This window comes from Pyrgilauda ruficollis, unplaced genomic scaffold (genome assembly GCF_017590135.1).
Source record: "Pyrgilauda ruficollis isolate IOZ18807 unplaced genomic scaffold, ASM1759013v1 scaffold50, whole genome shotgun sequence".
NCBI classification, from domain to species: domain Eukaryota; kingdom Metazoa; phylum Chordata; class Aves; order Passeriformes; family Passeridae; genus Pyrgilauda; species Pyrgilauda ruficollis.
Genome location: NW_024526600.1, coordinates 4,648,159 through 5,801,591, shown reverse-complemented (window position 1 = coordinate 5,801,591; position 1,153,433 = coordinate 4,648,159). Strand labels below are relative to the sequence as shown.

Sequence of the window (1,153,433 nt, the reverse complement as noted above, 5' to 3'; positions counted from 1 at the left end):
GTCACATTTGTTACATGACTTCTTAAATCGCCAGCACAGTTACCACTGTTACTCATACTTAGCCTTGGAGGTGACTAGCCAAAATTTCAACTCCTAAACCTAGACATATCAAAGAAACAAGTTACCCCATCTCATACTCCGTTGCTTAAATATCACAAATTTTTCTTGGCTACAATGAAAGAAAGAAACCCCAACCCATATTTGCAATAATTTTATCTATGTCAAATCATCATGTTAAGCATAAATTGTTTCACTTGCATCTCTAAAAATTCACAAATATCAATAATTATAATGCTAACAAAAAAAAAAAAAAAAATTAAATACCTACGGACAGCACCTTTGTGGGGAAGCCAAACCCAACAAAAGCCATGTGTATTTGAGGAGAGCTCCCAGACCATAAACATGACCAGCATTAAATCTGGGTGAGACAACACTGTCTCTGTTTCTGCATTTGTTAATATATCTGATGTGCAGAGGAAAAAAATGGCCACAGATGACAGCGCTATTGTCCTGTCTTATTTCTCAGATCCTTGTGCTTGGGGAAGAAGAAAGCACAGAAAACACTGTTTACAGTTCCATTGCATAATGCTGAAAATGCTGTCCCTAGCTTTTCTGCAATCACTTTTGCCTTTAAACATGTGATTTAGCTACAAATTATCACCCTGACCACAAGCACTTCCTCCATAAACTCACTGAAAAGCAAATTAACCTTTTCTCTCTAGAATGAACTCTCTTATTAATATGAAAATCAATTCAGTGCTTTTTGCTTTGGTTACCCCAGCCTGTTTGCACTTCCCAAGCTGAATAGTGACTGCCCAGTTAGTCGCTTAAGCAGAACTCATTTTAAGAGCCAATTAAAAAACCCAACCCAATAATACAGTAAGTGATCTTCTGGAAAGCTTTTCATTACTGTGTGGCTTCTAATTGAAAAACAGGATGTCTAATTATTGCCCTGATTCTTCCTTCCTGACCTTGGAGCAGCTCCACAGGTGGTGAACACCAGTGCAGTTCAGCACAGCAGCACAGTTTAATAGCAGCCCATGGCACCCACACTCTTTTCAGCTCTGGCTGCAGATCCAACACATTCCTGGGCACATGTCTGAGGTCATTTGTCCACTGGATGACTTTATCAGGATCAAACTTTCCTTTTCATGTCGCAATTATTATTTAGCACCTGTTCTGAAGTGGCGTGCATAAAATCTTACTCGTAGAAACACGTGGGCTGTTTATTACCCAAGGAAAAAAAATCATTCAAAGAACAGAAATCCACCAAGATCAAAGAAACAAAGCCTTCCCACAGTGAAGACAGAGCTGCAACAGAATCCAAGTGCTGGATGGCTGCGGACACACAGAGCAACGGGAAAGGATACACAGGGTTTTCCTTTGTTCTCCCTATCCTACAGTCACGGCAGATGTTAAGGACTACTTTCTCCTCTGCTTGTCAGGATATCATCTCTCTCACCAAAGTCCAAATAGGGTTAGTGGAAAGATAGTTCTGCTTTCTTTGCTCTCTCTTTTTTTTTCCTAGACTCAGTGACACAGCCTTGGTTTTCACCTCCCCACCACCATCAATGTATTCCTCTTTTGCAGGGAAGAATGCAGAGCAAGATGCAGCCATACCCAGTCTCACTCAAGAATGGGCTCTGAAAAGTTAATGTGTTCAGACTTCTGATTGCAGCAAAATAATTAAATCTGCAGTAAAACACTGACTCATGTGGTACCTTAGCAAAATGTCAGATTTCATGGTGGCACAGCATCACTTCTGTCCCCAGGCTCTCAGGAGTGCTGTTTTAAACTCTTTGATGACTCAAAGGAGATTAAAAGCATATGTTTTTAGGACGCTTTCAGAAACATAAGAGGCAAAAAGAAAAAAGCTGAGATTCTGTGGCAAAGGCTGAAGGTTCCTGCAGTGAGAAACGCTGACAAGAGCTCCCACACAGCTCCTGCCTACGTGCAAGCTTAGGGACACGATCCAAACCCACATCCCCCTGGAGCAAACCCACTGAGCAGCATCCTAATTCTGGCCCTGCCCAAACACCACTGGCAACTTTCTCACGTCTCTGTAGGTATATAAAGAAATGCTGCATTTCTCAAAGGCTGAAAGCAGAGCTGGTGTCAGCTGGGGCCTAGAAACAAAGCCTCCCTCCAAATGAGGACTGATCCGTGGGTTTTTGGAGGGCATGTAGAGGATACAGAGGGAACAGGTGGTTTTCTTTTAAAAGATGGCCAAAGGAGAAGGTGGGCCCCCCTTTCACACAGCAGCCTCGTTGTGTGGGCAGACACCCAACAGACAAGAAAATGGGAGCTGCTCCCAGGACTGCAGCAGTGTTTTCTGTGCTTTGGAATAAGCCAGCATTGGATAAACACCCTTGGAAATGAGGGACCTTCTCTTTCTTTTCTGGCCCACTGCACCTTGGGTTAATTTAAGAGAAATGCAACACATTTGCTTTGTGTCTGTGACCCAGCAAATATTTAACTATTTCTCACCAAGGGAAACATGAGGTCTCTTCCATTTCTCTGGGAATAATTGCCACATTGCAAACCCAGCCAAATCCTGAAGACTGCAAAGAAGAAAAAGGGAATTGTGAGAGCTCTCCTGGCTCCTGGGGGATAATTGAAGACCCCAGTACTCACGTGGGCTCTCGCTGGCTGCCACCACAAGTTCTTGCTGCCAAGGACATGAAACACTGCATGCATGTAGGTCTGGACCAATTTACTTGGTGGTTGGAAAAGAAGAGGGAATCTGGGTACAGAATGGAAAAGTTAACAAAGAGGCAGGGAGGGACAAAGTAAGAATGAGTTTTCCTGCCATTGCACATCCACATGCTGCAGAATTTTGGGCACAAATGCTACTAAAAATGTCCTTGTTTTAGTTGTCTCCTGAAAAAAAAAAAAATAAAAAAAATCAGCCCATCAATGCGCTGCTCAGAAATTAATCTTTACCTTTTTGCCAGTGTCTACATTTGAGAAGGGAACACAAAATACTCTCCAGAAGTATAATGTTAGTATCTGTAAATGTATTGCTGACCTCTTTATCTTCTTGTTCTACCACTTGTCATGTGCCCCAGGCCAGTGTTGCTCTAACAGCTCTATTGAGTAGTACAAGCTGAGCTGAAGCTTTGAGGTAATTTTTTTTGTCTGTTCACTTGTTAAATTTGTGCTCTGCTTTTTCTAATGGTGTTAAACTCCCTGGATTAAGCAGTTAATACAGGTCAAAATTAGTCCTTCAGGGATAGGCCAGCCTTGGCTTGTTACTTCTCTCACCTGCAGGGACAGGCTGTGGTGTTTGTCTCCCCATGCAATTTTGTGGTGTTGCTGGGTACTTCCCAGTAATTTCAAATACTGGTGGCTTTGCTAAACTCATCTGTCGATAAAGCTCCTTTTTAATAAGATGCTGCTTCTTTTCTGACTTTTTTTTAATGCTGATTCAGACCTACTTTGTTAAGGAATGCCTACATATTGCTTTTGCCCTCATGAATAGAAATGCCTCCTCAGAGCTTTCAAAGTACTTAGCTGCCCTGCACAGTGTGGTGAAGAGGGTGAAATAGAATATATTATGAAATGTCATAGGTAATTCCAATCAGATGAGCAATTAAGCGAATGAATAATAATTTTGCAGCACTGTTTCTTCAGAAACCTTTAATTTCAACATCAATAGGCATCATACATATCAGTGTGAAATAACAACTTTATAGCTTAGGTGAGTCCTGATGATAGCAGTGCTTAGCAAACAAAATAGAGGCATCTATGACACTGTTAATGGAATGATTAAAGCTGCAGATGAAGATGCACAGGAGAAGAAATGTTCCATTAGCTAATTTGCTTTGTACTTTTATAGTGTCTCCTGTGGGAGAATGTGGAATTCTAGGCATGGCTGCACAAATCCAGAATGACTGCTTGCTGCACTCTAGTTGTGCTGGTCTCTCTAGGCTGCCTCTGTAGTCAGAGAAGAGGCAGAAGCCTCGTGTTGCCACTCAGAGCTGCTCTGTCTCATTAGGCAGAGTTTTGTGAATTAACCCTACTTGTTCTAGGTTAAAGTTATTACAGCTCATCCTCACTGTTTCAATTCCTGATAGCTGAAACTGAAAAGCCTTGTTTTGCACTAACATCACCTCTTTGAACTCCTTTGTTTTCTTTTGAAATCAAGAGAAAGGGGACTTTGTCCAAGTTTAAAGGCTTTAAAGTTTAAGTTTAGCTTTACAGCCCTCAGTACAGGATCCATCATTAAAATTAAGCATGTACTTAACTGGTTTCCTGAATACAGCTGGATTTAAGCACATGCTTAAATGCCTTGCTCACTTGAGGCCCTAATGGACCATGCAAATTTAAAAGTTCACTTCTCATTGAGATAAATGGAGTGGATAACCATAGATTTATCAGGACAGAAGCTGCTGCTCACTGTGTGTGTTGGCAGCATCTCTCAGTATTGTCTTCTCCCTCTGCCCGGGACATCTAGAACTTGTTGAAGTAGAGAAGTACCAACAGAATAAGAAATGGTTTTCTTCACTCAGAACAGATCACAAATACAGAATTTGATGGTAAGATATCAGTGCATCTGCCACAGAGAAAATAAATGTTTTCCAATATGAAATCTCATAATTAAATAATTAGTGGAAATTAGGTGGAAGCAAAAACCCCAAGGAAACAGAAGGGATACTTATGACTGAAAAATCCACCAGATACTTCATGGCTTTGCACTGTCTTTCCTAGCAATTTTTTTTCCACCTGGATAAGAGTTGTTGCAATGGTTAGCCCTGAGCACTGCCCAGCCATCCATTAACTGGCCAGTAAGATGCTCCCTGAGAAGCAGCCCAGCAAAGACCAGAGAGATGCAGATTTGTGCCTGTTTTTTTCTTGTATTTGATGGGATTATCTTGTGTTTTATAAGCATTAAACCCATGTTTCCTCAGTAAGAAATCAGTAGTTCTGGGATGAGTTGCCCTGTTCTGAAATAGATGAAGTATGGGAAATAGTCCAAAAACTTTGTGGAAGGAAGAGGAAACAGATCAAAACAATGTATTCATAGAGATACCATGATTTCAAATGCCATTATTTAGGAAATAAGAGTATGAATTTTCATTAAATCTAATTGTGGTGGACACGTGCTGGATAATCCATTGATGGGCTCTGGGTATTTGCTTCTTTTTAAAGTACAGTGCACAGAATAGTCTCACCAGTTGTTGCCTTTGCTTATATAAAGCTCAGCCCCTATCAGCTTTTTTCATTTCTTTATATGTTACAATTTCTAGGTTTGTTTTTAGACATTTTGGATCACAGAATAAAAAATACTAGAATCTAAAATAGCAAGAAATACTGTCTAGAAAGGTGACAACCAGGAAATTTAGCATCTTGTCCCTTATGATACATTTCACCAAGCTATGCATGTTATATTATATTACTATTTTGTTATCACCATCATTTTACTGAAGATCACAAACCAAAACAAAGTATTTATGAGAATTGTAGAACTACTTAGGGGGTAAAATTAATGTTTTACAATTAGAAGCATAAAGAAGATAAACCTGCTTCACTTCTTTAAGAAAAGTGAAAAGATATTATGTAAGAACATGCTGTCATTATATTGATCTGTAATACTGCATTGCTGTGGCCATAAACTTTGCACTGAGTCTGCAAAGTGTCAGGACTTGCTCTGTCTGAACTTCTCTTGACCTGCCTGCAGCCTTTTCTCAGTTGGTTTGGTTGTGATGGCAATTTCTGCAACTCTTCAGGACTTTCTGACCGATTTACTTTACTTTTGTTTATTTTTTTGTGGTGCCACCATGGTTTCACCAGTTCTGGTAAATGTGGGCCAGGCAGGATCAGAGAGACACAGAGCTCAGTGTGGAGGGACAGAGACCTGGGATGATGGAATATGGAACACAAACTTGACACCAAAGGCCCCACAGCTAAAGAAATGCAGGCCTGGAGCTGGTACTCTGCTTTTTAGAATAAGCAAGCAAACAAAGAATTAGCATTCAGCACATGTAAATCCACCTTTAAAAATGGCTGTAACTCAGAGGTGCAGATCAGTGAAGTAAATCCTGACTGTAAAAGCATGTTAGCAGACGTATAAAAGTGATCCCAAAAGAATCCAACACAGAGAAAGAGATAAACTTCAAAGTGAACTTTGTATTGCTCCTGGCAAAGGACTTTGGGTGCTGACAACTCGCTGGGAACACAGCCACCATGAGAAAGAAACCCCCAAGCCAAGGGGTAAGAGGAACACCAGAAGGGTGAGCAGAACACCATGAAAAGAGGTAGAAACTAAGTGCATATGCAAAAATTTAACTGCAGTATTATTTTCATTAGTGAATATTTTCTTGATGTATTGTTTCTCTTTCCAAAACAATTATATGTGGAATAATAACAGTTTTTGGATGAGACTCTTAGGATTTCAATTGTACTAATGATAAATTTTGACTTTATGTATAAGGTATGTTCCTCTTTGCCTGTAAACAACATTTTTAACTACTTAGGGAAGAAATTTTGAAATCATGCAGCACTTTTACACGAGCAGAAAACAATGTACGGAGATCCAGTGGTCAGAACTTCATATAATGAAATAATGAAATAATTTTTTTCTGCTGCCAGCAATAATAAATACATACTAAAACAAAAAGCAAACTGTGCAAAACAGGAAAATGGTCTCAGTAGGGAAATGTTAAACAGGAATGTGCACACTGTTTTGGCTTTGTCCTTTTGCCAATGGCAAGCTTTAGGCAAGAAGGAAATAATACTGTAGTTCATGAAAATAATCTGCCCTCCCTTGTACAGTTGCTGGGGTGTTTCTGCACTGGCTGCCTGCTCTGTCAGGATCCCTGTTTGTGCTCCCATGAGCTCTTCAGTAGAAGTGTGGTTTGCTCAGGCTCGTGGAGGTTTTCCATCAGGAGAGCGGAGCGGGATATCGGCTCCGCGCTTCTGAACACTCAAGCTTAGGGGAAGAAAAAGAAAAAAGCTCCTTGCAGTCCTCACTGAGAGACCTTGGCTTTTCAGGGGCTTGGAAAGATGTACATAGAATAAATGTTTACTGCCAAAATGGATCTTATTATTTGGAGTGGTTTAGGCTACATTTGTACAACGCAGCACGTAACTGTTCTTTGGAGAGCTGTGGCGAGGTTTTATAAGAACATGGAATGGAAGCAAAGAGGTCGCATTAATTTGTGCTTTCATAATGTTGGGACTGTAAGGAAATATATTTTAAATAAGAATTGACATAGGAGACCTTCATGATAACAGCTTATATTGAAGGAAATCATTCTTATACAAAATATTTCTCGAGGCTCATAAAAGATAGCAATAACAAACACCATTATGCAGTATCTGGGAAATTCTATTTACTTAAAATGCTTTCTGCTTTTATTATTATTCAGGCTTGTTCCTTCAGTGGAAGCTCTGATTGAAGCTTGAGCAATGTGTATGATCTCATTACACCAGGGCTGCATTAGAAAATCTGATAGTGATAGTTCCAACAATGGCACCTCTCACTTATTATCTGTCACTTGGCTACAACAAGAGCCGTGCAAATTTCCTGCCGTCAAACTCTGGCAGGTGGCTGGAAACCAATACAATATTCCACATGTACCCTGTTGCACTCAGGGGGGAAAAAATTGCGTGTTCAATATCCTGAGTGTGGCTGGTTTGGAGGCCAGGCTGCCCCACAGGCAGTGTTGGGTCACAAGCAGGTTTCTGCTTTGCCGGGGAGGCTGCAAAAGGCCACCATGTAATATGGATACACACCAACAGGAATCTTTTCACTGTATACCTTCAAGTAAGTCACAGGCAGATTTAGGGCTGTCATTCATTGATTTCTAGCAACTGATTCCTTGTCTCCTCATTGTCAGTTTTCTACTGCATGCACATGCACAGCTAGAGCTACATTTTTGTCTTTGAAAGATGCAAGAGGCTAGGCAGCGTCACTTAGCTACACATCTGCTTATAAGCACATATCTGCTTGCAGATTTTAGAGAGAAAGGGAGGAAGTTTCCTCTCCTTGGCCCTGTGCAGCCCTCCTAAAGTAATTCAAAATTATTCTTTACCTATCCTCTGCTTTTGTGGGGTTTGTCAGTACTGACAGCTACAACTGGTGCTGTAGGGTTACCTGCTCACAGGAACTGCATCACTAGGGCCCTGAAATAAAAAGAAAACCTTTCTCACTAATCTGAAGTTAATAGTTCTGTAACCTTTTAATTTAGGATTAATTAGGGGGGAAAAATTCTGAACACATCACACAGAGCAAAGCAAGATAGCAGGCTAAGCAGGAAAAATTCAGAATCGAAAATGGGAGGAATAAAATGTATGAAGGACTGGAAAACAAATATCCCTCTTGAGAAGGATGGGTCCTTTTCTCCAGGATTTCTTTCAAATTTTTAGCAACTCTCAGTGCTTTTGTGTTTGGGATAAAGTGTCCCCTCCCCTGACTTCTCTTTGGAGTCCTCAAGGCCAATTTCTGCCATTTCTGAGGCTTCCTGTACATCTGCCCTCCTCTGCAGTAGCCTCTTGCTCCCTTCAGAAATTCTCCAGTACCCACTCCTCCCACCACTTGTCCTGCCCTTCCCTCCAGAGGAACTGGGAGTCTGGCTTGTTTGGATGCTCTAATGGAAGGTGTAGCTCCCCTTCCTCTCTTATTTCTAGGGTGTTCCTCTCCAAACCACAGCACAGGCACCAGCGCCAGCTTTTGTCTCTGCTCTCCCTTGTCACAGCATTCCTGTAATGCTATCTCATGAAATAAATTCCACGTGCCATCGTGTCAGTGCCTGCTGAGGAATTAAAGCCACGTTAACCAGCCTGGCCTGCTCTAAAATCTGTTTTTGTGGCAAAGGGCAGCACAAATCCCTGGCTGAAATGGGCACATTGTCTCCTCCCCTTCTCCTTTCTTACCTTTTCCTGGTTCCATAATGCGGGGTTTTTCTGACTCATTTGTTGATAAATCTTGGTGGAAGCCTCATGCTGTCCGTTTTGAAGACATTTTCTGACGATCTGGCAGGCAGGCTTGCTGAAACAGAAAATTTACATATTGAGAATGTTACTTTTTCTTTTCTTTTTTTTTTTCCCTGAAGGAGAAAAAGTATCAGAGCAAAGTTGTTAAAGAAAAGCTATTGCTTTCCCTTTGTTTATAAGTGTACATCTTGATGAAATTCTATGACTAGTTAGCTGCCAAAAACATTTAACATTATGAATTAATAAACCCATGAATTTTGTATAAGATGTTTTCTGAATTGCCTTTCTTGCTGCTGATTGCCATCCTTCTTAGCAGAATAAAACCTCCTGCTTGGGGTTGTTGCTGACACCTCAAAGTGGCTCATTTATCCAGGCAGTAAAACAGATTTAATGAACCATGGGATACACATGATTTTTCAGAAATGACCATAATGACAATGGTTGGTGGATAATAACAGGCTATTTACCTGTGCCTGAGTTGCTTCAAATTTATTTTCTTCGGACAATTTCCTAACCCTGGCTACAGCGACAATGTGATAGAGCTGTAGGTGTACAAGCAATTTGTTAATTAAAATTAATGCTGCTTTATTGAGCTGTTGCATTAAGCAGTTAGGTCTTCTGAAGACAGCATGATCAGCTAACCAAGCAAATCTGTGGGTCTGACCAGTTTAAGAGATGAAGGATTTCTCTCACAAACTGCCTACAGCCTTCCTGGTGGCTGTGAGCACTTATAATCAGCATACCCTTAGGATTATTGATTCTCCCCTGTAAAATGTAAAGCTTCTTTCTCTTGATGTCCAGGCCATTGGGCTGATGTGTTTACCAAAGGGAGTAAGAAACCCCTTTACATTCTTATGTGAGCTAATCAGATTTATATATAATCGGGTTGAGGATGATGGATTATTTGGGTGGTTGATTACTGGAGATGGAATCAACACTTTTATGCATGACAAATGTTTCCCATCCAGAGTTACTGAACTCGAGGAGTGAAGAGAAATTAGGAGTTTGGTCTCACCTTTATCAAAATTTGATTTGCCACATCAGCAGTTATAGGGTTAAAATGCACACGTGTAAGGAATATAAATATATATATATAAGTAATCAGGAAAAAACAGTAGGAAACAAAATCAATTCAGCAGAGGCAGCTAGATTTCCTGGGTAGGTTTTATGTGAGATTTAGACATTGAATCCAAAACCACAATTCACAAAACCCTTTCTTAACCTTGCTGGCATCCAAAAGGATAAAGATATTTGGATGCTCACCAGAAAGTTCCCTGGTGTTCCTATCTTCCTGCTCAGAAGTGACAAAAAGCAATCTCTCTCCTGATATTCCCTTCTGGATGAGGATTCTCCTTGCTTTGAAGACTGTTTTGTAGTTTCATTTAACTGTCACAAATTCAAGACACGGACCTCACTGGGCTGGAGGACTGTGCTCCATTTTCTGCCCCTTCTCTTTGTCACCAAAATCAAATTCCTTTGTAACAAAATAGGAAGAAATTGTCCATCTATAGATGGCAGATTTAGGTACCTAAATCTTTGAGACTACTTGGGTGCTAAGATCCTTTGATCTTCACAGACCTTGGCGGGCTCCTGTGTCAGTGGCTTTCATTGGGCATTTCAAGGATTTAAACTTGGGGATCACTTAAGTGCTTGGCTAGTTCCTTTCTTAGATCTAATCATGGACCTGAGTTTGGATTTATTTCATGTTAATATTTTTATGTAGCATAAACACATGCATCACACAGGTTTCTCAGACAAGCTTGCATTCCAAAATAAACTCCAGCATCTACATGACAGAAGATGAATTCTAAGCATTTTTAAGAGACAATTTTGGCACTTGCGTAAAGAAAAAGAGAGGCAGAGAGAAGAGTTGCAGTGATAATTTCCAAGGAGTAATCTTGATACTTTTTTCACGTGCATCCCACACCTTCAAAAGGATACATTCAGCCTCTTCTGTGAGTGGAGAGTTTTGAGATGTGCAACATTTCCTGTGTAACAACATATCAGTTTCAGGTTGTGATGAGAAAAAAATTGCTTTCAAATATCACAAGTTCAAAAGTGCAGCTGAAATTTGAAAGTATTAGTTTCATATTCTGCTTAAGAAAAACTGTGAAAAGAGAAGCAGAGAGGAGACTGAGGATAAAATTCCAATAAAAACAAGATATCTATATCTAGCCAGACAGTTGGTATTATATATATCTATATAATACTGTGTGCATGACAAATATGGTAACAGAGCATTAAAGCTGCATGGTTAGGCAGTCAAAAGTTTGGAAACAGCCCAGTTAAGGTTGCTTGCTGTGCTGCTCTTCTCTCTCATATTGTGAACATATTATGACTTTTTTTTTTTTGAAACTCCAATACTTCTCTGCATAGTCTTTTTCAGATAGAATAAATATTTCTTTTATATAACCCCAGGAAACTTGAAATGTTGTTTATTCCTCTAAGCATGTGTGGATTTTCATTATCATAGTGGTGCAGAGAGCAACACAGATGCTCAGGCTGTTTTTTAGCCTTTTGTACCCTTCAGATGGCACAGAAGGGCCATAAACCAGACACCACCAACCCACCTCTCCACCCTCCTCCCATATTTCCTTCTGTTGTGTCTGATATAGACGCTTTTCTTCTGCCTCCCTCCTTCTGCCACTTTTGTATTAAGTAAAATGAAACACAGCAGCACAGCTTTCCCCTCAAATGAGGGGAAAAAAGCTGGCAAGAGCCTTCTTCCATCACCGCTCCTGTGTATTAAAAAAAGGTGCAAGGCAGCATCTCCTGCAAGCCTCCATGTGATTTGTCCTTGTCTATCTCTCAGGCTGGCTGGAGACCTGGGGGAATCTAGGTCTAACTCATGTTTCACAGCAGTCATGACTGCGTTTTAACTCTCCCATCCTCCTCCCAGACACATGGTGTCCTCTGTTTGGAAGGACTCCTGAGCCTGCAGAGAGCAGCTTTTTCCCACCTGACTTCTGAGGTGTTCCCAGCTCATTGCTGTCACTCAACAGAAAAGCTCCCCAGCTTCTGTACAGCTTGGAGTCAGCCCACCTACAAATTCATCTCCTTGATAAACACACGAGCTGCTGCTCTCTGGATATTTTTCATGGCACAGAACTGGACCTCTGAATTTTATTCCTTTAATTTTCACACTGGTGGCTTGCGTGCATTCTCACCTCTCAATCTTGAACCAGAGCACAGCATTGTAAACCTCATATCCACAGGAAAGGGGACAAGCCTCGTGTCTCCTAAAAAAGCCCTGATCAATGGTCTCACAGCTGAGTTGTGCTGATGAAAACCTGAACTATGAATTTCAATGGCCATCTTATTCTGAGGGTCCAAATATTTGCCAGAGCATCTGATGGAGAGGAGAGAATATTTGTGATAAATGTAGAAATATCCAGTGCATTTGTGTTCTACAATGTCAGACAGTCTAGAGAGCAAAATCACAGCTACCTGTATGCCCCTTCCCTTTCCAGGTAGGAGTGGGCAAACACCCAGTGTTGGATGTGGTTAATAACTTTACTGCTTCCAGATGATTACCAACACCCAGCTGGTAGAGATCACTCCTGAAACTGAAGAACATGAACCTTCATTCATTTTTGGATAAAATCTGCAAGGTTATTTTACATCACCCCCACCACCAGTTTAAGCTAAGGTAGGGATATCTAGAGGAGGAGTAGCCACTTTGTACCAGCACTCTGTCTGTGGGTAATGACCAGTCGAAGAGAAGGGAAAAATGAGGAGGGGAGCGCAGGCTTGCAGAGCAAAGGCATTTGTATGCCTTTATGGTATCTGCTGAAGGCTTCTTATTCCTATATTTATTTACCCAGAGCTGAGGCTTCAGCATTGCCCTGACTCTTACATGCTCTCTGTAATGAGAGTGCAGGGGATTCAAACCCATTTTACTGCATGGCTGACTAAGAGACTAAAGCAAAAGGGGCAAAATATAAACTGTCAGCATGAGGTGGAAGCAACACATAAAAAAATTTTGTACTGTATCTTTTCAGCTTCTATTTCATTTTGGAAGATAGCATAAAATTCTTACCTGAAGTGATGTTTTTAAAGCTTAAGGAACACAATGTGATTCTGTTATGTGACTTCATGATCTTTTATAAACCTGTGCTTAGGTTAATATATTTCTATTCTAAAGTTATGACAGGACAAAAAGAAAATAGAATGTGTTGAAAACTCAGAGCAAGATCAGCAAGCTGTATAAAAGAAAGAAAAAAAATGTTTAACTGGGAAAGCCATCAACTCTTCAGCGATTTTATTATAAATAACTCAATTATATTGTATAATTCCCATGATTGCCAGAGACCTCATTGATTAGTCACAATGGTACTGCATTAGGTTGCTCTTAATGAGATGTTTATTTTAATAACTATTTTCTATGTGGATGTACTAGTTTGCAGAAGCACTGGGTTAAGGATACTTCAGTTAAGTGACTCCAGAATGAATTTAACATAATAAGAAGGACAGATGGATGGGTTTTCAACTCCACAGCAACAGAAAAGAAGACATCAATGCAGCACAGATCCTTTCATGCTGTTCTTTTTGCAAATAAAATCTACTGACATTGGCTATTTCTGCTTAGGCTGGTTATATCATATGAAGAACTTAGGATCATAATCAATAAAGGCTCAACACTTCTGACACTTGTGTTATGCAGCAGTTTAGCCTGGGAAGAACAATTGTCCATGTTTCTTTGACACATACTGTAATATATGGAATTGCACTGGGAACAAGGTAATGGGTACCTTCAGCAATGGGTGCAGATCCTGGCCTATAATTAATGATGAAAATAATGGGGTTTGAGTTTTACTAGAACTTCTATGAGAAAATAGAATCATTTTACCTGCTCTTGTTTCTAATCCCCATTTTGCAGGCAAATCTGGGTTCTCTTTGCTGCTTCCCTAGCACCTCTTTGGTCAGCACATTTCCATAGGTGAGCTATTACCCTGTGTAGAAAGCTCTCCTGGGAATCCAGCTGCAAGTCCATTTCTGTGCTCAAAGTCATTATCACTCTGGCATGATCCAAAGGCATTCACAATACCTACAAACAATCAGGGAGCAACTAAAGACGCAGTCTCAGCAACTGGAATTTAAAAATCCATTTCAAACACAGAGGTACTGTAATCTGTACAAAATTATTAGATTTCACACAACTACTGAGCTATTTTGACAATTTAGTCCTCAAAAATCTGTGCCAATAACTATATTGCAAAATACAGAGGCATCGGCACAGCGTGATGCGAGTCTCTGATCTCAAGTTAATCTTCAACAATAAAATGACCTAGAAAGAATTTATTTTTGTTTCTTATGTGGCTGAGGGGTTTGAGCTACACTCTGCAGACAGGAGAGTCCTGGAGAAGATTTCATTTGATACTTCTTTTTGTCATTTCTGTTAAACCTCCACTTACCCTCATTAATCTCACAGCAGACTCTGCCCAGCACCTTCCCGTGTAAGCACGACTTCCCTGTTGGGAAGGCTGAGCAGATGCTTGGTAAAACTTTCAAGATTTGGGCCAGCACATCATATATTATAGATGAAAATGTCTCTGGGCAGGTTTCAGAGGGGTAGCTGCAGCCACACGCTCCCACTGAGGGCGTGCCAAAGCCTTTTGGAGAGAGTGCCCAGTCTCCTGTAATCCCTGCTGGATCTGCACTGGGGATGGAGGAAACTTCAGACTTTCCCTGCCCAGCACTTCAAGATCCAACAGCAGAATGGTGCTCTCTTCTTTCTGTTTGATGCACTGGTGTGTGGGTGCACCCAAAGAGAAGCTCTGAAAGGATTGTCCCAAGAGTCTCATTCCATATTAATCAGTCTTATCCACAAAAACTCCCTCTTAGACAATACAACCCCATCCCTACTCTGGATAGATCTGTTTATTATCAGAAGTAATATTAGTTCCCAGCAGAAAAACAAATTCATTGAAAGATACACAGGTAAAATGTTGGGCAGGATGGAAGAAAGGCCTTTTGAAGAAAAATGTGATGTGTGTTCCTGCATGTGTATGGCTGTGGTTATATAGAGAAAGAAATTAGAGGAGGTGCTGCTTTTATAAACTCTTCTGTCTGACAAAGTAACTGCCACATTTATGCCTCTCCTTTTCATGGAAAAAGGGTTATAGGGATTCTCTTCAGATTGTTACAATCTGTTATGATTTCACATTAAAAAAATTACACCTAACATATAATGGAAGTATTTTAGTGGATCTTGGTCACTTTAAACCCACTTGAATCCATAATGCTTTGCAAACACAAGCTGCAGTAGAGGGAAATGTTATCAGCTTTTCTCCAGAAAAGTTAAAGGAGCATTAAACCAAAGTTTGTGACAGTTCATCTTCTTACACAAAGGAATTAAACTGTAGAAGGACCATTTCAGGTTCATGATATGTGTTTTAACAACCATGATCAAGGCTGAAATTTCAGTCAGTTTTTTATTTTGAGTCTTGAAGTTTAAGAGGTTCCCTGCCCCATTTTAACATGCATTGTAGAATATAAAATATATACATGTATATATAAAATGATCACTAACTAAAACTAATTGTCTGTGTCTAAAATTTTCCCTTCCTTTTGTATTAGATAAAAGCATTAACTCTATTTGCTATATAATTCCTTTTAATCTCATCTGGGTTTTACTTTCTAAGATTGAGAATCCCGTGGGGAGACTGGAACTCTCTGTTTTAATCCATACACAGATTTGTCTTTTTCCATACTCTAATTGCTCTCTCATTTGCCAGAAGACAATTTTCAGGCAAAAGCACTGCATGAAAAATAAGGCTGGTTTTCAGACAAGTTTAAAGGATAAGACAACACTTGTAGTATTTATTTAAAAATATTTTTAAAAAAACAGGTAAGCCCAAATACAATTAAAAATAGCACAAGCACCTGAAGAAAAGAAAATTCATCACTATTTTGCTTAATTCCACATTTAAGCCTTTTGTCATGTTTCTACACAAATTTAAACGGGTTAGATATCTCTCTCATGTCTGCCTTCATTTTTCGCAGCTTTAGATCCCTTAGCAGTGAAATGAGAACCACAACACTTCTCTGCTTCACCAGCCAGTCCAATTATTAATTACTAAGGGACAGAAAAAGACTTTCTAACTTTATGCCCAGTACAATGGGTAAGCATTTCTTCCCTGAAATTCTTCTTCACCTGAATAAGGTGAGTAAAGTTCCTTGAATGTTTTCATCAACCCTTCTATTCTTTCCTCTTTTTTTTATGGTCTCCACAGCCAGCATTTTAACAAACACTTGAACATAGAAAATTCATCCTCCATGGCCATAAATATGTTTTAAAAAAAGGTGAATTAAATCTGTACTTGCTTCCCATCCTGCTTTCTGTACTCAGCAAGTGTGTGACAGGGATGAGTGTGTGCAAGCAAAACTGCAAAATGAAATGGCTCTTGAAAAGGAGGAAAAGAAGCTGCTTGGTGTTCACACAGTATCAGAAAGCTAAAAGCAAATTTGCCCTTGAAGAAAAGAATGGAAAAGAGAAAGATACTGGAAGAGATTTAAGCAGCTGAGTCCAAGTTTTCTTTTATGTTTCAACTTTGTCTGAAACAGAGTTTGACTCTCAGTGCTGCTGACACTGCATAAAGCGAACCCACCAGTGAGGTTTAGACGAAACCCATGTAAACAGCAGCAGATTTCATGCTGTTCTAATACAGACCCCTGTGAAAGCACAACTGTTCAGAAAAATATGTAATATACTTCGAGCGTGTGGACCTACAAACCTCAAGAGGCACCACTGCAATGGTTCTGGCCGAATGACTTCTAATTTGACACTGAAGAGGCAACCTACCAAGTAATAACTGTGAAAACTGCACAGGGACAATAATTCAGCTACCATAGCTGTGTTTTAAGCACAAGGAGTTCTTGCTATATATTAGTGCTAGCCTCAACACAAAGCTTACCTTGCCATCAGATTATTCCTCTGTGTTTTAATATGTCATCCAAGCCAAAAAACCAAAAATCATAGAACCTGCTGCAGAACACACACAGACATGTTTACTTGGCATGTTGCATACATTGGTAGAGGTATTTGCAGTGGAAGAAATAACATGAAAAATAGAATAATTATCCATCTGAGACAACTGGCAAACTACCCAGGATTTCACTGGACAGGGCTGATAGTCTCACCTTAGCCAAGAATCATTACTGAAACCATGTTACATTACAGCCACAAACCTTTCTTCCCATTTAGCACTTCTACTCTCAAAAATCTTCCTGGGCAGTACCTGGTCAGCATAACAGTTCAATGATAAATGCAAGTATTGTGTCCATTTCCCAGAGGCACAATGGAGTTCAGCAGTACCAATCCAGGCCTGAGCAGGAATTAAAAATCAGGAGTTCTGGCCCAGCAGTAGTTGCTTGTAGTCCCTCTGAATCTAAAAGTAAACATTTTGGAGGAGAATAGTCATTTATTGATGCTGTTCTGCACTAGCGTGCATAAGATGCATGCTTAATTCCCAACCCTGTGCTCTGCAGAGACCATGAGCACTTAAACCAGAATGTCTCATCACTTCAGTAATGACACCTCCAGGGATCTCCAGCGCAGGGCAGATGGGCTGCAAAATCTGAGAAAGTGACTGATGCTGTCTTTCGTGGTGCGAACGCTGACTCCCTAAAATAGGAGCACAAGAAGCTGCTGCAACGTGAAATGAGTGTTTATGAAAGAATATGTGAGATTCATTAATCACCTAGACCACTCTGCTTTTGAGAAATCCTTTTTTTTTTAAAAAAAAAAGTGAGACATGGGTGTGAAAAATTAAGATGCATAAAATAAAATAGAATAAAGTCGTATGCTCCGCATAGAGAAAGTGCAAGCCATAGAGCACAGAACCACACCACAGAGAGACAGCAAAACCCACAGATTCTTCTCTGCACAAGCACTTTGCTAGCCCAGCCGTCAGGACTAATGGGCGCTGTCCCTTTTTTTGGCACGGAGCCCCGAAATGTGGGTCAGCCGAGCGCTCCGGGCCCGGCCGGGCGGCACTGCCGGCGCCCGCCGCTCCGAGGAGCCACAAGGCAGCAAAAGCGCCGCGGGAACGGGGAAAATCCAACCGGCAGCCACGGACATTTCGCCTCTAACGCAATCTCCGGGAGCGCTAGGAAACTTCGGAAAAGCTTAGCGCCTTTTGGGAGTCAGGCAAGAGCCTGTTTGTGTCGGACCTGTGTGGGAAAAGTCGGACCTGTCCTGAATGCAGGTAGGAAATAATTTAAAAGCCCGCTTGAAACATCGGGGAGCTGTTTGAGATCTGCGAGCATCCTTCGGCGAGGCAGCAGCCCCAGCCCCAGCCCTGGCTGCGGAAACCCCCGTGGTTTTTGTGCTCCTGCCTCTCAAGCTGAGGCTGAGGAGGCCACAAGGGCCAGCTGAGCAAGCAGACATTTCTAAAAGGAGGGGGGAGCAGGGATCAGCTCTGCCAGCTCATTCCCAGCACTGCTGTCAGGCCACCTGGTGCTCGAGGGCACTGGAGCAGATCAAAAATAAAAATATGTGCCTTTGTATTCACCACCTGTGACCCTAAACCAAGGGATGGAGGCAGCGCTGTGGGCCCTCTCCTCAAGGAAATGATAGGATGGGACCAATCCCTCCACTGACTCTTGTGTCACAATCCAGGTGGTGGCCGTGGATCTCTTAGAAACAGCCTTTTGTCTGAAGAAGTTTCGTGCAGCTTCTATCAAAGACTTCGAAGATTTTCCCAGCACTCTGAGAATTTGAGCTCTGCCACAGCTCTGGTCCTCTCAGAGGTGTCAGGTCTGCGCTGTGGCCACGGGCCAGGCGGGCACGGAGGTGCTCAGGGCTTCTGTGGTTGTGCCAGGCAGCTCTGCTTGCCCAGCCTGAGCCTTCCAGACCACGTTTGCTGGATGTGCTGAGAGTGAGCTCAGGGTGTGATCCATCCCTGGAATGTTATCTTTGCTGTTTGTGCACAGAACAAGGGTTTGGCACGTAGCTACACGCTTCTGCCTGGGAAATCCCTTGCAGATATAGATGTGTGGAAAACAGAGAGAGCAAGCAGGATAGCAGATGTAGCAGGGAAAACAAAGCTTTGAAAGCAATTTGCCCCAGAAGGATGACTCAAGTGTGATGACTTCCTCATGTTTTCACAGATACTGCGCATAAAGACACAAACTTGGGCATTGGAGTGCAGGCCCCTCTCCCACAGACACCTACATGTCTTCAACACCACGTACTTCCTATTATAAGTAATGACAACACCTTGCTTTTGAGGCAGAATTGAAAATAAAATCTCTTCTAAAATCAGCCAGCACTTGCAGACAGCTTCAGCCCCTGCAATCAATAGTTTATGGATAAGTTGATGCATACACTCTGAAGAAAATGAAACGAAATGTTTCGTGTCAGTTTACATAGTCCAAGAACCCATAGCCTTCGTTTTCTGAACCACCAAAACGAAGATCTAAAATAAAGAGATTTGGAGACTGGAGTTTAATCTCTGCATGTTTTGCATACTTTCTTTTTTTCCCAAAAATGTCTCAAAACCTTTTTGGGGGAAGAAACAACTTAAAGTGTCAGAGTGTTTTGGATATAGGCTGAGAAAATGATGTAAGTTGGGAAAAATGCTGCATAAACACCTTTCTTTCTGTGTCATGCTGACTGCCTGACAGATAAGTCAGAGAAAGGCAAAAGCTTTCAGGATCCATCATCTGAGTTTGCCTCAGGAATTCAGTTTTCAGCTTTATTTAGGTTCCTGTAGCACCCAGAAAGAATGGGAGGGGAATCCTCCGGGGTTGTGGACAACAAGAGCCAGGCCCACCCTGGAAGAGTGTGGTCTCACAATACCCTGCTCTCTTTGCCTCTGTGGCTACTGCTTGTACCTGTGCAACTGTAAAATGTTTTGATCAGGAGAGCTCTTCATGTTTAAGCACCATGATTTCCACAGGCAGGTGATGGCTTCCATGAATCCTGTCATCTTCAGGCTCTCATTATTCATCTGAACATGCACACAGGCACTCTTTTGTGTAGGGCTGGATGCATAAAAAATTGATGGCTGGGTTGGAAACTATTGTATTAAAGATGAAAAAACTCCTTGTTTATGTTTTTCATCTATTGTTTGAAATAAATTTCTCTCAAGGGTCAGTTTCCTCCCATGGAATGATTTCAGACAGTTACTCTGATAATGATTTATCAGATGTATGTATGCAACAGAGATCACTGGCAGCTACATGAAAAATAACTTAAAAAGGTATTTCCTATTAATTGTAACAAATATCATGGCAACTGTCATATGAATAGTTGTTTAAAAAGCATGAGACACAACAATTTCATTATTTTCAAGGAAACAAAAACCACAACAAAACAAGCCAGATGAGAACTTCCAGAAGAAAAGAAGAAGCATGTTGTCTTCTTTGCAGACACTCATTCCTTTGTTGGAATATTTACATATATACCTTTACATTTGCAGTTTTTCACATTTACTTTTTGCATTCCTGCACAGCTCTGCCAATTGCCACAATTTTACAAGGCAAAATGAAAAATGTAAAAGATAAGGATAGAGCAAACATTACAAAATCCCTTGGCTTGAACACCGATACAACTGATTATTGTTTTAATCTAGTGCTTCTTGGGCAGTATTTACTTACCATTTAATATTTTTTATTTAATATTTAATATTTGGTTTCATTTAACCAGGTAAGGCCTCAAGAGAATGGATGCTGACTAATCTCTTTCTAGCCCTGGGCATCAACCAGGTTATCATAAAGCCCCTAAGTTGTCTGCAGTGTGCTGTAGAAACCCCTCCCTGTTGAGTGCACTCTAAAGAGATGGATGTCACTATTTGGGGACCTTGTGGCAAGGGCAGAGGACCTGCCAGGACAGCAAAGTCAGAGTCTGCACGGAAGGCCCACCTTTCAACTCCATGGAACCAAGGTCTGAGGAAGAAGGAAGTGTTTCAATGTAAATGGAAATATCAAAACTGACAAGGAAAAGTCAAACAGAGCCCTCTGAAGCAATCAGTGTAGCACCAATTACTCAAGAACAGAATCTGCTGCTGGGTGCTGGTCAGGGAGATAATACATGCACTGTCTGTCCTGTTTTCATCTCCCCTGACAGCTTGGCCCTCTGAGTTATTTCTGTACTACTCTGTCTCCTTACTTCAGTCTTCATTCTTGGATTTTCATCACAGTGTCTCCCTAGAGCCTTTTCTTCATCCTGGGCTACTAATCTGTGGGCTGATAAACCCAGGAGACAAAGCTTTTTGTGCAGTAAGCTACATTTTGGGTTTTTTTGTTCTTGCTCTGTCTGTTCTGCCATTCTTACTGATCTCTGAAACACATGGGACAGAGGACAGTAAAGAAGCACAGAGAGAGAGAGAAGTGTAAGTGAAGTTATTGCCCGATGCAGAAGAAGGCTCAAGTTACAACATCTTCAGATGGAAAAACTATCAGAAGTAAGGTTTTAGAAGACGAAATGTCTTCCCTGCTGACAGCACCGTAAGGAATAGCTGCAGGGCAGAATTTTAAAAACAGAGGTTGTCTTGACCTCTCTCCAGCCTTGCATGGTGCTCAGCATGATAGATCAGGGGAAAAAAATATTATAGTGGGTCAGATAAAAAGACACATCACATTGTAACAGAGATGCAACAGCACCCCTGATTTTTCCATGGCTGTGGATGACATGAACTAGGATACTGCATTTAATGTGACTACAAGAAAGGTTTGGAAAGACAGAGTTCAGAAAAGAGCAACAAAATAATTAAGGGACTAGAGGGATTTACCTATGAGGAAGATTAAAAGAACTAAATAAATATGTCTAGTTTGGCTAAGTGATAACTACGGAGAGGTATTCCAACGATCTACAAATATTTGACTGACACAGACACTAGGGAAGGAAAGGAATTACTTAGCAGGAAACAAGCATGTATATCAGGGAGTAATGGGATGAAATTAAGAAATAGAGGATTGAGAAATCTAAGGCAAATCCTCCTGACAATGAGTTCTAATAGTCTGCAGAAAACATACCAGCATATATGCAAGAGGGAGCAACCTTGCATTGGTAAGGGGGATTTAAGTGACTTGCTGGGCCTTTCCAATCTCAAATATTTATGATTCTATAATTAAGAATTATTGAATTTAATGACATGTGCCAGTTTTTTTTCAGCAAGTTCTGACTGTTGCCTTAGGTCATAAGCGTGCAATTATTTCCTCACTAAAGGTCTTACATTTTGACTCATGAATCCTTGTGAAATTAACTAGGTTGGTCTCTCTCTCTTATTTTTATTTTTTCCTTTTTTTTTATTTTTAACTTAAATTGAATTTCTATTAATGCATTTTCTCTTATTTCCAACTAGCAGCTATCTCCCCCTGCTCACAACTCATAATTCCCTCTTTATGCAAGGCGAGCCTGCACACTTAAAGCTTCGTGGCTCAGTGCCTGAACCTGCTCAGCCTCAGGTTGAATGCCTGCTGTTTTCAGGGGAGTTGCTGTTCCCAAGCCCAGATGAGCACAGGGGCTCTTCTTCCTCTGAGGATGAACTGCGTGCAACAAAGAGTAAAAAAAAAAAAGCTACATGATATTTTCAGCTGAGAGCTGTTTGCAGAGCTTTGAAAGCAGATCACGGCCATATGAAAAGCCTCATGTCGCCGCTCACCCCGGTGTCACAGCACCACTCAGCAAATGAAAACAGGTGTTCGTGTGCTACTGCCCAAGCTCCTGGCCAGGATCACAGCTGGTGGGTAGCAAGTTTCCTCTCTTTCTCTTTGGCAAATTCCTTGGTTTTGATGTGTATGTTTGCTTGTGCATCCAACATATACTCAGAACATTCCCTGAAATGGGTACAAACCCAGGGAGTGGTCAGAAGGTTGTGGTCTCAAGTGAGAAGTCATTTTGGGGATCCAAGTGGTTTGTTCTACTCTGTCTCAGACAGCACGTGCTGCCTGGGGTAGTTGCACAGCTTTGGCTGATATTTTACCATTGGCTGTGTTACATGCACGGTCCCTCAAGAGAGTCCATACAGTCTAATTCTTTGTGAATTATTATCTAAATATATCTTCTGTCCAGGTAAGAGTGCAGCTCACCTCCCACTGTGAAAGGCAATCTGTGATGCCTGTTGCTTTTGTGATGCTTTCTTTTGGTCTCCCCCTGCAGTGCAGCTGCAGACTGGGCACCCTGTGTCATCAATATCTGACACTCACCCTCCCTTCATTCTTGGCTACTTGCTTAAAGCTCCTTCCTGTTATGTGTGCTGGACTCCAGCCTCAGCCGAGGCAGTCAATGACAGTAGAGTTTCATCAGGATGTGGTGACAGCAGTGCCTGCAAACACTCTGGTGCAGCCCAGAGGAGATGGGTCTGCCCCCAGCCCCGGCAGACACAGGGTGCCCTCTTTGCTACCTGATCCTGAGCCCAGAGATCCTGTCTGCCAGCACGTGTGAGGAGATCAGAGGATGTGAGAGCCTGGCTATTTCATCCCAGAGTGAGTAAATCCTCAGTGAAAGATGCTGGGTGCTGGCATTACAATATTCTGAACATTAATTACCAGGAATCTAGTTCCCAAATCTTTTCACTGTCAAGATAACACACCGGCAATCAGGCTGAAGTGGGATAATTAAACAAAGCACTGTCTCCTCTCCCCTCCTCCCCCAGTCACTCTGCAGCCCTGTCTGTCATTTCCCAGCACGGAATGGCTGAGATGCCTGATAGGAAAACTCAGTTGCTGTGTGCATTTTACAGGAGGTGTGGCTTCAGCTCAGCTTCCTCACTAGGAAAGAGCCACAAGAAGCCCTGGCTGCTCCTGTGGATGGTTTATCACTGAGCTGAGTCCAGCCAGAAGTAGCTGAAAAAGATGTAGGCAAAGAAAAGGAGGAAGGAATGAGAATATTTTCCCCTTTTCCCAAAGCAAGAACAGGCAAAATCTCTCTTTTTGAAACCCACTGATTGTGAATCCAGTTTTGGCAGCTGTGATAAATGTCCTGAAGCATCTAAATACATCTAAACACAGGATTACTGCCTGTCAGAACTTGTCTATCTTTTGAATGTTCTGCCCAAAGCAGCAAAAGATTGAGTAATAACCTGGTACTGACAGCTCTTCATTAAGGTACAGCAACTTCAGCCATTGCCTTAGTCCACAGTCTTTTCTCTGTCTCCACAGCTTACTAAAACAACTTTAAATGTTGCAGTTTTGGTCTTAAAACCAAAACTGGTTTGGTATCCTTGTCCAGATTTGAACTTTTCAGGAACATATATTACATACAGCTTTTATATATACATATATATTTATATATATATACACACACATATATCTATCTCTTTCCCATTTGAGCAAGTCTTGTAGAGTATGTGATACAGTGAATGCCTGTTTAACCCATGTATTGCTGGATAAGTGGAAAATAAATTTCTGGTTTTAGATTAAAAATCTAAAGCCAAGACCTGTGGCTTCTGAATTCTTCAGGGCTTTGTATGGAATTTTAGTTTATGTGCATTTTTACATTCAATAGCTAGGGTTTTTTTACTTCCCTAGCAGTTTTCAGTTACAAAATGCTTTCCTGTAGAACTGTCCACTCGACAGTCTACATTTTCACCCTTATTTTAGGCCATTTTTGCTTCTTGCACATGTCCAGTCTCTGGGAAAACAAAACTCCCAAGTCACATATTTTTGCATCATTCTGCTTATCACTCACAGAAAATAAAGAAGGGAAAAACCACTTACCATTTCCCATGTATTTTCTCCAGGCTGTTTGCTAAACATTTTCATCAGTTAGATTTTTCTGAACTTCCCTGTGGTGGCTATTGTTGCTTGTCTCTTTGGTTTGTTGATTCCTTCCATAGCTCTCAGCATAGACACTGTTCTGAAAAAACAAACAAACAAACAAAACCCAACCCAAACTCTAAATGCAAAACAAAGAGCATTTTTTCTCAGCCTTCTGAACTGTAGGTGAGGCACTCTGCATAGTTACTTTACAGAGGTAGGGGTAGTTCATATATTTGCTTTCACTCATCTCTAATGACTCAGTGAAAGAATATCACAGCTATGTCCAAATTCCATTTCAGTTCTATGGAGCAGAATATGATGTGCTAGGAAATAAATATTCATGTTTCCCTTCTAAAATAAGTCAATTGATTGAGAATTGTGTCACAGGATTTTGAGACTCTGAAGTGAATATGTTGATATTAAGTTAGTGGTGGCATCTTTACAACATTTGTTAAACTATCCTTTGTATCACTGTCTCTAATGACTCAGTGAAAGAATATCACAGCTATGTCCAAATTCCATTTCAGTTCTATGGAAGCAGAATATTATGTGCTAGGAAATAAATATTCAAGTTTCCCTTCTAAAATAAATCAATTGATTGAGAATTATATCACAGGACTTTGAAACTTTGAAGTAAATATGTTGATATTTAGTTAGTGGTGACTTAAAAGCATTTTTTAAACTATCCTTTGTATTAGGCTTTAAATGGTCTCACAAAACTCTGGACTAGAAGCTGTTACACATATTCTTTGAAATCATTGTAAGTTTCAGTTTTAAATAGGATAAGGAATTTAGATTTATATGGTGTGCCATTGCTTCCCTGGGTTACAGAATTTGTATAGCTGTATCCAGTGTGAACATGGGAAATATTGCCACCAGAAGGTAAAAATGCTTCAACAGGACATAGGCTTACTATGACAACATAAAAATGGATGCCAGATATGCTCAGGGAAAAAAAAAAAGATTCCATAACTTATGAGTGATAAAATTTGCATTTGCAGATCTGACTGGATGCCTCAGTTCTTTGACAAAGGTGCCTTCCACTGAGGTTGTTATCATATTACTCAGTATTTTAAATTGGGGCAAACATTTCTCATGGAATGTCCTGTCTGCTAAAAAAAAAAAAAAAAATGTCAAGGAAAATGTCAAGGAAAATCAAAATCAGGCTATGCTTAAACAACATTATGTTAGGTAAAAAACTTTTACAGACAGTTTTCCAAAAGTATTCTACAACTCCAGGCACAGGGAGGCAACAGACTGGAATAGTAATTACAGCTGATCTCAGCCACATTTGAGAAATAGTTTCTTGCACATAGCCAAGAGGAAATAAAAATTCCTCAAATCATACCAGCCAAAAAAGAGTATAATTCAGTCTCCTATGTGGTAGAATCCAAATAGTAATATTTAAAGGCAATGTTATTATCCTATTTCTAGGAACAGAATAATTTCTAGAGTTCATTAGAACATGATGAATTTCACTATATTGAAAATCGTTTTGAATTTAAACTGCAAACTAATTCTCAATACAAAGATAAAACCTAAAGAGGAAAAATAAATCTTACAGAATCCTCCTAGAATTAATATTGGATTCTCCGAGTTCAAATTACAATAATACCATCATCAAGAGGGTCCTCAATTAACCTCATCTGACATTCCAAGCAGAATATTTTAAGGGTTGTGAAGCATGCAAATAGAAACTTCAATTAAAGACAGACTTCATACATTGGACAGCCTGTGAGAATAATGTGAAACATTATGTAACCAACCTGGTGCTTTGGTAAACACCCACGGATGATGGAGAGGAGACTGGAAAAATGGAGGATCAGCTCCTAAATCCTTTCTCAGGGGGAGACTAGAAAGATTAAGAACTTGTTTACCCAGGGGAGCAGGGACTCCCTTCACATTCTTTTCCATTTTAGTTTCTGCACGTCCGGATGACCTGCATTCACACAGCACAAATCTCAGCATGCATTAACTGCTGAGAGAAAATATATTCTCTGCTTCTTTTGGAACCCTGGCAGATTCAGAGTGTATTAAGTGAAAGCATGCTAATATTCCTTGGGTGCAGCTGGGCCACAGGCAGCTCCTGCCTGTGTCTTCCCAGCAGGAGCTGCTCCCTCTGGAATGCTGGAAAGAGCCCTTGGTGGGGGGAAACACAACCCAGGGGTCACCTTGGTGACACCCCCAGCTCATATGACTGCTTTGGCACAAGGGCATGGCCTGCCTGCAGTGGGACAGCCGCCCCAGAGGAGAAAAGGTGAAGGTTCAGGCTGCTGGGTGAGGAAACGTGGCTGCAAGGCTCTCTCTTCAGGTGGCTGATTTGCTGAGGGGTCAGTGCAGGGTTTTTTCTGCTCTTCTGCACTCAAGTGAGAGCCCAGCATGAATCTTTTTACACCACTGGTATAAAACCTGTCATCACTTTGCATAGGCAGCTTGTTACCAAGAAACTGAGCTGGACTTGTGGCAATTTTATTCCTTTATTTTTCTTACTTTCAACTTTCCTTATGCTTCTATTAGTTGCAGCAAATATTAGATATTTTGACACACCTCCAGGACCTGTTTTCCCATGTATCTGCTGGAGACTTGTAGCTGTTTGAAGTTTTAACCTTTCCTCAGTGACTGTGGCAGAGAAAACACTACTTAGCCTTGCTGCTGGTTGTGTGCATTTAAAATTTCCTGCTCCCACTCTGACTATCAAATGGGTGTTTGTATGGATTTTCACAAGCCCTATTTTATTTCATTCACGATGATAACCCTTTCCCCAAAATGTTCAAAAGGGTGTTTTCCCTGTTCAAACCCAGAAATACTGGTCAAAAAAGATTGTGAGGATGTAGTAGTTCACTGTATCTCAGCTATCCATCCCTCAACTGATCTGTTCCCCTCTTCTGCCATCTGACATATATTTTCTCCTTCCACTCATTTGCCTTCTCCCGGCAGGAAATCTTCTCTTACCAGAGCAGTTTTAAAATGTGACTGCTGGCTCCTGCTTTTTCATGCTTTAAAAAAAAAAAAAAAAAAAAAGATAAACACTGCCTCCCTACCCCCCAAAAACTATTAATAGAAGTGTACTTACTGTGCACAGTTCAAACTAAGAATAGTGTTAAGTACTATATCCTAATTAGCAGAGTACAGTAATGCTCTCATTTTAATCAATGGGTTTTGAAGTTCCAGCTTTCATGGGATGCAATGAAGAACATTTCAGAATGCAGCACCATCGAGCTCTATGGCATATTTCAGAGGCATTTTCCTCCCCAATTACAAAGGGCAGAATTGCTGTAGCAGAAACATATTTTTGAGGCTTTTTCCCAGGATAAAACTTAGCAGTGCAGCTGCAAATCAGCTCTGCATAAGAAATGCACAGACTTAGGGAGCAGCGAGGCAGGAGGCTCTGGGCATCATTAACCCCTGGTGTTCTGACAGTTATTCCAAAGCACAGTTGCTCTGTGTCCTTTGTGCCTGTCCTTGAGAGGTGTGACACGAACTGTGTTGGACAGCAAATCCAAGGCGAGAAGGAGAAGAGTTCATGGCAACAGGAGGAGTAAAGGCTGCACCTTTTTTCTCTTTTCTTTGTGAACTGATCATTTTGAAATGTAGCACTGTTATGGCCCCCTGTGATCCTTTCTTACCTTCAGTGGTTTCCTTTGGAAAGGAGGCTCATACAAGGAAATTTTCTTTCCACCTTCATGTTTGTCTTTCCTCCTTCCCTTTCCACAGTCTTTGAACTGACAGTAGCATTGCAGCCAAATCTGACAAAGAACATGAGGTTTCATAAATGCAGAAACTTTGGGAAAATGCAGAGCTGGTGGAAGACTGAAACATGCTGAAGGACAGGGTGGCTCAACCCACAGCCTTTGTGCACAGATCTTTGGGAAACCCAGCCTCATTTCTACCCATGGATATGGAACAACACTGTGGTTGCAACCTGTGTAATTTGCAGTTTCTTGAAGCAGCTATATCTTCTAAATAGTTATGTCTTCCTAATTGTGTTTTGCAAAAATAAATATTTTGTTAAGTCATCTGAGATTTGTCTTTTTATGAGGCTCATAATAGCAGCTACATAAAAGAAAATGTACGTTTCTCATACTCTGAATTTTTTCATGGTCCAATAGGCTAATATTAAAACAAAATGGGACAACAGTGGGAACATAACCACATCACACACAATGAAAACAGTATTCCCCCACTTTAAAAGGTCTTTTTTCAATACCCCTGCACCTTCACAAAACAGCCTGTGAAATCCTTAAGAAATAATCTACTAAAGTATGATCAAATGCAGAAGAAAATACTACACACCAAAAGAAAATAAAAAGAAAAGGAGGGGAAATCATATAGCTCTGAGTTTTTTATCATCCTCCATATAGACCACAGGAGTCTTCTCTGATTAAGTGTCCAGGGAAAATATTATTTTAAGGAAAGAGTTTCTCTTCATTTCTCTGCTTTCTTAGCTGTTTACTGGACAGCTTTTTATTCAAAATAGCTTGCAAAGCCACCAAATTGTCAAATGGGCAGATCTAGGAATGGATATGTGTGAATTTGGTCCCAGAATTGCAGTTGCAGAGAGGAGGATTCACAGCACACCAAAGAAAGAACAAAAAATCACAATGCTTATCGCCTACACACAAAAAATAGATCTGAGTGGGTGGGGAGGTAGAAGCAAGTGCACTGAGACAGATATAGTGGAGAACTGAATATGCAACTGCTAAAGGGGTCACACTCTTGTGCAAACCAAGCAGGTCACGTAGGCAGGCCTGAGAGAAGCTATTTCTGCTGGTATTCAAAGCCAACTGTCCCTTTCTGGGCATTATTCTCTTGCTCTTCCTTATACCCATTTGCACAGTGACTCTTCTCCCTTATTTTGTACTTGTAACTGTTTATTTGATATAATCTGCTACTCACTAGAAATAATAATTGAATGCATTGATTAAAAAAAATCCAGAGTCTAAAATTTGCCAATTTAAATTAGGTTAAGAAGAAGTGTTCAAGATAAAGCAAATTAGACAAAAACCAAGATGAAATCTCTGCCCGAGATTGCTTCTACACACCAGAGAAACAAGAGCCAACTCTCTTCCCCAAATGAGGAATCGGCTCTTATGCAGTGGCCAATATCACAGAACTTTTTATTTTTTCTGTCTAGTTCTTAGGAAGATCCTCACTGCATCCCACCAGGCACAGATGTAATCAGACAAGTTTTAATCTTTTCTTGTAAGCCAGTCCCCTCAGCAATCACCAGCATTGCATTTTTTTTTTTAAATTTCCTTCCCAACTGCTCTGCAACATCAAGGTGAGGGCTTGCCCAGCCCCATACTCTGTGTTCTCCCTTCTGCATCACAGGGACCCAAGGGCATTTAGTAGGAAACATTAAACATCTTGCAGAATCAACCAAGATTTTCCATTTCACCATTCTTGAACAGAACAGAGATATTGTCCTTCCTCAGTAGGAGCATGATGGTTCTTCGCAGGCAGACTGTAAAAATAAAAATCAAATAAAATGCAAAAATGGCTGTTTTTCTGTGATGCTGCATTGCAGATTCACATCTAATTTCTGCCAATGTTATCCACTCAGTCTTTTTCAACATCACTGTTTTCCAAATTTTTCCTCCCACTGAATCTGTATGTTTGATTAATGTTTTCCCAGATGTCTGAACCTGGGGAAAAAGACACTTTTGGTCTCATTTTGTTAAGTGTTAGGAATCACTTTGATGATCCATAACTAATTTTACTGTGTTTGTCACAAAGCAGATGTGTGGCAATAGTCCCCTAAGCAAGCTGCATTCAGTCGTTACAAACTCCAGAGTTCCCCTTTCTATTTCTTCCCCTTTTTTGTGCTTATTTTTTTCATTAGTAATTATCCTTCACAGTACATCATATTCTCTTTCAATGGCTTATTGAACACATTTGACACAGGAGTTATACTTTTGATCCAAACACATTTTATCCTCTCTTTTTAGTTTCATCCCTTTGAAGAATGTCAGATTAGGATGCAGTTTGAGGAACACAATTTTTCATTTTGGCTGTTTTGTCTCAATCATTTATCACATTAACTCTCCCTATTTCTAATTTACCTGGAAGATTTTTGCTTTCAAAGGATGGAGAGTCTTGAAACATTAAGAACTATTAACATGAAAGATTGTAAATAACTCCCACTTAAAGAAGGTGTACTCTGTTATCTCTAACTCAGCTTCCATAATTTGCAACAGCTTCACAGCTAATCTTTATTTCAGCCCTCTCTCCTGGAAAGGTAGAAATCACCTCTGAATTGTCCCTCTTATTTCTGATAAGCTCAGCTATCACAACAGCAGAGAGATGACTGATGCTATTGAATCTGACAACGGGAGGAATTTATGCAACAACCTAAAAAGAAACTACCCCTTTGTGGCTGTACAGAAAACACAACTATTTAGATGCACAGAGTAGCTGAGGCTGGAAGGCATCTCTGGAAACTGTCAAGTCCAACCCTGTGTTCAAAGCTGTGTCACCTACAGACACTTTGCTTGGGGTCATGCCCAGTTGGGGTTTGAATATCTCCAATGACAGAGACTGAACAGCCTCTGTCTCTGTTTTATCTGGGCAGCCTGTGACAGAGCTCAAGCACTCTCACAGAGGGGAGAAAAAACCCACCCAGAAGTGACTTTCTTTTTCTTTTGTTTAAAAAGAATGTTTTATATTTCAATTTGTGCCCATTTACTACTTTTGAAAGTCACATCTCATTACACTCACAAAACAGATTTCTTGCCAAGGTATATTCTGCAGGGAAAATAAAACAGCTACAAAAAGTGCACCTGTTTTTCCTCAGAAGGTGACAAAGTGCACTTGTCACATCAACCTAGATATGTGTACTACAGGACATATCAAAATCCTTATGAAATAAAAATAATGTCTTATTCACTTCAATGTATATGACAAATACATCATCTATACACATAAATAAAGGAATTATTTGCCAGTGAAGGTTGGAATAAAAGCCATAGAATAATTTATATCATAGTGAATATTAAGAGAGAAATTATAGTATTGTTCTTGTGCCTTCTTCTAAAACTTTAGGAGAATTTGCTTGTTTGTTTCCTACTCTTAGATTCCTTTTCAGTGAGAGGTGCAGATGCATATGTGTATAGTTGTATGCACATTAGGTCTCTGAAAAAAACATAGGTGAAACTTAGAATAATTTTGTATGTCAGTCTCAAAACTGAACATGGGAGAACCCAGGAGGAATCTCTGGTACAGCATTTGAACAGCAGCATTGTGTCAACTACCAAAAGATTATCACACTCAAATAATTGCAAAACTAAAACTTGGTGAATTCCATGCTTTTACATCTTCCTCAGAAAGTCCTTAGGGCCCAGCTGACCATTTACCTGGTATTCAAGGGGTTCTTCTTCCTTTAACTTGTATTCAAAGGGGTTCTCCTTCCTTTAATGAAGATGAAATACAAAATACTGACCACCTGTCTAATGAAGCGAATTGTACCTGAATTTTTATCAAGGGTCATTCTGTTTAACTTCAGCAGGTGGATTGCATTGGGCAGATCTTTTGCAATAAAGGCCCAGAGATCCTGCTTGGTCAGAAGGTAAAGTTGGTTTTTATGTTTAAGGTGCACAACATAACAATTCACTGGCCTCCCTGGGACTGAACACTGATGATATTTTGCTTCCATTGTCTACAAAACTTTCCTTACTCTGACTTGTAAAGCTCCAGGGGAGCACTGCAGCCTTTCCAGCCCTTGGGGCTGACTAATCCAAGCCCCTCATTTGGGTAATCCAACAGCCCCATCCTCTACACACAGTGACGTTTTGTAGGAAAGGAGCCAAGGAATACTGGCTGGGTTTCCCATCTGGATGACCAGGCAGGAGCTGGATCTGAAATATGCTAACATGTACACCACCTTCCCCTCAGCCCAGACACAGCACATAGCTGGAAATGAGTAATTGGTGTAATGGGCAATTTAATTTTGGCAACCAAAGTTGGTGCTCTGACCGGGACCAAGGTACCACCTTCACTTTTGAAGGTCAGTCAGGTGCAGGATGAAATTTGTGTTCCAAAAAGGAGAGGCAAGCCCACAAAAATGCAAGAGGCTGGCTAATAGATGCTACCTTTTGCCAGAGAGGCACTTGATTTTTACCCTGCTGATATAAAATGTGGTTCTTCATGATATTTCAGAGAGTATGGTCCTCACTGGTGCTCTGAACCTTTTGGACAAAAGAAACCTTGAGAGGACATGTAGAAGCAGGAAGTGTTAGCAGTTTTTGCTGGTTTTCTTGGTTTTTTTTTTCCTGTGGAGTTTGTTTTGTTTTGATTTTTGGCTGTTTTTTCAGTGGATTTGACAGTGGGTGGAAAAAGGTGACTGAGACATTGTCACAATGTTGAAACTCATCTGTCTGGAAGGGTGTAGCACCATGTGCTGTGGGAGAAGGAGATGGCATGAGGGAGGGGAGAGGAGAGAATGAGGTGCCATTTCTTGGATTAGAGCTCTTACAAGCTTCCAGAAGAGAGGAAATTCAGATGTTTAGCTGGCAGTAGCTGGTGATGAGGGAAGAGCCCTGGCTCAGTTCCTTGTTGGGCTCAGGGAGCAGTTTCCCTCCATCTGTTAGGAGCTTCTGATTAGATGAGGTAGGTTAAATCTTTTTTTCCTCCGCTCTCCCTTCCCAATGGCTGGGAAATCACTTATTTGTGCTGCTGGGAGCAAAGAGAAGTGAAATTAAACCACCAAGCCAGTGCAGGGCTTTTTAAACTCTTTGCAGGTTGGAGAGGCTGGAAAGAGATGATTAGACTGATTGAAGATTGATGGAAGTGATAAGATTGGTGAAAGGGCTCAGAAAGGAGCAAGGAAAGATGTGTTTGCTTAATGGGATATCCATCTTAAGTTTCTCTGTTAGGCTCCTTATTTGCAATCTGTTTAATATTTGCTCTTATCTTCTAAAAATGGTGGCTTATTGTACATTTTCTGAAACTGTTTTCAGAAAGGGCAATCTTATACCTCCAAATGTGTGTGAATTGGTGCAGAGAAAGGGGAGTTACTACACACATTCCATGTGCCAGTGTGGCTTGTCTCAAGGCCATGCTGAAGTAAAATCAACTGCATCATGTTACAGTGATGTTTTCCACCTACAGGCACTTCTGAGCTGACTGCCATAGTGATTAAACTGAGATTGTACAGGATTGGAAATAGAGGCCAGTACAAGCTCTTCGGGCAGCAATGTTCTGACATCAAGTTCTGGCAGGTTTTAGAGCAATAAAGCAGACACACGATTACAAAAATTAAAAAAAAAAAAAAACCCAAACAAACAAAAAAAGACACGGGCAAAAGCCCTCCAGCAAATCCCAAATATATACAAGCACACAGGCCAAATGGAAAAGACAAAAAAAAAAAAATAGGAATAAAATTATTTCTGAAGGAAAGGAGGAACCTTTCTTCATTCCTCTTCTAGCCTCTTCTCCCTTTTCACCTTCTGTGACTATTCTTGGATTCCTTACCTCTCCTGTTATCATATTGATCCATCTCCTTTTAGGGCATTAAATCCCACAATACAACAGGCTGCTCTGTTTGTGAGGCAGCCCCTTGTAAATTCTCCAATACTTGTCTGGCCTGGCACAAAATAGTAAAAGAAAAGACAGCCACAAGCATCCATCCCACAGCCCTGGGCAGCCTCCTTTCCCCAGGAGTTCCTCACTGCCTCCCTCTGCTTGCCAGCCCAGCAGTTTGCATTGCTGACTCTGCCTGCCTCACCCAGGGGTCATCTCAGGAGCAGAAGTGGCAGCAGCCTCTTTTCTGTGAGAAGGAAAATGAATTTTGTGATGTGGATTCTGCACCACTAAACCAGCTTTCCCGCTGGGGGCTGACCAGAAATTAGGCTGAGATTGTGCAAGGCCCAGTTAAAGTTGGTTGCTTTTTTCAATTCAAATTTGTTATTAGGTTATTACAGTCACAAGTTTCCTTTAATGGAAATAAATATGTAGGGTTTTTTTTTTTCTGTCTTAATCAGTGGAAACAGGCAACTATGAAAAGCCAAACATTTCTTTCTTACTATCGTAGAATCAAAGAAAGTTTGAGGTTAGAGTAAGCCTTAGAGAGTATTCAGTTAGAGGGTATTCAGTTCTTACCTCCCTGCCATGGAACCACTAGATCAGGCTAGATAATATCTTATCTAACTCTACCTATTTCAATTTAAACCTGCTACCTCTTTTCCTATCAGTAGATTTCCTGATAAACCATCCTTCTCCATCTTTCCTGGAAGCCCCTGTTAAGTAGTGGAAGGCCACCATAAGGCCTCATGAGGTTCTCTAAGTTAAATACTCCTCTACATACATCTCGGAAAACCAAGATGGCCAAGAAAGCTCCCATCAAGCATTTTTCTAACATGCTCATTTATAACCCAAACCAGCTGATTTACATCTCAATTTACATATATCCCACAGTGCTTCATTCCATTGATTAGACATCAGAGCATTTACATTTCCATCACTTCCACATAACAGCAGTGGTAGGTCACAGTGACCTTACAAATATCTTGTCAAAGCCTTTTGTGTCAAAACAGCACAACCTCAGGAATGCACTATCAAAACATCCCCATCACCCAACGTCAAAACAGCTTCATCACGGAGCCTAAGCACATTCACATCCAACAAATTAACATATCAAGGCTTTATGGCACTAATACCCAAGTAAAAAACAAAAACCTAATGTCTTCCCTGTGAAAAGAAAATTGTTTTTACTCCCATTTCCCACTGCTAATTAACAATGTTCCTATCTACTGGGGTGTCTCTGGAGTGACTTTTTTTTTTTCCCTGACAGTGCCACTAAAGTGACCGACATTTTCATGCAGTCAGACTTGCAAAAAGTCTCTGGAACAGGTTTCTGGGAACTTGGCCTCAGTGATTTTCAAGGCAGTAACATTCCTGCCTAGGTGCAAGACTATTCAACAAAATGAACATCACAACAGAAAAAGTTTTGCAAACAAAGCCAGTACACAGTTGTGGACCATCTCCTGTTGCATTTAAATCATCTCATTGTTCAATTTTCAGGCCAGACCTACCTTAGTGCTTGGTTTCGCTGCATGTGACTAAGTAAATTGGGAAAGGAATAGCACACACTACTTTTTTTTTTTTTTTGGTAATTTTAAGGAAGTCAGATAAACCCCAAAGATTAAATCTAACTGTTTAAAAATCACAGTCTCAGTGCTTCCCTCGCCCTCCTGCCCATCTGCATATAGGGCAGAAAAAGTATGCATAACTACACAGTTTCACACCAGTGTGACTGAATCCATGTGTATCCCATAATTTGAATTTTAAAGCCTCTCAGTCTCTGCTTTGTTTATGAGGGAGGTTTTTAGGAACTCATCCCAACACTGGACAGTATGCTTAAATGTAAACATAAGTAGCATCCAAACATATGGGCAGTCAGGACAGCATTGCTTGGTGTATTCTTGAATTAGGACATGCATAGACAATCCACTGAAAATGCAATATTGCACTCAGCTAACCTGGTGTGTCAGCACTGCAAATATTCGTGTTCGAGCAGCACTCACAATTTCAGGCAATGACTTTCTTAATCGGTAAAACATTCCAATACAGAATAAATAAATATAAATCAGCTGGTTACATCCTTTTCATTCTTTTTTCTTCAGGACATTAGCTAACAACCAAAGCAATTAAATTTACAAGCAAGAGGAGGGTTAGAGGCACTCAGCTCTTAACTGACTGACCTTGTAGTGGAGACACCATGTCACAGCCATTAGCACTGGGGCAGGATCTGTTGCGTTTTGCTCTGTTTCCAGGAGTCACCTCTGGCAGCACAGGGTGAAACCATGAATTCAGATTGATTATATCAAGGCAGAACAAATCAGAAGCAGCAGTTGCAAATTTGTAGAAACAGACCTGACTGGTGCATTATTGTATCCCCAAGAAAAGCAACTGGGGGCATGAACACATACCTTGATCTTGTATAAACACCTTTTATTTAATTTTTCAGATTTGGCTAATTCCAAAAGTCATTATTTTGAAATATGTGGGGTTTTTTTCATTATAGATGTACAGCAGTTCCCATGTAAGCTCTGTCCTTAAAAACAATGTCTCAGTATATACGAGATATTCCCTCTATTTTAAATGAGAAGACTTCTTCAGAATTCATGAACTTCTTGAGTGTGACAGATGTGATGAGACAGAAAAAACAATTCACTCTGCTATAATTGTGGCCTTTAGTTTGTACTTAACTGTGCTTTGATGGATTGCTACATTCATTCATACTTTACTTTCATTTTCTAAAGAGTAAAATAGTCTGTAGTCTGAAGACTAATCTCAGGATTTCTATGACCAGTACCACAGCAGTAAAACCTCTTAACGTTAACACTTCTTATTTTCATCTGCTTGTCCAAGTTCTTCACTGAAAACAAGACATGCAAAACCAATTTAAAGTCAAGGGGGGAAGTTCTTCAGATCTCTCTTGCAGAAGCTTCTGCTGCCTGAGAGTTGGAAAGGGAACAGGAGCTGTTTTCATAGATCAACATGACCCAAGAGAGTCAGATGAAGTGACACACACGTGTAAAAATTTATGTTGAGGAAGAAGAGTACTGTGGGGTGATACAATTACAGAAAGGAGTAAAAAAAAAAGAAGTGAAGTGGTTGGGTGAGGAGTCAGAAGAGAGACGTATGTATGAAGGAATAACAGGACCTCAGGAAATATAAAGCAGGGCAAATTTGTTCCTATAGAACTTTGATTCTACTCGATTTTTGCTATCCAAAGAAGGATGGCTGAGAGACCTGAGCTAGCTTGGCAGGAGGGATGAGAGGAGGACACAGGGCTGCATTCCCAGGACTTCCAAGGAAGCAGGCTGAAATGGCTGCTAATGGTGAAATGGTGAAAAGCTGCTGATATCATGGGGGATCCCAGAGAAATACTGAGAGAAAAGCTGCCTCAACTGGACAAAAACTCCATTATTAATAGATCAGAAAGAGTATCAGGGACAGCAGAGGAAGAAATATATTTAAAATGTACTTGATTACCTAAATTCTCAGCAAATATAGAGCAGGAGCACCAGTACCCCTCTGTGGCTGAATCACTTGGACCCAAGGTTTCAGCACTGTGGGAGTCACTCTGTCATAGCTCTGAGGCTGCTGCAGAAACATCAGCTACTCACAGTGATGTGCCAGAGTGCAGAATGAGTCGTTGACATAATAAATCCTCTTGGCAGCAAGGAACCTGGTAAATTGAAGAGATATTTTCAGCATTCTTGCAATTTGTGGCACAAATTACTTCTACCAGAGCTCATTCCAAGCAGCTGAAGGGCTCCGTATACAGGGCACCTGTGTGTGGCCCAGGGTGAACATCAATGCTGCCACTGAGCACTTTGGGATGCACTCTCCAAAGTGGGCAGCTGCCCCTGTGACATAATCACCAGGACCAGAAAGTGGGAAGTGACTCTCAGAATAAATGAACTATCAGTTTGGGTATGTTGGTGCAAGCTACAATGGCTCCTTGATTTGATCATTAAACTGGAAGAACTGAGAAACTTGGTGTCACCTCTCTGACCATGCCATGGGAATTATTCCAATGGAATACAAAGCCAAGCAGAACTCCAGATGGCTGGCCTTCTGGTGGTAAAACACAGTCCTCTTGTTTAAAGGTGTGCAATGAGCTGTTTGCTGTGGCCACCAGTTGGAAGCAGCAGTGGCATGATGACATTTCCACGTGGCAATCCCCAGCATGGGGAGCTGTGCTCATGGGTGCCACCCTTGGAGAGCAAACCTCACAAAGACACTTCACAGAGCCAGAAAGTCCCAAAATACTGGCAATGGCGGCAGGGGGACAGGGATAAAGTCTTTGGACTGTGGTAAAAAATGGGAAAAAATCCACAAAAACTTAAATCCTGAACATATTCCAATGTCATTCCACCATTATAGCTGTTGAAGGCAATTTCTCCTCTGGTTTGATATTTTAGCTCAGCCTGCTTAAGTCTTCAGAGGCTGCACTGACAAGCAAAAAGTCTAATTACCATGTTTAGTTTGCTCCTTTTAGCATGCTCTGCAGGCTCTGTCATCATTTCACTGTGACAAGAAGTTGGGTGGTTTTTTCCTTGTAGCAAATTCTTCACTATTCTTGTTAAAGAAATACTGCACCACAGATTCCTTTGATGGTTTGGTTATGTTTAACTTGCCATTAATGCTGTTCTCCTTTGAAACTTCTTCCTCTGTGTTTACTTTCATACATCTGGCGGAGAAATATATTTGCTTTTTTTGGTTTGTTTGTTTATTGTCACACAGAAGATAAGCATACATAAATCAAATGCTTTGTCCCTTGGGCTTTACTTGTCTTGTCTTGCTCTATCAAAAATTTCAATAAAATAGTTAAGTAATAATCCTATAAAGACATGAAAGTGCAATGTGGCACAGTGACGAATTGCTAGGAGCTGTATATAAACCAATCTTTTGGAAAAAGAGATGAATTCTCATTTTAGGTAATTTCTTCCTTCTTTATTTATTTTTCCAACTCGAAGTTTAAATAATTTTGATTCACAGAACCATAATGAAGAATCATGGTGAAGCAAAATCTCTGGAACCACGGTAAAGATGGATAAAACTCGTAAGGAATATAAGAGACCCAGTTGTATCTAACATGTCTTCATTTTGAATCTGATTTCAGTTATTTCTTCTTATTGTTACAAAAGATATAGCTTAACAAACATGAATGCTTGCAGTGGCAGTGGACAAAAAGCATCATAAGACAGATATCTTACTACCAAAAAAAGGGAGTAAAAGATCACCTAATTGTATATTAGTGCAGATTGCACGTCAGTGGGGCACAGAACTGCAGTATGCAGAGTCTTGTTAATGGAGAAAGGTATGATAAAGAAGGGAAGGAAGCAAAACAATCCTAAACTTGTAAAGATATGAAGTGACTGAGGTGGGAAATGAGAAGCACTGAAATAACTTTGCATTTTCTGCTGTGAAATCAAAAGACCAAAAGCCTAATCACCTTGTCAGTCAGTAACCAGTCTAGTGCAACAGGGGAAAAAAAGCAGAGATGAGAATGGAAACTTTAACAATGGCACAATATCTTCTAATTTTTTTGGATCCTTTCAATTCATCCAACTTTTACCTGGCTGTGCTCCTTCTAGTGTCTCTCTTTTTTGGGGGGTGTGTTTTTTTGTTTGTATATATGGCTTTATGTCATCTTGAGCATTTTTGGCTGAAAGGTGACATGGCTTTTCTATCCCTCTGTTCTCTTCTCCATCCACTGCCTGAATCCTGTCTGCACAACTCCAAACCAAATCCGTTCCCACTTTCATGCAGCACTGTGGCCACGGCTGAGTGTGACTGAATATTAACAGAGCAGATGTGGCAATAGTGACACCAGTGCTGGCTTTTGGGATAACAGCAATAAACCTTGCAGAGCTCCTAGAGATAAAACCAGCCTCTTTTCTGTGATATAAAAACCAGAGTTGATCATCTTGTTCCTCTTTGTTTTTGTGTTCAGAGATTAAGAACTGATACAAAGACATTAAACCCTATACTGGATATTATGGGAACACTGGCTTCTTATCACTTCAGCCATGCCTTTGATCAAAACACTTATATTTGCCTCATTGTAGAGCTTATTATAAACACCACATCTATTGCTTTACTGCCATGCTATACTCTTTGAAAAAAGGACTCAGCCTACCAAAAAAAGGAAGCTTTGTATGAAAATGTCTTGCATTAAATACATAAACGATCCAAATGCAAAAAGAAGTTCTAAGGAAAGTCACAGCACTGAGTAATCAGCACCCATGGCCAAAGAGTTCTTACAAAATTTCACTCAGTTACAGTATCGAGTTTTCACTGCTTTATGTATCCTTTTTTCTTCTCAACAGCAGGTAGGGGATGTCTTTTTGGGTTTTTGTTTGTTTGTTTTTAAACTACTGGAGATGTCTGCAGAGAACTCCCAAGTCCTCTCTGCCCTGCTTGACACAGTTATTTATGAATTTGCTGTTTTGGATGTTTGTGCTTGGAGCGCTTGGTTGGCCATCCAGTTGTCACCAACAATGCAGTAGGAATAAAGTGTCAAATTCTCAGAAAGATTCGTGTGTGTGTGTATATTTTTAAATGCCTGAAATCTTATTTTTAAGCTTTCAACTTCAAAGATCCACTTACCATTCAATGGTTGCATTCATATAAGCTGTTTTAAGCAGAAGGGCTCATTCCTTATTTTGATGTAGGATCAGTCCTGCTGTTTCATCTAAACCTTATCCCCTGTCATGTAGTAGAGCTGACAGGATGACAAAAATAAAGGCTTTAGTGCTAACAAACTTTGTTTGTTCTTCCTCTTGACTTCCCAAGTGCCACTGCTATTTATTTAAAAGGAGAAGAGATCAAGCACATATAGGATATTTAAAAATAACAAGCCACAAAGAAAAATAAAACATACAAATAAACCAACCAAACAAAACTCCAGCAAAAGTGCTATTTACAGCACTGCTAAAGAACAGGGATTCAGTTGGGCTGATCCTGTGCTGCTTGCAAACATCTTCACCCCATGAACAAAGGACAGCAAATGATAATGTGCAGTGATGGTGATGTGTATGAAAGAAATCAATCCCTATTTCACATCAACACTGCAGACTGGGGGGTACTTTTGGGAGCATTTCCTTTATTCTGTCCTAGGCTGGTTCAGGCTGTGCAGGCAGGCAGTTCAAAAGCAGTTTTAACAGAAGGAAAACATCACATCCTTTGTAATGCTACCTGTGATCTTAGGCACAGCTTCCAAATGGGAAGGTTGATGGCAGGAGCTGATGGATGCAAGAAACTGCCCTTAAAGGGGAATGGAGCAGCTGGCCTTTTGTGTCTGGGTGGTGCAGATATTTCTCAGGCCCCATTTTTCTGTACTTCACAGTATTTGTAAAGAGAATATTCTAAAGTTAACAGAAGTTTTGCCATTGACTTCAATGGGACCAAGACTTCATAAATATATTTGTTTCTTCTGTTGACTAAATTGCTATTATTGCTTTCAGCATGGCGTCTTAAGATTGATGCCTACCCCTCATAAGATTAAATTTGCCTCTGCATTGTAGAGACTACAACTTCTCCTTGCTAGCCACTCTGGTCTCTCACATCAGTGATCAGAGGAGCAAGTCCTGCTGTAGGAAGTTATTTTGCCCAGAATAACTTGGCAGGATCTTATGAGAGAGGGGATGTGTTTTATTGCGGGAAGTGTTGTAGCAAAAAAAGTGATCAGATTTTTGAAGTGCATGAGCTCTCCTGCTCTGATGAGAGCAGGCACTTTTCATCTCCTTAGACAAAGATCACAAGTATTTACAAAATCACAGCATAGAGGACTACACTCAGGATGGAGATGGTCCTATTAAAAAGTCCTGTAGTCAAATCACTTCAGAGCTGTTGGAAGAATAAAGGGGGTAAAGGAGGGTTAGGATTGTGGAATGGCCTTGCAGTCAGAGAAGTCTTAGGCTTAAATCTGTGAGCTGAATTTGGAGATCATCTTAAAGAGAGGCAATAGATAAGGCAGATTAACCCTTAAATTGTTGCTTGCTGTGAGGAGCAGATCAAAGACTTCAAGTCACTGGAGAAGTTTCTTTCACCAACAGCCAGAGACTGAGACAGAGGTGAGCTGGTACTAGCCCTAGTTAGCTCCAATTCCCCAAGAAAATTGCTCAGTCCTAAGGACTGAGAAGTACTTGGCAGCAGCAATCAATATGATGCAGTGGTTCTTTGATTGCCAGACAAAAGTTCAACGACTAAACTTTAATGCAGAATCTCAAAGCAAATGTTTTAGAAATTCCAGTTGTGTTAAAGAGGATTAACTAGAAACATTGCCTTAAATTTTAAAAGCACAGGTATATAGTGGTCGGCTGGAATGTAGCTAAGTCAATGTTATTAAAGCTGCACTTACAGGCCCCTCATTTATTTGAAAATACTTTTGTGGTGGGACTATGTCTTAAGACAGAATTTAATTACTAAGCCACAATAGAAGTGTTCAATTTGCTTTTCTCTGCTATTACTCATATTATGTATAGAACACAAATTGATTTGGCTTTAGTATCAATTCCTGGAAAGGCTCAGATTCCCAATGCAGTCAGATTTGTTTAGCAGACAATTTATTACTTTACCTATACTAAACATTAATATTGTATTTGCACCTCTGTGTCTACCAAAGGAAGTCCTATCTTTTCTTCCTTCTACTTACTGGGGTCTCAATTATTATAATGTACATTCTTTACTTTTAATAAATCAAAGAGAATTGTCTACAACCACTAAACTCAGAACAAATTGATCAACTTGGCCATTTCACCACCCATGTTGCAAATTTCAACTCTGTTCACTTCACATTTGTTTCCATTCTCCCATTAGAGGAATCACAAATTTCAAGGAAATAATAAAGTAATAATTTATCAATAGTAAAAATTAAAATTTCCATCTGTGGCACTGTGCATGTCACGAAGTATTTTAATGCCCCATAGTATAATCTGATTATATTTTAAAGTAATTATGCTTAAAATTTTTCATCTTTTTTTACCATCCTGATGTGCTGCTGCTATCTATTCTCCTCATAGCATGGAATATATAATGGCAGAAATGATTTCAGCTTTAACTGATAATGATGCCAGCATCAAAATCAAACAGGACTTTGTGCAAATCCAGGCTGAAATTCATAGCTGGATCAGTGTAAATGTTTCAGCTGAAAGTTGATAGGAACTCCTTACAAAATAGTATCCAAGAGCAGATTTTAGCCCTGGTATCAGTAGCTGTGCTGTTCTCACTATCTAGATTCTAATTAAAAGTTCTGCTTTTAGTTTTAGCCAATCTTAAAACTGCACAACACTTCTCATTTTTGGATGTTGTCATCGTCCTTTCACTTAAAATGAAACTTTCCAAACTGCTTGTGTCTCCTTTGGACCAAGTTTTCACGTGGATTTACATCTTTGGGATAAGGGAGAGGGGATTTTCAGACAAATTGTTTGAGCTGTTTTGAGGGGCAGGATAAGGCTTTCCCATTGTTGGGTTGAAAAGCTCTAAGTTTTATTTGCTCTGCAGAAACTTGGCAAGGTGACAGCAGTAGCAGATGCTACAGAGTGGGACAAGAGAGACAGTCGCCTTTGTGTAATGGACACTTCAATGTTATTCCATGAAAAAGAGTCACAACCAGACAAGTCTGAACTTCTGAAAAATCTCATTTTCATATGCTAGATGAGCAATTTTTGAGGGGAGACAAGGAAAAGAAGGCAGCAATAGAGACAGAAAGCAGAAAAGACCTTCAGAGGAGACAGCAGTTGTTGGCTAAAGCAGAAGACAGTGACAGAGGCTGACAGCATGATGTCAGCACAGCAAAGGAGCACATAAACTCTCTGAGGATCATCTAACAGTTTCCTTTAAAAGAATGAGAAAACCAGGGAGGTGAAGCATGAGAATTTCTGCTGGGTGAACTGTCTGATGAAGGAAGCTGTGGATAAGATCATTTTTTACAGCCACATCCCTTTTGTCCATGACTGATAAACTAAGCGGTGCAGAAGTTCTCAGCATGGGAAAAAGCAATGCTCCTGAAACACCTTATCAAAACCCAAATTTTCTTGTCTGAGTGGGAGGGAGATGTCCTCTGGAGTGTTTCAGTGCCTGATGGCTCTCCTCAGCACACTTGATAAATCCCCATGCCCACTGTACCTCTCCTTGAAGCAAGAACCCATTTTTACTCCAGGCAGAAGGACTGTTCAAATACCTCACTTTTTGGGCTGTGAACTTCTGTCCAGAGTGCTCCTTCAGGAGCCCACACATCTTAACAGGGTTCAACACTCTCAGGCAAGAGGTCTGACCTCTTTGGCCAAAAACATTGGAAAGGCTCCAGAAAGGTTTTCCCAGCTCCTACAAGCGATGTAAGCTCTTTGTCCTGTGTTAACAAAAGTGGCAGTGTAGGGACTAACCTTGTCAGCTTGGTAATGTGCTGTACAGCACTAGAGGACCAAATGTTGCCTGGGAGAACAGAGCAGCTCCCATCAGCCTCTGATCAGCTCCTCCCCACGGTGTTTGCAGTGCTGGAAACCTCTGAAAGACACAGGCAGCAATGCAGGGCTTTTTCTACTTCATTTCCCTCAGTTCCTTATAAGACATCCTAGGATGTTCTCAGATGCATAGGTACCTGTCTCTCCCTCAGAAATCTTGCTGAAGACACAGATGTAGCACCATGAGATCCAAATGGCAGAGGTGCCTGAAGTCAGACCAAAGGTTCTCCTGGAGCTCCTGCTCTTGAAGTCAAAATTGATCATCTGCTGGCAGGAGTACTTGGTGTGCACTCATTTTTGTACTATCAGGAAGTACACAATAACATTTGGTTATTTTCTATTAGCTGTTGATGTGAGGGATTTTGATTACACAAACGACTATCATTGTGCTGAAACCAGATATCGGACTAAATCAAATAAAATGGTCTTTCTGTTGTCTCTTGAAGTGCAGGTTTTCCCTTGCTAATTTTTGCCATTTCTTTCCTCTGCTATTTTAATTTCCCCAAAAGCCAGTTTCTTGTAAGTGTAGTTCTTTCTGGTTATTAAAGTGGGACTCACCATTTGCAAATATTACTGTTCCTCACAATAATATTTTTCAATATTATGGCTATCACAGAGATTCAAGTACACTGAAATGGCTCCAAAACAGTCTAATTTACTTCCAAAAGAAGTTTAAAGTATGTTTTAAAAGAATAGGCTGTGATTTTGTTTGCAGAATAAAGCAATAAAACCATGAAAAGAAGACACAATCACAAAGCAGTCTACGTTAAACTAAAACAGTTTTTAAGATCAACACAGTGAATTTCTTCCTGACTTTGAGTCCCAAACATGTCTCAGTGTTATAACTTTGATAACTCCTATCCATGATTTGACAGTCATTCTTTGATAAAATGTTAGTGTTGTACTGTCATTACACCTCTGTGGCAAGGAATCACAAGTTGAAAAAGAGAGAAAAATGACATTATCAGGAGCCACTATCGCAGAATCTGTTTCAAATTTGTATACAAAGCCATTATGACACCCTGCTCTGGCTGGTGCAGTAATGTTTTACAGCACAATTCCATCTGCAGATGTTGCCAAAGGACAATATTCTGCTACATTGACTAATGCATTTCCCTGTAAATAACCCTCTGATTTTTGTGGGAGCTGATGCTGCCTCAGATGCCATTCAGCATGAATAGAGGTGTCAGAATATGGCCTGGAGTTATTATCTGTATAACCTAAACCTTAGTAAAGCAATGAGATACCCAGATTAATGGCTAATGCCTGGGATGATATTCCTATCTTAACCCTTGCTGTCTGACCAAAGTGAATAATAACATGCTCATGGTATATCATCAGCCTCTGAAATGCAGTTGCAAGAGTATGAAATTTCAGAATAAATATCTGCCTTCATTCTTTTTTATTCCCCTTGTGGATTTAAGTCAGTTCCCTAAAATATTGTTTAATATGATTTTAGAGATTTAATAGCATCTATTGACCAAGAGAGGACAAAAGTCAGTTCTCTCCCCAGCTTTTTCTCTGTAGGATAAATTTGTTTGAGAGTGCTTTGTCTTTTTGGTCTTCTGTTAAGAAACTTCTCAATTATCTTTGAAGCCATCAAACAGCTTTTCCTAGTTAATGGAAGGTCTTTAATGATACCTAACAACAACATATTCTATATACTACTTTGGGATGACTTGAACACAAAAAGCATTAAACAAGTTGGATTCTACTTTTATTCAGTCTTCTATAATTTTACGCACCAGCTGAATTACAAATAACAGCAAAGTCTAGTTCACATATACACACCATGAAGAAAAGAAATAATAATAACTGATAATTATGTTATTATACAATTTTAAATGGTATAGGGACATAAAATAAGCATTATTTAATTATTCCATAAAGTACTCCAGAATATTTCTGAATATTCTAGTAGAAAAGAGAATGAAATTAACTTTCATTCCTCTGGTACTTTGAGGTCTTTCACCATTGTCTCTATGGCTATTTTTTCATGCTTGCATAATTATTTAATACAGCCCAGTCAAGTCTGGCAGAAATGATGGCCACATCCATAGTTCAGCAATCTGGGTTTCTGATTGCATTTACAGTGAATGTGTGCAAATAAAAGGCCAGAGCAAGCTAGTGCCAAATTCTGTGCTCATAATTCAGCGTAGGACCAGAATTCTCTCCTAAGTGAACAAAGACAGTGAGACTTCCAACTAACAGGGAGATTCACAACACCCCAAACAGCACAAGTGCTCCCAAAAGAAATGTGTATTTGAAATGTTGATCCAGGGCTATAGTATTATAATCTGTATAGGAAATGCATTCCTGCATGTGGAATTCACACAAAGTGAATTTTTGAGGAGGATGACTTGGTTTTAGGACAATAAAATAACAATGCAACTTGTTATTGCTACCCTACAATTATGCCAAGATAAAATTACCTGAGAGTAAAAGTACAATTCTTGATCTTCCTTGGTCACCAGTAGTGTAAGTTCATAGCTTTGCCCTTCCTGTGTGATGCTCTATGCAGAGAGGTGCTCACTGGTCTGAGGCAAAGAAACACTGTGTTGCCACCATACTACAAAAATATCCAAGATTCAGAGGGCCAAACAGACAATAAAGGGGAAATGAAGACAACTGTGATTCTAATTATTAATGAGGATGATTATCTGGTAGGAAAGCAATATAAAGTGATATTTAAGATAGGAAGTCTTTCCTTTCCTAGGCAGGAGATATGTTAAGTTGCTCAAAAATTAGAGACTGACGTAATTTCCTCTGGTTACAGTTTTGAAGTGCCTGTCACTGCTGCAATTGCAAAGGCAGTACTCTGAATTTGCCCAGTAGAACAAACTTCTCAAAGCGTAGAAAATGGTCCTAGGGCATGAAATTGTTGCCATTAGCTCAGGTGTGATGGCTGTGCTGCTGGGTATTCACAGAACTCAAACAGCTTAGAAGATAAAAGCTTGGATGCCAAGGGGGTCTCCAGACTGAAATGGACATTTGGGGACTTATGGCTCAGCTTACAAGTGTTCTCCTGTGGCATTTGAGGCTGTCCAGCAGGGTACATGGCCAAAGCCAAAAGAACATTAAAAAAATTGTGAAGAACTCGAAGAGAAAAAATGAATTCACCTTTGAAGAAATGCACATGTTGACACCTTTTCTTCTGCCACAAGCTTATCACAGGAGTGTAGACCATGCAGATGCACTGGGATGTTTCCTTTATACTTGCTTAAAACCTGGGAGAGCTGCACTCAAGGACTGAGGGGTTCTTCTTTAAATGTGACAAAATATGCTGCAATAGGTTAAGCAAAGTTATATAGCTAATAAAGAGGCGTGTTGGAAGTAGAATTGCAAACCTTACAGATAAATAAATATACTCCATAATTACAAAACAACTTCCTTGAAGAAAAAGAGCCTAAAACTTGCTGAATGCTTTTGATGTTGACAACAAACACTTGAAATCGCTCTTCAATTGAACACTACAGTAGGAAAAAAAAAAATGCTCTTACATTGCAGATTTTAGCTACATCTGATAAGATCTGTAAAGCCTAAGGTGTATTGACAACTCAATACCCTTAATTTGGTGGGAAAGTAACTCAAGGCAGTCTTCATTGACTTTTGCTCTAACACATTAATCACAGAAAGGAATATTTGGGGTGTCTGGGATCAATTTTTATGACTCCTTCAACTAGCTGGGATTACTGATTTGTTAAGGAATATTTCAAGTTTTTGGCTCCTTCTCGTTATGGATTTTGACTTGTTGTTTTGTTGTTTGTTTTTTCTTTAATTGACTGACTGTTTGACAAGATAGACTATTTCTTGCAACTGAGATACGGAATGAGCTTTTGACATGCAGAACTCTGAGGTCTTGTTTTAAAGTAATTATTTGGCTTTTCCTTGAATGACACTCTGTGAGGGATTATGGAAGAAAATCATTATAAGGTTGCACATCAGTCAGGATACTTTTCTGCCCCTTCTCTTTGATTTAGACATACACTGCCAAACAAATCAAAGATTACACTTGGGAGCTGCATGCTGCTGTGATGGATCTCTGGAGAGGAAGAGAGAAAAATGAAGTTAAAAAAAAAAGGTGAAAGGAAACGTGAGGAATGAAAAAAGTTTCAGCAAATGTTGGCTCTGCTGTCAGTCAAATGAAAGAGAAGGGACAACTTGATCTATTGCAAGATCATAGCCAAGGATAAAAAAGTAGAAGTTCTCCTTGATAGAAACAAACACACACACATTCATTTTGATTCACTCAATTTTTGAGTTTCATTGTTCTTTGATAGACAAGAGCTTTTTCCCGTTCTAGTGACATGCCAATGCACAGTACAGCCTCTTGAAGACATAATGCACACATTCCATGACACCAAATTATATCCTGATATTGGTAAAGCTGAGAAATTAGAAGCAAAAAGAATGTTTTTCATTAATTTCAGAGCTATTAAAGAATATAATCTCTTAATGCCTCAAAAGACTTGACTATTGAACTTTAAGTACCACTAATTAGAGGTCTGCAATGCCTCATATGTCTTCAGAGAGAAATAAAAAAAAGTAAATTTCACAAACCAGCTCGTTAAAACTGCGATGCTGGCTCACTGCAAACAGCTGTCAGGATGGGTAATTTGGGAGTGCATGTGAGATGAGAAGAATGAAAAGGAATGAGAGAAGAAAAGCTGATGTAAATGCAATCCAAAGCAGGGCATGCATCAAAGCAAGCTCAGTGATTTACAAGAGGGTGAGTTTGTGAAACTTCCATAGGTGGAAATAAAGAAAGTAGACAAGACTCCTTGTATCAGGAGTCACCTCTGATAATCCCATGACATTTTCCCCTTGGGTACAGTTTTCTACAGTGACAGGACAAGCATTACTCCAAGTTGTGCTCTCACAATTAGCTGACTTAATTGCATTAAAACTGTTTTTACCTGTGAATGTACACAGCCTACCTTGTACAAGCCTCACCATTAAATGTTTTTTACTGGAGTGAAAGGGCTGAGGGACAAATGCAATGTCATTACAGTCATTACAGCAGAGTGTAGACTGAAAGCAAAGTTTTCTTCAAGGTATCTAAAGAACCTTTACAAGATCAAAAACTTTCATTAAATTGCATCCCAAAACCAATGCAAAAAAAACCCCTAAATGTTGCTAAAAAAAAAACCCTCTAAAAGTTTACTTTGCCCAAGTAGAGTTTGATGTTACAACATGTTCAGATTTATGGTGGAAGCATCTCAATTTAATTTTTAACAGGCTGCCTTATGTAAATCTCTAAGTGAGAGAACTCATTAAAAATTGTAGCAGAGAAAACTGTGGAATTAATCTATGAACTTTTATTCATGACTATCTGGCCCTAGAAAATTATTTGACATTGCATATGGATGTCAAATACTTGCAGACTGAACTCTGCTGGCTACAACTCTTACTCCCAGCTTGCAGCAATGACAGGCTTACACTTGAACTTAACTAGTTCATTACATTTGTTCCTACATCTTATATCCCTGAAAAGTGATACATGCTCAAAAATATGCATCTATTATAAAACTCTACCTGTAAGTGCTCTCCTCACCTTGGAGATTTCACTCTTTTAGGTGAGCTCTGTAGGATCCCTGCACATGAGTCTGCAGGATTTTGTCCCAACAAAAGCTAGAAAATAGGAAAGGATAAAATCATTGGTGCTTATGAGACATTCTGGATTTCTTGTGCTCCTGTTTCTTAGGGAGCCTCCTACCAGCTGCAGTCTCTGAAGAGTAGTGAGATCTCCTGATGTCATACATCCTCTGAAATGATGCATGAAGTGAATTCTGTCTTGAATTAAGTGGCTTGATGGCCACTTAAATTTAACCAGAATTTACTTTCTTGAACACAGAAAGTATATTTCTTCTTTTAAAATGAAAGTGAAAACAAATTTTAAAAGTTTACCTTAAAAAATATCAACTTGCAGCTGTTTCTCACCCCTCCCTTTTTTCTACCTTAAAAAGTGAAGATTTCAAGAAGAATTTACGAACTTAGATAATGTGCATTCTAATCTGAAGAAAAAAAATAACCTCCTTTTCCTCAAACCTAGTCTGCATTCCTTGTCTCCTCAGAGGCATTACATTGCACAGATTTACTTTCTTTTGAATTTGCAATGACTTTTACAAAACTCAAATCAGGGTGGTAGGAGCCTTCTAGGAACTTGACTGGGATTTTAAAATGAGTTTGTATTATTAAGTGGCTGGTGTTTTGTTTTAATTTTTTGAAAGCAGATGGGGAAATACAATCTTACTATTTCTCCTGCATCTAGAAACATAAAGCTTTTACATATACGTGGACTTAGCATTCTATTTGCTCGAACTAATGTCAGTAATGTGCAGGTCTGAAAAAAACAATTTTACATATTTATATACATACAGTCCCATCTCTTAAAATGAATTTTACTGTGAATTAACAGCATTTTCATTTTTAATCTAGTCTGCATGGAACAAAAAAGAACATTAGCTATTGATAAACAGACATTCAATCACATAAACATTTTCTCTAAAAAAACAGACAATTGGGAGCATTTTATTTACCAAATAACCCTATATGGCTTCATCCACAAAAGAAAATATTTTTCTGAAGATATCTGCATTGATTTTAATTAGATCAGATCAGCATAAACCAGTTCATTTTCAATAGATACTGACATTCCAATATTCCACATCATATTGATTCAAAATTGTTTTTTGAGAGTTATAACGAGAAAAGAAAATGCAACAGAGGCTTGCAATACAGCCTGCTCCATGGAACCAGGTAAATCACACTTTGTAAAATCATTTTCCCCTCTAATAGAGTCAAAAAATGGTTATTGTTCTTTAGGGTTGCTGCACTTTAATTTATTCTTCAATTCCCAACTGCCTAAGCAGTTTTTCAGATGTTGCACAGTCCATCATGAGTTGCATCTATTTTCTGTTTGAGAGAAATTGTCTTGATTTCCATAACAAAATAATACTTTGTGCTATTGTGATAACAATACTGCAACAATCTGAGATATCCACTAACATTTCCATCTCTGCCTTTGTGCCCAATAAACTGAGATTTCATCAGCACCATCCTAATCCAGTAAACTCAGATTTGGCTGACGCACTGGTCAAGTAGCTTTTTACACATTAGCTATGATATTAATAAAATAATAATGCTTCTGTACAGAAATATCTCTTTCCTATTTGTACCAATAATATTTTAGGTCAGAAAGATGTGACAACTGATTTAAAATAATAATGCTTCTGTACAGAAATATCTCTTTCCTATTTGCACCAATAATGTGACAACTGATTCGTAGAATGTGGCTACTGCTCACCAGCCTAGAATAGTCTGGAGAAATTGTTCAGGCAGAATCTCCAGTTGTTATTCCCACTATTGCAAGGACCCTGTACCATTAGCTGTCAGCAAAGTATTTTTCTGAGTTTGGTGTTGCATCAAAGCTTTGAGTTTGCATTGGGAGCTGTAATTCCTGAAGTGGCCATCTCTGTCTCCCTAGGCAGACCTCTCCTTTGTACTCTGCCAGCCAGAATTTTTCCCTCTTCTACTTAATTCTGCTAAAACCTCCAGCTTCCAAAACTCCAGTACCTTCTTAGGAACATCAAGTCACTTGGCAGGCTAATTGCTTTTCTGCTCGAAGAAGTTATCAAGTGAGTACACTATTTTCTCTAGTAATTACAGAGTGACCCCGGGGCAGACTGTGTACAACAACAAACCTCAGTAAGGAGGCAGATCTTTGCTATTGTAAGTGGATAAAACTCCTCTAGTGTCAATGGGGTTGTATCTATTTCTATGGGCAGATAATTTGGCTTGCAATAGTTGGCTGTTGGTTGACTTCTTTTGTCTTTTTAGGAACTATTTCTGTATGAACTCCACCTATAATTGCAGGAAAGCAATTACACCTCTTTTACCTCCAAGGTTATGATGACCAATACTGTCTTAGAACCCAGAGTAGCAAATTTAATTCAAATCATTCTCTCCTTTGCCAACACATGGATCAGGCTGCTCACTTCATTTTAGAATATTTCAAAGTGCTGCTCGATAAAATCCCCAGATGGCAGAGCATTTAGCTTTCCTTCCCCAGTCAATAACAAATGTATGCTCCTTTCATTGTCTCTATTAAAGAGCTCAGGTGCAATTACATCATGGAAAATTTGATTCTCTTTTCCACAAATTCAGTTAAAGATGAAACTTCTCTGTGTCCATTGCTATAAGGACTTTAAGGATAAGGACTACAAGGAATGGATCAGTCTGCTACTTATTCAGACTTCACTGCTTGTACCAGTGAGAAGCAGTAGCTGGTCATGAATATAGAAGGAATTAAAAAAAAAATAAAGGAAGAAGCTAGAGAGAAATATTTTAAACAATTAGCCACGAGCTCACAGCAGGACATGTATCTGAAGACAAAGCAGGAAACAAGGTCTCAGTTGTTTCACAGCTATTACCTGCTATGTATCATGCCTTGTTTAAAGATGCTTGTTTAATCATCTTGTTCTTAGCTTCACTGTTTTTTTCCTTGCAGTTATTATTTCCTTACAGGAAAAACACTGGTGAGTTTTATGAAGGCTGCCATTAACCCTGTCAGCCCCGAGAGACAGCAGCAACTGCAAACAGTAACTTAAATTCAGAGTTGTTAAGCTGATTATGGCAAGGGGTTTAACGCATAAACTCATCTTCACAGCCAGGGATGAAGGCCACAGGGATAAAGGAGATTGCTGGTAGTCAGATGCCTGAGTGAGATACCTTGGAATAAACACTGTGGGAAGTCAAACATACAGTTAACCCTGGCCCGGTTCTATTTTTTAAATTCTTAGGAAAAAAGCATCACCTGGCAAGATAATGATAACAAAGTTGGATCTCAAAACCTCAAAGTCATAATAATCAAATTAACTTTGTCATAACAAATAATCAAATGAGCTTACATATATGTGTCCAGTTTATCTGGAAACTGGGGAGTGTTTGAAAATCCCATGAGTAAAAACAGAGGAAGATCTGCTGTGTGAGCTCCTAGGCCTATAAGCCGTCAAATCACCTCCCTGAAGAAATAGTAGCCAAGGTTCTTAAAGGGAATCTGTGTTGACTAAGAGATCTGAAGTGGCAGTATTATCACATCTTTTTTGGCAAGCATTTTTACAAAGATGCAACACTGCCAAGACAGGTCCTTGCATTCACCATCAGAACTCTGACACATTCACATTTTGATGCTTTTTTCCCTAAGTAATAAAGGCACAAAATAATTGCAAGGAAGACCCATGACCTTATGTGAGGGTTAAACCAAGAGGAAAAAGAATCTTGGCTATTTGTATTAAAAGAAATATTAAAACTTCACTTGTACATGTTCACATCCATGTTCTTCCAAATTCTAGATTCCATAGTGTAACACTCACTGTTAAAATAAAAGTTAAAAATTTCCCATGTGTTAAAGAAAAGGAAAAATATTATTCCTGGGTGCTTGTCATTATATCCCAATATTGAAAAAAAAAAAAAGCAATTGTTTCTAATTATCAAGAGTAATGATTCTAAGCATTGCTTCTGAATTAATTTGTTGTAGTCAGCTGTCTGCCTTTCTGCTCCTCTAAAAATAGGCCAAAAATAATCCTGTCAGATTCATTTGTTTATGTTCAAACAAGGTTTCTTTTCTGTTCCACAAGTCAGGTGATGCTTTGTTAGTTTTATCTGCAGCATATGTGATCCAATACCTCAAGTATACTATGTCTGTTTCCTTTTCATTTTTAATTGGAATTTTTCAGTGGCAATGCATTTTTATGCTATGCTTGGGTTTTTTAAAGGTTCTCATGTCATTTCATCTACTCTAATGTGGTTTTGCTCAAAGAAAGCTGGCATTTATTTGGAAAGAAATGAGTCACTGTCAGCTACCCGGAAGACAAGTAAATCTGCCATCACTCTGACCAGACTTATTTGCTTATTTGTTTACTTGTTTACCCTTCACATTCCATCAGAAGTTCTAGATAAGTTTACAGTAAAAGCTGTGGTCACCAGGAGTGACAGGGTTTTAACAAGCACAAGAGAGCACCAACAGCAAACTTGAGACTTGAGAAAAAGAGGTGAGGAGAGAGACCTGGCAGGTTACTCAGAGAGTCAATTCCATACAGTAGGAAAATTCAGACTGGTAGCTCTTGAGCTGTCATTGGCAATGCCTGGTTTCTTCCCTTGGGAAGATAAATACATTTACCTCAGCATTCCAGCTGCCTGTAAAGTTAAAATCTGGGGAATGATTTGGTTGTCCACGCCAAAGATTACAGCAGAAAATGAAGCCAAAAAATGTGCTTACTGGAAATCCTGGTGAGCCATCTTCAGAAGTGTGTTTCCACCACTTTTACACCTCCTTGACAATGAAGTTTATAACATCTTGATCGAGTCCATCTAGCCAGCATGCACATGCGTTCATCGTTCATTATCCTGAGATCACCTCCTCATCTGCAGGTCCTTCACAGTTCTGTCTATCCTGCAACGATGAGATGTTTTGAAGGAAAGACAGCAGAGTATTTACCATTTTAGTTTGGATTTGCTAAGTGAATTTATCCATAAATAATAACCATTTTGTCTAAGGTATAAATACATGGCTAATAAAACCAATGATGAAGCAAGGAAAGGACTTCCAACTTTCCAATCATCTTGCAAGTTTTTAAGCATCCTCTGTAGGAGTATCCTCAGATATTTTACACTGTGGAGCATGTCTTTAAGCAGTACCTGAATTCCTAAGCAAAGTGTTTTTCCTTCCCCAGGGTACTGAAGTTTCACTTCAGAGCAGCAATAAGTCCTTTAATCTTAATAAACAAAATAATAATAAAAAAGAATGGTCTAAATGGTTTCCTGCTATTTACACTAACCTTTGAAAAGGTCTTCTGTTTTCTATATTACTCAATACAATTTTTGCCATTTATCTGAAAAATTCAGATTGATACTAAAAGCTGCATGTTTCCAAAAAAGCACTGCTCCTCATAAATTATCCTTTTCCAACCATACAGCTCTTTTAAGGGAACTGAAATTGCAGGAACCTTGCCATTTACACATACCCCCAAAAAACATTAAAAGAAAAAAGAATTTGAGACACTGTGGTTACCAATATGTATATATCATGCCATTATAAATTACTCTTTGTCTCACCATCTACATTTAGATACAAAAGTTCCTAACAAAAATGCATTTGGGCAATAGTTTCTTTTAGACTCCTGGGTTTAAAACGTGTCTGAGAGCAGATATTCCAGCAGATGGATGTAAAATTCAATTCAGTGTAGTCTACCATTTTGGAACCACAAAAGCAATAAAATGCTTTTGAAGACTTTATCCATATTTTTTGTTTCCACACTGGCCCTTATTCTGGGTCCATGTTTTTTTCATAGGTCTTCTTTCATACAGTTCTTTCTTGTCATATACATTCTTTCTTTTTATTATATTCTTCCTGTTTTGTGTGGTCAGATTCAGTTTTCAGTAGAGGCTTTAGAAAATTCTCCTTTGAGTAACAGAGACAAAAGAATGTGGCCTTAGTCACTTCATATATTCATACAAATATATACATATATATATATTTATACATATGTTTGTAAAAGGATGTTCCAGTACAACAAGTACATGAATTAATTAACATTGCCTCATTATTGATTAGCCTAACTGCTTGTGAGATACTGGACTCCTGACTTATCAAAACCTTGTAAAGAATTTAATCTGTATTCTAGTGCTTTCCCTACATGTCTAGAAGAAATTTCAGCTTTTCCCTCTTATATCAAGAAGGAAACTTGAGCCAGGAAGTGAAAAGTGTTCAGAGTAAAAGCCATTACATTCAACACCACTTTAAAAACATTACACATGCAGTGAAAATGAAGCTTGGAGAGAGAATGCATGCTTTGAGCAATTATAGGTGAGAGAATTTTTTTTCAGATTGCACTTTATTTGTGATGTCTCATTAACCTGACAGTTTCTTAGAGAGGGGAGAGTAATTTGAATTAATATAGTATGCATTACATATATATTGCCATATGGATACTGCAATTCCTTAATGAAATAGAATTTAAAATGTAAGATATTTGTAAGCATACCCAAAAGTGATACTCCAAATATATGTATATGTATATGTATATATAGCAAATCCCTATAAATTTATGAGATATCAGTGTAGGTGTCTGCAAGTAAGAAAACACGTTACCAGTAATAGGAAATATTTTGGCCCACTAGTAATTAATTAAATATTTTCATAAATTTCTAAATGTCTAATGTGAAAGTTCAAGCATCAAAGTGAAATTTCAGTAATTAACTTGTTTGTTTTAAGAATGAAAGTAGCTTATGCAGCCACCACTAAACTGAAGTATTTAGGAATATCTTCCAAAATGTGATAAGTTAGTTAATTCCTTCTTAATTTCTTTGTCTGAATATACAAACTTCAGAAAAAAAGTGTTATACATCATGCTTATGCCCTTATTTCTTAATTTTTTATTAATTGTAAGCCTTTCCCTTCTGTAATAAACTTTTGTGCAGTGCAATAAATTCCTGCAAAAAAGAAAGTTCATTGTTACTTTAACTAAAATGTTACATGATTTCAGAGGGCGTGTATCTCTCAGGATTCAAATTACACACTTTTAATTAGAAAAATCCCAGTAGTAGCAGACATTATGGGCTAGAGGAAGAAGTTTATATTTTACCAGGATGGATTCACTAAATCTGTTGGAATACAAGGATGGAATATGCTTTTTTTTTTTTTTTTTTTTTTTTTTTTTTTTTTTACTTATTAATATGTTTTAAAGCAACTTTGACCTTCAGAAATAAAAGTTTAGGAAAAGGTCCAGAGAATCACAAAATGATCATGGTGTTTTGAAAAAACCTGTGTTTAAGTTGTCTTTTAGTCTCAAAAATTCAAGGGTTAAGCTGAGATGAATGAACACCTATAAAGAAGATCAGCCATGTTCCTGCCCTCTCCTTAGAGGGAAATATTTTTAATGTCTCTGGAGAAGTCTACTATCTTTTTTAGAGGGGAAAGTTAATTGGTGTTTTTTCCTTTGTCAATCACACTAGTTTTGCCAATGTTCTTTTTTACAAGAGAGATTCCTCAGTAGAACATTGTAATTGCCGAGCAGGCCCTGCACACCCAGAAACTGTATGGAAGGTTTTGGAGAAGATCTTTCCCTTCTTAAAAAACATTATTTTCCCCATCCAGCCGCAAGCAAACTAAATACTTTCACTGTTTTCACTTTGTCTCCTCTGTTCCTTTCCCTTCCATTCTTACATCTCATTTTTCAGTGCTGTGACTCCACTTTCTGTACTTCCCTCTCTACTCACGTTCTTTATTACTCCCTCTTCCAGTTTATTCCAAACCAAGGCAGGGGCTACGTAACCCCCCAGGAGCACATTTCTCTATTCATCTATTTCTAATAGAGGTTTCTATCAATTCCTTATTTCTGTGCCAGACTTTCCCCAGGTCAGCACTGAGTTTAGTGCAGCCACACACCCAAGAAAAGTCACTAAAAAAAGGTTTTGAAGCATTTGCTGGATGCGAACCTGCAAGCAAACAGAGCATTTTTGTGGAAACACTCAGCATATGTTCCAATCACTGCTTAAATATCCGGAGAGCCCACCCCAAAAGAGGGTTTGCTGGGCTGAAGTGATGCACAGACCTGTCCCAGGCCCTCTCTCCTTACTAAGGAAAATGGCAGGAATTGTGGAGCTCTTAACTGTGCTTGGTCATGTTGGAGTGAAAGCGATGACGACTCAAACATTCTTGGGCAAAATTTGTGAAGATTAATTCAGGACATTGAACACTCATTCATTAAAATGATAAAAAGTATCAAAAATTACAGAAGTATCTGGTATTTCTCTTTCTGTGCACTTCTGACACATAGCATTATAGCAGAAAAGGGAAAAAGAAAGGGATATGTTTTGCCCTTGAGAGCAATAATATGATTACAAGAAGACAGTTTCAGATCTATTGAATATTTCAAAACATACATTTTAATGTGTGTTTCATTAACTTTGGGGTGGCAATGAAAAGGAGGCTCCTTCATGTTTTTTTTTCATACTGTTCCACTTCATTATTAAGCAATGATGCCAAGCTGTTCACCAGGATTGCTGCTAGCAGGCTTGAACAGCTTCTGCCAAGTGTGATTAATGCAGATCAAACAGAGTTTATTCAGTGGAAGAGATTGGCAGATAACATTTATCATCTCTTAAGAAAGTTGGGATTTCCAGACTGATGTCAGGCTGAAGAGGTTGAAGGATGTTTGACCAACTGGTTTTGCATATCCTTTAGAAAAAAGTTGAATTCCACTTTGATTAGATTTGAAACCTGAAGAGAAACTCATTTACATGCAAAGCCTCCTCCACTGGTTAACTTTGTTGTTGAAAGGACAAGGCATATCGAGAGGCTTATCAGTGACTGTACTTTTTTTCAAAAGTATAAAGACTATGTGTCACTCACTAATACAGAGTAGCCTGGTTCTGGCCAAATCAGCATCCTCAGGCTGCATGTAGGGAGGGGGAGTAATGCAGCCTGGATTTAATTCCTGCTTTGTTAGCTGGAGCAAGCAGTTCCTTCCTTTTTTTTGTTCTTTCTGTCTGCCTAACAGTATAAACTTTTCAGAGGCCCAAGTTCAGAGGAAGTCTAAAGTACAAAACAGTATTTTGCTGTCTTAGGCGAATATCTTTCTAAATAATGAGAAGATTTTAATGAGAAAACCGAAAGTTATTTAGTCTTTACCTTTCTCAAAAGCCATTATCCTTAGGTTGTTTTCCTGGCTGCTGAGCAACACAAAAGCTGTGTTGAGAAACTCATTCAGTTTCTAAGATCTATTGCTTGGCCTTGAACCTCTAACACAGACCTCTGCACAAAGATCTTCTTAGAATAACAGTTTTCCACTTCTTCCACCTTCCTCAACCAAACACAGCCCTAATGGCAGTCAGCATAATAAAAAGTCTCCAGCACGAGAAAGCAAGTTCCTAACAGTAGTCAGCTAATCTCTGAGACACCCTGTGTTCTCTCAGGTGTTTGGAGGCAGCAGAAAGCTCATTAGCACCAGATAAATCACGTCCCCAGGCTCAGCCAGCTCATCAAGGGAAGGTTATTGCCCATATAAAACTGTCTTGGGTACAAAGACCTTTGCTTCCCTCCCATTTTGCCTTACACTGACATAACCTCTTCTGCCTGAGCAAGAATTTCTCTGCAATGACAAAAGTCCCTTTTTGATATCACTGTGACCTACCTGAGGTCTCTGTTTGCCAGCACCAATTTCCATAGATGACTTCTTTGGAACGTGCTGTAGTTCCCAAGGCGCCAAATTAGAAAGTTTACTTGGTTTATCTTCTTACAGAAAAGATACTTCATAAAAATAAGAATAATTGTTTTTATAACAAGCAGTTTTTTCTCTATGCAAGAAAAGTAAACAGAGAGACTACTTTAAAAATCTCACTCTGTAGCTACTTTTAACAATTGCAGGTAGTATTTTTTGGCATGGTGGTTTCCTCAATATGGCTGAAGCCATAGCTCAGATTTTGCATTCCTCACCAAAAGCCTTTTAAAGGTGCCCTTTTATTTATTTGTTTATTTTCTGAAGCATTCTGACCACCTTTGTACTTAGAAAAATCTGCTATGGCTAACTCGCTTTCATATTGATAACACAAGTTTGGAAATATATTCTTTCAGAGACCCTGTGCTAGACATAATTACTTCATCTGGATCTTCACCCTCAACATTCTTTGGCAAAGATTCGTGGCTTTATATGAGACCAAACAGCAATTTTAAAAGAAAATAGCAACAAAACCCAACAGCCCAACACATATAATCTGAGGCTGCAGCTTATGCCACGGCTCATCTGGCAGATGTTCTGAAGCGAGTGCCTCTGACTCTCAGAGCTCTGGTTTCTGTTCTGTTTGCAAATGATCATTTCTGCTTTCAGTGGTGGTTCCATGCCAGATCCCTGAGGCCAGTGGCAATATGTTCCACTTAATTTCAGCTTTCACTAGACCAATATATTTTTAAAGTAATAGTAATTCAGAGTTATGACCAGAGTAATAAGGCTGTGCCCAATCTATCCTTGGGGTTGTTTGCAGACAGCTTAGTCTTGTGCTCACTGCTGGAGAACGTTGGCTCTAAGGCCTCCTTTGCATCTTCCTTCAAGCCAAACTGGAGGATTTTCAAGTCTTGTCCTTTGCCTGCCCTGCACAGCAGCAGCTTCAGGTTGCTGGCTCAGGCAGCACCAAAGTTACTCACGTTGCTGTGCAAATTTCATCACTCTGCTTTACTTCAGATATGCTCCAGAGGCAGGAGGTGTGACACTGGGCTGCCTCAGGAGCTCAGAGTAGAGCAATGCCAGCCTCCCCCAGCAAAAAACATCTACTTCTGCCTCACTTGGTGAGGTCCTTTCACAGCTTCCACTTTGAATTTGCTTCTCATTAGCTCTCTGCAACACCACTCTGAGAATAGCTGCATCTCCTCTCTCCTCTGGCAAGTGCCCAAAGCTCCACAGTCCCCCTGTATCACTGTCAGCTGCAGTAAAGCAGCCCAAGGATCTTCTGTTTACATCTCAAGATACAACTGGAACCAATCCAGTTCAAGGCTTTCCAGCAGTACAGGCAAAGTCACTTTTGTCACCTGAGGAGTGAGTGACACGAGGTACATGAGGCAGCTCCTGCTCTTGGTAAGGACAACTCATAAGGCTTGGGCAGGGAGCGGGTGTTTGTGCCCCTGTTATCTCCAGGGCTTGGGGAATACTGGCCCCAGTCACCACCCCCAGCCTGCCCACCACACCTCTGCTGGAGCAACACCCTCCTCAAAGGAGGGCGCTGAGACCATGGACAAGCATTTGCCCCTTCCCTGCTCACGCCCACCCTGGGAAAAGGCCTGGTTCCTGTGGCAACAGCCATGCCAAAGAACGAGCACCTCACTTCCATCACTAAACCCGCCCTCAGCCAGGAATGCCTGCGGTCCCTCCTAATGATAAACCTGCACTGAAAGGCAATTTGAACACCCATAATCTCCTATATCAGGCTCTCATGCCATTAATGCCACCAGTGCTGTGACCTTTAGCAAGATATCAGGTACTAGCAACAGGCTCAGAACTGCAAACTTTAATTAAAAACTGTATTTTAAAATAAAACTCGGTTTAGATGCACTGATAAGTGGTTTTCACTATGTGAAATTTCAGAGTTGCTATCCTGAGGGAAAAAAAAAAAGTCATTGCAAGCTTCCTATTAATTTCTGGCTAGCTGGGTTTCAAGGACAATTTTATTAAAAATGAGCAGAGCCTTCTGTAATAAAACCTTTGCAGTTGTTATGACCACCTGTGCTACCTCCCACCTTGATCCACCACATGACATAGCACAGCCAATTTTCCCACATCCTAGCAAGGAAATTGAGCTGTTACAATTTCAGATGATGGGGCTCACATTCACATATTTTAGACTTCATTATTTTTCTGTTTGACACGTCTGAAGGTGGCAGAGGTTGCCTAAACAGCTTTAAGATCTCTTTCTCTATGCAGCATGGTATAAAAGTTCAGATAAAATCATTAAAGTTTCTGAATTGGTGCAAAACAAGAAACAAGAGGAAAATAAACCTGGGTTCCTCATTGAAGTGCAGAGCACTGACTGTACAGGAAAGGTCTCAAAGGAGATGATCTTAATGGATTACTGTTAATAAACATTACAGTTTATTAAACAGTTTATAAAACAAACAACAGGGTGGCACTCATCTGAACTGAAACAAACAGGGAAATTATGGCTCTTGAGGCTTACTCACCACAGATATATTGCTTCCTGCTCTCTCCTCAGCCCTAGGTCTAAGTTTTATGAAAGCACTAATTGTTCCCCACTGTCACTCTTAACCACCGATGACTCAGTGAAAAAGCAAAACAAAACAAAACAAAAACAACAAAAAACCACACATGCCAGCCTGATTGGATCCCCACAGGCCAGCCTTTTTTGGCTGTGCCCATCTCCTTTTAATTTCAGGGAGCAAAACCTCCTAATCTTAGCCACAAAGGAAGGGCAGGAGAATTCATTTTGGGGAGAGAGAGTTGGCAAGCTGAAAAATGGAAAGCAGGGGAGGAGATTATAATTAATGCATATGGGTAGTTTACATGCTGTCTCCTCTCCATGGTGAGAATGTAGCAAGCTGTCTAATTGGAGCCTGGTTTTTGGCTCCATTTAAATTCCTCAGAAAGCACTGCACTCCACAGGCTGCATAGTTAGATTTTGTAGGTTTTGGCCACAGCAGAAGCCTAATAAAAAATACTGGGATGAAGAGGGCAAGCTATTTCAGGCATAACATTCTGGAGCAACGCAAAGAGGTCACAACTGGTGAGAATCTGCATGAAATTGCATTAGGCACAGATGAAGTGTCCGATCATCTTTCTGCCCAAATTCATAAATATATTAGCACACACAATCATCAGAGTCACATCTTGTTTTTATATCCAGCAACCATCCTCTTCACTGGTCTCTGACAATTCTGATAAATTGCTACTGCCCTTCAAAAGAACTTTTGATTTCCATTTCAAATCCTGCCCTGGGTGTTGCCAGCATATATGTGTTTAAAAGAGTGCAGTGACACTCTGGAAAGAGAATGGATGCAGGTCTTTCTTGCATTTGCTCAGAGCCTTTGCAAGCCCTATAAGCAAAAGCTTTACTACCTAAACATTTTTGTTCACAGTTATTAAGCTCTTCTGTTTTAAAAAGTCCTTAAAAATTTAATTCCCATTATGCAAAAATGAATGTTAAACAGCAACAATGCCTCCTGGTTTAGCCAAATAAAGTGGGTAGCTATTAAATTATACAGCAAATTGCAAGCTATGTGAGTAAGATCTTAAAGGTGCAAGTCTGGAAGCCCCAAAAGTTTCATAGCTGACATTCAGGAGAGTGAATTCATTGAGTGAGGACAATAGAGACAGCTGGCAGGGAAATGGAAACACTAGTCTAGAGTGGGACATCAGCCCTAGCCTCATGAGCCTATACCTAGGTGCTCCTGTGGCCTGTAACCAGTGAATAAGAAGAATTTAAGTAAAATATAGACTAAATGAAAACTTAATATTTCAGTAAAATGCAGTTAGATTTTTATTTCAACTCCAAATGGATGCTTTAGTTAAGTGATGTGGGTTACCACTTTTGAATGAAGTTAGAAAGCAATTTCTAATGAGGTTTAAGGAAAGACAATTTAAAATTGCAGAAGGGCAAAGCTACAGCTTCTAACACTTATCTGGAAGCGTGTGTACTCAGAAACTGTTTACTGAAGTCACAACACTTATTAACTGCATCCCATTCTTCCTAAAAAACAAAATTCAACTATAAATTATTTGGAAAGGCCAGACTCCCTACATTACTTTACTGAGGCTTTCATCCTTCTGCACAGTGGTGTATTTTTAATACTGCTCAAAAGATATCAAGTACCTTCTTTCCAACCTATTCACCAGCTCTAAATGGGATTTGACATTACGAGGTCAGCTTTGCTTTGCCTCTTAGATGACTTACAAATTTGCAGAGACATAGGTTCACTGTTCTCACATGGATCAATGTTCAACAGACCACTGGTTTGGATGGCAAACATTTAACTTTCAACCATTAAGTAGAAGAGGAAATTCAGGTTGTAACAAATTACCTGGCATCTAAACAATGTTAAAGTTGTCCATTAGGAGTGCCTGTAGACAGTGCAACAGCACATTAGTTTTAAATTGCAAAGTTCAGTCAATGGAGTGATAGAGTTCAGATCTGAAACGTTTTACTGAGCTACTTAAAGGCCTGAGCAGTGGAATGTATTTAAAGTGAACAAGACTAGAATGGAAATACTTTTCGATGATCAGAAGAAGATTGCAATCCCCCCTCAGAAGAGTAAAAAAAAAAATACTGAAAAACACTGTAAAACATAATGGTAGTTATAGGTGATTTTTGTATCAAATTGCTATTTACTGATTTCATTGTGTTTTAAACTGTGTGGACACCCTGAACAGAAGATATTTTTTAGCATTATATTACACTTTGTTTTTCTTACCTGCTACAGCTCTTTCCTCCTGTACAGTCATGTGAAATGTCTGTTCACATCAGCTTCCCTGTTAGGAGTGTTTTCCACCTTGGATAGGACTGGAAATCTAAATAAAGCAGAGGAACAAAAAGAAGGAATATATGAAAGAGAAAGACAGATTGTGGTACTGTTTGGGACAGTGGTGTAGAAATGAGATATTTTAACCCTTCTTAGTGTAAAAATTTTTCATTGGAAACTATTTTGGACTATGTGTCGAGCTCTACTTCCCAGCTGCTTTTTGCTGCATTACGGATGAGGAAGCACAAGAAGCATTTTCCTCGTGAAAGGTTGGTGCGAAAAAAGTTAAAGATGCTGGTGAGAACCTGCTCCCATTCCAGATGGAATTATGTGTTAGTGAACTATCTGGAAATGCAGCCACAGGCATGATGCAGGGAACTCTCAAACATCTCAGTCAGACCATTTATGGGGTTTTGGTTGGTTCTTGGTGTTTGCCTCCTCAGCCTGACTCCCTGCTTTGAATTTCTCTACTCTATACTTTCTTGCCCCTCCACAGAAATGTTTTGTGTTTATCTCCACTTTTAACCTGGATTGCAGTTCCTTGAATAGTCACATTCTTCTGCTGTGCCAGGGATCCTAAAAGGAAGCAGACGTGTGTGGAGATGAATCTGAGGGGTTAAAAAACATAAATGGCAATGTGAAAATGGAACTCATATAGCCTGCAGAGACAGTGACAGTAAATTAATTCTATTTCTCAATGTATACATTGAGAGCGTGTGCCCTGAAAAAATGATGGTTAAACACAGGAAGGCTGTCCTTGGAGGAAACCTGAGAGATGCAAAGGAGAAGAGAGACTGGTGGAGAAAGCCATAAATAAATGTAAGTAAAAAAAGAAAAAAGGAATGAACCTCAAGGAACTGGAAGGAGAGGGGCAGCAGGAAGGGGAAACAGATTAAAGAAATCTGTGCAATTATTTATTTTATACTGCTTATTTTGTCAGCCCATCCAAATTATTTTTAAATTATTTCATTTTGCTCACAGTGATATCTGCAAATTAACCAAAATACCTAGGCAATATTTGGCCTAATAGGGCAGATTACAGAGTTTTTTTGTAATAACCACCAGACATGTTAGCTGTAAATGTATGAGACAACCTCTATGCATTTTCAATACTCAGGAAAACTGCATAATTTAAAATATATTTCATTCAGTCATGAGTGTATGGATAAACAAATATCAGGCAGAAAATTCTGTCAGCCTGGAAGACCAGGGGAACTCTGCCTACACAACCACTGCTGCTTGCTGAGACTGTTACTTCTCAAGAGTGCAGGCAGATATTGTTATCTGGAACTCAGGGGAGAAATTTATTCATCTTCACGAGTCTAAAAGCCAAAGGAAATGAGTACCACTAATACAATATCTTAATTTACAGACCTCATGATCAATTTCTGCGATTGTCATGGCAATCAATGCATTAATACTGAAGACATGTTATCATCACTCTAGATATCCAACATAAACGTTCATCTTTTGGGAAATCAACTGAAAGAAGCTGCATAAGAAAAAAGAAATTTCTTAGAAAATGAGAAGCCAAATGAGCAAACTCCAAGTCTCCGAATGAGCAAACTCCAACCCAAAACATGAAAATTGGGCACCTTTGTAACACCTTTCAAAATGAGTCAAAATAAATCCAAAAATATCAAAAAGCTGTAGCTATTAAGTCACTGTGCTTGCTTGATATATTATCTTGGAGCATGAAACATTTCACAAAGGATGTTCATAAAAATGTATACCTACAGTAAGAGTTCTGGCTCCTCACTGTTTGTGTGAGAATTATTGTGACAGACAGTTCTGCTCTTTTCTTGTACCTACTGAGGCAGTCAGTGCTGTTGAATTAGAGCTCTTATTTTTATGGGGAAAAAAATTGTTGAATTTTTTTTCAGGACTGAGGACACAATTTCAAATTTAGTCTCTGTTAGTGCTGACCTCCAACTAACAAAGTAGAAGAAAAGGAAAATATACATCCTGATATGACGAAGCTTCATTGCTATACATGAAGTCATTATTATTTATACTTAGTTTTTGACATTAAAAGATGATTAAGACATTAAGATTATTCTGTGCAATTAAAACAAAACACATCTAACCTGAACAAGGCCCTTCAAAGATTTTAGAATTATTAGTAAAATAATGCCTAGAGTAAATAATAATCATATCATGGACCAAATCAATGATCTGTTTTTGTTTTCTGTATATCAAGTATTTTAAATAAAGTCATAATTTTTTTTCCTCTCTTGAAGCATGAAGTCAGAGAGTCTTCATAAGAATTTATGCGGCTATAAGCAGAAAACAACAATATGCCATCTAAATGGAGAACTGCCTGTATCTTTTTATGCTTGCTTCTACATCAATATCTCTCTGTTTATTCAACCTGTGGCAATGAAAACCAAGGTCAGTTTGGCACTATGATAAAAAAAAAAAAAAACAAACCCTGAACATGTATAATTTTTTAAAATTTTTATCTTGTCATTCAACTTTGTGTGACTTTGTTTATTCCCCAATGAATTTAATATTTTCTATAGCTGTTTTTTAACAGGCAGCGGGTAAACTACACAGTGTTTGAGGTGAATCACTAGCATTCACTAAGGGCATAAATCACTTTTTTTTGCTTAACCAGATCTGTTTTCCTTTCCATACTTCCTAAGCCTTCTTATGATTGAGCTGTTCAGAGGAGCACTGAGGTCTTTTGCTCAAGTGGCTGCAGGGGAACAAGAAAGCTTAAAAGATTCGGGGCCACATTAGGATGTTCAGCAAAGAACTGATGAAAATTTGGCCAGACCTGCAGAACAACTGTTTCACCTGTCAATGTCAGGTCTTCAGTACCCTAATATTCAGTGTCTTATTGTTAACACTTTAAGCTATACTTCTGCTTTAACGTACTAGATAATGACACCACTTTCTCAAGAAATACTCCAGCAAAGAATGGGAGAACACTCACTGCTTTTCAGATTTTTTTTTCTCCATGTCTCCTTACTCTGCAAATGGAATTGGCATCAGTTCTGTGCAAAAGGTGGGAGCACTGAAGTTGTGGACTGTGTTTTCACAGGTGATATCAGTGATGAAGGAGAATGATGGTAACAGATGTGTCAGGGAGCTATTTTTCCACCATACCTCACAAAGGTTGCATAAATTAGAGTTGTTTGACAGTGTGTTGTGTTGGGACTGGGTAACTGACAGCCTGAGTGCTGGTTCAGTTGTAAAATTTTAAGTTCAGTCTACTGGAAAATGTTGCCCTAGCACTTGAGATATCACAGTTGATATAGGATTAAAAAAAATCCAACAACAACATCAAAACAAACACTCCTAGTGTACAATAAAAATGAGGGGGAAAAAAGACATCAGTCAAAATTAATCAACCAGCAGCCAACAGTTGGGTTAAAGAAATAGCATATTTTCAACAGTACCTCAAGAAAATCTTATTTTTTGCAAAGGCAGGGATGTCTCACCTGGAAACGCATCCCATTGCAAAAGTATCACCAGCCAGGCTCAAAAGAAACGTGTTAAACTTGCCTTTAGTGACCTTGTTATTTGCATTTTGAAAAGAAAAGTTGTCTTATATAAGAAACCCATTTTGTTCCTTCTCTTAAACTTTACTTCCCCACTGGAAGCATTATACCATAACCCACTTTGACAAAATTTTCCACAGATATTTCAGCAAAATATCAAACATCAGGATATTTTGGTGAAAAGTGGCAAGGCATCAGTTTGCAAAAGCCAAGGCACAAGCAACTTACTGAATAACATTAGCAAAACTCAAATCCCTCCATGACCCCAGGAAAGATGCCTGTACTTGAATTTCTTTGTAAGATTTCTCATTTAAGCTAACTGTTAATAGATTTCATGTGAGTCGGAGTGGGTTTTGTGCAGTGCTAACTTTTACACATAACATGAGGCCATATGTCAACTGTTGTGACAGCCCAGTGGGAAACACAACTTTTAAGAATCCTTCTCTATAATACTTGCATTTCCCACAAATTTAGAGTCAAGCAGCTAAAATAAAGGAGTGTAATTTACTGCAGAGGCCTTTAGAGGTCAAAACTGACATTATTAATTGTATTACCAAATAACTCAAGCACAAGTAGCATAACCCAAGCATAAGTAGCATAAACACCACCAAGCACTAAGTAGTAAAGAATGAGTACAGCCAATGTCTATTCATCATGCATCATCTTGAGAGGACAGGTGATACTTCCAGGAAAGCCTGCCAGGCTGTCACCTGTGTTTATAACACTCTTGGTTTCCTCACATATGCACTTTAGCATGGTGCATTATAGTTTTGCTGCTCAGCTTCAGAGAAATTCATCTAGTACACAGTGGTGCTGTCTCATCTGAGTTGAAGCCATATGGTGCTTCCTTACAGATAATATGTTGTACTGTCAGGAAGACAAGCCTATGTAAAGTAGCAATGCACCTCCATTCCATGAAATCTCTTAAAACTTACTTGGATATCAATTTAAACCCGCCGGGTTAAAACATCTGTGAGAAATTACAGCGGTAATCGATTGTCTTGGCTAACGTGCTGCTGTCATGAAATCCTATTGCTCCTTTCCAGTGGAGTAATGCTTCCCAAAGAGAAGCAGAAGGGTGTAATGAATGACGTGACAAAACTATCAATGTTAAAAAACCGAAGCCGGCAAATAATGGTTTTTGGATTCCTCGAGTAGAAATGCGGTAAGTTAAACCTGGATAATGCCAATATACTGGGAGAATATGTACAAAAGGAGCATTTGACATGGATAACTAATATTTAAACAGCATGCATTTTTGTCCTTCTGAAAAATGTGTGTGTTCAGAGATACAGAATAGTTATATTTGTATCCAATGTTAATCCAATCAAAGATGTCAGGAAAAAGTATAGTCTGCCTCTCATTCTTTAAACCAGGACCTATACCTCAGTGTGAAGTCAGCTGCAGTTTTAAATTCAATCCATAAAATAATGCATCTCCAAGCCTGAAATTTTTTCAGCTTCTGAATAAGTGTTTGAATAAATAACTCCTTAAGCTGATTAGGTAGCTTGTCTAAGAAACACAAATGCAGGCATTTTTATGTCAACTACCATTCATGTTTGTATGCTGATATATTTGCAGGGCTTGAGATGCAATAGTGTAAAAATAATTTCTAGAAAACACTTAGATGAAATGTCCTGTTTTGACCTGTAATAAAATAAATATTTTTTCCATAATGTCTCTCAGGTTAGGGAGAAAACTAGGCTGGGTATCATATCTTTCCTTTTCCCTGAAGGAGATGCCTAAGGAATGTGAAATGACACTGGAAAATGGTCTCAGTAACCCCTTAGGTTGTCGTACCTTTGGCAGCACAAGACTAACAGCTCTTTGTAAAGCATCTGTCTCAGCAACACTCCTGCAGCCCAAAGGCTCAGATCACAAACTTTTTAAGGGAAAAGTGATAAAGGTTCACTAATGTTGATAAGCCACATTTTAGTCCAGAAGCAAGCCACAGAACTCATTAGCAGGTAGAATTATAGAGATAATGGATGAGGACTCCTGCAGCTTGGTAAAATGTAAGCCTGAAGTATTTAAGTTCATTTTGCTTTATTACAGGTTTTATGGTCGTTTGCAGTCATGGTTTGCAGTTTTCCTCTCAATGCTGTTTCTCTGCAAAGAAACTAAAGAGAGGCACAAAGCGACAGAGGATTTATTTGAGCTCTCTAAGTTTAAAGCAGGAGTGACCATTCTATGTCTCACACACCACAAGGGATGCTATACGTGCTCAGCTGTGACAGAGCTCATGCCTCAAAGAGAGAATTAAAAACCAATGTGGCACTCCCAGAAAACAAACCTGTGAAACAATAGAATTCAAGTAGAGAAATGAAACCAAAAATTACCAATTTGCAGTCAGGAAGACACCCAGTGATGAAAAGTTCTGCATGTAGTCACAGCAGCAGAAATCCTTAGCAGCTGCCTGCAGAGTGCAAGGTTCACCTCATCTGTGACTGATGATGCTGTAGAAAATCATAAAAGGCAAAAAGCCCTTGGAGAATGCAGCCAGAGTCTCACCTTCCTAAGTACATGAAATAAGTCTAAAAATTACTTCAAATTTTGTTGGAAGTGTCTGTATTGTAATCACGAACAGAAAGACCAAAACATCACCAAAATTAAAAAAAAAGAAAGGATGATGTCACAGCAAAGAGAAAAATTAGTACAGTGTGTGAAAGCCATGTCTTATTTACAGTGTTTTTCAGCCTGTTTGGTTTGTAAGAATACACTCACAAAGAGGTTAAATACAGGCAAGCCTTTCACAGAACCCACAAAGAAATTATTCCACAGCATCTTGGCAAATGTGTTATGTGATCATCCCTCATGCCAGAAAGAACAACAACCACACCATGAAACATTAATTTCAGGTTCATTCCTTCTGTACACACAGACACACACACAGATTCTCTCTCTCTGTATACATACTTTTACACACACACATGTATGTGGATGTAGAAATATAATGCATAGGATACATACACACAAAGACATACCTGAACGTATCAAGTATGAGAAAATAAGATGCAATATATGATGAAGATGACATGAATGATGCACATTGCAGTGACCAAGAAAAAGCAGATAACAATTAATGGGACTGTACTTTCACATAATGGTGAAAAGAATTTCATGAGGTGCCAAATGATACATCAAATCAAATTACTTTTCAAGCAACTGTATATAAATAATTTTCCCTTACATGTTATGAGATTTGTAAATCTATTGTTACCATAGAGCTGCATGCATGGAAACTTTACTTCAATTGAAGAACTGGCCAGAATTTTTTCAAAGAGTTGAAAAAATATCTTAGAAGTCTGACAGCTATTGGAAGTGTTAGGCTTGATTTGGCAGTGTATGCTCAAATGGGGCACCTGCCTTCACTGTTGTGCTGTCATGCTAGAACATGCAAGGACGAATATTGGACCTGCCAGGGAAAGTTTTTCAGATATTATTCACCTAAAAACCCCGAGTCAAGGACTTGACACCATTTTTCCATGATAAAAATTCAGCTCATCACTGTCTCAACCAGGTTGGTGCTCCTTAAGTTACTAAAGCTCTCATAAGTGCTTCAGTGTAGAAGTATGAGGCAATATTTTATTAAAGTGCTCATTGGCTGCAACAGAGTAAAGCCTTTCAGAGATTTGGAGTGTATCAGGCTGAAGTGTTTGTATGAGATTTGTGAAGACTTGTTCATTAACACTGCAATTAATTCAAAGACAAGGACTGCCTAAGCTTTTCTTACAAAGTCATCTCAGCAGACTTACACAGCTATTGCAGCTTGGATATCACCACAAACGCAAAAAAAACTGTACTCTATTGATTTCTCTATACTGTAAAATCTTAGGTGAAGAAGCCCTGAATTGTTCTTACTTTTTCTTCTATCTAATTTTTCTTCCATAGCATTATCATGTCTTTGGAAGATTCATTGCCTTTCTTTCCTTCACTGTATTTTTTGGAGTAAATTATGTTCACACCTTAGTCTTTTTTTGACAGTATTAAAGAAAAGAAAAGAAAAGAAAAGAAAAGAAAAGAAAAGAAAAGAAAAGAAAAGAAAAGAAAAACCTCAAATCAATACATCTTTCCTTCCCTAAAAGGAGGCATGGCTGGACATTGTAAAACAAAAAAAGATGGAAAATAATTGGAGCATTTTGGAAGTAATTCCGGAACTGTGTCATGGGTTACCTCTCATACATAGAAGTTAGACTATATTCTGACTTGAAACCAGACTGCTGAAAGGTGAAATTGTCCAAACTGCTCTCCAGGCTAAGGGTGATTTTGAGTAAATTTTACAGAATGTGTTACAAAAGCATTTTGGTTCAGGCCAGCAATTAAATCTTGGCAGTCGCTATTCACCGTGCCTTGGTCTGCATACCAAAGCAGACTCAGCGAGCACATTTCTGCATTCTGGATCAGATTAACTAAAGCATTGTGAGCTCTCCTTACATGCCTCAGCCACGGTGTTCAGTCCATGGGATCAGTCTGGAGCCAGACCAAAGGCAAACACAAGTATGCTGAGTCTTCAGCTACATCTGCTTTTCTACACTGAGCTTCTCCATTGTGTAACTTATCCTGATCAGATACACACAACTTGGGGGAGGACTGTAATTTTCTGCTTTGCCTAAATGTATCTGCAGAGAAATAGGACCAGCTCTCAGCTGCAGCTTGAATGCAATCCAGACTATGACTACAAATCAGTGGGACAGCACTGGTTAGAATGGTTCAGGATCATCAAGGAAAAAGATGAAATTATAGACTTGATTCCGAAATATTGTTTGATTCTGAAATAATCAGGGGATTAAATAAGGACATCACAATGAAATAAATGGAGTTAAAGTTGACTATGCCATCTGTGAAGTTGGCTCACAGACTCATATTGCTGGTTGATGTTGGAAATAAAATTGCAATGTACTAATTACCTGCTTCTTAGGATCCCCATAAATACACTGAATTTAGCTACAATATGTTTAAGCACTTAGTCCATAGATAATATCAAGATAAACTATTTTCAGTCAGCTCTGGCCCATTATGGGTGTAAAATAGTTGTCAGCCCTGACAACCACACAACATTTAAAATTTATGCCAAGTGCATGTGTTTTAACCGTGCACAAAAATTCTGGATTTAACCTTTTTCAGATTATTAGTATTTTCCATAATCTTTTCAGAGGATCTAATAAAACTATTTAGTCATTAAAGTCAGCAGTCATGATTTTTTTTCCCTGTGTACACTTAATTTGCAAACTTGGCAATTCTAACTCACATTTTAATAATTTAAATTCTAAAGCATGGCAGATTAGGTTTTGTCAAAAAGTTCCAAGTTTGAGAACGGTAGAGTTAAAAACAAATCCTGTCACTTATTTTATTGCCAACAAACAGAGAGTACAGACAAAATCATGCTGTGGTTCCCGTTACATTTGCAATGCCTTTAAAAAATAATTAGTGTTACTATAGAATTTAAGGAATCCCAGACCGTTGAAGTAACAGGGATTGTTTGCATTGAAAAATGAAGAGGTTTGAGTCTAACCCTGCACGGCAGAAGGGTCTCGCATTATCTTGTGGATCCAGCCAGCTCTTTCCTCCCTTCCTAATGTATTTCAATCCCGAAAGCTCACAGCCTTCTCCATATTTGGTCTCCAAACCTTTAGAGTGATGCTGGTGTTTCAAATGCATAATATCCATTCCATGGGGCCAAGGTTGCTCTGCCAGACTGAAGGGCCAGGGTAAACATGTTTCCAATTTCAAAGCTGTTTGTTTTGGTAATTCGAGATAGAGAGGTTCTGAAATTGGTATACACTCATTTTTGTGTTTACCAGAGGCTGTTTCAGATCAGAATTGTTCCCACAGCCCTCAACTTGCCAGAGCCCACATGTGTAGCATAATGTCATAATGTCTAACAAAGAACCAAATTCAGGGACTCCAAATATTTACTAAAAAAAAATAAAATCCCTGAGAAAAATAGTGCTACAAATCCACAAACTTCATCCCGCTTAAGAAATAGCTCTTGCTGTAAAATCATTTAATAGGAGTGAGGGGTAAAGTGTTGTCTCACAGGTAATTTCCACAAGAAAACTGAGAGGAAAAGGAGCTTTTAAGCTCTACAGAATGGTGATGGCTTTGACTATATTTTACATGAGGAGAGCCCTCCAGCTGAAGGGCGTTTGAGAGACACAGCGCTTTCACATTGCTGTGGTAAACTAAACCACAATCAAGAAGGCACCTTGGGTTAGATATTTTGGTTACAAATTTGCAGGGCCTTGTCACAAGTTCTCTGAGGTTATTAATGTCATTATTAACTTACCTGTGTAAGAGTGGTGCCTTGAAGACTCTGATGAGATCGAATCTGCTGTAGGCGTTTTACGAGTGCTCTTGTACTCGCTGTCACATAAATACCAATGAAATGGGATGAATGATCAAAAAGGAAGAAAAGTGACAAAGAATTGGAGAATTAGTTGCTGTGGGTCCAAGAGCAAATCTGTTCTGCAGAGCAGGCTTGGGCAGGCTGTACTCCTCTGCCCCCCATGCGCTGTCAGGACACAGCCTACACCCATGGCAAGAAGCGGCACAATTTGAGCAAGTGGTCAAGGCTTCCCTCTCACCAAGCTCTAGGACACCAGCAAGGTCTGCAGCTTGAAATGGGCTTCTGTCCAAAAACCCTTGGATTTGAATATCTTCTAGGTCAACCATCTATTTCTGGGAGAACAGCCAGAATGAATAAACCCAGATCCCTCTCAGCCCAATAAGCAACCATCCAGAGCACATTTTTCCCCCCAATAAATATATAATCCACAGAAATTATTATCATAGCTCAATAACTTCACCATTATAAAGGAGTGAATTAACTCCCCTTCCAACATTTTTACATTATCATAAGCTCATGCGAGCAGTTGTATTTTAGTGCTAGCAATATGAAATCTTCAGTGGGACCACTATCTTTATAAAAGTTATATACAATAGAAGAAAGTTTCATTCTCCAGGTAATTCATGTGTGACTTACAGTTTTTATCATCTCTTGGTAATTCTTTTCCCTCATCAGGTTAATTTTCACTGGGTATATCATGTATCATCTTTTAAATAACAGATTTTAATGCATGATATCCAATACCATATTCATTATTCTTAGTAAGGCTAGGGAATCTAAAACAATAGAAAGTCTTATTTACATCTGACTTGAACACAGCTCTTTTTAGATGTGAAAAGCCTCATCTGGTCTGTGAGGGCACATATAGGATTACTCATCTTTGCATGATGTGCAAAACTACATTCAATAATTGTGTAAAAATATTCAGCTTTTCTGAGGGTACCCAGTTCAGCCAATACATACATTTGCTATCAGCTGTGATCAACACATAATATACAATTTGAAGATGTTGCCTTCCAGAATCCTAGATCATTGTCTGAAATATTTTATCTATCTTAGATAATAATCCAGCCACAATCCAGTATTGTCTGCAATACTTATCTCCATTACTGGAATTTACCTCCTTGTCTTTTAGTGTGGACATCCATTAAGAAAAGTCATTTTTGCTTGCTGTTCATAGTATGTGAAGTAGAGCTGTACAAGACATTTTGTGAGCTGCTTTCAAAATCCTCTTCTACCAGAAGATGAAAAGTCGAACACTACTTCCAAAAGCATCTGAGAGGTATCCAAGTTCTGTATGAAGGAGGAAAAAGTGAGCTCACTTCCTTTTGGATGAAAGGCACAAGATCAACTCAGCCACCTGTAAGACCATAAATTCCAGCCTTAGGCTGAATTTCCAAATTTAGATTCTTTGCTGTGTACTGCAATCCCTTGCCCAGGGTGAGGAGTACATGCAGGACATTGGAAGAAATTGGTGTAAATATATGGATTTCACCAACCTCAGTTTGTTGAAGGAGTCACCTAAGCCTCCCAAAACACACATTTATGGTTTTCCAAGACATGCATGTGCATTATAATTAGATTCAGAGAGGTATCTCTCTGGGATTAAGACTCTTTCCCTCATTTTGGAATTACAGGTGTCAAGATCTGCTGTTTGTCACAAGGTTGAGGCTGTGGTAATGGCTGCTCTGTATTTAATGATTACATTTCTCTGCCAAAGTCCACCACATCATCTGTCAGAGTCTTACACATATTTAACTCCTTGCACATGCAAAGTGAGGTTTTTGGCATGCCCAGAATATTTTTCCTTTTGAGTCAAACTACTCAAGGTTTTTTTTCAGAGAAATTATCTTTCCATCCGACAGAACATGAGGATTTTGGACATCTGAGCAATAAGTCTGGATGCCCCAAAGTGCCAGACAAATGCCACTGTAGATTCAGGATCAACTCAGAGCAAATGTGCTCTGAGTTCACTTAGACATGCTGGATACCACACAGATTAAATCTGACACATTCTGGGATTGCTGGGCTCAGCAGATGCACAGCCTGGTGGGTCTGCAGACATTTTCAAGTTTATAAACAGAAATAGGGGAATGCCATTTAAGATTGTTTGAACCTGTATTCTCAAGTTTCAAGGAAGGTGTTCTAGTAGTGAGTGACAGGTATTCAGGAGTGATCAGAGGAGCTCACTTTCAGTGCTAGAAATAGTTCAGTTTGTATTGAATAAATAACTGGTAACTGGGTCTGAAAAAGGGAGGGAGAGAGGAAACCTGAGAGGATGTTACTTTTTAGCCTGATAGTAAGGGAAAACAAAAAAGGAATAGTATGTCTGCCATGATCTGCCATCTTTTGTGTAAGAAGTCTTCATGCAGATTTGCTTTGACACACAGTGGATTTGGCCACTAAGGCAAGAGATGGAGAAACATTTCTTTGTTGATCACAACACAGCTGATCAGAACTAAATCCTCATCAGGATTAGGCTCTGTGAGGCAAACTTTTAATAGTCTAGACATTCAATGAGCTATTCAATGCTTTCTGAAGGGCTCTCCATGCACTTTGCTCTTACAAAAACAAATATGAATACAGAGATGAATAAATCCCCGTGACTCTTCTCATTCACCTGAAAGAACAGAAAATTTCTACAGCTGGGACAGAGCACTGAGCTCTTTTTGAATGCCAAAAAAGCCATTAAACAAGAGAACTGAATCATCTGGATCATCTCTAGCTTTGCAGATGGAGAAATAAACTCCAGAAACAAACAAGAACAATTCAGATGACATGGAAAAAATACTTTTAAAATCACATGATTTACATAAAGTGACAGCTATCTTAAAATGTCCATATTCCCTGCAGATATACTTCGAGCATTTAAAGAAAAAATCAATTGGAATTAGGTGCTTATCATGATCTTGATCTCTGATCCATGGAAGTATTTATTTTATCATAGACTTAAGTATTTTTGTAATTACTTTGTAATTGTATTGAATGAAGATATTTTCCTAGAACAGGATATTTTTTTCCCAGGGACACTTTGAAGCCAGCCAAAACTTCCAACTGTATTTGTTTGTATAGACTTTTTGGTCTTTTCAGTTGTACTCTATACCAGGCAAAAGATGCCGTTTTAAGAAATATTAGGGGTAGCAATGTGAGAAAAAAGGAAAATCAAAGAGAATAACCTTAGGCCAGTTATCCTTCCAGTTTTCCACAGCCATGTGACAGCAGGCATTTATAGTAGCTGCCCACCATACTCCGCATATTTAGCAAAAGCAGACCCACCCCAAGCCCTAAATCCAAGGGAAGAAATATAACAAGGGTGAAGGGCATTTTTATTCCCTTTCATCTGTCACATTTCTTCTCCAGTGAACTCACAAAAAATTTCTTCCACGATAAAAAAAATAAAAGTGAAGATTTGGTTCTATACCATATGTCAGTGTCCTGATGAGATATCTCTGTAATTAGAATAGGTGAGTAGATTTTAGCAAGGAGATTTAACACATTATTCTTATTCTTTTGGCTTTGAGCTATTAGCTGTGATATCCGAATTTTATTCCATGCCCCACTTAAGACTTCTCCGTGAAACTTATTTCACATATGAATCACTAAAAGCTGGATTTTGAATCTTTTTCTTCCCTCAGCCTCTTTTACAGATGGGAAAGCTCAAGGCTTCTTAGCTACAAATTCAGCTTTGTCCTTCCAAAGATCCTTCAAGCAAATTCAATTCAGCAGCAGAAGTGACAGGATTTGAAGGAGTCACCTGCTGACAGGTGTGTGTGTGTTGTGGTGAAGGGCAGGGTTTGGAGGGCCAGGAAGGGCAAAAGGAGGGAGAAAATGATATCTGTGTGGTAACAGGAATGCAATAAAATTTGAGTCTCTCCATGTGGCAGAAAAGACTACAGGTGAGTGAGAGAGAGTTGTAGTGTATTGGATAAAGGAGAGGCATGGAAAGATGGAAAAGGGAGATTTGGGGATCTGCGTGGAGAAGAGTGAATAGAGTAGGAAAGAAACGGAGGGTTGTTAGTAGAAGAACCAGAGAAGTGAGGGAAGAAGAAAGATCAGCTTGGGAATTTCACCTTCAGCTTCTGTTGTTCTCCCTTCTGTTATGTTGTTTTTACTCTCACAATCCCTTGCTTACTGCTCCTGTTGCCTCTGGGCCAGTGAGGAGGTGCAGAGCAGAGGCTCCAGGGCAGTAAAGCACAAACTGCCCTCAAACCTTGAGGAAATTGGTGCCACCAGAGCCTGAGACTGTAGAATCACATCCTCCAGGACAGTCAGAACAGCCTTTTCCTGCTCCAGCCTGCCTCCCCAAACTGGTGCCTGATTCCTGTGCCTTTGCTGCCTCTGCTTCCAGGTGTAAGCTCCAGCATCCACAAATAGACCCTCTGCAATCAGTGAGACTGCTCATGTGAGTAATGGCTCACAGCTGGATGCAAACAGAGTCATGAGCTCCCTACATTTTTAGTTTTTGAATGTTAGTATTTTTCTAGTGCTTTTTTCCCCCCTGAGAAATTGGATAAGGAAATTGCTTTTCCTAAAAGCTTCTACATTTAGGATCACAGTGATCAGCGCAGCTAGACAAGTAAAAAGGAATCTTAAGTGAAGTTATTGCAAAGCTCCTGCAACTCATAGCTTTTTGTTGTTGTTCTATAAAGCTCTTTTGCTGATATGGTTTTTAAAAGCAATGAACAACTCTTCTGTGATTTCAAATCATCCCCAATTGTTATAAATCCAGTTGTGGTGGTCAGCGCCTATCAGTTCAGATGACTTTTGTGAGATCATGCTGAATTTACTTTTTACCGGGTATCCATCCCATTTCTGGTAGGATGTGGTTTTGGGTATGAAACAATAATCTCTAGCGATAGTGTTATTGCCTGAAGTCACTGGGCAAAATAAATAAAATTTCCTTAGGTTCTTCTATTTTAATAAATATGAAGGAAATAAAAGACAAAAATCTCAGGAGAAAAGGAGGAGATTTTTTGGCAAGGAGCTGATTTTTAGATGGTGTGACTACTGTAGGACACACTTTCAAAACCTGTTCAGTGTCCAACCATTACATCTGTAAAAAATGATGAATTTGAAAGAATTCAAACAGCGTGCTATTGGCTACTGTATTGATGCCTTAAAACCTTTCAGATTCTCTTGAGACCTTGATTGTAAATAGGAAAACTATCTTCTAAAAAACCTTGTACTTCCTAGCAAATGTCATAACACTCCTCGCTTGGAAGGATGGTGCAAGAAACTTCCTTGTTCATCCTCAAAATAAAGCAAATATGTAAAGTAATTCTATCCGATCTGAAATATATCTGGAAATGTATTTTAAAAAACTTCATTCTTTACTGAATTCCTCCCTAAATTCTTTATACAGACATATTGCTTTGTGAGTTACTTCTCTGTAATTATCTCTCCTTCTTCCTCCCCCTGTAGCTACCTCTGCAGCCTCCTCTGCCCAGCAGCTCCCTCTGGCTCTGGGTTGTACAGCTGATTATTCATCACTATTCCTATTGCTAAGCCAGCTCTTCATTATGCAATGGCTGCAACTCCTCGTCCCACTTTCCCTGCTCCTCTTCTCTCCCTGCCTCCAGGACAAGTTCTTCTTCCTTTCTTGCTGTGCCTATAGCAAGGTCACAACCCTTTTCCCATGCTCTTCCTCTCACCTGTCCAGCTCATAAGCTCTGACCTCACATCTCTATAAAGCTCTTCCTCTGTCCAGACTTCACCTCTTCTTTCCTTCTAGTCTCTTACTACACTTGAAGTTCAGCGAAGGACAAAGAAAGCCACAAAGGCTGCATGGGACAGTCCCACACTGATTTTCAACCCCATTTTTGCTGGCATCTCCTATTTCAATGACTCCCTAATTCTGTCCAAAATTTGTTTGTGTCATGAGAAATTTTATTAGTAAAATTTTTATCTTGGAAGCCCGCATGAACAATTGTATTTGAAATTTGGTTTACGCCAATAAATCGATAAAACCCAAAAAGCATCTCTTGATAGATTTCTGAGCAAATGAACTTTCTGGCAAAATATATGATGATGGCTTTTAGATTGATCAGGCAGAAAGATGACCATGTGAAAGTCTTGTGCCTGTCTGAAGAGGGAACATGTTTGAGGAGAGGATGTCCATCCAGCTGGAGGCAGAGTAGCAGTGTACTATAAATTCATATTTAGAGCAGCCTGCCACATAAAAAATAGGTAAGGGTAGGCATATTGGCAGGATAACAGCTGCCTTCTTTCAGAATTTGCCTGTAGATATCAGGACTGTATTTTTGATGAAGTGATAAGGAAGCACAAGCTGCAAAGTTCTGCCCACTGCCTCAGTTGAAATAACTTCATCTTACCAATGCTTGGAGAACTTCAAAAAGCACCCTAAAAGTATTAACACATGTAAAGATCAGTTGTACTTATAAACTTAAGTAATTTTCTCTAGACTGTTGGGTTTATTCTTATTTTTTGTTCAGGCACAGCAAATAGATGTGTCAGCTTTTTGTTGGTTCAGTAACAGAAAAATCTCCTGAATCCGATTATCCCTATTCATATATAGTCTTCAGTTATTTAAAAATAAGTAGTTTGGAGATTTAGTTTTGCTTCAGAAGGTAAAGTAATCTTATTGTTCCCTAATAAGTGCAGCATGAGTCACTTCACTGCAATAGTCCCTCCACATTCCAGTCTTTATTGTCTCCAAATTAAGGAAACTGTTAGATGCATCTTACTGTGAGGAAATGAATATTTCTGATCCCTGCTGCTAAATAACATGGCAGAAAATTCCTCTGAATGTACACCAGATATGTTTGCTAATATGAAAACTGTCCCTTGAATGCATTATTCAGTAATTTTTAATTTTAGCAATTATTTATAATTTGTTAAAACTGTGGCTAATATCACAGACAAAAAGTGAATGTTACTTCTTTATCAAGAGGGGTCCCCATGAGCTCCCAGCCTTTCTTAGTTCTTGACAGAAACTTGATTGTGATAATGAAGCATTATAGCCACAGGTCTGTTAAAAGCCCTGCTTTTGTTTTCAAAAGGAGTTGTGACAACTGCCTCCCATTTGAATCAATTTTACACAATCCCCACAACAAAGTTTTACTCCGTGATCATTTATTTCGCATTATTACCCGAGTGCTCGGTGACTCCCAGCGCTGCGGAGGACTCGCCCTGCTGAGAGCACCAGACAAATTGATGGGCAAGCAGCCTCTGCCCCTAAACATCCTCGGCTGAGGCTCTGGAGTGTGTGTGGTGGGGAGAGAGGTGCTCCACCACCCCGCACAGCAACCAGGGGACAGCAGGGCCGTGGGTGTGGCAGTGCCAGGTGCTCTGGTGCTGATGCAGAGGAGCACAGAGGCAGGGATGCTTACACTGAGCACCAAAGGAGCCCCTTTACACCTCCCACTAATAATTAGAGAAGGAAGGCGAGCCTAGCAAGGGTAATTCACTGCACTGGGAGCAGGACCTCCACCCCACACCAGCGTAAAATCAGACTCGGATGCACAAAGACTTTCACTTGTTTCAGTGGTGCAGGAGGGAGATCTAGATCTTTATGTAAATCCTTCTGCTTGTTTCAAAGAACCCTGCTTTTTGACAGATTTTAAAGAAGAGACATGTTTTTTCTTACATTAATGCAGTTTCCACCTCAGCAAAGCAATGTAGTTTAGGAAATGTCTTATTAAAAACAGGTTCTGTCTTTAAATATCTAAGAAATCCTGCCTAACAAAGCTGTGCACTTTCTTGTTTTCTTAGCTTATTCTGCATTATCTAACCTACCAAATATTTCAGAAAGATTCTTTTTATGTAAAACCTGGCAACAAAAATCAATGCATAAGTAGTAGAAAAGTAATTTTGACTAGTGCCTGCATTACCTCCAACACATGAAATTTAACCAGCAGAGCTTGAATTCAATGAAAAACATACATATTAAAAATTAAAAATAGCAAGTACAGAAAATTGAATTGAATCAGGATTCTCCTATCACTTGGGAAAACATATGGAAAATGTTTTATTGCACAGGAGAGTCCAGACAATATTGACCAAGCCCCTCTTGACTTTCTCTAAAACATTTTTTGCATTAAAAACAACCAGCAAGAACAGTGATTTATTTCTAAATTCCCTGTGTGTGCAGAGAGGCACAAAGGTCCTAAAACTGCTGACTAAGATAAATTGCAGGTTGGAATGTATTTAACAAATGATAATGCAAAATGCAGAAAAATATACAGAGGAACAGGAGATAGCAGTGGAATGGAGTACATGACCTGCCTGAGAAGTTACTACACACAGCCAAAGAGCAGATCCAACTGCAGATAAATTCCCCCAGCTATCAATACCTACAGAATTAATCTGCTATTAAGAGAACACAGTGAATCCTTCAGCTGCTTAGCAAAGATGACTGGAAAACTGGTGTTACAGTAGGAGAATCAAACCCTTTTTTGAGGCAAAATTAGGAGAAAAGAATGTGCTGAAATTAAATGATTGAGTTAGAGAGGAGAAGTAGAAAAAGAGAAGAAGCAGAAGAAAGATTAAACAGGTGAGTATTAATAGTGACACCTCCTGCCAGCATGGCTGCCTGCTGCACTGTGCCTTGTTCCACACTTTGGAGCATCTGGTGTTGGCTGGGATTTGAGGCTGGACACGGGAGGCAATGGACCAGTGGTCTCACAGGGCAGGGAAATTCCTGCCATCCTCTTTTGTACACAGGTGCAGCCAGCCCTGGGTTTGCTAGGTTTGTTTGCTTTTTAATGCTCCTCTCCCTGCTTCTCTCTGCAGGTGATGGCTGCAGGAGCATCTCATCAAGCTGTCCCTGCAAGGCTCTGGCAGAGCAGGTCCTACCCTGGGCCAGGGCTCAGCAGCAGCTACAGAGACGTGAGAGCAGCTCATGGAGCAGAGCAGGTGAGAGAAAACAGAACCTGCCACCCCCCTGCACGCACCTGCCTTCAGGATTTTCACTTTCCCTGCTTCCAGGCACTCCAGACATGAAAGAGATGCACAGAAAAATTCCTCTGTCCACTTAAGAAAGAGCTAATATCAGAAAAGTCCGGTCCAATATCAGAAAATTGACATAGAGAATTAAGAGGGGTTATTAAAGGGGAACTTGTCTTTGCTGGATAAGAAATAAATTTAATAAAATCTTCATGCTTATAAATTAATCATCTCCTACTGTGACTCCTTCACAGGCTTAATGTTGTATTGTTTGTATGACACTACCACAGTGTGGTGCACAAACACTGGAGATGGAAATAAGTCCACAGAGAATTGAAGGAATTTTTCTGGAGTGCAGACCTTAATTCACCACCACAGAATCCATGGTAAAGTAGGACTAACACCATTTTAAAAAACAATTAAAAAAAGAAACAGAAATATAATTTTATCTCCATGTGGGAACTGGCTTTACCATCTGGGCTGAAAAGAAAGGGAAGACACAACTTGCTCCATGATGAGCAGATCCTTCTGGAGACAGGTTTCAGTATCCCTCTGTTACCAGCATACTCCTAATTCTGCATATGACCTGAACCCCTATTCCCTGTGTCAACAGGGCCCTATTATTTTCTTTCCCTCTAAAGTCAGCCTTAGCACTTCTCCTAAGCCCTGGATTTACTTTGAGAAGAGGCCACCAGGCCAATCAGCTATTGACCTGGTGCTGTGAATTTTCCTCCACAGAAGCAAAGACTCCAGTTTTTCTCCTGAATGAGTTTTCACAAAATAGGACTCTCATCTTTGAGATCCTCTAATCCATCTAAGTCTTGGCTGAACTGGGTAGCAGTTTCAGAAATAAGTGCAAGCAACACTGAGACAGAACAGGATCATATACTGTTGCTTGCCTGGAAAAGCAGCACTGAATTATGTGACTCTAAGAAAAATATATATTCTGAAATGAAACTATTTAGCCAAATATAACTGTATTGATTTCTTCATTCATTTTTCTATTTTTTTCTAACTATAACAATATATATATAATTGTTTTCCTACCCTGGGAATGTGTGCTTTTTCCAAGAAAATCAGATGAGGAAAGGCTTTCTGAAATTTCATCAAGGAAAAAATAACCAAAGCAAAACCAATCCTCTATACCTAGCTGGATATTGTCACTGGCTCATAGGAATGTGTTCCATTAATCCTCCTCTCTTTTTTTTTTTTTTTTTTTTTGTATTGTGGTAAAAGAACTAATATTTTTAGCTAATTAAATCCCCTATTTAGATGGGTCTATCATCAGATGGGAACATTCACTCCCACCTCACGATTTATATTTGCCAGGCTCTTCACACACCCACCCAGCAGACTTCCAGCCCTGCAGCTTGCCACAAATACACAGATCACAATTTCTGACTTGTTCTGTTCTGCAATGACCCACCACTCTCCTGAAACAGAGCAACCACAGGAACTCTGCTGGTACCCACCCCAAACCTGCTCTAATCCTGTGGCAGGCGAGCACACAGAAATATCAAAGGCCAAGCTTTAGATTTGTCTTGGTTCTGGTGCACAGCTGTATTTGGAAGAGCATTCAATCATTTAAATCCTGTTTATCTTTCTGCACTGAATGACTTGTGGTATACACCCCTCATATTACCCTGCTTAAGCTGGGTTAACATCAGCAGTTTTACCTTGGTAGCCAAAAGGGCATCCAGTGGTGACATTAAGCTTTGCTTTTTTTGGGACAGCACTAACAGGGATTTCCACTAACTCTTGGCTGTGCACAGTGGTGATGCTGTAGCCCACCTGCATCCTCAGGATGCCTGGCAAACACAGCAGACACAAGCTGATGTAGGATGGGGAAAGAGAGAAACATTTGCAAGGATGCAATGGACTTGATGATCTCAAAGGGCTTTTCCAACTTAGTTTCTGTCTGATTTCAGCCCTCAGGTTCTTCCAGGGCTGCCACTTGATGAGTCCTTTTGCAAGGGAGAGGATGGGGTGGGGGTGGTGTGTGAAAATTTTGTGTTTCAAAACATGTCTCTGTTTTGGAAGAGGCAGAGACCAGGTTGCTCATTGTTACACAAGACAACTACCAGAGCTCTGCATTGTCAGATGTAACACACAGAAAAGCAGCTGGCCTGCTAAAGGTGGGACACCTGAGAGTAACAGAATGAAGAAAAACAACTCCAAAACTCCAGAAAATTCTGAGCTGCAAGAAAAAAAAAAAAAAAAAAAAAAAAAAAAAAAAAAAAAAAAAAAAAAAAAAAAAAAAAAAAAAAAAAAGAGAGGTCTGGTGAGATTGCTCCCGATATTTTTATGTTTTTAATTTGAGCTGTACAGACAAGCAGTTTTCCCCACTACCTGTGTTGTTTATAGATGAATCATCTTTGTGCTGCCACTGCTCTCAGCTCCTTCCTTCCCCATCTGGGGCATTTCTTCCATCCATGGTAATATCTACTATTATAAATGTTATTATACTACTATGTCTGAGCAGTCCCAGCAGCTGATCAAATAACAGATTATGAAAAATAATCTATAACCAAAGATTACAGATGCTAAAAATTGCCTTGGTTTTACTGTTCCCTCCTCATTTCTCCAAGCCTGTTTGCCTAACTCATGCACCAAGGCTTCCAGTGGTTTTTGTAAAAGACCAGATCCTGGCTGCCTTTGGCAACATGCTAAAGAAACACTCATTATTTATTGGATATGACATAGCTTTTCCTACATCCCTGACTCATTCTTTGATCTCTCCTGACAATTTATTTTAAAGAATTTTGCTATCTTAAAGGATTATAACTGGTACATGGTGTCCTTTCAAAAGGATTAAAAAAAAGGGGAAAAAAAGAGAAAAAAAGCCTGAAACATCATTTATGTTTTTTCTACTTTTAGAAGTTTGCTAAGTTCACATTCACCAGTTAAGAACTGTTTTCATTTGTTTCCTTTCCTTTCAGAAGCAAACCACCACTGTCTCACCACACCATTATGACAGCATTTGTGTGTGAATTTGTCCTTTCATTTCTTTGATCATGAAGCAGCAGAGACCCTTGGTGTGTCACCTTGGGGTGCACTGCATGCACTCTAAGCAAGGCCAGTATTTCCATTTTTCTGCACAAAGTCAGAAGGAAACAGCTTCCTGAAGTGTAATGCAGTGTGAGATAGGACCCATATCCTAATGAGATTTTTTTCCCCCTATGACTACATAAACAGGAGAGCTGTTAATTTTATTCAGTTATGTAAGCACCTGTCTCAAGTGGGAACATTTCACTGAATCTCTGTGCTGGCTGGCCAAAATTGGTGCATAACATCACCTTTACATCCTTAGAAACATAAGTCATTTTCAGAAGATGCAAGTGAGGATCTTTTTTTCTTTTTTTTAAGCTCTCCACATTTCCTGAATTTCAATATCAAGGGCAATTTTAGTCTTTGCTTCTCTCATTTTGGGCCCACAAAAGAGATATCTGAGTAATACCACAAAGATTCAAAGATTTGGGAACTTCAAATCAGATCAATTTTAATATATTTTTAGCTTTCTGAATGGATATTTTAATGTGTCTTGAGTCAGACTGATATTAGCAAAGTTAATGTTTCTGATTGCTATGTACAGTGTAGTGAATCATCTCTGTAAGCTGAGGTGACTATTAGCAGCAGAGGTTAAAAGTTCATTAAAATTAGAATATTTTCTTGCTAATTTTCAACATCCAGATACAAGAGCATTCATGAACGTTTACCAAGAGTCTGCTCAAATCAGAGAGGCCCTACAAGATCTTAACAGTACTGAATTGCCCACTTTTTTACAGTGTGATGGCCAGAATATTACCATTAATTGCCATATAAACAAATTATATCAAGAGTCTGGGTGCTGTTTGAGCACCTACAATTCTGCTAATATGTTTCTTAATAAATCTAGATATTTCATTGAAGGCAAGCATTAGAGGAGGAAGTGAGGCAAGCATTCCACAACAAACAGGAGAAATGCAATATATTCTGCAGACAGTCATTCATGACCTCACTGAAGAGAGCACCGTGCTTGTCCAGCACCATTTAGGGATACAGGGAATGTCAGTTTTCCTGATTTTTCACTGCCATCCATTAGAAATAGAGAAGGATGATGGACATGTGTATATCTGTCATAGTAGGGGTAGTACCAAAAAATCACCCCAAAAAAATTGGTGAGATAAGGGCTTTAGCTGATTTTAGCCCACAATAATTTGCAGTACTTTGATCCAGAACTTAAGAATTCAACATTATTTTTGTTCTTTGCCATTCTTCCCTCTCAGGCCAGCAAAAGCCTTTTCCTAAGCAGCCTCTGGCTCTTGGTGAGCCCACCAGAAAATAGGGGAGTTATTCCTTGCCAGCCCAACCTGGCAGAGAAAACACAAATTTTCAGATTTCTGTGGAAAGGAAGCAAGCCCTAAAGTATTTTCTGAGAAATTATTTGAGGAGGAAGGGTTTCATGGAATGTACCCCAGGAGCCTGTCAGGTCAGAGCAATCCCGCAGGAAGGCCAAGCGTGCAGAGAAAAAGGAAACTTCTCAAGGGGGCTCTGGTTATGGGGGGGACAGAAGAGAGGATGTCACTAAATCACTCCAGACGTGCTGATTTGGGCTGACATATTGCTCTGAAGGATGAAAAAGGGCTGAGGAAGGCACAAGGGCCTCACTTTGACTCAGTTATTTGTGTGAAGGCCCAGAGGAGCCAAGGGAAGGATGCAGGAAGAGAGCTGATCAGGATGATGAAAAGAAAACCTTTCTTCCCAGAAACCTTCAGGAAGGGCTTTTGAGCTGTTCCTGGAAAATGATGATTTTTAACATGAAGCGTAAAAATGGCATCTCTGTACACAGGAGCACAGCTATCTCCCAAAGAAAGATGCGTTGTCCTTGGCATGTAACACCAGAAGGCAACAAAGCAGAAGGCACGTGTCAGGTACACTGATATTACAACTGCTCCCTTACTCCTGCGAAAGTATAGTGCAGGTGGGAGATGTTTGAAACTGGCAAAATTGCATTTCTACATGGGGCTACACCTTTCTGCACTTTTACATTTTCTGTGTTTGACCGGTTTATGAGAACTATTCTTAAAAGTTGGGACTCAGACTGAATTGTCACTGCTGTTTGTGAAGCATGTCTTGATACAGCCTGTTTTATTTTCATTACCTAGATCTGTAGATTTGTCTTTGTTGTCACGACCTTCATTTTCTGATGTTGTGGCTTTATGACAGCTGAAATTCTATCACTGATATTAAGAGGTAGTGCATAACTAATGGCTCTAATATTCTCCTCCTTTATTGCTAGGCCTTTAAATGAAAAAGTTATTTTCAAAAACTATCCCAATACCTTTGTTCACAAAGTGAATACCATCTTTTGAAAAGTGTTTCCAATATTTTTTTGCTTGGAGAAATACTCAAATGCTTTATTTCTACATTACCTTCTTCCTTTATTGGCCTTTTTCTGGCTTCCCTGTGCCTGATCCTGCTAAATTTCAGAGCGCTGCATGTGCCTAAGAGATCCATTGCATATATCCATTTTCCTGGTCTCTGGTGAAGTTACCTTTTTGTGGTACATTGGTGCTTTTATAGCTATGTCCAAGGGAAAGCATGTTCCTCCTTTTGCACGTGCAAATAAATGGAGAGTTATATGTAACTTGTGGAAACTCCCTTGTTCACCTCTTTATTTATATTTTAATATATATATTTGGTAGGGCTACCAGACACCTTTCACTTTAACTTGCTGCTACACCTCACGTCTCTCATGGCCCTTGACTGCTGTCTCTGCAATGCCATTGACCTGAATATTCCTGTTTTCATTTCTGCCTTGTGGAAACATCTGCTCATCGCCTTAAGCCATGCAGGGAGTCTGGCTTCATTCAGGTGTCAGAAAGGCAGTGGGATTAAACCACTTCAATGGGCGCATGCAAGCACTGACAACCTTTAGTAGAATAGAATAGGGAACAGGAATTAGTGCTTGGATCATAATGCTTTCTGTGCAGGCAACCACAGACCTCACTACCAAAGGAAAAGTATTTGATATCGGGCACCAACTGTGCATTCAAAATAGAAAAGGCAGCAGGCCTTCTCTTGATGAGTTTAAGCGTTCAGGGACACATTCTGTCTCCTTTTGTGCTCACTCTGATTAGTCTCTCACTCCCTTTATATTCCTGATGTAACTGGGAGGGCAGAATGTGAGTTATACAGTAGTGACATGGATGGCAGAATGCAGTCTACAATAAGCTACAAAAAGTACAATACCCCAAAAGAAAACAAAATTACTAGTATGGCAGTGAAGAACACTGACACTGTGTAATTAAATGGCAGGATATTGGTTAAAAAAAAAAAAGCCAATATTAAGTTACTATATTTATCCTTTATTTGCACTCCATTATTTTGCTGCACCTCCCTGACATATTTTATTTCTTACAATTTTTGGTTGAAAGTGTAGATAAATAATCTCAATTTTATCACTAGAGACACTATTATCACAATAATAGAGACCTGAATACCCTTTTCTTGTCTTCAGTGGGTGGCACAGACTGTTTCCAAATCTCATCTTTTCCACTGTGTCCAGTGCTTTTTCAATGCTAAGTCTTTTGTTTTAAGCACACAGAGCTGCATTGCCCAACTCCTGCACTGTGTGACTTAATGTGCTTTAGGTCTTATGAAAAAAGAATTCTCCAGACTTACTTAAGTTGAAAAGACACTTGCCTGAGTCTTCCCCAAATCTGTTACGACATCATTATATCAAAATGGATTAATGTGACAAGAATGTGAATATTCAGGTCAGGGGGTGAGTTCAAATAATTTTTAAAGCTCACTCCAATTCAAAATTGTGTGAAAGTAGGTTACTCTTACAGTGACTAAAGCTAGGAAATACTGCTGTCTTTTTAAGCATCACAGGGGATGGATGCCAGCAAGGCATTCCAAGGAATGGTAAATTCTTAATGTGAGGAATTGGATAATACATCACCTCCAGAGGTTGGGGGAGCGATATGAAAGATTGAAAAGCCTTAAAGGACACAGCTGAAGGCTGGCTGCTGCATATCCTTGAGATGTTCATGCAAGGGCTCTGTGATGTACAATGCTAAAAGAAGTGGCAACTGTGGGGTCTGTGGAGACAAGGTACCTCTGTCAGTGCTAATAAGATGTGAGGTTATCTCACCGCTATGTTTGGGTCAGAAAAACACTGAAGTTTCTCAGAAGACACATGGCTAAAAAGGTAATGAAAGAGCTGAAGAGCTACCGCTTTTCACGTAGCCTTTCCTCAGTGTGAGAAGATTAATGGTAGACTGATATCACTCTGGAAGCTATGCTAAGGCACATGGAAAATAAGGAAGGGACTGGTAACTGCCAACATGGTTTCACTAAGGGCCTAAATCATATCTGCCAAATTTAGTGGCCTAAAACAGCATTGGGGGTAAAGGAAGAACAAGAAGTGTCATTTACCTGGAGCTGTGCAGAGCATTTGACATTGTCCTGTGTGACATGTTTGTCTATAAACTGTGGAGGCCTGGATTTGATTAATGGACCACCCAGTGGAGAAGGAATTGGCTGGATGGTTGCACCTAAAATTGTGGTCAACAGCTCAACATCTTTGGAGGGAAGAACTCATTGTGGCCTTCCAGTGCCTTAAGGAAGCCTACAAGAAATATGGGGAGGTTCTTTTCCCACCAGCATGCAGATTTAGATTAGCTGTTTGAAAGAAATTCTTTACTGTGAGGGTGGTGAGGCACTGGAACAGGCTGCCCAAAAAAGCTGTGGATGCCCCATCCCTGGAAGTATTCAAGGATGGGTTGGATGGAGGTCTGAGCAGCCTGGTCTAGTGAAAGGTGCCCCTGCCCATGGCAGAAAGGTTTGGAAATAGATGTTTATGGTCCCTTCCAACCAAATCATTCTACAACTTCATAGTTTTGTGACAAATGGCATCTTCATCTCAAGAAAGTGACAAGTTCTCTTTTCTATTTCCCCTTTTCCTTTCCCTGTCTTACTCGCTTAGAATTCAGCCATTGTTTTAGGAGACTGTAGAGCTTTCTTGATCTCAGCAAGAACAAAATCTTTATGGATATGTGCAGCGTCCAGGCACTTTAAGGTGATGCTGTTTTTAAAAATCTAAGAAAGAACAACCCATCCCAAAACCTACATGGCTAGAGGGCTGAATTATAATTTATTCAGGACTGAGGTTTCTGTTTGGGTCAGACCTAGTCTCCATAAAAAGCACAGGCTGATGGCTCCATGTGTTTTATTATTATGTTTTTACCCATCCTTACCTGGCTTGACAGTGATATTTTTTTTTTCTTTGAGCCATGGAAACAGCACCATGGGACACAGAACAGTGTCACATTGCCAAACTGATACTTGGATGATCAATAGCTGAATAGTAAAAAAGAGTGCCTTCCCCTTACAAAAGAAAGATGGTAATGAAGAAATCTCACCAGAGAAAGAGAGAGCTTCTTGCTGCAACCACAGCCCAAATTCTCTTACTCACCATCCCGGCCGAAGTCCATGATGGATATAGAAAGTGCATCCCCTGCTCCCTCTTCCATCTCTCCTCCCAACTTTTATCTTTAACCTCTCTTCTCTCCAGCCAACCAAAGAGTCAGAAACGTTTTGTTGCATCAGTCAGATACCGTTTTACTTTTTGAGGTTTTTTTTTGGTTTTGTTTATCCCTCATATTTTTCTGTTTTGCTTTGACAGTGCAACCTGAGGTTTTGTTTTCACCTCCTGAGTTTGGTATTTGCTCTAATCCAAGCCAAGACACAGATCATGATTTTTGGGCGGGGTACAAACTAAAGATGACATTTGCCTGGTCCTCTATTTCTGCCCACTGGGACTGGCCTTTCTCTCAGGGGATGTCTACAAAGCAGAACAAAGGTGCAACTGTAGTAAGTGCCAACATACATACCTTTGTGCAGTGACTACTTTTTTCAATAGGAAGTAAAAGTTGCCAGAGACTGGTCTAGTCCCTCCTGAGTGTCTTCAAGCTCCTAAAACTTCAAAAGCAGCACATTAATTCCTTGTCTTTTAAAACAGGGAGATGTTCAAAACAAGTCTCCACATAAACCTTTCATGTTTGTAATATAGCAATGCTCCTTCCTCAGCTGAATTTCTTCTTCCTCTATAAATAGTCTGCCCTTCATTTTTCAGGTTTTTCTGGTTAATTTGACCTAACGGATTGTTCCTTGTCACATTTTCCCTTCTGTCACATTCCAAATTGCCAATACCCATATTCTACACATCAGCAGAACTTATCTGGAACTTTTATACACCTGGGAAGGATGGAGATTAACCATCCCACCTTCTTACTTGATTGCCAGTGGCATTATGCTATCTTTTGCCTGATAAGACAAACAATTTCTAATCCTCATTTACACAGTCAATAAACTTCTGAACACTTCCCTTTCTCAGAGTCCTCCTTAAATTTCTGCATCTTCCAATAAATTGTACTTACTCTGCTATGGCTGTAGCTCACTACAGACTGTGAGTTTTAGTCCATAAGCAGGGAGAAGAGATAAATTTTTCCTTCATTCCAGAAATTTTTGTAGTTTTAAAAAACACTATGTGCTCCCTCTATTTTCCTTTTTTTTTTTTATTTTGGCTATGCAAGTTCAGTCTGGTCTCTGATCTCAGATGGCAGTTTCTAGGAATCTAATCATTCTTGGAACTTCCTGTTAAAATGTCTCCATCTAATCCAGATCTTTCTTTAAGCAAGTGCCCCAAATTCAGTATAACCCTTTAGCCTTGAGGCCCAGGGATCTTTATCAAAGTTGAGCAGAATGGAAACAGCCCCTCAAGTGCCCTGCTGCCTCCCAGTATGGCATTTGGATTCACCAGAGCAGTGTGACATTTTTAACTCATGACTCAGATGTATTTGCTGGTGGTTCAGCACAACCCCTGACCCTTTTCTGTATAACAGCTTCCCAGCCAGCTGCTCCTCATACTTTATTTATGCAGTTGACTCAGCTTGCCTACGTGAAGGATCATGCACTTCCCCCTCTTCCATTTCAGCTGACATTCCCCAGGTTGCAAAGATCATTTCGAATTCTGCTCTCGCTGCCCAGTGCACGCAGCTTCCTTTCTCCCAACTTGCCCACACCTTGAGGGTGGGGATCATTAGTGAACAACCAGAAGCACAGGGCAGCTCCAACACCACTCTTTTGATGGGAAAGCTGATAATTGCCTTCTGTGTAGAAGTTTCAAACAATTTTACACACACACACACACACACACACCCCCTGTCACAGATCTCTGCAGACTGTGCTTTCTTCACTTTTGAGGATACCGGGAGAGACAGGGTCAGAAGACTTCCCAAAGTCAAGACACAAGGAATTCATTACTTCTTCCCTGGTGTGATGTAGAAGCAAAGTAGGTTGGTTGAAACTATTGTTTCCCCCAAAAAAGTCCATTATTTAAATGCAACTTTGGTCTAACATCTTTCAAAAAACTTTTTTTTTCATTGGCTCCTTCAGTTCTCAAAATAGGGATCTTGGTGTCCTTCATGATAACAACCATCTTTGATAACACCACACTGATCTCATTTCTACAAGTGGATTCAGATCTTGATGTGTATCCACTAAGAGAGAGGTTATTGGTGACATCACCTCAAATTATTTAGGGAAACAATATATACAAGTCAAAATTACAATTCTGACCTGAAATGGAAACGGTGGGAAAAATCTTGCTTCCATATTCCTTGATTAAAAATATTTTTAATAAAAAATCCCTCAATTTCAGCTATATAAATCATCTCAATTTTTTAGTTAGCCACAAATCCATTATTATTATCTTTGTTGAAAAACAGAGTTTTTTAAAGTCTACCTTTAAGAAAAGAAAAAAAAAAAAAAGGGTGCCACTTTTATTCTACCCTGCCTAGTCTCAGCACACATATAACTTAATTCAGCATGGATCCCCAGTACATTCCAGACCCATCAAGACAACTTTGCTCATAATGTGATTTTCAGTGTTTGTGAGAGTAGGTTATTGGTTAAACAGATGGGGGAAGAAGGGAGCGAGGAGAGCTTTTGAAGTTATGAGATCATAGAAAATTTATTCTGATGGTCGAATCAAGGGACTTGAAAACTGGTGATAAAAAAAAGGATTTTGCAATTTCTCATGTCTAGTTAAATTTGTATCTACTCTGGGCATTGCCCTTATACTGCAGCTGAAAACCCTGTAAGACATCCAAGGTTATACTGCAGCAGGGCACCTTCCCTGGCTTCTAATAAATTTAAATTAAGAGAGCCCTGAGTTATTGAGACAAAAGCTGAAATAGTCTTCTGTCTGACAGGCTCAGGAAAAGCAAATGATCCCACCTGAAAGAATGTATTTTGCTGAATGGGCACTCTGGAGTCACTCTGCTAAAATACACTTAAAGTGATGTCAAGATAAATATCCTTATTTGTGTTTGCAATTATAATTTATACTCAATATATAGCACCAGATAGAACAGAAGAAAAATGACCTTTATAACGTGAGGCATTCAGAAAGCAGCACCAGAGGATAACTAAAAGGTTCCCATCAGTTAGCAGACAGCTCCAAAGAAAGACATTTCTTGGATTTTGACTCAGCTCTGTGGCAATGAGGATTTTCTGGGGCTATCCCAGCTCCTTGCATCTAAAAGCCTTTGCAGGGGTCAGCCCCACGGTGTCCTGGCAAAGGCCAAATTCCCAGAGCAAGGGACATGGGCATCACCCCCTGCCCCCAAGGTGCTTCTGTTTCAGCTCTCCCCCTGCCTGGCTGCCCACCAGAACCTACAGCTCTCTGACCCTGTAAGATGTCCTTTCTGCCTCAAAAGCTGCAGGGACAGATAAATTGCCTTGCCTCTCATTTCAAGGATTTCTCTTCCTCCCCTGGCACACAGAACATAATTTCTATCATTCTGCATCTGCAGGAATTCTCATTAAAACTTCTGGAGCACTGTCCTTGTGATTATCCTGTTTTTCTAAAATTGAGGGCACACTTAGGGGAAAACCAAGAGTGTTCATGACTTTCTCAGAGCAATATAATACATATGCAAATAAACAGATAAAACTCCCTCAGTTTCTTAGAGAATTTCCACAGCCCAAATTGGTAAAATTCTGCTTGCTTACCTCCCTTTTTTCACAAGTTCAGTCTTCTGTTGTCATGACTGCTACCTGGAAATAGACATACTGAAAAACAAGTTGCAGTTTCAAAACCACTGGTATATGCCAATAAATTTGTGTGTCAAAAGGAACAAGAAAAGGTCTTTATAAGAGCTACAGAAGTTTAGTATTCAAATGCTGCTCTAGATATTTGAAAAACTAAACGAGGAAATACACTTTTATCACTTTAACAATTTTGATGTCAACTGTTTCACCCCACTTCAAAACCCAGACTTGCAAATTTATTTGGCCTCACAAGCCACCTAGCCCAATGAACAGCATCATGGACAAGACTTGCAGGTTGGGCAGGCACCCTAAACCAAACCTAGAGATAAAACTCCTGCTTCTGTCCAAGGGGGTCACACTTCTCTCAAGCTACTGGGCTGGAGTTTTTTTTAGACAAAGAATTCTCTCTTGAATCCACAGCTTCACTAGGCCACACTAACAGTAAAATAACAATAATAATGATAAAATTCAGCAAAGCATAAAAACTTGTAGGACAGTAATAGTGATGCTTCTGCCATTTTTATGGGGCACTAATCTGGTTGCCTCATAAGGAAGCAGATTATGGGCTCGTAAAACAGCACAACAGATCTGTGGTGTAATGACTTTAGTAGGTACAGCAGCAGCTTTACTACAGCTCCCCTCTTGACAAGCTGTATGATGTAGGATGAGAAGTATAAATATAAAATCAATCTAAATTTTATTTCATTGTGATTTCCTGCTTATCAGGACAGAAAGAGATCGAAGGAGAGCACAAAGTAGCAGAGACAAATGCAAAAGCCTGACCTATAATAAAAGGAAAGCTGATGCTCTCAGCTGCCTAACTGTAAAAATATTTCTGCAGATGCATGGAACACTAAAACTATTCACACAATTCATACAAATTAGCAGGTTTAAAAGCAAGCCATCAAAGCAAGCTATACAATAGGAAAGAGTAAAAAAAAGAGACAGAATTAAGTAAATTGAGGTATCCCTCCAGAAGCTGTCATTTGAGTTACATCAGCTCATTTCATTTGTATGGAAGAATATCAAAACTATACCTCTAAAAATGACAAAATTAGGCATTTTATGCCAGCCTAGGAAAAAAAGGTAAAATGACAATTTTGCTTGATTGTATATTTTTCTTCTCTGTTTACAAAGGAGTAATTATACATATTTCATTTTACACATTCATACAAAATGGATACTAACAGCATAAGACTCACTATAGCAACTACAAAGACTGATAAACAAGATAGAGTGGCTGTGTGTATCCAAGGCTCAAAAAGTCTACTGAACATCTTTTTGCATCAGCTACCAATATAATATCATAGTATTGCTCTATTTCTTTGTGTCATTTTGAATTTAAAGATGAGACAAGGACCTGTTTTTATTTTAGTTGCTATTATTTAGTGTGTGGCAGCATGAAATCCAGATCTGCAATTGTAGTACCTAGATTCTAAACACCACTGCACTTTTAAATAAAACCTGAATTCTCTGACCATCCATGATAGGGCTGTGAAAATTGAAGATACTCCCATAATTTTCTAAAAAAAAAAACCTTGTTATTGGACTTACAGTTCTGCTTCAGAGCAGTTTGGAGGGATTGTAACAGAAAAGTTCTTATTGTGCTGTACTTCAATAGCAATGCAATGTTTGGCAGAGCCTTATGATGTACAGTCTGGAGGTATTTGAATAAAGTTGCAAATTCAGCCCTACCTGGTTCCATTTAAATGCTGCGTGAAGTTTTGGATTCTCCTGCTGCTTCCCTCAAGCATGTCCCAGGGTTGTGTGGAAGGCACTCATAGAAGATGTAATCAAGACGACCTCTCCACTCCTCCACACTGCTAAATTACTGCTGGTGTTCCAGAATTAAGACCTTCAGGCACCAGGAGAACAAATAACAGTCACTACCTGTTCTGAGGAGTCTGTAAACAGAAACCTAAGTTGTGCAAATGTACAATGTTCTCTCAAACCTCTGAAAGTGCTGCAAACTTACTCTCCCACATATTCTCTTCCAAATCATCAGCCCAGAAACCCCATGAGTTGTCTGTTACCTTGTCTGCTTTCAGGTACACAAATAAAAAACATTCACCATTTTCTCCTCATATTGCCTGATTCTGTCTTCAGCCACAGGAATTTTTTTTAATAGCAGCATGAAATTTGCCTAATAAATTAATTGAAACAGCAATCCAGCAAGTTCTTTAGATTACAGATGTTTGCAAGCCTTGCCTCCAAGACTGTTTCCACAACAAACACAGGAACATGGGAAGGAACTTTTCAGATATTTTGAGAGTTTTATACTGAGCAGAAAGCAATGTTTCTGGTGAGATTGGGGTAATAAAATACTTCTGGGTTGCAAGTGGGCTCAGTTGTACATGCAGAAGACCCGGTGGGACATTATAAAATGCATCATGAATGTAAGGGCCAAACACGTAGGATGTTGAAATGCACATGCCCACCAGAATCAGAGAAGTAATTAAAGGGATCTGTTAGCAAATAGTAATCCAGTTAAATATATGTCATAAACAAATAAAAGAGTACCTAAAGATCTTTGAGTTTCAGCTGCTGGATCATCTCTGCCCCTCAACCCTGCCTTTCAGTGTCCTTCTCTCCTACATAATCAGAAGTTAGGCTGTGTGGCCTGGGCAGCACAACGTTATTGCAGTGGTTTGCATCAACCAAGGAGCTGTCTAGCAGCAGGATAAACTGCCAGAAAAGCAAAGTTATCTTACTTTTATGTAAATTCCATCTTTGACCTGCATGCAGCTGACGGTGCATATTTTATTGTGTTCGCTGGGTTTTCATTAGACTCCTTGTCATTTGCTGAGAGGTTTTTTGACTTCATTTAAATCTCCTTGTGCCTCAAAAATGTCAATAAATGTCATTGTTATCATCAGTTTTGTCCTGGGTTGACTTTTCTGAGTTTTCTGTCTCTGGATTTGATTAAAATTGGGAAATAAATAGCGAATAACATATTGATTGCAGGCTGGGAAAGGTTGCAGATAATTTATTATCTGTGAGCATGATATCAAGGTTTTTTGTACCAGAATCTTCAGACTAAGAAAATTCGTTCTGATGGAAAAGTGGGGTTTATAGCTATTCTTTAGTGCAAAGTAGTTTTTCAAGTCTTTGCTTGGTCATCTATAGACCATAAATCAAGCTAAGATCAATGGTAGTTACCTCATACTGTTAGTTTAGCAGACCTTAAAAAGGAAGCTATTAGAGATTATTAAACTTGAAATCACAATGCCTTGCTTACAGGGGAAACAGGAGAAAATAAACAAGGGGGGGAAAAAAAAGGAGAAAAAAACCCCAACAGACATTTCCTGTGAACATTAATCTAAACCATAATTCACTGTATTAGCAGTAATTTCATTATATTGCTTTATCCAGACGTACAGAAGAGTAATTATTTGGAGCTATATGTCCTAAACTGACATTTTTACAATCTCCAATACTGCATCACTAGCCAAGAGAATGAAAACTTAACTCACCAGCATATGCTTCTGCACTTTTCATCATACCAATGAACCCTCAAGAATGTTCCTTTTTTCAAATCTTCCCATGCTGGGAAAAATCTCAGCATAACAATGGCAGTGATTTAGAGACAGCAAAATGAGGCAAAACCAGATAAGACATCAATCAGGCCCTTCAGTCTTTGCTGTTTACCTCTCAAAGAGTACCTGATCTAATGCCCATTTAGTCTAGAGGAGCTCATTTACAATTTCAGTTGTAATTACAGTCAGAGCCTTTGCCTCTGACTGCTGTCACAAGAGGAGACTGCTGGTATTACAGCAAACTGAATTAATAATCAGAAAACATATTAATGTGTCTGGTGGGCTGAAGAATCACCGTTATATTTTATTCCCCTGAAATATCAACAGCATTGCTGTTTTTTAAGGACAGCTCAGCAACTGTTCTACCACACACCAGGAAAGGATGGCAGAATGTCCAGAACTCCAGAAAACCTACAAGGAGCGCTTCTAGGAGCGCTCTTGGTGGAAACTGGACCCCAACAACAAACCCTGTCCCCACCTTTGGCCTGTCAGAACCACAATCACTGCTCTGTGGCTCAAGTGGACTTGGACAGACTGGATGCCAATGAATGCTACTAATGCTAATTCCCAGTAGCACAGAAAAAAAAATGCATTACATTTTTCCAGAACCATCTGAGACACCTCATTTCCATCATCCCTAAACCCCTGACAATCTTTAATCTGCTCATTCTCACTCCACAGGTTGCCTCAGATGGGATCACTTGCTAAGCAGGTTAAAACTGGTGTTGTGATTACTGTAGCATCAAATTCAGAGGACCCTGAGCTATTCCAGCAGTTCTCTAGACTGAACACACCTGGCTCCCTGTATGGCAAGTGCAGAGCACCAGCTACACATAAGCAACCAAATTATTAAAGGGCACCACCTCAGGCATGTTAGTCCTAAGGTTACAGAAAACAGGAATACAGACTGGATACATTAATCATTCCGTTTAAGGGACAAAAATGAACATTTCTCAGCAATACTTATGTGATATCCATACAATAACTTACATAAAATAATCCACACACCTGCCCCCAGATTCAGATCAGTTTTTCATGTATGCCCACAGTAAGGAAATCTGCACTCTTAAGTGACACTGTCAGTCAAACAATGTATTAACAGATGATTGCTATTAATACAACATAAACCATTCTAGTAGTATTGAAAAGCCAGCATTTAGTACCTCTGGAGCATTTAGGACAAAACAAAACAAAACAAAAAAAAAACCAAAAAAAAACCAAACAAGTGGTACAATATGAGAGGTTTAAACTTAATATTATCTTCTGGGCATTTTTAAAGAATAAATTTGTTTTTTACCACAATCATTGTGAGCAGTTGGAGGACAGTTACCATTTATTACAGAGAAGGACTCTTGTAAAGAGAGAATGAGGCAGAAGAACTGTCTCAACAATAACAGAGATAGAAATGAACTGTCTAGAGACAAGATGCCTCGTGTAAAGTATTGAACTACACACAGTTTGTTCTGTGTCTTATTCATTTGTAATATCAGGGGTCATGGTGCATTTACTGAGGGCCCAGATGATTGTATTGCTCGAGCTATTGCTTTCTTACTAATGTGAAAACAGAAATATGAAGCATGCAGGAAAAATAGCCCAGGTTTGGAGGTGAGCAAAATGGCAAACAGAGCAGAGAGTCATCCCTGTGCTTCCATTTCAAGCTGAACCCTGGCATTAGCCTGTGAACCTTGCTTCCCAGCCACATTCCCTCTGTACCCAGGACCTCTCTTCCACCAGTGGACTCCTAATGGTGTTGCTGTAACACAAGAAACAGACTCTACATCATTTACAGTCCTATGGGGACAGATCCTGTGAAAGTAAATTAAAAATAAACATTACTGAAGTTATTCTGCTTCTTGCCCCAAATTATTCAGACAGTGTCAACCACCCAAGCAACAAAAGTCTACTCATTGTCAGTTGCAATAAATATGAAAAGGTAGACTCTGCAGAGTTATTTTGCATAGAAACATACCTGATGTTTCGTCTTTCAATATTTTTAATTAAGCTAGAGATGGATTTTCAAGAATTTCTAAGAGATTTCAGCAACACAAATTCTACTGAAATGAATGGGATTTTTTCTCCTGGTTGCTTTCCACTCTCCTCATTAAGTCTAAGATATTATTTTCACCTAAGATATTAGTTTCTGTACCTCGATTACAAATATCTGCAGCATTTCCCTAAATTAGACTTGGTAGTTTCCTACACTGCCCAAATATTAATAACATCTAGAAACTTGGGAAGATTAAGTCCAGCTGCAGCAGTTTCATGCCCTGCACACTAAGCTGCCCTCAAGCAATTGTCCATGGGGGAGGGATATGGCAATGCCTACGAGAATGAAACTTCCCTGGGACAGCCAATACACCTGGCTCATAAAAATACAGAACATGACCAGTGGAACCTCATTTCCATGAAGCTCACCCATATCTTGAACTGCTGAAAGTTTGTGTAGGACGTCTAATTGAAAAGATATGCAAAGAAAAATCTTGGAATAAAGACTTTTTTTAATGTGTTATTATTCTTTTTCCACTGCAGCTTCTTTTCATCATCATGTTTCAGGCAATGACAAACCCTTTCACCTCAGAAACAATCAATGGGGTGTTTGAAGTGGTATGGGGGGCAGAGGGAAGCACATATACAACTTTTTTTCTGATTTCCCTAGTCAGCCACTTACCAGTGATTCCATGACACCCCATCTACACACTGGGCTGCATCTGTTTTTTAAGCTGCAACACTGCATCCCTTCAAAGCTGGAATGGAATGCTCCCTACACTCAGGATTCTGTGCTAATGCCTGCTGCTGACAAAGAGGCAATGCCCAATCAACTGCCTGAGCAAAGTGTTGACAGACCCCAGAGATGCTTCTCTGCCCCTGCCGTGATGAGAGGGCAAAAGGAGAAGGAACAGAGTCCATTAACAACTTGAGGGAGATGTCAAGGGATTAAATATTGTTCTGAGTTTAGTATGAGCTGTGGAATGACTCACAGCTCCTGCTGATCCACTGGGAAGGGAGGAGCAGGCTGCAGAGACAGATAGCGAGGAAGAGGCTGCAGAGGGAAGGTGGACAAAGGATGCTGCAGAGAAAGAGCACAAATTTAGCCCAAACTTTGAGGTACAACCTCTGCTGAGAAGAAATATATAGCTGTGTTGTCTCACACACACTCTCTCCTGAGGCCTTTGAAGGGTACAATTTACACTCTTGCAGTTGTCCCTGAGCCCAGCATCAGAGAAGGGATTGATCAGGGCTATCAGTTTCTCTTGGTTTCCCCTTTGTCTGCTGCCAGTGGAAATACCCAGAGCATGGAAGGGCAACACCTGCACTGTAAGTAAAAGCAGAATCCATCTGGAACTAAGTTATGGCACAAAGTCATAACTTAGTTCCTTGTGACCAGCTGAAGTGTGATGTTCATCTCAAAAAAGGGATCTGAAAAGCCCCTCATCAGGACATTCCAAGGTCCAGGTGTGACAGTGAGCAGAAGAACTTTCCTTACACATTTTATTACAGTTAAATATCTGGTTCTTAGCCCTTCTCTGCCTCCCAGACCCCTGCATCTTTTCATTGTTCATTTCACTAAAACACCTTCTTTCTTTAGATAAGTCACAGTTCAGAAAACCCTCATGTAATTCTGAGCATTGTAAAGTTTGCTGAAATGAATCCAATGCATTACTTGAGCAGAGAAAAACACATCATTCCTGTGCTGTTCTAGTGAATGTCACAGAGAGTGTAACAAAAGAAATGTTTAATTACACTGCCACTAAGGCTTACTGAGACCCCCACCATCCTCCTCATCCCAGTACAATAGCAATAATCAAGCTAATCAGGAAGCTGGTGTTTATAAATCAATTAATACATCAATTAATGCGCTGCTTAATGTGCTGCCTAGAGCAGCTATTACTGGCAGTACATGTCAGTTAATTGCTTCCTTCCTACTCCGCTGGCTCAGTGGGAATCTGTTGGCAAAAGGCACCTCTGGTGTTCATTTTACTGATATTGAGCAAGATGCTGGACCCTCACATTTGTGGGTTGTGACATGCAGTAACCTGGGTGCCTCTCTGTTCCACTGCCTCAAGAAAAAAACCTTCCTCCCAGAGGTAGAGGGTGAAACACATGGCTTTGCAACAGGAGATGTGTAATCAAGGGCACTGCATTCCTCTGCATCACACCCAGCCCCTTCTCCCCTTGATCCTGCACCATCAAGGCCCTCAGAGGGATTGCATAAATCACAGAACCAGCCTAAAAATTGATGCTGTAGGATGTATGTGACACATCAGCAGGGACCCTACACCTTTCAAGAACTGTTAAATGAGTATTTCATGGAGTAGCTGTGAATAATTGCAACCTGTTTTGCCTCGACACAGCGGCACACCGCAGATCAGAAATTAGCTTCAGAGGTGTAGTCACAGAAGTCACGAAGAATTTGATGCTACAGTGAGGTAAAGGTCCTTGTGTCCATCAGTCCCCTGCTTTAGCCCTGGTCTTTTCCTGAGGTTCACTTCCTTCAAAAGTCAGTACATAAAACACAGACTTGCCAATAAAGAGCAAGCGTGATTGCTGCTGAAACTTGAAAACATACCTTGGAAAAATCTGTCCCTGGTATTTCCCAGCCTTTTCCTTCCTCTGGCACAAAGTACAACGATAACATGTAGTTTTAAGCACAATGACAACAGGCTTTGCACAATACATTTTTCACACCACCACACACTTGATTCTTCAGCCTGAGTTAGGAGAACTGTCAGTACCTATTAAGTACAGCCTTGCATTAAAATGGCACATAACATGAATTACCCACTCAGGTTACAGCTAAGGTTTTTGGATTTGGTTGCGTCTTGGGCTTCAACTAGAATATTGGGGGAAAAAAAAACCCCAATTTTTCATTTTTGGACTTTGTTAGGAAGGATTTTTTGTTTGGATTTTTTTTGGTTTGGATTTTGTTTGGATTTTTTGAGGGTTTATGGTTGGTTTTGGGAGGTGATATTGTGATTTTGTTTGTTTTGGTTTTATCTATCCATGTAAACAGAGAAAGTAAACAGCACTGGATAAAAACAGATTTCTTGAGTTCAAATCTCCATCTTCCTTTCATTTTTTCCTCTTCTGCTTTTCCTCCCTGAAGTGTGAAGAAACCATCTTTACTTTCATTATTGCTTAAAAAAGGATAAATAAGAGATTTTTCTGTTATGAGAGGTTATTATAGACTAGCAATCACGTTCTAATTCTACTTAGCTGCATAATTGTTGTAGTTAAATTGTATTACTTTGAGTGTATGACATATCAATTCATTGGCTTTCTATACAATTAGGCTGCAATAAATCAAAGTAATTTGCTGCCATATTACATGCAGACATTTATATGAGATCTCGTTATCCTCAATCTGCCACAAAAGGTTTTGTATCTTTGTGCATGCAAAAAAAAAAAAAAAAAAAAGGAAATAATTTGTTGAACTTTAAATTCTGAGACACATCAGATATCTGCACAAACCTTAAAAGAGTTTATGTCTTTAGAGATAGCTGTTCAATAAAACCCAGCAAGTCAGAGACAAACATAAAACAGAGTAGAAATGATATATTAATACTGAATGTTCTCCACAGAAAACCAAAGAAAATACCTCAAAGAAAGGACCTCTAAACCAAAAAATGCAAAGCAGATGGTGAAGTAAAACAAATCAGGCCAGGAACTCCTCAGGTGTGGAGAAATTGACTCTAGTCATCATCAGATAAGATGCTAAGTCTGAACATCTTTATTAAATAAGACAACAAAGAAGATAGAGACACACCACAATGTAGGGGAAAAAAAAACAAAAGGGAAAAGGAGATATTCTGGAGCTGTGAAATGGGTGGTAAATTTGGAATGGATGATGCTTTCAAAGGCACTGTATTGACTGAGCACTGCTTCAAGTGAATGGAAAAGAGCTCTCAGCAGCTGAGGGAGCTGAGCTAGTTCAGTGCTCTGTGACTTTGAAAAGTTCTCTGTGTAACATGCATTTCCCAGCAGCTTTCAAAGCTGCAACACACTCATTACATAAACTTCCACTATCCACAGGGCTGGGGTTTCAGTACTGGTGCACTTTGCAGCAACACTCATGTTTTTAGTGAGATACCTGCTAAAGAATAATTTTTTGTCTCTGGTTAGCCATGTAAATACAAAACGTTTTGAAAACTCAGCAGCCTATGCAACCTCAGCACTGCAAACAGGGGTAATAGTTCAAAACTGAAGGATCATGCCATTCCCCAGTTGGCTTGTTGGCCAGCTGATAGCTGGCTTCAGATTACAATATTAGAAAATAGCTATAAACCCCCAACACCCACTCCACAATGGGGAGAACTCCCTCTCCAGGAATTTTTTTCCCTCTGGCCACAAAAACACAAGGTTTTTTTAATCTAAAATAAAACTTTTTCACCATAATGGACTGGTTAGTGTCATGTATTTTACTTTGCAATTTCCAAGGGATTTAAAAATGGGGGAAAAAATGCATCACCTTTTGGAAATACACAAGACATTTAAACAATATAAAAGCATCCCTCTGTAGAAAACAAGTAGTAGCTATCTACTGCTTAGAGATTCAGAGTTACACTACCTGCTGTACAGTATTTCTAATTCAGTTGAAGTATATGTGAAGAAATAACATTACATAGCCTTAGATTTCTTGACCCTCTGACCACATCTAAAAAAGAGTTCACTGCTTTAAGTCTGTGATTCAGCACAGAAATACAATCCTCTGGAGCACAAGAGAATACACAACCAGAAACCTCCTGCTCCTCTGTGAACTTTTCCTTAAAGGACTTCATGGAATAGAATTTGCCAAGTCTGGTCATGTCACTGATACTCAAATGCACCAAAGATTTATAGGCAGAGGTTCTGGCATGATTCACTGTTTGCCTCTGAACTAAGATGCAGAAGGCACATTTCTGGACAGCAATGTGAAATAGTGCTAGCCAGGTAGTGATGAAGGAGAGCAAGCAGAGGAGAAAAGGAATTTCCATGTATAATTTTTAGGATGAGAAGCTAGAAAAGGGCAGAAAAAAAAAAAAAAGACAAGGAGAAAGAAAACTAGATCCAGCAAATGGTGAAAGAGACAACAATAATCAAGTTAAGGAAAGAAACAAAGAATTGCCACATATACCATGACTATGGGCACCTCTTAGTACCTCTGCCAGGAAGAGAAATGAAGGGAGCAGCAGCTTACATTTTGTCACTCTGGGGTTAAAATTGACACATAATGCAATCAAGGAGTTATTCATGCAGATTTTGAGATTTTGGTCCTAAAAATACTAGCCAATGTTCATAATTTTATAAATTAGAAAGTAGTAAGAGATAGGGTATGCAGTAAAAAAAGCAGACTCACTTCTGTGCTCCACTGAGAAAGCCTCTCAGTGCCTAGGACAAGAGAAGAAATCACCAGACTGAAAATGGATGTGCCACACAGTTCCACACAGGACAGATTTTCAGTCATGGACCATTACAGTGCCTTCTATGAAGAGAAGCTGAGGTAACACTTTCTTATCAAGAAGAAAATGTACTACTCTCCTCACTGAACCAATACATTATTTCTGAACAGCTCCAGATCTTGCTTCAAATCTACCACATCCTTCTTACCAAGCAGCTCCAAATCCATCACAAGTTACCACTAAAACATGAAACCACACGAGAAGTTTGTTGGTAGAACCCAGAAGAGAGAAAAGAAGAAAAGAGTGAGAAACTGAACTTTCAATTCACAAGAACCAGTCAACATGTTTTTATAAATGACTAATCAGACATGAGTGAAAAAATACTTCTTCTGGTAAAATGGATCAAGATAATCATACAAGGTTATGAGATTGCAATATTGCAAGGAGAAAAAAAAACCACCAAAACACCAAACCATAAAAAAAATAAAACACAACAGAAATAACTTGTATTAACACTATCCAAAAGATCCATGAGGAGTTAAAACCACTTTTATTAATACAGATTGTTCAGTATTTAGTGATTTGAACTTTTAAAGAACTTTATAAAAAGTAAGAATAGATGACTGGTTGCTCTTTCTATGACACCACTCTTTTCTCCATTCATAGCTTTGCCTAAACATTGGCTATACAAAATGAGGTGTTTTTTTTCCTCCCACTCTCTCCTCTTACACAGGTAATTATGTAGACATGGTCTTCAAAAGTAACATCACCATGTCGACAAAATGTCTATTTAGTATGTTGAAATTACTAAACACTCACAACTACAATTGCCCAGGGGAAAAAAATCTATTTTTTTTTTTCTAGTCATTCTTATTACTTTTAATTCTTGAAGTATTTCTTCATATGGAGAAAGATACAAATGGGAACTCTCTCTGTACTTTTTATTATCTGCTGTTGTAACAAGTGCTGTGAGGATGTAAATTAAAGACTTTGTAATGCCTCCTGTCCCTGACCAAGGTCATTGACCCAGCAGAACACACATTATCTTCTGTGTCTCAGAACTCCATTTTGTGAAGTTTAAAATAAAACCCTTAAAAGATCCTTGAACAGGGCTGCCTTTGACATCTTAATGCAATCTCTACTGTTAAGCCTCCTGGCTGATTTCCTATGCAATATGTGCAAGATTTTTATGCAGTTCCAAGCTTGTTTCCTACAATATATAAATGACAGAATATCTCAAGTGCTATGTCTGCTCCATGTAAGCCACAAAGTGTTTTTCAAGTAATCATGGAATCTAAAGTGGGTTGCTTACCATGACTGAGTAATGTATTTCAGAGATAGAAGTGCTTTTGTATATATAACATTATGATTTTCCCTTTGATCTCAGCTACCACATTCAGAAACATCCTAATCTTGGAGTTTTATAGCTCCTTTTGAAAGTTTATCAAACAAAGCTTTCACGAAACATACACATATCCTTGGGTATACCACATATTCTGATTTCTTCCTTTTGGTAGTCATGAGCCTACTCCTCTCCATGATATTTTTGAGCAAAGGTCACACCTCTTAACTGTGCTTCAGATAGCCCATTTTAAAAACAGTCACTATCTCCTTACACTGTTGTGAATTTTTTGAGTTTATTGAAGGTAATTAGCCAATAGGAATAGATAAAAGTCACCCCAAAAATATTACACATTTTGCAATAAAACGTGTGCCTCTATAGAAAACAAGATATTTGCAACAGTTTCAAAATTAAATCAGCTCCAGCAAAAACAGATTAATTGTTTTTAATGAACAAAGCCAATGTCAAAAACATGATAAATTCAGAGTAGCAGAATCCACGTTTCAAACTTTTCTCTCTACTTCTTTCTTTAATGATAATGAGTTGATTGACATCCTCCCCAGAGGGGCAGACTTCTGAACACTGATAATATCACAAGCAGCTGAGCAGATTCTTTCACTAACCATTTGAAATTGCTGGGTATTGTAAGGTATTCCTCTGCTAGTGCTGACAGTAATGAATACCTAGTTTTGCACAGCTTCAACCACATGGGGGAATCACATTTTACTGTCTTCAATTTTCAGCTGGTAATCTCATACACCAGCATATTTAATACCCTTCTGATTTATAACAGAACACCCACTAATATCTTCTCAAGCACACATTTTCAAATCCTTGTACTTGAGGACTTCACAGGCAGGGGTAAATTGCAAGGATTTGCCTTCTAAAGGTTTATCAGAAGTGCTGTTACCCCCTACCTGTGTGCCCCTCTGTCCCTGCCATATTATAGACCCAGAATTACAGAATCCACCATAAATCTTAATTTTCTGGGCTTCCTCATGGGAACAGATCTTGCATCTGGAATTGAACACACAGCTCCCTGCAAGAAATGAACATCTTTTCCTTCCCACCGCTGCCCTACATGTGTGTGTCCCCAGAGAAACAAAACAATTAAAGCTCACAATATCTAGGTGTTTAGCCACTCTCAAGTATTCACTGCTGTTACCAACGAGCTGCCAGTCCAGGGCTGGAGACTTTCTGTGACATTAATATATTTCAGTGATATTAATATATATATTAATATATATAATGTCCCCAGGACTTTGGGAATTCCTTTGTCCCAAAGAACTGTGATGATGGGCTCTGGGATCTAGGTGACACTTTCAACTCCTGTCAAATCACCCTCACAGAAGTCATGGGGTTTTATCCATTTCTCCAGATCTGTTTTGACAGCACTAATGGCTGATTGTTGCTCTAACTATGCACATAGCATGTCATAACTCTGTTAGAACATCTGTTATTAATTTACATTGCTAAAGAGCCAGCAGGAGCTGCTTTGTTTGTTTTCCAGCAGTTCTTGCTGTGTGGATGCTTCGGAGAAATGATGCAAACACCATTCACCTGGTGCACACCCAGGCCTTTTTCAGTGACTGAGCTGAGCCTGTAAAGCATCTAATAGGAGAGGACAGCTCTGCTTCTTTAATTGCAGTCAACACGTGAACCCCACTAGCTGTGGAAGCAGATGGGTTCTGACAATAATTTTTCAAATCTTGCTGAAATGCCACACTAGTCAACACGAGTGAGGTTGTGATCATTCAGCTATCAGAACAATCTGACTCGTTCAACTCTCTCTTTTGCAGCACAAAGTCCTGGTCTGATGTTAGCTTTGTTTGAAATAATTTTTATTGTCACTCAAGACACCGTGGCTCTAGAAGTTATGAAAGATACATCAGAAGCTTCTGATGTGCTTTTGGCCTTTGATTTCTATCCAGCCTTATAAAAACATTTTCAAATGGTTCCTCTTGGGAGTGCAGCACTCGGACTGAATTTTATATAGAAGCATGTAATGCTTTCTTTCCACAGATGAACAGAGAAGAAAACACAACCAAGGGTTTGTCATCTTTGTGATAAACTTCAGAGTTCAGCCCTGAGTTCTGGTACCCTGCTTGTCCAAACTGAACACAAATCAATTCAACTCTAGGTTCTTGAAGTCAGCCAACCAATTTCCACCAAAACAAAACTGAGTTGTTTAAAATATTTTACTCCAGGAACAGTTACCTACATTTTGTTTTTGTGGATAAGACTGTGCTGCTTTGGTTCTTCTCACTATGTGTAATCCTCCAATACTATATCACAGTATCCAGTGCATCCTAAAATGTGCCCTTCCTGCTGTGATCCAAAGCACACAGTGCAGACTTTTGGCTCGCACGCTAGGAAAAAGCCAAACAAACTTCATTTATAGTCTTTAACAATATTCCAGACATTCTGAATTAGGCAAGAAGCCACTCACATACAAATAACCTTGTTTAAGGTGCAGCTGTGGGACCCAGGGGAGGTCTGGATCTACTTCCAAGCAGTGCTGAGACACTTGCCTTCCAGAGCAATTCCACATTTTTCTTTTCAGAGGCATCATTACTGCACTGCTGGCTTTTGAACTCATGTTGCCATAGCAAACACTGTGCATTGTCTCGTTATTATTTATGCTTTGAAGGCTTCTGTAGGCAATTATTTCAAAACAGAGGTATTTGCATTCTTGAAATTGAAATGATGCTGTGGATCTTGGAATTCATATCCCAGCGTGTGTCAGCTAAATCAGTGCTTGCATTTGGCCACTGCAGGGTTATGCAGCTTGCCTGGGATGCTGCTGTTGGCAAGATACTGGAGGGTCTTTTCCAGATAGGAGAGATGATGGGAACTGGGGCCTCACAGGACACTTTTGACAAAGAACAAGGAAGGAGCTTTTGTCACTTCTGAGTGACAGCAGGAAACCTTGGGATACGGAACTTAGTAAAAATGACTAAAACACAAAACAAAGGTACCCAGTTCAGCGTGCACACAAGTCAACCCTCCTTAACTCAGCAAGAGCCAATGAATTTAACAGGAGGTCACATATAATCAAGTGCATTATTATCTGCTGAATAAACTGTGATCAGTGAAAAGTTTATCTGAAGCTCGTAAAGCTGCATAGATTTTAATGGCAGGAAACAAAAGGGGGAAAAGGGGGCTGTGCTTTAGGCTTCCCTAACTTTCTAACTTGTACTGTCTAGAAAATGACTACATTATCTTGTAGAGAGCCTCAGGATCTGCAAATTCACTGTAACAAAAACATGGAAATGTCTAAATATCGAGTATTTTTACTATCAGTGTGTTCCTCTCCCCAAAACAGCTCTAATGCTATTAATTTTTCCAGTTACTCAATACATGCTGTATGTACCACAGAGCAAGTAAAGTGGTCTCCATATATGAAAGAGGGCATAAACCCCACCTGTGTTTTGTTCCTGTAAATTGTGCTGTATTGAGTAGGAAAAAACTTGGATCATAACACTTACATGCTATTTTCCAGAGCCAGACAATACCTTAGAGAGGAACACAAGGCTGGGAAGCAACGTTTTTTCCCCAGTTCAGTGGTTCTGAATGTGGTGTGACACTAACATCAGATTTAAATACCAACAGTAAATTCTCCAAGAAGTAAAAATGAAATCCTATCAGCCTGAGTTTACACCATGCATCACAGCAAAATCCTTTAGATGCCCTTCATTCTTTTTCGGTTTATTTCCAAATTTTACCGGGGTGATTTTTCTACACAAATTGAAGTACAAACCCTATTTTTCATGACTGGATGTGGTTTATGAGATATTGTGATGTTAAAGAGCATCTTGCATTTCATCTTAAGTTGTTCAGCTGATGTTCCTGGCTATTTCTGGAGGGATATTTGTTACACAGCTTTGCAAGTGACCCATAAGCATGTGTGTGTTTATCAGGATGTGACATGGCCAGAAAAAATTGCATTGACAGCTACATACAAACACATTTTTTTTGCCTAAGAATGGGTATATAAATGCCTGGGAGAGATCCTTAGTTTCATATTTATTAAAATAGTCTAAATTCTTGAAGAATTCCTGTGGGACACAAAAAAAAGCTTCCACTTACAATCACTTATCAGATTTCTGCACAAGTGAGAATTAGATTTCTTTTGTTATTGCATATAATTTCTTGTTAATATTGCAATTTTGAATAAAGATACATTGCAGTAGAAACACAGTTGCTGGGGTTTTTCAAGTCCTGGAAAGGCTTTGATGGCACTGTGATTACTTGAGTAGCCATAGAAAAATGGACAAATTGAAGGCTGGTAAGCAACAGGAATAATCAAAGATGAACAAAATAAATAACTCCTTAGCACTGACAGACTATTTGTTGGCAAAAGAGAAAGCAAGGATATGGAGGGAAAATACAATTTTAATGGGAGGTTACCTGAGTGCACTGCAGCAAGGAATTTGAGTGCAATGCAAAATTGCATATTGTTTTGCTTGGCTTCCACATGCTTTCCTGCCATGCTAATGAGGAAAATGTCTTTAAAAGATCAACAAAGAAATATGAGTTTGTACCAGAGAATTAGATTTGGACGCAAGGTCATAAAATTTAGGTCACACAGTCCAGTGCACAGAGCAGTGCTGATAAATTCTGACAGAGGTGGTAATCAGTTAGGATGAAAGGAAAATAAAGAATTAAGGAAAACAACAGTTTTCACACGGCTGTAGTGCACTAAACAATTTCTATACTCAGATGCAATACAAATAGCTTGAAAGAAAAGGCAACCTGTAGTGTGATAGCCATTTAGCCAAAAGCTCTGAAAGCTGAAGGGCAAGGCCCAAACCCTTTCTGTTTTAATAATAACACTGGTATGAAACCTGGGACAAAGAAGATGTCCAGATGAGAGCCATACAGCTTAAAACAAAGAGCTCAGATATAAATCAAGTCATGACTTTTCAGACTGTAGAGTTTTCAGAATTTAGGGGTGCCATTTTCCAGTGTCATGCCAGAGTCAAACTAAGACTGCCAATCACCAGAAAGTACATCTGAATTAAAATCCAGGGTAGAATCTAATACAACCCACGTCCTTCTAATATTTTCCTTCCTTCTATGAGTCTTCCTCTGTCTGTTAGTCTTATGGCCTGGGCTATACAAAAAAACACAATGTATAATAAGAATATGACGCAGCATTGCCTAAAGCTGATGAAATTCTTTTCTGCAAATAAGGATTCTGTGAAAGAGCATGGCCTCAACCAAAACAAATATTAAAACCACATCATTTTCAGAATGGAATAACCACATATTCAAGTAATTCTAGTATTTTATGGTAATTCTTACTAAAAATCCTTAGGAATAATTGTTTCATGTTAACAAAAAAGGTGTCAGTGTGGAACCACTTTTTTTCTTTTTTATGTCACATAATGTAAGAAACTGTTGAGCGCTCACCATTGGCCTGGTGGCAGTGCATAGAAGCAGAGAGGCTGTGCTAAAGGCAGAAGAGCAGCATATTGGTTAAATCCTGAAGTGATGTGAATAGAAAACTCATCATTTTGATAGGGCTTAGTAAGACAAACAACAAATGCTCTCAGCCAGGAGCTTGCTCATTTTAGAACTGGAATAAAGCATTGCCTCAGTTTTCCTCCTTGCCAAAACAAGTTGAATTGGCAGGTTGTATTAAATGTCTCTTTGAAATGCCTTTTTCCCTAAAAAGATCAGTCATTTTTTTATTTAATAGGCTTGGATGGAATTACTTACTATTTCCAGGATCTAATTTGTTTATACAAAATAGTAGCTTATTTCAAAGTCAACACCATTCGGTGTCTATCCCTATTTTCATCAATATCTAATTCCCCCAAGGGTTGAATAGCTCCTGTAGTCTTTACCAATCTTTCACAATCCTTTGGGAACCCTTTTCAAAAACCTGTTACAAATGCTTCACTCAGAGGAAAAAGAAAAACTCTGTGTAGTTTGGTTTTGATTTTATTTCACTGTGACCCTTCCAATTTTCCTGTGAGGTTGGTGTCTTCTCTAACCCAAGGATCTCTGATTGTGCCTCTTAGTGATTAAGATAGTCAGTTTGTCTTATATGTACCCATAGGCACTCTGCCAGCACCATGAAATCCTCTTCCCCCAGACATTCACATATTCCAGTGTCTCTTTCTCTCACAGAACTGCAGCTTGAAACAGCCTGGCTGGTTTTCAGCTTCCACTATTCCCAGAATGGACAGCATGCTCATTAATAACATTCAAATAGCACTGCTTTTTGTAGCAATAATTTTGTGAACGTGCCACAGCTCAAGCTGCTAAAAAAACTCCATAATAGAAAAAAAAATATGTATATATATATTACTGTCCCCATGTAAAACACTCTGAAGTGAGTTAAATATAAGACATTCCCAGAGCCTGGTAACTGGGAAACAGAGGGCAAAAGTTTGAAGGTGTGTTGTGACAGGCAGTCAGCACTGGCCACAGATACAGCCAGACTGCTGCCTTATTCTGCCTTCCTTCTTGCTCAGGGGGTAATTTCTGACAGAAGCTGTGACTCACTGCAGAAGGTGCTATTTATCATAACGATGTAGGAGACTGAGGATCCAGTTTGAATAAAAAGTCTGCTTTGCATCTTTAATGTATGATAGTTTATACTTTAAGTTATTAATGAGTATGCTGATCTGAAGAAAGAAATTTGCTAAATATTTAATGTTAAACAAGCTTTGCTTAAACAAACTGGAACAGAAGAAACTTCTAAGCTGCAATCGCAGCATTTCCAAGCCACGAGTTTATCAATATTCAAACACTTATAGAAGATGTTTGGGAATCTAAAACCACATAACAATCTCCCATTTTTATAACACCTTTAAATCAAAAGCATGTCAAAGTGTTTAACAAACTGCAGGCAAGGATCATTTCACCTGCAATTAAAACACAGACATGGCTGCAGTGAGCTTTGGAAGTAGTTCAGCAGCACAGGGGATCACAGCACAACAATACAGGAGAAGAATGAAGCTGCTGCAACTTCAGAGACTCAGCATCAATAGGGATTTAATCCTCAAGGTTTATGAATTCATATCAGCATGTCTGCAAAGTTAGGTCCCCACACAATTAAAGAAAATAAAATCCATAATAAATTAAGCAGATTGAAAACAACTAATCAAATACACAGAATATTGTGGCTACCCAACAAGAGTATTTTGAGAAACAGGATGAGACTGAGCTCAATATTATTTTTATTGAAATACAGCTTTTTCTGTCTTTCTGTCTGCTCAGAGACAGCATCTCGGTAACAAACATATTCTGTGGTTCTGGTCATGGTGTAAGGTAAATACTAACCCCCCAAAACAATTATGTTTATCAATCATCAACAGCTGGTCTCTCAATCTTCCTTTCCCCACAAAAAAAAAAAAAAAAAAAAAAAAAAAAAGAAAAAAAGAAAAGAAAAAAGAAAAAAGAAAAAAGAAAAAAAAAAATTGGCTCTTTAGATCACAAGTCCTGATGGAACAATGTCCCTTGCACAACAGTGCATAAATGGTGCATTGCTAAGTGGCCCCCTGGCCCGGAAGTGCTGCAGCACAGTCCTTACAGTCAGCTGGAAAAACGGGACAGAAAGGGCAAAGCCAGGATGAATTCACAAACCATTGCTCAGAATGGTTTTGGATTTGGCTCAGTATCTAATTTGGTTTGTCCTTTTGCTGTTTGAGGTATTTTTGATCTTCACTGACTGGCACTACAGCTCTATCTTTAAGGCTATGTGGATTCCTGTTTAAAACCACAAAAAACAAACCAGCAGCAGTGATGAGGTAAAAGCACCCACTTCTTCAACCCTTGCCTCAAGGAACCCTGATGGGAAACTAAGAGAAGGCAATCCATCATAACACACCCCCCCCTCTTCAGTTTTGATTTTGGTCAGCCTATTTTTAACCTCATTTAAAATAGGTTCAAGCAGAGCTATCCCTGCTTCTCAGCACTGCAATTGGACCAGTTCATGCATTTCACTCAAAGATGCTCAATTTGAGAAATTCTGGTGCAGTCCCCTGGGCACAGAACACAGTCTCAAACAGACTTCTGAGAGAGATCAGTCATCACCAGGTTGGAATGTCAGGTCACTGTTTTCTCAATATCTCTCCCTAGAATCCTGAATCTTTCACTCTGTGGTGCATCCTATGTCCCCTGCCACAGGAGAACCGAGTCCATGCTCCTGTCTCAGCCTAGCTGCCCAAGTGCTGCCTTTGTGGCACTCCCAGGAGAGCTAGATTGGTGAAAAATCAGCCTCTTCAGGCTGAATTTCCCAGAGAAGAGCTCTGAACATAACATTTCTGCATAAAAGGCAGCCCTAACAGCAATCTGTCCATCTGCACATAGTCACTGCCTGGTTCTCAGCTCCAGCCAGTGAAATGCACCAAAAAGGATGTTCCACACTAAAATTTTGTGAAGTTAACTGTGGTAGAGAATAAGCTCAGACACCGTAGCAGGTAAAGAGATCTAAGTGGTTGTTCTTTCTTAACTGTCCACCTTCCCATTCCAACCGGTAATACTCAAAAAGTATAATCCATGAGAATGGCAGAGAAAGTGGCTACAAAACTGGAAATAGGCAGCCCCCATCCTGCCCTGTATGATTTTATAATGAGTTGGCACTTTGGGCAGCCAGCTGAAGATGAGTCAGTGCTGTTCCTTAAACATGACCTCGTAGGAAGCCAGAGTGAAGCAGCCTGATGCAGTTTACAATTCAGACAACATAGATAAGAGTGATTCAGCCTTTTACTCTGCCCTGCTGGGAAAGAGTAAAACCAAAAAACAACCTACCAGAGAGTCAAAATGGAAAATTCCTTTCCAGCTGCACACATGACTTTAGTTTTGGCCTTTATACAAGAAGAAGGGCCACGTTCAAGTGCATAATTCCATGTGTTGTTTCCAGGTGGCAAAGGCCAGGTCTTTCCTTGTGTGGAGATTTTTCAAGTGTGTGTGTATGTGCAGCCACATGTGCACAAATGAACATTTCAAGGTGCTAGAGTGGCATTCATTATTAAAACTCTCAAAGGAGACAAGTATATTAAAGGGTCCACTTAGCCAGCCACCACTGAAATTTCACTGGAGGGCTTCTTTTTAATGAAATTAAGGTCTCTGATGGTGATAGATATTGGCTGTGCTGTTTGTAGGGTTTTTACAGCTTTTAATTAGCCAGGTTGCTTTATAGGAACTATTTGATATCAATCGTCTTCAATGATTCTGTAAAGTACCTATTAAAATTAAAAATTAATAAGTAAAGCAATCAGACCTGAAAAGACCAACATATTTCCAATTGTTATCTCAATAGATTTCTGGCTGTAATTTTGAAAATCACTATCTAACATAACAGGCTGATCACACACAGGTCCTCTTCTCCCAGTCGAAAGTATGTGACTTTAAAAAGTGCTTACTGATGTTGGAACTTGCTCTTTCAGCAACATTTTTCCCGCATGTCAGTGATATGGCACAATTAGTTCCTCATCAAAAAGAAATACGGCATCTCAGACTTCCAATTTTGGTATTGCAAGGGTTTGATTGAACATCCTGAATACCTAAACACTGCCAGGCAGCTGGGAGAGAATGGGATGCATTGAGATCTATCCTTTTTATTAAAAGCATATTATACCTTAAGGGAAGTATGTTTTTCTATAGGGACTGCTCCAAAATTTAATTACAGCAGACTATCCTCTCATTTTATGAGATTCATCAGAGCTCAGGAAGCAGACTATGATTTGTATCAGCACATCCTGCCCTGTCAGACTGGAATGGGTAGTTATGCTCTGTTCAGAAAAATAGTATGGTTGGCAAAAATTCTCTGGACAAACTGCAGAAATGACAGTACACTGTTGCCTCCACAAAGGAACATACATCATCCCACTAACAAACTATTACCCACTAGAAACATCTCAGAAACATGTGCTGGCTGAGGGAATACAGCACCTCACTATATCTTTTTTTTTTTTTTTTCTCCCCTATACCAGTCAGGCAACTGCTCTAAATTTCCAAAGTGGCATTTCATTTTTTTTTTGGATTTTCTGGGAGGATTATATTTTACAGAAACAGAAATGCTGAAGATACCCTCAGGAGAAAAAACCATGCATTTTGTATATTCAATATGTTTCTTGGTCTTGAATTTCTTTAAACCCTTTAGTTGTGTAACACAATATTCTCATTTTCACACAGACATGCACAAAGAGGGTTTAAATACTGCTGGATAAACCAACACTTAGGAAAAACTACTGTAGTCCTCAACTAAGGACAGAAAATAGACTATTTACTCTCAGAAGTGCAGTGAAATCTGGATCAAAGTTTGTCACTGCAGAAAATGTGCTTCTGCTCATCATGGCATCCCCATCTTATGAAAGGGAACTGACTACATACTTATGTAAGTCTCAAGCTCATTAAGTAGAGTGAGGAAAAAGGGACTGGCTGAGAGTGGTAAGAAAGATTTTGTTAGTGACACGCTATTTCAAACACTTGCTAACTAAAAAAATGTCATTCTTCCTTTACTGCTGGGCAACAATTTCACTAATACAGCTAAAGTTTCCAGAAATATAAACTGAGGGAACTCAGGCAAGTCTGACAATCTTGGAGACTTGGTAGTCTCATGGAGTCCTGATAGTTCTGTTCCTTTTGGTTGGTTTTGTTTTTATTCCTCCAAGTAATGCTCAGTGCCAGCATTATCAGAATGTGTGAATATGTCAGCTATGTTCTTTTCTCTTTAAGACCAATTTCCAGCTGACACATTTTTGAGAACAAGAGTAAAATACAATTATCATGCAAACTAACAACAAAGAAATAAAGAGGAAAAAAAACCCCAGGAAAACAAAAAAACCAAACCAAACCTCAAAGTATTATTTTTAAAGTATCACTCATGCTTCATGGTATCTCCATATTTGTTAATGCTTGGGATGTGTAAAATTGCTCATTTATTATCTGCCTTGTCCTATTGTCAGCTCTTTTTACTGTCAAGTCTGGTAGTCATGTGCCAAGGAAGACTCATAAGTCCTTGCTCAAGCATATCACAGCTGGCAGGTGCTGCTGTCTTCCCAGCAATGGCACACAAGGAAATGCTCTCCCATCCTTGCTTTCCTCACATCATGCTGCAGGATTGCAGGAAGGACTGCCTCTGCATTGTCTTCCTTTTCCACACTGAGCACCTCAGACAGCATTTTATGGAGGAATTAAAAGGAGGAAGGGGAAATGCGAGTTCCTCAGAAGCTGGTCTTCTGAAAGAACAGAGGATGCAGGAGGTTCCTCTATGGGTAGTGTTGGCATTGACAATAAACAAGTGAAGAATATCCACAGTGGGCTGAGAGAAAACCCTGCTTATCCAGAATGCATAAAGGGCATGAACAATCCCAGTGTCCTTTGGCAGGGGGACACAGGGTGGATGGAGGAATTATTAAGCTCAGAGGTTGTGACTGCCCTGACTTGGACAACATATCAGGTTAACATTACTTTCACGTTTGCTTCCCTCAAAGGATATAGATAATGCCCAAAGGCAGTCTAACAAACTTTAAAAGGGATCCTAAAGAAGAGTAATTCCTCCTAAGAACCTCCCATGATTTCTTTCCTTGCAGTAATATTTTTCCATGAGGGCTATCTGATCTGGAATCAGGTCTCCAAACAATTAACTGACAGAGGAATAAATGATGAGGAAATTGTCCACACCAAGAAAGGGAAATCTTGTATCTGAGCAGCTGTGTTGGCAGCATAGGTGTTGAGCCACAGGCTACTTTTAGAGAGGCCTGTGACAGGGGATTTCTCTGGGCAAAGACCATGAAATGATTTATAATTTAAACATGCATTATTAAAAAGCAGCTCTAGATAGTTGTGTCTGTCAGTCGTTCTCTTGATTTTACAAGGTACTGGCCTAGTTGGAGGCCAAGTTATTAAAAAATAATCTTCTTTGTTGTTGTAGTTATTGAACTGATGCTATCAAAATGACTCTGATTTATAGCATGTGTCTCTATGGAGGCTTTAGTCCTTTTTTTTTTTTTTCCCCTCCTCTTGATATACATTTAAATTTGCCACTCAGTAAGATTCCATTTCTCTCTTTCCCTGTGGGAGTGCAAATTTTTAGGCTACTCTACCATTCACCCTATTCTCAAGCAAAGATGAGTTTAGGCTGTGGTACATCTTCCTTTCCTGTCTGGAATTTTCTAAGATCATTTTCACAATCACCACTTTGGCCACAACACTTCGCCCTGGAAACACTGCATGGCTGGTTACACGACATTCTGTGCCTGCTGAAGCTCTGGAAGCAATTTTTGAATGCTCCTGGAAGTTACTGTGCCTTGTTCCCCTTTGCCACTTACTGTGGGAAGGTCACAGCCCGCTGTGCTGGCACTGACTGCTGCAGGGTCTGCAGCTGGAAACAGAATGACAAATCCTGCTGGAGCTGGAGAAATTTATTAGTCAGAGTGCCTGTTACAGCCCTTTGGGTTTTGGGATCCTAATTAATACTTTTGTATGGCTTTTTAAATCTTGCTCAGGATGTGCAGTGCAAGGCTGTTGAGATGTCCAAAGAACCTCAAACACACACGCTGTATGCCCTCAGCCTCAGCCACAGAAGAAACTCAACCTTTTGCAACCAAACCTCAGTCTGCACTTGAGAGCACAGCAGGACTTGAAGTCAGATCAGGACCTAAAACACCTGCAGCTTCAGCTCTTGCACACCTCCACTTTGTTCAACACACACCAAGTAGAGAGGCACTGGGTACATGCTTAAAAAGAAAACAAACAAAAAGTTTAAACTTTTCCGGGAGCGCTGCACTTTGAGGAGGAGAGGAACATGTGCAGAAACTCCTAGAGAGTTGCTGTCTCACACAGACACAGGCAGATAAGAGTTAGGGGCCTCCTGGGCTTCTCTGGGCACAGCAAAGAGGCTGCCCAGAGAGCTGGTGATTAACAGCATTTTACTCTGCAAGACACAGCCCCTCCTGGCTCCCGGTTTCTGATGAGTTCCTGTACCTGGGGAGCTGTTGCCTTTCCTGATAAAAGCTGGCACATGCTCCTGTGCTCCTGAGGTTCTTGTTAAACTGGTAATTATGCCCTTTCTCCTTCCCCCTGACTGGAAGCACAGATATTTGGCAATGGAGTACACCCTGATACAGGTCTATGTGGACATGGAATATTCACACTCAGTACAGAGAAACATTTACTTCCAGGCAGTGGCTCCTCTGATCCACTTTCTGTCACTTAGAATGAGTCAAATAACTTCTTATACTGACATTTCTCTCCCCTGATGATAAGTGGGGTCTAGAAAACTAGCACAGATCTAGATACTGTAGAAATCTGCAATTTGATGAGGTAAAACCTTAATCCTCCCAAGCTTCCTACATAAAGCAGTAGAAAAAGTCATGCATCTTAAAAGAGTCTCTAAGTTAGGCTCATACACTGCCAAGCACAGCTAAATATTTCTATGGGAGGAAATCCAAGCCAAAGGAAAAAGAAAGTGAAAATAATCTTTTTGGAAGGAAAACAGAAAATAGTACTACAGAAAGAAGTATTATAGAAAGAACTATATAAGAAAAAAAAATCACTGCAAAACTAGCAGAACACTGTTAGTTCTGAGCCTTAGGAAGTTCCCCAGAAAACACTTCTCAAAGAATTCTTGTGCCTTTGCCCTAGCCCCCTATCTTTTCAAGTGTTACTGACTTAAAGACAAGCACAAGAAATCAGCATGAAAAGAAATCTCAGCAGCTCTTGACACATCAACAATTAACCCTGTAAACTATTGGGTTCAGAATTTCAAGATCAATTATCTTGACTAGAAATAACTGACTCATTCTGAAGATTTGTTTTTTAATCTATTTTACGGTATTTGGAAATGTAAGTGACACTATGTGAAGCAGGGACCAAAACTTTTATCTCTTTTCTGTCATGAAATGCCCAACAAATAGTCTGTACATGTCATTCGCTTCTTCTGTGTGGTCTAAGAAAGTTTACAGTGCTTTCTGAAAATTGGAACAGCCTCACCATGAAGAGTGTAGTGTGATATTTTTTTTTTTCTCCAGAACAGCCTGTAATTGACTCTCCTCAAGGAGATGGGAAATACAGAATTGAGTTTGTTCAGCCTGAAACAGAATTGAAATTCTTCTACAACATGGAGGCTTTAGTCCTTTCCCAGCTCAGAAAGAGGTTTCCCAGCTTTCTTTGCTTGCGTATCACTGGCTGCAGCATGTTTCCCCACCACTGGCAGTGCTCACCCCCAGCTCTGTGTAGATGTGCAAAAAGGCAAAGAGGAGACCTTTGTTGCCTCCTTCTCTTTTCCCTGCCTCACTTCTTTACACTTCCTGCTAGGATATCCCTCTCCCTCCTATTACACCCCAGACTGTGGCCCCAAGCTCACACTACCTCCAGCAGCTCAACTTAATTTTATCCTGCGGAGAGGGATCCCAGGAGCTGGACTTCCATGATCCCCATGGGTCCCTTCCAGCTCAGGATGTTCCACAATTCTGTGATTGTGAGCCATCACAGGAGAAGCCACAGAGTGAGGTGATGCTGCAGCATCACAGCAGCAGGCAACTAGAAAACAAGAAAAGTTCCACACAGATTCAGCTGCTCTCTGGAGCAGCCTTCTCTCCATAACACAGAGGAGAGGCTGCACAATGTGCCTATGCAACAGGGATATTTCAGGCACAAGGGAGGTTTCTGCATCCAGGCAGGTGCTTCCACAGTCCCCAGCCCAGCACAGACAAAAAGCTTCTCAATAATGCCTACAGCTCTGAAAAGAAAATATTACAGTAAAGGTAGGAGGCTGAGAATGAAAGCCCTACAAAAACCAGGTTTTGGCTTCATCAGTGAGAATCAACCCTCTTATCTGCTCAGTTAAATGAGCCCTGAGAGAGCTTCCATCTGTGGGGGTGGGTAAGGATGTGGAGAGTGGGGGCTGGCGAGGGTGGGAAGGTGAATGCTGCTGTCCTCCCGCTGCGCTTTCTTCCACCCCATTCAAACTCGAGGAAACGCTTCCATTTCTGTGTGCCCACAGAAGTTACTGCAGGAAGAGAGCCAGACTGCTCCTCAGCAGGAACTGTCTTTAACAAAGGGACATCATCTCCTTACAATGCTTTCGCTTCAGGGTTATTTTAATCTGAAGCTTAGGAGAATATAGAAGCTGTTTTGGTTAAAAAGCCTCAATGGACTAAAAGCATGACAAAGGACCTGTGAAAGATTTTTTGTATCTTTGCTTCATCTAAAAACTCTTAAGCCTGCTTTTTCTTTCAATATATGTTTTAGATACCAATGTCTGTATCTGAGCTATTAATAGTTGATGGGTTTGGGCTGGGTCCAAAACCTATATTCCTTCTCCTTGCCTAAGGGCAACAAGAATTCCTCTTACAGATTACTCCACAGCAACAACTTCAACAAGCTGATGTTAAGCTCTAATCAATTTAAATTATTAAAATGCCAATTCAACAAAACCTAACAGAGTCTGTTAAACATTCTTAGAAAATTCAGAAGTTGTTCAAAGAGAACATGGACAAAAGGCTGCTTGCATCATAAAAATGATTTGTTATGCCTAAACACGTTGTTTGTTATCTGACATTGTAGAACTTGCAAAGCAAAACCAAATCTCATCTGAGTTCTTCTTTGTTTTAGGGCTTCCCCAGTGACCTCTCTAAAGTAATGGTTGTAAATGAGGTAAGCACCACCACTCCTTTCCCAAATAATTCTTAAGTTTCATTTCTATCTGAATTACAAATCCATTCACTACTGTGTAAATACATTTCCTCACCTTGACATTCATGACAGCAGACAGAAATCACAAGGTCAGCACCCACCCCAAACCATTATAATTCATTGTTTACGAGGAACATTCTGATTTCTCTGCCTTCATTCTCTGTGTGAGCATGGCTGAGTGCCAGCTGAACCACAACGATGCCCAAGACCCAGAGAGATTATGTGGGTAAAGCACGTACTGCAGCTGTGATGATATTCAGGAAGGGGCTGGATCATGCTGAGAGTCACTTCTGCCACACAGTAAATCAGCAGAATAAACAAGTACCCTTTATCCTAAACTCTGTAAACCCACTGCTTTCACAGAGATTAGGGAATGGTTCTTTGGTTGTATGAGGTGGGGAGGGAAATCAGTTCATTTAAAAGGCCTGTCTGCATCATTTCTGGAAATATTTTTAGCTTGCAACAAAGAAGCTGTGCATTATCAGCACAAATCTACAAAGCTTTTTCCTACAATCATTGTATTTTTTTCAGGTTTAAAAGTTTCTGATTTTTCCACTAACACCTTCAGCAATGCATTGTCACTCTGAGCAGGTGGTTGCTACTCCTGTGGGTTTGTGAGCAGGAGAGGTGAGGGTTGCCCCTGAGAACGCATCCATTACATCACAGCTAATAAATGAAAGCAGAAGAGCTCCAAATAGAGTAGCTACAGCACACAGAGGGGCTGAAATGTAGGTTATCTGAGTACAGTGCCACATTTCCAGTGGCTACAGGTGGCTGCTGGCACTGGTGAGGCAGCAGACCAGCAGGAAGCTCTCTGCAGAGCAGCTACAGCATCCTTCATCACTACAAGACACACCCACTAGCATCCAGGCTGAAGAAAAGACCATAAATGGAAAAGATGTTACATTATAACATTCATAAAAACTGGGACTAAATTCAGAGTAACCATTCACCATTCATTTTGAAGGAAACAAAGAATCTGAACAAAGCTGGGATGTTGTAAGACTTATGTACTAATGAAATGCCTAGTCATGAAAGATTCAGTCTAATTTAACTGTAATTAACACTTATTTTGAAACAAAAATGATGCAAGATAAATAATTGAAAACCCAATTAGACAAATACTTTTGAAATGTATAATACATTAAAAAGTCACCCAGAAAGAAACTTAATATTGGATGAAATTGCCAAAATATCTATATCTATATCATCTATATCTATCTTTTCACTAAGATTTGAGGAATTACTCATCAGTGAGCTCGACTGAGGGGGCATCTCAGTAGCCACATTCTTGTAAAACACAAACATAGGGAATATTTCAATTAATAATAAATATGTATTCTTTTGGAGAAGGACCTTACCTCACCTTCAGATCTATGTTTTGAAGCTCTCTGTTACACCCAACTTTGAACATTTGGAAGAAATAATATAGTGTACTGGGATACAGGATTCCTACGTTACAATAAAAAATTAAATAGCTACACTTTTAAAATATTATAAGCATCCATGCTAATTATTGGACAAGGGCATAAACACTAGAATCTGCAGAGCACAGAAGGATTAATGGGTAACAATGAGATGCAGCAGAGTATTAAAGAGTGAAATGTAGCTCTTGGTTAAACAATAGTCATCCATTTGTGTATATTTAAGTCAGCCAAAAATTCAGAGTAATACCCAGATATGTGTATTGCAGGCTGAGGTTTAAACATCTGGGGATCACAGCCATGAAAAAAATGACTCAGTTGAAGATGAGGTCAGAGAATGCCTCTTCATCAGCTGTGAACACAATATTACTGTTAAAAGCCCTAATGAAGTCCTTGGAGACAGGAGAAGATGAGTGGTCCCAGCATGGATGAGAGAGCTGTTGGAATTCATGCACCTAGCTCCAGTACATACTTCATGGCAGATACAGGAATGCTGGAGATCTCAAAATGAAGATGTGTGGCTTGTGTGACAACCTTTCAAATTTGGCTGATGTCCTTCAAAAAGATTAATTCTTGAAATTTCTATGAAAACAAGGAGGCAAGGAATGCAATCCTTCTGATGGTCCTGCTGAAAGGCTGAATTCTGGGTTCAAGCCACAGCATCTTACAAGAATTCATATCTCAGGACTCCCTTATTATACAAGTAGTTAAACCAGTGAAGTCAAAGAATATGTGGGTGGTCAGAACAGGTGATAAAAAGGGGTCTTGACTTCTAGTGCAGACACTGAAGAAGAAAGTTCCAGTGAAGCTGAACAAACCGTTTGCTATCCGAATCTCTCCTCTGCTAAATTAATTAACTTTCTGGAAATTTACAACTTTCTACTCACACCTCAAAGATTTGCTACAGAGTTCTGACATGACTGATATATCTGACAGAGATAAAAATGTCTTGGAACTACAGGCCGTCTTGAACTGCAATTAAAGATAAAATAAAAGCTTTCCTTATTCTCTGTTCAGCCAGAAAGTACCTGCTGCAGTGTTAGTGCTTCTCCACTGCCTTTTTATTTCACCACAAACAAAAGATTGCTGCCCCAATAACAATAGTACCAGTAGTGATAATATTTATAGTCCATTAAGTTTCAGTTCTCAGGATGATAGATACTTTTTAATAATTGCAAAGATAAGATTTTGCTCCTCGCTATTATCTACAGCAGCACAACATCGCTTAAAGCTTTTTCCTTACCAATTTGGCTTCTCATATTGGATGCACACAGTGTTTGTTCGTTACAAGAGAGCTGCTCATTAGTGCTGAACTGTTGGCAATGATCACTGGAGCATTTGTGTTTTTACCAAAATAAATAATTAGCAACTGTGCGGAAGATATTGGATGTAGAGGAAAATGGAACAAAGAAGGATCAATATGTTAAATTTTTGAGACGCTCATAGGCTGATGAATGACCTCAGTGGTACAACACCATTAATTGCCTTATAATACAGTTTACACAGATGGGGATTTATTTATTTGTTCATGAAGAGAAGGAGCTTTTTAGGAGGGAGGAGCCCATACAAAGTCATGGACAAGTCCCCTTTAGCATTAGACATGCCATTAATCAGACAGTGCTTATTTCTGTCATAAATATGTATGTCCTGTTTTCAGAGATGACAGCAGTGGTTTGAAATACTGTTTTTAAGATTAGCAAAACAAATCTCTTGGATTCATTTTCCAGCCAAATGTGTGAGATATGAGCTGAAATCAGTGCTGAGCCATAGCACTGCTATACCCCAATCTATTTTTTTAGATCTATGCGTGCAGAATCACAAAACAGTTTGGATTGGGACAGCAAAGATCATCCAGTTCCAATCCCTCTGCCATGGGCAGGATCACCTTCCACTAGATAAGGTTGCTCAGGGCCCTGTCCAGCCTGGCCTTGAACTCTTCCAGGGATGGAGCAGCCAACAACTTTTCTCCGCAACCTGTGCCAGGCCCTCACCACCTCTGAGAAAATAATTTCTTCCCAACATCTAATCTAAACTGCCCTCTGTCAGTTTAAAACCATTACAACCACTATCTGTCTGTTTAAAAGGCCCTTCTCCTTGCATTTTATAAGAGCCCTTTAGGTTGAAGATGATTTTCTAGAAATGTAGAAATCTAGTGTCTTTTCCTCGTTCAAGCCTAGGCACTCCAATCTCTTATCCTTCTCTTTGCAACTGATAAGAAACAGAGTTCTCTAATCATATTCCAATCATCACAGTGATTCTCATCCACACCTCACTTAAAGGAAGCTTAGAAGATTATTACTCAATGATTGTGTGTGCAATCTCCACATGAAAAGGAATGGCAATATTTTGGGGCTAATCCAACCATGTCCAGTGATCCTTTTAGAAGGGGGAAGAGGAGAGCAAGTAAAAAATATCATATACTGAGGCAAAGAGGGCAAATTAAAGTCCTCTTAACGAAGCAGAGAAAAACAAAGAAAAGGCAAAGTGCCTACAAGGCAACTTTTTAATCCTTTATTCAATGGAAACCCAGCATTTGGAAGCAAGTGAATCCCTTTAGTTTTCTTAAAATAAGATTCTAGTATGTTATGAGGAGCAGTATTCACAGGACCCATATAGCAGGTACACTAATCTTAGTAAGGTTAAATGCAGAAAAGTTCAAAACAAGACAAGCCAAGGCACTCTTTTGATCCTGTATGAAAAGAAGCATTTTCTAACTCAAATTTGACACTGAAGATGCAAAAAAATTGCAGGGAGAGAGAGAATTTAAAGTGAAATATAATTACACAAGGTTTTAATCAACTCATCCTCCAGAAGAGACCAGTGAGGCTTCTTGGCTATGATTAGTCTATCAGTCTTTCCTTATCAACATCCATGTGAAGGTGACATGAGAACTTCCACCCCTTTTCCTCTGCCACATCTCCAAAAATTTACATTAGCATGAACAAGAAATTTCCTTTTTTTTTGCTGGAGGAGTCAGTAAGCAGCTTCCTCTGAAGCCTATCAAGAAGCTGGGCAGGTGCCCACTTTTGAGCCAGTGAAGCCTCAGAACTTCATTTTCATCGTGGCAGGTCATCCCAAAAGCACGTGCATCCTGCCAGGCATGGGAGCAAGAGACCCAGGGCCATGCTTCAGCTGGGCAGCCCTTCTCCACCACAGCAGTGCTGCCTGCCAAGCAGCAGTGCCAGCAGAGAGCCCTTTGCAGAGGAGCTGTGGTGTTATCCCTGCGAGCTGCCAATTCTCTGAATTCCTCATTATCTACGCATGAAACCCAATGGGTGCCTGATGCCAGCTTAAACCACAAATCAACACAGCACCAGCAACAGGGTAAGTAGGTGCCCTCAATGTATGCAAACACAGCACTGTAGGCAGGCATCTGTTGGCGCTATTGCACTTTTATTACTCTTTTGCAGTTAGCTCTCTTATTTGTAAAAAAAAGTTGGAAAATTCAGAGAAAACTCCTTTTCCGAGTAGAAAACTGACAGCCTGCCTGCTGCTGCCCCTGCAAAAGTTGCACTATTTGTCTTCCAGACAGAAGCACCTCTCCCTAGTATATTAATTAATTTTATGCTTCATATTCTTCAGGAGATTTTGGAGTGCTCTGTTAACTTGAATAAATGTGGAATGACCTCGTTCTTTAACATAACCTTGCGAGAGGACTTTCCATTGAAATGGGACTTGTTCTTGCTCCTGTACATAAAGTTCCAAGGCACGTTACTCCCCTGGGTCTCTCTCCAAGTTGAATTTCAGCTCTTATCTCTTGAATAGCAGAGGAGTGAGAATTATTCTCTATGAAATATATATATTGCTTCTGACTTTACAGTCCATACATGCTCCCATATGTCTTAAAAATACATGTCCCCAAGATTAACCTGCAGAAATGTAGTATACACACATACACAAGGCTTCCTTTTACCAATAAAATAAAATCAATGAAATGCTGTATCTTGTTCCATGTTAGCACTTAACTAGTGTTCACTGACTTCACTGACTGCCTTGGGAATGATTTTGCTTGTCTCTGCTTGCCTTGCTTTCCTCATTTTACCTCATTTGAATTTTCAGAAATCATAGAATCGTTACACTTGTAAAAAACCTTTAAGATCATCAAGTCCAATTATTTAGCTTGCACTGCCAAGTTGCCACTAAACCATGTCCCCAGGTGCCATGTCCACTCATTTCTTGAACACTTTCAGGTTGGTGACTCAACCACTTCCTTGGACAGCCTGTTCCAATGCCTGACTACCCTTTTAGTGAAGAATTTTCTTTTTCCCAATGTCCAATACAAACCTTCCCCAGGGCAACTTAAGGGTATTTCCTCTTATCCTTCCTTGTTACCTGGGAGAAGAGATCAACCCCCACCCCACCACATCCTCCTTTCAGGGAGTTGTAGAGTATAAGATCCTCCCTGAGCCCACTTTTTCCAGATCCTTCAGCCTCCCATCAGACTTGTGCTCCAGTTCCATTCCCTTCTCTGGATCACTCCAACCCCTCAATGCCTTTCTCAAAGTGAGGAGCCCAAAACTGAGCACAGGATTTGAGGTGTGGCCTCACCAATTCCGAGTACAGAGGGACAATCCCTGCCCTGCTCCTGCTGGTCACTCCATTGCTGCTCCAGGCCAGGATGCCATTGGCCTCCCTGGCCCCCCGGGCACACCTGGCTCAGTTCAGTCGCTGTCAAGCAGCACCCCAGGCCTTTTTCCACTGGACAGCTTTCTAGCCACCCTAACCCAAGCCTGTAGCAGTGCATGGGGTTGTTGTTACCCAAGGTATACCCCCAGTTTTCTCACTCGTGTTTCTGTGGGTTTTTTTTTACTAGAAAACTTTGCTACTTCTTAACACTTCTACTATTTAGGTTTCTAAATAATAATATTGCAAATGGAGAAACTGAGGAATGATACTGGGAGAGAGAAATTAATAACCTTGTGACCTTAAGCAACAAATATCTATGCTTTTTAGGTCTTTTTTCATGTTAATTTCCAAGTTTGATACTAACACTTCTTAGCTTTTCTTCAGAGAGAAGGGAAAAAATGTCCTGATAGGAATTGATTTTGATGTAGCTAGGGCTAATTAAAGCCTCTATAGCTCCATTTGCCAAACCCATAACACTTATGAGTGTTACTACACACAAAAGTACCCTCACAAAATCAAACCAGAGATAAAAATGAAGCATCATGGCACTTAAGTATTCCTCACCTGGGAGCTGCATTAATGACCTTTAGCCTTCTCCCATGTTGCAGAGGGAACACAGCAACCATTGACAATATTCAACATGGGAATCTAACTTACTGCATGCCTAAAAATAAAACAATTATGTCTATTTTTAAAGGTGACATTTCATTACAAGGGCAGACCTGCTCATCCTCATGCCACAGTCAAGATTTTTTCATACTTGGGGGCTCAATAATCAAGCTAATTCAAAAACGAGTAATTGATGCAAGTGTTCATTCTGTAGAATTTTAGGCATTCACTTCTCATTGAGTAATGTCCCTGTTCACAGGCTTGTGAGGTACCTTTATTCTGTTTAAGAGAACAAGTCAAGTAAATGAGCAAACTAAGCAAATCTCAGTTTGTGGTAGTGGAAGCATTTGTATCTGGATTGAAAGAGACCCTCTGGATTTAAGATTTATCCATTCAGATTAGGCAAGACTCATTAATTTGACGTGAGGGCTAAGAAGTCTGAACAACCAGCTCCTCTTTGAAGTGCTTTTCTGAGAGATGGCTGCAGATAACACGGGGTGGGTGCTGTTACCACATCCACTCTCATCCCTCTCCTCATTAGCCGTGCTGCTTTCAGGACTCTTGGCCCAGTTCTCTGTCTCTCTTTCCCCAGAGGGGATAGGAAACTTTTCCTTTCCATCTCAATTTTCTCTTAGCCCATCCCCTACACAAGAGCTTTTCCCAATCCTTTGTTCCCACAGCCTTGGACTCCAGGACTGCTTCCCTTCCCCTCTCTTGGAATCAAAATCAAAAAACAATCCTATTTGCATTCCTGAGAAATCATGAATAATTTCTGTAAACGACAGCATAATGTGAAATTCCAATTGGAAGTAGCCTCCCAAAACAGAAAGGCTGCCCACGCTATGACCTCATTACACATCACATACCTTACAAAAAACAATATTGTGTGGAGCTGCCAGAGGTGTTCAATAATTTTTCAGTTGTGACAAGACAGGAATTTAACCTTGACAATGTTTATCTTCTTTTCTTTTTTTTTTTAAGTTGCAATGAGATGGGTAAGCAACAGAGGAAAAAAATAAATAGCATCTTGACTCTACTGAATTCTTACAGAACCTGCACAATGTTCAGGTTTCCATACATTATCTCCTGTGGAGGACCCCATCTGGAATCCCTCATGTTTACAGCAATCATAGAAGTCTCTGTGGGTCTCCCTCGCTGAATAATTTCCATATCCCTTTTCATTTAAAGTTTGTTTATATACTGATTCAAATTAACAAGAAATCACCTGATTAGAATTCTAGATACTCCTCACTAGCTCTACTACAATTGGATTAATTTGAAAAAATACATAAACGCCACTTACAGGCTGCTCTATATATCTGATGAAAGAATTAACTGCTTGTGCAGATTTTGTCACAGATTACTCAACAGTCTTGGCAACTGTATTTCAAACAAACTGAACATCCCAGCAAATACATAAAGTTTTCTGGAACACATATAAACCCTCTTAAAAAAAACATGTCTAAAAGAGCAGGAGGAAGGCAGTGGAGCTTGAGATAAGACTTCCACTGAACAGGCTGAGCCATGTTAATGAAAACACATATACTCACACAAGTCAAAGTGACAGACTCAATATAAACATGCAACAATAATTAATAATAAATCCTTCCTCCAGCAGGGACATGAAATGAACAAAATGACTGTATGACCAATTAATGATAAGGCAACAAAAAGTATACTCAATGAAGGTGCAAACAGAGAAGCCAAATTAATTTTTAACACTGCTGTTAAGCTGGAAAACACCCCAGACCACCATGGCCAAGTCCTTTTGACTGTGAGACTTGTCAGAGGGTCCATATGAAATTGAAATCATTGCAGGAAAAGTCAAGACACAAATGGACAACATGAGCAGTAGGGGCTCACCTGGACCAGATGGTGTCCACCCAGGAGTTTCCAGGGAACCTGAGGATGAAGCAGACAAACAGCAGGTTATAAATTGTTATAAAACTGTGCTAATATGTGAAGATAAAAATAGGGTGTCATTAGAAAATAAAATAAAATTAAGGCAAAGAAAATAAGTTAAAGGAATAAGATGGAAGTCTGATGCCTGCACATGTCCAATTAGTAAAAGCCTTAATAAAAGGCAGGATTAATAGAAACCTGAACAAGCATGATCTACTTGGCAATGTGTCTTTTCAAAGAGGCAGTGCCTTAAAGACCTTTTAAGGTTCTCTTTGTTGGATTTCAGCAGAAATCAGGATAAAGACCATATATGACCTATTTAGCCTTTCAAAAATTTTTCAACAAAGTCTTTAAAAAAATTTTTTTTTGAGAACTAGATGGACACATGCAAGGGAAGAATTCCTGGCTCGATAATAGGCATAATGATGGGATGAAGAAGATGTAATAGGGCTGGGTCTCAAGCAGTGAAAGAAAATCATCAGTGAAATTTCCCTGGGACCCCTGCTGTTCTATATGGCCATAAATATAGCCTCCCAAAGGGGGCCAGTGGTGAGCTGACAAAGTTTGCTGACAATACTGAGTTATTAAAGTAAGAAGGACAAGACTCATGAAAAATTGCAGGAGGATATTATGAGACTGAGCTGAGAAGAGGCTGAGCAATAAAATGTCAGATGCTGTTCAATATAGGTAAAAGTACAGTTAGTCAGACAGGAGAAAAATAATCTCAACTCCACATTTAAAGTGATGGCTGCTGAGCTGAGCATTGCAGCTTCAGAGTGTGATCTTTCAATTGTGATAGACAATGCCCTGAAAATGCCTGGTCAGTGCTCAATAGTAGTTGAAAAAGATAAATCATAGTTACAAACTATTTCAAAATGAAGAGAAAAAGAAATGGTGAAATCCATTATTTCATTGTATAAACCCATGGTATCCCCATATCTTGAATGTTGGCTATTCCTTAACCTCAGAAAAAATACAGTAATATAAAATAAGTGGAGAAAAAAACCCCAAACTACAAAAAAATCAAAGGTGTAGGTCAGCTTTTGTATAGGGCACAATTAAGCTAAGAATCTCTGTCATGGAAACTAAGTGACTGAGCAATATGAGAAAAATTTACATTATCCTTGCTGGTAAGAAAAGAGCAGCCAGGAATAAACTGTTGAATTTTTCTCAACTGGATCAGAACTAGGGGCACAAAATTAAGGTAGCAGGAGATTCCTCACGCATGCTGTGGGATGCAAAATCTGGGTTCAAGAGGAGACAGACCCTAGAAGACAAATCCACTGACAGCTACTAAGCAGGAGGAGATAGACTTGGCATACAGAGTTTTCTGACTGAAAACAATTCAATCAGAAATAGTGAATGAAAACATTCCCCATCTTGACTCTGGTTTTACTCTTCCCTAAACATTCCCTTATAGGCTCCTACAGGGTCGGACTGCAGAACTTTTGGTCTGATCCACTGTGTTTGTCTTTATGTCTTTGTGGCTTTAGGGTACAAGACATGGAACCTGAAACACATTAATATTTCCCCCTGTGTATTAAATATATTACAAGTGAAGAATGACAAGTTATTTGTAACTCCCTGCCACTCGATACTGGGGGTTTGTCCCATGCCCAGTGCTCTGAAGGAACACTGATCTCTTCTGCTTTATGCTATATAATCTGCTATATTTCTGTCACCTATAGCTCAGAAAACTTAATAACACAACTCTCTCCATTTCTACTAGCAGCAGGAAAAATATATACTTAATCTTTTATTTTTGCATGGAGTAGTCAGAATATTTCCATTTGATTTTTTAGATAGTGTAATGGTTGTTTAGTACACTGCAAGGAAAGAAAATGCTAGAGATTATGGCCAAACTAGTTTTAAAAAACATTTGGACAAATAAAATATTTACGTTGAATAGATTTCACATTGCAATGCCTGGGATTTGGCAACAAACATTACAAATCATGAGCAATATAGAGAATACAGAATTTAATTAACTAAGCTAAAGATGGAAAAGAAAGCACACTGATATATGGAATGTGGCTCTCAGCTTCAATATTCAGCAATAACATAACAAGTCAATGCCTATAAACCAATCTGAAAAGAGTGAAAAACAGAAGCAACATAGTTGGAAGGTTATATTTCAAAATGCAATTAGTGTCAGAATATTTCAGAACTACTAAAAGCAAATAAGTCACCAAGTTCAATACAAAGGGAAACACACATGACAAAGAAGCAATTTAGGGAGGGAAACAACCCATTATTTTTATTATTTAAATCTAATCATCATTAGATTAATTTAGAGGAAATTAAATGAAAGCAAAATACTACATCTTCATATTGCCAAATAATTGGTGTCAAAGAAATTTTAATTTACTGGAAACAATCCCTTCTGTGCAATTAAAGGGGGAAAAAAATCTTATTATGTACGTTAAATAGCAGCTTTCACTGTAAAATATAGCTCTCCAAAGATTAACCATGGTTTAAATGAAGGACTACAGAACAGGATTTCCTACATTCTATCTTCATGAAATTAAAAAGGACTGTGAAAAAAGGCCTACATGCATATATTCAATAAGTATACCAAACTTTATCTATTAATGTATTTTAAGGGATCTTTTGGACAAAACCAGTATTTTATTGTGCAAAAGACTGAGATGCACTTTCAGGAAACACATGTTCCAGCACAACTGCCAGGTGGCTGCTCACTTTAAATCAGAATCCAAACATTTCCACGGCGCCCCCACAAAGCCACAGCGCTGAGCATCGCCAAAATGTCATTTACATGACTGAGCAAGAGGCTCCACCTCCCCTTGGCGGTGACATGCAAAGGGCCTTGCGCATCCTGAGCACGATCAGAAAGCACTGGCAAGGGTCCACCTGGAAATTTTCAGTGCTCCAGCCCTGACCAACCTCCTGTACAGAAAATTCACAGACACTTCAAAAGGAAACCTATCAGAGGTAGGGACTTTTCTCTTAACTGCTACAGGTTGAATACAATAGAAATGGGCAAATGTTAATGTTTTTTGATGAGTTCAGAGAGTTCAGAGGAATATCTAGAAACATGTCTGGTGACAGAGAGACCAAGGGACCTCTTTCTTTCCAGTCAGCCAAGAAATGTGCCATCCTTCCAGTGTCTTTCAGTTGTTTTGCTGCAGCCAGGAACTACAGAAAAAACAACAATGTGTAAGAATGAAAATAATAATAAAAGCTTTGTATTGCTTTGAGCCTTCCAAGTTCAGGCACAGCTGGAGGTCTGTGTGCAGTCAGACCAGTTGCTGTTTTATCCAAACTAGTTCATCCATCTCTTATCAAGATGCTAGCAACCAGCTGCATTGTCCTCTTGTATTTGCACAGCATTTCTGTGATGCCTGTGAAGGCTGACCCAGAACAGAGACTGGACAGAGCTAAAGAATAAAGTAGGTATTTATTAGAAAGCCTCAATGGATCCACCTTGGGCATCACAAGAGCTCAGCCAGGGCTGCACCCAAGATAAACCCAAAATGGTCACAAAATGATGACTGGTCCATGGTGACCAGTCACAGGGTCTCACACTTTTATAAGCTGTGGTCCATTTACATATTGGAGTTAATGGGCCAATTATAGCTTTAACTTATGAAATCACATCCTTCTTGTTTTTCTCTCTTCAGTCCACCATTGTTTATGCTCCTAAGCCTGAAATTTACATCATTTATCCTTAATCCCCAACTAGACAAATGTTTTTTGTCTACTCAGTGAAGAGAGCTTACCATCCCCTGATATAAACTTGTTAAGTATACATTAATGCAGTCCAGAATCTGAAAAAAAAAAAGTATAAAAACTAAAACCTGAGGCACCGTCTGTGCTCCGCAGAAAAAGATCTGACTTGAGCTCAGCCAAGAGGGTTTTTCCATCAGGAATCCACAGGAGTGAGCTCTTTGGCTCTGGCTGATGGTGTATCCCTTGGATGAGCACTCAGACCTGTGCAGTGCTGACAATCAGCACTGTGTGCAGCACAGAGCAGGAGCAAACTCACCCAATGAGCCCCTCATGCTGTAATGACACCTCCCAAAGAACTGCTCCCTCCTTGGGGCTCAGCCTCCAGTCTTCCTCCCAGGGGTAAAGGAGGGATATTTTCCCACTCCAAAAGAGTCATTGCACCCTCCTCTCCTTGGGTGTCTCTCTTCCTGATCCCCCTGGGAAGCTTTCCAGGGTAATTGAGTGACACTTGCTGCTCCAAGGCTCCAGACAACTTAAATAAAGGAAATGTGTGAGAAGCTGGAAAGAAGAGGAGAATCCAGCACCACAGCGTGTTCCAGTGTCTGGGGGATTTGTCATATGGGTGAGAACCTGAGCAGAGCACGCTGTGCCTGCCATTGGCTCCAGATACCCACCTTTCTGTACTGTAAATCAGTATTCAGAAGAGCACTGCACACAGAGCCACAACAAGGAGAATGGAGAATGTCCTCTCCCCCTCACCCTTGATTCAGGCTGAGCTGAGAAGTCTGGTTTCAATCAACTACCTGGCTACACCTCACAGTGGAAATCCAGCATGGATTCCCAGTCCCTTTGGAGGAGGGATCAGGGTTTACTTTGCTCTTGCATGCATTCAGTCCTCTGCAGAAAAGGAAAAGAAACAGTCCTTAAACCAGCTCTAGAAGGATTCTTTTAGAGTTGCTGTCAGGAGGTACAGCAGAGAAAAAGGTGACTGTGGCCTCAGCACCCTTTCAGCTACAAAAACAAACAAAATGTTTTGTTGCCAGGCCTTAACAGGAAGCCATGCCACAGAAATGAAGAACTTGTTTTGCATATTTACACTGCTACAGAATTTGCTAAAATAAGCACATTTCTTAGCACCTATTAAGAAAATGTGATTATCAAAATGGTAATTGACACAAAACAAACAGGGGCAGTGGCCATGAGCATATCTATGCTGTACATTTTGTGATGGGCACATATAATACAGGCAGAATTACCAAACAACCGTGGATTAATTTTTTTCTTAAAACATTTAAAACCAGAGAAGCTTGTCTGGGAAATTTGCTGATGAAGGAGGTTCCCAGAGCTCTCACTGCACGGTGGGCTCCTTATGATAGCTCCAGCAAAAGGATGCATTACTTTAGTGCAGGGAAGGTAGAAAGAATGAAAAACCAGGAAACCACAAGGCTACTTTGGAGCTACAGACTCTCTGAAAGTAAAACACCGCTGCATTTTCTTTTCTGCTGCAGAGCCCAGTGTGGTTCTCCAGTTGTGTTTAAATTACCTGACTTCATTTAGATGTCACAAGGAGTCACTTGCCCTCGAAGAGAGGCCGTGTGACACACAGGACTGACAGCTTCCATGGGCTGTCTGAAACACATTTTGGAGCTCAGGCTCCTCCAGCAATTACACTGTGATAAGAAATCATCTCCTGTAAACTTCAGCCCCAAGTAGCTGCTCATAGTCTGTTTGTGACAGTGTTTGTTTTCCCTGCTGTAATTTTTCAGACACTGTCATGCTCTATTTACTCACATTGCTGTGGCTTTTGGAAGATTTAATTGTAATTGATATTTGATTGTTCTAAGGTAATGCTACACCATTATTCAAATAATATATGTGCACACATTTCTGTTATAAATATATTGTCAGATACACGTGTTATAATATTGACTCTTCTCAAATTAAGTTTTAGATATTTTTAATGGCAAGGAAACTACTAATTTATATTTATGGATAGAAAGGTGTAGAGCAACCTCCACCCCTCTAAAATAAATAATTATTTGTTCCTTAAAACCATCATTCTCCAAAATTTCTGTTTAATTCAATCACTCAGTGCCCATGCTCTGGGGATACATGTATTTCTTTCATTTGATTGAGTAAGCTCTGAGACCTCAGTCAGTTTAGCACAATACCAGTAGGTGGAGTAATGGTAAAGCAAATATCTGCTTCAGCTATTTATATTTATAAACAGCCATTTTTAATATCTTTTGCCGAGATTTGCATGAACTGGTTGTACATATATATATATCTGCCAGAAACATCTATACATAAATATATTACTTACATGCACGTATTTAAAAACATATAGATTAAAAGAAAATACCTAAGCGATGAAGCACTTCTTTGTCTTAAATCTAGCATTCTGTGCAGTTTTCTTCAATTTCTCTGTACTGGGTAATACATTTTGTGAATTGTGCTAAGAAACCCTGCATTCCCACACACTTAGAGAGAATGATCTGCGCCTGAAGGGAGCAAGGACTCGCTGCAAGTTCCACTCTGGTGTTGAGGTCAGTTGAGATGTGAGAGACAGCTTTGGTTAATAGTGTCACGTCCTTGCCAACCTGCAGTTGTGCAGCGTGCCCAAAGCCTTCAGTGGCCTGGATAGGAGCATCATTAGCAAGACCTTTGTCCCGAGTCAGGGTGGAGGGTGCCTGTCATGGGTGAATGCCCTTATGTGAAGTAAAAGTTTCTGTGGATGCAGCTGCTGTTTTTTCCTCCTCTCCATCGCATAAAATCCTCCCAGCTATTCACCAGGACTTCAAATAAACACTAGCAACTCCCAAGATTTCAGGTAGGCAACAGAGCAGAGCCTCAGCAAAAGCTTAAGAGCTCAACAATCAGTGCAGCACCTTGGTCTCCTAAAGGAGTAATTTTAAGCCTCAAATTAAAGCCACTCCCATAAGCGCTATCAAAATATAGATACTTCAGAAAATGAAAACAATGTGCGCTGAAAGAAATAGTCTCATTTGGACTGCAACATGTAGTTTTTGCTCAGGCAAAATTCCTTCCAGTCTGATGCAGGTTGTTGGTTTTTTTTCCTTTCTGATAAAACAAGCAGGCACAAGTCCCTCAGTCAGTATAAAAAGAAAACTTCTCAGTTATTATTAATGTCTTTTCTGAGTCACCACATTCAGATAAGAAGTGCAGTACACTTCTGTACAGCTATCTCAGAATGATGTCTGAACCATAATAAAGAGAATACATTCCCTAATATCAGTATTCATTTTATAAGTAAAATGACTGAAAGTGAGTTTTGATTACATGTAAAAATTAAAAACTTGGTCAGATTATCTCCATCCTTCTTCAGTTAGGAGATTCACAAGAAAAACTTATGTGCAGGAGTCTAATTTTGCTCTTAGTGATCGTAATAAATTGCAAATACCAACACAAAAGGAAAAAAAAGGATGAGATTTCCTCTGTAAAATTAATATAGGTCTAAAGAACTGTAAATATCAGTCTCTTTATATGCACTACTGAGTATTGGTAAGGTTATTTCCCCTATCACCATTTGCTTTATGGAGCTATGTGGGGATTATTAATATTAAAGCATCTCCTCCTCCCCACCAAATCCACAAGTTCAAGAAAACATTTTCTCACATTAATTTTAAAATACTGAATCCATCTGTGCTACCTTCTCTAGGATTGCTCAAGCTCATTATAATTTTACTCCGATTCTGTTTGTAAATTACTTATGATTCATCTGAGGGTTTTTTATCCATCCTGTATGCAGTATTCAGTAAACCAAGAGTACCTGTACTCTTGCCCCTGCTAATGCAAGCACTGCGGTACAATCATCTCCTACCTCCCTATTTTTCTCAGGGAGAAAAGGGGGATGTTCAGAATTACAGATATTTCAAACTAACCACCCATTTTCTGTCAGACAAAATATAGTCATACCCCTGAAAACAAACATAACCTCAACTTATACCAGGGAAAGAAAGTGAGCAAAATATGAGGGTAAAATATACCACAATCATTCAATAAAAAGAGCTGGAATATTAAGGGAGTCATGAATTAGCATGTTCTCAAGAGATCACGCTCAAAATATCTGACATGTTTTGACATGTATGAAAAGAGTAAATGAGCTTGAAAGTTAAAGTAGAAAGGGAGGTTTTGCAGAGCTGTTGCCTCATTTAGGGCTGTATTCTCCAAGCTCCTGTGCCCCTCTGGCAGCTCCTGCAGCCTTGCCAGTGGAAGGAGTCATCCAGGGCACACCCTGCACAGGAGAGGGGGTGGCCTCCAGGATCGGCCCCCTTTGGCAGCCCAAAAAAGCAGAAGAAAAGCTCCCCCCAAGATCCAAGGCAGCACAGGCAGGTGGAAGGCAGCGAGGATGGGGCCAGGGTAGAGGTGGATGTGCTGCACAGGGTTGTTGTGGCCTTTTCTCAAAAGGTAACCCCAGGTTCACCCTCTGCACTGCTCCTTGCTGGCTGCTACATCGGCTCTTCATTTCTTCTTGCTTTGAAGCAGCAAAAGGTAGGAATGTCTGGGAAAGAAAACCCCACCTTTTTTTTAGCAGCTGAGTGCATGAAATTCTGTTCACATCATTTGGAAAAAGGGAGTGCAAGGGGGTAAGCTCATATCACACACTGGCACTTATTCTTTTGCTGCCTCACATCCCATACACCTGGCAGAATAGGACCTACTACCTGAATTTCAGGCTTGTTTTTACAAAAGAGACAAAAATGTCTTTCTTCTTCTTCTCCCTGTGTTTCCATCTTAATTGAGACCAAAATTGTTTTCTGCAGAGGCTTTTATTCTCATCTCAGGAGGATTTAGACTGAACAGGAATTCCCCCAATTTTGAAAATGATCACCTACTGTTACTCCAAGGTTACAAGCTGAGAGCTCAAAAGCCAGAGCTATTTTAAGAAAAATCATACTATCTGCACTAATTTTATAATCAATCCATGTACTTGTCCCCATTCCATTTTTTTATCCCCCCCTTTCTTTTTCAGGTAGTCATGTTCATAGATTGTCTGTGAGAAGGGCATTGACCCTACTGTAGTCTCCTATCTTCTCCCAAGGAATCCTGTCCATAAGGAAAAAACAAAACCAAAAAAATCCTGTGGCATTTATGGCAAGGGCCTTCTCCACTTATGACAGAAAAGATGGTTGTTGGTTGCACTTCTCCTTAATCTCCTTAATCTGACTACAGAGTTTTCAGGTTAGCTTCTATCTTGCCATTCATAGTTATACACAGCGTAAGATTGGGAGGTCTGATGTGAGGGATTAGGGGATGATTTAGTGCCTGTATTTGCCCTTTTGATTTGTTTCTTGATGTCACCAAGTCCAGAGAGCTCTTTTGCTTAAATCTTATCTGATGCTGCCCAGAAAGGTAAGCCCACAATAGAGCAGTCCCTTCTGCTGGTGCTGTTCCATTGCGAGGGGCTGGGTCTCTGTGTCATGGTTTTCAGCATTTCATACGTGGCTCCCTGGGCTCAGAGCCATGGAGAAAAGAGAATTTAGAAACCAGAAGGGAAGTGGGTCTTAGTCAGGTTTGCTATGAGGCAGAAATCAAGGGCAAGTCTGGGAGCTCTTGGCAGAAAATGAGACGAGACAAAGGGAAGTGGGGGCAGAGGGGCATGAGTACAAAACAGACCTCTTCTGAGAACTTGAATATACTGCAGGTGAAATCCAATATTTAGCAGAAATATTCTTCTTTCCTAAAAGAACTGTAAAAAACTAACAGAGACCTGCATGTAAATCTTAGGCTTATAGATTAATTCAGGTTGGAAGTGACCTTGGGAGGTCATCTGCTCCAACCTCTGGCTCAAAGCACAGTCAGAGCTGAATCCATTCCCACCCTGCATTTGTGAACAGGCATGTAATGAATACCATATCCTCAAGCAAGTGTCCTGGTCCAAGAAAAAAAAAAAAATCACATCCTAAAGTAACCTGACATATGCAAGGTACAGGATGCATCCAACAGTAGCTAACATAGGTATTCATTGCACTGTCACTTCAAAGCACAGCTTTCACATGTTAGCAGCAGCCTTCTTACAGCTTTGCCTTATCTGCACTAGCACAAAATCTCAGGTAACATGCAGAAAAATGAGCTACAGCAGTGCTTCAGTGGGTAGGGGGATCAGAGGAAACCTCAAGAAAGATGTGAGGGAAATGTCCTTAGAGTCCTCCTAAATTTTCTATATAGAACTGCAAAATATGCTATAGCAAGAAACAAGATTCCCCACAGAGTTCATGTAAATGAGAGCTCTAAAAACGTGTGCTAGATACCAGAGGATTTGTTCATTATTAAACTTATATTGTGTTTACCTGTGTAGTGAAGATTGAGGAAGACTTAATTGCATGCTATGTCCTTGCCCTCTGACCTTCATGTTAATTACATTTTGCTGTAGTGAGAATAGATGCACCATTTTCTCTTATTTCCCTAGGACTGAGACAGTTATTAATTCCTAATAAGATAGCTTTTTCCATCTGCAGAAGGCTATATTTTCTTTTCATTGCATGCACAGTACTCCCAGAAGCTTTTCATTTGCATATATTGGAGATCACTTCACCCATTTAACACTTCCAAAGTAAACTTGCTTAGAGCCACCGTGTGGCTGTGCTCTGGGGTTTAATCTCTTCCTGGTCTGTAATTATAACACCCACAGAAATCAGCAAGATGAGGAGGTGTGTATATATATATATATCCTCACACATATAAGTGTGCATGAGAAGCATGGCTGCCTGGTGTCTTCACTGAGGTTCATTTTTTTGAAGTGTTAAATGTAAAGACTGATCTTTAGCATGCTTCCCACTCTTCCTGTGGAGCTGTTATTGCCATGTCCTGTGGCTTAGCTTCCAACAAAGATGAGACTCTGTTCTGCATAAGTAAAGATTTCCTTTTTTTTTTCTTAAATCTTTAAGAATGTTCTTTTTATTTCAGATGGGATATTAATTGAAATTATATTCTACTCCCATCTTCACCTACTAGCTTAATAGTCATCACATTGCACAAATTATTTTTAATACCTTGAAAAATTCATTAAGTGAACAAAAGATCCTGCCATAAGTCATAAGATTTTTTTTTTTTTTCCTCAAATGTGAAGTTAATAAAAAAGGACTCTAGAATATTAAGGTCTACTTCTTAAGCCAACTTTCTTCCCATTTTAAAGAAGGGTCTTTCTGCTTATTTCCAGCGAATTTAGACACTAAGCTCTGACCAAAGATATTATTAAACCAGAGGATTTTAACACGTGTGGACCTTCCAGCAAAAAGGGAGCTTTTCAGAATAAAACTTGTTTTCTTTGTTAAGAGACTGGGCACAGAAAGCAGCAGTTAAGCTCCTTCTTAGATTTCAAGCAGGGGGAAAGCTGCCATTCACAAGAGGACTTCAGTCCTCAGAAAAGTCTCTGCCACACAGGCAAATACAATTGGATGGAGAGGAAAAGAGAAAGCAAAGCCTGTGTGGTGCCAGTGGAAGCATCATGCCCTGCTGGAGCCTCTAGAGGTGCTGAAAATCAGTTGTTGTCACCAGCACAGCTCATTTTCTCTGAACTGTCAAGCACGAAGAACATATCCTTGTCTTCCTCTAAGTTCAAGACAGTTCTCCAGTGCTGGTGTACTCAGGTGGGGTTATGTCCACATGTGCTCTGACTCTGCACCCCAATGAACCAGAACTATCATCAGGCTTCCCTGATGATAACGAAAAAAACAAATAAAACAACAACAACAAAAAAACCAACCAACCAAACAAACAAACAAAAAACCCCAAAAAACAAACAAAAAAAAAAAAACCCCAAAAAACCCCAAAAAACAAACAAAAAAAAAAAAACCCCAAAAAACCCCAAAAAACAAACAAAAAAAAAAAAACCCCAAAAAACCCCAAAAAACCAAGAAACAACCAACCAATAAACAAAACAAAAAAAACTGCTAACAAAACACCAAACCCAAAAAACTTCCTGCCTTTTTTTTTATCCCTATTTCTCTTGCCTTACAACTCCAGCAAGATTTGGCATTTGAAGGAATCGATCCAGTGAAAGCCTGCAATAACATGGATTCAGGATGGGAGGCAATTTGTGTTTTGTGATAATAATTGAGAAAAAAGCAGCAAGGTAATGGACAGATCCATCTATCCTCCCACAAACCTATTTTTTCCAAGTCTTCCCCAGCCCAGAAAGCTATTTTAACATAATTTCCCACTGCCTGGTCAGTGAGAATTCAGCTTGCCTTGCCAGGAGCTGTAGGACAGGACTGGTGAGGGAAGGAGCACACCCCTGTGCCTGGCATTCTCACACTCCCTGCACTGCTCAAGGCCATTGTGAAAATACCAACAACAGGGATTTAGTCCCTGTTAACACTTAAAAGACTTGCCATAGCAAAAAAAAAAAAAAAAAATTACCTTTTTTAACAAAAAGCTCTTTCTTTTTACTGTTAAATCTGGTTTTGCATAGAGTGTAAATTTCTAAACCTGTGTTTAGGTGTGTTTACGTACCAAGCATTGGTTTTTTTCCTACCAATTTGGGATTTTCAAAGATGACTAGATTAGTCAGAAATCAATAGAAATCCCTGCAGATGGGCATGAGTAACTCATTATGTCATATCTTATATTGTTTTTTCTCAAGTTGCTCTATATTCATCCATTCTATTTGACTGTGCAAAATTATCCTTTCCAGGGAGTCAGGGGGCAACTTCAAGAGAAAACTGGTCACTCTTCCCAGGCTTGACTTGAAATCCAGTGGGACTGAGCACATGTCTAAGTGCTGTTTCATGTGAACTGGCACCCTTCATGGCTCTTAAAGGTTCATGAGCATGCATTTGTCTGACTGCGCAGAGCAAAAGTGGTGGGAAGGTTAAATAAACCAAACAGATCTGAAACTTTTCCCTTGTTGCATTTCACTGCAACAAAAAAATGCCTCCACTTACATGCAACCAAGCCTTTCATAAAAAAAAAAATTTAAAAAATCACTGGTTGACTGACTCTGATACAGCTGGGAAAATACTTGTACAGTTCATTTGAGTAAAGGGCCCTCAATAGTTGAGGTATTTATCCAGCTTTGCTAAACACCCCATCTTAACAGCAGTGGTTGATTAATCAAAACCGTTTGTAGCACAGTAACACCCCAGACAGGCAGTAGAGGGTAACATATAACACACTGCAAAATAATTCTCCCCATCCCTTTAAAATATATGACACACGTCCAGGGCTTTTAAACTCTATTTGACTGCCAGATCCATATTTCATATTGTAGAGGAGCATCTAGCAACCTAATGTGGTAGGATCATGAAAATTAATTAAAACCTTGGTCTTTCTACTCTGATTTCCAATTACTGTCCATTGTAATGATCATATTCTCATATATGGCTGAGGTAATTCACTATTTTTTTTTCCACTAAAACAAATTTCTGCATTGCTAATCAAACAAGGTACACTAATAGCAGTTTGTTTGAGTTAGCCTGAAGTCCGTAAGATCTCTGAAAGGTTAGATTCAAAAAAATTCTAATAGTCCACATTGTTTCACCAAGGAAAATTAGGCTAAAGCTACCAGTTCAAGGAGGCAAGAGAAAACCACCAAGTTTGACATTTGATACTGCAGCAGAAAAAGTAATGAACATATGACACACTACTACCTTTCTCGTCTAAGATTTCAACATTTTCTCTTGGTTTGGAATTGATCTTCTTTTTAAATTCATTCATGGATGGCATCATAAACTTTGCAGCTGCAGGCCTCAGCATCAGGTTAAGAATTGCATAATGATGCCAAAAGTGTTTCCACTTTTATCATTTAGCGCACATAGTCTTAAATCCAAACAAGGTTGTTAAAGATTAAAAGCAAAATAAATGGTCTTAAAAAGCCAGATAAGTTAAATTGTTACAGATTATACACGTCTCAGTTCAAAATCATTAATGGGTCTCAGAGTACGAGATTAAAAGACAAAAATAACCTAATTAGAAAAGATTTACAGTGGGGAGTTGAATTATTTGTGCTCAGAGCAAGGCAGGATTTGATCTGAAGCACACGACCATGCATTGGCAGTGATGAGGATGACCAGGAATGTTAACTAGCACAGCTCTGCCCTAAACCAATCAAAATTGTGTGAAGAATAGCTGAAAACAGTTTGGACATGGCATCTTGCATATAATGTCTGAGAACTTCGCTCACTTTGCATTGTCTGAACAAAAGGAATGTTTAATTATGAGCTTTCAGAGATTTCTTTCACTATACCTGTAGTATGCAAAGCAGTGAATTTCAACAGCAATTTTCAACAAAAGCATGTATATTTATAAGCAACTCTTATGCTATATTTGTGAAGGGAATTCTGAATAAAAGGTAGCTATACTACTGGAGTTGGATGATTTCTTAGCCATCAGCAGGGAAGCTGCAAAATAATTTTGACTGAACTGAGCACTCAAGGGTAAATTCAGATTTCAGTTACCCGTGTGTAATGCCAGTGATTTGCATTCAAGAAGCTGTGGGTAGAATCTGGCCTCAAGGAAATAGCTTGTGTTAGTGCCATAACCTTTGTTTTACAGGGACTACAACATTTGGCCCAGAAGAAAAATACATCTCTTGTAAACCAGGTAAGCAAATGGGCACAAACCTGCTCAAGACATCACCAGCATAAATCAGACAAAATCTCATTTCCATTTAAAAAGAAACTAACACTGTATGAAAGAGAAGTCTTCGTGGTTGTTCTGATTTTGGTATTAGAGAGGGATTTTGGATTGGACTCCTTGGATGGGTGACTAAGGTCTGCCTTTTTCATGCTATTTCATTTGTAATTTACCCATTAGATGCTGATGGTTGGAATCTAAAGAATTTATTTCTAGATTTCTTTAGCTATTAAGTTTTCCTGTAATCAGCTTCACCCATTCATGGCTACAGCAACACTGCTCAATGCTCATATCATCAAGATCTCTGCCTTGGTTAAATATCTCAGAGTGGGGCCAGAACTTTTTGCTTTCCAACTCTCCTCAAAAATACCAAATTGTGACACTCTCAAATAGAAAACACTCAGGGAGTAGATAGTCTTATCCTTAAGAACAATGTATTAAATTAACAGATGTATTTTTAAGTTCTTTTTCAGTGCAAGATTGCTTACATTTCTGGTAGTGTTCATGCTTTTACCATTATCCTAATCTGCGTTTTCATATGTTCAGTGGGTCACTTTTCAGACCAGCTTCTGTCCACTGCATCAATGGTGAGAAAAGCCTGAAGACAAAGGCTGAAGAATTTCAGTGTACTTTTTGCTCCTGCCAGTGGCCAACTTGCTGGTCAGAGGACAGCCAAACTGCATTAAATCTATTATGTGTTTTTATTGCTGGTTCTGGCCAGGAGGCACTGCATGAAGATGACACCCACTGCCTTTCCTTAGCCAAGCTCCATTAGGAATGAGTAACAGAAATATCCCTGTGGGCACATTTCCCCTTGCTAGCATGCTGCCTAAAATTCCAACTCAAAATTTAGCTGGTATCACTGTGTTTATCGCTGTTAACTACAAGTGAAATGCTTATCTAATTATGCTAGCACTTTTCCCTTATTTCCTGTGGTTTAATCACCTGTAAAAAGAAGTTAAAAAATAATTTGCTTATCATTTTCTAGTTTATTTTTAACACTGCTAATCCGTGCAAGCATATGACTTAACTGCCACAAGGATTTTATGCAGCCCTAAACACTGCTGTGAATATTTGTCTTCTTTCCCAACTCCAACCTGATCTATAGGTAAAGCTTCAGGTACTAACACAAGGAATAATTTGGTAACCCATTTTAAACACAAAGAGGATTGTAAATTTTTCAAAGATGTGTTATATTCAAACCAGTATAAAAAGAATGAAAATAAATCTACAAATACCATAATTATTTTGTTTTAGAAAAATCTTTGGACAGCAAATAAATGGACACTCTATATTTATAGAGATGAGCAGCCATAACATAAGGAAAAATAAAACCACAGGGATTTTTTTTTATTGGTCTCTCTGGACTTGCTACTGCATTAAAAATAAACCAAAACTAAAAAGCAAAAACAAACCCAGCAAACAAAATATTCCCAGCCAACTAACCAACAACAACAACAAAAAAAAAAAAACCCTAAAAAACCCAAACCCCAAAACCCCACAAAAACAAAAAATAAAAAAAAAAAATCTCCAAACCAAGAAAACCCTTAAACAAAACTTCAGTCCTTCTACTACCATGCTAGATAGAAAAACAACAGGGCATTTTCAAGTCACATTAAAAAAGACCCCAAACTCTCTCTGTTTCCATAGCTTTAGTACTTGTATCAATATGACCATGAATGACTGAACTTAGGGTAAACAGAAATGAAGTCTGCATTTCAAAAATCAAAACTAAAGCACAAAACAAATTTTGCATAAAATTTCAGCCTCAGAAGCTAAGTAAATGCATGCTCTCCTGCTAAGTTTCATTCCTGAGCCAAGGACACATCTTGCTTTCAAACTTAAAGTACAAATAAGAAATGTTTTTAATGCATTCAAATCATAACCATCCAGTCCCTGAGGACAGGGGAAGAATCAGTTTTGTCTGCTTTAGTCTATTACAAAGTCATATTATTCCCATTTGAAGGAGATGCATCATCTGTGAGGACTCCATCTAGTTCATCCTTCCAGAACATGAGCATCTTTCCATTTTCACTAAGTTGCACAGTTTCTCACGTATGGCATGTAATACATTTCCGTGGGGGGGAAAAAAATAGATGTCTACCACCAAGAATCCTGTCCTACTGAGATGGTCATCGTGCTCCACAAACGAGAGATCTTTGTACTTCCAGAGGTACATAATTCAGCAGGTTTTTCTTTTGTGTACCTACCCAAATCCCACATGCTTCACAAGCAAACAGAGCCTGTGGAAAACACTGTTTCAGCTGACAAGAGGGCTCCAGCTCACCAGGCTGACTGGTCCCATCAGCACACAGCACTGATCCCTGGGTAACTAAACATGAGTTTGGCTGCAGAAATTTCTCCGTGTGCGAGGAGGCAAAAGCACGCACTCGCTTTTTCCAGAGGGTCAGGAGCTAAATTAAATATTTAGTGCTCAGCTCCTGCCTGGAGAGCCCAGCATGGGGATGGGCAGCTGCTGCCTGTGATGGCAGTGAGGGCACACCTCAGCTCACCTCCTTCCTTGCTCTGCTGAGCCCTGGAAAATTGCAGGAACCAGAGCTGGGTAACCTAAAGGCAGCAGCGTACCTGTGCAACCCACCCAGAAATCTGTGGTTTTCTTCGTGGCTGTTCTTTCTCCATCCTGGTCATTGATAGTTTAGTGATAATTAAGCATGAGACAAATCACTTCAAGACCAGAAAGGAAAGCTGTATATCACTTTTATCCAATACAGTAAATACAATTAAAAGGAACTATTGCTGTCTCTCTTAGTTTTCCTCCATATATATCAGCTGTCATTCCTTGAGCTTTAAAGTGCTTGAATAATAAACCTGCATGGAATTGAATTACTTCTGTAGCAAGTTGATTAGTTCCCACATCCAATAAAATGTCTGCGGTGTCTCATATATTTGGCATTTAATGTTGTAATTAATAAGTCTTGATCATGTGCTTCTTACAGCCACAGGTCAGTGACAACAGTGACATTCCCCTTCTCAGCAGGAAATTGAGCCTCCAAGACATTTTCCTAAGACACTTTCAATTATGATAAATTGTCAGATTTGCTTCAGTCATTTTGAGAACTACTTGAAGTATCTCATTCCAGGTAAAAGCAGTACAAAGATATAAAGCAGAGCTGGTTGGAGCTTGTGCAAAGCACATTTTGGGGTGTATTTCAGCTTTTTTAGGATCATTATAGATTCCCAAGTGAAAGGTGTGCTTTTTCAAGTATGTGGCTTTCCAACTTAATCTAGCATTTCCAATAGAGTGCCAGATACCAAATTGCTTTAAACCTGTGTAGCTCCATTGATTTCAATGGTACATGTTCAATTTATTCCACACAGGGATTTGTCCCTTTAATTTAATATGTTTTAAAGGCAATGTGGAAAGTCATTTATACTCCTTTTCTTTTTAATGATGTATGCAAGCGATCATTATTTTTTTAACATTATTTTGTTAAATATCAGTATGTTATTTGCTCTATTTTTTTCAATTATGTTGACAGCATGACCATAAAAATACTAGTGGATGTACAAGGATAGAGGTATTTTTCTGAGTTATCATCTAAAACATGCGAGATCCAGACCAGACAGAAGGCTGGGGAAAAAAAAAAAAGAAAAAACAAAAAGCAATGCTGGCTATGAAACCAACATTACTACAGCTACTTGTACTACCCACAGTAAAGATACACTAGTTAACTATTTGCAAGGTTACCCAGGTCACATAGATGCAGTTTTAAAATAGTGCTCAGCACATGAAAAAATTTAAATACTGAAGGCAAAATAAGCCTATAAATTTCTAATTGCTAGTAAGAATGAAAAGTTGCATAAAAAAAGCAGAGAAAACATTGCACTTAAGGCCTCTGATACAATATGCCAAAGGGATAGGCAGAGGAAGAGGAGGGTGAAAAAGCATCCTTTCTGTTGCTTCCCTTTCCTGGATCTGTGTTCAGTTACACTCTCTGATCAAGAAATGTTTCCTCTGAATTGAAGACAAATTGCTGAGAACTCTCTAATTATCAGCCTGGCTGCACATACTTAACATTTACAGTCCCACCTTGCTGTTCATGTTTGTAATGCTGCCAGACCTGACACACAGACACACACACACACAGCTTAGACTCCCAATGTATTACTGATTTTAAGAAGGAACAGAGTTTGTGTCCTCTTACTTTTTGTGTAGTCTTTTTTTAAGTCTTCAGGGAGAGACTTTATCAAGGTTTCTCTTTCCTGACAATCAGAAGAGCTAGAAACTTATTTCAGCTAAAGCTGAATTTTTTATACAGCCATGTGTCTGGGATGTTAAGAGAAAAAGGAATTTGAAATATCATGAGACCCGGTGCTACTGCAATAAACAGTAAGAACTTACAAGATGGTATAATACAACATAAAATAGTGATACTTTCCTCAAAAAGAAGAATCCCCCAAGCTTCAGGAAGCATGTTATTAGTCCTCTAAGTTTGCAAGGCTGAAACCTCAGGACAACAAGCTCACTGCTTTGCCCAAAATCATGGAGTCAATTAAAAAAAAAAACCCAACAAAATATAAAAAACCAAAACCCAGTGGAATCAAAGAACTTTAGCTTTATCACCTGCTGAGTGGGAGTGAAAATGCTGCATCTTGCTTTAGACCTGCAGGGGATATTCCCTGAGGAAACTGTGTTTCTTGCTTTAGGAGGCAACTCTAGGTGCTGGAAATGGCAATAGAAATCCTTTCTAGCAGAGACCGAGCTCCTGCCCCTCTGCAGAGTTCTGAAGGACCTTCACACCCTTCTCCTGTGAGCATCCCCCAGCAAGGTGTGGTGTGAAGACCTTGGAGGTGTCACCTGCTGGTGGCCGTAACCCCAGGTGGCCAAGCCAGGCTGGACACACCAGCTCAGGCTCGGTGGCCATGGATTACTGCCCCAGGCGCTGTGCCCAGGGGACAGAGCTGCTCTGCTCCGGGCACTGGACAGCACACACAGTCCTCCCCATCTCCTGGGACTTTGGAGCTCATTTGTGACAGGGCAGGCATGTCCTCAGGCTCGTGTCTCAGAGGACACTAACATTTCACTCAGCAGCACCTGTATCACAACCAGGGCTTATGCACCACTGAATAGAAAACAAAAGCTTAGTTTAGACTGAAGAGTGTCACCACAATTTCCTCACGTGCTCAGTACATGCAAATCATATTTTTTTCTGCTCTAAAGTCCTTCTCTCTATTTAAAACACTACACAGTGGAATTTGTTTTGATGCTGCGCTCTAGCAAACAAATTTACCAGTTCTGAGAGAGTTTAAAGATGACCTCTTTTCTCCTCCAGATTCCTCAGTATATTCACCCTTACTTCAGAGAGGTTGTCAAGGCACTTTATAAATGTGAACAGTAATTTATTTTGCAAATTAAAAAAAAAATAAATAGTCTCATGAAACACTTTAAAAATAATTATGTTTGTATTACAAATTAGTAAGAAAAATCCAGAAAATTTGCAGGAGACTGAAACTAATTGTCTCCTTGGAAACAACCAGTAAAGAACATGGACCAACATTAAACGATTCCAAAGAAATTAAAACAACAACAAGAATATTTAGAAGGACAATTGTTCAAATAATTAAAAAGGAAATGAGATAAATACCTCAGAATGAATACAATGCAGAAAGAATAAAGAGATGAAACTTAAATAAGGGGAAAATAATGCAAAACCCATTTGCGGTAATAGCAGAAAAACATGAAGCACCAGTGAAACCCTGATTCTCATAGGTAAACAGCCTGACTGATAAGATCCTGCTTTTCTTAACTGTAGGAATTGCACCCAAAGGTGCAATCAAAGGATTTCCTATCCTCTGGGTTTGTAATGTGCTACTTCCTAATTTGTAAGATTTTTATTAAATTCAGATGATAATTTGACCTTTTAATAGTTTCTCTGTAATACACAGAACCTGGGAAACAATTTGTTCATGTAACTAATAGGGTCTTCATCAACTATCTGTAAATATACTGGCTGTCTTTTGTTTAAAATTTTTAAAAATCACCCACAAATTAAATGCTTTCTCGAAAACAAGAAAAGCCTTTATCTTAAAATTCACGTGGTTCAAGATAAGTGTGGGAAAGAGCTACTGAAAAATGTGAGGAGTCAAAATCTTCCCTGGCTGTTCACAAGGACTGTCCTTTCTTATGCAAAAGAAAGGTTCCTGGAATCTCTTTGACAGACATCCCTCTCAGAAGCTTTATCTACATAAAGTCATTTCAACACCCATTTCACCCACACCAGAGGTACCTTCATCACATCAATCTTCACTCACTGCTGTGTCATAAAACCCCTAACTCACCCCTATTCACCACACTTGTCTGACCCACTGACTAGCAGGAACTGGGAATTTTACAGTGACAAATCTATTCAGTGGAAGTTGGAGTGTCCTGCCTAACGCAGATGCTTTCTATGGGAAAATGGTTATGTCAATGTTTTATGTTTTCTATTTCAGGATGGAAGAAAGGAGGACTTTGGAGACAATTTGATCTGAAAAAAAACACTGCTGTGTTTTTAAACCAAAAATGCCCCTTCATTTTGGATTCACCAATATTCTATTTCCCAGAGCTGCCAGGACACCTCACCAGAGAAATTTGCTCGTTCTAGAGCTCACCTTTTCACTGTAGGTACCTTTACTGAGCTCCAGCTACATTTGCACACCACAGCAAGCCCTCCAATTAAACTCTTAAACACATTGTCTGACTCATAAGACTTTAATGCCTGAAAGAGATGTAGTTTGAGCCCAAATCTGAGCCAAAGTGGAAAAGGAGCTCAGTTTTACTTTTCATAAGGTGCTGGCCCTGCTCAGGCAGGACAGTGTAACACCCAGCCTAAAAACTTTTGAAAGCTCAGGTTTTTTTGGGTTTTTCACTATAAGAATAATTTTATTTTCCTCTTAATCCAGGAAAAAAACAAGATTTTGAAATCAGTTTTCAAACTCCTTCACATCACTTTGGGTACCATCCAACTTTTATGCCCCTATGACCATTCACCATGTCACCCATCCTTTAACATGCCCATTCTTTTCCATCCCTTGGTCCTCCCCAAATGCACCCATTGTCACTTCTCCCATCATCCCATCATCTCTCCCATCCCTGCAGGAGCTCCTGGGGCTTCAAGCAGCCATGGGCAGCAACTAGAATTGCACCTCAGCCTGAGTTAGGTCTCTAAGTCAAAAACAGAGGTACAAATCTTGGTCCCAGCCTGCTGGGAGAGATGGAAAAGCTGTTCCCCCCCTGCAGATTTGGGAAGATGAGCAGAAAGAAGGAGCTGGAGTATGAGGCAAACTCTTAGGGGGACTCACTCAGCAGGGAAGCAGATGTGCTTTGGGCTGAACCTCAGCTGGGTGCAGCACGAAGAGAAACCAGCATAAAGAAGAGGCAGGAAGGATGAAGTAATTGCTGATCTTTACAAGCCCTATGTAAAATACCATTGATAATGGTGATGATAGTCACTTTCTGCAGACAGGCACAAAGGGCTTTTTCTTCCATGGCACTCTGACAGTTTAGGCAGGAAGAGAGAGGTGGCTAGTGGAAGCAAATTGTCAGTGATCTGTCACCGAAGAGCAGATTGCTTTTCCCCTCCTGAATTTTCCCTCCTGAGTTGAGATTAGTCTCTATTGAAACCCAGGGTTCTGTTCATCACTGGCCAGCACCCACAGAGATGAAATTTCTTTATCAGATCTCTCTAAATAACTAGTTGAAGCTCAAATCACTCTGACCTTAGGAAGAGGAGGAATGGTCATTGCTAAATTCCAAAGAACAAAGCACGATGCAAAATAAAGCTCCAAAACAAAAAACCATTAAAGCTACTCTTCTGCACGCAGGCTGCTGTAGCACAAATTCAACCCAATGTAATCACAAGGGAATTAAGGAAAATAAAATTATTGTAAATAAATTACTACTCTTAAAACTGCTTCAATTATTCTATATTTAGCCACATGTACAACAACAGAAATTAATCTGAGAAGAAAAGATTCAGTTACACATGAAATGCTGCTGCAGAGTACCAGGAGTTTCTGAAAGCAAGGGAAATTCTCCTTTGTTTTATTTGACTTTGTTTTGATAATCACTTTGCTGTTTACCCAGGTATAATGTCATCTTCTTTGCAGAATACTAAGATCCATGTGGAAAACAGGAATGTCTCCTAATTATTTCCTTCTAAAAGCAAACAAGAGAATTTCATATCTTGTGTAATTGAATTTGAAAAATGCCAAGAAAGTTTGCTCTCTTTATAGCCAAAGTTAGAACAAATTACTTTGGTGAGGGCTGAAATAGGGGGTGGGAGGAACACAAGTTTCCATTTAATTTCCAGGTGCACACACACTTTGTCTTTAGCTGTCAAAAGGCAGCCTTTCCATGAGAGGCTACAACAAACAGATGAAATAAAAGCAAAGCCTCTGTCACAGGGGCTCTGCCTTTCTTCTGTGTTTGTGCAATGCCCAGAACACTGAAGCTCTGGCTTCGAAGCCAGATATAAATAATCATGGAAGGAAATGAAAGAATAACACGAAAGAAATCAAATACATGGGCAACTTGAAAGAAGGGATAAAAGTGTATTTATGCTGTTTAACCCTTACTTATCTAGCTCGTGATGCTGCCTTAGGGAAAGAAGGTATTTCACAACAAGTCAGCAATATTTACAATAGTCTTCTTTGCAGCATGTCAAAGGTAGCACCAATGGAACATTAAACTCATATATATTTATATAGCAGTCGCACTCTGTAGCAAAACAGCTCAGTTTCTCCCTGTGGAGCATGGCCCACTTTCACACAGAGGAACCCACGAGAGCCCCGATTAATACATAAATCAATATATTGAAATTATCCAAGTATTGACAAAGGGACCACGGCAGCCTTTGATATTTATAGATGGGATTCAGAAGCCCAAAATATCTCCTTGATCTCTAGGATGAGAACAAGAGCAAGGTGCCAGCCCACCTGCAGGTCGGGTCCCTGTTGGTGGCTGATGAGCTGCTGCTCAGCGAGCCCAGCCTGTTAAATGTTGTGCCTCAGTGCCAGGACCCTGCAAAGCGGGATCAGAATGTTCTAGCACAGCACAACAGGGGATATCTTTCTCCCAAAAGTTACAGTTCTTATCCCTTTCAACAGGACCACAACAGGCACCAAAGAAAATGTCAGCAATTTTCCTGGATTGATAAATCTTCAACAGCAGGAGCAGTGTTATCTTGGAATTGATCCCCCATCCATGGAAACAAGACAGCATTTGAACTTGCCTCGGTGTCTTCTGTGCAGAGGCATTTGAATGGTGCATAACAACGTGTAGCAATTAGATACAGCACTTAAGTACAGATCTGTGCATCCTGCTCACCACCATGTGTGGTGATGAGGGAAGGGAAAAGGTGCTCCAAGTACACTCACTTCCCAGTGTACAGGGAACATCATAAACTGAACGTGTGAGATGGATAAACTTGTAGTAGATTTTGTATTTATTAAATTGTCACATCTCAGTTGGAAATAGCAGAAAGAGTTAATGGGATAGCCACAGTGTTCTGCATACTTTGTACCACAGTATCTCAAGCAGCACCTTCAGATCTCGCTGCTCTTTTGCGGCTTTGCAGAAAAAATAACATGAAAAGGTAGGCAAGAGAATGAAAGCTGGCTGCCTTCAGAGGGGTGTGTAGACATCTTCTTGAAAGTATAGCAGGAAAACTTTGCCAGGCAATTGTACCAATATTGCTCAGAGCAGAGCTACAGAGAAAAAATATTTCAGTATTGTGATTTTACAATGTCATGTTTCCTGACTGAGAAACGCATTCATAACAACATGCAGAAGAGACAGAAAGAGACACAGTAATATCTCTGATTTCACCAGATGACTGAAAAACTACAGAAAGCAAAGGTTAAAATGTCACAGTGGGTCTATTTTTTTTTTTCCCCTGCAGAGGAGCCTGGCAGAGGCACCTTTTGCTGTTGGTACAATTGCTGATCTACAACTGACATGAGGTTCCAATGGAGTTATTCCCAAATCATCCATGTGCGAAGAAAGCATCTGTGCTCTGTTTCCACCAGACCACGGTGCTAGCAAGCGGGACGCCAAAGGAAGGAAACGCTACAGCATCATCACTCTGCACTGAAGACAACAAGGCCATTTCAGCAAGCCTGATATTAGTTCATCTTATAATCAAAACAAATCAAGCATGGACAATTTGGATCACCTCACCAGGCTTTAGACACGCAGGAGGAAAATTCGGTGGTAGCCAGTGGTAATATGATTCTGATGTGCTGTGCTGAATGGCTACATTTGTCATTTAGCATTCAGAGTTCCCAGACTCAAATTCTGCAATGTCCTCTGACTGCTGATTGTTTCTGGAGAAGTAGTCAACAACTTAGCTAAACAAATCATAATACATTGGCTTTTCAGTCTACAGTTTGTATTGGATTTCAAGCATTTGAGATGGAAATACCAACCTGCTTGCAGCTGCTGCACTTGTTGAACAGCAGAGATCAACAAAGAATCAACACTGGCACTTGTAACCACACAGTAGCAACACAAAAGTGAAGACCTACATTCAAGTGTTACATTAAAAAAAAAAAAAAAAAAAACTTGCAGAAATAAAAAAAGCCTAAAAATCCTGAATCACAAAACAGTGCGACATGAATGGCTACATGAACACAGCCACAAAATCTGTTATATAGGAGAAAAAAACATGACAGGTATAAAACGTATGTCTCTGCATTGATCCCAGATAAACACAAAGAGAATTAGATAAATATTTTTTTGACCTATGGCTAAAGCATAAGAGTATAACTAATCACAACAAAATAATCTATGCAAGAAAAATAAATGGAACCAAAGAGAGAAATGAAGACAGGCACATAATAGATGAGAGAAGAGGGTGATAAATGAAAGAAAGGGTAAATCAAAAACCCTCACACAGATCATAATGCTCAGCAAATTTAATGAACATCTATCTTGGAGTTTTCTAAATTTACCAAAGAAGCGCTGCTGAACATCTGAGTTGGAAAATCTAAGCTGAGCATAAGAAGTATAACACAGGCCTAAAGAGCTTGAAGGAAATAGTGGAGAAAGCCAACAAAAATTCAACAAAATGCAAACTGAGGAGCTGCTAAACGGAGCTGGAAGCTTGATGAGATGGCTGCAGCACAAGGGCCTTAATCCATATTTGCTGATGCAAGTCTTGAATTCTGAGTGGTGGAGTGTCAGATTGTTTGTCTGGCTCTTCTGAAATTCCCCCTGCCAGTCTGTGAGCCTCTGGTCAGGCAGGGAATGGCATTTTTCTCACTGAATCACTAAGCCAAAGACCCATCATCCTGTCAGGGGCTGGGAGGGGCTGCTGCTGATGGGAGACGTGTTTGGATTAAGAAACCCAGCAATCTCCCCTCTAAATAGATACATTGGCCCAAGTGCTCCAGCTAAGTGCGAGTTCCCCTGCGCTCTTCCTACCACGATTTTCCCTGTGGTTTTAATTGAAAGCTGTATTGCTTGCTGTCCATCCTAAAATATTGACTGATTCTGCTGTGCCTTGCTGGACAGCTGCTGTGTTACGGCCCAGAGGTAATTGATGGAGAGATGCCCCTGTTCCCCACGCTGCCTGTTCCACTGGGGAACAGAACGTCTTGCTTAATGCCTGCAGAGCACTCGGAGATCCTTAAATGAAAGGCATAAGAGCACAAAATACCATCATCATTAGCTGTAAGGGCCACTGCAGAGCAATGGAAAAATAGTCCTTTTCCCTGCCCATCTGGGGTTTTGCACACTGCCTAAGCAGTGCTCCCATCCCCTGCCAGCTCAGAGAGCAAGAGATCAAATCTGTGCCTCTGGCATAACAGTGCAGAGCGCTAATTACAGAACTACCATAAAGCATCTGCTGCAATGCATAACCGTAATTCCTTGGCATGCACAAATACAGCACCTCTGTGCTCAGAAAACAGTGCTGCAAGCAAATCCTGGGGCCCAGAGCATGAGTGGCCCTCGAGAGAGTGTCCTGGGGTGCAGGTGAAGGGAGGCAGAGGAGCAGGGAAAGGCACCAGCCCCTGCTGCATTCCCTTTGTGCAAAAGAGTCACAAGGGCAGGCTCTGCACTCACAGAAACACAGCAGCAAAGCCCTTGGAGCTGCCACCTCTCCCTTCCCAGAGCAAGGCCATCTACCCAAAAGGGAAGTAGGGCTCTGCTGAGGAATGTTCAGAAAAGAAACCTCCTTTCCACAGCCCAGGGTCACCCAGAATTAATTGTGTGTGGGACACTGTGGAGCCTCATCCTGCCAGGGGGCATCTCAGAGAGGTTTGGTATGAATTAGTATTCCCCAAGGCACAACCTTTCCAAGGGACCACCACTGCCAGGCATTCCTTGTTGCCACTGCACAGATGTGTTTAAATAGGGTGTCTTTACACCAAAAATAATACTGGCATAAGCAAAGTGCACATTAAGAATTAAAACAAATCTTCTGTTCATATTTGCTTGGAAAGGAATACTTCTCATTCATGCAGTTACTGACTGCAGGGACCAAGAGTACTCAAACACCAAATATGATGTTTTCTTGGTTTTATGATTGGAGGAATGTAGATGTCATCCTTCCCACCTGAGTAGCCCTGTGAGTAAATTCTGTGAAAAATGCAAAAGTGCACCATGCTGTTCTGCTAATATCTTTACAGTAAAAACAAGTGTAGGCACTTATCTATGCACAATGACACAAGGAAATGAATATGAAAACTCTTCAGCCTGAAACGGATAAATGGAGATGAAACACTGCTTTTGATGCAAGGTGAATCAGAGAAATTGGAGGCTTTTGTGTCCTGAGTTTCCTGGAATTGTTTTGTCTGCATAGAAACACCTTTAGGAATTCAATATTAAATTAAGAACCTTCCTCACTGCCAAAATGAGTATCAAGCAAGACTGGCACTCAGTGGGTGTTTGAGCACTGGAAGAGGCTCCCCAGGGCAGTGGTCACAGCACCAAGACTCAGAGTTCAAGAAGTGTTTGGACACTGCTCTCAGGCACATGATGTGACCCTTGGAGTGTCCTGTGCAGGGCCAGGGCTGGACTCGATGACCCTGATGGGTCCCATCCAACTCAATTTCTTATAATATGTTCTAATATCTCTGCTGGCTGAGTTGCATCTGAAAAGTGTGACTAGAAAAATTCTTCCTACAAAAGGGAGGAGCACACCAGACCCTTATAATTGCATTACAGCATCAGTGCATTTAGAAGGGAGGCTTTGTAGGAAAATTTCAGTGATAGCGTGAAACTGTGAATAAAGTAAAAGTAAATAAAGTAAAAATTAGCTTTTTCTGGTTGCTACAGAATTGTTTCTCATTTTCATTCTTGTCCCAAATTTATTTTCACTTGAGAAACGTTAGGTTCTCTTTGTACAAAGCAAAAAAAAATATTTAAGAGGAGATCTTTATCAATATGGAAATGTGGCTGTATTATATATTTCTACCATTCAAAACAAAAGTATCTAGAACAGACACCATATTCATTAGGGAAAAAAAAAGCTGTAGCATTAATGAATCAAAGTCAGTAACAAGCATAGGAAGAAAATAGTAAAACACAAATTTTTCTGCTTTTCTCAGAGAGGGTTACTGATGCTTCCTGAACACTCCTCAGTTTATTCTGCTGACACAAAGGTCCTTCCCTTCCATCTTTTAATATTAGATTTTAGGAAATTCAATTGACCATAGTGCTCCATTGCCTAAATCAGTCAGCAACATGGCATGAAAGAAGTCAAGAGAAAAAAATGTATTTTAAAAGGTGTTGCTTCCATGAAATCCAGAGATAAAGAATTTATTACTTCTGTCCTCGTCACTGACCCAATTCTGCTGAAGACTGCTTATGATGGTACATGTGTGTACATGAGAACAAAGAAAGTTAAAAGATCTTGTCTTAGAAAAATATATGTGGGAAATGCATCTGGAAATTGTCTTTGGGATTGCCTAGATTTAGAGATGCTACTGTGTTACTTACTCTTTTTAAAATTAATCAGTAATACAAAGTTTTTCCAAACAGGCTGGGGAGAGAACTGATTGAGAGCAGCCCTGACTGGGGGTGTGGGTTGGTGAGGACCTCACAGGGGCTGGCAGTGTGTGCTCACAGCTCAGAAAGCCAAAAACATCCTGGGCCTGCATCCAAAGCAGCGTGGCCAGCACTTGAGGGAGGGGATTCTGCCCTCCTGCTCTTCCATGAATCCCTACCTGCAGTGCTGCATCCAGCTCTGGGATCCTCACCACAGGAAAGTGGAGCTGCTGTGGAGGACACAGAAGTGATCTGGGGACTGGAGCATCTCTGCTCTGAAAACAGGCTCAGAGAGTTGGGGCTGCTCAGCCTGGAGAAGAGAAGGCTCCATGGAGACCTCACTGCAGCCTTTCAGTGCCTAAAGAGGATTTACAGCAAAGCTGGAGAGGAGCTTTTCCCAAGGGCAGGTAGGGATTGGACAAGGGAGGGATGGCCTTAAGCTAAAAGAGAGTAGATTTAGATTACATAATAAGAAAAAATTCTTTCCCATAAGGGTAGTGAGGCAAAGGAGTTTGCCCAGAGAAGCTGTGGATGCCCCATCCCTGGAAATATTTCTAGGCCAGGCTGGATGGAGCTTTGAAAACACTGCTCCAGTGGGAGCTGTCTCTGCCCACAGCAGCAGAGTTGGAAGTCAATAACCTTTAGGGTCCCTTCAAACCCAAACCATTCTGGGATTCCATGGTATGAAAAAAAAAAAAAAACACACAGAGGAGAAACAAGAACAGCACATTAGATAGCTAAAATGGAAAAAAAAAAATACAATTGTTTAAAGTATCTCATAGGATCTCTGCTTGGCAACATGATGTCAAACCCTTAAGGCCACAGACCATATTTTGCTTCAGGTCTTAGTATTCTTCCAGACACAAGGAATTTATCAAAGCCTGCAAAAACTGTATAAGCAGCTTGACACTGAATCCTGTGAGCTGCTGAGTATTAAGGGAGATCAGTACACTCCTTAAAGTTACTTTTGAGAATTCTTGATTTTCTTTACAGAAAAGTTGAGTGATTTAAATACAATTCTATCCAGCAAGGAAAAAAAAAAAAAAACCCAGATAAATAATTTGGGACTGAAAATTGAAAAATTAACTGCTATTAGAAGCATAGGTTTTGAGAAGGACAAAAAAAATTAACATTGTAAATTTGATAAAGAAGGGTAAAATACTCAGAGAACTAGTAGATCATACAATCACAAGGATGAGATAAGCCTCAAGAAATTCTGGAGAGCTAAAAATTCCTAAAAGAAATAACAAAAGCACAAAACCAAACTAACCCAGTATAAAGGAGGGATGGAAAACTTAATTAGACCCCTGTTGTGTAAATCAAAAGTTCTTCATTGACTTCATTTTAGAGGAAGCTACACAAGATTACTAAAGATGGTAGTAAAAGAAGAGCTTTAATACACAGGGGGAATGTAAGGCAGAGATTACTAGGCAAAGAACGTAAAAGATAACAAGAAATCATCCTAGAATGCACTAATGTAAGGTTAAAAACAATAAAAATATTGCCCTTTCATAGTGAGAGAATGCCCACAGAGCTGAGGTACTGCCTGCTTTCTTGGCTGTCAGTCTTCACTAGAAAAAATGATGCACAATTGAAGTAGGCAGCAAAAAGCTAGAAAAGGGAATAAACAGATCAGAGAGACTTATGATTTGTTTTCAGATTTCATAAGCCTAATAAACTTTATTTTGGGGAATTTAAAACATCTGAAGTTGGAAGAACTTTCCCATCAATAGCTGTTCTTTCAGGAGCTCTGGGAAATGGCACAACTCTAGAAAGCTAGAAGAGATCAAATATAAAATGTATTTCTGAGATGGAAAAGAAAAATGGTAGAAGTCATACACCAGTCACCTTAACCTACTACCTGAAAACCTTTCAGTACACTCAAACAACTTTTAAGATCTAGGAAAGAAACAAGGACAAGAGAAATTGGGAAGAACAATTCTTATCAAATCTATCCAGTATCTTTATCTGGTGATACAACAGATCTTCTGACCTTAAGATTTCTGTGACAGAGACTGATAAACCATGCACTGAGTCTGTGCTGCTTTTGGGAAAGTCACAGGAAACCCCAAGAAGATATTTTGCATATACATATATATACACACACATATATACAAGGGCCTTCTTTGTCCCCCTAGAGAATGGCTTTTTACACAGACAGCTATAGTTCAAAAAAAGTAAAATAAAAAGATTGCACAAGCTCAGCCTGGAGAGCAACCTGCTAAAAGCCAGACAAATACGTGGTATTACAGTGGATCACAGGAGGAACATGAATCAACAATGGCCTTCACTAGCAAAAAAAGGTGGACATAGAAGGAGGATTAGGGACAACAGCATAAACTGCACTGCTCCTGTCTTCCCCAGCTTTCACAGTTTTGCTGGAGCAGTGGGTTCAGCTTTGGGTATCACCCAACCATAAAAGTGTGGGTTGCTCGCAGAGATCCCTGAGGATCAGAGGTCTAAGACACAAAACCTACAAGGAAATGCCAAACAAATCGGGGTTGCTAACTGAAAAAGTCTTCAAGTAAATTACAGGCTGTTGCAGAGACAGAAAGAAAAATTTATCCTCTGTGTCCAGCAAGGAAAAAAACAAACAACAGGTTGAAACTGCAGCCATGGAAATCCACTTTCCTTCACCATGTTTTTTTAAGAACAGGCAAGAGAAGCATTTTTCAGGAAATGCAGACAAACTCTGTCTTGTAATTTTCTGCACTGTCTTCCCTCAGGGCATTCTGAAATCCCTTTAAAACCTATAATCTATTATTTGAAGTCAGTTCCCTGCCCATTCAAAGAATTTACTAAGTCACAATATTTCCTTTTGCTACCCTGAAAAAAATGTGATGGAAACATTTTTTAAAAGGCTATATTTTTTGGTAACTGCTCCAATTAGTATGACTGTCAGATATGAGTAAGACAGGATTTGCTGAAGTGATTTGGGTCATGGTCTGTTTCCACTTCTACTGTGACATTTCCTAGCTGAGAAAAAAAAACTTGAAAAAAATAATACTAATAGAAAGAAAAGTTTTTAAAAAGTAACATTTTTCAAGCATTGACAATATTGGCCTCTGAATTATTTCTGTTTCTTACAAAAGCAAAAGACAAAGTCATCTGTTGCAGGGAATAGTTTATAATCAATGAAATCCCTTATTTTTCTTATTATTTAGGTGATTAAAATCTCCTGTATCCTACCTTGAGGTAATCACCACACAGTCTTGAATATTTCACGCAGTCACAGAGCTATTGCCTAAATGGGAGCATATTTTCTCTTTCCTGTGTCACTTAGGCTAAACCAATACCAAAGTGTTGGGTTTTGATTTTGTTTGGTTGGTTTTTTAAAGCCATTTATACACAGAATTCTAAGACAGGACCACCCAGAATACACCACTACTGGCTATCAAGAGATCTGGAAAACGAAATTAAATAAAACTTAAAAGGAATGGAAAAAAGTAAGATACACCATGCCAAAGAGTTTACTAAATTACCACATTTTCTTGTTTGAAATGCTTCATTCATAGCTTCTAAATATTCTAAATTTCCTCCACCCTCCCCGGAGGTTGTCTCATTGCACAATTTGTAAACATCTCAAAACATATATCCAAAATAATTTTTACCTGAAAGAAAAATAACTTAAAGAGTTGGCTCTCTACACAACAAGGAGTAACTTTCATACAAGAGCATGTACTGTGTTCACGCTTTTAAAGAATTCCTGAATTTAAAGGTTTGGGAGAAATTTCTCACATTTGATTATAGAATCAGTAACATCAGCATGAAACTCTTCCCAAGTACCTCCTTCCCTAAATGTTATAGAAAGATGACCCTTCCAGTTTACCTACAAATACACAACATTCCTAAAAACATATTGTACTAATCTGTGCACAAAATTTGCTTGAAACCATATCATTCCAAAACCCTTCACAAGTACTTAAACAAAACCAAAAAATCCCATTTAACGGTAACAAAATATTTTGTCCAATGGAAATGAAATGTATTCTGATGATGCTGCCAGTTACATGTCAGCTATACAAGATGACTCCATGACGGTGCTAGCTTCTGGGAAATTTCTTACCCCCCCACTGCTGAAATACAGGTTTTTGGGGAAGAGATCCTGAAAATGGTGCACTCCTAAGAATCCCCACTCCTTGTAACTAACTCTGCAGCTGGTCATGCCTACCACAGCAAAAGGACCACCAGGATTCAGAGATTGTGCCTCCTGCCCATCAGCTCCCACTGAAGTACTGCACTGGGGATGTCTCTCTCAAAAAAAACCCCAATAACCCAACTCCATTCTTCTGCCTCATTGTATCCTATGGCACAGAATGCAAAGACCAGAAAGATCAGCAGGACTGCAAAAAGGTGCTGACAGCTGGACTGGGATGAGATAATGTGAAAATTTGTGAAACCACTGAGTGAGATGTGGTGGAAAAACACTGGAAAATTCTGACAGAAGAATATATTATCTGCAAGAGTGTGCTTGTTGAAACAGTGAGTGACAGGACTGCCAAGGAGAATTACATGGCTGGGTCACTGACCAAGCCAAGGGAAAGTTTCATGGTGATAAGATTACACATGACTAATGTGGGGATGGGAATGGAATTTGCTCAAGAGGAACAGTGTAAAACTAGCAGGAAATTATGGAAAACAGCAATGGCACACACCTGTTCAAGTTGCAGGCTCAGAAAAACACCAACCATTTGCTACTTGTTTAGTTAGAAGATGAAGCCAAATAATAACCCAGAGACACTCAGATTAAAATCAATTTGCAATGAGTGTCTAGTCTCAAGAAACTGTAGATGACAAGGAGATGAAGATTAATCTGACTGCTTCAAGAATGTAAAAGTGTTAAACAGAAAAGGGAGATCAAGAAATATCAGACTGAAATAGCCTACATCCATATTTAGCACAAACCATTACCAGTTGTGCCAGTCCCAGAACATTTACTGGCTGTGGGGCTCCACTGACTCCTGTAAGGATTCCATCACTGAGAATCTCCTGTTGGAAGCTTGGTGTGAGAAAGAAGCAGAGGTCCTAGTTTAGCTGCAAAAATTAGGCATATAAGAAATAGCAAGTACTCAAAGATCCTGTGCTGGTGCTAAAGGTGGTTTGCTTTCTTAGCCCCTCTATGATGGAAATGGTGGGTGATAGCAGGGAAAAAAAAAAGTTGAAGCAGCTCAAGAAAAGATGAATAGAAACTAGAATTAAAATGAAATGTGACAGGGGAGATAGAAGAAAAAGGAAAAAAAGAGGTGAGGAGAAGATGCAAATAGGAACTGACAGCAAAGAGCTGTTTGGGATCATAAATGAGCTTCTTGGAAAGCAATGTGGCACTCACTGGGCTGGAGCCACTGAATTACAGGATTATACCCCAGAACTCAGCACCACAGAATCCTCTCTCAGCTACCCAAGCAGCTCTAAATTTATTACCCTCTACAGCTTCCTGCCTTTCTTAGCTTGTCCTTGTAGAAGCATTGAAGTCAATGCTGAATGGAAAATTAACCAAACTCTCCCTCATCTTTTCTTTTCATTTCTCATTAAATTAGAGAGAAAATGTAAATGTTATTTTCTCTCTCACTTCACCAGTTATTGACAAGTCAGGATCTAACAGTGAGAAGACTTCATTCAAGCTTTGTGCTCTTGCCTCTGATGCCAGCAACTTTACAGGTGCTACTGGGAACAATTCAAATTGCAGCCCCTTTTCATTCAACAAGTGCTGCAACCCATGCCCAACAAACACAAAGGAAAAACTAAAAATGAAAGGCAAGAGGGTGCGTTCTGACAGCATTTTTTCCCAGAGTTTCTATGCTAAATTCATACAAGGGCAAACCTTTCTTACAACCATTTTGAGAACTTCAACATGGAAACTTTGGAAATAGAAAATTGGCAAGGTTGTACATGAAGTTATCCCAACATAATTCAAGAAAAACCTTGGTGAATGCTTTAAGGTGGTGAGAACAGGGTTTGGCTTACTCAGCCTTCAATAGGTTTCTTTATTTCACTTTTTGTTACTGAGTGTGACTAAAAGTACTAAAACTGCTCAAATACAGAAGGCAGATGGTTCTAGGTCCAGTTATTGAACAGAAGAGGTACAGGAGAGCTGCAATTTGTGGAACACAAAGACCATGCTCATCTTTGCTTCAACTTGTTTCTTTCTGTATTTCATCAGGTCTTTTGTTACAGAAATAAAAGAAACAGACAGCACCTGTGCAGTTCTTCTATTTCTGTATGTTTTTGAGGGAGGAAAAATAAATGGTATGAGACAGAATATTTCATTCAGCTAGCTACCTCCATTTTCACAGAGGTGGGATCATACATTTAGGCATGTAATTTCAGACCAAGCCTTCTCATATCCATTTATCGTTTTAAGGAGCCCAGGATTTATTCAATGTCATTACTCTCAGCCTCAGGACTGAGGTTTGCATGATGCCCTTACTCTCCCTCCTCCTTCCCTCAAAGAATCACACACTACAGAATGTTTTAACAGAGGTGAAAAACTCATCCTTCCCAAAGCAAAATTAAACTCTTACAAAAAATGCCAGATTTGATTTATTGGAGTGCAGCCTGAGCCAACCACAGGGCACAGATTTCCGCAGCAGGCTGAATTTTAACAGATATGCTGCTTGGCTCTGCTGTTGTCTCTCTTTCACTGTGCAGTGCTTGAAGTAGTGCATACAGCTGTGGCAAATTACACTCTTTTTTTTAATAAGTTTTCTGTTTAAACAAACCCACTCAGAATTCAGCAGGAACAGGTCAGATCCATCACCTCTCACTGTCTCACACCAAGGATCTTGGTCCCAGGTGAGATTCCTGATCCTTCACCATCATGACCCAACTCATCACTGTTTCTGTGAAACACCTCCCTTGGCAAAACACTCCCAGGGTAAACTTGTTTTATGTTAGAACTCTGAGTCTGCCTTGCCCAGCGTATGGATGTTACTCTTACATCTATGAGGAAGCTGAAAAAAGTCACCTGGAAGAGTCTAAATCCTCCTGATCCTATTGCCAGCAGGGAACTTCCCAAAGTGATGGAGCTGGGAATACCTGGGTGTCAACTCTGTGCTGGGCAAGCCCCCTCAGAATGGTTCCTGACCTTGACTAGAAACTAGGGTGTCTTTTTCTCTCTTCCCCCTGGAGAAATCTCTATTTCTCTCCAGAGCTCTGGAAGGTCTGCTCCTGTGAGGAAGCACATGGAGTGACATTCTGCTACCATGAAAGTCAACAGCAAAACTCTCAGTGGTTAATTAGAATTGGCACTTAGTTTAACATTTTTAGTAGAGAGTAGCACTCTAGTTCTCCAAGGATAGGGAGAGCAGGGAGCAGAAAACTCCACGTTACAGATACTTACACTATCTACATACTGCACAGTTTGGCAACAAGCAAGACTTACCTCCTATTTTCCTTCATTTTACGTTCCATCATTCCCTTCAAATGTATTTAATCTTTTGCTGCTTTGGGGGTTGGGCTTGTTTTCTGTTGCCTTTTTTTTTCTTTTTTCAGAATGCCAAACCACTTTAAAACAATCATAAAGGCTCTTAAACAATGAGGCCCTTTGTCTTTGCACAGAATTAATACAGCACAGGTTCCTTTCCTGTGCAGCTGGAGGCACCCACTTGTAAGGGAAAGAGTGGCTCATTCCCCTCAGCCAGCCAGTTCTCAGCCAAGAATCTAACAAAGGGAAATAATTTTGGTGTTTGTCTGAAGTGTTATGCCCCATGTTGCATCATATATTCATGTTACTGCATAAGACCAATAGAGGACAAACCAAACCCTGGGGAAGTAAAAAAAATGTTTTTACTGTTCTTCACCTCATTCCTCTCCCCGGGAATTGCACACTGATTATTACAGAAAAACATATTAAGAACCTAAATATTACAACAGGCAGTCAAGTGGAGGAAAAACATTTTTTCCTTTGCCCACACACCCTTTTCTGCTTCAGGGGCATGAATACCTACTTCTGCTGGCTGGGGAGAGAAAAGAAGGGAAGGTGTGGGAAGGAAATAGAAGCTGTGGGATGAACCAGCAACTCTCTCTTCCCACTTGAGCTACTGAAGTGATGCTACACTCAAGAGATGCGAGGGAGTCACAGAGAGCCCTGCAGGTCCCTGCTCCCCCTCTCCCTTCACCTCTGAGCTCTCACACAACTCCTTGTGGGGGCTGATGCCTGCACATCCTCAGGCCATCATCCACGTGGGAAATGGGGGAGTCAATCTGCAATGAGCAAGAGGAAAACCCCAAGGGAAAGAAAAGGTGAAAAAGAAATTGATGGCAGGGGAAGGACTGTGAGTGGAAAGAACACTGAGACTTGTGAGATAAGGAGCAAAGGATAGACTGAGTGAGAATAAGGGGAAAACATGGGTGGGAATAAAGCTTTTGAAGAAAAAAGGGGGAGACTTGGGAGAAGAAAATGGAGAATGCCAACAGATCATGAAAATGTTTCAGAATGTCAAGGACTGCTCGTTTTAACACTTTTTTCTGATTCTAACAAAATTATTACTAGAGGAAAAAGAAAACATTTGGGAGACTGAGTGGGAACAAACTAAACAATACAACATATTAAATTGAAAAAAAAATAGGAAGGGACAAAATACACCTTTTTTTTAAGCAGATAGTGAAAAATAAACTGGTGGAGTGTACCCGTGGTCCAGGACTCTTTGTAACCTTTCTTTTCAGTAGCTATAAGCATTTAGGCTCAAAATGACTCCACTGCTATGAAGCGGTTTGTGTGACAGCAGATGCTACCTGCACACTAAGGCCAAGAACACAAACACCAGCTCCCAGCTGCAACCATGCAATGGAGAGGAATTTGCATGGTTCAAGCAGTGACTTGAAAATGTTGAAAGTACTGTGATGGATATCTTTATACTCCATTTCCTAGAGGCTAAGCAGCAGTGTATAGATGCAGAAGGGAAATTTTCTTTAACTGAGGGGAAAAAAAAAAACAACAAACCCTGAACCCAACAAACAAAATCAGTAGGAAAAAGATAATCCACTGTGCATTTTCAGCTCTGCTTGTTTTTGGAAAAAGCAGAGTAAATAATTTCTGTTCTTGAGAACAGCTTTAGTCAGACTCAATTCTGTCTCAGGTTGTACAGTCACACAAGGGAAATCAACCTCAAGCTACCTGGCTTATCAGCATGTTTTAGAAGAGAAAAGAGCACTTGCTGACTGCCCCCCTTGCATCTCCTCCAACTCACTGATGAAAGCAGCTGAGCAAAGAAGAGTTGGGAAAAAAAGTTTGCAATTTATCTCACTAGGGTAAAAGTAAATTCTTACCCCCTCCAAACAAGCAGGATGAGCAATGATTCAGAGAATTGTCTAGATCACAGTGACTTCTGGACTTTCTTAGTCATACAGTATTTCAAGCTACCCCTAAAATGTTGCTATTTTTTGCTCAGCATCAAGATCAACTCCATTGCTGCTGTCTCGAGCTGAGATGGACAGACATGTTCGATTTCTTGACCCAGGCTATTATTATAGGGAATACAATAATTTCTTTCATTTCTTGACCTAGGCTATTATTATAGGGAATACAATAATTTCTTTCATTTCTTGACCTGGGCTATTGTTTTGTATGAGGAAACACTATATCCCTCAAGCTGTGAATCTGAGGCCATTACTGAGCTGCCAAAAGGAGTTTCAGAGATTATTGAACATGTATCTTTGCCTTATTTTTTAAAAAAGTAAACAATTTTCTTAAAATTATTTACACAGTGAGGGGAAAGAAATGTCAAATGCAGTAGCAAGTTTTAGCCCTGCTAAAAAAAACTCAAAAACAACCACTTTTTCCTCATTTGTTCTAGCTGTGATTAAGATTTCTGTCTCAAATTCTTGCTATTTTGTCTTGAATAAGTTTTTTATCTGTTGTATTACATAACATATACTGTTATAAGTCACCTCTACAGGTAGATGTCCTTTCAAACAACAAAACAAGAGAAATCAACAATCAACTACAATTAGAAATATTAACTAAATTTAAAGTAATGAGTCTTCACAGACAGTTAATGCATGCCCTGATGACTTTTTGACAATCTTTTTAGTATGCAGTACAATAGGTTGCTAATGTTGAGTGATAATTTTAAATGTGAAAATGTATATTGAGATGACAGATAAAAGTGCTACATGATGTTTGCCCTTGGATTAAAGGTTCCTTATTTGTTTGCAGTGACATGAGAAATGATAATGGCTTTGGAAAAACTGATATTGTTTGTCATGTCACAGGTCCTCTGAGATCTTCCTCTTTTCTGTTACTTTTAATACAAAGGGAGGCCTAACATTGCATTAAGTCAAATCTTAGAGGCTTAGCTTAAACCTTAACATCAGAATAGCTGACATAATTCTTGATAAGTCTTTAGATGTGGGCAGAGCAATTCATAATAAGCAACAGTTTTGGAGCTTGTATCCAGCTTACAAATGACTTCAAGGTACAGTCCCACAGAGCACGTTAACATTTAACCTTCAGGTAAAAAAAAAAAAGGCATGAAGACTTATTATTCAAAATCAGCTCCAAGAGCAAACATGGCAGATGTCATCTCACCAGGCAAAAAAGAGAAAAATTGGTACATTTGGCATGCAGGATTCTCCCCTTCCTAATCAGTAGAAATACATGCTTGAATTTCTATTCACCTTTCCATGCTGGGAAAGAATGCCCCAGTTACATTAATGCTGCCAGAAAAGCCTGGCAGTGTCTCACCTGAAAGACCTACAAGCTACAAAATACCAGTCAGGCATTTTATTTTGCAGAGGAATAAGACCCCTTTGCCAGTTCCATTCTGCCCCCAAAACAACAAGCTAAGCCCAATCACACAGCCATGCTAACGATAGCAAGGGTTTGTCCCTCAACCCCTGGAAAGAGAGGTTAGGGTAGAAGCATAAAAACGTTCTTGCTTTTTGCACAGCCATGGCATATAATCTTTAAAAACAATCAATAAGTCACAGTTGGCTGGAGTCAATGTCAGACCTCCATCGCTGGCACTTTGCTTGGGGGTCCCTTCCAAGCCAAGCCCTTCTATGATTCCATGAAATCAGAGAGAAAAGAGATGTGCTGAAAGACCAACCATATCGCTAACAGTTGATAAAGAAAAAAAAAAACAAACTGACTACAAGAGACCAATTTTTTTGAAACATTGAAATGAAATTGTACCTCTTTTAACAGTATAAATATCAATAATCAGAAAATCCTATGAAAGCAAAAACAAAAAAAAAAAGAAAGTAAACCTATGCAACAACAGTAGCAGGGTTATTTCCATTGTTTTCTGTGAAACTTTTAATGAAACCAGGCACAGAATTCAACAAGAAAAGTCCCACCTGCTTTGACCATATTGGAGATAGTCAGACCTTGGTTAAATACGAGCATGCATGCACTAATCTGAACCACCTCTGCACAACTAGAAAAAAACTGTAGCATAAAAGTCAATCTGGAAATGAATTATAGTTAAAGTAATATCTATTGCAGGAAAAAAAAAGGTATTAAAAAATATATATATGTTACTAATTGCAGTTGGATGAAAAGCCTAGAAGCACGAGTTCCCTAACCCATACTTCCACCAAAAAAATAAACCTGTCAAAATATATTTTTCTATCCTCTATATTATGTTACACACTATAACAAAAAATACCCAAACCCAACTGAAATAAAAATTTCTTTGGCAAGGTGGATAAAAGTCATCTGTAGTTTAAAATTTATTTTTGATTGCATAAACATTCTGGAGGTTCACTACTCTTGTAATTATGATTCAGGTTGGTGACCTCAGTTTGTGAAAAAGCATCTGCAATTAAGTGTATTGTTACAATTCCAAAAGTTAAATTTTTAGGTTTAAAAGAGATGAAATCAAGTCCTAGAACTTGGGGAGAGTAAGGGAGGGAAAAAAAATGCAAACCAGAAAATCCAGCAAAAAATCTAAAGAAAAGAATCCTCAGAGATACAAACAATACCAAAAGTCACTTTTTTATTATTATTGCCTTAATTTTTTTATGTTATTGCCTGAGTATGAATTACATCACAGTTGTAGACATTTTAGGTATTTAAGAGATCTTTCTAAAACAGAAGGAACAACTAAGGGGAGAAAAACAAAACACAGAGTGATGAGCGCTTCTTTATCACTCTAACCTGAGATGTTACTTTCATATGCTCTCCCTTCCTTGTTGAGGGTTGGTGGGAACAGTCCTGGTTTGTGCCCAAAATGTCAATAACCCCAAGCAGATTTTTGATAACTGATAACAGCAATAATACATTAACAGAGCAACCCAGTCATCTTCCCTGCTGGGGATGCAGAGGAATGGTGATGTAAAACTTTGGTGCCACGTCACCTGCGCAGCACAGAACAACTTACTCCATGCATTGATCTCAAACAAAAACAAAAAGCAGAAACAACAAAAAAGAAGCAAACTAGGAGGGGAGGTACAGAAGGGATAATGGGGAAAGAAAATTAAAGAATTATTCATTCAGACCCATAAAGTCCAGGAAGAGACTTGAGGAGAAAAAAAGTTTGTTGAAATTAGTGCTTGATTGCTTTGGGGTTTTAAGTACAAGACACAAAAAGTTTCCCTGCCTAAGCAGTAAAATAGACTCAAGTAATGGGACAGGCTCTTTGCTCAGGTATTACCCATCTGAGCAGCTGTTTGTTTTCTAGGAAGGTTCTTCACAGGTTTGCTTTCAGAGCCAGCTGGCAAGGACCCTTCTGCCATCCTTTCATCTTTGCTGACTTCTGAGGTGACAGTGTTAAATATTCCCACCTGGAATATATATATATATATATATATAATATTTTATAGCTGGATAACAGGGGGACTAGCCAACAGCAAAACTCAGGGAGTTTAACAAGGACATAAGGAAACTTCTGCTCCTGGAAGAAAATAACTTCAGGCAGCAGCAAAGCCTGGGGACCGACAAGTGAAAAGTGGCTGAGCAGTAGAGGCAACTTACATTATTTACATCATAGCAAGTGCCTCTTCCACCTACTATCAGTTAAAAAGCAGGGCTACTTCACACAGTGGCCTCAACTTTTTATTCAATTTCCCAGGCTAAGAATAAGTTGCAGTAATCTCATAAGGTGTCAGAAAGAAAATGAATATCAGAAAGAAAATCTGTCACAATACAGAACAGAAGCGACTAGAGCAATACATATCCTTGATTTTTTTGTGTCTCTTGAATTCCAAGCCTGGTCATCTGAGCTAGTCAGAGAGGGGGACAAAAAGCAACAACCCAAGAAGAAAAACAACAAAAAAAAATCCAATGATTCATGATGACCAGATACGGTGAACAAGATGCGAATGAAACATTCATCAGATGCCAAGTAGCAGACATGCCATATACTTACTTCAAAACAGCACCTTATCCCACTTTATTCTGTTGAAACCATCACTCTAATAACTTATCATTTCTATTAGACATCCCTCTATATTTGCCTTTTACTTCTCATCTCAGAATATTTAATCAACATTGATATTTAGAGATAAGACTGGCTGACCACTTTGCAGTTCATAAGTTCTACTAGGTTTCAGTAGAAACATTATACAAATTTATAGATATATCACACTCAATTTTGCATGCTAGACAGATTGAGCTCATGTTCTGCAAGTTTTCCAAAAAAGCAGAACTAACATCAAAGTAAAAAGTGCCCAGCTTCCTGTTCACTTTGTAGTAGGTTTGCATTTTCAAACACAGTGCATAATCATAAGTGAAAAAAATGGATGGAGTCAGCCAGAATTACTTTTGTAAAACAGCAATTTATACACAGAATTTCCATTATAAGGAGAGAGGGAAAAAACGGAACAGTAAGCGGGGGGGGAGGGGGGGGGAAGGAGAGGGTCTCCTTATTTTTGAAAAATATGAAAAAAAAACCACAGCAGAAGACTTCTTAAAATTCATCTCTATGAGATTTTAGGGTAACTATGGTTATTTTTACAAAATACATCCTATCAAAAATAAACAGATTTTGAAGTGCTGGGAAACTACAGACAAAACAAACGGCTAAAATGCAAAGCAGAGGTTCTTGCAATTAAAATTAATTTTAAATGTTCCCCACTGTAAGTACCGGGGCTTTCCAATTGTTTACAAGCCTAGTAATTTGGAACTTGGACACTATCTACATCTCATGGAGTTCATCTGCCCAGATAAACTAGCACAGCTCTAATAAAGTAGTAGAGCCAAATGAGTTTAGAGCCACTGGGGACTTCGCCTTGTGCTGTGACAATCAGGGAAAAATGTGGTGGTTTTTTCCCCCCAGTTGCCTTTGGAGGCTTGACCATACCACCCTTATGAATATTTTTCCAGCACTGGTTGGTGACCTTTTTTGTTCAGGTAAAGGCTGCACCAGGGCCTGGCAAACCCTGGCCCCAGAGAGGCTTTGGGCAGTGGGGTTGGCAGAGGGATCTCTCCCAGCTTCCCTGACAGCAGCCAGCAGGGCAGGGAGCAATGTTTGCCCACAGGCTCTGCAGGTGCCCATGGAGGAGAGCAGAGAGGCGAGAGCTGACAGCTTCTGTCAGGCATGACCGGCCATTCCCTCCCTTCCCTCCCTCTCTCTCCTGTGGGCAGGGGCTGTCTGGCCTTTCACGTCCCACGTGCAGCTCCTGGAGGCAGAGGTGGGAAAGGAGGGAAAGAACAAGTTGATTTAATGTGGCACAGTCACTCTAATCAGCCAAGCCTGAAGCATGAGCATTCCCCTTTCCAGTTTTCCCATGCAGTTAACTGGGAGCAATCAGCCCCCAGTGCAACCTGCTGCAGATTCAGCTCCCAGGGCTCAAGAGGCAGACATCTGGCCATAAGCTGCTCTTGTCTTGAGCATCAGCCACAGAATTCAGGAATTTCCCCTGAGTAAACCCAGCGGGTTTATTCCTTTTATCATAGGGCTTTGCAGCTCCTCAGTCTGGCTCTCATCTTTAGCTTAGGTAGAGAAAAACAATATGTTTTTCCTTTTTTGGCAAAATGTAGACTATCTGAAACTTTTAAATGCAGTCATACACATTTATCACACTAAAGCAGATGTAGGTCTATAGAAACCTTTCGTATGACTCCTAAAAACAGAAGTTATATGCAGGTGAAGACAGGCTTTTGTAGCACAAAGTTGATGGGCAGCACTACCAGCTCTCCTCAGAAGTCCCATCCCTTTCAGCTTACTTCTATTTCATTTCACATGTGTTGGGCCAAGCCACATTACTTTAAACTTCAATCACCCATGTCAATCCCTATTCGCACAGCTGAACAGTCCTTTTAACAAAAGAAAGCTTTGCGTGCCCAGACACACGCTGAATGTTTAGGAATCAGAACCAGGGGTGGGCAAATGTTTAGGAATCAGAACCAGGGGTGGGCAAACCTCTGTAAGCACTTGAGGAAGCACAGCAATCCCCTCGCTGTGTGGCCAGAACAGGAATTTATAGAACAACAGCCAGAAGTGCTCCCCAAGCGCCGCGGCCACGAGTGAGCGCTTAAGGCAGCAAAGAACTGATGCCACCTGTGCAAGCCCTGCTGGAACCACAGGAGGTCAAGTGTCTCTTTGGTCTGTGTACCTCCCAGCCCTCAGAGACTGTCAGAAGCCAAGACACCCCTCTGGGTGCCCCTGGCAGGGGGCTGGGGAGTCCTGGCAGGAAGCCAAAGACACTTGGGATTTCGATCTTAACCCATGGAAAAAATTACCAACCTTGTATGAAGAATCACAAGTCGCAAAAGTTTAAGTACAGTGATAATGAATTAATCACAGGGTGAAAAGTGGAATTTTGGGGATTTTTAGTATAAGAGTCTAGAAGGCAAGATGGAGGGATTTGGGCGTTGTCCTATTCTTCATCCTAGCCTCCATCTTCTTAGTGATGTTGGCACATTTGGATTGGTTTAGAATAGAAATACAGTCAAACATAGGTGACAAGTATTAGAAAATAATGATAAAGTACACATAATTCATAGTATAAAATGTAGACACCAGCCCAGGGGTGGGCAGTGTGCCCTTGACAGACCTGCAAGACAGAACTCTGCAGGTCTGAAAAAGAATGTTTTAAATAATCAACAATAAACCTTGTAAACCAGAGCTGAAGTATTCCAACTCTTTCTTCAACCATCAAACTGAGAAAAAAGAGACTCTTGAGGTCATCCTGAACACAGAGAAACTGAGAAGAGACCCTGCTTCTAAGGCCCAGGTCTACACAGCCCAAGTCATGTTTACTGTAAGACATCTTGGCTGCTCTTGCCTCAGGCCTGTTTATCTCCACTCCTTTTCTCACCGAGGCATTCAGATTCCTTTTCTCAGTAATGGGACTTTGGAGAGCTTGCTTTCAAGCAACTAATAAAATTCAAAACAAGGCTTCCTGATTTGTTTCTTTGGTACTGTATTCCCTGTTCAGCTCCTGCCAAAGCTCCCCTCCCAAGGCAGGCAAAAGTTTCTTCCAAACCATCTTCCTCCCACATATTAATTAAGCATTACTCCCAGGTCTTGCAGCAGGCTTGCTTTTCGCTGACCATGAGGTAATTTTAGACAGATTTCCAGCCAAGCCTCGTTGCTGGTTTAGTTTGTTTCCTCCACTTAGGGAGTTCAAATTCACAGAGGTTGTGCTGTGCCTACTACATTATAATACAAGCAGTGCACTACAAATATTCTGCTGAAACTTCAGCACCATTAACATATATAATTAGGAAACCCTCATATTACCATGTTGTAGAATCAGCAAACAACATGTAATCCAAGGATTTTGGGTTTTGTCTGGTCCTTTTTGCCCTCTAGGTGTTGCAATTAATTATACCACTGCTTTTTGTTTTGCAAGTATTATTATAGTTAATGATGATTAGTGTAGATAATTTTGTTAGGTTGCTGTTTTCTAGCTTAGGGGTATCACTTTCATTCTAAAGTGTTGATTGTTTCTTATCTAACTTTGAAAATGAGATTAGATGTTTCTTGTATTGTCAAACTATGTAGATTTATATGGTAATTTAAAATCTGATAAGCTATGAGTGGCATAGGATTGTGTAATAAAGCAATCACAGCAGTTGACACTTCAGAGGGAATTAAATTGAGTCTTGCTTTAAAAGAGAAAGACAAAAAAAACCCCAAAAAACTACTGCATGCGGGGGACCAAAGCACTGGGGGATGCATTTAGGGTGAGAGAATCATTACTTAACTTACAAGCAGTGACCTCATTTTCTCTGCATGACTGGGCAGGTGCATCCATTATGTGTTATTTCAGGAGGAAGAATAAAGGAAATAAATGGCCAAATACCAGGAGCTGCCTAGAACGAGACAGACTCGCTGAAGATTTCCGTGATGGGACTTGGATTACAGGCTTCTCCTAATGCAGCTCTCCTTACATGCTTTTGCAGAGATATGGATGGGAGAATAATAAGGCAGGAGTGACCCCAATCCAGTGGACATAGTTTTTTTCTAGAGGAAATTTAAATTCTCCTTGTAGGTGGAGCAAAGAAAAAGTAACCCTTTTGCCTTCAGATTTAAAGGCAGCTTCTTAACCAACTCTGTAAATTGAATTATGCATAAGAACTCTGCACAGAAATACCCTTTTCAGTATCTATGAAAGTGAAACAAGAAGTGAAAGAAGTCAAAAGGATGTTTTTAGGAAAAGATGATGCCCCTGGGGACTGTTAGGGAGGCACATGATTTTGCAGGATGGGAGGCTGCCTGCTGATTTCCTTCTCACAAGAAGTCACCCCAGTGCACATTCTTAGGCTTGTGACTCAGGGCTGTCATGCTGCAGCCAAAATGTGGCAGGACAGAAGAGGCTGCAAGAACAGTCCAGAACATGCCAGGAGAAATGTCTGTTTGAATATGGCTCCTGCACATGGCAAACATGACCTTGGAGCCTCCAAAGGCTGCCTTAAACAGGCCAGGGCAGTGCAGTGACACCGGGCCATCTTCCTCCCCCAGTGAAGGACACAGATCCCTCTCCTTATCAGAAGATCTCCTCATCCCTTCACCAGAAGGAGCTGGCACCAGTAACGAGCCCCATCATGAGTTTCCCTATGGCACAGCCAAAAGATGGCATTAGGAGAGCAGACTGCTGACTGGAGAAGACACAGCCACATTTCAGGACCTCCCCAGAATGCATATTAGGAGAAGTTACAAGTTGGCATTAAGATGGTGGAGGAAGGGATGGGCTGTGTCTTATAAAAGTCATGTCATTTCTATCAAGAAAGAAAAAGAAATGCAGATACTTATGTCAAGCCACTGTGCATTTAAGAGTAGCTGAGTCTCAGACTGAACAGCAGAGCTGTGATCTACTTGTTTCAGTTATGCAATCCATATTTTATGACCAAATTGTGATCAAACAGTGTTATAGCTATTGTTCTTGCAGATTTTACATCTGAATAGTAGACACTGCTGTATCATCAGACAGCTGACACATCTCTTTCCTGGCTGCACAGCACGAGTGGCTATCTGAAACAAGGAGGATACAAGCCCTGGGTCAAAGATGATGGTGGGGATCCTTTATTCTGGAATATTATCATTCTGAGTTAACAAGCCAAGAATGGGGACCAAGAGGCAAAATTCACCTTTGCTTTTAGAAGAAAATTTTATGGCACTTCCCACTCTCCTTTTCACTCTTTAAGTCTTACGCATATCTTGAATAATTTGGAAATGACCTGGAAAATGTACCTGAGATAAGGAGTGCTCCAAGTGCTCTCTATTTGCTTTAACTCAAACAAAAATTAATATACTATCATAAATGTGTCAAGAGATAAACAAAGAAAAAAAAAAGTCTTTTCTCTGCCTGAAAGAGCTTAAATGCTGCAGTGCTGCTATCCTCAGTTAACAGTCTTGAGGTATGAAAGATTCCCCTTAACAGCAAGTGCTAACAGAGTGTCTTATCAGAGCAAGCACTACCTCTCACAGCTCAGATCTGCCAGTGAGAGACTGATTAGCAAAAAAAATTCATTTCTGACTTCTCCTGCACTCTACATCCTCTTGGGCTAGGCTGCTGGCACAACTGTGTTTCTGCTGCCCTAACTAATATCCTTGTCTTTATTCTGCTTTCTTCCTCTAGCCACCTCTTGCTCTGCCCCCTCCATGGTCCATCTGCTGCTCACTGCAGTGAAACCAGCCTCCCACCCTCCCTCCAAAATCCACACTGGTGACAACAAACCCCTTCCCAGAACAAAAAAAAAGAGTGAGCAAAGTAAAAACCATATCCTCCGTCACAGTACCAAATAAGTCACAAGCATTCAAAAAATAAAAGACTTCTAGCAGAAACCCCGGAGTAAAGAAGTAAATGCTACTCAGAAAGAGATAAGCCTGAACTCTTAAATCACTTAATGCCTTCCCTGAAGTCACAGATCTACTGTGGACCAGGGAAGTCAAATCTTGTCTGCTCCAAGGGATGAAGGGGCACTACAAGCAGGACTCAACTTCCTATCCTGCCCTTTCATCTTCAGCAATCCTTGTTTCTCATCTGACACATCTGTGCTATAGACTGCAGTGACTTTAATACCAGAGATTCATGGAGGATTTTTTATTGTCAAACCCACAGCAATGAACAATTCTAACCATTTCTGGAAAACCTTTTTCCATCCCCCCTCCACGCCTGTCAAACTATCTTAACAGTATTGGTTAAGTAAAGCTGCATAAACCCAGTATAAATCAGCCGGTTTGCTCTAATTCAGGCCTGTAACTCTTTAACATTATCGTGCTTTCATACTGCTCTAATTCAGCCAAGCAGCAAGAAGTATCTGCTAGTAAAAAGGCTTTATCTGTGAGGTGCCCCTGGAACATCTCTGCATAACCAAGAGCAAAAACAATTTCATCCCTTCTTCTGACAAACAAGCAGCCAGGCAAAATCCTCAGCCTAACAAGGAGTGTACACTAATACCACGTGCTCAAGAATATTCATAATAATGCAAATATTTTTGCCCCATTGACTGAGTCTCTGCAAGTGAACAATTAGTTTCTCCTCTATAAATTTTAATAAGCATAGGGCAAACCAGCTATGCTGTAGCTGTTAGCTTTCTCCTCATCTCATTACAACAGAAGAATCCATTTGGCATTTGTCAGCTTTCTCTGTACGTCTTCAGGAGAAAAATCATACTTGGTATTCAGCAGCTTCCTTTTTTAATACATTGTCATGAACAAAAGCACTCATTCATTGCTTCTCGGATCTCTCTACAGGACTCAAGAAGAGAAAGTTTTGTTTGTCAGTTGTCATACTTCAGGATATTTTTCATAAGCAAATCACTCACCATTCATCAGCTTTATGTGGTTCTACTAAAAAAAGGAAGTGCTTGCTCCACTTTTCAACACACAGATGCAACCTCATTATAGGTCCAAGGATGAGCAACTCTAGATGCATAAACTCATAACCAATTAGCATTATGGGGAGATCTTCAGTACTTTGAAACAAATTTTTTGCAAGTAGCTAGGGAAAACTTCCCTGTGGTTATTAATTAGAGTGGATAATTAAGACTATTAATCTTACTGACTTTTTTCTTTCTAATTCATAGCAATTTAGTTAGGAATAAATAACTGATCTTTCAGACAATTCTTCCAGCCACAAACAAATTATTCTTTTCAGAAGGACAGCTAAGCATGGAAAGTGCATTCTCTACAACCACTACAAACCACAAGTAGCAGAGGAGAACAAAGCCCAGTTTGAAAATTTGCATCAAAGGCTGCTGAGTTCATTTAAACTGCACCACAGGTCAACAAAACCTCCTCACTGCCCTCACATGCATACTTCTCTTATCCCAGGCTAGACAAAAATGACAGGTAACAGGGCAAAAAGAGGAATTCCCTAATTTTGTTGGGGCAGGGAATAATCTGGCACATAAGCACACTACACTATCTTTCTATCCTGTAGGTCTGCAACAGCTGCACAGGCAGGGGTTCCTGGTGTTATGGCAGTGATTGCCACTGAGCCCTGCTACCAATTTTCCAAGAGGCTTACCACTGGCTTGGTTTATGTGTCTAAAGGAATATTGCAAGAGCCAAATGCAAAACTCATTTTGCCTTCTCCGTTTAGTAAAACATCTGATTTGTTATTTTTTTTCCCCCATACAATCCTTGCTCTTCTGTAATGCTTAGCACCTTTCAGAAGCACACAAAGCACGGTCTGTCACAGCCAGCTGTTTCCTTTCTACACCTTCCCAAGACAGCCCTGAATGGGAATTTCATTAGCTGGCTCCAAATGCAATAGGCCAGGTGTGGAGAGTGTATGACAGCAGACACTCACTAAGTGCTTTACTCAGTAACGCAGAGAAAAAAATAAAAATCCTACAATAATGCAGACTTCTGAATAGAACTTTATTGCTGTTACTGTACAGGCAGGGGGGTGGCACAAAGAGACACAGCTGTGGCTGTCATTCTGCAAAAAAGGACAAGGAAACAAGTTTGGGCACAGGACCCTGATCATGCAAACTGGCTCTTTTCTATCTGGTTTGGCTATTTTAACTCTACACATCCATCACACTGCCCACATACATCCAGGGATGGAGCCCACTCCAGAGGTGACAAAGATGGCATTCCACAGAACTTGGATTCTTTTCTCTACACAGTTATTTATTAGTGAGAAAGCTCATGACAAAGAAAACCAGTTTTCCAGGCAGCTACAACTGGATGTGATAGGAAATGTTTCAGACTGAGAAAGCCACACAAACTATTTTGTAGCAAATCAGTCCTGGGGTCCCAGAGGAATCCCAGGTCCTAGGACCACCTAAGTACAGATTTGTCTAATCTGCTCATGCAGTCTGGACATGAACAAGGGGATGCCACACAGCCCTGGGGTGAGAGACCAAACCCTCCTAGAGATTTAGATGCTCATACACCACCAGGGTGGATGACAATTGTTCACTGCAGATGTTCTCGGTGCCATTTCTAAGGCTTTACACTCCGAAAAGCATTTAAAGTTTTGAAACACAATCCAAATAGGCTTGAGGCAGCCTAATTTTCCTTTCAAGGAGTTATGAATTTATACTTAGGCTCCTTCTTAACAGACCATTTTTGACCCAATGGCCCATGATCTCCTTCAAATCGAGCTCCAGCCTATCAGTCAACTTCTGTTTAGTTCACAGATCATCAGTGCAATGGAACTTAACAGCTGCTCAGGAGCTATTATAGTCTTTCATGTCAATCTGATTGCCAAGGGTGTAAAACAAGTGTCAAAAATCTTCAAGAATAATTTTAATTGATATTTACTGACCATACACAAGAAGTAAGCCTTTATGCCCTAGAGTTTTTTCTCCAAAGGGTAAAGCCAAAATACCTTATGACCAGGGAATTAGAGCTGCCAGAACAAATTGGCCAACACAGTAAACATCAGATGCATTTTTAAGCTGTAGGAGCTTAACAGCACATTTACTCAATAAATCCCTGCTCTTCCTTTCATTCCTATAAACTAAAACCAGCTAAACTTCAAAAAGAAATTTGAAAGGGAATATTTTTTTATTAAGACTTCACATAGGGCTTACTGTAGGCTTTTTTTTGCACTTAAAACGCAATCCTCAAAACATCACGAATATATGAAGGTTTCAGAATGGAAAAAAAAAAAGTTGTATTACACAGAGGAATAGTCTTTATAAGGCAGAAAAAAACCCCAGTTTGAGGTCAGATATATCTTTCAAAGCATGAAATAAACACATACATAAACTAATTACTGGGAAAGAGAAAGCCCCGATGAGCCAACTGAACATAAAAATCCAAACAGAAAACCTCAAGCTGTAAGCATGAAATTCAGCCTTGAGAAATCATCTAAAGCATTAGTTTTCATTTTCTTTGGTAAAAAAGAGGTGGAGGGAGAGAGAGAGCAAGAGAGGCATTAAGCCAGTGGCTAAAACATTTAAAGGATTCCACACCTTTTCGAAAACACAACCCAAAACACCTCCAAAACTTGGAGTCAAGGGGAAGAAGCTACAAATAAGCAGTCTTCTGTAAGTTCAAGGATGAACTCACACATGTGAGCAAGGGGAAGCCCATCTGTGCTCCTTAGCAGAGGGAGAGGAAGGTGATGAATGATTTGTCTCTTTCAATAATTCCTCACAAGAGTTCTATACATCACATAATACACCTCAAAGAGCAAGCAGCTGCTGACCACAAGCCTCAGTTCTTCCACTTCCAGGAAACATTTTCACACAGAGTGACAAAGTTTTTTTCTTCTGCTTTCCCTGTCCCAAAGGATTTTTGGAGGTGTGTGAAAATGAATTGGAAAAGGAGAGCAGTTACTAAACAGCATTCAGGTAAAAGGTAAGTAGCTATTTTCATTCCCTCAGGCAGAGGATGAGAGTACATTCTAAATTACCAGATAATAGAGAGTGATACCCTCCACCTCCTCCACACCTCTTCCAGTAGATGCCTATTAAAGAGCAGCCTTAGTCCAGAGCTGTGAACTAAAGGTCTTAGGAAATGGGACTTGGTGGTTTGCATTGAAATCATCACTTTTGCTCCACATGTCATAGGAGAGTTGATCACATCCTCCGAGGTTTCCATTTGCTAGCAAAAGGCAGCTGGATGCCCAGCATGACAATTTTAAGTGGCTATAAAATGCACACCTTGCTCTTTCACACCTTCTTGAAAGAAGGCAACCCTGCCTGTGCACCCATCACGGAGTTCTAGATTATAAACTCAGAGTTGAGGAGAGAACATGCTTAATTCTCAGGTATATCAGTTATTTGTTTGGCCTAACCCTCATTTTCTTTGTGAATAAAAAGGAGTATTAAAAATTAGAGTCATTGCTGGGACACAGCATCCCTTGCAGGGAAAGTGAAGACTACTTCGGTAGCAAGGCAAATTCATTAGGAGGGAATTGCAAACTCAGTCAGCGTTCTCCAAGAGGACAACTTAGAAGAATAAAATTAATTTGTATCAAAAGAAGATAAAGGAAAGGGAAAAAAATTACAGATTAGAAAGGCAACATACAGCAAGGCATTATATGTATATTTATGCAAATAAATAACTGATACGCAGAAATAAAAATAAACTTTTAAAGGCAATGCTTTTGCTGGTTTCAAGGTCAGAGTAGATTTTCCATCATATTCAGAGGCAAAACTAGGATGACACATTTAAAGCCATTTAGGCCTAGGAAAGAACATCAACTCACTTAGAAACTTGTCAACCAAAAGCAACAAAATGTTAACTATTAAAAAATTTGTGTGTTTCTAGTAAAAGTTTTCAAAATGTTTATTCTAGTTCAATTGCCACACATGCACACCACAGAACTGGTGATCTAGATTAATTGTCCTGTTCCCTTTGAAAATGTAAAAAAGGGGGAAGTTCTACACACCATTTTTTTTCCTCTGCTGTGTTGTTGCATTCAATCCAGGAGGCAAGAGAATACTCCTGCTTTAAACCTTTTGACTGCTTTTCAAGCTTATTCTTGCATAAAACTTCACCCATATCTGAAACAGCTCTGCTCAGAAATAGAGATCTTCTGAAATGCAGAAATGAATGAAGCAGATTGATCTTTTCAGTGTCAAATCATGAGGAGAAATAAATAAGAAATAAACAGCTGAAGACTGAGTAAAAGCTCAGCATTTGCACACCTGTGCACAGGTGGATTGAAGCACTGAGCACCAGGCTGTTATTAAATCAGCGTAATCAGGGAGACACATTCACAGAAATCACTGTAAGAAAGATGCAATGTGTTTTCTGCTTTCAGCTCTGTGAAATGTGGGTCTTCAAAACTAGCTGAGCTCCTTCTTTTCGGCTTGATAGTATTTTGAGAGAGGAACTTGCCTACAGAAAACTCTGTATCCCTACAGAATTAACAGGATCCTCTCATTGTCCCATGTTTACATCCCCTAAAGGAACAACTGCCTGGGCAGAATTGAGGGGTTTTGTGCCAGCCATTTGTTCCACACTGGCCACTACACTTGTCAGGCAGGAAGCAGCCTTGATTAAGTTATTTGTATTCCTAAGAGGTTTCCTGCTGCCTGGGCTCACTCTGCAGTCCTCTAACCCTGACCAGGAACAGCTGAACAAGTGACAATAGTTCTGGCTGGCTTATGCCATTAAGACATAATGCCTGTCTCACCAGCACAGAACACCAGCACACATTTAACTGGTGAAGCCAAAGTTTTGCTGCTCTTTTCATTACACCACTGTACCAGAAAGAGCCAAGCAGGTTTGCAGAGACAGGTCTGGTGCACCATCAGAAATCCTCAACGTGATTTTGGATCCTAAACTCCCGCAGGTCACATGTGTCTGCTGTTCCCTCATAACTCGCTCTTGGCTTTCCGAGGTGCCTCCCAGCTGAAAACATTTCACTAGGGGTTATAGCATGAATTTGTACCCAAATGCATAAAACTTGAGCTGGAGGAGACACAGCATCAGAGAATAGAAGTTTCTCTCTGAACAAATGGAGGCACGGCCAGGTATCACAAAGGCAGAATGAGACAAAGTGTTTGCACAGCTGCCTAGGACTGACTGTGGCTTCTAAAGCTGACTCTCCAGAATCCACCCTTCTCTCACTCTTCAGAGTTCCCTGTCCAACTCAACCAGGTTAAAAATACTTCTAGCTCACCCCATTTCTCTTTTCTGCATCATTGTGGCCAAGAACTGCAGCTGAGGAAGGGTCTTTAAAAGTAAAGAAGCAAAGAACTGCTCAGTGTTCTGATACAAAAACATAATACAAATGTATTTTTCTCTCTCATTACTCAATTTAGGGCCCACCCTGAAAATTTAAATTTAAGCAGAAAAACAAGCAAATATAGTGATTTGATGAAGTAGATGAATAAGCACATGACACTTTTATGCAATCCTGTGTTTAACTACTTTGAAAATACAAATCTAGAATAGTTTCCAAAATGCCTTGACTTTTTCCTTTGTCATTCCCTTCTTAAAAAGGGAAAATAATGAAGGAATATTATTTAGACTCCAAATACATTCAGAGCAATAGCTGATTCTGTAACCCATTAAAGGAAACTCTGAGGCAGAGAGTTGGATTTAGCAAGTGCTAACCATTAGAAACATATTTTTAAGTTTCCCTGCAATACTTTTCAAAAGAATTTTCAAATATGCAATTAAGCTCATTATTTCTTAGACATTACAGATATTAGCATCATCATAATACCACCATTCATACATCTTCCTTTTTTCTGTCTATTCCTCTTCTAAACTTGCTGTCCTCTTCAAAGCAAAGTTCTTTTACTTAAAAAAACACCCTTCTCCCTTGCCAGCAAAGCACACTCATTTTCTTCCTTCAAATCCCTCCATATAACCTACATTTCACTGAGATTGACAGTCGTGCTCTAAATGCTGTCAGTATCACACCCTATCTTACAGTTTCACTCTTATCCTGTGTATCATATTCTTCTAAAAATCAGATTCTAAATTGCTTGGGGCATAAAGTCGCCTTTCTACTTTTCTTTATCTTAAATCATTCCAAAGAGCCAAGCTCTTCCCACCCTGACTGGTTAATTTGCAGGAGCTTTGTGGCAGCCAGAAGTAGAGCCAACATTACTCCACCCATGAACTAGGAGCCAGCTGAGCACATATTATTGCAGCTCCATGTTTTCCACATCGATGCACACTATCACCAACATAAAAACAGGCTGCATGGCATTTGGAATGTACAGGGAGGTCAGCTGGTGCTGCTCATTTTCAGGAATGTCTTGACAGAGCTGTGAATTTCTTTTAATTAATTTAAATGTTCATAAGATAGCATTAAAAAATCAGATGATTTTAAATTATTTTCCACATTATTATGTTCTTAAAATCATAGAATGAGGTGAAAAGTATACATGATAATCATGAAATCCCAACCCCAAATCATCTGAGGCAAGTGAACTGGGATTGTGGAAAACAAAATGTTCTCTGATAAATTGAGGGTGCACATTAATATTACAGCTGCAGAGGACTACACATTCAATAGTCTAAATATAATGTGGATATCATCAGAAAAAAAATCCATCTTCTTGTTACAGGTGATAGAATGTTAATCTTTTTAATAAAGGAGAAAACCCTTTTTTCATGATAATTATATGGATTTAATGGAAACTCTCCCTGTCAAAATATTAAACCAAACTCACCCCAGGAGTCCTGACCATCTAAAACATACATCTTTCTCTACTCCTTTTGAAGTAGCAGCATAAACCAGTGAGCTTTCTAATTGACTTTTTTCGAAATATAGAAAGCCTTCATAAACATAAAATGAGCCAATCTAAAACATTGATGGTCTTTGTACTGAAGTGCTGATGAGATAAAAAGCATATCTGAATTACAGAAAGCACAGGCTTTTAGAAAAAGTACCTCTAAGAAATTATTAAAATAAGAAATTATTAAAATAATTTTTGCTCAGTGATTTTCTAAGCCAAGGAGAGAAAAGCCATTTTACACAGGCTTATTTCCTCCATCAGCCAAGGTATCACAAGGTCCTTGGTCTGCTTTTGGAGCTGGGGCACAGGAGCAAGAGCAGCTTTTGAACACTGCAGTCTTATCATCATTACAATGTGGGACATTCTGGCTCATTGCAAGTGGCAAGAGCAATGTGGCTCCCAAAATATCCTGCTGGGGGAATGGCAGAGCCCTGTGATGCAGGGATGGAGCTCCTTTCTTTTGTCCTGTTCCTAACCCAGTGCCTCCCACAGGGAAGGGAGACCAAAGCCCCCTCAGTGCTGCTGGGGGTTGGTGTCTAAGCCAGGCCAGAGAGGTGAGGATTGCAGGATGCTGAGGTGGCACAGGTCAAACAGGAATCAAAATCTGTTTTTTAGGTTTCATAAATTGGAACCGACAGCAAAGACTTCATTGTTTGGCATCAAAGGAAAAATACACGTCTAAGTACAAATTAAAAAATGCAGGCGATCATTTCTTTCAGTTGAAAGACACAGCAGAGGTGATAAAAAATAGAAATATAACAGGAGCATGCTGTTTGAGAGAGAGAGAATAGCTGGAATGCTGTGCAGTGCAGTGAGCACGGATGCCTCAAAACAACTGGGCACTACAGAGTCCCAGAAGCCCATTGCAGGACCAGCTGAGCATGCACTGGCCAGTTCTGGCTCTGTGTTAAACTCAGACTCACAGGAGATTTAAAGCCCTGACCCTCAAAGAAGTGCAGGCTCTGAATCCCCAATTTATCTACAGCCACACAGATTATCAGCCCTGTTGTGGCAGAGTGTGCGCTGGAAAACCTCAAGTGTGGGAATACTGGGGGATCTTGGAAGCTCGCCCAAAAATACAAACCTACTACACTTTTCCTACAGAATCCAGCTGCTGTGAAAGATGCCTTATGAAGTGTCCAAAGTATGGATTGTCTGAAGCTCGATAGGGCTTTGTGATTATCTTGCTTTCCTGTACTCATCTGCTCTTTTTAATCACATACTCCAAGCAAAGCTTCACTTCTACAGCACAGAGCCTTCAGCCACTTGCATTATTGGGGAGTTATGAAGCTGCAAAGTCATTTTAATAGGAATACTGTAGCACAGAATAGATGCAAGAAAAAAAGCTAATCAAGACACGAAATCTGAGATGAAAAGTTACTGCTTTCTCCTAAAAGTTACTTTCTCTTTTAGGAGAAACTAGTAAGCCAGGAGTTACTCTTTAGCATTCTCTTTGATCTGTGTATGAATTCTTCATTTAATTTGCTTAAGCTTAAAAAAGGTGGACAAGGAAGAGAAGAATTTTTTATGAGAAAAATGGTTTCACAGCAAACCAGCTTCATTTGAGACTTCTGAAAATGCATTAACTTATGTATTATAAATCCATATTCTAGACCTTTCCCACAGTTCAACATAAAGTAAAAAAAAAAAAAAATTTAAATCATCACATTGTACAGGAAATGTGTTTCACTAAAGGTGGAAACCTTTTGAATAAGATAACAAATTTAGACCTTATAACTGAAAAAATTGCATTCAACATTTGCTATGTTTATATGATTTTTGAAACAAGCAGGCAATGGATATGAGATATGGAACAAAAATAATGTGGACTCCTTGAGAGATACTGAAAAATGCTGTATAATAGGTCTGGATAGTGCATAATGCTGTCCAGAGGATTTTCAATGCCACATTGAGACGGCAGCTCCACAAACAGCCTGCAGGTCAGGGGATTTGGATGTCTGCCTAGGAAGCCACTGGGGTGACCCCATTTTATTGCCTGCACCCAAGCCTGTGCCACACAGCTTTGGGATTGATAAAGGGATTTAAAAGTGATGAGGTCCCTCCAGCTCTCTCACACCCCCTGACAACACCACGTTCCTCACTGTGTCACCACCGGCCCTGGACACGGTCAGCATCACAAGGGAGGTTGGCCTTCTGCTCCAAGTCTCCACAGAGTGTTTGCGCTTCCTCCTGCCCAGCTTCCTTCAACTTGGCTGAAGGAAATTTCTCTCAGGTGGGAGCACTGAGGTGTGGTGAGGAATGGGCTGCCCACAGTGGGGCAGGCCACTGACACTGTCCCAGCATCGTGCATCATCTACCCCCAGTGCATGGCAGAAGCATTGACTGCCTGCGCCTGGGGTGCTCAGCTCTCTTTCACTGCACATCTGTACAAAGGAAATGACCAACCAACCCCATCGTGTCAACTGTTTCACCAAATATCCCTTCTGTGGCCTAATGCCAGCACAAATGCTGCAAGGAACATTAGAGAGGGATAATTTAATCCTCAGAGCCCCTTGATCCATTTCCCTCCTTCAGCCTTGCAGATAAAGAGTGCATCCTGAGGTGCATTGTGTGCAGTTTTATCAGAGGAGGCAGTAAAAGCTGGTCCCATGGTCACATTAAATGTCCCTGGGTACCTCTTGTTACAAGAGAATAAGGACTTTTTTGTGCTTTCTTCAGCCAGCTCTCCTCCCAGGGTGATGTACTAAGTACCTGCCAGCTGTTTTACATTTGGCAGAGGGAGCTGAATGCCTTTTTTTTTTTTTTGAAGGCCACTACATACATGTAAGCTATTAATTCAAACAGGCACTTCTTTGATGGAGAGATGTGAGTCTGTGAGGCAGAGATGGGTTAATAAATGTGAAAATGAATCCTATAAGGATAATGTGCCACTGTCAAATAGCAAAACAGCTGAAGCTCTGTTCTGACATCTCCTCAGGACACATGATATTCCCATAAAACGTGGGCAGGGGAGAGACTTTTGATGTCTGGCCCTACCATTTATATTTTTAGAAGGCTATACAAAAATACTCTGACACCCTGAGGTATCTAATGGTTCAACAGTCCTGTACAGTAGGTTCTGCCTCCTTTCTAAGGCACACAAATCCATAAACCTTCACTGACCTGTAGTGTCAGTATGTTCCTGCCTGCAGCCCTTTTTTTCTGCTGTGTTAGAAAGCCTGATGAGACTGCTTATTGAATTTCTTCCTTTCAACATCAAAGATACTAGTCATGCTCTCCAATTATTTAATAGATTCTGCTACAGTGGAGATCACTGATTCATTCTTGCCAGAGATATCCAGTCATTGTAAAGAGCAATTATATATAATAACACCCTAGCTGTTCTCAAACATTCTTTTATCAAACACATAGTCCAGTGATTACTAAGATGGGCAATGATCTGATATTGATAATAAAATTTAATGTCTTTGGTGTTAGTTTTACCAAACTATCAATGCCTTTGCTCTGCAGACCCCAGCACTCAAAATGCAGCAGCAATGTTTGGACTGCCTTCTGCTTTAACTGTTAAATATTTATTTCACGGTCATGCTCTTTAAGCCTCACAGAAAGGTGCCTCTGATTCAGCTTTTTGCTGCTTCACAGTGCTGTCTGGGGGAATGACACAGGGAGACAGGAGATGCTGACTTCTAAAGCCAGTTCTGTTGCTGGGCAGCCTGAAGATGCTTTGTCTCAGTCTCCCCAGCTGTAAAATATTCTTACTTAGCTGTGCACAGGGGCTGAAGATCAATTTGTTAATGGCTGTGCATTAGCGCTGTGCCCAGCTCTTTGAACATATCAAATGTCCTAAAAATACTAACCCTTTTTGCCCTCATTCACAGATGACTTTCCAGACCAACAGATTAAAGTATTCCTTTTCCAAAATGTTCCCTGAAATAAAAACCTCGGTGGTAGCTGCTTACTGAGCCTTGTCTCTCAGTACCTCTGTGGTGGCAAGGCCTCCACTTGAAGTAAAAAATTTTTCTAACCCTTCCTGTTACAACTGTGATAAAACCAGAAGCAAAATTAGAACAGTGAGGTTCACAGCGCTCAGTTGACCTCGAAGCATAAATTGTGAAGAACAAAATGAGAGCATGCACCTTCTCCAGACTCATTCTGAATCCAACCAGCTGACAAAGGCTGCAGTGATGAAGATACTCACTGTCTTGAGCAGATGGATGGCAGAGGCAAGTGTAAAGTTCCCTGCCCTAGAAAGCTATTATGTCCCACAGGCAGTTCTCATGCATTTCAAAAAAATCCATATTCTAGCTAGACAACATGATCCTCTATCTTTCATGTCTTATCCTTTCTCACTTGTAGGGCTACACTAGACAACTTTCCCTTGGCATGTTCTCTTTTTCTGCCTTACAAATCACCTTCAGGCCAGCTGTGGCCATTTGCCTGTTAGGCAGGACACAAGCACACTGCTCCTGCTGGAGCAGGGACTGCAGCTACCACAGAGCCTGCCCACAGCAAATCCTGGGGGCCACACAGCACAAAGATGACAGGGTTATGCATGGAATAAATTTACATACGGCACTTCAACTGCCTAAAGCACGTTTCATTCATTCCACCCCCTGGATATGAGAACTGCTGGACATCTCTTTTCAGAATTTACCAGGCTGAAGCCTTAAAGAGATGAGTTGACTGAAAGGCAGCAAAGACACAGAGGTGCATGTTGGCAGAGGGTGAAGAACCAGCACTGTCCTGGATGGGCAGGTGGGTGCAATTCTTCTGCCACAGGAGCTCAGATCTTGCACCCAGACCAGAGCCCCACACAGTCTGCATGCCAAGTTATTCTCTGGCTTTAGGCTGAAGCAGATCCAACACATCAGGAAGCCACAGCAGGGAGGGGCTAACTCATCCTTTTCTGCCTCTAAAATCTCCAAGAGTTTGGGGGTATTCAAAAGCACAGTGTGGCTGTGCAATTTTGTTTACAGAATTGAGTCCCACAAACCAAGGAAACTATAGGTGTGAACATCAAACACCAATCCCTTTGTGGGGACATTTTGTGGGGTCAGGGACTCTGCAGTGCCCCAGGAGAAGCACTCCTCAGCTCCATCACCCCGAGTTTCAGCAAAATAGCCTAGTTTGCCTCTTACTATCAGCTGTTCCAGCTCTCACTTATAATTGGAATTCATACCCTGCAAAAGCTAGAGCCTGCAGCTAACAGACACAGCAAATTATTCAGCATTAACCAGCATCATCTGCACTGGTTTTCATGCTGCCTCTTTCCCACTCCTCCCCAGTCACTCTGTGGGTACAGAGGAGCACATGTGGAACAGCCATAGCAGCTGGGAAGGAATTTCTTGTGCACATGGCCTCTCTACTTCTTATTCCAATGCCACATCCATTCTTTTTCCACACCAGGCAGCTCTGAGACTTTGTTAATATAACACCTAAAATCTATTTTCATCTAGCATTCAAAACATGACTGTAAATGGTTTATTATTGTCATACTCTTAGATTACTTTAACTTTAGGAGCAGTGCATTTCTGCTCTTCATTTTTCCTGGCAATGCACAGTGCTTCTCTTCCCTGTAAGGTGAAAGATCTATAAACTGCTAGTTGTCAGTGCTTGCAAGTAGCCATTTAAAAGCAGATATTTTTTGTCAGCGTTTTTATTTGAGAAGCTTCTGTGACAGATTTGGAAATTGAAACCCTTGATTTATCTCCAGGCTGAAAACTAGACAGGGGGAAGGACATCATGAGCCTTAGGAATGAAATTACAAACATGTCATTACCTTCTTTAATCTGCTCTTGTTTCTGTGAAATTGCACCAGACAACCCCAAAAATCCACGTGCTTTTACAATTAAAAAAAGTCCTCATTTCAGGCTATATTCCTCCCATATTATTTTGGACCTCTCACTCTTAACTTGTGTAAAAACAAAATCTAGTAAATATACTTCTTTTTAACTTGCATAGGAGCTAACTCAACAGACCCAACCAACATACAAAACAGTCATGTCTAAAATCACCATTCCCCTCCCTCTTTTTTTTTTTCTTGAGGTTTTTTTTGTTTGTCTGGGTTTTTTTTTCACATATTTATTAAATCTTGTTTGTCTCACAGGAGAAAATGGTTTGATGGTGAGTCAGCTCAGGCTACACTTGGCATAACATAACATCACATCTGGCACCCTGAAACCATGACTGACAGTCTGACCAAGACACACGTGATGGGAGTAGCAGGGTTATTGCAAAGCAGGAGTGAGAGGCATGGGAGGAACTAGAGTGAGAAAGTGGCAAAAAGCCCAGCTCCCATTTGTCTGCTTAAGCATTTCTATTAGCTCTTGTTTTCTCACTGTACTGTAGGCCCACACAGAAATCAAAAGCATTAGTTTGTGCTGTTACCCATGTGACAGCATCCATGGGTGACTGAAAAGCCTCTGCTGTGATGAGAAGGGCCTGAGTGAGGGTGCAGAGGGGTGTACAAAGTAAAGCCCCTTTCCTGAGCCAGTCCCCAGGTCGGTGCTGGCACTCATGGCAAATCCCAAGAGGGCAGTGCCAAGTGGAAAATTGCAGCTTGCCTCAGCTGAGTGTATAAAACTCCCTCCTGGGCTGACTGATGTGTTTCCCATGTGAGAAAAACTCTGGTCATCCTTAAACTATTCACAACCGAGACAGATGGCAAGAGAATGATGGCCTTGTCCTTTGTACATTTTAATGTGGGGGAGAACAATTGTCAGGTCTTATTAGGTCTCAGAAATCAGACAAAAAGCAGCAGCAACAGTGCCTTCACACCTTACATAGCTCTAAGGGGGTAAAGAAGTCATCTGCTATGAAAAAGGTCTCATTTTGCTTCAGAAAAGATCTGGGAGAAGGCCACTCTGCCTGGGGTAATTCCAGCCTGCATCTTCAAGCTCCTGCACCACCACCACAGAGCTGAAACAAAGCTGTGCTGGCAAAGAGCAGGAATGTGATCTTCCCCTTCTTTCTTGGGTGATGTGACTTTGCAAAAGAGTGAATTAGGTCCCTAGCTGTTAACCTTAAGAGTTATTCTTATCATCATTGACCCAGTAAAGATGTAATCTTATTCTTCTGAGAGTGGTGACAAACAAACCCTGAAGCAAACATGGACACCTCTGCAGCCCTATCACTTCACAGAAGAGCACTCATGCCAGAGCTGAAAACACTGACACCAGGGACCACACGACCCCATTACCCCTCCTGGTAAGCCTGCTGTTTGACCTGGTTTCTGGAAGAAGTTCAGGCAACAGCTTCCAGTACTGAGCCCAAAAGAATAGCTGATTTATTATACACTCAGCTAACTTGGCAAAGCCTCAGAAAAAGGTGAAAGTTCAGAAATAGCCCTTTTGCAAGCATCTCATGCCATCCAACTCTCCACAACTATTTTAAATGCATCCCTTTTCAGTGGGCTAAGCAGCTACATCTTAGACACCCAGATCCATGCCCTAGGCATCCACACAGATTTAAAACAGAGCTCTGGACTCTGCTATGGCAGAGAGACACTAAAGGTTAGATATCAAAACACACAATTTCAAACCTTAAACCCCTTTACCAATCCACTTCTTTGTTCTGAGATTCCTCTCTGTGACATGAAACCACAACCCAACCTTTATCACAGGTGTCTTGGGAGAATTAAAGCAGCAATCTCATAGAAAATTTGGATGCTGTACTGAGTAAAGGTTATTGGTACTCACTGCCATGCTGCTGTTGTCTGCCTTCAGAAAGAGGAGCTAGAAGCTGTGGGGAACAGCATTTGAGCAAGAGCGGGCTGTGGGTACAGGTAAGAAATAGGCAATTTGATTTTTTTCTTTCCTCCCACACCCACTAAATGGCCACATTTAGTGAAATGGCTGCAGCTGAGGCCAGTGATAGCCAGGTGCCAGGCATCACCAGGGCAAAGCCAAAACAGTGTGTCCTGAGCAGAGAGGAAAATCAGCCCTGTCAGAAAGTGATGAGCAAAACCTGTGTGCAGGAGACAGCGAGCTGGCCCTTAGCAGAAAAGAGAAATGGTGTCTCTCTTCTTTAAAAAATAGCACTGCTGTCATTAGATCAAGCTTCTTTTGGGAATTCAATCAGTGATGGAATCACCAGAGGAAAATAAAGTAATATTTAATCATCAAGGGTTAACAAAAGCCATGTTGTCATTAGCCACGAGCCACCTTAATTATGATTCCTATTGTTAGGTGCTCAGGCTATAAATTGCCTTCCCACATAACTTCTGTCATTGTGATATCTTTGTGATGAATGTAAAAATTTCCTTCATAACTTGACCATAATAAAGCATAATTCTAGCTTTAAATTACTGTTTACGTCTCTCACTTATGGCATAAATACTCTTTATGCACAATATAAATAATTTTCCACATTGATTATGTAATGGCATTTTTCTACTGGCACATAATTTCATCACTTCTATGGCATTTCACATTATTTGGGGACAGGTAAATTTGAAACACTTTGTTGCATAATCTCCATTTTGGAGGAGATCTTTTGAGATAAACACATCAGACATCAGTGCTTGGTGCTAAAATTAAATCTTCATCTGCTTAAATGTGTGGGTTATGAGTGCAGCAGAACCATTTACATGTCAGTGAGATGAGAATCAATTCCGCAGAATGGAAAGATTACTTAATCTGAGATATATTTTCTTGTTTTAGAACTTGTGATTGACAGACTACCTTATTACTCTTCCTTTTTTTCTTAACTTTAAGAATATCTAATGAAATTAATCACAGCCTGGAGGAGACAGTTTGAAACCTGCTAAGAATTATATATGTCAGAGCAAGCTTTACAACTCACTTGGACTAATTTGCTGCTGGCAAATATATCATTGTCACACACTTCTGTAAACTTTGCATTTGCAATCTTTTGAACTAACCACACAGGCTGAAACACTACTTTTCAAGTTTTAAGAGTGTGATAGAAGTGTTGATGCAGGATTTCTAACTTGGCAATAGCTCAAATAAGGATGTATTGTTATAATCCCATGTTTTCTAATAAGTTGTTTAGTCCATATCAGTAAGAGTACTGACAGAATAGAAAACAACGATTTTGTGATTTTTAAATAAAGCACAGAACAATGTTGTAGAGCTAAAGTCAAAAACCGGAGAAATTTGTCTGTACAGGAACTTTATGCAATCAGGTTGTACCTTAGTGTCAGATAATATCTTTGAATAATTAATATTATTATTAATAATTAACTCACACAATAATTTATCTTTCTTGAATGGACAAAGAGGGTTGCATTACCCTATACCCAGGCTATGCAAACATTTTATAGAAGCAGCAAAAGTCAGAGCGAGGTCTCCAGTAGGTTTTGTCTCTTCAATTCCTGTCACTACTGTCAGTTCCCTGTAAGTTGCTGATTTCTGTTTGAAACAAATACCAGGGAAAATATCTATGCTATTAAAACTCCTGCACTAAGGCAAAACCTTAATTACAACCTCCTATTCTCTTGAGTCGATTACTGACACATCTGACTGTCACACAGCCCATCTGTTTCCAAAGTTGTTTTGCTCCGCGCTGCTGCAGACGTGGAAGGCGCGGCAGAGGGAGCCGAGCTGTCCTGGGGAGAACGCTCTCCTCCAGTGTCAGCAGTCTGGGATGCCTGCTCATTTCCAGACTAGAGGCTGCCATTCCAGCTCTGACAGGCATCTGAGCTGGGTTTATTAGCAAATTTAGTGGATGCTGCTGAATTCAGTTTCTTTCTACATCAGTGGCTGGCACAGACGTTTGCTCCCCTGAGACCACCTAAGTGAAAATCTAATGGGATTTCTAATACATGTTAAACTAACATATTAGTGAGAGGCAAAGGCTAATTTTTGACATCACAATCTTTAAAGGGTTTTAAAAATGTGCCTTAAATATTAACATCATTTCACACATGGAAGACATGGAATGGATACGAGACTTGCTCAAAAGGCAGTACAGCCTAGGTAACCTGATATTGATTTCTCTCCTGTCAGCTAAAGGGATTTGGGGAAGAGAAAACCCCCTAAAGTAATTCCTCCTGACCCAAACATGTTGACAACATAATAGATTTGTACTGACACGGAGAGAGTCAGGGACAAAAGGTGCCTAGGGATATTGAATAAATGTAGAGATATCAGCATATATATATATCAAATCTATTTGGAGATCAGATCAGATGCAGATCTGTACTCTTTAGCCACATTTTTGGTTAAAAAGAGGCACAGGCACACTGTAAGAGAGGCAAGCCTTGGCCTCACTCATCACAGATCAAGTAACATCTGAAATGCTGGTTTGCAAGATGTGTTGCAACTTTCTAATTCATTACAGTAGGAAGCAGTAAGAAACCCAGGTACTTCCAGACTGTGTTTAAAAACCAAACAAATAAAGCAAAACTTTGAATACTATTTAAACCTTTCTTTCTTACCCCTTTTTCTTGGTTTCTTTTTTCTCCTCTCTTTTGATTATCAGAACTTTGCTAAAGAATGTTACCTGGTACAAATAAATTTAGGAAGCAATAGGCAAGTTCAAGAAACTAAGGCATCACCTCAATAATGTTTTGAAAATTTTTATTAGTATGTTTTGGTCAATTAATGAGCAAAGGCAAATCTTCTGGTGAGAAATGATTTGCAAAGGGACTTTTCACGCAGCAGTCTTACAGAGACACTTCTGCTTTTGATTTAAAGCCCAGATCTCCACTGAGGAAATGCTGCTCTAATCCTGTACCAGCCAGATGAAACTGCTGGATCGGCCCCACAAAAAAACCAAACTAAAACAAAATTTTAGCTGGTTCTTGGTGCCAGCTCTGTACCAGCAGAGGGGGTGGTTTTTCACAGCAAGCTGAGCACTAGAGTGAGTGTTTGGCCAGCAAGGAACAAGGGGATGTGGGTTAGTCACACTCTACCAGGGGCTCTGCTTCTTTAGAAATCAGTCATTTGCATTTCTTGCAGCTTAGCACAGCCGCTGAAAGCAGCTGTGCCCAGAGGATTTTATGAGGACATTTAATTCCCAGGCCTTTCCCTGCAGGCCCACATTTCACTCACATAACAACTTCTTAGGAATATCTGCTCATGGTTTTCCCTTATCATGTTTGACAATTCCTCCTGTAGCCTTTCACCAAAAAAAAAAACAAACCCAAAAAACACCCTGCATTCCCATGACTACTAGTAAATATATAGGCCTTCAGAGAAAACAAAGAGAAGTAAATACTGAGTCTCTCCATTCTTTTCAGATTTTTTTTTTCTGTCCAGCTGTAATTGCACATTTTCTAACTTGATACATGGGCAATTCACTACCAGTATATGGCTGTGCCAGACACTGATCCTTCCCAATATCCTCCCACTCCAATTTCTATGCATTAGCTCAGAAACAAGCTGTAGACTTGTCCCTGCTTCTTGGGAGAGGTCAGTGCATTAACATGCATTTTTACAGAGGCTAGATGAGGTTTGAGTCAGTACTGTAACACTTCATGCAGTTTTTTTTTACATCTCTGATGCTGCCTAATGAGAACTTTGGCATAAAAAGTAATTCAAAGGAAAAAAAAAAAAAAAAAAAAAAAACAATGAGGAAAGAATAAAAAAAAAAAGTCTGAAAAAAGCCTTTCTTCAGTCCTTGCCCCAGCATGACACTACATTCAACACTTTGGAAAAACAATAATTGGGTTTTATGCTGAATTACATCCAAATGAATCAGGAGTCATTTTACAGAGGTCTGAGGGAGTTAGGCTGATTTTAAACTGAACTAGCTTTGGTATAACTCAGCCTTATTTCTATGTTTCTCAGTTTCACCTTGTTTCATACATAGGTGATGTCTGCCAAATCACTATTGGTCATTAGAAAAACTAAACCCATAAATTAGCTGGCTCGTTAGGGATATAGGGCAGCAAGGGCTTTCCTTTATATTCTTTTATAATGATCCCTGCTTCTACAGAGTGCTTGATTTCCATTTGCAAGAGAATTTCATGGCTTGTACAATGAACTCTGCAGCTCATGAAACCTTGACAATGGTCTTCACTCCTTTCTTTTGGTTAATTGTAACAAATTTCCTTGGCTGGTTATAAAGGAGATTATTTCTGGGAAGGAAATTCCTGCCTGAGGTATATAAGGAGGTGAGAGATTTCCAAGTTTTGCCTCTTGAGCTTATTAATAGTGCATCAAGGTTTAACCTCTTTCAGTATGAATTTAACAGAGGGGTTTTAGAGTTCCTTTTAGCCGTGGAGGAGTGAGAATGCCACTGCCATTGTCAGGGAGTAACTGTCTGTCATTCTTTTTTGCAAGGACCCGAGTAAGTGGGTGGCAGCTGGTGACAAAGGCTGTGACTGCACTTGCCATTTTCCTGTGATAGCTGGAGCAGAGCTTTGGCCTTGAGCGGTTGCTGCTGACTTTCTTGTGTCTCCAGTAGAGCTTTGAGAGAGGAGTTATGAAGATGTAAATATTTATATCAAATATCCCCGTTCCAATTGAAGCTGCTGGTGTATTTTTACCCCAAAAGAGTAGGGAATGCTTTAGACCACATTATCATTTCCCATCAGTTATGGGGAGAGGGCTTCTGGTGGCTACAGGAGCCTCAAGCTCTTCCCTTTTACCTTATTGTCTCTAACAGATTTTATTCTCAAGGTGTTGCCTGTAGGCAATCTGCTCTCTCTTGGGCTCCTGAGTTCAGTGTGGGTTTTTAGCAGTACCCTTTGATCAGCTCCAAGGCTGCCTGTGAGTGACAGTGGAAGTCCTTTCTGTTGGGAATCTGACGTGATGCCTCCTCAGTCCCAGCTCTGGGGACTTCAGGGCATCCCAGCAGTGTCAAAGTGGCACTCTCAGTCTGCCATCGTCCTTTTCCAGAGGCCTTTTTCTCTCTTGGGCTTTTCTTTGAAATTTCTTTCATTCCCTCCCTGAACCCTTAACAGTTTTTGCTGTTGTATCTGAATCTTTAGCTATGCAAACCTCCTTTAACTGTGAACCTCACACTCACAATTTAACTGTGAGACTTTCAGTGCTGGAAGAGGTATTGCAGCATTTCCTCCTGCCAACACCTTTCTTTTTCTCACTTTTGTTGTATTTCTCATTCCTCTTCACCCCACACAGCCTATATAATTCTCTTCCCCCTCTTCCTAGTTCCTTACAAGTACTGTATTAGCTTTGAGCATTAAAGGGAAATGCCACTTCGTCTGGTTTTGCCCTACAAAAGGGCACGATGATCATGATTCATTTCCTGAATGAAAACATAGATTCAATGCCACAGGGGCATTGAAAAAAGCTTTGCTATTTCCCTCCCACTTTGAAGGAAATAGCAAATGGTGTTGGCAGAGAAAAATGTGTGATTTGGTGGTCATATAATGCCCTGATCTGGTGCTTCTGCTGACACACACATTCTGCCAAACAGCAGTACAGCCAAAAACAGCCACACACCAGCTTCCTTCCCATCCTTGGTTTAGCTACCAGCACCTTCAGGAGCTGATGCTGAATCTCTCTCCCACTTCAGTGGATACTGCCTAGCTGTACTGAGTATAGTGGGAAAATCCATAATATTTTCCACTATTGCCTTTTTCCCAACCTGGAAACGAAACTCGAGATAATTTTAGTAAAGACATTTTTATAGGTTTTAGGAAATTAGCATAATTGATAAAAAGCACCAGTTAGGAGGACAAGTAGCGATGCAATTCCCCCCAGGTCAAGCCCCTTCTCTGGAGCCCCCATTCAGCACTGGCTGTGCTTTTTCCATGAGAATGTATCCCAAAGAGTTGTTCTCAGCCTTGGCTCCCAGAAAGAGCCAAGATAGCACAGAGCCTTGAACCTCCTGGGGTTTGGAGCTCTGGAATTTGTTTTGTCTTTCTGCCTAGGGAAAAACCATGGAAAATTACTGGGAAAACTATTCCCTAATACTATAGGTGACAGAGTTACAAATATATGTGTGAACAATACAGAGAACATGCAAATGAAAAAAGGCAAATCCAAACGGTATCACCACCACCCTCTTTTTATATATTATGTCTTCCCTTAGAAAGGCTCAGTATGCACCCTGCTGAAAAACTTACAGCCAAACCTGTTGATCAATGAGTAAACTTAGTTTGTCTGTAGCACACAAAGCATCACTAGCAGCCAGGCAGATATAAAACAAATAGGAAAAAGAGGAAGCTGTGTCCTAAGAGACTATGGTAGTTACAAAATCATGAACTGGGAGGAGCAGAGAATGTAGAAATTGTCTACCAGGACAAGAAAAAGGCATAGAAAAATATAGGAAGTGTTGTGCTTGTGTGTGTGTGCCCATTTCTGTGCAGCTGTGCCTGTTGTTTATGAGCTCAACTTGAAAAATAAACCCCCTAACTTAGAGCCCACCACTAATTTCATGCAGAACCTTGTATTTGTATTTCAGTAATTGAATCTGTTCTGTTCTATGGGATAACCCTTTCATACACCATCTTCAGCTTCCTGTGCAGACAAGGCTTGGTCAGAGGCACTGCAATCCTGTGCTACCTGCATGAAGAGGGTACCAGCCTCACCTGTGTCCAGGTAAATAAAATTTAGGAATCAGTCTGCTCCCAGAGAATGCCAAAACTAGCCCCAAACTGACACAGAGACGTCGCTACACTCCCAACAGGAGGATTGCTACCCTCCTCTCCAGCAGCTTGTCACCATGACTTGTCACCAACTTCAGGCAATAAATTAATGTGAAGCTGGTGGCAGCAATTCATCTGTGTCACCTCTCAGGTGGGTGAGAGCCGTGCAGGATGGCTGGCCATGAGGAATGTCCTCATTCACCATCAAAGGCATGGAAAACTTGGATGCATTTTCTCCTTAATAAACAAGCTACTCCTGCTTCCCACAGCCTACATCAGCTTCTCAGAATTCATTCCAAGGTCCTGGACTTTACTTTAAAGGTTGGATTTGAGTAGAGTTAAACATCTTGCTAGAGATCATAAATGTAGACCATCATCAAGAACATTATTCCTCTATCCTGCTGAAGGCTTTACAGGGAGAATTTGCTAAAACTGGAGCATTGAATCTCACAGGAAGAAGGAACAATCACAAACTGCATTGGTTTAATCTTCAAGTACAAAGTGCTTTTAAAAATATAAAGTTCTTACATAAACATTGGGGAAATATGAAAATATATAAATAAACAAAAAACTAAACCACAATGCTCCATTGCACACATATTCCTTCATGGGGTGTGGATGAGGAAATAGATATGACAGCTCTTAGTCATGTTGCTTACTTCTGTTCTGGAGGGTAATCTCATCCCATGTGAGTAAGCGCAATATAATGATGTACTTTAACTGGATCACATGATGGTATATGTGCTTTTGTCTCTGAGGTTACCATTAGATGCTCCAGAAAAAAAGAAAATGCACGGGAAAAATTACAGAATTATATAAATTATTTTATTTATCCTGAGATGGGGCTAGCTAATGCCTTGATACAGGACTAAAAGCCCTTGCAAATGGTATTATTTTCTTTTCTGTTCCTTGTGCTTTCTGTCCAACCTTATCTGTCAAGGTTCCAATTCTGATTTTCATCCCTCTTCTCCTTTTCTTTGTCTTTTGTAAATTCCCACCTGTATCTAAGTTCAATCAACTCAAAGTCCTTGAAGTGGGAAGCACTTCTTTCTTGCCGGTGATGGCATCATCATTTGAGAGTTTCTTGCTGTTCAATGGCTTTGCAAATCTCCTGGTTGGATCAGTCTCTTTTTGCACCTCTAGCCATGAATACAGCCCAAAAAGAAAAGCCACAGGCTCCCCCTTTGGTCCTACTACTAGAGAGAGACAAACCTGTCTCCCATGTTCCTGGCATGTGCAATTTTCCTCCTCTCTCTGCTCCCTCTCCCCTCCACCCAGCTGGCACAGCCCAGAGGATGTCCTCCCCCTCAGCACTCCAAGCAGGGATGGTTGCTACCCTCACCAGCTGACATCAGTGCTAATTTCCTGTAAGTTGCCACAGAATAAAGGAGAGGCCTCTTTCTAAAAAATCTTTCCGGCTTGCTTAAAAACACTCTCTTGTCTTCTTCTCTTCCTGTGTGCAGCTTGAAGAATCAATAAGGCCCCAGCTCTTAGCCCTGAGCAGCAGAGAAGCTATTGCTGCAAACTCAGCAGGAGGAAGAGCTAGGGCAAGCAAGGAGCCCAGAGATAATCAAAAGTGCCCTCCCATGGCTCAGGATGTTGCCAAGTGCTTGGAGCAGGACCAGAAGGCAGCACACTATGACTCTTTGTCAAGCAAGGAATCATCTTCATTATCCCCACTTAATTAGCTGTGAATTTCACTAATTGCACTTACCTTTACCTTACACTTACCAAAGGGGCTGGGCCAAGTGTTCCTCTGTAACATTACTTTTGAAAAACTCTGTGTATCCTCATGCAGGTGCCTGATGACTGTTAAAAGGGGCAAGGAGCCCCTCTTACACATCAGTGTTTAATGTGTATAATGCCATGACAGGCTGGTACAGAGACTCTGCGTTCAATGAAATTATTCTCAGTATTCAGTGTAATTTCTGGCAGTCTTTGTAGTTTAAAAGAAAGCCTGTTTGTTCTCTCTTTTGAAAAGAGACAAACAAACAAAACCCCACAAAACTCCAAACTAAGAACCAACAAAACCAAATCAAACCAAATCAAACCAAAATCCCATGGAAAAAGGGACTCTCGTTTATTACAACAGAAGATGGGAAAGAGGGCTGGGATTTGTTGGCTGTTGAAGAAAAGAATCTGTTAGCAGCATTTACAGATTTAGGACGTTTTTTTAAGGCAACCATGTGAGGGACATACCAGGTTGGAGTGATAATTGTAAGAATCTACTCTCAACCAGGGAAAGGCAGAGAGCAAAACCTCTGGGTAAATTTTTGGGTGGTGACACAAACAAGAAGAGTGCTAAAATTGCAGCTTGAATGCAGAAAATCCAGGATCCAGAGGTGGATTTCATTGTTTGCTGGACTGTATAATTTTTTGGATTGTGTCATTTTGCTTGGGTATACTGCAGACTTCCAGCATGCTTTGTCCTAAAAATCATGGGCATGTGACTGAGGAAAAAAGGAAAATCTGTATTGTTGCTATATTTAAAAAGCTTCTTATTGCACTTTAAAAACTGGTGAAGAGGACATATTTTGGTTTAGTGAAAAGATGCAATAAAGATAAGAACAAATCCACTGAATCCAACAGGAATCTACATTTGTCAAATGTGTGCTTAGTTCAGGTCACAGGAAAACTGAGATGTACAAGAGCACTGTAAACCCTCTGCACAGGGGTACCAATCTGGGACTGACTTCTTTTTCAGAAACACAGACACACTCAGGATTTCCTCTTCCCTCTGACATTTGTCCCTCTCCCTTTGAGACTGGTGGCCTTCTTGCCCTTTACACCATCAACTCAAACATGGCAAGTGGTGCAGACAACCTTGCATGAATTCCATAGCTCCTTCAAGAGGGCTAATCTACCATTTATGTCCCACAGGTTTAAATGCTTTTCATCACTTGACCTCTTCACAAGGATGAATTTCCCCTACAGTGAGGATGGCATCTGACAGTTGTTACTTTGTCAGTCAGATGAAACTATAAAGCAATACACAACAAATAGTATATAAACATCAAATCAAAGAATAGAATTTGTAATTCTGTCTCACAGATTATGTATTTGGATTACTGTTTAAAATATCAGAATTAATATTTCAGTAAGAATATGATTGCAACAATGCTACTGGAAACAGCAAAATCTGCTCAGTGAACAGTCTGTGTGTACAGCCACTGGTCTAAATCAACTCCACTGCCAAACTGGCAAGCACCAGGTAATATATAAAATGAATAGACAATTCAGGAATGTCCAACAGATAACTAAAATTGAAATTTTATTTTTTTTTCAATAATATTCATCAGACAATTTTCTGACAAGACTTTTCTGAAAGATGAAGTGCAAATGGGAACCCTGTAAGAATGTTTAGAAGAATTGTACATGACATTTTTAAGCGCCACCAAGTACACATTGAATACTTTGTAAGTATATAGGCATAGCAACATGCAAGTGTCATGTACCCAACATTACAATATGCATTTTGTCTGTTTAAAGTTTTTAATGAGGAAATAAAATGAAATTGATGTGTCTCATCATCAGTGCAATATGTTTAATTCCCATGGATTTTATTTTTACAGGTTAGTGGTTGTATTTCTGAACCATTCAAATATATCCTCAGGGCCGTAAATTGCCAGTGTAAAAGCAAAGTATACCAGAATTCTTAGGAGAATACACTTACACTGACCATGAATAGATGAATTTGTTATAGTCTTTTCACAAATTATGCCTTATTATTTATTCTAGGAAACTTCCTGGTGAACTGAAGGGGTTTTGTAGTTATAAAATATCTAGGCTAAAAGTAAAGGATGCACAAGGATTGCTTTATAATTCTTTTGAAAAAGAGCTAAATAGCAATTCAAACATGTGCATTAAGGACTTGAGCCTTGTTCTTTTGAGATCAATAGGCGTACTGTACTCAATTTTGATGGAAGCAGGACATATATGAATCCAGTAATCCATGATTTCCCTCTCTTGGCTCACTGTTTTGGCAGAAGCAGATGACTGTAGGTTATATTTGCATATTTCTATGAAAGCTATATAGGGGTATAAGCAAATTTGCATTCACTGAAAAAGGACAACGTGCAACTGCATATTTACTAACATTAATCAATATGCATAGAAAGGAGAGAAAGAGGAAATGATAAAGAAATCAGCCCAGCAATTAAAGACTATCCTCCTCTTTATAATCGACATAAAGAGTTGATGATCATCCTTACAATCTTATTTACAAGCTATTACTTTAAACTCCCGCCCTTTACACCTATTATAAAAACCCTTCAATATTTCATCTTAGAACAAGACTGAGAAAATGATTATGTTTAGAAGAAAATAGCATTGGTGATTTTCAGCACTATGCATAAGGGCAGGCTAAGGCTGTCTGTAGTTTGTGCTGAAACATGAGATCAGAGCTCACACATGAAACACTGCTGGCTTGACCCTGAACACAGGGAAAGTGCTAAAGTGCTGACCCCAACAGGCTTGGCTTTGCACCTGAAATCTTAAAAAAAGGGAAGAAACAAAAACCCTTGAACTTTTCTTTAATAGTAGCACAGACTGCTCCTTTCAGAGGAGATACTTTTCCTTCCTCCTTTCCAATTAGACCGCTGCTTTTAGCCCAGCAGAGAATAAATTACTTAAGACACAGAATGTGGAGGGCAGACCTACAGTAAACACAGAAGCCATGAAGAATGTATTTATTTTTTTTTATTTTTTCCCCATCTACTGCAAGGCTCTGGAAGCCCCTAGAACTGCAGACTCATTCAAATTGGCTTCACACCTTCTGGTTGTGAGTAGATTAAACATTGCTGAAGAAAATGAACACTGCTCAGCAACAGGATGATTCCTAGATGTTGGAAGAATTCTCTTAAGGGCTGCTGGAAGCGCACGAGGCTTGGAGCATCCTGAGGATGTGGAGTGATACAGAAGTGTGCTGTTCAACCATGTTTGTACCCTTATTTTCTCCTGAGTTAAAAGAAGTGCAGAGTGCTGGGTAGGATTCCTCAACAGCAAGAAGGAACTGTGCTAGCTTCTCTTAATGCCAAGTAAACAACTTTCACATGTTTTAGAGGACTTAGGTCCACCCTGAAAAACCCTGTAGGAAGTCCTACTCTCAAAAGAGTTTCTACTCTGTTCTGTTGACATCAAAGGCTTCTCTATTAATTTAATTTTCTCCTGCTGTTTGCAATAGTCCTTCTCTGCTCCCCATGCATTGAGTGTTTTTAATGTAAACATGCCCTGGCAATATTATGTTTAAATAAGTGAGAGACAAGTCAGGATATCTCAACAGTGTTAATATTGCATATTTAATTCAAAAGCTTGCATGTGCTTTTTAAAGTTTCTCTTCATACGTGCATGTCTTACTTGGAAGAATTGTGTTGCAGTTGGATTGCAAATCATTATCTAGAGCTGACTAAATATTGATGTGTTATAGCAGTTTATTTTTAAGCTGTTTGGGATGAATCCCCAGCCAGCGTAAATTGGCCCACATTTAAGGCAACAGAGTGAAGCTGATTTATACCAGCTGAGGCTGTGTCCTTATGCCCTGTTAAAAAGCTAAAACTATACCAAAATTAATAAGAACAGGGCAAGAATTATGAACCCAGAAAATATTTTTACCTGTTTTTAACAGAAAAAAATAATAATACAGTGATTTCATTTCAAGACTAAAGCAAAGATTCAATAGTATTTAAAATGTATACAAACATCTCATAGCTAAGATAACATCTCATTTAGACTAAGAGGTAGATGTCATATTCTAGGAATAGTATAGTGTGGAATGATGCTAATGGTAGTTGCTAAATACATTTATTTTCCTGTTACACAGGACACAAAGGAGGGTGATAGCAATGACAATCACAAGAAGGTTTACAAAAAAATTTCTTGTCTTCTTTTGCTATTCTACGTTATCTATCTTTTGGTGCATTTCTTCTGGAAGGGCATGACGGAAAAGTGTCAAGAAGGAAAAAGATCTACAATACAAAACTTCACGTTTACAAAAACATTAGCTTTATCATTTAGGGCATCCTCTGTACTGTAATGGAAGCATTTTGTACTTACAATTTAAGATTACCTGGCATTACTGAGCAAGCAGTGGAAATTCCAGGTGAAGTGATTCAGCAAAAGAGGGGTTAGAAGAATGCAGCTCTCTCTCTTTTTTCTCTGTTGTTCATGCTAAAAATACCAGGGCATATGGCAGCATATTTCAGCATCTTAACATACTAGGCTCCCTTGAGGACAGAAAAAAAGATGAAACTTGTGCTGTTGAGCCAGCAATAAGGTTACAGAACATGTTGCCAGGCATTCAGAGTGCTGGCAGCAAAGCCATTAGAGGAGTCAGTGTCTTACTTTGCCTAAAGGTGTTTCAGTGGTATTTAATGGTGCTCCAAGAAACGGAAAGCAAAGCTGGTGAGAATGAGGAGCAGTATTTTTTATAAACTAGTTGCAACTAGAGGAATTACACATATTGCATTAGGATATCCACTGCTTGTAGATGTACCTTCCACTTTTTCCGTGTGACTGTTGGGGGTCACCCCTTGCTTGAAATAATCAAAATGCATATTATAATTACATGGTTTTCCAATATCCATACACAGCAAGTACAAGATACTTACATGTAAGTACACTGTATTTACCTATATTTTTGCATAGTTTTTAGTGTGTACTTTGTGCCACTTAATAAAAAGCATTACTCATCATTTTTGCTGTTGCTGTTTTTCTTTATTAGACAGCTCGTTCAATTAAAGTTGGAGTAGCTGGGATTTTTGGTATGTTCATCACAGATTACCAGTCCCTAGGAGTGTAGAGATTAGACATTTGGAGGAGTCTGGGTAAGCCATGGGGGGAAGCTGCAGTGTGAACATGAAAGTTTTAAATCACCTCCTTAATTAAGAAACGCAATATCAGATTTAATGATGCTAATTTAATAAACTTACCTTTAATTGGAACGGAATTCTAAAGGTAAGAAGTCCGTTTTCCTTTTGGTAACACTTTACAATAAGTGGCACTAAATTACACTAGAACTGCTATGTTACAGGGAATTACATGTAACTACACTGTAACTGTTGAAAGAGCTACTGTACATGTGCGTACATGGTAACTTCAGTGCTGTTACAATCATGAATTACATAATTACAGATGATTCTGTCCTTTCTTTTCATTGGAATAGCTATATATATATATATATATTTATATATATATTATACTGCAATGAAAACACACAAGATGTTAACTTTCATGTCTCACTTAGAAAAGTTGGTTTTCTTCACGTGTTCCTTTAGAGAGGGAGTCTCAGTGCAAGACGAACCATCCTTAAGTAATGTGGAAACTTTTTGAGATGTTCTAACTTAAACTCTGAGCCTCAAGTTAAACATCAGGTTCCTTAAACTGTCTCTTGGTTTGTCAGATGACACTAAAAGAGTGGGATGATGCACCCCTTGTCTTCTGATGCACCGCTTCCTTGTTCAAATCATGAGAATGTTCTTGAAGCATTAAAAAAAAACAAAACAAAAAAAAAAAAAAAACCACCAAAACCAAAAACAAAACAACAAGAAGAAAAAAATAAAGTCTACATCAAAAAAGTTTAAAAATAATCAGCAATTGACACTGTAAACAGTACACTGGCAGAAACTAGCTACCTGGTCTAGAGAAAACTACTCTGCAAGTGAGTGAGAGAGAGGATGTCACATACATTTTAGTGAAGGTGGTTCCCATTCAGACCCTCCATTTTACACACTCGCTGGTGCCTCACACCATCATAAAAACATTTTTTTCTTCTTTTCAGAATGGGAACTCGGGCGAAAGGAATGGACAACTGGCTTTTAGCCTACTTAACGTCATTAGTGTTGAGCCATGACTCTGCTTACAGAAAAGAGGGATGCCTCGTTACACCCAGTGCAGTAATCCGAACCCGTGAAGACCAGACAGGCCTGCAAAGTGCTATCCAGGTAGAACGCTCTGTGTGGGGCTTTTCACACCCGCTGAGCACAGCTGCAAGGGACATCACTAGGTGCAAGACAATGGAAGATCAAATGGGTTACAAATGAGCACGTGTGAGCAGTTTTAATTGAAAGCCAATGAAAAAAAAAAAAAAAAGCAAACAAACCGGTCTTAACAGTACAGTTTATATCTGGGTTTTTTTTGCCAAGTTGAAATGGTGTTTGTATGCCACTGGAGAATATGGTTTGAAATGGTTACCACAAGGCCAATCCTGCTTTTGAAGGCCCTGCCTGACCTTGGCTGGGTAATGGTTCAAGTAACAACCCTACTATTCAAGCAAGCTGGAGTTAGGAAGGATGAAGAAAGGCGTAAACACCACGCTGGTGGGGAATTCCACTGGAGCAAATAAGGCCCTCATCCAGGGAAGCACTTCGTTTTTAAGCATATGAACAGTGCCTTATACTCCAAGGGAACTCCTCTGACACCTGAAGCTATGTGCTTAAAAGCTTTGTTGAACTGGGCCCCAGGTCCTGAAATAAAACTTTGATACTGTACTACAGCTAATGTAACTTACTGCTGTGACAAGAACCCATATTTTTGGTATTAAACTGAATGACTTCCTTTGCCAGCCTTTTACATGTTTATGTTTTGAAAGACATGAATATCTTGTAAACCTATACTAGTTTTCAATGTGTCTAGTAGCACCTACCTGGTTCTCTCAAACTACCATATTATATTAACATATTATTGCATTTTTCCACAGATGGGTATGGAGTGAACTGTAAAAACAAGCATGCAATCACATCAATGCAGACTTATTTCTTTAAAATGTCATACTGTATATGATTTATTATGTTAACACTCAACCACATCATATTATTTATGTCTGTATATTTTGAAAAAAAGTGCTGCTTTGATTGACGTCACCCTTTTTTCTTAGAAATCAACAAGATAAATGCTTCAACAAAAACAATTAAAATACTCTAATATTGTCCTTAAAAGGTTTATATTCTTCTGATAAATAATCTGTCACAGCACCTTTATCTTCCATTTTACCATACCACATGATGTCGTATTCCAAATTCTCCCTTCCCCACACAAAAATAAAATCCCAGGAGAAAGTCCTTTACAGCAGACCATCATGCTTTTACGCTTCACATACACATCAACCAGAGAGAAATACTTTTGTCAAAGGTGCAAATCACAGGAGCAAAGCGAGCTCCAACTAGACTTAACTTGCATTCTCCAGTGTAGAATCATTTCCAAGACCTGTTATGGCAACCTTTTCTTTTCATTGGAAGAGGAAATAAGCCGATGGGCTTACAGTGTTTTGTTGTCATATTTAAGAGCATGTGATTTTTCAGCTGTCAATTACACAAAAAAAAAAAAATTAAAATTCAGAAATAATCCAAACAGAGACCTTCACTGTGGAGCTAAAAGCATGGCAGGAATTCTCTATCATTCACGGTGACATAAGTTTGTACCTCACAAAATGCATAGACAGGAATTTAATATAAAGAATTAGTCCATTTACTGTATACACAAAACATATATCTTTTGTTTTAACACTTCTATTTTTACTTTTTTTCTTTTTTTTTTTTTTTTTTTTTTTTTTGGTTTTTTTTTTTTTTTTTTTTTTTTTTTTTTTGGCAAACCAACATAGAGAAGCAGCTCTGGAACTGCCAAATTAAAATTGAGAATTTTAGCAACTCAATAGTACTTTTTAAGGATAGTAATCAAATGTGGTTGTAATTTAAAACCTGAGGCTGTGCACTGGTTGTTAGCTTAAAACTACCTTTCCATATAACATTGTGCTTCCATTGTATAACAAAGAAAAAATTAACAAGAACTAGAAAAGTTTGCTGCTGAACAGTGCTAGGACATACAGACAAAAAAATACTAACACATGTTATCTACTCAGAATATTGATTTTGAGTCATATCTAAAGGGATATAATGGACATTAGAAAATGCTTACTTGTGACTGACTCAGCTACTGCCAAAAAAGTTGAATATGTATCAAATAATGTTTAATTGAATTTATTATATGCACTATATACAGATACTAAAATGCCTTGCAATTGTGCCCCATGAACACATCAAATTTGAGTAGGCAGGTGAGTTCATGTTTAGCAAATAAATTATAAAAACATAAATTACTCAGAAAGTTCTCTAATCTTTGTGATACCAAAAGCCAGTAAAAGGGTAGGACAAATTGTTTCAAAAGAAGCTCTATTAACCTAACTTTGTAGAATCTGTATATCTATTCAGCATGTTTTCATCACTGAAACATGGCACTGTTGTCAAGGTACCATTTAAATCATAACAAAACAAAGCAAAACACCCCGAAAAATTCACTGGACTGATCTTTTTTCCCACCAAATCCAAAGAAATGAGAAACTATACTAAACAGAGTTCAATTTGTGTTTCCAAGGGCGTATGTTTCAAAAACAAGTTGCTTTTTGAACTATAGATAGACCGATATAAATGATTCTTTGTAAACCTCTAATCTTAGACTTAACATTTTCTGTAAGTAAATTAGGACCTTACCTAATAGTACTTGTTATGAATTTTGTTCTATGACATACTAGTAGGGACATGATAAAAGAAAACCGGAAAAGAAAGCTGCGTAACACTTAAAGATGTAGAAAACGTGGATTAAGATGATGATTAACATTGTTAAGGCTGTATATTCAAGCACTGTATGTTAAGAGAGCAGTGGATATGATTTTTAGGCAATAAGAAATGTCCTGTTTTATGCATGATACTGTAATTATAGAATGATGATGTCAACAGCTGATTGTTGGCATAAACTGGCTACTTATAGCAGGTATGCGAGTTAATAAAGATAGCAGAAGATGGCAGAAATGAATTCTAAGAAATGATAGCCAGTTTTCCCCAGCAGCCAGCCTGATAAGTAAAACTCCAAGATTCTAGCTCTGCATCTAAATGAAATACTCTTTTTTCTCCTCTGCATTGACTTGGCTGCCTTCTGCATTGATAATGGCTGTGTCGGCATCAGGTGCATCTTCAGCTCCTTTTGCTTCATTTGTTAAATATGTTCCTGTAGGGATCAGTACAAGAGAAAAGAAAAGGAGAAAGATTAGGTTTGTGTGTTTTTTTTTTTTTTTTTTTTTTTTTTTTTTTTTTTTTTTTTTTTTTTTTTTTTTTTTTTTTTTTTTTTTTTTTTTTTTTTTTTTACACTGCATTTTAGGAAGTATATTTCAAACAATGTACTCCAATTTTTTCATTAATGAAAAATATTTTTGCACAGTTTTTAGTATACATCATAATGATGTGCTCAGCTTTCTAATTTGCTTAAGAAATATTTACACAGATATTTACACTGGTAAAGGCATATATGCAAACTCTAGTACATCCACAACAAATTAAGGAAATATTTTAATAAAACTCCACTTTATCCAACTGCAGTAATATGCAACATATTTTTAAAATATAGAATAAGTGATAAAATCTTGGTTATTTCATGAAATAGTTATCCATAAAAAACAAAACAATTTTGAAGACTTAGAGATTCATAAAAGTGCTTTTTTTCTCTTTAATGGCCACTGATCATTTGTATTTCTGTTTTTCTTGATCACATCTATGCTTTATTTTTACAGAATTGTATCATAGTAGGTTCCAAGAGTTACAAAATTGTGGCAGTTTTACTAACTGAACCAACTCATATTATATTATCACAGCTATTTTTATACTCTGGAAATGAAAGAAAAGAAGAAATGTGTACAATAATAAAATTTTCCTTTGTGAAAATCATTATTTGTGCTGGCATAAGATGTACAACTGTTCATTCAGGAAAGTAAAACAAAAGAGACACACTTTCACTGGCTCATTAAAAAAAATTCTGATTTTCTCCCAGGTAGAATAATCAAATTCTAAAAATATTTTTTATCCATTTATGTTTGTTAGGTGTATGATTGTCCTACCTAAAAGGAGAGTTACTGAATTAATACCAGCCCTCATTCTCTACTTTTTTTTTTTTTTTTTTTTTTTTTGAGGGGTGTGGAAAGGGAATCAGCTGAGTTTTAGCAATAGGCCTGCAAGCTGTATAAAGGCTAAATCTCGAGGCATGATTTTGGAACTAACTAGGTCAAAATCAAATCACAGAGAAGTCAGAAGTCAGTGTCACTCCATTCCTGTTATCTTTATAGAGGCAGAGAGGATTGAAAATGAAGGGACCAGAATTATCAAGGTAAAACCACAGAATAAACTAAAGCTAGCCCCAGGAATGAACCCCTTATTCCAGCAGGATCATTGATAAACTGATTTGAAAACTCACTACTGGCTTCTAATATTATCTTTTAAACATATACTTGAAATACTAGCAAAATCCATTAAAATGTAAATTTTGTTCACTCAACGCATATATATTCTGCTGAACTGATACGGTAGTTAAAACTGTGAGAACATGATGAGAACATGTAATCAAGTATCAGGAGTTAAGATGCAAAACCAAGGGGCAATCTTACTCCTCGGTCTCTCTAAATCCCTGATTTTTAAGATGACCTTGGGCATGCACTAACTCCATGTCCTTTGCCTTGGCCAGCCCACTGGAAACCTGGTTAAAATTCACAGGGACTTCACTTGTGACTGGACTGAGAACTATTTTTTCTTCCAATCATTCAGCAGAGGGGGGGAAGTTGAAAGGCAATGGCACTCCCAGGTGAAATCATGTCTTGCTTTCAAGAGTGACTGAACTTCCATCAAATGTGTCCTACCTTTATGTCTTGCCAGGTACCGACCAAGGAGAATTATAGAACATAGTGTTACAAAGACAACTACAGCCACTATTCCTCCTATAAGAGCGTGATCAGGTCCGGTCTGTCCAGCCAAAGCATTTGGATCTAGAGGGAGAGACAAAAAAGCAAAAGTGGTCCCACACAGAGAAAAAAAAAAAAAATTACAGGAAAATTCACAATACCAAGTTTTATACTGATCATCCTGAAAATAGGGCATTTCCCTCTTTAATATTCAGCACCGTTATTCCCACTTTTACTCCCAGTATCTTATCAACAGCACAGTGCTGCTTGTATTCCCAGATTGTCAAAACCCTGAGGACATCACAGTTATGAAAAATATTACCCTATTCTTCTTTGGCAGAGGTTATTAAATGAAAAAGGTCCCTAGCTTTGTCCTAGTCATTTTACAACTGAAAACCTGGCCCCAGCTATTTATAGAAGGAAAAACAAGGAAGTGAGAATTGGGGATCGGATAGCATCAGCAGAATAGTGTCTGCATAATAAATAATTTATAGAATTGATTCTCAGTGGGGAACCCTTATATGTTCTCTTCCTCTCATTCCTACCCTCTTGCACCAGAAATGAAAAGGCAGATAAAGTGCAGCTGTGCCAAGTTCCTCTGCACATGGCTGAGTCTGCATGGATTTGGTTAGATAAAGGTATCAGGCAAACTGAAACTCAGCATTCAGACACAAGCATCAGTTTGTGAATTTCCTACAAATGCTCAATTAACACCCAGTGTGTGATATCTATTACACCAAGCTGTAATAGATATCACAGAATCATAGAGTCAGCTGGGATGGAAAATACCTTTGAGATCGTCAAGCCCAACCAATAAAGCGACACGACCTTGTCAAGCAGTCCATGGCACTGAGTGCCACATCCAGTCAAACATCTCCTGGGATGGTGACTCCACCAACTCCCTAGCCAGCCCAATCACTCTTTCTGTGAAGAACTTCTTCCCAATGTCCAAATTAAGCCTCCTCTGGCACAGCTTGCACTTTGGTGTTGTTAGACCTCATGCTGTTGTATTCAGCCCATCGACCAGCCTGTCCAGGTCCCTCTGCAGAGCCCTCCTACCCTCCAAGAGATCAACACTCCCCCACAACTTGGTGTCATCTACACATTTGCTATTGGCAGAGTGAATCAGCAGGTTCCTTTTTCCAGCTCAGAGCACTGGGAATACTGTCAGATTCAAGTGTTCTGTGCTGGTCATTTGCCTGTTCTGTTTGCCCGATGCGTCACAAAAGTTGCTAAGAGACAATCATGGGAAATGGCACTGCTTTGGGGTGAGTAATTCTTCAAAGTTTTTAACAACAAACCAGTAACCTGCGACTGTTGACTCAACAGATAAATGCAGAAGGTAAAGTTTTAATCTGAGGTTCATGACATGGTTCCTATTATAATGAAAATGCCTCTGCTATGAAGTAATAGTAATTCTCTGAAGATGTTATTAGCATGTACTGTATGCTGCAATCATTCCACTCACTTCTGCAAGGGAATTTCCTTTGTAGGAGCTGTTTATATTCTTCAAATAGTTTGCAAACAACTTCTTTGCTTTGCAAAAGGGAAAGGCAGGAACAATATTTACACATAAAAGAGGGTAACTCTGTGAAGATGATATGAAGGCCTCTGATAATACTGAGGAGGTGTGATTCCATAATACCACGATTACATTCTGCTGACCAGGATTGCTACATGGCAGTAGGATGTGTGGATACATCTGATATGGGAGTCTCACGAGGTGTAACAAGGCTAAGTGCTGGTGCTGCACCCAGGTCAGGGCAAATCTTGTTCTGGGGGATGAACAGATCCAGAGCAGTCTGGCTGAGAAGGACTTGGGGGTGCTGGTGGGTGAGCTGCCCTTGTGCTCTTGCAGCCCAGAAAGCCAAATGTGTCCTGGGCTGCATCCAAAGCACTGTGGGCAGCAGGGCCAGGGAGGGGATTCTGGGATTCTGTCCCTCTGAGCCACTCTTCTGAGACCCCATCTGGAGAACTGCATCCAGTTCTGGGGTTTCCAGCACAGGAAGGACATGGAGTGAATCCAGAGGAGACCACCAAGCTGATGTGAGGGATTGGGCATCTCTCCTATGAGAAAAGGCTGAGAGCATTGGGATTGTTCAGCCTGGAGAAAACATGGCTTTCTGGTGACCTAATTGTGGCCTTCCAGTACCTGAAGGGAGCCTGCAAGAAAGATGGAGAGACACTATTTACAAGGGTTTGTAGTGATAGGACAAGGAGAAATAGCTTCAAACTAAGAGCAGGTTTAGAGTAGATTTTCGTAAGAAATTTTTTACTGTGGGGACGGTGAGGTGCTGGCACAGGTTTCCCAGAGAAGGTGTGGCTGCCCCATCCCTGGAAGTGTTTTAGACCAGGATGGATGGAGCTCTGAGTAACCTGGTCTAGTGGAAGGTGTCCCTGCCTATGGAACTAGATGATCTTTAAGGTCCCTTCCAACTCAAGCCATTCTATGATCTACAAACGCACATGTATATAAATATAATTTTGCACAGATGAAAGAAAAGAATCCTGTTTTCCCTTCCTTTTGCAAACTGTGAAGCATTCTGCAAATACATTCTCTGGCCTGCAGGAGCACAGAGTGGTGTAGCCACTGGTACAGATTCAGTTCTGCTCTTAACAGTCACTGGACTTGTTAGGCAGGACTTTGTTGCTTATCACTGGCTTTCTGAGCTCCCACGCCTTTCTCTTCTGGCTGCCACAAGGATTTTGGGGAAACTGGTCATAGAACTTCTGTGGATATGATGGCAAAAAATAGGTATTTGGCCTCAAAAAAGCTAGAAACACTTTATAAAGTGTCTGCTGTTATAAAGTGTCTCCTGCATCCTCTTCCACCTCCACATCCTCCTGGCATGGTGCTGCTGGTGGTGGCACCACACTGAGTACACATCACCCGTCCAGCAGGACATAGGTTCCATTTTGGTCATTAAATCTGATCCCAAATCCTGTGCACCAGCAGACTCACAGGGGAAAGCAAGAGACCTGGAGCATTGCCTTCCCAAAGCAGGAGCTTGGAGCATTCAGCCTTCCTCTCCCTTGCCTTGCAGGGGCTTTGTTTTTCAAGCAGAGCAAGGAGGAGGTGGCTGCTTGCTTGAGAAGATGGAAGGTGACAGCTTGCTGCAGGAGTGTCAGCTTGAGCCATCTAGAAGATTCCTCCTTTTGTGCTGCCCGTGGCAATGCTGAGTAAAGCTCCTCCCTGCAGCAAAAGGACAGGACCCATTTGGACTCTGAGGACCACCCATGTCCCCAGGCCCTGCAGTGTGTGACCTGCAGGAGATGCTCTTTGGCAGCACTGGGGCAGGAGCAGCATGAACATGTTTTCCCACTAAAAACTGGCTCCTGCTGGTGTGCTGCCAGTAACACTGAAAAATAGAAGGAGATCTTTTAAGGGATAATGTACTTCCTGATGCAGAGCATAATCCAGAGAAGGGTTAGCACAGAACTTTATCTACAGGCATTTTTGCAAAGCTGATTGAAGCGCACAGCCTTAGCTCAATACCCAGACTTACAACGCATGTCCTGTGTGAGCTGTAATAAACATTACAGATAAAAATCCTCACAATGCACTGAGATAAATACATCTCTGTGTTTTTATCCTCTGGTGTTTCCAACTCAGAGTGACTCACTCCTCCTCTGACACACCTGCTGTGACTACAGGAGGTGACCCAAAGCCAGCCTAAACACAAGGCTTCCACCTATTAGTGTGGATTAATGAGATTCCAATACTGCCATAGGCTGAATTTTTTTAACATTAAAATTAATGTAGGTATTCATTGGACTACAAAAGTAGCAGCATATTTTTTAATTTCAACCTTGCTACCAAAGCCAGATTAGATTGGTTGGTATTGATGGAGAAGTTTGTCCAGAGAAAACCCCAAAAAAGTTATACATAACCTATTACTACTATATTACCAGCGAACAATTCCTTTGTTAAAAAGGACAAAGGAAAGGAAGAAGAGAAAGGAAAAGATGGAAGCAAAGGAAATAAAGATTCTTAAAAGCAGCCAACATTTTCTTTGGAAACAAACCTTTTTTCCATCTCAAAATGAAAATCTACACAACATAAACAATATTCTGAACAGGAAGCATACCTCATGAATAGTCTCCTCATAGAAAAATAATGCTAGCTTTAAATATAAACATGCTCTACATTATGCATACAGAGTAATGCACCATACTTTTGCCTTTCATGAAGCAACCTAAGCCCCATGAGTGAATTATAGATTTGGGGCTCTCTATCATGGTATAAATAATTACTATTTCAAAATGTGCCCAAGCAGTATCTGAAAGACAGAAATACAGGGATTTGGAAGCTACGCTTTTTTGTATTTTAGGTATTTATACAGTGAACATGCATAATCATTCAAGTGTTCTGGGCACGAGTCTTAGCAACTGCCAATAAAGTTCCTGAAACCACTGACCACTCCACAGTGTGCTTTCCAAAAAGCAGAATACTATTCAGATTATTTTTAAATTCACATTTTAAACTTCATGGAATTTACCAAGTAAATCCTACCCTGCCATACACACAACTCCAGCAAATGAAATCTTAGGTATGCAACTGTGCAAGAAATACTTATAATTCAGCTGTTTCCATTAAATAATAATAATAAAAAAGATTACACTGTTACTGTTTTAATACATACTGTTTTTTACTGCATGAGCACAGGCAGCTACAGTACCTATGGCCTGAAACAGTGGAATTACAATTTTGCAATCAGACTGTATCTTCAGAGATCAGTTATTTTTTCTGCTTATTTCGTCCTTTGATGAAACTAAGAAACTAAAAAAAAAAGTGACACAAAACCTCACAATTCTCTTTTATTTGCTCTTCCCCCCCTCCTCCCCCCCAAATTTAGAAACTGTCTTCAAAGTACTGATTGCCAGTGCTGCAAAAATTTCCCCATTTTCAGCTTCTGGGGTTTCCCTGTTCCTGTTTGTTCACAAACTGTGAATACACTTAAATTAAATAACACACACTAAAATAACACTCTTAAAATGACTAAGAGGGGAAGAACCCCTCATTTTTTAAGAGATGAAACACATCAGATAAACCTTAGGCCTAATAAACAAGGAGATATGTGCTTTTTATGACCTGCTGACAAAGTTTCAATGTAGAATATTTTAATATGAACTCACACTTTAGTTATGCAGAGAAATTTTGGAATAGTTTTTCATGCTTTTGCATAAAGTGTATGTTAATTATTCACCTAATTTCAGTTTCTTCATGCATAAGTTTCCTTCTTATTTATGCAGAGTTGACTTGACTGAGCAGGCTGCAGGAATGGGTCAGATAACCCTTTCCTGAGCAAAGGCAAAACAAGCACATTTGTCAATGCTGAAATGGCATATTTTGGGGAATATGTGCTCAAGGAGGCCTCTCTTTTGCAGAACTTTATCAATATGTATTTTTGGCTCATATGCGGAAGTTTTAAAAAAGTCACTCTGAGCATGAGATGACCTAGGTTTTGAGGAATCCAAAATAACAATTTGTTTTGACCATTTCTACTATACAAAAAATTGGAAATAGCCTAATTTGCTGTGGAGCTTAAACAACATTCACAAAGTGAAGAATTATTAAGTATATGTATATATATATAAATAAATATATAATAATTCATAAATTACTGTTCCTTGAGGCTGGGAAAAGAAAGGGCTGTCCCATTTCTCACAGAAGTAATGAAACCACCAGCCTACAGTCACTTCTACTGATTTCATGAATAATCAAATGCTGTTGCAAAGCAGAATTGCTCCAATAAGGGATCCTTTGGCATAGCTCTGTGTTACAATTCATATGGCAGAAAAATCTCTTAAAATGACTCCTGATTCCTTTTTATTCAGGGACTTGTTATAACCCTCAGTACAACTCACTAATATTTTTGCAAAAAGGTATTGTTTTAAGTGCTTTGCCCAAATCCGATCAGTAAAGCAATGTGCATTTTAGGGTGGGAAACCCCAAAAAGTGCAAAAATTAAATAAATAGCTCTGTCTTATTTGAAAGGCTGTTGAAACAGTGCAAGTAAGTGTGCAAATGAGTGGTGGTAGACTGTGAAGATTTCTGGAGAAAATCTATCAAGGAGCTTCAAATCATGAGATATCTAAACCTGCACTGCTTTGAAGTGTCTTAACCAGCAGAGACCAAACTGCAACAACTATGGGGGAAGAGTAGTTACAGGATTTATGGAGTCCATCAGTGAATGTAAATTACATTAGAAATATTCCCCAGTCAATTTTTTTCTTCATATCAGCTTAATTTCCCAAGGAAAGGAGAGCTTGTGTGATTATTCTCTTTCACTCTGTTCAAATTACTTATGAACCATGGTTCCATTACAAGTTTTAAGAAACAGTAAAGAACTTAAGAGTCTTGTTTTCTTGTAGCTAACCTGAGAGGACAGGTTGCAGCAGGGGCTCAGAGCTTATTAGATATCAGACGATGTGTAGGAAGGGTGCCTTTATAAAAGCCCTAATAGAGACAAAAGCTTCCGTGAAAATCTCTGCCCAAGAATCAATTTTTCATTAGAGGTTTCTCTCCATTGCAAATACTTTGGTGTCCAGTGGCACAGATCCTGTTTGAAGTTTTCACATGGCTAGGTGGCATTTATAACCTCTGAGCCCTTGCTTCCTCACCTTTTTCTCCTTTCCCCAAAGCCCACCCTTCGTGCTTCTCTTGCTTCTCATCTCAGCTCACACTGCAGTATTTCCATAATTCAGTTAAAAAGGCACGAGCCACAATCTCATGGAAACCAGAGAAGATTTCTTTCTGCAGCTTATGGCACAAACTTGGGTACTGAAATGTATTCAGACTAATGTCATTGCCAAGATTTAGCCACAGGGTTCATAAAATATTTAATTGTCCCACCAATGCAAGTTTGGGGGGGAAAAAAGGTAAAACATAAAAAAAAATCAAAACAAACAAGCTAAAAACCTCCAAACAAAAAACCTTGAAACAAAACCCTCAAAACAGAACCTCAAAGATCTGGTTTTACATCAGTAGGAAAAAAGACTAAAGTAGGAATTGTATCACATTATGGATAGAAGGTTAGACTGAAGTGATAGCTGACAAGGTATTTGCCTTAGGAAAAGTGGCAGTAGTGCTGTCTGTGATAAATGTTAGTAAGTAGAATTTACTCGTTTTAGCATCTTAATTTGGGCACCCCAGAGTTCAATTTCTCTTGCATGTCCTGGAAGGCTGAAACAGGTGTTTTTAATCTCTTTTTGTAATATACTACTAACCACTAAAGTACATGTACGCCAAACTTGTGAAACTATTGTTAAGAGGGAAAAGAAACTTTCTGCACCTTCATTTGAATTGCAAAGAGTAGCTGCCCAAAGCGGCTGGTTGTGAAATTTGTTGAAAATGCGTTTTGTTATTAACCAATTCCGAACTTAAAATATGTGACACGCTTCTTTATCCTTCAGTGCCTGAAGCAAAGAAGAACAAAACATTGCACTAATATACAGCACATATAAACTGCTATTTTAATAGTAGAACATCATCAACCATAGCAAAGACAGGCAGAAAAAAATACTTCTAAACCTCCAAAAGAATTGCTAGCCTTTTCTTCCCATGCTACTGCAGTAGCACATTTGGCCCATTTTGCCTCTAAGTGGGGTGTTTTGTTTTTTTTCACAGTACTGAATTTTATATACATTCCTATTAAGAAGAGCCTACGTCCCAGAAAGATAAAAGTCCCACACTAATATTTCAGCAGCTGAAACCACAGCTCCTTTTGAACAGCTCCTGTTGTTCTCATGAAGCCAAGACTTCTTTCAGTGGAGAGAAAAATGCAAATGTGTCCTGATATATATTTGTGAGCAGGTAGCCCTTGTCAAAGTGAATAAAAGCATTACCCATACCTATTTATTTTGCAAATGTATTTTATTTTAATGCTTAGAAGAGAGCTGTATACCTACAACATTAAGATGAATAGTTTAACAATATTTTTCAGGGTCCTTAGAGCCTTCTTCCCTATTTTGTGCCTGTGTTATTTTTTTGTAAGATTTTTTTCCTTTCTCTTCTTTTTTTCCTTAATGCCGCTGTAGCAGCTCCAGTTTCCTGAAGGGAACAGTTCCTCTAATTAGAGCACATAAAAGACTTTTCTTATTGACAACATTATATTTTTGGCTGTCAATAAACTAATTAATTGCTTCAGACTTTGTCTTAGGAAAAAAAAGAACTGAAATCTGCAATATTTTGCCTTCCTCTTATTTTCTGTAGAGGATAATTAAGTCAGTTCTGGGTTTGAAGAAATACTTGTCCATCCAGCTATAACTTCTGTAGGCTGTAGGAAAAGACACAACTGGCACAAATGACATGAAAATTTCCCTGTTAAGTTGAATGAGTCAACTGTTCCAGCATTTTAATTTTCATCTTGTGAAGCTCCAGAATGCTCAGTGCCTTCATTGCAGTAAAAAAAGATTGAACTTTGGAAACATCCACCTATTAGGTACTAGTAAAAAAACCTAAACAACAAAAAAACCCCAAAAACAAACAAACAAAAAGAAAAAAAAAAAAAACAAAAAAAACCCCACAAACTCCAAAAACCAAAGAAGAACCTCTATCTAGAAAAATGAGAATCATGACTTCCTACTTTGGGAGAAAAAAACCACATTTTGGAAGTGTCATCTTTCTTTTGATGACTTTCCATCAATTAATACAGGAAAATCCCTGCTCTTCGTTTTCTTTGTCAAAAAAGACCAGAGACCAGATGGAGTTAGTGTGCACACAGCTCCTTTTCCTGTCACCAGAAGTTAATTATTTATGTAAATAATAAATCATTCTCTCATTAATACAGAAACTGGAGATGCCACTTTCTTCTCCCTTTCTTAGAGCATCTTTAATCTGTGGCTTTTGGTCGCTTCCCACAGACCTTGATTTGCTGGAGCAAACATGACCAGGACGGCTGGGAAGGGAGCAGGCTGAGCGTGGGCATCTGCTGCTGGCTGCCATCCCAGGGGCTGGGGCCAGACTCAGATGGTCCCTGGCAGTCTCAGCATTCACATTTCAGGGAAAAGCAACTGGTTATCACCATAATGCACATTAGGAATTACAAGGAGATTGCTAAGAGAGTGATCACTCAAAGCACTAAAGGAATCGCTCAAAGCTTCCCCTGCTAACTGAAGGAAGCCCCAGGAGCTAAAACCCACTGGAAAGTGGCATAAATATTTCCACTGTGGCTTCTTTGCCACCTTGCTTTCCATGCTAACTGTTACAGGAACTCCCTCACTCTTCTCAGAGCTAATCAGTACCACCGCAGAGCTCAAATAATAAACACCACCACAAGTACGCAGTGGGAGAATGACACACTTTCAGTCATGAAACAAATGGATGGGGAGGATCAGGAGAGAGAGTGAGAGACAAAGCTGGTCCTGATGGCAGAAGCTGGGGAGGAGAAGTTTTGTCAAAGTAAGGCAGAGCCACCCATGTAAAGTTAGTTGAGAACAGGTAAGGATGGGTAAAGATCAGAGAGGCAGCAACAGACTCACAGTTGTACAAGGTACATTGTACGGAATATGTTCATGAGAGGTTTAAAACCAAGAAGGGCAGATTTAATTTAACTGAAGAACAGCTCTAATTAAAACTTAGTTCTGTGGTGGAAGAAAACATATTGTTCAAATGAATTCTTTATGCTTGTCATACTAATTTTTTTCTTACCAAATCAGATTAGACTAATTATAAGCCTATAATGACATCAAAACACCCCAGTAAACAAGCCACTTACAGCCAGAATCTGACACCTTATTCAGGCTGAACAGCAATTTAATCTGTCATGGGACTACTCAGTGAGAGTAACTGTAATAGAAGAGCCTCTTTGGCAGTCAATAGTATATTTTATCTGTCAATGGATCTCCAGATTAGCCATGCATGCTTGTGGTTAGGGTAGTAACTGATCCAAAAGAGGATGTTGACTGATCCAGCTCATCTCAGAAAGAGAGATGTGAGAGACATTAGCAGAGATAGCCTGCTGTAATGCACAGAGCAACAGAAATGAGGGGTAAATTATTTATTTAAGGTCAGCACCACCATTAATATATGAGGCATCTTCTATAGCTGCTCTAATTAGGGCACAAAATCTTATAAAATTCTTTGTGACAATGGCAAATCCATTTGTGAAGTTCCTGCCCAATACATAAATCCACCTTCGTTTGATTTTTTTCCTTGTGGTTTAATCGAATGCTATCTGTTCTTTATATGCCAACCCTGTACTAATGGAAACAACAATATTTTCCCCTTTTAATAATGACATGCTTGATGGAATTCAATATCTTAACCAAATTCTCCTCTGGGAACATTAAGCCTGTTGTTTTCAGATGCCTTTAAGTTAAATACCATCCAGCTATTAGTAAGAGATTGTTTGCTCTTAAAGCCATCGATTGGTAATGGGTTTGCTAAGAGTAACACTGGTCTTTGCTTTCCTAAAGGCTTTCTGTATTCATTAAAAAATAAAGTCCTGCCGTCTTTGGTTTATGGGCCTCTTTTTTTTTCTTTTTTCTTTTTTTTTTTAACTTGGCAACATGCAATAATTTCCAGCAGCATGATCTCCACTGTCAGCACCACTAGCTGTAACACACCCAGATTCTACCAAGGGGGTCACATCCCCAGCAGCCTGCAGCTGACAGATTCATTTCCTACCTTCTCCTGAGACAGCGATGAGGACCGAGAATCCAGAGGTCCACTGTAATTACTATGTATATTTCAGATTAAATAAATATGATAAAAGCCTCCATCTGGCTGTTGATCAAATGTGCAGAGGCAGGCTGATTTTCAGTGACATATTACAATATGTCTCTTGTAACAGTCCCTAATGCCAGCCTGTAAATTACTTACATTTGGGATTACTTGACTACGGCAGACAGAAATATTACTCACTGTTAAAGTGCTGCCTACTGGGAGCATGGGGGACGTGGTCTAATCTTAAAGCTGTTAAGCAAGGCATTAAGAAATAATGGGGCCATGTTTATTTTACTAAATGCTGATTGTGCTCACAATGTTTGAAGATGGCAGACCCAGTTTAATAGCAGCCTGAGCTTGTTCCAGATGCTGGAAAGCTGTAGAAAGTCTAACACTGGGGAAATAAGTATCAGTAAAGTTCTAGAGGAGAACTTTAAAAATGAGAAAAATCCTACAAAATATGTCAATAGTTTCAAATTATATACTGTCTGCAGAAAAGAAAATAAAAATTCCATAGTTCAGGGAAATTCAGGTAGTTCATTTAAGAAAAATCCCAACCAGAAACCTCAAAAACACAATAACACAAATTTCAAGGAAAAAATAGACAATGATGCTGCTGCTTCATTATTTATTTTACAGCTCTCCTTGCAATGGTGGCTGCAACATGTAGACAATCAAAATTTAGTACATTACTGAACGTCTTTTAAAAACTTAAGAAAGAAAGGTTGGGGGAAAAATATCTGGAGGATATTCACAGAGCAGCTAATTGTTTTGAAGGGCTTTTCTTATGATTTACAGTCTCTTGAGCTTTATAGCTCACAGATCAACAACAAAATTAATTCAAAATTGAGAATATAAGGCTTATTAAAAAAAGAAAAAGTCAAATATTATCTCCTAGTCAAAGGATGGATATTTCTGGTCTACCCTATTACATTGTCATGGTTCTTATTGCACATTCATTCTGCCCAGAAACTGTAGAAGGACACTGTATAAATCAAGGAGAGTTTTGGCCTTGTAAATTCTTGCTCTAAAGCTGAGCAATACACGCTTACTGTTGTACAGCTCTTAAAAGAACAGAATTTTTGTACTGCAGTGGTTAAATTTTTTTTCCACCTAGACATATGTCTGGAAAAAAGTTCTTGGAATCATTATGAGCCTAAGAAAAATCTAGAAATATTCTTCTCATCTCCTATATGATCATTCCAACAACTTTTCCTTTCTTTCCCTACTCAGTTCTTATTCTAACTGCATGAGATTTGCTATATAAACCCTTCACCTTAAATTGTCTCATTAGTCTGCCTCACTTAGCATCCACTCTTACTTAACTGAAGTGGTTCATTAAATGACATTTCCTTTTTAAAAGACCTCTAAAAACTTAGTCCTCCCTTTAGGAAGTCAAGAAGACAAATTGTGAAAGTAGAAAATAATGTTCTAAACAAATCTGGAACTAACATAACTTTTCCTAATGCCACTGCTGAGAAATTTTTCTTCTTTCCTTCTTCCCTTCTTCCCTAATAAGTCTGTTGCCTTTACATTACAGACGTGTAAGGGACATGATATTTCTCCCTGAAGTATTCTGAATGCTGAAACTGATTAAAAATAAAGATGCCCTTCAAAAACATGATGACACCCTCTTTGATGCAGAAGCTTTTGCTAGTCAGTGAAATTTTGGATATGACTATCTAACCAACATTTCTAATAATACCGTTACCGACATGCAAGTAGCAGACATTACATTCTGCTGAAAACCAGAAATTGTTTCTGAGAGCTGTGAAGCCAAGTGTGGGTATTTCAAGGGTGTTACAGCCCTTAATGCAGTAAAACATGTAAGCAGGTTTTGAGACTTAAGACATGATTTAGTGCTTTTGTTGACTTGAAACTGGGCTGTTAAACCCCAGCTCCAGTTTACAAGACACTGGCTAGAGGAGACACAGGCACATTAAAGAAACAGCTAGGAATCTTTGAGCTCTGAGAAGCAGTGTTTTTTGCCTTCCTTGCCTTCTGGAAAGCTTTAGCAGGCTGCTCCTCCTCCCGTGGAGTTGAGATTCATGAATTCAGAGCCCACTGTGACAGCTTTTCTCTGACACCAGCACGTCTGGGTCCGGTGCCAGCGGCAGCAGCGAGCCCGTGGCGCTGGGCAGAGCAAAATCACAGAGTTCCCCTCGCTGGGAGCAGCCTCTCATCAAAGCCCTGCTCCTGTCACCTGGGCCAAGGAGGCAGCACGGGGTCTGTTCCTTCAACATCCATTTCGATACTTAAAGTGGAAAGGGGTTTTTTGCACCTCACGGCTGAGCAAAATCAGGAAACCTTGCGCTTGCTCTGCTTGGTCTGCGGACAGCAGCACGTAAGGCTCAGAGGGTGGGGAGGTGCTCCTCCAGGACATCATGCTGGTGGCACCCCTTGGGAGCAAGGTGTTTTTCAGGGAATAAGCATGGAAAATCAGATTGAAATCCTTGCCATTCAACAAATGCCTTGAAGTGCACTTTGGCAAAGTGTTCTGCTTTTTATCTGAGCCTCAGTTGCTCTGAAACAAAGTGAGGCTCAGGAACAATGTGTTACCTTGACTCACAGAAGGAATTGTAAAAGAATAATTTTAGATACCACAGTAGTATTGGTAAGGCAGGCATATCATCTGCCTTTACACAAAATATTCTATATAATAGTATTTTAAAACATTTGAAATTTACTTATGTGGGTTTAATTTTTATTAAGCTTTTTGTTGGTGATATATATATATATATATCTTTTCTTTCTTGTATAAACAAAACTGAGTATCTATTATTATGATTTTTCATAATGAAGAAATAAAAATCTAAATGCTTTTGTTTCAGAGAGGTGAGACTGAACAAGACAGGCTCATGCAGTTATGCCACTGGAAGTAATTCACACCAGATAACTGATAAAGATAAAAATAAACAGAAATATGGGACTAAGCCAGAAATAGGCTGACTCTACTTCCGATTATGGAAACATAGAGAAGTATTAGGGATGCTGTTAAACATTGATAAACAGGTCAACATGAACCCTTGGGTTCATAAACCGTCTTGAATTGAATAAGAAAGGATGTTCCATTTTAATAATAGAATCATTGAAGATGTATGTCAGCTGATACAAGAAGGTACCATAGGATTAATATTTAAAACAAAGAACAGCTATACTCTCCTGGCTTCAGTTTTCTTTTTCACCCTAGTAATGTCTACTTTCCCACAACTGCTAATAATTTATGCATTACAATTAAACTTAGAAAATTATTATTAAAACGTCCTTATATTTAGTTACACAAAGTTACCTAAAATCTCAGGGGAGCAATCAAATATTAAATGCTTTATTTGTATGCTAATCAAATGCAACAACACAGTTTGGAACTTTAAAATTACATGAAGCAATCAAAACCTTCATCTAGTGGTCAAGGTTTCAGGGAACAATAAGGTATTCTTATAATTTTTGTTCACCACTGAGTAACAAAAGCGACCATAGCAGTGACAAAAAAAGAGCCATAAAATGTTAATGTTTTAGAATAATATGTGTACAGGTAGAGTGACTTCTCTTAATAAGTAACCATTCTGGCATGAACAAGTTAGGTATTTATAGAGACCATTGTGCCTTTCATTGCTGCCACATGGTTAAATCTTCATCAACTGCTATTGTTCCAAAACCTACCATGACTCTACAGCTATAAGCCATAATACAATATATTTCACACAATGAATGAGGAGATGCTGGGAGAATTACATGCTGAAGGAGAGAGAGTTGAAGGAGGATGCACTCTTGCCATCTTCGACTACAGGGGAAGGAGAAGAGATGGTGGAACCAGGCTTTTGTTAGAGGTGTGCAAAGAAGAGAGGCAGTAGACACAAGCTGGGACATAAAAAGCTCAAACTAGCTGTCAAGAACGTCTTATTCACCACAAGGATGCTCAAACACTGGAACAAGTTAGCCAGAAATGCTGGGTTTTCCATGCATGGACATATGAAAACATCCACCTGATTGAGGCCCTGAGCAATCTGATGGATCACAACCCTGCTCTAAGCTGGGCTTGGACCAGCCGATCTCCAGAGGTCTGTTAAAACTTCTATCATTCTACAGTTCTAGGAAATAGGCCATAAGCACCAAAATGAAGAATACATGCCAAAAAAAAAGAAAAATTTTCCAGTTTTCTGCATCTTAAAATGAGCAGTTAATAAACCAGCATCCAGGAGGATGCCAAGATCCTGCTACTGCTTTAGTTCATGATGTTCTTTCTGTGTTGTCTTACATTTCTACCATCACTCTTCTATCCATACTGCAAAAAATACAAAAGGCTCCACAATTACTTTTCTCCTATCTTCTAGTGGTGGACATACAAGAATCAGGGAGGAGGAGTTCACATAAAACCTTAGAAATTATAGCACAGAAAGCAGGTGTTTGTTAGTAGAGGAAAACTCTACGTGATCTAAAGGGTCTTTTCTTCCTGTCACAATTTTGTAATCAAAATAATTTGGTTTTAATCTCACAAACAGGGTCTCAGAATTCTAGGGAAAAAAAAAAAAACCCAAACAAAACAAAACAAAACAAAACAAAAAAAAAAAGCAAAAAAAAAAAAGTAAAAAAACCCAAAACAAACAAAAAAAAAAACCAAACCCAAACAAACTGTAAATTCTACACCAGATTATTTCAGAGAATGCTTTACACAGCATTATACATAATGAGAATGTCAGAGATCAGCAAATTGTTCCAATGGACTTTCCATCAAATTATGTTTACAATTACTGAGAGGTTAGATTTGCAAAGAAATGAGCTGACATTTCAGCATTCTGTGGCAATTGCAGTATTTTCAGTCAGGATTTCAGTTTTATGGCCAGCTTGACAAAACTAGTGTAATTCTGTTTTCCTCAGGTATAGCTAGGTTTATTTATAGTGAGGTCAACTCATTTGAAATATCTTGTATCGCTTTACTCAGTAGAGAAATTGTCATGCAAGTAAAACCCTGGATGGTGGTGTCTCTCTGTAATAGTAGGGAGTAAGAGCCAGCAACCACAGAAATTGCTTCTCTGACTGTCAGAGTTGATATTCAATGCACAAAACATTTTGTAGATAAAAATATACTGAATCTTATCTCCGTGTAATAACAGTAAGCATGCGTTTTTCAAAGTACATTGCAGACCCCAAACACAGCAGGGGCTCTGATGGAACCACCACATGGAAGCCCTCATCTAACAATCTGACAACTAAATACATTGTCCAAATCTTCTCCCCAACCCTGAGGAGATAAAAATCCTGCTGCAAAAATTCTGGCCTGAAATTTCTCTCTCCCCTGAGTTTCCTGTGGGAAAACATTCTGGAGAGCATCAGCCATCTCTCTTTTCCTTCCATATCTTTCCCATATCCCTTCCTCTCTGGTGACATAAGTTGACTTCAAGGAGAGGAAAATTTCTCAGAACATCTGTTGATGATACTGTGTCACAACTCTATCTAGGAGTGTGCTTACACACAGTTTTCTGTGTCTCCTGCCTTCCACAGCTCTCTCTCACCATCCTTTTCCTCTGCTACTTTTCCATGAAAGATGCTCGTACAGCTTCAGCAATGCTGTCATTTAAAATGACTTCACCAATGTCACAAGCATCTCCACAAATCCTGTTATTGCCTTATTATTTTGTTTCTGTTACTTTCTGCTACTGTTTTGGAAGTGAAGAACCTTTCCTGGTCCCACAAAAGTAGGCTCCAGGAGACCTCTGGCAAATTTTTTCTATTCAATGTGAATGCCTACTCAAAATGAGAGCCAAATGAATATTTAAGTATCTTTAGTACATCTTCAGGCAAATTTGACCAGCAGTCATGAAGAGTGTTCACAGAAGAGTGGCTTAAGCCATTTAAAGGACAGCAAGACAAATGCATCCCTGAAAATACATCCTTGGATAACTGATATGCTGTACTGCACGTGCCTAGAGGCAGCATGCCTCTTTTTTTTCTACCTGTGGACCTGCCTGCCCCAAAAAGTTGCTTTAAATTCACAAAGTAGGTGTTTCTAGCCCTAGGTTGCCTGAGGGCCCAAGCAATTTGCTTTACCTCAAGAGTGTTAAATACACACTTGAAAACACTGAATTAAAACAAAATGTCCTAACCACAGTTATTTTATTCAAGATGCAACATGAAGGGGAACAGAATCATTATGTTTCGCTAGGGATGTAGAAGTTAACAAAAATATTAAAATAAATACAATTCCTCCATGCACAAAAGAGGGTGAAACCCCCTGAAATATTAAGGTAAATACCACAACAAAATTACATGTCAATTACACTGATATTGCATGACTACCTTTGCACTAACAGACAGAAATGAAGTGCCCAGAAGTGGACAGCGGTGTTTTGGAAGAAGTAGGACTTTGTGACTTTAATTTAAAAAAAACACCCCTTTAGAGTAGAACTGTCTTGGAGAATTGGATAAACACAGGAAAGTTGGTGCCTTGAGAGACTAGACAGAGTTAAAGGAATAAAGTAGGTATTTATTAAAAAGGCCTTTAAAGGATACACCTTGGACAGTGCAAGAGCCTGGCCAAGGCTACACCAAAGATGGATGATGGGTCATGAGTTTTCACACTTTTATAAGTTTTGGTCCATTTGCAGATTGGAGTTAATTGTCCAGTTTCAGCTTCAGGTTATGAAGTCCCAACCTCCCAGATTGCTCTCCTCAATTCACTGTTGTTTTCACTTTTTGGGCCTTTTTGACACCTGCAACGGTGTCCTTGGTTCTTAGGCTGGAAAAGGATTGTTTTGTGTGACTGAACTGTGGAGAAAACTTGCTAACTCTTTATATGAAGTTCAGAGTCACACACTAATGCAGTACAGAGTCTGAAAATATGAACGCTTAAGGCATCACTGTACCCAAAGGCCTCTTTGAAATGCCTCATTCAGCACTAACCTCCCCTTCCTTAGCTGGCTGCCTAGCGTCAGGCTCTGAATGTCTCCTTGGCTTTGTCCTCGTTTGACTGGTTGTACATAGGGAGGCAAATTCCTCCTGGGAAAATAACCCAGAAGATGGATCCGCTATCTCATCTCCCTTTCGTGCATGAGCAAGTGCACACTGACCAGCAATGGCGTGATTTAGTCCTGCCCATGATCAAAATGTTCCAGAACTCTTAACAAGAAATAAACTACAGCCAGCAGAGTGGTTCCTTAACCACAGCTCACATGTGAATGAAGTGGAACATGGAACTCTGCATTTGAAGATATCCCATGCGAAGCACATGGCACCATCAATATATTCCTCTCCTTTCTGTAATGATTAGTTTGATGCCTCACTGTGCATTCAGGAGAATACCTTCAGTTAAAAGACTCCCTCTCTCTCCATCCTACATCTCTTCAGGGGTGTGCATTTCTGTCACAGCTGTTGATTTAAAACATGATGTTTGAAGCACATGTACATTTAGTTGATAGGGTATATCAATCATTTGCATTCACCACTATTTAGTTTAAACAATTCCCTTTTAGCATCTTATGACAGGAATTTATAGTTAATTGACTAATTTTCTATACTATTAACATCTTAACACTTTTATGAGAACACAGAAGAAAGCAGTGTATGTGAAACCTTGGAAGGTTTTCTTCTAAGCACTGCTTTTCCACAGAATTTATCTTCCAGTTATTAATAGGCAATCTGCAGAAGCCATGATGCACAGTTAAATGTAAATCACATTGTCTAGTGTTGCTTAAATTTGTTCTTTGAAACATCTGCTTTTCAAGCTGTATTTACCTGTCTGCTGAGAGTCAGACAAATTACAGCAAGATTTTTTTGCCTGAAGAGATGTCTGTCATTTCACAGAACAGATGCAATGAAAAGAAATTGACTTCCCTTTTTCTGAAATATGCTGGAGAAAAAAAAAAAATCCCAAAAAACCTTACCCAAACAAAACAAAAAGTTTCTCTTTTCTCCACATCCAAAAGGAACTGCACCAGCCAACCCTTTAAACAAATACTATTATGACTGAGTATTTGAGTCCCTCATCAGAGGCTTAGCACTGAACAGTTTAACATTGTGTTTGCTTCATGCTTGCTTTGCTTTCAGTATCTAAGGATGCAGTCTTGTCCCATCTGACTCAATATAAATTTCAAGCTTTTAAATATTTAAAACATCTTAAAACTACCACTAAGAGCTGTTGGCTGACAGAGATGGTTTTCATCCAATCCAAACTACTTCTGGGACCTTCTTAGTGTGAAGTGCTCAGAGATGTGTTTCTTTGTATGGAGAATACAAATCCCATTCTGCAAAGCACTGAAAAGGTATTTTTCTTGTGCACATATTGATGTGATGGCCTGGCATGTCTATAAACACAGTGTCACTGGGAAGGCTTCTTGAACCAGATTTGTAATCTTTAATGGAAGCCTGTCTTGTTAGAGAACAAACTCTTGAATTGTCTCCAGCCTGGTGGCAAAGTACCACCTTGTGCTGGTAAACCCCCAGGTCTAAGCAGTGAAACTTCAGGAGAGATCATATTGATCATTTCAAATCACATATTTTGCTATAACTCCGTTTTGGAGAGGAGTGTTTTTTTTTTTTTTTTTAGGGACAAGCTTTATAATCACTTGTTGCAGAAGTCCTTGTTGAAAATGCTGACACGCAATATAAATTTTAAAGGAAATAATAAATTTTTAGTCCATAGACTAACACAGAGAAACAAATACTGAGGGAAGTGACAGATAAAATCCCTCCTCTTCATTATCAGTTCCCAGAATGTGCCTTTAAATTATTCCATCTCTTCACGTGCCAGCAGGCTGGATAGGGTTACTGGAGGACTAAAAGAACTCCAGAGTATGGTCCTTTAAAGGAGCAACAGTGTGTAGAGGATCCATGACACTACAAAGTACATGTTCAGTGGGTTGCTTAAAGAGAAAAAAGTGTTGTGAAGCACTCCAATATAACACTTTGAAATGTCTCGTATGTGCCTTCTGAGGAAACACAAAAAATGGTGTCTGGGATTGCTTTTTTGTAACTGACAACAGCATTTGATATCAGATCTGGCTTTTTGAGGCAGGACCTGTGTGAAACAAGCAGCTGTGCATCAAAAGCAAAATGTTCTTCCAAGGAGCTACAAGAAAGGCCCAAGACATAAAAGGACTGATAATTATAACAGCACAAACATAATGAGCTCTGAGAGTAATTGATGGTGAGTTGAACTGTTCTTTCAAATAAAAAAAAAAAAGCCAAACCATCAAACCATTTTTAACATGTTTAGGGAGAGTTATTCTACTGCTAACATTTTAATAGTGTTTTTACACCTATATTGCACAGGAACCTTTTATTCCAAGAACACCCTGAAAACTGGATGACTCTCTTCAATATGCTACGCCTTGTGAAACATTTTAAACAAACTTGAAAATCAATTATAACAAAAGAAATGTTGCACTGGTTGTGGAAATTTGGAAAAAGCAAAGTAATGTTTTCTTCCCAGTATTTTGTGCTTATTAACTTTTTTTTTACACAAGAACATAAACAGAATATTTTAAGATATTTTTAAGAAACAGAAGAGATGGGAAAGACTATGAAAGGGGCAAAAGAATCTGCCCTTAGAATGCAAACCTCTTCCTGCCTATTTTTCTTCAGTTCATAAACATTGTTGAGTCACAGTGATGTAACCATGACTTTTGGTGCTTCTTACATGACAGAATGCACTAAAATTCAGCAGAAAGACTCACTGTACCTTTGTGGGTGAAACCAACCAGGACCAAGAAAAAGTACTGGGTATATTTGTTCTCTCTGTTTGGCAGAGGTGGGGAAAGGCAGATTTTCAGAGCTTCTTAGAATAATGAATTAAAATCAGCATGCCCTTCTGTTAGTTACTGCTGTTGGTATTAGCAGCAGGAGTACCAGTTTTATTTAACATATATAGCTCTCTTTACCATTTGGGAAAATTAGAATTAGTGTTATAAACTGGCCTTGTGCTTGCTTCCTCCAAATGCTGCCCCTTTGGCCACCATTTAAAATAAACTATGAGGGGCTCTTTAAATAGGGACAGGAAATAAAATACATATCTTTCCTTGGTTTTCACTACTGCCCCTTTCTATCCTTAATGCATTTAAAGACAGAAGAATACCAAAAAAGAAATAAAATACAGGGAAGAACAGAGCCTCTGCTTTGGATTTGCTGCGTGTGCCCAAGTATTTGTTATTATCAGTGAGAAGGTGCTGAAACATGGAATGACATCCTCTCTGTGAAGAGTGAGGATGGGACTAGCTCCAATGGTCAGCCCCTATTAGGCCAGCAAGAAATTTTGACCAGCAAAAACAGATTTTAAGGCTGAATACCAGTCAATGCTCTAGTCACTATTGCATGATTAGCAAAAAACAGGTGGACAACAATACAAATTTTTGCATGCTTTCCCTTTTTTTCTTCTATTTTTCCCCCAATTAGCTGGTTGCTTTGCTGTTGCTAAATTCCTTTTGTTTTCAAAGAATTTCATTTTCTGTCCACTGAAGCAGAACTGAAGAAAAGAAGAGAGAAAATGATGGGGCAACTAGGCAGGTAAAATCCTTGTAAATCCTACTCCAAACTGCTTAATATTCTGAATCCCTACTTCAGGGAGATAAAAAGCCCTGTTGGCATAGTCTGAGTTGCACTGATGTCTGAGTAGGAAGAGTTTACTGTAGATTTGGAAGCTTTGCTTCTGAAAAAAAAGGAAAGAAAAAGCAAGAAATTAAGATTCTTCTGTTATGCTGGGGTTTTCTAAAACACAAGCCCCAGCGATAAAGAGAAATATAAACAAACAGAAATTAGAAGCATTAGAAGTGGTCACAGACTGCTGAAGGTCTCCATTTAATTAGCATTCAAACTGATAGCGAACCATCTAGCTCATTTTGATTCATTATGAAACACTACTGGAGAAACAGAAAAATAACATAATTCCTAATGATTAAGACTGCCATTATGTATATTTGTATAGGCATCAGACTCTTTTCAAGTTGCTGGGACCAAGCCAGGATTGCAATTTTTGCCTGAAGCAGGCAAGAGACTGCTGAAATGAAACGTTAACATCCCTACTGCAAACAAAAGCGTGCCTTGGAGAGTGTGTGCTCAGTTCAATTGCCTGAATACACACACAGGGGCAGAGCCTTCTCTGCATCACCCAGTGGAGAAGTGCTGATAAATGCCTGCTGTATATCCTTTAACATACCTCAAGCACCCTGTGTATTAGTACAGATGTAGCACTGCATTAAGCTGAGGTATCACAGGTTTTTTTTCCTTAGCACCAGGAGATACAACTGGGACACATTTAATGGATGGCCACAAAATCAGCTCAATACCTTCTTCACCCACCCACCCTAACCCCCTCAAACTGTCCAATCCTGAATATTCCCTTCGTATAGTCAGTGCAACATGCACAATTTTACACATGGAATATTTTATGCATGGATTTACTGGGTTAGACTCACAGGGCTGCAGCCCTCTAAGCCACTGTTCTTTAACAGCCTTCGCTGATGTGTAGAAGCTAAGAGCCTGTTCAGGGTATGTAAAACCAAATAACTTGGATGAAAATGTCAAGTTATGCCACAGATTATGAACTTCTACCCATTGACACCTCTCAGGCTGTTTCCTGCCATTTTTCTCTCACTCATAAATGGGTGAGCATTGACAAAAAACAAGAGTAAAATCCACACGCTTTTACATTGTCAGGGCTAAAACTGAGCATTTCTGATTCATGACTGGCTATGCCTTCTCCTGCCTCTGTACCAGAGGGAGACTGACAGGGATGTGTATCCTCTTGGCAGCCAGAGTTCCACACCAGGCATTTCAGGAAATGCAGGGTCAGAAGTGACATTCTGCTAAGGAAAGAACCACAGCAACATCCCAGCTGGTCTCCAGCAGAGGTACCTGCAGAGCAGCAGGTTCTCCTTTCTCTGTACAAGAACCAGAGCACATCTTCATATCTGCTCCATGACCTTCCTGAACATGAAAAGCAGCTTGAATTTTATATGGAAAAAAATACCAAAAAAAGGTCTCTAATGGCACAGCATATTTTCCCAAAGAAAAATCAAAACCAAAATCTAAACTCAATGAAAACTCACAGTATCGTTTCCTTTAACCCACCCACTATACAAATTCCTTATTTTTAAGGCTCCATTCATGTATTTTGTAACTTCTGAATATTGAAAAATGCATATATATAAATTATTCACAATGTTCTTTGTGATCATATAAATCTTCCTCTATTGAGGTCATATAAATCTTCCTTCATTGGTACTAGGCTTAAATTTAGGTTTGTCTAATAGCCACCTACTTAATCTGATTCTGTAAAAACTGTACCAAATTTTTTACCTGTATTTGCTGCGGTAAATGAGCGGTGACTTACCCAGCAGCATGTTTACTTGGTTTGTACATCAGGAGGATTCTAGCAGTAAATTATACTGCTAGAAGATTTAGGTTAACAATGTTGGATTAAGGTAGAGCATTGTCGCAGTTTTGATTTAATCATCATGCAATATTCCATATTTTTATCTGTGGTTATAAAATCTGAATTTGTATTACCCCTCTCTCTGCTTTATGTTCCTTATTCCTGCCATTATTGTAACAGATGCTCTTTGGGCTTCCCCTATCACTTTTGTAATTGTGGAGCCATTACTGCTATTACAACCTTGAGCCACCCAGACAGTATTTCTTTGCACACACCACCAGTGCAATTGCCAAATAGTTTGATAATCATTTAACCACTCAACTCACACAGTAGCCAGCCATAGAGAGAAATTATTTTTTCCTTTATAGCAATAAGACTCAGATTTGATGAGCATTCTCATCAGATGCTATCTTTTTTTTTCCCCTGATAAAGTGAATTATATTGTAAGATGAGTAAATGCCTTTTTCATCTGTAATTTTTATTTTCATTTATTTGGAAGGAGGAAAATTCATAACTTGGTTTTATGGTTCTACAATGTCTTTGAAGCTGAGTGACTTGGTGATAAAGAGTCCAAATTAGTAATTCATTTTGTTAAGATGTGTTACATCACTATTATTTATGGCAATAATGGGGGGATTAAGCTGCACTCTCAAGCATCTCTGTCTCCTCCACAACCATTAGACTTTTATTTAGCTTACAAATGCAATCTTAAATTTAGAGGGAAAACTTACAAATTCTGTAACAGCAAAAGAAAACATACTTTATTCAAAAACATCCTTTAGGAAAGCACGAAAGACTTTTATACTACATGCATAATCAGTTGCCTGTGTACTTTTATATTTTCAGGGTTGAGGCCTAATTAAAATACAACATAGTACCTTTGAGAAATGATTCTCTGTGACAAAAAGTTCCAGCATTTCCTATTTTTCAAGCCTAGCCATGTCCTAGTCTTTACATCTTACACAAACAAATAAATGTAACTTTGTAAAAATAACCTTTCACAATAATGCAGACTACTTAAACAACCTAGCTTTATAACAAGACAGCCTCCAATTGAGACTGAAACATTTTTTTCCTTTTTACCAGACAATTAGGAGAGAAATTGTTTTAGTTTAGAGTTCCAAACAATGTACTGAGACCACGTTTTCCAGGTAGTGCTGGAGACAGGGTGGACAGGGTGACAAAAATGTTCACATGTTGCACGAAGACGTTTCTCTAGCATCTCGCCCTGCTAAACCTCACTTTGCAAAAAAATGCTGGAAGCCTTTTAAAAAAATATCCTAAGCCAACAGAAATTTCTAAAGGGCAAGTTCATAAGAAAAAGGGGGTACACAATGGTGTTAAAAAATTCTGATGATTTGTGTAATGATTACTGCCTTGGTCTGATTTTTTTAAGACCTGTATCAAATGGTTTTTACCTACATTTGCTGTGGTATGTGAACTCTGCTATGGATAGCAGCATATTTATATTGCCTGTACACCAAAAATGCTTTAATAATAAATTATACTGTTACAAGATTTATTTTAAGTAGACTGGATGAATGGAGAGGTATATTACAGTTGGGATTTAGTCATCTTGCACTTTAAAGTATTTTACCTGTGGTTATAAAATTAGTAGATTTAAATTTGTTTTTAAAAACATTGCAACAAAAATAACCTTGTAATCTAATTATTTTAGTCAACTTTTGGAAAAGCACGTTTTGATTTAACAATTTTATTGTTTTGAGTAGTAATTAAAGCTATGATTTTAGCTTGTTATGTTTTTCTTCATTTAAACCATGACAAATAGGACATTTAAAATTTTTTTCCTGTGCAGACAAATCTGAGAAAATAGAAATGTCTGTACTAGGTGGGAAAACATCACCATCTAGTCCAATTTAATTTACAACCAAATGAAAAATGGAATACTTAAAGTTTCCCTTGCTCACCCATTTTTTGACTCCAGAGTCTAGAAACTTTCTGCATTGGTGGCTGTATTCACATCATTCACTTTTTTCATGTCATTTCTAATTTAATTTAACTGCTGCCACCTCTCTCTCCAGCTCTTCTCCAAGGTGAAGAGGGCTGCTGAGTTTAATCTCTCTTAGCACAGACACCATTTTCAAAGATCAGCCATCCTTCTCACTTTTTTTTTCCCCCCTCATTTCGATCACTTTTTTTTTTTTTTTTTTTTTGCTGCTGGATGAGCAGAACTCCACGCTGCATTTCCAAAGCAGAGGTGCAGTATTTCCAAAGCATGGAAGGCACACCCTAAGGGGCACTCCTTAAGATCCACCCCACATTTATGAAGTGACAAAGCAACGATTTCTGTTTGGGTTTCTGCCCCTCTCCTTGCTTGAAAATCATCCTTTCTCTCCAGCAAAAGATGAGAGTGCTGCAGGGTCAGGTGACACCAGAGGGCTCTATCACTTCTTTCCTGGTAGTGAAATAATTAATACCACTTCAGGTACCAAATGAAAGATTTTTGTGCTCTTCACAGTCTTGAAATATCTCAAGGCATTTTACAAGTGGCTTGTGAAAATAGCCCTACTGGGCAGGAGGGATAAGGGGGGATCCCCTTTATAATGTGAAGGAAAAATATGCATACTCTCTCAGAGATTTTTATACATACTTTGACACTGAAATTATGAACCTTTCTGAATTTAATCATAAAAGTGATTTCAAATGTTACATGAACTGCAAGGTGACCATTCCTTTCTGCTAAATACTCTCACTACATTAAAAAAAAAATCTGTGGAATAGAAAAGGGGAATGTTCAGCATATGAGTAAATAGTTTTAATTTGTTTTAAATTTCTGTCTTAAAAATGTAGCTGCACAACTGCTTTCTAGCAGCAGTAATATGTAGCATTATCTACTATGGTACTGCAGATGTTCAGATAAGTATTTGGAAAATGAGTAAAAATTTGAAGTCCAATTACTTTTTCTTTCTTTGAAGCAGGTTCTGCAGACACTTCAGACAGAAATTGGGTCTTATCTTAATATTCACACCTTATCAAAGTTGTGAAGTGCTACATAAAATGAGCAAATAGAGTAAATGCTTGATAAGTACATAACAATATAAATGCTTTAAGCTTATCATGAAAAAATTATTTATCTATAATAACACAGACTGGGTGCCAAGAAAAAAGAACAAACCAAAACCCCTCATTTTTGTTCTACTTTTCTCAGTATGCAATGGGTAAGTGGAAAAAAAAAAAAAAAGGCAAATTAATGGGCTATTTGGGTGTGATTACACCACGGTGCCTTCAAGACAACCTTCCAAATAAACTTTCTGAAGAAAAGTTCAAAGAATGGGGTTTACCCCTAATGTCAAAAAGGGTCCTAATGTCCCACAGACACACATGCATTTGAATTAAAAACCAGATGTAGCTTCCCTGATTTCCATGGGATTGCTGATACAGCACAACGTGGGTGAGTTTGCAGGATCAGGGCAGTATCTGCAGCCTGACTACTGCCCCTTGTCCAGAAGACAAGAAATCAGGTCATGGGAAGGCATCTAGAAAAGTGTTAATGTTAAGAATATTTTGCATTTTTATGTTGTCACAAACAAATTCAATTAATATGTAATCCTAATGGATGTTGACTGTCATGTGAAGCTGACAAAAAGTTCTTAAATTTTGGCACAGGCCTGACAAAATGTAAAGTTCAGGCTGAGTAACACTCTGCTGGACTGCAGGTCCCATCTTTTGCCATGCTCTTGCCCTGCTATGTATGTAAGGGGTGCTGCCAATGCAGCACAGCTCTGCTGCTGATACATCATTTTCCTTTTGATTGCTGAAAGAAAAGCTGTGGAATGCAGACAGGATTAGTTCACATTCCTACAACAGTGAGTGGGCATCACGTGTTTTTCTGGGACTTAATACATTACAGTCTTAAAAAAACACTTTTTTCAGTCCTATATACTTTCATTTTTAGGTTTTTACCTGTATTTTTCTTTCACTACAATACAGGCAATGCAAAACCATTAATTAATGAAAATTAAATATCAGCAGATAAAACTGAGATCTTAAGAGATAACATATTGATGGAAAGAATAAATTTATTGACATGGGCCAATCAATTAAAAAAAAAAAAGCATAGGTGCTTTTTGGCAGAAAAAGTGTACATTCCATTTGGAAAATTCCATTTACTACATTTGCTAATAAATACCTAATCCACAGCAATTTTTGACCTAGATCTCATGTCTGAAGTTAAGCTTCAGTTGATGTTCAGGGCTAATGAAGCTGATTCTTGGAACTCTCAACTGACCAAGACTCTGAGATTATTTGACTGCCATTTTCCTTTTTCCCTTTTTCAGCAGCCATCCTGTTAACATCCTTTTAATATTGCAATATGGCTAAAATAACTGCCCTTTTCCAACACTGATCTTTTGAACACAGTACAAAAGATCCTCTTCTAACCCTTATAAAGAGAATTAAAATAGCTTTTCCAAGCATTAAAAAGCCATTTATTGAAGGGATCTAGCAACAGATGGGGAAACGTATGATTGTAACTCTTCTAAACGTTTATGTGCCTTTTAAAAATTACATTATTCCACAACTTGAACCCTTTGATTATAATTTATTTGGAAGGGAAGACGACCTAAATTTTCACGTGTGATATCAAATGCAAAGCTTAGATCTTTCCAGGAATCTCTCTCCATTGGAGGCTTGTGTGTTCCAGTGCAACCTTAGGCATCTGCTGCAGCTGCTATGATATAAATGCTAGGGATGAATAGAATACAATGGAACAAAATAGAACAGAAAAGCCATGGTGAAAGGGACCCACAGTGATCATCCAGCCCAACTGTCTGATTGCTTCAGGCCTGACTCTCAGCTTGATTGATGGCATTGTCCAAAGCCTCCTAAACTCTGACAGGGACGGGGCATCTACCAACGCTCTCTCCAGGAAGGCTTTTTCAGTGCTTGACCACTCTCTTGCTAGAGAAATATTTCTTAATGTCCACTCAAAATCTCTCCTGGTGCAGCTCTGAACCATTCCTGGCACTGGATGCCAAGGAAGACATCTGCACTTCCCTCTCCACTTTCCTTCCTCAGGATCAGCCTCTTTTTCTCCAGATTAGACAAGCCCAGAGTTCAATTCAGTGGATTAATGCCAATTCTGACTCCGAATGAGGAAGGCAATTGAAATATGGCATGTCCACAATATTACCCTGAGTACATTCCTTTTTAAAATCAGTTAATCAATAATAAAAGTGAGATAAATAAAAAGTGAGTGATAATAAGAAAAAGTGTGATAGAGAAATATGAGGTTAAAATGGGCAACAATAGGGAAATTGAAGAGGTTACCATGCACAGAAGAAACAACTAATTTTCTTTTATCCAGCTTTGTTTTTCCTATTGCTTCCTCAACCATCTTGGCCAATGACAGACCCATTGAAATTTAGACACTTGTGACTTTAAATGCTCATTAAGAGTTTACCCTGGATTCTTTACTGAAGTTTGTGAAAGCATAAAGAATTAGCAGCCTCATTCTGTAGCCAACAAAAGACAGAGAAAGGTTTAAAACATGTCCAATCCTACAAAACCAAAATCAGATGACCACAAAAGGAATGAAGACTGTTGTATATGATCTCTGTTTAAATGCTAGGTGTTGAGTATGTTTAATTTCATTTACATGGAGAAACAAAATTGTAATATAGGGTTGTTTGAATACTGAACTAGACTCAAATACTGCCATGTATCAACCAACCATAGATCAAAAATTCTTCACAAAATGGTTTAATATGGTAGGATTTTGAAAGTTGTTCTGTCTAGAAACCAGGAGAGTTACTAATAGATTTAGAAGTCTATAAAAAAAGAAAACACATTGTCAACAGTAAAAAAAAATTTTAAAAACCCTTCTTAATGTATTTAAGCAGCATTAACTTCCAAAGCCCTTGAATCTGCTCCATGTGTTCTGTCTTCAGAATGCAGCTTAACAGTTCATCACTTTTTTAATAAAACACCCATATTTGAGAATGTGTTTTAGACTGACCCATGTGTTGTTCATATTATGAGCATTATTTTTCTGTTATTATATAAAAGTGCATGCAGGCAGTGCCTATATAAAAACTGAAACAAAGCACAAACCCAGAAAAAAAATTCTCCTGCCCTTGAACTTTCCCGCTGTTCTTAATTTCTCCATAACACTGCAAATATAACAGGAGCAAGATGTTTCAGACTGCATAAAAGCCATCTATTTTATTATAGGGTTGAAGACAAGCCCACACTACTGCAAATTTCTGTTGTTATGAATTATTCCCCTGAAAGTTTATTTGGTTGAGAACTATGCAGAAATCCTATAGTCCACTCACATTTCTTAATATAAAGAAGCACATTCTGCATGGGAAAACAAGACTGAAATCTCTGAGTGTCATAGTAGTAATTTGAAGTAAATTTTTCACAGAAATCATTTGTCAAGAATTAGTGAATACTATTCAAAAGCCCCCAAAAGTAAAAAGGTGAAAATTTTCATCAGCCAAAAACAATTAACACACTTCCCCACAGTCACGCTATAATACAGGGACTTACAATAAAAAACAAAAACAACAAAAAAATCCCATAGGGACTGGGAATCCATAAAACCACTCACAGATTACTTGGCACAAGGTCCTGAGGTGGAGGAGAGCCAACCTGAATGCAATATAAGTCTAATTTCTTCTGAGTGTTACTAACTCCAGAAATATTGGGAACAGATGCTTCTGAGATAAACTGGACGGGGTAGGGCTCTGGAATTAGGCAATCCTTAAAAACTTAAATGACCCAGGGCTGCTATTGTTTTCAAAACCACACAAAGTTTAGCCCAAAACCCCACAACAACAGTCTGACATATGGATGTCCACACAGACAATGGCAACTCGGCATTCACACTAACAAAACTGCATTGTAGGTGATAAAGGAGTTCAGGATTGATGGCAGTAATTGTGCCAAAGGATCTCAAAGTGTGCCCAATATTTGCAAGTCAGCCCAGTAACAGAGTGGATTCCTGCACTGGATGCAGTAACTGAGTGAAACTCAAAGCTAAACATCTGAAATGTTCCTCTGTACAGAAAACTGCACCAAAAAAAAAAAAAAAAAAAAAAAAAAAGATTTACATATTCATTTTCTGTGATATTCCCATTGTCTAACAAATAGTTTTAAAAGCCAGCTTCTGTCAAGTATGTCCAGGGACCTGGTCCAAAGTCAATGCTAAAAGTCCATTATAGCACTTTGAATTCATTAAAATGAAACTTGTCTCTTCTCTGTTGGGTGCTGAATGCACTTCATGACCTGATGTGTATACAGTAGAGACTTGTTAGCCACAAGAAAAGAAGCATACAAAAGAAATAAAATGTATTCCTCAAATTGCCAATCTGGGGGATTTTTCTATATATTTTTCCCCTTTTTTGATATATTCCCATAAAGATTTATATTCTGGCCTTTGTTGTCTGGGATACTTGTCTCTTACCCTTTATGCCAGAAAAGGAAATTGTACATTAAGGTAAATTGCTACTCCTGATACTTCTTTCCCTTGACTGATGGTTTTCTATTACAGGCTTGCAAGAATTCAGACTGGAACGAAACCCAAGCATCTTGATTGAAAAGATTTGATACATTCTTTTCAAATTCATGCTATCTAAATCACAGCAGGATGACTTGTAATCAAAGTTTTTCAAAAAGAACATAAATTTGGGGAAAAGGAAAAGGCCATTCAGCCCATTGCAAGTCATCGTGGTTAACACAGTTCTTCCAGAATAGTATCTCCCTTCTTCTTTAATGATCCCAGTGCCTCCAATTCCAAACTTGGCTCAGTAGGCTATTGAAAAATTGTATTTCTTTTTGAGTGAAAAGTACTTCCTTGTGTTGGTTCTGAATTTCATTTTTTCAGTCAGTTCCAGTTCTGCTTCCCTGTTCGGTCTTTTATAGTCAGCCAAACAGTGAGTCAAGTGTTATTGAATAAGGTTTTCCACCCTGTATTTCTCAGAGTAGATGAGTTTGTAATTCTCTCTTTTTCTCAATTTTGCAGTGACAAAAAATGAACTCAGCTGTGATTACGAGACCGTGGACTTCAAACCAGGCTTCTCTTCCACTCCTTTCCTTTAAAGGTGTGTTTGAAGCTAATCTTTTAAAACACTGGCATTTGATTTTTGTTCACCTGTTTGCCTTTGTTGACTGCTGACACACACACACGTGCCAGCCCCTCCAAGCACTGTGGCACCCCCTTTTCTCCACAGTGCACTCGCTGAATCTGACACAGAAAAGACATCTCAGATGACTAACACAGAAAAAAAATAACCAGGCATGTCATACAGCAACTTATTTCAATGCTCTGAAAAATGCTAAAAAAAAAAAAAATTACCTTAAGAATACCCTTTTTTGTATTCACAGTCTGAATAACTTCACATGCAAAAAATTAATAGGTCGGGTTAAATAATCTCCAAAGTCACTCTCTGTAGATTTTGCTTTTATTTTTTTTTTTTTTTGTTCTGGGAATGCTATAGCTTCAAGTTTCACCAAGGTCATCTTTCATCCAAAAAACTTAATATAATTAGTATCAATTCTGCATTTTGTGAGGCTCACACTGGAAGTTATTAACTGCGTTTCAAGTGGAGTGTCAGAGAAACGAAGGGCAGAGAGAGTAATCTTTTCAGCTTCAAAGGCACAGTTGATGACTTTAGTTCACTGGCTAGTGAGAAAGACGTGCATTTTTTATTAAAGGTGTTAGCAATACATTTGAAACTATAAGCATTTTTTTCTCTTTTTTCTTTTCTTTCCTCATTTCTAGAACTTGGCACCACTTCAGTCTTTTTTTTAACATCCCACATGGCACTGGAACAATTGCTCTAGATGTCCTTGTTGTTAGCTATAACAATATCTAGTTGTATACTTTTGCTTGTAACAGTGAAACACTTTATCAATACCCTGACACCACAGAACTTGCCAAAATCTGCCTTACCCAGTAATAAATATAAAAAAAAGAGATATCAGTTTTTGAGGGTAGTGCCTTTAAAATAGCACAAACGCCTCTCTAAATAAAGTAAAACTAAGCTTTGTGATCCCATATAAATACAGCAAGAGTGAAGGACATTCAACAGCAACCATTTGCTTAATCTTTCTCCCTGCTGTAAGAAATCCAATATATTGCCCTTAAAACTCATCATTAAAGATGTGCTTGACAACACCTTTAAAACAAACCAAATCAAAATCTTAATAAGATCCTAGAGATCATAGATTCAATTCTTTCAAATGAAATTCAAGAATCAATTTCAAAGCATATTTACAGAATCTCCTTTACAATAAATATTCACTTTTGAGAAGAAAATGCATATGGAATGTGAAGCCTTCAAGAATCAATCTATGGTTGTTAACCTCAAAGAAACTGAAGGCAGAAGCAAGGCTCAAGATTGAAACAGTGAGGATAACTAAGTGCTGAAGAGAAACACCAAGAGGAATTGCAGATTTTCTGTTTCCTTAGGTCCTAAATTAAGTCTACATATGTTCTGATGCATGCTCTTTAATAAAACAAGGGTTTCTGTGTCTCATTGTAAATCTGTGAGACAGGAAACTATACAACAATTTAGACTAACTGACCCAGCAGGTCCCTCCAGATGAGCAGATCACAGATTTTATCCATGAATAACACACCAAAACTACATACAGTCCCACTGAAAATTAATGAGCTTATCTATACGTAAAGTTTTACTTGGAAGAAAGGAAAGTACAGCCTATTTTTCTGTGGAAGAAATACTTTGGATGTCTGCAAGCCATTGTCAAGCTTATGGGACAGCATTGATAATACACTAAAAATTGCCTGTCTCTCTTTAGACTGGAAAATCCAGATACATTCACTTCAGAGGTACCTGCAAGTGAGATGGGATAAACTCTTTTAACCAAACTGCTTGTAGATATGCAAATACTAGGTCACCAAAATCTCTTGAAATCAATAGAATTCTGGCTTTTAAAGCAGGAGGTACAGAAACCTGTTTTTTTAAAATTTTGAAAATGACATTTTAAGCCTGCAGAGAGCAGGAAGTTAGTATGAATAATATAGTTTTCATATCTTGTTTACACAGGAATGTTGAAAACCACTAACTTGAGGTCAGCACCCAACCAGAGGTCAGATGGAAATGGTCAGTGTGACATCAGTACACGCTGGCTCTGGTGCAGCAGTTTACATAGAGATGGTGACACTGATCACTTCAGCCCTTCTTCCCAGGGACTTTTTTGGAAATGCCTGTGCTCCCCTGCTAGCTGCACATGGGGGCTGAGCAGAAGGAGAGCTGACACCTTACAGCCTGTGGCACCTGAGGCGAGGTCTGAGGCTGAACTCAGAGCAAAGGATGCTCTTGGCAGGCAGGAAAATTGCTTCCAGCAGAAGGGACTCTTAATTTGGAGAACCTCCTGCACTGCCAGTTTACAATAGAGACTGCCAGACTGCATAATTCATATGCAGTAAAAAAAAAAAAAAAAAGAAAAAAAAAAAAAAAAAAAAAAAAAAAAACCAAAAAAGCCCCCAGTGTGATCAAAGCTTAGGCTGGGAATGTTTGAATTCCTGATGCATTGCTGAAGCTTCTCCTGAGCTCAGCTATATAATGGAATCTTTATCAGACCATCAACCAATTGTGATACTTATCTCCACAGCCTTGCATTTTGGGTTAAGTGATAATCCATCAAGGCTGGAAATCATTGTGTACTTTTTAAGTTGCCTACTTCATTACTGCAAGCTGACAGCTGGATGGATTTGTTAGCACTAGAAATATTTGTCCCAGACACAAAGAGCAGGTTCCTAATATATGGTATTATGATATTTTCTTTTATGTATTCAGCATGCCTGTAGCTTAATCTATGTCTCATTTATGATATTCATTTGCTTGGCAAACTATTCAGATCATGAAATCTATCTTTATTTGTTCCAGAATGCAACAGCCTCATTTCATGAATAATATGACCAAATAATGCGTAATAATGACTACGGTCTTCATCTTACATCATAATGGCTGTTAAGCACAGAAAACTGCCATTTTATAAATGGCACAGGTCTCTGCTTTAGTTTGTCAAGGTAAAAATTGCAAAGCACAAGTACTTTTCATGGCAATGGAGGTAACTAGCCTCAGGTGGGTCATGTTGCCAGAATTCTTTTTGGTGGCTAGGCTGCATAAATTATGTACATGTTGCCTTGAGGATTACTCTTGGATTGATATTGCAACTATAAAACATCTTTTAAAAGTATCTGAGAACTGGAAATTCCTCGCAGAAGCATTTGGGTTGGATTTTGGTCTGCTCACAACAGACATCAGGGTATTTCCTCTTCCATTTTTCAGCATGTAACGATAATGCAGTTTTATATTTATTTTCACACTGCATGAAAAATTTCCTCCTTCCATAACCACATTCTGCTGCTACTTACTGCCCTGTTGCCTCTGAGACACAAGTAGATATCTCATGTGGATGCACCAATACCCCAAATTCCTAGCCTTAAATTAAAAAAAAAAAAAATCAAAATGTTATTTTCATACTACGTTTGTACAACCTCTTGCTTGGAGCTGGCATGGTTTTAGTCTGTGATCACCATGCATGTAAACACATAATGTTTGCTATTATTCTAATTCTATGGGGACACAGAAATCTGTAGGAATCTAGCCAAAAAAATATAAAACTGTTTGAGAATATTTGTGGGGTTTTATGGCTTTTTGTTGTTGTTGTTTTTTGGAGGGAGGGGTGATGAAGGGAGGAGTTTAATTTTCCCTTTTTTTTTTTTTCTTTTCCAGATTATGCTATAAGAAGGTTTTCCTGGCTCTGTATCTATCAGCCCTGAAAACCAAAGAGCTCTTTGAGTTAGAACAGATGCTACAAGCTCTTCTGTTGATCTTAAATCTGTGAGCTTTGAGAATTCACAGCACTAATTGCACCACTAAGCCTGACTAGTGGAACGAAACCCTAATTAAATGGTGCTTCAGAAAAGGAACAAAACTGTGCAACCCCTAAAACAGGCACTGTGGATGACTAAGCCTCATGAAAATATTGCTGTAGAACTTAAGAAACTCCAAGTCCTGTTCACAACAGTTATATTTTGATATTAAAATATCCAACAGTTTGGTCTACCAGGTGGTTGCAGATGCTAGGGAAAGTTTTCCAGCCATCACTCAGCTGTAGCTTGTGGATGTTTCTCCTGGGTAACAGCTCCGACCAAGACAGTCCTGTTCAGAGATTTTGAAAAAGAGGGCTGGAAAATAAGTTTGAGATCTCATCATGGTCTAACATAGGTTTATAGTGATTTTTTAACACACCATCTATACATCTGAGGAACAAGTAGATTGCAAAAATAATGGTAATGAAAGAAATCAGTATAAAATCAAGAGATTGCAGTTATTGAAAGATGGATGATGAAGACTTGAATGGCTAATGGAAAAAAAAAACAACAAAAAAAACCAACAAAGGCACTGTTGTTTGAATCTCAAATTGTTCATCTTTCTGATAAATCTAGACCTTGGGTAAGCCACTAGGAGACTAGTGTAAAAGTAGGGAGAAAAAATAGAGAGTTCTAATTTTCCTATACAGTTTGAATAAACCCAGCCACAAATTAGGTTTTATGTTACTGCTACAGCTATAAAGTAGTATATAAATGAACTGGCTTTTAGCTGGCTGTCATAGGAAACTGCTCCTAACATTAGACAATGATCATTTTTACTATCAGTGCTGACTGCAAGTAAGCACGTACAACTATATTTAAAGTGTAAGTCTACCCTTATCTCCTTTGCCCCTCACATATTCTATAGCTTTTCCTTGCTTTGTTGTTTCTTTCTTTGTCAATATCTCAGCCTGCCAAGTTTTATTAATCAGATTATGAGAAAGAAAAATAAAATCACAAGGAAAGAACTGGTAATGTTTAGCATTTTTTGATAGGAAAAAGTATGAGGACTACAAGTACTGTTCTAGTAGTTTTTTCTATTTAAGCTGCCTATAATGACACAGTTATTCTATTAGAGTTGGTTTAGTTTGTTTTTTTTTTTGGTTTTTTTTTTTTTTTTTTTGTTTTGGTTTGGTTTTGTGGTGTTTTGTTTGGTTTTTTTTTTGTTTTGTTTTTTAATAGAGACTTCAAGGTAAAACTAGGAAAAAAAGTAACTTAATTTTTTAGCTGGGATGGTTGTCATTTTTGCTATTAAACAGAAATATTCACACTTAAAGTCACAATATTTTTCAAAATCATCACAACCTCAAACCCCTCCTTCTGCCACTGTAAACTCCTAATTTCAGCTCCACAGATTTCCTTTAAGAAATCTTTATTTTATATCAAAGCTAAACCCAACAAAAGCAAAGTGGATTATAATAAGGCAGGGGTTTCACTGATATATGTGTGCATTTTTTTGGCTTTGTGGTCACCCTGACAAATAAACTCTTGATCTCCCCAGTGCTGCTGCCTGGGAGCAGCATCACGTCTGTGCTGCACACAACAACTTCTGGAGATGTTTTCAGGCGTTGCTATATAAAGCTTTGAACATTCTGGTACAGTCACCATCCAAGTGAGTCAGCTGAGCCTGAATCACTCTGAGACGTGCCATCAAACTGAAAAGATCTGTCTTTTGAGATTGGGTTTGACATTCTTAAATTTCCACCTGTTTGGGTGGTGGAGGTGAGGTTTCAGTCTTCGGTAATAAGTAAAAATAAGCAAGTTTTATAACCCCTTTGACTTTTTTTTGTTCCTTGATAGAAATAGGATTTAAACAAAACAAAACAAATTATCTGTTTGTGTGTGTGTGTGTGTGAGATTAACATAACGACAGCCCATGGGAAGGCTTTATGTACATTTGTGTGCACAGGCTTTTTCCCTCTGTGAATATAGAAACACAGTTCTGTTCTGACTTGAGGTGGCTTCTCCTAGACTGTTAATCACACCCCCTCACCCCTACAGGACTTGGAAAGGTTGGCACAGCACCACCTAACTTCACTTTACACTAACAAAGAATTTCTTCAATGGCAGCATCCCTTGTTTCACTGTTGGGGCAAATCCACAATCCTCTTGTGCCTCTTCCCAATCATAAAAGGGAAAAATTGCATGGATCCATGCACAGCTTTCACAAATAACATTACATAAATCTGATAGAAAGACTGATGTACATACTCACACAGTGTATAATTATTCTTTCAGTAGTCCTCCAGATTTGTTTCTTCTCATACATTTTATTCTCATTTTGTTGTACATTTCTCATCACGGTTATTAGGCTTTAAGATACCCTTGACAAATATATAAAGGGTAATATTCCTCACTGGCATCAAATTACGTTTAGGGTTTTTTGAGTTAGTAGGTAATGTACCAGTAAAAGAATAATTAATTCCTGAAGGACTGAGCACAAAAACAAGCATACGTTTTCTGAGAAAGTGAAAACTTTTACTAAACAGAAAGTTTATGAATTATCATGCTGTCATCCAACTGGATCAGTAGCCTTTTTCATGTTGTTTACTAAATGCCAGGCAAATTAGGACAGCAATGAATCACATGGTTCCAGAATTAACTGATGACTTTGGAGAATCTTCTTTCCCATGAGTTAAGGCTTTTGGCAAAGAGGAGGTACAATAATCAGAATGCCAAATGCCTTGGATTCACACATTCCATTAGTTTTTTACACCCTGTATCTTATGCCTGCAAAGACATTCCCTGAGACTGAATGTGAAGAAATGCATACTCAAATTGGACTATGTAAAAGTCATGCAGAACAGAGGAATGTCTTGTAAAACTTACCAGAGGAGATTCTTAAGTATTAAGCACTAATTTCAGAACACAATCAGTAAAATCTGTTTAGGAAGTTAATTATGCCAGCTATGGGAAACCTAGTTCAAAAATACTATCAAATAGCATACACTACTATGATCTGTGGAAAACATGTTTCCTTAAGACATGATCCAACAAAATGAGACAAAGAAAAAAAAACAAAACAAAACAAAAAAGTTTTTATGTTTGAGAATATATGGATAGTTTCTCAACTTAATGTCCTTATTTATTCTTTCATGTCAAAAATCTTGTTGTAATATGAAGCAGAGGTGTCAAAGGAAAATATGTTTATGTGGTACTTTTTGCTCAGCTAGCAGCAGATAGCACTGAAAAACCTGATCTCTGCAATGGCTCTTATGTCATTTGTACTTCTATGGGGTGGAGTGGACATTGGAGATGAGGTTCAGTCTTGTATTTCAGGATGGCAGAACTCCACATCAGGCACTGAAAGTCTGTGAACATTATTTGTTTACGGATCCAAGACAGATAGGGGATGAGGAGACCCAAGGAGGTGCACCTTGTCCAGTTCCCTTCGCCATGGGAATAAAGCATTTTGAAAGAAAGTCAGGATGAAGAAAGTCATAGAACTTGAATAGCTGAATATCTGAAGTCACTGTCTTCCATGCATTTACAAAGTGACTGTGCTAAATGTCTTTGCCACTAATACAGGGAATAATTTTTCCCATTGAACTTGGAAAATTACTCTTCATCAGGGTCATATTGACTTCTGTTTTTAAAGCAAAACCAAACAAGCTTGTGCCTTCAGCTTCTTTGCAGAGAATATCTATGTTTCTGTCCTTGTTCTTTGATCTGTCTCCATTTGTGGTCATTTTTCACTGTGACATCCCCTCCTACCCCGCATTAGAAACAGCACTCCTGTTGTCTTCCACTGTTGGCTAAAACACCAATTACTTCAGCCTTTTCCTCATTATTCACGATTAATTTATTTTTGTTATTCATCTAGTGTATTTCTACACACTTTTGTTTTGTTAAATGTCTCACAACTTGCCCAATTTCATTTTGCACTTGTTTTCATGCCCGTTTTCATGTTTCTTTCACATTGATATCTTCCATGATTTATGTTTATAGTAACCTTGTTTTTCTGTCTTAGTGAGGTTTGATATATTAGACTGTTAAAAAACCCAACTTCATTAGTTTATTACATATATGGTATTTTCTCTCTGCATTGGGATAAACTATCACTTTCCTTTCAATACAAGATTTTGAGGAATCGGACTTCCCACACTCATTTGTCCCTTTGATTATCTCCCCAACAGACTCTATCTACCACTTCCTTGAGATTGAAATGGTCTCATCTTTTCAGCCATTTTGCTGCATTCACTTCTTTCTTTCTGGGGAAAGTGAGTGCTCATGTTTCAGCAATTGATCACCCAATTTCCTTTCTTTTACTTTTTATTAAAGCAGCACCTCTGTAAGCGTAGCATCAAATTGCATGCATTCCCATGTGTTAGAGCTGAAACACATGAAGAGTTCCCATTCTTTGATGCTGGACACACAAACAGTGAAAATGAACACCCCACAAGAAAGAAAATGAGGTTGAAAACCACACTTAGGAGGTGAGACAATGCATTAAAAACATCAGCACAATCATAACGATGACATAGTTATGGCCACATAACAAGCAGAAGAAAACAATTCATGAAGGGCAGCAAACTTCAGCACAGCACACCAAGAACATCGTCCTTCCAGGATGTGAGCCCTCAGAAACTTGGAAGCTTCTGTGCTTTACACAAACCACTCTTTTATAAAGACATGTCAATTCCTGTCATTCTGCTCCTTTTCAGGAAATGTTCCTCCTGCAACCTCTTAAACCCATGAACACTGGCCTGTTTTCCATGGTCTAGCTTTCTCTTTCTGAAGGAAAAGGACTACCACATACAACACTTCCTCTCTTAAAATAATGGCAATTTCACATTAAAAGACATATTAAAGATTAGAAAATGTAATTTAAGGTCTGATGTCAGTTTATCACATGAAGGCCACATTATTAAAATATCTGTGTCCTGTGGAGGAATAATTTAGGTGATCTGATGCGATGACAATTTTTACTCTTGCAAGTTAGGCAGGCCCCTACAACTGACTAATAACAACACATCCAGAAAGAAAAGATGTCATAACTGTCTTAACTTTCCTGGCCTAACTGCACCTCATCATGTCAATTCTTGCAGTGTGGTAAAATAATATAATTTCCTCTCTTCTTGTGCAAGGAAAGCTTTCAAGAGACCACATAGGAACCTTCTGCCATTTCATTTACCACGAGAGATTTGTAGCTACCCAGAAGATGATAATCTGCAAAACCTTCTGCACACATCTTCCCTATTTAACAGTTATCTGATCAGCCACTGAATAAAAGAGTAAAATAACCTTTATATTTTGCTCATAAAGAAATGAAGCATTACTAGAAACATTTGAAAAGCTGTAACAGAAAAAAACCCAACAGATGGGGGTCAGGGAGGGGAGAGAGAACTTTTAGCTCATTTACTCTAGCTCTGGTGAGATAACAACACCCCTAAATTAGGAATGCCTTAAACTGTAAAAGGCTAACAAGGGTGATGCATCTTTGTTATCAAGCAAGATTTCATCAACAGAAATTCCAGTGCTGAGACACCTAGCTTGTTTTAAATGGTAGCACCCAAAATAACCAGTCTTAAAAAGGTCACGTTTATTTAAAAATAGCTTGCTTGCATTTTACATTAAAGTTAATTTACTAACCTTAAAAAATTAAATGCAAATGTATACAAATAATTTAAGCATCCTGTCAAAGTTCACATACACACTGCTAGAGCAATGGCAACATTCAAGGTCATGCAAGATCTTTCTTCCCCCACCTATCACCCTTTGGATTATTCTGTTAAATATATGCTGAACTGAACGCTTGCACCCTCACTTTAGCAACTTGTATCCTTGTTAAAAAAAAAAAAATCAAAGTCAAAGCTCTAATTTCCTATTTAGCATGTGTTTCCCAGGCCATAACAAAGAAGGATACTGTACCTCTGATGCTGGTGGCTGTTGCCGATGTGGTTGTGCTGGCTGTTAAGGCTACATTGGTTGTGACTGTTGCAGTGGTAAGGGAGGGGATGACAGTAGTGGGAAGCAAAGTGCTGAAAACATCTGGTGAGTGGAAAAAAAAATATAAAATAAAATCATATCATGCAAACAAAGGAGAACAATAATAGTGGTTTAATTTGTAAATACAAGTATGTTGAAAATGACTAAATTAAAACATGATTAACATAAATTATTACAGGTACAACAGGGTACCTTTAAATTCTTGACATTTATCACTCTCAAATTTTATAGTCAATCTTTGAGTACACAGAATTTAAAACTCTGTTAAAACGACCACATTTCCACAGAATGAGAGAGTGACAGTTTAAGTGACAAGAATCCATTTCTTCGCTGAGCCATTTTAAATGTCTCACACAGTAGAAACCATATACAGATGAAACATGCTGTGTCAGAGTGGGAGATGAAAAAAACAACACCATCATGCTAAAATAAACACACACATGTTAACGAGAAATGGCTGTATGTTAAAACACCCACTTTCAGACAGACTCAATGGAGGGAAAAAGGGGAGAAAATTCTACTAACTATAAGAGCTGCTTTTTCCGGATTGCTTTTCTTCTTCCCACACATTTGCTTAAGACACAGTTGTCTGCTAAGATCCAGAGCAGAGTATATTTCAAAATCTTTACCCTAAATTTGCAGGCACAGTCATCTTTCAGTCATCCTTAATGCTTACAAATTTATTGTTAGTATACATCAGTATTTTTCTAAAACACCTTCAAACTAAAAATCAGAAATGATAATAATATTACTGATAAAAAAGCCATGCATGCAAGTCAGAAAAAAATCATACAAAAAATGATGCCAGCATCCCATAACATCCTTCAAGCTTTGCTCAAGAAAGTGCAGGAATGCCAACATTAGGAGCATGACTGCTTCTCTGCAGAGGAGCCAACACCTGATGCAGAATGCTCCAGCACAGAGCACAACGTAACCAGATGTACACATAGAAAATACTTTGCTCACATTTCCAAAAGCAATAAAGACCAATAGGACTTTGCCTATAAGGTGATTGCAGGTTTTAAAGGACAAAAAACACAAAAGCTTTGAAGAGAAGTAGAGAAAAGCACTTCTGAGAAGACATGAGCATCTGACGCTTTTCAGATTATTTATATCTCAGGTTTGAAAGGGAAGGACTCATTTCTCAGCAGCTGATGGTGAGTGACCCATTCCATACTGATTTCACTGAAAATATTTCTGAAGGGTGCTATTCAGTGCAATAAAAGAGCAAAAGTCTGACCCACAATCTGTCTTCCCTTGCTTTGGAAAGAAATGCAATTGGTCCCTGAGTACCATCAATTCAGACTGAAATCAATGGAAGCTGAAGTAGCTCAGAGCTTTTCAGTATTGGGCCCTACAGAACACACTTCAGACACAGAATCCCTGAATTCAGCATTGCATAATTATTCTCTTAAGGTTTCAAAGCAGCATGCTTACCTTATTTCCATGCTGGATGACAGATTATTTTCCAAAATTAAAAGTCTCCTTGTTAGTTACTCTATAAGTCATCTATTATTTTCTCTATTCCTCTAGTTTTGATAAAAAACACCACTATGCTCTCTAGAATCTATACCTGTGTGATGTTTTACTTCTGAAGCCATGAGAAAAGATCCATCTTTCATCTGTACACTGATTTTTAATCTAATGTACACTGATTTTTAATATAATTCCCAGTATAAAATATTCTCAAGACAGAAAAATTAGAACAGTCTTTTAAAAATCCTCACAGTTGTAGCCATATTCATCACCAAGAATAATGATAGTAATACCTGGAGTGTGAGTACCACAATAATGAAATAGAACTGAGTATAACAAGCATTAGAAATAAATTAACATGTTAAAAAGATACATGCCACATGTACTGATCTGTGCAATTTCTTCTCATAAAGGGAAACTCCTTCCCTGATAAGTATTTGTTAAAAATTAAATCAAAGAGAAAAAAAATCCACCTACTTCATAAGGAGAGCAAAACCTTGCTTATTAGGAAAGCTGTATACATCATTCTTGTACGTAAAAGTAATTAGTGTGACTCATGGTTCCATTCATTATCTTTCTTAAATACCAATTACTTAAGACTGCAATGACAAGTGATGGTTTTATGACAGCGCTATCCAATCTGCAAGCATGCTGTTTACCTATTTTACCAAATAGCTTACATGAATCACTGGTTAACTTAGAACTTTCTGGTTTCTCTTCAGATTAAAGCATTTCAAACAAGATCTCTTCTTTTAAATTAAAGGCTACCTAGGAAGCATTCTAGCTAACATGAACTAGGCTATGTCAGTGTTTTATCTCATCAGATTAAGATGTGATCTCATCAGATTAAGAATAATGAAAACTTGTGCAGATATTCATTTCCTGATGAAAGTCACAAATTCTGATGCCAAACATCAAAATGGAAGCCTGGCAGAAGACTCAAAGAAAATGTGTCTTCTCAAAAGGGATGCAAAAACAAGGAATAGCATTTGGTTTCTTTGCAGAGTGTGGTGAATTTCGCCATGCAAATGACTGCAGTCTGTCTGCTTTGCTCACAGCAACACCAGGACTTCCTCCTAAAGACCCCAGCACATGAGAGAAATCAGGAATCAGCAGCCTGAGGAGCATCACATTGCCCAGGCAATGAAATATAAGTCTGTTTTGGATCCAGAAAGTAAACTCCATGTAAACTGGTAAAATCCATGTAAACTGGTTTGTACCAGTTTACATTCAAGGCTCTGTCCAGTGGAATACTCCATTAATAATATGAGAGTCTGCAACGGGAATGTGCAAAGTAACCAAATAACTCAGAGCTCTCCAGACAATGCTTTTTGGAATGCCTGGATCATACCTCATCCTTAAATCCTTCTCTGGACCAGATCCAGAGAAGATCTGGATCCAGATCCAAGAATTCTGAAATGATCCTTACATTGAAAAGACCTGTGTGTATGGTGCCTGCTTAGTCTTACAGAATGATTCCTATCAGTTCTTCGGAGATTTATGGATTATGAAAACTTTGCCTTGAAAAGGCTTTTGTATAAGAGAATACAGAATATGCAGCTCAAGAAATAAACTGGAAGCAATGTCTAATGTTCCTCATTCTCTCATCATGCATTGCAGGTGTAGGATGGGATTGGAATGGGTTTGGAAGTTCCCAAATGCACACAGACTATGGATAAAAAAAAATATACTTAACAGCACAGGCTTCTGTTTAAGCCATATGGATCACTGTGCTTCATAGAAGGTGTGCTGCTCCATTTCATGCCAGAAAAGAGAATTACAATTTGACCTGTTTTGATTCCTGCAGGACTTTTGGTCATTTCTTTTTTTAGTGCAAGGTAAACCTATCTTATTTCACTAGCGAGGCACACGTTGTCACTCAGAGCTCCCTGCTGGCAGCTGCTCAGAACATGCTATCATAGGGACAATGCAGATTTGTCCTCTTGAGCTTTCTGTCAGGGAGGATCTTAACAGAATAGATTTGCAGATTTCTGCCCAAGAAATCTGTGCTGCAGTGAAACTAAACTCCACTTCCTTGTCTTGCAATTTATGAACCTAGTTGTACACAATGTTCAGCTGAAAATGAATTTTCTTTATGCCTCTCATGCCACTAAATACCAAGGATCATTATGACCAAGAGACCTTGCAGAGCAGAACTTTTTAATTCAAGTAGCCATACCCAAATCACTGTGCCAGATTGCTATTTCAGTAATACTAAGGTATTAATCCTTAGCCTCCTGTGAAGCAGAAAATAGCTATATTTTGCAGATGGGGACCCAAAGAAGATAGAAAAGCCATGCTCAGGAGATCTAGAAGTCAAGCAATAATTGTCTCCATTAATTTTGAAACCTCACTTCTAAACTGGATGTTTGTTGACAGACAGATATTCAGTCAAAAATCCAATAATGTAATTAAGTTGGTATTAACTTCATCATCTTGCTAGCTCTGAAATGCAAACAACTCATGGAGAACTAATTGTTTCCATAAAAGCTGTTGGAAATAGAAAAGGGGTTGACCTTCATGCCGAGGGACTCCCATGGACTCTTTGTCACTTCTGTTGCACAGGTTATCGAGGTGAGGCTGGAACTGGACATCCAGTAGGAGAGATGGGCTCCTGCCCCCTCTCTGGTGGCACAGGGAACCAAGAACCCTCATGTCAGTGAGGACCTGACATAAAGTCAGCAGCTCGGTGCTGCAAGAGAGCAGACTGAGCAAAGCTCTGGAAAGGCGTTCCTCGTGGCACTGCTGCCCGCTGACATGCCAGGGGCAGGAGCCAGGGGAGAGCTGAAGGCTGATTCCCAGGGGATGGGGGAAAAAAGAGGAGCAGGCAAACTGGCCGGGTGTGGAAGCTGCTCTTCAGCAGAGGCACGGATGCAAACTGCTTAGGAGTGGTAGGGCAGTGTTGGACCAGATCAGCTCCAAGCAGTGTCGAGTCCCACCTGTCCAAAATTTCCTTCTCCTTGCTTGAATTGATTCTGCCTTCTCCTTGCTAAGGCAGAAGACATCCATCCATTTAAGTGCAGGGAGCCTGGATAATTTACTCTCCCTGCCAATTTGGCCCTGAGCATTTTTACTCTCCATTTCCAAAGAAATGAGAAATGGTTCTGTTTGGTTTAGTGGGCTTATGTGAAAGATAGATCTGACCTATTGAAAATATTTGACTTTTTTGGTAAAAACACAACCGATATTTTGACATGACTGAGTACAAATCAGACAACAATAGCTGCAGCTGATAAAAATGTAAAGGCTTTTGTTTCAAGCCTGACAAAGGCTGACAGAAAAATTAAAGGACAGAGTGATAATGATGGATGGTCCTTGCTGTATTTTGACTGAGAATGAAAGAAATTTTAAGTGGTAAACTGAACTGAGTGATGACCTACCTGGGAAACAATCTCACTACTCTGTGAAAAATTTAATCAGTCTGTGATATGTAGCACTAAATAATTTAGCAAGGTTTTAAATTCAAAGGGAGCTGCATTTACCTTGCTTCAAGAAAATGGGATTGAACAAAAGGATCACTCAGCTTGAACATCATGTGCCAATAGCTCCTTAGCACTTAGACTGAATGATCATGAATGCTCATGGACACGAGGTCAAGGGGTTCTTTTTACTAATTGATTCAGATTTATGAAACTCTGAAATGGCAATTATGTGCTTGACATTTTTGCTAGCAAATCAGATGTCATTAAAAATATCCAAACCCTTTTAACAAAAGCTCCATGTAGATCTATATCTTTAGTTATACCAATAAAATCTTCAAGTGGATGAGTTCATATTGCAAGACATAAAGTTGGACTAACTGGAAAGAACAAATCAGAAACTGGAAAGGACAATAGTTTTCTTATAGAAAGTTTTGTAGCTTGCGGGCTCATTTGTGTTTTTTTTTTTTTTTTTTAGGTTTTTTTTCCCTTATTTCAAAAGCAGTATGTTTCAGTTGAAGGAGGATGAGGCATTAAAAATTACAGAAAAAAAAAAAAAAGCCTGTTTCCTTCTGCTCTCAAAGACCCAAGCAAAAACTTGGAATCTGCACATCCCTGGCCCAAATTCTGCCCTTAGAAAGTTAAGTATATAACTCAGAAGACCAAAGCACATTTCAATATTTGTATTTAGTACTGGTAGTATGGTGTCATCCCAAATCACTTAAAATGAGGGTCTGATATCACACTGTGGCACCTTTTACAACACACGCTCTGACCAGAATTGCTTATGACAAAATAAAAAATGTGATGAATTTGAAAAAACAAGGTGTAGTAGCAAGTTATTTCTGATTATGCCATCTCATTTGACACTGAAATATGAAGAAGTTAGCTGCCCTAAATTGTCTAGAAAGAACTCCTGTAGCGAATATCTCATTTCTTTTGTGCATCAGAGCAACAGCAGGACTCACAAAGACCACAGGTGTGTGAAAGGCTGATTTTCCACAAGTAAAGCCAGGTCACGCTCAGGACAGATGTGAGAGCTGCCAGAAAAAAAGCAGCTGTGGAGCTCAGGCAGGTGAGAAGGAAGAAGCAGGGGGATGGAAGTACCTTAATGTGGTAGGAAGACATGGGAAGGGAGGACAAGCTTGCAGGGCTGAGAGCAGTGACCAGCATTGACTTCTCTCCTCTCAGCAGAGCTGTGGGGCCCTGGGCCAGGAAGGCAAGAGGGGTGTTTAGGGTATTTAGGTAAAATCCCCCTCTGCCACCTTCTGTGGGCACCCTTGGGCCTCAGGTTTTAGCTTTTATATTTTTCAGATTCTGTGCTGCTTTATTGTGTAGTTCTGAGCTTCTCATTAGGGGATAGTAAGCTCCCTTCATAGAGTATGTCGACAAAACAACTCCTTCTCTAGCTGGGGAACAAGGATCCACATTTCAGGCCCAATAGCATAAACAACAAGTACTGAAGAGAGAAAAACAAGAAGGATGGAACTTCATAACCTAAAGCTGTAACTGGACAATTGACTCTAATATGCAAATGGAGCAGAACTTGCAAAAGTGAGAGACCCCAAGACCGGTGGTCCATTTTGTGACCATTTTGGCTCATCTTTTGTGTAGCTCTGGCCAGGCTCCTGTATTGCCCAAGATGTATCCACTGAGGCCTTTTAATAAATACCTACTTTATTCTTTAACTCCATCTAGTCTCTGTTCTAGGTCAGCCTTCACAAGGCATCACCCCAAGAAGCAGAATATGCTGAGTAGAGGCAGTGCCCACCCTTCGCTTGCACAATCAGAATCTAGGCTTTAGTAGACACTGGGACTATGTGCTTTATTAGACTTGTGGATGCTGGCAAAAAATTATAAGAGTAGCAAAAAACACTGAAAGGAAAGGTCTTTTGGGTTTTTTTTTTTTTTTTTTTTTTAATGGATATTAAAACATGACATTTCTGCACAGCACCAGATGTTGCCACAAATGTGTCTTTGTCACCTGGAGACCGGAGCAGTCTGCTGCACTCACAGTTGGTGGAGCTGCACAGAGGGACTCCAGGAAACCTGAATCGAGCATTTCACAGGAAAGCATCTCACACAAACATCTGAGAGTTGCGCTGGTGGCTCATAGCTCTGAAAATGTCGGGTCTGCCCTTTGAAGCCCTCAGTGCTTACTTTAGGGATCGTTTTGCTCCCCACAGCACTCCACTGAATTTGCTATCAGCAAAAGCACTCTGGCTGCAGCTCCCTTGGAACAGAGAGAGAAGTTTGCAATGAAGGCCTGGAGATGCTGGAACACGCTCCCATTTCACTGCCCGTCAGACTCATTGTTTGTCACCAGCCCAGCCATTTAAAAAGCTCCCTGTCCCTGCTCCCAGTGAAGCAGAAGAATAAAAAATGACATAATGTACTGTCTCACAATATATTTACCTATTGCTGCTCAGTTTTGGTGGGGAAGATTGTATTATCTGCAGCATTTGGAATGTAGGAAGCTAATAAGATGTAAAGCCTCATTTCTTAATTTCTATTTCTGCTAAAACCAGGTGACACACAGAATTCTAAAATAGATAAATTTAACAAAATAATAACCAGGTAATTAAATATTGAAAATTATTTTAGTGCGAGAAAAATTGAAATTCTCAAGTAGGAAAATTATTTAATACTGAAGAATCTGTTTTCAAGCCCTCTAACTTTTACTTTATTAATGGTTATTAGTGCAAGATTTACCTTTAAGGACAAATCAAACCAAGCATTCACAGAAAGATTAAGCTTCAATGTTCTGGAGTTATATGCATATAAAATAAACAAATTTACTCCAGGAGCACTGTAAGACCTATTTTTTTCCCCAAACTTAGCACAAGTTTTGTCAACAGTCAAAAAATTCCTTTCCAATTCAATAGTATTAATAATAACAAAGCCTATTGTTTTAAAGGAGTCAATCTGTGTTGTATAAAGCCTCACTTTTCTCATTAAAGTAGCTACAAATACTGCACTGAAGCATATGCAACTTGCCTGAATTTGGTAATTCAACACTTGAAATGAATAAAAAGGAAAAGTTTTAGAGCATTGTTTGAGACCACAGACTCAAATAAAGATACCTTACTTATAAAAAGGTATATATATATATGTATATATATGTCTCAATTTTGTTCACAGCTCTACATTAACAAATACAGAAACAGTAAAGAATGGATCTCTGCCTTGAAGAGCTGTAAGATTATTTTTTGGGCAGTAAAGACCAAAGTTTAGGCAAAAAATACAGTACTATTCCCATTTCACAGCTGGGGAAATGAACACAGGAGAATTAAGTGGAATGCCTTATATTTTACAGACTTCTGAGCCTGACAGGGGAGTTCAGAACAGATCTCCTGAGGTTCATTTTAATACTCTGCTAAAAAAAAAAAAACCCTAAAAAATCAAAACCTTAAAAGAAAATAAAATTGCATTTAAAAAAGCAGTTGTCCTTATACCTGCAGCGCAAATTTCTCTGCATTCAGGACAAAATGTTACCACAAAAGCCACCAAACATCTTGTATGAATAAAGCCAGCACAATTTTCCCCAGAAGCACACCATTCTATCACTATTAATATGGTGTTCTAGGCCCATTGCCACTGCTTAAAAATCACATTAAGGCTGTGATGTTCATTTTTATTCTTTTTAAGTAAGCAGACAAGCCATATTTCCTTGTTTTGCCAAGCCATAAAATAGGAGTATTCAAAATTAAATGAAATAAAGTACCAGCAGCTGGCCCTTGAAAACCTATAAGGAAAAGCTAATGCACAATACAAATTCTGACACCCAGCAGCCTTGAACAAAGATGACAGCTTCCTCAGAATGACACTTGACTCTTTCTGCACACACAGACACACCAAAAAAAAAAAAAAAATTCCAAAAGCTCAGCCAGAATTGCACTGAGAAGAAAGAAAATAAAGAGAATTTTCCAAAATTTCCTTATTATGGGGACATGTTGAAACTAAATAGAGGTAAACAGATTGGTGATCTCTATTTTATTACAGCTGCTACTTTCATTTCACTGAGAAATTCAGGGCAGATCACTGAAGTTGCTTAAACAACTCCAAACTCATGGCAATAATTCTAAGGTTAGTGAAGAGAGATAACAGGAACTGTCATTTATTTTAAATAAGTTTATTTCAAAATAAAATCAAAGGGTCCAACACTAATCTGAAACATTTTATCACAGTGGGATTGCTGTATCTTATTGAAAATCACCTTGGGAAAGTGACTGGCACAGTGCAACCTAAAACATAGATTTTTGCACTTCATTGCACTGTCTCTGACTAATACACTTAATTCTCACATTCCTATCACCAAAGTACACTGCCTGAGAAAATAAGACCCTATCTTTCCAGCTGTCAATCTTTTTGCTCTGATTTTTGGGGGTCTGGGGTTTTTTGTCCTCAAAAGAGTTGTGTACATGGAGTTGAATTCCTACCATGATTCTTTGGCTTTGTATAACATGTAACTATGAATGGTGGGATCCATGAAATATTGTCAAGATTTAATTTTGTTAAAACTACCCATCTTCCCTTCAGGTTGGCAGATATTTAGTGCCTTAACTATTATGCCATCAAGCAGGATAGCTCACCAGTGAAAATCACAGGGCTTTTTATAAAGAATACTTGGCCATATCTGCTAATTTATTTTAAACAAAGTGATACACAAAGAAAGAGATTTCAGCTCCTGCTCCAAAATGATGAAAGCCACCCAGAGCTCTCCTCCATCAGGCACTTCAACATGTCAGCATCCCTCAATCCTCCCTGCTTCCCACCAGTCAAGGGTTGGGAAACCTGCAGAAAAGGTAAACTACAAAACTACTGGGGGGAAACCAAATCCACTGGTGCAATGACCCGCAGTAATATCTGAAAAATAAACACTTTGTCCACTCCTTGAGCTTTTCCCTGCCAAACTTTCTTCTGTCCTTCCTTCTCTCCTTTGATTTGTTTGTTTCTACACTTGCCATGAGGATTAATAAGGGCAGTTTCAGCTGGAAGATAAATCTGCCTCAGGCATGAGGTTACCAAGGAAAATAATTTTTTTTTTTAGTTCAAGGGAGTAAACAACCAGTGTGGATAGCAGTGGAGGGAAAGCAAAGGGTCCTGACTGAAAACTCTTGGGGTATTTGTCACAAATTACACATCAGCTTACACCACACATCTGGAGACCTCTTCCCAAGCACCTGCCAGCAGAGTTCCTTCACATGGGGTTAGAACTTCCTCAGTGAGGGAACCACAGCCTGGTGAAAGAAGTCAGGGCATTTTGGGAAATCCTGATATGGCAGATTCCAAGCTTCATCAGCTTTGCTAGCAATGGTTTTAATGGGTTTTTGCTTTGTTTTTTTTTCTCCTTGAACATGAAGGTGGTTTTGAGATACACCCTTACTGTCCTCCTGGTTGTTTTTGCTGTCTGCTCCCCTTTCTGTGGGAATCACAGAGAAAGATTGATGCCATGAGCTTTTGTGAAAGCTGCCAAAACACTCTGGAATCTCTGAGACAAAGCAAAGTGATTCATATTGAGGCATAACTAGTCAGAGTTAGATCCAATGCAGAAAGTCTGTGATAGGATTCAGCAAGAAAAATCATGCCTTTAATTACAAAGCTAAGAGAATTTTATTATATTGCATCAAGAATTCAAGCAGTAAGAGCTAGAAAAATTAGTTTGTGATTGCAGCATAGAGGAGGGGCTAAAGACACCTTAGGTCCCAGGACATATTTAGGTTGAACCTATGCTGTGAAGAGTGATGTTAGGAAGATTTTTGAGTTTTAGGGTTTAAGGATATTTCAAATTCTTGTCAGTTTCAATACTGAAAGAATTACATACTGGAACCAAGTGGAGAAATACCTTGTTTGCTCTAGGAAAAATGTTAATTAATGTAAGAAACATTTTGAATATTTTTCCTTTATATAACATAGAAACGCAGGCTAAGATAAACTCCAGAAAAATTCACCAAGCAATTAATAATTAAAAATTAAATAGCAAAAATAAAATAGTAAGCACTAATAATTATTAATATAAAGTTATGGATGTTAGAAATATGAATTGTTTGGGATAAGGTAATTATCTACTTCTATCTGAGCCTCCATGCTCATTTTCATCTGTGATCAAGAGGGCTCAGATACAAAACTTCTCAAAATTCACTAAGACAAATGCAGATGTGCAGAAGCTTTTCCCTACCCCTCTCAGCCTCCAAGGCATTTGCATCTATCTCCAAGAGGATTCACAATCTCAGCTGGAGCAAAGCACAGTTCTGACGTATCACCTGGTGTGACCAGTGGTCATTTCAAGCAATATCACTTAGATAATGTTCTATTTTCTTTTCTGATTGGAGTGAAACACTGAGGATCATATTCTCAAAAGATAGGCAAGTTGTGGAAGCACCGTGTGGGAAAGACAGAGACAGGACACCCTTATCTGCATTCAGCACCTCATGGTGCAGGAAAGGCTTCAATTTAGAAAAATCACTAAATCACTTTAATAGTGTCTTTATGGCTTGAGTTTCCTGAAAAATGACTAGATGGAAACAGAAAATAATTAGCAACTGTTAGATTATAACTTTATCGTCAGTCTCAAGTGAAATCATTGAGTTAATATTTACTTCATGAAGACTGCATATGATATTCATAGACACAGTAACTTTACAAGCTGGCATCTCAAAGAAAAAAAAGGGTAAATTGAAGTAAAGTTCAGGAAAGTTGGGGGTATAAGCGATAGCAAAGAGTGAAAAATTAGAAAGCAATCTTTGCCACTACAGCAAATCAGTGATAATAAACTCAACAGTACTGAAGGTCAGTTAAAACAGTCAAAAAAGCAAGAATGACATATTTGGTAAATCCACACAATCTTTTCCTTTTCAGAAATCCCATTAGAACTATCATATCACATTTCATGTGCACAGAGAAAATCAAATATTTTCAAGAGTTATGTCTTATTAAAGGTATTATCCAAAACCACAGGTTTTAGAACACATACAATATATATTCAAATAAGAAGGAGCTTTACATATTAGAATATATTGTTAAAAATTATATTGATATATTATATATATTGTTATTGTTCCATTGTGAAAGGACTTGGGGAGAGATTTCCTGCTGCTGAAATAGTCTGCATTCAATTTCAATGATTAATCCAATACAAAATTTAAAAAAAAATCTTTTATATGTTATATAAAAAAATCACATAATTTCAAAAGTTTTCTTAAATGAGAAACAGTATTTTAATGCAAAAATGTAGAAGTGCTAAACATATTCCTCAAAAGCATTAGTGTGGTTTGGAATGTTATTTTCTTGACCTTTCCAAAATACTTTTAAGCTTATCTGGAAAAGAAATTTGTATCTTATTTTTCTAAAGTCACCATAAATGAAGAAAGATCAGTTCATACAGCTCAACCATACACCCCACTATTCAAGTATTTATCAACAGAAAGCAATTTCAAAGTAGCTGCCTTGAGAGTGTTCAGGAATAATAGCTGGACAATTCATCCATAAAATTAAGCCAACAACTCCACCACAAGTTTCTTGACAGACTTCTCATACCTGAAAATGTCAACTATACACTATTCTTCTTCAGCCCAATAACAAAAGCTCTGTTGCACAACTTCTTAATTCATCTGACTGCAGGAAATTCATCTGCATTCTGCTTTAAAGTCTGGACCACCTCTTCCAGCCCAACCAAAAGTCAGCTGGAGAAGTCAACTTTAATGCTGTGGTAATGATTTAATGCCTTAATGTCATTTCACAACACTGATGTAAAATTAGAGTATTTCAACACCATTTGAAGGGCTATGGTTTGAAGAAGATAGTTTTGGGGGAAGGAAGGCTTTTGAGACTGAGCAAGCACTCATGAGCATGCTTTTATTTATTTATTTTCCAACTGAAAGCTCAGGCTCCTTTTTTCTGCAAGCTACTTCCTGTACTTTTTCATTTACTTTTACTTCATATAAAATGGGAATAGTAAAAACTTTTCACCTTTGTTTTAAGGAGTCAGTACTGAGACTTCTTTCTTTTAATTCAAAGATACAAAAACCAAAAATCTCAAAACAAAAAGGCACACATAGTCACATACAGTGAATTTCTAATTAAGTCCTAAGAAGCCTTCTGAGTCTCATATTCTTGATATGCCTGATTGCTGTAAGGGCAATGTTGGGGTTATTTACCAAATCCCTCCATAATTGCAGCTATAAATGTTATTATTGTTACATCACACAATAAATGTTATTATTGTTCCAATGCTCTGCTCAATTATCTTTTTGCAAAGCCCAAGCTTTATTCACATAAAGTCAAAATGTTCCCATAGGAAAAGAATGCCTGAAGTGTGTTTGTGTAAATGAGACACTTCAACTCAGAAAACTTTAAAGAAGGAAACTTTAAAAAAAGTCCAGTCATCTCAGCTTGTAGAATCTTAACAACAAAACTCAGAGCAGCCAAGATTACTGATGTGTGCTGCTCCACAAGGATGATGCTTCCTTTCTTTCCCAAAATTTTTATGTGGTTTTTATTACATGTTTATAAAGGTTTATCAAGTGTCCAAAAACACTGTGCAAGTTTTACCAGAGGTCCGTAGTGAAAATATTTGCAAACTGAAAGATCTATTGCCTATTCATTAAGCTTAATTTTGAAAGAAAGCAGAATATATCCTCACCTCCTCAGGTTTTTTTTCAATTTTCTGCTCTATTCAGTTTCTACCTTTACAGAGAGATATGCACAAGTGAGTTCAAGAAATAAAGGAAAGAGGAGGCCCCCTATGAGGACATCAAAACAGAAATGAAACAGAATAAAAAATCTGATTGCTGGAAAATGAACTGACAAAGACAAAATAATCTATAACAGATAGAGGTAGAAGGAGTTTGTTTTGGATTCCACAGAGTTTCCACCAATTAAAAAAAAACAAACAAAAAAAAAACCCCAAAACTTATACAGATGTACAAGTGCATGGTGCTGGAATTATTGTTGGGCATGGAAGGTGAATCTCTATAAATATATTTAGAGGTAGGATTTAATAAACTAAGGTGTCTGCTGCAGATTTGGCATAGTGATGTTCCAGATATGGAGAACAGACAGTCACAGAGATTTAGAACTAGACCAAAAAATGAAGAATTAAGGGGAGAAAAAAAAAAAAAAAGACAATGAAAGAAGGAGAATGGATATATGGGAGGGAATTCCAGGAAATGCAGAGTTTAAGATCACAATTAATGAGAAGTAGAGACCAATGCGGAAATACTTGAGAATCTATTGAAGGGAAGCAGCAAATTTTAAATCCAAACTTCCAGCACAAACAGCAAAAGAGGCCAAATAGCTTATAAGGTTGGAAAGTGAAGAGATCAAGCAACAGGCTTAAACAAACAAAAGAGAATACTTTTCCCTCAAAGCACATAACTAAATTCAGAATCTTGTTGCCACAGGTTACTGTGGAAGCTAAGATGACAAATGTTTTGAAATGGGACTGGACAAGCAGGTGGAATATAAATAATGCTATAGTTAGGAAAGGTGCAGCGGGACTTCTGGTCTTACACTTTGTAGGAGATCTATTGAGGTTGTGACTCGGTCTTTCAGTTGCCTTTATTTGCAAAAAAATCGCTTGCCCAAGGAAAAAAATACAAAATTGAGAGGCTGAAGACAAAAGAATATGTCATGCCACTTTATTCCTCAGAGATCCTAAGTTGCTGGCTCAAATGCTTTCCTAGTTAAAATTTGGCCAATAAGAATTGCCTTGACCATCCACAGCTGCTGATTCACGTTCATTTCCATACTGCTCCTCCATATAATTGCTGCAGAACACATTATAGCTCTGAATATTTCAATTAATTTAATGCCTGGCTGTAGATTGGCATATCAGGATATTTCAGCAAGGTGCTCTGTTTCAAATAGGGCTGCAAATTATCAACTGCTGCTGTTTGCACAAAGGATGTTTCTCAGTGATGGGGACTCCTGTCACTCACTCCAAGGCAGCGCTGAACTGAGTCTCTGGCAGTGGCACCCAGAGGTTCTGAACTACTCCTCCAAACACAGCAGCTGTGTCCTCAGGTTGATCATGATGGAACACCTCCTCCCTCCACTCCAGCAAAATCACTGCAGTTATTACTGGAGCTCTGCAAGCACAGTCTATGTTTTTGGGTTGAGCAACACGAGTTTGACAGTTTGCTCCGTTTGCTGGTGATTAATGACTAGTATTTGGACAAAGGTAAACAAAAATTCTTAATAAATTGGAAGAGAGTGAAAATTGCCTGGGGCCCATTACCAAAGAAAGGGTGTAATATATCTAGCCAGAATGTGCACTTCTAAAGCACTAAGCTTGCCAATTAGAATACAGAAATGACAACAGCTACAGGCATTAAAGCCTTTGCCTTTGTTACTGCATGAAACAAATGCTGGAGCAAACTACACGTCTTGCCTTTGTGCTTCTGCCTATAAACTCTGACTTTGTACCCACCTTCCTGCTTCACAGAGTACTTTTTGACATTTATTATTAACAATAAATGTTAAGAAAAAGGAAATTAGCAGTCACATTGATTTGGTAAAGCAGCATGAGCATATTTAATAGCCCAAGCCTTTAACCTTATTCAAATAGATTCAATTTCTCTGAAGTCTGGTTTCTTTAATTATACAAAAAAAATCTAAAAATAATTTTTATGTTGTCAGATACTGATTGTGTTGGACACATTTCCATTCATCTGCTTACAGCAATATTTATTTTCTCTCCATCAGTTAACATCAAAACCTCATCACCACCACTCATCATCACAATGGAAAAAAACCACTACTCTTCTGTATCATTTTGTGCTTAGATGGGTCCAGTTAAAGCCAAGAGACACTCTTTGCTTGGTATGTATAATTAATATGTATAAATACTTTGCTTGCACCTAATATCTAATTATGATAAACTATGTCTTTCATTTTTGGTCAATGTCCTCCCTACTCTAAATCTTCTCTAAGTTAGGGAGATAACTTAAAAAATTGAGAGAATTAGTAGATTGAGTATCACTGAAAGGGGAATTTTTAAGGGGAGACAAAAATAAAGGAGAGAAGCCAGATGAAGCTCTTACACCATTAACACACAGAAAGAGATAAAAATCTGTTGAAGTGGAAAAAAAGGAATAAAATGTATGGAAATCACAGTACATATAAGAAAATGAAAGCTGTGAATCATGTTGCCCTTCCCTGCCTCTACAGAGGATAACTTCCACTGATGTTCCCTGTTTCCTCACACAAGCTCATTTGGGAAATCTGGCATGTACCTTGTCTCAGAAACCCGATATTTAAGGTAAGAAGTCATATGATTAATGAGCTCTAACAAAGGAGTAGGACAAAAAATTACGTCAAGACTTTAAGCACAGGGGAAGGGATGAGAAATCAAAGGATGCTTCCAGATATATTTAGGAAGATAAAAAATACATCCTCTATTAAATAGAAGGATGCATCTCAGAAAAATGATAAAAAGTAGGTTTTCTAGCCCCCAGAGAGAGAGAAGAAAAATATTTATAATTTTAGGAGGATTATGGTTCACTAGAGACATTCATGAATGTAATGAGCTAAAGAAGGGGTAAGGCTGCTTAAATTTATCTATACAACGGATTGTGCTACACTTGATAAAATAATTGTGTCAGTCTCCTTTTTACTTAAAATTAACCTTACAACTCTGAACCCCAGTAAGTTGTTAAGTACTAAACATCATCTCATGCTCTGTCACATAACTCTGATTGTTTCAGAAAGCTGGGAAGCTCCTGACATTTACCTTCTGTAGCTCCAGCGCTGGAATTGCAGAAATGCAATTAGGAAAACCCAGGTACTCATAACAGAAAAGGTCAGCAATGAGCAAGCTAAACCTGATAACATGCCTAATGTGCTGCCAAACATAACAGAATGCCTCCCTGATAATGAATGATTTTACAGACTGCCAGGAAGTTGATGCAAGATAATCAGATCATCAGGGGACACACCACTGTGCAAGACTGGGAACAGTGAAATATTCTTTGATAGAGTTCTATTGCAGAGCCACCACTGATGGAAAAAGATCCCCCATTATAAAAGGACATATTTTCAGAAATAATGACATAAATAAATTGGGCAGAAAACACAAATGACAGAAGTTTCAACACATGGTAAGTGCAGAAGCTGTTACCTCATCAAAGGCAGAGCACTTTGTGCCTGCAGCCAACAACCACCACACCACTGCCTCTGGGATGCAAAAGACATTTTTTCTTTTCCTCTTCTTGTAGCAGACAATGTAAATAGAGGTTAGAGGGTTTATTTTTTCTGTTTGTCTTTAACACAGAAATACTCACGCAGCAGTACAGGCTCTGTGTTCCTCATGCAAAGATCTCCTCCTTATTTGTGTCACTAATCCTACATAAACTAATGATGAACTTTAAGAAAAATGAAAAGTAATCTAAGTGTTTCTTTTGATAAATGATGTTTCATCAACAGTGCCAATACATATCTCATTATTGAAAGCAGCACTTACTAGAAGTTTTATGCCAAATACCTAGAGGCAAGTAAACCTATCGTGAAAAAGGTTTCTGATACCTTACAACCACCAAGGAAATGTATACTTGCAGTTACTGAGTTCATCATGAGCTAATAAAATCTACATAATTCTCTTGTCTATTTAAAGACTGAAATTTGCATTAGATTTTTAAATTTTATTTTGGCATAGATATAAGAAATTGCACTTAAAAAACCAGAGGGAATAAAGTACCATCATGAACTAAAATGGAGGTTCTGCCTCTATATTCTCTTATATTAAAATTCAAATTATGGAAATCATAACCTTCCAGAAAGTACCTGTGGTAAGAGAACATCTTGTTTTGAGACTCCTAGATCCAAATTGCCAGGCTGTATTAATGACAAATGCTAATTTTATATAATAGTTTCCCCTTCAGCTGAGTTACATCAATCTATATCATTATCAATGTTGAAGGCAGCTAGTATTTTCACATGACACATACTGTTTCTTAATTTATTAGGGGAAAAAAATGTGAACTTTCCTATTTTTCCATTTTATTGGAAGTAGAATAACACATTTAGGACATGACACAGTTTTGAGGTCTGACTGTAATGATGGGTCAGGTGATATCAGCTAACTTGTATGACCTGAATTTTCTCAGTAGCAGGCTGTAACTTGTGTGAAGTATCCAATGTCCTGTCTTTGGTGGTCTATAAAAAGCTAAGCAGAAAACCTCAAGCACACATCTGTCTGTTATTTCTCTTCATATAACCTTTTGTAACCAGCTTTATCCGAACAGCTGGGCCTGAGGCAAGTATTTATGAAACAGTACCCACACACTGCAGAACATTTTTACAGGTGCTTACTTAGCAAAAAGTTGACAGCAGAAGTGAATATATTTTGGTTAAACTGTGAGAAAAGAGGCATGCCAATAAAAGAAAGACAGCACACTCCCCACAGCTAGACGATAGCATCAATAAAAGTGCAATTACACTTCCAAATTTTCTTGCTATTCTTTCCATAATGCCATAGGAACCTGATTGTATCAGCTGGAAATGTTAAATATGCAGAGAATGCACTAAGGAGAGCACACTCACCATGTACTATCAGGACATATTCTGTGCTGTTTCGGCCAATGGGATTTTTTGCTTCACATCGATATGTGCCATTGTCTGTTTTGTTTAGGAAGCTGATGCTTAGAACCCTGCCATTGACAACCATTCTCTCTGGATCTGGTAGTTCTCCACCGTCCTTTGTCCACAGAACTGGTTCTGGCCTGTTGGATCAAAGTGTGGCATTTATTTAGACACATGAAACAAGTGTATGCAACATGTACATCAGAAATAACACCATCAGCAACTTACAAACAGTCACCTACCACCCCAAGAATATTTGAATTACTGGATCTAATGAACCATCACTGTTACAACCTTACCATCCAGGATGTGAACTGCTAAAGAAAGTGAAAGAATGAGCAGAGAAATAAGAAAGAAGATAAATAAAAAAGGAAGCAGAATGGTACTGCAACAGGCCAAGATCTTTCCTAAATTAAAAAAAATAGTTCTTGTAAGGTTTCAGGGCCCACAGGTGCTTGGCAAGGTAAGTGCAAATAGGATGATTTGGGTGTAAGTGGTTTGAAAATGGATTCTTAAATTACTTAGACCATTCATATTCATGAGTGAACTTGAATGCACTGAGTATTTTTCCTGAACCAGGTGTATCAGTTCCAAAGTAGCACGTGTTACACACAACCTAAACTTGTTTCTTTTGCTGCATTGTGTCACAGCCCACCCCTTTTCCCACCTTTTCTTCATCCTTCCCTTAAATAATTCCTTGTTTCACATGTTATCACGAGCAATGTAAGATTTAACTTGAAATCCCAGATTTTCTTCTTTTGTGAAGCCTTTCCTCTTTTCCCTGATGCACCCACATCAAACAGGCCAAGGGCAATGCCCTGGCAGTGATGAACCCCTAGGCAAGGTAAGGGCACCACAAAGAAGGGAACTGGCAGTCCTGAAGGTTCACACACATCTTCCCTCTAGCAAGGCATACCCAACTCCTTCCTAGAGACTCTCAAGAAGCTCCACAGCCCATGAGATGTGCCCCGCAGCCAGCACGATGTATTTATTACCGACATGGTATTTATTATGTATTTATTACTCACACGGAGCCTTTACTTGCATGTAACAAGGTACACTTTCAAATTTACATGAGGGAAATCACAAAGACAGGACTGTAACTGGGAATGAAAGGTTGGTTTACTGAATCTTGTCTATGTAAGGAGCAGACAGAGCATCTCAGACCCTTTTACACCAGTCACTTCAGCAGGATATTCACAGCCTGGGGATTTCATGCTACCTTGCTTGTAGCTTTGTGCAGCCTAAGACACAATATCAATCTCATATCCAAACATGCCAGTTGTGTGACTCAGTAATAAACCAAAATATAATACACTGTTATAAAATTAGCAGTTGCCAGGTTAGTCACTAGTCGCACTCCAGAAACACTTAATTTCACTAATTTAAAGCAGGTGCTTAAGGCCTATTAGATATAATAAGTGCTAAGAAAAAGAATTAAAGCTAAATACTTCCGGAGAAACATTTAGCCAAAATGTGGCCTCATAAAAATAAAAATAGCTCTAATGGCTGTAATGACATTATTTTCTTTTGAGTTAAGCAACACATGTAAACAGAGGGAATTTTTCTGAAATGCACTTACTTCTACAAAATTCAAATTAGTCTTTAAAGAAAAATATTTATTCTGAAATGTAATAAATTTACACTTATTTTAGTAATATTTTGGATGACACCCTGTTAAAGTGTTGTTGAATGTAGTACTTGGCTGTACTCCAAAGTTTTGATTTTTTCCAAAAAATCAGATGCTCAGAGAATGAAAGCAAGAATTAAGACCTGATAGGGTGATGTGTCTTATTTATGCCTTAACATAAATATGTCTTAATCCTCTTCCTAAGCTCATTTTTATGAGCTGGTATCCTTGCACACGTGATAGACAATGTGCACACTTTCTTTCTGTTTAATGCAAGCAGGGAATCCAGATGTCCATGCTGGTGTAGAAACATTGCCCTACAGAGTTCCCTGCATTAAGCTGTGATTTGCTGTGATATTTTAAGGTGGATTTGTTCAATTTTCTGGCCAACTCTGCATTGTTTCCCATTTACCAGCTTACTGTGGATCTGCAGTCCCAGGAGTGGGGACTCTGAACCACTTCAGCTACAATGTGCACCATTACCTGCATAAATGGCGTGTTAAAGCAACTTCTGTGCAGCGGTAATTTATGGAACTTAGGTTTTAAATTGAAACTAGATGGCATATCCTAGGGGAAAACCTATAGGATAACAAATAAGTATGAAATGGAGCAGTAGATATAAATTATTCAGGGAGCTCTGTCACATTGTAATACACCAACTCTAGTCTTATACACAGCTGTGGTTGCAAAATAATGTGTGGCAGAAAATCCAGGGCTTAGAGAGAGGCAGATCTGCATTATCTGGGTGTTGGGGAAGCTGCTAATCCAGAGTGAATATTCAGCCATCCTGTGCTGTATTTGTGGCAGCAGCAGAGCAATCCCAGGGCAGCAGGACCAGAGCCAACACATCCTGGTAGCCGGGCACAGCTCTCCCTCCACCTCACCACTGCCTAAAGCAGCAATTCTGTCACAGCCACGGAATTAAATTCTTCCTGCACTGCTGGGAAGCTTTGAGACACTTGGTCTACACAATTCACTGGATTGGCAGAAGTGGGCTAAGAACATGAGACATGCCCCTGCACCCAGGGCATCACGCTGCCGTGGTCAGCAGCAGCAGGATGGCTGTTTAAGGGAAGCACGGGAGTACATCCATTTTCTGCTGTCCATTCCTCCTGCACTCTGCCAGCAACAGCAATCTTCCTGTCAGGGGTGCTGCAGGCCACATCTTTTGCTCTCTTTTGTATCCACTTATTATTTAGACCTGTGCCTATGAATGAGACCAATATCTTTTGGAATCTGCTTATGATGTCCATGAACTACACCTCCTGTAGCAACTAATTCTGGAAGCTCCCTACCTGCCATGCAAAATGGTATTTGCTTTATCTGTCTTTCACTGATCTCCTAGAAGTGGCAATGAATATTGCAGGACATGGTAAATAGCACTCCTTCCCAATATAACCTTGTTGTAAGTTATGACAACCTAGAACTTAGCAGGCCTGTCTCTCCCCTTTTTTCTCTGTTAGAATTTGAGACTCTCACCTTTGTGTTTGTTAGAATCTCACCTGTTTGTTAGAATCTCACCTTCTGAGATTATCAGATGGGGAGAAAAAAAAAAAAACCTACACAAAAAAAGGGGAAAGGAACCTTAACTTTAGAGCACATTGGGTATTCTTTCATAATTGCCTTAGTACCTTCATTGTCCAAAGCTGAAACCCTGAAACAGCTTTCCTTCTCTGTCACAAGGCACAGACAAGTGTGAGTTCCCCACAGTTTATCCTACTGAAACCTTTCCACAGGTGCGGACCCAGAAAGAGGTTCTTGCTCTTACTCAACATTTTAAAAGGGACACTTATGTTTGACGTGTTAAAACACCTGGCAAATATGTACAGTCCTAATATTGCACATTTTTCTCTATTGCATATGTCTCTAACATTGCAGAATTCAAGCTATTTTTAAATACTAATGACTTGCCACAACAATGTTAATTCCTATTTGAACTGGAACAAACAGGGAACAAACACTACCTTCCATTTGTGCATTCAGTGAAAGCCTTAGAAAAAGGAACTGGTTTTTAGTACAGAAATCTGAGTTTGGTAACTGTCTTCATGTTAGCCTCAAAACCTGACACAGAACCAACAAAATTTGGTATTCTTTTCCAGTCAGAATGAAATGGGATTGAAATGAAGGTATAAAACATTAGTGTGAAGTTCCAGAGTGATTCATGTTTTATATTGTGGTACTTTTCAAGTAACTAAAAGAAATGGTAAATACAGCAAAACTATTTTTCTGGCCTTGAGAGTAGAAAACCTTTTCTTTCAAAACAAGTCAGAGTGAAAGGTAGGGGCAAACTGAAATATGTTGGAAAAAATAAATTAAAAACCACACTCTTGATTAGAAAACAACACCTAGGTACTGCCTTACCTTTTCAAGAAGTGTTTACATAATATAAAAGTCAACAATTATATTTGTCTATATTAATATATATTTTTTTAGCTAAGATCTTTGAAATTACACAGGAGTATTTTAACACAACATTGGCAATTTTCTGTCCCTTTCTCCACCCTTAACCTTAAGGACAGTGATGTTTCAGTGTTTTCTTATAAAACATCCTTTTCTTATAAAACATCCTTCTCTCTAGTGATATCTTTATATATAACTATAATAGTCAACTTACCCTCCATTTAAAAATTATATATATATTTATATGTTTTACATCTCTGTATATATATATCTATATGTTTTCTTTTTGAACAAAGTGAATTTAGGCAATGTAACCCATTTTCACTTGAAACTTTTTGGCTCTATGCATTTTTGTTGCCCTTTTTAAATTTTTGTGCACAAAAATTTCATGTACAATGTATTCTTCAATGAGTCCTTAGCAAACAACACTTGGACAATTTACTGGTCCATTATAATAGCACAGAATAACTTTTTCATTTCCATAAGATCACACTCCAAAAACCCCATGACCAACCAAAACAACAACAAAAAAAAAAAAAAAAAAAAAAAAAAAAAAAAACCAAAGCCACCTTTTTACATGTCCAGTCTCACTGGGGATATTATCACACAACTGGGTATCCAGGCATCCTGTAACAATTTTGTAGCAAATTTGGGTAAAAATAAAGACAGAAGAAGAACAATTTGAGGAACACTGATGAGATAAATATAAATTCATATTTTTGAGTAGGGCCCTCTCCAACAATACCGTTTAGTTCTTCAAACAGGGGCACACTTGTATTCACTGAAGTCCATAAAAAACATAATCTCGTGGATATGCTCAAATCAGTAGTGGGAAAGGTGCCACAAGATTTAGCAGAGTGTTTCTTGTTGAAAACCTGGTGCAATGTTAAAAATCATCTAAGGGAATGATTGCTTCATTAATTTGAAACTTATAGCTCTTTTGTATCAAGAAATTGGATTTTTTAGCTTTGTCAGTTAATCACCCACTTGAAAGTCTAAACCCTGTGGGAACCTCTTGTTTATATAAAGTCTCAGTCTGAGGAGTCATATTGGAATGAGCTGGTTTGGGAGCATTTCATCTATCAAAAACATCAATATCCACAGTCTCTAGCCTTTCATAAAAGGCTTGGATAGATAGATTTTATTTTATGAGATAATACTCTGTGATTTTCTAGTTCTGAAAAACCCAAGTAACCTTCACAGAGTGTTTTTCTCAGCAGTAGAATTAGTAGAGAATGTCCAAAGTACCTTTCATAAAGTTCTCTTATTTTTTTGAGAAAGAAGCTTTGAACACCTGAATTGATTATTATATTTGCCTCTGCTTTTCTTTTTTAAGCATTCTCAGCAGACATACTAGAGTCTAAAAATATTTTCTTGTCCTATACCAATGCTTTCTAAATGGTCAAGAATTTAATTACCAAAAGTTGTTAAAAATTAGGTGTCAACTATATAGAAACATAAATTTCAACTTTTTATATCATAAAAATTTGACAGGAATTCACAGCTATAAAGACAACAAGAACAACAAGAAGATTTGGAAGCAGCTGCAGTGTGTTATGGGGAAAAGGTGCTCAAATAAACATAAAGAGGTAAACAAATCTCAAATGGTGCTAATATTCATCATTCACAGGGAAAAAAATAGAGAATACTAAAAAATAGAAAAAAAGAAAAAGATAGCAGAAGAGGAAAGCAAGAAGGCAAGCAAATAAATCAAACTAGCTAAAAACCAAAGACTCTTCATTCCTTACCTTTTTTCCAAGATAGAGAAAGCCTTTGTTTTGTTCATCACAACTTTACTTAGGTGACAGACCTCCCTGCCTGTGTCTTGCTTTGGATAAATCAGGCAGTCCTCTCACCCTCGCTGGATTACAGGTGCAAACCATGCTGATATGACAAACTAAATTTGCAGCTGAAAGCCCTTATCCCTCAGCAGACTATTACAGCAACTGATTAAAGTGCATCACAAATCTTTTCAAAGCATAGGTATTTATTCTTCTACACAAAGATACAAGGTATATCATGTTAGAGGGTAAAAGACTAAGTTTTCATATTCATATTTCCTCCTATCTGCACTCAAATATTTCCTTGCAATTGGTATTAAGGTTCATTTCAGGTCTAAAACCTGAAAGTTGCCTGTGGGAAGCTGACTGTTCTGTTTCTGAATTAACGCTCCTTTTTTTTTTTTTTTTTTTTTTTCTGTATTTCCTCTCATCAGACTGATAATTCATTTCCTTTTATCCTCCAGGACCCTTAGAGTCTAGGGCACACCTTGACCTAAGGCTTTCCACCTTTAACACAACTGTGCAATGCTGCTGCTCTCTGTCTGGAGAGATTTTCCCAACTGATCATCAAGCCATTATAATTGTAACTTCTTTGAAGCTACTTAACTCTAGTTCTTCCCTTTGTGCATATCACGCACCCCCTCCTCACCCCCTCCCCAAAAACATCTCTATTTCCTTTGTTAGTCATTTTCAAGAAGCCAAGGCGATATCAGACCAATATTCTGAAAAGTGCCTAATCCACATATATATGTGTAACTTCTTACCTAATTCCAGTATTATTCACAATCTCCTCAGAGAAGTACAAAAACCCTGCTGTGAATAACATTTTGGGGAATGGCTTTCTCATAGCCACGACACAGATCAACAAGAGAACTTATGTGAAATCAGAAGACAACTTATCGGTGAATTGCATCAGAAATATCCCTTGTATTCCACTATTCTAAGCAGCAGGGAGGCTAGAAATGGACAAAAAGATTATCTAAAAAGAAAAAAACAACAACAAAAAACAAACCCAACAAGAGTTTGTGAGGAAGATGCCATAGGAAAGAGTTGCCATCCTATAACCTGCCCTTCTGGTATTTCACACAAATCTCTCCCACATTCGTCATGCACTACACCTGCTGTCAAACTTCTGGTGTCTCATTTTATCCCCCCTCCATTTTGTATTTTTTTTTTTTTATTTCTCTGATCTGACCAACTTCCCAAATAACAGATTGGGCATTTGTGCTCCATTATTACTTCTGCAGACATTTCTGCACGAGGCAAGCAGTTGTATCCATGAAAAGAAAAATTTGTTGAACAAATTAATTTATGCCTCCCATCACTTATGAATCTAGAAGCAAAACATGGAGGAGGAAGAGGTTGTCATATTTCCAAATGTTCAAGGCCAGGCCATCACTTAGGAGCAAATAGAACTGAAGACTACTTTTAAACTTATGTTTACCATAAAGAAGATGGGTAATCCTCTTTTAAAGACCCCATCAGGTCAGGCAATAGACACTGACTTTTTTTTTTTTTTTTGTCCCCTCACAATAAATCTGAAAAAACCCCAGACAGTTCAATGCATTTTTAGCAGTTCAAATCAAAATGACAAGTATTTTGGGACACTTTCAGTAGCCAGCTAATAACCACAATTTTTAAAATATATATTTTAAAGTCTGAGGCTCAAAACACCTTAAGTTCAGAGGAAACACTATAACCTCTACAGTTTGTGAACAGCTTTAATAAGCAGTCTGCTTTAAAACCTTGTCTTTAAAAAACAATGGTATGTATGGCTATACTGCTCATTTTATGTCACCAGTTTATAAATAATTTATATTCCTTTTAAATTTTAACTAGGAAAAAAGAAAAGTCCTCCACAGAAGTATAACATGTCTTACAAAAAGATTCCTGAGGCTAAAAAAGCAGAAGGAGAGGTGAAAGCCAGTACAGCAGCAGGAAAGACAAAAAAAAAAAAACCCAAAAACCAAAAAACCTAGCAAACAAAAACAACAAAACAAAACAACCAAAAAAACAAAAGCAAAAACCAAGCAAACAAAAAAACCTTTATCACATTAAACAATCTTATGTCATAAATCCTGCCTCCCTTGCTGGGGAGCAGAGGCCTTGCAGGAGTGATGGCCACTGTGAGCTAACTGGCAAAAACTCAAGGACAAAGCAGTAAGCAACACTTCACAGGAAACACCTGCAGGTTGGCCTGCACTCAGCCACAGATTAGATAAGGTGTTTTCCAATTCCTATAAAGCAGCAAGGATGCTGGTTTTGTATCAGAATTCTTGTACTGAAGGCTGATATGGGCATAATGCACAATGCTGCACCTGTTCAGGGGGATGCACGATGCATTATCTGCCATGCATCCCTTCAGCAGCTCTCACAGGCAATGGATAAGACACGCCTAATGACATATCAGTAATTAAAGCCTTGTTTTCAGGAGACTGTGCAAGAAAGAAAGGGGATAGAGACCTCTAGAAGGTGCATCTCCCTTATTGCTGCAGTAGGGGAAGGCAGCAGAGAAGAACTGTGAAGCTGCCCCCTCATCCGGAGAATGGAAATCCAGCAGATCCAAGTACCAAACTGATGGCCAGGCAATCTCGCACAGCGAAAGAAGTGAGGTCCACTCACAGAAAAACAATGATGCCTTGAAAGCTTCTTTAAAATTCTGGAGCTGAAAGTACTTTGGATCAGCACTGGAGCACGTCAATAATATACGCCCTTCCCCTGTTCTGCCTGGGACTGGTGCCATATATTGATGTGCAAATTGCAAAGACAAATCCCTTTCAGTCTCATAAGCTAAGACCTACACTCTCAGATAAGAGCAGGGAAGGGAAGAGAGGAGAAACTATATACAGATAAGTGAATATTAAAGAACAATTGTCAAACCTTCCTTAAACATTTTACCGCTGCTCCTAAAGGCTTTTTTTTCCTGTCAGAGTACAGCCAAAATGATAAATGGCATGTAACATATTTTACCGCTGCTCCTAAAGGTTTTTTTTTTTCCTGTCAGAGTACAGCCAAAATGATAAATGGCATGTAACAATTTTATTCACATGAAAAATTGTTGATTAAATATTGAAATCTCAATAGCCTGGTTTCACTATAATTCTAGCTCTATATGTTTCTAATTATGTAGTCAGTATTCAAACAGCTAAATCTTTGGGCTTCCTATGCTGCTGTTTACACCTTGTTGATTCCTTCTTAACCTTTTAGAGCTATTGAGGAATTAGCAGATTATTCTTTTTCATCAGTTATAAGAACAAAGGATGATGGAAACTGCCATGGATTAAAAGGACAATATCTGGAAAAAAATGTATTTCAAAGACATGCAAATGTCAGCAGTATTAAGAGAATATGGTGCTCAAGTGGATGCATCAGAATGGCTGCTGAAAATTACTGGGATTAACCAGGAACTATGTTCTTAATGTTAATGAAGTACTGCTGAGGATAGGAATGCTGCAGAAAAGCGTAATGATAGGATGTGCACACCTTAGTTACTATGCATGTCATAGAACAGAAGAAAATAACATCTTCTCATCTGGCACATCCTCAGACCTGTTTCTAACACCGTGTCTCCTCACAGCAGTTTACAAGCATGCTGCATCCCCAGCCAGGGGAGAAAGCACTGAGGAAAATAGTGATTTATCAGGAATAAAAGAGAAAAAATAGCAGAAAGAGCTTCAGCAGCACTGATTTTAAATGCTTTACATTTTCATGTTACAGGATTAAGGTACATTTTCTAAAGATAGCCTGGTTTACATAGGCTATGATGAAGTGCCACATAGAGATAATGGCTGGGACTGCAAAAAACAAGAAACAGGCAGTAACTGCTATCACACCACATTTTCAGGTCCTTTTTCATTATGTCTGTTGTCATATCCCCAATGCCAGTTGAGGTCTGAAGGGTGTATCATGGAATTAATGAGCAAATATTATTATGAGGGGTTTTTTTCCCCTTTGACAAGTCCGGATTTTCAACTGCTTAGATATTTCAGGCTGCCACACTGATGGATGTTCACATGCCTAATTTGCACTGTTTTGAATTTGCCTTCACTGTGTCCCAACATTCACAAGAAACTTTGTCTCTGTTATTACAATAAGCTGAGAAATCCCATCTAAGAAACGCCAGCTGCGTTTTCTGAGTTAAGGTCAAATGCTTGCTGGCACAAGAATCAAAGAGGAAAATGAAGAGTGGCTGATTCATTTCCGCTTTTTCTATTAAGTAAACAGTTGAAAATCTCATTCACAGTTATTTGCTTGTCCAAATACTACTTGTTTGAAATCATTTGCTGTTGATGTAAGACACAGTCAAGGAGAAGCCTCATTAAACTAAAATTCTTTCCTGCGCTTGAGGTGCAGTGACAACACCCAGAGAGCTGATAAAAGCACCGGTGCTGCATCTTGGATGACAAGCAAGGACTTCAGTACCAACCCTCATTAACCAAGGTATGCACTTATTGACTTTCAATGAATGTAAGAACATCATGAAGTCTGGGAGATGAAGCAAAATGTCTTCTTTTCACCAGATAAGAAACCATTAATAACTAGCCACAGCAATGACATTTCTAAGATCTTCTGTTGAATTGTGTCTTCTCAGCAAGTAAATATTTGTTGCTATATACAACAGTTTATAGGAGCACCATAGGAATGAAAATACACCATAAAACTTTTGTACCTCAGTTATTTTTTCACCATTGTCAAAAAAGCTGATGTTGAAGCACACTGTATTCAACCATAATGAATAATAAAATGTTTTATGCTTTCAAGATAATATAACAATTTCCTAACAATAATACACTGTGAACTTACAAGTATTTGTATTTCAGAGCTAAGTTTTATACCATGGTTTGTGTCAATTTCTTTTGCATTTAAAAATACCTTCTGAAATGGTAATACAACAAAGGGAAAAAGAGACAAACATTATTTACTTAGAGAAGTTTGTTTTCTTTTCCCCAATGTGTTATTATCTCCAGACAGAGGGGAGTGCTTTAGTTCACACAAACTTCTCTCACACAGAAAATTATTCATTAGTACCTTCATGGTAATAATTTTAGCACTGTAAAGGAGATATCCTCAAGCTCTCCATGGGCTCCAGCTCCATTAGCATCTAGTCCCAGCAAGCCACAACAGCCTATGCTCAGTGCTTAGCAGAGAAGGAGCAGCTGCACTGAGTCAGACAAAAAGTTCAGCTAGCCCAGTCCTTATCTCCAACACCAGGGATAAGTAGACGTCTAGGGAACAGGCCAAGCACAGATCTCAGGCACTTCTGATCCCAAGCACAGTTTAAAAAATACTCTGCAAACCTTAAGGACTTGCCTTTTCATGAACTTAGGCAGTTTTCCCTTGAATTACTGCAAATTTTCACCATCTGTCATATCCATCGACAACAAATTCCCAAAGTTCACCAGTCATGTTATGAAATATTATGTCCTTTCTCGGCAACAAAGCTGGTTCTTATTAGTTTGACTTAGTCTTATTTGTAGAGAGAATGAACTAGCAGTCCTTAACAACTAGCTCTGTACCATTTACAATTTTGGAAACACCAGCAATGTTTCCCTTCTATACCAAGTAGGCTACCACAAGGTGTATTTTATGTGTTCTTCAAGGATTGTTTAAAAAATGTTTATAAAGTAGACTTTTCCCTCTGCAAAAGGAATTTACACCCCATGAAATGGTTTTTTTGCTTGTTTGTTTGGGTAATTTTTTTTTTTTTATTTTATTCAGGAGTCTGCTAATTCTAGTCCTTTTTATAAATTTTAGTATCTGAGAAGATGTCAGTTCTACAGATTCTGGGATCTCTCCTGAAGCTCTGTTGTCCTGACCTAGCCAGGTGGTGTTAAGTCACAGTTCATAATTCATCAGTCTCATCCTTGAATTCCCTTTGAATGCTGGGGTAAAACCTTCTGGTCCTGCTGACTTCCTACCTCTTATTTTGCCTGTTTGTTCCACAACCACCTCCACAGCCCATTTAAATCTTGCTGGTGAGCACCTGAGAAAAGAGGGAATCACTCTTTAATGTACCCAGTTTCCTCTGCCACAGAAAACATGGACGTAGCAAATCCATCTGACTTCTCTGTAAACCTTGATTCTCAGTTAAAAATGTACTGACAAACTTTCCATTATTTAATTAAAAAAAAAAAAAAACCAACCGAAACTTTCATTTTCAAGTTTCTTTTCTAGTTATTCCTTTAATATTGCGGCTTTTTGGTGGTTTGGCTTACTGAATTTTTATATTTAATCTGCCAAGATCTAAGAATCTTCTCTTTCCTTTGGAAAACAATTTCAGCTTTTCAAATTATAGCTTTTGCCCTTATTATTACTTTGATTTCTCTTCTGTTTAGCCTCACCAACTTCTTCTTCTCAAGGGATTCTGCTAGGTGATATGTATTGACCCTGTGGTACTAAACTCTATTTTTATTTTTCTAACATAGTCCTCAGGCTGCCTGGAAAGATTTAATTCTCTTAGTTGCCCCTTTATAACTCCTTCTTAACAAGATTCTTCATTATTATGTAGTTCCCCTTTTTGATGTTGATTACCATATAATTGCCCAGACTTTATTTTTTGCCTCTAGGTGCAAACAGCAAATAAACAATTTTAAAGTACAAGCTGAATGAAGATGATGCTAAGAGCTCCCTCAGTCTGTGCCACCCTTTGGAAGATTCTAGAAATTGTGTATACAAGGTAGAAAGTTAGGTTGGGGATATTTGAGAGCAATAAAAAGTAAAAACAAAACAGACAAAAAAACCAAACCCCCCACAAACAAACAAACAAATCCAACAAAAAAATCATAATCAAAAAGCGATAGTAAATAGAAACACTGATCTGTGTTCCTTACCTCCCTCCTAGCACAGGGTATCACAGTCCCTCCCACCAGCACTTCTTAACCCTTGGTAAACCTTTACAATTCCATCTTAAAAGTGATCAAACCAGTGTTCCTAAGCAGGAATAAACAAAAGCAATGGGAAGAGGAGATCCAGGTGCAGGAGCAGGGGTTGTCCTGCAGCCCCTGGAGGAAAATACTCCGGAGCAGCATACTCCTGTGCAAGACTGCAAATCTCAGACTCTTCTGAGTCTTTCCTCAGCTCTTAAATAATGTAAGTTTTGGAAACGTGGTGCTTAGAATAATATGGATGTGGAAATTTTTAACTAGCCAAACTTAGGTCTGAGAAATCTCCAAGATCGTCCTTGCAGTGCAAAGACTAGCTCAACCAAACAACGAATAATTTGTTACACTAATAACAAATTAACACAATCTATTACTTCTCTTACCTGTTTACTGTCATGCCTGTCAGAACCACTACCCCATTTATTTTGTGATCTCCATTTTTTCTGAGGTTCTGCTCATCAAAGAGCAGAGTTAAGCTCCTCTAGGATGGTGCTTTACCCTGCTATCTTACACCACATACATGTTCTCAAGGTATTCTGCTGCTGTAAATGTGGGATAAAAATGTAGATATTCAATGAGCAGGTGCTCCCCATGACATTGGGTGTTCTTCATAACATGTGCTACACAAATTCCTGAATTGTGAAACATAATCAGTATAACCAGCATGACTTACACTGAAAAAGTTATACTAACGTGCCTTTTTGTGTTCTAGTGGTAGTGGTTGATTCAAAGACTCGATAATTTTATGTGCAACTGTAGCTAAACACTTGTCTACAGAATCTAAGCATCTAGAAGGTCGAATGTTACATCCTTTTCCAAAACTTCTTTCTCATGTTTCAACTTGCAGTCTAGTACTTAGAATTACCTGCTCTGTATTTCAATTTTATCTATTATTCTATCCCACAGGCTTTTTTTTATTTTAGCATGTGTTTCCACCTGAGAGCAAGGAAAAGAATTATTTCAAAAGCCATACACATGCAAAATGGATTTAACGAGCACTAAAAATGCTGCGTGCAGTTGTTTTTCATACTGTACTTTCTGCACTTTTATGGGTAAACACTGCAAAAAAGGGATGCTTAAAAAAGTGGAAAAGCAATTATTGAATTGAGCCTATTAGGCAATGTGATCATTTTACAGAACACTAAAGGGGAAGTTCTTAAGCACTGCAGGAGGCTTTATTGTAAAGTGTAATTTTCAGACAGCCACTAATGCTCTCACCTGCTTCTTTTTGTGTCACACTTTTTATAACACAAATTTCCCTGCTTTCTGCAAAATACTGGGAAAAGAAAAATTACAAAAAAAGTGTAGAATTTCCCAGCTGTGAAAAGAAGATGCAAGCTCCCAGAAGGACAGGATGTTTAATACAAAATGAAATTTAATCTATTGAATATACATACTGTATCTCAGCAAAAATGTTACCTGCTTCATAATATGTTATCTACTACATCATGGCATATTTCTACACTGGAGGCATAATGTCAAAGACATATTGGTGTAGAAAGTCTCAAGCTGAATATTTACACAATCCTTTAAAATAATTGCTTTTACCTGTGAAGACAAACTACCTATCTGGAAAGTTTCACCAAGCATATTTTTTCCTACAATTCATATGATATTCTTCATAATATTTTAGAACATTTTATTGAAAATGACCACTCATTAAAGAGAACATATTATAGATGTGCACTAAATCAAGGCAGGAGATATCACTAGCATGAACTCCTTCAAAATGACAATAATTCAAAAACTGGTCAACATTTCTCTGTGGTTGACAATAACCACAGGAAACAGTGATTAACATCAGCTGACATGGGATGTATCACATCAGATCTAATTAACAGGAGGCTGGGTTTGAGTTAACAACCATCTACTCAAACAGAGAAAGCTCCTTTTGGAGAAGTAGAAGCTCACACTTCTTCAAACAGGAAAAAAAAAAAAAAAAACCAGACAGCCTAAATGGGATAAAGATACAGAGATGAAAAAGCAATGTTTAAAAAAAAAAAGACAAAGTAAGAACATTTCAAGAAACTATAACAAGGGCGAAGAGACAGGCAGGACAGAGATACCAGCGGTATTTGCAGAAGACAGGCTCTATCTAACTGCTGAACAAGCCACATTCAAAGAAAGACAACTTGGAATGGACAGAGAGCAAGACAAAAGACAGGACTAGGAGAGCCTGAGCTGTCCTGACAGCTGTTCCCAGTGACAGGGAACACAGGGCTGAAAACTGTGAAGAGGGTTTCTTACCCTTCTCCAAGTCTGTATCCACAGATACAACACCCTGTCCTATATATGTAGGCATTTATTCAAGCATATATTTACAGAACCTTGCCCAAAGCTGTGTGTCAAATGTGTCCCTGGAAACTTCACTGTACACTCAGAGCATTCAGAAGGCATAAATCAGATAAAGAGATTTCAGCTAACCCTGGTTCTGGGATCAAGGCAAGCAGAGAACATCAGGGAGGCTCCTGGTTAGTTAAATGCACAGTATTTTGTTCAGAACCATCCACCATTCTGCTAGGACAAAGATTTAAACATAAAGCAGTGAAACTCCAGTACCTAGCACCTAACTTCCCCCACACCCCCCCCTTTTATTTTCCCCCCACTTAGATGATTTCACTTGTAGTTGGTCCTTTCTAGAGAAACCAGAGACTTACAATTCAGGATTTCTTATGTACAAATGTGTGTAAAGCTTAAGGAGAAATACTTGGATACCACATTCATGTTTTACAAGAGTAATATTTCATCATGGGTATGGACAAATCCATCCAATTTTCCAAATCATTAATATTTATTGATACTGCCTGAGCTTCCAGTTGGAGTTGTGGATTCATTCTGCACAGTGATTTATAAACACAGAAACATGGTTGTTTTTGCAGATTCATTACGATAATTCATATAGGCAGAATTGATACCAGCATTCCTTTCTAGGCTGCTAGGTACTCATGGCACAAACCCAGAGAGCAGTGAATAAAATCTATGTGGAAAATGAGATAATTTCTTACAGAACCTCCATCTCACCTGCCAGAGAAGCCAGGAAGTGCATCATATCAAAGCAGGACAGAAAAAACTGTCCATGGACAAAAGGCTGGCCATTAGACTAATGACTCAGAGGCTAAACCTGCCATTAGGATGCAGTTTCCAAGCAATATTAGCAAACTGCTCACACCAAAACATTAATGGCTGAATGTCAAGTGGGTTTCTGCAATTTTCTGCCCCAGATTCTGATTTCAATCTCAAGCACAGATTTGTAGGAGTGCTAAGAACTCACTGTTACAACTCAAACCAAGGATGAGCTGTATCCTGAGTGGGATGCTGTGTTGCTCCAAAATACTCTTGGGAAAATAGGTGCTGTGATCAAAGTTAGACATGAAATACTCACCACCTATTTGTCAATTTTGAACTTAGGACTTTTTGCTGCTTCAGTTCCCAGCTGTAAATTTGAGACAAGTGAATAATCTAATCATGCAAAAGTGTGGTAAAAAATAAACATTTAAATATTTGTTAAGTTCTTAGATACTATGGGAAATAAAAAAAAAAAAAAAAAACCAAAAAAAAAAAAAAAAAAAAAAACAAAAAAAAAAAAAAAAAAAAAAAAAAAAAAAAAAACAAACAAACAAAACCCAAAATAATATGACCAGTATGAAGGAACACTAATTCTCTTCTCTGAGGGTATACACCAAATAGGACATACAGATCATTCTTAGCTAAGCTACCATTCATAATTACTGTTTCACTGAAGGAGTCAAGAATCCTCTGCCACAGTTTTCAGGAAGAAAATCATTATCATGTTTTGTTTTGGTTGTTCTTTTCTCTATAACTTTCATGAGCTCACGAATTATTCTAATGAAGGATACCTATGTGAATTTTCTGAAATTATACAAAGAAAATCAGGAAATTCAAATGTGTCCCTCCTAGTATTTCTCAAAAATGCCTTCCTTAGGTTTGGATGTCTTTCCACTTGGAATTAGTTTGAACTATGGCAAGTATTCAGAGGAAGGAAGAGATTTTCTCCTCTTTTCTTCACAACACCTTTCATCCTTAAGCCTGTGACAAAATGATTCATGAGATAAATTTTTCTATAATTTTTTCAGCCACAAACATGTGAAAACTCTGCAGAGATGGCAGGATCTGTAGGTGATGAAGACAGTGCATGCTTACTGTGACTCTAGCAAGTCTTTGGTGACTGTCTCCAGTACATTCACTGTACCTAGGCTGGGATGTCACTGTCACCTGGGTGCTTCTACCACTCCATGGGTGAAAAACTGGCCGGACCATTGATGGAACTGAAGGAACACTCTATCCAGGGGATGGTCAAAAGCAGATTTCTTCAGGAGTCTATCCTGGTCCTGTTTAACTCTGTAATACCAAAGGCCTGGTGGAATGTGTTCCTTAAGCTGCACTGATTCATCTGAGAGGAGGCCACTGTCCAGGGGGGTTTCTGTGGCCTGGAGGAATGGGCCAACAGGCTCCTCATGGGAGGCAGGGAACTTCAGCAAGGATATAAAATCCTACATCTAAGCTGAGAAGAACCTGGAAGTCGTGGCTAACAGCAGATTTAACTAGAGCCAGCTTGAGTCCAGGCTCTGCTGCTTTCAGGTGACTGGATATGAGTTAATTCCCTTCACTGGCTTTCCTCTGTCTCACCTAGAGCCCTGCCAGGTCCTTCTCAAATGAATCAGCCACCCTCTCTCTCTGGGTTCCCTGGGTGGTGTGTGTTTCCTGTTATCATTAGCATTTGTTTTCACCAACCTTTGCAAAATGTTTGTCTCACTCAAGGGAAGACTTCTTTAAACAGATGCTGGAAAAGACAGGACACTGTATGGAGATACCACACACATCATTTACAATTACTTTATAGCCCAAAACTGGCTCTTTTGTGTGCACTCATTATTAAAAGTGAACACCTGAACACTTTTTCTTACATTAAAATGTTTATTTGTCCATACTTTATACTGCTCTGTACACATTAGTGGTTGGTTTTGGTTGTGCTTTTCTCTATAACTTTCATGAGCTCACGAATAATGTTATTCTAATGAAGGATACCTATGTGAGTTTTCTGAAATAAAAATCTTCCCTATTTATCTCAAACAAGGCCAAATATTCACTTGACATTAGTCAACCAACTGTACTGTGATTCCCCTGAGCTGCATGGAATGGAAAGACATTTCTCTAAAGCACACACGAGACAGCTAACTTTTTCTTTGTTTCCTGTGCCCTAATTATTCCATTATATTTTGACGTCCTTTCTCCTGAAATGACACTGACTTAAAAATCTCACATATTTCATGCATGCTTTGATGAGAGTACTGACTAAGAATATTAAATATTGAACCTTTCTTTCATTATGGGTCAGTTTCTGAATTTACTTTTGGGGCAGTTTTGAGCCACTAGACTATATTGTTAAGACACAACAGTGTATAGAAGTTACAGCTTGCAATAAGAAAACATTGGCTTTTATAAAATTTTGTAAGCATGGATGACTGTAAATGATCATTTTGTTCTTTACTTTCTATATTTTTTTACAGCTACCTCATGTTTATTTTAAAATACTCAAAATACTGTCAGGCAATATGATTTCAGAAGAGTCTAGACATTACATAAAAAGGATGTCTAGGATTTCTGAAGTTTAATTACATTTCCTTTTTTGGAAAATAAACAAAGTCTTGATAAAACTATATTATGCTAAAAGATGAAATAAATTAAGATGCAACAACACCTTTCATATATATTAGGCAAGCTCATTGATTAAAATATTACAGACTGACAGCTGTCCAAGGATCCAGCCAAAAACACTGGAAAAAAAGCAGTGTTAAGAATTAAGAAAGGAAGAGATTCAATTTGGTTTGAAACTGCACAACAGTACCTCCAAAAAATGGAATGCTGTTGAATAGTCATATCAAGCGTCATGAACTCAGTTATGCAGAGAAATGACTAAATACATTTTTACCTGTAATTTGGAAAAAAAAAAAAAAAAAAACAAAAACCCAAAACACAATAACCTTGGACATCAATATTATCAAAACTGTCAACAGTGAAGAAACCAGTGGCTGAGTCTTGCAACAGGAAAGACTAAGCTAACACAAATACACATATTCAAAGTTTCCCAAAAGAAAACTCTTAATTTTTTATGCCAACTTGGCATTTATCAATTGGACAAAATCCTCACAAATGCTATATCTCAAGATCCCTTACAATATTACACATAATAGGGTATACTCCTAGAGTGAGTCATGTTTATTTGTAGCAAACTGATGAATATATTTCCTTTTTTTCCTTCTCATCAACAGAAAAATTTAATTGAAAATGTCACAGATTTATTCATACACTATTCCAAACACCAGCCTTCTGCTGCTGTTTCTTAGAGCTGGTGCCTGAAGTGCTACAGAACTGGGTCAGAACATCACCAAATCCATGTGGCCTGCCTCTGCAAAAGCATCACAGAACAGGCAGGAAGCCTGGCCTGCTCTTTTTATTGGTATTATCCCACTTCCACAGCAGCAACACCGTGGTTACCCAAAAGAAGGTAATTTTCAGCTCCTGCCTCAAAGCAACAGAAATTAGCACACGGCCTGACTGGAGCTAGAGCTGTCCTCATCCTCCCAGTGATGAGCAGAGAGGCAAAACAGCACAGTTACAGAATTAGTGCAGTCTGCCTTACACCCTCTGATGTTGCCTCACTAGATCACATTTCTGTCTTCCTCTCCACCCCCCTCCCATGCCCCAGCTTCTCCCCCTTAGCCCACCCTCAGCATTCCTGTTCCAACACTGGGATCTCTTTACCAAGATCTTTACTCATCTACAGCAACTGGGAACCCCAGAGGCTGGGATAATCCCATCCCATCTCACACCCTGTGACAACTGATGTTGCTCACATCCAAGGGTCCAAGGACATTTTTTCTCCTGTCCAAAGTCATGGCTAATGACTGGCCAAGAGAAATCTTATACCCTAAACTGTGAAACCTCAGCAGGGCCCTAGATCTAACCCCCAGAACAGTTGTTTTTTGTAGTTGTTCTCTGTCCCTCTGCTGTATCCCTGGAGGCTGCTGTTTCAGCAAGAGATGCAAAGTGCAGTGGCTTTCTCAGAGGTGTTGGTTTCAGCAAGTCTTCCCTCCCATTTCCTGCTACAGGACTGTAAGTTAGAAAGGGCTTTCCCTCAGGACTTCTGTAGATTGGAAACACAGCATCAGGGTAACAACAATGCACATGGTTTGCGGGAGGGACAGAATCCCTTCCAGGAAGGTGATTCACCTTTCAGTGTGATGAGTTGGTGTATGATGCTGTAAGTACCATACTTATTATGATGTATGACCTGTATGATGCTATAAGTACATTCCAGCTTTAGCCTCATCTTGCTTTTCCCCTTTGGAAAATAATTCCTCAGCAGCAGCTATTGGTAGCATCAATGTCACCACAGCCACCACCTGGCTTCACCCTTTCTCAGTTTTCATCTCAAATGCAACTTGGAAGCTTGTGAAAATTGCTCTGGGATGCAAGAGAAAAGCACCTCTAAGTAAGTGTTCATTTACTGCTGCCTGCAGAAAACAGGAGAGACTGTGAGGTAAAATATACAGAAATTAACCCACAGTGTGCAAACAGCTGTGAAGGACCATGGCTGGCCCTGAGCTCTCCACGAAGCCACAGTTCATCACTTACCTTGTGACACTGACATATCTGGGCTCAGTGGACCTCTCCAATTCCTCTGTCTCTCCCAGCCAGAGGTACTCACAATGCAGGCTGAGAGCACTGACATTCCTGTTTCTCAAGCTAAGCCACTGCAAACTGCTCCCAGGAGGATGCCTATTCATTGCTGGCCCTGTGCCATGAAAGACTGACCTAATGAAGCAATGCAGAGCAGCTGAAGTTGGCAGTGCCTGTGGCCTGGACAATTAGAGGTGCAGTTATTGGCAAAATATTTGTGCCCCAAAGGTTACCACATACAGGTCCCCTGTCTTGATAATTCTGTAATGTGAAGATTTTTTTTTTTTCCCCCTTTCAAAATCACATGTAAGTTTTGCATTTGAATCCTTTAAGGACAGAACACAGTTTTACTTAAAATAAATAAACAAATCAGTAAACACCTTAATTGAAGCTCTCTTGTAATTACTAAGTTATAACTAGTGCCTCCTAATGTTAAAAGTCTGTCCAGAATATTATGCTTACCAAATAGAAAATACAGTGTATGCCAAGGTATCTCACTTTTACTCCTCTGATTCTTTCCCTGATCCTGCTGTGAGTGAGGAGCTGAGTGGGGCTAGAATGCCCCAAGTCTATTAGCCAAAAAAGAGCACTTCGCCTGTTAAATCATGAGGAAAATGCTAAATGTCACCCAGCCAATGGTGCACTCACAGCAGTCAGTGCTGACCTCTTTCCTAAAATTAAGTACTTGCACATCTTCAGCAGATTTTGAAAATAAGGGGCAAACAGACTCCACCTCTTTATACTCAGGGGAATGTTCAAGGGATATGAGATAAAAGAATAACTCCTTCTCCTTCAGATACATTATAAAAGCAAGAGAGGACTCACAATGGATTTTTGTGCTATTGACATAAGTATTTTTCTCAGAAACACAGACACATCAGAAGCACACAGGTACAGAAAAGACCAATTACATGGAGCATCAGGTCAGACTAATTAGATGGACTTCAGTGTTTTGGTGTCAAGCAGGGAAGAAGCATGATCTAGGCGCTCACCCAGTCAAGATCTGCATGGAGGAGTTGCTTTAAAATGATGCAGGCACATAATAAAAAAAAAAAAAAAAAAAAAAAAAAAAAACCAAAAAACCTATGGAGTTAAAATTATGCCAGACATAACTCAGAAGAGCTTTCCAAAATAGAAATTTTGTACTTAAATGCCTTACTTGACCTAAATCTGACTTTAGGTTCCTAAATAAAGCAATTCCATGAAATCACTAAAGCTACACTAGGGAGAAATTCAGCCATAAGTGACATAATTTTTGTCATGTAATTTGCACCTTTTCTAGGTCCAAAATATTATTCCATTACCATTTTCAAGAGACCATTATAAATCTGTGTATCATCACGACATTATAGATTGATCCTTTGAGCAGAAGGTCAATATTTAAGAAACTTGATTCATAATAACCTAATATTAAGCAATTAGATTATTGAGATATATATATATACACATATGTATGTATGAGTAAATATATAAAAGCTCCTCTGAGCAGTTGCTGTTTTCAAGAGTCAAGTCTATTTAAGTAGTAGATTCTGTGCAAGGGTTAACCTCTGCAGATTTGTCTTTAAAGATATTCATAGCAAAGAAATGAATTCCTAAGGAAAACAATTTAAATTCTTAAAGCAGGCTACACCTTTCCAAATCCTGGTAGAAACAGGCAGCCAACTTGCACATATAATTAAACTTCAAACTCCCCTGTAAATGGCAGCCAAATTTCAATATATTTTTTCTGAGGGTGGTTGATGTAGGAAGATTTTCATGAGATGTTTCCTCCTCTAGCATCAATTTAATGATGTAAACAGAGATAGATTAAACCTGCACACCTTTCAGGTTGATATACCTGACGGGGGGGAAAAAAATCTCACAGCTGGAATTCTTCCCGAAAACTAAAACAGATGACAAAGTAAAAGAGCAATCTTCTATTGACACTTAATGAAGACAGGCTTCAAGAGGTTTTCTATACCAGAGAGTACTTTACACCCCAGGAGGAGACAAAGCCAGTAGATTTCTGCAGCTGAGGATTGCAGTCACAGCAGAATAAGTAAAATAACAAAGAACATATTACTTGTTAAATCACTTACACTGGTTTTCCTTTGGATTCACAAGTCAAAATTATAGATTGTCCTTCTTCAGGCCATGAATTGGAAGAAATGATTTTAACTAAAGGTGTATCTAGGAAGAAAAAAATAGACAACTTGTTGATATACACAAAAAAGATTTATTATCTAAGAGTACATTCTTCTCTATTTACAACAGACTAAACCACAGATTTAATTTACACTTGGAGACAGTTTCATATGGAGCCTTGTGCAGTTTCCATTGTCTTCAGGAAGGCAATAAAAATGACCAATGTAACTAAACCAGTAACTTTTTATATCCCTCGGAGACACAGATAGAAAGCATGTGTATACTAAGAGAAAACAATTTTTTATTTCTGTATTTGATGCAAATACTCCATATGACTATCAAAAAGTCTGATATCTAACAACAAAATAAAGAAAAAAAAACCATCTAGGATGAATAACAAGTACTCCATGCAATTGTTTGCCTATTTTTAGGCTGATATGATGGAATGCTGCTATTAGAGGAATGAATGCAATAGTGTACATTTGAATAAGAACCCTTTTGTTGTTGCAGAAGCTTGAAACTCATAATAAGAAAGCTACAATGGGCTTTCAGATAAAATACCTTGTTACAGACATTTTACAGGATATTATTTCTGAAATGCAATAAAGCTGCCCCTAAACCATAACAATCTTAAACAGAATTTGCAAAGAGAATGTTTCAAATATCTGCAAAAAGCACTACAGAAGAATCTGCAATCTGTCCAATGTGATTGGATTAGTTTTATAGTTTTAATTGCAAAAAGATACACAATAGAGCTACTGTGAATTCATGCCAAACAGAGCATTTGAAGTAGTTCTTTAACTTTTAAAAAAAATGCCACCTAGCTTGCAAGAATATATTTTCATAGTCAACATATTACTTAGAGGGGCACCTTTACAAAAAAAAAAAAAAAAAAAAAAAAAAAAAAGACGATAAAGAAAGGAATGTAACACATTTTTTCCTTAGGAAGAGGAAAAACAAAGTTCACTGTCACAGTGAAAAAAAAGTCAGGTTGAGTGGAAAAATTTCTATTTTTTCCTCATGGTTCCTTTCTCTATAGCTTCCTAATACAAACCACTTTATCCTGCAAATCTAGGATACCTAAGTTTTGTCTCACTAAGTTTGCAGTTGCTGGTATCCTTAGCAGTGAAACCACTCATGTCCTGTTATTAAGCAAATGTGAAAGAGCACGACAATATGACCCCACAAAATCAAACAAAAAGAAAATTAAAAAGATATGCTGTAACAATATATCCTCTTATTGAGATGCCAATAGTCCTGCTGAGCCCTAAATGGCATCTGAACTGTTAAAATTATGGAAAATTTTTCTAACTTTTGATTTTTTTATTTTTACACAGCACAGGACAGGAAGAGGGAAGGACTTAGTGCAGACTCTCTGTAATTCCACTGAAAGTATTTTCAGCATCATTCAGCTTTCCAGAACAGCTGCTCTAACCTTACACCAGTAGCAAATCTGTTCCACAAATTCATATTTTTAAGGACCCTGCAAACCGTTATGCAGGTGACTAATCCTTTGGAGGCCAGGCTGGCATTTTCTTCATTTTTAGCACATGCTTAAGGCACTGACCTCAAGTGCCTTAATAAATCAGGGCATCAAGTACTTCTGTGATTTCAGTGGTGCTGTTGAAGATGAATAAATTACTCTCTTGACTATACATTCAACCAGAGGAGCAAATTAGTATCAGATAGGAATACATGAAGAATTTAACTGAGGGAGGGAGACAACTAATGCAATGAGATCAAGAGGTTTCCAGAGAAATATGAGAGAGCAAAACTTTGATGGAAGTAATCCTGACAGCCACAGGTGAAGGAAGAAATTAAAGGGCCATCTAGCTATTATTCCTGGCTTAAATATTTAAAAAATTATCAGCATTTTATGCAATACTGTAAATGACCCAAATAAAATTGGAGAGGATTCCAGACAATTAAGCTTTCATTTGCATGGATCAATGCAGTGCTGCTTGCCCCTACTTGAAGTTCCCATTCCTACTTTAATCCACCAGGCAGCTCTCTGTTCTCCATGCACTTTTAAACAGAGCTTACTAACACAGAAAGGTCTTATATTTATGTTTCACCCTCTAAGGCACAACAAAGTGGTGTAGGAAATACATTCCCTAGTGGTTTTTCCTGCTAATTGACTTAAACAGTAACTACTTATTTCTCTAAAGCAGGAAACAGAGGGTTTAATTCAATATATAATTTTTAGGGAAGACAACAATGGAAAATCTTTGCATTTTTTTAATGATTCTTTTTAAAAACTAGATATTCTATTTTGACGGCTTTATACTCAGTATTATGTTTCTAATTTTTATTTTTAGGCCATGATTGATTTTTCTCCAGAATTAAAGTGTACACTTAAAAAGGGAAAACTTTTAAGATAAACCTGCCCTCTATTTTCACATTCATATCAATAATTTAAATGAGAAGGAATCTTCAGAATAGTTGAATTGAATCAAAACTAACCTAAATATCTTATTTTTACAAAGATGATAGAACCCTGCTGACTGGTACTTTTTCAGAACACAAAATGCTATTACAAAACACTACCTCCCGCTGTGACTCCTCATTTTAGAAGAACTTAAAAAGTATAAATGTACTCTATCAATACTGTGAGTTTTGACCTGTCACACTTAAAATATTAATCATAACAACTGGAACATCACATGATCTCCAGCAAACATCAACACTAGAAAACAGCCTAAAGAAAGAAAAGCAAGAACTGTAATACAGAAAGAGGTTGATTTCTTTTCAGATATGTTTATCAGTTTGTTATAAATAATGTAGATATGCCAAAAAAAATCTCCTTCTACAACCAGAACAAAGGAGTAGACTCAAGAGTAATGTGGGTCAGATCTTTTTCTCCTCCTCTAAACCCAGTAGAAAAATACCAATGTGTACCAGCTGAACTTACCTGTACTTTAATAACTTGCATATTTTTTTGTATGTAGCCCAGCAATTTCATGAAAATAAAATACCATGGGTCAGTATTCAAAGCAAAATTCTTCTGAACCAGGGAGTGGTGAGTACTGTTTCTTTACAATATCTACAAATATCGCCTTATGCTAAGGTCTAAGAATATTATGGAGGAGATAAGTATTTCGAAAAGAATAAGCTTTGGGAAGGTCCAATTCTATAAAAAAACCAGTGTTTTATATGGATGTAAGCACCACAGCAAGTTTTCTCAGTAAAACACACTGCTTTCAGTACCCTTTCAGTGGCTTTTTTAGTTACATCCATCTCCAGCAGCGAGGGCTTCTTTGGCCCTCCAGTCTTTAGTTTGAGTAACGAGGTACTTATGAGCTAAAACTGACTGCTACCACCAACATGTATTGAGGTTCAAACATGTCTTAACATATCTTCTACCCTCCATGAGCACAGAATCTGTTAATTTCTTTCTGGACATACCAGCTACAGCTAAGACTTATGGCATGGGGCTTTTTTTTTTTTTTTTTTCTTATAACCTTTCGTGATTCAGCAGACCAAAGGCAAAAGTTCCACTGAGTGATTCTGCTTCATCCATCTTTCTAGGATTTGGGCTCATCTCATCTCACAAGCCTGGGAAACCCATTTCAAAGTTTTGGGAAGATTGATCTATTTTTGATCAGGCTATGTCATTTTCAGCAACAGAAAAAATCAGTAAACATGTGTGGAAAATTGGTACCAGCTTATAATGGTAAAAAATCTGATCTGCTGCATGAAGAAATAAACACTTCAACACTTGACTTTTGTTTTACTTTTAGCAGCAACTAATGGCAACACTCATACCTTGTGGAACTGCATAACTGACTGATTTAATCTCTTTGAAGCTATTTTCAAAATAAAGGTGGTTCTCATCAGTCACTAGACCTTTGCTCTTAATCAGATCTTCTATGCTTAAAGGTGTGCTCGCTTTCAGAATGTACTTGTTGTTTTTACACTGCTTGAAGCAAAACAGACTTCAGTGTAGATTAATATTATTTTATCACCAAGCCTTTATAAAGTAACATGCAGGATTAAATTCGTTCACATAAATTTACTCATATAAAGTAATCACATGAAAGCTGCTGGAAAAAATCCCTCATGATAAGTTATGTTATACTTCATGTGCAAACTCTCAACAAACACAGTGTAAAACCGGAAAACTGAATTCATAAAAGTAAACAAATTTGCTAAGATCATGAAACAGGCTAACAACAGAATCAGACAATTAATCTCTGTATTTTCTTCTTAGTGCCAAGATAGTAGAAGTGTAATTTGGCCTATTTTTCATACATATCTTCAGAAGTCCTTGGTCTCATCAGTTCTCAGCAAAACCTTTCATGGAACTCACAGCTCTGGCTGGGTCACTAAATCAAAGTATAACCCTTTGCATCCTAGGGCATTCATCAGCAACAGGTGTGTAGGAATAAGCACATGAAAAATCATTTTGTGAGACAAAGGGGTAGCATTATTATCAGGTTATGATAGAAACATGCTGTTTTATCAAATAATCTCTCTCTAATGTAATCATCTTCAGTCAATGTAATTACAATCCCAGAAACAGAAAATAAGACCACATTTTTCCTTGGGCAGGAGTTAGGGTGGGTGGAGCACATACATTTCATTGGCACTTTTAAGAAACAACAATTGGAAGCAGTAGACTATTCCAGAGTAGGAATATTCATGATCTTGTAGTCATCAGAATTCCAAGAGTGCTGAAAATGCACTTGTGCATAGAGCTATGCAGCAGTCTTTCCTCCAGGTAATTTTGGTATAAGTATTACTTTAGCTGCAATATAAACTTCTTGCCACTAGATTTCTCTACACATTTTGTTAAGAGGTAAATCTCAGCCTCCATTGGTGTTCCAGTGAAAGGAGGATTAACAGAAAAAGTCTTAGTGGTTCTCCTCTGCAGAAATTTACATAGGAATATTGGATCAGATGTACAGATCCAAGTCAGGGCTCCTAATTTGCAAATTTTCTGCTGAATTAGGGATTTTTTTTTTTAATAAATGAATGCAATAATGTACTATGACATTTAAACTTAGCACCCCAAATATCTTCCAATGTGGCTGAATTGTCAGAAAGCAGACGAGAACAAGTTCATCTCCTTCTTTTCCCATACAAGGGTAGAATTACTAATCCCAAGGATCCTGTACTTCAGTAGTCAACATTTTAGAAGCCTGTTCTACCTCCATGACTCAGGAAGCAACTTCTATACTCCCTCACTCAGACATGATTTGATTTTTGTGAGAAGTGCTAATCAGTCCATCAAGATCAGTCATTAGACCCCATGCAGCGATTTATGAGAAAAAGAGGTTACTTATTCCACTGAGTACTGAAGTATCCACACTATGTTGATCAGATCCAGCAAAATACTTATTTGGCAGTAATTTAGAGATTAGAACATTCAGCCTTTGGAGTTCATGGATTAAGGGTTTGGTTTGGTTCAGAGTGCAAGGACATCCCATGCAATAGCAGAGGTCAGCCAGGAATGCTAAGGTCTCCCTTCCAGCCAGATTTTAAACTAAGATTTCACTTTGAAAAGGCTTTTTCTCCTACCTATTTCCCAGTTTGGATAAATCAAGATATTCTGACACACTAAAAAAAAGCCAGGTATTAGAACATTTTTTGCCCAATACACATAATGAGTTAGAATTCCTCAAGCAATTCAGTACTGTGCACATTGTCTCTATTTACATTCAGTGCCAACATAAAACAGAATAAACCCTTCACTTTACATTTAGAAAAGTTCTCCAGAGCCAGATTAGGATATTCGCAAAAAGAAAAACTCATAAAACTTTAAAAATCCCCACCTGTTCCTAAGAGTGTGTCAATTCTTAGCATCGAGTGGTTTTGGTACATCCATCTTGGGCTTCACATACAAAAAACTTACTTAATTATTTTTAAGTACTTTTTGGGCTGGTGGCCTCGGAGTAGCTTTCTTATATGTCAAACATGACAATATTTTTGAATGTTTAAATAATTATTTTTTTAAAAAGAAAATAATTAAATGTAAACACAATGCCATAAGCATATCTTAGATATTTTACTAATGCCAACACAAACTTAGGAAAACCTTGTCCAAACTGGTAACAAATATATACTCAGCTAGAGCAATTATGTTTCCACACTATCATTTCATATAAAATGCAGTGTCCCTTCAAGTATTTTTAAACTCATTTATTGCATGAAGTCTGTGAGTCCTACGTCCCAAAGTAAAATGGCATCACAGAAGATGTGGGTTCTACCACATTTCAATTAAAATCTCCTGCAGTATTATCCATTTAAGGTCTCACATACTATACAGTAATTTTGCCAAACATTTGGATCTTCTCTTTTTACATGTTTAGCATGATTTTCTCAAGATCAAAGCAATCCAATAATTAATATTTAAAATAAAAATTTTTTTTTTACTGTTTAAGTAATGATCAATTCATAAAGTGGTATTGGTCTCAACTTTTAGTTTTGGATATGTTGCTTTGCATAATTTTAAGGAAATGGGTGATAGTGGTGGACTAGTCAACCCAGGACATAGTGTCAAGCAGAAATCACATTTCTCTTGACTTCCTCTGTTTTTCCTTCACCAAAGAAAGCATTTTTTTTCTGGTTTGTAGAATATTAAAAGACCTGGCACAGAAAAAATGTCCCATTTGGTGACAGTAACATACTGTGTTCAATATATCCAAGGTGCAGAGAGAAAGATAAATCTTTTAAATTATTTTAGTTTATGAGTCTTTGGGGCTCAAAAGGAAAAATCCATTGGTCAGGTTCTTTCCTGTATGCATGGCACACATCAGTGTGATATATGCTGCCTAAATCTCTTTTTCTTAAAACACAAGGGATTCTGTACTTATTTTCTCTCTTTTTTTCACAGTGTCCTACTCGGTCTTGAAAGTTCTAGTAAAAAGAGCTAAACCTTGTGAAAACTGTAGAAAAAAGGAGGCACAGCTGGTCAAACATTTGCATGTGATGAACAAAAACTTAACAGCTCTACACAACACATCACCACAACAAACATATTAAACCTCCAAAACAAGGCTCTTCTAACTGATCAGTTTTCGTGCAGCCAAATTGTCAGGTGTCTATCTCAAAACCAGGGCAGAAACAATCCTGTCCCTAATTGTGTCATAAATAATTGAAAGCAGCTCATTAACATCATTTGACCCTAAGACTCTGTTGGAATACTTTGATTCTGATGCATCTTTCTTTAAAAGTGATTCTCTCTCTGTAGATTATGCTATGAACGTCTCACTAGCTGCAGCAAGAAGCTGAGTTTGTTGTAATGAAACCTGTGATCCTTGCTGGACTTGCTGTTTGAGTGCAAATTATGTTAACAGCAAAAGGAAAGACACAGGAAAGGTCCAGGGAGGGGCAAACACTTCTCTGGCTGTGTTTGTCAGGGGAAGCAAGAGCTCACAACACATCAGGATGTGCTACAAGTGTTACTTACAATCCTCCTGCTAAAAGCACTGATACCACCTCCTTATTTAATCTTTTAGGATGATGAGTAGATGGTTTTAACTACCTTTTGTCACTAGAAAATTTCTTCCATACTCAAGGATTTAAAAAGCCTTAAAAGTACTGCTAAAAAGAAAAGGCTTTGTTTAACAAACTAGGTGAGCACTGGATCCAACAGTGTGGAATATGATGAAGGATCCACTCAGGAAGAAAGCTGTGCTTGTGTGACAGAGCAGTTCTTCCCACTGTGATCACTGAGCATCCCATGGATGCCAGGTTTTACCTTCCTGGACCCTAAGCAACACAGGGAACCTCTTACTAATTACTTGCCAGTTCAGAATACACTCAGCTGAGCTCCAGGCAGCCCAGATAAAACACACAGACCTTTCCTATGGTGTAACATCTGTGCCATGGCTGCCAGATCATCTGGCAAGGAAAAGGATAACCCCACCTTCCTCCCATTACCTACTGACTGTTTCCAGAGTACTCCAAGTTCAGAACTAATCATTTAATCTTGTGCAGCAGCACCTCCTGCCTGCATCTATAATACTCAGATTGATTTACTCCACCTTCTTTAATAAATATATTTACCTTGTTGTTTTTTGATTTGATCACAAACCACCATTTTCTCTTTGTACCAGAGTGCAAGTTACTATAACTGGTTCATTACGACATATTTTTCTTGTTACAGGTTTACCTAAATTATGAGCTACCAACAGCATGTCCTTACTTCATGGTTTTATTTTATGACCACAAACCTTCTGAATACTGAAAAGGTTTCATAAATTTCTCAGATATTTTAGTGTGGCAGTGAACAACAACAGTTCTGGTGCTATCATTTTAAAAAATGTTATAAAAAACTAACAGTCTGATAATAAAAGATTATTGCTACCTGGTAATAAATGGCTGCCAGATGATAAGATTTTAAAAGTTTTTCCTGAGAGACTAATTCATTTATTGTCTACCCATTTTTGTCTGTTTTTTTTCAAAATGCATGTTTGTGAAATCTATTTATGTCACAGCCTTCTACATTTTTCATTGCGCTTTTTCTCTCTCTTATATCCTTGGAAGCTTTCCATCATTTCCAGATGCAAAGATAAAATAAGCAGATACCTCTGAAAATGATGATGTATCTACTTTCTAAATTAATTAGCACTGGAGAAGCACAGGCAAGTTTCAGGAACCTTTATTTTTTCCTTCAGAAACCATGAGATTATAATTTTCATACATGGATAGCAATTACAAAGCTCATTGAAAATTCTGTAGTCCTGCATAATTTCATTCCCATTTCTAAAAAAACATAACAAAATAGCCTTAGGAAAGAAGGGATTTTAAAAGTAAACTCCAAGGACAAACCACTCCAGCATGCACAAAAATAAGCATCAGATTGGATATCCTAAATGAGTCGAGAAAGAGGAGAGAGGAGCACTTTAATCAGCTCTGTGCAAGTGCTCACCATTTTTAATAGCTTTTACACTTACCAGCTGTGCATCCTACAGCTGTGAATCAGCGTTTCCCCAAATTTGGCTTATTTTGTAAATGGCAAGCAGCATGGCTTCTGTCTGTGCACTGCTGCCTTGAATAAGCACTTAGGTGCAAGTCTGCAGATACAGTAAGTTTGATGCTCTGCTTCAGAAGAGAATGAATAACTCATTGCTTAAATGGATGAGAGAAAAAAAATCAATATTATGTATCTGAAAAATTATTTAATTAGTAATATTTGTGGGTGAGTCAGTCTCGTTCAAGCAACTGTGCCATGGCAATGGCATTTAATTTCAATAAAAGTATTTAACAGTACTGTGAAATACTTAGGTTTGATAGAATTGAATACTTGGTACCATATCCACATGGATATTCCAATGTCTTCTTTTTGCACTCCTTTAAAACTGCTTTACAGTTAAGCAGGACCAGAAACAGCATATGGTCCCTTTGTTACCTGAGATTCTTTGATGAATTCTGTTGTGTCATCCTTAATCTCATCTGGTTTATTTTAAAATTACGTTTGTTGTAGGAAAGAGTAATAACAGCTTGTAACAGAAGAGTGTAAATACACTTTCCTGGATGCAAAACAAGAAAGTGGATGCCAGTGTGGGGGAAAAGAAAGATTGATCAGTCAAATATTCCCTCCTGACACTCATATTACATGAGTGCCTGAATTTGAGCACCAGCCTGGCAGGAAACCATTTAGGTTACTAATTCTGTGGGCATTGATTATGAGGTACTTTGTTAAAGATATCCATTGGACTGGCTTCAGCACCTCACCTGCTGGTCATGCCAGGCTCCCTCACCACAATTACTAAAACACAATAAAGGAAGGGAAATGTGGTAGCACATAACATGTGGCTTGGGGTTTTGGGAGGGTGAAAAAGAAGCTGGAAGTACAACACCAAAGCGCCAGAGTTCCTCCCTGCTCCATTTCAAATGTTTACAACTTTACCCCGCCTTTGTCACGTAATGAGCTTTTTGATCATTCTTACCTACCTTTGTGCTTGGCCTTAAAACAGGCAGAGATAAATGTGAACACATCAGTCGCCCCTGCTGAATTAAGTGGAGGACAGAGTGGCACTGTTACCACTCTGTTCCCACAGTGCTGAGCGTGTGCCACTCTGTGGAGACAGCACCAGACAACAGCCATTCCCCTTTACAAGGCTTTGCAGAATGGGTCACTGGTTTCTGAATTATGCATTAAGTCCCATCCACACATGTATGATATGGTGGAAACAATATTTTCTTTGCAAACCAGTTCTGTTTTCTCCAGTGAATGCAAGCAATGAAGCTTAGTTTTACAACTTTCATCTTGTTTAATTATTTTTGTCATGCCACTTTTTCAGAGTAAACAGTAAAATCTGTTCCATTTAGCCTCTCCATTGCCTTACACTGTGCTCTCTCCAACTTCTGCTTTTATCTCACTTCTGCTGTTAAGAGAAGGCAAAAAAAGAAAAGACAAAGAAAAGTCTTCTGCCTAAACCACATTATAAAGAAATGCTGAACTTTGAGAGAGCACATGACCTTTCAGCGTAACTTTATCTTCTGCTTTCTCAGATTCTTTTGTTTAAAGCCTTCATTGTTCTGTTCTGTCTGACTTAAATGATCTTGAATATGGCTTAAGAACAGTGGCACATCCATAACTGTTGGAGAAGTTAAAGGAGAGCTCTGTATGCTCAGCATTTCCAAATATCTCTTCAGTCTTTTCCTTGACATGCATATCAGATATTAGACACTATAAAAGTTTAGTCTATATAAAAATAACTAAGCAGTAGCATCAGGAAATGAGCATCATTTGCTTCTTGAAAATATTAATCCCACTCTCATGAATGGCAAACTTCTCTTCCTTGGGAGGTTCTGGTAGTGGTCTCTACATTTGTTTTTATATTTTCCTCCAGACTGTCTTACCTGCTTGCTAGTCATTCCTACTTTTAATATTATTAAACCCTCCCTCCCAAGCTTCCTTTAAAACCTTCTGCAGCCCTCTCTTAGTCACACTACAGGCACATAGAATATCCTGCCCACACTAGATTTCAAAGTTTTTATGCAGAGTAGACAAGCCACCCTGTGGATTTTCTACACAAGATTTTACAGAGAAATAAATTAGATTATATTTCACTTGTAAACCGTATTTGAAGATAAACCTCCAGATGGTAAAGGTCAGGATTGTACATTAACCCTTTGAACTGGATATCCCCTTTGAAAGATGAAAGTTTGGCAGTAAATGGACTTACAAGTTTATGAATTATTTTGCATTTAAATAATGTATTTCTTATTTTCATCTGTCATTAACCTAATTGATCTCATTTAAACATGCAAATTCTAGCAGTGAACTTTTCTGTTCACAGATATCATCCTTTACTGTGTACAGTAACTATCCTTCAAGTTTCATTTGTTTCAAGCATTCACCAGTACGAAAAGTTTAATAAATGTAACTCTACTAATTAACAAAGTGCTTACATAATTATTGAGCTATATAATTAACATTTTACTTAATTTTCATTCAATATGAAGAAATATGGAGTACTGAAACTGTAGCTTTTAAATTGCATTCTTATTAATACTGTTTTTATCTGCATCTTACTCTGGTAAGTATAGAAACATCCCTCCTTTAAGGGAGATAGACCAACAGCTGGTCTTCAAAGTACTGTATTGAGATATATTTATTTTCCATATTAACATTCACAGGGTGAATTCAGGAACACAAAATGAAACAAAACCCAAACCTGTTTGGGTTTGCTGAGAATCACTACATGGGTGAGTCTGGGGTGGGAACCTGAATGTGTAAAAAAGATAAACTTGTATGAGAGAGAGCCAACTGGAAGACAGCAGAATTGTCTCCTCAAGGTCACAGCAACCCAGCAGAACCTTCAGTGAAAGAGAAAAGCAGGAACAGTGCTCACAAGTTTGATCTCCTTTCAGATTCAGGGAGCCATTTATAAAAACATCCAGCTTTTCCTCATGAGCTTCTACAGGACCTGAGCAGCTCCCAGGTTTTCACTGGAAGTGAAGGACATCCCTGCTTGCTTAGGCTTACAGAGATCGTCTGTGATCAGAGGCTTGTGAGAAACCAAGGTCCTGTCTGCACATCAGACAGAAAATACAGCCCCCTGTTGCTTCTTAAGCTGGAACAAAAAGGGGCTTTAATCATTAAGACCAAGCTTCAAATGCTGGCCTCCTTCCACAAGTTCCAGAGGTCTCTGAGCTATCACAGTTCTAAACCACTCAAATTATACCATGATAAAACGGTTGTAGGAAGAGAGCAAATCGTGCCAGTTTGAAATAGAGAACTGCAAAGCCCTTGATGTGCAAATCTCATGTGAGGTTTTTTTTTGGTTTTTTTTTTTTTTTTTTTTTTTTTTTTTTGATCTTGGGGATTATGCCCCCTTTTTTTTTTTTTGTTTTTTTTTTTTGTGACTCTAGGGAATTATGCCCCTGGAAAATCCAGGTCTTTTCACTGTATCAGAAGTTATTGGAGAATTGAGTGGTTAAACTCATTCATTGAAGTCATCATCACACAGACATTTTCTCTCTTGGCAACATCAAAACAAGTTTCAATTCTCACAAGAATTGCAACTATTTTCACTCCTGATTCAACACACAGGTTATTTTATTGAGTTCACCTAGTGTTTTGGGGCCATGTTAAAAAAAAAAATCAAAGAAAAATTGGAATGCTATGCTGTGACACCATATTATCCTAGTTAACAAAGCATTTTCTGAATCTGGGGATGCATCTCTTGCCAGATTCTCCATACAAAGATTGTGGCAGTGTGTAATCACACCAAATGTTACCAGATTTTACTCCTAGCCAGTGTGCCTGTCAGGGTGTCACAGGGATGATCACAAGCTAACGAGAATGACAAACTCTGTTGACTGGTCAGAAACCAAAGAAATCAGCATCAGTGAAGGAAATTTCTTTTAACTCTCATATTTTCTTCGCTTCAGAAAAACTTATTCTCTGCCTATAGAGTAAAAGCTACTTCAAAAAAAAGAGAGATATGCCCTTGTTCCTAAAGCATAGGTGCCACTTAACGCTGGGAGAGTTCTGGGAGACATACCACTAGCCAAAAACAAACAAACAAAAAAAAAGAAGTAAATAACTTCAAAGCAAATGAGAAAAGGAGGTATGTCAAAGTGCAAAAGCAAAGATTTTTTTTTTAAGCATAAAATTGGTAGAAACAACAAAAGTAAGTAAAAAGAAAGGAACGCATGAAGAGAAAATTAAAATCGGCTTCAAAAAGACAAATGGCCCCACAGCATAAAGAAAATGAATGTGTGACACACATTTTACTCATTTACAGTACAGAAGGACCATATGTAGGCAGCAGAGAAAAGTTTTCCTTTCCTCTCCTATTTTATCACAGCTAAGAAGTATCCCATTTTTGTGTGCTTTTGCATGGGCACACATCTGCCCTTTCTGAGCTACAAAAAGTCAGCAAGTCTGGATAGAGACAGGCACCTTGAAGAGCTACTAACATATTTAACATGTGACATTCATTAGAATTGGACATTAAGACTTAAGGATTTTTTGTCTCTATGTACTGTTCTGATGGGCATCTCTGAGTCTTTTAGACATTCATCATATACCCAGAGTCCACCACCCAACCATTCACGACCTTTTATTGCCTTTTTTTCAGAATGCCTTATTTCATGAAGGTGAAATGGTCTGCCATATAAAGGTGCAGTACGTTATATACTACAATTAATATACATTTTATATATTCACACACAATTTTACTAATTTTTGTTCAGAATGTGTATTTTAGCAGCTCTGTTCCAACAAAAACTTGAAAGCAGCCAAGCAGAAAAAGTGTGCTAAACCATCCTAGCAAGCATCAGGAAACTCTTTGATGAAATTACTCTGCTTGCAGCAGCAGAAATTCCAGACCCATCTTGCCATCAGGGAAGCCTCCATTTGTTGGTACATCAGGAGTGAGATGGGCAGGGTGCTGTCAGACACACGTGCACACACAGACACCCCGTGTTCTACACGGCCGCACCAGCGCGTGGCTGATCCCATCCGCAGCCTGCTGCACTCCCGCGGCTATCTTTACTTAATGCAAAATCAATACCTTTATTTCCAGGACAAAGATTCCAACATTCTCATGGAATGACTGCCTAATTTTAAAGTCCAGCTGTTCATTGCAAAAGAATCTAATAACGGCCCACAAAAGAAGTGTGCCTATCGCACAAACATGTTGGAATAGCCTGTGGAACCAAGTTAGCTGACGGCTATAGATTTGTCAGGCTGACAATTCACTGCACATCTGTGTCTGCCAATATGGAATTTACTCAGAATTGCCTCTCTAGACACTTCTTTACATAACACATATTTAGCTTATTAGTGCTGTCATTTGGGAGTGTGGTCAGCTTTTGAGCAAAATCTCACTGAGTCCATTAGCACGGATCACATCGCAGCTGCCATTTTAGAAGCACGATGATTAGGTTTGAAGTTCAAATGATTTGATTTCACTTTAAGGCTTCAAAAGCAGCCTCTGGGGTAGATTTAAACAATTAATTTTTACTGAGGTCTGCTGGGTAATTTACTGTAGTCAGAGAATCTTCACTAAGGTAAGGTAATTACCACTGGGTAATTTTATGGCACTCCATTCAGTATGAAGCAACATGTTGGCTGGTTGCTGCTCAGATAAGACCTGGAAGGAAGAGAAGATGCTGCTTTTGGGAACCACAACATATCTGCAACACTGAGGAGGGATGAGAAGAATTCATTGACTTCCCAGATGTGGACAAGAAGTTGTACATGCCCTCAAAATGTCTTTTCACATTTTTTCAGCATGCATAAGGACATAGACTTTTTCACATCTTTTCAGCATGCATAAGGACTTAGACAATCTCTTAAACATTGTACTGAGAAGCTTTCAAAATTGAAACACTGTAACCATCATTCTTTAATACAGGAACAAAGAATATATTCTTTGTTTAGTCTGAACACAGAAGTAAAAAATGAAATTAAATATCCCTTTGAGATTTGTATTTATCACTTACAAGAAGCACTTCCTAATAATCAGTGGCAGCTAGGCTGACAAGCAAACTTCAGAGCAAAGCCAGAGGGGATACAAGTCTATTTTAGGTTTGCTATTGACAGTAAGGGTCACAGGAAAAATAAACTCAGCAAGCAGTGTCATGCTATCACAAACCTCTGCTGGCCAAGCAGAAACTAAATTACAGCCCAACCTTTCAGCACAGCAGAAAGACTTGGGCAATTGGGCTGCCCTGCAGTGCACAGAGCACAACATACAGAGGAACAGGATTGTTCAGATGAACACAAGTGAGACACAACATATATTACACACAAATAAATCAGAAGATTGGAGGAGCTAGTTATCCCGTAATTGGAGGAGGGGTATGTTATGCTTTCCCCTTTTATTTTAATATTTTGAGCTTGCAAAATTAATCTGTGAAGCCCTGTAAAAAAAAGGATTGACCACTCTCTCCTTCAAAATAATAATATGAATAATCTCAACTGCCAGACTGAACTATAAGAATGAAAGGAAAGCAAAGAGCAGCAGAAGGACTTAGGCACTATTTCTATCACATACACATAAAAATGAATAACAGAAAAAAAAATACTTTGAGTGTGAAGGTTTAGTCCTCAGCTTCATTTCATACACTTTAACACTACTAGGAAAGCTTATTTGCTCTCTCTATCACAATAATAAAATATAAGATTTATGTAAGGGGAAGAAGAGGGAATAAACATATTCTATATCTGATGGCTTTAATTTTGTTAAGTTTACTTCCTACTAAAGTTGATGATAAAAGCAGCTGTGTGGGCTCATAAGCACTTCTATCTACATCTCTCCATGGACTAATTACCAATATCTGTTTCACACAGTCCCAGCATCTAAGGCAGATTTAATTTTATTCTATCTTTCACTAGGCATATATCAAAACCTGTCATTTCATTCCATTATTTTGCTTTTTTTTCCTCTACCTATGCAATACCTACCCAGATTGCACTGGATGCAAACACAACCCTGCACTTCCTACTGTTCTCTTTTATTTTCCTTTGCTTTTAGGTTTGTTTGTTTGGTTTTTTTGATGGAACCACAAATTTTGTCCGTTGTCAGGGGCCAGTTGCTTGAAACAAAGCAGGCTTTTCAACTTTCAGGCATAATTATATAGGGCAGAAATGCCTAGACAAGTTCTTATTGCCTTTCCTTCTAATTAGTGATGAGACACTGATAATTCATGAGTAGCATCCATGTACCACAGATAAAACTTTTCAGATTTTAAGAAGGTGCTTAAAACTCAAGTGCAGTTCTGGTGAGTGATGCCTCATCTTTGTGCATTCATTCCCTGCCAAACTGATCCTCACCCATGCTGTTCTGTTTGACCATTTTAAGAGACTTGCTTATCATTCTCTCAGAGTTGTCTGCTAATTTTATAGATCTCTGGGACATTAAGAGCATGTGGCAATGCCACACTAACTTGGTTGTGACTTTGGAGCCTACAGATTGTCAGATTAACAAATTCTCCTGACTTTGAGGTCCCATAATTCATCAACTTTGCCAGCACTATTTTTCCCATGCTGCTAGGTGGCATTGAGGATATATGTTGGATCAGCTTCCACAAGGTGCTGTGAGCATGATTCTTGTTGACACAAACAGGATATTTTTTATACGTTTGAAATCTTATGGACTGACAGAAAAAAAAGCAGCTCCCAGTGGCTGCAGTAATATCCATGACAATGGTGAGCAACACAAGGAGAATAAAATCAAGGAGCCCAGTTCCAGTGTAATGTACTCCACTTGGAGTGTTTGGTATTGCCCCAGTGAATCATTCCACACCTCTTTTTCTTTTAAGGCTCTCTGATGAACCATATCATCAGTTCCTTGAATCTTCTTCTCTTTTTATAAAGTTTTCTTTCAAAATTTGACCAGCAATAAGACTTCTGAGCATGCTGACCATGGAAATGTAGGAGGCAAGGACAAGGACAACAAAAGACTGATCTTAGTCTTCTTGTCACCAATAACAGAATATTTATTTCTCCATAGCTTTAAAGGGTTCTTCCACTCTCTCCCCTAAACTTCAGCTTCTTTTGGCACATTTATCTTTTCTCTTTCTATGTATAATGACTCTATACCAGTGCTAGAGAGTATTAAATTGATTGGTGGAAAATTAATGGAGCAAGCAGGAATGATAGAGAACAATTACTTGTGCATTATGGCTTTTGATAAGCTGGAAGTCTGGCGGGGCACTAACATAAAGCACACCAGTAATGGAAACACCCAGTGCAATCTGACCTTGTTGGAGAACTTCAGGGAGGCCAGAGAAAAGGGAGAAGAGACTTGTTCAAATTTTGGAGAAACAAGCCTAGAGGAAGATGCACCTCATTGCTATTTAACAAGGTAGTGCCTTACTATAAGGGTGAAAACTGGAAGGAAACAACAAATATTCAGGAAGTTTTATATACAAAAGGCCACAAAAAAGACTTTTTTGCCATATGAAGGTCATGTAAACCAGAGCCCTGCCTTTATTTTCAGGCACATTACACTATATTGCAGCCATTTTAAACTCTTTTTAGCTGTCCAATTTGTGCATCTAGTGTTCCATTAAATTTGGTTCATCTCCTGTGGTGCCAACATCTTGAGCAAGGCACTGAAGAAAGAGCAAAGAATTAGGAAGTGAAGGCATGGACGAGCTCAGTGGCTGATGGCTGTGCAATTTAGAATTCAAGGAAAGAAAGTTGTTGATTCATGTTGCCAGCACAGATGCATTTGAATATATTAGGAGAAGTGTTTAATAGCCATTTGCTGAAGAAAGGCCCTGATCTCCCTCAGTAAAATGATGGCAAGAATGTTTCAGAAACATTTTTAGCACATATGCTAATCCACATTCTCTTCATTTTCAGATTTTTTTTTTGCAGATGGCATTTTTAGCAAAGTTGCCAGCTTCTGTGTACAGAGTGCTTCTGCCATTCCTGCATTTTACATGTGCTGCGAGTCTTAGATGCTTATAGAAATATCCCTGTTTAGAAACAAGTTACATATGGCAGCAGTCCTTGACATGGTTCCTCAGGAACTGGTTGCAGTCACTGAACACTTGCCTGCTTCAGGGACAACTTGTCTGGTTTATAACAGATTGATTGTACCTGATCTAGAAAGAGATTCATGAAAGGTCTTTTGCCTTCCTTTCGTCTGCATTTTGCAGATGCCTGCTGCTGCTAGCTAGGCAACGAGATGTACAGGTGTTCTCCAGAAAAAAAAAAAAAAACCAAAAAAACAAAAAAAACACAAACAAACAAAAAACAAACAAACAAAAAAATCCCTCAGCTGGACCCTGAAAAATGGCGGATATAATACAAATGAATATGAAAATGTCAGCTGATGGTGTCTCTCACAGTTTATAAGAGACAAAATCCCACTGACTCAAAGGACAACCTGACTTCAGAGCAGGGCACACAGATAGAAAACCAGATTCATTCAGCTTTGGAACAATGCATTGTGGAAAACTTCTTCTCCAGAAATGCTGTTTGAAATAAAAAAAATAGGCAATATATAAAGATACAATTCAACTGAAGTTTGGATTATCTAGATTAAAAACTTGTGTGGGCCAGGCCTAAAAATAAAGAGCTTTTCTTCCTGAGTCTGTGCTATCAACAACACTAGTGGGTTTCTTTAGCAGGATTCAGCATCATTGAGGTGATCTGCTACAGACTTTGCTTATTTATACCTTTGTTTCAAGTTTCGAGAAAATTTCAAGGAAAACTGTGAATTAGGATGCTCCTGATGTTAGTAACACATTTACATTGCTTCAATGATAACCAAAAAAGATAAATGCATTTTCTTTCCACTACTTGTCAAAAAAAACCAAGAGCTTAATCCCATAGTGCTCTCAATGGTAAAGCTTTCATTAAACTATTTTGAGTCACTCCTGTAAAAATAAAATAAAAAACACACCCAACCAACCAAATACAAACCACAGAATTTGGCTAAAAAAAGGTGTTATCTATCTGCACAATACCAGAGAACTTTGCTCCAACAGACACTCTGAAACAAAACAAAACTATAAAAGCAAGCATGTATAATGTGTATTACTTACAGTGGATTTCTAGAACCTGCATTGCTATCTGAGGTGTAGAGTTTAGGGACTCATGATCTACTCTGCAACTTACAACTGCACCATCATCACTGCGATCTGCTAGGAAATCCAGCGTGCTGCTGACTGTGAATGTTTTACGATTTGCATCTTCTTCTTTTAAATATTTAACATCTGAAAGAAAGAGTAAACTGTTAGTTATCTTTCCAATATTTTTTGGAAAAAAAAGTAGTCCAGCATTACACAGCTAAATTTTCCACCACAGTTGTTGGAATAAAACCATCTTTCATTGTTGGCCTCTTTAATATCAAGGTAATTAGTTATTCCTCAATTTGCTCTCATTGTCAGAGTAGAGATACATATTGAAAGAGAAAATTTTAAAACTGGTTCCATGATACTGCATTCAAACAGAAATTCCATTCATTATTTCCTCTTGAATGTTTAGGTCCATATTTGGTATAAATGTTCTCTGTAGGTCATCTGAAAAAGATTGTGATCTTGTCCCACACTCATCACCTTACATATTCACAGTGTCACTGGACATAAAATTTCCCAAGTTCGTTCTTACAGCCTCTCACAGTAATGAAATACATGGACATTACTGAAGCCACGTGCACACAGATTAATCCTGTGTTTACTTTATTCATTGCTTATTCTGTTGTTTGGTTAGAATTATGCTAATTTACTGACAGAACCAGGTATAGTCATCAATGGTAATAAACAACTGTAAATAGAGCATGTCACAGTATTTACTGGAATATACAAATGAGTCCCAAGACTACCAGAAATAAAATTACTGCAGAGAACTTCCACTCACTGCTTTATACCATTCTAAACTGACCTGATACTTTTGTGCAGATCCAGTCAAAAATCTGAGTTTTCAGACCCGACATTGCAGTGGAGAGAGTTTTCAGCTACGCTTAGGAAGTATCATCTCAGGTCAAGGTTAAGATTCACATTCAGAACATTTTGTTGTAATAAATACATGCTAGATCAGAAATGAAGATCCAAAAGACTGAGCATTTGAGTTAAAATGTCTGAATGTATTAACTGGGACATGAGATCTTCTTACACTTACTTTAGAATTGTTTTACTTGGTTCCCAACTACTTGTGATACTTATTGATTTTAGTTTATTTCAGAAAAATGGTAAGCTTGTTATATTGATTTATTGCAGTGAAAGCTTGAAAAGACATCTATAAATACTTAAACATATATATTAAATTACACTGAGATTTCATATGTCCTCTGTGCCCTAAAAAAAGTGAGAGGTTTCAGTTTTACAAATTATACTAAATCCCATTAGAGAACAGAATGACCTAAATAAAATTTCCATGAAATATCAATTTTAGAAACCAAATCTTCAATGGCTTAAGCTGCATCACTTTAGATTAAAAATACCTCTGACATCAGAGAGGTGGTGTTTATCATTGTCTCCAGACAGACAAGGACACTGTGTAGTTATACAGTTTCCATTTTTCCCTAAAAATAATTATTTCTTGCATATGAGAATTTTTCTGCCTGTTTGCTGCTAAGCTTTAAAAGATTTCCATTTCTGCCATGGTCACTATTAATATTTAGGGATTAGTAGGTAAGTGATATATTGACCAGAGGTAAAGCAAAGTTATTATAATCAAACAACAAATGTCTTCACTAATATTTAAAGCAAACACATGTGATTTTGTTCCCAGAGTTAGGTTTCCACATCCAATAATAAGCACCTATATAGGTTACATTCTGCTTATAAGTAATGTGCACATCCCTTTGCTTGCTGACTTCAGGTGGGGGACAGAAGACTCCTGAAAACATCAACAACTTTAATTTGATTGAGATGTTGTGGATTTTTAATCCTTTAGAAAAAGAAAAGCAGTTAATTTCCCAAACTGAGGTTGAGAAGTTATCTACTATCTAGTTATCTACTGTGTGAAAGAGTTCAACTCCTAGAATTAACTTCCTCTGCAAAAAGGGCAGTGATAAGATTCTACAAACTGTTAACATCCTCACCAACAGAAATTTTTAGCTTGTCTTCCTTACCAGCTGTATTTTCTCTAGATGTTCCTTCATGGCAAATGAAGGTGTGATTGTAATACGTTCTAACTGAATGCAAACCCAACTGGATGTAAGAACGGTGGACATCAGCTACTGGGTACACACCATCACTCAGGATATTTTACAGATTTTTTTAATATGTCAGTCGTAGCCTACTGTTTAATTTGTTTTCTTGCTTCTCCTCTCTCTCCTAAATATTGTCTTGAAGAAAAGGTTGAAAAGAAATCCATGACACATGCAGTTTGTGTGGGAAGCACTGTAATGGAACAGGCTGAAGGGACACAGCTTTATAGAGGAGGACCTAGGGGTTGCAGGACATGTTGAACATTAGTGAACAGAGTGCCCTTGCAGGGCTGGAAGCTAAAACCCACTGCCTTGCATTAGCAAAAGCACAGCCAGAAAGTCAGGGGAAGCGATCCTTCCCTCTTTGGCACGTGCATGGCTACACTGAGAGTATCAGGCCCAGTTTTGGGCTTTCTGAAAAAAAAAAAAAAAGTACTACAAACCTATTGAAAAACACTGCGGTCAGTGGAGCTGTACTAGGACATCTTAATGCTGATATTATCTAACCCAAGGAAGAGAAGACTAAAACCAGATCAAACTGTTGCTTTAAAGTACATAAATTATGGCCATAAAGAAAAAAAGCCAGAATCCCCTCAGAGATGTACAACAAAAGCTGATGGGCACAAACAGAAGTTACACCTAGACAAATTTGGATTATATATCATGAAATATCTACAAATAATGAAAACACTATACAAGAGTGGTTTAGAATGCTGAAAAATCTAGCCCAGACAGAAATGTTTCTATGGAATTTCTTTCCTGGGAGACTTTTCAAATATGAATTGAAGAAGACCTTTAGCCACTTGATTCAGCCTTGGGATAGATGTTGGGCCAGACAAAACCTGGGGATTAGCTTTGGGCCCACTTCCATGACTTTCAGAAGGGTGCACATAAAGATATGACTGTATCAACTAATACAGGGGTATATCTCATAGATATAGATGTTTGATAGGGAAAATAATAAATGGAAATGATGGAACGTCCATCATTCATTGCTCATTGCAAGCTATTTATAAAAGCACACACCTGTAGCTCACAGAAATATTCATCTTTTAAAGAGACAGTTTTTCTGGTTTTACGTGGCAGATATAATTTTTGTTTGCATTTAAACACAAGTTCTGACACGAAATGGCCTTCTTATCTAAAAATAAAAAAAAAAAATCATCTTTGCTTTAGAGGTTTCTCAAGACAATGATCAGTACCTCTCTGAAATCTTTGTGTATACTAAAATTAAAGAAACTTACTCAAAGTATCTTAACCTGTTGCAACAAAATGAACTTATTTAGTTTTAAAATCCAGTCCACCTAGGAAAAGAAAAAAAAAAAAAAAAAGAAGAAAATCCATTCAAAATATTCCTGAAGCCTAAAAAAAGTTATTTATATAATTTTGTTGAAAGAGCATGTTAACAAATGTTGTTGAGAAAGATAGGTAATTTCAAAATGAAAAATTTGCATTTAGGTTCTCCAGTATTTTTGTTCTTAATAATCTTCCAGAAATGTCACCAGAATGCTAAACTGCAGATCCCTTTGTTAAGCTGGTGCATATATGAGTGACAGAACACTGAACTAAAAGGTGTGGCACCCAGTGCTTCACATTCAGTCTCTCTCATTATCACACTTACTTTATCAAACACTATTCCTCTATCAGATGATGATTCCTTTTTTGAGTCATAGCAATGGAGCTACAATTTTAGAGTGGCTTTTTCCCCTTTGGTGCAACTCTGATTTCAGTGCATCATTTATATTCGTTTGCAGCATGTATAATACAGTGGAACACAATTGGATTTACTGGTGCTAGACAGACGAACTTCTAACCTTTAATGTCAGCTGCATTAGCATATCATTTCATATCTATTTTCTCAGATTTATCATTTCACCTTTTACACTGCACAAAGCTAATGTAACTTCTGCTGATGCCACTGCAGACCGGTTAGGTTATTTTATTTCTAACCTTTGAGAAATGGCAATGTGCTCTTCAGAAGACCTAGAAAACTGAACTGAAATGAATGTGCCCAGTACTTTCCTCCTATTTCTGGTTGTTGGGGTTTTTTTCCCTTATACTGTTCTTTTTCATATACCTTTTTTTCCCCCCATCCTCTTTTGGCTTTTTTTTTTTTATAGATTTATTTTTTAATTTAAAAATAAATTAAATAGTCAAATCAACAAATTGCTTGCTGGCTTCAATTATTGTCAGCTGAAGGAAAGGCAAAGGTATTACACCAGATTTTAAAACATAAATTTTAAAATAACATATTTTCAAATATATGTTGCCTTGCTGTTAGGCCAACTGTATCAGTGTTTCTGTTATAGTATTGACATTGCTTGGAGTTATTTCCAGTCTTAACATGCCTTGAATATGTATATCCATCCTGCCATCTTTTCTGGAGGACACAATCTATGCTGTGCCATGTGTGTTAGCTGGGCTGTTTAATTCTTCTTTTTACTTGCATTTGATTAGATGATGCCTTTCTTTCATCAATTTCCTCAAATTTCCCAGTACTGAAAATAATTATTCTGTTTACTCATTTTCTATCCTTATTACACATTCCAGTCTAAAATGCTTGTTCCTTTCAGTACTATTCTCATTTTTATTAGAAATATAAGAACACCTCTAGAATGAAAAGGATTCTTTAGGCAATCATCTGTAATCTCCTTTATTCACCAATTTTATACCAGGGCTCTACTTTTGCACACTGAACTTGGTGAAGAATAGTAAAGGAAGGTAAATGGTTCTGTAATTAACTCTGTAACTTTGCTTGAGGCAGTTTATTGAGCTAATGAAATCCAAAATATTAGACAAATCAGAGAAATGAAGGGTGGTTTCTTGTTTGTTTTTGTTTGTTAAAGCTGCACAGAAAAGGTGGATTCTGAATCGTTTATTTACCTGGTCTTATAGCAGAATGAATAGAGGTGACACGAACAAATACCAGTGCCTTATCCTTTTTATCCATCTACTTTATAATGGGCACCTCAACTGGCTTGGAACAGTGACAGTCTTCTGCATCAGGAATCTCTCTTCACTCACTCATTCACCAATGAGGATTTAAAACTATTCCAGCATTTTTAAGAATATGGAGTAGAAAACTAAGCTCTAAGCAAAGAGCATACCAAGTGAAAGAGAGATGGAATGAAAATAAACAGCTTTTTATATGCAGCTCTTTCCTAGCTTGTTTCATCCTTGAAGGCAAATCCTTGATGTCAGCTTTGGTTTTAGTCACTCAATGGCTTTTCAGTTACAGCAGACTTTGCCCAACTCCCCCCAGCCCCTGTGAAGTTTTCCCAATCCCCTTTGAAGTCCATCTCCCTCCTCCTAGCTGCAGACTGTCAGCATCCTTGCCTCAGCTGGAGATTTCAAGTTTCCCAGCTGAGATTCCCCCAGTTGCTACATCCTGGCTCTCCCTCACCAGAGCAGGGCTCCAGAGGTCTCCTATGGGAACCCTAAATTCTTCTGCCTCCTCCTGGTCACATTCTTCTGTTCTGCCTCACTTGGTCACATTTTTTAGGGGAGTGTAACCTAAATCTGGGAATTAACTAAGTCAGACATGCCCCATGCTGGAATGGCACAAGGGAAATGAAAAGGGAAAATACCAGGGATGAGTGGTCTGACTGTGATAGTAATCCAGAAAACATTTCTCTATGAATCCTCATAGTTGAGATGATCATGCTGCACAGAGTTCTAAGCAGTCCAAAACATCAGTTTTTACTATTTGAAAAAACAATTAAAAGATAGTTATATGACCACTACAGTAAATTACAATCAATTCTTCATTTGTGTGCTATCCCCTACTCATTTCATGAGCCAATAGGAGCAACTTCACAAACACAGATTGAAAAACCATAATTCTGCAGAATGTATAGTTTTCACAATTGGACCAAATGACACCAAAATCCTTTGAAATACCTTTAACTTCTTTGTCATTCTTGAACCATCTGATATCAGCTGCTGGCTTACTACCAGATGTCTTGCAAGTGAGCTGCATCCTCTCTCCCTCCATAACTGGTGAGGTAAATCCAGTAATTTGTGGCTTCTCAGGAACACCTAGCAAGCAAACAAGCAAAATGTCTCTGATAGTGTCAGCTGCTGCCACAAATGCACGACCAACTTAAAGTTAATTTCTTCATATGCTCTAAATTCTGGAAACAGGATAATTACTTCCTTGTGCCTTGTCAGTTAAACCTTTTTCCTATTGTAAATTATCCATCAATCTGAATGGTAGTTGAGTCTAAATAAATAAAGAAAACAGAAATTACCTAATTTTCTAAGAGAAACAGTTTGCATTTTAATAAATTTCTTATCTCTGTATATTCTGCATGCAGGTCTAGTCTGACTTGCTACAATATTTAAACTGCTCAGCACAGCAAGCAGGATGACAAAGCACATTAGAAGCACAGCTGTGAAAATTAAACATTAAACTGGCAACAAAAAGCTGAACTGACCTAAGTTGAGAACAGATATTTACACCTGAATAATAAAGACTTTAATGGAAAAGGGAAGGTGAAAATAAATACTGGAGTCACTTTATCTTCAGAGAAACAAAGCCAAAACACCATGAGGTATAATCACAGCTCCATCGACTATGGAGAGTTTTTCAGCTAAATACTAGTTCTTCAAAGCAGATCATATGATTTGGACATACCATACACATAATATTCAACATGAAAATTGTTGCTTTTCAGTGAACCATGGAAGATTAACAAAAAAACCCCAAAAAACCCAAAAAAACCCAAGAAAAAAAATAAAACACAAAGAAAATTGGGAAAGTTTTGATCACTGCATGCATAAATCCATTTAACTTATGAAGACACAAGAATAACTTATTTTAAAGTAACACTGATGACTTTTTAAAAATAATTTAAAAATCTCCAAAAATGTCAGTTATATCTTGCAGCTACACTGCTTTGGTGCATTCACATTTGTGGCAAGATAAAGGGCTCGGTCACAGTAATTGATCTTGTGCCCTGTATTTAATAATTCAGTTTTTCTACATCTCTTTTCCAAAATGACAGATTATGTACATAAAAGCAAAGCAGCATCACCTATTGCACAGTACATCTCTTTAATAAACCCAGTCCTCTCTTTTAGGACAGAAAATGGTGTCTACTACAATACCTCAACACAATACCTTGAATTTCTAATGGAAAGCAGAGCAGTCAATAAAGAGATTATTAGTACATAAAAGGATAGTTTATCTGATTAAAAGATGCAATACATTTCAGTGGTAAAGATCCCCTTCTCTGGCAGAAAATGTTTTAAGAGTTTAAAATGTTCCTTTATAATAGGAAATACAAAATGAAAAAAGGCAGGAATAATAAACTGCAGCTTTCTCTCTCGGAAGGTAAATAAAGGATGTTGGAAAAACTTCATTACACCCTCCCCCAAAACAAAGGTAAAGCTTAAAGGACTGTTAAGGATCAAGCTACTTTTATTAATAAATATTCTCTAGATATTTTTGGAGTTTTCTTGTCTTTGTAACACCTTCCTAGGTCTTTCTGCCATTTAAAAGGTCGAACTGGTGCACTCCTCAATTGTTTAGATCATGAAATGCCTCTCTACAGAAGGAAGATTAAGCATAGGCAGTTGCTCTTCCAGAATATTTTGCTTTGAATGGGTACTTTTTGGCCTTAATGGCAAAGTTGTGAAGATTTTTGTAAAATAGTCTCACAGGGACTGAAAGGGAGATGTATTTCATATCCTAAGCACAAAACCAATTCCCTGGCTGGATTAATGTGAATATTACTGCCACAGAGAATATCTTACATTAGTTCTATTAAATTCAACTGTCTGCCCATCCACATATAAAAATAAAACAAAAAGAAAGAAAGAGTCATGTTCAGGGACAGAAAAAAGGAAAAAAGAATAAAAATCAATCTTTAAAATCATATAGCCTCTTAGGTTCGCAGGTGTGTTTTAGTGAACTATAGCAATTTTGGCTGATTGGGCTACTGACATTCATAGAATCATATAAAGCTTCAAGCAGAAACTTTATTTCCTGGGCATCTCTTGAATTCTATTGCTTTTCTATGTGTTTCTATAACCTTTGGGGAAAACAGCAGAGCACTTAGAGGATAAAGCATAAAAGAAGCGGCAAACCCAGTGAAAATTTGCACTTTATAGACCAAAAAAAAAAAAAAAAAAAAAAAAAAAAGAGAGAGAGAGAAAGCAGAATGAGCCAAAAGAAAATGCACAGCTAAGGAAAAATGATAAAGCTCTAAAGCCCGTTTTGATTTCATGCTTTCTGATTTTCTCCCCTTTGCCCTATCCAATAGATTGTCAGGAGATGAACACATGCACCTTCTGTGCACTCGTGGTGCTCGGGATGTAGAGGTTATGTCCATTTTATGGAGCACTCGTTCCGTGGTGTTTGTGTGCTCCCTACCTCATTATCCTGCCACGGTGCAAACAGTAAGAGGCACGTTATTTTTCAGCCCAGCAATATGAAACAATAAACATCAGGGGAAACTAGATCAGACGTTTACATTTATCTTCTGCCAAGCCTTAGAAAAGTTCCCTCTTATCATAATTTGCCAGAGCCTGAGGAGTTTAACACTTGCTTCTTTCTGCTCAGCTGGGTCTGTGCTTACCGAGGACGGTGAGGAAAGCCTTGGAAGTTTTGACAGGCATGGTGAACAAAGAGCAGGTGTACTGCCCTTCGTCCGACAGGGACACGTCGCTGACACTGATACTCAGCTCGTGCCACGACGCTCGCACCAGCTCGATTCTGTTGTCCCTCAGAGCTGAAAAACAACAAAAAAAGTCGACGTTACTGCTGGATCCAGCACGTGGACAAAGAGAGGGGTGTTGTACAAGAGGCTCCATGAAGGTTCCTAGAGAAACCAGGCCCTAGGACACAGGGGTGTGGACACAGTTGTCTATGTAGAGCAGTTTGTTTTCCCTGTGGGATAAAGTGGAAGAGTTTAGCAAGATTTTGAAGGGTGTATTGAGTGGTTTTTAACATATATAAACCTAGAAACTACAGGACTTGAGTTAACTCTGGCCTTCCTCTAAAAATCCCAACAACGGCCTTGATTTCTGTCCCCTCACAGATTTGTTCAGTGCCTAAAATAAAACCTTCCCAAAACCAGCCTGTTTGTCACATACTTACAGATGTTGAGAAACCTGTATCTAACTCTGTATAGTTTGCTTACAGATTTTTCTCATGTCCATTACTACTAACATTGAAGTGGGCTATCAGATTTCTCAAATTCTGTAAATAATTATTTATTTTTACTAATAGACTGAAAGTTCTACTTATACATGCATATGTACTACATTTAACAATTTGAGGTAATTGAATATAGTGGATTTCTATTTAGGATTGTGAATAAAAATTCAATCTCTTCTGTTTGCATGGAGGCAATGAGGTAGAAGGAGCATGCAGATTCACTTAAATTCAAAATGTCGCTTTAGTTAGTGTTTTAAAAGTGAAAATATTTTATAACCTATACTCAGATTAACCTCCATTTGCTATTGAAAAACTGACAAAACATTCCCAAACATTCTATTTTTCTGCAGTAAAGTTGCTTCAGGAATCTGCATATATTATCCAAGCCTTTGCACAGCATAGAAATACTAATATCATAAGTGATCAAACACTGTAATTCTCCTAAGAAAACAATTAAAAAGCCTCTGTAACTCGGGAAGTTTAGCTGTATACCTCTAGATTGAAAGGTCTAACCTGAAGGTGTGTGAAACTTCAGTGAGTCTATTTTTACAGCAAACTTCTGAAAGTTAAAAGTAAAATGGGACTGTGATATTTATTGAGAGAGTTACACCTGCATTTGAGAGAAGAACAAAGGTGTTCCAGTCCCTAATGCTGCTCTCGCTCACCTCTTTCTGAAGTCTCCAAAGACTCTTAGATTTGTCTAGCATACCTCTTCTAATGATAAAAATAAATAAATAGTTTTACTATTTATTTAGTAAGTCGATCCAGGAAGATTTACACCAAAATAAGAAGATACAGTGAAGATTCAGCAAAAGTGTCACTTGATTTTGTCTTCTTCTAAGGCTGCCACTTAGGTTTGTTCTCACCAGAAAATTTCAGCTGAATTTGCTAATTATTTCAGGGTAGGCCAGCTAAAGCTCAGCTTCTTCTTTGCAGGTCTGAGCACTGAAAGGTGGCACCTTAATCATGCCTAACGTAAAGGCATGCCATGAACTCCTTCAGGGCACATCAAAGGGACTGAGGTTGTGTGTAATGGACACATTCCAAAGAGAACTGAGAGGTCATATGGCCAGCCACAACAAGAAAAAAAACCCACAATTATTTAGTTTATAATATCAGGTCCATATAATGATGAAAATAGAAGCAACCTTAAAGCAAACAAGCAAGCAAACCAGAAGCCACAAACTGCAAAGGTGACAGAACAGTTGAGAAAAACAAGTTCAGGAAAACAAAAAAGCATATAAATCAACCCCAAACAGCAGCAAAGCTGATCATTGTGGCTTTAGCAGCCAAAACTCCTCACAACAGTGAAGATGTTGCTATCTTTGACCAAGTAGATGGGGACTCAGTATTCCTTTCTCAGCTTGTCAATTCTAGTCAGATGCAAATGAGCAGACATAAGAATTGTAGCTTATTTCATATTACTGACCTTCCCAAAAAAGAAAAAAAAAATTCAAGTGTTTCCAACAGGTTTGATCACCACCGCACCTGTTTATATAATTTGACAACAGCAGAAAAAATGGAAAAACAAACCAAACAAATCAAACAAAAAAACAGACCAAGACTAAAAAGCCTCTCAGCACTCCATAATTTGGAAGTGGTGATTTTTTTCCTCCCTGTAATCTGAAATTATTTAAAAAATAACGCACTATATCATCTTACATAGTATTTTACTTCGTTATCATTTTCAGTTGTTACTGCCTTGTGATAAAGATTTATGTATCTGTTGAAATATTTTCCTACAGATGGGACAATGTGTAAAATTTCATGCCCCAAGAAGAACAGTAATGAATTCCACTACAACACAACTGGCCTACAGATGATGCCAAGAGCACATAGTTTTGATCCTAAAATTGGAAAACAAACTGTTTCCATCAACTACATTGTTACTGCTCCCCTCCCTCCCCTTCTCCGCTCCACACCTTTTTAACCTTTGTAAAATATAAAAACCTCAGCTCAGTCAATTTTGTGGAAAGCTGGTAAGAACAACCACTGGTCAAGAGATGAGATCAGATGTTCCATGTTTCATTACGGAGTGGATTTTTATCGAAAGAACTGCAAGAAAGTTTTGTAAGGGAAATATCAACCCAGCCTTTGCAATAAATGCTGCGAAGAGCACCAACACAATATTCCTTTGCAGGAAAGCTGCTTGTCAGAAGCATTTTTGTAAGTGCTGGATCTAAAAACAATTATCTCTTCCATCATTTTCAAACCTGAATATTTATAAGTTTCCTGTCTACGCAGGTGACAGACAAACCAAATTTTACTGCTGCAGCTTAGACAAAGTGAGCACTTACAGAGACGTTTTAGAATCTAATTTTCAAATTGTATTCCTGTTTCTATATCCTCATCTGTTTAGAAATACACCAGTTTCTCATCATGAAATTGATAGCTGTGATGAATGCTAGAACTGGTTTGTTTCCATTTTCTGTCTTAGGTACATTTTGCTTAAAAGGGTGATGGAAACAACAGCAACAGTGGAGAAACCAAGAGCAATTCTAGCAACTCATGACATCCAGGCATTGTGAGTGAGTGGAGCAGGGTCTTGCTCATGGCAGAAAACCCTGCCAAAGCTGGCTCATGAAGCAAAGCAGCCCACAGAGCCTGGACAGAAGGCAGCTACAGAAAAGTACCAAGTGGCAAGCAGCTCCACCACAGCAGTTCAAATAAAACTCCATAAAGTAAAATACAAAATGTTCCATCACTTTTAATTAGCACTTTAACACAAAAAAAGTAGAACACTGCTCTTTTTTGGAACCTTCTTAGAAACTCCTTTGTTTTTAACATTTCACTTTGTTAGAAGCCAAATAGACCCTTCTGGCCTCTTCCTGGGGGTTTTAACCTACATTGCTGAATCATTATCCTATCCATAATTTGCATACCTACAGAGATACTAGAAAAAGCATAAATAAACAGAATATTTATTTGACTTCTGGGAAATACACATATGCCAAAAGCAGTAATAGAGAATACCAGCACTGGCATCACTTTGCTGGATTCTCATGTTGCAAGCTGTTTGAAAAATACAAAATGCAACAAGAAATATAATTACATAGTAAATTCCAATATGCCCTAGGTACATTACTTCAGTTTTCTGTAATTCCCAGGCACATATGATGTAGTTAATTTGCAAGGCATGAAATAATTATGCATAAAACACTCGTTCCTAAGCAGACACACTTCATTTATTTTACCTGTCATTCTCTTTTCCTGTGGAAGAGACTTCCTTTCAGAATGTTCTCTGACACAGAAACAAGCAACCTTGATAATTTGTATAGTTGAGGTAATTATGAGTAAGAGATGCATTGATTAGTAATTATCAAAACTGATGACCATCACAATAAACTGGCCACCTTGGTCATAATCAAACAAAGCTGTACTTTAATTTTTGAATAAAAAAATATAATGATCATATGTTATCGAAGAGAAATCCTGCAACAGGAATTATAACAGAAAGACAATGGCACCTTAAAAATTTGTATAAAAATAGAAAAAAAAATTTCACATTTCATACCATGAAGAAAAGAGTTGGACCTGTTAGACATAGTAGCCACACAGCAGCACCTCTAATGCCATTTCATCTAAAATGACCACATCTTTGTAGTATTTTGAGTCATATATTTGAAGAATGGGGGGAAAAAAAACAAACAACAAAATCCCCAAATTCTCTAGAGGAATTTGCTCATATTTTGAGAATACTAACTTGACATATGCTGCCATCCTGGGATTCACTCAACAAAATTTTCTTCCTTATGTTGGAGCTCTTCCCATTCTCATGGGAATAACATAACATTAGTTGGAACCAGAAGGATTTCAGATACTCTACAGGTCATGGTAAACTCCCAGAATTCTAATATTTATGAAACTGAAACAATCCCTCTGATTTTCAGATTCCAACATTCTGAAGGCAGTACCATAATCTGAAATAGATTTAAAGGGATTTAAGAGAAGGCACTTTTTCTTTGCTTCTAATGAATTCAATATACCAAGGTCTCCATGGGATGATCTACAGAATTTGCTTATAGTTGTGCATCACCAGAGGAAGAAAGAAGAGAGACAGAACAGGAATAAATGGAACAAATCAAACTAGTAGTGTTATTCTGTGTCTTGTAAACATTCATGTTTCTTTTCAAAACATTCACATTTCTTTAAAAAGAAGAAGGACTAATACACAGTTATTCTATTCATGCCTAACCTATCTAGTCCATACTTGCATGGTATCTGAATTCCTAAGACTTTAAAACTTCTCAGTTGTTTTTTCACATGGAAAGAAAATCTATTTCCTTCCTCTTTCATTTCCAGTCATGCAAGTTGATTACTTTCATGCAAGTACACAAGGGTGGCAGTGTGAATTTTTAATAATCCCATGTTTTCTATTTCTACTTTGGCATGTGTTGAGGCTGTTTTTACCTCCCAGTGGAGGCAATTCTTACCTGTTCACAGCACTGCATTTGTGAAGCTATCACTTTTTTCCCCCGGGACAGAAGTCCTCAAACTGAATCTACTTTCACAGGTAACGCTAATGTAGAGGGAAAAGAATTAGGATTTTCTATGCAACCTATCAAATTGGCTGACATATGTACCATTGGTCTCCTTTAAAGGTGGCATCATTTATAGGTAAAATCAGTGGAAATCACTGATAATAAATAATAAACTGAAGGTTGCAATACTGTGGAGGGATCTTTGGCTGTGGAACAGTCTAACCAATTTGCAAATTCATCATGGCTTTTCCCTCATTAGGAAAGTGATTAATAACACAAATGAGTTCAAACAGACATTCCAAACAGTGTCTTTCACAGTTGTCAGTCACTTGGATGGTGAGAATGCTCCAATATCACTGGATTTTTAAACCCATTCATGTACTTAATAAATTTGGGGCATCACTGAGCTTCATAAAAGGTACTAAGTAAAGGTTTAGAAATTGAAAAACTACGTAAGAATCCTTGGAGATAGGTTTTACTTTCAATCCAGTGCATTTCTAAAGTATTTGGTGATCAAAAGGAAGAAAAAATGGGGGTCAATCAAAACATACTTCTTCCACCTGTAATCATCTGGCCATCTTCTAGTTTATGCTGTGGCTTGCAGTCTAATAGGAAAAGACTAGATTGTTTTCAGCAGAGATACACTGCTGAAATATTTGACTATGTTATTTAGAGAACAACGTTCAACAGCAAGCTGCTTCCTCCTTTTGAAATTTTTCGGAATTTTTGCATGTTGCATAATGCACCTGCCAAAGACATGCAGCAAACTCCCTTCATCAGGAGGGGCACTGACAGCCTCACTAAGAGAGGCACCTACCCTGTGCTTGCCTCGGAAAGGCCAAAGCACTGGGGACTGAGAACCTGTCTGTACAACCTTATCTATTATTTATCAGGGCGCACAGCCTTAGATGCTTATGAGGAAAACCCAAACAGAAAGGTAATTTCTTCAGTGCAACAACAAACATTCTCTATTTCCTACAATCTGGATAAAATGAAAAAGAGTTTAAGGTGACTTACAAGGACTTATGATCTTGAACACAGCTGCTGAGTTGAGGTTTCACCAACTGTTGCCAAGTGACAAATGAAGGCCAGGATGATTACATGACCTTCATGGATGGAATACAGAAAACTTTCCTGCATGGCAGATTTTCTGTGCTGAGCTACCTTTTCCCTCACAATCACGCTCTGTACTGGCTTCTTTGTTTTGCAGAGCACTCAAGAAACATGGCAATATGCAAAAAGAGAGGAAAAACTTGCCTTTTAGGGTGTTTGTAATGCCTGTTTCTTGTATTAAACAGTGAACTTATTTTCTTCTTGCGTTTTGAGAATCAAGGATGATATTTATTTTCTGAGAAGGTCTGAGGCCTGACTCTCTTTCCCATAAGAAATTTAAGTTTCAAATCTTTGCAAAGCACACAGGCTTTGAAATATTAAGATGCTTTACTGTTTTACTGTGTTGAAATAATATTTAATCATAACTCCAAATAATAAAACAAAAATCACATTAGTCAGGATGAAACATTGTCTTACAAGGTCTGTTCATCTGGTTCCTTGTTCAACAGGGAATTACAAGATTTCCTATTATCCTAATGCAACTGGACATGTACCACAGCACAGTAGCCTAGAAAATATTTAAAAATCATACTTCTCAAATACACAGCTGCAAAACTTAAAACTGCAAAATGATCTGGCAAGGTTAGAGATGGACAGAATTAAAATAAATGAGATTCAATAGATAAAAGTAATTGGTAGTCTTATGTATCAAGTTGGAGATGAATGTTATGAAAACAGTAATGCAGGAAAAGAGGTCTGAGGATTATAGAGGAAATTATTTAACTATATGTTCAAATGCAGCCCCACTCTAAAAAGATGAATCCTATTCTGGGTTGTACTGATCCTTGCAATTATGGTAAAAGAAAATGCTACAACTTTCCGAAATAGCATACATCACACTGTGCCATATATTGTAAATTACAGACAGAAACAGAAGTCTCTCAGTTGGGAAGAGAATTTCTGAAGGCCTACTGATAGACTACTGCTGCAAAAATAATACTAACAAAATGAAAATAATACAGTTGAGAGCTGTAATAAGTCCACATGTACCTAAGGAAAGACTAACAGAAATTAGAATTTTTTTTCCTGTATGCTTCAGGTTAAATGGGACTTCACTGTGAGTGAGAAATGTTAGACAATGACTTTATTGAAGCAGAAGTGAGAAATAAATAGTAGTCCTCTTGCACAAGCCAAAACAAAGGTACACAGATTTCCAGATTGTCCTTCTGTGAAGATCAGACCAGGTAATTTTTCCTCATGCTACTGATGTTGACACTAATCAGTATGTTAGTAGCATTTAAAGACTCCTGACCAAGGCAGTGTTAAGCTTATGTAGACATTAAAAACTGTCTGGCCAAACAGCACAGAGCTCTACCAAGGCCATCTATGTATTTTAAAGAACATCAGTTCTATAATACTCTTTCTCCTTGTCAAGAGTCTGCTCCTCACAGTCACTGCTGGTGACCTTCATGCACTGGCTTTAGTCAGCTTTGAATGAAAGGACTCCTAAAGGACAGGGGGCACAGAATAACTCAGCCAGACTTTACACTTTTAGCACTGCTGCACAACCAGGTTCTACTCAGGCCTGTCCCAAATACAATACACTTTTTGTGTGTGCTTCTCCAGCTGACCATGCCTAAAGGAAGCTGAAGAGCTGTATTTCCCTGACCTTGCAGGTGGTGACGTTACAGTTCTGCCCATTCACTACCTAAGCTTAACGACCCCATGACACTGGAAGCATTTTTAGTGGCATGAATGAGTATTACTCATGGAAGAGTCATGTTTATGGTTCTGCTTCATATTCCTGGAAACTTGGAGTCTTCTGAAGAGTGCAGTCCTGTTCAAACCTATTATTTCAAGAGAAGATGGAGAGACCTTCTCACTTTTTGATGTTCTAAAAAAGATTTTTTGCTACTTGAGAACGGCTATAAGATGCCCCTGTTCTTCCTGCACTTCTTGGACACAGAAATGAACATCATCCCTCCCGTAGCAGATGGCTATGTTGGCTACGGATGCCAATGCAGGAATACTCATTCTTCCTAACTACATTACGCACTCAGACTCCCTGAACTCCTGCTGCAGCCAATGGAGCAAGTCATCTTCCTCCAGCGGCCAGTTAAGAACAGGTCACTGCCTTGAAAACATTACAGAACCTGGACAAAACAGCCAAGAAATCGTCAATGATTGATGAACGTATCTGAAATCAACCTAGCAATTGATCCCAGTACCGGTGAAGAGTCAAAGCCTAATGTATACATCAATACCGAAGAGATTAGTGCTGTTAGGGATGACTCACACATCTCACTAGGAGGGAATTGAAATGTGGAACAAAGTAACAGGAGACGTCTGAGATGAGTCTAGTGCAATTCCAGGGAGGATTCCAGAAAGCTCTTTGATGGCTGCAACATCTTTTATGATAGAGCCCTTAAAGTTTTATGATGTCTTTCACACAGCTGAGCAGCAGACAATCTGTCTCTCCACCACAAGAACACAGATGCTCCCTTTTTTGTGGGATTTGTCTTAGTTTTCCACATGCTGATGTGCTGTGAAGGAACCTGTTAGTGAGAAGTGGTGTCAAAACAAAATTAAAGGGTTGGAGCCTCACTCATACAAGTTGAGGCTAAGAGACTTGGGATTGTTTAGCAAGAAGATCAGAAAATCCTGGTGTTAATCCAGATTCAGAAGGAAAAAAAAAACAAAAAAAAACCAAAAAAAACAAAAAAAAAACAAAACAAAAAACCCCAAACCAAACAAAAAAAAAACCAAACAAACAAACAAAAAAAAAACACAACAAAAAACAACCCCCCCCCAAAAAAAAAAAAAAAAAAAACAAAAACCTGGCAGCAGATCTAGAGCTCTAATTTTCATTGGAAGCTGCCCCAGCATAGTGAGAGAACCAAGCTGGACTAGATGACCTCCAGAGGCCCTTTCCAATGTGAAACACTCTGGCATCCTGTCATTCTGGATGTATTTGTGCTAAAGAACCTGCATATCACGAAATTCAGAAGTGTGACCAATCTTGAAGTGTCAACTAAAAAACTCTTTGGAAGATATTCACAAAGATTAATCTTCTTTAGCTTTTCCTAAGCTTTCTTGGAAATCTTTCCTGATCGCACACCTGATTCCTTGTCAATCTTTGGAATAAACTGTCCTTTACTCCAGTTTTTAATCCATCAAGTCTCTTCCCCTTCTCCTCATCAGTCTTTAATTGATAAAAAACTCTATTGCCATCTATATTAGTAACATTTTTCCTATTTTCTGTAGCAAATAATTTTATTTCCTCTGTGTGCTAGACAGGTTTTCTGTGAGAATGAGGCTACTGGAAACAAAATTAAAGAAGAACAGGCTAAACCAATTACATATACAGCAGGAATACTGATCAGCAACTCTTTAAAAGGGAAGAGTACATCAAATTAACTTATTACTTTATATTCCCAAATATAAACTCCCAAGTACATTTTATCTGTTGCAGGAGTTCAAAAATGTAACAATTGTAAATTTAAATTACTTCACACTTATCAGCATCCTGAGCTGTATTAGGAAGAGCATTGCCAGCAGGCCCAAGCAGAGGATCCCTGCAGTCTCCTCAGCACTGGGGGATCACACCTGAAGTGTGGTGCCCAGTTCTGGGCTCACCCAGTGGAACAGAGCCAGGGTCATACTGGAGCAGGGCCATAGAGGCAACATCAATCATTTTTGTGGGTTGACTTGAGTGCCAGGTGCCCATCAGAGCTGCTCTATCACTCTCCTCCTCAAATGGACAGAGAGAAAATATAATGAAAGGCTTGTGGGTCAGGATGAGGAGAGGGAGAGATTGCTCAACAGTTAATGTCATTGGCAAAACAGACTTGGCAAAATTAATTTATTACTAATCAAATCAGAGTAGCACAATGAGAAATAATATCAAATATCAAACACCTATCTTCCAACCCTCCCTTCTTTTCAGGCTTAGTTTTTCTCACAATATTCTCTGAACCCCTCTTTCCCAGCAGCACAGAGGGACAGAATGGGGGCTGTGGCCAGTTCATGTGGTGGGTTCAGTGCTGGCTAATCACCAGTGCACTCACTAGAATCCACTTATTTCCTGCTGTGATATAGGATTAGGAGAAAGGCAAAGCAGGTTCAAAACTTTAGAAGGGTATAAAGAAAAAAATACTAACTGAATATAACTGAAAATAGTAACTGAAAGAAAGAGTAACAAGAATCAGAACAAAACCTTCAGGACACTTCTCCTCCCCCTACAACCTTTTCTTTCCCACTGACAATGTAAAGAAACAAAACCTAAAATTTCAGTCAGTTTACCACCTCTAATATAGTTTTTCTTCAGTTCATTTAGGGAGAGAGGTCCCTCTTGTGAATGTTATGGAGTTCATCACTCAGTCTTTGCGCTGCTGCTTCCTCCTCAGTGGGAGGGCTCCTCACACTCTTCTGCTCCAGCATTGGAGATAGTCCTCCACAAACCTTAAACTTAATCACAGAAAGAACTATGGCACTGTATTTACTGCACAGGATCCCAAAAAAAAGTGTAAAGTCTCCAGCTTTACATACTCAAAATCTGAGTGGACATGGTCTGGGGCAACCTGCCCTGGCTGATCCAGCCTGAGCAGGGCAGTTGGACTGCAGGATCTCCAGAGGTTCCTTGGAGGACTCTCTGATTCATACAGCTTTTACCTGTATCAAAATGCTACAGAAAAATAAAGCAAACAAAAACTTCTCAGGCATTACTCTCCACCTTTTTAGCTTTGAAATTGCTTTCGTATAATTAAAAACTGATACCCTGCAGAGTGCTCTGCTGAACTGTAATAAAGAAAAATGTTTGAAGAATACCCATCCATAGAAATAAGTCTTATCTGCTACAGGGAAAATGTTGACAGATTAATGTGATCAACTCTGGAATTGGGTGCTGTTCTGGGTAGGCCCTCCCACTGTCATGTCTTTTTCCAGAATAGAAAAGAATTTTAAAAACATTTGATTGAATCAGTGAAAATCTTTCCAGATAGAACAACAGAAAGTGAAAAAGTGAAAAAAAGGGACCCTGATATTTGTCTGAGTACACACAGGTGAGCTCTCACATGCTCCAGGATCCTGCTCTAGGGGGCTGTCATCTGTCCTGAGCTGCTTTTGCCACTTGTAGGAGAATAACACAAGCTTGAGCTTCCCAAGAAAACTTCTGCATCAACACTGAATTACAGCATCATGGACAGAAATAACAACCATCATTGAGTTTTGGAAGCTCTGGCAACTTAGATCTTCAAATACTGACTGACTGAATAAATTTTTTAAACCTGTGTGTTTGCATAGACAATAACCATAATGTATAACTTTTATTTCCAAGATGTCCATTCTGAGATCACGAAAAGAAAAATTAAATCATACAGAACTTATTAAACCCTTGCTTTAAAAGCTGAATAATAAAACCCAACCAACCAATGAAACAAATAATAACTTTGTAGAAAAACGCTCAGAGCTAAGTTCTCTAGTATCTCCTACATTTTAAACTTTCTTTGCAGATTAAATTTTGTCTAGCTGAATCCTAGAAAGTAACACCAAACAGTGATAGATAAGAATAAAACAATCCACTACCACCAATAAAATAAAACAAAGTAACATAAAATAAAAATTATCAAACTGTTCTTGCACAGAAAACTGCAATCCTATAAATTCAAGGATAGCAGCAGATTTAATTTCACATTCAGGTGAAGGGTAATCAGAGCCATATGGATTAACACTAACTCAAAGGATCTCTAAAGTTGTATAGGAGACCATGGGGAGCTTCCTACTGTAAAATCTTGATCATGAGCTTTACACCAATAATTAGAAGAGTCTGCCACCAGGTTTATCTCCAAGGGATGAAGACAAAATTTTTTCCTCAAGTGCAAATCCGTCTTCCTAATTCTGCCAGCAGACATTAAAAAAGAAATGGATTAAAGCCAAAAAAAAAGGAGCAAAAAATGCCTTTGTCTTCCCCAATAGCACTTTAGAGGATAAGGTTCCTTGGAGACTGCTTAAATTCAGAGGAAGGGAAAGGGAGGGGGAAAGACTGTGGGACTACTTGAGGATCTGGCCCAGGTGTGTCTATCTAGATCCAAGACAGACAGCTACAAATGAGGCAAGATGAAACATTTCTGACTGCAACAGACAAAGTAGGATGGGAATGATGATTACGCTGCTCTGCAATGGGGATTGCGGTAGCCAGCTTCTCTGAATATAGGAGCTGATCATCCATTTTAAAATTAAAGATCTATTGTTCCCTGTGAAAATGAAATCAAGGACTCGAATCTGTTCTCCCCCATTACAGAACAAATCAGGTAATGTAAATCAAGTATCGTCTTGTAAGGTGATCTCTACTGGAATAAATTTGAGAGCAGAGACAGACGTGTCAAAGAGCCACTACAGCAACACCTAGGAGGCTCAATGGCACTCTGAACTGTTATCTGGTCCCTGATATTTCTGGCAATTTATTAAGGAATGGCATCTAGCTCCAGGTGGGGATGAACTTAACACACACACCAAAAAAAACAAAAAACAAACAAAAAAAAAAAAAAAAAAAACAAAAAAAAAAAACCAACAAAAAAAACCCCCAAAAAAAAAAAAAAAAAAAAAAACCAAAAAAAAAAAAAAAAACACCACACAAACAAACCCCCAAAAAAACAAAAACAAAACCCATCAAAAAAACCCCAAACAAAGCTACAGCAAACATGAGAAACAGGACTCTTTGTGCCTGAGGAAAACCTTTGGGCTCTGCTGAAATTCTTCAATTATTCAATGACAAGTATCTAGCTGAGTTGCTAAGCTCAAATCTCTCAGAAAGTGCAAATTCCTCCAGGCAACTGCCTGAATTCTCCTGGGTCATTTAACTGGATTGGGAGTGCAGGACAGATCCTGTTTCTGCATCAGGGCAACTCCCAAAGAAAGTTCTGCTCCGCTGATTTTACCCAGGAGCTCACCCACCAGACATCCCCAGAATTACTTGCTGGTTCTCCTCTGGCAAACTGTGATTGTCCCAAACCTGCCTGTGATTGTCCCAAAATGCACTGTTACACACAGGGGCCTGGTTAGACAGCCCTGCTCAGAAGGGGCACATTCCAGAATTTCCACCTCACTTGACCATCCATTTGTATGCCATCACTGCTGGACTTTGGGGCATCTGTCATTTAAAGTCTCCTTTGAAAGTGTCCTACTTTATGTGAATACAGACATTACACATATGAATATAAATACATACTAATTAAAGTATGTATTTATATTTATATGCATAATGTCTGTATTCACATAAAGTGAATTATTATCACATAAAGTAAATTATAATTAAAGGAAAGATTTAAGCATTTTCTTGTGTTTCCTACCTACTAGCTCTTTTTTTTTGTTTTTTCTGCCTCCTACTGTGAATATTTGCAGTGGCATAGCTTTGGTAGGTAAAGGAGTGAGCAAAATTCTTTAAGAAAGTAAAGGCCCAGATGGTTACAAAATTCTCTGAAAAGACTGGTGGACAAAAGGTCTTATTACTGGCTTGCATTAGGGACTGTGACAACTGAAAGTTTGTCCCTTCCTTCCCATCCCTTAACACTGACTGACTCAGCTATCTGGCTACCAGCTAGACTCAGCAGCCTCTTCTCTGTCTTTGTTTCAGCATGAGCAAGATCTGACCTGCCTTACATGTTAATTTTAGGGAAAAGTGGAGAGTCCCAAGAAGCACTGGACAGAATCCTTTAGGTTGAAACTGGTTGTCCAGGTTTTATTCCCTCTCATTAGGACTTCATAATATTTAGCTTAGATGCCTTCCTCTTCAGCTTGCTATCTTTAGAGTAGTCTGCTCCTAATTTTTCTTGCTCTTTCTAGATATTTCTCAGAAAGCTTGAATGTATAATCTGAGGCAGATACTTCCTATAGGTACCTCTGCTTTCTTTGTGGAAGCAGCCTATGGCTTCCCTTGTGAGGAAAACCTTTCCACACGCTACAAAGTCATTAACAAAAGCCAAGTGTTGACTCTTGAACCTCCCATCACACCTATTTGACTGTTTTCAAAAGACAAACCCCAGCTAAGATTCTCTTTTATTTCATCCATAAATGATGCAATTAAAGGTAGGTACTGGGCACCAGTCATCAATGTACAGTGCTGAAACCTACAGAGATTCCACAGCAGTTATACATAATGAACTTTCCTAAACAAAGCCTTAATAAAATAAAAATCTAGGAGTCCTTGCTGCGCGTAATATTAGTACAAATAATGTTTGAATATCTGAGTTATGAAAAAGTTCTGCACAGACCAGAACATGGAGTGCAGAAGATGCTTCTTTATCTAATTTCTATTTTGGTGTACAGCAACAAAGAGGGTGACATTTCTATGGCTGAAGTTAAAAACACCTCTCCTCTGAAAAATGGATTCTGGTAACATCGACAATATACAATCTATACAGGGTATGTGTATCAACTGAGAGGAAAAAAAATGAGGAAAACAATCGTTAAGACAAACAGCAGACTAAACTAAACCTGACAGGCTTGAGTGATGACATAATACCCTCTTACTCTGTGATGGTGACACAAAAGTGCCAAAGGACACAAAACTGTCAGTCTTGTTGTTTATCTTCCATCTAGGACTAATAAAAGGAGGTTGGAGACTGACAGAACAGACACAGGGACAGTTCTAGGCATTCAGCTTGCACTCTGAAAAATGTATTGATGGATTTAGGGGTGGCTTATTTGTTATTGCCTTTTTCTGCATTACCTTTGTGAGCTCTCACAAACTTTTGATACAACTTTGTTTTTTTTTAGCTATCATTGCTTTTTCAAATCCATGTTCAGTAGTTATATTTGCTGATATTGCAATGCCATAGTAATTAGGTATCAGCTTCTGGACAATTGTCCAACTTGGTTGAAAACAAAACTAACTTTTGCATAGCCCCTTAGGTAGCATCATGGTGAATAATGGAATATTATCAAACAATTCTATTTTTAGCTGTCTCAGAAAACAAAGCCTAAATGCATCCTGCCACATCAGCTCCTAACTGCTAAAAATGGTAAGTGACACAGGTCTCTGTAGAGCACAAGACTGAAGCAGCACCATTTAATTTTAGCACATACATCTTGTAAGGCAGGTAAAACTACAAAGAGAGGAAAAAGGAACAATCTACACAGTGAAGTGTTGGTGGAAGAAAAGTGACTTTTGTGGTTGTTGTCCCAGTTACTTAGTAAGAAACAAAAACTTAGTAGAAAATACTCTGAGATGAACCAAGTATTTTTCAGAGATCTGCAGAATAACTCAAGGGGGAAGTAGTAACTCTCTGTTATTAAAAACACAGGAGACAGCATTTGTAAAATTTTCCCACATAAGGATGCAATGCCACTGAAACTCAAATCACTCTTCTTTATTACTCAAGAACATTATACAATTGAAGAAGGGACCCTATAAGGCCACAATGCCTTACAATTAATTCCTTTCACTGGAGGGGTTGCACAGACCTATACTAGCAAGGTACACCTTTAAGACTTGCAAGAGATATTTTCTCTTCTAAAACCAAATAGACAGGACCTTTAATTCCTGATTCATCCATCTCCTGATTCATCTCTCATATAGAAACTAACACTGAGAGGCACAAAAAACTCCTGAGGAGTGAGCAATCTATTCCCCACTGAGGCTGGCATGCTCCTCTCCAAAGCACCAAATGTGCTCCTGAGAAACACTGAACTGCTTCTACTTTGGCTCCTGGTTTGTGGTTTGACCTTGTCTGCAGTCATTTTTTCCTCACTGAGCCCATGACTTCTAACCCCATGCAGTCACAGTGACTTTCCCTTCTATCTACGCATTTGCTGTAAAGTGTTATTAGGGAAAAGGCAAGGTAACCAAGAAGGGTGGAGGGAGATTCAGCTCTCATTCCAGAATACACTGGAAAACATTTATTTATTGACACAGAAACAAATTGGCTGAGTGTTAACAGCTCCGTTCTTCTCCTGGTTGCCGAGTGCTGGGGCAGCAGCAACAAGAACAGGAATAAAGAGTTTTTCTGGAACAGCTGAACTGAACAGGCATTTGAAAACATTTTTAAGTCTCGCGGCTTTATGTCATGTGCTTGCTATTGTGTCATTTGAGATGGATTCAACTCCATTCTCCTCACTGACTACAAACCAGTGCATCTTCCTTTCCATTATTTCAGTGATTTTGACTGATAATGTTCTTATTTTACAACACACAGCAAATAATTTTGCTTTAAGGTTGTGTTTCAGCACTATACTTAACACTGGCCAACGTAAGCAGAACAATTCATAAAGTGAAGGACAACCAAAAAAACTCCCCCCTCTTTCTCTTTCCAGCACTACACCTGCATCACAATGCAGTTATATATTTTTTAATGAGACATGTGTCAGTGTGCACCACTGTGCTTCAAGCACATTATTGCAGCTGTTGAAGTTATTTCTCTCTGGCATCACAACACAGCACCTGAAAACCCCCAAAGCTCAGAAATGCACACCCCATCATGTCTCATTACTTCAGTAGTGCAGGAAACCTGTCCAGCCACTGAACCTGGCAGCAGGTAACTCCTCCTCCACATCTTTTTCCTGCATTCCACTCACAAGTTTCTGGTGACAACAGAGGTTTTTATTGTTATTTTAGGTGCAGGAATCTGCTGAAGTTTCAGCCATCTTGTCTTCCTTGGGACAAGGCAAGAGGAAAATATGTGGATGAAATGCCTGAGTGCAACAGAGGGGTTTTTAATTTACTGAAGTGTGCATTAGCTGAACTGCTTCTTCCTACTGTAGCATAGTCATTAACCTTCTTAAGAGATCAGCAGCTCTTACAAGCACATCCCCTGAAATTTAATGGAGAGACTTCTGCCTTTTAATATAAAGCTCTGTCCTTATTTTGTCTGCATTTTCTTTTTCGTAAAATAGGTACGTCTCGTTATTTTTAATAGTGTAACAAAGAACTTCTGATAACACATTTCAGTCTCCTGTGTTTAAAACAGAAACATGATGCACTACCATTTAAACATACAGCCACAAAACTGCTCACTTCTTTTCTACTTTTCTGTCTGTGCCACACTCCACAGTGAAACGTAGCAACAACTAAATTAATGCATTTAAACAAACCTGTGGTTTCAAGGGCACCCTTAAAATATTGCAGGAGAGCCTGAAAGCACTACGTCCTTTAGACTCTGATGTCAGCCTCCTGTCAAAGCAGCTTTATTCTGACTATGTAAGAATGTGATCTTGACCAAAATAACAGTGAAAGGAATCACTCAGTCAGAACTACTCAGATATAATTCCTGCTCTAACACATTGCTCATCATAAACAGATTCTCAGCTGACATTGTATCAGTTAAGTTTCTAGCTCAAAATTTTAAGTGCTTTGCTAAAATAACATTAACAACTTTTACAACATCAAATGCAAATTACACTCACAGCCACATGCAAACAACATGTAAACACTGGTACTGGGAATAAAATAGCTCTAAACTGGTCTAAAAGGCTTTGACAAAAATGAGACATGAACAAAATACCTGAGAGGTAGGAATTGAACGCTCTTATCTCAGAATTTATGCCAGTCTCTAAAGTCTTTGATAAACCTGGGTTTTACATTCTACTTCTATTTCAGAAAAGCACATGATGTTTACTAGCAGCCCAAGAGATACTGGGTCCATTAATAGGAAAAAAAAAGAGGAAAGAGCTAAAGAAAACATGATTTATTGTTATAACCAAAAAGAAAAGTGACATTGTATTCCTGGGAGAGAGTATATAACATAAGGCTCATGGGTCAGGATAAGGGCAGGGAGAAATGACTCAGCAATTGCTATCATGGGCAAAACAGGATTGACTGGGGAAATTAATTTAATTTATTGCCAATCAAATCATCTGAGAATGTGTTTAAAATCAAGTAAATTAGCAAACTAGACTCAAAGTAGGGAAAAAAACCATATCATAGCGTCGCAACTATCTCAGAGCTCTACAACTTATTATCTCACAGGGTAAAAAACCACAACAATAAAAAAAAGAAAAAGAAAGAAACAAAATTCCCCAACAAATAATAATAAAAAACCCTTATAATTTAGGATATTTTAAGGACTGGTAGAACTCTATTTTTTCTAATAGGAATTGGGAGCCATTTCCACAGCCTGGAGCTCCTTGGGGAAAATCTGGACAACTCTATTCCATTTTTCCATGGCTTGTACCTAAATATAACTACAAACTGCAATTGCCACAGATGTGCATGGTGTTGTTGATCCAGAACAACTCTCTGGACCAGCCATTCTCTGCTCCTCAGCCACAGAAGCAACATCTGGTACATGCACAGTCCCAGAGAAGTGTTTCCTTCTCTGGGCATGCCTGGCATCTAAAATGCTCAATATGACGAGAGGGAAGCACTTGGGAAGCAGTTTATTACTGTCTTTGTTACCTGGCTGAAGTAGGTACCACCTCAGGGTCCCTTTGGATGCACAGGAACAACACACACTGCAAATGTGGAATGTCACTGGACACGGCAAAGTGCCACTGCATGGGGCTGGACTAAAAGAGTCCCCTGAAAGACTTAGCCAGGCTAAGCTGTAGGCAGAAGTAAGGGGAATCAGGATGTAATACACAATAAAAATGTGTTTCTGCATACAAATGTACTTCTTGGTGATTGTGGCTTTTGTTCATGACCTTTGGAACAGCCTCAAAGTAAGGTGCCACAAAGAATGCATCAGATATAGGAAGGAACAACAGTACAGTCCCCACTAAAGCTGGTTCTGCAGTGAAAAATGCAGTACCACAGGAGGAATATCAGAGCCAGCATGCCACTAATGGCAGGGTGCAGAGGGATCTGATATCAGTCAGGCTGCAGCAGCTGAATTCAGCAACAGCAGTGTAAGCACAGTGATGTGGTTGTACCACACCAAGAACCTGTGCTGGTATTTCTGCACAGTCCTGCCCTTGGCTGCATATCTCAGCTGGTATCTCTGCTTCCTGACTGACATTTTTCAAGGCTCTTTGCAAGGCTTTTTTTCCACTAACACAGCAATGTTGTAATTCACTGTGGGAAATTTCCAAGTTTTTTCCTATTTACTGAGTTGAATCTGATTTTACTGCCACATTGATTGCTGAAAAAAAAAAAACCCACAAGACAGAGAACTGTTTTATTCTTGTAACTAATTATGTGTAACCTTCACGTTAAGGAAACCTTTTATTCTTCAGATACTGTACTATGACATTACAAAGTGGATTATAATTGTCCAGCAGGACTAGCAAGAGTGCATCAGAATTCACAGTAACGATTTACAGGACCATTAATTGCCTAAATATTTGATCAGTCTTCATCATTCATCTATTGCAATATTTATTTTATATTTAAGTAGTTTTCTTATGCTCATTACATCAGCAAATCATATTGGGAATAGTTCTTCAAATAAGTTTTTACAGCATAGAATAAAAAGTGACTCTTATGTCCATAACCAGAAAGATAAAGCAGAAATTATTTTCCATTTTTCATTTCAAGGTGATGTTTTTGCTAATCAGACCACCTGAGCCAAAGCACCATAAAAGATCGTTTGACATAGAGAATATACATCACAGATAAGCTTAATTGCTTTTCAAAGGGGAAAGAAAACTCCTCTGTGAAATAGCAGACAGGTCTCATATTGACCTGACATGAGCAGACAGAGCTGATTGCTACAGTTCTGCAGCTCAGACATGGTTGCATTTTACAAAATTTCTGCCAGCCATAGGCAAGTTACCCACTGTAGCAGTGCTAGAACCAGTGCTGTTTGCACTTTTTACCCCACACTACTGGACCTGGGCTCTAGGGGGGTTCAAGAGGGCTCAGGCCAAGTTCTCTTCAACATCTTCATTAACGTCCTGGATGCAGGACTCACAGGAATACTAAGTTTGACAACAATTCTAAATTGGAAGGAGCTGTCACATTGCTTGAGGGCAGAGAGACCTTGAGAAATTAGAGATGAGTGATCAGCAACAGCATGAAGTTTAACAAGGGCAGGTGCTGGATTGTGCAGCTGGGACAGGACAGCCCTTGTCGTGTGTATAGCCTGGGGAATGAGAGGCTGGAGAGCAGTGCCATGGAAAGGGCCCTGGGGGTCCTGGTGGATGCTAAATCTGAGCCAGCAGTGCCCTGGCAGCCAGGAGGGACATCCCTGTCCTGGGGGACACCAGGCCCAGCATTGCCAGCCGGGCAAGGGCAGGGATTGTCCCACTCTGCTCTGGGCTGGGGCGGCCTCACCTCCAGTCCTGGGGCAGTTCTGGCTGCCACAATATAAAAAAGACATGGAGCCATTGGAGAGGGTCCAAAGGAGGCCACGAGGATGGTGAAGGGACTGGAGGGGAGGCCTTCTGACAAATGGCTGAGGTCACTTGGTCTGTTCAGCCCGGAGGAGACTGAGGGGAGACCTCATTGTGCTCTTGAACACCCTCATGAGGGGCAGGAACTGACCTCTTCACTCTGTGACCAGCGACAGGAAACAGCATGAAGCTGAGTCGGGGGACATTTAGGCTGGATATTAGGAAAAGGTGTTTGAACCAGGGATGTGGTCACAGCATCAGCCTGTTTGACTTCAGAGAGCATTTGGACAACACTCCTGAGAGCACATGGTGTGACTTTTGGGGTGTCCTGTGCGAGGCCAGGAGTTGGACTCGATGACCCTGGTGGGTCCTTTCCAACTCAATATTTTCTATTATTCTATGACCCAATGGAAGGCTGAGATCACTGAGAGCCCTCTAAAACTGACACTAAACATTTCCAACTAAACACTCCTTCAGTCAAAGACAATCTGTCACTATTATTCACATCAAGAAGCATCTCAATCAGCAGGAAGCCCTGCTGCAATCAATTACCAGGCAATTCCTGCCTGTGGCAGCCTTTGGTCCAAGTATGTCACAGTTTGACTGGGAGGGACACCTTCACTCACCTCCTGCTCCCAACGGGAGAATTTCAGAATAACACATTTCCTCAAGGACTCGCAGCTCAAGTAGCAGATCCTTGGGCATATTAGCCCCATGGCAGGTAGCTTTGTGCGGGATTTTTGTATCTTAAGGTAGCCTAACTCACAAAGAAACAGAGATTGGACATGTTTACTTAGAAATTATATTTATGATAGCCTAGATAGCTCTTCATTTAACTGCTGAGATTGTTTTCTCCTTTTTTTGAGACGAATGGAAGGGGGAAGCACCCTGAGAGGACTGCAGCATTTTACTGAGGTTGGGATAAGGGCATAGTTTTGATGAATTATCATTAGATTTACTGATGGATCAAGAGAATTGGCAAGATTTACCTGGTTTTTATCTAAGATGGAGACCTGCATGATGCAAATGTTCTGGGCCACTGAGGAAGGCAGTGCTTAGGAGAAGAAACGTCATAAACACGACATTATCTTTCAAACTCCAAGGCACAGTAGACATGCAATCTCTAAGATGGATATATAAATACATAAAAAAACCCTTAAGTGCTTGTAGGTGTGCTCAAAACAACTTTTTTCTTTTCCTTGAAGTTAAAATCATGACTTCCCTAGTTCACATTAAATATTGGTAGCACTGATTTTGCAAGAAATACTCTTCAAAACACATCTCAAGGGTATACTAGACTATATTACTTTCATTGAATAGGAAGTTAGTGACATAAAATCCTTCATCAATAATCTTAGAGTAGTCCTGTTCTATTTCAATGCAATTTATGCTGCTCAAAAGCTTCTGAGTTACTTTCTCCTTGAATAATAATGCCTCTTCTTTTACTTTGCTCTCTCTGGCTGGCACGCCATTTTAGATTTGATAAATCAAGCCTTAAAAACTTTATGATTATTCCAGTTGTTTCAAGCCTCCTTTTCACATGCTATTTTCCTGCCTTATGTTTTCATTCTCTTTTCCTTTCTTATGTCACTGTACTTCATAAATGCGCTTTGTTTTACATGGTTTTGCTAGCCTGGTTTTTATTCTGCCTCTTTATTATTACCTTCTGCTTTTTTATTCCTTTTGTTTTCCCTTTTTCTACTTCCATGTCTCTGCACTGTTACAGTGTGCTGAAGTACGGAGTAGGAGCAAAGCCACCACGCATTCTGAAGAGGGTGTCTGAATTTAGAAGAAGGAGGACTCAGCCCTAATCTGGGCTTTTTTTCTTTTTTTATTTTTTTTGCTGTAGTAACAATTTAATTACTCAGTTGTGCTTTCCGTTTAATTACACTATTATTACGTTAGCCTTTCCCTTTAATAGTCATTGCAAGGTTTGTAAAATGGTGGTGGCCAAGACAATGGTGGCCATGGCTTTCACACAATTTAAATACATTGCAAACTGCCATTTGTTCACACTAGAGTGACAAGCACATTAGGAGAAAAAATAACACAAAGGGAACTAAATAGTAAATAACTGCATGTTTTCTGGGACGCTTGCATTAAAGACATTTGAAAAGCACATAACCTGTCATGACTCAGATTCCCTGTCTCTTTCTCCTCATATTTTCACATGTTCTTTTTTTTGTGATTTATTTCAGTAACAATGTTGAAAATACAAATCCATGGAAATACTTTTTTAACAACTGAAACACTCTGACAACTAACTATCTGGAATTTAAAGTGGGATATTTCAGATGTCAATCAAATTTCTTGTGGTATGACATGGGAAGGAAATGAAGCAATGAATTCAGAGCAATGCTGCCCGCATGAGACACAGACACAGTGACTGCACAGCAAGGCAAGATGCCCAGTCTTCTCCCCTATATAACAATATGTGTCTGGTAGGCCTGTGTTAATGCTGAAGTTCCCCTTTAGACACCTTAAAACATTAGTTTCGTAAACCCACTTCATTTTCAGAATTTGCAAAAGACAACAATTTCCTAATCGGCAACAAGAACAGGAGCAAATAATTTCATGGCAGATATTTTAAGGAATCTTTGTTCACTCCTGTCTTTCTCCCATCTGTTTGGGGTTTTTTTCCTCAGTCCCTCCTTCCCTCTGCAAATGTATTTCTGTTCTAAACTGTCTTTTTTTACACATAAAAAACTTGTGTACATGAAACTGACCCCATGAGTAGAATACTGAGTGGCAAATAATTCACTCTGTCTGGCTCTGATTTCATACTTATAAATAAAGTAGCAGGGCTTTGTTCTAATATTTTTTTTAATAACACCATCTCAGAGGTACAATTCTACAATCCATATTTAATATACCAAATAGTGAAAAAAATATTTTACTAATCAGTTTATTGAACCATTTCCTTTTATTTTTTGACTGAAGGCTCTTGACTCTTACCTCCTTTTCTAATGATAATTATTTTGCTAATGCTATGAATCCATAGTTCCATTAGAGTGCAAAATAACCATGGGAGGCAAAGTCCCAATTCTCTCTTACATTTATTATTTTTCTTCAATCTTTTCAGTTACTCTCAAAATGTTATGAAAATTGACAAGTTTTCTATTTCTGATGATACTTATACTAGTAGTCTAATTATTTCTTCCTGTTCTGTGACTGTTATACAATTATATTATGCCATGAAAACAGCATGTTCTGTCAAATTGTTCTTTTTGTTTCTTCATAAAATTTTAGTACATTAAAAGTAAGAGAAAAAGCATTCTCTGTAACAAAACCATAGAAGAAGTGCCAGCTTGGGTTTTTTTCTTTTTTAAATATTTATAAAACTCTTACTAATTAATGAGACCTTCAATTCACTGAAAGATATTGAGTGTATGAAAATAAAATTTTACATCACAACACACAATCTCTGAGATGTTTCCTGCCAATCACATTGGATTTTTCTGATTGACTCAGGCACAATTTAATCAGAAATAAATTAAATGTCCTCTATTAGAATAAAAATGCACACTTGATTATTATTCATTCTCTTATCATATTTCTAGTATCCACAACTGTATAAGGATTAAGGAGCTCAGTGATGCATTTTCAGCTGATCCTTTGGTCTGTTATCCTAAATATCCAACGTACAAGACATGATGTGTGATAATGGATGCATTTCTGGCTGATGACACTAGGATTGTAAGAAATGACAAGCTGATAACATTTCTTTCACTCTAGCTAGAAGTCTGTTCCTTGTTTTAGCTAACCATAGCTAAAATGAGGGCTATTTTCTGGGATGAACTACATCTTTAGCCTAAGTAAGAATAGAAGGTTTCCTAAATAAATGAGTTTGGCAAGAGAATATTTCTGTAGAAAAACACCAGATGATCTTGTGTGGGTAAAATCCAAAATTAAACTGAATAAAACACTAGGAAAGTATTTCCAAAAGGAATAAAAATCTTGAACCAGAACAGAGGCAGAATTCAGTGAAGAAATAGATTCATTATGTTTTATGAATACACAGATGTCATATTTTTGTGGGCAAAGTCTTCAGCCTCACCAAGGCTGAGTCACCATCCCTGGAGGTGTTCAAAAAATGACTGGACCTGACACTCAGTGCCAGGGTCTGGTTGGCAAGGTGTTGACTGGTCAAAGTTGGACTTGGTGATCCTGGAGGTCTTTTCCAAACTAAGTGATTCTATGAAGATGAGTTTGCCCTTGTCCAGCCTCAGCTAACACCACATTTGGCCTAAGATTATCCAAAAAACCTACTCAATACATGACACATTTCCTTGTGCCTAAAGCTCTTAAAGAAAGACATCACCAAACCAACTGTATAATCTTTGGAAATAAGGTGGAGCTGAGAATAAGACTGTCATGCTCTCAGAAGAAATGTGCAGCTGCCTCAGGTCACACAGGATATGGCCACAGCAATCTGCACTGGGCTATTACAACCACCTATCAAAAAAAAAAAAAAAGCAGCAAAGAGGGGCATCCTCAGATGTGATTAAAGAAAACACTGGGATCACAGAACACTGAATGAACTGCTGTCCTCTAAAACTGTTTTGTGATGAGCCAGCCTTGATTCATTCCATGTCAGCAGAACCTGTCAGATGAATGACACACTTGGGCATCAAGCATTCATGCTCCACGCTGCCAAATGAAAGAAGATGAAAAGGTCCATCTCCATACATTCAACCCTTTCCCTAAGGTTTACCTAATGATAAGTATTATGCATTAAGCAGATGAGAGAATTGAAACAGAGGTGACGTTTGATGCATATGTTAGCATCTCCTCATTCTTTTGTATGAAGTGCTCCAAAAGGCAGGGAGAGAGAGAATGAATTCTTTTCTTTTTCCCTAAATTTAATTCCTATGTGAGAAATCTCCTTTCCTACAAGTGCTCTAAATGAACAGTTGATTTGCTTGGCAATATCATGAGTACTGCAATGCAGAAGCTCACAGTAACTTTTATAACTTCACTTCAACAAGTCATTTGGATGCTTGGTCCTCAACTTAAAAACTTTTTCTAGGTAATATCTAAGACCTAGGAATTCATAACACTCCACTAATGCAAAATCTATGAAAGGCTTGCTACTGTTCCATAATCTGTATAACAGCACTGTTTTACTGCACTGACTATTGCAAAGTATGGGCATGTGAGTTCTATGTATTTATAACAGCCCTGGCTCCTATTTTTCCTATTAAAAATTGTTATAAGGAAAAAATGTGAGTATTTGGATTCATAATTTTCTCCTTAGCCTTTACAAAAATTAAGATAGCTACTGCAGATTTGCTTCCAAAATAATGAAAGGCACGTGCTCTTTTATACTGCTTCTTTTCACATAGATGAGGAGAGCTCACCAGCTAAGCTGCTTATAAATTACCACAGCAGTTGGCTACTATTTAATGGTTTATTTCTCTGAGACAATGAGAAGGCAATTTTACACAAATACTTTCTACCTCAGATGCTCTCTCATGCAGAGCCCTGCTCTCTTTCAACATACCTATCAACCAATTGATCAATCAATCAATCAATCAATCTATAGATATTTCCTTACAAAAGGTGAGTAACCCCTTAATATCTTGTTTGGTTTAACACCTGCTGTGAAGTGCCTCACCTGCTCTTCCCAAGAGGGCATAAAGGTATAAATCCTGTATTTCTAACTCCAGGCAGGCAGACCTCAGGTGACTGCAGGACCCTTCAAAGAGCACTTGGATAATGCCACAAGGATTGTGCCTGTTCATGGAATGGAGTGGGGCTAGCAGCCTTTTGTTTTCAAAAATTACAGTATGATGGTGGAAAAACCAATAAAAAGCAGTGCTTTTAACTTGTCCTTGAGCCAGCACAGAGATTGTTAGAGATGCCAACTATTCTAAAATTATAACTCAAAGAATTGAGACATACATTTTAGAAGTAGTTTAAAGAGGTACCACAATCTTGTTGGTAAAGAATATTTTTTTTCTCTCTCTCCTGTTAGTCAATCTCCCTCACTGGAGATATTCCAGGATTCTCTGGACATAATCCTGTGCAATGTGCTCTGGGATGACCCTGCGTGAGCAGGGGCATTGGACCACATGAACCACTGTGGTCCCTTCCAACCTGACCCATTCTGTGACTTTGGGACTTTGAGAAGCAGATAAAAAGGTCTGACAATATTGACAGACCTACGTCTGAAATAAATTTGTCTGGGGATCAGTTAATAATAACTAATAAATAGGAGGGAGCGGAGTTCTTTTTGCATTTGCAATTAATACTAGGCTGTTTCAGTGCCTACTAAGAAGGTAGAATTCCTAGATTAATGTATGATCCATCTGGATTTTTTTTCTGTAAAACTGTAAGTCTATCCAAGTTTTGGATACCCAGATGTTAAAAGCATGCTTAATTTCTGTAAAAAGGATAAATGAGGGTGTAGAGTACTAAAATAATGGAGGGAACAATATAAAATATTGCTATTCTATCTGTATTTAGAAGCAAAAAAATCCATTATGACAATGGCTGCTATATTTTAAAGTCATAATGAGTCACACAGGTTTTATTAATGCTCAACATAAAATTTTTTAAATTCATCACAAAAATTAAAGTCATTGTTCCTGAGTGCTTCAGGGATCCATATTTTTAACTGAAGTACATTAGGACCATTCAGAGAATAGAAAGAATGAAGCTTTGGAAAAGCCTGTGGAAAAGTCTTCCCTTTTAATCTCAGTCAGCTGGGAAGCAGATGTTTTAAAAGCTATTTAATGGCGGAGGATAAGGTCCAAGCCAGCTGTGCCAGTTTTTCTAAGCACATCATGCAAACACTTACTCATATGGATGATATCTAATTATCACTGTAAGAACATTAAAATGGGCACATAAACTTGAAATGTTAAAGTTGTAGAAAAAGCCCTACCCCAGGATGATAACTGAGTCACAAAATCCTTCAGAGCCTCATGGCAATTCTTAATGCCACTGTCACTACTTTTAGTATGTGTTAATCTTGAAAGTGACAACAGTAACCACATTTATTAAAAAATAACTTAATAAAAGTGGAACAAATTATAAACAACATTCAGTAAAGGTAAGCAATATTATGACAACAAATTCAAATTTTAGTTGTAGACTTCTCAAATATTCTTTGTGAGTTGTATTACTTTCTTTTATCTACTTGAGTAAGTATCAGTAAAAAATGTTAAGGAAATGCATATTGTAAGAAAATAAAATGGTCCATATAATTATGAAGCTTTCATTAAAATATTAATGAATATAAAAATATTATCCTGTTTATGTGACTTAGTGGAAAAATAGAAGAGTGCCTCATTCAGTAGACAAGCAACGCTTCATCATCTGTACACTGTTGGTACAAAATTTGAATGACTGTTTTGTAAGGGGAAATAGATAAAAGGATAAGATGAAGCCTCTTTTGACACTTCTAAAAAAAGAAGTTACGAAGCAAAAATTGCATACACTTGACTATATTCTGTCCTTATTTGAGCTGATAATTTAGGGAAATTCAGAATTCAAGAACTGCAATAAAAAATACTCCAGGATTTTACCAACTAAGTTCTCAGGGTTAGGGTATTAATGTGTAATCCTTTTGATTTTGGTGGATACAACTTCCCAACAACCTGATGAGCTATCCAAATAATTATTTAATATTTAATATTAGAATTTAATTAAACATTTTTGAAGTACCTACAGGGTCATTTGGGCCTCCTGATTTTCTAAAAAGAAAATAAACTCTTGACTTTTGGAAATTGCATTAAAAATGTCATAACTTAAAATATTAAAATGAATACACTATAGATTAAGTTCTAAAATAATATATTCTGATGAAGGGAATTTGTCAGCATAAGAAGGAAATACACAAGATGTGTTTGAGTTTGTGGAACTGTCAACTCCTATGGATTAACTTACTCAATGAATGAATTCATTCATGAATTAATCCCATAAACAGCAGCTGAAAATACCAGATGTTTGTTTGAACCCTGAGATCCTGGCAGTCACTGAAGTTTAATCAGTTCCTGACAGCAAGTACTATCATATTCATCCTCTGGTTTAGAAGATGGGTGGAAGTTTATCACCAGAGCTTTTTAGAGAGCTCATTTTATATATATATATATATACACATATATGTGTATATATATATATATTTATGTATATATATATATGTGTGTGTATATATATATACACACACACACACATATCTCTATAATTAATGAAGACTAACATTTGGTGGAAGTTTCAGAACTACAAGCAGTCATGGATTGCAACCCTGACAATGTAAACTTCATGAACTGGCCTGAGGCTGGCAATTGTTGCTACGACAGTTTTGACTGAATGAGCTATCATTTGACCCTAAAGCACCTGTCCAGCCAAAACCTATCACAGAATGGATGACAACAGCTATTTCAGCAGCTGTAGAGAGGCAAGAGCACACCAAGAGTCAATAGTGAAAGTAATAAAAAAGGATAAACTTTCCATTACAAATAAAACCCAGGAAACTCTTTCTGATCCTGTTTGTACAAGAAATTGTATATAATGCCAAAGCTTAGAAGTGGAGGGAGAAAAATAGACTCCACACATTATGACTGGTCAAAGGAAGAAAGGATGTCACGATAACCCCCAGAAACAGCCTTCAGGAAAATAAGCACATCTTTGTTTGTGTTAATACTTTTGCTACAGTATTTACAGTTTCTTTGAGCATTTCTTATCTCAAGTTATTACCCATCGCAAAAGCATGAGAGGTAAAAGAAAAAAACAAACCTGCCTAGGAAACCAACTACTAAAGAGCTCTTTCAAAAGTACATTTGAAATTTTATAATAAGTATTACCCCTCTCCCCCTGCCTTTTATCACCACTTAATGAAGCATTGCTGGAATTGAGCTCTCTGTGCAAATTTCATGTCAGAGCTTTTAAACCTGGTGATGGTCTGACATTATCAAAATTCTAGATTTTTATTTTTAGAATTAAAAAGTCTCAAAAAACTAGGATTTTAAGGTATGGTTTGGTATTTCAGGGATGGCAATATTAAGAATTTGTATAGAATTCTATTTTGTTTTTCCAACCACATCATGCAAACATGTACAACATGCAAGTAAGACAAAAAAGAAACCTCCCTAAACCACTGCCTTTCCACTTTTTACCCTGCTTGGGTTTTGGTTTTTTTTTTCTGCAAAGCACCATAAATAATAATCCCCAAATATAAAAATATACACCTTCAACATTCAACTACTGCTTGATTTGTTTCCATTGATCAGCAGCTTAGCCTATAACCACCTTACTTGCATGTGACCTGAAATTTTATTTTTACCTTGGAAAAAATATTTGCTTCTAGCCAGATCTTCCTTCTTGGGAAAGGAAACACTGATCCTACACATAGAGTCATTGTGCACTAACAAAGATGAAGATACCCTGCCCTCAAAGGTATAATATAATGATACATATATATGAGGCAAAGCAGAGAAAGAAGGCACAGACATTTCAATCCCCCAAAGCACAGGCATCAGGCAGAAGCTGAAAGAGATTGATGGCCATATTTGCAAAAGTGCTTGTTTGACAAAACAAAACCCTCACCTGACCAACTCCCTAGACTTCCAGAGAGGCAAGTGTTCCTCACTCTCTGTCAAATCCCCCTCCCCCAGAAAAACCCTTATAAAAATCCTGAACATTCATTTTCTCTAGACCACAATTTCATAAGGAACAGATGCAAAAAGCACTTGTTACTATAAACAGACAATATTTTTATAAAGAAGTGATCAAAGCCCTCAAAATCTTTTATCTGATGGTCAAAGATATTTTCTGTGTAATTAGAAATGTAAATTTGGAAACTTTCAGATGGAAGACGGCATTGAATATTAAATCATCAAAGTAGGATTTGTTTTAATGCTTATTCATGTTTGAACCAGAGAAATGCTGCAGAAATATGGCTAAACATTACTATTGCCTTCATTAATACAAAAAAAAAAAAAAAAAAAAAAAAAGAAAGCTGAGACATGAATCCTTCCATCCATCCTAAGATGGATGATAGCCCATCTTATTCACCAAAGGCTACATAAGAAAACTTTGATTGGAAGAGAAATCAACACCACATTTCATCACTCCTAACACAGCACTTTAGGCATAAAAATAATTTTTCTGTAATTATCAGTTTCCCCTCAGCCAGTTTCTGCCCTCACAGCGTCTTACTCAGAATTTTTTCTGCTACTGATACCTATAGTAGCACAAAGTGATTTAAGATGAGTTTTTTTTTCTGACAGTGTTCTTTTAGATGTTCTTCTGATCTCCTTTGAAGCCATCTATGTTCCTTCTTCATTCCCCATTTTTCTTCCCAGGTATGGCTTTTGACTCCCTTTTCTCTTTGAAATCCCCACATTCTTCTACAGAAAGAAGGAGCCTAAAGGAATAGAGTACTGAAATCTCACCTCCTGGTGTTCTTTGAGGACCATTTGGACACTCACTACTTAAAATCTTGAGTCCTACAGAAATCTTCAGTGAAACTGTGCAAAAATGAAGAGAGCAACAAGGAGTACAGAGACTTCCAGATGATGTGAGATTAAAAAGACAATCTTTAAAATGTGTTAAATGGAGCTTGGTGAGAACTAAACTTTATCCATAAAGTGATGAGTTAGAAAAACTAGAGAATGACAAGTATCTAATTCCAAGTCTATGCATTTGAACTTAAATTCTTTAGGACTAGAACATTAGGGTGGGAGTTGATAGTTCTCATGAAATATCCTATCAGTCCCACCAAACATGGCCTTCCAGAAGCACTTGATTATATTTAAAGGATTACAGCACAAGCCCAGCACTGGCACAAGTTAGTGAACATGCAGTTCACTTGCACGTTTCAATTTGAAGGCATTGCTTTCCTTCTGAGCTGTTTAGAATAAACAACTTGAAGTTTACAGCATGAATTTGTTGAGATCAAGAACCCAAGAGTTCTTCTTGCTGGTGTGCCGTGAGAATGTCACTGCAAATGGCACCAGTGTACAAAGCCCTTTGGTGACCTTTCTGTCACACTCCACATTCACCAGAACAACCCGGTGAGACAGGAGAGTTCTCATTGTTCTGGAGAGAGACAGGTTCAATGATCAGAGGTTCTAAAATCTCCTTTAATCATCAACATCAGAATCAGTGACTCAGATGTATTCAGAGGGAGAAGCTGTGGAGGAGTTTCTTTAAAAAGAGCAAGCAAAACAGAGTAAGCAAAGCACAAAACTAATTAAACTTGATGCAACAAAAAACTCAAGCATTTTTGATGCAATTTATTAAGGAGAAAAAGCTGTGAAATTAACAGCAATCAAAAACTAATTAAAGTTGATGCAATAGGAGCAGCCAAAGAATGCCTGATAACATTTATTGAACCAAAGAAACATGGCTGTCAAGCTAAAAGAAATCAACCAAACTCTGTTTTTGAATAGTTACACAAAGATAATTATTCTCTGGATGACACTTACAGAATAAGATTCAAGTCATTACCTCAAAAGACAAAAGGACTGACATGCTGTGTTAAACTGCCTGTGAAGAAAAGGGCCTTAATACAGAAATTTCATAAGTAATTCCTAAGTCTTGCATATAAACAAATATGATTCATCAATCAAAAACAATGCACTGCTACTGCTATATCAATTACTTCTATAAACTATTATTTGGAAAATATTTGGGAGAATACCTTGTGCAACAGGGTACTTACAAGGCAGGGATTCCTGGTTTTTCATTCTATCTTTGAAACTCATTCCCTCAGCGCCTGGGGCAAGTAATTATCATCTAGGAGTCCATTTGTTTTAGGATTAGGATGCAAAACTCAATTCCTGATGTCAAGCACCATTTGAAGTATGGCTAACTGCCAGAAATTCTTTTCCTAAAGAAGGTCCTGGTGGGGAATAGTGAAGTGGATCTGTCTGCAGTGAGAGTGAGGCACTTCAATTTTCCCAATGTACGTCTTTTGTATCACCATCTCAAAATTATATATTAAAAAAAAATAGGTGTTCACAGATTCTAAAGTATGTTAAAAGCTTTCTGTTTAACTAAAATTGCACCTTGTAAATGCTGTAGGAAGGGTCACAGTCAGGGTCCATCTCATCCAAAATACTCAATTTCCAGCACCTGTATTCTGAAATAATCATTTAAAACTAAATTGGGTTTTAAATTGGTGGGGCCTATAGGCTTTCAAAATTTTTGCTAGTAAATCTCCAACATTATCATCATCATCCTCCTCCTAAAAACTATCACAAGGCTCCCATTCATGCAATGATCAAATAAAAGTCTGTCTTGTAAAACATGACATCACAGCCAAGTGTAGCACTGATCCAAAGCAAACTATCAGATTTGGTTTGTCATCTTAATCTCAAAAAGATAATATCCTCAGCTGAGAAGTAAAGTTTCCTACAATTCATTTAATCATTTTAGGCTCCCACTTCTTATGCTAATATAATAATGATAATAATAGTAATAATAATAATAGTAGTAGTAATAATAACAACTATAACAACAAGGACAACTACCTGTTTCTGGTGGAGGGCATATCAAAAAAGTGATGTCTCAAGCCTGGCATTCAAGTCCAAAAAGCTGCAATCTGGTATTAGTGACATGGCTAAGGTAGGTTTTGATAATTTTTAAGCATAAAATAGTGAGTTAGTCTGTTCAATGGTTCTGATTTTCTGTTTAACCCCAAGGATTTTTTTAGCAGTGGGTGAAATCCTCATTACTTACACAATCTTTTAACTGTACTTCTTTTTTATAAGAATGCTCAGCCTTACACTGTCAAAATATCCATTTTACTTTCACAGACAGTTTATATCATTAACATGGATATTTAATGGCTCCTTTTTTCCTAGTCTGTTGTGAAATTGCTTAAAATTTCAGAAGAAAAGTCAAGATGTTATACTCTTTATCTTGGAAATAAACCCTGTCTTGCAGGGAGCACTTGTTTATATTCATTTCAACAGCAGATGAATAAGGTTCCAGCAGAGCTCCAGTAAAGAGAACATTTTCACGTTTGTGTAGTAGAGACTTCAGCAGCCTGGTGCACAACTTCACACTTAGAATTGCAGCACCACGTTACCTCCTTACATAAGCAAGTCAAAGCCACTGCAGAGGGCAGAGTTGCATCTGCTACTCTGTGTCATGATTTGATCTATCACAGACAAAACTTGCCTATAAGGCAACTGTTGGGAGTGATAAATTATATCTTAATTTCTTGAACACACAAAGACTTTTAAAGAACTAGCTCTTTGTGGGTTTTTTAGTCAATTATTCAGCAAAGAGTTTATGAAACATGAAATCCCAAGAATTCACACCTGTTCTGTTTATAGTAATTTACTCCTTTATAAAAATTCTCAGCTTTTTTGTCCATCTTTTCCCGCTGGGTAAGAAAGAATTGGGACTTACCCTCCTGGTCTACAGCTGCCTCATTCTCTTCTCTCAGCTGCCTGGTCAGTCTCTGCCTCTTCAAGTGGAGAAGAAAAAAAAAAAATTCTACCTGCCTTTCTTGCAGTGGCAGAATATATTTAGATCACTTTTTTCATGTTCCTAATACCCACAAATTTATAGATACTTGGTACTCGTACTTTCTTTAAAACAGATTGGAACTGGACAACATAATAATGAGGGAGCATTTGGAAGAAGAAAATGTGAGTTAAATGACGGTGCAATCATATGGTACAATTCACTAGGAGCACCAGCTAAAAATGCTTTTTCTTTCAGCACTTCAGATTAAATGCACACTCACAAAATCCCAGAACAAGTCTAAGAAAACCACACTGACAGCACACCCCTTGCAGGAGCATGACTTGAAAATACCTGATCATTTCTAGCCACTGAGGAAAGGAAAACCTTTGAAGATCCTCAGATGATATTGTTTTCAGTGCCACATAAATTACATCAATTCAATTTCTATTACCCTCTATTCCAGGCCTATTAAATCTTTACTAATAGGTCTCCTTCATGTCATGCCCGTGCAGTGAGATGCAAGGCCCTTTTTATCATAAGTTAAACCGTGGTAATGGGGGGAAGGCTGGGTGACATACTGCTCTCAGACAAGGAGAGTAATTTGCACATTTTAAAATAAGAAATTAATCCTTATCGCCTCTATAACAACTTGAAGGACAACTCTGATCCACTGTGCCTTGATCAGCTTGATGTAAAAAAATACCCATTTATTGTTGTAGATAAAAGAAGGAAAGGAAATATGACTACTGGAATATCTTCCTTCAAAATTGTTGCAAAGCACATAAAATGAATAAGGACATTTTCATATCACTGCCATTTGATCTTTTTCTTTGCTACTCTCTGCCATGTTTGAAAACATAAACTCAGATGTAGGCTGCTTGACTGTCTTAGAAGAAAAGGGAAGATCCTGTCACAATCAGAAAGAGAAAATCTATATTAATAAGGGCGTGGGGTTAGGGGTTTTTTTTCAGCAAAGTGAGTTTATTACTGACCAGTATAAAAACCATCCTCTGAGGAAGGTGCAGTGCACTGATAGATTGTACACAGACCCCTTAACTTACCTCCTTGCAAATGGACATCATCATTGCCAGCAGATTTTGTTAAACACGGATGAACTGCACCTCTTAAAGCCTTCAGCAGCAAGGCTGACAATTTTTGGACAGTAAATCCTCTCATTTTTGAAAAAGCAATGATATACACTTTAGGACACATCGATCTGGAGCATGAGTCCAAGCTCATCCAGGCTTAAAAACCTTGGAAATAGCACAGGCTGACCTGAGTTGCATTAACTTTTCTGAATTCCCCTACAGCCTCTCAAAAGAAGTGGTTCAAACATAACATGATAGGAGAGCATTTCCAGCTGTCGTCAGGAGCCTCTGCATTGTGTGCTGATGTGGCCCTGCATCATCCTGGGATGATGAACTCTGGCTTGAGGAGCAAAGGCAGAACAGAGAGAAATATGGTTGGAATAAACTTTTCTTACATCACCTTAACTGCAGTACGGTCGGAGAATAATGTGAGTAATAAAGCAAGGATGTAGCTGGCAGGAATGGATAAAATACGTCTCTCTGCTTAGCACACTGTCATCTGTAAATGGGTAAAAGTATGCACGTCCTTGGTACCTTCAACACTCAAACCAAGCTGGATTTTAAAAGTCTAACTCACTACAGAAGTGGATTATTTTACACAAAGCCACAACATGTTCCATATCATAGTTTTCATTTCCTCAGGATCTGAAGAGTTCAGCAAAAGAGCAGGGCATCAAAACAAAGATACACCTTGCTTTTTTACCCTCCTATTTTAGCAGACAGGGGTGCACAATTTTTCATAAGCAAGGCAAAAAAAATGTTTAAAGGACTTGTAAACTGTACCTTTCTTTTGAATTGTCCCCATTGAGGCTGCTCGCTTTCTGAAAATGAGCATAAAAAACCTCAAGATGTCCCAGAGAGAAAAGACGAAACATCTTTTCTGCTTCTGCTTCTCCTAGGAACAAATCCCCCCAGAAACTGGCACAAAAAAGAAACCAAAATATGCAGTTACCCTACTAGTAAAGCTTTCCACAACACAAAGTAATGCTATTTAGCAGCACATTACCTTGTACACATTACCTTCACTTTCTGCAGCCAGGCACTCACAGGTGCCTTAGCCCTGAGCGGATCTGTGATGGAGCAGGGAATGAGCTCACAGCTCTGACCCAGGCCCTGAGCTCCCCTCTGTCAGAATGGGCTGTTCTTATGACACTAAGGTAATACTTGAAGGGAAGAGTCATTCTAAGAAGAAGTTTGTGCTGGTGGTGTGTGCTCTGTAGTGCCAAGGTTTATCCCTTACCCCTATTTCCCAAGAGAGTGAAATTCAGTTTTAGGTCAACTCCTACACATATGAACCTGATCCTTGAAGCAGACCTTTCCATGGTTCCAATGGACCTCACTTGTTATGGGCATGTGAGGCAATAAAACCAAACTCTAAATTACATTCAGTTTTCAATCAGAGGCTCTTGAACAGAGCCAATGAAAGGAAAAATGCTTTACCAGTGATCTGTGCAGACAGGCTGATGTGTTTCACACAAAACAAGCAAAAAGCCCACATTGACAAAATCATCATATTGAGAAAATCACTAATTAATTGATGTAGTAATGCCTCATTTTCTACTTTCTGTTTTAAAACTTTATTTTAAAATTGCTTTCTATTTTTTTTTTTTTTTTAAATAATTGTGATGCTAGAATGGTGTGCTGATTTTGGCTGGGGTGGAATTAAGTTTCTCCGTAGTGGCTGGAACAGGGCTATGTTTTGTTTTTGTGCTGAATATAGATTGAGATTTCAGTTCAGAACAAGTTTCCATTCCATACCTATAAAACTGAACTGAAATAAACACTTTAAAATTATTTTTAAAAGATAATATGTTTACATCAGGCAATTTCTCCCCTCCTCCAGATCAACTTTGATAGTTAATGATACATTTTGAAGAGAAGAATATTAAAATGGTGATATTTCCTGAAAAACAGCAAATCTAGATCTCACTGCAGTTCAGTTTTGAAGAAGAATAACTTTAAAAGAGACATGAAGTTTCATTATTAACACTCAAAAGCTTCAGTAAAGAAGCTTATTAAGCACCAATCCACAGCTATGCCTGAAAGACAAACAAAGGTGTCTTAATGACTAAGGATGTCTGTTACAGAAAGTGGGGGTACAGTGGCCTAATACTTTTTTCAAACATTTTCTGTCCTTCACTGTCAAAAAATGTTGTCTTTTCATAGTCTTTTCCAGAAGCTAATTCAGGGTGAAAGATCAGTCAGGTGTCATTCATGTGAAGCCTTGATACTTTATTTATAACAATTTCTTACTGTGACTGGTGAGCAACCAATTTACCTGGAAAACACGCAGGAGGGATCCTTGTCAGACAGAAGGACCTGGCACCCATGAGGTCTCTCAAACACTTCCCCCAGAGCTAGTGAACAGAGGCTGACACAGGTATTTTAACAAGAACACCTCAGGTGGTGCTCAGCCTCCTGCCTGAGAGGAACAGCACCTCGCATGATTTCAAGGCTCCTACTTGCCTCAGCTCTAAGGTGACCCTCCCAGGTGAGTGCAAGAATAATTCCAGTATGAAACTGCACACTGAAACAAACTAAAAAAGGAACAAGCCCTCCCCTTTCCGTGCCCCACCACCCTGCCCACCCTGACAGATGCTCAGGCACGGGGAAACAGCCATTTAAAATTCAAAACATTGGCCAGGCAGCATCAAGGCGCTGAGGAAGAAAATGATAAGAAAATGTTTTTATGCTAATAAGGGGAAACTGAAGCCTTCAACAGGTCAGAAAAAAATACCCATTCACAATCCTGGCTTATCTGCGCAGAGAGAAAATTCCGTGTGTGTGAGTCAGTTGCTAAGAAAGCTCTGACTAATGCAGATACAAGTCTGACTTTTTAAGTTGACATTTCTACTTTTCCAGTGGATCAGAACTGTCAGGAGAGTTCCCCAGGCAGAGCAGAGGATTGCAGAGCAGAGCTATTCTGTAGCAGTCTGAGTTGTGGCGTAAGTGCTTTGATGGAATTAGTAATGGTGGTTTAAGGAACAGCCTCGGATTCTATTCCCAGCACTAGCAATTACCACTCCCATAACAGAATCAGAACAAAGGAACAAAATCAGATAGAAACGAGCTGGCAAAGAGCAAATTCCCTTCTGCTGCTGCTTTCACAAGGCCATTAAATAACATCTGGCAGTGGGGCAGGGCAGACAACTGGAGACAGGAGCATTTTAAAGTGCTGCTCCTAGACCGGCCAAGAGCTCAGCTGCACAGAGTCCTTCATGTCTCTTCTGCTTTTCTCACAAGATGTGACCATGATAAACATTTACCATTCAAACATTAAAAATTACCAAAAATGTCTTTTACCAACTATATCAGCAGAACATACTGTGCATCTGTAGATGGATTAAATATAATTTTGCTAGGTAGTTGGAGAAAAAAAGTCTTTAAAGACAGCATTTGGCATGGGTTAATCACCTCTTTCATTAAAGAAAGGAATACATACTGAGAACATCTTTCTGCCATCCGATTAAGCAATGAGCCAGTACAATTGTAAATCTTCTAGAAATTCCCCATGGTTCAACTCAACAGAGGCAATTCTTTACTTCTCAGACCATATCTCTCATTTTCAGATAAGCATTGCATTAATTGTGTACAAAAACTTCCTATCATGCTGTTAAAAGAAATGGAATGTGACTGTTCTTTTTCTCCTTAGCAACCTTTGACAATTAAGAGATTGAATTATTCATATGTATGTTTAATAATACAATAACATTTTTAAAGCTTGCTCACCACTCAATTGCTCAAACAGCACGCAGACCCAAAACTGTTTGATTCCAGTATAAATAGTGCCACTATTTCCTTTCTGCTGTTGTCGTGGCTGACACAACTTACTGTCTCTGTAACTGAGGTAAAAAGGATTTCAAGGTACTATTCTGAGAATCACATGCTATGGATTGACTTGCAAGTCATTGGAATTTCTTCTTCCTTTTAATGAGGCAGATCTTAAGCCTTGTCTGCACTTATTTTATTATTTACAATTAATATAAGTACTAATTCTCTGCACCCATATCATGTAAGTCTGCTCAAGTCTGACTCATTTTCTGAACACAGTTCAATGCAGACAAGTTTTCTCCTCTGTGCTAATAAGCAGCACAACCTTGGTATTAAAACAGAAAGAATGAGACTTGCACTGAGACTAATGATAATTTCATTCAGTAATGGGAAGATACAAATGATACCTGCTTTATTTTTTAGGGAAAAAAAAAAAGACTGGAAAAATCTGAAGAATGTCAGGAAACACATCCTGCATGAAGAAAAAGAAATAAATACACGTGCTAAGACTGTACATCGCACTGTACATTTTATAAACTAAGCTTTTGTTTACTGGACTAAACTAAGTCATGACCCTTATGGGAAGACCCATCTAGTAAGATGATTTTGTATTTTTTGCTTCCAAATGTTATTTTAAATAATGAGAAATTCTATTTAAGTTACTTTCCTTCCATCTAACCTACATGTGAGCCATCAGTGTAATTGCATGGCATTATTATTCTCTTAGGCTGCTGCTGGACAATAGAGCTACAGATAGGAATAAAACAGTAACAGCTTGTGACAGGTTACACTTAAAATGTTTGATCAGACTGATCAATGGGCCTGTGCTTCCAAAGCCAAGCTGAGGTTCAAGGAAGGAAAAGATAATGGTTGTTCCAACGCTTTGGATGTATCTCAGTGAATTAGTAGGCGCTTGGGATTCTGCTCCAGACTTAATATAGTTGCCACATACAAGAAATGCTTTTCACCATCTCAGACTCCATGATGGAAATTCTCATCTGCATTATTTCTTTAAAAAAATATTTCTGTTACTGTCTACCCACTTATTTTACATCTTGGTTTTATTTTAGATTTCAGAAGCTTAATTTTTTACCCAGTTTTGTAATTATTTTATATTATCTAAACAGCATACTGAAAACCTATTGATATTTGACAATGAATATACAAATGTCAATAATTACCTGTTAGTTATTGTAGATTAACTGTTAAAGGCATTTTAACCTTTTTTTTTTTTTTAAACATCTGTTAATATGAGGTTAAACTCTCTCTGCTATTGGTTTGTTGGTTTGTTTTTTCCTCTTCTCCATTTACACAATTGCCTTTTGGTTTTTGTGTTTCCTCAAGCTCCTTTTACCCAGAGAACAAGCCTCTGAAAGTAATCTCATTCATGTTGATTCAGTTCTTGTTTCAGTTAAATTTAAAGTTATTTTCTTTGGCTCACAGCAGAACATTGCAGAGTCTCTCACTGAGGTATTGAGGATTTTCACCCCATATCAGCAGCTCATCAGCAATTACTTTTCTGCACACAGATCCTTAAAGATCCAGGACACAATGATTTGTTACAATTTCTGTGCTGAAACAATCATGTTCCTTAAATAAGTTTCTACCAGAAAGGGAGAGGAAAGATGAGCACTTCTAATAATGGGAGATCCCATGCTTCCACCTCAGAAATTGAAAACAGTATTATTTTTAGGCACATCCAGGCACTATGAAAGCATACATTTGCTGCCTTTATTTAAATCTTTGGATATATTAAAATCCTCAGTTTGCCTGACCTTAATACCATGATCCTCCTGTAAGCTATTCATCTGGCTTTTGGATTGGCTTCATAAAATCTGATGTTAGATTTGGTAAAAATTGCCTTTAATTTATTTCCCATTGCTGACAGACATTTAAATATGGTATTCTATTTTTGCTAATAGAGCAGAATTTCTATCCACATGACAAGGTGTGACTCTAATGCACAGGAGGGGTTCAAAAATTTCTCTTAGATTTAGTACACATCTTTTACAAATTTGTTTTAGTGGGTATATTATACATATATTTAACATACCCAGTGAAAACAGACACAAGCTATCCTCACTCTTGCTAAGTGTGTGGAGAAAAGCCTGCTACAGGGATGTTCATACTCACTGTATTACAGCCAGCTCTAACTCAGCATTTATCTCCCTGAGCCAACAGGCTCCTAAACTCTGCTAATTCAACATTGTGGGAATAGAACATCTCTGGGATATCTCCACCCTGTTTGCCTGAGCAAGATGGAAATGTCTCCACAATCTGGCAAGCCTCCATCTCCCAGAGAAGCTGTAATTTCAGAGGACACAGGGCTGGAGCCCACAGGTAGAGTTCTGTTATCAAACCAGGTTCTGGAGCAGGTTTGGAATCAATCTAGTTGTCTCAGGCCTAGGTAAGGCAGAGTGGGAATTCTGAATCATGCTGATAGAAGAGGCTTTTCCTATTCCATTAGTATTTTCCTACCTGACAGTCACTGTCCTTCAGTCATATCCTTTGGAGTTCTTTTCCATCCACTTGGGTAATTCTCTAAAAATGTGTTGTTGAATCACTCTGAACTACATTTCTCCTTGACCTGCTATGTTTTTTATTCCTGCAACATTTACTGACTGTTAATCTCCATGTTAACCCTTCTAAAAGCAGCTGGAATGTCAGTGACTGTACCACCTGCTGTTAGTGTAGGACTGCTGAGATTATATTGCATTTCATTTCAGTTCCTGTTTCAAAGTCAGCTTTTGATTGACTGTTTCCAGTACCACTACCAGAGTGGTGCAGAATCTTAAATTTTAAATGTGTTAAGTTACATCTGTGTCTATGAGCCATCCTAAAAATGTTTTTTTCAGCTGATCTAATTTGCTTGGAGAAACCCTGTGGAACCTGGACAGATCTGTCTGCAATATCTTAGCTAGCTCAGATGTCTCTTCATGGCACTGTGCCACGCAGATACTGTCATGTTTTCAGGGGTTTCAGCTTTGCCCTTGGAAGATTTTTGTCTTCCAGATACAAAGTCATGACTACACTTGTGGTGTGAATTATTTCTTTTTTCTGTATCCAACATCGCACATTTTTGTCTGGGGAATATCTGAATGTTCCATGATTGTCTTTCCCCTTAAATCATAACTATTCTTATGCTTTTATCCTAAAGCTAATCATTTATATACTGGTATATTTATACATTGATATGATGTTTCTAAATATTTGCACTTCAACATTTTCCAATGCTGCCGTTTTCCTCTGAGAAGCATAATTTTCACCAGACCTGAAAATATCAGGTGAAAATTCAGTTTTCAAAGTCAGTTCTTTCTGTTCTCCATAGTTCAGGGTTTTTTTTGGATTTAACAATCACTTATATGACAAAACATTCCGGTTCTGGTCTGTCTGGTGACCCTCTTATTCCTATGACTCTGCTGTACTGAATACCCTGTGATATAACAATCAGCATTCTTGCCTGTCACATAATTTCTCAAAAAAAAAATAAAATAACCTTCACCTTCCCTAAGGAACACTCCTCGCTGTGTTCCTGATTAAAAACAAAATGTCTTTTTTCTGCCTACCTTCACGTTTCTTATGATGTACAATGCTGAGCTCCACTGCTCCGGGATCTACTGCTTATCATCATGAGTGTATTGTCCCTCTTGCCCTTCCCTGCACTCCAATTGTTTCTCGCTATCATTTGCTCCAAGAGCTGTCTCAAAAAAACCCAACGGGTTCAGAATTTAATGTAACAGGTCCATTTTCTTCAGAAATCCCTCCCAGGAAGTTTGGCTCATCCCCGTAAACAACTAGTGCAGAGAGTGTGGATATAAGAAATTTCTCTTTGCACCTCTTTTCAACTTCACCGCCCCTCAAAAAAAAAAAGGGATTTTCACTCATAAAATATTCTTTGCCACTTAAAACAAAAATAGCCAGCAGCCTGAGTATCATGAAACTTCATTACAGAGTAATCTGAACAGTGTCATCACAACCACTGCTTCAATTCATCATATACCAATGTATCAGCTTCATTCTCCATTTAGCTTGAGTGCTGGTAAACTCAATTTCTGCACATACCCACACTTCAGCACAATATAATGCAAACTCCTACACTTTCTAACCATCTCTACAATACAGCCATTTACTCCCTTAATTCTGCTAAGAAATGGAAAAATAAATGTTGGAAGTAGGAGTAGTTCTACTAATTTTTTGCAATGAAATAATATTCTAATGCATTGTAATACATTTTTAAAATGTAATTTTCATATTCAAGCAGACAATAGCTGTCAAGATATTTTAATAGACTCCTGGTCCTTTTTATCATGTTATCTTTTTTAAAATGCATGAACACAAACATTCCAGGTTTCAAAAGTGGCAGCCTGTTTTGAAACCATGGGGTTTTGAGGATAAAGAGAGACACTTATCTCAGAAGCTCTAAGACAGCTTCTTTCCTTCCCCAGAGCACTATGGAACTACCAACCAAAATGATTTAAGCTTGTTTACTATCCATGACCCAGAGGGAAGCTGCATCAGGTTTGGTAGGGATGGAATTAATTTTCTTCATAGCAACCTGTATGGTGCTGTGTTTTGGGTTCATGACCAAAACAGTGTGGAAAACACATCAGTGCACTGAATATCGCTGAGCACTCTCAAGGCCTTCTCTGTTTCTCACTCTGCACCCACAGTGAGAAGGTTGGGGGTGGTCAAGAAGTTGGGAAAGTACACAGCCAGGACTGCTGACCCAATCTGACCATGGAACAGTCCATAAATACAGCAATAAAAAACTTGGGAGTTGTTTTCCACCAAGTAGGGACTGTTTGGAGACTGACTGGTGCATCACATTGCTGGTAGGACAGAGTGAGTGACTGCCTTTCCATTACTTGGAATTTTTTTATTCCTATTTCCTTCTCTTATTAAACTCTCTTAACATTGATCTGTAAGTTTTTCTTGGTTTTGCATTTTTGATTCTCTCCCCTACCCCATTTGCAAGGGAGTGAGAGCAAGAACCCATTAGTAAGAAAGAAAATTGCAGCTGAACAACTTAACCCAGGTTATCTGCCCCTATATGTGATACTGTGGGTCTCAAGAAAAGATAAGACCTGGCCAGACAGCTACTGATAATTGTCTGGCACAGTTGTGAAATCAACAGATCTGACTAACAGAAAAAGATTATCTCAACTACATACCTTGGAATGACTACTCTAAAAGATTTTTATGGAAAGCTCATTGTGAAAATTGTATTTCTACCACGTACTTTTTTTTTTTTTTTTTTTTTTTTTTTTTTTTTTTTTTTTTTTTTTTTGTTAAGTGCTAGAAACTTCCTAAATATTATAAAGCATTTACAGACTATTGCTATTCAGGTCAGGGAGAAAAAAGAAGATAAAATAAAATCCTATCTCTATACACTAACTTCTTCCAAACTTATCTGGCTGTAAAATAATCCTTCAATAATTACCTGCATAGTTTCCTTGCATTTTCCCCATTGCTTTTCATGCTACTTCATAGGTTGACTACAAGGTATTCTCTCCTTGAAAGGGTCTATTAAACTCTAAGTAACAGTGAATCTAATTTATATGTGTACCCTAGGATGGGGTTAAGCTTGGTCATCATCTCCTGTCTGATAGCATCTCCACTCAATTATATAACAGGAAACAGAGCATGTGAAGGTGGAGACGTAAGTCCATTCATCATTGCTACTCGATTTCACATTACCTAAATGCTAATGCTCTCCATCCTCCCAACAATATAGCTTGTCTGCCTCCCTGTCTTGCATAACTAATTTAAACCATGTATGTTCTGCTTTCCTTTCTACTGCAAAAATAAACATTATTTTTTTTGCTTCTCTGACTCATGTTTTGCACAAGCCTATTCCTTTTGTCTACACGCTCACCTACCTCTTAAATTCAACTACTCACTAGAATCATTAAATGTCTACAAGAGGTAAGTTCACGATTTCTCCCCAGTCAGAAATATCCTCAAATTATTTTTGTAACTCACAAGTACCTCTGCTTGTTTATGCAGATTAGAATCTGAGGCTGAATCACCAGAGAATGGCATAGATTTGGTTTATACTTAAATTCAATAGTGAGAGCCTGGCTGTCACAAAGCAAGTCAAAGAATAAATACAGCTATCTAGGATGGATTTCAGTATCTATATCATGAAAAAGACAGGATTTCCATACCTGAAAGGACCAGCCTTTTGGTTGGCAATTCAATCACCATTTTAGTGTTAGAGTAAAAAAATTCTCTGCACTAATGAATCCTTCCAAACTGACATACATGGTACTGGAATTGAAATTCCATGCCTTGCACACAGTGAATTTTCGACTCCCTCTAAATATCTTCCTATTGAGAAAGAAAAAAGTCAGCAGCTGTTTTCATGGAGCTGATAGCACCTCCCAACAGTCACAATGGTTTGATTGGAGACACGGCCTAAACTCCCTAAACTCACATGAAAATTCCAGCACAATATTGCCACCCTTGTGAGGGAACAAATGCTGAACCTCATGGGCTGCTGCTGTACCCAAACATGTTCCCAAGATCACCTGAGGCACTGTGCCTATCAGGGAAGCTCTTGAGGGCTTTGCAAGAGCAGTGGCCTCTCACAACCCTTGCCAAGTGCACCACTATCTCTGAAAGGTATTGAGATGATAGGGAGCTACATAAATGCCAAGCACTCTTACACGTGAAAAATCAAAGGTCATCTAAAGAAACATATTCTGCTGCTGAGGCATGAATAATTCTGAGGCTGGAATATCCTTTCTATTTTTTCAGTAAGACATGAAAGTGCTACTACTCAATGAAAGCACAGGGGACGTGTACCCACCTATGATTAGCATCAGGCACATGTCTCATCGAAATCTGTGTCAGTTTGTGGCAAACTTATCATGGTCAATGTCAACACACCCTTGTTTTACTATCAAGGGACCTGAAAACTTCCCTGTAAAGGTGGAGAGCAGCTATTTTACACTTGCACTTGCCTGACTGAGCAAAACTGCTAGGTCTGTACACACCAGGTACAGATTCTCTTCCTTTTGGTGGTCCGATTACACATTTTTATACTGAGGAGATTAAACACCATTGATATCAACAGTCATTGTTCAGTTGTACATTTCTCCTTTATAACTCAATATCCTGCTACATATTTATCTATATTCCCTACTGAATGGGAATATGAGATGGCTGCTATAGTAAGTTGCATAAAGGTTCTTTTTAGTCTTCTCTCTATCAAATATCTCGGTGTTTGCATGCTATGCCCTTTTTCTTATAGCTCTGCATTCATATTTATGTCTCTCTGCACTTATTGCCCTCTCAAAAACCTTAAGAAGTGACACTAGTGAAGATAAAATAAAATAACCTATATTAATTTAAAATAATATCTGCCAGTTCTACACTGTTGCACATTGTGCTTTTTCCAAAGGCAGCTATGCAATTATAAGTACTTGAGTGCATAAAGTGATATGGAGGTTTCTATGGCAATTATTCATTTTAATTGAAAATTGTGTAGGGAAAGACTCATTTCAAGTGCAGCATGCAATTTGCATATTTTTTTTTTTTCCAGAGAATCTGGACTTCCATAGGGTGAGTTGTGAACTCCTATTTTTCAGGAAGACACAATCTTTAAAATTCTCAGGGGGCAGCAGTGGGTGGGAGACCAAGGTAAGGTTGTTAAGCTTATTAACATTTAGAAGTATGTATCCACTTATTCAGTACAGTATTTTTTACTGTCTGGTAAAGACTTGATGTTTTAAATGAAAGAGAAAGATTTAAAAATACAATTGATACACAATGCCCTTGAATCTCTGAGGTAGAGGAACCAGAAAAAGACAGAAGTACCAAAAAGGACAGCAAGGCGACAGGTCATCAGTGAGACCAAGTCCACCAGATCAAACATTTATATTTTCATATATTTTAGCTACTCTGTGTTAGAATAATAATGAGGACAAAGTTATTTTGGATCTTAATATATTTTAGAGTGTCAAAGAAAGAGTTGGAGGGAAGCAGCGGTTTCACCTTGGTTAGATAATAAAAAAAAGCTATAACCCAATTTCCTGTAGGAAATTAGGATTTCTTTCTCTTCCTTATTCCCATCACTACAATGAGTCCAACACATTATAGGCCTAAATTTACAACAAAAACAAAGTAGATGTACTGCAAGTTATGAAGACCTGGAAACAGCCTCTGAACTGTGATTTCACTTTCACTAAATTCAGTGTTGCCTTTTCTGAAACAAGGCTCTCCTAATTTTTTGTCTATATCATTTTAAGGCTGTATAGGCCAACTGCCAGAAATGTCCCAAGTTAAAAATAGCTCCTGTCTCCTTCATAAATAATAAATAAATATTAATTTGATGTGAAAGTTGGGGGTGGAAGTGTTCTTTACCAGCTACACAATCCCCCTAACTGAGAAAAACACCTCTTAGAAAGAGAAAGGAATATGTGAGGGGAAGCAGAAGAGTAATTTTAATAATGTGGTTTTGGTATTAGTGTGTCTGGTTCATTGCACTTCTGTACTTTAGAATATCTAGAAGAGAAAAGGAAGAATGACTCCTAACTTCAATGCCAATGATTGCACCACAGTTCAGAAGAATGCAAAATTACATGAGTGTGATTTTCATAATATTTGTTCCATGCATTTTTAATAAACTGAAGATTAATAATTCACCCCTTTGGAGAGGCACAGGAATTTGAAGGCCACATTTCTTCCAGGTGACTGATTCTCTTTTCCTTTTTCACCAGAATTTCTATTTTGGTCAGAAAATGGCTTTGCAAGACAGGGGAACCAACTTGCTTGAGAAATGAGCATGAGCATGGAAGGGGTCTCGCCAAGGACAATCCAGCAAGGGAGAGATTTTCACTGCATGGACAATTTCCTCTATTTTTGGCAGCTGTTCTGCCATATGGTGGTGGTCCTAAGGTCTATGGTTGGACTTGATGAGATCTTAAAGGCCTTTTCTAACCTTAGTTATTATATATACTGGAAGCTCTCACCTCCCTCATATTCTGCTGGACTCTCCAACCTCTTTTGACACTTACATGCATTCCTTCATTTTACCATTTGACTCTCTCATAATTATTAAAATATATAGCTGTAAAAAAAGGTTTCTTGAATTTGTTTTATGCTCCCAGATATGAAAGAAATATACTCTCACTCTTATGTGTGCCAGTCATACAAATAACCTATTGAGGGGAAGTAAAGTTCAAAGTAAGCAAATTTGATTTATTTCTGAACATGGCAACACAGAGTTACGCAGCTCTGATGGTGAGGAAAGGCTGCTGGTGATGCTGCTTGTCTAAGCTTCTGTTTTCCACAGAGAACATAACTCTATAGCTATTCAAGCTTCCATTAATTTTAAGGGTTTGAGTAACACAGCTATTAAAAAGCAATGTTCATGGTGATGAAAGGACAAGTAAGACCTGGAGGTTGGTTTTGGCTAACAATAAGAGACAGGTTTGAATAGACTCTGGCAGAGGCACTGCTGTCAATAAATTAAATGCAATGACTGGTTGTAGAAGAAAGCTGCTTTTTTATAGCCAAATTGTATTCCTGGCTGGGAGAAGTGGGAAACGAGGAAAGAAAAAAAAAAAAGGGGAAGCCTCTACATTTTCACTTGCCATCATTTCCTGACAAAACCACTAATAAATATCTCTCTCAATTTTGGCTCAATAATGCAACCATCAAAAGCATGTGAAGGAAATATCTTTCTTACTTATAGAAACCCATACATATACAAACAGGAAAAATTGCCAGTGGAAGCTGTGGCTTCCCTTTCAGAAGTGGCAGAATGTTTTGCATGCAGGAATTGGATGTACTGCTCACTCCCCTCAGTATACTTGAGAGTGGAAATATCACACAGAGTGCAAACTGCTGCTGACATAAGACTTGGTATCTCCAGCTAAAGGATCTGAAGTTTTCTTCACCAAATGAAGACATTTCCATGTGTAATAGATGCAGAGTAATTCCTCCATAAAATTAATCATCAAATATTCCTTCAAGTCATGGGACAAGCTAAAAGTTCAATAAAGACTCTGGTCCCTTAAATTCACACACTTGAGCTCTGCACATTTCCTGTGGGGAATATAAATTGCTTCTAGTACTTACTACTCTGAATGCCATTCAAACTGTTGCTTTAATTCATTATATTCAAAACTAATACAAACTTCAATTATTTGTTCTAAAAGTAGAGATTTCGCTAAAGCACACAGAAAATTCAACTCACACCAAAATGGCTACAACGCTCAAATTAATGTATTTGCAGTCCTTACATGCCCTTCCCAGCATCCTTTAAAATGTCACTTATTTTATAAAATATATAGATTTTCTGAGTATTGATGTGCCCTATCAACACACAAGGTGTCTCTGCTTTTAGTTTTGCAGACATTACTTACCCATCCCAAATCACTAATGATTACAGCTAAAATGAAGGGGTGCATGCGGGCAAAGGTGACAGCACAGGACTTACAGCTGGAAAGTTTGCACCTTATAAACCTCTCATCTTCAATCTCACATTCAAAAGGTACTTGTGATTTCAAAGAAATTGCAAATCAAATGATTACACGCTACAGGAAATTAGATAAAAGAGAAAGGAACCACTTCAACACCATCAAGAGATTCTATTCAGCTATTATATTAATAGTAAAAAAACATATTTTGATTGCAGCTTCTGCAGGTATAAAATGACAGGTTTTAGATTCTCTTTTATTGAAGTGCACAGATCCACAAAGCGTTTTTAGTCCTACAAGGTATTTTACACTCTTGTAATCATTCAGCAAAGCATTTGGACAGCAGTTCTTTAATTTTGAGCAGAGTAATAACTGCACTTGTTAAAATATGTTCTAGAGTATGTAGCACCTTTCAAAATAAATTCAAGCACCAGAATTTACTGTTGAACTTTTGTACCACTGAAATCAACACCAAAGCTTTCACATTTTTAAAGCTAAATGATGAATTAATTAGTCTTAACTTTAATTTCTTTACAGAATCTACTGCAATCATTACATTAACATTCTATTATGTAAAATGCAATGCTTTTTCAGTTCAATTTGACATCTACAAATACATAGCACTTAATAATGTCCTTATTTTTGTAAGGAATGGATGTTTTCCTGTCTTTTGTTCTTCACTAATTTAACTAAAATGTAAAAAAATCTGTGCATGGAAACATTGGAAACATCTGGACACAAAATCCAAGCATTTTTGTTGGCTGTTAAGAGCAGCTATCATAGCAACTGTTCATTGCACCAACAACCAGACTGCTGTACACTAGTGGCAAACTGTGGGATTATATACATAAATGTAAAAATAGATAGAATATATATTTATGCATACACACTAATAAAAACGAGTCACAAGTTTTATGGGCTACTACTTATATCGCCACTCATAAATGCTCTTCCAATATATTTTTCAACAATGCAAAATTATCTTAAAAGAAGCCTTTAAAATCCTAATCTTGTTCTTTAATAATTTAAACATAATATAATGTGCAAGAGAATATTTCAGTGAACCCCAGTCAAAAAAATAAAATCACATAATAATTATAATGGAAGACATCAATTCCTAGAATATATGGGAAATATATTCACATCAGAGTATTAAAGAGAAATGGTTTTAAACATTTTTTTCTTATAAAAAAACACAGTGCAGAAGCATGAGTTCAGGAAAGAATTTACCTTTCTTGTCATCGAAGTACAGTGTCTGTTGAGCTGGATTTGACCACTGGAGGGAGGTGTTATCATTTTGATCGACCCTGCAGGTCAAATTTGCTGTTCCACCTTCAACAACTGTGACGTTCTGTGTGAGTGGGAACTGCCCTTGGCTGCCTGAGGAGGGAGGGAAGGGATGCAGACAGGAAGAGAAGAAGAGAAAAAAAAAAAGAAAATACTTAAGTTGCAGGATTGAATTTATTGCAGCAGCTTCCCACAGATGATAGACCCGGAATTCAATGTGATCTAGTCTGACCAAAGAAAGGTAGCACAATAAATTTTTAAAAACTGCATTTACAATATATTCCCTGTAACCAAGAAACAGCTGTATGAATCAAGAAATAAGGGTTTCCCCCTCTTTTCCCCCCCTCTGTGAGTCATACTCTTTAGTTCCAAAGAAATACTCAGCATTTTTGTCTCCTCAGACATACCAAAGACAACTTAGTGCAGGCAATGCAGTTAAATCATAGTTGAAAACATCACTGAGAACATAACACAAAAATCCACAGAGTTTTTAACAGAGAGGGATGGGGCAACCTTGACTCCCTGTTTCTTTTTTATACATTTTAAAGGCCTCTCAGGATGATGCTTTCTGAGTCAGGTTTGGAAAGTTGTTGGAGAGCAAATGTAGTGTGAATCTAACACTTGATGCATGCCCTGTTGGGAGAATATAACCTGATCACATATGAAAATGGAAGAGGTGATGTAGTAGGTCTCTTTCACATCTGTGATTCTATCCCAGAGTATTATCAATCACATTAAGTGCCTGCTGAAAAGTCACTGGGAAGGTTTCCAAATGCCTCTACACAATGCAGGAGCAGTATCAGTCAGGTTCTTGAATCACAAGCATTTCCAATGGCATAGTTAGACTAAAGTGTTTATGTAGCGTGAGGATCGCACACCCCTTGTCAAACAGCACAACACATTGTGACAAACAGGACTGCAAGAAGTGAGTGCAGAAAAAAACATGGAAGTGGTTTTTAACATGGGTGGGGAAAAAGAAAAGAAATCTTCAATAATAAACAAGACACTTCATTGAACATATGATTGTTATCTAGGAGATATATTATTTATTCAATGGTACAATGCAAAAGAAAGACAACCTAATACTCCAAATGAAATATATGCTTCTTTCTTCTGCTTTTATAGAGGTTCTATTAAAAGAAGCACTGAAGAGTAGGTAGAGATGCTTGCATAAGAAATGTAATGCCAAGACTGACACTCAAGTGGGATGTGTCAGAAATTAAAAACCTCTCTACAGTCCTACAGGAGGGAACAAGCTCATAGATGTGTCACAAGCACATCAAGGAAATAATACATACAATATCCATTAATGATACAATACAAAATCATAAACCCAGCATAAAACCTTCAGAGAAATATCCTATTTTAGGGGCTCTCATCAGACTTGTTCCCAACTAAGTTAAACTGAGGCATGTCTTCTATACAAAAGCATGATAATACAAAAATCTATTATCTAGGATAGAGGTTTGCAGATGACCAGAGGAAGGAAGTACTAAATAAAAGATTAAAAACTGAACTTCTATTTGACGTTCTGATATTGCACAAAACAGAATTCTAGCCAAATTTGGATTTCCCTATGTAAAATAATCTCGATGGCCTTAGACATGGAACAAAACCACACACATCTGTGAAATAAATAAAAAATTTCAATCAAAATGCAGATCTGAATAACTGGTATAATTTTTGTATAAATATCAACTACAGATATCTAAAGATTAAGATTTAGCATGTACTGGTATTTACTCTAAGAGGGTATTTACTATCAACAGGATAACAGATATAGTAAAAAAAATTAGGAATACTAAAAATATCATAGCTAATTTAAATGCTGCAAATAATAAATGCCAAAATTCTCATGACATTCTCTGTATCTGACACTTCATTAATCAAACCCTGCTTCTTGAAAACCACACATAGAGAAATATATGATGAGAGAAAAATCATAAACAAGGATGGGAAAAAAAAAGAAAACAGAAAAGATTTGTAATTTCGTTCCATTTCTGCTCTTTCAATTCCAATGTGTCAAGGAACTTCGAGATATTGCATAAATTGCTTATCATATAAATTAGAATTTTTTTAAATCCAGAAAAATGCACACAGCCTGTTATTACTTTCACTAAATTACAGGCAACTTACCAAAGAAATAACCTTCTAAAGTATGAGCTGTGAATAGGAGGCTGTGTGGGCTTAAACATTTTTTGCCTACAAGAAGCATTAAACAGAACCTAGTGCCAGAGATTAGCACAGTGAAATCTGTCACTTACATTAAAGAACTGGAATGGGAGGTAGTTTAATAAAGAACCTGCTGTAATGGTTCAGGACCCTATTAACACAGATCAGGAGATCTCCCCATAATTACTCTGTGTTCTCTGTCTGATATTACAGCTCTTGTCATGAAGGTGCCAGTGTACATGCACTCCATCATTTGTTAATGACTGCCAAGTCACAGACTCATCTCTGGTCAAGAAGTAAACTATTCTGATCAACCATATAAATGGAAACTATAGATGCCATAACCTGAATAGGTCAGAAGAATTTTCTTTTCTCTGGCCAACCTAGTGATTGCGGATGATTTGGAAACAAGAATTAATTTAGAATATAAAAATAAGACCAAAACGTTTGTCTTATCTCTTGCAAACAGAGAATCTGTATGGTTCTGGAGAAGTTGCACAGACCTTCATGGGAAGTTTGGACTGAAAAAGAGGTACAGAGAAAATGAGAGAAAATGTAATATGGAAGGTAGTAGAAAGAAGGGAGTCTTTGCAGGACAGAGAAAATTATATAAAGCAAGTCTAAATGAATGGATACTCCTCTTAATGAAGACAAAAATTATTAGCAAGTGATGGGAAAACTAAGACAAAGAAAAATTTATGAGATTTACTTTACTGTTTACATCTAACTTGGGATACTGAAATAGGGCTGGAAGGACAGGAGAAGGTTGTAAAGCCCTGTATGAAACATGTGAACACCAAATAAAGCATCAGCATCCTGCCCTTTAACTACAGTAAAGTGTCAAAGAAGTGGTTTATGCTACTAGAGACTCCTTCTGGTTCTTGAGGATCTGACAATATTTTGTGGGAGAGCTCTTGTTTCTGTTAATGTCCCCTAACAAAAGCATTCCACCTTGACTTAACAAGTCCAGTAGAAAATTTAGTGGCCCCTTCAGTGACTTATTTCGGGGAGTAACAATCACCATTTTTCAAACAAAACCACAAAATCCACTTTTGCTCTGAATTTGTCTGGCTGTAGCACTCAGCTTCTACTGGCTCTTGTATCTTTTCCCCGCTCTGAAGAGCCCTCTCTTATGAAATTTCTCTTGTAGGTACTTAGAGACTGTGATCATATCACCCATTAACCTTCTTTTTGATAATCTAAATAAATTGAGCTCTTAAGTCTTTCTGCAGAAATCTCATTTTTCTAATCCTTTAATTAGTCTGTGCCTCCTCTCCGTGCCCTCTTCCATGTGTCCTCTCCTTTCTGAAGTGTGCAGCCCAGACCTGGAAGCCCCCCTGCTGCAGTCACAGAAGGCAGAAACCCAAAGGTGATGCCACTTCTCTGCCAGTCTTTGGTATTCTTGTTTGCACTTAAAAAGAGTCCCTTGGCCCCACGGTCAGATCCAGGTGTGGCTGAAGGTTTACCACAGAGCTGGCATTTTTCCTCAGACACCCTTCCAGTTCTCTTCACTGCACTGAACACAGCTTTTCAGGTAAGTTCAGTAGAATTTATTTCCTATTTAACTGAGATGATTGACAGGTATAATTGAGATAATGAATATGACAGAGATGCTGACCATCCTAAAGACAGGGGTGACCCATCCAGCTTACTTGCTATCCTCCCAACAAATGGCTGGAAATGGATGACATTTCTAACCTCCACCAGCAGGTCAAGTCAGTCAAACACGCACACACACACACACATATATAAATATATATATATTACTGCCTGTATGGAATACACTAAAAAAGACTTAATAAAAAAAACAGGTCAAGTCAGTCAAACACACACACACACACACACACACATATATAAATATATATATATTACTGCCTGTATGGAATACACTAAAAAAAGACTTAATAAAAAAAACCAAAGAAAAACCTGATGGCCATGGCCCACATTAACAATTCCCTTGCATCTGAAAACGAAAAAAAAAAAAAAAAAAAACAAAAAACCTACAAGGTTATGCAAAGGTTGGTTACAACATGAAGTAATATTACTGCAAAAAGGAGGCTGCATCAAGGTATCATTGTCATAATGTTGTATCCCAGCCCCTTTGCTCATTTTAAAAGCTTTCTTAGCAACATTATTTCAACTTTCTGGACTAGATGGAGCTCTGTTGAAGTATATTCTACCACAGGTTGTTTCTGCAAGGCTTTGTGGAGGACCAGTGCTCATATCTCAGTAGCCACAAGCTGTTTCCTGTCAAGAAAGGCTTTTTTATTTTTTTCCTTTCCCACACAGAAATCATGGCTAAACTGCTTTTATATTTAGCCCTGATTTTTATCTCAGTATGTGTCAAGTCTATGTAGAATAATTATCATTATTTGGTCCAGTTTGCAAACATTCATCATGTGAGTTCACCTCAGGTTTTTTTGTTTATGCTTGGGTTAGGTTTTGTGCTTAGTTTTGTGGCTTTGGTTTTGGTTTTTGTTTTTGTTGTTTTGTTTTGGTTTTTTTTTTTTTTTTTTTTTTGCAATTACAAGGAAAGCTCTTTAATGAGTTTAACACTCCCACTTGATGCTTAGGTGATACATTCTAATCAATTTACCAGGCTAATTATAAATGTGACTAGGTGGCTGTAAGCACTAAGAAAACATAATTCTCTCTTTAGTTTTGTTTCTGTAAAGGTCTCTTTTTGTAAAGTAAACAGGTATGCCACAAATTAAGAGCATTTCACATTATCAGGGCAGCAAGCTTTGCCACTCTGTATCAGAAAGGCAGAAAAAGAAACGGTTTTAGTTAGAGAGTGCGGCCTGGAAAAGAGGTGAGAGAGACAGCAGTGAATTATCAATGTTTTGCCACATTGGTTCTACTTTTGAGAGCCTGGCAGACCAGTGTCCCCATGAGGTAAATTAAGTTTATCAGCATGTAAGAGGGATAAAGTAGAGTCTAAAGTTTTATAGCAGAGATTTATCCTTTTCAGTCTTGCATGGAACCACAAAGCCATGGGCCTTTTATTCAATACCTCTATAGCATGGTGTCATCCAAAACCAGAGCCCATAAAAATGCAAAGGTTTGGCAGAGGAAATTAAAAAAACCAAAAAACCAAAAAACCAAAAAAACAACAAACAAACAAACAAACAAACCAAACCAAACCAAAAACCCAACAAATTTGAGCAAATCATTTTTCAAAACAGTCTGATATTTAATATTGATTTTAACAGGACCAGGCCCTAAAAACAAAGTAAATGTTTGGGTGTGAGGGAAAGCAGCTTACTACTTCAAATAGCAGCTTGCATCTATAGGGAAACTAGATTAATTTTGGCCTTCTTTCTTAGTAAAGAAACTAAAACATTAGGGGGAAAAAAAGCCATTATGATGAAATATCTAATACACTGAATCACTTTCCTGGCTTTCTCACTTAATTTATATATGAAATAATGCAAACAGCTCTCCAAGGAGACAAAGTGTTATTAGCTTGTCTTTACCTAATTTAAAGAGCGATGATATTGTGGATTGCATTTCAGCAATCAGAGATCTGCATTGCTGTGCAACTGTGTGCTTCTTCTGACTTTGCAACGGGAATTATCTGCTTCTCTATTTTGTCAGCATGGAGACCAGATTGAAAGTTCGTGTCCTGGAAAGTCTGAAGGAAGAAACTACAGAAGTTGCTGCCTTTACTATTTTTAATTTTTTTTTAGAACAGTCCTTAAGAGTGTGGTAAAAATATCGATGACAGATTAAAAAAGGCATTTTAACTCCTAATGCATAACTACCTGCTTTTCTTTATTCTAAAAGAAAATACAGCAATGTGCCTGCATGCTAAACTGCATTCACACAGCATTTTTAAAGAACAAAAGATTGCCTGAGCATTATTTGATACACAGTGTCCTTGACTGGATAAATTCACCTTCCTGAACTTGCTGTTTTAAATAGAAGTAATTTAGTTCTGTATCTGGATTGTAAATACTTTTTGAGTTTATGCAGTTATGCTGTTGAGTGTGTGTTTAAGTTGTTTGCTCACCGAAGAACCATCGTTTAATAAAAGAAACAAACCAAACAAAATTGTGTCCTCTAATAACTGTTACATACTCCAGTAACAAAACCTCTAGCAGAGAACACTGGAATTAATGAGAACACTGAAGAAACTTACTACAGAATGACAGGTTTAGGAGAGAGAGAAGAAATAATGCAGAGAATTTCTCTTAACCCCAGATTGTGCATTCAAGGTCACTGAGCCTTTTTAAATGTTTCAGCAATACTAAAATAATCCAAAGGCAAAGGACAAGAGTGCAGTCTCTGATTTCAGACTATGAAATTTATGTCTGACAGCAAAAATAGAAAAGAAAGAAGCCACTTCTTCCTCCCTTCACTCCATGTGTTTCAGGTGTATGTTTCCAAACCAGCAGTGAACTCAAAATATAATTAATTTTGACTATACCACAGTGAAAGAGATTGCAGATATAAATTGGAAAAAAAGAAATCCAAAAAACCTATTGAAGTGAAATTATTCCACAATGATAAACAGGAAGAAGTATGAGAGAGACAATAGGGGGAAAAACAAAAAAAAAAGTGGGCATAAACAGGGCTGTTTCCTAGGAACCTTGCCTAAGTGCCTATTTTTTACTCTTTTCGAGCTGTCACCATGGTATTACTTGCTTGTCAATGGAGAAGGGTATCCAGTGATTTTCTTCAGTTATCATTTTTTGAAAGGCATTCTCTTCCACCACTTTGAATTCCTGAGGAAGTTATAAATCCAAACATAATTGAAGTGAACCTCATCTTCCCACAAAAGTTGTAACAAACTGATGAATTTTCTGGTTCTCACAATGGTAAATATGGCTCAGAGCTTTGTGCCACTTGTCACTTTAAAGCATTATTCTCAATTCTTTGTGCCTTAAAAAATTGAAAAGTTCTTCTTCTCTAAAAGCAGGACAGCATTCAGTCCTGACATGAAGAGTAAGGAATTGGACACTAATTTTTTTCAGGATCTGGGCCTCATTGTCACCTTATTTCTATTCCTAATCTGTAATATATAACAAAGATACTTTTGTTAATCTCCCAGTTATTCAGAAAGCCAACCACAGTCTTTCCCACAATTCTCCTCTATTTTAATCCTGGTTTAAAATACTTTGGGCAAATTAGCCAGAGTAATTTAAGAGTAAATACAAATATAATTTAACATTAATTCTGGGGGAAAATATAAAAAAACCCCAATACTTTTATTGAAAATAAGTAATGTGTATAGAAGATAGAAATTACTAGAAATTACAAAGTAATTAGGAAGCTGGGGGAAAATATATTAAAAAATACTTTTATTGAAAATAATGTGTATAGAAGATAGAAATTACTAGAAATTACAAACTAATTAGGAAAATTTTGGCTAGAAGAAAAGATAATAAGAAATATTAACTTTTCACACAGTATTAAAAGAAAACAATTTTTCTGCAGCAAAGATCAAAATATTTTTGTTTTCAATTTTTCAAATCCAACATTCAACTGCAAGGCAATTACACAAAGAAGAAAAAATGTATCAGTAGATTTGGTTAATCTTTTCCCTCCTCATTTTGCTACAATCCCTTTCATGATTTCCTTTCTCTTTGTGAAAAATTGTAAATCTATTGAAAAAAAAATGCTCTCTTAGGCTTTCCAGCTATTGAGTTCTATAAAAGAAAATATATTTGCCTCTCTAGGAATACATTTTTCCTCCTTCCTTCATCCTTAAAGAAAATTATGGTATTTGAAGTCCAACATGCAGGTAACCCACCTGGCAAGGACTTTCTTATGATATACCTATTTATCTTTGTTCTCTCTTTGACCTTTTTTTTCTCTCTCAGCAGAACACAACCAAGGTTTAAAATCCTTCCACTTTTAACTTTGTTTCACCAGCTTCTGAAACGCCATTCAAAGAGAAGTTAAAAGGCAGAGAAGAGGCAGCTACACAAATCAGCTCCAAGTAGTGCTGCTGTTTGAATGTTTGTGACCTCAGAAAGGATTCAGCAATCCCCCAAAATGCACCATAAGTGCACTTATTGTTAGTTATAAACACGCATGGCAAGAGCTCGCTCACCAAATGGAATCTCCTGGGTTTAAATGGAAGCCTGAACTTTTCACTGTATTGAACAGCTGAGCAAAAGTGAAAATTAAAACTGTTCTAGGTTTGCCTTAGTATTTGTCCACAGTAGCTTCATTCTTGTTAAAAAAAATAGAACTAAACACATCTTGTACACATTTACACATATATGCCACACAGTAGAAGTGAACAAAGAAAAGTGATAAAATTGCTAATAAACCCCAGCTTGTTTCTGTGAATTTAACTCCTTTTTACTTCAGTATATTTTAATTAGACTAGAACAGCACATTTAAACATTGATCTTACCACCCCTGCTTTGGAAACAAGTCTGAATAAGAATCACCTGTCATTGCAACAGCACACTAAATAAATCTTTGCTACCTGGACTTCCAACACTTCCACTGCTCAGTTTGCTTCAGGTGACATGTCATCCTCAAAGGCAAATGAAGAAAAAAAGCAAAGGTGGAGAAAAGATTTTGATCAGAGACTTAGCTGTTCTGATTACTACATCACTGGTGTTTTTCAGTGAAATACTCTGTAGTTGTAAGTAGTACTGATAAAACTATCCTAGCAGTAAATGGGGATCAATATACAGGGGTCAGATCTTTGAATTCTGTCAATGGAACAAAATATGGACAAGCATACTTCGATACTTTTGAAAAAATCCCTTTCATAAATATAAAAACTATTGTGAAGAGTTGTGTTTTAACACACAGAAGAAACGCTGTCTTAAAGATGGGAAATATGCTGCATGCAGTTTGATCTGAACAGGCACTTCCCTTAATGACCTTGTGTTGATCAATACCTAAACACATCCTGGCCAGCTGGGAATGTTCCCTGAAGAAAGCAGTTCTGATTCTCACAAAGGAAAAGTCAGAATGATTAATAAAGTGTTTTCCACTTGTGATCATCTGTATATTCACAAAGTTTTCACTCCTGATGATTTCACCCATCCTGTCGATATCTACCTTTGATGTTTGACTCTTTTTCTTGTGCAGAGGAGATCGCAGCTCTGTTCAAGCTCATGAAAGTTCAAGTACAAAAGAACAGTTTTAAAACTGACTTTGTACTTGATGGGTTGTTTTCCCTTCTCTTGGTTTACACAATAAAATAAGGCCAGGAATTGGTCTGGAGAATAACTTTTTTATGCAATTCTAGCAGCCTTTTTGAGTCTAAGTGGCACCAAACTATAAACAACAAAATTACTTAGGCCAGACTACACTTTCAGGCGTCAGAAGCCAGGCTTGACCTACAAAAATGAAAGGCAGTTTACACCAAACAAGGATGGATATTCCACTCTGCCCTCTCCCCTTCTTGCTTCAACACTTGCTCTTTCCCTCTGCTGTGTGTCCCAACAAAGAATGGCCCTTTCCCTTCTAACACTATTTGTATTTCAGAATGACAGAGGAGGCTTCTTCCTGTGCAACCTTCTGAGTGAAGAGAATGTTTTCTCATGTGATTGCTTTCTGCCAAATTTCATCTGGGATCCAGGAGAATTGTTCCTATTAGCAGATATTAGAAGATTAGGATTGGATCCTGCTATTCTTTCATGTACCTGTTTCCCTAATGAGTCCTGTATGCAGATCACTTGTAGATGTGGCTCTAATTTTGTGCAATTTAGATATCACTCCATGCAAAACTGCATTAGACTTCGGTGTACTTTGAAATAAAATCACTTACTCTCCTGACTTTCTCTCTTCCTCCCTGTGGTCTATGAAATATCCATTGATATGGCAGTGCTGATCTGCAGCAGTTCTCCCTGCTGACTTAGGCCAGCAAGCTGCTCATGAATCTAGCAGATGTTTCAGTTGTCTAGGCCAGTGGAAACCTTATGGACCCTTTTTTCTTCATCTCCTCCCAGGAGCAAATGTTAGTACAGCAGATATCTGGATGTGTGCCATGTAGCAGCAGAGACAGGAAAAAGCTGCTGTGGCCTCACTGAGCATGGTGCTGTATAATGATTGCAATTTTTTTTTCCAGTCCTCTCTAAGAGCATTATTTACAAATTTCATGCTCCTCACATGTAGCTAAACACAAACCTGGGTTCTTTAAAACACCCCCTAAACTTCCCCTTAGGTTAATACACAGATGTAAATTAGAAAGATACACTCATATGTTGGTCTTTATTTCCCTGCCAACATAAATTCAGAAATGCCTAAATGCAAGTTGCATTCAGCATTGTGCCCCTAACAGATTGTACACTGTGACAATGGAAACTGTTAAGGGGATTTAGGAAAAGAACAATTTAAATTTTTAAAAATTTAATATAAATATGGAACAGAGAAGCTGTGGATGACCTGTCCCTGGAAGTGTCCCAGGCCAGGCTGGGTAGGGCTCTGAGCAACCTGGGACAGTGAAAGGTGTCCCTGCCCAGGGCAGGGGGTTGGAACTGGATGAACTTAAAGGTCCCTTAGAACCCAAACCATTCTCTGTTTCTATGATTATATGGTAATTTAAAGGAAATTATATTCCTGAATTCTCTAGCTGTCCTCAAAAACTGCTTTTTGAAACCTTATTTTTTTCATCACTTGACCTCACTTTAGCAGTGGGTGGTAGGAACAGTCTCTTCAAAATCTCTAAGTTCTTATTCTAGAATGTGTTTCTTTTTTCATTTTGACCTTTGGATCCCTTTTATTTGTGAGAATTCAACATGAAGCCTGTCATTTCCAGTTGTCTATGAATAAAAAGCTTCAACCCAAATATCATATTTGCTTGAAATTCTTGCCCTTACTGCTCTTAAAGGTAATAATTTAGTTTAACAATAGGGATCAGCCAATAAAAAAATTCCAGATTTCTTTACTTTATGCATTTATGAAAAATATTTTTATATATAGGCATTAATTATTCCTCTCTCATGAGACAATTAAATTATGAATCCTCAGAAAGTACAAAAAGGGACAGGATAAGGGCACATATGTGATGTAGGTGGAACTCAGAAGTGACTTCTGAATTTCCACAAGTAGTATTAGCATTAGTTTCAGTGTCATCTGGGCTGAAGCCTTTGTCTTTTTTAACAAAAAAGCCTAATTTCTGTCCAACAGGCTGACAAAATAACTTTATTCATCAAATACTTTCAATTAGAAAACTGCATCTTTCTTAGGAAATTTTTTTGTCTTCCTTAAAATCATATTTAGGTATGTCATCTTGTACAAAGAATCCCTTACAGATCTGGAATGAGAATCACAGTTAAATTAACTGTATTCAAAAAGCAAAGAATCAAATTAATCAGCTCCATATAAATACTCTCATATCTGTACAGCTAAGTTCAACTTAAAAAGAATAAAAATTAAAAGGTTAACCTAAGAGGCTACAATAACTCTATAATTGATTTAATATAAAAAAATAGTGAATTTTTTAATACATGATCCATGAGGGCTCTCAACAGTAACAGTTTTGCAAAGTAATATATATTTTTTAAATCCACTGGAATGTAAGAAATCAGCAAGTAAATTGATATGTGTATTAAAATAATTTTCTAGGTCGGTGAATCAATGTCAGTAATGGTTGACTAGATTCCTCACTTGGCTGTAAGAATATTTTACTTGAAGCCTTTTATTTTATAATTCACTGAAATATTATAAAGGTTATTTGGTACCTAACCTAATGTTGTCTTCCAGAAAAGAGAAAAAAACCCCACACATTTAACTCTCTTCATGCTTGAGAAAATGTCTGCTCCAGTAAAATTTACAGGATAGACAAAAATTCTGTTCCTGGTCACACTAACATTACCTCACCTCCTGCATTTTACAAGAAAAATTACATGGCAGAGGAGGATATATAATAAAATTTACAAAACTGATATACTAGCTTTAATATAGAGATTTTAATCTTTTTTTGAACAGTTACAACACCTACCCTAAGCAGGGAAACATATTTCCCCATTAGGGAAATATAAATGTCAAAGACCATATTTGCATATCAGGGGAGGGCAGGAGAGGGGAGGAGGAGACACAATGACAAACATCTGTTGAACAGATTGAGATAACAAGACTTTTTTTCCAGACAGCAGAGTGCATTTCTCAGGTGAAGAAATTAAAGAGCATTACAGTGAATTAATGTGTTTCAAAGTGGAGTAATAGAAGTTAAATGGGAGTTTCCCAACTTAGGAATTTTAAAGTAAGTTTTGAAAACACATAACATACAACAGCTCTTGAGTTTAGGTCTTCGGAATGAACATACTAATTTTAGTAACTTTCAAGCACAACCTGTCCTATATTTGAGTAAAATAAGTTTAGGGTTTTTTCCCGTAGCTGGTCTTTGTCAGTTTTTTGAATCTACAGAGAAGAAAATGCAGCATGCATATTTCTACATCTTGTTGCCTGCTTACATATAAATATTTTTTTCCTTGCTGCTTGCACAAACCATCTCATTCTTGGCATTCTTCCACAGAGCTATCAGAATCCCTCCTTGAAACACCATATATGAGAGGAAGGCAAGAGAACTGATCCCGTTCACCAAGTGCCTTTGTTTTGAGTATCAAGATTTCTGTATTCTCAAGACCGTGCACTTGTTTATGAACACTGACAAAGCAAATGAGCAAGTGCTCAGAACACACTGTGCTTTATCAACACTGCTACTGCAAATTTTATACCCACACACATCTATGTGTTTGTAGATGCAGACTCCTTTGCAGCCATTGCAGAGTAACTGCTTTTGGTGTGGAGTAGTTAGCTAAGATTCTAAAGACTTGAAAAGTGTTTTATTTGGCAAGGGGAGCTGAAGATGCAGTGGGGATTTTCCGTGATGAAGCCATACAGCTTAAAAAGAGTGCACAAAGTTCTACACCTCTGAGCACAGAGAACACACAACAGCACAAGGGGTGACTTTGTCCATGATTCAAATCTTCTCAGTCAATACTCAGGCTCGAGGCATCTGTCACACTTGGGCTCTTTTTCTTTTCAGCACTGTAGTCCAGTGCTTAGTGCTTTCTCTTCAAAACAGGCAGTGGAAAGTGGCCACAGGACAAGTCCTACAAGGCTTCACTTTTCTGTTTCTCCATTTCTGACCTAGAGCAAGCACAGCTATCTCCACACTTGTACCCCAATTCACAGTGTAACCATCACTTTTACTGATCTTCCTGAGTTTCTTTCACAGAACCATGAGGGGAAAAAAAATCATATCAACATAAATGACTGAGATAAGTTATATTCTATCACCAGTGTATATCTTCCATATCTCTCCTTTGGGCCAGGCAGCTATGGAATAGAGATCACTGTGCTCTGCAACATCATTATATTGCTTATTTAATCTTAATTTCAATAGTTATGTATCCCCCACTTCGAGAAGGTACAGAAAATCCATAACAAATTCTTTCCAAACCCTTAGCAAAAGCCTAGCTTTCAAGTGCTGTTTTACTCACTTTTAGATGTTGCTCCTTCTGCTCAACTCTGAGAATCAAAGGAACAGAAAGAATGATAGCAGTGAAGACATCTTTTACTCTCATGCACTGTATAAAAAGCCTGAGCAAGTTCTCCTGAGCCCCATGGAATTACAGGCTATTACATGCACTTATAAATCTTTCTTATACCATTTGTTTGGCTTCCCATTCTTTAGCTCTCCCAGAATGATGAACATGGATTTATCAGCATAGTAATGCCAATATGAGTCAAAGAAGTGTTTCTTGCTGTAAAATAATCCATGTGTAAAAAAATCAGGGGCATAAAAGAAAAGTTGATCTTCTCAATTAATTTGACATGTAATTAAATCATGTCTAATTTAGACATCCTTCCATTTAAAATTTATATTTTCAGCCATGGAAAGCAGTTGCCTTGAAGCCTTTTGTCAAGCATGCTCCTCCTGTATGAGAGATTTGGATTGGTAAATCTACCTTCCTCTGTCACTGACAGCAGAGTCTAGAATATCTCTGCTGCTCCCCTCCAGATGCTTATTTCCCTTGCCAAATGCTGCTTCCCTCACCCTGTGTGCTGCTGTACCACTTCAGCTGTCAGGCTGGACAGACCCTGAACTCAATCTGTGACATGAGTGGGTTTCAGCTGTCCCAGGCTGGATGGCAGACAGCTGAATCAGTGCAACCCAGGTCATGGGGACTGGGAAGAACTTCTCTGATATCAGCTTGTAAGAAAGAAAATCATTACTGAACCATGTATCTGTTATTACTTGTGTGCAGGAACTACTTATATGCAAACAGATGCATGGGGCAGAATAACAATGCAGTAGGACTACAAAAAATGAGTCAAAACTCAGCCAGAGTTCTCTTAAATATTACACTAAGTTCACTCACAGAAACAACTCACAATAACGTTTCAAAAATGTGAGTTTACATATTTAAAAGGCCAAGAATAATTCTGGCCCTGTGTTTCCACACGAAAAAAACAAAACAAGGTAACTGTTATGATTTCCAAACGAGCCAACATTGCAGAGTCTGTTTCACTGAAAGACTCTAACATTATTACCACTGCTTCTGGGCAATTATTCCAAAATAATAAATTTACTGTAGCTAGAGCATCTCATTCCCCATGCACAGAAACCTTCTTTTCTAGGAGTATGTACAGGCTCTTAGAAGATGCCCTCTATATAAATAGCTTTTAATGGCTTTTTGTTGGGATAAGAGGGGAAAAAAAACCCACCCAAAAACTAGACCCTCCATACGTTCTTAGTAAGAACCATTTATATACAGTTCTTGTAGGCCTGCACCAGATCATAAAGAGTATTTTTTTTTTTTACTAACTTTACTTTAAAACAGGTAGAACAGCTCCATCCAAAAATACTATCAAAAATACCAAAAAAACCCCCCAAAACTTTTAAGCAAACTAATCCTCTCCAAGAAAGAATGAAAATAAGGTGGCAAAACCAATGACTAAAATTATGATTTTTGATTTGCATAAATATTTCCAATTTTTTATGCAGTGCCATTTGGGAAAAAGGAAATATAATCCAGCAATTCTGAGACCTGGAGTTTTAATTAAGAAAACAAATGTAACACCAAACAGAGCAGCAAGAGATAAGAACTATTTTTTTTTTTCAGATACAAATGAAAATGTGAAAGAAACGACTGTATGTTGTAATGCTGCTGCAATCTGATTCTTCTGTTCCAAAAGCCACATCAAATGCACTAAGATGATGGCACAAGGGCAAGGAAAAGTCCAAAAGTTCTACCCCAGTCTGTATTTGAAACTTGTACAATGATACAGAAAACTCGCTTGCTTTTGACTGCTCTAACTACTGATGTTACAAATACCCTTGCTTCAGGCTCCATATACAGAAGGCCAGCATCATGGGGAAGAAGGAAAAGAAAAACAAACAAAGAAAAAAAATCAACACAACCAGCAACCCCTCTCGCTCCCCAAAGCAATATCACATTTGTTTGGACATGGGAAACTGTTCCAATAGATTGGAACAAAATGCACGGCAAACCAAGTGACTGCAGAAAGCCCTCGGAGCCCATGCAGCACACTCTGCATGAACAAATGCAAACACAGAGATTATTGCAAGAGAGATTAAATCAAATTTTTGCTCCAAAATTACAGAAATCATAGACATTTAATGAAACAAATCACAACATCTCACAACATCTGTTCCGACACATTTATACAATGAGAAACTGACTCCTCCTCACTGCTACAAGCAACATTTGCTAGCTCTGCCAGACAAGAAAGTTAGATAAGTAAGTAAATTTCTTATTTGTTCTCCCTCATATACTTACAGATGAGCTGGCCAAAAGTATTAAAATAGCAAATGGAGGTAAAAAGTAGAAGACAGCTTTTCTAGTGTCACTGTGCTCTTAGAGATGAGGTAGAAAAGCTGTTCTCCAAGCAAACACATTCCTAAAAAGTCAGAAAAAAGCTTTTCTGGTGTATGATGACACACAGATTCATGATTACAGAAGAAAAATCAAAAGTATGGCAAAAAAGCTTGCTATATCCCATTTTCCACCTTGAATTTATGGTGTATATATAAGCTTCATTTAATATCATTAAAATAGCCAAGAATCCACATTATGTAAAAAAAAAAACAACTCAAAAAACAAACAAACAAAAAAACCAATATTTAAAACACTAAAGTGTAACAGCAGAAAGTAGGGAGGGACTAAAATGTTGTTATGCCTGGCTGATGACACTACACAACTGAAATCTGATGTAGGAAAGGCCATAATCCCGGGCTAGTGGAGAGAAAACCAGAAAAAACAAATTGAACTGGAGACAGGGAGAATATTTAAATCATTCCTTTGGGCAGACTACCTGCAAAGGACTGAAACATCAGAAATTGGAGGAAAAAAAAAAAAACAACTTATGACAAGAAGTCTGAACAGTGACAAGAAACTTGAAATGAGTCTTTAATGTGCCTAACTTGACATGTAAAAAAGGGACGGAATTTCCAAAGGGAAGGTTTTACTATTTGCTGAAGAAATGAAAACCACTTAGCAATTCTGAAATTTTATAGCTAAAATAGCTTGGGAAGGAACAAGGCTTTTAATAATAAAGAATAATAATAAGTTAAAGTATAGAAATCACTGGGGAAAAAACTCAACCAAACTAAACAGTGAACAGGACAGGGAAAATTGCATCAAGCAGGAGAAAGATGAAAGAACAACTCCATCAGAAAATACTTAAATTGCAAATTGATACATGTCACAGAAATTGATCAATTCTAACGATACTTTGTTTAAAAAAAATGCCCAAACTTTACAGTCTTTAAAATGCAGAGACGAGCAATGAGATTTTTTCATTTAGAAATGAGTAGTTGGTTGTTATTTTGTTTTGAAATATTGCTGGAATTTTTTTTTTGTTTGTTTTTGTTTGTTTGTTTGTTTTTGTTTGGTTTGGTTTTTTTTGACCTTAAGAACTTAATGAATTGGAAGAATGGAATTGTCTCAATGTGTTCCAACACATTCACTTACACATTTATATATAGTCTCTAGCTGTAGCACAGCATTAAAAGAGGGATTCACAGAACACAAGGTCTATCTACATTTTCCTCCTACAGTTCAAAAGAAATAACAATAAATTCTTTAAGCAGAAGCACAGAATAGACTATACTAAGGTTTCTAAACCAATTTTCATTCTACTTCAAGATATGTGTGGAGGGAATTGGCTAATAAAAAGTCTTACACACAAAATCCATTACAGGAAGGCTCATTTCCCCAAAAGTGGGTCAGAAACAATTTCAACCTTGTTAACGGGATGGGGAAATGACGACTGTTGAAACAAGCAATGCAAGAAAGAGATTTTAAAGTCTTTGTTTTGCACCCAACCCCTAAGTTGAACAAACAAATTTTAAGGGATCAAAGCTAGCCTATTATGAAGCATAAAACTATCTCTGCTGAGAACCATAAATTATGTATGGAGCAGGCATATTTACCAGTGCTGCTAGTAATGCAGAACATCTCTGAATGAGCACTGACTGCTGAATGCCTCATGTTCTTTTATGATGAATTATGCAGGAAGCTCCAACACAACTGTGCTAAGGTGCTGGAGTTCATGTACAGGAGGCCTTGAGAGCCATTGAATAAGAGGGATACAATACTACCTTTTTTCCTTTTTCCATTTACTCAGGTCCAACATTTTGTGAGGAGTAATTGCCACTAACACAAAAATGAATATACTGAAAAAGTCAAATAAAATGATTGTCTTATCCACCTCTTTCCATTTTTTTTTCCATCTCACCTAGCTCCCCCTCACCACATATCCCTTCCTCAAGTGATACAGCTACATAAAGCTTTGAAGAACTGATTGCAGTGATGCAGTAAATTTCATGAGCAAAAAAAGGCATTTGAGAATTCAAGATCCAGCACAGTACATCAATTTGAATATTTCCTCCATCGTGGACAGGTAATTTTCAAAAAAAAACCCCTTTTGCTTCTTTCAAACTAAGGGTGGCTTCAGAACAGGTTCATTTATAGTAAAGGCTCCAAAGAATCTGAAGTAGTAGAGAAGTATGGGGAATATCTTTGTGGCCCAATGAGGTACAATGCAACAGCTCTTCCCAGCTCTGAGGCAGTGAGATCCAGAAGCCATCTGTTCCTCTTCTATCCATGTGCCTAGACTGCTTTGATGCACAGCTATGCCCTAGCTGTACTATTTCTGGTTCAACACCTAAGTCAGCATCTCTCTCTGGTTGCCTCATGGAACTCCACAAACTGGAGTGAGAGAGCAGGGATTTTTAGCAGGCACAGTCAAAACCCAAGCGCAGGTTTTCCCATCCAAATTGGAAGCACATAAGGACACAGCAGTCTGTCATCTGGCTCGTTCCAGAAGATGGGAAACCAATCTGAAACCCCCACATGCAGAGTCATTGTGAGCCTGCTTGGTTACCTGATACACCTGTGGACTCATGGCTGTGAGCACTTTATTGTTTCCTAAGGCAGAGGGATGAAAGCCTGTAGGGAAGCCATCAGATTCAGCTAAAAATATGAAATACACTTGATACTCAACCTGCCTTAATATGACATGTCAGGAAAATATGAAGTGTAGTTTTTCCCCCAATACTCCAAAGCGGTTCTGATTCCAATTCAAATACCATGGAATCATACCACACAATGTTTTGGGTTGGAAGGGACCTTAAGGGTCCTCTGGTTCCAACAATCCTGCCACAGGCAGGACACCTTCCATCAGGTTGCTCAAAGCCCCATCCAGCCTGGGCTTGAACACTTCCAGGGAGGAACATGCTCAGCTTCTCTCTGACAGTAAAGAATTTCCTCCTAATATCTAATCTAAAACTAGGCTCTTTCAGATTGAAGTCTAATAGATCTTTCCCTTTTTTGCCAAAAATGAGGGTTATATTTCCTTTTTTGCAACCAGTGAGAACTTCACCACCTTGCCACAACTTCTAAAATATAATAACTTAGCCACTTCATCTGTCACTACCCTTAGGACCCGTGGATATATGAGAGTATTTTTCAGTCCTTGTGCTATTTGTGTTATCCAAAGCCTTTTCTATTTATTTAGACCTATAGAGAAGTAAAAGTATATAATTTTCACCTTCGTTTCAAAGTGAATACACTGGTTTAACACAGTGCATTTTTTCTAACTTCTCATTTAAAGCAGGTGGTTGAATTTTCAAATCTTCAGGGACAAATACCCATCTTGGGCTGAAACTTTATCTGTCTCAATTCAGGAGAGAGGATTCATTTTTTTTCTCTTTAAGTTATAAACCTCATCTTGAAGTCTTTGAAGATGAAATGTATTTTCCCTATGCTCCTAACTTCAGCAATGGCCTAGAGACTTAACAGGAAAGTAGGTCATTAGAGTCCCAGATACTTTCTCTGACACAGCTAAATGACATTTCTTCTGGAATCCAAATGTCATTTTTGCCCTTTATTCTTAGAAAAATAGATGTCAATCCCCACTAGAAAACACTGTGATCATTACTTTTTGATAGAAAATTTAAATCGATGGAAAATAAAATAAGTTGGAGGTACTGCTTCTCTTCAGCTTCTGTTTCATATCAATTTTCTAGGCTTCCTGGGCTGCCCAAGTACGTCTCAGCTGCCAGTCTCTTCTGTTCAAGAATGAATCTAAAGGTATCTAAGGCAGCATCTGTGCATTTTGGAGGCTCACAGAGTTCAAGATCCAAAAAAAATCTGCTTAGTTTCACACTGATTTGGGAAAAAAAAGCAAATCTATTTTAGCGAACTTTCACGCTACAATCTGACTTCACGCTGTAATGCATCCAACATCCTAATCACTGCATACTGTAGATAAGGGAACAGCAATGGCTGAAACACAAAGCTCAACAGGTTTTAAGTCTAAATGACTAATTTCAATCACAAGGCACAAGCTGAGAAGCCTTGTCTTGGCATCCTCCTGTCACCAGCCGGGATCTCTCCCCCAGCACAGCAGTTCCTCCTCTAAGAATCCCCACTTGTCTCACGTATGTATTAGGCATGGCTGCAAAATGCTTCAGAGTGACTGGTGTTTTGTGGTTTTCTATTATGCTGCCCCAGGATACACAATTTGTGTCTAATAGAAGCTCACATCACACGCTCAAGGAAACAAAGCAGAGAGAAACAGAGAAACAACATGTTTGTAAAATAATTTGCCATGAACAACCCAGCAAGTTCCATTGCAGAGACCTCTTTAGCCACAAGGCTTTAATACTCGAGTGAAACAAGTGACAGAACACTGAAAATGGAAAAAAAAGCCCACAAAAAATCCTTGGCAGCAGGAGGCCAGGGGATGGCTTACCAGAAAAAATTCTGAAATTCAAATCACTATGCAATCTGACCAGCAGAAATATGGTTTAGTTTAATTGATATGTAACATTTCTGTAAGCATTTAATTAAAAATCCTTTCCTACTTAAATCAGTGCCATCTTCCTCCTTTCAGGAGTTCCTTCCTGCCATCACCTTTCTCACAGGCCTCAAGTATATCAAACTCTTTTTTTACCTTCTTTTCTGTAACAGGCTTTGACCAGAATCCAGGGAAAGGGTTTGGACAACCCTGTCTCACAAAAGAAAATAATAATAATAATAAAAATTTAAAAAATTTTAAAAAAAAGGAAAAAAGAAAAAAAAAAGGCAAGATACAGAATCTGTTTTCCTAGGAAGTAATTTGTGATATTAGAAAAGAAACATCCAACTAGTGAAATCATAAGACTTTAACAGGCCTCTTTTCTGCCCCAAGCATGGAGAAATCATCTTAAAGCCAGTCTAATCAGAAGAAGCCATATGTCAAGACCATAACAGATTCCTTTACTGCCAATGAGGGAGGCAGATAGACTCTGTTACATTTATACTCCAACTCAAAACTATGTTATGCCTCATACTTTTGCAACTTTGTTCCATAAATTCATAAACTTATGTTTTCAGGTCAATATACCCTTTCAGCCATAATCTTGCACTCTGACAAGCCAAGTAAATGACCTGACATAGAAAATGTTAATCTCTGCTGGTCACAGGAACAGGTATTGAGCTCCCCGAGCTGCTGACAGAGCAACAAGTTGTGCCTCTACAGGAGCAGCAAGTCTGCTACTGCGTGATGCTGCACATATTCAAAAAGAAAAGAAAAAAAAAAAAGAAAGAAAAAAAAAAATCATTCCCTGGCTGTCATGGATCACTGCGAAACAAGGAGCATGTCTGAATATCAAGAATTCCCAAGGGAAAGATTTTATAATGTCAAATAATGCCCTAAGTGCCTGGGGGGAAAAAAAGAAAAAGAAAAAAAATATAATAATTCTAAAGTCCATCAATGTGGTATAGATAAGCTAGAGAATGTGACCAACAAGCAAACAGGAACCCTGGAATAGGATTTACAATATCTGTAGCAGATTGGAATGCTCTGGAAGATAGACATAAGACAATTCAGGAATCAAACACAAAATGGTGCAAAAAGCAGGAAATGTCCAATAAAGTCTTTAAAGGATACACAGCTAGTCCAAATACAATTCTGCTGGCACAGAGCACAATTATTTTATGTACTAAGGATACAGATGAAATGACAACATGACTAGAAATTTCATGAAAAAATCACCAGCAAAAAATTATGGTAAAAAAAAATACAAAAAGAACACCTATCAGGAAATTATTATCTATGTAGTATAGGTATAATTTATGTAAGATTAAATTTTTTGTTGTTGTTGTTATTGTTGGTTTTTTTTGTTTTGTATCTCACTGCTTGCCTTTTTTTACCACCACCAAGCAGCATTAAACTTGCTAAATATCCATGTCTTGACCAAAAAACCCCAGTTAACAAACCCACCACCAAGTCACCTTGTGGAGATTGGGAAAGATAAGTGAATTTGTTCCCTGCAAATGACCAGGAAGAGGTGAAATTTAAGAGTATCATTCATACAGAAGAGGGCTGATACATCTCACAGAAAGTGCTGGACAATCTTTAGGATTGCAGTAAGAGAAATGAGAAAAAATCCCCATGCACTTGGGGATTAAAAATTGAAACTTCAGCTATAACCTAGAATCTCATTAGCTGAGAACATCTGAGCAGGAAGAAGACACATTTTCTAATTTATCACCGGATGAGTACAAATGATCAATATGGAGCAGCTTCAAGGGAAGCAGTTGTAAGACAGTTGAAGTATTTCTGGTAGATGTAGGAAGGCTGGATAGAAAAGATGCAGTGAATCCCAGGTAAAACACTGGAGAATTTTCTACTCAGTTCAGTCAACAGCAGCCAATTCACACCATGCCACACTGGAAAAATATCATCCTGGAAATAGAAGAGACTGAAAAACATCTGTCTACCAAAATGATGACTGGAAGAAAGAAATATAGATGTGTATTATTCACAGTGAGAAAAAAATTACATGTGAGAAGATGTTAATCTTGACAAAATAAAAAGTTATGTGAATATGCTGCTTCTGGAAATTAGAAGAGTACACCTGTCATTGTAAGGGAAGGGTTCAGAGCTTCCCTCATGAAATAACCAGCTGAGAAGGAAGACAAATCAAAATCAAACCAACCAACCAACCAACACCAAACAAAAACCAACAAATCCACAGCTTTTCAGGAGAATGAAGACAGAGGAGGAGATATGTGATATCTATAAAGATTGGTCTTGATGATCAAGAATACCTCCATAGCTGTACATGTTCAACCTGCATTTTAGAATCAGCCAAAGGGCTTGAATACTGCACTTTAAGAACTCAACCAAATTCACATGTTTTGGGAAACATGTTAACATTTTCCAGGTAAGACTGACAGCTTTACTGCCAAAATCGCTGATATGACATCTTCTTTAGAGTAATTGTGACAGGAAATAACACTTCGCCTCCTCACAGAAGCACTAAAGAAAGCAGAATTTATTTTTAAAAATGTAAAGTTATTTGTTGTCACTAACCTACACAAATGACTGGATGCATTTTGGAAGGTGTTTAGATCAGATCAAGATGTCAGCTGAATAAAGGAAGACTATTTACAAGAGCATGTAGAGACAGGACAAGGGGGAATGGAATCAAATTAAAGAGAGTAGGTTTAGATCAGATATTAGAGAGAAATACTGGGCCTTGCTCACCGCTGGTGTCCCAAACCCCAGAAACTTATCTCAACAAAGCTCCAAGGCCCACTTTTCCTCCTGGGCTTTTGAAGAGAGGGAAAGCGAAAAATCAGGGGAATTCTACTATGTCTGCTCTGGAAAAGCATTTTTACTAGTCTGCCTTCTGGGGAATATTTATTGTCAGAGTGGGATGGGTAGTCCATTACAATAATCATCCCAAAAATTTGAATTCTGTAAGAGAAGCCAAATCATGGTAGGGAAGCCCATCCATTCTATTCATTTCTGTACATAACATTATCTGAAAAGAACACTGAATTATTAGCTCATTAGTGTTAGACATTTTAAAATTCCTAAAATGCAAATGGACATTAATGCAGGGATTTATATTCTCCCTTCATTTCTGAGCTTCTATTTGGAAAGCATTAGCTGACACACTTTATGTTTCCAGAAATCAATGATGAATAAACAAAACAAATACTGCTCCCTAAAACAAATGCAAACAGCTACTTCTGAAGGAAATCAAGTAATGAAACAAAGGGATTTCCAATGACAGGCTTTTTGAATGAGAAGGGAAATTACAGAAAAAGCACAAAAAGTTTTTCTACCTTGAAAAACTTAGTTATATAGAACTGTTTCTTCATCAACTAAAATAATTCTTTTTTCTCTGGATATTCCACACACAGCACATATTATGTCTGCATATAGAAATAAGAATACTTATTAGAAAAAAACAAAAAAAAAAAATAAGAGAGTCACCCATCACAAAAGGAAAAGGACTACAGCTCTCTCAGTACCAGTTAACATGAGAAGAGTGAGTCTGTGGGAAACCAGTTGGATGCATTCTATGTGCACGGGTACTGACATAATCAGGAGTTTATAGCCTTATCTTTGTTTGCATCCTTTAAACCAGATTTTTGCGAACTGATTTTAATAAGACACCTGGGGACCTGCAAAGCCTAAGAAGAATATCCACTGCTGGCTGCTGCAAAGGCCAACTGCACTATTCCTTTCCAGTGGTCTTCTTTCCAGTGTTTCCCTCCCTCCTGATAGCTACAGTCGATTTTATTTCAAACTCCTTAATTCTCTTGCTTATTTTCCTTTGAATAATTTTTGTCACCTTATAGTGTTTAAAAGATTTGTATAATATTCTTTACACTTAGAAGACTAAGTTGGAATCATAACTTTCAGCTAGTGGGTCTCTAGGGTGGCCATTAACAGAATGCTGAAACAACAAATGAAAAGATCCAAAATTTACAGTGTTTTGGGTGTTGTTGTTTTGGGGTTTTTTGTTTTTTTGTTTTGTTTTTTTTTTTTTTTAATTACTACATGTTATTAATCTATTTAGCTTCCAGATCTGATTTCATAGAATCATAGATTCATAGAATTAGAATCCTAAAAAGGAAAACCTGAGGGTTTTTTCTTTTCTGGAGTGCTGGTACTGGCATACTTTGAGTTGCAGCAATCTGTGAAGAACAGACCCATACATCTGTTTGGCTTCCTGGGGGGCAGCAACAGCTTCCAAAACATAAATGGCAGAGGTTCCTTCTGAAATTTGCAGATATTTGTGATACTCCAAACAGAGCTCTGGTTCTATGAGCTGAGAAGCTGCATAAAGACAATGTGATTTTGCCAGCTAGTTTTTTATAAGAGATGAACATCGCTTTATCAGCTTGACAGAGAAGGAGTTGGGTGCTCTGCAACGGGGTGAGTAGTGATTGAGGATGTTAATTCAGAATCAACAATTTAAGGTGCATGGTAAACAAACACTGAGTATTTCTCTCTCCTTTATCTCTAATGATCCTTCAGACCTTGTGGTCAACAGATCAACATAAGTCATCCCATGACCATCTCTAATCACAGCAGATTTTTAAAAATAGTAGTGTATCAACAGCACAGGAACAAAAATCCCTCCAAAGTACACTGCTCAAGTGTTTTCCACTACCTTTCCTTTATATGCAGCCCTTAATTAAAATGTGAGGAAGACCTTGAAGTTATTAGCCCTTGAAAGAATCCCAGAGGAATGCTGAGCATAATCCTTACTTACAAAGAACTAGAGATCCCTATGAAACTATAACAGCACACATGAAAAAGTCTTAGCTGATTTAGGCCTTTATGCTTCAACCAAGAAATCAAGTTAGAATTAACATAAAACCACAAATGGTAGCAGTGATGGTGAATCCTCAGCCATTTAAACACTGTGTGTTTCACTGACCACTAAAGTAAAACAAATTCTTTCAAGATCTGATCCCATACAGAGATTTAAGGAACAAATCTTGAGATCTGACCTAATGTGGAGAATCATTATAAGCTCTCTGGTTTTCAAAAGAGGATTTGAGGAAAAAAAATTCCTTATACTTAAAGCACTTTTTTCACTTCCTTTTGTCATAAAAGCACACTGGAACAAACCCAAGCCTGAAAGAAAAGCCTGTATTTTTAAAAGTGTCTATATCTTCAGAAAAATAAAAGTCAGTGACCATGAGTTTAACCTGTACACGAACTGTTATCTTTCTCCTGTATTTAAGTATCATTATCAAGTCCCTTTTCTCTCCATGAAATTTTGAAAAAACCCCTCAAACTTCAATAGAAGTTGAGAAATTTTGATATTTAGGACAAAGAAATTGACAACCTGCCTCAGAGCAGCAGCTCCAATCAACTGCCAGATATTAGGCACTCGTGCCCAACGATTCCACAGGATGAAGAAAATATGATGAACACACCTTAGGAACTCACTATGTCCTTTTGATTGTACCTAAATCAACAGCCTAGACTCTGAAGCAAACTGTTTTGTCTGACTGGAATCTGACAAATTATTTAACTGAGCCAGCACACAGCAATATGTGTCTGAAATGCAATGTGCTGCCTTTGGAAATTCTTTGCAGAGAGTCCTAAGGGCTTAATGCTCAAAACCATGACCAGATTTACAGCAGCACATCCATTCAAATAGCAAATAAAGCAACCACATTTCCAGCAGAGTTCTAGTCAAGTATGGCAAGCTTTCCTAATACACTGCTTTTGACAGTCTCACATGCTTAACACCCAAATGAGCACAGACAAATTGAAAAAAAAAAAAAAAGGCAATCAGAATTTGTATTAAACATTGTGGAGGGAAGAGTGGTCTGTCTGAAAACTGGGGAATAAGAACTGACAAAATGCTTTAGTCAATGATAACCAGGTCCACCTCAGAATGGAACATCCTCTCTAGAGTCCCTCTCCCACAGCTGTGCTGCACTTCACAAGCATGAAAACAGACATTGTCCTTATTCCATCCCAAATTCTTCTTCACTGGCTAAAAAAACCATCCAGTCAATAAATGACTGACACATTGGCTCAGTGTAGATGCTTCTCAAATATAAAGGACATGTTGACAGCAATAGCCTGCCCTTACAAATCTCATTTCAGGGAGGCTTTGTACCTTCCTTTGCTATTTCTGTGCTGTTAGAGCAGCTCTATTACATAATAACCTGAAACTTTAGTGAGTGTCATATGACCACAACTGTAAATACTGGGTCTTTTGCATCTGTTCTGGAAAACAGAATAAAATGCATTAAAAGCCGTAAAGAGGACACATGGGCTCATCAAACTGCTGCTTCCAGAGCTGCTCCATCTAAAAAATGAAAAGCTGATTCATGCTTTTTTGGTCTCCTTATTGTGTAGCAGGACTTGGGAACTTGAATGGCAGAAGAATTCTGGCAGGAACTAAAGGTGAGTGTTGTGACTGTGTACATGGCATCATGTGGAAATCTCAGCTTTCTCAATATTGGAAAGATCTTACTGATGTTAGGGGCAAGCATTTTCCAAGTATAATTACAAAGAGTAAAGAGCAGTCAGCAACTTTGTTAAGAATTATTATCATCATTATGATTCCAGTTTTTCTCCCTGAGGATCACAGCTGGAGTTTATAAGGAAGAAAAAAAAGACAGGAACGCATTTTGTGAGTTTTCTAAAAAGTGCTCTAGAACTCAGGCAACTGCTTTCTCTCCCAAATCTTCTAGAACAAATGGCATATATAAAATATACTTAGATATGCATGATTTTTTGAGACATAATTATAATGTCTTACATTATCTAATGGAAAACTAAACCATGAAATAATCTATTGTCTTGATCTAACATGAACTTTGCATTTAACAGGACATTAAAAAAATCAACAAGACCCAACACAATTTTAAATTTAAACCTTCACAGTCTTCCTGCACTCTAAACACGGTCATTTTCAAAACTTTTTCACTTCCAAACTTTTCTGGCTTTTTGTTTCTCTGTGGACTGTCTTCAGAGAAAAGCATGAAATTTGGTTCTACATCACCACTTTCTTCCTCATCAGAAATGCTGAATATGAGAAAACTCTGACCCTTGACATCCATGAGAAATCATGGAGGAAAACTGAAATCTGTATGTTTCAGCCTCACAAGTTTAACCAGTGGAAAGAATTTAATCCTTGGAGGAACGAACAGGCTTTATAAACTGGAAGCAGAGACTAAACTACAGGGGAGGAAATACCAGAGAGACAGTAAAGGAATGGTTATTAAGGCTACATTGGCTTTGTTATTCTCTCTGAAAGTACAATCACTTACAAATACTAAAGGTGCTTTTAATACCTTTAAGTGACATATGAAAATTCTACCTTTAGAAGTTGAAACTGTACTTTGAATAAAAACATCATACGATTTTACAAAGCAGAGCTCCTCTACTTCAATGGCACTAGAATATCTGAAAAATTTCAATCAGGTTTCAGATCCCGCTATGCTACTACAACAGTCTTGGCAAGCTTTTTGTAATGACCTTGTAGTAAAGGTGGAATATGACAGGTTTTTATTTCTACATGTCTCAGGGGTGAAAGCTTATAACCATAAATAAATGCTCTTCCAAACCACTGATTTATGGAGTTTCCCCAGGCTCTATATTGGATTCACACTTTCAACATCTATACACTTCCACTTGTTCACAGCTTTTGCCATCATATGTTGCAGAATGTCATTTTTGCAGATGATACCCTGAGTTAGCTATTCCTCAACCAGAAAAAAAAAAAAAAAAAAAAAAAAAAAAAAAAAAAAAAAAAAAAAACCAACAGCAAAGCTAATGCCTGACTAATGTCAGTAAACTAAATAGCTGAGAACTTTGTGAAGATAATGCAAATAAGACAAATAGTGTTTGGGTCTCCTTTGTGTGCATTTATATAATCCTGCTCCTTACATGGACAGCTGCTGTGTTACTGACTTAATTCTATGATAATTTTCTGAATGAGAAATATGCTTGGCTAATTACATGTACTAAAGAGAGGACTTAAACTGGTAGGTTTAGACCGTGTAGGTCTTGCAATTGTGTTGACAAGTTCTGGCGAACACAATTTCTCCTGGTTTGTAGCCAAAACTCTGGTAATGAATGAAACCTATTCTTTACCTACATATTTAAAAATATACTTATGTAGACTATACACAATAAACTTTATCATATGCTGTGAGAAAATCAGAGAGATGGCTGGGTAGAACATGACCAATAATGAAGATCTGGTGAAGTCCAGAGAAAAAAATTGATTCTTAACTAAAAGATTACGTGAGTAACTGCACAACTATCCAGGCAATAAAAGAGTATGTTGGTTCAACACTCTTCCCATGATCCATCCTGACTTAAGCTTCAGATAAGCTGATACCAATTTCATTGACATAATGAGAACAAACAAAGTAAATCAAGTGAATAAAGTCCAGAGTGATCTTTGCCTCCTGGATAAGATGCTTTTAGACAGTGCATCAACTGCTATGATGATTTATATTACAGACTGAGATGTAAGCCTTAAGTAGCATTTTTAAAGCTAAATTTAATCTGATGCTTCTGAAGGAGAATCACTCTCCTCTTTTAAAAGTAAGGCAGAAATAATATACTTCTGCATTTGTAGAAGAAATGACTGAAAGAAAAAAATGCTTTTCCATGGTTCTCAGAAATAAAGAGAGTTTCTTTGGGATACAGATGCAATGAAAGTCAAGAAAAAGATCCAACTCAAAAATCCCCTGGGTATCCACCAGGCTACAAAAAATAGTCCTGTTACAGTCCTGTTACCCAACTTGCGAGGCAAGTGAGATACAGTTCAAGGCATTTACAGTACTTAAAACTGTAATACTAAAGTAGAAAAAAAGTTTGATGGTATCTCCCATTAAAAGGACTTCCCCTAGAACCATCACAAGTACGTCTTTTACGCCAGTTTTGGAGAGAGAATATAGCATTGTGTGGGTACCAGAGCAATACTTTGCTATGAGAAGCAGTGGCACTGTGATACAAATGGGATTTCCCCTGAGAAAAAAATTAAAAACAGAGCTTCATACACAGTTAAATGGGAGAAAGAAGCATGTCAGAAATAGCTACCAATCCAACAGGTTTTTATAAAGATTGGATAGTATGAATTCTGCAAAATTAAAGCAGACGCATCTTCCCCTTTGCAAGATGTCTCTTCTTGGGGACTTAGGAATCTTCTCGGAAATGTCACCATTTCTAATGTGTGGGCCAGAGGAAACTTAGGAAGAGAAAGAAATGTTGTACTTCTAAACAAGCAGATGATAAGAGATCTTTCTGGAGGGCTTGCTTTCCCCTCCTGCAATAGAAATTGCAATAGAAATAAAGTCTATAAATAGACTTTATAGTATATTTTCTTTATAAGTTGCCATAGTCATACTCAGTATTCCTAACCAAAAAAAAAAAAACCCAAAAAACCAAAAAAAAACCCCCCAAAAAAACAAACAAAAAAGCCCAACAAAAACCAAAAACAACAACAACAACAAAAAAAAAAAAAAAACCAAAACAAAAAAAAAAAAAAAAAAAAAACCAAAAAAAAAAAAAAAAAAAAAAAAACACAGAAAAAAAACCCCCAAAAAACAAACCCCACAATCAAAATTATCAGAAACTCTGATTTATACTTTAAAGGGTTAAAAGCCAATTGTCTAACTTCAGGAGGTTTGGAACAGATCTGACAAAAACTTTTTATTAGCAGATGACCTGGAGCGTATCAAAGAAGTGAAAATGAGGAACACAGAACTCTATTTCTCAACCAATTACATTTGAATGAAGACACTTATCCCTCTCTTCCACTTGCTGGTTGAAAATTGACACATGATTAGGAGATCTGGTAAGACCATCCAGGCTGGAAACCATTGCTAACTGCTGCCAGAAAAGATCTGCAACAATAGTGTCCCAAAATTGTCACAATAGCACTCCTTAAGAGGTCAAGCAGTCTTCTAACAGGTGCTCTGCTAGAGGAAATGTTCATTTATAGAGATCAGGTTAACCAAATCTCATCTGGTGTATTAAGAAACAGTCCTTAAAATATTAGTGCATTGAAAATACCTCTGATAGTCTGAGATTTTCAGGTGGCATCTTCAGTTTCTGCTTCATCAATTAAGTGCCATAAACGACCATTTTCATGTTTCATTTTGCCCCCCCTCACCCTTTCAAACCCTTCTGAACTAGACTTCTTGGAAATGTCCCAAGTATTCTGCCCATAAGCATCTTGTGGCAGCATCTGCCCAGGAGTCCAAAGGAATACCGGTCCTGTGCAAAATCCAAGTATTTACCTACCCTGCAGACCATAAAAAACTTTATGCAGCTTCTTCTAAGTCATCAAAAGTCTAAGAAAGAAAACCATGGTAAAATCAAGCAATCATAGCGGAAATCTATCCCGCAGCTGTGAAATCCTTGAGATACTTCAATTTGACTGGAAGGCTGTGAGCAAACAGATTTAAGTGGGTGTTACTTATAGGGTAGCTCAGTCCAAATGACCTGCAGACCAGATGACCTTTCAACCTAAATTGATTCTAAGTGCCTCAAAGCAAGGCTAAAGTAGAGAGTTCAACAGCTGCTTTACAGCACTTAATACAAGCAGTCTTTGACAAAGACTGAGAGAATACTTCAGGAAATAGCATTGAATGCAATGTTTGAGAGCAAAGGCTCTGTTGTTGGCTTACAGACAATCCAACAAGGAGGGGGAGGGAAGTGGAGACCAGCAGGAGTTTTCCCATGCTAACAATGCACAAACAAAAGACAGGTGATCCCACAGAATATCATTTAATAATGTGCTCTGGAACTCTTAGATCTTAGGGTAGGCATGAGGTCAACTGTGCCTTGCTGAAAATGGCAGCACAAATTCCAGACTTTCAGAAAGGAAAGATGAAGACCCATATATAAGAGCAAAGACACAAAGGACTGCTGGATTTCATATTATAAGTGCCAAAAGAGAAACTCCTCCTGAGAATTCTCTCAGTTGTGAATTGATGTTTCCAGTGCCGTGTTAGAGAACTGTTTGCCAGTTAAGTGTTAGACTTGAAAAGGAGGAACAGACCTTTCTTTACTGCTTAGACAGAGTAATGAGAAAAGCAGTAAGGCATCATCCACTTCATGTCTTCCACCACAGGAGATCATAAAATAGGTCCTAGGCTTTTGGTAAAAGACAGAACTATTGCAGGACTGAATTCCTTGTGGATATTGGGTGCTTTCATCACAGGGCTGTTCAGCTCCAAAGGAAAAGCCGAGGACTTCTTGAAGGCACTGTGCAGCTGAGCAAGAGATCTCCAAAGACAACGCAGATCACAGTGTCAAACCTCTTTCACTATATAGACCTTCAGCTGTGCATTCAATATGCATGTGCACTTCTGAAATAAGGGTGTGTTAATGTTCACAGATGAGCGGTACCCATGAGTAATTCTGACTCATCCTACAATTCCTGTGCCTCCAGAGCAGTTTCTGTTTGAATGGTAATATATGGGAGTATCAGCTAATCACTGAGTACTGATGAGATCGTGTTTATTTGTGCTGAAAAGTGGCTTCTGTGGATGTTGTTTTGGGTTGAGCTTTTTTCGTTAATTATGAAGGTCTCAAAGTCTTGACCGCTGTTACGCAGCACCGCAGCTGAACACATAACAGTACAGAAAGGAGTAGAGCAAATTTTAAAGCATGCATAGGCAAATAGATGAATTTGATTTTGTTCACTCCCCTCATTCACGTCACCCAATGCATGCAAAGTTTCTGAGAAAAAGATCTTACAAAAAGCCATGCAAGGGTTTAAAAAAAAAATACAAACCCCAGCTGTATTTTAATGATTGGTTTAATTATTCCAATGCATAAACACTCTCAACTGGCTGTATTTTCTTTGATTATTATTATTGTACTACAACCTCAAACTAAGCAATGTATGGATTTGAACTCTGCAAACCTTGTGAATCTTGACTTCCAAAACACATGTAAACTAGCAGGGATTTTTGCCTTAAAATCTGATGTTTAATTATAAGACAAGTCAAATTTATCTACCAGAAATAATAGAAAAATGATAGCAAAATACATATTTTCATGATTTTTATGCAAATATATGTTCATACATATAAATGCACATGCATCTGTATATATAAACATGTATGCATTGATTTATGTGTATCTGTAAGTCAAAATACACCCCTCAGGTTACATTTGCTACATCACTGCTTCGTTGAAATTCAGGAAATGGTTTACAGCACTGCTGACCTTACATGATTAGTTCTGAAAGGTTTACTTCTTTGTCACACTGATTTGTGGCAATCACCTTGCTGCTCTGAAGCCATAAATCTCTGCAGATATCATAGTATGCCTTTCTATATATTGGTATGCTATCAGGAGCAGTGATGATCATTTATGCTAGTGTGAAAAGACAGGAAATGCTTAGGAGACACTTAGGAGTTCATTGTTCTCTGTTCAGATATTTATGACTATAACTAGAAATAAAAAATATAAATTACATTTACATATTTATGAGCATTTTTATGCAATATCTTCATTTCTATTAAAATGCCATCAATATCCCTACATTACTATAATGCAAGTCAGAAATCTAACTACAGAGCACTTAGTTTTATATTTTTCCTGAAAACTTCCCAAATTAAAGCAATTAACAAAATACAGCATGAGCAGTTCTGATTGATAAACAATGCATTTAGGTGTAAATTCAAAATTTTAAAGAACTAATCTATCGTACCATAGGACCTAAAGATATTTTTCTTTGTTTGAAGAAGCAGAAACAACCTTGGGAGAAAATGCGTGGGCTGCAGAACCATGCAATGCAAATTGAAGGGTGCAGGCAGAAACTCACCTCTAGCTTTGTTCTTTGTAGCAGCCACTGGAAGCAAGGAAAAGATTGCACAAGAAGAAGAGAACAAAGATAGATTAGACAGAAGTTTGAGCAAGCAAGAACACAGAGAAACTTCATCACTATCGATTCAAAGCTAACAAACACCGTTTCTAAGATTATTTGACCTATTTATTAGAGACACTGCTATGCTGTGAGAGAGTTCAGATCTATGATTCTGTCAGAAACCCTGCGTTGAGAAGTTGGAAAATACACCAGAATACACACTCGAAAAAGCACAGTGAGAATTGCAGAAAAATAATGGATCATTAGTCACAAGTAGGTGAGAACACATGCACACACATTAGTGAATTCTAAAACATAAAGCACAATTTGCTTTGCCAAAAGTACATTCTGAAGAATCTAAATCTTATGCCATCCCCTCGCTCCTATTTCTTGAAACATCATTTTTCTGTGAAGCTGATGCAAATAAGCATCAGTTAATCTGCAGATACACCAATGAGTTATAATCTGCTGTATGATCACTACTTTTCTTCATTGAAACCTATAACTTCAGATTGTTCTTGCACCCTAATGGAGCATGCAAACCAAAGGAACAGATTATGTTTTAACCAACAATGATCAGTGTTCAAACTCACAGAAACAGGGACAGACACTACAGCCTTCCTTGAGTATCCTGAATCTACATAGTTTCATGCTGGTAGTTCTTCATGCCCAGCAGGGTAACAAAAACAAACACTGTAGTTTAAGATGTTTCTCTAACAACCACACTATCACCAAAATAAACAAAACCATTGTCTTCTGTTTTCTGAGGCTCAAGGATAATGTTGTTGAAATAAAAAATTACTCAGAACCCAAAGTTAGAATGGAATCACTCTGTTAATGGAATTAATTAAATTACTCAAAAAAGAGGCCATCTAAACCTCTCTAAATTCTCAAGCACACTCTGAGAAGGCATTCATTCAAGAGCATCTCCATAAAATAACCCCAACAAAATATGTAATTCTTCTTCTGCTGGCCCTTCTCCTAGGGCAGAACTACATTAAAAATTCAAAGGCAGCTATGCTTGATACCAGAAGATATGAAAGAAAAGGAGAAAGACCAAAGCCTTTCCTGGTGGCTTTGCTTCTCTTTTTCGTATCTAAAAGGCTTGTTTGCTTGATTTGTTTTTTTCTTTTTTGGTCTGGTGTCTCACCAGTCAGTCTTACTAAAACAAGCAAGGAGTTCATAGCAGTAGAAGACCAAGTTGCCATATATGAAGAAATTGTTGAAAACCTGAAGCTTTTAACTTTGTGAATGCATCAAAATATCAGTTCCCTGGCTGCCTTTATTTTTATTTTTTATTTTTTTTAATTTTTTTCAATGGTCCCTCCTTTACTTCCAAGTTCACCATCGTGATTTGTCAACATTCCTCTTGAATGCTTTGGGGAGGTACAATGAGTGCAGATGCTTCTGCAGAGCTCTTTCCACAGGGCTGTTCAACAAGACTTATTCGCCTGCAAACTGCCCGTAAATCTTACACACGCTAAAAATTGCTTGTGTAGTAAACAAAATTAATGATGCCATTCTAATTTTATAAGAAGTGAACAGTTTCTCCTTCATGCAAATCTAAGTTGATAATGAATGCACTGAGTTCATCAACCTGTTCATTTTATTACACTTCCCCCCTTTTTTTTTTCCAGTCCCAAGAATTACATCTACATGAATGTATTAACACTTCTAGCCAGAATATTCACATAAACTTAACAAAGGTCTGGAGAAAACAGTATCTCCCTGTCCACACCAGAAATTTAAAAGCAACAGGAGACTTTGTACTTAATTAAACAGAAAAAAAAATGTTTGTGTATATATAAAAATACATATATTAAAAAATATATGTACTTGAACTCTTCAGAATATATATACACACAGTTATATGCATATGTAAGTGATACAATTTATGTGTATGGGCACATATATGCATGTATATGAAAAGAACCCACACATTCCATGATGAGACAGCTTTATTTTGAAGCATGTGCACTAGACAGAGAATTATTACCTATCAGTAAATAAAGAAAAGTATTAAATGAGATTGTACATTATAATTGGAAGTAGGACAGGTTACTAGGCTTGTTAGGCCAATTACAACTCTCTGCAAACCCACTAATAGAGGACTAGATGACAGTAACCTTCTTAAAAATGTCATGTTCAATACTTGTAAATTTTCCCATTGACAGCATGGTCCAATTACAAGTCAATTCATAAAGTTCAAACTGCACAACAGCCAAATTAGCTGAAAATGGTCTTACAAAATATAATTCTGCCTGCAGAAGGCAACTAGCTACAGCTGTTTCCATCTTTCTGATTCTTAGCATGAAGGAAAATTCCCTTTCATTGCTATCATTGAGGTAAGTTTTTCTTTCTTTCAAAGCTGAAAGAATTTTCCTCTTTTCCCTCTTCACTCACCTTGTCACCCTGTAAAAAGAAGACAATTTTCAACCTATTTACATTATGTTTGAAAAATTTTACCCACCTCTTATTATTACATGAAAAGCCACAGAAGACAAGCATAGACAAATGTTTTGAATGAGCATCAAGACTGAAATTTAGCAAAGGGAAGCTGAGATTTTGGTTGGAGCATCAGATATGGGAAAACTCATCTTTTTGTGCCCCATGTGAGTGACAAAAGACTGTAGGTTTTAAAAAACAACATTACAGTCAAAGAATGCACTTTTGTTTTAAATCTTCAGCAAGTCAGATGATTTATCCACATTTCACATAACACATTCTCTTTTTTCCCACCTAGACTTCCTTGCTTCCTGAAAAAAGAAAAAAACTCTTCAAGGCAGTGAGTCTACATCACCTTAAAGTAGTATATGTATATATTACTATACCAGGACACTGATTTGAGACTTCTGTAATAAAAATCAAATGATTTAGGACTGGCCAGTCCTAATTCTTTTTGGGCACAATATAACCTAAAATCTGCTGTATATGTCTGGCACACGTTGTCTACATTAAGAAGCCAATCAATAAGTGGATAAAAAGGAATGACTTCTGATATTTCCTTATGTTCAGGGATATCTGTAAAAAAAGAGCATTTATTAGAGCATTTATTTTCTTTAGTGACCCTGCCTTGTCTTAGGAAAATTATTCTGGACAGGACGGCATACTACAGAAAAGCATGAACAGTCACCTTTTTGGAATGTAAGGAAAATTTTTAAAGACCAAAGAAGAACGAAAGACAAAGCAGGTATGCTGGTTTTGCATTGGAGCCATTCATGGAAGTGACTTTCTAAAAGAAGCTGCTCGCAGTTTCCTCCATGTCTGACAAAAAAACCAATCAGTAATTAGCTTTGAGAATTGACAATCTGTTAAACCACTGAGAAAGCTGCACACACCTCTAAGAATACACATATTAAAGATGAAAAAATCCTGGGAAACTCTCTATTCCTCCCAGCCTGAGAGCAGGTAACAAGGCTGGCCCTGCTCCCATCTCAGCCAGGTCATATAACAATCTGCAGGCCCCAGGCATGACATGAACTCTTTCAGTGCACAGATAAGGTTTTCAGACCTTCAAACCTCCCTCTGTTGAGGGAAAAGGACAGAGTGAGAACATGTAGAGGAGCAACACGAAGACACCCAGGTCAGCGAAGAAAGAGTCAAGTTGCAGATAGGAGGGATGAGGAGATGCCTTGATTTTGGAGCTGAAATCCTTTATAAAAGCTATGGAAAAGAACTGATACATCAGATTCCTTTTCTCTGTAACTTGTTGAAAGTATGGGGAGATTAAGTGTTCCAATTGTAGATATGAGCAAAGGCTTCCATGCTAAAGTAAGCAGATGTTGAAGTAGCTGTGATCTCATGAGAAATTTGGACAGAGAGAGGAGTGAAGAAGACCCTACTGCCCCCAGGGAGAGAAGAAGATCGCTGTTTCCAGGGATGAAGATGATCTCAGAGATAGTTAAAGAGAAGCTTTGCTCTTGAACAGGTCATCTTCAAAACAGAACCCCTTAACTTGACATGGTCCATAAACACAGTGTGAGAAAACTGTGAAAGATGGGAGAGACTTCACAATTGCAGATACCAGGGCAGCTGTTATTCATGGAAACTGAAACCATGAAAGAACTGTTTTCTTGCGGAGAAGTCTCCATAAATTGATAAGAGGGACTCCTCTCCCTAAATGAACTGAAATAAGACTATTCTAGAAGTGATAAACTGACTGAATTTTTTCTGTACATTGTTAGTGGGAAAGGTTGTAGGGGGGAGAAGTGTTCTAAAGGTTTTATTATGATTCTTATTATTCTTTCTTTTAGGTACTGTTAATAAACTTTTCTTTATGCCCTTTTAAAGTTTTGAGCCCGCTTGGCTTCCTCCTAATCCTATCTCACACGAGGAAATGAGTAAATAAATTTTAGTGGGTGCACTGGTGTTTAGCCAGCACTGAACCTACCACATTAATTAGTGCATTGGCTAGAAAAAAATCTCAAATTAGTGAACAAAAACCACTACAGTAGGAAGAAAGACCATATTTTCAGAAGTCAGGTTGAAAGGCAAGACAGAGCTACTAGATTTCTAGGTAAGGCTGAGAAGTAAATCTCCTCTATTTTCTCTAGCAAGGTTAAACAGTACTGTATTTTTGGAAGGCTCCTGTTGTCACAGCATATGTAAAACTAAAGGGTTGGCCACCAGGGAAAGGTCTGTGAGTGAGGGCATCACAGAACAGCAAGAACCCAAGATCAGTGATCTCAGGGGAGTCCCACTATGAGAGGTCCAGAAAGGGGAAGGAAACTGCCAGGTGCAGCTAAATCTCACAGTACAAATGTTTTTTAGGGCATTTTTAAATCAGAAAAGTAATCCTGTCGTAGCCATGCTGTTGAAGCGATCTTTTAAAAATCATTGCCTGAATGTAAAAACCTAGATTCAAATTTCAAAAACCCTAATATACCCTTGCTCTCAAATATCAATAATATATTGTGCTTTATTTTCTGTGATACATCTTTCTGACTTCTTGCTTTTTGTATGCCAACAATTGTTAAATTACATTCTTTGATAAATGGTGGCTACAAGTTGTTCAATATTTTTCTCCACACTCAGCCGCTCTACACTGTTCAATTTTGCAGACACTTTTAGACAGATTTGATATAGCTTTTATTTTATTTTTCTCTTATATGTGATTTATTATTCGATTTGGAGTTTTGTCTTTTGTCTTTAGAGAAAACCATATCCGTCCAATTACTTCAATAGCTCAATAAAATAAAAAAAGGGAAAAAGCATTTCCCCCAGACATCCAACTAACCTAACCTTTTATTTCAAAAAATAAGGGGAAAGAGAAAGGTAAGTGAAAGGTTTGAGGTCAGTCTTGTTCTCATTTCACCTATTGGATGCACTAAGATCATAGACAGAGGAACAAAGAGTAAAATATTTAAATTTTATAATGACTAAATACTGTAGTCAAGAAAAAAAAACAAAAAAACAAAACAAACAAACAAAAAAAAAGTCACATTCATGAAGTACATTGTATTGATTTTCTTCCAAATTCAGTAACCTGCAGTTCCAGCAATTCTGGAGGTCCTCTCATCTTCAATAAAAAAATTAACATATCACCAGTCGCATGGATGCATTTATTCGTCTGTATTTTTACTCCAGCTTTAAAATCTTTTAGGATCATGAAAAATGATCAGAACAGCAGCATAAATAAAAATCCCCTGCCCCACAAAGTAGGAGGAAACAAACAGCAACAACCACATAGCCCTGCACCCCAACACATCCAACATGTAATTCAGATTGCCAGTTTAAAGAAAAAAACAAAAAAAAACCAAAAAAAAACCCCAAAAAACTACTTAATTTTATACTGCCTACATTTAGAATTTTCTTTTAAATTCTAGCATGATGATGATGACAACAACTGCATTTTTCCCCTTTGGATAAATGGACGGATTATCACTGATCATTTAGGTCACCTAAATGCCAGCTCTGACTCTCTGACTGGAAAAGCTCTTCTGTGTGACAGAAGGCCTTAGCAGGATCATTTCCTCCAGAAAATAATGCAAATTATTAGGCTCTCACAGACTAGAGACCCATTCAAACAAGGACACCCACATGTGCTGCAATGCAAATCCTTCCCACCCTCCTTTTCAAAACCAGCATTTTGCAAAAGCCACTGAAGGAGAAACAAACCACCACCATCGCCTGAAATTCATGGTGGGAATTTGAATCTCCTGAAATCAGGAATACATTGCTGCTTATACTTGAAGGGTGGCCAACAGATAACACAAAAACATGGGATCTAAATTTGTTTGCTTCCGATTTTCTGACCTTTCCCTAGATTCCCTTGATTGCTATGCCGTTGCATTTTATAGTGAATCTCATTTTTACACAAGTTCTGCACACTCTTCTCATGGAGAGTCCTAAAACATCAGATGGTGGCATTTTCAGATATAATCAGAATGCATATATTCCTAGATAAACCTTCCTCTGTTTGAGGATATAACGTTAAAAAACTGTGCAGTCATGCATATGTAACCAAATGGGATTCAAACACGTGACCTTCTTGTATTCTATTTATTCTGTGTTCTATCTCTGCGTCATTGTATCTACAAACACAAGTCCCCAAAATGACATCAGGTAATTTCCCTCAGAAACATAAAATAGTCTTGAAGATACAACTGAAAAAGGGACAAAAATGCAAATTGGAAGGATTCTGAGGATGTCAGCCACTGCATCCTGTGGGTTTGAAGCATCGTGAGTTATCTTTGGACCCCTCTTAACAGACTGCCTAATATAGTGTTAAAACCTTTGGTGATGGGGACTTCAAAAGTTCTCCAGACCACCTCTTTCAGTCCCTCTCAACAGTAAATTGTTTTGCTGTTATATAACTTAACTATTATATGTAGGAGACTGGTACAATTCCTTCACCCTTCTCATACCTTCCAGAAGTTGAAATTACAAAATGCATACTTCTTTAATGTAGCACTTTGCAAACCTGGAGATTTATTATTCCTGTTGTATGCTTAAAAATAATCAAAACTTTCTCAAGATAAGTTTTCCAAGTTGCACTTTATTGCCTTCCTCAGTTTTAAAACTGTGACTAGCTTATGACATGCAAGAACATTTATCATGTGATACTAATCACAAAATATTGAAAAACACGCAGCTCCATTTTCTTTCTGAAAAGTAGGGTATAAATATAGTAATTTTGTTCTCAATACTCATTATGACTGGCATGATGGAGATCAACAGAAGCATCTTATAATCTAAACATCACTAGAGTTCAGGATTCCAGCTGTAGCTGATTCACATTAGCAGCTGGAGACACAAAACACAGTATATTACAGAATAGGGAAAATAGAGGATGAATATAATCATGCCCTAAAGGGTCCTCTTAAAAATATTAAGATAAGACTATTTGCCCATTCTAAAATACCAACTTTATGCATGTTTTAATACAGCTGGACATGTAACTTCTACAACCAATGCAAGTTGCTACTAAGCAATTTTAATTTTATCATAAACTGGGTTTACATAAAACATTGGAGAAATTTCACTTGCAAATCAATATTCTAGCTCATGAAGAAGAGTAAATACAATTTTTATATTTCATTTTACCAAGGTAACAGAATGTTTTAAGAAGTATGTATAAAGACAGCTCTGGAGTAGTAGAATTAAGCACTGCAATAGGGTGTAAGCAGGGTTGTGTCAGGCAGAGGTACAAGACCTCAGTTCTGCTCTCAGATCTCTTTCACAGTTATTGCAAAACTTAAATATTTGAAAAGCCTTAATATTCATTCATCCATTCCCTCAAAAAAGCTACCAAAATTGTTAGTCATACAGAGTGTGCATACACACAAACATGTCCAGATTCTGTGTTTTTGTCAGGTTTCCAGAATAAAGAGAAAGGAAAAAGATCCTTCTTGGAAACACTTAGCAAAGTATTTGTCTGTCATCAGGTAAGTGTGACACAAGCAGATGTAAGCAGCGAGCTTTTGTCTCTTTTCACATCTGCAGATCCATGCATGCAAAACACCTCAAATAATGCCTTGTCCATTTTACCAAATCCAAGAGCAACCTCTGACATTCATATCTCACGTAGGTTTGGTTTTCGATGAAGTATATGCTATCCTACAATATCACAAATAGAAATTTCCTGGGTCTGCTATGCTTATATGCATTCCTTTTTGATCACAGTCCACAGGTCTGATAACCCACAAAAGTTTAAAGGTTCTTGTGTTTGTAAATAAGCTCCTATGCAACCTGCATGAAGCAAACAAAACCAACCAAACAAAAATGACAAAAAAACCCAAAACCAAACAAACAAATAAAAAAACCCACAAAAACCCAAACAATAAAAAAACAAAACCAAAAAACAACAACAAAACCCACAAAAAGATCCTGTACCATCCAGGGCAAGGAGCAATGCAGGCAGACAAACAGCTGGGGTTCTCCTTATATTGCCTTTGCTTACAACTAAATCATCTACTGGAAGTTCTAAGATGTTCAGCAAAAGGCAGCTGATGGCTTTTGCATGGTTACTTTCCCTATTTATTTATTTAAAATTATAGCCTTTGGTATCTCTATATAAGAAGTGTTATAACACAACAATACAGATAATGTGTATGAAATACTTTCTTAATAAGGTTAATCTATGTATTAAGGACCACTGGGGCAATGCTTGAAGCATGTGGAAATAAGCACATTTCTTAAAGGGCAGACAATTAAAACCTTAAACAGAAAAATAATATTTTTTTTTGTATTCTCCAAATACTATCCATTAGGCTTTTCCAAATATTGAGAGACAAACTTAGATAACTGACAAGATTGATGAAAAAAATACCATAATACACTCAGTGCAGAGCTCAGACAATTGGATTTTCTTAGGTTCAAATGGACATCTATAACCTAAATCTAAGTACTTCTATAACTGAAGAATTGGAATTTCAGATCCATTAGCAAAGCAAATATTGTATTTTTTCTGACCCCTAAACACAAAAAATATAACCCCTTACCCCAAAATAGTACTAACCACAGGCAAATGACTCTGTTTCAAACACACACTTTGCCATTTAACCTCATAAACATGGTAGGAAAAGACATTGCATTCTATGTGATTCATTTATAGTATATATCCCAGTTTAGATAATGGGGAACATAAGGTGAATCTTTCACCTCTATCATAATGCTATTAGTGAAGTAACATTAAAATTAAAAAAAAAAAAACCACACACACACACAAAGAAAGAAAAAACAAAACTCCTGTGCTTTTTAGTGTGATTTGCTGCTGGTTTTTTCTATTTTTTTCCTAACAGTTCAATAAACACAAGTGAAAAAAAAAAAACCCAAAAATATTAAGACTGCATGCCATACCCAAAGCTCAAATATTTAACTTCAATTTATCATCTGCTACCCATAATCATGCAAAAAATAAAGATAACTAGTATCTTTTTCCTTATATGTAGCTTTACAACAAGGGACTTCAATACTGGAAACAAAAGAGTCATAACACCACACTGTTTTGTCAGCCAATATCAAATTTGATGCCTCCATGGCAAGACTTACTAAGCAGGACTTTTGTAGATTGGATGAGACACACAAATGAGGAATTATTTTTACAGGAATTCACAGTACAGAGATAAATTTCATCCTTACTATTGATCTTTTTGACCTGACACCATTTTACATTGTATATCTGAATTTTCACCTGACTTAGTAATAACTACTCATAACAAAAAAGCAAAAACCAAAACCAACACTATTTCCTGTATATAGTTCTAATCTTATCCTAAAGTTTTAAATATATATGCATATGTGTGCTGAATATACCAAGTAATAGAGTTACTCAGCTATTCTACAATTTTCTCACAGTTATTAAAAATACAGCTGAAAATTCACAAATTGAAGAAATTCACAATTCCAGGCTTAAGATTTCATGCCCGCCCCCACAATTTTTTATATAAAGAAACACAAGCCAAGAATTACAATGAGATGGATGAATGAATACCAGAATCTACAAGCATATACCTCTCATATACCAGAATATGAAAACTAATAAAACAGCCATTATGTTTTTCAGAGAGGAAAAAACCTCAAAAAACCTAGTATCAATTAATAATTTCAAACATTGTTTACAAACCTTAGAAATTAAAGTTTCAAAAAAAAGAAAGCTGTAAGTGTTCTACATATTATAATTTTAATATTGACAAGAGGCCCATTTTGATTTGCTCTGACCATTAAACACATTTCTATTCCTCCTTGCATTATGCTGCCACTGTACTGAAATCGTTTGTAGGAAAGAATAATTTATGAACTGATCTATGTTTACAGCAGATAAACACATTGGCCATAGCTCAAAACCAGAGCAGATACATCTCGTGGACAGCTGAGTTTTGCCAGAGAGTCACCAAAATAAGGACTTATTAGAGAAGCCCTTTAGCAGGGTGTGTATTCACAGTGAAAGTGTAGTCAGCATGCTGGCAAACAGACACATCAACAATGCTCCATGGACCGCTGTGGATGCAGCACCAAACAAGAGCTTCTGAGTGACCACTAGAAATTAATGGACAAAAACAATATTCTGCAAGTTCTGCTGCTTTGGTGGAATGAAAAAGAAAAGACTGAAGGATTTTGGTTTGTATGCAGCACAGGATCTTTAAAAACTGAGTCTAGGACAGGTGGAGAGTTAATACACTAAGTTGAAAATTATAGATGACCAAAAAAATAAAAACAGTTCTTCAAAGCCAACAAGAAAAATTAAAATACAGGGAGGTAAAAAAGAAATGTGTACAGTCAACTGAAAATTAAAAATGATAATGTGGAAAGATGACAAGATGAAATACTTTTGAGAAACTTTTGAATAATATCACAAAAATATTATTTTAGGAAATTAAAGTCTAAGTCTAGTCAGAGTGATTATTTACAGAAAATTATGTGATTCTTCAGGTAATCCTCTTAATTAAGACTTAGGAACTAAACTATTCTTACTACTCTTACAATGATAAATTTGTTATGGCAAAGAAATGATTTGTGAACCCTGTACATTTCTGAATTGTACAGCAGCTGCATTTGAGTCTTCACAGTACTTTGACCCCCAGTGTGAATTTTATAACGCGCTGAAAGGACATATGCCAGGCAAATAATTTCTCAAGGTATTCCTCAGCAATGCAGTCTGAAATCCTACTGAAAAACAAATAAACAAATCCCAAAAATGCATACACCACCCCACCCCCCGCCAATATCCCTCACTCCCCCAGACAGCAAGCGAGTCTGCAAGGCAAATAAACAAGACACTATTGGGTATTTCTAACTCGTTCCTTGACATCTCTGCCAACGTGCATCTTCTAGACAACATTATTACACAATTACGCTGAGCTAAACAAGCACACAGACTCCCTTTAGAGCAGAAATAGTGTTTACACCCAGTGTTTAGCTTCCATCATCACTGGAAAGGGAGGAAATATTTTGGAATGCCACCCGTTTGTAGCACAAGCACTACACAATAAAAGATACTGAGCAAAAGAAGGCAAAAAGGAGGGAGGTGTTGCTATTTTTGCCTGGCTGTCAGGGCACAGCCCAAAGACATTTGTACTTCAGTGAATGAGTACAGAAAAACTCAGGCTGTTAACAAGTGCCCTGCAAGAGTCAACCAGATCCTTAACTACTAAGCACATAGCTCAGCAAATATTACTGGCATGTTCTTGCCTTGCACACACCTCTTGGAGCCCACCAAAGCAGACAGGAGCAACAGAACATCCCCACTGTTATACCAGGAAACTAAAAAAGGCTTTCAGAGCCATTTCTGATCACTTCAGCCACTCAACTCCTTCCCATTCAGCACAATCCTTGCAGTTTAGAAGAAGTTTGCACACGCAGTCAGTCACAGCATAAATAGAAACTGGCAACACAACTATGACTACTCCTCCTTAAAAACCTCATACGCCTTCTCTTCAAAGAGATTTATGAATAATAGGAACTAAATAATTCATGGCACTGCAGATGCCAGTCCAAATAGCCTCTTCCTTTTTAAGGTTTCAGTTTGTAGATGTGTGATCAAAAGCCTTCATCAGTCATGATAGTGGCATTTGTACTCAGTCCAAACAAACCGTATTTGCATCTGAATGTTTTCCATTGAAATGAGAGACGTAATATGCAAGCCAAGTTCCAACTAAAAGGCATTTTATGCTATTTAAATTCAGTCAAATTAAAGGCTGAATGCAACCTAAAAGGTCTACTCTCAGAACAGTAATTTGAAACATCATAAATAAGACGCGTGTTTTTGTTAAGAGGGCTTAGCACTTGTCTGAAAATTTTACACAGCATCCTAGCAGTGCTGCCTCTTGAGGGATAATAGAGGAAAATCCTATATAAAAAGGAAGGAAGTAAATGGAAAACCCACTGGCAAGTAGTGCAAAGGTTTAACCTACTCATACACAGCTACGTGGAATCACAAAACCATTTAGATTGGAAAAGACCTCTGAGATCATTGAGCTCAACCTTTAAAATCAAGTAGGTAAAAGCAGTTTCTCTGTCGAGGCACCACTAACATGAAAGATCTTGCCACTACATTTTTAAGCAAATAGCTACACCTTGGACACCAAATTTTTACCCTGTTTTATTAGTCCTATTGATTAGTAAAGTGAGGATCACTGTTTGCCAGGTCCATTGCTCAGGCTTGCTACTACACTGAAAACTACCACAAGAATCCCTCAAAAGAATTTAAGAAAAAGGAAAAAAATTAGTCCACAAAGATCTCAATTAGCAAATGGAGAAGTATTTTACGTCAGCAAGGGAAAAAGCTGTAGGATTAGATTAAAATTCTTGCTCTTGCCAAGGGGAAATATATACAACTCTCATAAATTGAGGTCAATACTAATTTTAAAAAGACTATTAAGAGCCTAGAATGTCCTGAAATGAACCTTAGTGCGGATAAACAAGATAATTCTTTTAAATTGTCATGGGGGTTTACTGTAAATCCTTTACATTTTTCCTTTTTTTCCTCCTAAATTTTTGTTCTCCTATTGTATTTAACAATGACATGTTTTGATGAAAGAAAGAAGCAAAATATTATGTATGACCTCAAATTGAAACAAGTATTTTTATTTGAAGTCCATCTTGTTTGGAGTTTTTTTCTGTTTGGTTTGCTTTACTGATTTTTTATTTTCTTTTTAAAGGAAAAAAGATATCATTCTTATTTGCAGATATGAAAAGCACATGAATCAGTTATCCAGAATATATTATATTGAGGTCTTAATTTTAAAGTCCTTAAATTCAATTTAGTAATTAGTATATGCACCATACAGGAGACACACTACAAAGAGCCCAATGATGCTCATATTAATTGATACACAATCTCTTTAAATATTTAAGTAATGCATGGTTTTAAGGTAACACTAATTTTGAAAGGAAGAGATTATGTGAAGGTAATAGAAAGAAGAGGAATGTACTCCAGGAATGAAAGTATTCCACAGGTCCTCTACAGACTTCTCAGGAAAACAATAGGGAATGGCTTGTGGCAGACTAGCACAACACAGCACCAGCTCTGTGAATGCTAATGAGTAAAGCCAAGGAAAAATGCTGGAGCATCAGATATTGGAAGATGACACTGATGGGGGCAGATGTAGAAAAATGATTATCAACTTCAGACCCCCTAGAGCAGCATGAATGAAATCACATCCTTGTGTTCTGGGAAATAAAACAGGCAACTTGGATAGAAATAAAGACAGCCTTTAATTATCAAAAAGTAAATTGGGAGCAGCCCATGATAATTCAGAAGTGGCATTATTATAGAACACAATACAGAGTTAATTCAGAAATCAGTTTGTTCAAAAGCATCAACAGCTGGGTTTAATAATTGACACAATGAAGAAAAGCTCAAGACAGGAGATTATTGAGCAATTTCAATCACATTATTAGATTTACAACTACACAGTGGCAAAGAATCTGTAAATTAGAGTTATTTAAATAAAGGAAAACAATACTTTGGACTGACGAGCTCCAAGAGTGTCAAGAAACGAACTTTTACAGCATTATTTTGTCCAGCTGTGTTTCATAGATGTTTTGTTATGCTTTTACCATGTCCAAAGCTAAATTTCCCATTCCTCCATCACTTTTAAAGTAAACAAATGCTGTCTTGTCACTAGACCAATATATCATTTGAATGAAAAAAAAGCTTTAGCCCCAGAAAAGGTGCTGCCTTCTGATATTTCTATTTATACTCATTAAGATTTCCTTCATCAAATTCTCTTTTTGCTTTTTCTATTTTATAATTGAAGCATATGATTATAACTGGGAAAGTATGAAAAGAGCACAATCAGATTATTGAATGATTTTAGCCAATACCAGTGGCAAAGCAAAATAGTGGATGACTGCAAGTTTATTCAGAATGACTGAATAATTTATTAAGCGTTATAAACTGAACTTTGTGAAACACATGATCAAATTTTACATATAAAACAGGAAAAGCAAATACTGTAGTGCCATAACTTGTTCTGCATACACCAGAAATTAGCAGTTTAAAGTTGTGGGGGTTTTTTTTGTTTTGTTTTGTTTGCTTTTTAAAGGAGAAGAATAAGACTGTGTTGTTCAGGCAAACCCCTGCCTTACATCTTTCTAGCTAACCAGGAATCTTCACAGCTAAAAAAGTACTTTTAGAAATATTCTTTTGTCTATTCAGTTTAGTTTTTGATCATCACCTTAGTACAACAGGTAAGTGATGTTCAGAAAACAGGCAAGTAATAATAAAGTGAACACCAAACACTAGTGTTCTAAATATGTGCATCAGGTCTGCCTAAGAACCGACTGACAAAAACTAAGAACCTAAACCAAGTTTGGTGATATCGTTCAGAAGTCAGAGAATGGATCAAGACAGACACAGCAACTTGACACCCTGCCTGTTATCACATGAAAGATAAATATTTCTAATTTCTCTCCTCATATCACTATGAAAAGCACATAAACACTTGGTTAAACTGTCAGGTGGCACATTAACAGTAAAATACATTCTCATGTATTTTAGTACTGATTCCCAGTAAGGAAAAAAGGAGCTCTAGGATAAAAAGAATAACATGGAAAAGATGATGCTTCAAAGAACAATTTCTGAAACCTACACAAACATTATCTGAAGACTATTTTATTCCACCTTCCTTCTCTCTGCTTTAACCCACAACTGAAGTACACATACAGAAAAGAGAAATTACCATGGTATTTTCTTTGCTTTAACAATATTTTGACAAGTTTCGGTTCATAACAACACTTTCAAAAAGAAAAACAAAAGAGCTTCTACAGTCAGCACACTGTCTACCAAGCTACACTGAGAACCAAGTACCCTAAGCTGAATATTGTTTCAAACTGCAATTTCAAATTAGATTCCCTTCAAAGAAACAAAAAGAATGCTGACAAAAAAAGTGTCACTCAAGGTAAAATGCTGGTATCAGTTCTGAGAGAAGCTGTCAACCAGAAAGTAACACAAGTATAAATATTTGTGCTCTAAAACAACTTATGGCAAACATACAAGTGCTAAATCCATATCAGACTCAGTATATTTTTTTTGTTCTGCATTTCTAATACTGTAAGGAACAGAAATATCATTTGCACAGAGACAACATTGCATGACCTTCCATATTTCATCACATGGCAAACAATTCCAGAGATATTTTTGCTACTAAGTATTCCTCTGCATAAGCTGAAATATGTAACATATGGATAAAGTACATATCAATGACAGTTGATCAGAAAATTTATCATAAGCCATGAAAAAAAAACTATCTACAATGAGTCATATGAATATATACATTTATTTGTTGAAAACTAATTTTTTTAGTTAACACAGGTTTTCCTTCTACAATTCTAACATTTTGTTTCTTTTAATGATGTAAGTTTCCTATTCCTTTTTGTTTTGTCCTCCAAGCAAAAGAAAACCACCAGTCTTTCAATGGATTTTATATGGTTTTCAATCAGACTTGTAATCTGCCATTCAAAGAGAAAGGGTAAGAAGGAAAAAATATTGGCCTGTGCAGCATGAATGAATGAAAAAGTATTTTAACAAAAAGCATTTGTATAGGAAGCAAATTCAGGCTAAAAAAGTCTATTACCCACTGAATATGACAGGGATATTTCTATTGACTTTAGTAAGCCATGGATCAAGCAATAATTATACCATTACATTACTGAAAGAAAAATAACAGTTATTTAGAAAAAATAAATGGAAAAAAGGAAATAGCCCTAGAATAACCCGTATAATCTGATATCAACCTTGGCTAGGTGAAATTGCATTTTTCAGCATCCTGTAATGCTGCAATTATCAGTAGTCACATGCACATATTATTATATACTTAGCAGCCAAGATGGATGATTATTGTACATTACAGACTCCTGATAAAATAAATTAACCGAGAAATGTTATCAGAGAGAATATTCACAACAAATAAACCAAATTTCTTCAAAGAATTGCTACCCAGACAAAGTGATGACTCACACAATAAGATCCAGGAATCAACAGACAACCAATACTGTCACAGCAAACAGCCACCTCACAAAGTTGATAGGAGAAAAACATAATGAAATGGAATCTCTAAGAAACAGAGCAAGCAGCCATGAGATTGTCTGTCTCTCTACAGGTGTCACAGGTGGCTGAGCTGTTGCTCACATCAGTTATTCTGGAAACCAGTTTAGCTAAAAGGGAACCTCCAGGAAGGTGATCACTGGCTGTCAATGCCATGATTTTACTCCCTAAACTGCCACATGCCATTTCATACTTTAGCCCTAAAACCCAGGAATGCATCTACTAAGAAGCACCATGCAGTTTTATCAGGGAATGAAGTTTCTAAGAGCTGTGTAGTTCATTCAAGCATAGAAAACTCTTTGTTATGCTAGATTTTGGGAAGAGTTAAAGCACCTGGTTTACATGAACACAGGGTCTTTTTTATATATTTAATTATATGTAAGAAAGACAGATGAAGGTCCTCTTCAAGCTTAGTGCCACGCTGAGTGCACAGTCATCAAAATTCCAGGAAAATCTATATTAACAATAATCCCAGGTAATTTAAAAACATGAAGCTCAAAGCACTGGAGAAGACATTAGAGACATAAAAGTATAATAGTAATAAGGAACATTAAATACCAGAAGATAATAATCTTGACATCATACATTTTTTTAACATTAAGCCTTTTTACATTGGGACCATTTTGAATTAAGTGACCATAAATTTGAATGAATGTTCCTTTCCTCTGTCCAACCCCCAAGCACTTGTGACTTCCCTCCCCTTTTATGCCAGTGCATTTCAAACTACATGGAGAATTTAATGAAGAAACTAACGTAGCTGAAACCCATTTCTTTGCATTTCTGTTGTGGCTTCAGTTCTCTTTTTTAATTTAATTGGCACCTAAATTCCTTCTTTGTACTTAACTATAACTGTGATGTACTTCACTCTCACAAAAACAAATACTAACCTCTCCTCACATCTTTAATCTAAAAATATTTTATAAAATGCATTACAGTCAATACCAGGGACGCTGAATAGCTCTCAGATATAATCTTCACCTAGTGTCATAAATAGAAATTGACGCTAACATGAGAAAAACAAACTAAAATAGCACACAACTTGAAACTTTCAGCATCCGCAAACAGGAGATGTTTAAGATGATATTAATTAACTCAGTGAATTTGCTGAATTTGATTGAAGGTTAACTTTCAAGTTTTAGCTTTAGAAGAATACACTTTTGACAGATCATGAATATGGTATCAGTAATACAGCAACTTAATACAGATCACAAGATTACTGTAATTTATAGACTTTTTGCAGATTTGGACTGAACTGGACCATAAAGAAGGTGAGTGGCTGGGTAAGGGGAGGGGCTATGGGAGGATGAAGCCCACTTAATTCATGTAGTTGGTCAATTGATTTATCAACTGTGAAAAAAGTATAAAAAAATAATGAAGGGCATAATTAAACTACCCAATTTCTTTTGAACTTTATTCCCTGAGTGTGAAAAATCTGCTACTCTGAAATCATGTGAAACTTTCCACTGCAAAAAGGAGCCAATTTCCAAGGCAATGTTTAATTAATTTATGGAGTTACTGCTGTGAAAGTTCATTGAGACAAATACTAAAGCTGTTTTTTGAGAGGGTTGGATAATTTTCTGATGATAAACAACAGTGGCAGCTTTGTAAGCAAAGACAATGATCGTAAGAGTAATTAAATCTCATGCTTCAGGGTACAAAATAGAATCCCTTCGCTCCAAGTCCAGCATGAACTATTACTAATAGCATTTTCTTCAACCCATAAATGTTAACTCTTAGGTCAGCTGTGTTATTTGGCCACCTTTTAATCTGTTAGCCACTGCCAAGAGAAATCCATGGGTTAACTCAGTATGGAGGTGGCTGTGTTTCCATTTTTAAAAATATATTTGAGCACTGGCATTGTAACATGCATGCATTATTTCCTACTGTAATATTTCTACATCTTCCTCTGTTCTAAAACACTTCAATAAACTAAAACTTTAGAAAATGTGAATAAGAGCCTTTTATCCAGCAAAAAATAATAAAAAGGAGGCAAAGTGGAAGGATGAACACATATGTGTAAAAAATTTGACTGTCCTTTCATTGTCCACGTATTTAGCAGAAAAAAATAATGAGTCCAGACAACATATCTCATAATACTTCACAGTAAGTGGAAAGACAAGAAAAGACAAAGAAAAGACAAACACAAAAAGTTAATAGTATCTTGTACTTAGTTATAAACAATTGGAGAATTTCAGAGTTTCACCCCAAAAAATACCATGCCAAATTCTGATCACTTTCAGGCACGGATTTTCATGAATATACACACTAAAATTAAAATAGCAAAAGCAGTTGAACAATATTGCTTGAAACCACTAAGCCCTAGAAGTATACATTCCCAAAAATGGCAAACACCACTCCTGAAGGAAATGGTGAGTGAAGCAGCACAAAGCCAGTAAAGTAGGTAAAGTCCATGCCATACTTCGTGATGAGAATTTTTCATACTTTGCAATGCAATAATTCCAAGGACCGCCTGCAAAGATCTGCAACCCACTGGCAGCTGACCCACACCTGAAATCCTGGTGGCTGCATTATTGATTCTTCCCTCAGCACCACCAGTAAGACATTCATCATTAAGGAGTCAAAGCTGAAAATCCCTGAATCCTGTGATGCCACTGGACTGCGTCAGCGAGGCTGCTCAGAATGGGCACATTGCTGCTTTCTTTCCAATTACTGCACAGAGCAGCCAGGAGAGAGCTGCTCACTCTGAGAGCAAGGCCATGTGCTTCCTCAACCTCTGGCACTGTCTGCTCTCACAAACAAGTGACAGCAGCACCAGCAACTACAAACAGTTTGCAGAACCCCTATAACAAGGGCCTGAGTAAATGCATTTCAAGTCAGATTCAATATTCTTCCATGCCCCCAAGGCTTTCAGAAGTTGCCATCTGCAGCCACAACAGCACAACGTCCCTGAGTTACTCTGTCTGCGGTTTCTGTACTCTATAAGTTATATCTATATTCAGAGTTCAAATAGTAAAAAAAAAAATCCTACAAACAAACAAAAAACAAACCACCCACCAAACAAAACCAAAACAAAAGCAAAACCACAGGAACTCACTTTCTTCCTGAGGAATTTTCAACTCAACTATAGAAAGACAACAAAATTAAAAAGCTAAACCAAGAGGTTTTCTGAAACAGTTCCTTCTATTCTTTTACTCGAGAGTTAAAAGCAGTTATCTACAATAACAACAAAAAATCTAAAATCCCACCTCCCTCTTACTGTTGAAAGCAATAATGATAGGTTTAGTTCTAACAGATTAATAGTTATCCTATCTATTTGGGTTTAAGAGTGACCTTCAGGATTATTAACAGACCTATATAAAAGCCCGTTTTCAGCAGACACTCAGATTCAGAGCTTTGTTCACTCCATTTATCATCCATCATTCATTTATCCATTTTTAAAATTCAGGAGTTTGGTCAAAACATTTTCTGTTATAACAGCTGATTATTTAATTTTATTCTAGGGTTCATAAATTATTTTTATGTCAAATGTAGAAGAACAACATAGATACAATTACTTTTAGTGTTTAATTTCATATATCTCTGACAACAGCTGCATAACTGAAAATGTTTTGACCTAGAATTAGACCAAATGACTCCCAAGGTCTATCCCAACTTAAACTGTTCTTTGACTCTGATGAAGTTCCTGTAACAATGGAAGAGAAACTTCCTCTAATTTGTAGGTGGAAGAAAAATCTTTTATTATATCAGGTTGTAGACATGGAAAAAAGTAACATGCATTTACCATTAATGAAAAAAAAAAAAAAAAGGACCAGGAAATAAAAGTGGATTAGTAAAGTAAGGCTAGTTTAGAGTTTTCACTCTTAGTGTTCCTAAGGCCATGGAGGGCTTTAAAAATAAAACCAGTGTGCATTCAGCAGAGTGTGATAGAATATCCAGGCTGTCCTGTGGCTCATAAGAAAACACCATCATCCTTTAATCTCCACCCAAGTTTTATAACTGTTTTTAAACTCTAAGCATTATTTCTCTCTTAGCACTGTGTGCTGCACACCTGGCACAGCAACACTCAGGACAGGGAAGCTGCTCACTGGCTGAGAGCTTTGGAACCATCACTGCTGTGTGTTTTTCTCTAATAAATTCTGCACATGTGCTCTCACGTGATCCTTGGGTGAGAGAGGAGCTGGGTGCTCCAGGCAATCCTCACCTCAGAAAATGTCATTATCCTGGGCTGTTCTTGCAGCAGATGGAAACTTTCTCCATGGGGGCAGTTGAACACTGGGACAGGGTGCAAGAGGAACTCAAGAACCTCAATTTCTTGGAGTCACTCCATTTTACACACAATGAACTCATCATCAACTCTTCACCTTGGGTATTTTATTAATAAATTACATATCGGGTACATTGAGACACTAATATGACTTTTGATCACAGTAGGAAAAGGAATACTTTATCTCCCTATACAATTGCAGTTCTTCTAATATTTACTAATTGTCATTATTTGTAAACACTTTGAGAAAAAAAAAAAAACAACAAACCAAAAAACATTCCTAAATTATATTAGGATTTAGTGATATTATTCTTGATGGAATTAAGATTTGAATAGACACAGAGCCTCAAGTGGGGTTGCATATAAAAGGAATTTTTTCCCCTCTGCTGGCAAATTAAGAATTTTTATAAGAAGCAGCCTTTTCTCTTGAATTACAAACAGGTTATTAGACAGATGATACAGAGTTTCAGTAGATTAGAAAGAGGTAAAACCAGTATTTGTTCCATTAAATTGTAAATATGTTCTCCATGGTTAGAACTTTTAAATAGTTTATTCATTTTACATAAAACTGCAAAGTAGTTTATGTTAATGGTGATTTACAGTACTAAGCAAACACTGAGGCGTCTCAAACTCAAAAGTTTGGCAATCTGAAGGCCCAAGAGACTGAACAGTCTTGCAGTGCCTTTAGCATCAAACTGTTCCTCAGAGTAGCCAAGGCTGCTAACAAGATATTTTGGGCATTGGTAACAGAGAATTCTGCTAGAAAGATGGTAAGACTTAGCCAGGAGAGCTCTACAGCTACAGAGGCCTGAAACAGTTGCATTCCATGGTGTAGTCAATAACAAACAAAACAAACTCCAGCTGTAATTGTTATACTGTCACAACAGCATGCACTCTCCACTGCTTCGAAGGCTGACTTGGTCCAACCAGCTCGGATAAACCAGAGACCCTTCTCATGCCACATCAGGACCAGCAGCAGCCCAGATTGCTTAACACTGCCTTTTATTAGCAATTTTATAGGAGCTTATGCTCATCATCAAATGCTTCCATAGTGTACGTGACGCAGACTTCTCAAGTATTTCTTAATGTTTCTGTCAATGCTTTTACTAAAATTCATCAATGTACTTAATTTCCACAGCCACTAAACAAGGTCTGTGGTATTGAAAATGTCATGAATTCTCTCCCTGTTGTTCCATTTCTCCATAAAAATACACCCTCCTGACACATTCTCTCTCCCTAATAAATAACATTCAAGTTCCTGACCTTCAGTGCTGAAAAATGTGTATTGCATCAAGCCACATGCTAGGTTACAGGTAGCAAGACTGTGTTTGTCTTCCTATGTATTTGAAACTAAAAAATAACCCCCCAACCAAAAAAAAAAAAAAAACAAAAAACCAAAAAAACCAAAAACTTAGTTTTAAAGGAATTAATAAGAGCAAGAACAAGATCAATATTTTACATTTGAGGTTATTAAATTTCTACTAAAGATCCTATTCATCAAAAACATCTACACATGTATTCTTCCAATTTTTAATCCACTAAGACACATATGGCATTATGTGAGAAAGTCAGAAAAGCAAAGAAAAATATCCCTGGAAATGGTTATGGGTGGCAGTTTAACACTGATATTGATTAAGCACCTGGAACATATTGGAACCTGACAGAAAAGTCTCCTGACTGTAGAAATCGATGCAAGATGAATCTGCTCATTTTCTTTGCAGATTGGGGAATTGCACTGTTGGGTGTAAAGGCCAGCACTGAGCACACACACCTGTGTCTTTATGGTTGTGCTTCATCCTCATCCTGCTTCTTACTCATCCTCATCCAGGGTAACTCTGGCTGCTCTGGAATGAGGGGCCAGGCTTGGAACGTTTTGGGTGAGCAGGATGGAGAGGTGTGGAAAGGGAAGCGTTGTGCATTTGTGCCACTCAAACTCAGTCACCTCACTGAGATGTCTGACTTTCAACACATAAAACAAAACCCCAAAAACAACCCCAAAAAACCAAAACCAAAGATGTCTTACTTAGTGGAAAAATGGAGTCTTAGTTGAGGCTTCCTCTCCAACTTGTCCTTTAGGAGAATCTGTCTTTCATTCTGTGAAAGGATCTCTTAAAACTCATGCTTATGGGGAGGTGACATGGATATTTCCTCAAATGTGTTCATGGCATTAAAGGGTTATTTATTTATTTTTTTTTAAGACTCTGAGGACACCACCATTCAATACCAATTTACAGGAAAGAAGAAAGAATTTGCAAAAATGCCTGTCACATGGTTTCCACATCAAACTGCAAGAAATGCATGCATGCAGCTGAAGTGGTTGGTTAAAATAGGCTGCAACTTTATTAATAGTCTTTAAAACAGCAACAAATGGCTGGACTGTAAACTGGAATTTGGATGCTCACTTCCATGTGCAAAACAGCAGAGGGTAAGGACCTCACTATGGTTACAAATCTTACTACAGTGAGCACTATACCAATATCAGGACAGAAAATCCCTGTCCATAGAACTGTTAATCCCTGGTAAGAGCTGTTAATACTGCCCAAGAGAGCCAAATGATTAAGAAAGTTCTGTAGGCCCTTAGCATATGTTTCTTTACAAGAAAGGAGCAGAATGTATGACTGGGGCAATGAGAAGGGTGTTTCTGAGAAAAAGATGAGCAGAAAACAGCAGAAGATTGCTATAAAGCAAAGCAAGAGGAGACAGAAAATTAGCAGGATAAATATGGCTGAGGATATTCTGGTTAATTGACTAGGAAAAAAAAAGACTCAATAGCATTCAGATTCAATAGCAACGAAAAAAATGAGAGTTAATAAAAACCCTTAATGAAATCTGGGGTTAGACTGAATAATGTCTGGAAGGTTCCTTCAGGCTCCAGAAACTCACTCCCTAACCATGTTTCTGAGAAGTCTAAGCCTCTCTTGAATCACTCTCAAGGTTTTTTATTTATTATTCTTGGGAGGAACGAGGGTGAGCAAGGTAGAAAACAGAGGTCTGAGCAACATGAAATAATTGCCTACACAGCTTTTGCTTAGCTTCCTGACAACGTCTTCCACTCTTATCAAAGGAAGCCAGGGCAGGATCAAAGCATGAAAACACCAATCATATGTTCATATATGACCTTTTCTGTGTGTTATTGCAGTGATTTGGACACATTGCACAAATTAACTTACTGAAGAGGGGTCATGGCATTCTCGAAATTTCTGAGAAATTGTCCAAAAATAATAAATACAAAGTTATGTGATGGTGAGTCCATATTTTCTAAGTCAGTTTGCACCCAACCCATGTGATAAGCCTAAAAACCACAGCCAGCATGCCTTTGCTTAATTAGGCTGCTACTACAAAAATATCAAAAGCAACAGACGCAAGTTCATCTTTGATAATCATCTGCCATTTCTTTATTGAAATCCTTTGGTATCTCTTCATGAACTATCTTTTTTCTTTTTTTTTCCTTTGCCTGGCAAAGGAATGTTGAGTAGAAACTGGGAAAAAAATAGGAAACAAGTGTATGTTTTACCTCTGTAGATGTTCTGTCTTGTATAACAAATTGTTTCCTGTAAGACTGCTTTAACCAGCTATTATTTGGGAAAAAAAAAAAAGCTATTAGCTAAGAAATAATATAATAAAATTGTGCAATAAACACGAGTAAAACACACTAAGGACAGATTATCCTCCTGTCAAGTTAGGAGGCAGAGGAAGCACCTTCTTGCAAAGATCTACACAGATGGAACATTAGACCAGATAAAGGCCACTAATCCCAGGATTAACAACAACTGAATACGAACACATCCCCATTTTGTTGCTCATACTTCCTTTACTGCAGAGCAAGCCCAGAGGTTGAAAATATTTAAATACATTAATAAAATTTAAGATTATTTTCCCAAATAGGACATAAGGGGAAGAAAAGAAAAAAACCCCACACTTGTTCTAGAAATACAAAATATTTTATATGGATTTTTAATTTAAATATTTGTTCTATCAAAAAAGAAAATGTAGGCCAACAAAAGCCAGGATTATCAAAGAGCTCCCCTTTTCTTTCAGCTCTTTTTTAAGGGCTTGTCAGTTTTTATTGTGCACTCACTCCTCTTTAGACTCCTACTCATATTATTTAATTTTTCTGCTGGCCTGTAGATAAGAAATCTGTTGTCAGCCTGTCTGCATATGTCCATCAGATATGCACAGGGAATAAAACGTTTAGAACAGGAGACAAAGGGCTATTCCTTTACTCCTCCTGACAAAAATCAGATTCACTGGAAGCTGAAGCCAGCTATACCACTTTCAGTGGCAGCAGGTTGAAGAATGCTTTCTATGTACAATTATTATTTGTAGCATAGAGGAACATATGTTGTATGATGGATCTTTCTAACTCTAAAGTGGCTAAAATAAGCTGTTGCACTTAGAAAAATATAATCTGCGAAATCCGATATTTTAACTATCCACAAGAAGGAAAATAAAATTTATGTATAGAAAAAAAAAATGAAGCCTATGAAAGTAAAAATGTATTTAAAACTATAATACATTGTTTTTGCATTTCTTTAAAGAGCCTTTCAATGACTGCTTGGCAAGGCCTGCAACATGGAGACACCTGGAAGCTCTGCTTTATAAAGATTAACATTAGATTAAGATTAAATTCCTTGGACCTCCAGTGACTAAAACACCAAAGTGTTCATTAAATATCATGATAGCTGTATAGGTGAAAGCTCCTCTCACTTCACCTGCAGCACTTAGTGGGAAGATTCAATCAAAAGCTCCCATAAATATGCTTGCAGTGACATTCAGCTTTGTGCTTTCCTGTTAGTTTATTTCCCAGCTTAATCAACATTTGTAATGCACTTCTGCCACTTGCATGAACACAACACACTGCAATAACACTGACCATGATTGATATTTTTTCATATGGTCTTGCTATTAGTGCAATTATTTATTTATGATATACTTTTATGAAAATCACTGTTTCATGTATGAACACCCCTAAATGATCCCCATATGCAGCAGTAATTATTTATGATATTTTGAGGGATTATTTAATATCTGCACTCAGCCAACTACTTTTTATGAGACAAAACTCAAAGCAAGATGCAAAAAATGGCATCCTGAATTTGTCAACTACACTTAAATGATTGCAAAATAAAATAACAAAGATATTGGCTAACAAAACCAGAATATTCAAAACTGTTGAATCCGAAGAAAATAGTGTATATTCATACACACTCTCACTGACAGACATTTACAAAACAATTAACAGGTATAACTAAGTGGCACGAAGTAAGGGTTATCTACTCAGGAAAAGAAATCCATCATAGGGCTATCAATTTTCAGACTCCAAAGCTTTGAAATTTCAAGTTATTGTTAATTCCTTAAAACCATATGATCTAGAATATGTCTTCACCATTCTTAAGGGAGCAAACAAGGATATCTTTCTGTTTCAATAAATAGGTGGAAAATTTATTATCCTCAGAATAACCACCATCAGCACTATTTATGAAACCATATTCTGGATTGGAAGGCATTTCATGAAAGAAAAAAATAGCAAAAGAATTAATTTAGTAGCTATAATCACAGTAAGTATGCAATTTCATAATTTTTTTATATATATCCCCATCTGAAAGAGTAGAGTTCCAATTTCATCAGAAAAATGTAGGCACACACTATAAGAGAGGCACATTATGGAGAAGCAATGAGGGAAAAAATAAAACCCACTGTGCAAGAACCATCAGAATTAAAACAGTAGTGGGAACATGAGCAGAGCACAGAGAAAGGGTTAATCAGTGTTAGAGGTGAAAGTCCAGAGCCAGGTGGGGGCTGAGGAGCAGCTTTCAAAGACACCAGCATGGAACTGTCCCAGAGGGGTGTGAATGGGTATCCCTGCCCTCCTGACGGACAGAAGAGCTCACACAGCTTTAAGCAGGAGCTCAACCAACAGTGCTTTAAACTGTGCTGGCAGCACCTGTGCCCATGCTCTGAGCCAGGAGAGGAGAGAGAAGAGCAGCAAGAACGGCTGTGCAAAATCTGACTGACATCTCTGCAGAGCAATTTCTAGCCTGTGCTGGCAAAGCAGCGGCAGGAGGAGTTCAGCACCACTGGAGCTCAGCCCAAAGAGAAGCTGCTGAGAGAAGCCTGTGTCCAAGCTCTCTGACTTAGCAGCTGACCCAGGAGAAGTGGTCAGCAGCCATTCCCTGAAGCAGGAAAAACATTTGCTACTGCCATCTGTAAGCCATGAGACCCAGTTGTCCCACTGTGCTACAAAAGCAAAGAAAAGCTCAAAGGACTGGTTAAGAACAAAGAATCATCCAAGAACTTGAGACCAGTAAGGATCCACCGGAGTTAAAACAGTTCAGATGTCACCTAAAACTCTCTCCCTTCATTTATATATTTGGACACTAGAAAGTAGGGCATGAGATACAAAGGACTTGGGCTCAGTCCTTAGCAGAAGTCCTTGAGAAGAGACACAAAACATTAAAATCTTATCCTCTGCAGAAAACAACTTGATCAAGGAAATTTTTTTTTTTTTTGCTGAATCTGTCATAACCTATCATGTCATCCAGATCATCTGACAATACATGTTTGTATAAAGAGATGTAAACAGTTTAGCCCCTTTGTTATAAGCATTTCAAAGGCAGGTCTGGAGTTGTTTTATATTCTTCTCTTGCTTGATTATGGTACTCTTGGTCCTACTGACACTAAACTCCAGAGCTGCCTTTAGTGCAGAAGGGCCAGAGAGCTGGATTGAAATGACACATTAGACTTTATGTTTCTTGTCAGATATGCTCTGTGGAGAATAATATCACAGACAGCAAAATGGGGCATGAAAAACTGCATGCCAATTTCAGAACAACCCCTCTGTGCCCGAATCTGCAGACCAGCTCAGGTCTGCTGAAATCTGTGCTCAGCAACACCGGGCACTTCCACCTCCAGAGAGTTTGTGGGTGCTCCATCTTGATTCCACCATGCAATAAGGGGAAAACCTCTGTTGCCCAGATTTTAGCGGCTGCCTAATTCTTGCACCACCTTTTGGCCTTATTTCAATATCTCCTAAGAAAGAATAAAACAATTTTTTAAAAGTTTGTTCCTCTCCTTTAGTCCTTTTCCCAAGCTGATTTTCAGTGTGCTAAATATGAAAAATAGTAGCTCTGCATCACTGAAGATAGGACACTGAGATTTTAGATAGGAAATTTTATAGGTTTTATGAAAGGCAGGACATTAATCAGTATAATGATGACATTTATTCAAACAAATGACCATAATACAAGGCAAATGTATTAGCCACCTTAACAAGTAAGATGAAGGACACCACCAAATAACCAAATATATGCTTTGTTCTTAAATATGATTGCAGGATAAACTGTTCTCCAAGAAAAAGACAAATAGATGGATTTTCCAGATTGTGCCACCATAATCATCTTTTATACCTGGTATCTGAAGAATGGTGAGATGGGTTGACCCCAAACATCACCTAAGCCTCCATCCGGCTCACTCTTCCCCAGCAGGATGGGGGAGAGAAAAGGACAGACAAAACCAAGAAAAAAAAAAGTGCATTAAAATAAAGAAATTTTAGGGAAGAAAAACAAATGAAAAAACTAAATTCCAAATGAATTGGAGTAAAGTGAAAAAAACCTGCAAACCAGGCACTGCTCAGTAAGAGCCAACAAACTGTTTCAGTCACAAATCCAAGGCACAGAACCACACAGGCTGCTATGAAGAAAATTAACTCCACGCCAGGCAGAGCCAGTGCAAGGGTCTATCTATAGCCAAACTGTAAATCTTCTGTCAAGAAAAAAAGAGAAATGGAACTAAGAATTACTAAAACTGGTAGAATATCAGAGCCTTAACAGCCAGTCCCCAGTGAAACTTCTCTAATAATAAAAGGACAGTGAGCAAATTAATGGCTTGGAAAGAGATTTCATTGGGTAAATGTTTCCAAAGGAACAGGCTATGGTAGGAGGATTTCTCTTTTGTAGAGCAAATAATAAGTAATCTGTCATAGTTCCACCTCAAAAATTCAGAATGGGGAAGTCACAGTGTGTATTTTTTGGAATACTTAGTATGGTAAAATTAGGACAAGACCCAAAAATATTCATTACTGGAAATGAGGCAAAAGATACTACACACAAATTGAAGGTAATAAATCAAATTACTTATTGGCTTTGCACTCGTACAACGTAAAGAGGAGGCAGATGAGAATATGATAGAAATATAAGGCAGCAGTAGTTTACCACTTCACAAGTTAGTCATTATTGTATAAATCCCATTTAGTAAGCAATACGAGATGGTGATGCCATCCCTGTCTAATATTTCTCTTCACATTTAAAGTCTGAGTTTGTCTCACGTGAAGCCAGAGACTGATAATAAGAGTCCAAAATCACTTTTCAATTTTTCAACACTGATGCACTGTGCAAAGTGAAAAGCCATATGATCAGTGGAATGAGATGTGACCCAATCTGCTCCATAAAGACAGGTGGGTGCAGAATATTAATTCTACTCTTTGCTTTGCCTGTCACTGACATGAGGAAACCAGAAAGAATGACCTTATTTTAATGGCAATATCTACACTCTGCTTGCACCACAGTTTAATACAGAAACCTCTCTCCCCCTTGAGGGCAAAGCCTCCTTCCAGGTGTATGAAATCAATTCTAATCATAATAAATTCTCATCTTAGTCTCATAGTTAGGCTGCCTCTTTCATTATTCAAGATGTCACAGAGTTATTCTTCTGATTTCAGCTCCTTACTCAACTCTTCCCAGTATCTCATGCCTAAGAGATTCCAGTCTTCTGCCCTTTCTTCAGTGCTACCCATTTGTGCCTGCACCAGTACTCCTGCTCCTTGGCACCACCTTGTACACAGATCTTTAATTATCTCATTAAACCAAACCTTTATGGGACCTAGTAATTAGCTACACGATATCTTTTTCGGCAACCAGCGCCTGGTCAGCAAAAATTTTTGTTGATACTGATTGCTGTTCTTGCAGATCTGACCAAAAAAAAAAAAAAAAAAAAAGAGAGATATTTTTCTCCACTTGTACTTCTGGAACACCCACCAATAGAAAGCCAGCAAAATTTCACTGAGTATAAAATACATACAAAGCTCAGAGTTAGTCAAAAGGTGATATTAAATGGCTTCTAGCAAGGGATTCTTACATAGAACATAAAACTGAGCTTTTTTTTTTTTTTCCTGAAAGACACTTAGATTCAAAGCAGATTTTAATAATATAAAATATTTTACAACTATTTGCACAGAATAACCACAGAATTTAACAAAGATCACAATATTATGGTATATGCTGTTAATTATCTGATTTTTTTTCTCAGTAAATTGACTATTGATATAAGAGCTCTAGTCACTTGATAGTTCATTTTGTAAGATATTCCTGAGAATACTATTACCATCATGACGTAAATCAGTTTGCAGTTAACATTTAAAAAATATATTTTTGTTAAGTGTTTAAAAAATATTTGTGAGAAAAAAACAAAACAGAGTTAACCACTGATATTCTCACCATTGCAGTCAAGGAAATTGAAACACTAATTTGCAATGGCACTATCATCTGTGGCTGACACCAGGAAACCCAATTACATTTCACAAAATAAAATCCATCTCCACCAAAGACACAATTTGATGGCTCTCTCTTTTCATACTACATTAGCTCAGGAACTCTGAATCCAAAACTATCAGATGGACTCATTAAGAGCATCTACAGATAAGTTTGCTTTTTCTTTCTGACATCAAAATCAACAGGCATCAGATTTTTCTGACTAAGCCTGACACTCCTGCTCAGACATCCAAAGCAAAGTTTTCAATAAAAAGATACACTGATTGAGGATACCCTGAGGAAAAAAAATATTTATGAGTGACAGGAAGCCAACTGCTGAAAACGTATATCCCATTCTCATCTACATGCAAAGACTTCAGAAGTTAGAGTGAAGCTATAAAACCTAGTTTGGGTATTAATTTTATGTTTTCTCCTGCAAACTAACTCCTCACAGCAAGCTTAAAATAACAAGTAGGATTTTATTTTTTTTTCTTCTACTTGCTTTATGGAAGCCAGGATATGGGGTCCTGGCCAGGCTTGGGCTGAGGTGTCACACATGACCCCCCATCTGTTATTTGCCCACCAAACAAAAGGATTTTTGCATTCTTTGGTGGCCTGGTTCTGTGCTCCAACAAATTCCCTCCAGGAGCACTATGCTTGTAAAAAAAGACTTTCAACTTCATACACAGAACTAAAGAAGGATTTTTCAGAGTAAAAATTTTTATTACCTGAAAGTTTTCAAAGCCAGTATGAACTTCCACTAACTGAAACAGGAATATTTAACCACCACAGTCATATAAAATGCATTTTAACGAACCCCTGGAGGAATGAATCATAGCTCTTTGTTTCCCTTCTCTAAGTTGGGGAAAATAATTTTCTTGGAGCAGATCCATTTTTTTCCACTGACAGAGGAAAACTTAACAAGGGGCAAAGGAATTGGGCAAACACTCAGCCTCCCTCTACAAGTGCAGAGAGAGAGAAAAATCACGTCTCCATTCCCTACCAAAGGAACAGCACTGGCATTCAGCACTGGCGAGTGAGATTGCTCTGCCTGTGTTAAGAGAACAAAATTGGAAAAGGCATTTAAATTAATGTTGTGTCTTAATCACACCATGCTTATTAATAAAAAATAGGGTTTGTGCTGATGGAAGGAAAAACTGACATTTCCAGCTCCAGTACTGAACAACTGGACAGCATCAGCAAATGATGGCTTGCCTCAAGACAGCATTACATGATGTAGTAATTTTCATGCCCACACATTAAATTTAATTTGCAAATGGAAGAATAAATTATAGGGAAAAAACCCAAAAACAAGTATAAAACCAGAAATCTTGGTGACCTGACAATATGGTAGTGATGACCCTAAACTGCTGAAATAGCTGGGAAGCAAAACACCAGCTTTGAGAAAGGGAGAGGTCAGGAAAATGCTTTAGACACAGGTTTTGACCACTTTATAGAAATAATGTAAAATTCACAAATATTTAATATTAATATATTAAGCCAAACAATGACTTTAAAACCAGTAAATCTGCCCCAGAAACTGTGATGTAAAATTGCTGTGTAAATATCAAGTAAACAACCCCAGGTGCAGTTATCTGATGTGAAAAGACATTTTCAATTCTAAAAGCAGGAGTTTCAGAAGAATCAGGCTTATGTAATGCTTGTTCTATTAGGGTGGTAGGAAATATTTATTGTAACCAAATTTGACATAATCATACTTGTTGCCTTGTCTGACATGCATTTTGGACACATTAACACAATTTATTGAATTAAGTGCATATTAAAAATTCAATCACTGTCATGCTTCAAATTACTTTTTCTTGACAGATGAGAACAACAGACATCTTACATTTATTCACTATTTCATCTTTGTCTTCTAAAATTCTCACTTTTTAATATCTGATGTATTCTAGGTGACAATGCTGAAACATTCACATTTGGGAAGAAAGTATTAGATTGAAAATCTGATATTTTTCTCTGCAGTCTTTGTCTTTTGAATGCGACAGACTTTTTATACATTCAGAATGCTACATATATGCATATATTTATATAGAGATATGTATATACATGTGTGTTTCTCAAATGTAAAGACTTGCAGTTATGAAATTTTAAGAGCTTTCAGAATAGTGAATAATGAATTCATAGCTGAACCTTAAGGAATACCTCGTGAAAAAAATTCTGGATTTCATTATTATTGATGGGTTTTTTGAAGCCCATTAAAAAGTGATGTCATGGTTTGACCCGGAAGTGAGGTTTTGGGAAGTTATGGACCAAAAAAACAAGAGAAAGCTTTTTTAATGTTTGCTTTATATTTAGAACCTATTAGATATCATATGGGCTTACACATAAACTGGCAAAGCCTTGTGCAACTGAATTTTAAGAGGTTATTTAAAAGAGTGTAACAGGAAAACAAGCAAATTTCTTATTAGTCATAGCCAAGTTACTTATAGAACACTTTTGAAACACTCTTCCTCTTCTCTCCAGTCTTCTGATATTCAAATCTTCTCTAACATATTAATACTCAATCCAATACCCTCTTTTCACACAAGCACCTCCTAGTCTATCAGGAGAGACGAGCCTCCCTCTTCACTATGGGCTGCTCCAGGAAACACAGTAGAACTTCTGTGCTTCCATGTCACACACGGCAGCTGCTCGAAGAGAAATCTGCTATGGTGACTATCTTCTTTCTATGTCTAGTGCTCTCACTACTGTCTATGGATTTAAACTACTCTTTAGGTTCTTTAAGAATGCTTTTCGCCTAGCTCTAAGATGTGGCCGCCTCCCACCATTTGGGACTCCTGTCCCCCCCATATTCACTCCCCTGGGGCTTGGGGCTCAGGAACGGAGATTCTTTGCTGAAGGCTGAGGGTTCCACCACACCCTCCCCTCAGTCTTTGTTCCTTCGACTTCTTTTCGCGGCCTTATCATTCCTGGCGTCTGGCCAGCCGCCTCCCCCCCCCCGATCTCTCTGCAAGATTCTCCAAGCCCACTGTATTTAACAGAGGTCTCCTGTGCATAATCCCACCCACAAACTCATATAACATGAGTGAATGTAACAGCTTTAACTACCTGTCTCACCAATCTACCTCTTTATTCCCTCTCTACCACATCCAAATTAAAATTTCGTTATCCTCTTCCTCTGGTCTTTTGTTATGGATGTCTAGCATGTATTTCAGATATATTACAGCTCAACTGAAGCTTTTAATCCTGCACCATCCCTTCCTCCCCACCCCCCTTTTAAAATCTCTTTCATGAATACTTTCTATAGTAATAACCACCTGCATCTCAGCCTTCTAAATGTGACTTAAATCACTATACTTATTATACCCTCTGATAAGTCCTTTGTCATTTTGGTCCGCAGATGTTTCTTGCATGGTAATAGTCCTTCTAATCTTTTTGGAGAGAGAAAAAGAAAAAGGAAAAAAAAAACCTTAAAAAAAGAAAATAAAAAAAGCTCATCCTGTCTTCTGCATAGCTGCATTCCTTGTTTTGGCCTAAACCAGTGCAGTTTTGCTTGGTTCCAATCTGTTCCAGATGTGGCTACCACCAGAGAAAAAAATTATCAGTGCAGATAAATAGTGCAGTATTCCATGAGCAGTGGCTGCTCCAGTGTGTATCCTCTGGATCACCTCAGGGAAGCAGCACAGTCTTGCATTCTAAACCCCTCTACAACTAAGCAGAGCCCCAAGGAATCTCACCTGTGCATCAACACATTGGAAAATACATTTACATAATTTTCTTTATGGCGTAAATGCAAGCTTTCTTCATTTCCTCAGCCTTCTTGTTCTATCCCCTTCTCCACCTCAACAATGATACCAATTTCTACTTCTCAACCAAAGCTGGAAGGCTCCAAAGCTGATTTTAATAGAAAGGGCAGTTCTACAAACCTAAAGTGTTGGTCTTCTTGAAACAGATTCTTAAGTCCACCTTCCTCACGCTGCCAGGATCACAACAAAGGCTCTTACACCACTCAACCTACAGCCCACTGTGCCAAACAGGACTGTAACACCATCTTACTGAGTCTATTTCTCTGTTTGATCTTTGTTTTTTCCTGTTTAACTAGCTTTTCTATTCTTGAAAGACACAGACCATCTATCACCTTTTTGTGTTTATAGATCAAGTAGTACAGCACAGTCTTCTCACTTACACAGTGAATGAATGGAAAATAGTAATGTAAATTAACTAAAAACCTCACTGTGACAAGATCCTTCTTAATCTCAATAAAAATACAGCCAGTCTGAGAAACAGCTAGAGTGTGACTTATATTTTACAACCTCTTTTATAAATAAAAGCTATATCAAAATATTAGGCACATCTATAACAGAAAGAGGCAAGGGAGGGCAGGAAGGGGGAAAAGGGAAGAATTTTATAAAATCAGCATTCTTCTGTAGCAAAATGATTCTTAAATATTTTCTCTTAAAAGCTATGTCTAGCTGACAGTGCAGTCAACAGTTAATATTTATGCTCATACGAGAACTTTCTATCCCAAGGAAGAAAAAAAAAAAGTTCTTCGTCATGTATTTTATATTCTGGTCTCCTGATTATTTAGACATTCAGCATCCATAAACAAGCAGTTTATCCATGAGATCAGCTATGTGACACCAAAATTAATGGACCCCTGAGAAAAATCCTTTACCAAAAAAAAAAAAAAAAGTTGATTAGCATGCTTGTACATGGCTTAAAGGAAAGCAGACAAATTGTGCGAGAACACAAATGTCTCTTAAGACCTCACTTTCTGCAATCATATGGATGAAAGCAACACTGCATTTTTGGTAACTCTGCTGTTTCACAAAGTACTGCTCGTTAAGATACAAGCCTCTGCCTAATAGCAGTGACAAAGGCATTATTTCAAACGCTGTAACTGCAAAGGAAACAAAAATAACAGAGCAACTTAAACCAGTAAAGGACAAATAGATTCATAGGCCAAAATACTCCCTCATAATATATCAAGACACAGTTTCTCATTGGCAGTGCTTCCCTTTTATATGTCTAACTAGACAGAGAGATCTAAAACCACGTCTATCTTCAGCCAAACTATTTCTCAAGTCATTTAAAGCAGCAAACATGCAAAGACCTTGCAGCACGCTTACCCTTTCAGCTTGTCCTAACTCTGCAGCCCAGAGCTTTTCATGCCAAATGGGACATGGCTTTGCTTTCAAGAGGTACCCTTATGGATTCTTTTCACTTTCCTGCAGATTTGCTGCTAGAATTTATAAGTAGCACTTCAAGCCTTTTCTCCCCCTCGTCCACACTGGTTTAACTTCTTTATGATGGCAGATAATTGTTTTGGCCTTAGGCAAGGAATGTGCTCTCTGCTTAGGAAGATGGCTGCACAGCATCTTTATAAGGGAGCCAAATGAGGAAAAATGAGGTAGTTGCAGAACATTACATTTTTTTATCTTATCAATTATTGAGGAAATATTCTTCTATTTAGTATGGTGAGAATACTAATAAGAGGTCAAAATATAATATTAGGCTCTTGGTATTGATGGGAATAAGAGTCATGATGAACAAAAATTCAAAATAAATGTTGTTTAATGAATATGGTAGCAAAACCAGGACTGAACTAACACTTTAAGTACAGAAAACAAGCCTTGCTATTAGAAGAATAAAAGAAAACTGAAATGAATCCAAGTAATTGAAAAACTGAGGGAAGTCCATTTTCTGTACAATCCATGTCTTCTTTCTTACTGAACCATACATATATCCTATTTTTTACTGCAATTAGTATAATCTGAGCTGATTCAACAAGAAATAAGTTTATAAAACATATAATGTACATTTATACTGAAATGGTATGCTGAAATTCATTAACAAGAACAATTATTTAATTTATTCTTGAATTCTGTATATCTGAAAAGGCAAGCTTAAAGATTTTTTAATCGAGAGAAGAGATACTTAAAACCTTCTTTCACAAATGAAATTGAAGGTGGATTTTTGAAAGCTGAAAGATAGCAGGTGACCCAAAATTGTGTACTACTTCATTATGCTTCCTCCTCCTTTTTTTAATATGACATCAATAATTGTCCTATAAACTGGATTTTCTATTTTTTTCTTTTTCCTGTGTTGATGACAGAATAAGGGGAAAAATTCCTGATCACAAAGCTAAACCAGAAATTCCATAAAGGACTTAAAGCACTAGAACACAAGCAAAGGCAAAGATAGTCCTTCTCCTCACCTTAAGCAGTTCTATCATCACAGCTATAATTCTTTTTCCTATTTCCCATATAAGTCTGTACCTCCTAAGGACAGCAAATATCATTACAGGAATACTTGAGGGAAATCTCTCCACTGATACTAATGTTTTCATTCTGTAGTGGAAGCACCAAAACCTAAACTTTGCAATGGTACATTAGAACACAGACAGCCTTCAGCTTTCCTCTATTTCCATTATTTTTTTGTTCCCTTTTACTTTTTTCCTTCCATTCACTCAGTACTTTGAGCCCCTGAAGTTGCTAAAGAAAAGAAAAATCAGTTTGGCTTTACTCAAAAACATGACATTAACAGAGATTTTCAAATTTATTTACAAGTTTGTTAAAAGTACTTATGAATAATGATGCTCATGAAAAGGTTAGTTAAAAATTCATTGTATGTTTACCATAGTGAAGGGTATTCTTAAATCTCTCAAATGCTTATTAAAAGCCTGGATTTTTTTTTTCCCATTTTTTGTATGTTTTTTCTGGTTTCAAGATAGAGGCTTGATTTTCAACAGAATAGAACACAAACAGGTCACTGTTAACACCAGCTCTTCTTCTCACACCCTTTCTGAATCTTTTCCTATAGAGACAAACTGAAAAACACCACACTGGCAGCAGCTGAGGAAGCAAACATAAGTAATCCTTTGGAGATTTCTGCTGGCAGCTGACTGCTCCATCTATTTCCCAGCAGCGTTAAGAACACAATATGGCAGCAACAAAACAAAAAGTCAGAGTTGTGGTTTTGCTGATATCTCATACTTTATACTCAGTTCTGGAAATCCGTTTTGTTTTTTTCCAGAGAAATTTGGTTAACAAGTTTCAGACTGATATGTAAATAAGTATCTCTGGTTTAGCTCTTGAGAAAGAGACAAAGATATACAGAATTCCTACAGTTCAAACTTCAGACACCTTCTCAGTCACATACATCAAAACTATGATATACCTGGAGTATGTACAAGTGTTTACACAATTTTCATTAATTCCTGAATGACTACACAGCAGCTCTAGTATTTAATAAAGGTATACAGTGAAATCCAAGTGGCTGACATATAAACCTCCAGAGGCAGTACTAACCTGAGGCTGGCAGGCATCTTCTCTTCTGCTTTGGCTGAGTGACCTTTTACTTGACCTACAAGCATGAGTATCACTCAGGAATATCAATGAGAAGTACAAGAAGCCAGCTCTCTCCTGCACTAGCTCCCTGGGCAGTGGCTGGTGCAGAAGGTAATGTCAAACCCAAAATTTACACTTTGTTTTCTGGATATTTGCATTTGTCTGCCTAGAAATTCACAGATTTATCCCCTTCTGCCTTATTTCCCCTTCCCTCCAGGCTTTCTTTTTTGAATTCAGGTTCTTCTAAAACTGCTGCACAGAGAAACAAAATATTGACATGGCTGCCAGATTGCCATGGAATTACTCCATAGAGGAGAATTCTGAATTAACATTCAACATCATTTTAGCTTTAATATTTTGTGGTTCAGTCACTAGACCTTGCAGTTTATTGCATATGTGAACTGCATTTTCTTCTGCCAGAAAATAACCTTCTGTTTAAGGCACTTGAGGTTGGGTAAAAAAAATATCCTCACACAGATTTCATTAATTCAGGCAAGAGAAAGTTAATATCCCATGACACAGCCTATTTGTTTGTAGGGGTGTTAAATGCATCATTTCCCTAATAAACTAAACCACCAGAGGAATGTGTCGAAGCTGGTGTTCCTTCCCTCAACCCATAAAATAGCAGCAGTGTCTGCCAGGTAAACTCAGAGGAAAAGCAGTGAATGGATCACACACTGATAAGCCTTTTTAAGTGAGGTAAACAGACTGATATCTCGATAACAGGAAGAAAATATTCTGTTTGGAATCTTTTGAATGGTCTCTTCTGCAGGACCGAGAAGCACAGTGCATTTATTGTGCCCTCAAAAGAAAGAGCCTGTTCTACCAGTGCATTACCTGCATTAGTCTGAGCATTCAGAATCCTTGCATTTCCCTGTTAGGAGAGATTGCTTGAGAAATATGGTTTTCATTTTGCTGATCTTTATGGAGTTTGAACTTATCATCTAATCAATGCTATAAAGAAAACAAAACCAGCCATCTGAACAGCACAGATATATGGCATGACAAATTCAGCTTTAAAAAAAAAAAAAAAAAAAAAGCTGGCATAGATACAGGTGATAACATTTGCAGAAAAGAATGCATGCTGACTTGTGTTATGAAGATGTGCCCTCGCACCTTCACATACCCCAAAATAAAACAGATTAGGTTCTTACTCCACAAAACAATCAATTTAAGAAACACCTTCCCTCCTGCATGCCACAGATCAATTCACTTCTGAGCTATCATCTCTGCCCAAAAGGAATTCGAAAGTATGAAAAAAATTCAAAAGTTTTCCAAGCTCCTCCTATTTGTACATTTAATTCTCTGAGGACTCTCTATTAGCTATCTGGCATGGAAAGCCAAACATGTTTGTTGGAAACAAAAAACCCTATAAATCAAAAGCCTTGCAGACTGTACACTTCCCATTTGTTTCCCAAAACCATAGTCCCTGGACTTTTTAATTTGACCAGCTCATCCTCCTGATGGGAAGATCACAGTCCTTCAGAAAGCTGCGTAAATATAAGATGAAAGCTAAATATTTTTGACATGTCAAGGCATTTGAAACATAATTATGCAAGACAAGTGCCTAATGGATCACTATGGATGTTAACATTGTGACTGAGAAAGATCTCTGTATACATCAGAGATATGTAAAATATAAAGCTTTCTGTTTTCATCCATCTTATCTAGGGAAACATAGATATAAAAGCCATGAGCCTTCTTATGGTCTTATACAGTCCCTTCTACTGAATAAAGAAGCAATCCGGACCCTTAAATTTTACTGAACAACAGCTGAAATACAAACCTAGGTGCCTAGCCTACTCTCAATTATTTTAAAGATGTATGTATCGCTGCAAATGCCTATATAGAGCAAAATCATCTGCTCTTACATCACCTTGAGTAGAGGACTGGTCTCAAAGAAGCAAATAATTTTCTATTAGGTAAGATTAGACTCAGAAACTATTCAGATTCAGAAAATGGAATGGGCATATTGCTCAAAAAATGAAGGGACTTTCACCCACAAGATTGTAACATTTCATACGCCCTGACTCCTGGACCAATGTGTACGATAGTAATCAGTGAATTTCCAGTGAGCTGGACTGGGAGGGTTTACAAATGAAACAACAGAAAGCCAAGTTAATTTAAAAAAATAAAATAGTGATAAACCATGAACATACAGCTGTGTTTTCCATTAGGATCTTAAGCCACTCAATGGCATGACAAGAATTAATTTGCCCAGCTGCAGTTCACACCCTTTGTGAGAACTCCAGACTATCAGCAGAAAGCCACCTCATGTCCCATGGGATGACAAGGCTCAAAACCCACAGACCCTTGTGGAATAAAGCTGACATGACAGGACTGTATTTTAGAGCAGCAGCCTCAGAGTTGGCCTGTGGCACAGCCAGGACGGCTACAGCCACAGCACAACTGCTGAGTGACCCCTGGGATGGAGATGTGTATGTGGAGGTCAGCTACAGAAGGGTAAAAATCCCTTCCAGGTGCAGCAGATAAAGGGATGGCAGCATTTAGGGAAGCTCAGTCCAGGCTTGTGAGGTGTAAGATAGAGGAGGGAACAGCACAGTGGAGAATATTGCCATATGAGTTGTTGTTTCTGTTCTCAGACTTGTCAAACCGCAGAATTTCACTAAAATGTACAAATGGCATCACATTCAAGAGAACCAGGAATTTTTACTTTTCACTCTCTGAAGGTACTTAACTGAACCAAGAAATTCTGTTATCTCATGATTGCAGGGACTAGACAGATGCTTGTATACACATGTTGAACAAACATTTTGGTTTTAAAATATGTATTTATATACGCTTTATGAACACTAGCTGTGATCTGCATCTAATCTTTAGCTGTATTTGTCATCCTTTCACCTACATGACAATCAAAAGAATAAATTTATCAATGGTTTTGCAAACCACTACATATTCTGAAAGGAGTGAATTATTCAGCTGAATCCTAACATAGTTGCCCATGAAAAGTGTTTGACAGAACTGTATGATCTGCAGGGCAGCAATCCAACTTTTAATACTGCTGTGTTACCCAAGCCATAAATATTTTTCTGACACTGTCAGGTTTAACATTCAGCTCTGCTATAATTTCTAACCTAAACCATGAACAGTTTAAAGGATTTATAGTCTCTTAATATTTCATCTACTGTAATTATAGTTGTTTTAATGTGCTGTATCTGTTTCTGCAATAGAGTAGAGTTCTTGTTCTCTGGAAAAAATAAAACAAAACAAAATCCCCACACAACAAAAAAACCTAATGTACTTCAAAGCACAAATCAAAACTGCTACATAAACAAAGTAAATATTAATTATGAAACTGCTGGCTCAAACAGAGTAGGACAATCACAACTTGGGAAAAAATAGTTCAGCTTCATGATTACTTCAATAACCACTACTTACCAGACTACTACAACCTGTATAATGTGTGTAAAAAAAAAAAAAAAAAGGCAATTAAACAGGAAGAAATGCATCAGACCAACAAGCTTAATTGAAAGTGAGGAGATGGAAAAATCTAATTAACTTTGTAAACTAGTTTTGCCTTTGTCAATTACCTTAATTGTGCTATTGGAGTACAGGTTATGATCCTCACTAAAATTTGAATCGCAAGAACATGTCTGAAATCTCTGAAAGAGAAACAGCCTCTGAATGCTTCTTAATTATGGCAACACACAACATGAAGCAGCATCACATCTGTTGAGACACAATGTTTGTAAGGCTAAAACCTCTCAGAGTTTTATCTACCTACTAAACTGCTGCTCATATTTGAAATTTGGGATGCCATTACAATCAGTCTTTTCATGCAGTATTTATAAATGGGAGTTTGGCATTTCCCTAACACTGGATTGTTTACCAAATAATCATCTTATTTCACAGAGAATTCCCACTGAAACCATAGAACAGCCAGGGAGAAGGGACCAGAGGATTGCCACAGCACTGCTGTAGCAGTGGCTGCCTGAGGGCCAGAGCGGATCAGAACAGATCAGACATTTTCTGCCACTACAATTTCATGGCTGCAGCTACAGCTGCTGCTGACTGTGGTGGATTTTCTGACAGGGAACTCCAGTTTACACTCTGAAGTCCATATTGATAACATACTAGAACCAAAAAAAAAGCTGGAGACTGAGGAAAGGACCTGGAACTTCCCAGGGATTTCCCCTTGAGGGCTGTGAGTACCTCCTTGAAGCCAGCCAAGGAGAGCAACTTCTTTCACCTCCATCATTTATGCAGGATCCTGACCCTGACCAGCAGCCAAATACTCACCCTGCCTCTTGCTCACTCCACTCTTTTGTGGGGTAGGGAGAAAACAGAAGCAAGGCAAAAAGACTCTTGGAATGAGACAAGGGCAGGTTAATAAGGAAAAGCAAAAGCTGCATGTGCAAGTGCAGCAAAATCCCCTGCTTCCCATTGGGAGGCAGATGCTCACCACCTCCCAGGCAAGCAGAGACTCAGAGCACATTAATGGCTGTTAGGAAAACAAACACCTTAACCCTGAATATCCCTTCTTCCTCCTGCCCTGAGCTTTTATGTCTGGGCACACCACATGATGGGATGGGATGGGATGGGATATCCCCTTGGTGAGCCAGACCCTGCTGTCCTGTGTCTCCTCCCAACCTCTTGCCCGTTCCCAGCCTTCCAGTCTCTATGGGGCTGGATAAAACCAAGGTTTTGCACTAAACAACACCAAAACATTGCTGTTTTACCAACACTGGCTTAGTCACAAATGCAAAGCACAAAAAGCAAACCACAGCTCTGAAGAAAGCTACTTGTCCCAGTACAAACTGAATGGAAAACAGTCATTCCACTCAAAAAAGACACCTATATATTTAAAACAATGCCAAAAATCAGCCTGAAAGATTGCAACTTTCTGTGATACAAACATCACGAACCAAGCCATCCATGAAACAAAAATATTCCTTAGATCTCTTAATGCCTTTCAGACTCTATCACAGCCTATAAACCTACTGCCTGAAAGAAAACTTGAGATTAATTCCAAAGCTTTTCTGACAACCTTATTATTTTAATAAAGTGAAATTAGCTAAACTATTCTTTTTATTTAAAAAAAAATCTATCAGTAAAACAATGACTACAAACGATGTAATTCAGAGCAAAAGCTGTAAGCAGTTGGAAATGTAAGCAAATAAAACTCTAACTGAGAGAAAACAATAGCAAACAGTTTTGAAATTAGTTTCAGTTACATACTCCCCATTCTTATTGTCAAAACAATATCTTCTATTCTTTGACAAATACATATTTTTATTCAATGTTGCTGTCTCCCATCACAACACTTCCAAGCAATAAAACAAACTCCACACGCCTTAAAATGAAAACTCAGTTTTCTGTAACTAAAATCAGCCTTGACAGCAACACAGTTGCAACAGACCCATTGCCTTTACATAAAAAAAAAAAAAAAAAAAAAAAAAAAAAAAAAAAAAAAAAAAAGATAGAAAGAAAGAAAAAGAAAAAGGTGTGGTTTTGTTTTGCTTGGGTTGTTTTTTCTGCTTATTCCTTTAAGAACTTTATCTGAAAATTATTAAGTGAAATGTTTCTCCTTCTAAGTGTACAAATTCTCTCGGCTTGAAGTTCCAGCTATCAGGCACCTGAATTGAGCATTGGATGGGACATCAGAGAGATCAGCTTAATCCCTCCCCTATCTCAGCACTCATCATACAAATCCCATTCATAGAGGTATCAAACATCAGCTTGGCTTGTCAAGGATTCCTGCCGCTCCTGCTCCTCTTGAGATCTGCCTCCTCCAACAGCACATTCCAGCTGAAGGTAAAGAAATTGTGCTTCACTGTGTGCCAGGGCTGCACTGGAGGTGCACAATCCATGCAAGCTGATGGTGGGGCCACTCTTCAGCCCATGGAGAAAAAGGTTTCTTTATCAGCAGATGCAGGAAAAGACAACATGTATTTTCCTGTAGACTCAACCTAACAGCAGGTTGAGTCTACAGGAGGAAAGTTGTCAGGGAAAGTAAGCGCAGTGCAGTTCCTGAGAGCTCGAGAAAAAGTAAATAAAGCTTTTGATAAAAAATACACACCAGTTCATTTAATAGTCTATACAAGTTGGAAAGCCCAAGAGTAATGTTTAAAGCTACTGAAGTCCCCTAGAGTAAGGAAAATTTTATGGATTAAATACTTAATCCAAAAGAGAAATAGATCAGCTGCCATGCCACAGCCTTGCAGCCTGAGGCAAAAATACTCAATATATTAAATTGCTATATAAACAACCCATGTCTGAAAATAAAGTGCCCTAAAAACTAAAAGAAAAAAAAAAGTCCATTGAAAAGAGCATCTATTTTTTTTCCTTCAACTTTGCTGGAATGTACTCTGTAATGTAGACTATATGAGAAAACCATTTGGCTTTCAGATATACCAACACAAGGAAGATTCAAATTGCTTTAATCAGTGCTTCATACCTAGCATTTAAGAGCAGAATTGGGCTCTCTATCAGCAGCTCTGCAATACTGTAATATCACTAGGCTTATCTCTCTAGTCTTCTGTTTAATTAAATTGTACTTTTTATTTTTAAGATATTGGCACGGCATTCCAGGGGAAAAAAATAGCGTCTTACACTCTACTCTGAATTTTTTTAAACCTCCTGCTTTTCAATAAAGCTACCTCCAAAAAGTGCAGATTTTAGGTACTTCAATGGGATTACAGCTTGCCTGCTAATTCTGCCATTAAATTAATTCTGAGAAGCTCTCCACTGCAGTTACTTCAGTAACAAATAAGACTCAAGTATAAAAGATGCATTAAAACGTGTCTTGGTCCCAATGTAAATGCAGAGAGCATTACAGCCATGTAATCTCAAGGAGAAAAGAGACAAGGAAGACTCTAACAAACTGCATACCTGAAGAAACAGACATAGTTTTTGTCTCATGAAGATAAAAATATAATATTTTGTATTTGATTTACATCATTAGAGGGCTGCCTATTCGAGCATTTTCGATTATATTTTGATTATTTATTTTTCCATCAGAAACTCAAAGTTCAACAAGGTAAAAGAACAAAATGTATGGTACCTGCTCCACAGAGAGGAAAAACAGAAATTAAGCAAAGGCAAATATCCCATAGCCAGTAGACGACAGAGATGAAAACTGAATTTTCACACTGTCAAGATGAGTTGTTGTCACTTTCAACCTTGCCTGTATTGTTACAGCATATGCATCAATTAGATAACTTATTCCACTGCAGAATCACATGCACAGGTTTCACATTTTAATAACTGTGTAGAACTCTGAAGCACTTCTAGAAGGAAGAAAAGCACTGGCAAATCAAATTCAACTTATCTGGGTCACCTGCATCCCAAGCAACTTTCAACAGCTGCTCACAACACGTTTACTCCACAGATGGAAAGGGATGAAGTCTTTGCTTCTCCAGCATCACTTCCCCTCAAGTATTGGTGCTGGGGACTGACAGCTGAGCACACAAGGAATGATCCCCCTCTCCTGCTCCCCTGGTACAGAGCAGTGGGATGCATGCCGAGGAGAGACATTTCCCCTCCCCCATCATTTAAACTGCATAAACTGTAATTTTAGTAAATCAAGCAAAGAGCTAATCAAGTTTTGATTTGCTAATTACTTCTCAATTTGATTAGAGCTGGCAGCTAATCATATCTGGAAACATAAAGTCAGTCTTTCACTCACATTTGCAAATGGGGACTTTAGTGTTAAGAAACTGATATTGTGCATTACATCGTCATAATTATTTCTTTCATATTTCAGTGCTTTTAACAACAATCCTAATTTTCACTATTGTGGCAGCACCCCGAATAAAAACTCCATAGAATTGTATGTGGCTTCAGAGGGAACATTGATAGAAGTTCTGGTACTAATAACATTAAAGTTCAAGGAGTACGTAACGTTACATTAAAAAAACACAAAGCAATTTAAAAAATAAATTCTCATAGGAAAAAAAATGGAAAAGGATGAACAAAGCAACACAGAATTTTAACAACCAGGATCCTCAGGGCAAACTTGAAGTAGAACTTCAGGTCATGAGGAAAAAAAAAAAAAAAAGAAAAAAAAAAAAAAATTACATAACGGGGGAAAAAAAAGTTGAACTGGAATAAAAAAATTCAGACTATGTAGTTTCATTTTTTTTTCTGAAGTAACAGAGAAATAGGAAAGCGAACGAAGTTATGCTATATTTTGTTTCTGTGAAGTTATTAACATGCAGTTTCTACCTGTATTTTTCCTTATCTGACTCGAGGGCAGCCTTCTGGACCCACTAACTCTCTGCTGCTCCTTACTACCTGGCTTCTGCAGAGCCTGCCTACATGAGTTTCACTAAGAGATAGACAGAAAGCTAATGCCCTGAAAAATATATCATTACAGCTACCACACCAGTTTCTGACCAAAGTCCAAGCATGCTTTGATAGACAAAACTCAGATTAGGCATAACCCTGCGAAATCCCTTCCCTACAAAAGAATCACAGAATCAGCTAGGTGGGAAAAGACCTTTGAGATCATCAAGTCCAACCTATGACCTAACATCTCCTCATCAACTAAACCATGGCACTGAGTGCCATGTCCAGTCTGCTTTTAAACACATCCAGGGATGGTGATTCCACCACCTCCCTGGACAGATAATTCCAGTGCCCAATCACTCTTCCAATGAAGAATTTTTTCCTGATGTCTAACCTAAACTCTCCTATGGTTGTGTTTGAGGGTCCCAGGACAAGGGAAGAGATGAGAATCTTGACTCTATGTTTCAGAAGGCTGATTTATTATATTATGATATTATATTATATTAAAATGCTATACTAAAACTATACTAAAAAGAATAGAGAGAAAGGATCCATCCGAAGGCTGGAAAAGGAAAGGAATGAATAACAAAATCTTGTGACTGCTCACAGCCTCGACACAGGTGGCTGTCATTGGTCATCAAGTAAAAACAATTTCACATGCTGGGTAAACAATTCTCCAAATCACATTCCAAAGCAGTAAAACTTTGAGAAGCTGAAGCTTCCCAGCTTCTCAGGAGAAAAGATCCTGGCAAAAGGATTTTTCATAAAATATGTCTGTGACACTCTCCCTGTTGCAGCTTAAGGCCATAATATAGTCCCTATTTCCTTGTTTATGTTTCCTCTGGCTTACATTTGATGCAGCCACCCGACTGAAATTATTCAAGCCATCCTTTGTCTTCGAGGATTATCACTCCAGATCCCCATCTCCCCCCAGCCATGCATTATATGCAGTTCCCTGTGCAATGCAGACTCCCTTCAATTCCAACACACCACATAGGGAGAGCATGAGCAGGGGAGCAGCAGCAGGGAATAAACAGCCCCTCTGAGGATGGCTTAAAATCACTTGGGAGGATTGCAGAGAAGGAACAGAACGTGCTCAGTGAAGTGAAATCCTGAAGCACAGCTTGCCTCCTTCCTTTCCACCTCCACCCTTCCAGACCTGCAGGTCTGCACCACAGCAGAGCAGATCCACAGCAGGGGGAAAGGACAAAGTGGTAGGAGGTGGCACTGCTGCAGCTCCCACAGAGAGGGAAAGAGGCACACCAACAGGCATTTATACCTGATTTACTAAAAAATGTGTGGTCTAAATACCCTGCTGAAGGTACTGGGACATGAAAAAAGGAGTCAGGAACAACTCTTAAATAAAGTGCAGCTTAAATTATTAAAATAAATGGATTGATTTTAGAGAAAATGCATTTCAAAGGGAAAAAAAAAAACCATTCAGAACCTGTAAAAAACATTTTACTAGGAACTTTTCCTACAAAATACTTAGATTTTTTTCTTTTACCATTACTTCTCACTTTTAAACATCTTGTTTTTGTATTATAGACTTTTGAAAGATGTCATTAAGCTCGAAAAATTACTAGGATTCTTTGCAAAGAAATTTTAAATACTTCATTTATAAATAATTTGATAAAGAAATTCAAACCATGAGGCTTTGTTACAAACTTCAATTTTTTGTAGATCCCCCCTGAAATAAATTGTCTAGCCAGCTGCAACTAGCAAACAAAAATAGCTGATACTGGGATGTGAGTGTCTCTTCTGTATATAATCTTTCTTTGTCTCTATAACAATTTCCAAAAGTTGCTGATTTAATTTAATTGCTATTAATTCTTGGGTTTTTTCCTCTCATCTATCCATTCTGATTTTCACTTGAATGCTGGAACATTAGAAGTGGAAGGGTTTTGACAGAGGAGGGTAAATACTAAAGGCACTAACAGTGTCATGAAATCTTTGGTGTCATGGATTTCCAACTTTGAGTAGCACCCTTGCTCTGGAGCCTTTCATAACAAAAATGACTGATAACTCATAACCATTATTACTGTCAAAAGTTTTACAAATTCATCATCAGTGTAATAATTATAGGAAAAAAAGTAATTGCAGCTTCAGCATTTGTTATATCTTAATAAGAATCAAAATCTAAAAGGTGAGGCAAACTCTATTCTCTTTACCAGCTGCCATGACATCACAGCAAGCACATTGTGTCTACCTGTTCTTTAATTTTCCTTAGTAAAATAATTATGCATAAAATGTATTCTTAATTTTCCTGAAGTTGAATTTGGGACAAGAAACTAATAAAGGTAACTCTGAAACCTTACAAAACATGGAAATGCAGACTTTGTGACATTTGACATACCCTATCTTATATTCTACAACAAAAACACAAGCTAGTTTCAAGTGCAAGTGAAATGGATTAAACATTTTCCTTCTGATAGAATATTAGAGGTGTTGTCCATTATAGAGTATTGGATATGACACTTATTTTTAATCAAATGCATGTTTCCTATCTAATGTTCACAACAGAAATACCAGAAGCTTTCCAAAACATCCTTAAAAACACAAGATTAAAGGACTTTGGAACCAATACCTAACCTTTAATTTTGCTGTTATCACAGGCACAGTCTAAACTTGGCTATTTGTGATTTTGGCAGTTATTTCAAAAGCACAGTCAGAAAATTATTAAGGCATTTGAATGGAATCCACATGAGAAAGCACTGCTTAGTTTTGCCAGCAGTGCTCTTCAAGAAATATTCTTCCCTTAAACTCCTGTGCTGTAATTCTATTGGTGAAACATTCTGCATTCACCTTAACTCCTAGGTCTAGGCCAACTAATGAAAAAAGATGTCTTTTCAAATGTAAGTTATAGTTATAGTATAAATTACACGTACACTGAAGGTATAACTTAAAAACTTAATGCTTACTGAAGTAAAACTTGAGGAAGAAATAAATTTTCCAGAGAGAAGGACACACAGTTTTCAAAGCACTTGAAACATACAGTTGAGATGATATCTATTAAACCAGCTACTTTTCAAACATCAAGGAAATACAACTAAAGATTGCATCTGTCTGAAATTAGAACACAACCACTCTTGTCCATCAAAGAGGAAAACAACTCTACAATTCAGTTTGAGTATTAAGTGATCAAGTGCCAAACACCAGGGGCTTAACTAAATCCATCTATTTGGTCTCTTCACAAAGAATGAATAGGTTCTGAAAAACAAGGACATATTCTATGAAGAAACTTAAAAAAGACTAAACAAGAAAATCTGATGTCAAACCAGAAAACCAGTAACAGATGGGGTTTATCCTTTTTTTTTTGTAGAAAGTCAGAATACAACAGAAAATCATGGGTTGTATTTCTTGGGGAAACAAATTTTCCCAGCCAATTCAATTTATTTGTTGAGAAAAAGAGTTCTCCAAAGTCTTCGTTCAAGCCATTGCTCCAGTAACTGCCTCTGCCAGTTCACATAACAAATCACTGGAATGATTTGTGTCTGTAATCTAATATAAAAATCATAACTTAAATGAAGTGAGGAATCAGGATGTTGACAAGTTTACTTGTGAAGAACAAAGAAATTATGCTAAGGCAAGATATGAACATCAGGCCCTTTATCATGAATTATACATCAGATTTCATATGAAATTTAGAAGTAATGAAGCTTGCTATCATTCCCTTACCTTCAAATGAATACTCTACTTACTAGCAACCAAACTGTAGTGACTAGAAGTTTGGTAAAAATTTAGTTTTTATGCATCTGTGATCATAAAAATCACCGTGGAACTGTTTTTAATGTTACTGCACATTTGTTGATACATTTGTTGGATGAATATTTCTGGTGGTTCTGAGAGTTCACCTGCATTTAAAAAAAATAAAATTCTTCAGTGCCTCAGGTACTTTCTCACATTACTCTCCATTAAACACTTACACATCCTTTGAGGTGAAGTGACTTTTTCAATTTTTCAAACTTAAATCCTTGTTTCCCAATGAATCTTTGTCAAATCCAAAGTTAGTTAAAAAACAATTTCCCATTAACAGCCTAAAATCATCAAATGGAAGCTTTCTAGTTTAAAAGATATATTGGTAATATACTGCCAGAGGCATACAAAAAAATCATACAAAGCCTCTAAACCTAATCTCTAGACATTTCTCTTCAGGAACTTGGAGAAAAAAAATCAGACCATGGAGTTGAAACATATTAGGAAGACACATAAAATTATTTTGGCCAATAGCAACCAAATTGGTAATGATGAAGATATGAGCAAGATTTGAACCGAGGTAAATTAACAATCTTTACACCTTTTACTGGGTTGTGGGCTTTTGTTCCACATGTGGCAATTCTACTCAGAAATCACAGGTTCAATGTAGCAGGAAATTGGGGAGAAAATTCTAAATACTTTTACTTCTAGTGAAGCAGTTATTTTCCAATAAGATCTCATTCTGTTCTTGTTTACCTGTTCGATAGTGTGGCAGAACATGATGCTGCGATATTGAAAGCAAGCTAAGGATCTCCTCCTCAGACAGATTCTCTCCTCCTTTCCAAATTAATTTTTTACCACACTTGTAAACACAGTAAGTCACCCAGTTCTTAGCAGCTGTATAAATTGCTTGCTCACATCCATGTTAATCTTTCAAGTATCCAGCAAGATGCCTCATGTCAAAACAATCTGATCGTGTAATTAAGTCCTGATCAAAAATATTATTGGAAACCACCACAAATATTTTAACTTCACAAAAATATTACATCTTTGCTTTTCATTTAACAGAACATGAAGGTCTGACTAATCATACTACAGCAAAATAATTGTCCTAATTAACATGTGTGAAGATATTCTGAGTTGAAACCTGCTGTAATTATTCCTCTGTATACAAAATATGTAAACAATTTTTGAGACATAAATCAAGAGAACGGAAAGGTTTCCTCATTCTGCAGTTAGTGGCACCAAATCAGAAGCTGTAACAATTTCTGCTTCGCTGATTTTTATCTGCAAGAACGTAGAAGTTTTAAGTGAAGCTCACCCAAGCTAAACATAGTTGAAAACACAGTAGACAAGAGACATTTCTGAGAGAACACGGATTATGAATTACAAATAGGTTATAAATGGACAAAAAGTAAAAGAAAAATAACTACACACAAAAAAAGATGCAAACTGAAATCTCATTTTAACATTGAATACCAGTAAAAAAACATTCGTCACACTCTATCCTGGAAATCCTAGAGATATCTATACATTCAGTGGGAAGGTATTTAATTGCCTTCATGAAAGGTAACATGAATATCGACTCAATATTACAATGCTGTCAAAAATACCCCGTATTTTTTCCCCTTTTACATTTGGAATAAGCAACTGAAAAAAAACCCTGCCATATTCAATTAATGATTTATGATGTCAGTGTTTTCCTTCTGACTAATAATGCAAATACAACAGTTAAAAATCTGACTGAGTTGACACAAAAGCTGGCATGGAAATTTAGAAATAAAAATCAATGCAAATATTGCTCAACATATCCTATATTTTATTTCTCTAGAACTGGGGTGTTACCATTATTCCTTACCAGCTTTTTCCTTGTGTGTGTGTGGTTTGTCAGGTTTTTTTGGTTTGGGTTTTTTTTTTTTTTTTTTTTGGTTTTGTTTTGTTTTTGTTTTGTTTTGGATGGGTGAAAAGCTTTTTGTTTGTTTTCTTGATTAAGGAGCAAAGATGTTTTAGAGCAGTGTATGGAGGGTCAGGGCAGCCATCACTCAGATGCTAAACCTGTCATTCCAGGAACACAGCATGTGGTGTGATCTCAGTAAAACTAGTCTTGCTTATCAAAAATTATCTGAAAGACAGGTGAAATGTAGTTTCTTAGTTCATCATTCAATTATTTATATTCTTCACCAATTTGTCTCCTTCTGGTTGGTACAAATTATGCAATGTAAAACTGCCCTGGTGGTGTAATAGTTCATTAAGGACAAAAAATCAGCCAAAAGGCAAAGTTGCTTTTCTTCTTCCAAATATTTCAAAACAATACATGTCTCAGGAGAAAATGTTCCTTTACAGTGATGTAGTTTCACATATGACACTGGTGTTCAAATATTTTAGGAAATTTGGAGTTAAAGGATGCAAGACTTTTTTTTTTTTAATATGACCTCATTGTCCTTTGCACAGCACATCAGACAAAAAACCCTAGCAAGACAGCTGATAAACCACCACATCCAAATAAAGGTTTTGCTACCCATGCTACTTCTACAGACATTGTTCTTGAGGTTGGATAAATTGTTAAAATCACAATAGAAGAATGAGGTACCAAAACAACCTTGAAATACATTATTATGAGAGTCTGGTTTATTTGTGATGAAAAGTTGCCTAGAAACTAAAAGAAAAATTTTATCAATAACATGGGTTGGCTATTGTAAAAATAAAGTATTTTTAAAAGTTCTGCTATCAGTTCTCCTTATTCAACATAATTTTACTATGTTTAAAACACTGAAATGTTTATTTTACCATGTATAGAAGTAGCATCTGTTACTTCACAAGTATGAGAAGAAAGAAAGCCAGGATGGAACAAGAGCTGAGAAAATGAAAGATGATTACCCTTCATGGGTGACATATTTGATTTATTCCACTGAGATTAATTTCCTTTGATCATAAATTGTACTGTTTAAATCAATATTTTGAGTACCAAGTAGGAGGGGACACGTGAGAAAACCTACTAAGAGCTGGCAAAGAGATACAACTCTCAGCAAATGACATGAATGGCTGTGTTTATCATTATTTCATTGGGTGAGTTGTTCCTTTGATATAATCTGATCTCTTCTACTGCTTCTGACCTCTTCTTCTCAACAGCAGGTGTGTAAAAGGCATCTCAGAGAATGCTTTTGCCAGAACCATTTTTTATTGAGTTTTTGAATCTTTTTCTGTTACAGAAGTCTGAGGTCAGTATCATCAAAACAAATATATGAAGTTTTAAAGACTGTTATCAGATCCTTCCTCTCCATTCAGAGAAACAAAAACAAATATACTCAGCTTTAAATTTGCCTCTCTCATGCAACAAAACTGTATTATAGATTACACATGACAGCTGAACACCCTGAAGAATCTCTCTGGGAGCATGACAGCTGAGTTACATATCAGCCAAATATGATAGAATTAATTGCCACTTTATATTACTTTCAATAAAACTGATGAATAGATTAAATTAAACAAAAATGCTAAGTTTTCATTTATATTACCAAAAGCAGAAATGCAATCTTGACAATGTTAGTCTGCTCTTTTTCTTTTTTTTCAGTATAACTGCTTCTAAACACAGCAAAACTTCACCAGTAATTCATTTTGCACAGGATGTGTGCATGTTCATTCTGTAAGAACACACTATACAGTTAAAAGTGAAAATGTTATCTCATTACTGTGTCGCCCTAACAGAACAGAAAATCCCTACAAGGCAAGGGAAAACACAGCCTGAAGATCAACAGGGATTCTGAAGTAATCAAAGAATTTCTTGGTTACTTCAGGTCTAAGAAAATCTTCAGTGCAGAGGTTTACCTGAAGTTTATAAAAAACATGTGCTGTTAAAGAAGAAAAGCAGGTGCCAGATTTTGCCAACTCATTTGGAAAAAGTACACTACAACCTGTTAGATTTGGAACTAAAAGTACTGATTTAGGACTTTACATTTTACAGGAAAAAATATAAAGACATGCTTTGAAAAACATGAAGCAGCATGCAAAACGTTCTAATTACCCTAACAGTGAAAGGAAAAAGCATTATTGATCGTATTTTGTAAATTTTTTTTTGCTATTGTATATTTCTTACCCTTGAAATAATGATTGACACACAGAAAAATTCTTTTCAGGCCCTCACAAACTATTTGAGAACTTTCATTAGCAAATATCTGGAGATAAAACAAATTACATGAAGAGATACAATCAGTGAAAGTTCTGAAAGCCCGATGCTTCCCAAGTTCTTCATGGGTTTTTGTGTCCTAGAAACCCTTAAGCTGGTACTGACACAAAATGTTTTAGTGGAAAAATGAATAGTAATAAAAAAAATGTGAAATGCCTGATTTTTGTCAGAAATAATATAACTTTCACACTGAACAGAGTTTTTAGACTTGAGCAGAGGCACTAAAAATATTACACCCTTTCTTAAATGTCTCTCTAATCATGTTTATTTGAGGTACAGTAAGAAATAATGGCTAATTAGATTGCATATAAAAACATTTCTTAAATTAATAATATGTACTGTTTACTGGATTTCCAGTGATAAAAATAGAAATGTAAGCATCAGTGACAGTCTGCAATCACAAGATAGGAAGTTCTACCAGAGACCCAGACAGAGTCTGAACTTGTTTTGTTATTTCCATACACCTGCCAAAATGGCCAGACAGGAGCTAATTTTAACTGCTTAGATGTGCAACAGCTGGATAGGTCACACTACCTTCTGACTAGCAATAAATCACTGATTTTGGTGTTGTCCCCATTATACTGAAAGCCTGAATGAAGATTCTGATACGGAAATTAATTCAAAAGAGAAATCTGGCTCAGTGGCACATCAGGTACACATACGTATGAGGAAAAAGTTCATAAGAAATTATACTTGTTTAAGGAGGCTCCTACAATTACAAATTTTATCATTAGTTTTACACAGAAGTGGCATCTAAAGATAGAAAAAGAACAACCCCCAGCAAGGCCTCCAAAAAAAGTATGTCCAGACAAAATGCTTTCTAGAGGGAAGAAAAGCAAAATAACTACAATAACTGAAACTGGTGAAAGAAAAACTAGGCAAGATATTTGTGGATACATACCCATGCTCACACAGAGTGCACTTTTCATCAGTCAAAGTTTGGAATTGAGCATACTAAAACAGCAACTAGCATTTCTTCCACAAAGAAATTTCCAATTCATTAGGCCAGCACTTGTACCAGTCATGACAAAATTACTGAATCTGGTCTGGATTCTCAACATAGGAGTCAGCCTTAAATATTCTTTATTTGCAACTTGCTGACTATCCACTACCATGTGCAGCAAAATATGTATAAAACCCTTCAAATTTGTCATCTTCTGACCAAAGAAGCAGATATTTATTCTACATGGTATTCCTTGAAGAACACATTATCTAAACTCAAGTGTAAACCTACATAGGAAAAAGCTTTCAAATTATACATGAATCAAAATGTATGATTTTCAACAAAAGGAAAAAGAAAACTTTTGTGCGTGTGTCTCATAAAATGTTTGCTTTTTGGACTCAAAGGTTCCTGATACACAAATAGTTGTGAGAACAAGTGTTCAATCCTTTGCCCTTTCTCTGTTGGAGGGCACAAAGAGATGGACCTGGTTTGCAACACAGGATTCCCTTTTGTGCTGTCTGGAAGATATGAGAAGGAAAATCCATTGATAAAAGAGCTAAAGCAATCAGAGATGATCTCAACCCTCTGCACAATCTCTCTTACTGAGTGTTCTTGACAAACAATATAAAGGTTCCATGGTTATGCAGGGAGTTAAGATAAGTAAACACTTAAGCCACATCCAACCCTTACTTTTTGTGATTCAGGAGGAGCATCCATGTTTGGAAAAAAAACCTCAAATAACACCAACAGACTTACACCAAATACCAGTAACATTTGTTGTTAGAAAAATGAATTTTAGTCTTCTACCTATATATCAGGATTAAAAGATGCAGTAAACTAACTTTGCCATTGCAGTGGAAAATGCAGGCAGAGAATGCACACAGAATTCCTTTTTTTTTTAAATTTTTTTAACTGACTTATTTTGCACCTTTGTGGGTTTTTTTTTCCCCCAATCTGAGTTATCCACATTGCATTAAAATTCCTTTTGCGTTTCAATTGCTCCGTAGTGTGCTTATTTCTCACCTTGTTGTTTACAGCACATAAAAAGCTGAGGCAGGTGTTGCACATAAGGCTGACACTCTGTCAGCCATAAGCTGCTCTCTGGTCAGCAGCTGGTTTTATACATGCATGAGGTGAAGTATTACTGTTAGAAGAGCTTTCCGAAGAGATTCAGAAGTAAATTAAAGAAGCTACCCAGCTGGTGATTTTAATGAATAGGTAAAAATAATGAGAAAAGAAGGGAAAAAAAAAAAAAAGTCATCAGACACAGAACATGATTTCACTGGAAGTATTTTCCTGAGCACATAAAGTAAGCGTTTTTAAGGTTAAAAAACAAACTAGTGTCCAGTATGAGCTTAAAAGTAATTTACTGCTCCTGTGATCTAAAACAGAACACACTGTAATGCTCTGTCATGGTTTACATCCACACTGGGGTGGAAGAATATTTAAAAGAAAAAAATCTACCACAAGCCTGCAGGTGATCATTCCAGAATACAAAATATGTTCCACCAACAAACGGATAGAACAAAATTTATCAGAAATTTAATTAAAACAAGTCAAATGTGCAAAATTAAAAAGAAGAAATACAAAATCTGTCCAAGCTCCCTGTCACCAAATTAAAAAAAAAAAAAAAAAAGAGAAGTGACTTCCATTTTTTATTATTTCCTGTGAAGAACAGGATGGGCTATTTTTTAAATGTAGAGAATTCTAAATGCAGCTAAGTGAGTCCACTTCTCTATGTGAGGCCACACAAAAATCCTCTTTAAGTCTCCCAGTATAAGGAAGATACTGGAATGATCATCAGTGAGGGGCCATCAAGCTGCCCCTGAGCAACCTGACCTAATGAGATACTGGGAGCAGGCACTTGGACTCCATGGCCATCGGGAGTTCCTTCCAATTTAAATCATAACTCTACCCTTCTCCTAAAAAAACATTCCAATACAATTTTCCAGAGGGTTCCAATTCACTAAGGATTTAAACAGTTGTGGGGGTTTTTTTTGGTTTTTTTTGGGTTTTTTTTTTTTTTTTTTTTTAGAAAAACTAACTGTATTCCTACAGAGTTTTTTTTTTGGTTTTTTTTCGGTTTTTTTTCTTACTAAATCTCTTTGCTCTGACATAGACATTTCTTTATCCATGGAATACCCACTGGAAGAAAGGTCCAACACATGCCCTGATTAGACAGGAGCTGATTTTCTACCTGGGATATTTGTACTAACCAGTGAGGCAGCTGCTTTGAAATAGAATACAAATAATGATTCTTTCTACCTCAGCCACAGTCACATACTACAATTTTCATGCCTTGGCTGCTTTCGTGGTATTCTGAGCAGTATTTTGAAGACCTCTAACCTTTTTGTGAAACAATTATGAATCTTCTGGCTCATGCATTCCCAGACTGTTTTAAAAACAAGCACCGGTTCAAACCACATCACATTACATCACTAAATTAAAGAAAATAACTTTCCCATTATGGAGGAAGTGAAAGTCTCTAGGTTTACCATAGGACTGAGCAAACACAAGTGAATCAGCTTGCTGTAGATCCAAATGGAGAGGCATGGGGGAAATTCTGTGTTCCTCCTCTAGCATACTATGCTATTTCATACATATATGCCATATATAGATATATGCCTATATATATATGCCATATATATATTAAAGTTCACTAAAATAAGTACTATATAGTTATGTTTTTCCATTTTCCCTCTATATGTGGCTCTGTTACATGTCAGTCACTGACTGGACAGCAGATTATTTCTGCATTTTGGAAGTGCATAAAACACTTTTTCATTGGAATTCATCTCCCTCAGGAAAGAGGGACACTTTCTGAGAGAAATACAAAATATCCTTTTTGCTTTTAATGTTTGTCTTGCATTTCTACTGCTTCCTGTATTACTGGCACATTTCTCTGGATTCCAAATTTGAAGGAAATACTTTTCAGGAAAAATTAACATAAGCCCCCCCCAAGCTTTACAAGATGCTCACTTGAGATTGCCATTTCAAGACTGAGAAGTGTTCACTGAACTGGAGATAAAATCTTTTCAGACTCTTCCACCAGTCACAGAACAGCTTTGCTTTGCTTTTCCCAGAAGAGGCAAAGGGAGACAGATAATTCGTGTGGCAGCTGGTCTCCCTGTGGGCAGTGTGCTGTACAGACACTTTATCATCAGGCTAAATGAATATATTTAATTTTCATATAATGAAAACTGCCGTTTTGGAAAAAACTACTGTCTATTATTATTTTATTTAATAAAACCCTTAAAAGAATGACAAAATAGAGAAAAAAACCGACAAGGTCTGAAAAGAAAATCACCACATTTGAGCACCATATTTGAAAAAAATGCAAGCATAAATTTTTAACAAATCCCCATTTTCCTGACACAATATTAGAGATGTATGATGATTCTAAAATTACCCTTTTTAGATATATTTATTCTTATTACTCTGTATTTGCCTCTGCCCACAAGTTTGTCTAGGCTTGTTTCGTAGTCCCAGTGCTACTGCCATCCCTTGCAATCTGCAGAAATAAAAACTTTCCCAAACAAAGGAAAATTCATCCCAAACAAAGATGAAAGAAACTAGATTAAATAGACTAGAACGACCATTGACTTTCCATTTTTTTCCCCACGTAATTTTAAAGCTTAAAAAGAAAATGCAGATTTTAATTTTTTTCCCTATTTACAAGCTACTCTTCCATTTTTGGGGGCTGAACTTGAGGAGTAGGACAGGTTAGTTATTAATATCCGCTACATTTTTCATACACCATTAATTTGCCAAAAGTTATTGTTTGATTAATAATAGTTTTTACTAGCAATAGTTCTGTTGATTTTTAAGCACATTGTGGACCCAACGATACACAAATTCTGAGCCCTGTGTACGGTAGATGGGTTCAAGCATAACTGCAGAAAAAAAAAAAAAAAATAACACAGGAAAATGAAATCTACAACTTCAAAACAGTGTCCTGGATTCAAAATGTATTTGATACACATGACGAGGTGACTGACACTTGCAATTATATGAATATCTGCTGGCTGCTATTATTTTAAGCTTTTTTCAAAAGAAAGAATGATAAATTTTAAAATGCTGTGGAAATGATGATTAGTGCAAAACAGGAAACAACACTTGCTGGAAATGCAAAGGCTTTGATGTGTCAAAATTAAAAACTTTTAAATTTGCCACATTTTTGTTTTGATGTAAGTCAGCGTATTAATATTTGTTATTGTAGCTCTTTTATACATGCAGTATGTGCTATTCTAATAACGTCCCACTTAATTTCCTTGATCTTCTTGAAAAAATTATATAATAGGTCATTTGCTGAGCAAGTTCAAAATTTGTATACAAGGCCATATTTCTCTTGCCAGGTTGCTTTTTAGTACAAAAAATTCCTTTTGATGCTAGTTTTGTGCTCCTCAATTTTCTTTAAAGACTGGAGAACTACCAGGATCTTCTATTATGATCTGATTAAAAATTCTTTGAGATAGTTTTGTTGTTGAAATATATTCTGTCATTCTTTCCTTAATAGAGATCTATCCAGTAAAGATAATCTCAATTTAATTTCAGCAATAGAAAAATTGGGTTGTGGCTATTACAGACCACAGTTTGAAGCAAACACTTTATCTCTCTGTTGATATTTGCTCCTTCTCATTTCACTGCCCTCTCAAAATACTCTGTTAACAAAATAAACAAGTAATGTCAAGCTGGGATTGCCTGGTGAAGATGATTCAAGAAAGAAAATTCAAAGTGATAGTTTCTTTTTGAGTGATGAAATCATGCATCACAAATTGCAAATTCACCTCCTGGAACAGCTGTTTAAATAATGTTTATTTTGCAAATAATGGAAAAGCACAATTTACCATTCATTAATAAGAACTTGCAAATGCAGTAAGACTAGTAAGTTTTCATTTCCAGTTCTAACTGCTTGCAACATTTGTTTTCTCTCTAATTTTTTTTTAGGAGAGTTCTTGAAATCCTCTGTACGTTATTGTTATGTAATCTTCTTTGTGTTGTTGTTGTTGTGTTTGTATGCAGAACATTGCATATTATAAATGCATGTAACACACATAATATATGGGCGTCTTTTAGAGTACAGAAGATTTTCATTTAGCAAAATCTCTCCTTTCCTGGAACTTGGTAGATGGAAGAAGAAGATTAAGACTTTTCCCATGATCATTATATAGAAGAGGTGGGTCAACAAAGAGTCACTAATTAGTTATATTAAAAAGCACTTTTAAAAGATTATTCCTTCTGAACTATTATGTTAGATAAATCTAACAGTAAATATCAGGTTATCTGTTCATAGTCATTCATTATACATTTACAAATTTAGAATCTGAATTATCTAAAAGCAATGATCATGTTAGAAGCTGCATTAAGAACAGCATCAAGCATTACTCTCAAACTAAAATGGAAACCATTTTTTACTTTGTAATTCAGCTCATCCTACTCAATTTTTGGGAATCTTTGTGCTGTTCTCATAAGATGCAAATGAATGTTTTAACACCATGAACTACAAAGGGTCCTACTTGCTTCTGCTGCATTGCAGGAGGATAACTAAGTTCTGCAGTGATGATCTGCACATAAAAACTAAGCAAAGTAATTTCCCTCCCCAACCCCCACCCAGAGAAACAAGATAAAAATCAAAAAAATCTCTGAATGTAGACTTTCTGACTTGCAAGTGTCAACAAGTTCTTAATAAAAAGAGCACACACAGATGTAACATTTTTTTTATCTGGGGAAAAGGAAATGCATTCCTCATTAAAACAACCACCATCTCTAACATAACGTTATTGAAAGTCATAAATAGTCAGTTTTAAGCCTTAGATAATAAAACTGTTATCAAATTCACCAGTAAGTTATTGCATTCTCTAAAAATTAAGAATAAACATGGGGGCAGAGATCACTCCCCCAAGAAATAAGTTCTTTCTGTCCCTATGACTGCATTAGTCTCATTCCCTTACAATTTTTTTCAAGCTTCTACAGCCACAGCTTCCTGCCTTTTGATGATTTCCATGCTAAAGCTTAAGGAGCAGAGAGAAGAGGTTTGAGGCTGAGATAACATGAAAAAGGAGTTTCAGGAGAGGAGAAGGGGAAAGGAGTCCTTTGCTGGAGCATTCAGAACAAACCTTTTACTACTGTACCTCTGGTTAACTACGTATCATTTTCGTGTCTTTTTGCTGTTCTGCTATGAGGATCATCCTTCACACTTCTGATTTTATGAAAGACTGTAATCCCACATGGACGAACACAGTGTGCCACCTCAAAGTAGCCCCTCAAAGAAGGTAAAAAAATATTTTAAAAAAGAGTTTACAGACCCCAACAATTTAATAAACTGAGATCCGAGATCCATCTCCCAGCAGAGATAATGTTGGGTGTTTTTGCATTTTATTTGTCCTATATTTTTCTTGTTTACTTTTTTTTTTCCATTGGAGCACTAAAACTTGGATTTTCTAAAACTTGTATGCATACACAATTAATATATACACACAATATTTATTCATATATGTACACTAAACATTGCTAAGACTTACAAATACGAAAAAATTGCAGATGAAGAAAATGGATGTGATAGCTCTTTAGACCTTCAAAGAAGTGATTTAATAAGAATGCCAAGGACTAACACCCTATACAATGATTTTTTTCTTTTGTTTAAATGAAGAAAGTTTTCCTTTGTTTAAATGCATAAAGTTATTTGAAACAGGCACTTTATAAATGGATATGTAATTTCCTTGGAATGTAATTTCCACCATGCACATTTTCCACATCCTGTACAAGCAAAAGTAACAGCCAGTGAGAAGTAACTAAGCACCAAACTACCAATAGGTTGCTGCTCACAAGACTTCCAATGCCTGAAGTTTCTCCATATGTTGGTAAATTATCTTATAATGAGGACATTAATTTTCTGCAATCTAAACTGGGTATTAGTCAGTATGGAGCAAAAATACCAAATTTTAAACTTATATTTCCAGAGGACCTATGGATCATGTGAAGTTGGATCTTCCTCTTCCTCTTTTGCAGTTCTCATTTTCTCCCTCAAGAGCTGTCAAATACCTTGGAGCTCATCCCAGTCCTCAGCCTTGCTCCTCATAAAGCTGCTCTAATTCAGAAGTGTAGAGAAAACCCAACACAGTGACTCTGAGAAAGAAAAGTCAATGGTTGTGTGACAGACACAATCATCAGTTTTCTCTATGATTTTTTCTCCTGACTTCCATCATTCAGATAAAATGTCATCACCAATTTGGTAGGCAGGTCTGCAGGAACATGTAGTAGTCAGAGATTTGCTGTGTGGCCAGGGGAAAGGGTCAGAAAGGGAATCCAGCACTGAAATACCAGCTCATCAAACAGCACACTGTGGAAGCTGGTTCCCTCTTCCTCCTTTTTCTCACAGAAGAAGGTATAAATTAGTGAAGTAAAATATATTAATAATAACTTTTTTACATTTGGGTTCTCATCCAAAATTTCTCTCTCCCCTCTCCAACCTTTTCTTACTTTATATGCAGGTTTAATTACAGTGCAACTATTGGCACTTCCTCCACAATCTTAATACAGTTGCAGTGGTATAAACAGCCCAAGTGTCAGAGGGCTTGAGGAGATTTTTGACAAAGGAAATTAGAAGCTCTAAATGGAAATTTTTCAAAACCATATTGCCTATTTGAGATCCCACCTAGATAGTTTCCAGTATACTGAGCAACTTGAATTTAAAAAAAAAAAAAAATCCAGTTAATATTTAAATTATCTGTTCAATAATACAACACTCACAGGCTCTTGCAAGACATCTGCTTATACAGATACTATGCTGGTGCTCCTGAGAAAGATGATGGAAACTTCCAAGCATCAGTGAAACAAATTAACCAATCAACATCCATCCATTCCCATCAACAATTATTATCTTCACCTTTTCCAACACGAACACACACTCATATGAATCAGCACAGAAAATAACTGTCAGTAAGAGACAAGAGTTTCTACATGCAAATTCATTTTTCAGAACGCTCAAGTTTCACTCCCTCTAATTACTGAGAGTTCTTTATGCCATTAGAGCTAACTATCAGCTGAAGACATGCATGTCTTACATGAAAGTGAAGGCTTCAGAGTATTAGTTACACTGACACCTGAAATGAAGGCTGCTTCCAACAAGCCACCCCTGCACTTCCATTTCATCTGTTATCCAAACTTTACTTCTTCAGACAGGAGATGGAAGCAAGTGTACTTAGGAGAAGTAAATTTATTAGCTACTTAAACTTTGTGCGGATATTTTCATCTAAATTTGAACGTTTTTCAGTATGGATAAGCAGGACTTGTTAGTATTTTCCAAAATTCCTTCTCTAGATTTGTCACAGGAGAGTTCTCAAAACACAGTTGAACCAAACAATTAGAGATTTGAGGAAGCTAGAACAAGCTTTGTTAATATTAAAGGATTGCTACCAAACATGAGTAGCTTCTCTGAATTTACTTTTAAGATGGCAAACACAACCCCACCAAAGTTGGTAAAGAACCTCTCCAGCTTCTTTGCTCCCTCTTAAGACATTTTGCAGTCGTGGAAATTTTAAATGAATTTGTCTGCTGACTTTCACAGTGGTAACAGGGAAATTGCAGCAAACAGTCAGACTAAAAAGAGCACGCTATTGCTCCCTGGTAGCTAATCTGAAATATTTGCAGCTCTTGGAAGCTATTCCTTCTAAAGATGAACAATGAGAGCCAGTAGCCTTCCCCTGGCAGGCTCAGAGACTGACTATCAGGATCTTATCTTGATCGAGATATTTCCTGATGGAGGGAGAGCCAGATCTCTGGCAGTTCCCACAAAGCACATTATCTGGAATAAAATCCTTCCCCTTGCTAGCAGGCACTGTGCTACTCTCCTTGCAGCTGTCTTATCTGTTCTAGATTATAAGAAGCCTTTCATGAGTTAGGCATGGAAGCAATTTGGAAGCTTTCTCAAAAGCTTGAACTTTTAGACCTACTAAATAAGGCTTAATGTTTATAAATGACATGTCAGAGTAACTCAGGAGACTCTGGAAGAAACATTCCTGTCTTTTTTATTAGAGAGACAGGGTCTTTTTAGTGCCTGCAAATACAAAAGAAAAGTCATCAATTGACTTCACAACATGGAATGGTTAAAAAAGGCATTGCAGCAAAGGACAAAACTTCAAATATATGCTTTTATTTTACACATAAACCCCAAATATTTTCTGCCACTCTACTTGAGTTACTACCTCAAAGATGTTCTCAGAAAAGTAAAACACAAGATCTTAAAATTGTCACTGAGTTCAAACTTGTCCTCTTTGGACCACAGCAACCAACCTTTGGAAAGAGTTTTTACTTGGATGGTATTGTCCAAAACAAAAACCCCAATAAAGTAGGATCAAGGCCAAGCCTAGGTCTAAATTTCTGTGAGCAAATTGTTACAGCTTCTGGAATATTTCCTTTGATAAAAGGTAATTTATCCTTTTCTAAGCTCAAACCAACCTTTTAATATACAGATACTTGGAACTGGAGACTGTTATGAACAAATCAATCTTCATAACATCCTTGAAGTGTGGTATGACGTAACAAGGTCTCTTGGTTTAGTATTCAACATCATGTGACTTCAAGTTTTTTGGCCAGAAGATGGATAAACCTCTACACTGTTCATATAAACTTATGACAGAACACAAAATAAAGCAACTTACCACACTTCCCTGTATCTAACCAATTGACTAAAATTATGGTCCTCTGGCTTCAACAAACAGAGCTAGAAAAAAACACTACAACTGTTCTATTTTGGCTAGTATACAATACTTTTAGTTATTATTTTATAATACCTGTGTTAGGGAAAAAAAAAAAAAAAAAACAATGACAACTGATTAAAAACATTAACAAAAACTGTCCCTAGAAAATAAAAATCATTAATATTGCATAATATATGTAAAGTCTTAGCTTTCATTAACCAACATAGTTCAGAAAAGACCCAGAAGAAATCATTCACTCATTTGTTGAATTTTTTTACAGTATGGAAAAGTATGTTTTCCAGAACTCCAGCCTATGAATATGAAATACTGTGTGTGTCCTACCTAATAGTACTATTGCTAAAGATATTTCATAGTTTATATTTGTTAGTTCTAGAGGCTTACTCAACATGCATATTTTGCCTAAATTGCTCTCACTTTAAGTCTGAATCTGCTCTTGCAAATCATCTTCTGTATCTTCTGTTTATTCCCAGTTTTTTGTTATGCACTAAGTACTAAAACATATTTTCAGAATTGTTTGCCACCGCTTTTCTTATGTTCTATCAGAAGCACTGCTACAGTTGTAACATTCTGTACAACGCAAGGTTGTTATATCACATTTTTACTTCTTTACCCTTTCCCTCTACTTCCATAAGCTATTTGATCTACATTTAGTATTTGGAAGGACACACAATCAATTCTCACCTCAAAGATTAGAAAGCAATTACAAAGCATAAACTCCTGTTTTCTACAAAACAAGGATAACACCCTAAGCAGGATAATACCACACAGTGCCTCAGGTTTCCTCTTATGAGGTGACATCAGAGGCAGAAGATAGAGGGAAATTGCTGGGGATGGTGGTGGTCTAAATGGCTGCACCAGGGCTGTACTTCTAAAAGACTTTCAAAATATATACTCACAACAACAAAGGGGTTTTATATTTGTTTGTGTGCAGCATTCACCTTTTTTTACTCACAGCAAGATACTGCCAAAGAAGGTGGTCACATCCAGTACATTCCAAGAGTTTTCAAAATAAAACTGCCTAGTTTGTGGATTTTTTTTTACCTGCAGACTGGGTGTTTGTTAGGTTTGAAGTGTTTTCAAAAGAGAAAGGGAGAAAAGCATCATAAGCTTATAACAGGCCTACAAAATTCTGCTGCTTACCAAAGGGCATAACCCATTCCTCTCTATCTCCTTTGGTTATCTTCAGTAGTCCAGGTGTCACATCAAATGCTTTAGGCTTTCTATATCTCCCAGTATTCCTGGCATAATCTTTTGAAAATAAGGTTCAGGTGCACTTCCTTTTCTTCTTTTGGTAATTGTGTCTGTAAGGTAACTCCAGAACTGCTGGATGAAGAGATTATCAAATAGATAAAAATCTATGCAAGTCAATCTACTGATTATTTCACTGAAGAAAAAAAGATACAGTTTAAATATATTTTAAGAGTGCAGAATGATCTCTAGCAGATTTTCTGTACCAACTATCAGAAGCTTTATAAAAACACTCCAACTCTGCTTGCTGGTTTGGGACAAAAACTAAAAGGAAAACAGAAGGTTCAGTCCATTAACACAACCCCATTTTTTGCTGTCTTTTCAAATTACTAGGCTTAATTATTTGCTTTGAACTGCCGCTAAATGTAAGGGTTGCAAAAGTTACTACTGATTTAGTCTGATTTCCTCACAGAGCAGGCAAGATATTGTCCACAGTAATATGATCTGCTATCCATATAAATCTCTATATAGAAATACTGAGGTAATTTCTAGACACTGCATTCTCCATCCTTGCCTCAGAATGACTCTGTGCTGCAGTGCAACAAGCTATTCTAACCTAGATTAAAGAATGCAAGTGCCAAGAGCAGTTTTCTTTATGGGGCACAAGCTTCAGCACTGGATGAATTGACCTCAGCTCTTGCCAGAGCAAGGCAGCCCAGAGTGAGTTTTTCTGCTTGAGTTAGGCGAACACTTGCACTCCAATAGCTCAGGCCTATAAAATGACAACTCTCATACTTTAAATAGCTTGTGGGCACCTTTTATTTGGTGCCTGTTAACATTCCTGGCCTCAGTTTCCACAAAGCTACTTTCCATCATTAGGTGATTAATTAATGGTATTTAGTTAAATCTCACATCTGAAAAACAATCAAGTTAGTAAACTCCAAAAACCAACCAAAGCACCTGCGTGGCTGATACATGTTCCGAGGCTTCCTTAGTTTCAAAATAGATTGAGATTGATGTTTGCACACTAATGCACTCAGTAAGGCTTATTAAATATTTGTATTACTCCACCTGAACAGCAAATCTTCTCCTGCTGCACTCTGTTTGTTTGTGCTGAAACTCTCAAAGTGGCTACAAATTATTTCTGTTTTCATATGAATACTTCTTGGTAATATTTAATAATAGTAGCCAGTACCACTATTAAACAAATAAAAGCATTATATAAATCAGTGTGTTAAACTGTAAAAATCAAAGGTTTAGCTATCAGTCTCAGGTTCTCTAAATATACAGGAAAGACAAGTGGAAAATTATTGTCAATATTGTCAGTACTGAGGCTACATTAGACAGATAACTGAATTCAGAATAATGAGTTCTGATGCTTTAGCCTGCTACAGTTTTGGAGCTTTTTATATTAAAGTTTCTTAATGATTTAGCATGCTTTAACAGCTTCCGAAAGGGCTTGAGTAAATAACAAAAAGCCACAGAACAAAAATAAACCAACAGTGCTCCTTCAGACGCTCTGAAACCTGGAGTGGGAATGCATTGTTTTTAAAACAAGAAATTCTTTGGTGCCAGAATGACTCCAGCCTCAGCTTTCTGTAGCATGCTTCACTCACCATACATGCAGAATGCACTTTAATTTCATCCTTGGGTTGTATACACACATTCCTGGTATTTTTAGAAGCACTTTAAAAGTATAAAATCTATTCCCTGTGCCCTCATCAATTTGAAATTACCATTTTAAGGCTGATTAAATAAGGATTAGTGCCAATGTTCTACTTATTAGTCTGTGTCTTCAGCTGGAACTGATGATGCAGTATTTGTCAATAACTAGTTCACAGCCTTAAATTCTGCAAAAAGAAACCTCTGCAAGACAGTCCATCTGTCAGAAGATTTTGCAGCAGGCTCCCATGTAGAAGAAACCCATCTATTATGGGATGATACAAGCTTAAAGTGGCATGTATCACAGCTGTTTGATTACTACTGGGAAGATGACTTGCATCCCCCTTACAGCCCTGTATCAGAATCCAGCAGTGATGGATTGAATTTCCCTGGCTTTAGTGTGATGATGGATTACCTCAGCTCTATGTGCAGGAAAGGTAAAGGCTGGTCCAAAATTAACACCATGGCTAGAAGATGCTGGCCTGAGTGCTGATTTCCAGCACATCTGAACAGCTGACAAAACATTTTGAGGGCATTTCAAAAGTCTAAAACCATGAGACTGTAATCTGGTATTTTTCCATTGGAATAAAATACCCTTATTACATGAGCCCCTGGAAGACACAAATCAGGCAGCAGGTTCAAAAATTTAATGAGTTTCTTCACAAGGTCTGACCTCAAACATGCACTGCTGTCTAGACACACCCCATTCCAGTCACTTCATACAAACAGCACATCCTGACTATCAAAACATCACGCTATGAATTGAGATCTACATTGCTCTTCTGGTCTACCAAGCAGAAAAAACAAAGTATCAAGTTTTTTAAATCTGTGTTCCTACACCCAAAAAGAGAAGCAAGACAACTCCCAATGACGTAAATCTTGCACTGAAACATCTTGTTTCGACAAAACTATCATCAAGTGCCAATATTTCACATACAAATACCACTACTTACTTCAGTAGGTTCCTTAAACTGTGTTCCTTAAACAGTTTTGATTGCAGTTTATTTTTAAGCAATTTTTTGGGTTTTTTTCTTTGCATTTTGAGGTTCTTGGTGTAAGTGACCTAGATATGTTACTACAATACAGAAAACTTGGCGCCCCATTCACATAACGCTTGAAAATCACTAAACACAATTAGCTAATTTTACATCTTCTTTAAATTGCATTGCATTACATTTTGTGTCATAATTTGTTGTAAGATTTCATGGCAGTTACCAAGATTTAGAGGTAAGGTTCAAAGAACAGTATGAATGAGAGGTTCAAATCTCACTTTCATCTTTAAAAGAGGTTTTGAGAGAGAGAAAAAATAGAATAGTTTCCTTTAAAATATATTTCCCTTACATCAAATATTTCAAGAAAAGAGGGGAAAAACCCGCAAACAACACAACTTAAACTTGGCATCTTATTTATGCTTTCCTCACTTCTATTCAACTATTTCACTTCCATATCTTCTTATACTCAGAAACTAAACACCTTTAGAATCTATCAACTCATTGCACTTCAATAAACTTTCCACTATTTTTTCCACACAGTTATTCTTCTATGTGTAACAGTTTTTCACTCAAGCTTTTTCTCAACCTTTCTTAATATCTTTCCATTTCCCCCTTTTTGCTTTCTGCATGAATAAAGAGTTAATTTAACATTAGCCCTTCAAATACATAAATTTTACTAAAATACCCATAAAATATATTCTTTTTCAATCAGCCTCTTCATCTTTCTTCATAAATTAAATCTTTGAAGACTGGTATGATTAAGTTTTTTCTCTTTGAACACTGAAGAGAAATTATCTAAGAATTAGTACTGAAAACTTCAGCCTGGGATTTGCTCTAAACATTGCATCCAAAAAGCTAAGGATGGTATCTTTTGAATGTGGATAATGCTCAAGCACCGTTTTTCTCTCTACTTACTGTATGTTTTTTATACTGATTCATGCTGTACCAAGTGGGCAAAGAGAAAAAGCCTGCCATTTTGTTGAAAATCTGAAGCCCATTACCTCCCAGTTAACCATCTTATGGGAAAGAAAGATTTTAAAGCAGATATTCATCCATAATTGTCCCTATGCAACCCTGCCAAAAAAAAAGTGATTTTGTTCTTATGGGGAACCTTTGTTTTCAGCACTCCTTCATTTCACCTTCAGGGAAGTTCGTATATCCCAAGTATCTCCCACAGAATTTAAATATTACTCTCTAAAAAGTCATAATGCAGTTTTGTTAACTTAAAAACCAGCTGTAAGGTGGCATATTCTCCCTGGAGCTTTAACGTGATGACACTGAATTAGAAGCTTCAGTTGAGAAACAGTTAAGAGCAAAGAAATTGTTTCTATATGCGTGTTAGTACAGCAAGTCTTTGATCGTGATCAAGCCCATGGGCACCATCATTACATAAATATTAAATTGCCTCCACAAAATCATACAAAGAAATGGTTGCTAAGCAAAATATTCAAAAGGAGGAAATGCCAGACTCAAGGTAGCCTGAAAAAAACAGTTCTTGTCTACTATAATGCCATCTCTAATCGAAGAGTAAAATATTACCTTTCGTCACCAGGACTCCTGCACATTGCAGTGAAAGAGATCACTACAAACTCACTTTCATCCTTATGCTCACTGTACAGTCCTGTGCCTAAAAACACAAGCCTGTATCTATTATGTGGTAGATCAAATTTTTCCTTGTGAACATTTCTACCATGTTCTGCTGATGTATTCAAGAATGTAACAAACCTCACAGAATTATTTTCAAAAACTCTCTTTATGAAATTAAGCATTATTCTTGAATCTGTTTTACAGCTCTAAGTCCCAGGTTCTGGCAGCCACATGGAACATCTGTAGGGCGTCCTGGTTTCATCTGGGATAGAGTTAATTTTCATCCTAGTAGCTGATCTGTATTTTGAATTTAAAGTAAGAATAATGTTGATAATATGCTCATGTTTTAGATGAAGCACTACTTTCTAACAACTAAGTCAAGAACATTTCAGTTTCCATGCTTGGCTGGTGAGAAATGGCACAAGGAGCTGGAAGGGAGCATGACCAGGACAGCTCAGCTGCCTGGGAGGGAAGAGTAAGTGGCTTTGAGGTATTTGGTTGCTGGCTGTGATTAAAACATGACAGAGGAAAACTCACCTGAATCCAACATTCTTAATTCCAGACCTATTCAATGCTGCACACCACCTTTATGAGCCACAGCCAGCCAAAGTAGAAATCCTCCACGTCAGTGCCTATCAGACACCTGCATGATTTACTGTTTATACATGTTGATTACCTCATTTTGCCTTCATTCTTTCTCTGTCTCATTATTTAATTGCAATGTCATGGATGATTTCATCTTGTTTTAAATCAAATAGCAGAAAACAAAATAATTTCAAAACACAGAACATTGAAAAATTAGTTTTACAGCAGATCTCTCTTGAAGTTTTATACTTTGGATAGTGAAAAAAACCCACTGCATTGGCCACAATAAATAACAACACTTTCATATAAATTCAAAGGACTCCCTTTCCAAGGGTTTTGAAATATATTTTAAAACTCTTCAAGAAACAGCTACAGAGATAGTGTATGACCCTTTGAACCAAAGATAAAAGAAGCATAAACACACATCATACTATTGTAATTGTTATTACTTCCACACTTAACTTTGCTTCAATCTCTTGCATTTGCAAAGCAGCTGTTGCTATACTGAAAGAACAAACAGAACCACCTTCTGTCCATTTTCCTACCATTTTTCAACTAATTAATAACTAATAATTTTAAAGGGGACTAATACGTGAAACCATTGAAGAGTTTCTATTTTGCTCATATGTCAACAAAAAATGCACATTTATGGGTACATTGTAACAAGTCAGTTGGAAACCAGTCAACAGTTCTAAACTAAATTACTGCAAATTCCATAAGGAGGATTAAATAACTGAATTTTGGCTATTGATAGCACTTTTATACCTGTTGGCAGCATTATGCCTTCACAGATGCTTAAAACACATTAAAAGAAATAAACCGAACAGCATTCCTTTTCAAGGCACAACGAACCCACTGAGAGGCATTCTCATCTTCCATTAGCTTACCTCTTCCCTACAGTGCATCCAGGTTTTATACAGATCCTGAGTCATTTCACCTGTGTGACTGAAAGTGTTCTTACTCACAGCCAAGCCACAGAAAGCCTGGAGGAGCACGACTGTCACAAGTGAAGCAGAAGGGGGTGTGAATCTGATCCTCAAACTCAATCAGCCGCCTCAAAACCCCGCAACAGGAGCCCCCAGGAAAGAGCCAGCTGCTGCCAGGGCATATCATCACTGCTAAAGCCAGCACAGTTCCCAGTCTTCAGTCATGGTACCAACACCAAAAAAGGACTGTCATGGCACCACAGCACTCAGATGGGTGAGTGACAGCAGCCAGCACAGGGGCAGCAGATGGAAGGGAAAAGGTTCCCCAGGAGAAAAACCTGGGTGGAAACTCTGGAAAGTGTTCCTGGAGACACACAGAGGGAACAGCTTCAGTTAAATTTCAGGATATCTAAGATTCCCAGGGTACACATAAAAGAAGAAAAAGGGACTCTGAAAGAAAACATACAAATAGGCATGGCCCAGGGAACCCTGAAACCCTGAAATCAGGATGAGCACGTTCTGGGTAAAATCTTTATGCTGGCATGCACACCTTCTCTGCCAGATCACCTTTTCTCCTGCAAGGCATGGAAATCCTTTAACTTGTAAAAGTCAGCACATGCAATCCAAGCGTTTGGCATTCCCTTTAAGTCTCCACATCACAAACAATGTGTCCTAAACCATGTCAGCAGCACACACCTCATAATACATGGGAAGTCAGCTCTTAGTTGGTGAGTCTGATTCTAGAGGGCATGCATTTCCACTGCCAGCCTCCCTACAAAATGAGAAAATGCAACTTTACCCCACTTCAATTAGTTACTCTTCCTTGAAATACCTCTACCTGTATGATAAAAGCATATTTCATGTCCTGCAAAGGCCTTTGCTCCGACACAATAATCACTCTGGTGTCTTAGGGGTGTGTTTCAGATACAAACATCTGGCAAGTTGCAGTTTTCTCATGACAGAGATTCAACTGGCACTGTCATGCAGCTAACATGGGTGTATTCCCTGTGGATTTCAAGTTGTCTCTGGAGATCAGCATGCTTGTAGGCTCCACTGTTTAATATTACCACCCAGTGAGACTGACTTTCTGAAGGCTCCTCCAATCTGTAGAACCAAAATGTGAATATAAGGCCTCCCTGAAGCATGCTCAGGCTGACAACTGCCTGCCTTCTGTATTCAGAGATACAAATTTTACACTTTCTTCACAGAAGTTGTAATGGAAGGAAATCCACTCTTCCTAAATACTTTGGGTAATGGACTAAAGAAGATTGATTTTCAAGTTTCCCGATATTATCTCCTCTCAAAAAGAAGCCTGATCTAATGATACTGTCATGTCACATATCAGTGACTGAGTCCCATAATCAGAGGAAACAATTTCCCATCAAATTGAGGCCCTGAGAAAAATCCCTTACATCATCTGATCCCTGGGTCAAGCGTTACTTGGAACAATCCTGCCTGAGCTCAGTTCCTGCCCTGGGACAGGGAAAGTGGGAGCAGATTCTTCTCCATTATCATGCATTTGATACTTCCACAAGTCCTGATGTAGCCAAAATTGGATGCGAAACATAGGAAATGGTAAAGAAGCCAAAAGCCTCTTCTTCCCTCTAATCATCTCTTCCTGCACTATGTAAACTGTCACAGAGTACCGGGACAGCACTTTGGCTTTATCTAATTACACTGCCTTTGAGATTTGATACTTATTCCAGGGGTAAAAACCACACAGAATAAATCACAAATCCCACCCCCCCAAAAAAAAAAACCCAACAAAAAACCAAACAAGCCCCCAAAATACCCAAAAACAAAACAAAAACAAAAAAAAACCAAGAAAAAACCACTTAAACACCAAAACACAAAACCCAAGAACAAAAAAAAAGCCAAAGAAACAAGCCCAAAACCACAGCACATTTCCCTTAGAAAAAAAAATTTCATTAATAATAAACAGAGAAGGAAAAGAAGAGGGGAGAGCAAAAAGAAAGCCAAGACTGAAAATGAAAAATGGTAGAAATAACAGCACGTAAATTCAAATTGTTTAAAATTTAGAAATGCAAGGGGAAGGATAAATTTTAAATTTTAGCAGACAAGAGGAATGGTTCCCTAGTTCCATCAGGACTGTGAAAGTAAAGCCCCCAGAACATCTGAAATAGGGCCAGTCAGCCACCAGGACAGTTTCCTGGCAGCTGAAACCACAGCAGATGGGGAAAGGGCAGAATTCATCCCTCAGAACAAGCCTCTCAAGTCAACAATAGTTCATAGCTGACTTGGGCAAAGTCAGGCTTACATCCTTTGTTCTGAGCTTCCTCTGCTAACTGCTCACTCAAAGCACTAAAAAGATTAGCACTATTCTTCTAGAAGTGGCCTTTATCTAGATGGGCTGAGAAAATATTCTGGCTCGCAATCTGCTTCCTTGAGGCAGAAATTCAAACTCAGACATTCACCTGTTTAACAAGAAGTTGCTCGTAATTTGAGTACAGAAATGGATTAGAATCAAATCTCCTATGTGCCTATCTCTGGGTGAGTCCTATGCAACTGTGTTAGTTTATATGAGCAGCACTTTCTCAGAACAAATCTGATCATTCCCACTTACAACACTTTGGTTCAATCTATCAGCAGTCCTGAGAGGCACAAATAGACTTCTTGAAGATGAAACTGAGCTGGCTATACTCCACGAACACCTGTAGTGCTCTCCAGCCTCTGCCAGATGCTCCAGTCCGTAAAATACAAGTTTTCAAAAAGGCAAGAGCAGGCCCTCAGCACCAGCCCTTCAATCAACTGCCCCCTTTCTCTAATGCCAATTGATAAGGCAGAGATGGCCTTGGAGCTCACTGCAATAATGTGCACATATTTTCAGTTTGGCCTTTTCTACACAGTCCTACAGAAAAGCTTTCCAATTTCCACCTTCTCATTTAAAACATGTGTCCTCTACATTGGAGTTCCTCAACTACATAGCACCAGAAAAATGGAAACCAAGGCTTGGTGATCACCAAAGGAAGAGCCATTTCCCCAAATTAAACTGGGACATTGGCCAAAATGAACTTGTTAATGCAGCTAATTCATTTTTGCTTATATTAAGGGAATCTTAAAAAAATTTCTATCCAGGCATTTTTCTCATGATGCATTCAGTACAATTTAATTGCTAAATAGAACATAGGACAAGTTATGAAAAGGAATTCCAACTAATATGCATCAAAACACATGAATTCAAACAAATTATTTAAGTACATTAGGAAGTTTAGGAAATTGTCAAATACCTTAAATTCTCACAGCCTCCTCAACTTCACCTAAATGTCTGCTTTTACCTATTTATGACAGTTACAACCTAAGAATCCTTCCCTTCTCCTCCACGAAAGTCCATTACAACTGTTGCCCAAAGACAAGCTCCTGAAATGATTCATCATAAAAAACAAAACACCAAAAACAAACAAACAACCCCAGCAACAACAAAATCAAACCATCAAAACCCAAAAAACTTTCATTGTCTGCAGTTTGTGACTGATTTTTTTGTACTTGAGGTGGCCTTGAATCAAACCATGTTCATCATGACACTAAAATAACTATGTGAAAATTGGTATAGTGCTAAAATATATTCCACTAGTAAGTTACTAAGAAGGTCAAGCTACCTGACCTAGGTAGTAGCGCAAGTGAGCAAATATTAATTTTTCAAGCTCTCTAAAAGAGAAAGAGAGAGCAATTATCAAGGAAAAATCACACACACAAAAAAATTCCTACCTCTACATTATAAGACTGAATGCATCAGTTGTATTTAGGAGAAAAAGAAAGGAAGTCTGAATTCTTCCCCCCATGCTCTGCTACTGGTATTTGTTACATTCTCATGCATATTTGCATGAGCAATGCCAACTGATTTTTCATTGATCATATGGTTACTTTAATTTGTATTTCTTATAATCATCCCACTGACATTCTTGTATAATTTGTTTTTCCTAAGAAGATAGAAGAGGAATCAAATAAAAATTAGTAAAAAAATTCCCTATGGGCAGGTTCTCTAGAGGGTATTATCTTCTCTCTTTTCTTACCATGTATAAACCTCAGACCAAAGATATGTTTTACAACAGTCTGAAGCAAAAACAAATTTGCAATTATATGGACAAGCACAGAAGAGAGGTGGCAGAGTTGAAAACTATGCCTTCATTAAAAAAAAAAAAAAAAAACAAAACCTGCATTTTGCTTTGTCATATGATGCATGAAGAGATGGTTACTGCCAGCTCATCACTTGACCTTTGTTTCTATCATGTCAAGCAAAGGAAGGAAGCATTTCAGCCAGCAAAGAATCATTTAAAATTCCACAGGTTTCAGGCAACATCTTGACAGAAATTACAAGCGCTGCCTTCCAGTGATTGAGCTCATCTGGCCTCTTTGGAAAACATGGCTAAATAAAGAATTCATTATCTGCATTTTCACATTTACTCTAGAAAGAAAGAAAGCAAGAAAATCTAGAGGCTGGGCAGGTTTAAATATTTGTCTCAGAGGATCTATGATTTTTCCATATACAAAATAATAACAACTTCACTCTGCATTGTTGATTTCTCTTAGGTTTGCCTTCCTGATACAAACATCTAACCCCTCACATCAAGAAACACTATCCATTGACTGCTTCAGTTTACCAAGGGCTTAAACACTACTCTCTCCAAAAGCCTGTAACAACCAGTCTGAAGGATGAATCAAGCTAATAGCCTTATGGTGTATACATCATTTAGCCACTGTATTTGAGAGTAAAGATAGCAAACAATTGAACAAGTTCACAGGAGATTCTAGCAGTAAGAGTACTTTCTCCTGCTGTAAGGTCACATTTGCTAATTCACAACTGTCAGGGGAAAAAATAGTGCTCTTCCTCTAGATTGCCTGATAATGCATGACTGGAAAACAAAAAAAAAAACCCTAAAAATCTCTAGATAGGTTCTTTGGAGCTGAGTTTTTCTCATAATGACAAAACAGACTGATCAAAATGGAAACAACTCCACAAGGTGTCAAAAATTTGTTTATGTACAGTCTGCAGTAAAGACCCTCTTTCTAAGCAATATTTCACTGCCTTGTACTTCATATTCCCATTAGACTGTCACCACACCTTCATCCTGGGAGAGGAACAGGCGTGGATATTCACAGAATTGTGTTCTTTGCCTCAGACTCCCCCCATCTGCAGGAGTTACTTACTGAAACATGTTTACCTACAGCAGAATGCAGGGGTTTCACTGATAACCAACTGATAGGTGACAGCTTGCCAAGACAAAGATGCCTCCTTCAACCAGCTGTGTTTCAAGGTATTTTGTGTGTCTCAAACTAAAGTTTCAGAGATAACAGAAGGTAGGCAAGCAGCTGCTTTTTCTTTCTTCCAGCAACTTTTGTCCACACACTCTGGAAGGATTTGAATACATCTACATTTCAGAAGTAAAAAGTTAGGACTTGTTTTCAGCAGACTATTGCAGTGTTTTTTTCTTGCCTTTTTTTTTTTTACACCACAGCATTCTCTCAGGTCACTACCACAGACCTCGTGCCCAAGATATTAATGCATCTACACTCATGTAATTTTATGAAGCCTTGGAAAAACAGAATTTTTAGTCTGCTGTACCCACATTTTAAAAGTGATTCCAAATTGATAAGAGCCTCAGTCTCTGTCTACAGAGAACACTGGAACTGCAAGGCAATTGAGGATGGAGAAAAGCAGAAGATGAACAGGAATGATGAAAAAGGATTCAATTTAGAATATCCTGTGAACCAATAATGAAGAGACACGCCTGATGGGTGGCACAAACAACACGAGCATCTACACTCACTTGTGTAATTTTATAAAGCCTTGGAAAAACAACAGAATTTTTCCTCTGCTGTATCCACATTTTAAAAGTGATTCCAAATTTATAAGAGCCTCAGACTCTGTCTACAGAGAACACTGGAACCGCAAGGCAATTGAGGATGGAGAAAAGCAGAAGATGAACAGGAATGATGAAAAAGGATTCAACTTAGAATATCCTGTGGACCAATAATGAAGAGACGCCTGATGGGTGGCACAAACAACACGAAATCTGATTTTTCCCATAAGCAGATCCTGAATTTGCTACTTTATTTTGGTAGAAAGTTCAAGAAAACATAATGAGAAACAGGACTCTGATAGGAGTCTTTGCATCTTATCAGACACAAAAAAATTCTTTAGACCCGTGAATAGGATCCTACCAGGGAATGGGCACTTGATCTCCAGCTGCACCTGCATTGCCTCTGCATTTTGCCAGTTAAAACAGGAAATGTGCAGATAAATCACATTTCATCTTTCCCTCCACCCTCCTTCCATCCAGCAGTGCTGCTTCTTCCTTTCTTAAGCAAGTCAGAGCTAGTTTGAGTGAAAAATCAGTGAAGTTTACAGTTCTCAGAAGGGACGTTTTTTGGATAAACCAATTGTTACTCCAAGGTTGTCAAGAAAGAGAAGCAGCAGCAGGTCCTAATCCCCTTTTGCATTAGGGTGTGCCAGATACTGATCCCAGAGCTGCTGTGCAGGAAGCATGCAGGGGGAAAAAGGAAGGGAAGAGAGGCATCACTGGCCTTTGCTGCAATGCACAGAAAACTCACTTCTGCTGCCTAACATCCTGAGCGACAAAATAATATTTTGGTATCCATGTGTTTAAAAAAAACCAAAAAAACAAACAACTAAAATAACTAAAAAAACCCAAATATTATAAATATACAAATGCCTACTGTACTGACATATTCTGCAGCCAACCATGTGTTTTAAAAAAAAAAAAAAAACCAAACAACTAAAATAACTAAAAAAACCCAAATATTATAAATATACAAATGCCTACTGTACTGACATATTCTGCAGCCACAGGGCCTGAAACTCCAGCCCTTTATTGACGTGTCTTTCTGTGTGATTTTTTTCCCACAAAATAATTTTTCAATATAACATGTCAAATGCAAAACCACCTACACATTACATATATGGTACAAACACTAAATGTGTAAAGCTTCATATTGTAAAAGGCTTCCTGGTGCAAATTTTGACTAAGAAGAAAAAAAAAAACTAAGCCATATCCAAACTGCATTTGACAATGCAGTTAAAAACAAAACAAAACACCCCACCAAACCAAACAAGCATTAAAAACAAAAAAAAGCATTACAACCCTATAATATGATCTCAGTATGTGAAAACAGAACAGTAACAAAGGCAAACATCTATGCCAAGGTTGTGGGATAGTTCAGAGCAGCATTAAGCAAATAAATAAATGCAAACACAAGTGTTTTACTAAAGCCCATCCCAGATTTTCTGTGTCTCCTGGCATGGACGATTTTTTTTTAGTGCATTAATTCTCTAGAAAAAGTCTTCCACTTATCCCAGCCATGAAGGACACCAACCCCAAGAGCTCCAGACCAGCCCACAGCTTTTGATGCCCAGTTTCCTTTCAATGTGAAGCCCATTCTCTTTAAGAACTGAGAACAGAACAGTTCCAAAAGAAGAAAAGCTGAATAGACTTATTAGAGCTGTTTGTCTGGTTGGGCTGAGGGGTTTGTGCCTTTACATCTCAATAACTATATTCCTACAACATACATAAAATCATAGTGGGAGAAATCTGTTCTCCAGCAAAGCAATTTTTCAATAGTTTTGCAGTGCTATGGTTGTGCACAAACATAAGCATTCATGTAGAGTTTGTGGATTTATTATTTCATCTCCTGGCACCCTAATTTCTTTCAGCATAAAGGGGCTAATTTTCTTCAAATAGGACCTTATTGCCGTTCACATAAAAAGCCGAGTTGATTTAACAAACTCTACATAATGAAAAATTAAATTATTCAGAAGGGCAAAAGAATATATAGCGCACAGGGTCTATTCCTACATCAGGAGCAACTGCACCTCCAACAAGGTCAGAGAATACTGCTCCAGACAACAGAAGCTACATGCTAAACCCTTTTCTAAGGGTACACTGATTATTACAGATGTATTCAGTATCAAGAAAGTGTCTGAGAGCAACTTCATTTTCCTCATCAGTGACATGTTCAAAAAAGGAAACACAGTTCAGTGAATAAACCTGAATTGCTGAGAAGAGTTAGTGGCAGAAACTGAAAAAAAAAAAAAAGATGGTTATTAAAAAAAATAATAAGAATTTCACCACTTATTTGACCCTACTTCCTTGTCTTGATAATGGCTTGGATAATTCCACCCTTAGTATTTCCTTCCACATATAGTTCTTGGTCTTTTACTGGGGCAAGCAGGCATGTGATAGACTTGGTAGGTATAACATTTTTCCCTAAAACTCAACATTGTAGGTCTGCTGATCCTTCCTTGACAAACATTTCTCTTGTTTGGCATTTTATCACTGGTTGAAACAAGTTCTCACAGTCCCAGAAGTCATAATTGTAGCATTTTTGCCATTGTATCTTTGCACCTTGTGCAGACATGAACTCAAACTATTACAGGTAAGATTTAATCCCTTTGAGAAATTCATCAACTTTTGGTCTTTGTCACTTCAACCAGCAGCAGACCAGAATACAGCTCAAAACTTATTTCTCCTATGGATGAAAGAGCTTTAGCTAATAAATATTTGTCTATTAAATAAAGAGGTTAGCTGCTTCTCCTGTTGTATCCTATTTCCTCACTTAACTGAAGTCAAATTTACAGACCTGCATCCTGCCAAAAACAGTTGAGAGGAACCTTAGGATATCGGAGTCTCGAAACATTAAAATCTATTACCACATCATCACAGGATAAATAATAAAAGAGAAATAATGAAAGAGAAAGAAAGCAAACCCAACTTTGCCAAGCCACACATGAAAAAAAGAAAACCCAAAAAACAAACCATGACACAGAAATGAACTGTAAGTAACTCAGCCTCACTTTCCTCCAGGCCCATTTTCTACTGTGGGGAAATAGCTGTCCATCTATTTGGAATTCATGGGAAGATGACGGCCAAAACACTCCACAGCCAAGGCAGAAACGGTAATTCTATCCAACTCTTATATATCATGCACAGTTAGCAATTGTTTACTTGGCCTTTGCAAACAGGCCTGGCTACAAAATTAAAAAAAAAAAAAAAAAAAGAAAAAAGTGAGAAATGAATAAAATTGTTTCTGGCAAACATTTTGTACTCAAGAGATCCAGTTTATTTTCATTAAAATTAAATTTTAAAGACCATCTCTTTCCAAAAATGAATTGGTTTCTATGAAGGCAAGGTACCTAGAGGGATATCCTTGAAAGGACAAGGATACAGATTGGGGTAAAGATGCCATCTGTACACTACATGAGGCACTGTAAACATCTTTCAATTTATTTGTATATTTTACTGCAAATAGTAAAAAATGAAGGCCTTATACAGAATACTAAGCCTACTGAAACTGAGGAAAAATTCTTCTTTATCCAGTTGTATATTTTACATGCTTTGCTTTGTCCAGAAATGCTCATACAAACCATGGTCCCCTAAAAATAAGAAAAAAAACCCAACCAAACAAAAAAACAAAAAAAAAAACACAACAAAAAACCAAAAACACCAACAACAAAAAAAAAAAAAAAAAAAAAAAAAAAAAAAAAAAAAAAAACCCCAAAAAAAAAAAAAAAAAAAAAAAAAACCAAAAAACCAACACAAAACAAAACCACCAAAAAGCTATAACTGAAACTATATTTCCTTAATTTTTAAATTCTTATAATTATATTTAATGCTAGGACAATGTGTTAGTAATACTCTACTGTGAAGCAAAACCGAACTATGGGGCTGATTTCCAACTTCTCTTCAAAGACTCGTTTGTTGCTATACACTCTTGTTGCTCAACAGTTTGAAAAGGTAATATAAATATATTCAACAAGTAATCTATATTGCAGAACATGGATATAAAAAATTTTAAAATATACTTTGATATAAGTAAAAAAAAAAAAAAATCCAAACAACCCACACTTATTTACCAGATTATTTTTTCTCCCTGTCCCTTAAGCTTTACATGATTTTTGCAGTCAGCAGCACATTACAGAAGTACATGAGAATAAAAAAGCTGAAATATCAGCCAAATAGCCCTTATTTCGGTAGGCATATTTCTTGAGCAGCAATGAAGTGTATTCATGAATAAAACCCTTGCTTCATAGGACTAAGTTTGTTCTTGGAAAGTAGGTCAAAATTTATTCACATGGACATAGAGCAGCAATTTTCTAAGGCTGGAAATGTCAGTGCCTATCTTGATTTGTAAATCTCCAGGCAAACTTCTGTGCATGAGCAGGTATCAAGGCCAGAGCTCCCAGGAATGGAGCAGAAGCAGTGACACATTCCAGCAGAAGAATGAAAAAAATAAACTAATGCATTTCTTCTGTGTGTGTTTGCCATTTTACCTTTTGCATAAGGGACTGTGTCAGGCATATATTGTCAACAGAGTATAAAATAATAATAAAAAGTAATCTTTTCATTAAGTTTGGACTTCACTGCTTGAGAGCATGTATTATTGTTTATTATTATGAACATATATGCTTTTAAGCATGAACATAAAAACAGGAAGTTAAAGGGGACATGGCATCATTTTACTCCTACTTGCAGCCTGATGAGCTTGTCTCACTTCCCACCTTCCTCCCTTCTATTGTTCAATATCCCCTAGCCTGTTTTCAATATTTTTTTCCTTGCTGAAGCTCTGCCTTTCAACTATGACCTTATTGTTCACACAACAGTCTCACATTCCAAGAGCAGTCACTTCACGTGACATCTTAATTTTGCACACTCCTTAACGCAACTCTTCTTCTAGCCAGAAAATATTTCAAGTGGGCTAAGCAAAGAATCTGTTTGAACACCTTCCCCCCAAAAAAACCAACAGAGAGTAGGTAGAGTTCTCATCTGCTTCCTAGCTTCCAATGCAAACATGACTGGTACAAGAGGGTGCCTAATTTCACTTTACTCCCAATTCACCTGGAAAAAGAGGTGCAGGGGAAACAACTGCAGAACATTTAAGTAATTTACTGGCTGACATACTTTGATAAATACACTTCTACTGCATTATTACAGGAAAAAGTTAGGAAGACTGAGAAGAGTGCAAGTGGGAAAAATTGTCAAAATCTATTACCTCAGGCAATATATAATAATTAAGGATCTTTAATCAAGCAAAGGAAGTTGTAGCTACAGATTGTGTGGATTTTTTTTTTCCTTTGTTTAGAAAAAAAACCCAAAAACTTACTTTGGTAGAACTCTTAAAATCAGTTTAGGCTGTTTATGCATTCATAAACTGAGAATTTCATACAAAGTGAAATCTTAATTGCCTTAGTGTTTCCTGTGTTTAAGTGCCTTCCAGTACATTTAAAGAGTAATTCCATAAAGAATAAATTATATCCATTAACTGATTTCATTGGACATACTTGAAAGATAATATGATTGCTATAATTGATTTTCTTTTTTTTGCACAGTTTTGATGAAAGCCAATTTAGTATTGAGTTCTCTCTAGCAGAACTTCCTTGTTTTAATAGTGCACACTTTGATAATTTTAAAAGAAGTACTCATTAAGTCCATTTGTCTAAGATTTTAATAAAATATGAGGTACTGTATCAGCATGATCTATGTTCATTGCATTAAGTGTCATTTGCATTCTGGACACATCTGCAATGCAATATTCATATTTACGTTCAATAGCTAGTGTATTCTGTAAAGCTGTGTAGATTTACCCATTCATTTCAGACAAAGCCTTAGCACAAAATACCTAAGAAAAATAAGATTCAGGTGGTCTGTCTCTGTCCTGATATTCCAGGTGGAACATTTATAGAAAATGGAAAACCAAATATTAAAAGCAAACAAAAAAAACCACAACCAACCAAAAAAACCAACCAAACAAAAAAAACTACCAGAAAAAACCACAATCAAACAACCCCCCACAAAAACCCCAAGCACAAAACCAACCTACCGACAAAAACAACAAACACCCAGAATATTTAAACTTGTTCTGAGCCTTGCTAGAGCTGCATAGCTCTGTTGCCTTTCCACAGAATGATTTTAGCTGGTAACTTGACTTGTCAATATAACAGAGTTTGTTTTATGCTGTGCTTCTGCTAAATTAGAGTTGGAGAAATATATTTCACTCTCATAATACTCAAAGTTATAAGCAAAGCCAGTTGAGGGGGGAAAAAAATAAAATAACTAACTTTCTGCAGGATTTCATTGTTCAGCAGCTTAGTGGGCTACAGCTGAAATTATAGCTGTCAATTTACGTTCCTCTGTTGTCAGACAAAATACCAGTGTCCTTAGATTGATGAAACTCATTGAAACCAATTTTCAGCTCCTATCAGTCATATCTGGAGCTGCACTATTCTGATGCTGGGCACCGAAGTGTAGCAAATAACTTGAGATAGTCAGAGACTAAAAAATATTTACTGAGCTGATAAGAACAATTGGTCAAGCCATTAGTAACATCTCAATGAGACTAGGTCTTGGGTTTTTACTAAAAAAATACAATTGCTTAAAACTTCAAATTTTCAACTATTTAGCATTATACAGTTTTACTTGCTGCCTAATAAAAGTAAGTGCTAAGTTCTGTTTTAATATTCCTTGAAATTCTTCAACATAACAAGCAGGTTAAATGTTAGTGGGGTTGTTTGCGGTTTTCTGATTTTTTTTTCATCACCCACCATGCAATCCAGCTGAGATTGGATTTATTAAAATACTCTTCTGTGTACAGTTTTATCAACATCTCAGAGTGCAAGACACATTCAATATCAGCATAGCTCTATCCCCTCCATTTTTCCATTATACAGTTAAAGACTTGAAAAGCTGAAAAACACATTGAGAGAAACAAAAACAATTGACTTACTTATTCACACAATATCTTGCGGAGAAAAATGGTCTGAAAAACCTGCCTACCAGACTACATTCTGCCAGTGCACACAGCTCTGACCAGGTCTATATCCTGATTGTGCCAACAGATGTACAAACACAGGCTGATCCCTTCAAGGGCCTGGATGTGTTGTAACAGCAGCACAGAGCACATGGTCATAAATAAACCCAGACAATTCAGAACTAAGGGAGCAAGAACAGGAAGGACAAGCAGTAACTACATACTTGAACAGATGATGACACAAAAAGCCATTTTTCCTGTAGTCTGCTGTGATTAGAAGATAGAGGAAATTAATAAACATTAGAAATCCCTTTCATGGAATCTATCATCTTTTGTTCAAAATTGCTGCAGTCATAAGTAGATAGGAGAGAGAAAAGGAAGGGATGTACAAAAGTTGAGATGATGTGTTCACATGTGAAAGTAGACCAAGATGTGTGAGTTGGCAATCAGGCCAGAAAAACCTGGAGGCAGAGGCTGCAGAAATGAGGCAAAACTGACCCAGTCAGAAACCCAGCTGCTGAGCAGAGGAGCAATGAGAGAGCTCTGGGGAACCAGACACATCCAACTAGAAACAGTGGCTCAAGCATCAAGCCCAACATTTTCCTGTTTTGTTAGGTTGAGAAGAAACCCCTATTTCAGCCAAATTTCAGTTCCTTTGGTAAACAATGCTGCTTACCAAGACCTGACATTCTTAGGCCTCATACTGGATCTCCACAAGGAGTTCTGGGCATAGCATGAGCCAGCAGGTAGCAGATACCTTGATTCCAAATAACATATGTGCCCCCCATATAAAAAAAATATCATGGCCATTACTCAAAGCTATCTTTGTCAATAGACAAGACTTATTAAAAAAAAAAATTAAATCTAAGTGTGAGCTACAAGAAAAAGGCATAACAACACACTAATCCCATCATTAAAGATTATGCTTAACTATCATAGCCAACAAAGACACACTTTGCACTCCCAGTGACTTTGCCCAGTACATCATGAGGAGCTCTTAGAGCTCTATCTTTGCAAAAAGGGAGCCCAAAATATAAAACAAATCAATAATTGTGTAACTTTTATTGTGTAACTAAGAAATGGCTTTTAATGGCCTGACAACCTCTCTTAGCATGAGAGAACAGACTCCACATGCTCCAAGATGTAGAAATACCACAGGGTAACACAAGAAATTTCTTAGCTCCAGCTCTGGGTTCAAACTTCTAAGAGTGGTAATCAAGTATATACTACAAGATTAGTTCCTATTCTTGATTTGGAAAAGGTGTTTTGCTCTACTTATATATACCTTAAAACAGCATTTATAATTAACACCTCAATCCACAAACAAAAGACTCAAAGTTACTTGTCCAGCTAGATACAAACTTTTCAACAGCCTAGACATTTCAACATTTATAAACCTTGGCTTGTTAGAAGCTTTGCATGAAGTGCACACACTGAAGAATCACTTGGCAAATCCACACAGGCAGTATGGTTCCCTTCCTCTCACTTTTTCCACACAGCCTCTGCAAGCAGCCATGCCTATCTGTGAATGACAGCCAGCAAGGGGAGATGAAAAAAAGTTTATTGTTTAGAAAATTAGGCCTTTTATTTGATGGATTAGTATTTTCACTTAGAGCCAATCATTTGATAGTCCACATACATCATCTGTAGAAGTGGGTTAAGCAGACTAGCTTTGTGCCTAAGCTGAGCATGCAAAATCTCTGCATATATCTCCAAATATAAACCAATTTATAGTTGCAAAAAGTCCTAACTTGACATTTACTGCTCCTTCTGTCTTTTTTTTTGGTAGAAGTAATAAGCAAAAGTAATGTGCTGTACGTGCAATTGACAAGTTAACTCCTACAGTATATAATGTACTCCTCTAATAATAATTGTCTAAACAATAACTGTCAGCCCTCAAATACACAGTAATGATGCCTTGTTATTTATCACTGTATTGGAGGATTTTTCTGCTCTCCTGATGTCAGCAAAATTCCAATTCAATACAGTTAAAATGCTGTCTATTATTTTAGTTTTCCTGTATTTAATATAGTAGAGACATCAATACTGTGGCACCTATAACAAACACACAAGTAACTCAAAGTACATTAACACAGATGTGGATAATTATTCTTTAACAAGTTCATTGATTGCAGCAGATTCTGCTCATTACCAAAAGAAGGAGGCCTATGGCAGAATTAAAAAAAAAATAAAAATAACATGCCTCAAAATTCTTTCACTTTCAATGCTGTTGTATAAAAGTTTAATAGTATAAATTGCTTCACCCACACAGATTGATGTGTCCCAGCTTACTTCAGGGAAAAAAAAAATGTTTCTACCCAAGCCTTACCTTTGGCAGTCATTTCTAAAATGAAATAGAAACCTACTTCATAAATCTTGCAACAGGTGCCAAAGACTGAAAACCTGCTTGTACAGATTTCAGCCCCTGTGAAAATATTCTGCAAGTCTTGATGAAAGACTTTTTGGTTTTGAGAGAAAATGCTGACCTTACTTCACAAATGTTTTGCAGATTTTTTCCCCTTAAAATAAGGGGCCCACACAGTTTCTTTCAAAGAAACCATGGCTAATTTTCATTAAGTTATTTGCAACAACATAGCTCTCATTTATACAGTTATGAATTAGGATTTGGACACAGGCAGGTGAAAAAGGAAGGGCACTCAGCTGAAATGAGAGGCAGGACTCAGATACTATGGGTGAATTTGGCTACTATGAAGAAGGACTAGGGGCCAAGGAATAAAGAATAAATCTTGGAAGGGAGGATAAAAAAGGTGAAAAAATAAAGAGTGGGAAATATTAAGGTCTATATTTCCCTTTCCTTGGTGGACAGACACCCAGGCCCCTTCCAGAACAGCTCTCTGCATTTCAGTTTTTCCCCACGTGAACAAGGAGCTGTGAGTTGTAGACACCTGCAAGTAATAAGCAGGGGAGGACTATAAGAATAAAATAGTTTTTAGTAGCTTCCACACAGTCTGAGGTCTAACAACTTCCCAGAAAAAAGAACTGTTAAGAAACCCCTGGTGAGTTGTTTGATTTATTTTCCATTTATCTATCTGGTTTATATTTTTTTCCAATACAGCCAGATTTTCACCATCCACAATACTCTATAGCAACAAGTTGTAACAGTTTTTTACTTTAATCTGAAAAAAAAGTATGCTCTTTTGGGTTTTTTTTTCCTAATTTACCTATTTCTTAATAACCAAGAAATCATCATTCAGCACCTAAAGTAAACCATAAAGTTTAATTCTAACATTACTACTTTTTTTTAAGGACTCACTATTTTAATATTCCTCTCTGCTACAGATACTTCCTTAGTCATCTTTCATTTCCAGCCCATTCCACAGAAAATATATTTTCCAAGTATTTTCCCCATTCTACACCTTCCTTGCCCATAAGCACATAATCTATATTAAATCTATAATTTCACTTACCAAGCATTGAACCTCCAGAACGCAGAGATTAATTGTTAGAAAGCTCTTCAGATGACAACAGGCTCAACCCCTGGCCCAAAACACAAAAGCAGCCCTGAAAAAGAGCTAATGAATCCCTTTTAGGGGCACACACCTTTTTGTAGTGACGATACAAAACATTAAGGCACAATCCTCTCATGTGTTTCCTATCACATCCTAATTTGCCAGGCTGCTGTAATTGCCCCCTGGAATGCTGGACTGGGATCCCTCACAGGTGGGGCTGGATTGCTCATACGTACTTCCTATTAACTTCTAGAGGCACAGAATTAAAGCTGTTTAGTTTTTATTTTATTTTTTGCCTTAGCCCTTTTTTCTTCCTGGTGTTGAGTTTTACTAAACTACGTCCTGAGATGTGATGAAATTAGGCAACTTAAACTCTGTGTCAGTGAAGGCTGAGGATAGGATTTTTGTCTGGTTTTGTTTTTTGGTTCTTTGGGTTTTTGTTTTTTTTTGACAAACATGTTAAGAGAATTTCCTCGGGGAAGTTTTTGGCCTGCTTGGGGGAAAAGCTCAATTCACAGTCAGCTTGAGGCAACTGACAAAACCAGAGAAGGCAACCTCCAGTTATTATTTCTTGGAGGTTACTGGGAGAGACTACCTTTTCAAGGTATTATTGCCTTGATTTAGCTTGTAATATACTATTTTGAAGTAGAACAAAACCAAACAAACCCCAGAAATATTTAAGGCACAGCAGACACATTCCTAGGCTGACTTGCTACCTAGCGTTTTCAGAATAGGATGGGAACTAGCCTAATACAATCTGAAATTCCAAATGCAGAAAAGCAACCCCAAAAATTACAAAGAGGGAGGAGGGAAAAATCACATAATTATGTGATTTCATGGTGAAATAATGTGAATAGCAGTACTGAATGGCATCAAGTCATGAAGCTGCTGTGCAGCTCTCTAACCCAGTAAAGTTGTCACCACTGCTGGGTGACTTTGCAAGGACATAGCAAGTTTTGTCTAGGCTTGTTTTAGGCTCACCTAGAACATTATTTTAGCATAATAAACAGTGACAGCAACCCTCTCATTATCAGGTAACTCCCACTTGATTTGGTTTGGTTTAGCTTTGTACAGTGGTGGGGTGTAAACCCCACTGTTTTTGATACCCTGAAATATTTTTAGCAATAATGCAAAACAGTAGCTAGTTGTTAGTCCTCATCCAGCAAACTACTTATTAATCTAGTATAAAAATGCAGACAGAGGAGTGAAGTCATTAAATGAGAGAGCAAAGGCTTTCAAAGTACAGACAGAACACCCAGGACTGTAGAAAAAAAATATTTGGTAACCAATTACTGGTCACTAACAAATGCAACCTTGAGATCTGGATCATAAGAAAAAAATGAACAAAAATAAAGTATTTGTAAAACATGTCAGCTAGGATGGAATGGGGGACTGTAAACCAGTGGAAAAAGGGATAAAGTGTTGCAGCAAGAAGTTCTATCAGCCTCAAATGAACTCTAGTGAGAGGGGAAACAAAGCATTTATAATATACTTGTCCTAGTGAAGGGCACAGAACGCTGGTGACTCACTGCAACCCACTCTTCCCTCCAATCCTGCCTGAACCTGTCAGGGCCCCAGAGAGAAAGGGGATGGCAAATGTCCCATCAGAGCACAGCAGAAGGTGTAGGAACTGTCACCATTTAACACATATGACTATTGAGACTGCAAGGCAAAACTCTTACAACAAATTGCCAGAGATAATCTTGATTTAGAAACAACTGCTAGACACTACCTGTGTCTCACATGCTTCCAAGAGCAGGGAAAGTATTTTTCCTCCTTCCTCTCCCTACCTTTTAAACAATTCTAAGCTCTCTATGGCATGCACTTGCCTGTAAGCTGAGCCACAGGACAAACCATTTTCATTTTAGCTAAACATCTCAGATTGAACCAAGTGTCTGTAAGGTCAGAACACTCAATGCTTCAATCCCAAAGCAAAGCAATGAAATGTAAAAATGCTTCATTACACCTGAGGGATACATTCAGGTGTCAGGATAGCTGATGCCTACCATGAATCCACACCATGACTAAGCCAGGCAATACTCATATTTTAGTAGTACCGTACAGATGTCCTGAAAAGCACTGTCCACATCTTTACAATCATTTAACAATCCACAATTAGAAATAATAGATCTGGGGGTTGTCCTTTGGTTGTTTTGTTTTCTTGCTTTGTTTATACAGTTGTTAATGCTGTTCTGAGCCAACTCACATCTTGAATAAATGCAGTGAAACAGATTTATGAAAACAAGGCAAAATAGAACTCACTTGTGCTCACGGGGTAGCCACTGCAGGGGTAAACTAAAGCCATCTGTCTGTTACTATTCCTGCCGCTGTGAGACCACGTACACTTCGTTGTTTCCCACGTACAAAACACAGAATTATCAGACACGCTGCAGCACCTATTTTTTCTTCTGTAGGAAGAAGAAATCCTCTGTTGGAGCAGGGCATGGCTGAGATCAGCAGTGGAACACCGTCAGCATGCTTGTGCAGTCTGTGCCCTACCTGGCACGTGCAGTGAAAAGGCCCTTCATTTTTCATCAGTGTCTTAATCTGCACAAGTATAATTACAGCCCTCCTCAGTAATGGTAAATACAAATTATTCTGTTCTGCAAGAAGAAGATAAGCTCATTTTTATGTTTCAACAAAAAATGAATATATGATTGGAATAAAAAGATATTTATCTCAGCTTAAATGTTAGGATTATATAACAACATTTGAAATACCTGCACAGAAATTGAATGTTTGCCAGTTCAGCATCCTAACAGTCATCTTATAAAACTACAATGGAGACAAAAGAAAGGCTTTTCTAATTTGTTACAATACTCTTTCTTTAAAGGCTACAAAAGATCAGCCATAGGTCATTTATACTGTTTTATTTCCATTATAGCATAGACACAGAAAATTATTTGTCTTTTAATTTACCATTACACAACCAACACCTTGAAAGTCTTCACCATGATTTGAAAGTGTGTGTTGAAGACAATAAATGACAATATATTTACTAGTCTAATTAGTAAATAGTTCAGGTTATAGGTTTTTGCTTAATTACAGTCTTCTATACCATGGTTTAAGTGAAAAGATATAGAAAAAAGAAGTATCTGAAGTGTCTGAAATTGCCATCTGAAAGATTAGAAGCCTTTAGTATTCAAGACAGAGCAGCCTGTTGCTTAATATTTTTATTTCTTTGGAAACATCATGAATTTACTACTGCTAACCCATCTAGCAAGTGAGAAACTTCTGAATTTGAAATTCTTGAGTGTCATGCTTTCTTCAAGAATTATTAAAATGGAGATTTGCTACAGTTTACAGTTTGTAAGCTAAATCCTAAGGAGTCCTACCTAATCCTCATTTTTTTTCTTCTATAGTTAGCAAACAAGTCTCAGTCAAGGTAATGTGGTTACAATCTATTTGTATATACTGTTTATCACAACAAATAGCATTTATAACAATGCACAGAGCACGAAAAATACATTTTGCACTAGTTTTATATGTTTATTCTTCCTGATACAGGAAGTCATTTAGTGTGCCTTGCAGAACATTTAATCCCTTTTACCATTCAGATCCAACAGGATTTAAGGACGTACAACATCTCGTGGGGCAGGGCCTGAGAGCATTCCAAGACAAACCCCATTTTAACCAGCTTTACAGCCCCAGCAGGGCTCCACTTCTGGGATGATTTTATCTGTTATTTTTAGAACTGATAATTACTAATTCTTCTGCCATACTAATTTCTAAAAACTGGCAAAGAAAACTGACAAGTATATGAAATATTCTATTAAAAATTAGGAGAGGGATATGATTGCTTCCTCTTATTTTCTCATGGTGTATCAGAGTAGGACTGTGTTCTACAGGGGACAGTATTTCTTCATCTTTACCAGTTCAAACCATCAGAACGATATATATTGAATATATATATGTATATATATTATATATATATATTTATCTATGTATATATATAATTTACCCTTGGTGTACTTATTTCTTCTTCCTTGACACATCAAATACCTGAAAAATTTTTAGGAGGTTCTCTAATAAAAAAAAAAAAAAAACCAACAAAAAAAAAAAAAAAAAAAACAACTAAAAAACAACAACAAAAACCTTACAACCCAGAAAAAAACCCCACCCATTGAAAACAAAAAAAAAATCGGTCCCACTCTATCTGTGGGCTGCATTTGATATGAACCACCCACTGTGCACCTCCTGTTTCAAAGCTTTGGTACAGGTGTTGGTTAATTCTCTCTCTTGTGTGCAGTTTTAGACAATATTCTATTTGAATTGGATACATAGTTCTGTATTCAGTTTTCTAAACTGTAGCACTGAGTGCATTTAATTCATCTTTATTTTAATTTTTCTAAGGAACAGATGTTTAGTAGGCACAGGCTGCCTCACAAGAAGGGAAAGGAGGAGAGTCAAAGTCGTTTTAGCTCCCTTGCTGAACCAAGCAAAAGAAGAAAAGAACTGAGCTAAAATATGGAGAAAAATCAAAGTAAAAATCCTGGTGTAACCTCAGAGAATCAGCAGGTGCTTAATTGCTTAAAAAGAATTAGGAGGTGACAGACAACAGGCTTATACTAGACTTTCCCAGCGTGGCACTGAATTTTGAAGAACACCTTGATCAAATCTCTTGCATTGGAAAGGCCAACATTAAAAAGGGGAGTGTTAAAATCCGAACAGATGCAACAGGAATACACAATCCCTGCTCTTTTAAATGTGCTTTGCTGTAGCAGATGCAGATGGAGCTGCTGCACCTCCATCCCATAAAGGTCATCCCATCACTGCCTGACCAGCCTGAGCTCTGGACTCACATGTTTACTGCTGGGGAGTCATTTGTGAGAGGGGAGCATGAGCAAGGAGGGCAGGAAAAGGGATCTGTCTGCCCACACACAACAGGTTTGTACTCCCTTGTTTGTCTTGGAAAAACACCCTGTACCCGTACTAATCTATAAAAGGATTGGGAATCTGGAAGTGGCACATTTCAACTGATTATGGATCAATAGTTCACATGAAAGGGATTTAAAACACTGCTCACATTACACTGTACTTAAATTATTTCAGATTTCGAAGTATAAATAAATATGCCTCTTTTGACACAAAATCTCTTTGGCTGAGACTTTTCATTCCCACCTTCATGCTTTGTTTGCTCATCACATTAAAATTTCAATTTTTTTACACAGAAAGGCAAAAACAAAGCATAAAAGATATTTACATAATACTTTACATAACAAGCTCCTTTTGAGAAATGAGAATATTAAAATTTCAAAAGTACAGTCACAGCGAGTGGTAGGCGAGCAACGAAGATAAATCAAATCCTATTTCTTGCCATGCTGTGAAAAGACGGCTGGCTTTTAATCATCATGATGTGCCATATGTAAATTCCATCAAAGAAGAAGTTTGGTAAATGTTATATTTCATAACCACAGGGAAGGAAGCTATTTATAAACACCAATTAAATGATATAATATAGTCCAAAGCCATTAATAATAAAACTATTAATGTAGGTAGACATTACTTTCACATGGAGTAGTTTTTGAAGTAAACTTTTTCCAATGCATATTTAACTAAGGAAACACTGCATATTTTCTACTCAAGGTCATTTTAACTTCTCATATTTTCAGTGATATAAGTAAGTTGCTCAAGAAAGAAAATAATGCATAGAACACTCAAACCAAGAATCACTTTCTCAAAAACTCTGAGATTGTTTCAGTCAGCAGCTGTGTTTTATATGTGGTTAGAAATCTCTACATGCATGTATGAAACTTAAATGCAAGCTCATGTTGGATTTTGCCAGTCTCAGGAAACATTTGGTGATGCCAATGTCTTGAACAGAAGACTGCAGTGAGGTTTAGCACCACAAACCTCCAGTGGAGTAAAGAACCCATCACAACAATACTATTATCACACTAGAATTGTGCATCACTTGCATTAGAAGAAAATAAACTAACTTGAAAGCATTAAAAGTCATTATGTTTCACAAAATTCCTAAAAAGGCTGCAATAATTTATGCCATAGTAATAAAGCTTTGAAATAAAATAGTTAATAGGCCCTGTCTCAAACCAGTGTAGTAAACTGAATCTAGATGTTAAAGCTCTAAATACTGTAATAACACATAAAAATATGGTTTTCTTACAGAGAAGATGCTGAATTCAAGTGGTTTTAAAGAGAATTCTACAGCAAAGTATGAGAGATAGCTAATGACTGCCGGGCTAAGCCTTCTTGCAATAATGGAACTGACAGGCTACCCACTGGATACCCCAGGAAAGACACAACGGTACAGTATTTTACTATATAATAAAGGCACAGAGGAATTTATTTCTTATTGGTAGACATCAAACTTCAGGCACAAAATTTCTAAAAAGCCACAAAAAAGCATCAACATAAAAAACTTCAAACCAAACAATCCCCTCCTGAACTTTCCAGATATTCAGTAGTTCATGTATATCTTCCCTTATCTAAAAACCCCTCAAATCTATGTCACAGTCTCGCCAGAAAATTCAAAAAAATTTATAGAACCCTGTGTTTGTTTTCCACAAGACAGAAAAAACAATTTTCAGTTACAGATTTAAAACCAAAGGTTTTATTCTAATGAGTTTTGTAAAGGGAGCTAAATATCTCTATATTTTCAGCACACTCAGCAATGTCTGTGTGCATAAACTGAGACCTGTCATGTCTGTCTTGTGATTAGGAGAAATTTAATGCTTCACCTCTTTGTCATATTTGTTGTTTTGTCATAACTGGTGTGTAGATTGAATGGCAGGTGACATTTCCAAAGATTCAAATAAGGTAAGAAATTAATCAAATTAATATATTCATTTTCTAAAGTATAATGAGTCATTTGCATATAAAATGTGAGCGTCTGTAAATATAAAATGAACTCCACATACTTGAGGACATAATAAACTCCATTTCTTATATTTCTCTGTGTATGTATGTATATGTGTATATACATTGCAGAGAAAGATTTTAAACCACTGATTTTCTTGCTGTTTTATGCGGCAGTTTAGATTGAGCAAGAGCTAATGATTTCCCCCTCCATGGTTCACAGCACATAGGATACCAGACTGCAGCATTCTGTAGGGGACCTACAGAGCTCCTTATATATCAGCTGCAAAGGCAGCCTCTGATCTGTCCTCCAGAAGAGGGAAATGCTCTTACAATGCCCAAAGTGTTTTCCAAGGGTGAGCTCCAGGTCTGATCGTGTAAAAGGAGTGAGACATACCCTTAGCATACATGGAATTCCATGGAGCTCACTGAAAATCTGGTGGAGAGGAAAGGATCTTACCCTTTGGCCACTTTGCAGATCAAGAGTCATACTGAAAGGTAAGGCAAACATGGCATGGGGTTCCATATAGGATAGAGACAGCAAATGAACACATCTACCAAGAACAAAAAATACTGTCCAGGATGTGATAAAATATACCACAGGAAAGTCACATTTACAAATTAAGCAGTAGGAGTTTCAAGGCTACCATCTAATTCCAATTTAATGATGCTGCCAGTGTGTGAAACAATACATTGAAGCAAAATAAGCTGATTTGGTCAGTCAATAATTGAAAATCTATTTGCCTAATGTTGATTTACAGTGCAAGAGGATTCAGCTACTAAAATTTGTAACTGGTGCTCCTGTCAACAGAAGAAAGGGCAGCCTTTAATTTATGAATTAAGAGAGCCAGGACTAATTAAAGATGCAACATAAAGCTGGGAAACAGGAACTCTAACATGCAGTATGAATTCACATAAATACAGACATTTTAGCCAGCTGGAGCTGAGCTATAGTGCTAACTGCATGGGCTTGGCTTTGCACAGGGGGTTCAAGAGTTATTGATTTTTCTCACGTGCACATTCCCATAATACACACAGAACTTCTTTACAAGTCAAAATACTATTGTCAGAAATAAGAAAAATGAGTAAAGAGGTAACAAATACTATAGGGAGGTATAAAAAGAAAAAAAGAAAAACAAAGGCAAGTTTTAGGTTGAAGAATAGCAGGCAGTGCCTACAAAAAGAGACCACCTGTAGGAGACCTGGTGTTTCAACATCACTTGTAGATCTTTTGAAAAATTCCATATTTTCTTCACAACTGCATGCACAGCTCCTTCTGCAGACACTCTATGCCAACAGTCTGCTTAAAAGCAAGGCCCAAGTCTATACAACAATTTGCACCACTATTCCTCTGCTTCAAAATGAGCAACCCTCATTTCCCTCCTGGTGACAGAAGGACTTTGTCCTGTAATTCCTATTTCTCAACATGCCAGGGACACTATTGGTTTAGTAGAATGAATACTCACCAAATTTATATCATAAACATATTCTCCTTAATTATATATATTTGACAACCTGCATCAAACAAGGCAGAAGACTGAAAAACTGCATTCTACAATCTACCTGATCACACTGAAACATTACAGAGACACAAAGTAAATTACTCTAAATGCCCCATTTCAGCCTGTTATGCCTTATAATTGTTCAGAATTTGGCTAGATACACTAGGAAAGGCACATGGAAGTTGAATTGCTTCAGAATGGTTACAGGAACAAGACCAAATTTAGCCTCTCACACATAACTTCTTTTTAAGAGTACTTTACAGGTGTATGTATAAGCACAATATTTGTGGATGAGATTATCTAACAGCTAAAATAAACTTTGAAAACAGTAATTGAATGTACACGTGTTTAGGAATTTGCTGATCGATCTGAGTCAGAGTGTCAGTGAATGCTTGGGATTTTCCAGACAGTTAATGCTTGGAGGGGAAGCTGAGGATCCAATCACTATTTATTTGATACAGAAGTCACTGATATGTACAGGGAGCCTATGAAAAACTTTTTTTCTGAACACAACAGGAATCCCAGATTTGGTCTTGAGAAAACATGAACATACCAGGAAATACTAATTTGCAGAATTGTTTTAACCTGCTTACAGTAATGGTACAAGTGTTTCTGTGACACTTTGACAGACTTCTTTACTAGGTTCTTTCTACTTACTTCCTAAAATGTGTACTTCTCTGCCAGTATTCTCCCCTACATTTCCATGCTACCACACTGTTACCTCCAAGTCATGTTTTCTGCAGTACCTACCTATCATTTCAGCTATCTACTTTACAGGAAAGCTCAATTTAATTTCAGACTTCTTTTCAATGAGAGATAAGTGACTATCTTCAAGGAGGTGTGAGGCATGTTTACTCTTTACCTTTGTCTCTACTACTTTCATTCTATTCCTTTTAGTACACACAGTTTTGCATACTGCTTGCACTCACAGAGTTGTCCTTGAAGCCTACAAAATCCTCTTTCATTTTTAAGCATCACTCTTCCACATGCTTGTTTCTGAAAGCAAAAATATTTCCTATTATAATTCGAATTCTTACAAGAGATATACAGCAATTCCAGTATATCTCTATTAATCCAAGGAAAAAGACATTTTTGGAGAAGTGAGTGTAAATAGTGTCTTTGTGAAGAGACGGGGAGAAAAATAGTTATGTGTCAGCACAGTGGGGATAGAAGCTACAACTCTATTAAACTCTTAATAGAAGTATTTAAATTAAAACACCCCTTTGAGTGAAATTCTGCACTAATGTATGTTACATGAGACTTCCCCTGCCTCCTCTCTCTCATCCCACCACTGAACCCTGGGAAACATTTTAGCCTCCTGCAGCGCAGTCAGCAATCCATCCATGACTGATTGACCCATATCAGGATGGAAGCAGACCCTGTGGGTCAGAAGGATGCGCCAAAGGGAATGATGAGGCACTGAATCTGTGCTTGATGAGCAGAGGAGACAGAAGATTAGAGAGGAGATAAGGTGGATAATAGGCTTGGCTTCTGAGACCTCTTCTTGTGAAGGTTCTCAAACCAAAATATTGTTCGGAGCTCTTTTCCGTTAATTAAATGGGAGCTGAGGGGATATATAACCTGTCAAGGTCTGAATAGCTCAACCTCCAAGACTTCCATAGAAAAGTCTGACTGAGTAAATGAAGTAAACATTCAGCAGACTCCTGTTTCCTTCTCCCTCTCCTTCCCCCGGAGCAGGCATGCACTCACAAGGTGCTCAGCCATCCTGGTTACTTCAACAAGCAGTTTAGCCACACAGTGAAAACCAAAGAGCCCTCAAGAGCAAACATCATTCATTACCATTAGAGGACTTAGCACTGCAGGAGTCACTTTGTTTTACTCAAGAGACATGCCAAATCTCCTATTACAAAGTCACATCATTTTTTCAGAGAACAAAGTTGCTGCTTTAGTTACATGCACCTGTGTTTCTTTGATTGCTCACCTTCAGTTTGCTTTTATCACTAAAGCCTGGTGCCAGCCTTAACACAGAAACAAATGACCTAATGAATGAAAGCTGAATGCTATAAAAAAAGGTAAATTATTCAGTTGTGATAAAAATGTGTTCTTGAATGTGCATGCCCGCTGCAGAGCAGGACAGAGTACCCAGCTTCTCACACAGTACCACTTTTTCAGGGTTAAAAGGGTCAATGGAGCAGAGTGTGGCCAATAAAACACAGAACAGGGAATATGCAAGTCCTGCATGAGCACATGGGCACTTTATAACTGAAAAAAAAAAAAAGGCAGTAAAAGCTGCAAAATATAAAACTCATTTTCTTTATAAATAACAAAAGTTCTGCTGCCAAAGCTGCAGATGTGATGCATTAAATGCTCTGCATGGGAGGAATTGATTTATTCAATATTTCCAGAAATGAAAGGGTGTCTCTTAGGTCACACATGGAAAGAAGCATCAAGTGCTTACAGTAATGGTACAAGTGTTTCTGTGACACTTTGACAGACTTCTTTACTAGGTTCTTTCTACTTACTTCCTAAAATGTGTACTTCTCTGCCAGTATTCTCCCCTACATTTCCATGCTACCACACTGTTACCTCCAAGTCATGTTTTCTGCAGTACCTACCTATCATTTCAGCTATCTACTACTAGGTTCTTTCTACTTATTTCCTAAAATGTATACTTCTCTGCCAGTATTTTCCCCTACATTTCTATACTACCACACTTACCTCCAAGTCATGTTTTCTGCAGTACCTACCTATCACAACAAACAAGCCTGGAAACCAGAATGACAAGACAGCTGACCTCTGTTAAAGCTAAACAAAGGTATTTACTAAAAAAGCCAACACTTGAAGTCTTCACTAACTTGAATAATGAAAAAAAATTACTGGAGTGAAACGTCTGATAGAACCTAAACTTGTTTCGATAAATGTAGGATGAAATTTTTATTCAGGACACATCAATTTTCTCTTGTTTTCAAGAGAAACAATTAATTACAGAAGTTTAATGAACTCTACTCCATTTTTTATGAAGCTTTACCTTTAGGGGAGGAGAAAATGTACTAAAGACACAAGGTACTCAACGACAATTAAAAAAGGTAAATAGGATCTCTGAGTTAATTTCTTCAGAATTACATAGCTGCAAATAAGAATTACCTAAATCCTTTAAAATTTCTTAGAAATTATAGCCTAGTTTCATGTTAATATTTGTCTATCTTGCAGTTGACAACTATTGTAAAAATAATAAATTAGAGGTAATAATCTCAACTAAAATACTTCAAGATACAGATATCCCCCCAGTGATATCCTGCAGCTTTATGGACTGTAACTATTACTCTCACTATTCACTGAGTAAAATACAGTAACAGTGAAGTAAAAAAAAAAAAAAAAATAAATAAAAAAGGAAGAAAAGGAGCATCAGAAGAATCCTTTACATGATTCATTTTGAAGGCAAAAAACTAAGGGGCTTTATTTTTGTCTACTGATCAGTGACTGAAGTACATTATACCCAGCTTTAAAACACCAGCAATACTGACTGTGCAGTAAGAGAAGTGATCCATCAATTTTTATACAAGTTGCTTTGTTAAAATGGGTGGGCCACACCCCATGCTGCCACTCATCCTCTAGCTTCACTTAAGCTGTGCCAATCAATAAAAACTGAGATTTTGTCCTTCTGCACTGTTTATGACACATATGTTTGGCAGATGCAACAGCATTCAAAAAATCTACCGGATTTTTTGTGGAATTACACAAATGTATACAATGGAAAAAAGTAGCATTTATGAATTTATATTGAATTAAGAGGCCTTGCAAAGCTAAGAAAATTATCATTGAATATAGTACTTAAACTAGGAGGTTTTATCTCAAACACTTTTAAATTAAAATTTTTGTTAGTGTTTTAAAGAGCACCTTGAGAGACAAGAGCGTCCTGTGTGATTTAAGGTGTATAACAAATATGACAGACAATATACACAAATGTGCATGACAGAGCAAGTTATCACATTGTCATGTGGATAGAGGTCTTTAAAAAGAACATTATTCTTGTGACAGATTTTTATTCTCAGGTTTCCTAGTGCTCTCAAAGACTCACTCCTTCTTTTAAGACAGTGGTAGGTAAATCCTCCAGGTTTTGGCAAAGGCTTACCTTCTACCCCAAGGAGGTAAAACACAGAAGGAATGGGAATCTGAGGGTCTCTGAGGAAAGGCAGAGAGCTGTCCATGCCATGGGGTGCTGAACACCCTTGGGAGAATGGGATCACAGGAGTCAGTTTATGAACAGGCACAGGGGCAACAGTTGTTGGGCTGCAGAGCCCTGGGCTGCAGAGTTGTTCTCCCATGGCCTTCATATAGAAAGTTTATAGCATTTTTTTCCTAAGATAAGAAATATATACAGTAGTGAAGCTATATAACACAAGGTAGTAAATAATTAACAAGTCAAAGATAGTTTATTTAAGGTTGAAAGAGAGAGGGGGAATTGTAGGAATATAAAAAGGTAAAAGACTTTAGAAAGGGCAAAAAGGCCTCAGAAAGTAGACAAAAAACTAAGAAAGCCTGGGAAATTTCTAAACCTTCTAATGGGAAACTAGGAAGTTAAAAACCAAGTGAATACATTTATATTTATCATAAGGAACAAGAAAGAACAAGAACATATTGACAGTTCCAGATGTGAAAAGTTCTAGATATATGCTTTGCAAAGATAGAAAAAGTTTTAATCTTAAATAATGAATTATTGTGTATTGTTTGAGGTTTATAGAAGTCCTTTTGTTAATGTTAAACCCACGTAGGTCCCTTTCTTATTGGTTGGAGTATAATGAGTTTACACCTTTTCTTTTATGCTATTGGTTCAAAGAATATGTAGAAAAAGGCTTTGCATAAGCTGCCTTCTTGTCTTTGATCTGGATTTGCATGGATGTTGTTATTTTCCTGTCTCTCTTGCTTTTTACTTGTATGATACAGACAGATAATAAATCCTAAATCTGCAACCAGTCAGAGTGCCATCCCATTTGTGAGACGTGGACTGGTCCAGCACATGGCGACTGTGGGACTGGCACCATCCTTAGTTTCTAATTGGAAATTATGGGATTGTTGAGGGCAGAAATGCAAGGTCAAATGTGATGCACAAGCAGTAGGCTGAGTGAGACAGTCCAAACAGACTTCCCTGAATCTACATGTACAAACTGACCACCACTGACTCAAATACAGAGGACAGAAGGCATCACAAAAAGAGCCTGAATTAGTATTGCTGATGGTTAACAGAATATGCTGGTTTGCATCATTCTGCATTTCCAATAAAATTATACAATAGTGTATAATTTTATATATACATATAAAAATATATTTATATATTTAATATAAAATATAAGCACATATATATAACCACATGTGTTTTTTGTGATTTGTTTTGTTTTGTTTTTTAATTCAGCATGCACAAAAAGACAATCTGAATTTCTTTGTCTTCTCTTTGTCTTGATTGTGTTTCACTGCTGATTCTTCCTACAGATAAGTCTGAAAGTCATGGCACTTTGCCAGAGTGCATATTACTTCTGAATCAATTTAGATGCATATTCTATCTAAATAGAGCACCTGAGGTATCTTGGTGTACTTTCTTTACACATATTATTGTTATTTGAATTGTTTACGTGCCTGTGAAAACATGCTGAGAAGAAAATCAAAATAAATGGGTCAAAGCAAATACCTCACAAATGGGGACAAATGTGAATCTAATACATCACTCAGGAGAAAACAAATCATTTGGTTTCTGGCATAGGCTTTTTTAGTCATCCAGAAAATCAATTTTCAAAAATAAGTGTTAAAAAACCCCAAACTAACTATCCAGATAAGGCCAGGTAATGATAAAGAGAAGGATCTCTGATTTCAGGCTTATTTACTAATCTTCTAACTTTTGTCTCAATACCACAAATTATGCAATTGTATTTATTGTGAGCAGCTTTCATCCTCTGATGGTTTGCACTGTTAACAAAAATTTTACTTCCTTTCTACCTGTTATCGCTAAATTGAAGTACAGCAAAATTAAAACCACAGAAGAAGACAGATTTAAGGGAGCAATAAACAAACATCTGCCAGAATTGTGAAAGAAGAGTGAGGGCCACAGAAGTAAAAAAGGACAAAATAAAATTTTATGAGCTGTCCCTGAACCAGGAGATACTAATTAAGGTTGTAGAGTTATATGAAAAAAGATAAAATGAAGATAATACATCTACAGACATATTAACCAATGGCTGCCATGTGAGGCTTCACTGTGAGCATCCACAAAAATGAAACATGGCCAAACCCAGAACAGACACCATGGATTCTGAAAACCCTCTCTCCTCACCTCTGGGCTAGTCTAATGTAAAAATGTGGACTTAAATTACCGGTGGTTGAATTTACAATGTGCCAGGTCAATGCCAGACTGCCTCACTGTCCAAAGGCTCAGCCTCTGTGAGGATAAGGGGACGTGAAGACAAGATGACACCAGTGAGAAGCAGGGACTTGCACTGGATTATCCTTATGAGTTCCTTCCAACTCAAAATGTTCTATGATTCTCTAATCCTGTACTGGCCCACTGAAGCTCATGGCTTGTAAAGAAAAGGTTTTAATTCCATCCTCACTACCAGACTGCAGCTCAGGGAAGCTCTTGAGTACCCAGCTCCATCCATTCAGAGGACACCAAAACAGGCTGGTACCTCCTCTGACCTTGAGGAGTGGATGAAGTAAATGCTAAAATGAATTCTTGCAACAGAGCCTGCCTGCAGAAAACACAACAGGAGAAACCTGGACACTTCTGGAAGAGTTTTCCTTCACAAGCTTGATGTTGCCACTGCAAGGGAGTGAAAGGTAATTAGACTGATTAACTGAAAATCATTGAGGAGCTGTCACTCGGTCCTTTGTCAGTGCTGAAGCTGCACAGGGCCAGGATCACTCTGCTCTGCAAGTACCAACAAAGAATACTTAATGAAGAAAGGTGACTGGAGTGTGGAACTGTTTCAGGAGTTTTGCACCACATGTCAAACATTTGCTATTAGTTCTCAATGCATATTTTTCGTCCTAAGGAGTAGTAGCCACCTTGCAGGTTTCAATTCCTTGATGTTTCATATTATGCCAGAACTCAACTCTTTTTAGATTAATTCCTTCCAAAGAGAAATGAAGAAATGAACAGCATTTCACAGAAGAGTTTTCAGCAGAGAGTCTTCCTGGGATTTTTAGAGTGGAATATAGAAGAAAAAAAAAAAAAAAGAAAAAAATAAAACAAAAAAATGAAAAATAATCCCTTTTACTTCTTCAAGTGGTAATACTGATTAACTCATAAGATTTTCTTCTAACAATACAAGAATTATTGGTAGGTTTCCCTGGAGTCTGATATATTTCTGGTTAATAACTGAAATATTTGGCCAATTTTTCAACAGAAATAGCAAGAATATTCTGGAAACAAAAGCTCTGGGTATGCAGATTTAGATACTGAAATATAACATTAAGAAGTTATGTGTTGTGTCTCTTAGAGCATTTTGTTCTCCTATTTGTAAGTCATTTTATTGTCCAACTCATCTTCCACATGAGTAACAATAATTGTACAGAAAACATCCTTAGACAAGACTGCTAAGATATTTTCTGCATTCATTCACAAATAATTTTGTACTGATCTAAACCCAAAAATACCCACCAACATTACATGTTTGGCTTGAGCAGTCTCATCAGAGATCTGTGCCTTCAATCATAGTGTCACCTGTGTGGGAACACCCATCAGGCATGACAAAACACACCACGGTGTTGCTCCTTATCACACTGAACTTCTTCAAACAAAATTTTAAAAAAGAGAAAAAGAACACAAAAATTATGACTGGGTGACAGCAACAGAATTTTTGAATAGTCAAATCAAGGGGAACAAAAAGAGCGCTGATGAAAAGTTGAATTACTCAGATGAGGAAAAATTAGTTGACTGCATTCCACTAGAATTTGCTATTTGGTTTCAAACCCTATGATCTGGAAAGCAACATATTTGCATTTACTTTTTAATGCATTAATAGAAGCTTAATTTTGAAGGTTTCTTCTTAAATAATCTCATTAAAAATTAACTGGTGTTTGATTGATGTGGAAACAGTTTTGATTTAGCTTTCTAGCTTTATTTCTACTAAAATGGTACAATTTTTAAAGTAATATGCTTTTCTTTATCAGCACAACACTACAGTAATTTTGCCAGCTTTTCTACTGAGTGATTTGACCACTATAGAAATGAGCTTTGCTTCAGCTTGTTTTTATTTGTGTGCACATTGATTAGGATTTTATGGTCTTTCACTAAAAGCTAAAATGTGATACAATAATGTCACCCGTGTCAAGGACAATGCAATGGGGCACTGCTTGTGGAGGAATTCTGGCCAAGGATTTGGGGTTACCCTGCCAGCAATCTAAGGAGCACTTTTTGGTGGTGCCCAGCAACAGGGCGAGGAACAATGGCCATAAAATAAAACAGCAGAAGTTCCATTCAACATGAGGAAGAACTTTTTTACATTGAGAGCCGCAGAGCACTGGAACAGCTGCCCAGGGAGGGTGTGGATTCTCCCTCTCTGGAGACATTAAAACCTCACCTGGACAGGTTCCTGTGTCACCTGCTTGAGGTGACCCTGCCTTGGCAGAGGGGCTGGGTTGGATGATCTCCAGAGGTCCCTTCCAACCCCAACTATTCTGTGATTCTGTGGAATAAAACTTTTGAAAGATTATAATTATTTTTCTCACTGTAAGTGATATCATAGGCAATTTAGAACTTTGTTATTTTCCTTTTTAATTGTTCATCTTCTGTAAGAGAAACTAAATTTGGAGATGGATTTAAGAAACACACACAGAAACCATCATGCAAAATGTTAAATTTTGAAAAATAAAGTACTAAAAGAAGGTTTGCAAAAAGAAGCCCACAATTTCCACATAATCTTCCCTGTGATACCACATGCATATTTAATACAGGTGTGTGCTTTAACAGTTTAATCTTATATTAGTGTTTCTGCACAACTCCCTCTTCATTCATGGCGAAGGCAGTTTACAGGAAGGGGAAATTCCATGTGCTTTTAACCTCATAAATCTACTTATAGTCCTAAATTTCATTTAAGCCCTGCACTGGCAAGAAATCTTATAGACTGAAGGTAATTTATTTTACTTGTGAACTTAAGTCTTATATTTAATTACTTTTTCCCTAAACTAGAGATACAGCTTAAAAGGAAGGATTATCCATTATCCCTACCCATTTCTATCACAAAGAGACCATACCTCCATTCACAAGAGGTAGAGAGACAAAAATCCAAGTTGCCCTAATGTAACCTCACCTATAAACACAGTGCTTATAGCATAGTTGTATGTGAAAATGATATTAAAAAACCCAAGAATCTCTGCAATTCATATAACAATTTACAGCACAAACTGTTGTCACAACTTAAAAGTGACTAAACATTGCCTTGGAAATTATGGCTAATGGATTATAATAGTCTTTTTCACAAATTATCCTGAGTAGTTTTGGTTAAGCATCATGTAGCTTTATAACATTATACTGTATTAATATGCTATTTCATCAAACTGCTCAAAACCTCTATTAATCTTAATGGACCCAAAGCAAGAGATCTCCTAAGAACTTTAATAACATCTCTTTTGGTACAGGTGTGCTGCTCGTGGTTGGAATAGAGTTCATTTTCTTCACAGTAGCTAGCATGGGGCAGTGTTTAGGATTTGTGCTGGAAGCAGTGCTGATAATGCAGGGATGTTTTCCTTCCTGCTGGGCACAGCTTGCACAAAGCCAAGGTCTTTTCTGCTTCCCACCCCAGGAAGAGGGCTGGGTGGGATGCAGAAGAAGTTGGGAGAGGATTCACCAATCAGGTGGTGGTGAACAACTGCTCTTGTTTGTGTCACTTGCCTTCTTTGGGGTTTATTTCTCTGTCATTTCCCTTTTATTTACAAATGATCTGATGATTATTATTATTATATAATTTCAATTATTAAACTCTTTTTATCTCAACTCCCCTGACTTTTTTCACTTTTACATTATACTGTATTAATATGCTATTTCATCAAACTGCTCAAAACCTCTATTAATCTTAATGGACCCAAAGCAAGAGATCTCCTAAGAACTTTAATAACATCTCTTTTGGTACAGGTGTGCTGCTCGTGGTTGGAATAGAGTTCATTTTCTTCACAGTAGCTAGCATGGGGCAGTGTTTAGGATTTGTGCTGGAAGCAGTGCTGATAATGCAGGGATGTTTTCCTTCCTGCTGGGCACAGCTTGCACAAAGCCAAGGTCTTTTCTGCTTCCCACCCCAGGAAGAGGGCTGGGTGGGATGCAGAAGAAGTTGGGAGAGGATTCACCAATCAGGTGGTGGTGAACAACTGCTCTTGTTTGTGTCACTTGCCTTCTTTGGGGTTTATTTCTCTGTCATTTCCCTTTTATTTACAAATGATCTGATGATTATTATTATTATATAATTTCAATTATTAAACTCTTTTTATCTCAACTCCCCTGACTTTTTTCACTTTTACCTTTTGTTTCTCTCCCTCCATGCTGCTGGGAGGGAGGGAAGGAGTGAATGAATGACTGCTTGGTGCTTAGTTGCTGGCTGGGGTTAGACAACAACATGGTAGATGACTATTTAGCCCAAGAAGACAGCTATTATAACATAAATTCTATTTGACAGAGAAGCAGAGTTAATATTTGAAAAAAAAAAAAAAAAAAAAAAAAACCAAAAAACCAAAAAAACAAAAAAAAAAAAAAAACAAAAAAAACCCAAAAAACCAAAAAAATAAACAACCCAAAAAACCCCAACAAAAAAATCCAACAGCAGCCAAAACCAAACCAAACCAAACAACAAAACCAAACCCCATATAAAGCCTGGACTGAGCTACCTACAGTCAAAGAAATTCTAGAATTTTCTGCTTCCCCACAGAGCCCTAAAAGAGATCAAATTTTCAACACAGGTATTGCAAGTGTACTGAGCAAAGACTTCAGGTTGGAGAAAGACACAGGAAAAGGAGCTGCTAAATTGCCTTATACAACTTCTTTCATTCTCTTTGGGTAAAACACAATCATGCAGAGTTATTATGACTAAGAAATTTTCAGTCACTAAAAAATTTAAACAGGAAAGTGACTTCAGGTTGCTCAATGATGAAATAGCCAGCAACATGCAAAGAAATATCTACAGCAACCCTTTCTTTTTTTTTTTTTTTTTTTTTTTTTTCTGTACTTGTATAAAGAATTTTAGCAACATTCAGCAGATGCCATCATTATGTGAGAATATCTTGATTGCTGTAACTCTGCAACAGAAAACAGGATTTGCATACAAGTAATAGCAAGCCACTCCTTGGAAAAAAGGAAATGGTACTTCCAAGTGGACTTGTTAACACCAAGAAATATGGGATGCCTGCTGTGCAAACTTATTTAAGAGCATTGCATTGTAAAATATTCTAGTTGAAGTGTTCCCACTGGAAAAGGGTCATTTTTTTTTTTTACCAAAAACTTTCCTTTTACTACAGAAATGCCTGGTATCATCCCCATTTTATCTTAAATAAATATGTGCTATCATGCATTTACATAAAGAAGTAAACACTGATTATCTTAAAATGATCTTAGTCTAGACCACTTGCCAGCATGCTATACATGCAAAGTCAATTAGGTCACAGATCTGAGCACTTCACATTTCTCTCATTACAACTCTTCATACAGTGTAAGAGGGAAAAACAGTGACAAATTTGTGCCTATGCAGTTTCATGAATTCACCAGGAACTAAAAAAAGGATGGCTACTTTTTTACTTGGGGGCAGGGAGAGATGGAAGGGAGAGAAGGAAATAAAAAGAAAATATGAAAGCATAAATTCCCCTACAGTCAGAAGGATTCTGTGTGCCAATTTGAGGAATAAATCAGAAACTGATCCAACTGCCATCCTTATCAAACTTAATGATGCTCTGCACAATTTACAGGTATCAATCTGATCAGAGATAAGCAATTCATGGTTTCAAACTTGCACCTCAGCTTTAGTACCATTTATCTGCTACAGGTAACATGCTCCAAGATTAAAACAAATAGCATATTACATTTAAAGCAAGAGCACCTGCTGGAAGTACATTGCAGAAAAAACAGATGTTACTACAGCAATTAATTATCAATCTTATGCTGATCCAGTGGCACTGACAAGGCATTCAAAATGCAGCTGGACAAGGAAAGGTCCTCCTATCCCAAAGTTATTCAGGGAACTCTGGGTGATTTAGCAAAATAATCTTGAAACCTCTGGACACCTCAGCAACCCTTACCTTTAAAAAGCCATTTAGATTCATCACACCATTCTGTCTAGCAGTAAAGGATTTATGTTGTTTACTTGTCTTTGTGTAGCTGCAGGATTTTATGTATCCCAGTATCCAACAGTGCAGATACTGGCAGCAACAACAACAACAAAAAAATCATTGCTCAAATGTGAATACAACATTATTAAGGATACCCCAGCACTATCATTCATTTTAAAGGTGCATTTTTAGAGGCAGGATGCAATCAAGGAAACAAAGACCTCTGAAATGTTCCAGTAGTTTTCAAGAGGCTATACTCTACTCTTGCTGGAAAACAGCCACATCAAGGACCACAAAAGCACAGGTTGTTGGTGAGGGGAAAAACATGAAACAATTTTAATTACATTTTCCAGGAGACTCTTAGAAGGCTGTAGATGACAGACATTCTAGTACTGGATCTTGGCTGAAGCTACTGTAATCCATTGTATCTTGTGTCAATAATCACAGGTTAAAAAATAAATATGATTCAGGTGTCTATTTAAAATACAAGACTCTTACAGAAGTAATATCCATAAATGTTGATTAACACCAAGGATGCAAAAGGAAACCAAGCTTGTTTGGTTTCTTTTTAGAGTTGTCCACATCCAATATTAACACATAATCAAATAAAAAATATTTTGGCTGCTTGAGCACATCAGTCCACGCAGCACTGTCAAGCTGTGCCAATCCCACCTCCTAGCATAATGTCAGCTTATAAATACCATCTACAAGCAGAAATGAATATGAAGCAGCCTTATGGCACAATAGTATTTCAGGATCTTTTGACATTAATCTTGATATTGTGAACTACACATGCAACTCCATACTTTGTTACTATTTGCATCAAACAATTTTTTCCTTCCTTTTTTCCTTTTAATTTTCAAAATCACTTCACGAAGTGACAATATTGTTGTCTTATCCTTGCTTTGTAAGTATATAGACATACAAAATACATCCAGTATGGTAACAACATGAATTAAATAGTTTTCACAGAAGAAAAGCAGAACAGTAGCTCAGAATATATATATATTTATAACAGTATCTATATATATGACACAGTAGTTCAGAATATATTTTCAAGGTTTGTTAAATATCTGCTAAGATTGGCTACTTCTCATTTGGAAATCAAATATTTTACTGATTCAGACACTTTTCGTATGGAAGGGGATCTGGTGTTCACACACACACACACACAATTTTATCCTTATCACAGACTTCAGATACCTGAAATATGTTACCTTGCTGTAGTCTGATTATAGTGTGAGAAACCTGATATTCTCTTACCTAGAACACAAAAGAGAAATTGTTTTAGATTAATTCATAGCATTGTTCAAATAATATATTTTGCAAATTAATGAAAAATGAACTACATACAACCAACAAATTCACTTTAGACTATAGTGGTAAATGATCTTTAGTATTAAATAAATCCAAGATATTTGGCATAATCTTCTTTCACAGAAGATTTGCCATTTTCTCTCCTTACATGATTAAAAACTCTGTATTTTCCATCAAGGAAGGTTAAAAGCCATGTAAAAATCCAAGTTCCATGTTTGCATTTATCTTGGTGTGATTCAGGTTTTTAACTTTCAAACTTTGTCAATGTGCACCACGTGTACATGCACATACAAGTTTTTCTTTGAAAGCAGAAATTCAAAGGCTTCTATAAACCTCACTCTACAGAGTTTTGTTCTTTGGTTTTGTTTTGTTCTTTTGTTTGTGTGGGTTTTTGGTTTTTTTGGCGTAACGATACTATAAGAAATACTTTGGTTTCATTTTGTCTTCCACTTTCTTTTTCAATAATGACAAAGGTCCCATAAAATTTTGTCAGAAGTACCTTGAAGCTAAAGGAATGTCTGAAGTAGTAGTGGCATTTTCTGCTCATCAAGTGTTTATAAACTAGTAAATACATATGTTTTCAAGCAATTTAACCTTTAAATTGTATACATTCTTTTAAGTAAAGTAATGTCACCTTAATAATGCTAACAACAAGGAAATCTCTTTCAACTGCTTGAACTACGGAATATATGGATTCCTGTAACAACTGAAAGTTTCTTCCTACAAGTTATTTATTAACACTTGTGTGGATTATTGGAGTCTCAACCAAGACTACAGAACTGTTAACTTTTCACAGAAGTTTTCCTTATGACAAAAAGGAAGCAAAATATCTCTTAGTTTAGAGCTGCAGCCATAAACCATCAACTACCATATTTATGATTTTAAATTTTAGGTTTGACATTTAGTTTAGCTTATGAGCAACACAGCAAAAATGAACACAAACCCAGCCAATTCATGGCTTCAACACACAATAGTTTTCAGATGATTTAAAATCCACCAGAAAAATATTTCTCACTGGTCCTGGCCCAGTATCAATGACACATCCAGCAAGCACAGGTTGGGTACATTTTTATCCAGCATCAAGTGTGGATCTGCTTCTCCCTTTCTCCCCCCAGATGCTGCAGTTTCTTCATGCTCTGTTTGTGCAGCCATGCACTGACCCAAAACTTCTCGGTGACATTCCCCACTCTAAACTTCAAACCATTTAAACCTGAAAAACAGTTTTCTGTTTACTTTTTAAACTAGATCATTTAGACAGGTCTGGGTTAGTTTCTGGTAATAGCAATGCCTGAAATGGCACAACAGAGAGTGTGATAACTCTCAGTGGAGAAAGCTTTGCTGGCAGATGATCCCAACCTTTCCTTTAACCTAATTCTGTTTATCCATTAGGCAATCTAAGTGGTTTTCTCAGTGAACAGCTATGGGATAGAAAAACTAACTTTTTTGGTTTTTTTTCTCCTCTGCTATTGAAACCTGTGGAACAGAGCTTTCTTTAAAACAATTTTTTTTCCTGTTACCTCTGTTGAGCTCATTATCTTCTTAATAATTAACTTAGCTATGTTTTTAGATTTTCTTTGATTTTCTTTGATTCAGTTGCGTTGAGTGATGGTCTTGGGGTAGAGAGGAGGGAAAAAAAACCCCAAACATTCCCAATGGTAAATGGTTTCTAGTGTCTATCAGATTTTATTCTAGAGAAAAGCTTGGCTTCTTCCTCACAAATTCCAGTAAAGGTCTTACTACACTTGAAGAATTATAGAATATTCTGGCAAGAATATCAACTCTTAGGTTTTGTTAAACAACAAAGTATTTAGATCTTCAAATGTTAATGTATTTCATTTAAAGGTTGTGAAACACTTTCAGGAAGGATACAAAAGTGCTGTCACATGAAAACATTTCAAGATTAAAAAAAAAATTGACTTACATCAGGGCATGCGAAGCATGTTCTGAGAAAGGAAGGCTTTGCCACATGAAATTCCTACTTTTGCCAATGTAGTCAAAGTTCTAAAAATCCTCCCTATTCAGTGGCCATGCCATTTGTCTAAGACAGAAAAAGAGGAGCTCCAGAGTTAAACTCTTTTTGTTCCTTTCTACTCCTCTTATCAATCTGCAGAATCCAAAATGAGTTTAACTTAGGATTTATGTGTATTCTTCTGTTTCTATTCTGTTTCACAACCACAGCCACCAGCACGGTCTCTTTCCTGTTGTGTGAGAGAAAACTTAAAATGGTCTTTGGAAAAGAGAAACAGATTCTAAAGCTGTATACAGGGATTTATTGCTGTCATGTGAAATACCAAAACATCTGGAGGTTTTAGTAGCTGAGACACATGTAAGAGAAAAGAAAAATAAAATAGGGTATAATATTATACCCTGTATTTTCAGCTGTGAAACTAAGCAGCAGATGTTCATGAGCAACAAGTGATTTTAATGTAATAATTAGTAAAGAAAGTCGCTTTAGTGTGGAATAGCAAAATGGCACTGGCATGCTCTGGTTTGACACAGGGAACAGAGAAAAGCAGACCAAGGAAGAATCTTGTGTCATGTACACAAGAAAGAACACAATTCCCTGAAGAAACAGGCAATGGTGTAAGAAAAAAGCATCATTGGAGATTTTTATAAAGGTTTAGAGTTAATTTTCATATTATTTAGAGAGATCAGAGTTTACAATTCAGGTTTAAATTGAAAGTTTTATGATCAATGAACCAGGAACAAGCTGAGTTCAACAAATATCTGACCAGTTAGAAATCAACAGCAGTCCTATACCAATAGCAGAGAGTACAAGAGTAGCCTTGAATAAGCAGATACATTGCTCTAAAAACCCAGCTGGGAAAATCCATTACAAAATAATCCAGAGTAATGGGAAAAACTCATGATTGTGATCAGTATTAATGAGTCAAACTACGAAATTACCTTCCCTTAAAACAGATGACATTTAAAATTTTTAAATAGTGATTTTATATATTCAGTCTTAGAAACCTCCTTCATTTCTTATTATAAATTAATCCTTTGAGCTCAAATGTAGAATACAAAAACATAAATATTTACATCTTCACCAGACTTATGCAGACTGCACAGATCCAAGCCTTGCTCACAGCTCTCAGGCTGATCAGGCCTGTTTGCATCATATGAATTCTCCTTGAGCTCGACTTTGAGTTGACTTTGAAGTTTATGAGCTGAAAAGCAGCTAAATTAAGCAGAACAAAACAAGCAAATGACAGCTAAAGAAGCATTAGACCCAAGTATATCCATTCAATTAATTTGCAGTTTTACCCACTCTTCTGTTTATCTGCTTTGTCAAAATTTCGACAGAAGTACCATATGACTGAATTTATGCTACACACATCAGTAAGATAAATATCTGAAATAAAGGACAAAATAAATAATTCTGCACAACAAGACCTAGTAAAAAGAAACAAACAAAATTAAATTTTTTTTCTGGTTTACATTCAAATGTATGCACTTGCTCTTTACTGTCAATTTTAAAAGTTGTTATTTTATAAATATATATTAAAAAATCTCTTCATAAAGAAATAGAAAAAAATTCAAGAACTAAAAGAAGGAGCAAATGTATAAATTATAAAAGTCTTCCTGGGGAAAAGGCATAGGAGACCTTGCAAGAAAATAACAATTCTTTTTTTTTTTTTGTTGTACTCTGATAGAATTCAACCCAAATAACATGTGAGCCCAAATATGACATGAAACCAGTCCTAATCAGGGTAAAGTGCTGCAGCTTTGTCCTCAGCTACATCAAGGAACCCCCACCTGCCTTCTCTATCCAATTCATTTTTCCACCTCAAATGGTGCTTGAGATACAGATGGATCAAAAAAGAACCAATCAAATGCTGGTATGGAAACTACAGAGCATTTTAATTTTCAGACAGATTTTTTAATTACTAGTAGATATGTACTAAGTTCTCAGTAGAGATGACAGCTACTGCATCTGTACTTTCCTAACCAAAGAATGCAAGAACTCACTTCTCAAAGCCACCTAGAGTAAGAGGAAAAGCAGTAAGACAAAACATGAGTGAGTGTAAAGAAGATGATCAATAAGCCTTTAGGAGTATGTTTTTATAGAAAGGTGGTGATCAACCTCGAGTCCTGTGGAGAAAAAGATACTTTGCTCCTTCCTTTTCCTTTTTCCTCCCCATAGGGAAAAAAAACAATGCGCTTTAGTAAACACTTTCTGCTTATGTTCTCACAGAATTCCTTATTGTTGTGGAGACATTCTTCCAGTAATCAAGCTAACTTAGTAAAACCTATAGTTTGCCACTTCCTGGCAAAGGTGAGAGGTGCCAATTTTCTCAGAGCAATCATATTCATACAAAGTCTAGAAAGATACTCATAGGGATAAATAAATATGTCTTTTGATCCAAATACTGTCCCACTCCTGTCCTCTAAATCACAGAAACACTGGAACAAATCAAAGAAAACAATGAGAAAAAATGTGTTATACCATCAATGTTGCTCTCAAAATAGCTGACTACATCTCCCATTAACTATATTATTTTAATGTAATCAAGGACGTTGAAGTTTGCTGAGCACTTTATGTGCTCAGTATTGCAAAGCACATGCAATAGCAAACGTCTATTTTCCACAATTGCCATGTAAGCATTAACAGAAGTAATTCTTCTTTATTAAATGATTTTCTGACGAGTTTTGAGAGCTTGGATGCAGATGTACTTATCAGTCCTCTAAAGCTAAGATAAACTACAGTGCAAGCTTTTTTTTTTTGCATGCACGCATGGTTGATTTTCAAATCATGCCTTGGAACAAACTAATAATTATATATAACTAGAAACATAGGAAAATACCCCCAATTCACACTGCTGGCTAGAAAAAGCATTACCAATGACTAATTCAGAGGAATAGTAATAATATATTAAGAAAAAAAACAAATATCAAAGATATAAGCATCACAAAAAAGTATCTTCAGTATATCAATCAACTTACTATGGCACGATCTTGTAAGAAGTGTTAGGAGATATCAGAACCAGATATTCTTTGCTTAAGGATTAACCAAACAAAAAAGTTGAGAGTGTTTTAAATGCATATGCCAAGTTAAAAAAAAAAAAAAAAAAGAAAAAAAAAAAGAAAAAAAAAGTAGAGTCAACCCAAAATATCTAATTGGTCAAAAATACTGGGACTTTTTTCCACCTGAACTTCACACTTCTATTTTGTAGATTCTGTGTCCTGACAGGCTGGATTGTAGCCTTGTTTCTCAAAGTCAGATGGGCCAGATGTAGGCTCTCAACTGTAATTTGGGGTAACAGCCTAATTTAAACCTTTAGAGAAATCAATGTTTAAAAGCTTATTTGCAAACTCTGAATTCTGGAGTAGGATCTCTCTCCACTACTTTCATGCTTAAATTGTGAGGTAGGCAAATTGTAAAACTACAGGTTAGGATAGCTCTAATAATGATGTATTAGGTCCTATGCCTTGAGTTTCTTCTGAAATGATGTAGAAATTAAAACAGTAACAACTACTGTGTCCCATCTATACTGATATACAAACTTTAGTTACTTTAAGAAATGGCAGCTACAAAGTCTGAATATGATTCTAAATTACACACAATGCCTTATGTTAATGTAGAAACACATGGGAAATAATAAGAGGAAATATGTGTGTGCCAGATATAGGCCTGGATTGAGATGCAATACCAAGACACATGAAAACCCAGAGAAGCTGTGGTGAGGTGACCTTGGCTGGCTGCCAGACGCCCACCCAGCTGATGGTGTCCAAAACAGGACAGGAACGAAAGAATAAGAGGAAAATGCCTTTTTTTTTTTTTTTTTTCCCCCACAAACAAAAACTCAGGGAAAACTAATTTAATTTATTGGCAGTTGAAACAGAGTTGGATGGTAAGAAACAAAAAAGCCAAAAAGCACAAAGCACTCACTTCTTCAATCCCAAATCCTCCGCCTCCTCCCGTGCAGCAAGGCTGGGGAATGGGAGGTGTGGTCAATCCACAGCAATTCCTCTCTGCCACTCCTTCCTCCTCATGCTTTTCCCTGGTTCCAGCATGGAGTTTTCCATGAGGTCTGCAGGGAGGGGAACCTGGATCACCTCCTCCTGCTCTCCCCTTGGGACTCTCAGGACTCTCTGTCACATTTTTCCTCACATTCCTGGCTGCGGGCTCAGCTGTGCCCTGCTCTGGGTCGGCTGGACCCTGCTGTGTCCAGCAAGGATCAGGTCTGGCTGCCAGAGCCTGGGCACCTGCACCCCTGCAGAACCCCAGACTGACTTCATAACCAGGGCTCACAAGGCTGCAAATTCTCTGGGGAGGCCGGGCAACACAATCAGCTGTAATTTGTCATCAGGCAGATGTGCCCCATCTCAATTCCTCTGTCAGTCTCTGTGCACAAGGTAGGCACTCTGAGTTAGTGCTGTGACTGCTCCTGTAGCCGAGAAAAAGGCTAAATCTTGCTATTTATCCAGCATTTTGCTTTAAGTAGACCTCTGAGTCAATTATAAAAGTATGTGCTTGTGAAATTTCTATCAATAACACTAAACAGATGAAGGAAGAAGTAAAACTATGGGAGACACGAAGATTGTTTTGTTATTGACATACACAATAATTGATTAGGTTTCTCAGCTTCTGTTGCTAGAAATTCTGATGTATTACACTTAGGATTACTAGTTAGCTTCCATTTCCTTTCAACTTTTGCCTCTGGATAAGCTCAACTATTCCCAAGAAGAAACACTGATCAAGTACATTTGTCATGCGAACAACTATAATAAGGTAATTCATCATAGTCTGCCAGACTCTTATTCCAGAAAGACTGCTGCATTTTTATCCTTACTTAAAAATCTGCTGTCACTCCTGCTGGAAGTTTTGGTAGACACTTTGGGCATGTTTAAAAGCCCTTCCAAACTGATAGTGGCAGATAATTAAGTTATCAGCTATCAAAGTCCTTTTTCACTCTCTGCAATGTTTATGACACCATGAACCTTTCTGTCTGGTTTAATCTGACCTGTTCTGAACGTGTGATCCCTTGTTCCTTCCCTTTTCCTTTCCCACTGGTAGCCAGTGACCAGTGTAATTCACTACAACAAATGAACCTGTTCTGGAGGGTCTAATTGAGCAATTTTGTTTTCTTTTCAAGGTCTGAACTCAACCACATCCCACAATCTATTCTTTAGCACTGCAGTGGCAAACGATTTACTTGAAGGCGAAGAGAGCTAAGACTTCAGGTTTCCAAATGGAAGAAGAACAAACCAATGCTGGCTCATAGTTTTGCATGGATGAAAGTGGGAGATGCTATTTAGCCTGTCAGGAATGCTTAGTGGTTTTTGTGTATTCTCTAGTCAAAGCTTAACTTTTAATTTTTTTTTTCTTTTTTGGAAGCTTGGTGCTTCACCTCCATGTTGAGTGTAAAACTTCATGTACTCTTCCTGTATTTTCTCTTACATTTCACTGGTAGTGCTCTGCAGATATAAATATTCTCTTAAAAAAAAAAAATCTGCTTTTTGTTCACAAAAAAAAAAAAAATAGGGCATGATGTGTTAGCACTGGTGAACATTCTCACAAATGAAAATACACTGGAGAAAAAAAAATACTGAAGAAGAAGCAGGTTCTATTTTCATCTTCCAGAACAGCATTAACAATAGCAAGGAGAAAATAAACTCAATCTTGCAGATCTATTGCCTCACAGAAACACAAACAGGGCATAGTTTTAATCCTTGCACCTCGTCCATCAGCCCCTTTTATCTGTGTTTTTTCAATATAGCAACTCAAACCTAATGACGAAGTGATCTTAAAAGCTAGAATCAATTTCCACTGCAGTCACAGCCATCAGAAAGACAGGGAGAGAAGTTAGATCTGATAAGCAAAATTAAAAGTAACATCTTTTAAACTCGCAGGTAGATAGATAGGGTAGATTGCTAGCAATGCCATGCAACCTGAGTGCACTTGGTTTATTAACAGCATTTCATTTATGAAAGACGAAGTAGCATGACACAAGATTTATCCTGAAGCAAGGCTTCATCAAGTGTGAAAGATGGGGATTCAGTATCACAAGATAAATGAGCACTACTCCTGATACTGGGAAAGGAAAGGAGCCCTGATAGCTCTAGGTGAAGCAAGGACCATTCTTAATGCTCACTTCACTTGTATTAATAAGTCTTCAATAAAAATGACATATATTACAAATAAGAAGTCTAAGTATGCAAGGAACCAAGTCGGTAATATTTCAGTCTTCAAAATACTCCACCTTCCGAGCTTTGTTTGTATGTGTCTCATATGAAACAGGTGAAATGAATTTTAAAAAGACTGAAATAGACTAATGCACTCAGAGATTCTCATGCATTTGGAATTAAGAACATTTGTAACCATTTCACTTGGATTTAGAGTTTCTCAATTTTGGTCCCTGAGAAGGGAGATTCAGAAGCTAAAGTAAACATTATTTTCAAAACCAATATTTAAGTATTATCATGCTTAGTTCTTTTTCCTAGACTTTTCACATTAGATAAAAAATTACAGAAACAAGATTTCCAGTGGAGATCCTGAAACAATTATGATTTGAAAGATGCAGCTCATATTGCTAGTATTAATTCCAAATCAATCTAACTACAGCATCCAACACTTACAATTTGAGGGACAAAGTTTACCTCAGGGTATCAACAGAACTTGATATTTTCGTTCTCTCATCCCTAGTTCCACAGCTGGATCACTCCTTGCCCATGCTGTGGTGCCAGGCTTGAAGCAAACAGATGTGCCAGACAAGCAGATGTCCTGAAAACCTTGGCTGTAAATTGCAGCTCTTCCCTATCCCATGACCAAATGAAGTGGCATATGTCCCTCATAGCTGAGGAAAAATTCAGAGGTGCAAATAAAAGGAGCCCCTGACTGTAAATGAATGGCCTTTGCCCAGCATATCCACCCAAAAACAGCAGAGCCTCTCATTATCAATTCACAGGGTATTTTTGGTTAGTTTTATTAATCCAGTCGCCCTTACCAATCACAGCTTGCCTGAGCTACAAGCAGCGCTAAGGAAGGGAATCAGCAATTTCAGGGAAAGATTTTGAAAGTCTAAGAGCCGAGTGCTCATATTCCACTTGAAGACAATATATTATTATAATTCCTTCATATTCTGAATAGAAAATCTGGAGTCAAGATTTTGTATATGTGGAGTGCTATGATGTAACTATTTAGTATTATAGAAAACCTTACTGCTTATATGGCTGTTATGGAAATCTGCCCAGACCCTAATGAAGGTAAAATTTCTGGAGTACATACAATGAGTCAGAATTGCAAATAATCCCAATTTATGTTTTAAAATAACATTAATTTTTTATATAAAAGCCATTTCAAGTTACAGCACAGAGAAACGTAGTTCTTATTGCCAAAGAGACCTGGGGAACATGACAACAAATTTCAGGATGCTGAATTTTAAACTGGAGGCACTCCTGTTACAAAACAATCATTCTATCCAGGGAGTTATAAAAACAGCCTAAACAATGCAAGGCCATGAAGTGTTTGACCTCTTTCCCATAAGCCAATAAATCAGGATGCCAAAGAAGTACCACACTATCAAACTGATGAAACTATGAAGCTGATGAGAAAGCCTCCAAATTCAACTGGGAAGAATTTCATTTGAAATTTCCAGGGGGAATTCTTGATGCCAGATAGACTGAATTCTTACTCAACATTTCTCTGTCTGTGGCAATCATCAGTTTTAATTATTTCTGACATTTTGTCTATCATACTGGATCCCTGGAGAAAAGTAATGAGTCTCCTCGTGTGAAAGGTGAAAAGAATGAAGATCACATTAACATGCTTGAAATAAATTAACCACATGATCTTGTAACTATAAAACCCCAGAAAGGATCCCATTAAACCACTTGCAACTACCAGTGTGACCACAAAAATCTCCTCATTAGCCATAAAAGTTAACTAGCAACATCTTAATTCTGGCATTTCAGTTTCATTTGTTGATTGTGTGTTCTTGTTTGTCTGATAAGAGTGACCATGCCAGTACCAGCCAACCAAGGGCTGCTTACCTGAGGAGATGAGCACAGCCATTTCTCAAATGTTTCTTTAGGAGTGCTTGAGAAAGAAGTTTGGTAAAGTTGTCTTTAACTTTTCCCTGAAGGTCGTGTTTGTACTGTAATAAAACTTACTCAGCTTTTTTTGCAAAGAATATACCAATCAGCTCAAATCAAAAGCATTGGAAAGTACAAATTACATTCTCTCTCCTTCTGGCTTACTGGGAGAAGCACTGTGTGATATTCTCAAGGAAAATTAAGCAAAGAAGTCCAACAGTCTGTATTGTCTTCTCTTAATAGAATTTTAGAACAGCAATGAATGCCTCCAAAATACAACTAAGGAGAAAAGCTAATTGGCAGAAGATTATAAATTATATTTTCATACTGAACAAAATGAGTACAAGGTAATTTATTATTATATTCAAAACTACAACTCAGTGGGTAAAGGCAGAAGACTGCAAAAAATAATTTAAAACACTTTCCTCTGAGAAATACTGTTTTATTAACTACTAATGTATCAATACATTTTATAAAAAAAAAAAAAAAAAAACCAAAACACTGATACATTAAAATAGTCTATTTTCTCCCTCTTTTTAAACATAATGCATTTAATAAGCAACACTGTGGATATATGCACACATCTATATAAATATAAAGTAGCATAAAAGAAGCAAATACGTACTCAATTTTCCACTTTATGAAGTAAATTGTCTACATCCTCTTGGTAATATTCATACAATGCCTCTTTTCTAAGTGCATAAACACACATCTCGAGGTAACATTTCAAGCAGTTCTGCTGACTGGCAAATCAAGTTCACTCCCAGAAATGTAAAAGATGGTCAAGAAAAAAAATGTTACAGTAAATATCATCACATTTCTAGCTGACAAAAGCCTCAGGATCCCAAGGGCACCAAGTTCATTTTCTGTGATCTTTTAGCACCTTTTACCATTCCTAAGTTTATTTAGCAGAACTCCTGCAGATCTTTTTGTCAGAAAAATACATTAAGTAAATTAACTGGTTGCATTTCTCCTGGAGCCAGGAGCTACACCATACATTATAACGAGGTGATTATGTTGCCACTTTGTCACTGCTGGACTTTGCATTAAGTGTTATTTGACATATGCTTTCATGAAATGATTTAAAATAAGAGGCAGTTAAATACAGGCAGCAGAACAGTGGTGACTTCACATGCTGATTGTGACTGCAGCTCTCTCATTGGTACCTAGCTCTGCAGTATACACAGTTCTGAGATAAGCTTTATTTCTGCTGTCAGACAGAAAAGATAACTTGTCAACAATTTTAGATGAGTAATTAATACCATGCAGACAAACACAAAATAAAATTCCAAGCTATTTTATATTTTCATTTCTTATTCCCTTATGTTGTCAATGGGCATTTGAACTACATGTTTAGAAGTAATTATCCAGCCATTACTGGAAGCAGTGTATAGAAATCTATAGAGTCCATAACTACACAAATAGGTTAACGTAAAAAAAAAAAAATAAAATTGGAGGAGTTATTCTGCAAATTCTCAGGTAGAGGGGCAGCAGAGCACTGTAGAATAATTTTACTATAAAGCTGGACATGCACTTGGGTCTGTATAAATAGTTCTGACCAAAAAAAAACAAAACAACCCCATAATTTTGTCAGCTAAATTCAGCAGAAGAACCAAACTCAGTAATAAGGTTTGGGAACATAAGAACAAAAATCAGATGCCTATTCTAAAATGCATCTGTTGCCTTGCAGCAGTCTTGAATTATAAACAAAAAGGAGACATATATAAAAAATAAATGATCTGCAAACAGGAAAGAAATAAACCATTGTGAATATATTTCAGTTCAATATCATGTTTAGCAATCACTGCAGTGCTCATTGGATATGTTACACTAGTCAGAACTGGTAAAGACATAAGCCATGATTTTGCAAAATTTCCCTTTCAAGATCTTTACTGAAACTAAATACAAAATCCTACTGACTTTGCACTGACATAAACACGTCTTCTGGGTTAGCAAGCACAGTTCTTTGTTGCACTAACTCAAATTTACACTGTTCTTAAATCTCACCTTGAATAAAGAAGGAGTAGCTATTCCAAGAATAACAAGTACTGTTGTTATTGAATGTGCTGGGATATTTATTACAATGTCTCTCATCACATATAACTATGCAAAGCAGTTATTATTTTTATCATCTGCAGTTACTGAACTTCACATTCACCATCACAGGAGCTCATGCTTAACTTTAAGCTGGTTGTAAATATTTCTTTTTAAAAACAAAAACTTGTTCCTAATTTTTCTTTTTAAGTTTCAGACACTTGGGAACTGCATTTTACTTAATAAGCTGCCCTTAATGTGACTTCTAAAACATTCAATCTACCCCCAAAAAAAACAAAAAACCACCCAAAACCAAATTAAATAGATATGTTAGGCTTTCATATATCGTTATATATATGTAAAAACATGAAGAGCATTGTACCTTTTCATTTTTGAGAGTTATCATGAAGAGGGGCACTCTTCAGAAGAAAGCAAATATAAAAAAACAGACCATGTCCTAGTTATTAGAAAGTATATCACCTCAAGATGTGGAATGACAGTTAATAAAAGCAGAAAGAAATTGTGTAACATAGTTTATTAAGTATGAATAAACATCTAAGTGATTTGATTGGAAAAAAAGGATCAAGTATCTCCATTCTCTAGACTTTCCTCCTATAGAACAAGACTTTCAGAAACAGCATTCTTATTGATCTATATTTCATGATCAGAGGGATCTTTATTCTCCTAGTTGAAATTTAAGATAAAGAAAATAAAAGAATTAACCCTCTCATCTGCAAAGATACTGTATACCACAAGGTGCTTTACCCAATGGTAAACTGTTATTTTATGCTTTGTGCTCCCCGCATTGGAAATGGAAGAGTCATAAATCATCATGAAATTGACTGGATTGGAGGAGACATTAAAGATCATCAAGTTCCAATCCCCTCCCATGGGCAGGGATGCCTTCCACTATCCCAGGTTGCTCAGAGCCCCATCCAGCCTGGCCTTGAACAATTCCAGGGATGGGGCAGCCACAGCTTCCCTGGGAAACCTGTTCCAGTGGCTCACCACCCTCACAGTAAAGAATTTGTCCCTGACAGCCAATCTGTCCTCTTTCAGTTTAAATGGAATAGTTTTAGTGGTGGTTCCTGAATACAAATATCCTCTTTTTTTTTTTTTTTTCTTCCTTCTGAAAATGGATTAGTGGTCAGTGGGAACAATGTGGCTTTACTGACTCTTGCTTTGTATCAACTGGCAAGATGCAGCTCTGCTGTTTTGCAGAAATAACATATAGCTGGTGCTATAGTGATTAATGGAAAAGGGATTATCTGCGTTCTGATTCTTGATTTATCCTTCTAAATGCAACTTCTAAATACACAAGGATCTCTCTCACTAAACTCAGAACCGCTGTCCTTTCACAGCACAGAAAATAAGACCACCATCTGTTTCTTTGCAAATATTTTATCTAAAGAGATTGTTGTAGAAGCAAAGTAAATTCTGAGAATAAAATAGGAAAAATGTAACTTGAAGTTGTCACAATACAAACAAATAGGAGATGAAGATGGATGAGGGTGGGTGGTTTGGAAGCCTGTCTAAAACCATATGGCCTGATCTAAGACCTAAGACAAAAATCAAAAGTTTATGGTTTCCTAAAAAGATTCCAGTTACAAAGACCTATGTAAATCATTAAGGCTGCAGAAACAGAGTCCTATTGTTACCACTGCTTCTAGTTCTTTCAGTTATTTACGACTATGTACGTTTGTTATTTAAATATTGTGACATTTGCAAATGCATTGTATGTTACCATAAACTCCAGTTTATAGCAAAACAAACTGCTTCAAGCTGTGCTGGATGGAGCAAATGGAAGCTGCAGGTGTCTAAGGAGTAAATGGATGCCAGCTTGTTAGCTGAGGTGAGAGGCTGAGGCAATGAGCAGGCTGAACTTGCATAATGAGAAGTGGGTTTCAGGAAAGGCTGAAATTCTGCAGCCAAATGAGAAAAAGAAGCAGAAGCAAAGGTAATTTTTGTTTTTTGAGAGGGTCTGGACATATTAAGGTAAAGCAGGAGCTTATGGTAAGAAGCTGGATTTCTGGAGGTGCTGGAGGAGGATCACTAGAACTAGTGAGTAATCAGGCAGAAGCCACCTCAGAAATACATGGAGGTGGTTTGGTCAGCAGACAATGAGGATTCATGGATAACCCCCAGTACCAGATTGCCAGACTACAGGAAAAGAACAGTTTCAGTGCCCTTTTAAGAAGACCAAAAAAAAAAAAAAAAAAAAACCCCAAAAAAAACCCCAAAAAAAAAAAAAAAAAAAAAAAAAAACAAACACAGGCTATGCCTTCTTCAGGACCGAAGCAGAAGTGATCACAGACATTCAGTAATGGCCACTTCTACCAAACATCATTCACAACACAAGCTTGCTGAAAATTCTGTTAACTAGAAAATTACCATTTTGATGGAGATTCAAGGACCTATCCACAATCACCTTTAAGGGAAGCCCTCCAATTTTTTTTTTTTTTTTTTTTGTCTTCTACCTATCTGGGTATAAATCATGGACCAAAAGTAAATGAAAACTTCCACTCAGCAAGAGGTACTGGGTTTAGTAGGGAAAAATACATTTCCCCTCAAAATACTGTCCTTTTAAAAACAGTGCAATCACAAATCCTTGTTTCAAACTTGCGTGATCCTATACATTTGGCAATCTCCACTATAAAAACTGTGAGTAATTTTTCAGACACAAGAGCCTCTTTTACCACCCTACCATTAACATTTTACCATTTACACAGTTATCTTCACAGGATCTGTGAAGCTGGCATTATGAACAGTAGGTAGAAATAAGTGCAAAACAAGACTTTTCTTTGGCTCTTGCCCAGCTGAGTCACAAAAACCCAGAAGCTCACAGTTCAGTCTTATCAGATTTTCATCACAGGTGAAGTGCTTCACTTTTTACTTGTGAACTCTATCATATGAGCAGTGCAAAAACTTTTGGATAACAGGAGACAAAATGATCTTGGCATCATCCTTCCAAATTCCACTCTGCCATCCATGTATTTTTTTAATAAGATATTTCATTGGTGGCAAGATATTGTAAGAACTCTAAAGCAGTCTGAAGAAAAAGGGAGAAAAACTCAATTTGCTTACAAAAGAAATAAGCCCTTATTTCAGATACATGTACTCTCCCTCACTTGAACTAAAATCATACTTAAAGACTAAGCTGATGATTTCTTTGAGAGAAATTAACGTTATCTTTACCATGTGGCCATTAACCCAGTCAGTGGTGACTGGAGCCCTCTTGAACTTTAGTTGTACATAGTGTCAGCTAAAACACAAGTTCATGCAATGGAAGTGCCCTCTTGTTCTACAAGAGCAGACAGTGCTCAAAAGTTATATATGCCTACTTAGACACTGTCCTTGCTACTTGTCACTATCACTGAAAAGTATCCCTGAATTTGGCAGTAACACTCCAGTGTACGTCATTGTGTTCTCATTTATAATTGACAAAAAAAAAGTGACGTAGAGAAATACAAAATACAGGGCCTGAAGCTCAATTCCTAGATCCTTATTTCTTTTCACCTGTGTATCAACAGACTGACCACCTGCAGAGTTCTAATTTGCTGAAATGCAGCCTGAGCAGCACCTCACACTGTCCTTCCCAGCCCCAAGCTGAACAAACCCCAAACCATTAAAAATTATCAGGTTTCTAGTTACAGCAACTAATTTCAGTTACTTAAATTCTGAAGTACTGACTGAAGCACCTTAAACATTATGAGGAGGCAGTGCATATTATTAAATTAGTGGCATGACAGAGCTTTCTCGGAATGAAGGATGCAGATGAATTAGTGGCTACGTAATTAGAGCACGGAAGGAAGATCAGGAGAGAGGTCCCAGAATAGCAAGTCCACACAGCACTGCTGGAAATGATCTGTCCTGTTCTGGAAGCAGCATAGCCACATTAGCATGCTGCTCTGCTGTGCCAATAAACCTTTTGAAGTTAGAATGCCCTGAGTGTAACTGGATAAAATAAAATAAGTGACTCAACTCAGGTCGGGAATCGACAAGACTTAAATCGTGCGTTTCAGAATGTTCTGTTCCAGAGCTGAAACAAGCAGCTTAATTCCTCCTCTGCCTGACATTAGTTCTAGTAAAGCTTTCCTGTGATTGAATCTGGCTGTGCCTGTGCTGCTATGCCTGTGTCCCAGACAGGATCCAGTGCTAAGCTTCCTCGGTGTGAAAAGAGATCAGATGCAGCCTCTGATTTTGGGATTTCCAGAAAAGTTTTTAAGAAGAAATTCTCTTGGAAAAGAAAGCTACCAAAAAAAAAAAAAAAAAAAAAAAAAAAAAAAAAAAAATTTCCATTTTTCCCCCATATAAAAGGAAAAAAAAAAAAAAAAGAAGAAGAAAAGTTTCCAGTTTCTCACCATATCAAAGGGGAAAAAAAAAAATAGAACAGCAATACCTTTTCTGGACTCTCATGTATTTACTTACAAACCCTGGCCAACTGAGCACCACAAATCAGAGCTCTAGGTTTGTAGCTAAATTTTCTAAGCCTCTATTGAACCTAAAGAGAGTAATTTTCAGATGTTCTCTTTTCAATTGTACTTAATGCAGCCCTACTGCTCAGATGTGGTCAAACCATGTCACATCTACAAGTGCTTCCTTGGTGTCACTCATTACCCTCGGCTGCAGTGCAGTATGTGGTCAAAATCAGTAAATGTGCTCACTCTCCTCATTTTGGTGCAGCTCCTGGCTTCTATCCTAAGACAGGACGCTCTCTTAGCACCTCTGCTTGTGTCCAGCATTCTCCCTCCCCAAGCTGTGGGTGTCCAGTCCCTGTCAAATAACCTGGCAGTCAGTTTTGTTAGAATGCCTCCTGTCAAAGCACGCTAGATGAACCCTCAGCTGGTCGCTGGCCCACTTGGCAAAGCTGTTGCTTTGCTTGGCCAGCTTCTTCCCTATATCCACTGTAGTGCCCAAGTGGACCTATTCAAATGCCAATGAGCTTTTTAACCTCTTCACTGTCCCTAGCCAGGTACTGCCTGTCATAAACAACACCCGTGCAAATAGGGAACATCACAGGAAAAGGTTAGCAGCAACACACATGTGCACAAAGTAACCAGGTAAGCCAATTGATGGTGTTTCATAAAACTAACCCAAAAACTCTCCTTTGCTTTTGAGGCCTTGGTTATACACAAGGATAAAAAAAGGACAAAAATCCGATGTTGTTATTCTGTAGCAGAAAACAGAAAACTCAGGCGGCTTTGTGTACCCTGGAATAAAGGAAGACATAAAACTTTGACATAAACTCCTGGGATGCTATAAAGCAACGAGTTTTCAATTTCTGACCCTGAACACTGTCAGTAAGTATGCCCTGCTTGTTCAGCCTATAAATTTTCAAGGTTATTTTGAAAGTGAAGAATAAAAAAAAAAAACCAAGCAAAAAAAAAAACCACAAAAAACTTCTTCTCATGAGAAAAAAAACCTCGTATCAACAAGGAAGGAATTTTTTTTTTTTTAACCCATCCAGGCATTATTACTGATACAACTTGAAAAGTTAAATAGGCTAAGGCATGATGATACATATTGTATTTTTAATATAGTTAAAATTCAGTTTGATTAAAGTCCAGCGGGCAGCATTGTAGGATATACTCATAACTTCTGTGGTAGTTTTGAAAGATGATGCTAGATATGAGCTATGGAACCAATTAGAGCTCCAGTTCAGTCTAAGGAAAAATGAGTCTCCAAAAATAGAACACTTGTATCACGTAAAAGAAAAAGCAGATATACCCATAAACCCAAACTAGAACACCAACATGAAATGAAATCGGATTTTCAAGGAAATGTGATGAAGTAAAATGAAATACCTGCAAATACATTGTGCAGGGAATTTTACACTGAGCATTTCAATTATCCAACAGAGGCATGCCAGTGACTGCTTTACAGATACAGCTGAACTGCCTGGTACCAGTAAAAAGATGAAATTAAATATCTCTCTCAAATCCTTTCCCTTCCTTTAGACACTGAAAGCCTTAAAATAATTTACATATACAGGCTCTCCACTTCTATGCAACCCCTTTGAGTGAAGAAAGGACAGTAGAAAAGAGGGCAAAAAGACTGAATCAAAATGTGGCTTTTTGTTGTTTCTGAAAATATAACAATGTGATGGTGCTACAGTGAACACAAGAAAGAAAAATTAAAATGGTGATCTGCATGCCTCTGGAAGAAATGATTATTCTCAGTTCAGCTACCTGTTAGATCACTTCCCTCAGAGCTATGAAATGCTATGCTGCATCTTTTATTTTCATCAATTGTAGCACTCCAGCATTCTACAAAGAAAGAAGAATCATTGATGTTCTAATCTCTACTTATTTTTCTTTTAGCATTTTTAATCCTTTTCAGCTTCTTTTGAGGTACAGCTTCCTTCCAGCTCACAAAGAGGGCTAATGGCATCAATAGACTGCTCATGAGGGCACTTGTAACAAAACATTTGCAGAAGAATTCCAGTGCTTTTGAAATAATTCAAAATTTTTCAGGAGACAAAACTGAGCTAGGTTCATCCTCCACCCCCGTTCCAGTGTAATTAAAAAAAGAAGAAAAATACACATCTTTTTGTTGTGGCTTTTTTTATGAAGAAAAATCTTTTGCTTGTCTTTGTGTTGATCAGTGAGAATGAAAAAGACCTGCACCAAGTTGGAAACAAGTCAAAATGCCCTTTCTGACTTGTTAATGAAATCCTTCTTATGTACAAAAGGCATTTACTCATCACCTTAATAGTCACACTGCAAGTAGATTTTATCTTGCTAGAGATTCATTTATTTCAATGAGAAACTAATCTCTTTTGTGGGATTCATATAACGGATTTGAATTTAAAAATAAATAAAATGAATTGTTTACCTGCAGTAGGCAATAATACCTTTGGAAATGCCATCTATGGATATTGACTACAGAATCATGAAGCATTAACCTGGCACACTTATGTGAGTTCATGCTGCAAAAATATAATGAGTCTATGCTTTAGACCAGCACAGAACAAAATGAAGATAAAATTAAAATTAGATTCCAACCACACTCAGAAAAAATAAGGGAAAATTGTGAAAAACATTTCTAAAGAACAGATTTGGAAATTTATGTGAAAAGCTTCTGCTTGAAACCTTGCAAATTGCATTTGAAGGGACTGACCTGACATAAGGTTGGCAAAGGATGCAACTGGAACTTTAATTGACTAAGCTTGGACATCTGCCCCAACTGTCAATCCTCCTAACAATAAGATTGATAGATGCAAGCTAATCACCAATTAGAGGGAGCTCCTTCAGATCCAGCCTGGGGTTGGAGAAGCTGGATGAACTCGCACAGAGGTGGACAAAACAAGTGTGCAGGGGAGAAAGAGAGAGAGAGAGATTCCTGTTTCTTTCCAGGGACCTGGAGATCTTCTTAGACTGAATTCATAGAGCAAAGCAGCCCAGTAATGAAGGAAAGGGAGAAATGCTGGTTCCACAACTACATGACTCACCTCCATCTCCTCTTAAGGCACTTTGGAGCAATACTCAGCATGGTTTTACTTTCACAGCCATTAGCATCCCTTACCTCCTAGAATACAAAGTATTTCAGCAGTACGTAATGTGACTGCATTAGCTGTCTGCTTTTCTTCCTCCCCCAAATGCAAATGCATTATCTAGTCCTTGTATCTCTTCCACATCCTTCTTAACAGGTTACTATTTATAATAAAAATCATTAGGATTCCTTTTGCTCCTATGTTTAAACTCCTTCTGGACTGTCCTTGCTGGCTGTTGGTTAAAGATTATGTTCTCATTTTCTCTATACATTTTCTAGCATTGATAGTTTTGGATATACTGCTTTTAAGGAAAAAAAAAAAATTCTTCCTAGTTTAGCAACTGATTTTATTTCTTTTCACTGGCCCAGATTTTTGAAAACATAGAGTCACAGAACACAGTGAGTTGGAAGGGATCCACCAGGATCATGAAGTCTAACTCCTGACCTCATGCAGGGCACCCCAAGAATCTCACCATGATGATGAACCTTGTCTCTTCTCTCCCCTTTCCCTCCTCCAGACTGTGGAATTGTGTCTTTGTGAATACAGACTGTGTTTTTTATAGACTTATAGATATCTGGGATTCGCATGTAATGCCACCATGATACACCATGAGAGCACTTTAATAAATTATAATTATATTCAAGACACAAAAATAGTGCAGTGAATTTATTCTTCTTTCTTTTTCTTCTCTCTCCACTGTTAAAAGTTTGTTTTTCTCAGGACACATGCTAGTTTCTTTAAGTACTCCTTTTGTAAGTACATCTGCACAAGTACTTTGATTTGGATTTATGTGCTTGAAGAGGAAAATTGTTAAGAAATGTGGTGGCATTTGGGAGCAAATACTTGTTTCTGTTGTTGTTTATCTCACCATTGTAGCCCTCACGTTGACAGAAACTGCTTGTGGAAACAGCAGTTGAGGTTATAACAAAAGTTACCAGGTTTGAGAAATAATAACTGGCAGCACAAAACCTCCAGCATGGTATAGACACATCTACCACCTAATAGTGCAGTGCTTTTTCTTCCAGAAATCCCCAAATGGTTTCTGGGGTGATTTAGTAGCATGGAGTAGACACTAAGAGGTACACCACATTAAATGACCCCTAATATGCTTTCAAGGTAATCTACTTCTAATTTGCCTATGACTTGGACACATATACCAACTACACCTGGAATAAAACGAAAGTTTTTGGGGTGCCTCATGAGATGCTTTGCCATTAACCATTTGGTTAAGCTTTTTCCAGGAGCAAATGTTTATTAGACATCTCTGTACAGCCAAGGTTCTCTGTTTATCATTAAAAATGAACATTACTCAAAATATCTGAATTCATTCTGCAATGATCAATAGGGAACTAGTACCTATGGGGAGGGGGAAGGGGAAGGAGGAAGTAAAAGAACTTAGGCTTGCATTTTTATATCTCAGTGGTTAGAGAAGTCTCCACCTACCTAAAAAGCCAAGGCAGTGACTCCTAGATAGTTATGTCTGCACCAAATAAATCCTATCTCTGGCACACAAATATTTCGCAGTGGCAGCTGACTCTCCTGCTGTTGGCTGGCAATGGAAATGCCAGAAATACCTGACGTCCCAAGGGTTAAATAATTTCTGTAACAATAATGATCAAGCCATTAAATGTACATGAATATTTAATTTCAGCTGCACTTACTTCCAGTCTTAATTGTCAAAACCACTTTGCTAAAAATATGCAAATAAATTATCTACTCTCCTCATTTATGCAACATCTTCACCTCCAGATTTAGGGCAAGGAGTTAAATCCACCAGAAAGGCATTTTAGTGACTTGTTCTGCCCATTTTGTCCACTATACACTTGGACTACGAATTAGGACTAAGAATAGTTGCGGCATCATCCATTCTCCTTCACCACCCTTTCTTTTTACCATAATTTTCACATCTTTCTAATGATCTATTGAAAATAATTCCTCCACAATGACTTGGCTTTATCTCCAATGCTTTTCACTTGATCCAAGAAAAAAACTCCACTGTCCAGCTTCAGGCTTTCAAAACAGGCTTACCTTCAAAGTGTGGGAGCAGCTCAGGGTTAAAATCTGATGTGTGGAGTGCAATTCACTTTAAACATAAAATTATTTCAATGGCACTATTGAAAGTGCCCCTAAGCATTCTCCAGAAGCTATTAAGCTATTCAGTGCATCCTGCAGTGCTAAAACCTCCACGTACTCTGGCCTGATGACTACTCCATGTGGATCTTTTATCTAGAAGAGCTATATAGCAATGAGAAACAGCAGTGACTGGCACATTGCAATTAAATATATATATATATATATATATATATATGGCTTATTTTTAATTAGTTTAACTGAGTTTTTTAAGAAAAACGGGGGTTTTTTCTGCTACATTTACTTTGTCAAGACATATAGAGATAAAATACTTATAATGCCATTACTTAAATAACTGGAAGAATAAAACCAGGCAAATAACGCTGGACAACAACAACTATTGGAAATGAAACTTTAAAAAGTAGACTTGAAGTTGTACACTACAGCCATTAGTAAAGAAAGGAGCGGAGGATTAAGTGACAGGGCACCTAACCTCAAAGGTGCAAAGGCACCTTTGCAAAGGCAAAATGAACACCTAATACTTCTGTCTTGGGCCAAAAAGTCTCAATTCATTGAGTGACAAACTCATTTTCCACTATTGCCTGCTAGAGGCCAAAGAGCATTTTCACATCTTTTTTTATGACTCAGCAGAGCAGCTGACTGCTTCAATTTAGTACTTTTTTAGAGTGCAAATGAAGGGTTTTTTTTTTTTTTGTCATTGGGAAAATTTGAAAGCCTAACTAAGAGACATTTATTATGTTTCACACAGTGTGTTCAAAAGGATGTGTAAATTTTAAAATAAAATACTGCTACACATGAGTGCTACAACATAACTGAATCTTTTGCATGGAAGATCTGTTGGAGACAATGTGGTTTTATTATATTTGAAGAACTGAATTTTATCAAGCTAAATGAGTAGCAAAAAATGTTTTTATTAGGCTGGCTTAGAAATGTGATCGAATTTGGACTAATGTCATCAAGGTCTAGTGTGTGTCCTAAAAGGAAGATGAGAAGATCAGGCTCTTTCATCCTCACCCCACACAAGTACCTACTAAAGAAAACAGCAGGTGAGACAAGCTTCAAAAGGAACAATATTGATGGGAAAGGTGGAAAAAACCACAGCCCTAGAACATATTTGTGACTATGTGAATGTGAATGTTATGCTTAAGAAAATCTGTTTGTGCATTAATTCAATGACAGTACAGGGAAGGTTTTTTTCAGGAATATTGGATTTCTCAGAGTTTCTTTTTTGTTAATATATATGTCTAACAAGGCTACACTACCACTATCTATTTCTTTTCAATCTCAGAGAGAAAGTGAAATTAATTCAACACAGAAACCTACACTGCCATGAACTGTTCCTTCATTTGTTTTCTAATGTTTTTTCTAAAGTAAAGCAGCAACACAAAAACATACTCTCAGGTTATCCAACTAATGCATTATTCCAAAGGAAAAACTTATGAGTGTTGTCATGTAGTGTATGCAGAATTACCCTGCCCTATTTGCCCTATACTTCCTGCAGCAGACTCCACACAGGCAATCAAGCTTTCAGGCAGTATGGCACTGACTGTCTTCTTTTCAAAAAGAAACTACCATCCTAAAATGCAAGTGTGAAAAATCAGTTCTTGGCAAAGCCATCACATCTCAACATCTTACCTTTTCAAGCTGTAAATCAACAGAACATTATTTATGGCCCTATGCCCACACTAAGACATTTCAGGTGTTTAACATTCCTGGTGAATGTTAAACATTCACCAGAGGTGAATGAGGTTCACAAAAATAAAAGGTAGAATTGCCACAAGTTATAGTGTAAAATTAGAGAAAAAGTCAAAGGAGTACTATGAGCTCCGGCCTCAAAAATCAGGGCTTGTTTTTGCCTCTGTTAACTGGGGGGTTTTTTTAAGTTTTGCAACACACACTCTGTTAAGCAAATGCAAATATTACCAGAAATCAACATTTTCTGGAGGATTCAGTTTGTTATTGTAAAATCACTATTATTCAGAAACCTGAAGTCTTGGTTCATAACTCTTGGTATCTATATTGCTATGTATTTTACTAGAAATACTAAAAAAAAAATCCATTTCTATCATGTTCTCTGGAAAATGATAGAAATGAGCACTTTCTATGACATGCAACTTACCTACTGTAGCTTTAATAATTCAGGGAATGGGAAGGAAGGAAAAAAGGAAAGAAGGGAGAGAAGGAAGGAAAACGGAAAAGGAAAGGAGGGAGAGAAGGAAGGAAAAGAAAAAAGGGAAGGAGGGAGGGAGTCTTCAAGTTGGCACTTATACCAGGAATGGAGAAAAATATCACAACCTTCTCCATTTCCTTTTTTCCTATTCCACTCAACTCTTTTTCATATTTTCCTCTTCAACATAGAAATATTGGTCGTATGCATTGACCCTGAGCTATACTTTGTTGCTCAGCATGTTGCTTCCTTTAATTTGATTCTGTATTGTCCAACTTTTCCATTTAATGTGGCAGAATTTAGAACACCTTTATGTGTCAAAGTATATGTTTCATCCCAGATTAATGAAGAGAATCCCAGAATTCTCTACTGCTAAATGTGCATTTTAGCATTCTATTTTCTGATTTAAGATATACTGGCACAGAATAGGAGCAAGGGTAAAGGCAGACATTTATATGTTACATGTAGATATAAGAACATGAAACAAAGCAAGGCAGGAGATACCTGATACCTTGCAAAATGGTGGCTTCCTCTTTTTCTCCACATATAGCAAGAGCATCAATCTCTCCCTCAACAGATGATCTCCATCATCTTCTGCACCCACACAGGTATGTTAGAAAGCCTTTTTTCTCAAAACATGTGCATGAACTTCAACACGAAAGACTTTTTCTTTTTTTTTTGACAGGACTTTCTTTACATCCCACTCCTCCGCTTCTCCATATATGTGTAAATTTTCATATGCAGCAGGCAATGATTTAGGCTGGGGAATTAGAAAGGTAACACAAGCCAATTGCCAGGAGCTGAAGTACAAACGTTCCCAAAAGCAAAAAAATAAAACCAACCAATAACAGTGGGTTGCATTACCAAAAGCAGTGCTGTGAAAAACAAATCTAGATTTTACTTAAGTGCCAACAGCTGAAGCTCTGAATCAATTTGGATAGAATGCCAGATAATTTCTCTTGAAATCAAAAAATCTTCATCAGCATGAAGCTGTTAAACACATCTTAAATTCCTATATGCAATCTCAGTAAAATTTCTAACATTAATTATTTCTGAGTGAGCAAGTGCTAGCTCCTCATATGAAGATAATTTTTTATTAAGCATGATATCCTTATACTAAAGGCCAACAATTCTCTGCAGCAACTGAGCAAAGGTTAGTTTTCACACCCTTCTGGATCCTACATGTGTTTCCTTCCCACAGTAGATGGAGGAATTTCCAAAGCTGAAAGCTATTTTGAGCAGCTTCCAGGGGCTCTCTTTGTAACACCTTCTTAACTGTGATTTCCTAATCACTATGCAGAAGATTTCACTGCCTAATTAAAGGACTGGTGCAGTGATGAAGATAAAGAATACAGAGCAGGGCTGCAAGCTAATCTACAAGCAAAACACAGGAGCTACTTGTCAAGAGTAAGGGCATATTTTATCGACAGCTGTGTCCAATAAGGATGAGTTATACAGTGAAGGTTTAATATTAATGCATTTCAGTCTTTCCCATTACTTACTCATTATACGTACCTAGGGCATTTCCAATTCTCTCACTCTCCCTTCTTATTGTAATGCAATTAACATTTTAACCCCTCTGAAAATCCTTGTTTTTACATCATCTCAGACTTTTCCAGACAGTGCTTGACAGAGCTGTAGGTTATGTTTTTTGGCCTGTAAAATGCAGGTGGGGGTGTGTAAGTCTTGGTGATGAGTGAATCTTCTGTTTGCACTTTAAAACTTTCTTTTCCTTTATATGTCTTTGTCTCTCTCTATATATATGTTGAAGCATATAAGTCTCTTTATACAATTTCCCCCCAAAAATATATCAATAATGAAAAAGGAACAGATTGCTGGTATAGACAGAAGACATTACCTACTGCTATGTAAAACAACTATTTTTAAACAATATGTGGTTATTGACCTAAACACCAGCCCTATGCTCCTTTGGTTCAGTCATGGTCCGGCTCCCTGGAGAGCTGGACTGCCTCTGTTCAAGTCATCCATTCCCTGCATGGAATTCTTCCCATTTACAGCAGAACTATCACCTGGGAAAGACTGAACTTCTACCATCCACATCACATCCATAAGGGAGCTCACAGCTGTCCAGTGAGGAGGAAAGAAGCAATAACCATAGAAGAATAATCTTATAGCTGAAAGCAGCAGTCTATTCTACCTCTACACTGTAATCAAAAAATATTAAATCAAAGTCCTCCTCATGGCTGCTAATTGTCCATTCTGTATTTGGGGGCAATTAATTTGAGGCACCTGGGACATAATCTGCAGACACAAGCACTCACAACAACACCACAAACAAAAAGAATGCTGCTATCAACACATAAACCTCTACACACATGGTGGGAGTGTCCAAACGAAGACCCAACTGATGCTTTTAAATTGCTGGACATACATTGTCCATGCCTCTGTTTGCCTTGCACAATTTAAGAATAATATTAATATGGCTTCAAACCACAGAGGAACTTTAAAACTGGATTTGTCACATGGACATGTATTTTACAATAAAATTCTCTTGCAACAGAAAAGCTCGGGTTTGATTCCTAGCAAGCAATGAGGTGCTCATGATCTCTCCTCTCCTTTCTGACACTTTGAAGCTTTTCAGGCTGAACAAAGCTGTCAGGACCCCAAATGCATCTCACCTCCTGGGGCTTTGTCTAGCTAGACTCAAAGCCAACACAAAGCACAGCTCGTGACCTTGGAGACCGTGAAGAAAGAGAGAAGAAACCTCAGCTGGGACTGCTCCCCATTCCCTTGAGAGCTGCTTTTATGCTGAGCCTCTCATCCTAGATCCCTGTCTGAGCTGTGCTGCCACAACCCTGCCAGTTCCTGGCCATGACTCCTGCTGAGACGGACCCTGACCTGACCCAGCCTTGGCCCTCCTGGTTCCTACAGCCACAGCACATGATCAGGACCCTTGGCTAGGTGTTCCCACTATCCCCTGACCTGCCTGGCTTGCCCAGATGGCTGCTGTGGGACAGGGCTGCCACTGCTGAGAGCACTGCCCTGCCTGCTGCACTGCTCCCAGTCCTGGGGCTGTGACCCAGGGCTGTCCCTCAACCCCAGAACCATCAGGCTTGACCCCAAGCATCCCCCAGACCCTAATCCCCAGCCCACCTGTTTGTGTCCTTCAACTACCACACCCACCCCATCCCAGGCTGCAAGTGACACCCAGCCCCATTCAGGTTCAGCAGTGAGCTCTGGTGGCACTTGGCAGGAGGTGTTGGCAGGGCTCCCACTCCAGCATCATCTGGTTTTTATTAACGAGGTTATCCCAAAAAGGCTGCATTTGCAGATAGGAAGGCTCATCCAAAAAAGGTGAGAAGTAAACCTTGGTGTCCTGCAATTTGAGTGTCTAACTAGGAGCCGTCATGTAAGAGCAAGAGGACAGAGGTTTTAACATCCCCACAGGAAAAGAGTCAGGACCACCCTCCTTTCCTACAGAAATGGAATCACAGAATGTTAAGGATGACTTTAAAGATCATCTAGCCCCAACCCTTGCTGCCATGGCTGGGTACACCTTCCACCAGACAAGTTTGCTCAAGGTCTTAAATAATTTGGCCTTGAACATTGACAAGGCTGGGGCATCCACAAATTCCCTGGGCAATCTGTTATACAGATAAAGACTTTAGGCATTCAGCCCTGGATGTGTTATCTGTCAATGAGCCAGGAGTAGCTGAAGACACCTGGGTTCAGACCCACCACATAAGCATCCCTTATATGTACAAACAGCAATGGTCAACCTATGCAGCAATGGATTGCCTCCCAACCCCTCACTGGGCACCAGGAGCTAAATCTAAGGATGGCAAAGGAAGCTGGATGTGTGCTGATGAGCCTGCACCAGTGCAAGTATTCCTGTCACCTAAACCAAGCCAAGGATTCCCTGCTCTGTGGAAAAGCCTGTAGCAGCAATACCCTGAGGCATCCGTGGGCTGAAAAGGGAATTTAAGTCGGGGTTGTACAAGCTAAGCAGAGAGCCAGACACCTACAAATTAGGCAAAATACCTCCATCCCTTTGAGGATCAAGTTGTAAGATATAAAAGCTGAAATACTTGGGAAAAAAGCAGATGAGGAAATCAATAATTCCGTCTGTGTTCAGTGTGAAGGCTGGACTGAGGGCTGTAAATATTACATGCAGGAAGGCCATGGGGAAGCTGGAAGGAAATTCTGAATAGCAGCTCATGCAGTCCTCAGCAGAAGTTAATGCTGTGAGGTGAGCAGGTAATTAAAGCCTGTATTAGTGTCCCTGCCTGCAGGGGACAAATCAGGGTTGCATAGACAATCCTCATCAGTGTTTCCTAGGCTGCCAGAGCTTGTCTCGCCACCTTGAAGTAGCCTTGGCATATGTTAATTTTCATTCCTTTTAATGTCATATTACATAAACAATCCCTGTATAAAGATTGACTTCAGATATTTGTATTAAAAAAAAAAAAGGAATTATCCTCTTTGTTTTATTTGAAGGATATATTATAACACCTTCACCGCTCAAAGGACACGCTGTAATTAAAGATTGAATTTTCTCAGGATTTTAACTAAATCTGTCACTTAGCTTATGAATTAAACATAATTAAACACAGGGTCTCATAAGAATTGGGCTTCTGCGCTTGCTCACTTCTGTATTATTTCTTTCACTAACAAATTGATAGTTTTCCAGTGTTCTGCATAATTTGAAATAACTAATGCACTTAGTAAAAAATACAATTAAAAATATTTTTTCCTTATTATAGCCAGAATTTTGACTTCCTTGAAATTGTAGTTATTCCACTCCTCTCTATGATCACAAAAGGCTTGTCCACAGGCAACTTTGGCAGGGACTAACTGGTCCCTACCACACAATGACATCCTTTTTATTTCTCCTCATCCCTCAAAAGACACAGGGAGCCTTTGGGAAAGAGAGCTGCCATCTCACTGAAGCTTGGCATGGTGTGAATGCTACCTGTGAGCAGCAGTGGCTGATATTCCTACCTCTGGGAGAGGGGTTGCCCTTCATTAAGAAGTTTCAGAGAATAACTCAATTATTAACCAGCTCTTTGATTTCACAAAATAATTGAAACATAAAACTTTGAAGTTTTATTATGTACAGTAAATAAGATAAAATAGATCAATGCAATATCTGCCCTACATACTTTCTTACCTCATGAGTGAAACTCATTGTTTCTGCATTCATTCTACAGATATTTCAGCATATTTGACCCATATTTACTTGCCATCCCAGATACCTGCTACCAGCAGGATTAGCAAATGACCTTACACGATCCACACCACAAGCCCCAGTTCCTCTTGGCTCCTACTATTTCCCTGTCAAATCTCAAATATTCCAAGCATTTTATGGCTGAGTCTTTCACTGACTAATAGCAAAAATGAAACTGTGACAAGGGAAGGAAAAAATACTAATACATAGTTTTACAGAATCACAGAATTTCTTTGACCTTTGGAGGTCATCTGGACAAACCCCTTGCCTCAAAAAGCACAGCCTGGGGCTAATTGCTCAGAGCCATGTTTGGATGGCTTTTGGTTGTTTCCAAGGTTTGAGACTACATAAACTCCCAAGGAATTTCAGCTCTGCTTACCAAAAAAAAAAAAAAAAAAAGGAGTATGCTGGCCACACATTAATTGTAACACTCTTAACCCATCATGCAAGGTCAATTCTGATGATTTATCAGCGTCTATAAGGTTGAAATTCAGCTGCGTGTTGCTGTGCAAAAGAGGAAGTGCTAATGCCAGGAATATATGCAGAAGAACAACATAAATGCAGGTTTCACTTCTTTCCAGATATTAATCTCAAAATTGCTTATTTATAAAAAGTACTTAAAGATTCATAACCACTTGTGGCTCCTTTTCTCTGCAGCTGACAGCAAAAATTAAATACGAAACATAATTCTTGCTCAGTTTTAAAGATTAATACATATGTCTGCCATCATACAAAGTATGCAATTAGAAAAATATGGAATTCTGAGTGTTTGAAAAAAGATAACACTCTTCAAAAGCGGAATTTATTTTTCTGTCAAGTACTGCCTTAGTTTAGAAATGCAGTTCATAAAAAAGTCATCCTCTCTATATCTCAGTTCTTATCTCTCTCATAAGATGAGTTAATGATGTTTTATGGCAGCTGCACTAACTTTTCCCTTCCCTCTGCTAAAATAAGGCAATGCAGTAGAATAAGGAAAAGAAAAAGCCCTGCTTTCCTAACACTTTATGGCTTTTGTTTGGTTTTCATTTTCACTTGATCGTGTAAAGATTTTTCATCAATTTTGCATATGCTTATACATTTCACTCCTTTTCCCAATATAATTACTTCCTCGTTCCTTAAAATTGCTCTCCCAAAACAAGAACAAAAGTTCTTGAGGCAAATTTATTATAGTTCAAAGCTCACTCTTTTTTCTGACTGTCTTTATGAAATTGAAATGAACGTAATTACCTTGGGGACCTGCAGCCTTCTGTCAAATTTGACTGAAATCAACCAAATGCTTTGGATATTTTCAGAGGAAGACAGAGCCATGCAAAGCCACAAAACTGAAAAGTTGCATAACTCTTCCTTTAAAAACCAAAACCCCACTAAAAAAACCCCTAAACCAACCAAGCAAAAAAACTCACTGTTACCTTAACAAATAAAATGGAAACTGTCTTGCCTCTGAGCTATGCTTCAGAAGTATGAAATTCAAAAATTCTCCTTACTCCAGGAGAAATATTCATTTAAATTCAGTCAATTTTAATGAGCACTATGAAGTTCATGTAGAAGATTCATTTTCATAAACCAGTATGAGCTTCCAACTTTTGCTCATGATGTTCTATTACTTTTTAATGTTATTTTAATATATTCCAAAAAAAAAAAAAAAAAAAAAAAAAAAGAGAAAGGATAAAAAATACCACCATTTTGGTGACTTTTTAAACCAGACTAGAAGTAGTAATTTTTTAAAAACTTTTTTTTTTTTTAAGAAATTCAAAGTTCCTTATTTCAAAGTAAAAATAATTTGGCTGAAACTCCTCCTAAGATTAGCTTTTGTTAGAATCCTAGAGCTCATAAATGACAGAAACATCCCAAAATCTGCAAAGATAAATCTCATCTTTTAAATTACTGAAAGCCTTCATTAAGGCTTAATATATGCTGTCAGTTTCAAACTAAATAATAGATGAGATTTTAACATAATCAGAAGAAAACTGCTGGTACCTGCCTCTGTTACTGTCACAGTTAAATTGACATGGTAATTTTCAAAATAATACCTTCTCTAAGTCAGTTAAAGAATGACAAGCACTCACCGTTTAGAAAACTTTTCTTCATATAGAAGGAAGCCCCTTACTATGAATTCAGTGGTATGAATGAGCAAATATCTCTTTTGCTTTGTCCACTGTGGGAGTAAAAATCAGTGGCTGGGTTAATCAAATAAATCTGAAAAAGTCATACTAACACTTTTCTCTTGGGAAAAAAAAAATTCTCTTTTTGAAGTAGTGCTTCACAAGTAATTTATTATTTGTTATTTTGTTATTCATGGCTGCAAGGTAAAATCTATAATAATTCTTATTAAATGTGGATTTGGGGATTAGATTATAGACTGTGTCAAAAACCTATGCTTAGCATTACTTGTGCTGTGAGGACAAGGACAGCTCGATGCAGACAGCTAAAACCTTGGGTCCCCCTCCATGTTACCTGGTATTCAAAAGGCCATGTGCCATCAATAAAAGTTTAGTTTAGGAAGTGTTGCATTTCTCTTCTGGAAGGTCACCCTTGATGGCTTCAAAGCCTCTTTTAAGACATTCATGTTTGGTGCCCATCAGCTGTCACTATTAGAGACATTTCCAGTCCTATCCCATTTCACTCTTTTAGCTGCAAAAAGGATTAAAATGGGGTGTAATCATTTCAAGTACTTCACAAGTAGCTCAGAGTTCTAGTTCCTAGATCACTTGATAAAACCAGAGAAAATATTTGAACACTCAAGGAAGGCAACGGCACTATGGATAATGAAATGCCATGACTCAGAGCCCTTTTTCATTAGGTTAGGATTTCTTTTCTGGTTTTCTAAAACAAAACAAGAAATTTACAACTGAAAACACCTGCAAAGATTGCATCCCCTCTGGGCTGAGTCGAGCTCCCCTGGGCTTTGTCTGTGGAATCTGACCAGATCTTGACATCTGGAAATTCTTTCAGGTCATCCAAATGTGCCTGGCATCTAGGCATGAAGCTATATAAAAATAATTTAAATAAAAACAAACTCCACCATCTACATATGAAATGAAATTTATTACCCCATCCTCCCGAGGATTTATGGGTGATGACAAAACATAGCACAGACTCATTTCTCTTTTCAGCTTCCAAGCAAAATAAACAGGACAGACCAAGTGAACAGGAAAAAGAGAGTTGTAATTCAAATAGTGGGCTTAAGGTGTGGATGTTCTTTTACATCCAATTGCTCCATGAGCTTAAGAAGCTAAACTCGCCATTAATAACCAAGATTGCTCCATGATTAGAGAGCCACATCATCCCCTTTTAGTAAGGGAAAAAAACATTTACTAGACACTGAACTCTTCACTGACTTGACTGACAGAGAAGACAGAGCCCCTCTGTGCACCTGTATTTGTGTGTTCGTGTGTTCACACACAGGTGTAAGAAGGGAAGCCTTTCCCACTTCATTTCTGACCCATTTTCTTCCTTATGCAAAGGTGAAATGGAAGCTGTTCTGCTTCTGCTTTGGCCTCCTTCTACCAAAGCCTTGATTATTGCTGCTGCTTCGTGTCACATCCATCCATGTGGCATGTACTGCATATATTCAGCATGAATATTTCATGAATATTGGGGAAGCAATTGCAATGTGAGACACAATGCATATTTCAGATGACACATGACTGATGTGTTTAGAGATCTGGGTTTATTATGTACTTGCAACATTCATCTACTACCAGAAAGCTGGTCTTTTCCCCTATTGCACTGAATAAAGTCAAAGAAGGAAAACAAATGTGCATTTTGAATGTATCTGATCTTTTACTGAAACAATGAATTAAGGTACTGTCATGTTTGTTTTCCACTTTCTTTCCCCAAAGACAGAGCACAGAGATAAAAACAACGTGAAAACTGCATTGTACTTGCTTTAAAACACAAAAAAGTTTAATTTTAAAGAACTTTTTATGATCCACACCATTATCAAGTTTGGATTAATACCACATTTTTTAAAGTAGGACTTCTACTATAGAAGAATTATTATATTATTATTTTATTTAATACCTCTGATCTTCTAAATACTAATCTGTTACTATGTCCAAATGATTAACAAGCTCAAATTTAAAAGGGGACACCCACATCTAGTCAGCAAGCAAGCAGTTTTTAAGACAGGAACTTGGGTGAAAATGTGTTACCATTTCTGCTGTATAAACTCACACTTCTAGCAGGGAAATTCCTTAATTTTCTTCCTTCATATCAAAACAAAACAAAAATAGAAACTACTTCCCCACCCATAAACTCACACACATGATTTTGAAAAGGCTTCATTTGTCCCAGTGAGAGAAAAAAAAATCTTTTTGGAAGCTCAATGAGTTTCAGAGTGAGGACTTTTCCTCTATTTGTATTCAATGGCTGCTTGCAGCTCCTCACCCACTGGGAGCCTTAGGAGCTCCAAGATCCCACTGAGCTCAGCCCAGGTACAGAGCCTGCCACACCTCACTCAGGAATGCACAAGAAATTGCATGGGAACTCTGAGACAGCTCTGAGTTCATTTAAGAAGCTGATGAGGAAATAGGAGATCAAACTTCATTTCACATTAGCTGTTGCTTTCAGGTACTGATTCAAGCAGGTTATGCAGCTGATTTACAGGACCTCCAAGTTTTCCCTGCACTAAAAGAGAATCTCACCACCTCGAGAGATGCTTCCTTGCTAGAAAATTCCTTGGATCTTAACAAATCACTAAACATCAAATGGAAAAATGCTAGAACAGCTCCAAATCAAACAAACATATTGCTAAGTCAATTGATCTAATTGTGAAACTCTCTCATCACAGCTTCTCAAACCCACCTGTTTCCCCTTCAGTGCCAGAATTGTGGACATTTCAGCTACTGTACCTTCTTTTTTGGCCCTTATTTAAAGGGTACACCTTGCAGGAAAGAAAATGTTGCTTTTCTCTTCCCTCCTTTCTTCCTTTTGTAGATATTGCAATGAGAAGAACAGAAAGCTTATAGCCTGCTTACAGTTTATTGTATGTTCCTATTGTATTTTAAATGTGTTAATTCTCTGAAATGAAACTATGCTGTCACAAATACTAATGTTTCATGGCCCGAGAAAAGAAAGGATTCAAACATGCTAACAACAAAAAAATACATCTCAATTCATGCTATGCTGCTGAAAAATCAAACCCAAGTTCAACATCCAGAGAAAAAAGTTTCTTAGTCTCTCAAAAGCAGACCTAGTAAATGATTGGCATGCATTGATAAACAACAACAAATTACAGAAAAATGACATAATATAACCACATGCCCGCAACTGTAGAAAAAAAGGAAGTAGACATCCTCTGGAATTAGGAAGCACTTCCCAACAATGCAGCTAATTGTAATTTCAAATGGGGCCACAGGTGTTTGTTACCTAAAAGACTTCCTGTGTGGCAGCTGCTTGTTCCCTGGTGTTGGTGGACAGTTCATCCCATCAAGGAGCTCATCACAATTATCCCCTTTGTTGGCAGTTCTGGTGTAAGCCAAGAGCTGCAGGGCCACCCCTGCTCCCCCTGATGAGCAGCATGTTGATGAGCTCTGCTTCTGGCTTCTTCAGAGCTTCTGGCACTCATTTTCCACGCATTGCTGTCCAGCTAACCCACACTCCCTTGAAGAGATATATTCCTGTCCAACCTTGTCTGCCTCAGTTAATCAGCGTGGCTCCAGACAGCAGCCCAGTCCTTGGAATTGAGGATGGGGGGNNAGCAAACAGCTGGTTTTACATCAGAAGTCAGAATTTGTCAGGAAAGACAATGTAGGATGGCCAGCCCTGCTAAAATAGAGATGTAGAGATATTCTTCAAGAAAAGGCACCAATGAATCATCTTGGAACAAGTGTCATGACCATACAGACCAGATAGGATTTTCCTAAGCAGAGATGCTGAACATCAATGCAAACAATGCTAAGGGAGGGAGGAGAGGAAATTAAAAAAGCTGAAGCCTTCCCCTGCCTTAATTCAGGAATAGAACAGAAAGAATACTGCAGCTCAGCCTAGAGACACAAATCTTTATAAAGGCTGACTGATCCCTAAAAGTCATTAGAGTGACTTTTAATGTCACTATAAAAACAACACTGTTGCTTTTCTAAGTGCTGGCATTCAATCTATTTCTGATACACATTAATAAGATAGCGCACACAAACTTTTCATGCACACATACTCACGTATATGCTTCAGAGTAGCATATGAAAAATTGTGTTATTCCATGATCTTCAAGACTTATTAATTTTCTTACCTTCAGCTGACATTCATTCTTATCTTCCACATCATCCTACTTACACTGCAATCTCCAACAAAAATCTAATTTATGTGCAAACATAAGAATGCTAGGCCACACTGTGTGTGTTCTGTTTCATATGGGATTCCCAGCCATCACTAAAGCATTTCTGATGTTCCCATAATCAGAACATCTCCAATAGGAGATGTAGGCCTTTGAATTAAATAAATTAAATATAAGGAAACAAATTCTTCTGTGGTGTTTCTCACACCTCTCTTTCAGGATCAAAGAAGAATTATCAGAATATTAAAAAAAAAAAAAAACAAAAAAAAAAACAAACCAAACCAAAAAAAAAAAAAAACCAAAAAAAAAAACAAAAACAAAACAAAAAAAACCCACCAAAAACACCAAAAAACCCAAAACAACAAACCACCACCAACAACAAAATGCATATTAAAAGTAGGAAATACACATATATATGTATTAAAGCCCAGCATAATGGATCTGAAGTCTTCACACCTCGTAAAGGCAGCTGTAAAAATGTTGTTTCCCTCTCAACCTCATGCTTCTCAGACAAGGATAAAGCATCTATACACTCAGAAACAATGTGGTGAAAACAATTTGGTTGTCATATCTTAATGCTAGAAATATATGAGGAGTAATTAAAGTGGTTAGTGTTGCTCTGGTGAGTCTTGATTTTCCATACAGACAGCTCTGGGGTACGCTTTCTTGTTAATGCTACATTTTAATTTACTATGGTGCTTTTGGCTGTTGCCTTCTGAGTAATTTTATTATGTTTAAAGACCTCCCATGATAAGAATACTTCAATGTATTTACAATATTGTGATTTTCTATATGTTAATTTGGTCAGTCACCACATCTGGTTATTGATCATCTGAGATGGTCACAATTCTATGCAAGTACCCCCAATGAAATTGCATTGCAATAAAAAACCAATGACACTAACTAGGAAAAAAGTGACACCATTATTGCAGTTTCTTAATCTCAAATGTCCAATCACCACCAGCAACAAAAGGATTTAATATTAAAAAAATCAGCCACGTTCAAATAAAAATAAATTCAACTTAAAATACCATCTTGGGAAAACAAAGTAGTCTGTTAATCATTTGAAGCATTAAAAAAATGGAAAATTACTAGAAAGATTAGTTTCTGTACTCAGTGTGTGCCACCCCATTTTAGTGGCTGTAATACATTGGAAAAAATAAGGTTAATAACTTCTAAAGGACAAAGAAGCATTTTTTTAGGCAAATACAAAGAGACAAGAGGGTAGGACTCAGATTGCCGCCTTAACTGCAGCTTGGCTCTCCTTTATGCTCCCTGACGCCTTCCTCTTCCAGCTCTTTTCTCCTCCTCTGTTTTCATCCATTCACCAAGCAACTTCTGCCTCTTTTTGCCTTTAGCTTAGACTACTTTTAACAGATTTCTTCAAGCACAATCCCTGATTAAAAAGTGAACTTGCTTGCCAGGTGAAGTTTCGTTGTACCCTTCCTGCCTACCAGTAACTCAGCAAATTTTAGTGAGATCTTACCATTCCTGACTGGCTCTACAGCACAACTGTACCCAGAGAGAGGGGAGAGGCTTTGCAGATTTACCACTTCTACAAGTGGGGAACCCTCCCCACCTATTTATCCCTCTGCTGGAACTGGTGATGGATTTTCCACCACACACTTTCCCCACCAGACCCCGCAGGTCCGTCACAACCGAGCCAAGGTACTCAGCTGTCAAAATGAAATACAGTGCTGGGCCACTCCTGACAGTTATCCTCTCTGGTCCTTTGACAGTGTGTCTATCCAGCCCCTGAGGAATTTCACTTCCCAATCTTCTAAAAATCCCCCAGCTCTGCTGACAGCCAGAGTGGAAGTGGTCAGCTCCACTCGGAGCCTCGTACGGCTGTGCAGAGCTGAGGTGCTCAGGTGTCCCAGCAGCCAGGGGACTCAGGACCAGAAATCACTTCATTTTTACAGAAAGGTTTCCTCTTCTCCTTCATGCTTTCCCTTTTCTTTCCCTACTCTAAGAATTACTGTTTTGTTGGTTTGGTTTTTTTTTTTTTTTTCTTTAAGATAGAACTTGAGAAACAAAACCACGGTGAGTGGCCCTGTGGCAATCCAACCATGACAGAAAACAGAGAAGCCCAGATGGAGGAGAGGAAAACTTTCTGCACTGCACAACTTTGTATGACACCTATTTATAGCTGGAAAGAAAGTGGTAGCTCCTTCCCTAATCCTCCCCACAACCTTGCCTTGTTTCAATAGCCAAGGCTTAAGTGCATGAAGTTGCTTTACTTTCACACATCTGTTAGCAAATCTGGACGGCTGTCACATAATTACTGGAGGTCAAAATAGCAGGGCTAGCAATAGAGATAACAAACCAAAGCTTGTTTGAGAAATCTCTGTATTCCTTCTGTCATGCAGAGTCAACTTTATCAGTCATTAGCTTTGTAACCTAAGCTGCTTACCACACCTGTGGGCTTTCAAATAAAACCAAAGGAGTTAGTTTTGACCTTTAAATGACTAGAAAAAGGGTACTTGAGGGACATTTTCTCTGTTGTGTGATTGTCGTGCAGAGAAATTTGTGCTAGAGTTCTGTCAATTTAGTGAAGTGGGACCTCCTAAAAGGGCATTCACTGTCAAAGCCCCTTGACTCAGAAACAGAATGTCCCTTTAGCCTGGATTTATTGACTCTTCTGTAATGATATTAGGTTGCCTTCTGTACTAGAAAACTGTAGGACAACCAAAAAAACCCCTCTGTGATACCAAAATAAAGCACAGTAACATTTAATGCTATTCTTTCAGGCTCAGAAAAGCAGAAAATATCCATATGCAATTAGAATAAAATTGTTTAGGTTGAAAAAACCATTTCTTTGATTGTGAACATTGTATGAGAGAGAAGCAAGTGCAAAGCTACGTGCTTTAAAGGAACTGAAACAAGTCTTGCTGCAAGTTTGGATTGTGGTTCTAAGAAGAGATGATGCTTCTCATTAGAGAAACAGCAGCAGAAGTTCCTGTTGATGAGGTAGTCTATCAAGTGGTGTGTGAACTAGCAAACTACTTTCTAGATGCTGTGACACGTATTAGTATCTGTCCCCCAGGTCCCTAAAAAGTAAATGCCAGAACAAAATTGCTTTAAGAGCCAATTTCACGTTGCTCATTGCTTGCAAGTAAATTCTGCATCTTTCCAGCAGAATGAGATGCAGGCAGGAGTTTAGGTGTAAGTAGAGAGCAGTAACGTAAGCCAGATGAACACAGAAGTGCCTGTAATTTGAGACAAGCTGGGAGCAAAGCTAAATCAGCCCCCTAAAAACTTAGTGTTAGGTTCTTCCTTCCTGCCTCCCAAAACAAGCAGCACTTAACCAGTCAGCCAACTTGACAAGAACTCTCATCTGGCCAGGAGAAAGCCTTTGATTCCTACAGGTTAGTTTCAAATTAACTACCTGAAAACACAAAGTCAAATTAAATTTACTTTTAGGTCCTATATTTGTAACTCTAAACTTTGCTACATTTTTCATGACAATCTGCCTTTGTACTTGCACACGGATGTTTCTCAAGTGATGTTTTTAGGGATGAGGTTTAGCAGTGGAATGGACAGTGTTAGATTTATTTGGACTTGGTGATCTTAGAGGTCTCTTTCTACCTAAATGATTCTGAATCTGGCCTAAGTGATTTTAGGTGTAGGTTTCAATTTGACAGCTGAAAAATTTTCTGCTTCTCAGCTTATTGTTCTCACCTTTCTGGAAATCCAAACAATGGCACCTTCTTAAAGGACACAAGAATTAGGCAGAATGATTTAACTGCTTATTACTTTATGACAATATCCAAATTAGATTTTGTCACTTTATCAATTATTAAATTGAAGAATAATTAAAATAGGCAAAATAAGATTATCAGATTCTCTTCTACAATTGGAAAAAAAAAATTACACTCTCCATAGAGCCTCCAATACTAGCAACTTCATTCTGTTTGCTAGCTGTTCTTTTCAGAAATAAAAAAAAAATCTGATATAAGCCAATGGTTTCAGATAGATTTAAAACTATTTGTCTTACTCAATTTGATATAATAAAACGCACACAGAAATATTTATGTCCGAAACTATTAGAAGCATTTCAAAGACTTTTTGACACCTCACTATCCAATACAATTTATTCTCAGAAATGTCAGCTAAGAAATTCATTGAGCCCTTACAGAGTATTACCTGGAAAGGATCAAGGAACTGGAGAATTATGGTCATTTCCATACAAATGATAAACAAGGTCTTTTTTTCATTCACAGTGTTTTAATTACGTAGGTAGGTATATAAAAGAGACATTAGAGTGTTCATTCAATTACTTTTGTTTTATTCTGGCTGGAATGCAGGTAAAACACAGTTTAAAAAAAAGTCATTGCTTTTTTATCCACAGTCACTGAAACTTCACCTAAAACAGAAATGAAAATGCTTACATTTCTTACAGCTGGAGAATGTTGAAATACATTCAGTGCTTGGCTGAAATTCAAGTGTTTTCTATTGTAGCTAAATGTTACTATCACAAAAACAACCCCTTTAAAAATTATTTTGTAATTCAGAACACAGCTTACTGTACTATTCTACAGTGTTTTCTCAGTGACTTCATCCAACTTTGCTCCATAAAATAGACAGATAAAATTCATAAGGAGCACTTAAGTCTTGACCCAAAAGAAACTTGGAAGGCATTTTGAAACTATAGCAATAAGCAGGTCTCTGTTTAATGCTGTTTTATGTGCAAACAAATAAAAAATTTCAATTATAATTTTTGATCAGATCAAACTTAGGTTTAAAAGCTCTAATTTCTTTCTTCTCATCCTAACCTTTCCAAAGTAAAGGCTTATCTCTTCCTAATATGTTCCAGTTGATATGAAATTAAATGTGAAAAATGGATGCAAAGGCAGTAAGGGTCTGGATTCACAAAACTAGAGAAAGATGATTTGAACTATCTCCAGGGCTGGGAAAATTAAAATCAGTCACAGTTCTTGAACTTGGCAGTTAAAATATAATCTGTGAATACCACCTCCTGCTATTTCTTTTCTTCTCAACCCCCAAGAAGAAATATTACTTTTGCTCACCTTAACATACATCTCATCTCTCTCTCCCTCTCAGAATGAGAAATCTCAGGTTTTCCCACTCATTCTGCACCATGTTCTTTATTCCAAAAGTGGGCAATGTGAGAAAACTCGGTGAGAATGTTGTGGGGTTTCCTGTTTATAGAGGTCAAGGAAATAACATGCATATTATGAGATAGATGCTTAGTGCAAAACCATCTCTAGTTTCTCCTAAAACAAGAATAAATAAAACACAACCACAGTTTCCAGACTCTCCCTAGTTTATGCTTGTTTTATCAATCGTTTGCAGCACTCTCTGAGTGCCTCCACATTAAAATTGTTTGTAGGCTTCCCTGAAGGGACATCTGCACTGAACATAAAACATGTCTAGAAGTGACACTGAGCATTGAATCATCCCTGCTCGCTCACGCTGCTTGTTACTGTTATCCCAGACTCTCTTCTGGAAGGAACAACCCAGCTATACACAAAGCAAAACCTCTGTCCATTTTTTTTTCAGACAATTTATTCCCAGCTCTGCTCTCAGGACACAGCACAGGTGACATCAGAGGCAATTGCCTCCCATCACCCAAGAGAATCTCTCAAAACCAACTTGGCACATTTTGTGTCCAGCCACAGCACAGAGCATCACATTTATATTCATATTACAAAATAAAAAGTTGGTCAGTGCAAAAGAGCCTTGATATTTTATGCAGTGGGACCTTAAGTAGGAAAAAACCAGCTCTATGGATTCAGACACTGTAAATTGTGGAAGAGACCCAGAGCAAAGTGACTTGCAGCGTGTACAAGGCCTTTGCTGGTTTTTGATGGTCATCTTGCACTGTGAGGTGATATTTCTGAAACTGCTTAATGATATTTATTTATTCTTCATTTAAAAATTAAATATAATCCCAGCTAGCAACCTATAAACTACTATAATGATTTCTAGTTAAGTATAACTGTTTTTTTTTCTCCCAGCTAGTATTATTATATGCACTTTGGAATACAGTTGAAAGCCTCTTTTTTAAGGAACTATTCTTTATTATCATCTATTTTATATGACACCAAACATTTGTGACAGATTATTAGTCCTTACATTGGGTAACTAAATCTAATGTCAAATATCCATTGATAGCAAGCACCCTTAAACTCAACAATGACAAGTTACCGTAGGATTATCTTTCAGCACAGACATTAGGGAAGGATAATCTTCAAGAGTTTTCATTTCAAAGAGTTCTTCTTGATATTGCAGTAATAGTTTAATGACAGAGAGATTTTAGAAGGAAAAAGGTGTGGAAAATGAAATAAAGCTGTCCTTAAAGACTGAAAGCTCACAGAATTTTGAAGAAGAGTTCAGCAGTTGTCAATGCCAATAGAATTTAATGGAGTAGATACAAAGCAAAAGACAAAATCAATACCAAGGTGTTTGTGCTTCATTTCTTTGTAGTTGTCAAACCTTTGAAGTTGTTAAATAATGACTTATAGACTAGGAATAGATGTCTACTTTGACATTTCCTTAATGCCATGTCAAGAACCCATCTACTCGCACTCAAAAAAAGTTTGGATGATACAGAAGAGAAATTCAATCTCAGAACCATGTGATGTGAAATTTACAGCACCTTAGTCCTTATATTGTCTTTGTACAACACAAATAAAATATTTGAGAAAAAACCCCAAACACTGAATTTCTAAACAAATCTTTCTTTCAGACACACTCAGCATGCATGTACAGAATAAGAAAACTGCTTTGTAGGCTTAGGTCATCCTACAACAGATAAAAGATCATTCTTTAAGGATTCTCCATTGAACTGCTCCTCTGAAACAGGTCTCACTCAACCCTGGCAGGCAGTCAATAACTTAGACAGAGTTGAAAATGGCCTGGTCCCTGAGGAAATGGCCTCAAGTTGCACTAGGGGAGGTTCTGGTTAGGTATCGGGAAAAATCTCTTCACTGGAGGGTGATCAGGCATTGAAACAGGCTGTCCTGGGAAGTGATGGAATCACCATCCCTGGAGGCATTTAACAGCTGTGTAGATGTGGGATGTGATTTAGAGGTGAGCATGGCACTGCTGGGTTCTGGTTGGACTCAATGATTTTAGGGATCTTTTGCAATGTAAATGGTTGTGTGACTGATCTCCCACAAAGCTCAGACCAAACCACAGCCCCCTCCAGGAGAACCCAGAGAATTCAAAACCATGGGATACAGAGACTGTCCCCTTCTCACTGTGTGCCTGCTCCTGGCCCACTGAAGCTGGTACAAGTTGCATCCCTCTCTCCTGCAGGACTGGAATCTGGCGTGGATGACAGGCTAGCAAGTTTTGCTTCATGAGGGAGCTACTGCTCCCTGAGCCAGCAACCTGGTACTGTGGATCTGGGGCAAGTCCACCCAAGGGTGTCAAACAGGAAGGCTGGATGAATAAACCAGAATGAAAATGAACCCCACTTCCCTAATTCCCAGCTGAGCAGCTCTGTGGCTCTGATTCATGACTCGTGCCTGATTAAGTTGCAGCAGCTGAAGAGGTTACTGTCCCATCCCAATCAGAGAGTTAAAACAAATGAAGAGGATGCAGAACTTAATTTCTTACCTTGTTGCAGCTAAATCCTGCAGGGACTGTGAGTCAGCCCTCTCATGTGCCATGGCTCATTGTCTCATATATAAACTGAAATGTCCCTTGGTTTACCTAAATACTACCATGGCTCTGGAGCAGAAATGTCACTGTTCCCTCAACCCCACTCCTGGGAAAGAAACTGCCAGATGTGGGACAGGAAGGACAGACACCAGCCAGATCCTTCTCATCTGCTCAGCAGGAATCAACAGAGCTCATGGCTCACAGCTCTTACTCTGACCTAGAAGCACCTTGTGTAGTTTGGGTTAATCTACTTTGTAAATGCAGCATAGATGTTGAACTTTAAATTCACCTCCTCGCTCATTCTGAATTCACGCCATTATGCAGAGATCCAGTTAAAGTAGCATTAATCATTTAAAATCTACATCAGAGTAAAAACAATACTTAAATCTTACAAATACTACGCTTTTTATTAGCCATTAAAAAAATAATTTAAGCAGGCATTGTGCAAGACTATCAAATAAAAGGATTTGAAACATCACCAAGATCCAACTGTGAACCATCCTGCAGAACAGATCAGGGTTAAAACCAGTCCACTCACTCCCTCAAAAAGCAAAGGAGGCAGCAAAAACAAAGCTGCAAAAACTCCTTTCTGGCTTTCTATGTGCATTTTATATTTCTGGTAGAATCTCGTATCTCTGACAGCCATTTTATTCCTTCAGATATTTATGGAATATTGAGGAGAACAGATTAGGCAGATTTATTTCTTTTCAAGGTCACTCCTTTAGTGATCTGGAGCTAAAGCAAAAGCTCAGACTTCCAGAGTATTCTAATTATTTTCATATTAAATGGATTTTAATTTAGACAAAATAGGCAGAAGTTTGGACAACAATTATCTTGTTGGGAAATCAATCTCCTAATTCTGGAATTGTGTGTATACTGGAACCATGTGCAACCCTGGTTTGTGCTCTCACTATCAGATCTCCATACCTGGCAGGAGATCTTACAGGCACTGTAAAAGGGTACCTCAGACATGGTCACAAAAACGTTGTCACAATTATGCCCCTGCTTTCTGCAGCCTGATTGACCTGGGATTTCCAAAAACTCTATTACGGGGTTCAGACAGAGGTACTGAAAACAGAATTGGCATAATTGAGATGAAATGTGGGGCTGATTTTGGATGCCTGAATATCATTAGGATTGATCATTTTTCCATGAAAATACATAATTAAAAGAAAAAAAATCCCAGAAATTGCTGCATAAAAGTTGGGTTGTTTTTTCTTCTGCAACTGAATTCTCATTTTCTTTGTAGGAAATTTTGTAGAAATCCAAACTGATGGGAAGGAGACTCCAGAGAATATTTTGTCCTCCAGTAACATGTATGGATGAGACGACTTGCTGAGCAATACCTTGTTAACAACTTTCAGGTTTTAGGGAAAGTGGAGGGGGTTAGTTTGCATGCTGCTTGCTTTAAGAAGTTACTGCATAATCAAAATGAGATCTCCCACAGGAGGGATTCTTTAGCAGCCAAGGAAGGCAGGCAGGCATTACCCCAGACATTCCATACAGAGGGTATGACAAGAGGAAGAAAAAAAGGAAAATTCAACACCTCGCATTCTTGCTGCAGCTGTAGAAAGAGCCACAAGGACTAGCAGGCAGCTCAGAGAGCTCTGCTGCTGCAGAGCTACTTAAGCAAAGGGACAGAGGTACCCAGCACAGGAGATGACAGTGAGTTGCAAGTCACACATGTCCTAATCCCATGTCACCCACTGTAGGTGAAGCTTGGGAATATTCCTGTTTCTCAGCTGGTAAGGACAGGTCTCTATTCTGTCCCACAGTAAACAAATTAATTTCTGTCGCTATCCACTCTTCAAAGCACTTCAATTTTATCCCTCCAGTTTCCAGAAAACACCCCCATACAAACCATAACATAAATGCAGCGATCTCCTGCTTCAGAGACAAGAACACACAGTTCAGGGTCATGAGCAGATAATTACAATTCCATACTGTTTTATTTCATCCTTTATCTCTAGATATTTGTTTTCCAGTACCAATTTTTGGTGCCAATCAAGAGATTGCATACTAAGAATATGTGATGATACACGTGACCATTTAACTAATCCAGCCCAAATATTTCCCATTAGAGTCTTGAAAGGGATTACATGTTCAGGCAGTAAAGGAATGCAATTACATCAAAACAGTTACATATCAGACTTTGGAAGAACACACAAAGCAGGGTCAAGAAGAACTGTTATTTTTTAGAGAAAGGAAGCAACGTCATGAATCTCCTGTTAGGCTGTGAAGCACCAAAACATAAGGAAAATATTTTGAGTCCTAAACTGATGTATAAAATGCTTGTTTACCAAAGTTATTAACTGAAATAAAGCAAAATTTTAACATTGTAAGCTATCTCATCTCTTGCTTTCATCACTGGCTAGTAGCCAGTTAATTACAGCAAATTAATATTGTATTAAATCTGTTTGCTGAAGCTATCAACAGTTTTCACTGGATGCAAATATTCAAGTTTTGTATAAACTGGAACAGATATGCTTTATCCTTACTTTGTACCATTTGCAAAGTGAGGAACTGCTTAATGTAGTGTGGCTATACTGTATGGAAAAACAGAATAAAAGCAACTCTGGCATAATGTCAGTGACAAACTTTAATCTGTGCCAATATCACACTTGAACCTGCACATTATAGCCAATACTTTTGTAATGCCACAAATAAAAGTATTCCCACAACAATTTTAAGAGAGAGGCATCTATAATGATAGGTAATTTGCCATTGCAGGCAAACATCTGGAGCTGTCCAGAGGCTGAACATTATTTCACATAACTGTGCCCGGCTGTGACTGAGAACAGTGAGTAGGAAACATTCTCCCATAACTGTCCTCCAAAAAAGGCTTTATATATCTCCCAAAGGGGAGAAAATTTATAAAAATGAGAGTTACTGAAAAACCCAGAGGACACTTAAGGAGAAAGTAAGTTAGGTTTCACAAGGATTTTTCAAGAGAAGGATATCATCTACTCTGCAGACAGGACAATAGATTTTTTTCTATGCACTTAACTCCTGTTAAGTGCATAGAAACCAAAACACAATTATATGGCATAATTCAGTTCCTCAAACAAGCACAGTAATTTGATTCTGGAATGTTAACAGTTTCATTTGTTACTAGAAATATCTAAAGAAATTGCATCATGTGGGATTTTTTTTTTTAACTTCCAGGAACAGCAACCAACTTTTCATCCACTCTTTTTGCACTACCTCTTGATGGGGTATGAATTTCATCATCGCACTTGCATCTCCTTTTTGTTAAGTTGCTGAGCAACCTTTCCATCTCCCCCTGCCTGCCTGCTCACCAGGCTTTGGTCCTGTCCCCCAGTTCCCTCTTTTCTCCAGCCACAAACCCCCCTTGGCTGTGAAGTTGGCTACTACACCCAGACAAATCACTCCCAAATGCACCTCAGCAGCTCTACACAGGCTGATATCTCCAGCTGCCAAGCAGAAAATGTGTGTTTGATGATGGCTTAAAGTGTACCATTATTCTGTCTCTGAAGTAAAGTAGGGAATGTTAACAGTCTATTTTATTTTAATGCCGTGTCTGTATATTCAAAAGTCTCATTAAGCAGTGCTGCACTTTTTCTTCTAGAAGGATGCCTGTGCAATGCATTTTCCTAAGGGTGTAACAAAAATATACATGAATCACCTTTATTCATGAGATTATCTCCAGGATGTTCTTTGTATACTGTAGGTTTAGAAAATAATTTATATTTCATTATTGCAGATTTGTACTCCACCTGACAAAAACAAACAAACAAAAAAAAAGTAGTAACATAAAAATGCACTATTTATCCACACTATTTTTGTTGTTTTGTTGTGCTTTTTTTTTTTTTTTGGGGGTTTTTTTTTTGGTTTTTTTTTTTTTTTTTTTTTTTTTCTGTTTCTTGTTGTTTGGTTTTTCAGGGTTTTTTTTTTTGTCTCTTCTATATAGCATTACAGACCTGTCATACATTTGGGGCAAAAATTTTGTATGAAGTGAAGACATTTCTAAATATTAAGAGTACTTGACATGATGACAAATCTGAAGAGGGAAACAGAAGCTTTCTGCTAAGATGAGGTGAAGAGCTGATATCTCTAAGGAGACAGATCTTACTTTACTCTGTGCAAGTTTATAGCCACTGCAGCATCAAAAAAAAAGCTACTTGGATGAGTAGCTGGGGGAAAAAACAGTATAATTTACCTTATTCTTCTTATATGCGTATTATTACTTGGTGGGTGAACCTCATATTCAAGCATATTTGAGAAAATTTAAAGAGACATAAATTAGAGTTTCAAACTAACTTCAATCCACTGTTTGTCACTTCTGTGTTAACTCAGCTCCTACCCTCCCAAACACAGTTCCAAAAGCTCACTTTATGTTATTGCTAAGTGTTAATTACCTGTAGAACTCTGTCTAGGACCAGCAGGTGATAAAGTGCAATCACACTTGTACAGAAGCCTTAAATCTCTTCCTCTATTTCTCAGCACACCAGACAAAAGTGCAGTGGATTTTTGCTTTAATTTTGATTTTTAATTTTTGGCTAACTGCAAATTTTTTTGTTTCAGCTTCTTTATGACCTTAGTGATCCAGATCTGATTTTGGAAAAAATCTCCACCTCTAACCACAGACTTCACCTGTCTGATAACTTTCCTGATGCTGCAGTTTCTGCACAACAGCAGCATAGAGTGTTAACATCCAAATCACTGAACTGATTTTAAGAGATTAAAATGGAGATTAAAATGGATCAACAAAACACTGTCTCAAAATATAATTACTTTTGAATCAAATTCTCTAAAATAACACGATGCATTATCTTGCTGCAGTAGATATAATGGAAAAGCTTTTTCTAAAATCTATTAGTTTTTTTTTTTCCTTCAAAATAAATATTTATATCTTTTTAGCTAAGTTTCTCTAAAAGTCTGTACACATTTGAAATCGTGCATATCTGTCCCTATGAGCTCTCAAGTCACAAAAAAATGTCACCTTATTGGCTAAGAAATTTTTTCATGTCCCTCAATCTTCTGCAGAAGATGTGGAAGTCATGCAGAATACACTGGAAAAGAGGCAGACTAAAACTTGGCTTCCAAATTTAGTTCTGCATATTTCACTAACAATATTTTAAAATTACAAATATATATTCAAAATTCAGGTTTACTTCAGAAATTCTACAAGCTCATTACAAAACCCATTTCTCTGTATCTTCCACACTATCTGATAATATTTACAATTTACATGACAAAACAAGTACACATAAGGAAGGCACTATTGTGTTGTTTTTTTCTTTAACAACCAATATGGGTTGGGAATACAGGCATTATGAATCAAACTAAACTCACAAGTATTACAACTTCTGGAAAATTAGAGTGCCTGAAGAAGAAAATATTTGTAGCGACTACATAAGAAAAGTCATACTTAATTTGACTAATGTTGTTTACACCTGCAGCTCATGAATGAAAACTTGCATCACAAAGTCAGATTGCCAAAGAAAACATGTCAACTTTCTAGTATCATCACATCCTTAGATAAAGTAATCTAGAAGAAATTATTTCCATAATGGAGAAATGCGTGAATTTTACTGTGGATGGATTTCAATGTGGCAGTTTTGAATGGAACAGTTTAATAGACATGGTCACCAGAAAAGCACAGCTTGAATATTCTAATAGCTATAATTTGAATTTATCTGACGTAAAAGGGGGAGGAGGGGGGGGAAAGAAGGAGGGGAGGAATGAAATGGGCTCCAAGAGCAAAAGACTACAAAGGGAAATAAGAAAACAGCTTATATATCCACAACAATCTCATGACTACATTAGAACTAATGGAAGCCTGCCAAGACTGGCACAAATTTAGTAATGTTATCCTTCTTCTCAGTAGTGGTAGCCACCACAAGTAAGAGGTGACAAGAACTGGAAGCCTTCCCAGAATTTAATTTTCTCAGGAAAGCACCCAGTAGATAATTCTATTAAATTCTAAAAACATTAGATACGAAAAAAAATAATCCCAAGTTTAAATGACATGACTGTATAGGCTGTGCAAGGTGATTTATTTCTTTAAATAGGGCAAAACAGTGAAAGAAAAATGGCTTAAGTGGCTGAGAGCAGATATCAAGGGTCTCAAGAGACAGAGGGGGAAATGGAGCAAATTTGGGTTTGGCATTTTCTTCTGAAACTTGTAGTGCTTTTCCCATTTAGAGGTAGTTTGTTTAAGCACGGTGAGGATAATTTATAAGATGCAAAATCTTATTAGAAATGTGTCAACTGGCTTATTAATAAATGCAAGGTAATATAAAAGCCCTTAATATGTGCTAGTAAAAGAAAATCAATTGTGTTTGCAAGTCTTAACAAATCTCACAGTTTAATTGCAAGATGTAATACTCCAGAAGCACTCTGCTGAATTTATTTTACTACTTGGTTCCAATTTTAACAGGTGGAAACAGTTTAAATGGAACTCAGCATTAACTAACTCCCCTCTCTCTTTACCTTTATATATTTCTGCCTGTGAGGTGTCCAGGAACCCCTTAGTAAGCAAAACAATGTGAAAGCAAAGTATAAACAGCAAGAAAAAGTCCCATTTGCACTGGCAGCAATAATGTCTGGCGTGAGCTTGGGCATCAATGAGGGGATATGCTCTGCTTGGAAAGCTTTCTTTATAAAAATATACAATACAGAATCCATTGTAGGTTATATTTGGTGATAAAACAGAAGTTAGGAGAAGATGAAGTTCCTCAGCTTTGGATTTTTAAGAGCAATGTATTTATAAATAGACAAACCAGCCAAAAAGTTTTGCACTTTTAAAACCAATCTGCGACAAAAAAAACAAACAAAACAAAAAAAAAAAAAAAAAAAAAAAAAAAAAAAAAACAAAAAAAAAACCAAAAAAAAAAAACATTTAAAGACAACCTGGTAAAATCTTATTTTCTAAAGAATGTACTCATGTTTTACAGAGTCATATGCAGCACACAGTCTGTAAAAATGTTTCTTTGACCAGGTTTTGATAAAATCATCTCTTCAAGTTTCAAGTTCTGGTCAATTATACAGAAAAACTGATAAGGAAACAGCATCTTCAGTAATCTAGAGATGTCAATTCTGAAAGTACGTAGATGGTTTTACAGCAATGTGCTTTTATAGAAAGCACCCCTATAATCCAAAGAAAGTGCACAGGCCATTTTTTCTAAATAAGTATTCATCATGAATTGAAAACTTGTGGTGTTTTTTTTTTTTTTTTTCAAAAAAAAAAACCCCCATTGCTTTTTTTTCTTTTTTTTTTTTTTTTTCAAAAAAAAAAACCCCCATTGCTTTTTTTTCTTTTTTTTTTTTTTTTTCAAAAAAAAAAACCCCCATTGCTTTTTTTTCTTTTTTTTTTTTTTTTTAAAAAAAAAAAAAAAATTTAAAAAATAGCAATGTGGGTTTTTTTTTCTGAAAGAACAACAAACATATATTATTATTTATCTATTCTTTTCCCATAGTGGACACCCCCAAATGCATTAAGGGGAATACTGCACAGTTCTAGTTCCCATGGTTACTGAAAAAGACTGTATTTGATGGCACAAATGTTCTTTATAATTTTATGTTCTTGAAAATGTTAAAACTGACAGGATTAACTACTTCATTGTATGCTTTAATTTTGTAAAATATGCATTTGGGGCACGTGTGTGGGTGGTGGGTCCCAAGAGAATAATTTTAGAGGCAGAGAGTGTAGTCAGTTAAAAAAAAAAAAACCAAAAAACAAAACAAACAGATTAGTTGTTTCAATACTGAATTTTAGAAGAGATGATCTGGTTATTACTTGTCTACCTCAGCATATACTAAACCTAAATCCTAATAGAAGGAAAAGGCAAAAAATACCCTTCCTTCCATGACCCAAAGAATGGCAACATGGGAATTAAATGAGAAAAGGTAATTCCATTAAAAATATTTTCCTAGAAAACAGAGAAATCAAAATACTGTAATTTGTACAGGTGAAATTTGCACCCCAATAAAACCTGCCATATAAAGATTTCAAAAGGTTTCATTTGCATTAATTTAATACTTCTTAATAACTTTGCCATTCATTACACAAGAACAGTGAAGTTTGGAAAAGCCAGTGTAAATCACCTGTGCATTTTACACCTTAAAGAGAAGAACAAAATACTGACATTTACTGAAAAAATAAATGATGAAACTTCCTGGAGATTTTCTCTAAAAGGACCATCATTAAAGAGGATCTGGGACAATGGAGACTTGAAAATGTCTGATCTCAACTATCAGGAGGACAGAAAGCACAAAATTTTGTGCCAGTCTTGAAAAACTGAGGAGAGAAAAGAAATACTATAATAATAAGAAAGCCAATGCTGCTATTCTGTATCTGCTGCCATATTGGCTTCCCCAAATAGGCTACAGAAAGCTGAGTTGTTGGACAATATAGAGGTCAGAAAACATTTTTTTTAGATATACAAGGAACGATGAAATATATTACATCATTCCTTAAAAATTATAAGGGCTAGAGCAAGGCTTATTGCACATATGAAAATGAACACTTGAAATACCTCAAAATATGTGTTTAGAAACATTTTCCCACCTGAATAAAAAGCAACAACTTTGAGGATCAAATAAGATCCTTTGTGTGTGTGTGTGTGTGTGTGTGTGGCACTTGGCAAAAAGCAACAACTTTGAGGATCAAATGAGATCCTTTGTGTGTGTGTGTGTGTGGCACTTGGGTTTTATCATCGTGGGGTTGGGGGAGAGGAAGAAATGATAAATCACTCTTGAGCAAAGCAAGAAAGTTTTTGTGCTGACTTCTGCTGGGTAGAGAAAAGTTTTCAATTTAATTCTTTCTAATCACTTGCCTTAGTTAACGCTGTTTCCTGACCCTTTACCACCAAAAATTGGAAAAAACAAGTCCTCTTGCTGCCAGTGAGTAAAAAGCACCGTGCACAGCAGAATACCAATTCAGCCTGCAAAGCTGGTACCATTCCCACTTGTTGTCACTTTCTTTTTCTGGTGAAGTACATCATTAATGGAGACCACAGAACAGCACAGTAATTTGTTTTTCATGTTAACCTCTTCAGCTCACAGCCATGCACAGCAAGACAGGCTGCAGCACTACCGGAATGCTGGCATCAAAATTACCCCCTTTCCTTCATGCCTGCTCATTTTGACAAAATAATGACCAGCAGACAACCAATAAAGGGTGTATTTTTTTTCCAAATAATTGATGATTGAATCTATTCTCATTACAGTTTGCTGGGAGTTCGTGTAGGATTACAATTTAAAGAAAATGTATTCAACAAAAGCTTCCCACAGCTGGACCCTCTGTGTAGCATTGTAACAATCTGAATTGTAGGGTTAGACTACAAAGACTGATTCATCTGCTTTGTTCAACACCCAATTTTAAATTCACTGTATTCACTGCCTTAAACTCACTCTTCCTAAAAGAATGAGAATGGCTAAAAAGAATGATTATTAATTACCCAGGCAAAACTTACACATATTTCCTCAGTTTTGAAGGAGTTGATAAAGACTTCCCCCTGCTTAACACGTGTTAAACTTTATGCTTACTTTTCAATTTACCTAATAAATCCATCCTCCAGATTGCAGCATAATTTTGAATTGCCTTTGAAAAGCAGAAGCTAAATTAGTGTTATCATTTCTTCATATTTCTGAAATAATCAAGTGCATTCCAGAGAGTGCTCTCAATATTTACCTTTTTTTTCCCCCCCTTTAGGCTGAAAACTTGTTCTGGTTGATTTCTTTTTGAGCTGAATTCTTTCAGGCTCCTCCATCAAGCAGAGCTGGTGTCTGGAGAACTTTGAAGCCTGAGCTGGGAACTGACCTGCATCAAATCTATCAGCTCCTGCAAGACCTGTCAAATCATCAACAAGCCCTCCCTTGTCACAGCTGACAGAGCTGTGGGACAATATTTCCTTCCTATCACTTTCATGGCCTTTCTGCAGCCTGAGGAAGGAGGGAGATGGACTTTACTGGCCTTGCAGTCTGAAGTGCTCTTTCCTTGGAAATTGAACTTCAGCAACAAAGGGATTTTCTGGTGTCAGCCCCAGGGGCTGTGGGGCGTGCACACGTGTAAGGATAAACTCTGAAAAGGCTAGTGGTACGAAGGGGAGATATAAACTCTAAAAATCGTACCATAGAACTGTTATCAGGCCAACAATCACCTTGGTCCGGAGGAAAAACAATATAAACTTTATGAGAAACATCTCTCCAACCTTCCCCAGATCGCTGGAACAGATAGGACAGAAACCTTTGCCCCTCGCACCTAAATTATATTTCTTCTTGTGATGACTCCCTCAGTTCTGAACACAATCTTCTTTGTAAACAAGACCTCTTTCAAGCATAATTCCTAGTAAATCATTGCTATGGGGTGCTCCAAATAATTTTTCAGGGCACAGTTGTGACAACACGTTCTGGGGACCTGAGGTGCTGAAGCCAGGAGAAGTGGCTCAGTTGGTGACTACAGACACTGGCACTGGTGTCTCCAAGGCCAAAGCGACAGAGGAATTACTGATACTTGCTGTTCATAAAGGTACATTAGGTTAAAATAACTTAATAATCAAGACAAAAGTAACAGCTTGTGAAAATAAAGGACAAGGCTAAGAAATGGCCCTATTTGTTAACCCAAAAACCAGAAAGATCCAAAGGGAGAGACAGAGAAGAAAGATTTGCATAGGTTTGCCTATCATTTTTCCAGAAAGAAAGATTGCTAGCATTTGTTAGTGCTACAACATTAAAATGGAAGGCATATTAAAGATACATAAAGAACCTTTTTTCTCTATTCTGTTAAAGGCATAAACTGTATTATTTAAAAAAAAATAAAAAAAAAAAGGAAGAAGAAGGAGCAGGGCACATTTTCATAAGGCTTTATGTAGATATATACAGTCTTGCATACTCATGTTCATGGGCTATTTGCACTGAATTGACTAAAGATGCCAAGCAGAGATAGAATATTCATTTCTGAAATATAAATCATCAAGGGATGAGCAGTCCCTGGCACTCCCTTGGGTTTATACTCTTTGCTAGTTGTCTGTCTCAGTGGCTTCCTGAGATTGATGCTCAAACAATCTACTGCTCCCTATGTACTTTTCCAGGCTTGCATGTGAATCTTCAGAATCATATCCAAAGGTGTCAGAAATTCAGTTTATTTTCCTCATTTTCCCATTCTGCATGAGAAATCTATTGTGCTTGTTACTCAAACACTTTCCTAAAGCAGAATTGATAATTTGTCAGAAAATCAGGATGACAGGACATCATATTCAGCTGTGGCAGGGGAAGTTTAGGTTGGACGCTAGGAAGAATTTTTTCTTTTCTTTCTCTTTTCACAGAGAAGGTGATCAGATATTGGAATGGGCTGCCCAGGGAGGTGTTGGAGTTACTGTCCCAGGGGGTGTTTAAGGCAAGACTGGACGTGGCACTCAGTGCCTTGGTTTCATTGGCATCGGGTGTTTAGCCATGGGTGGGACTCTATGCTAATCTCAGAGCTTTATTCCAACCTAATTGATTTTGTGATGTAGTCTGATGTAATCTATAAAATATCACAGATTAGGAAATAGAGTAAGACCAAGCCAACCCAAAGTAAAAGAGGTGTCTCCAAGAGACACTTGAAAATTAAAGCTCCTGGGCCGGGTTACAAATAAGAGTGAAGGCTTTTGTAGGAAAAACTTTAGAGTCAAACATGTTTCTGGAATCTACCTGCTCAGGCAGAAGAGAGACAGGTGGATAATAACTACTACACATAAGGCAATCCAAAAATATTACACTTGAAGTTAAAACAGAAAATAAAAATGTTTAGTAGAGGAATGGTAAGTGGTGCCAAGCAGTAGTTAAAGAATGAAAAATATACCTTTCTATTTCTTTTTCCTGTTCACTGTTATAATTACTCTCTACAGACAGTTAGTTAATTAACTTCCCTTGTTATTTGACTGCACATAATGAATGAAGAGTCAACAAAACAGAGGATACCAGGATACAGAGAGTGGGCACAATTCCGGTTGCTCATGCACATACATGCTGGCTCACACATTCACATCTAGACACAAATACATGCATTTTTTTATGACCAAAGAAGCAAAAGTATTACCTGGTTTATCTTAAAACAAATTAGAAAATTTATAATGCATTTACAGAAAAGTATTGCTTTAAACCAGACTTAAGTCTTATTTCTTTCTTCTGAAAATAATAAAATATTAGGGGAGGACACAGTAAGTTCTGACTAAAACTATGAAAACTTAAAACTATTGTAAGAAGAAATGTCAGCCTTCCAGTGAACACTATTTCATCAATATTTCAACACAATATAAAGGGAAAGGAATATTTTCATTTTACATGAGAAACAAATGACAGTTATTAGGAGTAGAACAATACCTTTAGAAGAAAATGTTTTGGGGGAAAAAGGTGCCAGGTTTCATAAGAATTATGCTTCGTAGAACTGAAAAACAGATTTAGAATATATTACCTGTAGAGGGGGGCTAACATTACCAAGCTCTGAGGAAGGAACAGCTGGACTGTAGTAGGACATCTCCTCTAGGAGAGAGATAGCACTCAATATTTAAAATATGACTCCTTCCAAAATGTTTGTCCAGACCCAGTCACATGCCATCAAGCAGCTATAATTCACATACTTCCCTGATTTTTATGTGGAGAGAGACTGCTTTGACAGTCATCTGTCTGACATTTTTTTTTTTCATTTTATTCTTTTTTTCTCTTGTTCCACTACAGCTAATGCAGATGATGTATCACTTCCTATGTAAATAGACATTTCTCACATGTCTTAACTGACAGGAAAATTTATGATGCTTTCTAGGACATCAAAAGTAGTGGTAGCAAAATATCTCTCATTTGAAAGTGCAGTAGTTTGGTTTTCACACTTTCAATTAATGAATGAACAACACCATTTAAGCAGCACAAAAAATGCCTGCAAAAATCAAAATTGCCTGCAAAACTCAAAATTCATAAAGAGGACTGGGATTTTTTGGAAAGCTCTATCTTCACAGTGATTTTGAGGAACTGCTGTCTGATAGCAGAACATATCTTAGGGCTCCTATATTTTTTTTTTTTTTTTTGCAAATGAGCTATCCCCATCACAGGGAGCACTATAATCAGCTCATTCAGGTTTGATACAATGCTTGTTGTGCCTTCCTGTCCTGAGAGTATTGCTTTCCACTGTATGTTTTCTTTTATCAAAACAGCTTCCTCTATAGCCCAGGTTTCTGGGAAATCCAAAGACTTCCTAACCTTTTTTAAGCTAACTCTGAGACTACAAGACAGTGAAAGTTATAATACTTTGTGTGGTTTTAATTTAAAACCACACAAATTACTATTTAATATTCTGGAAACTAAAATGCAGAGATTGCACAAAGGGTTATCCAGTGGTAGAGTTATTCTGGGAGTGGTTCTGCTACTCAAACACAAGTGTCTTGTGCCATAAAACAAGCCAGGGCTACCTTGACCAGACAGTTTCAAGCTTCTCAAAAATTTGTGTTATGTTGATCTACTCCAGGTGCATCTCTTGGCTACATTAAAGCATCTTACATGGCATTAGACATCTTATTTTAAGCAAAAAATATTTAAATTAATTCTGTCAAAAGAAAATTCCGCCTTTTTTTTTTTTGACAGAGAGAGATTGTATAAACATTTACCATATATTCCCTTAAAAATCAGATTATTTGGTATTTAACCATTTTGTTTATCATTTTCCTCCCTGAATGTAAAGGCTAGCTTTTTACTTTGACCAACCACATAATTTTAATTGTGAATACATTTTGCAGTGTGGAAAAACTTTTTATAGGACTCTTGCAGTTAGGAATAATTTGTTGTCAAAGCAGGCTTTGTGCTTGATGCAATTCTTTATACATTATTTCCTCTTTCCTAAATTAGAGGTTAGATGAGGATTTTTCTGGTTTTGAACACTGGTTGACCAACAGAACAGACTGGCAGAAAAATATTCATTTCAGGTTAAATTTAATCTGTTAATAAGTGCACAGATTGTTTATAACAAAAAACCCTACAAAAACAGGAACAGAGGTGAAATGATGCCTTTTTTGCCATACATAAAAAGAGAACCAAAGGACATTATAAATCTAATAAATTCTTCAAAGTGCCAGATCTTATCCAAATCAAGAGAGGAGTAAAAGGGAATTGCTTGCCTCTCCAGCAAGGATTTATTTCTCACTTGACTTGGTCGAAATATAGACAGGGAAGAGGACAAGATCCTGAACTGATAGACATCCTTAGAGCTCCACTAAAGTCAAAAGAATAAACAGATTTCACAGCATCTGAAGGTTAGTCCCCAAGAGATCAAAACTTAACAGTTTTTTTTTTTTTTGGTTTTTTTTTTTTTTCCATCCCTGAGCACCCCACCACTCAGTACCTTTACAATCTGCTTTACTGGAGTTCCTGCTCAAAAAACAGATGGTGAGATACAGTGTCACATTAAGCACTGGTTGAAAAGAACAACTTCTCCCTTGCAGCAGGCTAATTTCCTCCCCCACTCCTGAAACAGCTCACTGAGACAAACCAATTAATCAGAAACATTTTGCTTTGGGGGTGCTTCCTCTCCAGTCAGGAACTTTGCAGCTTTTTGAGATGAAAAAAAAAGCAAATTATCCCAAAAGATTTCTCAGCAAACTTTTTAAAATCTTTTATGAAGAGCTACACAAACAAAATCACTGAATAAAGGTTTGCTTGTATTGGGATGGAATAACTTCCACCACAAAAACTAATTCTTTATTCAGGGAAATTTGCAAGGAGTCTGAGGTTCAAGAGCTGTATCATAAATTCTTACTGAAGACAGGAGTGTGCTGATAAAGCACATAAACCTATCCTGATTCACTACATCATTTAAAATGAGGAAGATCCATGAGCCACAAAATTACCCTAATTTTTGCGTGGCTGTTGTATAAAATTATCATAGAAGAAATTCTGAATATATGTACACAGAATTTTGTTATTTGTTTTTGGTTTTGTTTTTTGTTTTTTTGTTTGTTTGTTTTTTTTTTTAATAGAATTAATTTTCTTTATTATTTTCTTTTACTGTAGCTTTCTTTCATGCTGTAATTAAAAAATTCTCAGGGAAGCACACTTTCACCTGAATGTCCTAAATTGAGACCAGCCTCACCAATCCAGTAGTGCTTGTAGACAGAGGCTGCCAAAGATAACCTAATGATCTCAGGAAGAGAAGGAATAGGAACAGAGTTGCCAACTACTGGTCATGCACAAGCTAAAAAAAAAATATAATCAATTCCCCTATATAGAAAGCATTCAAATGTCTGAAATGAAAATGTATAAAGAAATAAGATTCTACCTCAGATTTTACAGAATGTACCTAATACATAATTAAAATCAAACTAAACAAACAAAACTTATTAATGTAAAAATAACCGTTATCTACTCCTGTTAAGGGATGATTACATTTCCTAATTCAAACTGTACAATTTAAATAAAAAGTGTATTTATAAATTATAGTCCCTCGGTCATTAGAAACTAAAATAATTAAAAAAGATATTTTGCTTTTTGGTTTATACGGCTTACAGAGAAATAGCAATACCTTAGAAGTTACAAGAAAATTACATTTTGTCCTGAGGTTCCCAAATCTGACAACTTTTATGAGGCTGTGGGAAAGCCTCATCATCAGTTTACCTTCTGTCTCAAAAAAACAAAACAAAAAATTTCTTAAGGCTGAGAACTTATTTTCAAATGTAAAAAAAACCCTGAAAAAAACATCTGACACAAGCTGGTCAAAAGCCAAATTATTTCTTGAGCGGACAAACCACACAAAATGCTGTGCAATTCTCTCCTGAATGAACACATGCTGTTGCCACAGTCCTAGAAACACTTCACCTCAGCTCACCAAAATAAAGCACTCAATGCAATGCCTTTGAAGAAAAATGTGAAAACATGCCCTGTCTATGATAATGGGGACTAAACCCATGCCCTTTTTTGTTGGTTGGTTGTTTTTTGGGGTTTTTTTTTCCCCATTTTGATTGCTTTCTTTCCGTGAGTAGCTTGTGTGAATAACAGAACAAGAGACAGAACCACTTTGTTATCTGTGGTACCTTTGGTACATATTTTAGAGCTTGCACATTAAGGATTTCTACAGGCCAAACTGAACACTCTTCTATTTTCTTCCACTGTGGACAGCACAACCCTGTGCACAGCACTGTATCAATCTCAACGTGATGCTGCTGGATTCAATAATTAGTGATAAATGTGGCCAGGACTGACAAAATGACTCCTCTATAGAAGCAACTGTGCTGTTGTATTCTGGAAAAAATTCCATGTCTGTGCTCCCCTATCCTCTCCTCAGGATGACAAACCAGGTCAGAGGATGACAAAGCAGGTGCTGGGATAGCAGCATCACCTGGAGCTTCTCAGAGTGCCCAGTTATTCACTTTGGGGTAGAAAACTCTCCTGGAAGGACTGAGGTAATTTAACCTGGCAGGCAGCTGAACACCTTACGCTCAGAACCAGGGCACAGCAATTTATTGAAACTGCTAACCCAAAATACAGAGGGATTTCCAGCTGAAAATGGGAAAAGGAAGAGAAAATTGCAATATTCTGCTGGCTAGATATACTAGCAGCCAAGTAATCAAAACTTTGTTACCAGGATAAAATGCAAAACCCAAATATAATTATTAAAAGAAAAAACATGAAACAAAAAAAAGGTACCCTGAAACTTAGAAGAGTGCTTATGTTTTAAATCAATTTCTACTATGGCCCACCAGCATATTTAATAATCCACATTCACAATTATATAAAAGGAAGCTACATGTTGGCTAGAATCTATAAACTGAAAAAATGCATTAAAAGTCTTTAACTAATATAAGAGAATAAAAATACTTTGCATTTATTGTCTAGATTTATAAAGAAAGAAAAAATGACCAAAAATATTAAATAACCCAAAAAGTTCTATTTTTCAAAGCCAAGATCAGCAGCAAGATTGTTTTGACAGCAACACTGTATTTCTACTTCAGATAATGTTCTTCTTAACTAAGCTTTGATGCTTAAGTGGCTTTAGATGATTATTCCTGATTCACATAGAATATGACAGAAGTGATTGAAAATAAGAGTTACTTACATTTACTACATTATTCTTTAGAGACCTCCTGCACCTTTAAAAGTTGCTAAAATATGAAGTACATCCTTTTATCAAATCAAGAAGAAAATTAAAATTTATGATTTATATCAATACCCCTCTAAACTTTAAGTTTCTCCATATTAAATAGAGAGAAATTCTCTACAAGTCTCTAGTTCAAGTAAGATGATTTCCCATCATTCTCAGCTGATCCAAAACAATGCAAAATGAACACAGGTTATATATTGTTTACTTGAAAGTATATAGGTAACAAAGAAGTTAAAAATGCAAGGCTGTGAATTTTGTGAGATTCATAATTAATTAGACAATTACTTTAGAGGAACTGAGTTTTTTCCAGTGCTTCTCCTTAAAGTCAATCATACATAAAAGCAATTCTGATAAACAGCATAAGGATGCAGATTAAAGAGAGTAACAATAAATGACCAAATCAAGATGAAGTATCAAGTAAGTTTAGTAAGAAAAAGAATTTTGTATTAAAATATGCAGTGCAACTCACACCAAGAGTCAATACCTTAAAATATACAGTCTTTATCTGAAATTATAACAATACTGACACTATGCCTCCTAACACATCTTTCTCTCCTGCAATGCATTTTTCAGCATAAATGCTTTTTACAGGGTGAATTCTTCTCTTTGCCCTAGAACAACACCCATTTGAAACCCATTTACAACTCCCTTTACTGGTGGTGGAACGCCGTTTCTCCCCAAAGATCGCCCCTCAAGGGACTCAGATTGATTGTTTCATCAAATACATGGTGACAAAGAGATTTTGGATCAGACCTATGGTACAGGCAAGGACATCAAGTGATGTTACTTCAAAGCCAGTGTGCATTTTGAGGTGAACTGGGCCTTAACAGCAACCTCTGGTGAGATACCAGCCCAAAGCGTAAAGCCACAATTTGCTCTGACATTGTTTCCCTGCCACAGTCCAGCCCTTCATTTCATGTATTTAATGAAATCATAATCTTATGCCAGACCTCAGCATTTCATTGAGAAAAATATGCTCCCCTGACCAAACAAGCAGGAAACACGGAGCACAGCCTTGCACAGCACGACCATAAAGACAAAATTCAAAGCTATGAGGTTTTACATATTTTCCCCTCTGAAATATTGTCAAAAAAGTAGCAGCAGTCAAATTATTACTCTCTGGACTCAAAAGACCACATGGATTTATAAAAAGTTAATTGTATAAGAGAAAATATGTAAAAACGAGTGCTATGGTATTACCTCAGAATTTTGCAATTTTATTTCTGTGTGAAACCCTTCCTTTGGGCAGAATTGTCAAAGGGACAGATGCAGGATGCTTCTTTTGGGAAGCACAGCTGGAAATCAACAAAATCAAACTGATCTACACTTTTCCTTTTATTTATTTATTGATGTAGAATTAGCTTGTCTTTTTTCTGATCCTCATTCATAATGGCTAAAGAAATAATTATCTCTTTTCAATCATTCCTCATCAGAGCCAACATTTAATAATTCATTTATACTTCAGGAGACATGTTGAGACTGCTAATTAGTTAAGAGATGGATTTTATGCATAATAATTTGCAGATGTGTTATAAAATTCCCACTCTTGAAGCCATCACACGCTCTAGCAGCTTCTGTGTAAATAGAATTAAATTAAATACAGACTGAAGGTATTTTTTTTTTTTACAAGATTTCAAATCAGTTTAGTTGACATTGCTTAGAAAGACTTTGTAAGACAAATGGACATGTTTAAAAGCACATTTTGACTGTAAAAAGGAGGACTTGTTCCCAATATATTAATTATAAATGACATGTCTATTTAACATACAGCACTAAAATGAAGCTATGTCAGTTATATTAAAAATATTTCACTTAAAATATTTAGTTTAAAAAAAAAAAGTGCTGATGATAGAACTTCAGCAAGTTATTTCAAATAATAGATGAGAAGAGGTTACCATTTTTCTTTGGACTGGTGTAGTTTCCCTCTGTAATTATTTTATTCCCGAGTGGGCCTCATCACACTGCAGTGAATACTGGCATCACTTGCAGAGTGCACTTTTCAAATGTTCATAGCCTGCCTCTTTCCATAACCAAACTCTTTGGGGACCGAAATCTGCAAACACATTTTGTTCCCATGCACGCCTGTTTAGAAAGAACCACCTTCTTCTCACTTTTAATTAATTTAAGACTCCCATAGCCTTGTATTCTGTGTTTTAACATTAAGCCTTTTCTCCTGTCAGATATCCACGCACCGTTTCAAAATGCATTTTCATGTATAGCAGCTGTCTTAACAACTGCCAGAAAGATGGATCTGAAGCAGTGTGACTGTCTTGCCTTTTAAAAATATTTGAGCTTTTCTCTAAGTATTTACACCATGATTATAATGCATTTGGAATGAACACGCTTTCCAAATATTTTTCCCCTTATCTTTAATTTGTTTTCTGCATTGATAGGCATAATCAATAATTCATCCATTTGTGAATTCCTAAGTATGCCTTTTGCAATGTGGTCTTTTCAAAGTTTTATTTTTCTGACATAATGAAATTAATTCCTAACACACCAAACAGCGTATCTGAAAGTTCTCCTGCTCTCAGTTTCAAAGCACCATCTGTATCTCAGGGTCTCTTCAAACGAGCTACTAGGACTAGACTTCCAAGAAACACCAGACGAGATTACCACTTACAAACAGAATTTTCAAGCTATTTTCTTAAAACTGGCACGCCAGAAAGAATTTTTGTCAGCTAAGTGGAAGTTGTGAACAGCAGCATGGGAAATGCTTTGCAGAAATAATCAAATTCCATAAATGAGGCATTACCTTCCTTTGACTTCAGTGGATCCTGGGCTGATATCCCCATCCCTCCCACTCCTGGTAAGGTTTAAGCACTGTTGGGACTTTAAGCATAAACTGTTGGCCAGGTGGGGGCTCAGTTTAGCCCAGGGGTCTACTCTGAACTTTGTGACTCAACAGGAGAATATTCCTCCTCCATATTCCTTTTTAACCCTTACCATTTACTAGCCTTTCTCTTCCCCCTTTCCCACTCAGCGTCCACACTGATTGTTTTGGGTTGATTTTGTTTTGGTTGTAGATTGCTTGATCTAGGATTTTTTATTTTACTGCACCCAGAAGAGGAAGCTGAAGGTGATGAGTTCCTTGGGATTGGAGAAAAGGAGAAATGGGAAAAGGAGTCGTGGAGACATAGCACAGCAGTAGTAAGAAGGTTAATAACCCTTTAAAAATTCCTTCTTGTAATGGAATAAGGCTTCATATCCCCAACAGCTGAGGGGGTAAAATTAAATTGTGACATAAATCATGCTAATTATCATATGTCCTTTGGTATAAAGGAAGAAATTATATCTTGTGTTCTGAACTGGGGCTATGCTACTGCCACGTGGAGCCACACAGGGAGCAGCAGGAGTCCAGACAGGAAAAGTTGTACTCCTCTAAGGAATCTTGTAGGATCTAGCTTTATATACTTACAGAAACTTTGATTCTAAACATCATTTAAGCTTCTCTGTGTTATAAAATGTCACTGATGGGGATCTAAAGAAAAGAACTTTGAAATAATATAACCAAATGTCTATGATCATCTTAATTGAATGTTGTTAATTCAAGCATTGTGATCAGTTGAGGACACTGTGGTGTGAACTCATGCTTTAATGCTATTTTTCTAAATCCTCTCCCCTTTAGAAATTCTTTGGGAACAATTTTTGCCTCACATCTTCCATTCAGCTCAATGGTGAAGTCCAGTGCTTTGGTCTCAAGCCTTTAGAAAAAGTTAAAGGAATGGAATATGAATGCAGTCAATACTGCCAAAAAACCTTCTCTTAAACACGCTCCTGAGAACTTCTGAGAGACCAGAGGAGACTGCGCATTTCAGAGGACCCTGCTCAACAGCACTGCTCTAATTCCAGAAGGATGCTGGTAACTTCTGCTCACAGTCACCAATGAAGTGGTGATGGCCCAGTGATGAAGCAGGAAGGAAAGCAACCACAGCCTGATTCAGAACTTTGATTCAATTCTGATGTTCCAACTTTCAAATAACCTTTGCATTACTGTTAGAAGGTTCTGGGTGAGTTAAAGAGAAAGCACTCTGCAGTGGTTTCACAAATGTCTGAACTCCTAGATCTGCAGGGTCTTTCTGAGCATCAATAGTTCCCATGGACTAGACTAAGGAGAAAAAGGAGGACGGATAGCAATGTCAGATTCAATTCACTTTTGACTTGTGCACTGCTTTGCTTTTCAAAGAGGCACAGAAACAAGAAATAATGAAATAGTCTACATGCTTTTCAGGTTCAACATTGTTGTGATCCACTTCTGGATGCGTACCTAGCAATAACTATTCTTATCTCCTAAAAATGTGCTCAACAATCATGCTTAAGAAATCATCTTCTGTGCTAAGCAGCTGTCATGACACAAAGCTTCCTTTTGGCTCTTCAGGTTTCCACAGCAAATCTTGACACACTTGAAGTTTTCTTTTCTGCCCCAGCAATTTGTTCTATGTGTTGAATCCCTGCTCCTGACTCCTTTAAATCATCCAATCAGTCAGAGGTGATCCCTGTCCTAAAAGAGTCCCAAATATTGTAGCTTAGAATTTTGACTAGGCCAAAGTCTGCGTACCCATCACAAGACTTAAAATTACAAAAGCCTTTCCTGCCTTTTTTTTTTTTTTTTAATCCTAATGGTTGATAGGGTGTAGGTTGTTAACATAGAAACCATTGGATAAATACACAGGTAATTAATGTAGAACAGAATCATTGCATTATTCTATAAGGAAGAAATGGGATATTTAAAGTTGATACACACTTCTAAATTGAACCCATCCATCTACAGGTCATTTACAAGATACTACGATTGTATAAACTTGACAACCTCTTTTTGTTCTGTGAAAATTCACACGACATCTGCTGTGTATATTTGTTGCAACTGAGTAACTTGCTGAAATATTCTATGTTTTCCTGCAGTGAATTAGGATGGGAGGGACTGTGTTGTGTTGCAACCATCAACATGAAAAAATAATTAAAAAAAAAAAATGTTTGCAGGTAATGATGAACTGCTGACAAACAGCCTGAAGCAGAGCCTGAACTGCAGGCATCAAGCACCCTTTGCCTTGCCCACACCAGCCTGGGATTTGCCCTGTGTTGTAAACATCAACATGAAAAGATAATTTAAAAAAAACGTTTGCAGGTAATGATGAACTGCTGACAAACAGCCTGAAGCAGAGCCTGAACTGCAGGCATCAAGCACCCTTTGCCTTGCCCACACCAGCCTGGGATTTGCCCTCTGTTGCCCATGAAAAAAGGACTGCAGGGAGCTCTCACCCTTCCAGCCTTTCCAGAGAAGCAGCCACAGGTCAGGTGATGCTGCAATGAAAGCTTCAGTAGGCTTAGTTCAAATCAGAAACACGCCCCCTAAGAAATATAACTAAAGCCAATTTATAAAACCAAGTATAGCTTGATGTTTTTACTGTCTCCCACTCCAAAATGGCATTTTAAAATTTTTAAAAATTTCCCTCTCATTGAAAAGAAAAATAATTTGTATTCCTCCTAGTTTTGTGGAGTTCTTTTGACTGTCTTGAGTAGTTCCATGAAGATAAATCTCTAGACTTTCATTTTACCTTTATACTTTTATCAGAAATGTTGAAAGCCTCTCCACTGACATTGAAAACAGATTCCTGTAAATTGTATTATATAGAAAGATAATGGATATGGAAATTGTAGCAGCATTATGAATACTGAAATATAACAATTTTGTGAATGTAGTCTGTGAGATAACTATGTGACTATGATGAGGCACCAACACTTTTGGTTTAAATATGTTATGCTAAAACAGTTGGGATGCTCACCATATGCCTATAATTCTTAAAATGAATGCAATCTGCTCAGGAAGACACTGCCACCTCTTTCAAGAAAACAACAAGCACAGATTTGAAAGACAACATCATTTTCCTTAGCTATATATTAAACCAATAAGTTTTGCTAGATTGAAAGCATAAGGATGGAGAAACCTTCAAGTATACAAATCCTTGTAAGGAAGGAGAATTACATTTCAAGGACATTTTTGTCAATTTTGAGAAAGAAAAGCTGACCTGGGAAAACTCTGAAGAAGCTTGGAAAAACTTAAGACATCATGAGATGTGTCTCTTAATTCTAGTTATATTGGATAATCAGCTACCCCTATAGCCTTGTACTCCAATTTCTCCAGTTTCTTTAAGCAGAAGAGGTCATTGTTTAGGTCTTGGTGGCTGTACAGACTGATTTAGGATTCCTTGGTTTTCCTTGCTTTTCAAGATGTGTTTTCTCCAAAATAATTTGTCTCACTAATAGATAGTTTAGCCTTTGAAAGAATTTTTTTACTTAATGCAATCCTTCAGAAAGAAGCAGTCCTGACCCAAAATTAGACTTTCTGAATACATTTTGCATAGTACGTAAGGACTTACAGTCCAGGCACAGCTGGTCAGGGAAAGGTAGACTGTGATTTCACTGTGAGAAATGGGTGGTTTATAGACATCCAAAGTTGGGAGGACTCTAACAAGGACTGCAGCAGTCAGGGAAGCAAAGGTTATGGATCAAAGGCACTCAGCTTCCTATTGCTTCAGAAATTACCACCTGTCACCTGGAGCTCTGCAACTGATGGGGTACAAGATCTCATCCTGTTCCAAATGTAAACTCATTTAATTGAACAGTTAGAGCAAGCAGAAACAAAAGCACAACCACTACAATGGGCATTTGGTACTTTGCAAAACTGTGGAAATTCTCATTTGCTGAGTTCTTGCTGAAGCAGCACTTATCCCAGGAACAATGAGAGATGATACCATTCTTGAATACAAGTAGATTTTCATATAAATAACGGTTGTCAGCTTCAAGTTAATCACACTTTTTGCTGAGATCACCATTGTCTAAAAACAATGCATAACAATATTAAACTAGATAAATTGGTTTTTCAAAAATAATCAAGCAAACTTCCTTTACACTTAGCCTTCATATGATGAAGGTCTTCTCACTTTAAGTCCTGGTATGTTTAACACAGCTTCTTTTATTTTTTTTAACATTTTTTAATGCTGAATATGGCAGAGTATATCATCTTTATTACTGAACGAGTAAATAAGCAACTCACTATTGCTCACAATGCAAAACTGGAAACCATTATAAGAAATCAACAAGTAATGGAGGGAAGGAGTCAGTCCTTTTTATACACAATGTGTAGCCCAACTCTGCAAATCATTGTCATTCACACAGCTCTGGATGACAAACAACAGCCACAAATTCTATAAGAGAATCGACTTCAGGTCATGGCATAAAAATCTCTCCAAGGCTATGGTGCAGGCAAATGTTCTCTACCTCAGGAAGATCCTAAACTGCAGCATCCCAGGAATCTGAGCTTGTAAACAGATGCCAGTTTGACTGTTTTCCCCTGGTATTTCCTAAGCATCCTCTACATTTGGCTACATTACCATAACAGGTGTATGCACACATTTGGGAGATGAAGGGGAACGTTCAGCAGCCTTTTTGGTTGGCAATATATAATACCTGAATGCACTTATTTTTACTTAGAAGCTGTGACACTTTTCTCTCCTGAAGAGAGCACTTTTAAATATGAGGCTACCCTTCAACAGTTATATTCCAATTCAGAGGGACTGCCAGTACTTATTTTTCTTGTGGTTTTAATTGTTTTGGTTAGTCTTTAGGCATGCATTCCAGCAAACAGACAACCATAGGTACCACAGATCCATAAATATTATTCAAGATCAAATGATCTGAATCTAATTGAGAAAAAATACACACTGAAATAAAATTCAGTATAGACAGCGAATAGATCATCATGAAAAACTAGGACAGTGTTTAGGCTTCAAATGAATGAACTAATGTCAGAGAATTATAGCTGTTGGCTTCACCCAAGATATATCATGACCCTATTATTAGGAGAGAAAAAAAAGCAAGTTTGGCTTTGTTTCAAGCTCCTCACACCCCAGAGGAAAAACCCAAATTCTAATTATATGAGATGCCTTCTGCTTCTAATATTAAATAATAGTCAAAGAAGTCTTCACAAACAGTAAGAAAACCAACAAAAATTGCCACAAACAATTGAAAAAATAAAATAAACTGTGCCTAATATAATCATGATAAACCCTTCCCCCACCATTTAGCAAATAAACAGCAGTTTCATTCATGAGTTTGTAATTTTTTTTTTTTGACCGCTTAATCTCATTTAATTCTATTTACCATTTGATTTCCACCAGGAATCCTAAAATATACTGAGATGTCTGAAATGTTTACTGTCTTTAAAATAATCATTTCTGCCACATACACCAAAGCTTTCTAACACGGAAGGACCAGCCTATGAACTGTAATGAACCAGCAAAGTTCTTAGCTGAACCAATACAAAATAAAATATACTGAAAGACATTCCTAAATGGTTTTAGAGGGTGTTTATTTGGTCATCAAGAAACGTGAGGAAATGGTTCCAAAATGTCATTCCATTGAGCAAACAGAAATCTACATCCATAGGTTTGTACTCTATACAGTCTTACCAAAGTACAATATTGCTTTTCATATAAACACACAACTAGCAAAACAAACCAAACAAAAAAAAAAAAAACAAAAACAAAACCACAAACAAACAAACTAAAAACACCACAAGTAGAAAAAAGAAAAACCCTAAACAAACTCCACTTATCCTTAGAACTGATTCCTGCATTCTTCACTTCTACATTAAATAGAAAGACTTTCAATATGAGATTTTTAAATTATGTCTGAGTTTTGTTTTGTTGGAATTTTTGGTTTTTGGTTTTCTTTTTTGGTTGTTTGTTTTTTTTTTTTTTGTGGTTTTGTTTTTTGGTGGTTTTTTTTGGTTGTTTTTTTGTTTTTTTTTCTCCCAACAAGCATCATTTTAATTGAGGAATTCCATCTAGTAGTGAGGAAAAAAAAAATCACTAATGAGGACAGGCAAACAGTGAAGCAGGTTACCCAAAGAGGTTGTACAGGCTGAGATTTTCAAGTCCAGACTAAAGAAACCCCTGAGCAGCCAGGTCTGACCCCATAAGCAACCTTGCTTGAGCTGGAGATTTAACTGGAACCTTCCTGAGGTCTCCCCCATCCAACTAATATAATTCTATCTATTAGTTGGATAAAACATCAAATAATGTATTGGTATCAGCTTCTGAAGAATTGTATGTTACCACAAATTTATTTCACTTCCAAAATACAAACAAACGAGTCAGCTTTGGTTATATATACACATATATAAATTATAGGCATCTCCAAAATAGTCTCATATGGTTAAAATGAGTTCTACTCCATGCAGACCAGAGGATTACAGTCATTTATAAGTCTTCATCTTGCATCCGATTCTGCAGTCTCTTTTCCTCAAGTGGTTCATATGGCTCTGAAAAATTTTTACTTCTTAACATGACAAAGTCAAACACATGATATAACCAAATCAAATATAACTATACCTTGCATTGCTTAATTTAATGTGTGCTAATACAAAGCCTCCTCTGTACTATATGGTAACTTTAAGAAAATTACAAAGTATTTGATTTTGAAGCACATTTCTCAAACAAAAAATCAGCATCCACAACTGGTTGAAGCTACTCATATCTGCCACTCAAAGAGATGACAGGAATAAAACCCAGAGCTCAGGTTTATTCTTTGATCACAATGTTGCTGACTGGCAGTTTTATACAATCATTTTAAACAAAAGGTATTTACATCAAAAAGCAGCTGTGTTTGGGCAATGACAGGTTCAAAAAGATGCAGAGGAAAAAAGAAAAGATTCCCTCTGAAGAACTCTTTCTAATTGGCATTCTGCTAATCCGGTGCACAAAGGAAATTGTTTAAAGTACTTAACAGAAAAATAAAGTTCATCATTGTTCCAAGAGTATCCTGGGGAGAATTAGCAGAAAAAAGAAATGTAAGACACTGGTTCAATGTGGAAGAAAGCTTCCTCTTAAAGGGAGCACATCCTACCATAAACAGCAACAATTTGGCAATTTTGTACATTCACAAATACAATGCATTTTTCTCACTGAGACTTCATCTTTCTCTCCCATTTATGTCTAAAAACTTGAAAAAAAACCAACCCTACTAATATCTGATAATTGACAGTTCTTTTCCTCCTTCCTCTCCAACTCCTTAAATAAGTGCTACAGTCAGCTCCCATGAAGACATGAGTAAAAAACAAATCCCGATAAAACTGAACTGATTAACAAGAAACTTCCTTAGACTCCAGCCCACAAATGCTCCTCTATTTACCAGCACCTTATTTTCATTTTAGGTAGGAAATCATTTATATCAGTAGCAGCTTCTTGGGACAGAAGAGCTTTGCCATCTCCTCCCCAGCAGGTCAGTGACCTGAGCAAACACATCAGGGAAGTGAGCACAAGCTCTTCCAGGTTGGATAGTGGAGGCTTCCAGAGAGCCTTAAAACAGCTAAGGAGCAGCAGGCTGTTATTTACAACACCTCATACAAAGTAGAGATGTAGAAAGTACACTAAAAGCACCATACATCTATATTTTAGAAAAAGACAGTATGGATTCTAGCAGGGCTTTGGAGCCTGTCGAAAAAAGGAAAAGTGACAGAGGTGTTCACAAAACAAACAGAAGTGAATAAGATGAAATTCATCCTACAATGTACTGCCAAAGTGATTGCCAGGTGAAGAAATGAGAATTTCAAACAAAGCAGCATAAGCTACATATTGGTTTCACTGTGGAGAAAGAGTAGGCTGGCACTTAAATAAAAATCTAAGTATCACCTTCATAGCATTGATTTTTCTCATATGATGTATAAATTTGGTTTTGAACCATTATTTATAATCCTGATTGTATGAAAAATAGTGAAATAAATGTAGAAGCTGAGAAGCTTAAGCATCAATCTCCTCCCTTCTCCTTGCTGAATTAAAATTTCCTTGTATTTGGTTTAGGGTTTAAGATGTTCTCAAGCCATAAACAAATTCAGCACGCTGAAATACTAATTGATGTTAAATTATTTTAGCCTAGACTTCTCTGCTGCTCACTGTTACTTGCACTGAGCATCAACAACAATCAATCCATTACTGGTGGTAACTGACATTAAAATTTCATTTAATTCAGTCTTTTCCCCTTATGTATCAATTTCAGGCATAACTAATGTAGCATTAGCACTGACCTTAAAGAATTCCATTCCTCTTACCATTAAATTTGGCATTACCTAGACTAATTGTTATCTACAAATCCCCCACCAACCACATAAAGTCTATTAATTAGATTAGAGCAGAGGTAATTTAGTCCAAAAAAAGCTTGTATAATTAAAGACATTAAATCCATGTTACAACAATGGAATATAAAATGATTAAAGAGTTCTACATGAAAATCAAATTACCAACTTTTTTTCCATAAACCCTTTCAGTCATATGACTGAGCAAAGTTTAGCAACTTAGGTGATTTTCTATGTTGGAACAAGGAAAGAAACAAAGATTTGTTTGCGTGGCATAGGGAGGTGAAATACACCGATTATGGAAACGTTTTATAAAATAATTACCCTTATTAATCCAGTTCATTGGAAGAGACTGAATCAAATGTCTCCATGTTATAACAGGGAGAAGAACTTGAGACCAGAGAATTTTTCATTTACCTCTGCTCTGGATGGTAAAATACCTGGAACCTTTGGCAGTTAAATGTATTGTGGCATATGGGTGCATACTTTTATCTTCAGCTTAATGAAAAATATTTGTGAGAAAATGTAATAGGAGTATGCTATATTTTCTTCCAGATGGGTATTTCATATTACAGCTATTATTAGTTATATGAGTTATGCAGCAAATTTATTACATTTATTTATCCTCAGTCAACTCAACCGTTTTCCAAACTTGCAAATGCCAATAATTCACTTTCCAGTCAAAGCTCAACAAATTATCATAATGGTTTTTTAATTCTTAGCCATTAGGAATCCTCAGTCCTCTTTATATCAAACAAAGAACAGAACAGCCTCTATCAATACTGGTCTTTTCATGCAAGCTGAAGGAAGTGGCTGGGGTGATCAAAGATCTTCTACCACTTGGAAAGAAATTACTTTTGCTGTAGGTACTGGATTCATGACACTATGAGTCCACAAGTGGGGGTACTCAACAAAAGGTAATTGTGACCGAGATTTTTCCCCTCACCTTCTGTCTAGAAGAAGATTCAGTGTGAAAAACCAAACTGCAGAGCAGCATAGAACTTTCTTAACCTCAATCTTTCATCCTTGGCTTATTAGACAGCATGAAATAACACTGGAAAGAGATTAAAAAGAATATAGATGATGGCTCAGAAAAAAAAAAAAAAAAGGAACACTGAAAAAAAACCTCAGAAATCAAAAGAACCAAAATGAAAATCAAACTGGAATTTTCTGCAGGAAAGCTGACTGAGCCAAGGTGCTCATTGTAAAAGCTTCTCTCAGCAACATTGGGTTGCCTCGTATATAAAATTTAGACAATTTCATATTAGTGACATGATCATTAAAATAGGCTTTCCCTTGATATTCTGCTCCTCCTGCATTAAAGATAGATTAAAGCAAAGGTTTTCATCTGCAAATACTTGAATACCTTCTTTGCAATTTAATCTGTCCATTTAGGTGAGGTTGGTAGCACTTCCCTTAGCAGAAGGTCATCTGGCAGGAATCCTCCAGGTAAATTTCCAAGCTTAGAATATGAAGTTTTTAATCTTTCTGACTGCCTTTGTAGTGATAGATTACTATCCATGTAAATGCACTCTTTGTTTTACATGTATTTTATCAGCCTTTACATGTTTTATCAACATATTTAAGACATGTAAGCATCATTCTCTTCTCGGCTATGAATTTTGAATACAGTGACAGGTTAACTGAGCTGTCTTCCCCAAAGAGAAAAAAAACCAAAAAAGACGCTATTCAGGTGATGGCATAACTCAAATATTTTAAGTAATTCGATGGAGAAGCTTCCACTTCACCAGTGACTGCAACAGGAGTGCAGGAAGTGGCATTCTTGGTGGAAATGAGCTTCTGCAAAAATACTTTTGCTTCTTGCCTAAACTACCCCTACAAATAGTGTAAAAGTTGGAAGACATCAAGGATGTTGATGGAAAACATCAAACAGCAAAAGGAGGAAAGTAGAAAACTTCCCACATCCCCCCACCCCCCTCAAACATAAGAATTACATTGTCTAAGCAAGGATCAGACTCAAATTCATGGATGTCAAGCTGGAAAGCTTGCCTTGCTTCTGCAGTTGACATGGGATGTACGAGAAGATCACCCAGCCTGATTTCTACCTTGTGAAAGCTACACATAACAGGCAATTAGAACATAACTCTTAAAATATTTGAAGCAAGAAGCACTTTGAAGCCAGAAGAAATTAATATAAAGTATCTGAAATAATACAGTACACAAGCAATTATATTTTGGTGTGTATTTCACCCCATAACTCTCTTTTGCAATACTGCTTCATTATACTTTGCCTTGTGAAACTGAGCTGCTACAAAAAGATGTAATATTTAGTCCTTAAACTTTGTCCTTCACACAAATTCAGAAACATTGTAATAATGTAAACTAGCAAGAAACATTACTATTAATTTTCATTTTTAAGTAGCTGCTGCTTGATATATCACTAAATCCTCCACCCCATGCACCACTTTAATTCCTTTTCACCTTGACTATCAAAGCAACTACAGCCATCTAGATACAAAGATTTTATAGGCAACTATACATTATTTATGTGGTTAAATAATTCATCTGTAATCTGTTTAAAATAATTAGGAAAAAGAGCACAAGACATACTCTGGATTATTATAATCACCAAACTATAAATACTTGTAAATCATCAATGCTTGAAGCAGTTGCAGCCAGAAAAAGAAGTATAACTATCACCAAGAAAAGGTACTTTGGTGATAACTATCACCAAACAAGGTACTTTGTACAAAAGGGAACTCATACCCTGGCACTTTATTCTCTGAGCTGATAGGAAAGGCCCATGTACTTCATACAGGTTTATGCTTAGCTTTTGGTAAGGAGCTCATCTCAGAACATTTCCTGTGGATAGTGTCACCTTTTATCACCTATATATCACCTTTTATCTTTTTGCATTATTATGGAACCAATAAAATACCCTATTATTCCCAAAACACAAGTAAGGATCACAGCAAAGTTAGCAGTCTCTACCTCCTTGGAGTAATAGTCCTGAACAGCTACCTCCTGAATTTTCCTCTCCAAAGAAGCATTTTTGAAACAGCTAGAGGATTGTTTTAAAGTCTATATTAACATGCATACCAATTATGCAACATTTTTTGTTATTCAAGGTGTTTTGAGTTTTTGATGGGGTTTTATTGGTTTTTATTTTGTTTGTTTGTTTGTTTTTGGGGTTTCTTTCCATGTATACAAATAATGCAACAATTTTTGTTATCCAAGGTGTTTTCAGTTTTTGGTGGGATTTTGTTTTTTTGGGGGGTTTCTTTTTTTTTTTTTTTTAATTTTTATTACAAGTTTTCCTTTGAAAATGAGATCCTACAAAATGTAGACAGCCAACTTACTTTACTTTGAAATGGAATTTCAGGAGTAAAATATAAGTCTCAGAAAATATCAGCTTTTTCTCTAAGGAGAATTGTATGATGAGACTGGCACAAGAACCGTGTTTATCATCTATTTCCCAGATATGCACAGTTAAATACTGAACAAGCTGAATGTTGAAATATCCTGCATGGAGTTGGAAACAGAGGAAATGCGAGGTACCCAGACATGTACATACAAAAGGAGCTCTGAATATGAAGGTCCATAAGGCACGTAATTTTACATGGTATTTTGTCTATTTTCCAAAGTAGAGTCCATTGCAACAAGTTGCAAAAATTTTTTATCCTAAATTGTGGATGTGAGATGCAGAGTTCAAGATTCTAAACTCAAAACCAGTGGAAGAACAGGTATAAAATCCTAACTTGTATGTATATTTTTACAAACTCTGAAAACTTTAGCTTAATTAAAGGAAAAGTAAATGAAGAGCTGATGGCCATTTCTTTTTCCCCAAGTATAACAATTCATAGCCTGTCCAGTTGTACAGTAACGTGGTTTTAATTAATCTCCATCAACAAGATCAGTTTACCTGTGCTCCTGCCTATGTGAAATGAATATAAATATTACAATATCACCTATGCATTTAAATCACAGAGCTCATCAACTTCTGTTGGCAAGGTGAAAGATAAAAGCTACAGAAGGTCCTTCCCAGCCTCTGTCACTAATGATAAACAGCATTAGCTGCTTCTGCAGACACTAATGCTGCTATCTTGGGAACACAGGCAGCCACCATGAGAACTTTACAGCTTCACTAATCATACTCTTGTTTGTCACAGAACACCAAATAAAATCTCAGTGAGAAAAGGCAATAAATATTAACAGCCATGAACAAAGGAAGGTCACATTAATATGTAGATCTTTAAATACAAGATGCTTTCTTCATTAACTAAATAACTTGTTCATTATTATAGTGTCAAGGGAGCATAACAGAGAAAATACATTAAAAAAATTCCCTGATTGAGAGATTTAATATATTATATACTCAATGCCTAATATTTGCAGAATAGGGATTTTTGTTTGCTCTGTTTTTAATTCAAGGCTGAAAGAAGTTTACATCACCTATTTTATAACCTACATATGTCATTCTGCTTTTTGTTTTACCGAGAAATTGATGGGTAAAATTTGGTTGTGGTCTGCATTTACCCCTACTACTTTTTATTTTTCTTCTTTTTTTTCCTCCCCTAAGTTTTTGTTGTTGTTTTTTTTTGGGGTTTTTTGGGTTGTGGGTTTTTTTTCCCCCTCTAGACTGAGGGCCTATGAGGATATAACTCCTGTTTCTTTCTGATTCCAGAGCCACAGTAATGGCCTTCATTTTTTTTTTTCCCCTCAAGAACTATAAACTATCAACTCCCATAAACTGTCAAATACTCCTTTAAAACCACAGTATTAGATAGACTTGACCTGCCACCAGTGTTTCAGTGTCTATGTGGACATGTGCTTAGGTCTTACACCTCATCTACACCAACAATACTTTTGTTACACAAATGCTTTGCAAAGGATTAGCAAGAAAAAAAAAAACTGAGTCCATCAAATCTCCAGTCTCTTGAATAATGCTATAACTAATCTAAATTTAGTTTTCCACCCAAGTAAACTGTATTTTTTACCTTTAGTTGCCTTAAGCTCTTACTTATTCTTTGACAAGCTCTTCTCACCTTCCCTTCACTCAACAGCTCTCTCTGTACCAAGTTTTAGAGTTTAAGATGTTCTCAAGTCATAAACAAATACAGCACGCTGAAATACTAATTGATGCTAAACTATTTTAGCCCAGACTTCTCAGCTGTTCACTGTTACTGGCACTGAGCATCAACAACAATCAATTTATTATTGGTGATACTGACATTAAAATTTCATTTAAGAAAGGAGAAAAATAATGTCAGACTAATGTGACCAGACACTCCAGCATTATTACTGCTGGAAAGGTGCACAGGCTGACTCCAAAGAGTCTGTGAAGTTCATTAGAAATACCGTGTATGTGAAGCCTTTTGGGAGTGCAGGGAGACAGCCTGAGTGAAAGAATTAACTCCTAAAAAGCAATTGGGGAGCCTCCCATCTCAGCCCTCCTTACACAGGAGGGATCCCCACCCTTCTGCTGGAGCACCAGCCCGGCCCCAAACACCTCCTTCTCAGCAGCCATGGCATCACTCAATAGCACCAGAGTTATGTGATCCTTCTTGTACACAAGCTCCAAAGATAAAATGAGATTATCAGGAGCTGGTGGCCTGTGAAGGGCACAATAGTCCTGTCACAGCTCAACAGTAGATTTATAAACCCTGACTGGAGTGCAGGTGAGAAACCTGAACATTAACAGTGTTCAAGACATGTGGTTAAAATGAAAAATTGTATTTTAATAATCACTTTAATATCATATTAGAAAGTCAGAACTAAAATGCAAATTTAAGAATACATTCAAATTGGTCTTCAGTTGGATGATTCTTTCATATATATTAATTCACTCAGAATAAATTAAATCCATTTTTGCATACTGTACTGTAAATAATTACATTTTAAAATTATTTTTTACTGAATTATTATTGGATAGTAGGGAACACAAGCCAGACTTCATTAATTGGTATGAATTGATCCTGTGTTTAAAACTTATAATTCAAAATTAAGCAGGACCACTCCCACCATCATTGCAGATTTCCAAAGGTATACAGCGAGACACACCTGAGAATGAAAACAATGCCTTTTGTTTGAATAAGAATTTAAATGTTTAAGCTTTCCCAGAATTTTCAGGTATCATGCAGAAAGGTGTCACTCGAGGATATGCTATGCCAATGCTTGTATCTTTCAATCTAACGGCCCTGAGAGTCTTTTCTCATCTCCAACTCAACTGCTGCCTTTTTAACTTATACAAACCTTTCGACATATACAAAATCCTGCACCAAGGAGCTCCTCACACCAATGGTGTGCTGGTTTAAAGACAGATTTCTGCTGTAGAGTTGCAATTCAGCTTCACTTCTATAGCCCAGGCTAAGGCAGGAACCCTCTGGAAAGAGGGAGATTCCTGAGGAGGAGCCCAAGTTAGACAACCCCATTACCTTATGGCCATTTCCCCTTTCATTTTCCTGGTTATAGAGCCTAACAGGCTCATGCTTTCTGCCATACAGGGATACTACCTAAACATGTAAATCCTACATACTTCATAAGCATATCACACAGAGCTTTTTTTTTACCCCCCCTGAAGTGAGGGATTTTCACAGTGAAAGGCTCAGAAAAGGCAAGTAAAAAGTCAGTCAGCCATTCACATAGATATTCAATCCTTTCCTGAGTTCATTTAAAGCCAAATTCAAAGAGAACAGCAGGATCCCAAAATGGTATTTCAGACAAGACACTTTCAAACAAGACTGTTGTTTGACTTTCAAGCAAAAGACTTTTAGAACTCATTCATCAAAAGATAAACAAACATAAGAGACCTTATCACACAGGTGCAGCAGATGTAACAGAAAAAAGGGGAAAAAAAATCACACCTCTGACAAAATGGGAGATAAAAGTAGATAACAAGAAGCAAACAGGGAACCAGATTAAAGTCACTATCTTGAGACCTTGTTACAACTCAGATCCATTCAGCAGAGATCTACTTCACAGCAAAATCTTCTGTGGCTTTCAGGAGAAATCACAAAGAACCTACCATACCAGAACAGATGTTCAGGTAATAAGAATGCTCTACCCCATTATTATGTTAGGAGAGAAGATTTTCAGCAAAACAACAGCAATGCAATTTACTTTCATTAGTCTGATCATGAATGAAGTAAGGGTAGGTCTCACCCTCAGTAGGAAAACTAAGAAAAAAATTATTGTGAATATGAAAGCTTCCTAAAATCAAAACTTTGCCTGTTCAGAGCAAATTCAGGTACTTTTGGTAACAAATTATAGGCTTAGAAAGCACTTATTTCTCAAGGAAGGAAACTATTAAAAGTCATAATGATGGGTGACACTAAAAGGGGGACCTGGATAAAAGCCATGTGCCTCAGATAGAGTAAATCACAGCAGTGGCTTCCTCACAGGGAATACCTTGGCCCATTCCTTAGTGAAAAGAGACTGCTTCTTCTAGGGACTGACCTAGAGAAATTCAGCACTGTTCCAATTATTCTTGTGGGAGAAGAAAGTTTTGAACTTAACAACATTCAAAAATCAAGAAAAGTTTGGGAAACAAGCCCAGGAACATTAGGCTCTCATGAGAGGAAATTTTTTTCAAGAATGGAATGTGACAAATATCTTTTCAATCTCATGCATTAAAAGCCAGAGCTCTTTTGGGTTATTCTAATATAGAGATATATTTGAAAAAGTTGTAGATCTCAAATGTAGTTAAGTGAGGCCAACTGTTCAATCTACATTGTTTTTTGACCTAAAATTCTGAACTTGGACTTGGCAAGAATGCTCACAGTGTGAACTCTTATCCATATTTTCATCAAGTACCAATGATTTCAGGTGAGTTCCAGCAAGAAACTCAGTTAAGTATCATAAATAATATTATGGCTCCATGTGAAGGACTTGCCTGAGGTTTTGAAGAGTGATTGATTCTACTACATGACTAATACAGATCCACTGGGAAATATGATAGAGAGGAGAATTTATTTCACCACTTTTCCAAGGGACATATCCTTCCTAGCCAACTCAGGATGCAATAAATAATTTATATCCATTTCAAAGCTCCATTTGGGATATAGTCTATGGAAATTAGTAGCTCAACAAGTAACAACTAATTCTAACAATTTAAAAAAATGGGCCTTGCAGACAAACATAGTTACATACCACTGACTGAGAAAACCTTCTCAAGCAAAAACAAAACAAGAAACAAAAACCAGAAAAATCATCCAACTTGATAAAATATTTCAGGGGCAGGTTTTGGGTGATTTTTCTTCTTCTGATTCCCTCCCAGGGAGATCATGTGTACTCTTCCTCAAGGCATGTTTACCCAATTCTTATTGTGTCAGGATTCCCTACTGAAAATTACTTAAAAGAACATGTAATTGATCACTTATTTGAGAGCAGGAGCTACAAGTACCTCTGAAATTATGTCATACCCTAGTGTTTAAACTGCCAATGACCCAACTCAGGGGCTACAATGAGACCAAGAAGCAGAGGGATTCAGCAGGAGCATAATACAGCTACATGATGGAAGAAGCTGTCACAGCAGGAGGAGCAACAAACAGAGACACCGCCAGAGGCAAAACTTCTGTGGTCAGCAGTTCCACTAGGACTATGCCAGAAGCAGTGAAAATTTCCTGCAGGAACAAAGCAAGAACCTTCAACAGCTGCCTACAAGGTACCTTTGGAATGCGTAGCCAACAGACAACAGCAAAGGCATGAGGAAAAGTATGTTAGAAATTCAATATGGCAAAGTTTTACCTATTTAGATATAGCTCCAGTGAAGTAAACCTGCTTACTCCTGTGCTTTAAGTTAAATATCCGCATAAACTTGTGCATGTTAAAGATCAGAATCTGAATCTCAATTGTTAGAATCAGCCATAATGCATCTGTATTCTTAATTAAATGCTTTAGAGCAATCTGCCACCACTGGAAAACTTACCCCAGAGTAAACCCTGGGTAACCCAGGAATTCTCCAGGCCAGAGGATAAGAACTGTACTTTTATGTATGGCAGCGTAATAAGAAAACAATCCTGTTCTGTTCTTGAACAACACTGTCACTCCCTGTCAAGGCAGCTGAAACAGAGCCATTTCTTTTCCAGAAGATCTTCTGGAAAGTATTTTATAAATTTGCTCAGAAAGTACATAGAGAAGTAACTTTTGATAAAATAATTCACTTAACAGAGCAGTACAGATACTGAAACTACAAAAAATAGGAGATTCTATTTGCGCAGCTGAGCACCATTCCTCTCTTCATCTTTTAGTAGTGTCATTTTTGCAATATAAAATCCAGTACTCTCATATGGTAAATCTGATGGCTTTTAAAAAGATAACAGGATATAGGCCTCTTTCCATAAACAAGATGCAACTTATCTATCTTATCCCAAATAGAACCCATCTGTTAAGTAGATATTAATAGGTAATTGTAGTGCATTTTAATGTTATGTTTTTAAAATTACATGTGTTACATACCTCATAGCTGCACTTCATTTTTGCTTCCTTCATCTTTATAACAGCATACAGATACAGAAACATTTCTTCCAAGAGAAAGGAGCACTTGAAAGTCCCAGATATTTTCCTCTTCAAGTACTATCATAGGTGATAAATTACAACAAATTGCAAGCCTAACAAAACAACACTTTAAACTGTATTGTCATATTTATTATGAAGTTCCTGGTTCATTGCATTTTGGCATTTTATACAAGTGGTTCTGACAGTGATTAACATGGTTTGGGCTTCTGCTGTTTCACCCAAGAGAAATAAAACACCAAAATCTCTGCAGGTGTGTAATGGGCCAGGGATTCACAATCTGTTCTGCAAAGTCAGACTTCAAAGACTTCAAAAACAAAAATACTAAAGTTGGCATTGCCTCTGTAATAATTTAAAGCTTTTTTTGCATATTTCAAGGAATTTTAATTTCAGTGTTTTAATCAGCACTGTTATTCAACAGTTTTCTGCAACAATTTAACCAATTGCATGACAAATTCTCCATTAGCTCAGAGTTTCACAAACCAAAAAAACATACCAAGGAGTAGATCTGAGACTTAATAACACAGCAACCTAAATTATTAAGTACTTACTTGAGCTTGAAAAGGGGCTTTCACTTATTTGAAGCACACTGTACAATTTACCTGATGCATATGCGTGGTTAAAATTATACAGTAATTACAAAACAGCAATCACACAGTTGCACCTGCAGTACAGGAGCCTCAGGACAACATCCTAATTGTTTCTGTGATTACCTGTCTAAAAGTAGCACAGAACATACTGAAGGAGAGGCAAACTTCAGGTTACAACTTCAAGTTCTTTACAACTGAAAAAAAAACAACCAGAGGGAAGCACCAAAATAATATTTATTTCTACAAGTGTTAATAGAAAATTCTCTTACATGTTATAGAAATTTCAAAAAAAACCCTATTTCATTATTTCAATATTCACTCACAAACCTGATATTCAAAGCTTCAAAATACTCATCAGAACAAAATGAGTAACTGCAATAAAACATAAACCCATGGAAAACACATCCCATTTTGCTGAATGCTTAGTCAAAAGCATTGTTCTAGAGCAAAAATAAAATCATCCTTCTGATCACATTAAAAAAAAAATACATTATCACAAAGACAAAAGCATAATCACAAAGATGAGCAAAGGCCTGGGACGGCTGGCATGGGAGAGAACTGGGTTTGAGCAGCCTTGAGACATGAAGGCTTAGAGCAGACCTTGGCAGCAGGCTCAAAGAGCACCTAAAAAGAAGGAAACTCTCTTTTTACAGGGAGTCCCACAGAGAAGATTAAGGGTAATGGGTGTGAGTTACTTCTGGGGACATTCCAGCTGGGCACAAGAGGCCAATTATTCAAAAAGAGCCCAATCAGCTGCTGCAAATATCTCCCCAGGGAAATGCTGGATTCCTCAATGACAAATCCTTAAAATCCAGCTGAACAAGAGGCTGGGCCAACAAATCTAGACTGTGCTTTAGCCAAGAAACACTGGAGGAGATGAGAGAGGTGGTGGAGACACCATCCCTGGATGTGTTTAAAAAAAGACTGGATGTGGCACTGGGTGCCATGGTTTAGTTGAGGTGTTGGGGCTGGGTTGGACTCAATGATCTTGGAGGTCTCTTCCAACCCAGTGATTCTGTAATTCTGTGAAGATGATGCCCCAAGTCCCTTCCAAACTGCTGTTCTATAATTCTGAGATCATCAGAAGGAATAAGCCAAACAAATTGACCAGAACAGGAAGGTTAGAAGGGCTGTACAGTCTTTAGTGTTGCTTTTTACTAGATGAGGATTAACTAAGCAAAGGGTCCTTTAGACGTCTTTTTAATGGCAAAACTGATGATGATTTAATAATTAGGTGTGACTGAGTCATGCAGAGGAGCATCACCCTGTGTGCTGTCCTGGCTCCTGACTTAGCTGAGAAATAGACTGCTGCCTTCTGAATGCCTCTACCTCTCTCTTTATTCCTATCATCTTCAGTACCAGACCTCTGAACAAAAGAGCCACACCTGATTCTTTATTAAGAATTCCATATTTTTTTAATTTTTTTTGCCTGAAATTTGTAGGACTTTGGTGCTCTACATGAATTCTAATATTGTCAGTCTGAGGGAATTGAAGAGATAGCCAAGTAACAAAAGCTATTTAATTTGCTACTCTTGGAAATCCATAAACTTCACATAAAATTGCTGCAATTACACTCCATGCAAGGATTTAATTAATACTAAGAAAATAGTGCAGTTAAAATACAACACTAAACATGTCTGAAACAAAAGTAATTCATCTATGGAGACAAACTAAAATTTATAAAAAAGTGCACAGTAAAATCACAGCCTAACAGGAGAAAAGGCAAAATTCATGTTCTGCAGAAGAAATTGTATTTGAAAAAGAAAATCTGCCTAATAAGGATGGATTTCTCAAGTCTTTCTTGAGACTAGAGAAGAAAGTCCCAAGACTTCTTTTTCTTAAGAAAAAGATTGCACAGATGCCTCAGAATGGGAATTTCATTGAAACTCAGTATGAAAACTTTGAAGTCCGTTCTTAGAAAGAAACCTCACCCATCCATTAGATAATAGCTGGAAAAGCAATATACACACAACTTTTCAAAAGCAGATTATAAATATATCATCATATACTGACTTGGTTCTGACCACAGATAGTTCATAACCCTCCTAGGACTGCTCTGGCAGCCATTATTTGCCATTATTTTGATGCTGACAAAACACAGCTTTAATATATGGTTTCAGGTCTGTTCTTTGGCTTCTGATGTGGCCATATGAGAGAGCCCAGAAGCAGAGCAGACAAAATCAGAATGTGAAAAGTTGTTGTGTGCCATCAAAGGAGAGCAAAATAATGATTTAATATAACAAAACACAGAGTAAAAGCCCAGGTGATGTCTGCCTTCAATAAGTCCTGTTTCTACATATAGTCTACTTGGAGAAGTAATAATTAAACAGGCAAAGTACTTCAAAAGTGAGTTATTTAAATCTGGACAGCAGAAATTAACAACCAGAACTCATTAGAATATTCAAGTGTTACAGATTCAAACATCAGAGAATGCGAAACACAACAAAAATATGCTAATCTCCCCGCCCTCGTTAAATAACAAATATTATTAGCATAATTATTAGCTAAGAATGTGTGGCAAAATATTAACTTTCTTCCCTAATACTCACAAAATTATGAGATACATAAGAGCTCAATAAGGTATAAATACAGGCCATTCATAGCACGTTTGGGTTTGGCTTTTGCTTTGGTTTTGTGTTTTTTTCTTTTTTAATCTCAGGCATCCAACCAAAGAACATAATGTTAGGCTTCCTTGCACTACACATATTCCACAACTGCAAAGTGAAAGGCAACCTTTAAATTTGTGTGTGTTTTCCAGAGCTGCAGTCTCCTAATTCCAGGCCTGTAACGCTATCAGTTTCTCTCTAAATTATAATAAACACAGCATACAATAAGGATGTTAATTTTTCACATTAATTCAAACGTTGTAATAAGGCATTACCATGTCTCCTTGATATGAATGTTCCGTCATATTCTTCCTATGATTATTAATTCTTTTGGCATACACCCAGAACTATTTATACTGTATATAAATTAATAAATTATGCATCTAGCAGTTAGTTGAAGTCGCTCATTCCAATCTCTGTTAATTAATAATGTGGCTGTCATGTTAAATCAGAGGATTTGTGCTAAAAAAAAGTTAAACTATTATCTATCAAACTCTAAAAATGCTAATCAATACTGTTAGCCTGGAGACACTCTTGGCCTTACCTGGTATCATTTCTCCCAGATAGTTATTTTGTTTTATCTCAAAGACTTTCCCTGCAATGCTTTGTTTTCAGAGAAAATGAGAAACCGGGGAGAACAAAGAATAAATGTAGAAAGTTGATTGTTTGGTATATGTTAAATAATATATGTATGATATTGAGTAAAGCAGAACTAAGACTGCAGATCCAAATGACTGCAAAGGCTATAAAGATTCTTGGCTGATAATGACTCATGTCCCTGAAAGTTTAATTTTGACAGATACCTATGGGATTTTCCATTGATATCAGCCTACTGAGAAAAGACAAGATCCTAATGTGCAGCTTCCGTAAACATTTTGATGCTTAACTATTACAAATGCTTTCCATGTTAAATTTTGGAATGAAAAATAAACACAGCTCAACACTACAATATGTACTGTATTTCATTTTGAGATGCAGAGAGTAAAATTCCTTTTCTGCAAGTAGCAAAATTACTTCATGGCAAACAGAAACGTTAATCCTCAACACGAACATCAAACAGATTTAATTCTGTCAAGACTTGCAGGTTACTGTGTACCCCAGATTTTTTACAGCTGAAATTTCCTTCCTCTGCACAACTGATTCAAGACATATTCTGTATTCCTTAAGTCTTCTCCTACAGAAGACACAAACATGTCTTCACTCAAAAAAAAAACCCAAAAAACAAATAAAAACCCAAAAAAAAACCAACAGCAGCAAAACCAAAAAAACCTAACCAGCAAACCCCCACAGAAAATTATTTATCAGGGTATGGGGCATAGGTTGAGTGGGTATAGCTTGAAACTAAAATGGTTCAAGTACTGAATAGTTAGAAGATAGCTACTAAAAGGAGACTTCTCTTTTCTCCTTTGATGTAACAATTCTCTCTGCATACCCTGCTAATTCTACAAAGTGGCTATCCCTGATCTATAAAACTATGAGAATTCATTTTAGAAATAACCTTTACATTAAAAAAATGTACATAGAAGACTTGATTTCTCAAGACTTCTCTTACAGATAGCACTACTAGCATAATTAGATATCTATTATCACATACCCTTCTGTTAGAATTCCCTCTTACTGCAGTTCATGTGGTGCTGACTTTAGTACCCCACATGAAAAGGCTTTTACAAAACCAGAAACCACACGCTAGCGGATGGTGATGGCAATGACAACTGATGTGGTACTCACAGCAGTGACCACACCACTTTCTGCTGGTATTTTGTCCCTCTGCTAGATCCCAAATTTTAAAATAGCTAAAGTCCAAGAGGGAGTCTTGAACCTCTGAGGCAGGCACCCAGTTAATTACTCTGATTATGCAAGCAGAGAGAAAGTTGTCAGCTAAAACAAGATAAAGCTTCTCCATCCGGGAGCCAGAGCAAGCACCTCCTTGCCAAATCCACCCAACGGCCACAGCCTGCCCAGTGCTGTCTCACTGCTGCCCAGACACCTCATGAGTGCAGGAGGGATGCCTAGGGCCAGCTGAAGTGTGAGTTTCAGACACAAAACAGCTGTGGTGGCTCTCGCACACCCACACTTCGATTGTGCCCATGACACCGTGTCAGCACAGCGGGTTTAATGAGAGGACACAGCGAGCTCAGGAGAACCATCGTATAAATCTCATCAGGAGGAGCTGACCTGAGGCTACTGCAGCCCCACGGAAACAGTCTTTAATCTGACTCAACAAGCATTCAGGATTTTCTTCTGATGTTTCCTAGCAGACACTCTAATGTAGCTTGACCTGAAGGATACACGGGCAGAAAAGAACAAACACGTGAAAAAGAAAACAGGAGGTAGAGAAGACAGAGCGAAAAAAAGGCATCCAACAGATCGTACAAGTTCATAGTTTAAAATTGCTCTGTACTTTTTTATAAGCAAACTTGAGGTACAGGAAGAATGGAGCCTGAACATGCTATTTCTAAACTATCTACAACCAGAAGAAAATGCCCAAACTATTTCTTTGTTGAACATAATAGCACCAATACTTTAATTTTAGCAAGAGCCACAAATATTCATGATTCATCTTTAGGAGACTGGAGGGCAGCTACAAGGTGAAAACATTATTTTAAAATGCTTTCTGGTACTTCTACCATAGACAGAAAATGTTGAGATGAAACCTGATTAGGATTTACATTTCTTCTTCAACTTTAATCTTCCTGGAGTTTACACAGGCTGTTCTATAAACCTGAAATTCCAATATTTTTCTAACACCGGTCATTTTTGTCTATCTCAGCTAAATCTCAAAAAAAGAATGACCAATGCACTGGTCAGAGCGAATGAGAATTCATACAAAACAGGGTGCTATTATGAAGCAAAAAAATCAGCCTCTGAATGATTCAACACTATTCTAACTATTCAGGTTCATAGATTACAGAAACAGACTTTGTTTCTACATATATAATGTCAGAGCACATAAACTGTTTATTTATCCTATAGTCTGCTTATGCTTTCTCTGTGTGTCAGCTTCAGCCTCCTCTTTTTTTTCTCAGACAACTTTCACATAGCCTTTATGTTTATAAAGCAATATATAAATAAATAGTAACACCTGAGAAGCAATATAAATAGTAATAAATACATATAGCATTAAATAGTAACACCTGAGAAGACACACCAGACTTAGGAAGCTGACAGATAGAATTGAGAATGTGCAAAAAATCCCGAGTTTGTTCACTTAATCTAAGATTCCCCCCGCCCCCCAATCAGCTTGCTTTCTGATGTTGTGCTCTAATTTCTTTCCCTAATTCTAATGCTGTAATACAGACTCTAATTTCTTAAAATCACCCAAATTATCAAACAGGGAAAGCCCAGGAGAGAAGAAACTATTGGATCATTCTTCCCAGAACTAGTCCCACTTCTTTGTAAAGAAGATCCTTCTCCTCAGAACGGAAGATTTCCCAAAGCCCACAGTTTGCCATTTTTGTCAAACTAATGATGTCTGGTCTTTTATAATTCCTGACACCAAAAATTTAGTGCATTACATATTCGATAAGATTAAAAACAAAACAAAAAAACAAAAACAACCCACGCTGTACATGTGTGGTATAAAAACTTGAACTATAAATCTATAAATATTTCACAGCCCATTCTCATTAAAAAGTAAAAATATTTCTCATCCATTTCTTATGTGCATTTGGGCACGTAACATGTATTTTTGAAAACACTCTCTGAAAAATAAAAATTAAAAAAACCCAAGCCTTTCAAAATGTCTTGAAATATATTGCATCAAACACACACACAAAAAAATACAAATCTTAAAAAAAAAACTATGTTTATTTACTTATTCAAAAATTAAATTTCAGGTTTAAACATAGTTGAAATAAAATGATTGTAATGGAATAGAGAAATTACTGATTAATTTAATGTCTCTTCACAGATATAATAAATTTATAATGCTTTCTCTTTTAGATTATGCAAGTGAAGACTTGAGTGAAATAAAGAAATTTGTCTTAATCTCTCAAATGACAAAATACCTTATCCTTAAAAGGGAAAAGCACCTGAATATATTTGGGTTTCATTCCCAGTTTGTTTTTTGGGGTTTGTTTGTTTGTTTTTGGGTTTTTTTTAGCATAGTATCTCACCAATGTCCCTGAAATCAATAGAAGAACAAAATTTCAAAAGCACTGGATTTCTTTAATTGATTTAAATGGTGGTAAAAGTACTAGCAATTTGTGTAATACACCTCAGCCTGTCTTTAAACTCATATTCTGCCAACACTGTTGTAGGAGAATAACTCAATTGATCTAAGGGTGGGGACACCTCAACCAAAATCTCCAGCACCCCAAAACACACAAAGGCATTGCAACATCTTAATCTCACCTCAAGTCTCCCACTCAGTGATCACCACTGCACCAAATAAAAAATTCATCACTCCTATCCTCCAGAACACACCCACATCATGATACTCCTACATCAAAAGGGTATATTTATAACTTTTACTTAGTAACATATACTTTATAATACATAAAATTTTATAATTTGACATTTTATGCAACCTACATATTGGAAAGAACACGCCATGGCACTTATGAGCCTTTGTTCTTGAAATTATGTGGTTCTGTACCAAGATTTCAGTATTGGAAAGTGACTTCTAAATAGCTATAAAATAGCATCTTTTTGGCCTGCTATCAAGTAAAACCATATCATGTAAGTTAATATTAAAAAAATAAAACAACAGAGGCTACATTCTGCATCTTGTACTTTAGACAGTAAATTAACGTCCCTCTTCTTCATCCCAAACTTAATTCAAATCTAAGAATAATTCACACCCTTGTGTAAGAAGTTAATTCAAAAATATTTTCCAACACAAGAACCAGTCGGAAAAATCTATGTCTTTGCAACAGTGATTTCAGAAAAAAAAGAACTGAAGACATTCTCAAGCTGCATTTGAGTCCATATTTAAAAGCAAACTTAATCAGTACACTGTACAATCATTACACCAACTGTTTTGACTTTTCTTTGCTTGTTTTTTGGGTTTTTTTTATGGTATGGTGGGTTGTGTGGGTGTTTTCGGGTTTTGTTTTGCCTTTTTTTTTGTTTGCTTATTTTTTTGTTGAGAAGTAAAATTATTTACTTAGCTCAGGTTTTGAACACTTCCACACCTGCCAACTTAATTTCAGATGTTTTTCCCAACAACACAATGGCTGCAGTGCAAAAATGCCCTCCTAGAGTAAGGAGATATACACACACACACAAATTCTCATATTCCAATTGAAACACTGACAATATACATACAAACATATTTGTGCTGATCAACCTTTGATTGGTTCTTTTGTTGGATACACTATTGATACCACAGTTTAATTGTTCTGTTACCACTGTTCATGGCTATGGAAAATTAAAAAAATTAGCTATTTCTACTTTCAGTTTTTTTCTACATTGCAACAGATTTGTGTATGGTGTCATCATATATACATTGATTATACCTGAAAGGAATTCCATTAAGAATTAGAAAGGACTATGAGTAAACTGAAGAGCATCAACACTCTTCAAGAACTGCACAGCCAGGAATTCAATGATAACTGTACTTGCCTCCTGAGACTAAGATAGTTCTGATGAGAATTACATTATCCTTGATGAACAGAAAGTTACTCCTTGCTTTTAGCCTGTCATATCAACATAGGAAAAAAGACAAATATTTCATTAAAATAAAACTTCTTTTTGAAATTTTCTTAAATTCATGTTTTAAAAGATAAGGATTTGAAGCATAATATTAAAATTTTGATTTAGAATAAAATTCCTTTTTATTTGCACTAGGGTTTTGTTTTTTTTTTTTTTTTTGTTACAAAAAACATGAAGGTTTTGGCTCCGTCAAAACATGAACCTCCCGGTTCTTTCAAATTATTTTTTCCCATTCCTGCTACAAAGTACTACATTGGAAAGAGGCTCTTCATTTCAGACCACAATTTCTCAAACAAACTAAAAAAACCAACAAAAAAACCCACCGTAACAAATCCCTTTCTTTTTTTTTCCTTTGGCATCCTATAATAGACTCTGGTATATTGATTTCACTTAAAAGATGCATTTCATTTAGAAATGTTCATGTCCTAATTGGTAGAAAACAGGTTAAAATACCATCATCTAATGATTCATGGATTTGGCATGGATTAGGCTTCTGACATCCTATACAAAAATACACAGCCACAGGCACATTTTAAAGCCAGTTTGCCACAGATGCTGAGTCACCCTGACTTTCCCTGAAGTCAAAGGAATTTATTAGGCACTTCTTAATGAATGTAACATTTTGATACTACCACAAACAATGCTCTAAAACAATATCTGAGTAACACTGCTAAGAGTTTAATACACTGAAAGGTGTAGAAATTATTCAACCAACCCCCTCCCTTTTTAGCAAAGGCTAAAGGGAAATCTGTCATTAAAACCCAAAACCAGGCCACTTATTTGGTAGGTTACTGACTATAAACTTAGTTATTTAACAGGTAAGCCTGTTGGTTAAGAAGATAGAATACCTTCCTATGATGAAGCAACATTCTTGGAACAGTAGTCCTCCCAAAAGAATCCTACTCAAAAGTGTGCCCTTTAACCAAATCAAAACATTTTTTTATATTACAGAAAATGCAGCCAGCTCTATTTTAAAGCAAACAAAAACTTTTCACTGCGGAAACTCAGTAGTACTGAATTAAATTCATAAAGATAACGAATTTTAGTTTGCATCTAACTTCAAGCACGAATAAATGTCTGTAGAGAAATGCAGTTAATCCTGTTCATTCAATTGTGCCTAAGCAGCTTGTTACAGAAGGACAGTGACCCTGTGGTGTGTATCTTGGTTGCATGCACATGTGAACTTCCAGGGTAGAGACATTTTGGGCAGATGGTTAAGAATAACCTCATCAGTGACTTTTTCACAACTCTCCCAATTAGTGATGAACTAATGATGGGGATGGGGGGTGGAGATGAGCTCATAAAACCAAGCTCAAGACCAAAGTCTGGATATTTCTTCCAAGTAAAGTGAAAACAGAGTAATTTTCTGGCCTTGTTAAATAGAAACAAAGTGCATTTGGAAATGCCATCAGTGGAGAATGCTGACATTAGTAGTGTCTGTATACTGTGTTACTCCCATGGCTTGAACATTTCCACTTAGTTTATTCTTCAAAATACCACCCTCGACCTTTTGGCAAAAAAATTGCAAACAACATGGCAAATCTGACTAAATGTTGCTGAATGATGATTTGGGCACTTTGGGGATACAGCACATTTTGCAATCTATTGATAGAGGAGTAAAATGGCATAAAGGCAGCAATATATTTTACTAGCACACTCTTGGTTATCATGACTTATTTATGACCCATGAGCAAAATGACAGGTGCTCTTTCCTCTGCCCATGGACTAATTTTCATCAAGGTCAAATGATTTTATGTATTGCAATGGAAAATTTAATTTTGATTTATGGAATTTTTTTTTCTGCTGAAGCTTCAATTACATGAACAGAAAAAACATTCAAATTGCTCAGCCTCAATTTCCTTTTGTGACAGAAGTTTTCCAGAAGTTTTTCAAAGATGCTTGACATTTACTGCATTAGCTAAGACCATTACAGAGGATTTAAAGGAAAGTTTTAAAATCTCTTGAACACATATCGAGAAGAGGGAAGGGGAGGAAGTTGTTAAATACTACATGAAAGAAAAAACAGAATTATCAATGCTATAAATTCTTGACCTTTCTGAGAGTTTTCAAAAGTAGAATATTTAATATATTGACATATATTAATCTGTTCCACATTTACTACCTAAATGACTACAGAGAAAGCTGCCACAAGTCCAGACAGTCCTTCTCCAGAAGATAAAATGTTATTCTTTATTTATTTGTACAGTCTGGGATTTTTTTTTCTTTTTGTTTTTTTCTAAGAGTTTAGCTATGGTAGGGTAGACTAAGAATAATCTGTTTCTTTTTTTTGTATTACACTCTGGTTTATTTTCATCCACAAGTTGAATAAAATAAATCTCTTAGTTTGAGCAAAAAGTTTCTTATTCCTGTTTTCAGCTGCACTGTGGTGGCATTACTCCTTCACTCTATTCCTTTTTTACCCTGTGCATTACATCCTCCACTCTTAGGTTTATGAAAATTGCTCATTTCCTTGATGCCTCATCCATCCAAACCTGGGGAGCAGAGCCTGTGGTAGCTGCTCAGGAGTGCAAATCAAGCATTTCATGCCCAAAGCTATTACACAGAAATGACTGTCTGGGGTTGCATCATCAGCATTACTGCTGTAGCATGAAGGAGAAAAACAAAACAAATATTAATGGGAGAGATGGAAGGACAGCAATGAACACAAAGACTTGTTAAATCACTGCTGCTGATTTTCCATGTTTAAGGGAGTTATGCAAATGGACCCAACTATTGACATGCAGGTGTTTCATCTCACATGGACCATCATAGCACCTCAGAGACTTCAGGGGTTTGTCATAGTCGGATGAGTCAGGTAATTAAACTATTTGTTGCAATTAAATAGCATGAATACTGTAGAATCTACTCCTTCTCTCCTTCTAAATTTCCAACAGAAATTTTAAAGTGTTTTAATAGCAAAGAATTCAACCACCTTGCCCAACAGATGGTGAAAAATTTCAGGTTTTCATTTGAAAAAGGTCAAGTAGAAGCCCCAACAAGGACACAGTGAAATGTATCTGACATGCATAGCATAAAACCTTCTACTAGGTTTTCTGTCAATGATTTCCCAAAACTATATTATATAGATTTATAGCTTTAATACATACCTTAGCCATAGAAGAATCTCATGGCTGTACACCTTTCCCTTTTTATTTTAGATTTGATTAGTACATATTCCACAAAACCTAGATCTTCTGGAAAAAAAGTATTCAAAGAAGTGGTTTCACTAAATATTTATGATTCCTCTTTTTTATTATGTTTGACATTTTTGACACTATACTGTATTACAGGCCATTAGCCTAAAGCAATGATTGGGTAGATTAGATTTTTAGTGAAACACAGAATGAAAAATGCATGAAAAATTGAAATTACAAGCTTGTATTAGTAGGCCCTTTTCAGAGGGCAGCTCCACCTTTTTTATACAGCGAAGCAATAATAATTTAGACCCTGCAGCTTACATCAGTGTAAACTGAAAACCATATCCAACATGCCATGACACTGAAGAAACCTCTAAGAAACAGCTCCGTTTAAGCAAATATCAACAAAAATATTTTTCATTTGGGTTTTTTCTCCACTAATACTGGATACTGTTTCTTACCCTCCTTTTTCCTTCCCATGTCTGGTCCACCAGCAGCCCTGGGGTTCACAATTTCCCAGCCCATGTGGGACTTGGGGCAGTGCCTGCAACCCTCCCACACCATTCAACCAGAGCCCTTTGATGGCAGGACAGTTGAGATCCTTCCCTTCCCTTTGTGCCCTTGAAGAATTTCCCCTTCAAAAGCTCAATGCATTAAGTTTACGCCTTGCCTTACAGCTCAGAATGGTTTCTCAAACAGTCCATTCTCTGCAAAAACTCTGGCAATTAAATCTTGCTGCATTTCATATTTCTCACAGTAAGGAAATGTGCTAAAAAATTCAGGAATACGATATAACATACACTACAATAAACCAGGATAACACAAAGCCCACATTTTTTGATTGAAAAAAACACTCTCATGCAGATTTTTTTTTTTAATGTATCAATGTCTTTTTTGCATTGTGTGTCATTTTAATAAGGGAAAAATGAATCAGCAGCTGATGGATGGATAGCACTTGCAGAAAGTTGATAAGATGGCAATGATACAGCCACTGAACCATGTTCCTACCATCTCATAACAATTTTCATTATAAAACAGTTGCTTTAACTTCATAAGGGACGCAACTCTTTTGAGCAGAGTAAAAAGAAGCTCCAACATTTAAGTTCCAAGTTACAAACAGCAGACTTTAATTCACTGCATTTACACTCGTAAATTTTCAATTTAACAAGTCAACCTACTTTCCACTGCAGAACAAAAACTTCTATTACTTTTAGAAGGTGTCTAAAAAAACTCCATGCTCTCCTTTAATCTGAATTTTAAAGAACAATTGGTCAGCCAAGCAGAGGCCAATATTCTGGGCAGCAGAGTCAGTGTGAGGATGTTGCTCTGGTGGATAGGAGACAGCAGATGGAAGCTATAGAAATACAAGGCAGCACATCTACTTTCCCAAGCAGGGCAATTCTTAATTAATCTGCAATTTATGAAACTCTCCACGCTCCCAGGAGTCTTCCCAGGGAGCCTTTGCTTGGCTGGTCACTGGGGAGGTGAAAAAATGCCTCCCTTGGTGCACTGTGCCTATGGCATGACACTCAAGACTCTCCACAGCACAGAGGAAAATAAGCACATGAGGAAGAAATTAACACCTAAAGCAAAATATCCAAATAGCACTGGGTTAAAAACTGAATAATAAATTCTGAAGGAACTGCAGAAAAGGAAGCCTGAACAAACGTTGCATGGAAGGGGAGCAGATACACAACACTATAATGAGGCATTTAGCAAGGAAAGCTCTCCTCTAAAATCAAAGGCGGCAGCTGGCATTTGCTTTTAACTAAAAAGCCTGCTTTCCTTGACACAATATCTAGCTCTAACCTTTGCCTGAGCTAGTTATAAGGTATTTCCTAGAATTGGTGGTGTCACTTTAAACAACATCAAAAAGGAATGGGAAAGACTTCAAGCACTAAATATAGGGTTTTTTTATATTTCTTTCAATTAATTTTTGAACTACATGCAGTAAGTCAAATGTAAACATTTTGCTTTTCAGAGAGGTTTCCTTGAAGAAAAGTATCCTCCAACACAAGGAAGAATCACCATCATGCCAGATTATACCCCTGGTTCACCAAATTAGCCATGAGAGTAACTAAAGCCCCACACAATGTAGTCTTTTTGGATTTTAATCCATAAAAAATGATCTTTATATCTCTATCATCACCTCAGGACTGACTTCCACTATAAATTCATCTTCCCTCTTTTCTCTCAGTTTTGCAAAAGTTGATTCTCCCGCTCTGGAATTTCAGCTACGACTGTCCTGCTGACTCACTGCTCCATTCCCTACTGCTTGACTGAAATACTATTTTCAGTATCTTTCCCTGTGATCTGATTACAGCATGCAGAGAATACTGCTACTCCTTTCCTTGCAACAACAGATTGAGTCCTGGACTATTCTCACTTGGATTCTCTTCACTAGTCTCACACTCACTGTTTATTTCTCTTTTCATATATTTCCACCGTTGTCAATACACAAATGTGTCCCTCTGGATGAATGCCATCTGGAACAGCCTTTTTCCATTGCTTTGCCTCATCAGCTCCAGCTTCTATTAAAATCTCCTTAAAACTGGAATTTTAAAACATAAATATATTTAATATGAACATTACAGTGCAATTAAGGCAATAAAATCCCTTCGCCTTCTTTCCAAAAGTTATGCACCGTTAATTTCAAAACCATGGTCAAGCTCAAAGTGTTCAAATGTAACAATCCTGAGTTAGTAAAACCCACTAACAAGGAAACCTTGATTTGTAAACATTAAGTTTTACCTGGTCTGCACATAGATGGAAGCACATATATGTCTATGTACAAGTCAAAGAGAAAAGCATCCTCTCCCTCTCAGGAGAAACGAGAACCCAACACTCTCCATTCCTTTTAAATGTTTCATTTGTCTTAGGCTTGCAAAGACTGCCATGATAATAAATGCTGATAGCCTCTTTTTGCAGAAGCAGTCTCCTGGTTCCAAGTGAGCAGCTGGAACAATGCTTTGTCTCCAAACAGGAGGCAGGAGACATGACTTGGACTGCTGAAGTCAGTGATGATGTTACCAACACCTCCACCAGAATGTACAGAACAGAGCCTGGTCAAAGCAACAATGAAAAATGTTGAAACAATCCAAGAGGTTAGACATAAAGGACAGGATATTCTGTATTTTACTTGTTACTAATGGAAAACTGCAGCTCTTGCAAGCTGCCATCTCTATATCTTTTTATATCTATTTATCTATTAGCTTCAATCTGAACTGAATTTACACCTCACAGAGTGAACTACGATGGCAACACTCTGGAATAGAGAAATTTTCTTCCTCATCTGCATACTTCTCCATCAACCTATTTTCCACCAAACTGCAGTCCAAGTTTCATCTGTTTTTCCTAAATGCATTCATGTATAGCCATGTGCAAAACACTCTGCTCTCATACACATCTAAATAAATGCACCAAAAGCAGTCTACAGATGTTTGCCTGCTTTGCTGGAGCAGAAACAGAGACAGTGGAGCTTTATCACAGATGTTTTTCACTGTTGTGGCACATCCTCACTAATTTCTGATAGATATTGTACTTCACACAGTGCACTGCTATATCAGCTTCTGTAAATTTCCACAGAGAAAGAGGTTTGAAAAGAAATGACTATAAGAAAAAAATCATGAATAATTTTAGTTGCTATGCATTAACCAGAATTATGTTTTAATACATGCATTTTCTTTATAAATTTACAACATGTAAGATGTCTAATGAGATCTGACTAAGGTTTTAATTTAAAAAAACTGAACAACACACTGATGATGTACTCATGTTATACCCAAATTCACTTCACAATATAACTCTTGGGGAGTGGGGAGGGGAAAAAAAGTAGCCTGATGCCTAAAAATACTTTTAAAATGTAAATATCTACAGTAAAAGGAGACATGTTTCTGCTATCACACATTGGGAAAATGTGTTTGGTTATCTTTTAATGTAATAATCAACAAAACATGGGCAGGGAAAAGTCTTGGAGTGGTTCAGCATCCTAGGACAATATCAGAGTGCCTTAAATTTAATCATCAGTGTGGCAAATTCTTCTGTAACAAGGCTCCGGTTTCAGCTTCTCCAGAACTAAAATCAGCCAAGACTCCCAAAACCACAGGAAAAGCCCTGGAAACATTGTAATGAAACCTTAACAAGTCTCTCTCAAAGTTATGAACAACCTCATTTCTCACTTATCCAGTGTTTGGTACCTTTTAGTTCCGGGTGCTTCTACAGCTCAACCAAATTGCATCAGTTCATCCAGGAAATAAAAAAAAAACCAAACCAACAAACAAAAAACCAAAACAAAAAAAAAAAAAAAAACCAAAAAATTTTAAAAAAATTAAAAAAAAGAAAAAAACACAAAAAAATCCCCAAAACTTCCAGAAGCCACAAACTGCTTCAGTATGGCTTGCTGGTGGATCCAGCAAGCATTGCACTTGCAAGCAAGCACTGCACTGCATTTATGCAACCCAACTTCCCACAGTAAACAGGACAGCTCAGACAGAAAGAGAGTATGTTTATAGATTAGTCTAAACACAAAGTACAGCTCATCCTCACTAAAAATCAGATATATTGATACTGTACTGCATTATTAGACACAAAATATGCCTACACAGATGGATCATTCTGTGAGTTCTCTTTTTAGAAAATCACCCCTTTAAATCAAAGGTGACATGTTGATCCAGCCCACAGGATTTCTGTCTTGTTAACAAATATCCAGATATTTTGTATACCATGCAAATAATCCAGTATTATAAGGCCCACAGAGTTCAGAATCATGTTCCTGCAACAGATTTATTACAAAATAGAACAAGAGCAATTCTGTATTTGCCCTTATTCATGTACTCCTAATCAGACATATGCAAAAAAAAAGCAAAAAATTATCTCCATCTAAACAAGACACCTCAGTTTGACCTGACATCGTAAAAAAAAAAAAAAAAACACAAAAAAACCCCAGCCAAACAAAACAAACAAAAAAAAAATTGCTGCCAAAAATCAAAGAGGAACTAGTTAGTAACAATTAGAAATTACAGAATTGTTTCTGTTAGTCAGAAACAATTCAAACTTTATTAGTAGGCCATTAAGGATTAACTGCCCCAGCAGTTTGGGTGAATATGCCCTGAATCAAGGCAAACTTCACTATTCACTGTTGCTCCTGTCAGTGCAAGCAGAGGATGAACCACAGGAAAATTTAAGCTCAGTTTCATGGATAGATTACACAGCTGGCCTTGTCTTCCCTAAAGGAACATCCAAGATATCTATGGAAAATACAGCAGCCCTTTGAAGCCAAGAGGTGTGCTACAAGTCTCTGCCTGTGTTTCTCCTTTCCTTATTGTCCCCAAATCTCTAAACACTGATTAAAAAGAAAAAAAAAATGGGCAAAGGCCCTAGTCTGGCCTAGACTTCTCCTAATCCTCACCATATAATTACACATTTCCTTTTCCTGTATGTTGTGTTCATACATGGTGTGAGATGTGTGAGCAGTCACATAGAAGACTGACTGGTAGTGTCTGGGTTTTCACTTGCAACTGCAAATAAAAATCAATTACTTTTAACACAACAGTGCCAGATGTATCCATTCACTGTCACTTGATTTTTTTTGTCCTCTGTTTTTTCAAGTTCTTGTCTTTAATATTTACTTCATTTATTCTACAATATGAATGCACATAAGTTCTTTTTTACTTCCATTTATAGCTCCAACATGGAACACTAAAGAAATAACCTCTGCACTAAAACAGTTAATGCCATCATTTCGTCTCTTTTCCATGGGATTGATAATGATTGTTGATGTGCTTATTCGTCAACACGTGTTGACGTCCAAATTCTATATGGCCAGTGATTTCTATCTAAATAGGAAAAAAATTGTGTCAGAGCATTGAAAAAATTTAGTTTTGCACTTGCAGGGGCTTTTCTGACTGGTGTGTCTTTAATATTGCCAATATTTCTGGTTTTTTTTTTTTTTTTAAATTTTTTTTTTTTTTTTAAAGATATAAAATCACTTGAATGTATTTGGTTGTGGAAACAGAATCTTTAAACTGATGTGTGGCATGAAAACTTGTATCTTCACAGTGCGGACTCAAAACTCTACTTACACCTTTTCTCTGTAAACAGCAGACAAAAGTAAACCACTTTGGGATTCTGAGCAAGTCACTGCCTGCTTTGACTCACCTATGGCCCCTGGCTTGGAATTGCCTTCCCTGGACTGCCTGCCTTGTGCTACTTGGTAAGTAATTAATTGGAAAGAGGCAATTACCACTTCTTGATTATTCTGCAGCCCTTGCTCTGGTCTACAGGAGATGGGAGCAAATGGCATTTCCCAGCCACACATGGGCAGCCCAGCCTTCCGCCAGATGTTAAGTAGGAGCTTTGATTCCATATAATTTTCTCAGGTCACTTCATAATGATTTAAATTACTTAAAAAAAAAAAAATTCTTCCCCAGCTGCAAAGGAAAACAAAATTTTAAAAGTGCAAGAGCCCTTGAAGGGCTCTTGGTGCAAACAATGAAACGCAATTTATCAGCCTAATCCACATAATGTGAAATCCGATGGATTATATGCGGTGGTTCAACAGGGAACATCTCTTGTATTTATTTGCTCACTAGCTTCCCACCAGCCAATAACTATTTGTCTTTAAATTCTTCCCCAGCTGCAAAAGCAAACAAAATTTTAAAACTGCAAGAGCCCTTAAAGGGCTCTTGGTGCAAACAATGAAACTCAATTTATCAGCCTAATCCACAAAATGTGAAATCCAATGGATTATATGTGGTGGTTCAACAGGGAACATCTCTTATATTTATTTGCTCACTAGCTTCCCACCAGCCAATAACTATTTGTCTTAATTGACAGTGTGTTAATAGCTGAACCTTCCTCTTTCAGTGAAGGAAATCTATTGATATAACCTTTTTTAATGTCTTAAGAGTAAATCCAGAAATTACACATTAGTGGGATATGGAGACAAACAGCACCCTACCCCAAAAAAAAAAAAAAAACCTAATTATTACTATTTATAGAATGTGAACTTTAAAATGCTAGCATAATGACATTTTTTGTTTGAATTTTTTTTTTTTTAAAAAGATTAAAACCCAACTTTTGGTATCTTTTTGGTGGGGATCTTTAAAGTAAAGATCACTGTAAAAGTCTGAGTAGATGTACAAAAAATTCTGTGAGAAATGTCACCTCTGACCAATGCCTTATCAGGAAAGATTTTGTGTGTTTATGCTCTCTCATCTCTGAATGATATTTAAATTTTAAAATCAGAACATGGGCCACTTCCTTGGCCTTAACTGTTACACATTTTTAGCTATGAAATCTTTCTGATATTTTCATTATCTCCTGTCTAATATCATCTCACCTATCTAGCTTTGCAATGCAGTATTGTCTATAGCCTCTGTGCCTTGGGGAAGGATTTTTCATTTCATATTGTTTGTTCAGACTTTAATGAGATTCTTAAAAGAGCAATCCCTTGGATTGCAATAGAATCCCACCACAGATCAGTGGCTAGTAGGAAGTGTTTTGACAGGACTGCTTTTGCAGGGAGGGAAATTTATGTTCACAAAATCAGACTAGATAATGAAAGGTGGAAGGAAGAGAAAAGAATGAAGCAGCATCAGGCACTTAGATGATATTAAATGTATAACATCAGAAGATAATCAAAAAAGGAGGAAAAAACTAACAGAAATGTTATTAGGAGTCCTACTTGAAAATAAAATTCCTCCCTCCTTTTCAAAGGATTTTTTTTCCCAAAATTACTGATAATGACAACCAGAACATACAGGAGTCCACAAAACAAAAATGGGCAAATTGGTTTGAAGATCTGCTAATGAGAGTTGTACTGGTGTCTAGAATAATAAAATTTAATTTTAAAAACAAGTGAGAGTTTTTTACCATCTTATCTGAAATAGATGATTCCCCTTGTAAGAATCCCATGGTTATGACCAGAAACAGAAAACACTTTATATAAAGCAAATCTCTATATCAAAGGAAAAAAATAATGACTTGGCTCCCCTTACTATACTTTTTTGGCATATTTATTTTTAGGCATGCTTTTGAAAATTTAAGTATCTTTTGAGGAAACAAAAATAAGCAGGATGCTGATAATAATTCACAAAATATATCTAATTACATTATTTCATGCATTCATTAGTATAAAATATTGAATTTGGGAAAAAATTAAAACTGTCCAAACTTTAAGGCCACCTGTGGATTCAGCAAGACTTGGCAGGACAACAGAAACGACCAATATAAACATTAACTGCTGTGATCAACCCTGTGTTTAATGTCTCATGGTACTCTCAAAAGCACAGAAAGCAAAGAAAAATGAGGAAATCACTCTTAAAGCTAATGTTCCCTAAAGGCAAGTGGAAAATGGTATGTGGAAGAGAAGCTGGGGAGAGTAAAAATGGTTATTCGTACTTCTTAACTAGTAAGTTCCAGCTGTTTTTCATAGAGCTTTAAAAGAAAAACAAAACTAATTTTTAACATACTTATAAGCTTTTTTATTATTATTATTCTTTTCTAGTGCATCTTGGTTTTAGTAATTATTATTAGGCATCAATAATAATATACAATATTATTATTTTATGCCAATAAAAATACATAATGTTATGATAGGAAGGCTGTAAATCACTGAAGGAGCAGAAAACATTTTTTAATTTTTGAAGTAATGCAACATTGTTATTTGCTCTTCTCTCTGTTAACATCCAAAATTGAGAACTGCCCAGTTTACCAAAGTGGCAAGATAGGTTTAATTTCTGAATGACACATTTAACTGAAGTAACAAACTATTACAATATCAGAAGGGTACGCGGGTACATTAATCCACACACCGTGCGTGGTTCAGCAGACTGCGGGTGAATACACCTCTACTTTATTGATTTCAAAATGGTTTGGAGCAGACAGCTCATGGCAATACCCAGATCAGACATCAATTTTAGCCTCCAAAATACCTCAAACATGAGTAAGCAACATCAAGCACTCCCAGCTAGAGACAGGCTTGGAGCAATTACGAACTAGCTGGTAATTAGGCACTGACCAGAGCCTCCCTGATCCCAGCTCAACCTTCACTGCCCTCCCAGCCAGGCTACAAACTGCCAACAGGAGAAAGGGGAAGGCACCAAAGAGCCAGACATGGTTTAGTGGTGTTTGAAGGTGTTTAAAAAAAACACCCTCAGCCCAGAAATACCCGCGGACAGCTCCTTCGGGCCGCGGACGACGCGCACCGCAGATGCTGAGCCATCGGAGCTGGCAGCGTGCAGAGGCAGCCCCGGAGCAGGAGGAGGCTTTAGCAGAGCCCTGAGCAGATGCCTGGGCCAGGTCAGAAGCACAGCTGCTCCTGGCAAGGCTCCAGCTGACTCCGGGGAGCTCCAGGTTCCTATTAGCCTCCGCTTAATCCCAGGCAAAACCTGGCCCGGCAAGGCGACGCACCTGAGCTAATAAGCTCCTTCTGGATCCAAAACACAGAGGGAACAGGGGGATGAGCCAGTAGGAGCCAGCCTGGGTCCTGCTGGCATGGAAAGGAGCCAGCACTAATAAGCTGGGCCCATATGACAGCTTTCATGCTGGGCTGCGCTGCACATCCCAACAGTGTGGGTATTTTCAAGGTTTTTTTCCGTTATCCGCTGTTTTCTTGCTGACTGCCTGGCATGCCATCACATTATTCTGGCCCTAAAACAGCAGATCGTGAGGGAAAAATATGGAAAGGTCTCCTACCAATATAATTTGGCTGTTCCTGGCATTGAGGAAGAAAGATTTGGATGTTAAAAAAAACTGTGGTTTTTTTTTTCCCCTGTGATTGCACATTTCAGCATTTTAGAAGTTGCTTCTGCCTGTAGCATGCATTTAATATCATTTTAAAAATAAAATGTGTAATACTCCAGTGTTTGAAAAATATGAATGGCATTTTCATTTTCTGTTGTGCTTAAAGTAATCCCTATGTTAAAGGAGTTTATATAAAATATGCGCTGGTATATTAAAAACTTTCTTGTAAGGAAATACAGATTTTGTAGAAAATGTATCACAATCCTCTTATTTCTAAGATTATGAAACACTGTTAAAAACCTACCACAACTTCTGCTTTAGTTTTACTTTGGGGTAAAAAATAGTGGGTCTCCTTTACTGGAGTACAAGTCTTGAGGTAAGTGAACAAGATATGCCAACTCATCTTTAAAAATTTATAATCCTGTATCTGAGCTAAAAACTTTTTTTTTGTTTGTTATATTGTGAATTTAACTAATTAAAGCCCAGAAATCCAATTATTCTTACAATACATTTTAGAACAGAAATATTGCTTTGGTAAGTCATATCCAGCTGAGTTCAAATTTCTACTTTTTTCCCAGTATAAATTATTGTACTTCTTCACTGCTCAACACTCCTATTTTCATCATGGGGTGACACTTTGGTAACAAACAAGACTAAATGGTCTCAAGTTGTGCCAGAGGAAACTTAGATCAGGCATTAGGAAAAATTTCTTTACCAGAAATGTTGTCAAAAATTGGAACAGGCTGCCAAGGGAGGGGGGTGAGTCCTGAGGTCCTAAACACCAATCCTGAAGGTATTCATAGATGTACAAACATGCCACTTCTGGACATGGTTTATTGGTGGATATGGTTAATGGTTGGACTCCATGATCTTAAAGGTCTTTGTCACCCCACATGATTCTATGGTTTTGAGATTCCCTATTTTTAAAGGAGACTGATGCAATCTGAAAACAAGTCCCTGTGGAGAAGTATTATAGAAATGTATAGCATATGAAATGTCCACTTGGACTGAAGACTTTTTGAAAGGCCTCCCTAACATGAATCACAAACTTGAATCTAAAATTCAAAAAAATGGAACTCTTAAGGGTTAAAAAAAACAAGTTGTATTTTCTTTGCCTTGAGTGTTGCATTGAAAAGAATGTTATATGCAAAGTCAACAAATTAAAAAAGTAACATCAACTTATGAACTGCTGAAGAAAATTTGACCATTTACATACAAAAACTGAAACGTTGCTATTAAGGGTAAACAACACAGGTCTGAAGAAGACCAGGGAAGCAGATGAGGAATGACAGAGCAAATCTTGCAGCTTCCAGCCCTCTGTCAGCATGTTTCTTGTTCCAAAATTATTTCATTAATACACTTATAAGCACCTCCCCTCAGCCTTCAACAGGCAATTTCTACACACAAGGAGAAGCCCACCTTAACAGTCAAGAAATACTCCCAGATAGTTTTATACTCTCCTTTCTGCCACAAGGTCTTTTTGAGTTAAATAAAATTCAGAAAACCTTAGGGGAGACAACTGCAGTCTACACAGACAGCATCACAGAATACATAGAACAATTGTTATAAAAGCAGTGTTTTGTCCCCTCCCTTGATAAACTGTGAGTATGGAGTTTTTTTAGACTGCAATTGAATGAATTCCATTCCTAAAACATCCTGTAAGTCTCTTCAACCTTTCCAGTTCCTTAAGACTTTTATGAGTAGACACTGAAAAATAGGTATATTATGGCAGTAACTGCTTTAGCAGTTATCTGCAAAATCAACATTACCTTCCTAATTTCCATCTACCAGCCTTCAGCTTATATATCATACAATTAAAGCTGGTCAGAGGCTCACAGTTGGTTATCCAGCAGAACAGTTAAAACCTCATTGGATGAGTCTCATTGGAGGAGACTCTTGATGGAACTCCAAGGTGCTGAGTAACCCAGAAAGGAAGGGGTAAGCTACTCAGCCATCTGAGAAGTTTGTTTCCTTTATTGTCATCTATACCATTTATTGACAAACCAGGAGGAATTCTAAGATCTGGCCTTTTTTTTCCTAGCAATTCTTATAGTAAAATTCCAAGATCAAAACTTTAAATTTCTCCTCAGGTCTTCTGTGTCTCTTTTCTCCCCTTTCAGCTGCCCTTGAGGTGGTTCACACAAAAATGGCATCATGTCAACATCACTTCTCCTTAACTCTGCTGTTGTGAAAGCAAATTTCAAAGCCATATCTGGCACCAGAGGGTTTGCCCAGAGCTGTGGAGCATCTTCCCAACTTGTATTCCTGCAGGATGTTCTAATGTGTATGCCTCAAACCTGCATGCTTGCAGACCACCACAGCTTGCTGGGGATGACTTCCCAGTGCTTGGCTCTCAATCTTTTTGCCCTCAGAAGTGTGTGGATAGATTGTACTGTGGAGATTTGCTTCCTCCTTGGAGGCTGAGCAAATTTCACATTATTCTGGGGTTTCAGCAGCAGGAAAAACCTGTTACAGAAATTACTGATGACAAACCACAAGGGCCATGGGGCCTATCAGTGATTCGATTTTCAGAACATGTTATTAAATTTGCAAGATGATTTTGCCTTGATAGACCAACCCAAGATTTCAATCTTTGTGATCACTACAAATATGTCAAGGTTTCCAACCTCTACAGTAATTTATTACCATTTTAATTCTAATTTTGGTTTACCCAGTTTTCTAGACACCTTTATCATCTGTGAGTATATGTAATTCAGGCTATTTAAGAAATACAATTATTCCATCAGCAGCACTGAAATTATCCATTTCTGCCAGAAATAAATGCATGGTAAAAGACATTGACTCACACTTCACTAAAAACTAGCTGTGTGATAGTCCATTCTTTTCAGTCCAGCCAGCTTTGGTTTCAATGCTATACCTGTTTCTGACTAAGCTAGAATGCCACGTAGGTTATAGAAAACAAACTTGTGGCATGAAACACAGTGTTTAAGAAGCAGCAAAACATACTTAGCAACCAAAACAGGCAAAAAATTACCACTACTTTGATTTGCTGAAAGAATATATACACAAACCATAAAAACACATACTTTCACAAGACATGTAAAACAATATTATTGTATAATTTGGAGGAAAAAACCTGACTTTCAATTACAGCATATTATATGCAGGAGACTACTGACAATGTAAACCCCTGCAGGGAGGGATTTGTAAAATTCCCATTACAGCCCATGGTGTACTGCTGTTCACGCAGAGAGGGATTTCCTAGAGCTGACATAAAACTACACTTACCTTTGGCTGCCACTGGGGTAAGTGCTAATTCAACATAAGTGATAGTTTTATTTGTTTGTTCTGTTTGTCAGAAAGGTACAGGCACACTGGTTACATTGTGAAATATAGGAATTATGCTTCAATTTTACACACAACTCAAGGGGACATTAAAGATCATCTAGATCCAATGGAAGATAAAGACATAAATAACAGTTTTAGTGCTCACTGTGAAAAGCTTCAGAACCAGTTCAGATGACAATGAAGACCTAGCCACTGGTTTCTGTTCTAAAATATCTTATTAATATGGTAATTTGCAGTACATAAAATGATTATTGATACATGAGACATAGATGAGTGCACAACACTGAAATCTGGAGTTAAATTCACTATGGCCTGGTCATGTATTCTCCTGTTGCCAGTCGCAGGACATTTGAATTTGACCCAAGCAGAAAAAGCCAGGCAAATATTTTATTATTTTGCATTTGCATTAGTTCAGCGCTTGGAAAACAGGCTACTCTGGCAATGTGACCGGTGACATTCAGGTGACAGAGGTGAGGGTAATATAAGGATCTCTGCAGACTGTAACGACAGCGATGGCATGTAAAATAGACTGAGCAAAACAGAAAAATGGATCCATCAAGGCAACAGAGCCTCTTCCACAAATCAGCCTGCTAATAAAGTAGCTCAGAAAGCTGAGAGTAAGTTTATGCTCTGTTTGTGTTGGAAATCAGCAGGCTGACCTTCTAAGCCGGGATTGTCAATGCAAAACTAAAGTGTCACCAAGGTCAACAATTACACATATTAACAGCAGCCACACTATCCATTCTTAGCATTTGTTTCCTGACATAGGAATAAGTTAAACTATCCTGTAATGTGAGAGCTGCAGAACTGTAGGGAGCAAAATCACAAAAATCAGTTGTTTTCAAAGCCTCAAACAAGCAAACAACTGTTGCATTTTAATTGTACAATAATAAACTGGTGATTTAATTTATTCCATATATGTTTTAAGAGTTTGATATTAAAAATAATGAATAATTAACATAAATGAAGCAGCAATTACTCCTTTCTGCCTTTCATGTTTACCATAATAATCTATTATGAGACCCACCAGTGAAAAGCAATAAATCTAATCTCACTTCATTTTGCTGATCAACAGCAATCAGTTAATGGGTTATCATACAAGATAGAATCGATAGAACACGAAATTTAAAGAGAGATGTTTATTGCTACTTAGTGAGTACTTCTATTGATATTTTAAATTTATAATTAGAATAACAACTCATTTGCCTTTCATCATAAAAGCAGAAAGCTTCAGTCCTTGCTTTTAGATTCCAGATGCAAAAAACCCATAATTTTGTTGTGACAGAACTTGTAGGAAGAATAATTTCTCCACCTACTTTAACACAACAAAATGCTCCAAAATACTACCATTTAAAAAGTGTTCAAATGAAAAAATAGATATTTCTACAGTGTCAAGCAAAGAAATAAAATGCCACGCACTAAATAAAAAAGTCATCTCTCATTCATGTAGGAAGGATTTCAGTAGGATTTTTACATTATTCTACATACCACGGACTTCACTCAGGAAGATATTTATGCATATTTCTAATCTTATTAAAGGCTTACTCACTGATGAGCTCATTGTATTTCAAGATGTGCTTTTTTTTCTCCTGCCATGATTCCTTTAGAGTTGCACTTCATAGATAAAATACAAAAATTATAGTATAAGAAGCCTAGTAGGATGCTCCATCTGTGACATTGACATAATAAGGTGTTTCAGAAGACATAAGAAAGTCTCAAGGGGAGATTTCTTCCCAACTCCAGGCACCTACCAGATGTCATTCTTTCTCTCCAAAAAAAATTCAAGTCAAATTATCGCATTTTTGAAATTTAACATGTTCATGTCTGCTTCATTTTTCCCTTCAATACCTCTATTTTTCAATACTGTTATAAAGTTGACCAAGTTTAAATTCTATTTGTTAGAACTACTAGATTTAAAATGTAAAAAAACCCAAAAAAACAAATAAAATCACAACATCCAAAAGAATTCATAAGATCAGGATTTAAGAAAAGCAGAAGGGAAAAAAAATAAAACCTACATTTTTTCCTTCTGGGAGGGAGAGCTCTTGGCCTTCCTGAGGAGTATAAAAAGTTATCATAAATAAAAGTGGGAAAACTCTGTAGAAATGGTGTAACTTATTGAAATGGCATTACATAGGTAGCAACTAGCAGAAAACAACCTTATACTACTGAAAATAAAACTCAGAAACTGAAATCTAAACTAAAGCTTGAAAACATACTCTCACTTTTTGTTACTTTTTAGACATCTTGAAAGCTTCAGTTGTTCACAGAGCTCCAACATCTTCTGCACTCCTTCACTCCATAAATACAGATGAGTGAAATTCAAAGTTTTTTGTACAGCTAGACCACCTGTAAACATCAAATCTTTTAAACACCCTAAATTCTATAGCACCCTCAGTATTATACACTTCAAATTGCACTGTCGAATATCATTCACTGGATGGATCAAGAAGATTTTCCTAAAACTGTACATAGCTCACAAAGCATAGAAGTGTATTCCTTGTCTCATTTACTACCACATAAGTTCAGATGTTATTTTCTACCGGCTCTAAATTTGGTTTCCCATACCAGTTCCGGTCTGGCTCGACTTTTTAGGAGGCATTTAGGAATGACCTATTATTGTATTTACAGAGATCCCCAATGGCAGGGAGGAATGATGAATCTGACTCCATGTTCTCAGAAGGTTAATTTATTATTTTATCATATTATATTAAAAGAATACTAAACTAACTATACTAAAGAATACAGAAAGGATACTTAGAGAGTGCTCAAAAGATGATAATTAAAACTCGTAACTCTTTCGAGAGTCTCGACACAGCTTGACACTGATTGGCCAATGAGACAAAACAACTCACACCAGAATCCAATGAAACAATCACCTGTGGGTAAACAATCTCCAAACACATTCCACATGTGAGCACAACACAGGAGAAGCAAATGAGACAAGAATTGTTTTCCTTTTCTCAGAGGTTTCTCAGCTTTGCAGGAGAAAAATCCTGGGCAAAGGGATTTTTCAGAAAAAGTGAATGTGACAACCTATGGAATTACCAGTACCACACTAGAAGGAAGTGTGAATTAAGGGACCCTGGGAGGAATTATCAATCAAACCTAAATTAGATGAGCCCTAGTGACAGGAAGCACATGGTATAGAAGAGCTGTAGTGAAATGAGCCAGGGCACATAGAACATCTGCCTGTGGAAGCTGTGATACCTCCCAAGCCTTGCCTGTGAGCCTGCTCAAAGAACTTGAGCAAAGACGAGCACAAGAAGTTATCCATTCTCATTTGACCTACTTCATCTTCTAATTAGCACTTGGTAATTGGCTGGAAAAAGTCCAATTTCTTGCCCAGTAGATGCTTCTTCAGGTATGCTGACTGCTTTGTGTTAACGCCCGGGCATGTGGCAATCTGTACTACGTGATTTAGGAATACAAATCTCACTGTAATTAAGTGGAATCCAAGTACCTAACAGTTAGGGATTTTTGATCACTCCAAATGTTATGCCACATTGCAAAGAATGACATGAAAAAGCTGCCAGTGTAATTCCAAAGTAGGATAAGTAAACAAAGGAGAGAGACCTTGTTCTCCCTTGCTGCATTTTAGAAGCAACAGATCATCAAACCTGAAAGATCCAGTAAATGTTTTACAGAGAGGGGAAAGAAGAGAACATAAGTGCACTTAAAACCAGCTGCAAAGTACTTTTAAGAATAAATTTTAACCTTAGGTAAAATAGCAAGAATATTCGGAACAAAAACTAAACCAAAACCAACAAGGATAATGGAGAGGGAAAATCTAGATAATACTACAAAACTGCTTGACTGACAACTCAAGCCAAGCTACCCTTCTGCTTTTTTTGTAAACAAAGTAATCATTTACCAAACTGTCAAAGGAACTCCATCATCCTACTCCGCAAGTGTCAATATGAAGGAGCATTCCAGGCATGCCAACAAATCTGGAAAAGCTCCAGTTGAATAAATCCTCATCTGACCCTGGAGAATCAGTTCAGCTGAGGAAATAACAATACAAAATACAAGCAAACATCTATTCTGACACATTTTTTGAAGGCGGGTGATAGTTTTGACTTTTTTTTTTCCACAAAAAGCATCCCAAAGCTCAGTCATGATGAATATTGTAGGGCACCACAAGAACCTTCATAGCAATGTTTCTGTCTCAACAAGAAACTGGTGACTAAGAGCAGTGTGGATGCTGCATCCCTTGAACTGAAATGAGGCAGGCAGCATTAACTAAACAAGTAAACAAGTAATTGTATTTTCACATTGAGAAGAAGTAAGAAGTCTGAAAAGCCAAATAACAAGTGGACTACAATTTCAGTGGTACCAGTCATGAAGTCTGAATTTCAGCAAAGGTTGATTTGATAATGGAAGGGTAACTGCATCATTCCAGTTTCATTAAAAAATGTAAAGAAAAGCCTTTCTGGACATAGAGAAGTGTTTTCTACTGAATCTTATCTACTGCAAAGTTCTTATTAAGGATGAGGATTTGAGGTCAATCCTCTAGTTTCAGGAAGTTAATCGAGTGATTAAGCTTTGACTAAAAATTTCAGGGATAAAGTTCTTCCAACTGAGCTTAACCTCAGCATGTGTGATGGAATTAAACTTACTAAATCCTCACTTGCCAGGAAGACTTGTGTTGGAAACAAAACTGATGAGTTGTTCCTGCCATCCCAACCTTGCACCTTGTACATAATTAGCACAATGACAGGTTAATCATATTTAATTGCTTCTCCTGTTCTCAGTGTCTGTTATGCAATATTTGAGAAAATAAAATCAAATTTGGAACCTGCTCCTGCAAGTACAAATGTAAATACTCAGCTCAGTTCTGTTTTACTCTACAGAGTTTAATACATGTGTATTATCCTACCCATATGCATCCATTTGAAACCAAGGCCACTAATTAGATGCTAAATGTGCCAGGAAATTTGAGTTTCAGTCATGGGTTCTGCCACAAATGTGTGATGCACTTTAAAACCCTGGTCTGAAAGATATTGAGTGAGTGAGCACAAAAAATAACACTGAGTCCCATTTAACACCAGCTAATCAAAATGTCTGAACAAGAAAAAAAAAAAAGGAAAAGAAGAACGTGAAAGAATTTACCAAAGCATAAAAACAAAAGGTTCCTTACATATCCTTCAGGCAGTTTTTGTCTTTTTTTCTCTGGAAAATATTCAAGTACACTCCCAATATTACTTGTGACTCAGTTATAATCACTCTACATGCAAAGACAGTTATAATGTTAGGTCTTCACACTGTGACCCATAATTACTGGTGGTGCTGTGGTTCAAAGCAGTGAGTGGGGAGAAGAGGTTCTGTCCCACAGGGACAGCCACAAGCCAGGCTGTTCAGAGTGAGTCACTTCACACACACAAGTTCAAATTTTGAAGTAGGAGCAGCTTTTACAAAAAGCTTTCAGACTACATCAACATTGAAAATGCTAAAAATCCTTCTGCATTCGAAAAAAAAAAAAAACCCACAAAACAAAACAGCAACGAAAAAACACAAAACAAAACCTGTAAAGGAAACTCCAAGTGTGACCATTCACAAGACTCCCTGACAGCCACACTCCCAAAGTCACAGATTTTCACTGCTGAGATCAAAGCCCCTCCACAGTGGTGGCCCCAGTGACCTGGTGGGTTCCCACTGGTTTCCCCACTCACAGTCAGGCCAGGTTTCCTCACCAGCTTGATCCCATGTTTCCCAAAGCAGAGTCCCAGACATCTCATTCCATAAAGCTGCAGTAAGACACAAACAGCCTGAGCTGGCTCCACTGAGAGATCCCAAAGGAACCCTTGAGCTTTTATCTCCTCACAGTCCAAGCATGCCATGGTCTTAACTCTTCTTCCCATGTTCCCCTCTCCTGCTCTATCTCCCAGCGTCCATCCACCCGGCTGGACACTCATCTTCATGCCCTCTGTTCTCAAGGCCTTTTGTCTTGAGCTCCCACACCCAGAGCTCGAGCTGCACCTCAATCTGTAGCTTACAAATTAAGTTCCCAGCACCAAAAATATTCCTCAGAAATACTAAATACCCCAAACATGTTTAAAGGCTCCTTGATCACAAACAAAGCTTATGCAGAGCTGACTGAAGACACAGTTCAACTGCACTGTTGCAACCATGTTTGCCTAACCTGTACAAGCTGGAAGTACTGAGCAGAACCAAACAAGAACTCTGTTCTCTTTTCTTCTTATAACTTCTAACACAAAGAGCAGATGGATGAGCTGTTCCTGTGCAATGTCTTATGCACAGAGTTGCTGTAGTTTCTGTGGATTGCAGGCACTGAGTGGGTGTCTTTCTGCCAATTCAAGTTCAACTCTCACACAAGCTCTGCAGGAATGGTCAGGCCACAGCCGATGCCATCACCCAGTGCTCTGAGAAACCAGCAAGCCCTGCTGCCAGCAAAGCTACTTAGTTCAACTTGTATACCCCATAATTTTGTCTGAAGATAAAATGTCTGAAGCTACAATGCCTCCAACTCCAAAGCTGTCTCGCAGTGTACAAGATTACTATATTAATCTGTCCCCCTTTTCAATCCTGAGCCTCTTGGCATATTTCCTGGCTGTGACATCTGTCTATTAATATTCTACAGGAAAGCAGCCCAAAAGTAAAACTGTTTTAGGCCTCCAAGACCAGTGTTGACCTTATTTCTAATAATATACAAGAACTTCTGTTCCACATTTACTTTAGATTCAGGGTGAAAGAAAGCACAGTACCTATAAAACCCAGTACAGCTTTACCTAGCAGCATAAAGGAATATATGGACCTAGAAAAATAAAAAACACATGCACAAAATTATCACCTTGCTACTAAAAAAACCAAAAAAATATTTTCACATGACATTTCTTACTCTTCTATTTCACATCTCACTGTTCATAGCTTTCCTATAAATCAATGCATCTCAAAGTCATCTCAGAGCTTCAAACTTTTCTTAGCACAAAATCTTCCACCCCTGCTTTCCTCTTGCTGACAGTTCCCTGTGACTGTCAGAAGCCTTTTCCATATTCCCATGCTCTCTGTCTTGGCACTTCCTCTGCCATGCTAAACACCAGCAAAGACATTTGAGAGACAAGATTAAAGGTGTGGTTCAAGTTCATTCCCTTTAACAACAGCATGGCTTGAGCATGGCAAAAATATTGTTGAGGCTTCATATTACTTTGTGGATGAGTGTCTTCTAACAGATCATCATTGTTGTAAAGTGAATTGTTACTGGGGTGTCCCATTCTGCTATAAAAGCAGGAGTTGGGGAGGATAATTTTTGATTAGGTTTTTCGGATGAAAATAAAGCGTAAATGCGACAATATTACATCTGAGAACAATTTATTGAAAAAAAAAGGGGGTAAGTGTTCTCACTAAAGGGGGATAGGAAAAGGAGAAAAGAAGGAGAGGAAAAAGAGAGAGAGGGAAAGAAACAGGGACAGCATTACCACAAGAAACCCAGCTCTTTGTGGGCATCGGCTTTTAGCTCTTGTAACATATATGTAAACAAATGTTGAGGCACAAATAGATTGGTCCTTCTCATGGTGTTAGAACAAAAGATGTACATGTGATGAGTTTGTGTTACTGACACCTTACTCAGACTACCAGAAAAAGATACACCTTGAAGAAAACCACGAGATTTAAGCAGAGGTTTCCCAAAAATACAAACATCAGATGACAGCAAAGGCCATGAAAGAGAGAAAAAGGATGATGGCAAAGCTGCCAGGGCTACAAACACAAATCAGAAATGGTCAATTATAGTCACTAAGGGAGCATGGGTTTGTGAGCTGAAGCAAAAAAAAAAAATGGTTTTACAAGTCAAAGATCAAGTTAATAAACTGTGTTTGCCAAACAATATAAATGAACCAAAGCAGCCTCCAACCATAGAGGAAGAAGCACTCTAAGTCGACATCCCACTCTTCCCAACCAAGAGAAGAAAGAATGATCAATATCAGTGATTTCTGGCGTAGAGTGTGAGGTGCTAACCGCTTCCCATAATGCCATACTGCTTTTCTACTGAATTATCATCATTAATCTTTTTGCCAAGACTTTTTATGAACGGTAAGGTTAACACTTCCAGTCTTGTAGAAAGGACTACATATAGAAAGTCTCTTTGCATCAGTTCTGATTGTCCCATTTTTGGGAATGACTTGTAACAGTTGCATAATTTGGTCTATAAGAATTAATATCATTATACCAAGAGAAATAGTTCTCTGAGTAGACTTAAGACTTTAACGAGATTAAGAACAAATGCCGGTTTTGCAGTTACAGTGTGTTTCTTTAGGCCACACTAACACAGGGTGCTTGACACATACCCTGCCCTTAAAGATTATAGTTAAGATGCAAAGTTGTGGCTTGAGATGAGAAAAACTTGCCCAGAAGCCTAATTTGCATCTTTATCCTTTTGACCCTACAAATAAATGAATTAGAACCAAAAGCTGATGGCTGCTCTCCAGAACACCTTCCTTAAGAGACACACATTATTAACAGCAGCCAAGAACTACATCCCTTCCCAATGGAATCAGTAATGAAAAACTGAACAGTTTCAACCAGATACAACCAGTTCTGACCAGTGTAAACAAGTTCAAAACAGTTCAGGCTGTTTTTAAACAGGATCAAACCAGTTCAGCCTGGAACAAACTGGTTCTGACTGGTTGAAACCAGTTTTAACTGGATCTGACCATTTCTGACTGCTTCAGACAGGTTTCAAGTGGTTCAAAACAGTTCTAACTGGTTCAAAATGGTTTTCATCTGATCCAACCAGTTCTACAGGTTTGGACCAGATCCAGATACAACCAGTTTGGACCACATCCAACCAGTTCTGAATAATTCAATCCAGTTTTGACCAGATCCAGTCAGTTTGAACAAGTTGCAACCAGATCCAACCATTTGAACCAGTTTAAACTGCTTTAATTTGGTTTGTACTGCTTTGAACAATATCAAAATTATGAATTAAGGCAGTATTTTAGGTTTTAATGAAAATCTGTAGAGGTTTTGGTCTCCTCATCACCTGCCCCACGTTGTTCCATCACCACAGTATCAAACTCCACAGAGGAGCAGCAGCAGGAGAGGTCCTGGGCAGAAAGGACAAGCATCCCTGTCACTGTCACCATCTTTGCAATCACTTGTGTTGTTCCGCTACACACAGCAAAGCTCTCAGAGTGTAATGACTGTAATAATGTTGAAATAAAATAAAATGGCTGTGGTAGCAGTTTCAAAGAACATAACCAATGGCAGATATACCTAAAGATGCTAAGCTAATTTGTACTCATTTTGTGGCATTATTGACAACTACAAAGGAAAATTAATCAATACCTAAGCCATTTTATTTTCCTTTAAGTGATGAAGCCCTGTCTCAAATGGGTTTGTATTTTATTAAGGTGGGATTATTAGATTAAGCAAGCAAAGCTTCTTTGCAAATGAAAACCTTTTAACATCTCTGTCATTAGAAAAAATACTAAACTTAATATGAGTTACAATATTATAGGCTACGTCTTCATGGGAGGCTGAAACTTTAAAATCTCCAATAAGAAATGAGAAATGGCTTCTATGAACTGCCATTGATAATGCAGCACAAGAAAATATTACACATATTTACTGATCTTTTAAAATAAGGCATGCATAATGGGCAATAATTTATCTAAATAGTGCACAGAATAAAAATAGGACACAAAGTTACAATTATCCCCAGTTTTGAGCCAGAACACCTGGAGCAGTTTCTACTTATTAGTTCGAATAAAAATAGGACACAAAGTTTCAGACAATTATCCCCAGTTTTGAGCCAGAACACCTGGAGCAGTTTCTACTTATTAGTTTGAAAGTTTTGTACTAAGAAAGAATGCTGGTAAAAAACCACAAAACTGCACCTAAAACGTATTAGGTGAAAAACTAATGGAACAAGATACAATAAGTCCACATGAGAGAACAACGTAGCAAAGAATGAATCAGAATACTTCCAGAAACATGAGCAGCCAAAGAAACAGTCTAACACACAAACAGAAATTAGTTTTAAGGGATTTCAGTGATGCCTCATTTTGTGCAAGCCTAGACAGACACTGAAGGCATGTATCCAGCTAAGCATGCCCAGGAAAATAAAATTAAATAAAACCAAAACAAAACAGGTGTTGCCTGTGGTCATATGTGAAGGGAGAGTGGGAAGCTGTACAGAATAGTTGCTCTGTTCTTGTCACTGTCATGGAATAATTTACATCAAAGTTCAAAAATCTTAGATTTGAGACCAAAATTTAGGTGCACGTAATATAGCTGATAAATTGAGAAATTATAAAACTGAAATATAAAGACCATCAAACAGGAGGAAGAAAACCAACAGCAGAGGAATATTAAGAAAAATATAAAAAATGCAAAGATGATGAATTCAAAGGGAAGACTATGAATGGTTCCCCAATACCTAATGGAGGCTGAAAATCGTAATAATTCCAAGAATGTGAAAAAATATTGCTAAATAGTTCATTCACTTTTTGGTCATCACATCTTCAAGACACATCTCTGTTCCAATTTGCTGGAGCAGCAAGACATAGGAAATAAAAGAAAAAAGAATGTAAAAAACAAATAATACTGAATAAGGAATCAATTATTTTTCTTTTTTTTTTTTAGGCCTTTAGGCCACCAAGAAGGAAATACAAGTAGAACTACAAAGCATTTCTTTAAAGAAGAGCAAAAATACAAGGGTAAAAGAATATTGTGACAACTTTAAAAAAAATGTTAATTGAGAGGAAGTACATTTTTTAAAAAATTCTATATTCTAAGACTGTAGCACTTATAAATTTCCATCTTGTATTTAAAGCTGTAACTACACGTACATGACATGATGTAAAATAAGTCTCTTGATTTATTACATAAGATTTCTTTCAATACATGAATTTATGCCAGTCCTTGGAAGGTTGCAAAGTTTAACTAGTTCATATTTTATTTAGTACTTATGATCCTAACAGCAGGCTGCCTTAGGCCTCATTTCCACTTAATGCAGAAAAACAACATTCCTTATTCATGTACTGTCTGATCAAAGGTTTACATTTAGCACAACACACTAAAAAAAAAAAGCATATTTTGAGTAGATTTCTTACAGCTAAGTAAGAAAGTGAGCCCAGCTCATGGAAAATTTATTAGTTCAGGTCATACTGGTTTTGCAATTTGTGCACAAACTTGTCTTGCCAAATTAAAAGCATCCAAAATCAAAAAGAATAAAGGAATGGTATGATATGGATACATAATGGCATAAACACAGGCATAATGATAAAATAATGGGAAAAAAAAGTGTGGTGAGGCTTCTTTTCTTGAGTGGTTCAGGTTTGCATTTATTTACCTTATTTGCATGCTGATTAAAACCACTTTGGGCAGAAAGGATTCCAGGCATTCACATAATTGCATTAGTGCTGATGGATCTTTGGGCCCAGCAGGCACAAGACTGAGCAGACAGAGGGAAATGCCAATTACTTTGCCTTGGGTATTTTGGGCAGATTTCTTGTACTTAGACAAGCCTGCATGTCCCATCAGTCACCACCTGGCAAGGTACAGAACTGAACTTCTACTTTAACCACTGAGGTAGATTAAGGTCAAGTCAATCACATTCACTTTCTAGGATGCTTTAAATATCTGGTACACTTCATACAGCCACTGACAAAACAAATAAATGGTCTGTGCAGTCACAAAAATTATTACCTCTTAAATGCTAATTACCTTGAATTTGATGTGATGGTCTACCTGACCTCTGATACTCTCAGGAGTTTTGCAATCAAGATGCCTCAGCTCCCAGCAGTGCTCATGGTGGAGGGAAGGCAGAATGAAGTTGAAGTATTTGACAACTAGCTACAAAAACTAATTCTGGATGAGCTTTTGTTCACTTTTCTGTGCTGAAACTAATAAGCAGATGCAGTTTTATCTAGTCAAAGACACAGGCAAAGTGGTTATTTTAAGGAGCTGTGAACTGACAATGCTTCTGGACTAGAATTAATGTCATGGAGCTCAAGACAAGCACCATCCTGGCTTATGTTGTTCTGGTGCCAGCTTTATTTTACTTGAAATACAAGTTTGTTATGCTTGACAAACTGAGTGCGACCAGAAACACTTCATTTGTTTTACTTCAGCTGCTGCAGAGGAGACAGGCACAAAAGCATTCAATCAGGTATTGAATGAGTTTGGTTTGCTTAATTTCTTACTTCTGTTAAATATCTGCCTGCCTAAAAGGACAGGAAAACGGCAACATTTGCTAAGTTTCAGGTTCTCACATGAAAAACAGGTAGAAAAATAAAGAAATTCTTGCAACAATTTATATTTTAGATTGCATTGATGATGAAAGCAGTTATTTTCTTCATTTTAGAATGTCTCCCACTTTCTGCTTATTAAATAAGTATCTCTCCTAATAGTCTGCTGTCCACTTATCAAAAACAAGCATTTCCTTAGATAGAAGTCTAAAACTTGACTTAAAACTAAATTTTGACCAGAGGTTCTTTACTCTGGGAATTTCTCTTCTTTAATCATTGTGAAAAAGATCCTAGCACAGCTTAAATTAACTTTTTTCCCCCAGCATTTTTTAAGAGAGTAATCTGCAGGAGAAACAATTTGGATATAAATTATCATTTGTTCTTTATCTGGCCTTACAGGCCTTCCAAAATATTTATCTGCAGAGCCCCAACAGCAGGAACTGGAACAATCTGTGCTGTTCTTCAGTCGAAAGAATGGATCCCTCTATCCAGATCCATTTCGTCCTTGAAGTACTTTGCAAATGCATTGATTGTTTGTCAGACTTTCACTGGTTTTGACTGAGACTCCCTTTTCCCCATGTTCAGTGTATGTTACAGTATCAATTGTGTTAGTTCAGAAAGCCCATTTCACTCTGGCACATTGTTAACTACCCCTTTCTTCCACTTTGTCCAAGAAACTAAGTAAGACAACAAAAAATCCTAGGATCAACACAGCTGGGTTTTTTCCCCGTCTATGAAAGAGATGAGTCATTAAAAACAACTACATAATAGGACCTATAAGGTATTATTAAGGAGAAAAAGAGGATTTATGAGCAACAACAATGTAGTTCATACCTGATTTTTTAAATAACATTTATCTACACCATCCTCCAAATCAGCATTTCCGGCGTTTCTTCCGGACCAAACAAGTTCTTTCTCAGGCTTCTGTCTTTGATTTGTGTTAATCACAACCCAAGACTCTCAAGTGTTGCTTCAGCACCCCTTGGCCACCACACATGTGGCCCAGCAGCCACACAGATGGGCTGGGCTGCTCTCACTTCCCCATGTGCCCCAATACTGCAGCCCCAGCACCACGGGCATCAAATGCCTTGTCTAAGATCCCCTCACTTTTTATTTTCCCCCATTATATACCACACATTTTATCGGATATAAACTTTCTCTACCTGCATGACCCCAAAATTGTGTTCCTCGGTTATTTCCTCAAGTTTTGAATCAAGTTTTTAGATTTCCTTCGCCTTCCTATTGTTTTATTATTCCGCTGATTTCACATGCTAACTGAAAACAGAATTAACTTTCTGGTTTGCTTTCTCAGTGAGGCAAATTGAATTTGTTACCTTCACCACAAATTAATACAATACAGCCTGGAAAAATATATTTTATATATACTTGGAAAACTTGTAACACACTTCATGTCACTAGTTGGTATATGAATAATTCAGATTCAATTACTCAGTGACAGTCACTATACAAACTGCAAAAAAATTAATTGTTTATTTCTTAGCGTGAAGGAAGATAGTCCCCTATACTCAGCATCTGAAATTGTGTAGTGAGCAGATATAGGAACAGAAAGTTTTAGGAACAACAGGAGGACAAAAAGAATGCTGTTTTCTTTCACAGTTCTCTGTTCCTGGCATTACAATTTAAGCCGTAGATGAACCGACAATTTTACCTGCAGAGCAGCAATTTGATTTGACCCTCATCCACAGAAAAGGCACTTCTTAAAAGATGAGGCTTTTTCTGAAATAATTGTAACAAAGGAAACAAATTAACCATCAATTTAATAAATGAGCATTTCTTTGGAAAGAGGGATATCCATCAACTTTTGGGAAAACCTGGACACCACAGCAGGGCAGGACACCTCAAACAGATATTTGATTCATTAAAGCTGCTGGAAAGAAACCCCAAAAAACAATCACATAACAACAAATAAAACAGTTTGAATCTATGCACCTACATTTCAGTCTTTGCCAAGGGAGGAAGGAAAAGTTGTGTTTGCCCTTCGAGGGGGAAAGAAAGTTGATACAGAAGTCACTGGAAAATGGGCAGTCGGTCTGAAGCACAGTTGCTAAATGCATTAAGTACTTCAAGAATGGACACAAAATCTCACGTTTTCATATTAAATTTGCTTTTCACTTGCCTAATGAAAACATGCAAGCGTAAAACATTTGAAAATTGGATACTAAGGAGACAAGGAAAAAGGTCAGAGCTCCTTTGAAGTCCAAAAAAGAAACTTGGGTTATTGTCTAATTTAATTTTTAAAAGAGAGATAAGACTTAGCACAGATACAGGAGAAACATAAGACAGTGACACATTTACATCTACACAGTGATAAGCCTACCCATGCTATCAAACTGGAGAAATGATCATTATTTGTTACCACACAATGCTGAGTATTTAGGCAAACAAACTCCCATTTACCCCAAGCAGTCATTTATCCATTTGGAAAGGCTTGCATCTCAATTTGGGGGTTTTTATTTCAATTTTTTTTAACCAACTACATATATATAGTCTTTGCTTCACTCTAATAAAGGTGTGAGGTTCCCTTGCTGTGGGAAAAGCTCATTCTAACCCAACAACAGAAAAAATTTTACTAGGTACTTGAAATTAATAATGGGACATAAAAGAGTGATGACATGTACATGAAAAAAAATAAACATACCAACTAAAAAAAAAAAAAAAGAACTCAAAAAATACCCCAACACAGCCCTATTTTTGCCCCTCTCAGCAGAAACACTTCCTGCATGCTTGGGCAGAAGTCCCTGTTGGTTCTTCTGATACAGTTTGCCAAGGCAAATGCATAGACGTTAGCTCTGATGATTAAATGCCACAAGACAACACTTAGAGCTGGATTTGGCTTTAAATTACAGATGATATTTCAGCATATTTTACTTTTCCAGTATATAGTTCTTCAGCGAAAACTCAATGGCCATGTATTAAAAAATTTCATTTCACATTTAAATTCAGTTATTTCAGAACTTTATTAACTTTGAGACTAAAGCAAAACCTTTGAATCAAATGTTCAGTAATAAGAAAAAGCATTTGTTAAATAGTTAAAACTCTATTAAAATAAAAGGAACTATTTCACTTTTCGAAAAGAAAAATATCACAGAAGTGATATAAGTGATAGTAAGACTATTCTAAAATATGTATTAAAATAATTCAAATTATAGTGAATTCTTTATTGCTAAAAGTATGCTGCCATGGGTGGCATGGAACCATACAGGTTTTTGCTTTTAACATTCTGTTAGTGAACTGCTCCCAAATATCTTGAAAACAGTTCTAAGAAAATAAGGTTTATTGTGAAACAATGGTTGATTCTATAAACTGCAGAAATAAAAATAAAAAAAAATCTTTAATAAAGATTTTTTTTTTAAATTGAGAAGTTAGACGTGGCAACAAAACCAAATGTAAATAAAAACATTGCTTGCGCCATGGCCAAGATTAGTCAGAATTAGTCAGACTTTGCCTTCTAAGAGGTGACAAATTCAACTAAAATGTGATGCATGCAAACTAGAATTAAATGAGCTGGATTACCTGCAAATTGGAATACATCTTATTTGTTATTTTCTCGCATGCAAAAGCAAAGATAAAGTTTTAAAAGGCATGGACAACATTACAATTTATTATTGCAGCACAGCCATGACCTGCTGTACAAGGCAATTACGCAGCTGCAGAAAAGCCCTTCTTAATTATCCTTTCTAGTTTAGGTTCCTTCACAACTGCACTGCACAGCCTTAGCTGTGCCAATCCCAAATTATCCAGCCCGTACATCAGAGACAGCAACAATCACAGGGTTTGGTTTGCAGTAGTACCTGCAGAGGGCTGCAGACAGGCTGACACAGCCACTCTGAGGTGTGAACCCATCCTGTTTGACAAAGCAGGTGCTAATGAAAACGCAGAACGATAACGATTTAAAAGTCAGCAGTAATTGTTCTGCTGCCGAACACGGCAGAAGGAAAAAGTCACTGGTGAATATCTTGTTATTGAATACAGCAGCAAGGAGCTGCACAGTGGATGGAGAAGGCAACATGATACTTCTACCAAAGGCTGCTGGAGGTGGCAAGGAGCAATAAATAATTTCCCATCTAGGGTTCATAGTATTATTTATCTTATTCCAAGACATGCACGAGAGGAACAATCAAATTTATGGGACTGCCTGTTGTGGCATGACAGGACCAATGGAATCAATGAAACAAAGTCCTGAAGGAAAAAAAAAATCCCTTCTTATTTACAGTGCACTGGTTATAAAATTATGCTGTTATGCTGGCACTGACCACCAAGGGCTAAAGAGCAGCTGTCATTCAAACAGGACACAAATCATAGAATCATAGAACGGTTTGGGCCGGAAAGGACCTTAAAGATAATTTAGTTCCAAACCCCCTTGTCATGGGCAGGGACACCTTCCACTAGACCAGGCTGCTCAGAGGTACATCCAACCTGGCCTGAACACTTTCAGGGATGGGGCATCCACAACTTCTCTGGGCAACCTATTCCAGTGCCTCACCACCCTCACAGTGAAGAATTTCTTCTTAATATCTAATATAAACCCACCCTCTGAGTTTGAAAACCTTGCCTTTTGTTTCATATTCACCTACTCTCATAAAAAGAATACAAGACCCCTGTAAAGTGAATGAAGCACAAAATGCTGGACTTGCCCTGGTTCTCCACCAACTTAAATCCTGTTGCATTTCATTATTTCAAGCCTAAACATATTTAAAACATTTTTGTTCTGCTGTTTGCTCTCCCCCAGGAGCAGCCACCTCTGCCTCAGCACAGTTCTACCCTCCAGAGAGAACCTGACAGTGGGACAGGCCTGGTGCCCCTTGGTCCAGCAGCATCCAGGAGGTAGCAAACACAGGCTGGAGACCAAACAAGAATATTTCCAGTCCTTCCCACATAACCCATAGCCTGAGCAGCCTATGGATAACAGGGCTGCCCACAAGTAACCCATGTGGGTAACTTAAATGGTTTTTCAAATGTAGCCATTGTTTCTGACAGTATCTTCATTGTTATTTTGAAATATCACTTACCCTCTAAGTTCGCAACGACTCTGTAATAAAATTTCCCACAAGGTGCTATCAACATTCAAATATCCCACTCATTTAAATAAAGTACTGTTATAACATAGTGAGCACAACACCATGTAATTTCACAAAATTTGTTGTAGATATTCAAAACTGATTATAATTTTGAGAAAGCAATTTGTGCAGGAGCTTCATCCTATAAGCAATATTCTTAGCTGAGATTACACAGTCCTTTTCAAACAATGTGTGGTAAATTGTTGATTACAGTCAATTAAAGGATACAATACGAAGTGGTTTTATGCTACACAGTTCTTTCAACTGTAGGAAATTACTAGCAAATGCTATCAAACAGCAAAACCTATGAAAACTTGTTAAAAGCAACAACACACCTTGCACACAATGGATAAGTTATGAAAATTCCCTAAATCCAAAATGATTCTGGCACCTGTGTGTCCACAGTACAAGTCTTCACGCTACAGAAATCATCAAAACAGTGCTCTATTACCAATTTCACCTAAAGCAATTGTCAATTTTTTTCTCTTCCCTTTTTGAGGCTTGATGTTTTCCTCATGTTAAAAAACAAACAAACAAATAAGAAAACCAACAACAACAAAAAAAAAACAGGCGGGGCAGAAAAGCTCTTCACATATATAAAACTAAATATTCAACCCACAAGTACAACGTTCCTACCTCTTTGTAGGGAGAAGAGAAAACAGATGGTGTCTTTTCCAGTGATAAACTAGGTAATCTGTATTCCCTTCTAGAGATGCCAGTCTTGGTCTTCCTATGTTTTATTTTATCTGGCACATCAGTTGCAATATCATCCTGTTTTTATCATCAGTTCTCCAGACAACCACCAATGTCTGGCACACTCCTTTGTGAATTAAATGCAAAATCAGATGGTTTAACCTGCCTTCTTCAACTCTGTACTACTACACTGCAGAGAATTTTCTGAAGAGATCTTGTACAGTGCATCTTCTTAGTTTTATTAGCTTTATGTGTCAAAATGATTTAAACAAACTCTTCAGAAGATTTTACTAAATGGAAACAAAGGAGAACAGGCTAATCAACCACGTTCAGCAAATAACTGATGGAACAACAAAGAGCAACAATAATAAATCAAACAAACATCTGTGTTAATTGATTCTGCCAAGTGCCTTTTCATTAATACCAGGTCATACTTCTAGAGTATGTCAATAAGCATAAGCAATACACAGTCCTCAAGAAAGAGCAATCACTGCTGTTAACAAGCAGAACGTTCTAATGATTGCTTCCTTGCTTAAACACTTGGATAAAAACACCCTCCACTGGAACAGGAATGATGACACTTCATTTCACTGGCTGTCTCTGATCTGCTCTGGGTAACTTTAAGCCAGGATGAGGCTCCAGGGGAGGAAGAGCTTGTGGTGCTCTCTGGAGGATGCTCCATGGTGTTTGCCGTCTGTGAGGAGCACTGGTTCTCCTTAAAACCAAAGTGGGCCTAGAGCTACTCAGAATCAGGGCACAGGCTTGAATCCAGAGTCAGGCAAGCTCCAAAACCAGGCAATCTCCTCAAAATCCTGCCATGCCAAAGTGAGCCTAGACCAACTCAGAGCCAGGGCTTAAATCCAGAGTTAGACAAACTCCTGGCTGCTGTAGTGGAACCTCACTCTGTCTGGAGCTCAGTGGTGGGACTGTACTCGCTGCTTTCCTCACTGAGCTTTTGAAAGGATTAGATAGCTATTATTTTAAAACCTTTAAAAGATTAAAAACTTGCAAAAGACTTGCAAAGTGACCTTGCAAGTTTGAGTTGTTTATAAACTTCACTTCATGAACTCAATTTGTTTATGTTTACAGGTGTGACAAAGATATACTTCAGTCTTTGGAAATTAGCATGCATATTATATTTGTCCCCTCAAATATTGTAAATCTATAATACTACTGCACACATAAAAAATACATAACCAGAACTCCATTTTCTGATCAAAATCTAATTTCATGCTCAGCTTTTTATTTGCTTATACCAGTACTACAGTGGAATAAATATTCCCATAGACCAAGTAGCCTCACAGTTTGAAGTTAAAAAATATGGGGGGAAGTATATATGCAGATTTGCATCTACTTAATCACAAATAAAACCCATTGCATTTTCTTGCAGTCTGGAACTGTACCATGTTACCTTAATCATCAACAGAAGGCAAAAATCTATTTCACAAATGTTTCAGAAAAGCACTCAAAATGTAGATTTCAATGTGCTGACTAAAGCTGGCGCAAACTGCTAAGCAAATAAAACAACTGAGCCTTTGTTATTGATAGAGGGCACTCAGACAGCCCCAGGGTTCAGGAGAATACTAAAGAGATTACTGGAACCACAACCAACACCCCTCTGAGCGGTGCCGACTTCATTTTCAAGGTTTCATGTAAGATGGAAACTTCTGCTATTTTACAAAGAGCTGATAAATGAGTTAGCACTCATGTTGTGGGGTTTTTTCCTAGCATTTTCTTGTCTACTTTCTGTTCACTATTTCACAGTAATTCATGTGATTAAAAAATGCTTAGAATTACATCCCTGTACCCCAAAAAGCCTCAATTCAGGCTACAGATATAGATCCCATCAGAGGTGACAGACACCTCCAGCTTCCTCTCAATTAAGCAACAGAGCTACAAGAGATAATCACTGCTTGATGCCATATCTCATGCATAACCATGCTACATACAAACTGCTTTAAAGCTAAAAAAAAAAAAATTACTGTTCAGACAGATCAATTTTCCAAAGTATATTACCTTTATTTCCACAAACAAAAAAGGCAGTAAAGGTTTCCCAGCCTATCACTGCTGATTCAAACATTCTTCCTGAATGAACAGCTTCAAAATCAATGCAAATGCTTTTCCAACAATGTGGGCTGTTTGGCCATGTCCAGAACAAGAAGTGTGGGCCAACTGGAAGCAAATATGTAAGAAGAAACAGCTGGCAAAGAAGATCTGCTATCTGTGTCTCACACATTTCCACAGCAAATCTTGCCTCCCATCAGCTGTTGGAAGCTGGAAAACCACACTGAACACTGCTAGAGAATTACACAGATTCTTTTTACTGCAACTCAACAACTTGTTAGGAAGATTATTTCAAACACAAATAAGAACATGAGTATTTTTAAAACGTTTATGTGATTGATTCCTAACATAGATGGGTTGATTCTCAGATTTGAAAAGGTTACAAATAAGGAGAATCCAGAATCCTCAAACTTCTGTGGAGTTCTGTGAGAGAAAACAAGCAGTCTGGAAAACATTCCTTAAACATAACTAAGAAAACAACCAGCAATAAGCACCTGCTCCCATCAACCAAAGCACATTGTCAGTGTGTACGGAAGCTAATCCAGCTGGAAACAAAGTAGAATTTCATTTAAATAAAAATTAAGGTCTCAAATGAAGACATTATGAGTTAAATGATCAACGTAGATATAATAATTTATATTATATGTTTTTATATTATAGTTAAGCCTCCAAAACACTAGGTTATTTTTCCCAATTCTAAATATCAATCTTAGAAGTATGTAGTAAAATAGAAAAAAAGCTGCCTGTTAACACTAACACAGCTGAAGTGGGGGAAGATATTTTTACAATACAATTTTAAAGACTTGTAAGTTGGTAAACCACAAGTGAAGATTTCCAAAAGCAGTTCATTAGTTGTTGAGGTGATCTGAATAACATGTATAGAAAACCAATCTATTTCTTCAAGAATTTAGTACTAAGTATGTCATGCAACCATGACTCAGTCATCATTTATTCTGATATAAGAACTGTTTGTACTTCACTTACAGAAATATCAAATTCTTGAGATCTGAAGATTGTTTAGTTGCTGCTCTATGTGCACAAAATTGCTTTCACTCCCAGAGGTATTCAATACTATTGTATTTTCCATTATTTATTTGTGATTGGATTTATTACTTGACGATTCTGCCAAATACTTACCATTGGTACTTTAGGAGTTATAGTTTAACTCCATCACTATTCAGTATTAGCTCAAATGCTCATACTGCACAGCTGCAATATTTAAGCAATGCGCAATTTAGAACATCATAGCAGATCCAAAGAAAGTAGGAAGACAACACATAAACAACTAATCTGTCATTTTATGGCTATTCCCCACTGCAGCATTTACCAGTTGCCTGCTCTAACAAACTAAAAAATTTCAACATAGATGCTGAGAGCCCAACCCACAGCCCCAGGGTCCCCAGCTGCCATCAGCCTCCTTCGCCACACTTATATGGTTTATGCACATTGGTTTGCTGTTGATTATCACTCTTCCTTTCAGCCTTTTGTCTTTCCCCCTACCTAACTGCTTCCAAGTGTCTTTAAGTATGTTATCCGTCTTCCAAATTCTCCTAGTGAGATCTAATTGGACTGCATTTCCTTGAAGCTGAAGCTCATTGTGGCACTTCTGCAGTGTTTCTAGTCTCTCTGTGGACCTAGCATATTTTTCTTTTTTCTAAACTTTCAAGTATTTCCATCTCCTCATAGTTTAGTATTACACGTTAATTCTATTAGCATGTTGTTAAACGCTCTCTCCCAGATCATTAATGAAGACATTAAAAATGACTGGTTCTAGCAGTGATCCCTGTGGTACCCTCAAGACACCCTTTGTTTGTAGTGTTTCAGCCAGCTTTTAATCCACATGACAGTGCTCTTATCCAAGCCAATTTGAATTAATTTTGCAAGTCAGGCTTAGCAAAGCAACAGCCAAGCTTTTGCAAAAATCCAAAATTACTACATTGATTTCTTCTGCATTTGCCTCCCCCAAGTTTTGTAGGTTTTTGAATCAACTCAAAGAGTAAGCTTTATTTACCAACTTAATTGACAGCTATATGCCCTGTATTTATGTTATATCCTTTGGAATTTGTATACAATTTTTAGTACTACATTTGCTTTTTTTCCTGGTATTTTACATTTACTTCACAGCTTCTTGCATTTTAGAAGTGATAGGCAGTGCTGCTGTAGACACTGCCTTGCCAAGTACTGATCTGATGACTAAAAAGTGGTAAGGACTATAGCCTCAGGCTCTACAGAGAGAGCAAAAGTAGGTTTAGCCAGGAAATTAATCTGTATGACCATTGACAGGATTTCAGAACAAGTTGTAGGATACTGTAGCTCTATAGAAATGCAGTTAAGACCAAACAAATCCATTTTCAACACAAAGGAGATCCAGCCTTCATGACAGAAATTGTACAGGTAAATATCAAAAGTCATAGTAGATGTCAATTGCTGAGTAAATAGTAAATAAGGAATAATTGCACCTTCCTGTGTGACTGTACATGTAGTTAAAAGGCATTTTTCATTTATTCAATTTATTGATTTTTATCTGAAAAATATGAATTATTTTACAGAATTTTAACTTACTAATTTGGTAATCACAAATGCTTTTTCTCAATTTGCCTTGTCAAAGAGATTCTCAATTTGCCTTGTCAAAGAGACCTACTTGAAATTGATTTCAGTATCCCAGGCAAGTGATCTCCTATATTTGGTAATTCGTCTAGGATTTTGTGTGCACATGCCTTAACCCATAGCTGTAAAATGGATCTGTGAAAATTTTTAGCTGACTTCACCTTATTGTCATGTTTATAAAATACTGCATCTAAAAAGTAGTGATAACAGTTATAATTTATCAACCTCTTCTAAAATACTCTAAACTCCTCATTTCTAAAATTCTTCCAAAATAAATTTCTAAACTTTGATGCCCTCATATTACTACATTATGCAAAATCACCCTGAATTTTGATGACTGCAAATAGCATTTAGTACCTCCAAACACACTTTAATTTTATACAGGGTTCTAAGAAGACCCACAAAAATCAGATATAAAACTCCAGTCTCACCATGATGAACTGTGTAGTTTTAATAATATTCACTTTAATAAAGCAAAGGTCTGATATTATCTTGATACACATAAGACTCTCTCTGTAAGAATTAATATAATAATGGACATGAACTACAACTAGTTTTATTATAAACAACATGTTTTCCTTTTCAAGAAGGAAGCAATGAGTGGGTTTTCCAGTACTGTGGAAATTAGAGATATGTGAAGAGGCATGATACAGAAATGTTTAGTTCTGTGCTATTGGAGTCAACACACTTCATAAAGAAATACCTAAACCCTTCTTTATGAAGTGCTTTCTTCATCAGCACACTCAGTAGCCCATTATGAAGAAATTATATTTAATCTTGAAGGCTGACAATTTCAAGCTTACTCATTTAATTTTATTAATTGCCTGCAAATATCCTTTTTTTTTCATTGATACTAATGTTCTTCTCAATTACTGCCTGCTTAAGACTCCCATTCAAAGACATTTTCTGTTAAAAGAAGGGAAAAAATGAGTTTATAACTCCTGCTTATCTGTTATCTTCTTGACAACAAGCACCACTGTGTTGCTGGCAAACATCTGATCTGCAGATGACTTCCTATATTTCTGGGTAAAATGGATGAAGAGACACCATTTCACTTACTGCAAATAATTTCAGGTACAAACATATTGCAATTGTAATTTTTTTGCTCTTGTAATTACCAATTTTACTTTGTGCTTTTATACTGCCAGCTACATCCACTTGCATATCTGTACTTATTTTGTATCACTGACCTCTAGCCAGAATATTTTGACTTCAGTGCTCTCTGTGGGAATCTGATCCTATCCCTTCCTCCCTGCTTCCTCCTGTAGTGTTTTCTCATATCCTATTCCAAGACCACATTGCAGGATCGTGCCAACTGCTATTCAGTCATGATCTTGCACAAACAATTTATATAAAATCAACAAGCAACACATCAAATCAGCAACACAGGACTAGCAATGTGCTCTCAGAGGCTGTTCTCCTGGTCTTGTTTTTCACCAACCTCCCGGGCCTGATGGCTGTGCTACTCCTGAAAGAAGGAGCTCCTGTGGGCTGAGAGGTGAGAAGAACAGGATATTCTAGATCTTGGAGACTCTCCTTCTGCATGACTACAGCCACAGGCATCTTTCCCACTCACTGAAATGGAGGAAATTAGAATCTGCTCCTTTTTCATTCTCTAGAGCTTGATTCTGATGAATCAGAGTCTCATAGGCAGATTTATCTTTCCCTCCAACAAAATAAAGCAGCTCAAAGTCCTTGCTGTCAAAAGTTCCTTTTGTTCTCTTTCTCAGGTTATTCTGTATCAAAAGTATATTCCTCTACACACTTAAAAGCAGATATTGCACGAGGGAATGCATTACCCACTGCTCACACTTAATAAGCATTTTTGCACAGGTTTCATGTTCAAATTTCAGGGATTTTTGTCAAGCAATTTATGTAGGTACAAACTCCTTAAAGTGTCCGCTGGGGACATCTGTCTTCCCAATTCCATCATTTCAAGTGAACATAATACCCGTGTCCCCAGGTAAAAGTCATGATGCAATTCCATCAGACAGTTGCTGTACTTTGCGCAGTGTGGGTGTGAGAGCTAATTTTGTCCTTAGATTCAGAGGCTTCATTAACAGTCTTAACACATTCACTGCAGCTTTCTAAATCCTTTCAGGCTTTAACACTTAAGCTACTGCAAAAAAAAAAAAAAAAAAAAAAAAAAAAAAAAAAAAAAAAAAAAAAAAAAAAAAAAAAAAAAAAAAAAATTAAAAATGGAAGTCCATATACAGAAAATGTTATTTCTCTAACCCAAATAAAGCAGGTCTTTTAGATGACGCTAAATGCCACATTACAGCACATCATTCCACTGAAATGAAATTTGTGGGAAATAAATCATAGCTAGTAAGGGCTGTAAATCACTACTTTGGGCAATTTATCCTGATATAAAATGTGTGAAACTCTGAATTGAGATGCATGGAGAAATAGAATGAAAATTATGTGTCTATTATATGAAGGCATATGAACATCAACATAATGCATATTCCACCACTTTGCTGTTATGCCTTTATATTCTAAAGATTTCATCATGTTACAGTATATTGACTACAAAATATAATAATTAAAGTACGTTGGAAAAACACCCAGACCTTTTTTTTTCCATTAGACAGGTATTTTTTTCTAGCTTTTATGTTTCATACAGTATGGAAAAATTCCAGCAATTTTCTTAAAAAAAAAAAAAAAGGAAAAACCAACCCTGAAACTCTCCACAATATGTTTTTCAGTATATGTCACTTACAGGATAAGAAAAAAAAATACAAATTAGTCCTTTTTGTGGGTCACAAAAAGCTTCCATACACAAAAAATATTTTGATCAACTGATACATGTTGCATGAGAGATCCTGGCTCAATTATATTTTGTTCCTTAAAAACTGTCCATGATATCAAATTATAAGACAGATAACTAAGCTTTTACATATTGCTGTTTTGGAGATCGGCAAATTAAAATTCTGCACCTAAATAATACAGAATCCAGCTATATTTCAAATGAATGTGAAAAGTTACTGGCAAGTTCAGATTCTTTTTTTGTTAAATGAGCACAAGTATGAGACAGAAGAAAGCAAGGAGACCAGAGAGACATTCATTTTTCTAGACCACAGGAACAAAACCTGTCTGGAGTGAAACTTGCACAGGAGAAAGGAAAACGCTTCATTTCCCTCCTAGTCTTTAGGATTTCTGAATCAGTAAATTTTCATTATCTATTGCCCTTTACATTAAAGACGATCTATGCTGACTTCTGTCCTGCAAAGTCGAAATTAATACTTCTCCCTACTCCTTGAGAAGCAGGTATCTGGAAGCACCTGTTACATGTGATCTGACAGTTTTGGGGATGCACCTGTAGTTCATGTACAGGGGTTTTATTTCACTGATGGCAGATTTCAGCTCAGGAAACAGGTTCTCCTATTCTCTTAATCAGATAAAATGGTCTAAATGCTATTTTTGCCTGCATCTCAGGTTTTCTTTTGTCCCATTTTCTTGTCCCCCTCTCTAGACAAGCAATAATTTGCTTTGGATGAAAGCTATTATATTCATATAACATTAATTTTATTTCAGAAACTAATCTTTGCTTAGAGAGATTACTAGTTTATTGTATGTAATGTAAAAAAAAAAAAATCCTTGAATGGGTCTTACACAACTTTTTCTACATTCACTGAAAGTAAGTATATTGCCAAAATGTAAGCAATTTTGATTAACATTAAAACTTAATTTAAAACTGCATTCTATATTTTTAATTTTAGTATTTTTTAGGTTTTTAAGACTCTGAAAAGACTGTATCAATTACTGAGTAAACATCCTATAAGAAAGAAGTTCTCTTTCTGGGATGAATTACTGCACTCAAGGTAAGGTACAGATGAATATGAATATATGAGTCACCTTTTATAACTCTTCTCTCACTCATATTAAAGGAAAGGAAGAATTTAAGACAAGCTGGTAGTTCTCACATTAACAAAACAGAACATGAACAACAGATACACTACCACTTCTGGAACAGCTGTCTGTACTAAAAGTGACTCTCTGCTTTATATTATTGAATGGCAGTATTTTAAGGTTCTTTTGAAGTTCTGAGAAACATTTTTAACACTGGTTCTTGTGTCAGTCTACAAACACTTTTAAACCTTTCCCTGTCTCTGCAAAAGGGGAGAATAAGCTCCAATGAAAAAAGCAAACTGTCAGTAGTCTGTTTCAAAAGGGTTTTCTTGCTCTAAAACACCTTTTGGGAAAAGAATTAACCTCAAGGCTAGGAGCTACATTGTGTTTTGGTAACTTTTCCTTGTTCCACAAGCTTAGTAAAACATGACAAGCGAATGGCCAAGTGTCAGGTTTGTAGTGGGAGCTTTTGGTCCTCCACAAGGAAGGATGGTGGCCTATCAGCAGATATAGCACAGCAAACTCACTGGGTTTCCTGCAGCTTGCAGAGAAAGACAAGGGGAAAAGCAAAGTCACAATAGAGGCTTAAGCTTTGTAGTACAATATCAACAGATTTCAGCTTCTGAAAAGTTATTTATTTCTAGTCTCAAAGTGTTTGGAGAAAAGAAACACTGTTGAAGTGTATTCAGAGGCATTTCTCCCCATAAAGGACAGCTTTATTCTGATGTGGTAGACTGAGCACTCAGAGTAGAGGAAGGCAGAAGTCCACAGGTGTTGATGTGAAACTGAGTGACAGAGCTCAAAAAGGCTGTTCTTTAGAAACCTTGAGTCTGACTCAGCAAAGGCTGCTGTTCCTTAAGAACTGCAGAACAAACACAGAATTAACTCCACAAAACTCACACTGACTTGGCATTGGTAAAGGTGGGTCCATGTGGTCATCTGGATGGCTCGGCATAGACTTTGACCACCTGCTTGCTGGCAGGAGATTCCCCAGTCTTATTGATGTGGACTTCATTCCTAAGGAGCTTCAACCAATCTGGACAATTCCTACCCTTTCCCTTCCTCTTCTGGCAGAAGATAAAGCACGTTTAGCAGCTCTTCTCAGAGGTGTTGATTCTTTGCCAAAGGTTCAGCGATATTGAGGGCAAAAGCAATATTGCTTCCTGTTAGTTGTGAAAAGCCATCTTCACTTGAAAGCCTTTCTAGAGAGAGGGCAATGAGCATGGCTGTATTCCCACTGAACTCTCCAGATAAAAAGTGCAAAACACTCTGGGAAGTGCTGTGTAACCATAGAATATTAGAGGATGAAATTCCACTCCAGTCAATCACTACATATGAAGACATATGTTGTATTGGGTCATCTCTTAAAAGACAGGCTTAGCTCCCCCAGTGTTCACAGTAACTGGTGTCAAGCAGTGCCATTAATAATAATAAAGAAAATAATATATAATCAGTCAACATGCATAGTAACTAAAGATAACAATCTCCAGAGATCTATCTTCTAGCAATTTTAGCTCATCAGAAAAAAGAGTAGGAAATGTCTTAAAAAGGATTCATGATATTTGGGATAATCAAATAAGAATAAACATCAAAGTTAAAACAAATATGAAGATTCAACTTATAGGATCATGTTGTTTAAAGAAAGATATCTATAATCACCGTCAAGAAAAATGACAGAATAACAATTCAGAGTAAGACTTTCTAAGAGTAAGTAAAGGTTTTGTAGAAAAATTAAAGCAGGAAATAACATTGGCCCCAAGACAGAGATGTCCCTCCTGGCTGCCAGGGCACTGCTGACTCCCCAGGACCCCCCAGTCCCTTTCCACTGCTTTCCAGCCTCTTGTTCCCCCGGGGTACCTCACACATCCAGGGATGTCCCATCTCAGGTGCAGAATCCAGCACTTGCCCTTGCTAAACTTCATAAGTCTGGTGACTGCCCAGCCATGTGATTTGCCTCTCTGCAGGGCATTCCTGTCCTCCAGGGAGTCAGCAGCTCCTCCCAGTTTAGCATTATCAGCAAATCATCTTACAATATCTTTGAGTCCTGTGTCCAAGTTTATGAAGATGTTGAAGAGCACGGGGCTGAGGATGGGGCCCTGTGGAACCCCACTGGTGGCAGGTCACCAATCTGATGTCACCCCAGTCACTGTAACTCTTTGTGCCAAACCCATGATAGCCAACTGCTATCCAGCTGGGGGGTGGACATTTTGTCCAGAAGGATCCTGTGACAGACAGTACCAAAAACTTGACCAAAATCCAAAAAGTGACCTAATATTGGAAAACAGACCAGAAATTCTAGCATTAAATGACAAGTGTGGCCTGGCCAGCAGAGCAATACACAGCTAGCAAGGGGACCAGCTTTGCAGGCAGCAGTTCTGACAAGGAAACTGAAATCCACAATGTCCTACACCCACCCTTCAAAGAGGAAGGATGCAGGACTGGCTATAGGGTCATCTGACCAAAATCCATTCACCTGTTTGCTAAATACAGACCTGACAGAAATGCATCTCACCCTACTTGGGTAAATGGCAATGAGAGTGAGACCCCACACCATTAGGTTAAAAAGTAATCCCTATATCAACCCTGAGACAACAGAGCAGGCCATCCCTACCCTTAACTTCAAACCTGAGCCCTCAACTCAAACTGAAAAAGAACAAAATTCAACTAAGCAAAAGTAAAGATGAACATATATTCAAGAAGTTAGATAAAGTTAATAATTTTGATGAAGCTACACAAATGACTATTTAGAGGAGGATGAACAGGCAGAAGAGCAAAACCGAACCTAACAAGAGAAAATAAATAAACCTCAAGTAATATCCAGAGAGGTTTTTTATAATTAACTACAAGAAAATCCTCAATTTTCTATTGCAATTAAAATTTGAGAAATAAGAGAATTCAATTTGAGTAGCTCTCTAACTATGCAAGGACGATATATGAGGAAAAACAGCATTTAAAAAGTAAATTAAAGATGACAAGAAACAAAAAAAGCAATTTATCCTTCAAATACTACACAGCTCCAGTCAGTGAAATGGCTTCTCAACTCCAGTCATTCATTGCAAACTCAAGTTATCACCTGATGCCTGATTATATGTAACCAATGTAGCATTGGTTGCAGCTATCAGCACATGGCAGTGACCCTTTGACATTCCCACATTGATGGAGATGAGTCTCTGAATTAGTATTCACTCTTGTTATACTTATTAAAAAAAAATAAAAAAAAAAATCTCCTATGACAGCATAACTTGTATTTCTTTGCAGCTACCCTTGACAGTGCCAAATACCCAAACAAAATGAAAACTTGTTCAGAGTAGTGAGAAACTAAAATTGACTGAAATGACTGTCATTTAAAATGCCATAGTGAAGACGGCAGCACAGTATTAGTGATTACCTCAAAATACTATCAACTAGTGAACAGTTCTTGTGAAGAATAAAACCACCACTTGTCATATTCTCTTAGGCATAAAACCAGCCTAGTATTCAAACACAGCCTAAATTAATCAGAGGGCTGGAGTTGCTCTCCTCTGAAGATGAGGGAGTTGGGACAGCTCAGCCTGGAGAAGTGATTTTCCAGGGGAAAAAAAAAATCTCTTCTCCAAGCACCTTCCATTATCTCAAGGGATCTACAAGAGAGTTTAAAGAGGGAATTTTTGCAATACATGTATTGACAAAACAAGGAGAAAGGGCTTTAAACTGAAAGAGTAGCTTTGCATTAAATATTAGGACTTCTTTACTGTGAGGGTGGTGAGGTTCTGGAGAACCTGCAGCTGCCCCATTCCTGGGAATGTTCAAGGCCAGGTTGGATGGAGCTTGGAGCAATCTGGTCTAGTGGAAGGTGTCCTTGCTCGTGGCAGGTGAGTCAAAACAAGATGACCTTTAAGGTCCCTTCCTTAAGCCCAGCCATTCTGTGATTCTTTGTTCTGTCCTTAATCACACCAGTCTCTTGATCCTACTGTCCCTTCAGTTTTCAATATTGGTTGTGTAATCCCCCCTCCAGCACAGATTTTGAATTGTTCAAATAAGCATCTGTCACACCTCCAGAAACTGTTTGATGATGTGAGTAGATGTGCCACAGTATTTCAGTAGCAGCAGTTTTAAAAAATATTACTAGAAATTCAATGGACCAAATACTAATAACCTTTACTGCTGATCAGAGTTTTAAGATTTTGCTAATCAAAATATTTTACTTATAAAATTGATAATTTCAAACCACAGCCTACAAGGTAGAAGATCAGGAGGAATGAAGGCTTATGCAATGGGAATGGATAGCAACACAAACAGAAAAACGAATGATTTCAGACCCTGCTAACAATAACTGCTGTAATCCTGAGGTCATGTGTGACCACCCACTCGCCACTGCTACCTGGCTGTGTATCACAAACATTACTTCCATCAGAAATCATGTCAGAGGCCTCAAGCCTAAGACTACTTCTTGCCATGTAAACCCACTATTGCTGTCAAATCTCTCATAACAGAAATTCAACCTGCATGCTGATAATGATTTTTTTTTTTTAAGGATGATTCCAGCACTGCTAACAAAAAGAGATAGTTTTGTCCATAAAGGCAATTTAAAGAGTCAAGTAATTTATACCAGAGAAAGAGCTAAGATGTGGAGTGTACACTTGAACTTCACAGTCTGGTCATGTTTCTTGGTATCTTGGCTTGATCTGTTTATTTACTTCCCCCCCATAAATGACCAAAAAAAAAAATCCCATTCCCAAAGAGACCTGCTACCTTAAGTTTTCATGTGAGCAAAACAAGCAATGGAGCATTTGGCACATAAAGTTAAAGTTCTACTCAGCCCTCGTATTGTCTTCTCCACACCCACCAAGACTGAAAATAAATCAGCAAGGCCTCCACAGCACTGGCCAAGAGATAACCCACAACATGAATCCCAAACTGAATGAGTGAAGGAACATCAGAAAACTTACATATTGTCTTATATGAGGACTAGAGAGTGATATAATTTCTGTTCAGAAAGATTCTGCAGATTACATGCTGAAAAAGCTGGTTTCAGATCTTTAAAGGTGAAAATGCATGCTCTGAAACAAATTCAGAACTCAGCCTGGAAATTTGCTCAATGAAAATGATTAATTGTTGGATACAAGATCAAAGCATAGGAGTCCTAAGGGCATAAATAAGGATCCTAAAAATATTACATAATACTTGATTTCAAAACTGCTGAAGCACCTGATGCAGAAAGTATGGAATGAAAGCATCATCTATCAGCAAAAATTTCTGTATGCTAATGTATTTTTACATTAATCAGGACCCCACTAGAGTTCCTCATTGCAGTAGCAGTATTAGTTACACAGAAGGATATTCTTTCCAATCTAAATTAATTTGCCAGTCTAAGTATATAGAATGTAGACAAATTCTCTTGAACAGAGAAATAAATGAATAGGATCACCGCTCCTCTGGTTTTCTGTGACACATGCTTTTGCACACCAGGTTTATCCTGGTTATAACATTTTCTTTTTATCAGTACATTCTAATGACACAACTAAAATCAATCATTGTGCTCTCTGTTGCCGCAGACAGAGATGAATCTGCCACAGCTTGAATTGCTATTACAATATACTTAGGGTAAATTATCTACTCAGGAATGACAGAAATCCTGCCAATTAAACAAAGTTATTCTGACCTCTTAAGTGTCATCAGACTATTGTTAGAATCATTGGCACACTGAATTTAAATATTTGAGATTCAGAAAGCTTAATCACGTGTTCTGCTCCTGGAACACACTTCATAAATCCAAGTTGTTTCCAAAGGCAAAGATCAGACTGCAAACCGCATGGACTTGCTATAGGATACTTAACTTCTAGTCATTAGCATTTTTATCACCCATGGTGTCCCACTAAACCACTGACAGGATGGGTTTTGCTTCTGGGCAGCATTTCTCTCAAAGCATGGCTTTTTCAAATTCTGAACATCCTCTTTGTGCTACTATTAAACCATTTTGCAATAGAAATATTTCTGAACAAAGCACTCTTATCATAACCCACATTGCTGAGGTTTAGATGACCCTGGTGGTGCTGCAACATTTGTAATTCTCCAGCACAATCAATTATTTCTTGATAATGTATTTTGTCAGAAAATATTGTAAGGCAATGAGAACTGGATTTTTTTTCCTGTGAAAGAAAAGATCTGCTTTGACTGGTATACAGAAGTGTTCATACATGGGTCACTGACTGACAAGGGAATTGTAAATTACTCTGTAATAAAAAATAATAGTAGACATTTATACAGCACTGTACCTCACACACAATGACCTCCAAGCTCATTATAATAAGTATTATTTGTCAAAAATAAATTGCAGTGACCATCATATCTTCCAACAGTTTTTATTTTAAAATGGGCCATGAAGGGAATCTTAGATTTCAAATTCTCAATCAGTTAGCCTACCATATTACAGTAGCTACACTAACCACTCTATAAATAAAATACAGATAAGTTTAAAAAAGCTATAAAAGATAAAGGGTCATAAATTAAAATTTTGGGCAGGAAACTCATGTTTCAAACTTCAAAAAGTATTAGCAGGGAGGAAAAAAGTCACATGCTAAAAGTCAGGCATTACCTTACATTTTTAAACTTTTCCTCAGAGTCCCATACACAATCACAGCAATGAACTGAGAAACAATTAAACAGAAATCACAGCAGTGAAACAACAATCCCCCCCAAAATTCGAATCATCCTGACAAATATATAGAAGAACGAAAGAAAAAAAAATGGCTGAACTTCTCATGGGTAAACATTTCCTGCATTAAACAATATTATTCCATAGAATTTGGAAAATAGCTAGAAGTGAGAGCAATTGAGCACTGACCTGGATGAAGAATTCCTGTGTGAGCTTTTCCCCTTACTCTTACTGACAGGAGTGTCTACAAGCTTAAATTCCTTAAGGATTTTGGCAACTCTCTGAGGATGGAGAAGATGACAGACTAAACTGGAAGGGACATTCAGAAGTTATCTGGGCCAAAGCCACACTCACAGCAGGAGTGACTGCAGTCATGTCAGGAAGTTAGAGGGCTGTGTCTTGAAATAAACCGAAGTGCCATGTCCTTTCCTGCAAACAGCTGTTTCTAGCCTTCACAAGGCTAGAGTATCAAGCACTCACATTAAAAATGCAAATTAAAACAAGAAATATTTCAATAGAAGCTAATATTTTATAACATCCAATCTAAAAATCTTCAGTGCAATAAAATCTATCATCTCACAAGTAGGGCATGATAGCAATCAAAACTAAGACATCCCAGTAAACATGTCACAATAAACTGCAATGAAAAAAGATGATACATAAAAAGTGAAGGATGACTGTACTGGGGAAACCACAATTTTTCAAAGCATTGCTATAGTTAAAAGACAGTAACATCAGAGAATAATAATGACTAATTAGCAATGTCTGCAGTACATTTCATGTTTAACTGGCACTGCTTGAGGAGAGTTAAGTCCTAAACCTTTAATATATCTTATATCATTGAAGGTGATCAAAGGCCTTACACATAAAATGTTACAGTCAAAAGCATCAATAAAATATATATGGAATCACCTTCATATGTTCTAAAGACATTTTATTTTTACTTGATGTTACAAAAATACTTCTGCAGCCTTCCAGCCATTTAGGCAGTAGGACACAACATGTATATTTATATATATATCTTTGCACATGTGTACACTCAGATGCGCAAACAGCACAAGGAGCTGTTAAACTTACCTTCAAATACTGCATGAAGAAGCCTAAAAAAAAACCCTGTAGCTTAGATTTATTTTCTTGCTGTAAATCATTCTGAAATTTCACACACAGTAATTACAAAAGATGAGGAATTGTCAGAAGTTTCTCACGTGATATTTCATCCAAAGTACAAATCAAACATATAGTTAATAAAATTAAAAGGAAACCCTCAGACACAAAGTCAATGGATTTCAGAAGTTCGGCTTTTCCTCTAAGGATGCTGCCTAGCAGAGAAAAGGCAGTATTGACTCTTCTCTCCAGCCCCATACCACTTAAACCCATGTAAATCAAACCACTTGTGTAAAACAAAAATAAGTAGCAGCCAATTTCTAAAGCAAAGCACAGGAACAAATATCCAGCTACTAAACCACTAAATTTCTTCAAACATCTTCTGGGCTGTTGAGCAACTCTTGTCTGTTCTGCTCTAGCACCAGCTCAACAAGGGTTATCACCCACCAGAGACCACAAAAGAGAGGGTGACTCGTAACAAAGGCTGGGCTGCTTCAACTGAACCAAAATCTCTTCACCTACATATGTAACTCCGAATGCTTAATTTCTACTACAATAGGAGAGAGCAAATTAAAAATCCACCTTATAAAGTTGTTAGTCTTAAACTTAGATTCTACTTTTTCCACAACAACATTTTTCCATATGAATAAAGGGGAAAAACATCCTCCATAACCAAGTTTTCAGTGTCATGAGGTCTGTCTCATATTGTGACAAACTGAACCTTTCCCTCATCATAAAATAAAAGCCAAGAACAATTTTTCATTTAATGATTGATTTTGTGGTACATTCAGAGAAGTTGGAATCAACTCCAAAAGGGAACAAAATTGATACCGATCAAAGATTTCTCAGATCATCTGTAAATATTATAGTAAAACGTAGCATCAAATTCAAACAGAAAAAAACATGCAATTGATTCAAGGGATATAACAAGAATCAAAATGCCTTTGCATGCAAGCAGTAAAATGAGTTCCACCTGGGCTTCCTCCAACCCAAGTGAAATATGTAGAAATAAAAGCTACATATCAAGTCTGCTGGTCAGAAACAGAAAAGAAATTGGCAAAGAAAAAAACCTGGAAAGACTCAAAAGTAAACTAACACAGAAACATAGAAAACTAAAAAATCTAAAAACCCTCTTATCAGAGCGAAGACGTTGCTCAACATTAAAACAATTTTTTAAATTCTCAAGACAAAAATAAAGAAGGCAAAGATTAAGCAAAGAGATGCTCTCTTTTAACATTACATGTGATGATAGAGCACATATTTACAAATTATATTGTGTACTACTTTTTATTGATCCATTACAGGTTTATAATGTGCCACTTCATAATCAGAAGAGCGTTGTTTCTCTTGTGACTGAAATTTCTGCAAATACAGTTCAATTAGAAAGGGCTGCAATAAATTTGGGTTACCTTTAAACTAATTTTTTATATCAGTAATATGCAGTTAATGCATCTCATCACAAAGTCACTGATGCATCAGCCTTGTTCTGAACATATGTGAAAAACTATTCCTTTTTAATCCACACATGAATGGGAGCCTGGCTATTTGAACTGTAGAAATCAAAGGATGATCATAGCACTTGCTTCTCCAATAGCCCCTATAAAAGATTAGCATGCCTTAGCTTCTCTTGTTGGGTGAGCTATTCAGACTTCTGAATGCATCATTTTAAGTAAAACAATTTAACAAAGTCTTACTTACTCCCTTCTTAAAATGCTATTTTTGAATGAATTGCTATGGAGTGGAATTCTATTCCACCATCCAACCCTGCAGTCCATCCTAGCTTCCCAAACCTCCTCTTGAGCCCTGAAATGGAGTTTCTCTATCACCTTGGTTCTGCACACAACCCAGACTGGACATGCATCCAAAGTAGTTTTCTTTCAATGATTTTTTTCCATGCATTTCCCAACTATTTCATTTTCCTTACCTATTCTGCCATGAGAGCACTGCTTTACATTTCTAGAAATATATCTGTCCTCATTCATCAGTACATTTCTCCTTTCCTACTTGTACCCCAGGGTCAATCTTAAATATCTCAAAATAGATCTCTTACAGGCAATAAAATCCAGAGAAAATACTTGTCTTTCATGCACCTTTGTTTCGTTTATAAGCTGTTCATAACAGGATATTTTTAGAATTTGCTCTCTCTTTCATAACCACAGCATTAATATACTTCTGGAAGGCATTTATTGGTTCTATGTAAATGCATGGTAACAAAAATAAGATGTTGCTCAGCACTGAAACACAAAGAGAGAGATAACATTGATGTGAATCACTGGAATTAGATGCATCAACAGTTTAATAACATTGACAGCCTACAGCTATTTATACTTTCTCAGTGAATACTTTAACAGCTAGAAGTACCTGGATGCACTGTGTCTTCATCCTAAGTTGTCTAAACTAACAGCAAATAAAATTCATGCCAGGTCTGGGAAGTTGAGTAAGCATCCAGACATTGGCAATCCAGCCAAAATTGCTTTACTGCTTCAATTGCAATCTAGCACAAATATCTGTTTCCTATGCCATGGGACTAGAAATTAATAAAATCCCTTCTAATGACACTATTTCATTACAAAAGCCCACCAGTGTTTCTGTGTTACAGTTAAAAAGTGCAAAGGGAAAAGAAGGAAGACAAAGACAGAAAAGATCTGGGAGAAGGAAGAGAGGAAAAAAATTGAAGTTACTGCTTCCAAATTAATACACGGCTACATTAATATTCATGTAAGGCACCTGAAGGACTCAAATACAAAATTCTCTTCAGAGTTAAATGCTGGTTCAGACAAAGCTTAATCTTTTAGCACTGTATATTAATACTTTTATTTATAAACACATAATTATATGCTAAATGTTGAAGTTAAAATCTTCAACTTATGTGATGAACAAATGCACCAAATATAACTCATGACAGTAGAAAGACAGATGGATTTTATTCTTAAACATAAAAGGATTTTTAAAAAGCCCTGCAAATTTAGCAGTAACCTCTGGGATTCTAAAATTGTGGAGGAAAGATAAACCAAAAAAGATAATCATAATCATCTGTCATAATAATTTATGATAGATATAAATTCTATTTCCAATGGTGTGGGGTTTTTTTCCTTTTCTGAAATTATGTTTTGATTTTTACGAGTTGGCACAAGTTTTGATTTAAAGAGTACTTACAGCTAGCTGATTAAATATTTGTGGTACTCAGCACTAAAAGGAAAAATAAAAATGCATAATGAATTAATTAATATATCTGTTTTGCTGATGCTATTAAAATGTCACATGAATTTAATCAGGTAAAATTCTTGGAGAAAGGAATGCACCCATGACTGTCTTGCACAAAGGGGGAGTGGCTGTAAACATTAGGATCAGCTCTAATCCAAACACCTGGAAAAGAGGAAGATTTTCTCAGCTGAAAAGATCCCAGGCTTCATCATTTTGCAAGAGGCTGGGTTAACAGCATCCTGATATAATCATTCATTCAAACACTTTGGTTTATACTGGAGAGAAGCAAATTCCTCACTTCTCTATCCAGTGTCTGTCTTTCTCTCCAAAAAATAAAAATATTTGAAGGCAGAACGATACATGAAACACCAGATGAGTCTCTTCCAGCTGTCCTTGCCACAAGTCCACCTATCAACATGTAAATATGAAAATGGCAAACTTCTGCTACCACTTCTTGAACTATCACTGAACAAGACAACAAAGGTCAGGCTAAAAACCCCTAATTTATTCTCTAATCAAAATAACCAAGAAATCATCTTTCAGAACTCAAACTCAAAACAAGAACCCTCCAACCCAAATAAAAGAAAATACCCAAAATCACTTTATACCCACAAAATGCACAGGTCCATGAGGGACTTTAGAAGTTTTCCTGATAGCTGAATCTTCAGTAAATACAAAAGGAAACTGAGCAGTTATATAGAGCATAAGGTGCAATTAAGCATTTAATGGCATTTAATTGTTATTAATTGTGCTACTTTCTGTAGTAAATCACCAATTACACACAATATGCTGAGCTTAATTGCTGTACATAAAACCCATGTGTGTTTACACACATACACACACATACATACATGTTCAAAAAACCAGCTATTAAATCTCGTTGTTCTTTATTAAGATGGAAATCAAAACCACTATTAGAAGGTAATTTCCAATTTCATTTAATGGAAAGTGAAAGATACACTTCCAATAGGGTATTTATAGAAAGTAATTAATACTTTTGTAATGAGATTATTATTTTGCCCTCCTCTCTTCAACTATTTGTGTTTTTAAAAGGAAATACAGTCCTTCTGAAGACTGTGAAACTGACATTCATCATACCTGGAAACCAAAACTCTCTTGATCCTCAGTGGAGTTAGAGCTTGGGAAAATCACAGAAATTTTCTCAGACAACAGCTCCAAACTGCCCCAGCAATGTCCTGGAATGCTGGATTGTCCTTGACCCCTTGCAGAGCCTGCTGAATCCAATGCCAATTACTGTCAGTTCTGGTGGTTTATTCTGCAGTGTCGGCACCTGAAACCAAACACAACTGCAATCGCTTTCACCCAGGTCACCACACAGCCATCAGCTGGTAACAACAGTCACTCATTACCCACTGAAAACGTGACCAGATTGACAGCACACATATGAAAGCCACTTTTCTCCCCTCTCCTCAAATCCAGACTATCAATTCCTCACATTGAAAGGAGTCCGCCCTTTCCCTTCTTCGGAAGTTTGTGTTGCTACTCAAATCCATTAAAAACTGCTATTAAATACATGTCTGTACTACATTAAATGAGTAGAAACACAAAGCAATTTGCCTGCAACAAAGAAAACTCTCAAACTTCTTGTTCCTCAACAGCACATGAAAAGAGTATTTACATGTGCTGGGCAGGAGAGAATGGGGAGAAGGGAAGGAAGAGAGTGAACTTATGTTCAGGCAAGTTAACAAATTTAGATGCTGGTGAAATTGAGATAGAAAATCCTGAAGTCAGATGTCTCTCACAATTACAGACTGCTGCCAGCATCTCCCCAGTCATTTAAAGAAGTCTCTCTCTTAGTCACCTTTGCCAATAAAAGGCCCAAAAATACAGAACAGCAACAGCAAATTTTAGGTAATCAGTCCTTATGCAAGCTAATAAAGGAACAGTTCAAATCTTATGAAGTATTCTGATAGTCTAACTCCCAAATAACAATTAGGTGGAATATGCTGACATGTTCCCCCAGAAAGGGAAGTCCAACTCACATCAAGATCGGTGGCAAGGAGCATTTGTGACTTGTACAAGTCACAAGAAGCTGAGGACTTGACACTGTGCTCTGCTGAACATCAGCGAGCTAACTTTTCATTATTTGTCAGGAAATTACTAAGCTCACATAAACAACTTCCTTTTGATCTACTGCCCCTGGAGAGCCCAACACATCAGGACAGAGACACATCTCTTCATCCTTCTAAAAGTGTTCTTCCCTGTGCCATCTTCCCAGCTTCCTCAGCAACAGTGAAACATTCAGGCTAAAAATAATTTAATCCAATAAAGATCATGGAAGGCCAGTAAAAGTCCAATAAAAGAAGATAGGGTAAATGGAAGATGCGAATCCAATAAAATACAATTGGTAGTTTATAAAACCCATCAAAATAAGACAAACAATCAAAAAGAAAAAGCCAAATGACATCTTAGTTAGTGGAGGTCAGCAAATGCATTTTTCACCCAATTTTTTAGAAACAGATAAAGTTCAGAGATCTCAAAGTGATTGTCAGAGTAACCTTCCCTCAAATCAAGGGGAGATATTTTAGCAGTAAGAAACACTGTTAGCATTAAGTTGTTAAAACTCATACAGAATCTATTGTTAACAACTCAGTACTCCCCTCCTCTGGGCAAAACTAAACAAAACAGAATCCAGTAAGTCTGTCTTCCTATTCCTGTGTTCCAAATACCTATATTGGTATATAAATATACTTTTCCTTTATACCCATGTTAAAGATATTAAATTTCATTTCCCAATTCAGATTTAAGACTGTGACAGGTGTAATGGTCATTGCGAACAGCAGACACACTGTATTCAGACTATCATAACACATTATGCCTGCCAATAAAAGTCATCAAATGCATTACCACAACAACATAATTGTGTTACTACTTCTCCCCCCCCTCCCCATTTCTCCCTCTGTTTTTCTGTTTCTGGCTGTTTTTCTTACTGTTAGCAATTGAATTAATTATTGAATGGCTATTAAAATAAAATTAAGAATAACAAGTCCCCCCAGTTGCACACTGAAAGTTCTCCCATCTTGCATGCTGAAAAATTGCAGGATGTTGATTCTTTGTATCTCAAGGACATCAAAATCAGACCAAGTATCTCATAAAACATTTTTTCTATTATATTTTACTCTTCAATATATGTTAGTACTCCAACATTAACAACTGCCATCACTCATGAAAATATTATGAAACATTCCAACAAAGTTTTAAATGAAAACACCTGAAATATGAAATATTATTCCTTAATGTATTTTGGTTGTTTTAATGGGAGATTAATACCTTTTTCACAAATTAGGCTTATATGAAGGTTAACTTCATGAATCTCTTGCAGAGTAATCTTTAGTGTAGAAGGGACATGCTACTAAAGCAACAGGTAAACAAGACAACAGGGCTGAAATGCATGAAGGTATTTGAGAAAAAAATAATTTTATAAAGCAAAAATAGTGGATATTCCTGGCTAATACACTGGATCCCATTACTATGTTTCCACTTATTTAGTATTTCTATCACATCTTCAATAAATATTTTGTCCCATTGCCATGATTCATAATAATGCTTTAAAAGGCTACTGATTCTCAGTGCTTATTTTACACTTAAATTTCTTCTCAAGCAGATTTTAGATACAGGAGCTAATTAGATTTAGGCTAGTAATTTCTTTCATTCCACAAACATACATACAGAGATACCCTAGCATATGACAATATTAATTGATGGGAATACCTAACAAGACAGTGGAAAGCATGCTAGGAAACAGTTTTTTTTACCATAATACAGCCAGTTCTGTTACAATGAGAGATTTTAATAGAAAATTCCTACCTTCTGATATTTGCATGTTTAAGCAATATTGTAAATACTGCTTGCTTGCAGTAGCCTGAACCTTATTAAAAACATGATATTTTTAAATTAAAATTTAGACAAGAAACCTTGAAAGTCAAAACATGAAAGCATTAAAAATGTTGCAAAGGTGAAGAGCAAATATTGAAAATAATGCAGGAAAAAACAGTATACAAGCCAATTCTGACTTGAAGCAAGGAATAAAAATAACTGGTCCTAAAAAGTGGGAAATAGACACTTTAAATAGCAGTTTTGATGGGTAACAACCACTTGAAGTGTGCTGTCAAAATCAGATTGACCCAAATGATGCATTTTCTCATTAAATAGTAGGCTAAAGAAGAGAAGACATTAATGAAACGTCTCTGATGATCAACCTCTCTACCTTACTTCCTCCAATGTCACATTGAAATAAAAACAGATCTATTAGTGAACATACTAACAAATTAACAAATTACAAAATAACAAATCCTGAATTATGGATAATTTTGGTGTCTCCTTCAATTTTTTAAAACAACTTTTCAGATGTAAGAGGAGGACAATGACAGAAAAGGAAAAGAAAAATCACAAAAAAACCCAAATAGTTCAGAAGAATTACAAAAGTTGAATAATTCAACTTTTATTTCACCCTTAGATCACATGCTGATGAAAATTTCCTTTTTTTTTTTTTGTGTTCTTCTTGTTGTTTTATAGTTTACAACCTTCTCCATTTAGAAACACGTTTTGGTGAAAAACTCTCTTCCAACTACCTGCAATTTTGTCTTCTAATCTTGCTTCAAGCCCCTCACCCTTTAGTGAAAAAAGATAACATTTTTCATAATACTACGGTGGTTTTCTGTTCTATTTATACACCAACTCACACATGTTTTTTTGTCCTGTGGAAGAATAAATTCCAAACTGATGAAATCTGCACTGTGTGACTCACAGAAATTCTAAGTTACTCTCAGCAACAGCAATCACCACTCATACTGTAATGAACATTCCTGACCCCAGGCTAATAAAACCAGTGTCAATTGATAGTAATTAATATTTTGCAAATAATGTAAGCGTGATGCAGGAACAGCAAATTCTTGAACATGTTACAGCAACAGATGTTCTGATTGCTTATTTCCCTGTCATTTGCTTTCAGATGTTCTGACTCCAAGTCTTTGTGCTCCTATATTCTTGTACTAAGCCTAGCAAAATCCAGTATCCTGGACAACCCTAAACTACAAATAATGAATACCAAGGCATCATAAAAACGGCACATAAAATGCCCCAGCAGGTAACCATAATGACACCGCTTGAAGATTATAGTACACTAAAGCTTCAGAAGGTTGCATAATAAAATTGCTAAGTGATTAATTTAATACACCAATTGCTGCCTCAGTGATTGCAGAGGCAAGGCACAAGCAGCTGTAGAACATGGAAGTGTCTGACTGGTACAGCCAGGTGTGAACAGAACTGAAGTGAATCCTGACATACCCAAATACACAACCACTATGAACTGCTACAGCTGAAGTGTAGGTTTATTTTGTGGCCTTGTTGCCTCGAAATAAGGTCAAAACAGAGACATGGAACCATATGTTTTTCACTAGACCATTGATTCCACTGCACACTAAATGTTTCACATTTTATCACTGCCACTGTCTGCAGCTTTTTCCTTTGTATTATCACCGCTGTAGTTACCACCTCCATTAAAGTTCCGTGTTAAATATTTTCCTGATGTCTCCACACCAAAGGATCAGCTTCATCTAAGTATGTTTTCCAAACTGGATCTCCATATTTGTTCAACTTTCTCTTCATTATGTGCAAGTTCTGATGTAAGCCTAAAGCATGAAGGCAATCAATGCTGAAGAATGACTAGAAATGGTTTCTTTATGCCACTCCTCTATGAATAGAAAGTTTCCATTACCTCCCTCAACATCTTTACTCTATCAATTTGACAGGGGCACATGGTTCTACACTCCACTGCCCTCAGTCCAGAACTGTACACAGCTTTTCTATCTTTTTCTAATAAAAGCATGATAAATTATATTGTCTAGTGAAAACTACTTGTCTTCTCTCATAAGTGTCATCTTCCTTCTAATTGCTCTATACTTTATCAAAATGCATATTAGAGTAAATATCCAGTGTCAGAACTTAGATGCATGAAATACAAAGGCTTATTTGAACAAGCTGAAAATGGAAATCATTACAGCACAATAAATGCTAAACTAGTTAAGCCAGGATGTAAGACACCTGTGATAAAATTTACACTATGATATCCTAACATTTTTTGACAGATCACTATACCTGCATAGTATTTGTCTTACAGAGAAGCATTATTTAAGATGCACTGTTCAAAGATAATTGGAACAAAATGGCAAACAGAAAAACATTCACTCAAGGAAAGATTTTATAAAGCCTAGGATGGCAAGACAGCACACTGCTAACTGTGAAAGCAAAGCAAAGCAAACATCCAGGGAAGCCCTTGAAATTACAACTGCACAAAAATCAGGGGTCTCCTGCATTCATCCCCCTGTGGTTCAGGCAGAACAGACTCACCTCTGCAGATTTGTTCAATCCTTGCTAAAATGAGCTCTAATTTGCTTAACAGGGTCCTGCTTCTGCAGGGACCCAAGATACCAATGATGGTCTTTTGTATTTTTTCCCTTGCTGTCCCACTACATTCCTGATTTTCAGGCTTCAATAAAGTTGATTGTAAAGCACTGATGAGCTGTGGTATTGTCTGGTGACATGTCCTGTGAACCCTTTTAAACCTACCACCTTTTACTTCTTTGCATGTTATGATACTTGAGAACTTAAGTTTCCCAGATCTAAGTAGGTGCACACTGAAAAATTATACTTCTTTACATTCTTTAATTCACTGTCACTCACAAACTTGAATAGCATGCCTCAATATTAAGAAAAATTCTGAAGAATTTCAAGAGGAGCATGGTATGACAAATTTCACTGGGCAGTTTATAAAAGATGAAGGTGAGGTCTTGACCAAACACTGTACTGAAAAGTAAAACTGAAAATGTTTCATGCTGTTGACATCTCCAAAACCATGTTCCCCAATTCATCACATCCCACCCTCCTCTCCTTTCTTCCTTCCCTCCTCAGGAGTTGAGTCCCAAACACACAACAGCTAGAGGGACACAGCTCTAAGGAAAAACCAGGCAGGCAATGATGCCAGAGCAGTGGATCTGTCTCCAGCTCCTCACTGCAAAGGAGAAGCTGCTGCATTAATTACTCCAGGCTGGACTGTGGGGAAACAAAGAAATCAGGCATAAAAGGCCAGATACTGCAGACAGGGGCATTTTAAACCCAGGATTATTCATCTCAAAAGCGTGGTGACAACCAAAACTATTAATGATGACAAAGGATACGTACAGAATTCTGATACTACAGCGCTATTGCTGAGTTGTCCAGTGCTTTCTTATCTGGACAATAAAACAGGCCTCTAGGTTAAATTGTCCCCCTTAAATGTGAATTAAATCTAGATCAATTTCTGTTATCTCACCATAAAAACTAAAAAAAAAAAACCCAAAATGAAGCATGAGCCTCATCATCTATGTTCTTTCAAGCCATTCTACACGCACTCTTTTTCAGACAGAAAATAGAGTTTAGAAACTCAGTTTTTCTTGCATTCTTCAGACATATTCTACTGAAATCCAACCGAGAGCTTGCCTGGTCATGCAGCAGAACTCAAAGAGTCTGTGCTCTTGGTATCACACCTGCTTTTTTGTTCTATTGCGCAGAAGATGATTTTTGCATTTTGGTTATATAAATTGAAATATTTACCTACTAATATTTTATTCTTGAAACAATCAGCCAACAGATTCTGCAAAGCAACTAATTTCATAGCTTCAGGTTGCTACTCGGTTTACCTTTTAATACAGCCCCAGATAAGAAGTAAGGGCACTCATTAACAACGTAACTTTAAAAACCACTCTCCTGTGGCCTTATTCATCTATGCTGCATACTCACTTTATCTGCTTGCCACTACTGCTCAATACTGTGTGTTCAACCCATCTGGTTACTTAAAGCACTGCCACAATAAATGGACTGAAAAACTCAGAAGAGATATAAAACAAGAAAAAAACCCACACAGGAAAATAAGACAAAGTCCATGTCTGACTTATGGAATAAGGTATTCCTCATAATTTTATAACAAGAAGAAAATTAAATTAATTTTCGCTATTATAATTTTCAAAGTGTTCAATAAATATATGTCCTATATTTGCCACATCAAACAGAACTTAGATGGTACAGTCCCTTCCTCAAAAACAAGATCTAAATTGCTTTTAATTAAAAATTATAGTAATTGAGCTTGAAAATACAATTTGGCTGCAGAAAACAAAAATAACATTGTTTGAATAATACAACAAAAAAGTTTCACCATTAAACTCTTTCTCCATGGGAAATTATTTGTTTAACAGAGCTGGTGCTTAATCATTCCCTCCTGTTTTCACCCTTGGGCTTTACTTCTGAAGCACCATAATCAAATACAAGGTTACAATGAAAAGCTGCTTCAGTGCCCCAGTGCACAGATCACATTCTCTTATTGAGCTCCCTGCCCTTTCCTACCTGTCCTTCCTCCCTCCCATCTTCAAACAAGAAGTACAGCTTGATCTTTTCCTTGATCTTTCTGTAAAAAGCAATCCATAATATTGACCTCTAAGAAGCTGCTAGCAATTAGATTTCCCGAGGGATTACCAGAGCGAGGCCAATGTTCGATGACTCAGGAATTGCAAGTATTCCAGGGACTTCTCTGAATAAAACTCCTGCACCTGGAATAGCTGCAGAAACACCTTAGCTGAGCAAAAGTGAGTGGTCTTCAATCTACCTCCCCCTACAGCTCCAGTTATTGCTCCCTGCCAATCCACTCTGGAACAGCCTTTAAATCCCACAGGGAAATACCCCTCAGACATTTTCTACTGCTTGTAAAAGGATTCTATGCCTCAAGTATGGACACAGGGAGATTGGAAGTTTTCCTTTGCTTTCTTTAATGGAAATGGGGACTGCTAACAAAAAGACCACCCAGAACAGCTGGGTCTCCAAGAAGGATAAAAAAAGTTAATAATGACCTACCTACCTTCTGCACACAGAAATAATTTTCATTGCTCAATAAAAACATGATTATTTCTTAAGAAGAGGGCTCTCAGCTGCTTTAGTACTGAAAAATTCTTAGTGATACTCTTATACTCTCTTCTTTATGAACAATTATTTATAACACATCTTATGAGCTTAAAACTACATTCAGTAGCCATCAGAGGTAAATATTTCTTGAGAAATTTCTCACTTGAAAATTATTTTCCCCACATACCCAAGCTCTGCTATTCTTTAATAAGTTGCTCTGCAAGAACAAAATAATTTGGCTTTTTTCCCACACTGGGAGGAGAAGCAAGTCTTGGGGCCAGATCAATTTTTGGATGAATCCTTTCATTCCATCTCAGATATTTTTTGAGGCATTTTTCCAGACAATTTTATCACCCAAATACTACAACAAAGCCTATTCAGGAGACAGAGTCAGCAGACCTCAGGCTGTCCTAACATCCCCTTGATTTTCACAAACTGAACCATAGGACTGAGGTGTATCGACCATGACACTTAAGGACTCCCCAGATATTTAGAATCTATAAATCACCTGCCTTTGAACTAAGTTTCTTTCAGATGATTAGTAAAAAATTGGTTCAGTGTGTAGCCATCAACACACAATTTCTCTCACAGACACAGCAAATAGTGCAACTTTTAGACCATAACAGCACCAACTCATCCAAAACTGAATGTATCCTGAAGTCACTAAGAGGTCTCAGACATATATTTGTATTTAAAAAGTTTAATTTTGGATGGATGTGTCAAACTGTTTGAGAGTTTTTTGGGGTTTTTTGTTTGGGTTTTTTCTGTGCTGGATGTTAAATGAAGACACCTGCAAGGAACTGCAGCATTCTCTGTGTGGTGAACAATCTCCCTGGGTGTAGTGCATGGAAGTGCTTAAAGGAGGATGCCACCTGGAAATTGTTTTCTCAGCTTTTTAAGTAACTGAGAAGTCCATCCATGCAGTGGACAGCAATTCTTTCATGCAATGGAGTGGAAGTACAACATGGCAGCCACAAAAAGTTATAATTTTTTTTTTAACTTTTCAATACAGCATTGGCAAAATCATCCAACTTCCTTCTCTTTCATTTACTAAAAACAAAAGAAAACCAACCTCAAAGAACATAAGAGGTGTTTTAGTGTATGTTTAGAACATCAAATTAGGAGACAAAAGAGACTAAAGAGTCCCCTCAAAAAAAAGAAACTTGGTATAATTCATTACGCATACATATGCACCACAGACATGGGTTCATAAGTAAAAGCAAAAGCAAAAAATCCACACCTCAAGATTTCTCTATCAGTGATAGGCTAAATTTGGTAATTGCCTTATTTAAGAATATTAGTTTCCCTCACATTTCCAAGTCTTGTGGAATTCCTGAGTAACAATGTCCCAGAAAACGGAGATTTTTCCAGTGAGAGGAGAGGAAAATGCCCAGTGCAATCCGAACAGAATACAGGAGCATAGGAACATGCAAATTTATAGTAGGCATTTATACAAAATTTAAGATTGAGTCAGGTCTTGATTATATAAAGCATGTTCATGGTCCTACAAATAATGAATTATTGTTAGAAAAACAACTCAATTTAAAAAGAAATCAACCAAAAAACCACCAACAAAAAAAACCCACCCAAACTAACAACAGGGACAGAAAACGCCAACTGCTGAAAAGCCACTTGACATTATCAACTGTATGATGCATTAGAGACTATTTACTGAATATCTAATCCAAAACAGATTATCAGAGCATAAGAGAACAATCTGCTGAAAGAGTTCACTATGGCATGGAAAGCATCAGATTCCTTTGACTTTATTTGTGGAGTAAATCTTCATTTATAAGGAAAGGAAGGCAAGAGAAAGGTATCATTTATCTCTGGGATGCCACGTGAGGTGAATGCACAGCACTGTCCTGTCAGAGCTGGTAGAGAAAGTCACTTTACAGGGAACTAGCATGGCTGCGTTTAACCTGTGCTATTCACTTTTGCACTTGTCAAAATTCTCCATTAGCAGCCAGAGTAAAATAACGATAGATTGAATTTTTCCTATTGAAACCATTGAGTCTGAGTTAACAGAAAAGCGGTTGCAACAACAAAAAAATAAAAACCATACTAACAGAAATACTAGCAAAAATCCATGATCGAAGTGTGAAAAAAATGTGACCTAAGTAGTGAGTGAAGGGAGGAAAGAGTAGGACAGGTTTTACGTACTGTGAATCTGGCTTTTTGTCCCAGATGTAAACAGAAAAAAATTACTCCAGGCTGGCACTGATGAAAACATATCTAAAATGAGGAAGAATGCCACTCAGTCATCTTTTGGGATTTGAGGAATGGTTGCTCTGTCTTAGGCACTTTTGTTCTAGTCCAGATCAAACAAACCAGAGGGGGATGCAGAGGTTTTTCAAAGCACTTGAAGCTCCTATTGATGTCTGGCTCCTTTCTGAAACTGATCCGGAGTTTAACACCAGCATTTTTGCCCTCTCTCAGATTCCCCTTCATTTATCTTTTTTTTTTTTTCTTTTCTTCATCTTGTCATTCCATGACTACCTTTCTGAGAAGGGTTTTGATTTAGCCAGTCAGGACTTTCTATTGCAACACTGCCATGAGTCAATGAGCAAAAAGCCCAGCAAAATCGATGACTAAGGGCATAAAAAGATGAATTTTGGCACAGTGAGCTGGGATGATTGAAAACTTACTCCTCCAGATGCTCATTACAGAGTCTGGCCACTTCAGCACAAAGTTATTTGGACTTGCTAGGAGCTGCACTCTGATTTAAGGAACAAAAATTCAGACATCCTGTTAATTCATCTGCAGAAGTGCTAATCACCAGTGAGGTGGCAGACATTTTAAAAAACTACATTTAACTTCTAGAGAAATAATCCATCTGCACCCTAAAATGGGTTGAGCTTGGCAACTGTGTGCCTTGACTGATAGTGAGTAGTAAAATCCATGTGTTATGCTTTGGCTATCTAAGCAAATATCCCAATAGGTGACTGCATAAATAAAAACATCATCTTCCTGTTGTAATTTTTATGAATTTGCCTTATTCTACTTTCAAGGAAACAATAATTGATCAGAAAAAAAGTTTTAAGCTCATAGTGACTAACTTTTTCCACCCAGAAGACCTTCAAAAGCAAGACTTGTCTTACATTATAGAACAATCAAACCCAGAAAATTCTATCTCCTCTGTCTCAAAAATGTCATGAGAAGCATTTCAAGATAGACTTGACTTGCCAACTGGCCCAATGTTATTGTTGCAGCTGAAATAATTTTTAAAAATAGAGGCATGATAGCAGTTGACATTGGACTAAGCAAGTTAATAATTAAGAATTGAAAAGTGATCTTGCGTGTTAACACAGTTAACATTTCAGCACTACTTAATCCATGAAATAAATGTAATATTATGCAGCTTTATTCTGTACTGAGTCACTTTTCCCCTCAAACAATGAGAGAATTGCTTAATGCAGGATCAAAGTTTCAATTACTTTTTCTCACTGTCTGCTGAAACTACAAAGCGGTCTAGAAAAATAAAGCCACCACGTATACAAGAGGAGAAAGGAAAATTAAAATTTGCTAGGGAGAAATGCTGAATAAATAGCAGAAAGAGCATTGTTACAAAGCATAAAAGAAGTAGCTCAGAAAGCTAGGGATGTGTGTGTCAGAATTTGTACAGAGAAAATAGAATATAGACACTGGATTAAGAAGCTATAACATGTCACAAGAAAATATAATGTGTATTTGTCAGAATTTGTACAGAGAAATAGAATATAGACACTGGATTAAGAAGCTACAACATGTCACAAGAAAATATAATGGCAAAATATAAATTTATAACACTGCATCAAGTGCAGTCATTTCAAAGACAAAAATGAAATAGTGAATGTATAAATGAAGAGCCAGGAAGTGTCTAGAATAATTTACCTTACAAGGAGGAGTAATAATAATTCACTTCAAAAAGAACCTCCTCCAACCAGTTACAACTATAAGTATATGAAGTATAATAACACAAATTAATTACAAACTGGATCTACAAGGAGACAGTTGTGTTTTTTGCCTATCTGTCCCACAAAACCTTAGGAGTTCATTACGCTGAATCCAGTTCAGTAAATGCATCTGAAGCTGTGCCAGTGTTTTTATTCAACAAGACTGAGCTCAAGACAATTTTCCTGAATATATTCACAATAAGAGGGTGACATTTTATTAATAAACCATAATATTATCAGAAAAGGGCCCTGGTTTTCATTCTGTTTAATGGACTATATTCAAGAGACCACAATCATATCTGAAACCTGTTATTACATCCCTAAAACAGCAGTAAGTGAAACGATGTCATTTATTCAGGTTATTCAGCAGGGACAAAAAGAGTCAGTAAAACCACCTGACACATAACAGTACAAAATCAAAAAAGCCAAAAACCAGCAACAAACCCATGCAGGCCTGCATCAGAGAAAAAAAAAAAAAAAAAGATCTTAAACAAGTCCGTTAAAAAAAGCCAAAAACCACCAACAAACCCCTGCAGACCTGCATCAGAGAAAAAAGAAAAAAAAAAAAAAGATCTTAAACAAGTCTGTTGTACATGAGTAAAAAGCATAGGTCTCTTTCTTTTAAATACTGGATAGTGATTTTCATTATTCTTTTTTCCTGGAAGTTCTATTAACCTAAAGAGTAGCTTACATAACACAAATATGTCATTGATTTGCCAATAAATTAAAGCTCATCTCACTGACTATGGTTTAACAGTCATGCTTACTAGATACATTTTAACTATTTAGAACAAGACAGTACCTAGCTGCCTTTAGAAAAAATTATGTGCAAGGAATCAGGGACCTCGATGACACAAAATTAAGTTGCTTATAGTTTTCTACTTATAGCTCATGGTTGCAAGCCTGAAAAGAAAAAGAAAACCCAATGTAAGCAACTGAAAATGGTATGGAAAAGTCTAAAATATTCTTACAGTAAAAATATTTAAGAAGTGTTCTAATGTTAAAAAGCCAAGAGATATAAAATACTCTATACACTGTATCTATAGCATAGTAGCATAGGAAGATAAACTCCATGCAGAATTTTGCTACTGTTGTTGGAGTATGAGAATTGAATCAACCATTAGTTTTTCATTAAAAATTACTATTTATTGAAGTCTAATAATTTTTACTGCTGTTATTATCTGGAAAATGTAGCAGTTTGAAAAATTCCTCTCTAATTAAAACTAGATTTTAGTCAGTTTTTGTCAAACTACGATACTGTCCAAAAGCACAGACAAAACTACTTCATGCCAGCATTAACACCATGTTGCTCATGACCTTGAATTTTGGAAAACCATGTTTTGGCTCCTATTTTGATGGACATAGGAGGGCATTAAAATCTCATATATCCACACACAGATTACCTGGAACTTCTGACTATTCTCTGAAAAGTCTCTTTCATTCCTTTTGAAGCGCCTGGCACTTCCTAAAAAATTATATTTGTCTCAAAGTTTCCACACACAATGCAAAAAAAGGAAACTACTAAACTCTTAATCTGATTCATCTTCTTATGTGGTCTCACATGTTTTTAGCTATACAAAAAGAGAGGAGACAAATTTCTGGACAGAAATAAACTAAGTCTTTTCTCATTTCTTTCAGAAGAGATTAATTTATGCTTTCTTCCTTTAAAAAAAAATTCCTCAAAAACAAGCAAACAAACAAAACCAAGTAAATAGTGCATATAAACAAAGGCATGGGAGGCAACTGAGAAGGCACAAAATGGGTTTTAGTAGATGAAAGCTAAAAAAGAATATAAAAGGCATGGAGTTAGGAAGGTGAGCAAATAGCTCACTGACCGTCACTGAACAGACACCTAACAATCACAGTCCTATCAATCAGACAGTTTGGCTTTGTATGTCTCCACTGCAAAAAAAAAAAAGTATGAGCACCATGAAAAAGAGCATGCAGGTAGCCAGAAAGACCCTCTGGCAGCTTCATTAATCAGTAGTTTTCATCCTATCCTGATAAATAGCACAAACTGTGTTGGAATTCTGGACTAGAGTTACCTGCAAGAACTTCGAGTAGCAACTTCAATTCAAGATATTCTGTGGCAGCTTAATTGTTCTGCTGCCTTTCCCGAGCTAACACAGGCACCAGGTTAACAGCTGTCTTCTGGAAGATGTGTAACTTCTGACATCAAAAAAAACCTGAAGGATTTTTACTTATTTATTCCTTTAACATCAAATCAAGAGTTCTTCTATCAACACACACTTTCAGCTCCCAACGAACACCACCTCACTTATACTCCCTGCCCTGGTTGCTTTTTATCACCTTACTCCTTCCCTACACTGCATCTTGCAAGCTGAAGGAAGGATAATACATTTTATTTATATTAGAAGTCACATTGCATGTCTCCTGCACTGTAAGCAATCAAACAAAAACATAACAAGATGTTCAATTAAGCCGCAGATCACAGACAAAGTACATCATGCCCCATAGCAACACCTCCCATTCAGTGCACAGAAAAATGCTGCAGTCATGACAAATCTTGAAGTTTCTCTTGGTAATTACCCTGTTTAATTCACGTTGTCTTTACATGGTAGCTTTGATATGGAAAAATATTTAGTGTCATATATACCTATGCACAAAGCTGCACCAGCAAACTCTCAGCAGGGCTATTATAAACACTGAGGTCTATTTTCCTCTCTGAACTCTAGCTCCGCATGCTCTTTGCTCCTGCCTGGTCCACCTGGGAACAAGCTGGAGGTCATCCCATGCTGCTGGTCAGAATCAGCCTTGGAGGCATTCCCAGCCTCTCACGCATGTGGAGCTGCCTCATTCCCCATTCTGCAGAGGGCAGCTCATCCCTTGGCTTAAGTTTCTCCTGCTGCACCTTCTCTGCACTTCGATCCTTAGCTCTGCCACATCCACCCCAGCGCCCAGCCCTGTTCCTAACCCAGCTGCTGATGCTCTAGCCTTGCTTGCTTCCATTCCTCATGCTGCCATTCTGGACATCCCAGCTTTCCATCCTCACATCTTGTCCATCAGCTGATGCATTTTCATTTATGACTGCCATGACTTCAGCCCTTCAGTTTGAGACTGAATGGTCCTTCAGTTTGTTGTTCAGATCAGCTGCTCTATTCCACGTTTCCCAGGCCAGCATGACTGGCCCCAGTCATTTACATCATGCATATCAAACCCCAGACAGAGTCAACTTCACATAAATAAGGAATACTACACAAACAGCTCATCTCCAAGCATCTTCACCTAGCCACTGCTAAAGGCTGATTTGTCACCTTTCAACAGAAAGCCACAAAATCACCTGCAAGTTGAGGTGTGTTAGTCCACACAGTGAAATACCATATTCTATCTAGTGTATATACAAAACTCAAGATAATAAACAAACAAAAAAAAAACCACAAAGAGAACCATGCTAAATGTAGAACGCAGCAATTGAACAGAATAAAATCTGATTTTAAGCACTCTACAAAACCCCTCTTCTGTATATGCATGTACTAGCAAAAAAGCATTTAAAAAATACAGCCAAAGAATAACTTTTATTTAGGGATACCCAAACAAAACTCGTGTCAAAATTGTCTTTTACAGAGTATATAAAACACAGAAGCTTCAAACAGATTTTTGTTTCAAAGGACTTGCAGGTACAATTGAATAAATAACTTTGTTTGTAATTGCTGAGATCTCAGAAATGCTCCACAAGTAGCACTTGCATATATAAAAAAAACTCCTATCAAGTCTGAAGTGTTAGACGTCCTATTCTCTAATTTCACTTTGAAGTACAATGCAGGCATTATAAAGAAGTTGTTTGCCCTAGGAACAAAACGGGTGGGGGGGGGGCGGGGGGGAGATTGTGTTTTAAATTCACAATGCCCATTTGTTTGGAAGTGTGGGGAAAAAAAACTCCAACCAACCAACACACAAAAAAAACACCCCCAAACAAACAAACAAAAACAACAAAAAGCTAGCTCCAAGAGGAAAAGAACAAGTAACAGGTGATCAAAACATTATTTCTGCAGTTTAATTTCCCTTCAGTCAGAATAAAACAAGGTGCAGTCACAGTATTCAAAAGCCTATTAAATTCAAATTTCATCTCAAACTGGGGCAAATAATGAAGCATTAAAGTTACCTGCAGATGAGAAAATCCTTTATCAAGGTATATTTGAAACACACCTTTATTAGACGTGGTCCTGAGTGCTCAAATTGTTGAGGTACTTCAGGAATTGTGCAGTTTGGCTGCACCTTGATTTTGTAGCTGCAGGGGAGTCAGCATGAATGCAATGCCTCTGGGTTTTCAGAGGAAGTGCTATGCCTGCTTCTCTATCACCTGAATTTTAAATCTGCTCATCAAAAGATTTCGGAACATGCTGCCGTTGTCATCAGTTATTCTCATTTTCAGGCATTTTATGGTTCAATTAATACCACAAGCCAAACCTAAATGCCATGGGGAGGATGGAGAATAGGAACAGTAGGGTGGAAGGATGGATATGCTCTGGTTTACAGAACTAAAAGATCTAAGCAGTGTTAACTACAAGCCAATGAAGGGTTCACATCAAGCTTTATGTAAACTAGAAAGAAATTGCAACCTGGCTACAAAAATGGGAGTTAAAACTGTCTTTTCTTTTTTAAATAGTACAATAAAGGGTCGACAATACTTACAAAAGCCATTACTGCTGTAATTAGTAACAGAAGTCTACCCATAGAAAGATATAAAGACCAATTTTAGTATGTAAGCAAAGCTGATGTAATTAATCAAGGTGTCAGAAGATATTCCTGCAGAAACTTTTAAAGGAAGCTATTATTTTAAAATGCAACTCAGCTTATTTATAAAATTCTCTACTTGGATTGCCCACACTATCCATCCACATTTAGTAGTTGCTTAAAATGAAAATGGCACTGGTATTTTGCAACTGATTTGCTCCTAATACTGTTTATTAACATATCTATGTTGAAGTTGCACTGCATTTTGCTTAGCTTTTCAACTTCATTAAATGCAATTCACATTATTTCTATACAGCATGTAAGATCAATACAGTCTACTCTACATTCAAGAGACCTAAGTCACCAATATTTGGATCTATTCTTATACTATCAGAAGCTTCTCCAGTAGCTAATTAATGCTGACACAAAAATTCCAGGCTTTTTGAAGTCCTGCTTTTATGTCAGCAATTACTCATAGAATAAGGAAGACTTTTGTTTCTTATTCATTTTCTTATTCCAGGAGTACCATATTCAAAGCTATGCTTCTAAATGGAATCCAACCTAGAACAGAAATCAATGGCCTTCATATTTCCTGTCATGAACTTGCCTTGAGTTTGTTCATAAGATCCATGCAACTGTGACTAGCTCCCAACAACAGAACCGGTAAGAGAGTAAACAATAAATCACACTTTAGTTACTTCATTTGGTACCTTTAGACACCCAGGCAGTTGGAAAGTATCCAAAAATACCTTTAAAGTCTACAAACTGTCACCTTTGAAACAATTTTGATTCCATCCATATTCTCTACATTGTAGCTACTAAGGAATCACTGAATGAAAAATAAAGAAAATAACGAAAACCACTGAATACTTTCCTACAGGATGAATTACTGACCCTCAAAATCAAGATTTCCATTCAGTTCCATAAAGCTTATCACTGGCTTCTCTGTATCTCAATTGAAGCAATCAGTTTGAGATTTGATAGCCTAAGTTTTACAAAAACACAGTCTCCAAATTGGAGGAAAACACTGCTTATTGTTTCTGCAAGACATCTGAATTTCAAGGCTGTTTTAATAGCTCTTGAAAAGTTAACCTGCTACCTAAGAATATAAAACCAGACAAAACATCTATAACCTTTCTTCCACTTTTTGTAAAAGTTGTTTTTAAACATTTAAAGAAAAACTTTAACAGTTGAGTAAGTCATGGTTGTGGCAAAAAATTGTAGAGCCCAAATAAGAAAGCCATAACAAAATGGTTATCAGGCATCCTGAATTTATCCCATTCACTACATTTTTAATATAAATCCTCTGCCTTGAGGTTTTGAATTCATGACTGTTGAGTGCTTCTTTGCTGTTCTCGGGTATCCTTCTATACACAAGACATGCATCACATGGGACTACGCAGCATTTTTAAAATAAACTTCTAAGTTTCCCAGGTTTAAAACCCTCCCTCAAAAGTCTCATTTCCTAGAAGCATGCTCTTTTCATGTTTCCTGAGTATCACTGTACAGGTATAACTGAATAAACCCTACTCAGTTTAGAACACATCAGGCTTCCTGGAGAATCTGGAACCATGTCTGAGGCTTATTTTAAACACTTCCCTCCTTCTTCCGTCTTTTAAACCAACTGGGCATTTGACAATTTAAGCATCCACGTCAATAGCACACTTGCAGACATAAAAGAACCACTAAATTAGCATGAAAAAATTCAAATCTCACAAACTAAGCATTTTAACTAACATTTAAATAAACATCAAATTATGTGAAGTCAGAACTATTTTTTATGAGTTAGCAATGTTTAGGTGTATTTTTTGTACAGCTATGTTTCTAATAATTGTAATTTCTGACTGATATAACAGACATTTCCAATGAAAACTGTTGCCCCCAGAGTTGCTGGTAATGTTGTACAATGCAACCTAGTAAGGCTGGGATTACAGCAAAAGTCTTTACTGCCATTTTTTTCCGTCATACATTCAGTTGTTGATAAAAAGTAAATCCAGAATAGGCAAAACACTTTGTTTAAAAGTCTTCCAGAAAAAAAAAAATTCCAGTTACAAAAAATATAAATGATGCAAATCCCAATGAAGAAATATATAAGTTGAGTATTAACCTCCAAACAAATTTTTTTCCTAATAACTTTTGCAGAGGAAATATAACTCCAAAGCATAACGTTAAACATTAATTAAATTCAAAATACAACACATTTATTCATAAGTTTTGCAGCCATAAGCCCAAAACAGTTATCTAAATCTGTGAAATAATTTTCTGAATTAGTTTTCATGACTGTGAATCTTAGTCTTTCATGGACCACTTGTTTCTACACAAACCATTTTCACATCTACAATTCTAAAAGTTTGCAAGCCTGCCCTATACACATATTTTAAACAACACACCACAGTCAGACAACTCCATGAATCTGAGTATCCAATCCAAGCCAAGCTTCCCCATGTAAAATATACTTTCAAATCTTCTGCACATTTTTATGCCATGTTAATGTAGCAGCCAATTGTGGTACACACCAATAAGGATTAAAGTGCCATTGCAAGAGTTATTACAAATTATTCATTTTTGCTTGTGCGCTGATTAAGAAAAAAAGAACCAACAAAACATTAAAAGGTATCTTTCTTACTTACCCACCACATACTACAAAAAAGCAATGAGCATTGTTGGCAAGCAGGAATTCTGTTAACCTTCAGTTACTCACCTAGGAAAAATAAGAGAAAGGGATAAGCACAGTTGGTGGGAGGAAGAACATGACAGTGAATTTGGAAAGTACATTAGCTTCCATGTTCATGAGATGTTTGAATTAAAATGTCTTTGAATTCAAGTTTAAAGGGTGGAGATGGAAATGTTTCACAGCAAAGAGGATGAAAAACAACAATTTGGTAGAAGTTGCATTTGTGTAAAATCCAAGCAGCTCATTCAGCTGGAGCACTGCCACAATTCTGTTCTGCTATGACAAGAGGAGTGCCAAAATCTTTGAAAACCAAAATGGATAAAGATTTTAAGTTCAGAATACACTGCCTAAAGCAAGATTTTAACAGAACACAGTTACAAAGGTTATTCACTTTTGTGACTACCATAGTAACTTCCATGGTTTGAAGCTGGTGGAAGATCTGAAGTTTTGCCTGATAAAATTAGGACGACTTTTCTGAACTGGCACATTTATATATTTTACTGTATTCTCTCTTGAACAGAATGGTGAACACACTGTGCTGTAAGTAATGCCAAATGATTATTAACAATTATATGTTCTTCCAGAGATTTAATGAATTCAGCAATTATTAATGAGCAGCATGAATGGAAAACAATAGAATATCAGAATAAAAGTTTTCTTCATCAATGTATACATATAAGCTACATGGATCAAAAAAGGTTTGAGATCTCAAATGTTTACAACAGACAGAAAAAAAAAGCCCCAGCAAAATCTTTACCAAGAACATTAATATCTTCCTATAGTATGTTACACAAAATTGCATAAGCTTCAGGAAAGGCTGTGCCTTCAAATTTGGGAGATTTGCCAATGAATTAAACTTCAAAGGCTGTAATAAACTGGAAGTTGCTGGAAACTGAGCATATCTGAAAAACCTGCCTACTCCACATTAGTGGAATGTGTTCCATTAGTGGAATACAGGCAATCTAAAATGTAGTTCCTCAGAAATGTCACTCACAAAGCCCCAAACATCCCAGCTGCCCACTCGGGACACTAGTGACACACTTCCACATTTCAGTGCATCCCACAAATCTCACTTTAGCACCCAGACTGCTGAAGGGAAAGTGAGATGCAAAGCCATCCAGACCAAGGAGGATTACTTGGTGTTTTGCATAATCCACAAGAATTTCCAGTGGTGTGGAGAGTACTGTTAAAACTGGTCCTGCTGTACCCCTACAAACACATTGTACAAACACAGGTCTCTTGCACAAATTCTTCAGCAAAAAAACTTGTAAAAATTATGAACAGAAGGTTAGACTATCTTACTGTGGATAACCTAACAAAACTTTATATCCCAGCAGCTCTTAGATACCACTGTAGGTTCTTACACATCCATGGTTTAAGAAAAGCAGTTTTCTGTTGATTTTACATTTCTCTAGTGCATAACTACTGAGTGGAATAGTGTAAACATATGAAAAAGTACATAGCATGTTTTACGACTGAAATTTTAAGTACTCCTGCAGGGCAATAGATATTCTTTAATGAAGTTCATAATGATGCATCTCAAGATCTAAGACCTAAGTACATAAGTTAGGTCTAGAGCGAGATCAGGTCCACACCATTCCACCGTTTAAGAAGAGACTGCAGAAAAAAATGTATGGCTGAAGGTCCAAGTGAGATTCATTGAAACATTATGGTTGGGAAAAAAGCTCCAAGATCATCAAGTGTCCAGCCTTGAACTGAATACCACCATGGCCACTAAACCATATCATGGATTGCTGCATCCGCTCATTTTTTTGAACACTTCACAGGATGGTGACTCCACCACCTCTCTCAGCAATCTGTTCCAATGCTTCACCACTCTTGCAGTGAAGCAATTCTGCCAAATATCCATCCTGAAACTCACCTGGCACAACTTCAAGCAATTCTTAAGCAAATTTTAAAAATGCAGGGAATGAAGCCCTGAGTATCTCTCTTTAACAGGTAATAATCCAGTTGAGCACAAAACTTGGCCATGTTCATACAGAGAGGTTTAATTTCTGCCAATGGCTGTGGAACTTCTGAATGTATCAGGTAACTAAACTAGCAACCATAAACCATTTATTTACTCCTTATAACTTGTTTAATACTACATGTAAGAAGTCCTTCAAGTGCTGTCAGTTCCTGCATAATTGTGGACTCCTCCAGTTTACATTCCCAAGTAGCAGTATTTGTCATCTCTTTGCAAGGATAATGCTTACCTAACTTCAGAACATTAAATGGCAGCTGTATAAAGCACTAGTGAGACAAAGCTTTTTCCTTAACAAGCAATTGAAAAACAATGAAAATACCATTTAAAATATTTATTCACCATTACCACATGGTTTAACGTTATACATCAAATTTGTTATGAAACCAAACCATGAAGTGTGCTCTACATCCAGTTTCCATAAGGGCAAAGAAAAAGTCACTCACCAGCAAAGAAAGGGGTTGTGAAGTTCTAATACATGCTACGTTGCTTTTGTTGATGCAATATTATTAAGAGGTGATAGTTTTTTATTGTTTTAAATAAAAATCACTCTTAAAATCAACTGCTATACAGTAATTTAATTTAGCAACAAAACCCCTCTAACTTCTTTCATAAAGTCCTTCAAATTACATCAACACTGCAGTGAAAAATCTTCTAAGCAACTGCATTTTCCAACGTTATGCTTTTGTGATTTCCCAGTGTCAGACTATTCATGTGACAGCAAATTGTAGTCATTAGTCAAAAACAGTGAATAAAATGGTTTACATTCTTAAAGTGACCTTGAGACTGTCTTGTACAATATTGATAGCCAAAACAATTGCTGTTTCATGATTGCTCCTGACTAAATCAAATCATACTTCAATTTAAAAGTTGAATTATACCTCAAAATTAACTTTTTTCATTTTTAATTCTGTACTCATGTGTTACTTTCCAAGGTATGTGGTACTATATATGAAATCTGAACTTAAGTGTAGCCAAATAGAAATACTAAGAAAATTTCAAGATCATCAAGAAAATTTATCATGCTACGGATGTGCATGCACAGCAATTGCATTGCTATAGTATGGGATAACTATACATTAAAATTTTATCTGTCCACACAATTTTTAATTGGAATACTACATAAAAGCTTTGTAATTCCAAAAGCACTTATCAGAAAGAAAAAATTCCAGAGAGCTGGCTGAACTTCACTCTTCTTCAGAATTTTAATACATTGTGTGGCTTGGTGTGATGGGGGAGGAGAAGGGACAGAATATGATACAAATCACTAATTTTATTTCTTTCCTTCTTTGGCAAGTAGCACAACAGGCAAATGATTTAAAAAATTGATAGCACAAAATTGTATCTGTGTTACTTTTCAGAGAGGAGAGGTGCATTACATTACTTCTCAGAAAAGTTGTTGGGTTTTGGTTTTGTGGTTTGTTTTGTTTTTTTTACTATCTAGCAGTTCTCTTTGTGTTCCTGTGTGTAAGTAAATACTGCTTGTCTAATTTCACTGAAGGAAGAGACACATATCTACAGTTAATCTTATAGCCATAATGATAAATTCCACTCCCAGAAAGCTAAAATTAACTTTCAAATGAAAGATACTTGAAACAGCTTAAGGCAAATACTTCTATTTACTTAAAATAATTTTTAAAGGTCACTATTAGTAATTGTTGAGCATTTAAAAGAAACAGCAAAGAAACGTATACTTAATTCTAATGACACAGATCCTTTAAGTTTCACTTGACTACTTAAAGTATAGGATTTTAGGTTTTTTGCTTCTAAACATCTTTTAAGTACACAGTCTTGCTCAAAATCCAGGTCACATAAGACAAGGAATCACACTATGAGTAAAACCAGAGTATGACACAGCAAGGCAGATATCATTCCCTCTCTGCTGTAACTTAGGTCAAAAACAGGTGTTTTGGGTTTTTTTTCCTTTCTTTTGTTTCTTGGGGTTTTTGGTTTTTTTTTTTTTTTTTTTTTTTTTTTTTTTTTTTTTTTTCAGCCACCTTTTGTAAGTTTAAACTTCACATAAAGCATAGAGGCAGTTAAAGAAGTCATTAAAGCACTAGGGTATCTTCTGTAAGCATCTGCTCAGTGCAAAAGACAGAAATGTTACCTACTCAACAGATGATGTAATCTACATGAAAATTTGAACAGAAAACACTCCATGTTATGTGGCCTTCAATTGTAGAAAAATCCGGAATGTAGGTTGAGGTGCACACCTAAAGCCAGAATTCAGCTGGCTATATATGAAAAATTATGTGACAGTTGCATACTAATGGCAGAGGTTAATTCCCAAAAACTTTCTAGTCAATTAGATATTTAAGAAATCATTTAACTAATTGAAGTAAGTTCTTTATAAGACTGTGAAAAACTGTTGAGAGGTACATTTCTTTTCTAATTATCTTTGTACAGACTCTTCAAACTTCCAGTGCAATTAAGCTTAATGAAAACTTTAATGATTTAAAGACAAATGAACATCATTTTAGTTGTCCTAGATAACATACATCCTTCACAAAAGGCTGAGCAATGACATTCTTCACACAACTTCCACACACCAATGCTCTTCCAAAATGGATAATATCTCTTGGCATGTCATCTTGGGTCAAGCATAATTTAACTATTGATTTCATCTGCTTGTAATACTAATTTTTATGGCAACCAGGAACAAGGATGGGATTTTTTCCTTAACTACTAAGTGTTTTCTATCAAAACTAAACCTGAAATTTTGAGTAAACAGCAGGCATTTGCCATTAGAGCTGTACTGCCTCTTTCACTCGTGCAAGAAACCTACTAAAAATCCACAACAGCACTGCTGCCATGTTTTATGGGATATTCAGAATATATGGAATACAGCAGCAGCAGGAATGACAGACCACTGCCCTGAGAAGCAGGAAAGACCCTCAAGCAGGGAGGCGCATGACAGGAACTAAAAGCCTGGCATGCTGTGGCCATGACAAATGAGCTTCATTTTGGTGATCTGATTATGGCACAAGAAGCTGGTGGTTAATGACAGAATCAAAAAATGTAAACTCATTACGTAGCTAACTCATTCTGTGGAAAGCTCCTCTAGTTTTTGCAAGGTGGTAGGAGAAATCAACACAAATCTAAAATAAAAAACTCTAACTTCACTTAAGTTAAAACCCATCCCAAGCTGAAAGTTTTGCATTTCAGCTGCACGAACTCACCTTCTAAACACCAAAACTCCTTCCAAGAATTGCTTAAAAGCAATCAGAACTATTTAGAAATACAATTTTGTCAAGAATTAGCTCCTTATATTTTGCATAATAATCTTCAGAGATACAAGGCTATTTTTGTGCTGTCTTTTCCAAACACAGTGTGCTTCTTTCATCTATTGCACAATATGGATATGAGTATACTAGAAAGCAATTGCAATTATCAAAAGATCAAATATATGATGAAATTTAAGCATTGATCAAAGCTCTCACATTTTTGTCGAAATCTATTTGGAAACAAACTCTATAATATAAAAATATAAAAGCGCTCACGTATATTCAGACACAGCCAGATGAACACACACACCCAGTGCTACAGAGGAATTCTTTAAAACACACCTGATCTGATACTTGAAAGATATCTGTATCACTGAATAAAACCTTTAGTCTAGTGACAACCACAGTGAGATCAGCATCACACCAAAACACACAGAGATTCAATAGGTTTTGCTCTATGAAAGTTGACAGCATTTAAAGTCAAAGATTAAAAGGGAGCCCAGGTTTCCTTCCTAAGTTTACTATTTATCATACAACATTTCAAATCAAGACACAAAAATAAAACATGTTAAAGCTTATGGGTGGTGGCTCTTGAAGTATCGTCTTCAGAGGTTTATTTTTGACACATCTCTAAGTAAAACAACAAGCCTCCTGAAGTAATCCTCAGCTAACTGGAGGCCTGACACATATGATAGCTAAACAAGCTTACCTAAGCTGAGCATTGTCTAGTCATTACTAAAAATTTCAGCAGATAAATAGCTTGCAGATAATGTATTAGACCTCTTTCACTTGCTGCAAACCAAAACTGAGAGCAGTATGTTAAGATGAGATGCTGGAATACTGCATCATGCTGTGGTAAAAAATTCACCCATCATTACCTAAAAGGTACTTTTTACAAATTCATAAGTATTTAAATTTATAAGATATTCTTTATTTCATTATAGACCTTACAAGCCTCTTATTTTTTCAAGACCAAGATGAAAAAAAAAAAGAAATTGAGTTCAAAAATAAATTTGGAAGAGGATTCTTACCATCACCTCCTGCAACAAGAGGTGGTAAGATAATCTTTCAGACAGCAATAAAATCTTCCTCCTTTTTTGTCAGACTCACACTGGGCTCATCAAAGTTGGGCATTATAAAGTAATATAATGAGGAGCAGATTCACCTGCAACCACCACCACTGCTCCAACACCTGCCTTCTTCTGGCTCCATGACAGCACAGACATTGGACCTCAACAACTGCATCTCCTGTCAAGTTCCTGAGGATTTCTTGACTTAATTTTCCAATAATGATCAATCCATCCCACTGGTAACAGGCCAAAGAGGGAATAACAAAGGGCGTTTTACATATTTAGAGTGTCCTGTACATACTTAGATTTTTTTTTTCTTTTTTAGGAGTGATGTGTCAACTTTAAGTATAGGTTTTTATTTTTTGCCTACTGATTTTCAGTGCTTTAAGCTTCAGTAAGGTGAGTGAGATTGCTGAGATAAAACAATGGGAAACATAGTCATATTTACAAATTTATGTCAGATTCCTGGGCTCCCCAGGGAAGTGGGCACAGCACCAAGCTTGACAGAGTTCCAGAAGCACTTGGACAATACTCTTGGGCACATTATGTGATTCTTGGGGATGGTGCTGTGCAGGGCCAGGAGTTCGACTCGATGATCCTTGTGGGTCCCTTCCAACTATGGATATTCTCTGAGGTTGTGATATTTTAAAGCATTGCTGGCAAGCTTAAAAAGAGTATTTCTTCATTCAGCTCTAGATACCAAAAAAAAAAAGAAAATAAAAAATCCATAGCACGTAGAAGTTACCCAATTGAGTGATATATTAATTTGAAAAGGGCAATATTTTAAAAACCTCGCTGTTGCTTCTGAAACACACAGTTCCACAAATTATCTTAATTACATGGGGGAAAAAAAGGAAATTTCCTTTTCACCACATTAAACAGCATTTCATTAGTAGAAAGATATTCACTGATGCCTAGGAACGTCACTTTTAAGTAATAAGTTATGCACTTGGTGTTAGAACTTCTAGCACCTGGCAAAATTTGCAGCTGAGAAGGCCTAACAATTTTAAAATAACTGAATCAAAGGCTTATTTTTAATTTCAAATAAAATAATCACCTGCATTTAGCATTACACATATTTAGACAAGCTGCCTGTCTCTGTTCCCAACCACCTCTTTCCCTCTGTCAGCTCCAACTTGTCATTTTTCAACTCCAAATATGCAGATTTTTTTTTTTCCCTTGGATGACTTGTCATTGAAACTGTCAAAAAACTAATTATTTATGTATAGCTATTTATTATTAATCCAGTAAAATCTTCAGACATCACACTGCTCCTGTTTGCTCATGTCAATCCTGCTGCCAGACCTGGGTGTCACTGCTGTTGGTTTGATGCCTTTTTACACAGATCAGCCCCAATTTCCTTGTTGACCATTTCCACAGCACAGCAGGCCCAGATATGCTGGCTGCTCTTCTGTTTGTGTTGGGTTTTCTTTTTATCAAGTTCACACCCTTTCAAGCAATTCCATATAGGACCACAACAGCCATAAAAAACCCAAATTATATAATTTTTTTACACAGAGTAGCTTTGACAGATAAATGTGGGTTTTTTTCCCAATAATGGGAAAAAAATTTTGAGGTCCTTCTTTCAAATGGTTTCACATATGAACAGTTCAGTTATGTACAAATACTTGAAAATACATGACTAAATGGATCTAACCTAATTTTAAAACAAAAAGAAACAACCTGCCTTTCTGCTGAATTATTTTCCTAATTTGTGTACGGTTTGGTGAGTCAGCTAGTAAAAAGGTAGTTTGTGTATGTGGAAGTAACAAGTATGCCTGTCACTTGACCTTTTACTCCTTATTCTCCAATTAAAAACATTTCTGCACCTTTCTATTGTCCAAATTCTTGATATAAGTGTCACAACCCCTCCTCCTTGCTACTCCTCCATCCTCCTCTTGTTAAAATCGGGTTCCAATCCCTGGCCAGGTAACTTTTAAGATCTTTTGAATTGAAGATCTTAATGGGTAAATGTAAATATAAAACCAGATCTTCCACAGAAGAAGCACCACAGATTGTACATGACAACTTGGCCTATCCTGTAAATTCTCCAAAATAAATTTGTTGCAGTCGATGAGTTGTGCTAACAGATTTAATTGGCAAAATTTTTTCTCTTCTTGCTATGTTTACAAGCTCTATGTTCAATCTAAAGGAATTAGCACTCCACAAGAAGAGCACAGGCTGAAATAAAATCTCCATCCAAAAAAACCCAGCAAGAGAATTCCCAGAAAAATAAACCAAAGTTACTAGAGAAAGGGAATTGCAAAATCATCTACTCAGGAAGGAGGTTCTGTCCCCCCGCTGCCTGTCACAGCTGAAAGTCACCACTTACAGGCAGCACCTCATCCTTTTTTCCTTTACTTCACTTACGTGCAAATTTAATGGAAATCTAAAATTTAGTGCTTTCTTCTGCATTTTCATTATTTTAAACTGGTTTGTCACTACCAGCATCCTTACCTGCACTCTCATATAATTGCTGTAAAAACTCTACCTTTTCTTCCACTGCATTTGCAGTGACTCTTTGGACCAAACATCTGGTTTATTCCCTGTCCCACATCTGCCTCTCACAAAAAGCAGCCCAGCTGATTGTTTTATTTCATTTCTGCCACAGTACCTCGCCTTCAAAAATGGAACAACTCACTTGATCTGGATCCATATAATACATATAGTGTGTGTGTAACATACAGTCTCCAGATTTTAAAAAAAACAAACTCCTAAAAGCCATTATTGTAGGAAAAAAAATAGTTTAATAATAGTGGGAAAGTTTCAAGAGTCACACCAGAGACTTAGAAGCCTTAGATTAAATCTGTGAACCTGCTACACTGCTTCTGGCTCCTCTCCCAGATGCCTTTCCTAGTGGTTTGTTTATTCCTCTAGAACTTCCTTTGAGCAGGAGAAACTTTTGTGGGGTTGGGGATGGTAGCTTTTAGGCTAGAGACTTTCAGATCAATTATTTTTTTCTTTTTTTTTCCAGTAGCACACACACAGGGGAAGAACTCAAAGCTTTGTCTTCATGACAAGTCCAACAAATGCTGTCCAAAAACCACTCTGCATGAGCCACGTGTCCAGTTGGAAGTCCCCTGTACTAGATCCGAACAGAAAACTTCTAAGTGCTTATTTATCACAGATAAAACGCAACTTGGCATAACCTTCAAGTTTCTGCCGTGCCAAACCAAGAAAAAAGGGCTGAAGTCAGTTCTGCAGGCTTCATTTTGGAGCAGAAAAGAAACTCACTGTGAAAGTTATCAAAAAAATAACAAAAGAGTAAGCACATTTTCTAAGCTTAAGATCCTGGGCATTTTCACATCAAAGTGCTCAAAGGAGTCGCTAAAATATCCATGTGGAAAGGCTGCTTGGCAGGATGGTTGCCTCACTAAACAGCAAAATACAGTCAAAATAATGTAAGATGAATCTATAACAACTACTCTGGACATATTACTCAGGCTTGAAGCATAATCAAGTGGCTGAACTCACAGCAGGTAAGCTACACCACTCAGCACATGTAAGAGCAACACAGCTGATCTCATAATCTGAGGCTACTGTTGAGCATGCACATGTTTAAATTGTATATCTATTATTCAATACAGAGCTTAGTGAACTATTAATTCATTAGTGAAGAAAATGTTCATTAACTTTTCCTTCTATTTATTGTTACTGAATACAGCATGAAAAGTTGACAGATCACCTTCAGAATTTCATCAGGTTTAATAATTTTTCTAATGATACTTCAAGAGTTCTATGCAGTCAGAAAAAATGTATTCACACGGGTTTGAGTCTTTAGGATTTTCTTGAGGGCTTTTTTTGGGGTTTTTTTTTTTGGTTTTTTGTTTGTTTTGGGTTTTTTTATTATTATTATTTTGGGTGAAACACAACAGGACAAAAAGCTGTAGGGTCAGTTCAGGCTAGCAACTCAGTCTAACCTAAAACATGATCATGACTTCACATTCTATCAAATATTTTCCTACATGGGAAAACATTAAAAAAAAAAACACCAAAAAAAAAAAAAAAAAACCACCACAAAAAAAAACACTCAAAAGAGGAAAAGTGAATCAAGGGAATCTAGGTCTTTTGGGTGAGTTTCTAAAACAATGAGAATTCTACATACATTGGAACAGTTGGAACAGATCTCATTCCCTCAATCACTATTAGTAGAAAGCTTCTGAAATTCCTGGACTTATAAATCCCTTTTATGAAGTGTTAGTCAACAAGGAGAAAAACATTTACTGATAAAAGGAGGTTTCATTTTTTTTGCCTATTGACTAAGTAAGGGCTATAGACAAGGATATTTAAGCCCATGCCTGAGAGATCACACTAAAGACCAAGCAAAGCACAAACCTGGAGTCCAAAGACAGGATTCTGGAAAAGGAACAAAAAAGGAACCAACTGCCCAAAGCTGGCCAGCACATCATCTCTCTGGTGCCCTGCCAAGAAGCAAGTCAATATAGGGAAAACCTAGGCATCCATGTTATGAATAAAAAGTTATCTATTTTTGTTTAAGGTTACAGAGCTAAAACCGGTTAGACCAATTGCTGTTAAATTAGCTTCATTGTTAAGAGTTCTTCTTTAATTGCCCGTCAATGGTTGGTGATTTAGCCATTGTCCTCCTGATGCTTGCCCGGGAGCAACACCTGGACACGGCAGCATCAGGAAAATAGGAGTGGCCTGAGACCACGTATGCAGATGAGAAATGCACTGCTCCAAAATCTTCCCGTTTTCCAGGAAAACCCCTAAAAACAACGAGCCAATATAGAATTAGGGGACCATAGGTGATGTCTAAGGATGGGCGTGAAGTCCAGTGCCTGCTTGAATACTTTTTGCTTCTCACCCTGACTTAAGGATGTTCACTAAGGAGGGAACCCAAAGTATTGGACTGAAAAGCAGGAATCTGTGAATCTCCCGTGAGGACGCAGTCCCCAGCTCTGCCTGCAGACCAGTGGACAGAGCTGCATCACCCTCCTCCTCCTCCATGCCGCTCTTGGGGACAGCGGCAGCGTGGGCGCGACCCGTCGATTTCTCCCCACCTGAGCTGAATCTCTTTAATAAAGGCATTAAAAAAGGAGAAAGATCTCCTGCCCATTTATTTCATCCACAGTTCCTGTAACTGAGCATTCCAAGGGAAGAGGCTCCAGCATCCTTATTAGTTCCGGTAAATAGTGCCTTGCAGGTTTCTTTCATCTACATCACTGTACTTTCATGTGACTAATCATTCAAACAACACCTTGATAAAGACAGAAGAAAAACTTCAGCATCAGCAGTTAAGCCAGGACTTCAGGACTACCACTTCAGAAATTGGTTCAGGGTCCCACCTAGGCATGAAACATGACATGATCCGACAATTAGGCAGAGAAGACCTCATAATTTATGACCCTCAAGAGACCTGAGAGCTAGTAATAAAATGCATTTTGTTCCTCTGGCAGTTACAGGACAACATTCAGAACACAACCAGGGCAGCAATTTAAAAACAATTGACTCTCCAATGGTTACCTGCATTTCATCCCAAGTTATTCATAACATTCTGCCTCTCACAAAAAGAAAAAAAAACCTACAAAAAACACCTCTGTCAAGAACAGATAATCTGAAATTTCAATAAACACTGAATAAGAACTAAAGGAATCTTCAGACTACAAATATATATGCATGTTTGTACATATAAAAAGATACTTAAAATAAAGCAAGAATGACAAGCTTCCATTCTGAAATGTCTACACAGATTCCAAAGACAGAGATAAAGTATAGCTAAAAATCAGAGAAGACAGTAGTTTTCTTTTAAAACGTCTCTAACTCAGGGTGGAAGTGTGCCAGTGGAACATGATCAAATACTGTTAGCTCTCTGCCAAATTCATGAAAAAGTCTGACATGTTTGAAAATCTGAATTGAAAATTCCCTGACAATACATAGATGCACAGAAAAAATGTAAAGAATCAACTGAATTAGTAACCATCCACAGTTCCAGGAAAACAAGCAATGATGCCAACTTCCTATAATCCCCAACAGTTCAACCATGAAGTAAAGCAATAAATTAATCACTGCCTTTCCAATTCTCATTTCCTTCCACTATTTGAAAGGAGAAGCCTTAGAACTAAAGGCCATAGGGGAAGAGCCAGTTTAAGACTGAATGGGTCTGAATCCCTGAATACCAACAAATGAATTCAAGTAGACCAACAGAAATTCATTGCCCTTTAACAGTCAAGCCACTTAAAATTTAATAAAAAAAACATGGATTTTAAAAAGATATTTTAGTCTAAATTTTGATATTTTCTTCCGTTGTTTAATATTTCTGCAAGTTAAGATACTCTATGACTCAAAGGTAATAAACATAATATTTTAATTCTATGTATAATGAAATGTCTGCTGAAAGAAATCAACATTTTATGTACCAAATGACAGCAGAAATTAAGGCATATACACTTATTCCTAATGCAATGGTATTTGAGGAAAATTAAAAGCATGGAATCAAAATATGCAGAAATACTTTTACATGTATTAGATAAAATCTACATTTCTGTTTTCTTAACCATATTTTTCCACATTCCTTTAAAATTGACTTTCAGTGGAAGAGGTTCTACTCCTTCACAGGCTTTTTTGTGTCTAAAGTAACACTTCTACATATCTCAACTTAGATGCTGTTCTTAATTCTTTACAGGAACTGTAGAAATACCAAGTCCCTAAAAACTTCCCTCTACATTTCCAAGTTTGAATTTTTCTCATCCCAAAAAGGTGAGCAGAGTTGTGGTTTTTTTTTTCCTTCATAATATTCCAAATATAGATTTCTAGCTGTGTCGACTGCTCCACAGATCACTCTTATTTTTTTTTCATGTGTTAAAGGCATTGCACAGCAGCTGCAACAGAGCAAAGCTGATGTTACACACCTTCTTTGCACCTGCGCCTTTCATGCAAAGCACTCACCCTGCTCAAGAGTTGAACTCCATGAATATCATTATCACAGAGTCTTTATGCCATTTAGCATGCAGGCATTTCATGTATTTCTGGTTTAGTAACTACAACAGGTGAGAACAAGCTTCAGTAAACACATTTGCTTGACTTCAAATTAGAAGTTTACCTGCATTAACGTATTGATATGACAGACAATTCAAAGGCTCATCATGCCTAAAATTAAATTCACATTCCTTTAGAGTCCTGAGATTAAAAAAACCCCGAAAATTAAAAACTGTTCCATGGTGAATTATTCCAATTACTATGTATTTTTGTTTTACACAGGGAGCGAAAAACATACTACCAAAATAGTAAACCTTCAAGTCCTACAGGGGACCCGCAAGCTGTAAGTACACAACAGTGGTTCCAAGTAAAGTAAAGTTTTAGAGAAGTAAAACTACCTTTAATAAGCAATTTTAAACAGGCAAAGTACCATGTGAAATTTTCTAAACAAAGTCAGACAATACATAACATTTCAAATCACAAATGCTACTGATTTCATAGGACAGTTAAGGAAAAAAAGTTGAACTTGAGTTTTATAAATTCTGTTGTTTTTCTGCTAAATTACACAAATACTGTTATCTTAAAACAAAGGCAACAATTCTTTAATGAGTCCGAAGCAATAATAAAAATATTATCTTTTGTGTTTGGACTACTAATTAATCACATAAAATTTCTATTTGTAACTAACCTGAAATACTTTAAATAGTCAGATTTACTTGTATGGGATTATTTTATTTTTGCTTTGTGGTTTTCTTGGTTTTGTTTGTTTGGGTAGGCTTTTTTTCATTGGTTATTTTTTGTTGTTGATGGGTTATGGGGTTTTATAGATATATAAATTCATCTCATTTAACCTTCTTGCTGCTGCTTCCATATTTGTGGTACTGAAAAAGAATCACACTTCTTTTATAAAACGCTACTGGCTTAGTTGATAGGGCTCAAAATGTTAGAGAAGCAAAACCCATTAACAGGTTGGGCAGAATAATATTATGTAATTGGGTACACAAGGTCATCCATAGTTTTACTGTTATAAATCACATAACATGTTAAGGAAAAGCTATTTGCTCCCATGTACAAACTTCTCATACATATGTTGATAACACAACTGAGACCAAAATCAGGCACGTTATGATACTGAATTACTTCCACTGATTAATACTTTACAAATAACACATGTTGTGTTTTGTAGTTTTACTTGAACTACTAAAGAGGTACCAAGTTGTTGACTTGGATGACTCTTGTTTCACCAGGTCTTGTATGTAAAGGAAAATTCACCCCTAATTTCTTTCATCACAGGACTTGGTAACCTCTTATCTTCTCCACAGACAATTAGTGACACCTTCCTTTCTTTCAAATTTCCCAAGCATTCTTTTTAATATATTCTTTATTACATGCATGTGATGCTCTAAAAGATTAAAACACCCAACTCCAAGGAACCAAACAGGAAGTGTACAGATCTCTACAGTAGTGCCTGACAGTCAAGCAGCATGGAATTACAATGGACACTTCCCATCTCGCTGTTGTAGTCGAATTAACAATGTTATCAATAGTGGTAAAGTAGATCCATACAGATTATATCTACTATTTGCCTTTAAGAGCCAGTTTTCCTTTTACTTTTTAGAAGATCAAAGCTATCTAATTTCTGAGATGGGGAAAAACCCAGCAGTTTTTAACAAAAAAAGAATTATCAAACTTATTTTAATATCAGCTTCATGGTTCCAGCCTGTAATGTTGACATTAGTAATGAGGAAGGAATGTCACAATTTCCACAGTGCTTACTTTTGAGAAATGTGCTATTTTGCCACCTTTCATGAGAAAACAAAAAAAAATCCAATACAAATATAGTTTTACATTATGAAGAACTTTTGTCCTCATAACTCCTGGAGAAGTCTTGATTTGAATCAAGATTACAGAGTTTGGCACCTGAAATTCCAACACAGTGGGACAATGAATAAAAGTAAAGGAGAATAATTTAAGCCCCCCTAGCTCCACAAATATTGGAAACATGGTCCTGGATGTACACACTGAGGGATTTATCAGAAGAATGGCAGTACACCACTAGACACACACACAAGTCTGGTGAACACACAAGAAAGGCAGGCCCTGAAGAATAGCTTCCCACCCAGGTATTTATCACTCGAAGTGCCTTCCTCACCTCCCTCCCCTAGAGCCTCACTCTTCTAACCCTCTCCCATACATCTCTCCAACTGCCACACAACTCTCTGTAAAGGAAAACAGAGAAGCACCCAGAACTCCCAAATCTAAGGGCTCTTCACCACTTTGGTTTGTCCAACAACCAAGTAAAAGGCATTTTGAATCAGCTTCCAAAAGAGACCTGGGACTCTGCACAACGACAGCTGAACTTCAGAGGTGACACCAGAAACACCCATGAGACAAGGGATGAAGTGCTTAGGTAACAAAAGCAGCTCCTGGTAGCCCCAAGTCTCCATTTCTCCATACAATTTCTTTGTCATTCATTTCCATAATACATTAAATGAGAATGTTGACCAAAGAAGTTTGTTGAGGCCCACTTGATTAACACTCAAAGAGATACTGAGCAGCACAGAAAGGGTATTTTCTGGAGGTTGGTTTCTGGTTTTTGCAAGGCTTTGAATTTTGTTGTCCTTCCCTTTTTTTTTTTTTTTTTTTGACAAGGGATGAAGTGCTTAGGTAACAAAAGCAGCTCCTGGTAGCCCCAAGTCTCCATTTCTCCATTTCTTCCATTTCTGTCCCAAAGTTACTAAACAATCTTCTTAATGAAAATGAGTTATGAACAAGTGTTTTCACAATGCCCTGGAATGATCAGTGATGACAAACTGTGAGAAGACAAAAAAAAAAGTTTGCTTGTTTGGGTGGTTTGTTTTGTTTGGCATCTCTTTTTTAAGGAGTTGGTATTATCTGGATTGTCTTAATTATCCTAGGCCAACTAGGGGATATGATCTTTAATTATTAGCTTGTTTACTGCCAAAGTAAATATATTCTGTTCCACTGACATTTCCATATACCTATTAATCTTGGGCATAAAAAACGTTGATACGATTTCAAAAGATAGTGATTGAAAATTTTGTATTAATTTACTATACTGCCTAGCATTTTGCATTCTATTTTCTTGAAAACTATATGTAAATATGTGTGTATGCATATATAAAGGGAGATAACTCATTTTACAGCCTTTTTGTAAACAAGTGGGAATGTTCATTGAATACAAGACATTTTGAAGCAGTGCTTCTTCTGGAATTATACTGTAATATGATATTTGACTGAATGCTACAATTATGAACAGAACACTACACATTGAACAAACATTTTACAGTTTTCTGTGTGACACGGCTATTTATGTACAACGTTAATTTTAATGAGCGATTCTGTCATGGAAAATAAACATGTTTTCATGGTTCAATAAATGAGTCTGTTGATTAACCAAATCTGACAGATTTTAATCGCTAATGTTTTAATCCTCTGCCTCTATCCACAATGCAACTTGTGCTAACCTAAATATTTAAATTTGAAAGAATAATTTTTGTTCGTATCATCTGGAAAAAACCTTTACGGATCACCTTTTGCAAACTACAACACATGAAAAATTTATTAAACAAATTTGAAAACATATTCCAACTGCTAGTTTATATAATTCAACTGAATTAATTTTGTATTTTTAAACAGAAACACATTATACATTCCAATTATCAACTACAAAAAAAAACCACAAAACACTATCTCCAGAAATGCAGGGATATTAAAAATACCTACCAAGTCTTATCAGTGATAAGTGAAAATTTGTATGCATACCAAAACACAGTCAGATAATTCCTTCATTCTGATAAGCCTATTAAATTTTCTCCCTTTTTCCAATTTTCAACTTAAGAGACCAAAAAAACACAACAAGAACAGGTTTGGCTATAGCAAAGCATATCACATCTGCTACCAGTAGCAGCTATGCCATCATTGGGATTTTCATTACATTGAAAATGCCAAATAAACTTCATCAACACAAGTACAGGTTTGATTTGTTAGAACATAACCACTATCACAAGGGCTGAAGATGAAATCTTAAGCTCACTGAAACTGGAAGATCGTTTACCACTTTGATGACCTTTGAAATCAGTTAAATTTTCAAATCCTTTAATTTATTCCTCCTTCTATTTTAAGAACTTGGCTGCAAGTTGAATTTTACTCCTGTGAATCCTACTGAGTTGCGCAAGTTCCCTTCTACAACAAAGCAAATACATTTTAAACTATATGCAATGAAAAAAAATTTGGTCTTTACAGGCAGATTTCTCTCAGAGCTGCAGGACTTCAAAACGTCATACTTTTATTTATATTTTCTTACCATTATCATAGTAACTCAAGCTAACAAGACAGATGCTAAACAATTTCAAAATGCACTCCACCTATTTTTTCTTAATACCTCAATCCTAGCCTTATAATATTCCTGTATTCTATAAGGCTTTTTCTGATCACTTAGAAGGGCAAATGTTATTCAGATTTTCACATTATAGGTTTTATAAACATGCCCATATCACCAAAATTAAGAATAAAAACAGCAAAGAAAATGTATTCTTCTATATTCAGGAAGAGGCTTCTCAGGATCTCTAGGAGCTACATCAAAATAAATAAATAATTATTTTTAAGATATGTAAAATTGAAAAAGTGAGTGATTATAGACTCACATCTCATAGAGAGATTACATGCTCTGCCAATATTTGAAGTTCCCTGAACTTCAGCTCTTACTGAAACTGAAGTTTAGGAAGAAAGCTTGATGCTGCTGATAGCTGTGCTCTGTACCAGCACACAACAGCAAGGCTGTGTTAACACTGAAGGGCTCTCTGGTTTTATTAGCACTTGAGAATGTGAAGCTGGTGCATAGATAACATGGTGACCCTTCAATTGAGAAAATACTTTGTAGAGCTGAATTCATGAAGAGAAAGATGCAGAAACAATGATGAAAACTAAGATTGCTAGAGCAGTTAATCTTACACTATGTCATATAAACCTTCAACTGTAGATCCGTCAACTAAACAAGTGCAGAAAGCAACCACCTTTTTTCACCCAGCACACCATTTTTTGAGGCAAACTTAGTGCAAATGATTGTTTTATCTGCTTATTAAATCAAATTTTCAATTTTTCTTTTTACTACAGCATGCTTTAGAACTATAAAACCAACTGAAGATTTATCTAGTACAAGAAAAACAACTTACTTTAAGGCTCATTAAGCAATACTTTGAAGGCTGACAGTCCTGCTCACCAGGTTACAACTGAATGATGCTGTTCATACACTATTTTGCCTTGGGAGTTTGATAACTTTTCTTGAGCTTTCTTGGCTTTCCTGCACAGAAAATTCAAGTACCACAGTCCTACAAAGACTGTGAATGTATAATAATGGGCAGATTTTGCTTCTGAATAGCTACCAATCTATACTAAGTGGTCAAAGTATGGGTGAAGCGGGAATTCAGAGCAACAGTTATTCTTCTTAAGTAGCATAATTTCCTCCACAAGGAACAGACTGAAAACCAATCTCCACATTCTCAGTCATGCCCTGACAGGTGCCCAAAGAAGAAATAAGCTAAAACACAGGGTGCTTTTGCGACAGAGGGATCTGCATTATCCCCACTTAACTCTCTGTTCAGTTACACACATGTAATTGGTATGAATACTCATTAAGTAGATGTGTGTGTTAATTTATGTAAAAGCTTTCTGAGTTTGTTTGGACAACTGCAGTATTCTGAATCTGTGAAATTAACAATAATTGCTTAATTTGTGACTAGGCATTTGTAAACTTAAGCCAGTTGCCTGAGATTTTATTTCTATTATAGCTATTATTTTGAGAATAAAATTTCTTTGTTCCTCTTCTCCATGAACTTCATAGCTGCATGCATGCTACGGTTACACCCTTCTCAGTTGCCTCTCTTCCAGGTCATAGTGCACACCAGTATGTTTAATCTCACCTGAAGTGGAAACCTTTCCAAAATTAACATTTTCGTTATCCTGCTGTGCAACTTCCCCATTTTTAATTTATGGCTTTCCAAGATAGTGTTGCTCATGAATTTGCAATGACATTCTGATCTTTCCTCCCTTGTTCTTGATTCCATTTCCCCTCTGAAATTCAGTAAGAGGAGCTAATGTTGATGTTTTTGGACAACTGTCTGTAAGGGCTCCATAAGGCTGGTTTTTGTTTCCCTCAAGTAATAACAGTAGCTAATTTAGAGACTGTGACTACTATAATATCTTATTATCAAGCTTACTTGAACATGATTTTTTTACCTCTCCTTCCTTACATATTTTATCCTAGAGATGCTGCCACCCTTGCTGAGGGACTGAACCTTGGCCAGCAGTGGGTCCATCTCGGAGCCACCTCTAAAATCAGGTGTAAGGGTTGCATGACTCAAAAATAAATCCCATTAAGCAAGTGTGAGTTGTTTCTGCTTTAGTAATGTAATATTTTAAGACTCCCATGGTCTGATAATTTTGCAGTTTTCCCAGTAGTCTAACTTCCTGATTAGATTAAAAACGACAATGCCAAAACAAGTAATTTTTCTTTTGAGTTCTGAGTTGTGTCCATTCTTTTCACGATTCTGCATTAAGGCTTTACTATGTACCCAAGGTCTCAACACTAACAGAATTTAATTTATCACACAATGAAAGTTTTTCCCTTCACCATCAGAACTGTGGTATTCAGAGAAAAGTCCTCCAGTTAAAAAGATCAAAGCAGTTCTGCCTGTAATTGACCACTCCCTTGAAGTCTACAATTCACACACAGTTGGAAAGTTATGCCTCTGGAAGAGACAGAGAAATCCCCTTCCAAGGCCACAGCCAGAGTCCCATTTTGGGATCTCTGGCACATACAGGTTACCTCCCACCCAAGCTGCCTAAATTACCCCCTGCTCGGTGACACACATTTTGGTCTTTTATTTAAATGTTGGAGGATATTTAATAGAGGAATGGATATAAGTAGTCTTACTTTTCTACTTTTAATAAAACCAAGCCTTAAAATCCAGCCTGAAATAAACAGCTTAGTATTGATGGCATCCCTCCACAACTAAGGGTCCCTCTGGTAAATCTCAAGAAAGACAATTAGAAACACTTTTTGAATGCCTCTGTTATGAAACCAATTCAAAGAAAATTAAGAATCTCAAAACAAGGAAAAATATAAACTGAAACATAAAGGAAACATTAATTAAGAAGCAGCAAGGAAAAGTCATCCAAAATCAATTCAAGGAAAATTAGAGATGGAAATTGAATGTCCACACTAGTGTGCACTGGAAGTGGTCTAGACTGATGAAAAAAAAAAAAAATCTAGTCCCCAAAGCAAGTTGCTTTAAGTGAGCAAAGTGTTACACTAACATACAATGGATTTTGACAGTGCCTGACACAGAACACTGAAAAACGACATTTGACTTAAGTAATAAACCCATGTAATACAAGAAAAAGTGAAGACTGAATAAACATTACGGCTCCACTTGTGCAGTAAGCCCCATGCAAGCAGCCACCTACCACAGTTCTGATGTCAATTCTCCTCTGCAGCATCTCATGGCTCTAACAGAAGAATGGCATTATTAAACCCTCTTCCAAAAATAATCTTTTTCCTTTATCACTTACATTCGGGCACTTGGAATATGAAAAAGCCACTAAATCAAATAGGGACAACACTAATAAATCACACCTACATCCATAATTTTAATGACTTGTTCACACAAGAGGGTTTTGTTTAAAAAAGCCCCAAAAAACCTACCACACAGAATGCAATTTCAAATTCTTGAAATTATGGGGAAGCAAGTATTAGACTTATAAAAAGAAAAGTACAGCAAACTATAAGTTGTGAAAACCACAACATTACAAGTTATTATTAAAGAGGCTGATTTAAAAAAAGAAATCACTGTATACAACAGTACATTGTTATGTTCCCATTATATTTGATGTACTGCACACAACAACAAGCGTAAGTGCACTCAACTACTGCTCCTGTCCGTTGTGGATTTGGCTGTGTTCCTACTGAACACCTGAAAAGGTTTTCAAAAGACACTGAAAGGAAATAAAGTCAAATAGGATGTACTGTTCAACAAAGGAAACAGTTACACAGCTTCTCAAACAAAGCCTATTTGAGTCAGGATTCCTTTTATATTCAAGTAAAATACTGCTAATAAATTCAAACCACATATCTGTAAGTGGTTCAATTTAGTCATTGCCTTGAACACCACAGTGGCAGACAATAGTATGGATGCAGTTTAACTTAAATAAGGTACCACATGGAAGCACCAATCAATAAATAGCCTACTGCTAATCCATCCCAGCAACAACTCTTTCTATCCTGTTCTGCAGCTCCTGGGTTCCACTGCAATGGAGGAACTAACCAGTCTGCTTTAATAGATCCAAAATTAATCTGACAGGGAAGGGAACACAGAGGGGCTGTTGCCCTCATAATACCCACGAAAAGGTGTGGCCTCTTGTGCTGGTTTTGGCTGGGGTAGAGCTAGATTTCTTCTCAGGGGCTGGTATGGGGCTGTGTTTTGATTTTGTGCTGAACGAGGGTAGATAATACAGAGATGTTTTTGAGCTTGCACAGGGTCAAGGCCTTTTTTTGATTTTCATATTGCCACGATGGCAGAGAGGCTAGGGGTGCTTGGGAGGAGACTCAGCCAGGACAGGTGACCCAAAGGGATATTCCAGACCATGTGGCAACATGCTCAGCATATAAACTGGGGAAAGAAGGAGGAAGTGGGGGACATTTGGAGTGATGACATTTGTCTGCCCAAGTCACCCTGATGTGTGATGGGGCCCTGCTCCCCTGGAGGTGGCTGAACACCTGCCCAACCATGGGAAGAAGGGAATCAATGCTTTGTTTTGTTCTGCTGGTGTGTGAAGCTGTGGCCCTCCCCATTGAAGCACCTTCATCTCAACCCATGAGTTTTCCAGCTTTCACCCTTCAGATTCTCTCCCTGATCCCACTGGTGGTGGAGTGAGCAAGTGGCTGACCGGGGTGAAACCACAACACCTCTACAAAAACCAACCACCCAAAAGGAGAAAATATCATGTACTGTAAGAATACTGCAGTTTGCAGTTAGGAGGAGAAGTCTCCCCACACTGGTTAGTTTACTGCACTGGTAAATAAAAGATCACAGGGTTCCAAGGTTTTTCCAAGATTTCACAAATCAAAGCCTCAAAATAGGAGAAGGAAAGAGGGAGAAGTAATTTCACCTCCCAATACCTGAACTTCAACAATGACTACTGCAAAATCCCCCAATCCCCCAGTCTTATCAAGTAGGATTGTCAAGAAACAGGTTTAGAAAGCCTCCTGATGAATCTGTAGCAGGTTTGGTTTGTTTCAGAGACTTCTGTCCCAAACATCAGCAATTTTCCTTTAAGGCCCGAGATGTCTCAGCATTCAAAATGACAGAACATGCAGCCTCATACTGAAAAAGCTTTCTGTATATCATTAAAGACAAAGGAATTAGAGTTCATTCTCAAAGTTCTGCTATGAATTCATTGTTACCTATGAAATCCTCCCTTGGATCAAGCCAATAGCTTAGCTAACCCAGTTCTGTCAGCAGTAAAAGCACAGCAACTTAACCTCTACCCAGAGTTCCTGTCTCACATACTCAACTCCTCACCTGGAAGTGTTCAAAAACCAAGTAACCACATCACTTCACAACGTGGCTTTACATGCATGGTGTTGTCACAAGCTGGACTAGGTCTTTCCCAAACCTGATGATTCTGTGGTGTGTTACAGGTATACCCCCCTGCCTAGGCCTTTTGGTATCCCTCTGTTGCCCACAAATTCATCAGATCCTTTTTTCAACATACTGGTACCAATTCCCACAAACATCCTGTGGCAGCAACTTCCAGGGCACAAACCAGTGTAAATAAAAATACTTTTTTCCATCTGTTTTACACATCTCTGCTCATTTCATCAGATGTCCCCAGTACTGACATTATTTCCCAATCAGTTCTGCATTTGCCTTACCACTTAAACAATTTTTTTTTTTTTTTTTTTTTTTTTAACTTTAGTCCTATCCCTCACTCCAGACTAAAATATTGAGGCTCCTCTCTTCACTGGCAGCTACTCCTCACCCTTGATAATATACCAGCTTCTCCCCATTTTCTCCAATTTCACCAACTCTTGCTTGAAATTAAGAGGACACAACTGCACATTGTGCTCAAGAGGATTTTGCATTAATTTTTTAGTGAAAAAAAAAATGGACTACATTTTCTTTTAAGAAAAAAAACCAAAGAAAACCAACAAAACCCCCCACGACTTTCCAAAAGGTAATCTAACTTGACTCGTGTTGTCATTGATTGTCACTGATAACTGGGACAAAAGAATCAGAATTCACATGAACCTTTTGAGAGAAGAGGTTACTTTGGCTAGACTGCTTTCTTCCTTCCAATTCCTAGTAGGCTCTACAGTTTGGGAGAAAGGAGACTACCATTCTGTAAAAAAAAGCCAACAGTAAGATGAATTTTTTCATTAACAAAAGTAAAAGATATTAAATATAACTCCTCTAAAAGCATGTAAACTTGAGAAAATCCTAATACCAACATTTGTTTCAGTTCTACCACAAAGGCTCAAACCAAGATATTGCATACAAACTTGTTTAAAATTTCAGAACACATCTTGCATAAAAAATCCTAAAATTTGGTCTTTTTTAGAACTTGTCACTTTCTGATGTATGATAAAGATACAATTTTGTAATCACTTACATGTTCTACTTAATATGAGATTTAAAAGAATAAATCTTGTGTTTTATGCAGTAAACAGTATTTCAAGTGGTATTATGTACTGCTACCACAAGTGTTGCTTTGTAAAGTTCTATAGCAAATGGTTTTCTGTGTTTATTCTATGTCCTAAAAAGACAATGAAGTAGATTGCATGGGGATAGAATGAACATAACTGAGCCAAAACAGGTAATAAAGCAGAAAGTCATTACACTGGTTGTCTGCCAATACAACTGCTTCTTATCAGGCAAGAATATACAGTAACATATCAGTTGTCTTCTTTTTATTCTTATTTCATGAAAGGAAACGGCTTTCCAATCAAAACTGTGGTGTACACAAAAATTAAGGCCCAGAGAACTTCACAGCTGCATGGAAGCAACTCAGCAAAGACAATAGAAACAGCAACCAAAAAGTCCTGACTAACCCACCAAAAAAAAAAAAAAAAACCCCAAAAAAACAACAAACAAACTAAAACTACTCCATCAAGGCTTTTCTTATCCTGAAAAACAGTGAGATATGGTCATGCTTTTCACCAACATGAACCAACTCATGAAAGGCCAAGATGAAATAATTGCCTTTGTATTTCATGTAGCTGCAGAAAATTTTGTCTACAGAAGTGGTGGATAATACACAGTCTATGCCAAGTGAGTATTGTAATCCATTTAATGAACTGAAACTACTCACTGCTCTAAATTAATCATATGCTATCGGCATTATACATATATTTACTACTCATTCTTATAACTACTATAACTAAGTTTCATTTTTATCGTGCTTGAAATAACAGAAGCCCGTAGAATACTTTACAAGTACAGGTTTTAGGACATATTTTAAGTATTACTGTCCTGCAGGTGATAAAAGGCAGCAGTCATCCCTTAACAGATGGGAAACCAAAAAAGATCAAGTGGCTTTTTCCTAGTCATAGAGACCAAATTGTCCTCATTTACAACATATCAAATCAGAGTGACTTTACTGGATCAAAGCAAATCACCTCAACAAATCTGGGCAAGCTATTTTTTTTTTTTTAACCTCTTGCTATTAAATTCACAAAAAATACAAGAGAATTGACCATAAAAGAGATTGGGCAAAAACTTAATATTGACAAAACAGCCATTAGAAAATTAAAATTAAAAAAAGTCATCTCTTGGTCTTCTACTTTGGCCAGTTGGGTAGATTTTTTGAGGGTTTTTTTGGGAAAGAAGTGCTATACCAGTAGTTTATACATGCCTAACTTCTGGTGCCTTCAAACACAGAATGTGTACCTACTTGAGTTTGTGGTAATAAAACCTCACAAAAAGAAATTCCTGGCTGTCACAGCTACAATATTAGAACAAAACAGATTCATTCAACAGCACGATGTAATGATAATACTGCTGTGTGGTTCTTTTTAATAGCATGAGTTCACCATGATCTATGAGGTAACTTTGAAGTTTCCAGATCACAGGTTGAAGAAATCAGGAAAAAAAACCTAAACACTAGGCTGCAAACTTCATCAGTGCTTGAGGTTTTTGTTCTCTTCTCCTCCCCCCCAAAAAAACCAACAAGAATTCATATTCTATATCATAGCTGACTATGAATACACTTAAGCATAAAACTGAGAACATATCCTTGAAGACCACCATGAAGTCAATAAAGACTGTCTTTTTTTCAATAAATTGGACTGATTTATATTAATACAAACATGATGTAATTAAAGAGCAAACTGAATACACTGTTCTCTTTAAGGCTCCCCATGCTGTTCATGCTTATGCTCTGTGCCTCTCACTGCCACATATTCATAAAAAATGAGACACTTTGAAGAGCACCCAAACCATAAGATGCCCACTGACACACAGACTTCTCTGTTACTTCTCCAGAGGTACTCCACAGTTCCACCCAAGTGTAAACCACACAACATCAAGCTGAGCCATCAAACTCAAGTAATTCAGCCTCCTCGGAATTAGAACCCTGTATTTCCACTCAATAAACCAAAACTTCTTCTATGAACTCTTCCACATCAACACACTTTATTCCCACCAGCTTCCATATCATCCTTGTCTCTTCCACCACTCATAATCACACCCTGAACTGCAGCACCAGCTGCCTGCCACAGTTAACTCAAAATAAAGATGTGCTGAATCTTGTAGAATCATAGATTTAATTAGCCAGCAACAAATACAGCCAACAACTATGATCTCTACTAAAACTAAGGGGAGTATTTATTTTCTCTCAAGTTTACGCCAATTCACAAGGTGACCAAAAATCCAAGTGAGGCATGAAAGGGACAGGACTCAGATGGCTGAGTTGAATAAACTTCACTTCCCAAGTCACTGGCAGATAAGAATGAAGAAAGAACAAAACCTAACAGAACTAATGGATCTTTTTAGATTTGTTTTACAACAAGAGATTTCATCAGGAAAACTAGTCTCTGACAAATTCACCTTAACAAAGCCTGATCAAAACAAGCACACCCCAAAAGAATTTATAATGTCTGTGTTATGGACAACCAAGCATTACTCTTCCATTTAGTATTTCTGCTTGTTTACTGAATTGGTCTTTATGAGCTGCAACCTGGCCACAAGCATTTAATGAAAAGACCCTCCGAAAACTCTCACACACAGAGATTAAAAAAAAAAAGGCATTATTCTGTATCCATGCAAGCAAAATCCACACAACCAAAACCAAAAATCACTAAAACTCCAAAACCTGAAAACTAAGCACAGTCAGGAAATTCTACACCCTCCATCTTTTGGTAAAATATAATTTCTAGTTTCTTCTCATAAAGGCAGATGCTTTTTAAAGAAAAAAGAGGAAAAAAAGCCTGTCATTGTACAAAAACTTCCATTTCAGGAAGCTAGGACTCAATTCCCAGCACAAACTCACATATAAGTCAACACTAGATCAGCTTCTCAAATGTAGTTTATAGCATTATGACTAAGGGGTAGTTGAATTGATTTTCAATTCAAGTCAGAAATCAAGTTAACCTCCACCTCCCAGCAGACAAGTACATTCTAGTAAAGTAGGAGAAAAATATCTAAAGGTTTCTGTAGTTAACAGAAAGCCCGGTTGCTAACATAACAAAAGAAAAAAACATGACTGCAAAAGTACAATGTTCCTTCCAAATATTCTGCAAAAACCATATTTTCCAGCATGAACATCCTTTCCCACATGATGAGCATCTAGCTACGATATATTTGTCACTTTCAGCCATAATGTAGTAATGATAATAATAAATATATATATAATGCTGCAATTTAGGTACAGCAGAAACAGCATGTTTACTTCTGTCTTCTCACAGTCCAACCACCTTCATCCTTGATGGGTCACCTGAACAGAACCACAACACATTAGTCTGACCTCTCAGGCAGCACAATGCCCTCAGCAGCATCACCAACAAGGCCACAAATGTGTCACACCCTGACTACAATTCAGTGGTCCTGCTTGATTTTGCACTGGGACTCAGTAAACAAACAATTAAAAGGATGAAAACCAAGCCACACAAAATATTAGTGCTTTCTACACATTCAGTATACTTGTGGTAATACAGGTGTGGGTGTGGAACAAGCAAAATAGGTAAAAGCTAATAAATTAAAGGGATTTACTTGCAAAATACATCTAAAACTGTCCTTTTGATACAGCCTATCCTAGGAAGTAAAAGATCTACAACAAACTTTCTCCTCTGCCTCCACATCTCTTAGAAAGATCAGCATTGGCAGTGAATAGGAACTTCAATTAAAGGTCTAATTTACTTAGTAAGTGTGACAATCACACTGAAAAATTTTACATATTTCTATGTAAAAATATATACACGGGATAAACACTCTTGAATTTCATAATGACTAGACAGTATGAAAACCATTTGAAGGCCAGGCTATTCAAAATATTAAGGTTCAGAAAAATCCAAAAATATTAGTGGGCTTTCCAATATATTATTACTATTCCTGTTATTTACCTAAGGGTTTTATTTCTCTTGAGAAAATAAAAGTCAGACTGTGGCTGAATCACTCAACATCTCCCATGCTGGAAGGTCAAACCTCTGCTCAGAATCAAGGTTTTCACACTGAAAAAAGACAAAAAAGTCCACTAGGAATAGGACTTGGATTATCAGTAAATTATCTCTGCAGAATCAGCTGAATGTTTCAGAAAAACATGCTCTCTAAAACTGAATTTCTGAACAAAAAATAAAGCAGTCAAAGAGACTGAGATGAATGCTCCCTCTTATTCCGGGAATATACAACCACAGACCCTAACTCTACAACAATTGCTGACTATTAAGAGCTTTCTAAGTTGCTTGAGTCACTCTAAATAAACTCAGAAATAAATGTTATTCTGACTTATAAATCATCAACTGATCAAAAGCATGTTTTATTATTTGATAGCAATTAAATCTTCAGAGATTGTCCATGAATGAACAAGAGCTATATATATGAACAATACACAGTGTAAATGTTTTAAAGTAAGAGGAAGAATTCCAGGAACAATTTAGTAACATTCAGCTTCAGAGTGGGAAAATGGGCTAATTATTGAGAAAACACAGTAAAGCACCACTTCTTTTATATATACTTACATAAATATTTTTTAATGGTGTATTTTCTTCCTGAAATGAGTATAATCTCTACTGAAATCAACGAGTTTACTGAAAGATCAGAATTGTCATGTCACCTATGACATAATACATAAAGATATCTCCCAGGGCAAAACAATATTTTTGACCTTTACATATCTTTAGAGTTTGATAAAAAACTACAAATACAGCATCACTGTGTTCTTGGTAAGGATTGGCAGCTTGTCTTTTTCTAGGTAAATATATTAGTTTATTAAAGTTAGGACAAATTAGAGAAGAAAAAAACATCATCCACCACCTTAATACTACTCTCCTCACCCATAATATAAACTCTAGAAATCCAAACACAGAAAACACCAAATCACCATGAAACCCCCCTCAGATACTGACACATTAAAAAGCTGATACAGAATTGAATTACATTAAATACTCTGTGTTACTTTATGGTACATTTCAACGTTTGAAATATATTTCACCTTTTGGGATTTGATGCTTTCTTTGATTGGGCTTACTACTTCATAAAGGCTTGGTAATCACTCAGACCAATTGGCATGTGCTCTCAAATTAGGGAAATAAGCCTACCAGCCTATTTTTTTTTCTCTTAGGTAAGATAAAAGACAATCAGTACTTGTTTATCAACGTTATCTGAAGTTACTTGTTTGTTTATACAATACCTACAACAAAGTTACAAGGAAGCCAGTACTTGTGGGCACTTCAATATCTTTGCAATCATATCTGATTGCTGTTACATAGGCTGAAATCACATACACTCATTATATAGGAGTCAGTGTCTTATCTTTAAACTTCAAGGTATAATGACAGTTACCAAAAATTGTATCCTAAAATTTAAGTGCAGAAACATTAATGAAAGCTCACTGGAATGGGCAGATAACAGAGCATTCAGAGTGTTACCTGATGGTTTATTTCCCATCAAGTACTCCATTAGGAATCTTGGCAAACAAAATCAACACAGAAGAAAAGAAACACATACAGAAAACCCCAAAATATATTCTGAAGCTCCACTCTACAAATTCAAGTTTGACTTGTTATGAGAAGTTCTAAAGCATTTTTCTTCACTGTTGCCTAAAGACATCGTCTACTACAAACTTGTTTTGAAACAAGAAGCAGGAATTCTTGGTCTTGCCTTCCGCCCTGTACAATTTCTGCACATTCCTCAGGGATTACAGACATTTGGAAAGTCTGTTTTACTGCTTTTGTTGACAGTACAACTCCATGCAAAAGTACACAAACATAGAACTGATTGTTTCTGTGTCAATTCTCCAGTGAGCTTTGCAGGAGATCTCCTTACATTAATCCCTTAAAAGCTACTTAGGCAAAAAAAGCACTCCCTCACCTCGAGTTGTTTTAGACAAACAAATGCAAACTAACCCTGTGGACTTCTCTACCAACAGCCTGATTGTCATCCATTGAAACTCTTGCTGTGACAATAAAATTTCAGCTCAACATTGCAAGTCTGGACCTTTAAAACATGGAGCTAATGTCTATTGTGAGCCATACAAGAACTGTTGTACCTTTTTAAATGGGGATTCTGATGCTCAGCAGCAACATGGGAATGTGGCAGAAGCGGGATGCCATCGCAGCCTCCCACCTCTGCTAGCTACAAGTGTCTGATAACAGTTTCAACTACCTCATTTTCATCTCTGTGTGATACAGCCTACAGGACTTGAAAACAGTAAGAGAAAGTTACACATTTTTTCATCAAAAAAGTATTTTTTATCAAAATTGGTTTTGTTCAAGTACAGCTTGAAAATGTTTTCTAAGCTTCAAAACACTTGACTAGGATTTTTTAGTTTTGCTAAAACTTAATTTTCTGTTTGAATTTTCATGCATTTCAGTCTATAATGATTTGATTTTTTCAAAATTAAATAGGAATGATTCAACATCAGTTAGTGAAAAAGACTTGAATACACCCAATACGAAATTATTGGTGTATTATTTCCCTGGTAAACAAAATTTTGGCCCTAAATTTGTATGACAAATAAAAAACAGGATTTCCTATGGAACAGATATTATTTTCCAACTTATTTTGTCAGAAAAAAACAAGGAGAAAATATTGAGTTCCTTCTCTGCCCTCTTGAATCTGCTTCCCAGTCATTCATTCCTATCATCTAAGTGCCATTTTTGACTCTGTTCTCTAGATTATCTGAGCCTCCCAAGAGCATCCACATTTTACAAACTGCTTTTGTATCTGTGGCAACACTCTTCTGAGATCCCTGCAGCTGAAGTGCCCCATCATAACCTTTTGTTTCCCCGTCCTTAGTTAAGTGTGTAAGACAACAATTCTACCATCTTATGAAAGTTACGTAAAATCATTTTGGCTATAGCTGAAAGACTTCATGGTAAAGAACCCAAGAGAGTAAAACATCATCTGTACTTGACCTAAAAAAAAAACCCAGAAAAAAAAGGGACAACAACTGAAATAAACAACCCCTGAAAGAAACAAAACAAGCAAAACACAACCCAAAAACACTAGCAAATGAAACACCACAAGATAAAACAGAGTATATTAAAGCTATAGCATGAAAGTTGACACTTCCATGTGTAAATACATCATTTTATTCACAGGTATAATTCCAGGCAGCAACAAACACCTGTCCTGCTCTTCCCTTTGGAGAGCACGAAAAACACCGATTTACATTCAAGGGTGCCAAACAAACATACACACAGCAACTAAACCTTAAATAATATATACTCCAGGATTTCCCTCTGCTCTTGGAAGGAACCATGGCTCAGTTGTCACAGCTACATAACACAACAGCTCTGCTCAAGGTAAGTCAAGGAGTGGATGTGGGCTCAAGGAGCAAACAAATCCCCTTGCAGGGAACAGCAGCTCTGTCACGCGTTGATCGGCAGCGCCGAGGGGTATCGCAGAGCCACGCTCTGCCAGCATGCAGCACGGCTTGGCTTCCCTCCCAGCTCTACCTGAAATGACCTTGTGTAAGCTGTCAGTCAGCCCTGCTCAAAGAGACATCTCCAGGCAGGATGGGAACCCTGAGGTACAGGGAATCTGCAGTCCAGGGAAGAGCGGCGGCTGCGGCGCACAACCTTGAGACGCAACATCCACTGCATTTCCCAGCAGCACACAAGGAAAAGTCTCCCCAAACACACACTAACAGTACAGTGTTTTTAGGTCTTTGTGACCTACAATTATTTTGAGAATGCTTGTGTGACCATTCTGAGTTCAGAACCATGAAGATGGCAGCACTAAACCCACAACAGATCTCATTTCAGGAGGCTTCCTAGCCAAAACATCCACATTCAATACTTACTTTAACCAGCAGTGCACTCTTAAATCTCACTGAGGGCCCTTAATTTGTTTTATGCACATTTACATTTGACATGAGGTAGTTTTATAATTAGAAGCCCAGAAAGGACCACCAAATCTGTCCACTCTGAACTCCTGCAGGTGACAAGAAATAGTTTCACACAGACAATGTCAATCCGGGTCAAAATGATGAAAGGAACAAGAGGAAAAAAAAAGGTACTTGGCCAATTATACCTTTATCACAGCCCAATCATAGAGCAGAACAAGGCTCCCTCATACACCCCTCCCCTCAGTCTGAGAGCCCAGTGGCCACATGGAAGCCCATCCATTTTTCTCTTGCTCATTCTGGTTCCTTCTCTTTTCCCACCCTACTTTTGACCTACCTAAAGGTCAAAATTTCTTTTAACTGTTTTGTTTTTTTGTTTTTTTTTTTTTTTTAAACTGGCTTTTAACTTGCTTTTGCTGATGCTATGTAACCTGCTACCAGCGACTTTCATTTTCTGCCTGTGCAGTAGACAGAAAACCTGATACTTCATACTTAACTAGTTAACAGCTAGATCCAGCTTCAGCCAGGCATGAAAAGGCCTTCCCAAGCTTGAACAGCTCTGAGTGGTGGCACTCAACAGCCCTGGCTCTACAAGTCACTGTGCCTTGCAGGTTTGAGCTCTGAAAAGCAAGCCTACCACTCACAGTTAGAGAAAAACCTTTACATCTTTTCACCTGTGCTTAAAAACACCATTTCTGTCTTAGCAGGCATTGCCTCTTTTCATCCCTCCTTTTAAAGCACTGACAGCACAGAAATGTACACATCTTCCATTTTCTATAAGGGGGATTTTCTTGCCCAGTATTTTGAGCTCATATCCAGTAATAAATTGGTATTTATATGCATTAAATGAAGAAAGGGCATATAGTGCCCAAGACAGGAATTTGTTGTTAGCAGATACTTAGCATGACACTTTGCTCAATCATTTAATCCCTTCTTTGCCTCAAAATTGGGGACTATTTTGACAAGTGCTGATAAACAATATTAGACTCTCAGCAAGGCTCAAAACAAAAAAAAGGCATGGCTTTATTATTGAAAAAAGGGATGTTGATAAATGGCCATCATATTCAAAATTAAAACAGATCTGATAATGAAAGCATAGTATTGCTTAACTAATCTCATTTTCTCTGGTGTGAAATAACTACACCAATGAGTAAGAAGAAACAGCTGCAACACAACATTCCTTTTACATATGCTCGTGCTATTTACTTGATATTGAGTTCACGGGGGGAGGGAAGAGATCAATTTGAGAACACTGCTTTCCAGACAAAAAGCAAAAGTAATAAAGATGGTGAGAAAAGAAGGGGATTGACTTAACTTCAGTTGAATAAAAAAAAAAAAAAAACGCTCAACAACACCTCAGTTTGTTGCCCCAAATCCAAAAACTACCACTGCAAATTCCTGCAAAGCAGGAATGCAGAAGAGCTGACTTGGAAAAGACTGGTTTAGGTTGTCAGACTGGAGCCATGCACTCAGTGGAGCTCAAGGCCAGCCTAGGTCTGCATCTTCTGAGCTGAGCACTTCAGGCTGGCTCCGTGAAAGGCAGGAAGGCAAATTAAATAACCATTTCTACTAACACACACATATTAATTAATTTAAAGGAAAAATGTGCTAAGTCTTAAATGAAGGGATAAGCAACCTGTTTCTTCTTTTCCCTAGAACTCTACCCCACTTTTAAAACATCACGGGACAGGAGAAAAAACCCCAAAAATAGGAGGCATGTTCCTTTCCCTCCAGCAGCCTAGGAATGATTTACAACTATGAGCTAAGAAACAGTTTCTTCCGATTTTATAAGTTTATACCCACAGTTTCTTAATCCGATGCCACGAATTTGGTACAAATGTTCCATAAAGTGTGTGCGGAATGAGGAAAGCTTTTGTTTTTCAGCATATCAGAACTCACCTCTGTCTTCAACTTTTTACTTGTAAAAAATGAAAGTTTTCCATCATTAGGTCACTATCAAAACAATGCACAGCCTGGAAAATATACAAGGCTGTGGTCTAACAGTAAATGCACAGAACCAAGACTTGACATCAGGTCTGCTAATCTACTGTTGCAGTCTTGGGTTTCCCCCACCTATTTCTACTTTAACATCTAACCTTTTAAAAAGAAAGGAATTATTTGCCAATATGACTGTCTTGCAAATGAACTAATTAACGTCGACAAATCCTCTCCATGAATATCAAGTCACAGAATTTAATTAAGCATGATTTCAAACTCCTTCACATGTTTATTCACACATTTACTACCATGATTCTGTTTCCAGTTTCTCAAAACTTAAAATACTGAAAGACTAAGTATTTCCAAGTGAAAACTTGTGAGATTGATAATGCTTAAAAATTACAAGCATTACACTAGTATTTGTAATTTTAAGTGTAATAGTTCTCAAAAATTGCTAATTTTAGTCTGCATCCACAATAGTCATGGTAAAAGAATTCACTTGATTACTTCATTATTGAAAGAGAAAAACAAAATCTCAACGTAAAAAATTTTGAAAGCTCTAAAAATAAAAACAAAGGCTGGGAAGGGACAGGAGCAAGGACATTTTACTCTGCTGGGAAATGACTTGAAAAATTGCCAGGCCCACTTTCCAGCAGAATAAAGAAAGAGCAAAGTGTCGCTACTTTATTTCTCCTTGGTTGTTGTAATGTCTAGTTTGGCCAGAAGAGACAGTCTAGGGCTCACAGACTACGTAGAATTGGAAAAAATGTAGTGTAATCCAAACTAAGATTAAAAAAAAAACCAAACTAAAAACAATCAAACAAGAAAACAACAAGCAAAAATCTCACAGCCCCCTCCCATCAAAAAAGTCAACAGCAAAAAATCCACAACACACTATCATCAAAAACCAAGCAAACTACAAAAATATACTAAATGGAGATTTTCTTAGACTTGTTTTCTTCAGAATGAGCTTCAGATTTTCTTACTCAAAAATTTGTAAGCTGTTTTGCTACTTTTTGAACCAAAGTTGTCCACTCAACACATAGGAATCTTTTCAATACCTAAAGTGGTGCTTTAGTCCACTATAGAAAGATAATTTACCTTGCAGATCTTGCTAAAAATAAATAAAAGAAAATTTTAAAGTTTATTAAAGGAAATATATTGGATTTCTGCATGTTTTCAGGAAATAGAAAATTAAATTAGACTGTTTCAGTGTTCTAGCACCCTAATTTATGGAGTAACTACCTCAAAATATCTTTAGCACAGAAAACTTTTACAGTGTAATTGACCAATTCAGGTTTCATGCTGAGCACTGGATATATCTTCGCAGCCACTATCAGTAATAAAAAAAAAAATTCCTTCATCAGTCACCAAAGTGAGGGAGGAATATTCTTATACATGTTCACATTTGTGGGCATTTTCCAATACTATGTAGCCCCTGAATGAAATTTGCATACATACACTCAGGTAGATATTATGGCCAACCATTACCAACAGAAGCAACTGATGATGTCTTCTCCCAGTTAATTTTTATCACAAATTCTCATGGGTTTATAAAACCCAATATTCACAAGAGCTTCTGAACTAGAGACAGAATTTCCATTTACCAGCCCTAATCTCTGTTTAGAGCTGGTCTTCACTATGGTCTTGTAGACTTTCCTCCTCATCTGCCTAGGAGTGTTCTTCAGACTTAATCAGATCACCACAAATCACATTGTGCTGGTGTAGTAGCACATAGACTGAGTACATGAAAAACCCTCCTCATCCTCTGCTACTTTCTTCCCTCTCCTCCCTTTTTTAAAGGCACTCCCCACATCTCACAGAGACCACATCTGATGCTTCTCAGGTAAATACAAGTATGCTTAATCAGGGTGTCATAACAATTTTTTCGAGTATATTCAACAATTAAAAGGGGTTTTTTTGTTTAGACTGGGTCCTCCCCCATCTCTTCAGTGTTGTGGCGCTACCCTTGCACCAGTTTTCTTCTCATGAACTACAGCTCATTAGAGAAGCAAGAACTGAACTTGTAGTGTACCTTTCCAAAAGAAAAAAAAAAAAAAAAAACCAAACAAAAAACCCCCACCAAATAAAACCCCATCACACTTAAAGTACTAGCAAAACGATATTCCCAAACCAAGACAAAATAAGAACGCAAAAAAAAAACCCAAAAAAAAAACCCCTTACTAATTTACCCAGGTTTGGGTTTTTTTGTTTGCTTTTTTCTTTTTTGTAGTTTCTGTTTAAGCAAAGCCTTTGTGATAATGATTACCTTGGATTTCAGTGTAATGTGTGGAACATGCTTTGCACAAGTTTTTTTTTAAGTAATCTGAGTGCATTCCCCACACTGTCATCTCACTGGCAATTCCATCTCGTACATCATGGACAATAAAAATCCAGCTAAGAATTAAGAACCTGAAATGCTCTGGTAGTACTCATACCTACCATATGTGTTAGTTCTATTCAGTTTGGATGTAGAAATTCCTTGACCATAATGTCCATTTTGCTGTACATTTTCTGCAGAGCTCATTGCAGACAAGACCAACTAAAAGTCACCACACAGAGAAGCACAGGACTACAGAAGAATTCAGATTCATCCTTTATGAAACAGATGGTTATAGCTGCAATAAGCTGAAAATTGTTGACATTTGCTCTAGACCAAGAGGAAATTTAAAATTTAAAATGGACAGAGTGTAAAGCCATTCAACAAGATGGTTTTTGTAAGGTATATTACACATGGGTAACAATTTTTTTTTTTAAATCCACAAAACTAAAGCAACGCTTATAAAAACCAGCTTGGTAGATGTTCCTGAAGTACTGTAAGTTCTTGGTCTAGTTACATTTATATGCAACTAAATAATATCAGCTTGAGGTCTGTACAAAATCACCTAGAAAATCTTGTTTCCCTGAAGAAGTCACTGTTCTGCACAAGGCAGGGAACATTTGTGGGAGGCTGAGAACCAAGGAAGCCACGTACTTGACACATTTAGAACTTCAGCTGAGGCATGACAGAAGATAAAATTTAACAGAGCTTTAGAAAAGCAGCTCTTAGGAAGAATGTAGTGCAGCTCTAGACCATTTTTCTGGTCATTTCCACCACACCAGCTTTTAAGATATCTCTCCAAGACAAAAAGCAGATAGGCATTTAATTTTTATGCCTGGCTTCCTCCTAGTGCTCTCAGGCAATCTCATCATAACTGCATTTAGCTTAGTGGTTTTTTTGTGGGGTTTTTTTTTTTTTTGCCTTTTTTTTTTTTTTTTACTCCAAGCACTTCATTTTACTTCCATTTTTAAAGGCATTTCTTTCAGAAGAGCTGAAGCAACATCTGTTTTGAAGCACAACAGCAGCTGACAACCTTCCCAAAACACAGCCTACAGGGTTTGTACTTGCTTTGCCTTTGTTACAACAAGCCTCACAATTGTTCTTAAAGACAGGTCAATGGCAATATGGACATAAGAAATAGGTCTCTGAAGAAGAGACATGAGTGTATGTAAGATAACATGGCTAGACATGCTTTGGAGCAAAAAACAGTCATTTAGGAGGAGGAACACTATGCATCAGACTAACACAAACTTATTTTCAGTATATTTTTCCTGTAGTAATCTAATTCCCATGCAAAACCAACCAGAAATTCCCTGACAGAGGGCAGAAATTATAGTAAGTATTTGGATTAAAGGCAACAAGAGGCTTGAGCTCAGGATCTCCTATAACACATACACCAGATAAAAATACATTAATTGCCCTCATAAAATTAGCAAAACATCTCAGTTGCTTCAGAATGAGATTTTTCTTTCAAATGGGTTCCTTGGCAGGACTCGTTCTGCATCTGGTTATGATGTAATCCCATCCAGGCTCACACAAGACAATTCTGACCTGAAAATCCCATGACAAAGGCAATGCCCCAGGTAACCACCTGCAGTTACTCCACAGGGCAGTAACTTCAGACCAATATTGGGCTAACATGATGTGAGCAGCTCCCACACAGGACCTGTGCTCCACGGGAATGGTTTGCAGGCTACAAACAATGGTCTAGATCCAGCCAAACTGATCTCAAAGCAAGCCAATACAAAATACAGCTAAACAGTGCAAAAAATCAACTTACAAAGCGAGTTTCACAAAGGTAGTGCTACCCAGCAGTTTTGTGTTCTAAGCTCCTCTTTTAAGGCACAGTGGAGAGACAGGTCAAAGGAAAAAATAAAATGGCTGACTGTGCAAAAGTGTCAGGACTTTGCAGACAAACATGCTTTGCTGGCTAATAATACACACTTCATACTCCAGAGAGAATTGCTACCTATGCAGAATCCTTGAGATTCAAGATCAGTCTAGGAGAAACCCAAACAGTGTCAGCAACAGCACGTGCAGGAATCCAAAGGTCACATCACACTGGTAACTGTGAAAAACACACGTGGAAAGGGGACCTGAAAAATCATACACATTGAATTTGTGTATCCAGAGACCTCTCAAGGAATCAAAACCAAATAAAAGTAATGCAGTCACAGCATGTGAGTCACCAGCCCAAAAACCATGCCAAAAAAACATTTAAAAAACCACTAAAACTTCAAATTCTCACTAATCATATTAGCATAGCCATTAGAGGCTGTCAATGGGTAATTAAATATATTTGCAGGTTTTGCAGCCTTAAGTGCAAAGAACAGGCATTTATCCAGGTAACCAAATGATCACAGGAGGAGGCATCAGCTTCTTCATAGAAACATCTTTCAGTAAAGCTGTTTCACGCAGCCAGTTAGCAGCAGCCATTCTTTCTCAACACTTGTGTACTTTGCCATGAGTCCTTGAATCTTTTGCCATCTTCTACAGAAATCAAAAGCTACTTGGGTAGGTGACTTGCTTTGAAAAAAGTTTAGATGAGAAGAACCCAAACAGCGAATACAGTATTTGCCATGTTTACAGAATGATACTTCAGTTCTTAAAATTAAACAAGATTAACACACAAAAAGTAAAAGCACAGTCATCATGTTCTTTTTCTACAGTTTTTTTTTTTTAAACTAGTGTATATCAACTATGAAAGGCACTAAAATGTTAGTGTTTCTGTTTGTTGCAAAACATCACATCTACTGTTCTCAAGGAAAAAAGATTACATCTTCTTTCTATATGCACATAATCTCTCCTGGGACTCAGGCTTTGTTTAAATGTGCATCTTTCTTTTCTCTAAAAATATTTTGTGGTTGACTAACAGAAGCTGCTTTTATTGTGGCAATCAGAATATAGTCTTACTACAATGTTATGATCAGCATTTTGGTGTAATCTAGAGCTTAATGTCTTGCATAATTGCCTTAAACTCGCACTGAAGTAACCATCTGAGGTATATCAATGTTTCTGCTTCATAGCAGATCTGACCAAAGAAAGTTAGTTTGAAGCTCTTAACACCATATAATAAACTGAAAATATTTTACATAAAGAGAACAAATTATCCACAGGCCAAAGTTTATTGGAAATATTTATCCAGTCAATGGCACACACCTAGGAAGGTAAGAATGATGCCGGGAACTTGAAATACACAAGTCCTGCCCAACTTCAGCAAATCACTACAATAAACAAGACTAACAGAATCGTTGCTGAAAAGCTTTTCCTTTTTGCCTTTGACTGTAAAATGCCCTAACTCATTACTGAATAACACAAAAAGAGTAATACTTATTTCAAAGTGAGACAAAAAGTAATCAATTACTGATAGGCTTCATACAGTTCACAGTAACAGCAAAACTAGCAAGGGAATATTTTAAATAGAAATTCTTTGACTAAATAAAACTATTTTATCATCAAAATAATAAATTTAATGCTACTTTACCCCCAAAAATATGAAGGAAAAAGACTTCTGGAAAAGAAACAAGAGTACAAGAAGTCTAGGAAAATGTAATTGGGTGCATGGTATCTCAAAGGATTTGCTGACATGTATAAAAAGTAAAACAGCTTACAGTGAAACAGAAGAGACTAAGAAAGAATTTTCTACTTGTGGATTGTAGTGGAACAATAGAGATTCTGATTGTGCCTTGATCTAGTGTGGGAATAAAGTTCTACACTTCTGCCTTAAAATAAGTTTTGTCTATAGGTATCTTAGACTTGTTCACTTTCTATTTTAAACTAAAAACACAGAAATCACGATTGGTATTTGTTATGTGCTTTTAGTGAGAGTCTTCCATTTCCTCTTCCATTTTTAAGTATGCCTTTTGTCAGGCAGAAAACCTGCAATTAAGGATTTTAGATTCTAAAAACAAGACAGCTTGAGGAGAAAGTGACCATCAGCTCTAGTAACACTCGGCAAGCAGTTCTGATTGAAAAAAAAAGTTCAAGAATAGCGTTGTTTGTCATTTTAAGTCAAATACAATGATATTACTACTTATAAATATAGTGTGAATAAGATAAGAAAGAAAATTAAGCAAGCCTGAGGCGTTTTGAGGCATGTCAGCATGTTTGTGCATCCCCTTCTGTTTTTAAAGGTAATTCATGGCTCATAAAAATGTTGTTCTCAGCCTGTGAGTTAGATAATAACAATGTTGATTGGAATAGAAAGGAGTTTTTCAGCTGGACCTCCTAGTCCAACTGCCTGACCAGTTCAGGGTGACCAAACATTAAAACACATTATTTAGGGCATTTTCCAAATGCCTCAAACACTGACAGGGATGGCATTGACCACCAGTGTTTGGTCCATGGATTTCAAATTTAGACAGTCACATTCTTATTTCTAGCTTGGAAAATTATCTCAGCTTCTTCACCACAGAGAAAAGGTCATCTAGCTATTTATGTATATAGATAGAAATAAATATAATAATAATAAGAGTGGGAAAATAATTACAGTATGGAGGATACTTCACCCAGTCTCCCAAAACCATGAAATAAAGGACTCTGAATGAAGTCAGCAATTAAATGAACTAAAACATAAGAACACGTGCATAACATTGATACCATGTGGGCATCTACATTCTTGTTCTTCTCAAAAACTTGAAATAATGTCCAGTAAAAAACCCTAAGCCCTTAGCAATAATTTAAATTCTTCCTATCCAATTAATTCTTATATTATTATTTCTTATATCTTCATCTTCTTCAATTGTCATTCAACTATGCAGCATTTTCATCATTAGATAACAATGCCACACAAAACGAAGAGGAAGAAAAAAGTTCTTAATCACAAATCAGAGTATGTAAAATATATTTTTACACACATAACAGCTGCTCAAGAGCCCTAGTATTGAACAGCAACAGAACAGAAAAAAAAGCCAACAAAAAAACCCAAGCAACAACAAAAAACCCAAACCACAACAACAACAAAAAACAAAAGAAAGAGAACTTGAGCAAAACTGAACTGCAAATACACCTGTACCAGAGGAATCACTCTGCCTAAGTTAACTGAGGTTCAGATGAGACCTCAGTTAACTAAAGAGAGCCCAGCTGATAAATACAATTTCACCATAGACCTCTTCCCCATAGGCCTCTCATCTCCTAAAATTTACTTTTCCTAGGAGGTATTTTTCTTTCCCTCATCTTGGCAAACTGACAGTGGTTCACTGAGTTTTTTAATCAACAATACACACAATTATTACATTGGAAAAGGCACTGCCACATCCAGCACCACACCACATTTCCAAGCTGGATGTCTCAGTGCCACAGTGAATAATAACCACGTTTTGCATTTTCTCTGTACCTGCCCTTACACAGAAGGGAGGTGATGATGAGACACCTTATTTCAAGCACTGTTTGGGTACTATTCCATACCCAGTATTTTGGTGATTCCAGGTATTTTATTTCATACAGAAGGGAGGTGATGGTGAGACATCTTAGTTTCAAGCACTGTTTGGGTATTATTCCATACCCAGTATTTTGGTGATTCCAGGTATTTTATTTCTTCCAATAATTTGGAAGAAAAGAAGGTATTTTGATTACTTACATCTTCATGTCTCCCTCCACCCTTTGTTTAGTTTCCTGCAGTCTCATAAATTGAATTAAAAAAATTATTAACAACTCCAAATTCTATCATCCTGCCTGAAGTCCCCTTGGATTAAGTTCAGCAGAAGTAACAGCCTTCAGCAACCTATCTCCTTGGCAGTCTTGAGGCTTAGATTCTCCTGCCACTTACTGATATTAATCATTTGGTTTTAAACCCTTCTAAACCTTTATGAAAAAAGCCTCTTCCATCTCCTTGAAATTTTATAGATGAGGCTGGTTGATCACATCAATCGATTACCCTATTAAAACATTTCTCAAAACTGCCTCTAGCTATAGACAACTGATGTTCTTGCCCTCCTAGGCACACAATTAAACACAAAGCTCGAACCTAAATTTCAAATTAGATCAGATATATTGATCAAAGAAGTGTCAGGTTTCTCTGAAATGTATCTGAAGCATCACAGATTTAAGAGACTTTTGAATTTTAGAGCAAGTAACAGACCAGTATGTACCTAGGAAAGTCCATAACTCAAAAAGCAACATGGATAAAAACACTGGCATTACTCAGAACCTAAATTATTTGTGTTTTAGCTTTTTGTACAGAAACCAAACCAACTTTAGAGAATGCATATCCAGATTTGCATGTGTTACTACTGCTGCTGTATAAAAAACAATTAATCACTCATACCTGATATCAATATATGCATTTTCAAATTTATCTACAAACACAACGATAGTTTAATTAGCCACATTTTTGGGGAACAACTCCCTACTCTCTCCATGAGGACTGCTTTGATGTTGACAGTTCACTCCACAGATATACTCTTCAAAGTTACTACACAAAAACAACCTCTCCTTTCTGGTGAGCAAGACAACTTGAAACGGTGGGAAGAGTCTTTAATATGAATACTCTTTTTAGCAACAATAAAATTGGCTCATATTTTTTTTTCCCCTGGGTACTATTATGCAGGCTGACAGAAAACTATCAAGTGTTAACAAGTGCTCCATTGAAATAAAAATTAACTTGGTCAGTTCTGTTAGTGGTGAAATATCATTCCAATCTAATAGATCTTTGTTAGCACAGTATGCAATAGAACTGTACTACAGCAATATAGCAGGCTTTCATTCAAGTTTTTTTTGGTTTAACAGCCATTCTTGAGTTAGAAGGAAAAATAGCCAAGTGTATATTCATTTCCAATGAAAGCAAACTTATCTGATAATAAATGACCCATTAGTTTGCTCATAATTCTGTCAGAGTTATTACAGTTTTTAGGTTCTGAATGACTGTAATTTACTATAATTGGTTTGCAGGACAAGAGATAAATTTGACTTGCTCAATTGCAGATTCACTAAAATAATTTTAAACACTAAAAATATTTCTGAGCAGAACAGCCATGACAAAAACGTAACAAAACTAAAGAATTTTAATAGAAGAAATGTTACAGTTTGATTTTTAAAAGCAGATTGATTACTGAAAATTACCAGCCTGCCTCGAAGTTGATTCCTAATGTTATCTAAATTTTGTTTTGCACATACATCTTCCCAGAATCAATCTTTACACTGAAGTTTAGAAGGAAAAGGTGGCTGAGAAGAGAGACAACCTCATAGTTCAACACATGCTACATGGATACGAGGCTCTGCTGAACACCTAACCTCTCTCAAGTACCTGGAGAGTGAAATGTTAATACAATACAAGAAAGCCAGAAAGCTGAAGTTGGCATGCAAACTTAAAACCTCTTTTTTGTCCTGTTAGACTACAAAGTTTATCTGAGTTTCTAACAGTTTAGAGGCCTTCTAAATGTTGAAATTGGAAATAGTTTACTTTTATGAATTGTTAGTCCTAATGCAAACCATGAACTGGAAAGAAACATGACAACAATGGTGGAGTAGAGATGAAGAATCATTTCATAATTTTTTTCTTAAATTTCATCTTACAATTCTAGGTGGAAAAATAAAAAAAAGACAACAAACCACTAGCAACTACACAACTTTACTGCCTTGACCTCCCTTTCTGTTTTCTTGCTACTCAAACAGGAGGAGCAGTACAGTGTCTATGTTTACCAACTTTTCAGAATCACAAAGCACTTCAGTCTCATCTTTTGTGCTCTATTTTTTCCTAAAACATCACAAATCAAAACGCTCTCAGGCATTTAAGTACAGCAGTATTTTTTTCAGTAAAAATACTGATTGTTATGGACTTCACTGGTTATTAGATGCTCACTCCTGTGAAGGGTTTTAAATGACATATGTTGATCTCAGAAACCTTCAGCCAAGGAAGTCAAATGTACTGAGTGGCAAATTCAGTCTTTCACAGGCAGTAAAGCAAAAAGGTTAACCTAAGTTCCAGATCAAAAATAACAGTCTCGTTTCCAATCTGTTACTGTGGTAAATTCAAACTCTAAAGATCCAGTCTTACCACATTAGGATCTGGTTCACAGTGGATAAGGCTTAGATCAGAATTCACAGTAATATCCTGAATAGGATGGGTGAAAGAAAAATAAAAGACAAATATATTTTTATGATTGTTGATTTCAGCTGGAGCTAAAAGGTATTGGTAAGCCTTAAATCTCATTTCCCCCTACTTGTACTCAAAATCTGAACCAGCTTAGATGTGTCTTAACTCAGTTTGTTCTTCCAGCAGCTGAGCTGGAAATATACTTCAGACTAACAAGGTACCAAATTATCTGTGTGGAATAAATAACTGACCCTTCAGCCTGAAAAACATAACACACCCAAAAAGGCCACCACAGGATTCTGAGTTAAATAATAAATAAACTTCCCTCCTCCCCACAAATATCTAGGGTTTGGAAGATAGCACACCATCAGATAAGGCATCCTTTGGTAGCTACAAAACGCAAAGCACTTGTTCTCTGGGAGAGCCTTGCAGAAAAATTAAAATACAGGGCCTAATATACATGGAAAATACTCCTAATATACTGAGGAAAATGACACATATCCCTTCCCATCTCCCCAGGAGCTGCATCAGAGAGCTGTGCTAATGAGGACGAAGATGTTTGAAAGCTCCAGCTGGAAATGCTCGTGCAGACACAGGAGCTGATGCCCCATGGCACCAACTTCACAGGGGACCTGCAGGTACACAGTGTGGTTATCGTGGCCAGAGCCTCCTGTTAATTGAATTGAAATGGACTAACTGCGCTAAAAAAAGCTAAACTATAAGCAATCCATTGAGAATTTTCTTACACAGACACTTTTCAGCAAAAGCACAAAGTTTGAGCACAGCCAAGTTTGCCGTGCATGTATTTGACAGGGTGTGCAAACATACTCCTGGGGTATGTTAATCTTCCTGAAATGACCTTCACAAAAGGGTGGGGGGGAAAAGAGGGAAATCCTAGCAAAAGTACAGCTCCCTACTTAAAATAAGCTCCATTCCACAAAATACCACAGCCCCTTCCTTTATTCTGTTCATTTTCCTCAAACTTTTAACAAAGAGCAGGTTAACACCAACTCTGTTGAAACCAGTTTGTCAATACACAATGGTATTATCACTTTGAAACAAGGCGGGTGATTCAGAAGACAATTTGAGAAAAGCAAAAATCATTAATGATAAAAAATAAGCCTAAAACAAGGTGAAAGGTTAGCTTTGATTTTCTCACACTTGAAAATATCAGGTTGTAAGTGCTCTTCACTTAATTAGAAGAAAACTGCATAGAACTGGTTAACAACTTAACTAAAGGTCATCCTCAAGAATTCTAAGCCCCCTAATAACTGAGCAGTTGGAATCAGTGTAAACATTTTAAAATTTACATTCTGTTTTATTGCTTTTATTCTCCATGTGCTATTGTCTATCTATTGTGCTATTGTTCCAACTTTGTTAAAAATAGTTGAGAATTTTATATTAAAAAATAATTTAAAAGAAAATTTGCAAGCAAAACTTGCCCAGTTTTTCACCTACAAGTGGGGGGTTACTTATTTCTTCTCTAAATTATATCAAAAAGAAAATAATATGGTACCATAAAGAAGTATATATTCTGTTAATGCTCCTTTTACAATAATGGTATATCATCAAGCCTAACTACCCATTGTCAAAATTTTACTTCTTAAGCTCACATTTAGAGAGAAAGTTCTTAAAAAGGCTTACACCTACGTATGTCACATATAACACATTAAAAGAAAACTATTAAAAATACAAGACTATTACATAAGAAAACCTTGAAAGTTCAGACCATAAAGTAGATGAACCTTAGAACTGTCCTCATCCTTAAACGCATTCCTGAAAATAATTTATTGAAAAATAACTGTCTTTCTCTGAATTAAGGACTCGTGTTTATTCATCTTCATCAATATATCTCAGCACTCTAGAAACATTTCACTTATGATTTATTTTTACAAAAAAAAATTCCCATTAAGTAAAGGTATATGTTGATATAACTCTCTTCAAAGATTTGGAAAATAAAACATCACAGTTATTATTGGAGAAGATGTTTACAATGGCCCATTAAAATTTCTGTAACCTCACAACCACCAACAATCCCCCCCCCCATACAAACACTGCAGAAAAACTATTTTCTGTGTTCATAGCAAACCTCTTCCTGGATTTAACTTTTTTTAAGTTATGAACACTCAACACACATTGGTATAAAAGTGCTGGCATTTCTAGCAGTGTTTGGTGATGAAAAATTTGCCAGAGAACAGGTTTTTGTGAAAGTAATTTCAGGAAGATTAACAACTGCTTGATTAGTTACAAGGTACTTTTCTATACACTGTTAAAAAATACAATTTACCAAAAATGAGAAAAAAAAAATCACTGACTAGTTTAAATACCACAACATTTCACAACATGCAAGATTTACAGTCCACTCTTATTTTCCTTTCCTCTCATGCTGGGATATCAGCCTAGTCACAGCTCCATTCAATTCAGCCAGTATCAGACACAGATGGGGAAGAAGAGTATTGTGTTTCCATTTAGCATGGCATGACTTTGTGCCAGGGCAACAAGTGTCCTACAGCCAGAAAGCCCCAGAGTGATGGGATCCATGCTGGAGAACCCAGGCTCCAGACTCAGTGTTTTGGTTCTAGAATTAGAGCCAAGGAACAATGCTGGGCAGCCCTGTGCACTTCTAAATCTAACATTTCGGCACAAAAGCACAGCTGCTACAAAATGCCCAAGGGATATCAAGAAATCTATTTTCAGTACATAAATACGACTGTTTTTACCATGCAAATGCAGCTCATACCATAAGTCTGCTGTCGCTGACAAGAAGAGTCATCCTATCCACCATTTAGCTTTCATGCCACTCTCTTGCAGATAGACTTATTTCACAAGGAGTACAAAAGCATTAAATACCCTCTATTACTGGATAAACTGAGTAGTGAACAGTTGTGTTCTCATTTCCTTCCAGTGGATTTATATGAAAAAACAACTCAAGGACAGACCAGCTTAGAACAGGATGGGGTACACTCTCAAGTTTCCCTCAAAACTGATAGGAGGAAAACAGAAAAAAGGTAGTCATAGTCCTGATTTAGAAATCTCTGAAGCCCCCTTCCCTCTTGAAATAGAATATGGATTCATCAGCATCCCAGAAGTTTAGGACTGTGATCCCTGGCACAACACAGCACCATCTGTAGCTGTGAGCTCAAAGAATTTTCTTCCTTCAGATATCCAGTGAGGTAACTGAAGTCCTTCCTGTGCTGGTGTGTCAGGAAACCCATTCCAAGATGCCTTCCATGGAAGTGCCAAGAATGAAAGTCACTTTTATGAGCAATGCTTTGGAGACAAATGAAAAACTGGTTTAAACAGAATAGGAAGCTCAATAAGTTTCAGAATAGGAAGCCATGAGAAAAGTGATCTGCCTCTTCCTGGATTTGACTTTTTTTAAGTTATGAACACTCAACACGCATTGGTATAAATGTGCTGGCATTTCTAGCAGTGTTTGGTGATGAAAAATTTGCCAGAGAACAGGTTTTTGTGAAAGTAATTTCAGGAAGATTAACAACTGCTTGATTAGTTACAAGGTACTTTTCTACACACTGTTAAAAAATATAATTTACCAAAAATGAGAAAAAAAAATCACTGACTAGTTTAAATGCAACAACATTTCACAACATGCAAGATTTACAGTCCACTCTTATTTTCCTTTCCTCTCATGCTGGGATATCAGCCTAGTCACAGCTCCATTCAATTCAGCCAGTATCAGACACTGATGGTGAGGAAGAGTGTTTCCATTTAGCATGGCATGACTTTGTGCCAGGGCAACAAGTGTCCTACAGCCAGAAAGCCCCAGAGTGATGGGATCCATCCTGGAGAACCCAGGCTCCAGACTCAGTGTTTTGGTTCTAGAATTAGAGCCAAGGAACAATGCTGGGCAGCCCTGTGCACTTCTAAATCTAACATTTCGGCACAAAAGCACAGCTGCTACAAAATGCCCAAGGGATATCAAGAAATCTATTTTCAGTACATAAATACAACTGTTTTTACCATGCAAATGCAGCTCATACCATAAGTCTGCTGTCGCTGACAAGAAGAGTCATCCTATCCACCATTTAGCTTTCATGCCACTCTCTTGCAGATAGACTTATTTCACAAGGAGTACAAAAGCATTAAATACCCTCTATTACTGGATAAACTGAGTAGTGAACAGTTGTGTTCTCATTTCCTTCCAGTGGATTTATATGAAAAAACAACTCAAGGACAGACCAGCTTAGAACAGGATGGGGTACACTCTCAAGTTTCCCTCAAAACTGATAGGAGGAAAACAGAAAAAAGGTAGTCATAGTCCTGATTTAGAAATCTCTGAAGCCCCCTTCCCTCTTGAAATAGAATATGGATTCATCAGCATCCCAGAAGTTTAGGACTGTGATCCCTGGCACAACACAGCACATTCTGTAGCTGTGAGCTCAAAGAATTTTCTTCCTTCAGATATCCAGTGAGGTAACTGAAGTCCTTCCTGTGCTGGTGTGTCAGGAAACCCATTCCAAGATGCCTTCCATGGAAGTGCCAAGAATGAAAGTCACTTTTATGAGCAATGCTTTGGAGACAAATGAAAAACTGGTTTAAACAGAATAGGAAGCTCAATAAGTTTCAGAATAGGAAGCCATGAGAAAAGTGATCTGGAATGATTTACACTGGAAGACCATTATTTTTCTTCTCCCTAATTCATCTGTTCCATTCACTACATGACTTTATTTCCACACCAAGCTACAGCAGAAACCCTAGAGACGACAGCTTCATTAACTGTACAGCTCTCATTCTCCAAATACCACCCATTAAATTGAGTAAGAATCCAATGAAAGACAGTGTGTGAACGTGTAATTAAAGACAATTATAATACATACTCAGAGGGAGAATGGGGGGCAAATTAAAATTGAAGAAGTCACATGAATGCTGACAGTCCTAAGTGACCAAAGATTATAACCTGCAGCAGCTGTGTGAACCAGCAAGAGAGAAATGGAGCACGTGTTTGCTGTTAGTGGATTTCATGGCTACTTGCCAACACCTGACCAAGTCTGAGACTCAGGAATTCTGGATTCACTTCCAGATTCTTCAAGCAATTCAAGACCTTTTGCATCTGCCTCCCCTAATGAAGATTATCACTACCAAAGAAAAACCTTGGTTCAATTCCTAGTGGCTTACCCCCTCTATATTACGTTCCTACTTCCCACTTCAGCTGAGCACAGCAGGCCCATTTCCTCACCCAAATGCAGAGCACCCCATCACCTAACCTGACTTCAAACATCAATGCAGCCTCACTGAAACCCAACTGCTTCCTCTCTTCAACATACAGCTCATAGATGGCTGAATTGCTTTACAAATTAACGTGGCATCTTCCAGGGATCCTAATATAATGTAAGCATTCAGATCAAGTAAAAAGCCAACCCCCAAAAAACAAGAGAGCACAGGAAAATAAAACCCAGCTCCTACCATGCTTACTGTTCATAATTCACATTACAATCTCTTAGGAAACAAATTAGAAGAAGATAAATACTTAGTGGTTTTGTTTTTTTTTTTTTTTAAACTTCACCTGAAAGCCGAATGGCACAACAGAGATAAAATTAGAATCTCAGTTCCCATAACTACAGTAAGCATCCTTATTAATGCACATGATTACACAAGGTCTTCCCCTACATTCAGTGGCAGCTGCTGCTTTCTGTATAACTTCATCTACCTGTGGCAGTAGAGTTCATAAAACCGAGACCAGGCTCCTACTATGATGCCTACTGATTTAGCACATCTCCAAGAAAAAATAAAATAAAAAATAAAATAAAAAACAAAAAAGATTGTGCCTGAGGAGAAAGGAACAGAATATCAAGCAGAGGTGTTTTAGTGCAATTTCACAGAAGCTGAATAAAGATGTAATGACTTGAAACTAGTCAAAGGCTGTTTTTCCAGGAGTCACTGGAAAAGGATTTATGTGGAACTGAGAGTAGTGCTGTGAAGCAGCTGGCTTATGTTGATGGAGAGCTGCTCAGACACCTGAAGAACAGTGAGGGAAAAAGTTTATAAGTGCAAACAACCAGGAAATGGAGCTGGCTTAGTATAAAGGACAAAGAGAAACCTTGATATTGAGCAGGAACAACCTCAGGGACTTTAACAAACAAAAGGAAATATGTTTTATCTGGCACCACGGGCAGAGACCCATGCCATAAATAGTTTGTAAATTACCATCTTGACAATTCTAATCCCAGGGTTTATAAAAGCAAAGTTTATAGATAGCAGTAAACCAAAATACACACATTATCTAGAAAAATATGCACAAACACATGTTGCTATTACTTTCAACAGTAAGTACAACAGGCAAATGAAGACTTGCAAATTCTCTTAACGAGACCTTGTGACTTCCAGTGAAACAGTACATGAATTTCAGTACCAATCATTATACACATGGCAAAAATCCTAAACTTCATAAATGCACTTTTGGAGGCTAAATTGACTATTTCCATTCAGGAATGAGGCTCTTGTGTAATGCTAGATAATGCTCTTAAAAAAAAAAAAAATCAAGCCAATATTTTTTATTACTCCCAATAACTTCAATGGTAGTGATTACTAGAAAAACCAAAGAAAACAGAGGTTATCCTTGGCTACAGTCTGAACCAAATTTGTCAGCATCTTGACTGCTGTGTTAACCTCATCTACAAGGATACAGGGGGAAAAAATATTGGGAGAAACTCCATGAGCAACAGCAATGAAAAAATCATGCAGCAGTAGCAAATTCATTTAAAAGCCATGACTACAACTCTCCATAGTCACCCATGGCACAGAGAGCAGTTAAGTATCACTGTACACTGTACTATGTTAGCCAGTACTTATCAAAATGAATTCATAACTTCAATGGTAGTGATTACTAGAAAAACCAAAGAAAACAGAGGTTATCCTTGGACTCATTTACAGTCTTATTTACAGTCTAAACCAAATTTGTCAGCATCTTGACTACTGTGTTAAGCTCTGATCACCTCATCTACAAGGATACAGGGGGAAAAAATATTGGGAGAAACTCCATGAGCAACAGCAATGAAAAAATCATGCAGCAGTAGCAAATTCATTTAAAAGCCATGACTACAACTCTCCATAGTCACCCATGGCACAGAGAGCAGTTAAGTATCACTGTACACTGTACTATGTTAGCCAGTACTTATCAAAATGAATTCGTAATTTAAAACAAAAGGAAGCAGTTTGCTTGCAATGGGAGGTAAGCCCACTGTACTCCCTGCAAAAAGATAAGTGAAAGCTCACTATTACACTAGGGGCTAGGCAAATTCTTGGAATAACAATCAAAAGAGGGTGCCAATTATGTAAACCCCCACATGTGGCTCTAAAAATTTATGAAATTAAGATAGGGATATTAAGGGCAGTGTCATAAATACTTGGGCTACTGTGTTCACTGCTGGAAACAGGAGAATGATCTATGGTCTTTAAGCCTGATTCAGTCCAGACGTGTTCTTCTGCATCTGAGTTACAAAGTTTTCTGTACTTGGGTAGTTAGGACCACAAAGCAGGATGAAAAGCTTAACCTGTAAATCAGCATCAGCTGCTGTCTCAAGTGAAATGCAGACTGATGTGCCACTTCAACCACAAACTGCCCTACATGAGGTAAAAATCAAAAAAGCAAACAATTTTCAGCTTCTGTAGTTTGCTAGTATTTACAAATCATCAAGCAGCCTTGTGCACCGAATAACTGCTTTCTTAGTCCTTGTCAACAAACAGAACAATTTGTCTTAATCAAAAAAAAAACCCACACAATTTTCAGACCAAAGAGCTTTACCTGATCTATCTGAAAAAACCTATAACTCTTTTTCAACTGTATCAAAAGAGAGTTTGTCAGTTTGCTTGCCTTCTGTTTTATAGGCTCTTTTTTTGAAGTGAGCACAGAATTACTCCAAAACACATAGTTGGTTGAAAGGAAGGCCCAGCAAACTTTCTTCCTTAAACATTTAAGTATGGCCTTGAACACTTATGTCATCCAGACTGCTTCAGACCTGTTGTATAGGTTCTCCGGAAAAAAGAGAACAGAGGACATTCCTATGAAAATATAATTTTTTTTGGTCAAAGTTTTATTTAACAAGCCCTACTTTCCCATCTTTCAGATAAAGGAAGGTCATCTGAATTCTTCTTCTCGAGGCAGATGTGGAAGGACTGTGCTGGCTTGATAAAACTCTGGGATGAGTTGCTGAAGGAAAATTGCAGGTTGAATTGAATCTTTGCATTTCTGCTTCCTTTCTTCCTGTATGTTTGTGTAACCTGGCAACACAGTTGGAACTAAAGACACCCTCTGTTGAAGTTTCCTACTATTAGCTCAATATAAGAGAACAAAAAACTTATGGAAACCTGAAAAAGAAGTGGGAGAAATTAATAATATCATTTTTTGACAACTCCGTAACATATTCCTAATTTAGATGGCATTGTGGCCATATCAATTCAGAAAAAAAGGGATACTTAAGAATTCTACATTCTTTAAATTTAGAAACTACTTCCAGTACTTAATGCTTCACTGTATCCAGACAAATACTACTTCTCCTAGTGGATAAGCAAAATCCAATGCTTTTATATCACACCTTAACATTTGGAAGCTGAGAAATCAGAAATAGACTGCACTGCTTCATTTCACCCAGCAAACCTTAGTACACGTTCTCACATGTTAACCCTGTTATTTGCCTCAATTGCTACCCGCTGGGAAGTTTCCTTTGTTTCAGTCAGCTGAGACAGTCTCTCATTAGGCTCATTTCTTTCACAGCAAAACATCTGCAATCTTGGCAATTGTTCCAGAGATTTTCTGTAGGGGCAGTACTACAGTAACTTTTCAATGAGCATTCTCTAGTAGTCACTAATTACATCAAATCAGCTTTCCTTTCTTTCTGCTTAGCATTTCTTGATACAATTCAAGATGTAATATCAAGCAGCATGGAAAATTTATCAAGTCCCCACCCAGTATCTCAGCTGTAGTAATTTTATTATGACCTAATCACACACAAAAAAGAGTATGACCTCTTTCACACCTTTTCCAACTGAGAAAAACTATTTCATTACTTGAACTTTGCCTTTAAGCCTTAAGCACACCATCACTTTTGCTGTGCAACAATCGTCAGACAATGGTGCACGTTGTTTGTTATATGTAAAGGATCTTGGAATTTTTTGCTAACCAGATTCAGTCAACATTCAGGTTTTTAGTCAATAAAGCAAACAACCCATCAGGGAGGCATTTGAAGCATTATTCACTGAATTATTCAGACTGCAATTCGCCATCTCCAATTATTAGTAACAAGTCTGATCAGACAGAACACAGCCAAACTGAGAGTCTTGTTTTCATGTGAGCATCCTTGTCAACTAAGTCTCTAACCATTATTTAAATAGAAAATGGTCTAAAATCTTCTACACAGATTTAAAGAAACCAACCTTTCTTGTGAAAACTAACTTTGCAATTGGACTGGTCGATCTTTTGTCATTTTTAGCTTAGTAAAACAATGCTGAACCTGCTATTGTGAAGCTGCTCTCCAGCATGCTGCAGCCCATCATCAGAGGCTGTTTTACAGAACTACATGCTCAACACTTTCCTTGGTGTGACTCACTTAAATTTCAGATGAAGCAGCAAGTCAGCAGCTGCCTCCAAGTACCAGCTCTGTCAGTGCTCTCTGTGCTTGCCTGACAGACTGGTGCCAGCAGCACTGATCTGATTTTCAGTGCAGCACACTTGCACAGATTACAGAGCGTGTTATCTGATGAGCAAACAAAGTTTCTCTGCATTTCCTGAGTGCTTACTGTCACCTTAACTATGGCTGCAGGCTAACAGCCAACAAAACCAGCGTGTCCCTGAGCTTCAAGAAGTGTAGCCAACAATTATATATTAATTACTCTTTGCCAGCTCTCCTTTGCAAATTCAGTATTCACACTCACTGATCCTGTTAAATTTTAAGGCTCAGAGTGTGACGCCACTGTCTGGGTAGATACTGGTCATTACGCATTCTTTCACAAGTCTAAATCTCAGCAAGTATTTCTCACTGCTTCATAAAAATAAATTCCAAATCAGCATAATACCACCCTTAACAATATTTCCCTTACAGCAAAGTTCATACAAAAGCCTTATTTTGAGAACTCTTTATAGCTCAAAAATCCTAGCATTTCCTTTGCTGATCCCTGTTATTTCAGTTCGCATAATTTATCTTTACTTCAGAAATTGAAGCTGCAACCTGTGCACCTGAACATCTGAAACACACATAATTCAACACATTTTAACTCTTTATTTTCTTCCCCAACTCACACCACTGCTCCTACCATTTGATCCCTCTGATTCAGACCATTTTATTCCCTTTTAAAATGATTTCTAAAAACTACAGAAATGAATTTGCGTATTTCCTATTTTTTCTTTCCTTACTAATAATTCTTTGTCCACTGCTGGAATTAAACTTTTTTTTTTCCAACCATTGACTGAAAACACAACAACTGTACATAAACACACATGAACATGAGTAGTTTTGGGGAATGTCATACCATAAAATGCAGGTTTTAAAAGTAAAAAAAACCACCATAGAAAGAACAAACCCTAAAGTCTCAAAGGAAAAATAAGGCCCAAACTGAAATTAAACTAATATTCCTCTTACTGCTTTTATATTACTGCAAAAACATAGTCAAGAACTAGCAAGATCTATTACTTTAGAAAAGTTCCTTTATATCCTGGTGAGCTACAGAGAAATTCACATCCACCTGGGTCACAACAGACAGGAAGAATGAAGCTTTTGAAAGGCCTGCCACAAGTTTAGTAAATTACTCTCCTAAATAATGGAGGTACAACAAGATTCAGATCCCACTCTTATATTAATTTCTTCTTGAAAGAAGTAGCTTGCACAGCTGCCAAGGGATTCATTAGACAAAGGTTGATTAATTTCACTTAACTAACAAGCTTAGGGCACAACATTCCAAATAATTTAAACCTATTGTGCCAACACTTTTTCAATGAAGAAACAGAAATATACATTGGCACAGGTTTCAATTATATTTTGGATTGTTTAAAAAAAAAATACAAACATTTTGTCCTTTTTCATATTGATGTCTCCACTGTTGAAAGAACGGGATTTCTTCATCACACCATTAACCTTGTTAAATATAAGAGTCTGATAACAAAAAAAAAAAACCAAAACATGATATTTACAATTTTTTTTACTTAAATCGAAACTGAAAAGCTACTTTAAACTGACTCAATACAATCCAATTAAGGTGTGCTCCCATGAAATAATATCTGCTTAGTAAGTCACACACTGAAATTCAGTCAAATTATGTTTTGTGGGTGCAGAATGACTGAACCTGAGCAGCTACCCAATTTGTGTCTGAATGTCTTTCATTTCCATCATTCTCTCCTCTTCCCTCAAATATGAATGTCTGCTGCACTGAGCTGCAGCTAATGCAGTAGCACAAGCCCTCATTTGTTATGTTCATAAATTTTCAATAGAACACAGAATCACTCAATCCTCTCTGCCCCAGCCCATAAGTGCAGCATACAAATGCAAAATAAACCTCATTAAACGAGCTGCAAGATGAAGATTCATTTACCACACAAAACCAAATCCACTGCTGGTTTTCTGATACATGTAGGCTACTGGTTACATGGGTACAGATGAAGACAGCATTTGAGATTTTTCTATATTAATTAGGTAGTTTGGATTATTAGACTGTTAAAAATATTATCAGGACTAACAGTAAATTCTTGCCCCTGTCTACACTTGGTGAATTCCTTTTTGTCCACAGCAAGACAGCACAATAGAAATAGGGAAAATAAATCCTTCCCAATTTCAACATGATTCAGCTCTTTTGAAATTCATTTGGAATTAATCTTTCAGGGGAAAACACTGTAGGTAAAGATGCCAGCCACATAAAGGCGATAGTTAAGGATGTCTGCTGTTCATTGCAAGGCTTGAAACAGAATAGTCATGGAAAGGTTTTCACCACAGAGGACTGGAGTCAGAAATGCTGTAGTTATGTAGAACCAGCCTAGAGAGACAGGTGTACCTTCTGTCACAATGCCATGTTGTGACATGAAATTTAGACAAACATGAATCGATTATATTATAAGAATAATATATTACATTAGAGATATAGATTATACATAAACAGATTATATAAATATTGTTTCTATTTAAACGTATTGTATTATAATATATTATAAATAGATTATATCACAATATATATTCTATTATTACATATTAATATTTAAATATATTATATTATTTATATTATTATAGTTATATTTTTATATATTTATGAACTATACCAGATCACCACTCATGAGTTCTCTAAATTACAAAGCTGCAATGATATAGTTTCTTTTTTTTTTTCCCCTTGACTCTTAAATCTATTTTGGGATTAAAAAAAATACTAGAAAAAAATATCAGTTTAACTAAGTACTATGAGAGCAACTAAAGAAATCAAATAAGATCATCAGATAGCATTCAGGATCTAAGTTAGACCCACATTCTATGAACACAACTAAGTTTCTGAACTAATTCAGAAAAAAAGCAGCATCACAAAGGGCAAAAATTAAAAAGAAAAAACACCACCTCAAGTCAATGAAGTAAGAAATCATCTCATCATTCATGCTCTTGTGTAGTGGTATCTTTTACACATTTTGGTTAAAAATATCCCAAAATTAGAGGGCATTATGCTTAAAAAGGATGTAGCCACAAAAAAGGTACCAAAAAAATGTCTTTTATCACTTGGATTTTACCACATTTCAGAAGATATTCACAGCTAAATTTAACATTCTGCTTCATCTGAAGCCAAAAGACGATCCAAAAACTGTAAGAATATAAATGGGGCCAACCTCACCATGGTAAGCCAAATTTGTTTAACCACCTTTTATATACATGAGGTAACACCTTAACACATATTTGGTAGGAGAGAACTTAATGTTCCTCACTATCTCACTGCTGCACTTACTGATCCTGCTGCACTTACAACAAAACCTCAAGAACCTCTTTGATAACGAAAAATATCACTTCAGAATGTGATAAACAGATCTGCTCACTATAAATAGTTTGGGAATGCTGTAAATACTGTGATCAAGAGTGTAGATTAACATCAAACATCTCTTAGCAGAAGGTTACATTTCACAACTCTAACAAGAATTAAAGTCATCAAGAGGAAAGAAAATGATGTTATTTAATTTTGCCTTTAAAATAAAATTCTTTAAGGGTCTACCTGGGGACCATAAACAGCATCATGAATTGTGAAAGCCCATAGCCTTAGTGCATTCTTACAGCAGATGATGCTCCACTCTACTCAAAATAAAACATTAGACCCATTTGGGAGTACTTCCCAAACAGGATACTTCCTCCTCAAACAGCAGCCTACCTGCTTCCATGGAATTCAAAATTAACCAAGTCCCCATTAATTCAGTAAGGGCTGCAGAAAACCCAGCAGAGCCTCAGCTCCAAAATTATTTATCAATCTATTTGATCTCAAATTTCAAAGACCTTGGAAAATCCCAACAAGTACATCTCCTCAGCAAAGCAAGATAGTACAAATACACTTTAGCACGAAGGTCTGGCAAGCTTAATCACAGAAACAGATGCCTCAGTCATCATCCAGGATCAACCCAAAACATACAAAATGCCCTCCAAAGCTTCTGTCAAAGTGTGGTAATAAACCACAACAAACTTCTGCCACAAAACTACTCTTTCAGGACAAAATTAATCAGTCAGAGGAATGTTACTAGGATCCCTATGTAGAAGAATAAATTGAGTTGTAATGACTACCAGTGCCATATCAGCTTCCTTTCCAAGTAAAATACATTAACAACACCTTTTCTTCAGGAAGTAAAATCCACATCTTGCTGTGCATTTAAGCAGAAAATATCCCAAACTCTCAACATCCTCTCAGGTAGGCATTTCTGTCCAAGACAAGGACTGACAGAAGAGAAACAAACATTCTTAGTAGCTACAGTTCTTATCCTTGATCAAGAAAAAAAATCAAATATCTGTTTTAAGCCAATACAGTAATATTTTTTAAAAAGTTATTTGAAGAACTTAAAATGAAAAATTATCTTTGCCTGAAGTCCTCTAACATGGACAAAGTTAGTTCTAGATGTACAGAAGTACAAGGCTGGTTCTGTTATCCAGTAAATCTGTTGCTAGCATGAAGGAAACAAGTTTTATCATCAGTGAAAACAGTGAACAAAGTAAAAAAAGATAAAAAAAAAAAAAAAAAAAAAAAAAAAAAAAAAAAAAAAAAAAAGCCCACATGCATCTAGTTCAGCTCAAGACTGGAAATGAGGCAGAATACACAGAAAACTTTTACATGTGCTTTTTTGACCAAGACTAAGCATTTTTGTTTAGCATCTGATTCTTTCTTCCCCACTAGTTTTTTCTAATAAGCTAACCTGTATTTTCTGCACCACCTAGTTAGTCATTTTTACAGAAGCTGATAATTCTGTAGACACAGCTCTTATGGAATTGTAAAATATTAACTTGCATTACTTCTAATTAAGTAGCTTTTAGATTCAGCCAAAACCCAACTGTATTTTTCAACTACCTGAGAATCTTTTATTGCTCCTAGTTTATATTAATTTTAAATCAGCATACTTTTACAAGTCACCTCAAAAAAAAATAGCAATACATCAAGTATCTTTGAAGATATTGGCTCTATCATTTCAAATGCTGTAGCAAAATTAATTTTTAAACACCCTCAAAATTACCAAAAAAGCAATACATTTAACAGCGCCTAATGACTGAAGAAGCCTTACAAAGTCAGTGTGCATGTCAGAGCTGCTCCCAAATCAGAGAGACCTTTCACACCATGGAGCTTGTTTCCAATCCCAGCACTGACAGTCTGCCTGAACCACACACAGCAGGACAAATAATAACTGGGTATCTGCTTGCATATTAATGGGCAATATTCTATCTGCAAAAACGAAACTGTGTTATTTCAATCCCAGCAGCAGCTGAAGTTGTGGCGTGTTTGAAGCCTGACACTTTCAGCAGCTGCAGAACAGCACCGACACCGCAGACAGCGCGGAGCGCGCCAGAACGGCGCTGGCTGGCACTGCCCAACGTTGCTTCAGAAGCCTCATAAAACATCCCCAGATAATGACACACATTTTCTTCCTGCAAACTCAAACAGCTGGTTCTCACTGACACACAGATTTGTCAGTGCCAAGTTAAAGAAATGCTGCACATGATCACAGGGAAACTCTGCTTTCACCGTTCTACTCAGGAGGAGTAAACAAAGAAAAGTGAATATATACACGCTTGGGAGGTTTACCTGCCACAAATCACAGAATATTCCCAGTTGGAAAAGACCCACCAGGATCATCAAGTCCAACTGTAATGTGAATGGCCCATACAGGGATCAAACCCACAACTCTGGCATTATTAGCACCATGCTCAAACCAAATGAATCCTTTAAAATTTGCCTTCCCTCACATAACATGCCAAAATTTCACTAAGTCTGCAACAGAGCCTGTAACTGCATCAATAACCCTATAAAAACAAACATTTGAAAAGCATCTAGACTTGATCTGCAAATACACCATTAAAATAAAATGTACTGATAATATTAGATCTAGGCAGTTGACACAGGGTTTATTTTGTTATGGACTAGGGGAGAAGTGTCCTGTTGTGACAATTTAACTGATGCTTCTGGAGTTGAGAGGAGGATGTCGCCCAAGCAATGTCCCTCTCATGTTAATTCCAGAGCTAAACTTGAAGTACTTTAACCACTAGGAAAGTACAACCAACATCATTTCTGACCATGACTATCATGACAAAGAAAGACGACAGTGACACCACGGGCTTTCGTTCGGTATAAAAATCAACTATTTCATTTCTTTCCCTTTCATGCTGCTACAGCTAACAAGTCTACTACTTAAGAGCAAATAAATAGTATTTTGCCTCTCCATGATCTTGAATATTCAGAATTTCAGAGGAAGTGGATGGATGTAACTAACAGAATTTTAGCAGGGTTTCTTTATAACTTCAGTAAACTCCTCTTCCATGGATTTTAGTGGTTTTTTGACTGACTTACAACCAACAGAAGAAATAGAGAAAAGGGATTTCAGACTGCAAAAAGCTATCACTCTCCCCAGGTTGTAATAAGCGCTCTTCCCCATTTGAAGTAATGGCAACTTTGAAATACAGAGAACAGTTGAATTTCAACTTTTCAGGGGGAAACACTCAATTACCCCTTGCTTCACCATGCCTCGTCCAGCAACAATTTTAGTTTTGATGATATAAGCCAGCTCATCCCCTGCTCTCCCACTATTCTTCACAATGCAGAGTGGCTACAGAACATACAATATTATCTGGAGTATTATTATTATCTGAAGCAATATTATTTGAAGCAATTATTGTTCAGCACACCAGAAAAGCCTCCCTTTCACTGGATATGGTACAAGTTAATCTCTATACAAGGGAAGACACTGAGGGTGCAGAAAATCTGGTTAATTCAGAATTCCTTCCACAGCCAGTGCATGCATCAACTTATCTAGCCAAAACCAGTATGCTGCACATATTTTACAAAATAATCTTAATGAGAGTGAAAACGCACAAGTTAGTTAGGATCAAACTGTAAAAGAACAAATTACTTGGGATTCTATCTATTGAGTTCAGTTGTGGTTTTTATTCATTAATGCAGCAGAAGTAAAACAAGTACTCACAAATATTTCCAGTGAAATAAAAGCATCTGGCTATGATAAAGTGGATTTAGATTAATCTTCCTATCCCCTTATAGCTTCTCTTTCCTTCACTGTGTGGTAACCTACTAAGAAGCAGGTCACTAAAAAACAGGAAAAACATATATAAGTACTGATGCCCATGAGTAGTGAAGTTCATTGATTCCTTTCAAATGCTTATTAGCATTCCAGACAGAGGATAGGAAACCTCAGCATGACCTGTTGTGTTTTTATAATCCTCTAAAAGAAAGCAGTCAGCATTTCAAGCCTTTCCAAAAGCTATTTATAATGAAATATGTCAAATATCTTAATAAACTTTCCAGCTCTGTATAAAAAAATTCTTCTCAACCGTGCATACAGTAAGCACATCAAAGACAACAGTCAGGGATGCAAAGGTTTTTTTGTTTCATTTCTTCTCAAGGCAGTATTTTTTTCCCCCATTTATGAATTTTTCCTCTCTAAAAATTAAGTCTATGATCTGAAAGCTAAAGAATCAACAGGCTCAGATTTTCATATCAGGCATTCTTACAAACATCTGCTTAGAAAAAAAAAGGTTTTATTTGTTTGACATCAATCAAGTATCCAAAAGAAAAACAGCAACATTTGCTTTGCAAGGTGAATCACGCACGGCGTTTGCTAATATCATTCTGAGTTTTAGAGAGCCAGAAAGTTAAGTTGAAAATTAATAAAATTGGCCCTAAAACCTTTGGAACACTCCATCTGTGTGGAAACAGAGCACAGCACAGGTACTGCAGTGGCATAACTGTGGGATCAGAGTCAGATTAAGACTCTTGGCAGCTGCCAAGAGAAATAAAATGCCTCTTTCAACACAATAAACCAGCACATTAATATATTTCCTTAAAACCAGGATATTTTAAACTAATGTGTTCAGTCACATCTGTGGAAAAACAAAGCAAATTTAAATTATGGCAAAAATAAATTTGCAAACCATAGGAGATTTGGCTATTTTTGAAAGCTATTTCCTTTTCAAAAGGCAAACTGATCAAAGAAAAAAAACGGATATTTGTTGTGATATCCATGTGATGATGAAGGTGATGCTCTTTAGCAACTGGATTTAGACAAGTAACTCATTTCATGTAGGCCATTAGACAGATGGCCACAACTTTCAGTCGTGTCCAGCCTCATGGCAGTTCAAACTCATGACCAAGAGGTAAAAAGCTTTGTACGCCATTAATAATCTCCAGGCCATCTGTTCCCTGTAAATGGAGACACTCTAGGACAATTCTCAACATATTTTTTATTACAATATTTATTTCAAACCTCTCCAGAAGCTTACTATTTACCACATCAAGTTGTCTCCATTTGCCAAATATTAATTTATCTCATTGGAATCAGCTATGAAAACACATGAGCTGCTTCTATTGAACAAACTTTAACTGGCAAGGCACCCTAGAACTGAATGGCCTTTTCCATGCCATAGTTGAAAAAGGATGTACTGTTCAAGAGCTTCTTCAAAATTTTAAATGAAACATCACTTACATTTTGCTGATCTCACAGATATGCTACATTTGAACACACCAATTATGAAAATGCTTTAATAGGAAAGCAATTGAAATTAAACCCTTGTGCTAAATACCCTCAAGAGCACATATGGATTTTAACTTCCTGATGAGGTGACCTTGGCCAGCTGCCAGGCACCCACCCAGCTGCTCTCATTCCCCCTTCTCACCAGTGAAGAAGATAAGATGGAAAAGCCCATGGGTTGAGAGGAAGACAGAGATCATTTACAAATTAGCATCACAAAAAATAGACTCTTCCTGGGGAAAATTAATTTATTACCAAATAAACTAGAGTAACACAGTGAGAAAAAAGACCAAAACTAAACCCTATCTCCTCCTCATTGCTCACCTCTGCTCCCTCATTCCTGGCTCCTCAATCTCCACCCTCCCTGAGGAGCTTGGACAGCATTTCAAGGTCAGTCCCCAGCTCCTCTTTGCTGCTTCTTCCTCCTTACACTTTTCCTTTGCTCCAGCATGGGACCCTCCCACTGGCTGCAGGGATAAAAATATTCCTCTGGGGCCATCCATGGATGCAGTGGGGGGATTTGCTCTGCATTGGTCCTGTCCACAGGCTGCCAGGGAATATTTGCCCCCCAACACTTTCCCTGGGATCTGCAGAGGAATCCCTGCTCGTGCATCTCCTTCTCTCCCTGTCCCTGTGTTTGGGGCTCTCAAAGCTGTTCCTCACCTTTTTCCCTTCACCACCAGGCAGTGCTGCCCTCCCCTGATCCAGCTGTCCCTGAGGCATGACCACGGTGGCTGTGAGCTCAGCTGGGCCAGCACAGGGCAGTCCTGGCCACCCAGCAGGTGCCCTTGACACCCCCTGTGCACTGTGGCTCAGGCTCCTACACCCGATGTCACCAGCTCACCCTTGACTTAACTCTCCCAGCGTTTCTGTAAAATTTAAAACTCATCCCAATTAGAATCGAGTGATACTGAAAGTGTTGTGCTCATTGTTTCCCTTTCCCTGCTTTTCATTTCTCCCCAGGCATCCACAGAAGTTCATCGTTGGCAGCTTGTTCCATGGATAGGAACAAATTTTCTGTGGCAATGCCACCAGGAAGTCTGAGGTGCAAACTGCAGTGCTATTCCCAGGTGGCAGACAGGCCAGGCTGTGCCCAGCCCTGTGGAGAGGCAGGGACTGGGCAGCCAGCCTGGCAGTGGCAGCTCCCCAAAGCACTCAGGGTCACAAGCAGGCAAAAGGATTCCAGGGCAGCTCTGACACGCACGGGCTCATCTGAACTAAATACCCTCCTAGCAGAGGGTTTAACTCCACACAGCCTTTTCCTTTCTGCTGGCAGAGATCTGAAGTCCTGATAAAGAAGGCTGACAGATCCAAGTGCCATAAATCCACGGATGCTGGCAGCAAAAGCAGAGGTAGGGCTTTTAGGAAAACACAGCCACTTCCAGATCTGGACAAGTGTTGCAGTGGGGTAGGACTCTCCTTGCCTAGTTGTCTTTTGCCCCTCTTACCTCCTGTTATTCCTTAAAAAGCTGTTTCTCAGCAATTTTAGCATAAGACATCACTTTAAAAACTGTCAGAAGCAAATTTAAAAAATGGAACTCAAACCCCAGAACCATGCATCCAGTACAGAAAGATTGAAAAACTGCCCACTAGGAAGTAGCTGAGAAAAGTGACAGAGGTTTTCTTGGATTTATGTCAAAGAAATCAAATTATTGCTCTATGACCAAAAGCAATGGTCCAATATCAACTTATGCAAAATTTATCTCTGGGACTGAAATACACTTTGCTCCCACACCATCCAATAGTACTGAAAGATAATCATCCAATAATACATCCAATTCCACTGAAAAGGCAAGGAAACTAAAAAAAAAAAAATACTTAACTTCAATGAACACTTTTTTCAACTTATGCAAAATTTATCTCTGAGACTGAAATACACTTTGCTCCCACACCATCCAATAGTACTGAAAGATAATCATCCAATAATACATCCAATTCCACTGAAAAGGCAAGGAAACTAAAAAAAAAAAAATACTTAACTTCAATGAACACTTTTTTCCCCAACTAACCTTACTGATTTCAAGTCCCTTTTTTGGGACATTTTTTGACTCAATAACTCCTCAGAGATCACATTCATTGAGAAATCCTGTGTGGAACAATTAAGGCAATGCAATTTTGCATATCTGGAAGAGTGGGAAAAAAAAGTGTGGTCCAATATCAATCAACTTATGCAAAATTTATCTCTGAGACTGAAATACACTTTGCTCCCACACCATCCAATAGTACTGAAAGATAATCATCCAATAATACATCCAATTCCACTGAAAAGGCAAGGAAACTAAAAAAAAATTACTTTAAACTTCAATGAACACACTTTTTTTCCCAACTGACCTTACCGATTTCAAGTTAAAGTCCCTTTTTTGGGACAATTTTTGACTCAATAACTCCTCAGAGATCACATTCATTGAGAAATCCTGTGTGGAACAATTAAGGCAATGCAATTTTGCATATCTGGAAGAGTGGGAAAAAAAAGTGATTGTAGAAAAAGTGTAAAGTGGCAGAATACTATGAAGCAAAAAAAAAAATCCACACTGAACTTGACTTCTTAAAGAGAACCTGCTATAAAATTTTTTTATTGAGCTTGAAAATGAAGCAGTGTGAAATATAACCATCATCTATTTGACTGCTTATATTTTAGGTTAGAGTTTCGCTTTTCAGAAGAGGTAATGCACAAGATAAATAAATCTCAAAAATTCTGTGTGAAATCCTGACTTTAGCGTTTAGTAAGTATCCTTTCTGTATTCTTTAATATTATATAGTAATATAATAAATTAGCCTTCTGAGAACATGGAGTCAGATTCATCATTCCTCCCTGCCATGAGGGTCCTTGCAAATAAAATATTCATCCTCTATGGTACAGCTTCAAGCATTCCTGTCTGGAGTTCCAAGGCAACAGCTGTGTTTAATAAGCAATGTGCACCAGATACTCTGACAGGAGACACAGCTCCTGCCCAGAGGCTGTGACAATCTTATACACAAAACTGGTTTTCGATGGTTCTTTTGCATAATTTGCCAACCTCCATTCTGGTTTCTATTTCAAGGCTTTAGCCCATTATTACAATCACAGCAGTTTTTTCTTGTTCTCATCTTCACAGAACTGTGGTAGAGACTCCCAGAAACCACCAAATATCCTTAGAAAAACAACACACCATCTTTGCTGATGTACATTGAGACCTAGCAGCACTACCCACACAAATGACTTCAGTTTTATCAAGATACCCCCTTTTGGAAAACAACTGGCCAGAGCTAAGCAATAGCTGGCCTGTGTTGGGTACCAAAACCAAGGGTTTGGTAGCCAGGGGTGCGCTACAGGTGTGGCTGCAGCGAGGAGCTGCCAGAAGCTTCTTCCTCCATGTGTGACAGAGCCAATGCCAGGCTCTGCTGAGTCCAAGGTGAACCCACCGGGGTCAAGGCTGAGCCAGTCAGGAACAGCAGCAACTCTGAGGCAACCCATTTGAGAAGGAGGGGGAAAACCTGCACAATATAACCAGCAGTGGGAGAGAGGAGCGAGAGAGAGGAACAACTCTGCAGACACCAAGGGAAGGAGGGGCAGGAGGTGCTCCGAGGTGCCAGAGCTGAGATTGCCCTGCAGCCCCTGGTGGGACCAAGGTGAAGCAGTCGTGCCTCTGCAGCCCAGGGAGGGCACAGGGGAGCAGAGACCCATCCACAGCCCAGGAAGGATCCCAAAGCAGAGCAAGTAGATGCCCAAAGCAGGCAGTGCTGCCTGCTAGAACAAAAGAGACAATGGGAATAAACTAAAATAAAGGAGGTTCAAACTGGCTACAGTGACAACCTGTCCTTGGAAGTTTTCAAGCTCCTACTGGATCAAGAGCTGAGTAACCTGGTCAGACCTTACAGCTGATGCTGCTTTGAAAGCAAGAGGATGAGTTAGAAATCTCCAAAGGAACCTCCCAAGTGGAAGTATACTATCCTGTGCTAGCATATTAGAAATTGTGGGTATAAAATACTTTCTCAATCCAATGTCATCTATCCATTAACTTGCAATACCCAAGGAGCAGAACATTTTTAGTATGACTAAATACAGTAATTTCTTATTTACAAGTATTAAATAAACTGAAATTGCTGACTAACTGAAGGGAATGACATCCTCTCTTTGGTAGTCTCATTAAAGTAGTGAAAATGAACAAGAAATATTCAATTGTCTCTTTTTTTATACTTCCCAGTTTTAAGTGGGTTGGTGTTTTTTTTGTTTTTTTTTTTTTTTTTTATAATCGAAGTATTTGCAAATAACTATGACCAGGCCAATTTAAACTTCAGAATTCCCAAATTTAAAAATCAATTAAACTGGGTTTTTTTGTAATTAAACAGATTACAGTAGAAACATCTGCTTCAACTGGATGTCTTCCAGAGTATTTACAATTCAAATGCAGCTGCATTGTTTAAATAAAGAAGTAGAAATAATAAAACAAACTAATAAAAAACACCAACCAGTAATCAGAGGAGAACATGCCCAAGTCTTTACTCATGCCTGAGCAAATGAAAACCTAATTTAACTGCAAGTATTAGGTGTTGAAATACACCTTCAGCCGATGTTTGAAATTGAAAGCTGCCAGCCTCCCTTACCAAAGGAAAATTTAAGTATTTCTTCATAAATCTTCAAAGGCAGAAAGAAATAAAATTATAAGGTGAAATGTAAGGCATTTCCACATTTCAAAAGTGTTGACTTGGCAGGTCAAATAAGCTCTTCTGTCTCCATTACTTTGTAACTCCACACCAATTTAGACACCGTAAGGAGCTGAAAGAAGGAATTCCATCTCTCCCTGTAATTCCATTTTGTTCATTCCTGCTGCTGTGCCACCCACACTCTGACTGCTGGCTTCTGGACTGTGGAAGGGATCCAGGCACAAAATAACCTAGCAGAATGATGAGCTTTAATCTGCAAGTTCTCAGAACCTGTGCCATCGCAGAAACACTTTCTCTGGCTTTGCTATTGGACCACCAACCAAAAATGTTTCTTAAAAAAACTCACTGTACTTGGAAAAAAGCTTGTGTCTGTGAAGGTAGTGAAAAAAAGGCAGCTTTATAGATAACATTTTTGCAAGTTTTCATGTTCCATTTTAACTCTGTATTTATTTGGATGGCATTTGCTCTTCTAATTAATGCAAGACAACAAGAAATATATACTTTTCTACATTTAAAACTTGAAGCATATATACAAAGTAAGAAATTTTCTCACCCATAATTTGATGCTCAGAAAATTCGGTCGTCCTGTTTGTACACTCAGATCTAAGCCAAGCATCTTTAAATCAAAGAAACCACTGAAACAACCAGCAATGATAGGTTTAAAGACTTCCAAACAACTATTCAAGAGAAGGGGAAGAACTGTTCAATTAAAACAAATAATCTTCAAAGACAGTATTTTACATCACAACAGTGACAGCCAAGAAAGAACAGCTAATAAACATGAAATCACTTAATTTGTCTTTGAAGCAAAGGCTGCCAGATTCTATCCTTTTATATTTAAAGCCCTGAGCCATGCACCAAACCCAAATACGCATCTGAATGAGCATCCAAGAAACATACATGTCAAAATTACATAGCTACAGTATTAGCACATCTGACAGTCTGAGATAAGCAGGAGCTGTGGCTCTCACTGCTGAAACAAATCATGGGTTTTACAAGGTTTTACTGCACATCTACTGAAATGTGCACCCATTGAAGAGGGAAGTTTAGTAAACTCAGAGAAAAAAATTAAATAGTTCATGCATTAAAAAAATGTAAACAAATATAGCATCACTGGGTGCTGATTGTACATACTTCAGTCATTGGCTGAAATAAGAACTAAAACCTAAAGAGCTTGTAGAGAGAAAGTATTTTACAATATAATTCCACATTTTCAAAATCCCTAGCTCTACTGAATAAAGTGAGCTTGCTTGAGAAGGGATTTCTCTACAGCTGTAAGGAGGTGGAGAAGAATGTAGGTAATAGCAAAAAGGAGGTGATGCCAGAATAAATTAAGAGAGTTCTTCACATCTTAGTGCAGGAAGTCACATTTTCTACTCCATTTCCCTAAATCTTCCACTGGCCTTTTATCAGAATGTCAGACCCTGGTCTGGTGAATGACTGGGAGCAACACCAGTTTAACTTCAGTTCCTGCTGGCAACTGAATCCTTAATAATTGGCACAGATTAATTCCGAGCACCAGAGGTTGCAATGCAAAGAGAAGCTCTGACAACTACATGTGGAAGGAAAACAAATGAAAAGTACCCTGCTATTCTAAGTAATCCATCTTAAGTAATCCCACTTGAAGTTTGACAGAGCCATAGTTAGAAAGTGATGTGAATTGCAATAGGTGTCTAAGCACTCAAAAGCAGAGCTGTTCATGTGACAGCAGCTCCTACAAGTAGAAACAGACCTCACTTAAAGTTGCAGTGTTTTTTAATGTATTTCTTTAATTGCATATTTGCTTTAATACATTTATTTTCACCTCATATTTATTCTTAAATCAATTTACTCCTTGATTTCAGACAAATATAACTTTTTAAACAGCGAACTTTTTTGTAGTCCGTTCTTGTGGCAGTTGTGTGACACACCTACAAAATTTGCTCTTTTCAAATATATCAAGCCTAAAACACGAAACTTACCTCAAAAACAGCGCCATTACAGTAACCTGGACTGATTCATTACTTTTGAGAGCAACAGAAGGAGATTGTTCAGTTCACAATAAAAGACTAAGATATTTTTAGCCTGCAACTACACCAACTTCAGCCTCCACATTCAGTTAGGACTACTCTGAATTATTCACAGCAAAAAAATTTCTCAGAGAGAAACTTCTTTGCTGCTGCCTGTGAAACCTCCCTCTGCAGGGAGCTGCTGCAAACACAACCCAACAGGCACTGCTCACATTCAGCTGGAGCAGCTGTGAAATCCTGCTTGCACAGACACAGCTCTCACGCAGCACAGAGAGCAGCAGCACGGGCAGCCAGGGGAGGAGCTCGGTACCAAGATGAAGCAGCAGATTGTTCCCAAATTGAAGCAGATCTAGTTAGCTCTCAGAGAACTCAGGCAAAACTTTTGCCAAGCTGAAAACTAAATAAATAGAGGGAAAAGGTAAAAAGGAACATAATCTTCCAATTATCTTCTCCTACCTCTAATTCTGCATTTATTCAATTACAGAGATGTTTGCACATCCAAGCTGCTCACCTGCATGTTTCAAACAGCAGCTTTTTTTTTTTTTTTTGCAGCTGTACATGATTTCCAGCATTTTCTGAGCATGCACCAACCATGACAGAACCCAAGTGTTTTTTTTTAATTACTATAAAATATTGACTCACTATGCCTTGTCAACTTTTACAACACAATTCAAACCGTCCAGCCTAGAATGGATTTTTGTAGGCAGGTATGAGCCTATTTCCTCTGACAGCATTAGCTCTGCCCACTGAGCAGATGGACAATGTCAGACCAAAAGCAGTAATTCATGCTGAAACACAGGATACATCAATTTAAACATCCATTGTTTACAGCTGGTTTTAAGAGTGGGGAAAGTCTAGCTCATCTCTGCCCACAATATACACCATTTAATTAACTACACAACACAGCATCATATACAGAACACAGAAACTTAATCTATGCAGTGTTGCCTAAGAAAAAAAAATGTTAAGTCAAAAACACTAGTAATAAGTTTTAAGTAATTTTTTTTTTTTTTAAGAAAGCTTTTCTGAGGTGTTTTGATGAAGAAGAAAACAGTCCTTGCCCTGCACTATCAGAAGAGGCCTGGAGGTATCCTGCAGACTGGATCATCACCTCTTCTCAATAAGGGACAGGGCTGAAGCTCTTGCTCTCACTCTTCAGCTACCAGGACTCCATGGATAGCACATTCCTCCTTTTCCCACATCAGGTGGGACTTTCAGTGATGCCTAGAGCCACTAAACCTTCACAGGTAAAATGCAAAGATATAAAACAAATTACACTAAAAATAATTTTTTAAAAAAACATATAAACATTTAGGTTGGAAGAGAGCTCCAGGATCATCCAGCCTGGCCATTAACCTGCCACTGCCAAGTACATCCCTGAGCCATATCCCTAAGCACAGCATCAACAATTTTCTGCAGAATTCCAGGGACAAGGATCCCCCCACTTCCCTGGGCAGTCTGTTCCCATGTCTGACCAACTTTTCAGGGAAAAGCTTTCCTAATATTCAACCTAAATCCCCCCTGGTGCAACTTGAGGCTGTTTCCTCTTGTCCAATAGCTTGTTATCTGAACAACCTAGAATATAATTGTCTGTGTGTGTGGGAATATCACAACAACCTTTTGATTTATCTACAGAAACTGTAAATACAGAAAACAAAAGGAAGAAAAATGAGAGCCCAAAACTAGAAGCTCTTGTTAGTGGGCCTTGAAAATGATACACTTATGATACATTTGCAGTTAAATGTCTGAAAAAAAATATATTGTAACAATGCGAAGGCAAATCCAAAATGGACATACAAGACTCCTATAAGAAAAAATAAAAGTATGCTAAGCTTCAGTACCACAGCCTGCAGGTGGAAAATTGGGGAAAAGGGACTCATGAAGTCACAGAACACTCTGCCACTGCTGCTTTTTTGCAAAATGCACTACATCATTGTTTTTCGAGCTTATCTTCCTTCATAATTAAGAAAAAAAAAAAAAAAAACAAAAAAAAAACCAAAACAAAACCACCCACCTTTAATGGCAGCTCAATTGCTTTAAATCTATAAAACTCACCAAACTGACTGACAGGAAGCAGCAAGAGCTGGGCTACTCCCCAGGCAAGGAGCTGTGGATGATCCCCGCACAAAAGGTGAAGAGAAGAGTCCCGAAGTGCCTGAACACAGCAAGCAGGGACACAAAGTGCTGCTCACAGGTGCCACCAACACACCCCAGGGAGCAGCAGGGAAAGGAATGAGCCAGGAACAAGCAGGGAAGACCCATAAATATTCGGGAGCAAAGCTAGAGACAGACTCAGAGCAAGATCAGTAGCCTGGGCTGAGCTTAAATGGAGCCCATGGCTCAGGGCAGAGGGTGAGGCTCCAGTGCCAGGTGATGCTGCTCAGGGCAATCAAGGGCTCTCAGTGCCCTTGGGGCCCCGACAGATTTTTTTCAGCTTATTCCACTCACCACTAATTAAAGTGAGTTTTGACGAAATTTGTTTAAACGGGGACCTTTCTGTCCACCAGGGTTTAATTAATATTGAAATAAAATGCCATTTAAACATCACAACAAGCATTAAGCAGATGAACTACGAGGATTAGCACCGAAATAGTGCTTTACATATTTTTCTTAATCTTTTATCAACAATATTCGTGTTGGGCTAATTGTCAAGGAACAAGAACATTTGATTTAAAAGAAAAAAAAAAAAAAAGCAGCTGAAAGAAAGCTCAAAAGAGTGCATCTTTGCAGACAATATAGAGGCAATCAAACCCTTATATCTCCGTGAATTTGATGTATTTTTGAGTAGATTAATAGAAAATGTTATTAAAATTGAGGTAGAAGGTTTAATTTAATTTAAAGCCAGATATTCCTGGTTTTTGTAAAGGGGACTGATACTTCAGAAAGCTATTTCGGTCTTGACAAGGTGTTAAAAAGCTATGGACAGGGGTGTATTTATACAAAAGGCTTTCAAAAATGCCCTTTCCCCAGGTGCTTAAAGGAACAAAGCTGCCACCAGGTGTAAAATTCAGCAGGAGGAAATATCTGGCTAAGGAGAAGTGTAGTAGCACATGGTCACAGTTCACAGCAAGGAGAAGTCACTGGTGGAGCTCTGCAAGGATGGATACTGAAATTGGAGATATTCAATTAAGTGCTCTAAGATAGTAACTGGATGGTCCATTATTAAATTATCTCAAAGAAGAGATGAATAGGAAAGCAATCAAGTTTGCTGATTAAAGTCAGCTATTGAAGATAAGATGACTGAACATGAACCAAACACCTAATTAAAGAGGAAACATCACCTGTAACACAGGTACTATCATAATCACAATTTATTGGAGATTAGGATAATATTCAAGAGAAGTTCCACCAAAGATGTTCACCTTGCTTTTTGCTTTCTTTTGCCATCTTTTTTTTTTTTAACTCCTGTTGTGGACACAACCAGTCTTACATTCTATATGGAAAAGCCACCAACAGATTCTGCTTAGGAATTCACATCAGCTGGAGCAGCACAAATTCCCAAGTGACTAACCATTAAACTCAGCTAGAAATATGCATCCTGTTTAAAGGGGGGAAAAAGTATTTAAAGATGAAAAAAGTGTCTTACTTTGGGCAAGGCAGGCACCTAATTGCAGTGAGACTGCTTTTGCAACACTTAGAGAATTTCAGATTGCTTGCATCATTTGGTTACTTATCCAATTCATTTAGACTCAGTTTAAACTGTGTATATTAGTAGAGAGGTCATATTAGAAAAACGGAGACAGCTGTTCCAGTTAGTATATTTACAAAACTGCTTCTGCTGTATTATTTTGTGACAAGTTTTGTGCTAGGAAGATTTCTGCTTCTGTAGTGCTTGGTGTCTGATGTGTCGACAACCTCTTCTGGTCTGTGAAAAGTCAGCACATCATAAACTTTCCTGTCCAAAGCACTTTTTGTCCTGCATTGGTCACCAATATTGGATAACTGCATCACACATTTCACCTTAAGCCTTGAGGAACAGCCTGAAGCTGCTAAATTAGGATGGAAACTACTTTTTAAGAATCATATTTAGCCAGGATCAAATTAATGTCTTGATCAGTGCCAGGAACTGATAATGGATCCTCAAGGCAGTCTGAACCATATAAAAATTTTTAAAAACCCAGCAAAGATACTCCCACAAATGCTGAAGTTGGTAGGGAACCACCCATCTAGCACAGTGTATTGCTTGCTGTGCATTACATCACAGCTTGCACAATAAAATCACATTTAAAATTACCTTCCTATCTATAAAGTGGAAATGACAGTTATTAAAAAAATAATTATATAAAAATCTTTAAATGGTTTCATGGTTAATGAAGGGAGCTGTAGGTCCAGGCTCCCGATTGCTACATTAGGCAAAACAGCAAGGAACACAAAGAGAGCAGAGTCAGTAAAATGTGTGGATAAATGTGATTTATACTGGAAGAGTCAACATGGGTTTTTGAAGAAAAGCCTGGAAAAATAATGCAGTTTTGTGAGGAACAACAGTATAAGGTTAATGATGTTCCATCTAAGGAATTTACAAAGATTTTCAAAGGCTTTTAAACAAAGCCAAAATCATTCATTATGGGGTTTGGGTTTGTTGTGTTTTAAAAGAAAATCAGGAAACCACCTGAGATAACAAGAAAGGCATAAGCCACAGATTGTAAATCCTCACAATTAATTTCAAAACATGCTTTAAAAGGTCAATCAGGAGCAGTCAACATGGATTTACAAAAAGCAAATCATGCTCAACCGACCAACCCAATTTCCCCCTGTGACAAAGTGACTGTCTATGCAGATAAGGGAAGCACAGTGAATGCAGTGTACATTGACTTTTGGAAAGCTTTTGAACGTCTGACACAGCATTCAGATTTAAAAGCTGAGGAAGCCTTCCAGTTGACAAGTAAAAACTGAGTTAAGTGACTCAAGAGATTCATCTGGCATCGCAAATAATATACACAGGCATGGAATATTATGTCCTATTTGAACAATGGAATAATATGTCCTATTTGAACAATGCATTTATTACATTAGTTATAACATAAAAAGCATTCTGAACTTTATATATGTATTACAAAGAAGCAGGGATTCTCAGTGGCAAAAAAGCATACACATGGCAGAAAGAATAGCAAATAACTAGATATTAACCTGAACATTAGAAGGCAGCATGAGAAGAGCAATCTAATTCAGGAATCAGATTAATAGTCATTATTATCTCTCTCTCTCTCCTGTCTAAAATCCTTCTTTTCACTTATTAGTCGGATCTAGTTCAGAAAACTGCATGAAAAGGAGGTGATTGGGTGGACCCAGACGGGTGGGTTTGTTTGTTTGATGCGTTTCCCAATTCTCTGGAGTTCCACAAGACCATGGTTGGTTGGCTCCATCTGACACTTCACAAGAACCAAGGAAGCATCAGGAAGAATGGCTAGAGAGACTACATCAAATATCAGGCAACCTGATTACCAATCTTTAATAAAGGTTAAAAACAATACAACAGGAGAGCACACTTATCAAAACAAAGTGTTTTGACAGAACCGAAATGTGTTTTCTTTCGAGAATTTGTCTCTCGGGTATTTTCCGTTTTCATCTGGAATGGACAAAACAAAAACAACTGTTTCCCATAGGACAAAATAAAACATAAGCTTGGTTATGTCTCTCATCAGATTTTTCAGCAATGAAGAAAAAAAAAGCCCTGATGTCCTCCATCTCCTACTTCTCCACTATCAAAACAAAGTTAGACAGGGATAAAGTGATATTCCCAGAAGAGAAAATGTCTGCACCACTTGCCCCTCAGTCCTGCTGAAGCTCCATTTCAAGCACTTTCATTGATCCCAGTTGTCTGGACAAACTGGTGTACTGGTATCTGATAGCCAATTCCCTGGGCCATCCTTCTCACAGCAGTTTTGCTTTGCTTTCATGTAAGTTAATTGTTTACACACAATATTGGCCTTTTCTGGTACTAAGCACGGTTCTTACTTTCATGGCTAAATAGAGTTATTCTAGGCTGTGCCAAGAAGTTACAGCATGCTATTCAGTAAAATTAGAACAAACAGGAAAATTTGTCATCACATAAAATGCAGCACTAATTCATTTTTCATGACTGAAAAAATGTAATTATAGAGCATTTCTAATATAAAAGACTTTATTGCATAAACCTAACACACAATTTGCAAGTCCCAACTAATTAAAAAATATTTAGGAAGTGAATGGTTTTAGAATGTTGTATGAATTAAGGCTATGAGAAGAGTGACAGAATTTTCATTCATACTTATTTTTAATCAGCCAACTGGTATACCAAGATATTGTTTATGAGGGTTCTGAATACATCTAGATCAAATGGAATTACAAAATATATATAATTCTAATAAAGCTACATCAGTAAGTTAGTGAAAGTCACCAATACGAACACCTAAAAAAGACTCGAGTTAACAGTCAGTTAAATTATTTCAATTGAAACATACTGACAAATATTCATTGCTGAAAACATAAGAAAGAGAACAATAATGACAATATCCTTGAAATAAGTCCCTTGAGTTTAGTTCAGAAGTCCACTGACTGCTTCCTTCAAATACCATGGCTAGAAAAAGGGGTTTTTTTACAATCAGGAGCCTCATAAGGAAAAGAAGAATAATTCCAAAGGACAGGAATTTTTTCCTGTCAATGAAAAATCATAGAACCTCTTTTTTCTCTCTCATTTAGCTCAATTTCAGCTCAATGTCCTTCCATTGTGCACAAATCCATGGTGGACAGCTAAGCGGTGGAGAATGAAGGTATTGAACCATGAAAAATTTCACAGAAATCTCACTTAAAACTGGTTTGTAATTTTTAGGCTGTGAGCACCTATTAAAAAATATTTCTACAAGCAAATTTATATTCCAAGTGAGTTAACCATGCTGCAACATAAGCCTGGAACATTCACTTTGGTGGTCAGAAGAAAAGACCTATACCCTTACAGCAGGCTCTATGGAAAATTAATTTGTTTTTCCCAATACATCCCAGCTGTAGACTGAATTTTCAAATGCCATTCAGAACTGCCATTACCATAACTCCTGATTTCTCTTGTTGCTTCTCTCTTTGTACAAATATTACCTGGGGTTTGCATTGAACTGAGCCAATTCTTTTCTCCAGCAGCGATGAGTAATCACAGCACTTCATTTGGCAGGTATTAGCTTTTTCAGGAAACAAAAATCTGAAAAATGTAGGATTTTGAGAAGCCTATGAAGACATTATGAAGAACTTCTCAAGTTCAAACAAAATAAAATAGTTAAAAATTTAAATCTTGCAAAAGCTATCTTTAATAGAGCCAGGTAACTATAGTACTTCAGAGTAATGTTACTCAGCATTTACACTGCAATTATTTAAGTGACTTTATTATCCAAGTCAACAGGAAGGGTCCAATTTGCATAGAGCATTCAGAGAAAAGAGCAATTTAAGAGCAGAGAATGCAATTTAGAGTAAAATATACAAGCTGGATGACAGAAAACACTTCATTACACAGGTCTCAGAGGTTTAAGCATCTGTCTTGAGAATCTAACATTATCAAGTAAGCAGGTCTAGAATTTGCCATCACTAGAAATGGAATTGAAAAAATGAGGAACCTTTTTTGTATTTCAAATAACCATCACAAAAAGCCAAAGGGAACAGGGTATTGCTGATCCACTACCATTTAAGTGGGATGTACGGAATCCCAAAAGTGCAGTGGTTTAAATAATCAAAAAATGGTAAAGAAGAGAGTCGCTACTCAGACAGAAGAGTTTGAATCCATCCTGTCTCACCAAGGGAATATTAAGCTCTTTTAGCAAGTGAAGTAAGTTATTTTACTTCACACTCTTATCAGAATTGTAACATTGAGTAGCTAACACTTTATAACCTGCTGTTCTAGAGAGGGAACTCATGGAGCAGCATTCTCCAAGCCCTCTGCTTAAATCACTTATCTGAGACAGGTGACACCTGCCAGGAGCCCCTGATGGCTGAGGGGGGAGTCTGCTCTCTGATTTGGCATGAAAGAGATGATGAGATATGAAAGTGGTGGTCCTTTCTCTTGTACAATAGGAGATGTCTCAGAAGCTCATTTAGTGCACTCTGATTTTCCTTCATATCTAGACTTCTGGACAAGTAGCTACAGATCACCCCTCAGATATTTCCTTCCTACACCAGTGTTGTTCTACCAGCCTGGGCTTGAGTTTCCTGCCCAAAAAGAGATGGCAGCAGACTAAACCAAAAATTATACTGATAATTTCCTGATGACTTTCATCTGGCAGGAAAGACACTTAGGGAACCCAGACAGACAATTTCTACAATATTATGTAGTGAAACATCAAAAGATGATGGCTGTAATCCTCCTTTACATTAACTTTTTGGAAGAGTAGTGGTAAATAGGGTTTAAAATGGTGACTTAGCACTCAGACACACTACAAAAAAAACAGACCCCAAAAACAAAAATGAAAATGTTAAAAAAAAAAAAAAAAAAAAAAAAAAAAAAAAAAAAAAAAAGCAAATTCCTTGCAAATTTCCATGTAAATCCTCAGTGGTTTACTTTTATAACTACTAGGCACTGCTACTGTACTCATGGTTCTTTTCTCGCTCATTAAAATAAAAATGAACTCAGTAATATCGGAGGAGGGAAACAAACAAGCAGATAGCTAAGAACCAGTTTATAATCTATCAAGCCAAACTGAAAGGAAGGTGTCAGCTGGGATTTTAACCCTCCTAATCTGTTCTCTTGAAAAGATTGGAAAAAATGCTACTAAATACAATTAACACTCAGTGAAGCAAAGCTATTTTTTGGGGGGTAGAGATTAGGAATACAGAGTGTATGGACAGTAACACACAGAACTTCAATCTGTGCTTCCCTGTAAGAACAGGAATAGTTTTGAGGTCTGTTACAGAACATAGGCATTCTGTAGCTAATCATATATTAGTTTCCTTTGGAAAATAACTTATAAAATGTAATATATAAATTGTATTCCACATTGGAGAGACAGGCTAGTACCTCACTTAGCACAGCTGTAGTATGTTTCATTTCAATACCAATTCTAAATAGAGCTGCTTATTTTCTAATGGTTTTCTGGAAAACGCTAAATACTATCAAAATGTCTCAAAGCTGATTAACCTTTTATGAAATCAGAAACTTCAGGGCACACGAGCTGGGGAGGTTGCCTTCCCCTGCTGGCAATTCCTGGACATGGTGCCACCACATCAGCAATTATTTATCAGCTTGTGAGAACTGGTAGGGAACAGCCTTTCTGTGCCCAAGTTCTCATGTCCCTTTTCCCTGGAGCACAGAAATCTGAGAGTGCCTCTGCTCAAGAGCACATGAAAGCTCAGAGCTGGAGCCTGGTACATGAAGACTTCCAGCTCCTGGCTGAAGAACTAGGAGATTTCTAGTTTGTAGATAGCTCTGAGCAAACTGCCTTAAAAAGCCTCAATCTATTCAGCACATCAAGTTCTTCCCATCTGCTGCACATTAAAATCTGCTATTCATTAAAACACTGACTGCTGTTTCCTCCAGATTTGAGGGTCTGTGTGGGGTTTGATTTTCTGTCTTTTTAAAGGTATTTCCCATTATACTTATTTCTTTAATTATTGTTGGAATTTTTAATCCTAAAAGCAAACATGAGAAAATATTTAATCTCAAATTGGAAAACCAAAACTTAAACAAAAAAACCTTTTAAAATCAGCTATTTACAGTTTTACAAATACTTCTCATGAATTGGAAATAAAGATGCCTGTAACTAGCACTGAAGGCCTCTGATAAGACACAGTTACATAGTTTAATATCAATCACTCCTTTCATAGAAGAAAAATCCTGAGACCTTGGCCTTTTCCCCCCACCTCCCAAGATGAAGACAGGAAACTTTATTCACCCCTTCCCTGACTGTACTCTCTGTCCTCACAGCCTGGCACCTTTTTGGACCAGGACAGAAAAGCCTTTCTGGCCTGGGTGGAAACAGACAGCATGTTATCCATAAAACCTGTCTGCATCCTAAATGACTCTCCACCATGCTCTGTCCAAAAGAGATTAATGAGACAGATTTCCCCTCTGTCTGCTGCTCTGCATGTTTGTGTTCCATGCTGAAATCATGAAGAGCCTCAGGGCAAAATTAATAAAAATTGATTAAAACAAACTGGATCTCTATTTTTCTTCATTTGTGCCTGGAAAAATATGTTGATACATTACATCAAATTTCATTAGTAAGAGCTACAATTTAGGAAGTGTTAAATATCCTGATTACTATTTTTTTTTCACTTGAGTATTTTCTATCCTTAATCTAACATGCAGATCAACTTTTCTTTCTTTTCATGGGAATTCTAATAATAACTACACATTTTCTTAACACTCTTAGAACTGAAAGCATAAGGAGAAGGGACTGGTGAGGAATCTTCCATTGGGGAGATTTAAAAAAAATTACTTTGCTCATTAACTGGCACAAGCATTCAATCCAACAACTGAAAAGATTAATTACTGAGTAAATATTATATACAAAGATAAAAATCCAGAATCTCAGGAAAGTGGGGATATAGGAAGGCAAAATATGTCTATGTTTGCAGAGCACAGAATTGCAGAGCTCAAGCTGAAGCAGTGCCTTATCCCTTCCACAGCAGATTTGTGACATGAACTTCAGTATGCTTTACTGCTTTCCCCAAGGACTCCCAATGCACAGCAGCAGCCAGAAGGTGCAGTTGGAATTCTCTGTACATCTACTTCTGACCACAGGGATTCTCAAGAACTCCAGTTTTCTTGGGTCTATGACTTTACAGCCTCTAGGACAAGTATACTGAGGTAACAGGTATTTACAGCAGTGCCTTTTCTAACAAGGCACTCTTTTCCCCAAAGACATTTTGAATTTTATTAATCAAACATTATCAAGTAGCATAGGCATTCTCCCTGTTGCCAGAAATAGCTTAGTCCCCTTTGTTACTTACAAATTCCTCACAGCCAAAGAGTGAAATTCAATAAATCAAGCTACAGTTCTGAAGATGATCCCCATGTTAGTGAGCACTTTGGTAACAAAATACTATGCATAGGTTTAACAAATTTTATTTATTTGGATGTTTAACTTTGTAATGTCAGAAAAGGTTCAAAATTCTTCTCAGTATAAAGAGATATATATATAGTGTACTTTTTATTTTTATAAATATGTCAACACTACTCTCATATTTAATACATACATATTAGTTTACATGGAAGAACATCTGTCCTTTAATTCCTCAGCCCAATACACTTTCAAATAATTCCAGCTGCACAGCACTCCAATCCTATTTTCTCCAAGCTTGATGTTAATCTTACATCCAGGATGACGTTTGTTTTCTAAGGCCCCAAAACATAAACAAATTTCTTCCCAAAAAGCACTCTGATAAAGGGGACTACCCAGAAGAAAAGTGATGCTAAATAAATTATAATATATATGTCACTTCAACAATAGACATGCCCAATCACTACAAACATGCAAAATCTAAGAGAAAAAAACCCAAAATGAAAATACAGTCTAACAGAAACCTGTACAGCTACCCAATAAGCAGAACCCATTTGCTACCACATCAGGCATATGCAGAAATAAGAGTTCTTTCCATTTAGTTTCCCAAAATACAGCCTTGGAGATATAAACACACACTTGTCAGGACAACTTCTCCAGTGTGAATGTCAATTCTGCAAAACGTAACTCTGTATGCAGGAAAGATTAAAAAACAGTTTTTCAGGGTCGAGAGAGATTTCAGGGCAAAAAGCTGCATTTACCTTATCTGAATATACAATAAAGAATAGAAATCCATTAACACAGCAAGAAGATCCACACTGCATCACTTTTCAGTAGACTTGACTAATCTACACTCCATTTCTTATAGCTGCATATTCTCCATTTTACTGAAGAAATGAATGGCAGATTAGACAGAACCATGTTTAGATTCTCACTGCAACAGAATAAAAAGAAAAGGTTGGTCAAACTGCAGAAATAATAACAACAAAGTAAGAAAAATTACCACAGAAATAAGTTGCTAGGATACAGCACACTAATGTGAAATCAGATACAACAATTAAAGTAAAACTATACTTTCTGGATGTAAGGACAAAACCATGTATTAGGCTAAGCCAAGTAATTAAATGGAATCTTGAAAACAGAAGTAAATGGAAGAAAGCAACTCAAAATGCTACACAGCCAATTTTGTATCAAAAGCTGGAAAGGTGAATTGATACACAATTACAGACACCAATTTGACAGTAGCAAGATCAGAGACCACTTCTGCCCTTAACCATCAACATGGTCTTGGTTTTGGCAAGTTGTAGTTTAAAAATTTTCTCAGTGCTGCTGTGATAGCACAGAATAGTGAAAGCCAAGTATCAAAACCACAAAAAACCAACAAACCACAAAAGCAAACAAACAAATCCCCAAACAAATAAACAAAACCCCGAAAACACTAAAAGAAGAGATCTAACTACTTGGGAAGTGGGTCAAAGAAACTTAGAAAACAAAGTTTGCACAGAAAACTCAAGACTCCACATTGTCCCTGTTAGCTAGTTTTTATCTGCTTAAATACTATATCTGCTAGGAAGAAATTCCTCAGAAGAGTGAAAATAATTAAGCAACCAAAAAAAAAATAAAAAAAAACCCAATGAAAATAAAGGAAGTTTTGATATACAGAATTTGCCTCAAACTTGTAGATAAAATGAGCACATCAGCCTAAAGCCATGATTTTTCTGGACTGTACTAACATCAGCTTGCCTCTGTATGAATAGGCAAATAGCTCTGCCCACTTTCCACCAAATCAAGTTTTACAAATTCAGCCACAATGATGAGAAATCAGTGCATATCCTAGCATGCAAGAGTAAGTTTTTGACACGTTTCTTTAGGCACCTCTGATTTCTTAGGTTATGTAAATACTGACCTCTCTGTCCCAGGCTTGCAAGTTCCAGATATCCACTAACTTAAATTTACTTATCTCTATTTTGTATTTTATTTGACCAACTGATAGCAGGTTGAAGCACTTTTTAAGATGACTCAGAAAACCATGAAAGCTTAATAAAACTCCAAAACATAAAAGCTTAATGTCCAAAAAGATCGTCTACAACCACTGGGGCCCAGCAACAAAGCTAAAAGTGTTTATTATCAAAGCTAATAGTGTTCATTGTCAATATACTGAATACATTTGTCCTTACAAATATGGAGTATATTCTGACATAAAACTACTCTGCTGTAGCAGTTTTACTATGTAAAAAACACCGTTCTCAAAAGACAATTTGAGAGTTTTGGAACCAAGTAAGCACAGATATTAAAATTGGGCTATTTCATAAATAAAACTCTCCAAGCCTTGCATTACAGCCCAGTAATGTGCTGGCACATGGAGCTGAAAACAGATGCAGCAGAAGGAGCATTGACACTTTCAGCATCAAAACACCTGTCTGCAAGGCCACCATGGGGAAGGACAGGGCCTTGGAGCTGCAGCTGAATTCCACATAATCCATACAACTCCTTACATCAGGGACTGATGGCAGAGAACTTCTGACTTCATAAAACTTATGAACCTGCTGAATCCTGATGCCCTGAAACTGAATAAAATATTTCAATTATTTCTATGCAGGACCTTCAAGATAGTAAGCATTTTCAAGGATGCTTGCATGTGGCTGATTTAGAGATTCTGACAACAGACCACGGCAAGAAGAAGCAAGCTCTAAGCAGAATCCGTCACCCTTCCTTTTCTCCAGCCACAAGTCACTCAAATTTGCTACTCCCCAATACCTGTTGTATTACAAAAGCCTCTGCAATGCTGCACACATCTAATCCTTGCACACAACATCCTCCCTGCCCAACAGCAGGCTCTGCTTCAATTTGCCATTGAATCAGGCAGTTCTTGCAACCCAAGACAACTTGTTGGCTTGTTTATGTCCAACAGATGGGCCATAAACTTGGAGGCAGCTAAAAGAAGAAATAAAAACCTGGCAAAATAGTTCTCATAAGCCAGGGGGAAGCTGCATTCACAGAAGGATACATGAAGCTTCCCTCTGTCCCCTCCCAAATATCACACTGATAAATGAGGGAAAAATCAGTGACAGGAGTTTGCTCTGTCTTCTACTGTTGTATTTTTCACTTTCACCTAAATGATCTAAGACATGCAAAAAAGGAAGGAGAGGGCTCTGGGCTTTGGATGTTTTGGGTTTTTTTTAACTTTTAAAATGGACAATTTCAGACAGGCTGCAAGGATGGATAACTAAAGAGAATTCTTAGCTCATGCAAAAGCCAGATGTGAAGATGAGAAAAGAGCTAGACAGAAACTCTTCCTGATTTTTGCAACATGACTGCGTTTGCTGCACAGTTTAGAACAACATAATGTCTCAGAATCTTATATAAATACATATTTAGACAATCTATTTCTATACATACATTAATGAAACAATAACATTGGTTTGTTTTATATATTATATTCTTTCTAATTAATACAATATCCATATTTGAAACTTTTTTTAACTCAGTCATATTTGGCACACTACCAAAGTCTCAATTCAACTATACTTCTAATTTATGTTGAATTTTTTGCAATGTGTGGAACAGTCTAAACAATACAATTCAAAATAAATAAAAAGGAAGGACATACAGACATAAAAACTTTTAATGTTTCTAGTTAGGATGCACTTTAGAAGTTAATTCACAAGTGAAACAAACTCTATGATGCTGTCAAGCTTGAAAATGTTGGCAGCTGTAAAACTGTTCTACCAGGAAAACAGACCTTTTAGGATGTCCTAAATTTGGAGCAAAACCATCAGTGTCCCAGAAGCTTCTCCAAGTGCAAAGACACACACTCACAGGACAGCAGCAGGCTGGCTGTGTCCTGAACTCCAAAATCAGGGATTAAACTTCCAGCAAGGCTGGGATTATCTGGTGATGTCGCTACATCATCAGAACAGACAAAGGAGACATCATCACCTTTGTGTGTGTTCTTGCTTGAACGACTTTAATGCTGCTGACAACAGTGTGAGAACACACAAATGGAGCAGGGTTCTAAGCACAGTGTCTGAGAGATTTGTTCTGCTTCTCTCTAAAGAGGCCCGTGGCCATTTCTTTCTCCTCCTCCTCTTTATATTCCACAGAGCCTGGTCTCCTCACCACACCCTCCTGCAGCTTCTCTTCCCTCTTGCTCTCATCCTATCCTGCTGCCATATCCTCTTCCATTTTCCTCTACTTTAGGCACCATCATGTTTCCTCTTCCCAACACCCCCTCTCCCACCCTTCCCAAGCCCCCAAAAGCAGCTGTGCCACCCTCCATCCCCTTCCCCAGCTGCATATGGGCAAGTGGGGGATCCAAGGGACAGAGATGGAGGATCCAAGTGACAGAGATGGAGAATCCAAGGCACAGAGATGGAGGATCCAAGGGACAGAGATGGAGAATCCAAGGGACAGAGATGGAGCAACCTGCTCCCTCTGGATAGCTCTGTGTTCCTCAGAGCTGCCAGGCACACAAAGGATGCCAGCAGGAAAACCCCCACCAGGGCACAGGGCCAAACCCAAGAGCTGAGCACGGCTGTGTGCTCCACCCATCACCCTGAAACAGCTTCTGGGAGACACGGCAGCTGAAGATGCTGACTAACAGTGCCATCCAAGCGATCTGTAATTTTCAGAGTATTTAGAGCATATCTAACAGCTTTAAATCGCAGAACAAATGCATCCTGGCAAAGTCAGAAATGATGAAAAATTTGGTCACTCTCCCAAGCAAAAATGTTTAGAAACAATGTAGGAGGATGGCAATTTTTCTGGCAACTGATGCTGTGAAAATAAACAAGGAATCAGTCTTTTAATTTGTCATCCCCAGTTTAATAATTTAAATAAGTTAAGCGACTTCTTAAATGTGCACCTGGATTTAGTAAGATTTTAGCATGTGCCCTTTGTGGTAAACACAGCAAATAATGACAACTTTGAGCCTTTTTTAGCTATTGCTTCCTCATCTGCTCCAACAGTAAAGTGAATCTTTGAAAAGAGTGTAGTGAAAATAGATCAGTTAGCTGATCCTATTGGTTATTCTTTCTTCAGTAACTATGATGGGAATAAATCTTTAACCATTGTCTTGGTGCTTACTGCAAGAACTGAATTTTAAATTGACTTGTAAACAAACATGAATCTGTGTGAATACCACATGATGAGCAGATCTCATAAGGCAGCTATTCGGGTGTCTCACTTGTCTTAGGCACCTGCAGCTTCTGATGAAACACTTCAAAAGATTTGCTGTAATAGGCTCTGCAGAGGAAGCACTTTAGGAGTGTGACTAAGCAAAGCAGAAACAGAAGACTGTTCCTGAATACCTATTAAATTAAATGTTCAATAACATGCCTGCAAAATATTCTAAAGAATTTACATATGTATGCACACTTCATTTCTGTATGCTACAGAAGATGCACAAGCACTTAAGAGTTATTTAAGTTATTTAAGTCCACTACCTGCTTTCTAAAAGTTACTTTTAATGAGCCATCATGAACTTTTAGGGGAAGGAATGTAAGTCAAAAAAACTTCAGGTTTGGTCACATTACATGAAACTGCCATGAATAAAGAGATTCAAAGACATATTTTCCTTTTCAAGAAGAGTGAAAATGAAAAAAGTTTAATTCAATATACCACATATTCCTAACCACACACACATATATGTACCAGATTAATGCAATTTCTGTCATAAGACGCTTTTATAAATTTAAAACGCAACTTTTTTTACACAAACTACAGATAGTCAAGAATCAATTTCAGAACTACATGTACTAAGAATCAATGAACTCTTGTTAAATGAATGAAATGCCAAAATAATATTTCAGGTTAAGAGCTTTGGTTTCGTAAAAATATTAAAATTATACTAAGCAGTGATTTCTCTATTCTACTGAAATAACTTTACATGATATTCCAAAGCCATAATTTTGCAGGTCTGCAAAAGCCATATTTAAAAATATTATTCAAAGGCAGAAGTTATACATGTTTATACATGTTTTTACATGTTTATAGTTAATTGAAGAGTAAAAATAAAAAGCAAACTGTTTTCTCTCTTTTGTGACTTCAATCCCCAGAAGAACTTTGCAAGTCCTGTAGAAAAGCTTCCTTTTCAAATTCAGTCTCTTTTGACTGCTTGGTGGGTTTGGTCTGTCAGCAGATACCACTAGAAATTAATACATTTTCAACTCTACAGATATACATTCTAAAACATTGAGTACCAGTATTGGGAATACAGAAATCTGATTGAGATGGGATTTATTTGTTGGGGTTTTTTGCCACAAAGCATCAACTAGACTTCATATTATCTCACACGTTGCTTTGTCAAGGAGCTAAATCAGAGGCCAGAATACATAACCTTGGACTGCACAACTAGAAAAACATTTCTGATGAACTAGAACAAAAACTATCAAACTTTTCATTTCAGAAAGACAAAATGAAGACTTGAAGCATCTACAATTAAATGTAGCAAATACTCAGAGTCAGCACTTTCACAAGAATTTCTCTGGAAACACAATCATAATCCATGGGCAGAAACCCAAAAACCTATTGAGAAGCTTCTGACTTTAATGAATAGACAGCTACATCAAGAGACCTCTTTGATCAATTTTCACCTAAACCTGTTGAATACATTACAAAAAATGTAATCATAAAAATGAAACAAGGCAAGAATAAATTAATGCTTTCAAGGAGGATGAAAAGAACAGTTTACAAGTAAGGTCTTGCGACAAAAATGTAAGGAAGATTGAAGAAGGAAAAATATTTCCATCTGTATATTTTTTTAAATGCAATATGAATTAAACTTTGATTTGAAAGTAAATTTCAAGTTGTGTATCAGAGGACAAATATTTTTATAGAGTGATAATTACAATGTTGGTCACATGAAGAAAAAAAAAAAAACAACCTATCATTTTTTAACACAAATAGAAGGTAGGAACCAAATATTCTGAGAATCTTCCTAAGACAACAAATATCTCATCTATGAAATGGAAATCAAACTCCACTAGCTTCTGCTTATTTCTGAAGAACCTAAGCTTGATCTTTGGATAAAATTAATTTAACATTCCCATAAGCAACAATTACCAAATAGGTAGGACTGTGCTAATTGAATTGATTGATGATACACTTGGTAGAACTATCACTATAGAGAAAAAGCACAATTTAACATCTAAAAAAATTTCATGACTTAAAATACTGGACCAATACAGCAGTCCAAAATGAGAAATGGTAGCTATTCATTCCTCCTGCATGATATAGAGAGTTTCCTGTTTCAAGTTTCTGGTTTAAGACTTGGAAGCACAAAAAAAAAAAAAAAAAAAAAAAAAAAAAAACCAAAAAAAAAAAAAAAAAAAAAAAAAAAAAAAAAAAAAAAAAAAACCAAAAAAAAAACCCATTGCAAACCAAGTGGGGTAAAAAAAAAAAAAAAAAAAAAAAAAAAAAAACCACAAAAACAAAAACAAAAACAAAAAAAAACTAACAAAAAAACAACACCAAAAAAAACCCCAAAAACAAACAATGAAAAATGTGTGTTCCAAATATTACAGTTCCTGTAAATGACAAGCAGAGCAACCCAGCAGTAGTGGATATTAAAAATATGGAAGGATTAGTAACAATAAATTCCTAATCTTATTTATAAATGAATTCTTGGTTCATAAAAGGGACTATAGCATGTGGCAGCTTAGAATAGCAGAAAAGTGCTAATATATATTCTGAAAACTATTAGAATAGACTCTGTTCATAGCAGGATATTCACCCTCTGGATTGAGGCTAGTCAAGCACACAGCACTTGGATTAGAAGTATGAGATGCTTGTCACTATATAAAAACTGAATTGAGGAAGTCACTCAAGCTGCTCTTCTGAAATCAGGCACAGGAAGAACCAACCACAGGAACAAAAATATCATTATTGAAGAGATCCCACCGAGAGAAAAAAAAAAAGAAGGTGAATAAATGAGATAATATGAATTTGCACAATATTTTTGTAAGAAAAATCAATTTATAAGCATTGGTATTTAATACCATTACACTGATATTTAATGTTTCACCCTGAAAATTATTTTATTCTTTTATTACAGAATGTACGCAAAGCTGAAGCATGTTCAAGACATGTAACTTAATTCTAATGAAGAACTTAGAACACATTTTAACTTGAAATTTGATTAGGACTGAACTGTGTAGCGAGGCTGAACCAGCTACACGTGGCAGCGTTCTTTGTCCACATCTGAAATTGTGTTATTTCCCTGTAGTTTACAGCAGGCAGTCCACCCTTCATGCCTCAAATCACATGTCCTGTTTCTCTCCCTTCTACCTTATTATCGTTCATCAGTCCTATCCCTCCTTTCTATCCAGCATTTCAGAACTCTCTGCATTTCCCCATTTCCTGGCTCACCATAACATCCTACCAAAGCTGCTGTGTGAATCCAGCTTTGTGCTGCCCAGGAGAGAGAAAACCAACCCAAGCCTGGATTCCATCTGAAGCCTCTTCCACATGACTACACCAGTGTCTTCCAGCCTTGCAAATCCTGCCTGGATTCTTCCCCCACCTAAATGTGCACACTCAGACCTGTAGGTGATTGAGATTAGCCTTGAAACTCCAGGATCAGCGAGGTGGTGCCCACAGAAGATCAGGTTTGGCAGCTCCCCTCACTCTAGGCTATGGAAGCCAATAATAAAAACAACACATCTGCCACAGAAAATTTAGTGGATGCACTTCACATGCACAATGAAATTCATGTTATCATGTTTTTTAGATGTATCACCTTTTATTCTTAATCTTCTACAGGAGAATTACTGCTTAACAAAAAACCCTCAAAGAAAGAAAGAAAACATTCATTAAACCACATTCAGTGTGGAGCTAGAGGTATTTTGAGTGACCTGGTGTGGGAAATTTCAGGTTCCTTTCATGAAAGAGGAGGTTGCATTAACACTTATATTTGTTACCATTTCAGATTACTTTTTTCAGGGTTAATAAGCTCAACTGCTTGCAAAATAAGCAAAAAGCTTAAAAGCACTGAAAGCATTTGTATTTCCATTTGTTCAGCTTCTCTTGGAGTCTAAGAAATTCACAACCTCAAAATATAAACTCCTGCAGCTAAAAACAGCAAAGAATTTAACCAAAACTAACTGAAATGGTTGCATTTAAGGAATGGCAAGTGGACACCCATCCGTTTCATAGAAATTAATTGTGTCTCCTCAGTGAAGAGCATCTGTTTCACGAAAGTAGGACAAAGGCTGGAATGTAGCACAGCCTTTCACATCCAGCATTAACCAAATGACCCACAATGACCTGGAACAGCATAATTCTGACCCTGTTGAGCAAGCCAGTACCAGCTCTTCCATAACTCAGCTGCATTGACATCAACACTTAAAAATAATAAAAAAAATAGTACACATTTTTGATGTGACTTCTATTTACAGAGAGCAAGCCCACACATTTTGGTGGGATATTGTCACATTTCACTTTCAGAACATTTCAGTTATTGCACTTAAGTTGTCTTTAGTTTTGGGCAGCTTTCTCATCAGAATCCAACTCAGGCATGGATATTTAATTTATTAGCTTTGAATGCAGTGCAATGCAAGTGATTACATATATACATATATATATATATGCTTACATAGAGTTAAACTTATTCTAAATGTTTATACACAAATATAGATACAACTATAGTTAAAACATATTAAATAAATGCAACATCTATACCACGTATTTTTTCTTAAATAATAGAAAATGCAACCTGACTTTTTTCCAAACTTCTGAACATGAATTTCTACTGACCACAGCGGGTGTGGCATTTTTAAGTGGACTACATCTCACACAAAACTCTGGATTTCAAGATGCATTTTTAGCAGTCTACACCAAGACTGATGACTAGATCTGGTTTAGTACAGTGCTAGGACGAGATGATACTAAAAACTCTCGATGAGAAGAATGGGACATGTATTAACAAAAAGTTAAATGGTTGTGTTTGCAAAGAGAAGAGTAAGGAAAACCAATGTACTGAAAATGAATTACACAAGGCTAATTAGCCCAGCCACAGCCCCATGATGTTTCCAGCTCAAGGACTTCTTCGGAGAACTCCTCTTTCAGCCCCTTACCCTTGCTATAAGCTGCTGAACTGTAGCTGCTCAGAAGATGCACTGCATATGGAGTAAGACAGGCTCAACTCAAAGGGTTAGTGCAGAAGGAAGAGCTCATCTTTACTTGGTACTTTGTTTGTCATGGCATTTTGTGATGAGAAAGCCCCAAAAATGAAGATGTTCAAAGATACTTGCCAGCAGAGCCAGCAACAAGACAAAAGGTTTAATGAACCAATAGTGAAAAAATTAGCCAACACTTTAGGTGGCTGAAAGCCTTACTTATTATATCACTTTTCTGAACAAATTTTAGTATTTCCACAATCTCAGAAGACTATTTGGTGGGGTGGGGGAAGAGTTTTTGATTTGCTGAGATCATCAGGCAACGTAAAAGCACGTACAAGTGCAGACTGCAGAACAGCGGTACTTATCTAACAAATCCACTCTGGGATGCAGCTGCTGACAAATAGGCATAGATAAAATGGTCCTGTTATATGCATGAGGTTTCTACATGGCAATTACTTAAAATTTACAGCTTATGCACTCAGCAAGTTGAGAAAAATGCCAACACACTTGTGGGACTGAATGACTTTTCGCATGCTGTGACCGCACCTTTGAATTTTCACAGAGCAGACACACGGGCATGTCTACAATTCCTACTGTAAAAAATCATAGAGAACACACAAATTACAGTAAAAAAAAATCACCTTGATATTATCTGAGAACTGATACCTATTACTTATGTGTTTCGCAATGAAAATGAACAGAATCCCAAACAACACAGTCCCGCAGAGATGAAATCAACACAATAATCTTTGCTTCAGCTTAAACAACTTGTTTCATGAAAGAAGAGCTGGACTTCAGAATGTTATTGGTACTTTTAAGTGTTGTTGGTAAAGTTTCATGCACACTTCAAATTCTCAGGGAAGTGGAGAGACAGAAGGGTGGCTGGCAAAAAGAAACACCAAAAAAATTTCTTTTCTGGATGCTTGGAATACTTTCATAGAGTCAGATACATAACTGAATTAGGTTCATCAAATATCATGCAATAATTGCCTATCTTCTTGATCACTTATTTTCAGTATGGATATAAACAGATGTACACAAACAATTCTTTGCCTATCTCATAATTTCCATTTAATTCTGCTATGTTTGCAATGTTATGCACATATAGAGGCTTTCAAGATTAATTAATCATGACAAATACTATGAAACAACTCTCAAAAAAACTGTATCACTATCATGATACTAGCCTGAGTAGCCTTCGAACTCAGTTTAGTTAGTGTTAATTTTAAAAAGTTAAATTCAAAGTTTCTCAGATCCCACTATCAGAAAAAAGAGTAAGCACTGTTTACTCTAAATATTAATTAGTTCCTCTAAATCCCATACTTGTAAGAAAGACTTCAGGTAAAATTCTCTTTATTTACATATCTGTTTAGTTTTCATCTGAGCTCTGAAGTGTGAGCTGTCTAAAGACATGCTGAAGAAACAAACCAGAGTCACACCCTACACTGAAGTCATACTAGAGAGTCTTGCTTTGACTATATTTGAAATAAAACAGTTACTGTAACTGTGGCAACTGAAACATTATGAGAACAAAGGGAAAGGACTTCTAAATATCAGAAGAAAGTATATAAGATCTTAAAAGTGGCGCAGATGCAGCAAAAGCTGAGATGTTGTACAAAACAAGGTAGTTCTCTATTGCCCCCTTCTTACAACCCTTCCATAGATACCATGGAAGTTAAGTTGGATGTAGTTGCCTTTTTTACTAAATCAGACATTAATGTTTAGTGTTACCACATTATCCTTACTCAAATCCAAACAAAAGAAAGAGAAAAAAAACAACAAACACCAAAATAAAAATTAAAAAAAAGCACTCTGGTAACAGGTGACAATGGGCTTCTCATGCTTTTGGCCCAAAACATGCAGCAATTTCATGTTTATTCAGAATTATTCTTCAGCTGATTTAATAAATTTAAAATATCAGGACTTATGGCAACTGACATAAGAACAAAACAGAACAAAAATGTAAAAGCTTAGACAATGGAGAAAGAATATATAAAGTCACAGATTAAAGGAGAAGAAAACCTGAAAGTGGAATACAAAACCTAAATCAAAGAATGTTGGAAAAAATAATATAATTTTCTCACAAATAGGAATGCCAAGTATTGTATGGCTCCTTTACATTGTGGCATTTTCCTGGATTAGAAAAGTAACCTTATATATGGTGTCATCTTGCACTTCAGGTATGAATTATTCATTGCAATGTAAGCCAAGGGAAAAAACCTACTGTGCCAATCTAAATGATTTCAAACAGAAGTTACCTAAAACTCAGTACCTTGTTCAGATCTCTCCCCATACTGGTAACACTCACTAGGGGGGGAAAACAAAAAAAGAACTTAGTATTATTTTAATATACTAAGAAAGCAAATCTGAGCTTTAGTGATCACAGAACCACAGAAACAGAGAATGGCCTGGGTTGGAAGGGACTTGAAAGATCATTTATTTCCAGCCTTCCTGCCACGGGCAAGGACACCTTTCATGCTTTTGGAATCAATGTGAATCCCAGAACCTAAGCAGAACAAAAGAAATAAAGACCATTTTAATCATATTTCCTCTGTTTTGAAACAATAATATCCCTCTCTCTTCCTCAGATCTAACGATCAAGGAGCATCTATTTTTAAAAGCTATTTTGGAGTTGTAGAAATGTTGTAGAAATCACAGGATATTTTCACTGCACCTGGCTTATATTAGATTCTTAAATAGCATCTGCAACTTAGAAAAATCAGTGAAACAGCAGCAGCTCTGGTTCTAACACCTCACTCCTTCACATGCTCATGCTTAGCTGCTTTGAAAGGAGTGGGCTGGTGCAGAAAGATATATAAATGGTCCTTCATTTATTTATTGACAGTCCACTTCCAACACAGTACATAAATGATCAATTTTAGTGGTTTTGAATCACAGCACTTGAAAAGAATTAACTACTTATAATAAATTCTCTCTCTTTCCAGTCAAATATTTCTCTAAGAGAACACTTGCACATAGAATGACTTGATTCAGTGGTCCAACACTCGCTGAGAAAAAGAGGAATATACTGTAAAAATTAAGTACTTGCAATAATTTTGAGTATGTGCTGATCTGCAGGCCAAACTATGGGCTGTGGGAGAAGGTAGAAACTTCTGAAGGTAGCTGGTTTGATAAATTTAAATTTACAATATGCATTCAGAAATCTTCTGCACACTTGTACCAAATTATAGTTAGGAACACTAAATCTATTAACACACCCCTTTTAAAAGTAAATAGTCTGCTAACCCATGCAAATTGGACCACTATCTCTGAGATGCAATTCTGCAATACACAAGTGCTAAGAACTAAAGTAACTCTGGCAGTGACTTTTTATTAGTAGTTTTTAATGGTAAAAATTAAAACAAAATACACTGTACAAAGTCCATTACCACACAGAGCATAATAAAATGTGATCCTGCTTCAAGGCTAAGAGTATTTGCTTGTCAGGAATAAAAAGTGATTTTTAAAAAATTCTTTGTGAATTAGAGTTGTTTTGGATCTCTTTCCTATTTCCAGAATAAATTGAAACATCTTTTGTTGCTTTTCGAACATTGGAATAGCTACTTTGATGACACTAAAATCTCACAAAAATCAACATAAAATGAATTGTTGATTTTAACATTGGTAGATATGAATTTCCAATTGTATGGGTATTATTTGAATATTTAACTAAATCTCTAATTTGTGTTAAGTAAAAGCATTTTTTGATTGTTTATAATTAAGCATAAAGTACAAACCCAACTTTCTGTTTGAGATTCCAGCACTATAGAAGGAATAGGGGAAACAAATGCCACGAAAAAAGAGTTTTCACACCCCTCCATTAACAGCTGCAGCTTATTTTTCGAATAAGTAATTACATACTTAGAGCAAACACATTTAAAACTCTGACCTAGCCAGAACACATTTTCATTTCTTTTTCAGTGCAGAAGTACGTTTTCCCCTTATTTCTTTATCTTCCATCTGTTCTTTCACCGTTTGAGTTTAAGCAGTGGTCAATGAGAGGCACTCTCTACCGGAGTGCTACATACTGGAGTTGGAGTCTAATTAGACATTTATTATTCTGCTGCAACACTGAACACTAATAAAACAAATCTATCTCGCTCTTAGGCAGTTCATTATAATCTAGCTTCACTATTCCTATTGCAGCATTAATGGCACTGAGACAAGACAGTGATTAAAAATTTATATTTTTTGTAAATGGAATAAAACTTAATAAATTGGTTTTCTTGTTTAATTAATTGTGGTTTATATACTGCTACTACAGAATTACAACAAATTTCTTCCAGCAATTATTGATGATCTCATTGTGCTGTTAGCAAATTAGTCCCCAAGTGTTTAAGAAACCAACAGTGGAAAAGGATTAAAAAGGTTCACACATCTAAACAAGTTAAACTGATTAGAACAAATAATGCTAAATATAACACCAAGTACTGAATCTAAAAAGTTATTTGAATTCACTCCAAAGTCATTTGAACTGAAAATAAAAGGCAGTATATCAGCAGGCTGAATAAAACTACACCATTCATTCAATGCAAAAGTTCTTTTCCATGAAGTAAAAAGTGTTGCATTGAGCCATTATTAGCTGTTAAAGTAGCATTCTCAATGAAATATGAAACAACCACTTCTTCTAATATTTAAGACAGCTAAATTAATTTTTGAAAAGTAGTAGCCTGGTGTTCTCAGTCCATACTTAAGAATTCAGCTAAGCAACAAAGATGAAAGAACAGCACCACCTAGTTCTCTATTTAAAAGTTTTCAAATATCATCATCCACTGATTTATTTTTGTAATCTAAATTCACATATGCGTGTGTATTCTGCAATAAAATCTGTCACACTGCCACAGGAAACAATACTAACAAGTTTGTCAGGAGTTATTAAAGCATCTGATATAGATGCTTTACAAGGCTATACTGTGAAAAAAAAATCAAAAACAATTTGCACATGCAAGAATGGCAGAGACTTGCAATAATAAAAATCTTATTCTGAAGCACCAGAAACACTGGATGGATTGCTCATCTTTTCTTAATTCTACTCTTGGGACTATTTCCCTAATTTAGCCAAACACTGTGTTTGTATTGATTCCCCTGTACAAAAGTCTGACACTTGATAGTGTTCCACATGTTCCAGATACAAAAAATATATTCATGACACAGACAGCCCCAGAGCCTCAGAAATGTGTTTAAAAAACTTTTGGCCAGTTGTTTCATAGTTACTTCTCTATTCTGCAAGCAGCAGAAGCCTTTCAGAAATGGGGTAGATATTTCAGGTGTTAGCTGAACTGAAAGTTTTCATGTGAAAAATTCCCCTTTTAGAGGGGAATTGAATGAGTGCTGGATTGGGACAATCCCGAAGTTTACCAGGAGGCAAGAGCAGCACCCAAGAAACTGCCTACTCCTACTATTCAAACATCTTACCCAAATTGTAGTAGCGTGGCTGCCAGTGTTTAAATTTGACAAGCACGGTGCTACACATGCAGAGCAGTTATTCCATTTTTCTAGACATGCTAGATTTCCTAAGTTCTCACTCAGATCAAGAGGACATAATAGCAGTGGAACAGTATTTTTGAAGACATCTTCTGTTTTGACATTGATATTCATAAGTCAACTCCAATTTCTCATACTCATATACATTTCACTGAATCTTTTCTGTAAGCCTCTTAATTCAAACAGAGCACAAGTGACATTGATACTTTGAGTATTCTGGGTCGCACTGCATTCTACAGTGAAATGGCTTGTCTTGTAACATTAGAGAGAAAATGGGAGTTAACTGCAACTACAAAGTGCTTTAGCTGCATTTGAATGAGATGCTCAAATCAAGCAATTGATTTCTCTTAACTCAGAATGAGGAAAATTAAATGGGGCTACGCTGAAATGCTCTCATGCAGTACATTTGTACCAATCTGCAGAAATTCATCTCAGTTCCTGGTTTTCCTATGGCGACTTCTGAAGTATTTTCAGCTCTCATATTTACCCTGTCCTACTTATGCCTGTAGGAAGTCTTCCATGTTTTGCTGACACAAAAAAAAATCAGATGAATGGACAAAAGAGACTGGAGCTTTATGACCACCCTTGTAAAAAGCATTTGAAACCAGTGTCCCTGGCAGGAGGCAGGCTCCAGTGCCAGGGACTGACTCCAGCTGGCTCTCCTTCTCACCTCTGTCAGTACACATTTGAGGAAGGCAGAGAAGTAGAGAGTAGAAAACACTAAGAATTAAAAATAAAACTAAACCAAACTCCTCTTAAAAAAAAAAAAAAAAAAAAAAAAAGGAAAATAATTCTAATCCTGCTATCACATCCATCTCAGGTAGTCTCTCCTCAAAGTAGGAAGAAGGATGTCCTCTCATAGCTTCTACAGAATGCACTTCCCCTAAAATCTTGACTTGTTTCATTCCATTTCCTGCAGAGGGGAAGAGGTGAAAAGTCCCTCTGCATCCTGCAAACCCGCAGTCATACAGGGCTTCTTCTAGCCTGATCTTCACTGATGTCTTGGTCCTTCACAGCAAAGGCTTCTGTGTTAACTCCAGAAGGGATGTTTCATTCCTAGAGAAAATGAGCTCTCCACATGCCCTGTGCTCCCTCCAACCACATCTCCATGTACCATCCATGAAGAACACCCAGGCGGTGTCCTGGCACAGCTCACTCCTTGCAGAATTGACACATCAATGTAAACAGATTAGACAGGATCCAAATTTGAGGTCTTTATCCTCACAATCTTAAGAAAGCAAATCCCTCATGCATACACAGCAGGGCTACTGCTGTTTCCTCACCATAAGCCTTGAAGCAGCAAGCAGAAGCAAAAAAAAGGGAGATTTTTGGGTTTCTTTTTTTTTTTTTTTTTTTTTTATTGGCTGGTATCCTGTGCAGACAAGGCCTAGAGGGAGATTAATCTGCATTTATCTGTGGCCAGCCAGTCACATATTTTGAAATTTACTTCTGGAGATATTTACTTTCTATAAAAAGTTCAACCAATTAAAAGGGAAAAAAAATCCTATTATATTAATTCTAAACAAATTTTTTTCATTTGTTTACTTGAAATTACAAAGACTACTAGATTCTGTTTTCCTGTGGGGATTTCTTGTATATTTCAGTTTGCAACAGGTATAGTCTAATGAACATTAAGTGCATCTGCACTTCCAAATCTTGCGGTACAGATATCACAGTAAATGAAGAATACCTTTCATAGCACATGTTCAACTGCCTTCTTTATCCAGATTTCCTGTTATTCCATTTTGCATCAGATCAGGAAGAAATTGTTCTTTTGTAGAACAGAAGTATCACTTCTAACAGACAAAAGCAGATCTGTACAAAATCTGGCATAACTCTTTTACTCAAAATCCAAAGACAGCTTGCAAAATTCTACAACCCCACTGTTTTCAAGAACTCTTCTCCTCCCCCTGCCCCCAGACATTGCTTCCACAAAATATATAAAAGCCGAGTCTCTTAAACCAATGTTATATTCCAAGCTATTTTGAAATTACATTAATCTTACGTGCTAAGCATGTGGAAGTCCCATAAATAAGTCTACAAGCCAGTGAGGTTTTTTATCTATCATAAATAAAAACAAATGGCCCATATATTTATATTGATTATACGGTTTCCCAGTGGCTCCCAAATTCTCCATTCAGAATGCAGCAAAGCAGTAATAATTTATAATTTGCAAAACAAAGATGGCTTAGGAAGCTGAAAACATTTTAATTTTATTCTGGTCTAATTCTAAATCTCAAGCTTATTTTATGGGGAAGGTACTGAAATTATGTGAGCTTAGGACTATATTTAAGGAATTTATGAGATTTATTCACTCTAAGAACCAGTTTTGCATTTTACACACCAAAAAGAAGCATTAACCAGAAGTTTGTAAACCACAAACTTTACATTTACTGAGGAGTGACATGCCACATACTTAACAAAAAAGCCATATAATAAGAAGAATGGCAAATAGTTCTGCAGAAGATGGGCAAATAGTCATTTTAACCCATACTTACATTACTTATACCCTGCCTGTGTTCAAAACCACACCATCTTGACTGTGTTTAGATAAGCAGCAGTCAAGTTTTGCCCTAAGACATGTTAGCCTGAGGACTCCAGCCTTCAGAGAAAAGACAGTGTTTAAAGGTAATTCACTGCTAATTTGGTTTTATGCCAAGAGATGAGACAAACTTTTTAAAATATACAATGTCCTGTCAATTATCTGACTTGATATTTAAGTTCTGAAAAGCTCCTCAGTGTTAGGTGTTACCATTTTTGCTATACTTGGTTTTAAGTTAAAATTCAAGGGATTCCCTTTTGACTGCACACATGTAACTTGTCATTAAGCACGATCATCACTGAACAAGATGGCACTTCTATCTTCCTCCATATCAGTCCAAATCTCACCTATTTTTCATAGTGTTACAAGGCTACATGATACAAGCCTGAAGGCATCAGTAACATTATTAGAAACCTGCAATGGAAAAGTTAAATAACTGTAAAGTTAAGAGAAAACTGCAATGCCAAGAAGATGCTTCACATGTAATTTCAGAAGCAGCATGTTAGCCACTTAAGGTATCCTCCAAAGACAAGAAGTTCTTTCATTCTCACTACTATTATCTTAGTTGCTAGTAAAAGAATTCATATAAATGGAATACTTCAATATGTTATACCATTTGATGACCTGTCACAGATTTGGGATACTTTGTTAATCCTTGATTAGTAATCAGTTTAGTGAGTAATATTTCTAATCACTGCATTTATTCGCCAATTTGCAAATGGCTGCAGTTCAATGTTTTTGTGTATCTGAAGACATAAAAAATCTCATTTGGTTGAAATAAATTCAAGAGCGAAAATAAGTGTTTTCATTTATCAAATTAAGTCTTACTTTCTCTGTATAAACTGAGCAAATCAATGGAGAATTCTTCACTGTTCTTCAGTGTACCACAATAAAGCACCAACTAGCATGTCAAGATTTTAACTTCACATATAAAAACATATTGACAATCAGGGAAGAAAAAAAAAAACACTTTCAAAGGGATAAATATGAAATGAATTTGATGCTAGAACATACTTTTTACAATCTTTTAATTAAAATAAATTTGATTGCTTCTGCTTCAACTAGTACAGCTTTTCCCCTGGTTAGGGACTAACCAGAACAGCCTTTCTGCCTTACAGCATAGCAGGAATAAAAGCAGGTCAAGCTACACTGTTAATCCAGCAGATGTAGGTCAGTTTAGGATAAATATCTGAACAGACAGAAAATACCACAGTGCCCGTGCCTACTACAACTGCTGCTGTGAAGTAATTTGGTCTTACTCTCTTCAGAGCTGTCAATCAGTGGCAGTTCTTGAATCTCCAGTGCTGAACTTGGGGAAAAAACAAAGAGTTTTAAGACTCCAGTGGGTCTGTACAGCTGCACTGCCTACTCAGCTTCTGCCAGAAGCAGCAACAATAATGGAGTGCATCATATATTGATGATAAAGGTGTAACTGCATCTTCATAAGTGGTCACAGATATTTTTTGCATGTAGCAGCAGACTCTGGTTCCTTCACTTAAGGTTTAGTAATTGAATTACCATTATTAGAACCGTTGTTTGATTAATACTGTGGCATATAAGAGGTTTAAAATATCACCAGGATATTTTTACCTCTAACGTAAGAAAACAATCTCTCCTGCACTATCCTTCCCAACAAACTGCTTACACAAAGATGATGATAGAGGGAATATCAAAGCTATTTAAACAACCTCCGTACTGGATATGTGATGACACATGCTGTTTTACAAAAAACCTAAACCTTGCCAACCCCATTCACGAAACAAAGGAAAAGCTGTAGAGTGGTTCAGGAATGTATCTCCACGCGAACAAAACTTATACAGCAAAATTTTCAGCTCTGAAAGAACTTTAGGGGTTTGAATGGAGGAACATACACTATAATTATTTTTTCTGAAACTGAAGAGCAGCTACCTATGGACAGTTAATAATCTTTACTAGCTATTTAGAGAAAAAAAAAAGAATAAATCTAAATTGAGTATTACAAACCAGAAAAAAAGATGAATGCATGAAGTCATAGTAATGTAAAACTATATTAAAATTGATTTGCTGCTACTTTAAATGCAAAAGTTATAAAAAGCACTCACGCTCTCCAAAAACCATTTGATTAAACTAGAAACCAGTAAACACAACTCACTGTTGGGAGGAAATTGTCTTTCCCTCAAAAATCCTAAACTTGTCCAGACAGCAAAAGCATTCCTAAATAAGACTTACAAAGGTCCCAATGTCTCTATTTTGCAAATAAAATGATAGAAAAGGATGTAAGTATGATTATTTTTTTCCTCACGTTTACAGATTAAAGGGAAAGGAGATGGGAAAACAGGTAGACAAACCACCTACATTGTTCACTAACCCCTCTGTAGCTGTTCTGAGTTCCACATGCTAAGAAGTCCTACACACCAAATTCCAGCATTAAAGGAGAGCACTAGAAGAACAGCTACACAGCCCCCAGTGTTTTGTTCCTGAAATAAATGTTCTCTCCTTCTTTCAACCCCCTTAAGATGCTATTACAATAGTGGCTTATGCATTGATATTTAAAGCACCCATCCTGAGCTTAGTATGCATTAACATAAAAGAAACTGCAAACATTTGGGCTTTTTCTTTATTTTCATTTATAAAATGAAGGGAAAAGATCCTGAAATAGGTTCAGAGGAAAAAAAAAAAAGGAAAAAAAACCACAAACAACCAAAAACCAAAAACAAACAAAAAAAGAAACTCATGATCCTGAAATAGGTTCAGAGGAAAAAAAAAAAGGAAAAAAAACCCAAACAACCAAAAACCAAAAACAAATAAAAAAAGAAACCCACAACATTAAGGACCCTTGCAAAGACACCCACATTCATTTCTGAAAATACTCAGTTCTTTCCAAAATGTTTCCATTATGTAGAAGAATAATTGCTCAAGGGCAAATTCCTGAGAGAAATCATGATTTTACAATTTATTCCTTGCCACTGGAATGTGATATTTGCCTTTCTTCCTTTCAAACACACCTCAAGAACTCCTTGGGAAGAAGGGATATGCTCATTAAGATCATACTTAATATCGATGCAATCCCAGAGGATACATACACTAAACTGTGTCTAATAGTTTTACCATTCTGCATTTGTTTTAGGATGTGTATTTTAAAAAGCATGTCTGGCAATCTCTCTACAGAAGATCCTGCATTGTTTTGAGAGGCCCAAACTTTTGGGAGTTTCTGCCTGCTGTTCAACTCAATTAAAACAAAATTGAAGTAATCCTTCTTTCTCTTGGAGAAGGCATTAAGAGGACAATGACAACATCTCCCATTTCTACATTTTTAAGTGTAAGAAGGAGAGGGAGTCACTGTTCTAGCTCAGTCAACCACATTCTGGTTGGTTATACTGCTGTTCTTTTTGGCAAGCACCTGATGTCCACATCCATACCATACATAACTGCTGTTACCAGTTACTTAACCAACATTTGTAATGCACAGGAGAGAAAAAGGAAAAAAAAAATCAAAACCACCTCAAAATCCAAGCTTCAATATACATAGAAATATTAAGAGAATAACTCCTATTAAGAGAATAATTCTTTGGTAGAAAGAGTAAGGGTAATCTCATTCAACACTTTTTGTCAATAGTAGGATCAGGCCAGAGGGATGAGAAAGCTAATTATAAGAGCTAAAGCTCCTGTAATAATAAACTATAACTTAGAGACATTTGTAGTATATTATCATGGAATTGCAACTGACAAGTAAATTTGAAAGCAGAGGCAGATTCACTGTTCTACATTTCTGAAATAAAAATTTTTTAAAAAGAAGAACAAAACTAACAGGAAAGTAGACAAGAAAAAAGAAAAATGTATTTGCTTCAGCAGAGGTGCTTCTGTTGATCAGCATTTCCATGAAGTTACTTCTTTGGTGACAAACTTCAAAACTGTTTACTGTTGATTGCATGGGAGAAACTTGATAAACTGAGTGCCAGAGTGATAAATATTTGAGTGAGTAATCCCTATTCATGTACTCCACAGGGAAGTTGTGGGGCAGCATCAATGGGAATCTGGATTTTTTAGTTACTTCATGTTCTAAACCAGAACCACTATGGAATGACTAACAATAAAAAGTCATGAAGAAATCAAGCAAAATAATTCATAAAATATGAACTAGCCGAGAACTAAGCAGCTAATAAGCCTACCAAGCCCTCATTAGATTGATGGAAGTCTTATAAAGACAGACACCATCAAGTAAAGTGAAAAATTTTATGTTTCAAATTGTGTCTAAAAGAGACTGTACTAAAACTACTGTCTTTTATTATGTAATTGTGTATGCCCTCACAGTACCTACAGAATTAAAACTCCATGCATTTGACTGGCTGTACACTGTATTAGCATATGAACACTTAGCTGTCAAGACAACCCCTGTGCAGGCAGCCTTGGGTTGCCAAGGTTTTGCTAACAGAAATCCAACTGAAAATTCAAAACAAGGTCTAAATACACAAGATATTGAGTAATGTGAAACAACTTCATCTTAAATCAGCTTAGACGATCTCGTAAGTAGTCATATCCATGTTTGTCCAGGTTTGTTTGCAGGTTTTTTTATTCTGCTTGTAACAGATCTGGGCTAATGAAAAGAGTCTCACCCACAAGCAATTACCTGTCTTGGCTGATTTGTTGCATCAGTGGCCACAGTTTCTGACAAATTAAAGAGTCCCGACATAACTTTCATTAGTAGACAGGTTGCACACATTTGAAGTGTCTGAAGCAACCGCACTGAGAAGATTTGTCCAGTGTTGGCAAAATCTTGGAAATGGATCGTTTGCTCCCACATATGGCACTACCCAGTGCCTTCTCTGAGCCGAGCACATTAAGGCATTAGATGCCATTTGCATTATCACACAGCAGGGGGCTACAGCAGCTACAATTCCAGGATAATCCTAACCTGTATCTGTATCCTATGAATCCAGCAGAACTATTTTTATTGTAACAGTTTCTCACGTGGCGACTCTTGACAATAAGGACCTTACCCGTCAGGTTGCATAAAAAAAGCACAGATGAAGCACTTGAGTTATTCTAAAAACATGCCCCCCGTACAACTGTTAAATTTTGTCTAAGACTACATTCATGAAGTAAAAAGACAATCAGAACAGAAAGAAAAAAACCAAAAAAAAAAAAAAAAAAAAAACAAAAAAAAAAAAAAAAAGCAAAAAAAAAAAGCAAGGCTGTCTGTAAACATAAATAACAGGTTAACCCCCCCGGGACATCATTTATGTACTCCAGGCTCATTACAGCGCTCAAGTTAAGAACAGCAGCAGCCAGAGATCCCACTATTTTCACAGCAAATACTGGAGAAGGCAGAGCAGAGGAATACCATCCCTGAACTCAGCTGACAAACCGCTTCCCAGCTCCACATGTTATTACTCCCTCTCCCACCTCCATGGCTCCCCTTTCACAGCAAGCAGCTGACACTGGGCTCTTTTACTTCTTGTTTGCCTCCTCTCTGAAGGGACTGCTTGCTGCTAATGCTATTCCATGCACAAGCTGAGAAGCATTATTCTATGTCCTCTTCCCTCAGCTGATGCTTCATCAATAGTCTGGACAGATTCCTTAAGCAAATCTCCCCACAGATCTTGCCAGAAAGGCAAACTTCCATACAGGACACATGTCAGCTTGACTCTTTGTCACCTTGTCTTTAATTAGGTTCAGTTTCACCATCAGAAACCATCAGTAATTACAGTTCAGGAGTGCTTCAGATCCTCAGGACAAAGACGTTATTCCCATCAGAGCTGACAGAAAAACCTGCATGTCCCATGGCCCACAAACAAAAAATTGGAGGAATCTAATAAATCCATTGAGCCACTTCACAATACAGTTTGGGGAAGTAAATCAAGCCAAAGGAAAAACTACTTTTAAATGCAGCTATTAAGCTATCAACAAGAAATGTGTCTAATGGTAACTGTGCCTGCTACTTCTGTCAAAATAAATGAAACTAACAAAACAACATTTATGAAGTTGCACTTTAAGGTGGATTGAAGGGATTTGATATTCTGTTGGATACAGCTGCCAATGAGGACAGTCTATTGGAATATATTTATTCATCTCCTCCATTCTCCTTTACCTCAGGAAATAAGGGTTGGAGAAATTACTTCCTCTCACTTCTGCCTGAGTGTTACAGGTTCGTTACATCCCCTTGAAAGAACGCTCTGCTGAAGTGTGGTACACAGAGAGCCTAAGTATTTCTGATTGAAGTTTTAATCAGGAGCTGAAAAAATAATTGTGTGAGAAACTGAAGAGAGGGGAGATGTTTTACACATGCAGAGGGCAAGATGGGTAATGTGTTAGGCATCACTTTTCCCCATCTGCAAGGACAGGCCCAATCTGGTTATTTTCACACAGTCACAGTCAGATTTTGCACTACACCCCATTTCTTTGCAACACGTTTTTTACCTGATGCAGTTCACAGAGTTACATTCTGCCTGGCACGCTCTCTAAACTGCAGTGAAAGACATCACTGTTTTTAATCACTGGTTTACTCTTAAAGCTGCGCCGCGCTGAATGCGGCTGATTGCATCTTAGGAAAGATCAAATCCTCCTCCTCCAGCAGCAACCCCGATTTTATTGGTGACAGAAAGTCAGTCCAGAGGCTTCCCACCCCCAGCTCCGTTGCAGGGCAATGAATTGACAATTCACAGGGAAATGTAAAAGGCAGAGAGGAGCCAGCCCCCAGGTGCAGCGCGCTGCACATGCCCCCATAAATAATCCTGTATAGCACCAACACAGCAGCTCCTTGTGCTGTGACGTACCGGGCAACCCATAAACATCGGGAAAGAATACAAATAATCCGCCCGACGGACCCGTCCTTCGCGGCTGCCCGGCGCACTCCCTTCCCCTCCCATTCCTTCTCGCGTCCTCGGCCGGGAACTTCCCCGCGAGGTGGAGCGGGGGCACTCGGGGGTGTCTGGGCGATGGGGATGGCAGGGGGTGAGGCTCCCGTGTTTCGGGAGCCCGGGCGGCTGCCGGTGCCCCTGCTCCGGGCTGCCAGCCGCGGCTCCCTCCGGAGAGATCGCCCGACACATGACGCAGCCATGTGAAACGCGAAATGTATTAAACTTGACGTGAAATGGCATGACGGAGGCGAGCGGGGGGAGAAAAAAATGAAGAAAAAAAAAAAACCAAAACCTACAAGGCCACTTAGTTTAATCGACTCTTCGCTTCTCCTTCCCACACCGAAACACCCCGCACGCCGAGCGAGGGAAGGGCTGGGAGATGCCCCGCATCCCCCCGGAGGTCCGCCAGCGAGTTGCAGCGGGGTGGCTCCCGGCCCCCTCCGCACCCGCCGGGCCGGGGCCGCCGCCCGCTCCCGCCCGCCGCCTCGCACCGTGGGGTCCCCGCCGAGTGGGGTGGCCGGAGGGCCGCTCTGGGAGCGAGGGGACAAACTCCCGGCGGCAGCGCAGCGCAGCGGGCTTGGCTGCCGGCTCGGCTCCCGCCGGAGCGGGAGAGGTGTGCGGGAGGCTCCCCGCAGGCGGCCGCGGCGGGCGGTCACCTCGCAGCGCGTCGCGGGGCTTCCCTGCGCGGCGGCCGCTCCATCCCACTTGGCCGGATAACGGGAACGGCGGGGAGCGGCGGCGGGGAGGAGGGAGAGGGGAATACATCTAGTCTGGAAACTAGCTGCAGGATGAGCCGCCTGGAGCAGGATGGCGAAGGGATCCGCCGCTCAACCCCCGGCTCATCCGATTACCCTACGTGCACATTTGATGCCTCACATACAGACACGCACTCCCGGCGGCGGCGGCGCAGCGAGGCGCGGGCACCCCCCCATCCCGCCGCCCCCCGCCGGGGGGGCACGGCTGGAGCCCGCACGTTTCCCCGGGATGTTGTTGCAGCGCACACGCCGCTGCTGCGGCTGCACTCGCACTTTCGGGGGCACGTTCGCGGCGGGCGGGCGGGCGAGGAGGTGACGGCCAGTCGCGGGGCGGCTGCGGGGGTCGGCGAGCGGCTGGCGGCGGCGGGGTGAGGGGTAGGTGGGGGAAGAAGCGAGGAGGGCGAAGGAGGGCGGGAAGAGACTGGCGAGGGGAAGGGCAGGAAGGGTTAACAGCCGTGCGGCGCTTCAGCGCTGGATAGCGCTACCCGAGCGGGAGGCTGGGGGCGCACGGCGAGGGGGGGAAGCCGGGAGAGGGGAGAGGGAGGGAGCGGGTCAGGAGTGGGGCGGGGGGGAAATCTGGGATGCCCCGGGCCGCAGCGGTGCCCCCCCGGCGTCGCTCCCTCCCCGCGCGTGGGGCAGGGGTGGGGAGGAGGCGGTACCTTGTACGAGGATCCCGCAGAGGCTGTAGAAGCGCAGGAGCGCGCCGGGCTTCAGCCGCATCCTGGGGGCTCCCCTCGGGCTGGGTGGGCGCCAGGCACGCAGATCCGCAGCCTCCCGCCGCTCCGCTCTCCGGGCGCTTCCTTCCCCCCGCAGGAGCCGCCGCCGCCGCCGCCTCCGCCGCAGTGTCTCCCTCGCTGTATCCAGTGGGGTGAGGAGGAGGAGGAGGAGGAGGAGGACCAGGGTCGCGGGGGTGGATTGGGGAGGGAGCAGGAGGAGGAGGAGGAGGAGGAGGAAAGAGCGGCTCTCTCCGCTGGCTCCGGCGCTGCTGGGCAGGTTCAGGTTCCCACCGCGGAGCGGTGCCAGGTGCCCCCGCTGGCTCCCCTTGCCCCTGCCGGCGTGTCCGTCTGCCCGTCCGCCTCTCCGCTCGCCTATGCCAGGCTGTCCCGTGCCGTGCCGCCGCGGGGCGGCGGAGGCGGGGGGGATGCGCAGGGGCTCCGATCCCGCTCTGCTCCCGCTCCGCTCCAGCCGCTTCCCGGCGCGAGACACAAGGGCAACCTCCGCTCGCCCCGCCCCTTCTGTGCCTGGCCCCGCCCCCGGCCCCGCCCTCCAGCCACACCCCGGCCCTCCCTGCGCCGCAGCCACGCCCCCACGGTCCATTTCGACACGCCCCCTCCGGTCAGGCCCCGCCCCTCATCCCCGGCCCGGCCCCTCGGGTGGGCGCGTGACTGGCGCGTGGCGCTGCCCAATGGCCGCAGCCCGGAGTGGCCCGGGCAGCCAATGAGGAGCCGCGTTACGAACCAAAGGGGCGAGCCCGGGGGCCGGGCCCGCCTCGCGCGCCTCTGAGTGACAGGCAGCCCGGGCCAATCGCGGGGAGCGACGGCCGCGCGGCGGCGCCGCAGCCAATGGGCGGCGAGAGCGGCGGGGGCGGGGCGGGAGCGGGCGCTGTCCAGGGCCGGTGCTGAAGCGGCGGCGGCGCCGGGCGGGAGCGCCGCGGGACGCGGGCCCGGCCCGGGGCTTGCCGGGGACACGGCCCCTTCGGCCGGCCCTTCTCCTGAAACCCCTTCTCCTCCCTCTGCTCCTCCTCCCGAAAACAGCGGATAAAAGGAGGGCTGGCTGCGTCTCCGTGCTCGTGGGGACGAATCCCGTGCAGGTGCCTTGAGGCGGTGGCGATGAGGTCGGCCCCCGAGCAATGGCGATGAAAAGCTTCCTGGACTCTGGGCGGTGTTGGCCGGACTCTGCGTGGCGCGGAGAAAGTTTTTTCTTTGGAGGGTTTCTTGGGAGGGTTGGTGGCATTCAGCTCGTGGTCCGGAGTTGCTTATGTTCCGAAAGATAAAGCGCTGAATGCCACGAGAAATGCAAGAAGGCAGGCAGCCACCTCTGCTTTGTGTATTTGGGGTTTAGCACAGTATGAGCCACCTTTTGCACAAGTGAAATCAGAATGCCAGGGTTTGAAGTTGCTGGATGTGTCTGTAAACATCCTGTGGAGGAATTGTGTTGCCTTATCCAATAGAAAGCAGGATTCCCCTGCATCCAAATAATGACCAGGCATTTCTCCAGTTCTGGTTCCATCCTTTTCCTATTGAGGTTTTCTCTCCATCACCATGCAGCATGTTTCCCACAGTAACTCTGAGTTTCCACCTTGATGTCCCTGGCTTTGACAGCAAAGAGCTTTGCGGAGATAAGTGGTGAAATAGTCTTCCCTACAGGAGAGGGAAGCTCTTTAAAAGCTCATTTCTCTGAAGGGGGCATGGTCTCAGATCGTCAAGGAAGTGCAATCAGCTGTCAACTTCACCTTGAAGAGCTTGCACAGGAGTGGGATCAGGGAGGTTTTGCATTCTGCAGTCGTATCCTCCACTTTGTTCATTAGCAAGTGATGATTATGCCTGGCAGCAGTTGAGACTGCATCAGGATTTATACCGAGTTCCCCCGTCTCCAAAAGATGCTCACATAAAATACACAATCAAATCAAAGAATCACCTTTTAAAGTTCTAGCATTTGTATGGTTTGGTAGCAAAGGACCATCACATCCATCTCCATGCCTTTGGAGGGTTATGTTAACACTATAGAGGATGTAGCACTGGAATGTCCCCTAGGACAGGGAACCATTTGTAGTCTGCCTCTAATGCACGAGTAGATATTTGCTTTACTTGGTTTTGTTTTGTTTGTTTGGGTTTTTTTTTTTCTTAGTGAAAAAAGACACAACAGGCAAAGTTTTTATGACTGTTCTCTTAGGGTCCAGTGCAGGTGCAGCAGTAATGAATGGGGAATGATTATCAAAATATTTTAGAAGACTTACAGAAAGGATCAAGTCATCATTTTAAAGGCAGCCCTATAAATGTCAGCAAATGTTGGTGTGGGTTCTTTTTTTGGTTGGTGGTGGAAGAAATTAAAAAAACAATTCCCACAAATCCTTCACTAAGGCAGGACTGTAATCCATCCTGAAGTGCTTTTGCATTAATTATGACAGCTGATAGCTCTGTACTTTTGACAAGACATACTTTTGGTTGTAGTCTTGTTCCAGGAAACATTTTAGGAAAGATACAAGAGTCTTCCTAGCTTAGTGATTAAAAGCTGTAGAAAGGAGTCCTCTGGCAGGTTAGGAATGAAGTGCCTGTCTGTACATCGTAGCTGTTTCAAGTCTTTGCCATATCAGTACACTTGGAAAAGCTGATCTGAGTGTTTAGAAACACTTTTCTTCCCAGGATTCAGTGACATGGACATCATGGACATCATGTCACACCTCATAGGAGCATAACCAGAAATACTGGTTCTTGCCATTCTTTCCGGATCAAGGGGGTCTGAAATGAGCTAGGAATGCGTTGATAGAGGAAAAAAAACCCAATAAAAGTCCCCAGGATTTTTTTACTAACTACATTTCTGAAAAATGTGTGATTAAAATTATTACAACTGCCAGATATGACGCCATACTTCTGATTAACTCAGCTGTGTTAATTTGATGGTTTCTGTCAGCATAGTAGCACATCTTGTGACATCTAAACCAACTTTGCAATTGGTCTGTAGAGCAGCATGGCCAGAAGCTCCATTGCTTCCAGACCAAAAGGGCAAGAGGGATTCTTCAGGAAACACACTTCAGGACAGAGGAAAGAGTAATACCCTAAAATACCAAGAGATAACATCAGATGTAGAAGAGAAGATCAGATGTAGAAGGCAAACATTTTATCAGAAGCAGAAAAATGTTCTTCTGCATTATCCTGTTATTCACCAAGATGACATGTACAAATATTCATATGTAAAAATATTCCTGATGCTAAACAAAGCAAAATAGTTTAATCCCCAAACATGATTCAGAAAGTGTCCTCAGGTATTTCCTCTCACTGAATTGGTAAATCAAGTTCCCCAACTTATCATAAAATCACCCCAAGAGAGCAGCTAAACTCCACCTCTTCTAAATGGACCCATCTGTGTTGGGTTAGAGTACCGCTAGATTTTGCCCTGAAGGACAAACAAAATCTGAAGGGATAGTCTTGTTTTTTAATGATGCTCCTTGATAGCTTCAGTGGTCAGTGATTAGGGAGGGGAAACCCAAGGAAAACATATATATGGCAAAATATTATGGTTTTGTTGAATTCATCAAACAGTGGAAGATGTATAGATAATTTATGGAGAGAGAAACTTCTGGTGTTACAAGCTGAGAAACATAGCTCTAGAAGCAATTGTTCTGTGCTATGTCCTATAATATATATATTTTAAAGTGAATTTTGTATAATCAAGAGGGTAGCAAAGAAGTAGTCACGATATGGTTCAGAGTACCAAAACCAACTAAAAAAGCCCCACAGGAAATAAGGAGAAGGTAAGCTGCTAGTGACACAAGTTAGAGACAGATTCTATCCTGAGTTGCAAAAGCGCTAATCACTCATGATCACATTGAAAACAGCAGTTTGGAAAGTAAGATTTATTTACATGGCTCAGTAGAAAAAAAATCCTGTGAGAAAACCCCGCTGCAGCTGCCCCCTAGCCTTGAAGAAATTTCTGGCTGTATAGCAGCCTCTTGCATTTGTCCTTAATAAATGCTTCCATTTGCCCCACCATGAGCTTCCCTCTTGTGGAAGGTCCGTAGATCCAGGAGGGATCACAGGAAGTGCATTTCCCTGCCCAGTGCACCATTCCTGGCCTATGTGGAAATCTGAGCACCAGAGCTCATCCCTGCAGTCTGTGCATTCCCTTTTACACTGCCTTTTACTGTGTTTCAGCAGCTAAAGCAGAAGAACTGGGGTTTTGTTTGTTTTTGTTGCTCTTTGGGGTGAGAAATTTTGAGTGGTTGAGGTAAGTCGCTGTTGTTTTTAATGGTTTGGGTTTGGTGGAAGCTGATTACTAAAATAAAAAAAAACCCCAGATAACATTTACTTACCAGATGCCAGCAAAAATGCAATGGTTTGAACAAATACTGTAACTACTAATTTAGTTAAATCTATCCAACTGTGAAAATATATTGGCATGAATAAAAATATATAGACATGAAACGCATTGCACTTTTTTTTTGTTTGAAAAAAAAAAAAAAACTGGCTTCAGTAAAGAGCAATTGAAGTTTGAAAATATGCTCCAGAGAAGAAATGTGTTCATTTCCATAAAACATATTGGTGGGTAAATATACAGAATGTATCAGTTCCAGAGCAATATTATGAATTCAGTGAAATTTTTGTTCTGTGTTAGTTAGTAAGATGAAGCAAGTAAAAGGAATTGCATGCTGTGAATACTACATATAAAATATGTGTGGGATGAAGTCCCATTTATAAAGCAATTATAAATGTGAGATATTTCACAGACTTTTGGAGTAGAAAAAAGTCTATAAAACAACCCTGTCAATGCAATGCCAATGCAAAGTAAACCAAGGTCAAACCTCACTGGTATCATTCTCATAGAAAAATACCTAATCTACATTTCGAGTTGGTGAATATAATTGCAGAAGAGAATTACCAATGATGAGTGGAAGCAGAATTATCTTATTCATTACCTGACCTCTCATCCATATAATTTGTGGAATGAAGACACAGAAAAAATGGTGCTGTTAACATGATTCTCCATATATTCTAGTTAGGTCTCCCACTTCCTAGAGTGTTTGATAATTAGCAGAAGTGTGTGCTTTCCTATGCCTTCTCACCCTCAGCCAAGAAGCAGCTACTTGAAGACATTTTACTTCCCTACCCAAAATGACAGAACTGGGGAGTTATACAACCTTAACAGCTTTTGTAACATTATTCCCTTATGATTTTTAAAATATTCCAGTCACACTATGGAATGCAGAGGGTGGTTGGGCACTGGAACCCCAGGGCAGTGGTTACAGCATCAAGCCTGACAGAGCTCAAGAAGCATTTGGACAAGTCCCTGAGCCACATGGTGTGACTCTTAGGGTGTCCTGTGCAGGGTCAGGAGTTGGACTCAATGACCCTGATGGCACCCTTCCAACTCAGGATATTTTCTGATTTTCTGCTTCTATGATCCTTGTGGGGCCCTTCCAGTACAGGATATTCCTATGATTCTGTGTAATGCATGTTACAGTTGGCCATAAAAACATGTTAATTCATGGAATTAAGTAGACACTAATTGTGTTTTAAATATGTTTGAACAGATTTACATATAGTTTAGAATACATCTAACATCTTTGGAATAAGTATTTATCCAATTATCTAATTATTTTTTACTTATAATATTTTGTAATTTTTAATTGCTTTGCCTTTTATTACTTATACAGAGGTTATGTGGCATGTAGCACAAAACTTCTCTTGAACTCAGCTGAAGTGACAAAAAAGTATTCAAAAACTCAGTAAGAAGGGAATTGTTCCTTCTGTAGAACATCATGTCATCCATTTTACTTTCTGAACAGCTTTGATTACCAACACCAGTACAATGATTTTCTCACATGTTCTGATAGTATAAAGGAGGCTCTAGACATTTAAATCCTACATATGGGTTTTTCAGACTAAGATTTTCATATTAGTGAAAGTTGAAAATGTTTTCAAATACAAGTCAAAGTATTTTAACTGATCCGGAGTAAGACTCATAGAATTGAACAAATGCATCAGTTTGCTCTTACTAAAAACTCCTAAAATATTTGTTCGAGCACATCCATGCTTTTTAAAACAAGGCTCTAAGAATTCAGAGGACCTTTCTGAAAAGAGCATCTCTTTTGCTATCTCTATGAAAATTGGCCCACAGCATAAGCCTCGCAGGGTCAAAAATATGCACACAACTGCACACAACTGACTTTAAAGATTATAGCCTTTATTATTTCTATGTATTCTGTCTTTGCTCAACAGTCTCCTAAGAATTAGATGATCTAGCAGTGAAATGCAGCTAGACTGGATTACCAGTGCTCTTTCCAGCAATGGGAATGAGACTGTAATTCTGTCAGATGGGTGGTGTTAGGTACCACAATTAGGAACAGAAAGAGCAGACTTTGCTTGACCTGTGTCTAACCAGCTCTGATGCCACAATCACCCTTATTGAAGACCTGCTTCATTGTGTCCTGGCTTGCACACACACACACACACACAAAAAAAAAAAAAAAAAAAAAAAAAAAAACCAAAACCCAAACAAACAAACAAAGAAACAAAAAAACTTAGTGAATATGAGAAATTGTGTGCTCCAGTTTTTTCTCTTCTGTTCAGTCAGGGACTTTAGTAACCTCTCATGATCCTGTTCACTTGGGGTCTCCACGCACACCCATGGGCTCAGGAGCTCTGTTTAAGCTGAGCTGTGTTAGGAAAGTGCATGTCTCTAGCTTAGTCCTACTCCTATTTGGTTATGGAAGACTTTGAGCCAGATTTCAATTGACTGCTTGATGCTGTGAGCACTGATCCTAACCTTGGCCTTTTCAGTGTGATCTCTGACCTGCTCCAGTGCTGTGATGTTGCCTTTCAGCCTGGGCTCCTGGCCGGGCTTTGCTGTAACCTCTGGGTCTGTCCTTGTTCCAGCACTGTGAGACTGAGCTGTGGTGCTGAGGCCTCTGTCCTCATGGGCTGGCTCACCTTTCCTTAGGAAACAGCCCTGCTCTTGTTATTTCCCAGCAGATGTAGTCTGAGAGACCACAGTTCCCAAGGAGTTGGAAATAGATCCAGGTCTTTGGTTTCAGAGATTTGTGTCATCTTTTGATCTGCTGACGCTAGGCAGAATCAAAAGGATGTCATGTGGTACCAAAAAAAAAAAAAAAAAGAACAGAGGAAAAATCCACTAGGGAGGAAGGTAAAGTATATTCAGACAAATTATTTTGGGAGACTAGCTCTAGAAAAGTACAAGTGTGATGGGAGGTCAGGGTAAAATTAGGACTTTAAATTATAGGTTGAATGTATGAAAAAGGCTGGCATAACACTGAGGTTGAAATCTGAGGGAAGATAAATTGTTAGTAAGGACAACCAAGGTGATGAGAACATGTTGAGACCCCAGAATGGAAGGAGTTTGTGGTCATCCAGGTGAGGAATTTAGGACCAGTAGATTATCTGGGAAATAAGAAGGATAAGATAAATCTGAAGGCAGAACAAAGCTCCAAATAGGAACTTTGAATCCCCGAGTCCAGAAAATGGACTGAGGAGCTCCAGGATGGGGAGCATGAGTCAAGACCAGAAGACAGGTAACAAAGGGAACTGCGTGGTGATGAAAAACCAGAAAATAAAGTCCAACAATAAAAAAAGGTGAGAGCAGAAAAAAGAAGACACAAAACATAGAAAGAAAAAAATCAAGATTTAAATAGCACAACTTCGAAAGCATGAGATGAGAAGCTAGAGGAATGGAAAGGGGAATGATAAAAGTGGCTACTAATAGATGAGACAAACAAGGAGAATAACAAAACTTCAGACTTTAAACAAAAGAAAGAAATGTCAGTATCCAAATTGTTTTGCAGGGCCTGAAACTCATTGAATCTCACTTTCATAATGCATCTGCTTTTAATAAATACCTGAGATTCATGATCAAGTATTTATGAAGTTACTGTCTCCTCTAGGAAACAGTAATTTTCTATACTACTCCTTAACTGATGAGCTCAAATGAAAAGATGTCTGGTGGATTTAAAGGCTCTATATGGATATCAATGTGAGAACATTTTTTCTCCTTCATTCACTTCCATAAATTTTAGGGAAATACGTACATTTACTGTACATAAAGATCTTACAGCTAGGAAATGGTCATAATGAAAGAAATGAACTTGTTAGTTATACAAACTTTATGTTGCTTTTGCATTTTTATACGATGAACTAAAACTGCCTGGCAGCTCTTCCTTCTGTTTTCTTCCTTGCCTTGTCCATCTGTTGTCCTGTTCTACCCCTCCTCCACAACACACAAGGCCTTGGGCTCAGTCAGCCCAAGAAGAGGCTCTGGGGATGATTCATGGGTTTGGGGAGAAGGAAGACACTGATAGATAGATCCTCTAATTCATTAACCGAAGAAAAACCAGAAAATATGTATTCAATATGGCAGAGGTCTGACAAAAGAGGAAAAGACGGTCTCTGAGTAACTAAATGAGGCCTTTGAGAATTGGATTATGTTTCACTGTGCCTCAGAGTTCCTCTCTGATGTTAGGTAAGTCACTCAGACCAAATGTTTTTACAGTGCTAATAAATTGATATTAATGCTCATTTTCTCAGTTCCTAACTTCATACCAAAGAGTCTTATCTGCAGAAATGTGAAGTGCTGCAGACATCCTAAAGCTGGTGCAAACTGGACTAAGAACACGCAGAGCTGTGTAATGAAAATTGGCCACTTGGAATTAGTGGTTACCTTTGACATTAATCTTAATTAAATACTTCATTATAATGTATCTGCAGAATGAGGACAAATTAAAGTTGCATAGGCAATTCTGAATCCTGGCATTTCTTAAGCCTTTGATTTTTCAATTTTAGTGATGTTAATATGGCTTTGTATACCTATTGGCTATTTATTAAGATTCAGTTATTTACTTTTTTTTTTTTTATTAGCTTACTAGCTTTGATGTAATTGCTCTTCTGAAATATTTGCCTAACACTTTAAATCTGTTATATCTCAGAAGTATAATCATCATGAATGAAGTCAGTGAAAGTTCCAGGATTTTTTTTTTACCCTGAGGAGTGCGAATCTCTTGTATTAATCCAATAAATCACAAACGGACACAGCATTATGACTACTAAGGTAAATAATGACTTACATTGCAGTTTGTTACTGGCTCAAACTATGGAATTGACTTCACCCATCTTTGGAAAAAAAAATAGTGGAAATATATTGGAAAAGAAGTAAACCAGAAGGAATTATGCAAAATGCAACAACTTGTCAGTCTGTTGAACTGTCGTTTCAGAGTAGGTGAGAGGTATTTGTTACTGTAATTGCTACATTATTTTACATGTAATAAACCTTTTTCTAATTTTTTTTTTTTTAAAGCAGAATGTTGTTATTCAGGATCACATTGAAATGCATGTGAATCACAGAAATATATGGCATACAAACGTTTGTATTTTTTCTAGATTTTTCTTTTATGAAATGTGGTTCTAGGCCTGCTAATATGTTGTTTAATGAACATGGCATATTAAGAAGTGAAACAGCATAGTTTTTAATGCCTTGAAAACATAGCAATGCTGTAAAGTGATTTATTCTATCACTTGCCATTGTGATACAGGACAATGGAATCGGAGCTTGCTCCTAAGTGAAAAACAGAATTAAGAATTTAAAAAAAGTTATGTTGCAGCCATAAAAAACTTTTATACAGAAGGTTTAATGGAGTAGCATCCAAACTTCAAGTTTCTAAAGCAGGGAGATACATGAGTTATAAAGGAACATATTTATGACAGAGGAGCAAAAGATACCATAAAAAGGTTTTCAAGGTGCTTGTACTTGTTAAAGCAAATCTAAATTCTCTAATAATAAAAAAAAATGGGTTTTGGCAAGTGCATTCAGTTGCCATTAATACTTCAGTTGTTAGAAGATGGTACTAACTTTAAAATAATGACAAGTAAAGTAAGATTTTTGGTTCTTATGGCTCTAAATTATGGGTCCTGAGGTTTTTTAATTAATATCAGTACTGTGTTGTAGCCTATTGTCAGTGATTTTTCCAGTGGCAGATGATAAGATTAGAATGAGCTGAAAATTACCCCTTGCTAGGGGCTGTGTATGGAAATAGTGGTAAGTAGGCACACATACAAAATGCCATTTAAAAAATTCTTCTTCTGGATTTTAGTTGTCTGAAACTTTTCACTTACAACAGAGATTTAACTCTACCTCAATTAATTGGATTAAACTATGCCTCCTTAAGACCAGAATAATTTTTATAACGCCAAACTAGAGAAAATCACTAAACACAACTGTACTGAGTGTGTACCCTCAGTTTTTTCTGTGGAAGTATAAAGACTGAAATTAGCAAATGCTATCTGAGCAGCAGGCAATCCACTGGAGGCTGGTTTCTTGCCTACAGCAGGATTCAATTTGATTTGCTCCATATTTATAGCTTTTGCATTTTACAGAGGTCAAAAAAGGTTAATTAAATAATTTCAATATTTCACTTTAACAGTATACAATAACTGTTTACTATATAAAAGGTAAGTTGAAGAAGAAAAATAAGAAACCTTATGTTCAGTTCTTAGGTTCTGTTAAGGCATCTTTTATATGTGGAAAATAGAAGGTAAAACTGGATACTTTTCCAATATTCATACTTCAAGTAATATATGAAAATGCTTCATCACATCAAAACCAATTATCATTATAACATTATGAATCCCACACTTAAACTTTTTAAAAAATAATTATTTTTATTTCCGATATTTAATAAGATTAAACTGATGGAGTAGGGATTCTCTCTGTTTTTCATACTGGTTTCACATACATTTCCACAAGTGATAATGGATTGTGAATAGGAATGAAATTTACTAAATGACTCATCAGAATCTGGGCTGATGTGAAATATTCCTTTTGTGACTCCCGTTTGCAAGCATACTCTGAGGATGTTAACAAAATACAGGGACAGACCAAGACTGAAATCTCTGTTATTTCAAGATGACCCTAAAGACTCTGTAAGTGAAAGCACCAGAACAATCTGGGACAGCTGCTAAGCTGTCCATATTTTCCTGTAGCTGCTAGTCTAGTTTCCTCTCCTAGCTTAAGCATGTTCATTAAGTTCCTGGCCTTCACAGCCAAATATTTACAAAAGCATAATTTTTCTAAGTTTTTGTGTTATCACATCCAGCAGCTTTAGATAGTTTAAGTACATCATTCATTATTCTTTTATACTGAGAACAGTAACAGAATTAGAAAATTAAAGGAGTTTCCAGGGGTTTGACCTTAGGAGAGCTGTGCTCACTGGTTTGACTTAGGAGAGCTATGCTTACTATATTTTGGCCTGATTTTCTCCAGGGATTATTGGGATATATTTGCTGTGTGAGGTTTTGCAGTTCTTACTGTTTAAGGAATCTCTTTAACCTCTCTTGCCTGTAACTGTTGGACTTCACCACCTCTTTGAGAGGTTAGACAGTCTAATTTGATAAAAATATGTAAGGTCTTCTGACAATCCTTTTGACAGTATCATGAAAAGAGACCCAGATAAGACTTTGCAAGTTCCAGTGAGCATTAGGTCTTTGACTAATTCCATGAAACAATTGATTTACATTTAGCCAACATATTTATCTGAACTACATAAATTATCATATAAAGTCAGTTGAGTTGAAACTGTGGTGTTAATGTGTTATCATTAGTCACTCACTGTTGGTTACAGTCATGAGTAAGGCTGAAGATTTACAATTTTTATTGTGTCATAGCATATGGAAATCAAGTGTCTGACACTTTGAATTGTGCCAATAAAAGTGTTTTGTTTGTCTTCAAAGACCATAATTTGCACTTCCAAATGTGACCGTGAAATGGCTCACTCTCAGTCTTTATTTCCATTTTGTAGTGTTCCCGTAGTCTCATTGTCTGGCTATATGGATCAGTAGTATAAAGTAACACTTTTTTTTTTGGTGTAGCAAAGCTGGAGACTTGAATGCTGTGCCTACAGACATTCACCAGCAGAATGTTACCATTTTGAAACTAATTGTACAGGATGAATTACCTGACTATACTCCCTGAAGGCTGTGATAGTCCACAGGAGTCTATAGATGATGAAAAAATGAGAAGTAAAATAAACTTATCTCATTCCCTGAGTGTCTTGAAATTGAAATATTTTGATGTCTTTTGCCTTTAACAATTTTGAGGGAAGATTAGGAGGATGTTGCTATACTTGTTTTTATTTAGACCTCTGTCCTGAAAGTACTTCTGATCTGTAAAGGAAATAAAATAGCTGGGTAACTGAATGTTCTACAGAAATATTAAGAAACGATAGGATGTTTCTGAATTTCAAAAGTAATAATTTAGGTTAAAATTCTACTAGGACTTGCAATGTAAAAACCATTTTAACCAACTGAATATGTATTTTAACAAAGCAAATAGATATAAACTCAGCCAAACTTTTCTAAGACTATTGAGACCATTCATGTACTTAAAACTATGCAGACCCTTCTCTAATTTCTGACTTTCTGGAAACATTAGGGTGTGTTTACCTTGGTTTGTTTCATTTTTGATCCTGTGTGAACCTCCAGATCATCCATAGTTACTGTGCTCTGTGCAGCTTCAGAGAGTGGTCATGGGATTATAAAGGCTGGATTTCTTCTTTATGAAACTAAATCACAATGCAAGCTTGAGAATAGAGTTTACACACTTCACCACCTCATGGGCTTTTTAATACACAAAACCAGATTACAGTTAGTCTAAGGAACCCCCCTGCACCCATGTGCTTATTTTCAAAATGAATGGTTTTGTTCTGCAGAGCCATTCTTATTTTGTTTTCTTGCTTGGTGGCATAACCCCATCCTTACTTACAGAGATTTTTTCAAATGAATTGAATTGTATAAATTTCATTATTGAAAGCATAATGGGGTTTTGGTGCTTTTTAGAAATTCAGGGGGAACCAAAAAAAACATTAGATTTGCAAAGATTTTTGTGGGACCTAGTAGGAAATTTTCTTTCTTCATTGTGAGTTGAACTTTTCCTTCAGAAGGTTACTTGTATTGAATTAATTTCTTTTCAAAACATGTTTTTCCTTGGGTTCTTATTTTTTCACAGACCATAGGACTTTGTAAATGAGTTAAACGCCTCCTTATTTTCAACACAGGAAAATCAAGAACTATCAGATCCTGGATTTTTCCATGTAGCAGCTCAAATTCATGTCAGACTCCATAGCAAAACAGTTTGCTACTTCACCTAATGAAATTAGCCTAAGCTTTTTCCCTCTTCTCACTGTGCTGCTTGGGTCATCATGATCTGGAAAGTTGCTTTTTGGGTTTTTTTTTTGCATGACCAAGTTGTGACTAAGATCTGCTTGGCACCCTCTTTGGAGAAAACTATCACTTGACCAGAAGCAGAGTGTCTTGGAAAGCTGATTAAAATCCTGCAAACTGGCAAGGAGTATTAAGACTAATATACAGAATTATAACAAATTCACTCAGAGCAAACAAATAATAGATATGTGGCCATAATAGCTCAATAGAGGAAGAATTTAAAGCTAAAGTACTGAATATTTATAAGAAAAACACACATTGTTTGGTGCTGGTTTTCACCTCAGCTTCTTCCCATAGGGAACGGGATGATCCTGGCTGATTGTTTTGGGGTGGAAGCTTTGATATTGTGGCACAGAGCAGTTTAAGCAAAATACTTTTTCTTCAATTTACCAAGGAATGAAGAAAAGCCCCCTTTGAGTTACACTGGGAATTCTGTGATCCTCTGGCTTGGAATGTCATTTATTTCCTGAAAACAGTATCCAACAGGATCTGTAGCTCAGGTGGCAATTTTCTCTCCTTCTGTGTCTCTCATCTCTCTTTCTCTCATTGCTGCAGAAATTGTGACAGTCCTCACAGCAGGATTTGACTGACACTCCACTGAGGAATTTACAAAATACTTGTTAGGGTGCACATTTTCTCTCTGCTTCTAAATTAATTTCTCTTTCTCAGAGACTCAAGGTATTGCCACACACTTGGGTCCACTTAGTGGACCAGCTGATATGCCCATAAGTCTTTTCTGTCAAATCCAAACAAACCTCATTAAATCAGCAACAGAAAAGCATCTCAGATTGCAATTTTAAGAATAATTTTAATAAGTCAAGATGTGGAATTCTTTTTCCTTTTGTTGTGGAAAATACAGATTTTTCATGAAGAAAATCTAGCCTGCAATGTACATACAACTCTTTTTCTTTCAAATTTTCAGATTTCTGGAAGCAGGAATTTTGACATGAAAATGCTCATACAGTAATATGAAGTAAAATAATTTTCTTGAAATATATTGACCTCAGTGTAGTATGTGATTTCTACTGAGAAGTTAAGATGATAAATTTTCCTTACATTAAAGTAATAAAATTACGTTTGAGATATTTCAATTCAGTAACAGATAATAGTGAGAAACATTCACTGGATAGGATACAATAAATAGTCCAAAACTGAGCAATTGAGTTGTTTTGTACTTCCCTGGTAATACTCCCTATGTATACAAGTTATTTCAGAGATTTTTTCTTTTTTGTTGTTGTTTTTTGTTTTATTTTGTTTTGGTTTTGGTGTTTTTTTGGTTTTTTTTTTTTTTTTTGAGGAGGGGTTTTGTGAGGGAAATAATTGTTATGGACATGTACTTCTGGTTTTAAATGCTTAACATTTGCATTCTTAGGTGCACAAGGCACCATTGTTTCACACCGGACAGTGCAACTCAATTGTTTGTCTATTTTATCGACAGAGTAGATTTTTCTCTACAATGTTTTAAGAAGGGCCTCCCTTTTGAAGTGATGTCTCTGTGACCTTTTGTTATGGAAGAGTGTTGTTAAAGCATGTCCTGAATGTGGCTGTTGTATAATACAGCTGACATTTACTATTTGTCCCACTTGAAAAAGGCTTAGCAATACAGTCAGCGATGCACAGATGTATCATCCACCTTCCACACACGATTTCATTGAGGTTCATGCTTAAACAATCAGAAATTTCTCTGAAATTGCTAAGCTCTCTTCTTTTGGTGTACATTTGTCCATGATCAAGCTGTCATTTCGATTTACCAGCTTCTCTCCCATCTGGTTTTGAGTGTTTAATTACTTTTTTGCTATGAAGTTGCTCTTTTATGTTTCTTGAGAATTTGTCTGCTCCCCATCTGAGAATCTCAGCATGTGGAAGGAATGTGTTGAGTTAAAATTCCAGCCCTACAAATGATGCACAATAGTGTCGTAGTCTAAAAATTCAGTGTCAGGAAACTTATCTTATTAGTGTTCAGTGATAAAAGTTCCTGTTGATTTTGGTACTGATATTACTTTCCAAAGCTAAGAATAATAAACTTGGGCAAATTATGCATTTCTAAACCAGGTATCCAGTGTTTCTTACTTAGGAGCCCTACAGTTAGGAAGGGACTACTCATTAGGAAGCATTGCCTAAAAACTAGAGCCACTGTCATGCAGTGGTACATGGCAGAAAGGAGATTATTAACAGAAAATTCATCTGGTTTGCTACTACACTAGCTGATACTTTATTTTCTTGATTTTTAGTTTTTTTTTTCCTAAGTAAGATGTAAATTTTCTTACCTATTTGAGTGAAAAATAGTTTTGATTCCCTGCATCCCAGTGTTTTCCTTCACAATTTCTTAGTTCTAGTGAAAGGGATGAGGACTATACAGAACATTCAAGTACAGTTTTGAAATTATATTATTGCAGAGAAATTTCTTCTGCGTTATCTGTGATGCATCCATGGATGTAGTACATAATTCAGTACATTTTTTTCATTCACAGAATAGTGTTCAGAAAGAGGTTTAACAACTGTGTGGATGTGGCACTTGGGGACATGGGTTAGTGCTGGGACCTGCTCTGAGAGGTGTCCCTGGGCTCAGGGTGAGGCCAGGGCTGATGCTGAGACAAAGATTTTGCAGAAGAGCAGAGCTTCCAGGGCCCTAAGTGTCAGGAAAAAGAAGAAATGCTGATTTCTGTGGCTGTGGGTGCTTGTTTGGAGTGTTCATCCTCATCCCACTTAGGTGGAGTTCAAGCCCTTTGTACCAACCAGGCTGAACTTAATGGGGGAGTGGGAAACCAGAGCCAGGAGAAGACGGGTTCTGCAATTGCTGCTACTTTTCCATCTTGCGCCTCTGAGGAGTGTTTTCCTTTGCACCAGATAAAGACCAAGCAGTGGTCAGGACTGGGGTGTGGATTTAAAAACATTTAAGTCCTAATGTTGATGGGGATGTATATGGGAAATTCAATCAGAAAAATGCTACAGGTGCGGGCTGGATGTGGGCTGTTTTAAATATTGATGTGCTAAACTTTTTTGCAGCTAGAAATCCAGTGTGTACCCTGTGTTAATCTGAATGGAGGCTCTAGATGACCAAGGACTGGTTGTGCAGAGAATCTGGCATAAGTATTTGCAGTGTCTCTCAGTCAACCAAATCTTCTAGTTCCAAAAAATAAATTCATGTAACCAAGAGACCATACTTCAAGCAAGGTTCTGACAAAGAGTAGTAGAGAGAAAAATTAGATAAAATAATAAACTCTCAGTAATTTTTTTCTACTTTCCCAGCTATGAAACACTCAAGAGAATCAGGGAGAAATGTTTATCTTTTCCATATCAAACCAGATTACTTCATCATTCAACCACCATGCTTACTTTTTAGTATAGAAATTGAAATGGAAAGATCAGATTCTTCAACTTTTTGCAGATTAAATTTTGCATGAGTGTTACAGCTGCTGTTTAATTTCATCCTGCTTAGTACTTTCATAGAAGTTGTCACAAACAGAATTTTAATTCTGTTAAAAAAAAAAAAAAAAGCTGATGAAAAGTGACTATATGGGTTTAGTCAAAATAAACAGTTTGAATTAATTTTGTCTTCTGTGGAAGTAAAGATGGTTTGTAGTGCTGAGTTCCAAACTAGAGGAATTTATGACCAAACTTTCTCATTTGCATTGCATAACCACAGGTCACTTAAAAAGGGAAAGCAAATAATTCCAGTGTTTGGATGTCCAGAGAGGAAGAAAACGATGCCAGCCCAGGATTTGTTTGGGTTTTTCAAGATTGCATAATTTATACAACACAACATGACATCCAGAGACCATCCAGAAACTTGGCTTATTACAAGACATGGTTACTGATTTATTCTGGTTTAGAACAGATCAATGACTTGTATACATTTTACTGCATTCTACTTGATTTTGTTACACAAAACCCTAATGAGAGCTTTAAGTTCTTTTCCTTTTCCCTTTTCCTCCCTGATTTTGCTAAAACATCTGGTTTTAGCCTGGTCTTATCAGAACTGGAAACTTCATAGGAGAGTGTTAAGATGACACTGAGGTTCCTTAATTAGCATCTAACAGAATCATCCTTAGGAGCTTTAAGAATCACCCTCTGGGCAGTGATGCTCAAATGTCTGGAAGTAGCTTGGGAATCAGGTAGGGAGTAGGCTTGCAGTAATTGTTAGGAATCTGTTCTAGCTTTGCGTCTTCTGACTACTTTGAAACAACAGGGGCTTTGCCACATCAATCCCCCATCCCATCCTCCATAAGCAAATAATAACCATGGTTTGCTTCCTGTTAGTCTTGGAGTATCCCACTTTCTCAGTCTTTGTTTCTGCTACAATATTATTTTTTGGGGAATTTTTTTTCTGCCTTCTACTGTCATTTATCTTATTTTTTCATGGTATATTTGTATGTATTTCTTATTGTAGACAATATTTTATTAATTTCAGAAAAAAACACTCTTTTCCCAGGCCATATATTTGATGTACTGCTTAATATTGTGATAGATGTTCTGTGATATTGCAGTTTCTGTCAGTTAAATGACACATTCTTTTACCTGGTGGCACTTACCTCACATTTATTTTACTACAGGCTCTACAGGGAAGCTATCACAGTACTAAGCTGTCAGAGTTCAAAAACCATCTGGATGACACTCTTTTGTGATTTATGAGTTTATGATTTACTTTTAGGGGGTCCTGCAAGGAACAAGGAGTTGGACATCATGATCCTTACAGGTCTCTTCTAACCTGAGATATTTTATGATTCTATGGGGTTTTTATTCACTTTTTTTTTCCATATGTAAGGCAGTGAGAAGGTTTGGTTTGGACTTCAGTAATGCTATTGAGAAACTGAACATTTAAATCACCGGTATTTTGCAGGGAACCTGTCCAATCCAAGAGTCAATATTTTTAAATATAGGGACTCCTTCACACTGAGACTTAATAAGCTGCTGAGGTTCTACACCTTTCTTTGTCTATAAAGGCTCTCATGTTTCAGTAACATTTAAAAAAGTTTGCAATTTTTTTTTCTTTGCTTCTATAGTAGTAATTTTAAGTACATGATATGCATTATACAACCTTCTATAATTACTAAGGGAGAAACAAAGTAAATATACTCGGTCTTGTGCAGGTATAAGGAGATACAACCTTAAAGAATGTTTTTATTTACATTAAGATATTGGAAATAATCTTATTGTGTTAAGAATAAATTGTTGCTAGAACCTATTTCCACTTTTGCTTATTTTTCTCTCCAGCTGTTTTGCATATTTATTAGCTTCTTATCAGAGATACTTTGAATATAATTTTAAAATAGGGAAATAAATATTTTCCTACTTTTTGTATCAGGATAGTCGTAAAGAAGTACATTTCCTGCATGGTGTATGGGGAGTTAGGCATGCAATTTCCATTAATAATGAACCATGCAGAAAATTTGCCCTTGAGAGGTACATGTATAGACATCACAAACATTAATCATTAAAGTTGCCCAGGATTCCTGGGCTACTTTCTTATCCAAAAATTATAGGATATATAAGAATTTAATTTCTCATTGAAACAGTTGGAATTCATCTGACTCATCTTACATAAAGAAATATCTTTGTACAAAGTCAGGAAATCTGTGTCTTCTGCTGTATCTTCCACGGAGTTTAGTGGACAGACAGACCCTGCCGATCCCTCTACATATGCAATTTGTTCAACTCTAGTGCTTACTTTCAGATTCCATACGTGTCCTTTTCAGGCAAATATTAAGCCTATTATTTGTGTTGTCAGAAAACAGGTCTGGTGGTTTTTTAGGGACTCTATAAAACTTAGATGTGTCACTATATGTTTTTCAGGAGTTTACTGGAATATGTCACCACTTTCTGTGCCTAGATGTGACTACGAGGGTGCTTGTTTCCTTCTCTCCTTATCTAACAAGTTGTTCTGTGCAGAGTTAGTCAACAATCCTGTAAGTATTTATGCATCTGCTTCCCACTTTAAAAAGCATTACTCAATTCAATGGAACGCACAACAGTGAAATTGAGACTATGTGTTAAAATTTGAGGGATTAGGACCTTGGATTTGTAGCAACTGGCAAGGTCTGTGTGAAAATCCTGTGACCGTGTTGGAAAATACTCTTTTGTTTTAGTGACTCACATTTGTAGGTGTCTCTTTATTACAGGACTCAAATAGAATGTAGATATAACCTCCCTTTTTTGGTCTGTTTCTAGTGGAAGTGTCTTCAAACAGTTTGAAGACCTAATTGTAAAAAGTAATCTGCAGACTACATTTGAAGCAAAGCTGGTGTATGCAGCGCCTGAAGAGGTAGCTAGAGCAATCTGAAATTAGCTTAAGAAGTCATGTTTTTATTTCACATTATTCTTGTTTTCCTTCCATAGTTAAAAGTAAGATGAATTCAAGCAACCTCTTTTTTTCTTTTTTTTTTTTTTTTTAAATCTGTATTAAAAACTTAAAAACTAAGCTTTCAGTGAGTTTTGTGCAGACTTGCATTAACTTTCAGTTCTGAAATACTGAGTTTTTGGAAAAAAAAGAAAAACAACCAACTTGCTAGTAGTGTTAAAAATACTTACTTATGGCACTCAAAATGTGGGGCTTTATATTTTACAGCCTGTCCTGGTGAGGTAACATTTGATATCTTACCTACAAACTATGGATACTGTGTTAGGCCTCATAGTTTGGTTGGCTGATATCTTGAAAGACAATGAGGTTTCAGTTTTCTAAGAATATTTTACATACCTTGTAGAGGAATTCAAACAGAAGCATGGATTTAAGATTAAGCATTGGATGGACTGAACATTTAAAAATGATGACTTCTAGCAAGTGTAATTTATTTGGGGAACAAATAAAACCTCCTAAAGTTTCTTAGGAGAAGGGTGCAGCAATTTCCATAAGTGCCCTTGGTTTTCAGAGATATCACTCAATTTAGCCTTAAAGCTACCACTTCTCTGCATAACTTTTATTTTCTAGGTTTTGAAGTTTTTCTTTGAGATACAGAGAAGAAAACTCACAATGTGCTGGTTTTGAATTGCACTACCTTCCTCTTGAAGTTCTGCTTTCTTTCCAACTTGATTTGGTTTTGCTGAGCTACCTTGATTAATTAGCAGATGGTCACCCAGTTCCTTGAAGGAGATTACATCAGTCTTTCTAAAGAACTCTCATACGAATAAAATGTTAATGAGATGAGCAAAATTGATATCCAACAGTTCAGATTTGTCTTTTTCTTACCTGAAGAGCAAGCATGCATTTGGGATGAGTAATGCCATGTAAGTTCTCAAATTCTGAGCTGGCCATTGCTGGAGGGACTAGAAATCTGCAGGTAGCATCATTCTTAATTTTTCTGAGACTTGAGGAAAATTCTTAGAAGAAATGACACAGTGATTGTGCACCCCTGATAGGAGACTAGTCTGATTGCAGTACCTCTTATATTGGGGAGTTACAGCACCTGCACATGCTCCAGTGAGTCTCAGTGAACAGAAGGGGACTAAAAAAGACGGACGAATAACATTTAGCTGTTTAACTGCCTATAATCTTACCACAGTTTTAACAGATGGCTTTCATAGTGATACGGTGCATTGCTAAAAAGCTGGCATATAACCTCAGTTAAATTCCAGGACTGTGTTACACGCATGGTGTGCTCGCTATGTGGGAGTGTGTATGTAAACACATTACCTGCCTGCAAGATACATCATATGAAAAGTCAAGGCTGACAATTCTTGTGGAAGCATCATCACTCTCTTTGGTATTCAATACCAATGTATCTTGTTAAGATATTGTAGAAGCCCAAAAGATAAGAGACTTTTGTGTGTGTCTCAAACAGCAATAGCTGGATTGCTGTGAAGCCAAAGAGGAATTGTTGGCACCAAGAGGCAAGGATTGTTGGTAATAGCACACTGTGAGAAAGAGCAGGATGTGGCTGGAGAAAGGAGCCACTGGGAGGTAGGGCAGCATTTTTCTGGGACAAACACGCTGTCCTTGTTCCTACAGATAAGCACAGCACAGTACAGTACAGGCACAGGAATGAGATCTGATGCCTTGTAAAGGCTGACCTAGAACAGAGGCTAGACAGAGTTAAAGAATAAACTAGGTATTTATTAAAAGGCCTCAATGGATATGCCTTGGGGAGTACAAGAGCCTAGACAGGGCAACACCCAAAGTGGTCACAAAAATGGTCACAAAAACGGATGACTGGTCACAGGGTCTCTCACTTTTATAAGTTTTGGTCCATTTGCATATTGGAGTTAACTGTCCAATTACAGATTTAGGTTATGAAGTCCCATCTTTCTTGTTCTTCTCTCTTCAGTTGTTTATGCTCTTGGGCCTGAAATTTGAATTGATTGTCCTTGGTCCCCAGCTAGAGAAGGAATATTTTTTCTCTAGCTACTCTGTGAAGAGAGCATACCATCCTTTAATAAGAAGCTCAGAACTACACACTAAAGCAGCACAGAATCTGAAAAATATAAAGGCTAAAAACCTAAGGCATCAGATCAAGAAGTAGGCATGAACTGTAGGGGGGCAACAAGACCACCAAAACCCCCTGAAGCCTTTTCTTTCTCTCTTACTCTCTCTCCCTTTTGCCCTACCCCTTTATCCAAACCCCTTATATAGCATCTCAGGGACTAACCTACCAATTTCCATGCCAAATGTGTAATTTGATAACAAAACTTTGTGAGTTTTTGGGGACCCTCTGACTTCTGTTTTTCCTTTCAACCCTGAGCATCTATGAATGATGAGTGCTCCATTCCCCTTAAGGTGAGACATCACAGATGCTGGCAAAGTGGCTGTAATCCATTTGTATGCTTGCTTCTGGGTTCTTAACCTCACACCTGGCCATTATATCTTGAGACAGACTTCTTTCACTGAAAGAATAAGAAGAAATTTCTTGAGATCTCTCTTTCTAGAAGCCATGATGCTGTTTGTATTTGTGCCTCCTGCGAGACATGTAATTGAATACATAAATGCTTAAATAAGGGCTTCTTGTCAGCAGCATTTGTTTTGGGGTCACTCTCTGGTGGAGAGATGATAGTCCTGGACAACAATTAGGGAATAGCAGGGGCAGTCACACATCTTAATGCAGTGACAGCAGTTACAGATGTTTAAATCATCCCAAAGGTGGAACCTTTAACTTCTATTATGGTTTCAAAAAGGAACTTTTTGAAAGAAGAACTTTTTAGAAGCAGATGGTAAAAGTAGATCAAAAGGCAGTAGCTATCTCTCTGTCCTACAAGCAAAAAGGAAGAGTAACTCATGCTGTAATATTGTGCCTAGGACTGAGCAAATGAGACTAAGAAAGATTATAGTGGACATGGGTAATTGGAAAACAGCTGGGATGGATATGGAGATTGGAAAGACACTATGAATTCTTGCTACATATATTTTAGTTAGTAATAAATACACATTGTCTACTTTTTAATTAAATGTATATGCTTGAGGCAAACAGTATAATTGATTACATGGAGTTATCAATGTATTTGCATAGGGGCACCTTAGGAAATGTACAGGGGACTTCCAGCTATAACGTGCTGATTTTAAGGGAGGGGTTCAAAACTTCTAAACTGTAGCAGAATAATCAAGGAAAAGCTTAAAGGATTCCCTTTCAAGAAATTGTAGTGGAAATGTCCCCTAAACTTTTGACATCTACGTGATTCTTTCCTCCAGCTTTGTTGCAAGCCAGCCCTGGCAACCTCTCCCACAAAGCTGGCAGACACATCGAGAGGCATAGTCACAGAATGTTACCTGTCCTCTAAGCAGCTTTCAAAAAGCAAAGCCACCCTGGCATTATGCAGACAAATCCCAACTCTGCTGTCTTTTAAAGGGGTAAGTGAGGTTGTCGTAGGAAGGCAGGAATAATTTGCCTTTGTTTCCTTTAAAACTGAAGCTACGTCTCCAGTATTATATTCTGTTTCAAAAATTGGAGACTGAACTGATAAAATAAAAGATGTCATGGTCTGGGAGCATTGGCAGAAAAGTTGAAGTCAAAGAGGGATTATGTGGGAGTTTGGACACGCTGTAGAAACACCGAGAGAAAAACTGAAGGAGGAGATCATGAATACTGCTGCTGCTCACACTGCATTCTATTCATTTGTTTTCCCTTCTCAGAATTTCTCACTTGGTTTCTGAAGCACAGAAAACCATACCAACTTCCCGAAATGCCATCTTGATTTCAGTCCAGTGAATTTAATTGGCAGTAGTGCACAATGATTTGAAGAACAAGTACAGCCCCAAAGCCAGTGCTAACACTGCTGGGGCTTGGTATATGCCGAGAATTCATTGCATGAAGCCCAGCAAAAGATCAAGACTAAAATCATTAGTTAGGCTGACTTGAAGAATTTGGAAACTGATTTTGCACTGACCTAATTTGCATGAAGCCTACCCTGTGAAATCACACACAGGCAGGAAGCAAAATTATTTGTAAGACAAGATAATTTTCAAATTACTGGGTCACTTGAATAAAAAATATCATCTTTGTGAGAGAATTTATAATCCAGTGAAATCACTAGAAAAGACAGACCAAAGGACATCACCTTTTTCTTTCATGTTAGAATTTTTAATACATAAACTTCACAGCAGATTAAACCCTAAGTCTAAAACAGTTGTTTTAAGCATTTCTGCAACTAGAAATGCCCCTAAATAAAAAAAAGAAAAAAAAAAGAAAAAAAAAGACTGTAACTCATTCTATTGTATTTTGCTCATGCAAAGAAGGTGCTGTCATTGTGGGAGAAGGGCTGGCAGGGATTCACAGGAGGAAAGAAGGTAGGAATAAAGAAGAATAATACATTCATCTATAGTTAAAAATCATGTTTGATTTTTTTTTTGATAATTCAATTGTGCTAAACATGAATTCTCACCTTTTGTCAAGAGAGAAAATTAGAAGCATAACTTCAAGCAGACAATAATGAAAAGAAAGCATTCATCATTCCACACTGACTAGAAAACAGCAAGAATAAATCAAGCATTGTGGTAACTGTTATACAGTCTTATGCTTCTTTATACCTATTATTAATTGAATGACAATTCCAATTTATGGTGGGGTATCTGGGTCATTTGGCTTTAAAATGAAAGGTGCTTGAGGCAAGGGACTTCGGTGTTTTCTACTGAGATGCATCCACTGGTTTAAGGAATAACTTTCTGCTGGATGAAGAAAGCTAGTTGCTCTTTCTTTCTGTCAGTCTTTTCTTCCTTTCTTCCTGAGTTATTAAAAACTGGTAAATGAATCTTCACCTCCACCCAGGATTTTAGCTGCAATCCCAAAACCCACTGACATCCTGAATGCAGCAGAAGTGCCACAACAGGGGACCTTTGCTCAAAGGTCTGAAATTGCTAACACACGTTCTGGTGAACAAATATCCCTGTGGTGACATTTATGAGCAGAATCTATTCAACATGAAAAATATCCAACTAAGTTAATAGTATGGCTGACTGAATGTGAACAGTGGTTTTAAGCCTGTGTACCTTTGATTTCATTAGGCTTCAATCTTGAAGGATTTGCCATTCCGTAGCACATTGTTTGAAGTTATCATAATTTTAGGTATTATATGTAATGTTTCTTTTTATGTGCCCCTTCTTCTCCAGGCTAATTGCAATAGCGTTTGAGAATTTGTAAAATTTGAATATCCTTGGACTGTTGAAACCAGCATGGCCTTATTGCTGGGAAGCAGCATGTTTTTGAATGTGGTTCAAATGTTGTTTAGGGTTTGGAAACTATTTGTGGCTACTCCAGCCCCTGTGACAAGCACAGAAGCTGTTCATGCCCCAGTACTGGTTGTACCTGCCCTAAGCATGCCAAGTATTCGATTGGTAATAATCTCATACATTCATAGAACATTAAATTCTTCTTTCTACATAATACACAGATAACACAATCCTTCACTCAATTGCTTCATCATCATATTCCAGAGAGTCTTCTATATAGGGAAGAATAAAGCATTAAGTATGATTTGTAGTAAACCTACTATTAATCCATTTCTTTTCTTTCACAGTCTTGAAAAATAGCCTTGGCTCTGCAAACACTTTTGTTTCTTTTAACATTTTGTTTCCTTTGGATTTAGACTGTGTGTTGACTCTGCTGTTCACTCTGGATAACAGCTGTTCTTGCTGAATTTGTTGTTTTGGTGCCATCCTTCTCTGCACAAGGATGTGTTTGCTCTCTGTTTTCCTCTGGAGGCAAGGTCTTACTTAGACTGCTCCAAAAAAGTTTTTATTTTGTGGCTATATCCTCCTCTCCAGAATTTTATTGCAAGTGAGATTGCTCTCAAGTCTCTACAAGTTTTACATATGAAAAGAAAATAAAGAAGACAAAATTGCCTGGATAAGTTTCTTTTCAGTGCCAGTACTCTGCAAAGTACTGTGGCATGTCAAAAACAAAGATCAGCAGTAGCAAGGCTCTAAGACTAGATATACATTTATATCACTGAAATAAATTCATTAAAATAAATTTACACTCAGAGTGAATGACTGCAATACTGAAATTGAGAAGCACTCAAAGATGAGTAGATATAATCTGTACAGAATATAATCTGTACAGAAACTATACCTTTAACAAAGGTGCAGCAGTAGATTAAGATTTGGCTGACAAATCATTCTAATTTCAATAAAACCTAGAAGTAGAATAACTTATTAGTAATTTGATGGTAAAAAACCATGAAAAGTCACAAAATATGTATTTTTATCTCTAATATAATCTCTGCTTCAATATATAGCTAAAAAGGGGGAACATTAATCAGTTGCAGGGAAAAATCCCGAAATATAAAAAAAGAAATTACTTATTAAAAGATTAATTATTAAATGAAATAAATGTAGCAAACCCAGAATTTCTTCTGGGAATTAAAGTTACACAGGATTCAAAATTGCTTCAAGATATTATCTTATTCAATTCAATGATAAAAAATTATCTAACTCATCTCTGTGGGTTTTTTTTTTTTTTCCAAGCTATGGACTTGTTTTTGTATTCAACATTTCTTGTTAGAAAATATTTCTCCTGATGTCCTACATATGTCTTTGCTGTAAATGAAAATTATTCCTTGTCAACTTCCTCATCTTCCCAGAAAATGCTGATGATGAATCCATGCCTTTCCTTTGGAAGAAACCAAATTCTCCTCAAAATCTTTTTTTTTCTTTTACTGAAAAACCACTATTTTCCCTGTTTTTATTCACAACCAGATGTTTTTAAGGCTACCCTCAATGGTGGATTTGCTCATAAAGATTATGTTAATCTCTATAGCCTCTGAAATTATTTTAAATCTATTGTATAGCAACTAATATTTCCTTTTGTACTTACTAATACTGTGATATATGTTGGAAAAGATTGTTTAATTTAATGGGATTTTACAAGCTTGAAAATCTTCTTTAAGGCTGACATATTAATCTATTTTCTTTAATCTAGAAAGCATAGGGGTTAAATTTAAAATATAGTAGAGATGAAAACTCTGAAAAGTAATTATGCAACAGAAGAATCCCAATTCTGTAAATTTCCTGACTTTGAAATGTTTTAAGCTTCTATAAATTTGAAAAACAGTTTTCTGCAGGAGGAGCCTAAAAAAGCTAATTTGTTCTGGGATTTCCTTTTAATCCAAAGCATACCAGGTATTTTGAAGCCACTCTTATAGCAGTGCACAGTGAGTGTTATTTCTGCCTTCAACCCTTGCTTTTTATACAGTGTGTAGAAAGCAGTAACAAAAAGTAAGGAGCGCAGGCCTGGGGACAGAATTATGTTCATTGGACCACAGGATACAGAAACTGCTCAAGTTCTAGGTGTTTTCATTAACTGAGTGTTGATGCTGTTGCAAATGTCAAGTTTTACATTACAAATTCATGTCACTGGGCATTTTTACTCTCTCCCAAAATATTAAAAAAATTATAGATGTGTTGGGAAATCAGCTGGTTATTTTTCCCTTCATCTTGCTTCGTGTCTGATCTCTCTTTCCTAAAACGTTTTTGAAGTGTGTGATTCCCTCTTGCTTTTTCATGAGTGCAGACTCAGCTGTAGTCTGCAAACACAATACTTTGAGGCAGTGCTATGAATTTTTTTGTTGTATTGCTGACTTGTGAATTTATACTTGGGAATTTTGTCAGTTATGACTTTCACTCTGTGCAGTCCTTTAAGACCTCATGACCTTCATGCTTCCTTCTGGAAAAGCATATCCCCCTTTTCTTCAGAGGAGATGCAAAGGGCATTTAGAAGAACCAGCAGCTGCCAAATGATGTGCTGCAGGTTAGCAGGCTGCATCTCTAATTCAGCTTCATTTGCCAGGGTATCACCTGCTCACCTTATACACTGAATAGCAACTTGAATGTCATACCATGGCAGCCCTTAGTGGTAGCTGTTGTATTCATACAATGGTTTGTTATTAAGACATTTGGATGTGTAAAAATATGATTTCTGTATTTCGTTTGCTATGGCCATCACTGAGATGATCGATTTTGACTCACTCAGGTTTCTCCTCCTGATTTGTATTTTGCATAAGGAACATTTTTTTTAATTTTTTTTTTTTTTTTTTTTTTTTTTTTTTTTTTGGTCAGAAGGAGGGGGTGCAGTGTAAGCTAGCTGCTGTTGATTTGGCACTGACTCCTAGGCTCCTCTGTGTCTTCATCACAGCTGCAGATTTCTCTGGTGTAGCTCCCTAAGGACTGTGTTCTTCCCCCAGAGCAATTGCAATTTTGGTCAGCTGCTGCCCCTTTCCAACACCCAGGGCTTTCCCTGCCTGCTGGTGTTGGCATTGTGCACGTGTCCCCTGCATCCTGGGGCTGCTGTGTGCTCACAGCTGGCCTTGCCTGACCCCTGGCCTCCCATGCCAGAGTTTTTGCCAAGCACCATCTGTATCACCTCAAAGGGTAGCTGTTGAATTGTGCACCTGCATCTATTTTGAATATCTGAAGGCATTTTGCTGCTTCAGCAGATATTATGGCATAACCTGAATACTTTTTTTTTATAGAAATTTGTCTGGAAGTGAACTCTTTGTGCCTTTTTTGACAAATGAGTCGCAGTCACCACTGTACTGTACCACTGAGCACACTTGACATCCATTTGGGTCATGTAGTTTGAATTTCACATTTAAATGCCTAAGCTTTTGTTGGCATGAGGGTCTCCACTGCCCTGCTCTCAGAATTATTGATATAATTCTGTGCAATCTCAGCCCTCCTGGCGCTCTGGCAGTGCCTCTGCCATGCCTTCTCCACTCCACAGATCTCTGGAAGGATGTCAGTCTTCACACTTGCCTGTGGATTGTGGCTCAATTATATTTCTTGCCAAAAGCCATCTCTGTACTCACTTGTTTCTGGGAAGTTTGCTTAGCTACATTCTTGTTTTCAGGTAGGAACTTGTTTTCTTTCAATTCTGTAGAGATCCATTGATTAATCACTTGTTAATTATCATTGATTAATCTATGATAATTAAGCAGGTTATAACATGTTTTTTAAATATTAATAATTTGCATACATGAATATTTAGTCTTTTATTAATATCCAGAGTAAATTAATTATCTATGGTCTTTCCTGTTAACTCATATAACTTGCACAATGTTTGCTCTTGACACAATATGGTGTTAATATTTTGGCTGTAAACTTTTTTCACAACAAACACACCTTCCATCTATTTGCTGCCTTGCAGAATACTTTTGCCACAGAGAACTTCTAAGATAAATTTGTTTTTTCTTCACTAGTGTTTTCATACTGAAAATTCGTAACAATCAATGTAGTGCTGTTCCTTTCTCTCTGCACTCCCTGTGTTTCCTTTTCAGACCTCTTACCTGCAGTATGTTCTTTTTTTTTTTTTTATATAATCTTTTGACCTTCAGATTATAATATTGGGCCTCAGTGATTGAAAATCCCTTCTTATATTTAAAATGATAGACTGTATACTGTCGTGCACTTTCTTGGAACTGCTGAAGCTCTTGGCACACAGCTAGGTCTAGTGAGGATACACTGACATTTCTGCTTTAGGGAAAAACATTTATTCTTCCAACACTTTGCTAAACTCTCTAGCTATCATGCTATACATAGAACAGTTCAATTTCTTTGAATAGCTTTTTTTTTGGTTTTTGCTACTCTTGAAGCTTGTTCCTCCATTGATGGAACTTCTGCAGCACCTTGTTTCTTGACTTGTACCTCTCTCTCTTGCCCTTTCTGTTAATATCAGAACCAGTTCCAAGATCCCAGCTTTCATCCTTCCCTTACTGGGAGGAAGTGCACAGAATTTGCAACAAATCCCTCAATAATTTGTTTTTCTCTGCTAGTCTTTTATGATTTATGTACAGTGCTGTTCCCTTCCTGCTCCTGCTATCATCATCTGCCTCGATAGCTTGGTCAGGACAATGGATGTTATTATTGGGCTCATAGTGCTTGCATAGTATGGAATATTATCTTCTCCCTGGACAAGAGGGAACTGAATGAATCAAACATATGGGTTTTGGAGGAAGAGGTCTATGAGTCACAGGACTTTATTCTTCTGTCTTTAACTTCTTAGCCCCTTCTTCTTTCCTCCCCCCAGTGTAAACCATCTTACAAAATTTCTGTGCTGCTTTCCCTCTTGAGTTCTGTGATAGGGAATTTTTTTTTTTAAAGTTAAAAAAGAGTAGTTCAATAGTTTAAATACTTCTCAGAGTTTCTTCCAAGATTCTTTTTGTTGTTAAAAGTCAAATCTTAATCCAGGTAAGTTACTGTTATCTAAAGACAACAGCTCCAAACAGTGTATGAGTTCTGCTCTGGTTGGCTTCTTGTGTGGATTTTATTTTGATTGCTAAATTAGAGCAAATTTCCTCAGATGGAGGACATGTTTTAATTCTGAAACTATAGACATATAAAATATATTTCACCTAAACATGTATTATATATAGAATATATGGGAGGAGTAATATGCTCTTCCTGGGACTTAAAAATATGAATATGTCATTTTATTAATAATGCTGTAATGGCCATCATATAAGAAGTTTTGATCTTGTGCCCATTTAAGTCTGCTTTTGTAGGATCCTATAGCAAAATAATGTAAGTGACAATCCATTAAAAAATATGTTATCAACAGGTCTTCTACAACTCCTGTCTTCCTTGGATCCAGTGCTTAATAAAATTTGTCTCAGCTGTCAGTGTTAAACCAGATACCTAAAAAGTCAATTAATCAAAACACAAAAACCCCAAATGTTTTTGAAGGCATTTGAACAAAAGGCAATATGTTTAGGAGATTGTTTACAGAGTCAGACATATTTCATCATATTTGGATTGGAAAGAGCACACAGTCAATTTTAGTTACTTTGAATGTGCAAATAACTTGTTTGATGCAACTTCTTATGAAGACAGTGGTGGGTGCAAGAGGAGTTCTGGGATGAGGAGCCACACTTCACCTGTAGGCTTGCTGTGTAACACTGTGGAGTGATTGTCAGTGGTCTGGGATACTGGGCCAGGACAAGGAGCTGGGAGAGCACCCATGGTCACAGCAACAGCACAGGAAGAGTGGAGAAGCTCAGGTGTGGGTAGAGGGGTGGTGGGGAACACAGCAGTGAGAGCAAACTTTGGGAAAAAAAAGGTGGAGAGTTACTGCTAGAAGAGTTTAACTCTGTTTCTTTGGGGAATGTTCTGGAGAAAAGAGCCAGGGTGTAGCATTATCCAAAGTCCTCATTTCTTCCTTTGTAGAATGGGAGTAGTTGTTCTTTCTTTAGATTTAGAAATTTTATTTTTCTTTTCCATATTTCTGTCATTCCCTTGATTAGATTGGTTATTTTCATAATACAAAGGTAATTATTATCCATTCTGTTAGAACTAATTTACAGATCAAACGACAACTCATAATGCCTACTATTTATATTACTAGTTTGAATGGACTATTCCTGTGCTTAGAGAAGGTTGTCTTTAAAGATCTGCCAATTTTTTTAGCTCCTCTGCTCTTCAGAACTGTCTTTCAATGGATCCCACCTCTATTTTTCTGAATAAGGTGGTAGCAGCTACAACTGCATGGTTTCTTTGTTCTGCACTTTGCTGTGTACATGCTTTTTCACTTGTTTGTTGTTTATCAATTTGTGTGTGTGTGTTTTTTTTGGTGTTCTGAGTGAAAATGCATCAGGTTTTTTACCATAAAATGACAAATGACTGATTTGCAGAGTGGGAAGCGCCATTAGTAAAGTCAAGAACTTTCACCAGCAAGGCACGGCTGTTTAAGGTACCAACCTTTTGCCAGCTTACTTTTAAACCTCCTGAATTTGCCAACGTGAAGTTCCATGGTGTTGCATATTTGCCTAATTTTCTTCTCAACACTTTCATTCTGCAGTGGAAGCAAGACCCTATTTTCCCAAGGAACAACAGGCACTCCTCCATCCCGCTTGTCCATGTACATTTTCTGACACCAGAAATCTGAGGCTTAGAAACTTTGGTAATAATAAAACACTGTAACAGAACAAGAGAGTAAACATCATTTTCAGTCCAATACCACTGCCTTTCCCTGAAATCATCTTTGCCAATGTAACTAATGACTTGGCAAAATAAGGGAATTCCATGAGCCTGCACTTCATTATTATGTATTGAACAGATGTAAAAAGTTCATGGTGACTTAGTTTGCTGTGGTTTATTTCTAAGTAGGTAGGGTTTGGTTTTTTTAATAAAAACCTGAAAACCTGAGAAACAACAGATTGTTCCTGGCCCTGTTGAATACTCACAGGAATGAAGAAGGCAAAAAGGATCTGTTGCCACCTGTGTGTGTGACACCACTTCAGGCTGTCCTTTGTTCTTGCTTTCCTTTGATGTTATGGTTGGTTTGATATATGGGGAAGAGCTGACTGAAATACCAGGGCATGATGGTATAAGCACACCATCTAAAATGAACTGGGAACTCCTATGGAAATCAGGAAGGCTCAGAGTGTTTTCCCACAAGAAAATACAATTTCATACCCCCTCCAGTGCAGGCCAATGTCACAATCTGCCTTTCTACTTCTAATTCTGAAGAAGTTATTTTCTGTCCCTCCTGAGATTGATGCCTTGCATATGTGCATTCTGTGCACTGCTAGACTCAGATTTAGGCTCTGTGGGTGATCTTATGCCACCACAGGCCGTTGTACATTCTGTAAAACACAATGAAACTGATAAAAGGGAAAAAGGGCATCCAGGTGAATTGCCAGAAGCAGCCCTCAGGTTTCCTGAACCTCCTGAAAATAAGACAGTGAAAAGAATATGCTTTCATCCCTCAATGCTAGGGATATCATAATGTTCCTATGCCTGAAACTCCTAAGGTTCCATATTTTCAATATTAGTACCTTTTGTCTCAAGCTAGCTCTTAATTAGGCAACTATTGTGGGAATTCTATTAAAAAAGAAACACCATTCTTGCCAAAATTCACAATTACATCCATCCTTACTTCTCTGTTTGAACACAAATGGTTTTCCCTAGCATTAGAGACTCTTCAGTAGGTAAACATCTATGTGCTTAGATAAACTTAAAAGGTATATACATGTTTATGCCAGCTATGTTCCTAAGTAGATTTTTCAAGGCAAGAAAACTGGATCGAATCGTATCCTAGACAGAATTCACAATGGAGAAAAGTTTGTTTCAAACTCAGCTCTTTAATTAAATTGTCCAAACAAACAAACTGCAATTCAAAAACCAGACATTACAATAACTACAGCAAAGAGAAAATGCTCTGTTGCCTGGAGATTATTTCAAATGTTGATTCCTCAGGAGGATTGCTCTGTGATACATTTAATATACTGTCAAATATAAAATTTGGTTAAAATTTTGCTTATCTCATTGAAAGATTATTCATCTGTTTTCCCTTTGCTCAGAAGTAATACTTTACTGGGATGACTTCGATTCCATTTTTGCAAGTTGTTATGTAGGTGGGAAATACTTGCTCAGGTAAGCAATGCTTTTTGATTTAAATGGAAATAGCTTGCTTGGGTAAATGACTGCATGGTTAGACCAATTGCTTCTCCATTTCCTTAGTCTTTTATTCTGTCTGCAAATTGTCAAACATGCATCTGTTAACTCTCAGATGATTATAGAAAGAAAAAAGTTTCATTCTTCAAACTTGCTGACACAGATTTTTTCTGATAGGCCATTCTCTGGTTCAGTGGGATTTTCAAATTTATGAAAATTCACTATCAAATGCTGAGGGTTGAAGTCTTTACTGAAAAGAAAAATATGTAATAATGGCTCAATGTGGGAAGGACTTTCTTTTACGTTATCTGTGCACCTTGAATTGAAAATATTTTCAGTTTTCTCCTGTCCTCTTAGTCTTTCTGGATTGTCTTAGGTGATCAGACCTTGCTAGGGCTACATAAGTAGTGATGACAGCAGAAAATGCTTCAAAGATAACCCTTAAGCTCTCTGGAACATGTTAATGTAAGCAGGAATAAGGTGGCCTGATTAAATGGGTAAAATTACAAGGGAAAAGATCTCCTGAAAAATAGTGACAGTGGGAGGCCTCTCAGTTTGGAAGCTGGGGCCTGGAAGTAGCTCTGTGAATCAGAAACTTTCTTGAAAAGTACGTCTGGAAACTGTGAATGAGAGCTGTGGGAATCTAGATGCCAGAGGCACCCAGAGATACCACCAAGAGGTGCATAAACAAGGAACTGCAACAACAATTTATCATCTGAGCAAGTGGCAAATAGTCTGGAAAAATCAAATTGCTCTGAAATAACAGAAAACATAATCATGTGTTGGCTCTTACAGGTGAAAAATCAAAATTAGCATTATCTATTGACTGCTCAAAGTGGTGTGTCCTACATCCTCTTGTGTTATAAAAAAGACTTAATTTTTATCCCAAATGGAGCCTCTTGTTGGAGAACATTCCATGCTGCACATAACTTTTCCTAAACAGGGTGAATGATCCTCAGGAGCTTTCTGTGAGAGTTTGGACTCTCTCCAGGCTTTGTGACATGGACCATCTCAAAAGGGAGGTGGTGATCTCTATACAGCCCCATATATACTGGGTAATGTTTTAGGTCCTGAAAGCTGTGTATGATTTCTTGCCTGTCAGATTTAAAATAATGATTTTTTTTTTTTTCTGAAACCAAGTACATTTAAAGGAATAAGAGGTTTTTGTGTGTGTGTGAAAAAAAATCTTAAAAATATAATGAATTTATTTCCTCCATTAGCAAGCTGTTTCCTTCTGTTGCTTTTTAAATTATATAAAGTACATGAGTTTTTTAATAATATTATGTGACTTCAACTTATAAAGACATAAGATATATTCTAGATATATTTTTGTAGTATTGGGAATGAAACCTAATGGGGAAACATTTAAGCAACACTACTTTTCAGAACTTGTGTTACAAAATTCATGGGAGATTAATTTTCTTTTCCATTACACTTGAACTGTGTCCTTTTCACCATAATATTTCCATACCTAATGATTTCTTTAACCTAGGAGACAAAACCAGCAGTAACTGTAAACTACTTTTGTGACTTTTTTCCCTTATCTTTATTTGATTTGGTCTAATCTCCATTTTTATGCAAAGAAAAAATGAAATTGCCTGTAAGTCTCCATCAATATCCATGGATAAGAAAGAAAGAAAAATAGGTTTTTTTTCAGTCTAGAACTGAAAGACTCACTGTTACTCCAGCCTGCTTACTCTACTTAATTTTGATTTGCTTCACTTTCTGCTTTTTCATTTTTTTTCCTGGCTTCTGTGGTCACATCTTCAGCTACAACCTTCCTATAATCATTTACAAATTTTTATTTTAGGCAAATAACTGGGGAAGCACAAGCAACGTCAGCTATAACCCTGATTTGATGAGGAGAGAGTATTTTGCTAGAAAATTATGAATGATGTTTTCAGATATAAATGAAATTCAGAACAAGGATGCCTCTTTCCTTCTATGTAATGAGGTAAGTGAAAACCTCCTACAAAGCAGGTTGTCTGGAAAAGTAATGCAAGATTTCTGCAAGGTCAAACAAATTACTCAGTTTTTAGTCCTCAATTCTCTTTTGTGTCCTAGAAAATATTCTTTTTGTAAGAGCCTTTGTTAGAAAAAAGAAAAAGCTAGAAATTCAGCCAGAAAAGCTCTCAAGATGTATGTTTTTAGAACATGGCTCCTTTAAAAAATATTCCTGCTGGGTTGAAAAGAAACAGTTAATATTCTAAGATCTCTTATCCTGCTGTTGTTTAGTGCCTTGAGAGTGTTATTATGCTTCCATGTATTCTTTATCCCTGTATCTTTGACTTGGCTTTACAACACTGAAATGGAAAGCATTTACTAACATGGTCTTGTGTCCCTGAAAAGTTTTAAGAGAAGATGTGATCATATCACAATGAGATTGTCTAGCAAATAAAAAGGACAATGACTATGCAAAAAAGTCTCATTTTCAAGTGACAATCATTCTTTTATTTTGAAACACTTTAAACCTACTAACATTAGTGAGCTAGGTGAAAGGCAAAATTTTAAATGCCACCTCACAGCTAAGAAATCATATTTCAAATTAAAAGACAGGAAAATTGGAAATTTTATCTGATTAGTATTAAAAAAAATTCAAAGCTAGAGTCAAGCTTCTGCCAATAATCTTGGTTTATTGTCATTGAAGGCCTGTGGTAATAATCATACAAATGGACAGTTAATTTTTTCTACATATTTGAATCACTTTTTTTCTGAAATTAAGTACCATATTTTGTGAAGGTAGCTATTTCTCTCTACAAGACCTGAGCTGAATGTCCTATTGAAAGGCACTGGACTAACAGCTGTGGAAAGCATAATTCTCTATTTAATTAGTACACTGTACTCAAGTAATGACATTTTGGGGGTTTTTTGTACTGGTGAGTCTCAGGTCTGCTCTATTGGAATAATTACCAATATCTCAAGAATTAAGGGGAGTTTTGTATAGGTTTTAATTAACCTGTACTTTGCTTTTGAAGGCAAAGTACTGTGTGAGTAAAGATAAACTGCCCAACAGTCAATGGAAGTTGGTCACAAGTTTTTGTCTTTTATATATATTTTTAGATCAGCAAAGATTTAACATGGGCCACAAAAGAGGCATTAAAAGACTGTCCTGGTTGATGATGTTGTTATTCCATTTTGAATTAGTTTACCTGAAAGGACATTAAAGAGAGAATCAACAGGATCTGGTGCTAAAAAATATCTTCCCACAAAGATGAATGAGTTGACCAGCAAAGACTATTCTGTTTGGTTCAGAGGTTTTGGGTGCATGTACTATATTGAGTAGTTATCAATGTACATTTATGTCTTACATGCATAAGATTTGATTGTTATTTTCACCATTTAAATAAACAAATTCTCTCTCACAATATGCATAGCAGTGTTTGCACTTCCATGAATATGGATTCTATCTTTATTTTACAAATAAATCATAACTTCTACACTAAGAAAGAAGTAGTATAACATTGCTTGTTTATATGCAGGCAGAAATACCTTATCTGTGTTTTTTTTTTTTTTTGTTTTGTTTTTATTATAATGTTGTTTGTAAAGCTCTGGAGATTCTAAAGCTAATTTCATTGTTGTTAAACTCCTGGATAATCTGTTCTGTGACTTTGTTCATTGCTGATATGCAACATTCAGAATATTTTTTCCTTGGTGAAGGCTGTTGTTTAGTGTTGCTTTCACTAAAGCTTGTTATAATTTATCCTGCTCATCCAGCTGCAAGGTTCTATCCTTGTCCACTGAATTTCCTTAATGCCCCATGTCTTTACTTTCCTGAAACTGTTATAGTACAATTTTCTATTCTTATTTAGTAGCATCACCTGCTTTTAGCTCAGAAATATACCAGATGACCATGTGAGTATGAGCATTTGTAGCTCCTTTTGTGTTATGGTGTATGTTTAGGATTTAGGAAACTGAAAAATAGCAGAAGTGCAAGGGTAAAGGAAAATGGGAAAAATGTGGAAAACAATAGACAAAAGTATGGTATTTCTGGCCAAGCTTTATAACAAACTTATTTTCTAGCAAGCTAAATAAAATGGATTTGTCTTGATCATCTTCACAAAGGAGACAAGAGAACAAGAAACTTCTTTACTTGACTGTGCAGACCCTACTTTACCACCAGCCCTGCCATGCAGATGTAAGTCATGGAATCATTCTTTCTTCCATCTATAGGGGAATCGACAAGCAAACTCTCTATCCATAGAATCATATCAATCTGAAGAGCTGAGGTGACAAGGAAGAGGTCAAGAAGCACTAAAATGCATAATGGTGTGAGCAGGAAGTTGTCTTTGTATGCTGGGATAAAACTATAGCTTGTGGGTAGTCTTTTCAGAGTCTTTCAAGAGGTTCTGGTCACTGACAACGGCTCCAGAAGCAATATTTAATTCCACACTTTCTCAGTACCAGTGATTCAAGTGGGAAACTAGACATTGCATCCATGAAATTATTCCTAAGAAAGAAATGTGCCTGAGGAAAGAGACACTTATGTCACCACTACACCTTTTTGGGGAACAATGGTCTAGGAAAAAACCACTTCTGAAATGAAACCCTGCACGTCAGAAACAGGAAAGGTTCAATCAGGTGCTCAAATTCCAATGCTGAATTTTTGAAAACTGAAGACTGGTCTGAGTTTGCAGACACGTACATGGCTGCATCTGTGCACACAAATCTGGTATTTATATAAGACATCATTCCATATGTGCATGTCTTTAGGAGGCAGAAGTCAGTCTGCAAGAATATATTCCTTAAAACCATTTTACAATATACAGGTTCTTGGAAAGAATGATGGTTTCTAATATTTTTTTCAATATAAACATTTGCTTAAGATCCTTTGCTAAAATAGTCTTTAAAAAATTTTGTGGTGAGATTGTCACTGTGACTAGATTCTGATTTAACTCTAAAACCAGACTGCAAACTAATAGTTTGAGAAGATGAACTTTGTAATCTGACAGTGCAGAAAAGAAAAAAGAAATTATACTGGCACTTCTAAAATGGAAAATTGTAATTGTTTCACTGTGTTTATCACAAATATATGTTTAATGGCATGCCTGGATTTACAACAATTTTCAGATATCTTTGCTGTCAGGATGTTTCATAATGGCCTGAATATTTCCTGCTGTTTCACCTTTAGTTTGAATGGCAATCACTGCTGACTGTGCTTCCTTTTCTTTCCAGAAAATTATGTCTGCAAAATACTGTGAGTTTTACACTTGATTAAAAAGGCAAGAGCTTTCTGTACTATCATCATAATTAGCCAGATGACCAGAAATGGCTCCCAGTAAGGATTGAAAAGTTGTCCCAGTTCAGTCCTTGGAGCTTTTTTGGTTGGATTTAATGTAAACTATAAAATATTTTTAGGTAGGAACTCTTACTGGTGTATCTTAACATCTCCTTAAGAGATTAGGCTACGGCTTTTGAGCTCACCACTGGCCTGTGTAGATACTTCTGGGCCCCTTTTGTGTCTCAGTCATGCATCCTATCTGGAAAAGCTAGTGCTGGAAACCAGAGGAAGATGATATTTCTGTCTGAATCTCTTATCTTAGGATAAAGCTTTTCTGTATTTTATCAGTTCATACTATTTTTATGTAATATTCTATTTATGAGAAATACATTACAATATTTTTGAAAAAAAAGACATACAAATTACAATTGTTGTACCTTCTATCTATTCAAATGTCTCTTCCCATTCTATCCAAGCTGATCTAGCTAAATAAAAAATCAGTAAGATCCAATACTCTCAACTTCTTTGTTGCCTATATATGCTAACAGCAGAAATGACTGCCTTTTGTATCATAATGGCTCTTGTTGCTCATTTGGTAAAGAACATGTGTGAGAATGGCCATGCAAATGTGACATTATTTAACTCTTGAACTAAAATGCCATCAACTAAATACAGAGGTTGCACCAGGTGAAACAGCAAAGCAGAGCACCAGGAAGGACATGATGCATGGGATGTGTCTTACATGGCAACATTTACAACCAGAAGGCTTTTTGAGAAAGCAAATTGCTGGTGGAATGTACTGTCTTGTGCTATTGCCAACTCTCCTCTTTCCCTGATATAGTAATAAATGCTTGGGGTTTTTTTCAGGCAGTGCTGTGCTGGCTGTGCTCCTGTTAATGCTGCTTAGGGTGCTGGAGGCTTTTCTGGCTGCCAGGGCATGCTGCTGGCTCATGCTGAGCTTGCTGCCTACCAATACCCTGAAGTCTCCTTTTCTATCCTTTTTTAGCTGTTTAGGTGCCATGATTTAGAGTAAATTCTGTCCAAAACATTTAAAGGAGCATAAGGCTGTGCTGTTAAAAGGAGTCAGTAAAAAAAACCACTGAGATCAGTATTCATGAACATCCCATGAGATTCCTTCCTGACACTGATTTTTTAGAGTAATTTCATTATTGACACAGAAGCCAAAAGACAGCTTTTTATTACCCTGGAGAGTGATGATTTTCCTACCTGTTGGACTAAATGAATTGTTGGGCCATATTCACATAATTTTCCATTTCTCAGGAAATCCTGTTTGTGCTGTCTCCTGGAGAAAGACAGGCAGAGGTCATTTAAGAGCAAAATGCCTAAAAGAACATATACTGGAGAAAGAAGGGGAGTAAAAAACAAAAGGGAAAGTACCCATCACCCTTATGCATATGGCTGCTGATAGTTCCAACATTTAAACACCTAATAAATTAACAGTGCCCCGAGAAAAATTATTAAAAAGCTCAAACCAAACAACTGCCTTTGCACAAAAATAAGCAAAACAGTATCTGCCCCAAATATCTATTAGATTAAAAAACCCAGGAAATCATAAAATACCAACTAACTGGGTGGAAACCACAAAATTCTTGTGATGAGTGTGTCGAATTTTCAGCATTTTTGAAGGACAGCAATATCGTAATTTCCCATTTATTTCCCTGTGACTTTCATGTTGATGGGTAATAAATGCACAAGTCTGGTTTAAAAATCAGTTACTTCCTTTCCTCAAATCTCTCAGAAGCATGACAGCACATATCTATTTCACATCACAGTACTGAGAAAAAAAATGACACTCAACATCCTTCCCACAAGAGACAAATTGGAAATAGAATTGGAGCTTACTCTGAACTGCTTGGAAGAGCAAAACTGGGGGTGAAGTGAGCATGAATTTGTACTGCTTTGACCTTGAGGCATCACTCTTGAGGGGCATAAACACTGAAAAATAGGTGGCAAGAAAAAAAGTCAGTATAAAAGCTGGTGGGGTAACAAAGGAAGTTTAACATATTTTTTTACTGGCTGTTATAAACACTTTCTTTAATAACACAAGAACACAACGTCTAGAAATATCATCATAGGCTTTCAATGGAATAATGCCCACTTAAAATGATTATTTTATTTTTAATTTCTAGTTTCTTCCTTCTCTTTCTCTATTATTAGTATTATGATACAAATTATATGTTGCCCTCAGTAAGTATTAATTGGTTCTTTTAAAAACACTTCATGGGTTCCACACAGCCAAAATCTGTAATAAGTGGTTTTTCCCCATCCAGACAGGTAATTCAACATGAAAGAAGCAAGGTTGCATATCCCTTCTTGTGTTTCACTGTTTTGGAGCATTAAGAGTCATTGAGCAATACAAGATCTTTCTCATGCAAAACTACTAATCTTAAGCTGACCACTACCCTCAGTGAATAAAAAATTCATAATTCTGCTCTGTGTCTGCTCATTTGTTTGCTCTCCCTTAAAACAAAAACCAGCAGCTGGTGAACTATGAACTGGATAGAAAGACTGAAGACTGAAATCCCATTTGGTCTGAAAGTATGTACTTGACATAGAAGGATACACATGAAGGACCAAAAGGAAAGATGTGTATCTGTTCATCCAACCATCCATTTTTATGCTAGTCCCCTTTCTGCACTTTTTTTTTTATATGCTCCAAGAGTTCAGTCTTGGGTTTTAAGTACAATACTTCTGTCTGAAGGACATAATGAGATTTTTTTTGAAAACATGCTGCAAGTAGGATAGCAGTTTCTCAGTTGTAGCCCATGAAAACTATTATTGCAGATTGATTGTTAACTTTTTTCCTAGCAAACAGTTCTATCTCACAGTGTGATCTTCTCCCCCCTTCACAGTTTTGAAGTTAAAAATAAACTGAAGTTTGGACAGTTGTTATTATATTTTCTCTTAACACATGACTGACATTTGGACAAAAATCACTTTTCACTCTTGCTCTCATTCTTTCTCCCAAAATTTTTGTTTTGCTGCTGAATGTTTCTGAACACCATACATTGTTTCTTTTTCCTTCTCTTCAATCCCTTTTTACTGGGTCTTTTGAAGATATCAAGAAAACAATGTTGCATACCTGTCCACTGATTTTTTGTTTTGCAATACTTAATTATTTGAAAATAAAAGTCACCTACTTGTGCTGACAGGTTTTGCTGGTCATTTGTTTAATGGAGCCTTGGGCTATTCAACCATTTACTATTCTAGCTGAAGGCAGCTCAAGGCATTTTCATCTGCCAGGCCATAATCAGTGTTGCCTTATTTTGTGCTCCTTGTTATCCAGGCCAAATATGTTGAATTTGTTAATATGGAAAACCTCAAATGTTATTTGGCCTTTCAAACTGCAACGAAAGTAAATACAAATAAAATAGTACTCCAACTATCACACATAATATTTTTTTAAATTATTTTCAAAGGCTTTCACGTTTTGGTGAAATAGGTATGAACTAGAACAATAAAGTCTCTCGACCCATGATGTCTAGAGAGGATTCTTCCAGCCAGAAGCACAGAACCTGCAATGATTAGTCCTCAGTCCCAAACCAGTAATGAAGGAAACTGATTTTCAGAACTTGGCAAGAGTGCCTTAAATACAGCAAAGACAGAAATACGTATTCAATCTTTGCTACCTATAAACAAGATTTCATTCCTTCCTTTATGTTATATTGATCTTTGTGTGAGGAGACGGTTTGTTTTGAAGCAAATGTCTCTGAGACACTTTGATTTTCTATGAGCTTTCAGAGGAAATGTCTGGAAACAAAAAGGATAACTTCAGTTACAGTGAGCTACTGAGTGGTGCAGACGGGCTGCTGATGGTTTTGGAGCAGCCCATTTGTATCTTTGGGTACCTTTTCACTCTGCCATAACCTGTTGTGTGGACATGTGCCATTTTCAGGTGCTTGAGACCAAATGTTCCTGGTTTTAGGAGAATGTGGGCAGCTGAGCGTGATGCAGAAGGCTGCACCACTCCCTGTGCAACCATGGTGCATCCAGCACGTGCTGTTATGGTCATTTACATCCGTCAGATCTGTGGAACAGCACAGAACATGCCATGGCTTCAGCTGTCCTGGAAGTGCCAGCTCTTACTTCAGAATAAATTAGCAACCATAAAGGAAATTCCTTTCTGGTCCGTTAATCTTTATGCCATTAATGGGTAAACTATATTTTATTAGGTTATGTTGTCATCAGATTCAATACTGAGGAGAGATGCATTCAATAAAACCTTGATCCAGAAACCAGACATTTTTAAGAAACAGTGAATTTGGCTCTGAAACACCCTTCTCTCAATATAGTTCTATAATTGTGCCTGCTGCTGCAGACATTTGCTGGTGTTAAGAACAGTATGTATACTTCAAACTGGACTCTTAATACTGAAAATGAAACAAAGAAACTTATAAACAAAACAGGGAAGATCATTTTGTACCCATGTTGGGATCTGGTTGGGTATGTAAGATATATTTATGTAACTGAGCAGATAATGTTTTGCATCCTGCAGTGAGAGCACGGAACAAGTGATTTTCACTGGCTATCCTGCAAGGCTGCATTTGTTTTAAATCCTGTAGATACACAATATCAGCATAGTAACAAACTTGCACATAGCTTAATCCTCAGAAACAAAAGCTATTGTTATATTCTTACTCGCTATGATAATGTAATTTGTTTAGTAACAACACAGTTTGGAGTTTTTCCACAGCCACTTCTTTACTTCCACATGGACCCTGTTTTCATTTCATATTCAGCACAGTTCTGGTCAGTAAGGCACAGAACAGTGAAAGTTGTTTTAGTGAGGAGACTGACATATTGCAGTTGTACAAAAGGTAGTGAACTGTGACAAGAGTCAAGGCAGCGTAATTGCCATTATCATTGACTTACCAACAGTGTTTCTGCTGCTATTATGTGCCCAAATTAATCTGTCTGAAAATAGCTTTCCTTGATAGAGCTCTATGAAATTAACCTGAAGTATTTGTTCCTGTATTTGAATTAATGCTGTTTAAGAAAGGAACTTTGAGTTTCCTGAATCTCTTATAGACCCAACCTCTTTGGAAGTTGCCAGCCCCAGGGCTTCTGAATCCTAACTTCGTTTGGAGCCACTTGCATACCTCCTTCAAATTCCCCTGGAAATCTTTGTCCAATGAATTCCTTCCATGTAGCTGCCTTTTCGTTGTTCCCTTCAGGATGCAAATTTAAAATATCAAAATATGATTTTTTCCCCCACAAGAAACAAAATCATACACTTTAAAATATGTTGATATTTTTAATATAATTTTTATGTATCAAGATGGGAACACTTTTGAACTGTCATTTTGGAACACAGGAAAAACAAAGAGGTCTAAAATTGCTTTCTCCCATGAACAGTTTGAGTTTTGATAAAAATATGCTCTTCTTTGAGCATTCAACTTTGAAAAAATTAAAATAGTTTCCCTAATACCATAAGCTTTGCAATTAAATAACAGAAATAAATAAACTCATCCTTGTCTGGATGTCTTTTGATGAGGAGAGGCTGTGGAAGCTGGTCTGGTTTCCTCTGGAGACGCCTGAGAGGAGATCTCATCAATGCACATAAATGTCTCCAAGGTGGGTGCCAAGAGCTTGGTGCCAGACTCTTTTTGGTGGTGCTCAGTGACAGAAGGAGCAGCAATGACCATAAAATAAAACACAAGAAGCATCATCTCAGCAAAAGGAAGAATTTTCCATGACAGTGGCAGAGCACTGGAGCACCTGCCCAGGGAAGTCCTGGATTCTCCCTTTCCAGAAATATTCCAAATGTACATGGACACGTTCCTGTGTCACCTGCTTGAGGTGACCCTTCATGGCAGGAAGTTTGGACTGGGTGATATCCACAGGACCCTTCCAACCCAAACTAGTCTGTGATTGTGTTTTCTTTAAAGCTCTTATTTCTTTTCTTCTGAATTCTTAGCACATGCCATACTGAGAAAAAGTAAAATTATACATCATGAAAATGCTCATGTTTTGTGAAGGCAAAATAAAAGTCGTCAGCCAGGCAAAGAAAGAGCTGCACTTTTCATCCTATGAGAAGAAACCATGTTCCTATTTATTGTCTGGAAATCTCAGTAGTGGTCAGCGTTGTTGGAGCCAAACACTGCTTCTGTATAAGTTAATGCTGCCTGTTCTGGTAGTAAAATGTTGAAACTAAATATGAGAGTAATATTCTTTGTATGCAACCTGGTGTTTTGTTATCATAAAAATAAATATCCAATTATTGCTGATTCAAAGACCTATCTATCTATCTATCTATCTATCTGTTTTTTGGGTTATTTTATGTAGGATGTTTTTTCCTTCATCATGGATCCAGATGGTTTCAATTTTTACAACCCCATGAGACTTTCAGGATGACCAGAAACAGTGCAGCGAAACATGATATTTGGTTTTTATCTGTAAATGTTTGAAAATAATCCTAGTTCCTTTGTCATGAATGGCTGAATTAACACCCATAACAAAATATAGTGGCTTGCTTTACCTTCAGGATTGTTTCTAATCGTGTGTTCTGCCTGTAGATTCTTATCTGTGTTCTTAGACTCACTTATGAAGACAAAACTTTGATCTTATATATCCTTTCCCTCAGAAATATCCTCTGTGGGTCTTTCAAAGTGCGCTTCTTCTTGAAGAACTATGTTTTGAGATATAATTGAAGATCTGCAGGAACCAGCTTCTTCCTGTTGGGAAGGATGCACAATGCTCTTTCATTGTTTCCTAGATTTTTATTACATTCTTTTACAGCCTCTTCTGTCAGTTTTATTTTAAGGAGGATTTCTCTCTGTGATCCTCTGTGACTTGTACATGGGGCATAAGATGTCAGTTTTCTTAATTACTGTGGTCAGTTTACTTTACACCATGAAGAATCTGTCTTCACTTCTGATTTTCTAATTAAAATTAATATAGAAAATTCAGAACTGTGAGTAAATATTGTATATTAATTTCACTGGATGAATTAGACTGGGTGATGGACCAGAGCTGCTCTGGTTTGACAGTAGTTTAACACGAAGAATATTCTGAACTGTTTTTATTGCTGCTGTTGGTAAAACTACTCAGCGCCAAATAAGGAAATACTCTTATCTATTTAGTGTGAAATTAAAGGTTAAAGAAACCTGAATTATTATCATATGTAGGATTTTTATTACAGAACATATGCATCTCCAGTCTAACATCTATATTCTTTGTCCGATATTTTTCGTAAAAGCAGCTGAAAATAATTCTAAGTATAACTAATAAACCTGTTTCTAATCAGTAAAATTAAGCACTCCATTCTTCTTCTCTAGTGCCCAAAATACAGCCCAGGAAGTAATTATTTCTTTATAAGATAAGATAGAGATATCAAATCTTCCCCAACTATTTTCCATTGAGAAAGAGCTGTGGGAAGCCTCCTGCATCCTGTATAGATAATACAAGATCTCAAATTCTAACTTCTGAGAGCCTTTGGAGGAAATGCTTTATCTGAGTTACTCTGTACCTGCTCTGGATTGTTCTCTCCTCTCTCATTCCCTTTCCCACACAAATTATCTCCCAACAATTTGGGCTCATTATCTCTCATCTAATTAGGAAAATTTCCTCATACATTTTCTCTCTTTCTTCTGGGAAATGTCATTACCACCTCTGGAAAGTGGGTTCTAGGTTCTCAAATGCCAATATTTCTGCTGCTAAAAGGCTTTCTCACACGGCCTGTTCTGGAAATACTTTAGAAGCAATTTAGAACATCAGAGATTTTTATGTCCTTCTGATCTCATTATTTTTTAATAGAAGCAGAAGAAAGCATAACTGCTGTTTAGTGTCAGGCAGGCAAACAGCCCTGACACTCTGCAGCCTGGGAACAATCAGCACTGCTTTTCAAAAGACCTGGATTTGGACTAGTCGCTCCAGTGCTCAGAAATCAGAGCAGGGATTCTTGGCACAAATATTTAAGGTTATTTGATATTAAGGTTAAGTTTGTGGTCAGGTCCTTTATTCACCTCTGACAAGGAGGAGAACAATGACACATCAAAAAGATGCACGGATGTGATGCATGCAAAGCAGATGTCAGTGAAACTGTGGAGAAAAACACATTCTGTACTTTGCTTGCCATGAAAATAGAAAATATAAGCCAACTAGCCATCATTCCTGTAAAATTAAGATAGAATTATTTCTTGTATATGTTAAAATACAGCTCTTTTTAAACCACTGCATCAGTTCCCAAGATTTTGTGGAAATTTGGGGTTTTTTTGCATCAAAAGAAACTCCATGTGTTTAGATAAAAGTAAAATCAATAAACCCACAAGTCAGAATAAAGAAAAAAAATTTATCTGTCTTTCCCTCCTGCCTGTTTCTGCTCATATAAGACTTGGAAATGCAATAATATTTTTTAAAAAATCAATTGAAGTAGCATTATTGTTTTCTAAGTAGATGCCAAACACAAAAATCCTGTACCTTTTTTTTTCTAGCTAAGAATCATTACAGCTGCAGCAAATCAAATGTCTCAGGGAATTTAAGTTTTCCTTACTTCTGCCATGCATAGATAAAATTGGATTCTTATGCTGACTTTCTTATAATTATTCTGATAATGCAACAGCTCACTGAGTTACTTTCATGAATTTCAAGACTCTTCATTTTTCAGAGACAGGTAAAGAAAGCTTGTGGTAGATACCTGCTAGGTGCTGAATGCTTTTTGGAAATTAGAGAAATGAACAGGGAGATTGCATTAGAACTAGACAAGAACATACAGCTGTGGGGGTGTCAGTCCTAATTTAGGAAAAAGGAAAAAAAAAAGAAAAATAATTAAATAATATTTTTAATAAGATTAAGCATTACACCAGGGCACTTTCAAAATCAGAATGTTTCTAATAAACTGGGTTTTTCTGGTCATCAGTGATTTCTGGGAAGGGATTTCAATCCTCAGTTCCTTTTCTACTGATGATGGGTAAAGAACACCCTTTTGTAGCTGATTTCATCTGTCAGTTCAATCTTCTTCTCCTCCTTTGAAGTCAGAATTATCTAATTCCTCAGTTAAATCAAATGTCAGTTTCTGTTTTTATATTAAAAGAATTGTATAAGACACACTGAACATTCAGTGCTTCGCTGGAGTGTTTATCTTTTCGTCTCATTGATTTTGTAGACAGTTTTCTCTTCCCTTCAATGTCCCTTTTCTCTTTGAGATGCCTACTGTGCTACAGTGTTGGGTTTATTTTTTTTTTTTTCAAAATGCCAAATAGCATCTCAGCAAGCTTTAAGATGTGCACTTTTATTATAAGAGGAAAATGTCTCTCTGTCATGTACGTGATTCTGGATTGTTTTGTTTTCAGAAGGATAATGCTGCTTGGGGAATGGAGGTCGGATCAAATATATCACATCAAAACCTGCAGGTTCCAGAGACAATGCCTCAGCTTTGTCTGGCTTTCGGGTAAAACGGCCTGTTAATTGAATGCAAAACTGAAATGCCAAATAAAAAAATGCTCCTTCAAGGAGCTATAGATTATGGAGCTGGGTTTCGGCACTGAAGAGGCAGTATCAACAGAAATATCACTACACAAGCCCCCAAACTGCACTTTACTCTGCTTTTTATTAGACAATGAATACTCCTTCATCCTCTGGAACTGTCGTTTCTTAGGTGCTTATCAGTGGCGTTCTGTGATTCAGAAATCACTGGATGAATCATTAACTTCACAAAGGCCTTTTTCATGTCACACTAAGTACAGGAGTAGTTAATCCATAAACAAAGCTATAATCCTTGGTTTCACAGTTTCCTGATCTAACAACTGAACCTACCCCTCTGAGTCAGGGTGCTAATGAGTTGAAGATTCAGTGTTACTGACTTGAGTTGAAAATATTATTTCAGACACAAAGAAAACTGTATTTCTCCCTCTTTTTGGATAAAAAGTGGTACAGTAATCCAAGAATAACTTTGCTCAGACTTGTGGTCTACAGTATGATGGGCTCAGGAGAGTTTGGGACCTAGAGGAGTTTGGACAGACTGTCCCAAATAGCTTTCCTGTTTTGAAGGAATGTGGTGGGTTGACCTTATCTGTACACCAGGTGCCTGCCAAAGTCGTTTCATCACTCTCTCTTTTCATCTGGGGAGAGATAGTGGAGTGTTTTAATTTTTAACTCATAAGAAACAAAACCAGATCACCCGCCTGGTATTGGATACAAAACTTCCTGAGGTTTAAGCATCAGAGACTGGGATTATATTGTAGTTAAATCCAACTACAAATATTTTTACATGAGCATCATGAAAGATCTGTCAGTCTCTTGACTCTTACATCTTCATTTTAAGGCAGTGACTTTACCAAAGTCTTGCATTCAAGTCTACTATCAGGTCAGCATGTGGGTCTATGATTGAACCTTTAGCATGGCATAAAGGTTGATAGAAGAACTTGACAGGCTGAAAGAGCTGGGCTTGCCCAGAGAAGTTCTGGGTACTACATCTCTGGAAGTTTTGAAGGCCAGGTTGGCTAGGGCTCTGAACAACCTGGTTTGGGGGAAGGTGTCCCTGTCCTGGGCCGGGGGTTTGGAACTGAGTGATTTTTAAGGTCCCTTCTAACTCAAAGCTATGATAAATGCTGCTTTACAAACCCATGTACTAGACATGCTAAGAGATGACTTATACATAGAGATAAGTTTCCTTTCTCTTTCTTAAGTCTAAAAATATTCTTTATGAAAGATGAAATTGATGAAAGTGAAGTGATATTTTCCTAACAGATGTAACAAGCCCCCAGTTTATAGCTTCAACTAAGAGTCCTTCAGAGAAGATGTCTTGATCTGAATTAATTTTTAAATTAATAATGGAATATACTGAAGTGGCTTCTCCACTGAGAAGCAAAATGGTACTTCACCATTAAAACCCTAAAATGTGTTCACTACACTTCTAGGACTGTGACTTCTGCTGCTAAATTTTTTGTACATTTAGGCCAAGGAAATGTTAGAAAATGGCATTGCAAAAAGTAGAGGATATGTCTCAAGAGAATGCAGCTTCTTTGGGTGCAAGTCCTTAGAACTGTGACCTGTAATGTAAGAATTGCATTGTTACTTTAATGCATAATCAGGTAGATATCTTTTTATATGGAAAATGTCTTTGTTTTCAATAGGTTTGTGGAAAGTACTTTTCCCAGAAAAGCTTATCTAACACCCATTGAACTAAGTTGAAAAATTACTATTGATCTGGATGAGAATGAGATCAGCCCCACACTGGGAAAAATGACACACATATATAGAGAATAGTTAATGTAGGAAAGTAATTACTTCTTGCTTTATAATTTGGTATAAATTTAGCAATTAATCACCAAAAATTACGATAGTTTCTAGAATTCTATTCTATCTTACATTTCAAAGTGATTTCATAATTTTTTCTATATCTATCACACAGTATCATTCTTTTTTTTCATAAAATGACATAATTTTACATTTAAAAAATGTTATTGCTCCTTTACGTACTTTAATGTATAATGTTAATAGTTAGAAGGAATTGTAAGCTTAATTAAGAAAAGAAGAAGATATTATACCGTACTTAGAGTAAGAGGATAATGCACTATGTACATAAAGATGTGATTTAACCAAATATAAGATGCTGTAAAGGTGACCAAAGGAAGTAACTGGCATGACTTAGAATGCCTAAGGAGTATTGGTTAGTCCAAAAACAGCTGAATCTCTGTACCTCCCTGGTAAACAGCAAGCTTCAAGTGCAATAAACATTACCGTACTTATGGAAAATTAACTTGTTGAATAGGCATGAAGTTGTTGTGGAGGTAATCACTTCTAAAGAACATAATCTTCCAGTGTCTGGCTTTCTGAAATGGAAAGAAATTAATTACTGGAAGCAAAAATTCACCATAAAAATATGTTGAGGTATAAATCATCATTGAATGCATATGATCTTTATTTTTTGCAGGGTGCCTCTTAAATTTGAGTGCAATTCATGCAGTATGTCAGTCCAGGAAGAGAAAAGAGAAAGTCTGTATAACATGAGCTGGATGTCTTCATATCTGAGGGGTTTCTCATTCTGGTAGGCTTCAGTGGGCATATGGGGAACGGGGCCTTCTGCCTTCTGAGCAGATAAGGAGCAGATTGTGCCGATGGCAGCGTTATCTGCCTGATCATCTCCCATATGAGCTGCGACCCAGCACCATGTTCCAGCAGCCAGCCAAGACAAAGGGGATTAGGAAGGTCTGCATTGTGCCTGCTCATCACCCATGGGAGTGACTTTTAAATCGCTGCTGTGATTCAGCTGACTGCTACACAGGTTTCTCGGTCTGCCCAAGACCATTCACAACAGCTGTATAACAGAAAAAACATAAACCATGGAAATATTCAAAGAATTGTGTGCTCAAAACCATTCCAAGTTTTGTCTAAAACTGAAACTCTGCTTCGGAAACTGGCAAGTTTTATGTGATGATTTCTGCACATTATTGAATTTTATCCAGAGGAGAAGAAAACTGATTTGATGTCAATGATGACACACTGGAACTCCAGCTGGAAGAGAAGCAGAACACTTTGCAGGAATGAAGTCTTCCTTGGCTGGACTCTATTAGCAGCAAGCTGACTTACAGGAAGCTTTGACACACAGTCTAATCAGATTAACCTGGAGGAGAGATGAGTCCTGAAATGCTAACACTGACAAATTGCAGGTATGTGCTGATGAAAGCTACGCACCACTTGCTCTTTGCTGATCTTCTTGCTCAATATGGTACATGACAATGAAGATCAAAACCAGAGACAAAACCAGACAAATCACAGATTGTGGAGGTATGAAAAGGCATTGTACCTTTCAGCATCTTCTCTTTGTCAATGCATCCATCTCTTGAGGTGTGTGAGATATCTTGAGATATCTATTTTCACCTTAGGTAAGCTGCCAAGTGTATGTGAAACGAACACTGCAGTCGTGTCCATCTGGATAGCAAGGCAAACTGTTCGGAAGGCATTTCATTAAAGAAATCCCACGAGTAACACACTACAAGAAATCCATGGAATGATTACCTCATCTTTTTGCAGGTTTTTCTCCTGACTGTGCGCTAGAATTAAACCTGCTCAATGGATCAGACAGGTGCTCTGCATACTGAAATTGTAGCAAGGACCCGGACAGACCTTGTTTTAATTGGCAGGTTGTACATTTTATGATAGAGGCTAAGCATGAGCTCTGCTGTGTAAGTTTTTCAGCAAACAGCTACTGGAGGCTCTCTCTGTGCCAGTAAGCTCCATGTGACCAATTGCTGCACCAGAGGGCAAGTGACATGACACAGCTTGCATCCTCACAGCCTTTTTCCCTACTAAAATAGAGTTGTCTTCTCTATACAGCTTATGGGATCCAGAATACATCCCGAAGGCTCTGCTGCCCGAGTCAAGGTCACGTCTGCTCCTCTGCTGCCTGCTCAAGGTCAGTGCTGGCACGTGGCTCCTCAGCCTTGGCTCAGTGTTGTGTGAAAGAGATGTGCCCTCCCTCCCCTGTGCTCATTTCTGCCCCTGTCCCACTCAACTGCCTTCCCCTCTGCTCTTCCTCTTCCCCAGAGTCTGACCCACACTGAGCTCTGGGCTGGCTGTGGGTGCTCTCAGTCCTGTCCTGATTGTTCCCTGGCTGCCCTTCCCCTATGGAGCAGCTCGTGTGGCACATGTGGTGAAATTATAGCCCTTATTTACACTTTCAAAACCTGTGGTTTTCTTGGTTTTGCTTTGCAATTTTCACAAAAAAACCTCCCAAAAACAAAAAACGAAGTAGAATTTATTTTCCATAATATCTCATAAAAATAATGCCAGCAGGTAATTTTCTTAGCAACACACTATTAAAATAAATATCAGATTTCAGTATAGATTTTATGGTATTTCCTGTTTGAAAATAATCTGAAGAATGTCCTCAATTTATTCTGCATATGGAAATTAGGTTGAATACAAGATTGAACCTTCTCCTTTACTAACTGTGTGAAATATAACACATAATATTCTTGTGAGCTTTCTAGCTGATATCAATGCTATTGCTTCAAGATGTAGAAACTGGAAATGGAGAAGCTTTACATATAGCTTTTATACATAAATATTTTTGCATATATTTTAATACATATGACTTCTATCTTCAACAAACAATTTCTGTCACAAGGAAATAAACAGGTCATGTCCTATCCAGAAAAACTAAATTATATCCCTGGGTTTTTAATATTTTAAAAATTTTTCCAGGCCTATTTCTACTGAAGACCCAAAAGACTGTGTTAGTTTCTTTACACAATTAAAAATTTGAACAACTATTTAGAAAATATCATTCTTGATGACATCTCTGGATGGGACAAGGGTCAGAGGACTAGCATGCAATAAAGAGGACAAATGTGTCATTGTAAGTAAAATGGCTGCAAAAGAACAACGAATTTTTTAGTATGTCATAATGTAATACTGTATCTTTAAGAATAAAAAATGTAACCATATCTGGAGGATGGAAACTCTGCAAAAAGCTTGCATTTATGATAAATAATGAGTTGAACTGGACTCAAGTTCCAACTGCAATGTCATAACTGAGAAGAAGTCTGAAAGAGACATCAAGTTGTATGAAAGCCATATTCCCTTCCTTTGATTTTTTCTGCTTGCTTGTTTGTTTGTTTGGGATTTCTTGTTTGTTTGTTTGTCTCTGGCAATTATTCTTCAGGAATAATTTTTTATTTCTCATTGATTCCAGTTAAAAAATAAAAAAACTCAGTAGCCTGAGAAAATTTCAAAAAGAAGCTAAGACAATGATTATAGAAGTGGGAAATGTATCTTAAAATGAAAGAACCAAGGCATATAATTTACATATTTTATGAAAGAGAAGTTAAATAGCAATTTTATTAAACAATTGATTCAGACATGTCCGTATAAAATGTACCTTCTTTGTTCTCTTCAAGGCTTTAAGTAAAGCTGTTGGCATAAGTTTTTATTATTATAAGAGCTGTTTAAAAAATACCTGGGAATCTTCTTGACTGTGGGAATCTCAGCTGCCAATGCTATTTGTAATCTGTCCCTAACGAGGTTTTGGTCCTGTCCATGTAGCACCCTCCTTAGTTACCCCCAGGCACAGCCCAGGCGTTAGCCTGGACCAGGAAATGTTCTCAAATGACACTTTGGAGGTATCCAGGCTGCTGTGGAGGCTGAGAGTCTTTAAAATGTGCTGCAATGTCTGCTCCATTCCAGTTGGCCTTGGCGCCAAAGAGCAGTTTCAAAGATTCATGAATTACTAATGCACAAGTTTGCATTGTCAAGGCCTTAGACCTGAAACGTCTCCAGATGAGCTCTCCATGTTTGACACTTCCCTGTTTTTACCATATCATTATACAGGCTGACATATCTGGAGACCAATTAAAAACTGACATCAGATAGTAAATTGTTTAAGTAGTGCAGTCAGTAACCAGAATTAGTCTTCATTTTACATCCTAAATATTTTACATACTATCTCCAAAATTGAAGGTGAAACATTTTATGCTCAAGGCATTTTAGAGACACAGACAATTTAGAATCTCAGAATATGTTTCATTTATATTGAATTTTACTTTTTATCATAAAAATACCTCTTACAGCAGCCCAAAGGTTCATCACAGTATTCTCTGGATCAGATTGAAGAGCCAACAGTCACAAAATAGAAATGTGGCCTTTCTTTTCTGGTCTTTGCAAAGATACAAAGACAAGCATATTTTATGAGTTTTTCAGACATTAAATACAATATGGAAAAATGAGACTGACCCAAGTCTGCTCTAATTTTTTTATTGAGCGCAGGAAATTCTGCTGTTCCCCTACCATGAATCTGATATTGTTAGGATACCACTGTTAATATGGGTAAATGTAGTTACATTAGAATTTTGCCTAAATAGTCAAATAAGATGAACACTGCATTCCTAGCATGTCTATGAGGCACAGCCTTGCAAACTGCAACATTGTACCTCATGTTTTGATTTAATTAAACACTCACCTAACCTTAAGAACACTGACTCCATTTGACTCCAGCATATTTTGCATGATACAATGACAGAATTGCAGCCCCCTGGAGAATGCTTTAAAAAACAAAAAAACTTTCAGAACTGTCCACTAAAAATACTACATTTTTTAAAAGAAAAGATAACTTGATTTATGGAAACAATATTTTAAAATTATTGAACTGAGACCAACAGTTTTTAGAAAGGAGCTCTTCTTTACCCAAATAATGTGCTTGAATAGTTGTCTCTTGATTTGTGACTGCTTAAAAGAAGAGTGGTAAGATAACATTAGTTGGTATGAAACCAATTTTTTCAGTTACAATGCTTAAACAGGCCTTGTTAATTTGCAATATTGAACTTGTTGTGTAAAAGCTGTGGAATGTGGTAAAAGCACAGAAGTTCCCTGATTCCCGAGCTGCTCTCTGCATGCCAGGCAGATTGTGGTGACACCACAGGGCATTGCTATGAAAAAAAAAAAAAAAAAGAGTTTCAAAGAATGATTATGACAGGCAATTTCAGAGGAAACATTTCTGTAGCATTAGAGTGATGTGATATCATTCTTTATTCTGTTTGAACAGAGAAAGTGATGGTATCTGTTCGTTGCTTTGCCAGACTTGATTTATCTGGGCTTTTATCTCTTAAGGGATTATAATGATGGCTAATACTAATATATAATAAATTATGTATATTTACACTGCGGAAGTAGATTTGATAACCAAAATACATGTTGATATTTCACCAACACTTACAAGTATGAAGCTTTTGAAATTTGTGAGATTTGAAAAAAAAGTTTCACTACTTGCAGAAATGTCAAAATTTGCTGTTTTCCTATGCGTTTGTAGTTGGCTTTAATAAACTTTTAATAGCAACTTGTATTTGGAATGGAAAGCTTTGCATGAAATAAAATCTTTAATTACTTTGTTAAAATACCTGCATTTTTCTATTTACAGCTCAATAGTCACTCAGCCATCCTTTGATATTGTTATAGACCACTTTTTGACCAAATATATTGTCTGTCTTTGAAATGTTTAAACAAGAAGCACACAGGGTGAATGTTGGCAAAGCGAGTATTGTAACACATATACTCAAAGTGTTACTCTTAGTAGTGCAAAGAACTCAATTTCTCTCAATGGAAGTAATAATAGAATAGGTTCTGAGGAAGGTAACAGTGATTTATCCCTCAGAGGGTAGATAAATCACAGCTCACCACCAGGAGAATACAGAGGCCCTGCACTTCCTCCGCATCCCACAGCTCCTGGAAAGGCAAACCCTGGGTTCAGCACCAGAATATTTGCACTTCCTCATTGTCAGCTTTGCTCTTGGGACATGTGGCAGGGGAGGAGGTTCCTGGGCTGGAATCAACCTGTTTAAAGGTGAAGATCTCATCACACTCCTCATATCATCACGCTCCTCATCCATCCTCTTCAGAAGCTGCCTGAGCATGAAGGCATCTGAGGTACTGCCCAAGGAGCCAAAGGAAAGTACAAGAAGGTGCCCATTAAACCAGCCCTGAGCAAAACTGAGAGATTTAAATCTGCTTGCTTTGTTCCCATCTCACCCATCAGCATGAGAGTTCCATCAATCCAGGCTCCCGAGGCCTCATTCTCATTTGTGAGAAGGGCACTTCGCATCACTCTGGTAATACAAAGAGGCATTAAAACAGGAGTAATTTATATTTACATCATTTTTATGGCTCTGTTGCTATTAGAAGGGTGTAAAGTGGCATTAGGAGAAACCACTATCAGGCTGCTTAGGGTCTTTACTTCCAGGGACTGCAATGCTGAGCCCAAATGACTAAGGGCATGTAAGTGAGGACATCTGAGAAAGGCATCTTTGTGATAAGGTACATATTGGAAAGGCCAGGAAAATGTACTAGTTTAAATCTACTAAACTCACTCATAAACCCCTGGAATGCAAGATCTGCTGGAGAAATGCCACTGAGTTATCTGGAAGCTGTTAACCTTTTTTACAAGGCTATATTGAATAAAATGTTGCTATCATCAGAAAGCTGTTTGCCAGCGTCTATGCTGTAAATAAATTTGAGATAAATATATTGCACACTGGAAGTATATTCATTTTATCACAGCACCACAGAAATGACAGAAATTTTGTCAAGTATGTATAATAGGCACAAAATTGATGAACTTGGTGCCTGAACACTGTTCCTGCTGACCTGGGATGTACAGATGGAATGATGTTGGAAATGCCTAACCTCCTTTTATACGTAACTTCTGAATACTTGTACAAATGCAGTATATTTCTGAAAGCTATTTATATCTAAAAAAATAACACACTGATAAAAGTGTCCTAACTGTGAACTTTGGTTTTCTACAAATAATATTGCAGGATTAAGAATGAATTTCTAGATCTCAACCAGTACTGAAATATGTGAACTCTTCTGTTATTTCTGTATTTTCTTCTCACAGAAAGTAAAGAACAAAACTTTTTATGACCACAAACCACTTTTACCTGTGATTTGTAGTCTTTGGTGACATGAAAAAACATTAGTAAAACAGAATTAAGAAAAGAAAGTGAACAAAAATCCACTTGTTCCTGCAGCTTGTTCATATCCTTTCATTCTGTATCTCTGCTATTTATTTCCTCTCAGTATGTTTTACATTTACTAAGGCAAATTTTTTCCTTGCTTGCAGATGGTCTTTCTCCACTCTGTTTCTGTCACTTTACAATTTATTGTGTCTTCATGATTGTCTTCTGTCCTTCCAGCTTCAACATCACCCATATAATTAAGAAAGAAAGAAATAAATAGGGTGAAAATAAGCAAACAAATGAAAAATTGTAAAAGTAGCAAGAGGCACACAAGAGCTCAGTGTTCATAATTTAGTTGAATAAAAATCTCCAAACCAATGGACAAGAAATCCTTTTCTAAAATCCTAAAAATAACTGGACTTTGATATAGCTGCATGAGCAGCCATCAAGCACTAATTAATCTCCTCTTTCATCAAAAGGCATCGTCATCTTTTGGCTATATTGGTCCATGGCTCATACCTATAATTTGTGAATAATAATTAAACCATGTGAAAAAATAACCCCCACAAGTCTGCTCCATAGCTAAAACTTAACACAGTCCAAGACAGACTTTCTATAGGGGAAAATAGTAAAACAAAATAATTTATTTATCAGTTGCTCACTCATCTGATGGACACCAGCAGCACACACATGCACCTACAAAACATTAAGTGAGGAAGAATTGACATTTTCAAAAATGTTTCTAATTATGTATGTACAGTTTTTAGTCACATGGAGATTAATATATTTCTGAATTCAAATTGCTTTCATGAACCATTCCTATAACAAATCAAGACTGCTGGGAGAGTGTAAAAGGGATAAGCCAGGCTCTGCTGGTGCTGGAACTGTGAAAACTTGGCTCCTCAGGGCTCCTTTCCGGGAGGGACAGCCTGAATGGTTTCTGTGCCTTTTCAGCATAGATTTTGTGCTGCAGCCTGGTGAGTGCTGTCTGTGGGACTATTGTTTGTGTGACTGCATTGTCTGTGGGACTCACCTGTGGGAGCCTGAGACAGCCATTCTTCCCTCAGAAAGAAGATAACGATGCTGAGGTCCTAAATGCAATTAGGCTTTGGACTTTCTCAGATTCTCTAGTGCTGCTGGAAGGAGCACACTCCCTTAAGACTTTGACAGGGGACTAATCCTCTGAACCCTGAACCTCCAGCTGCCAGGATTATGAGCCAAAGTAAAGACACAGAGAATGCTGCTGTACTTCAGGTGGGAACAACTTCATGATGAATTCTTTAATTTTAAACTATTGCAAGAGGTGTTGTTCAGCCCCTGTAAACATCTGTCACGTTTCTACGCATTGGAAACTCTGTATGTAAGAAAACAGTTACAACAAAAACCATCCCAGCTCAGCTGAGCAATTAATAAACTTGCTGTACTTTTTTCACTTTCAATCATTATCCCCCAGGGGATTCTTGGACTATACCACTACTCTCAGATTAAAAATTTAGGACAATAAAGAACTGCAAGTAAAGTTTATTTGCCTCTTGGGAGCAAGTAGCCAGAGATTGTTGTGTCCATCAGCTCTCTGCTCACATCAGCAGACAGCTGAATGCTCCTAAAGTAGCAGAAATTGCATTAGCTTTGTTCATATCAGTGTTTCTTGCAGCTTCACAGTCCAAGGCCAACAGCAAATGCTCACTTGAGCATTCATCATCCCTAGTGGTTCTTGCAGTGTATTATCTCAACTTCATCACAGAGACCTTTCATTTGAGACTACAGAAACTGGTAAATTCACAACACTGTGCCTGCTGCTATTGGTTCAGGCTGATGAACATATGATTGTTTGCATCCATTGCCAGATATTCACGTCAAATTCAAATCCTTCAGACTCATCACTGCAAATAAAGTGTCTGAAATTAAGACCTAGTGAAGTAAAAAGGCTTGCCACACTTCAGTTTGAGAAAATGTGTAGTGGGAATGTGAGAAATATAAAAAGTTCTTAGGAGCTGTCATTTAGCACAATGTACAACTTGCATGTTTTATGTAGATATGAAAGAATTTTCTGGCAAAGCGTAGAAATAAGTACTTGCTTCATGTTTTTCTGGGAAACATTTTTTGGAAAACATAACCCTGTTTTTTACCTGGAATTTCATTTTTTTGTTCTATAAATTTACTTATCTACAAGTGAATGTATATAATTTAACTTATAATTTAATTAGTTCAGAAAAATGTAAAAACCCTAAACTTACATGCTCAGCAGTTGTGATGGTTCTTTTATATATTAAATGGGTAGGAAACCACATATTTCATAACCTTTTCCTAGCCCAATTTGTTTGTATTATGCCATTTTAGTGAAGTGAACGGAGTAGTGCAGCAGTCTGGCAAGGATCAGAGCCAGCATAAGGTAAACAACATGTTTAAGAACAGGGAAAGGATCTCAACTTTTTGGTAGTTTTGAGAGAAGGTATTTTGCAGTGCCTGGTGAAATTATGTACCAAGGCACTAGTACAGGTGTCAAGAATGTAGATTGTGAGCTTCCTTGATAACATAAATAAATAAAGAAAGAAACAGTAGAGGATGAATTGAAACTTTTTTTTTCTTTTTAGAAATTAAAATTTTGTGGGGTTTATTTGAACTGATTTTAACACAACTAAGAACCAGCTATTTTAATTTAATGTTTGTATTATTTAATATTCTTCAACCTCCTTTTAAAGTTTGAGGTTAAACATAGACTATACTTTAAACATTCCCAAAATGAAAATGGAAAGCTATCAATCAAAAGGGAAAAGGAAATACTAAAAGATTACTGGAGTTTAACTTTTTCCCCACCTTTTTTTTTTTTTTTTTTTTTTTTTGGAGAAGGTGAGTATGAAATTGCAGACAGCTTTGCACCTTGAAACTTTCCATTTTCAGTGAATTGTTAGCTGACATAAAAATGTATGCCCACCTGTGTCATTATAGTTTACAATTGTACTTTCCCCACTAGCTTAAGCCAAGTAGACCCTTTGCCAGTATCAGATTTTTGTAAAATAATTTCTTTGAAGTGTGATTCTTTGGCTTTGCAGTAGGTAACCAAAATTTGTCAGGAGAATAATCATTGGGTCAAAGACACTTTCTCTATTTCTAAGAAGATTCCTTTTGATTATGCTGGGGTATAAACCTCTGAAAATCAGAATTAGCATGTGCTTAGTAGAGCATCATTGGGGGCTGATAAGATCTTTTTGAGCATCATATCCTCACTAAAGCTGCTGCATTACCAAAGGCTTTGGTACAGCCAGATTCAGAGAAAATGCTGCCAAACTCCACTAGGTTTCCTATGTAGTCTATGCACACCTAAATATTCAGAAAGGGCATTCTGTCCCTCTAGCTGTTGTCCAAACATCATCTTGGTTAAGAAAATGGCCTTGCTCTAGTCTTATAATTACAATTAAAGAATTGGGAAGTTCCAGCCTAGTTCTGCCCTCTTTCGCTGACAAATTTAAAATGTGGTGAAGTTATCCATGATAAAGGCAGGAAAAGGAGCAGGATTCTGATATGTCAGGACTTCTGCAAACAATTCCACTGCCTTTCTGCATAAGTATTTTGGATCTCTGACCTTGGCTGCGTTGACTCTAACTGTGAATGTGACTCACTTCCCAACAATGCCATGGCTTAGCAAAGCCAGGGCAAGTGAAGGCTGCATCACTGTAATTAATTCTGATATTTGTTATACAATCTATATTAGACCCTTATGTTTCTTTATTTAAATAATTTGTAAAATAGGATTTCTTTATCTGCACAATTTCTGTGAAGGTGTAAGGTAACATGTATCTACTTATAACAATAATGCAGATTTCAGCCTGGCAGTGATAATCACCTACAATATGTTCAATTCAGGGAGGAATATCAATTTTATATCTTTCTCTGTTAAGAACAATGGAATTTATTATTTTGTTTGCTATTCTTTAAAAAATAGAATAATGGTATTAAAATGAACAAATCAAAACAGACCAAAAATCACATTAGACTTTCTAGTATTTAACTTCCTATAAACAGCATTTCTTTCCCCACTCCCCTACACCCCCAACTATACAGTTGTGTTTAAAATGGCATCTAGTTCTCCAGACACATGTTCTGGATACATTTTAGCAACAGAACTTCTAAAAAGTTCCTCAGTCACAGACTTCCCAGGTTTATGAACGCTGACATTTAAGACAAGCTCCTTGCTCTGGATAATTAGGCCTCCTTTGCAGGAATTCAAACACCTGGCTCACTTCTCTCTCTGGACCATGATTTGCCCTTCTGTCCTTTGCAAATTTATTCTCCTTGTTGTAACATTTAAAGTACCTTAAATTTGTATTCGTGGGGATGGATCCTCATGTGGTGAAATGAAGCCTCATTTGATGGATTGCTGGGAGCTACTTCAGTATCCAGCAGAATTAATCTGGTTGAAAACGTTCTTTTCCATTCTCTTGCTTAACTCATGTTTGCAGAGAAATTCAGAGAGTGCTTAGTACACTGGCTGCTCACCTGAAGACAAATCCATCTTTTGAAATTTCTACTAATTCACTTACAATGTGCTCCTCTTTTGAAGCCTGCTAATGTACGAGAGCATTGATGGTGGCAGTAGTGTTGCAGAGAGACACTCTGGGTCTAAGCAAGTTATCTTGTCACTGTCTGGGACTGAGTTCAAAAGTACCAAATATCTGTTTATGAAGAGGAAAAATTCAGTCAGAAGGTGGAAAGACAGGAATGCTTTGGAAGACAGGAGGAGGCTCTGCTGGCAGTGCTTAAGATGAATAATATAATGTGCTCTAATGAATGTCAAAAAGCAAAGTTACACTTGATTCATGCTCAGCTTAAAATATTCCAGTAAAATAATTATTTTAACCAAAGACATGTCAAGAACAATGTTATTTCTCTGACAGTGACTGCAAAAGAAAATCTCTGAGAAAAAGGCCAAAAATAAGTGAATGCTTGTTCTTTATAGTAGGTTATTTGGCCATTTACTCTGGGGATTTGTGAATTAGGTACTGTATCTGGAGTGCAGCAATATTTCCTACATTTCCTATTGTAGTAAACTTTATAGTACTCCATTATTTCCAGGTTGTGCCTTTTCAACACTTATTTGTTTATTTTAACACTTATTTTGCAAAGAAATACTACTGAACTGCTCATGGGTTTTCTCCTTTTTAAAACTTTTTCTGTTGGAGTTGGAAACTACATGTCGCTTAGAGCATAGTCTTGTTTTTATTTTTATTTCCTCTATTTGACCCGTGTAAACAACTGTCAAGCTATCAGTAGACAATTTTCTGTTTCTTCAAATAATTAACCGAGACAGTTTTTATATGACAATGAACTAGTTTCAAGTTAGTATGGCAACAAGTCCTTCTTAAAAATATTTAAAGTTGCTGTTTAAGAAAATACCTTGAAAAATTAAACAAATTTCTGCTCTCTGTGCAGGTGTCCTTGTACCTTCTGTAAATATTAAAAAACCCCCATCAACAAGGTTTACAATGAGAATATAGCAAATGTCAGGTTCTTTTTTTTTTTTCTCTTTTCTTTATTTGAAGCTGTTGTTTGAATCAAAATCCACTTAAGGCAGCAAATACCATTATCACACTGTGCAACAATACACCTCAGTACTATAATTGAGATTAACTTTCAATCACTACAATTTGTGAATCAGCAATTTCGAGAGGCTTCACTAGTTTTTCCGTGTGGAAGCAATCTACCCCCTGCTCACAAAATGATGCTTTTCTTTGGGGATATGGAAGACAGTGGAGAGGTTCTTTAAAAAAACTGTTGAGACAGAGCATATGAAGCCAAATATAAATGAATGAATTTATGTCTGAGATAAATGTTATCCTTATTCTTGTGGCTTCATAACCAATGCCTTTCTTCTGATTTCAGATTACAAGGCAAAATATGTATCTAAAACCACTTTATACTTAGAGAAAAGAACATTTTTAGTATAGTAAGAATTCTTGATAATGTAAGATCAGAAAATCGGGTGTGAATTGCTATGTCTTCTATTGGCCTAGTTGAATTTTAGGTTAATAGTACAGTCTAAGGATTTTAGTACTGATTTCAAAGCAAATAAAGCTACAGCCTAATCTGAAGGCACAGATTAAAAATGGGGGAGATAAGATAGACAGATACATAATCTACTTTTTAATGTAAAATGGGATTAGGCAGAGTTTCATTTCAGACCGAAAACTGATTCAGTCTTTTTGGTGCTGAGCTAGATAGTAGTTAAATATGCTCCTGACATAGATGTTTGCCCCTCTGAATCCTGCAAGAGGTCTCACCTAGTCAGAATAGGCATCACACATGTGCAAAAGTTTAGTCTCTTTAGAAGATGTAGTGTCCAAACTCCAATTTTTTTTCTTTCTAGGCAGAGATCCAATCACCAGTTTATATTTTGTTTCATGTCTGCACAGGAGACAGGAAGAGGATACTTTCTATTCTCATCTGCTTGTTATTTTGGTTAGCAGAAGAACAGGAAAGATTTATTAGATCAAAAGTCATGGAATAAAATTTATAAAGCTCTTTATGGTGGTGAGGGGTGAAGACCTGGACTTAAATATATTCTGTTATTTTACAGTGTCTTCCATATCTTGAATGTATTCTAAATATTGCCACTATGAAAGGAGCTGGGAATGTTACCACTTTCTCCTCCTATGTAATGCTGGAAAAAGGAGTAAATGCACAATTTTCATACAAATTTCTTATAAACTTATATTGCAGCAATTGAATTATGGACCTATATTGGATACTTCTCCTTTCATCCTGAAATGAAATACTTGTAGCTCAGATGTGGTTGATGAGGGGTAGACATGGTAGCATAAAACTTCATTTTTATTTGCCTTTTTGTTTGTGTCTTGAGTCAATTAAAAAGTTTTCCTAATAGCTGTTTAAATTTCAAGAAAAAAAAACCATAAAAATTTAAAATAAATAGGTTCACATAAATTTCATTAAAGAATCACCTGTGAAATTATCTGAATCAATAATATCTCAAACTACTTTTTAAAAATTAGAAAATTATTTACTCTTGTAATAGTACTGAAAAAGAATGTAGACAGACAAGAAAGATTGTCTGACACATAAAATGAAAACATAATTTTGAGGCCTGTAAACAAAACAAAGAGTGGGCAAATTACAATTAATGTTAGACAGAAGTGTGAAGTTTTCCACCAAGATGAAGTTTGATTCATAAAAGAAAATGTGTTAATCCAGTATTTGATTTTTCTGACATTCAACTTGATACTACGTGATACGAAAGTCCATATATTTATATATATATATATATATATATATATATATATATATAGTGTGAAGTTTTCCACCAAGATGAAGTTTGATTCATAAAAGAAAATGTGTTAATCCAGTATTTGATTTTTCTGACATTCAACTTGATACTACGTGATACGAAAGTCCATAAGTTTATATATATATACATATATATATATATATATTTATATATATATATATATATATATATATATATATATATATATATATATATATATACATATGTACATAGGGAATTGATTAGATGGATTAAAATCTTCACAGATACCATGATGGAGCTGTTGAGGAGGATGTAGAGAATCCTATCACCTAGGGTTCACAGACATCAGAGCTTGTTTGTTGTGTGATATTTTAGTCAGTGATCCAGATGATGCTGCAGAGTCCTGCTGGTGATGATAACAGATAATAAAGAACCGTGGGGTAAGACTTAGTATAAAGGCAGGGAAATCTGAGTCACTTGGATAGAAGACCAAATATTAGGAAATATCCATAAATTAGTCAAATGCACCTGATACAGTTAACCTAAGAGGATGGGAGAGTCTGTTTTGGGAGCTCCAATAGTTCACTGATGGGTATGTGGGTAATCCTCAGTAATTGCCTCAGTGTGAGCTCCCAACAATTTTTAATAGTACAGAGCTGACCACATGAAAGGCATTGCTGTTTGAGACAATGGCTCACAATTGTTTAATAACTAGAGAGTGAAAACCTGCATTTTTCTAAGAGTTATTGTCTGATTCACCTTTGAGAAGAAACTGTTGTCCACATGTTTAGAGTTGTTGACACTCCCATATGTGTGTTTTGAACCCTTCTACCTTTAAGTGGGGAATGTGAGGTATTTTTAATATGAAGTTTGACTATAATTAGCTTCTCAGAATGAGTAAATAAAGGACAGTCAGTAAAACTTGGTCTCCTGAAGTTCTCCAAATGGTTACAATTATATTGATGTTGTTTTAAACAGACAATCATAATAGACACAGTAAATTCTACAATATTTTACGAAGGACTTTATGGAAGAAGGAAATATTTTGTATTTTCAAGTTCCTGGATAATACAAGCAGCCATGATATCCAAATTATTTCAGACATCTTACTTACTATGAAATTCCTGTATTTGCAAGAAAGACCAAAAATCACAAATTAACAAATCCTCCTACATTGTAAGATTTGTTTAGCTGTGATCTAGGTTTTAGCTAGATAACTACAAACTTTTACACTAACCCATCTAGTTCATAAATCCTTGGTTTATACAAGTTTAATAGCATCCAGTCTTGCCAAAGTTTGCATTTATTATCTGTTTTGAAAAATTGGTCATGACAAATGCTATTTTTTTATGAGACATCTAGTGTCCCTTCCTTCATTGTCCATTCTCCTGATTGCAGAAATGGTAGTTTTCAATACAGAATAAAGCTTTAGTAATGCAATGTTGATTAAGTAGGCTCTGGTTTTGACATTCTCCTGTTGAGAGAGACCTTGTACCAGAGAGGTCTTATGAATTCAGTGTTACTTCAATAATATAATAATGTTAAGATAAAGGGTATCAGACGTAAATAATGAACTCTGTTAAGTAGTGAAAATAATTATATGATGTCCTGGGTACTCTCTAATCTTTAAATAGTGGTAAAGATGCAGGACATTTAAAATCATTCAAATCTTGAATGACATTTTAAAATCCCCTTTTTTAGCTTTTCTGGTTATCATCTACTGAAATTTAATGTACTTAATGTGTTGAAAATGCTGGTTGCTTTTTATTTCCACCTTTTTATTTTTTTCCCCCAGGTTTTCTGCATAATTTCTTTCATATGATTTAAAAAGCCTTCCTGTGGATGTAAGAATTTCAGCCTCAGGGTATTAACCTCTGTTTGGCCAGGCAAAAGCACCTACACTTACACAGAGTCACCTGGTGTCAACAAGCTCCACAGTTAGTTGGAAATTAGGGTTTAATTTGACTGGTGTTTAAAAGAATGCCAACACATGAAAGTAATTTCTGTATTTGTGATCCTCTAATTTTTGTGCCCATATAATTACATTCTGTGGGTTACTTTGTTAACATCCTTCTTTCTCCAGCTTTGTTGTTTGTTCTGAGTGACTTTTTTCATCACGACTCTCTTTAAACATCCCTCTGTAATGAGTCTGTACATCCAGCTGCAATCAATCTTCTGTTAGATATTCACAGACTGAGGAACCTTGATGCTATAGGCTGACAAATAAATCCCCTTTTCCAGTGAATGTAGAACACTTGAAGGAAAAAAACCTGAAACAGTAATGGCACGAACACTAATTCCTACCGATTTCTAAGATGTCTAATTCCCTTTAATTTGTTTGGCTCAAATGATTACTTCCCCATGTGTCTTCAAAGGAGTGTTCTGTCAGGTAGCATTGACTGGAGTAGCTGTGCGTCTAACTGGGTTATTTACAGAAAGTGCTCTTTAACATGATTATTGTTGAGGCAAATTTGGATTAGGATTTGTGTGTGTGTTATCAGTATCTTAGGTATCTGTTTTGGAAGCTGAGCATGGTCCGTGAGGTTTCACAGACAGATCAGCTTGCAAAGATATCCCTCTAGGCTGGAAGAGAAGATGTCTACTTATTACTTTAAACATTGAGGAGGTTTAGCGTAATCAACACACTTTTAGCAGCAATAATTTGCTGCTGCTGTATTTTATTCCAGATGTAGACTATGTCCTGGTCTACCTATCTGTCATACTGTTCATCCTTAGGGTGAGAAGTGGGGGGAGAAGAAACATGACTTTTCTGTGGATAATAAATATGATTGGAAAAATTTCCTATCAAATTAACTTATAAAATTTAATAATAAGCAGGTGTTCCAACACATGTGAGGGCTTGCATTCTGAAAGGAAAAGCCTTGACAGACAGGACAGAGCAAGATTTTAGCTGATTGTATTCAAAATGTATCCTTGATATGGTCCATTAGTTGATCACATGATTCTATGATTTATGTAAGTACTCCTGCAATGAAGAGAAGTTGAAAAACATGGAAAGGTGCCAATGTAGGACTTTTTCAAAACCAGACCTGTTCTTGTTCAAACAATAGCTCAGCTTCTACTTTGTGCAGATCACAGCAGTTAGATATCAGAGAGATAATAAGATTGATAGGGGTAATATTCAAATTGTAATACATATCAAATTATTGAACAGCTGTTTTAATGAAGGATGGGCAATCTGAGGAAGATCTGGTTACATTCACATATAATCTGCAATATGTTACTGCAGGAATTGTTGTGTGCTCTCCATCAGCTCTCTTTCAATGCACATTGTACTCCTTGTACTGTGTATTTCACTTTTTGGTAAGTCTTTTGGTTGTGAGAAAAACATAATTTTATGACTCCAAAGCAGGATCTTCCTTACCCTCTCACTGAACATCCCCTTCCCAGCCCTAGGTGGCAGATTGCTTATGTGAGAGCCAGCCTGGCACCGGTGGCAGCTTGGATTTTTATCAAAAAGGGAAGAAGAGCCATTGATCTGCTCATATCTGATTAATTAGGTGACTTTTTTTAACAAAGCTGGTGAATTCATGCCCATCTGTGTGGAGCTTTGCCAAAACAAGCTTACACTTTGTAAAGTTGGCAAATTCCCTCTTCTCTATATGTGTTTGAAATTCTTCAAACTGTCATACCACTAACCATTGGTAAGAGAGAATGCAGTTGTGCTGAAATACTAAATATGCACATACAAAACCATTTTCACCAAAAAAACCTTTGCCCCATCCTACATTCAGAAGGTATTTTTATTGACAGATGATATATATTCAATATAAAAAAATTCTATTATTTTTTTAACATTATCTTGGTTTTAAAAGGTTATTTTTTTAAAATTGATAGAATTTTTTGTATCACCATGTGGAAATTTTAATGCAGAATTCCATGGTATTCAGAAAACTACATTCCAGACCATAAAGCATACTGATTTTTCTTTATGTGCCCTTAAAATAAAGATGAGATCAATCTCCACATGGCCCTCAGGTCTGTCTTCTACTCTTTTCAAAAGCAGAGCTATGTGAGATAAGCTGGATATTATTTCAAAGGCCTGTCCCATGTTGAGTGTGACAAGCAGCAGTTGTTTTCTCCAAAATGAAGACGTTTTGTAACTCTTAATTCCTGAGTAATCAGTAGATTCAAGGAAAGACTGTCTGGAAAAAGAAGGACATTGTTGACAAAGCTGCCCAATGGATTATTTTCTAAAAGTCTGTCTCAAGATTTTTGAAAGGTAACTTAGCAAGACCCATGAAGAGAAAAAAGTTGAAAACACTGAGAAAATTTAGGGGAAAAAAAAAAGATTGTGGATATGACCATCCAATAAAATAGTGTTGGGATCTTTGTGGACATGAATGAAGGATATAGAAGCTATCTGAGAAGACAGGCAACCTTCCCAGAGTTTCAGTTCAGAGCTCCACTGCTATGAGAACACAGGCCACAAAAACTAAGCCATAGCTTAGGAACAATATAGTATGAAGAAATGCTGAAAAATTCAGAAAGAAGAACTGTATGAAGTAAATGTACTGAAGTAAATTTTTGCTGTCTGAGGAAGGAGGGTAAAAAAATTTTTTTTAACTGTGTTTGCAGCTCAACAATGATACCAGGAAAAAGAGTGTGATTCCTCCAGAAAATGACAGTCAAGCTTTTCCTTACATCAAAGTATGAACCTGGAACTCATAAACCAGCAGAAAGCCTCTCAGAAAGGGGTAGTTTATCTTTTTGGTTTGTGCACTAATCTAAGCAATAGCAAGGAGAAATTTTAAACATTTGAGGTAGTGACACTGAAAGGAAAAGCACTGATCAGCAAGAAAATAAAGGAGCCAATTTGTTTCATGTTGGATGATTAAAACCCCTCACAGTCTCTTAAGGCAGCTGATTATGATAATAATGCAAGACCACAAGCTTATGTTTTAAATTATATTGCATCTGCTTTTTATTGGACACACAAGAATAAGGTTCACTTTGAAGCCATCTCTGAAGGTGAAGGTTTTATTCCTTTTATAGTTCAAAATGTGTATTGTCATATTAATAATCAAATGGGTGATTTTACTTCCTCTCCTCCCTTCTGATCAAGGACCCATAAACCCATGCCTATGTGAAGTTGCTATAGTTTTTAATATTTATCATATCCTTATTTCACTGACTCAGGCAAGTGTGTATATTTTTCATCTGTCAGTTTGCTACCATAAGTCAGTGCTCTAGTGACATCGAGACGTTAAAAAATCATTTGGCTTTCATGTTCTACAATTTAAAGCTGTAGCTGAATGGAGTAAATAATGTATGTCTCCTTTAAAATACTTACACTAATCTGTTCTTAAAATCCAAACCAAACTCTTATGCTAACAGAGAGGTGCATGAGCACCTAATGTTTTGCCTGCGTCAGTAAGTTTAGCCATGTATTTTCTAACTTCTATCCTCTAAATAAATGTATGTTCTTCTCATTTGCAATGTGCATTTCTCTCTGCCTAAACAGGGGAAAAAAGGAGGAAAAAAAAGGCACACCATAATTAGAGTTCAGTGACCATCATGCATCCTTAACTTATGTTACTGCATCTTTTTTCCTCCTTTTGATAATAGTGCCAAGACTTTACAAAAAACCCGTATTTTATCATTGCCTACTTTTGCCCAGTTATGGCAGAACTTTCATTTGCTTCCCATAAGTACTTCATTCTTGCCTTTTAATATACAAATAGCCTCTTCTGTCATTTGGGCATACTGCATTTTTTCCCCATTATTTTCAAACATATCTCTAGCCTATACATTTGAAGGAACCTATTTCATGCTTTGAAAATTCATCTGTTATGTATAATTTGCTCACTGAATATGGCAAGTGGGGTAGTTACCAGATTCTAGAAGATAATCCACCTGAGAAGCATTTCTGTATTGGGGGATTTTCTGTATGTTGAATTGGAACACCAATCCATTATTGTTGATATTCTTTCCCAGATGTGGTAAAAATTTGTAAAAAATCAAGGTGTGTGTGTGTATTGTATCAGCTGCATGGTAACCATGACAATGATTTGGTTCACAACAGAAATCACAAATACTGAAATTAGCTAAATAGTTATTAAATTGCCAATTAAATAGTTAATGAGCAAGTGTAAATGAGTCAGGTATTCAGTCTTTGCTCCTGAGCTCTCTTCATCTTTTGTGTGTTGCATTTGTACACTGGATCAATCTGATGCTTCTGGAAAAGGGGAGTAGGCTGGGGGAGGTAAGAAATTGGAAGTGGAGCAAAAGAGGGAAATCTTTGTTTTGTGAGTCGTCTTCCTTAACAATGAAAGCATCAGAGTCAAGAATGACACAGTACAATAACTTGTTGTGCATGTGAAGTCAATGTCAGGTGCTGGACAGGGTAATTTATAACACTGTTTCTTGTGAATTCTACATGTTAATAATTTAATAGCCGGATTTTCAGCAAAAAACTTTTAATTGCCTAGTCCATTCCATTGGGACGTCATTAAAATAGGCATTTTTCAGTGCTGAAGACTAATACCAAGTTCTAAAAAGCTCGTCCTCTGTCACAGTGGAAGTGGACAGTATCTAACCCCTTCAAATTGACAAGGACTGAAAGTCAAGGCTACTTATGACCAGAAGGTGTCAGAACAGCAGATAAAAGTATTCACTTCCTAAGTGCTACTGAATTATTTCTATTTGGTGCCGTGAAGATACTGGATTTTAGCTTGGATTCCAGAGGATAAAAGGCCCCTGAGTTCTTTTTGTGTCCTTTAACAGCACATCATGAGGAGCTGATGAAACTCACTGTGCAGCAGCATGTAATGCAGCTCCCCTGTACCGTGAAGAGGGTTCTACATTTCTTAGTTTGTTTGGCTTCACTCAAGTCAAAGTCCCCTTTAAAACATGCTATAACTTGGCAGCAATCCAGTGAGCTGAAATTTAAAAGGGTCTTTAGTAGCACATGATAAAGCAGTAGTGAAAGATGGGTTGTTAATCAGAATCATTTGGGCTCATAATTTTCTTAGAAGTTTAACTTGCCCTGCATCCCTTACAAAAATCTTACAAAAGTTTTCTTTTAGGGACCTCCAGTTTCCTAGAGAGGTAAGAAGTCACTGTAATGTCATTTGTGTGTGGTTATATGAAACTGCTTGCAGCAGAGTCCACATTCTGTTCCTTCACCAAGACTCTAGAACATAAACAGTTCCCTTTCCGACAGGCAAGCCAATACTCTCCATTTTTTGAAACTCTAGTCTTTCCTTCCTGCCTTCCTTATTTATCCTCACACTCCTTCTGTTCCATAGTGCTTTTTCTGTCTTTCCATGTTTCATCTTTCTTTTTTTTTTTTTTTTTTTCCTCCTTTCCCCAAATGGCTTGTTATAAAACATATGCAGTCAGTGACTTATGGTCTAATGTGAGGAATTATCTTAACTGAACTTTTTCACCCTCACCTTCAACTCCTTGAAGATGTCGATTCTCATACTCACAAGAAATGACTGTTGTGTTGAATCTTTGAGAACAAACAAATAGTTCCTCTTCATGCGACATGCATTTCAATCAATAAGATTGTTACTCAGTTACTTTAGGTTATGACCAATGAATTGCAAAAAATATAAGCCCCAAGGCATCTGCATAATATAAAAACAAGGATCAGCCAGATTTTCCAAGGGTGAAAATGCAATTCCACAAAATGCTGGTGTTGATGAATGTGAAGCTTTGGCATCATAACACATGTAGAGAAACTTCATACATTTTAAGCTGTTTGTGAAGCTTACTACTGCTCCATGTGCAGCAAATTGCACCCTCAAGTAAAGATACTGAGCTTGTATTTAATTCCTTTTTTTTTTTTTGAAGAGCTCTTGTGGTCTTTTTTGGTGGGTTTCTTTTTTCATGTGGATCTTCAAGCTGCCCCTCAGTTACAGTACAAATGTTAATGACACATGGATTTCACTTAGAAGTAGTAAAGGGAAAAAAAAGTGTAAACATTACTGAATATTTTGAGATAGACCACATGGTCTAACCTTTGCATGCTATATGGGAAGGTAGCTAAGGTGAAGGGATAAACATTGGTTCTATTACACTGTCTTAGAAATAAAAAAATAATAAAAAAAAGAAAAGGGCTTTCTTTTTTATTTTTTTTTAAGACGTTGCTATTGATCTTCTGAAATATGTGGTATTTGAAGATCAAATGGCACATCTGCTTTTGGATGCAAGATTACTTGAAAAATCTACAAAGCACATTCTGGTCATCATTACATTTATCCTTGACTTTTGCACTGTTAAGACATTAAAAAGAAATTAATTCCTGTACTGCATGCAGTCTTCAAAGATACATATTTTCAATAAATATCAATATAAAATTTTGTATGTCTTCTGTTAAGTGGGTTCAGATGAATTCTTTCCTTTCACTGCTTTGTGAAAAGCCTAGTCACTGTGAAAGGAGACACGGAATTTCTGGAAATAAGGAGCAGAGTCTGTATCACTCCTTTGCCAGGTGGTAGAGCAGCTTGCTGCAGCAGTTAAAAGTCAGAGCCATATGGCTCTGATCCACTGCAACTGCTACAATGGAATGAAAAGTCTGGAAAACAGAAAAAGATGAATGAAAGAGTGTAGAAGTAGTTGGTTACTTTGACGAATGTGACAAGGGCTGCTCTGAAAAACAAAATAGTCTCAATCTGCAGAGTTTGGTAAGTATCGACTTTGAAAAGGATAAACATACAATCTCTTCCAGCTCCAGAAAGACATTTGGGCTCAAGGACCCCTGTGTCTCATCAAAACTGATGGATATAGCTTAGAGGTTTACATGGCCATTCTTGGAGAATAGGGAATAACCCAGCATGGAGTGCATGGAGGCTGTGGTTGGAGTCTGTCTTTGGCAGATGTAATCATGGAAAAGAAAACTAATGAACAAACAAATCAACTTGTACATGCTGGATGGATTGGAGGGAAGTCAGAAGAATTATGCTGACCACACCAAATAAAAGTCTAGCTCAAATTCATCATATATATTTAAATTTCATAGATGGATATAGTTTAATATTAGTATCTTCCTTCCCACCTCCTCAAAGAATTTACAGTTAATAATTAACAGAAGAATGTCTCTGTGCCATCTTGCAACATTAGAACAGTTTTCTGAAAGTCTTGGCAAACAGCTTAAGAGTATTTTGCTTCCTGGATTTATATTATGGAGGAGATAGTCTCCTTGACAAAGTGGAAAGTAAGGCTAAAATATTATAGAAATAAAACTCCAGAAATTGTCAAACACGCAGCCTGCTGAGATGGGAAACTTGTCCCTGTTTTGAGATAAACAGAACTAGATGTCCTGGATCCCCAAGGAAGATAAAAGAGATTTTAAAATCAGGAAGTCAACTGTTCCTATAAAAATAAGTAAGATATCAAATTTAAAATTGACCAGATCAGAGTAAAATGGATGCATACCTTCCTCTCCTTCTACCCCCTGTGTCTTCTTGTGGGTCCTGCACTTCATTTTAGTCCTTCATTGCTGGTGTTTTCTGCACTGTAGCAAACTCCCCAGTGTCCACGAGTTCTCTTGAAGGCAAGCCCTTCCTGGGTCCCCTGCTGGTGTTGGGCTCCTCACCATGGTCTTGTCACCAGGTGCTGGTTTTGTCCTCTGACTCTCAAGTTCTCCACACCACAACCTCCTCAAAACCCCCTAAAATTCCTACAGGTGACTTAGCACATCTGCTATCAACTTTATTTTTTTGATTCAGAACTGACATGCATGGAAATAAGTTATGCAGCACTGGCTATGGAAGGTTTTGGTATTGAAGAGGTATTGAAAAGAAAAAGGCCATGGTTATATTTGAAGTAACTGGCAAATATTTTAAGTGAAACTATTCAGCGCTGATGCATTACAGGAAGAGGAATTTTTGATCTTAGAGAAATATATTTTCCAAAGACCTGGCAACAATATCAAACATTCCAAGTTCCTAGCTAACAGAAGTGTTGGTTTCTGTTGGATTTTATCATAGTTCCAAATTCATATCAAATTTGTAATTTTGTAACAATTAACTTCCCCACATCCTAAAGAATTCTCCCTCTTCTCAAAGAAAAAAAAATCAAAAGCAACAAAAAACAATATTCATGAGTGTATAGAGTGAAATAGTTAACAGGTAAAAAAAAGACCAAAAAGACCAGCATTCCCATATGTTGTATTCCTATGTGGTAGATTTTTAAAGTTTTAATCTAGCATTTTGAATAAATAATTTGAAAAAAAATAGTTCAGAATTACACCGATTGTGATTTTTACAAGATTGTCATCTTGCTAGTATTCTCTCATTAATGTATCATTCATTTGACAATTTTAGCTACATTTGTGGTTTATATTTTTGTTCAAACATATACTGGATTAAGTAGTTCAAGATTACAGTCATTTTAATTAAAGAAAATTTGAATCAGATGTCTTGTATCCAGTTGCAAAAATTCTGATTCAACAGGTTTCTCACTTTTGGTTTTCTATTTGTATGATGTGATTGCAAGAAAAAAGTGGGGTTTTCTGTCACAAAAACACCACAATCAATTTTTTCAACAATGCAACATGTAGCTGTTGGGCCAACGGGGGAAAATTTGGATTTTTTAGGTAAAAAGGTGTTGGAAAGGAAATGCAATAACCTATCAATGATATCATCATTATATTGACCCTACTGAAAATCTCAGATGCAGGAGTAATTTTTGCTCAAATAAGAACTTAAATAAAATTCAAAGGCCTGGTTTTTTGAGAAAAAATAGCCACTGGAAAGTATTTTGTGAAATAGGCTACACAAGATCGAAAAATTTTGGAGTATATAAGCCTCTGACTTTACTAGTGCTTATCTCTGGGAACTGATGACTGATCAAAAAATTTGCAATTAATACTCCAGTTCTATCAAATCAGGTACTATACAAAAATTACACATGGTGCCCAGATATAAATTAAAATAAGATAAAATAATCTTTAATTAATTCTTCTTTTTTTTTTCAGAAATTATTTTTAGGCTGCTTGCATGTCTGGAATTAACATGCAATAGTGCAAATTTTACATTTATATCTTCTGCACCAAAAACTTTCCCAGTTTTTTATGTGTTACAAGAGTCAAGCTTCTGAGTCTCTGTATAAAGATTAAATGACAAAATGTGCCTTGAAACGGCCTTAATGTGCTTTGCCTTAGCCACATTTATCTTGATATTGCAATTATTATGCAATGCTTAATCCTTTTAGTGCAGAGCAACAATTCAGCGGCCAAATGAAAGGGAAGTGGGATGTGTTATCCTGTTGCTATTGTTAGAGAAGTAACATTCTCTTCAGCTGTTACACAGATGATTATTGTTGAAATAAATGACCTGTGCCTAATGTTTTACTATTCAACATAGCATAAACTGATGGAATGTGAAGGGCACCACAATGAAATTAGTGTGTTATCCAAAATATAATTTGAGAGGAAGTTCATCCACTTAATATTTTGTTGAAAATATTTTATAAGAGAAGGAATATTTGCCTCACACTTGGATATATACAAGTCTTTTCTCCTTCTCCTGAGGTCAGCTGCCTGACTAAATAAATGTACTTTTATAAAGCAAGGTGGCAGCAAGAAACTTCTGACAGAAAAAAATGGTCTAGTATGCTCATTTTTCATGAGAGCAGCAAAAAGATGAGACACAAACCCTGACCAAACTCTGTCTTGGTTCCTTCCTTCTGCACATTTTTTGTACCCATCCTTAACCACAGCACTTGTTAGTCTCAGTTACTATTAAAATTACCAGATTTTCTGAAACTCATCAGTGCTTTGTACATTTTAGCTCAGGTGTTGAAGAAAACCTCGTGGTTAACATAACTTTCAATAACTCTTTCATCCTCTGTAAGATTTAAATCAAGTGTGTCTAGGGATGCATTTATAGGGGAGATTGAATCATCTTCTATGTCCATCTAATGTGAGTAGTCTCTTTTTAAATAAAGTAATTTTTATCTCTCCTGGTCTTCCCAGAAACAGAAGTCTCTGATGGTGTCATTTACTTAGCAAGAATGCCGATTTTCTTTTAACTGTGGGTGTCAGCCTATAGGAATTGCTTTCCTTGATATATTTGCCTTTTTAAAAAATAGTGTAGAAGCAAAAAGCATCTAGGAAGCATCCTGAGAATAAGATCTCTCTCTACCTGTGACTGCTAGAGGGGAACTAAGCAGATTCTAAAATAAAAATCAATAGGAAAGCTGTCAGGCACTGGCAACTTACTTATAGGAAAAAAATTGTCTTTCATAATTTCTTTAGTCTTAACTTGATTTATACAGGTGGATTTTTGCTTTAATCTATTTTAGGAAAATAAATCTCCTATAAGAATTTTGGGTTTTTTTGTTTTCAATTGTCTTCAATACAGGTGCAAGTTTTTACACATATCAAGGATTTTCTAAAAATCCAATTTCCTAACAATATTTAAATCTTTCAGGTTTTAACTTGGGTTTGGGTGGGGTTTTTTTGTATTACTGAGTTTATCACACAGCTAAAAGTATCTTATTCATTTTGTCTCTTCTATGACTGACCTCTTTAAACTGTTTTGTCATGTTTTGCCCTTACCTGAAACTGGTGCCTCTGGGATCCCATCTTGAGACTTAAGAGGACTAATAGCTCTTAGATGATTCTGAAAATCTTCTTTTAAATTATAAAACCTTGTCTAGACTAGGATTACTGTTATAAATATGTTTGTTAGCTAATTCTGATGGGTCCTTTCATATCAGTCTAGATAAGGTGGCAGTGTCCTTGGTAATAGCTTCCTGCACTTTTTGTAAGTATTGTCTTTTTGATTCTCCCTTTTTGTTTATGTGTGTATTTGTGTGTGTTTATGTGTGTATTTGTGTATGTGTGTGTGTGTATATGCCAATTCTACTCATTCGTATGTACCACTTATTTTGCACAAATATGTAAACTAGTAGCAAGAGTGAGTAATTAAATCCTTGTGTGTGTGTGAATGTATATGTAGAACATAACTATTGGATTTCTGAATAAAAGACCAGTAGAATAGGCATTTTGAGGGAAATTGGCACTTCAATCCTGTTTTAATAGATAAGAAGCCATGATAAGAAGTGGGAAAGATTTCAGAATGTTTGGAAATTGTATATAAGTAGAAATGGTAATATTGCATAAATATAAATGAACATTTTACATAGGCAGAAATTGTAATATTACCAGAATCATTTTGATGGAGCATATTATGGAATTAACTAGGAGTTCTCCTATTAGTAATATGGAAAAAGTGTATTTCAAGATACAAAAATAAAAAAATTGGTGTTATGATAGGAATAAGCCACATTTCCAAAATCCTTATCAGGGACATGGATTCCTAAAGAATCATCAAATTCCAGTTCAACTTGACAAAGAAAGAAAGCAAGACAGGAAAAGGGGAAAACTGGTAAATGTCTGGGCAGAAGTCTCTGTATCTTAACATACACAAAATATTAGACAGTGCTGCAAGAGCATGTTATGCTACACTTTTACAAATAAGCATAAAAATGTTTGAACACTGTAAAATGTGCCATGAGATAATTTTTTGTCTGGGAAGAGCTGGTGAGCGTGCAAGAAGCTGGCTGTCCCACCTTAATTTCTGCTGCATTTTCATATAGAATATTATTATTATTATTATTATTATTATTATTGCTGCTATTATTGACACTCCCAGACCACTGAGGCCCCCAGTGGATGTGTTTCACACCCCACCAAGGCTGCCCTGGCAGAGCAGGGCTTTGTGCTGTCCTGGTTACTGTGCCCCAAAGTGCGCAGCCCAGGGCAGGGAGCCATCCAGCCCTGCCAGCTTTGTGCCACTGGAGGAAACATCAAACTGTTACAGCAAAAGGTCTGCTACAAGGCAAGGAATTTGTCTCTAGGACACATCAGAGTACATTATTACCTGTAGTTTTAACCAAAAAAGTTTTCTGCAGAGCTTCTAAAATGTCTGAACACATTATTTTGTTTATCCTGACTAAGTAGTATACCTAATGCTGATGTATGCAGAGGTAGAAAGCGATTTGGAATTTAAAAGTATAAAGGCTTTCACTGCACTTTCTTTTCTTTATTTATTTTGTAGTCAAACAGAAGTTGCCAGGGAACACACTCTGCCAGGACCCTACATGAATCCACTCTGACTTGTTTTTGGAGCACACACAAAACCTCCTATGAGGCCTTGCTGCTGCTAGCACTGTCACTCACTTCAACCTGCAAATTTCAAGCAATTTCCCCCCTTCCTTCACCAAATAAGCTAACTAAATAATAATAAAAAAAAAAAGTCTCTAACAAAAGCTTCCTTGAAGTGAAGCTCTTAGGTTTAAATAGTGAAAAGCCAGACTGAAAGCCAGCATCTGTTTCAGATGTTCCTTTTATATGGAAGGTGTCTGGCAACTGCTGGGATAGTGACACTGCAAAATTTTTTTTATGTTTGTGTTCTTTTTAAGCTATTCTTTTCTACTGAGTACATTTGTTGATATAGAAACTTTTAGAATACGAGTTCTGAAATTGTCCACTATGATTATATGCAAAAACCAAATTTTCCAAAGTCTGATATAGGACTTGTATATCTGTGGTTTTTTTCTGATAAATCGCAATTAATTTGTGTTAGTGCTGGATGATAACATAATGAGGATATTGAAATTGGCTATTATACTCCAGGGACCAACCTCCTTCAGAATTCTGTGTTGTATAAACAGGTTGAATTCCAGTCCTTCAACTTAGGACGTTCTTACAAAGAAAACCACATATTTTTGCACGTGTCTAACAATACTAACACAACCACAGTGTCAGAACAGCTTTTCAGTGCTCTACAAATAGGCAGAGCTGACAAAAGAAAAAATAAAGTTAGGTCATCCAGGAAACAGGCTAATTCAGTACTGCTTTTATCAGTTTAATTTTGACTGACATCCTTTAAAAAGTACTTGAATTCTTCTCTGTTGGATATCTGTCAGAAAAGAAGGGAAGTTATTATAAAACAAATCCCTCAAGATGAGATGAATTTTTCCTGCTTTTTGAATCAGGGGTAATCCTATATTTCTGCCGAAACTGGTATTATGATAGTAATAATGAAAAATACTCACAGTATATCACAGTTGATTTTTTAGAATTTGATGAAGAATGACGACTTCAGAGGAATGATTCTATCATGAGGTAAATCTCAGCCTGTTGCAGGATTAAGTGAAACAGTGAACAAGTCCTACCTGGCTGGCATTGGCTCCCCTGTCACAGAGTGTGCTCGTCACTCTTTGCATGAACACAAAGACAATGAGCAGAGCCCCTTGCACAGGCCATTGATGGTCTTCAGGGGGGTATTCATCAAAGAAGTTCAGGTTTAGGGTCATTCCTGCCATGCAGATCATGGTACGTGACCCTTTTACAAGATTCAATTTGACCACTGCTTCACTGGGATTTATTTAATAATAATGATACTCTCTTCTTTGAATGGTTGTAGAGTCTCTTCCAGAAAAGCTAGGAGCTACAAACCAACCCAAAATATTTTAATCAAGAAATCTCCTTACCCTGCCTATGGCTGAACTCTTTAATAAGGAAGAGAAAGCTGCACACTGGATGAGATTAATCTGATGGGACCCAGATGGATTTCATAACCAAACCCTTTAGTATGTCTTTGCTGCAGAGATAGTTGATTGTAGAGCAAAGATCAATGAAGTTTTGAATATTGCCTAGGAGGAACTTCATGCCACCACAGCTAATTGTCTGACTACCCAGTGCTATCTCAGAGGTTTTGGAGCAGAGTGAGAGCAACTATTGCTCTGCAGATACAACCTGAAATTGGAAGCTGTGACCAGCCACCTCTGTGACAAAAGCTGGGTGTGCACCATTTCCTCCATTTCCCCACCCTGTTCGTGTCCTGTCCCAGACAGACATCTGTCACCATGATATTTTTATGAAAATCCTTTGCTAGGATTTTTCTCCTGTTCTAGCTGAGAAGCCTCAGAAAAGAAATGTAAACAGTAACTATCTGATGGCTGTGGAATGTGGTCTGGAGGTTGCTTACCAACAGGTGATTCTTTGATTGATCCATGTGGATTGTTTCTATTTAATGATCAACCATGGTCCAGCTGTGTCAGACTCTCTGAGAGTCACGGGTTTTTGTAATTAATTCATTCCTTTCCATTCCTTTCTATCTTTCTGATGGATTCTTTCTCTCTATTCTTTTTAGTATAGTTTTACTATAGCATTTTAATATAATATAATATCATAATTTAATAAATCAGCCTTCTGAAACATGGAGTCAAGATTCTCATCTCTTCCCTTGTCCTGGGGACCCTTGAACACAACCACAGGCATCAACTGTAAAGAAATCCTGTGGGGCAAGAAGAGGTCATCCAGATCAAGGTGCCAAGATGGGAACCCTCAGCCCACAGCTCACCAAATCTGTATTTTATGACCAGCTGACACACTTTGTGAAGATACCATGACTAATCAAGCCTGTGCTCTGATGGAGGATGAATAAAGAGTATTTGTGGGTTAGGCTTGGCTTTTCTTACTTGAATGCTACATGTAACTAAAAAAGGCATAAACAAGGAAATGATGAAAAAAGGCAAGTTCTGCAGGCAGTGACCATAAATAGATGTTTACTTTCTTTTCTTTGTTTGTTTGTTTAAATACACTACATCTTCTCACTGCTGGCACAACAAATTTTATTTTCTTTCTTTAAATATTTCTCTTTTTTTCATATACATTTATTTTTCATTCAACATTCACACTTTCTTAGTACCTACATAGTCTGAAATACCTGCCTTTGTGCAAGAATGTAGCTGAAAATTGGAACATTGCTGCATTTTTATATCTAATTGAAAATAAATACATAAAGCTGCCAGTTTTTCTGTGTCTTTTGCCTGATGAAAGGTCATTCTTAATCTTTTTCATAGTTAATGGAATGCACTGTTGTGATTATACTGAAATCTGAATGCCTTTGGAAAGTTTGAAAACTAAACAATTTTGTGTGAGATAACAGAGAAAAATAATTTCCTTTGAAGAATGACCTTTCAAAAGTGACTAGTCCCTATCTTTTCAGTGATGCCAACATGTCAGCTTCACATTGTGTACAAACCTCCCCGTCTCTGCCACATGCAAATATCCTCACTAAAATGGTAAAACAATGCTACATATCATAATGTTCATTTTTTCCACAAATGTTCATCAGATAATAGCTTTTAAGCATCTTTGAATACAGAGCACTGTAGAGGCTGTCAGCTTAGCCAGTTGATTTTGTTTACAAAATGTCAGCATTTCCTTTTTTCTGAAAAGGACAGATGATAGTGTCTCCTCAAGAAGGGAACCTCAGGCCAACTCTCAGCTTACACCGTCAGCAGTGACCTCTATTGTCTTACTCACAGCACCAGCAATAACAAAAGGGAATTGTCACATACATGGCAACATAAAAAAGGTACAAGAACGTCAAGATGAATGAGATAAGATTATACTATATCCTTTATCATTTTCTAATAGAAGTTTGTGCTATATTTGTCTCCATGCAATTTCTTCAGAAATCTTCAAATTCAATTTTGATAAAATTGTAAGTCAGAGTAAAACTGGGGATATGCAACCTTAAGGCTTTTCTTTTAGATGAATGGTTTATGGTCACTAAAACTTACAGTTAGCAATGAGAAAGAAAAATACTTGGGAAAATATGAATAAATCCTCTTAAGATTAATTAGAGTCTTTCTTTGCATTTTATAGAGAATTTTTACAAGGTACTAAATAAATTTTATTTTCAGAATGCAGCCTGTTTCTCAGAACTATTTGCATATGAGAAAAGAAAAGAGGAAAATATTCATAATTTCCTATTCAGAAATGCATTTATGTGCCTATTGAGTAAAACAGTTAAAACCAGATGCTGCTACTGGACCATTTTTACTATTGGAATGTATGTTCAAATTGTTGACAGGAATTACATGGCAAGTTCCAATAAATTTATGCCACATTCTGACTATATTTCCATCTTTCTAGCTTTCATTTTCTATTTTCCCCTAGAGATAATATATTTTTGGTTGTCCATCACAGAGTTCTATGCATAAAAACTTTTACTTTTGGACTTGTGTATCCATGAAGTGTCACCGAAATAGAAGAAATGCAGACACAAAGAAAGAAAAATGCATATTGAGCCATTGAAACACCAGCATTGGCAAGGCATATGCACTAAAATTATTTCATTAATTTAAAAAATGCATTAATGCACACTCTGCATCAAAACAACACTGCAGTGTGAGTAATATTTTGCATATTGCTTGACATTAGGTGGTCACAGTGTTACAGACTGAACATACTTTCTGGAAACACACTGGTTTGTGATTCTACACACTTAAGATTTACATGTAGAGAAATCAGTTTATATTAGTGATATTTTATTCAATTACAAGGTGTCAGGTGAGCTGTTGGATTGGTTTCACTTTAATTATGACATGTAATAACCTATAACTTTTTTATTTGATGCGTTATGATAGTAAGAACATGGACTCCTTTCATCTCAGCAACATCTCTTCAGTATTTGAAATCCTTCCTAAGATTTTGAAGTATAAGCAAAGAATTCTGTATCACATTCCTCATCCCTATTATGCTACTTAGTCATAAAGTAATAGGAGAATCCAGCTGCATGCTTTCTTGTTTGAGAAGATTATCTATTTATTTGGGTTACTTTTGTATACCAATTCTTTTTGCCAACTGCTCCTTCCAGCAGCAGCATTTCTTTTCTTTTGTTAGTAGCTCAGAAGTGTGACTCATATTTTGGGAACTTCTGCATTGTTTTAATACATTTAACTATATTACATGCATGTTTAGCCATTGATATTTTATTTCAATAAATTTCAAGCTCCTATCCAAACCCAAAAGAATAGTTGTCATAATTGACTTCTTGTGATTCTAGCCTTAACATCTTCAGGGACGAAGGTTCACCCTAATAATCTGTTATAATTGGTCCCTTTGCACAATTAATAAGTCAAGTCTTATCAATCAGTGACTCTGTTTGTGTAAAAAGTCCTGGAGATACTATGCAGAGAAAAGCCTTCACTGTCAGAGAAACTTTAAAGCCAAGTAAGAAAGACTTTTCCTGGTGACTTTTGAAGTAAGATCCTATTCACAGAGCTGTGTTTGACAGGGAATTGATTAGGCGAGCCATCAGCTGCTGTACATAAAGAAAACAATTTTTAGAGCTTCTGGAAAACCTCTCATTACCACAGATCCACTATGAATACTTCCAAGGTGGGAGCGCAGCAGTGACTGCAGCATTTTTTGTTAAAATCCATTCTGAGGAAGGCTACAGCAATGGGTGCAACACACAGTCTTGCTGAGGTACTTTGAGGTGGTCTAGGCTTAAGTTCATTATCCAGCATGCAGAGGAGAAGTGGGAACTTCTCCTTAATCAACTTATTAATTAACTTAATATTCCCCTTGCCATCTGCAATGCAGCACTGGCATCACTGAGATGTTCCTCAGCTGGGCAAAGGAGGTGGGAGAACAATTCATCCTTGCAGGACGGACAGAGTTTTCCTTCCTCCTTTTCCACCACTCAGGATAGATGGGCAGAAGTGCTTTATGCACACCAGTTACAGCCATTTTTCTTCCCTTCTAGTTTACTTCCAGGATAACTCATGCAAGAGCCAGCTAAGCCCATCTCATTTGTTCTCTGTTGCTGAACAGCTGGTTGTCAGATGCAGGAACTGACCTTTCTTAGGCAGCCCCTGAGAAAAACCCCACAAAGGTAATAAGTCAAGGGAGGTTTGGAATGACTATAAATTAGGTGAGGAGAATCTTCCACAATGATTGAAGGAACAGTAGAACTGCAGCTGTCCCTCCCTTCTGCCCTTGAGGTTTCATCTGAAGATGATATATTTTGGATGGTTGTCACTGCTGAAGGTTTTCCAGTTCTGAAGGGACTTTTTAATGGCACTGACAGAAGTGTGACCAGCAGTTCTCTGTCCCTCTACTCTGCTCTCATGAGTAGCCTGACTGCAATACTGCATCCAACTCTGAGATCCTTGGCATAGGAAGGACGTGGACCTGTTGGATTGAGTGCAGAGGAAGCCACAGAGATGATCAGAGGGCTTGAGAATCTCTCCTGCCAGGAAAGACTGAGGCACTTAGGGCTGTTCACCCTGGAGAAGAGAAAGCTCAGAGGAGACCTTATGGCAGCATTCCAGTATTTGAAGTGGGCTTAAAAGGGAGCTGAACAGGGACTTTTTATAGCGTCCTGCAGTGGTAGGGGAAGGGATGAATGGTTTTAAACAGAAAGAGGGTTGGTTTAGATCAGATATTAGGAAAAAAGGTATTTGTGGAAAGGGCAGTGAGGCACTGGAACAGGTTGTCCAGGGAGGTTGTAGCTGCTCCATTCCTGGAAGTGTGGAAGGACAGGTTGGATGGGGCTCTGAGCAACCTGGGCTACGGGAAGGCATCCCTGCCCATGGCAGAGGGGTTGGGAGTGGATGACCTCTAAAGTTCTTTCCAACTCAAACCATTCTGTGTTCCTATGACTCTGCAGCCTGTCTGGAACTGGATTGTGGCACTTAAATGTTAAATAGTTGAGGACAGCTTTAGGAAAGGATGTGGAATGTGAGTGAAACCAAAAGCATTGTGCAAAAACCAACAAATCCCGTAGCAACATTTTCTGGTTTGTAATGTTTCCTTTTTATTGCCAAAGACATTAAGCAGGACAGATACTTAGGAGTTCTTACCCTGCTGTTTTGTTCTGGAATTCATGCTTTTTCCTTGGAGTATCCTCGCAATTATCACAGTATCTATTTGTTCATACATCAGTAAATGAAGGAAACCTCACTTAGGAGCCTGAAGATAGTGAAAGAAAGAAGTAGGTCTGCCAAGTGGTGGCAGACTTTAGAATTAAGTTTAAAAAAGTGTAATGGGCTAATGCTTCACTTACAAGAAAATACTGTTTATGTATCTCTTTAATTATTGATTGCATGCTGGCTTATGGAAGAAAGGTAAATATGACAATGTAAAATAAAATGTGATATCTGAACAGATATCACATTTTGATTTAGATTTGCAGGATCTTTTTTTTGGAATGTTTGGGTGTTTGATTTGTTGGTTGGTTTTGTTGGCTTTTTTTTTTTAATATCTGAGATGCTTATGTAACACTCGGTTGGTTTTTTTGGTTTTTTTTTTTTTTTAATATCTGAGATGCTTGTGTAACACTTGGATATGGAGCTCATTTTGGAATAAACAATAATAAATCATATTAGGGTTCCTTCCTGATGAGCTAGCATGACTCATCATATATGTTTAGAGGACATGTCAGGCAAGCAACATAAAAAATCAGGAAAGCATCTGAAGTGGCATAGAAACAGGCAGAACCCAAATCTCTCAACTCCCAGTCTAGTACATCAGAAATTTTCCATCTGAATATTTTATACTCCATGCTCTAGATTTAGAACAACTTTGTAGGCTAAATATCTGGAACAATTCATATTTCAGATTTAGCTTATTGACATAGCAAAGGAATTGCATATTGGCAGTGAATTCTTACCTTGTTTTTAAGGGACAAAATAATATGATGATAATTCCATAACATAAAATATATCATTAAGTAGGACCAAACGTTCAGTTCAGGAGGACACAGATTTTCCCAGAGCATTAGAATTATTTTGATTACACAAATACATAAGGTACATATGGGACCTAATAATGTGTCTGCTAAAATATTTATGGAGTTAAATTATTCCATGAATTGAATTGTAGTTCACTGAGATTGTTTCATTTTAATATTAATATGGACAAACTATGTCAGAGATGCTAAAATTGTTAAACTTCAAACACATTTCTTGATCATTCTGATTTATATAAGTGCCTTTTGGTTTAGGGCATGTTCAGTGAAAGATAAAAGGAAAAAAAATCTTGATATACCTTAAGGTGATAGGTGAACAAAGTGAAGACCTATATAGAAATAGGTCACAAACTATCAGTTGCATATAATAAATATTTTAGTTTAGGTTACTGTAAAATGCTGTTTGCAGTAACTTTGCAGAGAAGTAGTTCAGAGTAAAATAACTTTAGAACATGGAAACCTAAATGATATTTTCTGTCAAAGTTTTCTTTGAAAGAAATGTTTATCACTTTAAATCAACATGAATTCGTTTCTTAAAAATCATATAGGGGATGTAAAACCATTCCTCTAACATGTGATCAACCCACACATACTTTAGTTTGTCATTCTTCTCTTTCATTTTGCAGGTGCTGTTAAAAAAATGCAAAAGCCTCCACTTGCTAAGATGGATGTGTACTTAGTTATTTACAGCTTTAAATGAGGAAAAAAGCCTTTGTAGAATTCTGAAAGCGTTGAAATTGTTTTTCCCAGCTGGGAAGTGGGGTTTACTTCATTTTTACAAATATGTCTGTGTCACAGTGTTCTGGAGTTTTATGCCAGGAAACTGTGCTGCATGTTAGGGAGTTCCATGGAGGGAAAGAGAAGTGGCTCTGCCTTTGGTAACTGCCACATCCACCTGGTGAAAATAGACATGATGATTTTCAGACATGATTGTTCCTGTGAAGCAAAATGGTTGATTAGGCAGAGGATTTTGAGATTTCTTCGTGTCTTTTTTTATGTATATCTCCAAGAGTCACATGTGAAAGGTGACCTTCCCTCTGAAATGTTTCTGCACTATACTCCAGGGGACATTATTTGGATTTATATGGGAGCAAGGCTGTTATGCATAGAGAAAATTAGATTTTTTTTTTTCTAGAAATCAAGTATTTGGGGTGCTGTTTTTTTCTTTCTAGAATGTTGCGTATGCATCCCAATGAAAATGAGATTTAGAAAACGAGGACACATTAAAGAATCTGACTGTATTTCAGTATCTTTATTTCCATTACTTTCATTTCAGCATGCAAATATCTTAATAGGGAGCCACTGAGAAAGTGAAAAAATGCATAGTTACAATTACTTTTCCCATCATCAGTTACTGCCTTCTTTATCCCACTCTATGCCCAGACATATTCACGTTACTTTATTTTGCATTTTTGAAAAGATCAGTCCTCTGGTCTATGAGAGAGGCTTTGCTCTTGTGATATGCAAGATCTGACATAATCTAAAGAGGTATACCCTCAGCTGTGCTGATATGAGGTAAATAAATTAATATGGGAAGTTGTGATTTAACCTCTTCAGTGAAATCCAACAAGTCTTTGCTTGTTGCAGCTTTTCTATACTATAAGAACATTTTAAAATTTTGAAGCTAAACTCCCGTGAAATTAATCATGTATATTTTAAGAGCTTTTAAATAATGTCATATGAATTTAGTGATTTCACCTTCCCTGTACCAATAGAACTTCAATAAAACTGTGATTTCACTAATAATAAATACAGCACTTGCATAACATCTTATAAATTATTTTGTTTTCACTTACAAAAAATCTATATAATCTTAAAAAATGTTGGCAATTTAGCAATAAAAGACATATCTAGACATAAATATCTACAGATAGATATACTCTTCTTCAATATTTCTTTCTTTCTACTAGCACATTTTTAAATTTAATTCCTCCCATGATTTCTCCCCTGCTGGGTTTCTGTATAAAACTGTAGGAAGATAGCAGAGGTTGTACATTGTGACATTGCAAGAGTGCAGTTCAACCTACTGTTTGTGCACCTGAGACAGTCTGGTGGTTACAAAACAGAGGAGGCTCTTGCCCTTTGAGATTTGCTGATGGACGAGGCAGCACAATTTCTACTATGCTCTCATAAAAAATAACTTTTTACACTTCTGAGATCAGAAGTGCCATGTTACTCCTAACCAGCAGCAGTCTTCAGGAGTTCTTGAAATTTTGGCAGTGTAACCTGACATCTGATGGTCTTTCTGTACGCTAGAATCAGACAGTAAAATGACAAATCCTACATAATTTAGTCATCTAAAGAATGAACAATATATCCATTATATCTATATCATTACATCACTATTTATATCAACATCATTATACCTATTTTGGTCTCTCTCAAGCTTGTAAATCCTAAGCACTAAAGTTGCCAAAACCATTGTAGCCTGATTCCTCTCCAGCTGGACTCATGTGTGATCCCAAGTTGGTCCCACCGCTGCCAGATGGGGAGGTTTCCTCTTCTGTGGCTGTAGGAGCAGCTCTTCCTCCCTCCCTCACATGGTGTCATTCTGCTCCTTTTTAGGCCCTACCCAAGATCATTGCTCAAAAGACTGATTGCACTATCCCAGCAGAAGACCATCTGAAATTGGCTCATGGAGAGGCCTGATATATGTTGCAGCTAAAGCAAGGTAAACAGAGACAGCATGCAGTAGGGAGCAGTGACAAGGTGTTAGATTGGCTCAAGCTGTCTTGTGTAATTTTGTTTTTGAAAGTGATGTGACACAGATTTTGTAGCTTGGATATGAAAAGTAGTGTTAGCTCTGTTTGGTCTTTTTCTGTTTGTTTGAGTTTTGGTGGATTTTTTTTTTTTTTTTAACTTCATGTTAGTTCTAGTACTTGTCATCTGTGCTGGTTTTGCTGGGATAGAGTTCATTTTCTTCACAGTAGCTAGTATGGGGTTGTGCTTTGGATTTTTAATGGAAACAGCATGGATAATTCAGGGATATTTTTGTTTCTGCTGGGGAGCACTTACACAGTGCCAAGGCCTTTTCTGCCCCTCACTCCACCACACCAGCCAGTGGGCTGGCGGGGCACAAGGGGTGGGAAGGGACACAGAAGGGACAGGTGACCCCAGCTGACCCAAGGGATGTCCCAGACCATAATGGCATTGTGTTCAGGGTATACAGGTGGGGGAACAAGAGGAAAGCAGGGGAGAGGCTCAGAGTGATGGCATTTGTCTTCCCAGTGATGGGATGGCGGAACACCTGCCCGACCATGGGAAGTGGTGAATGAATTCCTTGCTTTCCTTCACTTGCATGCATGGATTTTCATCTGCCAGTTGAGCTGTCTTTTTCTCAACATACATTTTCTCATCTTAACTCTTCTTATTCTCTCCCCCATCCCACCAGGGAGGAGTGAAGGAGCAGCTGGCTGGGGCTAGAACATGACATCACATACTGAGAAAGCTTATTTTAGGTTTGAAACTATCCTGGGACCTTGGAATTTGTTTGGGGCCTTGGAATTCATTTGGAAAGAGCTACTAAAATGTTAATGATTATTTTTTTACTCCTGTATTTTATAAATTATTTATTTTACTCCTGTAATACCTAAGTCAAAGCTTTGAGAAAGGTATGTCTAGTTGTGTTTCAGTCCCCTGGAAAATCAAAGGCTTCTTAAATACTTTAAAAATTTTTGCTAGAAAATTAGGTTGACTATTTAGCCTTTTCAAACAGAGAATGTTCATCTATTAGGGAAGAGAAAACTGGAGTAATAATGGATTATGTACAATTTTCCCCTGTCCAATGAATCCTTGCTTTCAGGAAATCAATGATTTTTAAGCTCCAACAAAGAGTTCCCACTTCTCTTTCAATTCTAAGATCTTCATCAGGTCCTATTCAAGGCCCTATTAATAAAAGCATCTTGATGTGAGCCTGCTCAATCATTTGGTCTCTGAAATATTCTCTCCCTTAGAAACTCAGTCCAGGTTGTCTTGCTATTTATTTAGAAAAATATAAGAATACAGAAGGAGTAGCTATACCTGTGCACAAAATTAAACTCCCAAATAAAGTATCCATCCCTTCATCATTAAAATAGTTTCAGCTGTAGACATAATTGCCATTTGTTACTGACAATCATCACTATGTGCAGTGAAAAATAGTGTAATTTCTATGTCTAAAAATGAACTTTTGTGTCTAATTTTATGTTTCTGTCGAACTGAAAACATGAAAAATTTATTTAGGAGGGAAAGAAAAAATTTCAAACAAATCAAATCTTCCATAGGTAGAAATTTCCTTCTTTCCTTTTCTTCCTAAATAATGGTATTATAATTTAAATAGCTTTGAAACTTTCTTTAGATGATTCTTTATCATCTTTTTTTAATGAAATCAATAAAAAAATTCATTAGACAAATCATGTCATGCTTTAGTAATGAATATGGCAAAAATATTTTCATTAAAAGGAGCATATGGATTTAGACTTAGACTAAATATTGACCTATTCAACTTGGAATATCAGCCCATGTACATTCACAAAGCAGTTAAGCCCAGATGTACACAGGGGTATATCAGCAAGCACTTGTTTTCTTCAGATCAAAAGTTACACTGCAACATGTCTAATTAAAAATTATAGCAAAACGGTAATTAAAAAATCCTACAGCAAAACAAAATACTAAATATAAAGTATTGACAGAAAAAAGTGAGTGCATACACTAAAAAAAAAACTGACCAGAGTAAATTTATTTTTATGCTTTTTTATTATTTATTTTGCCATCAGAAAACAAACAAACAAAAAATGCCCCATAAACCCACAATAAAACCAACAAAAAGAAACAGGTTTCCTTCCTTCTTGTTTTATTGGTGATGACAGATGTTACTTGGTCTTTTAGGAGTGAAGACCTGATCAAGAATTGCTAAAAAGTAAGGGCTTAGTTACCCTAAATTATCTGAGACTATTGACTTTAATCAATTTAGTTTCAGGAAAGAGTGCGCCATTTCTGTGCTACCTGCTGGTCAGCTGAGCCCTCATAAATTGTTTTTTTTCAATGTTAAAAATCAGCTGGAATCCTTTTCTGTGGCCATACTACTTGACGCTAGGAAGGATTTTGAGAAAATAGGATAATTTTATTCACATAGAGCCTTTGAACTATATTTTGTAGGGAAAAGACTATTGATCGTGTCAGCATCTCACACACTTTGTGCAAAGACTCAGCATGGAAAAACAACTCATTCTACAATGAAACATAAGACATGATTGCCTGGAATCAATCTTATTAGCCTCAAAAGCAGTACAATATTTTCCTTAACTGATTTGACATAAGATTCACCCAGACTGATTTCTGAATATATAAATATACATTGCTGCCATTTTATTTTATCCTTTTCTAGACACAAAACTCTTCTAACATATTGAGCTTTGCAACCAAATACCTACATAAAAGGTTAATTGGAAGAAAAACAAAATGCCTGTGCTCTGTCTCAAAACCCAGTCTTACTGAAGCCTATAGAGCATGTGTTTTAAATGGCATATTAGCACCAAAAGGCTGTCTGTATGGAATTACCTTTTAACTAGCATGTCAAATCTGTCTACAATTTCTTCCCATGAATTAAATTGTAAGTCTATTTAAAAGTAGTTAAGCTTTAAAATATGAGCTTTTGGATATATTTTTTATTTCATGTGCTATAATGAATTGTTTCATCAAAGTAATGGGAACAAATGCTGCAATATAATAGCTACTGGTGATGCTTTTCTTATTATCTGTGGAAGTTACAGATCAAATTCTTCTTTCAGATAAATTGTGGTGAGATCAGCATCACTCCATTTCTCAGGAGTTACAAGCAATGTCTTTCAGCAATTGAACGTCATCTTTCTTTGAATAATTTTCTAAATCTGACAGACAAATTCAACCCTAATGCCAGCTGAATGCCCTCTAGTTTACACCACAATGAAATGAGCCATTGCATCCCATTTTTGAACACTGTCCTTGGGAACTCTTTCCTCATATACTGGCTACAGTGACTGCATTTGTTGATATTTCTGTTCAATCCTACAGCCTAGATATGCCCTTCTCCACTGTGATTCTGGAGGAAATCTACTGAAGTCAATGGAGGTACAGGAGTTTAAATAGCTGCACAAGGAGAAATGCATCATGTGAGTTAGAGTAGACAAGGATGAATTCACTGTCCTCATTTCACTTGCAGCTTAAGCTTGTGGCATTCCCTCAAGCTCCTGGAGGTAGGAGGATGGTGCACTGATTCACTATCATCCTGTGAAGTACATCTGTGTGGCTTTTATTAGGTCTGCAATTTTGGTTTAGTATGAAATAAAACAAAAGAAATCTTGATTTATCAGTTTTATGACAGTGGCACTCTTTCTATGCCAAAGAAAGTGGAAAAATGGTTTCCTGTCAGTCCAGCTGCTGAATGAGGCACATACATATCCACAGGGATTTAAGGAGCAATATTTTTGGGACATTAGACCTTTCCTCATTGTAAGGGATAAATCTGAAATCTTTGCAAGATTCTTATTTTCAGTTTTTGTGTTGTCATTTAGGTGCACTTTCAGACCATGACAGAAGATGGTTTGGGGATGAACAGTGCTCAGATTGTGCCAGGCCCACGTCATGGGCTGCTGTGCCAAGCCTGGGGACAGAGCAGTGCCCACCCTCCCCAGTCAAGGGAGGGAATCTGGGCTGGGCTGGGCTGGGCTGGGCTGGGCCAGGGCTGCTGATGGCCTGAGCTCAGCTCCAAAAGCAGCCCCTGGGCTGGGACAGCATCAGGAGAGGGAATGGTCAGACACATTTCCAGGGTGGAGGGCAAGGTTAGAGTGATGAAACAGATCCCAGGAAAAGCCACTCTGTGGGTCAGGGGCAGGGATGGATGGATGGATGGATGGATGGATGGATGGATGGATGGATGGATGGGGAAATGCTGGGGTGTGCTAAGTCTGCAACACAGATGTAGTGTATTGTCTACAGGTGAAGCCAATCTTGAGAGCTTCAGTTTAAAAGCAGACCCCAGGGAAGGGATATGGACTTTGTTCATGTTCACCTGCTTTCTCCTGTGCTTTTTTTCCTTTTAGTCCTCAGCTGGGGCTGCCAAAACCTTTGGGAAGAGGAAGATGCAGTAAAAGCCTTTAGGCTGTGCATTTATGTTATATCTGTGTACAATAAGATGGAAAAGGTCATGGTTGGAGCAAATTAGCTGCTGTTTTGAGCTGCTGTAGCTGGACTTTTAGAACCCCTTGTGATTAAATGTTTACAAGGATAACTTTGAGATTCTTTCTGGATAAAAGCTGCTGTGGACTCTTCATCCTTGAAACCAAAATGAAAAACTCCTATAAAGCATGTATTCCTATTCACAGGAAATTTTTCAATTCTTATGTCTTGTTGTTGTTATTGCAGTTTGTTTGGGTTTTTTTAGTAAATTCTTAAGATCTTGAAATTCTAAGGTGCATAAACTCAGGATTATTGTTCTAATATCTGTCCCCTTGTAGAAGCAATGAATCTTTTTAGAGGAGGTCAACTTGTTCATCTTGCTCACTATAATTTTCAAGGGGTAATAATTTCCTCTTTCTCCATTTTTCCTTCCTACTTTCCCATGCACTGCATGACACTTGAAATGAGTTTGTTATTTCTGCTGGTGGTTCCTTTAGAATTGCCTGTGAGTTTTTTTGTCTGAGGTTTTTAGAATGTCCCTAGGAGCTCTAACAGTAGTTTACCTCCTTTTAAATAAGACTCATTTCACAGCACTAATCTATGAATATCTCTTTCGGGAGACCTTACTTTCCTTGGTACTAGGTGAGGGGTAGAGAAAAAAACCCTCTTCTCCTTTGCAGCAATTCACAGTTTTTGATGATTTCCAACTGACTCTATTACCTCAGAATTGGAATTTCTTCCAAATGTGAATTTAACAGTAGGGTTGTTAATTTGTAGTACTGTTGCTCTGCCTAGTGACGGTGACTTTCCTAAAAAAGTTTCCCATAGCAGTTTAGTAAAAAGCAGACAGTTTTGTGCCATATTGATATTACCTTCTTTGGATGGTTTGAAGTCTTGAAAGTTTGCAAAGCAGCTACCTTAAATTTTGCCTCTTAAATCTAATAAAAATAACCCAAACAAATGCCCTCCAGCTGTTGAATTGGCACTGAAGAAATGTTTTGGGATTGGATCATGGATTCAGAACATGTATTATGAAATCTAACATTGCATTTTATCTCCATTTTTCTCTGTAGGTTTTTTTCTCCTTTTTATCACCTCGCTCAGCCTCCTCTATTCCAATGCACCTGTAATCCTGCATGGCAAAAAACCCCTCAGCTTGTTATTGGACATCTCTTTTTAAATTCTCAGTATTGCAGACTATTTCATAGTGTGATAAGCAGTCATTTGCACATTAAGATTATACCAGTAAAAGTGGAACTGTGCTGTCCTTGTTGCTTGAGACACTGACAATGCAGGTTATGGGAACTCATACTAAACCTAAATGCTGTAGTTTGTAAAGCACTAGTTTTCAATGTCAGCATCTATTCTTGTTTGTAACAGCCTGGGAAATATGTCTCTGGACCCACGGCTACTCTGTTCTCGATCCTGAGAAAGAGAATAATGGATGTGTAAAGTCTCTCTAACCACTTGCACAGGTATTCATAACATAGAACATTCTTATCTGTGAGCACAGCTTGCTTTCACTTTCAAATGAAGACTTCAGATTTTTTTTTTTCTTAAAAAAAGACAGAGGTAAATATTTAAATCTCTGCGTGACTGTTACTTTTTGACAAATGATACAGGCAGACACGTAATTTGCTATGGTTTCTTTATTAGTTATCCAATGCTGAAGTCCAGTTTTTAATCTGCAGTGAAGTACAAGGATGTGAGGTGCTTGAAGATCCCAACTGTACATTGATATCAAGGTAAAGTAAGAACTGGCAGGTGAAGGAGTCTCTCTGTCCTGCAGAGCAGGAACTATCCTTTGTCAGATGGGTCAAAAAAATGTAGAAAGGAAAAAAAAAAATAGGTGTATTCAGGCTGTCTGTGGCATTTCTAATTTTATCTGTCTGGATGGTGATCAGGTGAGCTGTCATAGTGGAGCAAGTCTGAGTGAGAATGTTCATAGTAAAAGCAACATTCTTGGTTAGCAGTGTTGATGTTCTTTGCACTACTGTTGACGATTTGTTCTTTAATCCAGCAGAAAAGCTCACAGCCTCCCCTCACAGCTTATTTTCTCCCTGATCCTTTGGTTAAGTCATAATCCTATGTGTGGCATTGCAGTCATGGAAATTGTGTCACAAATCCAGCATAATGTTTTTCTGTAGGAAGAAGCAGTAAAATGGAAGGAACTGAGAGAGGGCAAAATGTGGTTTATAGAAATCTTTGAGAAATAGAATGGTATTTCTTCCTTTCTTTGAATTTAAGAGCTCCTCAGCATGCAGTGTACAGACCCTAGGACTGCTACAGAAAAAGAGGCTTTAGTCTGTGTTTTCCTCTTCTCTCTGTACTCATATTAACCACATTTCCTTTTGTTTTGGAAGGGAACATAACTGTGACTATTTTTTGTGAGTATATTTGTAATAACTTTATAATTAAAACAGTCAAAAGGGAAAAAAGGCAAACATTTTTGCTGGATGACAGAACTGGGACTGGGGAATAAGTTTTCAAACCTTGGCTTTTAATACATGAGGTCATTTTGGAGTGGGAGCTGTCTTTCCACATGTATTCACAACACATAATCTCTTTTGACAAAAGCAGAAGTGCTACTATAACATAATAAAATACCACTGCATAGTATTTATGACACTGAAAATAAGAGAAAGGGCTGAACACATCTGTGTGTATTTCATGGGAATAGTGACGATACTGTTGGTGTTTAGAATGTTCTTTTTATTTACTGCTTTCTTTATAGACACTTGTAAGATGTTTATCACCAGGTTGTGTTTAATATATTATTACTAATTTTGATAAATGTCAATGCAGCTACAGAGAAAGACAGGGATTCATTTATAAACTTCTGCAATTTTTAGCACAAATATTGTGTATGTTTAATCAGTTACATGTAAGTACTTTAAAATTGCATTAACTTGGAATCAAAACAGAGTCTGGCCTACACTTGTCCTGCACTAAGTAGCCTTTTACAATGTAAGAAACTATGTCAGATGACAGCAGTGGAATGATCACTAGAAGGTTTTGTAGTTTTCCAATCTTCAGTTAAAATAAGTGAACCAACTTGAATTGATGGTTTAAATTTCCAAGTAATCATTCTTATTATCTCATGCTTTAGCTGCAATGTGGAACTGAGAGAATGGAATTTTTCAATAGAAAGCATCTTTTCTCCTTTGGCAATTGGGATTATCACTAGCTGTAATAAATAAAGTAATTTCCAAATGAAGTGTGTCTAGGTACAGTGTTTTGATGTACTGTGGACTTTGTTTTATGATACTCATTTTTGACTTCAACAGCATAATATCATAATTTGAAATGGCCACGTGTAGCTCTGTTATAAACAAATGAAAATCCAATGTTTCTCATTAAGTAAATTTTGCTTCTAACATTTAAATATTTCTCCTTCAAAATGCTGCCCTCAGACCTTGTATGTTTGGGGATTTACTCAGTGGCAGAAGCAATTTATTTTTTATTTTTAATAAATGGCCCTTTAGGCACTTTGGGCAGTTATAGCAGAATTAGCAGTTTGGTCACATTTGTAGTGTTCCCTCTGAGCAGCTATAACACAACCTTGTTATTTCATTATGAAATGGGATCTAAGCTTCGTGTATGTCCTGTTAGGCTGCAGTTCAAAAAAAAGATAATAACCTCATGGGGCTTATCTTTGTTAATGTACTGTGACCTCTGCTATTTTCAAATTTTCTCTGAAGTGCTCCCTTAGTGCAGCTGTAGTAAAGAACTTTTTGTAATGAGAACAGAATTCTGTGGCACCTACAGGTATTTGTGTGGCATACCCTGCAGTGGAAATGTGGGGGTGTTTGTGTGTGTGTGTTGTGTTGGGTGAGCTCAGACATCCCTCAGGGTTTAGTATGTGTGGAACTGCTCATTCTTCTCAAGATCTGAGTGTAGGATGGCCTACAAGGCTCTTCACATACTAATAACAAATCTCATTTGACCATATTATAGAATTTATAAAATCACCCATTTTTTTTGTCATTTTTTCCTGGGCTTAAAGTGATTGTAAACAAAGAAAGCATTTCATGGCTTTGGCTGTTCTACCAGCAGTACAAACCAAATTAGATGTTCTAAGTTTTGTTTTTTTCACTGCTATCTGAAGACTGCACGACTTAAATAATTCCATCTAGAGCATTATATTGTCAAATTTTCTAATATTTCCATCTGTGTACTGCATATTGAGTAGATTCCAAAACACAGAGGGTCCTGTCTCGCTTGAATTTTGCTCAAGAAAATGCAAGTTAATATCAATAGGGAACTTGAAAAAGCATTAAAAATGCTTAAAATGTCACTTGATTGTCATTCCTAGAAGGCTCTGACTAAAAGGAAATTATTCACTTTTTTAATCAAGTTATATAAGAAACCAACTCCTTAAATTTTATAACATTATAAAGAAATGCTCATGAAAGTTCAAAGAACACTTGCTTGTAGCAGTTGAGATGGCCACAATAGAATTAAGTTTATCTTACTGGTGGATAAACTGTGCACATATAAAAATAACCTAGAAATACAACACTGGAGGTTCAAGAATTAAAAATGAGTAAATAACAGGTTAAGTCTAACCCTCAATAAATAAGCATCAAAGAGAAATGCAAAACTAGAAATTCTTAGGTTTGGGAAGGTTAAGTCTATTAGCAAAAGCATACAGACTTGATTAAAACTTGAGAGAATAAATGGTTAAATGACAAGTTTCAAAAGATCATTTCCTTCAGAAGTACTGTACAAATAATATCTAGTAAAAGGTTAGGCAGGAATTGTAGTTCTATTATAGGAAAACTTAAGTAGGAAATATTCAGACCTAACAAAAGTTTAGCATGCTATGGTACACTGGATCAAGTGAAAGTCAAGAAAATTGAGACTGAATAGAAAAAAGTAAAAAAGCCCAAAAAACTGCCTCACAAGGTGATTAAATAACTACCTTCAGAAGTTCAACACCCACCAAAACATTCAATTATCATCAATAATTCCTGTTTCGGTCCACTATATGGCTATAATAATTAAATCTGCCTTGTTTATTTTTGGATGTGCATATTTGAGTCCATATCAATATGGATAAGTAAAATATTACATTAAATTGGAGATGGTCGGGGTTCCCATTGGGTAATATGATTTTGGTTCGTCTTAAAAAACTTGGGAGAGGATGGGACTTGCATGCTTCCTGTCAGAAGCACTGTGTGACCTTGATCTTAAGTATACAAAGCTAAATTTTTGTATGTGTGTACTTGTACATGTGCATGAAAGGTGCGCAGCTTCCAAGGAAGGAGAGGTAAAGCTATCATTTTTAAAACGTAAGAAATATGGCTTGTATTTGTGTTTAGATACAGATACAGTGTCTTTAAAACTCTTACAGGATGACCATATGCTTGTGTTTAAAAAAAACAAATAATTTAACTGTTTCAGAGCTAAATCTTTCCATGGGTTGATTTGGGGAAGGCTGTCAAATACTGGAACTAAATTAATGGTGATGATTAAAAATGAGAAATGGAAAGCAGACACCAGAAAATGTGAGTGTAAATCACACCTTTAGTTCATCTAAAGGCTAACAGTTGTTAGGATATTTCCCATGTCACATTTTTTCGAGATAATTATATGACATGTGAAAACTGAAGAAAGGCCTTCAGATAAGAAAAAATTTAGAGTTGACACTAAATTGTTGAGAGTAGTCAAGCATAATGAATCCTGAAAACATTCCGAAGTAATAACAAGGTTAGATGAATAGGCAGATGGACAGGTAATGTAATTCACATTACAGATGTAAGAAAATCCTAATTGGAAGGAGTGACTGGATTTTTTCATATCTCTGGTATGAAAAAGTTATTATCACCACTGAGGAAATAAATCCCATTGGCACTGAAGTTTAAACAACTGAATGAAAACAAAACTGCACAAACAAATTTTCTTCTTATCAGGTATCTGGAGCATATGGTATCAGTCACAGTCAGAGATAGGAAAGTAACTCCCCATTCTTAAGTTGCCTAGTTTAAATAAAACTTTTGTCATGATTTTTATGGCCAAAAAGTTCATTTTTAACAGGGCATGAAAATTTCACAATCTTTGCTTTAAAATAGAATTTTTTTTTTTCCTGCAGCTCAGATGTGTAAATCTCTAGCACATGCCTATTACAATGGTCATTTCTGCAAACTCACAAAATGTTTGAATAGACGTTCAACTACCTTGAATTAACATAGAAAAGTTGGAACCTTGCCTTGGTGCTGATTTACTGGGAATCTAGGCAGAATCTGGCTCCCAGTTGCTCAGATCATAGCTGGTGTTCAAGCTAAATTAACTTAAAGTTTGGTTTCAGTTTTGAGAGTTAGTGAAATTGTCCTGCAATGGATTTTACGCTACAGCTTTAACAGAAAATGTTCATTCTCACATGCAAATTAACGACATCAAAGCTCTAAAGAAATTCAATAAGAAAATAAAACTCAGTGCTTCACTTCAGATTGGAATTCCTGGTCCAAAATAGACAAGATTTATGGAAAAATAGGTAACTAACAGTAGGATGATGTGTGTGTTTATCTTGGGATGACTGAAACCGATTTCAGTTTCTGGACAGGTAATTCATGGCAGTGACTTGACCACATCCTCCATTCCTCTGGGTGTGTGAAAGACTGCCCTCTTTCTCAGTCCTTGCTGAAAAAGCAATTTTCCTTCCATATTAGAACAGCCATATTGATTTGCTCATGGACTACAATATTGTCTGTTTTCACATGGCCAGGCTGAATGTTCAATACTCAACTTGGAAACACAGAAGACTGAAAACCATTTTGCCTGCTTTAAAGAGGGAACAAAAATTGAGTATCCCAAGTAGTAATGGTTACTCAGAGTTTATTATCTTGGGGCAGAAAATATTCAATAGAGTTAATATTTACTTACATGAGCAATATATTTCTAATAGTCATAAGATTTGGGCATGTCATTTTTTTTAGAGGAAAGCTCTGTAGCCCCAAAGATATTTTATGTTAAAATATTACAGGCTGTTTATAGATCCATTTTTTAGCTCTTCAATCTCATGCTAATAAATAGTTTAAATCAAGACAATTTTAAGAACTAATAATGCCCCCCAAAAATATTTCAGAATTTAGTTCAGGATAGTAGAAGATTTGGTTTTTTGATTCATCTTTATTAAAAGTATTTTGAGTGCAGATTTTTGATAAATTCAAGGTACAAATTGTACAGATACAAGAGTGATGAAGAACTTCAAAATACAAAGTTGTGTGGTTTGTTTTTTAATTTCTTGCCTTATTCTACTTTCTCATGTGTTTCACAGCATGAATAGGAATAAAGCAGAGTTAGAATTTTGCCAAAAGGGAATTTTTTTTTCCAGACAGATTTGAATAGTTCTCTTATATCTAGTGACAGATATAAAATTACTGCAGCTGCATAGCAGATTATCCTTCTTCTCAAAGTAAGTGCTATACCATTTCAGAATATAATTAAAAACTACATAAAATAATTTCATTAAACCCCATTTTCAGTTGTAAAACTTTGTAAATTTTAGCAGTCTAGAAGTATTTTTTTAGAACGTTAACAATTTTTGTCTTATTTTAAAGACATAAGTAGGACATCATGTATTTATATCTTGATATATATATAATAGTATGACATAGTAGAATTATAGATTTTTTTACTGCTGATATTGCATATGCTACACTTCACCTGGAAACATGCAGTAGTACTGTATCTTTGGGTTTTATTGGTCCAGCTGTATTTTACAGCATTTTCACTTCAGAGTAGGAAACAGCCGTAGAAAATAACTACTTGTCATTGAAGGAGAACAAAATCTATTCTAAATCCTAAATATACAGAAGCTGCAATTGTAAATGGTATGTGTGCTTTTAATCTGACTTAATAAAGCAACAAATTGTATGTGAACTGGTTATACCATGAGTATGATGTTATTGTGAATCCCTGAGACAAGAATGCCTGTGCATGGACAGATAAATTTATATGAAATAAACACCAAGTTTCATTAACTCTGTTAATTGTGAAATCATTTATTATATTTGAAGCCACTTACTGTAATCAAACTGCAAATCTGATTTATTACACTAAGATTTGAGACATCAGAACTCCTTGCATAATTGAGTGGGAAACGTAACAGGAGGGGTGGAAAACTTAATCCAGCTCTTGCTGGTCCAACTTATGTTGGACCAAATCTACAGATAAATGGATGTAAATTTATATTGTTCCTTTCCTGGTAGTCCACTTCATTGCAGAAACTGTCTGCTTAGTAACAAAGGATTTATTAAAACATTTAAGCTGAAATGTGCTGATGTTCATTTGGTTCCAATTAGATCAATGGTGTGCTTAAAATTAAGTGCTTAGGTAAGGGGCTGCATTTGAAGTTGTATCATTCCACAAAGAGCTAAATAACCATGCATATCTGTGAGGGGAAATGGTAAAGAAGCATGGATCAATGGTGTGCTTAAAATTAAGTGCTTAGGTAAGGGGCTGCATTTGAAATTGTATCATTCCACAAAGAGCTAAATACCATGTATATCTGTGAGGGAAAATGGTAAAGCAGCATAGTTTGTGTGCTCTGTACAGAAAAGAAAGAATAAAAATATATCTGGTTGTTCTTTGGCTTGAAATCCCAAATTTGGCCTGGTGTTCTACCAAGCTGTGCTGGTCAAAGCTCACATTCAGGTCTGAAGTGTGTCCATGTGAATAACTTTGGTGTGTGTGCCATCTATCATAACTTGGTTTTTTTTTTGTTTTTTTTCTTTTTTTTTCTTTTTTTTATCTAACTTTTAATTTTTCCTTAATATGATTATTTTTCCCTAATAGTTTATTCTTTTCCATGGAAAACATTTAAGAGTGAATGTAAATACAGGTATCTGTAAGAAATCTATGTAAGTGTATAGAATTTTCTGTGCTTCATTTTGTAATCAATACAATGACCCACTTACCATATTAACAGTGTGTCATCTGTTCTAAACATTATTATTAAGCAAAAGATAAATGTTTCAAGTTGTTTGTGCTAAATTTTACTTGCTATATTTCTAGTAGACAGCTGAACCCTTGATATAGGAGACTAAATTCCATCCTAATGACTTTTGGGAATTTGTGATGATTAATTTATTCATTTTTTTGTCAATGTTTTCCAACCACAAGTGAGAATACATTTTAAGTAGTGTTAAATTTTATTGTTATAGTGGCTGAGGAAAGCAATTTGCAAAGAACAATAAATGCCAAAGATAGAAAATAAATGCTCTGGCTATCAACAAAACAATAACCTAAAAGAGAGTTCATTTAACACCCTTCCAGATGGTAAGAATTTTCTACAAAAAAAAATTGCACATTGTTTGCTATCACTACTGCAAACATATGCAATTTTTTCCTCTAATAAACATATGTATCAAATTATTCCTGTACCAATGTGCACATCTAAACTTTGATCCTACATATTTCTAGCAAGACTATTTCTCTGTGCGTGGAGGTAGATTGAAATCAAAATGTGATATAAAAGGAATTGTATACAATTTGTATACGATTTGTCACCAAATCGAAAATGAATTGTTGAGTGGAACTTGATCCTCTAGTGCGTTGTGCAATCACTCTGCAAAGTAGCTTATTTGTTAATATGCTAATTTTCTAATTTCTATCTTTGTATTGGATCCTCTGCATGAAAGTGAAACCCAAATTTTTGTGCAGTAGGGATTCTGTTTCTGCTTCTAAAATAAAATGAAAAAGTTATTGAAGTGATCACAAGATTTTATGAAGCATGATGTAACTCAATTATAGTAGCAAGTGAATTTGAACATCTTTTTGTGTGGAAGAGCACAGGTATATATAAATTTTTAGATACTGAATTTCAGAGCTATTTGAGGGGATTTTAATTTTTATTTCAATATATTTTTAAGAAAGATAAAAAAAATCTATAAGTTAGTGAAAACCACCCAAGGAAAGTCATTATTCAGTGAAAGCTATAGTTTTGTCTTTGTTGCTACTGAATGATTTTCATTTTAATATATATTTTAAATAACTAAATAAATTGCTTGAAGTTTGAAATTTAGTATAAACTGTACTGAAATTTTCACTAAATTCAGTAAACTGCTTTGACAGTTTTCCCACACAAGTTGTGATCATCATTCCGTGACATGTGACACTGTTTTCTGTTTTACGTTGTCTGTAACTTAATTATTCGGGGGGTTTTGGTGTTGTTTTTTTTGTTGTTGGTTTGTTGTTTTTTTTTTCCCCTTATAGCAGTAACCTTTTTTGATATTCAATGGCAAAAATACCCCCTGGAAGCTTTCTACTTTATGTGCAAGAGCAAAGTGTCAAGGAAAGCATGTGCTAAGAGCATTGCATTCTGTGATTTGCAGTTTCAGAACGTGCACTGACTTGAACATATCTGTGCATCACATGGGGACCTGCCATAAGCCTGGAGGGAAGAAATGGAAGCTTAATGTCAAGTGAAAAAGTATGCTAAAGCTTTTAATAGCAAAGTTAAAAACAAATATGAAGGAAGGAATATGTTCAGAATAAATGAGCTAATTTTTAATAGCAGCACTTTGCTTCATATCAGCTGGGATTATAAGGTGGAGCAGTAACAGAAAGAAAGAAGGCTTTGATACCCTCCAATGGATGCCTTTAATGTACAGAATTCTGCTCCTAGATCCGTTATACTTTTCAGACATTTTGCTCTTTGTGCCAATTTCCTTCATTTTGATCAGCCAAATTCAGACATCTGTCCCTCAGCACCTCTAGCCAGGGAGCTGATCTGAACTGCACTGTCTGTTTACATTGAATTTAGCATGTTTTGATTTTTCTCCTCTGTTTTCATGCTATCATTCTCCCTGTTTCTTCATGTTTTGATAACAAAGCCAGTTTAAGGCAGCCTCTGTCAGCATGATCCAATTGTGATACCCAGGAAAATTCAGTTATTTTCTAGACTAGGCAATGAAGATGCAGTTCTGCTCTCTCTGTCCTTGTTAAATTAACCTTTGCCATGAGGATTCCAACTAATCAATAACAGTGAAGTTATAGGCAGTGCGAGGGAGTCAGAAATTTTTTTTCTGAATTTTGGTGATAGCTAGGAGTGAAATTTCCATCCCCCTGAAGTAATCTGGCCATTCTAAAGATCACCCAGATTTTATGACAGAAGACATTTTCGTGTAATGAGAGACAGACATTGAAAATATGGGGAGAAAAAAAATCAATGTAATGAGAGGAACAACAACTGAGAGATTTTAGGTCCCCACAAACTATGAACATGTTGCAGTCACTGTGGCAGCGCAGGAGTTTCTAATAGTGAAGAAGTTAGAGGCAGCAGAGATTGTATCTTGTTAAAGAGATTTCAAGAGTAAACAAGTGCCAGGTGTCATTTGCCCTTAGTGTCAAATCCATTTTAGCCTTCAAAATTAGGGGTTTAGTCATAGTGTGAATTTTCTTTGATCCAGATATTGTCAAAAAATGGGAAAATATAATCTTATTGCTAGTATTTAGTGGTTTTTAGCAAGTGTTTTCTATGTAAAAATGTGCATTTATTACCTGAATGCATTTTAATATGATTTATTATTTATAAATTAGTTCACATGTCATGGGCCTGTAGAAATTGTAATAGACCTGTATCAAGATATCAGTAGAGATGAGTAAGTAGCAAATTGTTCTGGATGACACATCCGTATCTTTGAATGGAGGAGAACGCATTTTATTCTCCCATCCTGTATTTTCTGCTTTCAGTTGTACAAGACAAGAGTCTGCAGTCCAGCAGATGCAGTGATCAGATTCATCTGAGAATTAATTAGTGCCCTGGGAACTCTTTATCACAAACTGTGAGCCAGTGGGACAGTGAAGTTCAGTTTTCCAGTCTGTACCAGTCTATTTCATTATACAAATTGGAAAAGAGAGTGAAGTTTTTGAAAGAATGTGTTTCTGGAAATGGCAGTAGAAGTCTGTAGAAATATATATAATATTTTAGTTTTTGTACTTGCACCTCTTTCTATTTGTTTCTGACAATTAATCAGGACAGAACTAACCTGGAACATGAGTGTGAAAGTTAATTTGTTTGTGATTTTAGATGAGGATGAACATGTACTGAGAGGTCCTGTGTTCTGGGTAAATGATTCTGAGTAAGGAAACAAATGTTTCAAGGGAAAGCCTATCATTTTCATACATGTGCAAGAAAGTTTGGGATACTTAATTTATTTAATCAAGAATGTAATCCAGAAGTGTATTTATTACATCAAGTCTCCAAGCCATGAAATTCCTATGGAATTATGCATCTCTTTGCTACTTGGTTTTTATTTGAATTTTTAAGGTTTATTGCTTTCTTCCACTCCTGAATATATTTGGTGAATGTTTGGCAAATGCCAAGTCATTAAACAGAAGTACATTGACATCAAAAAGAGTCAGTCTCTCCCCAGCCCAACAGGAAAGTGTTGCGTACCTAACACTGCAGTTGTGCTCTAAAATTGATGCTTTGAATTTGAAAGAAGCACTTAGTTACAGTGTATAAATAGTTGCTCTGCAAGCAAGGTGTTTCTTTGCAAATAAAAATAATAATATGCTGCTGGTTTGTAATCCATGGACTATGGAGTAGCCTGGTAACTTTTACATGTTATTTTGCTGAAAGTATTTTAATTTAATCTACATAGTAAATTATGTTGTGACTTAATACTTGAATTTCAAGGGACAATTAAAAGAAACTTTCAGCTGTGTGTGTATGCTAATGAAAACACACCTCAGCATGATTAAAGTTTTTGGCAAGGTCTCCTAATATCAGGTGTAATTCTGTCTGAAGGATACATTTTAGCATCACTGAGGTATTTCAATTTGCCCCTTTCTTTTCCATTCCCTAAAATGGGAAGATCTCCAGTGCTTGTCAGCTGGATAGGTTGAAACACTGAGAAACACTGAGCTCTGTTGCATCCTGATGCAAATTTATGCTGTCACTGAGCAGAAATATTTCCTTCCTTTTTTGACTAATTTTCCCATTCCAAACCAGAATTATTGTGCTTTTAGTGTATCTGCCTTAGAGTGCTGTTCCAGTGCAAATGAGCATCTCCTCTGATGTCAGCATCCTTGCATGAACTGATTGCTGTAGAAAAAAATACTTTAGGATGAGTACAGTAGGTGTCATATGATGATTGCTGTTTTCCTGGAGCAATTTAGATCGTTATCTCTTTTTCTTGCTTAGGATCTGCAAGTAAGAAAATATCTAAAATTTTTTGAGATTTAGTGAAAAAAATCTTGTTTAATATTTTGTGTGGACTTCTGCATTGCTCTAAGCTGTATGTATTTTTTTCACAGAAGAAATCAGGAGGAAATAAAAGCTCTTAAAAACAGTCCTCATACTCTCCATGAAAAAACTTCCAGCAGGGATTGTTGACAAAGTGCTAAGTAACATGAGAAAAGGTAGTTGAATGGAGTCACTTTGTAATTAGCATTTCTTGTCAGAAAGATGTTCTTTAGGAGCGCAAATTGTTTGAAATGAGCAGTTTTAACTTCATTTTTGAGACAGCTAAATGGAATTTGGTGAAGTGCTGCAGTGAGGAACAGGAGGAGGTTTTGGATTTTGCTTTAGTACTTTTAAAGTGAGAGGTAGAAATCAGAGATCTGAATATGTCCTCCTAGAGCAACTGGTCTAATTCTGGGAAAAAAAAAACCAAAAAAAACCCTTTGTTGATGTTTACATTAAGTGCTTTTTCTGAATGTTTCCCTTAAAAGTTTTTCTATGTCATCTCTGGACTCTCTAACCTTTATAATGCTCCTTTACTTCCTTCCTAAGTATATTTACAATGGGTAACTACTGGTGTGGCACTGTGTTTCTCTCAATTCAGAGCTTTATTTTCATTTAACACTCCTAGAAAGCAAGCTGACAGCCTGTTCACTATCCCATTGCCTATTTACATGCCCAGTCAGGCAAATAATGTATTTATGCCACTTTGCAATGACTTACCCATTTTTGGGTGAGTACCTTCATAGAAATGAAAATATAACAGCCAAAATTAAAATGTTTTCAGGACCCTTAGAAAAGAGAAGGGCCATTTGTATCCCAAGTATTGTGTAAGATCAGATGTGTAGCAAATTTTACAGAAATATAGATTCTGACCCACCTACTCTTTGAGTAAACCTCTTGAAACTGTTGGGCTGCTGTGCCAAAAATAGAAGTGTTTGTAGCAGCTGTTGGATTGAACGAGTTGGAGTGTCTGCTGGGAAAGCAAGCAACAGTTAGACAAAAATCACAGCAGCTGAGACAGACAACTAAAACAGTCTAAGAGTCCTGGGGTGTGTGAAGAGGCAAAATTATTGGATTCATCACAAAGGAGAGATTATGAGACATCAGTGAATAGAAATCTATCCTATTAAAATTAGTGGGACCAGTTGCAGAGTAAAGTGCTGTTTAACATGCACCAGCTGCTTCTGCTTCTCTTATCACACTGCAGGACACATTCTGGGACTGTCAAATTTCCTCCCAGTCATGTATTCTCATCAATATCTCCATTCTGCTGGACTGCTTTGGGATTTATCTTTTCTTTTCATAACCTTTCTGGGACCTCTCCTTTGATTTCTCTGGTTATGTCTTTTGCTGTAGCTTCTTCTTTTCTTCCGTTCTTTGTAGGAGTCAACTCTACAGTCATTATTCACCTTATCAGCTACCAAGGGTGATTTAGGGTGTGTAATTAATTTTAAGTAGTGAGCTAGCTCTTAGAAGAAGCCTAAACATATTTATTTTGTAATATGTTTTAATCAATCACTACAATTTAGAGGCCTCACATGCAGAAAAATTTATGTGGTAGATACAGCATTAGAAAACCAGATGGCAAAGAAGAAATTGGAAATACAGCAGATGGGCTATGAATGAAATGCAAATTAAATAAGGTTTGAAGGATCTTGGGGTCTAACTGTAAATTTTAAAAAGGAAATACCTATTGAGTTAATTTTATCTTTTTCATACTATGCTATCTCATGTATTTATTTTCTAAAATTTATTTCAATTTTGCTCTTCCAAATAGTATTTTCTTGACTTGTAGGTTGGGATATTAAAAAGATTTTTACTGAAACAGCATCACAAAATGTACATCTTTTGTTATGGTGCAGTTTCATGAAGGACAGGCTAGAAGTTTAGAGTCTTCTGCACAAGGAGTCATGTTGTGTTTAAGTACCAATATCAGGTATCATTCCTTTTTGATGTTCATCAATGAACACAAGGCAATAGAAAAAAAAAGTTTGCCTTATAAATTTGTTAATTTTAACATCTGTACCTGTCATTTCTCAAAAAAAAAAAAAAATAGTTACTACTTTTCCCACATAACTTAGATTTACTGTACATTGACTTGTATAAAGCATTATGGCAGATGATAGATTTGTCATGGAGCTTTGTTTACACTACATTTGAAGCTATTCAACTGTAAAATCAGTTTAAGAAAGAGTGAAGTTGATTTCTTTACATGATTTACTTCGCTTTTCTTTTTCTAACAACAAGGTCCATATTGCAACAAATATTACCTTCTATTTCTGGAGAGAGAAATGGATTAGACACCAAATGAAAATGGACAGTTTTGAATTCTCGAACAAAAACCCAAACCCACAAAACCCTACACCCAAACCCAAAAAACCTAACAATATCTCTGTGACTTGAATCAGCAATGCAAGAAGTGGAGTCTTAGAAAGGGAAATATATTTTGGAATGCATTTAGAATAAAAAAAACCCAAAACAGCAGTAATAAAACAACCCCATGCCTATGCTCGTATTGGTGTTCGTTTTGAAACTGTCAAAAAGTTATGGAAAAAAAAAATAAGCCTCTCCTAGAACAATGTCTTTAAGGCCTATTCTTGGAAGTGACCAAAACTTGATTTTTTTAAAAATTTTTTTTTTACATTGGTGTACAACAGTAAATGTCAAAAGCTGATATAAGCACTAGAAAATTTCTTTTCAGATGGCCTGAATTAACTCACCAACAGAACCCAAAATCTAAATCAACCTCCAAGGATGTCAGCTGTTGTTATAGCCACAATTTTTAGCACCCTTCCAAGGCAGAGAGCTGTGTATGCAAATATAGCTGTAGTTGAGATTTGTGGTCCCCTGTAGCAAATAAAATTAGGGGCAAAGCCAAGAGTTCCAGTGATTCTTTCAACAGAGGCTTCTAAATTCTTCATGAGCAGCATGTTTTTAGTCACTTGAACATAACTAGGTCATACAACCATAAAAGTGGCAAGCTTTGAAAAATCTGAATTTCTTCAAAGTATGGTGAGATTAAGTCCAAAGCCTTGGATCTGAGGGATGTTCCTAGACATGACGACGTGAGTGTCTGTGAACCTTACAAGAGCATGAACAGCTAATGCTTCATGAGCATCAGCTCTGATGAGTAGCAAGCTTTGATTTGGTTTGATTTTTAGCAATCTATTCAGTTCGGTGTTTAGAGTGTGGATTGGCTTTGTTGCCTTGAAGGATTACAGACTACCATTTCTAACTTAGTACAGACAGCTGGAATAATTAATTTGAAGCACTGGCAGTTTAATGTCAAATAAATAGTTCCATTTTCTCTCAGGATTCCATAAGAAAAAATGCATAATTTTTTTTTTAAGTTTCAGATCATGAGATCAGTACCTAAAAAAGCAAAATACATATTTCTACAAAGTCCAAGTCAGAAATTAAGCTACAAAGTCATGGAATAGAAAAACATGGACTTAAAATCATATGTTTAAGAAGAAAAGTCTTAATAACAGGTTTTCCTACCTGTACTTCCAGAATTTTGTTATAAGCAGTCTTTCTTGCATCTGTGAGGGTACACAAAGGAAGTCTGGTAAAAATCAAGCTCTAATAAAGTACTCTTTAGTACATCAGGATAGACTGATGCTTGCAATAAGGAAAGGTATCAATAAATCTCTTAAATATTACGTGGGCATTATCAAGCTCTAAGATACATGTCAAGCATTGATATAAATAGCTAAAGTACAGATGAAAGTGTCTTGCTTCTTTATTGTTCTCTCCAGACATGTGGTGCAACAATTCCTCAGAGATGCTGTTTCACTCTTCTCTTTTCCTTTTGGTGAAAATAGGACTGGCAAAGCAGGAGCAGTCAGGGGGTTTTGGTTTTCACAGATTTGCACCCAGGAGGAAAAGCAGCTGCAGAACTCAACAAGAAAAGACTTGGGGATGAGGGTTGCCATTTGCCCTGGCTGGCAGGACTCTGGTATGGGAAATGTAGGAGGAATAGCTCAGAGCATCAGGGTGCACACTGATTTTTCTTGCCTTCATTCGCCAACACATGTGACATCCCATCCCCTTGAAACCTCATTTCATGATGAAGAGCGTTGCAGTTTCACTTTGCAGAACTGCTCAGGGGGGAATATGAAAAACTTCTATAAGGAATTTATGACAGTCTTGTACTTTTTTTTAATTATGGCAAAGTTCTACAGAAAGCACATCTATGCTGACTTTGTCTTGTCAGAAAATACTTCAAACAAGTAGGACAGTTGAACATGTGATGGATTTGGAATCTTTTTTTTTTTTAAAACCTCTTAATTGTCAACTTGATAATATTGTTTTAATATATTATCAAAGTTCAGCCTGGTTATAATATGTAATAATGATGATATGACACATTCCCCTAATGTTTTTATATAATTTACTAAATTAATATGCAGTTTTTGTAACCTCAGAGTCAAAGTAGCTGTTTGCAAAATCAGATAGATTGGATAAGTACATTGAAATAAAAGGAAATCTTAAATATTCTTTATTGTTTTAAGGCAAAAACTCCTCAGTTTTATGTTTCTAAAATGTCTATCACAGTAAAGGATTTACAGAAGTGTAGACTGCTCTATGAGAATCATAACCTAAAGAGACACTAGAAGTAGTTTGTTGGTATGTGTTTGTGACTGAAATGTCCTGACAAGTTCTGGTAGTTAATTTTTAACTGTTCCAGTATGTTACACTCTCTGCTTGGAAATTCATACCTGAATCCTAGTTTTGAGCAAAGACAATTTGCAGTTTCTCTAATTTTATTAAAAGAGAATTGAGATAATTTCTTTTTGCATAATGTAAGAATTAATCCCAGAACATTTGCCCCAGAATGTAATATATGTCAAAGTGCACTTTAAAAATGATGAAATTAACTAGCGGAATAAAATACTTTTTGAAAATTCAAACACATGGTAAAGATATTCTTCTAGCTCAGAAAAATCCTTGTCTCAGGTAGTTGGGGTGCAAGGCTGCCAATACTGGAACTATCACTCTATCCTGTTTTTATTCTCTATTTAAATAATTGTCACTGGTTAAATCATCACTGTCAGTCATTTCCAGATATATTATCATAGACTACATGGACTAAGTTCAGCCACAGATGTCCTTGCCTGGTAATTCTGTTTAGGTGTGGAATATGGAAAATATTCACTTATCATCCCATAAGGAACAGACAGTTCAGATTCCCTGGCTATTCTGTTAAAGAAGGTTTATTTCTATGTTCCAACTATGCAGATGATAAAGGGCATTTTGCATTTTTAATTAAAAAGTAGCAGTTAGATTGATTTTTGCTGCTTCTTGTTCCCCAACCTGTCCAAGTGAAAGCTCATACCTGGAGCCCAGTGTGCTTTACAGTGTGATGTTGCAGGCAGCCCTAAGACCCTGAATGACTTTGTAGGATGATAATGTGTTTCTAGGTTCTCTTTCAGCTTATTGCAACAGTGAATTTTGCATCTGTGTATTTCAGGCCTAAATATTTGGTCATTGTTTGACTTATAAGTAAATTTTCATAATTCTATCTCAGTCTTTAGACAGGAGAAAAAAATCAAGACTATCAGGCAGGAGGCAATCCCACTGTGAGAGCCTGGAACACTGACATTTAGATGATCACAGTTCCTAAGGGAATGAGATGGGAAACCTGCTAGTATGGATTAGCCTTAGCTGGCAAGGACTATTGTGCTGGTGAGCCTGACTAGCTGCTTGTTTGGAAGAATAACCTAAAGAAAATTGATTGTTATTTGGTTTACCTTAATTTTACATAGTAGTTAAACTGTATAAGGTGAGATTTGGGAATCACTCATGTAATGAAAGCCAATAGGTACATTTAAAAAGATGATAATTTGGAGAACTTTCTAGATGCGTCTGTTCTCATTCAGATGGGGGAGAAAATAACAGGTAGGTTTTAACTATCACTCCATTTAGGTACAGTGGGTGCTTAACATTTTGATTGATTGCTGTGGTAGAGCCTTCTACAACAAATAAATATGTGTGTGTGTGTATATATATATATATATGTGTGTGTGTGTGTGTGTGTGTGTGTGTGTGTATATATATATATATATATTCTGCATCTATATATTGCTGTTCATTAACTAGCCCAGTTAAAAATACGGACTTCTGAAAGAGGTATTTTTGGTTCATTTTTAGAAAAAGTATATATTTTTTTTTCTCAAACTCTCTAATTTGTAATTGCTAGATGATTTTATGCATGAGTCATGAAGTTATGATATGCTAGCCAGTTGGAAATGTTTGATTATTTGATAACTCTATCAAATAACATTAAAATCTGAGCGAACAGAGGCATTAGATAAGGAGAAAAACAGTGATATTTAAGGGGATTTAGGCCATAGGGATGGAATTTATACAAGAGAGATTTCCCTTGCTGTAGCGATAGATATGGAACAGCTTGTGTTCACACTGCTCAAGACAAATCCTCTGACAGGCAGGCCTTGCCTCCTCTCCCTAATCCTGGCTGGCTCAGCAGCTGCTCCACAGCCCTTTGCAGCTCACTAGGGGTGTCCCTGTGTGGGATAACAGGCACACAGTGTTGGACATGCTCTTCCTCCTCCCACTCTGCATTGTCAGGGTCTATAAGAGAAATCAGTACTCTTCACAAACCTGTTTAATCCAGGGCCCTGAATGTTACTCTGTGCTGCCTCTCAACTCTTTTATTTGCTGCTGTTGTTGCTCAAGTGGTCAGGGCATCATCTTGAGCACATCACTGGGTGTGCTGCTTCCTCCTCTGCTCTGGAGACCTTCCAAAATGGGAGGAAATCCTGCTTAGAGACACTGGGACAAAACTCTAGGGAGAATTAATTTGTGTGTGCATCTTTTATGTGCAGAGGATCACATTTCAGACTCTGTGTCAGGATGAGCATCACAATCAAGGTGGAGTGCATCCTTCTCTTAGGCCCTAATGACAGCTCGACAAAAGCTCACTGCTGAACCTCTGATGCTTGCCAATCACAGATTTTACTGGCTACTGTGAAATCATTTCTTCACAGGTGTGACCAGAGTAGAGGTCTGGAAAGCTCCACCAGACTGCCTGATCCACGAGTAGAATTCATCAGCAATTTCTCCAGGTGCCTTTCAGGGCTTTGAAGAATGGTGGCTATCTATGGGATTTACATTCCCATGTGGCATCCCTATAAAAGCTCAAATATCTCACCTTCCCTTTATATGAAGCAGGAAGTCAGAGACTGCCAGGGAAGGTCATAAGTGGAATAACTGGCTGCCCTGGTATTTGATGTTTGGGTGCCTCAACATACAATTTCCCCTGCATTTTGGCAAATCAGAGATCCTTCTGTGACTTTATACCAACCATTCCAAGCTCTAAGAGGAAAAAAACACAGAATGGGATAGCCACAGTTGTGTACCTGCACCTCAATGGGTTGTTTATGAGGCAGGGGGACAGAGAAGAGATGTCAGGATACGATATCAGTCAGCCTGGAATATCACCAGGGGAAAATAGGGAGAGAGGGAAGGTTGTGTGAGGCAGATGTTAGGGCTCTGTAAAACCAGTGAACACAGTCTCAGGCAGCATAGTCCTTTACTTCAAAACTCAGTGAATGCCTTTTTTTTTATTTTTTTTTTTAATCTGAGTATCTGAGTGTCACTGTGAAAGTTGCACTTGCTCTCTGACCTGTGCAGAGGGGATGCCTGGCAGCTTATGTTTTTGCACTGTTTGTAGATGTCTCTTTGTTCTTGATGTTCAGAAATGTGTATGGCTGTGGTTTATCAGCCTCACTCTCTGCTCCTGGCCAGAGCTGTGGTGCAGCTTTCTGTCATGCAGACCTGTTGTCTGGAGGCAGAGAGGTGAGCTGGTGATGGGAGACTGCCAGGTACAGAAGCTGTTGTTCCCTTGTGTCTCCTGTGCCCTGCTTGTTTCACCCTGCTCCCTGTCACACCTTGACTTCCCCAAACACAGCTAGTGCCCCCTGCCCCTTCCCTCCTTGCTCTCTGCCCTCAGTCAGACACAAGGAAGGCTGAGCATTTGCCACAAAACCTTTTTTGTGATGTTCCCCAAGGTCCTGCCCTGGTTGTGCAAGCCAGGCTGCTCCAGACCTCTGGCTGGCAGTTGTCATTAATGATCTCATATTCAGGGACTTCTGAGCTTTGAGTTGATGTGGCTGGCAACGTGCTTTCACAAGATTTGCTTCAAACACCAGCCCAGGAGCAAACTCTCATGAATGAGAGTATCAGAGAAGTGGGACCAAAGACTAAAATGAGACATTAGCCAAATTGACAGCGTAGACATGGCTATAATTTAGAGAATTTTGAAACCAATATTTTGTATCTCCTATGAAAAGCACTTGTTGTAATCTTGTGCCTTCTCACACAGTGCATTTTGCATAACAATAATAGAGATAATTATGGTAATTACAATAAAAATTAATAATACTTGCCCTTTTTTCAGTAGATTTTAAAGTGCTTTTCAACACTGACTAATTAAGTCTAACAATATCTTGCGAGGTGGGTAGCAGGTGTCTGCTCATCTCTCTGGATCCTGTCACCAACCCTAGTAGTACAGCTGCTTCTACTTAAGTCTCATTGACTTCTAAATTATCATCATGGTTTTCAGCAGATAATTTTCCCACATCCTCTCGACAGTGTGTCGAGAAGTGGAAGCCCTTTCTTACATGACTTTGGTTTTGAAAATCCTGGAAATATGCATGGAGAGGACTTATGGCTATATGCAATATAGTAGGAATGAGAGGCTGTGCAGCCATGCCAACTCAGGCATGCTTGACATGTGAAAAGGTAGAGAGCATTTTGGAAGGGAAGTATGAAAATCCTCTAGATTATGCAAGAAAATAACTTCAGATCACTCATCTGGGTAATGTTTAGTCATATGATCAAGCCTATCCAGACTTGCCTACTAGGGAGAAAAAATTAATCAACGTTCTGATGATGCTTGTTGCATACAGAGGAAAAGAAAAAGCATAAGGAATTATAGCAAAAGTTTATAGTTTTTTTTATCTCTTCTTTCATCTACCCCCTTGAACATATACACACATGGTGCATTTATTGTATTTTCAGATGTTAGATGAGAGATTGTTCATGTTGAGGCAAACAAAACTGAGATGCAACCTGTTCCTCCTAATAATCATGGAATAATCTGGACTCTTTGCAGCAACATAGAGCGTTTTGAGAAGGCTATGAAATGACAGATGCCTGATTAAATTTTTAAAGGGTAGAGTGGAGGATGTAGGGTAAATTTTCTGAACAGTGTACAGAAGACAACACAAATCCTGTTATTAGTTTACAAGAAACGTGGGTGTTAAATAATAACAGGATTCCTACGCAGACATTTCTAATATAACTGCTGCACAAATTTACACCCATGCATCCAATGAGTTCACACACTGAAAACTGGAATAGGTCTCTCAGTTCTTATATGTTATCAAAATTATTATTCTTCATTTTCTCAAGTAGGGTGACAGGATTTTTAAGACTAGTACCACATAAAAAGACTGATTCTAACTCTGGCCCTCAGGAAATGAATGATGACAGATAATCCATCAGGAACTTTGGATATGGACACTACAACAGCCCCATATTATGCCAGATCAGGCAAATATCTTTGACAATGAGGGCACTTGTGCATCTATCAAGTCAAAAAGCACCAAAATCAGATAGTTTGTAAAAGAACACAGCCCTGAACAGGGGAATTAGAGCATGCATGTCAAATTTCTTCTGAATTGAGTGTTTAGTAAGTCATACAAGAGATTTTTTTTTTTTTTCTCGGTAGAACTGCAGTTTGCAGGAAGAGCAAAGTCCAAATCCTCCCATGAGGCCAAACAAAAGAACAGAGATGCTACTAAAAATCCTGATTCATTTGGAATCACTTCTTCTGGAGATTAGAGAAGACCAGACCTGGCATCTAAAATGAAGAACAAGTATTGTATGATAACCAGGATAAAGATGTAAGGGGATATTAATTAATTAAGAAATGAAATACAAGTGTCTCTGGCTAATATTAATAAAATTGTATGGATTAGAGATTAATAAATGCAATGCAGATGAGCTCTAGGCTCTTACATAACTTTTTATAAAACCCTTATAGCTTATATATCTTTCCCAAAAACTCAGAAAGGGCTCAGAGTCCCAGTGAATCTAATCTTGATAAATATTGAAGAATACAATTTTCAGGTATCTTTATTGGATTGTAAACACATAATAAATGTTTAGCCTACCTAAAAGGTATTATTCAGTTTAAAAAAAACTTTGGACAGATATAATTCTAAAATTGTATATCTTCTTGCTCTATCAACTCTACTTTTAAAGTCCAGTGCCTAGTAGGAGAACATAGTAAAATTAAAATTCAGCCTGTTTTAGTAGTTATTTAATATTTACCAGAAAAATAGTGGCAGGTGTTTTTTTCTGGTGATTGCAGAATAAAATACTGATTCTACACTTAGATAATTGTAGTAATATTGTGCATTATTTTATAAAATTTCCACATCTGAAAACCAGCCCCTTTCCTTCAGTGTGACCCTAGCGTGGGGTATCCTAAAACTCTGCTCCCAGGAACTGTGAGCACAGAGAAGTAGCATTTTTTATTTGAAAAACAAAATAATAAGTTAATAAGTAACTTATGCCCTCGGAATCAGGGGAGTGTCTGAATTTAGCCTTAGTTAACCTTCTTGAAATTCACTTTGACTTTGGGCAGAAGAGCCAGCCTAAGAGAGAAGGGCTGTAATAATGTATTTTGCTAGTCCTTTAACTAGAAGAGTTCAATTTGAACTCTAGCTATATAATTCAACTAAAAAAAATCCTACTTATACACATTCAAAATTAATTATTTGGTAGCACAGGACCTTTCTGATAGCATCAATAAAAATGTCTAATTTGATATTCTTTACTTTTTAGGAGTTCTTTACCTTTAAGTTGCTGCTTGTAGAGCACTGGGAGGCTTCTTTCCAGACATACTGTATTTTTGACTTAATATGACACATCTAAGATTTTCTCCTTGTAGATAACACCCTTCCCTGTAAAATAAATGGCCTGGGCACTGACACATGAACACATTCCCAGGTGGAACAACTCTTAAAGCATTTGCTTAATGTTCTGCATAGGAATGGATTCAAGCATGGGCTTATGAGCTTTCAGAATCCAGGCTTGGTACCTGGCCCAATACCTGAGAGAATAAAACTCCATGTGTCATTAACTTTCCTATCCTGCTCACAATAAAAAAAGAAAAAAATAATTAAAAAAAAAAAGACAAAAAAACCCCAAACCCAACCATCACCTAGACACCTGGATGATCAATTTAAATTGCAGTGACTGGCAGAAGATATAGGATTAGAAATGAAGCCAACATCAAGTTTAATGACAGAAACTCCATGTAAATCATGTGGGGTTTTAGCAGAATTATGATACATTATGTAAAAGGAGATTGTAGAAATCATGTTTTTAATAGAGGACTGAAATATTATTTTTTAGGTAGTTATATCCCCTTTATTAAAAGAAGAAATAGTTGCAATCTCTAATTCTTTATAAAGTGTTAGAATGAAGAATGAGAACTATTGATTTAGAAGATGGCAATTTTAAAAACATCAGTTTTTTTGGCCTGTGAGAAGTACATACAGTCTGCCTGAAACAACTACATAGAGCTAAATTAGACCTGTTTGAGCAAGCTGCTACAAAATATGATTTCAGATATCATCCAGAGCTAGGGAGATAGTAGTTCTAGAGTTTTAATGTCTTTTACCTGCAATAGTTTGTCCAAATCAAATGAAGATATATTTAAACTGGAAATGTAACTTAGCAGTTGCACTTACTGTGTCTTACTGTATCCTTTATAGGGAAAGCAATTAGCCAAAGAAAGAATTTTAATAATATTAATTAACCAGATAGCACTGCTTTCTCATGTCAATGAAAATATTCCCTCAGACAGCATTCTTTGATAATTTTGTTCTTTCTGTTTTGAATTCATAAAAAATGAGGGATATATAGATTTACTGGAAGATTAGTGTGACTGTAGGAAAAAGCCATCTGCTTTCATGTAATTAACACAATATTAGGTTCAATAATTTGTACACAGCAAACCCAGGTTTTCTAGAATGACTTCTAAACTTGATGGGAAGTCATCACAACAGGGAAAATCCATAATATTGCAAAGCAGCTTCTTCTGATGGATAACTATTTCAGCACCAGTTATATGTGCCTAACCTTAATATCCACAGCTTCTTGGCCTGACTCTTTGCTGGACTAAAAAGCATCATTTAGTTGGTTAGTCATAATTTTTCCTCAGTAAATATTTATGATCTGTCACAAGTCTTTCAAAGTTTTCATCACTGTGTTATTTCACAAAAAGTGTAAATCTTTGTACTGCCATTATTTTTTTCATTAGTCATTAGTGTGATACACACTCCATGTTTTAAGTGCCCATTTTAGAAACTAGGCAGGTGCAGCTGGACGTCATTTTCCATGGTCACCTTCACCACCACTACTAATGAAGATAAAATTGCTGGATTAAGCCTGCTTATCATTCAACTGTTTATGCATTTTAAGAGTATTAGATTATAATTTTTGCCAACCATTTTTGCTTGAAATTTAAGTTTTAAAATTGTGTTTCTTGGTTTGCAGACTATAGCTTCCTAGACTGTAAACTGTATTTCTTTCATGTATTAAAATTCATACACCTTCTTGACTAGTTTCACCATACAAACTAATTCACAGTCCATAATAAGTGTTGTTAGGTACAATGTCTGCCATAAAATGTTATAGTCCATGAGACTTTAGAAATGTATAGTGTTCTTTCACACATATCTCGTATGAATGTTCCAGAAAATCATTTCTCCTAGCAGTTATTATAAAAAGATAACTGAGGATTAGCTCCATCTCTTTTCCCATTCCTTTTTGGAGTTTAGCTCTAATCTCAGATGTGTCTGTGTCTTTAGACAATGTTACAGAAGTAGAAATGCATTTTACATTTCAGTGGTTGTACTAAGATCAGGTCTAATCCCTGCTGCTGTTCCCATTTACTGCATGCCATGAACTTCCATGCAATTACATGTGGGAAAATCTGTAGCACTATATCCAAGAAGAATCAGGTCATCTGGTCTGGAATCAGCCGCAGATGGGTTTGTATGAACCTTGAGTGTGTTTTGTGCAATGCTGGAGAAGAAAAGTGTCGTATCCAGACTTGTATTTCAGCCTTGTTGTGACAGATAACAGCTCCACTACCAGAGAGGAAAGTCTCTTTTGAGAAGCATCCTTTATGCTACATGGAACATGAAAATCAACAAACTTCGTATCAGTGTTTGACAATATACTGAAAATAACTCTGTGTTGCTTGGGGAGTTTCTGAAAACAAGGGCTAAATGTGTCCTCGGAGGAAATTTGTTGTATGCTACATCTCTGCCTGGTAGATCTAAAAGTCGGAATTGGTGGTTGTAGCTGTGCACAGGGGGCAGCTTCTCTCTTGTGAAGTGCTGGCAGAGCGGGGCTGGTACAGAATTTACCAACAGTTCTCACAGAGCAGAACCAAACTTCTCTCACAGCTCAAACTCTGTGCTTGTATGAAGCAGTTTCCTCTCATTCCTTATGTTCACTTCATGTGTGTAATTCCTGGAATTTCCATGCTTTCTGTTTTTAAGGCCACAGGTCCCCCTTCATCATTCTAGCCATCATCTTATGATGGTAACTGCATCCTATAGCCCAGAATATTTGTATGGACCTGACAAACAAGATTTACATTGCAGAACAGGCTCTGAAGTGAACACAGTATGGAATTATTACTTTTTATTAAAGACCAATCCAATTTTAATCTATTTTGGATGCTAAATTACAATCAGAGCTGAGATAACAATGTATAAAAATTTGTATTTCACAACCTCCACATCATATTTAATTTTCAAATTACAGATAATGAAAATTGTGTTTTTCTTTTTCAGCTATATTTGCTAATCACAATGTTGCACTGAACAATGTCTGTAGGGTCTGGTTTGTATTGCTGGGAGTTGTTTTTTTGATTGGTTTGTTTGTTAGTTTTCTCTTAAAATATTCTTTTTATTTTAGGAATTTCAGATTTTCAGTGAGCCACAGTGCCTGTACAATAATTGTTTCAAATGGAAGATAACATGTAGATATGGAGTTTATGGTATAAATTAGAGTATAACATTTGTTAATATATATTTTCCTTTTAATATATTATTTTAAATATTATATATTTTTTTCTTTTTTTTTCCTGTTTCCTTTTCATGTTATATTGCAGGACATATTTGTGCTATGTGAGTTTACAAATATATCTAAATCAATTAAAGAAAATAAACCAAACAAGAATATAGGAAAGCATATTGAAAGAAATTATTTAGAAAAATGTATTAGAGAGTCAGAAGCTCAACAGTGTATCCTAACTGAATTCTGGTCTCATGAAAGCAAGAACCTAAAGTTCTTTGGCTATAAGTGTGGGTCTTGCCCACTTATATAAGCTGCAGCAGTCAGTTGTCAGCTCAGTGAATAGAGAAAAATTCCGTTTTAGAGGGAAACCACCATTTTACCAGAAAATATCAACAGAAAACAACAATTTTTTTTAGCCCTAACTATTTTTAACACAAAGAGTGAGCTATTATTTTCTAACATTTAATTCCTCAATTACTTTTTTTTTTTTTGGCTCGTATTTATTTCATTTCTCTGATATGGAATATAACACTTGGAGGAAATGTGAGGCAAAACAATTCTGCAACAAACAACGTCACAATGCTAATGAAGAAGTTAGTGCAATTGTTTTTAATTTCAGCAAGGAAGCAATGTATGTCCCTTTTTCTTCCAAGGCAGCAAATCAAAGCAATGGACACGTCCGGTGCAATGGCTTCAGTCTAAACAATCCTTGCATGGTTGTCATCCACAGTAATTTCAGTAAGGCAGTACTGAAGTCACTATGAAGAGTCAGATAAATGACAGAGCCCAGAGTCAGATAATCTGACTGAGCCCAGAAAAACCCTGGGCTCCTAAATGTGAGAGTACATTGCAGTAAATGTTTAAGAACTGCTCACAATTCTAAAGGAGAGCTTTATTTTAAAAGTATTTCACGCAAGTGAAAAGAAATAACAAACTTTGGCACACTTGAAAGAGTATGGTGGTGTTTTGTAAAGATGAGCTGCAGACATGAATGCAGGATACATTCTGTTCACATACATTTAATTTAAATATATTTAGATCTCTACTTCCTTGCACCCTGTATAGGTGCTTATTCCATTTCATAGTGAGTGTAACAGTACAAGTACGATTACATTTGGTACCATTTAACACCTGTTTTGCATAAAATAAGAGGTTTTCCAGATGGAAGCAATAGAAAATCAATCTGAAAGGCAAAATGATTCCTTATTGGAGTTAATTTATGGTGCTGTTTGATTTCACCAGCTAAAATGGTGGCTAAAAGCTGCTTGAAGGAAGGATTCTGCTCCTCACTCCTCACCCCGGCCATGCAACTGTGCCCCTCCCAGTGCTGTGAGAACAGAGCCTGCTGTCAAGATAGTAAACCAGGAGAAAATATTTAGTATGTTTGTTTTTTTTTTATTTATTTTCCAAAATATCTTTCTGTAGATTTTTGGCTGACGCATTCTTGCAGTGACAGCTGTCTGTGAAATTGGGAAGCCAAGTGTCCTTGGTCTGGGCCAGGAATTACCTCTCTGACTATATCCAAGGGAGTAAGGTGTTTTTGGAACAGAGGCCAAACCTTAAGAGGAGTCAAAATGCTTGCCTCATGTAAACCCAAATGGAGACTGTAAAGCTCTTATTCCATACCATGAAAACTCCTGGTTTCCCCCAGGAGTGTGGATGTTACACATGGCGCAAAGCTCACACAGGTAAGTCTTGGCTAAGCAAGGCATGATGTTTCCACCAACTTTTTCAAAAGACTTCTCAAAATTTTGTATCAGAATAAAAGACTTCTCTTGGATCTAAAGAAATTTGCTATATAATCAATATTTCTAATTAATTGCCATGCTTGGCGCTTGGGTAACTTCAGGATATTTAGCCCTAGTCAAGTATAGAATTACTTAGTTGAGAAAAGAAAGTTGGTTTAATTTGATCCAGGGCAATTTTATAAGAATAAATCAGTGTTTCTATCTAAAAATGAAGAGGTACCGTCAACATACCAAAATACTGTGATTATATCAACAAAAAAGTTTATTGGTATATTCAAAGGTATTAAGAGTAATCCACATGGATGAAAGACTCTGGCAAAATGCTCCACAAAATCCATCATAGAAACTTTACTTCTTATCTCTCAAAGGCTGTTTTTAATGTTCTGTAGTGTGAATATATCACTGTGGTATTAATAGCTGATAAAATATGTAGGTGTGAAATTGGGCCTAAATTTTTAAAATAAGAGCTAACTGCTGTTTAAGACAAGGAAACTAAATATGTAAAGTATTGCAAAAATTGAAGTAATAAGAAAAATTGATTGTTTTTCTGGGGGAGAGGGTTTTTCTGTGTGATTTTGTTTGCTTTTAATACAGCATGATGATGGAAAATTGCCCAATATTTAAAATTTGATGTCATTTAATATATTTTACAAGATCTATAATATAAGGACTGGAAAATGTGATAAAATTTTAGATAAGTGAAATTAGAAGAAATTTTGTGTACTGTTGGAAGAATCACAAACATAACTGAAATGTTTAATAAAAATAATTGTCAATTGGATTTTGATACAAGCATGAAAATACCCAAGCACAGGAATAATTTAATCTATTCATACAAGTTTTTGTACTAGAAAAATAGCTTAAGGGCACTGAGTGGAAAAAACCACAAACAGCAAACAGATAAGCAAATTATTGCATTTACTTCAGTAAAAAGTCTCCTTGGTGTATGGTGATGCTATCACATAAAACAAATATATGAAAACATCAAAATATTTTTTAAAATAGCAGAGAAAATAACTATTATAATTCTGTCATGCACTCTTTGCGTGTAGACATGATGTTGTGTAGTTTCCATTTTCTCTACTTCAAAAGTAAAGATGGCTTTGGGATAGATTATTAGAAATCTGGGAACACTTCTTTGCAAGCAGAGGGTGAAAGATTTCTTCACAGGGATGATTAAGACAAGCACAGGCATAAAAGCATGAATGACTGTAAAAGATGTTTTTTTCTCTAGACTGTGTTATCAATTCAACTTTTTTTTTTTAAAAAAACAAACCAGTTAAACATATGTTACTTTAAAAGTAATGCTGATTTTTTCCCATTGTTTGTTATGTTTTCTAACAGCTTTTTTTTTCTCAAAAATGTTTTCTAAAGATGACTTATTTCCCTCTTTACCTTTTTCCAACATGATCTATTTACTGTTGGTTTTATTTTTGGGTCTGTATCACAAAACTAATCTGATTCTATTTATTTACCTTAGGTTTTATTTTTAAATTTACCTTTATTTTAAAATTTACCTTATGTGTTACTCTTAGTCATTTTCAGTACCAATTTTGTTTTGCTTTTGAACTTTCAAATCTTTAAACAGTGCTCTGTGAAAATATTTTGTCATCTCCTGCTTGCTTGCAATTTTTACTTGCTTCTTTTTAATACCTGTCAGTTAGTGCTTTAAAGTGACATAGAGTGCCTCCTACAATGATAAACTTCATTTTAATATTAAAAGAAGAAATATTGTTTTGAAAATCATTCTAGTTTTCACATGTAGTAAATTTCTCATGTCGATGCTGAGTTACAGTGCAGTAGGACAGAATTTTAAGGTACGATCATCACCACTGGTTGTCACATAATTTTAGATTGTCCCACAGTAAAATTATAAATACAGAATAAATGTCTGTATTCTCTCTTTTCTTTTTTCCTAATTCAGACAAAAATTTTGGGATATGGCATTTCAAGCAAGGAAACAACATTAAAAATGTGAAAAATGAATTCTGTTACTTTTTAAAGACTAGTTCACCACACCAGATACATGTAAGTACTAAGGAAACAACTATGAGGAAAATTCTTTATTTGAAAACCTTTTTTATTTCAATTTAATTTAAATTTTTTTCTCTTACATATGAATCCTAGAGAACAGTTATGCATAATTACATGTGTTACACACAAACATCAATTAATACCAGGGGTTTTGAATTTTGGAGTTAATTTGTTTTTGCACAGGAGATTTTTCCATTGAATTAACACTAAATGTAGTTACCTTTGAAAGACAGGAACTTAAACTTATTTTTCAATAAATTTGTAGTATCGCTATTAGTATTCCTGGTATTTTTCTGCAGAGTGACAAGCAAGCATTAGGAACTGGGTTGTACATATGTGGGGTGGTTTTTTGTTTGGTTGTTTTTTTCTTTGGTTGAGTGGGGGTTTTTTGGGGGGGTTTTGAAGGTTTTTGGGTGTTTCTTCTGTAGGTTTTAGGGATGTTTTTTTTTTTGTAATATATACTTTGCAGTATAATGAGTACAATCTGACCTCTAGAAATTTATGGTGAAGAAAAGCTGAATATTGAAACTGAGAGGAAAAATATTCTGGATAAGAGCCACACGAAGGGGGTGACCCAGACCCAGTGCAAATGACATTTAGAAAGTTAATTTTACCATTTTGGAGTCAGCAAACCTTGTTCTTTTACACTAATGAAGGAGCTGAAGACCTTATTCTTTTCAAAAGACCAAGACCTTGAGCCTTGTTCAGCATTAGCTTTACTGGGACATGATACAATAAGTAAAGTAAAATTCCAGCTGTGCACTTTACTAAGGTATTGAAAGTAAACTGTACTCAGAAATACTAATCCATTTTACCACCACAACACCCTCTTTGTTGAGAACAAGAGATTTTTACATTTTCTCATCAGGAAAAAGTGAAGGTGTGGTGAAAAGATTTTGCTACCAAAAAAAGCCATCCCTGGGAAGAAATGCCTCCTATTGGACCCTCCTGGGTGAACTATGGCAGAAGAGCACAAAATAACCCTATTTCTAAGTGTGTACATCTGACTCTTCTTCAGTTTAGAAAGAGCTTGTTGAACTCTTCCTTGAATGATGTCTCGAGCTGCTCTTTTTCAACACTCATTCTGCCTCCTGCAAGCAATATTAAATTTCCTGAGCCTGTTTGAAAGATTCTTCTTTGTGAACTGAACAAAATATTGGTGTATTTATGTTTTGTGCTGCAGCAGGAAAAAAATAAGAGCACTGAACAATAAGTTGCAAAGAGGCTATGGATACATGGTCAAATCCCTTACAGGCAAACTTTTTTCCAAAGGATTTGCTCTGAAATTACTAATATGCATGGTCCTAAAATATCAGGAAATACACAGGGCAAAGCTCAAAAATAGTGTCCTTGAGTCACACAGAGGATGTGTCTCAGCATTTTATTCACATTAGATTAATGTTTGCTGTCTTAGAGAACAATCTAAGTGAAGACAAGCAAAATAGCTGTAATGACTTCCAATAAAAGCAGGAAAAAGGAGAGCAACAGGGAGCACAAGGAGTAAATGCTATTTTCTTCACCTGTGTGTTTTGTTATCAACATGGATATATCATCTTTAGAGGCAAGAATACATTGAGTCGAGTATCTCCTTTGTAAGTAAATTAAATTTAAAGAAAATTTTTCTCTGAAATCAATGTATCCTGTCTTCTTATGCCTCAGACAATTTAGCGCAAGTTCTTCATGGGCTAAAGAGCTTTGTTTAATGGGTGGAGAATTCTCTTCAATTTATAAAGAATAGCCTAGAAAATGTATAGTGGACTACTGAGCCATCTCATCAAGTCCATGTAACCAAATAAAGAATTTAGACCAGTTAATTAAAAGAAGTCATTAAAGGTGTATTCTTGCAACAAACAATTAAGGAGTAGAAAATAGCCTTGAATTGCAATTAAGTTCAAATGTTTCTCTCTGTTTACCAAAATTAATTAATGCGTCCTTGCCAGCATAACCTAACTTGAAGATTTGTAATTTGACACTGTTATGTAAGACACAATTATTGTCCTAAATTTCTAAACACAACAGAATTTAGATTTTCTATTGAATACACTATGTTATAAGAACAAAAGACATTTATTTCCTTTAGCTGTGCTAATTTTTGTTTCACTGGTGGGTGCTCTAGTCCAGGTGATTTTGTTACTGGTGAGAAGGGAAATCTGAAAGTTATTTCTTCAGAGCTAATGCTGAACATTAGAGGCATTTTAATTTTGTGAATATTGACCTCATGTGACGACTTATGCAAGTGGTGCTTTTCTGCAGTATGCGTAATTTGCAGTTGTGTAACTTTGGTATTATTCTTAATAAAGGTTTGGATCAGATTTGGGGGTTATTGCCATTGAGCCCTTGAGACTCTCTTGTTGTGTACAATGTTAGGGTTATTAGGTGGGAAGGATATTGATTTTTGCATAAAATGGCAGCGCTTTAGTCTGGAAAACCAATAACACTCCTCTCCCCTCGCCAAACTCGACAAAAATGACCTTTCTAGACCAATCAACAAGAAATAAATAAAAGCAGAATAATTTATTTAATGCATACTTTCAAGGTTCAATAAGAAATTGCTTCAGATTTGGTTTGGAAGGTGAAAGTTATTAGAAAAAAAAAAGCAAATGGAAAATGCAATAAAATGACAGTATGGGATGTGGTATTAGAAGGATCAGCTCATGAACAAGCAAACCATCAGTACTTTTTTTCTTTTTGGGGACGAGTCTGCAAGAACACCTCAAATATTTACAGTTTGTTTCATAATCTTGGTAGGCACATTTAATGAGGAAACCCTTCAGTATTTGTCAGAACTCAAGAAAATTTTATTAATCTGAAAAGTTTACCTGACCTGAAAATAGTCTTTTTGAATTTAACTTATAAAACAAGTTATAAACTGCACAGAGTCATTCAGGAAGCCCATATTTTCCTTAATAATTTTTAGATCATTGTCTTCTGTTCTTTTTGCTTTTGCATTAAGCTACTTACACATTTCTAAATACCTAATTAACTTCATAATTAAGATAAATGCTTTATACTCAAATAGCTTTTTTAAACTCATAACCAGTTGTAATGCAGCCACTGCCCTACATACTGGAATATAAAATATTTTATTGTTTGCATAGCACCAATATTAAGATGTTATTACCAGTTATCTGAATTTACATACAAAATGTTTCTAAGTGTAACACTTGAGAGGTTTATGCTTTGAATATTTACGTATTTGCATTTTTTTCACCATTAAGAAAGAACAAGTGATTGCAATAACCTAAATATCTTCCAAAGATAAAATAATCCTTTAATGTTAAATAAGTGGATGCTTTCAATGCCTTCATATAAGGCACTCTTTGAAATATAATGATTCTTATGATTGTTTTAAGATTATTTTTAGTTGAAATGTATGGTGAAAACACTCTTCTTTTACAGTAATGTTTATAGCTTTTGTTAGCGTATTCCCCAAATTTTATATTTCTGAATTATCCATGCTAAAATCTGCTTGAATTTGAACAACTGCTTTTACTTAAAATAGAACTACTGAATAAATATGATGAGGAAAAAAAATTATTAGTTTTGCAGAAGGTAATCTAAGTGGTGCATCTCTTTTTCTTTTCATAAAAGGCTTTTAGGATCACATGCTATTATTTATACCATTTAACATTTTAATTTAAAGATTCCATGTAAAATATTAATAAAAATTAACATGGTCTTTACTTTCATGTGTATTTCAAAACATGACATACAAATTATTGCTAGAGCACCATGCGGACTACAAAATGTCTTTTATTTCCTTTATAAACACATTTACATCAAAGCAAATACAGTTTAATGCCCAAAGGGAGTTTATTTCTCTTTAAAATAAGGAAATCCTTCAGGATAAAAGAAAGTATGCCCCCAAAATTACTGCAAATAGCTCAGTGACTCCGGTTAATCAAATAGCCCCCTCAAAAGACAAGACTATTTTATCCTGAGTAGCCATCTCAGATAGAAAATTGACTGCAATCACTTTTTAACACCTGGCAAAATCACAAATAAATTGGTAAAAACTTTATGTTAAAATTATATTGGGGTTCTTCATGTTAGTTTATAAAGTAATTTCTGGTAATCTTCAGAAGGTATATGTAAGAAAAAATAATATTTAGGTAATTTTACTAATATATTGATCATAAGTCTAAGGATATTAAGATTAAAATTAATTTTAAATATTTTGCCTGCTTGGTCATGTATATAAGTTTTTGTTCATGAATAAGGTCTGTTTGTTGAGCATACAGGCAAAACCTATGTCATCAATAGAGTAATTTCTTGAATCCTGAAAATATGCAAAAGACCTTTCTGTTTTTATATAAATAATAAAGACTGAAGTATATATATCTGCCTATATAATCTATAAGTCATGTGCAATATATCATAAATGTATGTAATTAATGTATAATATATGCCTGTAATTGTCATGTGTAATAATAATACACCTAAATTTTGTTTGGATATTTCAGCAAAATTCTTCAACCCAGAATCTAGGCAGTAAATCTACTATAAAATTGTTTTGAACACACATCACAGGTGGTGATGCATTATTTTATTGTTGCATTTATTGATTTTATTGTGGCACAGTATGAATCTGCCAGCAATGAAAGGGAATATGATGATGCCAAAATGTATGGAGAGATATTTCACTTCATGCATAGTGAAGAAAGTTGTTGAACTGATATGTTAGCAATGGGAGACATACAAAAAGAGAATGAATTGTTATTTCATACTTTCTTGGCCTGGGTGGCTTCAGCTTAAGAAAAACCCCAAGTATTTTAAGTACCATCATTCAGGCCAGCTTTAGCAGTAGCTACAGCAGGCATTCTTGTGTAAAATAATTTTTGTGGTTAGTGCAGAGAGAGCTTCGGGGTTTTATTTCCTAGGCTGTAAATGTTCCTACTCAAACGTTAAACCAAAAATGTACAGTCACTGAAACACCTCAAACTATGATGACATTGCATGTTTCTAATGTCTGTTTTTCCAAAATCTCATCCAGCAGTACAAAAAGTGGGACAGACTTCTGGTGTGGGAGCTGCTAAACCACCAGCCTGCTTCTGCAGCTGGCCAAGGGAGTTGGAGATGGAAGAGGTGGGGAATGGTTTCTATTTCTCATAGAAAGGAAATCCATCTTTCAAAGGAAAGATGTCTGTGACAATGGCCAAAGCAAGAGAAATATTTCCACTAAGATAACTGTGATGAGTGGGCTGCTGTCAAGGACATAGATTCTTAACTTTTTTTTAAGACTTGACCACAGAATAAGATTTCTAAAGTTTCCTAGTGTGTCCTAATTATATATTCGTGATATAGCTATCCCTCAAGATAAAAACAGAATTTTGCCTATGAAATGTTCTCTCAGTCACACAGTTTTTTAGTCTGACAGTCAAATCTCAGTTCTTGGCTTTTCAAGTGGATTGTTAAACTCTGACTGAGCATACGATATAAAAGTCATTTTTTGTTGGAAGATTTATATTTTTAAAAAGAATTTGAAAAAAAAAAACAAACCAGTGATGAAGAACTCAAATTTTGTTGCAAATTGAAGAAGTCCGCAAGCAGTCTGGGGTTTCTGTTTGCAGGACAGGTATATGTTGGGTGAAAAGTCTGAAAGTAGTTTGCTGTATGTTTTATCATTGAAACACAGACTACTGAACTCCCTGGAATTTCAAAAAGGACATTTGTCCTTCAGGAAATATTGTTGTATGATGACAGCCACGATACAAAGATGGCGCTGCACAGCTACACTTGCATGAAACAGGAAGAAAAAGAGAAGAAATGGAAACAAGGAAAATGTAAGTTTCTTTTATACCCATCCTCATTCTTTCTTGCTGTCCCAGAGGGTGTAATCTTGGAGACTACAGTCCCCTGACATGCTTTATGCTATCCTCAGCCTCTTCCATATTGCCCTGAAGGAATCAGCACAGTGCAGTTCTTCAAACAAATATCCCCTACACAGCTCCACATCTCTTTTTGCCTTCCAAGCAAGCTGTCTCTTGCTTTAGCCTCTGTGACACGGGTATTACTTGCATTGAATGCATGTTTTTTGTTGCTGCAGTTAACTTGTCAAGGCCCCACCTGGTTTGATGCATTCTGAAGTGGAAGTTCAGTGTTTTGGGCTTTAATCTGCATGGCAGAACAAGCTCATGCTCTCTTCTCTCTGCACGAGATACAAAGATAACATCTCAGAAATATCTGAGCCTAGGGAATCAAATGCCCAGCTGAGACAGACTGCTGTCTCACACTCAAACATCACGAGACTCAACAATATTGTATTTCCTGCATGAGCTTCCCCTGAGGGATGGAATCCTGGAGGTGCAGTCAGAGCATGTAGAACATACCACGACAAGGGCACAGCTCTCACAAAACAGCATGGCAGCTGTCATGTTTGCTGCAAAACATGGCCAGAACAGTATGTGATACTTTTTTTCCAACCTTTTCCCTTCATCCTTAATACCAATGGGATCTCTGGATGTTTTTCCACTCTTTTCCTGAATATTTGGTCACTTAAATCTCTTATTATAGCTTGTGTTAATGGCCAGGTTAAGACAAGTCTTGCATATGGGAAAACAGTTTCAGAGCCTTTACTTGAAATGTCTTCATTTCCAAAAAATGATTTAAAGACTCAGAAATAAATGACAGAGGAAAGGAGAGAAAGAACTGGGTAAGGAGCACTGGGATGGCAAGATCAAGTGTTGTTCTTGGAGCAGGGAGTGATTTTTAGGGCAGGCTCTGAGAGCAACTGCTGGCTTACCCGTTGTGGGTGAGGACAGCAGGGAAGCACATCTTGCTGGAGCTCTGTTCTGTGCTACAGAGCACAACAGAGCCAAAAGCAGGTTTTTTGGGTTTGGTTGTTTTTGGGTTTTTTTTTTTGAGTTTTTGGGAAAGCAAAATTGAAGCCTTAAGGATCATTGGACATGGTGTCTCTTTGGGTACTGGCAAGAGTTAGTGATCTTGGTAACAGGGACAGTAGCTGCCAATTAGCTGCTCCTTACAGCTCTAGTGATTCCTCTAGCACATGAAACACAGAATTTGATTCTATGCATCAAAAGTATTGTGGATTTTATGCAAAGCAAATAGAACAATAATAAACTTTGTTTCAAAAGTTAGATCAACCATACTTCATATATTCTCAGCCATTTATAAATGTTCTACTATGTTCTATGACGTTTTTTCTTCGCAGCATATTTTTTTTTGTTTTTATGGGAAATGTTATTTAATGAGTGCAAAGCTGTTTTTGGGGAAAAAATATTTGTACAGATCAAATGGGAGTAGTGGTAGTTTCTCACATTCAAGGTGGAATTTCTGCTCATAATGATAGAGAAGCAGAGACAGAGGTATTGCAGAACTGAGCAAGTTTAGGATAATGACTTAGTCCTTGAAAGTTCAGGTGGACATTACACTGCCCAGGCTGAGGTTTCTAGAGCAGAGCTACCTGAATTCTTTTTCTGTGGCCTGTACACCTTAGTAGGTAAATATCATTGATCTGAACTAATTCCAAAGAGTAATTCGTATGCACTGCTACCTGCTACAAGATTTGGAAAAAAATAGACAATTTCTTCATTCTAATTCAAAACTGGAACTGAACCTCAACTTCATACACATCAGGTGGTTTTCATAAGTTGTGTAATGTGGTTGTGAAAACTTTCTTCAAATTCACCATTTTGGGTTGGTATCTTTAAGGCAACACTTTTTTTTGGTAAATTTAGTGCTAGAATTTTTATGAAGGTTAAGAATTGATTTTGCTGACAGTAAGTCAAGAAATGGACTGAAGAAAGATTTTCCACCTGGTCAGTAAATATTTTATAGTTACTGGTTATTGCAGAGTGGGAAATACACCTCTTCATGGCCTCAAGATTTAAGAAAAAGTGTTAGAAGTTTTCAACATTTTTGTCACAGAAAAATAAAAAGAATTGAAATGTTGAGCAAGATAATGGAACAGCAGAGCAACTGCCCTCCTGCATCCATTTATTTTCCCTTTTTATGCATGCATATTTATTTCAGATGTATTCTGTTTTCAGACATTCCAATTCTAGCAATACTTGCTAAGCTTCAATTAGGGAGTGACAAGCACTGAGTTAACTTTTTTAGCTCAGCATATGTGGCTATGTACAAGCTCATGCATAAACATAAACCAAACTACCCAGCAGAAAAAATAAAAAGGCTAATACCTTTTTTAGAGCAGAAGTGAAAAATAGCAGCCAATGAAAACCGAGGCTGCGCGATCCTAATTGCCGAGAGAGCGACGCGTTTGTCCGTGCCACCCAAGGAGGCAGAAAGCTGAGGAGTGGGAAGAGATCTGAGCAACAAAAGAGAACTTTGCAGAGCATCAGCTCTGAGAGTTGGATGTGCTGGTATGAAAGCACGAGCGCGTGGAGGCGTGTGCAGTGACAGGCACGAGCTGCGGCTGTTCTGGAAGAGGAGCACAGCCAAGCACTGAAAATCAGGATTGTTTTTTTCCGCCATTGGTTTCAAACCCTCAGTTTACCTGCACTCACAGAAGTGAATTTTCAATGCATCTAACAACTACTGTTCACACAGTAACAGAAACATCCACTAAAGCAATGTAAATTACCTTAGTAATTGTATTCTTTTTGACCCTGTGAAGGGCACTTTTGCCTCACTCATATTCATCCTGACTTCCACAGCAAGGATCCCTTTCCTAATTTATAATTTTGATTGGATTAGTTGTGAGAACTCTTACATCTCTTCCACTCTGCCTCCCTTTTTAACATATTATGTGTTTTGATTCTACTTTCAAGACTCCTTAAGACTCTTCTCTTCCTATAAACTTGTTTTCCTGTTCTGAGAAATCACTTTTTGTTCCCAGCTTGTAAGTAATATTATTTGCCATCTCTTCCCTGCTAAGCCTCTGGACAGACACTTTCCTGGCATTTCTCATGTGCCCCACAGCTGTGGCAGACTGTCTGATAACCTCCCCAGTAGTCTCCTTTTCCTTTCTAGCTATGAAAAGCTCTCTATGTGTTTGCTGCCACCACCGTGAGCGCCATTTAAATGTGTTCACTCAGCTTCATTTTACTGATGAAAGGGTTTGTTACAGACTTGTGTTGTGGTTGGATTTGGCTTTAATTAGATGTCACCTACCTTCTCAATTCTTTTCCACTGTAGCTTTGACATATTGTTGCTTTTTGACTCTTTAGGCTGAGTGAAAAGGCTGTCTTCCCCTTTTTTTGTTGCTTATTAGAAAAAATAGGATTAAACAAACAGCCAAACATCAGTTTGTTGTACCCATCTTTCAACATGCAGAAGTCTGTTTTTGTCAGAAGAGATGAAAAGTATTCACTACTTCAGGGTCAAATGTTGCAAAAGAAATGTCAAAGTCTTTAGAAAATATTTGAAAGAGCTGCAATTCATTAAGTTTCTCAAAGAAAAGATTACAGAGGGGAGAATAAGCCTGCCTGACTACTAAATGTAAATAGAATTAGACCAACTGGAACTAGGTGCAACAGGAACATAGTAAAAATGACAGTGTCTAATATCTTAGACAATACTTTATTCTTAAATAGATCAAAACCCAGGGTGAAAACAGCTGTTCAGAGAATGATGTTTTGGGATATATACTGCAAGTGAAGCAGCAATAAAGGAGCCATTACTCATGCTGTAATGCTTACAGGAACAGCTATTTCTCATTTCCTTGCCTCTGCACCCCAATAGTGTCAACAGCAGGAATAACACCTTCAGGAACTTAACATCTCCAAGTGAAGAAATTATTTCCCTTATGTCTTTTGTGTTTGAGATTTAATTGGTATCATTGATCAAAGAATGAATCATATTGATGTTTTCTTCAGAGGTGGTTTAAAACAGGTGTTTTAAGCTATTATGGAAGTCTTTCAATCATAAGACAAATTGAAGTAATAGCACTAGTTCTACAAGTGCAGTACAAGCAACCTAAGAAATCAAAGGCAAAAGGAAAATCAACATCTTGGCTAGGAGAGTTCTTAAAAGGGGAAAGTAGGAGCAGAAGAAAGGAAGGAGTAAGTTTTTACATTAACTTTGTTTTCAAATTTCTTGCACTGTGGCACTGTGCATAACTATAGACCTGTTTCAGTAAGGCAACACAAAAAAAAAAAAAACCAAAAAAAAAAAAAAAAAAAAAAAACCCCAAAAAACAACAAACTCCAAACAGAATAACCAAAGCAATGGCATCTTTTACAGTTACAGGTCTGAATAGCAGTTTAGAGATCCTAAGATTGCTAATTTTCTTTTTTTCCCAATGTGACAAAAATAGTTTGAGTAACACAACAAAGGTAAAGTTAGAATAACTGCTTGAGATTTGTTCATATTTTGAAATTTCTACTTTTTCTGTTAAACTGGGAAAAGAGTAAAATTTTGCAACTACAAACTTTGAGGGTTCTTTTTAATAAATATACTAATAATCTTTTACGAAACACTATGTGACCATATAAATCTTCCCTCATGGGTAATATTAGAAGAAAAGAGCCACAAAAACCTCTGTTGTTTGTTCAAGAACAAACAACAGTTTGTTTGTTCTTTCAAGAAGAAAACTTCTTGAATGTTTAAGATGCTGTAAAGACCTATGTGCCTGTTTTTTTCACAAACCAACAGTTTGTGAAAAAGGTTTCTCTTTATTATATACTTGATATGTTTATGTATAATATACATCTTTTGAATTTTATATTAATATACAATGCACATAAAATATATAAGTGCATATAAATGTGTGCTTTAACTTCATATAAAAACTGTGGTCTCAGATGTATCAAGTATTAAAAAGTCTATGGCAGTATTTCATAAAAGTAACAAGAGGAATAAAAAAAGCAGTGGGATAAGTAGGAAGCTGACACGTGGCAATTTTGTCTTTGGAGTGTGAGGTTCCCTTTGTCCTGATGTTAATTTTTCACACTTGTGTGTGACTGAGTGAACGAAATGCTGCAATTTAGGAGAAGCTCAGAGGTGACAACTTGTAGCTGTTCTTTTGGATAGGCAGTGACATAAAAAGTAGAGTCCTTGGAAATGTGAAGAACTTGAATGCTTCATGATTTTATAGTGGTTGGTGTTCAGAACAGTTATAATTTGTTTAGATGATAATGCCATAGAACATGAACTTGATAAAATAGATGTTTTCCTTCCAATCAGAGATAGATCTGGTTTTATCTGTAGTACTTCAATAGGTTTATTTTGATGATGATTTCTGTAATTTTTTGTGGAAAGGGTTACAAATTACATTCTGCTTTTCATTTTACCTTTTGCTTCACAGTTTAAATAAAAACTTTTCACTTTTTTCTAAATTGAAAATTTTATGACAAATTTTCTCAAACTGGTATGTTTATTTTTGTTGCTAAATACTCGTCTCACTTTTTAGTTTTTTATCTCTTCATAGTTGTCAAAGCCTGTCAGAAAACAGCTTATATTGGGTTTTCCCCCCCTTTTCTTATTTTTGAGTGATAAAACTCTTTTTTCTATTTATAATGAACAAATGTGTTAAAAGTCCTGTCAACTTTTCTGACAGATGTGAAAATCCAAATGATTCCTGGCATGGATGTATTTTACCCTACTGAAGGGTTTTAATTTACTAATTTATTCCCCCTTCCTCAGGGAACAAGATGATATGAGAGACAGGAGGAGTAGAAAACCTACCACAAATTAAGAAATGTGTAAATATACACTATCCTTCACTCATGTGTTAAAAGAAAAAAAATGAAGAAGAAAACAGACTACTTGCTGACATCGCAAATCTAAGCTGAGCATTTATAGAAATCACTGATTTTTAGTGTGGTGCAAAAGCAGAGAAAAAGGCTTTAGTAAAGTTAAGTGGCAGATAACAGGTTCAGCTGATCTCAATAGAGGCTCCGTGCTCAGAAATGTTAATATTGTAAAGATCTTTACCAGAACAAATTAAAAAGCATTCTTATGAAATATCTGGCAATATTTTAAACACACTCTAAAAAAAGGTGTAACAAAATCTCTGTCAAAGAAAGGTGTACTTTATCAGTTCATCAAGTAGAGGAAAAGCAATTATGCAGAGTGAAATGATCAAGGGGTTTTCCATGGTCAGGACAGATCCATTAAAAGAAGTGTCCATTTGAAATTCTTGTGAAATACTGTAAGCCAAAATTGAGATAGCCTATGTAATTAAAATTTGCTTTTCTGGTTCATATGAATTTTGGATACAGTTTTTCAATGGTAATCTCTGTCTTCCAGGATCCTCTTCCCTCTGCAAAATTCTCAGTTCAATTACAGAGCTGGTTGGGCAATCTTGGTTAAATTTTATTTTCTGTTTATTCTCTGTTTTAGTCCATGGTGCCTATGCAGCTGTCATTATGCATATAGGATTTTGGTTAAAACAGTCTGTTCAAATAAAAAATGAAACAAAGCAAACAAAGCTTTACAATTTGGGCTATAACTGCTAAAACTGTAACTGTTTCCTTGCCTCATGACTGGTTGCATTCTGCCATTTTCAGAAATGAGTAGCTTTTTGGAGAGACAGCAACCTTCCTGCAGAATGCAAAGAATGATTTCTCCTTTTTATTTTTTCTGTGGTGGGGCCTGACTAAAGTTAGAATGTTTCTTGCTTTCCTTTTGAGCATCACTGTCATATCATGGGGAATATGAAAAAGGGTACTTCCCTCATTTCTTTGGGAAGTTATGTATTTTAGCTTGCTGAAGCTCTAAGGGGAAGAAGACCCATTATGATATTTATTTTCTTCTCTACAAGTCTCTTACTAGCTCCTGTTACCTTCAGATTGTGTTCTTAGCCAGCTCATATTAAAAAAATCAGCTCATGACTTAGAAAAAAGTCTGTGAATGCTAAAAGCAAATACTTGATTCTGAGTCACACAGAGCAGGATGGCAGATTTTTTGGGGAACTGAATTTAATGACAATTTCATATATATTTCAGGAGTTTTTCTTCAAACCAGCTATAGTCAGGAATGTAGACTGAGGGACTATTAGCATTTGGAGCATATCTGATGTATTCCTGTAACACATCTAAAAATTTATTTTTGTCTGTAAGGAATCCAGTTTGTTTACTCCCAGACCTCTCCACAGACTGACACGAGGCACAGTACGTGGGTGATAGGGAGAGATGCTTCAGAAACTCTCTCTTGTTCTGGTAAAATATTTAAGTGGATGGATGAAGTGCAAACCACAGTCTTCCATTCTAGTGGTTTAAACTGCAAAGTCTATTTCTCCAGCATGGAAACACTTCCCACTGAATTTATGGGGAAAATGAGCAGACAGTGAATTATTTAACACATGCAGCAGGACTTGGTTTCTTCTTTTGAGGAACTGCCAAACTGGTTTGAGTTATGTTTTCTAAAAATTCACAGTCTGAAGCTGTCACTGGCAAAATCAGTTTTAATCCATAAGGTTGAGTTTGGTAAAATTAATGGCAGATGGGCTGGTGAAATATTGGAATGCCAAGTGTCTTATAGATATTTTCCGTTTATCTGCTGGCCAAAATTCCATGGAAAGGTTGTTTTTTGGAGCTGTGTGGTCTTTAACTTATGTGCATATGTATAAGGTGGTAAGTACTGCAGTTGCTTCAGGTATGATGGACCACAAAATGGTAAGTAACAACTCTCAGAAATAAAAAGTTTATGGTTTATTAGAATCATGCAATCATTAAAGTTGGTAAAAACCTCTCAGATCTTCAAGTCCAACCCATGTATCCAAGTGCCATGTTCAGATGCCTTTTGAACATTTATTGTCCATACTTGAAAATAAAGTAGGCTCAGTTCCAGGCAATGTCAGTGCATAAATTTTTCAACAGCACGAGGGGCACTGTACAGCACCAGAGATGGCAACACCAGGCAAAACAACTGAACAGATTTTGGAGATAAAACTAATTCCTCAGGCCACCTGGACTGATGTGTAATAATAGATTAGGAGAGAGAGTGCCGCCATGATTGAAACTTTATGTTTCCATAAATAAAATGGATCTCTTCTATCAGACCAACACTATTAACAAACACAACATGCATAAAACATTTAGGAAAAAAGGTTCAAAAAGGAAAAAATGCAGTGACTCTACAGCGATTTGCCTCCCAGCTGTGCGAATTTCTCTGTATTTCAGTACCAGAGAAAAGAGACTGGCTGGCTATCAAGCATGTGAAGCATTTAGCACTTCCCCTGGAATACCCAGAGGATGGATCTGTGTGGGAAAAATAACTTTAAAGATATTTTTTACTTTAGCCTATGCCCATTTTGTAACATTGATTAGTACAATTAATCTATCTTTGTGTTTGGAGGCTATGGGGAATAATTGATTTGATGGCCAAAGGACAAACAACAACCACAAAAAAAAAGCGCCAAAAGCCTTGTAGAACACCTATTTGTGGGAAGTGAAAATGTTTTGATTAACAGTGAAATGTATTGTCTTTGAAATATGTCCATCTATTCCTTATTTTTATAAATATATTAATGCAGATACACTTACTCATTTGCATTTTTAGAGTATCTTGTCTGTGGTTATTTCAGTTCTTCACTATAGCTGAACAGTAAATAACACCCGTGTGAGTACCAGCATATTTTTTATGTGTTTATTTTCACAATGCCTAGAGGTATCTTGCTATCAACTGAGACACACCCTTGTTCCTTCAAAAGAGGCAAACCATTTCAGCTCTCTGCAAATCCATAACACCATTTGTTTAAGTTATGTCAAATGCTTGATCAAACATGGTACATTTGTAACAGCACTTGAGGTGCTTCACAAAAAAATCTCTTGGGGAGAAAGCAGGAGAACTCTTGTTGCAGAAAAGGAATGTTTTCTTCACTTTCCTTTTCTAAAAGTCAAATATTCACAAAATATTTCTTCCAATAAATAAAATGGACCTTGAAGCATGGAAACTGAATGACAAATTGCTCATATCTGTGGTATTTAATATTTTCCAAAAGGAATTCTTACTTCACATGGATGTTATGGTGCTGTTTTTTCTTCAAGGTATAATTTTCAGGTAACCCTATCAACAGTGCTCTAGAAAGCCTAAAGTTAGGCCAGTTTAAAGATGCAAAGGGAGAACCCTCCCTAAGCAAAGTGTCTAATCTCTTCAGTTTGCTCTTTCAGCAGTGTATCCAATGGATTTTTTCTGCATTTAATTTTTGCCTGAGTGTGCATTTCTTCGTTAGAAGCATGGCAAGACAAAGAAATGTAAATTTGTTATGTTTTTATTTGTAATGTCAGGAAAGGATAACAGACACATGAAGGCCATCTCTGATGTTCACATTTTGTATTCAAGGTTATTGTTTCTTTAGTGAAACTCTGAAACTAAACAGGGGAACAGGCTGTGCTTTTTGAACAAAAACAATTTATAGTTAAACATTCAATTTATCAAAATATTTTTGCTTGTAAAAATTTGCATTTTGTACCAAGTGTTGTAAATCTAGTTAACTGTAGATCTCAAACAACAGATGATTATTTATTATAAAAGATACTTGTCTAGAATTTGAATTTTGAAAATCTATTGCACTTACTCCTTTTTTGCAGGAAGAAAAAAAAAGTCCTTCTGTGTTAAAGTTACTGCACATCCTGCATATGTCCACAACACTGACAGAAAAGTGAGGACCTTTCCCTACAAATTAGCACTTTGCAATTTCTCACAGTTGTCTATGTTAGTCATGTAAAACATTATCAAATCAGAGCCTCAATATCACATAGCTGTAGGCCTTTATTAGAAGTCTGACTGTCCTGCTTAATGTATTTCAGCAAAATTTTGATTTCTAATTTTCAGTCTTTATTTTTCCTTCATAACTCTGTAAAGAACTTGAAAAAATGGCAGTTTTGAAAAAGTGGGGCTAGGCACAGACTCCTCATGATTTTTTTCTTGACTTTTAATGAAGCTCCCTCTGAGGGGGTGGGTGTCTTACCTGAGGTGCAGCAGCATTGGCCTCCAATCACTCTCATGTACCTGGGGCCCACAGCAAACCAGTGCCAAGGAAGAGGTGAGACATTTTGAGTAGAGTAATTTCTGGAATTAGGTCTTTAAAAATACTTAAAAATTTAAAAAAACCCTCTGCATATTGCAAGATTTGCAACTCATCAGACTTTGCTTCATTGCTCTTATCTTCATTGGCTTTGGCTTAAGTCAAACTGAGGAAGTATCAATGCTTGAAATAGAAGACATGGCCTATGCTCACATAATTTAAGAGTTTTGTTTCATTTGTTAGTACAAGTTTGTTCAGCATATTGATACTGTGGAAAAACTCAAAGGAATTAGTGACCTAAAGCCCATTTCCCCTTACAATTGGAGTTAGGCACCTTCTCTGTTTTCTGTTACAACTGTTACATGGAGGAAGAGTATATGGCTGTGCAGTAGGATTTAAACATGACAAACCTAATGACTTCAAGGAAACTAAGAATTTTTACTGCCTAAGTCTCTGCACTGGTGTGGTAAAACATCGAGCTGTTATCTAACTCTTAAATCATTCCAGCAGATGTGGAGGGGCACACGATGGGTTCTGCAGAGAATCAATGGATCTCTAACTGATTTATGGCTTTTAAACATTAGAGCTTCCTTAGAATTTATTCTGCTTCTTTCTTTTCTCTCTCTTTTCTTCTCCCTTTCTTTTATTTTGTCAACTGTGTAATGCATCAGTATCATTCATACAGTGTGAAGAATGAAGGTGAATTCCCTCCCCAACTCCTTGATTTTTTTTCTTTTGTGTGAAAGTTAGGCTTTTATGTTTCTCTTTTTTCATCTAAGTTTGTCTACTAAAGTGTTCAGAAATAGGTGAACTTCTGTAAAGATCTTGAGAAATTTCACTTTAGAGTATAACACAATCAATTTAGAAAAGCCTATATTGGCAAAAACTGCCTAATGCCATTTATCCTTGCCTGGGATATTTAATTTTTAAATACATCTTCAGATTCAGTATGAAATCACTGATTTCCAGAGACTGAAACAATGTGAAGGCTTATGTCTTCTATATTTTTTCCTTAAATTACATGTCCCCCTTGTCCCAACCCTTTTGGGTTTTTCTTATTCCCCCTTCCCCCCCAAACTATGTTTTGTAGGCTTACAGAGACAAAAGGTTCAGAAATGTCATTTTTAAAAAAAGGTTAAAGTAACAGTTTCAAGACTTATTCTGGTGGTAATATCAAATGAATTTATAAATGTGGTGATTTCTCTTTCACAGTTCCTGTATTTATTGAAATCCTGGAATACCTATCACAGGTATGTGGCAAGTTGCAAACATTGTTTCTTTTCTTCATTAAGGAAAAGTTTTAGACTGTTCTGCCTAAAACTCTGTTTATAGTGATAGAAATTACTTCTCTTTTACCTCTTCAGTAAGGAGAAGAATCTGAAATGTTGAAAGTTGAGACAAGTGAACAAATGCGTGCAGCATGAACCAAGTTATTTTCTAGTTAGCACCTCTACACAGGGATTTAACACAAGAAAGTTATTCATTATATTTTAGCACATTTGATGGATTTATCCCAACTTTTTTAAATACAGAAAAATCCCCTGATTACAAATGTTCCAGAATAGCTGATTAATAGTCATTAAAATGTCCTGGAGAGTTGTTTGAATCAACTCTGGACAAGGAACCCCTAGATGTAAATATTGTTGGAAACCAATAAGGAAATTTTTATCCAAGTCTATGCCAAACACACTTAAGGTTGTCTTGGACTGATAATTTGTCAAATAATATTATTTTTAGGTTTATTTCTGACTTCCTGATTTAATAGAGCATTTTAGGTAGGGTTTGTACTATAGATATTTCCTTAATAATTTTTGGTTTTCTTTGTCTTCTTAATACTTACTATTCAGTTTCTTTTAAAGCAGAAGTGTTTACATATTTATAAATGAGAAGGGGAAAAAAAATCACCATTACTTATGCATGGTACTCATGCCCCCAGTGTCCACTTTTGGAGATTATATACAATGGTAGGAATAAGGCATGTGTTCTGTACAAGAAATGCAATCTGCCTGCCATGTCCGAATCCTAATTTTAATAAACCTTCTTCTGTTACTGAGCTCTGCAAGTCCTTTACTTATTGAAAACCAAGTTAACAGTGAATGCCTTTTTTTCTGATCAGAACTCTTTTACTAGGTCTAAACTTTGACCTGGCATGTTTAATAAAAGCTGGCTGAGGATTGGTGTTTTCCTGACAGCAGCTGGTGCTTGTACTCCTGATTACACCTTTTTGACATGCATTTGAGTAGTCACCCCACCTTGTAGATGGGCTGTATCAGTTTATAGGCTCACCCTGTTTTACCTGGATGTTGAAAAGTCCATTGTCACCATCTTGACCTCTGTGAGAAGTATATTTTGCTATTGCAGATCAGGTTTCTTCAAAGTGAAACAAAATATTTAAGGATCTATATTATCAAAAAGTAATCAAGTTGTCATATCCTAACAGCTATCAGGCAGCTTGTGCAAGGCAGCATATTCCGTGCATTATTTAAAATAGGGAGTCTATTGGCAATTTAGGCATGTCATCAGTCTTCTATGCCATTTGTAGGATTGTGTTGTTTTAAGAGCATTGGTTTTGAGCATTGTTTTAAGAGCAATTTTTACGAGCATTTGTTATGTAAAAGTTTAGGCCTGGCTGCAAATACAGATTTTTGGAATCCAGTGTGTAGGTGTGGATTTTCTCCTAAAGTATAATCCAAATACTTAATGTGGCCACTTTTTCAAATTACTTATTTAGTAGTTTCCTTACTGTACTTTATTTCCTCTTCTCTTACTTTGTGATCCTGCACAATCCTATCCTTCCTGATATATATTTTTTTCAGATATCAGATAAAGCTCAAATTGTGTAACATTGCTCTAGCAGATGCCGAAGGTTCTAAAGGCTCAAGTAAAGTAATGGATTGGAGATGGTATTATAATATCATTATTTAAATATTGGTTAGTTATAAAAAGAAACAGAGTTGGAACTTCTGTCCATGTGGTACAGGCCAAATGTAGCTCCCTTCTCTTCTTCATATCTGTGCTTCTAAGATTTCTGTCTTTTCTGTAATTTTTATAGACAGCCTTGTAAATCCAGAAGTGTCAAACCCATCAGAAAGTTTTTTAAGTGTCTACATCATTTAAGAATTCAAACTTCATTCTGAACTTCCTGAAGTAAGTACAAGCATGCACAAAATATACAGCAATTATAAATAAATATGGAAGATTTTTCTTGGATTCTGAAAGAATTTAATAAATATGTGCCTGCCAGATTCGCTGAATTAGGGCTGTTTGTTCTAAGTTCTTTTTATCATCTCTCAAGCAAAATATCACCCATGCCTATTGTACTTATCCTCTCTTCACCTTGATTATGAATAATTTAAGTGTTGAAATATCATTCTTTAATTCAGGGCTTTGTATTTGAAGGAAAAATAGGCAGCAGAAGATGTAAACTGATAGCACAAAATGTCCTCAAGAAATGAAAGGAGAAGAGACCACGCTGTTTCTTTCTTTTCATTTCTTTTTTTTTTTTCTCATCAAGGACTTCCATATCCTCTTTATCACCTCTTCCTGCATGTTGCTTACTTATTCTGAATAAAACCTCTTCAGCTTGCTTTCAGTGAAATAATTATGTCTATTCCCTTTTGTCTTTTCTATAAACCAATTCTGTATTGTTTCCCTTTGTCCTTGCCCATAAATAAATAAATTTCCTTTATTTTTTTCTCCTCTCATTGTAGCATCTATTGATATATATATTGATTTATATTGATAAAATTCAAAGCTCACTCTCTATCTTTCCTGTGTTAGTTTAGATTCTGTTCTGTAACCAATATTATTTTTTTATTGACTAGTGGCATACTGAACATTTTTCCAATAGGACTTAGCCACCACAAAATTACAGTTGGAGTTTTCTGAAAACACTGAAAAAAATTCATGTAGACAACTCTAGACACTCTTCTTATTTCATATGAGGAAGGGATAAATAGTTCCCAGCGCACCTCAACAGCTGAACATTGGGTCCTTATATATATATTTTTTTAAGAGAGTTTGGGAAATAATGGCTCCTATGGTAAACATTATTGCTTCAGTAAATACTAACTGTGTTGCAGGTGGAGAGTCTTGAGGCAACAAAGTAAGTGATCAGGCTACTTTCAATCAGTATTCGGCAAACTTTTGCTTTCATGTCTTTGTTCCTCACTTTTATTTGCATCCCCACAAAACCTTTTGTCTCTCATAGCACCAGTCCAGCTGCCAGTTTTTCATTATTACAGAAAGCCTCAGCCCTCAGAAGACAGCAGTTTTGCTTTACTCTCTGTTCATGACTATGACCTTCTCTAAGATTTTTTCATCTATATCATGTCCTTACCGCAGATATGGATGAAAATCTAGTCTGTTTCTATTAGCAGGATGAATGGAATTGTTCTTCAGTTGTACCCAAGCACTTCTATATTAGATCAAATTGCTTCATGGTTAGACAGAATGTCTTTCAATTTTTTTTCCCCCTCTATCTCTAGGATGCCAGAAAGCTCAGATACTGACAGAAGTTCTACTGAGGCTCCTACATTATTTTTTCTGAAATAATTCCTTGTTGATTCCTAGGCTAATTAATAACATATTAATTTTTTAGGTGAATTTGTGGCATTCAATTTTAAATATGTCAGAATGGATTTAGATGGGAATTTTTTATAGGAGCTATTCTTCAGCATTTTGATAGCTTTCTGACTTAAAACAGGTCTTCATATTTTAGGCTCTTTGTATGCTAATTTTCCTAGGAAGGGATATTTTTTGAGTGCTTCCTAATGGAACTATAATGGTGATATAAAATCTATATTATGTATTATTTCATTAATAATGTTAAGTTATGTTAAGTTTTATAATTGTTTACAAGAGGTTGAGCATTAACAGGACTGGTACTCTGAAGTCAGGCAACTTTGTCAGCTCCAGTATTATAGCAAGATTACAGTAAAAATGAATGACCCATGTAGGAAGCTCATTTTTTAATGAGTATTTTATTCATTTAATTTCCAAGGTCAGTGTGGTTATGATAGCAGCTTTTAATAAAGGAAATTTTCTAATTTGGTGTGCATGACAAGAGACAGCAAAGAGCTTCAATACTCTAGGATTTTAAAAGATTTCGTGCAGAGGACCCAAGAAAAAATAATTTATCACTGTGGTTACTGTCGTTTGCCTTTCCGCTTGGTGGAAAGAAGAGGGAAAAGAGAGGCATGAAACTGCTTCCAGCTTTGAGGTGTGGAATTAATGGAGAGTTTATGCCTAGTCTGCTGCTGTGCAGTCAGTTCTTTACAGCAGCTAAAGTGAGTACAGAAGAACAGGGTAGCAGTTGCTGTGAATGGATCATGGTCCTTGTTGAGACTGAAAGTTCTTATAAATGTGTTTTAGGAGCAGTGCATCTAAACCCAAGACTTCTGCATTTGTATTAACTAAAAAGCCCATACCTGTTATTTATAAATTGGTTTTTTTCACTGTGTGTTAAATTAATTCTGTCTCAGGGTGATTTTTTTCCCCTCTGAGGAGATTCCCTCAGGTTTCACTTTGCTAGAACTTGCTATAACTTATTTATTTATCTATATGATTATACAGTCCAGGAGCTCATGTAAATTCCTACAGGCTTTTTGCCTCCAAAATATTTGTTCCACTTTCTGCTCCATGGCAAGCATTCAAAAAATAAATATTTCAAAGTTTTCCAATGTTTAATACTGATAAACAAACCTATTTCAATAATTTTAAATAACATGAAGCTTCTCTTACTTTGGTGAAATTTTTTGTGGCAAAAAAACAAACTGGGGAGAAAGACTGTGTCTTTTGAGCCTCACTACTATAAATTTTTTTATTGTATAATGAAAGTTATACTTTCAGCTATGGGGAATTCTGAATATACAGGGAATTTTACCCATGCTATTTTTAATTGTTGACTGATAGACTCCAGCTTTCTGTTTCTTAAAATTCTAATAATTGAACTTACCTCCTCTAACCTTAATACAAAGGCTAAAATTGTTTGAACCATGATTCACTCCTGGAAAGTTCTCATTGCTTTATACACCTGAAGTATCTTGGGTATTTACTCCCTTCTTTAACCAGGGAATATCACTCAGTGTGTTCCTCCAAAACTAGCAATCAGTGACTCCCTTACTCATGATGAAACTATAAAGCCATAATGGCTTGGATAATGAACGGGAAAGTAGCCTTAGCAAGGTGTACATCTCTATATCAAATTTATCTAGGTTGCATAATGTGTGATTAGCTATGTTATCAGGCTTTCTTCCCTTTATTTAATTGAATATTAAATAAATAATAGTAATAAATAATAAATTCTTTACTTCCAAGAAGGTGAGCATCCTGAATTCCAGGCACTCCTTTAACATCCAATTCTCCTTTCCCTGGAGTAGTGCAGGACTATTTAAGTATGGATCTCATTGGAAACAGTTTCAGTCATAAAAAATAGATGTGGTCATGCTGTTACAGAATTTTTGGGCTGAAGTACTGCAAAATAATATTTCTATATACAGTGCCCATGCTTTTGAATGATTCTGAATTCAGGGAATTAGAACCTGTTGTCTACACCAACTTTGTCGAGCTCAAATCGTCATACAAAGAGAAATGTTTTGCTTAAAATTAAAAAACAACCCAAAATCTGCTTGAAATCAGAATATATTTTGATGATTTTGACAGTAAAAAGTAGACACCTTTTGAGATTTACATAGTTTTTTTGAGAAATTGGTAGTTGTGGAAGACATTACTATTGCTGATTAGTTTTCTCATAACTATTTCCCACTTTTTTATCTCAACAAGATATTTTGGGAACAAGTCATAAAATCCAGCTAGAGAATGATAGGATTGTGAATTCTTTCATAAACAAGTGATAACACAGACTCAGATTAACATGAGTAGCTGTTTGTTGGGTGGTTGTTTTGGTTTTTTTTTTAGTAGTAACTCAGTAAAGAAAAGATAAATTTATCTTTTTAATTAAGAAAACCTGATAAGCAGTGTTACTTACGGGAAATCACATCTGTCCTAGCATGGGAGAGTAAAATATGTGTCAATTTTTATTTTTGTGGAAAAATATGCAGGTTTAACATTAGACAGCTTAAGATTTCTCTTGTCCTTTCATTTCTTTTCTATTACTTATAATTGATTGGGGGATGTAAATGATATGGCATAGAACTGCATTGTTTTGACATAACGTTTTTAGTGGATTTTTCAAATTACTTTTGTGGGGCTTTGCAGAATGGTGTGTGGATACTTGACTGGTATTTGGGGTGGAGATTTTTCTTGTAGGATGAAGAAAATTAAATCCTCAAAATTAACAGTATGTTTGTTACTGTCCTTGTAGGATTTGCTTTTCATGGCATGTGTGAAAACACCCCTTAGGCTAATCACATAGAAGTGCTAAAAAAAAAAGCATACTTGGAATAAAATTATAGTATCATGATTTCTTTAATATTATCCCTTTTGGGGAAGGACAGAGAGGGGAAGATAGGGAAGTTGGCCCACAGAGGAAAAAAGATCACTGTTATGAAAAAGGCTGATGTGTTCCCTGTTTTTGTTTGCCTTTTTTATTTTAATGTACTGCAGGCCAGTAATAAGGTTATTGAATAATACCAAGGACACATTATCATCCACCTTCTACTTTTTATTTAACTGAACACATATTCAAACTCAAATAATATGTGCTAGCTAAAAGTCTTGCTCACAGAAGTGCTATCCCTTCACATTTATTCCAAGCCAAGTAAATCTGACCTACAATTTTGTTAATGACCACCTTTTTAAATGCAAATAATAACCTCCCCCCAAAAAATTGTCACCACCTCTCTCTCCCCTTCTCAAACCCTACTGATAGTCAATCAACCATGCAGAGAAAACTTCCAATTTCAGTGTCTCCTGATATGTTCTGTATTAGAAGCCTTAGGTGCTGAGCCTCAAAGTTGTTTAAGGGAGGCTCAGACTGAACAAGAGGAAACATTTATTTAGAGAGAAAATGGTCAAACACTGGAACAGGCTCCCAGGAGAGAGAGAGGTGGCTAATGCCTCAAACCTGTCAGTTCTGAGGTTATTTTTTTTCCAGTTATGACAATTATGCCAGTGACTCTGTTAAGATGAAAAGCTGAATAATTTTAAATGAAAAACAAGCTGTGTCTAAAGCTTCTTTTATTCAGTATTTCTTGTATATGAGATATTTTCTGGTCACACTAAAAGGTTGTCTCTACTGACATGGAAGAAGAAATGGTCAACTAAGAACAAATAATAAGCCTTAGTTAAAAGGGTTATAGCTATAATAAAAAAAACTATAAAGGCTGTGCCAGCTTAGTGCTAATGCTTGCTTGGAAGAAAAGTGGTTTATTGATTGGAAATTTGTTGTAGGATTATTATTGTAGCTTCACTTTTATTGTTTTCTTGAAACATGGCTTTGCACACCCATGGTCATTTCATCGTCAATTAATTTAGGAAAAAGAAAAATGTTTGAAGCAATGCTAAAGAAAAGGATTTCTATACTGGTTTATGCATCCAGAAAATGTTATAAATGTGACATAAGCAGTAATACCTGAAAACTAAAACTAAACTGAAATGCAGGGATGGTCTCAAGAAATGGGCAGATTTAATTCTCCAAACCTGTACATAGTATCAGTCAATGACTGTACTTTCAAAGATTTCAAAGCAATGCATGAAAACTCATTTTCTGGCTAACATGACAAGTCCTGGCCCATTAATAGAAACATGGAGAGTAACAATTGAAGATATGTATAAAAATGAGGATCCATGAGCACAGTCCATACTTGCAGGGAGAATCATTGATTCCTCTGGCTTATCTGAGAGATATATATCTTCAGATATATTACTTTTAATGACATATAAAGCCAGGTATATAGTAATTAAAATTTGAGGGATGTCTCTGAAATTGGTGATGAGGAAAAATGTAAATAAGGAATATTAAGAAGTAAAATTTATGTAAGAACTAAAATGGCTTAATTTGAGTTTCTTTTTTAATCAGAATAGAAAGGTATTTCTTCAGTTCTGAAAGGTGGGGAGAGTCATGCAAACACAGTCTTTCTGCTGAAAACCTGAATTCTGGCCAAGTAGCTTAAACTGTACATTTTATATTGATTGTTAAAGTTAGGAAAAACGAACATTGCTGTTTCAGTACATACGGTTCTGGCGACATGCTAAATTAGAAGTTATTTTAGGTTGGGATTTTCTGCAAATTTTCTTTGTGAAAATGTCTTGACTTTATCCTGGTAAAGAATAAGATTAGTTTTTTAAACTGTGAAAATATATGAAGAACAAGTAAAACATAATTAAACAAATTGATAACAAATTTGAGCATTATACACTTGCACACATTTTATGTATATAGCTAGATTACATGCCATTTACATGCAAAATTATATTTTATCAGTCATTCTTTGTTTTGCATCAGCAGATTGCAAGTCACATTAATTTTCTGTTTATTCTCTTCATTTAGAGTAATTTCATTGTTTCCCATTTAGAATAATTCATTAGACAAATTGTTTTTAAGTAGGAAAGTCAAAGGCACTCTCTCTTTATTCACGGCAGTGTAGGTGGTTGTCCTTCCTGTAAGTGGCCCTTCTGGAAACCACAGTGCTTGAACAGTTGCTGATAGCGCTGCAAAAGCACCTCATGTAAAATGAAACTCACTGTGTTCTTATTGATTTTACTACAAATGCCACTTATCCACAGGAGAGTCAAGCTCCACTTTGTTCTTATGATGGTCTGCTCCGAGTAATTCACGCGTCAGTACTCCAAAAGTTCAATTGTGATCTAGTGGCAACTGAGGCCTCACAGCTTCATTCACACCTGGCAGTGAAACTCTGCTGATTTTGCAAATTCTGGTTCGTGCCTTCCCATTTGAGTCCATCTTTGTCTCGCTTTAACACTCAGAAGCTGGATCACTGAATAGTTGGGGCTGGAAGGGATCCCTGGAGATCATCCAGCCTAGCCCCTCTGCCAAGGCAGGTGTCAGAGCCCAGGACACCCCTCTGGGGTCATCCCGACGTTAGGGAACCCGAGAGGCAGGGTCACCTCAAGCGGGTGACACAGGAACGTGTCCAGGTGGGTTTGGATGTCTCCAGAGAGGGAGACCCCACCACCTCCCTGGGCAGCTATTCCAGGGCTCTGCAGCTCTCAATATACAAAAGTTCTTCCTCATGTTGGCATAAAGCATCTTGAGCTCTCTTTTATGGCTTTTACTCCCTGTGCTGTCATTGGACACCGCTGAGAAGTCTGGCAGCACCCTCTTGGCCCCTGATTTTGAGATATTTATGTGCATTGATGAGATCCCCTCTCAGGCTTCTCTTCTCCACGTTGAACAGGCCCAGCTCCCACAGTCTCTCCTAATTAGAGAGGTGCTCCAGTCCTTTAATCATTTCGTGGCCTTTGCTGCACCCACTCCAGTAACTCCTTTCTTTCTTGAACTGTGGAGACCAGAACTGGATACAATATTTGAGGCATGACCACACTGGGGCTGAGTAAAAGGGGAGAATCACCTCCCTGAATCTCCCTTCAATAACACAATAAACATTTCTGCTTGCTTTGTGCATATTATTAAGAGATTTAATTGAAAAATAACCCAGCTATTCAGGAATCTCTAACTGTATTTTAGTAGATAGTACATAACCTTTATACCATAAAATAAATGCAATTGTATAGAACAAGACTTATACATGAAAGGGCAAATGAGTGTGATATTTTCATCTATTTGCATTTTCTTGTTTGGACCATTGCATATGTATAAATTAGGTATTGACAGATTTTTTAAAATGCTTTTAATGCTATTTAAGGGACTTCAGACATACATGGAAGGGAAATAAATGTGACTAAATCTCCTCAGCAGCTATGAAAATCTTAATTATGACTGATAAATTATGCAATATCTAATTCCTGAATCAGCAAAATTATATGAGAAGCTAAACTTCAATGTGTCAGTATATTTCAATAGAAGTAAATACTATTCTGTATTAATCTAATTGCGCAACTGAAGTTTTTTTTCTACTTCTATGAAATTACATACCTCTAGTAGGTTTAACTTCTAAGGATAAAGAAAAAAACTTAGTTTGAAAATGCAATCTGTCATTACAGCACTACTTAGTGTGTCTGACACACTTGAGGGTTTACATTTTCATCCTGTGACTCCTTATGAACTTCAGTAAGACAATTTTCAAGTGAAACTATAAACTTACAAAGAACAGTTGAAGTCTTCAGAGGTGCATCCAGGTTCCCTCTTTTTTAATTTCCTGCTATTGAATGACTGAAACTCTTTGCAAATAAATTTAAACTTTGCTTTGAAATAAAATATTCCCATTTGTGGCTACTTTAACAGACAATGAATTGTTGCTTAATTAATTTTACTTTTCTTCCTTTCTTTTTACCTTGGCATTGTCTCATTTCATCTGTCTCCTGTAGTACATTGAACAAATGAAAGCTTCTCTAGAAAGGAAAGTAATGGAAGAACTAGTATGTGCACCTAAAATTCAGGTTTCAAGTTTTATATCAACAATTTCAAAAGCCATAACCAACAAAAGAAATAACATTTATACATACTTTCAATAAAATCCCTCTACTGCATAGATAAAATACAATGTACTACTAAAATACATTTATATTTTGTAACTCAAGATACAGGGAATAAACATTGCACTAACAAAACAATATAAAACAAGCTATATTTTTGTGAAGTGATACATAGAAATAATAAATAATATTAATGTGTTAATGAAGGGCTATAATGGCTGTTTATTGTGCTTACAGTTAGAGGAAAGATAAGTCTAGTTGCTTCAAATAATTCAGTTTCTACTTTTCACCTTCTTGTTCATAGAAATAGAGTACACCAAACTGTGCTTTGCAGGTCATTGAGTAAAGAATTTTAAACTAAATTTATTGTGACTGATGCCTAAATACAGGGATAGGAACCACATCCATAACTTCTCTCATTAAGTTTTACTTATTACTAGCAGGCTTTCTCCAAGATTTCCCCCTTATTAACTGCTAGAGATATCATTCACTCACAAGAGATTTAAATGTCATTGGTTACAAACTCATTCATCATAAATTCTAGTTTGCAAAGCTTTTCCTTTGCTGTTACTGAGGGCAAAACTATCTTAGTCATTAAAACACATATTTCTAATGATTTTTTTAGACCTTTAAACACTCAAACAGGAACCACAAAAAATACCCCTCAAAACTGCATTTTTAGCTCCTTTCAGTATAACATGATCTCTTTTAACTAATGTTTAATTTGAACCAGAGTCCCAGTTCAGTAAGATATGATGCAGATTCCATACTACAAATCTTCCATTGAAAAGGAAATAGTACTCCACTGGAAGAGACAATGTGCTCTGAAGTACAAAATTCTGAACTAGAATAGTTATATTTGGTTGTTTCTCCTCCCAAGCTATGGGAGGTGTTTTCTGTATCCTTCCTATGCCATCCCACGCTTTTCTCACTTCTAGAAAGGCAATTATGTTTTGAACTCCATGAGTGAAACCCAGGGCATATTAATTACGTATTTCAGAATAATTTTTTAAACCATCCAACTGTTGAACTGTTTTACAAATTTGAATTCAAGAAATGCAAACATATGCTGTTTGATATTTCCTCAAAATTATTGCATCTGATTTAAAACTTGTAATTGGGTCCTTTGCAAGCAATTATTTCTCTGTGATAGTCTTGCAAAGGTGTGGGAAAAAAGCAAACCACAATATTATCAATATTTGAGACTTATTAATGATAATTATTAAAAATAGTTGTTTATTAATTGGTTACTAATTTAACAGCAATTAATGATTAATAAAGGAATTATAACTCTAATATTTATAACCTACACTTTACAAATACAGGAGCTCTTAATGTCATTGTTGTAGCGATTGAATTTTTCCCAAGTTCTTTTCTCAGATACTTTATACATTTGTATAGCAGTTTAAAAATACGAAAAAAATGTGTCGCTGTTTCATAATTATACCGCCCCTCTAAAATGAATTGTTCTGCATCCTGATGACATAAGCAGTGGCACGAGGGTGTGTCAGGGCAGGTTTAGGATGGATATTGGGAAAAGATTCTTCACCCAGAGGGTGGTTGGGCACTGGAACAGGTTCCCAAGGGAAGTGGGCACAGCACCAGGCCTGACAGAGTTCAAGAAGTGTTTGGACAATGCTCTCAGGCACATGGTGTGACTCCTGGGGTGTCCTGTGCAGGGCCAGGAGATTCACTCAGTGACCCTGCTTGGTTCCTTCCAACTCAGGACAATTTATAGGTCAAATGTGTTGGTCAATCAAAGGCCACTGAAATGCAGCTTATATGTAACAGGCTGTTAATTGTACTGTTTGGTTCTACTGGTTTAAATACAAGGATGCTCTGTAGAAAATCTGACTTAAGCAAAATGGTAAAATGTAGGTTTTTTTGGCTAAATTTTATTGAAAAGAAACAGCTTTCCTGTTTTGTTTTTTTTTTCTAGACAGCCTTGCATGTGATCTGATCCCGTTCTTCAGTCTCCTCAAAAGCATTTTATGAGAGGATGACTTCTGTCAGCTTTAATTCTCCTAGCCTAAATATTGCTTGCTGAAATGGCATGAATTAATGTGTTATGACCTCAAATGACACGGTGGAGAAAGTGTGTTGTAGTCAGAATATGTTTGAACCCTTTAATGAGAGTAAGCAATGGTTTAACAATGATTCAGCAAGGATAGTTATAAAAAACAACTTACTAAATTTCTTCTAGTTTAGAGCAGACTCTGTAAGGAGTATTTTGTTACCTTTTGAAATGGGATACCTATTTTTATTGTGCCATAGTCCTTTTCATGAGATCAAATTATTTAATTTTGTGTCCATGTTCTCATGAGAAACGAATCTGACTTTGTGTTTAATATATCTGTCTTACAGAAATGTCTGTCAAGTTGTGACAGACTCCAAGTACATGGTATTCGTTCCCTCTAGTACTTTAATTTTTGCCAGTCAAGGTTTGTTGGTATGAAAATTGAGATTTTAAAGCATGATTATATTTTGTAAAATTTTTGCTAAATATAAGGCCATGTTGATGATTCAGAAGATAATTATGATCAAAGGATATTTTTATGGGCAGAAAACTTGTGATACAGTTTTTTCACTGACTTCTTCGTTTTGTAACCCTGTAGTGACTTTTGTATTATTTTTAACATTTGTGCTGTTTTTCAAGGGCGTCAGATACGTTTTACTTTGACAAAATTTATAAATACAACTTACCAGAGAGTAGTTAGCTGGTGTCTTTGGGATATTCTCACCATAGAAGGGATAAATCACACAGATTTCCCCCTCATCTTGGATTATTTGACCTGTGTCTGCTTCTCCCACACCCCAGGATATTTCTTCCCAGGCAATTTCTTTTTCTTGGAGATCTGGCACGTTTCCCCTAAAGGGCTGAAGAGCTTTTAGATGTAGAACTATTTGCCCCCAGTGCTGTGGAACAAGCTGTGCTGCAAGCACACAGAACAAGCTGTACTGCTTTGAAATACTATTGTCTGTCTTCTGTCTTTTCCCATCTGCTGCTAAAAGCATCATCACTTCCCTTCAGTCAGATTAGAAAGACTTACTATTTAAATTCAAAAAAGGAACAATGTCCAACAGTGTTGTTATATCTATAACATCTTCATTATTTCATAGGTCCTTTCATTTGAAAATGTTAGTGTCATAAACGTGAGTTCATTCTGGTTTTCTCCTTTATGAGTAATTTTTTTTTTTCCCACCAGTAAGCAGCACAAAGTGCTGGTCCCTAAAACCTAGACAACTACCAGTGAAAAAATGAAGGATTCTTATTCAGAAAATCTTACCCTGTTGTGAGCACAACCATCTTTTATAGCCTAATTGCAGGTTACACATGAATTAACTTTTGGACACTCTTAATGAAAAGAGATATCTATTTCAATAACTGCCTTCCAGTCAAACACAAGCAGATGGAATGAAATGTTAGTTTAACAGATCTTTTTCAGTTTATTAATTATATCATTATTTAAAATAAAATAAACAAAAAAAATACCCTTCCAACACCCAAAACCAAAAAATTTCACTGTCTTAAGGAAATATAATTTCTTTAGTGTACTATGTGTACATACAATGCTAGTACTGACATAAGATAATTCACAGGGAAGATTAAAAAAAGTAAGAAAGTGAATTAATGGTATTGAAAATATCTGACTTTGAGAGATAAAATTGAAGAATATTTCTGTTTCTGTATGCTACAAAAGATTCTGAATTAAATATTAATCATTAAGTCTTTTTGTACCATATGCAGATTCTTCAAACTTATTAGATTTGAGAGTCAAATAGCAGCAAGATGAGAAGAAGAGAAAATCTGCAAGGAGAACTGTGCTCGAAGAGGTTTATCATTTAAAGGAAAAACATATATAACTCAAGTGAAAGTTCACAGGCATAGCTATCTTACTACAGAGTAATGTCAAACTGGAAATGAAGTGTCTGGACGAGAATTCTACCAGGAGAAAAAAGTATTTTACCTGTGATGTTAAGTTGCTAATATGAGAATAAGAGAAGTAAAAATCCCACATTTACAAAAAAAAAAAAAAAAAGGTGAATTTTGTAACTGCAATTTAAATAACATAACTCTTAGGTCAATGCCATAATATTTCTCATACACAGTAATTTTGTTCTTTGCAAATATATATTTAAAATCATAACACTTTTGGTTGCAGGCTTGTATTTTAAAGAAACCCCAACCAAGCAAACCCCCATAGTCCAATTTTGAGTATTGCTTTGTCTTATTGTTGGATAGTGCTGTGAATGATGTTATTTATTCCAGAATTATGTCTGAACAGGTGTGTGTTTTCAGAGCATGTTCTTGTGAATTATGAAAAATGTGTGCCTATGTAGTAATCTAAAACAATCACTGAGTACTTCAATGAAAAGTAAAGGATGCAGAGAACAGTAAAACTGAATTCAGCATGCCAAAACTAAAAGGAGTTGTGAGAACAAGTAGGACAAAGAGTGTTTTCAGTTTCCTCAACATGTAGGAAAAAGCCTGTCTTTGTTAAGTACAGTGAGTACAACATAGAAATATTTTGCTTATTTTTTCTGACTTGAATAGGAAAGTTGACTTTCTGTGAGACCTGAAACTCTAGAAGAAAACTTTAAAGAGGGAGACCTCTTCTGCTTTAGCTTAGTGTCACCCTTCTCTGACTGCAGCTTGTTTGGGCACAAGTCACATTCTGGGACAAAACACATCATGGCTGAGCTGCAACCACTCCATCAATCTTTAATTCCAAACTGTTAAAATCCTCTGCAAGCCCTAGGCAATATTTAGGAATTAATCCCTTGTCAGCCTCATGGTTTAACAGCTTGGGTTTTTGTAATGATATTCCCTATCCCCATGATTTGTAGTAGGCAGATTCTTTACTAAACAGATTAAAAACCGAGACAGAAAAAAACTGAGCCAAACCTCCAGTCTTTGTGATTACTCCTGATTTTCTAAAAGGTAATGCTAAATGTCTTCATGGATTCAAAAGAACTTGGACAAATCTGAGTGAAAAAAAAACTAAATTAAGCATGCTTAGTACAAAGGGACCACCTTAGCATTGGAAATCCTTTGTGGTGTAGGAGGTTGTAAGAGTGCCCTGGAAAATTATTGCTCTGGTTTTGGACTTGTATTCTGGATGAATACCCTGCTGTAGAGAGAAATCTGGGCAGGATGGTCTGGTTTTTTTATTCCTACAGTTTCTCTTATATATGTTCTCACACAAATTCTGACATGATTCAAATTAATCTCTCCAATTTCACGCCAGCTTCAGGCCGGAAACTTTATGTCAATACACAGATTTTTAGTTGCTTTAATGTTGTGAGAATTTTGAACATTCTGATTTCCAGTACTAGTGTTGCTCTTAAAAGAAAATTACATTAATGCTGAATTGAAAGATCCTGTTCTTTAAATAATCTCAACGTTTAAGCTCATTAGTAGGCTTAGATTTTCAAATAATTTGAATCACAGTAAAAAAAAAATGCTGTAAGTTAGTGTGAAGAGAAGGAAGTCTCCTGTGTTAATAATGTTAAAAGTGTTTGATTAGTCTATGTTGATGATACCAGATAATGTTAATGTGAGAAAAACTAAGAATATACTAATTTGTTAAGATGTTCCTGTTCTTAGTAAGTTTTAGAGAGAAGTTCAGACATAGGGAAAGAGTTATTGCCCATCTAAAAATGAATTCTATTTAGTGGCTGAAGACAAAATTGATCACTAAATACATTCTCAAAAATCACTGTGATGAACTTTCAAATCCAGTGTTGAATATTTATCTTTTTAAAGATGACTTCACAAAAAAATGTGATACTAGGAATATCTTTGGTAAAGAACAGCTTTGAGATTTGGAAACTCTAAAATCTGTATGATTCTAACAGCCACTTGAACAATCTGGAAAAGTAAACAAAATCTTTAAAAAGACACTTTGCACACAGTACTGTGCAGGGTGGCACTAATACATTGAGTCAAACAAATAATCTTTTAAGTTTTTTTTACGTAATCTGAAGAGAACACTTGTAAATTACATTATGTCTAGTTCTAGTTTTGCCCTTACATTGAAATTAAGCAGTTTTATGTTACAAAGCAAGTTGTAAAACTACATCAAAATCAATAATGTGAGCAGGTATTTCTGGACACTTTTCTCTAAATGTCTTGGATCTAGAAGTCCCATCTGTACTTCACTGCATCCTGCGCTCAGCCATTAGACCACCAAATTGCAGATGAGGAGTGTTGAGCATTGATGAACAGCTGAAAAAAAAATTGGGGAACTCAGTGCAAGGTTGCTCAACACAGGTGTTTGTGTAATTATGATGTATTAGAAAACCCCTTTGTTCTCTAGCCTTCCAGCTGCCTAGAGAGTAAATTCGAGAAGTTTTTAGCAGAGATTAATCCCTCTGAACAAGGCTGGCAGCAATCACCTTTTAGAGGGAATATGGAAATCTTACTTTTGCAGGTCAAGGCACCACTCCCTAGAAAATGGTGCTTGCATGCCAAGTAATAGACACAATGGCTTTTCTCCACCTTCTTCATTAGCAGGCAAGTTAGAAAAAAACTCATCAGGCAGATATTTGAGCAGTTGCTGCAGAAAGAGGCTTTGGAAAATGCTGCAGCTGAGAGAGTGTCTTTAAGATCCACCACCTCTGCACTAAGGACAGGGGAAACAGGAGTCTGAAAAATGCTCGAGTTAAAGTGTCCTGGGAATAGCAGAATGCTTGCCATTTATTTATACCAAAATGCAGTCTAATTGTGATTTTATAGATTTCTGCATATGTAGGCAGAGGCTGGCCCAAAGAGAACATTAACAGCCTCACCTCAATAAACACAAAGGATGGAGTGCAGAATGAGCATGTCAATACAATTTCTACTCAAAGTCATTTCTCCTTAGAAGTCACTATAACTAGGTGAAGTTGTCTCCAAGCTATTTAGAAGATGTTTAAAATCATTTAATCACAAGCAAATGTCAGAGTATTTTTGCAATCAAACAAAACCCCCACTTCTGTACCTTAGGCACCTTTAAAGACATCACAGAAAATCACAAATTTTAACATGCTTCCAAAGTAAGAGTACTATGTATTTTTAGCCCCATTTCACAGATGGGAAGCAGACATGCTGTAATTAGAAAGAAACCACCCAAGATAATAAAACCACTTTGACTGAAACTTTCATCAAGCCAACCTTTTGCTCCTGATGCATAAGTAGGACCTCTCCAGATATTTCTTATGACTTTCCTCCTATTTCTTATGTCTTTTCCTCACCTGGCATTTCAGCTGAAGGCAGTAATTTAGCATTTTAAGAGTAGCCTGCCGGGGCCCCTTTTCCATGGTGCAGATTTTAAGCCCATTGAAGATCCAAAGCATTGCAACAAATGGCAACAAACTCCACAATTACACTGAAAAAGTATGTATTTTGGTATTAATGCTTCTGTCTACTAACTTTGGGTTTTGTAATTTTGATGTAAAAAATATAAATAATCATTCTTTATTCATGATTTTAAATGTCTAAGAGTTCACTTTGCCAAACCAGTATGTCAGGGTTTATTTAGTACTGAGAGCAATCCAGACTTTTGGGATTTTTTTAGCCCTGCCTTTATATATATACACACACACAAAAATATTCAATTTATCTTATTCAAACTACATTTTTTTACCAGAAAGTGCATAGAAAAACGAGACAATTGAAATCTTTATCTTGTATTTCATTGACAATCCTGACTTTTAACTGAGGAAACTGAAATGAATTTGTAATTCACTATATGACTGTGTCATGACTGTACGTGATGCCATAATGGTGGTTTCTTTTACTCTCTATTCTTTCCCTTAGCTGCTTTTTTTCTTATTCTTCTCAGCCTTTGCCTGTCACTGAGTGTCAGGCTATTAATGTTTTCCTAGGATTATGGGCAATGACAATTAAATATCTCTTCAGAATGATAACAGCTTGGCTAGTGACCATCACTCTGTATCCATAATAAAGAGATTTTCCCTCTTTCATGTACATTATCTTACTCCTATCCACAGTGATGTTCATTTGCTCCTTGTCCCATAGTTGATTGATACCTTGAAAACCACTGCAACTCCTGGTAGCCGGTTTTCATCACTATTATTTTAAACAATTTTATGTCACCAGAACATTTAGTCACCTCATTATTCCCTTTTTTCTAGATCATTTATGTTGAGCAGCAGATATCCCAGCAGAGCTCCCTGAGGGACTCTGCTGTTAAACCTCTACTTTTGTTGAAGCTGATCACTTAATCCTACTGTTTAAGCTATTCATGAGAAGACCTCCCCTCTTGTCCCCTGACAGCTGAATTTCCCATGAGGTGAGATATTACCCTAGGCCATAGTGGTTTTTTAATTCATTACAGCAACACTAACAAAACAATTTAGTATTTAATATAAAAATTCTCCGTCTATATATTATAATATTAAAGTAAAAATAAAAGGCAACTGCCTCCCTCCACAAAACTCCAGCTGATAACACCAGAAAAACATTTATAATGTAAACCTTGAAAGATTTAGCATTTTAAATTATATGGCAAAGGTTCAAAATGGAATTTAAGTTAGTTACCTAAATCATGAAGGGTCTTCTTGGATGTACTCCTTGGTTATTTTTGGTTTACCAAAATTAGAGATGAATTAAAGTAAGAGAGAAAGTTGCCTGGTTGCAATATTAATGGTTGGTACTGTGGAACTGAGTTCATTTTGGAAAACACAATTTACAGTTCCTAAAAGCTAGTAATAAGATAATTGATGCAAAGCTGTAATATCATTTGGTCCCACTTGAGAGACAAAACTTAATATTAAAATATTTTTGACTGACAACATTGCCATTTGTCTTCCTAGCAGGAGTCAAGCGAGAACAATAAAGTGAGAAAAGCTCTCTGTGTTCCATCCCTATCAGCTGCCATCATACTTAAAACAAATGATGTGAACAACCCCAATAAGATTTTATTTCTCGGGCATTTTGGATTTCAATACCCATAGTGGAACTTCAATACACTGATAGGATTTGAGAAGTTCTCTGGGTATGACACTGTGGACTTTTAGACAGAAAAAACCCAAAGGTTTAGCAATCCCAGGTGTCACCAATTCAATCACCAAAATTAGATGGCTGTTATGTAAATTATGCAAATATGAGACTCAACCTCTTCTTTCATATTTGAGAAACACAGTATGTAATGATGTTGACATTTTTAATTATAATCAGGCCTCTGAGTTAACTCCTAAGTGGGATCAATGTTATTATAGGATCTCTTCAGACTCTGGTGGACATTTCTGCATCACATCAGACTTTATTGAACATGTATGTGTTAGCTGTGTTTGAAAATCTGAAACAATGGACAATAAAGAAATAAATTTTCAGAGACATCACAATGATAAATTAATAGGGAACTTTTAAAAGATCTGTTCTTTGGTAGTGGTCAGAATCTGACAATATTATGTTGAACATTTTTCTTATATCTTTTCCCATACCCCAACATTACTTTTGAAGTAATTTTCAAAAACACCACCAAAGTGCACTATTGGGATGGAAATTTTATGAGAAAAGAAATATCGTAACTCTAAACTTTTTAATTTAAATTTATTTATCTGTCTCACATAACTAAACTATATTGTTCCTTACATTTACCTAGCAGGCAGAAAATAAGAGTCAAAAGATAGGCTATTCCAAAAATTTAATTTCAGCTCTCTCATTGGCATGCCTCACAGAAATTTCCTGATAACTAAACCTCAGCTTTCCCATCAGCAGAAGAGGGATAACAGTGCTTAACTGAATCACAAAGCCAGTGACATTATTGCTGTTGTTTGTCCTATTTTGTAAGTAGATGTAATCATCTGTGTTACAGAGAACTTTCTGAGAGGAATCTACCTATCTAAATAGAGATCTTAAAATCCTGAGGATTAATTAATTTATGTTTGCATAGTTCTTTGAAGCTGTGTAACGCTATACAAATGTTATATATTATGTATTCCTAGCCATTGACTATGATTTTCGGTATGTACTGGATATCTCAGTGCACACTATCACTACTAGTCCTCAAAAACTCATAAAATTATTAGTTTTCCTTTTAATATTCTTTCTGTCCTCTTTTCTAACCTTCATACTCTTTGCCTAGCCTGCTAAAAGAAAAAAAAAACTGCCAGGTAACTACTCATAAAAACATTTCAGCCATTTTAGTCTGTTATTTTACAGCATAGAAACTCTCCATCTTGCTTCAAAGTTCAAAAAAACCCAAACCAGCACAGAGTGACCTGCATGCTGACTTGGTAGAAAAGGGACACAGTGTGTGGTAGTGAGGTCCTGTGGGGAGCAAATAGTGATTAATATATGGGACAATAATGTTCTCCTGTATATTTTAGGAAGAAACAACAGGGTGACATTGGATTCTTGGAACTGAGAGGGCTAATATTGTGATTTTTATATGTACACTCTGGCGATGTGTCAACTCTCTGTTCTACAATTCCTCATGAACAAAAAGAAGAAATATCTACCTTCGATACATATTTTTGTATATATACATACAAACACATAAATATTCAGTTTGTCTTATTCAAACTACATATTTTTGCAGGAAAGTGCATAACAAAACAAGACAATTGAAATTTTTACCTTCTACTTCATTAGTAGGAATAGTTGATTTCACAAACTCTCCAATATATTTTTAAAAAATTGCAATTTTGTGTTGTACTGAGCATGGAAAGGGCTCAGTACAGAAAGGGCTTTTATGATCTATTAATATATGACTATGAAAGCACCACATTTTTATCCTATTTTTAGGGATTAAGTGATTTATAGGTCACCTTCCTGCAGACTGTGGGACTATATCTCAGCTGTCCACCTCTCTGTTTCTGAGCCTTCAGGTCCAACCTCCTGCCCTAACTACATTCTGACTCCTTGAAGTGAGATCTGGGAATGCTCCAGCCCTTTCCCCTCCTAATCAGCAGCTCCTTTTCTGGAAGGAATTTTGGGCACAGTTGGAACCTTTCCAACAGTGCCAGTCTGGCTGATTAGGAATGAGGGGTGTTCTGTGACACACACCTATCACTGGCTGTGGATTTGGCCTTCTGTGGTATTACCTGCTTAAAAACAAGGAGTAAGAATGATTGTCACCTCCATGGCAGTGACAGAAGAAGCCGAGTCATCACCTAGTGGCCTTGAAACAAGGACTGTCTGGAAATTATTCCGTCACACGCAGAAAGCTCAGGCTGGGTTTGAAAAATTTGCAAGATTTCCAAGGAAAGTAGAATCCAAGAGTCCTTTTTGCTTCCAGTGGAAAAAGGACGCACCCAAGTGTAGCTCCCTTTGCTGCAACTTGAGCAATTCACAGAAACTCTGCTGCTAATTGTGACATGAGTTTTCAACTCAGGTTTCTTCACAGGGGCATGAAATTGTCCTCTAGCATTGCTACTTGTATATATCTAAGAAACTAAGGCAGAGCTCCTTTTTCTACTTACACTTTTCCCCCTTGGGATCACCTTCTGACACATTGCAGAGACAGATTCCTTGGTTCATCATTTCCTTCCTCTGACAGGGAAAAAAATGTCTGTTTAAAGCTTTACTCTATACAAGTCTGAAATACCAGTGCTTCATACCCTGGCTGTACAGTGTGTTTCTATCACATCCTTTCAGAAATATCCTAAAGTGTGGTTTAATCTCATGAAAACGGTAATTTGGCCATGGGTGATACTGTGTGAAGGGTATCCTGAAAATTTTGATTGCTCCCTTTTTTTTTTTCTCTTGGTGGTGCAGATTAAAGGTTTCACAGATGGCAATCATTCCTCACATTAGTTGTCTAGCAAGGAAGAAATGAAATCTGCTCTATAAACTTGAAGGCCTCCTTATCTGTGGCTGTAACTCAACTTTCTATTCCCACTAAGGGGACCCTAGTGAAATTCCTGAAAGCCAAGTAAAAGAAGAAGGACTTTCTTGTGTTCTGTAATAATTCCCAGGGAAATGCTTATCACATATATTATGCAACTCTACTAATGCTTTCAGCGCTAGGATTTAGTTTAACAACATAAAACTCTTGAATGATGCACTTTAGGTAACTACTGATAAACACAGACTCAGGCAGAAAAAATGTAACTATTTTCTAAAATCTATTGCCTATATTTAAAAGCGGGATTTTTATATTAATGAATTCTTGCTAAATTTAGTAATTTAGATAATGAATACATAAAGGAATATTAATTAACAATAACTAGGAAAAATATTAATGTATTAATGTATCAATGTAAACTGGAGGGAGAGTGTGACAAATCAGTAAAAGGCAAGTTAATATCTGTCCTTCATTAATATTTGTCCTCATATAGCCATAACTAGATAAACTATCAATTTATTTATTGAAAATAATGACAGATTTTATATAATTGGGGTAATTATCTTGGTGGTTTGTGGGTTTTTGCCCTCTACATATCCCATTAGTATACCTTCTCAAAATAATCTACACTCACATTTACCAAATCTACTGCCACTTTATATAAATCTAGCTAGTAAATCCTAGTGGTAATGTCAATAAACACCAATGTAGCTCCATAGATTTCTTCTCTATTTAAATCCCTTTGACACTTCCTTAGTTATCTGTTTATGCAAGCAAGCACCTTATCTACCTTTCTTGTTTTCCTAATATCAATTGTTGTGAAAGCAAACACTTGCAAATTCCAGTTTTGAACAGCAGTTTTAACACAGCTTTTATCTGTCCTTCTGAAATTTTTCCTTACATTTCTTTTTGAATCTGTATTGCACTGTTAAAAAAAAAAAATCATCCTTTTCAGAAAGAACAGTACTGAGTTGATATATCTGCATTCGTATAACATTCACAGCTTATAAAACACTGGCCTTGTGATTACTAACTCCTTGAATAACCACATTCAAGTCCAAGGCATTGGAAAGAAACATGAATCATATATCTGACTACAGCATTTCAGTGAGTCAGTGAAAGGCTGACTGGTTTATGCCCTGAAGTCCATGGATTCAATAGATGTCTTTCATTTAAATGAGTTTTAGTTCAGATCTACTATGGCTGCACAAACACTGAAAAATCAACAACATTCTTTAAATGGAGTGAGTAGCCTGCTTAACATGATGAATGTCATATACGACGTAACTAAATATGTAGGAAATGCCTGAGTTCTGTTGCTGTTTAAACAAAATCAAAGGTACTTTGAAAGAACTCAAGTGGACAGAAAGCTGCCTCAAACTGAGTATGTTAACAGGAAAACTGAAAACATCAGTGTCGCTTTTATCACTGAAGCAGAAATTACAAGGCTTAGGAAGAGATTTTTAACACTTTATCTATATCTCAAGAACATAGACATTATTGAATGACTTTTCTGCTTGGTCACAGATATTTTTAATGAAAGATTCATGTGTATTTTGTTACCACATTCTATTTTGCAGCATTAAAGAAAAGTATGGCTGCGAGGTGCAGGGATGAAATCTTTCAAAAAATATCCCTTCTTTTACTTCACCCCCTGCTTTATCTGCAGGCCTTGACAGTTTTGGATGTAATTTTTTCCCAGCAATTCCTTTCTCCTTGTTCCTTAGCAATGCCTCTGTCCTTGACTGCATTTCTGTCTTGGGATCTGTACGTTTTTTTTTTTTTTTTGGTCTACTAAATGTCTGCTTTGTTCATATTACTTGCAGGTTTAGAATTTTTCTGGGTCAGCAAACCTAGTAGAAATGATAAAACTTTGTCTTTGGGGGAAAGCTCTGACTTCTTAGAGCTGACCCTACAATGAGAACATCAAAGTCAGTGACAGACCAAAGGAGTAAAGAAGATATTGTGAAATTGAGTTGCTTTGATGGTATAATATAAAAAAGAAAATAGACATTGCACCAAGCACAAAACACTTGCCAAAAACTTAGAAAAATCCAAAACTCAGTTCTCTGGAACACTGCTGAACTCATCTTTCATATTATTTTATAGTTTTGTAAAACTTTCCAATGATTCTATTTTTGCTAATTTTCAAAAATGAGGTGGTCTGGAATATTCCTGTGTGCTACCTAATGGGATTAGGTATGGCCCCATGGGAAATCAGTTGAATTTTGTGACTGCTGGTCTTGTTTTTCACACTTAAAATTTTTAAGTCTGTGGACAACATGGAACAAAATCTGGAGATGAAAGAGACTCTAAAACCTTTTGAGTGTTCTAGAAAGACAATGTCAGAGGCAGCAGAATAGCCAAAAGAGCAATACCTCATGATTCTTTGTAAAAATTCCTATGAAAAGCCCGTCTCTGTAAGGTGAGAAAGATGGGATAAATGCACCTAGGATAAAAAGGAGGACTAAATAATAATCTGTCAGAAAGAGAAACCTATTTTCCTAACAGAGTGGCCATCCTTACACAATTCCTTCCAGAGGCAGCAGGGCCCTCTCTCCCTCCTCAGGCAGCAGCAGTGAGGCTCCAGGTCAGCTTGCAGAGGCAGAAACAAAGGAGAACAATGGTCAGATCATTAAAGAAATTAACTTGCAAGCACAGAAATGGGACAATGGGGCTGCCTTTTCTGCAGGAGTGGATTCCAGCTCACCAGATTGAATTACAACCTCAGATACCAAACATGACCTATGAAAACCACAGCTGGAACGAGCTCACTGAAAAAGCAAAGCACTCACCAGCAAAAGGAAGGATCAAGATAAAAGATGTTCAGATCAAATCCACACTTTGGCTGGAGCAAAGGCAACCAGGACTGACGTGATTTCCCCATCAGTGATGCTCAACTGGCTGGGAAAAGAAGCACCTCCAAGCCCTGCTGTGAGAGAAAAAGAGCTTGTAAAGTCCTGCAGCCAGAACTGCCAGCCAGATCAGGTGTGCTGCTCATAAATTGTTGAGTTCTATTGTTGAGGGAATAACAGATTGAGGAATTGTATAAACAAATTGTAATTGCTAATGGAAAACAGCGCAGCTCAGTGTTTCAACTCGTGGCTTGAGAAATGGAAAAACTTCTGCAGGTTGAGTCCAGCCTCTTCCACAAATTTCTTATATGCTCTATTTTAATCCTCCTTGCTATCTAGGAAATGGGGACAGGTAATAACTTGCCACATGTGAGTAAAAATGTCCTTTAGGTATAACAAACTCTTCAGAAAATAAGACAGTGATAAAAGCAATGAGCTGCATGTCATGAGATTTTTTGTAACATGGCATAAGAAACATTCATATCCTAATTCTAAAGAGTGAACATCATGTGTTTTTCTGAAAAAAAAAAGCAGTTGTTTTTTTTTTTTTTACCTCGGAATTTAAAATTTTCCCTCTATTATATCTGGAATCATGCACAGAAACCTTTCGGGAATGAACATCCAATAATGGGTATAAAAAGACCCAAAAACATTATCCTGAGTCATCTGTCTATTTTTATTTCTTTTAAAGCTGTGAAAGGGAGATATACTTAGGACTGTGTGCCTTTTACATCCCATCTATATTTTTCCAATTAAAGGAAAGCAAATCTACTTTTAAGCTATCACAGGGAAAAATAATTTCCCTCCACAAGATGGCTCCCACAGTGAGAAACTCCAGGCTCCGAAGGTTTCTTTTTTTAATTCTTCAGAAACTAATCCCAAATCATATGGTTTAATCTGTCCACTTTCAGCTCCTGAGGATTGATGTTTATTAAATAATTTTTTTTAAAAAGAGAAAAAGAAAGAAAAAGTTTTGTTTTCTTTTATGCTGCAATTATTCTGTGGTGCAGAATAGATAACTTCGTTGTGATTGCTCACAATACGGGGCAAATTTCTTCATGCCTGTTTTTATTATTTTTGCCAACTCTGTATTTTTTTAAAAAATCTAATCCAAGTGGCCATTTCATGCCAGGGATGCCTAATAAGAACTCCCCACTGAAATCAGTGAGGAACTATGACTAAAAATCAATGGTTACATATGATCCAAGTTGTTTTATTCTAGAATATTCTATGAGAGTCTTTGGGGATATCATAGCAAAAAAACAATCTGGTTATTAGCTTCATAGACACACCACTTTTATGATTTTTCAGGGGCAGAGTTTCATGGAGCTTAGCAGATTAAAGGGAAAAGAGAAATCTAAGAAAAGATGTAAAACCAGATCTGTAGAATGAAAGAGTTTTATGACTGTGAGAGTGTTCACAAGCACCCTGCCTGGAAAGTTAATACCCCTTGCTCCTGATGCTCCAAAATGGTTATGTACATCTTCAAATTAAAACATATCTAAAAGCTTGAAACTGTGAGAGAAGGTTGAGCCATGTGGTTTTGTCTTGTTTTGCTGTTGGTAATGAGCACAAACAGAGGAAACAGAAACACACCTTGATATAAGTGAGCCCTGACATTCTGGTTTTGAGCCTTGAGCAGCACAAACAGATACAACCAAGTTTTGTGTACTTGTGGCTAATTAGATTTTTTACATACCAGCAGTACCTGGGGCTTTCCATCTCTGCTCGATCTGTACACAGAAATTCCACTTGCAGTTGTGTCAGCATCTGTCTCCAAAGGAACTGAGAGGCTGAGGATGGAATGCTTGCTTTGTTCACCTGCATATCACCTAGGATAAAAGTACATTGAAGTGCCCAATGCTGGTGCATTTGCACATCAGCCAGTGAATTACGTGGTAAGCAGTTATTTTGTTTTTAATGTCAGGAGAGTGTTTTATTTTTCCTTCTCACACTTCATGAATGGTAACTGTGCAAAATAATTTCTTCTTTTGAGCTTATTGACAGTCGTTACACAGGATTCTGGAAAAGGAAGTTCCATCTAAAACAAAAATTAAAATATTTCCTTTTTTTGGTTTGGTTTTGAAAAAAAAAAATGAAGATGCAGGTGTTTGTACCTTTCAAGAGGCAGATATTTAAAGTGGTTGAAGGTCATTTATAAGTTCAGGAGGATTTATAATAAAATGAGTGCTGATGTTTCCTCTGACTCAAGTTACCTTCTATTTAACTGGCATATAAATGAGCTTTAATTAACCTGTTTGAAAATGATAGAGAAATAGAGAAAGACCAGTGCCAATTTAATAACTAATGTCCCTATTATGCATGCCTACAGGAAAGCCTGTGGGAGAAAGAAAAAATCACTGGGCATTTTGTAATGTTCACCTTGCAAAGCTTTGTTCCCCCAAGCCGTATGTACTCAAAAGTCTATCATGCAAAAATGATGCAAATCTGTAGTTTACATAGGATGTATAACCATGGTGTTTGGTAGAGCTTGGGGAACTTCCAGCAAAACACAGTTTAATTGGAAAATGCCATTTCATTGAACCTACAATCTTTTTCTCCAGATTTCTACAGCTGAGCAAATATCCAGTGCTCTTAACGATGAATCTGACAAGGACATCAGTTTTACTGAAAACTGGAAGGCTTGGGAAGGTTTGTGAAAAATCATCAACTTTTTCTGTTATTTTATTTTGTATTATTATTTTTCTGTGACTAGGAAATGTGCATTTTCTCAGTCTGGACATTGGCAGAGGGACCATCTATCACCTGCCTAGCATGGGCCCACATTTGTAAGTGCTGTGTTTCCCATGTAGTAGGGGAAAATCACAAAAACCCAAATAACTGGAGTGATATGTAATTAATGGGGGGCTGGATGGAGTGGAGGAAAAGACATGTTCTGTTCTTTCACTTTTGTAGGTGTCAGAGACATATCAGCTTTTTCTGTATCACAGAAGCTGAGGATGTACAGAGCAACAAAAAAAAAAAAAAAAAAAGGGCTCAATATCCTGAATCAGACTCTGATTATCAGAAATATTGATTAGATGGAGCAAGTAAGGAAATAAACTTTTAGTAAGATTTTTTTCAATGAGTGTCACTGAAGAAATCCTTACATAATTTTTTCTCTAATATCTAATGATGCTGTCAATAAGAAGCCTTTACAAAGCTTAATCTGAAAGGTGTGGAAATTTGCTTTCTGTACTAATGGATCTGTCCAGCCATTGGATTCAAATCTAGAGGGAAATTATATAAGGGTTATACTCTGAGTTGAAAATGCAATGGGAGAATGAGAGGAAAAAGCTATGGCAAGGAAAAAAAAATTAAAAAGAGGCAGTTGCAAGAGTTGAATTATACCTATTATGTCATAAGGCACTATGGTAAGCAGTTTATGTATTTTCCTCTGAATCTGTGATACTATTTAAAACCAAAAAAAAACTCAAAAATTAATTCCTGTTAAAAAAAAAAAAAAAAAAAAGCTTTTTTTAAATGTATAAAACAGTTTCATATTAAGAAAGAAAAACTAATGGAAATTGTGATTCATACACAAATAAAGAAAACAGAACATGACAGTTGAGAGAGCTAGACCTGAAAAATTAATTGTAGTTTATGTTTTTTACCAACACCTCCTTGGACACCTCAGGCTTCATTACACTCAGACTCCAGGGAAAAGAAGTTCCTGGGTATTCTAGAAAGCACTTAATGAAAAATAGAGATCTGTTCCAAGAGTAAAGGCAGGGTTTAAAAAAAAAAAATCAGCACCTCAGTGATCTGTATTTTGCTAGGAAATATATTTCTGAGATCTTCCAGCTACTTTTGAGTCACTGGCATCTCAAATACCTAACCCTCACAAAAAGGAAATCTACTAATACGTAGGAAGAATTTACTGAACTGTAGTTACACATATATTTCTAAATTAAACAGTAGATCTCCTTTAGCCATTCAGGAACTCCATCCTTGTGAATGTTAATGACAGTTTTGTTCACTCAGTTGGGATTATAGTTCTACTAATATTTTAAAGATGGATTAAGCACTTACATGAGATATTGTGCTGGTTTTGGGTGGGGTAGAGCTAATTTTCTTCACAGTATCTGATAACTGGCTGCATTTTGGATTTGCGCTGGAAACAATATTGGTAATTCAGGGATGCTTTCATTATGGCTGAGCAGCAATTACACATTGCCAAGGCCTTTTCTGCTTCCCACCTCTTCAGCAAATTGGCTCAGGGAGGGGCACAAGGAGATGGGAGAGAACACAGCCAGGACAGGTGACCTCAGGGGATATCCCAGACCATGTAGCACCACATTCAGCATATAAAGCTGGGAGAAGAAGGAGTAGCGTGACCTTCAGAGTGATTTGTGACTCTAAGTCCCCACTAGACGTGAAGGAGCTCTGTTCTCCTTGGGATGGCTGAGCCCCTGCCTGCCCACGGGAAATGGGGAGTGAATTCCTTGCTTTGTTTTGCTTGTGTGCAGAACTTTTGCTTTCCCTATTAAATTGTCTGTATCCCAACCCATGAGTTTTCCAGCTCTTCCCCTCCTGATTCTCTCCCCACCCTGCTGGTGGGGTGAGGCTGAGCTGCTGACTGGGGTTAAACCACGAGAGCCCTTTTGGGCACCCAGTGTGTGTGACAAAGGGTTCAAGGCAATGACAGATCAGACTGGAATGTGCTGGATAGAATCCATAGCTGTTTTTCTGTTCAGTTATTAATGGACAGCTCCTGTGCTTGCCATGGGGCTCCTTTGCCTGAGTCTGGTGCTCTTTAGGGGCTGATTTTTGCTTTCACTTCTTGCTGCAGTGCTGTGCTGCTGATCACCCCACTCTGCTGGGACTGGTAATGGTTTGGGGACAGCACTGGGGGCACATGGCCAGTGCTTGCTGTACTGGGCAGGCAGGAACTCCAGTGTGAGCTCCAAATGGGAGTCCTTTAATAGGAATTTTATGGAGTAGTGTTGAGTTAGTGAGCTACGCAGGGTCCAGGAGATGCCAGCTGTATTTGTTGCAAATTGAGTTAATCAGTTAATTGAGACATGTCTGTCTCTGTACAAACAGGTTCTGATGATGCCCTGAGAAGACTGAGCTGTTGGAGAGATTCAAAGGTCCTTTATCTGTGGTGGTGGCCCTTTGAGACAAGTAACAGAGTGTGAGAGAGGAAAAGTGTTTTCTCTCAGTTTGTGCTCAATTAGAATTGTTGTATTTCAATAGAAATTGTAGAATTTCAATAAGTTGAAATACATGGGAAGTACAAAACAATTTACTCTGTATTCTCCAGAGATCAATTAACTAGAAATCTTGAAAACTTTTATTAGAAAGAGGTATAACAAAGATGTCCTCTCACACCACTCTTTCCTTTTCTTGTGAATCAGCTGTACCAAAGATTTAACATGTCTATAATTCCTTCATGAATTTAATTATTTTTTTCATCACACAGAATGTCACCACATCATACTTTGTTATTATTGGTCCACTGTGTGCAGCTATATTTATATAGGTGTACACAGATATGCATGTCTATTACACTTATATATTTATATATTTATATATTTACACACAAATATCCTTTTTCCTCAGAATACCTCCCACAGTGCATTTTTTTTATAGCTGGATTTATGTGGAGGGAAAAAGAATCACCACCAAATTAAAATACCTTCATTTTGACCTGTAAGTCTCAGCTAGACCTACAGAAATACTCTTATTTTCCTGAAAATATTCTGCTTACCATGTGTTTAACCTTGTAAATGTTCTTATTTGAGAAGATTTGAGAGATATTAAGGTTAAAATTTTACAAGACTCTTATTATAGTTGGTTGCTTCCATTTAAGAATAAATATTCAAAATATATCAAGCTTTGTAGACAAATACTTCAACACCAAAATTAGAAAATAAGTTAGAAGATCAGTCAACAGATCTGTACAAAAATATCCCATTTTTTTGCTGTTTGTTGTAAGCTAGCACCTTTTTAGTCTAATGTAGTAAACATTCATATTTAACATTTGACTAAAATAATACTAACAATATACTGTTTCAATTTATCAATTTTTCTATTTCTTTATCTTTTATTCCATATTTTTTTCAGGAATAAAATGTAAAAAATGGAAAACATTTTCAAAATAATTTCAGAAAAAACTTGCAATTTCCCCTTAGCCAACTTCTTTATTTCCAATTTTGATGTACAGCAGAAAAGCTAATAGAAGACAATTGCTGATAAAGCAAGGTCTAGGTAAGTAGAGTTCAGAGTTGTAATAATTTGCCAAAGTCACCCCTGTTATATTGTCAACAAAGAAAAAAGATTGTATCTGAAGACCACTAGGGAAAAAGTTCAAAAACTTTTGAAGTGGCTTTTGCTCCATTAATTTATTTATTTGCATATTAATTTACAGCAACCTGAGACATACATACATATTTTCACAGGATGAAGGAACCTCAGGAAGTCTCTTGTCCAACCTTGTGCTTATGCCTGAGCAGTTTTGTGGTCAGTTTATTGAGAGAGATAAATTCAAACCTTGTGGTCAGGGTTTGATTCAGATTTTGAAACCCTCCAGAGAAGCTGCCTGCAGCATCTCAGAGCAGATGCTCCAACATTTGATTGTCTTTAAAGGAAGGAAAAAAAATTCTTTTTATATCTGGTTAGTTTTTTTTTTTTTAATTTTATATGGTTTTCCATGTTTCAGAACACATTGCTATTTTTCACTGACTGATCACAAAAGCAATGAACATGCAAGCTCTGTAGCAGAACACTTCTTTTGCCTAGATAAATTTTTCATTCATTGTTTGTGATTGTACTTGTGTATCCGGCATTCTATGCTTCATGTCTTAATTTTTGAGAAAGCACATCTAGAGATAGCCATAAAAATGTATCTTTGTTATGTCACATCAATAAAAACTGAAGTACAGAAGGAGGTATGTAACTCCTGAGGACACCTTTTCTTGGAGTATATCTTAAGACTATACAGTATCAGGAGTACAAAGATATTATTATTTATTTATTCATCCTGGGACATGGATTGGAGCAATTAAAAGCTGCTTCAGTGTTGGAACACCTAATTAAGGATGGCAACCTGGAAAGTTCAAGCAGTTTTTCTCTCAAAGAATTTGCTGTTAATAGGAAAGAAAACATTCAGAAGGCTGTTATTGTTGACTGTTATTGTATGTTTCTGAAGATTTTGAATTTTTCATGAATTTGAAGAATTTTTCAAGGGAAGCCAGGCAGAGATGATTGCTGATGATGATTGCTCCTAGTTGCAAAGGAGCACTGGAAATGTTGAGCTGTGCTAGTTTCCACATAAGGATGGCACATACGAGTAATTTGGCATTAATTGCAAATGTTACATGTGAAAACTGAAAAACTTTCAATCCATCTCAGGAAACAAAGCCAGGGTTTAACATTTGCTGTGGGGAAAGGGATGCTACCATCACCACTCTTGGGTTATTGCAGACAAAAAGTTCATATGACTTTGTCCAAAACCAAATGCCAAGGGAAGTGTGTAAGAACAAGACACCCCTATAGCATTAAACCTGAACTTTTTCTCAGCCTCCAAAAATTTTTGACTCTGAGAATTTCTCAGCCGGTATCCTGATTGGATTTTTCTTCTTTTCGTTTATTCTAACATCCTATGAGTTCATCCTTGAGTCCTCAGCATTCAGAACATCAAATGCCAAGGGACATTTCTTCACATATCATGTAAAAACCTAACCCAATCTAGTTTCACTTTTAATGGTCCGTACAAGGATCAGAGGGTTTCCATACTGTGGTTTTCCCAAGGCAACATTTAGAATTGGACCCTGGGTTTGAGAAAATCTGCTTCCAAAGCCAAATGGGATTGTTGTGCTTGAAGCAAATAACACTGCATTTTTTTTTGTTACATTTTAATGATGCCTTTTTAGCTTGGGGTATAGAATATATATTTATCTTGCTCAAAAGTGCCATGTAACTGATTACTATGCTGTCATGTTTTTGGCTTTAAAGATCAATTTGCTCCACCACCATCTTAGAAATTGGCCAAAAGACTTTCAACAGGATTTGTATGTGACTTATTTCTATCTGTATCTGATCTTAACAAATTACAAATAAATCCTCTACTTGGAATATATTGTGTAAAGAGGAGCTGAGATTACCCTGACGTGTTTTCTGTTCAGAAGTGTAAATCAAATCAGCTACTCAGCACTAGGAATTTCAGAAATTGACACACTGTCATCTCCGGGGAAATACATTTTATGGCAGGTTCTCTGACACATGTAAACGTTTTGGCTTAATGCCATTATCTAAATAAAGGCATCTTCTGCTGTATTAGCTCCCCTGTGATATCTAAGAAATCCACAAGCAGCTGGCAAATATTGGAACAAAACATTGGAAGTGTGGACACACTTCAGGAGAGGAAAATCTTGAGTCCAGAGATCACACCAAAGGGCATCCCAAAGACATAGATGCCTAAGCATCTAAGTCCTTATGCTTAGGCAAGTAAGGATATTCAGCAGGAGATCACAACACACCACATTTTTGAGTAGCTGTCCTTTAAGAAATGGGCATTGGGATTCCTGTTCTAGGGAAGGAATTGGAGGCAGACAGCATTGTCAAGTCCAAAAATGAATAACAGAAATTCGAAGGATTACCCTCAAAATTATTTCACCTCTAGGAACTTTGATTCACACATTTTTTAAGAGCCAGATTTCCCCTTCTGTTTTTTTCCCCTATGCCACAGTTTTTCATCTGTGGCTCTCTGAGCTGTTCCATACAATCCTTCATTTAAAAACAGATTACCTGCAGTCTTACAACAAAACAATATATTTCTCCTGTTACTAAAGTTCCTCCCTATTCACTTAGCTCACATAGGATATGGACGTATTATTGCCATTTAAGTGAAAAATCTGTTTAATAAAAGTATATGCATTCCATGATGCTCAATGGCTAAATTAGCCAAATGATTCCAATTAATTTGCCCCTTAGTTTGCAATGAAATTCTATAAAGAGCTATGCACATAGACAGAAGAAATATTTCCCACTTTCATTCAATATGAAGAAGAAAAGTATTAAAAATATATGACCAAATTGATGTTAACTTTAGCATGCTTAAACAATTTGTGCTGGCCAAACCACATCTTTAAAATAAAGGAATTGCTGAGAACCACTAGGCAGTGGCATAATTGACTTTTGGTGGCTTCAAAAGACCATGAACACCCCTAATAGTTTTTGGCAGTTCCAAAGGCATTTATCATGATCAATGTGTAATATTAAATAAGTCTCCTTCAAAATGAATATAAATTCAAACTGTATTTCCATCTCAGCCTTCTGGTGACATGAGGAAACCACTTGAGTTTCACTCTTATGGTTTATGACATCCCTGGAAGGCTTTGATGGAATTACAGCCTTATTAAGTACAGTTGGGGTACATTATTCCTTAAATAATTGCAACTACAAGTCATTATTCCCCCTAGAAATTAGAACTTGCTGTACTTTCATCAACCATGTAATCTTGAAGTAAGTTGGGGGGAATTTCAACGTGGGAGGACATCTGCTTTTTAATTTCTGTCACTACTATACGTTCACAGCTTGGAAAAGTTGTTAGCATCTAATATTAACAGCTCTCAAGCGTCTTTGTTTTGTTTTAAGGAACACTATTCACAACAATTTATTTGAATCATCACTGATGTTTACACTGATTTTATTGGACTAAATAATTTTTAAAAATTTTTTATTATTATTATTGTTTCTATTTATATCAGTTTCAGGACTACTGCATGCCAAGCAAGTTGAATATTTCTGTCATGAGCAAGGCTGACTAGGAGGAAGATGAGTGCAAGTTATGTACTATTTTCTAGTTAAAAGGAGTGAACCCATCTGGAAAAAAATGCATGGTGTTTATAAGGCATGCTACTAAGATGGGAAATTTTCCTCTCTGTTGATACTTTCAGTCATCACAGCCTTATCAGCTTAGTTAGCTTTGTGTATTTTCTTCTTTCAACAGTTTTCACACTGCTTAGGCTTTTAAATAGTGGAAAGTATTATTCAGTGCTGCATACTGAAAAGAAAACATGTTAAAGTCTTTAGTGTAGCACATATATCATTAAGCCTTAAGGAGTTGAAGGTTTTTATTCTCTCTCTCTCTCTTTTTTTTCCCCTCATTTCATATTCAACTTTGAGGACTATGTCAAGTAGGAAGATTTCTGAACCCTGTTCACCCATAATTTTTCATACCATAAAAAATATCTAGTTATAACAAAGAAAAAACATAAAATTTGTCACCACATTAAAAGACTAATATAAAATTTTGTGGGGTTATGGAAAAGATGGAGTCCCTCTTTTAAGTGAGTCTTAAAGAAAGAAGAATCCTTGGTTATTCAGAGAAGGTAAAAAACATTTACTTGCATCTCTCTAACAATGGGTTAGAGAGTGTACTAAATAAAAACTTTGAAGGATATATTTAAATTCTAAGATGTTATAAGTATTTAGGGAGAGGTTATATTTTTAGGAGTATAGCAATCTTGTTACATCCATGTGAATACTTCTGTCTTAAAAGCATATTTTCTATATTTTATTAATCAATGTTACTATTTCCAATGACTTTGGTAATATATTTTAAATTTAAAATTTTAAGAGATGGGCAAAAATCTCTGAAGGATTACAGTAAAAAGGATAATATTTATCAAAGATGAGATCTTAAAAATGTAGCATATTGGTTTAGCTTGGCTAGATTAAATACTATTTAAAATTCTAGTGCTTACAAATGATGCAAACAGTGTCAGTGGATGGGGGGTTGAGTTTGAATCACTTTTAAATGAAATAATATTTTAATTCACCTTGAGGGCTTGTTCTTAAATAAGAGGTGGCATGAAATGCTATGAAGCAATACACACAAACAGGCTGCTGTTTAAAATCCATGAATGGTTTGCAGATGTTTCCACACTGGAGATGGTTGGCTCAATAGAAATGATGTGTTGTGCCTGATATTAGAATTATATTGAAAGACAGATATAATGCATTGCTATGGTGAAGTAAAACTTTGTCTTCTTCTATTAAAGTAAGACAAATGTGATGAAAAGAATTTTTCTAATATGTAGAGCTCAAAAATATTTTACATCAAGAAGTACTGGGGTAATGCCATAACCATAGCTAATATATAAAATCCAGAGAAAGTAATGATCTGTATTTAATTCCATGTGCCAGCTATAAATATCCACAACAACACAGAAAGTAGACGTGTTTTATCAGTTGCATTCTTTAAATCTAATTATGTACTGCTTAGTATTATGAATGCACATAAATTTGCCTTTCAAGACTTACACGTTTTAGATCTAAAGCCCACCACAAAAGCATGCTGAGAGTCATGGGGAGAGATGAGAGATAACAGGAAGTATTTAAAAGGAGCTTTTCTGGTTAAGGTAGACTTTTTATTTTTAAATGCAATTCATATGTTAGAAAAATTAGGCATATAAATATCACCAGATGCTCATAATATATCTTCAATAACAACATATAAATGAATTATATTTGGCCAGGCAGAAAACATCCTGTAGGCAATACTTACAGGACTGTCATGGTGAGAGCTGTAATGGATAACATTATCAAGAGAGAGCTAGTTTTCCACAGCTCTATTTGTCAGTTTAAGTTTAGCCTCTCTGAAATTCCACTGAACTAACTAATAAGGTTGGGTAACATACATTTGTAATTAAAAAACAAACAAAAAACCCCAAAACAAACAAACAAACAAACAAAAACCAAAAAAAGCCAACGCAACTAACTGAGATTTCATTTTTTGAAGCTAATTGTGGTAAGTCAGCAAAAGAGGGAAACTAAGGTGACCATATCATGAATATTACCAGAGATGATATTACCAGAGATGTCAAGGATCCAAGTCCAAGACCTTTTTTCCATAACTCAACACAAGAAATGAAACTTGGTCTTGGTCTTAAATACATGACCAAGCCATGATGTTATTTGCTTTTCAAACTCTTTCTCTAACTCTCCCATGATACTTTGAGAACATTTAATTAAAAGAATCTTCATTAATAGGTTTCCTGTGCATGCCAGACTCTAAACATGGGATTTTTTTGTAAGGTACAGTCTCAGAGAAGTATTTCCTTTGCTTGTGGGGGAGCTGTAGTAAGACATCAATTTACTTTTACTGTAGTCTGGCAGAATTTATGAGATTATTGCTAAGTAACTTGCTTAGGGAGGGGATTTAAAGGATGGATGGATGGGTGGATGGATGGATGGATAGGTTTGAGTAACAGCAATCCCCCAGGGCTGCCTTGCCAACTTTCCCCGTTATCTAAATGTTCAGCTTTCACTAAAACCTATCTCACTCTGTGATTCTGAAAGACAGGTAACTTCTATCATTGGCAATCTCCTTCTGCCAGGCACCAACATGAAAGCTCTTGCAGGCTTTTTAGTTCCTGCCCATGCTCTTGCAGGCTTTTTACTTCCTTTTGTGCCACTAACAATAAACAGATTTGCTGGTTTTTAATTACCGAGAATTGCGTATTTTGGCAATGCAGAGGAAGAGGTCCCATGGTTTTATGTTCCTGGAGTGTTACAGGGTTCCTAAAGAGCTGCAGCTTTCCAGGAGTGCTTATAGTAGGATTCATACATTTCCAGGGAGAAATTACAGCTTTTCAATTTCCAAGTGTTCCTTTCATCATTAAAGTTTCATCAGAGTCCCGTATTCTCCAAATGAACTCATTTTGCAAAGTAAACACGCAAAAAAACCCCACCTTTGATTCATCGCTGTGGTTTGCTTGCGTATGTGGGTAATGCATTGCAAAATTTGTCCTATTGCTTTGTGCTAAGGTATAAATATGAAAATAATGTATTTAAACATTTCAGTACTGATGTACAGGGTTTGAGTTTAACATCCTGCACATTAAAAAAGTGAATTTGAAACATTTGGTGAATCTCAGACATAGTGATGCAATTACACATTTTATTTCTTTTTTAGTTTAGCATATGGTTCCATTATGAACACTGTTAGTAGTTTTCAGCTTTCTTCACTAAATTAAAATAAAATAAACCTCCCTAGAAACTGCATACACAGAGGTTAAATTGCCTCTTGATCAAGAAAAAACTGTATTTTACAATAGTAAGATTCTAAAAGCTTCTCTGGTGATCTGCTGTTTCTGCCCTTGGCTGAGTGAGGGGTCCTCAGCAGAGAAGCTGAACAGAAACCCAGCTCTTCACTGTGACCAGGATTGTGCTCAGCCAGGCATGAGTTACCCTATTTGAAACAAATACTGAAAGAATCTGATTTCTCTGGAAATTTATTTCAAGTATTTTCAGTCTAAGTATGTATTGATATTCTTAAAAATGTGTACTAATGGTTTAGGTTACTATTTTATTAATATATATAACTTCAGTGGGCCTGCTGTAAGTCTTTATATATGTAATACACTTATATGTGGGTAAATACATATACTTTATTTACTATTTAGAATTTAGTCTTCAGATGCAAATTTTGAGCCATGTCTGCATTCAGCAGGTTTTGACAATGTTAAGAAAACTGTAGAGTAGAAATTAAAAATATTTGTAGAAACTTAGAACTTTTTAGAGCTTAGGAATTTTTCAAGGTGACGAACTAATGTGAATATTTATATGATGTTAATGTTATTATTTAATTATTTTGTAACTCAGTTCTGTTTAGCATTTTACTTTATTAGACACAACATTGGAATAAGATTTCCAAAAATAACTCTCAACATTGGTGCATCACCATTTGCTTTAAGATGCACTTAGACTGTGCTCATTTAAGCCATAGAACCCTCTGCATTTGTGAGCCAAAGTGTAATTATGAGCATATAGTGAATACAGGTTCACTTTATATGTTTTTGGGGTTTTTTTGTTCTCTTAATATCTACATCTCATCAACTTTATGTAAAATTGAGGGTAAAAACTAGGCACAGAAGCCTAGGGGGTAGAATGCAGGCAAAAAATAAATACTTAAACAGTGGCTACCTACAAAACTCCTGACAGTTTTTATTTTTAAACTACCTGTTATGTTTGTAAAACCTTATGATTCTGAATACAAAGAACAAAAGTGCTAAATCCAAGTTAGCAGGGAAAATATAAAATATGTTATTGATGTCATAGCAAAGAGGGAATAAAATCTGCCTAAAAATATCCATATTAATGAATTAATGTGATGAACTAGCAGAACAGGAGAAATTTTTATATGGTTATACACCACAAAAAATATGTGGTTCCTTCCAAATCTGTAGATCTTGGCAAATTTTCATTGAAGTGAAACTACTGCAGATGGGCTGATCCATCTCCTGACAATCTTTCCACGGTATCTTTTGGATTTAAAAAAAAACACTATAAGGACTGTTCTACTTATGGCATCACTTTGGTAGCTGACATAATTAAATGAGGTTTGCAGAGAGAGGGATTTGCTTGTTGGGTGGTGGTTTTTTCGGTTTTTTTTTTTGTTGTGTGAGTTCTAATTCTGACCTACTTTCCACAGGTGTTTGGAATCTGTCATCAAGTTTTGTGCTGAGTTAGCATTGTTAACTTCAGTGAAAATGTACCTCCTAAAAGATCTAGAAATCAAAGCTGTGCAGTGCTTTGAAAGGGCATCACGGGCCTCCTTGTACATGAATAATGCAAAGCCTAGCCCTGGAAGTAGGATTGTTTTCCAAATGCCATAATAATAAATTAATTTCTTTTTTTTATATATATGTAAAATAAGGGGGTGAAATAGAGTTCAAAAACGTAGAATAATTGGTAATGGGTTAGAAGACTGCACTTTTTAATATGTTTATCCCCACAGTTGCAAAATTTCCCATGCCAAATTAATGCTGAGCTCTTTCTTCTCATATTAGGCTTAAATTCCTACACTACAAAGGGAAAAAATTAAGCTGAGAATTCCACACAGTATATTTGGAAAAGAGTTGAGATATGGTGTGATTTTTTTTGAGATTAAAATAGGAAAAAGTATGAATTTTACATAATGGGAATTATTAGAATAGTTCCAAAAGAGCATGGCTATTGCCTGGCATAGGATCATGTTACATATCTCATGTTTTGTACATCTAAAGTGCTATTTTATGGATCCTGTCAGCAGGGAATGTAATGTTAAGCAATATGTTTTAATGGAGTTGCTGTTGTGCTTCTCTAATGGGGAGATTATGAATTTATAATTAGTGTAATCCTGCTTGTGTTACATAAAATGACAAAACTGCCATTTACTTCAGTAGGAACTATATTAATTATGCTGTTGTAATTAACCTTCTCCATCCCTCTTTTAAACTTGCTATTCTCAAATAACCGTGGAACACTTTACAGCTGGCAACAGAGACTGGGGACAGATTAAACCAAATACAAGAAACAGAGGGAGTTGATATCAGTTAAGAGAGCAACTCTGGTAGAGGATCTTTAGAAAGGGAAGTTAGAAAATAGACTAAAATAAAGAGAACATGAAGGGGGTGTATCCCGTTTCTCACAGCCTTTGCAGCATCTCCAAGGGATTGTACTGGCGAATTGTGCACAAATGTGTGTCTTGCTAGAGTCAGCAAACAATTTTTGTGAAAAATGTAATGGATGGGGAGTGTCTCTGCTGAATGATAATAAAAAGAGGAACGAAAAGAAGTGAGACACCATTTTTGATCAATATCGCATTGTTACTGACCCTGCTGCTAAAGTTAACTTGCTATTCAGAAACCTCTGTTCTGAAGAGAGTAAAAGCAAAATTGTAACTTGCTTTCTCAGTACTTGTACAGGGAAAAGTGATTTATAAACTTGACAAAAAGTTAGGAATTTTTACTTCAGTTTTGCTTCCAGTAAAACCAGAATTTTTTTTTTTTTTACTTGTAGTTTTCAAAAGGAACTCTGTACTGTGGAAAATAGATGAAATGCAACATATATGTGGTGTCTGTGAACATTCTGATTTGGTTTTCATCTCACTCACAGGAATATATTTCCTCTGATGTGCCTTCTTTTTCTTTATTTGGATCTCTCTTAAAATTTGATCCATACCTTTAAATTCCCAAAGTACTGTGGGATCAATAGGGTATTGGAAATACAATATCCTGTTAGGATGGAATAACATATTAAGGAAGAGGGTACATGTAAATCTGTGTGCATTTTCTCTTCTGACAAAGCCCAATTGAAATGAGCAGTGAACTCAGGAGCTGCCAAAGCACTGACCTCTCCCACCTCATCACCAGAGAAACCATGAGGTCAAATCACACACTGACAAGAAAATCGAGCATGGCTTTCACCTGAGCATGAGAACACTCATCTGCAAGGAGAGAGAGTCTCAACCCTATGAATATTTATGCATTTTGTACAATTATTGTTGAATATAGAACACGAAGATTCATTAGTGCAGGAACTGAAACCCCACTTTTCCTCATCCTGGGTAACTGCACAAGTCATTAGACTCCAAGGTCACATCCAGCCCTCAGTGAAGTATTTGTTTCACTATCCTATCCTCATTTTGGATGGTATAGTGAAATGAATATTTTACTATACCATCTGAAATGTAACAACATCTGCAACAGCAAAACAGAGCCTGCACTATTTTGAATCTAAAATCCTTTAAATTAATGTATTTATTTTGGTTTTATCAGGTTGGTTTTTGTTTGTTTTTTTGGTTTTTTTTTTAACATTTGACCATATCAATTTTGTGCTCCTTAATTGATTATTGTAAAATGTATGTGTTTCAACTACCCATAGCTTTTATATTTTCCTTAATTATTAGTGTCTTTATTTAAATCTGAAAATATATCACCCATCTATATCAAACATTTATCTATAAATTTTGATTATATATTATATATATATACACACAGTATATAGTCTTGGCAACATGGCTCCATTGGGACTGTGAATTCATAAAAAGTAAATTAGTTGCCTCAGAAGCTACATTCTTTCTGAATAAAAAGTACAGAGCCAAATATACTTGATTATATAGTTGCACACTGAATCTTGTATTTATTCAGAATCTTATTTTCACAAAAATTAGCTGTGACCTTATGCATATCACCACTACTTTTCATTAACCTCGGCTTCCTTTGAAATATTTTATTAGTGTATTTCAAGATGTGAACTGAGGTTACTTCAGGTATCATATTCCATATTTTGGGTGGTTTGATTAACATTTCAGTTTTAGTATATTTAAAAGGAGCAATAATCATGCAACATATCCCTTCTATTTTAGTAACCATGTGTTAACCATAGATTAAATATGGAAATATAGGCTATATTTCTCTTATAACTTTGTCTCTTCCTTTTACAAACAGTTTAGGAGTCCCTATTTTTTATTGCTTCATCTGAAAATCACTTGTCCTCATTACTTTTAGACATTGTAATGAGAGTACATTTGAGAAAATATATACACACGCCTCCATTCATGTATGTTTGTACCAATGCTTCTATTTAGAAATTAAAGTAGAATAAAATTAGTGAATAGATTTCAGTTTCCCATCTGCACTCATAAAACTTCATATTAATACTTCTTCTGAGTCATAGTTTGATAAAGGTTACATAGGGATGAAGCCTTTTTTGATACAAGAATAATTTGAGAAACTTCTAACCATGGTTCCTTTTCTCATTTGAAAGCAGCTTAGATAATTTAAAATGCCAAATGTACATGCACTTTCTCTTTTACTACTATCTGAAATACAGTGAAAAGTTTTTGTTTCATTATTCCTAACCTAGGAGAACTGGAAATTTTTGTCTTTCATTAAATTAATCTCCCTTTTCTATTATAACCCAAAGGTTTGCTTTTCAGATCTGGCACCTAATATCATTTATTCCAAAACTGATGAGTGTTGTCCAATTACCTATTCTTCCACTTGAACAGTAATTGAGTTCTGCTTAAGAACTCTTACGCATTGTTTGAATAAGCCTGATGGAGCTCTAAAACATTCCTCAAGGACAGTAAAGAGGCCCTGTGTTTGTGAGACTGACTCACGGGTAAAAGAGAATTCTGAGCTACATTTTATCCAAGTGCCAGCTTGGATAAAAGGGGACAGCTGGAAAGTAAGGATTTGATTCTCCTTAAACTTATTTTGCATTACTTTTCATGTGACTTATTCATCTAAAGACAATCAGGACCTTTGAGTTTGGGAGAGCAAGCTCTTCAGAAATTTACAGGTGAAATCAAATCCCTCGACCCCAAACACACAGAAAGTGAGGTAAAGCAGGACATGGTACGGTTCATTACAATACTACTTATTGCTCTCATTTATTCCTTTCCCTTCCAGTTCGCCAATGTGAACTGCTCTGATAGCCACAGATTTTCCTCTTGCCTGTCAATAGCTACACTGAAAGCTGCAGGACTAAACCGTGCACAGAAAGCAACCCTGTCCCTTTCTTCTGAAAAGGTTATTGACACAGTTAATCACAAGGGTTATTAGCGTTTATAAATATGTAACAAAATCTTTCAGGTGCCATTTTTCATGAAAGTCGGACATGACTTTACTATGCTCTTGGCTCTAAAATCTAAAATAAAGCTAAAACTGCTTTATTGTCCACTGGTCTTTTGACACCAGACAGGATGTCCAACAGCACCTGCGCTGTCAGTCAGTCTTACACAGAAATTGTCATCTTTCTTCCACAGTGCATCACTGACCTTTCACTGCGTGAAGGGGATTGACATGACAACATAGCTTCCATAATTTCTCACAATATATACTTTTTTGCTGCTACAGACATATTGACCTTCTAATCACACAGGCTTGATGCTGCTGGCAGCGTAACATGGTCACTACTTTTGTTTCCTGCTGCCCTTTTTCAAAACATATTCCTTTCAGGCTTCACATATATATATTTAATCATCCAATTGTTTGATAGGTGGCTGTACATTTCTTAAAATATCATATATAATCGTGTTAACATTAATATTATTATCGTTAATATTTATTAGTTAATAAAATTGTGATTCTTCCCACCCTCCCCTAGGAGGGGTCTCTGCAGCTGCCCAGGGTTTCATGCTGAAAACTGGAGCTGGTGTTGAGATGAGCAGTTTTCAGGAGTGGTTCTTCAGCCAGGAAAAAGGGCAACCTTAAAGGCAAGGTGCATGGAAGAAAAAGTAGTGCTCTTTGCACAAAACTCTCTCCTGCAAATTTTTAATCTGTATCCCACAAAATATAACAGAGAAAAAACGTGTCTTCTGTAACATATAACAGTATGATTAAAAAGGAAAACTTCAGAAAAGTTTTCTATCACTTTGAAATTGTATGGATTTTCAGAGTTGCTATTTTGTTCCTTTTAAAAATCTGCAGATTCTTACCAGAAGCCTTTCTGAGAAAGGGAATGAGATAATTTGAGCTATTTTGCAAAGACATATTATTAAATTATTCTGCTCTAGCCATTTGCATTATCTCATCTAATGTTTGTTGATTTCTTTTAACCTCACACCCAAAATCCACCCAAGAATACAGTGCAAAAATATGAACTAGTTTTATTAATGCGGTGGAAAAACTGACTAGTCACCTGGCTCTGTTATGTATTTCTCTATTTTATAATATATTATTATTAGTCATTATCCGTACATGTGGCTCTTTCAGTAGTTGACAGGTATTTGTTACTCCTGTTAATCAACTTTCAGATAGTCACTTCTGTACTAGAATGAGGTATTCAGTTATGTGAATCTCTGCTTCTTAGTCATGAATGTTCTTAGCAGGAGTGGCCCAAATAACTTATTTTAAAGTATAAATTTCTATGATTCTGAAAATTCCACTTAGATTCTCCTGAAAGACCTATATCATCTATATACCTCTGTTTATCAAATGGTTCAGAATTTTTTTGTCTCAACAGAGAATCTAAAGAAATTAATTTGGAGAAATATTTCCATTTGCAATGTACAATTTTATTGGTTTGGGGGTGGGATAGAGTTAAGTTTCTTCACAGTAACCAGCACGGGGCTGTGATTTGGATTTGTATTGATAATACTTCCTTTTGTCTTTGTATTGATAATATTTCGTGACTGCTGAGCAGGGGCTACAGAGAGCCAAGGCCTCTTCTCTTCTCACACCACTCCAGCAGTGAAGACAACGAATTGGGAAGAGACCCAGTGAGGACAGCTGACCTGATCTGTCCCAAGAGATGTCCCATATGTCATCATGCTTAGCTCACAAGGAAGGAGGAAGGGTGGGATGTTTGGAGTGATGGCATTCATTTTCCTAAGTCACTATTATATGTGTTAGAGCCCAGCTTTCTAGGGATGGCTGAACACCTGCCTGCCCATGGGAAGTGGTGAATGAATTTCCCATTTTTCTTTGCTTACATGCCTGACTTTTGCTTCACTATTAAAATCCACCCACGAGACTTCTCACTTTCACCCTCCTGACTCTCTCCACATCCCACCAGGGGAGAGTGAGAGAGTGGCCGGGTGGGGCTGAGCTGCCAGCTGGGGTTAGAGCATGACAACCACAGACGTGCCCCAAGACTTTAACAGGATAACCCTGGTACCTTGTTCACTTGCCTGAGGAATTTATTTGTCATCTGAAGCCTTTGAAGCCGTTCATATTTACGCCAGGTTCTGCTAGAGCCAGCAAAGTTTCCGGATGTTATTGTTCCCATCCAAGCTGCCGCATCTCGAAGATAAACAGGAAATGCACGTATGAGTTCTCGAGGATCTGTCACATGTGAGATGTAAGCTGTGTCCCTTTTCTGGTGTGTAAACATCCCTTATGAAATATAACACGTTATCAGGTTTTATTTTGTTTGAATGGGTTTTCAGAGAAGTTGGGGAGGGAAGCATCTTCTTTGCATTTTCTCAGTCATCAGCTTTTTTCTTAAAAAGCTTTATCCTTATTAGAACTAAAGCTTCTTTATTCCTTCACAGCTCTACAGAGGTTTCTTAACATAAGAGACAGTCCTATTTTGAATTTATTATTGTTCCTCTACTATCTGGGATTGATTTTTCTCTTATTTTATTTTTTTTTCCATGCAAAGTGATTTTTTAGCATCAGGGGAGCCGTATAGCCAAACATTTTGCTGGTGGGTAATTCCAAGCATAGCATAAGGCCTTTTTGCTGAACTTGTACATACCATATTTTTTAAATTCTCCTTTATTTCTTCCACAATCTCCTTACTGTGTTATTTCAGTACACCTTTTGCTTCCTTTCAAGAATACTTATTTGTCTAATCATGGTTTCTTTCTAGTCCTATTTATTATCCTTAGTGAGACCCTCATTCAGGAGTTTTCATAAATGAATATCAAACTTAACTATAATGAATATCAAACTAAACTTTACAGCTAAATTATTTTGATTTCACAGTCTAGATTTATGAATCAAGCCTGCAGTTTTATAATTTCTCATTTAGAAGCTGCCTTTAGTCATTTCATTTTTCACAATCTTCTATCCAGCTGCTATTGTGGATATCAAATTTTGTTTCCTTTTCTTTCTTCTGTGCTTCTTTCCTTTATGTTTTCTTTTACTCCCACCTCCAACTTTAAAAAACTAATTTTTGGATATGTTTTAAAAATGTTTTTTATTATTTTATTAGCACCACACTAGGATTATGAAGGTTCCAGTGTCCATGATAGAATAATGAAAAATACTTGCTTTTGTTCAATTTCCTTCAGCTGTGGATACTTGCACTATAAGATTATTCTCTATCTAAAATACTCTGATCTTATTGTATTCTTTTTTTCCCACTCCTTTTTTTAAAAGATGGAGTCTTTGAGGCATACATGATCTGTACACTTCTAGTTGTCTTTAATAGCATAATTATAGACCTATGATTCATCTAGTTTTGGCACATTAATGAAGTGAACTGCCACATTAAGAAGAGTAGATATTATTGGGCTATGTTCATTGTAGGTGTCCTCCTACAAGAAATAATCTCTATGAGTTTTGATTAGTAATTAAAAGATGGTTCAATTCAGAATTTTTTTTTTCTGTAACTGTAGAAAAAACTATAGTATTGCTCCAATAAATGTACAGAATATACATAAATATTGATAGTAGCTCAAAATCTGTAAAATATATATGCATGTGTGTACATGCAACACCCAAAATAAAAAACAAAAAAGCTGAGTTTTGAATTGCTTGGTTGTTTAGCTCCAACATATTTTTTTATAGATTCAATATACCATTTTCTCAATTTAAAAGTAAGCCCCACAAAGCTCCTCCTTCACATGTAAAATGCTCTGTCATTTGGCTCAAAACCAGAAAAATGTTTTTTGCAGTGCTGGGGTTTCATCACTACTTTCATTACAGACTTCTGAGAGGCAATCCTACATAATTGTCTATGAAGAGACTAAGTAGAAGCAATTAATTCACTAATAATGTCAGCAGTCAGGGTCTTTTAAAATAGATCCCAAACCACCAGAGGGATAAATGCCGATATCTAATACCCCTTCATCCTACACTCATAAATTTTCTGTAACAAAAAGTGGAGGACTATTGAATTACTCCGTGGGTCAAATCCAGACCAGCAAGCTAATGCAAATCTATCATTAGACACATGACTCACAGCTCTCAGGACTTGGACATTATAATAATTTCATTTGGTGTGGTAGGTTCAGATAACTTTTTTCAGTTACAAGATTTTTGTTCTCCAATTCTGTGAATAATCTACTTTTTCCTGTAATAGGGTCTTGGTGATTTTCCAACTAGATGGGTGTAAAAACCCAAAAGTCAAAAATATTCATATTGTGAATACTTCTAAGATCCACAGTGAGAGTAACACTATTTACAAGTTTAAATTATTATCCAGTGACTAAAAATCCAGGGTTTTACTATGACTTATGTATAGCTTGAAAAGGTTAAAACCTTTTTAGGCAGAGTTGTGATACAGTGTACAAATCTCTGTTACTACAAAAAGTGTACATAGCAATGTAATTGTACATTGTTACAACACTGCTCATACATAAGTTTACAATAGAAATTAATTTCATAGAACAGAATTTTTTATAAAAGAGAAATAAGTAAAGAAATCTTCTTTATAGGGCCTAAATGATTAGTAGTTTATTTTATTGGTATCTTCAGAATCCTTAGATTAGTTTAAGATTCTGTAAATTTATAGGCCAATAACTATTTCTAAATAAAAGAGTTTAAAAAAAAAATTAAAAAAGGAAAGGAAAAAACAAAGGTCCCATGAGATACAGATCAAAGTGAGAAATTAAACCAAAGGGGTTTAGGGATAAATATTATTATCTCAAAGACAAAGGGAGAGCAGAATGATTCTTCAGGTAAAGAAGATTTCAAAATTAACAAAATCCTCTGGATGTGATGATAAGGAGCCATATGATGGTTACTTAGTATCTATGGAGACAATTAACCCCCCTAAATGAATATATGAGGGATTAAGGCAAAAAGGTCTCTTACCCTTCCTCACACATCAGCTATCATTTTGGGCTGTCATTGCATCCATTTACCATATTTCACTTTAATGAGTGCACAAAGATGAGTAACACAAACAACTGAACTGAGGCGTCAGTGTTCATGGTAAACAACAAGTGTACTGAAATTGGGCAACATTTGTTTCTGTTTCTAAATAAATATACAGTAGTGGCTCCAAGTTTGTTGTTGTTTGGTTTTTTCCCCCTTATCAACCCAATCATCATTTCCTCTGCAATACAGGTGAAGAAATTCTACTTAATAGGTGGGGAAACTGATTGACACTGATAAATAAGTGACTAAACCAGTGCAATATAATACAAGCCATGCTGCAGCAAGAGACAACCTCAGATGCAATGCATCAGGAAGTTGCTTTGTTGGGTTTAGATGCTAAAAGAAATTTTAAAAACTACTAGGAAAAAGCAGCCTAGTGGGTTTCTATGGTTCTTGCTGCTTCTTTACCTGTTTGTGTCTTTGAAGAGAATTTCACCACCACACACCTGGAGCCATTTTCAGTCTTGGTTCTCTGCTCCCAGAGCTGGGTGTGAAGCAGCTGGGCAGACTGGGAAAAGGAGGAGCACTTCTCCCACCACCAGCTCCCCTCTCAGCTGGGGGCTTGCTTACACAACCCTTTTGTGCATCTCAGGAGCTGGATTAAGGAAAGGTGAGAGTGGTAGAGGGTTGCTTGCTTTTCCAAAATATTGGCCATGAACGTTGGTAAAGACTCAGTCCTACATTCCAAGGTATTTCAATTCTGAAATGATTGTATTTTCAGTGCGTCCCTCTATAGCTTCAGACCCAGAGCAGATTTATAATTAGAGGTTAAAATAGCTTAGAAGCATCTATTAGATGATCTTTCTATCCAGTGTCTGTTAGAGCTTCTGTACCACCTCCTGCTGTAGTTTGGAATACAATAGCTTCAGCTGAAACAAAATTACCCTGAAAATAAGAAACAAAGAACCAGAGTTGAAATAAAACAGGACAGAAGATTTTTATTCCACTGTAAGTGGCACAAAATGTTTAAGCTTGTACAATGTATTTAAATAAGGGTTCATAGAGACTCATTACTTTCCTGGATATTATAAAATAAATACATCTTAGAAATACTCAGATACTGAACAAGGACAACCACCAGCTACCTTGAATGGACTGCAAATACCTACCTAAATAATTCTTCAAATCCAGCTAATATAAAAATACCCATTTGTTAGCAGGAGAAAATGCTTACACCTTCTTACATGACATCTACACATGTTTGAGAATTTCATTTCTAGTTCTTGGTCTCTCTGGCTGCGAGCTGAAAACAGCCCAGCAAACAAGGACATGACAAAATAGGAGCATTCAGGCTGTGTGGTGTAGAATAATGAAAGCAATTTAGATACATCTGAGATAATACCACATTAACTGCATTAGTGAAGCATTTTCTCCCATAACATAATCTGCCAATGGTGCTCTGTAACTGACAGAATAAAACTTCTTGTCAATTTTATTTTTGCATATATGTGTTTTCTCTAACAATATGTTCTTTTCTTCTTTGTGAATTTATGTATTACATCACAGCCCGCACTCTTAAAGCTCCCTTATGAAAATTCAGACCATTCACATGCATTTCATCTGTGCTCTTTCACCATGCCTATTCAGAGAACTCTTCCGTCCATACTTCTACAACCTGCTTTGAGACAATCAGCGTTCCTTTAGCAGGAGAACACCTGAGATTTATAGATGTAAATATATGAGGATATCTGACTACTGGAAGGAGCTAAACCATGCCATATCTTTGCCTGCCTTGTACCCATGTTGGCTGACAGGCCAGGAAGCTGTCTCATGTCCCATGTGTTACCCCTCTGGCAATGGCTGAAAACAGTTAACATAAATCTGCTTGGAATCAGGGAGTCAGGGTCTTCTGACTTGAAACAAGGAACTGTCTTTGCAGTAAAGCCTGGGAGGAGAGTCAATCTGGGAACAGGCTGAGGGGTGCTGCCTCTTCACAATCACTGAAGGTCTGCCCTCAATCTCCTCAAATACTATGAATTCTTTGACAGAAATCACTGAAGACCAGCTCCTCACATTCCCCCCTATGCTTCATCTTAGGGCTTTGGAAAAGCCTGGCACATGACCATAAAAATAGCAGGTTGGGTAATTCCTAAAAGGTCTTGTCCCCATCAATGATGCTTTAGTGTAAAGACAGCATTGGCAAATCCAGTAAATCACTTACACAGGAATTATCTGTAATACCCTTCTCATACCTCTTCTTGACCCTTAGGACATGTAATTGTAATGAATAAAAAAGAGTGATGCAACTGGCAAAGTCTTAGAGAAATATTAGCCAAAATTGGGATGTGCCAATTAGCTCTTCCTATAACATGTTTGCAACATAACTGGTGTGAGGCATGCCCTGAAAAAGAGCCTAAGATGCTGTGCATCAAGAAAATGCCATTGGGAAAGATCTGCAGCTGTGAGCAGTAATTGGTAAAGTGCTATCATCAAAGCCCACATGGTCACATATGCAGAGGGAGATTCATAGCACATCAAGTGTAAAATGAAAGCTGTGATATAGCAAACATGAAGCCAGAGAAATATTGGTCAATATGATGAGACTGCTGGCTGAAGCAGTCCCCAAACTGTGTGTAACTTTGAAAATAACAGGAGAAAACTGGAAACACAACCCCCAAACAGTTGTTCTAGTTAGCAGAAAAAGCTGATGTAGAGAAATATTCCACAGAAATGAGGTGCAGATGCTGGATCATTATCAATGAGTAATATCACAGTGTCAGTGCTCTCACAAGCATGAAAGTGATATACATCATCACTAATCCCTATGGATTTATTATGTCACATGGTCAATCTACATTCCTCCATCTCCATCAGGCAAGGGTGTGGACACTAAACAATAAAACTGATGTCCTTCAGTCACGGTGAATGGATGAATGAGGAACACAGATCAGTAGCATCACGGGGTATAATAGTGGATTAGTAGGCTAAGACACATGAAATATGTCCTGGTATAAAATATTAAACTAATTATGAAGAGTGGTTCTGCACAGCCAACACCAGATGCTTTGATTCTGGCTACTAATCTGTTCGAAACACCAGGCTATGTCACATATAAGTGTGGTCCTGCACACTGGCAAGGTGCCCAGTGAACCTGTGATAGAATGGTGAGAGTGAGAATTTCTCTTTTTTTTTTTTTAATCTTGCTTTAAATGGCAGCCAGATAGTTCCCTCCCTCTTAATTTATTCTGCTACATGTTAAACAAAATTAAGGGTGTGTCCCTAAAAGAAAAGAGTTCTTCAGATTTTTGGAAAGAAAGAAAATTATCATCAATACCAACCTGTCCACTGGCATTTCAAGCACCTTTCTCTCCATCAGCAGAGAGGGAGTTAAGATTTGGAACATGTGTGGAGATCCCTAAGTGGCTACAGGTAGGAGCCCTTTTTCCTTTGTAATTCCTTTGCTAAGTTAGGGAATGATGAATAACTCTCCTGAAAATTGCTGCTTCAGTGATACCAAGTGGAGTTTTCCAGCCTGCATATTCTCTTGGTCATGGAATGAATACTCTGGAATTTTTGTATTTAGGAATAAATCAGCACAATGTGACTTTTGGAAACATTATACTGCATTGCACTACACAGAGTGAACAGTTACCTTGAAAGTTCAAAAGCTGTGATTCATAGTGGTAGCTCCTTGGTGATATACCATATCGTGTATATTTAAAATTGCCTGGTCAAACCCAGTGAATTTTGCATGGTTTTGTAGGCAAAAGCCACAATTTCCTTATTAATATCACCTAAATGATTTTAGATGCTTAGCTGTAGTGATAAGAGGTGAAGACTTCTCAAATTGTTTATTGTTTTCACCTCTTATTCCAAGACTACACTCTAAAGGAAATAGTCCACCACTGCCCATAAATAAAGCAATAGTTTTAACTTCATAGACTCAAGTGAAAGCACAGTGAGAGCAATACTGGATTATATTCCACAAAGTCTCATGCTTTGATATCATCTACCTTCTAAGATGATTTAAAAATATTGCATTGGCATTGGAATGCATCATCTTTCTTTCTTCCTTACCTACTTTCCTTGGATACTTCTTTAATTTTTATATCTTCGTTTTCTTGCCTCCTGGATTATATACAAATAGAATTAAGACAAAAGCCTGAATTTCTCTCTGTGATATTTTATCAGATGAAGTGGTGCATTTTAGTGCATTTAATGTCTCGGAATGCCTGGGGTTCACCCTTTTGCAGGTGACAGAAGGAGGATTACACACGTTTTGATGATTTACTTGAAAAACAGCTTGCCTTTGTATTTGGGTGAATGTCAACCTTCCTATCTCACCTTGACAGTTCTTTATGCATGTGTGGCATGCAACCAAAGGAATAAAAAAATTAGAGAGATTTAACCTATATCTCTGAAAAGTGACTGAACCTGAAAAGAAGAACTTTATGATTCTGTCCTAGAGGATTTCTTCCACTAGCTCCCTTCAATCCAATTAAAAAAAAAAATGAGGACTCTACAGTTTGTTTGAATTAAGTTCATTGTCTGATTAGAAGCTCTGACTAAGCAGTTGTAGGAATACAGTGTGTATTTAAGTGAGAAAGTTTTCTCTGGTTGATTAATCAAGGGAAAGTTTCATGGTTCAACTACCCTGCACTGGTTTTGCTGTGATTTACAAAGAGGGGAGATCACAGAAGGGTTGTGGCTTTTTCTTCTAAAGAACATGCCCACTACATTGTATTGCAATTTTATTTAATTTTTATTTGACCACCATTCATCACCATTTACTCTCAGGTCAGACCATGACAAGAGTTGTAATTCAAACAGCACATTCCTGTTAAGTTTGCTATGATGCATTGATGAGGCCTTTCTTTTGGAGAGGTGTAACTGTATGGGATCTTTTTACTTTATCTATCAGCACTTTGGTTAGATTTTAAAATGTAGGGGGTATTAAAATTTTCAGAGTAAATTCTCAGATATAGGCTGCTAGTCTCCATTTTTCATTCCCTCATTTCAATTTCATTACCCTCGAATTTTTTTTCAGTGTTCTTAGCACAACTCTGTGATAGCCTCAACCATTTCTCTTGATATTCTCCAAACTACAAATAAGGCTTCCCTACATTTGTTTCACTTCCAGACATTTTATTTTTCTTCTCTTTGAATGCTGTTTCTTATTGCCAGCCATAACATTTAAAATCTGTAATCTCTTTAAAACTACTTTATTTTACAGGACCTCTCTGGTGATCTGAGTGGCCTGGTACTTGCCAGTTTTTCAGGTTTAGGTTGCACCTTGTACTGCAGGAGGGAAGGGACTGCAGGTTTTGTGGGAAGAGCAGGAAGTCTGTGTATGTCTGAGGTGGAAAGGACAAGGCAGCAGGCCAGGTGAGTTGTTTTGGAGGAGCAGATTCTTGGCTTATTTCTTGTGCCTGGGTATGATGACCCCGACAAAAGTCAATGATCACATCTAGCTCTTTTCCTCAGGATCCCATCCCAGCCTATCTGCCCCAGGGCAGAACTGTTCTATGGGTTAATCAGGGTAAAAAGGCTGGGACCTGTGTTGAGTTGTTACTGGGGAATTTTGAATGAGGCAAACGTTGCAGTGAAGTGAAGGAAGATCTGAAAATGAAAGCAGCTGGATCTTTTTGAGAAACTTTTTTTTAAACAGGGGTTTACTCCTGTCTGTAACATGGAATGTTACTTTGTGCTATCAAATAATTTTGACCTGACTTTTCTCGCTTGTAAACAAGATTCTCATTTCCATGGCATCTTATGTGCAAAAGTGTTGTCATATTTTAGGAACTGTATTCTCCAATTAAGTATTCTCACTAAAACCATGAGCCACTCACCCCTACCTGGACTGTGATAAGAACAGTTTTCTGGAAACAGCAGTGAGATAAGAAAAAGAGCATGAACAGCAACCCTTGTAACAAAGGTGTGCAAAATTATTCACATGCCAAAGTGTTCACTGTGGAGACCATGACCTGACTGCAGCCTCTCCCACAGCAAGAGAGACCTTCCTCTGGAAAGACTCCCTTCCTCACACCCCTGGCAATGGTGTGAGCTGGTATAGAACAACCTCCAGGTCCTGCCTGGCCTGGGACAAGTGTTTATAAATCAGAACTAAAACTGTAATCAATAAATCCATAAACATAAAAAGTGCTGTCTAACATTAAGGATGCTGAAAATTCAGTTTCCAACCTCCTCTCAAACTTCACATGCAAAATCACTTGATGCTTTTGATCTTAAACTCCCTGAGATGCAGAAGCCCTCTTTAAAATGTATACAATAATGAATACATCCCCATCATTTTAGAGGGGTGAGAGGTTGGGGAAATAAATTGGTATTTGGGAAGCCATCACGTAGTAGAAACGTGAATTAAGTTTCTGTTTTTAGAACAGTGTTTTAAGAGTGTGCCACTAATAATAGCTGGAACTACACATAAAAAAATGAAGAGGAATAAAAAATGGAAAAGCTTTTCATAAATGATTTCCATCCAAGATGTGCATTGCATGAGGAGTTAGGGGATTCATTAACTTTTCATGCTTGTGATCTTATGTCTAAAGAGTACCATAAGCAGGAGGACTGAATTTCTATGGCTCACATGTGGTCTTCAAATAATTTGCAGCATAAGCCGATAATACTTTTGACATTGTTTTATGGGTATGTACATATGCATTTATGCTTATGCCTATGTATTGACAGATGCAGTTACAAATCATATTCACTGATCAATTATTACTTTTTTAGACTCTGAGACACTGTTACGTATTTCAGAGATATCTTGATATCTTCAAACTTTGGCTTTTACTGAATTTGGATCTTTCTTCCTATTCATTTTTGGCTTCAATCACATAGTTGATAGTAGAGTTTCATCTGTAATGCAATTTACATCAATTGTGCAAAATTGTTGTCAAATGACCTTGCTAATATGGCAAGTCACATATAAGAGAGGGTATTTAAATGAGATCTAAATGTTTAAATAGCTTAAAATCTTAGGATTAATAACATTCAAAATGTTGACTGTGCTACTTGAGACTTATAACCTTTCTCAAATGGATCCTTAGTTAATTATCTCTAAACCCAGCCTTTTAAAACATAATTTTGTGTCTAGAGATTGATATTTAACTTTTTTCTATTAATCATATTTAGTTTTAAGATTTGGAAAGGTAGTCCTCTAAGGTTCAGCTGACATTTAGACAATTATGTTGAGACTTAGCATTGATATATTTTGGTTGCTTAACCCTTCTTGTCAGCAGTTTTGTATTTTATGCAGACCTTGCTGGTGTGGCATTGGCATTTATAGAAGAATGAATTCATTTTAATAAAATAATTCCTGTCCTTGTAGTTAAAACAGTTATGACTATTATCTGAAAACAAGGCAGTATGAAACTGTAATCAATTTATAGGAAACAGTTTCACATGCAGATATATTCATATCTGGTGAAAACTGATGCTGATATGTATTAAACTGTAGGCCATTTATTACAATTCTTGTATTATATGTTATTCCCAATTTAAAAAAAGGGGAACAAATCCAATGCCACCAAAAGAAAACAAGAAAAACCCCAACCCAACCCTAAAGTCAAAACCTTATTTTTCAGTGGTTAGAACTTGATTGGTTTATGAAAACTGTATAGGTTACTCTATTACTCTGTCTGTTGAAGGCTACAGAGAAAAAAATCTTCATTATATGGATTAAGGTAACTGGGGGTATTTAAGCTGCAGCAAGGCTTCTGTCATTCTGTTGTTTATTACTTCTTCCAGAATTGAAGAGCTCTTATTCTGGTTGCATCCTAACTCACTGTTTCTTAAAGGAATATTTTTTAGGGGTTGCAGGGAGATAATGTCAAATGATATGACCAAAAATATGGTACCTGGATTTTGGTATCTCTAATCAAGCTGGTATTTGGTTGTAAGGCTGGAGTGTTGAGTGCTGTCAATGTGTCACTGCCATTTAAACAGCATTCCATGTCCCTTCTCTATTTCTAGGCAGTAGAAAAAATATTTCATGGAGGTGTCATGCACTGGAACTAAACTGGTGTAATATAAAGTAGAAATAGTGAAATGAAAGTTGTCAATAAATTGGTGATGGACAGAGGGAGAGTGAATTGCTTGCTTGGTGTAAACACTGATGTCAGTTCATCAATTCTGCTTTTTTTTTTTTTTTTTAAGAGGTCAGAAATAGACTGAAAAGTGCTTGTTTACATTTAAAACTATCCTAAGAATAATTAACATTTTAATGCCTCTGAAGTTTTGAAAATAATAATCAGTAGATAACATACAGAACATGTTAATTATCTTTCTAAGATTACTCACTTTTCCAAACATAGTCCTCTGAATTTTTGAATGGTGGCATCTGAAGGTCATTTATGAACAATTCATATGACAATTCAGAGCTAATAAACAGCTTCGTGTACTATGAATTACCACCTGCTCCCTTTTTGCAAGACAGCATATTTCAATATCCATGTCACACTCCTGTTTATCACATTTCAGATTGATGTCTACTTTGTGCAGGAGAACCTTAACAACAAGGTTTGAGAATTAGTATCTTGTTTGTGTTCTGCTCTCAGAAGCTTTTTCCTCTATGCTCCTGATGTCTAAACTGTTTTTCATAAACATTTCTGTAAGTACCACCACCAGGTACCATCCTTGTCTATGGAAGAGAGCAGAACAGTCTGTTTCAGTGGTAGTATCCTGGTTTTGGTGGGACAGAGGTAATTTTCTCTGGGGTAGCTGGGGCAGTGCTGAGTTTTGGATTCAATATCAGAACAATGTTGGAAACACATGGATGTTTTGGTGCTGAACAGTGTTTGCCTTCAGTCAAGGACTGTTCAGAGTCTCATGCTCTGCCTGCGAGGAGGGGCACAAGAACATGGGAGGGAGATGACCAGGACAGCTGACCTGAACTGGCCAAAGGAATATCCCGTAAAAGATCATGTCCAGTATGCAAACTGGATGGAGCTGGCTGGAAGGGGTGACTACTGCCCAGGGATGTAGCGTCAGTCAGTGGGTGGTGAAGACACTGAGCATCACTTCTCTCTTGAGTCTTATCTCTCACTCCCTTTCATTACTATTATCATTTTTATAACTTACTTTGTTTCAATTTTTAAACAGTTCTTATCTCAATGCAAAAGGTTTTCTTCTTTTCCTTCAGTTCTCCTCCCAGCTGGCAGGCTGAGAGGGTTGTTTGAACAAGTGGCCATGTGGGGCTTAGCTGACGGCTGGGGTTCAACCATGACAGGTAGGAAGGACCAAATGAAATCCTGTCCTCCTCCTAGAGGACTTGTGTGAGAGCACAGATTGACATAATGCTCAGTAGGCCCAGAGGGAAGCCCTACAATGCATCAAACAGAGTGAAATGTGGGTAAAAAGAGTGACTGCACATGCACAGGTGGGGTTGGCTTGCTGCTGCTGCTGCTGCTGGTGGGAAGCCTGAGCTGGGCTGAGCAGTACATGCTCAGCTCAGTGGTAGCCTTGTCTTCCACCCAGCCTAGCAACTTCCACTCCAAACCAAAGAACATTGTTTATACTGCCAATTGTTTTCCCTGCCAGTGCCCAGCACAGCAGCCAGACTGAACTGTGCCTGTCCTCTCCTCCTTCACCCCTTCTCCAGGATGTCAGGGCTCGGGAGAGAGGATGAAGTGAGAAGGTGGGTGGGTGTGTGAAAGGAGGCTGCTCCACGGGTGGGACTGCTGCCCACATGGAGAGAACACATGTGTGTGTGCAGGCTGCAGCCTCCCACAAGGACGGGAGGGGGGATGCTGAAATCTGCATTCAGTTCCTACAGGCACTGCTCCCAGGCTGCCTATTTTAGGGGAAATATTTAGAATGACTGGTGCTTCTGTGACTTGAAGTCTGATGAGAGGTGGGATTCAGAGCTGTGAGAGCACGCCAGGTTGTGTTCAGGGCACCAGAGAAGAACCTGGCCTTTTGTTTATGTTGCTCACACAATTCAGTAGTTGGTATGTACTGTGCTATATATATCGTGTTGATATATACTTTTGAAAATAGTAAATTCCTGAATTTATGCAACAGCTAGGCAAACAATAAAGGATGTAGAGAGCTGAAATATAGAATAGGTGCCAGGATTACTCATCCTCCTCCCACTCTCTGTTGGTAATACTTTCCCTTAAAAGTAGAAGGCAACAGTAAATTTTAATGACTTTTTCCTTCCAAGTTTCTATTTTTAGATTTATAGGTAGAAGAGGCTAGCAAATATTTTTAAGTTTTAGTGCTCACAGAAAGTTTCAAATGAAGAGTCCTTGAGAATAAAACCTCTAACTCTGGCAGGACACAGGAAAGACAGAATGTGTATAAGCTTCAGGCCTCTGTGTGACGTGCTTCAGAGCTGGAAGTGTTCCCTTTGTGTGACCTTTCAGCTGAGACTACCCATAAAAGTATCAATTAATGTTAACAGTTTTATGGTGTGGGTTCTTGCACTTTGAGAACTATGCTAAGACCATTTATTAACCTTATCTGATGTTCAGAATAGTCAAATGAACTGGTTTTTGTTGCTTTTAGTGCTCACTAATCCTCTCAATCACTCAGTCCTTCAGCATCAAAAATGACCTTTTTTCCTACTGACTGAGAACTAATTCTTGTGACATGTTAATGCATTTTTTATTCATCAGATTCAAATAATATGTACAAGGTTGATAGATGGTCATGTTTGTGAGATTCTATATTTCCAAATTTCCAGACTGTTCGATTTTCCCTTTCTGTACCACTCTGAAGTGCATGAAGTATGTACTTTGTTTGGACACGATGAAATGTAAAGAAGGTTGGCTGCAGCTACTCAAACAATTCCATCTGAGCTTGTTTTAAGTCAGTGATTGCTATTTTAATGGAAATTTTGTGAGGAAAAAAAAATCTACTGCTTTCACCTGAGTTGAGCGAATATTTTGTGAGAAAAGGTTTCTATCAAAATCTGATTTTTTATAAGTTTTGCTTTGAATTCCTTGCATGAGTTTTCAGATAACCTTTACTGAGAATGGTTGTTGCTTTTATTTTCATTTCCTTCTACCTCTTGTGCTATGCAAACCAAATTTATAGGTAGTGACCCACCTGCCCAGTCAGCATTAGAAATTCCTCATGGGACATGCTGTAGATTCATGTAGGGGAAACCTATTACAGGTAGCAAAGAGTGGTACCCAAAGATAAAACAAGTCTACAGCTGTGACAAGCTATGAGAGGGAAAGCATGGATAGCCATGGTGAAAACATAGTGTTACAAGCTCAGATTAATAGCTTTGAATAATTTAAATGTGTAGGGTTTGTTCATGTCTCTGACCTTGTTGTGATTAATGCTCAGGTCTGGAACTACAAATAATATTCCCCTCTGCTCCACAGGAGGTTTCTTCAGCTTCAGTTTTGGAGGGCATGTGCTAACCACTGCATAATTTCTAAGGGGGTGTTTCTTGATCTAGTGGCTTGGCCACACTCGGGGTGTTCAGGTCCATCTGCTATTCAGGGAGCATAAGAAAAGAGGCAGGAGGCCAGATGTCACATATTAAAGACCTTGTCTCACTGTGGATGGCAGCTCTGGAATGCAGACCTTAGCACACTCCCTGCATCACTAAAAGAGTAAGAGGAGAACAGTGTGATCCTCCTACAGCTCATATTGCATCCTGACTTTTGGGAGGATGCTGAGCAGGTCAAGGTGTTAACAGCTTTCCTTTTACTTTTTTTTTTTTTTGTTTGGTTTTTTTTTTTTTTTTTGTGTCAAGTGATTTATTTTAAAATGATAAGGGAAACAGTGAAAGTTACCAATAATTCTTATTGTTTAACAAGTACCTGAATCAGTTTCTGAGTCCTTGGAGATGATGTACACCTTAGTAAGTACATAATTTGAATACAGGTAAGAATTGCTTGTAGATTTGCTAGAAACAAAACAAATTTCCTCTAGATTTCAGGTTCTGGGTTCCATATAATTTGTAATAATTAACTTTACAACTGTAACACATTAAGTAAGGGTGCATTCATAACTGAGTAACCTTTCTTCACAGTGCCCAAGTTCTTTGCACAATCTGGGCTGAACTTGTAACATGCTCAGATAGATATAAAAAAACCCCCACCACCCCTAAACAAAAACAACCCTCCCTTATCCTGGATCAACAAGTCACAAGAACAGGTGTCTTTCCAGTTAAATTTTTCATACTGTTTTGCCATAGCCAGAAACAGTGCCTCCCCTTTCTTTAGAGGTTTATTTTTCTCCTGAGTTACTCCATCAGAAAGGTGAATATCCATTTTCTAAATCCTGTGAGCCAAAAACATGCTGTGCACTTTTATGCTTTATGCTCTAGCCATAAGAATTTCCCAAAAGCAAGTCAAACTGTGGGAAAAATTAGAGAAGAGAATGGACAGCAGTTTTCTTACCTAAGTTACAGCCTGTTGGATGTCTCACAGCCAGAAGCTTGGCACTACTGCGATGTATTGCAAACAGCTGGATTTTAATTTTTTTTATTTTGGAAATTACCTTCATAATTAATTTTCCATCCTAAACACATTTTGTTTAATCATTATCCGGCAGGTTCATTATTCAATTATCCAGATTGCTACAGCAAAAAAGAAGAGGCAACTATCCAAAGCTTTAGGTAGTAATATAGTATTTTTAAATATTATAAACCTATGAAAATACCGTTTGGTCATGGCAGAAAAAAACTATTGAAGTCTTAAAGACAACTCCTCCTATAAATAGTTAAAATAAAAAAATCTACATCCAAAAATCCAGCAGTCATATGTGATTAATTTTATAGCACTTTTTCAAATTATGTCTTCTAGCTATCCAAGCATTTTAGTATAAGAGCTGAGGCTTTAATAAAAGAATATAATTTATCTGACATGTACTTTCCAATTTTCAAATGAAAAACTCTATGCCAAAGTAAGCTAACTGTGCCTGTCCTTTGGTAACTGCCCATATATTGTTTGTACCATCACACATATAAAGTTTTTTGAATAACTGGTATCCCTTCTCCATTCTTTGAATACTTTTGGTCAAATAATTATTCTATTTACTTTAAGAATGAGGGAAGGAGTAGAGAAAAGAGGTTCAACCCTTTAGCTACTTTTGCTGCCACTCATATATTTTATATATATTTAACATAATTTAATACTTTTTTGGTTGGTTGGTTGGTTGGTGGTTTTTGGGGTTTTTTTTTTGGGTTTGTTTTTTTGCCTTTTTTTTTTTTTTTTGGTTTTTTGTTTGTTTGGTTGGGGGTTTTTTGTTTAATGCTGCTGACATATAATGAGTTTTTTTACTGTTTTATGCCAGCATGGTCTTTTCTTAAAATGACAGCAGGTTGATAAGAAATTTTGATAATTTTTCCTATTTATAAATAGCTATTTCCCCTTCTTCTAGAATTGCAAATACTTTATTTGGATTCCACGCTTTTAGGAAAGTTTCAAATTAGAAATAAATGGCAAAAATGCTCTCTGTATAATTACCCAACCTTATTATAATTGCAAAACACAAAATAAGTGCAAGTTATTTAAAACCCTTGTTAGTTATAGACTATAAAATGTGAAGTTAGTCTGAAATTAAATGGAAAACTATGTAAGCTCTAGTAAAATGCTGTTCTGTGTATTTTATGTGATATGCATTTCTATTAGGAAAACCAGACTGCCCTTTACTCCTCTGGTGCTTATAGGACATGTGATTCCACACTGTGGTGGAGTTATCTCTTCCTCTGCTTTGCTTGTTCTCATAGCAATAATATCATACAACATTGGCATTAGAACAAAATTTCTTATTAAAAAAAAAAAAAAAAGAGAAAAAAAGAAAAATACTGAAGTTCTACATGCCTGTGCTCTGTCGAAATTTGTGGAAATACCAAGGTATAATTTTAGCTTGGCTGATATGTAGAAGAAACATTAATTATCAGGAAACCAAGAGAAAAATGTCTTTATCACTGTTATTTTTTTCCAGCATGTTTAACAAATTAACACAGGGTTCCTTTTGCAACCATTATTGCAAAGTACCAAATTTATGTCTATTATGGATGAGTCAACAATGGAAATAAATTGGTAATGGATTATGCTTCAGCTCTGTTTGTCATAATCTTTTAACCTTACTCAAGAATACTTGCACTCAGAATGGCTGTTCTTCATTTTAACATGATTTAATCAAAAAAGTAAATTGTGGTGAATGTTGAGAGCAAGATAGTCATATTTGGGTGATCACACATAGCTCATTTGCATTTTGTAGTTATGCTACTTCAGTGCTACTCATAGAATTTTTTTCTGTGTGATTATGGAAATTAAAAAAAAATCCCAGTCATTTATTCTTTGAACATTTCCATTGCTGTTAACAGTAATTAATCATTTAGTGTCTTTAGATGTCACTAAGCATCTGTATTTGGCAAGTCTTCTGTTTAACTAGAACCATTACATAAAACATATAATTCATCCACCATTTCAGCTACTGTTGACTTCCTAATTAAGCCACTCAAAATAATTATTTTCATTTGTCTCTTTCTCTAAAATTCTGCTGGTTGACTTCTTGGTCAAAACAAAGGTTTAGCCTTGAAAATAGAAAAGGCTTCACTGCTTTATACAGTTTTTTATTGAATCCATCCTCTAGGAACCCTCACCTTCAGAGGTGGTAAATGTTCAGATAAAGGTAAATGTTCATATTTCTTAATATCATACTAGATGTATTTCATCCAATTTTGTTCATTAAAATTTTCCCCATAACAGTCCTTATGGAAAATGATGATTTCTCAAAATTAAAACATTTCTAAGAAATATACACATTTTGGCAGAGGTTTTATTCATATATTTTTTAACATCCTTAAGGCCAAAACATTCAATTTGAACTTTTTCAGAATGGAAATTTTTGTCCTTAAAGAATAACTTGTTTGTAATTATTTTCATTCTACAATAGCTTTAAAATGCTCTGCTAATATCTGTGAAGTCTGTATCACAATAACATTTTGCTGTTTGTTTTCTGAAAAGTATAATATCAGAATTAAGCACTGAACTAATCTTTTCCTTACTTTTTAAAGAAGATGTTTTTAATTTTATGTTTCTTCTGAGTGGGTAGTAAACATTCCAAAGTCCATAATTTGTCAAACAGATAATTGGATTCCAAGACATTGTGGTAAAATTTACTTTTATGAAGATAGCTGACTTAGAGCAATTCCAAATTGGAGGATTCTGTCTGCAAAATTGATGGTATCTGTGAAGGGCAAGAATTTTGCCATTTGTGGAAAGCAGTTGTCCTGGTTCAACAGGGCAAAGCAAAAGTGCAAGCCAGTGGGAGTAAAAGGATATTGAAGATCAGGAAAAATACTGTTCCAAGAATATTTTCTAACAAGAATCTCCCCATAGGTAAACATTTTAGTGAGGGACATCACTTGTTTTATGTAGAGCTGAGCACTTGTTTGCTAAATGCCACTTGATTGCTAAATGCTGTGGACAAATTAGTAGCATGCTTGAGAGAAGAAAATAATTAGTATTCCCATTGCTGTGTTCATGGAGGTCTTAAAGTGAAGCATCTGAGTCCTTACAATCATAGCACACTTTTCTGCACTCATTTTCGGCTTTGGCATCTTCTTGTACCCCAGTGTTCTACGCAATCATCTACACTTCCAGCTCATTCTTTTGAGGGATACAACTTCCTTTTACATCTCTAATTTCCATATAAGTTAAGAGAACTTAGCATCTGTCAGGATGAAGACATGACAATTTTCCTGCTTTTTATGCAGATGACAAATGCTGATATCCAGTGGGGTAATTCTGTGTGGTTCTTTCACTGGATGCTGGGATGGAGCCCTGTGGGATCCTCTTAATTTGGAGGTGAGATACTAAGAGAGATTACATCTTCTGGAAGATTTTGGTTGCTAAGTTATTTTAAGCATAAAAGTTCCTTCTCCTTTTCCAGTAGGAAAAGCGCATAATGGCTAATTAAGCCCTCAGGGATCAATTTTCAAAACAGTGTGCAGGAAGTGTGAGCACAAATCTTATTTGTTAATGGGCTTTGTGAACATACCTCCTGTGATTTTTCAAAATTTAGAATGGCAAAACAGCAACCTCATTGAAGAAGCAAGTTTAAATATATAGGATATGATGTCTTTTTCTTGGGGGCATTAGGCAGATGACATACATTAAGGCCACAGAGTGTTTTTGTGGTCATTATACTTTACTTCCTCAAACCTTTAAACAGAACAAAATAATAAAATAATCTCTGCAGGCCTGTTGATTAAATCAATCCCACAGTTCTTACCTAACTCCTCTTTGCTTGAAGGAGGGAAAGCAACAAAACACTAGTCCCTAATTTTGGTGAGGAAAAAAATATTAAAAAATAAAATAAACATTATTAAATATTTAATTGTAAAGATTATGCAAGAATGAAATAACAAGACAGCATATGGAAAGACTCCACAGTAATATTGAATCTGATTCTCCATTTTAACTGTTGGGAAAAGGTTCCTTTATATTGCACAAGAAAATGCAATAAATGCTTGTTATTTTTTTTAACAACATCAAACAGAAGGGGAAAAATGTGATTCATGAAGTATGTGAATATTGTAGTATGCTAAAGGAATTGTTTATTATCATTTATAGTAATACTGAAGGTCATGACTACAAGAAAGAATTTAGAGGTAGGTGGATGTGTTTGGAGACAGGGTGAAGCTGATTCAGGGGACGTGCAGCTGTAAATTTGTAATTTGTTTGGTTGTGCTCAGGCAGTTTTCTGCTGTGGTGCCTCATTTCTGGCCTGGTCTGTAGGCAGATCACCTCAGGTTTGTTAGCACCTTCACATTTTAGTAGTTTTAAAAAGTTGAAATGAGGATCTGGATCCATGTGACTGGATACTGATAACACAATGTACATCAAGGAGTAAACACTTCAAAACCTGTAAATATTGTATATGAAGCCTATATCTTTATTAACTCAACACTATATACAAATATCTGTTCTAACAAGTGTACAAATCAAAAAGGTAAAAAGAATAAAGTAAATAAAGTTTAAAATACTTAAGATTGCATAGTGTCCAAAAGACAGTCCATACACTAAGGTACTTAGAATTTAAGTAGGGAATGGAAATGGCGTGACATCCTCTTCTGATTTTGCTAACAAAAATCAAACAGCAAATGTAAATGGAACTTGGACTTCAGTAGGTCAATGAGAGTTTGCCATTGATTTCAGTGGAGTAAGGATTCTGCCCTAAATTATTTTTTCATGAATTCAAAAGAAAATTGTAGCAGAAAATACAGTTTAACTTTACCAAACATCAAGCTGGTGTCTTATCAGCACAAGTTCTTCATTCAGTTTTAGGCAGATTTTGCTGATTATAAGACAATCTAAAGAAATCAGCTCCTTCTGTATTTTTCCAACTCCAAATGTATAATTGTGAAATTCACAAATAATGAACAATCAAAAAATAATTCACAAATAATGAACAAATAATTCACAAATAATGAGCAATCACAAAATTCCAACTCACACTTGTTATTAAAAGCTTTTGATTTCAAATACTTGAAACTTCTCTAAATGACAACAATTTCTGTCCTGAGCAGAAAAGGATTCGTTGTCTTGAATATTTCATTGCCCAAGTGGCATATTATCTAGAAAACATTACATTTCCCAGAGAAAATAAAAGATATTTAAAAATATGTGAGCATAGATAATCACTATAAATTGGTGATTTTATTTCTTAATGTAACTAGACAGTAGCCTAAAGTGGCAAATTCTATCACACTAGATATTGTTTTGACCTAAGTCTAATTCTTTCTCTTTCAGTGCACATTTAATGGAATTTTCACACAATAGTGTGAGAATATTTATGTTGTTGTACATGATTGAAAAGCTCAGAATATTTATTTGTTGCAGTTCCATTGTTTTACTGCTGAATATCTAAATTCTGCCTTTCAGAATGAAATTTTTAATGTTTTGTTATATACATTTACATTTGGTATAACAGATTACAAAAGTGAAAGGATCATTAGAATGCGAACTAGAAATTATGTGGTTAAGTGTTTAATTTTACATAATTTGCTTTTAAAGACAAATTTGTACCTCACAAAGCCCCTATGTTCCCAGCAAAGGCTAGCTAGTTATGATATTGACACACTCAAATCATCCTGTACGTCAGTACTCCAGTTTAAGAGAGATTCTAATATAAGGAATGATTACTGAAACTTTAAAATCACCCGGAATCTGAGTGAATACATTTATTTTTTAGCTATATGTTTTTGTACTTCAATAAATTTAATATATGATTTTTTCAATCAATCTTTTTTTAGCTCTTTTCTGCTTTGACATCTTGACTGCCAGGACTGAAAAACAATCCTCTTTCTTAGGTACTGTATGCACAGACTATCTATGTATGATTATGTATGACTATGGAAACAGTCTAGATGGAATAATTATTCAATAATATGAGTTCCATGTGGATATTCCTATTCCAGGATGGGAACTTTTTTTTTTTTTCCCTGATATAACTACCAGATTTGTAAATATATCATGTCTAGCTAGTCTCCTTAGTAAAAATTCTTATGGGGTCATTGTTGCAGCAAAGATATTGCAACTTATGGGTTTTTCATATCTTTTTTGGGAAGAGTTGCACTGCAGATAAACTCTGAAAGAAGGAGAGTCCTTCCCCTCCTGCCTGGGCTTCTGTTAGATAGACATGCACACCAAAGTTTCTGCTTTTTTCACACAAATCATTATAGCTTGCAAATGCATACTAAAATTTTATAGAAACAAAAAATATTTCAAGGTTTGAAGCATTTTGCCAGTATGGTGTTTCCCTCACTGCAAAATTGAGATGACTGTTTCTCCTGCACGTTACCCATTCTCTATGCATATTTTTTGCTTTCTCTTACCAACTGTTTACAGGGCCCAAAAACATCACCCCTTCATGTTCCTTGTGACTTGCAATAATCTTTTTCTGTAGTCTATAGATTTTTAAAATTTAATTTAGCCAAGACTTGAATGGATAAAATATCTCAACTTTCCAAAATATGACAACTTGTAACCCTTATGAGTTCTTAAGACATTTTAAACATCCTGTCATAGATCCACAGAATTGTTGAGGTTGGAAAAGGCCTCTAAGATCCTGCAGCCCAACCATTAAACCATCACTGCCAAGCCCACTACTAAACCATGACCCTAAGCACCACATCTACATGTATTTTGAATATCTCTAGGGTTGGTGATTCAACCACTTGCTTAGGCACACTGTTCTACTGCTTGACCACTCTTTCCATGAAGAAATTTTTCCTAATATTGAATCTTAACCTTCCCTGGCACAACTTGTGGCCATTTCCTTTCATCCTATCACTTGCTACCTGGGAGAAAAGGCTGACCTCCGGCTGGTTACAACCTAACTTTGAGAGTTGTTGAGAAGGATAAGGTCTCCCCTGAGTCTCATTTTCTCCAATCTCCGTCTCCCTCAGCAATTCGTGCCCCAGACCCTTCCCCAGCACCACTGCCCTTCTCTGGACATGCTCCAGCACCTCAGTGTCCGTGTTGGAGTGTTGTACCAGTGCTGAGCACAGGGGACAATCCCTGCCCTGCTCCTGCTGGCCACACCATTGCTGATCCAGGCCCGGTGCCACTGGCCTTCTTGGAGACCTGGGCACACACTGGCTCTTGTTCAGCTGCTGTCAACCAGCAGCTCCAGGCTTTTTTCCACTGGGCAGCTTTCCAGCCAGTCTGGAATCCTGAAGTGTGTCCCTGTCAGGCGCAGGACCTGTCCTTTCACCTTGTTCAACCTTATACAGTTGCCCTCGACCCATCAATCCAGCCTGTCCACATCCCTCTGAAGAACCTTCCCACCCTCCAGCAGATCAGCAATCCCACCCAGCTTGGTGTTACCTACAAACTGACTGAGGGCACACTTGCTCCCCTCGTTCAGACCACTGGTAAAGATATTGAACATAACTGAGCCTTGGAGCATCATTTGTGTTCAGCAGCCAGCTGGATGTAACTTCATTTTCCACAACTCTGCCCTGGCCATCCACACAGTGTTTTAGACACGGAGCAGTGCACTTATCCAAGTCATAAAAAGCCAAATTCTCCTGAGAATGTTGTGGAAAATGGTGTCAAAGGCTTTACTAAAGTCCAGAGAGGTGACATCCACAGCCTTTCTGCCATCTACTAAATAGGTTACCTTGCTGGTCCTACCCTGCATGGGAGACATTGTCTGTATTTTCTGATCTGTATTTGACCACCCCACAAAACATCTTTCCAATATAATAATTATTTTCTTTTTTAACAATTACAAACACAATTTATGCTCTTCTCCCTTGAGTCAGCACTGTTTTACTTCTAAACTTCTGAAAGTTAGCTGCCACATCTACTACATTACTGAAACCTCCCACCACTGAGAGTTTTTTGCCCTCCTGCTGTTCCCCTGTGCACGTTGTAGTTTTCTAACACTTATCTCTGACAGTTTATCTTCTTTCTATCTTGCCTAAGGTGCCCAAATCTCCTCTACTACATTTCCCAGAAGTTTTTTTCTACCTGACCCTGTATGCCAGAAGGGCCCTTCAGCAAAACTCTTTTCCTACCACCTTGCCACCTGCCAGAGCTGAGCTGGGTTTTGTACTGTGCTTGTAAAGAACTAATTGATTAGTATTAATGCAGTATAGCCAGATTTTAAAGACTTTTGCTAGACTTGAAGAATTTCTTACTGTGTATTCTAAAGATACCATAATTTCCTAAAGTGACAATCCAGCTTCCTGTACCTCTTTGAAGCACCCTTTACAGTGATTCTTCAAGTTCCTACTTTGTCTTAAAAACATAAGTGCCTTAGGAAATGCTGATAAGTGCACTCAGGCACTTGCCTAAAGGCACCAATGTGCAAATGCTGTGACCCTGTGTGACAAGAACAGCTGCAGGGAGTGGCTTTCTGCGATGTTGCTATCACTGAAACCTCATTATTTGTCAAAGGAATAAATGCAATAAAATGAGCATTAGGAAATAACAAATGCTTGTTGCGGCCAGCAATTTTGGCAGGATGAACAGCTGAAAGTCAGGTTTGAATTTATCCTCCTAAATAAGGTTTGTTTAGTATAGGCACATTGTAAGTTTGGCCTAATGTTCATGCATCGATGAAGTTTGGGACAAATGGGACCCTGAAGAATTAATTTGTAATGCACTGTAGTGAATGCAACACCTTGGTGCTGAAGTGTATTGATTATTTTGCCTTTCTAGGAAAACATCTTTGATCAATTAAATACCTTGTTTAGATATTACTCCATAAATTACAATTACATTTGAATGAAACCTGGTACTTGCCATAGACAAAAACTGATTTTTTTTCTCATGACCTTAGATATCCAATTTCTGGAAAGAGTACTAGTGCATTTCTCCCATCAGAGGCTTCTATAATATTTAAAACCAACAATAAATTCAAGAAAATATTAATAAAAAGAAGTGAAAATTAGATGAAAATCTTTCCTATGTCAGTGCCTCGGGTTTATCAGACAGATTGTGGATTCTGAATTTCAGTCTTCATTCTCCAATTACATTTACCAGAAATAAAATTATTACTTAGCTGATAAACTGGAGAGTGTACTTGGAAAGAAATATTAAGTTTTATGTCTTAGGAAGTAGGGGCAATTTTGGGACTTGAATGTAAAAGTTTCTGGATCTTTCAGAATTTTTTAAACTATTCTTATTCAACCAGTGTATTTTTCTTTCAGTATATCTGTTAATAGTTGTATTTGACACTGAAATACTGTGTGGTCCTTACAGAACCACTTACTTTTAGAGAACACTATATATATAAAGAAGAGTGAAGTAGAGATTACTATCTGATCTTACAGGGAAATAAACTTCTGAAAATATCCCTCTCTAATTTTCTTTTAAAGCAGCCTCAAGCAAGAAAATTTATATTGCATTTGTCACATCACAGGATGTCTAAGGCATAGTTTGCACCCAGGCTGTGCAAAATGTGAGGTGGATCACCTGAGTCACTGCTCTCCTAAAGTTTAAGCTCGTCTCTTACATCAGAGACCCCTCTCTCTGTAACATCAGGATATTTTAAATCACAAAACATAATTAATGCACAAACTTTGTTAGCATTTCTCTGTGTAAAATCCTGTAAATATGTCATTATGTACATGGTAAGATAGCTTTTACTGGCTGTTTTTAATGCAGTGGTTGAAACCTTACTATCCTGAAGATTTTTTTTTTTAATAAGTAGTGAGTGCAACTGAAATTTGGACCATTAGGGTTTATTGATTCTGCTCTTTTATATGTCAGTTTCTGTTAGCATATCCCAAGGCACAGAGCTCTGGTATCATCAACATCAGAGGAAAGACTTGAAGAAAGTTGTCTTCACAAAACATGCTGTCTCATTCTCCACTTATTTGACTTTGAGCAGTAGTGTCTGCTCCTCAGATTATTTTTGCCTCCTGGAGGCTGCCTTGAGGGCAATACAGCAAAAGCACAAAGGTGTTTTTTAGAGGAAGAAGTTCCATCTTCATTTGTGTAGTCTTTAGGTAAAGGTGGAAGTGATATGGGCCAAGCGTGCACGGATCAAAATTTAGGTCATTCTGGCCCATGTCTAAAGCAAGCTATGGTATAAAAGGATTAGTCCATTTTCTAAAAGTTCATCTTCAAGAGGGCAAATTTTTCTTGATGCAGTAGAGCAGCTGCCATATTGGTTGCCAGAGGGGTGGGAAGTTTAATAGACATTTAAAATTTTAGATTGCTCTGGCTCCACGTAGAAGTTTGAGCTGTAAAATAGTGAAATGACAAAAATGGCATAAAGTCCTGATGTCTCCACCTGGAAGGATGCAGATAATTGAGTTGGACTGAGTTGCTGGAAGCTTATCATCTCAGTGCACTTTTACAGCAAAATTAATATGCAGCCAGAAATCCTTGCACCCTAGCAAAACTGTGCACTTTTATAATACAATGAATCTCAACATTTCCAAGGAAGCTTTCAACCAGGATGTAACTTTTATGTAAGAAAGATGTTCTGTGGGCTGGAACATCATACAATGCTTTCCAGGCATACACACACAACCAAAAAACCCAGACCACCCCTTTTTTTTTTTTTTTTTTTTTTTTTTTTTTTTCCAAAGACAAAAAGTGTGCAAATTATTATAAATTTTAAGCTGGTGTAAAAGATTTCAGGAAGTCTGTGACTGAATAAAATCTCTTGGTGTTGGAGCAGGAGTATGCAAATTGTGCTAAGGAGGTTCTCACCCGTCAGTCAGATGCTCAAACACCGCGGCATTACAGGTGCAAATGGATGCTTCACAAAGTGGCTCACAACTGGCCACTGATCCCAAAAGATAAAGAGAGGGAGATAACATAAAGTTATGGAGTTCTAATCTTGCTTAACCTGATAGGCAAGTATTAATTTATAACACAGGAAAGACAAAGTTATTAGCTGGTCTTGGATTTAGTTTTGGAAAAGTCATTTAAAACAAACATTCTGACTGCTTTGGGATAAAATGACCACACTCAGATCTTGGTACCAGCTGCCTTTAGTAGAAAATGTACTCCTTGGATTAATATGAGTGGCTGATTTTATTTTAATTTTTTTTTTTACTTTGTTGTAGGATAAAACAAAACATACTTATGAGAATATTGTAGCTGTTTCTGTACTGGGGTGATTAATCTGTGGCTAAAGACTTGGAGAACACAGAGAAGTCTTTCTTTTCTCACATTTGCAAGAGGAAGGCATTGTCAAACGCCTTCAGACTGCGTAGGGGATAAAAGGCACTGATGGTTTGAAGCTATGTCATGCTCAGTGAACACCCACATGATGGTAAATATGAGAGATATCCTACACAAAGCTCTGGAAATCTTGGGAAGATTTTAGCAACTTCTGCAGCTCTGTAAGTGACAAAATTAAAACCTGGGAGCCTGTCACAAGTTGTACCTACACAGCAGTGACTGAATACAGAGAGGAGTCACCTTTAAACCCTGTTCACCCTTAGAGGAAACAGTTTAGGACAGAGCAGCAAAATGAAATTTTGCATTAAGCACTTTATCATGATTTTTAAGGCAGAGACACATCCTTGCTACTCCATAGACAACAGCAATATTTTTGATAATTATATCAAATTATATAATCTAGTTCAGGTGTCTTTCATTACACCAGGCATAACCAAGGGATATGCATTTTTAAAAAAATAAAACGTCATCAGAAATAAGGATATTCCCATCAGCACCTAAGGAAGGGTTTGAAAGAAACAGATTGACTTCCAGACACATGATGAAAAGCTCCATTGATTTTAGTGGGGTTGCTCTAAAAACTTCTATCTTAAACCAGGTCAGAATCCAGCCCTTTTTTCAGCTATACATTCAACAGAAAAATAGAGGCAAAAATCTCACAGCAGTGATTGAAGGTGGGATGTTGGTTACTGAGGAAAAAGCATATCTGGAAAAGCTACAAAAAAGGAAATTGTTTTCATAGTGTCCATATTTGAAAAATCATTGCTAAAAATTTAATATCTTGCAGTATTTTTACTACGGTATGCCAGGTAGGAAAAATCCTCTCTGAGGAATTCCACATGACTTTGCAATCCACATCAGCACATAATTTTTTTTTTTCAATCTATTTAGTGATGCATTCATCAAAGATTTAGGTGTTGAGATTTTGTGTAGCCTGGAGAACTCTGTTAAAATATTGTTGATATATCTTGTGGTTTGAAAAAAATATAGTAGAGAGAAGGCAATGTCACATGGTGGATTTTCATTTGATATGCATCTTACAATGCCAGATCATCCTTTGGTTTTTCCATAAAAGAAAAATGTAGACACGATTAAGTATATGCATGGTATCAGCATTAATTTAAGAATAAGTTAAGTGGTTCTGGATCAGGAAATTAGATTATAATGAACTCAATGTGATTTCATTGAGGTAAGAGAAATTTAAACTTGATAACTATTCCAAAGAAGAATAGGTAATGAGTTAGCATTCTGTTTCCCTGGAGGCAAAAGAGCCTTGACAGGACTGTTTCTCCCATTAATAGCTGACATGACTTTGTCCTAGATTATTTGCTGGCTTCACTAGAGAATTTGCAGTTATCTGACACACATGTTCTTTATATTCCTAATGGATGAAAAGTCTAATTAAGTATATACATATACAATTCAATCTCTCCATGGCTCTGTTGGAGTGGAAGTTGACTAAACCATTTTTAAACCATATTTAATTCAGAAGAGTTGGGCATAGGACCTTATCATTGTAAAGGAAAGTGTCAAAATATCCCATCAGTTCGGAAAAGGGAGTAGCTATGGTATAATGACATATATTGGGCCAGATCTGAATGCAATATAATCCTACTAAATTCCTTTTTTTTTTATTTTGGGTTCTAAATTATTTGATGAAGTTGTTGCAAATTGGATGCTAGACTTGAAAGTTAAATACATTTCTAATTATTTAATTCATTTAAACTCATCTTTTCAATGAAATAAGACCTCTATTGACCCTAAAAACAGAGGTAGTAAAATATGGATTGGATTTGCACTTAGACCTGTGGACAACTATTACTATATTCACAATTAATTAATTTGGAGTGCTGATCAGTAAGATGCATGTTGGAGTTTAATAGTAACTATCAGAACATTTGATTTTAGTTCATCTCTATGCACAAAATTCTTTCAACCTTAAAGTATATGTTAAAAGTCAATATTAGAGTAAATATAAAATCCAGTAATTTCCTTACTAATTTATATTTCTGTACTCCCATAGATGACCTTTCTATGACTCAAAGCAATTTCTTGGGAGGATGTTGTCTGAAATTCACAACATGAAAAATGCTTTCTAGATGATTACCTACTCTAAACAGATGAACAAACAAGCAAGGAAAAAAAAGTTCCAAGCACTTTGACAGAAGATTTGAGGAACATTTGGAGACAAGATATAATTAGAAGGGTCTGACCTTCCACAAATTATGAACACTTTCAAAATATGAACTTTCATGAAGTCTTATATAGTCAGATTTATTTAGAATTTTCCACTATTATTAAGCACCTATCAGAGGCCCAATGGCATGATAGAGGAGTTAGTTTGGTTGCTGAGTTTTGGGCTTGCAGGCTTTTCCAGGGGCTGTTCTTTGCACCCTTTTTTCTGTGTTCCCACACTCCTTGCTCTTACTGTCTCTGTGGCATGGGATGCACCTAGCTGGCAGAAGGGGAAAGAGACATAGGCATCTGTAAGGCACTGCCAAATGTGGCTGGTTCCATGAGCTGTCTTCTAATATAGGTACAGCACAGGGTGAATTCTGTCTCTAGAGCCTTACACTGAAAGCCTGAAGTGAACATAGACTGATATTTTAATTCAACAAATTCACAGTACAAGGAGCACTGCATATTTGCAGTTTATATAATTGTATAACCAAGTCTCTGAGAGAGAGCTATAATCTTCCTAAACATTAATACTTATACAGAGCTCTAAGTTACCATAGAATCTGGAAGAGGCAAACAATCCCAGAAGCTGTAGAGAAGAAAAACACCTATTTTCTAAATGTCGTTTAAGAATTGAATCTATTTTTGATTTTTCCTCTCCATTCTCTTCTGTGTTAACGCTATTTAGCACTTCTGTGGAAAACTGACTTTGAAGCACTAACTCCTGACCTTCTCACAGTTTCTTTTTCCTCATCTCTTCTGTTTTTATTGTTTTTCTTTAATTCTGCCTTAATTAGAAAGATATTTTACTATCTGGGTGTACTTGTTTTAGCAGTGCTTATGACAGTGTGTTCTTTTGGACATTGTTAAGGAATAGCTCGAGTGCTTTTCTCTAGTGATGGCTACAGGTTCAGTCCAGTTCATGGAAGTAATTGGTTCTTTTCCTCATTATTATCTGTGTTTACTGGGTGAGATTTCAGTTCACTAGTCTTTTGTCTCCCAGCAGATGATGTAGAACATCAGGGAGAAAAGAACACAAGAAGGAAAATGGGTTTTCTGTTTATGATTTTTGAATTCTTTTCAGTGCGTACCTAAATGTGACAGGAAGCTGAATCAGATCTGTGTTTCCTCTGAGGAATCTTGAGGAACCACAAGATCACATTGCATTTTATAATATGAAAATTCACCTTTAGAGGAGATGCACTCCATCCTTTTAGGAAGGCAGAAGACAAATATGTTATCCAGAAATGTACATTTTAGGTCACACTTAGACCTAATCCATAACAAAACTAATAATTTTATATACTTTACTTAGAATTAATTGATTATGTGGGTATCATTTGTTGGTTGACTTTTGCTTTTGTTTGGTTGGAGTTTTTTTTTTGTGTTGTTTTTTAGTCTGAAGGGCACTGGTATATAAATTCCCTCAAAAACGTTATTCAGAAATTTCTAAGTAATTTATTAATTAACAGCTAGGTACTGTGTGAGCATTGCTTTAAACTTATGTAGGACATAAAACATATTTTATTGTAGGTTGAAAGAAACTAATTTTTCTGTTTAAGATTAATATTTTCAGAAATACCATTTTGGGTACGTTTCCAAACTGTCTTGACAAACACACAAAAGATTCTAACAAAAGACAAGTTAAGTTTGCAATTAATGCTGAATATAATATTTGCAAGACCACTGTACTTTGAAATACTTTGTAATGTACTTTGACATTGTTGAGCATGTTTCCTCCTAAGGGCAGCAAGAAATCCAACTACATTTGACCACATTTATCTGGGCAAATCCTTCCTGCCAAGGGAAACATTAGTCTATGTACACTCATGCACTCCAAATGATAATTTAAATTGTTCATTAATGAATTTGCTATTTTCATAGCACCCACTACATTTATTTTTTTCCTTTATTATCAGAATTTTTGGCCTTACATGTGTACTTCAAGATAAGTGAAGATTTTGTGCAGCAGCACATAGGTCAAACTGGTACTTAATCCATGGCTGTGTTTCCACTGGGCTCTCATGTCAAACTTCAAACAAGTCTGAAGAAGAGAATCAATTAAAGGAAGGTAGAACACAATAATTTAGGAGCTAATCTCTCATTTTTTAATATTTTTAAAGTAAAACTTACCCTTTTGATGTCTTTCCAAACTAGATCTCAGAGGCCTCTAATAAAAGAAGAAACATGTTCTCTTCATTGACATTCATTAAGCATGAGTTATTAAAAAAATAGCAAGCATCAGCTATTAAAAAAAAAATAGCTTGATAATAATACCTGGCAACTGACAGTACTGGTGCAAAATCTTTAATTTATTGAGTTTCACTATAGCAGACTCAGATTCTGTGGCCAGTATATTCTCTCAGTATCCTTACTGAGATTTCTGGAGGAATAGCATAAATTACTTCCTTACAATCATTTTATATCTCATTTTTTTTCAGTAAGAAATGACAGAGCTATATCCTGAAGGATGCCTAAGTCCCTGCTGGTTTCATTAGATACTCAGGGAGCAACATTGCTTGCAAGGTGGAATATATATGTACCCTGTCTTCAAACTATGGGGTTCATACCTTCCAGGATGCTGAATGTAACCCATAAAGTTAAAGTAGACTTTGCAGGAGATTTCTTGGCAGTTGCATGGAACAAAATGAATTATCAAGGAGTTTCTACTAAATATGTGACCTCTTAGATGGCTAAGGACAAGGAACATGGTGAACTGTAACAGTATCAATGTCACTGTACCAGGCACAACACAAGGACTAGAGAATTCCGGCCTTTATTTTTTTTTTTCTTCATTTTTCTTTTTTTTTTTTTTTTTTTTTTTTTTTTTTTTTTTTTTTTTTTTTTTTGTGGCATATCTGTCATGGATAGAATGGTCAATCCAGCTTCACACTGTGTCTGACAGCCTTGACGCTGCTGCATCTTTTGTGTGCCTGCTTGATCTCCCAGCTTCTGCCTCGTAATGTCTCATGATAGACCCAAGCCCTTGCATAAGAAAAGGGATATTCTAGAGAAAAATGTCTTTAAAGCTGTCCCTCTTTATAAAACTGTGCATGTCTTTACAGCCTGGAGGCAACTTCAGACCTGATTCAGCTCTCAAAGCCAGGAGAGTCCTTGTTGTGACTTTAGCAGGAGTTGAGGAAGTGTCTATAGATGATGATAAATGTATTGCATAATAACAGTGTCAGCTACTCTAATTTGACTTCCTTCATGTACAAACTGGTGGTGCACAGGTTGTACCCTTCACAGCAGGGAAATGGGCAGTGGGATGCACCCAGGAGCTGGGCTTTGGGAGCATAGCAAAAAAAGGTACTGGGAACAAGCTGTTAGAGTACTTGCCACTAATAGGGCTCTCTGACTGTGAAGTGGCAATTTCAATCATTTTGAAATTTGCACATAAATACCCTTGTCTGTTATAGGCAACATTTGAAATGTGGAAAAGAAATATCATTTCTAAAAATGCAGAAATGTACGGGGAAAAAAAAAAAAAATCTATTTCCAGAAATGTTTTCAGCATAATGGGCCTGTTGGAATCCTTCAACCATAACGTGTTAGCCATTTAATAATCACGTCTGGTTACAGCAACTTCCTGTATAATAGTGACTATGATTTTCAAACTATTAAAATTATGCATTTTATAGGTTTTTAGCTCACTGATTTTAAATTAAGTATATTCATATTGAGGAATTTTTGAATATCTGTCACTAAGGAAGTCATCAAAATAGATTGTCAGGTAAATTAAAGCAGCAGTAAAGCATTTCGCCGAGGAGATATTTCTCTTTTATGAGTGGCTGCTTTTGAAGTATGTTGAGGAGGGGCGAGTTCTGAGAATGTCTTGTCTTATGTGCTCTTTAAAGTAGAATATATTTGGAGTCAACTGTCCTGGTGTTCTGCTAAGGCAGGGATGATGGCCATGGACAAAGACTTCTGGGCAGTCTGTGGCTGAGAGAGATGAGGAACTTCGCCTCCTTCACTTTGTTCAGTCAATAAAAAACACTGCATATCACATTTTACATGTGTTGTTTGCTCTCATACACAAAGTAGGGAGGCATACTTGGAAAATAAAAACATATATACACACCCATATGTGTATTCATATATAAACAAGGTGTGTGGGTGCCTATAGAAAGGGAGACCCCATGTGTGTACATATGCTTTCTGTACATTTTGAGTACTATTTCTTTAAAGTACAGGTCGTGCATAGTTAAACATATGACAAGTCTGAACATAAGAAACACCCTACATATATTATTTGCAATTTGTGACATGAAAAATGCTGTTTTTCTATATTGCTGAGAGACAAATATTTTTGACATTAACAACTGGAAACAAAAAAAAAAAAAAAATCTAAGTCTAGATTCTGAATACCTGTATGATTTTTTAGGGACTGAGAGAATAGAAGATTTTTATGGAATTTAATGTTTTTTCTGAACAGTGGTAATATTTTAAATTAGAACCAGTCTTTCAGTAATGATGAGTTGTTTGATTGTTATGCTGTGCTTCTTAACACAGGACTTTTCTGCACCAAGAGGTTAATCAGTTGGGAAATGAAATACAGAAAACTATTTTGAATGAGACGGTATTAAGTTTTCCTTTTTCTGCCTGTCTTCCAGTCTTTTTCTAGAATAGACACCCAAAGAGGATAAAGGTGGCTGTGTAATTGGACATTCCTTAGTGAACTGTACTGTCTTGATTCATACACATAGGGGGAAATAAATGAATTTAATTTTCCTACAGAATATTACTGGCTTCAATAGTCTTTAGTCTGGGTTTTGTTGTTTTGGGTTTTTTTTAAGAGAAATGTCCAATTGCTCTCTTCATGAACTTTTCTAAAGTTGTTGAGTAGGAAGGTGTGCCATCAAATCATAGACTTTTCTGTGAGGTATTTATAAATATTTTCAGGAGGTTTTTACATATATTTTCAAGAGGTATTACTGAACAGGTACTTTCTCAGGGCACAAACTCCATCACAAGAGCTGGTGAGAGAGAAGTAGCCAATCCATGTGCCACTAACCTGGGACACATCTGTGTCAAACGTAATGAAAGTGATGAAAATATGAAAGCACTCAGGGCCTCGAAGCACTTGTTTAACAGTAAAAAAAAATTAGAGTACAGAGCTAATACCTGACCAAATTTGTGTCTGCAGCTATGTGTTTTATGTAGAGATTTGTAGAAACACAAATATGTGAAGCAGACAAACTTGAGCACACACACACTACTCCATGTATTTGATTTTGGATATTTAAATTTCTCACCTTCACCTGCACTTCTTCTGCAACTCTTTCCAGTTCTTTCCAAGCTTCTAAAGCATTTGCCATCTGTCAGCAGTATTTCTTAGCTATAAGATGTTAAACAAGGAGAAACTGAACTTAAGGTAAATATTAAGCAGTTTCACACTTTTTAACTGTTAAACGTGTATTTTTAATACTCTGAGATCATTCATTCCAAGTGCTATTTTCATCCAGCAGAGAATCAGAAATAGGACTACATTTAATCACAATTCAGCTTGAATTTTGAATATTAAATGTTCATAATTAAAGCTTCTAAACAATTTACAGAGCTAGTAATAATTACAGGAATTAATTTGTAAATTTCTTTAATTAAAAATAATTTTGGCAAATTATAACTTGCTCCTGAGAAGTATAAGAATAGAATTTGAAGCAAGGTTTTCTATAACTTTGTTCAAAGCCTCAAATCCTCCAGTTTCTTTGGGGTATACATGACAGCTAAATTTTAATTGTTGTAAGGTAATTTTTAGTTCAGCACATGTCTATTCTGTACTGTCATATATATTTAAATTTAGGGGGAGATGGGCAGGACTACTAAGACTGACTTATCATCATATCTTTGTGATGTGTTTGTAGGAAAGCAGTCTAACAGCAGCTTTGGAAAGGGATTTTTATTTTGCATATTTGCTGGGCAGAAATATATACTGAAGGAAATGTTCAAACCATGGCATTCATGTGGTACATCTTGGACTAGCCAAGGCACATGGCATTCCTGTTAGGAAGGAAATATAACCCCTAATTTGACATTATTTCCTTCTATTTTGCAAGAAAAGACCTTTAAGTCTGGAACATAATGAATATGAAAAATTAGCCCAAACCCATTCAAATTCTCTGCAGTGTAATTCTGATATGTATGTGTACAGGAAAGCAGGAAATGTTCTTGAGCTTGTTATCAAGTGAGACAAGGTTAATTAGTGACTAGAATAGCTTTAGTATTTATTTTACTCCATTATATTTTACCACCTGTCCTTCTTACTTCCAGTATAAAATTTTCCAGTTTTAATATGAGAAAGGAGTCACTGTTGCTTTCCACATTTGAAGTAACTAATGAATGCATATTTAATATGCAGGATGGTTGTTCTCCTGTGGCTTTTGATGTTTGTTTTTGGCTTTTTGGTTGGTTGTTTTTTATTAAGTGTATAGATTATTTAGCCCTATATTTTTGGAAAGGAACATTGATTGATTTTTCAAAGGTTCAGTACCCAAAATTACAGCTGGATTTTCAAGGGTTCTGTGTTTGTGCTGAGCAGCCTTCAGTACAGCAAGGATTTTCAAAGGTCTCAAAACACAGTGTGTCAATACTTTGAAAATAAACTTGTTTCTTTGATGAGAAGTATACAGTGCTGCTTGAACGAGTACTTGCTTGAAGGTGGAGTGTATAGAAACACTGTTTTCCATACAAAGAAAGAAACAGAATTGCTAATTAATATCCAGCTGAGAGTTAAATTTGAACATATTTATCACTCCTCAGGTATACACAAGACAATCTGAGTTTCATGTTCTTCATTATTGCTTTGTAGTTCAAAATAACGTGATGTTATTTAATTTTTTTCAATTTTATTTTTTTACCTAACTGTATAAGTAAGGAACTGAATTCCACTTGCCACTGGGGTTTCCACACAAATTCAGATTCTCTCTTTTGCTCCTGTCACTATGACATATTCAGGAAATTCTCTATTTATAGCATGCAAATGGCTATTTGTCATTAATCTTAAAGAATAAAGTATTGAAAATTCAAGCTAAATTTAAGGTTTCAGCTAAAAGCAGGGATACAAAATGCTTAAAGTGAATTAATATTTCAATATTCCTTTCTATGTTTTCTATTTGGTATTTTTATATAATATTCTGTTACTTCATGTTCCTTAAAATTACAAATGATTATTTTTTTTTCAAAATTAAAATACGGTACAGCTCGGATTCTTTGACAATGGTCAATATTTGAAAACATTAGGATAAACAGACCAAAAGGCTATCTTACCACAAAAAAATACTGTAAAGAGAGAGACAAGCTTGTGAAAAATAGTGTGTGTTTTCATTTCGTTTTTCTTCACTCTTTCTGCTCTGAAGAAAAGGGATTTCATATTGCTTTTGTAAGACAGTTGGTTTCTTTTGGTGCAGACACTGAACCCTATGGATTGGTCTGCACTGCAAACCATTAGAGCAGACTCTCCTGTCCAAACCGAATCAAAACCCCCAGTTTGAGAGGGTAGGGGAGCTCAGCAGCAGAACAGAGAGAAAGTTCAGTAGCCCAAGGAACATTGTTGAGTTTTCAATTATCATGTCAACACAAAGAAACAGCCTTAGCAGTCTAATGAACTGCATTACATCTTTATTCATGTTCTATTGTCCTAAGGAAGATCTACTCCTCTAAACCCCTGCAGTCACCTGTTGTCAGTTAGCAAAATCCAGCCTTTAAGAGGTTTAGGGTGTTTCATTTTTTGGTGACTCGCTGTATCAGATAATCATGGACATCCTATCTATTGGAGCAGAGCCAGGCTGATGTTCTCAGCAGTGCTGTTGCACACACTCTTTGTTCCTTCATGGTTCTGAGATAATGGCTCTTTGTTGCCTTGTCTTTAAACAAGGGAACACTCTTGCTCAATCGGTCAATTAAGAGACTTGTAACAATTAAGAGGTGACACCCTACCATCTTTAATTTGGTGAAAAAAATCAGTGAGATTTTGATACTTCAACTCTCATTTTACTTTGATTTGGTTTAAGGAAAGAAGGAAGACTCTGAATCTTATATGAGGAATGTATGGGCTAAGTAAATGTAAATGTCATCGCTGTTCTCTTGAAGGCTTTTTTCTTTGTCACAGTGGTCTGATAGGAACTTATAGAGCTTTCTGAATCTATTTTAAATAAGAAAAGAAAACTTAATCCCTCACATATAATATTTGAGTAAATCTAGTTTTCTATACGTGTATATATGGGGTCCCAAATACAGAATTTATTTTGAAATTGAAATTACCCTCTATATTGTAATTTGAATTTTCAGTATTTCAAAATGTAAAGCAAGTAACTGTGTAATATTCAGTGTCTACATCTATGAGTACACTTTTTCAGACTAGCTAGTGATAAATGTCTTATTTAATGTCTGCAGTATGTCTTATTTAATAATAATAAAAATTTATGTTGCAAGTGGTCTCAAGGTCATGTAATTGTCCAACTTCCAGCATTACATGAATCAAGTTTCTTGTTTTTACTCAGGAGAATTCTTAGATTAATGCTCGAGTTTATGGTTAGCTGCAGCAATTGAACAGTTGCCCTCCATCCATGCTGGAACAGATTTTCCAACCAAAATCCAGAAAAAGTGTGCTTTATCTCAATTTGGAACTTGTCCTATTCTACAATCTGTTAAAAAACAAAATCAAATCTAAACTAAGATGTATATGTAGAAGCCTCATTAAGATATTTTCAAATAAAAAGGATTTACTTGAGACCCCTGAGGTCATTAACTAACTTACACTGGATTTTTCAGCTAAGCTTTTCTGGTTTTTGCAGTCTGATTTCCTTCTTCTGGTACATTCTTAGTAAATATTACATGTACTATTCAACAATTCAGGTAAGTGGCTTTCCTTGTAAAGAAAATAAATAAATAAAAATCAAGCTGCAGTATTCAATCTTTCATAAGATGTCCTTTGCAAGCTGGGAGCACCAACAACTCTGTCTACACTTTCCTCACAGCCTGATCCACTAAGGACCTTTACCACAACACACCTCAAAATTCAATCCAAAGTAGAGTAGAGCAGTCAAACTCCATTATGAAGATTTCCACACATTAAATTAAAGCAGGAAGGTCGGAGTATGCAACAGTTATGTCAGTCATTTCCTGTCTGTTGACAGTCATGAAGTGTAACCAATACAGAGATGCTGAATGAGGCAGTAGACACCGAGGAAGTGTTGATGCTTTGTTTATGCCTGGCATTTAAGCAGCCCTGTTACTCCTCATCAATGAAAGGAGAGATCAGCTGCAGCCCTGGCACTGTCAGCTCATCTCATTGCTGTGGATGACAACTGCAAATTACTAATATTTTTTTTCCATTTCATCTCCTACACAGTTCTGTCTTCCATCTCGTCTTTTCTTCTTCAGTCAATCAAAAGATAAACCCAAAGATCTTTTTGCAGCTTGGGGTTCCCTATGAGGTCTTATATGAGTTCTCACAAGGACAAGAAATACCCTGAGAGCATTCTCATTCATATTTTGGATGTTGCAGTGTGTGTAACAGCAACTAGAAACCTTCATGCAGTCACAGCTTCCCAAAATGATATTGCCTATTCCTATAATTGTTTTAACCTCCTCTCCAGACTTCAGTACCTGGTCAGGAATACCTATGGCAGGTGATTAGTTCACGGAGTTAAAATCACTGCCAGTTATAGGAAAATGCTCAAAAGAATTTCAGGTAAGGTTTGGAATATTTACCTCATACTGAAAAACTTCAGTAGTTTCTGCTTTGTGCAGAGAAGTTTAAGGCAGGATTTGGTAGTGGATTGAAGAGATCCACCATGGAATAAGATATTGACCAGTGGAAGCTATATAAACTAACAGAGTAAAAACACAGATACATAGTTGAAAAACAGAAGTTTGAAAACAATCAAATTTGAGATAATATTCAGATGTATAAAATTAAGCAACTTACTAAGGGAGCAATTAATCTGCTGGTTTACAATTAAAATAACATATGCATTGAAAAGACACGCTTTAGTTTACCTGCAAGTTACTGAACTTTGTGTCATTATTATGTGGAGAGAAGAGCCATTAATAGTCAGAAAGATCTTTTGAAAAAGTCTGTGGCCTGCTTTATGGTCACTCCTGTCTTTAAAATCATTATGGTGCCAAACAGCCAAGAGTTAACTAAATATATATTAAAAATATTAGAAATCGCAAGTCACATTCATTTTGCCTGGACAATACTTTCATTTGTCATAGAATCATGGAAGGGTTTGGATCAGATAAGTCCAACTCAGAATATTCTGTGCATCTGAGTTCTTAAATATCAGCTAATTCTAACCTCTCTTCCATGGGCAGGGACTCCTTTGCACCTTCCACCAAACCAGGTTGCTCAGAGCCCCATCCAGTCTGGCCTTGAACACCTCCATATGTCATATGGCAGTGTCAGAATAATTTTTGTTCAAAAGAATTTTGACCCACAGGCTTAGAGAGGGAGATGAAACTTACCATGAGAATAAAATGCATCCAGCAGCTCATTGCTTCTCTGCTATTTGGTAATAACTTTATATGGCATTATTTAATTTGCTTTCCTAAAATATATAGATTTTAATGAAATATTTGAATGCTACCTACAAGTTTAAAGTGAAGTTCCAATTCTTACATTTTGTATTTATTCTGTATTTCACTATTATAGGGTACTCATTTCATTATATTGAATTATCTTTCTGCTATAATGAAAACCATTAATTTTTTAAAATCAGTATGAGCCTAAACACAAAGAAAAGAAAAAAAAACCCATGTCATGCCACTCAAATTTGATTGCTTTTTTGACTGACTTACAAAATTAGTGGATGAAGGATATGAAGCAGATATATTTGCATTTTAGTAAAGTATGATCATGCCTTTGAAAATCTTGCCAAAAAAAATCCACATTCACTTGGATATGATTGCTATTACATGGAGGAAAATCTAGATGAAAGACAATGAGCAGAGTGAACTTTAATGTGGGGTGAAGTGTAGATGGATACTCAAACCATATGCATTAAAATTCAATTTATTCAATACATTCTGGCCTGATCTGGAAGATGGAGTAAATAGCATTAAAAAATGTGCAAATCATGGTGTGCTGGAAAGCCAATTTCAATGAGCATGGGGTGGATCAATAGGGAAGTCTGCCTCTTGCCCAATGTGTCTTCACTTTACTGTGACATCCTAAACAAAACCCAGAAAATATACTTTGCCCAAACAAGAATTATAAAATTTGCTTACTCAGTTACTCTCTTTTAAAGGCATAAATGATTCCATGTTTTCTGTCTTGAAATAAGTAGGTCTAATATGTATTTTCATTCTCTTTTGGAGAAACTGCCAGTATGGGCATGGTATTCCTTCTAGCAAGGACCTCCGGATGCTGCTGATGGACTGTTCTGTGTCCCTGCCTTTCCCAATGTCATTGAGCAAGACTGCAGCTTTTCCAAAGAAAAAAAGGTTTAGCACAAACAAAAAACAAAACAAAACAAATAAAAAAAAAGGTAAATATAAAGAAGTTTTATATTCCAATCTTATTACCAAAGAGGGTTTTTTTAAAATATTAGTTAATTATTTGGACCTTTAGACTGTTAAAATGTTAATTGGAATAAAAGTAAATCATTATTGCCATGTATGTGGTACCTTTTTGTCCAAAAAAGGTTTTGAGTAGAACTCTTTTTGCAATGTTTGGCACTTATGAAAGAGAGTTTATTCATGCATAGAAAAGAAAAAAGTCATGTAACATGTTTTACTTAATATCAGATTTTCCTTCTGATAGGTTTAAGAGATGTATTTATTTTCAGGATTGTCTTAAGGTCAGGTTCACTGCTCTGATTCCCAGTGAGTGTCCCTTAGGTTATTCACAGAGAACCGTATTTCTCAATATGATTACAGGACAGAGGATCTACCTTCCTTTACTTTTTCTTTATCCAGAAATTCCTGAGGAAAGGCTGCTCTGGCATTTCTATAGGGCTGAAATGTGTGTGGAAATTAATCACTCAGTCTGAACAACTCAGCTTGAAATGCTATCTCTTTCCCAAACTCCAGTTTTGCCTCTTGTTTGCTATTGCCTACATGCTCCAAGTGCTCCAAGGCATTCAGTTTTGTTTGTGTGGTGCTTACCAGATGGTTTTCTCCAGCTAAGGATTTCCAGCCCAGACTCACTAATGGCTGTCAGGCAGCAGGCTCACTCAGCTATCTCAAGTTAAGTGGAACCCATCAATTTTGCCATCTTGCAGTGACTTGCATTTTCCATCTAAAGATAGTTAAAAATTTACTTCCCATCTTTCATTTTCCCTGCTGCCCCCTAATGTGTATTGCTATTTTTATTGCAACATGCAGTTGTTTTAGAAACATGAATTTCCTAAGTGATTTACATTGTCACAGGAAAAGTCACAAAGTATTGAACTTTATGGCAAAATAAAAAGGATAACCTACTGATGAGTACTCCTTTTATTTCCACCCTATGTCAAAATTGTAGGGCTAATGGACCATAAAGGATTTTTCATGTTTTTTCTGCCCACAAGCTTTGTCTGTATAGGAAAATGGAAATACCTGCAAACTTTGTGTGTGACCTATAGAATCTTTCTGGCTCCAGTGACCTGGTGGGGCAGCACCACCTACTACTCTGCTAACAAGACCCACTGATTCTAAACATCTTCACGTCTCCACAAATAATTTCTGTTTGTGAAATACAAGACATCCATATTAGGTGCAACCCTGACAGAGCTTTCACTCAGTTAATGCCATGGCAAAATTAAAAAGCCAGGAGGGGCGGGGGAGAAGACCTGCCAGACAGAGAGAGAAAATAATTGCAGCACTGTTCACTAAGGAATAATAGATCACCTTTTCACACTACTAATTTGCCTTGCTGCCTCTACTAACAGCCTCTGGTTCCCACCTAATTGTACCCCTCCGTTCCTCTGCCAGAGCGCATTGTCACGTCTGCTGCTTCGGCTGTCTTCTGCTCTCTCCTCATTGTGTTCACTGACAAATGATGAGACACTGAAGTATGAAGAAATGCAAACTGCATTATAGGAACACTTCAGATCACTTGAATTAGGCAATTGGCTGTGGAAACCTTTCGTTCTAGGTGTTTTTTCATTACTGAGAAAAAAAAGGACTTGTACAGAGCAGGTCAAGCTTCCTATTTATGACTAAGATATTTTTTTGCCTCCATTAGTTTTTACAAAAGGAACTGATTACTGATTTTTTTCCCTCACTCTGTTATTTCAAAATCTCCTTTTCAGGTAAGAAAAACTTAATTATAGGTATGAAATTTTTCAGGTACATAATTTTTGATACATTATTCCTTTTCCAGATTTTAATTTATCAAGCACTTGGTATTTCATTGCTTGGACCCTCAGATATAAACTTTGGGGAGCTACAATTCTGTCTCTAGATAAAGTTCTCAGTTCTCAAGATCCAGTCAATTGTATTATTTTGTACATTAACTTCTCCTCTGCAGCCTGGATATCTGGGAATGAGCAAAACCTAGGAGTAGCATTTACTCTGGTATTTTCAGCAGATCATTAATGAAGTTATTTCCCTTTGTCTTTCTTACTATGAAAAAAAAAATATATCCAAAGAATAGAAAAGTTTAATACAGACATAACAGGAAAATTATTTTCCTTCTACCTCTGCCTTTTGGGAGCTTTGTGCATATCCTATGCATGATGCTTTTTAGTATTAATAACTGATCTATCCATCATGCAATCAGCATGTTCAACAAACAATTCTTTCTTTGCTTATTGTCTTCCAACACAGTCTGTATTTCAGCATATTAGCACATCCAAGCCACAAGAGGTAACAAACATTCACATAAGAATTTCTTAGACCTATATTTTGTGCTAGCTACTTATCAGGTATCTGAATCAAGTTTATCACACATTTTTATACAACTTGATCCACATAGTAGGAATAAAATAAATATTCTCTGCACAAACAATTCTGTACTCGGAAAACAGAATCTGCACATAATTCAGGAAACCTAGAATGTAGCTTATTTCCCATTGGTATGTACATAAATATTTATATTGATTTTCTGTCCAAAAGTTTTCAGCTTGCTTGTTGTGAATTGTCTATCATTTATTTGTCATCAATATAATGTTTTAGGAATTGATTTCCAATTCCTTAGCTGAAGCTGGATGGTAATTTGGAGTTAAAGTGTAGCACAAAGGAAGTACTTTTATGCTGAAATGAGCATGGACAAAAACCAATATGATAAAAATAGAGTGGCAAAATTGTTTTATAATTTTTCATGTGACCAGGAAACTGTCTAATTTGACAACATTCAACAACTCTATTAAAATGCTGAAAGTTCAGGCTAGAGCGCTGTGTATTCAAGGACTGCAGAGTGAAATAATGCTTTCTGTGCCCCAGACACACACTGGAGGGCTCCAGAGCTGAGTCCTGCACTCACAACAGTGGGGCAAAGTCACACAGACAGGTGAGGAAATGGTGTGGAAGGACAAAGTGCTGCCCATCAGTGAAAACTGAGGGGAAAGTGTGACAAACAGCTCTCTGAGCTCTGTGGTGAGAGAATGAGCAGGGCCAGGAGGGGCTGCGGATGTCCATGCAGCCTTTGAGAGCCTCGTGACAGAGCAGCTATTCCCTGTAACCAGTGGACAGTAGATGAGAGCCCACGGAGGACCAGCAAGTTCCTGGCAGAAGAGGAGCCCCCACAGGAGCTGGTTTTCTGGCAGAAAGTGCAGCCTCTGTAGGAACCATGCTGAAGGTGTCTCTGCCTGATGGAATTTACCCCTTGGAGAGGACCCATGCTGAAGCAGCTCTTGAGGAGCTGCAGCCTGTGGGAAGGACTCACCTTGGAGCAGTTTGTGAAGGTCTGGTTCCTCCAGTGGGAGGGAGCCCATGCTGGAGCATGGGAACTGTATGAGGAAAAAGGAGTCAAATTGTTCTGAACTAACCACAGCTCCCCTTGTCCCATCTCCCTGCACCACTCAGGGAGAGGAGGAGGAGACAGAAGATTCCACAAAGGAATGAAGCTGAGCCAAGGACGAAGGAAAGGAGAACGGTAAGGTAATGTGGGTTTATTTCTCCTACTTCATTTGGAATCCCATAAGTGATACATTAAATTTATTTCCTCCAAATGAAGTCTGTTTTGCTCATAGTGATAACTCATAAGCAATATCCCCATTTTCGTCTTCATCTATGAGCTTTTCCACATTTTCTCCTCCTGTGCTGCTGAGGAATGGGAGTCAGAGAGTGGCTGGGTGGGCATCTGCCAGCCAGACAAGGTCAGCTCACCACACTTTCAAAGAAAGTTAAAATTTGCCATCACTCAGAATCTACTCCCTCCTTCTGAGGTCATAAACTCAACGTTATTTTCATGGAATGAATATAAAGTGCACCTTCACCTTCGAAAACTGTGGCAATATTATTGAAGTTGGATTCGAGTCTTTGTGCATATGTTTTATATGTTGTGCTTTGTGGTTATATGCATGACAACATTGGATTTTGAGGAGTGTTTACTTGGATATCAGAAAATTAATGCCTGGTTTATGTAGAAGCTTTTTTCAAATGTAAGAATAAGATTACAATATTTTACCAAATATTTCTAACAATGCAGCCAGAAGAGTAATTAAAATTAATTTTGTTAAAAAGTTGATTTTTACATTTGTTTCTTCCTTAAGGGAAGCTGTTCATGAACCTGCTTGCTCATTTTAATTCAGTGGTCTTTTAGTATATTTTTTTGTGGATAAGAAAAACTTTCTAATATACAATTTTCTAAGTTTTCAGATATATTATTAAGTTGGTGAGGTATAAATAAGTTGTAAAGAATTTATATTTTTTTATAAAAGACATTAATTAAAAATTTAAAAGTTACTGCAGGTTATGCTCAAATTAGTGGTGCCATAAACTTTAAGGTTTTTCACATTATTATTATTGAAAGAACTGACAACAATGACTCAGTATTTTTGTGTCTCATGTATTGCACACTACAGCACTTTGTGATTAAAGTTAAAATGCAGAAAATGTTTTTGATTGATTTACAGTAAATTTAATATTTCATTAACATTTCAGAAGGGGGAAAAACAAATGAACATGGTATAAAACGTGCTAATGATGATCATGATAATTGAGAATGTTCTTCAAATAGATAATGCCTTAATGAAGACATCAAGATTTCATGTAGATATTCCCCCCTGCAGGTTTTATAACAGGCAGAAGAATCTTCGAAAGAATCAACAATTTTTGAAAAACTGTATTGGATTTAAACACTTCCTGCCATAAACAAAAAAAAAGAAAAAAAAAAAAGAAAAGATAGTATTTCCTTTTCCATGTTTTAATTATTATGCTCTCCTCTTTCTATATGTACTCTTCCATTTTCCTGTTCACTAGGATGTGCATTTACTAATATTAAATCTCCCCTGTTAGCTGCAAGTGTCACAGACTAAACCACTCTTTTTCATTTCACTTTGGCCTCTGTTATTTTATTTCCTACTGTTTTGTAAGTTGTGGTCAAAGTTGAATAATCCCTGTACAGTCACCAGCAACAGATGTGGAGCTGCTATTCCAAGCACAGGAAAAAAAGAAACTGTACAGGGATTTCAGATTAATTGGTCATGAAATCACCTAAAAACTTCTAAAAGTCATTATGAAGTATGTCTCCTAAAAAACCTCACTATGTACAGAACAATGATTTTCTTAAAAAAACAAAGAACTACTCTCTGTGCCTCCAGTGATCTGCAAATGAAAGCTTGAGAACTACATCCTAAAGGAAATGGACAGGATGTAGCTCTTTCTTTTCTAGATCATTGATAGGAATATGAGAATATAAAATGGTGAGTAATGGTTCATTATGAGATGAATATCAGACATAATAAAGTAATTCCAATTCAGATTGTTCATCTGGGCCCAATCACAATTTGGCCAGAAGATCTGTTCTGAGGTAGGAAAGAAAAAAAAGGACATAAGGGAGTTAGGCACTTAACATCAGGATTTTAGAGTATTTAGCTTCTGTCTGTCATGACAGTATGACTGAGCCATCTAGCAGCCCATGAAAAAACCCAACTTCCACTGTATTTCACAGAGCCATCACTCCTTTCTCCAAAAGATCTAATTTTTTCACTTGAATCACCTGCCACATATCAAAGTCTCCTAGCTATCAGCTAATCTTTATCAGCACCCACTGTTCCTGCTCTGAAACTTCAAATGTAACAACCCCCCTGAATTCATCCTTGAGCACCTACTATTTTGTCAAATATTCAGGTCTATGCATCCTAGAGGCCCTACTACATTTCCACATGTAAAGCCTTTTTTTTTAACTTAGCATGTCCTCTCTTTTCTTAACATCCCTGCATGAGCCTTCCCCATTTGCAGTTTGAGTTTCTTATGTTCAATTAATTTCAACTCATTTAACCTTGAAAGGGCAGCTGCTCCCCACTAGGCCATGTAGTCCTCTGCTTCTGGTACAGCTGTATTAATCAGAGAGTGTGAATTAAAACTCAGGGGAAGGGTGGAGCACTTTCACAGGCAGCCTTCTCCAGAAAAGTCTCTGACTCCTTCTCACTGGGATTGGTTAATGGGCAAGTGCTATAGAGCAAAGGCTGGAGGTTGAGTTTTATCTGTCTTTGCTTGGTGTTCTTGCTGGGATTAAAGCACGTGGAGTTCTGCTACTAGTGGCTTGCAGCACTGCTCCATCTTCATGTAAGTGTTTATGTCCTTTCTAACTGCATAGAATCTCTGGTTTGCTGACAGAATAGGATTCTCTTCTTGCTTTCAAAACAGTTTTTAAAGGATTGTTGCTGTGGGTTCTTTTTATCTTCAGGTTTCTTATGTGAAACACTTCATCCAGGAGATGGGATAACTAGCCTAAACCTTGGAGTGTGCATTTGAGTTTATGGCTCTCATTGTGTAGGTGTCTATGTTAAGCATGAAACTGTATACTCACTTGAGAGAAAATAAGACATTTATCCCTTTCATGTATTTTATTTTATCTTCTTCCATTGCCTTAAGAAGTTCTGTGAGGTTTGGATCTGCATGTGGGTGAGCACGGAATGGATGTCTTTTGAAGAGAGGAAAGTAATGAGTTTTAACCTTTCATTTTGGGAGTATTTGTACTTTTGGCTACTGACTGAGGACTGGCTTTTTAGGGTGTTGCAGCGGTTTTTAAGGTGAGGCAGTGACTTCACTCCTAGTAAGTGTTTCATATTTACCACCTACATGTCCTAGCTGAATTGCACTTTCTGTCCTTGCAGTTTTTGTCCATCTCTGTGTGCATCTGTACCTTTTATACTTGATATAAAGTGACAAGTGATACCAAATGATATTGACAGGCCTTTATTGAACTTAATTACTCTTCAGAGACTGGCATGAATCAATCCTCATAAAATTCATCTGTCACTTTGTGATGTGCCAGCTTTAACATGGAGGAAATGAAGGTAAAAGTCTCTGAGAAAACTTGGTATTAAAATGGGCTTCTATTCCTTTCTAAATTTTTGATGGACTCTGTTCAAGTGAAAATTGTCATAAATGTTTTTCAGCTAACAATGAAAATAAAGATGAGAAAATTTAGCGGTGACATTGAGTTTAGTTGTATTCTGCAGTGTAGTAAATACCATGAGCTTCCATTAAAATTAGTAAATTCCCTGAAAATGCACTCACCACTATGGCAGATGAAATTTTTTACCAGTATAAAGTTTACCACTTAGTGATGTATCAAATATCTTCTACCGCTTTGTGTGGCTTTTCTTGTTGCTTTGTGTGTTTTGCTGTAGTTTTTTGTTTTGGTTACACAAAGTTATGGAATTATACTTTTATAACAGAAATATCATGGTTAAATCTGAAAATGACAAGTTATGAGCTTCACTGAAAAAAAGTTAGCATGTTCTATGCTAATGACAAACTAACCATTTTTAAGAGGTGTCTGGTTTTTAGTGTTTCTTATGAATTCAACCAAAATAGCTTAGGGAAAATACTATGGATATAAGCCATTGGTAACTTCAGGCCTTTTAGTTAGAATCTATTCACATTGTTTAGTGTAAACCAGTGTCTCTCAAGCTGAGGATGTTAACTGAAGGCAGATTCTTATTTTTCTTCTTACTTTAACATGATGTTCTCTCCATCTGGAGTGGTGATATTTGTCAAAACTTTCTTTCCTCATCTTTATCACCACATCTTTCTATGATGGAGGAGTTAAACCACTGGTTTTCAATGTGAAGGGAGGTAGCAGTAAGACTGGAATTAAAATTTGTTTAAGCCAATCTGCTTTATTTTTCTGACACTAAAATAATGGAAGTTTTATACAGGCTGATCACTTAGGGAGTGTGGCCACTCCAATTTCAATTTCCCTACAGGGCTTTCAGCCTATGTTTTGTATGAAGTAGTAGAAGGTAGCTCAAAACTACATCCAAGAATTCAAAGAAAAGTCAAGAAAAAAGAAGCATAATAATATAATTTGGGGAACCATTACTGCTTGACCTAGCCAAGTAAATGTATCAGCTGGCATGTAGTCAGCATTAAAGCTATTCATTTGGAGTAGTCTTCTGAAATGGCTGATATGTTTGTCTGCTCCCCTCCGTTCTTACTGAAAGGCTGTTCTAATTCTCATTCCAGTCTTCTAAATACAGTTAAATTTGTGACTTTTCCACAGGCAATATGCTCCTGGCTTTTTCTTTTGTCTGTCCTCTTCTTTTGTCTGCTGTAGGTTGGTCATGTTGGGTGGTTTTCTTGGTTTTTTTTTTTTTGGTTTTTTTGTTGTTTTGTTTTTTGCTTTTTTTTTTTGTGTGTAATTAGTCCTCCTACAACTTCCATGCTGAAGAGAAGTATCCTCTCTTGTTTCCTGTTGCTAGGCTACATGACTCATGTTCATTTAAGATACATTTCTATGGAATAAAATTGTACCATGTAGAAATGCCCAGGTTTGATTGCTGTGAGATATTTTGGAGTATTGGAAGCACTGTTTGCCACAACACTGTAATGTTCTATCCAAGCTGAATTACTCCACAGAGTAACAATTTCTTTTAGCTAATGTAACTACCTTTATGAGTCATAACAGTTCATATCTTAAGATATCCTTGTTGGTCTGTATCTGTAGATACTCTGTGCATCTTTGAGTAGACCTTCTTGGAACTTGCTCTAATTTGATGACTTTTGTCTTGGACTTAATTAACAACTTTAAATATACTGGGAGCTGCTTCTTAGCCTATTTTCCTGCTAGCGAATAAAGCTCCAGGCAGACATTCTTTCAACCAGAGGTTAAAGCCTTTAAAGCTTTCATGTGTTTGGCTTCCTTGAGGTGAGGTTCCTTTTCAGAGTTAGCCCTTTTTTATGAAAATACTAGTACAATTTCCTCCAAGATTTTTTCTTTCAGGAGTTTGGAGTATATGTGGATAGATTATTCCCCTTTGAGTCTTTTCAATAATGCAGCCAATAGAATTCAAAATCGTGGCCAGGATTTAAAAAAATTGTTTATGTTCCCCAGCCTGATTAGTTACTATCTATTACTGCTCTTTCAAGCAATGCATTAAGCAGCACAAGTATTTGGAATTGTCTAATTTGGCCATTCTCTTCACAGCTGGAAAACATGAAAAGTGTTTCGTCGGTAATATTTTGGGTTATTACTTTTTAAAATGTATTAATACTGATTTATGTACTTAATTACAAAGTGAGGAGATGAAGTTTGCACTTAAAGAACAATGGGATTTGTGATGTTCTGCTTTCTTAAGGACGGTTTATATTGCTTTTTCAAATTTGCTCCTGAGAAAACTGTCTACTAGTTCAGGCAATGAAGAACTATGAAAATAAAAGCAGGTTTTGAAATAATTCTAGATTTTCTGTGCAGAATACCTGAGAAGATAATGAAAGTAGTAAGGAATGTTATGCAACCCTAATTGAGTTCTCTTTGTGATCCAGTGTGGCACAATGTTACCTTCACATGAGATGCAATTACTTCTATCTATTTGACTACAAATAAACTCAATATCAACAAAATCCCATCCAGCTGAGTACATGGAACATATATTACTAATACAAAGTTTATTTGAATTAAATTGCCATATAAATGAGGATTAGTGGCCTGAAATGGGCCTTATGTGCTTTGACAAAAAGCACATTCAAGTGCTGTAAGCACAGCAAGTCCACATCTACAATTGGACCATGCTGTCCATAAATTCAAGCTTTTAAATCCTGTACTACTGCAGAGCTCTCAAAGGATTTTTCCACTAATAGTGCTGACTTGCCAGCAAACTTCTGGCATCTCAGCATGGCAGGACCTGAGTCAATTGCTAGTTTCTCATCTGGATAACAGCAAAAACCTGTCGTGCATTCAAGCAGGGAGCTTGCTGGGGTCTGAGAAGGCCAGATAGCAAAGAATCTTAGCAGAAATCCTGTAAAATAAATTTGGAAGAAATTTTGAAGAGGTAATTTTTCACTTTGAGCCCCAAGGTAGAATTGGGTCTTCCTATGTTATTCCTGATGCATATTTATCTAGTTTGTTCTAAATATAATAGTGGAAATTTGGCTGCCTCCCTAGGCACTCTCTTCCAGTACTTAGCCATCTGTAGTGCTATGCACTTCACCTGAAAGTCTCTTGCTGCTATTAAACCCACTACTGCTTTCCTCATCTTCATCAGATGTGAAGAACAGTTTATTCTCCACTAATTAATAAAGTGCAAAAGATAAAAAAGTTGTTGGTCATATCTTCCTTCAATCTTTGTTAGACCAAATAATATAATTTCTTTTCAATCTTGATCATGCTTGTTACTCCTCTTAAAATTCTTTCCCCCTCCAATCCCAACTGTTTTGCATTTTTCTTGATTCACGGTGCCCAGAAACAGAATGGTGATTGCTTTGGAGCATAATGCCACTAAAAAATGTCTTCATGTATCTTACAGCCTATAATTGTACTTTATATTTTGAAGCATAGCAATTGAAAAAAGGAGAGATTATCTTGGACTAGTAGTAAAGTTTCCTATCTACTTTCTGGTTCATCATTCAGACAGTATTAAAGGGAAGATTTTGCTTCCAATTAACTTGAGACAATGCTTTCTGAAAAATAGGTTATTCCAGGTTGTTGCTAAATTTAGACTAAATTTTTGGACACTTGCGATCGACAGAATGTATCTGTTTAATTTATGACACTGCTGATATGCTGCTTGATTCATCCTGAGCAAAAGTATTTTGAGATCCGAGACCACGGTCTTAGAATTTTTTTTTCTTATCAGGTTTTCAGGTTAATCTAAATTGCCATATCTCCAAAAGGTATGGATGATGTTTGGAAAACAGCTTCTCCTATAAATACATACAGATGCCCTATAAAAATTCCCAAAGCAGTGTCATGTGGCATGATGAGCTTCACTGCATGATTAGCTATACTGTGGATTACCATCACAAAATAGTGAAATAATCCCACAGAGCCTGCAGTACTCCAGGTTGAAAAACTGGGGCACTTTACAAATTGTCATCTTGACTGAGCCCTTCATGTGCCTTCTTTCTTGTTGCATTGGTCTTTTGAGTTGGTCATTAACAGGATGTAGGGAGAAAAAAAACCCAGTAGGACGGAGGTAGCAAAAACTCCACAGTAATTCACTTGCATAGGATACAAGATGCTTTGTGCTGGAAACCAATATTGTGCTTCTGTAAACAGTATCTCAAAGTAAAGTGCTTTCCTCTTCCCTTTAGCCCTCCTCACCCCTTCTAGTGGGATGACAGAAATAATGACTTGATGTTTGGCTTTGGTGAATCATGGCCTTGGTAGCAGAAGTGCTATAATTATCTCATTGCTACCATCACAGCATTGTAAATATTAAATGCAAAAAACAATGTTTCAATAGCTTTGAGGTTTTGACACTTATTGAGAAAAGCCATGAAGTTCACAGCTAATATTTCCCCTCTTTCAGTTAATCCCTTGAGTATTTTTAGTGCAGTCCTGCTTTACAAGCCACAGATTGTCATTATTAGTAGAACAAGCTCCTGGAAGTCCATCTCTGTGCTGCTGATTTCACTCTATTGTCAACCATGAGCCAGGATTCACTTAGCAGAAAGGATCTTCTGATTAGCTTTCCCTGCATGCCACCTATCTAATAAAGCTTCCAAGAACTGCAATAAGCCTCCCCATCTGCTCAGGCAATGAGATAAGGTGCACACACCCCCCAGCTTCAGCAGCAATGGGAGGAGTGATTGCATTTTTGTTGAGCCTCTATTATCTGTTTCTTGTAGAGGTGGATCTCCATGGCTGTATTAATACAAGCAAATTAGAAAATGAAATGAGAAATTGAGAAAAGAGGAAATTTTCAGGCTTATCTGAGTTTAATCTGTCGATATTTGGAATGAAAGGTGATATTCGTAATCATCTTAGAAGAGCTTTGTGGTACCACTATTTGATGCTTGGCTTTTGTTCTGTGCTTACTTAAGAAAACCTGTTTCTGGCCTGCTCTGAAAAAAACCCTCCCTAATCCATGCTATTTTAATCACTTTTTCCTCCCAATTTAGGTGGCTTCAGAACTTGTTCCCACTAAACATGATTATTTCCATTCAGAAATATTCATTGTGATGACTGAAGTCAGGCATGGAGACATCTGTGGTGGTATATTAGGAACAACTTTTGGCACCCAGGGTTTTTAGGGCACACATCTCTGCTTCCTCCGTTTTTATGCTGAAGAATGGGGGCTACTCCTTGGTATGTTTTTGTTGAGAAGAGCTTGGAATAAGATGCGTCTTTCAGTCTAAATTAAATTTAAAAAAACCTGCTAAATGATACCCTAAGGCAAGGAAAATGAGCTGAGAAAGAGCTACTCCTTTTTACTGAGCACTTGCATTTGATCTGAAGGTTAATTCTGAAGGATTATGTTGTCTTTGTGTGTTTATTTAGAATAAGATTAGGACAAATGTTTAGTTTATTATTAAAATGTTCTACACAGAATTTTCCAAAGGACACTTCATAGTTGACCTCCTAAATATTTGTAAACCAAGTGCTGCTTCTGACTGAGGCAAAATTGCTAAAATTAACCACAGCATAAGGTCTTAAATGTGTTTATTGGTCTATCAAAATGTTTTCATCTGTGGTGTTCTGACATTTGCAGTTAGTCTTAGTCCTAAACTGCATTTTCTATTCAAGACTAACCACATGATTCATGTTTCGCAGTACAGCATTGTGGAAGTAAACTTAGATTTTTTGTGGATGTTCCTCCTTCCATTTATATTGTGTATATTTATTTATTTTTTGCTATTACTCTGGTATTTAAAATCCAGCAGGAACATACCCAGCCATGCCCCCTTTACAACATGCAACAGAATGGGAGTTTGATTGAAGAATCTAGCTGACAAAATGACAGTGATGTATCGTGTTGCCTACCAACATCTGTGGAACATCTTTTGAAACATTAGGTTAATTAAAAAGGAAACGCACATTTGTGAATGCTTTTTACGAACACCCCCCCCCCAAAAAAAATATTTAATAATGACTTTATATAATACAGGTCTCAGAAGAAAAACATCTTTATTCCTCTTTTCAGGGCCTGTTCTGTAATCTGTATTAGAGATTTTTTCCCCCCATGTATTTTCTTAGTTGCAGCGTAATAGACTTGCTTTCACTCTGTGGCCTAAGATAAGGAGAAATGTCAGTGCATGGGCAGAGGGAGTGGAGGGAAACACCAAACACATCAAACACTTATTTAGCACTTAATGAGAGCTGTGGTTTCACAGGGGCTCAGGATATTAAGCAGCTGAAAGCAGTGGGCAGGTAAGAACATCAAAGTTCTAACAATATTTCAAATGCATGAAACTTCTGTTTCGAGCTAAGTTAAGGATGGTTGTTCATGAAAAAGCTAGGAATAAATCTGTTAGGCTTATTGCAGAATCGTGAGGCAATATATTTTGAAAATCAATATTCATAGCATGCTGATTAATCTCTTAGTTCTTTCAGAATAATTCTGCAGAATAACAGAGGAATAAACCGTTAAATGTAAAGCAGAGGACGAATGTGGAAGCCATGTCAGGTTGCTGGGTTTGGCAATGTCTTATTTCAAGAGGGGCTTCCCTACATCTTCAGACATAATGGAGTATCATACTGTTCCTGTTTGGTGTGAATCTCTATGGCTGTGTTATTTATTGAAAAAAAAAATGGAATTGACATTCAAAATCAATGCATAATATTTAGGGGAAAGAAAAAATCCCTAACCAAGTCTGCTAAAGAATATCAGAACTGGCCAGGACATTGTGGGAGTTAATGGAATCTGCCTTCCACTGCCTTTAGTGTGGCAGTAGCAGGCAGTGAAGGAAAATTCTTTTTCAGGCTGAGAACTGCAAGGATGAGGCTGAAGCATGGAGCTCTAGCAGCTGCCAGGCTTGGATCTCCTTGGTGATAGTCACATAAGAACTTCAGAGAATTGTAAGTGTGCTCAGAGACACAGTTCAGTGGTGGGCATGGAATTGTTGGGTTAATGGTTGTTCTCCATGAACTTATAGGTCTTTTCCAGCATTCATGATTCTCTGATTCCTGACCTGGATGTGTAAATGTGGGTGTGTTACTTCTCTGCAGTTAATAGGTAAAGCAAGTGGGAGCTCATCAGGTGATGAGGCTTTGGAGGGCAGGCCTGCAAGACTCATGCACCTCAATGGCCAAAGAGGTCCTGCCTAAATTTCCCTGCCCTGCTGCTCCCTGCTTTCCCATTCTCCACCAGCTGCTTCTTCAAAGTACTTGGCTAGAATTGCTAATGTGGGAGCTTCATTTTTCCTGGCCTTGGATACAGCCTTTTTCTGTAATGACTGAGGACTTGCCCAGAGTTTATTAGTTATAACATGATGTTTGAAGGGGAAAGAGCAGAAAAAATTATGGGAAATGTCAGAGAAGGAATGCTTGTTCCTCTTTATTCTCCCCAGGTTTAGTGCAAGAGAAATCTTCATCTAACCTGCATTTTCAGTTCAGTTACTCTAAAAATGGAATCTTGTTTCATATTTTGTCTGATTTTTTTTTCTTTGGCAAATCAATATGCTTAAGTCCATTTTTGTTTTCCTCCCACTTACTTCCTTTGCATACACACTACAAAAATATCATGCAGAAATCATCCTTCTGTTGCTTCACTTACCCATGAAGATTGCAATTCTGCTTTAGAAGACCCTCCACTGCCAGAACTGCTACACTACTGACTTAAAAAGTCTTGTAAGAGCTTCTCTTGTACATGAAATTTATAAAAATGATGCCTAGTTTGATATTCACTTTCTACTTAGGCTAGATATGACACTATAAAGGTACATTATAGATTTAATGGCATTTTGCAAGAAAAAGATCATTTGGATAAAGTGCTCCTAGCTCCTCTTAGGCTTACACAGTTGTAATTCCTAGTTACTGCTATTTGAATTTATACAAATTATCCTTTGCTTTGTAGCACAGGATATTCCAGTCTCAAATTCTTTTCTAGAATAAAGATTCTACCTCTAAGATCTAATCCTCTAGAATTTTATTTATGGGAGTGCTTATTCAGTGAGTCCAAGAAGATCAGAACACACGAAAATTCTATTAAGCTAAAGTCCTCTAGAACTGAATGAGAGATTTTTTTTTTTTTGCAATACCCTTATAGTTACTTTGTAGAGTTCTTAGCTTAATTTTAGTATTCTAAAATAAGTATTAATAACCCATCTGATTAAAAATAATTCTTATTTATTCTTTCCTATTTTTATCTGCTCTGATGAAGCTCAGTACTTTGCCTCATTTCCAAGAGAAAAATTGGATCATTTTAATGCTGTGTTTTTTAAACTCTATTGCTATAAAACAGATAATTCTCTACAAGATGATAGCACTCTGTCCTGTATTCCCTTATGTCTCACTCAGATTTACTGCAGGTAGTAAAGGAAGAAATTTAGGGATACACCAAGAACCTGGTGTAGTTTAACCCCAGGCAGCAGCTCACTCTCTCCCACACCAATGGGAACAGAGAGAAAACTGAAAGGCTAAAAACTGCAAAGCCAGTGATTTGAGGTAGTTTAATAGGGAAAGCAAAAGTCATGCACACAAGCAAAGCAGGGAACGAATTCTTTGTCTCCCATGGGCACCTCCAGGAGGGCAGGTCCTATCACATGTAATGGTTACTTTGGAAGGCAAACGACATCACTCAAACCTGCCCTTATTCACCCCAGTTTGTATACTGAGCACGATGTTCTGTGGTCTGGAATATCCCTTTGGTCAGTTTGGGTCACCTCTCCTGGCTGTGTCTCCTCCCAAGCACTCCCAGCCCCTTCCCAAGGTGGCAGTGTGAAAAACAGAAAAGGCCTTGGCTCTGTGAAAGCCCTGCTCAGAAATAACACAAACATCTCTGTTATCAAACCTGTGTTCAGCACAAATCCAAAACACAGCCCCATGACAGACACCGTGAAGAAAACTAACTCACCCTCAGCCCAAACCAGCAAAACAGGTGTCAACTCAATAACAGAGCAAGTCAAACTTTTATTTTGTTGGATGCTGAAAACAGCTTCCAAAATCAAGTCAAATACATATTACTTATGTCACTGTGCTTTCCTAATTTTCACATTTATATCCTTTGCCTAATTCTATCACTAAATGGCCTATTTATAACTAGTTTTATTTTTCCATTTGGAAGTTTGACTTTGGCAGCACTAGCGTGGTTTGGAGGGTATTCCTCTGCTCAGTGGTTTTATTCTATCCCTAAGGTGGTGGCACCCTTCTGACACATGCAGGTAGAGCACTTGAGGCAGGAGCTGGTGTGTCCTGGTCCTTCAAATTCACTTTTACACAATGGAGCCATAGAGAGCAGAGAGAGCCAGGAGCTACCACAAGCTATAGGCCTGAAGTGAGGCACTTATCAACTCAGCCAGAGTTAATCAAACCATCATTTTCTGCAGTAAAAGGTCAATTTTAGTGAATTGGATGCTTCTCTCTGCTTGCAGGAAAATATGAGATGACTGTAGTAAATTGAGGCTTGTGGTTAAATGTGCAAAAGTTTTGGCTTTGGTGTTTCACTCTGTAGCTACTTTTTTTCTTTTCTGATTTTATTGTTTTGTGGAAGCTTGTCCCTGAGTCATGTTTTCTCTGTTATTCAGCATTAGCTTATTTATGTCTCTTATCCTTTCTGTTGCAGAAGATTTCTTGCAAGTTATAAAAAAAAAATGGGGCAGGGAAAAGTCTCTGCAGAAATGTAACGTATTGCTTTCCATTCTCTCTCTAGTTCCTTTGCAGCAGTGCACAATAAAACTCATAACTGAAGTGTGTTTTTGTAAGCTGAGGGTGATTTAGTCTTCATGTTTAAAAAATAAAAAAACCCAATAAATCTCCTTGGTAGGAGAGCAAGAAAATGAACAGAGGAGCAAGATTTATCTGCTCAAAAAACATGGGACAACTGATGCCTTTCAAGCAAAGGCAGATGACAAAGACCCTGTAGGACTCAAACAGGGCTCTGATCACTCACCCATCTAATATTAAAAAAAATTGTAAGTACTCATCTGAAGAGTTTAGATTGGACATATAACAACACTAAAAATACTCCATTCACTGACTAACAAGCAGAGAGCCTTGACATTTAGATTAATTTGAAAATTACAGCTCAGGATTTATCTTGTGTATGCTTAAAACATTAGCAAACCAAATTTATCCAGACCTGGTAAAGAAATTGGGAAACTGGGGAAAGGGTTTTCACATTTTATATTTGATTAACTGTGCATCTGACAGTGTAAGGCAAATCCATCTTTAAGAACAAAATTAAATATGTACCAGAAGTCACTTTCTGGCAATCAGAAAATCAGATTTTATGTCATCACAACTAATATTAGCAAAATGTCCTTTAATATGATAGTATTCAGAGAATGTTTCACCTCTTACATTTTGTACAATATAAAATCATCCCCTCACCCACTGCACCTTTTAATCTTTTTTTCTTTATTTTACTTACAAAAGCATCTTTATTAATAGTGCTATAGAAGTTGAGCCAGCTGGATTTCTTAGATCTTTTAATAATCCTCTGCATTTAAGCTTTCCTTACCTTCCTTTTATGATGTACCAAGTCTAAAAACTTTAAGGTTGGTCTAACTTTACTGAAGGCCTTCTTTTTTTTTCAATTTGACCACCATATAGGAATGAATATTTCCTAAGGGGGAAAGGTGTTTCTTTCCTACCTGATGAAGCTGTGCTCAAAATCTGTATTTGAGCAATAGTGTCCAAGTGAGATAGTGTTGCTGACCAGCAGGCTTATACTCTTTTGCTCTCAGAAGTTTACTGGAAAACAAAATGAGGATCCTATTTTTAGCTGATGAATCTAGCACCTTCTCCAATGTGATATTTCTCTAGAAGCAGACTAACAGTCAAAGAAAAGTAAAAATCATCAACAAATATTGGAAGGAAGCAAATATATTTTCAAATAAAAATGTCTTACTTTCAGAAAGCACAAAGAAACATTGAATTAAAATATTTGATAGTTGTGTTTAATTTGGTTGAACAACTGAAAACAAGTTGTACACCTTGTCTATAACATTCCCTATAAATTACTTGTCTAATCAAATGGATGCAGGGGCAATAACAGCCTTGGAGGAGAAAAAAAATATCATTGAATGGGACTGATTTAATGCAATTTTATGAGTAGATAAAAGATATAGGTCTGTTCTGCTCTAGGCTGCCTGCCTCACTTGCCCATACAATAACCCCTGCTGCCTTACCCATGGCATCAGTGTCTCAGGGGCATTTTGAGCTTGTTGTTTCTGGCCTGTGAGCTTCAGCTAGATCAAGAGGCCAGCAGGGCTGAAAGGAAAGCCTTGATCCTGATTTTATTACTGATCTTCCCTCTCATGCAGTAGAAGGACTTGAATCCTCCTGTGATTTCTGGAGTGTCCCTGCTGGGTGTAGGGCTCTCCCATGCCTTGGTACAGCTCATCTCTTTTTCCCAAAGCCCTGTTCCCAGCAGCTCTGCCTCTCTGCTGGCAGCACACCCTGTTTGCTGTCTTGCAGCTCCTCACCTCACCAGGTTCCAGGAGGCAGTGCCGGGACAGTGCTTCATCTGTCACATTCACAGGTGGCTCCACAGGCCCACAAGTCTGCCTATCTTTTGCTGTGAAAGCTCCGAAGTGACCCTGGAACAGACAGAAATTTGTTCTATTGTGTTGTAATGTCACTCTTGGGGTCCTAGGGCTGTGTCTGACCTTTTCCTCATCCTAAAGGCAGCATGTTTTCACACGGAGCTGTGGTTGCCCTCTCTGGTCTCTATTGTTCAGACTTCTGCGTATTGTGAGGGACCAGCACGGGAAAGTGAAGGTTTAAGGTAAAAATTGTCAAAGGTTATGTCAAAATTGCCTACAGCCATATTAGAAAATAAAAAGCTGGAGATGGAAGCGATGAGACTGCACCTGAACTGAGAGTAGTATTTATCAAGTTGTTCTCTTATCTTGAATGAGTGTTGGAGTCTGTGAAGTGGCCATTAAGGATCCATGGCAGGAACAGTGGGATAATAATCCTCTTCACAGGTTGCAATTTAACTTAAGTCATGGTGTGCTAAATGGTATTGTAGGTTTTAATGAAAGTAGATCAAAAACCTTGTTTTTCAAACTCCATACTGAGTGTGTTACTCTGATTTTTTTTTCCTTGTTATTGAGAAATAAGATTTGGACTCTTTGAGTGCTTGGAGTTATCCAAACAGATGAACTGGTTTCTTGAAATTGATAAATTTAATACCTTGACTTGATAATGTTATCTGTGATAACATTAGCTTATTTCTTATATGTTATTTCTCTTAAGAATGAGTAACATTAATATTTATTTTTAACTTTTTATTTCTGTATACCTGTATAGTTAAATTTTGACCAAACTGATATAAATCCATAGGAATATGTGAATATTTTTATATATCTTATTATCTCACAAAAAAAAAATAGCTTCAAATACTGGAATTACTAGAACTGTTTCAACCATGCCAGAAAAAGACATCATCTACTGGTATGTCTGCAGTGAAATGGCTGTGGATAATGGCTTCTAAAAATTGTCTCAATATGTGCAGAGGTATTTTGCAGGCTTCCTGGTACACAACAATTTACAAAAGGAAATACTATCATATTTGCTAGGTACATTATAACAACAATAAGAAAATAAGCAAGGCTTGGATCCTTGCTAGACTAGCAAGACGAGATATTTCGACTGTTAGGAGCTATAGGAAAAACCAACAAAATATCAGGCAGGCTTTTCCTTTCAGTTATAAAATATTAACACTGCGGCTGCAGTCAAAAAGCTGTTGCTCATACCCTCTCTCAACGCTTCATTCAGCACACAAAAGTTAAAACTAGTTTTCTTTGTTAGACAGTGAAAGATTTTGCGGGGGGTGGGGTTTGTTTCATTTTGGGATTTTTTGTGTGGTGGTGTTTTTGGTGATTTTTTTTTTTTTTTTTTTTTTTTTTTTTTTTTTTTTTTTTGTTGGTTTGGTTTTGTTTTTTCCTTTTCTCCTCAGACTTAGGTAAGGGAAATGACCAAGTTTTGCTTGGGGTGCTTGCACCAAGCATCCTGGGTGCAGAGGCTTCTAGGACATAGAGTGGGCTAATTAAATAATGTAAAAATTCTCAAGAGGAGACAGTTTTGACCACAATACATGCTGATGGTTAAGCCTTTTGACTTCTTGGACTTTGATTCCTTTGTGTATTAAACAGAATTGGAAACTTGGTCAGCAGATTAAATGTTTTGTCTGCAGTTGGACTCTTACCTCAGGTCACTTGAGAAACAAAAATGCCTTATAGTTGCAGAAGTATTCATAAGAGTGAATGTTAAATTAAAAAACTGCAATTAATAGGTTCTTGTTTCATTTTGTAAATGGATGGGCTACTTCTACCTATTATTTATTGTAACTGAAAAATTATGTCAGTACTGATGAAGGAAGTTCATTTTCATGAGCAGATAAAATCTTCGAGTTCTGTCATTTTTGTCTGCTTTTGTGATTTTTATGTTAGGCTACATAGGAAACTTAAGTGAAAAGGTTTCCTTTTTCAAGTGTTTGAAACAGGCTTGCTTCTTTGCAAATTTTGGTGTAAAATTCTCTGTGAGGATCAAAACTAAGTTGTCAAAACTTTTAATAAAGTAAGGAAAAAAAGGGAGGGGATTATGCCACCATACATCATGAGCTTAACAGCAAATTTCTGGTATCTGTAAGCTTATGGCATGAACCCGCTGCTTCTCAGCAGACACAAGCAAGTTTAGCCTGCCACTTCTGTATTTGTTTCTTGCCACCCCTTAGGCGCACTAGACACTACACACGCACCTTTAATATCCAACAGATCTTTAAAGTTGGGAATGAAGGACGGGAAGTGCACTCGGTTGTTGTTGGGCAATGCTGAGCTGCTTTCAGCTTAGACAGGGAGTGATGTGAAACTGAACTATCCTGTGACTGACTGGAGAATCCACTCTGAAGTCCTAATACGTGGCTTCAAAACTAGAGGAAGCTGATTGTAGGGATGGAAATCCTAAATTATATCTACCAATGCTGTTTACTGTGAAATGCCATTTTTCCTGAAATATTACCTAGAGATTGTGGTTCAGTTTTCAAACCTCCATAATAAAATGCCCCAGAAGAAAACTCTTCCCAAATTGATCAGTCTTCCCCTGTTTTAATGTGACTGTGTTGCTCTTCATGGAATCATAAATAGTAATGGACTACGGCAATAACATGTCTTCACTTGTATCATTACAAAAGAAAAGTAGTCAAATGAGACAATAACCTTAGGTTGTGTTACTCAGGACACAAATGTTGCACAATTTCTATACCAGTTTGAGACTGAGACCTTGTTTGCCTGCATACATGTGATGATTTCAGCTGTACAGAGTGCTCTTACATAAAACTTCATTTCTGTTAGGGAATGGGTATTTTAGAGAACTTAACCTTTCTCCTTAAGTAAATTTCAGTTTAATAATGAACCAAACAAAACAATTATTTTTTGTCTTGTCTGTTTCACCTCACTGTCTGATTGTGTCTTTTAAAAGACTGGGGGTATATTAATGTGGAAAATATTTCTGTGATGTAGTTACAGTAAAACATAAATAACTTCACTTTCTGAAATATTGAAGTCAAGTGAGATACTTTTGAGTTTTTCATCTCTCTTCTGTCTTTAGATGAGTGCATGTCTGTTTTATTTGCATAAATTATGCAAGCTTATGGCTGTTTTGGGTTGATTTTCTACATCTTTACTTTCTTTTGGAACTCAGGGAGAAGTAAGTTAATCAAGCTACATGCTGGAATAAATGGGAATATCAGAAAAGTGTGATATGGCAGCCATGACTAAACAGACTGCATTATTTTGCTTATGGAATAGTTATAGAGGTAATTCAAAAGAAAAAATTACTAGACCCAAAAAATTGTTATGATTAGGTGTAAAGCTCTCTACTGAAAATTTTTGACCCAAAAAATAACTTTTTGCTCTGTTCTTCAAAGCTCCAAAGTCAGTACAAAGCTCTTGCTGGAAAGATACTATGAGTAAAAAAAGAAATCAGGTTTAAAACAGCCCTTAGAAACTAAGATACTGGCCTTGAAAAGGGCAAGACAAAAATCCAAATTGGCAATAATCCACAAGGCTTTGCCTGATAGTAGAAAGCTCAAAGGCTATCATAACATGAAAACTTTAGTGATAGTTTTTGAGAAGTAATTGTTTAGTACAGTGGGTGATCCTGGAAACTTCCAGTAAGAAGCAGCAGTAGTAGTTTAGAAAATGTATTATGCATTTCCAAGTAGAATTCTGAAACATCTGAGATTACTGCAAGGGTGGTGGGTTTTTTCCCCCTTCCTCCCTGACAGTCCCCTTACAATTACCATATTTTAAAGAGGATTGTCAAAATCATCCTCTACTCTAACAAAATACTTATATGAGCTCAGATACTAAATCAACCATTCAAGAGAACTTAAACATTCAGTTGGGTGAAGGAAGATAAAAACCAAGCTTTATCATAGCCTCAGTACAACACCACAAAATAAATATGCATAATGAGCATCCTTCATGTTAATAACACTGAGAATTAATAAAACGTAATGGAGCTACATAGATTTTTTTTTTTTCCCGCTACTTTCCAGAAATTGGGAGACATTTTTGAAGTGGAAGAAATTTTATGTGACTGGGATCTGTTTTTAAGGCCTGTGAGATTACAGGGTATAGTAGGGAAAGGTGAGACACTGAGCAGAAAAATTAAGAGTAGTAGGTAGTAATTTGTATGTTCCCTTCACTTAAGGTCTTGCTAAATCTACTCACCTACTCCAAACACATTCATCATCTAAACTTTTTTACATTTATAATAATAAAATAAATAAAATGTATTTACATTTACTTATTAAAAGAGACAACAGATTTAGCCTGGCATTTGGTTTTGATGCTTTAATTAATGAAGCTGGGGCTGCTGGTAGTACAACTGAGATAGTCTGAAACCCTAAAATGTTTCTTTGCTCAAATTTTGAGAAAGTTATAGTGCACACATGCTGCTACCCACACACAGACAGAGTGAAAATGCTTTGCCAGTAATGGCAGCATATTTTTGAATTTGAGGAGGCACTTGCAAAGGTGGGTTTTTTTGTCTCCTCTTGCCAACCAAACTGCAAGTCTTTAATAACTCTTTGAGGGGGATCATCTTTTACCTATAAAGTAGCAAGGAAATCTATTGTTCTAAAGGCATTGCATAAACTACTGTTGCATCACCATCCCTCCCCATCCCCCACGTACTGAATTGTTCCTTTTTGGTGGTAAAAATCATTCTCCATTGAGCAGTTTATTAGTTTTGATCCTTTTTAACACTAGCAGGTGAAATAGAAATCTGCTCCCAAGCCAGCAGGTGGAGGTGAATGTGGTTCTTGGGGGTTTTGTGCTGAATGCTCAAGTGGAGGCAGGATGCTTTGTTTTATTTTGATGGCTCTATTAGGCTAAAATGTGCTTCTCACTGTGGAAATTTTTTGTGGTTTGAGGAGAGGATCATCGGTTTCAATTATGAATAGTTTATAATACCTTATTTAGGTATACCTACTTCCGTAAGTTAGTGTTTACCTTTTGCATATTTTATAAAAAGATGGAAAGCACTTTGCAGCAGAATTCCTTGTGGGATGTTGTCCAGTGTATTGCATAGTGATGACCTGGTCCCTAGGTAAAGCTTTCAGTGGTTACTGCAGTATCAATAATACTGTGGTGATGTGGAAAACCCCCATGTATTGGCCAAGTCTGGCTTGTCAGATAGGATGGGTTCTGTATCTAACTTGAAATTTTTCCCAAACTTTCAATTTTTTCATATACCACTCTTCCTTCATCTTCTTTGGTAACTGAGATAGTAAGAAACCAGAAGGAAGTTCCTCAAAAATTGGAATGTGTGTTAATTAAATCAAGTCCCTGTAAAAGACAGGGCCAGTCTCTCTATGGCTGAAACACTCTCTGTGTGTCAGGCAAGAAGCCTTTTGAGTTCTGTGTTCTGGTCTGATTAAATGGTTTGTGTGCCTTCCATCCCACCCTTTTCTATGAACAACGTATCCCTGTTGCCTGAAGTACAATTAGATGCTCAAAGGAGATCTTAATCTACAAAAGAAGGACTTGTATTTGTCCCTGTACTCTGTTTGTACTTCAGTAATCTGCCATTTAGCATCTTCAAGCATTTCTGATGCTGGTAGAAACTACTAATTTTCCCATCTGGCTAGAAGAATGCACTCCCTTATCCAATGTTCATTTTTGGGTTACAGCATCCTTGTTATCTTGTGACTCTCCCTTCTCTCTCCCACTTCCTTATTCAGGACAGAAGTTAATGTTCATTAATCAGAAAAAAGAGCCTGCATTTTCAGTGCATTGCTCAGTGGTCTGAAGACCAAAGAAGAAAAATAAGCCTCTTTTCAACAGCCAAAAATATAATGGGGAGCAACAAATGAATCCATACAAAACTTCTCTGCAATGCAGCAATATAGTATCTGAATTTAATAATATGTGAATTGTTTCCAACAAGCAATAACATAACAAACCTATCTTATCCTATTACCTAAACAAGTTTAGTCCATGCTATCCTGTTGTAACTTATTGTATGCCCTTGCAATTTTCCAGTGGTTTTGTCAGCTTTAAGCTAAGAAAGCTGCTGGAAAGAGCCAAAAGAGTACTCTTTTTTCTGTGCTTGTTTGTATGTATAATCAGTAAGACATCTGGAGACTGTTAGATGTGTTGAAATCTAATTGGCAACAAAAATTATGTCTATAACCCACTGAAAAGACTTTGTACCAACCGAGGTCCAAATGTCACAATGACTAAGTTTGTCAGAGATGTGAGGAAGAGGAGGGAAGGTTTTCTCGTGTCATTATTCACGTTGGGTCAATCAATTAATGCAGCTCAAAGGAGAAAAAGGATGCATTGTGGCCATAGTGACTGATAAAGTATTAAGTGGAGGATAGAGAGGCTACATTTATTTGGGTCTGCAGCTCTTCTCACCAGAATTGTATTCTAGTGTGTAAGTTAATTGAATTTTGCATTCCCTTAAGACCTCTATTATCCTATTAAAGTGAAAAAAGTTATCAAAATTTCCAGACCATTATTCTAATATGTAACCTTCAAGAATTTTTATTTTCACTTCTGCTGTGCCTCAGCTAAAAGTGACAGGATTTTCTTACGCAGACCACTGTCTACTTGGTGTGTTACTCTCAGGAAAATACAGTATTAATGTCAGTACTTACCTGTATTTGCAAGGGTGCTGTTCTCTTGAATAACAGCAGCCACAAAATTTAATTCTTTTTACGTTGTGTGAATTTGCACAGTTAGTTTATGAAATGCACATTAAAAAAAAATCAAGGAGAAAGCTTATCACCAAAATATTTAATATAAACAGGTATTATTTATAATTTTGGGTTTTTTTCCCCTGACAGTTTAAATGACACTGTTAGTGTAACATAATTTTCACTTTAGACCTTTGAAGTGTTATTTTTTATCTTACTGCCTGTGAATACCAGACTATTACTGTTTGGTTCAATTTGAAGGAATGGTAATGCACTGTTTCACCTACATAGTGGAATTCATGAGATGGTTAGACTGGGATGCCAACGTGGAGCCTTTTCAGGATTGCAATGTCTGGTTTTCTGTTGGCATTCAGTTGGGCTGCTGGCCCCTTCCACACAAGTAAACCCAAATGAACTCTTCCATACAAGTTCCTTGCCATAGCAAGGCATGACTAAGCCTTAGGATAAAAAAAAAAAATGAGGAAAGAGTAGTAACTTCCTGAAGTATTTGATCCTGTCTTCAGTTTGGGTATTAATATTTAGGAAGAACATCTGCGCATGTAAAGCTGATTTTGGCTGTAAGAACATCATTCATGTGTCTTTAATGGGGGTGTTTATATGAAAAAATTGCTGGCTTGAAGAATAGCCTGCTTTGCGGATAAATTTGTGGAATGGTACAGGAATACTTAGCTGAAGTCATTGTACTAATCTGTTGGTTTTTTTTGTTTTTTTTTAAAGTGTTTTAGTGCTTCTTTGGTTTCAAAATATGTGCTTGTAGCCTGATTTATAATCTGAAATGGGAGGTAAAAATAAAAGAGCAGCACAACAGAGGGATGGTGAAAGTCAGAAAAGCCTGACTATGATCTTCTTTCTACCTTTCTAACAGAAATTGAAGGGATTGATGTAATGAATTTGTAATTGCTCTATCTGATCTTTCACTGATAGGGCTTCAAACTCCTATCTGCTTTGTTCTGAACTGAAGAATGGCTTCTCCTCCCTGAACAGTTTTCCTACTGTTCAGTCAACAGAAAACTGAAAACCAAACCATGTTTAGCTGAGAAGATCTAGATAGATCAGGCAAGCATCCTGAAAATACTGCAGAGCTTCTTTTTGGGCATGCTCTTAGGAATATTCATTTGGAGAAACTCTGGATCATCTGACAGATGCTACACATTCTCATCATACACACATTCTGTGAAGGTTGCCTACTATCATGGGCACAAATGTGGGAGTAGAGATGCAGAGACATATGCATCATATTTAGATTTCTACATGTGCAAATCTAATTATAATCAGAGAACAGTACATTTTAAACTGGATTTTTTTCCTCCTTTGCTATTGCATTCCTATCAGATACATCTGTTAGAAGGAAATGTCTGTGGGCAGTTACTTAACCACAGCACAGAGAGCAAGAGAATTAGAAGGCAAGCAAAACTTCTGACTCTATAATGATATGGCAAGTTACTAAATGTTGGCCTACTACATGGTGCCTCAGCAGGCTGTTTCTCAGGAGATGGCTAAACAGACCAGAGGATTAGATGGCTAAACAGATATTTTAAAGGCCTTTAAAATCTGAGACAAGTATAAGTGGGGAAAAAAAAATTCATAATCTAAAAAATAAAAATTGTTCAGTTGTAACTTAACACTACAACAGTTAGAAAGAAGGAAGAGGAGATAGGTTTCAATATTTATTTAAAAGAATAACAATGATGAGCAAAAGGTGATTATTTAAGAAACAATGTGTTAGCTGACATATTTTGCTTTAATAACATGATACCTTATTATCCTGCTTTGACTTTTTTTGCTTGCTCTGTTCAATGTATTTCTATTTTGTTCATACTAATTTTTGTATCATTTACTGCCAAACTTAAAATATTTTTCTTCCTTCTCCTCCTCCTGCTATTAGTATGGCTGAATGGTCTCAATTTCTTGTTTCTACTTGGAATTTTTTCCTTATGTCTTGAAATAGTGATTTGCTCTAGATGTCAGGATTATTTCCATTTTTGTGATGAGGTTATAGCATATGACTTAAATATTTTGTCCTTTTGTTCTACTAACTATGAAACTTCAAATTTGACTCCTTTTTCTGTTAATAGTGTTAAAAAGCCCCAATCAAACAAAAAAAACCAACACAAAAAAAAAAGGTAAACATATTCATATTCAAGTTTCATAGATTTGTGTTTCCATTCCTGATATTAATTTGAATTCTCACATTTTATTCTGGTTTCTTAAGCAGAGTCTATTCTGTAAATAGCTATATCTTTTAATCCATCTCTCAGAATCTTTAAAAGCTCATCAGTTCAGAGTTTCACATTACTTTATCCCCTGTAGGACTCACCTCATCTCTTTGAAAAGGCATTTCTGTATTTAAACGGTGACAAATTTGCTACGCTTGCACTTCTAGAGCACCTGAAGTCATGGAAATATCTTTCTTAATTCTTTTGTTTTGTCTTCACCCTCTATTTTAAAAGGAAGAAAGGAGAATGATCTTGTAGTGTAACAAGTGGCTGTCCTGCAGTAGCACTGTGTCCTTAGCCTGGCTTTGCCGTGTGCTTTCTGAAGCCTGCAGACAAAAAAGGAGCAGCTGCCTGGTGCTCTGCTCTGCTCCCAGTGAATGGGCTCCCTTGATAGCCTGCAGTACATCCCGTACCCCTGGGCTCTTTCAGGCCCACTGTTCTTCAGGACAATCCGTACAAAATCCGTAGTGTGACAGCGTCTGGGTGTGGGAAAATCCTTCAGCAAAGCTGTGCGTGTTCCTGCCCCTGCAGGAAAGTTCTGGAATGGTGAAAGCTTAATAAATTCAGTTTTGTATTGCAGAACACTGTGAAACAGAATTGGAATTTGATCAGATATATTCTGAGTGTAGTAAGATAGCAATTGGCTTGAAACTCATCCACCAAAGCTGTTAATCTAATTAATTGAGTAATTGAACAGTTTAAGATGAAAGAAACAGATTTTTTTTGTACTGCCTATTATTACACTGGAAAAAGTGTTCACCTTTCTCAACAAAAGAATGCTCTGTGGTGGGTAGACTGAGTTTGTTTTCATGAAGCAAAGGGCAAAATGTTGTAAGTCGGGTTAAACAGAGAGAAAAACCTTCCTTCAGTGTTTATTTCTCTCTGTTTGTTCAGTACTCTTAGTAACGCTTCCAGATGTAGTATGAAAGGGAAGTGTGGCATCTCTTGTTAGCAATTGTTTGCTGAAGAAGACAATACAAGAAGTAGATGTCAAAGAGGGTGTTCAGCATACCTGAGTTGATAGGAGGAAATGCAGACAAAATTTAAAATCCTCTTCAGAAACATACCACAGGCATTGTGTCCTCCCCAGAAGCTAAACTGCAGTGTGAGTACCCCAGCTGGAAACAATAACAAGTGTATTCATATGTAAAATGAAGTAAACAACAGGCAATGTTTTTTTAAATTTCATTTTAATACAATGTTGACTGCCTAGTGGCCAACTCTTAGCTAAACTAATAAGAACTGGTTTGGCATACTGGGCTCTTTTGTGTGTCACTTGCAAATTGCTAAAGTTGTCACCAAACTGGTTAATAGGTCTGACCCATATCACAGCATGAATGAGAAATGCCTGCCCTGCCTTAGGAAACTGTAGTCTTTTCTCTGTAAACCTGTTTTAGCTGCTACATTTCATTAGATAAGCTGAATATTAATGGACATTGTGACAAACTAGATAGGCTTCCATATTTTTTGCGTGTTGGGGTTTGTCTTTCTTTTGGTTTAAGTATTGAGTCATGCAGTATTGAGCCTTTTAACCTCATTACTCAGATCAGGACAAGATTTTGGCCTGTTTCTCTCCTAGTGTCTCTGAGTTAACACAGGCACCCAGAACACCCACAACCCCATAGCAAGAACACAAACAGTCAATTTATTTCTGTTACCTAGCTAGCAGGGGTATCCCTGAGGCAGCACCTGGTCAGAGGCACATCAGCAGAGACACAGGCACTGTTGCACTCAGTTCATGCTAGAAGTCACTGTCCTGCTGTTCCCACAGGTTTCTCCATGGTTATTCCCAGCTGCAAGGTCACTTAAGCCATTTACAATCCTCCTGACCAGACTTCTGCTTTTTAATCCTTCTCAACAATGTCTAAAAGCACAGCCAGTGGTGTTGCACAAAGAAAGGCTGAATACAGAATGAGGAGGAAAACTTTTTCCACCTTAGCTTTAAAGATGACTGCAGAGATGGGATAGCTTTTTAAAAGTACCTGCAGAACTGGAGAAGCCTGGTTGATTCTATCATGGGATAAAATGTCATGTTGATACGTTTGACGTGTTTAGAATGATGTAGCACTGAGATAAAGTAGCAGCACATTTCTGAGGTTCTACTTGCAAGCTTCCATTAATGCTCTAGCATTTGGGCCAGCTGCTTCTTGTTTGAACTTCATGTCTTTTATTACTGGAACAAGATAGCTCCCTTGGAGAATGAACAGGCACCCTGGGCTTCCTTTTCACAGCACAGTGCTAGCTAGCTTTTGGAAAGGGCAGAAAAGAGTTTTTCTCTGCCATCCCAAGTAGGGCTGCCTGGTCACACCCTTACCCTGCTGTGAAACTTCACTTATTTTTCATGATAATGTATCTGAGAAACTAGCGATGCTTTGTCTGAGCTGACTTAGTGATGTTTTCTGTAGTTTTGCTTGCATACACCTGCATCCCTTTTTCCTTTTCCCTTTTTCAGCCTTTTTTAGACTGAGTTCTCACCCCCTGCTGTAGCATTCTCAAAATGTTTGCTTGCATTTAGCAATTAATAAAGGCAGGAGAATGATCAGTTTAGAAAACTTTGTTTTATCCTTCACTGTTCTGGGTATGATCTGAAGATTTTCCATGTACTATATGGGAATTTGGGAATTTCCATTCCATATTTGGGAATTGGACTACTAAACACTTTCTTCCCCCTTTTCCATACTTGATTATGCAAGCTGCCTTAGGGGTGCTCTGTCACAATAATATAAGCTAATTTAGGACTCAAGTTGAAACACATTCCCTTTATTGAGTCAGGATCTAGATGTAGGTATTTTTAATAGATGTCTTCTAATTCACATTTGAATTTTCCATTTCTAATTTCATTATCTCACACTTAAACAGTCATAAGTATAATGTTTATTCCTCAGAGTACTGCTAAATCATCCTCAGTGTGCTCTAAATCTGATTTCATTTCAAAGTCCCATTTTTGAAATGTTAAACTATTATCTAGGACACAATGTAAGTATTCCCTGTATGAAGATGGTAGTCTTTTGAAAAAGAATTGTTCCTCTCTGATAGTTATTAATTCTAATGCTATAGCTCTGAATCTTGAGGCTAAAACTGGATTTACTATTACCATAAATTTCCAAAGACCTCCACTGTTTTGGGTTCTGTAGGTGTGGAGGAGGAAGAGAAGGAAAAGAGGGGAATGTGTTGTTATAATCAGGAATTGCAAGTAATTTTAAAATGCTAATCTTGATCTGTTATCTTTGGATTTATTGATGCTTTTGCTTTCTTGCTGCAAGGGACAGAAAAGTATTTTCTTTTGCACACCTTCTACTATATATTATTTTCCTTCTGTGTGATGGTGGAAGTGGCCATACTCTATATATAAGCTAATAACTTTCAGGCTGCAAGATTGATTCTGCCTGAGAATCTGAATCTGTGCCATTGCCTGACTGGGTAGTAAGTCCCAAGTCACAAAACACGTGTTTATCCCTGCTAGAGGCTGGCAGTACAATTGTCAAAAAGACAGAATGTTACTAGCAAATTGATAAAAGTACATATGTGTGTATTAATGCATAGCATGATTTCTTACCTTAAATAAAAATTGGCTAGGAATGGAGAAAATTATGAACAGCTAAAACAGGTTAATTATATTTCACATTCATTATGTATAAATGAAAAGCCCAGCATTATTCAAAAGCTTCACTCAATTAAATCTTCATGAACTTAAAATTCTTATTGGTCCCTAATTAAATTAGGGGAATTACTGGCAAACTGAATTGGAGTTGATCTGTATTTAGGGACCTCTTGAACAAGGTCCCTCATCAATATAGTATCTCGCATATCGCTGCCTTAAATCTACCCCTGTGATGCCTCCATCTCAGCTGATCTAATTCACGATTTTAATTTTGTTTCCTTCTTATGAATTCTGTATCTGTGGGTCCCAGAGAAGGAATGATTGTTAGTTGCTTAAGTAAATCTTTCATTTTTGTGGCACTGCTAGGGTCTTAATGTGGGACTCTCTGGGCTTTTTGGTTGTTGAGTGAAAATGTAGTGTTTTCTAAGCTAGGCAAACCCTTAGAAGACATAAATAAGCAAGCCAAGAGAAACTCACTATTCAAAGGTCATTAAACAGGAATTTGGCAACTATATCTAACAGTGGAATGCCAGGGGTTTTTTTCCTAAAGTAATTGTCTCCTGAGTTCTGAATACACATACACTAACAAAAGAATATACTCCCATAACAAGATCTTAACACTTATCGTTGCCTTTAGGCCAATCTGTGGAATAAAAATTTAGTGTTCTGCTAAACAAGGTAATTCATACTTCTCTCTGGATTTAATAGCAGGTCTTGAGTATTTCCAATATGGATTTATTCCCTCTTTCATAAGAAAGAAATTAACATGGAGTTATATTCCAGGATCAAAAAATATAACTTAATGCTTAATATTTATAACTTAAATTATAAGGGAGTTTAGTTTAAACGTTGATGAGATCCCTAAGCAGTCATGATTGTTGCCATTGGGTGTCTGTTAGAATGAGGAGACAAAGACTCCAGAAATATCCCTTCATTCCAACACCCAAGTTGCTCTTTTTTTGTACCTGCTGCTATAATATCGGAGGTGCAAGCCTGCATTTGAAAAGCTGACATATGGCTCTCTTCCAACATTTCCTGCCAATATAAATTAATGCTTACCATAAGACATACTTGGATGGTACAAAATGATGGTCCTGTGAGAAATGCTTGAGGAACAACTGAGTAGTTCTGGCTCTTACACATCAAATCTAACTGTATATATTAATTAATTACAAAACAATCCCATATTGTTTCTTGCCAGACCTCGTGTTTTGCATGTCCACAGTGATAGCATCATATTTGTTTAGGAGGAAATATCTGTCTCACAGGACCTGGTATCTAGAGGAAGATTAATCACTCTAGCTAATTAAAATAATGACACTTAATGCTGTATAGTTTATTTCATTTGTAAAGTTAAATGGATATTATTACTCTCATTTTATCCCCTACCATTTTCAAATCACAAAAGAGACATACTATCGTTTATTTAGTTATTTAATTTTTCTTTTCTTTGACTAGGAAGATATTAGGGTTTACCAATGTAAAAGTATGGGATTTACAGAGCTTAACTGGATATTACTCCATCTCTTGAGTGCCTGGATCTTAAATTTCAGCTATTTCATGTCAAATAGAAACCAAATAAAGAGCTGATGCCAAAACCTGTCCTTCACCAAGTTTTTCTTGGTAAATGAAGTGAATTTCTTGGTAAATTGTGGTAAGCAGAGGACTGTCTATGAGTAGAAAGTAGGTGTCAGAAGCAGGTACCTAATAATTGCAGCTCTCCTGTTTACAGCTTGTTTGGTGCTGTCAGCTGAGGGAAGTGAAAAAAAAATTCCTTTCTTAGAGGAGGTGCTGAAACAATGAAGCAGAGAAGACTCAGTAGGTTGGTGAGATGAAAAATGGGGAGTCATACTGCAGTCAGGTACTCAGCAATAAAAAAGCCCTAGGTGTTAATTTCACTAAAATCAGAAAATCACTAATGTTTCAAGCAGAAGTGTCAGATGACATCTGACACTGGACTTCTTGCACATGCAAGACTGTGCTGTATACCTATGATCAGTGGTATAACATTTGTGTAAAACTGATTCAAGAATATTTTTGGACTCAAAGACCTTTTAAATGTACATAGTATTAACTTAATTCTTAATAGTAATAAACATTTCTGAAAGGTAAACATTTGTTTAATTCATCTGTCAGATATTATGGAGATCTCAGTCTATGATAGAGGTCTCTACAGGAAAAAGGAAAAAACTGTACTGCAGGATATTCAGGTCTCATGGCTATTAATTTCATTTGTTAATATTCTAGGGATTACTATTATTTTGATGGTGAATATTTCTTCCGCTTTCCTTGTTTCATTTTTTTTTGCATTTGGTAACACACTACACCTTTCTCACCCATGAAATGTTATATTCACAGTGAAAATATTATCAGTGTCAGTAATTTTTAGGAAGTATGACTTTGTGCTCTTCTTATGGGTCAGAGACATCCAGTTATAGAACAGAACTGATACTCTAAGTATCAGTCATACATGTGAATGAAAACACTTAAAGGAAATTGTAGAGTTGAAATCCATCCATGTTCAGAAGGCCAGTGTGTAATTTTTCTTCCATTTCAAGTTCAACTTCTGTCATTTTAACCATTCTGTGATATAATGCTTTATTCTCAGAAAAAAGGGGAAGCAATCGTAAGATGCTTTCACAGTACTATTTTTTTCCATAGCATTCTTCTAGACTTGAATTAGTATCACAATGTACCAATAAAAAAACCCAACCAAACCCAAAAAAAGCTACTTATATCTACAGATGAGTGAGAGAGAATATATTTAGCTAGTATTAAATTCTGAATCGGCAAAAAGTTAAAACCTTTGTCCCCATGTCCACAAAGTCTTTGGGCCCTTGTCAGAAATGTGTTGGTACAAAATTTTGATTTGCATATCTGGCTTTGTTGGTATGACTTCTCTCTGCTATCTGTATAGCTTATCTGCTGTACTAGCTCTGAAAACAAATGTCAGGAGCTGGGATATTGAACACGGGATGAACTTGGAAAATCTTGCTGATTTTTTTCAGTGCTTCCCTTCGTACCCAGCAGTGCAACAGCCTGTGTGATTTTTGGATGCTGAGACTGAGATTTGGAACACAAAACAGGAAAATACATATTAAAATCATAAGGATTTGGACCTTTTGGGTTTAAACATGCTTTCTAGAAAACCAAATATATACATATATATATATAAACAAATTATTACAGTGATACTAAATAATCAGTGTAGAAATTGTAAAGGAACAGAACTGAACATTTCAATAGCCAATTATTCACATAGCTGCTGACAGGCTTGGGACTTACTTGCCCCTGTTGAGCAAAGGTGGCAGTGGCCCTCCAGATGTTATCACCACATGATCAAAAGATGGAATGAAACTGATCCCTGGATGCCTTTGTTATCAGTCTTGTCTGACCTTTCTGGGTGACTTGGTCAGGCCACTGCCCTGGTGAATTGCCAGTCCAGGCATGGCTCTTCTGCTGGTTATGTGGTGGGAGATCAGCTTAGAAAATGATTCAAATTATGAAATTACATCTGTCTCTTGAGCAATAGGTTGGCAGATACAGACATAATTAAAACTGTAAAATGCTTTTAACAAATTTGAAAGTTTTTGAATATGGAAAATGACCCTGGACATGCTTTGATGTGTCCAGAAGGTATGCACTAAGTCAGTGGCCACGATTTTGCAAACAAATTTCATATGGAAAAATTAATGAGGAGGGGTTGTTTTTTAGGAGCTGGGGACAAGGCTCTGTACTATGTGATAACATGTGGTAAATGACAGGTATTGGGTGAAAATATTTCCACAATGAAGGACTCCAGAAGGAATTGGTTCATATATTAGTACTTGTATTGTAGTTGAGACTTGTCAAAACAGCTGTGGCAAAGGCACTGAGTTCTGCACTATTGTTGCTTGTTACTGGGATTGCTGCCTCTCTGAGCAGGGCCATCACTCTCCTCAGGCTTTCTTTTGCTGGCAGTGTGCATGCAGAAACTCTTCTTCCTGCCCATCTTCTCTTTTGCTAGTTTGAACTCCAGCTATGCATTGCTGATTCCACTCCCACCTATGCAGCCAGTGTCTGTATGTCTCCCAAGCAGCCGTCCCTGCTTTTGGATTCTGTGTCCTTTTGTTTTGTGCCTGAACTCAGCCAGGAGCTCTCCTTTTATCTGTGCTGGCCTTGCTGGATTTCTGCAAAGTGGGATGAACTGTTCTTGTGTTCTGATAAGGCTGACCTTGAACTTTAGCCAGCTGGGTCCCTTTGCCCTGGCAGGCAGTTTCCCATGGGATCTTTCCAAGGAGGTCCCTGCAGAGGCTGAAATCTTCTCTGCATTCCAGGATGCAATACTGTTGATTCTACTCATTCCTTTTGGTATCTTGAGCATCTGGATTTCCTCTGACCCCACTGTATTGATAACAGATACCAGAGGCTTATGAGACACAGCTCCTGTGACAGTGAGACTTTTCCCAGTTGCCTCAGGAAGGTTTTATCTGCCCCTCCTTCTTGATTATCAGTCTGGTATTTTCCTGGAGCACTGAATGACTGCTTTTGCTCAACAACAGGGTTGAGAAATTTACCACCTGGGCCCCCATCTCTCACCCTTGCCAACAGTGTGTCCTGCTTTTTAGTGCAGTGCACATGGGCCTTGTCTACTTATTTGATTCTGGGGTAAGGAATAGGGATGGCAGTGAATTTACAATTTCATAGTACATTTCTGTGGGACAGGTTTGATATTGGTACTCAGATGTGGTGGTGTTTTTCTTTCTTTTTTTCTCTGCCTTGAGATTGCTTCTCCTGTGCACTGTATGGCAGGAGTTCATGTACCTGTATGTCTCAGAGTATTCTTAGATAAGTGCTTGGGGGCGAGGGAGAGAAGCAGCAGGTAATCTCTAAGTCTTTCATCACAGAAGCCCTAGAGGATCCTTTTAACATAAAAGTACTTGTACTTAACATAAAACATAGAGTAAATGAAATGTTCCTTCAGGTAAAAAGTGTGACCATTTGGGAAACTTACCTCATTCTATCACTTAGCCAGTTGCTCTACTGAAGAGGAAGGAATTGAAGGGGGAGTTGGTGTGATTAGCACATTAGCTTGAAATCTTGAACAGTAAAATCCTCATTTTCTCAGTCTTGTCTTTTCTTGTCTTACTTGACAAGTCTATATGAGATTGTCTTTATAACATTTTAAATAGTAGTAATCTTCCTTGGTTCTGAATATTTGCTTCAGCTGCAGAATGTACAAATAAGCTCTGCCTTAATGTGCTTGAATAGACTTCTTTAGCTTAATGTTCCCTTCAGGGATTCAGATTCACAACTTTCAATCTTTTCTTCCTACTTCTGTCTCTGAAAACATCAGCATCCCTTTAACTATCTCCACGTCCTCCTCAGGCAGTTTGTCATGAGGTATTTCTTCTGGTCTGTGAATTCCCTTTAAGCTGACTTTTTTATTTCTTTGCCTCTTTTAGGGTTGTTGGGGTTTTTTTTGTGTGTGTGTGTGTGTGTGGTTTTTTCGTTTTTTTTTTGGGGGGGGTGGTTTCTTTTACTTCATTTTATTCTTGGTTCCATGTCAGCTCCTTTGCTACAGCATTGACCCTTTTGTGATGCTGCTGTTTAAAAAAAAAAAAAAAAAAAGAACTTAGTTCATTGTTCCTAACAATTTTCTTATCTTCTATCATTTGGGAAACTGAGCCTGTATAAAGGAAGAAACTTTTTAGAGACTGAGGCTCTGCTTTGCAGATAGCTCTTTCCAGTCAGTAATTTAAACCATGATAGTGCTATCACTGACATGCTGACGCTGGGCGTATGTACAGGGCTTGCAGGGTCAGGAGCCTTCAAGTTTTCTTGAAAGAGCTTGTCAGACCTTTTCTAATTACTCATAATCAGAAAAAAACAGATACAGAAGAAATTGCATAAATGGAAGGGTTTTCCTAGGAAATTGTTAGGTTCAGTCAAGTTGTGCTGGTGTAATTTTAGATGTCCTTCAGAATTTCAAGACATTTTCTTTGGGTCAGGAAAGATTTCTCTGTCTGTACATTGGTAACTAGAAATAAAGAGCACTATTCTAGTGTTCCATGAGCGTTAGTCTATGTGCTCATTTGTTTCAGTAATAAAGAGTATAAAACTATTTTCTTCGTATGACTGATATAAATGACAAAGTAAAAACTGGTAATAATTAGTTTTTTTAGAACACCTGCTTTTCTTTATTTTTCCAGATCACCTTTGTCTGTCACTCCTTAGAGTCTTTGTTCCACGCCCTCTGTCTTATACCAGCATCAGAAAATATTGCCAACAATTTGGAACTTTTTTCTTTTTTCCGAGTTTCAGGAGCATTTCAGTATGGTTCTTTTCCATCACTAAGCCTGATAAAATGCTGTAGTAATACCAAAATTACTGGTTTATATTTGCATTGTCTTATTTACACTCTTTTGTCATGCATATTAGGCTACTGTTTTGGTTTGAAAAGACAGGTGTCTGCTAAAGAAGGCAGGAGCCTCTCTTGAAATGGAAAATGGAAACCCCCTCCCTTTGAATGATTACAATTTTGAAATTAAGGGGACTCTCAGGCAAAGGTATGGGATTAGGAATAAGAGTTCTTTATTAGGAAAAATAAAAAATGCAGTAATACAAAACAGCACTAACAGAGTCAGAAATATCACCTGATACCCCTGTTGGTAGCAGTCCCATTAAATGATGGCTGCAGTCCTCCTGGAGTGGCAGATGTGGTTCTGGTGGAGCAGGGATCCTGTAGAAAGGTGGAGTTTTCCTCTGAAGGTCCAGTGGTGGTGTAAATAGGCCTGGTTTCCCTCTGGGAATCCAGTGGAAAAGAAAGCTGCTCCTCTGAGAATCCAGTAAGAAAAGGATGCCTGTGGAGTTACAAATCTCAGATTATATCCAGGTAGGAATGCTTGGCTCCTCCCCCTGGGGAGCGCTTCTCCCAGCGGGATGCTGTAATTTTTTCCAGTCATGCAGTGACACTCAATGTCCCATTAACAGAAGATATTTCCCAGAGGGAGGATTGGTTGTGGAAGAGAAAGAAAAACAGGCCCACCTGGTTTAAGCAGCTGACCCAATTAGCAGGAGATAACTGCCCCACCTCTAACAGATGGCAATAGAATGCACACCCCAGCCACATCTTGCATTTGCAGCCTAAGACAGCTCCTCTTCCTGAAAATGAAGTCAACAAATGTTGTTATCCAAAACAGTGGGTGAGTAAGTATTTTGGAAAAAAATTTAAGTATCAAATACCAAACTGACATGTTTTAGAGAATGTTGAGGAGCAGAAAATGGTTGGTGTTCTTTACTTAAGAGCTTGTTGTTTGCTTTTACTCCAAAACCACCTGCTTGCGGAGTTTTTCTATCCAGTGTTAAAAAGTATTGAGTTCATTATGATCAAGTCAAAGCAATTTTGACTGTCACAAGTAGCATCCTAGAAGGAGCTGGGTCTCATAACATTGGTTTAACATTATAATTAAAGTACTGAGTTTTTTTTTGGTGGTGGCAGTAGAGAATTGTATGCTTCTGACATGGCTTATCAATTTTGCCATAATAAGAAGTGCTGTTTGCCATTTGTTGGTTTTCTGCTTGGTCAAGGAAAACTCTGTCTACTTCTCTCTATCATCTTTTCCTTGAATTAGTGTCTAGTTTCTCAGAGTTGTGCTTTTGCTGATGCTTAGCACCCTCTTTGTAAAACACAAACTACATCACAGTTCTGAAATAAACATGCAGTATCTGCAAATTTGCCTCTAGCCTAAAGATGTACCCATGGAAATTTAGAAGTTTGAGGGGACTGGATATAGGACTAGAATGTTACATGAACCAGATACACAACATGCTCAGCCAAAGGAGAGGAGGTGGTTCTTCAGGTAAAGGGCTGGAAGCAAGGAGCACAGGGAGTGCTCTGAGTGCTCAAGTTAGCAATGAGCCAAGCAGGAGAAACAAGGAACTTCTGGGATGAGAGAATCCATCAAAGGTCCTGAATACAGAGATGCCACCTTCAGTTAAGGAAGTCTCTCTGTGGCAAGCTCAGGGAATACTTGAGGAAACTAATTTCTCACAGCTGTTGTTTCTTTTTTTGCTTCCCCAGCTAGTCTCTACATTTTGCCATGAGAGGCAGCATACTGTGTTGGCTAGATTTTTTCAACTGACCCTTATGGCTCCTCTTGTGTGTATTTATCTTCTTATTTGCATTTTAGTAACCTCACTTTGAGACAATTAGCTTCTACCAACTTGTCCTGTTGCCAGTGAAAGTAGAGGCTACAGCTCTGGTGAAGTTTGGTGTTACTTCCAGAGTGGGAAGGGATTTGAAACCATTTTTGCGTTTTCACTGACAACAGGGGAAACATAGAGGGTTTAGTTTCCTTATGCTAATGTACTCTGTGAATATCCACTGTGCTACTTCCCCAAATTGCTTACAATTTAATTTGAAGCAATGCGTAACAATCGACTGTAACCAACAAATAAGAAGAATGATGAGAAATGCAAGAACAGAAGTGCCTGTAATAAAATCATTACACGGTTCCAAGTGACTTCTGTCATTGGACTTGGGAGCAGAATGAGGCATTAAAAACTAAGCAGTATGAAATGTAACATTCTAGCGAATTTGAAAGCACTGTGGGAATACTGACTCTCTCATTCAGATGTGGACTTTATGAAGGGTGGTTATTTCTGCGCTGAAACTCATAAAACAAAATGTTTTAAAATATTTGTCTGTTTTAGTCTTTTTATATTGCAAGGTCAATGTGTTGGTCTAAAATGTTAACAAAATAGCCATTTAGCTCTGAAAGCTCCTTTTTACTAGAACAATTCACAACTTTATTGTGTGGTGCTGCTCTCTGTGCTGCAGACCTCCAAAGACAAAAAAATACTGAGAAAAGAGAAACTCCTTGAATAAAGGAATTCTCTCATGCATTGCCAGATGGAGTCACTCAGAACATGAGAAGTCCAGTAAATTGATAGAGCAGAGCTGCCATCCTATGTTTTTGGGTTGGTTTTTTTTCAGTGTGTGTGTATATACATACACACAGATCCCTCAAATCGTTTGGGCTACTCTTTCTAATATGGAAGTGAGAATATTCTTTCCTTATAGCCTCAGTGTGAAAGTAATTACTTCCAAATCTTCAAATTGCACCTAATTCACCCAAAGGAACTACACCAACATATCCCTTTAGGTTTTTTATTGTTGTTCAAATGTTGTGCAAACTGGGAGTGGTTCTTAACTGTCCATTTGTGTTGAAGTAATATAGAGGAACTTCAGGAAATGAAAAGTTGAAATGTGTTCCTTCTCCCTCACTGTGGAGAAAAAAAGCCCAAAAGATTTAAATGAAACTGAGTTCTAATACTCAATCATAGATGAGATATTGTATATGCAGATCTGTATGTATGCAGTTAGATATATAGACGAATGCACAAGAAATCTGGAGTGGATTTCATAGCTCTTGGGAACAAGGGGAAACAGCTGAGGCTTTATTGCTGCAGTTGAGCTTTGCTGAGCATTGCAAATATAGAATGTTGAAAGAAAAGCTAATAAGAGGATAGCTGTTGGCAGAAGAGGCTCACATTTATCAGCAGTTTCAATTAGAATTAAGCACTGCGCTTAGAGAAGTCATAGCAAATGTGAGGATCAAAGAAGTGATTTGATTTACAATTATCCCTGTGCCACTGATGTGTTTATCAAACAATTCAGATACAGTAATGAGCAAAAATACTAATGTGAAAGGAGAAGTCTGATCAAATCTATCTCCCAAGTGTAGTGTACAAATGTTGAATGAGAAAGGAAAGAAATAATAAGGAAGAAGAATGGAGAACTTGTGGAAGCTGAAACCACATAATAATTTAACATCAGTGTTAAGATTCACAATGCAGGAGATGATGGAAATAGTGTCATAGCTAAATGACATTAGGTCTTTACTTCTAGAAGTTAATCATAACCAGATCTCTGTTCTTAAACAGTAATCTAAGTAGAGAAAAAATTGCTGGTACCAGTAAGAAGTATTGGAACAGTAGCAGTGTAATTCCAACACCTGATTCTATGAAGATCAGAGAAAGTTTGACAGGGAGTAACTTAGAGCATTTGTGCCCATTTTGTTCAGAATATGAAAGATCATTCACCCATCTCTGTTGAAAATGTCATTAGAGTGTATGGCAGGTGGCAGAGAAATCTGAATGTCAGTGAAATAAAGCATAAGAGATTTTCCTGGTGAGGCATGAAGGTTGTCATCTGTAAGTCCTGTTTCTTTGAGCTTTTTCCTTTATCTTTGGGAGAGAGGGGAGGATAAAAAAGAAATCTATCGTAATCCAAGACACTCTGTTATTTCCAAAGATCTTATGTAAATATTACACTATTGATACTTGAAAAAAGTAATTCTTCTGTGGATCTTTTTGTTACTTTTTCAAGAGTCGCGGAGGTCTGTCAGGAGAGACTGATCTGCAACTCTGAGGTTTCAGCAGGCTTCCTGGCAACTCCCCTTTGCTACAGAGTGTATGTTATTATCTGTTTATTACCTTGTTTGGATGGCACTTTCAATTGGCTTCCCCTCAGCAATGTCTTTAATGCCAGAAGACTTCTGAAAGAGACTTTCAGGCTGTGACCGGCTTGCCTGGGTTTTTGGCCATGTCTATGATATGATGGTTTCCAACACAGCTAAAAATGAATGCAGTAACTACCTGCTGTTTGAGATGTTCACAGCAAGTGGGACTGGATGCAAGAGAGGACATGTGAATTTGAATTGAGGCTGAGAAATCTTTAATGTTGCATAATTCACAAATGGCGCTTGTCTGAAATTGAACAAGTCTTAAGAGATGGTTTGGGGACAAAAAAAAATGCATTAACAAATGATGTGGGGTAGAACTTTTTGTGACTGAAAGCAAATCAAATAGCTCAACTTTGCTGTGTAGTACCAGTGGGGAAATTCCAGGGTAACTGGCTAAGTTCAAGCTCCTTGCCTCAAAAGTGAGTGGTTGTGCTATAGCTCCTTTGCCACTTGTAACTGTCCTGTGAGGCTTGTCCTGAATACAGATCATGCCTAAAATTCCGTTATTAGTCCCAGCCAATAACAGAATGTAAGAGTGAAAACAGAATCAGAAATACAAGCGAACTTCATAGAAAGTTGTGGTTTTTTTTGTTTTTTTTTTTTTTTTTTTTTTTTTTTTTAGTGAAGGACTTTCACAAATCTTTTTTAGAAATTTAACATAATTGTTTCTATTGGAGGCTATTTTGTAAGTTTGTTTGTTTTTTCCTTCAGAATGTTAGCATCCAAACCTGCTTTTATATATTTTCTGAGATTTTGCCTCTGCCTAAGCAAGTTATTTGTTATTATCCTGCATTCAGGGAAGATTCTGATGAAATTGTTAAATATTGTTTCTCTTGTCTGTAAAGAATCAGTTTAAACACTTCAATATTTCATTGGAGTTTATGTACCTTAGTCACTTAGATGTTGTCATCTTTTAACATCTGAAATAGATGAAATAGAAAAAATATCAACTGTCATAAGTAAATTAAGGAAAGATAACAAACTTATTTTTTTAGTCATGTAAAAATATGTGAAGTTCATAAGTGGAAAAAAAAATCTATATTTTTAAAATTCCTTCCAGCTTCATCCCAATTTAAGGCACCTTCAGTATTCTGTGATGCTACATGCGCTTTGTTGATTGATTCATCAATGTGTTAATAAGCTCTTCTTTCTTCTCCTCCTTAATGAATTTTTAGTCTGCTTATTTAAAACAGACAATTTTAATTTTTTTTCAGGGTTCTCAGCAATGCATGGTGCAAAAAAAAATTTAATGCTTGCCCATGGCAAGGACTCTAGAACTAGATAACTTTTAATGTCCCTTTGAACAGAAACCATTCTGGGATTCTGTGGTTCATGTCAGCTGAAGTGTTAGGTGCCATTGGCTGTTTCCCATCAAAGACTCAAATACTCACTACAAGAATGAGGATATTTTTTCAGGAATATTTAATCTGTGCTCTATACAAGTGAGTTTTATAACAATACTTCTCACTATGATTGTTTACATAAGTTCTGGAGATGAAAGTGAATTTGGGGAGGCAAATTAAATTTGGATAGGTAAATTAAGCAAAATATTTTAGTGAAAGAGTAAATCCACTATTATTCCTTTTTGCTGGCCTAAAATATTTTTCTGCTTTGTTCCACTCTCTGATATAGTCTACCATTTATCTGCTTTATTTTCCTCTGAAATATTCTTTACAGAGATGGAGTACTGAACTATACTTCCTATATTTATAGCTTTTTGAATTCTAGAAGTATTCTGTAGTATTTTGAACTTTCAGGATTCTCCTGTTTAACTGATAGAATCTTTGCCTGATGATTGTTAGAAAGTTATTCTAGTTTCCCAATTACAGTTGTTATAGTAATCTTTGGCATGGCCAAAAGTTAAAAATATACTAATGTTTGGCTTCAAAATATCTACTGGAATTACATCCCAAGACCTCATTCTTGAAATACAATTTGTAGTAGAATTGAAAAATAATGTGATGCTTGGGGTTTTTTTGGTGTTTGTTGGTTTCTTTGTTTTGGGGAGGTTGTTTGTTTGGTTTTGTTTTTCTTTTTTTTAAGTTTGAAGAGCCAGCTGCAAAGAGAAGTGGAGGGAGTACTTGCAAGAATAAGAGCAGGATCTCTTATGGCAGCTTTCTTGCATGGTACTATTTGTTGCTGCAGAAATGAGGCAAGAAGACAGCTGTTTATGCAAATAAAATGTCTCACAAATCCACATGAGAAGGTGTGCACAACACTTATAAGAAAGAAATGTTCCCTCATGCTCATACGGCGTCTGTTTCCTGAATAAATCCCACACCAGCCTAAATTCCTGTCTGCCAGCTTGTGTTAATGAATATGGAACTTGCTGAAGAGCCAAAGCATAATGAAAAAAAAAAAAGAGCATAAACATTGCTTTTATTTGGGGATGGATGCATGACTAATCCAAATTAGGCATACAGCACTGTCCATTTCAAAGGGCAGGCTCTCTGGCTGCCTTTGCTTGTTCACTTGCTCTAAAGAGAAAAAAATACACTGAAAACTTGGTCAAATATAATGGAAAGAGAAAGAGAAAAGGATAGAATTGGATTATAAAAGTTGAGGGGAAAAAACCCTACTGCAGAAGTGCAGTGTATGTTGTTTTGATGTCCAACTAAAATACTAATTTTTTAGAAAGAGCACTACTCCTCCTGGCAGAAGAACTGTAGCATATGGCATCAGGAATTTGGTGAGGTTTGTTTGTTTTGGGTTTTTTCCCCAAGAACTGGTTATAATGTCTAACCATTTCATTTGTAAGGGGTACAACACAACTATCTCACTCAGCTTCAAGTACTGTTAAATATAAATTATTAAATAACAAGTTGAATTTCTTCTAACTGGCTTCCATACAAACATTTCTGTGAGAAAAGGGCCCAAATGATTGGTCACCTTATGATGGTAAAGCATGTGGAAATTTCAGTGTTGCCAGGGTCGCACTGCTTGTTGTGCCTATGAAGAAGTTCCCGGATTTATCAAAGTCAGACTAATTAATTGTACTTGGGCAGATCTTCTAGATCTTTATGGTTTTAACGACTACATTTCACCATGCTGGCTTCCACATGTGAAGGAAATAGAAGAGGAGCTGTTGCTCCTCTGACTTTGAGTGTATCCTAGTTTTCATTTGTGGAATGTGGAAATTACAGGGCTGATTATTAGGTCTTGGTTCCTGAAATCTGTCTGTAGCATGGATGGCTACTTTATGGTGCTTTGGTAGTGTGTGTCTTTTTTATTTACAGGAACAGCTAAGAAATCTTGATATTGTATCATTTCATGTTAACCTGTTGATAAGCTGAGCTGTATGGCAAATAAGACTGCGATCTAGAAATAAAAAATTATTTGTAAAATTTCATCATGACTTCGTATTGTTGAATACATGGAGTTAGCCAGTAGCAACTCTTGTAGCAGAATTTCTTACAGGTAGGAATATAGAAAAATATGTTACTAATCTTACGTAGTATTGAAACTTTCTATAAGTTGTCTTTAGTTTTTCCTAGTTTCCTAACTGTGACTAAAAAAAGGAAAAAATATCCCTCTTGACAGATAAGTAGACATATAGGAGAAAAAACAGCTTTGATCTCCAAGTGCAAGACTTTCTTTGTACACTTAAATATGTGTTATTTCATTGCTTAGGAAAGCAAACTAATCCCTCCTAGAAATTCTATTATGTGAAACCGTATTGCTACCGATACAAGTCAACAGCAATTTTGTAACTGTGGAAACCAATCATATTTATTTCTGTCACCTACAGTATGTTCCAACTGACTGATGATAGTAGTACTCAGTCCTTTGCAAGGACTAGCTGCTGTAATAAGGGTGAGAGATAAACCTCTGAAACCTATTGACAAAGTATTTGTAACAAGAAGATGATACAACTCAAGAATTTGGGTTTCGTTCCAACTTGCTCTGGGAATGTGCTCTTGTGACCCACGCTCTACATCTTCCTTCTGTAGAGGGTATTTTTTCTAAAAGATGTGGTGGTGATTATTCCTTTTTCACTGCAGTGCAATGAGGGGGAAAGCACATGTGAAGAATAACAGAGTTGGCTTTCTTGTTAAGTTCCGTTGCAGGAGTTGCAGAAGTGACAGCATCAGTCTCTTTAAATTTGAGAGGTAGTCCTACTGAGATCGTACAGATCTGGGATAGAACAGATACAAAATCTGACAGGATTTAAAGTGACTTGCATTTTTTTTCTGCTAAGTTCAGTAAATGTCATCTCCTTAGCATGTGAAAATGGAATTTTTTTCAGTCTTCATTTCATCAACTGTGGCAAACAAATCCGTGCTGAATTTAGAAAGTGATCCAATCTTAATATTAAAGAAAATTATGCTAAAACACTTCCAAGCTTATTACAACTAGAAAATGAATTTTAAAAATCTAGAAATTCAGTGTTATTATGACTTTTGGAAGGCATAATAACTTTAGCCTGGAAAGATAAGGGCTAAATAAAAAATAAAAAAAATCACTAAGTAAGAGGAAGGGAAAACAAACAACAGAACAACAAAAAACCTGCAACACAAACAACCTCAATAACCCTGTGGCTTTAATTTCTATTGCTAATGTATTGATGAAATGACACACTCATGAAATAAATCAATCCCTTCTGACAGCTGCCAAACTTCTGCCCATGATTTGCTGCTAAAGATACTACTTTTAGGAGACTTTCTGGTCACCTGCTCCTAGAAGGCCTTTTATATATACCTTCAGGGAATCTTTCATAGTACAGAATATGTAAGAGAGTGACTAAGAAGGATGTATGTGGTAGGACTTGCTACCTGGAGGAGAGGAAGATTTATTAGATTACAGTTGCTGCTAATTTCTTCTTCAGAAGAAAGTCTAATTGGAAAAAAAAAAAAACAAAAAATACCAAAAAAAACCCAAAAAACAAACTTCATCAAAACAACAAAACCAACCAAAAACCCCCTCACTTCCTTATATAAACAGTTTGTGAAAAGTCTACAGCAGTTATCAGCTAAGGATAATCAAAGATTAGTGTTGCCAGGGGTTTGTATTTCTTCCTTTCTCCCACTTTGAGATCAAAACCTGTTATTCCTTTGCTCATTTATTTGGGAAAATGATTACTGGCTGCTGCTTCTCTATAAGGAGAACTAAGTTTAGCACTGTCAGGAAAATCACAAAGTGTTCATGAACTGGTGAAAAGGCTCCCCTTCCCCCCTCAAAGGAGACTCTTTAGACTCCAAGCAGTAGCAAAATACTCATTCAGAAACCAAATTAATTTGGCAGCAGAGGTTTACCCTGGCATAAGAACCCTGACAAAGAATCCTGAAGAAGTAGAGTTTATGAATGCCTCACATCACATGGTGATTAGTAGAGCTTGAACCAGGGGTCTTAGGGAGGGGTGTTTTATTTCTTCAGTTAAGAATAACTTTGTGGCAATATTGACCAACAGGCTTTTTTTTTTTTCTCCTTTGTTTCTCTAAACCCATCTGGTAGCAGTGCGTTTATTTCAGGTCCCTCAGTGATGCTGCTAAGGACTTGTGTACACTGTCCTCAGAATCATGGATTAGTAGTGAGATTCAATCAAGTTCTCATATTAATGATTTTCTGCTCTGGAACAGCTGCTGCCACCCATGGAAACGCTATGGATTTCTTCCTCAATTTTTTTTTTTTTTGTGTAAAGCCTCCTGCCTTCTCTTGGAAAAGAAAAAAATTACACAGATGGCATGGTGGCCACTGATATTTTAAGACCTGCCTTGTACTTATGACTGTCTAAATCCCTAAGAGTGGATTGTAACTCACTAAATAAACCCCTACAATGGGAGAAGGCTCAGTGGAGAGGGATAGGGTAATGTGCCCACTAAACTCAGGGAATAAGGTTAAGAAGCTGAGTATCTCAACAGCAAGGAGGGATCAGAGGGTGGCCTTTGTTTTAGATAAACAGCTATCAACATCTGAATGGATCACCTAGTGATGCAAATGTCTGGCTGAATCAGCCAGACCGGCAGGGGGGCTGTAAAGCTCTATTGAAAAACAAAATGCTTCTGAAAAGAATAAAATAAATAGATGAGACGGGAACGGTTTGTTTTTTTCTTGTGTGGGTGGGGTTTTTTTGTTTTTTGGGGTTTTTTTTGTTTTCTTTTCTCTTTTTTGTTTTGTTTTTTTAAGAAGGATCTATCCAATGAAATAGCTGTTTCTTGCTTCAACCTATCAAATGGCTCGATTCAGACAGGGATAATAAAGATGCTGAGCTAAGTATGTTGTTCTTGAAGAGGTATGTAGGAAAAAAGGGCAGTAAGCTTTGTCTTTTTAATATAGTAGTCCTGAGGAATAGAATATTTTGAACCATTAAGAAGAGAATTTAGCAGTTAAACACCTGGGTGTCAGTTACTAGATATTGGAAGTCTTACTTGTGGTTAGCCAGGTGTATTCAATAATGAATCAATTTCCAAAGAATGTTATCTGAGTCTGTGTTGGATACTGTGCTCTCAGATTATTTGATTGACTGGTCAGACCTAATTCCTAACACACCAGAGCTGATCTATTGATTTCTATTCCAATACCTATTTTCTTGAATAGCTTGTCTAGGAGTGGCACATATATTTATATGTAGCGATTTGGCATTGTATTCAACTCTTTGCAGACTTTTGTAAGGACATTCCTGTAAGAGACTGAACTAGATAGGTGCTGCTTTGACCAATTAGAATCTGTGATTTTCTATAACAGCTGTGGCAAATATTTCATTCTCCTCTCTCCCCCTTATTATATTTACTTGATAGTTAGGGAAGGATTTGTCCTTGGAATATTGGATAGTGATGCATTTTTATCTCAGAAGAAGTCCTTTAATGAGAATGAGCTTTTAACAGAAAATCATTACTTAAACAATTTTATAGCCTTTTGCTATCTGTTGGAACTGAAATCGATATGCCAGGACATAGGTACTGAAATTAAGTGCAAACTTGATTTGAGTATCATATTAGTTTCCAGACTCACACTTCAGAGCTATTTAGCTAACAAACTATTTTAACTAAGTGTTTTTCATTGGTATTTTCATTATGCGTTTTCCATGTATTTTCATTACATTTATGTATTGCCTTCACTCAGAAAACTTGTATTTTGCCAACATATAGCAAGATTAAACTGAAATGTTGCCTGCCAAAAAAAAAATGTAAAAAAAAATAAAAGACCTTAAACCAGGTCTTTTTCTTAAATCTGTTATGGGCAACAATTAAAGCATAAAATAAGCATGTAATAAGAACTAAACATGTTATATGGGCTACTGTGATGACTCAAAAGTCTAATTCCCTTGCATATTCTATGTGTTAGGCAGATATTTTATGAAGCATTTAGTTCTAAGCTTTTGTGTGACATCTTAAAGGTGACATAGTCTTCTATTTGTCACATCTTTGCACAATGTAGCTGTGAAGAGAAATTTTTCAGTTCTGTCTTAAATAGATACAGATTTACTTGTCCTGTATTTTTAGTGTAAATGTAGTGCTCTTGCTTTGTTAAAAATGATATAATGATGTTAAGCATGATTTTAGACTACAACAAACAAATTCCATGATTTCATCCTGCTCAGTGAAATAATGTCCTAATTTCTCCTTCTCATCACTTAAAGCAACTTGAAATGGTTCCAATGTGAATGACCTCCAAAAAAAGAGGTTCTGCTCAAAAGTCAGGAAGGTGAGGTTGAGGCAGACAACATGGATGGACATATCCAGCAAAATGAGACTCAGGATGGAAAATAACTTCATGTATGCATGGTTTTGTGTTATTTTTCAGAAAAAAAAAAAAATAAAGCAGTTTTAGACTTAGGTGTGCTATTTCAAAGATATCACTGCTATATATTTTATTATTTCCTCTTTTCCCCAAAATGTTATTAATGTCAGATCTGTAATTTAAGAAAGTTACAAAAGAGATTATTTTTTTTTGCCTAGATTGCTTTTAGCATCAGTTATAGTAATTTGGTCATAAATTAGGCGAAAATTGCATTTTTAATACTTTTTTTTTTTTTGATAACTGAACAAAAAGTTGTTCTTGATTTCCTGAAAGTAATAATAGAAATTTGGACCAATAATATTTCTTATCAATATTTTACCCAAACAGAGACAAAATTAGAACACTCTCTTTACTTCTTTATTATTATTATTATTTATAAAATAAGTTTTAATTTTAGGGGGAAAATATAAATGCCAAAAATTTTATTTAAATTTAATATTTGCAAATTCATAGACTCTATGCCTGTCACAGTGCTGAAGGGATGTTTTTGTTTTTGGTTTTTTTTTTTGTTTTTTTTGTTTTTTTTTGTTTTGTGGGGTTTTTTTTCAGACAAAATTCTAGAAGAAAGAGTTAGGTTCTTTACAAAGAATTAATTTTAGTAGGAGCTAAAAAATAAAATCTTCAAAAGAATGATGAGGCATCTTTTATTCTGTTTTAGTATAGCCTTCTTACACTTGTTAATTCTGTGTTGGGACTTTTAAAAAATTTTATTTAACCTAGCTGATACTTCAATGTTAGCCTACATCTCATATGGCTGGTGTTTGCATTTCATAAATGCTTATTCCAGGACACAGTTTAGTGCCTTGGCTGTTATTTTTATTGTAAATAACTTCAGTCAATTATCCACGGAATAACTCAAGTTAATGTAGGAACAAGCATTTAAGTTCATGAATAATCTTGTTCTCCAAGTGAGTACATGTTTAATATTTCAGAACACTGTTATAACATTTGTTACAAGCAATTCAAGCCGGGCTATGAAATCAGTTCCTGATAAGCACTTCGTGCTAGAGAAGTAATTTTAGAGGATGTCCTCTCTTGCAAAACACTCTGTGCATCTTTCCCGGTGTTTACTTTGCACCCAACTGCTAATGGCAGCATTCGGTGGATGTTTTGAGCTGCCCTTTCTCTGCTCCATTGCCACTGTGAACGGACCGGACTGGCTTGGAAATTCTCAGAGATAATGAGGTTGTAATTCCACTACAATTATGCTTTCAAGGATGACTCAGAGCTCCTTGCAGTTACCCATCTAACCTGCCCAGAGACTGATAAAAGTGTCCCTGCGGCACTGCAGTGTGGTGTGCCTGCCTGGAAAGCTCCCCAAGAAGCAGTGGCACTTGGCTCTCCCGAGCTCACTGCTCCTGTCTTTCCAGCCATTTCTCTTCAGATGGAGGAAACGTCACTTGGTGCTGGCAGAAGCAGGAACTTTCACCTCTAATATTTACGGTTTTTTGCACATGGGTTGCACTTCTGTCACTCCTACAGAGTTAAAAAGCCGCCTCTCATTTGTGCTTGCTAGCAGAACACCACGTGTGATGCTTCTCACCACAAGACTGGTTCTTCTGATTTGTTTCTTCAGGTTTATTCCTGTTAGATTATAGATATGGTTTGCTTGGTCTGGTTAAGCTATGTAGCCTCCATCTACCTCCCTGCCCCAGAGCTCTGATCAGCTGTGTGTCACAGCTGCAGGTAATTAAAATGCCCACCTGAAGGGACTTGGAAACCTTGTATAATTCTGTGACATACATGGCTGTCATTTAAACATGTTGGGCAAACAAAAGGGAGATGGAGAACTTTAAAATGCAGTTCTATCTTTAGTTGATAAATTGTAGTTTAATTATAATAGTGTGCACCTTAGGAAAAAAAACATCCAGAACTTCTCCTGTATATTTTGGAAGCTGAATTTTTTTTTTGCTTGATTTGGTGATGATCAGGAAACTAAAATACTTCATGTAGAAATCACAGTTCACACTGAGCAGAATTTAGCCAGGTATTATAACTCTAGCTGACTGACTGTGAGAGAGCCTGGGTTTGGTAATAGCACCAAGACAAGCATCAAACTGATTGGAAAATTATTTTTTTCCCCTTGAGAAAGGTAAATCTTGGTCTATTTATGACATTAGAGTTTTGGTTGAGTCCTATCTCTGCCTGCATAGATTTGATGTGCCTTGGGCTCAGTACAGCACATTGGAATTTACTAGTTGATGGGATTTCTAAAGCCTTCAGAAACTTAGGTGATTTAATGGTAAGGATCCTCCTCAGTTTGTTTTTGAACTGTCACATTGCACACAAGCCACTGGAAGAGTCCTTCACTTTGTTTAGGTAGAGTTGTTTTCAACAAGAATGAGATTTTCATAACGTATGATGGTGCAAAAAAAAATTTATTGCAAGTCTTATTTGCCACAAGCACATCTTTTTTTCTGGTTATATATTTACAGCAAATATCTTTCATTAAATAATTAGAATTATAATTTTATTACAAAACAAAATTAAGACAAAATTTGAGAAAGTATCTGCTTTTTAAATTTAAGCCTGTTACCCTCAATTGTGAAAGGCACTAGCCTAGATTTAGGCTTACTGTGCACAGATTGAATCTACCACTGATTTGAATGCCTTTTTTGTCTTGATAGCTTGCAGTAAATTCTGACAGTTACTAAAGTGTATTTCCTCAGAAGGATAATCAGTGTGAGTAATAATGTCTCATTTTCTTCTGGACATGCTCTATACTTAAATCATGGTTCATAAATAGCCTAAAAATGAGATCCATTTATTAATGTCTAAGTAATCATAGAAAGAATTGCTATATTGCATCAAATTCAAAATATAACATCAATGTTTCTACTAAGTTGCTGATTTTCTTTTTCTTCCCACAAAGAAGAAATCATTCCTTCAAATATAACTCTCCTGCCACTTATTAATACTAGCAATATCAGCTATTTTGAAAGCTAAAACTCTGGCTTGAGCCTCTTCCAGAGCTCTGCTGCCTTTTCCAAATTTTGTATAACTTTTTCTCTTTTTTTTTCTTGTTTTACTTTTTTTTTTTTTTTACACAAAACTAAGTTAACCCCATTTTTCCACTTTAGTATCTTTTCTCCTAACAGAAATACACTGCACCCTTTCCTCTTGTGAATCAGAATTCATTAATTATTATTACTACTGTTCCTTTTTTTACTTTAGGCAAAGCAGAAGGTGTTCAGAATTGCCATGCAAGCACACCAGGGTGGGTAGGTACAGGCAGGAAGGTGCACAGTTTGCAGACAAACTCATGAGTCAAATGATTATGGTCATGAAATTGCAAGTGGGGAAAGGGACATCATGTCCTGTCTTTATGCAGATAAATACCTTTATGTATTGCTTTGATGTTGAGGTGCTTGATCTGTTGATCTATTTTCTCTTTCATTGCTGCTGGGCTGGTGGAGTGAGGGATTTGAAACCTGTGTGATGCTGTCCATCCAGCAGACTCTCTTGTGATGATGTTCATGCAGCCAAATTTCTCTGTCAGGTGTCTGTCAGGCTTTTACACTGTAGGTCTCAAGCTGGGTGTTGATGGATATTGCTTTCATTGAAATTAAAAGATTGGATGGGGAAAAAAAGGCCTGTTATATAGATGTTTTTCCTTTTCAAACACTTTTATATTATCAAAGTAGCTTTCAGATTTTAATTTCAAAGTTCTGATGTATTGAAAGAACATAAAAATGTGAATTGAAATAAAATGTTTTCCTTTATTAAGTCAATTACATTTTATTGATCAAAAATATATTTGTGTTTCTGAGAATATTGATTTAATATTATGCTGAAATTCAATGCTTGATAAGGATTGGAAATCTCTCTGTACCTTTGGTAGAATTAACCATGAAAAAGAGATAGCAGCTCTCACTGACTCCTAAAACAACTCAAATCAACCTGAACAGGCTGGCTTATAACCCTTCCTCCATTTCATACTGGTACTTTGCTCTGACTTCCCTTCCTAAAGCCTCTTTTTTTCTGTGTGCACTTGTTCCTTTTTCTAGAAAACTAGGATTGTTCTCACCAAGAAAGGGTAAAGAGTTTGTTTATAATGGGGTAAGGATGTCAGTGTACAGTACACGCAAGTATATCTGTAAATTTACAGCACACTGCTAAATTCCATGCTAATTTTCCATGTGGAAACTCTTGTTACTTAATATAATTTTGACTGGTCACAACTTTGTTTCCTAATGCTATGCTGTAAATTCCAGCCCTACACTATCCTTCAATATCCTTCCCAAGCACACAAGCCCTTAAACATTCACCAGAGGACAGAAGTCAAATTAAGAGGTTGCTACCCTGCAATCCCCAAGAGGTCAAAACCATAAACACCTTGGTGGATATAATCTATGGGATTTAACTTGGTGAAGTTATATTAATAAATATTTTAAAAGCATATAGATTTGTGGGAAGTCACTACTTTGACTGTGTTAACTCCAGGAATCTTTAGTGAGGTTATTTACTCAGTGGCTAAAAGTCCTTTTCATGTATCTAATCAACATAATGAGCATTTTGTGATATGCAATTAACTCTGCAGTTACCCAAGCATTGGGGGACAAATCTTTTGACAGCTCTGTGTGTATGTGTGCATGTTTCTGTGTGTGCAAACACTGAAGGATGTTGTGCTCATTAAACAGTACTTGTAGGTAGTTTCTATTTATTGTTGCAGTACTTGTGCTCACCAAAGCTTTGACTGCAGTTAAGAGTTTTGTAGTCTTTGAGGAAAAGTATACAGGCACTTGTCAGTAGAAATGGTCTTTGAGAAGAGCTTTGAGGCAGCCCAGCTAGACTTATCCCCATTGCCACAACAGATGGGCACACTGTAAATCTTCATTTGTTTTGGTTTTTTTTTGGTGAAAAACTGTAATTCTTAGGACGTAGCTTTTTAATCATTGTATGTGGGTGTTGGTTTCATTTATTAATTTTTGTGTGCGTATCTTGGAAATGGTTACTTGATGTACAACTATCAGAGAAATTTTGGACTCCAGATGCTTAAGAATGCAAGGTTTTCTCTCACTGTCATGCAGTCCAATTATTTTTATATAACATCAGGAGTCCTGGGCTAAGCATCATTGTTTTCACTTTGTGGATGCTGGGCAAACAGAACCTTTTTAGTTTTTCTGTCTTTCTCCTCCTAAGGAAATGCGAGGCCCACGCTCACGGTAATCAGTAGGAGTGTTTGCTGGCCTTGCCTGCCTTGGGTCTCCAACAACCCCTTAAGAGGCTTCCTCTGCGAGCCTATGAGCACGAAATCGATAAGATGAACATTTCAAACAAATAGCTTACCTTTATTTTTGATCCAGCCATCCATTGTGGAGGTGCATCGTGCTGCAGCTGGCGGCGAGATGAGCGCTGTGGGAGCCGTGGGCAGAGCAGGCCTGACTGCTGCCCTGATTAGATCACCGACAGAGCAGCGGTGATTTAAACAAAATTGGCTGGGCAATGGTTGCTGAGGCAGTGATTTTTTAAAAGGCCATAGAAACAAGGTCAGGTGGTCAGAGTGTGAGTGTGGAAACCAAGCGGTTTGGGTTCTGTTCCTGTTTATAGATACATCTAATTTGTCACCTGCATCAATGAAATTTTCCTCATCTGAAAAATGGAGATATATCACTTATTTCCCTCAACCCTAATGTGGCAAAGTGCTGTATGGAGCAAACTTTGGTTAGATTTTTTGTTTACCAAAATGAGTAACTTCTCTAGCATCTCCCAGATTATTTCACTTATGTATTGTTCTCTCCTATTTTATGTTACCTCAGTTTGAAACCTGCAAGTGGAGAAAAGGCCATGGAAATAAATGCATTTACGTATTATAGTTAATAAGAAAATTTCTTGTTGCTTTCACGTGTAAAGATGCCCTAGTTAACAGTAAAACTGGACTACTCGACCTGCCGTAACCTACCTGTTTTATCAATTTTCTTTCTTGTTCTGGAAGAACATTTAGCAATGGAGATTACTAATTTTCTTAAAGATGTCTAGATGGTAGGATTAATCCTTAATAAGATGGTTGCAAAATTATCAGCAGTATGCTTATGGAATACTATTACTTCAAGTTTTTTTTTTTTTTTTTTTTTTTTTTAATGAGACGTCTATGAAAAAGCATTCCTCTCTAACAGCATCCAGGGTCTCATAACAGGTTTTTGTCTTAGTTGTATTAATCTTTAAAGTATGGAATTTCCTTCTGAAATTCATGATTGTTAATTTACACAAATGTAGCATGTTTTACATTTGAAACTGTTAGAAGTAAGAATAGGATTTCTGTTATCTATTTTATTTCTTGAAGTGTAAAGTCTACTTTTCAGTGTATGTGGTACAGCTAGAAATACTTTTTTTTGGAAAGGTACATTTGCTCTCTGCTTTTAAAAAATTAATATTTGGGCAGGGTTTGATTTTAGGGCTCTGTTCTGCATCTATATGCCATACTTGATCATCCTGGATTTGTGCTTACAATCTCAGCAAATTCTCAATTATATTGAGAGGAGTGCATTAAAAAATAATAAATAAATCCTAAATTCACACTCTAAGCCTGAAAAAGTAAATTTCTACCAATGGCTTCTATCAACAGTTAAATTCCAAGTTGGTTCAGACAAATATTTGTGCATATATTAATTTTTGTATAAATTATGACATTCTAGAAATTATTTTTTGTTGAACTACTGGGCACTCACTATTTTTTAGTCCTTTATTTTTTTCTTGTTAGGTTGAGGTAATAGAAAATATAACTGAAGTGCAAAATTCTCTTAGGAACTCTGGATGAATATTTTCTTGCCTAAGGGAGCAGTGAGTATTTCTGCCTCAAAACTGAAATGGTCCCTTCTTGCAATCTTGAAGCAAAACATTAGGTGCCATTTCCTTTGTTCCTTCTATAAAGTTTTTCTGTACTATTGCTGTAAAAGATTGGATGCAACTGCTTTGCCTTAAAGGTTTGTCATATTTGATGAGCCTTAGACTTCCTACTTAACCCTGGTGTACATGACTCCTCCATCAGTGTGCTTTCAGCTCAGGAGATTGAAAATTTAAGGGGGTCCTAGGAGTCATTATGTCATTCTAACTGAGTAAGATATTTTACACATGGGAAATAAACCAGTTGCTGACATGAACTAGGACCTCATGTGCCACACAGCATGTGATTTCTGTTGCAAGGCTTAAAAGTATCCTGCCAAAAACAAACGGGAAAAAATAAAATCTCTCTTCAACAGCTGTTGGCTTAAATCCTCTTACTCCTCTGTAGTGTGTTGTGCTGTAGCACCTTCCTTGCTTTAATAACTATCTGTCACATCTGAAATAGAGCATGTGTTTTGGGGCTGGGATGATGCTAATGTGGGCAGAGTAAGGGAAGAGGATTGAGAGGTGTTTCTGCAAGCCTGCTAGTATTATAACCTCATACTGAAGAAAAAAGAAAATAGAGAAAAAAGTTTCCTGCAGTAGGTGCACAAAATAAAGCAGTCAGGAGCAGGAGTAGTTTTTGCCATCATATATAATTTTAACCATAGCTTCACCTCTAAATCTGCAAGCATAAACCTTTCCAAACAAGCATTTGTGTATACAAACACTCACACACACACTCCCAAAATAGGTAAATTATCTTTACTATGACCACAAAATTTTGTTGTTGATGTTTCATGATGGTGTAACAAGCGGATTTTCCAACCACCTTGTAAAGCAGAGTATTTCATTAGAGCCAAACTCCTCTAAAAGTGAGAATAACTTCTTGTGAACAATCTCAGGGCAGTGTACGTGATTTTAATGGGTGCATTATTTTAAACATGGCCTTCACCATCTACTCCACCCTCTTCACAATCAGTAAAGAACATAATGCATGACTGGGTTATGAAAGGAAAGATAAAAGTGATAAATGGTCCTTATTCAATGAAGTTTTAATCTCTTATGATATTTTTTTCTTTCAAATTGTGGGAGGACTGGAGGATTGCTGGACCTGGAATGCTTTTTTTTTAGTCTTAAGGGAAATGTGAATTGAGTAATATTTTCTGGGTAAATTCAGATCTGTTGGCGAGAGAGGGGGTTTTATGTACAAAATCAAAAAAGTAGTAAACCAAAAGGACTATGCTACAGAAATGACTGAAGAATTCAAGTTCTGTGAATACAACAGGAGGGATGAGGAAGATGACTGTGGTCTGTGAGAACCAATTCCTGCTCAAGCATTTTAACAGTTCTCAGTGTCTCTCTGCTGGTTCTGGTACAGACTATCCATGGGACTTGGTTTGGGAAGAGTCATTCCTGATAAATGTCAGCTCCGCCTTGGTCTGGTGGGCTTTTGGTTTGGCTTTTTTATTTCCCCCCCTCCTAGAATCCGGTTGAGTCCAGATCAGTCAAGTCTGGTCCATGTCCAGGCAAGTCCAGGTCTGTCAGGTCCAGATCCAGGTCTGTCCCTGTGTCCAGGTAAGGCAGATCAGGTCAAGTGAAGGCAGGTCTGTGTCCAGGTTTGTCAGGTCCAGCTCTGTTCCTGTCTAGTCCAGGTCTAAGTCTCTCCCTGTGTCAGGGTCAGGTCAAGTGGAGTCAGATTCAGCTACAGGCTGCCAAGGCTTTCTGTCCCTCCCCAGTGCCAGCTGCTCAGGGAGAGGAGATAGGCTGGTAAACAGCTATAGGCTGAGATAAGGCAATTTACTGAAACAAAAGCTAAGTTTACTCATGCATCAGCAAAGAGAAAAGGCAGATTTTATTCTCCACTTCCCATCAGCAAGCAATGTGTAGCCACTTCCTGGGGAGCAGGGCTGCAGAATGGAATTATTGCACATAAGAAATGTCCTCCCTTCTTCCTCCTTTACCTTTTTTTTTTTTTTTTTTGTACCTGAGCTGCCATCATATGGTATGGAATATACCTTAGCTTTTCTCTTTGTGAAAAGGATCCATGTAGTCACTCCAGTACCATGGATCATATGGAGCTTTTAAAAGTACCACCTTAATCATTTCACTGGAGGTTATGCTACAAATCCTGAGCAGATCCTGAATAGAAATGCAAATTAGGCATTCCTTACCCGGAAAACTAAAGACTGTGTCCAGAGCGACATCAACATGTTTGGCATTGAAGTTTGAGAGTTTGTGTGTAAGCTTTTAGGGTAAATGTGTACTGGGAATGTAAATATGAAAAGGTGAAGAAACTCGCTTTTCAAGGAAAAAAAAATAAATGCATTTGTTTGGGAACCTGACTCTTTGTAAACATCCACACAGTCTGTCTGTGTGCACATGGGCTCAGGGACTCAAAAATATTTCTTGAACAAGCTGAGTTTCTCATTTGCAAAAGCACTGCAGAATTGAGTTGTAGAAACACATGACCATTGTTTGCACAAAGGTTCAAGAATACAAAGAGATTAGGTTGAAGTCCAGGACAGTGTGATGGTTTAGTTTGAAAAGAAAAAAGTAGTATGGAAATAGGAGATGAAACCTGTGTAATTACAATTGCTCTCCTCTGCTTTAATAGAAACTCGAGTTTTGGATAGAAGCATAAGTATCAAATATATGCATTTAAAAAAAAATTCTTCCTTTAAAGAAATTACTACTGTGTTTGTTGAGGGTTGTTTGGTTTTTTTTGTTTGTTTGGGTTTTCTTAACTCTCCTGTGCTTGGTTAATATATGGACATATCTGCCTTTAAATACTTTTTTTTTTTTTTAATTATGGGTGGCCAGAGGAGGATAACAGAGCTGGGGGAAGGGTCTGGAGCACAAGTCCAGCAAGGAGCACCTGAGGGAGCTGGAGCTGTTGAACCTGGAGAAAAGGGGGGTCAGTAGAAACCTTATTGCTCTCTACAATAGCCCTACCGGGCAGCCAGAGATAGGATAAAAGGAAATGGCCTCACATTGTGCCTGAGGAGGTTCAGGTTGGACCTTGCAAGGATTGTCTCCATGAAAAGGGCTGTTTAATGTCAGAATGGGCAGCCAGTTGGGCAAAGAAAGGAAAACAGTCTGGAGATGAGGCTGGCAATAGTATGGTGATTGCCTCTCTGTAGAGGACAATATAAAAATAGATGTTTCCAACAGACAGAAATGATCTTGTTTCTCTTGGTCTGAATTTGGCCCACATGTTGGTTTAGGTTTGTCCCCATCTAATCAAGTGGCTTAACAGAGCCACCATGAGCAGGCAATTTCCAAAAACTAATTTACGACTCATTCTGACTTGAGACGTTTGTGGGGAAAGGAGTTAAAAATGTCATAAAAACACAGTGTTGTTTTTTCAAGGATCACCTTGAAAAGGAAGGAATGAAGAGGTCCACTGAAGGGACAGGAAAGTGATAGATTCATACTGAGGAATTTTTAAGTGTTTCATTGTGTAGGTCCATATTTATGCATGACTTTTGACTTATTGAATATATTGACATAAGTCCTCAAATATGTCTTTGGCCAGTTTTATGAAATACACCCTTAGTAAAATCACAAGATTATTTCATCTGACTTGGTAAGGCCATGTATGATGCAAGCATAGTGCATACATTGACTTAATAGAAATGGTTTATCTGTATTTGAATTGATTTAATTAACTTGTCTGTTTAAATATGTCTAGATTTTAAAGTTCTGACTAATTTTTCCCTCTTATATAAAAATATGCAAATAAGCAGTCAAAAACTGAGCATCAATAGAATCTCCTGTGAACTGCCTGAACAAAAAAACTTGTTCACAAATCTGACTCCACACTCAAAGGAGTGGAAATAGCACCATGGATGGATTTACAGGATACCAATAAAAGCCTTTTATATGAGAACATCCCCAGAGACAAATCTTTTATATACTCTCAGAGGTGCATAAATCACTGACAAATCTCTCTGGCAAGCTTGTTTAGTAATTTCATTTATTAACCAAACCAATTTAACAGTTTATGGACTTGTTCATTCAAACTTGTTAGAGGCATTCTCTGTATGTTAAAACACCACTAACTATGTGTGTGTGCCACTAAATGATAACTAAGGATATCATCAGTTTCCACTCCTCCCATTCCCTCACTCTTTATGTAGTGTGATGAAAATGGTAATTGTGTGCTATAGTATCTTCCTTGAGCATTTTATTTTGGATATGATTTTTTAAAAAACATCTTAGGGATTATCACAGCCTTAGAAATGTGTCTTTATTTCCAAGCAAGAAGAGTTTATTCTTTAGAGGTTGTATTAATCTTGTTTCATTTTTCCTCTGAAATTGCTCCCTATCCCTTCTGATATATAGAACAAACAGGTTAGAATTGCAATTTACAGATGGATATATGTGGTCCTCTCTATCATGTAGCCTTTTCCCATTTTAATAAATCACCCCAATTTAATGATGATTGTCTCTCTGCACTTAGGTTGGCACAAAAAAAAACCCTTGCCATCCCTTTTCTGAAAGGAGGTATCCTGTCCTCCTAAATGCGGCATTAATAGTCATGTCCACCAACAGAACGTTTCTGTCTAAATGAGATTTTATTAAAGAGGGAGGGGAAAGTGCTCTCAGTTATGACAGACTGAGACTCCATCAGTTGGATGTTATTGAAGGGGGAAGGGAAAAGATGAAGAAAACTGAGCTCTAGAAGTAGTCTGGACATTAACAGGCTCTGTCAGCTGCACTTTTTTTGTAGGAGAGGTGACTGTAGGCATTGTAACAGAATGAATGCACATTAACTTTCTTATTACCCATGCTTGCAGTCACGATAATTAGGAAGGCAGGTGGAGAAGGGGGCACATGTCTACCAGCACATACTTACTCAGAATGCTCTTTCAAAATATGAGATAATATGCTGGGCTGGTTTTTATGCTATTAAAATGTATAGATCTTAATTATTGTTTGCCTTTTAAATGGTATTCAGTGGTATTCAGTATTCCAGGTACAAATGGTTATTAGCATCCTTCTTACTGGTGAATTGTTAGCCTGCCAGTCTGAGGCCTTCCCTAGACAAAAATATCTTGATGATGCAGAGAATTCAGTAAAATTGATTATAAAGATAAAACTGACATGAGAGCAATTAGAAGTCGGAAAGATAAAAAAAATATGCAGCATATTTTATGGCTTGGGCAAAGAGATTTGCGCAATCATTGATGTGGTTTGCAGTTTTGGTCTCTTTGTTATTGTTTACCATGGTGTAACTTAGTATGTGGCCATGAAGGTAAAGTTGACTTTAGTGGACTTTGTTTCAGAGCTCGCTATTTGCTCTTAAAGGAATTGGTGCAGAACTTGGACAAAATGTGTGGTCTCATTAGAGCTGAGTGGCAAGCTGTAAGAAAGAGGGTGAATTAACACCAGACCTGCGTCTAATAAATCTTTGCTAAATTAATCATAGGCATTAATTAATAGATGGCAAAGTATATCTTTTCTCATTAATGAATAAGAAAAATGTCTTGTAATCTATGCACTCGGGATAATAAGGATAAAGACAGTGATGTTAACAGAAGGCTTTTTCCTCTGCCATGAATTTGGGAAATCCTCTCCTTATTTTGCCACCCACTCCCTAGAAGTGCTGTGACTGTGGCTGGCAGAAGGAAAAGCAAACACTGCCGAGCCAGCTATTCGCAGCTGTATCAGTGTCTCAGCTGTGCCCATCCATCTGCAGTCATTGCCATCTGCCAATTGCTGTAGCTGGGGAGCATCTGGAAGGCGAGTAATTTTAAAGGTAATGTGCTGCCCAGCAAAGAAATTATTTCCTCGTTTTCTTTTTCATCTTACTTGCTTCTCTTTCCTCTCTCATGACTTGTGTGCATGGCAGTAAGGTACTGAGAAACAGAGTGTTCCATCCAGTATCCCACAGAAAAAGGAGACCAGTCAGAGTATCCATGATGGGCACCACACAATGAGATACTCCTGACTTCCACATTTTAATCTATGAGTAGATTCCTTGTAGGAATTCTGTGTTATATTAAGTTCTACAGGAGAGGATAGGTCCATGTGTGTGCACTTCCTTATATTTCTGAAGAATTAAATAGATTTAGATAGAATAATTATTTAGAAGAATTAGGTAGATTAGATAGAATTAGATGATTCAGATAATTAATCATCTTTATAGGTTTGGTTTAAACGGCCTTAGTTTTAACAATCTGGCTCTTCTGTTGTATTTTCAGCTAAAGAGATATAGACACAGACAAACGTATTGTGCTCTGGTCATCTCTTGCAGTTGTGCATAGAATAATGCAGAAGGACTTACTGTAGAGAAATAGGAATGCTGATTGCTTCATAAGTTTGTGTAAAGAACCCCAAAGAATCATGCATACAGGATAAACTGAAGTAGAGCTGGAAATCTGAGAACACTTTCCAAAGAATGATAATCCAGCTTCCTTTTCTCGCTTATGTTGATATTGTTTGTATCCATTCTAGAATTCTGAAGCTACATTTTTGTGGGTATGTTAGATGTTGTTGCTTTGGAGCTTTGTTTGATGAATTGAGAAATTGAAAATGGGACTCCTGGCTTCGGGTGATTTTACCTTATGCAAGACTTTTTTTTTTATTGTTTTAATACTAAACAAAGTATTTTGGATAACAAAATTATCCATTCCCACAGAAAATCTGACATGTTTTTTAATTTGATTTATTGTTTACCCATATACCCCCCCTTTAAAACTACTGTCCTGCAGAAACAAACTGAGAAGCAAAAACCTATTCTGCCCTTCCTCAATCATAATCTCTTATTGGAATCAATGTTTAACAGTGAAACGGGCAAGAGAGCTGTTTAGATTTGTTCAAGCAACAGGAAACAAATGCACTCAAATGGCTGTTTACTTCTTTGCATCCAGATCTTACCCAGGCTCTGACTGAGGCAATGCCAGAGTGTCACTTTAACAAGGCATCTACATCAGCAGCTTTAAGCAGGAGAAAGGGTTTTGTCAGAATAAAAGAAAAATATTGGGAACCTTTATCAACTGTATTTACTGGCTCTGTGGGTTTCCCTCAGTTGGAATCCATACTATTTTCTTTTTTTTTTTTTTTTAAAAAAAAGCCCTGTAAAATTCTTCTTGCTTGTGCATTAGTGTCTTATTTACTGTTGCTTCTGAGCAGGAGGTTGTCATTCCTAGTTTTTCTTATTTTCTTTTTTGGCTTGGTTGTTATTTTTTTGTTTTGGTTTCGATTTTTGGGGGTTTTTGTTGCTTTTCTTTCAGTCCTCCAGTCATGTGCTTTGAAAATGAACTACTTCTTTTCTATTCCCTTTGTGTTGGTGCAATAAGAATTTATTTCTGGCGACAGGTTCTGTAGGAATCTGGTCCTTGGCTGTGAATCTTGGATTCTTACCAACTGCTCCTGTTCTGGGCCTGGTGGCTTTAGCTCATTAATCTAATGTTCTATAACTTCCTGCTGCTAATCCTAGTTGCTGGGCCCCGTGTTCATTAAGCTTGTTCCTGACTCCCATGTATGACATGGGGTGTGAAATAATCTGGAACAACAAGATACATGGAAGCACAGCCTTGCTCCCCAGGCAGCTCTCCCGGCTTCTGCAGTGTCACTTGTGCTCCAAGGACTGATCAGTGAGGGTAAATCCTGTCCTGTGCAAATGCTAACACTTGGTAGTGTGCACGGAATAAGTGCTCCAAACTTCTTGGGTTTTTTTTTGTTTTTGGTGTTTTTTTTTTTTTTTTATTTTCCCTCTTGCTGAATAAAAGCCCTGAGCTGATGTCAGTGTGTGATGGGCTGCCAGCTTGAGGCTTGGCCCAGGATTAAGTGGAAAAGAGCGGGTCAAGTTGCAGACAGCCTCCTATTCTCCACCTAAGATCAAGGCAATTTTTTTGTCCTTGTGATTTGAATGCAGAGTGCCTCATGGCTAATGACTCTGAGGCTAACGCCTTAAAATGGGCACGAATTCCCAAGTATTTTCCTATCTTTCATAAACTAAAATATCAGTCATCATTCTGCAACACACAAATGCTCCAGGATGCAATTAAGGGTATCGTTTTTACTATTTAAAGCCCTGGGAGGGGGTTTGAATCCTCTCTGAGTTCATGAACTCATATCATTTAAGGAGCTCTAGACTAGTTTTTCGTGTTGTCTTAGCCCCTGGTGAATATGGGACTGTGTGACGGAGGGAACAGCCACCCTAATATTTCAGATCTGGGAAGAGTTGGGGTGGTTGGCTGTGTAATGCTCCTTTTTGTGGAGCACCCAAACCTCCAGCAGGGTTGCAAAGCTAGGAAGCAGCCAGAAGCAGCAAGTTTTCTATACACTCCCTTTATATTTCACACCAAATTTGTCTGCTTGTCAAGTAGTTGTTTTTTGGTGGGTTTTTTTTGGGTTTTTTTTTTTTGTTTTTTTTTTTTCTTCTGTTTTTTTTAATAAAATATAATTTCCTCATAAAAGCCAGTGAGTTAGTTCCTGGGACATTCCCCTTCTAAATTTTGAGATTGGTAATTAACTTGGTGTAACTTCAGTTTGTGTGGTGGTCCACTACTCTGAAGAGGAAAAACTTCTGACTGATGGTTCTGCAAAAGTTGAAGGTTGCAGCAACTTATTATGGCAGCTCTGTTAGAGAGACCATTTGCTGACATTAATTGTAGCAGTGATTAAAGAGCTTGGCTGTGTCATCAAAAGTGAGGGGAAAAAACAAAAATCTCTCCAACATTTTTAGTGTTTGAGAATCAAGGTGTTATTTTCTTCTGGACAGGATGTGCAACAGCAATAATTTCATCCATTGCCCGGGCTGTGCAATGAAAATAATTTCATCCCACATAAACTTTATTCAATTTTTCACATATTTTATACAGTCAAAACCCATAGAAATTCATTGGTTCAATGTTCCTTGGTCCCAAGTTGCACAACTCTTAGTATTTGGGTTTCTACTGGTTGTGGATTTCTTGGCCTCCGATGATAATTAGGTCTTTATTCTTATCTCTCTTTTCCCAGACCAGGTGTCTCTGACCATGCCAGTGGGGATGCTTGGAGTTGGTGTTCCTTCATGGTCATTAATGATGAATTAATGGTTTGTGGATCTTCTGTGCTACTCCCAGTCTGTTGGCATGTTAATCTCATTAGACCTCTCCTTGTGGAACAGTCCCCTGAAAAGAAACCTCAGTTCCCTTCCCCTGGGGCAAAAGTGAACAAAACTAACTAAAATTATATTTTAAAAAAATTAACCTTGTATAATTTCCAACAGCTGAAGCCTTCCCTGGAAAAAGAAGGTGGCAGCCTATGTAGCTGTGATAGGACCTGTGGTATGTCTCAGGGAAATCTTCTGAGCTATGCTAATTTACTGCACAGTGAGAGCCAAAACTGGTCAGAATATTGTGGCTGAGTCTTTACCTGCACCAAGGTGAATAGCAAGATTACTTCATAAGTCTTGCTGTAAAAAGGTCTTTCCCCCCCCCCCATGCTTATGTTAGGGAGATTAAGAAGCCTAGGTTTAAATTACAATAAAGATTCAGCATTGAATACTATGGGAAAAAATAAATAAGTAATGGAAAGGAGACTGTAGCTCTGCTTAAGTTTCCTGGCAGATTGCAGTGTCTTTGGTATGACAGGTTTTTAAGGGAGGTTTACATAAAACCAGGTCAGATAGGACAAAGGTAGCTGAAGTTGCCTTACTGTAGGGGAAGGGGCTGAAGGATTTTTCTAGGTCCTATCTAGTCTTATAACACTTAACCAGAAAATACTTAGGAAATTAAATCACATTCCTTCACCTCTGCCCTGGGTTTGTGCCATTTTCTTTCTCCTGTAAAAGTGAGCTGCAACCTGAGCCATGTAACAAATCATCCCAAATGCATCTCTGGCCACTGCTATTAAAGAATCCCTTGCAGGAAAAGGCTTGAATTGCACAGTCAGCCCCATTTGTCCCTTCTTACCCCTCAGTGAGATTCTAATGTCCTTGCTTAAAATACATTGAAAATAATGAATACAGTGATGTTTGTCCAGTTTTCCTGTCCTGGCTACAAAATGCTCAAGGCAAGTTTGTGCTGCAAGCTCAAATCATTAAGGGCTGTGAATTTGCTGGAATAAAAATAATGATGATAATAACAAAGCAATACCCTAGTATAGGGAATCATTCCCATTCTGAGCAGTGTGTTGGCAATCAGGGTGTTTGTAACTGCAGTTCATAGTGAGTTTCATGTTTTTATATGTCATTCTTGGCATGAATCCTTGGAATGGTTATAGAGGATAATATGATGTGCACATTGACATGAATAGGTATAACACTTCATCTTAGTGACACCTCATACCTACAAAATTCAGGATTGTTGTACTAGAAGCAGCTGAAAGCAGTCTTTAAAACAACAAATATAATGCTTTAGTTTGCAGAATTCCTTGAGTCTTGTAAGCATGAGTGAAATATTGATGTTTTTGAGAAGTGGGTTTAAATACCTTCATCTGTATCTATGAGTTACTGTGCAAGACAGCTCCTTCCCGAAGCTAGAAGTAAAAATTAATTAAAAATTCTGCAAATGCCAAAAATCTTATTTCATATGATACAGAGGCTCAATAATTTTCATTGAAAAGCAATCTACAAGCAGATCTGCAGGCATTTTCGACCATGTATGCATAGATCAGGAAAAAACAGAAGAAAGTAAATGAAGATACAAGTCTACACTGTAGCATCAAAATTTAATTATTTGCTTTTTGTGTTTAATTATTTGCTGGTTTGTTTTATTATGCTCAATGCATTCCCTAGCTATTTTATACACTTCTTTACCAATAGGGTGGGCAGACTTTGGAACATACTTCCTGGAGAGGTGGTAGATGGTGGCCCCATCCCTGTCAGTGTTAGAGTATTTGGACAATGCCCTTAATAATGTGCTTTAACTTCTAGTCCCCTGACTTGTACCAGCTGATCATTGTAGGTCCCTTACATCTGAAATAATTTGTTTTATTCTAACTTGTCAGAGACTGAATGAGTATCTCTTTTAAAATAATAACATCCTTAGGTGGCATTCAACTGAAAAAGCAATCCAGCTTGCTTTAGCAGGAAAGGTGGCTCTGTTGCTTCAAACAGGACCACACTTTGAGCTCATATTTGTGCAAGTTTTTGGGAATTCTCCTTGAAGATTATAAACTAATCCCATGAGGTAAAAATTGAGCTGAGAAAGCTCATCTTATTAAAACAAACCAAAAAGAGCTATTTTTGTGTTCCCTGCTCATTTACGTGGAATAGACCTGACACACACATCTTACAGGAGCCTGAAGAGGCTGTTTCCCATCTCCCCAGCTACTTTTTCAAAGTTATTAGCATATCACACATTTCCTAATAAACTATGCATTTTCTTCTCTGCTGCTGATTTGGCACTTTAGTATGTGCTTTGAGAATATAACTGATTCAGTATAAAACCATATTTATTTACCCTGGCCTTTTATCTTTCCTGAAGTGTCTCTGCAAGACCAGAGGCAGGAATTCAAGTGTCCTTCTCCCACAGATGTGCCTTGCCTTCCTGACCACTTCAGCTTACTCATCTGCTGACATCTGTTCAATGTGGTCCTGAGCTCACAGACCCTCTTCTTGAGATCTGTAACAAAGGTGGCCATAATTAAAAAACATAAGCACAACCAAATAAATAATGCACCTCTCCCTTCTTTTCTTCTTTTTCATAGGTAAGATTTGTTCAGGAGCAAACAGGGTTGCTCAGAAGCAGAGGGGTTATTCCAGTTTCAGCAGTCTTCAAACCAAGATAATTAGTGGTTCATAACCCTATTTTGGTTTTGTTCAATGAAAAAATGGGAAAATTAGGAAGGTTTTTAGCTGACCAGGCTAAACAATGAGGTTTAAAGTGACAATCCTGTGCCCTACAGTACAGGAGGCTGGTATATTCTGCTAATTGCCCACTTGCCTGACAATTTTAATGCACACCGATTGGTATAGAGAGTCTGTGACAATTCTAACAGGCATCTTGTCCAATGAATGTGAGTCTTTACCTTTTCCTCCTCCTGAAAAACAAACACACACTGCTTCACCCTCTCTGTGCCTTCCTACACGAGCCTTCTCCACATCTATGTGCCCTTCCACGTGGTGGGGGTGGGACGGAGGAGGAGAAGCAGAAGTAGTAACTCAATTTGTACAGAAGAGATCTGTGTGGAGGGTCATTGCAGAGGGACACAGAGATGGTAACAAAAAATGACAGAGGTAAATTCACTCTCTGTGAGCCATAATATAAGTGGTAAGTTTAAAGTCATTCAGTCTGAGCTTGGATAATTTATATATGCAAAAATTAGGTTTGTCCTTAACATTTTGAAGAGTAACATAGAATACAAGATTATAAAAATAAACCCAAACCTCACTGGTAAAATTTTGAATGGGAATTTGGCTTTTATCTTAACTTGGATCAATATTTAATACTCTTTTCATTTGGATTTCTGCCATAGGATGGGTTTTAGCAATGGGGCCCAAAGTGACGTATGTACATAGGCATACTGAATAGTTTATATAAGAAATCATTCTTAGCCATGAGGTTATCTTTTATTTCATTATGGTTCTTTGATACAAAAATTCAAACTCTGGAGTGCAGTTCTTTTTAAAATTGAAGGTGCAGAGCTTAAAAATATTTTTTTTATGTTTTGTACTAAAACTCTTCTAAATTTCCATAGTGTGATTCATGAAAGGGAAGCTGGTAACAGTAAAGAAAAACACTGTATTGGAAACAACTGTAGTATTTCATGTAGGTGTTATTATTGATAGGGGATTGGTAACATTTTAATAAAAAAAAATTGTCAAAAAAGTATTAAACTCTATGTCTTTTAATTCCCATTTTATAACTCTTAAACTGCATTATCTGGGCTTTTAGGATAAAGAGCTGCAATTTTCTTTACATCATTCTTATTGCTGTCCTAGCACTGTCTCTCTTAATATACAGCATTCGTAGAAACAATAAGTATTTGTGTCTGCATTTGTAGAGTGGGATAGCTTTACCAGAGCCATCACATCCAGTAAGACTAAATTTCGTAAGTCCTAAAGACTAAACTAAAAATTTTAAATTTATGGAGACAAAAAAGAAACTAAAACATTGTCTACTCTGGAGATTAATTTATAAGTCTGTACTCACAAATAGTCTAATCAGTTGCTGGAAGACATGCAGGTCTAAAACAGGTCAATATCTGTTTGGGAGGTCTCTTAATCTCAAAATTATATAGCATAACATGGCTGAATAAGCTGCATGTTCGTGGTACAGATTAATGTCTATGTACAGTTCTCTTTATTAAAGACAACTTAGCAATATCTGCAGAAGTGTGGATAGTAGACTAATTTCTGTTTTCTCTCTCTTTGGGCCACGTCAATCTGTCTACATAAATTGGCTCCACCATTTTTGTGGTGGAACTTTCTTCTCATTAATTTTTAAGCTGTTTTGCCAGTGGCTTTGCAGCATAAATACCACTGCCATATTTAATCACAGATGTGCCTCTCACAGTACCTGAGTCATTCTTTCCTTCAGCAGTAGAGCAGAGCACTCAGAGATGCCACATATTAATGCGAAGCATTAGGCTGAAATTGCATTTGAAAGCTTCAATACAATAGAGCTCAGTGGTCTCTTTTTGCCTTAGAGGCAACAGTAGGGAAAGCAGCACATAATAAGAATTTTAACTACAGTTCCACTTTGTATTATCTACTGCCTTGTAGCATGATGCTGAGAGAGGCAGACATACCTCTGGGAATCAACCCCCTGGACTGACTAGTAGATAAAATATAGGTGATGATAAACATAAGTTCTTCCAGTCAAAGCCAATAATCTTCTCATCCTTCATCTGTTTTTTTTTTTTTTTATTTATTCTTCAAGATTGTTTATATTTGTTTCTCTCTTGCAGTATATTTTCTGATTTTTTTTTTTTTTAACATCTACTAAGCCTCCTCAGGAAATTTCTAAGTCTACAGCTGTAAATGAATTGTTTTCAATTACCTTGTTAAAACTAAAGGTTTTTTCAATCTTCTGAATTAACTAGCTTTTCACAGTAGAACGACATTGGCAAAACTATACAGTTCAGTAATTTACATATTATATAGGGAATTAGAAGTGAGATAGGTTTGGAGTTGTACTGAAATATGTGATATACATGACAGGATTTGTATCAATTTTTCTTACACTTGAAACTTACAGTGTTTAAAATAAAAGAAATTTTTGACACTTTAACAAAAAGTAAAATATTTCTGGTTTTAGCCACTAACTGTATTTTTATTGCACTGATGGGAAAATTGTGCATTCCTTAACTTGCAGAAGGGAAGACATCTATGTGCGTTTGAAACTATTCATTGATGTATACATAGAATGGATTTTATTTTATTTTCACAGCCCAAGCAGTCCACTGGGAGCAAAGACAAATGCTGTTTAAAAAAACAAAACAAAAACAAAACAAAACAAAAACCACAAAACACCAAATGCACAAACATTCCTCTCCCTGTCCCTTGACAAGAAAACCTTTAAGGAAGAAATGTTTTGGGATAGAATAAGTTTATATTTGTGTCTAAGTGGTGTGGCCAATTCAAATTCACTTTGTGTGATACCTTAATTTTTTTTTTGTGTTTTTTTTTTTTTTTTTTTTTTTTTTTTTTTTTTTTTTTTTTTTTTTGTGAGAAGGGGGAAGAGTTAGTAGAAAAGGTGCCCTTAGTTTTTCCTTTTGAGTTTCACTTTACTGATCCTATGGCTTCTTCTGAGTTATCCTTTGAACTTAAATGAACCTTTTAAAAATTGTTCTGGACATATGGATTTAAGGTGTTTGGAACTCATTTTGTTCTGCAAGGACAGCTACCTACTGTAGTGTATTCTTATGATAATTTGGCAAGTCTTAATAACAAATGAATAGAGGTTTTTATCCATCACTATTGAAAGGAAGAACAGCAAATGGAACACAGTAAGTCTTCTAGAATTCAAAGATAATTAAAACATGGGGTTTTAGTTGTTGGTTTTTTTTTCCTGTACGTCAAAAAGACTTGCAAATCCAATGTGTATTTGTGTGTTCTCCCGTGCACATGTTCACACTTCTTTCAAGAAAGATAAAGTGCCACCTTTTTCATTGTGCTTGCAAGAGCACAGTGAACTCTGTTGCTGAGTGAGATGCCCATGTTCAAATATCTAAGAGCAGATGCTGTTCATGGCCAGTGCCTCTGTGTCAGTGTGCTACCAAGGCACATGAATGCCAGCTTGAAAATTGTATATAGAGAGAGCCAAGTAAGGGCATGGTGCTTTGTGCCCATTTGAGATGGATCCTGTGTCTCTCATCTCAGCCAAAATTACACTTTAGAAATAGAGGCAGAGAGAACAAGAAAAGTGTCGTGGGCTGGAAAGGGAAAGAAGGATTTTTGTGTCTAGCACTGGGTTTGTGAGCAGGGGTCTGTGTGAACACACACAGAGAAATGATCACCTGTGCTCATGGGAAGTACAGCCCCAGCAAGCTACATCCTGAATTATTCTGATGTTCAGTGATATTAACTAAACTACCTCTTGGAGGAGTCAGGTTTTGGCTCAGACATTAAGCCCATTATGGACGAAGATTATTTTGACTACTGTCAATGGTTGTGGACAACAGTATCTCAGCAAAACAAATGTGAGGAAATCCACAAATGATCTGGCAGATCTGGCTCCTGGAGAAATACAAAATCAAGCTTTCTTTTTTTTTTTTTTTTTTAATCTCCATCTGTTTTGTCTGTGCCTATCTGCCAAAAAGTACGTGCTGAATTTCAGTTCATGAATGAATGAGGGTCTGTTTGGTTTCTTTGAGAAGACATTTGAATCTAGGCAAATTATCTACAGAAAGGCTAATCATAATTTACTAGAGCCTTAAAGGGGGCCACTCTTGCATGGGCTAAGTTCTTGTTAGTTAAATCAAGAAATATATGACTAGCAGCTGTGAAGAACAACTAATGAAATTAATTTCTGACTGCTAAAATGGTGGTTCTGAAGTACCATTGTGAAGAAGCATCACTGATAAAGCTGAGAGAGCTCTGAGTTTTAAGAGTGGGATTGGTTCCTTATTAAATTTTTACTACGAGTAAGACAGTCAGCTAAGTAGCTAGACACTTCAAGACAGGCAAACAGCACTCCACAGAATTGCTGTTTCTGGTGTGGGTTTCTGTTTATGTGTAGGCTTTTTTGCTTTGTTTTTTTTTTTTTTTAAAAATTAACAAGTTGTTTGAGTTTAAACAGAAAAGTGTTTTGTTTGGGTTTTTTTTCCCCCCATAATGACAATGGAGCAGTAGCCAGTATTTTCTACTTCAATATGAAAGTGTACATGTGGAACCTGGAGTTTCTGTAAACTGAAATGTTAGTCACTCATTCAGATGTGTGTCCAAAAGGAATTGGTCTGCAAAACAAGAAAATAAGGTTATATTTAGTATGAAAGAAGTGGATCATTGAGAAGGTTTTGTGTTTAGCTGTTCAGAAGCTTGCTCTGATGGGATTGTTTGACCTGATTGGCACAGGATGTTCATAGAGCTAAAAACACAGGGATATTGGAAAGGCAGATGTGTATGTCAAGGGGGATGGACACGAAAAAAATCCCCAAAACTGTAAACCTTAGCATTTAAGTGTGAGGATAATGTAAATTGTTATGAAATAGTAATGGTTTGATAGTTTGATGAATATTTTATCCCCAAAAGAAACACAATTTATGAGAGCACTTTGTATAAAAGCTAAAACTCAGGGAACAAAGGAAGGCTGGTCTGGGAAGAATTATTACATATCTGAGAATGATAAACAGGAGTGCATCAAGGACAACTGAGTCCCTGTTTTCTTCAGTGCAAAACCTTCCTAACACATAATTAGATAGGTAGCTAATATAGCTAGCTAATAATAGTTTTCAAGTTAATCAAGGGGGAATAAATCACTAAGTAGACTTGATATTCTTATCAAGCAGAAGACATGGAATTAATAATCACAAATACATACAGTATTTTTAAATCCTTGCCATTGGCAGAGGAATGCAACAATAATCAGCATCAAGGTCATCAAGTGTGTGAGGAAAATGTACATGGGGAAACCCAAATTCAACACATTCTTTACTGTAGCATATTTTGCAGATATTAGCCATATGAAAGTCAATGAAATTGGGAAAAATTACTGTAGTTTGAAAGACCTCTGTGAATTAGTTGTTACAGTCCATACTACTTCTGCTAGTAAGTGAAGCTAAATTAAGTTTTGCATGCTAATAAGCATAATAGTGCCTAATTTTTATTTGATACAGGAACTGAGAATAGAAAGCTTGTGCGTGTGGTGATGTTTTTTAACCAAAGAAACTCCTTAATTGCATGTGACTTCACTCTTGGTCCAAATGTGCAAGTTTCCATTTTCATAATTCCACCTCTATCTGTAGCATGGCTTCTTTATAGAGTGGTGCCCAAAGGATTAGCCTTCAAATTGGCTAAAGGGACTAAATATTAATCAGAATACAATGTAACTGAACTGGCCAGACTGAAAACCCTATGTGTAGTTGGTCTCATGAGGAGAAATGTTGGGATGGAAGAGTAAAGATAGACTCCTGGGACAGAAAATAAAGATTTGGAATGTGATTCTTTCAAAGATGAACAGTGGTGCTGGAGCTGCTTAGTCAAGAGGAGGAAACTGTGTATAACCAGGGGCAGAGCAGGGTCATGGGAGACAGTGCCATGCTGGCAGCTGCACTGAGCCTGCTGGAATTGCTATGTATGGCAAAGTCAGCATTGTGAGCTGACCCAAACTGAACAGAAACAAGCTGACTACAGCCAGCTGAAGGATAAATATACAGCAAAAGAGAGGTTTAATCTGCTTGACATAGACAAAAAAGAAGAAAATTTACATTTGATTGAAAGTTAATGAATTGGGAGATATGCTTTTTGGGTTAAGGATAGGTACAGGTTGGATGCAGCATGCCATGAGGGAGATGTAGTTCTATAAACTACAGTTTATTATACTATATTTGCATTTATCTCCTTATCCTAGCCTTCACCCTTCCCCTGGGTCACTGAGAGGTAAATTAGTTGAAGGGTGACAGTTCTGGCACTGTTTTTTAGCCTCTTTAACTATAAAAGCACATCATAGTTTGCTTTCACAATTCCAAAGAACACTGGCAAGTTCTATGAAGGAATTTGCAACCCTAAACAGCAGGATGAAACAGAAGAGCCCTCACCCAACTGAATTGCCTTAGTTTTTCTCAACTGCTTTCCAAATAGTATCAGTTTTTTCAGATTGATTCTAATCTCTGTCAGAAATTGCTGCCTTTCACCTTTACCCTTCTGTTTTTTTTCCTAACTAGCTCAGTTTATTAAATTTTATTTAACTCTGCCCTCCAAGTTTGTCTGCTTGGAATGGTTTCTTCCTAGCCTTGCCACAATAAATAAACAAGGGGAAGAATCAAGGCTGCCATTGTACTGAATCATCATCTAGAGATTTGAATTCCAGAATTTTTATGCCTGCTTTGCAGCTGCTTCTATTTGTGTTTGGTGTCAACCTGCAGAATGGATTAGTTGAGCAAGTTGGCAGAGACATAAACAGCATTGGTGAGACTGATAAGAGAGGTTGCTCATCTGCTCGCCTGTTCTTTCGTCTTCATTTGTGTTCAACTTGAGCCTATTGGAGAAATTTTGCCCATTTTCACCCTTTTGATCTGTCCCTCTTTTACTCTGTTTGGCATTAACTTTTCCATAGGAAGCAGATCATTGTGGCACAGGAGAGAGTCAGTAGCAGCTTCAGCAGATGTTGCCCAGCATGCAGGAACTGCAAAAGCATTCCCTGTAACAAGAAAATGGCAAAGTTGATACCTGGTACTTTGTCAGTACTGAGGGGGGCCAGGGATGCTTTGGGACTGCCTGCCTGTACCAAGAAATTTAAAACTTGGCACTTCTCTCTAATGGGACTTGGAAAAAGTTGATCTTGGTGATATCAGAGAAATAGTGCTTCTGTCATACCTTGGTTGAAGCTCAGTTAAGATTAAATGAAAATTTTATGATGCAGCTCTTTCAGCTCCAGAAGATTTAGAAAGGGAGGGGGGCAGTTGTACAGAGAAGCAGTGTACACTGACTGCTGCTTTGTGCATCAGATGAAGCGTAGAGTAGTGCTTAAATGTGTGGTTGGGAGCACCTAAACAAAATAGTTGGGAGATTAATGAGTCTTGTTCTGCAAGGCATTCTTCCAAGAGAAGAAGGTACTTTGCTATTTTATCTTTTAGCCACAGGTGTATATTTGGTGCTAATAGTGCTCTTGAGATCATCAAGAGGAAAATGCCAGAGGCATGGCAGGATTTGGAATGGGTAGTCATTTATTATCCTTGTGTACAGTCACTGTGAGAGAAACATGTTAAATCGTCTAGCATATAGTGAGGGTGGGGAAGAGCATCTAAAGCTTGTGAGAACAGCCTGCTGTGACAGAAACAACTCGATTTCCTTACAAAGGAATGGGCATATGTCCAGCTCCAGGAGGAGTACAGTTAATAAAGAATTCTGGAAGACTGCTACTCTCAGAATGATTCAGTGACTATCATATAAACTTCTTAAAAGTAGTGCAGCTTTTGAACAATCTCAGAAAGTGAGAAAGCCTGTTCCTGGAACCAGTACAAACAGCTTATAACAGAGGAAAACCACTTGTTTTTTAAATCATCATGGCTATCTGAAATGATAGTTGCTAATAGGTTCTGTTATTAGGAGGTGAGGATTATGGGATGTCCTACTGCAACAACATGCCTGGCAGCTGAAGCCATCAGTGGATGACTCAGGACCAGTTCACTCCATCCAGAGAGTGCTTTTTTTGCAGTAAAGGTGAAAATTGGATCTGAGAATTATCACTGAGGTCTTCTCTTTACTACAAACCTTGGCTCATCAAAAAACGCTTTGAGAAACATAGGCAGAAAGGAAAGGGCAAAATTAATCAGTTCAGCTTTATGGCACAGTATTGAGGCATGTGTTTTCCAGACTTCTTGTTGTTCAGGGTCTCAGAATAACTTGGGAGTGCATGTCGATATGAATTTTTGTGACACAGATCAGACCTTGATCACTGTGATTTTTGTGGGGGAAACAGGATCATTGCAGGCAGCATTGCTTGTAGGTGATGGAGTCTAAGAACTCTGCATGACCTGAAACTAATACCATAGCAGATCCATGGGGAGTGACAGATATATGGTTTAGGTATACTCACCTGGGAGGGAGAGGATTGAGATGTTCTCCAATTGCTGTTGTTAAAAACAAGGTAAAAAACCCAAATAATTAGACAAACAAAACCCCTGTAAGTTAATAATTTGGACACTGGTGGGAAGAGAGAGTTGAGCATGCATGGCATAGAGGAGACTGGGTTTCACCACTGGGTCTTCTGGGGAAAAAGGAGGGCAAGAAGGCTGGAGAGGGGCTGGGAATGCAAACCCTGTGAGGAATAACTGAGGGAGCTGGGGCTGTTTAGCCTGGAGAAAAGGAGACCTAGGGATTACCTCATCACTCTCTTCAACTTCCTGAAAGGTGGCCGTAGTCAGGTGGGGGTTGATCTATTTCTCCAGGCAGCAAATGACAGAACGAGGGGACACAGTCTTCAGATGTGCCAAGAGAAATTTAGATTGGATGTTATGGAAAAGTTTTTTGCAGAAAGAGTGATAAAGCACTGGAATTGTCTGTCTGAAGAGGTCGTGGTGTCACCTTCCCTGGATGTGTTTAAAATTGAGTGAACGTGGCACTCAGTGCCATTGTTTAGTTGAGGTGCTAGGGCATGGGTTGGACCTAATGATCTTAAAGGTCTCTTCCAACCCAGGGATTCTCTGAAAAGTGAGCGGCACTGTCACTGTCTCCTCAAGGAATATTTAACAGGGAGTGCCATCATGATGGCTGAACCTCAGAGGACCTTGCGAAGAGACTCAGAGGCTCATCAGGGAGAATCAAAGCCATGTGTCAGGAATCCTCTTCAGTGCCAGTTTGTTCAGTACTATTAAACCCTACCTGCCTCTAATTGTGTCAGCAAGGAGACCTTCCCAAGAAATGTCCCTGGTAAAATCTTCCCTGTGTTAAGTGTGGCTGGAAATGAAAACAAAAACACAGGTGTTTCTGTGGCATAGGCTTGTAAGTGGTTCTGGGGAGTTTTGAATATTTCATTAGTCATACAGAAGCTGGTGAAGCCTGAGGACTCAATGTATGTGAAATAAAAGGAAGGAAATATTTAGCTGCAGTTGTCAACAGCTTCAGGTACTTAAGAGATAGCTTTGCCACATTTCAGCAGTCTGAAGGCCCAATACCATAAAAACCTGATGTACAGGAAAAATCTTGGGACAAACATATCAAAGGGTGATATCTACTATGCTCGTCTACTTTTTGTCACAAGAGAATATGATTTTTCCATGGTTTTTTTTTCTGTATTATGATTTGTTCTATGAACAGGTCTGCACTCAAAAGAATCCAGTTCTAATTCTATTAAACTATTCAATCATGAATATACTTGAGAATAACTGTTAGACCTTTGGCAAATAACAGAGATTAGAACAATTGAAATTAACTCCATCTAGTTTCCAATTTATTTATTAATTAATTTATATATAAATTCATCAGACAAAACTGAATGGATGCACAAATATATATAAGGGCTTTAAAATTTTGTTTGATAAACATTGAAAAACAACAGGATAGAAAATATGCTGCAGAAATTCTTGCAGCATTTTTATAAAGCGGTAAGCTTTTCAACATCACTACATTTTTTATAGTAGATCACACTGTGTATAGCAGGTTGTCTCAATTCTGTTGACACAATTCAGAGATGTACAAGAATCACTAGTGCTGCTGGAATGACAGTAAAAAAGACCAATATCTAATCTCTCATTTAAAAGCACTAAAAGCTATTATGTAGGACTTGCTAAATATTAAAAGCTGCTTTATATAAAACTGTTATATAATCTACAGAGCCAGGCAAGAATAACTTTTAAAATTTTTTTTTTAGCTATTGGAGCAAAATAAAATGAAAACCAAAAAAAGACTGCTTTTTAAAAAGCCTTCTGCTGTTCTCAAATGACAAAAAGTGGATTATAGAAGTTGTCCCCATAGCAAAAACAAAAGTACTGGAGGTATTGAAGTTTTTTCTTTCCCATAAAGTAACAGAAGAAAGTAGTTTTCTCCTATTGTGTCTTATAAAATTGTTAAGGCTCAATTGAATGCAATTCTTGGAAAAATTAGAGGCTGTGAAATGTTTAACTTTTTTTTTTTTTATGTTTCCTTAGACATAATATTGAAAAAATGCTTTTAAAGTGAAAGATCTTTCAGAGTATGTCAAAGGGTATAAACTGTCAGAATTTCTTTATAGTATACAATCTCCACACACTAACCAAATTGCTTTCCACAGCAGGATTGCTGCTATGAAGGGTGTTTTCAAATGCTAAATTTATGACAGAAAGCATCTTGGAGGTGGGATAGGTTCAGCTGGCTGGTATTTTGTTCAGCAGGACTTTGTGTCCAGGCTAGTATGGCGGAGGTTTTTTTGTGGGTAGTACTACTTACACATTTCTAGAGATGAAGGCCAAAGTGTCTGCATTGGGAAGAAGGCAGTAGATAGTGTAGAGTGAACATGTTTAGTTAAGTTTGTAAAAATTATGAACAAAATTCAAGCAATTTATGACATTGTAGTAGCTTAGTAGCCTCAGAAATATTCCTTTATTTTACGAAACTCATTCACTCTAGGTATCCTTCTTCCATTTCCGCCCTTCTTCTCCACATAAGAAGGAAGGCTGAAGTGATTAGTTTAAAAATACAGATGGAGTGTTAATTTATTTGTATTATTGAAAATCTAGCAACAAGGTGGAAGTTTCATTGGCCTTCATCAAAGAAGTTAAGAAATTATGCTTTATTCATCTTGTTGGGGGGGGGATTTATTACACTGAGACAAGAACATTCAAAGTGATATTTTCTGCCATATCAAGGAAATTTATTTCTCTCCTTGGTTTAGATGATGCCACGTTCAGCACTGATGAGATGTAAGGTCCAATGTTCATGTCTCAAAATGAGATGGGAGAGAAGGAACTGGGTCACAGATGATGTGAGACGAGCAGACATAGCAGATGTTGTACATCTATCACACTTAGACTCATGCAGTACATGTTCCATGACCCTAAGGCTTTTTTTTTTTTTAACTTGCTCTCTTCAAAGAACTGCATAAGATTTCTAAAACAATAGAATAAAGTGATTCTATCATGCAATGTGAGGTAATATGTCTTCAAGATAAAAGCTTGAAAAATAGGCGAATTCATATGTCTCATATTGAGAGAATGGGAAATGAATAATTTCAAGAGTTTTTTTAAATGTTATACTGCCTGTAAAATGATGATTTCTTTTAACAGCTATGTTCTCTATCGACATTTTATACAAAATCTATACCCACTACAGTGATCCAAACTTTAGGCCTATTTTGCAGTAATCTAGATAGATTGAACATAGCAGACACAATTTGAAAAGGAAGTTTCTCAGCCTTGCTGTGGAAGTTCACTGAAGACTTGAAATTGCATTGATTTCCCATGAAACTTCAATTTCTAGTTGTTCAGTTACTTACCAGAAAAATCTCCCCTCATGCCTTTCTTGTGTGCCATCTTGATATAAATTGAAATACTCTCCACAAGCTGGATAAATCCAACTGCCAGGACTTCCATTAAGTAAACACCTGAAATGAAAAGAATACCGCACACATGGTTCAGATGTCTTGCTGTAGTTTGACTCTGCCTTCTCAACTACCTCCACCAAACTGCAGTATAATCTCACTTAGACAGTGAGTGTCTGAAATGAAGGACAAGAGTAAAGGGCTTCTGAGGATAGTGGCAATTTTGGTTTTGCTAGAAAATATTACTGAAAAGATTTCAAAATATTGTGGTTGTGATTCTTTTCTTTTTCTCATTGTGCTTCTGTTGTCTTCAACTGAAGCCTGATATTCCCACGTAGAGAATTCCTAATATTTATAATTTGTAAAATTAGCCTTATTTTTGTTTGTTGTCAAATAAAATTGGTAGGCTATGTCTGTGCTATAGCAGTAAGGTTAACCAGTACATGGATTCTGACTTTTCTGTGTTGTGCAACCCATCTCTGCGAACATTATTTTCTGTGATTCTGTGGGTTGCTCACAGGTTTTGGTTGATGTCACAGATAGAGGACAGAGAAGCATTCAGGAAAAGTTGTGTTTTTTTTTTTTTTTTTTTTCTGAAGCATACTGATGTCACAGATAAAGGACAGAGAAGCATTCAGGAAAAGTTTTTTTTTTTTTTTTTTTTTTTTTTTTTGTTTGTTTGTTTGTTTGGAACTGGTCACACTGATTTTTAATTCTAACTCAGGATGCTTTGGTTAGGGTGGTTCTTCCTGTTTAGTTGGGAAAAAAAATATATGAAAGTCTTAAACAGTGAACAAAAATAAACTGCAGTGCAGTTTTTTAGCAGTGGAAAATACACTTGTGTTTCTAATACAGGCAAAAATGTGAGTTCAAAGATTCCAAAACCACTCCAAAAGTTAATACAGAAAAAGGAATACAAACTGACTTAAGAGTTTCAGCAACGAAAGATCCTCATGTAATGTTCATTTGAACTGAAAAATGTGCCTGTTCTGCCTCTAAAATTTGATGGGACAGCCATGGAAACAGTAATAACTTTGTGACTGTTGGCTAATTATATGGAAGTTCTACCAAAAAAGGTTATACATAACCTAAAGTATTAAAGACTTAATGAAACTGTCATCACTGTAGTGATAAATATCTGTTCCAGCATCTCTTCTCAGACAGTACTCTAAGCATATCAGACTAAATAGTTGGCCATAATTCTGTATTGCCACCATATTTTTAAAGAAATTATAGGCCTTCAGTAGGCTATATGTAATAATTAGTGATTTGTAGCAAAGGCAGTTGGAACCAGTTGGAATAAGTAATAATGACATCATTGAATCCTGGAGTTCAAAGCCCTGATAATTTTGTCCAGTTACCTCGTGGAAGAGATTGAAAGTCCCTTGAAAGCCTCCAAGGCAAATTCAGCCATTACATAAATGATGGCTTAAGCTGGTCATAAAAGTGAGCACGTATAGAAATACAGCTTATATTTGTTCAGCATTCAGTAGGTCTGAAAAATGGATAGAGTAGCAAAGGCAGACATCAGGAAAGAGTAATAACAAATCAGAAACTTCCCTGTTTAGTGCCTATTTCTGCCATTCCTAACAACCGATCTCAAATCAGTGGCAGTTGCTATATACTCAATTTAAAGTGTCTACTGTATGCTGAATTGGTGTAATTTCATGTGCACTTGTTGCACGACTTTGGTTTTCCCTTAAATGTGTTGCATATTTAGTGTGCAAAGAATAAGAACTAATTTCAGTGATGTATGTTGATTAGGCTCTTGTTAGGCATAAATAAGGGTTATCTTGTGCTATACAGTACATTACATCTGAAAGCACATAGCTTTCTCTGTCTTCTTCCACTTCCACCCACAGGCATTTAGACAAAGAGCAGAAGCTGAAGTGTGAATCTCTTAGCTCTGAGCAAAGCCTGATACAAGAAACAGCAATGTTTATTGATTACTTGCAACTTTTTGACTCTGTGAAACCACGAGAAAACAAGGGTATAAAAATGTCAAAACTAGAGATAAAACTACCTCTTCAGAGCAAACACATGAATTTTGCACTAAAATATGGACAATATATGTGAAGATATATAGCTGGTAACTTAAAAGCATGAAAGAAGGTATCTCACCTGGATTTATCAAAGTTTTGTAAGAAGAAAAGAACATGTTCATTTATTGTATTTGACTTGTTGCTGTTGGTAAATTTAGCAACTAAAGGCAAAAAATAAAAGCACTATTAGAAGGCAGATTACCAATGAAAGAGCATTTGTGAGTAGGACTTCTGATGCTGCCACAGTTTTCAAAGTGAATGAGATCATATGTTGAAAAAAAAGAGGATGAGAACACTTAGAGGGAAGGAGAAGAAATTTAATCATCTTAAAGAACACCCAGGAAGGTGTTCAAGGAAGATAAAAAGTTGGAGAATGAAATTTTCCACTCTGTCAAATGGGCTAGATAAAATGAGAGGGTAGGAACAGAGGAGTAAAATTGGGAGTTCAGGAATTAATGTGCGCATAGGTACTCGTGCAAATATAAAAGCTGCTCAAGTACAGAGGAAAGAGAAATTGGAAGGCATCTGGAGATGGAGCAGTGGTTAGAAAAATACTTTTTTCTGGGATCAGTGAAAATTGGATATTTCAAAGAAATAGACTGAATGCACTCATACTTTCAATCCAAGAAAACCAAATCCTTTCATCAAGATTTCTAACCTAAGAAACAATAACACTAGTTGCTATTGAAGAATTAAAATTCTCCTGGTTCACTCAATAAACATTATCTATGTTATTTAAGATTATCTTCATGTCTTGAAGACACTGTAAACATGTCTGGAAATTACACACTCCCACAGTTTCTATACAGTAGAATATGATGAAACCAGCCACCAAAAAATATTACATTTTCCACTTGCATTCATATCAGCTAACAGAATAATATCCATGTGATTTAGAACTAGACATTTCAAAAGTCTTTAAAGGATCTGAAAATCAAGTTATAAACTATGGTGCTTCCTAAAGTTCTCTAATAAATATATAATTTCTGTATGAAGTGTAAAGGAGAGGAAAGAGATTTGGTGGCATAGAATATTTTGTTCTTTTATTTTTCACTCTTGTTCATGCATATTTTGTACTTTTTTTTTTGAGAACTACATAAATTAAGAAATACTATTTCTTGTCTAAAATGTGAATGCTGAGAGTCTATGAAGAGATTGCTGAGGTGTGATTATTTTTTCTTAAGCAAACTCTAGGTTTCTAACCTAGTTCTGTCACTTGAATACTATCATTTTGAGACAGGGTCTATGGTATCAGCAGTGTTTATTTTCGTGTTTAAGTTATTATTATTATAGTAGCACTTAAAGAAAATTAATTGTGCCTTTCACAAATCTCTTCATGGTGCTGACTGCCATGTGATTATCAGTTTGGTAATTTTTTGTGAGGCTGGGTTCAGGTAGCTAATACTGGTACCCTAAATGCTGTTGAATTCCACTGAAAGCAAATAAGCAACTGAATGGAAACAAGATGATACAACTCAATGATTAGGATGACTTATTTAGCTTTTTTCCAAAACTACACCACAAAATGGTGAATGATAATTTGGGTACGTTTTTCTGATGGACCTGAGAGGTGGAAAATGTTTATTTCCTGTAGACCCACACCTTTATGATTTTATACTTCTTGCACTTGGTTGCAAAGGTGTTACAGGAAAGTACCTAGTCATTTGTGACATCTAATAGAATTATTTCACATATATATATACACATTAAAACTATGTATATAAAAACTTCTGAAGCGAAATTTTTGATGTGCTAGAGGTACCTGGCAAATCTGACACTACTAAAAAAGCTGACATATCAAAACCTCTCTCTGAAAACAGGAAAACAAATTCCATTAAGTTTAGTAAACAGAAAAAAAAAAAAGAAAATTAACATGTAAGAGGAAAGAAATATAACCTAAGCAAAGTATGGGACACATTCCTTTGAAATAGCAATGAACACCTCTCTTGCTGCTTTAAATGAGCACAAATGTCTGAAATACATGGTGGCATTATCAAACAACTACGGATGTATTAATGAGAAAACCTTAACATGGACTTCAGCTACCAAAGTGTATGCAATGTCTTTGAGAAGGAAGTAAGGAATAGTGAATTCCTGTACTCTAGATCACTTCATAACTACAAAAACAAATATTTATAAGTATAGATAGAAGTAATTATTTAAATAGGGATAACACCAGGAGATTTTTTTTTCCAAGAAATCAAGGTGTGCTGAGAATATAGATGCCATTGATGTTTCTCACTTAATCATGAGCCTTTGAAATCTCTTGTAATATGATTAAGAAAAACTGTTTCTTCTCAAGTGCAAGACAGATCTGAATGATCATTTTATCAGTTAAAAATGCCTGGTAGGTCAAGTTCAATAAACATTGTTGTGTTTGCACACCAGGATTCTGGGCTGTGCCAGGAAGTGCCATTCAAGGACATGCATAAATGAGATAAAACTGAATGCCATAAAATCAGGAACACAGAATGAGGAGGAGGTGTTAGACAATGAGGCAAATTCACAATTACTTGAGTTAAGTTTGCATTGCAGATGAAATTTAAACTTGTATTTGCAAGGAGAAACAAAAAAGATAAGTGTGGTGATGCTTGACATCTAAGGCCAAGTGATACTTTTAGAGGGTTTAGCATAAACCTTATATTAAATCATTCCATTTTAGCAGTGGTTTATAATAATACAAGGTGAGGAAAATTGGTAAATGGTTCATCTGCACAGGCAGTTTGTCTAGCTTCTACACAATACTGTATTTTCCTAAAAAGAATTTTTATTTCCAGAGTTACCTGTTTCATAAAGCTTCACATGAGCATTGCTGACCCTCAAGCACTGGAAAATCATGTGGTTTTTCAAATCCTCATGTTTTGCTCTGATGGTTTTGTTGTTGGCACATTAGGGAAAGTGGGAACTCATATAATTCTCTGACCCTCATCTTGGAGGAAAACCACCATTTACTCTTGCAGCTGTTATAAAGTCATGAGAGTTGGCAGCAGTGTCTATATAGTTTTGTTTTCTAGCTAGTGAGGCTGGAGACAGAATTTGATTTAGTTTTTGCCTCAGACAAAATTTTAATTGATAATGACACTAAAAGAAGAAAAGCCATTTCCTTGAGAAAATAAAAGTGATACAAGCCATCACAAACATAACAATGCAAACTTGCTGCACTTCTGTGCTTTAATCTGTGCAATTAATATGAAAACCAAATGTAATTCACATTTTTCTTTAGGTAAGAATTCTTTTATTTGCAAAGCTGCATTCAAATCTGAGAAAGCTGTGAAGGACAGCTTAATGGTTTATTAAAAATAAAAAGCTAGAATTGTTTTTAACCTGACTGCATTTCTCAAAAGTCATTTGCACAAGCCCTTATGGATTCATTAATTCCCACCACTTTAAGTGATTTTCTACCTTTGTACTTAGATTATTAAAAAGCTCTTTTCTTTGTAAAGTTGTTGTCACAACAGAAGGGACTGTGTTTTATCAGAGGTTAAGACTTAGTAAATTACAGTGTTTGGGGTATCTAACAAATAGAGACATGAAGATAGAGCTTGCATGACCATTTCAGTTTGTGATTTTTTCCCCCTAAATTCGGAGAGATGTTACACAGTGGCCTTTCATGTCTGCTGACAATTTTTTTGGAATTTTGCTTATCTAGAGGAGCAACACGCCCTTTCTAGAAAAATCAGCTTATTCTGAGAATTAGTTAAAGAAAAACTTTCTTGCACAATCAAACTATGGCCCTTTTGAATCCAATTTCAGCACTTTGTTGATGGTTCTTAATGAATTGCAGGAAGGGAAATAAGTTTGGCCCTTCTGTAGGTGAAAATAATGTGAATTCAAAATGAGATCTGAGACTACAGTGGGTGGGGTGGGTTTTTTTGTTTGTCTGTTTTTTTATTAATATTTAGGAGTGTTTTTCACTTTAATGGAGAAGGATTCACCTCCAAAGATGTGGATTTCTCTTAACAGAAAATAGCATATAGTCAGAAGTTATAAATTTTATAGTAATAAAGACATCTATTTTATTTTCCATTTTCAGGCACTAGCATTCAACAGGCTGCTCTTCAGCTGGATTAATTTTTAATAGTTTGCCAACACATATATTTGAAAGGTTCTTGTTTTATTTATTTAATATGTCTTTTACTGATATTTGATCAGGTTTTTTGCAGGGTTTAGAATAACTTTATTTTCATTTTCATGTCTAATGCCAGTTCAGAGTTGCTTTGAACTGAACCACTGAAGTAAAAATCTGTTAGGACTTAATTCTGTATTTCAGTTACTTTACATTTTGGTTTTACAATTATCATTAACACTTGTTGTGCCTTGACAGGTAGTAGAACTGTATAGTCTGTTTTATTAAGTGTTCTTGAACAGTTATTTATTAGAGTGAGGGCCACACTAGTTTGATTTTTGTATTTTATCTCGGAAAAAACCCTGTTTGTTTATATATCTATATATTTCCAGTTTGTTTCCATAATGCCTATATATATTTCCTTTGAGTATTTAGAGATTTTCATCAGAAAATTTTGTTTTGAGTAGGAACAATATTAAAGTACTCTGAGGCATGGAAATTAGTCTATAAACTATTTTGAATTTATTTTGTTGCATTCCACTCATTTCAATGAATGTGTTCTCCTTTGTTGGTTTTATTAAACTAGTGTGTCTGAAGTTGTTTGGAAAATATTTATTTACTTACTTCTGAGGTATGGAAAGTTCTTGACAGATTGGAATACAAATCTAAGAAGAAGATTTCTGCCTTACAGTGTTTATAAGTTGTCTTCTAGATCCTCTCATATACTGAAGTATACTTACTGCTACTACAAGTGCAATAATACTATGTTGATTGTTAACATTGCAACATGTTAAAAATTCTTAGTTTTGATTTAAAACGTAACCATAGCAAGAATTTTTAAAATTGTTTTATTTTTTGTCTCTAATCTCTAAAGTTAAAAGAAACCTCGAACATAATGCATAAAAATGTGTTTCAGGACAACAATTGACTACAGTGAAGCACTATACTGCTTTGTCTTAGTAAGGTAATTAGTGCCTTTGTTACAATCCATTTTGTCCCCCCCTTGTGCTACCTTGGCATATGAAGTTAAGTAAAATAACTTAAAGTTTGACATGGTGAAGATGAAGTGAAAACCTTGCATGCTTGTCAGTGAAAGTATAGCTGTAAGTTTTATTTCAGAAAAACTGAACGTTTGTGTCAGTTGTAAAATGCAAACTTGATTTACTACAACTCGCAGTAAGCATTTAGCAGTGTACAGCTCGTGTTACTGTTGATAAGCCAATTTAAGAAATCTAAGGAAGAATTTTTTTTTTTGCCTTAAAGGATGAAAACTGAATTATTTTCAATGACATCAGTTAATTTAGAAGATCATAATTTTATTTTTCTTCCCAGAAGAAAAAAGAGCCTTATTGTGGTAAATGTTGGAAATGCAACATTGTCTTTTCAAACAAGAGGTAGATAAACAAATGCCTAACATGGATTTTGATTTTTTTTTCCTGCCTAAGTAATGCATCAAATATCCTTGCTCTTCTAGAACTGTCAGTTCTTGAAAGTCAGTCCTAACAAAATTGTCATCTTCTGGTCAAAATAAAAGGCAAAGTTAGTAAGAAGATGGTGTAGGAAGTATGATACTTAAAATGAACAGAATGCAAGAAAAACAGATTGCAAGAAATAAGTTGCAAAGGAAGAGTCACCTCTGAGATAAACATCTCTCCATGTTAGCTCCAAATAATAACAGTGAAAGTGGCTGACAGACCTCATGTGATCAACTCACTCAGCTGATGTTTGACATGTCTTGAATCAGGCAACTACAGCATGCACAGGTGGCCTAGCTAGAAGAAGAAGTGCACCACACACTTGACTAAAGTGCATGATTAATTTATTTATTCATCCCAGTGAAGGTGATAATTTTCCAATTTAAAATCTATAAATCTATAAAATCCAGAAATTTTGATTTCACACTCAGCAATTTTTGTGATAATCGAATAGGTACATATCTGTGGTACAAAGAACAGCAAAGTTCAACATCAAATCAGATAAACCCACAGCTTTTAACTGAAAAAATGGTGCCTCTTGGTGACTGTTTTCCATTGACAGTTGCTGTTTTCTAAACTCAGTTACCAACTGGTCAGTTTTGGAAGATACCTTTGAGCTATCATAGATATACATGGCAGCTCTGATGTGTTTGGGGTGTGTGCATTACTTTGGCATCTGATAGCTCGGATGGGACCAGAGCTTCTCGGAGTTATTGGATATTAGTGACAAGAACTTTCCTTAGTGATGGGTCTGTCCAAGAGTCAAATCAATATTGCCATTAATATTAATGTAATAAATGCACCTGCAACTGAGTGGAGCATATAATAAATGGGTTTAGGTACAAGTGGAATTTAGTTCTTCAGTTCAGAGAATGTGCTATTAAGAGAAATATCTGTAGTTGTCCTAATGCCTTATATTAGTATGTACAATATTTTTCTCTTTCGGAACACTTGAACTCTTTTTTTTGTGTGAGCTACTGAAGTTTTGAATACTTTCCCAAGTGAGGAATTGGAAATGTATTTGTAATAGCAGACCAAGCTTAATGTAGTGATAATTCTGGTAACAGTGTTGAAACAAGGTCTTCTGACAGGGGAAGAGTGAGAAAAAGCATTTTAGAAGAGGCCTAGGAAATATATGTATAACCTCTTTACAGCAGCAACCCCAATGAGATCAATGTGTTGTGCTGTATTTATATTACTTCCAGTACAACATTGATATTCTGGTAAAAGATTGTAGGGAAAAGCAGGGCAAATAGCTTTTTAGTGATTATTCTGTATCCCTGAGTATGCTGGGTCATATGTTGTATCCGAAAGCAATTTGTCTGCATTAGAAACATATAATTTTTTACCTCCCTGAAAGCAAATAGTACCAGTAGCAGGATTACATTTATTATGCTGCAGTTAATGAGATTTGGAAGTGCTTAATGTAAAAGTGCGACATCATATATATTTCACTTAATTTGAAAAATATGTAAGAAAAAGGGGTGAGACTATTTACTGATGAAAACCAAAACCATCCCCTTCACCACTGGAATGAGGACACCAACCAAGAGAAAAGCAATTTAGTCACCTACTGTGCAAAACACCACTGAAAGTTATCATGGCAAAACTTAAACCACAGAAATCTGGAGACTTTTGAACTCAGAGGTTGGCAAGAGCAAGTACTAAAGAACCACCCTGTAAAGTCTGCTTGGTTTATATCACTGTCTGAAAGAAGATTTATGCCTTTGCTTTTCCCTTCATGTTGTGCATCATGAGCAGAATTTTGTTTCTTTGTCTGACAGTGCTTAAGGCATTTGGACAATGCCCTTAAAAGCATGCTTTAACTTTTGGTCACCTGTCAATCACTTGGACTAGATGATTAGGGGTATCTTCCAACTGAATATATTCTGTTCCATTCTAAATACATTGTCAAGTACTATACATTAAAAGGACATGATCTTTAGAAACAGTTTTCTCAGTTGTGCTGGGGACTCAACATCCACACCAACCACTCTTACATTGATGTATTCGCTTGCTTGGTTGGTTTTAATTTTGTTGGTTGTTTTTTTGTTTGGTTTGTTTTTTGGGGTTTTTGTTTGGTTGGTTTTTTAAATTATTTTTATTTTTATTTATTAGCCCTATTAAGGCTTCATAGACTGAATTTAGTGTATTAGAGATGCCTCCTGAGTGCATCTTTCACCTTTTTTTTTTTTATATGGAAGGTTCCCAAATCATGTGCTTTGAAACCATTTCAGAGAGAAAACCAAAACACAGAAAATGGAGATGATGAAGTTGTTTTTTTCAAAAGCATCCTTCAATTAACCTAGAGAAGCTATAGGTACAAGCCATCTAATCTGTCTTATCTTTAGAACTAATGCAGTGTTTCTTGTTTTTACTGTCTGTTTCCTCCTTCATGAATAGATTTGACACTTTTGATTCAAAGTAATACATCAGTTAATCCCCTACTATCCCCCTAAATTGTGCCAAAAACATTTGTTTGTTTCGTTGACAGAGGGAAAAGGAATATATGATTTTAACATCTGCTCATTTTCTATTCCCTTAATCTTTTTATTTGTAATGAGGTCAAAGTGAAGCAAAAATGACTGCACTTTTCAGTAGGTATGCAGCTTTCCCCAGTTCTACCCCAATTTCTTTGTCTTCTTTTCCTCCTTTCTTTCTTTTCCCTTATACAAAAGTAGTATAATTTTACTATAATACCCCTTTCCTAAGAGATGTTTCTTTTTGTATGCATACAAGTCCCTAAATCTTCTTTTTTTAATCCCCCTAATCTTTTGCAAGTCTACCTTATTTAGGGGAACTCAGAAGTGTTTCTAAGGGAGGCATGCATGCTGGAATATTACCTTCGTATGGTAATTAATTGAATATGATAATGAGGACATGATGACAAAGTCAAAGCAGAAGCAGAAAACAAGTAATCTGTCTATTTCTTAACAAGGAAATTGGCTCAGTAGAGGCTAGCCAGACTGCCTGCAAATTCAGTTTGCTTCATGGGAGTTGAGTTTCAGGGTGCAAGTCCCATGGGAAAATCCCAGGAGATAACACTGTGTATGGCTGCTTTTCTCTAACAAAACTGGCACACTTGCCTGTAGGAAGGACATTTCTTATGGAGGAGTTGTCAGGACAGGCTCTGCTGTGTAGGGCTTTATTCTGTGAGCTCTAGACTGAGACCCCACCCTGCCAAGAGTTAGAGGACTTTTATCACCCAACCTGAAGCGTCCAGAAAGATCCCAACACTGCCAGGGGTATGTGCCTCAGTCATTTCTGTTTTCCTCCTAAATACAGCAATGTGGATCATTGTTGAGCATGACCAAAGGACAGTCTAGGTGGCTATCAAATAACCCAGCCCAGGGAAGGAAGCAGTAACTGAATGCTCACAAGGCATTTGCAAGTTTTGTAAGAGCTGTAGATTGGAAAATTCTCATATGATAGTAGTAACTCCTGTAATTTTGTTAAAGTAAATCCAATTTTTGCACCATTGAGACACTGTTGCTCTCCTGAAATATTTTATGTTTTGGGAAATTTGGGAAAATCTTCCCAGACAGCAAAGTTCTGCAAAAAAGAAGAGCACAAAGATAAATTTTATTCCCCCTTCTAATTTCTACATTTTGTTTACATTTTACGCTGTGTTAATCCTATTCTCCCAGCTGCTTACCAGCATGTTTAGGTTGATAAGAAAATGTCCTGCTTTCTGATTCAATTTTCTCCTCCACTTGCTGTTGTGTACCACTTCACTTTTATTCCCTTTTTTCTTCTCTCATCCAGTCCAGAAATATTTCCTTTACATTGATAGCTCATAGCTACTGAAACACTTTGGGATGAAAGGTGTCAGCATCACATATTTGCAAAGGACATTCTTATGCCTGTAGACTGCATGTACTGCCTGGAACAGGCACATGGAGCTGTAATTGCCTTGATTTCATTTGTTCTTGCACTTCAATTTTTCAGTAGTAATATAAACTGTATATTTTAGGCAGTCTCAGTTGTGCAATTTTATCAACAAAAGGCTTGGTGTTGAAGCTTTAAACCTAACAAAGCTCTTAATCAGGCTACATAGCTGTCATTTTGTTCCCTTTTCATATATGCTAAATAAAAAAAAGGTAGTTCCTATTTTAGTCTATACCTCACGCTCTTCTTTGGTAAATGTGAGATTTACAGACCCGTCTTTATGCATATAAATACTATTTATATCTCAAGCTATTTACTGTGAGGAAAATGGATGTTATATCACCTCTGTGGAATTTGTATGAGATGAAAGAAGTAATATTTTTAGGATGTTGGCTTTTTCTTAGCAAATAACCTCAACAGGTTTTTGTGGTACTAATGACCCTTAAAATTTAACATTTTTGAGATGAGAAAATTACCACTTAGCAATAATGTGGCATGACTCAGGCAGCTTGATGTTGTCTGTCAAAATCTACCATCAGCAGAAAGATTTGAAAGAACTGGAGATGGTAGGAAGAAAAAAAACACTTGCCTTATTTTCTTCCACTCTTAATTTTATGTGGGTAAGCAATTAAAAAATGAAAGGAGTTGTATACTGACATAGTTTTAAAATTCAGGCATTTTTTATACTCTCATGTGAACACTTCTAATTTCATTGAAGATAGCCAAATTACAGTCATGTAAGTTGAGAATGCTCTTGCCTTGTGCTATAAACATTAATTAGGTAAATAAAGCATAAGAATATGTGCAGTCAGAAATAGAGCATGTAAAAATTTTGCAGTAAGAAATTTATTTTCAGCAAATGAAATTTGGCAGGAGTTCACTTAAACCATTTTCAGTGAAGATTTCTTGATGTTATTCCTGCCTTTTACACACTTTCTCTAAAATATCCACAAGCTGTTCCATTTTTTTTTTCTTTTTTTTTGCAATCATGGATACTGAGTTGTATGCCCCAGTATTTGGACTTAATGCCTCTTCTTTGGACTTCTAGAAGGGACATCTCAAGAGGTTTTGCAGAATGGACAGAAACAGAAAGAGGAGAGTATGTGTGTATGACTTATAGATGGGTTAGAGTAACATCTAGACAAATTAATATGAGAAGCACACCAGTAAATAAAAGAGAAAAATTGAGGGTAACATTTGAGAGTTGTGGAGCTGGAGAATGGAAGGGAAAATGAGCAAGCAGAAAGCAGATGCAATGAGCATTGCTGTATAGAGAACACTCTTTTTGTCTGGAGTTGGATACTGAGATTTGGAGCTGGTGTAGAACATTTTTGATTCAAATAAATGTATATATCATTACAACTAATGTTGTAACTAAAATACTACAGCTCCACTTTTAGCACTTCTCAGAGCTAAGCAGTATCAGCAAAGTGGACTGTCTTTAGAATTATGGTATTAAGTATTTGCAAATGGCTATCTGGTATCAAGCCTAAATAAATAAATGTATGAACACCCCCACAGGTTTAGGAAGAATTTATTAAGATTTTTTCAGAACTTTCTTTATAGTTAGAAAAGACTCTGGAGTATTCTCTTAGAGCTACATTCATTCGCTTTCTTTGCATTTGAGGAGCCAGCCATCACAACCAAAAAATCTACACCAGACCACAAAATCAATCTTGTTTGTAACACAGCTTGTCAGAGGAAGCATGTTTCACTGGGAGCAGAATCTCATGTTAAATATAATAGTTTTTTCCAGCCTTGTCTTCCTCACTGAGTTCTGTGTACAACTAGAAATCTTACCCCATTTACTTGAAAGTACTGACTTCTCTGGTGCCTTGTGAAGGCTGACCTAGAACAGAGACTAAACAGAGTTAAAGAATAAAGTAGGTATTTATCAGAAGGCCTCAATGGATATGTCTTGGGCTGCACAAGAGCCCAGCCAGGGCTACACCCAAGATGAACCCAAAATGGTCACAAAATGGACGATTGGTCACGAGGTCTTTCACTTTTATAAATTCTGGTTCATTAGCATATTGGATTTAGTAATCTAGTTACAGCCTCAGGTTATGAAGTCCCATCCTTCTTGATTTTCTCTCTTCAGTCCATCATTGTTTGTGCTGTTGGGCCTGAAATTTGGATCATTTGTCCTTGGTCCCCGGTTAGAGAAGGAATTTTTTTTTTTCTACCCACTCTGTGAAGAGAGCTAACCAACGCTTAATATGAAGCTCAGAACTACACACTAAAGCAGTACAGAATCTGAAAAATATAAAAGCTAAAGCAAAAGCTATCATTTTCCTATCCTTTGTCTTCTTGCCATCTTCATGCCAAGCAGCTGGCAGGCCTTTGATGGGACACATGCTTAGTTTGGGCTCCTCAGTTCACTCCAGGATTTAACTGTCCCCTTGTACTTAGCTCTAGAAGGTTTTCTCTACTGTCTGCTCTTTTTAAAAAGCTACTGAAGCAAGCTGTCTATGGCCAGCTGCCAGACACCCACCTGGCTGTTGTGAGTCCCCTTCCTCAAGGACATAGGGACAGAAAATAAGATGTCAAAGCTCAGGGGTCAAAGACTCAAGTGCTGCTTCTCAAACTGTTCTCCTCAACACCAGACAGGTTCTACCCTTCCTTACCTTGATGAGATTTTGATACTGGCATGCACTTTATGGCCTCAAGAGAAGGATTTCAGTAAGACAATAATAATTCTTAAATTTGCTCTATTTTATGGAGTAGCAGCATTGTATGAATTGCTTTAAAAGGATTACTAGGACTTTGTGGAGGTAAGATTATAAACTGTTCTTTCCCCTTCAAGAGTCAGGGTGTGATTGGCAAATATGAAGCACATTCAGAATAAATAGACATGGAAATAAAAAAGAATTTCTAGCTACAAGAAAAAAGCACACAGTCCCAGCTATTTTATCACTGATGGTTGCAAGGAGTGCCACAGCCCTGTGCCTTTCATTAAAGGGTCTATTTAATCTGCCTGGACATATGTGATATCTGTAACAACCTGCACAGGACGCTCAAATCCATTCATTCTAGGAAATTGTGCATTTTCTGAGGTCAAAATAAAGGAAATCTAGGTGAACAGAAATGATAGCATTATTTATTTGAGGAAACAGTAAAAGTATTTTTTTTTATTCAATCTCCTTAGTTTACCAGGGAGACAGGACTTCTGTACACCTCCTCACCTATAAAGTGTGTATATGTATGTGTGTATATGTATGTTTGTGTTACAATTTCTTGGATTTTGAATGCCTGAGAAAGGCTGAGTAGCATGCAGACTTGGTGCCCACTTCCTGTAAGCCACACTGCAGAAATCTGTGTGTTAATTGATAATGGGTTTTCATCAGCATGCAGGGATTTATCAATAATTTGTTAATAACCACATATCTATTACACATCTCTCCTCTTTTTTTCCCCCCTTTAAATGGAAGCTTTCTCCAGGACTTTGCCTGCATCTGAAATCTTTAATATCATAGCCTCTGTGTCTGAACCCTGATCTCATTTCATCACTCTATCCAAGTCCAAAGCTCAGGTGTGATTTAAGTCTGAAAAGAATGGTAGTTCTTTGAGAGAGGGAAGTATGACTGAACCCTCACTATCTCATCTAATCTTGTTATGCATGCATCACTGGTATCTGAAATACTTTCTCAGGAGGCTGGAGGGAAGACAGATATGGCCCAGATGCTTAGGACAAGGGGACAGACAGAGGTGAGGACTTCACTGAGGCAATCACTACCTGATGTGGTGTATTTTATGCATGTAGGTGGATAGGAGTTTCTGAGGCTGACATCAACAATAACTAAAATTCACTGTTGTACAGATAGTTCACATTTCTCTCTTTACTTCCATGCTCATGAGCTGTAAGAGGGGCACAGCCATGAGACTCTAATAATCTGGCTATCATTTGAAGTGCTTTGAACTTTGAATTTCAAGATGCTTGGGAGTCTGAAACCGCAACTGAAAGAAACTCTGGCGCCGTATTTTAGCACTTTTTGTGTTCCACAAATACTATTTGATTTTTCTGCTTCTCATAGGCAGTCTTCTTAAAATAAGAGGATTTTTTTTATTTAATAGAAAAAAATAAGGAATGTATTTATAAATAGAGAGTAAACAATCTGTAAACAATTTGACAAAACATATAGGCATGTGTTTAATTTAGCTTTTTTTCTTTTTTTTTTAAAGTAAGCTAAGCTTCAACAAGTTATTTGGGGCATGTATTTTAAGAACAAAATCAACTGTAAGGTGGAGCTGAATAATCTTGCAACCACAGTTTGGCTGTCAACACAAGTTTGATTCTCAAATGTTTCTGTGCAAAGAACTTCTTTCAAAACCAGCTTTAGCTTGGCCTCTAAACTACAGAGCTTTATAGGAAAATGAAAAAAAAAAAAAAAAGTAAAGCATATGGAAGCTGTATAATTTTGTTTTGGCATGTAATGCTGTCCCTGGATTGTAGTAGCTTCCTTCTTTGTCATTCAAGGTGTGTATTTAGTTTCCTGGCCAAAATTTTTGTTTCTTTCATTTCACAACTGAATTTCATCCATCCTTACCAACCTCTAACAGCTGAATTAATTTTGACTGTTCTTGCAACAATCTCTTTTGCTTTTTCTACAATTTGTTAGCTGCATCTTACCTTTCATACTATAATCTTTTTCAGGAGCAGTGTGGTTCAAGAATTGAACAAAAAAACACCTCTGCTAATATATAGGAAAGGACAAGGAAAGCACTGCAATTGCAGTAACTTTTTTCCCCATACTATAAAAGTGAAGGAGAAAGATAACTTCTCTGGGAAGACAATTCCACTTGCTCACTCACATAATCACTAAGAAACTACACCGAGCAGCACTGGCTCCAGGGGGATCTTCCTGAAGTTTCAAGTTTTGTAGCATAAACTAAAGATAGTGATCCGGTTTTATATGTCGTAGAATAGCTGCCGAGTGTGCAGTTGTTGGGAGGCAACAGAAATGCTGTGAAAACCAACATGTGGCAGGAGTAGCCTGGGAGGAGAGATGACAACTTTATGTGCAGCAGCTTTTCTCTGGCTCCTCGTTTCCACATGCCAGGCACAGCTACCATCCAGAGCTGCATGTGCCAGGTGCCAGGGAATGTGTTCCCCTCTCCCATGAGAGCTTTGCCCCCTTGCATCCCCTGGTGTCCTCTGACCTGTTGCAGGTGTGTTCCTGTCATGTGGCTTTGCTAAAGGGAATGGTTTCATAGCAGTTGGACAGTCCCATTGCTTTTGAGTGATACCATCCCTGCTGCAACAGGTGTTGTAGAGTTTGATGGGGAAAAAAGTCACACTAAACCCCCAAATACAAAAAGACAATTCAAATAAATGACTAAGTTAATTTTTTTCATACTATAGGAGGTATATTTGTTGGCACTCAGGTTTTTTTTTTTTTTTCTTTGTAGAAAGGTTGGGATTTTTAGCATTATTAGTGGTGCTAATTGAAGCTGTTATGTTTGGGTGATCTAGCTCCCTAATTTCAATACGGTATTCCTACAGCCATATTGTATTGGCACATGCAGGATGTGAAAATGGGAATAAAACTACACTGCCCTGAAGTTAAGCTAAAATAGAGCCAAATCAAGACCAAAACAGTCTTTTCCATGTAGCTCTGAATGAAGACAATGTCATTGAAAATGAACCTGCCACCGCTAATATGATGTGGCAGCTTTTTTACAGGCAAGTCACTTCACAAATCATAATGGTGCTTAAAATTGCATATCCAGTGACTGTTTAGATGCCCAAGGATATCCCACACCTCCACCTGCTGCTGCAGAAGAGCAGGAAATCAGGCTCTGTGTTGTACTGTCTTGTATCCACTTGGGCATTTAAAACGGCACCTGATGCTTGTGTTTAGTACATGAATCACTCCCTTGGTATAAGACTCAGTGTTGTGTTTCTAGTTCCAAATCAATAATACAAGAGTTTATTTACCATGTTTTGCCCTCAGCTCTCTTTTCTCAGCTGGGGAATCTTTTATGTTTTATTATTGTCTTTACAAATTGTATGTAATAATTGTAAAAAGGAGAAGGTGGTATAGTTCCCCCTTAAGTTTTTACTTTTATTGGGAACAAACAAGTAAATTAAATGATATCTGATGGAAAGAACAGGTAGTTGGACAATGCTACCCATTAAACAGACCTGACTCTGTTAAATTTCTGAGGCAGATGTTCACTGAATCTCTTTCATTGGGTTTATGCATCTGATGGTGAACATTTACATATAAATGAATCTCCAACATAATTAAAATAAAATTTATTGTTGGTAGCAGCATGGCATAGTAGATTTTGGTAGATGATTTAAATTAAGAAGGCTAAGTTAAACAGCAAATCTCAAAGCTGAATGAATTTTTATAACCTTTTTCCCAGTGACTCCTGCCCTTTCTAACATTTTTTGGGGGCTATTTAAAATGAACCTATCGTTCCCCCCTCTGCATTTTTCCTCTATCTTCTTCCCCATATGTGCACTACCACTGGTACTTCTGTGCTGAAATATTTCTGAGTTTCTGTGACAGTTTGTTTAGGGCTTCTAATGATGATAAGAGGATCATGAACTTTATTTCCTATAGCCAGTGTTATCTAGTTGTGCTCCTTACAAATACCTTAAGAATAACTATATCTTTCAGATTGTCTTTTATAATATACCTTGCTGAGATTTTATAGTGGAATCATTAATTGCCAAAGACAGCTAGACAGAATATTTGAAGAAAAATGTTATTTCTTTAGCCTAAAAACTGTGCAGTGGGTTCTAGAAATTGGTGACTGTTTCTAGCATGTGAAAGACTATGTGTGGACATGTGAGGACTGTGGCAATTTTTTTTCCTCTTTACATATTTCTGTCATTCTTGTAATGTGATTAACATTTCTTTAAACACATCCTGCAAGGAAATTTATCATTGGCTTGGAAAATCCTGATAATTTTCTGGTTTGAAATTAGTATTTGGATTTCTTTGGGTCTTAAGTAAACTCAATCTCTATAGGCTGAGATCTGCATGCAAGATTTGTATAGAATAAGATTTGACTTCCTCACAGGTCCTGCATCCAGAATATTTAACGTGCCACAATGCTTTAAACATATATATGCATGCTTAAACAAGAAAACATCAGATCTGTGTCATCAATGATGTATCTTGTGATACACCAAATGCAGGGACAACTAAACACTAATTTTACTGGAGAACACTCATCTTCCTCTAGAGGCATAAATGCAAGAAGGGTACTTTAACGTATTGGCATTCAGGAAATATGAAATCTTAATAAGCATACTACAAACTTGTCACAATTATATTCATTATGTTCTTGAACATTCTTTAATATATTAAAACATATTTTACTTAGCATGTTTGTTTAATTTTTGTCAGTCACGGAGAAAGTGTCTCAATAACTGGTTTTCTAAGGAATAAGTAATATATTTGTTAATCCTGGATACTCCCTATTATAATTTCTTATTATTTTAATCTCCGTACTTCATATTTCTCTGGTTTACTTGCAAGTATCTTGGACCAAGGTGCAGTGAGTTCCATGTGGGTCTTGTCTTGGGCTTCACAGTCTTTACTTTTGGAAAAAATCTACTTACCTTGTCCTGGAAAATATTTGCTAATAAGGTAACTGTGACCACACAGCTTACAATTTGTTTCTGTCATCCAGCAGGGGAACTGTTTGAGGAAAAGTAATTAAGACATCCCTGCCCGCTAACTGCTTATAAATGCAAACAGTGTCACAGTGGAATGTTTCTACCTCTATTAAGTGGCAACTTTAAATTATTACTAATATGGACAGAGCATACAGAACAACACTAGGTATTTACTGATACATACAAAGCTGGGCTGCACCTCTCTCGTATTGCACAAGACACAACTAGACTTAAAATGACTTGGAGAGACCTATATAAGACTTTGAGTCTCATTTCAGTCTTACACTGAAAGATAAAAAAAGAGTATCTATGGACTGAGTAACTGATTTTCAGGAAGTGTTACTGCGAGGTGCAGTCAGTGCAATTTTATTGATCCACTTGTCTGCCCCCTCTCCTGATTCCATTTTATAGTCCCGTAATTCATACGCAAGTAAAGAGGATAGTTTTCAATTAAAAATACTTTCTTGAACACCAAGAAAAAGGTGTTTTAAAATCTTTGTGCAGAAGAGATTGATGAGAGATGAAGGAAAGGGAGGAGAAGAAATTGACTTACAGTCTCTGCATTAGAGAGTCTTTTTGCAGAATCCAATTAATGATTGTTAGTAGTGCTAGTATTTATTACTGATATAGGGGTCTTTGCTTTGGGATATGTATTCTCTAAATACCAGAAGCAGAAAATACACTGTTAGTAGAGAAGACAAGAAGAAAGTCAGAGAGAAAAGAAGGAGAGGGACCTAAGGTAACTTAACAGTAAATGAACATTTAAAATGTAAAGTCAGAACTAAAGTCAGGTCAAAGAATCACAGAATGGGTCAGGTTGGAAGGGACTGTAGGGGATGATCTGACCCAACCTCCCTGCTCAGGCAGGGCCATCCCAGAGCCCAGGGTATAGGATTGTGTCCAGGTGGTTCTGGAAAATCTGCTGTGAGGGAGGCTGCACACCCTGTCTGGCCAACCTGTTCCAGCTCTTGGTCAATGAACAGGAAAGAAGTTCTGCCTCCTGTTCGTTGTGAAATTTCTGGGCTTTCTTCTCTTGGTACCACTAAGCAGAGCCTGGCTGCATCCTCTTGACAACCTCCATTCAGACACTGACAGACATTGATGAGGTTCCCTCTCATGTGTCTCTTCTTCAGGCTGAACAGCCCAGCTCCCTCAGCCTTTCATCACATGAGAAATACTCCATCCCCTTAATCAACTTTGTTGCCCTCTCCAGAATCTGGAATTGCACCGGGATCTCTGTGTCTCTCTTTGACTGAGAAACCCAGAACTGGGCACAGCACTCCAGATGTGGCCACAGCAGGGCTGAGCAGAGGGGCAGGACAATCTCCCCTGTGCTGTGGGCAGTGCTCTTCCTAACGCATCCCAGGATACCTTTGGTCCTTCTTTGTCCCCAGGGCTCTGCTGGCTCATGGACAGCTTGGTGTCCGCCAGGACCCTGCATTTTCCTTTGAGTTTCAGAAAGTTCCTCTCTGCCTGTGACTCCAACCTGTCAAGGCTTTTCTGAAGGGCTGCACAGCCCTCTGGGTTATCAGCCACTCCTCCCAGCTTTGTGCTTTCCAATTCCCTGTACCTTCTGTCAGAGCTGCTGAAATCCCTGTTTTAACTCCTTGTGAGTTATCACTACTCAGAAGAAAAAAAAATAGAGGGAAGGAAGCTCATTAATAAAAAATGAGGAGATTAAATCAGCTGTTTTTACGAAATTGCTGAATTACCAAATCTGTTTTAAACTTGATCATCTAACTAGATAGGTGAAGGGAAAAAAAAAAAAAAAGGTTGGGAGAAAATTAACTTGAGAGTATCTCTGATAGAAAAATACAATAAACTAACAAACAGTCTGATTTTTTTTTTTAAAGTACAATATATAGGTCAAGCACTTTTTGCGCAAATAGGTGGCAGAGATATAGGTAATGCAGTTAATGAAACAATAGGGACTAACTGTTAAAAATAAGAAATATTAATATGAGACTGTGAGGACTTCCCAAAAAGAAATGTGCTGAAAATTAAGGAAGTCCTCATTTACCACTTCCCATGTTTAATCTCTGTGGAAATGGAGATACAATAATGCCGCAATAACTAAAAGAAGCATAAAAAATATCTTAAGTAACAAAATAAGTTAACAGTTATGAAAAAAAACAAAATACAGTCTGTATCAACATGGAAGAACCAAATTAAAAATGCCCTTCAAAACTCACGGGGCAACTTATGATGAAATCCAGCAAAGCTTTTCCAGGCCAGTGTGGCAGTGGGTCTGGGTTCCCAGAAAGCAGGATACTGACAACTGACAAATGTATTTTATCTGTAATGCTTTGCCCCTGAAGCTTCAAAGTGTGGAAGATGCAGCTTATTGTCCCCTTACAATATCAGGAATATCAAAACAAAAATAGTGAGAGGTTTTCATTGTCATGTTTGATGAAATAGGCTTTGGCATAGCATGCTACTTCAGCATTTATTATTTATGTCATTTTTATCGTGTCAGGCTTAATCTGCAGTATGGCTAATCTTTAATGGATTTAATGCTGCCTGTGAGGTGCTGAGAATGCTCTGTAAAAAGAAGAAAATATGTTGCTGTTGTTACTTCCCTCAAGAACGACGTATCCATAGTTTAAGTATTCCAATGAAGGATATACAGCTCAAGGAGTGTGTTAAAATCTGGTTGAGAATGGTCGCTCCTATTGTCACTTAGGTGCCCTGGACATCCAGTCAGACCAGATTATGGATGAATTAAAATAATTTTTAATTGCCTTCTCCATCAGACCACACTACAACTCACCTTACAGAGAAAAGGCACTGTTGCAGTCCACTGCAGCTTCTGTGCAGGGATTTGTCCGCATTGTTGCTCTGTAAATGATCTCAGAAGAGGAAGAGAGAAGCAGATCTGTCTTTGTTTTCCACCTGTCTGCTGAAAGTTTTGGGAAGGGGAGGCTAGGCTGGAAATTATTTGTCTTTCAGCAGTGGGCCCCCTTTAGGTACTGGAAGATTGCCCTGGTGCCCTCTCCAGGCTGAACAACCCCAGCCTGTGTCCGTGGAAGATTTTTTTCTGTGGTTCTCCTCTGGACTCACTTCAAAAGGTCCACAGCCCTATACTGGATGCTCCAGAGCTGAATGCAGGTCTATAAAACTCCTAATTTGCATGTGGTCTGAAATATATTCTGGCATATATTTTGCTCTCAGGCAAGAGTTAAAACTAGCTATTGAAAGTTGATTATGTAAGTGTACTTAGAAGAAAGGAAAGTGAGTGTTTTATATATGTGTTTGGATAATATTAGTACTTGTGCTAGGTAAAAATTGTTAGCCTAACTTCTGTAGGTAACTGTGTAGGATTTCCTTTTGATAAATCCCATTTTTACATGGCCATTAACTGCAATGACTGTAATGGAGGTTTTGCCAAAACCAGTTGATTTTGCTAATGCCAGATTTTGACATATTTGCCTCAGCTGCATAATTTTAACTATCAAGCTAACAATGCCAGCCTTTGTTAAGCCTCTACTCAAATAACCAGCAAATTCGCTTGAATAATTTTGTTTGCCTTATTTTTCCTTTTTTTTAACTGAATACCTACTGCTGAAATCCAGGCTACTGGATGTCCTGAGGCTGTGCACAGCAGTGCTTGTCTACAGCTGGACTCATAGGCTCACAATTCAGGTTGATTTTGCTGGTGTTTTTGTTTGTTTGTTTTTTGTGCGTTTTGTTTTATGGTTTTTGGTGGTTTTTTGTGTTTTTTTTTTTTATTTTTTTAATTTTTTTTCGTAAGATGTTTTATGGTTTTTGGTGTTTTTTTATGTTTTTTTTTTTTATTTTTTTAATTTTTTTTTATTCTCATGTTCTATTTTGCATTATACTTTAAGCTCCAAGAAGAATGATTGACTGTAACTTGTCCTCAATAGCTGTATATCATTGTGAGACTAAACTAAACTCTGAGAGGATAAACCCAACACCTGAACAAACAAGCAAAACAAGTAAAATATTTTTCATACATAAAATTGGTATTTTTAAAATAAGAAATAAGTAAAATCTCTGAATTCTAATGAAGTGATAACAGATTTCCTTTATTTTAGAATTGATAGAATATATATATATATGTAAAGAGGAGAATAGCTACCTGCCTGATGCTGTTTCTTCCTTGAGGGCAGAGGGACAGTGGGTTTAATGTCCATAGGAGCACAAGTATAACTTACAGAGTTTGTGTACCAGCTTTGTTCTGCATTTTTCATAAAGATAAATACCTTCATACCCTAGACTTGAAGCAAGGGAGAAGGAGAGAGGAATGATTTAAGATTATTTTGAATAGCAAACTATCATTTAGAGAGCCATTATTCTAAGCCATAGCCCTCAAGTGCCTCACTGGAAAGTGCAACTTATATAAAATTTGTCTGAATGACTTGGTTATTCCTATGACCCATTCTAAGACCACCAAGTAAACATCCATATATCTATAATATTGCTTTCTTTTTGTCATTTTGTTTTAAATCTGCTGCTTGTTAGATTGAGTATGGTACTACTACTAAGACTAAGTTATTTTTTAGCTGAAAAAAATATGTACAAACTAGACAGTCAAAGCCATATTTACTTCTGTGTATATAACAAATCTCAGTGGCTTTTTCTTCCAACATGTTCCTCATCCCTTGAACCCATTCAAACTTGAGTAGCCAAGTGTCCAGCATCCACTGGGGGAGGAAACAGGGTTTTGCATATCTGGAACATTTCAAACAGTGGAAAAAACCCAGCAACATCCTAATCCAATATTTACTTGCTGATCTTTGGATTTTAATGTGGCTTTCACTACCTTCTTTTGACTTTTAGCTCTTCCTTTTCTGACTCTTCTCACTGGAGAGACAGTGAACATTTAGACCTCAGCCAGCCTATGCTGTAGACCAACCCTTAGCAGTGTTATGTAGCAACCACATTTAATATCTCCAACATCTGTTTCTGGATGGTGAATTGATATATTATGGACAAATCAACTTGTGCTTGAAGTAACTTTTGTTTAAATGGATTTTATCCAGAAATGCAAACTTCAGAAATTTTGGAGCTAGTGAAATCAGAGCAGAAATATTCATCTCATTAGAACCAGGATTCCTTAGAGAACTCTCTGTTTCTTAAAAGTGTAGAGAAAAGAACGAAAGTATAACAAGTCTTCCTTCAACACTGTCAGAGCTAAAGCAAGAAGAATCTAAACACAATATTTTCTTGCTCCTTTTGCATTTAGAAAGTAGCAAAAACAACCTCTGCCTTCCACTTTCATGGCCATATTAACATAATGTAGGTGAATTAGCCAAAGTGATTGATCTAAGGAGGTGCTATACAACACAACCAGGAACTCTACTCTGCCTAATGAAGTGTCAATATGTCTCAAATGGTCCCTCAAATAATTTAAAGGAATTGTCAGATTTAGTCAAAGAAGCCTCCAATGATTTATGGTATTGTATAAAGCTCTTAATCACTTAACTATAAGAGTGCTTCAAATCACTCATCATTTTTTCAGCTACTTATCCTGATGCATATACTAATGCTTAATTTGCTAATTAGAGGAGGAAGATTGCAGTGCTTTGACAGACAAGGCCAAAAATGGATTCTACCCATAAAAGAAGTCACAAAGGTAACAAAGACAATTTGCAAAGGAGGCAATAAGGCGTAAATAAAGCAATCAGTTGCAAGACTGGAAATCTTGCAACTATAATTTACTAGAAAAGATTAAAATTAATGCAGAATTGTGGTAAAATGCACACAAAGCCAGAGGAAAATCCTAATAGGTTTCAAAAAAAATCTTCATACTAGTTCCTTTCCCCAGCAGTTTTAATAGGTTCACTTGTTAAACAATCTTCAAAAAAATTGTCCTCATTATATAATCTGTTTTAAGAAGAAATACAAGGAATTCCTTACTCATTACTTCAGAGTGATGTTAAAACAAAGAACAAGACATCATGAAAGGCTGCTAGAAGAACTGTTGTTAAATCAGGAATATAATGAAAGAGAGAAAAGTGATGAAACATTTGAACAGCCTCAGTTTTTTAAGGAATCTGACAAATCAGAGATATAATTCGTTTAATGGAGATCATGTGATTATGTTAATTTTGCAAGAGTCCACAGGCTCTGACAGACATGCTTCTATAATTGCAGAAGCAACCATAACTTTGCATTTCTAATTTTCTTTTGTCACATGTCATATGATCAAACATAAACTTCATGGTGTTAACAGCCCAGATAGAGATCGTGGCTAAATTGCAGAGGAATTATGTGAAAATCAGAATGCAAAATTTGGGATATTAACATTAGTATTTATTGTATGAGATTAGCTTCAAAATAAATTCCAACACCATAGTGTAAGAAAACTTAACTTACAACAAATTACAATACAGATAGTATATCACATTAATTTTAATATGTTGAAAATGTAATCAGAAATAATTTGACTTTGAGTAGAAAAGTAAATGAAGTTGCTGAAGCAAAAGGAAATTAACATTGATTGCAAGTGGAATAAACTGTGCAGATTTGGAAGGTTCTGATTTATTGAGGTGGGAACGACTTCTAAGGCCATTAACATAAAGATTTAATTAATGTGTCATTATTTTTTGCCAGATAGTGCAAGGAGTTAGAAGCCATTAAACATATAATTTCATTTTGATAGGGAAAATCAATATGAAAATTGCAGGAGTAGCAATCTCAGATTACCAGACTGGACATTAATAAACTTAGCTATTGAAAACAACTAAGAAACAACAAAAGTTCCTAACAAGCATCACAACTTCAAGCATGAAAAGCTGTTCTCTTTCACATTCTAATGAAATCTTTGTCTTTTGGAGAAAGTAACATATTGCCTAGGAAATATGTTCCTTACCTATTTGTCTGTTTCTGTGCTTCTCAGTCCCTCATACTCTGAAATACCTGCCCTTTGAGCAGTATCCAAAACGCTCTAACACTGCTACTTTACATGTTTCATCCTCTTTCTGTGCTCTGCCTAGTTCGTACCATGATTCAGAGAGCATTACATAAACTTAAAACATCTCTGCATAAAATGATACTGCCCTAAAAGCAACCCACTGCTTTTGTAAAAGTGACCATAGGTGGATGATGAATTGGGAGGATTCTGTGCTACTTTACTACACCAGTACAGATTAATATTCTGTGAACTAGACAAGGATGAAAAAAGTCTTACTGGATAAGGACTCTCAAATATAGGTTAATTCCTGACTTGAAAAACTATTCTGTTTATGACTCAGTGAAAGGGGAATACTTCCTGTGCTGATTGACGACCTCAAGGATAAAATCCATTCATGATTTTGTAGCTCTCAAACTGTTTCTGAGGACCCTGTAAGCAGCTAGATAAATAGGAAGAGAGAGATTGATTTTTCTCTATTTATATTCTGTAGACACAAACATAAAAAAAAAAATTCCTTACCCTCTCTGCTTTCCCATTAACTTGAAAATACCAGAGATTTTGTAAACTACACTCTTGCTGCCTTGAGTGGAGAATTCTGTGTTACAAGGCTCCCATCCCTCAGTGAATTCGGAATGATCCTTTTATCATGTATGAATCCTTTAGAAGATAAACCAGTCATTCTCTTTCTATTATCTAACCCTTTCTACAGTAAGTGGTGTCTTTTAATTCACTCAGTACTGAAAGAGAATGTGCAATATACGGTACTGAAACATTTTGAGACTCAGTTTGTAAATGAGATGCGAAAGGCCTCCTCGTCACTCCTGATGTCTGTGTTCTGAGCACACTGGCAGTAGAACAGCACAGCCTCTTTGCTTTCACCACTAGAAAGGGAGTAGCCCTTTCCTGTGGGGCTCCCTGGGTAAGAATTCAGAAATTGAAGCAGTCTGTCATGTTGTCCACTGGATTCCCCAGATACCTAAGCGAGACATATTTGAAAACAAATTTCTTTGTCAGATGAAAAGAAATCCTGTCTTGAAGTGCTGCTGCTCTTGAAGGGAACTCTAAACTTCTAGAAGCTGTCATTTTGCAGCGTTCATTATCAGCCTCATTGCTATTCAACAGACAGTTTGGGACTGCAAAAGGAAAACTGAGGCTCTGTAGGAGTAGGCAAGTGACTGCATTGTGCATAGATCCTCTTTTCTGGGTATAACATTATCAGCACTGTAAGAAAAGCTGCTGAGTATAACCATGTCATTGCAAATGCTAAGGCCTTTCAAGTATATTTTATCAGATGGTCTCTGTCTCAGGGCACAAAGAGCATATGTTAGGATTACTGAAGATATTTCTTTTCATCCAAAGAGTAAAAAAAAAAACAAACAAAACAACACCAAATAAACCCCCAAAAAATAAAGTCACCAAATGAATAAAAGATATTCCTAACTTGGCAGCCAGAAAAAATCACATTTTAGTTCTTTCTTCTCCATTCAGTTTTTTTTGTCTGTTTACCACAACACTTAAGTTACCTAAACCTAGATATCTCCTGTTTTCTCTCACTTTATTATTGTAGCTAAAAGCAATATATGTAGAAAAAAGTAGTTAAAATATAAATCCTGCAACTGGAACTCACCTAAATAGCATCAAAAATCTTCTGAGATGCAGTTTTTGTTTATTTTGAGGCTTCATCCTTTCTTTCTGCATTGTAAAGCTGTGATTTCCCTATTTCCCTCCTTTAGCATCAAAAATCAGCGATGAAATGGAAGGGTAGTGGATAAAAGCATAATAAACAACTTGATATTTATACAATATATATTTTTAAAATGCATAATTTAACCTTAGTTGTTGGATTATTGCACTAGTTCCATTGAGTCTTATGGAAAAAAACACTTTAGGTTCTAATATTAGGTTCAAGATGGTAACAATCCACTGTTGAGGCTCTTCTTTAAGAGTTTCATTAACATATGCCGCTTAGAAGTTGCAATTAGCTTCTGCTTCACAGTCAGAGCCAAGAAACAAAGGATTCTGAGATGGCCAGGGAATTGTTAGAGTAACTTGACCTGGCTTTTTTACATGTGAAGTTGAGGATGTGTCCTGTGTTGCAGAATGGCAACTGTCTGAGGTGCCCCCTTACCGACTGCTTTTACAGTGGAGCCAAATGGGTTCTGGGGATATTTCAGGTGGAATTCATGCCCTTTCCCCAGAGTACAGCTGAGGTGGAGACACCAATATCTGAAGGTAATTGCTCAGCTACAGCAGCCAAATGCCACCGACATACAAAATTGTTGATTTATGTCACACAAAGGCAGCATGGAAAGCAAGCACCTGGGTCAAGTGTGCTTTTTCAATTTTTTTCCTTTACTGTCTTCCTGCCTTCAGTCACAAGAAATGATACAGAGCCAGCCTGAAGAGTGGAACTGAATGTTTGCGGGAAGATTGTCAATTTTAAAGCAGACTCAGGTGTAGATGTAATGGCCATATCAGAAAAGGAGTTTCACTTCCCTCACAGCTGAACCAACTGTGGCTACTCCAAATAGTCCTAGAGGCAGCATAAACACAAAGAGGAAAGGCTGTGTCTTAGTTTAATACTTGGGGTTGAGAGACTTTACACTTGTATTTTCCTTCATCAGAACACTTACTATTCTCTTGATGAAAAGAATGAAATAAAAAATTTAAAAGGGTGCATTGGACTCATCTGTTATGTACACACTCTCACTGTTTATAACATGGAAACTATGAACTTCAAAAAAATCTCCTTTCTCACACTTTTCAAATAGCCTCCAGCGCAACACAGTGTTGGACCAGCTACACTCAGCATCTTGTATGAACAGACCCGGATGTGTCAGGAAACTTGAAATGTATAACAGAGTTGTTCTGTGTTAGAAGCACAGCATGATGATATTGTGCTGTCACACTGTGAGGAAGAATGTAAAAACCCAGACATGAGAACCTCAAAAACCTCTTGAGAAGGTGGAAAAAACATTTTATAACTTTCTAAATGTGGAATAAAATATATTCTATTGAAGCAGAGGTAAGGGTAGTCTAGCTACCTTCCTAACAAATCAGTACCCTTGTCATCCTCCATTGAGGCTGAGGCATGGCCATTGAGACATTCCTCAGTTGTCCCAAGGATTTAATTGATTACTGAAGAGATACTGCAGTGACTTGGTGTTAGGCTGTTCTGCTCATCAGACCTGTCAGGACAGGTTTTGAAAGGGGTAAGGGTAGATAAAATTCTCAGTTGTTATCTGTTGTGACTTCATTTCATTCATTTAATAAAACTAGTATTTTAAAGTTTACCTAAGGTTCTTCATTTTTAAAAAAAGTCACTGTCTACAATTTAAAAAAAACCTAAAAGCTATGAAGCCACAGTAGATTCTTTGTATTTATCTTATGCATAAGTTAAAACTTTTTGCCACATAGAGAACATGAAGGCGCATGTTTTAAGTCAGAAGCATTTTTATATCCAGAGGATAGGGTGATCAACTGATTAATGCCTGTAACATCACGTAACATGAATGTATGTTCCAGGACTTCAGACAGTGTGGATTATTTCTTTCCTTTCATGTATGGAATATTAAACACTCAACTTCTTTCTTATGTTCCTTCAGCTATAAACAATGTTACTTTTAATTAAAACAGCATATTAAGGATAAAACCAAAGGTGTAGAGATGAGATACGATTTCCCTTCTATAGTTATCTTCCAGGCATTATTAGTAGGATTTTGTGAGGAAAGAATTAAACAGAAAGTAGGGTTTAGTTTTATTATAAATGTGAATCACATCATTAGGAGATAATACTATATTATTTTTCTGAATTGACAATGAACATGATCACCTTAACAGGCTCCTTTTGATGCAGTATTTAAAATGATAAGTGAAGGATGTGTTAGGAATAAAATAGAACCACAGGTGGTGTTTTGGTTTCCCTGTCCCACACTTCAAATCCTGAGAATGAATTCACAGATAAAATATTCTACCTGAAGTTTGGAAAGATTTTATTAATTGCTAAAATATTTAATTTCCTGGTTTGTGTCTGAATTAGGAACTTCAAGTCATAACTCAAATATTTCAAAACAGCTAGGATTTAAGTTAAATGTTAACCATTGTTTAATCATGAGTTTTCTTCGAAGTAGCGATAATACTGAGACAGACTGCACAGTCTTTCAAATTCCAGCATAAATTAATAGATTTATTTAACTTCTAGATTTAATTTAATAAACAGATTTAATATAACTTTTTCTCCTGTTTACTGAGGCCGTTTTTTCATTCTCAGGCTTAGGGTTCACTTTATTTTTGACATGCACACGGCTGCATCACTTGGAGACCACAAGTGGGTGGGTGTCGCACGCGCAGCCGCGGCCTCGCCGCGGTGGGGAAGGTCTCAGCCCCAGCGGGGTTCTGCTTGTTTGACAAAGCCACCTCTGTGGGCTCCTCCGTGAAAGGCTGGAGCTAATTTAAAAAGTCAGACAAATGACAGGCAGGGGAGAGCGCTGTCCTCCCGCTGTGCCAGCGTGGCACTGATTCACGAGGAGAACAGATGACTTTGCTGAGGCTGGAAAGAAAATATGTGGCAGAGCTGATCCCTGGCATGAGAGGGGTGCAATGCATCAGCTGCAAAAGTGTCAGTGCTGTGTTTCTGTGGCCTTTGCCTTTGACTGCAAACTATCTGCCTGTCTCCTGTTAGGGCTGAAAGATTTGGATTCTTGCCTTCTGCAGGAATTAGTGTCAGCTGAGCTCCGAGCAGTGGCTGGCATTGCCTTCCACATGAGCTGTCAGTGCAAACAGTGGAGATCTAACTGATCACCTCCTTAAAAAAACATGGTGATCAAAAAACCTGTACAACCAAAGTCCTGACTCAGAATTGCTTGTTTGGAAACTAAAGAGTTGACACTATGCCAGTAGTTTGACAAGACTAGGTCTCATTAAAGTGATTATTGTCATGTAATGATTAGGGCCAATTACGTTTTCAGGCACTCTGAGATGTCTCGCTGCTGCTTGGATATAGAAAAACTTGTAAAAAGCTAAGCATTGCTTAATGAAAAAGTAGAGTTCAAAGTAGCGTATAGAGGAATAAGAAGTGCATTTACGCAACAGGCAGTAAATTAAAAGAGCTGAGAAGATGTGAAGGTAGATGAAAATAAGTATGTGAATTGCTTCTGAAAAAACATTAAGGTATGGTAGCATCTATATCAATTGTAACAATATAATTTATATTTTCAAAATTCCATTCACATTTATATTCATCTAGTTGTATTTCTTTTTCTAGTATGAAATATTGAATGTTTTTTTTACCAACTGTTCCCTGTAATAAGACATTTGCCATGGTATTACAAGATAATAATAGCTTTCTCTGACAATGCATCTCTCTCACTCTCCATGTTTTCTGGGTGTTTTATTTGCCCTTTAATATTTTTGGCAGGTGGGTTGAGATCAGAATAGCAAGGCTGCAGAATTCAAATGAGAAGGTCATGTCCTGCTTCCCCAGAGGGGAATCCCCAGAGTGATTGTCCAGCTTGAACTGCACAGAGATTTGAAAACAAGTCCCATTCAGTTGGTGGAAGAACTAAAGGACTTGAACAATGCATAGTCACTTCTTTTTCACCTGTCCTGTAAGGAAAACTTTAAAATATACAGTAACATAATGGTGTGTTACACTTATGTATTTGTGTGTAGGTGGCAAATTAGGAGGGGAGGGAGAAAGCCAAGGCTTTGATCCTAAAGAAATAGGAAGAATGCTCAAACAAATGGTCCTGACTATTTAAATACATGTTATTACCAGGGTAAAAAGAAAAAAAAATATTTCCTTAATTTTGTGAAGAAGGAGGAGATGATGACAGGCAGAGGAGTCAGCACAGCTGGATCGGCCAAATACAACAGCAACATCTGGCAGATAAATCTACACTGAATGCGGGTTCACTGCTGAGCTTCTTTATAGTTCACACTTAATAGCCAACATCTGGGTTATGCCAGCTGCTCCAAGGCTCTTGGTGTCCACCAGAGATGCTGCTGGATGGCAAAAGCAAATATAATGTGGGTGGATTAAAGAGCAGGTGCTGCCTTTTCCTTAAATACAGCAGTATCAGCTGTGTGAATGTTTCCTTTTTGTGCTCCGAGTCAAGCAGGGACTTCCACAATTATTCAAGTAATTTGAGGCAGTATTTCAGATCAGTGTTTGAAAGTGCTTGTGGGTCTGCTGATTGCATTTTCCATTATTTTAAGGGGTCAATTCATTTGCTACTTGGTTGCTTGTAGAGAATTGTGTTGTGCCAGTGATGGTAAGATGTTCATGAATTCTCAATTCAGGCAAAAATATGTTTTGATGCTTGGTTTTGTTAAAAGTCTATTCTTCACTATGAATAGTTCTGGGGCTATGCATGCTTTTGTCTTTATTGTTTCTTTTAAAATGAGAATAAACAATAAATTATCATTAATAAATTAGATGGAGTTGACAAAAGTGTAAGTGCAAATGATGGATTTCTATGTAACCCATAGGGAATAATTCTGGATCCACTGAAATAAATAACGGAAGTCTGAAACTTAAATGGAAACACTTTTATAAAAATATTTCGTTATCTTAACTAGACATTAAACTAACAATGATAAGTCTTCCGTCACTGAGCTGCATTGAAATTAATGTGAGTGAGAATAGAAAAAATCTACTATTGAGGAAAAAGATTCCTTCAGTTGAAATTATTGATGTGGTCGCATGCATTTTATGGGTTATGCTTATGTAACACATTACCAGTGGAAATAGAGGTGATGGAATGGCCATCAAAGTTATTAGGGTGCTGTTTGTTTTATTGCTCTGAGTAGATTGGTTGATTTCACAATAACCCAAGTTAATGGAGCTGCTGGTGTAAGTACAGTGAGCATGATTTAATCCTTGACACATGCATATTTATGTGTTGTTATGTTGTGGGGCACTTCTTCAAGCTGTGGTTATTCTATTAAGCCCTTTCATTCACTTGAATTTTTCACATGCTGCTTCTTATTTACAAAAAGCTATCCAGGCCTTGCAAGACCTAATGAATTTTTAATTGTGAGCCAATGATAAAGGTTTCTGCAAACACTCTGAAGTCATCCATCATTAAATACATTTTACAAAACAATTTTCTTTTGCTTACTTGAATGTTGCCACCCTATTTCCATCGTATCATTTGACTTCATCAAAATGTAAGACTATATATAATACAGTGGATGCAGGTGGATCCAGAATATACATTACTCAGCTCTTGAATGTCCTCTGTATTATCAAAATATTGACTGAGTGCTTGTTTACATACAGTCAATCTCAAGTTGATTGTCATCTCTTTATGAGTCTTGAAAAACCTTAACATATATGAATTTTAATGCTTTGACTCATTTGTTTTCATATTATTTCCTTGAAAATGCATATGTTATGTGAATAAAAAATGTGCTTCTTTCTTTACTTTGTTTAAATTGTTTAATTTGTAATGATAATCCAATCTTCCATACTGACTTCACCATTCTATTTTTTTTTTCTATTGAAATATCTTTATATGAAAAAATATTGTTGGTGAGCAGCAGTGTTAGAGAATCTACACTTGCACTTTATTAATGTTCTTCTTTTGCTATTACTCAATAAGGTGTATTTGTATTTCATTTTATTCTTCAGATGCTGGGCAGCATATATGAACATCAAAGGATTCTTCTTATATTTTGAAAGTCAATGAAACCTGCCAAATTTAGACTGCAAGATCAGCATGTGCATTCATGTTTAGGATTATAAAAGCAGTTTATGAGAAATGAGACATTACTTCTGAAATTTGGCAAAATGTAAATTAAAGAAAAAGAAGTGATTATTTTTTTTTAGCCATGATACATAGTGCAGTGAAAAGTGATACTGTTAAGATGTAAGGAAGATTTACCAGTGGAAAATTATAGCTTTTCCATAAAATTAATTGATTTTTAAATTTTTATATAGAACCCCCGCTCCAATGTCTGTTACATTCTTAAGCATTTTTCCAATAAGCGAGTGTGAGAATACAATTTCACTCTGTTAATCAGCTTTCCTAAATGAAAATATTAGCCTGTGAGTTCTTGGTATTGATAGAAAACAAAACATAATTTTGTTCTTTTAATATTTTCAGAAAGCTTCATAACTAAAGCAGAGATTGAATTAGAAATTGTTTAGTGTTTGAGAAAAAAATTGGTACCACCCATTATTTAAAGAAGGCTATAATTCATAGTTGCTCAAGAGTAAAGAAATATAGTCAGTTATCTCCTTATTTTATGTGAGTTATGCTGTTTCTGATTTGTTGGAATGATGGTACAAAATCCTCTGTGCAGCTCGAAGTGCATGATGTTCATACTTGTAATATTGACAAATATAACATAGATTAAGGTGCCTGTAAAACACATCAGCTGTTTGACTTTCCTAAATTGTTATAAAAATTGTGTGAGATAAATGATCCATTGATATTTTGGGGGCTAACTTGTAGAGTAACATGATGGGGTATAGAAACTTTAGGGTAAAGGCTTTTTTTTTTGTAGCCCATATTCCCCCTTCAGGGCTGTCTGATACCTGAGTGCAGCAAGCAGGTGCAATTCTGTGGTGTAATAGTATGGATATGGAATTAAAATATCCTCCTTTGAAATACATTTGAGAAAACAGTCAAGAAGTTTCAGCAGAGGACCCCAATGCCTGAAGGGACATTTCCTGTGGGTGCCCAGCCAGAAGGATGGCTGTACTCCAAGGCTTTGTCAATCTTTCAAGGGAGAATTCTCATTTGTTCTCAGCTGGGTAGAACCTTTGACAGAAAACAAGGGGATAATATGGATTTATACATAAAAAATATATTAGTTTATGCAAGATAGGGGAATAATTTAAGATATTAATTATACCTATTTAGGTAGACATTTTCCTTCTTTACTTAGACTAACTGAAATGTCTTCCAAATGTTAGCCTGAACTCAAGATTCAGTTGGGCTTCGAGCTCCAGAGGTTCACTGAGGTCTAACTCCTCTTTGTGGAGAGCTGTTATATCCTTGGCACTCTGAAAATCTTGCCATGTACCACAAGACAGGTTCAATATGTCTTTTTTTCTTCCATGAACTCGTGCATGAACTTCACGCAACTTTTTCTGCATGGACTCATATCTGCATGAGTCCATGCAGAAAAAGGCTTTTTAATGTGCTATTCAAAATAATTGAAAAGGAATACTTCTCCAATTTACAATGCTGTCTGAATCTGGTTTTGAAGATATCAGCCTTTGAAAAACAAAATTCTTTCTTTTCACAAAATTGGTAACTCACAAAACCCAACCAACCAATGAAAATCCTTAATGAATTAAAAATCCTCTGTGAGAAAAGGGACTTGCCCATAGAATAGTAGTATTGATTTCATGCCCTTTGTTTCTCACTAGAGATTACCTTTTATTAGCATGTGCTAATAGATATTATGGTGAAAATCCACTGAAGTAACTGGATTTTTGGCATTTAAATTAGTATTGGAAATACCCACTATGTACATAGAAATTTCACTTGGAAATGGCCAGTGGGTTCTTGTTTAGTTAAGTCAACAAGATTCATAGAAGCAGAAAGAGGGTTAATTTATAAAACCTTTAACTATTATCTTTCTCTTGAGAAAATACCTTAGACCATGCCCTTGTGAGTGTACAATAGAGAGTGCTACAATATTACATTGAGAAAACCCTCTATTACTTTATATAACATTTAAAGCCAGTTTTTGTAGATGTAAAGGTGTAGCAGAAATTCAGTTAAGGTTGAAATATCCTTTGAAATGTGTCCTTTGAAATGTGTCTTCAGCATTTTTGACTAGCTGTAACATTTAATTTTTTTTTAAGAATATAAAAGGATGGTATTTTTCAAATGCCTGAAGTATAGGGAAAAAAATTAAAATGGTTCCCTTTTCAGAAAGCCTTTTCATTTAGCCTTTTAGAAAGGGCAGGGTTATACAAACTCAAGATACTAATAACAAGGGACAGTAGAAATGATCTTCCAGAAGGTAGGGAGGGGGACATACTCAGTCCTACACTCTTTACTTAATGAGGTGCTTATTTGTTTTTCCCTAAAAAGGAAAACATATTCCTGAGAAAAAGCTACATTTTAATATATTAGGTAAAAACTTGATTGACACCCTATAAAATTTGAGGAAGAGTAACTAAAAACTATAAATGACACATTTTTGCCCTGGACAGATTTAGTACTAGATTACTACAAAATTCGGTATTTATATTGGAGATGGAAAAATATTTATATAAGTTTTTTGGGTGAGGGATCTGAAATGAAGGGGAATGAAAAAAAAGCTCTGAAGAGAACAGTTGATTGCATAATGGCATGAGTAAGTATCTCAATGTTTTGCAAACAAGGTTTGCTGTAGGTGACTACAGAATAATTATTCTAGTGCTAAAATTGGTGATGACAGTTGTATTTTTCAGGAATTTGACCGCAAACCTTGTTTCTTGGGGCTGACCTTGTGTTAGTGGTGACTAGTGACACAAAAAATTTCACCATTAGGTAGATGTTCTGCTATGGAGAGACTCTAAAGCAATAAATTGTGCCAACACACATCCATTTCAGGGATTCTGTAAATTAATAGACTGCTTGAGTAATTTCACAACATGGATAAATGTCCATCTGTGGAAAGTTCTTGAAAAATGATGGCAACATGAATAAAATCTAAAGAACAAGCAGTGCAGCACAAATAACTTGTGCTAGGATCCAGTGTGAATCTCCAAGTATACTCATTTTATTGCAGAAAAGTCTGTGATGCAAATTCTAATAGCAAGAGAAATTAAGCTCCAGTAGTAGACACATGAAGATTTAGCAGGTGGAAACCATAATATGCCAAGGGATATTTTTTTGTTTTCAGAACGCCCACACTCTTAGTAACTGATATTAATCTGTATGCAGAAAAATTGTCTTTGAAAGGATTTCACTGAAAAGTTATGTTGCCTTTCTGCTGTCTTTTCTGATATTAGTTCCATGCTATATTTTGAAAATAGTCTGTGTGACAGAATCTGATTTTTTCAATGTACTAGTAATATGTAGCAATGTCACAATGAAAGTAATGGTTTGATGTTTCCATGTCATTAAACTTCAATTTAGTTCTTAGAAGTTATAAAATACTAAAATTCTCCACATATTTAAAGCTTGAACACTTAAAAAATACCTTATTGATGAAAAGCATCAATGTATTAGATCATTTAATCAAATTTAACAAAATGTGGAAAACTTCGAGGAATTAATATTCTTTCATAGAAAATATTCTTTATAGAAATATTTTGTAGTTTCAGAAATTATCTCTTATAACATAACAATATGAATAGATTTCATAAGCTAGACTAAATAAATGTTTTATGCTTGTTAGTCCATACCACTTAGCAAAACTCTAAAATCTCAGAAATTTTTTTTTTGTGAATAGTCCAAAATATTTTTGCAATATACTCTGGCTTGAATTTATATCATTTGGTGAGCACCCACTTTTCTCAACAAGTTTTCAGCTTTTTAAGGTTACACTCCTGCTATGCAGTTCCCCTTGAGCTTTAATTTGTGACGCTTGGAGAGAAGTACGGAGATACTCTTTAGGGATGGATTTCCATATGCACCTTTTCCTTTGTTACATCTCTAGGTATGTGGAACCAGTCCTGTGAGATGCTGTATTTCAGTGGGAATTGACAGTGCAATGCAGAGTTCAAGCAGGCTCAGAACACCTCCTGAAACAATGGAGGAAGTAGAAAACATCAGATTAATCCAGAGCTCCTGTGACTTGTGAGTACGACTCAAGTGTTCTAAAAGTAAAAAAAAAGAAAAATGCACAGCTTTAAAAATAATACCAGGTCCCTCTGGTGTTAATTGCCTGAATCATCAAGGTTCCTTTTATCCAAACATCGTGTTTCTACTTACCTCACTATGCTGGTACAGATAAACTATGTTTTTCCTTACTTATAGCAGTATTCACCATTTTCCCAGCATTCACTCAAAATGTCTGAAGAGGACTACACCTTATAAAAAAATCATTTTGAATGCTTAATTTTTTCTTAATTTTTATCCATATTGAAACAAAACAAACATCTGAAAAAAATAGCAATAACTTAAAATACTAAAAGATTTACTTTAGTGACAGCTGGAGAGTCACAAGGACCTTCATGAATCTGCTTAGGTTCCTCAGGGAGATTTACCTTGTTGTTTTCCTGTATGTGTTTCATTTAAAAGGTGCATGCTGTGTGCCAGGAGTAGAGAATTTCTTCCAGTTAATTTTAAAACCCTGAGACGATTTATGTTGTTTTATTTTCCAGCTGCCTGTAAAACTTTCTGTTAGTCAGTCTGGGTACTAGACTAGGTACAGTCATGGGACTGAAAATTACTTTTTATTATGTACTCAAAGTAATGTTATGACATGGGGCTAGCAATTGTTTAGTCTTTGTTATGGTATAAAAAAGGATCACCCTCATCAGTGAACTGATGAACAGGATAATTCAAGGAAGAATTGACATTGCTTGAGGCCAAAATGGTGAAATGTTCTTCACTAGAATTATAACCACATGAGAGAATTTTGGAGAATGAATAGAGGTCATTTTGTCCATCAAGATATACTTTTGTAGTAGACTGTTTTCCCAAGGATGATATCTAATTGTTTCTTGAATGACACTGGGTTTTTTTTGCCTCCACAACTTTGCCTGCAGGCTATTCTATTTATTATTCTCTGCATAAAAAGGTGGTTTTTGATATATATATATGCTGAATTTATTTTTCAATTTCTAGTTAATTTCTCTTGTCCTATAATCTGTGTTGGAATGGAAATAATAACCTGAATTAACATTTTCTGTGGCAGATAAGAATTTATATGCTTGAAAAGAGACAGTTCTACCCTGTCCTTAAAATTAGACGCCCAGATTTATAATCTAGGTAAGCACAAGTGCATATCAAATGGTGGTAGGGCTCTCCCTTGGAAGGTTTCACATCAGAATTAATCTTATTTCCCTGAATGCACTTTACTGATGTTGTTGATGCTTTGTCCCTCACTGACCAAAAACCTGCCCAATACAGAACATCTGATGACACTTGAAGTCTCTTTTAACATCAGCTAAAGGGAAGACAAATGCGAGATGTACTTTAAACTTATTTCAACAGGCAGAAAAACGAGAGGCAGTAGCTGGGGACATGACAGTAAGAGCTCACTAACTCCTCCTTTGCTCTTTTTTCAAACAAACTGAGTCTTACTTTAGTTTTGGAAGATTTAAAAGACAAATCAGATTGACTGCACTGCCTAACTTTAAAAATTATCAAATCTGGGTTACTGGCCTTATGGGAGGGGTGCCTAATCTTCCTGAATCTTTACAGTTTTTGCCCAGTACTCGCCAGAGCCAAGCATCTGATTAGGCAATTCAGTCACAGTATATTCATGTGGAGTTTTTTACTGTGTGAGGCTACCAAAAAGCATCCAAAACAGTGTTTAGCTGGGTGTAGCATGAACTATTTTAGCAGCAACAGCATCATGGTCTGCATGCCACATTTCGTTTTTTGTCTGGAGACAGAAATCAAAGCTTCTTCCTCTCTCACCAGGCCCTAGGTCCATCCATAAATATTCTTCAGTTGCAGACTCCTTACTGGGCTCAAGTCTGCAACTCCTCAACAAAAACAAGAAGAAAAATTTGTTTTTCTCCCACTTCTGAGAAACTTCATGAACTTTCATACTGAAAATAGACACCATATCATCTCCTGTGGCAGACCCTGCTAGCACTCTTCTTCCAACAGCCTGTGTTTCAGATTAGTTGAGGGTCTGTATTATCAACAACTCCACAGATGTGAGAACCAGATTTCATAGCTGATAAGCTGCACATGTTTAGGAAAGAAAAACTGACTGCCATCACTTAAGCACTGAGATGTTACTGTGCACATTATGTGAAAAATTTTCTGGAAATGCAACAAGTGCCTCCAGTCTGGCTCTGAGACACTGACCCTCTGTGGAAGGTCTATAAATCAAGTGCTACTACTCATGGACAGAATTGTGTAAAGGGGGCAAACAGGTGCCAAAGTAGTAATAAAACCTGTTTATTTAGAGACTTAAAAAATACCAGGCTTTAGAGAGCACTTTGACATTTCTAGAACTTATTCTTTAGAACAGAATGAACATTATATCCCTTGCTTTCTGCTGGATAAACAGCACTCAAAACAGCATCTTCAATTAGTAAAAAAAAAAAAAAACAAAAAAAAGAACCCCAAGAAAAATCATGACCAGTTTCCAGTACTGAAGGAGAATTCCTTCCCTGACTATAAATGCTTGTATTAACTAGTTTTCCAACATGCATTCGAGTTGGAAGACTGTTTCAAGCTAATTCTGAATAACCATTTTATTGAAGTGATTTCAGACACACACAATCTCTACTGAGACTGTCTTATCCCCCATTGAACAGCAAGAACAATCACGATAATTTCAAATCACAGTTAACTGGGAAGAAAAAAGACCCATGAATATATCCATGGCAGAATCTGTGCTGTCTTCAGTACTTTAATTATCTGCTTAACCTAGAATGCTCTGCAATATTGCAAAGCATCCTTGTAATGCATTGGTCACAAATATTCATCTGAGCAGTGTGAGTCTTGCGTATCAGTGCCCATTTCTGATCACGGGCAGCTGGCCTCCCTTCCTTGCCAGTAATGGGTGTGAACATGGGTTAGAGTTTGTGTCAGAACACGCCTGTAGAACAAACTAATTACAAGTTATAATGGCATTGACTTCAATTTATGCTGCCATCATAGTAGGCCTGTGCTTGATGGGAAGCTCCCTTCCTACTTAAAACTGAGGGGGATGATGGACAATCTTAACCAGTGTCTTGAAGGAATTCTCCTTCAGTACTGGAAACTGATCGTGATTTTTTCTTGCACAGAAGGTGAGTTGCACCGTATAATCTTCTTTCCCCACCCATACTAAGATCTAGGGAGGCCCAGGGACAAAGTTGTGTACAGATACCTTGTAAGAGCTTTCTCAGTGAAACCATTATCACTAGGTGTGCAACACAACTGGTGTAAAAAGGGAGAAAAATTGAATATTGTAGAACATTGTTCCCTTGTTTAAATTTGGAAAATAATGTGAGATAACAAGAGTAATTATTTTATTCCAGCTGGCAAAATTCAGTGAAATTAAATTTGCAGAAATTTCTTTACTGTTGCAAGAAAGAAAGAAAAAAAATAAATAAAATGAATTATGAAAAATATAGAATGGATAAAACTGTGTAGTGCATTCCAGCAGAGATTAAATACTCAATGTGATTTTTAAACTTACTTTGTTTTATTAGGCTTCAGGTTACCAGAGACTCTTTTATTAAAAAAAAAAAAAAAAAAAAAACAACAAAAAAAACCAAACCTCTATGAAACCAATTTTGTTTAAGCTCTAAATTAGTATCATAGCATGAGACATATGGTTTTAGCTTATAACTATATTTTCAAGATATCTTTATATTTGCCTAGGAGAAGGTAACTGAATTTCAGTAAATAAGTATTTCACATATATCTAGAGGCCATGTTTTAACTGAATATGCATTCTGTTTAGCCATATTAACAAGGTTTGCTTTCACAGGTGTAAAACAGGGTCAGTTATGCTAATAAACCCAGAAATTATTCCCCTGTGAAGACCAAAACACTGCCAGAAGCAAAGAAATTGATAAGATTTAGCCAGAAATTGATAAGATTTAGCCAGAAATTGAATATGACATGTTTTTTGCATCCTAAAGTGATGCATGGACCTTACTTGTTCTTCTTGAAGTCTAAATATTTAGAGCCTCTTCATTCACTTAAATGCAATTCCTTATTTTCTTAAATTTTACTTTGTTTTGAGCTAAAGCTAGAAGAGAGATGCAACTTCAAAATAAGTTTTTCTTAGTTTATTCAAGACAATTTTGATTTTACTGTTTTTAATGGCTGCTTTGTTTTATAAAATACATTTATGCTCACAAATCACAAGGATTTGTAACAAGTTACCTCACTTAACAATAATCTTTAACTTTGTATCATTTTACCTTCAGGTAGGGTGGAACAACTAGCTCAGATTTCAGTCTGCCTAAAATAATTTTCTCTGCTGGATGGAGCGGATTATTACAAAGTAATTTAAAATATATATAGAAAGTGGGAAAAAGTTGTTTACAGCAAGTGCATTTGTTAACCCTCTGATAATTGCCTGCAGTGTTTTGAAGATGTAAACACAAATATGCCATATGAATTTATGCATGAATTTCACGTAAGAATATCTCAGACTTGTCCTAATAACTGGAAATACATTTTCTAAAGCAAATTGTTATCTGGGAATAAATTGCATGTTGTCTTCATCCTTCCTCCCACAGTCACTTCCATATCTCCAGTCGCTCGCTCTTTCTGCTTTTCCCCTTTTTTCCTTTTTTTTTTTTTCCCCTTTTTTCTTTTTTTTTTTTTTTTTTTTTTTTTTTTTGAGCAAACACATTTAACAGCTGTGGAAACAAACAGGGCATACTTGGCAAAAGTAGGGACCAGATGCCAGACTCTGCAGTGCTTGTTCTCACAGCATCAGGCGGGGCTGCTGCTAACTCCTTGGTGTCACCTCTGCTGGCTCCTTTTCCAGTTTCACTGCTGGCAGGCAGCAGGAGGTGCATCTGGAGATGTTGTCGAGGTCCTGCAGCTGTGGGGCCGTCTTGGCTCCTGTGTCCATATTTCTCTTTTATATTTAAATGTTATTTTTGCATGAAATAACATTAATTACTCGAACATAACTAGTATTTCTCTCAGCGTTCATGGAGATGGGGGAGAAAATAACTTTGTTTTCTGTAGGAGTAGATGTTTTTCTGTGATTAATTACAGTCTTGAATTTGGGGGGAGATTGGGCTCCTCTTTAATGGGGCACAAAAATATCAGTTGGCACCTGGCTGGCACTGCTGATGTGCTCTGAGAATTTGTGTCTGGATGTGATATGGGGTCACATCAGTGTGTTGGGAAGGAGGAGGTGAGTGGAGTATGTGTTCTGCTGTGGCCTCGTTCACTGTTGGTTTTGCTTTAAATTTCAAGTCACCCTGGAGAGGTCTGGAGAGCAACTAATTCCAAATGCTATTAATAGCCTGTAAAATAAATCTGGCATCCCAGACAGGGAGGGGGAACAAAAGAGGAAACTGAAGGGAGAATACATTATCCTCCTGAACCAGTGACAGGACACGAGGAAATGAAATGAAGTTGCTTCAGGGGAAGTTCAGATGGGACATCAGGAAAAGGTTCTTCATGGAGAGGGTGGTCAGTCATTGCAACAGGCTCCCTGGGAAAATGGTCATGGTACCAAGCCTGCCTGAGCTCAGGAAGTGTCTGGACAACCCATTTAGTCAAGTGGTTTTGTTCTAGTTAGTCCTGTGAGGAGTGGGGAGTTGGGCTTTGTGATCCCTGTGTGTCCCTTCCAACTTCAGATACTCAGTGATTCCATGCCAGCTAGAGTGTGTTGGGGAGCATAGCCTTGGCAAAGACTGGACTCTAAACTCAGATAATGCTGCTGTATGCTTCCTCATTTATACTCACATAAATGGAAGTTTAGACTTTTATGGATTCAGTATCATGACATAATTTGCTATTGTTGTGTGACTAATACTGGGTCTTATTTGGGTGCAAATAACCTTCTCTATGGAGTGTTTGTTCTGACTGGAAGTCTCTTCTTGTTCCAGAAGTTGCTTTCTGTTTTTCTGTGGCTCTGGTGTTAATGGGGCATTGCTCTTATTGGCAAATTAGCTTTTTATAGTTAATCCATGATGCCCTGTGGCTGTTTATCTTCCTGCCCACACCGTCAGCAACAGTCCAGACTTCATGAAGGCTTGAAGCTCCCAGACTGCCATATCAGCTACTGATACATGAGCAGATATAAATGTCGTGCCTCTTCTGAGTTATGGTGGTGCTGGTAGGTTCTGTCTACCACCAGGTGAAGCCCAAAATCTTGCCTTCCCTTCTGGTTTAGGAAAAATTTGGAACAAATCAGGGGAAAAAATGTGAAAATGCAGGATGTGTTCTTCAGGTGGGTGAGGAGTACATGTGATTATGGATATGTGAGTGTATGTGCTAGGCTTTGAGGTCAGTGAAGGGATCCAGCAGAAAAAAAAAGGATGTAGTGCTGGTTTTGAGGAGACTGAATGGGAAATGGGAAGATCAGCATCTGATGATCAAGGGGCTTCCATGGCAGAAGGAATTTAGGGAGTCCTGCCCTTGACTTACCCCTCTAGCAGCAGCTAATAACCAGAAATTGGTGTGATTACTGGTCCATACATATCAGAAAGATTTATCTCAGTCACAAGGCTTTGCATATTTGTTTTCACTGCTAATTTTCATTGTTGCAATATTTCTTGCATGTTGTTACATTTCTTTTTGCAGTGAGAATGTGATTATTTTTTCCATATGCAATTGTTCGAATTGTCAATTTTACTAAAATGCAGCACAGTTTAAAATCAGAAATGGAAAAATACTATTGCTTCATAGTTAACTTTGATGTATATTAATGTTCTATCTTTCCCCAATAAAGCAGCCAAAGTTAACATTGTTCTTTTCAGCAGATATTTCTAGTAATTTCAATGACTTATTTCGCCTAGCATTTTTTTCTTGTAGCCAGATAGTATAATATGAATTTACTTACTCAGCACAATTTTGTAATGCATTGTTGAAAGTTTTAGACCATTCTGCATATTTTTCCTGCAAAAGAGAAAGCACCTGGTTCTCATATAGTGTTTATGACACGCATCAGCAAGTACTACAAAGAACTGAGATGCTGTACAACTTAATGTGTCCATTTGCTGTCATTTTAGTAGTTTTAAGGTGTTGATTTAGAGGGAATTAGGTTCCAGGTTAGATCTATAAAGTGGGGTAATGAATAGAGGGACCACATCACCTGGGAGATACAAACTTATTCAGGAGTGGGTGATTAAAAAGCAAAGAAACAAAATACCACCTTACTGTTTCTCTAAACTCCAAAGCTGTGAACAATAATCAAAACCATATTTGAAGTATATTAATTTGTAACTTTTCCTTGAGATAATTTCCATTTTAAAATCCAATTCTTGCTTCACAACCAACAAGAAGATTGCCTATAATAAATAAACCCTTTATCTAAAATCTGGGGACATAGATGGTACACATCTCACTTGATCCTACCATCCATTCCCTGCTCCTAGCCCACAGTCAGCTACACATGGATAACTAAGGATAACAGGAACTGGTGCATGCAGAATCTGTTTTCCTCATGGCCTTGCCTCATTCAACCAAATAAGTTTTTATTTTACTCATGCATCAAATATGATAAAATTTTCATGAGATGAGGCAAAAAAGTTTAAAGTCTCTCTTTGCCTGCTGATAGGCCATATTCTGGCAGGCTTTTTTGTTTTTTTTTTAGTCAGCTTTAGTTGTATTTAGGCATAGGGACTGATCAGGTATAGGTAGCATCTGTCCTGGATCTTTTACAATACAAACAGACATGGCACACACAGTGTATTGTAGTATACTTCCATTAGTGGAGGAATTAGCAGAGCAGAAAAACAAGTAAGGAAATGGGAAATTTACAAAATGTAAAATCTGGAGGCACACAGATTTTAATTCGTGTTTGAAATGTCTTTTCATTGTTTAGGAATTCAAGTTTTGCGTTTGTCTTTTTATAGTTGGAGTCATTACAATGAACTTCAGGCTTTGTATACCAGAATTTTTAATCATGATTCAAAAAGTTACACAATGAATGAATGATAAACACATATTTACACATAAGGAAGAGACTATACAAGCATTTTAGGAATTCTGTTTCAAAGGTGAAATACTGCAGTCCAGTGGTGTCCCCTGTGCACGAATGGATAACTCGTATATCAACTTGTTTGTTCTTGTGTGGCTACTGAGTTGTGCATGGAAACAAATGTTTCTGAGATTGGGGGGGAAGTAAGAAACTGTTGTAAACTTCTCAGTATGTGTCCTTGCCATGGCAGAAAACCTGTACACCACAGCAAACAGTCATACAGGAGTTTGCAAAAAGGAATTGAAATTATCAAATGATTAAGAATTGAATGTTGAGGAATGTAAGCAGGAAGAGCAGATGTATTGGATGTGAAGCCAGTCATATTTGAGAACTGAAAGCAATTAACAAAATACCCCAGAAATTGTCCAATACCAATAGAGCAAAACTGTGACAGCGTCTGTGGATATGGACAGAAAGAAACAAAACTCTTCAGTGCAACCTTATTAAACTTTTTCTTGGTAGGTTACTGCAAGAAAGTTTCAGGTTTTGAAATCAGGATTCATACCTGGCTGGAATGCACAGCAGTTGGACAAAATCCTTAATTTTATGTGAATGTTGTGTGTTTGGTATCTTCTTTACAAATAAATATCAACAGATTAGGATAGAAAATTATTCCTTAAATCACTGTGATTATTTTCTGTAAGTGGAGCATCATCTGGAGAAAGCATGCTGTGTAGTGGCTACACAGTCTGTCTTGTGTAATTTTTAGATAAATTGCTGCAGCACTCTGTATCCTGGTCACAGACCTGCTGTGGTCTATCACAGCAGCAATGCCTTACCCAAGTTTACAAATTGAGACCAGTGCATCACACTCCAGTGACAGTTCTTCCAGCTACTCATCCTCTTCTACTACATCTTGGCCCAGTGAGTACGAATGTGTCAAGTTCTCCTTCCTCTATAATCTGTCTACTGGCCTTCCCTCCATGTGATTGCCATGGAGCAAAATATCACACAATTGAATATATGTATGCACACAAATATTGTTTTCAGAATTTTTATGCTGTTGGGAAGGTTATATGTGTAAAGGAGAGAGGGAGAAATATTTTTTTCATTTACATCACTTATCATTTTGACAGTAACATGCATTTTTTTACAGAAACCCTACTTGTGATCTTCATCCACAGACAACAAATAAAATTAATTGCATTAATGACTTCCTACCTTTTTTGTCTCTTGGTTGGATTGTGTTCTGCATGGAAATGTGAGAATTCCAACTGGGGTTTGATTTTTGTGTGGGCAAAGGCATTCTTAATATTTTGTTTGGACGTTGATTCTTTATACCATGACAAAGGCAAATATATTCTGCTGTATTTTGCTTATGAAGAGGCACTAATTAGATTTTTTTTCTTCACTGTTTTAGTGGAAACAGCAGATTTGTGAGGTCTACCCTGCTGTCTCAAAATTGGTTAAAGTTAGCCAAGCAGCTCAAAGTTCAGAGTGAGTAATCGAAGAATTACCAGAATTTTGTAACTCCCAGAGGTGAGGAAAAAAACCCAAAACAAACAAAAAAAAAAGAAAAAAGAAACAAAAACTAACAACAACCAATCTTCATTAATTATATCTTGTTTTCTTAGGAAATCCAGGTTAAAAAAAAGTTCATTCAATTATTTAAGTTACTGTTCATCTCTGGAGACTTTTAAAGTGTTGTTTTGCTCAATGTGAAGTGTATCATGCTCTCAGTTCTTTCAGTTCTATGAGGAGAAGACAATGAAGACAATGAACCATTGAAGAGTCTGGTGTGACTTCTGGCTGCCATTACTGGGGATCTGCTGGTGGTAAATATCTGGCACTGGGAGGGGGATGGCTAAACAATACAGTCAATTGAAAGAGAGACTTCTTTCAGAAAATCATGCAAGCTCTGTTATCTACAAAACAGCTTCATGATCACAATAGTAGTAAACAGCTGGCTGTAAAGCATCTTGCTTATTATTAGTGCCCCTTTTTCTCTGAGAGTATGATCTGATACAGGTAATGTTCTTAAATGCCATTTCTTTTGCATCATCCTCCAGAGAAAGAATGTTCTGCCACGGGTGAGAGTGATGTGGTAGAAAATGACAAGGGAAATTTTAGTCATTACGATGTGTCCAACGTCAGAACATTAATTCATCTTGAATATATTCCATGAGATAATTTTTCATTTTCCGTTCTCCATGTTTCTGTTTTGTACTCACCATGGCCAAGGAAACTGGGTAAAAAAATACAGGGTCTGCTATGCATGACCCTTGAGTAATGTGGTCCATAATCCTATGTTCTACCTTAAATTCATTAAAATTATTTGTATTAATTGTCAACTTGAATTTCAGGTCACTGCAACCACCGCAAAACAGAAGCTCTGACACAGTGAACTGGAATTTCAGTAACTTTGGGGCAGTGTAAAGAGATATTGAAAGTGCTTGGTGGAAATGCAGAGATTTCTAGGGTCTCCATAAAGTAAGGGAGTTACAGAGATTTTTAGGACAGTATCATCTTATGCTCAAGAACAGAGTGAAGACATCCATTAGAGGGCAAGACCATATCATTTGTTGACTTTTCTATTAGTTTTAAAGGTAGGTAGTGCTGATGTTTCAAATTAATATCTAAAAGTAGGTCTGTGGGTAATCAGTAATGAACCAATGATTACTGTACTGAGATCAACACAGCAGCTGAAACATGGAGGAAATTGTTGTTGATTTGAAATAAACAGAGAAAATAAAGCAACTGCTAAGTATTATTTAAGGACTCTACAGCAGTAATGTGTTACTTTTGGATACGTGTAAATTACTGACTAAAATTCTGTCGCAGGGTTGATGGGAAGAGTAGAAAATTTAGGCATTTGCAATTTAATGTCATATTAAACATTTCTGTACACAGAAAATTGTCTGGCCCATTGGTTTCTATTATTTTTCAGAGGGTACAAGTGAATACATTTTTGTGCATACCATGTTACAGTTGTATTTGTCCAAAGATAATTTACACTGAAAAAAAGCAAAGGAAAATATGTAAGTCATTAAAAATTAACTGTTCTGTAGCATGCAAAATCAGACACTGATACAGACATTTACAGAAATGGGTCTTGATTTAGTTTCATATTTCTAAGCCACCTGCTAAAAACTGCGAGTGCATTGAGAACTTTTTCAATTACGAATTTGAGCTGAGATCCTTATTGTTATTATATTCATACATAGAAAATGCTGCTAGAACTAGTGAGATGTTTTCAGTTTTGTTTTGTTGGGGTTTTTTAATGAGGTGTTTGATGGTTTGCAAAACCATTAGACTTGATTTTTTTTTTTTTTTACTGTATTACTTCTACTTCCTCTTGAAGTGAGTGACTGTACACAGCTTTTTCAGATGCAGTATAAAAGGCAAATGAAAATAAGGGAAAGAAGATGTGAGCTGAACTTAAGGTACAAGTTTGTTTAAAACCAAAACAAAAACCAGCTACTTTCATGTCTTTTCAATTTACCAAGTGTTTTTGCTCTTTTTTTTCTGTTTCAACAGACGTGGAAGCACCAAAAGTTTGGAGAAGCAGTTTATATTTTTGAAAGGAATACACTGGTTACAGCTTTTGCATCTTTCAAAGTCTTTTGTCTTTCAAAGTGTTTCTGAGTTTGCTTTTAAGACTTTCAGGCTGCGAAACCCAGCAAATAGGAGGTGGCATTGCTGGAGCTGAGGACATGGATAATGATCTGAGAGTATTTTACATTTCATTTTGGAGGCATTACTCAGTAACCAGACCCTACCCTTCCTCCTTGTGGTGAGAATTCCCAAAACACTGTGAGTGGTTTGAATCTGTAATGCTTTTATTAGAAGATAGTGTGACATGGCAATGTTTCACACAGAGAAAATTCAGAGTGAGGCAAACCTGTTTGAAGCCATTGCTTTTTTATCTGTGCCTGCCCTCTGTGTCCCTGTAGGACTGAGATATTTTCCTCTCAGACCAGCAGTAATTTTGAGCATCTCAGAGCTAAGGCATCCTCTCCAGGCTCTTCAGAGAAAATTTTTTCCTTCCCTCAGCTCTGATGTCTCTCTTATGGGTGTAGTCCCAGCTCCTCTCTATCCACCTCTGCCACCATCTCTCCCTGCTTTGAAAGCTTTCTTGGGCTCTCCAGCAATTTTCCCACTTCTGCATGATCAGCTGGCTCCATATAAGGGGAGAAAATCCTGCTCCCTCCAAGGGCTTTCACCTTCTTGTAACAATTTACCTCCATGCTTCCAGATTCTCAGTTTTATCCAAACAACAGAGTAACATGATGCTGGAAGCAAACAAAAACTCTGGCTCGCTTGCTGTGGGTTCAAAGAGTGAAGGCAAAGGATTGCCTCTTCCCATGTTACACTCAACATTCAGGCACTAGCCAGCTCTCAAGTAGAAGATTTTCCTTTAACATTTGAGCTGCAAAGTAAAGAAAATAAGGAAGCCTTGTAGAGCTGTAAAAAATGAAAATACTGATAGGTGATTGCTATAAGAAACCATTTTTCCTTTATGCCTCGATGACTTTCAAGTTAATTTTATATGTAAATAAGGAAAAAGTATGCCAATTTGTGGACAACTGACTTGATGTTCAAAATCACCTGTTGTTTCCTTTCTCAAATTTTATTAAAAATATTTTTACTTACAAAAGGATGGAAGACAATCAAGGTACTGGCAACTGATTGCTGCAAATTGTTGCCATCTCAAAAGAAGAAAAATCACTACTTTATATTTTGTTTACAGTTTTTTAGATTATGCAAATAAATTCAAATTATTTAGTTTTAAAGATACAACATTGCAGTGTCTTAGGAACTGTAGACAGAAACTGGAAATTAACTGAGTAGACTGAGAAGTTATGTTTCCCTTTCTAGCAAGTTAGTGGCAGTCTAAATTAGTTTAGAAGTATGATTGGAACTGTACCACTATGAAAACCTTGTGTATGGGGAGTTCTTTGTTTGTTTTTCTTTTTTGTTTATATATATGTACTAATTATTGTTTAAAGGTAATATCAGAGAAAGAGGGAGATATTGAAAAAAATTATATAAGAAAGGTCAAGTTTGTCTAGGTTCCATTTTCAAAAGCAATTTACAATAAATATTCATTTAACTTCATACATGTTAATGGTAGATATTGAGAGAGAAATTCAAATGTTTCCATGTTGGTTGTTTGTGTCTTATTCATCTCTGTTCTCCCAGTTTCTTCTTACAGCTTTTTATTACAGTTGACTATTTTTGGAATTTATTGAGGAAGTCCTTTTATTTTTACGGATTACTTAGTATCTCAGTTTTGTCTACTTTACATAATGATAAAAAACGTGGTTTAGAAATTCAGAAACATCAGTAAATCAAAGTAAGCAAATAATGCTGTATTAGAAATGGGGAAAATGTTAGGAATTTTAAATAGTTGTTTTTACAGAGAGAAAGTGGGAGTGAAAAGTTGCGACATGATTTTCTTCTGCAGTGATAAAGAACTGATTTTGGGCATACAAATACTGTATGATGAATGCTTTCTTTTCAGGATTCTGGTCTGGAACTCTGAGCCTTGCATGTTTAGTAAAACTGGAGTTAAACAGATGCCAAGGAATCAGGAAACATGACTGCATCTAGATCACAAACATTACTAGGTCAAAACATGGACTGTATCTTCGGAAAAGAAATGTCACGTATTAAGTCCTTCGCAATCCCTTAAAAGGCTGTAGGCCTTCAAAGGATTTGTATCTTTGGATACTTTCCACTTCCTTTTCATTTGCTATATGCTGTTCTGAACACCTCAAAGCAGCTTATAAATAATGAATTAAACCTTACAGAAAGGTCTGTTTTGCAGCTCATTTGCTAGGAAGCAAAGTGAAACAGAGGAAGAGAACACTGGCGCTACTGCTAAAAGAGATAGAAAGAGAATGGAAAAATTAGGAATTTGAAGACCATTTGCCATGACCATTTGCTATGACCACATGACAACAACTAGTTTTCTTTAACTATCTTTCAGTAATCAAATAAGTAGCATTATCTCCCTTTCCTCCCCAAAAAGCACTTAGTAACATTTGCTGTGTACACATTCACAACCCAACCCATGTTTTGATCTGCAAATGTATGTGGAAAATAATATTTGAACATTCTTTTAAATTATTAAATGCTCTGCTTGTCTGTCATACTCATGTTGATCATTAGCTACTAAAATATCTGTGTATCAGGTATGCACTTGGGAGAGAACAACATTTCATTTATTCCTTTTATGTTCATAATTGTACTCTTCTGAAGAGATAGCTGAAAATGCAGCATATGGTTTGGGTAAAAACAGTTGATCTGACTATTTTTAAAAGATTAAATACCACAACTTTTTTTTTCTAGTTTTTTATTAACTGGAACATATCTTATATTTGAATGTCAAAGAATTTTTATATAATTTGTTTCCTTTTTTTTTTTTTCCTTAATACTGTAGGACATCATTAACTGCTGTTTAATTATGAAAATATTTAAAATGTATATGGACAGTTCTGTGATTTTGTTATGGATACAATAACTATTCATAGATGGTGACAAATTTCTGTTGTTCCTATTTTAAATGAAATAACCCTCCTTAGTGGTTTTTTTTTTTTTTTGGTTGGTTGATTTTGATATTTTTTTAAATTTATGTTGGATGGACTTATCTAAAACTGTTGGAATTTTTTCTTTAAATTATTGCAAGAGTCCTTGAAAAAGGACTTCTGAAAACAAATCAGTATAGTGAATTCTGTCCATTCAATCAGTAATGTATTACTAAGCCCTAGATTTTTCTGAAACAGGAGATTTTGATAATTCAGGCACAATCTTTGTTACTCCGTTCTGAGATTTTGATATTGCAAAAGGTGTGGGAGGCAGCATTTTTAAAGTATTTTATTTGCATTTCAATCAAAACCAATGTTCTTTCTCCATGCCATTGGCAACTTCTTCTGATGTAAAAGTGGGAGCAAGAGAACATTTAACTTCATTGCAGTGATTGGTCAAAGAGAGAAAGCATGAGGGCAGATGCAAACCCTGATGCCCTCCATGGATCACTTTACACTCAGTGCTCCTAAGCCCTGCTTTTGTTCCTTTATTTGAGCACTTATAACATGTGCTTTTCCTCAGAGTGCCACTTGGAATTTGGGTTTGTGTTTGTCTGTGTAGACAATCAGCAAAGAGCCAAAACCTCGTGTGAGCTGCGTGTGCCATTATGATAGGAGCCAAGAAACCCTTTCCCACATCTTATCATGGCACATTTGTGAGTGGTAATTCAATAACTAAACCCCTCTCCAGCTGGTGTAGAAGCACTGTAAGGTCTGATCTGGCAGTGGTTGAGTTTATGCCATTAAATTTCAAAAGTGCAGGCCTAGGCCCTAGGAATTTTTGAAGATGTTAGAGGGTGGGTTTTTTTAATCCCTCTATTTGTAGACTTGTTCCCAATCAGGATGTGCAAACCAGCAAGAAATAGTTAACAATGTTATATAAAAAAAAAAAAACTTAAAAACTATAAGATCTTGTTCTCATACTGAGTATTTTAGTACCATTAAAAGATACTATTTTGAACAGATGAAATGGGGTTGATTTCTATTAGAAAGATCTTGGTCTTCCTTTTCTGTCTTCCATTTCTATCCTAACAGGTCAAAAGATATTAGTCTTTGACTTGTCACAGGTGCAGGTTTGCATATTGCCATTTCTGGGCTTCAGGCCAGTGTAAATTTCGAAGTAGAGGGAAAAGTGAATATTTTTCAGGCAGTCTGGCCATTATGGTTGCTCTTTTGTTTATTTTCTAATTTTATTAATTCTTGCCTGTCTCAGTTATTTGCATTCCAGTTATTGGTTGAGAAAACTTTGAAAGACTTAAGGTAAAGCAGCAAAGTCTATGCAATAAAATTAATTTTATTCTTTGGCACTGATCAATAGCAGGAACACAAAGTTCATAAATTAATATCTGTAAGCACAGAACTGACAAAAAATGCAGTTTTGTTGTTCAATTTCATTTATTTCCTGGATTGCTATACCCATGTTAATAGTTCTTATAAATTTGCATTTATTTCCTCTCTGTATTACTTAAAGGAGAGGATGCTAATATTTTCTCTTCTTCTCCTACCACTTGTATTATTCAAGCACAATGTCTCCCATTTGTATTTGCTTTTTAGCTACATGGTGATTTTTATTTTTTGCCAAATTTGACTGCATCAAATAACTTATGTGATTAAATCAAAATTTTAAACAAAATAATAATTTTTTTTTGTGTGAGTGTGTGTGTATGTGCATTTTTCGGGGGGACAGCCCCCAAATGTTTTACATTTATCACTCTTCTCAATTCTACAGAGTTTGTGAAACATAGCAAGGTAAAGTTCTATTAAATTTCTGTCCGGAATTATTTTTTTTGAAAATATCTGGCTTTCAACCCTAATATTTTCCAGTTGGAAAACAAAAATCACTGGTGGCACACATATTTGCAGAATGTTCAGGAGGAGAGGGAGTGGGGCTTGTGCCAACTAGGAGAACAGTACATATGAGAAAGCTGGAATTCCACATCAGCCTAGTCCAATTTGCTCTTGTTTTAGAGGAATCTGGTATTGACTAGACAATTAGCATTGTTTGAAATGCTCATCTATATCGTGCATTGCATACGTTATCCTGTGAAAAAGTTATTGTTCCCTCTGAATATTCTGTCTCCGGAGTCTATTTGTGTTTAGATAACCACAATCTGCAACAGATTTTCTGTCTCTTCTGTGTAAGAGATTAATGAGGTATTGGATCAAGTGCAGTGTAATAAAGGCTGTTGTTTTTATGCTTTTGGTCAAGCCCATAGCAAACTGTCTAGAACTAAATTTTCACAAATGTACCTTGACAACTTTTGTCATGTTTTCATCATCAGATCACTGTTTTCAGTCTCTTAAATTGCTTGGTTTTTTGTTCCACCCCCAGCCCCCCCGTGAATTATTCCCATTTCACGCATCACTATAAGGAAATAGCCATTTTTCTCTGACAGAGAAAAATCTTCTTGGATTGCAGTCAGCCTGGGCTGGTGCAGAATGTTCATAGACATTGCAGAGTGTTCACAGACATGTTCTCTCCTTTTCCCTTTCAAAGCAGAAGTAATTCATATGAATAGAAGTACAATGTACCTGAGGCCCACAGAAAGAAAAATTTGAAATATTACTTAAAATATACAGGTGCATTCATATTGTGTCCCTCTATTACTATTATTCAGCCATGTAGCCTGAGTTTAACTTGCTTAATATTATCATAGTCTAAATTTAATGTAGCATACATATTGCCAAATTACAAAGGGGATATCCCTCTGATTCCCCTGTGAGATCAAAATCTAGCCAAGCCTTTGATTTGGACATTATCTGGCAACTTTGGACAGTTACACATTCTCCCTTGGGGTCATTTGGGGTAAAAATTCAGTCAGTGCAGAAGATGAATAGCATTTAACTTGCATTTCTAATTTATGTTTCCAATAATACCTTGAGGCTTTATTCACTTCTTAATCTTCTGGCTCCTCCTCTTAGAATATTGTATTTTATTTTAGGAACCGGGCTGGTTTCCCCGTACACATTTAATACTGGGGTGTGCTCAAGTTTTGTGCTCTTCAACAGCAGCTGAAATATTCTAGTACTCTGAGATACCCATAGTGTAAGGGAAACCCCTGAGTGACATGAAAACCACTGAAGCTTTTCTCAGCTTATTTAAGGCAGGTGAAAAAGTGCATGGCAGGAAGACCATGGTGTGCTGGTGGCTCCTAATTAGCACGCTTGCAGTGAGACCACAGTACATCAACTAGACAGGGCTGGTGAGTGGCCAAAAGCTCACTGTAGCTTATTTTTCCTCATTCACCTTCCAGAACTATGCATTCACTTGAGTTCCATTTTTTTTCCCCTTCAATTTATTAATGAGAGACTTAAAGTCCTGCAACCCTGAGCCATAATTTCTCCTGATGTCACTGGTGGTTAAAGCCTGTCATCAGGCGTTTTAGCCTGACTACACATCAAGATTTGCTGTCTGGGAAAGAACAGCTCTCAAACAGCAGGATTAATGCTTGATTGGTCTCTTGTCCATCTAAAAGCCTCAAAGACAGAAATATGCCAGAAGAAATCAGAGAGAAATAGTGTGGTTTATGTGTAGTTTTGAGTTTATAGAATTCCACATTCTGTTTTTGGCGTGTGTTTCCACACTAGCCTTCACAGGTGGGCACAGGCATGCATCAGCGTTTCTTCCCACAGGAAAACTTCTCAAACCCATTGCCATTGTGCCAGTTTCAGTGGGAGAACCTGATGACCTGAACCTCCTGACCAGTCAGGTGTTCCCACCTCTTAGGTAAGAGCTGTCATTCAGTGGATTATTTGAATTGTTGTGAATGCTTTGTTTCACCACTTGTCCTGCTTTGGCCAAAAAGGTAATCTTGCTCAGAATCCATCTCCCAGAGACTGGTCATTCCACATGGAGTCTTTCCTTACCTCATGTAATAAATTTCTTTTGCCATTAATATTTTTTTTTTTTTGCTTTTTCTTTTTCAATCAATGAGCAGTTGTTCAGAGAACACCTAATCTAGAGCCTTCAGCAGTTACTGCTTCAACAAGTACAAGCCTTCTGGCTATGTGAAAGATTCACCTCTAAGTCTTTGTCTCAGAAGGAGCCTCAAACTCTTATTCCTTAAATTACCATAATTGTGTGTCTTGTAGCTGAAGTATTTTCATACTAATATTGTATTTTTCTCCTTTCATTTTTTTGGTTCACTGGATTGGTTTCAATGCCCTTTGAAGTATTTCCTGTAAAATAAGCTGGGAGTGGTTTTGTTGTGGTTTTTTTCCTCATTTGGTTGCTGGGTTTTTTCACTCCAGGTGCTAATATCAGATGACAGCTGAACCAGCTTTGGTGATAAATCTTTGCTTCTGTGTCACACTCAGTGGATTGTTAGGGGAAGCCTGGTGTTTAAATGACTGTTAAGTGATAAAAATCTAAAGGAAGAACTTTCCAGTTCATAAGATTTAATAAACCAGTTTCTACTTAACCTCCAAAATTAACACATATATACCTTTCAGTTTTATTAATTTTTTTTTGAGTTGATTTATTTAGGGGGCTTTACTGAAAATGTATAACATTTAGCCTCTTGTTTGAATACTTGCCTAATAAAAAATACGTAATGATGTTGAATTAATCTGTCTTAAAAAAAACTTGCTGTGCTGTTTAAAAACTTGGCCCAGGTACAGCAGAAATATTTTCTTTTACAATCCAACTGCTTAGAGAGATTATTTAATTCAAATTCACCTCTGCTGAAATCTCTCATAATAATTCATTACCTAATAGGATTACCTTAAAAGAGAGCTAGATGGCACAGTTAGTCAATAGAGCACGATACGTTTTTGGAGGGTTAGGCTTAAATCTGACCCTGGGACACAAATGCATCATGTTTGCTGGTCTGAATATAAGCCCAAGGAGATGTTTGTTTATGTTGCATACAATCTGGCATAACTTCATGCAGCTGGCAGACTGCTCAGTAAAGACCTGAGACTCAACGAGCAGTTTTGGACAGAAGAGCATTGGCACAGCTGTTTGGAGAACCTGATTTAGCACATCTGAACTGTTCTTGGCTTTAGTCAATGGAGGTAGTTTTTAATTTCCCTGACTGCTGAAATTTATAAAATTCACATAATAATTTAGTAGAAAATTGAGAACAACAGTGCCACTGGAACTCATCTTTAGCTGTTGTGTCTAGGTGTTATTGCTAATTATAATCGGGATAGCAAAACTGGCTTGCATAAAATTTTGTAATAAAACCCTCTGTTGCAATACTCAAGTAGTTTAGCTATCTCTCAAAATTAGGAAATCTCAAAGAATAGACCTCCAATAACAAGAATAATTTCTGAATTTTTAGGACATAATCTATAATTACAATAATCAGTTGGTAAAATCTGTGTCACTTTGTGCTGGATACAGTCTAATTATATTTTACTTCTCTGTTAGTAGCTCAATTAGTAGTTATTCCTGAATTAAGTTGTATGTACATTAAAATTAAGTAGGTTATTGAGGATAAAAATATCACATAAGTAAAAAGAATAGTTGTGAGAAATAATAAAAATGTCAACTTTTCTTCTGTTGAAATACAAAATGTTTTCATTTTTCCCTGTTGCCATACAAAGGAAAAGTTTGTATTGTAGCAGATTTCATGCAAAAAAAATTTCAGTGCTTTATTCTGACATTGTGCTGCATCTTTTATAGGCTAATGTGAGAACACTTTTCCAGCACATGCAGATTTCATCTCAAACCATCTGAAAAATTTTTTTTGTTTGCGGTATATAAGTTTCTTACTCTTTGTTTCTAATACAAGGGTTCTATTATCATTACCTAGAAGAAATTCTAGAGGAGGAAATACTCCATTAGAGTAGTGAGTATATGAGGTAACACTCAGTCTGTTGCTTTTCCTCAAGAACAATAAATACATATTTGTACTAAGACAGGCTCTAAGTTTCTATTTTTGGCTTTTAGAGTCACAGAACTCATATAAGCTATTTTAGTCCTTGAGTCCATTGTCTTTATCAATTTTATTTGAAAACAGCAAATTGATGATAGATCTGTTGTGTTACTAAAGGAACCATTCTGATAATTTATTTCTCATATATTGAGAAATTGAGCTTCCTCAGTAGCTTGAATTTTCTTTCCTTCTATATGTTGGCTTTGATACACCTGCAACATTAATATGTTTCCCATTTCCACCATGGACATCTTTGTGTGAACTAAGACAGAAGATTAAAACTTTTGGGGCAAGATTCTTTGGTTTGTGACATATAGGTGAGAAGGTAGAGCTCTCTATCTTAAAAAGAAAAAATAAAAGGAATAGAAATGTTTAAATATAGTGTCTTTTGATAGATATGTTGCATGTATGGCATTTGTATTGGAATAATTAAAGAATGCAGCTTTACATAAGTTTGCAATTTATAGTGATAAGATCTAGAGTGTCATTAACATTCACATATTCCACCACAACTTCAGCTACTCTTTAATTGAATATGTGGTGCATTTCGCAAATCAAATGCCATTAGATATAAAAGATGACAGAGTCTCTGTTGTTGAGAAAACCTCAGATATCTATAAGCAAAAATCAAAAATGCCATACACTGTATCTGATCATACTTTTACTCTGCAACCTAATGAAGAGTATTTTGCAGTGGCTTTAATTGCTGTGGATATAGAACTTGCTATCTGTGAATGGGAATCATTCAAACTTAATGATGACCATGAAAATCTTGAAATTCTCTAATATTGTTAAGGTAAACTTAGAAAGTAGCATGTTGTCTGAACAGAACAAAAAGAACTAATTTGAAATTAGTCAATTTTAGAAAAGGAGACACTGTAAAACTGGGCAGATTGAGTTGTTCTTTATTACAGGAATTGTTCCTTATTCTTAAATAATATTTCCTATAATCTTTTGGATATCTTATTATGGTTTGGTTTCACCATTTAAGAGAAGTGCAAGTGGATAAAATCACTAATTCAGAACTATTCTTCTTCAAAAGCAGACTGGAAAGAGTCCCCTATACCATTTTGTGATAACATTGTCTGTGTTCTGTTAACATTATCTGTAAAAAAAAGCAGGTGTCTGATTTGATGTTTTACTGAACATTTGAGAGATGGTTAAAAAATATTTTTCTTTACCTCTTTACAGTACTGCCTGTATGTGAATTCCTCACCTGATGGGTGCTCCTGACCACTGCTGAATTGAAAACATAATAGTAAAATCCTTAGGCTGGACATCATGGAAATTGCTACATATAAGACACAAAACTCCAAATCATAAAGCACTATGGGTACTCTAAATTTTAACCATCAGAAATCTCAAATTACAGTTTGAAGAACAATTTACTTGGTACATTAGGCTGTACCAGAAAGCAATGGAGTATAGCCAGGTCTGCACTGTTTTCTTTACCTGAATGCCTCATGTTGTAGGCAGTGACACAGCTTTTGGCAGCCACAGAAAGCCAATGATTTTCTGCAGCATGCAAGTTCTCCTGGGGTGTCTGAAAAAGTGCAAACACATGTAAAAAAGATCATCCTCAAAATTCCATGCATTTGATCTCAGATGAAAAGTAGAGACACAGAAAAAATTGCAATATATCCCCCTTCATATTAATGTATGAAAACCTATGAACATGTGGACTTTATGACTTACAGCAACCATACTTCTATGTATTTTTGAGCTTTTGCTGGAACAGATATTTATTATTTCTCAAGTGGTTTTGTTTTGCGTGTACCACCAAAATGCCTGTGACTATATATGCAACCGAGAAATACAGGAAAATCAACTTCAGGTTTGGTGGTTTGGGTGTGGGGTTTTTTTATTTTTTAATTTAAAAGTATAATTTGGTGTTTGTTTTTGCTGTCGTATGCTATCATCTAGGAGATCCAGTCATGAATCCTGTTATGACAGGTTATGACTATGTTCTATTGACCCAATACCGTTTGTAATGCATAATAGGCAGTGTAAAATATCAATTATTAAAAACAACTCAAATACCAGACTCTTTGCAGTAACAGTAGTTGTGAAGATTTTTAGAAAATGTTGTCCATAATTATTGCATATTTACTTTTGCTGGTTCTGAATTTTTAATTATGTTTTTGAAAATAACCCATAGTTATTAACTGATCAGTGGCTTGGAAGGTTCCTCATTTATTGGGAACATGAGGAAATAAGGATATGGCATTGATCAGAGACTGCATGTCTGTGAGGCATCTTCCTGTGGCAGAGAGCATGGATTGCACTAGAAAATGCTAATAGACAGACTATGGCCTTCCCCCATCCCATTAAGCCTGAGGGAGTGTCAAGGTTTGCCATATGGCTCTCCATGTGCACCACTTTTGTCAAATTCACTCTTCCCACTCAGTTTTTTGTCCTTTTTTAATATTTTTTTCTTTTCTTAAATAGAAAAGAAATAGAAAAGAAAATTATTTTCTTAAATTTTTTCTTTTCTTTTCTTGCCCTGCCACCGCCAGTCCTTTCATCCTTCCTCCTGTTCAAACAGAAATCTTCATTTTAACTAGGGATGCTTTTCTCCCTTCTGTTTCTGCCTGCCCACAGTTGCTAATAACAGCTCCTTCTTTAGTCTCTATAGCAATCAGGCAGCAGAAGCA

General features: G+C 37.3%; 1 protein-coding gene across 1 annotated transcript; it reads right to left on the bottom strand.

Annotated features, from left to right (window-relative positions):
- Positions 1-211,297: 211,297 nt before the first annotated feature.
- Positions 211,298-787,193, bottom strand: CADM2 (cell adhesion molecule 2). The gene is made up of 10 exons (XM_041480243.1): positions 786,640-787,193; positions 407,549-407,575; positions 374,257-374,406; positions 323,936-324,088; positions 321,255-321,392; positions 315,247-315,417; positions 296,232-296,322; positions 273,722-273,900; positions 214,398-214,523; positions 211,298-212,722 (listed from the first exon to the last, which is right to left on the bottom strand). The coding sequence occupies exons 1-10, from the start codon at positions 786,698-786,700 to the stop codon at positions 212,604-212,606; spliced, it is 1,215 nt and encodes a 404-aa protein (XP_041336177.1). The 5' UTR covers positions 786,701-787,193; the 3' UTR covers positions 211,298-212,603.
- Positions 787,194-1,153,433: the final 366,240 nt, after the last annotated feature.

Coding starts and splice junctions, on each gene's coding strand:
- CADM2 (XM_041480243.1), bottom strand. CDS start 786,700: ATGCGGCTGAAGCCCGGCGCGCTCCTGCGCTTCTACAGCCTCTGCGGG. Junction 374,407..407,548: donor TACAAAGAACAAAGCTAGAG/GTGAGTTTCTGC, acceptor CTCCCTCCTCAG/GCAGCCAAGGGCAGTTCCCA. Junction 296,323..315,246: donor GCAGGTTCTAGAAATCCACT/GTAAGTAATACA, acceptor TTTTCTTCCTAG/ATACACCTTTAGTTAAAATC.